The 1,079,480-nt window shown below is 53.4% G+C and overlaps 326 protein-coding genes across 326 annotated transcripts in view; 159 read left to right on the plus strand and 167 right to left on the minus strand.

Annotated features, from left to right (window-relative positions):
- Positions 1-907: 907 nt before the first annotated feature.
- Positions 908-7,741, plus strand: J7T55_011542 (Polyketide synthase; the record flags this gene model as incomplete). Its single annotated transcript, XM_053135620.1, has 6 exons — positions 908-980; positions 1,040-1,202; positions 1,306-1,386; positions 1,458-4,268; positions 4,339-6,811; positions 6,881-7,741. The coding sequence occupies 6 exons, from the start codon at positions 908-910 to the stop codon at positions 7,739-7,741; spliced, it is 6,462 nt and encodes a 2,153-aa protein (XP_052999348.1).
- A 276-nt stretch (positions 7,742-8,017) lies between these two features.
- J7T55_011543 (uncharacterized protein) lies at positions 8,018-9,610 on the minus strand (the record flags this gene model as incomplete). The annotated part of the gene is made up of 2 exons (XM_053135631.1): positions 8,018-9,430; positions 9,521-9,610. 2 exons carry the CDS (start codon positions 9,608-9,610, stop codon positions 8,018-8,020), a joined length of 1,503 nt encoding a protein of 500 aa, XP_052999349.1.
- Positions 9,611-10,429: 819 nt separating this feature from the next.
- J7T55_011544 (uncharacterized protein) lies at positions 10,430-12,110 on the plus strand (the record flags this gene model as incomplete). The annotated part of the gene is made up of 3 exons (XM_053135643.1): positions 10,430-10,515; positions 10,701-11,429; positions 11,489-12,110. 3 exons carry the CDS (start codon positions 10,430-10,432, stop codon positions 12,108-12,110), a joined length of 1,437 nt encoding a protein of 478 aa, XP_052999350.1.
- Positions 12,111-15,116: 3,006 nt separating this feature from the next.
- On the minus strand, positions 15,117-17,452 carry J7T55_011545 (exported protein; the record flags this gene model as incomplete). The annotated part of the gene is made up of 2 exons (XM_053135654.1): positions 15,117-16,169; positions 16,259-17,452. The coding sequence occupies 2 exons, from the start codon at positions 17,450-17,452 to the stop codon at positions 15,117-15,119; spliced, it is 2,247 nt and encodes a 748-aa protein (XP_052999351.1).
- Positions 17,453-18,405: 953 nt separating this feature from the next.
- J7T55_011546 (uncharacterized protein) lies at positions 18,406-19,837 on the plus strand (the record flags this gene model as incomplete). The annotated part of the gene is made up of 2 exons (XM_053135665.1): positions 18,406-19,116; positions 19,202-19,837. The coding sequence occupies 2 exons, from the start codon at positions 18,406-18,408 to the stop codon at positions 19,835-19,837; spliced, it is 1,347 nt and encodes a 448-aa protein (XP_052999352.1).
- A 1,868-nt stretch (positions 19,838-21,705) lies between these two features.
- Positions 21,706-22,148, plus strand: J7T55_011547 (stress response rci peptide; the record flags this gene model as incomplete). Its single annotated transcript, XM_053135675.1, has 3 exons — positions 21,706-21,754; positions 21,818-21,893; positions 21,968-22,148. The coding sequence occupies 3 exons, from the start codon at positions 21,706-21,708 to the stop codon at positions 22,146-22,148; spliced, it is 306 nt and encodes a 101-aa protein (XP_052999353.1).
- Positions 22,149-22,887: 739 nt separating this feature from the next.
- On the minus strand, positions 22,888-24,231 carry J7T55_011548 (eukaryotic aspartyl protease; the record flags this gene model as incomplete). Its single annotated transcript, XM_053135686.1, has 1 exon — positions 22,888-24,231. The coding sequence occupies one exon, from the start codon at positions 24,229-24,231 to the stop codon at positions 22,888-22,890; it is 1,344 nt and encodes a 447-aa protein (XP_052999354.1).
- A 2,117-nt stretch (positions 24,232-26,348) lies between these two features.
- On the minus strand, positions 26,349-27,623 carry J7T55_011549 (vacuolar transporter YPQ3; the record flags this gene model as incomplete). Its single annotated transcript, XM_053135697.1, has 4 exons — positions 26,349-26,590; positions 26,655-27,287; positions 27,354-27,453; positions 27,510-27,623. The coding sequence occupies 4 exons, from the start codon at positions 27,621-27,623 to the stop codon at positions 26,349-26,351; spliced, it is 1,089 nt and encodes a 362-aa protein (XP_052999355.1).
- Positions 27,624-28,609: 986 nt separating this feature from the next.
- J7T55_011550 (nuclease s1) lies at positions 28,610-29,708 on the plus strand (the record flags this gene model as incomplete). The annotated part of the gene is made up of 3 exons (XM_053135708.1): positions 28,610-28,673; positions 28,726-29,385; positions 29,545-29,708. 3 exons carry the CDS (start codon positions 28,610-28,612, stop codon positions 29,706-29,708), a joined length of 888 nt encoding a protein of 295 aa, XP_052999356.1.
- Positions 29,709-33,355: 3,647 nt separating this feature from the next.
- Positions 33,356-35,435, plus strand: J7T55_011551 (uncharacterized protein; the record flags this gene model as incomplete). The annotated part of the gene is made up of 5 exons (XM_053135719.1): positions 33,356-33,713; positions 33,810-33,836; positions 33,941-34,544; positions 34,617-34,641; positions 34,698-35,435. The coding sequence occupies 5 exons, from the start codon at positions 33,356-33,358 to the stop codon at positions 35,433-35,435; spliced, it is 1,752 nt and encodes a 583-aa protein (XP_052999357.1).
- Positions 35,436-38,497: 3,062 nt separating this feature from the next.
- J7T55_011552 (uncharacterized protein) lies at positions 38,498-39,820 on the minus strand (the record flags this gene model as incomplete). Its single annotated transcript, XM_053135730.1, has 4 exons — positions 38,498-39,029; positions 39,110-39,251; positions 39,366-39,648; positions 39,782-39,820. 4 exons carry the CDS (start codon positions 39,818-39,820, stop codon positions 38,498-38,500), a joined length of 996 nt encoding a protein of 331 aa, XP_052999358.1.
- Positions 39,821-41,956: 2,136 nt separating this feature from the next.
- Positions 41,957-42,410, minus strand: J7T55_011553 (uncharacterized protein; the record flags this gene model as incomplete). The annotated part of the gene is made up of 3 exons (XM_053135741.1): positions 41,957-42,113; positions 42,202-42,242; positions 42,309-42,410. 3 exons carry the CDS (start codon positions 42,408-42,410, stop codon positions 41,957-41,959), a joined length of 300 nt encoding a protein of 99 aa, XP_052999359.1.
- Positions 42,411-43,790: 1,380 nt separating this feature from the next.
- Positions 43,791-46,007, minus strand: J7T55_011554 (facilitated glucose; the record flags this gene model as incomplete). Its single annotated transcript, XM_053135753.1, has 8 exons — positions 43,791-43,948; positions 43,998-44,090; positions 44,147-44,206; positions 44,257-44,390; positions 44,445-44,539; positions 44,592-44,749; positions 45,231-45,487; positions 45,538-46,007. The coding sequence occupies 8 exons, from the start codon at positions 46,005-46,007 to the stop codon at positions 43,791-43,793; spliced, it is 1,425 nt and encodes a 474-aa protein (XP_052999360.1).
- A 2,670-nt stretch (positions 46,008-48,677) lies between these two features.
- J7T55_011555 (uncharacterized protein) lies at positions 48,678-49,862 on the minus strand (the record flags this gene model as incomplete). The annotated part of the gene is made up of 1 exon (XM_053135764.1): positions 48,678-49,862. The coding sequence occupies one exon, from the start codon at positions 49,860-49,862 to the stop codon at positions 48,678-48,680; it is 1,185 nt and encodes a 394-aa protein (XP_052999361.1).
- A 4,027-nt stretch (positions 49,863-53,889) lies between these two features.
- J7T55_011556 (uncharacterized protein) lies at positions 53,890-55,541 on the plus strand (the record flags this gene model as incomplete). The annotated part of the gene is made up of 7 exons (XM_053135775.1): positions 53,890-54,054; positions 54,113-54,149; positions 54,206-54,291; positions 54,359-54,431; positions 54,821-54,967; positions 55,017-55,029; positions 55,100-55,541. The coding sequence occupies 7 exons, from the start codon at positions 53,890-53,892 to the stop codon at positions 55,539-55,541; spliced, it is 963 nt and encodes a 320-aa protein (XP_052999362.1).
- A 169-nt stretch (positions 55,542-55,710) lies between these two features.
- J7T55_011557 (lcohol dehydrogenase) lies at positions 55,711-56,832 on the minus strand (the record flags this gene model as incomplete). The annotated part of the gene is made up of 1 exon (XM_053135786.1): positions 55,711-56,832. One exon carries the CDS (start codon positions 56,830-56,832, stop codon positions 55,711-55,713), a length of 1,122 nt encoding a protein of 373 aa, XP_052999363.1.
- A 962-nt stretch (positions 56,833-57,794) lies between these two features.
- J7T55_011558 (uncharacterized protein) lies at positions 57,795-65,851 on the minus strand (the record flags this gene model as incomplete). The annotated part of the gene is made up of 7 exons (XM_053135797.1): positions 57,795-58,649; positions 58,698-63,724; positions 63,792-64,268; positions 64,322-65,108; positions 65,160-65,428; positions 65,478-65,622; positions 65,678-65,851. 7 exons carry the CDS (start codon positions 65,849-65,851, stop codon positions 57,795-57,797), a joined length of 7,734 nt encoding a protein of 2,577 aa, XP_052999364.1.
- A 2,112-nt stretch (positions 65,852-67,963) lies between these two features.
- Positions 67,964-69,769, plus strand: J7T55_011559 (methyltransferase domain-containing protein; the record flags this gene model as incomplete). The annotated part of the gene is made up of 7 exons (XM_053135808.1): positions 67,964-68,175; positions 68,370-68,389; positions 68,453-68,478; positions 68,549-68,567; positions 68,641-68,753; positions 68,901-69,559; positions 69,619-69,769. The coding sequence occupies 7 exons, from the start codon at positions 67,964-67,966 to the stop codon at positions 69,767-69,769; spliced, it is 1,200 nt and encodes a 399-aa protein (XP_052999365.1).
- A 655-nt stretch (positions 69,770-70,424) lies between these two features.
- On the plus strand, positions 70,425-71,183 carry J7T55_011560 (sam-dependent methyltransferase; the record flags this gene model as incomplete). Its single annotated transcript, XM_053135819.1, has 1 exon — positions 70,425-71,183. The coding sequence occupies one exon, from the start codon at positions 70,425-70,427 to the stop codon at positions 71,181-71,183; it is 759 nt and encodes a 252-aa protein (XP_052999366.1).
- A 1,167-nt stretch (positions 71,184-72,350) lies between these two features.
- Positions 72,351-73,139, plus strand: J7T55_011561 (uncharacterized protein; the record flags this gene model as incomplete). The annotated part of the gene is made up of 3 exons (XM_053135830.1): positions 72,351-72,406; positions 72,680-72,775; positions 72,851-73,139. The coding sequence occupies 3 exons, from the start codon at positions 72,351-72,353 to the stop codon at positions 73,137-73,139; spliced, it is 441 nt and encodes a 146-aa protein (XP_052999367.1).
- Positions 73,140-73,835: 696 nt separating this feature from the next.
- On the plus strand, positions 73,836-74,093 carry J7T55_011562 (uncharacterized protein; the record flags this gene model as incomplete). Its single annotated transcript, XM_053135841.1, has 1 exon — positions 73,836-74,093. One exon carries the CDS (start codon positions 73,836-73,838, stop codon positions 74,091-74,093), a length of 258 nt encoding a protein of 85 aa, XP_052999368.1.
- Positions 74,094-74,987: 894 nt separating this feature from the next.
- Positions 74,988-75,425, minus strand: J7T55_011563 (uncharacterized protein; the record flags this gene model as incomplete). Its single annotated transcript, XM_053135852.1, has 2 exons — positions 74,988-75,103; positions 75,251-75,425. 2 exons carry the CDS (start codon positions 75,423-75,425, stop codon positions 74,988-74,990), a joined length of 291 nt encoding a protein of 96 aa, XP_052999369.1.
- A 256-nt stretch (positions 75,426-75,681) lies between these two features.
- On the minus strand, positions 75,682-77,085 carry J7T55_011564 (uncharacterized protein; the record flags this gene model as incomplete). Its single annotated transcript, XM_053135864.1, has 1 exon — positions 75,682-77,085. One exon carries the CDS (start codon positions 77,083-77,085, stop codon positions 75,682-75,684), a length of 1,404 nt encoding a protein of 467 aa, XP_052999370.1.
- A 1,100-nt stretch (positions 77,086-78,185) lies between these two features.
- Positions 78,186-79,040, plus strand: J7T55_011565 (uncharacterized protein; the record flags this gene model as incomplete). The annotated part of the gene is made up of 3 exons (XM_053135875.1): positions 78,186-78,303; positions 78,704-78,923; positions 79,010-79,040. 3 exons carry the CDS (start codon positions 78,186-78,188, stop codon positions 79,038-79,040), a joined length of 369 nt encoding a protein of 122 aa, XP_052999371.1.
- Positions 79,041-80,850: 1,810 nt separating this feature from the next.
- Positions 80,851-83,729, minus strand: J7T55_011566 (uncharacterized protein; the record flags this gene model as incomplete). The annotated part of the gene is made up of 2 exons (XM_053135886.1): positions 80,851-83,480; positions 83,687-83,729. 2 exons carry the CDS (start codon positions 83,727-83,729, stop codon positions 80,851-80,853), a joined length of 2,673 nt encoding a protein of 890 aa, XP_052999372.1.
- Positions 83,730-87,789: 4,060 nt separating this feature from the next.
- Positions 87,790-88,438, minus strand: J7T55_011567 (uncharacterized protein; the record flags this gene model as incomplete). Its single annotated transcript, XM_053135897.1, has 2 exons — positions 87,790-87,975; positions 88,082-88,438. The coding sequence occupies 2 exons, from the start codon at positions 88,436-88,438 to the stop codon at positions 87,790-87,792; spliced, it is 543 nt and encodes a 180-aa protein (XP_052999373.1).
- Positions 88,439-90,935: 2,497 nt separating this feature from the next.
- Positions 90,936-91,354, plus strand: J7T55_011568 (uncharacterized protein; the record flags this gene model as incomplete). Its single annotated transcript, XM_053135908.1, has 2 exons — positions 90,936-91,040; positions 91,115-91,354. 2 exons carry the CDS (start codon positions 90,936-90,938, stop codon positions 91,352-91,354), a joined length of 345 nt encoding a protein of 114 aa, XP_052999374.1.
- A 248-nt stretch (positions 91,355-91,602) lies between these two features.
- J7T55_011569 (uncharacterized protein) lies at positions 91,603-92,307 on the minus strand (the record flags this gene model as incomplete). Its single annotated transcript, XM_053135919.1, has 1 exon — positions 91,603-92,307. One exon carries the CDS (start codon positions 92,305-92,307, stop codon positions 91,603-91,605), a length of 705 nt encoding a protein of 234 aa, XP_052999375.1.
- A 1,416-nt stretch (positions 92,308-93,723) lies between these two features.
- On the plus strand, positions 93,724-95,322 carry J7T55_011570 (d-arabinono-lactone oxidase; the record flags this gene model as incomplete). The annotated part of the gene is made up of 1 exon (XM_053135930.1): positions 93,724-95,322. The coding sequence occupies one exon, from the start codon at positions 93,724-93,726 to the stop codon at positions 95,320-95,322; it is 1,599 nt and encodes a 532-aa protein (XP_052999376.1).
- A 326-nt stretch (positions 95,323-95,648) lies between these two features.
- Positions 95,649-97,958, minus strand: J7T55_011571 (uncharacterized protein; the record flags this gene model as incomplete). The annotated part of the gene is made up of 2 exons (XM_053135940.1): positions 95,649-97,360; positions 97,493-97,958. 2 exons carry the CDS (start codon positions 97,956-97,958, stop codon positions 95,649-95,651), a joined length of 2,178 nt encoding a protein of 725 aa, XP_052999377.1.
- Positions 97,959-99,878: 1,920 nt separating this feature from the next.
- Positions 99,879-101,794, minus strand: J7T55_011572 (uncharacterized protein; the record flags this gene model as incomplete). The annotated part of the gene is made up of 6 exons (XM_053135951.1): positions 99,879-100,003; positions 100,268-100,511; positions 100,754-100,800; positions 100,863-101,465; positions 101,529-101,618; positions 101,674-101,794. The coding sequence occupies 6 exons, from the start codon at positions 101,792-101,794 to the stop codon at positions 99,879-99,881; spliced, it is 1,230 nt and encodes a 409-aa protein (XP_052999378.1).
- A 2,031-nt stretch (positions 101,795-103,825) lies between these two features.
- J7T55_011573 (rec8 protein) lies at positions 103,826-106,175 on the plus strand (the record flags this gene model as incomplete). Its single annotated transcript, XM_053135962.1, has 4 exons — positions 103,826-103,844; positions 103,906-103,942; positions 104,000-104,287; positions 104,363-106,175. 4 exons carry the CDS (start codon positions 103,826-103,828, stop codon positions 106,173-106,175), a joined length of 2,157 nt encoding a protein of 718 aa, XP_052999379.1.
- A 690-nt stretch (positions 106,176-106,865) lies between these two features.
- Positions 106,866-108,648, minus strand: J7T55_011574 (rab protein geranylgeranyltransferase component a; the record flags this gene model as incomplete). Its single annotated transcript, XM_053135974.1, has 3 exons — positions 106,866-107,215; positions 107,397-108,490; positions 108,575-108,648. The coding sequence occupies 3 exons, from the start codon at positions 108,646-108,648 to the stop codon at positions 106,866-106,868; spliced, it is 1,518 nt and encodes a 505-aa protein (XP_052999380.1).
- A 667-nt stretch (positions 108,649-109,315) lies between these two features.
- On the plus strand, positions 109,316-110,512 carry J7T55_011575 (rab proteins geranylgeranyltransferase component a; the record flags this gene model as incomplete). Its single annotated transcript, XM_053135985.1, has 1 exon — positions 109,316-110,512. The coding sequence occupies one exon, from the start codon at positions 109,316-109,318 to the stop codon at positions 110,510-110,512; it is 1,197 nt and encodes a 398-aa protein (XP_052999381.1).
- A 395-nt stretch (positions 110,513-110,907) lies between these two features.
- Positions 110,908-112,515, minus strand: J7T55_011576 (methyltransferase domain-containing protein; the record flags this gene model as incomplete). The annotated part of the gene is made up of 8 exons (XM_053135996.1): positions 110,908-110,959; positions 111,040-111,553; positions 111,633-111,743; positions 111,818-111,853; positions 111,917-112,000; positions 112,071-112,096; positions 112,227-112,322; positions 112,376-112,515. 8 exons carry the CDS (start codon positions 112,513-112,515, stop codon positions 110,908-110,910), a joined length of 1,059 nt encoding a protein of 352 aa, XP_052999382.1.
- A 405-nt stretch (positions 112,516-112,920) lies between these two features.
- J7T55_011577 (nad dependent epimerase dehydratase) lies at positions 112,921-114,015 on the plus strand (the record flags this gene model as incomplete). Its single annotated transcript, XM_053136007.1, has 4 exons — positions 112,921-113,043; positions 113,165-113,200; positions 113,277-113,673; positions 113,750-114,015. The coding sequence occupies 4 exons, from the start codon at positions 112,921-112,923 to the stop codon at positions 114,013-114,015; spliced, it is 822 nt and encodes a 273-aa protein (XP_052999383.1).
- Positions 114,016-114,250: 235 nt separating this feature from the next.
- J7T55_011578 (exoribonuclease) lies at positions 114,251-115,309 on the minus strand (the record flags this gene model as incomplete). The annotated part of the gene is made up of 1 exon (XM_053136018.1): positions 114,251-115,309. One exon carries the CDS (start codon positions 115,307-115,309, stop codon positions 114,251-114,253), a length of 1,059 nt encoding a protein of 352 aa, XP_052999384.1.
- An 883-nt stretch (positions 115,310-116,192) lies between these two features.
- Positions 116,193-116,689, plus strand: J7T55_011579 (uncharacterized protein; the record flags this gene model as incomplete). Its single annotated transcript, XM_053136029.1, has 3 exons — positions 116,193-116,328; positions 116,390-116,499; positions 116,561-116,689. The coding sequence occupies 3 exons, from the start codon at positions 116,193-116,195 to the stop codon at positions 116,687-116,689; spliced, it is 375 nt and encodes a 124-aa protein (XP_052999385.1).
- Positions 116,690-127,275: 10,586 nt separating this feature from the next.
- On the minus strand, positions 127,276-130,582 carry J7T55_011580 (uncharacterized protein; the record flags this gene model as incomplete). The annotated part of the gene is made up of 3 exons (XM_053136040.1): positions 127,276-127,420; positions 127,707-130,075; positions 130,508-130,582. The coding sequence occupies 3 exons, from the start codon at positions 130,580-130,582 to the stop codon at positions 127,276-127,278; spliced, it is 2,589 nt and encodes an 862-aa protein (XP_052999386.1).
- Positions 130,583-132,361: 1,779 nt separating this feature from the next.
- J7T55_011581 (uncharacterized protein) lies at positions 132,362-132,649 on the plus strand (the record flags this gene model as incomplete). Its single annotated transcript, XM_053136051.1, has 1 exon — positions 132,362-132,649. One exon carries the CDS (start codon positions 132,362-132,364, stop codon positions 132,647-132,649), a length of 288 nt encoding a protein of 95 aa, XP_052999387.1.
- Positions 132,650-134,963: 2,314 nt separating this feature from the next.
- J7T55_011582 (necrosis- and ethylene-inducing protein) lies at positions 134,964-135,825 on the minus strand (the record flags this gene model as incomplete). The annotated part of the gene is made up of 3 exons (XM_053136062.1): positions 134,964-135,301; positions 135,358-135,555; positions 135,627-135,825. 3 exons carry the CDS (start codon positions 135,823-135,825, stop codon positions 134,964-134,966), a joined length of 735 nt encoding a protein of 244 aa, XP_052999388.1.
- Positions 135,826-141,066: 5,241 nt separating this feature from the next.
- Positions 141,067-142,109, plus strand: J7T55_011583 (uncharacterized protein; the record flags this gene model as incomplete). The annotated part of the gene is made up of 3 exons (XM_053136072.1): positions 141,067-141,127; positions 141,309-141,658; positions 142,002-142,109. 3 exons carry the CDS (start codon positions 141,067-141,069, stop codon positions 142,107-142,109), a joined length of 519 nt encoding a protein of 172 aa, XP_052999389.1.
- A 5,044-nt stretch (positions 142,110-147,153) lies between these two features.
- Positions 147,154-150,254, plus strand: J7T55_011584 (uncharacterized protein; the record flags this gene model as incomplete). Its single annotated transcript, XM_053136083.1, has 3 exons — positions 147,154-147,611; positions 147,663-149,749; positions 149,839-150,254. 3 exons carry the CDS (start codon positions 147,154-147,156, stop codon positions 150,252-150,254), a joined length of 2,961 nt encoding a protein of 986 aa, XP_052999390.1.
- A 2,750-nt stretch (positions 150,255-153,004) lies between these two features.
- Positions 153,005-153,766, plus strand: J7T55_011585 (uncharacterized protein; the record flags this gene model as incomplete). Its single annotated transcript, XM_053136094.1, has 1 exon — positions 153,005-153,766. The coding sequence occupies one exon, from the start codon at positions 153,005-153,007 to the stop codon at positions 153,764-153,766; it is 762 nt and encodes a 253-aa protein (XP_052999391.1).
- A 1,423-nt stretch (positions 153,767-155,189) lies between these two features.
- Positions 155,190-158,318, plus strand: J7T55_011586 (Zinc finger protein rsv1; the record flags this gene model as incomplete). Its single annotated transcript, XM_053136105.1, has 6 exons — positions 155,190-155,431; positions 155,631-155,848; positions 155,942-156,735; positions 156,796-156,930; positions 156,983-157,110; positions 157,238-158,318. 6 exons carry the CDS (start codon positions 155,190-155,192, stop codon positions 158,316-158,318), a joined length of 2,598 nt encoding a protein of 865 aa, XP_052999392.1.
- Positions 158,319-159,879: 1,561 nt separating this feature from the next.
- J7T55_011587 (cellulosome enzyme) lies at positions 159,880-161,672 on the minus strand (the record flags this gene model as incomplete). The annotated part of the gene is made up of 4 exons (XM_053136114.1): positions 159,880-160,012; positions 160,115-160,435; positions 160,500-160,580; positions 160,645-161,672. The coding sequence occupies 4 exons, from the start codon at positions 161,670-161,672 to the stop codon at positions 159,880-159,882; spliced, it is 1,563 nt and encodes a 520-aa protein (XP_052999393.1).
- A 1,591-nt stretch (positions 161,673-163,263) lies between these two features.
- Positions 163,264-164,867, minus strand: J7T55_011588 (DNA/pantothenate metabolism flavoprotein; the record flags this gene model as incomplete). Its single annotated transcript, XM_053136124.1, has 2 exons — positions 163,264-163,595; positions 163,841-164,867. The coding sequence occupies 2 exons, from the start codon at positions 164,865-164,867 to the stop codon at positions 163,264-163,266; spliced, it is 1,359 nt and encodes a 452-aa protein (XP_052999394.1).
- Positions 164,868-165,752: 885 nt separating this feature from the next.
- On the plus strand, positions 165,753-166,627 carry J7T55_011589 (mpv17 pmp22 family protein; the record flags this gene model as incomplete). Its single annotated transcript, XM_053136135.1, has 3 exons — positions 165,753-165,851; positions 165,939-166,017; positions 166,116-166,627. The coding sequence occupies 3 exons, from the start codon at positions 165,753-165,755 to the stop codon at positions 166,625-166,627; spliced, it is 690 nt and encodes a 229-aa protein (XP_052999395.1).
- Positions 166,628-168,553: 1,926 nt separating this feature from the next.
- On the plus strand, positions 168,554-169,990 carry J7T55_011590 (major facilitator superfamily transporter; the record flags this gene model as incomplete). Its single annotated transcript, XM_053136146.1, has 2 exons — positions 168,554-168,628; positions 168,692-169,990. 2 exons carry the CDS (start codon positions 168,554-168,556, stop codon positions 169,988-169,990), a joined length of 1,374 nt encoding a protein of 457 aa, XP_052999396.1.
- Positions 169,991-172,375: 2,385 nt separating this feature from the next.
- J7T55_011591 (allantoate permease) lies at positions 172,376-174,055 on the plus strand (the record flags this gene model as incomplete). The annotated part of the gene is made up of 3 exons (XM_053136156.1): positions 172,376-172,651; positions 172,712-173,051; positions 173,115-174,055. 3 exons carry the CDS (start codon positions 172,376-172,378, stop codon positions 174,053-174,055), a joined length of 1,557 nt encoding a protein of 518 aa, XP_052999397.1.
- Positions 174,056-174,591: 536 nt separating this feature from the next.
- On the plus strand, positions 174,592-175,167 carry J7T55_011592 (uncharacterized protein; the record flags this gene model as incomplete). Its single annotated transcript, XM_053136167.1, has 3 exons — positions 174,592-174,603; positions 174,694-175,020; positions 175,081-175,167. 3 exons carry the CDS (start codon positions 174,592-174,594, stop codon positions 175,165-175,167), a joined length of 426 nt encoding a protein of 141 aa, XP_052999398.1.
- A 1,112-nt stretch (positions 175,168-176,279) lies between these two features.
- Positions 176,280-181,740, plus strand: J7T55_011593 (uncharacterized protein; the record flags this gene model as incomplete). The annotated part of the gene is made up of 3 exons (XM_053136177.1): positions 176,280-177,078; positions 177,131-178,532; positions 178,605-181,740. 3 exons carry the CDS (start codon positions 176,280-176,282, stop codon positions 181,738-181,740), a joined length of 5,337 nt encoding a protein of 1,778 aa, XP_052999399.1.
- Positions 181,741-182,417: 677 nt separating this feature from the next.
- J7T55_011594 (nadh-ubiquinone oxidoreductase kda subunit) lies at positions 182,418-182,949 on the minus strand (the record flags this gene model as incomplete). The annotated part of the gene is made up of 3 exons (XM_053136189.1): positions 182,418-182,476; positions 182,584-182,723; positions 182,864-182,949. The coding sequence occupies 3 exons, from the start codon at positions 182,947-182,949 to the stop codon at positions 182,418-182,420; spliced, it is 285 nt and encodes a 94-aa protein (XP_052999400.1).
- Positions 182,950-183,598: 649 nt separating this feature from the next.
- On the plus strand, positions 183,599-184,228 carry J7T55_011595 (uncharacterized protein; the record flags this gene model as incomplete). The annotated part of the gene is made up of 2 exons (XM_053136200.1): positions 183,599-183,865; positions 183,941-184,228. The coding sequence occupies 2 exons, from the start codon at positions 183,599-183,601 to the stop codon at positions 184,226-184,228; spliced, it is 555 nt and encodes a 184-aa protein (XP_052999401.1).
- Positions 184,229-185,177: 949 nt separating this feature from the next.
- On the minus strand, positions 185,178-188,606 carry J7T55_011596 (uncharacterized protein; the record flags this gene model as incomplete). The annotated part of the gene is made up of 4 exons (XM_053136211.1): positions 185,178-185,539; positions 185,774-185,887; positions 185,944-188,103; positions 188,213-188,606. 4 exons carry the CDS (start codon positions 188,604-188,606, stop codon positions 185,178-185,180), a joined length of 3,030 nt encoding a protein of 1,009 aa, XP_052999402.1.
- A 3,877-nt stretch (positions 188,607-192,483) lies between these two features.
- J7T55_011597 (assembly factor cbp-4) lies at positions 192,484-193,010 on the plus strand (the record flags this gene model as incomplete). Its single annotated transcript, XM_053136222.1, has 3 exons — positions 192,484-192,533; positions 192,607-192,791; positions 192,877-193,010. 3 exons carry the CDS (start codon positions 192,484-192,486, stop codon positions 193,008-193,010), a joined length of 369 nt encoding a protein of 122 aa, XP_052999403.1.
- A 980-nt stretch (positions 193,011-193,990) lies between these two features.
- Positions 193,991-194,586, plus strand: J7T55_011598 (nascent polypeptide-associated complex subunit beta; the record flags this gene model as incomplete). Its single annotated transcript, XM_053136233.1, has 2 exons — positions 193,991-194,216; positions 194,345-194,586. The coding sequence occupies 2 exons, from the start codon at positions 193,991-193,993 to the stop codon at positions 194,584-194,586; spliced, it is 468 nt and encodes a 155-aa protein (XP_052999404.1).
- Positions 194,587-195,243: 657 nt separating this feature from the next.
- Positions 195,244-196,314, minus strand: J7T55_011599 (adenosine-deaminase; the record flags this gene model as incomplete). The annotated part of the gene is made up of 1 exon (XM_053136241.1): positions 195,244-196,314. One exon carries the CDS (start codon positions 196,312-196,314, stop codon positions 195,244-195,246), a length of 1,071 nt encoding a protein of 356 aa, XP_052999405.1.
- A 1,085-nt stretch (positions 196,315-197,399) lies between these two features.
- Positions 197,400-198,225, plus strand: J7T55_011600 (60s ribosomal protein l24; the record flags this gene model as incomplete). Its single annotated transcript, XM_053136251.1, has 3 exons — positions 197,400-197,450; positions 197,651-197,794; positions 197,938-198,225. 3 exons carry the CDS (start codon positions 197,400-197,402, stop codon positions 198,223-198,225), a joined length of 483 nt encoding a protein of 160 aa, XP_052999406.1.
- Positions 198,226-198,864: 639 nt separating this feature from the next.
- On the minus strand, positions 198,865-199,537 carry J7T55_011601 (peroxiredoxin type-2; the record flags this gene model as incomplete). Its single annotated transcript, XM_053136262.1, has 3 exons — positions 198,865-199,077; positions 199,145-199,347; positions 199,417-199,537. The coding sequence occupies 3 exons, from the start codon at positions 199,535-199,537 to the stop codon at positions 198,865-198,867; spliced, it is 537 nt and encodes a 178-aa protein (XP_052999407.1).
- Positions 199,538-200,866: 1,329 nt separating this feature from the next.
- Positions 200,867-201,578, plus strand: J7T55_011602 (uncharacterized protein; the record flags this gene model as incomplete). The annotated part of the gene is made up of 4 exons (XM_053136273.1): positions 200,867-200,958; positions 201,021-201,039; positions 201,169-201,315; positions 201,372-201,578. The coding sequence occupies 4 exons, from the start codon at positions 200,867-200,869 to the stop codon at positions 201,576-201,578; spliced, it is 465 nt and encodes a 154-aa protein (XP_052999408.1).
- Positions 201,579-202,276: 698 nt separating this feature from the next.
- Positions 202,277-203,161, plus strand: J7T55_011603 (uncharacterized protein; the record flags this gene model as incomplete). Its single annotated transcript, XM_053136284.1, has 3 exons — positions 202,277-202,531; positions 202,593-202,871; positions 202,958-203,161. The coding sequence occupies 3 exons, from the start codon at positions 202,277-202,279 to the stop codon at positions 203,159-203,161; spliced, it is 738 nt and encodes a 245-aa protein (XP_052999409.1).
- Positions 203,162-204,283: 1,122 nt separating this feature from the next.
- Positions 204,284-205,350, plus strand: J7T55_011604 (uncharacterized protein; the record flags this gene model as incomplete). Its single annotated transcript, XM_053136296.1, has 4 exons — positions 204,284-204,546; positions 204,631-204,772; positions 204,833-205,105; positions 205,177-205,350. The coding sequence occupies 4 exons, from the start codon at positions 204,284-204,286 to the stop codon at positions 205,348-205,350; spliced, it is 852 nt and encodes a 283-aa protein (XP_052999410.1).
- Positions 205,351-207,608: 2,258 nt separating this feature from the next.
- Positions 207,609-209,968, minus strand: J7T55_011605 (cetyl-coenzyme a transporter 1; the record flags this gene model as incomplete). Its single annotated transcript, XM_053136306.1, has 3 exons — positions 207,609-207,951; positions 208,006-209,561; positions 209,825-209,968. The coding sequence occupies 3 exons, from the start codon at positions 209,966-209,968 to the stop codon at positions 207,609-207,611; spliced, it is 2,043 nt and encodes a 680-aa protein (XP_052999411.1).
- A 668-nt stretch (positions 209,969-210,636) lies between these two features.
- Positions 210,637-211,547, plus strand: J7T55_011606 (cenp-o kinetochore centromere component; the record flags this gene model as incomplete). Its single annotated transcript, XM_053136316.1, has 2 exons — positions 210,637-210,688; positions 210,742-211,547. The coding sequence occupies 2 exons, from the start codon at positions 210,637-210,639 to the stop codon at positions 211,545-211,547; spliced, it is 858 nt and encodes a 285-aa protein (XP_052999412.1).
- Positions 211,548-212,788: 1,241 nt separating this feature from the next.
- J7T55_011607 (extracellular serine-threonine rich protein) lies at positions 212,789-213,496 on the minus strand (the record flags this gene model as incomplete). The annotated part of the gene is made up of 1 exon (XM_053136325.1): positions 212,789-213,496. The coding sequence occupies one exon, from the start codon at positions 213,494-213,496 to the stop codon at positions 212,789-212,791; it is 708 nt and encodes a 235-aa protein (XP_052999413.1).
- Positions 213,497-213,979: 483 nt separating this feature from the next.
- Positions 213,980-214,306, minus strand: J7T55_011608 (uncharacterized protein; the record flags this gene model as incomplete). The annotated part of the gene is made up of 1 exon (XM_053136336.1): positions 213,980-214,306. One exon carries the CDS (start codon positions 214,304-214,306, stop codon positions 213,980-213,982), a length of 327 nt encoding a protein of 108 aa, XP_052999414.1.
- A 2,022-nt stretch (positions 214,307-216,328) lies between these two features.
- Positions 216,329-217,284, plus strand: J7T55_011609 (helicase SRCAP; the record flags this gene model as incomplete). The annotated part of the gene is made up of 2 exons (XM_053136346.1): positions 216,329-216,418; positions 216,475-217,284. The coding sequence occupies 2 exons, from the start codon at positions 216,329-216,331 to the stop codon at positions 217,282-217,284; spliced, it is 900 nt and encodes a 299-aa protein (XP_052999415.1).
- Positions 217,285-219,402: 2,118 nt separating this feature from the next.
- On the minus strand, positions 219,403-221,644 carry J7T55_011610 (uncharacterized protein; the record flags this gene model as incomplete). The annotated part of the gene is made up of 4 exons (XM_053136356.1): positions 219,403-219,714; positions 220,167-220,390; positions 221,128-221,204; positions 221,277-221,644. The coding sequence occupies 4 exons, from the start codon at positions 221,642-221,644 to the stop codon at positions 219,403-219,405; spliced, it is 981 nt and encodes a 326-aa protein (XP_052999416.1).
- A 276-nt stretch (positions 221,645-221,920) lies between these two features.
- On the plus strand, positions 221,921-223,917 carry J7T55_011611 (uncharacterized protein; the record flags this gene model as incomplete). Its single annotated transcript, XM_053136367.1, has 5 exons — positions 221,921-222,033; positions 222,603-222,727; positions 222,783-222,876; positions 223,034-223,779; positions 223,862-223,917. The coding sequence occupies 5 exons, from the start codon at positions 221,921-221,923 to the stop codon at positions 223,915-223,917; spliced, it is 1,134 nt and encodes a 377-aa protein (XP_052999417.1).
- Positions 223,918-224,354: 437 nt separating this feature from the next.
- Positions 224,355-224,960, plus strand: J7T55_011612 (Altered inheritance of mitochondria protein 11; the record flags this gene model as incomplete). Its single annotated transcript, XM_053136376.1, has 1 exon — positions 224,355-224,960. One exon carries the CDS (start codon positions 224,355-224,357, stop codon positions 224,958-224,960), a length of 606 nt encoding a protein of 201 aa, XP_052999418.1.
- Positions 224,961-225,794: 834 nt separating this feature from the next.
- On the plus strand, positions 225,795-227,651 carry J7T55_011613 (uncharacterized protein; the record flags this gene model as incomplete). Its single annotated transcript, XM_053136386.1, has 2 exons — positions 225,795-226,733; positions 226,839-227,651. 2 exons carry the CDS (start codon positions 225,795-225,797, stop codon positions 227,649-227,651), a joined length of 1,752 nt encoding a protein of 583 aa, XP_052999419.1.
- A 585-nt stretch (positions 227,652-228,236) lies between these two features.
- J7T55_011614 (pantothenate kinase) lies at positions 228,237-229,941 on the minus strand (the record flags this gene model as incomplete). Its single annotated transcript, XM_053136396.1, has 2 exons — positions 228,237-229,502; positions 229,588-229,941. The coding sequence occupies 2 exons, from the start codon at positions 229,939-229,941 to the stop codon at positions 228,237-228,239; spliced, it is 1,620 nt and encodes a 539-aa protein (XP_052999420.1).
- Positions 229,942-231,274: 1,333 nt separating this feature from the next.
- On the minus strand, positions 231,275-232,760 carry J7T55_011615 (uncharacterized protein; the record flags this gene model as incomplete). The annotated part of the gene is made up of 3 exons (XM_053136406.1): positions 231,275-232,020; positions 232,093-232,534; positions 232,596-232,760. 3 exons carry the CDS (start codon positions 232,758-232,760, stop codon positions 231,275-231,277), a joined length of 1,353 nt encoding a protein of 450 aa, XP_052999421.1.
- A 4,102-nt stretch (positions 232,761-236,862) lies between these two features.
- Positions 236,863-238,536, plus strand: J7T55_011616 (amidase; the record flags this gene model as incomplete). Its single annotated transcript, XM_053136416.1, has 1 exon — positions 236,863-238,536. One exon carries the CDS (start codon positions 236,863-236,865, stop codon positions 238,534-238,536), a length of 1,674 nt encoding a protein of 557 aa, XP_052999422.1.
- Positions 238,537-239,016: 480 nt separating this feature from the next.
- Positions 239,017-239,398, plus strand: J7T55_011617 (uncharacterized protein; the record flags this gene model as incomplete). Its single annotated transcript, XM_053136419.1, has 2 exons — positions 239,017-239,029; positions 239,121-239,398. The coding sequence occupies 2 exons, from the start codon at positions 239,017-239,019 to the stop codon at positions 239,396-239,398; spliced, it is 291 nt and encodes a 96-aa protein (XP_052999423.1).
- Positions 239,399-240,415: 1,017 nt separating this feature from the next.
- Positions 240,416-245,449, plus strand: J7T55_011618 (Vegetative incompatibility protein HET-E-1; the record flags this gene model as incomplete). The annotated part of the gene is made up of 4 exons (XM_053136420.1): positions 240,416-240,870; positions 240,927-241,070; positions 241,711-244,750; positions 244,949-245,449. 4 exons carry the CDS (start codon positions 240,416-240,418, stop codon positions 245,447-245,449), a joined length of 4,140 nt encoding a protein of 1,379 aa, XP_052999424.1.
- Positions 245,450-247,009: 1,560 nt separating this feature from the next.
- Positions 247,010-248,901, plus strand: J7T55_011619 (uncharacterized protein; the record flags this gene model as incomplete). The annotated part of the gene is made up of 4 exons (XM_053136421.1): positions 247,010-247,530; positions 247,590-248,557; positions 248,674-248,753; positions 248,833-248,901. 4 exons carry the CDS (start codon positions 247,010-247,012, stop codon positions 248,899-248,901), a joined length of 1,638 nt encoding a protein of 545 aa, XP_052999425.1.
- Positions 248,902-249,113: 212 nt separating this feature from the next.
- J7T55_011620 (triacylglycerol lipase) lies at positions 249,114-251,216 on the minus strand (the record flags this gene model as incomplete). Its single annotated transcript, XM_053136422.1, has 5 exons — positions 249,114-250,475; positions 250,535-250,830; positions 250,899-250,994; positions 251,047-251,126; positions 251,185-251,216. The coding sequence occupies 5 exons, from the start codon at positions 251,214-251,216 to the stop codon at positions 249,114-249,116; spliced, it is 1,866 nt and encodes a 621-aa protein (XP_052999426.1).
- Positions 251,217-251,813: 597 nt separating this feature from the next.
- On the plus strand, positions 251,814-253,498 carry J7T55_011621 (uncharacterized protein; the record flags this gene model as incomplete). The annotated part of the gene is made up of 3 exons (XM_053136423.1): positions 251,814-252,001; positions 252,333-252,574; positions 252,936-253,498. The coding sequence occupies 3 exons, from the start codon at positions 251,814-251,816 to the stop codon at positions 253,496-253,498; spliced, it is 993 nt and encodes a 330-aa protein (XP_052999427.1).
- Positions 253,499-255,264: 1,766 nt separating this feature from the next.
- J7T55_011622 (cytochrome-1) lies at positions 255,265-257,096 on the plus strand (the record flags this gene model as incomplete). Its single annotated transcript, XM_053136424.1, has 3 exons — positions 255,265-255,460; positions 255,544-256,242; positions 256,729-257,096. 3 exons carry the CDS (start codon positions 255,265-255,267, stop codon positions 257,094-257,096), a joined length of 1,263 nt encoding a protein of 420 aa, XP_052999428.1.
- A 1,373-nt stretch (positions 257,097-258,469) lies between these two features.
- J7T55_011623 (calcineurin-like phosphoesterase) lies at positions 258,470-259,972 on the plus strand (the record flags this gene model as incomplete). Its single annotated transcript, XM_053136425.1, has 1 exon — positions 258,470-259,972. The coding sequence occupies one exon, from the start codon at positions 258,470-258,472 to the stop codon at positions 259,970-259,972; it is 1,503 nt and encodes a 500-aa protein (XP_052999429.1).
- Positions 259,973-260,560: 588 nt separating this feature from the next.
- On the minus strand, positions 260,561-261,685 carry J7T55_011624 (transaldolase; the record flags this gene model as incomplete). The annotated part of the gene is made up of 3 exons (XM_053136427.1): positions 260,561-260,797; positions 260,877-261,260; positions 261,332-261,685. 3 exons carry the CDS (start codon positions 261,683-261,685, stop codon positions 260,561-260,563), a joined length of 975 nt encoding a protein of 324 aa, XP_052999430.1.
- Positions 261,686-262,966: 1,281 nt separating this feature from the next.
- On the minus strand, positions 262,967-265,606 carry J7T55_011625 (transcription factor; the record flags this gene model as incomplete). Its single annotated transcript, XM_053136428.1, has 1 exon — positions 262,967-265,606. The coding sequence occupies one exon, from the start codon at positions 265,604-265,606 to the stop codon at positions 262,967-262,969; it is 2,640 nt and encodes an 879-aa protein (XP_052999431.1).
- Positions 265,607-266,994: 1,388 nt separating this feature from the next.
- On the minus strand, positions 266,995-267,922 carry J7T55_011626 (superoxide dismutase; the record flags this gene model as incomplete). The annotated part of the gene is made up of 4 exons (XM_053136429.1): positions 266,995-267,114; positions 267,183-267,334; positions 267,429-267,608; positions 267,910-267,922. 4 exons carry the CDS (start codon positions 267,920-267,922, stop codon positions 266,995-266,997), a joined length of 465 nt encoding a protein of 154 aa, XP_052999432.1.
- A 2,738-nt stretch (positions 267,923-270,660) lies between these two features.
- On the plus strand, positions 270,661-275,860 carry J7T55_011627 (uncharacterized protein; the record flags this gene model as incomplete). The annotated part of the gene is made up of 3 exons (XM_053136430.1): positions 270,661-274,116; positions 274,172-274,828; positions 274,883-275,860. The coding sequence occupies 3 exons, from the start codon at positions 270,661-270,663 to the stop codon at positions 275,858-275,860; spliced, it is 5,091 nt and encodes a 1,696-aa protein (XP_052999433.1).
- A 1,993-nt stretch (positions 275,861-277,853) lies between these two features.
- Positions 277,854-278,519, minus strand: J7T55_011628 (uncharacterized protein; the record flags this gene model as incomplete). Its single annotated transcript, XM_053136431.1, has 1 exon — positions 277,854-278,519. The coding sequence occupies one exon, from the start codon at positions 278,517-278,519 to the stop codon at positions 277,854-277,856; it is 666 nt and encodes a 221-aa protein (XP_052999434.1).
- A 3,597-nt stretch (positions 278,520-282,116) lies between these two features.
- Positions 282,117-282,627, minus strand: J7T55_011629 (uncharacterized protein; the record flags this gene model as incomplete). The annotated part of the gene is made up of 3 exons (XM_053136432.1): positions 282,117-282,436; positions 282,489-282,556; positions 282,617-282,627. 3 exons carry the CDS (start codon positions 282,625-282,627, stop codon positions 282,117-282,119), a joined length of 399 nt encoding a protein of 132 aa, XP_052999435.1.
- Positions 282,628-283,310: 683 nt separating this feature from the next.
- On the minus strand, positions 283,311-283,965 carry J7T55_011630 (ubiquitin-conjugating enzyme e2 35; the record flags this gene model as incomplete). Its single annotated transcript, XM_053136433.1, has 4 exons — positions 283,311-283,495; positions 283,572-283,703; positions 283,760-283,848; positions 283,913-283,965. The coding sequence occupies 4 exons, from the start codon at positions 283,963-283,965 to the stop codon at positions 283,311-283,313; spliced, it is 459 nt and encodes a 152-aa protein (XP_052999436.1).
- A 698-nt stretch (positions 283,966-284,663) lies between these two features.
- Positions 284,664-289,340, plus strand: J7T55_011631 (uncharacterized protein; the record flags this gene model as incomplete). The annotated part of the gene is made up of 1 exon (XM_053136434.1): positions 284,664-289,340. One exon carries the CDS (start codon positions 284,664-284,666, stop codon positions 289,338-289,340), a length of 4,677 nt encoding a protein of 1,558 aa, XP_052999437.1.
- A 686-nt stretch (positions 289,341-290,026) lies between these two features.
- J7T55_011632 (uncharacterized protein) lies at positions 290,027-290,562 on the minus strand (the record flags this gene model as incomplete). Its single annotated transcript, XM_053136435.1, has 2 exons — positions 290,027-290,308; positions 290,386-290,562. 2 exons carry the CDS (start codon positions 290,560-290,562, stop codon positions 290,027-290,029), a joined length of 459 nt encoding a protein of 152 aa, XP_052999438.1.
- Positions 290,563-291,620: 1,058 nt separating this feature from the next.
- Positions 291,621-293,381, minus strand: J7T55_011633 (uncharacterized protein; the record flags this gene model as incomplete). The annotated part of the gene is made up of 4 exons (XM_053136436.1): positions 291,621-291,814; positions 292,165-292,268; positions 292,480-292,577; positions 292,692-293,381. 4 exons carry the CDS (start codon positions 293,379-293,381, stop codon positions 291,621-291,623), a joined length of 1,086 nt encoding a protein of 361 aa, XP_052999439.1.
- A 705-nt stretch (positions 293,382-294,086) lies between these two features.
- J7T55_011634 (uncharacterized protein) lies at positions 294,087-294,551 on the plus strand (the record flags this gene model as incomplete). The annotated part of the gene is made up of 1 exon (XM_053136439.1): positions 294,087-294,551. The coding sequence occupies one exon, from the start codon at positions 294,087-294,089 to the stop codon at positions 294,549-294,551; it is 465 nt and encodes a 154-aa protein (XP_052999440.1).
- A 1,123-nt stretch (positions 294,552-295,674) lies between these two features.
- On the minus strand, positions 295,675-296,928 carry J7T55_011635 (Ras-related protein Rap-1; the record flags this gene model as incomplete). The annotated part of the gene is made up of 8 exons (XM_053136440.1): positions 295,675-295,847; positions 295,908-296,165; positions 296,218-296,246; positions 296,307-296,329; positions 296,392-296,471; positions 296,594-296,620; positions 296,789-296,820; positions 296,903-296,928. 8 exons carry the CDS (start codon positions 296,926-296,928, stop codon positions 295,675-295,677), a joined length of 648 nt encoding a protein of 215 aa, XP_052999441.1.
- A 2,702-nt stretch (positions 296,929-299,630) lies between these two features.
- On the minus strand, positions 299,631-300,502 carry J7T55_011636 (uncharacterized protein; the record flags this gene model as incomplete). The annotated part of the gene is made up of 3 exons (XM_053136441.1): positions 299,631-299,818; positions 300,052-300,114; positions 300,442-300,502. 3 exons carry the CDS (start codon positions 300,500-300,502, stop codon positions 299,631-299,633), a joined length of 312 nt encoding a protein of 103 aa, XP_052999442.1.
- A 1,972-nt stretch (positions 300,503-302,474) lies between these two features.
- Positions 302,475-303,749, minus strand: J7T55_011637 (pq loop repeat protein; the record flags this gene model as incomplete). The annotated part of the gene is made up of 4 exons (XM_053136442.1): positions 302,475-302,769; positions 302,839-302,887; positions 303,149-303,239; positions 303,381-303,749. The coding sequence occupies 4 exons, from the start codon at positions 303,747-303,749 to the stop codon at positions 302,475-302,477; spliced, it is 804 nt and encodes a 267-aa protein (XP_052999443.1).
- Positions 303,750-305,363: 1,614 nt separating this feature from the next.
- Positions 305,364-306,309, plus strand: J7T55_011638 (uncharacterized protein; the record flags this gene model as incomplete). The annotated part of the gene is made up of 3 exons (XM_053136443.1): positions 305,364-305,894; positions 305,963-306,068; positions 306,128-306,309. 3 exons carry the CDS (start codon positions 305,364-305,366, stop codon positions 306,307-306,309), a joined length of 819 nt encoding a protein of 272 aa, XP_052999444.1.
- Positions 306,310-307,341: 1,032 nt separating this feature from the next.
- Positions 307,342-309,477, plus strand: J7T55_011639 (uncharacterized protein; the record flags this gene model as incomplete). The annotated part of the gene is made up of 3 exons (XM_053136444.1): positions 307,342-307,447; positions 307,512-307,574; positions 307,634-309,477. 3 exons carry the CDS (start codon positions 307,342-307,344, stop codon positions 309,475-309,477), a joined length of 2,013 nt encoding a protein of 670 aa, XP_052999445.1.
- A 1,165-nt stretch (positions 309,478-310,642) lies between these two features.
- J7T55_011640 (rna binding protein) lies at positions 310,643-311,810 on the plus strand (the record flags this gene model as incomplete). The annotated part of the gene is made up of 2 exons (XM_053136445.1): positions 310,643-311,135; positions 311,212-311,810. 2 exons carry the CDS (start codon positions 310,643-310,645, stop codon positions 311,808-311,810), a joined length of 1,092 nt encoding a protein of 363 aa, XP_052999446.1.
- A 1,348-nt stretch (positions 311,811-313,158) lies between these two features.
- On the minus strand, positions 313,159-314,205 carry J7T55_011641 (ras-like protein ced-10; the record flags this gene model as incomplete). Its single annotated transcript, XM_053136446.1, has 6 exons — positions 313,159-313,222; positions 313,301-313,533; positions 313,607-313,787; positions 313,913-313,971; positions 314,032-314,064; positions 314,176-314,205. 6 exons carry the CDS (start codon positions 314,203-314,205, stop codon positions 313,159-313,161), a joined length of 600 nt encoding a protein of 199 aa, XP_052999447.1.
- Positions 314,206-316,304: 2,099 nt separating this feature from the next.
- Positions 316,305-316,882, minus strand: J7T55_011642 (uncharacterized protein; the record flags this gene model as incomplete). The annotated part of the gene is made up of 2 exons (XM_053136447.1): positions 316,305-316,429; positions 316,495-316,882. 2 exons carry the CDS (start codon positions 316,880-316,882, stop codon positions 316,305-316,307), a joined length of 513 nt encoding a protein of 170 aa, XP_052999448.1.
- Positions 316,883-319,898: 3,016 nt separating this feature from the next.
- On the plus strand, positions 319,899-321,620 carry J7T55_011643 (uncharacterized protein; the record flags this gene model as incomplete). Its single annotated transcript, XM_053136448.1, has 2 exons — positions 319,899-321,361; positions 321,461-321,620. 2 exons carry the CDS (start codon positions 319,899-319,901, stop codon positions 321,618-321,620), a joined length of 1,623 nt encoding a protein of 540 aa, XP_052999449.1.
- A 44-nt stretch (positions 321,621-321,664) lies between these two features.
- Positions 321,665-322,827, minus strand: J7T55_011644 (SURF-family protein; the record flags this gene model as incomplete). The annotated part of the gene is made up of 3 exons (XM_053136450.1): positions 321,665-321,764; positions 321,862-321,967; positions 322,053-322,827. The coding sequence occupies 3 exons, from the start codon at positions 322,825-322,827 to the stop codon at positions 321,665-321,667; spliced, it is 981 nt and encodes a 326-aa protein (XP_052999450.1).
- Positions 322,828-323,343: 516 nt separating this feature from the next.
- Positions 323,344-324,885, plus strand: J7T55_011645 (ubx domain-containing protein; the record flags this gene model as incomplete). The annotated part of the gene is made up of 2 exons (XM_053136451.1): positions 323,344-324,768; positions 324,841-324,885. 2 exons carry the CDS (start codon positions 323,344-323,346, stop codon positions 324,883-324,885), a joined length of 1,470 nt encoding a protein of 489 aa, XP_052999451.1.
- Positions 324,886-325,153: 268 nt separating this feature from the next.
- Positions 325,154-325,759, minus strand: J7T55_011646 (CHCH domain-containing protein; the record flags this gene model as incomplete). Its single annotated transcript, XM_053136452.1, has 2 exons — positions 325,154-325,406; positions 325,551-325,759. 2 exons carry the CDS (start codon positions 325,757-325,759, stop codon positions 325,154-325,156), a joined length of 462 nt encoding a protein of 153 aa, XP_052999452.1.
- Positions 325,760-326,274: 515 nt separating this feature from the next.
- J7T55_011647 (uncharacterized protein) lies at positions 326,275-327,121 on the minus strand (the record flags this gene model as incomplete). Its single annotated transcript, XM_053136453.1, has 2 exons — positions 326,275-326,777; positions 326,938-327,121. 2 exons carry the CDS (start codon positions 327,119-327,121, stop codon positions 326,275-326,277), a joined length of 687 nt encoding a protein of 228 aa, XP_052999453.1.
- Positions 327,122-327,843: 722 nt separating this feature from the next.
- On the minus strand, positions 327,844-328,601 carry J7T55_011648 (exosome-associated family protein; the record flags this gene model as incomplete). Its single annotated transcript, XM_053136454.1, has 2 exons — positions 327,844-328,134; positions 328,254-328,601. 2 exons carry the CDS (start codon positions 328,599-328,601, stop codon positions 327,844-327,846), a joined length of 639 nt encoding a protein of 212 aa, XP_052999454.1.
- Positions 328,602-328,929: 328 nt separating this feature from the next.
- Positions 328,930-330,756, plus strand: J7T55_011649 (2-dehydropantoate 2-reductase-like protein; the record flags this gene model as incomplete). The annotated part of the gene is made up of 2 exons (XM_053136455.1): positions 328,930-328,983; positions 329,146-330,756. The coding sequence occupies 2 exons, from the start codon at positions 328,930-328,932 to the stop codon at positions 330,754-330,756; spliced, it is 1,665 nt and encodes a 554-aa protein (XP_052999455.1).
- Positions 330,757-331,242: 486 nt separating this feature from the next.
- Positions 331,243-331,962, plus strand: J7T55_011650 (double-stranded dna-binding domain-containing protein; the record flags this gene model as incomplete). The annotated part of the gene is made up of 4 exons (XM_053136456.1): positions 331,243-331,266; positions 331,332-331,441; positions 331,515-331,525; positions 331,691-331,962. The coding sequence occupies 4 exons, from the start codon at positions 331,243-331,245 to the stop codon at positions 331,960-331,962; spliced, it is 417 nt and encodes a 138-aa protein (XP_052999456.1).
- Positions 331,963-332,200: 238 nt separating this feature from the next.
- J7T55_011651 (ubiquinone biosynthesis protein COQ4) lies at positions 332,201-333,456 on the minus strand (the record flags this gene model as incomplete). The annotated part of the gene is made up of 3 exons (XM_053136457.1): positions 332,201-332,865; positions 332,941-333,286; positions 333,376-333,456. The coding sequence occupies 3 exons, from the start codon at positions 333,454-333,456 to the stop codon at positions 332,201-332,203; spliced, it is 1,092 nt and encodes a 363-aa protein (XP_052999457.1).
- A 412-nt stretch (positions 333,457-333,868) lies between these two features.
- Positions 333,869-335,313, plus strand: J7T55_011652 (set domain-containing protein; the record flags this gene model as incomplete). Its single annotated transcript, XM_053136458.1, has 2 exons — positions 333,869-333,980; positions 334,193-335,313. The coding sequence occupies 2 exons, from the start codon at positions 333,869-333,871 to the stop codon at positions 335,311-335,313; spliced, it is 1,233 nt and encodes a 410-aa protein (XP_052999458.1).
- A 1,862-nt stretch (positions 335,314-337,175) lies between these two features.
- On the minus strand, positions 337,176-338,640 carry J7T55_011653 (rrm domain-containing protein; the record flags this gene model as incomplete). The annotated part of the gene is made up of 3 exons (XM_053136459.1): positions 337,176-337,324; positions 337,537-338,159; positions 338,225-338,640. The coding sequence occupies 3 exons, from the start codon at positions 338,638-338,640 to the stop codon at positions 337,176-337,178; spliced, it is 1,188 nt and encodes a 395-aa protein (XP_052999459.1).
- A 1,933-nt stretch (positions 338,641-340,573) lies between these two features.
- On the minus strand, positions 340,574-342,784 carry J7T55_011654 (wd repeat protein; the record flags this gene model as incomplete). The annotated part of the gene is made up of 4 exons (XM_053136461.1): positions 340,574-340,734; positions 340,809-342,224; positions 342,353-342,484; positions 342,547-342,784. The coding sequence occupies 4 exons, from the start codon at positions 342,782-342,784 to the stop codon at positions 340,574-340,576; spliced, it is 1,947 nt and encodes a 648-aa protein (XP_052999460.1).
- Positions 342,785-344,172: 1,388 nt separating this feature from the next.
- J7T55_011655 (uncharacterized protein) lies at positions 344,173-345,195 on the plus strand (the record flags this gene model as incomplete). Its single annotated transcript, XM_053136462.1, has 1 exon — positions 344,173-345,195. The coding sequence occupies one exon, from the start codon at positions 344,173-344,175 to the stop codon at positions 345,193-345,195; it is 1,023 nt and encodes a 340-aa protein (XP_052999461.1).
- A 98-nt stretch (positions 345,196-345,293) lies between these two features.
- J7T55_011656 (uncharacterized protein) lies at positions 345,294-346,230 on the minus strand (the record flags this gene model as incomplete). The annotated part of the gene is made up of 4 exons (XM_053136463.1): positions 345,294-345,321; positions 345,655-345,737; positions 345,793-346,108; positions 346,169-346,230. 4 exons carry the CDS (start codon positions 346,228-346,230, stop codon positions 345,294-345,296), a joined length of 489 nt encoding a protein of 162 aa, XP_052999462.1.
- Positions 346,231-347,111: 881 nt separating this feature from the next.
- On the plus strand, positions 347,112-348,857 carry J7T55_011657 (myb dna-binding domain-containing protein; the record flags this gene model as incomplete). The annotated part of the gene is made up of 1 exon (XM_053136464.1): positions 347,112-348,857. One exon carries the CDS (start codon positions 347,112-347,114, stop codon positions 348,855-348,857), a length of 1,746 nt encoding a protein of 581 aa, XP_052999463.1.
- Positions 348,858-349,719: 862 nt separating this feature from the next.
- J7T55_011658 (40s ribosomal protein s4) lies at positions 349,720-350,913 on the plus strand (the record flags this gene model as incomplete). The annotated part of the gene is made up of 4 exons (XM_053136465.1): positions 349,720-349,732; positions 349,919-350,342; positions 350,501-350,551; positions 350,613-350,913. The coding sequence occupies 4 exons, from the start codon at positions 349,720-349,722 to the stop codon at positions 350,911-350,913; spliced, it is 789 nt and encodes a 262-aa protein (XP_052999464.1).
- A 4,051-nt stretch (positions 350,914-354,964) lies between these two features.
- Positions 354,965-357,154, plus strand: J7T55_011659 (glycolate oxidase; the record flags this gene model as incomplete). The annotated part of the gene is made up of 6 exons (XM_053136466.1): positions 354,965-355,345; positions 355,431-355,833; positions 355,943-356,161; positions 356,222-356,620; positions 356,699-357,038; positions 357,121-357,154. 6 exons carry the CDS (start codon positions 354,965-354,967, stop codon positions 357,152-357,154), a joined length of 1,776 nt encoding a protein of 591 aa, XP_052999465.1.
- Positions 357,155-358,304: 1,150 nt separating this feature from the next.
- Positions 358,305-362,875, plus strand: J7T55_011660 (RNA-dependent RNA polymerase RDP-1; the record flags this gene model as incomplete). Its single annotated transcript, XM_053136467.1, has 2 exons — positions 358,305-361,545; positions 361,599-362,875. 2 exons carry the CDS (start codon positions 358,305-358,307, stop codon positions 362,873-362,875), a joined length of 4,518 nt encoding a protein of 1,505 aa, XP_052999466.1.
- A 694-nt stretch (positions 362,876-363,569) lies between these two features.
- Positions 363,570-365,671, plus strand: J7T55_011661 (lpha-mannosyltransferase; the record flags this gene model as incomplete). Its single annotated transcript, XM_053136468.1, has 3 exons — positions 363,570-364,656; positions 364,757-365,092; positions 365,154-365,671. The coding sequence occupies 3 exons, from the start codon at positions 363,570-363,572 to the stop codon at positions 365,669-365,671; spliced, it is 1,941 nt and encodes a 646-aa protein (XP_052999467.1).
- A 491-nt stretch (positions 365,672-366,162) lies between these two features.
- On the plus strand, positions 366,163-367,060 carry J7T55_011662 (uncharacterized protein; the record flags this gene model as incomplete). The annotated part of the gene is made up of 2 exons (XM_053136469.1): positions 366,163-366,693; positions 366,752-367,060. The coding sequence occupies 2 exons, from the start codon at positions 366,163-366,165 to the stop codon at positions 367,058-367,060; spliced, it is 840 nt and encodes a 279-aa protein (XP_052999468.1).
- A 654-nt stretch (positions 367,061-367,714) lies between these two features.
- Positions 367,715-368,904, plus strand: J7T55_011663 (uncharacterized protein; the record flags this gene model as incomplete). The annotated part of the gene is made up of 3 exons (XM_053136470.1): positions 367,715-367,769; positions 368,056-368,100; positions 368,159-368,904. The coding sequence occupies 3 exons, from the start codon at positions 367,715-367,717 to the stop codon at positions 368,902-368,904; spliced, it is 846 nt and encodes a 281-aa protein (XP_052999469.1).
- Positions 368,905-378,415: 9,511 nt separating this feature from the next.
- J7T55_011664 (uncharacterized protein) lies at positions 378,416-379,078 on the plus strand (the record flags this gene model as incomplete). Its single annotated transcript, XM_053136472.1, has 1 exon — positions 378,416-379,078. One exon carries the CDS (start codon positions 378,416-378,418, stop codon positions 379,076-379,078), a length of 663 nt encoding a protein of 220 aa, XP_052999470.1.
- Positions 379,079-382,728: 3,650 nt separating this feature from the next.
- Positions 382,729-384,433, minus strand: J7T55_011665 (uncharacterized protein; the record flags this gene model as incomplete). The annotated part of the gene is made up of 6 exons (XM_053136473.1): positions 382,729-382,831; positions 382,933-382,955; positions 383,024-383,103; positions 383,311-383,491; positions 383,700-383,812; positions 384,274-384,433. The coding sequence occupies 6 exons, from the start codon at positions 384,431-384,433 to the stop codon at positions 382,729-382,731; spliced, it is 660 nt and encodes a 219-aa protein (XP_052999471.1).
- Positions 384,434-389,291: 4,858 nt separating this feature from the next.
- On the plus strand, positions 389,292-389,804 carry J7T55_011666 (uncharacterized protein; the record flags this gene model as incomplete). Its single annotated transcript, XM_053136474.1, has 2 exons — positions 389,292-389,390; positions 389,472-389,804. The coding sequence occupies 2 exons, from the start codon at positions 389,292-389,294 to the stop codon at positions 389,802-389,804; spliced, it is 432 nt and encodes a 143-aa protein (XP_052999472.1).
- A 1,896-nt stretch (positions 389,805-391,700) lies between these two features.
- Positions 391,701-392,219, plus strand: J7T55_011667 (uncharacterized protein; the record flags this gene model as incomplete). Its single annotated transcript, XM_053136475.1, has 2 exons — positions 391,701-391,808; positions 391,920-392,219. 2 exons carry the CDS (start codon positions 391,701-391,703, stop codon positions 392,217-392,219), a joined length of 408 nt encoding a protein of 135 aa, XP_052999473.1.
- A 993-nt stretch (positions 392,220-393,212) lies between these two features.
- Positions 393,213-395,403, plus strand: J7T55_011668 (nkyrin repeat-containing protein; the record flags this gene model as incomplete). The annotated part of the gene is made up of 3 exons (XM_053136476.1): positions 393,213-393,246; positions 393,307-393,435; positions 393,500-395,403. 3 exons carry the CDS (start codon positions 393,213-393,215, stop codon positions 395,401-395,403), a joined length of 2,067 nt encoding a protein of 688 aa, XP_052999474.1.
- Positions 395,404-401,501: 6,098 nt separating this feature from the next.
- On the plus strand, positions 401,502-403,644 carry J7T55_011669 (dhesin protein mad1; the record flags this gene model as incomplete). Its single annotated transcript, XM_053136477.1, has 3 exons — positions 401,502-401,549; positions 401,617-402,654; positions 402,721-403,644. 3 exons carry the CDS (start codon positions 401,502-401,504, stop codon positions 403,642-403,644), a joined length of 2,010 nt encoding a protein of 669 aa, XP_052999475.1.
- Positions 403,645-405,115: 1,471 nt separating this feature from the next.
- Positions 405,116-406,285, plus strand: J7T55_011670 (parasitic phase-specific protein psp-1; the record flags this gene model as incomplete). The annotated part of the gene is made up of 4 exons (XM_053136478.1): positions 405,116-405,422; positions 405,498-405,558; positions 405,655-406,071; positions 406,147-406,285. 4 exons carry the CDS (start codon positions 405,116-405,118, stop codon positions 406,283-406,285), a joined length of 924 nt encoding a protein of 307 aa, XP_052999476.1.
- Positions 406,286-407,728: 1,443 nt separating this feature from the next.
- J7T55_011671 (uncharacterized protein) lies at positions 407,729-411,619 on the minus strand (the record flags this gene model as incomplete). The annotated part of the gene is made up of 3 exons (XM_053136479.1): positions 407,729-408,916; positions 408,974-411,503; positions 411,600-411,619. The coding sequence occupies 3 exons, from the start codon at positions 411,617-411,619 to the stop codon at positions 407,729-407,731; spliced, it is 3,738 nt and encodes a 1,245-aa protein (XP_052999477.1).
- A 979-nt stretch (positions 411,620-412,598) lies between these two features.
- Positions 412,599-413,617, minus strand: J7T55_011672 (phosphopantetheinyl transferase; the record flags this gene model as incomplete). The annotated part of the gene is made up of 2 exons (XM_053136480.1): positions 412,599-413,447; positions 413,519-413,617. The coding sequence occupies 2 exons, from the start codon at positions 413,615-413,617 to the stop codon at positions 412,599-412,601; spliced, it is 948 nt and encodes a 315-aa protein (XP_052999478.1).
- Positions 413,618-415,106: 1,489 nt separating this feature from the next.
- J7T55_011673 (heterokaryon incompatibility protein) lies at positions 415,107-416,510 on the plus strand (the record flags this gene model as incomplete). The annotated part of the gene is made up of 3 exons (XM_053136481.1): positions 415,107-415,647; positions 415,700-415,726; positions 415,891-416,510. The coding sequence occupies 3 exons, from the start codon at positions 415,107-415,109 to the stop codon at positions 416,508-416,510; spliced, it is 1,188 nt and encodes a 395-aa protein (XP_052999479.1).
- Positions 416,511-417,278: 768 nt separating this feature from the next.
- J7T55_011674 (heterokaryon incompatibility protein) lies at positions 417,279-419,630 on the minus strand (the record flags this gene model as incomplete). Its single annotated transcript, XM_053136483.1, has 3 exons — positions 417,279-417,485; positions 417,571-418,715; positions 419,198-419,630. The coding sequence occupies 3 exons, from the start codon at positions 419,628-419,630 to the stop codon at positions 417,279-417,281; spliced, it is 1,785 nt and encodes a 594-aa protein (XP_052999480.1).
- Positions 419,631-421,087: 1,457 nt separating this feature from the next.
- Positions 421,088-421,884, minus strand: J7T55_011675 (uncharacterized protein; the record flags this gene model as incomplete). Its single annotated transcript, XM_053136484.1, has 2 exons — positions 421,088-421,781; positions 421,874-421,884. 2 exons carry the CDS (start codon positions 421,882-421,884, stop codon positions 421,088-421,090), a joined length of 705 nt encoding a protein of 234 aa, XP_052999481.1.
- A 2,115-nt stretch (positions 421,885-423,999) lies between these two features.
- J7T55_011676 (signal peptide peptidase) lies at positions 424,000-425,754 on the minus strand (the record flags this gene model as incomplete). Its single annotated transcript, XM_053136485.1, has 1 exon — positions 424,000-425,754. The coding sequence occupies one exon, from the start codon at positions 425,752-425,754 to the stop codon at positions 424,000-424,002; it is 1,755 nt and encodes a 584-aa protein (XP_052999482.1).
- Positions 425,755-426,505: 751 nt separating this feature from the next.
- J7T55_011677 (peptidyl-prolyl cis-trans isomerase-like 1) lies at positions 426,506-427,094 on the plus strand (the record flags this gene model as incomplete). The annotated part of the gene is made up of 2 exons (XM_053136486.1): positions 426,506-426,538; positions 426,624-427,094. 2 exons carry the CDS (start codon positions 426,506-426,508, stop codon positions 427,092-427,094), a joined length of 504 nt encoding a protein of 167 aa, XP_052999483.1.
- Positions 427,095-428,284: 1,190 nt separating this feature from the next.
- Positions 428,285-429,551, minus strand: J7T55_011678 (transcriptional activator; the record flags this gene model as incomplete). Its single annotated transcript, XM_053136487.1, has 2 exons — positions 428,285-429,364; positions 429,468-429,551. 2 exons carry the CDS (start codon positions 429,549-429,551, stop codon positions 428,285-428,287), a joined length of 1,164 nt encoding a protein of 387 aa, XP_052999484.1.
- Positions 429,552-431,011: 1,460 nt separating this feature from the next.
- Positions 431,012-432,226, plus strand: J7T55_011679 (uncharacterized protein; the record flags this gene model as incomplete). Its single annotated transcript, XM_053136488.1, has 1 exon — positions 431,012-432,226. The coding sequence occupies one exon, from the start codon at positions 431,012-431,014 to the stop codon at positions 432,224-432,226; it is 1,215 nt and encodes a 404-aa protein (XP_052999485.1).
- Positions 432,227-433,003: 777 nt separating this feature from the next.
- On the minus strand, positions 433,004-434,898 carry J7T55_011680 (glucokinase; the record flags this gene model as incomplete). Its single annotated transcript, XM_053136489.1, has 4 exons — positions 433,004-433,162; positions 433,263-434,609; positions 434,663-434,742; positions 434,802-434,898. The coding sequence occupies 4 exons, from the start codon at positions 434,896-434,898 to the stop codon at positions 433,004-433,006; spliced, it is 1,683 nt and encodes a 560-aa protein (XP_052999486.1).
- A 405-nt stretch (positions 434,899-435,303) lies between these two features.
- Positions 435,304-435,564, plus strand: J7T55_011681 (uncharacterized protein; the record flags this gene model as incomplete). The annotated part of the gene is made up of 1 exon (XM_053136490.1): positions 435,304-435,564. The coding sequence occupies one exon, from the start codon at positions 435,304-435,306 to the stop codon at positions 435,562-435,564; it is 261 nt and encodes an 86-aa protein (XP_052999487.1).
- Positions 435,565-439,927: 4,363 nt separating this feature from the next.
- On the minus strand, positions 439,928-442,284 carry J7T55_011682 (homoaconitase; the record flags this gene model as incomplete). The annotated part of the gene is made up of 4 exons (XM_053136491.1): positions 439,928-441,343; positions 441,402-441,522; positions 441,733-441,764; positions 441,820-442,284. 4 exons carry the CDS (start codon positions 442,282-442,284, stop codon positions 439,928-439,930), a joined length of 2,034 nt encoding a protein of 677 aa, XP_052999488.1.
- A 4,696-nt stretch (positions 442,285-446,980) lies between these two features.
- Positions 446,981-449,631, plus strand: J7T55_011683 (uncharacterized protein; the record flags this gene model as incomplete). Its single annotated transcript, XM_053136492.1, has 5 exons — positions 446,981-447,257; positions 447,490-447,758; positions 447,827-447,931; positions 447,990-449,361; positions 449,432-449,631. The coding sequence occupies 5 exons, from the start codon at positions 446,981-446,983 to the stop codon at positions 449,629-449,631; spliced, it is 2,223 nt and encodes a 740-aa protein (XP_052999489.1).
- A 3,553-nt stretch (positions 449,632-453,184) lies between these two features.
- Positions 453,185-454,336, plus strand: J7T55_011684 (uncharacterized protein; the record flags this gene model as incomplete). Its single annotated transcript, XM_053136494.1, has 2 exons — positions 453,185-453,445; positions 453,539-454,336. The coding sequence occupies 2 exons, from the start codon at positions 453,185-453,187 to the stop codon at positions 454,334-454,336; spliced, it is 1,059 nt and encodes a 352-aa protein (XP_052999490.1).
- Positions 454,337-455,090: 754 nt separating this feature from the next.
- On the minus strand, positions 455,091-455,921 carry J7T55_011685 (nkyrin repeat protein; the record flags this gene model as incomplete). The annotated part of the gene is made up of 3 exons (XM_053136495.1): positions 455,091-455,539; positions 455,659-455,827; positions 455,898-455,921. The coding sequence occupies 3 exons, from the start codon at positions 455,919-455,921 to the stop codon at positions 455,091-455,093; spliced, it is 642 nt and encodes a 213-aa protein (XP_052999491.1).
- Positions 455,922-456,889: 968 nt separating this feature from the next.
- J7T55_011686 (DNA-directed RNA polymerase III subunit RPC10) lies at positions 456,890-457,186 on the plus strand (the record flags this gene model as incomplete). The annotated part of the gene is made up of 1 exon (XM_053136496.1): positions 456,890-457,186. The coding sequence occupies one exon, from the start codon at positions 456,890-456,892 to the stop codon at positions 457,184-457,186; it is 297 nt and encodes a 98-aa protein (XP_052999492.1).
- Positions 457,187-457,433: 247 nt separating this feature from the next.
- J7T55_011687 (SOH1 family protein) lies at positions 457,434-457,817 on the minus strand (the record flags this gene model as incomplete). The annotated part of the gene is made up of 1 exon (XM_053136497.1): positions 457,434-457,817. The coding sequence occupies one exon, from the start codon at positions 457,815-457,817 to the stop codon at positions 457,434-457,436; it is 384 nt and encodes a 127-aa protein (XP_052999493.1).
- Positions 457,818-458,523: 706 nt separating this feature from the next.
- J7T55_011688 (metallophosphoesterase domain-containing protein) lies at positions 458,524-459,598 on the plus strand (the record flags this gene model as incomplete). The annotated part of the gene is made up of 2 exons (XM_053136498.1): positions 458,524-458,811; positions 458,879-459,598. 2 exons carry the CDS (start codon positions 458,524-458,526, stop codon positions 459,596-459,598), a joined length of 1,008 nt encoding a protein of 335 aa, XP_052999494.1.
- A 274-nt stretch (positions 459,599-459,872) lies between these two features.
- J7T55_011689 (uncharacterized protein) lies at positions 459,873-460,594 on the minus strand (the record flags this gene model as incomplete). Its single annotated transcript, XM_053136499.1, has 2 exons — positions 459,873-460,388; positions 460,511-460,594. The coding sequence occupies 2 exons, from the start codon at positions 460,592-460,594 to the stop codon at positions 459,873-459,875; spliced, it is 600 nt and encodes a 199-aa protein (XP_052999495.1).
- A 1,212-nt stretch (positions 460,595-461,806) lies between these two features.
- Positions 461,807-469,085, minus strand: J7T55_011690 (myosin type ii heavy chain; the record flags this gene model as incomplete). Its single annotated transcript, XM_053136500.1, has 3 exons — positions 461,807-462,325; positions 462,490-468,687; positions 468,744-469,085. The coding sequence occupies 3 exons, from the start codon at positions 469,083-469,085 to the stop codon at positions 461,807-461,809; spliced, it is 7,059 nt and encodes a 2,352-aa protein (XP_052999496.1).
- Positions 469,086-469,620: 535 nt separating this feature from the next.
- On the plus strand, positions 469,621-474,277 carry J7T55_011691 (uncharacterized protein; the record flags this gene model as incomplete). Its single annotated transcript, XM_053136501.1, has 6 exons — positions 469,621-469,781; positions 469,923-470,057; positions 470,437-471,317; positions 471,367-473,669; positions 473,722-473,968; positions 474,066-474,277. The coding sequence occupies 6 exons, from the start codon at positions 469,621-469,623 to the stop codon at positions 474,275-474,277; spliced, it is 3,939 nt and encodes a 1,312-aa protein (XP_052999497.1).
- An 891-nt stretch (positions 474,278-475,168) lies between these two features.
- Positions 475,169-476,160, minus strand: J7T55_011692 (nicotinate-nucleotide diphosphorylase; the record flags this gene model as incomplete). Its single annotated transcript, XM_053136502.1, has 2 exons — positions 475,169-475,245; positions 475,332-476,160. 2 exons carry the CDS (start codon positions 476,158-476,160, stop codon positions 475,169-475,171), a joined length of 906 nt encoding a protein of 301 aa, XP_052999498.1.
- A 97-nt stretch (positions 476,161-476,257) lies between these two features.
- Positions 476,258-477,661, minus strand: J7T55_011693 (uncharacterized protein; the record flags this gene model as incomplete). Its single annotated transcript, XM_053136503.1, has 3 exons — positions 476,258-476,366; positions 476,821-476,918; positions 476,981-477,661. 3 exons carry the CDS (start codon positions 477,659-477,661, stop codon positions 476,258-476,260), a joined length of 888 nt encoding a protein of 295 aa, XP_052999499.1.
- Positions 477,662-478,749: 1,088 nt separating this feature from the next.
- On the minus strand, positions 478,750-480,215 carry J7T55_011694 (uncharacterized protein; the record flags this gene model as incomplete). Its single annotated transcript, XM_053136505.1, has 4 exons — positions 478,750-479,114; positions 479,184-479,635; positions 479,721-479,850; positions 479,906-480,215. 4 exons carry the CDS (start codon positions 480,213-480,215, stop codon positions 478,750-478,752), a joined length of 1,257 nt encoding a protein of 418 aa, XP_052999500.1.
- A 784-nt stretch (positions 480,216-480,999) lies between these two features.
- Positions 481,000-482,724, plus strand: J7T55_011695 (uncharacterized protein; the record flags this gene model as incomplete). The annotated part of the gene is made up of 1 exon (XM_053136506.1): positions 481,000-482,724. The coding sequence occupies one exon, from the start codon at positions 481,000-481,002 to the stop codon at positions 482,722-482,724; it is 1,725 nt and encodes a 574-aa protein (XP_052999501.1).
- Positions 482,725-484,651: 1,927 nt separating this feature from the next.
- On the minus strand, positions 484,652-485,900 carry J7T55_011696 (uncharacterized protein; the record flags this gene model as incomplete). The annotated part of the gene is made up of 3 exons (XM_053136507.1): positions 484,652-484,718; positions 484,886-484,951; positions 485,170-485,900. 3 exons carry the CDS (start codon positions 485,898-485,900, stop codon positions 484,652-484,654), a joined length of 864 nt encoding a protein of 287 aa, XP_052999502.1.
- Positions 485,901-488,969: 3,069 nt separating this feature from the next.
- Positions 488,970-496,615, minus strand: J7T55_011697 (nacht domain containing protein; the record flags this gene model as incomplete). Its single annotated transcript, XM_053136508.1, has 4 exons — positions 488,970-494,848; positions 495,125-495,461; positions 495,584-496,335; positions 496,480-496,615. 4 exons carry the CDS (start codon positions 496,613-496,615, stop codon positions 488,970-488,972), a joined length of 7,104 nt encoding a protein of 2,367 aa, XP_052999503.1.
- Positions 496,616-501,983: 5,368 nt separating this feature from the next.
- J7T55_011698 (POPLD domain-containing protein) lies at positions 501,984-504,866 on the minus strand (the record flags this gene model as incomplete). The annotated part of the gene is made up of 1 exon (XM_053136509.1): positions 501,984-504,866. The coding sequence occupies one exon, from the start codon at positions 504,864-504,866 to the stop codon at positions 501,984-501,986; it is 2,883 nt and encodes a 960-aa protein (XP_052999504.1).
- A 1,399-nt stretch (positions 504,867-506,265) lies between these two features.
- On the plus strand, positions 506,266-508,044 carry J7T55_011699 (oestrogen-responsive protein; the record flags this gene model as incomplete). Its single annotated transcript, XM_053136510.1, has 2 exons — positions 506,266-506,316; positions 506,545-508,044. The coding sequence occupies 2 exons, from the start codon at positions 506,266-506,268 to the stop codon at positions 508,042-508,044; spliced, it is 1,551 nt and encodes a 516-aa protein (XP_052999505.1).
- A 572-nt stretch (positions 508,045-508,616) lies between these two features.
- Positions 508,617-509,823, minus strand: J7T55_011700 (uncharacterized protein; the record flags this gene model as incomplete). The annotated part of the gene is made up of 3 exons (XM_053136511.1): positions 508,617-508,715; positions 508,772-509,415; positions 509,544-509,823. The coding sequence occupies 3 exons, from the start codon at positions 509,821-509,823 to the stop codon at positions 508,617-508,619; spliced, it is 1,023 nt and encodes a 340-aa protein (XP_052999506.1).
- A 524-nt stretch (positions 509,824-510,347) lies between these two features.
- J7T55_011701 (nadh-ubiquinone oxidoreductase kda subunit) lies at positions 510,348-511,219 on the plus strand (the record flags this gene model as incomplete). The annotated part of the gene is made up of 4 exons (XM_053136512.1): positions 510,348-510,367; positions 510,486-510,713; positions 510,869-511,001; positions 511,091-511,219. 4 exons carry the CDS (start codon positions 510,348-510,350, stop codon positions 511,217-511,219), a joined length of 510 nt encoding a protein of 169 aa, XP_052999507.1.
- A 3,521-nt stretch (positions 511,220-514,740) lies between these two features.
- On the minus strand, positions 514,741-515,109 carry J7T55_011702 (uncharacterized protein; the record flags this gene model as incomplete). Its single annotated transcript, XM_053136513.1, has 2 exons — positions 514,741-514,937; positions 515,043-515,109. The coding sequence occupies 2 exons, from the start codon at positions 515,107-515,109 to the stop codon at positions 514,741-514,743; spliced, it is 264 nt and encodes an 87-aa protein (XP_052999508.1).
- Positions 515,110-518,166: 3,057 nt separating this feature from the next.
- J7T55_011703 (scp-like extracellular protein) lies at positions 518,167-519,135 on the plus strand (the record flags this gene model as incomplete). The annotated part of the gene is made up of 3 exons (XM_053136514.1): positions 518,167-518,621; positions 518,688-519,001; positions 519,056-519,135. The coding sequence occupies 3 exons, from the start codon at positions 518,167-518,169 to the stop codon at positions 519,133-519,135; spliced, it is 849 nt and encodes a 282-aa protein (XP_052999509.1).
- Positions 519,136-521,188: 2,053 nt separating this feature from the next.
- On the plus strand, positions 521,189-521,659 carry J7T55_011704 (uncharacterized protein; the record flags this gene model as incomplete). Its single annotated transcript, XM_053136516.1, has 1 exon — positions 521,189-521,659. One exon carries the CDS (start codon positions 521,189-521,191, stop codon positions 521,657-521,659), a length of 471 nt encoding a protein of 156 aa, XP_052999510.1.
- Positions 521,660-522,995: 1,336 nt separating this feature from the next.
- On the minus strand, positions 522,996-524,817 carry J7T55_011705 (longevity-assurance protein; the record flags this gene model as incomplete). The annotated part of the gene is made up of 4 exons (XM_053136517.1): positions 522,996-523,604; positions 523,670-523,957; positions 524,057-524,370; positions 524,580-524,817. The coding sequence occupies 4 exons, from the start codon at positions 524,815-524,817 to the stop codon at positions 522,996-522,998; spliced, it is 1,449 nt and encodes a 482-aa protein (XP_052999511.1).
- A 4,199-nt stretch (positions 524,818-529,016) lies between these two features.
- On the plus strand, positions 529,017-529,936 carry J7T55_011706 (transmembrane bax inhibitor motif-containing protein; the record flags this gene model as incomplete). Its single annotated transcript, XM_053136518.1, has 2 exons — positions 529,017-529,364; positions 529,445-529,936. 2 exons carry the CDS (start codon positions 529,017-529,019, stop codon positions 529,934-529,936), a joined length of 840 nt encoding a protein of 279 aa, XP_052999512.1.
- Positions 529,937-531,115: 1,179 nt separating this feature from the next.
- On the minus strand, positions 531,116-532,740 carry J7T55_011707 (cell division control protein 11; the record flags this gene model as incomplete). The annotated part of the gene is made up of 7 exons (XM_053136519.1): positions 531,116-531,362; positions 531,418-531,885; positions 531,945-532,082; positions 532,145-532,232; positions 532,293-532,409; positions 532,505-532,580; positions 532,726-532,740. 7 exons carry the CDS (start codon positions 532,738-532,740, stop codon positions 531,116-531,118), a joined length of 1,149 nt encoding a protein of 382 aa, XP_052999513.1.
- Positions 532,741-533,769: 1,029 nt separating this feature from the next.
- On the plus strand, positions 533,770-535,191 carry J7T55_011708 (wd repeat domain-containing phosphoinositide-interacting protein 4; the record flags this gene model as incomplete). Its single annotated transcript, XM_053136520.1, has 5 exons — positions 533,770-533,878; positions 533,937-533,975; positions 534,033-534,130; positions 534,184-534,549; positions 534,616-535,191. The coding sequence occupies 5 exons, from the start codon at positions 533,770-533,772 to the stop codon at positions 535,189-535,191; spliced, it is 1,188 nt and encodes a 395-aa protein (XP_052999514.1).
- A 337-nt stretch (positions 535,192-535,528) lies between these two features.
- Positions 535,529-536,634, minus strand: J7T55_011709 (u2 snrnp component ist3; the record flags this gene model as incomplete). The annotated part of the gene is made up of 3 exons (XM_053136521.1): positions 535,529-535,647; positions 535,712-536,490; positions 536,579-536,634. The coding sequence occupies 3 exons, from the start codon at positions 536,632-536,634 to the stop codon at positions 535,529-535,531; spliced, it is 954 nt and encodes a 317-aa protein (XP_052999515.1).
- A 1,141-nt stretch (positions 536,635-537,775) lies between these two features.
- Positions 537,776-539,661, plus strand: J7T55_011710 (cytoplasmic dynein 1 light intermediate chain; the record flags this gene model as incomplete). Its single annotated transcript, XM_053136522.1, has 6 exons — positions 537,776-537,929; positions 538,000-538,152; positions 538,211-538,593; positions 538,646-538,739; positions 538,794-539,449; positions 539,515-539,661. The coding sequence occupies 6 exons, from the start codon at positions 537,776-537,778 to the stop codon at positions 539,659-539,661; spliced, it is 1,587 nt and encodes a 528-aa protein (XP_052999516.1).
- Positions 539,662-540,817: 1,156 nt separating this feature from the next.
- J7T55_011711 (uncharacterized protein) lies at positions 540,818-542,189 on the plus strand (the record flags this gene model as incomplete). Its single annotated transcript, XM_053136523.1, has 2 exons — positions 540,818-540,878; positions 540,940-542,189. 2 exons carry the CDS (start codon positions 540,818-540,820, stop codon positions 542,187-542,189), a joined length of 1,311 nt encoding a protein of 436 aa, XP_052999517.1.
- Positions 542,190-549,875: 7,686 nt separating this feature from the next.
- J7T55_011712 (uncharacterized protein) lies at positions 549,876-552,740 on the plus strand (the record flags this gene model as incomplete). Its single annotated transcript, XM_053136524.1, has 2 exons — positions 549,876-551,331; positions 551,392-552,740. The coding sequence occupies 2 exons, from the start codon at positions 549,876-549,878 to the stop codon at positions 552,738-552,740; spliced, it is 2,805 nt and encodes a 934-aa protein (XP_052999518.1).
- A 953-nt stretch (positions 552,741-553,693) lies between these two features.
- J7T55_011713 (uncharacterized protein) lies at positions 553,694-553,897 on the minus strand (the record flags this gene model as incomplete). Its single annotated transcript, XM_053136525.1, has 1 exon — positions 553,694-553,897. The coding sequence occupies one exon, from the start codon at positions 553,895-553,897 to the stop codon at positions 553,694-553,696; it is 204 nt and encodes a 67-aa protein (XP_052999519.1).
- Positions 553,898-556,030: 2,133 nt separating this feature from the next.
- On the plus strand, positions 556,031-558,904 carry J7T55_011714 (uncharacterized protein; the record flags this gene model as incomplete). Its single annotated transcript, XM_053136527.1, has 4 exons — positions 556,031-556,503; positions 556,557-558,425; positions 558,680-558,713; positions 558,785-558,904. 4 exons carry the CDS (start codon positions 556,031-556,033, stop codon positions 558,902-558,904), a joined length of 2,496 nt encoding a protein of 831 aa, XP_052999520.1.
- A 541-nt stretch (positions 558,905-559,445) lies between these two features.
- On the minus strand, positions 559,446-563,149 carry J7T55_011715 (uncharacterized protein; the record flags this gene model as incomplete). Its single annotated transcript, XM_053136528.1, has 3 exons — positions 559,446-560,339; positions 560,396-563,045; positions 563,100-563,149. The coding sequence occupies 3 exons, from the start codon at positions 563,147-563,149 to the stop codon at positions 559,446-559,448; spliced, it is 3,594 nt and encodes a 1,197-aa protein (XP_052999521.1).
- Positions 563,150-563,741: 592 nt separating this feature from the next.
- On the plus strand, positions 563,742-564,863 carry J7T55_011716 (T-complex protein 1 subunit eta; the record flags this gene model as incomplete). The annotated part of the gene is made up of 3 exons (XM_053136529.1): positions 563,742-563,753; positions 563,815-564,201; positions 564,255-564,863. The coding sequence occupies 3 exons, from the start codon at positions 563,742-563,744 to the stop codon at positions 564,861-564,863; spliced, it is 1,008 nt and encodes a 335-aa protein (XP_052999522.1).
- Positions 564,864-566,001: 1,138 nt separating this feature from the next.
- Positions 566,002-566,427, plus strand: J7T55_011717 (uncharacterized protein; the record flags this gene model as incomplete). Its single annotated transcript, XM_053136530.1, has 1 exon — positions 566,002-566,427. One exon carries the CDS (start codon positions 566,002-566,004, stop codon positions 566,425-566,427), a length of 426 nt encoding a protein of 141 aa, XP_052999523.1.
- A 2,543-nt stretch (positions 566,428-568,970) lies between these two features.
- Positions 568,971-570,023, minus strand: J7T55_011718 (hrf1 domain-containing protein; the record flags this gene model as incomplete). The annotated part of the gene is made up of 2 exons (XM_053136531.1): positions 568,971-569,660; positions 569,745-570,023. The coding sequence occupies 2 exons, from the start codon at positions 570,021-570,023 to the stop codon at positions 568,971-568,973; spliced, it is 969 nt and encodes a 322-aa protein (XP_052999524.1).
- A 674-nt stretch (positions 570,024-570,697) lies between these two features.
- On the plus strand, positions 570,698-572,632 carry J7T55_011719 (signal recognition particle receptor subunit alpha; the record flags this gene model as incomplete). Its single annotated transcript, XM_053136532.1, has 1 exon — positions 570,698-572,632. The coding sequence occupies one exon, from the start codon at positions 570,698-570,700 to the stop codon at positions 572,630-572,632; it is 1,935 nt and encodes a 644-aa protein (XP_052999525.1).
- A 474-nt stretch (positions 572,633-573,106) lies between these two features.
- Positions 573,107-573,875, plus strand: J7T55_011720 (uncharacterized protein; the record flags this gene model as incomplete). The annotated part of the gene is made up of 3 exons (XM_053136533.1): positions 573,107-573,421; positions 573,483-573,582; positions 573,664-573,875. 3 exons carry the CDS (start codon positions 573,107-573,109, stop codon positions 573,873-573,875), a joined length of 627 nt encoding a protein of 208 aa, XP_052999526.1.
- Positions 573,876-575,032: 1,157 nt separating this feature from the next.
- Positions 575,033-576,966, minus strand: J7T55_011721 (uncharacterized protein; the record flags this gene model as incomplete). Its single annotated transcript, XM_053136534.1, has 3 exons — positions 575,033-576,074; positions 576,155-576,650; positions 576,912-576,966. The coding sequence occupies 3 exons, from the start codon at positions 576,964-576,966 to the stop codon at positions 575,033-575,035; spliced, it is 1,593 nt and encodes a 530-aa protein (XP_052999527.1).
- Positions 576,967-586,093: 9,127 nt separating this feature from the next.
- Positions 586,094-589,240, plus strand: J7T55_011722 (GATA zinc finger; the record flags this gene model as incomplete). The annotated part of the gene is made up of 3 exons (XM_053136535.1): positions 586,094-586,635; positions 586,756-587,095; positions 587,201-589,240. The coding sequence occupies 3 exons, from the start codon at positions 586,094-586,096 to the stop codon at positions 589,238-589,240; spliced, it is 2,922 nt and encodes a 973-aa protein (XP_052999528.1).
- Positions 589,241-591,648: 2,408 nt separating this feature from the next.
- Positions 591,649-592,662, minus strand: J7T55_011723 (uncharacterized protein; the record flags this gene model as incomplete). The annotated part of the gene is made up of 2 exons (XM_053136536.1): positions 591,649-592,500; positions 592,588-592,662. 2 exons carry the CDS (start codon positions 592,660-592,662, stop codon positions 591,649-591,651), a joined length of 927 nt encoding a protein of 308 aa, XP_052999529.1.
- A 1,958-nt stretch (positions 592,663-594,620) lies between these two features.
- J7T55_011724 (gc ndr protein kinase) lies at positions 594,621-596,743 on the minus strand (the record flags this gene model as incomplete). The annotated part of the gene is made up of 3 exons (XM_053136538.1): positions 594,621-595,586; positions 595,637-596,061; positions 596,131-596,743. The coding sequence occupies 3 exons, from the start codon at positions 596,741-596,743 to the stop codon at positions 594,621-594,623; spliced, it is 2,004 nt and encodes a 667-aa protein (XP_052999530.1).
- Positions 596,744-600,114: 3,371 nt separating this feature from the next.
- J7T55_011725 (ww domain binding protein 11) lies at positions 600,115-600,969 on the plus strand (the record flags this gene model as incomplete). The annotated part of the gene is made up of 1 exon (XM_053136539.1): positions 600,115-600,969. The coding sequence occupies one exon, from the start codon at positions 600,115-600,117 to the stop codon at positions 600,967-600,969; it is 855 nt and encodes a 284-aa protein (XP_052999531.1).
- Positions 600,970-601,668: 699 nt separating this feature from the next.
- Positions 601,669-603,146, plus strand: J7T55_011726 (riboflavin transporter mch5; the record flags this gene model as incomplete). Its single annotated transcript, XM_053136540.1, has 2 exons — positions 601,669-602,182; positions 602,239-603,146. The coding sequence occupies 2 exons, from the start codon at positions 601,669-601,671 to the stop codon at positions 603,144-603,146; spliced, it is 1,422 nt and encodes a 473-aa protein (XP_052999532.1).
- Positions 603,147-603,910: 764 nt separating this feature from the next.
- Positions 603,911-610,833, minus strand: J7T55_011727 (polyketide synthase 10; the record flags this gene model as incomplete). The annotated part of the gene is made up of 5 exons (XM_053136541.1): positions 603,911-609,331; positions 609,438-610,237; positions 610,299-610,364; positions 610,419-610,488; positions 610,573-610,833. The coding sequence occupies 5 exons, from the start codon at positions 610,831-610,833 to the stop codon at positions 603,911-603,913; spliced, it is 6,618 nt and encodes a 2,205-aa protein (XP_052999533.1).
- Positions 610,834-616,139: 5,306 nt separating this feature from the next.
- On the plus strand, positions 616,140-618,273 carry J7T55_011728 (uncharacterized protein; the record flags this gene model as incomplete). Its single annotated transcript, XM_053136542.1, has 6 exons — positions 616,140-616,264; positions 616,326-616,459; positions 616,518-616,641; positions 616,713-616,916; positions 616,966-617,304; positions 617,415-618,273. 6 exons carry the CDS (start codon positions 616,140-616,142, stop codon positions 618,271-618,273), a joined length of 1,785 nt encoding a protein of 594 aa, XP_052999534.1.
- Positions 618,274-619,409: 1,136 nt separating this feature from the next.
- On the minus strand, positions 619,410-620,679 carry J7T55_011729 (uncharacterized protein; the record flags this gene model as incomplete). The annotated part of the gene is made up of 6 exons (XM_053136543.1): positions 619,410-619,455; positions 619,510-619,859; positions 620,159-620,232; positions 620,292-620,328; positions 620,385-620,404; positions 620,475-620,679. The coding sequence occupies 6 exons, from the start codon at positions 620,677-620,679 to the stop codon at positions 619,410-619,412; spliced, it is 732 nt and encodes a 243-aa protein (XP_052999535.1).
- Positions 620,680-622,504: 1,825 nt separating this feature from the next.
- Positions 622,505-624,205, plus strand: J7T55_011730 (fad binding domain-containing protein; the record flags this gene model as incomplete). The annotated part of the gene is made up of 4 exons (XM_053136544.1): positions 622,505-622,585; positions 622,666-622,930; positions 622,991-623,326; positions 623,385-624,205. The coding sequence occupies 4 exons, from the start codon at positions 622,505-622,507 to the stop codon at positions 624,203-624,205; spliced, it is 1,503 nt and encodes a 500-aa protein (XP_052999536.1).
- A 464-nt stretch (positions 624,206-624,669) lies between these two features.
- On the minus strand, positions 624,670-625,356 carry J7T55_011731 (uncharacterized protein; the record flags this gene model as incomplete). The annotated part of the gene is made up of 1 exon (XM_053136545.1): positions 624,670-625,356. The coding sequence occupies one exon, from the start codon at positions 625,354-625,356 to the stop codon at positions 624,670-624,672; it is 687 nt and encodes a 228-aa protein (XP_052999537.1).
- A 418-nt stretch (positions 625,357-625,774) lies between these two features.
- J7T55_011732 (mfs multidrug) lies at positions 625,775-627,706 on the minus strand (the record flags this gene model as incomplete). Its single annotated transcript, XM_053136546.1, has 4 exons — positions 625,775-626,298; positions 626,405-626,558; positions 626,611-627,306; positions 627,461-627,706. 4 exons carry the CDS (start codon positions 627,704-627,706, stop codon positions 625,775-625,777), a joined length of 1,620 nt encoding a protein of 539 aa, XP_052999538.1.
- A 1,645-nt stretch (positions 627,707-629,351) lies between these two features.
- On the plus strand, positions 629,352-630,860 carry J7T55_011733 (carboxypeptidase a; the record flags this gene model as incomplete). Its single annotated transcript, XM_053136547.1, has 4 exons — positions 629,352-630,105; positions 630,174-630,204; positions 630,289-630,363; positions 630,470-630,860. The coding sequence occupies 4 exons, from the start codon at positions 629,352-629,354 to the stop codon at positions 630,858-630,860; spliced, it is 1,251 nt and encodes a 416-aa protein (XP_052999539.1).
- A 1,168-nt stretch (positions 630,861-632,028) lies between these two features.
- On the plus strand, positions 632,029-634,035 carry J7T55_011734 (regulator of chromosome condensation rcc1; the record flags this gene model as incomplete). The annotated part of the gene is made up of 2 exons (XM_053136550.1): positions 632,029-632,480; positions 632,547-634,035. 2 exons carry the CDS (start codon positions 632,029-632,031, stop codon positions 634,033-634,035), a joined length of 1,941 nt encoding a protein of 646 aa, XP_052999540.1.
- Positions 634,036-634,724: 689 nt separating this feature from the next.
- Positions 634,725-635,754, minus strand: J7T55_011735 (glycoside hydrolase; the record flags this gene model as incomplete). Its single annotated transcript, XM_053136551.1, has 3 exons — positions 634,725-634,824; positions 634,988-635,280; positions 635,353-635,754. The coding sequence occupies 3 exons, from the start codon at positions 635,752-635,754 to the stop codon at positions 634,725-634,727; spliced, it is 795 nt and encodes a 264-aa protein (XP_052999541.1).
- Positions 635,755-640,649: 4,895 nt separating this feature from the next.
- J7T55_011736 (Hybrid signal transduction histidine kinase A) lies at positions 640,650-645,647 on the plus strand (the record flags this gene model as incomplete). The annotated part of the gene is made up of 3 exons (XM_053136552.1): positions 640,650-643,531; positions 644,021-644,054; positions 644,157-645,647. The coding sequence occupies 3 exons, from the start codon at positions 640,650-640,652 to the stop codon at positions 645,645-645,647; spliced, it is 4,407 nt and encodes a 1,468-aa protein (XP_052999542.1).
- Positions 645,648-646,970: 1,323 nt separating this feature from the next.
- J7T55_011737 (uncharacterized protein) lies at positions 646,971-649,792 on the minus strand (the record flags this gene model as incomplete). The annotated part of the gene is made up of 6 exons (XM_053136553.1): positions 646,971-647,181; positions 647,330-647,392; positions 647,458-648,839; positions 648,904-649,105; positions 649,161-649,447; positions 649,538-649,792. 6 exons carry the CDS (start codon positions 649,790-649,792, stop codon positions 646,971-646,973), a joined length of 2,400 nt encoding a protein of 799 aa, XP_052999543.1.
- Positions 649,793-650,987: 1,195 nt separating this feature from the next.
- On the minus strand, positions 650,988-653,715 carry J7T55_011738 (uncharacterized protein; the record flags this gene model as incomplete). The annotated part of the gene is made up of 4 exons (XM_053136554.1): positions 650,988-652,663; positions 652,813-652,873; positions 652,931-653,433; positions 653,529-653,715. 4 exons carry the CDS (start codon positions 653,713-653,715, stop codon positions 650,988-650,990), a joined length of 2,427 nt encoding a protein of 808 aa, XP_052999544.1.
- A 639-nt stretch (positions 653,716-654,354) lies between these two features.
- On the plus strand, positions 654,355-655,038 carry J7T55_011739 (molybdopterin synthase large subunit; the record flags this gene model as incomplete). Its single annotated transcript, XM_053136555.1, has 1 exon — positions 654,355-655,038. The coding sequence occupies one exon, from the start codon at positions 654,355-654,357 to the stop codon at positions 655,036-655,038; it is 684 nt and encodes a 227-aa protein (XP_052999545.1).
- A 466-nt stretch (positions 655,039-655,504) lies between these two features.
- Positions 655,505-657,302, minus strand: J7T55_011740 (acid protease; the record flags this gene model as incomplete). The annotated part of the gene is made up of 3 exons (XM_053136556.1): positions 655,505-655,588; positions 655,681-656,753; positions 656,972-657,302. 3 exons carry the CDS (start codon positions 657,300-657,302, stop codon positions 655,505-655,507), a joined length of 1,488 nt encoding a protein of 495 aa, XP_052999546.1.
- Positions 657,303-660,042: 2,740 nt separating this feature from the next.
- On the plus strand, positions 660,043-660,978 carry J7T55_011741 (phosphoribosylaminoimidazole-succinocarboxamide synthase; the record flags this gene model as incomplete). The annotated part of the gene is made up of 1 exon (XM_053136557.1): positions 660,043-660,978. The coding sequence occupies one exon, from the start codon at positions 660,043-660,045 to the stop codon at positions 660,976-660,978; it is 936 nt and encodes a 311-aa protein (XP_052999547.1).
- Positions 660,979-664,565: 3,587 nt separating this feature from the next.
- J7T55_011743 (taurine catabolism dioxygenase) lies at positions 664,566-665,597 on the plus strand (the record flags this gene model as incomplete). The annotated part of the gene is made up of 1 exon (XM_053136558.1): positions 664,566-665,597. The coding sequence occupies one exon, from the start codon at positions 664,566-664,568 to the stop codon at positions 665,595-665,597; it is 1,032 nt and encodes a 343-aa protein (XP_052999548.1).
- A 1,007-nt stretch (positions 665,598-666,604) lies between these two features.
- On the plus strand, positions 666,605-668,200 carry J7T55_011744 (uncharacterized protein; the record flags this gene model as incomplete). Its single annotated transcript, XM_053136560.1, has 6 exons — positions 666,605-667,091; positions 667,166-667,250; positions 667,546-667,567; positions 667,680-667,788; positions 667,845-668,029; positions 668,093-668,200. 6 exons carry the CDS (start codon positions 666,605-666,607, stop codon positions 668,198-668,200), a joined length of 996 nt encoding a protein of 331 aa, XP_052999549.1.
- A 396-nt stretch (positions 668,201-668,596) lies between these two features.
- Positions 668,597-669,689, minus strand: J7T55_011745 (uncharacterized protein; the record flags this gene model as incomplete). Its single annotated transcript, XM_053136561.1, has 3 exons — positions 668,597-668,925; positions 669,043-669,387; positions 669,641-669,689. The coding sequence occupies 3 exons, from the start codon at positions 669,687-669,689 to the stop codon at positions 668,597-668,599; spliced, it is 723 nt and encodes a 240-aa protein (XP_052999550.1).
- Positions 669,690-670,223: 534 nt separating this feature from the next.
- On the plus strand, positions 670,224-675,149 carry J7T55_011746 (uncharacterized protein; the record flags this gene model as incomplete). Its single annotated transcript, XM_053136562.1, has 7 exons — positions 670,224-670,226; positions 670,281-671,528; positions 672,012-672,484; positions 672,566-672,874; positions 673,082-673,186; positions 673,259-673,623; positions 673,753-675,149. The coding sequence occupies 7 exons, from the start codon at positions 670,224-670,226 to the stop codon at positions 675,147-675,149; spliced, it is 3,900 nt and encodes a 1,299-aa protein (XP_052999551.1).
- Positions 675,150-675,507: 358 nt separating this feature from the next.
- On the minus strand, positions 675,508-676,305 carry J7T55_011747 (exosome complex exonuclease RRP40; the record flags this gene model as incomplete). Its single annotated transcript, XM_053136563.1, has 2 exons — positions 675,508-676,047; positions 676,105-676,305. 2 exons carry the CDS (start codon positions 676,303-676,305, stop codon positions 675,508-675,510), a joined length of 741 nt encoding a protein of 246 aa, XP_052999552.1.
- A 381-nt stretch (positions 676,306-676,686) lies between these two features.
- Positions 676,687-678,461, plus strand: J7T55_011748 (hsp70-like protein; the record flags this gene model as incomplete). The annotated part of the gene is made up of 2 exons (XM_053136564.1): positions 676,687-676,825; positions 676,882-678,461. The coding sequence occupies 2 exons, from the start codon at positions 676,687-676,689 to the stop codon at positions 678,459-678,461; spliced, it is 1,719 nt and encodes a 572-aa protein (XP_052999553.1).
- Positions 678,462-679,629: 1,168 nt separating this feature from the next.
- On the minus strand, positions 679,630-681,826 carry J7T55_011749 (uncharacterized protein; the record flags this gene model as incomplete). Its single annotated transcript, XM_053136565.1, has 4 exons — positions 679,630-679,897; positions 679,967-680,099; positions 680,155-681,652; positions 681,716-681,826. 4 exons carry the CDS (start codon positions 681,824-681,826, stop codon positions 679,630-679,632), a joined length of 2,010 nt encoding a protein of 669 aa, XP_052999554.1.
- Positions 681,827-684,923: 3,097 nt separating this feature from the next.
- On the minus strand, positions 684,924-685,733 carry J7T55_011750 (uncharacterized protein; the record flags this gene model as incomplete). Its single annotated transcript, XM_053136566.1, has 1 exon — positions 684,924-685,733. The coding sequence occupies one exon, from the start codon at positions 685,731-685,733 to the stop codon at positions 684,924-684,926; it is 810 nt and encodes a 269-aa protein (XP_052999555.1).
- Positions 685,734-687,140: 1,407 nt separating this feature from the next.
- Positions 687,141-688,771, minus strand: J7T55_011751 (Mob1/phocein family protein; the record flags this gene model as incomplete). Its single annotated transcript, XM_053136567.1, has 3 exons — positions 687,141-687,690; positions 687,782-688,243; positions 688,749-688,771. The coding sequence occupies 3 exons, from the start codon at positions 688,769-688,771 to the stop codon at positions 687,141-687,143; spliced, it is 1,035 nt and encodes a 344-aa protein (XP_052999556.1).
- Positions 688,772-689,876: 1,105 nt separating this feature from the next.
- J7T55_011752 (uncharacterized protein) lies at positions 689,877-691,671 on the plus strand (the record flags this gene model as incomplete). Its single annotated transcript, XM_053136568.1, has 2 exons — positions 689,877-690,267; positions 690,404-691,671. 2 exons carry the CDS (start codon positions 689,877-689,879, stop codon positions 691,669-691,671), a joined length of 1,659 nt encoding a protein of 552 aa, XP_052999557.1.
- Positions 691,672-692,841: 1,170 nt separating this feature from the next.
- J7T55_011753 (calcium proton exchanger) lies at positions 692,842-694,446 on the plus strand (the record flags this gene model as incomplete). Its single annotated transcript, XM_053136569.1, has 1 exon — positions 692,842-694,446. The coding sequence occupies one exon, from the start codon at positions 692,842-692,844 to the stop codon at positions 694,444-694,446; it is 1,605 nt and encodes a 534-aa protein (XP_052999558.1).
- A 483-nt stretch (positions 694,447-694,929) lies between these two features.
- J7T55_011754 (NUDIX domain-containing protein) lies at positions 694,930-695,965 on the plus strand (the record flags this gene model as incomplete). Its single annotated transcript, XM_053136571.1, has 2 exons — positions 694,930-694,985; positions 695,044-695,965. 2 exons carry the CDS (start codon positions 694,930-694,932, stop codon positions 695,963-695,965), a joined length of 978 nt encoding a protein of 325 aa, XP_052999559.1.
- Positions 695,966-696,159: 194 nt separating this feature from the next.
- On the minus strand, positions 696,160-696,706 carry J7T55_011755 (uncharacterized protein; the record flags this gene model as incomplete). Its single annotated transcript, XM_053136572.1, has 3 exons — positions 696,160-696,364; positions 696,495-696,606; positions 696,670-696,706. 3 exons carry the CDS (start codon positions 696,704-696,706, stop codon positions 696,160-696,162), a joined length of 354 nt encoding a protein of 117 aa, XP_052999560.1.
- A 542-nt stretch (positions 696,707-697,248) lies between these two features.
- Positions 697,249-698,886, plus strand: J7T55_011756 (metalloprotease 1 precursor; the record flags this gene model as incomplete). Its single annotated transcript, XM_053136573.1, has 5 exons — positions 697,249-697,354; positions 697,675-697,940; positions 698,008-698,578; positions 698,717-698,732; positions 698,805-698,886. The coding sequence occupies 5 exons, from the start codon at positions 697,249-697,251 to the stop codon at positions 698,884-698,886; spliced, it is 1,041 nt and encodes a 346-aa protein (XP_052999561.1).
- A 2,590-nt stretch (positions 698,887-701,476) lies between these two features.
- J7T55_011757 (uncharacterized protein) lies at positions 701,477-702,112 on the plus strand (the record flags this gene model as incomplete). The annotated part of the gene is made up of 2 exons (XM_053136574.1): positions 701,477-701,959; positions 702,020-702,112. 2 exons carry the CDS (start codon positions 701,477-701,479, stop codon positions 702,110-702,112), a joined length of 576 nt encoding a protein of 191 aa, XP_052999562.1.
- A 1,646-nt stretch (positions 702,113-703,758) lies between these two features.
- On the plus strand, positions 703,759-705,269 carry J7T55_011758 (pantothenate transporter liz1; the record flags this gene model as incomplete). The annotated part of the gene is made up of 2 exons (XM_053136575.1): positions 703,759-703,947; positions 704,028-705,269. 2 exons carry the CDS (start codon positions 703,759-703,761, stop codon positions 705,267-705,269), a joined length of 1,431 nt encoding a protein of 476 aa, XP_052999563.1.
- A 405-nt stretch (positions 705,270-705,674) lies between these two features.
- Positions 705,675-706,763, minus strand: J7T55_011759 (uncharacterized protein; the record flags this gene model as incomplete). The annotated part of the gene is made up of 1 exon (XM_053136576.1): positions 705,675-706,763. One exon carries the CDS (start codon positions 706,761-706,763, stop codon positions 705,675-705,677), a length of 1,089 nt encoding a protein of 362 aa, XP_052999564.1.
- Positions 706,764-708,136: 1,373 nt separating this feature from the next.
- J7T55_011760 (uncharacterized protein) lies at positions 708,137-713,349 on the plus strand (the record flags this gene model as incomplete). Its single annotated transcript, XM_053136577.1, has 9 exons — positions 708,137-708,296; positions 708,361-709,003; positions 709,272-709,341; positions 710,347-710,946; positions 711,004-711,138; positions 711,193-711,831; positions 712,051-712,176; positions 712,463-712,588; positions 712,648-713,349. 9 exons carry the CDS (start codon positions 708,137-708,139, stop codon positions 713,347-713,349), a joined length of 3,201 nt encoding a protein of 1,066 aa, XP_052999565.1.
- A 649-nt stretch (positions 713,350-713,998) lies between these two features.
- Positions 713,999-717,789, plus strand: J7T55_011761 (uncharacterized protein; the record flags this gene model as incomplete). The annotated part of the gene is made up of 7 exons (XM_053136578.1): positions 713,999-714,348; positions 714,454-715,096; positions 715,196-715,366; positions 715,705-715,856; positions 716,015-716,043; positions 716,289-717,619; positions 717,754-717,789. 7 exons carry the CDS (start codon positions 713,999-714,001, stop codon positions 717,787-717,789), a joined length of 2,712 nt encoding a protein of 903 aa, XP_052999566.1.
- Positions 717,790-717,894: 105 nt separating this feature from the next.
- Positions 717,895-719,562, minus strand: J7T55_011762 (glutamyl-trna amidotransferase-like protein; the record flags this gene model as incomplete). The annotated part of the gene is made up of 2 exons (XM_053136579.1): positions 717,895-719,399; positions 719,457-719,562. 2 exons carry the CDS (start codon positions 719,560-719,562, stop codon positions 717,895-717,897), a joined length of 1,611 nt encoding a protein of 536 aa, XP_052999567.1.
- Positions 719,563-719,916: 354 nt separating this feature from the next.
- J7T55_011763 (uncharacterized protein) lies at positions 719,917-721,334 on the minus strand (the record flags this gene model as incomplete). The annotated part of the gene is made up of 2 exons (XM_053136580.1): positions 719,917-720,611; positions 720,764-721,334. The coding sequence occupies 2 exons, from the start codon at positions 721,332-721,334 to the stop codon at positions 719,917-719,919; spliced, it is 1,266 nt and encodes a 421-aa protein (XP_052999568.1).
- A 1,605-nt stretch (positions 721,335-722,939) lies between these two features.
- On the plus strand, positions 722,940-723,191 carry J7T55_011764 (uncharacterized protein; the record flags this gene model as incomplete). Its single annotated transcript, XM_053136582.1, has 1 exon — positions 722,940-723,191. The coding sequence occupies one exon, from the start codon at positions 722,940-722,942 to the stop codon at positions 723,189-723,191; it is 252 nt and encodes an 83-aa protein (XP_052999569.1).
- Positions 723,192-723,275: 84 nt separating this feature from the next.
- Positions 723,276-724,569, minus strand: J7T55_011765 (uncharacterized protein; the record flags this gene model as incomplete). Its single annotated transcript, XM_053136583.1, has 4 exons — positions 723,276-723,346; positions 723,809-724,282; positions 724,341-724,463; positions 724,539-724,569. The coding sequence occupies 4 exons, from the start codon at positions 724,567-724,569 to the stop codon at positions 723,276-723,278; spliced, it is 699 nt and encodes a 232-aa protein (XP_052999570.1).
- Positions 724,570-726,775: 2,206 nt separating this feature from the next.
- Positions 726,776-727,456, minus strand: J7T55_011766 (nudix domain-containing protein; the record flags this gene model as incomplete). The annotated part of the gene is made up of 1 exon (XM_053136584.1): positions 726,776-727,456. The coding sequence occupies one exon, from the start codon at positions 727,454-727,456 to the stop codon at positions 726,776-726,778; it is 681 nt and encodes a 226-aa protein (XP_052999571.1).
- A 2,168-nt stretch (positions 727,457-729,624) lies between these two features.
- On the plus strand, positions 729,625-730,518 carry J7T55_011767 (dienelactone hydrolase family protein; the record flags this gene model as incomplete). The annotated part of the gene is made up of 3 exons (XM_053136585.1): positions 729,625-730,065; positions 730,127-730,236; positions 730,296-730,518. The coding sequence occupies 3 exons, from the start codon at positions 729,625-729,627 to the stop codon at positions 730,516-730,518; spliced, it is 774 nt and encodes a 257-aa protein (XP_052999572.1).
- An 837-nt stretch (positions 730,519-731,355) lies between these two features.
- J7T55_011768 (tyrosyl-trna synthetase) lies at positions 731,356-732,794 on the plus strand (the record flags this gene model as incomplete). Its single annotated transcript, XM_053136586.1, has 3 exons — positions 731,356-731,480; positions 731,637-731,751; positions 731,823-732,794. The coding sequence occupies 3 exons, from the start codon at positions 731,356-731,358 to the stop codon at positions 732,792-732,794; spliced, it is 1,212 nt and encodes a 403-aa protein (XP_052999573.1).
- Positions 732,795-733,767: 973 nt separating this feature from the next.
- Positions 733,768-741,502, minus strand: J7T55_011769 (uncharacterized protein; the record flags this gene model as incomplete). Its single annotated transcript, XM_053136587.1, has 3 exons — positions 733,768-739,532; positions 739,591-740,860; positions 741,437-741,502. 3 exons carry the CDS (start codon positions 741,500-741,502, stop codon positions 733,768-733,770), a joined length of 7,101 nt encoding a protein of 2,366 aa, XP_052999574.1.
- A 1,860-nt stretch (positions 741,503-743,362) lies between these two features.
- On the minus strand, positions 743,363-743,954 carry J7T55_011770 (uncharacterized protein; the record flags this gene model as incomplete). The annotated part of the gene is made up of 2 exons (XM_053136588.1): positions 743,363-743,457; positions 743,582-743,954. The coding sequence occupies 2 exons, from the start codon at positions 743,952-743,954 to the stop codon at positions 743,363-743,365; spliced, it is 468 nt and encodes a 155-aa protein (XP_052999575.1).
- Positions 743,955-745,206: 1,252 nt separating this feature from the next.
- Positions 745,207-746,073, minus strand: J7T55_011771 (uncharacterized protein; the record flags this gene model as incomplete). Its single annotated transcript, XM_053136589.1, has 1 exon — positions 745,207-746,073. One exon carries the CDS (start codon positions 746,071-746,073, stop codon positions 745,207-745,209), a length of 867 nt encoding a protein of 288 aa, XP_052999576.1.
- A 4,650-nt stretch (positions 746,074-750,723) lies between these two features.
- Positions 750,724-752,866, plus strand: J7T55_011772 (glycoside hydrolase family 51 protein; the record flags this gene model as incomplete). Its single annotated transcript, XM_053136590.1, has 4 exons — positions 750,724-750,875; positions 750,927-751,129; positions 751,231-752,257; positions 752,320-752,866. The coding sequence occupies 4 exons, from the start codon at positions 750,724-750,726 to the stop codon at positions 752,864-752,866; spliced, it is 1,929 nt and encodes a 642-aa protein (XP_052999577.1).
- Positions 752,867-753,187: 321 nt separating this feature from the next.
- On the minus strand, positions 753,188-754,437 carry J7T55_011773 (uncharacterized protein; the record flags this gene model as incomplete). The annotated part of the gene is made up of 3 exons (XM_053136591.1): positions 753,188-753,580; positions 753,727-753,874; positions 754,250-754,437. The coding sequence occupies 3 exons, from the start codon at positions 754,435-754,437 to the stop codon at positions 753,188-753,190; spliced, it is 729 nt and encodes a 242-aa protein (XP_052999578.1).
- Positions 754,438-755,064: 627 nt separating this feature from the next.
- Positions 755,065-756,304, minus strand: J7T55_011774 (uncharacterized protein; the record flags this gene model as incomplete). The annotated part of the gene is made up of 2 exons (XM_053136593.1): positions 755,065-755,348; positions 755,410-756,304. The coding sequence occupies 2 exons, from the start codon at positions 756,302-756,304 to the stop codon at positions 755,065-755,067; spliced, it is 1,179 nt and encodes a 392-aa protein (XP_052999579.1).
- A 976-nt stretch (positions 756,305-757,280) lies between these two features.
- Positions 757,281-760,690, minus strand: J7T55_011775 (uncharacterized protein; the record flags this gene model as incomplete). The annotated part of the gene is made up of 4 exons (XM_053136594.1): positions 757,281-758,575; positions 758,631-759,243; positions 759,401-760,514; positions 760,581-760,690. The coding sequence occupies 4 exons, from the start codon at positions 760,688-760,690 to the stop codon at positions 757,281-757,283; spliced, it is 3,132 nt and encodes a 1,043-aa protein (XP_052999580.1).
- Positions 760,691-761,378: 688 nt separating this feature from the next.
- J7T55_011776 (midohydrolase domain containing protein) lies at positions 761,379-762,821 on the minus strand (the record flags this gene model as incomplete). Its single annotated transcript, XM_053136595.1, has 2 exons — positions 761,379-762,531; positions 762,592-762,821. 2 exons carry the CDS (start codon positions 762,819-762,821, stop codon positions 761,379-761,381), a joined length of 1,383 nt encoding a protein of 460 aa, XP_052999581.1.
- A 638-nt stretch (positions 762,822-763,459) lies between these two features.
- On the minus strand, positions 763,460-764,422 carry J7T55_011777 (uncharacterized protein; the record flags this gene model as incomplete). Its single annotated transcript, XM_053136596.1, has 1 exon — positions 763,460-764,422. The coding sequence occupies one exon, from the start codon at positions 764,420-764,422 to the stop codon at positions 763,460-763,462; it is 963 nt and encodes a 320-aa protein (XP_052999582.1).
- Positions 764,423-766,557: 2,135 nt separating this feature from the next.
- On the minus strand, positions 766,558-767,487 carry J7T55_011778 (uncharacterized protein; the record flags this gene model as incomplete). The annotated part of the gene is made up of 2 exons (XM_053136597.1): positions 766,558-767,426; positions 767,484-767,487. 2 exons carry the CDS (start codon positions 767,485-767,487, stop codon positions 766,558-766,560), a joined length of 873 nt encoding a protein of 290 aa, XP_052999583.1.
- Positions 767,488-768,412: 925 nt separating this feature from the next.
- On the minus strand, positions 768,413-769,827 carry J7T55_011779 (kinase rad3; the record flags this gene model as incomplete). The annotated part of the gene is made up of 5 exons (XM_053136598.1): positions 768,413-769,063; positions 769,117-769,285; positions 769,339-769,437; positions 769,512-769,653; positions 769,809-769,827. 5 exons carry the CDS (start codon positions 769,825-769,827, stop codon positions 768,413-768,415), a joined length of 1,080 nt encoding a protein of 359 aa, XP_052999584.1.
- An 810-nt stretch (positions 769,828-770,637) lies between these two features.
- On the minus strand, positions 770,638-778,379 carry J7T55_011780 (protein kinase rad3; the record flags this gene model as incomplete). Its single annotated transcript, XM_053136599.1, has 9 exons — positions 770,638-772,870; positions 772,921-773,401; positions 773,456-773,930; positions 773,977-775,206; positions 775,262-775,513; positions 775,561-776,621; positions 776,793-777,021; positions 777,077-777,714; positions 777,764-778,379. 9 exons carry the CDS (start codon positions 778,377-778,379, stop codon positions 770,638-770,640), a joined length of 7,215 nt encoding a protein of 2,404 aa, XP_052999585.1.
- A 737-nt stretch (positions 778,380-779,116) lies between these two features.
- On the minus strand, positions 779,117-779,990 carry J7T55_011781 (uncharacterized protein; the record flags this gene model as incomplete). The annotated part of the gene is made up of 2 exons (XM_053136600.1): positions 779,117-779,539; positions 779,616-779,990. The coding sequence occupies 2 exons, from the start codon at positions 779,988-779,990 to the stop codon at positions 779,117-779,119; spliced, it is 798 nt and encodes a 265-aa protein (XP_052999586.1).
- A 962-nt stretch (positions 779,991-780,952) lies between these two features.
- On the plus strand, positions 780,953-781,374 carry J7T55_011782 (cytochrome c oxidase assembly protein cox-16; the record flags this gene model as incomplete). The annotated part of the gene is made up of 2 exons (XM_053136601.1): positions 780,953-781,219; positions 781,294-781,374. 2 exons carry the CDS (start codon positions 780,953-780,955, stop codon positions 781,372-781,374), a joined length of 348 nt encoding a protein of 115 aa, XP_052999587.1.
- Positions 781,375-784,545: 3,171 nt separating this feature from the next.
- On the plus strand, positions 784,546-785,268 carry J7T55_011783 (uncharacterized protein; the record flags this gene model as incomplete). The annotated part of the gene is made up of 1 exon (XM_053136602.1): positions 784,546-785,268. One exon carries the CDS (start codon positions 784,546-784,548, stop codon positions 785,266-785,268), a length of 723 nt encoding a protein of 240 aa, XP_052999588.1.
- A 1,304-nt stretch (positions 785,269-786,572) lies between these two features.
- On the plus strand, positions 786,573-787,515 carry J7T55_011784 (uncharacterized protein; the record flags this gene model as incomplete). The annotated part of the gene is made up of 4 exons (XM_053136604.1): positions 786,573-786,697; positions 786,827-786,947; positions 787,068-787,238; positions 787,354-787,515. 4 exons carry the CDS (start codon positions 786,573-786,575, stop codon positions 787,513-787,515), a joined length of 579 nt encoding a protein of 192 aa, XP_052999589.1.
- Positions 787,516-787,657: 142 nt separating this feature from the next.
- J7T55_011785 (12-oxophytodienoate reductase) lies at positions 787,658-788,959 on the minus strand (the record flags this gene model as incomplete). Its single annotated transcript, XM_053136605.1, has 2 exons — positions 787,658-788,635; positions 788,705-788,959. 2 exons carry the CDS (start codon positions 788,957-788,959, stop codon positions 787,658-787,660), a joined length of 1,233 nt encoding a protein of 410 aa, XP_052999590.1.
- A 1,087-nt stretch (positions 788,960-790,046) lies between these two features.
- On the plus strand, positions 790,047-791,470 carry J7T55_011786 (uncharacterized protein; the record flags this gene model as incomplete). The annotated part of the gene is made up of 5 exons (XM_053136606.1): positions 790,047-790,242; positions 790,308-790,364; positions 790,438-790,505; positions 790,565-791,037; positions 791,146-791,470. The coding sequence occupies 5 exons, from the start codon at positions 790,047-790,049 to the stop codon at positions 791,468-791,470; spliced, it is 1,119 nt and encodes a 372-aa protein (XP_052999591.1).
- An 885-nt stretch (positions 791,471-792,355) lies between these two features.
- Positions 792,356-794,215, plus strand: J7T55_011787 (uncharacterized protein; the record flags this gene model as incomplete). Its single annotated transcript, XM_053136607.1, has 1 exon — positions 792,356-794,215. The coding sequence occupies one exon, from the start codon at positions 792,356-792,358 to the stop codon at positions 794,213-794,215; it is 1,860 nt and encodes a 619-aa protein (XP_052999592.1).
- Positions 794,216-795,118: 903 nt separating this feature from the next.
- On the minus strand, positions 795,119-797,169 carry J7T55_011788 (mediator of rna polymerase ii transcription subunit 17; the record flags this gene model as incomplete). Its single annotated transcript, XM_053136608.1, has 2 exons — positions 795,119-796,793; positions 796,850-797,169. 2 exons carry the CDS (start codon positions 797,167-797,169, stop codon positions 795,119-795,121), a joined length of 1,995 nt encoding a protein of 664 aa, XP_052999593.1.
- Positions 797,170-799,187: 2,018 nt separating this feature from the next.
- On the plus strand, positions 799,188-801,539 carry J7T55_011789 (6-phosphofructokinase-like protein; the record flags this gene model as incomplete). Its single annotated transcript, XM_053136609.1, has 1 exon — positions 799,188-801,539. One exon carries the CDS (start codon positions 799,188-799,190, stop codon positions 801,537-801,539), a length of 2,352 nt encoding a protein of 783 aa, XP_052999594.1.
- A 1,115-nt stretch (positions 801,540-802,654) lies between these two features.
- On the plus strand, positions 802,655-803,096 carry J7T55_011790 (uncharacterized protein; the record flags this gene model as incomplete). The annotated part of the gene is made up of 2 exons (XM_053136610.1): positions 802,655-802,829; positions 802,894-803,096. 2 exons carry the CDS (start codon positions 802,655-802,657, stop codon positions 803,094-803,096), a joined length of 378 nt encoding a protein of 125 aa, XP_052999595.1.
- Positions 803,097-804,746: 1,650 nt separating this feature from the next.
- On the plus strand, positions 804,747-805,692 carry J7T55_011791 (uncharacterized protein; the record flags this gene model as incomplete). Its single annotated transcript, XM_053136611.1, has 4 exons — positions 804,747-804,896; positions 804,973-805,019; positions 805,124-805,214; positions 805,363-805,692. 4 exons carry the CDS (start codon positions 804,747-804,749, stop codon positions 805,690-805,692), a joined length of 618 nt encoding a protein of 205 aa, XP_052999596.1.
- Positions 805,693-806,014: 322 nt separating this feature from the next.
- Positions 806,015-806,400, minus strand: J7T55_011792 (uncharacterized protein; the record flags this gene model as incomplete). Its single annotated transcript, XM_053136612.1, has 3 exons — positions 806,015-806,058; positions 806,126-806,273; positions 806,335-806,400. 3 exons carry the CDS (start codon positions 806,398-806,400, stop codon positions 806,015-806,017), a joined length of 258 nt encoding a protein of 85 aa, XP_052999597.1.
- A 1,312-nt stretch (positions 806,401-807,712) lies between these two features.
- On the plus strand, positions 807,713-808,726 carry J7T55_011793 (uncharacterized protein; the record flags this gene model as incomplete). Its single annotated transcript, XM_053136613.1, has 1 exon — positions 807,713-808,726. The coding sequence occupies one exon, from the start codon at positions 807,713-807,715 to the stop codon at positions 808,724-808,726; it is 1,014 nt and encodes a 337-aa protein (XP_052999598.1).
- A 357-nt stretch (positions 808,727-809,083) lies between these two features.
- On the minus strand, positions 809,084-809,871 carry J7T55_011794 (tp synthase subunit d; the record flags this gene model as incomplete). The annotated part of the gene is made up of 4 exons (XM_053136615.1): positions 809,084-809,113; positions 809,169-809,255; positions 809,327-809,722; positions 809,863-809,871. 4 exons carry the CDS (start codon positions 809,869-809,871, stop codon positions 809,084-809,086), a joined length of 522 nt encoding a protein of 173 aa, XP_052999599.1.
- Positions 809,872-810,450: 579 nt separating this feature from the next.
- J7T55_011795 (nascent polypeptide-associated complex subunit alpha) lies at positions 810,451-811,284 on the minus strand (the record flags this gene model as incomplete). Its single annotated transcript, XM_053136616.1, has 3 exons — positions 810,451-810,763; positions 810,827-810,885; positions 811,042-811,284. The coding sequence occupies 3 exons, from the start codon at positions 811,282-811,284 to the stop codon at positions 810,451-810,453; spliced, it is 615 nt and encodes a 204-aa protein (XP_052999600.1).
- A 1,101-nt stretch (positions 811,285-812,385) lies between these two features.
- On the minus strand, positions 812,386-812,902 carry J7T55_011796 (50S ribosomal protein L14e; the record flags this gene model as incomplete). The annotated part of the gene is made up of 2 exons (XM_053136617.1): positions 812,386-812,700; positions 812,777-812,902. 2 exons carry the CDS (start codon positions 812,900-812,902, stop codon positions 812,386-812,388), a joined length of 441 nt encoding a protein of 146 aa, XP_052999601.1.
- A 1,720-nt stretch (positions 812,903-814,622) lies between these two features.
- On the plus strand, positions 814,623-815,762 carry J7T55_011797 (uncharacterized protein; the record flags this gene model as incomplete). The annotated part of the gene is made up of 1 exon (XM_053136618.1): positions 814,623-815,762. One exon carries the CDS (start codon positions 814,623-814,625, stop codon positions 815,760-815,762), a length of 1,140 nt encoding a protein of 379 aa, XP_052999602.1.
- Positions 815,763-815,920: 158 nt separating this feature from the next.
- On the minus strand, positions 815,921-818,244 carry J7T55_011798 (uncharacterized protein; the record flags this gene model as incomplete). Its single annotated transcript, XM_053136619.1, has 2 exons — positions 815,921-818,006; positions 818,063-818,244. The coding sequence occupies 2 exons, from the start codon at positions 818,242-818,244 to the stop codon at positions 815,921-815,923; spliced, it is 2,268 nt and encodes a 755-aa protein (XP_052999603.1).
- Positions 818,245-819,479: 1,235 nt separating this feature from the next.
- J7T55_011799 (ectonucleotide pyrophosphatase phosphodiesterase 1) lies at positions 819,480-821,789 on the plus strand (the record flags this gene model as incomplete). Its single annotated transcript, XM_053136620.1, has 1 exon — positions 819,480-821,789. The coding sequence occupies one exon, from the start codon at positions 819,480-819,482 to the stop codon at positions 821,787-821,789; it is 2,310 nt and encodes a 769-aa protein (XP_052999604.1).
- A 704-nt stretch (positions 821,790-822,493) lies between these two features.
- On the plus strand, positions 822,494-823,843 carry J7T55_011800 (uncharacterized protein; the record flags this gene model as incomplete). The annotated part of the gene is made up of 2 exons (XM_053136621.1): positions 822,494-822,765; positions 822,844-823,843. The coding sequence occupies 2 exons, from the start codon at positions 822,494-822,496 to the stop codon at positions 823,841-823,843; spliced, it is 1,272 nt and encodes a 423-aa protein (XP_052999605.1).
- Positions 823,844-824,743: 900 nt separating this feature from the next.
- J7T55_011801 (Nacht and tpr domain containing protein) lies at positions 824,744-829,408 on the minus strand (the record flags this gene model as incomplete). The annotated part of the gene is made up of 4 exons (XM_053136622.1): positions 824,744-826,552; positions 826,698-827,441; positions 827,504-829,111; positions 829,169-829,408. The coding sequence occupies 4 exons, from the start codon at positions 829,406-829,408 to the stop codon at positions 824,744-824,746; spliced, it is 4,401 nt and encodes a 1,466-aa protein (XP_052999606.1).
- A 965-nt stretch (positions 829,409-830,373) lies between these two features.
- Positions 830,374-834,696, minus strand: J7T55_011802 (uncharacterized protein; the record flags this gene model as incomplete). The annotated part of the gene is made up of 6 exons (XM_053136623.1): positions 830,374-830,427; positions 830,682-831,390; positions 831,535-831,546; positions 832,686-832,864; positions 832,933-833,810; positions 833,916-834,696. The coding sequence occupies 6 exons, from the start codon at positions 834,694-834,696 to the stop codon at positions 830,374-830,376; spliced, it is 2,613 nt and encodes an 870-aa protein (XP_052999607.1).
- A 4,322-nt stretch (positions 834,697-839,018) lies between these two features.
- J7T55_011803 (uncharacterized protein) lies at positions 839,019-841,042 on the plus strand (the record flags this gene model as incomplete). The annotated part of the gene is made up of 5 exons (XM_053136624.1): positions 839,019-839,068; positions 839,124-839,243; positions 839,318-839,534; positions 839,612-840,752; positions 840,822-841,042. 5 exons carry the CDS (start codon positions 839,019-839,021, stop codon positions 841,040-841,042), a joined length of 1,749 nt encoding a protein of 582 aa, XP_052999608.1.
- A 1,225-nt stretch (positions 841,043-842,267) lies between these two features.
- J7T55_011804 (major facilitator superfamily transporter) lies at positions 842,268-843,873 on the minus strand (the record flags this gene model as incomplete). The annotated part of the gene is made up of 3 exons (XM_053136626.1): positions 842,268-842,765; positions 842,829-843,692; positions 843,748-843,873. 3 exons carry the CDS (start codon positions 843,871-843,873, stop codon positions 842,268-842,270), a joined length of 1,488 nt encoding a protein of 495 aa, XP_052999609.1.
- A 1,829-nt stretch (positions 843,874-845,702) lies between these two features.
- On the minus strand, positions 845,703-846,203 carry J7T55_011805 (uncharacterized protein; the record flags this gene model as incomplete). Its single annotated transcript, XM_053136627.1, has 1 exon — positions 845,703-846,203. One exon carries the CDS (start codon positions 846,201-846,203, stop codon positions 845,703-845,705), a length of 501 nt encoding a protein of 166 aa, XP_052999610.1.
- Positions 846,204-847,355: 1,152 nt separating this feature from the next.
- J7T55_011806 (uncharacterized protein) lies at positions 847,356-848,279 on the minus strand (the record flags this gene model as incomplete). The annotated part of the gene is made up of 1 exon (XM_053136628.1): positions 847,356-848,279. One exon carries the CDS (start codon positions 848,277-848,279, stop codon positions 847,356-847,358), a length of 924 nt encoding a protein of 307 aa, XP_052999611.1.
- Positions 848,280-849,222: 943 nt separating this feature from the next.
- On the minus strand, positions 849,223-850,888 carry J7T55_011807 (uncharacterized protein; the record flags this gene model as incomplete). The annotated part of the gene is made up of 3 exons (XM_053136629.1): positions 849,223-849,906; positions 849,983-850,698; positions 850,855-850,888. 3 exons carry the CDS (start codon positions 850,886-850,888, stop codon positions 849,223-849,225), a joined length of 1,434 nt encoding a protein of 477 aa, XP_052999612.1.
- Positions 850,889-851,921: 1,033 nt separating this feature from the next.
- On the minus strand, positions 851,922-856,265 carry J7T55_011808 (uncharacterized protein; the record flags this gene model as incomplete). The annotated part of the gene is made up of 6 exons (XM_053136630.1): positions 851,922-852,850; positions 852,911-854,036; positions 854,244-854,372; positions 854,523-854,866; positions 854,942-855,874; positions 855,944-856,265. 6 exons carry the CDS (start codon positions 856,263-856,265, stop codon positions 851,922-851,924), a joined length of 3,783 nt encoding a protein of 1,260 aa, XP_052999613.1.
- A 1,411-nt stretch (positions 856,266-857,676) lies between these two features.
- J7T55_011809 (dehydrogenase/reductase SDR family member 13) lies at positions 857,677-858,864 on the minus strand (the record flags this gene model as incomplete). Its single annotated transcript, XM_053136631.1, has 3 exons — positions 857,677-858,144; positions 858,217-858,730; positions 858,794-858,864. 3 exons carry the CDS (start codon positions 858,862-858,864, stop codon positions 857,677-857,679), a joined length of 1,053 nt encoding a protein of 350 aa, XP_052999614.1.
- Positions 858,865-859,495: 631 nt separating this feature from the next.
- Positions 859,496-860,110, minus strand: J7T55_011810 (nitrosoguanidine resistance protein; the record flags this gene model as incomplete). The annotated part of the gene is made up of 1 exon (XM_053136632.1): positions 859,496-860,110. One exon carries the CDS (start codon positions 860,108-860,110, stop codon positions 859,496-859,498), a length of 615 nt encoding a protein of 204 aa, XP_052999615.1.
- Positions 860,111-860,472: 362 nt separating this feature from the next.
- Positions 860,473-860,925, minus strand: J7T55_011811 (uncharacterized protein; the record flags this gene model as incomplete). The annotated part of the gene is made up of 1 exon (XM_053136633.1): positions 860,473-860,925. The coding sequence occupies one exon, from the start codon at positions 860,923-860,925 to the stop codon at positions 860,473-860,475; it is 453 nt and encodes a 150-aa protein (XP_052999616.1).
- A 1,659-nt stretch (positions 860,926-862,584) lies between these two features.
- Positions 862,585-863,888, minus strand: J7T55_011812 (uncharacterized protein; the record flags this gene model as incomplete). The annotated part of the gene is made up of 5 exons (XM_053136634.1): positions 862,585-862,701; positions 862,780-862,920; positions 862,980-863,162; positions 863,236-863,516; positions 863,591-863,888. The coding sequence occupies 5 exons, from the start codon at positions 863,886-863,888 to the stop codon at positions 862,585-862,587; spliced, it is 1,020 nt and encodes a 339-aa protein (XP_052999617.1).
- Positions 863,889-865,463: 1,575 nt separating this feature from the next.
- On the plus strand, positions 865,464-866,725 carry J7T55_011813 (uncharacterized protein; the record flags this gene model as incomplete). Its single annotated transcript, XM_053136635.1, has 3 exons — positions 865,464-865,538; positions 865,725-866,606; positions 866,696-866,725. 3 exons carry the CDS (start codon positions 865,464-865,466, stop codon positions 866,723-866,725), a joined length of 987 nt encoding a protein of 328 aa, XP_052999618.1.
- A 381-nt stretch (positions 866,726-867,106) lies between these two features.
- J7T55_011814 (uncharacterized protein) lies at positions 867,107-868,499 on the minus strand (the record flags this gene model as incomplete). The annotated part of the gene is made up of 3 exons (XM_053136637.1): positions 867,107-867,873; positions 867,963-868,138; positions 868,264-868,499. The coding sequence occupies 3 exons, from the start codon at positions 868,497-868,499 to the stop codon at positions 867,107-867,109; spliced, it is 1,179 nt and encodes a 392-aa protein (XP_052999619.1).
- Positions 868,500-868,547: 48 nt separating this feature from the next.
- On the plus strand, positions 868,548-868,874 carry J7T55_011815 (uncharacterized protein; the record flags this gene model as incomplete). The annotated part of the gene is made up of 2 exons (XM_053136638.1): positions 868,548-868,745; positions 868,824-868,874. 2 exons carry the CDS (start codon positions 868,548-868,550, stop codon positions 868,872-868,874), a joined length of 249 nt encoding a protein of 82 aa, XP_052999620.1.
- A 401-nt stretch (positions 868,875-869,275) lies between these two features.
- J7T55_011816 (glycoside hydrolase family 30 protein) lies at positions 869,276-870,860 on the minus strand (the record flags this gene model as incomplete). The annotated part of the gene is made up of 3 exons (XM_053136639.1): positions 869,276-869,627; positions 869,694-870,143; positions 870,271-870,860. The coding sequence occupies 3 exons, from the start codon at positions 870,858-870,860 to the stop codon at positions 869,276-869,278; spliced, it is 1,392 nt and encodes a 463-aa protein (XP_052999621.1).
- Positions 870,861-871,755: 895 nt separating this feature from the next.
- On the minus strand, positions 871,756-872,748 carry J7T55_011817 (uncharacterized protein; the record flags this gene model as incomplete). Its single annotated transcript, XM_053136640.1, has 1 exon — positions 871,756-872,748. One exon carries the CDS (start codon positions 872,746-872,748, stop codon positions 871,756-871,758), a length of 993 nt encoding a protein of 330 aa, XP_052999622.1.
- A 1,450-nt stretch (positions 872,749-874,198) lies between these two features.
- J7T55_011818 (mate efflux family protein) lies at positions 874,199-875,708 on the plus strand (the record flags this gene model as incomplete). The annotated part of the gene is made up of 2 exons (XM_053136641.1): positions 874,199-875,104; positions 875,166-875,708. 2 exons carry the CDS (start codon positions 874,199-874,201, stop codon positions 875,706-875,708), a joined length of 1,449 nt encoding a protein of 482 aa, XP_052999623.1.
- A 1,843-nt stretch (positions 875,709-877,551) lies between these two features.
- On the plus strand, positions 877,552-878,232 carry J7T55_011819 (uncharacterized protein; the record flags this gene model as incomplete). The annotated part of the gene is made up of 1 exon (XM_053136642.1): positions 877,552-878,232. The coding sequence occupies one exon, from the start codon at positions 877,552-877,554 to the stop codon at positions 878,230-878,232; it is 681 nt and encodes a 226-aa protein (XP_052999624.1).
- A 325-nt stretch (positions 878,233-878,557) lies between these two features.
- J7T55_011820 (mitochondrial inner membrane magnesium transporter mrs2) lies at positions 878,558-880,386 on the minus strand (the record flags this gene model as incomplete). Its single annotated transcript, XM_053136643.1, has 3 exons — positions 878,558-879,014; positions 879,069-879,700; positions 879,787-880,386. 3 exons carry the CDS (start codon positions 880,384-880,386, stop codon positions 878,558-878,560), a joined length of 1,689 nt encoding a protein of 562 aa, XP_052999625.1.
- Positions 880,387-880,893: 507 nt separating this feature from the next.
- Positions 880,894-882,460, plus strand: J7T55_011821 (uncharacterized protein; the record flags this gene model as incomplete). Its single annotated transcript, XM_053136644.1, has 2 exons — positions 880,894-881,316; positions 881,396-882,460. The coding sequence occupies 2 exons, from the start codon at positions 880,894-880,896 to the stop codon at positions 882,458-882,460; spliced, it is 1,488 nt and encodes a 495-aa protein (XP_052999626.1).
- Positions 882,461-882,901: 441 nt separating this feature from the next.
- Positions 882,902-884,851, minus strand: J7T55_011822 (succinate-semialdehyde dehydrogenase; the record flags this gene model as incomplete). Its single annotated transcript, XM_053136645.1, has 3 exons — positions 882,902-884,488; positions 884,547-884,709; positions 884,775-884,851. 3 exons carry the CDS (start codon positions 884,849-884,851, stop codon positions 882,902-882,904), a joined length of 1,827 nt encoding a protein of 608 aa, XP_052999627.1.
- An 839-nt stretch (positions 884,852-885,690) lies between these two features.
- On the plus strand, positions 885,691-886,629 carry J7T55_011823 (uncharacterized protein; the record flags this gene model as incomplete). The annotated part of the gene is made up of 1 exon (XM_053136646.1): positions 885,691-886,629. One exon carries the CDS (start codon positions 885,691-885,693, stop codon positions 886,627-886,629), a length of 939 nt encoding a protein of 312 aa, XP_052999628.1.
- A 638-nt stretch (positions 886,630-887,267) lies between these two features.
- J7T55_011824 (uncharacterized protein) lies at positions 887,268-891,885 on the minus strand (the record flags this gene model as incomplete). The annotated part of the gene is made up of 4 exons (XM_053136648.1): positions 887,268-887,842; positions 887,907-888,413; positions 888,510-890,412; positions 891,013-891,885. 4 exons carry the CDS (start codon positions 891,883-891,885, stop codon positions 887,268-887,270), a joined length of 3,858 nt encoding a protein of 1,285 aa, XP_052999629.1.
- A 1,620-nt stretch (positions 891,886-893,505) lies between these two features.
- On the minus strand, positions 893,506-894,102 carry J7T55_011825 (uncharacterized protein; the record flags this gene model as incomplete). Its single annotated transcript, XM_053136649.1, has 3 exons — positions 893,506-893,610; positions 893,666-894,010; positions 894,094-894,102. 3 exons carry the CDS (start codon positions 894,100-894,102, stop codon positions 893,506-893,508), a joined length of 459 nt encoding a protein of 152 aa, XP_052999630.1.
- A 349-nt stretch (positions 894,103-894,451) lies between these two features.
- J7T55_011826 (pre-rrna-processing protein ipi1) lies at positions 894,452-895,779 on the plus strand (the record flags this gene model as incomplete). Its single annotated transcript, XM_053136650.1, has 3 exons — positions 894,452-894,499; positions 894,553-894,625; positions 894,875-895,779. The coding sequence occupies 3 exons, from the start codon at positions 894,452-894,454 to the stop codon at positions 895,777-895,779; spliced, it is 1,026 nt and encodes a 341-aa protein (XP_052999631.1).
- Positions 895,780-898,014: 2,235 nt separating this feature from the next.
- Positions 898,015-900,170, plus strand: J7T55_011827 (tp-dependent rna helicase ded1; the record flags this gene model as incomplete). The annotated part of the gene is made up of 5 exons (XM_053136651.1): positions 898,015-898,427; positions 898,484-898,677; positions 898,734-899,174; positions 899,231-899,722; positions 899,773-900,170. 5 exons carry the CDS (start codon positions 898,015-898,017, stop codon positions 900,168-900,170), a joined length of 1,938 nt encoding a protein of 645 aa, XP_052999632.1.
- Positions 900,171-903,965: 3,795 nt separating this feature from the next.
- J7T55_011828 (uncharacterized protein) lies at positions 903,966-906,038 on the minus strand (the record flags this gene model as incomplete). The annotated part of the gene is made up of 2 exons (XM_053136652.1): positions 903,966-905,608; positions 905,672-906,038. 2 exons carry the CDS (start codon positions 906,036-906,038, stop codon positions 903,966-903,968), a joined length of 2,010 nt encoding a protein of 669 aa, XP_052999633.1.
- A 5,759-nt stretch (positions 906,039-911,797) lies between these two features.
- J7T55_011829 (uncharacterized protein) lies at positions 911,798-914,366 on the minus strand (the record flags this gene model as incomplete). The annotated part of the gene is made up of 8 exons (XM_053136653.1): positions 911,798-912,078; positions 912,144-912,447; positions 912,531-912,555; positions 912,809-912,870; positions 913,067-913,092; positions 913,143-913,242; positions 913,696-913,888; positions 913,978-914,366. 8 exons carry the CDS (start codon positions 914,364-914,366, stop codon positions 911,798-911,800), a joined length of 1,380 nt encoding a protein of 459 aa, XP_052999634.1.
- A 3,317-nt stretch (positions 914,367-917,683) lies between these two features.
- Positions 917,684-919,798, minus strand: J7T55_011830 (ATP-dependent RNA helicase SUB2; the record flags this gene model as incomplete). The annotated part of the gene is made up of 6 exons (XM_053136654.1): positions 917,684-917,732; positions 917,784-918,041; positions 918,097-918,457; positions 918,514-918,924; positions 918,972-919,151; positions 919,576-919,798. The coding sequence occupies 6 exons, from the start codon at positions 919,796-919,798 to the stop codon at positions 917,684-917,686; spliced, it is 1,482 nt and encodes a 493-aa protein (XP_052999635.1).
- A 980-nt stretch (positions 919,799-920,778) lies between these two features.
- J7T55_011831 (uncharacterized protein) lies at positions 920,779-921,279 on the plus strand (the record flags this gene model as incomplete). The annotated part of the gene is made up of 1 exon (XM_053136655.1): positions 920,779-921,279. One exon carries the CDS (start codon positions 920,779-920,781, stop codon positions 921,277-921,279), a length of 501 nt encoding a protein of 166 aa, XP_052999636.1.
- Positions 921,280-921,563: 284 nt separating this feature from the next.
- J7T55_011832 (uncharacterized protein) lies at positions 921,564-921,965 on the minus strand (the record flags this gene model as incomplete). The annotated part of the gene is made up of 3 exons (XM_053136656.1): positions 921,564-921,639; positions 921,699-921,820; positions 921,891-921,965. 3 exons carry the CDS (start codon positions 921,963-921,965, stop codon positions 921,564-921,566), a joined length of 273 nt encoding a protein of 90 aa, XP_052999637.1.
- Positions 921,966-924,518: 2,553 nt separating this feature from the next.
- Positions 924,519-927,382, minus strand: J7T55_011833 (meiotically up-regulated 72 protein; the record flags this gene model as incomplete). The annotated part of the gene is made up of 5 exons (XM_053136657.1): positions 924,519-926,268; positions 926,337-926,769; positions 926,831-926,871; positions 926,930-927,050; positions 927,346-927,382. 5 exons carry the CDS (start codon positions 927,380-927,382, stop codon positions 924,519-924,521), a joined length of 2,382 nt encoding a protein of 793 aa, XP_052999638.1.
- Positions 927,383-934,546: 7,164 nt separating this feature from the next.
- Positions 934,547-935,184, minus strand: J7T55_011834 (uncharacterized protein; the record flags this gene model as incomplete). Its single annotated transcript, XM_053136660.1, has 2 exons — positions 934,547-934,999; positions 935,065-935,184. The coding sequence occupies 2 exons, from the start codon at positions 935,182-935,184 to the stop codon at positions 934,547-934,549; spliced, it is 573 nt and encodes a 190-aa protein (XP_052999639.1).
- A 2,368-nt stretch (positions 935,185-937,552) lies between these two features.
- Positions 937,553-941,247, minus strand: J7T55_011835 (uncharacterized protein; the record flags this gene model as incomplete). The annotated part of the gene is made up of 5 exons (XM_053136661.1): positions 937,553-937,928; positions 938,003-938,756; positions 938,809-938,881; positions 938,934-939,827; positions 939,886-941,247. 5 exons carry the CDS (start codon positions 941,245-941,247, stop codon positions 937,553-937,555), a joined length of 3,459 nt encoding a protein of 1,152 aa, XP_052999640.1.
- Positions 941,248-942,757: 1,510 nt separating this feature from the next.
- J7T55_011836 (BR serine/threonine-protein kinase) lies at positions 942,758-946,626 on the plus strand (the record flags this gene model as incomplete). Its single annotated transcript, XM_053136662.1, has 4 exons — positions 942,758-943,395; positions 943,464-945,952; positions 946,014-946,325; positions 946,406-946,626. The coding sequence occupies 4 exons, from the start codon at positions 942,758-942,760 to the stop codon at positions 946,624-946,626; spliced, it is 3,660 nt and encodes a 1,219-aa protein (XP_052999641.1).
- Positions 946,627-948,479: 1,853 nt separating this feature from the next.
- On the plus strand, positions 948,480-950,619 carry J7T55_011837 (malate synthase; the record flags this gene model as incomplete). The annotated part of the gene is made up of 6 exons (XM_053136663.1): positions 948,480-948,840; positions 948,943-949,431; positions 949,536-949,782; positions 949,872-950,114; positions 950,209-950,439; positions 950,562-950,619. The coding sequence occupies 6 exons, from the start codon at positions 948,480-948,482 to the stop codon at positions 950,617-950,619; spliced, it is 1,629 nt and encodes a 542-aa protein (XP_052999642.1).
- A 2,279-nt stretch (positions 950,620-952,898) lies between these two features.
- J7T55_011838 (uncharacterized protein) lies at positions 952,899-953,294 on the minus strand (the record flags this gene model as incomplete). Its single annotated transcript, XM_053136664.1, has 1 exon — positions 952,899-953,294. The coding sequence occupies one exon, from the start codon at positions 953,292-953,294 to the stop codon at positions 952,899-952,901; it is 396 nt and encodes a 131-aa protein (XP_052999643.1).
- An 11,001-nt stretch (positions 953,295-964,295) lies between these two features.
- Positions 964,296-965,686, plus strand: J7T55_011839 (uncharacterized protein; the record flags this gene model as incomplete). Its single annotated transcript, XM_053136665.1, has 3 exons — positions 964,296-964,437; positions 964,574-965,472; positions 965,567-965,686. 3 exons carry the CDS (start codon positions 964,296-964,298, stop codon positions 965,684-965,686), a joined length of 1,161 nt encoding a protein of 386 aa, XP_052999644.1.
- A 10,058-nt stretch (positions 965,687-975,744) lies between these two features.
- Positions 975,745-976,428, plus strand: J7T55_011840 (low affinity copper transporter; the record flags this gene model as incomplete). Its single annotated transcript, XM_053136666.1, has 2 exons — positions 975,745-976,244; positions 976,320-976,428. 2 exons carry the CDS (start codon positions 975,745-975,747, stop codon positions 976,426-976,428), a joined length of 609 nt encoding a protein of 202 aa, XP_052999645.1.
- Positions 976,429-981,198: 4,770 nt separating this feature from the next.
- Positions 981,199-982,028, minus strand: J7T55_011841 (mads box protein; the record flags this gene model as incomplete). Its single annotated transcript, XM_053136667.1, has 3 exons — positions 981,199-981,474; positions 981,541-981,675; positions 981,789-982,028. 3 exons carry the CDS (start codon positions 982,026-982,028, stop codon positions 981,199-981,201), a joined length of 651 nt encoding a protein of 216 aa, XP_052999646.1.
- A 6,850-nt stretch (positions 982,029-988,878) lies between these two features.
- Positions 988,879-989,753, plus strand: J7T55_011842 (tetraspanin; the record flags this gene model as incomplete). The annotated part of the gene is made up of 3 exons (XM_053136668.1): positions 988,879-989,047; positions 989,173-989,405; positions 989,481-989,753. 3 exons carry the CDS (start codon positions 988,879-988,881, stop codon positions 989,751-989,753), a joined length of 675 nt encoding a protein of 224 aa, XP_052999647.1.
- Positions 989,754-991,537: 1,784 nt separating this feature from the next.
- On the plus strand, positions 991,538-992,260 carry J7T55_011843 (uncharacterized protein; the record flags this gene model as incomplete). Its single annotated transcript, XM_053136669.1, has 5 exons — positions 991,538-991,596; positions 991,657-991,718; positions 991,771-991,830; positions 991,888-991,965; positions 992,028-992,260. 5 exons carry the CDS (start codon positions 991,538-991,540, stop codon positions 992,258-992,260), a joined length of 492 nt encoding a protein of 163 aa, XP_052999648.1.
- A 533-nt stretch (positions 992,261-992,793) lies between these two features.
- J7T55_011844 (DUF803 domain-containing protein) lies at positions 992,794-994,633 on the minus strand (the record flags this gene model as incomplete). Its single annotated transcript, XM_053136671.1, has 2 exons — positions 992,794-994,512; positions 994,592-994,633. The coding sequence occupies 2 exons, from the start codon at positions 994,631-994,633 to the stop codon at positions 992,794-992,796; spliced, it is 1,761 nt and encodes a 586-aa protein (XP_052999649.1).
- Positions 994,634-996,020: 1,387 nt separating this feature from the next.
- Positions 996,021-996,900, plus strand: J7T55_011845 (vacuolar atp synthase subunit e; the record flags this gene model as incomplete). The annotated part of the gene is made up of 3 exons (XM_053136672.1): positions 996,021-996,053; positions 996,136-996,644; positions 996,750-996,900. 3 exons carry the CDS (start codon positions 996,021-996,023, stop codon positions 996,898-996,900), a joined length of 693 nt encoding a protein of 230 aa, XP_052999650.1.
- Positions 996,901-997,099: 199 nt separating this feature from the next.
- Positions 997,100-999,139, minus strand: J7T55_011846 (uncharacterized protein; the record flags this gene model as incomplete). The annotated part of the gene is made up of 1 exon (XM_053136673.1): positions 997,100-999,139. The coding sequence occupies one exon, from the start codon at positions 999,137-999,139 to the stop codon at positions 997,100-997,102; it is 2,040 nt and encodes a 679-aa protein (XP_052999651.1).
- Positions 999,140-1,004,006: 4,867 nt separating this feature from the next.
- J7T55_011847 (uncharacterized protein) lies at positions 1,004,007-1,008,729 on the plus strand (the record flags this gene model as incomplete). The annotated part of the gene is made up of 3 exons (XM_053136674.1): positions 1,004,007-1,004,492; positions 1,004,562-1,007,746; positions 1,007,802-1,008,729. The coding sequence occupies 3 exons, from the start codon at positions 1,004,007-1,004,009 to the stop codon at positions 1,008,727-1,008,729; spliced, it is 4,599 nt and encodes a 1,532-aa protein (XP_052999652.1).
- A 1,585-nt stretch (positions 1,008,730-1,010,314) lies between these two features.
- On the minus strand, positions 1,010,315-1,012,105 carry J7T55_011848 (uncharacterized protein; the record flags this gene model as incomplete). Its single annotated transcript, XM_053136675.1, has 1 exon — positions 1,010,315-1,012,105. One exon carries the CDS (start codon positions 1,012,103-1,012,105, stop codon positions 1,010,315-1,010,317), a length of 1,791 nt encoding a protein of 596 aa, XP_052999653.1.
- A 2,977-nt stretch (positions 1,012,106-1,015,082) lies between these two features.
- J7T55_011849 (tRNA-splicing endonuclease) lies at positions 1,015,083-1,021,419 on the plus strand (the record flags this gene model as incomplete). The annotated part of the gene is made up of 5 exons (XM_053136676.1): positions 1,015,083-1,015,438; positions 1,015,490-1,017,655; positions 1,017,716-1,020,908; positions 1,021,079-1,021,303; positions 1,021,357-1,021,419. 5 exons carry the CDS (start codon positions 1,015,083-1,015,085, stop codon positions 1,021,417-1,021,419), a joined length of 6,003 nt encoding a protein of 2,000 aa, XP_052999654.1.
- A 2,568-nt stretch (positions 1,021,420-1,023,987) lies between these two features.
- J7T55_011850 (uncharacterized protein) lies at positions 1,023,988-1,027,938 on the plus strand (the record flags this gene model as incomplete). Its single annotated transcript, XM_053136677.1, has 1 exon — positions 1,023,988-1,027,938. The coding sequence occupies one exon, from the start codon at positions 1,023,988-1,023,990 to the stop codon at positions 1,027,936-1,027,938; it is 3,951 nt and encodes a 1,316-aa protein (XP_052999655.1).
- Positions 1,027,939-1,028,727: 789 nt separating this feature from the next.
- J7T55_011851 (uncharacterized protein) lies at positions 1,028,728-1,029,786 on the minus strand (the record flags this gene model as incomplete). Its single annotated transcript, XM_053136678.1, has 2 exons — positions 1,028,728-1,029,580; positions 1,029,677-1,029,786. 2 exons carry the CDS (start codon positions 1,029,784-1,029,786, stop codon positions 1,028,728-1,028,730), a joined length of 963 nt encoding a protein of 320 aa, XP_052999656.1.
- A 1,658-nt stretch (positions 1,029,787-1,031,444) lies between these two features.
- Positions 1,031,445-1,032,272, plus strand: J7T55_011852 (oxidoreductase; the record flags this gene model as incomplete). Its single annotated transcript, XM_053136679.1, has 1 exon — positions 1,031,445-1,032,272. One exon carries the CDS (start codon positions 1,031,445-1,031,447, stop codon positions 1,032,270-1,032,272), a length of 828 nt encoding a protein of 275 aa, XP_052999657.1.
- Positions 1,032,273-1,032,504: 232 nt separating this feature from the next.
- Positions 1,032,505-1,033,817, minus strand: J7T55_011853 (brca1 c terminus domain-containing protein; the record flags this gene model as incomplete). Its single annotated transcript, XM_053136680.1, has 2 exons — positions 1,032,505-1,033,644; positions 1,033,746-1,033,817. 2 exons carry the CDS (start codon positions 1,033,815-1,033,817, stop codon positions 1,032,505-1,032,507), a joined length of 1,212 nt encoding a protein of 403 aa, XP_052999658.1.
- A 791-nt stretch (positions 1,033,818-1,034,608) lies between these two features.
- J7T55_011854 (uncharacterized protein) lies at positions 1,034,609-1,035,362 on the minus strand (the record flags this gene model as incomplete). Its single annotated transcript, XM_053136682.1, has 2 exons — positions 1,034,609-1,034,768; positions 1,034,845-1,035,362. 2 exons carry the CDS (start codon positions 1,035,360-1,035,362, stop codon positions 1,034,609-1,034,611), a joined length of 678 nt encoding a protein of 225 aa, XP_052999659.1.
- A 680-nt stretch (positions 1,035,363-1,036,042) lies between these two features.
- On the plus strand, positions 1,036,043-1,036,719 carry J7T55_011855 (uncharacterized protein; the record flags this gene model as incomplete). The annotated part of the gene is made up of 3 exons (XM_053136683.1): positions 1,036,043-1,036,170; positions 1,036,309-1,036,455; positions 1,036,521-1,036,719. 3 exons carry the CDS (start codon positions 1,036,043-1,036,045, stop codon positions 1,036,717-1,036,719), a joined length of 474 nt encoding a protein of 157 aa, XP_052999660.1.
- An 884-nt stretch (positions 1,036,720-1,037,603) lies between these two features.
- Positions 1,037,604-1,039,631, minus strand: J7T55_011856 (WH1 domain-containing protein; the record flags this gene model as incomplete). Its single annotated transcript, XM_053136684.1, has 3 exons — positions 1,037,604-1,037,635; positions 1,037,690-1,039,361; positions 1,039,422-1,039,631. 3 exons carry the CDS (start codon positions 1,039,629-1,039,631, stop codon positions 1,037,604-1,037,606), a joined length of 1,914 nt encoding a protein of 637 aa, XP_052999661.1.
- Positions 1,039,632-1,041,073: 1,442 nt separating this feature from the next.
- J7T55_011857 (uncharacterized protein) lies at positions 1,041,074-1,041,371 on the minus strand (the record flags this gene model as incomplete). Its single annotated transcript, XM_053136685.1, has 2 exons — positions 1,041,074-1,041,244; positions 1,041,330-1,041,371. The coding sequence occupies 2 exons, from the start codon at positions 1,041,369-1,041,371 to the stop codon at positions 1,041,074-1,041,076; spliced, it is 213 nt and encodes a 70-aa protein (XP_052999662.1).
- Positions 1,041,372-1,042,406: 1,035 nt separating this feature from the next.
- Positions 1,042,407-1,045,296, plus strand: J7T55_011858 (mus38-like protein; the record flags this gene model as incomplete). Its single annotated transcript, XM_053136686.1, has 2 exons — positions 1,042,407-1,042,454; positions 1,042,519-1,045,296. The coding sequence occupies 2 exons, from the start codon at positions 1,042,407-1,042,409 to the stop codon at positions 1,045,294-1,045,296; spliced, it is 2,826 nt and encodes a 941-aa protein (XP_052999663.1).
- Positions 1,045,297-1,045,877: 581 nt separating this feature from the next.
- Positions 1,045,878-1,046,144, minus strand: J7T55_011859 (magnesium ion transporter; the record flags this gene model as incomplete). The annotated part of the gene is made up of 2 exons (XM_053136687.1): positions 1,045,878-1,045,942; positions 1,046,009-1,046,144. 2 exons carry the CDS (start codon positions 1,046,142-1,046,144, stop codon positions 1,045,878-1,045,880), a joined length of 201 nt encoding a protein of 66 aa, XP_052999664.1.
- A 1,472-nt stretch (positions 1,046,145-1,047,616) lies between these two features.
- On the plus strand, positions 1,047,617-1,051,396 carry J7T55_011860 (uncharacterized protein; the record flags this gene model as incomplete). The annotated part of the gene is made up of 1 exon (XM_053136688.1): positions 1,047,617-1,051,396. One exon carries the CDS (start codon positions 1,047,617-1,047,619, stop codon positions 1,051,394-1,051,396), a length of 3,780 nt encoding a protein of 1,259 aa, XP_052999665.1.
- Positions 1,051,397-1,051,567: 171 nt separating this feature from the next.
- J7T55_011861 (pectinesterase family protein) lies at positions 1,051,568-1,052,964 on the minus strand (the record flags this gene model as incomplete). Its single annotated transcript, XM_053136689.1, has 3 exons — positions 1,051,568-1,052,131; positions 1,052,222-1,052,625; positions 1,052,682-1,052,964. 3 exons carry the CDS (start codon positions 1,052,962-1,052,964, stop codon positions 1,051,568-1,051,570), a joined length of 1,251 nt encoding a protein of 416 aa, XP_052999666.1.
- A 1,034-nt stretch (positions 1,052,965-1,053,998) lies between these two features.
- J7T55_011862 (uncharacterized protein) lies at positions 1,053,999-1,054,718 on the minus strand (the record flags this gene model as incomplete). The annotated part of the gene is made up of 2 exons (XM_053136690.1): positions 1,053,999-1,054,157; positions 1,054,386-1,054,718. The coding sequence occupies 2 exons, from the start codon at positions 1,054,716-1,054,718 to the stop codon at positions 1,053,999-1,054,001; spliced, it is 492 nt and encodes a 163-aa protein (XP_052999667.1).
- A 907-nt stretch (positions 1,054,719-1,055,625) lies between these two features.
- J7T55_011863 (uncharacterized protein) lies at positions 1,055,626-1,056,758 on the minus strand (the record flags this gene model as incomplete). Its single annotated transcript, XM_053136691.1, has 2 exons — positions 1,055,626-1,056,554; positions 1,056,638-1,056,758. 2 exons carry the CDS (start codon positions 1,056,756-1,056,758, stop codon positions 1,055,626-1,055,628), a joined length of 1,050 nt encoding a protein of 349 aa, XP_052999668.1.
- Positions 1,056,759-1,057,778: 1,020 nt separating this feature from the next.
- J7T55_011864 (rho GTPase activator) lies at positions 1,057,779-1,060,395 on the minus strand (the record flags this gene model as incomplete). The annotated part of the gene is made up of 7 exons (XM_053136693.1): positions 1,057,779-1,058,056; positions 1,058,115-1,058,264; positions 1,058,322-1,059,072; positions 1,059,129-1,059,331; positions 1,059,383-1,059,995; positions 1,060,060-1,060,113; positions 1,060,195-1,060,395. The coding sequence occupies 7 exons, from the start codon at positions 1,060,393-1,060,395 to the stop codon at positions 1,057,779-1,057,781; spliced, it is 2,250 nt and encodes a 749-aa protein (XP_052999669.1).
- Positions 1,060,396-1,063,293: 2,898 nt separating this feature from the next.
- Positions 1,063,294-1,064,633, minus strand: J7T55_011865 (spartate-semialdehyde dehydrogenase; the record flags this gene model as incomplete). The annotated part of the gene is made up of 4 exons (XM_053136694.1): positions 1,063,294-1,063,361; positions 1,063,432-1,064,172; positions 1,064,265-1,064,519; positions 1,064,603-1,064,633. 4 exons carry the CDS (start codon positions 1,064,631-1,064,633, stop codon positions 1,063,294-1,063,296), a joined length of 1,095 nt encoding a protein of 364 aa, XP_052999670.1.
- Positions 1,064,634-1,070,879: 6,246 nt separating this feature from the next.
- J7T55_011866 (Sorting nexin-3) lies at positions 1,070,880-1,072,449 on the minus strand (the record flags this gene model as incomplete). The annotated part of the gene is made up of 6 exons (XM_053136695.1): positions 1,070,880-1,071,000; positions 1,071,151-1,071,175; positions 1,071,267-1,071,588; positions 1,071,719-1,072,069; positions 1,072,189-1,072,219; positions 1,072,394-1,072,449. 6 exons carry the CDS (start codon positions 1,072,447-1,072,449, stop codon positions 1,070,880-1,070,882), a joined length of 906 nt encoding a protein of 301 aa, XP_052999671.1.
- A 445-nt stretch (positions 1,072,450-1,072,894) lies between these two features.
- On the minus strand, positions 1,072,895-1,074,496 carry J7T55_011867 (pre-mrna-splicing factor; the record flags this gene model as incomplete). The annotated part of the gene is made up of 1 exon (XM_053136696.1): positions 1,072,895-1,074,496. One exon carries the CDS (start codon positions 1,074,494-1,074,496, stop codon positions 1,072,895-1,072,897), a length of 1,602 nt encoding a protein of 533 aa, XP_052999672.1.
- A 1,751-nt stretch (positions 1,074,497-1,076,247) lies between these two features.
- J7T55_011868 (uncharacterized protein) overlaps positions 1,076,248-1,079,480 on the plus strand; it is a gene marked incomplete at both ends in the record, with an annotated part of 3,296 nt that continues 63 nt past the window's right edge. The window contains 3 exons of the mRNA XM_053136697.1: positions 1,076,248-1,076,498; positions 1,076,559-1,078,596; positions 1,078,932-1,079,480. The exon at positions 1,078,932-1,079,480 is cut by the window's right edge and continues 63 nt beyond it. Coding sequence (XP_052999673.1) covers positions 1,076,248-1,076,498; positions 1,076,559-1,078,596; positions 1,078,932-1,079,480 — 2,838 coding nt within the window. The remainder of the gene's footprint in view (positions 1,076,499-1,076,558; positions 1,078,597-1,078,931) is intronic.

The raw sequence follows: 1,079,480 nt of genomic DNA on the forward strand, positions 1-1,079,480 counted from the left end.
ATTAATCCCCTAAAAGCATAAATAAACCCTATAAGCCAGTAAAGCAAGCTTAAAAAAATTCGCTATATAATAAAAGCAGGTTATATAATAAAGCAAAAGAATAACTAAAATAACTAAAGCAATACTTCGCTTTAAATAATCTAAATAATCTAACACTTCTATCGCTCTAAATAAGCAACACTTTAAATAAGCTATTTAAAGTAACGCTCCTATTATTTTAGTTAAAAAAATAAACTATATAAATTATACTTATTACTAGTAAATAGTATTAACTTAAAATAACTTTTTAATAGTTAATCTAAATATTTACCTAAAATAGCTATTAAGCTTTTAATCCATTATTATTATATATTGCTTAGAATATTACCACTTTAAACATTCCCTAAATATAAACCCGCTCACTAGGTTTATCAGCCAGGAACCAGCTATAATCATTACACACTATCCCTAATATAAACTTTTAACTTATCTAATACTAATAAATTAATTATTTAAATACCTAACTTACTTATAGCTATTATTAAAATTAAAATTTTTAACTTTAAAAGGGGTTAAATAATATAAATTAAAAGTATAAGTTTAAAAATACTTAATATATTAAAAAGCAAAGTAGTTTTATAATTAATTAGTAAAGTATATAGTTTTATTAGTAAAGTTTATTTAAAATTATATACTGGGTAGGCTAAATAAAAGAGCTGGGTGGGCTGTTGTGAAAAACTAAGTGAGCCACTTATGGCTGCACTTTGTCTCTAAGTTAGTTCGCGAGCCTATACAGTAATAATATTTGCTTGACTAACAAAATTTTAGTTTGACAAGGAGGCAACGCCCTGGCCATCGGAGGGTTTACGAAGGGCTTCCGTGAGCTCCTTCGGTTACGGTGGGTCCAACGGCCACGCGATTTTAGAAGATGCATACCATTACATGCGGCTACGGGGACTTCAAGGCCGTCATAATACTTCAGAGCTTCCTACACTGTCAGAGTATGCAAGTATATCTGAATATTTTGATTTATCGAACTTCGGATCGAGCTCGCCACAAGAAGCGACCTTGGCCTCACAATCTCTCGCGTCTACTCCAAGTACTGCGACGAATGGCTCAGCGTCTCCTGCTGCCATCTGCAGCTCTTCTTCCTCTCCAGCCCAATCTAGTCTTACGCCGCTCGATTCATCTTCTCAATCTCAAGCGGATGATGATACTACGAAGTCGTCATACACAGCGAAGGCGTTATTAGTGTTGTCGGCCGCGGATGAAGAAGGTCCTTCGCGAGCGTCTGACTCCCTGAGTTCGTATTTGGCTTCGGCTCAGGGCCATAAACACCAGACTCAAGATGTCCTTCATACACTGGCGGCATATCGCAGCGCTCATCCATGGCGCTCATATGCTGTCGTGAGTGACCTATCGTCAAAGGATCTTAAGGGCCTTGTACCCGCCACTCGTGCTGCTCATACATCTCCCAGTCTCATCTTCCTTTTCACCGGCCAAGGAGCTCAATATGTCCGCATGGGCCTTGAACTGATGCACTATCCAGTCTTCAGTCAAAGTCTCAAGCATTCCGGAGATTATCTCAAGAAAAGTCTGGGTTGTAAGTGGGATCTGCTCACTGAACTTGGGAAGTCAAACGAGGAGGATAGTCGAATAGCAAGTCCCGAAATCGCGCAGCCAATATGCACCGCTTTACAGGTAGCACTCTTCGACCTTCTACAGTCTTGGGGGATCTCTCCCAACAGTGTTGTAGGCCATTCGTCTGGAGAGATGGCCGCTGCATATTGTGCTGGCGCTCTGGGCCACGAAGAAGCGATAGGACTGGCTTACCTTCGCGGAATTGTTTCTGAAAAGATCTCTTCCCAGACCAGTGAATCTGCCCATGCCAGACTTGGAATGCTATCAGCAGGCATGGATGAACAATCAGCAGTCCAACTGCTGAAGGACATGGGTGTTGATGGGTCAGTGAGCGTCGGATGCGTGAACAGCCCGATCAACGTCACACTCACAGGTACAGTTGAGGCACTGGACAGTGTCTACGACAAACTCGATGAGGACGAAGTATTTGTCAGAAGGCTAGCTGTCAGCGTGGCATATCATTCTAAGCACATGGAAACAGTATCTGACGAATACTGTTCCCTCATCAAGGAGCAACTCCAGCTCCAAGCTGCCCTTGCATCCAACAAAACCAAGGTGGCGATGTTCTCCTCGGTTACCGGGGAGCGCATCGAACTCTCCGAAACCAGAGAACCCTCATATTGGGTGAGAAATCTGATAGGAACGGTGCATTTCTCAGATTCTCTCACTTCTGCCGTACAAGCCGAGAAGAGGACACACTTTTTCGTCGAGATTGGACCGCAAGCTGCACTTCGCAGGCCTGTGCAGGATACTCTCACCCCACTCCTTGGCAAAAGCGCGAGCAATAAGTGGACATATGTCAACTTACTTGACCCAAAGACCGATGACACGACGGCTGTCTTGAACTCCCTTGGCCGAGCCTGGTGTGCAGGTGTAGATGTTGACATCGCCAGCATCAACATGTCTTCTCTTGACGATGAGAAAGAACCACCAAAGATGATACCAGACTTGCCGTCGTATCCCTTCAATCACACGAAGACTTTCTGGGAGGAGTCTCGTCTATCCACCCGTTTTGCTTTTCGGAAACACAGACGGCATGGTCTTTTGGGACTTCGTACACGGGACTTCAATCCGGCCGAAGCCAGTTGGAGACACATCATTCGGTATGATGAAAACCCGTGGATTCTAGACCACACGCTGAATGGCTCCTCTATCTATCCCGGATCTGGAATGATTGTAATGGCGGTCGAAGCTCTCAGGCAGATGACCGTTGTTGAAGAGGGTATGGTGATCAAGGGCTACCGTGTGAAAGACGTCAAATTCAAACGAGCTATCAACGTAAACGACTCAGAGCGCGGAGTGGAGGCCCAATTGCATATCCGCCAACGAAGAGATGATGTCAACAATTCCCTTCAGAAGTGGTACGACTGGCGAGTCTTCACTCAGGGGAGCGGCGATGAATGGCTGGAAGCTGCATACGGTCGCATAAACGTCGAGATCGAAAACAAGACGGTCACTCCTGGCGCCCATGAACGCGATATGCGTCTATCACATGACCTGCAGAACATGTACGAGGATGTCGCCGACAGGTGCAAGTTCAAAACCTACCCAGACCAGATGTATGGCAATATGGCTTCATTGGGCCTACACTACGGCCCGTTCTTCGCACGCCTCACCGATATCCAATACTCCAAATCGGGACATGCAACCGCAACTCTGCCAATGCGGGACTACGCGGATAAGATGGCATTCGCAAATGAGGATCCTTGCGTTATACATCCTACGACTCTTGATGCGCTTTGTCACTTGCAGATGGCAGCTCTCTCGCATGGTGGCTGGAAGCCCATCCCCACAATGATGTTCACCCATTGCGCTGAGATGTGGATCAGCCACAAACTGCTCTCCCTGCCTGGGAACCCAACTGTCAGAGCAGCCTCAAGACAGACTATGAAAGGATTCAGAGAATGTGAATTCGATACCGTCGCATTCCTGAGGGACACCAATGAGCCCGCCGTCATCATCCGTGGCGAAAGAGGTACTGCAATTTCCAATCTTGACGAGGGTGCCGGCATGAGTAGTGGCGAGGCTTTTGATACGGCATGCTATAGTCTTTCATTCCGGCCAGACCTAAGACTTTTGGGGAACCAGACGACTTACGAGTTCTTGATGGGCCAAACGTTCAGGAAATTTGCTCTTCCGAACACCGATCATATCGACCGCGCAGATGCAATGGCAATCTACTACGTTGAGAATGTTCTGGACCGTCTCAAGGCCGAGACAGATGGTTCTGATTTTGGTGACTACAGAGACCATTATGTCGCGTGGATGAGACGAATGCGTGCTAAAAAGAGCGAATACACCCCGGCGTCCCGCGGACGGACCGACATCGAGGCTGGATCCCTCGTCACCCTCGACGTTGAGGAGCCCACCCAGAAGCTCATACGCAAAGTCGGCGACAATCTATTTGATATGTTAACAGGGAAAGCAAATATCCATGAGGTCATCTTCGGTGGTCATTTAGTAGATGACTACTACTCGGCGGAGATGTTCAAAATACACGCTCATCGCACAGGCTCGTATATAGACATCCTTGCACACGCGAACCCTTACCTCCGGATCTTGGAGGTCGGTGCTGGAACAGGAAGCTCGGCTGCTGGTGTGCTTCCATTTTTGACACATGATATGGGTAACGACAGAAGAATGATCCGGTGAGTCGACGTCGCCAACGGCCTTAATCCCTTGGCCCCGCTAGATCTCTGCTAACATCAGCGCCACTAGAATATCTGAGTACATGTACACCGACGTGTCAGCTGGCTTTTTTGAACATGCGCGTCAGCGATTCAGCGATTATTCCTCGATCCTGTCCTTTTCCAAGCTGGATATTGAAGCAGATCCAGTCGCACAGGGCTTCCAAGAAGGCACTTACGACGTGGTTATTGCCGGCAACGTGGTACACGCGACAAGTGACCTACACACTTCTCTCAAGACCGTAAGACGGCTGCTGAAGCCGGGCGGAAAATTCATCATGGTCGAGATCTGTAACCCACAGAGCGTGCGCGAGGGCTTGATCTTTGGCCTGCTGCCGGGCTGGTGGTTACGCACACAGCGGGGTGAGGGAGAAACAGTGGTCTATCCTGACCAAGGTCCTCTCCTTACAGAGTCTCAATGGTCCAAGGTCCTCACTGAATGTGGCTTCTCGGGTGTGGACATGCAATTCAGAGACCATGACGCATTACCTTACCACCGGTTGAGCACATTAGTAGCTACTGCCGTGGAAGACTCTACCACTCCCGTGGCCACTGTCAGCCCTTTGTCGACATACATTGTCCTTGACCCTGAATCTTCTCTTCAAACAGAACTTGCTAATTCACTTCAGTCAAGTTTACACGTGGCATCAACCATCACATTGGCTCAAGCCGAGGCGACAAATCTGGGAGACAGCATCGTGATATCCCTCCTCGAACTTGACGCAAGCATTCTCCACCACGTATCGAATTCACAAATGCAAGCCATCAAAAAGATATCTTTGAATTCGCACCGTCTGCTATGGGTCACTTCAGGTGGTGGACCAAGGGCTCAAAACCCGGAGGCGGAGCTCAGTATTGGCTTGGGAAGAACAGTTTGCTCCGAACGAGGAGACCAGGGCTTCATTGTTATCAGCCTCGACCCCGGTAGCCTCGAGGATGTGGATCATAGAGTCAAATTGATTGAGCCAGTACTTCGTCGTATCTCTTCTAAGGACCTGAACGATGACGAAGTCGAGACAGAGCTGGCTGAAATCGACGGGGTTCTTCAGATTCCTCGTGTTGCACCAAATGGGAGACTCAACGACGCGGTTGCATCAAGGATGATCAACAGACCACTGGAAAAGCAGACTTCCAATGTGGGATCCTCCACTGAGGGAACTTCGACGGAGACGAAGCCCATCCGGCTGACCATCGGCAACCCGGGTCTCCTTGATACTTTGCACTTCAAGGAGATACCTGATGCTGGGAAGCCACTACAAACGGATGAAGTCGAGATCAAAGTTATGTCATCAAGTATCAATTTCAAAGACGTCATGATCGCTCTTGGCCAGATACCTGGGACTCAGCATGGTTTTGGATACGACGGCTCGGGTGTCATCACCAAAATTGGTCCGACTTGCAAGCATGCTAAGGTCGGCGATAGGGTCATGTTCGTGGCCGTGACTGGAGCCTTTGCAACAGTTGTGAGGGTTTCTGAGCTCCAAACTCACATCATGCCCGCATCAATGTCATACACAGTAGCCGCTTCCATTCCTGTTGTGTACTGCACCGCACTCTATTCCTTGGACTACGTGGCACGGCTAGGTCCTGGTGAGACTGTGCTCATTCACGCAGGTGCGGGCGGAGTAGGCCAAGCAGCGATCCAGATTGCACAGAGACGAGGTGCAACAATATATGTGACCGCTGGCTCAGAGACAAAGCGGAATCTGCTGATGACCGAGTATGGCGTTCCAGCTTCCCACATCTTTAGCAGCCGTGATGCAACTTTTGTTGACGATATCATGCATGCTACTGGTGGACGGGGCGTCGATGTTGTCCTGAACAGTCTGGGTGGCGAGCTGCTGCAGCAAAGCTGGAAATGCATCAAAGTTTTCGGGCGCTTTGTCGAAATCGGCAAGGCAGATATTCTGCAGAATACGGGCCTCGATATGGCTCCGTTCGACCGGAATGTTACCTTTTATGCTGTGGACCTCATCGTTGTGGTCGAGAATTCCAAGGAGTTGATGAGGAAAGTCATGGCCGATGTGATGACCCTATGGGACGGCGATAAACCCGTCCATGAACCCAGACCACTTCACGTCTATCCCTCCACCAGATTTGAAGACGCAATGCGCTACCTTCAAAGTGGTAAAAACACCGGAAAGACTGTCATGGACTGGTCAGAGCCCGGAACTGTGCAATACCAACCGTGCTGGAAACCAGCCTATACTTTCAGGGCCGACGCGACTTATGTGCTCGCTGGAGGCCTCGGTGGCCTACCGAGAGCCATGGTACGCTGGATGATTTCCCGTGGAGCCAAATTCTTCCTACTTCTGTCTCGATCTGGTGTTGGAGGCCATGAAGATGCCGAAAAGTTCCTTCGGGAAGTCGAACATTTGGGCGGCACAATTTTTGCACCGGCTTGTGATATTGCCAAATGCGATGTACTCGAGAAGACCTTGAGAGGATATGAGGGCAAGTTGCCGCCGATCAAAGGATGTATTCAAGGTGCTATGGTTCTCCATGTAAGTCTGCACCTCACTTGCTCTCACAACGCTGTTGTTTCATGAATTGTGGGCTAATAAGTACTCAAGGATGAGCTCGTGGAACACATGACAGCAGACGTCTGGAACGAACCACTAGAGTCAAAGTATCATGGTTCCCGCAACCTTGTGAATCTTTTGCCACACGATATGGATTTCCTCGTGATGCTATCATCATTTGCCGGCATCATCGGTAATCGAGGCCAGTCAAACTACGCAGCTGGAAACACATACCAAGACGCTCTGGCAAGGAACCTCGTCGTACACCAGCGCCGGCGTGCAGTCAGTGTCAATCTTGGTCTGATCCTCGAGACGGGCTCCGCAAATTCCAATTACTTCTTCGTGCAGTCAACTCTGCGAGCCGGATTCAGTGGGGTCACTCAAGAGCAGTTGATGGCACTGCTGGACGTGGTCTGCGATCCCAAGTATGATTACAGTCAGCCAGAGGCTGCACAGATAGTGCATGTGGTTGATAGCCCTAAGCAGCTGTGGCAGAAAGGCCACGAGTCTGTTGTAGGCTGGATGACCAAGCCTCTGTTCAAGAACTTGCACCGAATCGGTGCCAGCTTCGCATCCTCCTCAGAGGGCAGTTCCGCAGCTGCCTCGTCGTCTACGAGTGTCGACTATCTCGCCCTGGTCAAAGCATCCAGTTCAACAGAGGAGGCGGGCGAGGTGATTTGCAAAGCTCTTATACAAAAACTCGCGAAAAGTCTCAGTGTTCCAGAGAAAGACCTGGACCCTGCACAGCCTGCTTTCAGACATGGAGTTGACTCACTTATTGCGGTGGAGGTCAGATATTGGTTCCTCAAAACCTTCGGAACTGAAGTGGCTGTTTTCAACATTTTGAAAGATTGGAGCATGACTGAATTGTGTCATTCCGTAGCTACGGGCCTTGTGAAGCATGAAGGCTGAATTGCAAATGAGGCATCTATGCCCGCTTTGAGATGAAATAGCACATTTTGATATTTGGATTGCCCCTGGGGTGGTTGCCTCGGTTTATACATTTGACGCGTACGGATAGTTTAGATATTTCTTGTTCAATGACATTCACTTCCCAGAGCGTGAGGCATTTACATCCCAGATGCATCGTATATATCAATGACGAATGGAAAGATGACCATGCGACCAAGTTTGGATTTTGAGTTGTTACTTGTAATTCTATACGCGCGTGAGATTCTGGCAGAAGCACTATCCTATATGAGCAGCCACCAAAGTTCTAAATAGCCCATTGGGGTCATACGCCATGTTTACTTGCAATAACTTCCTCTCGTTGTCTTCTCCGTAGCTATTAGCCTTTTGGAACTGGCTGGCGTAATTTTTGTACAGAAAGCCGTGTCCCAGCCCTCGTGCTGTTGCACACTCTTGCGCTCTCTTGACGAATCTGCAGTAAGTGTCCAGCACGAGTCGGTCGTCGTCTTGATTTTCCCACCTCACTGATGGGTTCGCAAGTAATAGTGGTCGTGTCTCTCCTTCAAGCCCAAGACAGTTGCCTCCAGCTTGTGTCATGTGTTTGATCATACCCATACTGATGACTTGCAATCCTACTCCTGAGAGAATACCCTTGACATGGGTGAGTGCCTTTGATTCCTCCACAAATAATTCAACAATTTCTGACAACAAATTCTCATCCAGATAGGTAGTGAATGTCCAAAAGCTTTGCCGCATTTTGTGCCCGTCTCCACTGCTGATTCCGTCGAGTTCCATGGTGAGATTACTCAACGTCCTGCTTGAACAACTGTCGCCGAGAACTTCGGGTACGTTCAATAACCCGTGGAATACTTTCGGACTGTCACTATCCGAATCTGCATCTGTATGCTGCAGTGAAACACTGCTAAAGTATCCCGTGGCTTCGGTCCACGCGAAGCCGATAATCAAGCTGGCTTTTGGGTCTTCGACAACGCCACGTTCTCCGAATGCGATCATTTGTTGGATCAACTTAGCAGATTGTGAAAGTGGATGGTACCTATTACCACCCCACATTCGTCCCTGTGGAAAGGCCTTCACATCAAACCTCGTGACCACCCCCAAGCTGTTTCCCCCTCCACGGAGAGCCCAGAACAAGTCTTGATTTGTGGTCTCGTTTGCGTTCACAATATCACCTCCAGCAGTAACAACCTCAAAGTTAACGACATTGTCACATGCCCATCCATGTAGGTTACTGTGGAAGGATATTCCACCTCCTAGAATGAGACCTCCCACGCCAACACTTGCGACACGACCTCCTACTACCGTCAACCCAATTGGCTCCAGTGTGTCGTAAACATCTAGCCATCTGCAGCCAGGCCCGATGGAGACAGTGGTTCTGTCCTCGCTGACTGAGACACGGTTCATATTTTCCAGGGACAATGTGATGCCATTGTGAATACTTGATCCTCCTGCGTATGGAGTGTGCCCGCCACTCCTGATAGCGAAAGGGCATCTGGTTTGCAGCAGGACTTTGAGGGCACTTTGGACCTCATGCGTGGATTTTGGAAGCAGAAAGCATACAGTTTGTACGGAGGCCTGTTGAGCGGACCAGTACCTGGACCTGCTGGCCGCGTATAACGGGGAGTCAGATAGGATGAGCTGGTCGGGCCCGAACGTCTGCTGAAGTATGCAGCACTATCACGATGAAGTCTCATGTTAGTCAATTTTGAATTATCTTTCATGATGCATCAAATCCGAGTCCGCGCAGTCACCAAAGAGACTTACAGTGGCTTTGACTGCCGTTGAGCCTCGTACATCACCTCCTGTAGAAGCAAGGTGTGGCTCTTCGAGTGATTCGCGGCGAGATGAATTCATACTGCAAACTCAGAAATACGATTTTATCGCAATTTGGAAAACAATCAAGAACGGCAACTTGCCCTTTTACTAAAAGAATTCCACGCGTACTGAAGATGAGCTCATTTGGTTGGCGCTCAAGCTGTCCATCATACTTAGGTATACATAAACCTAAGTAAATACACATCAGCTTTTGCCCCAGTCCGATTTCACCTGAAAACGCTGGCACAATACTCGTGCAGGCGCTCCGTAGTACCTAAAGTATGTTGATTTGCAGCAAGAGTGCTATGTTACCCCAGCCAAGACTTTTGTTCTTGAGGGTCCGACTTGACTCGTTGGTGACCGCTAGCAGAACTCAACTAAGCCAGGCTTGGGACACCCGTTTGTATGCCCTGACCGTAAATTAGCCGACTTTGTTCTGACGATTCAGTTTAACAGCCGCTGAACGACCCCTGCGACTCTGCATGTCCCGCTTAAGAAGCGGTGGGAGCGCATGGGGCTACTACAGTAGAATAAGGTTCTCACAAGTCCGGGATGCATTCGGGTCTGACTCGAGAGACTCTTTGCATCAGTCCATGCTATCTTGCTTTTTTCTTACTTGCAATGCAACTAACGAGAAGAAATCTCGAGCTTCTGCTACTGGGTACAATATCTGAGCCGGCCGTAGTACCCTGATCATGGCAGTGTATAGACATCAGTAGGACTCAATTCCTGGTTCCAGTCACAACAGGAAGACATTGGTTTGCTCCGCAAGTATAATCCGACGATGTTTTACTTGCAGAATACGTCCCTGGAGAATTATTTCCCATTTCTTACCGCGGTCTCTTGGTTGGCGTTACCATGGCTTATCTGGCGCCTAATCTCGTTCACAATTTTGCCAGCGTTGAATTCGCGTTCTCCAAAGCCACTTCCATATCTGGTGCCTTGTAAGTCTTCGGCGTAGAAGAATTCGAAAATCCCGGCTCCAGAGTGTCTGTTAATAAATCATTGTATTCTAGTCATCGGTCATGCAAAAGGTCTGATGACAGATTCGGGAAAACTCTTGTCGTTTGCAGCGTGAGTGTCAAACAAACCTGCTGAAACTCAAAGTTCGCGCTAAAATACATGGAAGGAGATATTTTGGGGCGAATCGCGACATCTTCAGTCTGACTGTAATGGGTGAAGAACTTTATGTTGCAACGTCAGCAGTAGACGTCACAGCAATCTACAAAGAGACTGAGCGGCTTGATTTTGACCCCATCATTCGAGCTCTACTCACTGAATATGGCCTGGCTTCCGGTACATTGGACAAATTATTCGATCCAGATCTTAATGGTAAGAGGAGCTGGATGTCTGGCCAACATGATATCTTCAGGTCTCAGATGCACCCTGGTTCTGACCACGGCGACTTGCTGGAGTCCCTATTCTTGGGAGGGATAGATCAGTCCTTGAACTGGGACCGCCTGTCCGGGCCCATGGTGTTGTCTGAAGATGGGGACCATTCCAAGTCCATCTCACTTTGGAAATGGTGCGGTTTTGTTTCGGTTCAGGCAGCTACGCGGGCTTTCTTCGGCGAGGGTTTCCTGCGCGTCGTTCCTGATTTCGTGGAGAAGTATATACAGCTTGAGGATGATTATTGGCACACCAAATCAGGCTCTAAGTTTTCTCAGTCCGCCGCCAAGATCGCGTTTCAGAAAGCCCAACAACATTCCTGGGATGCTTTCAAGACTTGGCTGTCTCTGCCTCAAAAGGAGCGACAGGATGCATCATGGATGGTTCGGAGGATCGAGCAAGATTTCGAGAAGCTCGGGATCGATGATAAAACCCAGCTCAGCGCGCTTTTCTTCGCACACTCTGTAGTGTAAGTCCGGTATCCATCCCAAGCTATGCTGTCTCTGAGAAACTGAAAAAAATGCGAAGCATCAACGGTAATGCCTACCAGAGCTGCTTTTGGCTGCTCTGTCATCTCTTACACGACCCTTCACTTCGTCAATCAATTGAGTCTGAGATATTGCCAGCATTTGACCGTCAATCCTCAAGGGTGGACATGGTCCATCTCCTCGACACTGAGAAATGCCCGTTACTCAACTCGCTCTACGAGGAAGTCCTTCGGACAACCAATGACCCAATGGGCATCCGCGTCGTTACGAAGGAAGTCACAATAGGCGGGAGGGTGCTCAAACCGGGCCGCAAGCTGCTAATGCCTTACAAACAGATGCACTACAACGCTGAAGTCTTTGGCCCGAATGTGGCTGAATTCGACCCTCATCGATTTATGGGGGAAAAGGGAGCACTGTCTAAGAGCAACTGGTTCCGTCCGTTTGGAGGAGCCAATGGGCATTGTCCAGGCCGTTTTTTAGCCAGACGAGAGGTCTACTTGTTCACGGCATTGCTTCTCTTCAGGTTCGAAGTAAAGGCTGTTGGACTCGAGGGCAAACCGCCCAAGTTTCCGGTCATGGACACTACGACACAGACGGGAGGTATCTTGAGGCCATTTCAATCGGAAGATGTCAAGCTGGAAGTACGACCTGCGAAGGTGTGACATTGCCTGAGACGAAGTCTCAAATTGATACAAAAAGAATACATAGGCAAGGCATTTCAATTGCTGGGCCAAGCACGCAGTGGCTTCGTTCAATGCTCAAGTGCAGATGCAAGAAATAATTAACGTGACCGTCCCACTCTACAACTTCCCAAGATGCAGCTATCCCGATGAGTTTCTCTGCTATCACAGGTGGAGTGCTCCTGAACAGCCAATCTCTGTGCCACTGAGTCTTGCAAGAGGTCAGCGGGATATCATACTTGAATCTCTTCCACCTTTTTTTACGTGCGTTATCGTGAACGAAGCCAACCCGCGTAGCACAGGGGGTGGCTGGTGGGGGTTAGGGGAGCGCTGTCAGCCACGGGACGTGGACTACGTGGCTGATGGTTCGATTGGTGAGACTTGTCCGACTTCTGCGACAAGCCAAGTCTGGCCGCTCTCCTCCACCCCGGGCCCCTCAAGTGGAGCAGGGCGTGGACGGCCTCGCTGAAGACACTGGCCAGCCAAACCAAACCACCACAGACAGAGGGTCTCTCTCTCTCTCTCTACAAAACCTCAATTGAGCAAGTCGCCGACGCCTTAGGTAGGACGATGACGGTAAGGTCTCTTCTTCATCTCAATTATTGACTCCTATTCTTCACACCGCGCACCTGGCTCTCCCGCGCACAGCCGCCGGTCCCGAGGGTCTCATAGGCTGGTGGTTTGGTTTCCCCCCAATGTCTGAAACCACCTCTAACCGACCAGCCCCTGGGCGAATCCGCGACCAGTCTTGTCACAGGATGGCGTCGTCGAACCATCTCGCACTTCTCCTCCACGCTGCTTCTCTCTCTACTTTTTACCTTTGACATTGCATTCCTTACTTTCTTGGCACCGCCTCCATTCACTTCTGTCAATTAATCTTGTTGCTGTGCAATCGGTCATTTTCTTCTTACTGTCCTTCCATTAACGAAGACAACGACGAGGACGAACACTTTAATCAGCTGGTCTGCCCACGCTCTCTCACTCACCCTACGCGCCTCATATAATACGAACGAAACATGAAGGTTGCAGCGCTCCTCCTCGCGCTGTGCGCCTCTATCGCTAGCGCTGCTGTCGTCAAAACGCCCGTGTTCGACAACCAAATTGTCCCTAAACAGGGCGATGACTGTGCTTTGGGCGTGACCACTCCCCAGGGCTGCGCGTAAGGATCTTCTCATTTATCTTTGGCTGCTTCGTTGGTGGATGATGGCTGGGCACGACAATATTCAACTCGGAATCGAAAGAGTGTCACGGACGGCACCATGAAGCATGGGACATGAAGGCCACCGGGCAGTGAGGCGACTCGTATGCTAACGTTTTCTCATGATAGACCCCGTCGTGGAGGTGCGCCTCGGAACACGGCATAGACGACAGATCTGATCAATGCGGGCGTCTGGATTAGCAAGTTGAACCGATGCATCTGAGCATTTGGATCACCTGATGCTCCCGGCTTGGAAATAATGGTCAGACCAGAGGGATGCATCGGAGAAGGCGTCGACTCATAATGAGTAATATGGACAGGTGCTTGGAGACCGGCCGAACACGCACGCATCTACAGAGTCCGGTCTCTGTCACCAAGAAACCAGCACGAAGTCGGCCTCATCGCGATGTGGCCTCGATTCAATCGACAGCCTTTCATTCTTCTGCGGACATAACTTCAGAAAGTCTCCTTGGTCGTTGGGGATACTGACGATTGTTGGACGGCACCACAACTCATGTGTTAAATAGAGAGCGTTCAAGTACTTGGTTTCTTGTGATTTATACAACCAAGGTTGCCTTTTGGAATCGTTTACTGGGACGTGATCAACTAAATCAAGTGACCAATATATCGACATGCCCAATTGGTTCTCGTGATTTCATGACTTCGTCTGTCCTGCAGCGATGGTCACTCCACTGCCTCTATAAGACGTCCTGACGGTGCGTGCCAGAAGCAAGTGCCGCAGCACTAACTACACCACCATGGCAACATCGACTACGGCCTGCTATCACGGCCTGCACAAATGCAACAGGAAAGAAACAGCCTTCACAGTACAGAACAGACCCTGACCTGATCAGGGAACACTGTCATCCTTGCGGGTCTGCACTCTGCTCCGCCTCATCATAATTCTGACTTCTGTACAATGTTGCAGGCGTTGGGTGCTCAAGCAAACCCATGCCACAATGCGGGCTTCAAATGAGAATTAAAGGCATGGATATAAGAGGCCGCCCGGCTTCCTCCCGCCAATCAGCAGTAACACGCTGCGCCTGATTCTTATATCACCATATTGAGTGACCGGTGCACGAAAGGAATAAAGCCATAATTGCAATTTCAGCCACTTCACGGATCCCATTCCCTCGAGTCCACTTTCTTGCTCGAGCAGCCACCCTGCAACAATAGTAGCCAGTCACATCCCCTTTACCACGGGCCTGCCGTCAGACGGGTACCACTATGCGGCTTATCACCGTCAAGGGTTCGGGACTAGAGTGAATCCCTCGAACACACAGCCAACCAGACCCAATCCAGAGGGTGCAGCCCCTTTATTGTCGGCCGAACTTACGAGACCAAGGTCCGATCTGACGGTATCACGGAGCCTAGCACCGGGGTATGCGATGGCCCTTGCAGTGTGCCAACCCAACTGGAATGACTTCCATTCCGGTTTAAGAAAAAAAAAGACAACTGCAAACGGACGTGTCTACGACTGTTATACGATTTCACGGTGTGAATGAACTAGGCGATCTAAATTAAGCTGGAAGAGCTGGCCATCCAGGCTTCGGCCGACCCCGGATCCGAAGCCGGGCTCGATCCCGACGTCTTGCTACATCGTTGAACCCAGACGTGAACATGCCAGGAGACGGAACTATGCACTGGTCAGTAAAAAAAAAACCCTGAAACTTGCTTCCATGTGAAAGGTTATTTTTGATAATTGTAGGCTTGTTTTGAATTCGCTATCTCTAAGAAAGTTACGTGCAACAAGCACACTTCACCCCAAGTTGTCCCAAAGTCACCGAATCTTACCCCTGAGTCCTCAGAACCTTGACCACGTCGCCATCATCTGCGGCCGCCAACGACACCGTCGGCAACTCGCTCATGTGCACCTTAGCCTTGCCATACGGAATCAGGGTATAGTCCCCGACCGTGCCATCGATGCACTTCCTGGATTGTGCGCCCGGGGCGGGAACCACATCGGGCGTCGAGTTCTGGAACAGGCCCCACTCGATCTGGCACCCCCTCGCGGTGATGATGCCGCCCTGGCCCTCCGCGTAGCTGCCAAACCCGACCGTGGCCGCGTCGGCCGGCGGCGTGTACGACAGCGTGCTGGTGTCGATAGCGACGTTCCACGGCTTCGCGTTGCTGATGTACCAATCCCGCGACTGCGGGAAGGGGATCCAGTCCATGCCCGGGCCCGCGGGCACGCGGTAGTCGTGTGGCAGGGAGCTGTGCTCGATGGAGCCGAGGTCAAGGGCGTACAGGAGGTTGCCGACGTAGACCGAGACCGCGCCGTTCCCGCGCGGCTCGGTGCGCACGCCGGCGGCGAGGGTGTAAGTCACGGTCGAGCGCCCGGCGGGCAGGTCCACGCGGTGGAGCCTAGAGACTGGGTCGGGCGCCGGGGTGGAAGACGTCGTGCTGCTGTCGGCTTCTACGACGATCTCGGTAGTCTGCGTGTCGGCCCATGCCGGTACGCGTAGGTACAGCGGGAACGGGTCCGAGGACTGGATGGTGTAGACCGACGAGTTGGTGAACGGGTAGCCCGTGTCGACACTTATGTCTACGCTGATGCCATTGGACGGCAGAGTTGTGGAGACTGAGGACGGAGATAGGAGCGCATGTGCGATACCACTGCCGTTCACAAGGACCCAGCTGTTGGAGAGGAACTTTGGCCAACCCTGTGGGTGGTTGACTGTGCAACATGGGTAGATGGGCTCAAGTCCAAACCGTGTTGCGACATTGGTGGAAGAAGTGGTGAATACGGGCGGACCGATCGGGTTATTGAGGTCGGCGGTGTTGTTAGTCCACGGCTGGTTGGGCTGCGCCATGTACTGGTGGCCCCAGCCATCCGGGTGCATCTGTGATCATGTTAGCACGTTGATTCTCGATCATGAGCGACGTTCATGTCTGAGCTCGTCAAAGACAATATAGCTGGGCAAAGACAAACCATGACGGGGAGGGCATTGAGTGAGACGAGCTCCGCCCGGTCGGCGTAATAGGAGGACCCCAGGGCCTGGTAGAGATAAGCCAGCGAGTAGCCCGTCTCTACAGCCGTACAGAGCTCACTTCCCGAGTATGGGGCGAGATCACGCTGGACTTCATCGGCCAAGATGCTTCCCGACGGTGAGCCGTGGTACGTAAAGGTCCAATTGACGCCGTCGTAGGCCGTCTCGACCAGCGAGTCGTTCTTGTTGAAGCGCCGCACCACTGCGGCCTGCTTCAGCCCCTGGCCTACGTTGACACCGTGGAGGTACGGAAACATGGGGTTTCCAGGAGTCGGGTCTGTAACGACCTTAAGGTACGTCCCTGGAGTGAAGTAGGCGTCCCACTTGAAGGTTGTCTGGTTGTAGAACATCTCCATGTTCTCCCACAGAAGGTCGTCTTGAGCCTTGTTTGGATGTTTCTCGAGAAGCCACTGGATCGTAATCATCATGTCGTGCACACGGACTTGGCCCCATCTGCAGTCGACGGCCGATGCGCAGTTGACGAATCCTTGGCTGTCATTACGGAGCATAGAATTCGTCAACAACATGAAGCTGCGCAACCCTGAGACGACCTTGTCCTGGTAGTCAAGCGGGTTGACCTCAGCCAGACTGATTAGCCCGAGGAACAGGGGCATTCGGGCCCAGAAGTTCCTGTCTTCCATCGACTCCGGGCCGATCCAACCGTCTGTGGATTGCAAACTGAGCACGGTATCTGCGACGACGTGCACTTGGCCCTTCAGGCGCTCATCCTCCAGTGCATATGCCAGCGGCACAAGGCCGTTGAACCAGTATGGTAAGGCCTCGTTCAGGTTGCTATACTCTGTTCCTTGGCCCTCGGGATCGAGCCACGACGACTCATTGACAAACACGTAGAAGTCATGCTGGTGGCCGGCCAGGCCGCTGGCGAGCGTCTCCATCTCCGCCAGAAGCCACCCGCCCGGCTTGATGGAGCCCAACGGCAACGGTTCCAGTGCCCATGGCAGGAGCTCTATTTCCTCGCAGCCCAGTTTAGTGACGGTCAATATTAAGGTGGGTTTGTTGGGGACGTACTTGCCTTGGGATGCAGCGGCCAAGGAGGGTAAGACAGCCAAAGGCAGTGCGAGAAGCATGGTCAGCGCCTGTGTAGAGGCGACAGCGAGGTTCTCAAGAGCTCTCATCTTCGCCTTGTTTTACTTTCTGTGGGGTCTTGTTCCAGTTTCGCACAAGTCAACACAGAGGACCAGACACGGAGGTTTTGTAGGCAGGTATCGTGGTCAATGGCAGGAAGGAAATTTAGAAGCCAAGCTTCACCCAGTCACCACCTCACCCCCAGTTCCCCAACTCACTGCTACCCTGTGACGCCAGGAACTCCCGTGATGCCCTGGACAGACGTTCAATCCCCAGATATTCCATCAATTTGGGACAAACGGACGAGTGCGTCTGAAACATCTAATATGGAGGGTTTATGTAATCCACAGTGTGGGGACTTGTGTGTAGTGGCACAAGGCTCAAATCGCGTCCAGCTGCAACAGTCGGGTGTCACTGGCACACGCCCACGAGAGGAGGCAAAAATTAGGAAGGTGTTTGTCTGGGGGTGTGGCACCCGGTACGGTTATCCGAGGCAGACTAGTCTGAAAATGATCCTCGACCGGTCAGCCCGAGTTGCTTTTTAGGCATGGCTTGTTTGTTTGCCAAGTGCCTAATCTGCTGCCTATCTGCTCTGTCACATTAAAATCTCACCTACACGAGATGTCTATACCAAGCCCTGCAAGCGAATAATAAATGCGAGCTCGTAGAACATGACCTATCCGGGCAAGCGGGCCCTGCGGGTCTTTGGAAGCGAACGCCATCGGGCCATGTCGCCGTCTGGCTTACTGTTCCTACAGATATAGCCGCCCTACCACTGCTGCCTGTCCTTCTGATCTCCTGCTTTCCCTTTGCCTGGCTGTCTTAAGATCACTGGGAGGCACATTTCAGTGTCCGCGGTCATAAGATGACTTGAAGCCTGGCCGCTGTTGTCGTCGTCGAGGTCATCCGACGCACTCATACTTCCGCGCTTCAAGGCGCCAATTCTCCATTCGATATCTAGTCTACCTTGCCGCATGCGCATGCTGCGAGCCGGATCCGAATCATGAGTGTCGGATACAAGAGGTGGCCATCTGCTGGGGAACGAAGTGCTGCAGTTCTCAACATCGCACGTCGCCCACAGACGCTCGTGATCCTCCTTGTGTCATTCATCCTCGTCCTTGTCACTCTTGGAACTGTCTACCTGACCGATATTGAGATCCTCTCGCCATCCACGTGGACCCTGAACTCGCAGCCAGACCCTACTAGGCTTCGCCCCCCAATACAACTTGAGGACGGCTACGGAAAAATTTACGATGACCTGCCCGGGTTTGACATAGAAACGCCAGTCAAGGTCATCGGCTTGGTTTTCTTCGGCCGCCGCGAGCTCGTGGAAGTGCTCGACTGCTATCTTCAGCGCAACCTGAAGGCCAACGGCGGTCTGCTGGACGAGATCATTTTCGTCGTACACACCGACATCCAGGAAGACCTAGACTATCTCGAGACACTGGTGCCCAGGCGGCCAGAGTATAGCAAGTACGAGGTCCAGGGCACATACAGATGGCTGGCGGGCAGCTGGGAGCCAGTGACCGATCCCGATGCAATCTATGTCAAGATAGACGACGACGTCGTGTACTTCAGCGATAATGCCATCTCCAGCGTTGTCAAAAGACTCACGGACAACCCTCACTTCTTCGCCGTGTCTGCAAATGTGGTCAACAACCCGGCGTTGAGCTGGGTCCATTCGCATATGGGCGTCTACTACCCTTACTGGCCGGTAGGATTGAACCACTGCTTCTATGTCTTGTCCATTAGTGGAGTCGTACTCAGCAAGAAACGCAAAGACTGACTGCTGAAACCAGGAAATGAAAAAGCCTAGAAAGAGTCCTCCCGCCTCCTCCTGGCGCGCCTCAGAGCTGCCTCCTTACAAAGGTCCTGAGTCTGGCCCCAAGGACTTCGCCATCGACGGGTCAACACCGGCTCCCTACAAGAACCACCGCTGGCTGCCCGTCCCACTCCTACAGGGCGAGTCTACCTACGACATCTCCGCCTACCCGGTGTCGACGGCAACCTACGACGCGCACGGCCCCTCGCTGGGCAACTGGGCGCTGGCGGCGCAGGTCCACTACTCGTTCCTGCAACACCTCGAGCAGAATGACACACATCGCTATAAATTCGACATGTGGGACTATGCTTACGACCGCCTCTCTATCAACTTTATCGCTATTCGGGGTCGCGATGTCATGGATTGCTTCCCGTTTCCCCAGCACGACGACGAGGACTACCTCACCGTCAAGCGGCCCAAGGAGCTAAACCGAAGAGTCGTCATGGACGGTACTGGAATCGCTGTCCACTATGCGTTTGGTCCGCAATACAAGGCGCATGATCGCCATGGGCTGGCAGATACAGATCTGTTGCTACGGTATAAGGCGTATGCGCAGGAGATGGTTTGCGACAAACCTAGAGAGGGGTTCGTGACTGCGCCGGAGGAAGAATAAGATGCTGTGGCTGCCTATCTGGTGTGATAAAATGTACACACCTGACATCCAGTACCAAGCTGACATTTCATTATACTACTATATGTACATGTATGAGAAGAAAGACAGATACGCACTTGATGATATCACGGTTGATACTTATATAATAAAATTAAATACGTTTAGAAATTAAGTAATGCTAATTCCCTTCGGGAGACCGAAAAAGCAAAAAAGCACTGATTCAAAATTTGAGACAGAGGCACTGATGAAGAGAATAAGTAAAACTCCTGACATCATCCAGTGCTTCGAACGTGTGAGAGAAGGGAGCAAAGATGAAAAGAAATCATAAATTATCAAAACCAGGGCATACTGATCGTGTGAAGTCGAAAAAAGCAGGGCTACGAGTCCAACATATACAGCAGAATGTTATAGGCAGGGACCAGGTATACCACTCGGCCCGGGGACGTTGCATTCTGCTGCCTCGATCTGGTGCACGCCTCTGCCCTATGGAGAAGATGACGACATGGCTTTCATTTATGTGCAGGAGATAAATAAAGAGTCAGAATCGATCCCGTTTGCCTAGAACCAGTGAAGAGAGCGGCTGATCGGAGATTCACTCTCCATGGCGTCCTCGCGATTCATCCGCTTGAAGGTGAAGACGACCGGCTCTCGATGGCAACCATGACCAAGTCCATGAAACGCATGCAGTCACGGGCAATGCCATCAATAATAATCTTACTGAAAGGCCTCTCTGCTGGCCAAAGATCGTTACCCGACCAGCGAGCGAGCCATAACGATGAATAGAGACACATAGCTTAGGAGTCTAGGGAGTGATGGACGCAGGATATACAGCGACCTAATTCCGGGAATAAGCAAAGCGGCTGTGGTGACTTCCCTGGCTTCAGCGCACTCGATCCTCCATCTTTCACGGTCATCTCCCCAGAAATGGGCACCATAGATCGATATACTTTACCCGTGAGGACCATGATCCGATATGCAACTCCATGCACACGTTCACGGAGCGGACCAAGTTATCCGCGGAAATGAGATATCAAGCGGGCAACGAGTCTCGGGTTGACCTTGTCGCGCATCTAACATCGCTGTCCTCTTGCAAGCTGAGCTGTTGTAGGAGACTCGTGATACTTGTGCCGGAATATGGAGTATAACAGCTTCTCTGGTTTCAGAAAAGACTAGTATTCCGACATTTGGGACACTTCCTAGTGGATGTGATAGATATCTCGCCTCGGTTCCTGCCTCCGTATTGGGCTGGTGGTCAGGAGTCATTGGCCCGCCTAGGGAGTGGAATTTGTTAGAGCCGGGAGTGAACCAAGAAAGAGTGTAGCCATCCTTCGTCGAACTTTCGAGGATCCGGGGGGTTTGCTCAGGTGAGAAAAATCACGATGCTGCGAATCGAAAGGGCAAGAAATGCTTGATGGGCTGTGCAGTGCAGAAACAGCAGAGGCACATGTCTGCCAAGATGTCAACCCACTGCCAAGGCCTGGCCCGCAGCGACAGCTTGCACAGGGATCCAGCAGGAATGATACCCATCCAGGCGTTGACCGGGGTTAGGCCTCTGACGTAGGGACTAGTGCAACGCTGTAGCTTGATTTCACAGCTACTGGACCGCAGCGATTCGCCAGCAGGCTGCCTCGAGAGGGGCGTCTAGGCTTGGTCACTCGGCTGCGCCTCCAAGGCGGCTTGTAGACTTGCAAACTACAAATATCACCCAACGCTCTGTTTCCGGGTCGACCTGCATTTGCCAAGATCAGCCTTGAATTGAATCTCTGAACGGACAGACCACCATCAAGCCTAAACCCAATCTCAAGATCAAGTTCAAGATCAGCACACTCAGCTACACGAAACAATCAACCAAACAACCCATCGCAAACATGGCCGGCACCGCTAGCATCATCCTCCTTATCCTCATCACCCTCTTCTGTAAGCGCCCCTCTCGTGCCTCCAACAAGCTCCCAAAGGAAGCTTTGCTAACACACAATCCAGTCCCACCGGTGGGCGTCGCGCTCGTCGCCGGCTGCGGAGCCGATGTTCTGATCAACATCTGCCTCACACTGCTCGGGTATGCTCACCCCATCTCCCCTCCACTCAAATCTCAATCCTCTCGCAACCCGCAGCTAACCCAACCAACACCAGATACATCCCGGGCCACATCCACGCCTTCTACATCCTCTACGTCTACTACAGTCGCGCGGACCGTCCGACCCCAGAGCGCGCCCCAGGCATCTACTCGGATCGCGTGCAGACCGGCGGCCACGGCTACCCGCAGGGCGGCTACGGCACCATCAACAACCCTCCCCCACCCCAGGGCGCTTAGAAAGTCTCGGCCAGCATCTGCTCGGGCTGCCTGCGCGGCCGCATCTACATGCAGCCGCCGGCGGTGGACGACGGGCACCATTGGGTGTGGCGCCACATCCAGTGGACTCTGCAGCAGGAGGTCAATGGCGGCACCATAAGGTGTGCGTACACCCCGCGGCCGGGCATCGTTGCCGATTGGTGTTGTCACGGGTGCAGGCGGCGTCAGCAGGGCGGCGATGGTGTTGTCGGGGTTGTGCAGAATGGGCAGGCGGCGTGAAGGGGACTGTGGATTGTTTTGATGGTGTTTGTACGAATGGATGATGAGCCACTTGTTTATGAATGATACCTTGCGTTGAAAGATTGCGCTTATTTGATTCTTCTCCGTCCTGGTACGAACAATAATTCTACATAATCTTGTTGATAAGCTTCCGCGACCCATTCCCAGGCTGTCTAGCCAGGCTCATCCAGTGCTTGTGGCCGTTAGTGATTGCTTGATGTGCATGTGGAATGTCTTGGTGTCTCACTAGGCGGGCACTTCACAGGACACAACGACTTGGGACCAATTCTGTTCAAAGCGCTGTTTATCCAGCGTGGATATCGCTAGTTCTATACCTATCTACTAGTAGAACCGTTTTACACTATGCAAAACTATTAACCTCCAGTGTGTATGCGATCGTTTTCTCGTGAGACTTTGCAAAGATTTATGCCAAACCGACCGACCGCGAGGTATTATTAATCAAAAAACGCTAAGAATGAGCCTAGAAAAGCACCATCAGGGCAGCAATGCCCGCCACGAACCCAACAATAGACGTCGCCGCCGCCGGCCTGTTCAGCTCTCCGGTGGATTTGGACGAGCTCGATGAGGAGGAGGAGCTGCACTCGCCAGTGAATTTTGAGGCGCCGTCGCTGCCTGTGGGGATAGCCTGCTCGTTGGTGCCGCACTCGACGTACTGTGCCAGGGAGATCTTCATGTTCGTCTGGTCAAAAACGGCGTAGGCGGACCGGAGGAAGGTGTCGCCGAGGAGGGCCGTAATTCCCGAGTTGGACTCGACGGCCTGCACACCGAGGATGCACGTGTTCGAACCGGCGCTCAGGATGAACTGGCTGAAGGGCACGCTGATGGTGACGCCATCAAACGCAAAGTCCAGCGAGCCGTCTGTGTTCTGGAGGTCGCAGTCCACGACCAGCAGGCCTGACGAGTCCTGCTGCGCGTTGAAGTCCTGGGCCATGTCACTGACGATGGCGGTTGGCAGCAGACACAGGCTGGAGCCCGTGTCCAAGACGACGCTCAGGTCGCTGTTCGAGTACTTGTTGGAGGTGCTGCCGCTCTTGAAGGTCAGGCTGTTCATCTGCGTGGAATACCGCTGGATGTCTCCGCTCGCCGGGCTCTGAATGGTGCTCGTGGCGAGGGACCCCGAGAACTTCTTCGTGTCGACGCCACCAAAGATGATGTTTCCGCCTGCGGTATCGCTCGTGCCCAGCGCCACGGAAAATGCCTTGGTGTTTGTCACACCCTGCGAGGCCAACTGGTCGACAAAGTTGGAGTAGTTGAGGTTCACGCCCTGGCCAAAGCCGAGGCCCAGAATGCCCTCGTTCAGGTCCTGTGACTCGGTCGCCACGCCAAACTGCACCTCCGTCATGTTCTTGCTTGCGCCTGGAATTCCGATGCTGTCGACCACATATTGTATGTTGACAGCACCTGAGCCGTAAACAATCTGCGAGGTCTCCTGTGTGACGTTGGATGTTGTTGAGGAGCTGGGGGTATATTTTCCATCTGATGTGCATTCTTCTTGCTGCTGTTGGGTGAAGTCCCGGTCGTTGCAGTTGGGGTTCACGAACAGCTCATCAGACCCCGTGTCGATGGCGATCTTGACTGCTTGAGCATTGGAGCCAAAGGTGAGCTCGATCAGGTAGCTCGTGTCCTGCTCGTTGATCAGGGATACCGTGGCATCGCGGGCTGAGAGTGTCTTCGATGCTCGTTTTATGGGGAAGGAGACGAAGCCGGGAGATGTGTTGGAGTCGACGTCACGAGTCGGAGTTTGAGATGCGGCGGCAACGGCTGGGAGGGCCAAAGCCAGTAGAGTCGGTAATCGAGGTGCCATTGCTGGTGCGAATTGAGACTGGCTGATGGTGTCCCAAAATTCAACTAGACAAGCAAGATGTGTGTTCCGGCTGAGATTGTTGTAGAAGTCGTGAGAAGAACCGGAAAGTTAAGTAGGAGAGGAAAGCCAACCCGTAGCAAGCCTAGATTGTCAATAGTGACCAAGAGGCAATGTGGCAAGCGGCAGCAGTTTGTTTTTCGAGGAGCCAAAGTACCACAAGCAAAGCCACACACAGCAGGCAGTGATGGACGGGACTGTCTGACTGTATGTAGGCTGTGGGTGGACAAGTGAGCGGTTTTGTTTGAGGCTGAGCAGGCGCGAGGGATCTGGAAGAGTTCAGACGTTGCAGGTCTGGACTCCGGGTGCTGGGTGGCGCCGATGATGCGTTGCCTGCAGCAGGCAGGCTTGTGCAGGGAACCAGGCACTGACACAGTGACACCATCCCTCGACTTTCCAACTTGTCCGACGCCAGCGACGAATGAGACGGTGTTTCCTCACGATGCTAGTGGGGTGGCGTGTGGAGAGGCAACCCAGAGCATGTCAAAGCCAATCCACTTTCGCCAGCCGCGTGTCCCAGGCTTCCGGTACCCGACGCCTTTGCTCGTCATGCAACAGCCAGACAAATGCAAATCGCTGCGCTGATGATGTTTTGAGCTGCCTCGACTTCGGCTGTTACCGAAATGCTAGAATAGGGGCTCGACACCCTCCTCATTTGTCCATACAGAGAGTAGGCCGACGCCCAGCGATATCATCCAAAGATCAGGAGGATCTTCGTCCTCATCAAAGGCATCCCATCTTCGCTGCAGAATATCCACAAATTTGAGGTCATGGCAGCCTGGGCAGTGCAGCGCACCAAAGCTTTGCCCCATTTAAGCTTCATTAAGCTCCGCCAAGCTTTCTCGGCTCGGGCTGGGAGGGGGGCAAATGCCCGGGCTTCTTCCTGCTTTTGACTAGCCGAAATAATTTTGCATCTCCGCTGAGGCACGTTTTCTCGACTCTCGGACTTCTGCATTCAACAACAGGAGCAAGACTGCCGTTATAATGACCACAATACTCACGAACTGGACGTCCGAAGAACCATTTCTGTGAGACCGGCACTTACGCGTCGGTCTGGGTGGGATAGCGTACAATGCTGCCCTCCTTCCTACGGATAGAGTTTCAGGACGACGCGCCACAGCCACCCTTGCCCACCTGAAGGGCCGGCTGATCGACGCTGAGGCACCTCGACTTCTCCGGCGGCAGCTAAGCACCGGCAGCGGCAGCGCTGATCGTTTTTACGTTTCTCCACACGCTTGTCCATGTCTTACGGTTACTCTCCGATGCGTTGTCTGCCGCTGACGATTGTTTGTGTATGTGTGTGTGTGTGTCTCACCTTGGCCAATGACCAAGAGCGGACACGGTGAAGTCTGTCTCACGAGACGCAGGCGGGCTGGCACATGGCAGACGATCCCATGGGCGGCCTAGTCTCAGAAGAGCACGCGGATAAACGGCCAGCGTCGTCAAGGCTCATGTCTCAGCAACCGCTCCTGGAATAGACATTTTGACGGCCAATCACCGACAGGCAGTTACCTAATTCGGACTCGACATCAAACAAGCAGCTCAAATGTTTGTGTCGTCTCGTCAACTCCATCTTGATTGTGCTCCACAGAGTGCCACAGGCCTGCGACAACGATCAACTCGGCTGCCAGAGGCGAAACCTGATGGTTGTACATGATCGTCACACAGTGGAAGAGCAGCCTGTGATAAACGAACATTGCCTTTTGACCTCTGTCGGCGACGCTCAACGGCCCTCAGCTGGCCACCTCTGGCTCCCCGTCAGTTCCAGCTGCCTCGGAGTCGCCGCTGCTGCAACACATGGGAGCGACACGATCCTAATGATGATTGATCAAGCTGATATACCGTTGTTGGATGTATCCAATCAATCAATTGACCCTTCCAAATGAGAATGCGTACTTGAAATGCAACCCCTTAAGCGACTACCAGCGAATGAGTCGCACGACCTGCTGACGCCGTAAGCAATTTACCGTTTCCAACTCCTGACAATGCGAGTGAAACCATACATTAACAACCCATCTGAGCATCGCACCGTGTTGTCATTAGCGCTCCTCCCAAGCCTTCTAGGCTGAGTACGATGGCCCATCGCCGTTCTCCTCGACCGCATCTTCCTTGGCCTGACCTGTCTTGGAATATAACTTAAACTGCACAAAGATGATCGCGTCCTCGGCAATCGTACCAAGCGAGCCCAACAGCCAGGGCAGAGCCTTGAGAATGTAGGCGCTGTCCTGGGAATACGCAACGAGGCTCGCGCCATAGGTAAGGTTTCCTGTGAGTGAGAGAAGGAAGAACAGGAGCGCCAGGCCTGCGGCACGCATGTCAGCTTGCGGAACAACAACGACAAAACCCTCGTGTGGCTCAATACATACCCTCAGTGGACTTCTCTCGCCAGTTCTTGATGATCTGCGGGATGCGCGCGCACAGATAACACAGCGCGCTGATATATCCCAGGGCCATGCCCACCACCACTACCGGGTCTTTGCCCGCGTTTGCCGGGTCGGATCCGGCAGGGTCCTGCGCATCGTCACTCTTGGACGGAAGCACCTCCCGGCTGACGAACCAGGCCACGACACCGAGCGCGTACACCGCAAAGAGACTCAGCGTGTTGGTCAGCCATGGGCTCCGTTGCGGCGTCTCGTCCTCTCCCGTCACGATCCTCGTCAGCGGGTCCAGGCCTGACGAGCCCCGTCGCACAGAGTGGCGCCTGTGGCTTCCCGGCAGCCCCCCGGCACCGGAGCTCGACCGCCGGCGGGAAAGGAGCGGCTCCTCCTCGGTGGCCTGTGCCTGCAACGAGGCGAGGTGCTCACGGTTCCTCCGTCGGGCATTGATGGCATTGTAGTATAGGGATTGACTGATAAGGATCACATCGGCGACGCAGAAGTAGCATCCTATTGCGACGGCAGAGGGGGCAAGATTCGTAACGAGCGCGCCTGTTACACAGAGACAGTCGGTCAGCTTGGCGGTGAACCAGGCACGTGCGCTTGCGCCGGGCAGGACATGCGCTGCGATAAGAGGTCCCAACAATTGAAATTGGCCCAAAATTGGACGATGGACCTGGGTCTACATACCAGCAAGGTTTGTGATGTCACCGAGAAGCCAAATGAAGAGGAAACCCATTGAAAGGCCATCTGCGCTCTGGGCCTTGTAATTGGTGACAAGCTGGGGAAGCTTTCCGGAAGATTAGAAGCCGCAGAGACCATTGGCATTGGGAAGAGGGTGCTCACAAGCAAACATATCCAAGCGACCAGACTGATGCAGCCAAAAATGCCGGATAAGGATTCACCGATCTGTGTGGAGGTCGTCACGGCCGAGGCCATCTCAGCGATGATTGTGGCCATGACGGAGGATTGAGTGGCAGGATTCTGAGACCCGTCCTGCTATGCCAGACGAATTGGATAGGATATAGGAAATAAGGATAGGAGTGGATATGGGTTGGTGACGCCAGGCATGAGTGTTGAGAGGGGAGTTGAAGGATTTGCTGTCCAAAGAGTCAGGTGGTGATGGACCTGGATCAGGGTCAAGGTCAAGTGGCTTGGATGGTCCCGCGACTCGAATGACTGAAAGGCCTTATCGCACTTCGAGGTTCAACAGTTGGTGCGAAAGATAAGCCCAAGCCGGGAAGAGTTACAGTGGGGGTCCTACCAGATTGAGTTTAACGCGGTCCCAAAGCCTGCAGCTGTCCCGCGATTGTTGACTGCACGGATCGCCAGGTGCTACGGCACCCAGGGTGCTTCTGCAGCGGCAGATGGGCCTGTGACTGCCAGCTTTGAAAGGGACCTCTGCTCATTGGGCGCCTGGCGATTTAGGGGCTGGGAGGAGGGCCTCAGCGGAGATGGCGGCTAAGACCGGGTCCGATTACCTCACCAGCACGACCCTGACGTACCTAGCTAGGCAGCTGTCCCCCTAACCTGGTGCCCACCAGCCCATCTAACCCGCGGAAACACTGGCAATGATCGGAGCAAGCAACTTCACATCACAAGACGACTGAAACAGCGTCAAGAGCATTTGTTTCTCGGGTCATCATTCTTGAGTCAGCGGAAACTAGCAATCTGTCTTAGTTTCTCAGGTAAGCATTACGGTAAGTTGTCTTGCCTTTCGCATGGGGGGCCGTGAGCCGCAGATCGATTCGCTGTCGTTGGTCGTCGATAACGCGCATGTGTCCAGGTTGCCGGATCAACTGACACCACCCGACGTGGATGATCGGCACCTATCCCAGCGCGTACTGCTTTCAAGCAGCTGAACGCAACCATCTCCGTTGCTTCGATTCCCTTTACTTTTACGTTTCAACTGCATTTCTCATGTCATCAGCGCTGTTTGTGTAAATATGAAGCTATCTTGTGTCGCCGCGTTAGGCCTCGTGGCCGTTCCGGAAGCGCTGGCATGGGGAGGTGAGCAACCTCTATTACCAAATGCACACTTTCCAGTCACTAACTTCCCCAGGTTTCGGGCACATCACTATCGCCTACCTTGCCAGTAACTTTGTCCAGCCGCAGACGGCAACCTACTTCCAAACCCTCCTCCGAAACGACACCGCCGACTACCTCGCCAACGTGGCTACGTGGGCCGACTCCATCCGATACACGAAATGGGGCCATTATACGGGCGTGTTCCACTTCATCGACGCCAAGGACCAGCCGCCCTACAACTGCTCTGTCGAACTCGACCGCGACTGCAAGGATGAGGGGTGCGTGGTGACTGCGATCCAGAACTATACCACTCAAATCCTCGACCCTTCTATCCCAGTGTGGCTCCGCGCGCAGGCCGCCAAGTTCGTGGTGCACTTTGTTGGAGACATCCACCAGCCCCTGCACGACGAAGATGTGTCCCGGGGCGGGAACGGCATTCATGTGCTCTGGGAGGGGCGTGAGCTCAATCTCCACCATGTCTGGGACAGCTCGATCGCGGAGAAATGGGTTGGCGGCATCAGGAGGAAGCCATATCATGAGGCCCAGGAGTGGGCGGATGAGCTCACTGGCAAGATCAAGGACGGGGACTTCAAGAGCCAGAGTAAGACGTGGCTGGATGGTGTGGATTTTGCTGATCCTATCAACACCGCTCTGGGCTGGGCGAGGGAAGGCAATGCTTATGTCTGTTCTCATGGTGAGCATCCGTTGTTTCCTCTCGTTCATCTGTTTGTGGCTAGTTCTCGGGCCGCGTCTTGTCTGGTGATCCAGCACGGCCCCCGCAATCACTTGCCCCTTGGGCTTCGTTTCGTGGCGTTATGTCGACCCTTGGAGCGATTTGCTAACACGTATCTAGTGCTTCCTGAGGGACCAGCAGCCATCGTGGGGCAGGAACTAGGTGGGGAGTACTATGAGAAGGCTGCGCCGGTGATCGAGTTACAGGTCGCCCGTTCGGGATTCCGGCTGGCGGCCTGGCTCGATTTGATCGTGGCGGCCCTCAAAGTCGAGACCGAGTTATGATCGAAACCTATATGGACAAGAGCTAGAATCATGTACAAGCTCTTGCGTACTCGATGCTGTGACAAACCACCATTTTCAAGAAGTCAGGGCTACGCAGCGCTCTTCAAGCCCTATCAAACCCTGTGACTGAATGAGAGCACAGGTCTAGTGCTTGCGTTTAGCTTTCTATGAGATATGTGCGATCTGGCAAGTGCAAAACGGCTCACACTCCTTCAGTCTGGGTACAGATACGCGACGACACTTGGCACCTCGATTCGTAGCTGTCGCATCGCCATGTTCAAACAAGTCATCGTGTCGAGCTGCGGCATGGGCCTTTCGATCTAAAGCCCCAAGACCGGTTCCTCGAGTCGTGAAGTCAGTCAGGCAGAGTTATCAGCGGCTTGTCGTGATCGTGAACCGACGAACAAACTGACAAATCGAACCGAAGTCAGGCTCGTGAGAGAGACCGCGCGTACCCACAGACCTTCGACGACGTCGGTTATAGTTGGCAACTCAGGATCGCCAAGTCTACTGACTGTGAGAAATGGAGGCTGTTCAGGCCCGTGACATATATGCAAGGCAGCACGCGTTCCTGCATGCATGCAGCAGAGAAAGTTCGTTGACCAAAGCTTAACGTCGGAGTTTGACGTCTTGTCGACGGCCAAAGGCTATCGGCGAAGCTTGGCGGGCCGGTGTCGATGCATGCGGCCCCGATCTTGGTTGGGCGGGCAAGCGACCGAGAGCGTGGGACATGACCTACTCGGAATGAGGTCATGGTAATATCTCAGCAGCTATAGAACGCAGGGGAGAAAAAGCCAGGGATGCCCGGGCTATTCCCGAATTCAGTTTCGCCGAGAACCCGACCAATCCTACTCTGCGTTCTCCCACCAGGGGCAGTCAAACAGCCAAGGCGTTTTGGGTGAGGGCTGGCTCTTCGCGACTCGACACCTCTGCACCTTGAACGCCCTGCTCTGCTGCAAGTCTTTCGTCTCGTCCGACATCAAGCTCATCAGCTTGGTCTCAACTATTTGCACAGAAACAATTGGCGAGATATATTAGATTCTCAACCACGGAACGAGGATGTTTTCGACATTGCGATCAGCGGCTCCACCTGGTTGAGACTCGACCGTGAGGGTCGCGGCGGCAGAGTGGATAGTCGCTTGTTTTGTTCCCGGTATGTGGAGTGCCTTTGTGTTCCGTTGCCCAGAGCGAGGCCAAGGCCAAGCTGCTTAACCGATCAAACTGTTGAAGCTGGAGGTCTGGTGCCGAGATGCAACAGGGTCGGCCGAACAGTGGTGGACGAGACAAAGACAAGATGACAGATTATCCGATGGTGTTGGCGTTGGCGTTGGAGCGTAAATCTCGGGGTCTGACCGACATACACCTCTCCACACACACACTTACACATACCATACACAGACAAGGCATGATTATTCTTGTGTTGATTAGTAACATACACGCGCCGTGGTTGTGGTTTGACACTATCCCCGACGTCCCCTCCCCATTTCAAACCGTATTCAGCCACCACCCTGTAATTTACGGCGAGGATACGAACATGATCTCCTCTGTCATGTGCTGTACCCTGGGGGGAATCATCGCCGGACTAAACGGTGATTCTCCCATAGCGCTGGCGCGAGAAGAGCAAACTTCGATCGTCGCAGGGGGAGCGAGGTAGCGAGAAAGTACCTGTGGACCAGCTGCTGGTCTCGGTGGGGAGGATGGGCGCAACCATGTCCCACGATTCTGCCTGCTTGTGGTTGGACACCGAGCCACAGTCCAAAAACTATGGTGGTACACTTAGCGCCGCACACAGGCGCTGTGGAGGGGTGGTACCCAGCTGTTGAGGTGCTGGCTCACGCTGGCTGTATCGAGACTGACTGTGTGGCAGATGGCCATATTGGGAGGAGAGACAGGGACAGACAGGGGAGAGACAGGGGGGCGGCGCCGTACCAGCCATGCGCAGAGTGAGGTTCGGCGCGACGGGCTGCCACTGTGTGCCCTCTGCCCCTGCGGCTCACGGTTGCCGTGCCAAGCCGAACTGCGCAGTTTTGTGCAGGCCAGGCGGTGCAGGCCAGGCGGTGCAGGCCAGGCGGTGCAGGACAGGACACGGCAGGGCAGGGCAGGGCAGGGCAGGTTCTGTACCTAGTCGTGCTAGTTAGAAAGCGCTTGGTGCTTGGTCGGCGGGAACATCTGAGGCATGGTTTCGCCTCATCGGCCCCTGGGATGAAAGCCATCCGAAACCCAGCGTGCCTGATCAGCACAACGCGGCCAATCAGCACCGCCAACGGCGCCCTAGACCCGCTACCACAGCCCGCTAACCAGGGGCCCAGTAAATAACCTCTGACATTTTGAGCCGCATCAACGTCTAGGGGCGACGGCGAGAACTCCACCCCAACCTGCACCATCGTCCGTAGTCTTCAGCCTGAACTGCCCGAACGGCAACCGAACACCAGCTCTCGCTTTGCACACAGTCCCCCCAATTATCAGACACGTCCACGATGGGCTTAACGCCTCGGTCCAGCCTATCAGACTGCGCCCGTCATGATCGTCCGGACTGACCGTGCCTGAGATGCTCTGGGGGCAATCCCGGCTTGCGAGCCAGTCTCGCCAGTCCTCGCTACCCTCTCCGAACCCGTCCTGGCCCTGCAGTGCCCTGCAATGCCCTGCAATGCCCTGCAAAACAGACGAGATGGCTGCCATCCGTAGCAGGCCCCTCGGCCCTGGTTCAGGCTGGTACTTGAGACGGTACAACGGCCCGTGCCAAGATCGACTTAAGATGGGCATCATTTTGCTCATCACTTGTGCCCCTTCAGCCCTGCCCATCATCTCCACCCCGTCTCGCATCTTCCATCGCGTCAAGGGTCTGTTCCCTCTAGTCGCATTTCTTCTCGTCATGGGACAGGGGCCCTCTCTCGCTCATGCCCTTGCCTCGAGGCGCTCCCTGATCCCCTTGATGCACTCCTTACCCAAGAGAGGACATCGTCTGTACCCACTCACACTGCATCCTCGGGGGGCGCAGGGTGGGACTGAGTACTCCCGTACACACGGGAGTGCAGGAGCCTGATTTAACCTTAAAAACTTGGGACAGGGATCCAGCCCTGTTGGAACAAAATACTCGACTAGTAGTCGACCCCTGCGTCTCGCTCCGTGCCCGTGGGGCGCTCTGCCTGCAAGGCGGCTCGCCTCCTTTCCCATGTGCGCCCTCCCACGGCGGCCATCGCGAGAGAGACAACAGGCCCGCGAGGGTGGGCACCTTGCCCACTTAAACCACCCCCGGCAGCAGAACTTCTTGGCGATGGGGACAAGCGAAACCAGTCAAGCATCTGAATATAAAGCGGCCGGTCTTGGCTCGCCATAGCTATATCTGAATTCCCCCTCGCTCCCCAGCCCACATTCTTTCACGCTCTTTATCTGTTCGACCTGTCGTCTCATCTACTTCGTGTTGTCGCGCGCTGGTTGTGTATTTTTTACATTCGTTCGCTCTCTTCGTCGGATGTAACGAGGTTTTCTGAGTAAACCTCATGGTCATTCCTTTACACACACTCCAGAGTGTCAACCCCTCTTAAACCTTTTGGTCTGGTACCAACCCTCGTCTACGACGACGGCTTCACTTCTTCAACCTATTACCGACTAACGAGCAATCCTTAATTATCACACATCTACTCAAGATGCAGCTGAACACCCTCGTCTTCGCCCTCATGGGCTTCTCCGCCGCCATCGAGGCGTCTGCCATCCACCGACACCAGGACGGCCTCCTGGTCTCAAGGCAGTTCGGAGGCGGCGGCTTCGGAGGCGGTGGCTTCGGCGGTGGACGCGGTGGTGGTCAAGGACAGGGAGGACAGGGACAGGGACAGGGACAACAGGGGGGACAGGGACAACAAGGACAGCAGGGCCAGCAAGGCCAAAACGGACAGCAGGGTCAGAATGCTCAGCAGGGCCAGAATGGACAACAAGGCCAGAACGCACAGCAAGGTCAGAACGGCCAGAACGGTCAGAACGCACAAAATGGCCAGAACGGCGGCAACAGTAAGTATTATCACAGTCCTCCTCTTTGACAGTAGCGGACGCTACATGAGGTCATGAACTGGCTCTACCGTCAACGGTCGCTAACATTCGTGCCAGACAACAACGCCAATAATGGAGGCAACAGTATGTGACAGCTTCAGCCTTTCAAGTCCTATTCAGGGATGCTTCTCTGCTCACGACTTGTTCCCCTCACTCAACCCCATCATATACTGACTTTTCTGCCGCAGATGGTGCTCAGTGTCTGCAAGCCAATGCTGTCCAAGACGGCTCGGCATCAGATGGACAGGAAGCCGGTGCCGAAGCGGGCCAGGCCGCCTCCATCACGGATAAAAACAACTTCATCAACTTCTGCTCGGGCAAGACCCTGACCAATGGCCTCCAGAACAAGGCTGGATCTTGCAACGGTATCCCCATGGGTGAGATCCCAGCTCAGAACAACATGGCCTCTACCATCATCACAAGTCCTGTGCCCGGCAAGGAGCCTCAACCGAACCAGGACTTCGATGTTAACGTGCAGATCGCAAACATGGACCTTGGCACCTTCACCAACCCCGACAACACCTACTACTCCGCGCCCCAGCAGCTCGGAAATGGAGGCAATGTCATTGGCCACACTCACGTCACCATCCAGGACATGGGCAACTCCATCACTCCTAACCAGCCCCTCGACGCTTCCCAGTTTGCCTTCTTCAAGGGTATCAACGACGCCGGAAACGGCAACGGAGGCCTGAGCGCTACTGTCACTGGTGGTCTCCCCGCCGGTAACTACCGTATCTGCACCATGGCCGGTGCTTCCAACCACCAGCCTATTCTCATGCCTGTCGCTCAGCGGTAAGAATCATCCTGACCTGCGGTTTGTCACATGCCATTAGAAGAGTGTTAGCTGACATGATTGATTTCTAGTGGTGCCCAAGATGACTGTGTGAGAGTGAGTACAGCCCTTGACCCCAAGTTGATCAAGCACCCAAAAACTAACTGTTTCAGATCACTATTGGCGGCAACGGTGGCGGCAACAACAACAATGGAGGCAACAACGCCAACGCAGGCCAGAACCAGAACCAGAACCAGGGCCAGAACGGACGACAAGGCCAGAACGGACAACAGGGCCAGGCCGCACAACAAGGCCAGGCCGCACAACAGGGCCAGGCTGGTCAAGCAGGCCAGGGTGGCCGGGGTCAAGCAGGCCAAGGACAAGGTAATTCCCAATCCTCCCAGGCCTCTGCATCCAGCTCCAACACCGACTCCAATGCCTCTCAACAAGCTGCTGCGACTCCTTCATCTGCCACTTCATCTTCCAAATCAGGCTCCTCATCCTCCACTGGTAAAGGCAAAGGTACAAAGGGACAGAATGGTAACTCCCAACAGGCCGCAACGGCGGACGGCAATAATTCAACCGCTTCCGCATCCGCGAGCGAGTCCGGAGGCAACGCTAAGAGCGGGTCCTCTTCCTCTTCCTCCTCCTCCACCGCCTCCTCCTCCTCCCAGAGCGGAGATGCCATCGGAGGCATCGCCGCCCCGGCGGTGACGGATTCCGGCAACTCCGACAGGCCCTTCTCGGTCAACGGCAACACTTTCGTTAATGAAGGCGCCGCTGTCCAGCGTGCCTGCGCTATTCAGAACAACGCATGTGCGGACGCCGTCAATTCAGGAAAGGTTTCCGGCAAGACAGTCGGGGACTGCAACGCGCAGGAACAGGCGTGCAACGCGAAGGGCGCAGCATAGAGAGCATTTCTGGCAGATCTTGAGTCCTTTTTTCCTCCAGACGCAATGGTGGTCCACTGTCTGTGATACCCCTTATTGGACTGGTAGGCCACCGACCGATCGCTACAGTCTAACTCACTTCGCCACTCTCTATGCTCGCCGTCGGAATTTGTACGCTACGTTGCCTGCCATCTTGATGATGATGGATATGATGGGTCTACGAAAGTTTTTTTTGCACTGCTGCTGCTCCGATGTCACACTATCTTTTTCACGAATTGCTACATTTTTTTCTCTGGAGGAAAAAAAACACAACACAGATATGCTTGTAATTTAGAATGGGACGAGAACGCGTTGACGCTCACAGTCGTCCGGCGTGTGAAAGTCGAATGAAATGGGATGGTGATCCAATTGAGACGAACTCCTTGACAACCCATCGTCCAAGTGATTAAACCCCCAGCAATGCTTACAACCCACCTTTTCCACGGCGTTGAATGTGCGACCAGGCCCCAAAACGCAGGAACGTGGCTATGTGGCCTAGTGCGGCCTGTACAGGCTGGGAGAGGAGATGTCGTCAAACATCGCCAAAACCTGCCGAGGATTTGCCAAGGACAACCTGGCCCAGAAGCGAGAATCAAGAAGATCTGGATCTGCGCTGCGTTGTCTCAGGTTTTTGAGGGACCCCTGTCGTCCACAATACGCGCATGCATCATCCGTACCCACGCGAACTGCTGCGACTCCTAAGCCACGCCGGAACCCCCTGTGAGTCCTGCATGGGAGCATGTCCATGGGGCCTGTTCAGCCCATGTTAAGGTTTCTAATAAATACTCCGGAGAGGCCAGCGCTGCGCGGGACTCCCCCGGCTCTTCACGCCGTCGGCGAGCAACAACTACAATTGACTCGTCAATTCGCCCAGACAGAGAGACTCGGCCGAGACATGATCAGAGCATCTTGGCTGTGATGACATTCCAAATCACCTTTCCCTACCCAGTTCAATCATTTAGATCACTTTTATGATAATCTTTTCAAGCGTGCGGCTTTTCATGAGTCAACCCTTGCAGTGCAGGATGCTGACGGCAACTGGATCGCCAAGATCGCCGAAACAGATCCGCGGTAGGCTCTGGGAAGCCCCAGGGAGAAGAGGTCAGAGTGATCGCTCGGGCATTAGAATAGCAAGACTGTAAAGCCCGTGAGTCAGGCAGTTGTTTGTGATGCGCTAGACGACCCCGCTTCCTGGAAAGTATCGCACATTGAAGACTGAGTGAGATATTGAATCGGTCTGAGGCCCTCGAGCTCGGTATTCCTTCATGTGCAGCACAGATGTTAGATGCTACTCCAGAGTACTGTATGTTCGAACAAGGCTTCATATTATAGAGTCTCGCTCAAGAGGCAGGTCTCTGTTGTTTACGACTTGCGATCCCTTAATTTTGCACTTCTAAGTCCAGCTGGATAGTAGGTTCAGACATGACTGTGACACGCCACCTCATGGACTCCATATTATTGGCTTCCGGGTTTGAATATAGGGTAGGGAAGTTGACCGACACACAGTAGCTTGCACGAATGAATTAAGAGACTGAAAGGATGCGGTATACAGTGCTCAACGTTGTCCGCGCGCGCGCCGCACCGTGATCGCACTGATGACTTTAATCCATCCTCTTGTGCTCACCATCCTTGTTCCATCCAAGTACCTCGGCGACTACATGTTACTACTCAGTAATCCCCACCTTGACAGGACCCAAGACTAACATCAGACGCCATGCTGACCTAGCCTCCGTTGATCAACGTTGGCACATACCGTTGGGCTAGGGCGAGTGACGAGGGCCACATGGCGATCACACGCTAGAAGTCACTTTCTATGTTTAATTTGGTATCTTTGCTCATTGTCTGACGACTTGGCTGATTATACTGTTTTAATTTCCAGAGCTGTCAAAAGAAACCTCCTGCTTGGCACGGTAAGAGATTAATTATCTACACTCACCGAGAGAGCGGGTCAGACGTCACAACAGCCGTTGATTCGTCCAAGAACGGTGGAAGCCCCGGACGTGTTGATACGCTTGCGAAGATATCAAGAGCTCAGAGTCATGGTGTGTTCGCACGAATCATACAGAATTGTATCGACACTGTTCCGAAAATCAAACCCGGGTGGAATCTTCTGAGTGTGTTCTCAACTTCGTAGGCGCAATCAACAATTGCCTCCCACGAAGCTCTCGGTTGTTGAGACCAAAGCACTGCGTGACTTCTTGCGAGAGCTGTTCTGCAGTTTGACAAGAGACACTGCGGAGCATTCTCCACCAGCGATGTACAAACGGGAAACTAGCGAGATGTTGTTGTCTCAGAGCCTTCCGTCAGATGGACACAGAGCCCGAGGTATTAGTCTCATAAATTACCCTTATATTCACTCATGACCGATCTTCCTTATCCATCGAAGTCAATCAAATCATCACTACTGGATGGCTATCCCGATAAAAAGGCTAAAAAAACTGCCAATGCATGGATTTAGACTAAGGACCACACATTCAGAGGAAAGTAGATATCATCGTATGCATTCTTCGGCTGGTCGATGACAATAGCAAAGTGAGTGCTCTAGAAGCGTAATCTTACTGCAGCGCCGCGGAATACTCCGACGGAAGCAAATCTTAGGACGAAGAATATGTAGAACATCGATATATTTACTACGGTGTCCTGGATCCGAGGTAAAGATCCAGAGATTGTGCTCAGCTCAATACTCAACAGAGTAGAAATTCAAAGCACATGTGTATTGAAGCAAGCGCAAATTAAATCGACGCCGTCGGCCGGATAGACACGAAGCTCACATCACAATAACAAACGTCGATTTATATTTGGAACACCGATTCGAGGTGGCCGACTCACGCATACATCTCATTCTCACTTCCGCAAAGGTGACCATGTAGATACCCAAATATCAAAATTCTCAGGTTGTGAGAGTTCGATTGTTTTGGGAACGAGAAAACTCCCCGTAACTCATCTCATGAAGCTAGCCACTGGCAGAATCGCAGGACGTGCCCAGATCCACGAGGATGAATAACACCTCAGGACTGGTTTGCCATTCGCCTAATAATTTCTTTCTACCTCAAAAGAACTTCCTTGCTGTCTCTACCAAGTTGCCACTTGGTAATCGGGTTCGAAATAGATCGAGAGTGAGACGAGTTATGAGGGTTGAAGAGTTTCACGTCGTTCGTCCTCTTGTTACTGTAGCTGCGGCGCAGATCTTGCAGCACAATCGATTCGGAGCCTTTTGTAGAAGAGGTGTTTGTTCCTTGAATTTCCCAAGGCAGTATTGTTGCAGGGTCACCGACATACTTGTCACTGGCCCCGCTCCGCGTTCCGTCCTTAGTAGCCTGGTCCTCGATCTGAGTGAAAGGCCGCGGTTCGTGCGTGACTTTCACTTCCACTTCGCGAGTGATCATGATTTTGTCTATATTGCGCCGCAAGTGCGGCCAGAACACTGGTAGAGAGGCCACAATTGTGGCCAGGTCGACTTCTAGAATCGATAGGATGCAAGTAGATGCGCCATACCAGCTCGGATCGAAGGTCGGGGATGTCGTTGCGCGGGTGTGCACAATTAGGATGAAGCGAACTACCGAACAGATAACAGAACTGGAAGCAGTCAGCCATGCAGAGACCAAATCACGAAATGTGTTACTAGGACTATGCAGCTCAACTAGGAACAAACTTACAGGCCTCCGAGGATGTAGAGACCGATCATGGCTATTCTTGACCTCATCTGGTTGTCCGTTGTCACCCACATAGATTTTGAGAATATGGGTATAGCAAGCACAGCAATGTCAATAGCCATGTTGCAAGCAGCGTGAATAATATCTTCGGCGTGTCAGCAACATTTCTTGGAACCCAAATTGACGTTTTCTGGCGAAAGTCTCTTTGGATTGAGACAGATTTCAAGACCCCCAAGAGACGATATAAGCTTGTACGTACAGGTGGCGACGAAGATGGGGACTTCATCCGAGCCATATCCATACCGTGTAGCAGATTCTTCGAAGTTCCAATGAGCTTCCACGGGAATGCATGGAACCCAGGCCAGGATTGAATATACGATGCCCCAGATCGAGGTGACCGCAATAAGGCAGATTATAGCAATCCTCGTTCTAGGCTGCTTCTTATCCGGATTCTCGTCGAGGAGGCGAAGGTATTGAAAAAGAAGTGACAGCTTTACCAAAGCTAGAGCCATGTTGTAGCATCCATTGCACCACCAGAATGTCTGTGGTGAAGAAGGATCCTGACGTCAGCTGATGCGAAGCGACTATGCTCTTGTGAGGTACGCAAAAAGACCGGGTATGTACTGGTTGCAAATACACGAGGACGTTGTATTACCTTGACGAAATTCGTCATACCAGCTGAGCCCAGCAAGACGAAGTGTTGCCCCAACCCATTGTTTGTCACTATAGACCAGTTCATCAGTCAATGATAGTTCCAGACAGGTTCCTCATGCCACTCACAGATACATGAGCCCACATTAGTTATCCATGTTGTGATCTACACACTAATTAGCAAGGAATCAACGTGTAATCGTAGACCCGCATGCAGATTATACCTACAAAAAGGAAGACTACGAAGATGTCGTCCCACCCAGGGCATCGTGTTACAAAGAATCTGACGTAGAGCCTTAAGCTGACACACAATGATGTGACGATCTGAACCAACAGTCAGTTTATCTATCCAAAATTGTGTTGGGCACCCGATCATCTTACTAGGGAAGTAAGTACTAGACCAAAAATAGTCGTCCGGCGGTTTATCAAAGGCGTTGGCTCATCTAGATTGTCAACGGCACCGATCAGTGCGAAGAGAGACATGACATGCTGTTCCCGAACGGCTGTCACATAAGAAGAAAATAAAAGAAGAAATAGCTACGTTCACGCGACGTTCATGTGTTCCTCGCGACAAAGTGTAAACATTAGCAATGACATAAGAGAGGGAAGAGAAAAAGAAAGTTTTGGGCGGCCGACAAGGAAGCGGAGACCCAACATATCTGCAATGCCAGTAAACTCATCCGGCCAATGCTGATCATTACCTGCCTTGATCATCAAAGTCCCTCCTCGTGCGCAAGATAAATGGAACTCCACTATATGCAACCTTGAGGAACTGCTGCTGATACTACTCGAACGACCTGACCCTCTCGGAAAGTGGGCATGGTGTCCCTGTGCTGACCGCAAACAGAGACGCAGTTCATCTCTCTCCCCGCTCGTTCCCATGTCTACCGAACTGCCGCGAGTCAGAGCGGTGCCTCAAAGTATGAAGGCTCAGCTGTTGAGCCCGTGCGCCCGGGACTGTGAGCACGGAATGATACGTGATTCGGATTATATCCCCGGATGTAGCTCGCAGGGATGTTAATCATGGGTCTGTGATTTGACCAACTCGCAGTTCGCGTATCTCGCTTCAGATCAATGTGAAGTCGAACATTTCAGCGGTTTCGATAAATGTTTAAGCGAAGTATCCTGGGCTGACGACTCAAATTGCGGAAAACCAACAAAAGTTTCACATATCCTGGGATGTCTTAATGCTGTTTCTATCGGTTGCAGGGCGTAATCAGGCACCTAGGGTGCGTTTCTCCGGTGGAATGGACCAGAGAAAGTACAGCACACAGTAAAGCAAAGCCTGACTCAGCGGACTGGTCTTCGCAGTATGATAAGGATTCTAGCGAGGGCAGCGCTTGATTGAAGGGCAGCCCTTCTGGCAGACTTTCGTCCAGGTTGAGCAGCACAAATTTGCGACCAAGGTATAATACACAAACAGGATATCACGTGTCTTCACTCTCTCAGCAACGGCTGATATGGCAGGAGGCAAACTTTGTTGAGAAACTAAGAGCGTATGCAGCCGATTTGCCTTTTGTCAGAAACCTTGGAATAAGTCTAGACTTGGCATAGTCGTTGTCGCCTAATAAGCAACTTCACTTTTGTCATTTAGAGGGCCTCATTTTTTCGTTGTTAGCCACTTACCCATCCAAAAAAGCATTTACGATGAAATGGCCAGGTCCACCAAAAGATAACTTGCAAAGCTGATCACGCCCGCTGCGGAATGTGGTGTACCCATATATATATATGATGTTCTGTGTTCATTACGTGAATTGATCCGAACATGATCCAATACTGTGCGACCCTGGTCGAATGTTTCAAACCCAATAATTCCCATACAAAGGATGGCTATAATGTCTCCCTGAGCGAGGAGAATAATCACGGTACTGGGCATTTCTGCCAGGCAGCTAAGGCTACACATCAAGACTAATGGAGACCTTTATTGACCGACTATGTTGTTTCACGTAATGCGTTTTGAAACATGGTCTCAAGTATTGTTTATAGGACTTTGATGTACCAATGATGCCCTTAGTTCCGCCGCCAGGAGAAAACGAAAGAAGCACTACCGAGATGTCGGCAGTTTTAAAGTATGTAGAATTTTGAAGTGAAGCAAAAAGGCGCAGTTTAGCCGTAGTAGCAACGGCCCTGCCGTCGGTTGCTTGAATGACCAGCATATGAACAAGCTTCTGGGGGAGAGGCAAGCTGAAATCTCCCTCCTCAAGGTCGTTTCGTAGTAGCAGCTGGTGCCGCACTCGAGGGCTTCGCGCCACCAGCAAGCAGTCCACCTAAAAGAGCGTCAAGACCTCCCGCACTCGCTGAAGGAGCGGGCGCAGGCTTGCCACCCGTGGCTGCAGCGCCATCCTTCTGGCATGTTCTACACGTTGAGGTCAATTAGTCATGTGCTTTTTCGGGTGGCAGAGAGCACGTGTTCATTCCGAGTGGATCAGGGCAAGAGTGCTTACCCAAGAAGCTGCCCAGCAGCTTTATTGCACTGGCCGCCACCCTATTGAGCGTGTTAGTATACTTTGCTATAGAAAGTTCGAGGGTTCACTTAGGTAGAGTCACGTACTGAGAGAATACAGTCACCGGCGTCGAAGCATTGGGCTTGGGCCTGGGCTTGGGCGGAGACGTAGCCGAAGTAGAGAGCTGAGATGATGATGAAGGGCCGCATCCTGTCGTAGACTATAAGGAATGGAATGGAATCTTGACTCTAGATTGCCGTGATGATGTGCCCTTGAATGTACGAGGATAAGAGGTACTTGGATTAGCTCGTATTTAAAGATATTCTTATCTGACATGTACAACTGTGAGTGCTGTCGTCGGGCATGTGCGCCGAGGTACGATTCCAGCATTCTATCCATAGGTGTATGGACTAGTGATGTGGTGATTCCGGACTGTGTCGATCCGGCCAAGTGTTCAAGTGCATCGTTTCAACTCATCTCTGCACCTGTTCGTGATGGATCTGGCAGACCGCTAACAGCTGTCAATTCAAATATGAGTTCACGTCAAATCGTAGTGGTGCAGTCATCCGGTCAACGATCTTTGATTATTAGACGGGCCCGGGAGCCGTCTCTCGTGAAGACCGCTGTCGCACTACAGGCCGGAACCCGGAAAAGAGGCTGTCAAAGCACAGCTTGACAAATCGGGCGAACAGTTCGGTCTCGGAAACGTGCTGCTGCGCCATGTCATATGCACTCAGGCTTAAATTATCAGGCTGTAGAGTAGACGCAAAAAGAATGAATGAGCACCCTAAGTAACCAACTATTTCAAATATCAGTAGAAGTAATGGTTTAGTTCCTGCAGCATCGTCATCAATTCTGTGAAAATCATAGTGCTCACCACTTTATGAAATTGGTACGTCCACAACGGACCATCAATCCCCCCCCCCCCCCAACCCACCATCCTTTAAGCAAAGCTGTGTGATCTTTTAGCGAAGCGGTCAAACCAGCCCACTACGCTGGCCATGCACTAAGCGAAGAATCAGATAGACTACGCTCTACTATTTGAGCAAAGCGATGGTAGTGGCGTGCTATCTATCAATCGTCTCCCTAGTGAAACAACTTGGAAATACTAACCCCAGATCCCCCAAACAGCAAGCGTTTTCGAAGACAAGCTATCAAAAAAAGCCCCATCTAATCTTCTGAGCACTCCCTTCCAATTCCTCACAAAGGATCTCAATTACACTATTGTGATGCCAAAATAAGTTCTTATTTACCTTGTGGCTGCCATGGAAGGGGAGGAAGTCCCCCACAAATGCGAAAGAGCTAGAGAGAAGAAAGTCAACCGCAGCTCATAAAGTGGCAGTGTCCTTACGGCTTAGGTCTAAATCAATAGAGAATCATCTACTCTAAGCTTGTAGTTCCTCATCCTGTAACCCCTAATACTGTAATTTCTAGTATTGTAGGCCCCAATTATGCATAGAATCCTAATCTCGCAGCTTCAAATGCGTAAAAAGCGTGTGACCACTCAAAATCACCACCTCTATCTATGTGTACAGCAGCACAGTAAGTCATGGGTGATGATTTGGGTATCGATAAGACTCGTGATCGCCTTACGCCTTCGATACCAACTCCTCTACCGTTTCTTCTTTCTCGATAATCGCTGGTGGCTTGGCGATCTTTTGACGGAAAATGTGTCGTTTGATGAAGTATGGAAGCCAAATAGTGAGCTCGTACGAAATGAAGCTCTTCGTTGGAACCGAGAAGACCTCTGAAAAGAGTCAGTGACAAAATGTCAAAGTGTGTGGCGTTTTGCTTACGATCGATTTCCTCTAGCGTAAGTTGCTTAGTCTCTCTAACAAAGCAGAATATCATGAACCAGGCAATCAAATTTAGACCTGCATAGAAGCCAACTGCATAGGATATTAGAGACGGTCTCATTCGAAGTCGTTACCCCGGAAGCACTCACAGGCACCCGTTGGTGTCATCACGGTCTGCATTCGAGGAAACGTAAGACTTAGAATTCCGGCTAGAAAGGTCAGTTCACCGAAGCTCGCCGAAATCTACAGGAGCCCTTACCAAAAGTGTTGTTGATACAGACAGCCCATGCCATACCCTGCTCTCGCTGAATGGTTGGGAATACCTCCGCAGAGTATTGGAAAGCCACTGGACCCTCACCAAGAGAGTAACAGATGGTGAATAGGTAGACGAATCTGGAATTACCTGGTCAGTCTCACCCTAACGCACGAGAGCTTTGGTTCACCTACAAAACGACAGGTCCCAGCCGTTCTGCTTTGGTTCCAGTGGTCTTCAACAGAGACAGGCCTCCGGCCAATAAAAATAGGCACATGAGGGGGAAGGTCTATCGCACGATTAGCTGCGCCTCAGAAAAGGTGACATGGGTGAGAACGTACGGCCAAGGTCAATGTCCGTCGTCCTTTAGTGTCAATCAAAAAGAGCGTAGGTATCGTGAAAACGACTTGAATGGCGCCGTAGCCTAGGGATGCGTACAACGCCTGTTCTGCGGTGTACCCGAGATTCTCAAAAATTGACGAGCTATAGAACGAGATGACTGGGCAAAGTTAGCACTGAGACAGAAAGATGGGGCGTGCATGACTGACTGTTTATACCGCACATCTGCTGCGCTAACATGACAGTCGATGCACCATAGTTCGCTCGCCTGATCCTAGGCACTGAAAAACAGTCCCAAAGACGGGAGAAGTAGGTAGAGCCCGCAGACTCTTTGCGCTCCTCCTCATAAATGACATGGGAGTAGTAAAAGTCTCTGGCGGCGATAATTGGATGACTTCTCAGTCGCAACATCGATTGAAACGCTTCGGCGTGTCGATTATTTTTCATAAGCCAACGAGGGGATTCTGGACAGAAAAAAATGCCAATGCCGAGGATGAAAGAAGGGATGAAGGCGGATCCAAGTTGTAGGCGCCAGGCTATATCACCAGTGTCTTTGACAATCACGTTGGCACAGAACCCCAGAAATATACCTATTAGAGTTAGTTTCATGGATCCTTAGAGAATAGAACAGGCAATCCCACCTGCTACGACCCAGAGTTGCCAGAACATGACAAGGGCTCCACGAATACGAGCTGGTGCCATCTCTGCAGAATAGATGGGTACGGTGGCATTTTTCGCACCGATACCGATACCCATAACAAAGCGAGCAGCGAACAGTCCTTGCCAGGACTTTGCGAAACCGGATCCAATTGGAGTCGCGGTCAGACAGCAAGCCGTGATAAAGATTTCGCCTCGACGGCCGAAGTATTTGTTGAGTGGGTCGACAATGAAAGCACCGCTATCCAGAGTGTGAGAAGAGGTAGACCCTATCATTGACGAAGAACTTACATGAGGCCTGCTGTCAAGAAAATAATGGCGTTGATCACACCGACGATCCATTCGTCTCGGCCTTTCTCATTGATACCGAACTCCTTAGGGAATGACAAGTTGGCACCATTAGAGCCAGTCTGATCCCACCCTTGAGTGGCAGCCCCAATTGCGCAGAGGCCGATCGAGTACCACAGCATCTTGGGGCCATGCCATTTGTGGGCTTTCTCGTAAGCAAGCGCCGCGCGTTCTGCTTCCTCGAGCTCGGAGACCGTGTCGAACTTGTCTGGGTCGCGGGCAACGAGGGCGGCCCGGCTGAACAACGAGGCATGCTCGCTCAGCCCGTGGGACTCCGCAAACACGCGTGCATTTTCGGCGGTTTGTTCGTGGGAAGTCCGCTTCAGCGGATTCTCGACGATGTTCACGGCAACAGACTTGCGGCGACCGCTTGTGTCGCCAATATGGTCCACATTGGTTTGTTTTTCCGACATTTTGACCTGCAATTGAAGGAAGAACCGAATAAACCGGAGAAGGTTTCCAACAGTTTAAAAATCAAGGCCCGAGAACGGAAATCAGTAGAGAGTGGCTTATCTTAAGGCAATTTCTAACCACTTGCGTCGAGAAGTGATGTGCGGATCATCTACGCAATGCGGACTAGGTCATAAGCATACAATGTAAGCTGCAGGCCCAATAGCACCCCACGGGGTTACACATGGCAGATCCTTCGAATCCGCACGAACCTGGAGACATGACTTGTGCTCTGCTTCTCGGGAGCAGCTCGGTGTAAAACCGTCCCGGGATCGCGGTCAAATAACATCATGAGACAGGCTCTACAAGGGACTCTCACGTAAGGCCAAAATCAAGGATATGCCCCTCACTTCGTCTCATGCCCAATTGCCAAGCATCAGTCCCCCGCCTATAGCAGAGTGTCTCCGCGACTTTTCTTCGGTCATTGGCAATATCAATGAATAAGTCACGGCTATTAAAGTCATACCGATTGATAAAAATCGTATCGTGACAAGAGCTCACCACTTCACGCCGAGCTTCAACTTCTTCACAAGCTTCCCCAAGAGTTGCCCAAGAGATGTGGAGGACTAAGCTTTTCGCTAGCGCCGACAATCGCCGCGTATGTCGCCGTTTGCGGCTTTTTACTAAGCATTCCGCGTGCTCGCCATGGTCGCTGGACAAAACCTCTCGGCTATCCTTGGCACAGGACATGGCTGGAAGAGAAGGTTATTTTACTTCTGTGATGTCTAATCAGGGCAAAATCAAATACTCGAGCTGTTTGCACAGAAGGAGTCATATTCTTCGCTGAGTGATGCGCCGACTTATGCGGCAACTTGCATAAAGGATGGCTTACTGATTTCTGAACTGGCACAACCGCTCGCACGATTCCTCGGTTCCTTCGGAGATCGCCTTGTTTTCCTGACCCGGAAACGGCATGTCCCCGTGAATCCGAGCAGTTTGCGGGGTTCGCGAATCTTCAACTGCTCGAAATAATTGGATAACTTATTTACCTCACCTGAATATATGCCAACCTCCCAGCAACTCTTCCAGTCGGCCAGCGACGGCATTAGACCTACGAATACGAATCATGTGGCCTAATTGTGCTCCACTGAACGAGACACACTCATCGAGGAGTGGACAATTTCCGGGGTTTAAGGCAGATATGTGGACTCGCTTGCTAAACCAGCAAGACGGGGATGGCACTGCAGGTCGTAGCTCTAATGGCTTTAAAAATAACCCAAGATCTGGATGTATGCAACAAATGCGAACGTTGGTATCTCCCGACTACTATGTAGTCTTTTCACACAGGATTGGGTTGCATCGCATAATGGGTTCCTGTGTTGGAGGATGTACTTGATTGTGATGCTACCCAATAGATCCTATGCCGGGAGCTGACTCTAGCTTTCCAACGCTAGCCTTCTCTTTACAAGAAAGAAGAAAAGGCTACCAATGCTAAGAGCATGGTAAACACGGACCGTGACGGCACAGTCACATAAGACTGCACTGTATTTCAGCAGGCGTTCTGGAATTTTGGCCCATTGGTAGGAAACCGGCCGTGGCTATGTTCTAGCGGTCCTAGGCGTTGTCTCAAACACCAAGTCCAGCTAAAGCATCTTAGGAAGCGAAAAATGCACAAAGCTTCAGTCTAATCATTGTTGTGCTCTTTTTTTTGTAAATAAAAGAAAAAAGACTGAGAGGATCTCTCTAATTGATAACTTTTACATTGTTTTCAGAACTGGCAGAAGGCAATTCAATACTGCAGCAATTAGTGTTGACAGTATCATGGGTACTGGCTTACACGTCGGAGGCTAGTGATATTCACTGTGATGGGAAGAAGTCACGTATTGTGTAAGTGGAGTGAACATGAGGTCTACACCATTGGAACTCAAGTCGCCGTATCAGTCTGAGGGACCAAGTCTTTAAAACACACAGAACTGTCCCTTGATTGTTGGTGTGGCTAGTTGTACGCCAGATCACCAGTGCGGCCTATGCGGCAAAACAGCGGCAGCAACTCAGATCCGAAGCTACCCAACTACATGCTTTCTTCGTTTATGATAGGCTCGTTTTCCTCGTTTTCCCCCATATTCTATGCTAGCTAGGCTGGGATATCTACAAACCCTAGTTCTCCCAGTTTTTTGAGTGGACTTTATGTCATCCAGCCGCAACGTGGCTTGTCATATATTGTCCTAATTCAAAGTCCTCGTGAAAGTGTTCTGATCAAAACTAAACCTGGCTCATTCCTTGTCGTGTTCAGACGTCCAGGTTTGAACTTTCTCCTTTCTACGATAGTTCGGGCCAAAGTCCAATACAGCTGTACAGCACCAGACTTCACTGTGGCTGCACGTGTGTATGTGGGTGATCTGTCATTGAACATGTAGATGTGGATTGTACTATGTCAATCTAGAAGGAGCGTGGTGGGTATTTTGCAATGACAATAATCCAGAGACCCAAACAGAAAGAAAAAGGAGTGACCAAGCTATGTTCCTCCAATCAATGCCAGTTATGTCTTCTGGTATCCGTTCCCTAACGCCAATCCTTGCCCATATTCACTCTTCTGCCTCGTCGGATGTTTCCTATTGCAGTGGGATATGGACCATGTGCCAGGCCTACTCGCCCACTCCTCGGCATCCTAACTCTTGATACTCTGCAATATCTTAGGCCCTCTCGACATGGTTGACCTCGGCCTGTTCATAAGAAGGAGGCAGACCCTCCTGGTTGTCCATCAAGCCCGACTTTTCCTCATCGGCAGCAGCCTCCATCTGTGCGGCCTTGTGGTGGCGTCCGCCTGGGTGAAGACGGCAGCGATGTTGAGGGAAGAAAGACTGGCCGCGGACAAACTTTCGGAAGAGACCAACAAGGACGGTTCCAACCAACATGCTCACGACGGCAACAGTGACTCCGGCAACAATGCCCACAAGGACAGGGAGGATGATGTGCGAGGTCACCTTGCGGAAGAACAAAGACCAGCCATTAGGACGGTTGAACATTCCGTATTGCTCGTCGTGGTGGTGAGCAGGTTGGGTATGTTCGTGACCGGCCTTGCCGCCCATCATGCCAGCGCAGCCGTGCGACTTCATTTTGTTGAGCTTATCGGCGATGATAGCCTTCCACTTGCACAGCATGGTGGTGCACTCTTCACCCTTCGGCGATGAGACATTCTCAGATGCGGTCTGCTCAATCTTGGCGATCAGGAGGTCATCTTTTGGTGACTTGATCATGTTGATACGTATGTTGGGAAGGCCCTCGACAAATACCGAACCGACTTCGATAATCTGGAGGTCGAGAACGACGAGATCCAAGTTGTCGTCGGCCGTCTTCTGGACAGGGTGGATCTGAAGGCCGAAACCGAGTGGCTGCTCGACAACCTTTGGTCTCACCTGATGACCTGGTCTGAACTTGTGATGGCTAGGAAGAACCCTGGAGTTGTCCCCATCGCCCTGTGTGTGTTTGTCGTGTTTCTTGTGGTCCTTGTGATGCTTCGGCTTGTCGGCAACTTGTGGGGCGATGAGAACGTTGGTAAATGGGTCGGAGTTGGGGTACAACTCGAAGCCGTTGAGCATCAGACGGTCGGACTCGGCGGACCGATCAACAGAGAAGTCGAGCTCGAGGTGGCTGCTGTGCTGCTTATGGTGCTTCTTAGGCTTTCCATGGTGGTTCTTGAACACGGGAGGGCATCCAGGGCAGTCAAGACTGAGTGACTGGGTCTGTGCGAGGGAGGCACTCTCGAATGGAAGCGTCTCGACGACTTCGGCGTCGTGTGAACTTATCTCGGGGGGAAGTAGGAAGGCGTGGGTGGCGGCAGAGAGGCCAGCCACGGCGAGGAGGGGCCGTAGTAGCATTGTCGCAGCTGTAGTTTGTGATCGGTGGTGGTATGACGTGGGAGACCGATGGATAATGAAGACGAGACGCAGTTGTTGTTATCAGGGGGGCGTCTCGGCTGGTGAAAGGATGGAGGCGATGAATTTCGTGATGCTTTGATGTGGTGGTTATGATGTTGATGGAAATGGTAATAGAAGAAAGAAGAGGCCAGCCGTCGGGTTGAAGTGTGAAATGGTTGTTTCGAATTAAGAATAGATTTGGGCCTTGGGAAGTGGAAGGCGCGGAAGATCAAAGGAGAGCGAGCGAGTGACATGGATGCTTTGAGCAAGTGATGAAAGTGACATGTTCCAGCCCGCTGCTCAGGCGACCCGACCTGCCCCCGTCCAGCCCATTCAGCCCGTTGGGACCCTCAGTGGCTCCCCTGTATTGCTGATTGCCCAGCCTTAGAGACGTCTGGCTGGGCTGTCTGGCGGCATTTGTCAGGGGATGCGGTGTTTCGGCACACGAGACATCCCTGTCTGGTCTCGTCATTGCTGCCTCAGGCACCCAGAACACTGCCGCTACAGAGGACCCTTGACTCCACTCTTCATGCCTACAGTGGGCCAGTGGTCGCGCTAGGTACCTACAGTACGTTGTCCACGCACCTACGTAACAAGTGCATGTGCATGTGCTTGCATGCAGAACCCGCACTGACGGGCTGCTTCAAAGACAGTCAGACTGCACATCTCAATCTCCATCTCCATCTCAACTTGCCTCCCGCTCAGTCGACGTCATTCTCATCGACATCTGTCAAAGCTCATCTTTCTTTTTCTTCTGAGAATACATCTCTACCAAATTTATCACTGAGCAGTGTAAGCTATCAGGGCCTTCCCAATCCTGTGAAAAATGACAGCGCATGCAGCTTGCAGATCATGCGATGCTGACTTCCGCTGCATCCGAGGGTTCCCCAGCTTGCAGTCCAGGAACCGTTAGAGCCGCCTTATCGCTCTCGCTCAGGCACCTACCAACTAGCATATCTCAAGCGTTCTGGTGCCTTCTACAATGCATCGACCAATTCGACCACGATCTTCCCAGACCTGCACTTGGGACAACTCACCCGTTCAGTTTCATCAACTCTCCGTCTCTACTCATGGGCACGCTTGCGTCCAATGATCGAGGCATCAACGTGCCAGCTCACAACGTCCTCAAATTCGGGTCAACCCCGGCAGCGGCTACGTAGATCCTCGCGTGTCCCAGAAGCTGATTCATCCGCAGACGAACTACTATCAAATCAGATGACGTTGGCTGCAACCGAGGAATGGCCCGTGTTATGCTTAACGCCCACGAAGCCACTAACAGGCATTGAAAGTGATATAGCCTACACAGACCTTCCATGTCTGCATTGTCGATACTGCATATACTTCCATGCGTATTGCTGGCACCGTCTAGGAGACCAAAACAAGGCTGACTAACTGGTGTCCCCTCCAAGCTCGCATAGCGTCATTGTATAGAAAAGTAGACAGTAGTAGCAATGACAGCGCATCACGTTGCTCAGCTCCTGCTGTACTTGTTGCTTCTTATGAGACAATGTCTTCCCTACCATTGGCAGCCTCTGTATGCTGGCACACGAAGTTGAAGTATCGTCCATGGTGTGTAGTGCTAAGTTGACAGAGTATGTTCAATGTGCAGTGCAACGTTTGAGGCCATGTCCTCGCGCCTGCTCTGTGTGGATGTTGTCGAGAACAGGCTCCTTCTGCGCCATCAACTTGCCGCAGCCGGGCGTGGCAAATGGCCGTCACACTTGCCTGTAGTGCGGGAGCGCTAGAGATGTTATATGCTGCTTTGGCTGTAAGCTCTCTGTTTTACTTACCCCCATATTTTGCTTGATTCTGCGAAACATTGTGCAATATAGATGCCGGAGGGTGACCAATGGAAGAGAATGAATTCCACATGTAGAGGGAGTGTGACTCAATGTCCGCTACTTGCAACTAAGCTCCCCACAACCATAGTGGTGGAGAAAGCGGCCAAGGGAAAAGGGGGGAGCAAGTGGCTGTTATTTGAAGATTTAAATCCCTAGATCCTGGTTTCATAACCTGGTACGACTGCCGGGTCTGTCGTCCGGACCCAGTCTGAGATGTTCAATTCGGTGTATGAACAAAGCAAACCGACTCGTACAGTTTCGGACCCGGTCTGTTTGGAGTCATGTCTTTCTAAGCGATGCAGCCTCCACTCGAAGGAAGTAGCAAAGGCCGAAGTCGCCCAAATAACAGTGTGAAGGGCTCTGCGGCTGACAGAATACTGCTGTCGAACTGAATCGGGTGCACTTCTGCCCACTCTGCGAGTGAAATGCGGCTGAAGAGATTTCAAGGAGTCAACAATATTCTATCGTCCCAAAAGGGGGCCTCAGAGAGCGCCGGGAATAATCTAAAGGCTCTCAGACACGCTATCTCCTTGTTCCACCTACAGGGGACGGACCGCATATGAGCTATGTGGGACGAGATCTTGCTTTATGGATGGGCGCGTTCATATTCCTTCGTACTCTTCTGGGTCCGAAAAATCCTGATCAATCAATGTCACATGCAGACAGGTGAGTTGACTAGTAGAGAGTGGAAGCCATCAAAGACACTATCATCTCTTGATGATAGATGATTCAGAGGGTCGTATCTGCCGGTGTCGCTAAGATAGCTTCAGTGCTTTACAGAAGCAAGATCCTTCGGAAAATTTCTGACAGATTTTTTGGTTCGGAATGGAAGCAAGGCCGCGGAAAGTTCCTCCTGGTCGTAGGCCCGCAGCAGGGTAGAAGCGAATTCCGGGATGAGCGCCCGGAAGAAGAGTCACGATCACGGCGGTGCGGTTCCGGAGATTATACGGCTTTTGCGGAATGCCCTACACTGGTATAATGTGAGCACATTGCCCAAGTTGAAGCCTTGCTTCGACATCCAATATGTCTGAACAAATGTCCAACTTGATATCTCTTAAGTTTGCAGTCAACTTGACAGTAAGTTGATGATGGTGTTCAGAAGCAGTTAGGAAAGCCTGCAGCAGTCGAGTATTGAGTTGGCAAGCGTTACCATAGTCAGCCTTGCCACCGGCTGAACATGGGACGAAGGAGCAGGGCTGGCTAAACAAAGAAAAAGTTCAGCCCATGCACATCGTACAGCCAGCTCACATGACGTATCCTGCAGAGATCATCCTGATAATTCTTGGCCGAAAAGAGACTGCAAAAAGTGCTCGGACACCTGTGAAGAGATTAGTTTCGGCCGCATGCCCCAGATGCGGTTTTGACAACCCTCCGGCCGCCTTAAATTCCCGATGATTGTGGCTTCCAGAAACTTTAGACCCCGGATTCACATAAGATCCTAGCCGGCACTTGGGACCACATGGCTGGTCCGACTTCGCGAAATTGACGTGCTGCGGGCTGCAAGTCATGCACCGCGCACACGTTTCTTTGACCGGGATCAACGATGCTTAGATACGAAGAACGAACACTGCCTTCCGACGTGAAGCCCTACGGGGCTGCGGACTGTCACACTATCACGCACAATTCGCTTCGGTTGTCCCTTTGGGATACGACATTCATATAATTCCTTCTTCGGGGCCGAGTGCAAAAGCCACCCTTGGTCCTTTGCGCAGCATGAAGTCCACGGTGATGCCGTTATCTTGTCTGCGTATACACATACACGTGCCCCTTGCAGCCCTCCCTGTCACAAATATCCACCCGGATCCACGAGTCAGAGGATCTTCACTCGCCGCGCGAAAATCAACGCATCCCCCGGAGGGCTACGGGGCAGACTTGGCTCCAGTAAACATGTACTTCGCTTATGGAGGAGAAAGTTCAATTCGCCATGATGTTTCAAGTCAGACCGTGGGGCCGCCAAGTCGGAGATAGATGTTGTGCTTTGCTCCCGCCCAGACCGTATCCTCAACGGAACGGCATTCACACGTTCTTTAGAAAGGCGAACTCTTCTTATAATCACATTATCTGTGTTCCTGCCGCTCCTTCCGACCACACGGCTGGTCTGATGTTTCGTTCGTTTGTCACTCCGCTCCTTAGACGATACCATTATCATGGGTGTCCAATTCCCGCTCGAGAAAGCTGGGCAGCTATCTGTTTTCGCAGTTGCTCTAGTCTTTGCAGTACTGTCTTTGGTTGCCACGGCTCTGCGATTATGGAGCCGTCATAAGCTGGGACGATCATTAGATGCTAGCGACTACTTGATGATTGCTTCATGTGTAAGCTACACCGTGATCGAACCCGAAACAAAGGCGACCCTTCTCTGACATCTTTCAGGTAACAACAGTTGGTCTATCGATAATCATCGAGCTCGGTACGCCCCTCTCTCAATTTCAACATACGGAACATAGCATTGATTTCTTGGTATAGCTATAATCAACGCTGGCTTGGGCTTCCATGTTTCAGAGATCATCGACAGATTCGGTGTCCAAAGCGGATCAGAACAGTTCCTGATTGTAAGGTCAACCCCCATGAACCTGCCGCCCAGATCTTGCATTGCCATTAGGTACTGACAAAGCACAGTATCTCCTAGCCGCTCGAATAACCACAACTCTAAGCCTCGCCTTGAGCAAACTCTCCATCCTCGCGTTGTGCTGTAGAGTTTTTACTGTCAGATGGTTCCGCACTGTGGCACATTGGACGATGGCTGCCATTGTGCTTTGGTAGGTGCTCCAATTGTCATTGACGGCAGCGGCACCAACTTACAACTTACGTTTGTAGGGCCATTGGAAACCTTTTGATTATATTCCTGATCTGCCAGCCACTTTCATTTAGCTGGGACAAGACCCAAAACGGTATGCACTTACTTTCTCTTTACATCAAGTCAATGCAGTTACATATGTTCCATCAGTGCTCAATAGATTCTGTTTTGGGGCATGTGAGAGTTGGCCACAAGGCCCCTTGACAGCCTTGGGGGTCCTCGGCTCCGTTCCATCTCCACTTTTCGTATGCGACGAAGGCTAGAGCTAACCATCATTCCTAAAGGTCATTGTGGTCCCTCCACTGAGCTTTGGATTGTGGCAGGATCATTGAATATTCTGACAGACCTCATTGTGCTCATTATCCCTATGCCTTACCTCTTTAAGCTGGAGATGACAATGTACAAAAAGGTTACTTTGATGGTAACGTTTGGTATGTGTTCCCCGCCTAAATTACGAGAAACGCTGCTAATGTTTGCTAGGTCTCGGGCTGGTGTAAGTTGACGCAGGCTTCTATAACTCAATCTCATGCATTTCGGTTAGCTGACCAACCATTTTACCACAGCGTCTGTATCATAAGTGCCGTCAAAGTCGCCCTCCTACCATCCGTCGATACCGGCGACATCACATTCTCGATTCAACACGCCATGATCATGACAGTCCTCGAATCATCGCTTGCCGTGGTCCTGGCGTGCATCCCGGTCTTACGTCCTCTGTTTAGGAGTGCGGTATCCACGCTTCGGACAAAGAGCGCGTTGGGCAACTACAGTACCGCGGCCAGGAAGAGCCAGAAGCCGAGAACAGGAGGCTTTTCGGTGATCGAGGAACAACCACTGTCTTCAGCTCCTGCGCCTCTGCCGAGGAGGCCTGAGCTCACCTACTTCAGCGCGGAAGCTGTAAGAGCTAGTTGCAGTGAGAGCAAGGATGGTGAAGATGTGGAGATGGGAGGCATTACTGTGAAAACCGAGTTCATTGCAAGGTACAGTCATGTTAGTGCCCTGTCATAGCTCATTTTATATGTTTTGAATCAGGAGTAGCTCGCCAGGATACGCTGGTTCGTGTCTACGTTGCCTTTTGAATGCATAATTTTGCTTGCTTTCTTCATTGCTACCTATATGGACGACCTGAATATTCAGGCCTGGACCTCATCAGAATCCACTAGGAAATGCTTTTCCGTCATGTAGCTAGGACCGGCTTTATTATCTTATCATCCTTCAGGTCAGCCAGCACTTGAGGCAGATCCTCCAGCTTGTAGTGAGAGAGTAATCTGTCGAACGGAAATTGGCCAGCCCTCCAAAGCTTGATCAGATATGGTATGAAATTTTGCGACACAGAGTCACCTTGATGTGTCCCTCTATAGGTCAATCCTTTGACAAGCATCTCGTTTATATCCAGAGGAGCCTGTGTGGCACCACCACCGATGGTGACCACCATTCCTCTTTTTTTGAGAGCTGTACAACCTTCTGCAATGAGATTGCCATTTCCAGCACAGTCCAGGGCATAGTCAACACCTTGCATAGCAGTTAATCTTTCGATCTGCGCTGCAACTGACCCTCGTTCTAATCCCGATGAGCATATGGTATGAGTAGCGAGCCCCGACGGGATCAAGTCGAGCTTCTTCTGTGAGATATCAATGACAATCACATGAGATGGTGAAAACAGCCTAGCTGCCAGCGCTGCGGCCAGACCAACTGCACCAGCGCCAAAGATCGCATAAGCAGCACCTGGGGAAGGCCTGCAGACGTTGAGCACCGCCCCTGCTCCCGTCTGCACCCCGCAACTCAGCGACGCAAAGAGCTTGAGCTCGTCCTCGGTTGCATCTACCTTCACCGCGCTGGTCTCTCTGACTAGGGCCTGTCGGCCCATAGAGCTTTGGCCAAAGAAGAAGGCATTCAGTGGCTGGCTATCCTCTGCCGTGGCAGCTTTGCTTGTGTCGCTTTCTTCTCGCAACCCTCCAAAGTTTAATTGATCCATCCTCTCACAGTAAGGATTGTTGCCTGCCACACAGGCTCCGCAAGATTTGCAGCTGCTGTAATGCAGAACGACCTTGTCCCCCGGCTTGAATGCCGTGACCTTGGCGCCGATCTTTTCCACAATCCCCGCACCCTCGTGGCCCAGTATCATAGGCGGCTTCATGAAGAACTTGCCCGCAGCAGCCTTGATGTCCGACGCGCAGACTGACACTGCAACAGTTCGAAGGAGTAGCTCATGGTCGCCTATATGATCGTAGTGGACAGTTTCAAGCGTGATTGGCCCGCCGGGAGAGCGGACCACGTATGATTGGCTTGTTAAAGACATGTTGATAGCAAGTGATCCCAAAGAATGCTACTTGAGTGCGAACTTGAAGTCTCTAGAGGCTTCCAAATTCATTGCACAAGCTTACAGAGCAAGGAGAACTGGAAGAGCGCCAGAGGAGCTAAAGGGTGAAACGATGACACGGAAGCTAGGAGTGCGGAGAATCTATGTAGGGCATCCTCGGGAAGTGTATCGGCTGACATACCGGCTCTACTGAATGACGCAAAGCTGCAGATCCAGTGACACAATAAAGTTGAGAGAGCGATATAGTTCACTTGGTACCCAATGCAATAGAATTACTTGTTGCTTCTCTTTCCGAGGTGTTGTAGCCAACATTTCAACTGAGGAGTCCGCCTAAACTTCTTTAGACTCGAAACAAAGACTTTTTGATTTGTTTAAAAAGAAAAGAAAGAAAAAAGTGATTGAAAAAAGGAAGAAATCGTCTACTGGCTACACAATAGGTGAAAAGAGATATGTGTCTCTAAGTCAATGGTCTTCAAGTAAGAAAACTTGGGACAGGACTCTCTGCATATGCTATGGAGGAAGTCTTGAGCGCGGTATCTCAGCATCTACAATCGATTATCTCCGTAAGAAGAGCAGTCTCCGGGAAGAGCCTACCATTAGAGAAGAAATAGTGTTCCAAACAGAAGGAGACAAAATAGCAAAAAGGAAAAATGGGTGCCTCTATATCGTTGCCAGATCTTGGAAGGCAGTATCATTTTTTAAGATGATCTCATGCATTAGCTGCTTACTCGGTGCTTGGCAGTCTTAGAAACCTTTAATAAATCCAAGGTGAACAGTATAACATTTATATTTATATTGTAAAAGGACTCGAGGAAAGATGATTGTACCTATTGCGATGGTAGTATGTGACGGGTATAACGGAGATTCAAAGGAAACAAATCCACCAATTCATCGCTGAACGCCTAATACGGGAATGAAAGGTCATTAACATCCGGCGAAACTTATTTCGCTTCGCCCTTCGCAACCAGCTTGCTCTTCTCCGCCGCTGTGGTCGCCACCTGCGAGATGCTCGACGCGTTGGTCATGTCGAACACAGACACCTCCGCCTTGAGCTCCTTCGCTATCCACGACCGCAACTCAACCGCAACCAGTGAGTCCACACCATAGGCGTGCAGCGGCTTCCCAGCATCTAGGTTTGACACATCCACGCTCAGGACACGAGATAGTTTGAGCAGGAGGGCCTCAAGAACCACCGCCTCGGCCTCCTCCGGTGACTTGGCAGCCGTAAGCAGCGCGGTGTGGTTGATGGACTTCTTGTTATCGGTCGTGCTCTCTGCTGTCGCGGCCGTGGAGCTCGAAACGGCAAGATGGCTGAAAAGGGGGTCGAGTCTCCAGGCCGGCAGCTCGTGGCCAGCTGTGGCGGTTTGTTGAGGGAGCCAGAACCGGGGCAGCACCTGCGAGCGGATGAGAGGTACCGAGCCATCCACAGGCCGGCAGTGGAAGTCGAGGGTCGCATGGAACTCGTTCTCCTCCATGAAAGCCCAGCCCACGGAGCGAAGGTGGTCGAGAAGCTCTGGCCGTTCTTCCACGTAACCTACGCCGCGGATGATGGGAAGGTCTAGCGACACGGCATGAGCGCCTCGCGCTGCCAGGTGGCGGGCCAGGGCATCTTGGAAGGTATTGCCTGCTGCGTAATTGGCTTGCTCTGGGCCGCCAGTAATGCCAACAGTTGACGATAGGATGATGAAGAATCCTAAGTCGCGGCCTAGGACATTGTGAAGGTTCCACGATGCGTCGGCTTTGGGACGAACGGCGTCATTCCACTCCTCAAGTGTCATATTCTCGAGACGGTTGTCCTGCTCGAGATTAGTATGCGAAGGTGGAACAGAGGAAGACAAACTTACCTTGAGGACCATGGAACCCTGTATGCATCCTTTGACGGGAGGCATAGTTGTCAGACACTTGTCAATGACGTCCCTGAGGGCTTGGCTGTCTGTCACATCACAAGCCGGCGTGGCTACTTTGTCACAGGTAAGCTCAAGCTCCTTGACGAGCTGCTTGGCAGCTTCCTGTACGGGGCCACGCCTAGACAGGAGAATGAGGTTCTTCGCTCCTCGGCCAGCCATCCATCGCGCTACAGACCTTCCAAGGCCACCAAGACCACCAGCAATCACATAGGTCGCATTTGGGTCAAGCTGACAAGCAGGTGTACGTCTTGAGAGGACCGAGACGACGTCCTGGTCGTGCGGCTCTAGAACCAGCTTGTCAATCTGAGTTCCAGACTGCATCTGACGAAACGCGTCTGTAATCTGAGAGAATGCATAAGTGGAAATCGGTGTCCGTCGAATTGTCGACTCTGGCCCCCTCAGGAGCAATTGCTCAACCATCCCCTGGAAGCTGCGCTGCGTCCGCACAGGGTCATACAGTGCTCGGTACTTGAGGTCAAAAGTCTCATAGCGAATATTCTTCTCTTGTAGGTCACTCAAAGAGATGCGTGTGTTGACGCTGTCGCCTGCTGGACTGAGGTCCACCAACCGACCAAAAGGAGCGACGCAAGCCACGGTCTCTGCAAGCAATTCGCTCCCGAGAGTGTTCAGTACAGTGTCAACACCACGGCCTTTAGTCATCTGATGGACAGCGATTTTGAATGATGCGTCCTGGGCCGAGAGAATGTGGTCTTGCGGAACGCTGTACGCCGTTGCGAAGAAGGAACGCTGACCCTCGTCATCAATCGTGACGAAGACTTCGGCCCCGGCAAGCTGAGCAAGCTGGACGGCAGCCTGACCAAGGCTACTCGCACCTGCGTGCACAAGTACCTTATCACCCTTTCGGATACTTCCCATCTCATGAAGGGCTGCATATGCCGTGGTGTAGGCGACTGGGATGGCCGCAGCCTCAGCCCAAGATAGGCGATCAGGTAACTTGGCTACAAAGCCGTCTGAAGACCTAACATGTGTCTTGAGCGCACCGGTCAACGCCACACCAAAGACACGGTCTCCGGCCTGGAACTTGGAGGCAGACCCAACCCTGGTCACAATGCCAGATGCCTCAAGACCTAAGGGGGCTTCTTTGGTCTTCCCCTTTGCCAATGCTAGGTCGAGGGGAACCAAGCCACAAGCCATAGACTTAAACTCAACTTCATCATCAGCAAGTGGTGTTTCATGCACCAGGTCGTCTTCAAATCTTAGAGACTCAAGCTGGCCTGGAGTGCCAACCTGTAGAGTCAGGGATCGCGAAGCCACTTCTCCGAAGACATCCTGGACCACGTCCAGAGAAGCGGTCTGAGATCGAATATGATCCGCGAGGTAGTCGGCCTTAACAAGCCGTGGAACATGCGGCACGCCACCAGTGACCCTGAAGGAGTTCTCCTTGTCATCTTCCGAGGCACTGAGGGTTCGTATGCATTGCTCTACAATAACACCCGGAGCTTCGTTCTGCTCGAACGAAAGTGCTATGAACTGGAAGTCGGGCCTCTCAGAGCGAGCAACTCTGGCTAGTCCAGAGACAAGCTCCATATCAGGCGCTGGTGCGAGTGAGTCTCCACCCTTGGTCACCCACAACAATGATTTGCATTGGCTCGTCATCCGCTTTATCGATGTGAACACAGTTTCCGTCATATCTTGGAAGAGGGAAGACTTGAGTTCGGCAAGAACAAGGCAAATAGAACCATTCAAGTCTTTCTCGCCCAGTGCCATCAAAGATGTGATATCACATGCCGAGCTGTTCGCGGCCAAGGCCTTTGAAATTTGCCTGGCGACATCAACTTGTTGTGCCGATAGTCCATCGGTCACGATGTACGTCGTCTCAGTTGTGCTCTTTACCGTATTCGCTGCCGGCACGCTTGACACCAGGATGGAACTCATCTGATGAGCAGACTTCGGGAAGTCCTGGAAGACCGCGTCAAGTCCATTGAAACCACACTGCGAGAGATGGTGCCGCCAGCTCTCAGCAGACATCAGCGGGCCCCATCTCCGATCCTTGTCCTCTGATAGCCACCAGCCAGGGAGTGTCCCGAAGCAGAAATGGCTAAGCAGTACCTCGATGTTAGTGATTTCGAAAAGCAGGAGTTTTCCTCCTGGCTTAAGCAGCTTTCTCGTGTTTGACAGCGAAGTATCGATCTTTTTCGTCGCGTGCAGCACGTTGGCAGCTACGATCAGGTCGTACCGGCCGGCGTCGAAGCCCTGCTCGACAGGATCATTCTCAACGTTGAGCACGCGGAAGTCGGCGCTGTCGAGCTGATCTTTGAAGATGGTGTCCTTTGCTTGCTCAAAGAAAGAAGGCGAGATGTCGGTGAAGCAATAATTCTCATATCGCTTGCCTTGAGCGGTCAATGTCTCCATAACAGGCCTTGTCGCACCACCGGTGCCTGCACCAATTTCGAGAATCTGCATGGCTGGGTTCTTGTGTGCTAGAGCATCGACATATCCGCAGAGCTGCTCGTAGCACCTTTGAGAGCCTAGACCGTAGCGATATACGTTCTCGGCGATCTTGTCCTTGAAAATGACGTCGAGCGGATTCAGAGGACCTCCCAGCATCTCGTCCAGTGCTTGGCCCACTGCGATGATAAGAACGCCTTCAGGTGTAGCCCTGGACCTGACTTTCTCCTCGAGCTCCTCGATTCCAGAAACAGTCCTGTCAGTGGTCTGGCGGGAGATGTGCTCCATCCATGAGACATACTTCATGTGGTGCTCCTCCATACGGCCGATGCGGTCTTCCGTGACGGAAGCGAGGAATCGGCGAATATACGCAAGACACAATGCCTCACAATTCTCCATCCAGTCTGAGGGGTTGTCTTCAGCGGCCATGGGCACACCGAACACCTTCGAGGCTTGTACCTCGCTCAGGAGCGTCGGGTCTGGCTTCCACTCAACATTGAAAGCATCGTGCAGTGACTCAGCAGCGTCCTGGGATGCACCGACTGGAAGGGTCTTGAAAATCAAACCGGAAGCATAGACTGAAGGAAGTTTAGTTGTAGAGCTGACGGCTGTGAAGGATGACTCGGTCTCGCTCCTGCCACGGGCCGAGGGCTGAGCCGTCATCACCATGTAGGCGTCGTGAGATTCCGGGCGAGCTGATATCCAGAGGCTCTCAGCATATACCGGCACTCTGGGCTGTTCAGTGCCGGCGGAGTTTGACACCAGCGGTGCGATGTTCGCGTGCACGACACCATCCAGCATGGCGGGGTGAACCAAGTGAGGTTGTACATAGTGACTTGGCATTATCTCCCGGATTTTTGACAACGGCGAGTTGATCTGTGCGAGCAGTGTGGAATCTTGGCCGAGCTGAATGTTGTCCAAGGTCCGGAAAGTAGGACCGAAGTCCAGCCCAGATTGCCTCAGTTTGTGGTACACCTTGTCGGCTGCTATGTCGGAGGTGCAGGTTTTTTGAGCGTCGTGAACAAGTTTGCTGCACTGTTCGTGCACCATGAGATCATTAGAAGTCTGTTCATCCTCATACTCAGTCTGTGTCAGTCCGCGGCAATGCTCTCTCCATTCACCATCATTGAACGACCAAAGTTGAAACTCATTCCAAGTTGATGGGCTTGGAGAACTGGTCTCTCGGTATGGCCTGAGGTAGAAATGTGTTTCAACGCCTTGGGAGTCATCAGGAACACGTAATGCCAAATGGAACGAGACATCCTTGAACCTGAAGCCCTTCAATATCTTGCCACCATCAGCGATCTGTCGACTGGCTTCGATAGCCATGACGAGCATACCCGCGGCAGGGTAGAGCACATCACCAGCCACCTTGTGGTCCTCGATCCACGGGTTCTCAGACAATCGAATATAATTTCGCCAAGTTGCGTTACTCTTGTTCCAGTCTGCTATCGGTACACCGAGAAGATCATGACGGCCTGCTGAGCGTAGGCGGAAACTCTTGCTCAGTCGGCTCTCGAGCCAGTACTCTTTCGAATGGTTGAATGGGTAACTCGGCAGGTCAATTAGCATTACTGGTTTGCGGCCATCTGATCCACAAGCCTCATTGACTGCGGACAAGTTGACCTCGTAGCCCTGACAGAACAGTGAACCAGCTGCCTCCAGGGTAGTCTGCACAGCAGATGATTTGCGCCTAAGAAGCGAATGATAGGTAATAGCATCTCTGCCTGAAATTTGTTTTGAGATGTTGGCTAAAGGCCCTTTAAGGGCAGCGTGAGGGCCAATCTCGAGTATGTCCGTGATGACTGCCGAAGGAGCCGACTTGGTCTTTGCATATCCATTGGTCTTCGGCTCGTCAACTGAGTCTTTGAGGAGCTCCGTAACAGATTCGCAGAATCGTACAGGGGACACAAGGTTGGCAACCCAATAAGACGGCTTTCGGAGTTCAGCCAAAGAGATGGAGGAGCCACGGGTCGAAGAGAAAAATGTCGCCTTGAATTGATCTTGAGCTTTTCCAGGTTCCAGTTCGCCCATCGCTTCGAGATACTCGTCCGCAATAGCCTTCATGTACTGGGAATGGTAGGCAATCTCAACGTTGAGCTTTCGCGCGAAGACTTTCTCCTGGTTGAGCATCTCGACAAGCGTATTGATCTTTTCGGCATCTCCGCTAACAGTATGGCTCTGCCAACTGTTCATGCAGGCGATCTCCAAGGTTCCCTTACCACCCATCTGGTTTACGCGTTCAATAGCGGCCCACGTGGCTTTAGTGTCCAGGCCCACCGCAGCCATGGTTGTCTGAGGCAGGGACCCGGATCGGATCAATTTTGAGCTCAGCTTTCCCCTAAAGTGGGCAACCTTCCAAGCTGCCTCTCTCGATATTGCTCCGGCGGCATAGGCGCCTGCGACCTCTCCTGAAGAATGGCCTGTGATTGCGTGGGGGAATATGCCCCAACTAGCCAGGAGGTCCACAAGTGCAACTTGAAGAGCGGTGCAGATTGGTTGACAAAATTCAGGATCATCAACACGTGATGAGCCTGCGTGCTTGGAAAGCTCGACTGTAATCGGTCAGCATTATGACAAAGCTTCAGCGAACAACAGAGACATGGTTCCTTCACCACTTACAAGACAGGGACCAGGAACAGCCGAGATCGTTCAAGTATCTGTCAGCAGATAGGATGCTTTGTTGGAAGACCGGGTATGCCATGAGCTCGATGCCCATTGCTGGCCATTGGGCACCTTGTCCAGTGAAAATAAAAGCCAAACGAGGCTGGGACTTGATCCTCGTCGCGCTTGGCATCCCCTTCAGCGTCTTTTGCAGAGCGTCAGGGCAGTCTGCGATAGTGAAAGCCCGCCATGCATGATGAGTCCTCTTGGCAGCTAGCGTGTGACTGAGATCTCTGAGTAAACGCTCCTCATCAGCAACTGAGTTCTTGAGAGACTTTGACGCCAGGTATGCCTCGAGCGAGTCTCGCATCCGGATTACGCCTTCTTGATCATTGGTGGACATCACAAATAATTGACTGGGGGCTGCATCAGCGATCCCATTCACGCTCATGTCAATTCCGCTATCTGCTCGACGATGGCCTCCATTGGAATGTCCTGATTATCCGATGTCAGCGTAGCTTGCGAGGCTGAATGTGGCAAAGACATACCATTCATGCGTGGTTGATGTTGGATGCCCCGCGAGGCTGAACTGACGACAGTTCGATGGTTGCCAACCAGCCGATACTGTTGTAGGAAATGCAACGCATCATCCATCACTACGTGAGCATTGCTGCCACCAATGCCAAAGGAATTGATCGACATGCGACGAAGGCCAGTTTGGGGCCATGGTGTTGCCTCGGTGGGAAATTTCAAGTGCCATGAAGCCTTTATCTTGGGATTGGCCTTTTCAAACCATATATTTGGTGGAATGACGCCCTTCTCGAGCGTGAAAACTCCTTTGATAATTGCTGCAACCCCGGCCGCGCCCTCAAGATGTCCCACATTACTCTTCAGTGCGCCCACATAGAGCGGCTCGTCTGGCGACCGATGAGGCGCAAAGATTTCGGCGATTGCACTGGCTTCAATAGGATCGCCTACTTGAGTGCCCGTTCCGTGTGCTTCAAAAAACCGAGTCACAGAGGGGTCGAGCCCCGCCCTTTTGTAAACGTGTCTGATGAGTGCAGCCTGGCCAGCCTTAGTCGGCTGCGTGATACCGGGAGATTTGCCATCCTGGTTCGTAGAGGAATTTCGTATGACAGCGCGAATAACGTCGCCGTCACGGACTGCATCAGAGACGCGCTTTAACACCAAGGTGCCGAACCCCTCTCCACGAGCATAGCCGTTGCCTCGGTGATCGAAACTGTACGACTTCCCATCGGGGCCGAGAACGCCAGCTGCATCCAGCTTCAGGGTCATCTCAGGGGAGAGCATGAGATTACAACCACCAACAACAGCCTGTCGACGTCAGCACAATACTTTCAAGCCTCAGCTCATTGCCTGACTCACCATGTCAATCTCACGAAGCTTCAAGCTCATGCACGCCTCATGGGCCGCTACGAGACTGCTAGAGCAAGCCGTATCGACAGTTATACTTGGGCCTCGGAAGTCAAAGAACCATGACACCCGGTTGCTGAGCATACTAGCCACTGTACCAGTGGCGGCGTACTTGGACGGAAGGTCCAAGTCCTTTACAATTATGTCATTATAATCATAGGCGAAACAGCCGACATAGACGCCGGTCTGAGATCCCGCAGCCTTTGGGATGGGAATGCCAGCTGAACTCTTGTTAGAACACATTCATCAAAGTGTTGGCTATTGACCAACCATTCTCAAGTGCCTTGTAGACAGACTCCAACATCCCTCTCTGCTGAGGGTCCATCCCATTGGCCTCGGCCGGCGTGATGGAGAAAAAGGGGGCATCAAAGGCTGATATGCTGCCCCTGAGGAAGTGTGCATGTCTTGCTCGGGTCTGCATTGTGTTAGTGAATAGTGATAGCGGAGGCCAGCGCCCCAGAACAACTCACAGAGCCACTCCTCTCAGCTTCAGGATGCCAAAACGAGTCGATCGTGAATCTCTCTGGAGGAATCTCAGACCTAGCCGTTCTTCCTGCCAGGAGTGATTCGTAGAAGCTCTCGGCCGTGTCTCCCTCACCAGGAAGCCTGGCATCCACGCCGATGATAGCAATGGGCTCGTCCATTGTGAATGAGCCTAGGTCACTGGATTTTCCGAAGCACGTTGAAGTCTATCGGACCAGTGATGATAATTATGACGATGATTATGAAGAATACTGATGATACAGCAGCCCTCTGTAATCCATCAACTTTGTAGACGGGAGACGGATGAACATGTACGAGATCCTGTTCCGGGGGCATCGGCCCCTCGATTGCCAGGGGCCATCAGCCCATCCATTCTCGTGGAGTATTGCCCCATCGTGCATCAGTGTCATTGACGGTCTGGCAAGTCATCAATAAGCTGCCGAGTCTTAATCCTAATCATGCGCCCACGTCTCCTGTATGTTGGGTGGCGGAGACACCACAGTCTGGACGTAGCCTTGAGCACAGTACAGTGCGTCCCCATGGAAGATAGGACCTCGGGCCAATCGTAATGTTCTGACGTGCCTGTTGGTGCTTCCAGCAGGTTGGAACTGATGCCCACAAGACCCTCTATATTGCAGTAGGTGGTGGCGCTATCGACGCTGCCAGTCGAGTCGAGCTCGTCGATCAATGCCGCTGCTCCGGTGATCGCCAAAGGGCCATTTTGTCGACCTCATGCAAGCAGGCGCAGGCCAGGTCCAGGAATCTTGACACCTCGGCGATGCTTCTAAACTTGGCTGCACGCAGCTGGCATGCACCGATTCGCTGGTGGTTGTTTCGTGGCATCCCTTAGTACGCGTGTACCCTGTACGCGTGGTTTCCTGGCCTGTCTGGCCTGTCTGGCCTGTCTGGCCTGTCTGGCCTGTCTGGCCTGTCGCCTCGGCTGGAGCTGGACCAGCTCAGGGGGGACGGAAGGTAAGGCCAAACCGACCTGTCAGTTGTCAGCCGATCCACCTGGCTTTGTAAGGGACGGATTCAGCATTGGATTCTAGTCCAGTTTCAGTGGGCGGACAAAGTGGACTGACGTCAAGGCGAAGCTGGGCATGGAAGCTGGGCAATGGAGTCGTGGGGCCCGGAAACCCACGTGTCGAGGTCCAACAATCTGTCCAGGGCCTCGCAGGGCCTCCACCCTTCACGACATTGAGGGTGGAGCGGGAGGGGCCCTTCCCCCTTCCCAAGCCAATCGGGTCGTGCGCCCTAACCCAGGTTCGTGTCGTCAACAACTCTGTTCAGACTTAGGGTTCTCACTGCAGCGCACTATGGCCACAGTACCGAGCATGTATGTACTTCTTGGCCTCTTGGCCGGAACATTCCTTACCCATCCACGCCATCACCTGACCCGAGATACATCTCGCTTTCGTACCGGGCCGCCAGTGAGCGAGAAGCATCTGTCTGCATCTCTGATAACAAGGTTCCATCTCGCAATTCCGTCATTTCGTTCAGTCAGCATTAAGGAGCCCTTGCTCTTCCTATAGGGACTCACATGTCCTCACAGAACTGCCGGAAGCTTGGTGAACCTTGGAGCCCTCCTCCTCGGGGCACACCCCAACTTGAGGCGACGTGACGACCCGGAACTGGTTGCCGACGGGACATTGCTACAGAAACCGTCCTTCAGGCACACCGGTCCCCACCGTCGGGCGGGTCCATAGTCTATTTGTACCAGGGCCCAGGGCCGGAACTGGGCCGTCACAGGCCTGAGAGGCCGTATCCAGCGGCGGTCGATCGAATCCGAAGCGATCGATGTGTCACCTAATCACAAAGCCGCCCTGTAAGCCACAAGCCCCGCGGGCCCGACCTGAAGTGCCTAGCTGCCAGGCTCGAGCCAGGCTTGCCAGGGTGGCAGTGTTATTCCAGTACTATGGGACGCGTGAACGGTATGGCCGGGAAGGGCTGGGGGGTCGGTTTTGGATGACCTTGCCCTCCGAAATGAGGCCTGGCCCAGGTCCTAGGATCTTGGGATCCTGGAATCTCTCGACACAGGAGATCCCAAACAATTGAGGCCCATTGTTCCCCCCGGACTGAGGTTTAAAAACCAAGGAGTACCCAGACTCAAACAGAGATTCATGTTGAATCTTGTCCCTGACCCGAGCCTCTCAGACCCGACTTAAAGTTTCACGACCCATCAGCCTCTCGGAGCGGCCCGCCGGTCCATGGATTTTGCCAAAAGTCGCGGCCGTCCAACAAGCGGCAGTGAAGCCAACTCTTCAACCACAAATATGGGACGGCCATCGACCAACGCCTCAAGCAACAGCAGGAATTCCACATCACTCAAATCGCCCCTCACCGCTACTTCGTCGTCCAACCGAACGTACCCCCACAGCATCATCGCCGACGAGGGCGAGTGTCCTCTGTCCAATGACATCTGGTCACGGTCCGACTCGGACGATTCAAACGACGATGCAGAGGTCGTTCCTGCGCCCTCTGAACGGTGAGTCTCCCCTCCAGCCCCCTATTAGGCGCGCATGGCGCGTTGCCTGATCTCGCGAGGCTCGCCGGGGTTCGACTGCCGAGTCATGTCATGTCACCTCCGGATGCAAATGAAGGCTGACTAGGTCCAATCAGAGCCGGCACAAAAGGAAGTGGGTCTCGAACAACAGGATTCTTTCGCTCTCTGGTGCACAGGATCAGCAAATCCTACAGGCGTCAGTCTTGTCGCCCTGCCTTGCGTTGATGCGACAATTAGCCCATACTGACATCCTTCACAGGCTATGGCTATATCCCAAACAATCAGGTGCGACTATTCCGACCGAGGGCATTTGGGCACATGCCGGAATTGTGGCTGACTTAAGGTTTGGAACTAGCAAGAGCAAGACAGAAACGGTACGGAATTCCGGCAGCATATCTAGCTAGTCCTGACTGCGACTGAACTGACTGAGTGACTGACTGATTGCAGTGCTGCAACATGAGATAATAAAAGAACTTTTCGACGGGAGATTCCACTTGTGTCCGGCGAGACGGCCAAAAACCGTGTTGGACATCGGTACCGGGCCCGGCCTCTGGGCACTGGTAAGTTTAATGACCCTCGCCTCAAACCCACCTTTCCTCGACCCACCCCTGTGGTCTATTGCATTCCGCTAACCCGTTGTAGGAATTCGGCAAGTCTACCTGGGCAGACTCTCATGTGTCTCTAGCTAACAACTGATCACAGCCCAGCAAAATCCACGAAGTTCTGTTTTGGGAATCGACTTGGAGCCCGTCAAGCCGCCGTATCTAGTGTCAAACTGCCATTTCCAGATCAGGGACGCCACGGAAGATTGGGATCTCAACACGACTTTCGATTTTGTCCATGCCCGGATGCTGGGTGACTTGCCAGAAAAAGAACGTCTTGTGCAATCTGTTTGGGACAATCTCAACCCAGGAGGCTGGGCTGAGTTTACCGAGTGGATCGTCCTGCTCCAGTCGCCCAATCACTCTTTCGAAAACACCTCGTTCCACAGATGGAACCAGCTCATGTCCCGAGGAAAGTTCTTGCACCAGACCATCTCAAGCTTTGCTAATTCTGACTTTATAGGCCTCAAAGATCTCGGCAGCTCTTTGTATTACCCGACCCAGTACAAGCCGCTTCTTGAGAAGGTTGGGTTCGAGAACATCACGGAGACCAAGTATGGTGCCCCAACAAATGCGTGCTACCCGGGGAAGAAATTACAAAAGATCGGAACCATGATGACCAAGAACTGGAATACAATTATCGAGCCACTTACGCTTTCAGTATTCATTGACGGACTGGGCTGGACGGCAGATGACGTGAAGAAACTTTTGCTGAACGTCAAGAGGGAGATCCCAGATACGAGATATCACTCCTTCATGACGCTGTATGGACCACACTCTCAAATTGGAAGCGACCGAAACCTGCTAACTCGTTATGTCTTAGAATGACTGTCTACTGTCGGAAACCTCGCGTCGGCTCAGCTTCTACATCTGTGTCCTCGTTCCAGAGCACGCCTGTCCCAGAGCACTCGACCCGGCGGTCGACCGACCAATTACAGCACATAGCCGAGGGCCAGGAACCATCTTCTGCCTGATTTATTTGCTACCAAGATACCCCTCAGTTTTACGAATCCATCTTCCGAGGATCCATAATCAAAACCGACCAATGACTCAAGTGGACCTGTTCCTTGCATACCAAGAAGCTGTGCCAGCTTGAAATGGGCGGTCATATCAATTGCAGAGCCCCAGCCGGCTCCATTCATGTGCATAATGCAGACGCATATCTGGTGTGCTGACTTTCGCAGTCTGTCGAGGAGAGGAACCTCCATAATGCCGAGATGCAGAGATGCAGAATGTATGTATAGCGACACAGTGCGGGAAGCTTATCCACTTTCTAATGCAAGGCGAACACTAGGCATATGCGCACAGTTCAACTGACCAGTGAAGACGAGACACGATTGGAGCTATGGGGAACGCGACCAAGAAGAGAACAATAGTCATAATAAGAGCCATTATAGCAAAGTGATAACATCCCAGTGGAAGCCGGATATTCTTTCGCTCTCGCGTTGCCGACTGACAAGTCTGAATTACTAGACCGCTTCGAAGAAGAATAGGCCGAGGAATAAGGGCGCCTACGCTACGCCTAGCAGTGCTAGACAATCTCAAGTCTGCTCGCAATAACCCCAGCTATCACCACCATCGACAGCGAATTTTACCATTACCGTGGAAAACTCACCTAAAGCCCACGCGATGGCAGATTACGAAAATGACGCCCTGTTCCGCACAGGCAAAGATGCCAACGCCACAGTCTACACCCGCTCAGCCCTATCCGTCTGGTATGATGTATACGTGCTCGGATTCAATATGCGCTGCATCTGGGGCTGTCCTACGCCCTCCGTCCTGCTCCCTTTTTTCGCCGAGAACTTCTCCCGGCGCCATCTCGATATCGGCGTTGCAACAGGCTATCTGCCAGCAGCAGCGCTGAACAGTATCTGGCGCAAGAACAGCAGGCATCACATCACGCTCATGGACCTCAATCCCAACCCGCTCAGGGCCGCCAAGGCTCGGATCCTGTCGGTGGCCACGAGGGCCGAGGTCGACCTGGTGGAGGCGGACGCCACGGAGCCGCCGTCCAAGGAGCTCGCAAGTCGCAAGTACGACTCAATATCCATGTTCAACCTGTTCCACTGCATGCCCGGCGGCAAGGACAAGTTCAAGGCCATCGGCGCAATGGCGAAGCTCGTGAGCGAAGACGGCGTGCTGTACGGGTGTACGGTCCTGGGCATCAAGCAGACCAAGTGGCACCAGTGGCTTACCAAATTCTACCTCAACTGGTACAACAACTGGTGGGGCGTCTTTCGCAACTGGGACGACACGAAGGAGGACGTGGATGCGGCTCTGAGGGCGCACTTTGAGAATGTTGAGACGTGGGTGGTCGGTCAGACGCTGTTGTTCAGAGCGACAGTGCCACGTAGGGACGAGTCGTCAGTACTGATTGACTTGCCATAGCCGACCTTTGTGCTGAGAAATCCAAAGCTCTGAGCGTGACTGTTGCGTGGAGAATCAGGCCTTGAAAAAGATACGTTTGTTGGTAAATGTCCATTCACTCTTCAGCTGAAGGGTGACGGACTAATCTGTGCGGAATTCGCGCCGTGGTACACAGCCTGACTTCGTCAAGCCTTGTTTTTACCTAGGTAGAGTAGACGCAGCTGCGGCATGAAATGCACTCAGTTCACTTACCATTATTGAAAGCTCTTTGGTGACATCATCGACACCGAGTGAAATTGATTGTGACATCTAATTGCTTTTCCAAGCCCGCATGTAACACCGATTAAGTTCAGGCGTCCAACGCCGCCCACAATCGGCTCCATGGATCATGCAAGCATTTTTGATCCGATCGATTGCAACGGCTTCCTTGAAGATTCAGGGCCCAGCCTTGTAGTTAGACCCGGGCATGGATTCCCTGTCGATGTTCATGGCGCACCTCGCAAGAGTCGCGCGTTTCCAGCTGGTTTAAACCTCATCCTTCCCGACAAATGCATCCGAATCCTAGAAATAGGCATATGTCCGCTCTCTGTTCTATGTTTATTTCAGACCGGCATAAATAATTATATCGTACAAACTTAAACAACGAGCTTTACAGTACATATTACGATTGAGTTATGTATTCGTGTTCAGATGAACTGAATTCAAGTTCTCGAGAGTACCAGGCCATCTGGTATTTTCAGCTAACAAGAAGTTGATGTGGGCTTTGAGGGCCTTTCGAGAGCACCTCCTTCAGCGCTGTAGCACCTAGGCGGCCAGGAGCACCTTGAGCTACAGCGCGCATCACCCCAGCCCAAACCTTAATATCTTCAATCACCTCAAATCTTCAGGACCCGGGCCGGGAAGCAAGATAATCGAAGGTTGATCACCTGTGCCATCTTGACGAGCTTCTGTGGCTTCGAGCCGTGTCGTGACCCTGGGCACTGTATCCGCTGTACTCGGCATCTCCGACCTTATCATTCAGCTTTTAACTTTGGGCTACTGTCCCCACTCTAGAGCCACTTCTTACTCGGAGTCATTGATATCGAACCTGGCGGGTCGAACCCGCCTGTCTTCGAGTCGTCCATGTGCTCATATAGATGATCTTAGAAAATTGAAATTGTCCGACGACGTGGTCTCTCCGCATCTCTTATGAGCTTTCCCAGCCTGAGGGTACTGGATGAACAATTGCAGGGCGAATTTCAGAGGTAATTGCTACGTGATTCTCTCGTATGAAGCCATAAAAAGTAATTTGACCGTCTCTCACATCTAATTAGCTGATAGCGTGTCGGTCGTGAAAAGCTCAGTCTGTTGAAGGGTTCTGGCAAGAACACGTAATGAGAATCATTGGAAGTTTGAGGGCCTGGATTGCCATTCAGAAATGTGCAGCTAAACAACACAAGTAAATTAACAATTGAGATAATTCACTGGAAAAGGTCGGCAACCAGCCCTCGTGCACACACATTGAAACTAACAAAGAGCTTCCTCGCGGCATTCCACGCAGACAACAGCTATTATTTGGACTTTGACTCGATAATCGTGCTGAACAATGCCTTTGTCTATCTTGACAGCGAGGGGTATAAATACCACTCGTTACTCTCAGCATTCTCTCAACAATTCACTCCCTTGCAATCACCGCTTACGACTTACAGTCAAGAAGAAGAGCAAGAGCTTGCAACGCAAAACAGGAAACTCTCCATAACAACAACAATCGAGTCAGTAGTCTTCGCCATGTCTTCCTCTGGAAGCTATGGTTACGGTGGTTCTGGCTCTGGGTCAGGGTCGGGGTCGGGGTCTGGCAGCTCCGGAGGCTATCAGTGGAGTAGCTCCGGCTCTTTCACACCTCGAGGCGCAAAGAATGAGTGGGACAAAAAGGGTAGCAAGCGAGGCGGCTCTTCTGAGAAGGACAATGATTCTGGCTCAAAGAAGCCGAAGAAGTAGATAGCCAACAATAAACCAAGTTGAGTGTGATTAGCATCGAATTTCTGATGTGAGCCGTCCATGCCCAAGTGATTGAGAACTGCCTGGAATGTCCACACAGACTCAGAACAGCGAGACACCCCATTTATGTACAGAAATCATCAAAGTAGAGCAAATCAGGACATTACAGCCATCATTAAGTCAAGTGATAGAAAGAGTGAAGCTCCGGTCCGCATGTGATAATATTCAGATGATTCGTAAGATGATATGCTTTTACAGTATTTTACTCTTTCAGCTCTGTCAAAAGAAAACATGACTGCAAATAAGCTGCCTTGTAATCTTTTGAGGTGAGCATATGGGGTTTGTGTATGCTTTGACAGTTGCATATATCGTGATGAACATTACTTAACAACATCGTTTTGTGTTGTATATATCCAAGCATGTCACAAATAAATGCTTTGTCTGTGACACAGCTTAACGAGTTATTGTACATTGGCTGTCTATCTGGCTGTAAGGTCCACATCGAGAATCCATGACTGCTGTGAACCAAATATTCACAATGAACATCGGATCAGTATTGCAACGACAGTATAAATATTCGCGATTGCATGGTCTTCAAATGAGTTATTGGAGTGAAACAAAGAAAACGCATCCACCAAGACTAACACAAGACTCGTCACCAGTTCAAAGATTCAGAAACCACACCAAACGAGCAAAATGGCATCAACAGGAGGAGGTGGAAACAACCCAGGTGGAAACAACCCAGGTGGATCTGGACATTCCGGGTCTGGTTCAAAGAAGCAGAAAGAGACCGATCCAAGGGAGCCTCGAAGCGGCTCCTGGCAGCACGTCCCACTGACGGAGTGGGAATGGGCTGAGGAGCCAGCTAGGGTCAACTGTGTTAGAGGCAACTGTGAGCGTGATGCGCACGTGCATTCTGGTGAAAGCAATTACACTCATGAGAAGAAGAAGTGATATGAAAAGACATCAGGATATGCGTCAAAGGTTGACGGACTGTAGCCACTACAGCTCAGTTCTAATCAGTGAATTAATTCATGAAACATGATCCCATACCTTTGCAAGGCTGCTGTGTGTGATCGTGTCTTAGCTCTCAGTGTGGCTTGTTTAAGGTTCATAAAATAGGTCTCACGACCTATTTGAGCATGAATGTGAAGAGCCACAAGCGATAAATCTAAGTTGAAGCCAAGAAATCCGTGTACTGTGTTGTTGTTTTTTTTTTGGGGGGGGGGGGGGACATCGTCGAGGGCGGTCTTGCTCGAATACTGCAACATTAAGCGTTGAAGTCGTCATTTTGTGGCAAGCAATATGGTTGAATACCGAGTTTGGTACCCTATGCTACATTCGAGCAGAGAGCCGAAGTAAGACCTTCAAAATTCTCTCCCATGAAATTTTAATAATGCACCGATACTAATGTCCTTCAGTACATGAACAACGCCACCTTTTTAGAGCTGCTTACCAGACCCGCGGACTAGATGCTTGACCAAGATTATACTGCAGGTCTTGAAACATAAAAGAGTGCCAATGTTGCCAGAGATCTAATAATGGAGTGATTGCAGTCCTTCCCCACTTGGGGGGGGGGGGCTCTTCGACCGCGACTATAAAGCTGTTGACCGACGACGGACAGCGACATGCTGGCTCGCAGGACAGTGAACTGTATCCATTTGAATTTCCCTCGATCGTGCACTTGAAATCAAATGAAATTGCCGCTTCAAGTGGGTTGTTAAAGTCCAAGAACTTCAGCGAAGCAAGGGATGATGTCTCGGATAGCTGTCTTACTACGGAGGCCAGCTGGTGGCCACCTGTGCCGTCCAAGCATTGCGCCGAGGGGCCTTTCTAACTTGGCGCGTGTCACTCAATGAAGTTCGATGTTTGAATTCTCGTGGCGAATGCAGCTGCCGCGAGAATCACCAAGTCCGAGAGGGCGCTTGAGGATCCAGGGGTGCCTTTCCTGCAGTAGAGGTATTCTGGAATATGTGGTAAGGCCATGAGAATCTTACATTCGCGTCGTAATGGATTTCAGGCACGTCGAAGATTGTTTGATCGGCGGTCTTTCCATAGAAGAATATGACACTCGCTCCGTTCCGATCGGATAAACCTTCCCTCGAACGCACGTTCTGTTGCTACGTTGAAGGTGAAGGCGCTAACCATGTCTTCAACCTTAAGACTCTGCCAAGTCCTAGAGAAGACACGACTCTGGCCTCTGGAGCGTACAGAAGCACGCGTTTTAGTGAAAACTTTGCTGCCAATCGCACAAGATGTCTCAAAAATGTCGAGGATGATGTCCATGTTCAAATTGTTGACACGGTCTGCCGTGAACTTTTAAAGATATACAAGCAAACGCACAAGATAGGATGAGCGTACTCTATCCTGCTGTATCCATAACCCGCGTAACAGTTTTTGTCTAGAAACCGTGTGTCAATCCTGACAAAAGATTTTGTGTAATCCGTATATCCATGTGTATCGTGATCCCTCAGGTCATCCAGTCATACATAGCAATGCTCGCACATGATGCATCCACGTCGTAACGTCGCCACAGGGCCCATCATCGCTTCCTGCCAAAAATGGTACCGAAAACCTCGCTCTTCTGCCTCCTCAAGACCGGCATCACGGGGCTCTCGTTCTCTTTGTCTTCCGTCTCATATTCCACTGCAGGAGCAGCCTTGGCGTCTGTGGAAGATGAGATTGTGTCTGCCCGTATCCTTCGCAGTTGCTCCTTGGCGATGTCGCTGCCTTTGCGCGAGCGTGGCGCAGCGGACGCACTGCGTGCGCGCTTGTGAGGGGTCAGGTTCTTGACGATCCTCCGCGCAAAGTTGGCAGCGCTGTCGTCGTCAGAGTCCGAGTCGGATTCAAACACCGACACAGGCATCACTGTTTGCTGTGCCAGCGGCGTGGTGGGCCGTGAAGCACCACAGGGTGCGTGCGACACAGCGCTTTCAACGGGCGATGGTGTTGGCCTTGGCGTCTCCGGGAGGTCAGTTGCGGATATGGACTGCCGCAGTTGCGACTGAGTCCTTTGATGTGTTTGACGGCCACGTGGTTTTTCAGGGGCATGACTAGGTACGATGAGTTGCGTTGCTGAGCCTTGGGAAGGAACATCGGTGGGCGTCCAGTAGACCATCTTTGTGTCTGAGTGAGTTCTTGATATACTGAAATTCCTTTGAGAGGGAAGAGTCTGTTGGCTTCGTCTTGAAAAGGCGACAGCCGTAGGTGAAGCAATCAGGAGAGTGGGCGTCCCGGGGGCTGACTGTGTCAACAACGAACTGTCATAGCTGATAGCTCCATCCGAAGCCGGTAGATGAAGTTTTCTTGGCTTCTTGCGTCTGTTCGTCAGGGATAATGACACTGTCGATGGATACTGTTGGGGTGCGTCCCATAGAATCTCGCTCCTCATTTGACCAACCGGGCGCCTAAGCGGCAGACTCTGCTGCGCTACAACAGTTGGCTGCGGGAACAGAGAGTAGGTGGGCTTGGATGGCTTCGGTGCTGGTGCGACCGTGGGTTCAGCAACTACCAAGGGCCAGCACGGTTCTGATTCATGGTCATTGACGTGTTCTGAGTTCTTCTGTGGAGAATTGTGACGATCCTTTTCTGGAATCGTACTGTCGGCAGGGTGTTGAAGAGCTGTTGCGTGGGTGATCGGTCCGATAAGCACTGTGTTGCTATTGTCTCCCGGTTCGACGCCCCAAAAAGACTCCGAATCCTCCCAGAATGAATCAAAAGTCTCGTCGCCAGCTATATGAGACTGATTGCTGTCGTCTACCGATACGTCCGACTCTTGGTCTTCGACCATTTCAGGCACAGAACATTCCGATCCCACTGAAGAGCGGCCATTGACCGGCTGCTCGCCACGATGTGTTGCATCAGGTCTAGGATAGGAGTAGTTGGAGATGGATGGGTAATACTTGTTGACGAGCTTGAGATCTGCCAGCTTGGTGGTTTTCTCCATGGCGATCGAGGTTCGCGGAGGAATCGGACTCTGCAACACTTGCCAGTGATGATGCGGTGGCACAGTTGCGGAAGTTTTGCGGAAGTCTTGCGCAAGTTGAGGCGGAAACCAGATCTCATTCAATCAAAAGGGGGCAAGCAAAAGTTCATGGCGGAGGTTAAGACACAATCAAGGGGGCCGACGAAGGCTTCAAAATGGCAGGATCGGCCATATATGTAATTGCTAGCTCGAGGAGACGGCCCCTCGACGTTGAAAGGCATACGCTGCGGGAGAAAACAACAACACGGTGTGAGGAATGGAGTGGCCAGGAATGAGAGGACGGAAGTGACTTGGATTGAGGCTGATTTTCCTGTGGAGGGAATGTACCGCGATCATGTGTCCGAAGACTCCCCTCCATTCCGGTGTACACGTCGGAATACTGTGGTAGTAGAAGGGAGGGGAAGATCTGTGTCTCGGCCACGGAATGCATCAGGGCAGTCCTCTTCCCGTGTATGGCCTGCATACAAACGACTGATGTCAGTGAGCACGCGAAAACGGAAGGAGAGAAAAGAGTATGCGAGCAAAATGCGCATAACCATGCCCAGGCTAATACGTCAGAGGTGCAGGAGAGTCAGGAGTCACGCCAACGGGAGCCGCTGCTACCCCCTGCGGAGTGTTTATTCCTTTTTCCCTTCCCGATATGTCATTTTGATGAGCTAGCATGAAACGCAAAGTTCAAGAGGTTGGGCCCGGAAGCACGGACGGCCATGAGGAAGAAGCAAGTGTGAGCGAGGGGGAGCCTCATCCATGGTACAAAGATCGGAAGGACAGTGTGAGTAAACAAGTATGATAGAGGCTTTTGATCGGCTCGTCACTCACTCCCGTTGCCCTGCTGCAGTAAGACAGAGAGACAGGCCACTGGCCAGATCAAGCGCCAGCTTGACGCCAAACAGACGCCATACTGAACAGCATGAGGAATGTCTCCGTTTCCCTCACTCTTTCGCTGAATACCCGTCATTCGAAACCAACAGCACACATCCAGGCTCTTAGGACTCCGAGGAAAAGACCTTACTGCCAGTCTTCCAGACCATCAGACTCTCCCTTTGAAAGCCTAGTCCACCATGTTTGTTCGGATGCTGATCTTGATCGAGGGAGGCAACCATCCCAGCATGCGTCTGAGCAGCACCGAGCACCGAGACATCGACCCATCCACCAGTTGGATCACAGCCCTGCTCAACGGTCGGACTATGGTTGTTGGAGCGCACGGTGTCAGCACATCAGTGTCGATCTCCCGCTCGCGTATCGGGCATTTGCCCTGCTGGAAGCTGCTTGCTTCACCGAAGAACACGTACTGCGCACTTTTGCTTTGCAGTTCCTGGCTCTCGTTTGTAGCTCCTCACCCTCAAAAAATGACGAGTCAAGTGGCAGGCGTGATGCGGCAACACTCCCGGAGCCTCCTCAGCTGAGCTCAAATACCACCTATCAACATGATCAGGGCAAATCAGCTGACGAGGCACTGCCCCGTCATACATCAGTCGACTCTCGGCGGTTTCATGCTTTGGGCCAGACGCGGCCAGATGCAGGAGAAGGAGGCTGAAAGGTGAAGAGGCAGAGAGTATTCTTGACTAAACAAAGACAGAACAAGAGTTCCAGGCTGGACTGGCCCGTCTGTGTCTGGCTCCAGGGACTTGGCTAGTCATCGGGGCGGCAGCCGCATCCGAGAGGCGGATGGCATGCATCGCGCTACACCGCGCTACGCCGCGTATGATATGCCTTGCAGAGAATGACATGTCGCTCCCCACCTTCCCAGCCGAAGAAGACATGCCGATTGGGTATGAGTCTGCAACTACCGGCAAAAGGTGAGCAGAAGTGCTTGCATGGTGTTTTGCAACCAGTGTGGGTAGTGAGATGAGAGGAAAAGGGGCAAGCTGACGGCTGGACCCAGACCTACCTGGATGAGATATGTGGAGACCTGACGATGCCATGTCTTCGCTGTCTTGGTTCTGGTTGACGTAACATGATGTTGAACATGCGGCGGACGTGCCTCCCAGCTGGTGTCCAACAGGAGCTGGCCGAAAGGACCGAAGACGCAGGATGAGTGCATGCAGCGAGAGTGCTGCCGGCCTGCATCAATCCATTCTTCATTCTCGGCGCTCCTTTGTCTGCTGCAGCAGTCCTTTGCTTTGCATGGAAAGCTTAGACGATATCTCAGAAAATGCTCAGTGTCACTCGAGACGCCGTCCCCTCGTCCCAAAAAGAGGCAGACTGCGTCCCCGAATGTCGAATGTGCTGCATCTTGCATATACTATCCGACGGATGGTGACAGAATCGGCGAGGCCAAGTGAATGTTGCCACGCGCAAGACCTATGTTTGCCTTGCGTGTTGCCTCGTGTTTGCCACGGCTGCGTCGAAGTGGGCATCTGCGGCGACACAGTTGATGACAAGTCTGACAAGTCACGGTTCGTTTGAAGGCACAATGGCCATCAACCGTCGGCACGAAGCGGAAAGCTTGCTCGTCCTGAATTCGACTGGCCGCTCCACTCCTCGACGTGAAAATTTCTCTCCTGCACGCCCTGGCTGCGCTTATGCAAGGGCCGTTTCAATGCCGTGGGTGCCAGATAGACGAATGCAGGTGTGTAGTCTGCGTTATTGGGCGACCAGGGCAGTCCTGCGCGATCTACAGATCGCTTGGAGACTACTGCAGACCATCCGCGGCCCGCTCTTGACTGGTCTGAAGTCTCCCGGCTCAACGTCAATAGACGGAGTCTCCCCTGCAGCCCCGGCCGCGTGGCCGCAGTTCGCCAAGGCGGCTCAAGTCGCCGGTAGCGAGATCTGTCTGCTGTATAACAGCAACCAGGCAAAGAAGCAGCGTCGAGGTCCATGTGGTAGCAGTATGTAGGTGGGATCAACAGGAGTGCGTATGCAGTTCTCAGGGAGCCAAAGCTCTACGCAAGAGCATATAGGGAGAGACTGAGCGAGATGTACTCGGAAGGTCATCTCGCATGTAGGAGATATTCCCATTGAACGTCAACTCAGGATTATTCGATGGTGGTCGTCCTCCTCGAAGGTTGTTCTGCTAGCTGTTGTCTTTTTTGCAGGCCACCCTATTGGGAGATTGTGTTGCTGCGAGGTTATACCCGGTCCCGGCGGATGGCAGCTTCGAAGGCGTGCTCGTCAAGTTCCACAACTGGAAGACCGTATCGGAACTGGGATGAATACGTCGCTGCCGGAATGATTCCGACCGTTTGACCATCGAAGGCAAGACCTTCCTCCAGCCACAAATTCCATGCGTTTGCATTTTGTTGACATCATTTGCGCTTCCTAAGAGACGCCGACACAGAAATAATCGCAAGTGGAAAGATCCGCTTCTTGTTGGTTGGGAAATTTCAATGGCGTTGCCTGGATATACTCATGGTCTGATTGTCCGGGAAAGATGCCAGTGTGTTCTTAAGTCGACGTGAACCGGACAGGCCCTGAGGGTGGATCATTATGTATTACGGCTCTATCAAGAACCCTCTGCTTTACTATGTCCTCTCTGTCCGCAGTATCTAAAGGTCGAACCGAATCAACCAGAACTGCTTGAAATTCTATGTCTCGTCCCAAGTCTGTACCAAGCCATTCGTGTCGTCCGTAAATCTTCGTCACATAAAATCGTCGTTCGTCGTCCCGAGGTGGAAAATGAAACAAATACAAACCGAGAACGCCCTGCCATGCAAGTAAAAGTTTTCCTCCATGCAGAAGAAAAAGGAAAGGAATAGCTCCTAGAGTCATCCTCCTCATGTCCATCTAATTGTTGCCCGCGAACACATATTGCGGGCTGACTCTGACATCTCTCTCCGCTCTCCTCGCCTCTCTCCTGCTGCTCAGCGTGCCCGTGCCTAGACTCGGCGCCGCCGTTCCTCGCGAACTCATCAGCCTCGCGCTCTCTCCCCCGTATGCACCACGCGATTCAGTAAATTTGCGGACCTTACGCACACTAAGCCTGTCGTCCTTTGCGCCCGCACCACCGATGCTGAATACCCAACGCGGCTTCTCTTCGTCACACCTGTCCACGCCCAGCTTGCCCACCAATGTGGTCTTGTTCCTAATCATGCCCTGGAAAGCCTCGTCGCCCATCAGGTCGTCGTTTGCCACGAAGCTGATAATCTCAGCGAGACAGGTGACCCTGTGAGGCAGGCGAAATTGTTTCCTTCTCGGATAAATGATCACTAATGCAAGCCAGTAGAGGACCAGTAGGGCCAGTGTGAGAGCGAATAGCGGTATTTGCGGAAACACGCGCACGATATTGTCCTCTGGTGTCAGGGCGATGAACATACCCCCCGCAAAGATTGGCAGAAACACGAAGAGTGTGGAGAAGAGCGAGATATAGGCGACGCGCCAGTGACCATTTCGTAAGGCATGCCACGAGCTCTGAAATGGGTAGCAGGACGCGTAGTCGGCGAGGATAGATGCCTCTGGGAGGGCGCCTCCGGAAGGGGGGTTGCTGAGTTCGCCCCAGGGTTGAAGAATGCGCATATGCAGATCGAGGTCTTGGAACACCATGAATAAGATGAGCCCGAGCAGTGCCGGAATGAAGCTGTAAAGGAAGTCTGCTGCTGAGAACGCGCCGTGTATGGGTGCTGCTGAGAGACGGGGAAGGAAACCGTTGGTGATCCTCGTGTGAGGTATGAAGGAAACAACGAAGACGGCCACGACGATTCCCAGACCAAAGATGATGCAGCAAAGGAGCGTGAGGCTGTTTAGACACCGGGGTATGTACCGGTAGCGGACGGTCGGCAAGTCTGGCGAGGTTCGGCTGATGCCGTCCCATAGTAGACTTCTCCTCTGCGCCCTGCGTTGCGCTGGTGTAGGTTTTTCATGGGCCTGAGACGAGCTCTTCTCATCAAATGCTTCTCTGAATAGGGCGGGTGAACCCCACGCGTCCTGATAGCTGCCAGAGCCCAAGGCATACCACAAATCGTGGTGCTTGTTGTGTTCCGCCGAAGTCCAGTACGCGAGCAAGTCAGTTCTTCTGTCTACCAACACTCTTTCAAGGTCATCTCTGGAACCAAGGATTTCCGTGTCCTTGTACTCCGCCAAGGTATCGCTGTGAGAGACAATGGCGATGACGTCTGCGATCGATCTCGGATCCCACATCACGCCAGTCTTGGCCTTCAGCCAATAACCCAGCTCGATGCCAATAGCTGCAGCCAGCAGTATGTACAGTGCCACCAGCGTCCAGGCAACCCCCTGAACCGTGGCCCACCTCCAATGCCCGTCCACATAGATGACAGTGAACAGGCAGCTCTGTAGTGGCAGCGTGATGTTCATGACCCAGGTAATAAGCATTGGCAACCATGTATCCCATGTTCCCACCAACTGCGGACGCAGAAACGAAGTGGGGTAGAGCTCGTCGAAAATGGCATTGTGGCGTCCCTTCTTCTCTGGCGAAGCTAATCTCGCATATGGACGCATGCGAATCATGGTGGTGACGATGCATTGGGCATAGAAAAGGATGACGGCGCCTAGAATTGCTGGAAAGACCCGGAATAAGAAATATTTGCCGTTGTAAATTGAGCCAGAATATTCCCAGAGCCCAGCCCATCTCACGGAGTAGATTGCGCAGAAGACAAGAGCCGCGATCATCATGATACACAGGATCATTAACGTTATCAAAGACGCGGGCCGTAGAATCTTGGGCTTGAAGACCAGTCTGGGGTTGATTCTCTCTCGGCCGTCTGTCATGAGCTCGGGCTCAATCGGCCGCCATGCTTCTGTTGGCTGGACTGGTGGAGCTGCAGTGCCCGTGTTAGTGCCCCTCACCAAAGTCGACATTGAGGAGCGCTGAGAAGCTGGCGTGAGGTCAGGAGCCGCAAGAAGTGGCGCGCTCTGTTCCTCATTAGGCCCTGTCAAGTTTTCGGGGCGAGAAGAGGCGGGCTGCGGCGTGACCGGGGCATTCTGATGCTGGTAGTATCCCAGGCCATGGTCAGGAACGAGTCGCTGGCCCTCGGAGCTCATAGACGACGGGTCCGACTGCCCTTGTTGCTCCCGCGTCATGGCTTCCAGGGCATACTGTATGTAAGGAGTGTCGTCGACTCCTGGGGTGACGCGAGCGGCCTCGAGTGCCAGCTGATCGCGAAATACTTCAGCGGGCCTGCCAGCCATTGGCACGACAGGAACCGAGCGGCGACGTTGTGCCTCGGCAATGACGCGCAACTGTTCTGGAGTGTACTGTGGTTGTGGCCATGGCCGCGAGGGCTGATCGGTTTGGTTCGCCATAGTGGGAGGAACCAGAGGACGTCCGTAGAGCCGCTCAGGGCCGTATATCTCTGAAGAGGAGTGAGAAGGATCGGATGAAGACGAGCTCAAAGTGTGGGGGGTGGCGGTTGGTTGAGGCGAGAGTGATGCTTGATCGAGTGAAGCATGTTCTGCGTCGTCTATTGCGCCATGGTAACGGGATGTGCTTGGTAGTCTGGTCGAGGTAAAAATTGTTGCTGGAAGGATGTTTGGGCGTGTAGCTTGCAAGCCTGTAAACAAACGAGTGTATGTAAGTCAAGTTGGCCGCTGGAGATGGTCTCGTAGGCAGGCAGTCAAGCAGGCGAGGACAAGGTGAGGGAGTAAGGAAGTAGTGAAAGACACTTACGAGGTGGCTCCACGTAGTCGAAGTTCAGGTTTTGAAAGTTCATGCTTCACGCGTTGCAGATGTCATGACGGGGCGTTTGTTTAGGCGACGATCCAATGTGTGTCTGTGTGTGTGTGGTGGCAACGAGATACTGTGCTGTGCATTGCAGTGCAGGATGGGGCCAGGCAGGGCAGGGCAGAGCAGTCAACACGAGCATCCACTTGGACGCGATGCTAGGCCAATTGCTGGCAGGATATGCAATGCAGGTCAAGGAAGTCTGCATGCTGTGTGATGCAGTTGGCGAGATATGGTTGGCGACACCTCACCTCGGCTGCCAGCTGGGCCATACTGGACCATGCTAGACCCTGTCGCTGCGATGTCACCGATATGATGGCGATTGCGTGGGAGGAGGCTGGGTGAGCGGTGGATGCGATGCTAGAATGCCAGGTGGTTGGGACTGTGGAGAGAGGGTAACACCAGCCACCCGCATGCAGCCCTGGCCGCCAGGGGAACATGCAGGAGTCCGCGCCAACGAACTCATAAAACCAACCGTCTGGTCTCGGATGTTTTCATCGCTCACGATGTCACCTCTCCTTGCCATCTTTGCAAGGTGACGGCCCATTCGAAGTGAGGTTCCTGGATCACTTGGAACAACCAGTGGGGCAGAGCTGAGGTGACCGAGGTGACTGAGAGTGACTTCATTGAGGATGCAAACTCAATCGAACCCCGGGGAGGGGCTCAAGCTTGGGAGCTAGTCGAGCTAGTCTAGAAGAGGAGCCATAGCTCTTAGCGCTGGTCTGTGCGGCCCCAGCCGAATAACGGGCACGATGTGGGGCTGCCGTCGAACGACTGAACGCATTGCAGGGTTGGGACCTGGACCAAGCCTCAAGCTTCAGGTTTCTTGGCCAGGCACCACTCTGACTCACCATCAACTCCTGTCTCCATCACGCTGTGATCACACGCTGTGAGACAACCTCTTGCCGGGTCTGCTGTAGAATCACTCGCCTCAATGGGATACGATTCAAAGGATAACCGCCTGTGGGATAACTTGTGGGACAACCCGTGTCTCTGACGGGATCGTCATTCATATGATAATCCTCTGCAGACCTGTCTGCTATCTCCAATAAAATAACTTCGACAACTGAGATGCGCGATTGGGCTGATATCTGACTGAGCTTAGAGAACACGAGCTTGAGGCTCTCAATAATGTCCCTCAGAATATTTCTATGGTTATTCAAAAATAGAAATGTTCCTCCCGGTTCAGATCACCTGGACGAATCATCAGACAGGGTCTCCCACGGCCTGGGCTCTGGAGTTGAGCTATTAGTCCCACTTTCCTGGACGATCGCCAAATTCTCCGAGACCAATACTTCATCATCACAAAGGATCATTGCCACTGTAGAAGCGTAAGTACCGTAAATACCTGATCATGGGCATACCTACCCTTGCCTCTTCCCGCGCTGTTCCGAATTCGCAGGTCATTTACTTTCTGAAGTTGAACTTCTCACGTTCTAGTGAGACCAAATTCTTATCGAGGTGGAATTATTGCAAACGTCTAATATCTTGGGAAACTAGGAACGGTCGAGAGGGACAGGACATACCTCATCGTCGTGACTAATGGTTTTGTCAGGAATTAGAGAAGAAAAGTAGTGTTGAGACTGTGTATCGTGCAAATAAGTACTATATGTATGATAATTTAACTTATGCAGAGAAGTGTTTGTCCAGTTCTCGATTGCTGAGCATGAATGGAAGGATCCAGAAGATATTCGCATATTCCAATTTTTGAAAGTGAAACTTTGTGACATTCTTGGATGGATGGGTTGTCCTTCCGATATTGATAGATAGTCCTCCTTCTACTTGCACCCGCTTTTCTCGATACAAAATCACCGCCTCCAGCCCATATCAAATTTGTTCTCTTCTCTCCTCGGGCACACTGTCTAGCCGCATGTCTACGTCTTGGAGCACGTACACGAAGACAAACGGGAAGCCAAAGACTACATTGCCTATAGAAACGACCAGCATTGTTTCGGAGATAACTTTAAATCCTCGCGAAAACTAAAGTCCGAGTGATATTTTCGACTGAATAAACAAACAGCAAAAAATTCGATCATTAACTTAGCAGTATGCTAGAGACCTATTGAAACCCTTGAATGGTGTCGTTTCCATTAAACAAAAACTTTCCTCGGCGGGCAACGGGACACGTAGATCGTGTCCAGGCACGATGTGTGGGAGTAGCCTGGAAAGTTTGCCCAACTCTAGTCACGAGCGGTGGAATTTCAGATGATAGAGAATACGTCTACATAGTCATCTATCAAATTCTTAGGGAGCCATCATCGCGCATCTACAGTCTACACTTAGGAGGCTAAGAAACACTCAATGTCAATCGCGGCGTTGCACGCATCACAGTCCCTAGATATCGAAATGTGCCTAGACCGCTTAATGGCATCCTCTGGCCTGACCTACGCTGCTTGCCGACCCTCCGGATTGTAGACCAACACGTATGTCAGCTCGAATTTCTACGGCTATTTTTTTTGTCGAAAATGCCGTCTACGCTGGGCGATTCAGAAATAAAACTGGTCCCCTATAATAGGCTTCTATTTTGCATTAATGCGAGCTCTCGTCCAGCTCTTCTAGTTCGTTGTGGGAATATCAGTCCGCATAACTTTTGCATTCGGATTGAGAGCTATAATCCCCTGGTCGAAGTGGTCGTTGGCCCTGGACACGTAATCGACAGCGAACACGTAGCAGGAATTCTACGATTTGTAATCCAAAGCAGAAGGTGTGGATTCAATATGACCCACGTGTCATAGTCAAATTTCTTCGATCGTGCTGCTGAGCTTATATCTCGAAAGGGCTTGAGGGAGTGCACTGCCACGCGAGAATTAACTTTGGAAGTGCGGTGCATTTAGCACTGTGCTTACATGCGGAGAAAGACACATACATGTGGATCGAGCAATGTTTGTAAATCGAACAGGTCTAGAGATTATCAAGTAGTCTACATGAAGTCGCCTTTATCTCTCCCAATAGGGGTATTCCGCGATAAGGCCATTCCTCTGTAAGGGCTAGGTCCAGCGGCGTGTCCTGTGGAGGTTCGAGAGAGGGTCTAGTGCAAGCTAGCGATTTGGATGGGAAAGAGATTCTTAGATACGCAGTACAATAACGGTTGATCGTGCGCAAGAATTGCCAGAAGCTTGTTGTTGAGCCACTATGTGCAAGAAGGAGGGTCTCTAGGCTGGAGTACATACATGAAGAGGGAAAGGCTGTTTCCCCCGCCACATGATCGTAAGTTTCCGTGCAGCACCCCATATAGCAATTGCGGCCTGGACCCAATCGACCCAGGATAACTACCCACTCAGACCGGCACCACAGCTCATGATCTTTTGTGTTTGTGGTTGTGATTTTGAAGATCATGAGCTGTGGTGCCGGCCTGAGTGGGTGGTCATCCTTGGCCGACCGGGGGCAGGCTGTAAGTGCTATATAGGGCGCTGCACAGGATTTTTTGTGTTATACTACTCTATACTGTAGTCTCAAATTAAAGCCTTTTCTCGTCACTGAGAGTTTTACTTCAGGTACCACGGTCTCCGGAAATGCCGTGATGTTTGTGAAGGGCGAATGCGGCGAGCTCGTCGATAGTCAAGGGGCAGTCGTCAGGGTCTCGGAAGGTTTACGCACGTCATAGATTGCGACTTTTTCAGCTGATACCTTGGTACTTTTCTAGCATAGACGTGGCTCTAATTTCTAGCTCAGGGGGAGGGAGGTATGCTGCCGTTGTAACGGTCTGCATTCGGTACCTCCCTCGGGCCTTTTTCTGACCAGTCGACCAACACCCGGGTCTCACAGCCCCTATAATACAACGGAGGAGACTTCACGCCTTCCCGATTCAAGCATACGTAAAATGACTCGAAGCGGATCGATTCGCCTAGCATTTACCCTTTGCTCCGTGTCAGCTCCTGTCAGTGCCACCCTGCCAGGCGGAAGACCGTGCGGGACGCAGCCCATTTGTGGGGAATCAAACAAGCTTCTCCTTTCCACTTCCGATCGTTACGACATTAATCATTTAGACATCGCACCTCAAACAAAACCCTTCATCAAGCCGGCATCTCACGATCTCACGTCAGCCCTCTTCACGAGGACGAGGTGGGCTCCCACAGAAACAGAGTCTTCAGGTGACCCGGCGTTATTCCCGGCTGTGCGCTGCCCCATGTGAATCTCCAGACCGGCAGCTGCTGGCTGACCCCTGATGGAGCACTGGGGATGTCATAGTAGCAGTCCGTATCGCCTTGGCAGAGAAAGTTGTATGCCATTCCATCCTACACGATGCTCATGGTCAGCCACGATCTTACTGCCGAGGTGCTAAGACGAGAACACAGTTCTGCTCTGGAAGAGAGGGGTAAAGGGGTCAAGGTTGCGACTCACGATGGTGTACAGCTGATCTGTCACCGCGGCCTCGTGAGGCCAGCACGACCAGGCATAGCTGTTCGCCCCGTAGTGGCTGTCCGTGTTCGCCTGCTGCGACGAGTTGGTGAAGGAGCAGTTCCCTGCGCTGGTGGAGACGCCATACGGGTACGTGTCGCGGAAGGTGAAGGTCGCGCACTCATCCACGACAAGCTTGCCCGTGGCATCGACGCAGCCGATGTTCATATCCGGGGTCGCGGTTGTGAAGGAGCTGGAATTAAGGACTGATATCGTGCCCGACCCGCTGAGCACGGTGGCGGATGCCAGCCCCGGCAGCAAGGCCGTGGCGGCAAAGAGGGCGGTGATGGGTGCGAACATTGTAGTAGATAGGGGATTGTGTCGAGGTTCTCACGAAATATTAGTCTAGGTGTCTCGCTGGATGCTGTATAAAGTCTTGGACACAGTAAGCCGGGGATGTCTTCGACTTATATCACGTTCAACCACACCCTCGGGACATGACGGAAGTGACAGGAGCCGCTCCGTTGCTTCCTACTTTGCTGAGCGGTCAAATGGCGGAGTCATGCCCCTTGAACGACCGCTGCTTTCAGTACTATGGTACGTCTGCTGCGAGTCGGAGGCAGCCACTGACTCCTCCCATTTCAGTAAACTTCCAATCCCAAAAGTCGTCCCACATGCCCTTTTGCGAAGTAGCGCGCTCGCCGCTCTCATGTCACCTGCCTTATACAGGGTTCTGGACCTGTCCATCTGTGGGAGTGGGCATATTAACAAGGTTGGCTGTATTATGGTTACTGGGCCGGTGGGGCCTTCGACGATGCTCTTTTGTTATTCCATTGGCAGATATGATTTGAGAGGGAGAAAACTTGGCACATGTCAGGCGGAGCCTCGCGAGGAAATGGGCTTATTCGAGCTGGTTAATAATCGTTTGTAATTTCAACCGGGGCAAACAGAAAAAAAAAATAAAGAAAAAAAAAGCAAACCTGCTCGCGTGAATATGATGCCTTGAGAAACGAACCCTGCTCGGGTTGAACCCCTCCTCGCTTGCACAGCTTGCAGGGATCTCAATAGTAACAGATTGCAAGCCACCTACCACATAATCAAGGAACAAGAGAAGAAGAAAAAAGCGAAGACTGCTTGGTTATTCCGGGGATGCCATCCTGTGAAGGCTATTCGACAAAAGTCCACCCCAGAGAGATTATTCCAGGAGGGTTGTCCCAAGAAGGTTATCCCAAGGAGGTGTTCCCAAAGAGGTCATCCCAGGAGATTATCCTAAGGGAGGTGTTCTCAGAGAAGGTTATCCCACTGGGCGAAGAAGGGTGTGGTAATCAAACCACTTGCCACCTTTTGGGACCTTTGCGAGCTATGCTACTGGTCCTCGGCTCCGACCGCGGGCGGTTATAATTACGGGGCATTTCGGAGTTGCGAGAAAGCCCTCCTGTCGTTCTTCACAATCTTATCAGATCTGACCCACAAGCGAGGAAGCGCTATTGCCGATGTGCCTAGGTAGACTGCGGTCCCTGCATCGGCAGTCAATATTTTCACCGATCTCTTTAGTCATCCGGATTTTCCGAGGTTTGATGTATGAGAACTTGAATTTTTCATCACGCAGTATATATGTGGAATGGTGTTGGATTTCGAGGAAGTTATATGGAGCTCCATTCCTATTTCGACCAGAGTTTCGAGCTCCACACGTTCGTGAATTATGAGCATGATAAATGAGCTACATATCAACGCTTGTATGGTGTAGCGGTAACATTCAACCCTTCCAAGGTTGAGCTTAGGGTTCGACTCCCTATGCAAGCAGTAAAGTAAGAGATACTACTACATGTATCTCGGGATCTTTTTTTCCCCTTGTAGTTCGTCCTCCACAGGCATGTTGATGATATTATCCTTTCGCCGATTCCAAAGTCTGAGAGGATCTCGGAAAGTTTCCCTGTTAATGTATTTTGCCCTTACATATCAGGGTGGAAATACCTCTCATATGGTCTAACTGCGACGTGTACAAATCTCCAATAATTCTTGAGAAAATCCACTGCTCCCTATAGTGTTCACCCAACAACAAATGTTTTGGAGAAAGACTTTGAAAATGAACCAGTCAATTACAGACCGTGTGACGGGAAAACTTGTGGGAATCTTGTGCGCCGTATTGCTTTGGTTGCAAGTGTTATTCACCACGTGAGATGGACTGACGGCAGTTTGTCGGTCAAATTCGCAGTATCCCTGTGCGCCGGGTTCATGCGGAGCCAGACGGGGAACTTGTAAAATTGTAACGAGGCTGGTATAATCGGTCACGTCGGTGTTGGATTCGGCCATGAGATCAGGGAAGACGGGTCACGTCGAGTACCACAGAGCTCTGGGTGCAGCCTCCATCAACCTCCGCCCGTGTTGGGGGAAGTCCGTGCCGTAAGAGTCGGGACCGAAAGCCCCGGCTCCTTCCGGACTGCCCTAGATTACGGCTGAGCCTGTCGGAGAATGCGCACATCAATGCAAACTGCTGCCTCGCGTCACGCAGCCGTGCTGATTTCCTGGTCGACCTTGCATCAAATTCATGCGGACAATGAGGTCCTCGTCAGCTTCCAGCTCTTTGTGCGATGCGTCTGCCTGGGCACGGAGTAAGGGAGAGTGATACCGGAGGAGCTGTTGGCGGGCGGATTTGTTGGTCCGATTCGAGTAAGAGGGGCTATTCTCGTTCCTCGGCAATATAGGCCCGTCAGTTCCAGACGCGATTCCGTCAATTCCGTCTTTATATAAATCAAGCTCGCATCATCGAACACAATTGCAAGTCAGAAGCAGACCAGAACAAAACGAAGCCCCGAGACCAAAAACAAATCAGTATCATTATCACCAGACAGACAACATGTCCAAGCTCATCAACCGCGTCACCATGTTCAAGCTCGAGGGAGCTGAGGCCCAGGCCAAGCTGCTCGCCGCCTACGACAAGCTGGCTAAGGAGCAGAACAGGGTAAGTCTGATAGTCAAGGAGATGTGAACCATGGGAATCGCTATTAGAAAAGTGAATTCTGACGTGATCTACAGGATGGCAAGCCTTATATCGCATTCCTGAGCGCCGGCATCGCTCATGACGATCCCCGCTCCAAGGGCTACACTGTTGTCGCGCAGTCGTCATTCTACAGCCTTGACGACATGAAGTACTACGACGATGCGGACGTTAGCCACCAGGAGCTCAAGAAGACCGCCAGGGAGGCTGGGTTGTCGGAGCCGCCTTTGACGGTCTATGTCGAGGCAGCCCCAGCCATTGACTTGAAGAGGGCTTAGGGAATTTCGCGTCAGACTATTGATAGATGCCTAGCCTCTGATCGTGGTATCTCGGGAATTCATACTAGGAATTGGATGTACCTATTACCTATCGAAAGTCGAGACAAAGTATCGCCTCTAAAAGAGACAGCATCTAAACTACTTGTGCCTCCCGAAACGCCGTGCATACACGTCTCCGTGCCATTGAAGTCAACAAAACTCTCTCATCTCACCTGAATATACCCACTCGCTCACGCTCACTCACTCACTCACTCACCTAGCGGAGGAGCAGTCTCGGTTTTGACGCGCTCTTCAGACCTCTTCTTGAGGTCCTCAGCCCAGCACTGAAACCCCTTCTCCAGCTTGCCGCCTGTGGTCAGCTTGACGACGGGGCCCAGGAAGCCGTACATAGTCTCCCAACAAGTAAATTCGGTGCCCCCCTTCCCATCGTCGACAAATTCCTGTACGCGCTCGCCCCGCAGCGCCATATTCGGGTAGCCCGTAGGCTTCCACGCGATGCGCCAGCCCTTCCTCCCCGCATGGTCGTACGGCTCCAGCAGTGTGACCTGTATTGCCTCCTTCCTGCTGCTGCTCGGTGTAGCGTTGTCTGGGTCAAGATGAACCTGGAAGTACATCTTCATGTCCTTTTTCAAATAAGTCGAGCCGTCGCCGCCTTGTATCAGTGTCTCGAGGGCATTGGCGTCGGGGTCGGCCTCGGTTGCGGGCGGGCTGGAGATGACGGTGAGCTTCCTGATGAATCGATTCCACTCTGGCCATTTCGTGTGGTCTGCCAGAACGGTGAAGACGGTGTCGGGCGGCGCGGCAATGTGTGTCGAGACGACGATGCTGAAGGATCCGCCGGCGCCAAAGGTTGGGGTTGCGATGGCATTGGGGATGATGGAGCCTTTGGTCTCGCGCGGGACCGGCGGGTTGCTGGTCGTGAATGTCGATTCTGAGTCTGCAGGAGAAGCCATTGTGTGCCTGTGGAGTATCTCAGGGCATTTACGGTTACCTAGAAGGGAACGGAAGCTGAATTTTGCTCGATTCGGTCGTCAGCAGGTCAATTGCGTAGGATGAGTGCCCGAGCTGGATCCCGGTCGATACAGGGCGATCAATCCGGCCCAAGCTCCTTGCTATTTACGGACAGCAGCTCCCAGCTCTGAGACCGTCTCGTCTGCCCCTCCAACCCCTCCATGAACATGAATTTGAGGTGCGTATGGACAGTCCAGTCATTTGTGTAGTGAGATGAGTGAAGAGAAAGAGGGAGGAGGGATGTCCCACTGCTTCCTGGTTCACACACATGTGAAAGAAAGACTCTGTCATCTTCATCCAGCGTATCAAATGGTCGGCCCTATGTCCTCTTCAACATGGGAGATGCCTCGGTACTGTAGTACACATCTAGACTACGTGCTTATATTAAGGACGGGATATCCTGGGCGAAACGACACACCGCCATCCAAGCCTGCAGCGCCTCATGCGCCTTATCAATGTTGCCAACAACGACTGGAGCATGCCTGTCTCACAATTATTCAGGGTCCCTATATCTCTCTCTTTCAGGGCTATCGACGAGTCCAAGGGCAGTCAAAGGCCCCACAAGGAAACGTCAGCCTTTTCCTTCCATGAGAGAGCCTGAGAGGCAAGATCTGACGACTAGGGCGGGGCGTTTGAGATGGATTGCTGGAATGTGGGGGGAGGCGGCTGGATGATCGCCCTTGTGTCCCCTGGGCTGCTGGGTTGACAGATGACGCTAGCCGTATATGAGCGGTCGATACAACGTAGCAATCATCGACCTTTGTCCTTCGTGATTAATTCGCCATTTTGCCATTCCATTCCACCTGTTAGCTCATTGCTATCTTCAACACCAAGACCAACACCTTCATCCGTACATCAAAAGAGACAACGAGCACAATGGCGTCTACCTTTGACTTAGTTGGAGCTTCTAAGCGCGACCACCGGTGACCTTCTCGTCTAGATCCGAGGGACCCGGACCCTATTGTCGGACTCAGTGGCCACCCACACTACACTCCAAGGAGGCACCATTCGACAACGGTCTAGACCTGAGACATATTGCTTACGAATGAAGATTTTTGCTGCCATCGAGCCAAGATTTCATCCTGTTTCCTATCAGCCGAGACTCGTCACTAGGCGGCACCAGAGGTGCAGGCGCATGTGAGGCGAGCCTCTTGACTCGCAGCATCACGACCCATCGTCGAAACACATCCTATCCTGGGCTGTGGATATCCTCTAGCGTGATTGATCCTCAATCTCAGCCCTGGTACGACTCATCACCAGCCTAAGCCCTGCTACAAAACTGCCCCATTGGCCCCCTTCTCGCCCGTCCCTTCTCCAGGGCAACTTGTCCCGGTTTTCGTCTCTGGATCGACACCAGGATGGACCTCTCAAGCCTCGACCAGCGGGTGCGAGACACCATCCAGAAGCACTCGTCCGACAATATCCCTTTCCGCGCCACCACTAGCCACGCTCACAAGACCTGGGCTCGCACCTTCACCAGCAAGCCAGAGCTGTATATCCGCCCGCAGTCCGTCCAGGAGGTCCAGAAGGCCGTCAATCTCGCCCGTCAGTGCAGACGGCGCATTACTACCACAGGCGCAGGCCACTCGCCCTCCGACCTGACATGCACGTCGTCGTGGCTCGTCAACCTCGACGACCTGCGTGATATCATCCATCATGACACCGACACAAACATCGTCCACTTCCAGGCCGGCATCCGCTTGTGGCAGCTCGGCGAGGAGCTCGACCGCATGGGCCTTGCCATGCCCAACCTGGGCAGCATCAACGAGCAGTCCGCCGCCGGCGTCATTTCTACCGGCACTCACGGCTCATCCCTGCGCTACGCGCTCATCAGCCAGTCTATCGTGGAGCTCATGATCGTCACTGCCGACGGCCAGGCCCGCACGTGCAGCCGCACCAAGGACAACGAGCTTTTTCGCGCCGCGCTGCTGTCGCTCGGCGCCCTGGGTATTATCGTCGAGATCAAGTTCCAGACCTCCCCGGCCTACTCGCTCAAGTGGACCCAGACCATCGACTCCGACGCCGTCATGTTCCGCGACTGGGCCTCCACCCTCTGGGACCGCGGCCACTTCGTCCGCGTCTGGTGGTTCCCCTATACCCGCCGCTCTGTGGTCTGGACCGCCAATGTGACCACTGAGCCGCATCGCGACCCGCCGCGCAACGGCTACGACGGCACCCTGGGCTACCTGGTGTACCACAACCTCCTGTGGCTGGCCCATTACGTGCCGCGCATCCTGCCGTGGGTTGAGTGGTTCGTCTTCGGCTTGCAGTACGGCTTCCCCAACGAGAGCACCACCTCCGCCATCCAGCCGCAGCGCAAGGCCCTGCTCATGAACTGCCTGTACAGCCAGTACGTCAACGAGTGGGCTATCCCACTGAGCAAGGGGCCCGAGGCCATCAGGAGGCTGTCGTGCTGGCTCAACAACCTGCAGCCGGGCGACCGCGACTACTGTGAGCACCGCATCCCCTTCAGCAGCCGTGGCCTGTGGGTGCACGCGCCCCTCGAGGTACGTGTGACCGACACGTCGCGCTTCCTGGCCAACACGGACGGCAGCGGCGTCGAGCAGCGGCCGTACCTGGACCCCACGTGCAAGGACGGGCCGACTTTGTACCTCAACGCGACCTTGTACAGGCCCTATGACTTGGACCCGCCGTCGCTGGAGCGCTACTACGAGGCGTTCGAGTGGCTGATGCGGGACCTCGGCGGGAAGCCGCACTGGGCCAAGAACATTTCCAATGTCAACGTCAAGGACATCGAGAACATGTATGGCGAGGACCTCGAGGCATGGAGGGCGGTTAGGGATAAGGTGGACCCCAGGGGCTTGTTCGTTGGCAGTTGGCACCGACGGTATGTGCTTGGCGGCGATAGCCCGCTGCCGTTGGAGGAGAGGGAGGAGAACAAAGTGTTGACAAAAGGAAAGGGGTGGTTCTGGCAGGGAAAGATGGCGGAGAACTGAGGCGCAAATATATCGAAAAGGAAAAGTTTTGTCATGTTTCTAGCGAGGATAAGGACCAGGGTCAGGTTATTTCGCTGGCATTTGAGTGAGCATTCATCCAAGGTAGCGGCCAGATTTCTTTACTACACCTATTGGTGGCGATACAGATTTTCAAGCATTTCAGCAACTAGAAAATATTTTCCTTTTCAAGACAGTATGGTAAAGTCCATTGGGTATCTATGTAATGCCATCTCACAAAATATACAAGATATAGATGGTGTGCCTCTAAATCTTACACGTGTGGTATCATTGCAGCACACGGCTCATCTCTCCACAGAGTCCCGTACTCATAAATTTTCATGGCCCCTCGAAGGGCAAGCATCGCACCCGCATCGTGGCCTCTTTCTGACCGCAGGGCAAGCAGGGCAGCCGCAGACATCCCGTCCGCTGACGTCAACCATCTCAAAGGACTTGTGCAGCTTCTCTTCCTCGCCCACGACCGTCTCGCTGCGGTCATCAGCATCGTTGTCCTCGTCGTCACCCTCTGCCACTCGGATGGTGAGTGCTCCCGAGTCATTCTCGCCGAGGCCGTGGTACAACCCACCAAGCGCCTCCTCGCTGTTGGGCATTAAGGAACGCCCTGCCCTCGGGTGCTCCGCACCCGCTCTGTCTGTCGTCCTCCACCAGAACCAATACAACACACCGAGGCCCAGCACGCCCAGGCTGGTGGCGGGGTAAGTGAAATAGGGGAACTGGTCGTCCTCGCCCATGCCGTTGTGCGATGGTACCCAGGGCAGCACGAGAAGGAGGATGTTGCTCGCGGCAGACACCAGGATCGCGATCCGCGGCGCCCTGCAAGGCGTGACCCAGCGCTCGCTGGGCGAGTTGTGGAGGTGGAGGAGCCCGAGCGACACTGCGACGCTGATGACCGACACGGGGTATCCACCGATGTCGACCAGGAAGTTGTAGATCTTCCCCGGCGGCGGGAGGACAATCACCGCCACGGAGACAAGCCAGTGGAGCAGCAAGCCTCGCGAAGGGGTGCGCGAGGCGCCATCCCTCCTGGGCGACCCTGCGCGGCCGCGGGCCTTGCTCGGGCTGGATGACCGGTCGGCAGCCACCTCGGCGCTCCGGTCCACGGTCAGCCAGAAGCGCGGCAGGACGCCCTGCTTGGCCAGCTCCTCGTTGACCCTCGCCTGGGCGAAGCTGGTGGCGGCGATGTTGCCCGCGGCGGAGACGACGACGAACAGCGGCAGGACGTGCTCGCCGAGCCCGTCGCCAAAGACCTTGCGGAAGAAGGTGCCGGCGACGACGACGCCGGCCGAGCGGAACTCGTCCTTGTCGACCACGAGGAAGAAGGCGACGTTGATGGCGAGGTACGCGACGCTCACGAAGGCGAGCGCGGCGGGGGCGGCGATCTTGAGCGTCCGAACCGGGTTCCTCACGTCGCTGAGCACCTGGTTGGCCGTGCTGTAGCCGCGGAAGCAGTAGATGACCTTCAGCAGCGCCGTCGCGTAGTCGTACGGCTGCGTCGACGTGCCCTCCCAGATGTTGCTGAAGTTTCGCTGTGCCGACGACGACGGCGCGTTGCCATTCATGGCCAGGTCGATCCTCCTCCCCTCGATGGTAGATTCTCGGTCGGCGCCGACGCCCATGATCCCACCTGCGATCCCTGATACCACCACAATGACCAGGATTAACATTTTTGCCACCCCGAGGGTGTTGATTAGTTTCAGCCCCGTGTTGGGAGCACGCGCGTGGATGTAGCACAGTGAAGACACAGCGAGGACCGCAATGAGCCGGACATTCCACCTGTTTGCCTCGGTACCCGTCGCATACAGGGCATACTCGCCAAGCACGATTGCATTGGGCGTCGAGAAGCCCAGCAGAACGCCATAGGACATGAACATGCATGTGGCCAGCATGTAAGGCTTCCGGAAGATTCGCTCCAGGTACACCTTCTCGCCTCCCGAGCGTGGTATTGCTGTGCCAAGGTCAAGGTACACCGCCAGCCCGCAGAATGAGATGAGGCTGCCAATGACCCAGAGCAATAGTGTCACTGTTCGAGTCATTGTCAGTAAGTGAATCTGAGGTAGTTCGGCCATCCCAGGATTGTACTCTGGGGGGCATTTTGAGACCAGTTGCCAAGCCTCGAGAGTGATAGAGAACTTCGGATGAGAAGAGAACATACTGCCGACGGATCCAACACCGCTGAAAATCGCCGAGGGCACAGAGTAGGCGCCGACGCCCATAGTCTTGCCCACAATTATATTGATGGCGGACAAGACACCAAGCTTGCCTTCATCAAGCTGGGCAAGTGCTGGTGGCGGCGGCAGCCCCGGCGAATGTGGCAAGAACCATGTTTGATCAGTTGGTGAGTCTATCGAGGCACTCTCGTCGTCTTCATCGTAGACGTATTTACCCTCCCCTATTACTGTCGACAGTCCACTTTTTGCTACCAGGCCTGAGAATGGCCTTGGCGGTTCCAGGAACGATCCATGCCTCGGGGTTGAGCTCGTCGGCCTGCCTCCATGTGTTGGTGTGATCGGGGACCGACATGATAGAGTGAACGAGTTCCTTAGTGGCGATGCCGCGGTGGAGAATGCACTAAAATTGCTGAAGGAAGCATTTTTAAAGCTGAGTGGTGGTGGAGCCATTCGGATGGGCTGATGATGGCGTGTGGGCGAGAGACGGGATGTCTCAAGGAGTCTCGCTGCTCTGGGCGAGCACGTTTCTCGCAGGAACTTGCTCAGCTGATTATGGACCGTATGGAGCTTTCCAAACGACCAGTTGAGCAAGTTTGTCTTCCAGGAAACACACTAGGAAAATATTAAGCTCGTCTCGTCGCTCCAAAAGTTGTAGAAAAGAGGACTGCGATCAACGCGATGAAAAGAAAACACAAAAGTCCTGACCACGAAGAGATGAGGAGAGACCCGCCGGATTGTGGGATGCACAAACAGGACCGGACGGTACATTAAGACAACTCAACGATCAAACATCGTCTGAACGAACAGTACGGATGGCATTGGACCTGGGTCAGCTCGGCTCTTGACTGGCTGCTACACAGTTACTTCACCGGCCGGGGAAGGGGGACTCTGTCATTGCGCTACAAGCGAGCGCAGATCATAGTCCCGATGGGAATATATCGGCGGCCATCTGTTGGGTATGACGAGCCGATAAGATCTCGTCGCATCTTGCAAGGCAGAGCAGAGGGGCAGTTCCAATTTTGGACGAGATGGTGAAGAAAACGATAAGATCCCCTCGACTCGGAGCAACGTCACAACATGGGCAACATGGGACTGTGACTGTTTGAAACGGGGGACATTTCAAACAGCCAGCCTGGCAGACGGGTTGATTGGGTGATCTTCACTGCAACGCTCTGGCGCCGCGGCCTGTTCAGATATTCCCAGCAGAGGAGATGTCCCACCGAGTCAGCGAACAAGCTTTTGCCGAGGTGTTCAAGCGAGGGCGGCCTGCAGAAGCCAAGTCCAGCCTCGCGGTGTATCTTTGGATCGACATCGCGGGCCTCCCCTGCACGTCAATTCTCTGGGGCAAGCATTGGCGGTCTTGGCACAAAGCTGTGACAGCACTGGGGCTCTGAAACCAGGCCGGCGGGGACGTTTATGTGGAGCTTTGCAACAGGACTGCTCACTGGGGGGCACGGACTGGACGGCGGTCACGGTTGTCGGTGGGCGGTTCCAAGTTGGACTCGCGCCTCCACGCCCGTTTCAAGCTGCAGTCGATCACACCGGCTCCTTGGGCATCTCTGTTGTACATATAGCAACAGGAGCAGAGTGTCTCCTGTGTCGGCAGTCGGTCCAAGTGACGACGCCCTGTTGAAGACCAAGACGATTTGCAGCCCAGGCAGATCGCAATCGCCCGTGGCCTCTTGGCCAGCGATCTTCCAAAGGGCTGGCTGCAGCGTACCAGAATGTGGGATGCAGCATCGTGTCGAATGCCTCCGGCCATCGCGAGCGGCAACTCAACCCAATCCGTCTGATGTTTGTTGTCGGCAACTGGTCTGTTGGTAATGTGAGCGTCAACACGGTACTACAGTATCCTGAAGACAGGCCGCGTCAACTCATGTTCGGATAAGGCCTTTCCCGAATTCAGACGACGAAGCTCGGATGAAACCTTGAGTTGACGCACCTGCAGGTTGCTTGGGTAGTAACCGTGAGATTGACTTCTCCAAGTTGGGGGCAGCCGCATCTCTTCCTTGCTCGCCCGTATTTAGAATTGGTTACCCAAAGCAGCCCCAAATTTCATGAGGCCACAACGACTGGACTTGACTTCCGTCCCCACGAGGAAGGTCTTTGGGCCGCATGTAGCACCACCAATTAGAACTTATACCAAGATTGACTTGTGAGCGCTATTCAATGTTCATTTTCGTCCAAAGCAAGGTATTGACCAAGATATTGACTCGTCAACTCTAACTTCTTACGAATAAACGCCTTTAATAAGAAGATGTCATAGTGTTATTATCTGTCCTTGAGTTAAGTTACAGATGTCTTCCAAGCAGATATATTATAATAGTGCTATGAAAAGCCATCGGCCATCGCATGACAGTTGTATATCTCTTAATTACTGCCGGGAAGCTCTGCAAGGAGCACGTCGTTGGGCAGCTCCGAAGCGAACTGGTTCTCGTGGCTGGGTAACTCTGAAACATACTGCTGTCCACCGTAATGTGAATCAAGCTCTTGGACTGGGAATTGATGGGTCTGACTTGATGCCAGAGACTGCTTGAATTTTCTTCGATGCCGGAGCGGAAGGATCACGAGAGTGGAAATGAGGCCTAGGCCCGCAACCCCACCAATCACTCCACCGGCAATAGCGCCGACGGGTGTTTTGGTAGTAGGAGATATCGAGGAAGTAGGCAAAGGCGAACCAGACTTCGTGGCTGAGGAAAACTTAGTTTCAACCCAGAGAAGACACAACGTTGTGTCTCGTTGAAGGGGCCATTACTCACCATTGGAATATGTAAACATATCACGCACAGCTTCACTTGTCCAAGCCACCATTTCCAGTTCTCCTTGGCTATACCAGTCCTTGATTATTTCTGGCGAGTCGTAGTCTGCAGCGCTGGCATCATAACCAGAGGTCCAGGACATTTTAGGCATGTCCATCACCCCTAAACCTTGGCTCCATGGGTCCTGATCAAGAAGCGAGTCTGGCCATTTCGTGGTGGCTACGTTGCCACCGATCGACAACATCTGGCGTTTTCCCACAAGGACGCAAGCATGGCCGGCCCGTGGGGTCGCTTGCTCGCTAGCCTGGAAGAAAACAAAGCCAGGAAGAGATAATACGTAGACCCGATCCGACGTGGTTGAATCCGTTGTCCAACCACCGTAAATAAATCTGTTCGTCGATTCAGTCTCCATCTGCTAATGGCTGAACAACTTTCGCTCACATTTCGTAAGTGTTGTTTGGCCCTTGAACGCCAACGCTACAGAACGCATGTCTCGGGGTCGGCCGCGACCCTGTTGTAAGTTGAGAGTACCACTGGCGAGCTTGAGTTCATCAGCAAGAGTACGCGGGTCTTCCAAGTTCCAAATTAGACCTACTTAAGGGGTCCCATATCCAGAGCTTCCCAAAGTCGATGTCATTTGTCTTGTTAGGGTTCCCAACTGGTGACTCGAAGCCTCCTAGAACCAGAATCAGACCATTGGGTCCGAAGGGAACATGCTCCGCACGGCCAGAAAACAGTGTTCCATATGATCCAAACCCGACTGACGAGATATTTTCCCATTTTTGCGAACCGATATCATAGGACACGATTCCACTCAGGGCAATGGATACCCCCTTAGGTATGGATGGGTCGGACTTAGATTCAACCACACCGCCTAAGCAATATCCTGTATTGTTGACGACGCAGAACATGCAGTCACGGGGACGCACGAGGTCGCTGAAAGCAGCCTCATTTCCAGGCTTGACTGACTCCCAGGCGCCGCCGCCGTTCCCATCCGCCGTGAACTTCCAAAGTTCATTATTTGGAGCCAGTCGATCGTAACCCATCGATCCACTCCAAATATAGAAGCTTCTGGAGGAAACATCGAGCCAAAGCGATTCACTGTTGAATATGGGGACATCGGTCTTCGGCGTCGCTTGCAAGCAAACGGTCATGTTCGTCCATGATGATCTAAGATCAATGGATATCGTTGAGTTGACTGTCGAGATGAAGTGGTAAGCAATTGTCTCAAGATATCACTGCGTCGATATATCACACGCACCCCAGTATGAAGGATGGTTCGCGACAGGATGGATGCCATTGACCAGCTCTGAGACCTCCCCTCCATCGAAGTAAACATAATCGCCCAAAACTGTCGCTACACAATTATCAGTCCCAGGTGCCAGCAATATTAGTCTTCAACGGACCTGAGGGCCAAACGCGGCGAAGGAAACTTTCGGGTGCGGGAATATCGACAGCATTGGCGACAAGACTAGAAATAGTCACAAGGAGCCAGAAACGCTGGGGAAACTTTTGAGATGCTAGCATAGTGATTTGCAACAGTGATTTGCAACCTGATCATGCAATTGATGGCGGCAGAAATTCGTGGAAAGGACACTTAGAGAGGACAGTCATATTGACTGCTGGGGAAAGTAGTCAGGAGCAACATTGAGTAAGGCTCCAGCTACAGCTGATCCTCATCCTTTGGTGACACCAACCGGAAAGACTAATACCGAGGTTCTTCCTTGGGGTAGGACAGACTGAGGCGCAAATGGCCAAGAGAACGCCTCCTTTAGAAGTTGTGATACATCTTCTTACTGGTTAATAAGCGTCTACAATGCAGGATGTGTACTATATAGAAGCTAAGATATGAAACTTGTCAATGTAGAAATTGACTAATAATACAAATCAGATGCTATAGTGAAAGTGGACAAATATCGACTTATATGTTCAAAGAAATGTCTATGAACAAATCTATAAACAGCTTCCCAAAAAGAACTCCTCAGTACATATCTCTACATCTTCGACGCAGTTGCCACAAGGATGTCATTCGCCTCTAGCTCGCCCCTCCCCGCTCACGCCAACGCCGAGACGTTCTCTTGTAAACAGTCGATACCAAAGGAAATTTTATGTCATTTGCACAACACTAGAAGTCGACTAGATGGTCGGCAGGCCCCTCCCTATATATATTCCAGGAGAACATACTTGTAGGAGAGCTATGTCCCTAGGAGGCGTGATAGTAGTTTGGGAAGGAGTACTCTACAGATTTGAGCTTCAGTCCCTCGCCTAGCAGGCACACGTGCTGGGTGACCATTACAGCCAGGCCGCAGCGCTTCTGGCTTCCAGCTTTTGCCCATGGGCTTGTCCGAGGCGCTTGCAGCTCAGTAATTGACCCACCTACACTTACTTTTTACTCACTTTAGAACAGGGCCTGCACTTATTCCAGGCTTGGGGCATAATGAATGAGGGGCTTGTAAAAGCACGTACTTAAGTACGTAAGGTATCAGCGGAGATAACCACACCACTCTTTGTTTGCGCAAGTGTTGAATTGAAGCAAAGTCCAACCTGCTGTTTGATACTCAATATTGAAGTAACATTTAGATGGTAGCTTAATGGTAACAACTTCGCTTCCAAACAAGGTTTTCTCCGTATTACTTGGTATCGTGGCTTGATAAAGACAGGGGAACTTGCTACCTGTCTACAGCACGTAACTTGTGATAGATGTATTTTCTATCTGGGAACACTAACTACAATGGAAACTGCTACTGTTTAAGACTGGCTGAGGCCCGAGGGACTGGCTTCGAGGCGGCATTGGGACGCGATTGAGGGGATTGAAGTCAGTAATTGAACTGATGGGATTAGACCCGACATAGAGTCGCTAAGCGTACCGACTGTGTGACATGCAATTCAATTACTACCGGGTTTCAAATACTCAAGACCGACACACGTTTACAGACAATGATGTCGTTGAGGCATTAGAAGTAGCTATGGGTTCACGGAGATACCAAGATGCACAAGAGTGTACAGCCTCGATGGGCATCCTCGAATTTGATAAGATTAGCGTGTACAGTTGTCGTAGCTCATTAAGAAACATAAAACGTTTCCACTCTAAATATCACTTCTAGAGAGGTGGCTGACTTCAAAAGTTTTCATGGATGAGAGGAAGGGAGATATGACAGCTGCCTGTCAAGTATTTCAAGCACTGAGCAGCCACTTGGGCAGCACCTTCCAGCTCGCCCTGCTTCCATTGCCCGGGTTGTAGAATCAGACAGGCACCAGTCAATTTTTCATCTGATATCACCCGCAACTTTCGACAGCTGCAGTGAAGCTTGGAGCCCTCGCGTATCCTCGACTCTACCCATGTCTCCACATTCCATTCGACAGTCTCTCATTTGTATTTTCTTCCAGCCGTCTGTCTCTAGTCATCGCATTTTCTGACCTCGAGGAAAGTCAGGTTTTGGCCCTGATTAAGCCATCTCACGTGCCTGAGTAGGGGAACCAAAGGAGAGGGTCTCACCATCAAGTTCGACATTCTGCAATATCGCTCACGCGTTATGGACGCGTGCGACGGTCCCGAGGATGTTTTACTCCCACGAGAGTAAGTCGCGTCTTTGACTGTGCCAAATGCTGCCCAGTGCGTCACTAAAGCCCGCCTTCAGTTCTCGCGAGCCCTCAGTATGGCGTCGCGACGGTCTGGTAAGCTCTCACGTACCCTACCATCGTCATCATCAGCAACTGACATCAAGACCACAGGCTGGTTGCCAATCTCGGCGTCTATACCACCAACCGCAAACTCAACCGCAAGGCCATAGAGAGTGTCAACGTCCCCCAAGCATGCGACACCATCGAAAAGCCGCCCGGCGCGCCCATCGCCTTGCGGCTGCAGGGGAGCCTCCTTTATGGCGTGTCTGGAGTGTACCTCAAGAAGCACAACTACCTCCTGGAAGATGCTGAGAAGGTATGGACTCACATGCGTGCCTTCTATCGTTCTCTCCAGCAGTCCACCTCGAATGGGATAGACCTCAAGGCGGGAAAGGCCAAGTGAGTGACGACAGACAGAGACGGCTGGGACAGGAACCGCACCTCCTTGCTTGCTTGCTCGCTAACATCAGACAGGCGATCTCAGTTGATTCTTGTTGACGACCCCAACTTCGTTCCGAGTTTCGACCTGCCTCCCCTTGACTTTGACGAGAACGGCGACTTGCTCTTTCCGGGATTGGACTTCAGCCAGCGTACCAAACTCTCCTCGCAGCTTTCTCCGATCGATCGAGGCAGCGGTTCTGTTGTGTCTCCGGCCGCCGCCCCTTTCATCAACCTCAACATTCGCCACTCATCAAGCCAGGAAAGCTTAGGTGTTCCTTCACCTTTCGGTGGCAGACAGCAAAAGCCAAACGACCTCGATATCGAAATGGCGTTCGGAGAGGAAGAGGTGCTGCCGTTTGCAGACTTTGGTCTCACCATCGATGCGGATGGAAATCTTGTCGAGCAGCCCGAGCCGGAGCTGCCTCTCCATCCACAATCTGGAGCAGTCCTGGGCGGCGAAGCTGAGCAGAAAGATGGTAGCGCACTTGCGCTTCTTGAAGACGAAGCCATGTTCATTCCCGGCGATGAAGATCAGATTATCCTTGGTGACGACCCCTTTGCCGAAGAGGCAGTTGTCCCAGCTCAACAAAATGCACAAAATGCTCAACAAGACGAAGTGCCCCTTCCTTCTGAGGAACTAATCAGCTCTGACGAGCCCCAACCTCCTCAGCAGCGAAAAACGCGCACAATCAAGCGCCTCGGCCCCGATGTTGCGACCCATGTCGGCCGAGAAGAATTCAAGAGTTGGTCAGAGAACTATGTCGCTCGTGTGGAGGAGGCTCGCAACGTTCATCACCAGGTCACAGCAGCTCAGGCAAAGAAGAACGCGTACAATTTCACATTTGGTATGGGTGTAATGGGCGTGGGCGTCCTTAACAATATTCCTGAGCTGAATCACCCGCTCGCACAGTTCTTTGCAGGTGACGAGCTCAAGGCCATTGTCATGGGTGACGTCGAGGTGCAAATCGAGGAGGAAGATGAAGAACAGGCTCGATCGCGTCGTCGTCGATCTGCCTCAAACGCCTTCGAGGAGGAAGAGAATGTGTTCAATGAGCGCCGAGTCCGCGCACGCCTAGATGAAGGTGAAGTCGAAGAGCAGGATCCTCAGCTTGGCCGCAATGAGCAGGAGCAAGATGGTCAAACCATCGATGACCCGATGATGATATTTGGCGATGACCTGCCTGAGATAGGCCGTGAGCACCACGGATCCGCCATGTCTGACCACCGCCGCTCATCCAACGCGCCCTGGAACCGCCCTTCTTCAGTCATTCCTTCCTCGACCCGAAGCCAGAAGGGCCGTGAGGCAGGCATAATCGCCGTTGAGGGCAGCCCACTTGTCGGCCGAGGCAGCATTCTCCCCAACGACCCCAGGCTCAATGATGGTAATATGCCGTCTTTCGGCTACGATGGCCTGAATCCTCATCTCAATGACGGCGCAAACGAACTCAGCTCCCTCAGTGAATTCGGCGCAGCTGCCGGCGTCAGTACGCAAGAGGCCAACACGAGCCAGTTCATGCGGAACGCTCTCGACCGCGAGGGTCGCAACTTTCTCAACTTCGTGGAGCGTGTTGCTGGCGAGCGTGGCGATCGGGATGAGATGGAAGAGAACGGCCGCTGGGTTGAGTTTGACAGCCTCTTCGAGGAGCAAGACAAGACGAAGGCGGTTGTTGCGCAGGCTTTCCTGCACATCTTGACGCTTGCAACCAAGGGCCAGATCAAGGTGAAGCAAGAGGGCATCAAGGAGAAGATTGCCTACGGTGAGATCCGCGTTGGAGTCACTGATCCGTCCGTGGAGCAGCCAAAGGACGCACCCGAGGAGATGGTGGGTGTGGAGGTCGAGGGATGATTTGTTGCAGCGTCATGACGATCGCGGATTGACATTCCACAAGTCTACATGTTCACTGGAAGGTGACCAGTCCATGGTCCGACAAGCACTCTTCGAATACCCTTTCGGTTGATATGAAAGAGACGCACACGGGTTCTGTATTCGGATCCCAGTATCAATATGCTTTCCCAAGTGGAGGGGCACGATAGCCACGGACCTGTCGACGGCGATAGGCTCGGGTTAAGGCTTTGGTATTTACGGGTGTGCTTGTAAAAGTATTTCGTTGCATTTTTTGGCACCGTTCGGGCTGGATTGACACTCAATATTTGGATGGACAGGCGTCAGCAGGGGATTTGAAGTCATTCTTGCCTTGGACCGGCACGTCAGGAAGAGTAATTGGGTCCTCCTCAAGACTCTCCCCACGATTTGGTGATGCACGCCTATCTCGTCTACTGAGAAATATTGGGCAAAGAGTAGTGGATGGCATACCGCTTTGGGAGTCCGGCTTCTAGGTACTGAATCAAATCAGCACCGTGATTAGTGTGAAGTAATGGCAACAAAGGATCGCAGTTAAAGCAAGATAAGAAAGAAAAAAAAGACAGGGCAAAAGTCAAGGATGAATCAACATGGCTTCTCATTACAACGCGTATCTTCATGCCGTCGTGGACTACCACTATCAAAACAAGACGAGAATGCTTAATGCTTCTGGCATCATTCGTAGTCGTCGTCGTCGCCAGCTCCCTCTCTATCTGCAAATTTCAAATACTCCGCCAGAGCCTCCTCTGACACTTCGCCTCCCATGGCTTTTATCCAAGCCTGGTGGACGGGCTCCAACCTGGAGTCTTCTAGTGTGAGAGAGACGGGCGACGGCGGGAAATCGACGATGCTCTGCTCTCCTGATAGAGAGTTGCTAGTGCTTGATTGTTGCTCGTAGTATAGCTCATATAGCACTTGCGGCTGAGAAGAGCCCTCAGGGCTGAGGGCAGCGAGCAGTGAGTCTACACTGACGTCCAGTAGAGATTTGGACTCTGGAGTGTGCATTGTACTGAGATAGAGGATGCCTTTTGTTTCGCCAATGTTAGCAAACTCGATCACTTCAAGCGAGTTGATAATATTGAATGTGGGTGTGGTCATCAGAAGTAAGAGTTTCTTAACTTCATAGCTGTTGCTCAGGCAATGTAGATAAGGATTGTATAATTTTCATCATGAAGGTAAGGAGTGGAGATGTGCGAGGTCACTTACTTTGTCCAGCTGGGCATTCGCCCGTGTCACTCGAATGCGCAATGGCGTAAATCGGATACGTCGACTCGACCCCATCACTGGTCTTCACCGATCCGGGCGCCAGAGCAATGACTGCTACTGCAGGTGTCGGAGCTCCTTCCATTGTTGCCTCGAATAGTGAAGTAAGGGGCGAGCCGATGATGGCAACCAGCTTGCTGACCTTGGTACTATCGCCAGCAGGAACATCTTGAGGCCCCCGAAAGAGCATCTTTGTCTTGACGACCGTGCCCTCCGAGAGCTCTAGCTCAACTTCTTCTGCGCCAACGGCCGTGAGCTCCTTGATGCCTGTGCCAAGCATGTACACACTGCCACCCACTGCACCAGCCCGGCACCCCACCTGCGCGATCTCAGACCCTCCACCCCACTTGGGGTAGACGGCAGCAAAGCCAGGCCCAAACAGACCCATTGACGTCAGGTGCCGGTGTATCGTCGCCAACCCGTCCTTGGTACTGATGCGCCCATCGAGCGACAGCGTCAGGGTTGTGATATATGTTCGCAAGCCCTCATCCAAGCCCATCTTCTCCGACAAGAGTTCAGCCAGTGGCCTATCGGCATAGTCCTGCCATTGTGGGAGCGACGCCTCCTCTTCGTATGACAAGACGAGCTTCAGAAACTTCATGAGCTGTCGCTTCACCCGAGCGGAGAGGTCTGTGGAAGAGAACACATCCTCGCGCGTGGACGGTATCCGTGCTAGCGTCGGCGTTCCGTCCGGCTCGGAGGATGGCTTGAATATGAAGAAGGACCCGACTGCCAGAAACTCCAGTTGACGGTAGCATCGGGAGGAGACCAGTTGGGAGAGGAGTTTGGAGTTGGCATGAACGATCTGGGGTGCAAGGGAGAGAGCGTAGGCGCGCGGGAAGGAGAGTTTGACGCCCGAGTCGGGGACTTGCTCTGGCCTTGTTACGGCGGCAGAGGTGAAGACCGAGGACGAAGGTGCTCTGGCAATCTCTGAGGCCCAAGCATCGGCTTCCTGGAGGCTGAATGCCGCTTCTGGTCCCCCATAGTACTCATTGGGGTCTATGTGGAGGATCTTCTTGTCTGATCGGGAGAGGGCTCTTCATGGGGTTGAAGAACTAGGTTAGTTAGATGGGCTTCCTGGTGTTTTTGCAGGACGATGGATGTGATAGGGAACGGCTCACAATGCCAGGAGCGACTGCTGCAGGCCTGTGCCGCAGATGATCACATCCCAGGTCGTCTCACTCAGCGACTCCATGATGGCTGCGGTACAGTCACGGTGATGGTTGAGGAGGAAAATTGCGGGAATGAAGCTGTCGTTGAAAAAGCGCGAACAAATTCAGCTCCAGGCAGCGGGGATCCGAGCTCTGCCGGAGCGCCTAATTTTCCGCGGCAGGCGCCCCACCACTGGGCGATCTACCTTATCATTTCATGGGTGTGAATTCTGGCGCTGCGTCTCTCCTCTCTTCTCTTTTTTCGACATCCGCCCAGCGAGGTACAGTTGCCTACTATTGCGATAGACAGCATTTTGTCCTTAAAAGTTTCCTTTCACTAGGCAGCTTCATGCTGGGCGGTAGACCGAAAATCCACCTGTATCTACTGCTCTTGATTCTCAACGTGACAGAGCGGTTCGAAAGGTTCGCGAGACATTCAATTCATTTTCCATTCGTACATTATCATCCAACTGCACAACTCTCCTCAGGACTAGGCCTTGATCATAAGCCAAACCTCGTCTGCAAATATTCTTAACTCATTTGTCTTCATATCTGTGTGCCTGAATTAGAGTGACTGTCGTCCTGGAATTGGACGCGGTGATTGCCGTCAAGGTCTGGTGTGTTTTCCTTGCCCACCACAACAAGGTCACCATCACCTGGCGTAGGTGCAACACTTGCCAAAGGCCCCCCCACATGTCCTATCGCGGAATCATGGATAGAAAGATGAATGGCCTCGGCGGAAGATCCGTCTTGAGTGCGGCCTTGATTTGCCTACCCGCAGCTTTCATCTTGCAGCGCCATCTCTTCCCAACGAAGACAAGCAAAATCATCGAGTCACCCAAGCAAACGGCCCTCTCCTCCCTCTCATCAAAGGAGCTCTCATCCCTACCCTACCCTCCCGATGCCCTCCCAGGAAGTCGTGACGTGCCGACTCCTTACGGCAATGTTCATGTCTTCGAATTCGGTCCGTCGACCGGCGAGAGAGTCCTGTTCCTCCATGGCTTGTCGACGCCATGTGTTTCAGCTTCCAACACCGCGGTCGCTCTCGCTGCCAAAGGCTATCGAGTGATGCTCTTTGACCTCTTCGGCCGTGGTTGGTCGGACACGCCAGACCCTGAGGAGTTCGATTACGACGAGAGACTCTTCGCTAGCCAGATCATGATGGTTCTGGCGAGCTCAGAGGTCAGCTGGACGGGCTCGGCTTTGGCAGGAGGAAATGGTGGTTTCCACATCATCGGTTACTCTCTTGGTGGAGGCCTGGCTGTAAACTTTGCAAGCTGGTTTCCGCACCTGGCCCGGTCACTGGTCTTGGTCGCCCCGTCTGGACTGCTCAAGCGGAGCGATATCAGCTGGCGCACGCGACTGCTCTACTCGAGGTCCTGGCTGGCGGAAAAGCTGCTTCACTACTTCTATAGGCGCCGACTCGAGCCCAAGTATATCGCCATAGAGGAGGGCAGTGATAGTGACATTAAGAAGACTGGTGACCCCTTTGACGACGCGGTCATATTGCTAGCCCGGCCCGACATCACGGCGGCATCGATCATGTCATGGCATCTGCTTCACCATGAGGGCTTCGTATCGGCCATCATAAGCACTTTACGTTACGCTCCTATTTACGAGCGGTATGAGGAATGGAGCAGGTTGGGCTCGATGCTATCTGCAAGAAGGAAGGATCTTCGTCTACCAGGTCTGATCGGTGGGAAGGTGCTGCTAGTCTTCGGTTCCTCGGATGAGATCACGCGGAAAGAAAAGATCTTGCCAGATGCGGAAGACATTCTTAGTAGTGATGCTTTGCGGGTAGAAGTACTTGACGCTGGACATGAGGTTGGCATCACCAAAGGTGCTGAAGTGGCGGAGGTTGCAAACAAGTTCTGGATAGAGTCTGTGCAGCACAAAGCTAGCACATAAATATAAGACAACAGCATCAAACCTTAAAACCAAGCAGCAAGTGGGAAGTAGCTCAACTGACAGAGAGACGTATCCTGGGGACTGTGTACTTGAAAGTCTTTAGAGGATGCCCAGGACACAGGAACTAGTGACGGAGGTTCTATGTTCGATCCATAGCTTCCCTAGTTGCATGTGGTCTTCTTCTTTTGGCCTTGTGATTATATCTCTTGATCCTCGAATCACTAGCCCGCACTTGTTCTCCAACAGACTATCCGGGTGCTCCCTACGTCTTTGGAGCTTCCCTCTTGTCTCAGTCCAGTCAATCTATTTGCTTTGGTTCAAATCAATCATGCTCAATCATGCTAGCATCCCACATTCGAGGTCATTCCACAGCATATGATCCCGATGACTGGTCATTAAGTGCCAGCAACCTCCCCTTCGTATGGTTTTCTGCCGTATACGATGTACCTGTTATGGAATCTAGTTAGTTCCAGTATTGAGGTAAATCTCTTCCATTTCACATTGGTCTGTCTGTTATGTCCACTTACATCGGCATGTACCAGCGGATCTCCGGATTTTGGACGTCCTGCTTGACCTGCTCAGTCAGCTCATCCATCTCAGGGGGAGACAACTCCCTGGCGGCACCTAGAAGTTTCTTGAAGCTGTCGATGGCGCCCATTAAAAATGTGTTCGCCAGGTAGGCGCCCATTAGTTTCGCCTTGCTTTCATCAGACCAGGGCCCACCGGGAACGCGAATCACTTGCTCGTGGACGTCGACGAAACCGGTCTCCGCAAGCTGCTGCTTGTACAGTCGCGCTTTGGTCAGATCGCGGCCTGCGTTTGCTGCGCCAGCAGCTACCATCTGACACCACCGCCCGATCGCGGTACCCTCGAGGGCATCGTCGTTGGGCACGCCGTGCAGATGGAAGCAGCCCTCCTGGAACTCGATCCAGCCTCCGGCTGTCAGGGCGTCGAAGGACCTTCGCATCACTGTTGTGACATCGTTGAAACATGCTGTCATGCCTCGCAGGTGGACGTAGTCGAGCTTATGGGGTAATAACCCTAATCTCTACGGGATCAGCCATTCGCCCTGGCTGCACACCTTGATTGAGGAAGAGTCTTGTCCAGAAAGCTGACGTACAGTCCTGCAGCTCAGAGTTCTCCATCACGAATTGACAATTTGGCATCCAGGACAACGGCTGGATCAAGCTGAGATCTGTCCCAGTGACTTGACATGTTGGGTTTTCCTCAGCTATGGAGAGAAAGCTTTTCAGCTGGACTGATCGCATACTCACTCAATTACAAACCGGTATCGAAGAAGCATACCAAATTGTAGCGCCCAGATACCCGTTCCTGTCCCGACTGTAAGAACTCAAAGTCAGCAAATCATCTGCAACAGTCACAATAGTAGGGATGACAACTCACTGTCAAGTGCGTGCTCAGGTTCCCGTATTGGAGCTGCGGCAAGCTTGTCATCAAGCATAAGCCGATACAGGGCGTGAGAAAAGTCTGAGTGCAATATCAGCTCGCCAAGTACAATGAATTGGACTGTGAAATGTGTTCCTAGGTTGCAGCCTACCAAGTCGATGTTGCTCCGCCTTTGGGCTTCCACATCAGTCTTGTGTCGAGCCTCTCGGTGCAAGTAAATAAAAGGGATACGTACACGATCATTCGGAAGCATGTATTCTGCAGCATTGTTAGATGCAGCTATGCAAGTATACAATACATAGACTACGCTTCAGTCTCCTCACCGCCAGGCTGGTAGCCTTGATATGTTCGGCCATCCTCTCCAACACAGGAGTACATATCGACAATCGTGCCGTCTCCGCTTCTGCCAGTACACATTAGACAGGCTGTGGAGCCAGCGGAAGCATATCCACATACATTGTCTCGGTTTCCGTACGATCATCTGATAGGGCTTTAGAGTCGCCTTGGGAAGGGACTCGCGGTGAACCGCCTGCGCTCGTTTGGTCACCCGCGGAATGGGGTGATCTTGAGGATGCTGGACTGTGTTGCTGAGACATCGTGAACCGTCTCCTGTGCTAAAAACCTACACAAGCCTTTCCCTTTCTCTCTCCCCAGCTCTTCTGAGGGCGAGAACAAGAGTCTTAGAGCAACTTGCAGCTTGAGGACCATGCCACGTCATTAGGCGAGCAGTCTAGCTCGGTTGGTGTTGCCGGAAACGGAAACACGGCCCAACCAACTGCAGAAATCCTGCCAGCATTCCAGTGTCCTGTGCGCACAGGGCTGCTTGTTTACAAACGTGGTGTGATCGACAAGACTATCTCTGAAGCCAGCGCTCTTTGTGGGCAGGATTTCGGGAGGAAGCCGCACACTCACCTCCAACTGCGCGTGTGTTTTTTGGACATCACACTATCACAATTTATTTCTTTTCGTAGTCTGGTGAGGTCAACCAAAAAGACTACACGATGGGAGGCGTTCCATCCAAGCCCGGTGGGCCCTCGAGGCCGCTCGAGGTCATTGGAGCTGGATTCTCACGAACAGGAACGATGTCGATGCAACTCGCCTTAGAGGAACTCCTCAATGGCCCCGTTAGTAAGACTCTTCAAATCATTCCTGTCATACTGCCCTTCTCTCTGAGAGATCAGAACAACACTAACTCATTCCATTGTCCTACATGATCTAAACACTGCTGACTGTCTCTGATTTAAGTGCATGGCGCTACTCACATATTGTTCCGCGAAGACGGTGAGCTGAACCCTTTATCGTCATCCTTGAAAGAAGTCTCACCATTCCCCACAGGGAACTTGCCCATAGCATACAGACAGAGCTGACGTGCCCTGCCTGGACCGCAGCCTTCGGGAGGAACTGGACTCGAGTCTACGAGGCGCGAGAGGCCGGAGATAAACCTAGGACGCTAAAGCTGCTGCGCGAGCTGGTCGGCGGGTTCGCGGGCATCACAGATCTTCCCGGCATCGACTTCGTCCCGGAGCTGCTCGAGCTGTACCCGGACGCCAAGGTGGTGCTCGTCACGCGCGACCCGGAAAGGTGGTGGGAGAGCTTCGGCAAAGTGCTGAACATGGCTCAGCTGCGCTTCCTATCCATACTGGCAGCGCCGATGCCTGGGCTGCGATGGTTTCCCGGCACCGTGATGCACTGGCACAAGGGTGCTTCGAAGCTCATGGAGGAGAAGAAGGGCCGCGGGACACCTCTTGGACCAGGTGAGTTGGTTTGATCTGGAAGTAGTGCGTGTCACACAGTCTGAACTGGTATGGCTCGGCTGACACCTGCCCTCAGAGCTCATAGAGCTGCACAATGATATGGTCAAGTCGGTTGTGCCACCTAAGCAACTGCTGGTGATGGACATGGGGGAAGGCTGGGAGCCACTCAGTCGGTTCCTGGGCAAGAAGACCCCCGAGAAGCCGTTCCCTCGCGTCAACGACGCCGAGGCTGCTGAGTCGGTCGCCAACGGCATAATGGCGAAGTGTCTACTCGCGTGGGCAGGAATATTCACAGCTGGAGGTATAAGTGTCTACGCTGCAAGGTGTTTGATAAAACGGTAGTTGAGAAAAAATGGCAAGGGCAAGGAAGGAGGCTCACGTACCACGAAAAGCCTGCGCTGTAGTTTTTGAATAGATACAAACATCCCTTCAATTGGGTATCATTATCAAGGAATCATCATAAGTGGTCATCTCTTGTCCCTGAGACTTTCCTTGGTCATCCTGATCCACCTCCGGATCCAAGAGCTATGCAATGTGAAGCCTTCCTCTACTCCTCTACTCCTTCTCTAGCGTACCTTTAAGCTAGCGCCTTTTGGATGTCCTCCCATCTACTCTCTGCCATCACAGCAATCTCACGTATTTCTTTGGGCCCCAGCACCCTTCCACCACTCTTCGATATCCCTCGTATCCTCGTCTCACCACTTGTGCGATCTACCACAACAGTAATGCTCTCCTCACACAAGCTCTCCTCCAGACGGTCTGGATCTACCAACACAAAAGACTTGCTCTGGCCAGCGACCTCCGTCTCCCTCTCATTAAGCACGCCAGCCGTGCATGCAACTGGCAGCCCGCGAACGCTCAGGGGCCTGGTCTCTGACCGCGAGCAGAGCACCATCTCCCTGTCCGGGTCCCACCAAGCCCGCGGCAACTTCGTGTCCCTCAGAGCCGCGAGTATGGCGATCCAGGCCGCGTCAAAGGGGTTGCCGTCGAATGAAATGAACAGCACGTCGATGTACAGCGTCCAGTAAGCCTTGATCTCGGGCTCCTGCAGCTCTGTCTCCTCGCCGTCCACGCCCTCCATCTTGTCGTACTCGTCAGCGTCCAAGTTGGGCGGCGTATACCACACCCTCAGGTCCTCCGCGTCCAGCAGCTCCGAGCTGTGCAGCAGCGAGTACACGCGCGTGCTTAGGGTCTGTGCCAGCGTCGTGGGCGGCACGCCGGGGAGGAACTGCGGCGCGCAGCCTGTGGCCAGCTCGATGTTGGGCACGAGCAGGTCGTAGTCCCGCAGCTCCCGTGCGCCCTCCTCCTTGACCTCGGCCTCCTTGTCTTCCACCGTCTCCAGCTCTGCTTTGCTCTTGGGTTTCCGCCATTGTGGGATGCTTGTGGACGGTAGCAGCTCTCCCCGCACGCCGCAAATGACGCTTGTGTCTCCGATTCGCACCATGGCGCTGCCATGTGCGTGAGATAATGACGAAGCATTTATGTTGAGTGGTCGGGCTTGGTGCGGGTCGCGGCCGTTTGTTCGTGTTGGCTTGGCCGAGGCAGCATGGCTGGGTGGTTGGAGGTTTGCGAGGAGAAATGGGTGAGGGGAGAGTTTGGCGAAGGTCTGGGGCGTGAAGGTAGTCGACGAGGTCATCTTGAGTCAATTGAGACCTCGATGGCCTTGGGGATCAAGTCTTCGTGTGTGTGCTGCTGCTATTCGGGGTGAGGTCGTTGACGGGGCGCGGACTACGCGAGCCACACACCGTGGTTGGACTCTCAAGGGACGAATTTTCGTCCTCAGCCTTAGCGGGGCAGCCAACAGCCTGGCCAATGGTGAATTAGCGGGTATGCAGAGGCCTGAAGCTACCCCGCGGTGCCCTGACAGCTATCTGGGAGATCGATCGTCAGGGCTCCCTGGTGCAGCACTGCAAGTGACGTCTTCAACGGGCAGAGCCTCATGTTGCCTCTTAGCTTCCTTTAGATGCTCGATCTATCTTTTGTGCTGATGCTGAAGCACAACAGCCTCCCGCAGATCAACCTTTTGTGTACCAATCCTCTCACCTGAACAGCTGTGTTGACATCCTATGGAAGTTCATGGACTCTTTGAGAAAGTCGAGCTCTACCAGACAGACAGATGATCGCAGCCTGTGCCCCGCGCGCATCGTCGATAGCAGAATGGCCACCATACCTAGATATGACGTAGAGCTCCAGTCTTTTTATATTCGGTCCTGCAGCCCAACCCTACGTACTGGACAGCAGTGGCATAGATGATCCTCGATGACGGAAAGTTGGAGGGCAAGGCAGGCTGTTTGTCAAATTTTCAATAGCAATATGACGTAGATGGCCAGATGTCGGATGGGCGGCCAGCTATATCAATGAGCAGACTGGCGAAGAAATCGTAGGCTTTTACTTGCTCTCACCATCCATCAATACTTGAAGATACAGACTCTTTGCAGACAAATTCTTAGAAAACCTGACATACTACAATCTTCTTTTTTTTTTCAATTCAAATCTTGAAATCAACCAACACATCCACCATGACTGGCACTTCGTCTGTAGGCCCCATCAGCGTCAACGGCGCTGGTGACCAGCGCAACGTCAAGAACTCGGAGCTTGAGCATGGCGAGCGCTTCGAGGAGGGCAAGGTCAACTCTCACCAGACCGATGACCCCAGTAAGTCTCACTCCCTAGCTGATCTCATTTGAGAACACCGGTATGCTGACCCAGGCCATAGAGGACCAACGATCCATCGCCAACCGTTTGGCCGCCGAGGAGAAGAAAGAGCATGAGGGGGAAAGCGATGATAAGGAGACTGCGCTGTCCAAGAAGGACCCAACACTTCCAGTACGTTGAAACCACGGACACATTCTAGACCCAAAACACTTGACTCACATCGTTATGTTAGGCCAAGGCCCACGGCAATGAGCCTTCCAAGGGTGCCAAGATTGATGCAGAGCTTCGGGCTGAGGAGGAAGAGACTCTCAAGAACAAGAAGGCAGGAAAGACCGACAGTATGCCCGGCAAGAAGAACTAAGCTCAGTCAAAGTGCGTCGGCGTTGAAACTTTCGTGACCCAACCACGTCTGAAGGACAGCTGTGGAAACACTAGACGACACGGAGCATATTTGTGAATTAGGATTCTCCCGGTTGAGCAATGGCGTTTACAGGCATAGATTCGACATGAGCTGTGCGGAGATGAATTGATATTTTTTTTTTTTGAAATCATTGGAATAAAATCTACTAAAGTCCAAGTGAGAACTACTCGTGATGAACTGAATAAACGCGGAACGACAGGCAATAGCCTTGACCTGCTGAGCACCAAAACTCTAGGTCGACCGCAGCCCAGGCCAGTTGAATCTTGGTCGATCGCCATCGACAATCTATCGACAAGATCGTACGTGAATTTTCCAGACCAGGCTACACCATTCGCACAATCGGGACTACCTATTGGTTCCGACGTCAGCAAACAAATCTCATCCAAGCACATCGAGCTGAAACAAGAGAGTGACGATCAGGAAGCCGGTGGCGTGTTCAGAATATGTAAGAAATGACTATCACTTGACCGCAAGATATAGCACAGCAGGCGAGCTGGCCATCAGGCGGAATCAATCGCAAATTACTCTCATCATAAAGGTACAGTCGCCTGATCGTCGAGGAAAAGAATGAAGTAAAAGGGGAAATAGTCTTACCGATGCGCGCTTGATGCCAATATGATTGAAACCTCTGCCGCCCTGTCTCACTCTTCGCGCCCAGGCACGAGAGGCTGAGAACTAACTGATCAAGAGGCTTCCTTGTTGTTGTTGCCGTTGTGGTCGTTGTTGATGTTGGAGGAAGGGCGTTGAATTTCGCACAGCAGAGATTTTTGAACGCGCTCGCTTAAGGCCTTTTGCTTTTTTTGGGTCTCAGTGCGTGCACGGGCCACACGGGCTGGGACCAATAGGAGCGAGGGGAACCCTGACCGACCCGGCTCCACTCCGAGTCTCTCGACGTCCGGGTGTTTACCGCCTTTAGGAGGGCCAGGGAAGGCCTCGGCGCCGGCCTCTCGAGCCACTTTCATCGGCAGCCTGCTGAGTCGCTCGGCCCGCCCTTGGGGGTTTTTCAATTGCCTGCGGACCACCCGAATACGAACCCTTCACGTCCACCACCCGCCCAATTCCCGCGGCTTCGTCTGGAGGCCTGGAACTTGACCACGTCCAGTGGGTGGAGAGCGCAGATAAGAGGAGAGGGGACGGCAGCACGCAATCAGACGGCTTCCGAGGAAATCCGATGTTTTGTTGCTGCTGCTTGACGCTATGTCCTCTCACATCTGCCGATCCATTGCGTTCAGCTGATCGAAAGCTGACCGCGTGGGCTCCAGGATTATCAGATGGGGACCCGCAGGCCTTCGGTGATTGCAACATGGGTGAGCGATACGAGCGGGCATGGCAGCTTGGAGAGGAGGATCCTCGTTTCGGTTGGCCTGTGGGATTTTTCGGCAGCTGCTTAGGCTGGTCCGTGAGAGAACAGGCAGCAGGGCAGCAGGGGCATTTCCAGCTGAGGGTTGGTGGAAGAAGAAGGGACGATGAAGCGGTGGAAGGAGACACAATTAAGCCGGGGCAGCAAAGCCAAGTGATGTTGATGATGATGGGCCCAGCTAGCTGCATTGTCAGACCCAATAGTATGTGCCTCGTCGTGTGCACACCGGAAGCACGGCGCTGCCAGGACTCCCATTCCGGAACAACACTAAGCTCCTTCAAACATCGTGGGCCTTCACTATCATCATCCGACGGGTTCAAGATCTCCTCAAGCAATGTGAGCAAGGGCTAGTCTTTCCCAAGATGGCTGGGCTCTGGTCAGTGTAGCATGGCATGGCGAAAAAACGTGAGCTCATGGGTACCAATAAAGGCGATGATTCGCCAGTGGGTGCTGCGCGGTATCTGGCGCGATACTACCTGATCCTCCTGGGCTGCTTGACGCTTGCGCAGATGGGAGTCTGGCCTGGGGGGTAAATTAGTGAGTCACTGGCCATTTGGCATCGTCCCAGGCCGCCGCCGTTGAGAGCGCCTGCAACTTGCGGTGTGTAAACGGTAAACGGTGAGATATAGTGGCCTGCCGCCCCTCTCCATCTTTTTGACCCCCGGCTGCATGCCCAACTCCCGGACGCGCGCCAAGGGGGACAGATAGAAAGAACCCTTCCGGAACCGACCAGGGACGGGAGCCAGCAGCCAACAACAGCAGCCTGCCTACCGGCGTGGCGCCGGGGAAGGGGAGAGGGGGTTGGGAGGCAACGCGACTAGTGCCCAAGATCGGTTTCTATCCATTGCTTATACGGGGGCGGCACGGCACAGAGCCGTTTCTTCCAGAAGCACGGGAGATGGTCAACGTCAAAGCCCCATGCCGAACCAGGAGAGCCCTGGCGAGGCGGATCGAGCCGCAAGTCACCTGTCAAAAAAAGGTTGACAGAGTCATGTGTAACCAGGCCAACACAACAGAGTCCCATTTTGGCCAGAAGAAGCAAGCTACAAGAAATCCCCATGTGCCGTGTCTGAGGCTCCTCGATAGGGCTGGGGCGCCCTTGAGTCCCCAAAGGGCAGACAGAGGGTGGCAAAATATATCCTGGGTGGTAAACTTCCTCCGGGCTCGGTCGAACCCCTTGCTTGCTAACTGCCTTGAGCCTGTTGCACAGCATACGTAAGGTTGCTTGTGTGGCTTTTATTACCCGGTTGGTGGATTGTGTTCATGTGCTCGATCTTGGCTCTCGTTGATTCCGGACCTGTGTGGACTGAGAATGCCCAGAGCGGCCGTTGAAGCGCTCGTAGAGTGAAGAAAGGTCTGTAGCTCGACGAGCTGCGATGTGTCTGTGCGCCTGTCAACAAGCGGCATATCGGCAGCGCGATGAAAAACCAAGAAGTGAGTGGAAAGAGAAAATTTGCATTCAATCTAGAGGACCATTACCGTACTCGTGCCCCTGCCAACCCGTCGAAATATTCGTCAAGACGCCTGTTACATATGTTTTTGGATCTCCCTTCCCAGCCTTGCCCCGATACAGAAATTAGTGAAATCGTTAAAGAGAATAGTAAAATGTCTTCTACTTTTGCGCCCCGTGAGGGGTCAGTAGGAAATCTCATGACGATCTGGAAACCTCATGATGTTGTGTGTTACCCAAACCTGGACTGTCAACTCTTGCCGTGAAGCTCCACCTCTGTAAGTGTAACAAGCGCAACTGCCACCCGACGGCAGCGACCTTTTTTGTTGACGTTGAAAGACACAACGCGCAAAAATAGAGAAACATAAAAAAAAAGAGAGATTTTCAATGCCGAGGCGGACGGTTGACTCAGAGCCTTTCCGTCTCGAGTCCGTTGCTCGCCCTCAACAAACTCAGCAGCACGGCGTGCCACAGTTTCCACATGCACGACCGGGGATCACCCAAACCTCCTTCCCATTGGCAGCACAGGTGGGACAGCGCACGCCCGGGAGCTATAAGTGAGAATGGTCAGATGATTCCTGGTCTCTGGCATGAGCTAAGCTGAGTTGTGGTGGTGGTACTTACCGGCATGGACCGAATGGGCAAGCCGGGATGTGATGGTGCGGTCGGCATAGGAAGAGGCCCCAGAGGTAAAGGCGCGATGGCAGTGGTGCCGAGGTCGCGGGGAATTGTTGGCCGAACCATGTTGACAAGGCTGTGTAGTGGGCTTGAATGTTGCTTTCTAACTGTAGACGCCACTGGCGGCGTAGGTTGGAGGTCTGTATAGGTAGAGCAATAGGTGATGTTGCTATTGTCAATGAAGGTGATGAAGTGATTCTGAGGATAGATATGTTGGAGACGTGGAATTTATACAGTCAAGGGAGGGGAGAGGTAGGAGTGGAAAAGAGGCGGTGGAGGAAACGGGAGTTATATATACATCCAAGATCTTGGAGTGGTTGTCCTGTCATGAACATCCCTAAGCTTACAATATTTGCAGGGACCAGGCCTGAAGGCGAAGGGGTAGTAGAGGGAGAAGAAAAAGGAAAGATCAGATACATGGTTGTTGTGTCCGTGACGGGAGAGCAAGACGGGAAACGGACGTTTCCCTGCCCGCCTGCATGATGGGCAGATGTGTAGCCAGCCCGGGGCAGGCCCATGCGGTCTGAGCAAGTGATGATGGGAGATTTGGCCTCGGATCGTCGTTAGGATACAAGCACCCAGCGCACAATCACCACACTGGTGGGCTCCTGCAGCTGGCGTGAAAGCCTATGGTGACGGTGTGTGCGTGTCAACGGGCCACTTGGTCCAAGGGGAGTGACTGCCGGGGCGCGGCGAGGCGTATACCCAGAACATAAGGTTTGGACTACCGCCCAGGTACGACGGTACCGTAGGGAGGGAGGTGATGGGAGCCACGAAGAGGACGAAGAGTGATGTAAAGTACAGTAGCAGCCGGATGCTGAGCTTTGGAGCCGCCGTATGGGGGTTTCACGGCGGAGGAGAAGCTTGAACTTCTTCTTTCGAGGTCAGCAGCGTTGCATTGAGAGATTTAGTGGATCTGCAAAGCGAGATATCGATTCCACCCTCGATCCCACGAGGTATCCCCCAGGTAGTAGCATGGTGTCAAACCCCCGGTATGGGGCTTCTGTGTCACCCGTGCAGCCGTGCTGGTACACCCTGAGGACTTGTGCCTCTGGCTGTGGCTGAAGATCGAGCTAGAGGCGAGGAACAGGGGGGCCGTTCCAACACACCTGGGCAGACTACAAGCTCGTACTGTATGTACTGTAGTAGTCTACTTGTAGTCCCCATGTGGAGTCAGCTCACCTGCGTTAGTTTTTGGAGCGCGCCCATGAAACTACCAGCACTCGGATATGAGAGATGTGATAGAGCCAGAGCGGTGGTTGTACCGGTACAGTATGAGTGGCCAGCGACCTGCCTCTCTCGACTGATTTCGCCAGAGGAACAGATGAGATCAGATCAGATCGGAGCGGACCAGACCAGATCAGGCCAGGTCAGACTAGGCCTGGGCTGGCTGGTTGGCCAGACGAGTACCAAAGGCCTAGGCGTGCCTGTCACTGTCACGGCCTGTCACGGTGCTGAGCAGGGCAGACGGTGCCTGAATGAATGTTTGCCCGCGGCGGCGGACGTTGATTGATGTTGCCCCCCGCACGCCCGTCCGCCCGTCCTCATTTGCCGCGTCTGCGTCGCGCCTGCGCCTGCGCCTGCATCTGTGTCTTCTCGGTGTGTCCCATTCGGTAGGCGGCGGTGGTCATCAAATTTCTCATCGGGGAGAGCCCGGCGGCTGCCTGACTTCGGCTCGGTTTGGCGGCATGGGCAGAGAGACTATGGAACCCACTGGGTGGGCATCCGCCGTGATGAGGGCTGGTGGCAAAGGTGACGGGATGCACTGCAGCTGGCCAATTGATTGATTTGATTGAGTGACGGGGGCTCTGGCCTGGCACGCTGGCTGATACAGGCGGGTGGGCGGGCAGCCAGCAGCAAGTGAGGGCGGCAGCTAGACTGGACGAAACGAGTCGCGGCCGACATTTGGCGTGATGAGTGGGCGAGTAGGTGGGTGAGTAAGTGAGCAGCGGCCAAAGGGCTGTCGTCTATCATATCTCACATGCTCATTCCGCCAGTTCAGTTCAGTCTACTGTACCTGCTGTATCTAGTCTATCAGCCCTGGCAGGCGCTGGAATATCCCTCTGCTCTCCCCCAGCTGCCCTGTATGTTTTGCGCGCGCGACCGGCTGTTCCGGCCTCCTGTTGACCCGCAGTGTCTCCCTTTCTCCTGTTTTTCTTAATGTTTCTGTTCCTATTTCTGTTCTTGTTCCACTGGCAGTTACAGTTACAGTTCGAGTCCCTTTTCTCTTAGCCCCAGCACCCTTGGCTCCGGGTAGCCCCTTCCGTTGCACAGAAGTCTCTATCGCTCCTACCCTGACCCCAATGGCGTGTCTGCCCACCTGCCAAATTCCAATTATCTACCTACTGTAAAGGAGTACTGCACTGCTTTGGCCCCAAGGTAGGAGTGAAGTCCAGGAAATGGGAAGGCAGCTTATCAGATGTAGCGTGCCTTACCTGGAAAAGACTGGCATGAACTGGATCCCACCCCCCTCCCTCCCATTCTCCTCTACGACCCCACCATTCCAAATGTCTTGCTGCCCCCTCCCCCCCCAAAGTCTCCACCTCCTTTGCCCACCAGCAGTCCACTTGCTTCTCGAAGCCTTCGCGGTTCACCCCTCCGTCCACTGCGTGGATGCTCGCCAGTCTGAGTTCCAAGTCTGTTCAGAACTATTTTTGACGTCCTCGGCTGTCCTCACAACCTGCCCAACCGTCGCATCTCGTCGCATCGCGTCTCATCGCATCGCACATCATCATCCCATTCCAGTCAACCCTTTCACCCCATCCAAATTGATACTGTGCTTGTGGCGGACCGCTCATTTCTTGCGGGCGGAATGCTCTCAAGTATTAATAAACCTTCGCTTGTCATCTCCTTTCTCAGCTTCGGCTCCACCTCGCAGAGGACCCTCATGAATCTCCCCAGCACTGAAGCCCTTGCAAACCCGATGCGCACGCCCGATTCCCGACCCAGCTTCTCGGTTTTGCCATTCCGTAACGACAATGAGTGGTTTCCTGCGGAAAACGGTGTCTCCGCTGAGGCACGGCTCTCGAACTGCTCCGGTCTAGACATTTTCATGTCTGGTGATCGCCAAAGGGGGGTTGAGCCTGCCAGTCAGTGTCTCTGAGACGCCAACCCGTGAGCGAACCTGGGTAGTCTTGTCGGACAGCATGACACCAGCGTCGAGCACATCTCCGTCTGTTGCACCTCGTTCGCCTCGTAGATGGACTGGAAGGGCAGACGGCCTCATTCGCGATCACGTCTCGGTTCGCTCACCCGGTCTCGTCACTCTCTCATCATCGTGCATCTTAAACATATCCATTCACAGCACTATCGCTACACTAACCACCGGCTCCTCCGTCTCAGCTGCTCTTGAGCATGGAGTCTTGACTCAATCACTCTCAGAGAGGCTGTCCCGTCAGCTCCACCACCAGCGGTGTACTGGGTGACACTTGGTCTCTAGATGATCTGATTCCGAGCACCAGGATCTGCCTCGTCAATCTGCGATTTCCCCACAGCTGATACCACCCTGCCTCATGGCTCAGCACCTGGGTCTTGCTGTGTACATTATATGTAACATGAAGTGCCAAATCTACAGTTTCTTTGGGTCACACGCCGGGAGATTCCGTGGCGGGCTGCCACTCTCGACTATGATTTCCAGTGACTACCAAACAATGATGCCTGACCCCGCCAAATCAGGCAATCGCTTCGTGTGTCTGCTCGTCAGCCTACTTGCGTCCCCCAACCATGCTCGGCCGTTGGCAGCAGACGAAGCTCTTGTCACGGTGAGCAATGAGGCTATAGCTTCTTGGCATTTTGAGGTCTCACTTTGCTTTTGCTTTCAGACCGACTGCTCATGAACACACCATTCGAAATTTACGTCTACTTCTCTGCTTCTTTGACTAAGGCGAGATGTGGTTGGACCATCACTTACCCTAACTTTTGGATCTGCCAAGTACGGCGGCACCACAATGCGGCCAAAACCAGCCGGATACATCTTCAAGAGGCACGTTGAGATTCAACGGCTGCGACAAATATGCCGGCGTGTAGGCAAATGTCATCGTGGGCTGAGCAGAGCCGCACCTGTTGTGCTACAAAACCTACAACCAAACAGCTATAAATTTTGATGGCTCGCAAATATCCCATAACCAAGTGCTCATGATCACTACAGTGTCGAGGGTCTGCATGGAGTTTTTGTGCAGTCTGGCGTTAACATGCAGCCGCCAATTCCAACACTTGTCTGTCGCTCGAGCATGCTCCTGCACTCGATCGCGCCGCCTGTACATGCTACGGTACAAATAGATCAGCTTGGTGGGTCGCCCCAGGGGGCCCACTGCGGGACTTCCGTGGGTGATGCGACACGCCGACAACATTCTAATAGCCGGATATTGGAGGTTTTTGCGAAAGAGCAGCCACCGACCTGTCATATTGTGACATCTCACTTCACGGCTGAAGTTATGGGTCGATTCGGGCACCCAGAAATAAGGCGAAATGTCAATGACTCGAAGCAACGGGAATTCCATTCTGACAGACGGCGGCCTCCTGCGCCAAAAACAGGAGAGCAAACATTTCATCTTAATCCGAATTGTTCCACGCGTGGTGCAGGGCAGTCAGTGGGTAGTAAAATGTTTGACATCTATCCGGACGCTGCCATCTCCGGATCCCGACAGCGTCGCGATCCCTCGCCATATCTTGCTCATCGTGATCATACGGTGAGATGGCGGCCGGGAACTGTCGACATGTCGTAATACCACAGGAGAACGAGACTTGACTGCAGGATCCCGTGTTCGCAAAGAGTTGAAACTCGTTGGACATTTGCCTGACCGCACTAGGACAAAGATCCCGTCTCCCAGCTACTCGGGTCATCATCTCGAGAGCTGAACTGACCGATCAATGATGAGATCGGTGACGCCGGCATAGCAACATCTGTACAACCCTCTCTCAGCGCTTGTTTGAAAAAACTCGCCGATTAGCGAGATCGGATCAACGTCGCTCTCAAGGGTTTTGTTGAGATACGGCCCACTAACAACGAGATCCGTGGGTTCTTGCATATACCCTCGCATTCGAACCGCAGCGCCGGGACAAATGAGCAAGCTCTTCTCCACGATGAGAACGGCTCGGTCGCCTGCGCCAACAGGCTGGCTGCACTCACACCGCCAAATGCAACTTCGCAAATTTCGAGAGAAAAACCAACTCGACTCCACGAGTCTCATGCCCCTGGTGTTCCTTTTTGATAGAGTGGCACACTCCGGCGATTGAGGCTCAACTTTGTCTATGCACCAATGAGTAACCCCTACGCGAAGTGACTTGCGAGGCGGAGCCGTTGAAAGCATCTAGCCGTTGTCAAACACCTGCCAGAACTGCAGATGTGCACCGTTCAATGAGACAATGGCTTGTGATACCTGTCAGATACCCTGTCATGTCTCATCTGAACCCGTCTTGAGTGTCTGCGGGACAGCCCGTCGAATGATGTCTTTCCCAACAAAGCGATTATCGCCCCGCTCAGGCAGTTAGGCAGAGTTTCGAATGTTGATCAAGCTTTGGGCGTCCTTCATGAACGTTCTCGCCAGCTCATAGCGCCTACACATGCAGGTAACCAAGGCATTCCGCCGTCCGACGATTTGCATGCTCGTTCCCCGAGAACAAACGGGCGTTCATGCCGCGGGGCAAGTGCTATATTCCGAGTGGACCTGCCCTTGCGCCATGCATACAGCCAGTATAAATTCGACAGTGGCCATCATCATGATGTGGAGTGGGTGACTAGACAGTCGGCTCTAGAATGAGCCGTTTTGCCGCCCTGTACCTCTCAGCTCCGAACTGCCGTAGAAGAGGATGTGGGCATTACTGTCTCCGTCCCGACGGAAAAGCAAGTTGGCGTCCGTTTGCGCCCACAGTTGAGAGGGTCTCTCCGTGTTAGCACCCAGCGATGTGAGGCACAGGAATCTCGCTGGTCCCACTCACCAGCATATTTGATCTCACGTGCCATCAGCCTTTCGACCACGCTGCTTTTGCTGGGCAGGCAGACACGAGCAGGCAACCTCGATGAAACATGTTATTCAGCCTGGTGAGACGCAGCCGAGGTACATCACGCGATATCGCCTGAGAGCACGGGAACACAAGCACACAAATAGTCCGAGAGCGCAGTGAAGAGTGAGATGTCAGCAAAATCTTGGGCTGATAATTGGGTATCGTTGTGACAAAAGCTTCGCCAGATGTGAAGAACAGCCGATCTTCAGCGTTGTATGGAATCAGCGTCCATGCTGATACAGCACCCAGCAGTGCACAATCCTGGCTCCGGTGCCATCTAAGACCATTCAAACAAAAGTCCACAGCCGCAGTCATGATCAAAATCTCGTGGGATCCATTCCCATGTAAACCCACATGAAACGAAAAGTAAATCTTGCACTCCAACTTGGAATAACGCCACCTGATAAACACGGACATATTATACCTAGCCGGCCGGGGGACATATGATATGTGACACCAACCGGCTCACGTCGGCAATGAGTGTGCGGGAGCGGCAAGGTAGTCCAACCAATCCGACCACAAGAGATTGCCAGATGTGCGCGATGTAAGCCTCATCGCAATTTCTTCTCGATGTTCACTAACAGTTTCCCAGCACTGGGTCTGCCATGAGCATCTTTCAGGTCGATAAATCGATACCCTGGCTGCAACCGATCAAGTCTGATACAGGCCCATGCGGCCAGCTTGTCTTTAACGAGCCCCTCGTCCTCGATCTTGAACCTTTGGTTTGAAGAAGCATTAGTTTATGACCTATCTCACGCATGGAATGGGGGAAGTGGTTCTTGAGTTAAGAAAGTGACCTGCGCCACTTGGCACCACCGGTCGGGGCAACGAAGCTACACCAACACGCGTCAAGGCTGGGCGGCTAGCCTCCCGAGGGGCAAAACTGTGAAGAGGGCAACACAATCTCGTCTCGGATAGTTGCAGCTGGGATTGTCGATGAGGCAGACAATATGGTTGACAGGCACGAGCCACATATGCAACACTTGTGGAGCGGGGCCACAGAGGGTAACAACAAGCCTGAGGCGTTCCACCACGTCAAAAGTGAATGGGCACGAAGGCGAGCCGCACCATACCCCCGTTCTCCACACCGGTGAGGGACTCAAATCCGACATCAGTCTGCGAGCCTGTTTCTCGCAGCCCCCCTCTTCGGGTAGGGTCTGCATTGCCAACGCAGCCAACGCTAGGGGTCAAACCGGCAACTCGCAAATCGGTGGCGCGCGTTGGAAAGCTCCGTCCCCCGGCGGCAGGTTGATGGGATGTGCCCAACGGCGCGACATGATTGAAAGGGTACGCTAACCGTGATGCGCGCGTGTTTGTGTGTGTGTGGATAAGGCAAGTTCCGGGATGCATAAAAAGTGACAGGTGACAAGAGCCGGAACGGCGGAAACATCCAAAACTGCAAGGGGCAAGGGTGTGCTGCGTGCTTGGCAAGGCACTGGGTTCTGTGCTGTCTTGTGATAACTCACCTTACGAAGCTGAGTTCCTCCACGACCCTGTCTATTCTTGGGAACTTGAGCTCTTGGCCCATGCCCCAGTCAGGGTTCTCGGTCTCGCTGCTTCTGGTCTGCATCTTGTACTGGCCGTCCTGGACGAGGCCGCTCTTGATGGCCTTCTTCTCAGAGCGCTCCTCGGGCGTCTCGACGTGCAGCTCGCACTTGACCAGCGGTTGGAAAGCGGTGCCGTCAGACGTGCTGACGCTGGACACGGTGCTGGCGTTGCTGCCGGTGTCGTCGGGCTCCCCGGGCAAAGGCAGGAGCTGCCCGGCGAGGATGGTGACGCGGAAGATCAGAGCGCGGTGTTGCCCGGCGTCGGCCTGTGATGTTGTCTCGTCACTGCCCAAGTAGCCCTGGGGTTTGAGTACCCAGCCCTGCTCGGACTCGAACATGGCGCTGTTGAGCATGATTGCCTCATCAACATGCGCCCGCTGCCAGTTCAGGGCCACCATCTGGACTCCCTTCCGCCAGTATATCGAGGGGTCGAGATTGGTCGAGCTGACGCGGGTAGAGTGTGGGTACGCGCGCATGAAGAAGTCACGGTTGTGCGTGAACATCTCGCGATGCTTGCTTTGGTGAAGCTTCAGTATCTTGTACTCGTCGATGGAAAAGATGTGCGAGAGCGACTTGGCCGCCGGCGCGGAGAAGTCCTTGTAATGCTCGCTGTGTGTGTAGATCGCCAGCTTTCCGAGCGTCTCACGGATAAGGGACTTGGACGCCTTGACTACCTGAGCCAGCTCGCCAGTCTCTGTTCTGGTCTCTCCCGAGATCGTCAGTCTTTCGTCTTCTGACGCTGAGCCGTCCTCATCGTGCCACGTGCTCGTAGGCACCGTCAGCTGGCTGCCTCCCTTCAACAGGGTGAGGCCCGTCGGGGCCGCCTTCTTGACTTTCACAAGAATCTTTTCCTTCAGCTCCTCGAGTCTCGGCTGCCGCACACTTGGGTCGCACTCTTGGAGCGGCTCATCCAGAAGATAATCTCCCCATTCTTGTTTCATGATCTCGACTATCATGTCCTGCTGCTCGCCCGTGGCATGGCACTCGAGACTGATGACGAGCGGCAGTTTGTTCGTCTTGAAAGCTGACTCCTTGATGACCCGGCATACCTCGCGTAAGGGGATACGCTTCGCGAGACCCAAGTCACCCAGACCCTGAACCGTGTGGGCGTGCGTCACCTCCGGTTCTATCCTGTGGCTACGCGGCTCCCTCGACCTTGACCTTGAGCGCGACCTGGAATTGCTCTGCGCCTGCAGTCTCAGGCCCTCAGCCGAGCGGACATGGCGCAGCGGCGGGCTGAGGTCGTTTGGATCCAGCAAGTCGGCCGGGTCAAGAGACGTCGAGCTGTGGCTCGCCGCCGGCAGCGCCAGGTGCAGCGAGCTCAAGCTGGCGCTGGCGAGGCTGAGCTTGGAGCTGTTCTTGCGATCGTGCTTCCTCCCCGACAGCTCGTGCCACTTCTGGTCGATCTTGTCTGCGAACGACTGCGCTGCCGCCGGGAGCGAGTGGATGGAGCTCGTTGAGAGGGTCGAGGGGTTCCTCTTGTGCTTGTGCACGTCCCGACTCGGCGATTTCGACCTGCTCGGGGTGGGAGTCCTGGGCCTCTCTGTGTATCCCTCGCCATTCCAGACGTCGATCTCCACGCACCGGCAGTCACCCTCCAGTACCGTCCGGTATGCATCGGCAGACACCTCGCCGCTGAGCTGGTTGCCCAGCCCGATATATGTGTTGTGGCTGCTGCTGATGAAGTAGTTCGTTATGGGCTTCGATAGGTCCTTTTTCGCGGCCGGCTTCAGGGCCACGCTGTAGTCGTGCAGCCAGACGTAGACGAAGTCGCCGAGGCTGTAGCGCTCCTTCTCAAGGGGCCGAACGAGGCCGCCTTGTGTCTCGACGAGGAACTCCTCCAGCTTCTCGCGAGTTATGTAGTCTCCTTCTCGGCCGCGGAGAGACGTGAATATGCGCTCGATATGCCTATGCGTCGAGTCTTTGAGCAAGGGGAGGTCGGGATTGTAGTTAAGAGAGAATGGGGCGGCTCGGAGGTCATCGATCGGGGAGGCGGCACAGAAGTCGTCGCTGAAGGTGGCCGTCGTCGTGTCATCGTCGAGGTCCGTCTTGAGCTGCTCCGACCTGCTATGCTGGTGCTGGCCGGCAATTTGTCGCTGGTGAGGACCGGGCCCGCCGCCCAGCGCGACCATCTGGAAGAAGTGCTTCCATGCCGTGTGCGCGCCGAACTTTGGGCTCGGGGTTGGCCCTCCTACCCGTGCCGCCGTTCCGTTTTCGATCCTAGCAGTGGCTCTGGCCCCCCTGTACGGCCACATCGCCGGGTGGGTTTGGGCGCGCTTGCGGGCTCCCTGCTCGTGGGGAAGAGGGCGGAGGTTGTCAGTCGAGCTTTTTTGGTGCAGACACGCGCTATCGCGGGGATTGGCTCAGGCAGTGCAATTGGACTGGCAGGATGGAAATTTACAGTGCAGGACAATTATTTTTCTGGGCGACGGTGCGCGCGAGAAGCAGGTAATGCACAGGGCCTCTCAACACTTGGAAGGGAGGGAGCTCTCGGCTCTTGTCTTGTTTTCTTTTCTTCTCTGCTCTAGGCCGGAGAACTTACGAGGCAACCCATGGGTAAAATGATATGATGGGTGGTCCGTATTTGCGATGGCGTATGGCCGGCCCTGATTGTTCGTTCAGGGGACGGGCGGAAAGACCGGGGGCCCGTCCTGCGAGATTCAGAGATCTGCGAGGCGTGCAGAATTTATGGGGAACAGGCTGCAGCTGGCAGCTGCAACCCCCGTGTTGGCTGGGCGGGTCTCGTTGCTAATGTGCTTGGGTGCCAGGCTGAGGAGCTGGGCCGGGTTGGACATGGCAGGTTGCGTCGTGTCGTGTCGTGTCGTGACGTGTACACCGTCACTGGCGAATTCCGGTCGACCAGGGGAGAGATATCAATCACGAGGAGAAGAAGTTGAAGAACAGGAGAAGTGGAAGAATGCATTAAGAAAGCACAAGCGAGCGTGAGATGGTAAGCATTGATCACCTAAACTCCCCGGATTCCTCAGCCAAGGAATAGGGATGGATCAGTTCGAAGGAGGTGGTTCAGCTGAACGAGTGGCGCCCTCCTGCTATTCGCTTGTCGCCCCAAACACAGCACGGCATGCAGCATAGCAGAGCAGAGCAGAGCACAGGGCGATGCCAGAGCCTTGCTCTTACGTACAGTGGGCGCCCTCCCTCCTGTCTGCCTCTGTGTCTGTCCAGCGGTCATGCTCGCACGCTCGTTTAACAAATAGAGTTGCGGAACAAGAGGCAGCATTGGCCAGGGGATCCCAAGATGTCGTCCGCGATTGGATCTCTGCTAGGAAACTCCCGAGGGACGGATCCCAACTGCTTGGACGGGGACCAAGACCTGAGACGAGCTTGCTGCGAGGGCGGTTCCCTGTGGCTTGTGGATCCTGCTCGACTGCCACACACGACCACGCCTTGCCATGCTCACACACACACATGCGCGCACAACATCACTAGCTCGCAGCCTGCATAGGTGATGGTGGTGTCCTGGCTGCATTGTCCTGAATGGTCTGAGTGGCAGTGATCCAGACCGGTCGCAACCGCAGGGCCACGCGAAGCTTAAGCTCGGGGCTGACAGTTCGACGGCAGCATCATTTCGCAGGTGTCCAGCAAGTGTGGAGTAGTGGTCTCTCGCTACATTGGCCCCGGGTTTCCAGATGGGACGGTCTTTTCCGCAGGGCTGATCAAACCGTCCCGGTCTGTGGGGGCGAGCTGTTGCTGTGCGCTTCAACATGGCCCGCGGCGCAGCGCCAGCACACCTGCATGTTTGTACGCATGCATTACAGACACCGGCATCTGGAGAAGTCGATAAACTCTTCTCCCGCTGTGACTCACGGACGGTCCGTATGTTTTGACTTTGAGGGACTCGAGAGCCAAGCCCGGGCAATCAAAAGGTGAAGCTGCCCCTGAATTCCTGGCAAGGGAGCCCGGTTTGGCGTGTGTGGGGAGAGGAAGCCCGACTTGTACACTTACCAGGCGCTGATCGGCAGCCTTCCAAGTCCCGTGCTCGAGTTTCTATTTTGGGCCTGTCACTTGTTGTTGAGGTCATCCTTTTTCGTATTCATTGGCCACATTGGCCACATTGGCCTGCCATCGTCCCAGACATCCCAATTGCTCTCATATTTTGATGGGCAAGGCAAAGACTGCTTGGAATGAGAGATGACGAGCACATACCGTGACGACAGATCGAATTGAGGCCAACGGCGCGGGATGACATGAGATGATTTGGGGGCGCAGCTGCAGGTGCGCGCTGCCCCGAAGCTTGCATCCCTGGCGGCCAGCCCAAGCTTACTGTGCACGCTGTGGTGTGCTGCACCGGCTGGGCATTTACTGTATACGTCATTGGCTCGATGAAGTTGCTGACATTCAACGTCGACGAGTGTCACCACACCAAATAGTCGCAGGCGCCATCCGTTCGCATGACCTGACGGCCGCAGCCGGTGCACGCTATCCATCTGTCAGAGCCTCATCTATGTCCTAGCCCGGACTCAACCATAAGCACGTCTTACTCTGACACAAGAAAGCTCGACACACTAATCAATCCCCGCCTCCACCTTGCCACCAGCCGCAGAGGCAACACCACCATGGCCGACAAGAAGACACGGCGGGACCACGAAGCCGAGGTCCGCTCCTGGGGCTTCGACCATGTCTTCACGTGGTCTGACGGTCCCAATGCTCACTATCCGCCACACTCACATGCTGGCAAAACAACCCACCTCATCCTCAAGGGCCAGTTGACTATGACTTACCCCAAGGACGACAGCCCTACCAAGCAGACCCTTGGCGTGGGCGAGAGATGGGACGTCGATGCCGGCAGGGTCCACGAGGTCTGGGTGGGAGGCGAAGGATGTACCTATGTCATTGGGGAGTGAGCAGTAACGGAATTAAGGAAGAGTGTGTCAGGAGGTCCGGCTTCGGTACACGCTGGATTGTAAATACACGCCATATTGTGAAATGATCAAATCGCACTTCTTTCGGACGCAGCAATCAAATCTCAAAGGGGTTCACATCAACTTGTCCGTATCCCTGAGAACCTGGTTGGAGAAGTCCGCGCAAGTTACTTAAACTTCAGAATTTCGGTGTTAAGAGATGTAACGATTGTTAAGGGGAGACAAAAATTCATCTCTCTCAAGATGAACATGGTAACTTACATCACAGGGCAGCCCTTGCAGGTGACGAACGAGAGTAGTCCAGCACAGCTGGATCCTCGTGCATCCACAAGGACGCAGCTCCCTGGCAATTTCCTAAGGTTACACTCTTGAAAAAGCCAATGACCACATAGTCTATTGATTTGCTGAGACCACTACACGTGATATCTTAGGTAATTTTTTATGGTTTGGTGATGTGAAATCATAACCTTTACACGTACATGAACTGCCCATGCTCCCAATAACCAGTCCCCTCAGACTGCTTTAACAGTTGGCAGCAACTCTATCGCCTCTATGAATGGAGCAGCATATTCCCGGTCCCAACCAATCCACTTGACAGCAGTCTAGTTATCTCGGCGGTATTAGGTTCGATATTTATCTCATAGTTTCTTGGCTCGATCCGGCAGTGACAGCGAAAAGCTTCTTGTACCCGTACTGGTACTGAAATATATTTACTCCCAGTACTGTAGGAAAGCGCCGAGGAAACCTTCAAAAACCAGATGCTGCCGCAACTCGGGAGGCCAAGTGCGAGAGGACTGCGGACGTCAGTTCTAGGGTACCATACGCATTCTGTGCGGAAAGCTTGAAGCCTGGGTCGTGCTTACCTGCGGCGCTGCACAATTCACATTTTATCCTTGTGTGCGGAGAAATTCAGCCAGTCCTAGTTTCGGCGTGTTCTCAGGATACGTCCTTCCCCATTCAGTGGAAATCCTGTTCTCACAAAGATCAGGATGGGCCCCGTTGATGAACGTTAATTGCCTCAAATCCAGGAGAAAGCCTCCCTAAATCAGCAAGGGTCACAGAGTAGGGGGATGACGAGAAATGGCTGAAATATAACTTTTTTACTACACGCTGCGGCCTACAATCCTGATTCGAATCTCATCAATGCAGAATTACCTACAGCTGCCCTGTGTGTATATACTATGCATTCAACGACAACTATATGGGTCTTGTCAACTTTATGGGCCCTTTATTGTCAGGCAGCGCTCATGCATCTAATGGCATCGGGACATTTGATCCGTCATCGAAGCGCTGTTCAATGAGTGAAATATCAGATTTGAGAGTAAAGAGATGATTTTTCGCGCATAACGCAGTCTCCGACAGTTTGGGCACAACACAACCATACGTCCGGACAATTCGGAGGTGGTCACGGGCCGAGTGTACAGGAACGAGACTTGGATCCGCCCAGTAGCTCTGGCTGGCACATCCTGGTGTCCTGGTAGAGAGCACAATTATATTTCTTGCGTGGAAAATCCTTCATTAGGGTAGAAGACAAGACTGTAAAGTCGCTTTTTTACCTCTGATGTTTATGGGTCCTGACAGGTTGTATCCCGAAATGTGCTCATAGTCCGTACTCAAGAGCCTTGCTCAAGTCGCGTAAACGGCTTATTCAAGACTTCTTGTAGTACCGCTTCAGTAAGTATTCTATGTAGCTTACACATTGTAGACTAATGTTATAGATGAATTGAGCTCGAATAAGTGTAATCCTTTTCTAAAAAGTGTTTGTAAATAGTAGTGACATAGTGAAGCCACGATCTACAGATGCTCTGAAATGATATATCTCCGGCACTGTATGGAAATAAGCTATATCAAAGCTATACTACCTGAATCCTTCGACTACTGTATCCCGGGTTTTAATCATCTCCAGGCGTCGATGAAGCCCTCAATCACAAAGTCTTCATCGACCACAAGTCCGCTTCGCATTGTAAAAGGGCTTCAACGGATTGGCTGAATTCAAATACCGAGTTGACATGAAACAAAGATCCAGAGTCATTGAGCTACGGAATGAGGACTTCAGGAGCCACAAACTTGAAAGCTAGCTCATCAGGAAGAGCCTGCGTAACCATCTTCACATATGAGCAAAAGTGTGACACACGAGTATAAGTGAACAAAGCAGGCCTGCTATCAATTGCTATGACGGAAATAGAAACTAGAATACATGAAAAGAAATATCCCTAACCACCATGGTCGTTCAATAGAAAGGTTACACATCAACTCATCTCGTCATAAAGGGAGTGCATTATATAGCACTATACAGTTAAGCCAGAGCCTCGCGGACCTTGGACTCGAAGTTGCCGTCCTTAAAGGGAACATTGGCGCTGCCGAAGTTGGTGTCCTGAAGGGCGGTCTTGGCCGCCTGGGGCATCGCGTCCCAGTCAGAGATGGGATAGGTCTTGCCCACGGTGTCGGTGAACTGCAACTCGTGGTTGGTGGGGAATGTGGTGAAGTATTCAACCTTGGGGCTGTTGCCCTCCATCTGGGGGACGCCGCCGGCTGCCTTGCTGTAGCCGCTGTGGCTCGAAGCGGCTGCGCCGATGATCTTGGGGGTTGCTGCGTTCGGGTCATCGATCTGGATCACGATGTTCTCGAAGTCGTCTTTGATACCTTGTCAGCTTCCAGTAATGACAATAATAGTTCCAAAGGGTACTTACGGCGATGCCCTCCGGCAGTGTTCCCATCAACAGGCTGGTCCTTTGGCATATACCAGGTGTACATGACGACTGTCTTGCCGTCGACAGTACCAGCGCGCGCATAGGTCTGGCCCTTGCTCTGGTCCCTGCAACCACCAGTCCCGCTACCACTGTCCTGAAGACCGCCGCTGGTGTCCCCATTATCGGCAACGGCAGGGTCTGCAATGTGTCAGTGACTGGCTCATCAAGTGAGGATGGGAGGCCTATGAATGGGCGCAGTGGATACATACAGGGCTGGCAACCATGAGCAATGTGGAGCAGAGGATTGAAGGTCTCGATGATCTTGCCGAGGCCACCGGTCTGGATGCGCTGGGCAACCGGGGAGATAGAGTCGTGAGCAACAACGGCGCGGGTCTCGAGGAGCTCGGTAGGAGCAGCGGCCACGGCGGCAGCGAGAGCCAGAATATTAGAGACCTTGAAAGAAACCATTGTGAATGATAGTGACTGTGGTAAATATTTTGAAGAAGTCGAAGCTGTCGAAGCGACTGTAAGTGAAGTCTAAGGAGTAGAAGTGAAGGTGCTGTGATGATGATGGATGACAATGGACACTTGTTGTAGTGGGTAGAACGGCTTGTCTTTATACTTGAGCTTCGGTCAATGTTTGTATCCGAATCACCTTGGAGGTCATCATGACTTTAGCCGTTTACCTCGTTCTTGGTAATCTTCGTCTCATCTTAGAAGACAGTAATTAAACAAACTTCATGAAGTTTGGCGGACCTAGCCAAACCAAGGCGCTCAAGTACTAGTATGTCAATATACTGTGGAGCCTGTTGTCAGCCAAGTCTGTTCGCGATAGGTCCATGAGAGGCGGCGAGTATGCAAGTGGAGTTCTCCCTGCCTTGACGGGCGCCCTGTGAGGCGAATCGCGACAGAGTAGGATCGCATCTTGGCCCAAATGCTCGGCGCAGTTTGCGATTGCTTGCGGCGTCCGAACTATTCCTCTAGTGAAGGGGGTCCGCGCGCACTTCGCATTGAGACTATACTCTTTTCGTTCATCGCAATTGTGTGTGCTGCGGCTGAGCTGTTATAGTTTCTATGTTAAGGCTGGAGATGCCAAGCACTGTCTTTCAACGTGCAACATGACATCTGTCTATCACCTCATGTGTTCTAAATTCGTATACGGTTATTCTATACATCGCAAGAACACGAGAGAAGTTCAGAAACGCGCTCTAGCGATACAGAGTGTAACATATCATACGAAGCATGAGCCATATCGACAGATCGTCTTAAATTAGGACATTTCATAGCATGTTTGTTTTCCGCCTGCCTGGGAACATGAAGATTGGGCGAAACGGATCGCTTCTGAACACTAAGTCACTTGCTGGCGGGAACTGACATCGGAAAGGTATAGGAGTACTTAGGTCTTAATTCTTTTAATAAGCTGCGACAAGGTCTGGACCCTCTTAGCATGGCGAAGTGCCTGCCCGCTAGTGACATGCCGCTGACTCTCGGGCATTCGCTACGTGCCGTCTCCCGCGTAGTGAGTAGTATGTGTTCTGTTCAGCCTTATGCATAAGAGGCCGCCTTAAAAGAATGACAGGTTGTTTCCCAAGATTTGGTGAACGGCTGAAACGGCCAAGTCCCTCAGCTGCACAATGACTGGACGACTGACTCGAGTACCCCTAAAATAGGCGCGGTTCGGCAGCCTCGAGAGTCTAGTAGATACGCGGAGTATTTATTAACCGCACTTCACGGATCGTGTCTTCGAGGGCCCACCTTGTCAAACTCTCTCCAATGGGAAACATACCGCTTGTCCACAACGTATGATCTTCACAGCCGCAAGAGCTTATTTGAGCCCCTTGGTCTAGATTGTCTTGGATCGTACTGTCAACCTCGTGGCACCTTAAGTAGCTCGCTCAACTCCCGAGTCAAATGAGTAAGTAGACGCCTCTGGCCCGAGTGGTCCGACTAATCCGAGTCGTTTTTGATAGTTACCAAGACTCTGTAGATGTCTGAGGCCCAGGAGTCTCACGCGACTCTTCGCCAGGTCTTCACCAACCAGACACCATGCTGCATCATCCCGAAGTCTCTGTCGGTTCCTTCATGAAACCCAAAATGTGCGTGATACATCTGATTGCGAAGAAGGCCATCGGGCTGACAAGTATGCGGTTGTAGTCAGTCTTCAATCCTTGTCACTAGGCATGATATTGAAGAATACAAATCTCACAGGACAGTAATCATTCACCATGGGTTGGTGTAACTTTCGAGCCAGGTTGCCTGAACAGAGAATCTGCCTGACGCGAAACGGTCCGAAGCGCTTAAGTCAGCAGACAGGACTGCCGTCAGGTCGATAGCTGCATGAAGGCCAAGGCTGGCAATGACAAAGAATAGCACGCGCCAATGCGCGCATTGGACATCACGCGAGTATACTAATCTTGTTCATACGCACGTGAGTTTTCGTTGGATTAGCTCGAGATGGTTGATGTCCAACTGACATCCTACTCATTTAAATATAACCAGACCGCTGGCTCAGGCCAAATGTCCTCACATGTAGCCTCACCGATCTGCATGTGTTCTCCAACCGCACAGACACTTCTGCAGAGGTTTTGCATGGCCTTAGCATTCGTTCAATATTTGAGAACACTTGAATGTCTGATTGAGTCGCCTCAGACTAAGCGGCTTTCTTGAGAACAGTCTGCGCTCAGCTCAATCATCAGTTCCTCGTCCCAGACAACAGTCACATTTTATATGCAGCAAAATTGTCCTTAGACTCATTCATGACGGAGAGAAACCTTCTAGTGCTCATGCCCAGATTAGTGCAAAATAGGCTTCAAGGAGCAAGAATTTCCCTATTGGTGAAGAATTTCACATTCGCAATGGCTCGTAAAGTAGAGCAATGTCAAGGAATAGATCTCTCTTTATGAGACGGAAAGGAGAGGTTTGAAGCATATTGAGACAGCGCCTTCACCGCTGCACTATAGCAAAGGAAACCAAAAGGTCAGAATTCCAGAACGCCTTCTGGAATACAGTGCAGTCTTATATAGCTGTGCCTTCAAACATATAAACAACTCTATGCCCCGATGAGCTAGGGAAGCTGCCAATATACACGAGAACAATTTGGGACTGTTCATCGGGATCTCTTCGCTGTAGGGAATCACGCAAAATGAATTGTCCACAAAATGACCGTTCCGCTGTCCCTGTTGCAGCCGGGCCATAATTTACTAAATGTGGAAATATTGGCACAGAATTGGACTATCATTTCAGTGCCTTCTACTTACTCTTGTTTTTCTTCTCGCACCGTCCCTAAGAAACAAAGGCCAGTTGAGCGGCGTGTCCTTCACTGTGCCTAAGATAACCCCCACCCCCCAACAAAAAAAGAGAGAAAAAGAAAAACGAAGAAAAGATGCCAATACTCATTTCACTGCTTTCTCAAACGAGTATGAAGCTTTTCTGGATGCTCGCCGTTCCAGAGACAGTGCCTGGGCATCACAGTGTGACCTGGTTTTACTTGGCCTGTTAATAAGCGCAGATGATTGGCATGATATATCGCAGCGTGTGACTCATTATTCGTCCTGCAAAATTTATTCGAACTCTGCGATAATCAGATTTGCTTATTGAGAATGTTCACGGCAGGTACCAGATTCAGCCACATAATGCAATGTTGAAAAAACGTATTGAAAGGGCTTCCCACTTACAGTTGGCTTTACGAGGGTAATTCTCAGGGAAAAGGACTGGCAAAACTTGTTATCCTGCCTCGCAGCTCACCCGAAAGTCATGGGAAATTTCAGGCTGTCGACGACGAGCTTTCAAATAAAACTCTTCCGATGCATCGCACACATCCATGGCAAGTTCCCCGGTCAACACACAGACTCCGGCTGAGCAGCTTGATGCGCCTCTCACTAGCTTCGTAATCACGGTGCTCCCTCTGATTCCGACACCGGCAAAAGACTGTATTTCTGGAACCCGTCCTGTTTGACGGGAAAGCAAATGTAGCCCTTATGTCACTGCACTGGCACCATGGCGCGGATTTGACTCGGGGATTGGTCAGGAAACTATGCTGGTGGGCAGCTAGAGAAGTCACTGTACGCACGTTTTATTTGATTTCGAGGACAAACCCACAGCTGTGGGATCAACTTTCAGCTTGCCCAAAGTAGTGTGGATCCTACTGCTTTAGCCCTCCCTTCTAATCTACATACAGCCGATGTGAGCGGCCTGCCTACGGCACTTACTTGAGAGACGGGCTTAGTAGACTTTCTGTGCGACTTACTGGGAATTCTTTTTAAAGTTTTCCAACACCGCTGATCAAGCTGATCTATACCTTTGTAGCCCGCTTGAAGGCCTCATGTTAGTTTTCCCACCTTTCAGTCTCATCGTGGAGGTGATATATATGTGTTGACATCAACTTTCATGCTGTTGACAAATGTTTTGTGAAGTGTATGAACGGCCGTAAAGCCAATCGTATCTGAGCATGCATAGTAATAGAAGAAGGCCGAATGAGTCTGATTCGTGCTGGCAGATGAGACTAACATTAGCTCACTTTGCTAGTTTGGCAAATGTTGAAAATAGGCATGTAGTAAGCGTGGTAAGGCAAATGTAATATGCAACTAGTCTTAGTCTACATACGCAGAGTTACACCAGTGATAACTTACTCGATGTCTGGCTGTCTACACTCAAGTCGGAGGACCTACTCAGACCCTACTTGGCTAAGCATATACATAGGCTCTACAATACAATTCAATTACTCAGTCCGCCCCAAAGGCTTCTTGCCGGCATGCTTTTGTCTAGGCTCGTTCTCGTTCTCGTTCTTCTTCTTATTCGTAAGCGACAACAAGCTATAATCAGTGCGCTGCGATGTTACCATACCTAGGTAGACTAGTCGTTACGTGCTGATTATCATGTGACCAAGATTCACTTTCAACGGTCGAGCTTGCAAGCGACTCAGTAGAGATGCAACTCTTCGATGACACTGTTTAGGCTGACAGCTCAAGATGAATCAGCAAATCCATGGGCCGTTTCTGAAGTCGGTCGGCCCCTGTGTTTATTCTGTACACAGTCAGTAGCACCCCAATCTCGATGAAGAAAATGATGTCGTCTGACATTGCTCAATCAAACGTGAAACTATTACGACTATGGGCCGATGATACAGCCCCTACCTAGCAGAGTTCCAGCGAACGTACCAGGACAGTACTTAGAATAATTGCAAATGACATCAAGTACATTCCAGCGGTTGAAGAGTCTCTCCACTATGTGTTTCGTCCAGACAATTGTATCTGATTCAGAAGAAATTAATCATTACAATTATTCGCCGCGACTAATATTTGCTGAACTCCGATTGTCGGCAGAATAATTTCCACGTGGTTGCAAAATGCGCCCATAATCCACCGCGGGAAGCGAGCTTCCCGCCTGAGACTCATTTTTCTTCACATGACGGATGGGTCTCGCTTAGATGTACTCAAATTGAAACTTCTGCCAGCTCTGAACTTGTCCTATTTGTAGATATGAAGGGGTCCCAAACCATAGAAAGAGACCCGTCTTCTTCATCTTCGCTAATATTGTTGGTTATAGGCAACTATTTGCTTGACAAAGTCTCCGAAGCGCGATAAGATGAGATTCAAACTTGTCCCCCAGAGTGTAAATTTGGGTTATCACAGCCTCCACAGATTGTGTTTCGAACTTTCCGGGGTAGAGTCAATCTTGCGGCTCCAGTGGGGATTACAATCTCTACGGCCGATGTCCAAATCTAAGCGACAGCGCGATTGGGTCCTGGGCCCACCGCAGTCTGTGGCAGCATGTGGCATTTTGGAGGCAGCGTGTCACCGCTCGCGATTTGATTCCACGTACGTGCGTTTGAATGTGACCACATTTTGGCTGCTTCAGGTGGCAAGACATGCACTGCGACACGCGTGCGGAGGCGACGGAGAATCAGTATGGCATGCAGACCTGCAAGACAATCTAAGTGAGTTTGTCCGCAGCTTTGCGACCTGCCTCCGAGTACCCGGCTCAGCACCCGGCGTGCCCGGACGGTCAGATCTCGGCACCGGCCATCTGGCAGCAAACGCTCAGCTTCCACCGGAGAATAAACCATGAGGACCCTATCGCGTTTCAAAGCCCTCGCCCCACTAATGCTCGTGATTCGGGGTCGCAATATACAGCTGAGGGGGTTTGCTCGGTCCCCGCCGTTCAGGCCGCCACGCGCCACCCGCCCAAAGTCTGTATCGCACCACGGGGGACCGCAGACGTTGCAGGCGATGGACGACAAGTGGAGTTTATAGACGCGCAGTCGTCAAAATGTTTCGAATTCTGCGTGCGGCAAGCTCTCAGGGTCGGCCCGGGAGCCTTGCGAGGTTCTTGTGTGCGGCGTCCCCGACGTCCCACGTGCACCAACAGCGTCCGAAACGCAAGCGAAACTAAAATTCAAGATGGACTGAGGAGACTCAGAAAGAGACCCAGGCAGAGTTTCGACGGTGAATACAGCATCTTCCTGGCATTGCGAAATGGACGAAACGCCTCTGGGAGATACTCACCGCTTTCTTTATTGCTTTGTGAACGACTCATGAGGTGGCAAAGTCATAGTCGGATAATTCGCGGCCTCCAATGCACAGCGCACCCTGAATCGGCTTTCAGTGGCATAACTCTACCGTCGGAAGCTTGCGTCGTCTCATCAGTACCGGCCCATGTTCGGGCCAGTCGACTCCTGCTTCCAGAAGCCGCCAAGCCCGCTGATCGCAAAGCTTGTCGAGGTGTCGTGGTGGTTCAAGGCCTCGCAGCGATAGCCTCATCATCGCTCTCCGCTGCTGGTCCTGGTCCAAAAGATGCCCGGCCGAACCAGCCACCTGTTTGCTGGAGGTCGCCACGAAGGCTTGTTTATCTGAACGCTTGCTGGCAAGAGGGGTCGGGGGATAGTTGTGAAGCCTCTGCAAATGTGGGGATCACCTGCAAACTCTTTAGCTGCACCTCTTGGATGTGAATGGAAGGAGAGACCAATAGCAAGACCTGGTGTCCTTAGTGGACAGTGGTATATGCGGTGGGCACCGATTGAGTTTTGCTAGGCAGGCTGGGCTACCCGTCTGGTAATGCCGATGCAGTAGTCTTCAGCTGAGGTTGGACGACATCTTGGGCCGCAGAAGCTGGGCTCGCCTGCAGGCCGATGGGATCCATGGATGTGCGTGAATCATGTGGTGAACCTGTTGAGGCTTTGCTCGTAAGAGCTTCACCGGGCGCGCAGATGTCTGCCCGCGCACTTTGAGATGCTGACCTGCGTTTCGTCCAGATGCCGTCACATTTACAGCATGCGCCGGTCCAGATGCCGAAGACCAAGTTCCCGGAGTCCGAATGAGTCAGCTTCGAAGTTTGTCCTCTTTACGAATGCCCCCCATTGCAAGATATTGATGGGAAATATGCGGAGCGATGAGGTAAGCTTGTGTAGGCATTACGCGTGCCCTCCCTGAAGGTGGGAGGACGGCAGGAGACGCGGACGTTGTGCGACGAGCATCGATAAGACGGGTCGGTCCTTGTGAGATGGTCGAGATCGACATTGGCGCTCGGATAGCGGGCGAGAGGCCTACTCTAGGCGCCTCCCTGCAGCTGCAGCTGCAGCTCGCGGCCCCGGCTTGGCCGCCCACTTGGGCCGCATTCAAGAGTCTGCGTTGGCTCTCGCGTGCTTAGCAGAAGAGAACGCCAAAACGCCTGATCCTCGCATAGCACCAAGACAGCTGTTGATTGTACAACTCATATAGTCGACGCTGTTGCCACTGCATATTCGAGGTGTGCCGCGCTTCGGCGGATCAGAGCGGAGCTCCGAAGAGACAGTAATAAGCGGGAGGGCCCACACCGCACGGGAAGGGCTTCAGCCTGCAGCCGGGCCGCGTTGAAGACTGCAGAGAGGTGTCCAATGATCATGTAAATGAAGCCCGTGGGCTGGATGATTGCGAAGCTCGTACGCCGCTTTCCGTGCTGGTGCGGTGGGTTCGTTACTGATTCTCGCTGCATGGGATTGCTGCACCTAGCGATTTAGACACTGGACCACAGTAATCTTTCTGCAGCACCGTCGATGGCTTGTACTCTGTCACTCTGTGAAGGCGTCCTGGCGTTTTCACATGATGTACAACGCAGCAGCTTCGGTCGCAGCCTCCCACGCGCAGCCCACTTCCGAGCCCCTGCCCCCTGACTGACATTGGAACATTTCAAAGTGGGGTGCATGGCATGTTGAAGGCGGAGAAAGCTGACCGGGAGAATGATGTGCGCCCAGGATCGGTGAGAGCAATGAGTTAATTATCGGGGTATCCTGACAATCACACAGTCCGTTCTGGCTGAGAAATTGAGATCGAGATTCAACTCTTGGGAGTGCACAGGTTTCCGTTAGTTTAATGACCGTCGTCTGAAGAAAGAGCCCACTTCTTTGAATAGACGGCCCAAACCATGACGTCCTCGAGGATGAACTTGACAGCTGAGCTTGGTTCGAGAAGGTGAAGTGAGGTTGAACGACGAAGAGTGATTGGGCGGCCAAGTGGTGCGGTCCGGCTGCCACGAAGATGCCGAGAGGGGCGCACTCTAAACACCGCCGGGTCTTGCAATCTCGATGCGACCCCTAACCTTGCAAGGCTGCAAGCTTGGCTGGAAACGGCGATTTGTTGCAGGTGCTTTTGCCAAATATCGCCGGCACCCTGACTGGCTAACTCGGGGCGGTCTGGCTTCGTTGCGTGGGGATCTCAAGCAGGACAGCCATGGCATACATGCATGCACTCGCGATCCTGGTCTGATTTGGTTTGGACAAGAGCCGCTCTCAGTTCAGGTTGGAAGCTTTGAGACTATGACAAAGACAAGACTAGTGCTCCTGATGGTCTCGGACGAACCGCTTGACACTGCCAAGAGAAGACGCAATGTAACGACATCGATACAGGGCTATCGAAGAGGCACGGAAGCGGTCGGATGTTGTACTGTAGTATTGATGGAGAAACAGAAACGCACGGCGAGCAGTCGTGCCGGGGAGCTGTTGGATCGTCATTGCATATCGTCTTCTGCGAGCCAACCTAAAGTGCGGGAGGGCAGGAGTTGGCTGAAACAGATGCGTCTTGAAACGGCAACGCCAACCAGTGGACGAGAATGTACAGTAGTAGCAGCACAGCTGGACGATGATCGTACAGTAGGCCACGCTGGCTGCATGCAGCGCCATGCCGTAGCTCCTCGAGATGCATGGTCAACTGCGCCGCCCAGACGCGTAATACTCACAGCTGCGTGCATGATCACGAGGAGCTGAGTGCGTGGAGCTTGGAGCTTGGAGCTTGAAGCTGAGAGCTGGGAGCTGTGTGTGTATGGTACGTCGTTGTGTGCAGCAAGCTGCTAGCTGCTAGCTGCAAGCTACACAGTGTCGGGAAAGGCCGTCCGTTGTAAGACGGCGCGAGGCGCCATGCTGGGTTCCATGGTGGGATTCGGGCGTTTTGTATCCCGGGATCGAGATATAGGGTGGACGTGATATAGGATAGAACTTAAACACCTCTGTCTACCCGTACGGATGGACAGCATCTAGACTAGACAGTGACACAGTCAGTATGTAGTAAGCAGCCTTGGCTGGCTGGGGTACAGAACCAGCCGGGCGGGGATAGTGGCATCGCCTAGAGAAAGCGTACTGCGGAGGCGCAGGGCTTCGCACTGGCAGCCCGGGCAAACAACACAACGGCTGTTGCAGGAGTCTCAAGGCGGAGATTAGCTGCCAATCAGGTGCTAGGACGCGGAAGCGAAGAGTGGTAGCGACCGGCGTGTTGGCGACTCCATGTGATGTGTTGAGGGCCAGCCGTTGGTATCACGTAGTAGTATTTGGATTTAGACTACCTAGGTACTGTCTTACGCGGTAGTATGAGTGTGGTCTGGACCGTCGCAAGAAAACCGGATTTTCTACACAAGAACAATGGTATTGTGTGCTGCCCATGGCAAGTCTGGCTGTCTGGATGGGGATTCAGGATGGAAATTGCCATGGCTGACTGGGATATTCTGATCTGACAGCGGGGCCACCCTATCGAGAAGCGACCAGACTCGGCCCAGCTGAACACAGTTTGTCTAGTTGACGGCCGAGATGGCCTCATTTACGGTGCCCAGATACTGTTTGATTACCAAATATCAGATATCAGACACATTGTAATGTGGGGGCAAGAGAGATCCTTCCCTCACAAAAGAGTAGTAGTGGCGATGGTACGTACATTGCATACAGTAGGTGCCCCATACTGGCTGCAGACTGGGAGCAGGAGAGCAGGAGGGCAGGAGGGCAGGAGCTGAGCAGGGGTGGGGCCTGCCTGCTTCGCAGCCTCAGGTGTGGACAGGGGGCCCATGCCCGCACTTGGCTCTCCCACCTCCTCCCCCAAGAACCCATGGATTCCTGCAACTTCCTTTCCCTGTTTCTAAAATGCGCCGATGGTGGAGCACGCACAGGACTTCCCAGGGCATCGGGGCCATAGAGATCCAGCAGCCAGAGACAACGGGGGCAGCAGGACATCCAACATGCTGCAGCAACAATATCGTGCCTGTGCCTGCAACATGCACCTGCACGAATGCCAGCGCCTCCTGACCACTACTTCCGCAGCTGCCCACTCTGCCACTGCCTTGCTGCAGGCCTAGACAGAGGCCCAGCGAAGAAGCGAGCGGGGGCCTTGACACCTCACCTCATTTGTCTGGACTGGTCCATGGTCCATCTGTCAGTCTGCCTGTGTCTGTTCTGTCTTTCTGTTTCGTCAGTCAGTCAGTCAGTCTGTTCTGTCAGTCTGGCCGTCCCTCCGTCCGTTCTCTTTGCATTTTGCATTAATCCACAAACACCCCTTCCTCCCAGTCTCCCGGTCTCCAGGTTTCCCAGTCTTCCAGTCTCCCAGTCTCTCTCTCTCTGACTGACTGACTAACTGGCTGGCCGATGTTTCGACTGACTCTCTGCCACCAACCATATCGTGTTACTGTACCTGGTCCATTCTGCCCCTTGCGAATCTGTCTCCAGCACACAATACAGCACAGCACAGAACTATAGGTGCCGCCTTATTATACCATACATAGCCCGCCTTCCTTGTTTTGCAGCAGGATTCTGCAACACCCCTCCTGCCCCCTCTTCACTTTTCTTAACTAGTTGGTTGGCTGCCGCTGTCTACCGCCAGCCACAGCCTTTGACACCAGCGGATCGAACTGCTCAAAGCACTCAAGCCTCGGCCACAAGTACAACAGGACCACGTCCGAGACCAAGACCAAGTCCAAGTCCCAAGTCAGGTCACGTCAAGCCCAGCCAAGTCGTCGGAAATCCGGTTCAAGGCCTGTCCCGGTTGAGATCCCGATCGAAACTAGCACGGAGCCACCCCCCGGAGCCGCCATTGCTTCATTAATTAATTTATAACTCAATTGGCTTGACCCAGAAAAGCTGGCGTTGAGAACTGGTTTTCTGCCCAGACCTGCAGTTCACTGCTGCACCTCTGTCGACTAGATCACTTCTTCCCAAACTCCAACCTCCAGACTCCAGACCAGACAAGACCGGACCACTCAGCCCACACTCAGCCCGTCCGCCTGCGCCGTTGATCCACTTGGTTCTCGTCTAGTCTATTCAGCCTATCCCGCCTCTGTCACCGAAGATCCCTGGGTGCTCATCCTCATTCACCCTTCCCTCCCACGCACATCCTTTCCCCCCTCGCCTATCTGCCTGGGGCCATCGACGACAGCCTTGCGTCACCGTCCAGTCGTCCCATCTTCCGTTCTCGCGCTTGACTGACGGCATGGCGGTCTCATCCATCGCATGACCGCTGCACCCATCCAGTCCGGCCTCGCGGGTTCGAAAACCTCCTGCCGCCGGCCAACATGGGGAACGCACCCTCAAAAGAGCCGCAAGGCCGTTCGTTCCACAGATTATCTAAACCCAGAGTAGCCAGCCACCAAGGCACTCCTCCCCTATTGAGCCCCAATGGCCAGTTGAACACATCCAACCGCTCCTCGGATCCAGGCCCTGACCTGTTCAGCATCCCATACTCGACGACTGCCACTTCTACGCTGTCCATTGACATCAACAGAGACGAGTTCAATGACAGCGAGAAGCGGAATTCCTTCCTCTCCCCGCCCAAGCCTCAGAGACGCCTCAGCCTATTCCGGTCCAAATCCTCCCAGGAGTCCTCAGAGCGCCGCAGGTCCAGACGGAATACTGTCATTGGGTCACCAACTCTGCCGTCAGAGCCACCCGCGATTTCAAGAGCCAACTCTGTGAACACCAATACCCTCGGGGCCGAGCCGAACGTGTACGGTGGCCTCGCTAGCCCTGACAGGTAACTCGCTTATTCTCCTGCGAAAGTCCACGTTTTGCTGACAGTCTGCAGTTGCCCATCCGCCGGATTGCGCGCTTCATGGGCGTACGACCTCTCGTCTTACGAAGCCCAGCGGATATTGAGTCTCGTGCCAGAGCAAATGCCTGGTCTACCTCGGAACAATACGTCGACTTCACTTCATGAGCCAAAGCCCGACGGCATAAGGAGGCCAGCTTGGCGACGAGACTCGCTGCCCGTACAGCCAACGAGCGCCGCAATAAGCCGGTCTAATTCCGAAATGTCTTTGCACCCACCTATGCGCCGACGCTCCATAGTTCAGACTCCTGGTGTTGCCACACGTAGTGTCCGCCCGGGTCTTGTTTCCACCAGGACTAGTCATAGACACAGCCTCCCGGCAACTCCTAGTATATCAAGACAGGCGTCCTTCGACGGGGCAGACTGTCGTGTTGTGTCTCTTCCGCCACTTCCTCCCATCCCTGCCTCATTCCGTGCCACGCAAGATATTCCTCGTGTAGTCACGCCTACAGAAGGCGACTATAGTACGACCGGGGGGTTCAAGTTTGGAACGTTACGCATCATTAATGGCAGTCCCGACTTGACCCCTGATGTCTCAGGACCCTTAGGAGATAAGATCGATCACTTTGAGCTCCCTGGGGCCTCCCTCGGCTATTTTACAAAGCTGCCACTACGCGAGGAGAAGGTGATCAGCGATTCGAAACCGCGCCATACGCAGCCTTTCGTACAATTTGCGACCGCCGAGAAACTGGATGAGAGCAGTAGCCGTTCAGCGAAGCCAGCTCCTACAGTCCGCACCGAGCACAATGCGCCGACGCTCTCGGTGACCGTTCCGAGCGGTAAAATCGAAATCATTTCTCCGTTGGGGCTTCTTTCCAGTCCGGCCGAGCCCGAGCCCAAAAGCCCAGCTAGCCCAGTCCTGAAAACGCAGTCTAAGCCCGCGGCCGAGGATCAACTGTTTGAAGCGGAAGACGAGAGTGAGACCGAACTCTCTACTGTTGAGGTGCTGGACGTCAGAGTCGACCCGAACGCAAGACGCGTGCCGTCACAGTGTCCAGATGATGCGTCGAAGCCTGGCGAGCCAGTGATTGAAAGGTCTGACAGTGGTTTTGTATCCAACGCAGTGTCGGTTTCTTCGACTTCTCACAGCTCTCTGGCCAAGGCCGATTCTGGATATAGCTCTAGCGTCTCCTTGCGCTCATTCCGGAGTGGGAGGAAACCTGTAATTGTCGAGAGGGATGCAGTGCGAAGCTCGACGGAACGCGCAAGAGAGGCATCCAAGGTTCAAGGTCAAGAACCACTGCAGGTGGTCGAGCGCACAAGCCCGGCCGTCAATGAGGGTGGTTCTGGCGACGAAAGGCCTCCAACGCCACCCCCCAAAGATGACGCCTTCATGATGCAGGCGAAACCCACCGTGGTGGAGGATGTTCACGCCAAACCACAGAGTCCGGGAAAGAAGCGAATTCGACAGCAGCTTCCGGCCATCAACACTAGTCGGGTAGATACTCGAAACCTCAAGAAGACCGAGTCTGTTCCGCCGACCCCGGCAAGTGCCAAATCTGATGCATCTGAGTCGGCATCCTCGCTAAGCATCGCGAGCACTTCACAAAAGCATGGACGGTTGCATAGATTTCTGAGTCTGAGGGGCTCAGCTCATTCAAAAGCACCATTGACAGTGCATGTGACTCACGCGGTGAACGATCAGGTCCCATCGATCCCTAAAGATGTCGAGGAGAAATTGCACGAACACACGGGCCGCTTTCCGATGTCTGCAAAGCGGCTTGCGTTGAAGTCTCAGCTGAGTCAAGAAACGCTGAAAACGATCCTTAGTGTTGGAAGCCTCGAAATTGCCAAGGAGGATGAGCTTCCTCCTACTCCAACTTTCTTTGATGACACCGACGACGGTCTCGGTGAGGATGAGGACACTGCCTCTGGAGATGCAAAGGAACATTCCATCAGGCAAACAATTACCTCTATGCAGTCCAACTTCAAGCAAGCCGCGGCTTCCATGATACCAAACAAAAAGCCGAGTGTATCAAAAGCAGTGCCAACAACGCGCAAGGAGGTCTCACACCCACAAACTGTGCATGAAACCGCAGTTAAGAAATCGGTTGCTAGGGAGGGTGATTTCATCAGTCACATCTCGGCAAGCACAAGCTTGGGCAGCAATCCTTATATTGCTACTCAGGCAGCGACTGATCCTCAAACTCAGCAGAGGAAATCGCCGGGAAGATCCATGACCATGACCTCCTCTCGGGAATCGCGCCAGCCACTGAGAACTTACAGCCTGAGCACCATGCCATTAAGCGGCTCAGCTCCCTCACCCCGACTTCTATCTCCCTCGAGCCCGACTTCAAGGGCGAGCTCGCCGTCGAGGAAGGTGAAAAGTCCACCTCCGGTCAGCATGACAACGCGCTCACTGCGCAAGGCCCCTCCGCCCCCTCCACGCTCGGTACATCGCCCTCAAAACTCAGATGGCCTCCACGAAAAGAGACACGAGGCCGGGCGCGACCCTGCAAGCGGCCCGTCTCCTACGCCTCGAACTCCATCTTTGAACACTCAGCGCTCTCTGGACAGCGTTCGGCGAGTTGTGTCGATTCCGGGTACCCTTCAATACCGTACCGCTGACTGGAATCCCAACACTCGTCAGAACTCTCTTGGCTCACACGACCCATCCCTTGACTCTCGGCGCCACAATTCCTCCTCGACCCCAACTGATGTACCTGGTGCCCAAGCATACATGAACAACCCTGTTTTGAGGCGTCAGTCGAGCATCGACGGGTTCAGGCGGAACAGGCCGCCAGGGGCTCATCAAAGCATGGGACCCAGCATGTCTCATGGATGGTCGAAGCCTCCTTCCGTGCATCGTCGAAATATGAGCACGGGTAGCGGACCACAACATCCCATGGATAACCCGCCTTACAGGATTCTGCACAGCTACAATTCACCGGCATACAGAAATGCGCCCATCTGGGGCTAGGGTGCCGCTTGCACCATCAATTATCGATCCCTCATATTATATTCTGGTTTTGTATCGAGGATTGCATATACTTGCATCGATTCGGCGTTTTACAGCATCATTTATGCGAGGCGTGCTTTTCGAGTTGGGGCAATCGGTCCTCGATTCACACGAGCATGGTTGATCACCTCGCGCCAGCCACATGGACTTACACATCGCAGGCGACTCTACGTCATGAAATATGCACTTTCCTTTCGGACCTTCCTTGCCGAATCAACTTTTCTTTGTCTCTTTTCATCTTATGTCCTGCACGAGAAGCACCTCAGTCTTCAACGGAGTTTTCTGGGCCAGCGGGGCCCTGGTAACGGTCGCAAATTATGACAGGTCCACGGGTTGAAATACTACAGCGAAGGCCAAGGCCGAAGGGGGCCATGGTGGAGTCTTTCCCAAGACGTGGGAATTGTTTCTTATTCCGGGCTCATCTTGTCCAATGTTTTCTATGGCCGGTGGTACCCTCTTTGTTCCTTCTTGCCTCTTTTTGTTTGCTGGGAGATAACATACAGACATTATACCCGACGAGTTGGTCAACGTTTCTGATTGAGTTTCTGGTCTATGGTGGAATTTCGTGATGCATCATTGGAAGGCCTGGCAGCGGCGCGGATGCAGGTGCAGCAATGAATGCAACGCTGGTCGACTTGGGCCGTAGTTTTTGTACTGGCATACTCGACCCTGAGCAGCTTGATAGCATGAATGCGATGATCTGTTGCAGATGAAAACATTGAAGTTTGTTTTGAGTGAAATTTGATGTGACCGCTAGAGTAGCCAGGTCACAATACATCGTGGGTTCTGAAAATGGAACACAAGAATCATTTTTCGTAACTGGCCTTGGCATCCGCGTGTCGAGATTGCAGTCAACTTGAATGGCAATTACCTTTCTTGGTAGACTGTTGTGGTCAAGTCTATGTTGGTACAGCTTTGATCCGCGGCGACAAAAAAGAAAAGCTGCGAGATGCCATACCGAATCAATATGGAGCTCCGCCCACGGGCCCATCTCATGATCTGCGTCGTAGGTTTTTCAGATCCGGGGGAAGCGCCAACCGTGGTACTGAGAAGCGACGGCCCCGTCGATTGGCCCTCGTTTGCCCGTTGGGCTTTGCATTTGCGCCTATGCACGCACCCAGGGTCCTCCACAGCGGAAGGGGAGTGACATCCAACGGGTATCTTTATCACTTAGAAACATCTGTGTAGCTGAGTTATCTTGTGTCGCTCAGGTCATTTTTAAGTCAGGTTACGCTGGTGTCACTTGCTTATGCGCGCTTACATGGGTGGATAGCACTTCCAGTTAGCGGTGAGCGCGTGCTGCTTGGTTTGACGTATGGTTTTGGACTTGTTGGGTTCGGTGTAAGGGGTCTGCGCTACGAGCGAGGTCAGAGTGCAATTGAGGGAGGGCTACGTCTTGTTGCAACTTTGAAGCCTATTGTCCGTGACCATTACAATACCTTGTTGCTTGTTGTTGTCCTTGGCAAACAAGAAGAAAAGAGAAACAATGTACCGTCTCGTCTCGGACACACATCGATGACCAGCTCACAGCCCCTTTCTGGCAATTGTTGCTTGCCACAATTGACGAGTCTCTACTGCTTCCAGGTGGTCCTGTGGTGTTAGGGCCAGTTTAGTGGCGCCGATCAGCAGGCGACGATAAGGCACCTGGGCCTACTGGGCCAGTGACCGCCTACTGGCAGGCCACGGCAGGCGTGACAGGCTGGGCAAGGACAGCCGAGCCATTCAGTGGTTGCCGATTCGGGCTGGCCTGGCTGGGGAGGCTGATGAGGAGCTGCGGAGAAGCAGGGTTGGTCGCTGGTCGGTGGCAACCACGGCGGGCAAGGAAGCAGGGTTGCGCCCAGCATCGCTGCCAAAGCCTCAAAGCCTCAAGGCGCCAGGCGGCCAGCCCAACCCCGACCCGCATGATTCCTGTACGTGTACAAATCTTTGCTTGACCTCACTTGCACTTGTCTCTGCATTCTTGCGTTTTCCTCGTTTCTATTTCCAGTTCACCCTGGGTTACTTTACTCGCATGACTGCAGCTTTCCACGGCCATTTCCTCCTTTCGGCCTTCTCGCAATCGAGCCAGTAGCAGGTCTTCGTGGCGCGACAACCAGACAGCCTCCGACAGCCCCTGGAGGGACTGATACCGCCTTTCCCAGTTGCACTGCCTTCTTCTCAAGTCTTGCATTTCTCGTTGCTCTGCAGGCGTCAAAGTATTGCGTGGGAGTCCGGCTGGACGGGTTCGAAGGAAACTGAGACCAAGTGGCGCTTCATTGTGTGACATTCGAGAGTGGGAAGCGGGCACGTCGAGATTCCTAACTCGAGTTCTCTTCAAAGGACATCTGGATTTTCTCACGATCCGGAGAGGCTACTCATAATGTCACCGTTCTTTGCGACGCGGCCCTCGCAGGCCATTGGGGGAGCACATATGGCCACGGACTTGGACGATCCCGCCTCACATTTCGACTCCTTGCTTGGAGACCCGTTCGCCGATGCGGACGCCGAGTCGCTCCGGTCGTCCCGCTATCCGGACCCGGACATGGTCTCAATACGCTCCCTGCACTCTCGCACCTCCCACGTAGACTCGCTGCTCTCCCGCCCTCTCATTCAGGACCACACGAAGAGACTACCGCCACCGGGACCCAACAAGCTGCATCGTCGTCGGAATCAATACCCCCACTTCGACAACAGGACCGTCGTGATCCCGGAGTCCTCAACATCACACCACGAGAACTCACACCACCAACAACAGGAGCATCAACAGCAACAGTTCGAGTCTCAGCTGCAAACAACTCCGGGAATCACACGATCAAAGTCAACCCGGACCCGCCAAGTCAGCGCTGATCACCAGCAGGGACAGTTAAACCACAAGAGGGCAAAATCATACACCCTGTCCGGCGGTCCCTCGTCGTGGCTGACGAGCAACTCTCTGGTCGACGTGAGGCGGTCGGGGACGTGGACGGGCGAGAGGCGGGAGATCAGGAAGTTGCAGAAGGAGCACCCTGCCGGGTCTGCGCGGCCGAGCATGTCGCTGGAGATCAGCGATGGCGACGGGCCGTCGGCGGATGGCGGGGAGAGGGGCTCCGGGCTGGGCGTGAGGCGGAAGATGGGGCGGTTGAGGGAGCTGTACCGAAAGTGAGGACTGCCACCAGTCATTATTCACTCTAATTGTCACGGCTGTCTACTGGGACGACTTTGTGGGTGGGCGTTGTCTGCATCATCACATCGGCACTTGCAGGGTTGAATGCAAGCAAGAGAGGATCGCCTCTCGCGGCTCCGGCGTTCGTCTGGGTTCAACTATCGACCGCGTTCTGGCAACATTCAGCCAGTCTCCGCGTCGTGGTTTCATCGCATATCTCATATATGGAGTGCATCGCGCAGCGCGTTTGTGGCTCGTCCCTTTACATAGCATACATCCGCATTTCTTGGTGGCTTCTGGTATCCCAGGCACGTTCTGAAAGACCAACCGAATTCGAGCATATTTGTTTCCACTCAGCATTTTGCCGCGACGAAGAAAATAGAGCTGTAATATCCTCAGCACATAGACTACCACAGGAACGTCATGCCGACTTGTCCGACTTCTTCTGAGCGTTTAACCCCACATCGTGCGTATGTCACACCAAGACAAGGCTGCGGTCCGGATTATGGACCCATCTGCTTTGACTAAAGTGGTATCAGTCCGACATGCTCGGGTGGGTTTTCGGCGAAGTCGTCACATCAATTTTGACGAGTTGGTTCAACCCAATTCCCAGTCAAGACCAAGCGGCCAGCGAAGACCTCCCCAACCCAGGGTTATATATCACAGGAAGCCAGGTCCAGTCATGCGGGAAAATAATTTGGATGACGGAATCAGCCGTGGAATTCGACCTTTCTCTAACTAAATCCCCATGGCTCGGTGTCCGGGGCCGATAAAGTTTCCGCAGGCTGCTTGGGTCGTTGCGGGGGTGGGGCTACCCGGCGCACTAGGCACTTATTGCATAGCAGAACCGGCCGAGATGGCTGGCTGCTGTGTTCTCGAGCAACAGATTCCGCCCTGATGCTTTTTCTTGGGCTGCTGCACGGACCTCTTCTCTAGCAAAAGCACCTTAGACCGACGTTGCAGATTCGGTGGCTAAGACATGGGGTCTTGGGGTTGAGAGGAGATGCCCAAGAAGGCATTCATTGCCGGGCATCGTGAACGTCTTGGACTTCTCGGAGAAGGTTAAGGGACCACCCTTCCATATGTACAAGCACGAAGGCAGAGGGCGCATGTTGCATTACAGTAGAGCCCGTTTTCTTAGGCTGGCACGTGCAGCTGTACCATTATTGGGACGGAATCTTTGCGCTTGAAACGCAGGGCAGCTTGGGGAATGTGCTGTTGGCGTCCCCAGAGGCTCCGGACTAGGGCGAAAGGACCCCTGGATCGACACGAATCAGCCAGTTCCAATTGCTCTTGAGCAGCACCAGAGTACCAGCTTCATTATCCATCCACTTGCCGGTCCCCCCTCCTCCACCCGGAACTTTGAGCTTCCTGTCCTCGTTGACTTTAGCAACACCGCGCGCCCACGCCTGTGCGACCGACCATGACGAAGCAGAATGGCATCGACATCCTGTGTGACGCCGCAGGCTCTGATCTGTTGCTGTCATCCATCTTCTCAGCTGAGGCGCAGAGTCAAAATCAGCCTCAGCACCATCCGCCGCAGAAGAAAGTAAAGCGGTCCGACACATCTCCGCCTCCCGGCTCCTCCACCTCCTCCTCCAACCATATCTGCCACATTTGCAAGCGCGTCTACGAGAGAGCACACCACCTTACACGGCATCTCAGGTCGCACGAGAATGCGAGGCCATACCAATGCACCAGGTGCCCGAAGAGATTCAATCGAGCGTAGGACTGCCCCCAGGCCCAAGCCATTCTTCCATCTGTCTTCAAACGCGTCTGCGTGGCTTGCTGCCTCGCTGTTTCAAGATCACCAATCCAGGATGTTACATTTAGTGCTTGACTGATGACCCTCTTGAATCCACAGTGATTTGTTAACTCGACATGAGGCTACCCATGATCGTGATGCTGGAAAATCAAAGTCATTTATAAGACGCAGCGATCGAGCTGCCCAGGCCTGCGAGGCCTGTGCCTCTGCAAAGGCCAAATGTGACGACCAGAAACCCTGCGGTCGATGCCGCGCCAAGAAGCTCGCCTGTCAGGCTTCGACGAGACGCTCGTATCAGTACAAGACTTCCACAGAAGGTTTGTAATTACTTCTCCGCCTCAGCCCTCAGCGAATTTCAGTTGTCGTGCATCCCGCATTTACAATGTTCGCTGACCCCTTTCTTGGAACAGGCGACTCGCCCTCTGACAGTGGCACTGTCGGTTCAGTCATGAACAACCATGTTCCGCCTGCTCATATACCAATGCACGACGCCATGGAGCCCACTCCCTTCATGCCCGATGTCATCGGCCAAAACGCTTCCTTGATTGAACCCATCTCCGACGACATGGTCTATTTCAATCCAATGAGCAATTTCCTCCAGGACATGGACTTCACAATGTCTTGGGATATGAACTTTGATGCCTTTTCCATTCCACAATTCGACCTCCAAGGACCAAGCCCACAATCTTCTAGTACCAACGCGGTCACCAAGCCGTCTCCGCGGAACACAGTCAGAGACTCCTCGCGTGGGCACTCCGCATTCAAGCGATCGCCATGGTTGTGGGACCCCAAGAAGGAAGACTATGTGCAGCAGCAGAAGGAGGCTCTCCATATCGACGAGCAGTCCATCTCGCAATCGCCCGCTTTTGGAAAACTCATGGACAGGCCATCGCGGAGGCTGAAGATGACTGCACATCAACGGGACCGAATATTCTCCATCGTCCTGGCCCAGAACAAGGACCCGGCAAAAGTGCCCTCTTTTCCTACTCTGGATCTGCTCAACTACCTTATGCAAGCACATTTCGTCCAGGATGAGCACCAGTTTGACAGCTGGATACATCCTCCTTCCTTCAACCCTGAGAACGCGCTTCCGGAGCTATTGGCAGCTATCATTTCGAGCGGCGCCAGTTTCATCTCCGTGCCAGCCATTTGGCAATTTGGACTTGCAATGCATGAGGTCGTGCGGTTAGGTGTCTCAGATCTGGTAAGCCTGTACAGTCATGGAAACGTATACAAGAGCAGAAATACTAATCCAAGAACGCAGTTCGAGAAGCTCAATATCCACACTCGGAATCTGAGCGCGCTGCAAACGTTTATGCTCACTCTGGATGTGGGGATATGGAGTGGGTTCAAACGGAAAATGGAGATAGCAGAGAGCTTCTTGCAGCCTCTCCTTACCGTAAGTGGCCCTCCGGAATGGAGTTATCGACGCCCAAACTAACAAGGTCCAGATGCTCCGACGAGCTGGTGCTTTCTCCGCCCCGGCAGACTCTCCCGCCCTAGTTCCGCTAGATTCCGACTCTCCAGAAGCTCTTGAGACGAAGTGGAAGAAGTTCATATCACGCGAATCTTACAAGAGGTAATTCTCAGCCTACGCTCTCGGTCAAATTGCGCAAACTGACCGCTCTCAGACTCATACTCCACCTATTTTCCCACGATGTCCAGACATCTATCTCTCTCCAAAGGAATCCTTTGGTCTCATTTAGCGAACTTGCATTTAGCCTCCCCGCGTCTCGTGATCTCTGGTGCGCTCCGACGGCAGAGGCGTGGCGCCAGGTCCATCATTCCAAGACGACCATGCCCAGGCCGCTCCCGCGTGTTTCCGAGGTGCTTCATTGTGTCGATGTCCTAGATGAGCTCGAAGAATTTATCGACATTGACCTGTGCTACAGCGCCGTTCTCAATGGCTACTGGGGTCAGGTCTGGGCTTATCGCGAGGGTGTCCGTTTCTTTGCAACAGCAAATAGGGGAGGTACAAATCGCCTGTGGCTAAAGTCTCAGCACCAGGAACTATACCAGGATCTCTGTGGCTTCTCATCGATCATACATACGTCAAATACCCCTCGCAACCACAGTACCCTTCTTGCCATCGTTGTTGAATTATTTTTAATGATCATGCACGTGTCACCGGACGAGATACAGAGGTTCGCCGGAAAGTTGGGAGAAGAGGAGTCACGTCGCGCTGGAGCTTCCTTGGAAGAGAACTGGGCCAATACCTCAGATGCTCGATATGCAATTTGGCATGCGGGTCAAGTCTTTGCCAATGCGAAGAGGCTACCTCCAGCAAGTCTGAGGGGTTTCAATGCGATTGCCGTCTACCTTGCAAGCATGACACTCTGGACGTATGGGCTGTTCTGTTCACCAGCTCCTCAAGGTGGAGATGACTTGGACACAGGCTACCTGCAACCAGGAGAAGGGCAGCAAGCGAACACAGGCAACAGAAGAGCATCCTCGGTTCCGGGCGGCGGGTCTACCAAATACGTCCTACTTGACGAGGAGGAGACCAGAGACACCAAGGCGTTCCTGCAATTTGACCGCGGTGTGCCCGCTTTGAAGACCTCTCAAGGGGCGGTGGAGCCGCTGTCGGACCCGAGCAAGATACTTTCTATCGCAAGAAACTTGTTTAGAGAGAACTACCCCGTTCGAACAGAACCACTGCCACCGCTGGTCGAAAGTCTGGGAAATCTGTTGCGAGACCTGGGCAGTGGTCTTGCGGGAATGCCCAGTCGGGTCGCGTCGAGGGTGCAGAGTCGGGTGGTTAGCAGGATGGGTAGTGAGGAGCCATGATGTCGATCTTGGCCCTCAAAAGTCTTGTCTGATGATCAAATGGATTAGGTGATATCTCTTCAATGTAACTGAACTTTCGGGGTATTGTCATTTCTGTTGGACACTCCTACCTCTACGAGTGCTATCGAACTGGCATTAGCACCCTCCTCCTCGGGGTTGCTGGAAACAGAGCATTTTTGGATTTGTACCGATGAGCGATCGGAATGGCATGGCGACCTGGAAAGGATGGTTGGTATCCACGAACTATTTCTTGAGCTCCTATCCTGTACTCAGTCTTGTAAAGTCTTTACTCCTGATCAACCAGCTCCATGACCTCCACTCCTGTGAAGAGTATTTCTGATCAGTTCCTCGACAGCCATCGTGTTTGTGCTTCCCATCCCTTCCTCAGTAGTTTATGGGAATGAAACAGACACAGAGCTGCTGCTTCTGGCGCCGACTTCTAACGGTTTTGAGAAGGCAGCCGGCGAGCAAAGTAGCAAACTCACAATCGAGCTGACGCCACCCATAAGAAGAGCCTACAACCCGATGTGTACTACGAAATTATCGTAGCCTCCTTCAGCGAAGAGATTCGAAGCTATGCGAATACACGTCCAAGTCAGTCATTGAGGAGCATGGCAAGTTGCGCCGGTCCTCTGGAGGAGAGATGACTCAATGATACACATTTGTGTCCATCCATATACCACAGCATTTACAAATCCAAGTCCGTCCTCTGAGAAAAGCAAAGCGTCCAAAAAGGAAACAGAACCAGCATAAAAAAGCATAAAAAAAAACAACTGGAGGGACCGGGTCTCGAACCACGGATCTCCCTGCCCATAACTCTGAACTGTGCGCTTCAGCGCGCGGGCAAGGGCTCTACCGATTGAGCTATCCCCCCTGGACTCGATGAAATGTCTGTATTGCTATGCTCTATGTCTGCTTGTCCCCTCCTGTGCCGGTGGTTTTTTAATATATGTAATGAGGTGGGGCTTGTCACTGAGGCGGCAAAAAGGGATGGAGACTGATGGAAAGACCGGGTCTCGAACCACGGATCTCTCTTGACCTAATGAATCAATGGGATAAGGTCAAGGTGCTCTGCCGATTGAGCTATCTCCCCTGGGCTGTTGGATAGTCAGCTGACATTATATGTGACCCTGTGTGAAAAGGAGCGTTAGCGTTTGTGGCTGCCTGATCGGTCCGTTGGGCCTACGGCTATAAGTAGGCCTTGGAGGGATACAGCCTTCGGCTGCTTCCTGTAACCAAGTAAGCAACACACACACACACAAATCAACACCAACCTCCCCAAACGCGCATCGTATTCGAATACGTGACCCAGCCAACAGACCCACTTCTTTTCGTTATTCAATTATCAGGCTTAGCTAACAGTGGGAACATCGTCCTACTGCTGATCTTGCAACAATCTTTCTTGTACACGAATTGTCCACAAGATGTTTGCAAATGTGTGCTTTAACTGAGTGCATTGATAGCAAGATCTCCAATGACGTACAAAATCATAGACATGCTGTTCCTCTATTATGTAGCTATCATTTAAAGTCATTGAGATTATATCATTATTTTACTGGGATTATAGCGCCATGAATACCATAGCAGTAGTGAATATCCATAGGCCCAATGAACCTCCAGATGTCGGCAGGCTAATGCCTAGCAGCTTAGAGGCATTGTTCTCCTTGGACTGAGCGTTCACAACCATATCATCCCTAACGAAAAACTGTCAGTACATGCAGGGTGAAGTCTTCCTGGTACCTATCTTGTGGCTGTTACTGGATTTAGGCAAGAAGGGAAAATAAGATCCAACTCACGGCCAAACAGCAGTCATAGCAAGAACTACAAGTGAACGGGCAGGTATGGTAGCCGTGACAATAGTCCCGTTGGCCGCAATGACTGAATCACTCTCGGCCAGATCGAAGTCGTTGTTCAGCAAGAGAGCGGTGTAGTTGGAGATTTCCGCGAGCTGGTCAATGGTGATGGGGACGGTCTTTTCCTCGTCGGCGTTGTTGATGATTTGCATGGCCAAGTTTCCGCCCGCAGGGAATGACGCCGATTGGGGCACCCATGCCGCTACTGTTACATTGTCGGTGGTGGACGTTGCTGTCACTCTGGATGAGTCCTGACGGGCATATCTGCGAGCAATTAGTCATACAGAAGGTTCAACCAGTCGTTGCAGAATGAAAGGTCCAAACTTACCGTCCAAAGGCGGCATATGCCCAGTAACGCTTAGAAAGGATGTTCGTATCATTAATGGTCCTGATCACGGGAGTTGCGGCACTATCTTATGTTAGCACGGGGAAGCGCCTTGACGCAAAATAGTCTACAGGCCAAAATGACTCACTTCGATGGCTGAGCTCCCATCCAGTTGAGGAAAGCCGAGACATTGGAGACAGTGAAACCGTGAAGAATCCTGTTCGCCCAGGTAAGTCCTTCGCCTCCTCCGTACGTGCCCTTCGGATCGCCGGCGGCAGAGTACCACGGCTGGTCAAAGTAGCTCGAAAGCTCGGCCCACTCGCCCTGCCAAACCTCGAGGGGTGTGTCGTACGGCTCTGAGAGCGGCTGTCCGTATCCGTGCCCCGAGACCACATTGAGGTACTGCTCGCCGCCGGTCTCCTGGATCCCGCTCAGGATCTTCCGGCCATCCTCCCAGCCGGCCCAGTCGCAGCAGGTGATCTTGACATCCAGACCGGCGTCGGCAACCGCGGGTGCAAGCTTCTCCAGGATGTCGGTGGTCTGCTGGCCGTCCGCCTGCATCGACGCGTACGGAACCGCGATATCTGGTTCGTTCAGCGGGTTCAGGTGTGTGATATTGATGCCTTCCTCTGCATAGTACTTGATCCACTGGACGAGCTTATTTGCGTACTGCTCGCGCCAATCACCCGTCTCACAGGACGTGTTGGTCACGCCACAGAGTAAGCCACCGTTGTCGGTATTTCCAGTATCCTTCATGTAGGCGTCTGCTCCCCATGAGTTGGCGTAGAAGAGGTTGACGCCTCTCTTCTGCACCTCCTTTGCCCACCACACCTGCGAGGAGTCATTTCGGTCCCAAATATAAGTCGGCTCCGAATCCGGGGACCCGGGGGACTCTGGTTGAATGCTCTTCATCCAGTCCCTGGAGTTGTTGGCAGATGACCCGATACCGATACGCAGAATCGAGAAGCCAGCACCCGTTACCGGGTCATGCAAGAGGTCGAACATCTCCTGCTGCCTCTCTTCCGACATGTTGTTGTAGACCCATTGAGATCGTTGAAAAGCCTCGGAGTAGCCGAGGCCCCGGATGGCCTGATGCGTCTCGGTCACGTCAACGGTGATCTGGGCCGAAGCGAGCGTCGTCGCCGCGATGGCGAAAAGAAAAGAGCGGATGGCCATTACCGCGCCGTCGGTTGAGAATGCTGTGGTGCGAGTAGATGGGCTGCTCGGAAACAGCAGCCCAGCCTCTCCCCTGCTGAGCACGGGGAGGACGACATTTTTAACACACGATGCCTCGGATGCCTGGGCAGGGCCAAGTCCAGCTAGAATCCAGAGGTATCCATTTGAGGATCATCACGAGATTGGGGCCCCACTACCACGATAAGCTCATTGGGCGATGGGCGATCCGGAGCGGATACTGCACCCTTTTTTTCTTCTAAATCTCACGTGGATTTGCCCCAGGAGTTTGGCTGCTTATCTGGATTCTTATTCAATCCGGAGCCCCGGATCGGCCGGCACAGTGCAGAGCAAATGGGCTTAATTGCGAAGGTTCGACCATGCTTAATGTGATTCAGATTGGGCCGTGTCTACCACTTAGCCTCGGGCGAAAATGTCGAACCGCACTCTCTCATTTCATGAATTGATTGGATGACTAGACGTCATAGATCCTGCGAGGCTGACCTTTCCAGGGCTAGCATCCGGCTTATACCTTAATCCCACGAAGCTTTAGGCCGTCAGGGTCCGAGTCATAGCAATGGAGAAGAACCGTGACGTTGCGGAGTCACGTCGATCACAATACTGAAAGACACTTTCCTCATCCGTCGGAAGCTGTTCTCTGGATGTTTGAGCTTTCCACTATGCATAGTCAAAGTAGTATTGGATCACTATGTGCGAACCCTCTTTGTCCTCTACTCATGATCCGAGACCGTAAATAGAAAGCAAAGAGAACCAAGTACCAGAAGTGTGAGGAGCACTGTCTTGTCCGACGGTGGGTCGTCAGGGGCATGGTCGCTCTGGCCGAAGTTGAGCCGTGGATATACTAATAGCGAAGTTACAACCTGCAGGAAAGGGGCCGACAAAGCAGATTCCACATTCGTCTTGATGGGTTTATTGATAGGAATTTTATTTCACCAGTCGTCCTGATCCAGGATTTGGCGAGTTCAGTAACGGCGGGAAGAACATCTGATGCATTTTGAATTCTGCAGCCGAATCTATACAATAAGTTTCGGAACCAAAACCAGCTCAACTAGCCAACATTTGTCCCTTGGCCTGTCAACCTTGGTGGCATGACATCAAAAGACAGTCGTTATCGTGGAACAAGACAAGCACGGTTTCCTCCGAATGGGCAAGTGTATTCGCATTCATCTTCTGGTGCATAAACCTACACATCACTTATTGTATACTGTTAACAGGCTTAAACGTGGATTTGATGACAGTATTGAGCGAAATTGTAAGAGTCAATCCGAAGCCACAACCAGGCTCCTGGACCTTGCGTTGAGATAGTCTTTGTGGCTTTGTATCTGCTTTCTCAGAGAAATGACTTGAAAGTCAACCTGTCCGCTCGTCTGCTCGTCTGCTGATCTTCTACAGTCGTCTCCAATTTGTCTATTTCCGTTTTGTCGCTGGGCATTGAACGATGTTGCCTCTGTAATAGTGTGATACTTCTAAGATATATATACTTACTTGAGTATTTACAGCAAGGAAAAATGCTAAGAAACACCTTGAGGTCCGAAGATTCAGCGACTTTTACCTACACTGGCAGTATCACATCTCAGGCCTTCTTGTCGCCATTCTCCTTGCTCCTGGCCTCTGTAATATGAGCAGTATGAACCTCCTGCAAAGCCGGAATAATGATACTCTCGATCTCGACATCTGGCTCACCCTCCGGCAGCATGCTAGGATCCAGAGGCTTCTCCTTCTCTGTCTCGCTGATCGTCCTCTTATGGCCTGCCGTAGTCTGGACAGAAGGCACACGGATCCACTTGTCTGGACGATTGGGCGAGACGAAGACGACCTCCCATTTGCGGGTGGAAAGGAGGTTGCCGATGACGAGGTTGTGACTGTACCGCTCGAGGGCATATTTTGCCTTGTGCACGAGGATTTCTGAGAAAGTGGTTAGCACACGAATGAGAAGCTCAGGCTTCGTTGAAGGGGAAACTCCGGGGCCGTTCCTCGTCATGAGGCCAGTCCAATTAAAAATGCTTCTACACGTCCATCACAGTAGACTATTCCCAAATAGAAGAAACATCTCGGGCGTGAAAATCGCAACCTTGAGAGGGCGGGGAGTAATAGAAGTGAATCCTTGACGGTGTGAAAAAAAAATTGCGGATTTAAAAGGCTCAGCTTACCTGGATCCGTCTCCAACTTGAAGCTCACAATCATGCACTGGGGCGCCCACCCATCGACCAGGTTCTTCAAGAATTTCGGCACGGGGTCCAAGTCCACTACAAGCCTCTTACTCCTCGGCACCTGGGGGCTTGAGTCAAAGTTGTCAAATGTCTCTTCCTCGTTCGAATCTCCCTTCGACGGCGCCTTTGGCTCCGCCTTCTCTGCCGCCTTCTTCACCCCGTCCGCGGCATCCGTGCTCTGAATCTTGTGTTCCGCCATCCTGTCCTGCGGCAGGAAGAAGTCAGACGCCGCCGCGGCAAGGTACAGCAGGCCATCTGGGCCCAAGGGCTGCATGAGGCGTGCGCTAGCACGCAGTTCATGAAGATAGTCACCGATTGTCACGAACGGCACCGTCAACAGAAGGTTCTGCCTCCTAGCCGAATGGTACTTGCGCAGGACGGAGAGCATCTTTGGCGTGAACTCGGGCTTGGCAAGGACGGTCCCGTCCTGCCCTTCGGTGAGGAAATCCAGAAAGCAGTCCGTCGCATGGCTGTAGTGGCGGGAGTAAGGGAGCAAGGAAAATTGACGATGCAGGAAAATCACTGCGTAGCCAGCTTCGAGGAAGTACTCAGCAGATGTGGCGCCTCGAGTACCTGCGGAGAAGTTGTCGATGAATCGGACTGTCTGCTTCTCCAGGGGCACGGTGGTACCGCCTGACGTGACGAGGCATACGCGGCGGTTGGCAGCATGATGAAATTTGATGAAGTCCTCAGCCTGCTTGGTATGACGAGGCAGGTCTTTGGGAGGCGGGTTCGAGCTGAAGTAGTGGTTCTCAACCTCGGTAGACACCGGTTCTACTCCATTTGATGATGCCATACTGGCCTGTGTGGAGGACGTGGATGAGAAGATGGAAGAGACGGGTGATGGCGGCTGGGAATCAGGAGCTGGCGTGAGGTTGAAGGAGATGGACAGCGATGTCGACGTCAGGTGATTTTCAGGTGACCTGGAGCCCCGGGGCGAATGTGAAGGCTGCGACGACTGTAGCATGATTGTCAGCTTTTTAGTGAAGATACTCTATATAGCTTGGCTCGCATATGTCGAGCAATCTGAAGCATAACTGTGCAGAGACTGTATAATCAATTGCGAGACCAGTAGGGTCCGCCATGCCGGAACGAGTGCAGCGGGAGCATGATGTTTTATGAACGTGAACCTATAGCGACGGGTAATGTGCCAATGGTCGGCAATTGGAGATCAAGGTTCGCGATCCCGTCGAGACTCGGAACGTGGACGGATCTTGGTCGGGCTTGGGGCCTGGGGGACCTCGGCCGTCGGTTGCGGAGTAGAGGGGTTGCGGGAACAGCTGGGCACGGCGCCGTGCTGCACGGGCAACGGTGGGCCGGAGCTGAGGCCACGCAGAAAAACGGAACGGAACGTGCGGGATGGGATGGGATTGAACTTGGACTTGAGAGACTGCTTGCTCACCTCGAACCGCAACACGATCAAACGGCCACTTCAGTCCAGTGAGTTAGGTTGTCAGTCGAGCGTTCATCTTGTGAGTCAGACTTCGGGAAGCGAACAGGTTGGTGGTAACTCGAACTGCTGTGTCCTCCCTCGGGGCAAGGGAAATCTTGCCGATCGTGCACAGGCGGGAGTCGAAATACGGCGTTGCAATCGGCACGGTCCTTGCCCCAGGGTTAGGTGTGAGCTCCAAAATGCAAAAGGGGGGGGGGATTGCTTTGTTTTGCCGTCTTTGCTCCATGACGTCAGCTGCTCCGGCAACAAAGCAACATAGGCTGGGCGCAGACTCTTACTGTACTCTTCGCGCCTCGCACTCGGTCAAGGGGGGACAGCCAAAACAAGCAAATTCTCGTGCGGACAGATCTGCTGGAACATCGCTCGATAACCAGGACTAGCTCCAGTACCAGTCTCAAGATGGCTCTGCCACCAATTGTCTCGGCCACCGCCCAGAGCGCGGTGCTGAGCGCAACATCAAACATCCTGGCCCAGGCTATCACAGCTTACAGGAGCGATGTATGATCTCTACCTCCCTCACAACGAGACATGCAACTACTTGGCTTTAGATGCTTCAACTGCGCGTGTCAGCTTACTCTGTCCCAGAAACAATTTGTGATCGACTGGATCCCCGTCTTCCAGTTCTTCCTGTACACCGTCGTCTCAACCCCGCCCAACTTCCTGTGTAAGTCCTGAAGCTAGGGCCTACCGCTGCCTCACTTGCACCGGCTATCCTTTCGCGCCTAATGTCTCACCCGACTTCTCTCACTCACATTTTCGCAGGGCAAGACTTCCTCGAGTCAACCTTCCCGGCCACAAAGACCGTCCCATCGTCGGAGGCCATCAAGTCAGCATCCCGCTCCAATGAGAAAGAGCTTGACCGCGAGGCCCGCGAGGGCAAGCTCGTCGAGACCAAGCTCGACGTGCCCCACACCATCATCAAGTTCATACTCGACCAGACCGTCGGCGCCGCCTTCAACACCCTGATGTTCAGCTTCTTCACCCACAGCATTAAGCAGGCTATGGCCCACCGGCCCCTCACCACGGACCCGTCAGCTGGCATCGCCTTCCTGACCAGCGGCAAGGCCATCGACTACAGCCAGGTCGACTGGAGGCAGGTCCTCGAGCTGGCAAAGTTGGAATTCTATCCGATCATGGTGGCGGGTCTCAGCCTCTGGCCTGCCGTCAGCTTGTTCAACTTTGTGGTGGTGAAAACTGTCGAGGGCAGGAACCTGGTTGGCTCCTTGGCTGGCGTTGTCTGGGGTGTGTATATGAGTCTGTTTGCGGCATCGTAGACTGTAGGCTCAGGTGGCCCTCAAAGGCAAGAGAAGATGTAGAGGTTGGAATTGTGGCGTAAAGACCTGGGAGCGTCTGATCAATGGTCCAGGGTGAGTTGAGAAGAGATGCCTTTGAGATGGCGATGAAATTTGAGTGTTTCTTGCGCATGATACCTGGGATTTACCCACTGGATAGATTATATAGTATAGAACCACAATCCACCATCGCCGTTATGGACAAGTTTGACAGGTGGTTGCAGGTCTGTGCCCTCAAATTCTGCCAGGTTGAATACTCCTCGTGACCCATCTCTTGCGCCGAAGTGCCTGTAAGCCACGCCTCGGTTCCCTCTACTGTTTATCACATCACAGTCTCAGCATATGCCACAGGTTACAGAGATGGCCAGGCTGCTATGTGGTAATTGGTGGCGAGTGGTCCCCCAATCGAAATATCTGCTTCGAGTTCTCGGAAGAATTACAAGACATATGGAGGCCAGGAGCTGACTGGGATTTGAGAGAGCAATACTGTACGATACTTCACATGCTGAAGCCGATCACCTTTAGTTGGCCAAATCTTGGCTAAATTCACTAGCGAGCTTAAGATAACTTGGTGGCTTGGGAAGTTGTGGCGCGGATGGCTTATTCCCGCCCGGCAAGGCACGGCAAGGAGGCTATCATCAAATTTCCTTATTGCATAGTCTACAGTAGCGCGTCAGTTGACCAGGCTGCCAGCGCAGATCATGCTAGATTTTCAATAGATTGGAAGGTGGAAGCATATTGCTGAAGATCTCAGCTGCATTATCTGGGGTTCTCTTCTCCCGACCATGTTTTTGGTCTCACGCGTCCTCAACCAATCGAATTCAGCTTAATCAGCAACGAAACCACGATGGGACATGCTCACTCTCAGCCACAGAGTTAGCTGATGACTTGTTCAGGCTTTCCGCCGAGGATTTGTTAGTGACTGCTAAGTCGAATTCAGGGCCTTTCAACAGGTAGATATGCATACTGATCTCTAACTGCGTCAACCTCTGTCTAAGCTGAAGAAGTCTTTATTGAATTAGTCTTCTTGAAGCTCACACTTAAGAATACACATTTTTCCTCAGTGTAGCTTGATAAGCGCTGAATGCTATGATCAGGGCGAATCCTGAGCATCAGATGACTGGTGCAGGTATTATTAGCTCCAGCGCGTACACTACTCACACACGGTGTGCTGGAGTCGAAGTTACGCGGCTTCATGCGATTCCAAATATAAGATCAATGCGGATTGAGGGAAATACAATGCGCCCGATTGGTCTTTGACAGCTCTGGAAGCGTCTTACGCAACAATTGACGCAGACCCTGAAGCTTATGGTGAGAACTAACCGAGATATAATGGAGACGGGGCAGATCATCCAAGTGGCAGGCAAGAAATAGGTCCCCCCGGGCATCCAGATGTGGTGTGTGTGTTAAGAGATGAGGTTGGATTTCGAGATCTGCGCTAGGATCAGGGGGTTAATTGACCTGCAGCAGAACGGGTCCGTCCGAGACCCCGAAGATGCCTAAAATGACAGCTGTCTGCAGCTAACGGCAGGGGAGGCCATGGGTCACAGCAACCGTCCGGCAGTCGTACGGTACGGATACGACGCACCGGTGCGCACGGCGGGCGTACAGGCGTACTTCAGCCCCACTGGTGCTGGAGCTTGAAACGAAACCGACTCCGTCAGGGTCTCCAGACATTTCGTCACGGACGCCTGTCGAAAGCTGGCTCGTACCAAATTTGTCCTTTCCTTCTGTCTTCTTTCTTGATCGTCTCAACTTTCCTTCTTTTTCCTGTCAACCCTCGTCTCGTCCCGTCCTTTGCCGTCCCTCGCTCCCGGCTCAAGACACTTGGCATCTCTTCTGTATTGGATTGTAGCTGTCTCCCGCCTGTCCCTCGCTCTGACCGCTGCGTCGCGCCGAGAAGCCATCATGGTCGGATCAGTCGATGCGGCCACCCGCAAGAAGGTGCTCAAGGTCGTCTTCATCTCTCTGTTGCTGGATTTGGTAAGCACAACATCTATTGCTCTGTCTCAGACGCAATCATCCCGCTGACACGCGAGCCGCTAGATATCCTTCACCTTCATCCTCCCGCTCTTCCCCAAGCTCCTCGAATTCTACCGTAATTCCGAAGCCCCGACCGACCCTGCCGCCCCTCCTAAAGACACCCTCCTGTCATGGATCCTCAGCCAGCTCAATGCCTACAAGGCTGCCTTCGCGCGCCCCATCGACTCTCGCTATGATATCGTCCTTCTCGGCGGCGCCCTCGGCTCGCTCTTCTCCCTGCTCCAGGCTGTCGCATCGCCAATCATTGGAACACTGTCCGACAGATATGGTCGCCGCACTGCACTCCTGGCTAGCATGATGGGCAACATACTCTCGGTGCTGTTATGGGTCATGGCCGTAGACTTCCGCACCTTCCTACTAAGCAGGGTGGTCGGCGGGCTGTCAGAGGGCAACGTCCAGCTGGCAACAGCCATTGCGACGGATATCAGCGACAGCAGCTCGAGAGGGAGCACAATGGCCCTCATCGGCGCGTGCTTCTCGATTGCCTTTACATTCGGTCCCGCCCTCGGCGCATGGCTCAGCAGCATTGCGACCGTGGCAGCCAACCCCTTCGCGACCGCCGCAGGGTTCAGCTTGTTCTTGATTGTCACCGAGACCGTCTACCTATACACTTCGCTCCCCGAGACACTACCGTCGATGTCCGAAGACACAAATGGCCATGCCACCAAGGAGGAGAAGTCGAACGGAAAGCCCGACGAGCAGAAGCCCATCCAGCGCACAAACTCTCACTTCGTGCTGAACGCGACCCACTTCGCCTTTCTGCTATTCTTCTCCGGCATGGAGTTCTCACTGCCCTTCATGACCTACGACCTCTTTGGATATTCCTCAGCGAAGAACGGCCGCCTCCTCGGCTTCGTCGGGCTGGTTGCATCAATTCTGCAGGGCGGCGTGACCCGTCGACTGCCTCCGCTGCTCTCCGTGAAGACTGGAGTTGTCGCCTGCCTCCTCGCCTTCGTCCTCCTCGGTCGCCTTACGAGCGTGCCAATGCTCTACCTTGCCGCCACTTTCCTCGCCACGACGTCGGCGACTGTCGTCACAGGCTTGAACGCGCTGGCTTCTTTCGAAGCAAACGAAGGCGAGCGGGGCGGAAAGCTTGGCGTAATGAGGAGCTGGGGACAGGTTGGTCGTGGACTCGGGCCGATCTTGTTCACGAGCGTGTACTGGTGGGCTGGGCGCGAGGTCGCATATGCCATCGGTGCTGCTGGGATCGCGGGAGTGGCCGCGATAGTGTTTGGTGGACTGAGTAGCCCTCCTGGAAGCGAGAAGCGGGCGAAGCCAGTTAAGTCGGGGAAGAAAGAGTAATTTACGTAGATGTGGGAGATGTACGGTACATGTTGAACCACTTAGCAAGGGGGGAAGTACATACTGACTCAATATATCAATCATGATTTCTTCAAGCGCAATCGTTCCAGTATTCAAGAGCGTGCATCTCAGGCTTTGTAACCTGCCAATTTTCTCTCCTGTCATCGCTGGGGTATACCAATGTATGCAAGTGAGTGTGGGCCGTTTGTCGTGGGAGGGCTATCTTGCCCAGGCGACTCCAGATAATGAATGACGAAGTCGGCTTACACAACAACATATTGAATACCACGGCAAAATAAAGGCTTAGGTAGCACCAGAAGCGCCCCCATTGCTCTCAGTAGACATCATATCTTGCTTGTGGTTCAGCTAGCCTCCCAGCAAGCTTCCGTCCCAACGACAGGGACCAGAACGCCCATCCTCCGTTCAACGGCCTAAAAAGAGACAAAAGGCTACAGAACAAAAGAAATGAATGGAAAGACCATGGCGGGACTTGAACCCGCAACCTCCACTTGCCCAGTATAGGAGAGTGGCGATCTACGATTGATCTACATGGCCACTGGACAACGTGCTATAGTTGCTGGTTCATCTTGGAAGCGGCTTTATCTAGCTGTCTCAGAAGGTTTTCCTTAGAGGCACGGTTGGTTTGGAGAGACTAAAGTACTCGTCAACAGGGCGTAAAATTCGGTGCCCGCCATGCGTGCCAGCTTTCATGTGCTTGCAGATACTTACGGTGTGGGTGCATATCTGAGAAGGCGCTACCTTAAAACACATTCATTCACTGACAACAACCAAGATTCAGAGACCCCATGTGATGAAGCTTCCCTACATATCATCTCAGCCGCCTAGGTGGTCTGAGTACTTGCCAGATTGTGCCACATATTTTCTGTATCTACCCGAGAGATCCACCATGCCCAACAAACAAAAGACCAACAACCGTAGATTGACACGTACGTAAGTTTCTTTATTGAGTCGAATCGTCTGCTCGAATTTCACATTCATTTGGCTACCGTTAAAAAAATCCTACTTCAAGGTTCATACTAAGCAAGGAGTGAGCGGCATGTCCTACCTCGATTTTACCCAAGCTGTGACTCTTCGAGCGCGAAACGAAGGTTCATTTACACAATGTACCCTACATCGCCGACATTTATTTGTAACTTTCCTGTGTAGTGCATCATTGTTTCAGTTTCTTGCAATTTAGAGTCTCCTTTCAGATTCGTCCGAAACGAATTTCTACAATATGACCTGGATTCTTCTTAGCTCAAGCACCACCATTCGAGACGATGCCTAGTGGTCGCTAGATTAGCACCGGCGTATAGTGAAATCTTTATTTAGAATCAAGCAATTCGTAACATGAAATCTCAAGATTGTTTCCGAGGTTACCTATGAAACATGCTTCTCCGTTCTCTGACATTAAACATATACTCATTCCTTCTGAAATGTGTCTAAAGTCATGCATGTGTTGTCAAACATGTGTGAGACTACCATAGAGTCCTGAAGCCTATATTCCGGGGAGCTCAAGAACCGTTCAAGATGGGCTTGCCTCATAGAAGACTCAAGAACAGACTATAGTATCTCGCAATTCAGAACCGTTCCTGGAACGGCCATCTTGAATAGACTCAAAAGCAATTACACAAGAACAGCATGCGCCATCCTTTAATAAGAGAGTCCAAGATGGAGCTTATTTATTTGAATCAACAAAATGATTCTAGAACCCAATCACCTTCATGCGTTGATCTGCGACCGTAATCCTGGTGTGCGGTACACACAGATCATCCCAGAGCCCACAGTGCATGAGTGACCACAACTCAACCTACTCAACCATCATCAAGCTCGTGAGTCCGGTGATAAAGGGCGAGAGCCGAAGATCAAGCACAGAAGCTATGGCATGATACTGGAACTTCGTCTATTGTAAAGGTCTGGGAAATCTGCTGACTCACCCTATGGTCACACAGTTGCAAGTTGCGAGAGACTGCAAGTCTCGTTGCACGTTCCAGTCATGGCACACCCCCGCCTCCTCGTTGAAGACGTTACATGGGCTGATTAGTGCTTACAAAAAGGGGACCTTGGCAAATTCTCAGCACTGCGAGCTTGTTGATGCAGCCAATATTTGCTTATCTATATCTGGGTTCGATTCATTAGGCGCATGTTCGTATCCCAAACTCTACTCTCATAGGCCTTCGGAGACCGGCAAGTTGCATAATCAAACGAGACAGCCCTCACAATGTGACCCATAGAAGATGGTGACATTGAACCCGCCGAATGATTCCAATCGCTTCCCGGAATTCTGGCCGCTCTTCTGTATATAGTCGCTCTCCGCTTCTTGTCTATCTTGCATGTCCCACTCATCACCATCTGAAATACTTGCCACAATACCCTGCAGCCACGATGGCGCACAATGCGGTGGAACACATGAACATCAGCATTCATGAATCTGAGGGACCTTCAAAAGAGAAGGACGCAGTGCTATCGGATCATTCAGACAATGATAGTCGATTCGATCAAGCGCTTAATTTCCTCAAGCAACACAAGAATGAGGCAGCGGTTTCTCTATCTAGACAAGCCTCCTTCACTCGTGGTTTGAGGAGACGAATTGACACTCGTGTCATCCCCTTCCTGTGTTGCTGTTACACACTGAATTTCCTCGACAAGGTTCTCTTGAATGTATGCCATTTTACTCGAAATAGAGAGCAGAGCGGGTAACTTGCTGACATGCTTGTTTAGTATGCGAACATCATGGGAATGCCCAAGCAAATCAACCTTGTGGGCAATGATTTCTCGCACGCTTACGCCGATTTCTGGATAGCCTCTCTCGTATTCTCGTTGCCTAACGTGTGGCTGTTGAACAGACTGCCCGTCGCGAAGTTCCTGGGCTGCTGTCTCATCGGTTGGGGCATCTGCAACGCCTGCCATGCCGCCCTTGAGAACTACGCTGGTCTGGTTGCTTTGCGCGTGTTGAGCGGTGCATTCGAGTCCGGGATCCTCCCGGCGTTGATACTCATCGCCAGCCAGTATTTCACGTATGAGGAGCAGGCAACACGCTTCTCGTTCTGGTACATTGGAAGTAAGTGGATGCAGTCTAATCTCGCACGCAACTTATGTTGTACTAAAGGCTGATGTGTCACAGTGGGATTTGGCCAGATATTCGGCGGCCTGATTTCATTCGGCTTTCAGCATGTGTCGCCTGACGCAGCCCTTAGTAGCTGGAAGACGATGTTCCTCGTGCTGGGTCTTGTAACGATCGCCTTTGGTGTCGTTGTCATTTTTATGGTCCCAGACACGCCAATGACCGCCAGGTTCTTGAATAATGATGACAAGGTTGCGCTGCTAGAGCACATCAAGGTCAACCAGACCGGTATCGAAAATAAACATTTCCACCCTGGACAGCTTCTGGAGGGTTTGCTCGACATCGGCTGCTGGCTCCTGCTCATCAACGTGGTGCTGCAACTCTGCGGCTCTGGGGTCGTTACGGCATACTCGGCAACGATTTTGAAGTCTTTTGACTACTCGTCCAAGGATGCTGCACTTCTCAACATGCCATGTGGTGCGGTCAACATGATCGCAACGCTGAGCAATGCCACTTTTGTGCGTTATTATGGGCGTCGTTGGCTCGTCGTCACCATCGACGCGGTAATTGGCACCATTGGCGCAGGCCTCCTTTGCTTTCTCCCTCACTCAAACAAAGGTGGTCTGCTTCTTGGCGTGTACTTGATTAATGTACTTCCAGGGGCAACCATCATAGTTTTCCAGTGGCTATCGTGCAACGTCGCCGGACACACCAAGCGTGCATACGCATCGGCCGCTGCGAATGCCGCCTTTGCCATTGGGAATATCATTGGGCCAGAGACATTCAGAGCCAACGAGGCCCCCGGATTTAGGAGCGCCAAGCTCACTTTGGTTATCGCTTGGGCTCTGCTGGTTGCAATTTCCCCTTTGGCCGGGGGCTATTACGCGCTGAAGAACAGGTCAAGGGAACAGAAGGTCGATCATGTTGATGACGTGTCGGATAAACAGGCTTACGCCGGATTGACTGACAAGGAGAACTTGGCATTCCGGTATCACTTGTAAGTAAGGATATCCAAGGGCAGTCTGAAACGAGGAATCAAAGGAGGAAGCAAGGAGACCATCCAGAGGTAAAGGGCCAGAACCTAGATTTGCGCCGCTCTTAGTCGGCAACTTTGAAGAGATTACTGGTAGACAGAAAAAGGTAGTGGAAACATCATAGGCGGCTGAAAGACCTAGACGTGATCAGCACATGTACTGGACGTGTTCACCCTAGTTCAAGTCTACAGCAATTTAGTTTTGATGGAAAGCCACCTGGCTCTCTGCGGCTGTTCTTCAAAAATCATGTGTGGACGTGAGACAGAGCAGATGAAGAGCAGATACAGTTATAAATTGGTGGCATGGCGTCAATTAAAACGCGGTCTCCACATCTGCAGTCCACACTGATCGTTGGGTGGCCATAGCTCCCGAACTACCCCAACTTGGAAGCGACGACATCATACCTTGACCACACACCTTGACCTCACCTGTTCACGTTCCTGGGCTTTTTTTGGCTGTCACTCTTCCTTCACAACACCGACAAAAATCTCCAATCTTTCAAAATGTTTCGCTTTGTAAGTAAATGTAATGAAAACAGAAGATGAGGAGACTTTCGTCTTATCTTCAGAAATGTTCCGTTGCTGATTCGTCCGGTCCGCCAACAGCACAAGACCAAAGACATTGTCACCCTCTTCCACAAGGCCAGCTCGCCCGCCTCCGTTCGAGTTGCCAATCTTCTCAAGCAGGCATCAGCCAATGCGACCGAGCATGCGACCGAGGACCAGGCCAGCGACCACTCGGCGCAGACTGCCCCCGATCGTGCCGAGTTCGAGCTGAACATCACGGAAGACCCACCAACACCAGACCAGCTCCAGACCATTCTGCAATATGTTGGCAAGCCTGCCATTTCCTCCGTCATAAAGGGTGCTTCGAGTGAGAGCGAAGCCTTGAAAATCTTCAAGCAGAGTGCGGAGGCCTTCCAGCGGCCTGTGGTACGCTCAATCCCATATGCCTGTTTCTTACTCCTGTGAGCATTACTGACGCCGAGACAGACGGTGGATTGGAACAACGGCAAGGCGATTGCCGGGGCAGACGAGTCCAAAATACTGAAGGTTCTTGATCAGATCCCGAAGAAATAAGTATGGTCTAGAAGCACTCAGCGCTCTTGGGCAGCTTCGTCAGCAACTTCTGTACAAAATGAGATTCCCCCTTTCTAGCATTGATCTGTGATACTTGCACACTGGGTTTGACGGCGAAGGTGAGAAGAGTAAATACGCAAATTTGATATACTAAGCATCGATCTTATGGACGACTCCGCACGGGGAAAGTTCCCCGAGCCCCTCAGAAGGAAGTCGAGTTGAAGGAGCCGTGCTAGGCGAGTGCCCTGCTTGAAAGCCCTGAAGCTGTATCTAATAGAGTCTGTTGACTGAAATTGCGAGGCAGTAGACCTCTGGAATTCCACTTGCAAGATGCAATTTCAGTACTGTGAAGATCGTGTTCCCGCCGGTGCAAGATATGGCTCTGTGTTCTGTGTCAGGCTTCTCGATATGACTCTCCCTGGGTAAGACCGAGTGAAGAGGATCATTGAATCTGGGACAAAGGTATTCTTTCAGGAGCCTGGCTCTGTCTCAAGTTCAGGAGGTGCCCTCGTTCATTGCATGAACAAAATCCTTTTGTCGATCTGGTGGGAAAGGTTACAGCTACCAGATAATCGAATGGAGGCTGGACTCGGATACCGTCAGGCCTGGCATGGAAAAAAGGTTTGATGCGTCTTCTACTGTTTGAGACCGGATTACCGTTGACATGTGCCCACTGCATACGAGACGTCTTCCAAAACCTACCACCAAAACCCACCAAAACCCTACAGCCACAAGCGAGGCCACTGCTGTAAGGCACTCATGTGGAAAATTTGTTCCTGTTGATGCTCATACAGAGCACAGGTGGAGCTTACATCCAAGCTCCCTTCGAAGACAACATTTTTTTCCCTAGGGCAGTGCTGGCTGGATTCCCCAGGTGCCTCGCGGGCGACCTTCAACTTTCAAGTCCCCCTTCTTTTCAACCTCGCGCATGCACAAAACTTACTGAAACCCACCCCAGCTTGTTTTGCAAAACATCCTCTTCCCACGGCCCAACCAACCCCTTTTCTTTCTGTATCGCAACACTGTCGTGTTTGCTACATTCCATCTTCCCCCTCTAGAGCAATCGCGCTGGTTTTGCGACCACTTCACCCCGTCCTTCATCATCTTTCAAGATGGCTGCCCTCATTGCATCCAACTCCCAGGATTGGATTGCGTCCCAGTTGTCTGCGACTACTGCGGACGCTCGCCCTTCACGAACCAATTGGCATTATGTACGAGATCGGAATGGCATGATGGTTATCGACCCTGTCCTTGGCTTTTACTTTAACCCACCCGAAAACGCAGAGTGTCGTTGGTCTACGGACAACGGCGCTCGCGTGCCACAGCATATCAAGAAAGGTTTGCAACTACCCAGACGGACTCTGGTCCTTTGGGATGACGAGAAACTCGAGTCTGAAGCAGCTCGCTTTCGAGAGAAGTACTGGGAAGAAATGAGGACGCTGGTCGCGCCGCAACGATTCGAAGACCTCTATGAATATTTCGACAGCGCCACCCTGTGGGCATCTGGTGCGGTCAACATGTGGAACCTCGTCAACCTCCTCGCGAATGACGCGCGCCACAACTGGCGTGAGGTCGAGAAGCACGTTGCAAGCGAATGCAACAACTGGGTCTTGGACTGGCTCGAAAGCTTCCCTGCAGCTGATTCCAACCGCGAGTCTCTCGTTAAGTGGGACCAGAAGAGCGACATCCTCACGGCGGTCACCAGCCAGTTTGACTGGGAGAACGATCTCAAGTTTCTTGACCTCGTTGGTCAGAACATCCTGCGCGAGTGCTTCCTCTATCACTTCGAACGTCTCACGGGGAAGAAACCCAGCGTTGCGCGCTTCAACATCCACGCTGCAGAGGACAAGCCCACTTCAGCTCGAAAGCCTGTGAATGAATCGGCTGATACTACTACCAAGGCCTCATCTAGTAAGCGCCTTGCCTCCTTCTCAGTTCAAGCTCATTAGACTGACGTGTAAAGGCCCCGGTGTTGCGCCTACTCCATCGTCTCCGGCCCAGGCTCTAGCTACGATCCCTGAAGAGGCCGCTGCCGTCAAGACTGCCACGAAGTCGGAAGGTCTTTCAATTGACACGAGTGTTTCAACTCGGATCCCCCATCAAACAGTGTCGGCGCCTGCGACTGCAGTTCCTCGCATCACAATCGAGCAGCAGCCCGCCAAGGAAGCTGAAGATGTCCCTGAGCAAAAGGACCTCAAGAGCACGTCCGAAGATGAGTTCTTTACGAACCAAGATTTAGCCGATCGTGTTGAGGCCACGGCACGGCATTTGTCTTCCCAATCGACGCCTGGAGAGAAGCAAGATTACATTCTCAGCGCTTACATGCACAACACCCAACCTCGTGCAGTGTCTGCCACCGAGATGGAAGGCACTGCGCAGCAGGGTCGTCGGCTTCAACACACATTCCCAGAGAAAGCTGGGACTGTCCCTCGTAACATGAATGGTAACCAACCACCTTTTGGAGGATCGCGGGATTTCCCACAGGGTAATGGTCCGAACCGCCAGCAGACTTCAGCGAACACCGGCGCTTTCCCTGGTGGGCAGTCCGTTGTTAAACAAGGAGCTCCGATGGGACCCTCGCACCAGCAGCACATGATGCAGCCTTTCGGCCCGCCGCATAATGGTATGCAGCCACCGCCTCCAGGCTTCATCCAGCCAACTTCCAGCCACGGCATGCCGGCGCACCCGAATTCCTTCACATCCTCGGGACAAGATCTTCAACCAGATCTTGGTCTGAAGCCAATGCTGGGCCTGTCCGGTATGGAATTCCAGAACCAGATGCCAACGCGCCTACCTCACACGGAGCAGCCTCAATTGAATCATCCTCTTGCGCCTCCCACGAGTATGCCAACTCATTGCAGTGACCAACAGAACGCCGGTGCTCCAATGTATCAGCCAAACGGGTACATTCCTCAATCCCAGCATCGGCCTGTTGGTGAAACTGGAAACAAGAAGAAGCGTCACGATGAACGTCGCGACAGTATGAACTCGGCTGGCTCGCGCAGCAAGGTCCGTGATGATCCTATCCATGGACCCGTCTACGCTTTGAAGTCACGCAAGTACAGCAACACGTCCACAGGTCGACAGTCGTCGAAATTGGACAGCTGTTCAGCCATCAATTCGAAGCAACCGGCTTCTAGCCCCAACATCGAATGCAGGAACTTTCGACTAGATAAGCCCAAGACCTACAATCGCATTTTCATCGACTGCCCGTGTTTTCGATGCATGAGATCCTGCAGAAGCCTCTACGTGAAGCACGACAAATTTCCCCAAGAACGGGTCCAGACCGCTCTTATGAATCATTTTGCTGGATGGGGAGCTTCACAAGTGATCGTGATAGCCGAAGGTGGTGGCAGTCTTGTGCAGTGAGTCTTTAGTCGCTTTGCTGTCCCTCCGGCTGATCAAGGCACGAGTGCTAATCGACGCTTTTCGCATAGATTCAAGTCAGATCAAGATGCCATTCGCGCCATGCGAGACCTCTGCGCCAAGCCCAACCAGGGAAAAGATATACCAGGCTTGGGCACCGTGCCCAGGATTTGGTATGCGTTGTTTTCGAAACACTATACGAATCCTTATGACAACCCTGATGGCCTTCCTCGCGGTGAATTGGAGGGGAAGAGCAACCGTCGCCGCTCAAGCTCAACTCTGAGTCGAGACTCGAACCCGTATCGGAATCAGCAGCCGAGCAATGTCCTCTTCAACACTCCGACTTTTGCCACTCGCGGCCCCGCTATGCAGCCTCCTCAGATCTGGCATGGAGAGACAGGTGGCCCACCTCATCTCAACATGGTGCCTGTTTCCCGGCAGCCCACACAACGCAAGCTGTGGGATCCGGCCAGTGCGGATGAGAACCGGAAGCCCAGCAAGACAGAGACGATGACTAAGGATGAGATGATCTACCAGCCGAAGACCTATCCCAAGAGGCCTGTCGAGGTCGTGGCGTTGAAGGAGGACTGGCGATCCAAGCCGCCGGCGGAAGAGGTCATTGAGGACATTTCAGGTGATGAGGCCGGCCCCGCTGAGATTTCCAGCAACGTCTCATCTCAGGGTGCTAGGAGCATCAAGGTATGCCTGCCGGATGAGGCTGGATCTTCGCGCTCACGCAGTGTCTCTCCAAAGTCTGGAAATGACCGCATCAAGGAGCAGGTTCAGAGGGGCTCGCCAAAGCCGAATGCGAGTGTGGATCAAAATGAAGCCCAGGCTGGACTTGACACAGCTCAGAATTCAATGACAGAAGCTGTTGCCAAAGATGATATTCCGTTCTCAACGGGGTACAGAAAGGCAACCGCTGAGCTCGCTGTGCCGGTAGAGGTGTTCCAGCCTACCGCTGATCCTGAGCAACTGCAGCCCACGGAGAAGCAAGGCAAGAAGGGGCTCTCTTACTACAGCAAGGTAACCTCTGAGCTGACTGAGGCGACTGAAGGTTTTGATGTCAACACAGTGATTCGTCACAAGCCTTCTCGCAGCCCTCTCCCAGACGAATGGATGCCCATCTCAGAACGCGGATGCTCCAACTTGCGTAATCGATTCACTGAGCTGAGTGGGGCTCTTGAGCTGGAAGCTCTCGAAAACCAAGTCGTTGCATCAATGACAGAAGGAACGAGTGTTGCCATGGCACCTGAGGCCCCCAAGACCGAAGAAGCCCCTTCTCAACAGCCTAAGAAGAAGAACTTTACCACCAACACCAACAAGGGTGGAAGGAGCAAGAAGAATAAGTCGAAGGCCAGTAATGACACCCCCGATTCCGCACTTTCTTCTGCAACTCCCACGGAAGCTCATTCCCGTGGTCCGTCCCGGGCTTCAAACAACCGTCCCGTGTCACGAGCTTCAACTACTCGCCCAGAGTCGGCCGGTGACACAACTCAATCGCCCTCGCGTTCCCAATCTGCAACCCAGAGTCATATGGACCCATCCCCTGTTGATGAACCCAAGAAGCCAATGAAGAAGAAAAACACCAAGTCGCAGAGGAAGCGCAAGCAACCATTCAATGCCGAAACCTCGGCGACTCCAATTGGGCAGGCGAAGACCGAGGGGTCTCAGGATCAGGGCCGGGTAGCCTCTAGGCAGGAATCTCCAGCAAAGAAGCCCAAGACTCTACAATCTGGGCCTGCGCCCGAGACACAGAGGCAGTCGGAACCCGAGCCAGCCAAGTCGGTGGATGATACTCAGGGCAAGCTCGTCGGAGCGAAACAAGACGAATCGAAGAAATCTCGTTCTCCAGACGAAGCAGGCGGCTCTGCCCGCCCAGAGAAGAATCGTCCGCCGCAGAAGCCTCAACAGAAGGGCAACCGCAGTGAAGAAAACGAGCCGCCTCAGAAGCAGGCGCCGGAGCCCCTGCAGACCGTCTTTGAGCCACCTGCTGACAGGAATCGCGACGACGCGTCACCCGAGGCAAACCTGTTCCCCAACCAAAAGTTCACCATCGACAAGGTGAAGAAGGACTCGGCTATGGCGGCTCCACTGATGATGAGTGAGCCGAGTGGTTACCACAGGTACCCAAACAACAGGAATTTCACCACCAACGACGCACGGATTGCACTACCCTTACTGCCGCCCAACGCGAAGTCATCTGGCTGGGCTACCGTTGCTGTAAAGGGGGGACGGCCCAAGAGCGATGATCCATTCGCGAGTGTGCAGGATGGACCAGAGCCAGACGATTGGATGAAGGACAAGGCGGTCAAGTCTGCGCAGAAGCCGAGCAGCGAGCCAACCTCGCACCAGACGTCCCCTACCCCTTCGCCCGAGAAGAAGAAGAAGGAACAGCGCGCCGGCAGCAGCAAGCTCAACGCCGCCGCCAAGGCCTTTGCGCCGTCGTCTATCCCTTCGTCTCCGGCTGCGAGTGCAGCCTCAGTTCCTTCCGTCAACGCCGTCCCGTTCCACACGAAGAAGCCATCTCTCCCGGGCCAGAAGGGAGCTGTCGAGCAGCGCTTCATCACGCCAGCAGAGCAGGTCATCGACCCCGCTACAGTCACTCAACCGGGCCCTCCCACAAAGAAGAAGCGAGTCGGTCCTGGCCCCGACCGTGGTGACAGCAACCTGAAAGAACGCGCCAAGTCATTCGAAACGGCATTGGCCCCAAGCAGAACGAAGAGCACAGCACAGGTCGCGTCGACGGCGAGTGGTGTGCCGAAGCTTGTGGACGAGGAAGAGTTTCCTACTCTTGCGGCGGCGGCTGCGGTGCCCCAGAGGCGTGCCGCGTCGGCCGTGAAGACGTCCGCGACAGCATCAGCCACGGCTTCCAAGACTGCCACCGCTGCTGTATCCAAGGCGGTAGCCACCACAAAGCCCTCGATCACGTCTCCCAACAAGATCAAGCTGGGACAGCGCGGGGAGGTCTCCGCACCGGCGGCTGACAAGCCGGCCGTGGGTGAGAAGATCAAGGCCAGCGAAGATCAATGGACAACTGTGGGGTCAGGCAAGAAGGCCGGTGGGAAGAACACAGGCAACGGCAACAACGCTCGGTCTGCCTCTAGCAGGGCTGGCGGCAGTGGCACTGGACATGGTGGGCGAACAGGTGGACAGGGAAACCGTGGTGGACAACCTGCTGTTGGCGAAGAGCGGAAGGGCGGCTGAGGTATTCGTGAGGAAGAGAAAGAGGAAATCAGAGATTGCTGTAGATGGGAAGAGGAACACAAAAAGCTGCCACTGGCTCAAGTGAGTCACTGGGGGCATCTTATGACTTGTGGAGAGGATGAATCAGTCATGAGAACGCAGACATTGACACAGATGTTAATGAGATGGGTCGCTCGGCGGATACGCAGGTCAACGAAGTCAAGGGTTTGAGGAATGAGCAAAATGAGAGGAAGAAAAAATGGTTGGCCTAATGGCCTGAAATCGTCAGGCTATCGACTTGTCAGGATAGCTTTGTAGGATATCACCATTAGAGATGAACAGGGACAAATGAAGCTCGATCATCGGAAAGTCCTGCGTCTCACACTTGTCCACAGTCGAAGAATGGTCAGTATCTTTCACCGGGGGACTGCCCCATCAGGAGACTCTCAACACGCCACGACATTCCACTGGGAAGTTTCACTTCATGGCTGCCACGCCCTTGTCCGCGCCCCAGAGGGAGTGACTGCCAAATCGCCATGTGGTCGTTCGTGATCTCTTATATTCACAGCTCTTTTAGATCGTGTTGTACACGTCGACGTTCGTCTACCCACGGCTGCTGCCACAGCACATCTCGGCCCTCGTCAGCCTCGACCCGGGTCCAAGCTCATGATATACTCGTCCACCTAGCCGCCCGCACGCTATGACTCGTTCCTGACCAGTGTCGTGACGGCGTCCTCGATTTGCTTGTCGGACAGACCTGCAGCTCTGTCGTCAGCCATGTATTCTGAGCGCCGACGCGCCTTGCCTCGATGTCCGGTTTGGGGCCCTGTGGCCGGAAATGGTATGCTGCTCGGGGGTTCGTACCTTCTAATGACTGGCTCTTCTCTTGTCCAAACTCGTATCTGGCGTACACCTTGGGCGAGGTGCCCTGAGCCTCACGCAGCATGATGGGGATGGATGGGTTGTGCTTCTTCATGGTCGGGTAGGATTTCGTAAGGAACGCCCTGGGGTTTCGTCTTGTTAGCCTCATTTCCCTCGGCAGGTCATGCATCTTATGTAGCCTCTGAGAGGGCGTTGTTTGTCGAGGACGAGGAGCATTGGTCCCAATTGACCAACCACGATGCGCCCGAATCGGCTTACTTACCTGGTGGCTGCGCTCTGCTCCGAGGTCTGGCAGAAGAGGAAGCGGACCTCCTTGAGGGACCGTGTGAATGCGTATCTGGTTGCCATCTTGGGGTTCGGCCCTCAGTGTGTTCTCCCAGAACTGGAACTGGCTGGTGCGGCGGTCAATTGGTGGATATATGGCGGGCGTGGGAGAGAGGGTGGGCGAACTTTTGAGAGATGTAGGCGAGTGACGATGGACGTTGGAAGTGGACTTTCGGGAGCTGCATAAACCTTGCACAAGGCTGCACCGATGGGGGGGGGCTGTGCCCTGTGCATGCAATGTACCTAAGTACCTACCCAGGTGCCACAGCAGGGAGTGCCAGGTAGACAGAATACGTGCTCTGGCGCAACTGCAGCGGCAGCTGAGGTGGGACGGGGCGTCACATTTTCTTATCTCCGGCACGGTCAGCGAAGTGGCAGCTCCCTCCCCCAACTTTTTCCGACCTGCTGGTTGACCCCAACGCTCCTTTGATCGGACCCCGATTTGATCTGACTTAGATTGGAATTGCGAGGGACCACGAGAGAGAGAGAGAGTCACACAAGAACAAGCACAACGAGCAGGACAATCCCCAACTCTCCACTCCGGCCACATTCGCCTTGTCGCCCACCCCTTCAACCAAACCTGCGCTCGAATTTCTCTGTCGTCGACCCGCTCAGACAAATCCACCCCACACAGCAGAGCAGCAGCAGCAGCAGCAGCGACGACGACAAGACAATGTCTTCCTCCGCCGCCTCCTTCGCCCGCGCCTCCCGGCCGCTCTTCTCCTCCGCGTCCGCCGCAGCCCAGACCCGACAGGCCTTCTCGCGCGCCTCGGGCTTCCAACAGGCCTTCCGCACCCAGCAGCGACAACAATGGGGCCGCAGGTGGCAGTCCACCGCCAGTGCTGAGCAGCAGGCGGCCCAGCAGGTCGGCTGGTTCAAGCGCATGTGGGACAGCCCCATCGGCTTCAAGACGGTACACTTCTGGGCGCCCGTCATGAAGGTACGCACCACCCGATATACATACCCTACACCTACACCCAGAACCCCTAACTAACACTTTATTTCTCCCCTGCAGTGGGCCATCGTCCTCGCCGGCATAGCCGACTTCGGCCGCCCGGCCGAGAAGCTCTCGCTGCAGCAGAACGGCGCCCTGACCGCCACTGGCATCATCTGGACGCGCTGGTGCCTCATCATCAAGCCCAAGAACTACCTGCTCGCCGCCGTCAACTTCTTCCTCGGCGTCGTCGGCGTCGTCCAGGTCACCCGCATCCTGCTGTGGCGCCAAAGCCAGAAGGACAAGTCCCTCGCCGACGAGGTCAGCGAGGTCAAGGAGGAGGTCAAGGAGGCCATCAAGAGCGCTTAGGGACGTGGTGGCTCTCACGGTGGAGGGGCTGCTGGTGCGCAGGACGGCCCGCTGTTCGACGTGGCGCGGGGCCCGTGGTGGGTGGGCAGGTAAAAGGTGATGATGACGGGTGGTGGGCTTCCAAGGACCCACGGGGGTCGAACTTATCAAGATTTCGTGGATGAGGGCTAGAGGATAGATGGAGGCCCAAGTCTCTGTTCTTTATATCGGTCCGGCCGGATTCGAGATCCTGTTTGGTCGGACGGGCGGCGTGCTGAATGGAAAACGCGAAATTGGGAAAGGCGTATTGCATTCGGTGTTCTCTCGAGGTCGTTGCGAACTCAACGACCTGGATATACAATTAGCAAGTACGGAACTGAAAGTAAGAGTTTCACATACACACTATGACCCGTACCTCATTACGGATGGGTTGGGTACTTGATATAAGCTGCTCTCCAGTGACGGTCTTAAGCTCATTTCTCACAGCCTCCCATACCATGTCGTCTTTTGTAGACTCTTTGAGGAGTTCCCCAGATATAGAATGATACGCATTGCAATACGAGGTACAGCGTGGTGATGATTGCAGTTTGAAGCTGCCTTTTCCGATTTCACATTGACCACCGTGAATTACACTAATTTTTATCTTTTGCATTTCCAAAGATTATCAACTAGACTACTACGAGTAGGCAGGTGGGTATCCTGGGCAGCGCTCTTTGAATGATCCCTCTCAAGTCTTTCTTAATAGTTCGATCTTTAAGTTGCCGGCCCTGCCTGCTTTTCTTTCTCTTTTCACCAAAGACGAGCAAAAGACCGAACCAGACGCCTTGTGCAGGTACCTCCGGAAATGCAAGCCAATCCAATGCAATCAGGACGAGGGAAAAAAAAGGACCCTTGTGTCTAGCGCAAGGTATCAATGAACATCTTGCTCGTGCCTTCATATTATTCTTGTCGATTGATATCGAACACGCCTTCAAGGGTTTTCCCCACCTGTGTCCTCCCCAGCCAGGGGAGTGGTCGATCTAGAGGGAGCTGATCTGCGAGGTGTCAAGTGGGGTGTCTGATTTGGCTGTGGAACCGCAGGCGAAGAGCTACGCTGGCTGCTCATGCGTTCCATCTCGGCGATCTGCGTCGGGAGCTCGTAACTGAAGCTCCTCACCGAGGACAGCATCACCGGCCGGCTGAGGCTTCGTTGTAGACTCTTGCCCCTCTGAAATTCCTCCAGAGCTTGGTACCTCTCCCTCAAGACATCGCCACGGCTTTGCGATTGCTCTGAAGGCTTAAGCGTGGCTGTCAACCCCTTCATGATCACCCCATTCACCACCGCACCGCCCTCTGCCGCCCGGATAGGAAGCAAAGATGTAGGTGTGCCAGGGCGTCTTTGGGAACCGGGCCCTGGAGTCTTTCTTCCCGCGGCCATCCCTGTGGGCGCAGGCAAACCTCTGTAGGCAGCCACAGTCATACCGACAGCTTCCGCATCTCGCGCTGCAGGCATTGCAGGTTCGGATCCAGCAGGCGCAAAGGGTAAATCAAGTGCAGTCGTAACGCCCTACATCACGCTGCACTCACCCTCATTCTGCTGCCCGATCTTGCTGCGCGTGATGCGCTCTCGTTGGCGGGGGCCGTTCTTACCGGACCGTTTCAGCTCTTCGAGGCGCTCGCGGGCTTTCGGGAAATCCTGGGCTGGCATAGATGTCAGACGTGAGGTACAATCCCACAACACAAAGAATGAAACTTACCAGCTGCTCTCCAGTACCATCTCTTCGCGTCCTCCATGTTCGCAGGAATGCCGATGCCCATCTCCGTGAAGTAACCCATTGCATATTCTGCCTTTGCTAGGCCAGCCATCGCGGCTTTGCGCGCCCACAGATACGCCTCAGTGTCATTCTGGCCGAGCACGTTGTCGCTGCCCGTCAAATACCACCCAGAAAGAGCAAGCTCGGACTGGTGCTCGCCCTGCTCCGCCGCCTTGGAATACCACATGATCGAGAGTCTTGGATCGATGGGACAGCCAAGAAGTCCGTATTCATACGCACATCCCAGACGGTACTGGCTGAATTTGTATCCGAGGTCCGCAGCTTGCTTGAACAGCCTGAAAGCGTACGGCTCATCACGCAGGATGACGTCGTTCGGTCCAGCAGACTCATAGAGCAAGCCGAGTTCGTGGAGCGCATGTGGGTTTTCGCTGTCCGCGCTTTCTGCTGCCCGTTTCAACCAGCCAATGGATTCACGGGGGTTCTTCTGCTGTCCTAATAGTCCTTTGAGCAGTATCATTCCCACTTTGTACATGGCCGGGGTGTCGCCCAGCATGGCGGCGCGTTTGTACCACTGAATTGCCTTCAAAGGATCTTTTCGTGTGCCGCCGCCCTCCTCGTTGCCAATCTCGCAGCACACGGCTGTGCGATAGGCTGCTGCAGCATGGCCAAGTTTTGCTGCAGACTGATACATCGTGAAAGCCTCCTTGTTGTCAGGCTCCGAGCCGAAAAATCCCTTGCCGAGCCCGTCAGCCAGTGTGAACATTGCATCAGAATTGCCAGCATTCGACAGCTTTTTCAAGATCTTCTGCGCATCCATGACGTAACGCTCGCGGGCTCGATGGCGGGACTTTGGATCTGCCACATTGGGCACAAGCACATCGGCAGCTTGCATCAGTCTCTTTGCCAAGCGCAATGCTGTTGCCTGGTCCTGTGGGTTCACTTTGACAGTATTCCTCAGACGCTCCAGCTCCTCGGTCGTCACAGGCGGCTCTGCCTGTGATGGAGCGCGAGGTGCAGCACTGCCCTGCGTGGGCACAGGAGAAGGGGTTGGGCCAGGTGCCGGTGTAGGAGTGCCGCCGTAATTGCGGACTGGCGGTGGCTTGTTGTTGACCAGAGCGCCCTGCATGTGACCTGCTCTCACGGGCAGAGGATGAGACGGCAAGGTGTCTGGATTGGCATTTGGTGGTGTCTGTTGGTGACCCGCGCGAACTGGCATAGGATTGCTGGGCAGCCCAAACCCACCCTGAGGATTGCTGGGCAGTCCAAACCCACCCTGAGGAGGGCTTGGGCCGTTCATCCTCGCACCGTAACCGCCCTGGCCTCCCGGTGGTGGCATTGGTGGTACGTCCTGCGCCATCTCGAATACTGCTTGCTGTGGCTGGCGCAGATCAGGCTGGGATTTTGCAGTGCTCAGTCCAGGCATTCGGCCAGGCCCTCTTTGTGGCTCTGGCGCACCGGATTGCATGGACAGATCCAAAGAGTTGCGGCCCCGAGGAGCCGCGTCAAAGTTGGGCATGTCTGGTTCCGCCGGCGGCGGCGGCTGGTATCCATTCGCTCCTTGCTCGTCGTAATAATCGTTGTAATAATCATCATATCCGTATCCCTGATCCGGACCATAGTCATATCCCTGGCCGCCATAGCCTGCTCCTTGCTGATTCGGTGGAGGCATCCGCTGAGGTGGTGGGCGATGTCCTGACGCGGTTGACGGTCGTGCCATAGGCATCCCCCGGCCAGTCGGACCGTATGGTGCGGAATCTGACCGGTGCGGTGGCGGTGCCATCTCCTGCATGCCTCCTATGTTCGATGGCATTGTCATCGTCCTGCTCGGCGGCCCGAAACCTGGCTCGGGGTAGTCGCCGTAACCTCCCCGACCAGGTGGTGGCCCTCGCCTTTGCTCTGGGTAGCCTTGCGGTGGGTAGTTTCGCGGTGGGGGCGGGCCTCGCTGAGAGTCCATGGACGGTCGAGGACCGTAGTCGTCTATGGAAGCACCTCGTGTAGGGGCCCTGCCTTTCGGGCCTTTTTTCTTGTTGTCAATATCCAGAGCGCCCATGTCGCTGAGAATTTGTTGTTCTTTATCGAGATTTGTCTTACGATGCTGGCCTGGGAATGTTGGGAATGGGCTGTCTCCAAATCCTGGCTCTCCTGGGGATTTTTGAGGGGGTAATATGGGCGGTCTTGAGCGGTTCACTTGACCGTAGTTAGACGTCACCGTCGACAGAAAAGAAATGCAAAGAACACTGTTGTAACTTACTGGTAGGATCGGAATTAGGAGCTCCAGCATTTGGAGGGCGCCCTCGCCCTGGTGCGCCATTCGGAGGGTATCCCCTCCCCGGTGGAGGTCTCGGCATAGGACCGCCCCGGCCCCCATTCATAGGGCCTCCTCTACCGGGACCGCCAGGGCCTGGCCCGTACGGATCTCTCGGAGGCGGGCCTCGTTGAGCAAAGTTCCTGTCGTCGTACTGTTGCCCATAGCCCTGATCATAGTATCCGTCGTATCCCTGACCGTAATCATCCTGGTACTGGTCGTACTGCTGGTCGTACTGTTGTGGTCCCGGGCCAGGAGTGTACTGGCGCTGAGGTGGCGGCCGTGGTGCTCCTGGCCCATTGAAGGGACGCTGGGCGGGGTATCCTCCGTTATAAGCCATTTGTGCGTCGACTTGAGTCTATGCTACTCTCGTAAGCTCTTTGTCTCCCGCTGTGTCGATTGTTGGGTATGTGCGACCCACTTCAGTCGATCACACCCTGAAATCCTTCTCCGAGTTCAGGCTATATGCTTCGCGAAAGTCACAGCCGTGTTACTTCCATGAGACACAGTACCGATTTGGTGAAAAGACGGGCACGCCCAGTGGCGGTGGTATTAGAAGAGGCGGAGCAAATGCAGTGCTGTTGCTCGTGGTCGCAGCGTGCGGTACTATCGTCGCCTGTAGTTGGCTCCTCTTGCGTTCGGCTCGGTGGTGATTCGGCTGTGTCGGCAAAGATGCGACTACCTTGGAGCACAAGTCTCAGACTGTTGCGACCCAGGCTGAAGACCGACCGTCCAGGGTGACTGATGGCGTAGTGTCGCGAATGGTGGGTGCCCTGTCCAAGTCGAAAATCAAGCTGCTCTCGGTCAACGATTGAAAGGACGGCGCGAAACGATGCGATGCGATGCGATACGGTCAAAGGAGTGAGTGATTGGAGCTGGACGGAGATGGACGTCTCGCTTCAGCAAACAAAGAAAGGATTGGAGGATTGTTGGGGTAAGTGAAGAGGGAGGGAGAAAAAAAGATAATAAAACAAAGGCTTGGAATTAAGAGAATGGACCGGGTATCCAGTCGTCCAAAATGCGTGGTGTACTGTCAGGAGGCGACATGGAGTGTGAAAGGATGGATTGGACGGTGGTGGAGTCTGGAATGGAGCAGTTGCAAGTTGCAGTTGCAGGTTTGGGGGAGGGGGGGCATGTGGCAGGGCATGCGGGCATGCGGGCAGGCCAGGGCACCTGGCTTCTGGGCAGCTGGGCACTCTCTGCGCTGCGCAAGCGCGGGAGGAAGCCGCCGCCGTTGTCACAGTAGTACGAGAGCGAGAGACAGACACACCAAGACACCACGGGCTGACGGGTGGCCTCCAAAACTGGGGAAACCTAAAAGCACGTACCGAAATGCGGACTGTACTGCAGTGTCTCTGGTACAGCTGAGGGGTAGCCCGCTAAGAGTCGCCTCGACAGTCAAGGTCGGGCTGAGTTGGGTGGCTTGTAAATGAGGTCTCACTTAATTAACCTGCACAGTACCATCGATGCAACTGCTGCTTGTTCAGAAAACGGTACGTATCATATCATCTATCATCTATAGTATGTGCTCAAGCATCTCAGTCACGGTTGGAGACAGCCTTGTCCATGACTTACGGGTCAAAGAGCTATATGTGTACTGACTGACTGTACGGATATAGTCCTTTGTTTTTCGTATCATCAACATGCATGTACCACGAGCACTGTAACATCGATCTTATTCTTAGCGCCTCGAGTGTTCGGCGCATGTACCACAGTACCTTCAGTATTCGCCGCCGCGGATAGACACCCCAGGCACTATGTAGACGACACTACTGCAGGCACGGCATCTTCCCGAGGCCGGATGGTGATCTGATGCCGCACCAGAAAGATCTTTACCACCGTCACGCCCCTCCACCTTAACGGCGAAATAACCGATCCTACAGTTGTGCTTCACTACTGACCAACCAACACATCTACATGGGGTGTGCAAGAGACATGACAGTCACTGCTCGCCTCTCGCCCCTCAGAATACAGCCACAACAGCAATCATAAGGCGAAGGGATTGGTGCCCTCTGAGTGCCCCATAAACCTGACAGCAAAGCACGGCACAAGACGGCGCAGCACCCCACAGACTCATCCAAGCGCATTGATGAAGTGTCTCGAATTTCCACGCGTTGGCTCCCCCAGTCACGAACTGATCGCCCTCAGGCGAGGCTTGGCAAAACCCTCCTCGTCTCTTCTTTTCTCACTGCCGGAACTCTTTCTTCAGCTGCTTGTGACAGTCTGCCTCGAACAGGCAGGGCAGGGACTCTTGACGCCTCAAGCCGCCCAATCCGTCTTTGCCTGACGCATTGCACTCGCTCTCCACACGCAATATGACAGCTTAAAGCGGCTTCTCTCCCCTGCCCTGGGCCCGCCCTGGCATCCCACCATGCCGAGAGCGTGATTGGAGACTTGCCTGTAGTCAGCGCAAGGTTGGCCCTCTCAGATCTCTCCTTCTTCATGCCCCCAACAACACCTCCAAAGGCCCCATTCCATCTATGTACGGATGGGGCCGTTTGAAGAGGCCTGCGAAGCAAGCAAAGCAGCAAAGCAGCAAGCAGTCGCTGGCTCCACATCGTACGGTGCGCATCGGTAAACCACTTCGAGTGTCATCTCGTCGTCAGCAATGCTTCATCGCTTCCCCCGTGTCTTCGTTCCTCCGCGTCAGGATCTCCATACGCTGCTCGAAACGCGTGAGCTGACTCAGGCCTGAGTCTCAATGGTCTGGTTCTCTGGACGCCTAGAGTAATTCCATTCCAGAGGAATCAAAATTAAGGCCGAAGATGATCTACGACCAGAGCTTCTCGGTAACCTTCCTTGAGACTAATCCGTAAAGCTTTCCCTTGCTGTTGGATTTTTGTCTGAGCCTTGATCGTTGACGGTGTGTTTGGAGATCCCTGCCCCATGACACCGGTTTGATGAGGCTCTGTTCCGGCGCAATATCTTCCCGGCAGCAAGCATTATTAGGACAAGGTAGAAGAGAGCAAGCCTCTCCAGCCAAGCCACGCGGCCCTAGCTGGAAATGGCCTCGCACGACCAAATTCGATGCAGTGATCTGTCCAGTCTACCAGTCAACCTCCATCAACAAGCTTTGGGCGATGTGATGATACAGTCCTCAAGGATGGAGTTATTGTTGACAGCCTCAGAATATTAGACATCACGGCAGTTTGATAGTTTATGACAAACCTGTTACTTGACAGAAACGCCCATGGGCTTGCAGTTTCAGGACCTCACTTTTGAGGAAAGTCTCGTCGAGCTTGGCCGAGGCACTTGCCTACTCACCACCATTGTCCAACAAGCGATGAACTTTCCTGTTTGCACAGCATGCACAACGTGGCGAGATGGCTCGCTGTCTCGGCTCTATTCCCTTGACAAACCATACAAACAAATAAAGCTAAATGGTTTGCAAAACAAATTCCACAATAAAATGCTCCTCCCAGGAAACACAATGCGGCTAAGCCTGCGCGGCTGGTTCAGATAGATTGCCTGGTTCAACCACTCACAACCGCCTTTCGCCCTGTGGACTTTGTGGCCTTGCTGTATTTCTGACAACACCACTTCCTACCTTGGAGGCCTTGTTTGCATCCGTGATCTGTGCAGGCGGTGTAGGGAGTCAACGTTGCATCGAACTGCTCAACTTCAGACGCAATAACAAATCGAAACGGGCTTCCGGCCCGTGGGACTGGGAACATATCCGTGCCAGGGCTGGCAGGGCGCGCATCTTGTCTGCACTGCCTCACGGTGATCACGTTCGTGGGGAAATGTCGACCACAAGGGGAGGCGCATGCAGGTTTGGGGGCCGCGATGTGTGGTACTGTATCTAGGGACGCAACAACAACACAGACGATTCGCCGGGATGCGTTAGCGCTTGATTCAAAGCGCGAGCCCTCTGTGCTGGCTTCCGTCCGATCTGGAGCAAGCAGCAGCATACGCTGCGTTCACTCATGGATCACTGTCGAGACTCGAGATGCAGCGTCAACTTTGGTTGAAAGTCAGGGGGTGGGCCCCGAGGCCAGAGGCCCGTCCAATGAGTGAGCTCCCGTCTCTCGCTGACAGCCCGGCGGCAATTCTGCCGTCTAGCGGCCGTCCTTTTCTGCAGCGAGCCAGAGCAAGCCGCCCATGTCAACGACGTCACGACGCCAGTTCGAGTAGGCAGTGCTGATTTGAACTGAAACTCATTCTGTGATTTGATACCGTTCCCTCATTCATTGGATTGTTACTGTTACACCAGCATCATGCCGAAGAAACCAACAAACTGGGGGATGTGGGCAAAGATGATCCTGGGGTGAGTCTCGTGTCTGAAAAAAACAGGACGCGTCTGCAGTGTCGATGGCCAGCCAATTAACCAATCTCTGCAGCGGCGGTGCAATAATCGTGGGCGGCCCAGCGTTCACATATTGGGTCTCCCCAACAGAGGAGGAGCTGTTCAAAAAGTACAACCCAGACCTGCAGAAAAAGAGCCTCGCCAACAGGGCTGAGCGGCAGAGAGAGTTTGACGACTTTGTGGGCAAGCTGAAGGAGTACTCCAAGAGCGACAAGCCAAGTATGTTTGCCTCAAAATGGTGATGAGACTCACCTCTGGAGATGAGAGTCAATGAGGAAGAGTATCGTGTGCTAACGGATCGCAGTATGGGTTGTCCAAGCTGAGGCAGCAGAGCAAGAAAGGCAGATGCGGCGGCTGCAGGCGAAGAAGTCTGCGGAAGAGGAGCGACTACGGCGAGAGGCCTTGAGGAAGGAGGTCGGCTTATCGGCGGAGAAATGAAGCGTCTTTGTACGATTGTAGTAATATGGCATCAACTTGCATCAGGCAGATTTACGGCGTCAGGGAGCATTGGGACCGGGTCATGAGGACAGGAAAAAGGGGTATTGATGTTCGGATCTTCTCGGGCTCAAGGTCGTCTCCAAAAGGGCTGCAAAAGGTCTTGGTCGGTTCAAGATATTAATCTATTCAAGAGGGACGGACTCGGTTCGAGGTTGAGGTTGCAGGCGTCACAGGCCGTGAATGGTATCTGTGCTCATCTGGGAGAGCTGGATGAGGTTTGCAAGCGCACCGTCAGCATAGCGCATCAACACCGCTCAATGTGGTTTCATTATGCAGATCAAATTCTGGTCATTTCCCAAAGAAATCTCATGCCCTTCCCTTTGGTAGGTCACATCAAATAGAATATTGCAACATGAGTGAGATATTCAAAGAGATATTCAAAGTCAAACAATCGTATGAGAACAAGGTGACTGACTGCACGGACCATCTCGCTTCTCGCCGTCCAAAGCTAGAGCCTCCTCTCAGTCCGTCTGTCTGTCGCCGATTTTGGAGGGGCCGTTTGCAAAGGCTGGATCACGTGGACGTCCGGGGTCGCAAGCAAAAATTACGCCTGCGTACCACACAACCCGACCACTCACCTCATCAACCTCCCTGCGGCCATCACGTCGACGAGCACGAGCGAATTGTAAAAAGTGAGTACGATTGAATTTTGGGCCATGTTTTGACGGTGCGATTTCATCGGCGACGGGAAAGTGAAAGGCGGATATGGGAGGGCCTTAGGGTGCAAGACCAAAAAAAATTATGGAGGCTCGGGAAGAGCGAGGCAGCAGGCACAGAGCTTGGGTCAGGGCCATTTCTTTGCGACAGCTCGGGCTGACACGAGGCTACAAACAGTCAGGCGAACCTCCCTGATCCCCATCTCCCACCCCGAAATCTTTTTTGCCGAAACCCGCCTCTTCCTCACAACCCCCTTCGCAAAGATGGCCGACGTCCAGGAGCGCCTCAAGAAGCTCGGTGCTTCCGCCCGAATTGGTGGAAAGGGTACCCCGCGCCGGAAGATGAAGAGGGCGCCCCAGCGGTCCGCCACCGACGACAAGAAGCTCCAGCAGGCCCTCAAGAAGCTCAATGTCCAGCCCATCCAGGCCATTGAGGAGGTCAACATGTTCAAGAGCGACGGAAACGTCATCCACTTCGCCGCACCAAAGGGTACGTGACATGGACCCACATCCCTCCCTCACCTGGCTCGAGGAAGACAGACAAGACAACAACATAGGAGGAGAGACACGAGGCATTGTTATTAGTTGATGATGCTGATGCGACGACTGATCATACAGTGCACGCCGCCGTCCCCGCAAACACCTTCGCCATCTACGGCAACGGCGAGGACAAGGAGCTCACCGAGCTCGTCCCCGGCATCCTGAACCAGCTCGGCCCCGACTCCCTGGCGTCCCTTCGCAAGCTGGCCGAGTCCTACCAGAGCATGCAGCAGAAGGAGGGTGACAAGGAGGCCGACGACGACGAGATCCCCGACCTGGTGGCCGGCGAGAACTTCGAGGGCGAGTCCAAGGTCGAGTAGACAGCTTGTCCCGGTGGAACTGCTCTGTTGGAAGGGATGATGGACCTGAAGCTACGAAGGGCTGCTAAGAAACGAGCAAGGACTTTGCACTGCTATCGATATATGGAGGTGACATCCATGGTCTTGGTCTGACAAGCGCTGGTGGTGGAGGGTGAATCACTGCGAATCCCGTGAGAAAGCATTATCCTGTTTTATAATGAATTCGGCCAGGGTTAAGGGAACGGCAGATCATGAGCTTCGTGATACATCCTAGCATTTGGGATAATCGACCAAAAATGAATGAAATGAACCCATTTAGGTTCCCGTGCTTGAAGTGCCATACTACTAACACAAGATGCCCCCCCCCCCCCAAGATTGCCCTCGAACATGGGATGTCTTCCCAACGGGAGGAGACAGACAAGACAACACCACAAGAAATCAGGAGGGTGTTCATAGGAGCAGCAACGCCGCGATGCTGGACCTCACCGCACAATTACCGAGTACGCCGGCCAAATAAGATCTCAGGCTTCCAGGCTCAGCGGACCAAGATGGATGGCTCTCTTTTTTTTACGGATTTGGACAGTGATCTGAACGAGGATGATAGGGCAGAGCGCGTCTTAAAAGGATGCCAGGGGCTATTCCTACGATCTGTTCTACCACATCCTCACAGCCGTTCCATCAGGGCGGTCGGTTGAAGTCCTCGTCACCAGTATTCCTGACCCATCCCTTAAGCGCCATTCCTCGCACGTCTTGTTTCACCCTGCTTCTGGTAGCTAGGTCGAGGCTATCCTTCACAAGTCCGTACGTCTCAAGCGTCAGCGGAATCACGTTCGGCTCGACCAGGCGTGCAATCTCCTCCACCAAAGCCCACATCTTCCCCCTCGAGACCGCACTGCCTGCTCGTGCATCCGACTGCTTCCGCCCCTGGAGCACACCACCAATCAAGTTCTCCGCCAGGTCATTACACGACCAAGCCGTAGCAAGGTTGCTCGCCACGTAACGTAGCTCCTCACTATGTGCCGGCCCACGGCGGGAGTATTCAAATTCCACTTCAGTTGTACATACCACGAATGGGTGGAACGCGTACCCATCTTCCCACGAGCCCTCCACAGAGCTCACGGGTGCCAGCCTGCCCTGGGCCGAGAAGCACCTCCCGCACGCCGCGGCGGAGAACTGGCTCTCCGGCAGCACCAGAGAAGTGAGATATACACCCTTTGGTGAGACCAGGAGCGATGTGACCGAGCTTAGAAGCGAGGTACACTGCCTCAGCGCCAGCTTATCCGAGCAGGACTTGGACAGCGTGGGAGGCGCATCGGCACGAGCTGGCTTTCGCCGGACAACGCCTAGCTGGTCAAAGCACGCGCGCCCGAGGAGGGCTAGCTCTGGCGTGGATGCCTTCTCGGGCATCAGGTGCGGCGGCAGCGGGGCCTCCCATGGGGACGCATCTTGCTGAGCGGACATGGTCAGCTCCATGGATGCGTCGCCGCAGGGAGCCTCTGAGCAGTACATGTGCAGCGTCACATCTTCCCTCCAGCAGACTGGGCGCTTGCACCCTGGTCCTTCGGTCGTTGCGTCACTGCTGATGATGCTCCGGCGAAGGTAAGGAGATTCTTTGCCATCGGTTATGATGGCCTTACATTCCTGCAAGACGAAGTGGTTGAAGGCCCGGATGACTAGGACTTCGGCGTGCCAGTCATGCAAGACTCTGCCTTTGGCGGATTGTAGTTTGGACATGGGAAGGCATTTCATACCGGTTCTGATACAATTTAGCATTCTTGTCATGGTTTATGAAAGCCGCTCGCTTTTCCACAGGCGTCATGCTTGCTGTCTGAGGATGTCTTGAAGCTCAAAAACTCGTGTTCGAGGACCAAGCCCTTCCAGCAGCTCACCGAGGAATAGGAAGAGTGACGATGTGAGGTTCAATTACGAGCATCTCAACGCTCGTTCTAGGTAGAAATCTGCAAAAGGAATCGCCGGACCTACGCCAAAGCCAGACAAATCAATGATCCGTCACCATGTCTAGCGACTATCCCAGCCAGCGGCACCCATTCTCGTGTGCCATTATCGCGCACACATGGCTTTCTTTTTGCAGGGAGCCTGTCGAACAGGTCTAGGACGACGGAGGCAACGTCATCTGCCTTGGTTGTCATCAGAGATCTGGTAATATACTTTGATATCAGGTGAAGTTGGCTTGTCGTCCAGTCAGATGATGAGTTGTAGTCGGAAGAAGACCATCGTTTAAGGTTCTTGAAGAAATCAACAGTGAGTATGGGCAAGAAGTCGAAAGTGCCAAGAAAGAGGGTCTCAAAAAGAAGCAGCTTCGTCGCGGCCTGTCGATGTGTAGGCTCGACCAGGATATATCGTCAATCCCTAGGAATTTGGGTACAGGAAACGATCGTGAGGTGCTCAAGTTATGGGATCCTCAATGACAATACAGGAAAAAAAGTACCTTTCAAGACCCAGCAGAGGAATTCCCTGTGAGAGCTTATCTCAGGTCGAATATGACGACAATTATTGAGAAATAGTTCGGGACCCAGCTTGACGGATGTAAGTGCCTTGGTACCTGGAAAGCTCCAAGTGAAGCATCTCAAGTCTTGGCGCCAGCTGTGGTCACCTGTCTCTCAGCTGTGCACTGGCGCCGCACTAACAATTTTCTGGCCGCTTCTGTTCCAGCATTGGCTGACCCGCTTTTACGCCCGATTTGCCGCGTAGGGTAGTCACTGCCCACCAGAACAGAATTTCAAATTCGCCCTGCGAGCCAGCCAGCCAACCTCATCGTCCCGAAACCTCCCTCATCCGCGTACGACCACCGACAATCGGCAACCACATTCAAGATGAGGACCTACGACGACACATTCTCCGGCCAGAGGATCTACCCTGGAAAGGTACGATGAATTTTTCACCAAGGGGCAGTGGATGGGCCGGAAGCGAGCCCCTAGGAGGCTGCAAGAGGAGGAACGATCAAACAGATCGAAGGCCCAGTGTGTTTTTTGGGACACGATTTCTTATCGCATCGGCGATGAAAGAGAGGACTTCATGAAAGATAGGGTAGAGGAACGAAACGCTGACACTGCGACTGTTGCAGGGTAAGCTCTACGTCCGTGGCGACTCCAAGGTCTTCCGATTCCAGAACGGCAAATCCGAGTCTCTCTTCCTCCAGCGCAAGAACCCCCGTCGCATTGCCTGGACCGTCCTGTACCGTCGCCAGCACCGCAAGGGTATCACTGAGGTACGAATTTGAACCGATTTGCGATCGCAACCCACAATCGCGAACCGCCCCGAGACCAGACCCACATGGGATTTCTCCCCAGGACATCGAACAGAGTCCACCATAGGGGGCACGAGCGTGACGGTGACTAACATCCCATACAGGAAGCCGCCAAGAAGCGAACCCGCCGTACCGTCAAGTCCCAGCGTGCCATCGTTGGTGCCTCCCTCGATGTGATCAAGGAGAAGCGATCCATGCGCCCTGAGGCCCGTTCCGCTGCTCGTCTGCAAGCCATTAAAGAGAGCAAGGAAAAGAAGGCTGCTGAGGCCGCTGCCAAGAAGTCGGAGAAGGCAAAGAACGCCGCCCAGGCTTCCAAGGGCCAGACCCAACGGATCGTCGGCAAGCAGGGAGCCAAGGGTTCCGCCCCCAAGGTCAAGGCCACCACCCGATAAAGGAATCAAGATGAGCGGGTGCTAGTCGATTGCATACGTGGACATCTTTTCTCTGGTTCGGTACAACTTTTGCAATTGAGATTTCAGGGAAGGGCTGGAGTCGGGTTCTCAGTGCTTTATAAAAGCTAGGCGGCCTACAGACGTCTGAAAAGGGACTGGTTGCATGGAATAGGGGACACGATTCCGCACGGGTAGCTCATAGAAATGAGACTTGTGCATTGATCATACCGACAGTCCTCAAAGGCTGGCGATCGAGCCAGTGCCTGGAAGGCCACGTCAGTTGGGAATCCTTGGTCGAATAGTGAACTGTTCGGCATGGCGGTTCCCAACACCGACTTCTGCTGGCATATTGTGTCTGGAGAATGATTATCTGTGGGATAATTCTACAGCGCTTTGTCAAATGTTGATCACGAATCGATCTGAATAACGATGCACAACTCTCTAGTACTACATACCCGGCACCAATACCTAAATGAAGACTACACTGCGTTTCGGCGTTCAAATTCCAGAGTGGCAAGTCTGATGGGTGTCAAATTAAGAAATTCCTCTATTTCATGCACTGACTTCGAGTCGAGCGGAGAGGTCTATATGTCTAAAGAGGCGTGTATGATGTAAGAGGACATTCCACGCAGGGACCATTTACAGCTTGGCCAGGATGGACGCAGCATCCGTTCCCTCGACACCACCCTTGGCGGCTTGCTCAGCGTAGATGACCTTGCCGTGGTCAATCACGAGCGCGTAGCGGCCGGTTCTCTCACCCATTGTCCAGCCGAGCTGCTGGGAGAACTTGGTCTCTGCGTCGGTCGCGAACACCTGCGAGTAAGGGATCGCATGTGAGCCGGTGCTGTCCCGCTATTCTGTAGAGACACGGATCCCCCAAGCTCCAGAAGGGGAGGATTGGCTGTGGGGTTTCACTTACGATGAAGTCGTCCTTGACCTCGTTCGACTTGCCCCAGGCGCTCATCACGAAGGGGTCGTTGTAGGCGATCACGACGATCTGGTCGATGCCCTTGGCCTTGAGGGCATCCTTCTGCTCGATGAAGGTAGGGATGTGCTTCTCGGCGCATGTGGGGGTGAAGGCACCGGGGACGGCGACGAGGACGACCTTCTTCTCCTTGAACTCTGTGAAAACAGGTCAGTATCCCTGGGATTGAAGAAGGTACAGCAAGTAATTGCAAAGTCAGAACGTACCTTTGCTGGCCTCGTACTTGATGGGCAGGCCGCAGCTGTTGAGGCCGGCCTTGTCGGGCGAGTAGGGGATGTAGAGGAAGCTAACGTCCTCGGGGAAGGGCTGGCCGGTGAGAGATGCCATTTTGACTGATTTGACTGTTGTTTCCTGTGATTGACGAGATGTAGTATTTGTTTCAATGTCAAGAGAGATGCTCTAGAGTTTCGGAGATTTCTGGTTGAGGAGGGGAGCGAGAGCTTCTCTGGCTTTAAAAAGGTCGCGCACGGTGGAGGGGTCTTTTGAGTTTGATCGGCAAGCTCTCTCGCGCCTGCTCGCTCGCAAGCTGCACAATCCGCCCCGCCATAACATCTTGCCTGCTTGCTCGACCCCTGCCGCCATAGTACGGTATTTGTCAACAGCTTGCAGCTCGCCGAAGCTCGGCATTGCATCTTCGTCAGCGCTCGCCCAACGAATTTCCCAGAACAGAGCTTGTATTACTCGCTGATTATAGCATATGTGCACCCTGATGGAGATATGCTACGACCAAAACAAGCAATTTGTCGATGCGTCCGATCTGTCCCACGCGCGTGGATGGGACTCCTGCCTGCGTGGCCACGCCTTTCGGTCATCGTCGGGGTAGCACATTGTCGAGTCCACTCTGGATAAATCCGAGCGGATTGCTCGGTCAAATGAGCAGCAGATCATGACGAACATCTGGTAGCCTATTCCAATTCTTGGCTGAACACAAGACCTGTCAAATATCGCGCAAGGCGTGTCCAGAAACCTCGCCAGTTCTCGTGACATCGCGACTGGACGTGCCCGGGGCTGGAGGGCGCGCACGTCGCAGTAGTATCACGCAACCTCCCCACCATGTTCTGTCGCTACATCTGCTGTGTTACACAAACCTGCAGCTCCCAATTCTGTCGGGATTTGGACCGAGGGCTCTGTGTGATATTGAAGCTATGAATCCTTCCGCGGAGATCCTCGTCGGACCATCATGCCATTTGCCCGTAAGCATGCTAAATACATCGACAAGTGACCAGAATCGGTATCTTATCGCAGGGCGTCGCGTTCGCCTTGGGTGGATAAGTAATCCAAACACCTACGGCCATAATTAGACTGTGACCAGAGAAGAAGGCCGGGCTAGGACCGGTCAGCCCGGGCAGTTCTTAACCCCTCGAGCCTACACCTGAATCCCGTCACCGCCCCCACACAACCCTCCGTCCCTCCGCCCATCCCGCCCAACCAAATCCCGGGTCCGCGCCGAATTGAGGCCTGTTTCCCGGAGTACTTGCGTCAAACAGCTATTCTGCGTCTGTAAAGGCTTCTGCATCTCCGTGACTTGCCATACTGATCGAGTTATATTTAAATCAAGTCCCTCGCCCAAAAGAGATCCAGAGCATACACCTGCGCAAACAATATCAGAATCATTCATCCCCCCACGTCACCATATCACAAGTACATACAGCAAACATGGCCAGTGAATCCAAGCCGCCTTTCCCGCCTTTCACGAAGGAGACCGCCACCCAAAAGGTCAAGGCCGCCCAAGATGCTTGGAATACAAGGTCTGTCATTATGTTTAGCAATGATGGTGGAGTACAAGACCCATTTCTGACCACTCTCATAGAAACCCAGCTGCTGTGAAGGTCCGTCTACGTGTTTGATGCTACTCACGGGCAAACTCGGACCCAAGAGTTTTTAGAGCAGCTCATATAGCACCCAAAATATGCTCAAGCATGATGAAAAAGGCATGGCCTTGCTAACACTTTTCACAGCTAGCATATACGCCTGACTCCATCTGGCGCAACCGCGATCAGTTCTTTCAGGGCCGAGACGCGATCGAGAAGTTTTTAACTGAGAAGTGGAGTGTGGAGAACGGTTATCGGCTGAGAAAGGAGCTGTTTGCTTTCACTGACAACAAGGTCGCCTCCTTCCTGCTTCGAACTTTTGTGCGGTAGCCACTGACATGTCTGTGCAGATTGCTGTTCAGTTCTGGTATGAGTGGCATGACACATCTGGCCAGTGGTGGAGGTCATACGGTCTCGAGGACTGGACCTTCGCGGACAACGGCCTGATGAGGAAGAGACAGAACAGCACGAATGATGTCAAGATCAGTGAGGAGGAGAGATGGTACAAGGATGGCGTGGATGTGAACACTGTGGACATCAGTGAGAAGCACTGGTGATCTGAACATGGAGATATACTTGATAATCATATATACTTGTTTTTGTTCCTGATGAGGCTATATTAAAGGTATAGCAAGATCGGTTTTGTTACTGGACTGCCCAGGTACTGACGGACCCAGCAGAATGACAGCAGTCCATGCCTGTGCACGGTACTGTCTCTGTCAGAGGAGAGTGCAGTGACTTGATAATTTTCAAGCAGACAGGAAAGTGCTCACTCATAATCTGCCACCTATAAATGTTCTCTCTTGGCCTTCAGCATGGGTTTTCCTCTTCTTTCTCCAGGCGCATTGTGGCATCCAGCGTACACAGCTACCAACATATCAAGGGAACCCTCGGCTTTGAGGATTCTTTTCTGTCCAGCCAACCTTGAGACACCAGACGTCCAGCAATTCGCCAACAGCACTGGCCACTGACCACTCAACACTAGGACAAGGGTCAAGATTTTCCCCATGCCATGTTGACAATAGCCTTCCAAAAAGCGAGCTGTTCGACATAAATCCTTATCAAACCGACCCTTCGACAGAAGTCTTCATAGGCACCTACTCAACAGAAAACCTAATCATCTAAGGCACCCATCCGACCAAAGCCCTCACCAAAACAAGTTTTCCACAAATACTCTTCAAAGCAGCCTGTTCAACGCAAATCCTTACCAAAGCGATCGACTTTTAAGTCCTTCTTCAAGCGACCTGTCCGAAACATGTCCTCATCAAAGGGGCCTGCTCCACCCAAGTCCTCTTTGAAGGGACCTTTCCAACCCGAAGACATACCAAATCCACCTCCTCAATACACGCGATACGCCCACCCACCAAATGTGCCTCAATATGGATGGCCACCAAATCCGCCTGTTCAACATGCACCTCCAGAACCTGTCGAAATGGAAACCGTTGCGCTGGAGGACTCCGGGGAAGAGCCCAAGTCTCGCAGGAAGGTTCTGATTGCTCGCATTGTTGAGGTACAAGATGATCAATCCCGAAACAAACTGTGTTATCACGTGCTGAGAACCAAATTTGCAGTTAATCTTCGTGGGTAGCGCTTTCGGCCTACTTGTCTCTTTGAGCACCGTCCATATTCCAAAGTACCCGCCGGGCGCCAATGACAACGACAGCATAATCTTCTTCATCTTGCAATCGACCTTGGGCCTTATCAGCACAAGTCTTGGTTTCATCACGCTAATATGGAAGTTCAGCGCGGACGATATTATGGCAACGAGGGCCCACAAATGTTGCAGTATGCAGTACATACCAGTGTATATTGACTTGGCTTACGGTGCAGCAAGCGTAGGCGTGGTATACGTAAGTCAAGACGTTCTATTGATTCGGATGCTACCACACCATTCTTTTCTCTTCATCACTGAGGCTAAAATCGGGGTTCGCTGCAGCACTGGAAACAGAACTGGGGCGAAGGGGGTTTCAACTGCGAAGTAAACATGACCTACCAAGGCTGCGTCATGATGATGGCCGTTGCGGTGTTGACGATCCTGAGTGGTCTTGCGGCGCTCGTGTGTTTGGTTTTGGAGACTTGCCGTATTAGGCAATGGAGAAAGGTTCTCGCCCAATGTGTGAAGATTCCCGGGGCCTCGTAATATTTTGGGCTTCAAAGGTGGGCAGATTGTGGGAGCGTTCGAGCGAGTCGCAGAAATTAGACAAGTATCTCGATTCGCCACAAGCCTGAGTTGGTCAAGAGAGTCATTTGGATGGAATGGATATGCTATGACAACCAACGCAAGTTAATCAGATGATCCGTAGTTCCTGAAATGGTTTTTACAAAAATTGTAATTAACGCACTGTGACACCTCGTTGAGAAGCATTGAATACGAAAGTTTTCCTAGCTCTGGAACACAGATGAGGTCCAAACGAAAATTCCAGAAATAAATTTAGATCTCGCCAAAGGCATGTAAGTGGACGTGCGGTCAGCTAAGAAGCGCTTGTATCAGGTAGGCTATGAGATCTACGGATTCCTTCCAACAAAAATATACTGATGTTTCTCGACGTGGCTGCCGTTTGTCTCTGCCTAAAAGTAAATGCACTATGCACACGTGGTCAGTGAGGTGTTGAAATTCAGCCTCCATGCCATGTACGAGTGTTTCCAAAGCGAGAAGCAGCATGTTATGCTTAGGTGGGAGCAAAGTCGATCCTCAGATTACACATTGAAACCGTGATCCTATTCACAAGTACTTTACATCGCTGATCAGCGCACGTTCCCACAGTTTCTCGGGCTTCTCAGCTTTCATTAAACACATACCAAGAAATTGAAACTGTCCAGTAAGAATGCAATACATTGTGACATCGCACGAAAAGGAGGTTGTCATACAGCCCACTCGGGCCATTTATCACTGCAACGCCTAGGTACTGACGGACTAAATAGAATGACAGGAGGCCATGTCTGTGCACGGAATTACCTGTTTTAGAAGACAGAGTGCAGTGACTTGACAATTTTGAAGCTGAAATCAATGCAGTCACTCCAAATCTGCTACCTATAAATTTCCCTCTTGGTTTCAAAACATGCGTTCTTCTTTCCTTTGGCGTATCGTGATATCAGGCCTACACAACTCTCAGGACAGCAAGGAAGCCACCAGCTTCTATAGATTCCCAACTGATCAGCCTACGTTCAATAACATAAACTATCTATAAATTCACAAATACCCTTGACCACTAACTACTGTCCACTGACCACTCAACACCACGATACAGGTAAACTCTTCATCATGGGACGCGGGCGCAAGGGCTCAGCAAAGCGTGTCAAGGCTCCAAAGCGAAGCAAGGCCCCGAAGCGAAGTAAGGCCCTGAAGCCAATCAAGGCCCCAAAGCGATCAGTTCGACAGAAGCCATCCAAGTCACTTGTTCGACAGAAGGCTTCATCAAAGCAAACTGTTCGACAGAAACCCTCGGTCAAGCGTCCTGTTCATAAGCCCTCGTCAAAACGGCCTGTTCAACGCAAGACCTCGTCAAAGAGACCTGGTCAAAACAGGTATACACCAAGTCCACCTCAATACGGAGACGTTTCAATTACATATTCGCAAAATCAATACCCGTCAGCTCCTCCTGACTACAGCTACGACTACAACTACGACTACAACTACGACTACAACAACGACTACACATCATACCCATCTGTTGAAGCTGGTGGATATCTGGAGCACTCTGGCAGCAGGATCTCGCGTCGTCGGTGTGTGGTAATCTCCCGTATCATCGAGGTATGAAACAATGAACTCCAAATTTAAAAGGCTCGCAATGTACTGAGAACTGAACTCTAGCTCGCCTTCGTGGCTGTCACCCTCGGCGTCGGGATTTATCGTCTTCTCCACCCCCCTATACCAACGTATCCTCCAGGCACTACGGATGACCATGGCGCGATACCCTTGATCCTCGCAGCCGGCGCGTTGGGGGTTGTCAGCGTAACTTTTGGTTTCGTTTTCCTGTCCGACAGATTCGTCTTCATGTCAGAAAGGGGCCGCAAATGGTGTGGGTTGTACATATTCGCGTGGTTGGATACCATTTATTTTACAGTGGGCTTTGGTGCGGTATATGTAAGTGGACACTTTCATCCGTTTGCATCACCCCTTTGTGATGGCGAGGCTAAATCAATGGGTCGCTGCAGAACGCGCACACTAGTCTAACCGACGAAAAGACGCATTGCTATAAAAATATCGGGTCCTATCCTGGCTGTGCAATGCTGATGGCGACAATGGTGATGACCTGTCTTGGCATTCTCACTGTCTTCGCGTGCGCGGTCGTGGAGGCTTTTTACGTCCATCAACGAAGAAAGGCTTGATATAGAAGGTAGCCATACCAGGGAAATACTTGAGACGGCGGCAGAAAGTAGAGGGTTATGAGTCGTACCGAAGCTAGCCATGAAGATGATAGACTCAGGTTGTTTATTTGGCGGCTTGTACATCACATGGAAAGACAGATCGCTCAGCTGGCTCATGTTTCAGAACAGAAAGTACGACTTCATCGGGGACGTCCGAGCACTATTCTTGCTGATAGGATATACTTAATTCAAATTTTGCCAGTTCGAATACACTTGTGCAGTGGCGTTGCAGTCAGCTCGAAGCATCCTACACCCTCGCTACAAGTACATATAGCACGCTTCAAGTAAGCGAGAACTGAGGAGATGGTTCAGATTTTAGAACTTTGGGACGGCTCCCATCTGGTAAAACTTTGTAAACTCGTTGAATGTTGGTTAGCCTTTGTTCAGGCTCGGTTCGATATTGCTTGCGCTGTTCAATCACGAAGACCGCAACACAGGATGACATTGTCAATTCTGCACGTGCCGAATAACAATGAGAACTCACGGTGTCTTTGTACTATGGAATTGAAATCATCAGGACCTCATGGAGGTCTCATAAAAGCATACGCCACAAGAGTTCGCATGTATGAGCCATCAAAACTTGGTGCTTCTCTGAGGATACACCATCATAGAATGCTACTAAATGAGGATATCATCCACAAACAAACGTCGAATATCGCCCGTCTTCAAATAGGCGCCTGTAGATGAGAAGCGCCTGTAGAAAAGCTACTTAGCAAGATTGTGGAGAGCCTCCAACCTTTCGTTTCTTAAAGGAAGATGCCAAGTGGAAAGTCATTTGCGAAACGAGAAGTACTTCATTCACGATGGCCAAAAAGGTAAGTGTACGAAGCACTCTTTGATCTTGTACACTAAAGTCGCGCATCAATGTTACATGTTGAGAGTGAGCGGCTTGGTATCTGCGCCTGTGTAATTCTACGAGCTTTTTCTTCAGCTTATTGGTTTGTCCAGAGAAGCTCAGTCCATTTGAATCAGAACACCCTGACTTGTTGTCTTTTTGAACTTTTACCACGCATCGTTCCAGTTCATACACTCCATCGTCTTGAGCTTCTCAGCCTGTATTGACACAGACACTCGAGTCTTCAAAAGTCTCCAGCAACAATGAAATGCATTGTGACATTATACAAAAAGGAGGTTGTCATACAACCCACTGAAGCAGACAACATTCCAACAGTCACGCAATTCCAGAGTCCAGTCGTCAAGCAGAGAGTCGGGGAGTTTTCTACTTACAAAGCCGGAAGATGAGCTGTTCGCAACATCAATTTTGAGATCGAGATCTCTGGATATTTTTGCTGGCACGAAGGCCTAGCAATTCTTCTCACAAAGTGAGTTGAACACACGGCTTCTGGGATATGGTTAGCATTTTGAGATTCAAATCTGACGGCTTGACGACTGGACTACTGGGATGGGGAAATGGCAGTTTGTTCTTCTTTAAATGGAAAGGGACAGTCGTTTGAGGAAGGTGTGGCAGCTTGCGGCAGGGCCTAGCATGGCGAAGCGTGGCTGCCTCCTCTGAGGTTCGCAGGCGGACGACACCTGGACAGCCAAAAGATCTTGAGGGGCCTGATTGGATTTGAAACTATTTGAAGAGGTCTCTGAGAGGAGAATGCCAATCATAAAGCTCTCATGGAACAAAGACCGTGGTGTAGACCTGGGCAGCTGTTGCGTATTTTCGCAGGGCCGCACATCTCAATTGCTCGAGGCCCAGAACCAGCAGTGGGCAGGTTCTGATGTTCTACGGTCCTTTTGACACCATGAACTTCGAGTGCTACTTATTGCAAGCGGTGCAATTTGGTAGGCAGGCAAGATAATGCGAAAGTGTGTAGATATTTCCTAATGTCTTAGTGACATAGCATGAGGGTGACGGGTTCGAACTCTGCACATTCGAAGATCTCTTCACAGTATCTTTCTTGTAACGACCTTTTGCGGAGCGATATATCCTGGGATACTCACAAAAGCCCTAATGAATACCTGACTGCCGAGAGATGTGGCCTTGTGCGTGGTCGTACGCATGAATGATGTGTGACCGGCTGGTATTTCTGCTGCGAGCTCTTGGAAGAACTGACTCCGTCAATGAACAACGGACGAGAACTTGAAGTCTGAGTGTAAAAGTTTGGAAGCCCAGAAAGACAGAAAAGCACATATGCTATGCCAGAGAGCGCATATTACTTCTCCTATTACACAATCTCATCTAAATACTCTATGTAAGATTTCTCTGTCTCTTACTTGCCACCAGCCGACAGTCTCCATGCTCTCATCGGCAAGCCTTGCAAGTGCAGGACCTTGGGCCTGATATACAACACAAATGAGACAACACCAACGGCAACGCACATGAGGTTGACTATGTAGTACCCATCACGGATCATCTCGCAAGTGCCGCCACCATTGATGCACCTTTCTTTGTCGGCCTGAACAGAGCAGGAGAATGGCTGGGTAACCAGCGGGCCTTTAACACTAGCGGTTGTGTCAGAGATCGAGGTGGGAGGATGGCATGTAGCGCTAGTGAGCTCATCAACAAGACGGAGAACGAAGTACCGAGGCAGTGTGCCGCCCAGGTTAGAAATCCTGTGCAAAGTTAGCAGATGAATCGTAATTATCGAGGATCAGAGAACAGCTTACGTCGCAAGAAGAGTCATGTAAGTGCCACCAATGACTGGATCCGCGATCCTAGCATGGAACGCCGAGACGGCCACAAACATGATGGTGTTCATGAATGTTGAGAAGATGTGCTCAGCAATAACCACCAGCAGGTACCATGAAGTGACGCCCTGATCTGGGAAGATGATGACCGTGAACTGCGCAAATAGAGCAGCAATCAGTCGTCCCATGAAACCCCAAGCCCATAGTCGCATCGGAGTATACTTCTGCGACCACACTCCAGCATAATAACCCAGCCCAATCTCGAAAGGAAAGTCGATGAGAACCGTCAGAGCCATGTTGTCTGTTCCGAAGCCCTTGTCCAGAAGCTTCAGGTTGGTGACCCCGTCGTTGGCCTGGAACCCGATCTTGGCAATGAGATGGACGATCATGATGGTTTGGACGCTCTTAAGCTTCAGTACGCCCCACATGATCTTGTAGACGTCCCAGATGCCATCTTCGTTCCTGGTCCTCTCTTCCCTCTTCAGGGTGGCCAGGCCGATGGTGACAATGATGTAGAGCCAGCCCGCAAAGTTCAGATATCCACCGAGGCTGATGAGGCCGGAGTCCAGGGGCTCAGCGCGGAAGTATCGGTTGGCGAAGTCCTTGGAGTTGAAAGCCAGAAAAACGGTGTAGGAAAGAAATTGGCCAGCCGTCAAGCCGACAGTCTGTGCCGTAGAGGCGTAGGAGACGTTTCCAGGGGTCAAAAGCGTGAGAGCCCATCCGTCAACTGCGATATCCTGGGTGGCGCACATAAGGACGAGGAAAAACCACCACCCCGTAAAGTTCCATACGGTCGGGCCGTTCTCTTTTCCAACCATTGCCATCATGTCCTCTACCTCGGAGCCCAGCCAAAGCATTCCCATGCCAGATAGGAGCTGGATTGGCAGAATCCAGCTCTTTCTTCGGCCGACCTTTGGGCTCCAGATGGCGTCCACAATAGGGCTCCATAGTAGCTTCAGAGAGTACGGATACGAGGCCAAACTGAAGATGCCTATCTCGGCGTAGGACATATGGCTCTTGAGAAGGAACGGAACAGAACCTGTCGCCAACCCTAAAGGCACACCTTGCAGGAAGTACAGAAGCACGAGCAGCCCAAAGTTCCTCTGGTCGTGCCTGGGCAGGTCCAAGAATCCATGATTGTTCAGTACGGGCGTTTTCGGTACGGGGTCGTCGAGGTTGAAGGATTCGTGCGCCATGAGGTGATCGGCAGCGGTGGTCGAGTCGGCTTTCACGGCGCCCTTTCTTCGCTGTTCGATATTGTTCATTTTCTTCTTGCCCTTCCCCTTGGCCTTGCCGTTGGCCAAACTGCTAGAGGACTCGTCTGCAGAGGTTACCACAGAGAGCGGAGAACCGTTCTCTTGCGAGAATTTGGCAGAACGTCGAGTCCGGACACCCATAGGTGATTGCTGAAAAGAAAAGGAAAGAAAAGAGAATAAGGAATAGGCGGCGGAGTCGTTGAAGCGGTCGACGCCGACTGGTGCAGTGGCGAAGGAGACGTAGGCAGAAGGATTGCTGCGATGGTTCGGGATCGAGCTCTGAGGGGAGGTCGGATCGGTTGTCGAGGTGAAATGGTAAGCGAAGGAGGGACGTGAAGGTCAGTACGATCGAAAGGAATCCATGAAAGACAGTAGAGTTAGTCGCCTTGTTGAGAGGTCTTGCTGGCCTCTTGGAGATAGGCGGCAGGCGAGCTTGTGCTTGTGCTTGTGCATGGACAATGAAGTCGAGTTTGGCCACCAAGGGTTCTAGAATTCCCGGGCCCCTGCAGGGGAGCTGCCGGCCGAGCGTCGGTGCGGCTTACCGTGGCCTCAGAGGCGACGACGTCAAAAACGCCCGACTCGGTATAGGTCCGCGACCATCTCCCGTGAGAGCGTGCACAGAAACAGTCCACGATAGCGATGATGTAAGGGCTCAGATCTGACCTCGTGCATCGTTTTGTCTCCATACATTCACGTGCTCTTGCTGGCCGTTTCGAGGGTCGTCTCGGCAGCTTGTTCAAGGAACCAGACTCAGAGGCAAGGCATCCCAAGACGGCCTAGCTCCAGCCCCAAGCAGGTCAAGGTCAAGCTTCGACGTACTCTGTGCATGTCTCATAACAAGTTGAGAGTGTTCGAGGACTTTTGTCGACACTCGAGTCTACACCGATATCAATTTGCAACACCACTCAAATGAGATGCAAGGAGGTCGATTTAAGCTTATCACAAGCTCGGGTTGCATCTTCTGACGTGCTTTGCATCCCTGCACCTAAATGCAACTGTGGCGCCATATACCATAGGCACACCAGTGCATGCAGCTTGTTATTCAACCCGCCTAGGTTACCCATTGCTGTTATCTGGTTCTGATGTCCTTCGCTTGTGAATATTGAAAAAGAATACATCTAGATGAGCAATTTAAAACCTGCCTGAACGCAGCTGGAACTAACAGCCCTGATAAAAGTTTGGATTTGTTCCCTGGGTGAGGGGAACGGGCCGTTTATAACCCCTGGTGTAAATGTGGCTAGTTTGCACCGTCCTGTGCACCTGAGTGTAAGTAAACACCACAACTCAATTGGAGATGGAGACGCGTTCTCACACCCATAGCGCGTCCCCCCTACAGTTGAATATCACAGACAATATGGCATCAGAAGCAGACATAGATGATGAAATCGCCGATCTCAAGGCGCGAGGTATTTGCACCTGTCATTCCTGTCTCATGAATTTCGCTGATCAAAAAATATAGTCGAGACGCTCAGGGGCCAAGTCTGCCTCCAGGCCAGCGTCCTTCTCACAACAGACTCCGCCCGCCATGCTATCACATCAGACACCAGCGCACAGGATCTACAGGAACGCCTGGAGAAGCAAATAGCTTACGACCAGCATTGTCTCTATCGTGCTTGCGCCGGGATCACCACCTTCCGCGTGCGCGATCCCGACCCAAACGCCGTCGACGGCGGCAACGTTCTGGGCGTGCGCATCGAGGTCATGACCCGGTCCAAGTTCCTCCGGCCTTACTTCGTGCTACTTAACCGCCCTTACTCAGGAAACGAGCAGAGAAAACGATTTCTACGGGTGCATCGCCACACCGTCCCACCGTGTATCCCGCTCAGTGGCCTGGCGGCGCGGTACCTGCCTGCCCCAAAGCCGATAAGGTCCGAAGGTGAGAATGGTGAGGCCATTCCGGAGAAGCGTCAAGACCTCTCGCGCTTCGTGCGATGTCTGCGCCGAGACATCGTGCGGTACCACAACCGCGTGTCCGTCATCGCGGACCTGCGTAGGGCGGTGGGTCTGGACGGCAAGCGGAGGGACGCAGAAGAGCTGGCGGAGAGCAGCTCGCTCCTGGCAATCAGTGCGGCGGACACCGAGGCAAAACAGGTCAGGATTGACTGGAAGGACGGCCGGTCAGGGCGGCTCGTCATTGGGGATGACGGCGACGTGGTCAAGTTGGTCGTGTTCGGGGACATGGGCCGGGATCGCGAGCTGACCCGGGAGCTGCTCAGTGACGGTTCGCGATTGGAGGATGTTGCGCGCAAACTGGGCTCTGTGTGAAGCCCGCATCATGAGGAGATACTCCTTGAATGGCAATGCCATGAGCTCTAAAGAAGCAATGTTGCATCAGACCAGCCAACAGGGTCTTTACAGGCAGGCCCAAGCACCCAAGAGCCGATTGTGGTGAGTTGTGCTGGATTTTCCTGCCACACACAAGCTGAGCTTTTCACAGAAACCTGCTTTTCAAGGCTGAATCACTGCGCGGTCAGCCGAGGACCTGGTAACACCAGCATCCAGCCCCCTCATTGCAAATGCGAGGCAGGGCCAATCTGCCTTGCACTTGATCGCAACGTGCTGCTTGTCGACTGGTAACACGTCATTAACGTACCCATTCCATAAGGGCGTCATGTCAGCCAACCGAAAATACAGACGATGCTATTGAGAATTCAAGGCTTTCCAACCCTTTGCGCCGCATCCAATAGAGCCAGCGGATTAAGCGAGGATCGCCTGGCCAAGGGTAATTCTCGGCATGTGAACCGCATCTTCGGATGAATAGATGGTCGTCAAGGTTCTATAGGAGATGGCAGGCCGAATCAGGAAACTTTAAAAAAAGAACGACACAGGAGGCTTTCGATGTGGAAGCTTTATCCTGCACCCTACAGGGAGCAAGCTATAGCATTGCATAATATCACACGTTGTTCGGACTCTTTTTTTCAGATGGCTGGAGCAACAGCAGGGATCTGCCGACTTCCTCACCTCGCAATGGAATGCCCGAACTGTGATGATACTCAGTGTGGGAGTGACGTACCATTCACCGAACAACAGACGAACGCGAGTACACCAATGCTGGTCGTCACCCGGCATGATCAACAAATCCTGCTGATCAGGCCTTGCTATATTGAGCGCGCTTTGCGCAGCCTATAGCAGGGCACTAACACCGGCCATTATTGTCCGCTGCAGTGTACCGGGAAGCAATTTATCACCGCGGCAGTGGTTTGCACGATATTTGGTTGTTAAAGAATAGCTATTATGGCATTTCATTAGGCTAATTATGTCTCTTAGCTGTGAATCATTGCCGCTCGCTACCTTCGCTGTCATCAATCATCTAACAAGCCGTGACCAGAGTTCATGATGCTGATCAGTCATGACCTCCTCCTTCCCAAAATATTAGGCCGATGCGCCTGGGTATGCGAATAGAAAAGAAAAAGTCTTCATTGTACAAGAAGTGAGGAGAGAAGAAAAAGCGTAGCGCCGCCTCCCCGTAGACGCCTCGCTTACACCGGAGTGTGCGCGATGGAGCCTCAGATCACGGCGGCGAACAGGGCGGCCAGGGCCACACCGGCACTGACACCGTTGGATGCCGCGCCGGCGGTAACGACAGGCGGGCGAGTCGCCGTCGTTGTGCCGTTGACGGGGATTGTGGCGCTTGGCCGCCCGGTGGTCCGCGTTGACAAGGTCGCGGGCGTGGTCACCGGCGCCGGTGGGACCACAACGGAAGTCGTGGGCTTGACAGACGACACCACAGGAGGCAAGGATGGTGTGATGACGGATGTGGTCTGAGCAGGTGGTGTTGCGACGGGAGGGGTCACAACTGGGATGGGCGAGGTCTCAGTGACTGGGCAGAGCGTCGTTGAGACGGCAACTGTGACGGTTGTGTATTGCTCGCCGGGGCAATCGGTGATTTCAGGCGCGCAGGAGGTGATGGTCTGAGTTGATGTTGCGTAGATGGTGGAGTAGGTCATCTGTCCGCCGCCGCCGCCGCCACTGTGGTGAGACTTGGTGTGCTCACCCTTGGGGGGTTGTGTCTCGTAGCCGGATCCTTCTGTGGTGGTGGTGCAGTCCTTGTCTCCGCCGCCGTGGCCCCATGTGCGGCCGTTGATGAGCCTCTTCCAGCCACCCTTGTCGCCGGAGTCCTTGCAGTTGTCATCACCGCCCTCGTCGCCGCCACTGCCCCAGGTTGCGAGGGCTGTGCCGGTAACGAAGGTGAGAGTGAAGAGAGAAAGCTTCATAGTGAATGTGGGTTGAAGCGAAGGCTGTTGAAGTTGCTATAGAGAAATAGATAATTTCTTGTCGCTCTGAGTGCGATAGCAACACAACACGGAGGGAATGAATGAATAAGGGTTGTTGATGAGTACACTGGCAATACGTTATAGAATGGCCGGAGGGTGCTCGCCTTTTGAATCCTTTGCCTACGACCACATGAGCATGGACTTCATTTAAAATGCAACCTACCAAGGGTTGACTGCACCGCCGCCGAATTATTCACGTTGCTATAGCGTGAATTGTATCGCGGAGGTGGCTGGCGCCCCCTCGGCAGGTCAGGGGTAAGTAACGGCCAGTTAGCCTTGCCAGGGGTGGCCAGTCAGTCCAAAATAGCACGTCTTAATAACAAAGCGTATGCTCAACGTCAGGTCGCGCACAAGAGCACCGACCACAAGACAAGACATGGCGGTCGGGCGCATGGCCTAATGCACACACAGGCTGAAGATTATTCAGGACCTGGTTGGTTGGTTAGCTTTCTTGGTTGGATCCCCTGACGATCCGGAGATCTTGTAGCTTGTCTCATTCAGGAAGGCCTTGAGTAGGTCATAGCCAGTCAAGCCTGTTTTCAGTGCTGAGGGAGACTGCCGCCGGCCGACCAGTGTATCCTGCAATGTCCCAACTCGTGACGCCGGGGCGTCGATAGGTTCATCGCAAAGCGGGCACGGATCTACAACATCGTGGACTTCATCGGGTGCCAAGTAGCAACGCCAGTCGGGTTTGCCGGTTTGTTTGACATCATCAACCAAACGTCCGAAGTCGACAACCTTGCTTGACATATGGTCTGATGTTGTCGCCCAGTCAGTCCGATAGATAGACTGATTGCTGCCGGGTGCCCTGGATGTTGGCGATGGGGACAACAATGCGGGCGTCTATGCCACGAGTGACGTCCAAATAGTCAGGGGTGGCCTAAGATGCGGCATGCTAGTGTTTGACCAATAGCGTAGCAGTGCGTCTCCAAGATACTGTCACTCGAGGCGCACAGCCTTTCCGATTGGGTTTCAAAACACCGGACGGTTCCCTCTCGAGCTGCCAAGAAGGCGGCCCTTGTTCGGCTCTTATGCTTAACCTTTCCAAAAGGCTGCGGCCAACTGCGAGAATAGGGGGCAGAGGGTAGGGGTGCTAGGCTATGCGCGTGCACCAGTCGGGAAGCAAAAGAAGGGACGACCTACCCACGGCCTTTGGCGTCCGTCTGGGCATCGCCATTGTGTGATTAACTCTCGTATTCTCGACTGCCTAGTCTGAGTCCGTTCCGGTGGTGATTGAATTTGATCAGGTGCAAGCAAGCCAACAAAGCCTCGCCGTTCTAAGAAATGGTCCTCATTTACGTAAAGGGCATGTGCCCACGAAGATTTTAACTTTGCCATTGAGTATGCGACATGTTCATCGTTCGCTTGAGATCCATCGTGGACTCTGAGCATGCTATTTGAGGAATACAGATCGTGTCGGATCAGAGCCGAGAGTTTACAACAAAGTGTCCACCGAGTCAACAATGTGAAACACATACTATCAATTCACGGCGACAATCTGCCAAAATTAAACTTTCCCGATGTACTGGACTCTCTAGGGCCCTCATTGTGGAGATTTCACAACCCGGGAGAAATCGTACGCAAATAGTAGTCATGCAGGCCGTAGTGACTATAACATTTCATTGATGGTTCGTATTCAGCATTCACTACCATGTGTGCATCTCAAGCCGCAAGGCTATCAGATGCTGAAATGAGCACTTTTCATATGGAACGCCCACTAGGCAGCGCAACAGGAGCATTGGACATGACTTCGGATTGCTGGCCTTGCTTTTTCCGAGTCCATAATCGCTCTTAGGCTTCCAACGCAGTGTGGAAATAAAAGGAAATAAGAGAAAAGAAACTGAAAAAGGAATAAGGCCCAAGGCATCCAGTCAGATATTGTCATTTTTTGCATACTTGAATTTCTATCTCTGCCTGCATGGAGCTCCGAATGCGCCGGGATGACGGCGTGTGTGGAGTTGAAAACGAACTCCTGGCAACTAGGCAGAAGGTCTTCGGAGGCCGCCTTCAGAGACTGCACAATTCTGATGAACTCCAACTTCCGCCGGCGTAAGTTCCCATCTGCCTTAAGCCTCACGGTCGCCAAGTTGGTCTTCTCTGGTCCAGGGCTCGGACTTTCGCTAGAGGCTCGGTTCGCTTATGTTATGCGACAGTACTAATTGCTGTCAGCAGAATTGAATCTTACCACGTGTGCCGTGGATAATGGGGGCTGTCAACCGCATTCAGTGTCGTGCTGACTGGTCGCCGAAGTGGTCTAGCCCCCGGATACCACATGCAGTAGGCAGCACAGCGATCAGGGGGAATATATGGGCTCACTTCCAATTGGTGTGGGTTAATTTGGTTTGTCATTGCCTCCAAGCCTACATGATACTTGCGCACATGAACTTAACAGGATATCGTGATGCCTACACAATCATTCAGGCTGCAACGATGTCTCACCTTCAGGCTGAGCCTCATCCTATCCAGGGGATGAGGCGTCTCATGGCCCGGGCACAGCAAACAAGCCAGAAGACTCGTGAATATCTACGAAATGAAGTGGTAGGCACTCGTCTTGTAGGCTTGGTTCGAGGAGTATAAGAGCCGACAACCTCGCTGTTGCTGTAAATTGTTGAACCAGTGCTCAACTCAGACCATCAATCACTAGTATTCATTCCCGAACATCCTGCATTCTTACCCATTTCTCAACTTGCTGCCGGCAGCTCTCGTACAAAACCATTATTCGCATTTCTCTATTATCACTATTTCACTATTGAACATTGCAATCAAATCACAATGAAGTACAGCGTGGCATCTATCATTCTTACAACCGCTTGGACTGTCCAAGCTGCTCCAACCGCAGTGTCTTCTATGGGAGGGCGAGGAGTCAGTGCCAACATCAAATGCCGCTTCATGATTTTAGACTAATGTGTTATATTCAGTTGCCGTACAACGCCGTTCGCAGCGCTCATAGTCAGCGTAAACAAGTGCGCCAGGAGAGTACAGCTGCGGGAGTGATCACTTCTGAGCCTGCTGTAATCACTTCTGAACCGGTTATTATCACTTCCGAGCCGGCCATAATTACTTCAGAGCCAGCTGTAATTACTTCAGAGCCGGCTGTCATCACTTCAGAGCCGGCTGTAATTACTTCAGAGCCTGCCGTGATCACCTCCGTTCCGGATGCTCCAACAGCAGACCCAAACCCTCTTCCTGTCACCTCGGCTGCCATCGCCTCTGAGCCTGCCATAGTCAATCGCGACGCCGCTGTGCTTAATAACACAGCCGATCCCAACTCCGGCGCGCCTGATACAAACGATCCCGAATTGCCTCCCGCAGTGTCCTTGCCTGGTGGAGGCGCTACCCCTCCTGAGATAGTCAACCCTGATTCCGGCGCGCCTACGACGAACAATTCCGACTCGGGTGCGCCTGACAGCTCTCGCTTTAAAGTCCGGCAGGAAACGGTGGATATTGGCCAGACTGGAGTCGCCACCCCTATCGAAACCTTTGTCGGGACTTCTCCTACGGCGGACCCCGCAACTCCCATCGAAACCTTGATTGGGACCTCACCTACCGCCGATCCTGTGACTCCTATTGAGACTTTTGTTGGTACCTCACCCACGGCCGACCCTGTGACCCCTATTGAGACTTTTGTCGGCACGTCACCTACCGCTGACCCCGTGACTCCCATTGAAACCTTTATTGGGACCTCACCTACCGCCGAGCCTGTGGCGACTTCCGGGAGCAGTGCATAGACTGCACGACAGCACAGTCCGAGTCTGGGTCTGATACACTATTGTGAAGGGGTGTCGGGTGGAATGTAAATGACGACGAATATGGGTTACACAGCGGAAGAGATGTCTATTCAGGCAAATACTGGGATATACACACAGCCAGGTCTCCATGAATCGGTCGACTCTAACAATGCGGTAACTTTTGCTGGCTGGATGCATTGATTGAAACTTACAAGCTCTGTTCCTATAATAACTAATTATGGTCATCATTTGTATCAAAATTCGCACTGTTTCTTCTATTCCTCTTTCCCTCTATATTGGGGAGTTTTTACGCAATTGATCCATTGAATATGTCATGTAACTTTTATAGTGTTAGACCACACGATGACCAATTCAAATCGTAAGCTTACGGATCTAGGCACTTCCGTATGTGGTACATCAGGCAGGCCTCATTGAAATTTATGAACGTATCTGGCTCCAGGGAGACTTGAGTGATTCTAGTCGACCTCGGAGACCACAGTAATTTGCTTATGGAAAAATATCGATGACTCTCAGGCCCATGGTCAAAATCGAGTCCTAGGCTTTTGAAGTTCTTGCAGAAAGATGACCGCGCATAACATGGATCATTCTTGAAACTCCGATGATGTCTGTAGTTTTATGCCAGTAGGCCGCTCAAGCTTTCTATTCTTGAAAACAGACCTGTCACAATTGCCTGCAGTGCTGCAGTCTTTACTACTATATACATCTGCATTTGGTGAGGGGATATGCAGGAAATAGGCATTTACTAACATCTCTTCTGTTCCATCAAGAATGCGTCCACAATTTGTCCTGAGTTGCATACCACGGAATAGAAAATCATTAGGATTGAAGACAAAGCAGGATGCAACTCCTATCTACGGTGCGATCTCCCGCCAGCCGAGTCCAAGACAGTCGCGCCATCTCGCAGCTTCGCAAACGAATTGCTCGTATTCTTCACTTGGCTTTGAAATTCAAGGGATCTTACTCTCAGTATTTCACTGCTACTCGTAACAATAACTTCCTGGGTGTAATTATGAGCATAACCTCCAGGGCATCAGGCAATAGTGCAAAGGAGACGACAGTAAATAGGCCCAAGGGTCACGCAAAACGGTTCTGAATGTTTTACAATTCACTGCTATGGCCACTTCCTCCCTGGACATTTTTCAGAGTCGTCACGCACGGATGCTTCTCAGGTCTTGTAGAACAATAGAGACAAGCCAACCCTTCTGCCAGAAACACCTTCCTAGACAGCTTCTCACAATTCCATCACAGCTATGGCCTGCCCACTACGATGAACAAGGCATCAGCATTCGAAGGCTTGAATGACCTCAGCCGGACAACGCGAGACTTGCAGGCTTGGAAGGGGACGATAGATTGATGCCCCCCCATTAGAAGTACGTCTCTGGCGCCATCGATCTGGTCTGGCTATCACGGGGGATCGCCCATGGCGGCGTGAGACGGCGACGCCGAGCTCGTCAGCCCCGGGGCATTCAGCTTTAGCCTTGACTACTGCAAACGCCTCAATGATCTGATCAAGCCCTTTACCCCGGTCTAGAACCCGTGATTCTTCCGGAGCCTCCGACAAATCGCCGCGTAACTGCCCTCATGATGCAGTTTGAAGCAGACATATCCATTTTGGTGGAGGCCTATACCTTTGAAAACCTAGGCTTTGAAATATAGCTTGGCTAGTCGCGATCTGGACTAGATACATAGAGAAGTTGACTTTGCAACACAAGAGGCCGCGCACATGGCCTCGACATCGGCTGGTCTAGAGCCAACAGCTTTCGGAAAGGGGCAAAAACGCCACGGTCAATACTAGGTGTCACGGCCAGAGCCTCGCATACAATGGCACCGAGAAAAAGTCCGCACATGCGATTTGCACTTGGCACATGCGCAACCCGGCATGTAGGGCGACTAGAACAAAAGCAGGGTACGCGCAGATCAATTTGAGGAGTTGAACATGTTATTGGGCACGACAGGCCTCAGAGCCAGTCAGTATGCTTGACTGGCACCTCACACCACATTTTAACGGCAAGATCAGCAATGCTCCTGGGCGCATGAGTGCTTAAGGACCGCTCACTAGGCTACGGAGCCCGTCAGAAGCAAGGGATTTTCGCAGCCTCAATGGAATTCCTTGGAGAAGAACAGAATGCAAAGGTTCGGCTTGGTGTTGTACGAGACGGACAGATGGAAATACTGCTGCCGCTTGGAAACAGATGATAGAGCTGAGTGGACAGTGAGGAGCAACCAAGACGCATTGGTGTAGATCTCGGAACTAATATTCCGGTTGGTTTTGATCTGCCTCGAGCAGTTTGTTCGTCCCACCTTCACAACGCAGTCTGACCCACACACCGAAGCCGCGTGCCCTCTTCGCATGTTGTCACCTTGGCCCACGATGGTCAGCATCGTTCGCTGCGCGCTAGTGACGACGGCCTTAAGTCAAAATGATGATATAACATGCCATTCCGGGATGACCGAAATTGCAATATTCCCGTGGATCCTTGTGGTGCAGAGAGTGGCATCAGAATGGAAGGGGGGAAAGCAGGTGGCACAATCAGAAGGTCCTTGACCATGATAATTGTTGAGAGGAGACACGAGGACAAGAAGAAGCAGCTGGGACTTCAAACCCCATAAGAAGGAAACACAGAGGATGGCTCTAGGGTGTTTGCTTTAGTACAGACTCAACATGGCTATTTACGGACGCATATATCGCTTCGAATGATCCACTTTTCCCCGGCAGTGACCTCGCGGCCTTCGTGCTATATTTTAAGCTGAAGTCAGCAAGTTACTTCAACATGGCAGAGGTGTGCCGGTACCGGCATTACGCGATGTGACAGCGCCAGCAACCTCGTGGTCAAATTGCCACCCAGCAAGGGGTCACTCACAAGCATGCAGTCGTCTCCATGTTTGTGAAGCAATGCCATGCCTGTTTCAGGTGCAACGGCAACTTCCTCCTTGGCTACCCTCCGGTCGTTGGGGAAAAATACCGTCTCACCGCCTCGACACCCGTCGGCTTCTGAAGTGAGATACAGGAGCAGGGTCCATGTCGTCTTGGTGGTGATGGATTTTCCCTGATCAAAATCGGAGATGATAGTGTTGGAATCGTCGTCTGTCATGCATCAGTCATCTAAACAGCCATAAGGGCTCAAGGCTGTCTCGGCTCCCCGTGGGGAACGCTAGGAGCCGAGGTGAGACATCGGACATCGATGTTGTGCAATTTGCCCATAGGTAGAGAAGGGCTAAACACAAAAGACCATGAAACTGAGCGCGCAGGGCAATCTGTACATTGCCATAGGGAAGGACGAAAAGGCATGCAAGACGTGATTGGGTTGGGTTTCTGACGCAGCTCGGCCTGACGGTTGAGCGACAAGAAACCAGTGGCGAACTGAACAAGACGAACCTCGACCTCCCCTGCCATTCATCCCAGAGCCTGCATGACCTTGCCGCAGGAAAAAACAAAAACAAAGCGGTGTACCTGCCCGTCTCCTTGGACAGCCATGCTCACATATGCACATGCACAGGGAAAAGGGATAGCCATGGTGGGAAACACAGAATTATGCTTTGCCTGGTCGCATCAAGGGCCTATTCCTTCGAATTTCCCATGCTGATATCTGTGTCTCGTACATCGAGATGCGAAATTTCGATGACAGGCTGCAGATAAAACCTGCGATGCCGTGCATTAGTCGAGCCCACTTGGGTCTCGACCAGTCCATGTGCCCATCCAGGTTCGTTGAAGAAGGCGCTTTGGGCGAGGCGATCTGCGCAGCACGGCAGCTAAATAGCCGAGCGGCATGTTTGAAGGAGAAGTGACATAACACAGGAGTCATTGTTGAGCCATTTACCTACAGTGTGCGTCGAAGAATTGCTTGGGCTTGTATCTGTAGATCCGGATGTTCGGGGACAAGCCCACGGCATCTCCGCCCCTGAACCAGGTGCAGCAGACCAACCGTCAGCGGCTGGAGTGACCATGTGGTGGCTTGACGGTAGGCACTTACCACAAGGCTTTCCACTCATCGCTTATGAGCACATCCCGAAGACCAGTCTCAAGCCACAGGCGGTTTGCGAAACCCGGGTCATGGACCTGGAACCGATCGTTGACCCTCACAGCGTCCCCTCGTTTGGGCTGACCAGGTGTTGTGGTGAGGGGGAGGGTTCGTAAGAAGGAGACATAGTCTCGGCAGAGCGACTTGGGCCAGAAATTCCTGATGAGAAGGGCCTTAGAGTTCAGAAGCGATTCAGGCTGAAGATCGACCAGGGGCAGCGGAGGCTTGAAGGCAGGCCAGGAGGGCGGTTCGGCAGCTGCGGCCGCACCCACCACGGGCTTTGCTTTGGCGATAGCTTTGTTGCCTTTTTGTTTGGGCATGTCGGCTTCCTCGAAAGGGAATGGCACTATGCAGTACAGCAGGCTTAGATGGCGTGGTGCAAGTCGGACCCTTGCTTGCAGAGGCTTGCGTGTGCCTTAGTAAATGGCTGGCCGTTGATGCGAGCCTTCTCGTGACGCCCCCTGGACCACCTTGACCTCAAGCTGCCTGGCTGCCCGCCTGGTCACAATGCGATGCACGTGGCCTGGCGTGGGTAAAGCGTTCCCGCGTCGGCCTGCAGGTGATGGTGATAGCTTCGGAGCTGGAGAGCAAGAAGAATGCTGGGGCCTGGCCTCGATGTTGATGGAGGCTCCTCCGGCGACAGCGAGACAGACGGGGGTACGGATGATGGCCGAAAGCGCATGCGCCATGCGCAGCGGCTGCAAGACTCGTATGGAGGCCGGTTGTTGGCAAAGTGGAATTGCTTCTTGTTGTGTTTGGATTTGGCATGCGGGAGTTGTACAGCAAAGGTCAGGTCGTGTTACTCTGGTTGCAGCGTCGAGGAGGCAGACAGGGCCACAGCCTTTGCTCAATCTGGATCCGTTCCACCCAACCACCACCCCTCACCTGGCCGACTTGCTTCTTTTGCCACGACCACGTCGACGGTACCTCGGGCACCACAGCCAGCAGGCTGAGTTAAAAGTCCCCAGAAGCAATGCCCTTGAATACAATGGCCCGCATCAAAACATTACTAGAAGCTCTTGTCATACCACCGAGTTGTGACATGTCCCGTTTCCCCGCCTCGGCAATCTCAGACCCCCGTTTCTGCTTGCAACGGCCTTGAATCACGACGCCTCTATTGGATCGCCTGCTGGGCTGGCCTGGCACACCTGCTGGCACACCTGCTGGCACACCTGGCTACCTAGCTTCGGTGGCAGGCATAACTGGCACATGGAATGTGGGAGGAGGCAGAATTATCTGCATTTCACAACTTCTTCAGCAATGGCACACGACGATCAGTCGCCTGCTGAAATCTGGGTCTCTAAGCCGCCCCAAGCGCTCAGACCTTGCCGGTGGGTTCACATTTTGCTTTTCTCGTTGGCTGGCGCCAGTGGATGATGCTTCAACGGAGGCAAAAGCCACTCGTGAGTGGCCTTTAACCGGCGTCTTGTGTATGCACGTTGCTAACAGTCATACCAGGCCGGACCATCAAGTGGAAATTCGATGCTGCTGGGATGGAACACAATGCCCATGAGCGTCGTCTCCCCCAGTCTGGCCAGTTGACCATGCAGTGGTGTTGAGGATGGGCTAGCACAGTGGTGGTATATCATCCCGAGCCTCCTGCAAGCCAGTTCATGAGATTGTGGCGCAGGAGTGTACCGTGCGCCTAGACCTTTGCTGGACCCCGATCTCCTTGATCCCCTGGTCACTGTCGAAATCATGAACTTTAGCACCCTGAGAGACATCTATCTCGAAGAGAGTCTCCGTGTTCTCGGACATGGGGATCCGCTTTATCAACCAGAAAAGATCCCTTTCATTCCTAATCGCAAAGCGCTCGATCGACTTGACAGCCTACCAGAAGTTGGGCGCATCAAATCCCTACAAGCCAAGCAGGAGAGAGTTAGGCCAACCAACGAGGCTGACACAACACTCAAGGCATTTTGCCGATGTGCAGGTCGGCATCTGGTCGAGGCTTTCACGGTAGTCGCAGGCCTGAAAAGGCTTGCAAGGTCAGGCAACGCCGATGCTGCCTTCACACACTACCAGCATCGGATCAACTGCCTGCTCCAGGTTCGGGAGTCCCTCGCTTACTGGGAGGAGAGCATCGGCGCCGAGGCCTTCGACAAGAAGCATACTCGATCGCGAGACGTGCGGCATGAATATTTGAGGCATACATTTCAACTTGTCTACGTCATCGCCGACATATCTTTCCCTGAGAGCCTCCGGGAATATACCGAGGAGATGTCCGAGCTGTGGAAACGGGGCGATCTGCAGCAGCAATTCATTCTCGACAGCGAGATCACATACGCCCGTTCCAAGGAGCGGACAAGACCAGGGCTGACCTCCCCACACCACCAATTCCCAAAGCGTTTCATGTCACATGGGCTGCGGACGTTGACGCCGTACTTTTACTACAATCCAGACTTGTATGGGCACTTGCAAGTGGCAAACGAGGCCTGCATCAAGCAGCGGAAAGGTGCGTGACAACAGCAACACCAGGAACCGAACCCGCGGTGGAGATATATGGGGCCTGGGACTAGCTGACCTGTGCCGTGTAGATCCTCCCGAAGTATTCCTAAACCTTGGGAGGCTCAACACGTGGGATATCCAGTGATGGTGGTGGGCGAGGGGCAGTCCCTGTTGGCTGGGTGGAGTGTCTGTCTTCAATAGCGTCGGCTGTGAATGTTGCGACTGGCCCCTTTGCCTGCATTTTGACTCTCCTCTGTTCGGGAAGGCGAAAAGTAGTAATGGCTGTGTGGTTGGTCTTGCTGTTTGCAACGTCTATGCACAAGCAGGAGATTGTGAATGCGACGATATGAATGTAACGATTTATATGCTTTTATCCAATAGTTGCATATACTGGGGCTCAGCTGGTGCACCTCCCCCAAGCTCGCAGATTGACCCCAATTCGAGGGGAAGCTTGCCGCCGAACGAACAATTGAAAATATTCCAAAGCCGACGTGCTGGTAACGGTGGTGGAATTTCCCCAGACCAGTTCATCTACCTCAGAATCCATTTGCGGCCTCATTGCTGTCGCCAGTCAAAGTCAAGATGCCGATTCTAGCCAAGCTCCTCTCGTCGTTGACGGGAACCGACGAGCCCGCAAAACCGCCCACGCAACCGCCCACGCAAGTACTTCCTCCTCCTCCACCACCGAACCCGACCGTTCAGACGCAGAGCTACGAGCCACCGCGCTCACCCGAAGAGGAATTTCGTCGCTCGGCGAAGCAGCTGGGTCTCTTTGCCGCCGGCGCCGGCTTCCTCACCCTCTCGACCCTGATCACGCGACGCGCCGTGGCGCGCAGGATGTTTGAGTCGGCCCCAAGAATGTTCCAGCCCAGTCATCATGGCCCGCGTGCACCACCGCGGGGGCAGAAAGACAAGGGGGACGACGCGTTCGTTGCGGTAGAAGCTCTGGGCCTAGCAACGCTGAACGTGTTCAGCTTCGGAGTCATGATGACGGGCGGGTTCATGTGGGCGTTTGACATTTCCAACCTTGAGGATCTGAGGAGGAAGGCAAGAGCATCACTTTATGGTGCGGATGGCGTGGTCGACGCGGCGGCGGAGCAGCAGGTCGAGGAGTGGGTGGCAGAGGTGTTGTCGAGGAAAGACAAGCGGGAGAGCGAGCAAGCCAACGCCAGCAAGAAGAACGGATGAATAAGGATCGCTGCTCACGACACGAAAAAACTCTACTCTACCCGATTCTGGCCCAGCTGGTCCGCCCATTGAGCCGCGAAGTCCGTCCAAGTACCTTTTTCCTGCCCCCAGAAGACACGGCAGCCATCAAATGAATCAACCCCTTTAATTGCATACGAGACTGAAGCCAAGCCAAGGTGCGTCCGGGAATTCCGACCATGCCAGGGCAGGGGAAGCTTCCCAGCAGGCAACACGAGCTTGAACGGGCCGCGGAGACCTCGTGGTGTCTTGAAAAATGCAGCTTCCTGCCGTTTGCGCTGGGGCTATCTTTGGACAAACCCCCCCGAGAGAAATCGGGCATGTCGGCCTGACCTAGGCTGGATTCAGATCGCTCCGCACACAGGACGGAGGTACCCATCGGCGCTCGCAGGCACCTTACCAAATATACATTGATTAGGCTGGTAGCACTGTCTCCCTTATGATGGAACTATTTCGAAATCCCCCTGCTACTTGCTTTTCCTTTCCCCACAACCAATAGAGCCTGTGTATTACTCGGAAGCATCTCCGATGTGGTTGGCTGGCCTTCACTCTTCGAGATCAAACTCCACCACAATGCCGATGGTTACCCTTAGACATGCATTTCTCTACCAGGCCATTTACGCACCCTTGGCCTCATACACATGTTTCAATGCGTAGCAAAAGGTCCTCGGAGAGTATGTGCTAATCAATGTAACCATGCCAGACGCGGAACCTGTTGCTGTCTGCTGTGAATGCCGTCCCTCTTTCCCAACCGCTTTAGAACCTGTTTCTAGACGGATGTCATCATTTTCGCGACCTGTGATCATATGACCAGCGATGGCTGTTAATATCACCATTGAGGTCGACTACTATCGTCCTGTCTACCTTGATGGCTCCAGCACCGTCTTGTTGCAGTCTCCTGTCTCCCCTGAGCGCCAGCCCAGTAATGAAATCCTCGTCCGCCAGGACCAGGGGCAGTACAAAAATGAAGTCACCTTCAAACCAGCGGCCCAAGTTAACAGACTCAGCAGCGGTTCTGGCAGCACATACGCCCACGGGGTCATCATCCAGTCCCACGCGGATCAAGGCTACCGCAAGGGGGATCGAGTGTGGCTGACGGAGACGGCCTGCGAGGACAAAAACGAGTCTATACAGGATCAGAAGGACATCATTGCTGTGAACCTCCGAACATGGGAACCTATCACCGTGGCACTCGACGACGTGTGTTGGATCCCAAAGTTCCGCAAAATCGACTGCGGAGAGGACGAGGAGGAGCTCTTGACCATCTCCGGACCTCCGGTGAGAAAACACGATAGGAAAATATACCTTCTAGCCATAGTTCAACGGTTGCGTGTCAGGAATGGTATCACTAGGATAGACAAGGTCGAAGTTAGGGAGATTGTGGAGCAGGCGTCCTTTAAGTACCAAAACTTGACAGCCCTTCCCGATGGAAAGCGGAGGACGAACGACCTCTTCCACCGCAGTCTTGCAGCAATTGCCCCTGCCTTTTTCGAGGCAGGTCTTCAAGGGCTGATCGCAAACCCGTGGAGCACAGGCATGCCACACACCGGGAGAGGCCCTGGCCAGGCTATCAGCTTGGCCACGCCACCGCCTGAAGAGGAGTTCTCTGATGATGGCTCCCCGAACTTCAGCACCAGTCTCCCGCTTACCGAGGGCGAAGAGGACCCGGACGTGAAGCGGAAAATGCAGGAGCTTCAACGCGTGGTCGAGGCCAAGAAGGCCCGGAAGTGCAAGCCTCTACTTCCAGCTGGTCCGGTAGGTCAACCCGCCTTCCCTTCCACCAGAGACGGAAATCAAAAAGAAGACAAAAGGAAGAATATGGAGCGAGACGGCTAGGCTAACGACACAGACGAGACACAGCCCCCAGCGGACATTTGCAACCTCGGCTGGCAGTGCCCGACGCCGCACACGGTCTTTTTCCAGACCAACCGGCCCAGCCTCGAGAACCTGTACCCGCGACACCACCACCGGCCGGACCACGAGTGCCCCATCGGCGCGGCGCACAGCGTCCACTGCGTCTTCCGGTTCCTGCCGGGCAAGGACGTCGCGGACAAGCGGCTGTGCATCATCCCGGCGACGGTCAAGCACCACTGCTGCGAGACGAACGCGCGGCCCGTCAACAAGACGTTCCGCCGCCGGCCCGACATGATCGACGGCGGGCGCGGCAGCGTCCAGGTCACGGGCGGCAGGGGCACCATCAGCATGGTGTCCGGGCGGGACGAGCTCGTGCACTGCGGCGTCCCCGTCGAGGTCCGGTCCATGCCGTTCGTGGCCGAGCGCGACCTCGACGAGCTGGGCCGCCGGCTGTACGGGTACGAGGGGAAGCTGAGGGTTGTCGAGTGCGAGAGCGAGGTCGGGCACGCTCGGGATGGGAGTGATTCGCCCGATGACCGCGCCGGCGACGGCGGAGGCGAAGACGGGGCCAGGACATGTCGGCTTCGGGCCGTCCCGGGGCTCTCGCGTGAACACCAGCAGATCCACGAGGGCCGGTCGTGCGTGCTGGATGGCCCGTCTCTTGGGCCGTGCCTTGCCCGGCCGTCGCTCCCACCTGCTCCCGGGTCGGCAGCTTGCCGCCCGATTCTCTTGAGGGAGCAAGAAGAAGATGTCTTTGGGGATAGGCATTTCTATGGCGACGACGACTATGATGAGGAAATGGAGATGGATGACGGCTGAAGATGGCCTATCAAGATTGAACGCATGGTTTTATTTCTTCCCACGTTTGAGCGTTCTCCAAAAGATTTTTTCTAAGTGATTTTCCAGGTTACAATAGAAGACTGTGGACTTTCAGGTCGCCTCGCGACCGTTTCTAGACATTTGGTACGTGGTGTCTCAGGTTTGACTTCAGGCGCTCAGTAGTCTCTTTAACTTTTCTCGAACAATAATGTGATTAAATTAAAGGCTGTGTTAGCTGGAGCCGAGTGTGGCACCCTAAGGTGCCTCTCTATTTCTGTGCTGAAGACGGGATATAGGCCGGTACAGGCGGTCGACTCATTGAAGACCCTCAACAGTGTCGAGCCCACTCTCGCCTTCTCATTCCAAGATTCTCTAGATATGTTGTAACCGCAGTCCTTTTATCGACAGGAACGCCTGTGTATGGTATCAATTGCAATAATATATACTCGGCTGCGAGCCCAGTAATGCACGACTAAGCGTTTACCTGAACGCCAGACCCATGAGCGAGCGTCCCTTTAATTTTTATCCAAGAATTGGCCTTAGACCAATCTCTACAAGGTCTATTTCATCTTCAAGCGCTGAAAACTACGACAACGTGCCAGGATATGCAAATGCTGCCGCAGTCCCGGGGTACTCCATGACCGGCTGCGGCGTCTCAATGCTGTCGTCGGCGCGGCCCTTCATCCTGCTCTCCAGGCCCAGGCTCCCGCTCCCGCCTTCCTCGAAGCTGCCCCTGCGGCCCCAGTTGCGCGGCTGCCTCTTGAGGAAGGCGCCCACCGCGCCCAGGTAGCCCTCATGGCGCAGGAAGTAGGCCTGCTTGGCGCCCTTAGACCAGAACTTGATGGCGTACGACAACGTGTTCATGGTCTGCGGGTGGCCGCGGATGAAGGAGCCGCCGAAGTAGATACGCTCGAGGCCGTGGACCTGCGACTGTAGGAAGGCTAGTTGGCCGATGTTGTTCGAGATTGCGTAGAGAAGCGAGCGGGATACGTCGGCCGAGGAGAAGCGCGAGGTATCTGCGGGTGCGGGTGCGGGGGCTGAGGCCCCTGTACCAGATGATGATGCTGGTGGTTGTTGTTGGTGGTGGTTCTGTTGTTGGCTCTGTTGTCGTTGCTCGTGAAGAGCGTGGTCTTTATCTCCGTTGCTAAGGCCGCCCATGTCCTCCGCCTCGCTCTCAGCCTCCCGCTTCATCCTGAACACCTTCCCGAACGAGCTCGCAATAGTCGTGCTCTTCAGGCCGATCTTGCCGTAGTCCGTCCCGTAGATATCGCCCACCAGCATGTCAACGTGGGAATTGTCGCCGAGCGCGGCATTGTGCAGCATCTCGTCAAAAGTCCTCGCACCGGTGAGCAGGCTCAGCAGACCCCAAAGGGTACCGCCGCCAAGGCTCGTGCCGCCTACACGCTGGTACTCCCGTGGGCCGGAGACCTTGAGCATGGACACTCCGGAACCGATGTTGACCAGCAGGTAGGGGTACATGTTCTCCTCGGGGCTCGCAAAGTGCATAGGGTCGGTCTCGCTATAGGTGAAGACCTCACGTGGGATCTCGGTGATGAAGAAGTCCAGGCCGATTATCAGACACTCCATCTCCTCCTCCCGTATAACGTCGACGCCCAGCACGTCACGGATCTTGTCGTAGTACTTGTAGGCGCCGCCGCCGGTGGCCATGACTGTCAGCTGACCGGGATTGGAGCCATTGAGTGTCTGTTGGTTCTCCTTCAGGTGCCTCATGAAAGCGATGCAGTCGTCTATCCTGTCGGTCTCGAATATGCTGAAGTTAAGGCGGCCGCCGGGCTCTGTGGAGAAGCCCTCGCGCGAGAAGTAGACTAGCTTGGCCAGGGAGCCGCCGATCTATTCATTTCGCAGAGGCTGTCAGCGCTGACTGGGGCCGTGAAGTACCGCGCCGGGTTTGTGAAGGATGACCAGGGCTACTTACATCGACGGCTATGTGGCTCACGACGGCAGTGTGGTTGGGCAGCCTGATGTCCTTGGTCTGGTGGTGATCGGGCGACCCCCTCCCGCCATTGAAGCTCTGAGCCACTGGGGTCGCCGAGTCCTGTTCCACGATGAAGGCGCCCTTGACATTGATCTTAACGCTGCCGGGGTGTATTATGGTGCTGTCGATCTCGGCGGTGGTGGTCGCTGTCCTAGGCCTCCCAGTCTGCTCGACGTCGACAGCTAAGTCTTGGATCGCACTCCCACTTAGACTCCCGCTCCCGCTCCCACTTCCTGCCCCGGCTGTTGTCGCATCGTCGCGCAAGTGCGACAGCTGTGGCGGCCGCTCCGTCATTTTTCTGGCGCGTGGTCGAGGAGTACTGGTAGTGAGTGCGACGTCGCACCCAGCTGGACGAAGATAGACCTGGGCCAAGGGTTGATTTCTGCTTGCTGCTGCCGAGAGGAAGTTGGGATGAGGCGAGGTGAGTCGAGTCGAGGCGAGGCGAGGCGACGTCTGTATGCTCAGCGCATGTGATCTGTCAGATCAGGTTCCCGCCAGTATCTCTATCTGAACTGTGGCTGTCGCAGTCGAGTCGCGCGGCATTCGCGATAACCTGTGTGGGTCCAAAGGGATCGTATCGCGATGGGACGAGATGGCCGTGAGTCAATTGAAGGAGGGAGATGAATGCCAATTCAATGCCAGCCACATGTTGGTGGTCCAGTCTCGGGCTGTACGCAGCACTCGGGCACGTATTAGGGATTATGTACTACGCCGTGGTATTTTCTGTTTGGTCCGTCAGCTGCTCCGGTTGACCGGATGGTCATGTTTGAATTTCCAGGTTTGTGAACCCCGATCGGATCTCTCAGAAAAGCTGCAGTGGAGCTTGGAGACCCCGCCGAGGGCCCGAGGTACGAGGAGTTTGCTTGGGGAAGCTCCAATGAACCAGGGGTCAGCCGCCGGGGGGGGGGGGTTTTGGGGGTTTGGTGCTGGAGGCGCAGACGAGTCGTCTGATGGTCTGGTTCTGTGCCCGTCACAAAAGTCCGCGCCACGGACACCTCTCTGGTGGGATTCAAGGTTGTCTTTCCCATTGAAGCCATCCCCGACCTACACTACTACCTCCGAGCGCGCAACTTCAACTCCGAACTAATGGGAGACTTGCAAGCCCCGTCCCTTCGTCCTCTCGTCCCTCTCGCCTTTTCGCACCTTCGGCCTTGACTCCCTACTCGGCCGGTCTGGTTGTATGACTAGATCTGTACTGTGCTTAGTTTCTCAGCTGTCTTGGATCACAGTCACTCTCATTGAATATGTTGCAAGTTTGTATGAGAACAGACGATCCCGTTTGCCCGCCACCAACTTGACGGAATCAATGCGAGGAGTCGTTGAATAATCTTTGTTTGAGACACTAATCAAATCCCATACTCCGAAGGCCGTCAAGGAAGACCCTCCAGCCATGCACAAGCACACTTCATGAAACCTTGTCCAACCCAAGTCTCTTTCAGGCCGTTCAGTCATGATGCCCACTAATTTGAAATCGCTTTCCGCCTCATTATTCGAACACCAGCTCGTAAATACGACGAGACCCCGGGAATTATTACACATAAATATCAGTATACACCCTCAAACCCTGAAGAGCTCACCAAAAAAGCCAGGAATATTTGCTCATGTGAGACTCGCTGTCATGGCCCCATTAATAAAAGTGCCCACCAGGCACACACACGAAAACAGCCGTCAGTGCCCCGGCTGACAAAAGCGCCACGAGCATGGCCTGGACGAAGATGGTGTCCTGGATGCTCCTCAGTGCGGGCTCCTGGATCCAGACCTCGCGGTCGAACACCTTGCGCACGAGGTTACGCTTCTCGTACTTGATGACCCATGGCTCGTCCTCGTAACTATTGGAGCTGCCGAAGCTCTCAAACGACTTCTTGCTATAGGGCGCCGACTTGCCGTCGGCCGACATATCGTCCAGCATCTCCTCGTCGACGAACAGCTCCCACGGCCGCACGTGCCGGTGGTGCATCCCGTGCAGTACCACGCACATGCCCTTGATCGCCGCCACCTGTGTGCTGACGCCCAGCACGAAGCCCGCGGCCGGGATAGCCCGGAACCCCCGCGGCACCGACGACAGTGTGAGGAGGATCCACGCCGCAATCGAGCCCACGATCAGGAACGCCCCAAGCAGGTTGGCGAACTTGACGCGCGCCGTGTTACCGTTGCAGATGCTCCACCGGATGAAGTTGGGGTGCGCCTGCATCCGAAGTGTGCTTTCTACTGACCGTGATACCTGACGGAAAGCTGTGGGATGTGTGGTATGGCTGAGCGCGATGAGTAGTTGCTTGCGTTCGCGTGCTGAGAGGTTCAGTTGCCTCGGCGCGTCGTCCATCACGTATGTTGCTATGACGCGGTCTATCTCCTCCCGGAAGGGCTGGATTGTAACTGTTGCGATTCCTGTCAGCGCTCTTCTCTGTGTGCGTATGAGGCTAGCATCAAGTGTTGCTTGTCACTTACAAGGCGCCTTGGCTCCCACCGAGGCAAACGCCTCTTGGGCCTGGCTCCGATAGGTCATTGCATTCTGGGCCGTGAAATCCGACATGGCGTCACCATTCGGCGTCCGCGGTGGTGTGTTGAACGGGTTGTTGCTTGAGAATATGGGGCTCGGCTTGTCCATGGTCGTAGGGCTCATGACTCCTGCCTTCTCGAAGTCTGTCCCCTTGAAGATTGCGGCGGTGGCAGCTGGGTCACGCTTGAGTCCTTCGCGGTGCTCCTTCTGCAACTTTGTAAACGTCTCATTCTGCTCCTCCTGTGTCCATTCTGGTGCCAGGGCAATGTCGCTGGTTTTTGCGCTATTGAATCGCTGGACATAGTCCCGGTGCCACAGGAAAAATTGGAGGTTCTCGGCCGACAGCTCGACATATATGAGATAGTTCATGAAGTCGCGGATGGTGCATGGCTAGACAGAGGTGTCAGAAACTTTGTGAGCCTCGATGGGTACTTTGACATGAGAGTCTTACCGGGCAGGTACCGCCCTCAATGATCTTGTCGAAGGTCAAGGCCTCCGGGACACCTGCTGAGGCACCTGAACGACCTGATCGGATGGAGTCATCTATGGTGTCGATGGACTCTCGATGGTGGTCGACCCGTGCAGGTCGACGGTATCCAAGGCCAAGGAAACCCATATTGAGCGAGTGTGATGAGCTAACCAGACGAAGGTAGCCGATGAGGTATCAGAAGTGGGAAGGGAGAAACGACGGAAAGGCAGCGAAATCAAGGATACTGCGGTCTGGAAGGAGGTGATGATAAACGTCTGGTCTGTGAAGGCGGCACGCGAAAGACATCAACTTGATGTCTCAATATATCCAATTACACGGGAATGGACAACACCGCCAACCGCCACGAGGATGCGGGAAGGTCATTATTGATATAGTCCATGACACCGACTCGATCGAGGCCTTGCCGCCCATCCTTCCCCCTCGACAGCAAGCCTCGTGGATGCAAGCTAGCTCAGGGGAGGAGTGATCGCGGAGAGGGTGGGTCACCTAGCCAGAAAAGCTAGAATGTGGACGGGGTAGAGAGAACTAGACCGATCGCCAGGTGTACGGCAGGGGTGGTGAGCTTCTCGGGCGATGCCACAAGAGGTTTCCCTTGTTCAGCGCCGCTCCCATCGTGACGGTTGAGTGGCCGATGGATTGCGCCTCTCGGGACCCACGAGTGTCCACATCGAGCTAGCCATACACCCTTTCCCCCGGTATAGCCTTCGCTTTATTCATGAGGGAGGGCGGATGCCACACGCGATCGACACGACCACCTAATCTCTTCCGGTTTTCCTTTTTGGCTCTCATTGACTAGGCTGTGCAAAAAAAGAGATGCGGAAGTTTCAAGTTTTGGCACCTTCCAGCCTCGGGCAAGCCTTCTCCCACCCCACAGTAACATGGACCCGTACTCGACATTGTTGCTGCCTCGAGTTCAGCTCATCTATTTGCCTTTTTCCTGCCCTCGCACATAGGCCGTCATTGGCGTGATGATTGCGGGCTAAGAGGTCCATAATAATAATAACATCAGAAGGGTCAATATCCACCGAAATCTTCCAGTCCACGATCCCTCGCCTTCTTCATTGGAGGTTATCCGAAGCCAGTTCCTGACAGGACCCCGGTCCTAGCTTCGGCTTCATTAGCGGGAGGATCGGTTGGGATATGGCGCTCCCGCCTGGGTCAGTGATTGGACTGCCTCTTTGCATGACATCTCGAGCACTCGGCCGTGCATTAGCCTACTGGCTCGGCTGGTGAGGACTTCTCTTATTTGTCGTGAGGCGTTTGCAGACGAGCCTGGAAAGGGCAAGTGGTTCAACAGACCAAGCTGCAAATGCTGGTGCCAGGGGGCTGACAGCACCCATCTTGCTTGCTTGTTCGGAGCAACCACGTTTTCTCTTCGCATTCATGCGGCTATTGTGTGAGGCGCCGCCAACTTCTCCTGGAAATGGTCGCACAAGTAATGCTCAGGACGGCAAATGTCTCTGGGCTCGACAGTGGACGAGTGTGATGGGTAGACATGGAGCCGCAGATGATGAGACATAGCCGGTGGTACTGTGTCATTGTGGCACTGCAGGATTTCCTGCAATGTAACCAAGGACCCAGCGTGCTGGAAATAACCTGAATCGGATCGCACCGCTGATCCGGTACAGAGATCCGTGATCTGCCCCGTAGGGACGCACGGCCAGGGGATCCCAAGCGTGCACGCCCAGCGTGTCGGTCCGGGTCCCCCAGCCATGAGAAAGAACAAAGGCCGCTTGTGAGGGACGGGTTGGAAAGGTCTGTTCTCAACAATGCTGGAGAGAGTTGGTCCAATTGACAGCTGCGCACTACAGCGAGCAACGGTCGACGGTGTCTGTGGCGGTCCAGTCGGTCTTGTTCAACGGCATTGTGGAGAGCGAACAGACTTCTGCCTGCGAGCCAGGCCCGACTCGAGTAGTCTACCACCGCACGCCGTTTGATCTACAGTGCACTACGTGAATGGGGGAAGGTGTCGGCGACTTGAAGTTGTTCAAGTTCAAGATCATCAACATGAATGACCAACAGGATTGCAGAAGTCATGTGCCGACGTGTAGACGCTGTACGACTCGGCCCTGGGCGTCCATGCGTGCAGGCCATGCAGGGTAATGCGATGCATCGTAGATGCTGCATCTGTGCAGGAGTATCGCCTCTTTCTCGGTAGACTACTGCGTGCCCTGACTACAGGACTCAATGGGTGTGAGTGAAGTAATTGTCGGAGGGAACCGAATGGTCATGAAGCAGGAGGAGGTCTGGGCGAAGCAACGCCATGGACACGATGTTACCCAAACTATCCGGCAATCGTCGCACAGGTGGTGATTGTGCTCTTCGGACTACTGAAATAGGAGGAGAGGAGGCACTGCCTGCGCTGGATGGCGGCACACATCAGGAAAGGCATGAGAGATGAGAAGGCGAGAGGATCATGGATGGAGGAAACAGCAGGGTACCTGCTGTAGGCCAGGTACATAGGTACGGTACGCCATCCACCCCACAAACATGTGGAGCGGACAAAGGAAGCACTGGCCACCTCGTTAATCTTAATCTCGCGGAAAAGTGGACCCGACAGGCATTATCGAGATCTCGTCACCATCTCCATCCTTGCCGGTCCCTTTGTCTCTCTCTACCTCTTGCGTCTCTCTCTCAGTCTTCCCCTCAAGCCATCACATGCACACAAAGCCTAACCTTGTTACACTTCCCGAGATAACGACGGGATACTTTGTTGATGACAATGGAGCCAAGCTTTGGTTCCTGGCTTGACCATTGTCCTGTATTGGTGCAATAGGTCAACTTGGCCGCAGCCGAGCGCCACGAGTCGTCGCCTCGTCGCCTCGTCTCCATTCCAGGCTCCTGCCACAGGAAGCGGGGCGTTCTTCAGCTTCAGCTGTACCTGCAGCCTCATACCCAGCGGAAATCATCGTGACGTCTAAAAGAGGAGAAAAAGAAACAAACAACGCAGGATATTCCGCGTCATTTCCGACTTTGGTGCCAGCCGGGGCAACCACATACCCACCTTGACACACTTCTTTTAGGGTATTGACTTCTTGACGGATGCCGCGGGCTGATTTCCTCGACTTCTCAATTGGTCTGGCCCCTCACCCTCATCTTTTACTTTCCGAAGATGGTCGGGCTCCAGGCACAGGAACAGGAACAGGGACCCACCCAACAAGCCTCACGGGAAAGAAAGGAGGGTGGCGCCTTGATCCCGCCTCGCGAGTACCGCATTCTCTGGGAGCCTCGAGTGTCTATCACTTTTGAGTTCATCGTGAATATAGAGTCAGCATGGTTATACCAGGTCACGGCAATCAAGCTTGATTCCCGCTTCCCCCATCAGGGTTATTCCTGTAGTCCTTCTCGTCTGGATCTGGGTGCGCCTGGGTCTACGTGGCAGTGCCGTCAAACTGGGGCATCATCAATGTGGGATTTCCCTGGGTCTGGTAGGTCGGAAGAGCCTACTGGACAATTCCAGTTTCCCTTTTCATTTCTTCCCTCTGTCTCTGTCTCTGTGTCCCATCTTCTGTCGATGACTTGCTGAGATTTTAGCGGTGGGCTGCGAAGAGATTCGTTATCTTCTCGGCGCACGCCAGCCCCATACCTGCGTCTTCCCAGGCCGGTCTTTTTGGATCAAATTGGCAGAACAGCGCTTTGGAAAAAGAAGGCGAGTGCATCCATGCAGCACCGTTCAAACCACCCAAAAAAGGCATCGAGGTACTGTCTTTGGACAAGCATTTATCACAGGCATCCTGCCACTGTGCCTAGATCTCGCCCTCTCGATAGTGGGATCGTGCCAGGAGTTATTCGCGAGAAGGCTGGCTCGCGTGATATGACCTTCGTAGAGTAGATGTTGGCTGCAAAGCTCCAGTCTTTTCCGTCTTTTGCAACACAGAACACGATCGCGGCCCCGAGAATCAGACACTGTTCCGGCCGCCAAGCCAGTGGTTCCAACTTGGCCGCGGATCTGATAAAGCGGAGATGTATCTATGCACCGGCACCGGACCACCCACTCGGCAGTCTTGCTCAACGTCATTTCTTATCAGCCCAGCAGTCTTCTTTCAATAATGCGGCCGTGGAGAGATTTGTACCGAAAGAGACCGTCAGGTAGGTGTCACCATCATCAACTTTTGGGTCGATTCTGGTGACCCTGGATTTACGTGGTCGCGCCTTTTTAGCAATTTGGAGCTACAGCACATCTTGATTACAAGGGTCCCTTGATTCGGCCGATTCCTCCAGGTTCATCATGAACAGTCACAGCAGCATATCAATCTTAATCCTGAGAGTGGTTCTAGCCCTGCTCTTCTGCTTCCATCCAGCCAGCTCAGCAGCTCTCAACGACGCCCTCGATGTTAGAGAAGCCACCATCGATGGAATCCATAATGCCCTCTTCACCGGACTGACGACATGCCGTGAGGTCGTATCGGCATACCTCGCGCGTATAGAAGCCTTCAACCCTACTATCAACGCTGTCACAGCATTAAACCCTGAAGCGCTGTCCGTAGCAGAAAGTATAGACCTTCAGATCTCTCAAGGGAATACGACAGGGCCCCTGCTCTGTATCCCTGTCCTCGTCAAGGACAACTACGATGCCACGCCAATGGCCACCACCGGCGCGTGCCTCGCCCTGGCAGACAACAGCCCCACAGAGGACGCACCAACCGTCAAGGCCCTGAAGGACTCAGGCGCCATCATTCTCGGCAAGACAAACCTGCACGAGCTCGCCCTCGAGGGCCTCAGCGTGTCCTCGCTGGGCGGTCAGACCCTCAACCCCTACGACCAGACGCGCACCCCAGGTGGAAGCAGCGGCGGATCTGGGGCTGCCGTAGGGGCCAACCTTGCGGTCTTCGCCACGGGGACGGACACCGTCAACAGCCTTCGCAGCCCTGCGGCGTCCAACTCGCTGTTCAGCTTCCGCCCAACGAGGGGCCTCATCTCTCGCGCCGGTGTGATCCCAATCAGCTACACCCAGGACGCTGTAGGAGCGATGGCCCGGACAGTACGGGACCTAGCAGTCGCGATGACGGTTATGGCCGGTGTCGGGTATGATCCGCGTGATAATACTACCGCATCCGCCCCACCTGAGGCTGTTGGTAAAGATTATGTTGCTGCGCTGCGTGAGGGGCCTCGGTTGAAGGAGTTGAGGATTGGGTTGGTCGAGGGACTTTTCAATTCCACGGAATCAGAGGAGACAACACCTGTCAATGAGGCTATGGATTCCATAGTGACCAAGCTGAAAGCGGCCGGCGTAAGTATTGTGAACATCACCGAGGCCTTCTATAACGCCACGGCAATCAGTTCGGCCCTGGATGTCCAAGCTTACGAATATCGCGAGCTGTTGAGTGAGTATCTGGCAGGACCCAACTTGACCGGTGATAAGCCCACCTCCTTTGAGGAGCTCTACACCAGCGGCAAGTTCCTCGTAATCCCAAACCAGTACTCGTTCGTCAACAAATCCTCTGTCTCGTCGACGTCCAACGCCAGCTACTTCACAGCTCAGTGGGGCATCCAGAACCTCACCAACGCGCTCCATAAGACCTTCTCCACGAATAAGCTCGACGCCCTCATCTACCCAGAGCAGAAGAACCTCGTCGTCAAGGTCGGCTCGCCCTCACAATCCGGGCGCAACGGGATCCTAGCCGCGCTGACGGGCAGCCCCGTGGTCGTCGTTCCGGCCGGGTTCTCCAGCCCGAGTGAAGATGCGCCTATCGGTGTGCCGATCGGGATGGAGATCCTGGGGTTGCCGTGGAGTGAGGCCCGCTTGTTGAGTATTGCGCAGCAGATCAGCGAGTTGGTGCCTGTGAGGAGGATGCCGAGTTTTGCGAATGGGACAGTGGAGGTTGCCGAGTATGAAAGTGTGCCGACGGTGACGCCCCTGGCAAATATCCCGGCTGCGTACTCTGTTGGGAGTTTGGGCTAAAAATGTACGATTTTGTATATAGTTGAAAGTCAAGACTATTTGTCTACATAAACATAGCTTGTGAGGAACACGAATAGCTATTTCAGACTCGCGTTGGGAGTGTTTTAAGCAGTGAATACAACAGACTTAGAAGCCCACATCGATTCAAATGCAAGTATATTGAGGACTTTGCACGAGCTGACTTGAATAGAATATAGACAGTCTTCCTGGAACAAGAAAAAGGTGGGCAAAATAGATTAAAGGAGGACTTGCGTTCCCAGGATCAGTTGGGAAAGATTCAGAACGTTAGTCAACATATGATCTACTCCGTACATGTCTTCAGCCTAGTGAGTGCACAGTTCATACAGGATTTTCTTCCACATGATAGCCTCCTTATAAGATTCTGAATGTATGTAGTTGAGAATCCGCACGAAAACTCTGAGACATTGTGAGCCGTACTCAGTTGGGTATAGATGTACTTCGAGTTCCAAATTTGGCCAAATGAACACTACTTGTCAATTTCTCCATGTCCTCCAGGATCTTGAATCTACTTTGTCTAGAGAAGTGATACCATCCGAGAAGCACAAGCCCCGTAACGAATACAGTGACCAGACAGTATAGCCATATCCGCCACGAAACAATCCGCGGGTTATCGTCATCGGGAGGGAAGGCGAAGAAGGTTGAGCTGAACAATGTGGCTGTGACAGTGCCTGGCAAGAAGATCGTTGTCGCCCAGACGATAATGCGCATGTCGCTGTTATCTCGTTGTGCAAGAAAGGGAGATGGTCTTCATCGCGGCGTTGTCTTGGTAGCTGATCTCGGCGATGCGATGGGAATCCTTGGCCATGTTGTGGTTGAGGCGTTTATCCCGCTGTCCGATTAGACTGTATACCGGTATAGTAGCTTATCAGTATATCATCAATGGTTGTCTCTTAGTATGTTCCTTGCATTACGATGAGAGGAGCTTGCCGTTTGGACCTTAATGTGATTTCTCTGTGTTGTGAAACCAACCTTCACTGAGCATACTTGCCCCGGAACTAAGGACTTCGATGATCGTATTCTGATTACCCTTTACCGCACCGAATTTTGAAATATCATCTAGTAGCTTCTCGTAATAAAATTCATACATTCTCTGGTTACGAACGGAGTGAGAGAGTGTTTAAGGGAGACAATTGTGGGTAGACGGAAAATGTGCCTAAGGCTGATGCGCTGGAGAAGGAGGCACGAAGTTATTCAGAATGGGTTAGTCAAGGAATCAAGCATCCGCAGGTGGTTGAGCGATTTGCATAAGCCGTTAATGCCCAGGTGGACGTGTGCTTCGTTCACGCGCAGGCTACCAATTCATGATCATGCAGAGGCTTCAAGCAAAAGTACAAACCAACCTAGGGCTGCAGATACGCTATCACGGGGAACCATTTTCCCATATATGCAGGTTCATAAAATACGAGGCTGACCGTTTGGTATATGGTTTACACAACTTGTGGCTAGCAGAAACAATGCTGACAATGCAATACCGTTTATCGAACTTGGTGCTGCTACACTGCGTCTAATCCGCCTTGGGCTGTGCTGAGGGGCGAATAGCAACCTGCTGACCCCCCGAGATCTGCACGTCTGAACTCAATTGAGGCTCAGTGATTTGGCTGTGTTTCAATTATTTTCTTACTGCATGCGTTGTGCCGTATGACAAAGGAATGAAACCAAAAGCTCTCTTCTTTTGCTTTCTGAATCCAATTCTCTCCTCTTGACACCCATCGTGATTGATGCTCTCTTTCTTGTCGACCAAACCCCACCTCCTTGGTAACAACCACGCGCGGCTCGCAGCTTTACACCTCTGCCGCTCCAGCCTTATTTACTTGAAGCTGTGCATTTATCTTTCTGATGCCCCAACAGCAAATTCTCGATGGATCCGCTCTCGGCTGTGGGGCTGACCTCAGCAGTCGTCCAGTTCATCCAATTCGCGTCAACCCTTGTCCGGGGCACCCATGAGATCTACAAATCCTCCGAAGGGGCGTCACAGGGAAGCCTGGAGCTCGAAAAGATTTACAGCCGCCTATCCAGGTTGGGTTCACACCTAACGGGCCGCGTCGAGTGCGGCGGATACGGCACGCACGGATTGCTGGCGAGCGGCTCGCCCGAGGAGGACCTGAATCAGCTCGCTTCGTCCTGCCAAGATGCATGTAGGGATCTCCTTCTCCTCGTGGAGAGGTTGCGGGTTAGCGATGGGAAGACCCGGTGGTGGAAGTGTTTCAAGTCTGCCATTAAAGAAGTGTTGAATCAGGGTGAATTGCGGAAGCTGCAAGAGCATATCGACACACTCAAGTCTGACATGATGTTCCTTGTATCTATCATTTCTAAGTGAGCATACAGAGTCTGGATATTTGACGATAGTCTAACTGACCAGCATTTTCCAGCAAAAATGTTTTGGAGCTCCAACAACAGGTGTCTGCCCTGATGACACAAAACAAACAATTAGGATGCTCCCATACAATACCGGTCGTCTATGGTATATTTGAACTGTATTGGAGCCGTGCCAGCACCGTGCCAGCACCACTCCCGTCAGAAACAGTTCCCCCTATTGGAGCTGCTTTGTAACAGTTCCAAGTATTAAACGGCTCATTTCTGGGAGCAGCTCAAAATGGGAACTGTGCACGGAGGGCGCAAGGTAAGGGAAGGGTGCATTAAGGGTGCAGGAGCGGGAAAGGTGCAGAGTGCGGGAAAGGCGCGGCGTTTAAAATAGCCCACTCAGAATTGCTTCCTCGTTCTTTTATATATACAGAGCTCTCTTAAACTACATTCCAATCCAAATGGGCTCTTCTTTATCTTCATCTTCTTTATATTTTCCCTTCCCTTCCCTTCCCCCTTTCCCCCCCCCCCCCCTTCTGGCTGGCGGGCGTAGGCGTGGGCATAGGCGTGCCTTCCTTCAGAGAGAGGAAGGCGCTGGTGGCTGCGCTTTGCACCCTTTATGCGCCCTGCACCCTTCGTGCGCCCTGCACCTTTCCCCCTTTGCACAGCTCCCAAAAATAAACTGTACGTGCACGGCTCCCATTTTTGAGCTGCTCCCAGAAATGAGCCGTTTACTACTTGGAACTGTTATAAAGCAGCTCCAACAGATGAGCCGTTTATCGTATTCGTATAAGCCCGGTATTGTACGTATGAGCTCAGAAAGATTTTCGATTCTGCCCTTCGCATATGCAGTGGGCTCAAGCGGCTTGGAGCGACGTATAAGGAACGGGATCATGCCCAAAAGGCGACTGAACTCCGCCACAGCATCTTGGACAAACCCGGCGAGCTCGATGGGCTTGACGGGCTCAACGGACTCGATAGAGATCGAGTACAAAACACCACACAACCCTTGCAGAGTATCTTCAGCTGGCTTGACGGGCTTGACGGGCTCGATAAGCTCGTTAGGCTCAAGGGCTTCGACAGGCTCGATAAGCTCGTTAGGCTCAAGGGGTTCGACGGACTCAAGGGCCTCGACGGTTTTAAGGGGCTCGACGGACTTAAGGGGCTCGACGGACTCAAGGGACTCAACGAGCTCTATGGGCTCGACGGGCTCACGGGGCTCGATGGTCTCAAGGGGCTCGACGGGCTCGATCAGTTCGACGGGTTCGACGGGCTCGACGGGCTCAATGGAGATCGAGTACAAAACACCACAGAACCCGTACACAGTATCTTCAGCAGGCCCAATGGGCTTGATGGGCTCGATGAGTTCAATGGGCTCAATTGGCTTGATGGAAATCAAATACAAGACACCACAGAACCCTTGCACAGTATCTTCAGCTGGCCCATCGGCCCCGGGGGGCTTAGTGAGCTCGATGGGGTTAATGTCGACAAGACCGATGACAATGACGAGTCACAAAAGACGGAAATATTCAGACAAAGACTCCAAAGACTTCGCCTAAGACTTCACCTAAGACTTCGCCTTAGACTTCGCCAAAGGCTGCGCCCAATTGATATCGACGCGGCGAGGATGGAGTCATTGACAAGCAAACTATCTGATTTATCTCTTGGAAGTCAAAATATTTCCATTGCTTTAGAGATCCTGGCCTCCTTGGACTTCCCTCAAAGACCTATCAGGCAAAACAACATTGCAGAAGCCCACTCGCGAACTTTTCATTGGGCACTCAAGGGGCACAGACCCGAAGAAGATGATAATGGGCTTCGAAGAGGCAAGGGTGACCTGCGGCGATGGCTTGAATCCGGAGAAGGCGTGTTCTGGATCTCCGGAAAACCAGGCTCGGGAAAATCCACCTTCATGAAATTTGTCACTGGCCATCCTGACACTCGTCGTCTCTTGCAGTCTTGGGCCTCTCCTAAGAAGCTCGTCGTTGCTAGTCACTATTTTTGGAGCATCGGCACCCTGATGCAACGATCCCAGCAGGGCCTCTGGCAAACTCTTCTCTTCAACATCCTTTCTAAGGCGCCACACCTTATCAGCGATGTCTGCCAGAAACGTTGGCGTCAAACCATGAGCTCTGAGCGAATCCCTACGCAGCCGCAGGATCCGTGGAGTGTCGGGGAGTTGCGAGCATGCTTCTCCCATTTTGGCCGGCTCAGCTCCGGGGAGACCAGGTTCTGTATTTTCATCGATGGCCTTGACGAGTTCGAAGGTGATCAATTAGATATCGCCGAGACCCTCTTTGAACTCTCGAATTTTCAGGGAATCAAATTGTGCGTGTCCAGTCGTCCGTGGAATGTGTTTGAAACGACGCTCGGGCGGTCGCCCGGCTCAAAGATTTACATTCACGAGCTGACCACGCCTGATATATTGGCATTTACAACAAGCCAACTATCGCGGCATCCTTGTTGGGGTCAAATAGCTGCTTCGGATGGTGCTGAGTCATTGATCCAGAACATCACAACACAGGCTCAGGGGGTTTTTCTTTGGGTATTTCTAGTTACAAGACTTCTCCGCGACGAATTGACTAATGGCGACACCCTGAGTGACCTCCAAAAAATCCTCAAATCGATTCCATGGGACCTGGAGCGATTTTTCAAACAAATTCTGGACAGTGTCTCGCAAGTCTACTACGCTAAGATGGCAGGGTTCCTTGAAATTGCCATCGAGAGCAAGTGTCCCTGCGACGCGGTCATCTACTTTTTCCACGAGAGAGAGTATGACGATGTTGACTTCGCTCTAAAGGAGCCTGTCGGATTCGAGGGTCAAAATGACGTGAAAGAAGCCTGTAGCCGTGTTGTGAAGCGCTTGGATGCGTTTTGTAAAGGCCTTCTCGAGGTCGACACAGGTGGTCGTGTGCAGTTCATTCATCGCACGGTGGCGGATTGGCTCAGAACAATGCCGGTGCGCTCCTATCTTAAAGGGCATCTCTCAAAAGATTTCGACGCTCGACTGGCCATTATTCGTGCTGAGCTCGCGCGATACAAGCGCTCGCCGCCCGGAACCGAGGTGCGCGTCGACGAGTCACGGCCCACCAACTGGACGGGAGACGGCTGGGATCGCCTTAAGCATGGAATATCAGAAACGCAGGCATATTCCAGGCTTGAGCTTGATTCAAATTTCCTAATCAAAGTCAACCAGATATACGACGAGTATTCTAGCGCTTCTATCGAACTCTTCCGCGACCATTTTGTGAAGCTGAATACACCATGGGACGATGACACCCGCCGGTATGAGGCCAAGTTCCTTGTCAAATTCCGGAGTATGCTCTTGGGAAACTGTGAATCTTGGCGCTACCTCCTCCACAAGAGTGAGAAAGACCCAAATTTCTTGCAAGGAGTTGCTGAGTGTCCATCTGTACTTCGTTTCCCAGATCGGGACACAGTACCAGCTGAGATGGCAAGTATAGGCGCTCAGCTCGCAAAGTCTCTCCTCGTACTTCATTTGAGGGGCACGGTGACCGATGCCCTGATTGATGGTCAGCTCCAACCCTCAAGGTGCGAATTTGTGCGAGAGACTTACGACATGCGCTTCCACCTGCTCGACGAGGGCGCGGATGGGGGCTGCCTTGTCACAACGGCAACGAATAGAGGAGGGTCCTCATCGCCGATTCCGGTTTGGCTCGCCTGGGCGATATTGGCCTTCAAACTTGACGATTTGAATCGGCATCCACGGTTCCTCGAGACGCTTGACCGACTTCTGTCGGTGGGTGTGACGAAGGATACAAACACGAAGTCAGTGGATGTGGAGATGTTAGAGCAGCTGCTGTGTGCGCAAGTTCAAGCTCTGCAAGGAAGACCGTCGACTGAGACATTCCGGTGGCATTTCCTGTCCAATGTTTTAAGAAAGGTGTTGGAGTTCGCAATACGGGAGAAGCTCGAATTTTCTTAGAGCAGGTTACGGTCCACGCTAGTAAAGGTATTTCCTCGACGTCTTGCTCTCGCTTTTGACATGACGTTACCGACAGATCGGCCAGACTGTTCTCAGGAAAAGAAAAACTTCTTCAGAGGACACAAAGATCTCCTTAAACAACAGGAATACCTTTTCATCAAACAGAAAGATGGTTCTGAGGACCAGGAAGACGATTCCGAGGATCAGGCAGACGATTTTGAGGACCAGGAATGTTGTTCTGAGGACCAGGAAGACGATTCTGAGGACCAGGGATGTTGTTCTGGAGGGCAAAAATTTCATCTCGAGGCTACGGAGGATAAGTCAGGGGAAATTTCTAGTGAAGATTTTGATTCGAATTTTCACATGTTTGAGGACTCAGCAAGCCATTCGCCAGGAAGCTCACACAAAAGAGGGCTCTTCGATTGTTCAGCATGGGGACTTGACGAGAAACAGCAATCATTCATCATGGAGCAGGAAAATACTTTCAGAGATCTGGATGAACCGTCTGGCGGAGCCTCAGACGGCGAATTCGACTCAAAATTTCGTATCCTCGAGGATCTGGAAACTTGTTTGCCAAGGAGTTCTCACAAAAGAGCGCTTTCGAACGGTTCAGAATGGGAGCCGTCACAACGTGTCCGGCGGTAGAGTCATGGATCAAGTCGCTGCAATGGTACCGGTAGTGCACATGGTTCAGTCCAAAGAATTTAAGAGTTAAGAGGCGTGACGCCTTTCCTTGACGCACCAAAGACTGGTCCATTCCCCACATACACATGCTTTTCGAGCAACATGGTGACGAAATTAATCTCGGCGTGAAGCTGCATCTTTCAGATCGCACGGACTCGAAGTCGAAGGGTAGGGAATGGAAACGGCCAGCGCATTATAGAATCCCAATGAGCACTGCGCTCTGCGCAATGTCGATCTCGTCTTGAAGTCTGAACTAAACGCAGAGAGTGCGAAGTTGTCTCCGTGTGTTGAGGTATTTGTAGTGTTTAAAAGTGGAACCGGTTACTATTGTAAGAGTTGCGCTTATGTACAAACTCACCCAGGGCAATGCACTATCTGAACACATCAATTTTATATTATCTTTACCTTAGCTACTCATAGTACTACACTCATTCTAACTAGTAGATTGCATGGGCCTCTTTTCTTATCTTTAAAGCATTACCTATTCCCCCTCCTGTAGCTTGAATGAATCCTATAAGTTGTAGTTTTAAAAGAATAATATTTTAACATTTGAACTCTACTTATTGACGAATGTGTTGATTAAGCCTTTTCCCTAAGAGCATAGACTGCGATTAGCCCTAAAACATGGGCAAAAAGACTGCCACAACAGGTAATCTCTTCACCCAAAAATTTGTCCACGCATTCAAGAAGTCTCCAAGAGTAGATTGAGGATTCCAGATTTATTGTCTTTAAATAGTAGCAAGGTAAAGGCTATCTACCTATGCGTGAGTGATTGTGGCAAAGGGCCGTATAAATCATTGGAAATTTCATACGGGTCGAATTTTGCGACGCACTGGATTCCAAATGCAGTTTGAAATCCTGACATTTTCGTTGAAACAGCATACAACTATAATGCAGCGGTTGCAGCGCTGTGCCACATTGCGGCAGAACAAGGGAACGATCAGTGTTGGCAAAAGACATACATTGCAATCGATGGACTTGATCCCACTCTCGACTGTCAGCTTCGATGAGTCTGAGTTTCCGCGGTGGCAAAGCTGCGTGAGAACGAAGTATCTATGTATCCTATTTTGGCCAACACTCTGCATGGATTGTTACAAGTCACAGATACTAGGGACAGGGGTACCGCTATGCAGTTGACGTCGTACAACAGTGACATTGGGCATATATTTTCGAAATCCTTGCCTATTATATATTCATGACCCCGCACGAAATCACGGGGTTCATCTGCATGTAGGACTGCGTCAAGAGTAAGGTCGGCGATCAGTCCATCTCCTCCAGGACAGTCGCCAATCTCTAGTAAAGAGAACCAAGCAGAGGTGAGTATTCAACAAGATGTTACAGAGTCTTCTCAAAGCACAGATAGGAAGACGCGGAGTGCACATTGGCCTGTTCCCTCAATAAGTTGCGACTTCAGGAGCTGATGGCTCATGGGCATAGAGATATGGTCTTGTCAGCTATCGGCAAATTTACTCAGAGTGAAACTAACACCTCTCAATTTTTTCCCAATTAGAGACGGCAACTATGATGTCGGACCAGAGGTTTTTCGCCACGACTTCTTTGTCCCTTCGCGATGAGAAGAGACTCGAGGACGGCGGGGTATCAGCGAGCAGAAGAAGCACCATTGAAGGAGCATCAAGGACCAGTACTCGTTTAGATGGTTGGGCAACCGAAGACTCCAGGATACTAGGGCTTCTGGTATCGTTCTTGTCACCATCCCATCAACTAACTCATGAATTTCTCCACCGCGGAGGCTCACCTCGGAAACGCTGGGCTCTGGACGGCGGTATTACGGAGGTGGACGCCACGACTACAAACCTCTCTCCTGAGCTTACTCGCCTGCTCTCTGATTCTGCAAGGCTCAGCCATGCACTCGACGACCTGTCAACAGCCTTCTTGAAGAAGTCCGATCAGGCCTACTTCTTAAACGACGAGGCCGTCAGTCGTATCCACCAGGACCTGTCCACAAATGCGCTGCTTTTCTGGAAAACACAGGCCTTGATTGTTGCGTATAGAGCCAGCTCTTGGAAGTACATCGAGCCCAGGTCAGTCTTCAGTTGGATCTTTGGAAGTCATCGTCACGTCTACTGATCCTAAGTTATAGCAACTTCGATGTTTCTTCAGTCTTGCCACACCTTCAGTTTGCTGCACAAAATCATAAGGACTGCTTCGAGAATCTGAGCGCTGATACTCGAGCCGACTTTATTCTTACACTTCTTGAAGCGTCACGATTTCCAACCATGGTATGGAAACGCTTCGCAGTCGCTGAAGCCGCCGCAAACATGCGGAGTTTAAATCACAGCCAGGCTGAGATTTGGCACCTCTCATCTTGTCTCAGTTCGACACAAGCTATGCTGCGCCGGCTTGATGGCGAGCACCCAGCCGCTGTAATGATCCTTGATACATTTCTCCGTCAACAGCAGCCAAACACCCTTACTCATAGGGCGAACGCTGCCATGGGACACATAATGCTCCAGCGTGCCCTCAACTGCTTGCAGGTCAATGACCTCTCCCAAGCTAAGCAGCTTCTAGAGACGTGGAGTCCTCTCGACAAGCAGCCCTCGCTCATGGAGCAAGTTGTTCGGTTTCGTAAGGGCATGATGCTCGGAAGAACCTTGAGAATTCAGGGCATGTTCTCTGAAGCGCACACGCATCTGAAGTGGTCTTATGACTTGATTGATCAACTCCCAGACCTCAATTTCGATGACGATCGACGCGACCTTACAGTTGAGATGGCGGATACATTGCGAGAGCTCGACAAGCCCCAAGCTGCCGAGGAGTACCTGCGGAAAGAACTCGCACGTCGGGTGGTGGACAAGCAAGAAGTGCCTGCTTCAGGAAAGTCATTGCTGGAGTCGTCTCTAGCGGAAGTGCTGTTCGCGCAGGGGCGAATCGAAGAGGCGGAACGCCTCTGTATCGAGACCGAGGCTCGTGCGGATAACCTCATGAAACTCGGCAAATTGCGTGTCTGTATCGTGCTGGCCAAGATATACCACACGAGGTCTGAGCATGAGAGAGCGCTCCGATATTGGAACGAGGCCATGAAGCAGGTTGTGAGGTTCCCGGGGGCGAGTAGGCGTACCACTCGCACAATTCTACTATCTAAGCAAGGAAGTATGCGTTCTATGGGCCTTGTTGATGCTCAGGATCAGTCTGTGAAGCATGCAGCCACATCAGAGGTACTGCAGTCTGGAGGGATGATATATTGGATAGCTGGGATGCGGCACTGGCAGGACTATCTGGACTCGGAGACAACACGGAGTCGGATGTGAATTCTTGTTACCAGAGTGTATATCTCATTACGTATATTGTGCATTTGTTACAGACACTCACATACTACATGTTAGCTCTACGAAGCAAAACGCACGAGTTCGATCAAATCAAGAGCCACTCGCTACGGAAAACATATGGCATGACAAACTTCAAAATAAAAGCCATACTACGACGATATCTGATCTCAAAGACACGTATATCTAAGGAGGGGGCATAGGAAAAGGAATAGAAATTTTGCTGAGGTACTGCATTTACCTGGCACCGTAGGGTCTTCCCGGTTGGAGTGCCTCGATTGTATTTATTATTGTTATTAAGCCACTAGGGCGCATGTATACCTTCACATTCTTATTTTATGCTACCGTTGCCCCGAGACCATCCGTAGGCGATTTCTCGCCCCATCATCCGTGCTCGCCTGCTGGGGACTCGCGGCCGCGGCGGCCGCGACGCCCGTCACGTCCGTCGTGCTCACACCTGCACTCGCGACCTTCCCGAAACTTATCCCCTTGCCGGTGCGAAGCGATCTTTTGGTGTTGCCGCTGGTTTTTGACGAAAGACTTCCACTACTACCCCGCCTGTCTTGAGCAATGTCAAGGCCGACAGAGGTAGAGCTCTTGTTCGATTGACCCAGGTTCAGGCTCCCCCCACTTGGCTCACTTGTCTCAGTCACATAAGAGTCGTCATCACTGTATTGGAAATTCCGCGCAACACCCTCGCGAGCCTGGTGCGGTAGCTTCACCGCACTGCCTAGTGCGCTGTCTACATCACTTGTGTTGACATCGCTGCCGTTGCGTGAGTGCGCATTCCTCCAGAAAGTGTTACTTCTGCTCAGGCTCTGATGCCTCGCGCGGCGGTAGATGTCGAACTCATCCTTGGTGTGCTCCGCATCGGTGAAACTATCGAGGGCATCGAAGACGTGGGGGAAGACTTGTGCGGCGACGTCCTTGGCCCAGAGGAAGTCGAGATGCTCATAGTGAGGGATCTCAGTGGCAACCGTAGTTGGCGGCAGCTCACGCAGCATCGCCTTGATGTCGACTAGCGAATCACTGCCTCCATACACGAGCACAATAGGCGTCTTGATGTTGCGGGTCGGGTACTTGGCGACCTTCGTAAAGCGGGGGTTCGTACCGATGGTCAGGGGCGGATCGTCGTCGAACATCTGGAAGGACTTGGTGCGGATGATTTGGAACCAATGGACAACGGATTTGGTTGAAGTAAAAGAGTACAGATGGGGGTAGGCAGCGAGCTTCTGGGGTGTGGTCATGTTTTTACCTGTCCAGTTGAACAAGAACTTCATACCCATGTCAAGGATTTTGATGTACAATGGGGGATAGACGAGCGATTCCCACAATGGAGCGGAGCTGAGGATGGACCTTCGACCGAACATGAGGAACAGCACCTGAGGTGATGCTTTGATCAGAGCATCAGCGATGCCGTTGGCTAGGCCCGGAGGCGACATGGCTGGCGCCAGCGCGATGAAGACGTTGACCTGCTGGTTCAGTTTTGGGTGAATGGACAGGGCCGCGAAGGCCTGTGCTGTTCCTTGCGAGAAACCGATGTAGGAGAGCGACGGTTGCCCTGTGCTGCCCAGGATGTACTCTATACTGTTGGGAATATCATGGAAGGCGAACTCGTCGATCGAAAAGTTCCAAAATTCAATAGAGGTCGGAGCCGAACGGACGGACTTCTTGGAGTACTTGTTGCCTCGATTGTTTCCAAGCTTTCGGGAACTGTCAGCGTTTCTATATTCATTCTGGGGGATGGCTGACAGGAGCATACCCAGACATCGAAACCTCTCTCCACCAGGACGAACGGCAACACCTTTTGAGCATCCGTGAGACACACCCACACCTCGCTGTTCATGAGAAGGCCATGATGTAGGTAGACGACACGCTTTTGCACGCTGTTGGGACCAGAGTTGACCTTAGCATCTTCCTCGCCTCGCTTCCACGCGAGCCGATGAACTCCCAGGAGGTACCCATCATCAGTCTGGACGACGTGTTCCTCAGCTGTATATCCGTAGAGCTCGCATAGTTCAACAAAATCGGTTGCGTTCCTTATGGATTTCGACCGTTCTGGATAATATTCTGTCAACATAGAATTCCTGGGAAATCGTCGGTAGAGAGGTGCTTTGGAAACCAACCATTCTTCTTCTCCGATTCTCTTTTGCTATCGGTTGGCGACCTCCATCTGTACAGGCGCCGCGAGGCATTGTAGCACAGAGCGATAAGGGGCGACGCTATTTCGCGGTCAGAGGAAGGAAATCGCTCAGGGGCTGGAGTTCGGCGCACGCAATGCGAAGGTCAGGACTCGGATGATGACCTCGAGGCCGACAAAGATAAAAGACCCTATTACGGCAACATATTCGGTTCTTGCGCAGGACGTCAGAGACTTGAATGGTACTCTCGGGCTGTGATGCTGGAGCTTACATGGCGAGGCGCCCGAGGAACGGGACTGGCATTATTGGCGCGAGTTGGAGCGCCCACAGCGCGATCCGTTGATCAGATGCGCAAAACCCGTGGGATGATCGTTTGAGCTGGTATCTCTAAGAGTGCGACATCATGCGAGTGGAGAGCGAAAGAGAGCGACGAAAACGAAGAGCGGAGGCCTAGCGTGTTGGGGTGTTGAGTGAAGAGCGCACCAGTCTATTCTTGTCACATGCGAATCGACATTCCTCGAGCTGCAGCAATGCTGCACCGTTGGGATGCAGTAGCGAGTGGATACAGGGACAGGGACTCAACAGGGGCCGCACGACCCATGTTCCTGTTCAGACCCCTGGCTAATGTCGCCAACGACGGCACTTCGCTTAGTCGCCCCCAAACATGCAGTAACAACTTTCCTGGGGCTGGAGTGGGTGAAATATATTTGATCCAATTTAAACAAAGCTGGACAAATGTGATTTCAAGTCTTCTTTTCTCATCACTGAGCACTCACGTTATATATTTGCACTACTATATTCCTTTCACGGCTTGCTCGACGACATCCCCGAACATGTCTGGGAAAGCCGGCGAGCAGGTCAGAAGAAAGCTTAATACATTCATTTTCTCACATCGTGGAAATGCTCAAACAACACCGGGAGGCTGCCAATGGAAAGGTTCATCTTACATGCAATCAAAGGGTGTTCCAAGGCGATGGTGGAGTCCGCGTCTCCGGCATTCCTTATCAGGCTCTCAAAAACGACCCTGTCGACGCCCTGGTGTGGCCTGTCTCCACCTTCGGCAGCAAGCTTGTGGTGATCTCCCAATTGTGAGAAAGGTTTGGATGATTCATTCTGCAGCATCACATCTTCCACGCCGGTAGCATCTGAAGACACTACCGAGAGTGCCCTGACATGGGTGAAGCAAGCATCATCTGGTGTAATGGCCTAAACATCTGGAATTTCTCTAGGTCCAACGATCCCAGAGGATTCGGTCTGAAACTTTGACTACTCCTGCCTTGTGCCCCAGCTATAAAGGGGCATGAGCGAATGATTTCACAGTCGTTGAATACTTAGGAGGCCCCTTCTTCGCTTATTTGTATGGCTACAAAATTGGGCTGTGTATAGCAGTCCGACGAGGTGTTGCCCATGACTGTGCAGCGCACATAGCTCTCCGACTAACCACACAGCTTCGTCGGATATTCTTGACAATGGTCTCACTCTCGATCATGATACACTGCAGGCCTTGGATGCTATCAAGTGGCTCGTCATTCAATGTAGCCAACCTACCAGTAAGATCAAGTATGTCTTTGCCTGCATTTTGGCCGGCTCAGCGCTGGCTGCTATCGTGGCCATCCTGATACCGTTGAGAGAGCCTTCCCGATCAAAGCAAATCGGAGAGGGTATGACAGTCGCATAAGACCACCCAGTTCTCTAGGGATTTGTACGAGCCCAGAATATCGTAAATTGGCAACTTATGGAGAAGAGGGAAAGCAAACGTAACTAGGACAATTCCATGGGCGATGGAGGATTAAGAGCCTGGGTGGGTTGCTCAACACTGCCCGTCCAACTGCTGCAGCGGGGTAGGGACACCACTTATCTAGGTCTGACTCTTCAAATGCACATTCGTCCAACTCCCCGAACAATTTTCCCCTTCTTCTTTCCAAAATGTAAGAAATACCAATTCTTTAAATCCTTGCTCACCTTCATTCTCCTTTGTGAAGACCACCCAAGACGACTTCTTTTTCACCACCTCATACCTAGCTAAGCCGCGCGTGAGAGTCTACAATCTTCGGTACAAGGGCGGGATGCAGGGCAATATTCGTGTCCACGAGCCTGTGAGGCTTTTCGGTCACGATGTAGCGATAACAAGAGCCGTCACTTCAGATGCAGAAGCTATTCAGCAAATTGTGATCTCTGCCTACTCGAAGTATGTCCCTCGCATGGGCGGTCGAAAACCAGCGCCCATGACTGCCGACTATCAGAGCATCATCACATCCCACTCCCAGGAAGTTTTCGTACTCCGCAAGCAAAAAGATGGCACAGTGCTGGGATCCATACTACTCTCGGACCCTGGTGATGGTTCCATCAAGGTGAACAATCTCGTTGTAGATTCGGCGGCTCAGGGACGTGGGTACGGCAAATTGCTCATGGGCTTCGCGGAGGACGTGGCGCACGAGAGAGGCCGGGAAGCATTGTCATTGTTTACCAATGAGAAGATGACTGAGAATATCGTCCTTTATCCCAAAATGGGGTTTGTTGAGGTAGAGAGGAAGGTGGAGGATGGATACTCTCGAGTGTACTTTCGGAAGACCCTGTCATCTTGAGTTCACGATCAATCCGCCTCCGCAGCAAGGAGTCGTCACGACCACGAGTGAGGGTAATTTAATCCTGTTTGGTCGATAAATCATATGTTCTTGCTCTGAACGCGACAAACACCGAGAACCTCCGTTCACCTGGCTTGTGCCTGAGGCTCGATTTGCCATTGGTCAGGCGAGCAGGAGAGATGAGACTGTATAAGGAATCAGAACATACCGCGATTTATTTTCTTGTTTAGTCGTAGCACTGTGATGCCCATGGACCCTCGTATGTAATGATGGCATAATTGTAATTTCTCATTTGACCGGCAATTGGGCAGCTCTCAGCTTTGAGGCGAGGTCTTTCAGAGTACTGACTCTGAGCCAGAAGACCCAATTTAGTCCCCCTATCTTTTGGATCTTTTGAGCCCAGCAGGATGATGTAGTGCCGCCAACGCCAGAAACCCTCAGACTTGGTAGTAGCGACATACAGGACGAGGTATGTCATCAGCTGCACTGGGTCCCGACTCTAACAACAGAAAACGCCGGAAATGGCAACTGGGCCTCACAAATAGTCTTCACTCGTACGGCCAGTCTTGAAGGCTCGACCACTGTGGAACAGCGGTGCTGGTGGCTAGAGGCACAACCTCGTGACGAAGAGCCTGGCTTTTCGAAACCGAGCAAGTCTGCTGTGATTTGCCTGTTCGCGACCTAATAGGAAATTGCTTTTTCGGCCCCAGATCTCACCCGAGAGTCCTTCGTACACCCGACGGAAACCCATGTCTCCTCATCTCATACCTTCATACCTACCGCATAATGTGCTGATGGGCGAGTCCGAAGGGAGGTATATCGAAGAGCGATCGCTATTGGACATTGACAAGACAAATTGTCTAGAATCCTGTCCAGCCACGCGACATGCTGACTGCATGAGGCTCCAATAAGAGTGTTGTCAGCCACAAGGCTGATCGACATGGTCGCGAGGTAGAAAAACATCCACGACACGTGAGATGTTGACACACAGCTGGCACTCGCCCGCCTTGATGGCCAGCTTGGCTTAACCATCCCTGTGTGAGGCTCATCTTGGACATTTCGGAAGCTTTCGTAGGTCCCAAGGCAGATTGCCGTACCCTGACAGGCCGCAGTTCCGAAGACCCGCGGTCATTCCATCGTCCCTGTTCGAATTGTGAAGATGTTGAACGACCTCGTCGACTGCCGTATCTTCGAGCAGACGATAATAAAGCAGACAATGTTAGAACAAAGCCTGGGAGGGCGAGGGATTTCCTTGCTGGTCACGTCACCTCTCCTCGCCTGATTTTGCTGAAATGTGGGATATCTCCCTCTTGAAGAGTATGGTGTTGTGGCAAGGAGAGCTTTGGGCGTATGCTGTGAAGAGCATAGCCAAGAGATCCTGCGACACGATTAACCTTAACAATACAGTAGGATGACCCCACGAGAATTATCATTAAACTAATGCAGCCAGAACGGCCTCTAGACCTTCAATCGGCCAATCCTACCTTAGATCCTAGCCAATTTTATGAGTACGATTGGGCGCAGGACCCCGGATGGAGGAGATGAGCTGAGCCTTGGCCCCCACCAAGAGTAAGCAGCCCCCTTGCACACGCGCTGATGGTCGAGAGGCACCAGTGGTTGATGGAAAATAAACTGCGACGGAGAGAATGCGGTTTTTGGTAATCTTTTTCTCCGAAACCTCTCTTTTGCCTTCTCTTCTTTGCTCTGCCAGCCTGGAAGTTTTGGAGGGGTTAGGTGTGAATATGGCTTCGCGCCCGCCGTTTATCATGGCGTCCGGTCTTTTCCTGGCTTTATTTTTCGCGTGTGTGTCTGCTATGACACCTTCGAACGGTGTCGAGTTTCTATTTCCGACCCAGGGCGCAACATTGCACTATAACGACTATGTGCAAGTGCAATACACATCGGAATTCAGCGCCCCATTCCTCTACACATTTTGTAGAGCGGCCAGCGGTAGTGTTTCTCGTAAGTTCAGTTCGTCTATCGAGTCCCTCCTCGACACGGGAACCGCGAAGTGGGAGCCATATGATGCTCACACTTCTTGGTAGAGAAACAAAGCCAGGGCGTGGGTGGCTACAACAGCACGGCTCTCCTCAAACTTTCGTGGACCGGCTCTGATACACCATGCTGGTTCAACCTGAAGCCGAGCGCAGGAGCAGCCGTCGGAAAGGGCGCCAATTCCGACAATTGGCAGTTTGACGTATCAGAACGTGCCGCAACCACCGTCGTGCTCGGCTCTTCCGCGACCGCGACTGCTACCGCCTCTCCAACGATAACGACAACTTCTTCAGCCACAACCACGACGACTTCTTCAGACTCTTCTAGAGAGACTTCATCCATGACGTCAACGGCGGCTTCTTCGAGTGGGTCAAGTACAACTTCCTCGGCCGAGTCAACGGCAACCTCGTCGGACGAGCCCACGAGCAGCAGTCTTGCGTTGGACACATCGGCGAGTTCCCAGACGGCTTCTGCGTCAGCAGAGTCCTCTCAAGCCTCAAACGCCGGACTATCGATGGGAGCACAGATTGGTGTAGGGATTGGTGTTGCCATCGCAGGTATCTGTTTTGGCGTCAGCGCAGGCATCTGGTGTATGCGTCGACGACGGCAGAAGGCTAGGCAGGGCGCATTTGCCAGGATCGAAGCTCCCCCCTCCAGCGCAGGGCAGGTGTCCAGTGTCGAGGAGATGAAGTATCCTCCGATATATGCGGGACAGATGCCTCACCAGATACCCTTGACGGAGATGCCAGGTCATATTCCGGCAGCGACTGAGTTGAATGCCGCTCAAGTTTACTATGAGTTGCCATCACATACGAGCAGATGACGCAGTAGCATTAGGTGCTTTGAATCTGTGCATCTTGTGAGAGACAGAGACTTCGGAAGCAGTCAAATATCACATGTAGATAATAGACGAGTAACTAACTGTAATGTTTGATTTGGTGAGGCTGAAAGTCGGGCGCCAGGGTAAATAAGAAGCCATGGATATGTTCAGACTACGTGGGTGGCTGCACGCATCCAAACTGGCGGCGACGGGAGCTTGGGCCACTCGGGTTCTTCACCCAACCTTGTCTCCGTCAAGAAGAGCCTCTTGCGACAATCACCACAACACCTGATTCCGCAGATCTCTGGCCGCCATGCCGAGCTCATGTAAGGAAATAAGTACGCACCTGCTCGCGTGTTCCACTACAATTATGCGAAAAGCTTCTCCCAACTGACATCACTCCACTTTTCTCCAGGAGCCGCCCTGGCGCAATGCCTCCAGGAATCCGAATGCGTCATGGTCCAGCGAAACTCGGCCGCTGACTGCCTCCGGTCACCACTCGCCGAGACGCTGCCCACGAAATGCCAGCAGCTGAAGAAGGGGTTTGGCGAGTGCCGCCGCGGCATGATCGACATGCGCAAGCGCTTCCGGGGCAACCAGCCCGCGGCCTTCAAGAACCTACAAGAAAGCGAAGCCACTGGCGAGGGGTACCAGCTGTACGCTGGCAAGTCTGCATTTGGTGGGACCAGGGGCGAGACGGCCGGTGACGGCAAAGCACCCCCAGATTGGAGGGATCTCGAGAATGCAAAGTACCGGAACGAGGTCGAGTCGAAAAAGCCGTGATCAAGAGGGCCGGAAGATTGCATCAAGGGAGGCGTGTTTCGATCACCATGCGTCGTTTTGGACTTGACGCATGGAATGGCGTATGGAGTTCTCGGGAAAGAAAATATCCACAGATCTCCGGATGAGGCGCCAAACCCCACTCGCAGAAGACAAGAGATCCACACATTATGGACGCAGGACATGTGTGAAAAGGACAGAAGGAAGGCGTTGGACAAGAAATCCGTTCGCTCTGATACCAGGGCTTGGGGACAGCTCAAGTTCACCAAGACTCAAGCGGTGGGGTCTTGCCTTGTCAGACTCACTCACGGATGTGCAGAAGTGCCCATACGTAATGCACAGATCCTGATCTGCGTCAGAAGAGCATGTGATCACACCGCCAAAAGTCAATGCATCGTCTTCTGGAAGGCGTCTGAGGCTTGTCACTACGGATACAGTAGGCGGGAGACAACTCATGGTGCTTTCCTGTGGGCCGGATTTATGGATTGTAAGGCGGGAAAGCGGCACCTAGCTGTGTACAGTACCTGTGTATATCTAGACACACTACGCTCACCACAATTGATATCAGAATGATGCTGACAAGCATCGCCCGAAGATGCTCTCCAATTCATAGGCCTGAAGATTTACATGGGTGACTATCTGGATGTATCAACTGTCATGCTAAGATGTCGACTTTCCCTGCGTGAGTATTCTATTGGCAGCCCAAGATGATGAAGACTGGGTCTGATGTAATCGTTTCCGACTGCTACCTTAGGCAGCTAGCCGCCTGAAGTGTGTGGTACCATGGAGGGTAGGCTGTCGCGTGGTTAGTTGCCGTTCGGGGCCGAGAGAACCTTGGAAGGCGTGCAGGCAGCCCCGGTCCTGGTGCAGTCCAAGCAGCCCAAGAAGGTGGCTGATGATCTTGGCTCAATCTCTCCTCAAATATCAATATCCATATCCTGCTGGCAGGGGAGGATATCTGAACTCTTCCATATCTGCTGAATGCCAGATTGCTATTGATGTTTGCTTTCGCATCTTGCAATTTCTTCTGGCCTTTTGTTTTTGTATTGCCTACCATAACAGTCCCTTCTGCCTATTGCCTTGAACCTCGCTTTGCAACATCGGCTTGCTTGTTTCCGGACTCTGGGCACGCTCCACACATACAGTACATCCACACTTCCTGAGGCTTCGACGAGGGAGTTGTCTTTCACGATATTAGCATCATACTCAGCAGCAGTAGCGTTATCTCGAGCCTCATTATCATCCCGTTCTGTACTCGCGTTCCCCACGCATTATACGAAGACCTTCGACGACACGGGTCTTCCCCACTCACATGACGACAGTGACCGCAGCACGCATTTGCTAACGCCCAAAAGCCGCCAACACCAAACACCACCATGTCAATATTTTCCGATTTCCATTCCTCCTCGCGACTGCCACGCATCCTTGTCGCAGTACTTGCTATCTTGTCCTTCACACTTCTCCTCAGTTACAGCAGGATATCCTCGACTACATACTCTCTCCTCTGGCCCGAGCCGGAACCAATTTCACTGGAACCTGACGACGATTTGTCGACGGTTTTCGACGGCATATCACCCATGAGCTACGGCAAGACCCACAGGCCCCCGATGAAGGGCATGCCCGACAAGCTGGTGGCCGACCTGCCCGAGCAGTACATCCCCAGCCTGGATGGCCGGACAAAACGCCTGGTGATAGTAGGCGACGTCCACGGCCAGAAGACCGCCCTGGAGAAGCTCCTGGGCAAGGTCCATTTCGACAAGACCAAGGACCACCTGATCCTGACAGGGGACCTCGTTAACAAGGGCCCGGACTCTGCAGGCGTGGTGGACCTGGCGATCGAGCTCGGCGCGCACGCCGTGAGGGGGAACCACGAGGACCGCGTGCTGTATGTGAGCATGGCCATGAACAAGGACTCCGAATCACCACAGTCGATGAGCGACAAGGTAGACCTCGAGACGAAGGTGTACGAGAAGGGGCATGAGGAGGAAAAGGACGACAAGGATCCCAAGGCCGCAAAGGAGGAGTATCTCGCCAACGAGGCCCTGCTCGACCGCGGCGACAAGCCCGAGTACCAGACCGCGCGCTCGCTGTCCAAGGGCCAGCTCGAATGGCTCTCCCAGCTCCCTCTGATCCTCAAGATCGGCCGCATCCCCTCCAACAAGGACCTCCCGCCCGCGTTCGAGAACATGGTGGTCGTGCACGCGGGTCTGGTGCCGAACGTGTCACTGGCCGACCAGGACCCCCGGGCGGTGATGTCGATGCGCACGCTCGTGTACCCGGTGGATGAGCTGAGGAGAGACGCGGTGAAGAGGTGGCTCAAGGAAAAGGCGGAGAAGAAGAACAGGGGCATGGTCGCCAACAGCCAGATCGACGAGGACGAGGTCGACGAGTTCCTGCAGAAGATCATGGAGGCGCAGGGCCTGAGCAGCGACCACGAGGGCGACGACGTCGCGGTTCCCACGGACGGGCGGGAGGGGTCTAAGTGGTGGAAGGAGTGGAACCGCTTCCAGGAGCGGCTGGCAAAGACCACGACGACGGAGGCCGAGGTGAAGGCTCCCGCCGCCGCTGCTACTTCTAATGACGACAACAAGCCCGGAGACGTAGACGCCAGCAAGAAAAATAACAAGAAGGACAAGAAGCGGCGACAGCAGACCGCCGTGGAGAAGGAGCTGAGCGGCATGACGATCGTGTACGGGCACGACGCAAAGAGCGGGCTGACGGTGCCCGACACCTACGGCAACGGTAAGGGCCACACGTTCGGCCTGGACTCGGGATGCGTCTACGGCCGGAAGCTGTCGGCGCTGGTGATCGAGGCCCGGCCCGAGGGCGTCGTGCACGGCATCACGCAGGTCAAGTGCGAGAAGGCCGTGGAGCCGTGAGGGGGAGGCAGTGAGTGTGTGAGCGGCATAATTGCATCACGGGCTTGGGATGGCATACAAAACCGGTGGGGCATCGGCGTTGGAGGTGTTTAAAGTGATTCGTTCCCCTATGGAGCCTCAATTCTGGGTAATAAAGCGGGTTGGCTGTTGGGTGGCTTGGATGGTTATAGACACCAGACCAGACCAGACCAAGGCTAGATGAGACTCTTGTATAATTACAAGTAGCATCACACTATAAGAATACAGGTACTGTCAAGTTAATTGGGCCCCGAGGACAAATTTACATCGTCCCAGGTGATAGGCTTAAATAACCTCTACGAAACCACACGATCCATCCACCCAATCACTTGTTTCTGAGCTTGTTCTGCCCTGCTGCAAATCATCATGCCACTTCACTCTCATAGATGCGGAATCTTCCACTCACATACATATCTTTTCATCTCCAGGGTGTCAAGATTGGCAATTCAGTTGATTTCAATTTGGGCCCAAGGCGTCTTTTAGACATCCTGATAAGCGCCTGCTATATACGGTATCATTTCCCATCCTCGTGTGTTTATCTATGCCGCCCAACTTTTGTGAAAAAACCAATTATGCCTGGATCTTGCTCTTGATGATGTCCTTGAGCGTGATGGCATCGGCGGCGAACTTGCTGATACCCTCGCGCAGCTTCTCGACGGCCATCTGGTCCTCGTTGAAGTCGAAGCGGAAGGTGGCCTCGTCCGTGATGTACGACTTCTTCTCGATGTTGAGCGAGGAGGCGGCCGAGGAGTCCAGCTTCTTGGGGACGGCGGCGTCGGAGTTGATGAGTTCCTCGAGCAGGTTGGGCTATTTTGGCAGCAACGTCAGTATTCTGTCCGAGACCTCCGGGATCGGAGAGGCAGGTGGGGTGTAGGTATCAACTTACGGAGATGGTGAGGTAGTCGCATCCAGCCAGCTCGGTAATCTCGCCAATGTTGCGGAAAGAAGCACCCATGACAATAGTCTTGTAGCCGTACTTCTTGTAGTAGTTGAAGATGTTCTTGACCGACTCGACACCGGGGTCCTCCTCCTTGGCGTACTCCTTCTTGGTGTGGGCCTTGAACCAGTCCAGGATTCGGCCAACAAAAGGAGAGATCAGGAAGGCACCGGCCTCAGCAGCGGCAATGGCCTGGGTCAAGCTGAACATGAGGGTCAGGTTGGTGTTGATGCCGTGGTCGCGCTGCAGGATCTCGGCGGCCTTGATACCCTCCCATGTCGAGGCGATCTTGATCAGGACACGCTCCTTGGGGATGCCCTGAGCTTTGTAGAGCTAATGGCACAAAGAGTCAGCGACGGTTCCTTCTCGTACTAGCATGTCTGAGCAGTAATTCTGGGTCTTACGTCGATGATGTGCAGGGCTTTGTCAACGGAGGCCTTGGTGTCGAAGGAGAAGCGGGCGTCAACCTCGGTGGAGACCTTGCCGGGGATGATCTTGAGGATCTCCTTGCCGAACTCGACCAGCAGGCGGTCGAGAGCGGCGTCCACCTGTGTGTCGATATCGCCGCCGGACTGCTTGGCGTACTGAACGGCCTCATCGATCAGCTTTGCGTACTCGGCCTTCTTAGACGCGGCGAGGATGAGCGAGGGGTTGGTGGTGGCATCCTGGGGCTTGTATTTTCCGATGGAGGCGAAGTCACCAGAGTCGGAGACGACGACGGTGCCAGAGGCCTTGAGCTGTTCCAGGGAGTTCGACATGATGAGAGTGTGAGTGTTTCTGTTTGGTTATGTGTCTGGATGAAGATTTGATCAGAGGTTGGTTGGGTATAGAGATTGTAGGTGTGTTGTTAGTCGGGACTGACTAGGACGTGCGATGAGACAAGAGAGGTATTTATTCGAATGGCGGGGTGACTTGGAGCTTTCCACCTCCTGGGCCATCTTTCCGCTCTCAATGGCCACTTCTTTGGCAAGTCAGATTTACGGGCCCATGACGATATTCGCCCCCCACCACTCCCTCTCACTGAGCTCGGGGCACCCGTGTGTACAATTAAGTACTGTAGTATTTGTCAATTGGCCTGTCTGCAGGCTCTCTAATTTACTCTGGCCTTCTTGACAGTGCAGAATTGGTTTTTCTTCTTGTTCCTCGACTTCCATTCCCCTTCGCCTCCACGTGCAGACACAGAGACACAGATGCAGGCCCAGGTCCAGGTCCAAGTTCGAGTTCCATGTTGGTCGCAGTCGGCGACGCACACCTCAGACCGTTGAGGGAGGGGCAGGCCAGGGTCACCCCCACTACTGAACTAGGACCCTGCCCATTGGAACGGAACTGGAGGCATTGCTAGGACCCCTCCAGCCTGGCCTCATGCGGCACAGCTAGCTGCATTCACGTCTCCACGGCCTGTCAGGCCTGTAGGGACACACTGGTGGGTGGGTGGTCGCTTACTCAGGCTAAAGTGTAACATGAGTTGTTGCGACGTCAAAACGCGGGATACCTCGCGGCTACTGGAAAATTTTAGTAGTCTGCTACTGGGTTTTGTATTTAGTCACACTAACTTATCACCCCCATGGTGCAACTTTGTCGCAATCTGGACGGAAGCCCCGGGACAGGATATCTTGAAATATCTGGGCGCCGCTGGAGCACTCAGCTCGGCCCTTCTAGCCCGAAGCGCGAGCATTCATCCGCTCGCCCAAATGCCATGGCAACGGACACTCTCACCCTGAGACTATTACAAACAACCTCCGCGGGCTGAGATTGTGACAGAGGCTGGGCTTGGTAATAATGATAACCTCTTTACTATGACTGTGTAACAATGTGAAACAATGCCATGCTATGAGAAGGTGCCTCGCCAATTTTTATAGAGCAGGGTTTAAGGTCATATGTGCACCCTATGCTTTACGAGTGCTTTTATTTTCTCACCCTCATTCCCAATCCGTCCATTCTCATGTCTCTTCGCTTTGCTCAGAGGTCAAAATGAGACTATAGAGGTGGTGAATGTCAGGAGCAACAAGAGCTCGTCACACCAGTATCCAACTGTCTCCCTAGTCCTCAGTAAGATCACCGTACTCCCAGATTCCCAGGCGGTCGTTCTTGGCTGCGCTCTCAGACTTCTTGTACTCCTTGAGCGTGTCGGCAAACACAGGGCTTCTCTCCCATGCCTTCAGTTTCTTGGGCACCAAGCCAAGTCCGTTGAGAAGCACCTCGCGGTTCAGAGACTCGTGCGGCTTCGGCGATCCGCTAGACTCGTAGATCGTAATGTAGCTTACACCCTCCTTTTGGTCGACATAATCGAAGGAAGCCACCATCGTCTTGCCCTCCGTCACCTCGCCAATGAAGCCGATAGTGTCATTGAGGTACTCTGGGGCCGTAGGCAGTTGGACCAAGGAAAGTGACGCGTCGATGGCCTGAGCCTTCACCTTCTGCGTGCCGAAGTCGGCCTGGTTGAGTGGCCGCAGCTTCGCCCAGGGGATCTTCTCCGTGTTGCCATAATCAATGTAAACGACCTCCGCAACCTTGTTGGCTCTGTCATTGGATCGTATGCGTGCCCGGTACCACTGCCCATCTTCGGAGAACTTGGCCGAGACGATGTCTCCAGCCTTTGGCGTATCCTTCAGGGCAACGTTGTTCTTGGAATCGAGGTGAAACTTCCTGAACGAGGACATCATTTGCTCGAGCGCCGCAGTGCCCTTGCCAACCTCCTGGATCTTGATCTTGCCGTTCTGGTCGATGTTGGTGATGACAATATCCCGGTACTCCCTCTTGATGTTGACAGGGGCATCAACCGCCGCAGTCTCAGCGGGTGCAGCTTCTTCCTCCTCCTGTTCTTGAGATGGGTCCCAGTCGTGCCAGATGCCCTTACGTCCCTCCTTGGCTTTCCGCTCTGCTGTGTTCAACTCTGCTGCATTGCCAGACTTCTCTGCTGAGTACTGGTGCACAGAGGCAAAACCCTCTTCGACGAGTATCTTCGCAAAGCTCTCGCGGCCAACGTACAGGTCACCAATAAAGCCTCCGATCTTGTCCGTGTCGTCGATATCGACCTCGACATCCCGCTGGTTGCACCGCTTGTTTGCAAGTTCCAGGGCTTCGTTTCCGAATGGCTCACCCTTCTCCTCGGGCGAACGACCGGCTCGTGGCGCACGAATTCCGCCCAAGACCAGTGTAAGTTTGACGCCCTCGCGGGGAATGAGCACAGTAAAACGGGAACCGGACTTGCAGAAATCAACGACTGCAGGGATCTTCTTCTGTCGTTGAAGGGAGCCCAGGTTCATCTTGGCTCTCTGAAGGCTCTCAGACGCATCGACCAGAACCTTTGACTTGGGTGCCTTGCCTGACCAGAGACCCTTCTTCTCCTCCTTGGCCTTCTCCTGTGCAGCCAGAAGCTCATCGTAGTTGGCAGCCCGGTCGGTGTCGTCTTTGCGGTGTCGAATGACTGAGACCAAACCCTCCTGGACGAGCTGCAGGCCGATGTTCTTGCCGTTCTGGGTCACAGTCGCAACCTCTCGAGCATCATACCCATCGGAAGCGGGCTTAGACCCATCAACAGCCACCTTGACATGCTTGCCGATCACCTTCTTCCGCAGGAATTCCTTTGCCTCATCCCTGAACGGCGCCTCTGATGACTCGTTTGTGCGTGGGCCACGGACGCTGCTGAGGTTGATCCGCTTTTCTTCGCCGTTCTTGTTTCTTACAATGATGGTGTCGGCGCTGATGATTTTCGAGACCGTCATTTCGGATTCCTTTGCTGCTTCCTTGGCAACGTGGTGTTTGTGCAGTCTAAGGTTGGATGACTGAGCCTTCTTCTCTGCAGCGCGCAGTGAAGGCATTCTGTCGCCAAGCAAGGTGACATGGAAATCGTTGCACCGGGCGAGACCTTCTGCGAGGAGGAACTCGGCGATGTTTCCATTGGGATGCAGAACAGTGGCCACCAGTTGGCCCTGAGGGCTTGCTCCGACCATCTCGACCTTTACGGACCGCTGAAGCAGTCTCCTCTCGACGAATGCCTTAGCCTCATCACCAAACTCCTCGGATGGCTGGGTCTGGCCCGTTGAGACAATTGTTCTGGCAGTGGCAGGAGTTCTGATACCGGCAACAAGAGTCATGATCTGAAGGTGCTTCTTGTCCGAGAGCAGAATGCGAACCAGGAGGCGATCGCCGCTGAAAACGCGCTCGACAACGCCATCCACCGTCTTGCCCTTCCACTCATCCAGAAACTGCGGGTGGCCAAGGTCGTTTTGGACCTCGATCACACCACCAGTGCCAGCCCAAAGACCGTTGCCCTCGTTCTTAGCCTTGGTCTCGAATTCACGGAGCTGGTCGAGTCGTTGCAGAAGGTCCTCGTTGTCCTCCTTCTTGCCGGCATCTTCGCGGACCTTGACCCAGCCGCCCTTGATCAGCTCATCAGGGAATTCAGTGCCATCTTGGAGTTTTGCCGTTCCGTACTCTCGTTGCGAGGTCGGTACCGTGTATAGAACAGTGAACTGGATGGGCTTTCCCACGGTGAGATTCCTCAAGAACTCTCGGGACTGGAAAGCAAACGGCTCGTCGCCATCCTTGCTCAGGCGAGGAGCGCTGACATAGGCGAGAGAAAGAATCCGTTCAGCAGCTGGGTTTTGAGGATTCGCAAGAACCAATGTATCGCCGCTCAAGACGGACTTGACAGTGGCATACAGAGGCTTGGACATGTTTGCAATGACGATGACTGGAGTCAGGGATACCGTAAAGAGTGGAATTTGGAATCAGCAGAGCTTGTGACAGTGCCTGAGAAGCAGTCAGTGATTTGTTCTCGTCCACATTGTGAATTGACTTGGTGTGGAAGAATGAATCAGGTGACAAGGGTCGTCTGCAGTCTGAGGGGTTGTGCCAGAGGCTTTCCCAAGGGGCTATATGTAACTTGATGGAACAGGTGTCTCAAGAGTCAAACTCGACCAATTCGTGGTATAAAGAGTCCTGGGAGCAAGTGATTGGGCCAGACCAGCTCTGACCTGGTCAAACGTGGGGCTCGCAAGGTGAGTTGTTCTCCTTGTCAAAAGTAGTCCTAAGACAACCCTCACTGAATGGACCCAAACAGTGTCATGCCAGTGCCAGGCCTGGATAGACTAGAAGGGTATCCATACCGTGACAAATGCCCTTGCCTTATGAACACAGCATTTATGTCCCCGAGGAGCACCAGTCGCCTGCATCAATGTAGTCGGTGGAAAGGGGAATGTGGACAGGAAGAGGACATGCGTGCTCAGATTGTCACAAACAGAAGCCAGAAAACATACCTGGATTCCAAACAAGCAATGAAAGGATGCGATATTTTAAGGTATTTTTGATTTTGTGATAATTGATTGACTGCAAAGAGACAAGCAATTTTCTGAAGAGAGAAGGAAGGGGTTGTTGTCACGAGGCGATCTGGACGTTTGATGATGGTGTCGTGTGCCTCCCTTCTGGCCAGATGTCCGTCGTCAGGGTCCAGAATTCTGGTGGGCCAGTGAGCTCCAACGTGGGGTCAACGTCTCAGCGCTAACTGTGCCTGGTAACTATGCTCTCGCCGCTAATCCACATACGGCAAGCAGCTTTGGGCCAGGGAGCCAGGGAGCTCTGCGTCTGGTGAGGGGCAAGCAACATCGATGATGGTGACTGTGCCTCAGAAGGCGCAATGCAGATGGAATGAACTAGAAGTTTGCAGATACAGCCATGCTTATAGCTGCTATATCACTATGTTTGAGATTCTACACCTCGCAAACCCACATCTCAGATATAGCTAGCTACTGGACACATACGCTAGCTCTAGGCAGAGCGCAATTCTAGCTCTCAGAGCTGTGGATCTCTGGCTGTCGAGACACAATCAAGTGTGTGCCTGCCATATACAGTACATTCAAACAACAGTCATTGTTAAGCACATCACCAAGTGGCCTAGACATTTTTGGGACAGATTCTCTTAGGTCCAGAGTTGTATTTTTAGGCTACCATCGCGATTGGGTCCGTCACTATGTTGGGCAGAGCCAACAGCGCTGTAGGAACCATACAATTTCTCGGACCCAGCACAATATCCAGTACCTGAAATATCATGGTCGAGAGGATGTACTTAGTTGGAGATGCCAATGACACCGCAAGCAGGACGGGGACCAGCGTTGCCAGTCTTCAGCGACTCCTCGTTGTCACCCTTTCCGAGATCATCGGTACCGCCGTGGACGACGACAGTTCGCTGTGGATTGTGTCAGTTACCATCTCGATTGTAGACCAAGTATGTAAACTTGAGGGGCTTGAACGTACGCCGATGACGGACTCGGGTCCGATCAGCTTGACGTGCTTGTCCTCAACGCTGCCCTTGGCGTTGCCCTGAGCATCGGTCTCGATGTTGCCCAAGTCACCGACGTGGCGGTTCTCGTCCGCGGGAGCACCGTGGGTCTTGTTGTGAGGGTTGACTAGTAGGTAGTAGAGGTTAGTGTAAGGACAGTCGGACGTCGGGTCGGGGTCGGGCTCGGGCTCGGGCAGGACCGCGTCTCAGGTACTACTCACAGTGAGGGCCGGCAGACGTGCAGCCGTTGGTGTTGTCACCAAAGGTGTGGATGTGGAAGCCACGCTTGGCGTTGGCGTCGTTGCCAGTGATGTCCCAGGAGATGGTGGTGGGAGCAGACTCGGACTCCTGCACGAGGGTGACGGTGCCGGAGACCTTGGAGTCACCACGGACGACAGCAACTGTATGCGTACGGACTGATGTCAGCGGGTTGTCCAGACACCTGGAGGGGTAGCTTGGGCTCAAGAAAATGTGCGTATAGAGATCTGCGAGGCAAGTCTCGACGGCGCTCTGTGTCAAGGATGATGGATGGGCCTATGACTGCAAGATGTGGCCATCAGGGTGCTTGAGAACGTTTCTCGAGGCCCATCAAGGTGCCCAGGATGGGCTTGGATGCACCCCCTCACTTGAGTCGCCAAACAAACAAGCTTGACAGCTCTGCGGGGTCTATGTGTATATATATGAACTCTGGATCTCACTCACCTGCTTTGACCATTTTGGCTGTTTTAGTTGTGTAGCTGGTGTTTAGTGATTCTTGATGAGGGCAATTGGTGATCTGGCTTTCTTGCTTGACGACGAGGAGGTTTGGCAGGAGAAAGCGGTAGAAGCTGGGGACGGTGCCAGTTTATGCTTCAGGTGGAGATCCGAAGTCGTCTTGGTAAGCTTTCTTCCCCGATCGGCCTTCGCTGTTGATGAGGGGGCGGGCAGCTCGCTTTCGTCATTGGGACGCAGCCCCACCTGAGGAGACCTTCACCTCTAACTGACCGGTTCAGACTGCTATATGCTACTTACTGTACTACGCGGACTATTAAGCACCTCGGCACATACGCGAAACCTATGCCGATCCGAGCGGACCTTTCGAGAGACAAGGCCAATTCACTATGTGTAGGGTACGCTCCGCCTCTTCAGTCCAGATTATGTCTTCTTGCTGCGCGTCTGTCCTCTTTGGCGCAGAAGGGTCCACTACGGGAGCTCCGGCAGCTACCGGCTCGGGGTTAATAGTAACAGCCCGGTTCCTCCGCCGATGCTCGCAAGGAGTAGCTGTGTCTGAGCGTCTTATCAACATTGTAGCACGCGATCCGCCCCCCTCCTGCCGTGCCACATTCATGGGTGTTGGCAGAATGTGGCTGTACCATGGCGGGCAGCAGGGCAGGCTGAGGCTCAGGCCCTCTGGACAACATGAACTTTCATGTGACGGAGGCAGCCAGGCAGTATTCACTCCAGAAGGCTAAAATGCCTTGAAACTATCTAGCTGGTCTATCGAGCACAGCAAATCGCCACCAAGGTGGACAGGTCACGACCAGCGAGCAGCCAGCCTCAAAGTGTTTCACATCCTGCCTGGTAGTCAGGCTGTTTACCTGCTGGACCAGGCGACAAGTCAGCCCGGCACTTCCAGGCCGGAGTGTGGTCTGAAGAAAGGTCAATCTGGTTCGATCCAGCCTCAGCTGCTTCCCCAGAAACCCGTCTTCTCGGTAAGATCTAGGCTCTGGGCCTAGGCCCTGCGGCCTACACCGTTGGATGGGGCATATGCTTCAAACGAGCCTAAGTTGAGCCGTTGTAAGCCTAAATGTCAGGCTAGTGGGTGTGCGTTCACAGGCGGTTCCAGCGATGTGTGGACGACGAAAATGCGCTGTCACCGACTGGTATGATCGATTTAACAAGATTGGGGCCAGCTCTGGACTTCGGAAGACACGAGAGGGCTGGGCTGGCTGGCGCCAGGCTGGCCAGGCTGGCTCCAAGTTTGTGCTTTGCTCGTCCCATTATGATGGGTCCAAAAAGGACCCTTACAAGGCTGGTTTCATACAAGGCTCGAGCTGGAGCCGCAGAACCGCCAGGCCGGATGCGAGAGTGCGCGCAGGCGATTCGACCTCGGTTTGACCACAGTAGCATGCAGCGTGTATGGTGTGTACTGTACGTAACTGCAGGAAATGGCAAGATTACAGTACTATTAAACGACGATCCTGCCAGTACTGCCATGCTGTCAGGATGTATGGGGTATAATTACAGGTTTCCCACCCGTGGGTTCCAGAAATTGGCAGCCCCATGTTCGTATGAGGGCCAATTGATGACAGTGACGGTGCTTCAGAATCGGCAGCAGGCTCTGGGCAGGGAGTGACATGTGCAGCTCCAGTTGGAGCGTATCAGAATACCTTGGACGGCGTGAAGAAGTGCGGCGAGACACAAGTACCCTTGGTGCTCCTGATCTTCCGTCGGCCAAGTCTCCGTTCTTGTCCTGGATCTCTCGGCCAGGTCGCATTTGATCTGATCTGGCTGGTGACTACTAGGTCTAGATAGGTATGCGGTACAGTATCTGCAGTACACCAAGAACGGTCTTGATTGGCGAAGAAGCGTGCCCGCTGCCACTAAACCGTCCAACACCAAAAGGCTCCCCAAGGTCCCAAGGTCGATGACCTGAGCTGCCAACTGCCTGACAGCACCTGGCCGCCCGCCCATCCCATCTGCTCCCCAAGTCGGATGCGCCCAGTCTCCATCACGCTCTTTTTTTTGCCGTCCATCAACATCAGATCCGGCCATCATTCCCATCGATAAACCCAGTGCAAGGTCCTGCTGTCCATTCCTGCCTTGTCCAGTCCTGCGTAAAGGTTGCTTGGGTTCTCCTCACTCCCAAGACCGGCTGCGCGACTCGATACCCAATCATATAGACTACACCCTGCACACAGCCACGGCCTCGTGAGCTGGGGGCCTCCCTCCGCCGAAGAGCGAACCCACGCGCGGACACGGCGATGAAGGATTCTTGCACAAGCCGCACAAGGCTGTCGAGTTGAGAGCTTCCAGAAGTCCTGTCATACCGACGAGCCGGCGATCTGCATTACCCTGCCTCTGCGCTTCTCCATCCGCATTCCACCGCGGACCGCGAATCCCCATCTGGCCCACCCAACTTGTGCGCTCAGCCCAGTGCCTGGGGCTTAGGTGCCTACTTTTCGCCAGCGTCGCCTTATACGACATCTATGAAGGCCTGCTCCTCCTCACCGAAACCCACCGATTGACCGATCGACCGCCATCCCCTCCCGGCGAACGCACAGATTGCCCCGGGCGAGTCTCTGCCAGCGTGACTGCTTGGACATCACGAAACCATTCTCGTCTTTGCGACCCGGTTGACGTCACGCGAAATCTGCCACAACAGTTACTCTCGGCTTGTACGTGAACTGGACCGCGACTGCGACTGCGACAGTAACTGAGACCGCGACTGCGACGGCGACAGCGAACGCCAGCATGTCTTTCAGAGGAGACGGCGGCCGCCGGTATGGCCATTTGCCGCCGATACAATACCCAGTCCCTGGGCAAGAGCAGCACGCCTACCCTGCGAGGGCAAATAGCTTCAACGCCGGCGACGATGCTACCCTCATCGACCCCGATCGCCAGGGAGAGTCCGACCCGACGAGGCAAGCCGAACTCTTCATGACGAGTCCGACAGGCTCCGCCGGCCACCAGCGGTATCATAGCCAGGCCCCTCCGACCCCATCAACATACAACCCACAAGACTTTGGAAGATCGCAATCAACTCTGCCTTACCACCCCGCTTCAAGGTATGCTTCACCCGCCGCGCCTACCGCGACGAGCTACACCCCCCAGCCCGCGAACTACACACCTCCCACATACGATCCCTCGGCCTACGCAAGTGTCTCTTCACCACAGCGCCAGCCGTCTTACCAAGGCTACAACTCATTTGCCCACAACTACACCAATTCCACAGTGTCCCAGCCTTCGGCCGCCTCGTACGGCCAGTCGGCCAACCCTCCCTACAGCCCTACCTATAATCATGGAAACACATCTCCACAAGTACTTCAGTCACCAGGTAGTAATCTGCAGTACGGGAACAGCCTGCCCAGTCCTGGTCAATACTCAACCCATTCAACGCCGTCTATAGCTTCAACAGGCTTCCACTCGACCTGGGCGGGCAATTACCCATCTAACGGAACCACGTCCCCTCAAGGCTCCTACGCATCCCAAACACCGTACCCGAACTACATCCAAATGCCGGTCGGACCGAACTACTCTGCAGCAGACCCCAATGCTTTCATCAGCGATAATAGGTCTCGCTCCAACTCGCAGATGTCTGCGCTTCCATCTCCGCCTCCGCATACCCAGCCCGGAGGCGTTACGAGACATCCAACGAATGCCCCTCTTCCGAGCCGGCCTGTAGACCACGCCCCTGAGGATGATGAATGGAATCCTATCGATGACTACATGACACAGGATAGCCTCATGCAGGACATCGAAGCTGAGCTGGGCGGGAACGCGGGGGCACAACGGCCCAGGCCGATCAATGGCAATAACCTGTCGGATGACGATCTGGACCGGCTTAGACGGTACGATTCGCGTGCGTCGACCGTGCAAGGACCCGGTGGCGGTAGTGGAGTCAGGCGGTACGATTCGACTGCGTCAACATTAAACCATGACAACGTGACGGCAACCTATGATTGGGAAGATGATGAGAGTGACCAGGAGGGGGCGGCTGGTCTTGCGCAGATGGAACAGGATCTGGAAGAAGAGAGGCGATTCAGCGGTAATACGCCTCTCTCAACAACGTCTACCCTGCCAATTATGAACCCTTCCTTGCCGACACCCGCGGAGGAGCAGGTTAGCGGCAGCGATATTGAATATGCTGCTGGGATGGACATCGGGCTCTTCAGTGGTGGCTATGCGGGCAACTTGACTTATGGAAATGATGTGACCTCTCCTCCAGCGAGGTCAACCTCGCTTCAGAACCGCGAGCGACCTCTGCCACCGCCACCGGTCGACCAAGATCCGCCTTACCCTGATGACGACAGCGATGCAGACTACGGTGCGGCCATGGACTATGGTGGTACGGGTGGTTTGCAAGCTCCAACAACCCAGCGGCTCAGCTTCGACGAAGGCGATGAGCGTGTGTCTCTGCACTCCAGAGCAAGCGCTAGTGAATCGCCCGTTAAGGAAGATCTTCCGGATCTGTTCTTTCATCCTGGACTCTCAAATCGCCCATTACCTGCCTTGCCGCCAGGATCCGACACAAGTTCGTTGTTGTCGGTGCAGTCACCAAATCGTGCACCCTACCAGCATGGTTATTCGCTCAGTGCCGACTCGAGAGCAGCTGGTGCTGATGGGGTTCAAGGCCAACTCACTCAGCAGCAGGTTGAGAGGTCGATCTCGCTGTCCAGTCATAGCAATACGCCACACGTCCAGGTACCTGGGCGGTCAAGAACAGACGCGGCAGAAGAGAGGAAGAAGGCACTCAGGGCCCAACAGCAACAGCAGCTCGGTCTGCACCCTGGTACTCTTCACGAAGGCTACGAGTCTGGTACACCATCCTCGGTGGCTTACGATATGATAACCCTGCCAACCGGACGCAAGAAAAGATTCGTACCAGAGAAATTGTCCTCGTCAGACGTTCGACGTTGTGCCGAGCCTTGGGCATTGAGCAGCATCGCCAATTGGCTCCGTGAGATGGCTGAAGGCGAGCCTGACCTGAAGCGGAAATCCATCGAAGAAGGCCTGGTCAAGCTTTTCACGACAAAAGTACCAACTATGAATGTCGCCGACGCAGAGACTCTGAGTACCATGGTTACGGACCGGCTATACGACGCTGGCATCCTTATTGAAGAAGAAGAATGGGCCAAATTTGGCCCTGGATCTTTGTCGGGCGTTTTGTGGCAATTGACAGGCTCCGGATGCTATGCGCCAAAAGTCCATGAAATCGAGATTGCTGGCAGATGCTACTCTCACCACTGCACAAGAACACTCAAGAAGGCCAGTTTGGACGACCTCATGACGGAAGAGTCAACAACACATGCTGATTGGGCGACATACTACAAGCTTGATAAGTCTATGGTAGAAGATAAGGCAGCGAAAGAGATTGAACGGCAAAACATCCTCCATGAGGTTGTTACCGGCGAAGAGGACTATATGAGCCAACTGGACGTCATCCGGCTTCTCTACAAAGACCAGCTACGTGCATGGCAACCGCCCATCATCCCGCCTGCAAAAATCAACGGATTTGTAGACAAGGTCTTTGGCAAGTTTGATGCGATTCAACAAGTCAACAAGGAATACTTGCTCGCCCAGTTGAAGTACCGTCAGAATGAGCAAGGGCCCTGGATTGTTGGGTTTTCTGACATCTTTCGGGAGTGGATTCGCAAAGCAGAGCTGCCGTACCTGGAATTCTCTACGGCTTATCCTCTAGCCCAACTGGCAGTGCGCAAGGAGGCCTCACGTAACGTGCTATTCGCCCAATTTCTAGAGCATGTACGAGGTCACAAGCGATCGAATCGTCTTGGCTGGGATACATTCCTGAAGTCGCCTATTACCCGTCTGCAGAGGTATAGTCTTCTCTTGCAGACCTGCCACAAGAAAATGGTACAAGACAGCGAAGAGAAGGCCAACTTGACCAAGGCAATCGACGAGATCAGGGCGGTCACTATGAAGTGTGATGAAGCAGTCGCCCGCAGCAAGGGCAAGGTTGATCTCCACACCCTGCAAACAGCGTTGATTTTGCGACCTGGGTTCCAGTCGGTTCTGAATCTGGACCACCTAGGAAGACAGCTGATCCACAGAGGTGACCTGGCGAGGATGGGATCCAAAGGCGTGCGATGGGTCGACACGCACGCTCTACTCTTCGACCACTATTTCATCCTGGCGAAGGAGTACCCTTCCAAGGATGGTCGAGACAAGAAGTATGATGTGTCGAAAGAGGTATGTTAACATATGTCTACGCTGTGACAAATATCTGCATACTAACACTTCTTAGCCAATTCCTATGCCTTTACTTTTCCTTGAGAGCAAGGACGATGCGCCGATCTCGAAGCAAAAGGGCATTACAGCGCCTTTGGCACGAAATGCGGCCGTCGCCAACGGACCTGGGGCCGCGGTCAACAAAACTCTCACCGGTGTCTCGGATCGTCCTGTACTGGAACACACCCAATCGGGGTCCTCGATGAGCTCTATGACTCGCATTAATACTGCGAGCTCTGATCCGGACAACATTTTGTGGCCTTTCAGGGTGAAGCACCTGGGTCATGAAGTGTACACTTTGTTTGCGAAATCTGAAAACGAGCGGGCGGCTTGGTGCACGAAGATTATCGAGGCCAAGGAGCAACACGCGAGGGCTTTGCATGCACAGAACGCAGAGCCATTCCGCCTGCGTGTCCTGGCGGATGGCGCATTTGCTTACGACTCATTTTCTGTGGCAGGTAAGGCGCCAGGTGTTGCTATTCAGGGCACTCCCCTTGATCGGGCCATCCGCGAGATCGAGCAAGTTTATGGCACCGGCCGGCCGCCACCCGTGTGCAGAGCTCAGGTGAACTGTGCCACGACCTTCACGGCATTTGGCAAGTCCTTGATCGCGATAGGGACGGATTATGGCGTATTTATTTCCGAAACATCTAATCCACGCGGCTGGACCAGGGTAAGTACCACGCGATCTTGATTGTGTTCATACCAAATACTGACCATGCCCAAGTCTGTCCAAATCAGCAGGGTAACACAAATAGCTGTCCTCGATGAGTTTTCCGTGTGTCTAGTCACAGCAGATAGGTCCTTGATCGCATATCCCCTGGAGATCATCGCGCCAACAGCCAACTTCCCCGCCACGGGCAATGACAGCGCCCGCAAGGCACCGCAACGCCTGGCCAAAGACGTGACCTTCTTCGCAACGGCACGTATGAAGGAACGCACGCTCGTCTTCTACAAGCGCAAAGAGGGCATGCACACGACGTTCAAAGTCCTCGAGCCTGTGTTCCAGCGGTCCTCGGAGAAGCGACCACGGATTTTCGGCGGCCGCCGCGGCGGAGCCGGCTCCACCGAGACGTTCCGCGACTTCGACGAATTCTACCTCCCCACTGAATGCTACTCGCTCAACCTGTTCCAGTCGTACGTTGCGGTGGCAACGGCCAAGGGGTTCGAGATGTTGACCCTAGACAAGAAGCAGACCATGTCTGTCCCAAGCGGGCTCAACCTGCCGGCCATCGCTAACATCGCCAACCGGATCCGTGACCAGCGCCCGCTGGGCATGTTCAAGCTGAACGACCAGGAGTTCCTACTCGCCTACGAGGATTGCGCCGTGTATGTGGACAAACACGGCGAAGTCTCGAGGACGCTGATCATGGAGTACTCGGGCAAGCAGAAGAAGGCGAGGGGCGCGACCATGTTCGGGCAGTACCTCCTCCTCTTCAACGAGGACTACGTGGAGGTGCGCAACGCCGAAAACGGGCGGCTGAGGCAGATCGTGGCCGGCCGTGACGTCCGTGTGCTGGATCAAGGCTGCCGCGGACCCACGGGTGGCGGTGGTGTCGGCGCGGGCGCTGTGGCAGCCGGCTCAGCTGACTCCAAGGGCACGGTCAAGATTGCCATGAGCCACCCCGAGTCGAAGCCGGGCTCGCCCGGCGTGCAAATCGTGCTGGAGCTGTTGCTCAACGATGGGCACGACAAGGCTACCTAGTGGGCAGGCCGCACGCCCAGGAGGTTCGCAACTGTGTGATGGTTGGGGGACTATCTGACTTGCGAAGGAAAGGTATGACTAGATGAGGTGACGAATGGTGGGCGGTATGCACGCATCGGTGTATGGGGCCCTCTGGGTGGGGTGGCATTTTGGAGTCCGACTGATGCTGGCCCATCACTTTCATCGAGTGGCGGCATTTGCATCATTCACGTGGTGGAGCGCAGTGTAAGGATATGCATGGCGTGTTTATGGACGGGCATAATCCGTATTGAAGTTGCTATTCTCTGGCTCGATGACGGGCTCGCGCGCCGCTTGGTTCATCGCCATGGATGTGTGCATTTCTTTGTGGGGCCTAGGGGCGTCCCTTTTGTGAAGAAGGAGGTCCAGTGGACGAGATGAAAGGGCTCAAACCGGGTTCCCTGCACTCGGCGCAGCACCACCTTTCTATGGACGCATCACGATTGTCTATGTTTGCTTTTCACGTTGTGTTCGCATGGCGTTCTGGGGGTTTGCTTTTGATGGAACAACTGAAGCTCTCGTCGAGGGCTTCGTTGGACTGGATATGGTCCGAAGAGACTCCTCTTGCTCTGTTTCAGGTCATTGCTGAACCGTGAATGCGTGTGTGCTCTGGCCTCCTCTCACTCCTTGTGACCTCTGAGACGGACTCACTGATCATCACGGCAGGAGTCTCGATCTGGTATCTCAAGATCCTCTTCAAGGGGTGTTCCTCAACCGTTCTCCGTAACATTAATGGTCACGGCTCGGAGAACATGTGCAAAAGGAGCGCTGTCAGAATACACTGCTGTCATCAGTGTCGTCTTCTTTATCAGCGCGCCGGAGAAATGCGAGCTTGCCGCGCTTGATCACCAGAGGCTTGCAATCCAGAGAGCATTCCGGCCTATTGACGGCCTCTAGAAACCGCGGGATGGCCAGTTCCGCGGTAATGGATAATGGATGTCGAGAAGGGTGTGGGCTTGCGAAGGGGGCACGGATCGTGGACTATGGATGTGGCTCTACTTGGCGGCCGGAAAGTATGCAATAAGTTCGAGAAATGCATATTTAGGCAGCTGGATACGATGTACAATCTGTCAGGAGCTTCCTTAGTGATGCGCTACACATTTTCATGTAAGACCTGTCAACGTCAAGGCTTGCTGTCAAACCGTTAACTTGTTACTGGCCTACAACTCACTGCAACCACAAGAGCCGGCAATGGAATTGTTAAATATCATGTGCACATCTCATGTCTTATTCCAGTCTTGGTATATGTGAAGGGCAATGTTATGCTCCAAGGACTCGACCGACCCTCTTATTAATAAATTGTGTTCTTTGTTTTGTCTTTTCGGAAACTTGATCCATCAATAAGTCCTGACAACATAGGACACGAAAAATGTACTCCCTCGCAAGAAGGCCTCCCGATCCAGGATCCTCTCCGATCAAGCGCAGAAGCAGGCGGAAACGCATCAGGCGTGCGATCATGTACCAAAGACCCTCCTTCTTCTTGCTCTCCCCTCCCCCTCTCCTCTCTCTCTCCGGCTCACTCCGTCTCCTTCACTATCGCGCGGGGGCGTTCCAGCCTCAAGGTATCAAAAATGTCTCAAACGCAGCACCAAAATGACGCTGGCATCCAGGTCGTCAACGTAGAAAGGGAAAGAAAAAGCCGATAGGTAGTTAAAAAGTCGTGTAGCGAATAAAAGAAATTTCGTAATGTGTAGGTGTGAATAAGCCCGCATGGGGCGAGCTGGGTATCTCGGGCCACATATCTCAAACGTTCGTCCCCAAGTCCAGTAATCGCAGTGATTCCGACGCAGGCAAATGCAAACTCAATCCAAATTCGACATGGGAAGATTCGGGTGGTTTTTCGAAATGGATGAAAACAAGCGGTGTCTTAGGTGTTCGTCTTCGGGCGCTCGGTGTATCGAAGCCGTCACACGTGAGGCTGCCTTCGTGGCAAAAACGGCTGTGCCCATTCCCGTTCCGTAGTTCGATCGGGGCTTTACTTTATATTCTTGAAGAGATCCTCTCCCAGACTTCCCCCTTCGCCTTCAAGGTCAACCTTGGACCCAAGGGCCTTGAATTCGGGGATCATGGGCGGCGGCGGACCCCTTGACTTGGGACTGGTGATGGAGGGCTTTTCGTTCTCGTTCGAGGTGGAAAGTCTGCTTGGCCGAGCAGTGTCTGTCGCATCATGCGAACTCCGGAAACGGCGAAAGAATCCAGATGCTCGTTTGGACTGCTTTTCGGTGGTAATGCTGGCGTTGCTGCGGCTGGTTGGTCGGCTGTCCGGTCTCTTGAGAGCATTTAAACCAGCATCTCCTGCTGTGGTCTCTCCGTTAGCATAGGCCGAGTCCAGTCGATTACGGCTCAACAAACGTCGAATGCTACCCTGTCCGGTCCTGACCGAGGTTGGTGACGAAGGAAGAGGCACGTTCTCAGCGGACTGCTTGTTGCCGTTGGACCTGACTGCAGCTGGCGAAGTCTGGGTGCCGTTGGTCGCGGTCGAGGCTTTGGCGGCTTCTTCGGCTGATGGCTGAGGAGTGGTGGGTTGCTCCTCTTGTATGGGCGAAGGCAGCGGCGGCGGGATATCGGTGCCCTCGGTCAAGGAGCCGAACTTGAGGTCGAGAGCGGGCAGTTGGAACTTGGTACTGATTAAGGACGGCATGTTGGCTTCTTGAGTGGCTCTTGGGGAGCGTCAGCTGGCAACTGGGCAGGGTTCGTCCGTCGGATGTTGTTGTGAGAGAAGGTCTCGTGGGAGAGAGAGAACAAATGTCGTCAGGGGTAAGTCGGGGCGATATGAGCGGGAGTCAAAGCGTCGAGGCGTCAGGGCTGGTCTTCCGGGGGCAATGGGACGTGAATTGCGTCCTCGTCTTCGGGCCAGACCGAGAAGGCAGGGCTACACTCGAGGTCCTGTTTATTTGGGAGAGTAGTAATGAGTGGCAGGCCAGCGGTTTCCAAAACGGGACGAGAGGTAGCAGCTGTCCAAGTACCGGTGAAACCTCAGCAGCTCGCAGAGTTGATCCTCGAGAAATGTTTCAGAGTTTCCAGGCGTGGGTTTTCTGCCCAGATCTGGAGATGAGTGACAGGGACTGGGTCAGGGACGGGGACGAGGTCAGGCTCGAGGAGGGAGCTCAGACGGTACTGGGCGCGCTGGGGTGGAGTGACGCCCCAGAGGACCCTTGTCGGCCAAATTGATGAAGAGGGTCCGAGATCTGGAAACGGCCTGGAGTCTGGAGCCCGGGGCCAGGTGCCAGGTGCCAGTTGCTGGCTGGAGACGGGTGGAGTCTCGGAAGTTATTAGGCAAGTCGAGCCTTGGGCAACGACGGTGGGCGTGATACTGTTAATGAGAGTGCTCGTTCTTGGGTGGGTCGCCAGCTTGGGGATTGCAAGATGGATGCGCTGTCCGAGCTCAATTGGCTATAATAAGATGGCTACTTGAGAATGGGATGGGATTCTCGATCCAGCCATGGATGAGGGGAGACTGGCCGAGGTTGGCGCCGAGGTCAATGGCAGCAATGAGGGTCACGGCAGAACGGAGCAGAAGGTGGGTTGATGTGGGTTTGGATGTTGGATGTTGGCCGATGGCCCGATGGCTGACGACTGCTGGCTGGTGTTGGGTTCGTGGGAAAGGGGAGAGCAGCTAGAGCAGCTGGAGCAGCTAGAGCAGCTGGGAGAGCTGGAGAGCAGCACCAGCATCAGCACGGCACCAGCACCAGCACCAACACCAAAACCAGAGCTACTGTAGCTTGGAGGCCTGAACAGGAAGGTGGAGAAGCTCGAGAAGGGACTGGGTTCCAACTTGTAACTTCTAACTTCTGGGTCTGTCTAACTGTCACTCACTCCTCATGCTGTCTGTGCCTTTGCTTCTGCCTGTAGCTGTGCCTTGCAAGCACAAGCCTGGGCCCGCGTGTCTTGGATCGGGGATGCACTGGCATGCTGCACTTAGCTGCATTGCATCGCTTCCATGCCTGCTTCCTTCTTCCTTGCTTTCCTCATCATGTCTGTTTTTTTACTGTAATACAACCCTCCAGCATCAGCATCAGCATCAGCATCAGCATGGCCAGCACCATCCTCAGACAAAACAAACAAACCAAAACCAGACGAAGCAATGTGCAGCTCTGCAGGCTCTGCAGGCCTAACCGAGCGCCACACGGCACACGGCTGACCACCCGAGACTGGCAGACTGGTACCTGGTTCCTGGCCAACCTGCACACCTTCAACGGCCACCAGGGCGGGTTGGACTAGATTGGATTGGATGATTGGAAGATTAAATCCCGATAGGGGGGTTCCCACACAGCTCACTCGCTCTGAATACGGTGTCCATGCCCCGTCTCAATGCCCGATGTCCACAACTTATTAATGCTTAATGCCAGCTCTGACGCTCACGTCCTGCGGCCCTTGTTGCCGGCACATTCTGTTTCGGGTCTTTTTCCCACCAACGTCCAAGGCATCGAGAGCCCGGCCCAGAGACAAAAACGGGCAGCGGGAAATTGACAGCTCCCAAACTGCCCAGATGGCCAACCACCCAGCCCAGAACAGGACTAGCCCGCTGCTCTTGCAATCCTCGCGATGCCACTCTGAGAGTACCATCGGGCCTCACGAGAGCTGTCGCCGCCCCGGTCTTCACCACTCTGCGCTCGGCCCGTATTAGAATAGAGAAGCCAGCGCCGCTGGCTCGGGAGCTCAAATGCCTGTCCGAACCCACCCCTTGCCCCCCTGATCCTGGTGCCCCTGGCGCGCGCCATATGCGCTGCGAACTGACGGCCGCCCTTCTACGCCTTCTACGGCTCTGATAATGTCAGAGGGCTCTCATGTTATAATGAAGAGCGACGTCAGCTCCCAGCACACGAAACACAGCATGTGGGATCCGGTCGAGGTCAGGAACACCAGCAATAGGGGCTGCTGTCGTGCAAGCCGCGGTTGGCTCTCTGGTTCGATCCCGCCCGCTCCCCTCCACTTGGAACGTCCTCGGGTCCAGGGGTCCCCTTCCGCGAGCAATGCTCGACGGCAGATAGGCTCGAGATCCCGGCACGCTCAGGCACGGCACATGGGCACCCCAATTCGACGTCAGACAGAATCATTAGTAATTACGGCTTGATATATCTCGGGTGATTCAACCCCAAGTCATTGTAGAGAACTCCACTTACATCAAGAAGGAACAATACGATATAAACGGGAAAAAAGCGCTCGCTCCGAATATCTTGTATTCTAGCATCCTTTTTTTCCCTCCTGTTCTTTTGTGGCTTTCGCAGGCGAATCTCGAAGAAGTCTGACCCACTCGAGAGGTCCTCGGCGATCGCCGCCAGTCAGCTACGATCACATTGCTCGTGCTCGTCAAGATGAGTGTCTCTGCCCTCGGAAGTTGACAGCCTGTCTTAGACAACCGGGTCGAGCTCGTGTCGAGGCTGATAGTCAAATGTTCCACCAATCCATTCTCCTTGTGAGTTGTGGTGGCCTTTTCCTCCTCGCCAAATAGCCATTCTGTGGCACAGTGGTCTTCTGATGTGATGTGCACACGGCTACGTCTACTATATGCTAAGCATCGGCCGTTCTAATCTTGCAGCTTTTGAGTTGGACAATAGACTCTGTCCCCCCCCCCCCAGGCATCTGCGAAATCGTCAAGCAAGCAAAATTCGGAACGAATTCAAGCTTCTGCTGTAGTTCGACTTATCCTTCCGCAAATTTGCCATAATTATAGCTCTCGATGCCACTTTAGTCTAGATCATCTCAGTCTATGCATATAGTCTATATACAATGTTCAACAGAGACCTTTGCAAGCGACTGTCCTTGCCTCAGTGATATTGGACTTAATGGTACTCATTGTGCTCTGATACCTGTCGAGGTGTACCGGAGGTCTTGCATCCATTTAAAAGGTAGCCGCTGCTTAAAGGCTGCTTAGATTCCTGTGGTGAGGACGAAATGACTGGCTTTGTACATAAAAGACCAAGCTTCTTTCTACTTAGCTCAAGAGCAAGGGGTATGCTGCCTCAAGCAATTGATTGTTAACGTGTGAAGAGCAACACAATCACTGCTAGATTCTTCCAAAATTATAGACAAAAGATTATGATAACAGATACTTCTACGTATAGATTCCGACTTGGTTCATTATATACATATATTACACGGATGCGAGAACATAAGGTGTAAGCCAAAGTAAAACTCAAATTCTTGACTCAGTAAAGAGATGTAGATTCAGAATCTATAGACTACCTAGGTGCTTGCTTGCATCGAACTTACCTTTCAGAACTCACCTTACTTCCACCTAATCTTCAACTTCATCTATAAGGCCATAGACATCACAGAGCTCGTTGTATTTCTGTGTCACTCTGCTGAGAGACATTCCGAGTTCTTTGCCAACGTCTCTGAAGGACTTGCAGAGAATTCCTCGGAGGAAAAGGATTTGACGCACTTCTAGTTCGGCCCAGTCCAGCGTCTGAGGTTTGCTACGCGGTGTCATGCCCAGGCGCTGCGTTTTGAGCTGCTGAAGTGTTTGCAACTCCGCAGCAGAAAACCAAGTCGCCGGCAAGATCGCGTCTTTTGGCACCCGGGCGTTTTCTCCGGGGTTGTTCAAAGTCTGCACAGCTGACAGTAGAGAAAGCATACCGAGTGGTTCTCAAGTTAGTGATCTTGGTACTGAAATGCGAGGTTGTTTGATCTGTGAGTTTGATGTTGTTGTTGCTGATTGATAGTGAATCTTGATCCCTGTAGGAATGTGGTTATGCCAAAATGTCATCTGTGAGAAGGATCAGAAGGGTGATTTACATATTCTCCATTTTCATCTTCTCTTTCTTGCTAGACCTTACAGTCTTGGTCAACAAATAAGGCCATTGTACTCCCAAAAGGACTATTGTACCTGTCTTCCTGCATTATCCTTGTCCATAAAGGCACTCTTCAGTATCTCGTTAAAGTAAAGACGAAATCTTGCATGTAAGCCAGTCAGACAAAGCGACACTATCCAGAGGCATGAAGAAGATCCGTCCCGCACCGGCCCGGCAGAAACGCAGCAGTCTTAGACAATGGAGGGTTGCTTGTCACACCCAAACGGCGAGGTTGGGTCGCAGTCTGTCAGACCTTATCACTTCTACTACAGCATCGTCGTCTTTGCTGCATAGACTATGTCCTGTCTTGCAAACGTGAGACTGCCACAAGAGCTTTCCCCTTATGCCTCTCACATCATGATTCTGCCGTCAACTACGCCTAGATACCTCATCTCTGGACAAAGCTCATTCACACTTCCCCCCAAGATGACACTATCGCCCACACAAACTCCAAAGCTCGTCGATTGCTGGATCTCATCTTAATTTCTGGCTGAACGCCGTACCTCCTCCGAAATCTGGTCCAAAACCCTGTCAAGACGTTCCAGATCCTCGTCTTCAGCACCAATCCACCACTCACGTACTGGCTCCTCGTCCGCAGCGGAAGCGTTATCAGGTAGGGAAGGACGATCAGAAGGTTCCTACTGCTGCTGACCCGTCGCGTATTTCTGTGTCCACTCCCGGGCCGTCTCGATAGCGGCCTTCTCGTCCTCTTTCCATGACTTGGCGACGTCCGCGGCGAGCGGGTCGTCTGGGTTTGGCGCGCCGAGGAGAGCTTGGATGGAGAGGAGAATGGTACGGATCTGGAGGGCAGGAGACCAGTTGTCTGAGAATGGATTTGTTAGCTTGATTTAACCATGTGGCGGGATCTTTGGACAAGGGTGTGATTGTCATGTGCGCACTTTTCAGGACGTCAAGGCAGATGCGGCCAAGCTTGTCGACATTGGGGTGGAAAATCTTGGTAAGGAAGCGGATCTTTGGAGGCGTCATGGGATAGTCGTCAGGGAGGAACAGCTCGAGCTTGAATGTGCCACCTAGATTGGACCAGTCAGCTCTGTTTGTTGCGTTTGCGTATTCCGGCGAGCCGCACCTTGGTAGGGGGAAGAGTCGGGGCCGTCGATGGTGACGTCGAAGTAGCGCAGGTTCTCCTCGTGAGGAACGGCGCTGATTCCGGGGACACTGGGAGGGGATGTCAGAGCACAGGATCTATGGTCGATTCCTCTGGGTTGGGCAGGCAGCATACGGTTCGGCCATCAGGCGCTCAGTCTCCTTGATGATTCTCTTTGGCAAGGCCATGTTGATTTTGTTGCTACTGCAGGGTAGCTCAGCTGAGATGGATCGTAGAGGTAAGTAGCCCTGGAGATTCAAGACCTTCCTTGGGCCAGAGTGTCACTGGTCTTATCTAGAGCCGGCCTACGGAAGAGAGCGCAGCTAGGTTTAGGCTTGGGTGGCGCAGCTCGACAGGACGAACGGTCGCAAAGTTTCAGGCCTGGGATCGGGAAGGTGGCACGAGTGGGAGCTGTGGTGCAGGACCAGGTTGGGAAGTGCTGGTGAGGAGCAGGTGTATTTATCTGTGTTGTGGGGAAGATTACAAGCTGATGTCGGTGGTGATGGTATCATCGGTCAATCAATCTATTGCATAGTTCTAAGTAGGCAGGGTGCTTGGTGGGATGTCTTGCCAAGATGGGGGGCAGCCTCTGCTGATTAGATAAGAGTTCTCGTACCCAGGTACCGCTATCTCAGCACAAGCAACATGTTGAAGGGGGACCCTGGATCCTGTCAACCTCACCTCGTCACATGTGGCAGAGCTACAACTTTGCCATGTCATGAAATCGATATTTGCCAAATCTCTATTTTCGAGGTCCTTTGGCATACTTTCCCATTGCAGCTTACAATGACAGCCCACCACAGGTATCACATGATTCAAGGACCAGTCCATCTGTGACCACGAGCATGGTCCTCTCAAGACATGCACCTCTTCTGGGACTCTCACCATGCCTCTAGCCTTTGACCAGCTCAAGGCATCGCCAAAAAAGGTGAAGACCATCAAGTCAGCCTTTGACAGCGAAAGCTTCGATGCAGATGGCACTATCCACGTCGATGGGCTGGTTGGTTCGGCCACCATATCACCATCAGGCCGGGACGTCGCTCTCGCGTCTCCAGAAGGGTTAGCCATTATCGACCTAGATTCACCATACAGTCCACCACGTCGCCTGAGTAGCCATGGACTTCCGTGGCTTGTCGTCGATGTCCAGTGGTCACCTTTTGCCGCCCGAGACTACTGGGTGGCATCTACTGCCAACCATCGCTGTCTCGTCTGGAACTTGAACCTCCGAGACGACTCCACTTCGGGGGCCATCGAGCATTCCCTGCAGGGCCACACCAGGGCAATCACTGATATCAACTTCTCTGCCCATCATCCCGATCTTTTGGCAACTTGCGCCGTAGATGGGTATGTTCACTGCTGGGATCTGAGGCGACCAAGGCAACCAGCTCTCACTTTCTGTGATTGGTTCGCCGGCGCTACACAGGTCAAATACAGTCGCCAAGACCCATTCATCATCGCTTCTTCTCATGACCGATGGCTTCACATATGGGACGAGCGAAAATCCTCCGAGCCACTGAGGTCTATCAGTGCTCATACGTCTAAGATCTACGGCATCGACTGGAATCGTTTCACTGCCACCGCCATTGTGACATGCTCTTTGGACAGGAGTATCAAGTTTTGGGATTATAGGAACGCCGAGGATGTCCCAGAAAGGGTCATCAGGACCGACTTCCCTGTCTGGCGTGCCAGACACACGCCTTTCGGCAGGGGCCTCTTGGCTATGCCCCAAAACGAGCCTGGGCACCTGTATCTTTTTGACCGACGCGTGGGCCCTGATACCCCTGTTGACGGTCGGGTTGAGCCAGTTGCGACATTTGAGGGCCATGGCGGCCAGAAGGCAAAGGAGTTTCTCTGGAGAGCCCGTGGTAGCATCAGCGAAGACAGGCTCGACAATCGCGAGTTCCAAATGGTATCCTGGGGTGAGGACAATAAACTTCGCTTGACGCGCCCGGAGCCTTCAGTTTTAGAGTCAGTGGGGCACGTCAAGGGCATGGAGGCGAGGACCAACCTGGTCATAACCAGAAAAGGAGCTTCGTACAAGACCTTTCGGACCGTAGATGATGGCAATCATCACCGACGAACAGCTACGATGAGCGATTCGCGCACCGGGGCCGGCCGCCAGAGCGCACTTACCCTAGGCATGAAGCTACCATCGTACCGCACTGGCCCATCCTGGAAAGGACCATCCATGAAGGCCAAGAATTCGAGAACAGGAAAGATGGACAGAAGCCAGGCCCAGATGAATTGGATGAGAGGTATCACGATGACTAAGAGGAAATCTAGTACCGATTTTCCGCAACGAGCGGCTTCTAAGGATTCCTCTATGTTCGGGCTAGGCTTCCATGACGACCAATGGGGCGAACCCGAGTCACTACAAGAAGAATTCGTCCGAATCAGCACTCAGCTGCCTAATGTCAAGTGGGACAGCATTGACATGGATTCACTCATACTCAACGCCTCCTTAAAGGGCCCGTGGGGGGTCGACGGTGATGACATTTTCATCAAAGTCAAGGTGGATGTTCCGCACGCCTATCCCAAGAACAAACCACCCAAATTCATCATTGAGAGGAATGCTTTCATGCCACCTGGCTCCCATGAGAGGCTAGAAAGCGAGGTTCACCAGATCGCCCAACAGTTTCTCAAACGCAAACAGAATTGTCTTAATGCGGCCTTCTCCTACCTGCTCGGCGAGGCTGATCTTACTCAAAGCACGACTTTCTTCAAGAACGTTCGGGACCTGGACGATGGACTTGATGTGCTTGCCGACGAGAGCTCGAGCGAGGACTCAGACAATGACATCCCAGCTGGAGCATCAGCATCAATGTCGATGTCGCAAGAATTGAGCGCAAGCACTGAAATCGATAATACACTGGCGCCAAGTCACCGTCCCGCCATACCTCCAGTAATTAGAACATGTGGCGCTCGTTTCTCAAACGATGGGCGGCTGGTTAGCTTCTTTCCAACCAAGGAGGCAAAGGCTCTACTTTTCAGTCCGAATGAGACTTTCAAGGAGCGGCCAAAAGATCAACCAACATTCGCTGGCTTCGGTCGCCTCCCTCATGAGTCTCCCCCACGGCAACGTTTCCTTGATGGCGAAGCCTCAGTGAACGACGAATTATCAGCCATGTCAGATGATTCTGATGACTCGTCATCTTCGAGCGACTCGGAAATGACTACCATGCACAAGATCAGTCTGTGGTATCGCCCAGGACGCCGCCTCCACAAAACCTGGAGTGCCAACGAGTCGCTCCGCTCCAGTGGCGGAGGTACTGGCGCAGGCACAGGTACAGGAACTGGGACCGGCACAAATCGTCGCAGGCCCGGACGACCAAAGAACATCGTTTCATTGTATGATATGCGGGATATGCTGCCGTCGAAGAAGCAATTCGCTGAGGAGTACATCATATTTGGCGATGGAGCACATGTCTGTGAGCACAACGCACGGGTAGCGGAGAAGTACGGCTACTACGACTTAGTCAATATCTGGAGATATTCGGCACTTCTCCTGAGGTCAGATATCCCACTGGAGCTACATGAGCATCGCCAAAGAGACAAGTCCGTACTCGTCATCGCTAAAGACGCCCTTTCGAAATACAGGACCCAGGAGCCCCGTGCTAATGAGACCGAACTCCTGAGAGGGCGAGTGAAATGGGGCCATCATCCACTCGCCCAAGACTTCGTCCAAGATCTCTTCAACTACTTCGAGCAAACTGGCGACGTACAGATGTTGGCGATGCTCTCTTGCATATTTGGAGAGTCATCGGCAGAGGACAGTGTAGCCTATGCCGAGTCACGCTTGACACAGCCGGAAACACCGCTGCCAATGAAGGCGCCATCGTTTTCTCTAGAGTATTTCCCGACAGACACGGCCGAATGGGGCATGGAGCGGAGAAGTGGCTACAGTTCAGCAGTCACGACACCTCGAACGTCTCAGACACCGATCGTTTTCTCCGACCCACAAAGCCCAGATGTTCTCTGGATGGGAGATCCTTCATCGCAGTCGTATTCGACTGGTGAAACGCCACCACACAGGTTCTTCAAAGACCATCATCTTAGTGAGATAGATCACACTCAGAGCCTTTCCACCTCTCCGAATGACCGTGCTATTCGTCGATCTCAGTCCGCTCTGGCATCGACATTTACGTCAGGCATGCCACGTGGGTTTACTTCCCTGGCATCGTCATCTCCTCCGGGCCGCAAACGCCCCAGCCCAGCTGAGAGGATCATGGAGAACATATCGCACATCCAGGGTAATATCACCTGGGGAGGTTCAACATACTTCGGAGCGCCTTCGGAAGCCACAGAGACAGCGAGGACATCTGTATCAGATGACGAATTTCGCAGGGACGAGCTCGTCTCCACGATACCAGTCAGTGTGACAGTGACAGTGGAGGATGAATCAGCATTCGATGACGATGGTTGGCTGGCTACTCCTCTGCTAGACCCCAGCCGGGGCCCGGATTACGCAAGCTATCGCTACGCCTATGCTGAGATACTACAGATGTGGCGTCTTCCTCTCGCGCGGTTGGAAATCATGAAGTTCAACGTTCTCAAGGAGGGCAGCTGGAGTGAAGGCCCACGTCTCAGCGCTGACAGCAGCTGCATTGAGTCCGCCATACACGACGCCAGCCAATCCGCCACAGGCACAACGTCCCCTACGATCATACTCGGTGGCAAACGCGAACAACTCCACACGCTGCAGGCATCCGGCCGCGGCCTCGACGTGACAGGCATCTGTCGTGTCCACGAGATGCAGCTACAACCATTACAGTACACACAGAGTCCCTCTCTGGGCGGTGCTGTTGGTATTTGTGAGAGATGTAGGCGTACACAGTCACAGCTTACATGTGTGTATTGCCATGAGGCCATCAACGCGCTCTATCCTGCTTGCCTGGGCTGCGGCTGCGTCTTCCATGAAAACTGCCTAGCTGAGTGGCATAGTATGGGGGAGACCGAATGCCCTGCTGGTGATGACTGCGAGTGCGTTGAGGAGTCGGATAAAGGACAGGTAGAGACATGGGTGGCCATGAGGGCAGCTTTGGGAATGGGCCGGGAGAGAACGGAAAGCTACGGTCACTCAAGGGCGAAGACAAGCCACGGAGACAAGGACTTCACGCGGGAACGAAGTGGCAGCGGCAGCGGCAGCGGGAGTACCTTGTCTTCTGGGGCTGCGCTCAATAATGCCTCGGTCATGGTGAGCAGACTCAGGAGGAAGTCGGCACCGGCGCCGTTCTCAATAGGCACGGAAGGCGATACTGATAATCAGTCTACCCCTGTAGCCGGGCCGGACTCCCCTGCGAGCATTTCGGGCTTCCAGGTGGTGAGGTCTCCTCCTGAGCGCGAGAATGACGGCGAAATCCTGGCCACCATACCGCCGACGAGTTCTGCAAACACGCCTGCTAAGCCAAGCCCCCTTGGGCCGGGAGTGTCTGCCGCACGGCTGAGCCTGGGGAATAGGCTAAAAAGCCTTGAAGCTAGAAGACCGAGCAGCTTCAGGCGGAAGAGTGGAGACAACGATGGTGGCAATGATGCCGGCGGAGGTGGGAGAAAGCCCCGTTCATGAGCTGCAACTTCATGTACAGGGACTGTATTAACTATGGTGTGCTCTGATTTTTGGGTTATGTATTCCAAGGCTTCGGGATGATTACTTTATACCCAAGTGAAATGTTCTAATACAATATTTGAAGCGCTACCGGGTAATTTGGTCGACTCCACGTTTCATTCTGCTTCATTACTCACTGCTGCCTTTTAAGCAAGTAGATTGGGCTCCTTCCGCCGTACAAGCTTTCGCTCCAGGGAGAAGACGGCAATGGCAGACTGCTGGGGTAGGCGTGACTCAGCGCCAGTGCTCGTGAGTATCTCCATCTTTGCCGGAGAAACAGTGAGATGCATTGCGAGACACGCCGTATGGATAGAACGATCTAGTTTAATCTAGAGTCTCGCATTCGAAACCCGATCAACAGGGGATGATGAATTCCCGAGATTGAGGTAGGAACACTCTACAACCACTGTACAACAAACTTTATCTCATTGCGGCACTCGACACTTGGGGCGAAGCGGCGGAAAAGGCACAACACACACGTTCCGCACTTGCATGTCGCTAGGTAGAAAATCATGTTTCCTTTGATGCCGAATATTATGACTGAATTCTGGTGGGTGCTAGTACTGTTGAGCAAGTCTCTCAGACTCTTGAGCGTCTAAAGGATGAGCCTCTGACGTGAGAGGTTCTGCAGAATATGATCTACTGTCTTAGTCCAAGTCAAATTCGCACGACACGCCGTGATCACGGTCTCCACAACGACCGTTCGAACCTTCCAAGACGGCCACCTGGTCGTTGTACGCAATAGATGCACCATTCAGGCCATGCCCGCTGCCAGAGTCACATCCCTCGCCATTTGTCACAACCAGCTCATGGTGGAGACCCGTCTGAGACACAGTCAGATGGGTGGCAGGATTATCTGAGCAAGGCGTTTGCAGCGGGTCAACGTCAATCCAGCCGCTCAAGTCGCCCTTTGGCATACAAATGCGCACCTAGAATCATTAGTCAATTTACCGGCTCCAATCTAAATGTCTCCCGATTTGGGATGATTTGTCGAGTTATTGCTCACCCAAGGTTGACCATTGTCATAGTTGGAGTCGCGGATGGAAGTGTAGTGAACCACAAACTTGTTCTTGGTGGGATCGAAGGCATGCTGGTCTGGGTTGCACTCGAAAATGGCGGCTGCCGTACCAGCATGGAACGCGAGGCCAGCCAGCACAGTCTGAGTGAGACTAGTGAAATACATAATGATGAGTTTTTGGTGGTCGAAGAAGAACAGTTCTTGATTGTTCAAGTCTGATTCAAAGGGATGCTTGTAAGTCGATGAGTTTCTTTCTGGTCATGTTAGAATTATTGGGTCCCTTTTATAGGAAGTCGTAAGTCTAAGATACTCAGCTTCTGTTGGCCCTGAGGCATCAAGGGCTTGATGATTTACACAAGCCATTGTATATTTGCTATTCTAAGCTTATTGTCTCTCAATCTTGGCTGTAGCCATGCTGTCATCTTGTCGTGACATTCTCTACACTGTGCCGTGCGTGACGCAACAATTTGAAGACGGTGGGTATTGTCGTACATGACACAAGTAAGAACGCACTGGCAGTTAGTATTCATTGCCCCACATAGTGCTCACGACTTTGGAAGAATAGATAGCAGGAACACAGAGCAGTATCAATAGAGATTCGTTCACCGACCAATGGTACGAAGTTTTGTCTGGCAATTAGTAGGTTATCATGAAGACTAGGCTTCAGGGAAGAGGATAGTTAGGACGAGTCTCTGAAAGTAGAGGAAATCACATGTACTATGCATGAGCTGAGCTGCGTTATGACGATCCATTGCCAAGTTATTACTCAACCGAACTGACTCAGCGTATGAGAGGGATGTATGGTGCGCCAGAGAGATCACCGTACAAAGACTCCTGGGCATGACAAAGTGTATACCCTGGATACAGCGGTTTTCGCCCAGTGATCCTTCTGGCCCAGCATATGATTCTCCATCAGACGCAAGTGTCAGCCTTTGTCTCAGTAACAAGCGCATTGGACTACAGACAGTTAAAATATTACGGCTTACTTGATAATCTTAACTTCAGGAGGTATTGATCTGCATGTGTCATTACTTGTTGAAAATGATTCATATTATATCATTCTGTGCTCCAGAGCCACCTTCGGTGACATGGTAGCTAAGACTGTAAACCAGTGTCTGTCTATCTTCCAAGTCTCCCGCATTCAGAAAGAGTAATGTCGATAATCTTGCTCTGAATATTTACTCTGCCACCGAGGTGGTGGCTGCGAGTTCTGTAACAGATCTTCAAGAGGCGATATGGGCGGACTTGAACCCCGTGTAGGCGACGGAGGCCCACGATTCCATCGAGGTTCTCCTCTGAGCATCCCCGGCGAGTGTTGCATTGATGAAGCTGGTGAAGCCGGTGTGGTGACCTCTGGTATGGCTGGGATCTCCCGCACTTCGGAGAATAAGGGCGGTGGAAAACACGACAACCATTCCTTTTTCCGTGTAAGAGAATTGTGCTGGGTTTCAAAAGCTGGCCTGCAGCTTGTGACTACTCCTGTCTCGGTCGCGTGCGTTACAGGGTCCATGTAATTGTCCAAGGTCGTGTTTGGCCCCCATGACTTGCGGTGCATTGAAAGTCTGGCACTGCTCTTTTCTGGGATGGGGGGTGCCGGTGCATTGGCTCTGTGTGTTGTGTCCATCTTCATCACCTCGGAATCTAGCGAGGAAAAGAGCGTGGGAGAGGATTCCATGATCGACGACTGTGAGTAATATAACGGAGCTCGGAGTGGTGTCTCGGGACTATAAGTTCCAGTGACCAAAATATCTCTTTCCACTAGAATACCAGGAACAGCATGTGATGCTATTGGTGCGCCCTCTCCCGGCGAACCCAGCCTTTGAGGTCGGAGGCCACTTGTTTCCAGGAACCTGGAAGCTCTGAACCTCATGCTAGGCCATGATCTCTGTGAGTGGCTCTCGAGCACTTTTCTCGACTGGAAATACTCATTGATTGTAGGTAGACATGTGCAGATAAGGCCTATTGCTATTTCGATTTGACTATATCGTAAAGGTGAACCTATTAGTTACTTTTTTCGGCAATGAAAATTGAGATAAGACAAAATCCCACACAAGTCTGGGCTCTGCGCAGTTATTTACTTACCCGAACAGACTCAGTCTACCGAAGTCTACCGTCGGGTCATTTGTCTCTTTCAAGGAAATGACAAATCCCATGCGGACGAGGGACATCGCTGTTGCCACCTTGAATACACGTCAGCTTTTCTGTGGACCCGATGTGCGGTTTGTCGCAAATTATTCTCGCGCGTGAGATATCCCTCCCCCAATGAAAGAGAGGCACAATAAGTCAATACTCACACTTCCGGCTCCCAAGATCAACCACATCTTAACTCTGGGCCGCCACAACATCCAAACCAACGGCACCGCCATAAGCAGCACCAGAACATCCGTGATGACCGCCCCGATAGCGTCAGACAGAAACACCAAGCGGTAGTCGTAGCAATTCGAGTCTACTTCGTAGTCCCAGTATCCTCGAATAGGCCTGCAGGTCATAATCTTGAGGATCGTCACAGGCACGTAGTAGCCCACCATGACAGTGATCAGGCAGTAGCCAGCATACACGAAGGGCCTGTTGCCGCGGAAGGGTCGGATCGTGATGAGGAGCAAGGTGATCTTGGTGAAAAGCGCGGCGGGACTGTAGACGATAGAGTTCCAGTAGGTCGTCTCCAGGACGGCCTGCAGTTGCGAATCCGTCACCTCCCAGATGTGATGTCCACCCCCGTGCTGGGCGAAAACGATGGCGCTGGACAAGTATGAGATGCCGGAAAGGAAAGCAGCCGCGCAGAACCAGTCGTCGACCTTGAGAGGGGACGAGAGCTTCCAGGGCGCGTACACGCGCAGAAGGAAAAAGGGCAACGGCAGGATAAGTGTCAGTATAGCTATCGCCAAGATGATGCTATGGAGGGCATCTTCCGGATGATCAAGGTCGGCGATCCGTCCTGGTGGAGGTGGCTCGGCGCCCTCAACTTGAAGTGTCTGCTCAGCCATGATAGCCCCGTCGCGCTGCGCCTTTGTCGCCGGAAAGTGGCGCGGGATTACTGGATCAAAACACTCCAAAGATACTGCTATGGCCTGAAAGTCGGCTTCAGGATGATCATATTATTATAATACAGGTCTCTGTTCCAAGCCTCGTTGCATGCGTTGAAACTCCTGGCGGCGCACACAGACAACGGCTCGATTCGTGCGATCAAAGCTTACACGACTGCGAGATCAAGACAGCATCACCCGCATTATAGACACGAGGGATATGCGAGTCATATTGGAGTACGATCCAGGCGATTAACTTTATTTGCAAAAAGTATCTTCGGCCAGCCCAATGGGCAAGAAAAGCGGAGACAAGATGAATCTTATAGTATATTTGACATCCGACACCCAGAGCATTAGAGGCCCAAGAAAATGGAGCGTGCGCTCCGTTGCGTGGGCTTCAGTGGTGGTATATTAATAATGACGGTCTATATAAATTTTCAAACAGTGCGTTTACCAGTGCTGATAGACATCCTTGGTATCAGATCTGGATGAGTGCCCGAGATGTCTGAGGGTGCTCTGTGGTTTCTTGTCCCAGTAATACTGATATTCGCCGTGAATAAGAGGGCTCGGTCCTGGGACCTCGAAGTATTCTGAGCTACTTACTCAGCATATCCTGATAACGCAAGAATCCAGAGAGCAATTCCTTTGGAAATTCGTTGGCGAAAAATGTGCGATACCAATGGGAGCCGTAGTAATCAATGTGCCTTCTCCCGGCAGAGGCCGATCGTGGTACAAACGACCGCACGGCCTCTCATTGCCGCCGGAGCTTCTATCGCTAGGAATCACGGGGCAAAGCGGACACCCGTGAGGCGTGGCATCTTCGGTTCAGGCTGGAAGTCACACCACAATGCGGGACTAAACCAGGCACCCAAGACCGAAGCACGCCTGGTCGACGAATGCACTCCCCGAAGCCATATCTCCTCAGGAGCAGACAGCCCGCTACTCCCTCCTCTGAGGCTCCCGCGAGCCCGCAGAAGCAAGCGCCCTGATGCCAGCCACAGCGACCCAGCCAACGACAGCCACCGTCACAGCCAGCCTCAGCTCCCTCGCGACGCCGACGATGGAGGGGCTGATGGTCAGCGTGTGCACGTGGTTTATGGCGCCCGAGTGCTCGGCCGCGAGGGCGAATGACTCCATCCTGTTCCCTCAGTCTGGCACTGGCTGTGGTTTGGGTTCTGTGTGTGAGACTGCCCCCTTCTTTTCCCCTGTCGGAGGATATGAAATTCTGGCAGGCGCCTGGTTGCTTTGGAGTGGGGAGACTGAGGGTGGTGGCGTGTTGAGAGGATTCGGGTATATTGAAATAGCTGGGTAAGATAAACAAAGAAGAGGTCTATCTATGGGCTAAGAACAATTATGGTGTGGTTTCTAAGAGCGATACACTTTGTGTGGCAGAAAGTCAATGACCACTCCAAAGTCATGTAGGACCACAGCAGTAGGGTTGGGGTTTTGAGCCCTCCAGCAAGGGGGAGGATGGGGTTGGGTCAATTGTCTCGAAAGCTGCTCTGAAAGTCTCAGCACCCACTGATCAGCAGTGTCACAGGTTGTACTTGGTCTCTCGACACTAGCAAAGCATGGCGAAACGGTCACCGAGAGACATAGCTTGTCTTGGAACCAACCAGCTCTGTTGGGGAGAGTGATGCTAAGATTCTAGCCGGAACAGGCTCCTGATAGCCACACCTGCCCATGACGGGGGTCTTTCCCCCCCATCGTCTATTTCCTTGAAATAACACCAAAGTCGCGTCCTCCAAACCCAGCCGAGATTCTTCCCTTAAAAAAAACCCAGACCTGGTAAAGGTCTTTCCGTAAACCAGTTCTCTGATGCAAAACACCCCTCTTTTTTCCAGCACAACGCCTTCGGGATTGCCCCCAAAATGCTGGTGAAATTCAATGTTGAGAACTCTTTTGGTGGCTTGGTTGAGCAAATGCTGCTGTTCTTCGTTGTGTATGTAGAACCGTCTGCTCGATATGGAATAGAAATGAAATAATGACAACAAAATGAGCGTCGTGAGACGGCGGCGTCTTCGCGCAGTTTGGTATCAACTGGAGCAACGGTGGTATAAGGTGTGTAAGCTGCACAAAGATTCCAGGACCTTGACGCCAGATGTTGAAACCCCCCTTTTTTGGAACGGCCGAGAGAGTATATAGTCTTGAGGGCAAAAACGAAATGTCGGAAGAAATCGGTCTTAGACGTTGGGGAAAATAGTAAGAACAAGGTTGGGGAAGCGAAGCCCAAAAGAAGAAGCGAAGAGATCAATCATAATATGACGCATTTAGGGTGATCCTTCTTTCTCTTCCGCCGCCGCCTCTTCCTGCTGTGCTCGTCATATTTGTATCGCGTCTCGAAGGTCTCTTCGTCCATTGCCTCTATCGCATCATCTACCCTCAGCATCTGTCGACAAATGTCGATGAAAACTTCGTCAACATTCGCTGTTCCCGCTGGTCAGATTCCGTTGCCACTGCTCTTTTAATTCTTTAGTAGACACTTACTCCTGGTTCTGGCGCTCGCCTCGTAGTAAGGAGCGCCCCAGTCTTGTGAGACGGCAAATGCTTTCGTACGAGGGACTTCTCTCTGATCTTCGAGATCGGCTTTGTTCCCGATGATGACAATGGGCACGTGGTCCCTGTCCTTAATGCGCAGAATCTCTTCTCGAAGGCCGTGCAGCTCGTTCAATGAGGATCGCGATGTGATGCTGAAGACAAGTAAGAATCCCTGGCCGTTTTTCATGTACACATCTCTCATGGACGCTGCATCAGGTCAGTAGAGTAGTCTTTAAGGGGGCTCTGGGGCGTGTCTCACTGAATTGCTCAGTTCCTGCAGTGTCGAGGCTGGACATGTGTTAGCCACGTGAGGCTCAACAAGACATCTTGTTCAAGACAGCGACTCACATTTCCAAGACAACTTGGCGTCCCTAAGCTTCGTGTTAGCTGTTTGTAGCAGGCAGGCGACTTTATTGCGGATAAAGACACATACATCAACGGCTAGTTGTTTCTGGTAAGAATCTTCGATAGTCGGATCGTAGCTCTCGATCCATTCATTATGGACGAATTGTGCTATTGGCAGTCGGTCAGTCACGCAGCGTTCACGTGAACCCTGGGCCTGGGTTGCTTTGATAGGGTGGTCTCGACAGGGGGGCTACATGAGGTGCCCATGTCAATAGGTGGGCTCCACTCACCAGTCAAACAGCTCTTGCCGACGCCGCCTAGTAAAGAGAAAGAGGAGAGATCCCAATGTCAGTCCAGTTCAATGGCATGAGACTTAACGCGTGTATTGACGCTCGCGCGCGCTTGCACACGCACACGCGCACACGCGCACACACATCAATCAAGAGGGTGGTTTGCAACGGATGTGTTGCGGCGCACGTGCTCACCTGCTCCGAGAACGACTACCTGGAACTCCCGACTTTTGAGTCATGTCAGCTGGTGGAATTGTTCTAGAAGGTAGGGATGGTCGGCAAGTATGGGTGTGCGGTGGGGTGACCTACAACGCTTGATATCTTGAGTGCGGCATGGTTTTCAGCCGAGCCTAAGAGCGCATGCATCAAGCCTGACTCGAAGACGACGTTGAGCAGAGTCCCCCAGCGATGTCGAAAGTCAATGCCTCAACCGCCGGCAAATCAGGGACGGACAGACTTGCAACAGACTTCGCCAAGGCCTGTCACAGAGTCGCAGGGACGACGATATGAAGATCGCGTGGTGATTGAGTTCGGCATGCAGCGGGAGTTTGCTGGACGCAAATCAGGATGAGAAGTCGGGTTGGATCTGAATTGACCCGGTCGAGGTCAATTGTTCGCCGAGGAGGACCCTGATCTCTCCTGAACCGCGGGCGCTGGCGCTGGCGCGTAATCCCTTCTAATCCTTCCTACCTTCCTTCCTTCCTTCCGCCCGCGTGGGTTGGGGGCTGGGGGCTGGACGATCGAGGGAGAACAGCGTAGGAGAGAGAGTGGGGAGAGGTGGTCTTGGTGGACAGAAGAAGAAATGATGGTCGAAAATGAAGGTCCAGGGGCCAGGTGCCAGTTGGCGGTTACCGGCAAGGAGCGTGGCGTCCAACGTCGCAAAAGCAAAAAAGATGCCAGCGGATATCGCCAATGGAAGACGGATGACCTGGCAGCGGAGTGTGCAAGAGGTGAGAGGCAGCAGGGCGTGCAGAGTCGTGGTAGTGGTGGCACGAGGCGTTTACGCGGTTGGGAGGGAAAAGACGGTTGACGGCAGCTTGTGACAGTGCAAGCATCCAGTTGAGAGCAGAGAGGGCCAAGCCAAGGAAAGGAGCCGAAGTTGTGGGAAAGCGTGTGCGTGGCGCGGCGCGGGCGAGGCAAAAGCGCAGGTAATGTTCCGAGGGCCAGGCCGGTCGAATCGAGGACGTGGACTGGATCGTCGGGTTGTATGGAAGTGGCGGGCGTGGAGAAGGGCGTCTTGTTCACCCAGTGGCCGGGCCTTGAGGCGACAATAATTGTAGTAATAACAACAATGTCGACGAGGCCGAGGTGTTGTGCACGCAAGGCAGGTCGCACCGCTCGGCAATAAAACTGACAAGGCCCCCCTTCTTGACCGGTGTTCCCACGTTCCGCACAGGGCCGGGCTAGCAGGCAGCTTAGCAGGCAGCTAGGTAGCCTGTACTAACAGTAGCAGCGCTTGGCCTGGGGGAGAGGGAGCTGTCTGGGCCGCCGGGGATGATCGCCTCGTTAGGACGGCTATTGCGGTCACCGTGTGCAGTGGCTGCAGATGACGGAGACACCAATTGACGCCTCAACATGGAAGGTGGGAAGTCTAAGCGTTGACGTGACGGGGGGATGGGGGAAACCTGCTGAGGTGTGGTCAAGACAAAGATATTTGAAAAAAGACTAGAAACGGAGGGGAAGGAGAGGTAAAAGCAAGCAAGGTAAATGCTGGAGCTGGAGGGATGGCAGGAGAAGAGAAAAGGCGAGGTTTTGACGGATTGGTATGCGATGCTGGAGACGCAGGCAGGTCAGGTATGTATGTATGTACACACACGTACTTGCTGTACTGTGTGTGTTTTGTGTCCGCACCGCACTGCTTCCTGTCTGCTCTACTGCCCTGCCCTGCCCTGCCCTGCCCTGCACTGCACTGCAATTGCCTGTTGCTGTAATCTGTCTGCCTGTGCCTTATTTCCTAGCTAGACCGACCTGGCCAATCGAAGCAGGGTTGCAGCAGCCTCAACCGGCAAGAGTCCAGAACTCAGAGTGCAGAGTGCAGAGTGCAGTGTGCAGAATGCAGAGTGCAGGATGCAGGCCGTTCAGAGATCAATTGTGAGCGATGGGAGATTTGATCGCTTGGAGGTGCCGGAGTGGGCAGCCAGGGGTACTAATAAAAAAAGGGCGGGAGGTAGGGATCGTGGTGGCTGCTGCACTTTGCAGTTGTGGCCGTTGCCGTTGCCGTGGCCGTGGCCGTGGCCGTCTTGACTCTCAGTCTCTCTCACAGTCTCTCTCTCTCTCTCTCTCTGTCTGTGCTGGATAATGTACATCTGTCTTGCAAACAGCCTGGGAGAATCACACAAAACCTGCAAGCACACAGCAAATGGGTTGGTTTTGAAACAAGGGAAAACCTGAGAGAAGAAAAGAAAAACAAGGAGCTGTCTACTGAGGTAGGTACTGACTAACTGACTGGGTGCGGAATATGCCTCGTCTACCTGCAAGTGTGTGTGTGCGTGTGTGTGTGTTGTAGTAGTAGTAGTAGTAGACTACGTAGACTACCTGGACCAGTTGCTGCACCGAGAACGAGGTCCTACACACACACACAAAGAGACTTGATTCGACGTCGTTCGGGGACGGCGACGCGATACACTACAATGGGTACGTGGACGTAATGAAACTTAGGCTTCGGCCTGACCTTGATCTTGGTCTTGCTAATAAGTACAATACATATGTCATCTCCCACCTCGCTTGCAGCCCATTCTACTTGATTAACGGTACCAGGCATTGGCTAGCCATGTATCTATTTGTCCGTGTCTCCTCCTCTCGGGGAAAGAGAAAGGAGCCCACAGGGCCACATCAATGTTGCCCCCCATGTTCGTTCTCGTTCTGGATCTGACACGACTGCACAGTACAGTCAGCCAGACAGCCACGGCACACGGTAGTGGATAGTGAGTGAGAGTTAGGGAGAGAGAGGAAGATGGTGCAGCCGAAGCAGAAGCAGAAGCAGAAGCAGACAACCCAACCTACCACAGTAGAGCCGACCGAAATCTTCCAGACAACCTCACCTTTTCCAATTGGGGGCACCTGGGGGCACCACCTTCGGGAGGCTGGGGAGTCCCTGGGCCAGGAACCGCTCTCCGGCCCGGACGGCCAATGGGAGGATCCAGGTGCTGCGAGTCAGCTGCAGGCTGGCCTTCTTCCTGAAGTTCCCCGAACGGCCCCCCTGGACCGCCTTCGGTTTTTCATCGTCTGAACAAATTCCAATTGCGTTAGCCCTCGGCCACTTTTTCAGTCCTCACCACCAGGTTGATGACAAGAACCACCTTCGCGATCCACAGGCCCACCGATTCCACTCCAGAGCTTCAAGAACCCAGTCGCCATGCACCTCGACGAACCTTACGCCCCACTGTTGCCCAGCCGAGCACCACAGTATGTACCAGACTACTGCCCCTGTACTGTACAGTACTGTGAGCTGTGCTAACAAAGTGTGTTCTGTTCGTTGGGGGCGCCACGGCGACGCCCCGTTGGAGGAGCTTCCCTCTCCACTGTCAGGCAAGAGGTCAGATGCGCACTCAGCCTAATGATAGTCTAAGTTGGACGGGCTATCGGCCTCAACAGCATCAACGTTTCCAGGCCCGGCCAGCGTTGGGAAGCCATCATGCAGCACTTCAGTCCTGCATCGCGCCTAGCCACCCACACGAGCGCACGCAGATACGACTCCTACCTGTCGGTTGAGCCTCCGAGCCACCCAGGCCAAACACAGTACACCTTGGACAAAATGTACATGTGCCATGGTACCTTACCCTTGGTTGCGACTCAAGCTTACTACCAATGCTCCTCCATGACTTCACTAACCCCGCGTGCCGTCTTACCCTGACCAAGTCCACGGACAGCAAGCTCGACACCGCTGCGGATGTTCATTGATGACTTCATTGCGACAAGCACGGCAACAGACCATCAACGCGGGACCCGGAAGAAGCATGTCTGTCTCCATCCCTCGACCCCGAATCCACTCGTCTTGGCAGAAGTAACGACCTCACCCATGCCAGACAGCGTTTTAACCCAAGGGGGCAGTGGATCACGCATCTCCTCTGCCTCCCATCATAATGCGAGATGCTGTAGTGTCTGAATATCTCCAAAAGGTGTACAAGTCTAGATATGCTTCGGCGTCCACTCAGTGCCTTCCTGTGTGCAGCCGCCGGCCCCTCCCCGGGATATACCCCCCACAGCTTGAGACCCGATTTGGACAACCCCAAGTTCCAGAGGCCTGGGTCTGCCTATACTTTCAGCGGCCTCAACGGTCTTCCGAGCTATTTTCCCAATCCGGCCACTAAGGAATAATATCCTCTTTCCTCCATCACTAATACCTTCTTGTGGAATGCTTTTCATCCGGGACCACCTTGATGGCTCCTAGTGTAATTGAGACGTCACTGAAACCACCACACGAGTAGGTTGTCTGTCTTGATCAGCAGCCTCGAGTCAGCAATTGAGAGCATCTCCTTCAAGCTATCCAACAATTCGGCACGAAGTGCGTCGCTCTCGCCGTGATGTCCCTTGCATTGGCCGGCACGCTCGTTGCCTCGCAAGCCTCCGGCAGGAAAAGGATGTTCACCGAATCCACTAAAAGCACACATTGCTAGGGCTATCCCAAGAGACCGGACTCTCGCGGAAACGCTACTGAGCACACAGTAGCTCCAATCGGAATGCCCTCAATCCTGATCCGGAGCGCTCCTTGGGGAACATGCACCCGTCAGAAGCCGGCAGCCCGTCAGCCCGTCCGGTCCAAAGTTTACTAGCGACCTCCCCCAATGTCAGGGACCGTTCCAAGCGTCGAATTTTGGAATGGGTTGGTGTGTGGCGTGATATGCAAACCAACCGACTACTGCACATTTCTGTACTTGTATTGCAGGCAAAAACATAACACATTATGGGTGACCCAGCCGGGCGCTACGAGGCACATCGTGGCGCTGCTAATGCAGCACATCAACGGCTGATTTCTAGCTGCACCTTGTGCATAACCGGCCGCTCACACTACGCTGCATCTGTCTGACAAGCTGTTCTCGCGTATCTAGCCACGAACCGCTGGGGGTGGTTTACGGCGTCAGGCTGACGTTGGGCCGTTTCACGACCACTGTGTAGTTCACATTGCATGATCTGTCACTCTGGCGATCCCAACCAGACTATGCAGAGCCCGCCGGCTCATTAGTGCCAACACTCACAATCCAATTCCCAAACCAGTCTACTTCGAGCAACTAGCTACAACGAACTCCTGTACAATTGCGACAGTTGCAGTGGAGTTGATATTCATCGTCCGAGAATGTACCAGCTATGGTGACGAATCAGGACTCTTCGTCTCCTCTATCCGTCAGGATGGTCACACAAACTTGCTTGTCCGGCCGTCCGACGTGACGGGATGTCGGGGCCGACTCTTTGACCTTCAACGGCGTGGTGGCTGAGATAGATTATTCGTGCATGATACTCGTGCCGGCCACCAAACAGGCCGATCGACTTTCTTGGCTGGTCTGTTCGAGGCTGGAACCTTGCGCTCTTGACTTATAGAAATCAAAGTCGGTCGCCAGGAAGAGCACGTAATTGTCCATACTCCATGGCTGTTGTCCGGGCGCAGACATATCTTGAAGCAAACCACGGTTTGTGGCACTGTGCTCGGCTGCCCCTTCTTTGCGTTATTGTGTCAATATTCAGGGAGAGCGATTTCTGATTTGCCCACCCCAAGATATTAAGCGGCGACGCGAGGCTTATTGTTTAGCATATAAACGTAGTGCAGGTTGACCCTGGAGGTAGGTCGACTCCCCCTCACTCCCGAAACATGAGGCTACGTTCGACACTGGGATATGCCAAGTGGCATATCAAACAGCCGGGATCCCCATCCAATGTACAGTCTTCATCAAGGATCCTTCTCTCGTATGCCCTTCCCGCTCTGTCCAGCTCCGCGCTCCGCTGCGTCGTCCGCCGAGCTTTCACCTCCGGCCACGGCCTGCACTAGCTCCCCATTCGGGAGCAGATCCCGTCTCTCCTTCCTGCTCTTCCTCTCTGCGAATCTAAACGGGGTTCTCTGCTCCTCGTGCTCTATTGCAATGTCGTCGAATGTCTTGCCCTGCTCCTTTGCCTGTTTCCGGACCTTGTACGTCCTGATAAGCCAGATAATGTGCGAGATGAAGATACCAAGCTCTAGTATCACACTGCGTGATGGTCAACGTCAACCCTTGCGAATGCATGCAGACAGGGCTTGTAAAAGCGAGTCGATTTACCAGATGATATATAGTACACCTCCAAGCACATCAAACGTGTTTTGCGCCACTGTGAAATTTTTCTGTTAGCTGATCCCATATTTCTCTTTGAAAGCCTGACGGTTAATAATAGAAGAACGGGCAGGCGCATACCCAGTGCCATGAGCGAGAAGAAAGCACCGGACCAGTCCATCGATAAAAATACCTGCCAGTCTGTCAGCTTAAACGCACTGTATAGCGCTGTGCGACGAGAAACGGAGATGCAGCTGGGAGGAGGAATAACGAACCCAATTGATACCGATCACTCTCCCTCTTCTTTTCCAAATCTCACCATAAGGCGGAAGCAGACCTGCAGCGAGTAGTATCGATGCCACTATACCCACGACCAGCACCGGTGTTTCATTGCCCGCGAGATAAAGTGGCTGTTCTCACCGTCAGTAAGCACTCTTTTTCCTATTCAAGTCCAAAACGCAGGAAATCACGCAGATGTTGGAAAGAGTGTATGTCCCCTCAGTCTAGAGGCTCTTCTGCAAGGCCGGCACCACCACAAAGACTGCACTCACCCGAATGGTCAGTATCAACGCAGCCTCGACGCCGGCACACGCCGCGCCGACGGCCACGCCTAGAAGCGCCGCGGTCCAGGGGCGCCACCCGCGGCCGTAGACGAGTACCTGAGCCCAGCTGATGAGGCAGAGGGTCATGAAACATTGCGGCTGGACCTGGATGGGGACATTGAAATTCTGGATGATGCTGTAGGCGCCGAAGGGCACGCCGCACATGGCCCAGAGGAACATCATGGACCCGGGCAGGCCGTCGGTCGACTTCGTGCGCCAGTTGGTCCGTATCTGGGGCACGAGCTGGATGCACCACAAGATCGTGCCTATTGTCCCCAGGACTGTCGCCGCGACGGGGATGGAGGACTGAGGTGCCATCGGGAGGGTGAGGGTCTAGTCGTCGGGCTGGAGAGAGGGCCAGGAAGGACTTGTTATGACATATGTGGCCAGCCAGAGGCGCCGGTGATGGTCGGCAAGCTGGATATAAATGTCGGCTTTATGTCCGTGAAAATTGTGGGACAGCGCGGTGCCGGGTCGGCCTCGACATGCCGGACCGGACAGTTTTTGGGTCCAGCAGGTTGTTTTTGGCAATAGAAATGACAACTTGAGTATAGATGTAGTCCTGCGCCGCTGATAGTTGTTGGTATATATGAACATTCACGTTGGCGACCAAATGAGAAATGGTTTGATGTAGAAGAAGCCCAGCCGGTTGACTACCCAGATGAACCGCCTATACTGAGGACCGAGTATCGGACCAACTACCGGGCACTAGTTGCACAAGCACTGATGTAATAAACCACATTGACCAACACATAAACAGTTGCGCTCAGAGAGTTTGTGCCCAGGGGCCAACTCAAACACCCACGGGGAAGCTTATGCATGCCTACAGTGAGGCGGCGAGATGGAGATGGGGCCATTCTCGGTGGTTGAAACGGGAGGCAAAAGTATCGCGAGGGAGGTGTACAGAAGGGGCCAACCGGCCGGTGGACGCGTTCTGCACGGGCAGATGAACCCCTCAGGGAACGATGGCACGTGGACGGGTATCTTTCCTTCCCATCCCCCCTAAGCCGTGTTGATCTCATCAGGGTCCTTTTGTTGTCGTTGGCCGTGGAGACCGCCCGCCCTCCCTCCCCCCACCATAAATATGTGTCGATCCGGCAGGGCGGTGGGTGGTTTTTATTTCTCATGATCTTTACTCGATGCAGCCTGGGCCCGACTGCAAGTCAGTACGGTAGAGGCGGTCCACCCCCCGCCCCACCCCCGTTCTCTGCCGGCGCTGCTCCGCGCCCATGCTCCAGTTCTTTTTTGTTCCTTCCTAGGGTTTGATGACGCTCGCTGGAAACCCCGGGACGGGTTTGCCGATCGCGGTCCGGGCTAGGAAATTTAACGCTGTGGATGTCCTAGCCGAAAAGGGTGGTGTTGCTCAAGTGCTTTGTGAGAAATGGCGGTCCTTCTCCTGGGTAGCACAAAGGGCTTTGGGATACAGGCAGATGCAATAGAGTTGGTCGAACGTCATGTCGAGTGACAAACGGGCAGTAGATTTGAGGTGCGGCCCCAACACGGTGCGCATGCAGTCGACTGCCGTTGTGTAACTTTGCACTGTGTTAGTGGGCGTTGGACCCGGTCAACGCTGAGCCTCGCATGTACTCACCCACTAGACAGCTGAGAACACAGTCTGTAGACGCACATAACACAGTGCTCTCAATTGGATTTTACAGCCTTAGCAACACCAGCTCTCAAATTTTCACTGCAGCAGGATACTTACAAAATACCAAGCATCAAATCAATTTTCACAAGCAATCTCACTCATTTCTGAACTCAAAAGCAGCAGAGTCAAAAGTCGAAGGCTCATCTTATTCCCCGAGAGCAGAATTTTTCACACATTCAATCGAAAACCATTGGAGACGCTGTTGGCCATCGCTATTTCATCCTGCATCTCATCGTCGTGATTCGAGACAAGGGTTTCTGCAGTCTACTACAACCTACGGCAACATGTCAGGACCACCCGCTCCTGCACCATCGGCGGCTTCCAAGGCCAAGTCGAAGAAGAGGAAGGCACAGGACGACTCACAGCCGGCCAGTGCCAAGAAACAAAAAGCCAGCAAGTATGAGGAGGACGAGGGCCTGCTCGACCTCGAGGCAGGAGTGAACACGGCCTTTGTCAGGATGGACCCCCAGCTCCTTGCAGACCACGTCGCTAGGCAGACGAAGCGGTTCGGGTCGGATCTGAGCTCAGTGGAGCTGAGCGACCTGTACATCAGCGCGAACGCCGTCAGGGACACGACTGACTTCACCAAGGTGAGAGTCAAGGAGAACCTGCCGGACTTCCTGGAAGAATTTGTAGTAGCGCCGGAAGAGAAGGACGAGGAGGCCAAGGAGAAGGAGAGGAAGAGGCTCGGGAACGCGCCGCCCAAGGTGGGGGCACCTCACACGATCATCGTGACGGGGGCTGGGCTGAGGGCTGCCGATCTGGTTCGGGCGACGAGGAAGTTCCAGAAGAAGGGGAACGTGGTTTCGAAATTGGTAAGACCGTGGTCTTGCGAGAAGGGAGAGATTTCCACTCAGGCGCATTTGCTGACCAGGTCCTGCAGTTTGCCAAACACTTCAAGGTCGAGGAACAGGTCCAGTTCCTCAAAAAGAGCAAGACGGGAATCGCGGTAGGGACTCCTGCCCGCTTGGAGGCCCTGCTCGACAATGGTGAGCCCCTTTCTTCTGCTCTCGCAGCCACGTTGAAGGTATGCTAATGTGTTTGGCAGGCGCGCTCTCAATCGAGTACCTGAAGCGCATCGTGGTTGACGCTTCCCATATCGACCAGAAGAAGAGGGGCATCATGGACATGAAGGACACCATGATGCCTCTTGCCCGGTGGTTGACGAGGCAGGAGTTGAAGGAGAGGTATGCGGCTGAGGAGAAGCCTTTGGATCTCCTCTTCTTTTGAGTCTACGACTGTTGCCGAGCTCAGAGCAACAAGCGCCTGAGAAATGACAACAAACCTGTCGAACGAAATCATTAGCTCAGTGACTTGAGGCAATGCATAATCCATCCAGCCGGCTGCTGAATACTAAGGTGCGGGTCACAGCGATGCCGCAGTGGCTGGCTTTCGAACGTTGTGGGTGTGAGAGCAGCGCACCACTTCGCTCAGCCAACATGCCTCCTTCCTTCCATTTTCGACCGGGTCAACCTTCATCGAACCCAAGAAGACAAACCCTCGGAAGGTGACACAGCAGATCAAGGCAGGCCTCCATCTGGAAGCAGCTACGCCGGAATGGGGGAATCAAAAACTGGGTACGCCCAAGGCTCGTCGGCTTCAGCACCATTGCAGAGTCTATCAGCCAGCCAGTGCACGATGAAGCACACAACACAGATGCTGTCAGAAACAGATAGCAATCCCAATTTGTCCGACTTTCATCATTGAATAATCTCCCTCCCTGGATCTCGAAAGCTATGAGGAGGTGGGTTTCTAGGTACCCCGAGACTATAGTGGCCCTTCCTGGGGCTTGTACTTGTCTTGCTCCTTCCCAGCCGGCACACTTGGCTCTTACCACAACACGCTCTTTGCTCGAGATGATTGCACGTCCTGTAGGAAGGCACGCCCTTGTTCTAATGTTTTTGTCAAGCCATCATCTCCCCCCAGAGAATCCGTTCTGATCCTCTCCCTCTTCTCTTCTCTTTCATCAACATCCATCCATCCGCCCACCATCTCAGAACACCATCTCGATCATCACCAAAACCTACAACCAGCACGTTTATTGGACGTCACTCATTCTTGGCTTTTTTGAATCGTGTCTGATTGATACTTTGCTCTTCTTCTGTTCTTCTCTTCCGCAAGCACTACTTGCACTCTTGCTGCCCTGTTTACATTGACGCTCTTTTTTGGAGATCATCTCTTCGCGAATAGCAATTCGATCGATTCTCTCCTCTCTTAATCTGCGTGCCACCCGACCATCAGTCAAGCACCCCATCTTTCAACATGCGTCCTGCCACTCTCTTCACAGCATACGGCCTCTGTGCCATTCAGCTGACCTGGGCCCAACCTCCGCCCAGCTTCAGCACAACTGTCACTGCTCAGCCCGCTCGTATGTGTTCCCTTTCCACAGGCCTTGACTTCCACGTCTGCTGTAATACTGACATAAAAAGCAGACTTTGAACATCCCCCACCTCCGCCGCACGGCATTTGGCCAAGTGTCAATGACCAGCCTGCGAGTATGTGTTCCCCCTATCCTGGCCTTGTCTGCCATGTCTGCTGTGACACTGACACGCAGAGCAGACCGTGAAGCTTCCTCACCTCCGCCGCACAGCTTTGGGCCAAGTGTGGGTGCCCAGCCTGCTCGTAGGTGTTCCCCTGACCTTGTCTGTCATGTCTGCTGTGATACTGACACGGAAAGCAGAACTTGGAAAAGACATTTTCAACACCCTGGGTGATCCTGAAGGTCTGGGATTCCCTCATACACTCGACATGAGCCCTGAATCCCCTGAACTACACCTTGAGATAAACATCCACATGGATCCTGTCTCATCTGTCGGCGTCTCTAGCGCAGCATCGGACTTGACCCTGACAGCCCTCTCTGCACCAGTTGTCTCCACTGTCACGACAACCGCACCCATTGCTGGTGTGACCACCATCTTGTCGGCATCTGAGGTGGCTTCCCCTCCTGCTTCGCCTGCTAACGCTGCGATCCTCTCCGTCCCCACTGGCCCCATCAGCCTTCCCGCACACATTCGTGCCACCAACAGCTCTCATATCCTCAGTCAGGAGAAGCTCTCTCCTGAGGGAGAAAAGGACGTCTCACACATCCTTGGAAATGACTGCAATGATGGCGGTCTCGGGAATGGAGCCGGCCTCGGTGGTCCCGGCGGTCTCGGTGGCCCTGGCGGTCTCGGTGGCCCTGGCGGTCTCGGTGGTCCTAGTGGGCTCGGCGCCGCTACGACTGTCACCGTCCTGGCCGTTCCTGCAGGCGCAGGTGGTCTAGGTGCAGGCGGTCTTGGGGGCAACGGCCTCGGGGGCAACGGCTTGGGGGGCAACGGCCTAGGCGGCTCTGGCCTTGGTAGCAACGGAGCTGGAGCCTACGGAAATGGCAATGGTCTCGGCGGCTCTGGTCTCGGCGGCTCTGGTCTCGGCGGCTCTGGTCTCGGCGGCTCTGGTCTCGGCGGCTCTGGTCTCGGTAGCAATGGAGCTGGAGACTGCGGCAATGGGAACGGTCTTGGCGGCTCTGGCCTTGGAGGCAACGGTCTTGGAGGCAACGGTCTTGGTGGAAATGGAGCCGGAGGCGGACTCGGCAATGGCCTCGGCGGAAATGGTCTGGGAGCTGGCGGACCTGCAACTATCACGGTGCTGGCTTCTCCTGGTGGTGCTGGCTCAGGTCTCGGGGGCTCGGGCCTGGGAGGCTCTGGCCTTGGAGGAAATGGACTTGGAGGTCCAGGCGGACTTGGTGGCCCAGGTGGTCTTGGAGGCCCCGGCGGTCTCGGTGGTGGCCAAGATTGCGACGGCCTTGGAGGTTCAGGACTCGGCGGTTCAGGACTCGGCGGTTCAGGACTCGGCGGTTCAGGGCTCGGAGGCTCAGGGCTCGGAAATGGAAACGGCCTCGGCGGTAATGGAGGCCTCGGTGGTCTGGGAGGTCTCGGTGGACAATCTGGCCCAGCAACAGTCACGGTCCTCGCTTCACCTGATGGAGCACTAGGTGCTGGGTCTGGTCGCGGTTCCGGCAACGGACTTGGTCCTTACAATGGTCTTGATGGATCAGGCCTCGGAAACAACGGGAACGGCCTTGGTGGATCAGGCACCGGAGCTGGTGACTGTGAAGACGGCATGGGCGGCGGCAACGGCATCGGATCAGGCGGCGCAGGCGGTCTGGGGAGCGGGCTTGGCGGCAACGGGCTCGGCGGCAACGGCGCTGGCGGTGCTAGGAATGGAGCTGGCGGTGCCATCATCTCGACCGTCGCTGTCGTCACCATCCAGGGAGGAGGCATCGGCGCTAGGACGCTTGAGGACGCAGGAGACTCGAGTCTGGCCTATGCAACACAGCCGGCTTACTCTGCTGCGTACATCGCGCAGTCCTCAGCTCTTGATGGACGAAGCCCATCATCTCTCCTGGCCCTCGCTGTCTAGGCCGCGGCAGTGTTCGGAATGTACACTCCACTGGCGACCCTTCTCGGAGTCTGATCGCCACCATCCGTTGCCTGCAGACATCGGAATCTCCTCACACAGCACCCACAAGTCATCGATGCCTTTTCAGCCCCTTGCCGTTTTATTCCGGCTCTTATCCCTTTACAACAACACGACTTTGGTGCGGCGGATGGCTTGGTTGTTTTATTCTTCGAATCTTATAAAAAGGAGACCTGGGGGTGTCAGAGTAATGAGGAGGCTTCTCGTTTGTGGTCATGTATTCAGCTTATGGGGTTTCTCTTTTGCTGCTCAGACATGATAGATTTCTAGACACGCCACAACAATGTTAGAAGCTGCTGCTACTTATGGCTATGAAAGCACTATCGCACCGCGCTCTATGCACAAGTGAGACTTGACTGGATATGTTCCTGCTTGAAACTGTTGGTCGTTCGTTGAGGTTGGCTTAGAGAGGCGATGAGCGGCAAGCAAATGAGACCAATCCAGGCGCTCGATCTGGGAGGCCGCATGATGGGCCGCAGACTCAGTGCCAGCAACTCGGAGAATTTGCACGGGAGTGGACGGGATCACGGGAGTTGCCTGGCTTTGAGGCTGAACGTGATCGCGGACAAGCAGCACAACCAATCAGCAGAATGTTATAGGGCGAGCTTCAGTAAAGTGTGAACTTGCCCGCATTTTGCACATCCAAGTCTGGCATCTCAACTTAGAACCTGTCGTTATCTTGCAGCGGAAAGCACTCTGCAGTATGAAAGACAAAGGCGTCCACTGAAGAGCCATCGCATAAAATTCTGTCTCCCCAAAAGCACTTTACTTTCCAAAATAATGCACCAACATTTACCATTGGGCAATTCAAGTTGTAGAAAACTGCATGGGCGCGAGCAATAAAAGTCTTGTAAGTGGTCGCGGGATCTGCACTACTATTGAGTGGTGGACTTAGTGTGTGTAGGCTTATCTTATCTAAACTGCACTGGGCATAATTCCCAGGGAAAAAAATCCCATTTTATCCTTTTTCCCTTGACGCTGAAATTCCTGCGACCAAATCTACACTCAATTTCAACGCCCATTTTTCCTAGTCGCATTCCCCATCCTTCGACTTCTTCCTATTTCCCAAACGATCATATCACGAATAATCTCCACAGACCCCCCAAGAATGGCGAGGACAGCAGAGTCGGCCGCTCTCAAGGCCGAGAAGTCTTCAAAGAAGCGCAAGCTGAGCGACGTCGAGGACCCTGTCGATCAGCAGGAAGCCGAAGACAAGGCCGCACGTAAGGCCGCTAAGAAGGCGAAGAAGGAAGCCAAGGCAAAGGAGGCTGGGGAGCCAGTCGCTAGCGACAAGAAAGAGAAGAAGGACAAGAAGTCGAAGAAGTCGAAGTCTCAGCCCACACCCGCCGCCGACGAGGACGCAGTGACCGAGGATGCCGCAAAAATAGAGAAGAAGAAGAAGAAAGCCCAGAAGGCACAGAAGAAGCTCGACGAGGCAGGGAAGAAAACGAAGGAGGAGAAGAAGGCTTCCAAGAAGTCCAAGAAGGAGAAGGTCGAGAAAGAGGAAGCCTATGAACACGAAGACGCAGATGCATCCGACGACGAGTCTGCTGAGCAAGAGGAGGGGTCAGCTAAGCGCGAGAAGTTTATCTGCTTCATCGGTACGTCCCTCCCTCTTCCTGAAATTTGCCAATCGCAGACCAATTCCTCAAGCTAACTCTTGTCGCACAAACACAGGCAACCTCCCCTTCACAGCGACCAAGGCCGAAGTCGAGGCGCACTTCGCGTCGCTGAAGCCGTCGGCGGTGCGGCTGCTGACGGAGAAGGACAACCCGGGCAAGTCGCGGGGGATCGCGTTCGTCGAGTTCGACAACTACTCGCACATGAAGACGTGCCTGGCCAAGTTCCACCACACCGAGTTCACGGACGCGCAGGGCAGCACGCGGCGCATCAACGTCGAGCTGACGGCGGGCGGCGGCGGCAAGACGGCCGCGCGCAGCGACAAGATCAAGGCCAAGAACCTCAAGCTCAACGAGGAGCGCGCCCGCCGCATGCAGGCCGAGGAGGAGGCCAAGGCCCTCGAGGGCAAGGGCAAGTCGGCCGATCAGCAGCAGCAGCAGCAGCAGCAGCCCGAGCAGCAGGACGAGGACTGGGTCCACCCTAGTAGGAGGGCGCAGATGAACTCCGGCGAGGCGGACGACGCGGACGACTTTGACAGCGGCAACCGGGGCGGCCGTGGCGGTCGTGGTGGCCGGGGAGGCCGTGGCGGTCGTGGGCGCGGCGGTCGTGGGGGTCGTGGAGGTCGTGGGGGTCGCGGAGGGCCGCGCCGATGGTAGAAATGCCGTGTCTCTGGCTAGGGATCGTAGGTTGATCCGGGCGGCATTGCACTCCTTTCCTGCGGCCCGGGCCCGACCCCGGATCCGGGGCTGGGCGGACGGCGACCTTTCAGACCCGAGTACGAACTGCGGCACGGTCTCTATCGGACTAAGTTGCTCGACCAGGGCACTAGGCGGACCGGTTACTTGAGCAGGAGGCGAAGTGGCAAAGTGAGGCCACGGCATTTATGATCAGCCTCTCAAGACTCTTGAGCGATGGGACGATCACCCGAGCTAATCTGGCAAGAAACTCTGCGAAAAGAAGCCCAGAGTTTCTCCAGTCCGAGGCTCAAAGGATCTAGATGAGCCGCTCATCGGATGACAGCGAGCTCAAGTCCGCACACCTACTCATAGTTCGTCGCAACGGCGAGGGGAAGCATATGGGAAAGATCTGGTCATATTTGCCCAGTCGCGGGCGTCTGACGGGTGGGATAGTTGGCTACGGGGGCGAATTCATCACGAGGTGGTCACTTGACAGGCCAGTGCTCCCCGAGCAGGTTATCGACCTCGTGGATTTTACTCTACTCTGGAAATCCGTTTCGCATGATACCCGATACCCCAGATCATCTGAATAGACAGCAGTAGAGAGTGAGCGTCGCATCAGAAAATTGAGACAAAGACTTCCTTTCTACGCAAAACTCCAGCAAAAACAATCACATTTTTCCATCTCTCTTGCAACCGGGGGATCAAATGGTGGTGATGATTGGTATGACATGTAGTAGGTTTCCATCCCTAACGACCATTTCCTCTGGAGAGAAAAGAGACACAAGATCGCAGCCCTTCCTCCCATTCCGTATTCCTCGGCTATCTACAGAAAAAAAAGCAAACATCAAATCGTGGATATCCTTTGGTGACTGGCGTGAAATGCCCATTGTGCTGAACAGATCGCGAGAAAGCAAAAAGCAACGGTGAGACGAGGTTCGAGACTCGTACCTCGTGCTCCAAATAAGTCGAGCCCGGTAGAGCTAGGACAATGCGATTTCCGCGGGAGCCAGCATGGTTGGTAGGTGGAAACAGGCGGATCCTGGCTGCGCGCCTCTCTGGCACACTATCTGCCATGGATTGTTATATAACCTGGTTCCCGTTCTCTGTTTCTTCTCTCAAGTCCAGCTCGTGACGTGCCAGCCGTAAAGGAACACGCAATACAAGCGTTCGCCCCAAGACCGCCCTTCTCGCCATTCTATTTGATCGACGCTCGAGGTGTTCGACCGATCCGTCCTTTCTAGAAGCTTTTCCGTCCGTAGCACAGATGGAGCATATTAAACAAGTTCGATCGACAGAGCGACAGGCTTCGGCTCGAGCTCGACGCTTACAGAATGGAGCACTTCGACTTCTTGGCCTTGGAAGCTTGAGGTTTGGGGTTGAGGACGGCACTAGATGTAGCGTCGATTAGCGTTGTCATTCTCAAGACCAGGGATCCAACCCTTGCGAATGGCTCTCCGCTATCTTACCGGATGGCCTCGTCGAAAACACTTTTCAGGTTTCGTTGGGTCAAAGCCGAGCACTCGAGGTACTTGGTAGCCTTGATATCCTTGGCGACAACCAGCGCAGCGTCGTACTTCACCGGCTCCATCCTCTTCTGTCGAAGGTTCTCGATCGTCGTGGGGTCATCTCGCAGATCGAGCTTGGTGCCAACGAGGATGATAGGGATGTTGGGCGCATGGTGGCTGATCTCCGGGTACCACTGTGTCACTCATCAGCAAAGTTGTCCTGTGCAGCGATCCCATCCGGTAGGCTGGGCAGGGAAGTCGACGAACCTTGGCCTTAACGTTGTCAAAAGATGGCGGGCTGACGATGGAGAAGCAGATGAGGAACACATCTGTCTGGGGGTAGGAGAGCGGTCGCAGTCGATCGTAGTCTTCCTGTCCAGCAGTATCCCACAGTCCCAGGCTGATTGGCTTTCCATCAACCATCACACTTGCAGAGTAGTTGTCGAAGCTGTTGCAAAGACATTGTCAGAATAATTGTCACAGGTGTTGTTGGTGGTGGCTGCGAGGGTGAACTGGAAGCTCGAGATGGGACAGGGGCGGTCAACAAGGGCGGGCTGGGCTGGCGTCACGTACACTGTGGGGATGTATTCGCCGGGGAAGGCATTCGTCGTGTAGGAAATGAGCAGACATGTCTGGGAGCATGGAAGTCAGCACTTGTTTGCAGGCGATGCTGATTGACGAGCTTGACTTACCTTGCCGACAGCACCATCACCTGTCACGACGCACTGCAGTTGATGATTTGCATGGTTAGCCCGAGCTGCACAAGCCCCTCAGGAGGGGGAACGACAGCCACCTGCCATCCTTTGTCATGGATGTAGGTGTGCTGGTCGACATACCTTCAGAGACTGAACCCCAGGTGCGGCCATGTTGTATTAAGATGCACTCGGGAGTGCGATGATGTGCAGAGGTTGAGGTGGTGTTGAGCTTCAAGGAGGCGGGATGCGACGACGTCCTTGGGTTGGGATGTGTCGGTCGGCGAGGTGGAGTTGTTGAAGCAGGTTTGGTTTGGGTTGGTTTGGTTTGGGTTGGACTGGACTGGACTGGACTAGACTTGGCTGGTTTGTGAAAGGCGGTCGCAGGCACAGACAGGCTGGAGCAGAGGAGGCCCAGGCAGGACAGGGCAGGACAGGGTAGATAGATAGATCGATAGATAGATAGATGGAGAGTGGTCGAACAAGCACTTCTTTGTGTTGCAACAGAAGAACTTCGACAACAGGCAAAAGGGCCGGGAGCTATGGGTTGTAATGCAGTGTCAAAGTCACTGTCAAGATCCAAGCTGGGTGCTGCCGCATGAAAGTTAGAAACGTTTTGACACAGCCGGAACAGATTGATGCCGCAGAGAGGACGGGTACCGTAACGGGGGGAGGGAGTGGAGGAGGTGCAGGAGGTGCAGGAGGTGCTGGCGTGCTGGGTGTGTACTGGGTGCAGGTGGTTGAGGGGGAAGAGAGCCTCTGATCGGGTTAGGTAGGTACAGGCAGCAGAAGGGGACCCTAGGCCGACTAGCGGGTAGCAGGACGGGTGACTAGCGGACCACCTTAAGGAGCTCGAGGTGGTCAAGGCGACCTGAGCGAGATAGCATGTACCCCTTGACCACGGTTTGTATGACGGCGCTACTTGACCTCTGGCCAGCAGGTACCCGAGCCGATATACAAAAGTGGGGTGTGTGTGCTCTCGAAGAGGGGATATCCCGAGCGCCTCTCGTTCTCGCCCTGTGCAGATCAAGGCGATTCGAGAGAGGCGTTGAAGGAAGTGAAGCAGAGGCAGATCAGACGAGAGAGAGACGTACCAAGGGTTGAGGGGATGGATGCATGTACGTACGTACGCAGAAGGGTTGGTAGACTGAGTCCGTCCCTGATTCTGATCTGAAGAAAAGAGAGAAGAGAAAAAGGCGAACACTAACCACAAGGCAGGAAGAAGCTAAGCTATAGCAGGTAGATAGAAGAAGCGCAGTAATGAAGAGCGTCAAGGTAGCAAATAGGAGATGCAACTCAGGGCAGCCCGTGCCTGGTTGAGTGACCCGTGAGGTTGCAGTTAGTCCCGAAACGGCCAACTGGACGGAGATCCTGGTGGGGACCGTATCCCAATTATCCTGTCCTCAACGGCTGTCGAAAGCTGAGTGGCTGGTAACGGAACGACCGCGACCAAACAGCTGGAGCAGCAACGGCAGACGGCGGCTGGCAAGGCGGTAACTGGCTGATGGCGGCGTGGAGTATTGCAGTGAAGTGCAGTGCAGGTTCGAGGAGAAACAATTCACAGGAAGAATCGATGATTGATTGTATTGATTGTTTGATTGATTGATAGTCTCGTCTTGTCCGGGAAACTGGAAACTTCGGAAACAGAGTAGAAGAACGACTTCGGATGGCTTGGAGCCCCCAACTCGTCTTACAACACCAACTCTGGTAAAAGGAATGCGATGGATCGTTAGATGTTTGGAATGGGCGGTTGGCCTGCGTGGCTGCTAAGCTGTACCACGGAGAAGACATCAGGTCCCTCTCGGAAACACTTTCGTCCTATTCTCAGGGACGCGGAGGCCCAGGCGAGCTTCAAGGGGCACATTCCATTATCTTGAACGATCTGTTGGCCGTTCGGTCACATCTACTATAGTCTGGTAGATCACGTATTACATGGTAGTCTACATTACAACTGGACATGTACAGCATGTGCCACAGTATACGTAGACATGCCATGCCGTCGTCTTCGCATCTCGGTGTGGCTCTCTACACGGCGCCTCCAGTCTCTCCGATCCACCGACCAGCTGTGCCCGCAGATGCGTGCGTGCTGCTTACCTGGCTCGCGTGGCTAGCATCAGCCCATCCATGGGCAAGGCTGTGGGTCGCTACCGTACGCCCCGGCGAGTGCTGTCAAGAATGTCGGGTCCTGGCGCGACTTGAGGCAAGTCCTGTAACAAGGCTCTTGGGCATGGAACGCGGGAGGCAGGGACCACCGTTCTCGCCCGGGTTTTAGCTCACCCAGGGGTTGCCAGGGCGGAACGGCGCATTTCGTGATTCGTTGTTTCAAGACTCGTTTGCGACGGCCCTTCCACGCACCCGCCCGGCCTGCTGGGCGCGCTGCGGATGGGTGTGGTAATGCCTGGCATTGTATGGTCAGATATGGCCCATGGTGTGACACACGCCAGAAAGCACCCCGAGTCCAACTCCTGCTCCAGCTCCTGTTCCTGCTCTGGGTCTCTATCTCGATGGCCACGGCACACGGCCACAATATCTCGTCAGCTGTGGCTGCGCTGCGTGCTGCACACGGTGTTCTGTGGTAACCAGGTAAGTTCCACGCAGTGATCTGCGGTGCGGTGATCGTGGGATCGCCTTCCTGGACGCCGGCCCTTTCCCCAAAGGCCCGTGTCAAGCTTCGCCCTGTCAGGCTGTCAGCAGCGTCGCGGCCGGGATTCCCACCCGGGGGACAAGGTTTGATGGAAGTAAACCTTGGAAACGAAAGCATGTCGACGGGCAGGTGACCCGGCCTCTTCTCACGAGGCCTTGTCCAATCGAGAACTGGCACGGCCGGAGCTGATCGTCCTTGGGGTGGCATCTTGGGTGTGGTCTTGGTCGTAGCAACACACGTCTTCCAGAAACGACAACGTCATGTCAGCCGATGCGGACGCACGGGAGGCTCATTCCTGCGCACCGTCGACACCCACCGCGCATCGCCAAAACCAAGCCTCGAGCGTCAGGCCTGAGACATGCAACTCTTGGGACGAATGCGATTCGGAAGACGCTCTCGCTCGGTTATGTCCGATGTCAGGAAGCCCGGCGTCATCAATCCGGACAGTGATCACCACATGGATCATCGCGACAGGCTTCCGAGCAACAAATTCGGCTGAATTCAATTCTTCTCTGTTCGATCTCCAGAGGCCAAAGCATACTTCCGTTCTCGATGTGGCGCCCATCCAGCCACTCGCAGTCGGAGCGGGCGGGGGGCACGCCCCGGCCCCGGCGCTCGTACCTCGGCGAGCGCCTCCTGAACTTCAAACAGTACGGCTGCGCGCCCTGCACGCCCTGCACGCGGCTCCGTAGCAAGACCTCAAACCACTCATTATCAATATTGAGTTTTATGCCATCAATGTCCTCGTGGCGAGGATCACAGCACAATTTCCACAAATGTTCACACTACACACTTTGCTTCTGGTGGTGGATAATCCAGCCGTTTCCCCACGCCGTTATGATCGAACAGACATGGCTCGAGGTATTTTAACAATGTGACAATCAACTTTACCGTCTGCCCGTGACGGGCACTTACTTAAGAAATGTGGCCGATAGCCGTAAATAACCAGTCGTGGAAGCTATCATTGATTGCTCGTAGTGGTAATGGAAGGGGTCCATCCTCAGAATCATAGTTCACAAATAAGTAATATGACCACTCTGATGAATGCACTATATTGTCGAGGCGAACAACTCCAACTACAATTGGACCAGCTTTTTTATATCCAATAATTAAAACCATCTTACTTCAACGATCCTCTTCGGCTTGCTAGCTGTTGTTGCCAGACTTAAACTGGGCATCGAGAGGCTGCTAAATAAGTGAGTCGACCTGGGACATACTTGGTGTCAAGAATGTTGCAAGGCAACTCGTTCTCGCCACATGCCGCATGAACAGATAAGCATACTGTGCCGGTCCATCATAATGAAGGTATGTCATACCATCATCCCTGGTCCACTCAGCCGTAGCAACCCAGTTGATAGAGACAGCTGTGCCTGGCTTGGGAGCCCTCGACGCCACAAACGGCGACAATGCTGAAGCCAAAGCCCAAATCTCCTCATGATGCCTGAGAAAAAGTAGTGCACGTAGTCTCTCATTCCCTTCCCATAGTGAGGACTAGCTAGAGATACTGTCGAGCGATGATTTGGTGGAGTCACACCAGGGTCCCTCAGGACGACGTTGCAAGTGGGTGAAATTGCAGATTTCAGTTTTGGTGAGGAGCAATCAGTATTTTCGTGGAATAAAGTAGTGGAAACTGTTGTGACGATGATGTTCATGTAAGCGTTGGCTGAAGTCCTTCTTCATAGAGCACGGACAGTCCAGTCTGTCAGCAGACCTCAAAACATTCTTTCTTGTCCGTGTTACTCGCTTCATTTGCAATCTGCTCTCAATTCTCATACGGCTTTGGAGATTTAATTGGATAAGGTTATGCTCTCCTCAGTAGGCAAGAACAAGACATACCTTCTATAAAAAGTTCCTATATTCTCAGAGCTTTGGCAATGGGCAATTTCACTTCCTTAATATACATCAGGCATGCCAGCGAAGTTCTAGTCTCTTCATTTCAGAGTGGATGTATCCAGTATTATTAGTGTACATTGGGTTTGGATCACTCTGCCCGTAAGTCTTACTCATTCTTGTTCTCTTCGTTGTGACTGTGAGAACAAACTAGCCAGTACCAGCACTCAAAAATTTAAATCCTACCTCTTTCCATTGATTAAAGCTAGGAGGGGGGATGTTACTAAGGACATTTATGAAATACGAGAAAGGGATGGGCAATTTTGGTGGACGGTGATGAATTTTGAATAAATGTGAGCAAAAAGCAGGGTTGTGCTTAAGTTCTCAGCTACTTGAAGATGAAGCCAGTTATGAATGTAAAGAAGAGTTGTTAGTAAGTATCTATATTTCAGTTTTCCCCATCAAAACCACCATTCATATCACATTTGATGCTCGAGAGACGTCTGGAATCTCCTAACCTCACGATCAACCTTCCTTTACTGACTGATCCAAGTGAGAGACTAGAATGGCAACTGTGGGAGATATGTTGGCGGCTTGAAAAGATGTCACGTACCTGAGCAGCGCGTACCGAGCCATTAGCAACAATTTAATTGACCAGTCCTCGGCTGCTTTCTTCTAAAAAAAGCAATTATGAATTATGCCCTGCTTCTCTCAGCAAAGCCAGGCCAGTGACAAGCAGTTCTTAGAACTAGAGTTTTGGCAGAAAGTGGGACCTGCGATGAATTTGGAGTTTGTAGAAAGACCTCCCAAATATCGATAACGTTAGAAGAGAGTCAGTCAAGGATGCATTCGTTTCAACAGGTCCTTCATAAAAATAGGCACTTGTTTTCCCCTGTCTCTTCTTCTTCTCCTTATTAGTTTCCCCTCTTCTTGAAAAAAAGATTTACTTCAAGCAAAGGAGGTCGACCATCGCTGGGGCTGCTCTGTGTCTACATGTAGATGGAGGGGCATTCGAATTGGGTAAGCCAAAATGCACATATCGGTCCTATCGATAACAAGGCGAGCCCCACCTATGTCGGCAAGGTTCCGGCTATGCAGACCCTCGCCGTGGGTCGCAAATGAGAGAGCTAACCTTGGAGCTCCCCCGACGCGTCAGGCGCGTCGAGTTGCACTTATCTAGGAACCTGGGACTTGGGACAGCACATCAAGCAATGATGGACCACCTGGATCTCTGACCCCACACGTCCCCTCAATTCACCGACATTGAGTCGGCGACATCTTCTCCACGAGCTTACGGAGGCGACCAGAAGTGATGCCAACCGCTTGAATGGCAGACGACCAGGGATCGAGTGGGCAGCAGCTCCCACTTCGTCCCCGTCCAGCACGATCCAAGATGTCCTCCCCAACCCGCCAGCGCAGCCCCCAAAAGTTGACTCCCCGTCGCAGCACATCACAACCGCCCAAAAACAACAATGCCGCGGCTGGCCAGCAAACGCCCAACGTCTCTAGAGCCTCTGCGCCCCCGTCCTCCACCACGCGCTTCTCCATCCGTACGCCGGGCAACCAGGTGCTCGACTTCCGATCGTCGCGCCAGGTGCTCTCCGCCTCAGGCCGCAAAGGAGCAGGCAGCGCTGTCCCTACCCAGTTCACCCCCCACGGCCGCGCCGCCATCCGCGCCCTTGATTCCCGCCGCGCCGCCATCAACGAGATCAACACACCCGGTCGGAACCGCCGGCGGTCCGTACGCGACCAGAGAGAGACGCCGCGAGATCTGTTGCGAGCCCTGAGTCGAACCCTGGCGCCCAAGTCCAATGTGATTACGACATCGTCGAGCTCATCGCCAGATGACCCCAACAACAGTGGCACACGCAAGCGGAGCGGCCGCAGCCGGAGCCGAGGCAGAAAAGGCGGGCCGGTTACGATACCTGAAGACCCGGATGATAGCGATGAGTTCCCCATTGATAAGCCACGACTGTCCCTCCCGATCGACGACGTTAGTGACGATGATCTCCGACCGCCGAGGACGTCCGGGCTAGAAGATCTCGAGGACAACTTCACAATGCAGAGCATAGAGCTGGCCCGCAGGCAGACTTTGGACAACCAACGGTATTCAATGCGTATGAGTGACTACGGACCTATGAACGACCCTCCGAGCGATGAAGATGTCGGTATCGATTCGGCCTTCTTCCCCCGGACCAATTGGGATGATGACGTGGGTGACGATTCTGGCATGGCTGGCCTGGGCGATGACGACGCTACGCTCGAGAGGATCGACGACGACGAGGCTGGTCGCCGAGAAACGTTGGGAAGGGAGAGTTTTGGGGCCATTGACGTTAATTTCGACGAGGCCGATCAGAGTACTGTCATGTTACAGCCACAGGTCGAATCAAGTCCCAGGAGAGAAAGCTTCTCGTCCCCGCGAAACGAGCCTTTTGCAATGGGGGATGATCCTATGCCGGAAGACATGGATGTTGACGACAATGACAACGCCCCGCTGGACCTGGGCGACGAAGGTGAAGGCGACGATGATATCGATCTCGGCGACTTGGCCTCGGAAGCAGCCACCGCGGCAGCGGTCGAACGGACGACCAAGCAAGCAGTATCAAAACGGCTCAAGAAGCCTGGCAAAAAGATATCCCAGCATGGCATCGAGTACCCTTCGCTTCCTCCAGGAGTCGTCAAGAGAGTCGCGCAACGATTTGCCGGCAAGACCAAGATTTCCCCAGACACCTTAGCAGCCTTGATGCAAGCGTCCGACTGGTTCTTCGAGCAGCTGGGAGACGACCTGTCCGCATACGCCAAGCATGCGGGGCGAAAGACCATCGAGGAGAGTGATATGTTGACTCTGATGAGAAGGTACGTGGTGATTTTTTTGATTCGTTTTGAAGCAGGGTATCATCGTTATTTTGTACATTTCGTACAGGCGTTGCTAACCAGTCCTCTATGTCCTGCCAGACAACGGCAGATCAATGCTACTACGACGCCGTTTGCGCTCGCACAGCGTCATCTGCCACGGGAGCTCCTACAAGAGCTTCGCATGCCTCCTCCGGGACGAGTCAAGACGAAGAAGCGCCGCAGGACTCCATCGGTTGGCGCGGATGGGGGTGTCACTTGAAGAGCGTGATCACTCACGTTCAATTCCAAGATCAAGTGTGTTCATCACCAGTGCTTGTTCATACGAACGCGCTTGGCGATGTCTGAAGGCGGCTTCCTGATGACCATCCACAACATGATAGAGGTGGCAAGGGACAAGCTGTACCTATGGGGACATGTCAGCATGTGTTGCTGTATTAGGTGTGATGACGCCGTCCAGGATGTGCAGGGGGGCGAGAAGTAGGAAGAGCTTGGACACTTACCAGGTGAAGATATACTGAGCGTGGTTGTTCCTCAGGTTCACCTCAGCTGGCCTCCCGATAGGGATACCCTTTTGCTCGTACTCCATGAGCTGCATGTAATTGGGGTCTGAATGAAACCGTCAGCAACCTATCCCAGTACGAATAGAGTAATGTAGCATCAGCATTGCTCATAGCAAATGAGGATCACTCACCCATGGTAGCCTCAATCCACACAGGCTGAGCTCCTGTCAGCTCAGCCATCTGCTTCACGTCAGGAAAGTAGAACTCTCCCTTGTCTGGCCTGTTCTCCGGTGTGAACATGTTCTTTTTCCACGGCTTCCTCAGCAAGCCCTCCACCGTCACCTCCCCCATGGGCAGGCTGTCCCTCGACCGCGCGCGCTGGTTCTGCAGCCTCTTGGGGATCCACCCCCTGTTCACCAGCACCGTGCTCCCGTCGGCCCTCTCGAGCGGCGTAATGACCATGAACCCCTGCTCGCCATCGCGCATGCGCGGCCCGATGAGCATCTCCTGGTCGTGGCGCAGGGTGCCGGAGCAGTAGACGCGGCGGTAGTCAAAGTCCTCGGCGACGGCCACCGGATCGACGCGCGGCGGAAGCGGCAGCGGGTCGCGGAACAGCCGGTCCTCGCACTTGGCGATCAGGTCCGTCTTCCACTGCAGCCGCTGCACCTGCCACGACCCCAGCGCGAACGCCGTCAGCGGGATGATGGCCAGGATGATCAGCCCCGGGCCGTGGCGCCGCCCCGCGCGCACCAGGTTCGGCGGGTTGTCGAGGATCGACGTGAAGTTTGGGTCGTCGGCGGGCTGGGGCCTGTCGCTGCGCCGTGTGGACTGGCTGAACGGTCGTCTGGAGGGTGGGTTTGGTGCTGATGATGGTGTCGTTCGAGGGGCCCTGGGGCTCGAGTCTAGGGTCTTTCGGAGTGTGTGGAGTGCCTGAGACGGCCTTGCTAGACGAGTGAAGGCCTTCATCTTTGATAGACACAGTAGGTAGCTCCAGTACTGGCTTGTCCTGAAGCCGTGTGTCGGCGGGGAGAGATGCGTGTCAATTGCGGGCGGGATAACGCGAATCGGCCGGGACTTCGGCGGACTCGAAAGGAAAAGTTTCGGCGATGATGCAACGGTTCCTGCAGCGATTGGCCAGTGGAGCTTCAGAGCTCCTAGCTCCTAGCTTCTGGACAAGACATCCTATGTCACACACACCTACGGCAGCTTACCAATTGTAACTTACACCTCCCTGTCTAGCCGTCGTACTTGAGTGACATTGACGCCAAAGGTGTCAACCAACTGTTTGACAAGCAACTCGTCATTGGAATACATACCTACAAACAACGAAATTCGTTTTGGATTGCCGATCTGCACTCGGGACTTCTGAGCGTTAGACTTACCATCCCACGGCTGCAGCTTACTCATTCATCGTCAGTTGGAAACACCAACCAAACCCAACTCACTCAGATTGTCTAACGAAGAACTAAAGGCCTTCGCAATATGTTCTTCACCGGCACACTCCAGGAGGGCATTTCCAAGGCCCTCCAGGAGACCAAGCTCGTCGTCTGCTTTGTGACGGATGATGAGGAGGAGAGCAAGACCTGGGAGACTGAGTTCCTCACCGATGAGACTATCGCCCCCTCGCTTGACAAGGACGCCGTGGCCCTTCGGCTGCAAGCTGGCTCACAGGAGGCCGGCTACTTGGCAGCCATCTTCCCCCTTCCTAAGAACCCAACTTTGGTTATCATCAAGAACGGCGAGCTGAAGGAATACATTTCCGCAGGCACGTCCAAGGAGGAATTCGTGAGGCGGGTGAGCGGGGCTTTCCAAGCACAGACAGCTGCCACATCGGCTGCGCAACCAGGCAGCACGCCTGTTGCTGCTGCTGCTGCTGCTACGGCCGTGACTTCCGACGCGCCATCGTCGGAATCCCAGACACCTGGCGAGGACACACCAGCATCATCAAGCACCCCGTCATCGTCAGAGCAACAGGGCCAGCCCTCCATAGCTGCCATCACCCAGGAAGACGAGGTGCGCCGGCAGGCAGCCCGCAAGGAGCGCGAAGCACTGGAGAGACGGCGTAAAGAAAAGGAGCAGGAGGAACAGGCCCCGGACCCATTTAAAGCAAAGCAGAATGACGCCAAGAAAAAGGCCGCCCAGCAGCTCGCCGAGCGCCAACGCCAGGTGCGGGAGGACAGGGCGAGGGTTCTGAAGCGCATCGAGGACGATCGCGCGGAGCGGAAGGCGCGCGATGAGAATAACCGTGTGGCGCGGGACATGGAACGCAGGGCTGCCGCAGGGGAGGACGTCGAAGAGATCACTGCCGCGGCCGGGGAGCCCGCGCCGACCGGCATGGCGCGGCGGCAGCACGACCAGTGTGCCCTACAGGCCCGCCTGTTCGACGGCTCGACAATCCGCACGCGGCTGCCCGCGAAAGCCACGCTGGGCCGGGACGTGAGGAAGTGGATCGACGAGGCCCGCACGGACGGCAATAATCCTTACTGCTTCAAGGTCATCCTCACGCCGCTGCCGAACCGCTCCATTGACCCTACCACCGAGGAGGACCAGACGCTCGAGGAGCTAGGCCTCACCCCGAGCTCGACGCTGGTGCTGGCGCCTGTGGACCGGCCCGTGCCGGCGTACCCAAGTATCAACGCTGGCTTGTACAACCCGGTGTCGCACCTGATTGCGGCGGTGCTGGCCTTCATCGGTGGCATACTGGGAAGCATCACTGGCGCGGTGACGGGCTCGGGAAGCGGAGGAAGCGAGGCGGGCAGCGGGGCCGGACAGCGGGCCTCGCCAGAGCAGCAAGACCGGGGCCAGGCGCAGACTACGGGGCGAGACGGGGGCAGTGTGAGTCGGATCAAGGGCTTCCAGAACCCGGATGACAGCAAGCGGGATCAACAGCTTTACAACGGGAACTCGGTAAGTCGACCTCAACATCCTCAGCCAGGTGGCGATGTGCTGTGGCGACAGAAGGCAGCTAACAATTCCCAGCTAAACTTCGAGCCGAGGAAGGACGAAGACGACAAGGACAAGTAGAGTTTACGTTTTGTGCCGAAACGGCTGCCAGGCTATTTTGCCGTTGTATTTTTACTGTTTTTACAAGCTACTCCGATGGTCGCTGCGCCCATATCGCAATGCAACGCATCCGAATAAATGCCCATGATGAGTTGAGATTTCTCATGCTTCTCAGTTGACCCATCTATAGCCACCACCATCTATCCTCCCATGCTGTGATCGGCTTGGCGGTGTTCTCGCCTTGCATGCAGTGATCTGGCCTTCCCCGCTTGCTGCCCCTTTCATCCGTCTAGTACTGGCTGGCGGCAGCCTGGCAGGCCTTGAGCTGTTCCATGTACCACCCGCAGATGGACATGTTCCCCTGGTGCTCGTCCATGCAGTTCGTGAAGCTTTTGGTGGCGAGGGAGCAGTTGGGGCCCCACTGGTCGTTCTGGGATTGCTGGGCTGCCTGGGGCGATGCTTGGGCGGGTGCCTCGGCCGAGCCGCCGCCGCTGAAGAGACCACCAATTGCGTGGCCGATCGAGGAGCCTACGGCGACACCACTGCAGACATAACCTGTTAGCAAGGAGTTCTTTCATCCACACGCGTCTTCCAGCCGTTCCGTGCACTTGTCTCCAGTGACTATTTCTCGTCCCCTTCTCTTCTCATGTCTGTCGGGATTATGCTGACAAAGAGGTTAGACGTACGCAGCGGTGGAAGCCATCTGGCCGAACAGGCCCGGTCCTTGGGAGACAGGAGCCTGGGCACCAGGAGCCGGCTGGTGGGGAGTCTGGGTGGCGGGCGCGGCATAGGAAGTTGCAGGCCGGGTCTGCTGCTGAGAAGTCGGGGCGGCGGGAGCGCGCGAAGGGACAGTGGGGCGCGAAGGTGCGCGGCCGGCAGATCTTTGACGAGGCATCTTGGTTGTGAGGGGGTGTGTCTCGACGAGGGTGTAGAGAAATGTGGTGTATTTTCGAGGGTGAGGTTGGAGGAAAAGACCAAAGGTCGGAGTTACAGTTGAATCGATGGAATGTATGCGCCGGACAAAAATCGAGCTAGGTAAGCGCGGAAGCCAATAGAACCGATGCTGATTTCACACGTGGGTCACCTGGAGCTGGGGGGTCTTACAGGGGGCTTAGGGGATCCTGCAGCCGATGTCATTCTCCACCTCCCCTCTGGGGCAAGTCCTTTCGATGTGTGCTCTTGCGTAATGAGAATGTCCTTACTGTTTATTCGCTGGGCAACTTGAGCGAAAGCACGAGGCTCTTGTTTTGTGTAATTGTATAGTATCTGAAGCGCCCTGCCATTCCTTGAAGTCCTTACATGCAAATCTACTCTTGCAATGTTTATATCTCCTTAGAGGCATCTTCCCTAGTATCCCTACCCTGGGTTAACCATCTGTGGTTATGAGCATTGAAGAACAATAACTGAGTCTCATGTCTTCCCCTTGGAGCCTGACTTGTAGTATAACTCGCCAACCCTCGGGACATAATACTCGGGATAGGTATTTTTATATCCAAACACAAATCTCCCAATAGCCGCCATCGTCCACATGAACAAAGCATTGACCAAGCACCTCACATGCTCCCCACCGGGGACCCAGAAGAATTCCCCAGGCATCCAGCAGTCGCTTAGGAAGATGCAGAGCTGCAGCACACTTGGCGCTGTCCCCGCTACCCTGCAATCGTTGAGGTAGGTAAGGGTGTTGCAGAAGAAGCGCCGCTCCATCTCGTATCGCTGCGCGTCGTACCGATATAGGATAGACAGCGGCTGTGTGCTCCCCGGCACGTTCTCGAATCGGTGTGCAACGAACCTCGGGATGGTGATGTTGTCGCCTGCCTTAAGGTAGATAGTCTTGCCTCGCAAATACCAAAGACCCTCACCAGACTCGACGTGGAATGATTCGGTCTGTAGCAGATGATAATGGGCAATCGGAGCTTTGTGCTGTGTTAGTAAAATGTCATTACTAAGTTGCCATGATCAAGATAGCGTATGAGGTTATTGAAACCCCCCATAGCTCATGAACAGCTTCCAGGCCTGTCACACTCAGGATGCCCGAGCCAGGTCTCAATCACGATTGAAGGGGGGAAACAGTACCCATGAAACTAGGAGATCCATCAGACCATTTGTTGTCGGGCGGAACGACCTGGCGGCCAAAGTATTCTGTACCTGGGGCGAAGAATTCGTTTACTCCGCTGCCGCCATCGTACAGAATGGGATTGGAGTGTGCAACCTGGCTGCGAGGCACCGCGACGGGCTTGAGCAGCTGGAAGAGCGGCATCTTGGCCGATCCAGAAATTGAGCGACTTTGAAACGTACAGTAGAGCAGTGAAGAGGGTTCCAATAAATGAAAGTGTCTATGGAAAGTTCGGGCTGAGGCTGCTGTCGAGACCCAACCTCTTTATTGGCACTTGGTTGGTGTGCATCGCAGCTGACATCCAACACCACTACTATAGTGCTATCTCTAGACTGATCCTGCGGGATGATCGTGAAAGGCCCGCATCGCAATGGTCAAAAAACACCATAAAAAGGTGCCACGAATGCATCTGGCTTACTCAGATGAGATCAGTCATGAGAAGTGCATGATTCCACAATGCCCATCACGTCCTCCTCTCAACTGGCAGGAAAGCCCTTGAACCGACTCCTTGTCTCCCATCACTCCAAACATGTGCATTCCTAATAAAAGAGATTGACCGAAAATACGGTCGTCGATGATGGGTATCTCTATTCTTCTATGCACCAAATTCTTCAAACCAGGGCAAAGCCGCCTGGCACTTAAGCTTCAGCCAAATATCAGTCTGTCCGGATATGCTGTCAGTCATCGTGGAGAAAGCACTCGGCCTGGATCTGCTTCGTACCTGAATACGGCCCTCAATCAGCCTGATCCAACGTCAACCCTCGTGGAGTTGCTATGCTACTGCCACAACTCCAATGTGAGGCAACCATCCAAAAAGTGCAGCCGGTCGATGTTGCCAAGCCGAGCACAATCAACCCAATGCTAGATCATTGCGTGTCCCTCTTGGATTTCTTATTTTTCTTGCCGCCTCTAGCCTTTCTCGACTTCTTCCTGTCTGGCTCGTTTACCTCTCCATCCTCAGCGGCGCTGTTCACAGCCGAGCTGTCGGCCCCCGCTGCCTTCGAGCTCTCGGCGGAGATCAGGTCCGCGACGGCCGAAGCAGCGTCCGAGTCCTCGGCCGGGCGCTTCTTGTTCATTCTGGCCTGGATAGCCGCCTTCGCGCGCTCCTTTGCCAGCTGCTCCTTCAACTTGGTATCCACGTCTTTGTTGTCACCAGCCTGAAAATTGATCAGCAAGCAGTTCGCCAGTCCCAAGAAGTATTCCCGCGTAAGGTTAAAGCAAAATAATAGGAGAGAATCGGGCGTTTCAATCACAGCCGGGCATTTTCTTCACTCACCAGGTCAGCTTTAATGAAACGAATAGCAGCCTGCGTATTCACGCTCTGCGTCCGCTGCTCGGGCGGCTCCTCGGCCTTCTTGATCTTCTCATAGTACTGCCTCACGCGGGCGAGTTCCTTGAAGACCGCGTGCTCCTTGGCATCTGTCCCATTTAGGCGCAGGGCCGAGAACAGCGCCGTCTCGATGGAATATGTGGCGAGAACGTAGAGCTTTGCCTTGTCCAGTAGAGGCAGCGTGGAGGCGACTTCACCCAGGTTGCTCAGGATCGGCTTCAGCGAGTCCTCGAGTTTGTCCAAGTCGCCGTCAAGACGGTCGAGATGTGGTGTAATGTCCGACACATCAGCCATGATGGGCGACGATGCCTTGCTGTCGCAATGAGACTTGAAAGTCCCAGTGAACACAAGGCTTCTGGGAGCCTGAAACAATTTGATGTCGATGAGAACGAGTGTGGTTCTTGTCTTCGCAAGTGAAAGCAAGAAAGCACTGTCTCCGGTTGAAAAGTTCGATAAGGGAATAATTTGGGACGCCGATAAGGTACATACAGCATGTAGATATCTGCTGTGTCTGACTGCGGCAGGGATATGGAGGGTCGTTCCGAAGCAGTGGGTCGGCCCAGATGCAGACAGACCCCTGCTATCTAAAAATTTAGAGGATTGGTCTTTGACCAGATGGAAAATGTCGCCGTCATCCAGCCCGACCCCAAACGAAGACCGTTGCCTCCTGAGCAAGGTCGAATGTCGACATCTTCCCAGCATAAAATGACACAAGAGACCGTCCCTCCTGTCACCGGATGATCCGACTCGGCGAGCGTTGTCCAAGCTGAACCGCGTATCTCATATCTGCCTTCCCACGCGACGGAGCGCAAACTTCCTACAAAACTCTCGAGCTTAGCACCAGCAGAGCACCCTCGGCGCCGCAAGCTCCCAGAGGCGCTCGCTCAGTCCGGATCACGCGTCTCTCCTCGACGGACACCAATACTATGATCTTTCAGGGGTCCTGAAGACGTCGTTCAATCTGTATTCCTTACGCAGCAGCCTACCGCGATCGCGGGTGTTTGCGCGAATACCTCACAGACACACATCATGGAGTCACGGTAGCATCGCTGTGGGCCGGGGGGCCAGACGAGGATATGCTTCAGACCAGGCCGCCGCAGCCGCCACGGAACCACCACCTGAATTCAAGACGAAAGAAGATACCGAAGAGCTTCCAGACAGAGGGCGCTACGATCCCTTCTCCAAGCGTCCCAATCTCCGAAAATTACTCGATGCAGTCGGGGAGCAAAGCCCCTACGAAATAGACTCCATTGCGGACAAGAAGCATACACCCATAGGACTGACATACTCTACCGATTTAAGAGGGCCGAGGGCAATGCCACAGGAGGACCAATCCAAGCGAGTACACATCTTAGGATACGACCCCCGCGCGTACTTCATTGCACACGAGCTAGCTGGCAACCCACATCTCGACCCTGTCAAGCTTCTTGTCCACAAAGGAAATGTCATGAAGTCGTGGCGGCTTGAGGGCGAGCAAGTGAGCGTGTGGAGGGGACTCGAGAGGAGCAGTCGGGGGCGTGGGCGTGCAGAGGCGGAGTGGATAGGCCGGGGCCAGAACGAGCCCAGCAACGAGCACATTGATCAATTGATTGTGACACTCGCCTGTGGAGTGACCAAGACTGCACTCGAGAACATCATTCACAGAATCGACAACCGGACTACCATATGCCTAGTCCAGGAGGGCTTAGGTGTCATCGAGCACTTGAACGCGACACTCTTCCGGGACCCGACGAAGCGGCCGCACTACGTCCTGGGCCACATGGCTGCCTCCCTGGGATACAACAAGCAATGGTTTTTCGGGGCGAAGCTGAGGCAGCCAGGGAAACTATTTCTTCATGCAGTGGAGAGGGGTGTAGACCTACTACCCATATTCAAATTCCACCCACCTGTTGAGCGGCGGTCGAATGCGACACAGTTTCTGCGAACACTGGTAACGACACCTGGCTTGCATGCAGGCGGGTACAGCCTGGAGAACTGGCTCATTCAGAAGCTCCCTGCGTTGGTCTTCAGCAGTGTTATCGAGCCGATGGCGGTCGTCCTGGACACGACATACGACAACATCCCGGGTAACGAGCACGCCATTCAGCTGGCTGATGAGCTGCTGGATGAGCTGTTCAATGTGATTATGGCTTTGCCAGAGCTCACCAACTCGTCAAAGGTCGTGGAGCACTGCGGGCTGGGCGCGCTGCGTAAGAAGACCATCTCTCGGCTCTACGAGAAGGGTGCGTCGCAGAGTAACATGCTCAGCCGCGTGCGTGCGGGTCAATGGGTCGACATCGATTACCTCAATGGCTACTTTGTTAGGAGGGCCCGGGAACTGGGCATCAAAGTCCCGCAGAATGAGATGGTGGTAGACGTGGTCAAGGCGAGGATACATAAACGGAGGAACGAGATGCAGAACGCCATCCCTTTTGAGTTCGACAAGGCTCTGAACAGGCCTGTTTCCTGAAGGCTAGGATTCTCTGATGGTCCGGCACTCAATCATGCATAGCGGTGGGCCTTATTGCGGTCGAAGGAATCACAGTACACAAAGCGTACGGGTTCCGTGTTACAACACTCCTGTCATATAATGCTCTTATTATGAAATGAATATTAGCCAACATGAAATTCTCACCTCGTGGTTGCTCTGATCAAGTAGCTTCAAGTCGTGCTTGCGTATTTGCTTCATGCAATCACAACTCTCTGGCCCTTCGGCTACTGTTTCACAGCCATCTATTGAGATGTGTTGAACCGCCAGGATGCAAATCCCATTCAACGTAGCAGTGGTTTGACCCCAAAAACAAGGGTCACTATCGATAGCTTCCCTCCTGCTTGGCCCCCTCCAATCTGACCCCGCCAAAATTCCACGGCAGAAGTGCAGCGAACCACGCGAGCTCCCGCAGCACTCTCAGCTTAGCTCCTCACGACTCACTCAGTCATTCCAAACTTCACGACCATGGAAGACGCAGAACTTGAACAGGTATAGTCGCCTCTGCACACAAGATCCAGCTATTGAGGACGCGCTGTAATCTCACACATCAACAGATCCGCAAGGCTCGTCTGGAGCAGCTCAAGGCGCAATCAGGCGGGGGATCCGGCGCGGCAGCCGGCGCTGGAGCAGGCAGCTCAGGTCAAGGGCAGGCCGAGCAGAAGAGGTAAGTGATCGCGTGCGCATAAGCAGAGTCTCGTGGGTCGGATCAATGTACTAATTATCGTGTTTGTTCACAGACAGCAAGAAGGTACGTGAACTACTATTCCCAACAGACCAAGCACCATAGCCTTCCATAACGAACGTCGCGCGATCCCTCGACCTCGACCCTTCTGCATCGGTGACTTGCCACGAAGCGACCCCTATGACACTTGAACAATCAGGCCCCTGACTGACTCCTGCTCGGAATCCACAGCCGAAGCCCGCCAGTCCATTCTCAACCAGATCCTCCACCCCGAGGCGGCTGACCGCCTGGGACGCATCCGGCTGGTCAAGGAGGAGCGGGCGACCGACGTCGAGAACAGGCTGATCATGCTGGCGCGGTCGGGCCAGCTGCAGCAGAAGGTGACCGAGGCTCAGCTCAAGGATCTGCTCTCCGCTGTGTCTGCAAACCAGGAGAAGGAGAAGATTGTGGTGAGCCGGCGCAAGGCCTGGGAGGACGACGACGACGACCTGCTGGATTTGTAATTGGTATATGGACGCTGGCGGATATGGGAAGCGGTCAGAGATACGCCCGCGCAGTACTGGATCGGAACCAAAAGAATGTGAAGATACTTATTGGGCTGAGTTCGGGCCCTGATGAGATAATGATACCTTGACAGCGATGCTTCTGCAATATGAGCTTCCGAGTGTGGTGTCTTGGTGGTTTGAGGAGTGTAATACTCGTGGGATCTACAATACTGTACAACCAGCGATGGCTTCGTGCTCATGCCGTCGCAGCGGCCCCTTTCGCAGCAGCTGCTAGTTCCTTCAGCCTCCTCTTCTCCTCCCTCTCCTGCTTCCGGATGGCCCTAAGATCAGGGGGCTGTTCGACACCCAGCCGCGCCCTCAGCTCCTCCACGTCGCTCTCCAGCTCCTCCTCCCAGTACACGTTGATGACCTCCTCGGCGCGCCAACCGTTCCTCAGCGCCCAGGGCAGGTACACAGAGGCGAAGCGGCGCCTCTCGCTCCGCTTGAGGGTGAAGGCGGCGAACATGCTCAGGCCGGTCATGGGCAGGCCGGTGTTGGCCCACTCGAACGCCTTGAGCGCGACCTCGCCCTCGCGCACGATCGGCAGGCCCGTCAGCGCGTGGTAGAAGTCGTGACACTCGCGGTACCGCTGCATCACGTACGCGCACTCCTCGTCGTCGATGTACCGCACCGCGCTGCGCGTGTCGGGCGTCACGCCCTCGCGGTCCAGCCACCCCACGTACGTCCGCCCGACGGTGTTGTCCGGCAGCGCGCGCAGCCGCGGGAGGTCCAGCGACGCCGACGTCAGCCGCGGCCGGTCGCGCAGGATGCGCCGTCCTGTCGCCGACTGCAGCATTGCGTTGCGGAGGCGCGGAATGAAGTACGGCGTGGAGGTTGCCTCGGCGAAGGCGGCGATGAGGTCTGCGAGTGGGAGAGGAGATGGTCAGCCCAGAGCGCCGTGCTGGTTGGTTGTTGGGGGAGAGACATGGTGATTACCTCCACGGTATGGGTTCATTAGCGACATGATGCCGGACCCGATCGCAAGCCCTGCGCGTTCGACATGCGTCAAGGGCACATGGCCCGGGTAGTTTGGCGGCGGCCGGTTCAATACGGAGAAAGGCCTCTGTGAGCTAGATGTTGCGACGGGGATCGTGACGGCCTTGCAGACAGCATTGCCCCCTCGGCAGAGAGCTGACGCCCTTGGAAGTAGAGACTTCATGCTGGTCTCAGAGCTGGCCACTGGACGACCATGTTGTGCAGGTGCAGATTCGTTGCAAACAGAAGTATGCTGCGGAAATGGTTCGATGATGCGCCGGGTCTGACTAGAGAGCTCCGGCCAGCTCTGGGGCGACGAATCTACGGGGCCATTACTCTCACCCGCGGGTGTGCAATTAGAAATGTCTTCGAGACGCAATGTATTTAGGGCTGGACGATATTGGACAACAGCATGAACTGCAACAAAAGCGCCTCTGTCGTGTTGAATCGAGAACCTTCATTTGTGTCAGTGTACATCGTGAGTTTGTTAATTGTCGAATTTGTTCGTGAGTCATCTGCTATACGCGACTCTTCCCTCGGATCTCGCAATACAGCGTCGTCGTGGTTTCACCAGAAGAGTCATTCCCTAGACCCGTTCAACCAAATGCTAGACTAGAGTCTCCTGTTCAAATATAGGAAAAGACGTGTTCATCGTCTGCCTGTTTCTATGTTGTTAGAGTCTCCATGCCATATCCTTACGTGGTCAGCAGCGAGCAACTAGACAGCAGCTCAGACTGAGCTGGAAGCTCAGCCATCGATTAAAACACTTCTGGGTGGACAACAGAATGTATACCAGTACAACACGCTCCTACCACTCGAAATCACCGCTGACTTTGCCCTAGAAACCTCAAACAGCTACCTATTCTACGCTTTCTTCCCAAGTTCAAACATGGCCCTTGAAGCGGAGGACAAACTTGAGGAGGTCCATGAGGAGCTCCTAACATGGGCCAGTTCTATCGGCGTCGAAGTCAACAGCATTCGTCCCATGAGGATCTCTGGCCGTGGCTTTGGAGGCAAGTCAACAATCTCACGCAACCCCATTCCAATTGCTTTTCATGAGTGGCAACGATCAATTAGCTCATGAGCGTAACAAGAGATGAGCAATGAAATCCTAGCTGCGTCTAGAACCAGGAAATACGGCGCTTTGATATCAGAGCATTGTTCAACTTATACTTGAAGATCGCATGAAGACATCGTCACTGACAATTTACAGTCGTGGCAACTGACCACATACCCAAAGGCACCGACATTCTCACAGTCCCAGTCTCAGCCCTTCGGACAAAAGATACAGTGCCCGCAGCGATTGTTGCAGGCCTTCCGAAGGATTTCACCGTCCACGGTTTGCTCGCTGCGGATCTTGCCCTCAATAAGGCCGCAAATGAGACCAAGTATAGCAAGTGGCAAGCAGTCGTGCCCACGGAGGAAGACATCCAGCTGTCAATGCCACTCACCTGGCCGCCCTCCCTTCAGTCTCTCCTCCCCGCCGGCGCTAGCCAACTCCTAGAAAAACAGAGGGCCAAATTCGAAAAGGACTGGAACACCGTTTCCGCGGCCTTCCCCATCGAAAGCAAGAGCAAGCGCAGCGCGCCAAGCAAGGAGTGCACGAGGGACGAGTACCTGCATGCCTGGCTACTGGTCAACACGCGAACGTTCTACTTCGTCACGCCCAAGACGGAGAAGCTGCCCAAGGAGGACCACATGGCGCTGCAGCCGGTCGCGGACCTGTTTAACCATACCGACCAGGGCGGCTGCCACGTCGCGTTCGACCACGCCGACTCGTTCACGTTCCGGACCACACGGCCGTACGAGAAGGGCGACGAGGTCCACATCAGCTACGGGTCACACAGCAACGACTTCCTGCTCGTCGAGTACGGTTTCGTGCTCGCCCGCAACCACTGGGACGAGGTCCACCTCGACGACGTCATTCTGCCTGCGCTGACGAGGCTGCAGAAGGAGGAGCTGGAGGACGTCGGGTTCCTCGGGAACTACGTCCTCGACAACGACACGGTCTGCCACCGGACACAGGTGGCTCTGAGGCAGATGGCTGTGACGGGCAGGTATGGCGGCCTGCCCATTGATGAGTGGCGGAAATTCGTCAGCGGGCTTGACGATGGCGAGAAAAGCCAGGCGAAGGTGGACGCGCTGGCGGTGGGCCTATTGGAAAAGTATGAGGTTACGATCAAGACCAAGGAAAAGGACCTAAGAAAACTGAGGTTCCAAGAGGAAGACGGAGATGCGGACATGAATGAGAGTCGGAGGGAGATTCTGCTAAGGCGCTGGGCCCAGATACGGGATTTGGTTACGGCCACGATCGAGCGTCTAGAGAACGAGTGATGGGTTTGAACAAGAGTGGAGCCTAAATTCAGATGCGACTGATGATACCCGAGATCGAGGTGAGTCAAGGGAATGTAGTGTCTATTGATTAGATCACGTACCACAATGCAGCGAAAAGTGTTGCCTTCGAGTCTGGTTCACATCTCCGGAAGATTGTCCTCTGGCCTACAAGACGGACCTGCTCAGGGGGCAAAACGGGGGTTTCATTCCATTTTCCCACTGTTACCAGTCCCAGGGCCGTCTTATTGCCTTTCTCCCAGAAAGCCCTCACTTCCCTAGTCTCATATAATAAATCTCGACGCCCAGGATCACGTCCCTAATTACAACCCCGGACGAAGTTGGTTTGTGAGTGATGACCACGGCGTAGATAGTGTTGTGGATGCGTGCCATATCTTGCAGTGTCACCCTCAGATCAGGCTGTGGGCCATTTTCGAATTACCAACTGCGGCGCCTCTACCTGTTGTTATTCCCCCCAAACGCCAGGCTTGTTACCCATGGGAGACTATGTCTTCGCACTTCATGATGTGTTTCGCCGTCGGCACATGTTCTGGCTTTGTACCGCTGGCTTGAACAAACCGGGGCTATCTTGAGCACGGCTGTCCGCTTAGTAGAAGACTACCAAGAGGGCCGTATTTCCATTTTCGTCTTTTTCACTCCTAGAAGAGCTGGTGGTAATGAGTCGTGGTGCTCATCGTCTTTTCGGCTGGCACTTGTGATTTCCGGAAGTTGATAAAGAATAAATACTTCCCCCTTTCAGGCAAAATCGTCTCTAATATCCAAATAAAGCCTCATCGTACGTCTCTGAACCTGCACACCGCACCGGCAAATAAAACATGACCACGGTAATCACTCGCTATCAAGGGAAAGTATCAAAACGCCGTCAATGCATAGGGCCCATGATCATCGCAGCACTTTCAACCCAGGGAAAGGAAATAGACACACATAATCAAACACTCAAGAAAGGAAAAAGGTCGCCTCGCCTTACCAATAACGCCACATACAAATCTGGCACCGCAACATTTGTATCAATATCAATGATTTTCCATTGCCTGCCCTCAGGCGAAACTACCATGACCGATCCTCAAAATGCAATTGTAAGTCTGAAGAAAAGCGCAAAAAAGCTTATGAAAGACCCTTCACCGGACCTCCGTTGAACGCCGTCCTCTCTTGAGAGAATCCTAGAGCGGGGTTGAGGTGGATCAGCCGACTGAGAATGAAGTTAATAGATGCCGGTGATGTTGCGCAATGTCTACCCCAAAGGCTGAGGCTTGAAATTTCCTGTGGTCTTCAGTCAAGGAAAGCGCTTATATGCGGCCGTCAGCTTCAACGCCCGTAATGAGAAAAAGTGACTAGGCCGCTGGCTCCTCTGTAAAATGTGTCCAAGGACCTCGATGAACACCACAAGGCCAGGCCGGGTGAGACAGAGTACCGAAGGATCGGCCCCTGCTATGAGGGCTGTGGAGACCTAGAGGGAATTCCAAGATAGTCTTATGCTCCTGATTGTCGATCTCGAAATCAGACGCACAAATCCAAGTTCGTGCTGCTGGTTTCCTTGCTCTTTTCCTCGGTGGCAGAGAGATTCTAAACCGCGAGGCTCGTCAAAGCCTTATGCGAGGTGAGGTGCGAGATTATCGCCACAGCTCTATCCTCGTTGAATAAGACGAACTTCTTTTTCGTGATTGTACAATGCGATGATGATTCTTCGAATGTCCTCTGATGGGGTGGCTGTTATTGTGCACAAGGCAGGATGAAGGGCTCGCGCGGAATTTCTTTCCTCGTGGTCTAGTCGGAGCAAGTCCAAGGAGTCGAACGAGGATTCGTGACATGGCAAAATGGCCATCAAAAGTAAACCGGAGACCACGCTACTCTCCGCGAGGTCGCTTAGTTCCGTGGGGATTGCCCCAGTCGCCGCCTCCGCCTCCACCACCACCGGCTTGGTTTCCACCGTAGCCGCCCTGGTTTCCACCACCGAAGAACCCTGGATTGAATTGTCCGGGCATGCCGTTAAAACCTGGAAACACCAAGAATGTTAGACCCAATGTGCGTCCAGGACGCGCAGAACAAAAATAATGACGAAAAACGACGACAAAAACGAGTGCAAAGCAAACAGACTTCAAGAGCAAAGCATACTCCAAGGACAACACATGACCCGCGAGTAGCGCAACGCGCATAGAAAAGCAAAACTAATCGAAAGCAAAAACGCAGCAGCACGGGAAAACTCACCCATTCCACCCATCATGTTCATACCCATGTTGGGCATTCCGCCCATGCCCATGTTAGGCATGCCTCCCATGCCCATACCGTTCATACCTGTAGGCCCTCCCATCATGCCTCCACGGCCACCGCGCATGGCGCCCATGCCAGGTCCGCCACGACCCATGCCGCCACCGCGGTTGAAGCCGCCTCCGGGGAAGCCTCCACCACCCATGGGGTTGTTAAATCCGCCGCCCATGTTGTTATTAAAAGCGTTCATGTTCGAGTTGTTGTAATTGGGATTGAAGCCACCGCGCATTCCGCCGCGGTTGAATCCGCCTCGTCCGCCCCGAAAGCCTCCCTGAAAGCCACCGCCTCCTCCTCCTCCACCAGCCTGGAAGTTGTTCGCTGCTCCGCTATTGTTGAAGTTGCCGGGGCCGGCAGGCGCACCGCGACCAGCATTATCGCGAGCACGCTGTGGCGCGTCCTTGGGCAGGGTCTTGAATGGGTTGTTGCCGGGGCTGTGGTAAGAGACCGTGGGGCGGCGCTGCTGATTATGGCCGGCGCCATTCTCGTCGCTGCCGAAAACGGAATCGATGTGTCGCTTCGTTGCGGTTGCAGCCTGGTTGGAGGCGAGCTCGATGTATGCTTGTCTGTTGGAAACAAGAAATTTAGCTTGAGCATGTTGAGCACAATGAAACACGCAGACAGAACATACCCTTTGCTCTTGCCGTTGACCTTGTGCTCGCTAAACGTAATGTCTTTCAGCTCATCCTCGCAGTCAGCCTCGTGGACCCAATTCCGCACTTCATCCTCTGTGTTCCACCATTGCAACTCGGAGATCAGCAATGCTGCCGTGGCACCTGGGTCAACGGGGCGGTCATCTGGCTCCGACTTCCGCTTGACACCCTGCTGGGGGGCGGATGTACTCGAGGCAGACTGGTCATTGTGCTGGTCGCCGCTGCCGTTCTGGGTGTCCTCATCGGCGTGGCCCTGCTCGTCATCGTGATCATGGCCTTGGGCGCCATCCATGTGGACGTTGTCGCCATAGTCTTCTGCGCCACCGTGCTCGTGTTCTTGACCGCCGTCCTGGGCGTCGCCGTACACGTCGATCTCGAACTCCTCTTCGGCCATCGTGGCAGCCTAAATCTTGATCAATTGGAAACGATGAACCCGAGCTTCTTTGTTGAAAGAGGTGTATTGATTGTTTTGTCTTGTTGGGTCAGAAGTACAGGAGTCCAGTTGTCTGTTGTCGCCACCTTGCAATCAGTAACTCGAAAGACAACAAGATTTCCCGTCCATTTTCCGCCAGCGTCAGAGCGAAGTGGAAGCAGGCGTGAGAGAGAAGAGGAAACGGTGACATAGGGACAAGAAAACATGATGGAAGACAGAGTCATCGATACGTACACTCCGAGTTTCGAAACAAGACTTTGACCCCAGACAACTTGACGCGAGATCCTCCCAGCTGATGGTTCTTGAAATGATTTCTGGATCTGTCTTTCCGAAGATGAAGCTCTGTGCTCGCAATCTTCTCCCCAACTTTGCAAAGCCTTGGAATGTAAATTGTGTACAAGCGTGCCTTGATGCACGTGGGATCAAAAAAGATGATTGACAGATAAACGCTTTGCAGCCCGATTGATCCTGTTCCAATAGAGAGCTCTGGCAAAGTTCTTCTGCCACAGAAGGAGTTGTAAAGCTGTGGACGCCAAGGGCTTGAACTGAAGTTAGTATTCGCAATGATCTGGCGACGTCCTTGAATTTGTCGGTTTGGCGAAAAAGTCGAATTAGGCTAGTCAACCAGACTTCGCAGCTGCAGTTCACCGAAAAAGTGCTTGCTTTGGAAAGAAGCTGGTTTTTGTTTGAGCCAAAGGGATCGTAAAGGCCGGAAAAGTGTGTTGACCAAGCAGATTCCAAACCAGTTGTTTCCTTCTTCAGAACCGGGCAGCTGGTGCAGTCTGTCTTGCAAGTAGATTCGATCTATGGGAATTGGCGGGCGCGAAGTCGAGACACTAGTGTTCGAAAGGCGGCTCTTAAACAGGGCTGTCCAGCGAGGCTGTAGATGTTGGGTGGAGGGGGGAGGTCGCAAGGGCGAACGTCTCGAGGTGCTCACTGCGCAGGGGTGTCGCAAGTCGGGGTCTTCAATGGGAGAGGGAATGATTGGAAGTGAAGACACTGGGGTTCGTGACCAGATACAAGTGGCAGTTGATAACAGCCCACCTTGCTGACAGACCGATGAAGGGTTGTCAGAGTCAATGGACGGAGGAGGCTGCGAGGGATTGGGTTGAAGTCGGAGCTTGGAGCTCCTGGATGACCTGTGTGCATGGGTCTGAGCCTGGATCTGGGGTCTGGGCCTGGAGCTTCATCAAGTTAAGCGGCGACGACTCCTGCCGGGAGGTGGGGACCCGGATTCCGAGTTACAGATCCCGGTAGTCGGGTGGAGGCGGGTCTCCCTGCTCGACTTACAGCCAAAGTCGAGACAAAGGGGCTTCTGCATGACAATTTTGCTACAACTTTCCTACTTGCGTTCAGCTGGTTCACAAGTGACTTTGGCTAGAAGTTCTTCCTGTTACCACCTGAACTCCAGCAGTTTTCTGAGCTCACCTAAGGTTGCTTTCAACCCAGAACGCGCATGTGAAAGCTCGAAAGAAGGAAGCCGAACTTTGAAGTTACCAACCTCTCTTGCGAGACCTAGAGGCCACTCAGGAAGGGCCTGTTCGAACACTATTTCTAAATACTTAGGGGAAATTACCTAGATGCCTTGCCAGCTCAACCATCAATCCAAGGCAATGTCCAGATAATTCCATTTCCACACTGCTCCTTGTCATTGGGAGTCCAATCTACCAACATGGCACTCACCACTAGAAAACAACTTGCCATATTTTGAATTGACAAGACTATTGGTCTACGTGTCTCTGAATACTGCTTTCTCGCCAGATCTCTTGTCAAAAATAAGAGCAGTAAAGTCGATGTCACTCAAATATTGAATTTTGTGTGGCTTGTGACCGTGTCGCTGACTCCTTGCTTCTGAATAATTTGCTCGCTAGCGACTATACACTTGAAAAGACACTCACCAATCCTCCTCCTCTTCCGCCCCGAAATGATTGGCCCCCAAATGGTCATTGACACTCCAGCCCATTTTCGGGTCATCAGCATCATCGTCCGTATTCTCATTCCACGAGTGAACCGACACCGTCCCGTAGCTCCTATCATATCCACCCCACGAAGATGCTGCCAAGTACAATGTCAGTTCTGTTTTCTCGATGGATGGGACAAGCTTTTGGGTGGATGAAAGATTGACTTACCAGCGATAACAGGCGCGTTGGGATGCCAGTATGGCTCGCGCACACAGCCGCGCCTCGAACCAATGCCGCCGCCGTGCCTCCGATTCCCCGGGTTCGTGGCCTTGCCCACGTCGATCGTGGTCTTCAGCGTCGCGTCCATATTCCACACATATACCTTGCCGTCCTGGCTACCACTGTAGACATAGCGCGAGTCGGTGCTCCCGGCCGGGCTGAAGTGGCACCGGATGAGCGTCCCCTGGACCTTGTGCCCACGGAACGTGACCACGCTGTTGTCGTTGGGGTGCTGGAACCAGTTGTCCATGTCGTAGTCCTCCATGCGGTAGTCGTAGTCCGTGTGGTGCGTGTGCTGCCGCGGGTTGAGCTCCTCGTACCGCTCCGTCGACATGGCCATCCTCAAGTCCCACAGCTTCATGGTCTGATCCTTGCTGTTGGAAAGGATGTACCGTCCGTCGCCCTTGCTGTCGATGTACGTCAGCCCCTCGATGTGGCCCACAAAGGCGCCCGCCTCCCGCCCGTCGCCCATCGACCGCCGGTCCCACACCTTGATGACCTGATCGTCCGAGCCCGAGTAGATGATGTGTGGGTCCTTGGGATCTGCGAAGCACACGGCGTTGACGTCGTCGTCGTGGCCTTGGATGTTGTGCAGCACGCGGCGCGACTCGATGTCGTAGACGATGATGCTCGAAACATTGTTGCCGGCGATGAGCTCCCGCCCATCGCCCGAGAACCGGATCGACCAGATGGCAAAGTGCCCTCGTGCCCTCCAGCCTCCCCAGCCAGTGTCCCTAGCGCCACTGCCTAGGTCGAGTGTATAGGGGTCGCCCTTGTCATTTGGATCTGTCGGGGCAAAGCACACATGGCTTTGTAAAGATGTATAAGCCAGCCACTTGTTATCCGGTGACAGGTGTGCATCTGTAAGTGTCCACTGGCCCCAAGGGTAGTTGACCGTCTTGTAGTACCGCCAGTTGTATGGGTTGCTCGTATCGTACATCCGTACCTTGAAGTCCTTCACACAAGCATAGAAGAAATTGCCATCCTCGCTGAACTGCCCGCAGTACACAGGGGCCCTGTAGTGAATAATCATGTCTGCTTCTGAGGTGGGGATCATCTCCTGCGCCATTGCGGCCTGATTAATCCTAGGATCGCCGACGCCGAGTTCCCGGTCGAGGATGCGGCGGGCGAGTTTTTTCTTGTGGCGGATAGCAGTTCTGTCTGTGGCGCCAAACGTGCCCGAGTTCATAAGCTCAGTACCCTTGTCACTAGGGACCTTGGGAAAACGGTTTGGGTCTGGGGGTTGCCGCCTCCGGCGGGGACCCGGCCAGTCATCGCCCTCACTAAAGAGTACGTGGCCGAGGTCTCGGCTGTGGAAGAGGGCCATTAATTGTTGGGCTGAGAGGTGAGTGGCCCCTATGCGTCCTATCAATCCCAGGGTCAGTATCTAGAGTGCCAAGCATGTGAGGAAGATGCGATGAGCTGTGGTGCTCAGATGAGACGATCGGGACCCGGATGAGCAGTTTAAGCTTTCCTGTCGCAGTGACACTCACCCAATAGATTTCCGATGGAGATAGTGACCGGCCTTTGCTCTCTTTGTGTTCCCTCTTCCTCATCATTGTCACCTTCTTCGTTGTCTTCTGATCCTCCGTAGACGACTTCGACGGTGTAGCCGGTCTCGGCATCTACAGGTGCGGGTGCGATCAGATAAGCGAATCATAACAAAAGCAAAGCGGCCATGACTGACCGTGAAATGCATCTTCATCATCCTCGTCCTCCTCATCGTCCTCCCCCTCATCCTCATAGTCAGAATCATCATCTTCCTCATCCTCATCCTGGTCGTCTTCTGTGACCTCTGTTGCCGGCTCGAAGACGTCATTGTCACTGTCGGAGGAGTCGTCATGTTTAGCTCCTGACGGTTGCTGCAAGCTCTCGCCGAAGCCGTTCTCGTCCGAGTCGTCTTCGTGAGGATATCTGTAGCTCATCTTGGCCAGCAATAGCAACAGTTCCCCGGCTCCTAAGTGTTGTGATGTCGTTCGGTTAATTCGGCGGTGGCTTATATGATAAGGTCAGCGCCGGAGCTCTTATCGCCACCCAGACGGACACTCGGCCTGACACTTGAGTACTGTATCAGGATGTCCACTGTGGGGACAGTGACAGTCAGCCAGTCAGTCGATTTTGTGAGTGATGCGTAGAGGCCGGCCGACTTTGCGAAACAGTTTGCACCGTGCCGTGGTGTCAAGAGAAAAGCGTGGTTCTATGTTAGATCGGACAGCTCTACCGGAGTTTCAGGGTCGTTGACGACATGCGGGATGACAGCTCGAAAGCTTGAGTCGGGGAACCTGACGTCGGACTTAAACCCCGGGTTTTACGGACTGGGGCCCATCTTCACAACACATATGTGGAGTGATAATAAATGCACTCCCGACCCCATATTGATGCGATACAGAAAGCCTTTCTTACCAGTGATCGTCTTCGTCGGAAGCTGCTCCCCTCTTGGTCGATGGACTAGATGAAGACATGGATGAGATCTGGTTGCGCGTCAGGGTTCAGCCCTGAGCTATGTAAGCTACAGTAGGTGAGTGGTATGTGAAGCTTAAGGTCGTCAACTGTCTGCTCAACTTCAATTATCCAGAGCTGAAACGCCTCGAACGAGAAGTGTTCAATTGACAGATCTGACTTGACGAAGCCATCATCTCTCTCGAGCCCAGAACAGTTTGACTGCGCGTCAAACGCGAAGAGCAGATGGTCGCGTGGGGGCTTCTTAAGCCATCACAATGATCGCAGCGATCTTAGAACGCCTTCTAGGTAAAGCTCAGTCTTGCATATCCAGCATCTAGAAATTTGGTCGTAATTTCCGTTCTGCTATAATAACTCAGCCTCCACAGCCTTCCTCGGCCACCTGTAACGGCGCCCGTGTTCGCCCGGGATCGACACAAGAGCACGAGTAATTAGGCTTTCTGGGAGGTTTGCTGAGCCTCAGCCCAGAGTCTTGGAGACGAACCGTTTCGCTCCGCGTTTCTCGTCCACCCCTGTGCCCGCGCGGCCAAGACGTGCCCTCCGCCAGGCTGGTCTCTCATTCGGCCTGGAGTGCCTAGTCATCTCTTGTAATATGGCCGAGCCCCATGGGTATTTCGTGATGCCAGGAAAAATGGTACGAGTGCTTGCAACTAGTCGATTGTCGAGTCTCCATGACGTGCGCTTGGCTGTGGAGTCTATTTTCGACGACAATATGGGGTAGCGAAACAAGGGAAAGTCTTGGTCACGTCCAGCTATCTTATAACCGATGCCCTTGTCTCTTTTGACATGACTTGGATGTCGCCTTTGCTACTTTTACAAATTCCGCCAAGAGATCAAAGCATTGAAGCCCATTATGCCAGTACATGGATTAGATATCGGGGCTATGATGCTCCTGCTGGTGGAAGAGACCGGAGCCGCCAGCATTAGGAACAAGCTGGGATCGAGACAGGACGACGACGGCATAGATACGCCAGACGACGATGACGATGTAGCGGCGGCTCCAGCCCCCACGACCACAGACTCAGCAATAGCGACCACATCTGCATCCTCGACAGAGACTGCAACTTCGGCCCGGCAACTAGACACGGGCTCTAAAGCTGGAATAGCCATTGGTGTCATTGTGGGTGTCATTTTCCTGGGAGGCGCCGTCTTTATGTACTGGCGACACCGGCGACGGCAGAGATGGCAGCGGCGCAACAAGTACTCCAACAACAACAACAACAACAACAACCGCGACCCCAATGAGCCTAATATGACAATGAATACGCACAATCTACCACCTAAATTAGTTGGCGACTCTTCGCCGCCGCTTGGTTCCGTCTCATCACCGTCGACAAATCCGGATGCCGGCCGGCCGTGGTTCGACAACGGGGCCGGGAGCACAGAGTTGCCGAGTCGCGAAGTCCAGGAAGGAGACAGAGTTGCGGGCTGGGTGTATGAGAAGGCGGAGCTAAGCGTCCCCAAAGTGGGCGATCCGACTGCAGCGCAGCAGCATCCCCATTACCAGTATTACCAGTACTCAAACTCGACGGAATTACCTACTGCGGGTAATCAGATCCATGAAATCCCGGAGACTAGTGCATGCTCTTACGCACCTGTGGAACTACCCGCTGCCGTGCCGGACAGTGTCAGGAACAGTGGCTTCACTGGTTTCAGCGGAGGGGAAGGGGAGGAGTTTGGCAGAAATGTGAGCACGAGGACGAGCAACACGGATGGATCCGCGAGGAGAGAGAGTGCCGCGCCGACGTTCACAGTCTCATCGCCGGCGACCACGTTTGCGGAGACTGTCTCGGATTCTGGCTACGGTGCAAATGTCGGTCAGGTCTCGCCTGCTTCACCTTACGCAAGAAGCACGGCTGGTGGCAACACGATGTAGAGGAGTTCTGGTTAGCGAGTTTCGACTTTGCCTCGGGTCCAAGATGCGATGGGTCAAGCGAGATTGATTCGATGCCCACGATAATAGGAAACTTAGTCTCAGATCGAATTGTCCTCTGCCTCATCTCTAGGTGACCCTTGTGTGACTCGTTAGCTAGTCTGTGGACATCTTGCGCACTGAGTAGGCACTGCTTTAAATTCGTCAAGCTGTTCATGCCTAGCTGTGCCGAATCTCGTACAACGGCATAAGCGGGCATGGTGATGTTTCACAGCTCAATTTCCAGATGCACACCGCGTCCACGTTGTCTGACAATCACTGGGGACGGCTGGAGCTGCGTGATGACCAGTAGTAAATGTGCCATGAAGTCCGTAGTGATATTAAGTGGGCGTATTAAGTAGGCGGTCGCCAGCAACGCCTATCGGCACTCCTTGATAGCCACGACGGATCGGATACTCTTACTGAATCTTCTTCGCACTTGGAACGGGAGCATCCGGGCCAAAGAGACCTAATAGATACGCCGTCCGCGTCAAGCAAAGAAAAGCCTGCAAGTTTGTTAGCGAGCAAATCTTCAGGTTCCTTCAAGATGATTTCACTTACTGTGGCACCCACATTGCCCCAAGTCATGCTGTTCCAAGACGCCACATCTACAAATCTCTCAAACCCAAGTCCGAGGTAGCACACTGCAATGTGCCCAATATCGGCGATCCACAGCGCAATCAGGTAATTGCGCACGACCTTGAGCTCAGTGGTCGTGTACAGCACGGCGACAGCTGCGAGGAAGAGCAGACCATAGCAGTTGCCGAGCTGGAGCGCCACAAGCCTAGAGTTGTCATCCACGGTGAGGCTGGGCGTGGAGGTTTGCTCTTTAACGAACCAGGATGGATCCACGGTTGCTCCGGCCCAGCCTGCGATGCTGAGAGGGATGTTAAACTTATTGAAATGCAACAGTGTGTGACAGACCTCCTTGACTTACAGGCTGAGAGGCTCGAAGATGGTGAAAATGAAGCGAGGGAAGGCCGGGAGACGCGACGCCATGGCTATTTACTTCTTGAAGGGAGACTGTGCCAAGTATGTTGCAGTATAGTCTTGGTTCTTAAGTTCTCAATTGTCCAGTCAAGATTATGCTGTAGGCAAAGGGTAAGGAAGCAAACATGTTCGTGGAGAGGATGGACGTCGGAGGTTGAGTCCATTGCCTAACAGTCGGCACATGTGGTACATAGGTGCAGATAGCATGCGCCCCACATTCCACGCTTCGTAACGTACAGACTGGACGGCAGTCATTAGCAGCTTTTAGGTATTGGGGCTGCACAGAAAGAAATCACTCTCCACTCAGCCTCGAGCGGCTTGTCAGTCTCTGGACAGACTACGCACCTATGTACGGGGTCGGAATGATAAGAACCGCGTCGCCACGAGTACCCCTGGCACAAAGACATCCTCTCTCCTTCTAGAGAACTCCCGAGAGCAACATCAGTCGAGGTTAACGACGGCTTTCCTTATTAAGTAGATCTTTTCGAGCTTAACCTCCCGCGCAAAGACCAGAGTGTGTAATGCGATGATCCTTGTACTACAGAACCGGGCCTCAGGATTGAGTCTGACCCCTCGGCCCAAAGGCAAATTGGATGGGACTCGACCCTCACGCCCGGCTCACTCAAGGCTCCTCCGCGATGAAGCGACCCCGTTGCATTGCACGATTGTCCCAGGGCCAATGTTGATTTTGACAGAGAACCTTCGTCTTTCCGGGTAATGGACCCCGCGTCTGCTGCTTCAACCTGCACGCGAGCCTCGAGATAGGGTGTCCTTCGCACCAGGACTAGGGCCCCTTTCCATGGCTGCGAAGTATCGCCTTCACGACCGCACTCTCGATCCTCAGGGTTCCTTACAGCGGGCATTGCCCCCTGTTACTGTGGGATGTCACGATGGCGACAATTGAGCCGCGCTTGATGCACTTGCTGAACGATTCGAACTCTCCCGAGACCTCGAATTATCCCCCGCCCGACCTCCCTCCGATACAGAGCTTCAGCAGCTTTGCCAAGTCGTCGAATTTCTCGTTACCGCCTCTGGAACCAGATGCGAGTCAACATGGGAGGAGCGACAAGTCCACGTCCAGAGCACCTCAGCACATCCCTCCGCTGGCCTCAATCACAGAGGAGTACAATGGCCGATACCCTGAAAGTGGTGGGCTCCGGCACACCGGCGGGGGCATATCTCTGCGCATGCTCTACGACAACCCGGATGTCAACGACTCGCAGCTGTCTCTAAGTCACATCCTCGACGAAGTGCCGGAGCCGCCGCTCTCAACGGACGATGCGTCCACAAAGAAGCGCCAGAGGGCAGTGACTATCAAAGATGATATTATGCACCTGCCCCAGCCATTGAAGAAGCAGAAGTCTGCCCAGAACATCGTCCCACCCATCATCAATGGCTTGTACGAACCCCCGCCTAACGCGGCCGTGTTCCCTCCGATCGCGCTCGAGGACAATGAAAACGCCTCGAATATACACCCAATAAAAGAATTCACCACCAATGTGATGCCTAATGTTGAGCAGGATGCAAGTGAAAGGGCTGCACCACCAGCGCAGCAGGATCAGACTGCGACACCGGAGGCGGACAAGGCATCGGCCAAGGTGAAGAGGAAGGCCGCAAAGCCGCGGAGGAAGTGGTCAGAGGAAGAAACCAGGGACCTGCTGCTTGGTGTCAACAAATACGGAGTGGGAAAATGGACGAGCATCCTGGATGATCCTGTGTACAACTTCAATGGACGAACAGCCGGCGACCTGAAAGATCGGTTCCGCACGTGCTGCCCCGACGAGCTGCGCGTCTCGCACAGCAAGAGCAAAGAGAGCCTCAACCAGGAGGCCTGCGCTAGTGCTCCGCCCGCTGAGCCCAAGCTGAAAAGCAAGACGAAGACGGCGCTGCTGCTGGAGGACATACTCGCGGATCCAGAGGAGCCGCAAGCGTCTTCCTGGGAGAAGGAAAATGACCAATGTGCACCGTCAAGTCAAGCACAGTCAGCCCAACAAGACTCGGACTCCACTACGAAGCCGAAGAAGAGCCGAGCACATCGCAAAAAACTCGAGGACCTACAGAAGATGGGCATTCACGGCCCTTTCAAGAAGTCACACCGTCGCGAGAGACGGCCATTTACGCAGCAAGATGACGATCAGATCCTCGAGGGCCTTCAGATGTATGGGCCAGCCTGGACAAAGATCCAGCGCGATCCGAGATTTGACCTGTCCAGCCGACAGCCCACCGATCTCAGAGATCGGGTGCGCAATAAGTACCCTGACACGTATAAGCAGATCGAGGAGCGGCAGATCCAAGCGAAAGAGACTGCACCAGGGCCCTCGAGGGCGAGGAGTAATGTGATGGAGCCGTCTGTGAATACGATGGTCAATGAGAACTCACTGATGACCCTGGAGCCACATTTGAACAGATCTGGGTCTAGGGAGGATATGATGGTTCACAAGTGGTCTGGGACGGCCACGCTGCCTTCACACAGCTCGGCAGTGAATAACAACCCCAATGAGTTGCCTGGGCTGGACTCATACGCGAGGGATCCAACCTTGGACGGAGATGGGACTGATGCAGGGGAACAGGCGGGCTCGTCAGCCTTCATTGGCAACTTGGAAGCTATGGATATATCGAGATTATTACTCGATTGAAGTTGTACAGTCAGCGAGATGCAGGCCACCGTGTGAGGATGGGGGCTAGTCCACAACGACAGCAACGGCGTTCCTCTCTGCAATGCTGAGAGTGGATGTACTATTTCTACTACTTCTTCTACTACTACTAACTTATCATTTCACTTTTTTGAAATCTGCGATGGGAGTCCGGCGTGACGAGGGATTTACTGTGGGATCAGAAATAGCGGAATTCTGTCGTTACCGTCGGAGCGTGTCTTAAAGATGCTGCGGCTGCTGGAGCCGAGCACGGAGTAATTCGGACAGGCGATCAAAACAACCCGTAGGGAGCTGTTGCGAGATTGTCAGTAGGTCTACTATTCTAGAGTCTAGAGCGATCTTAGAATCCAACGAAGCAATTTGACCGCCGGAAGCATTTCCCTCTTGTGTCAAAAGCCCTCACCCAGCCCAACGTATGAGAGCAACAGCCTTATGGACTCCGTCTTGCGATAGTGCATCTGAAATGGGACTAATGCACATTGGAGCCATGAAATGTACTCTGGATGTTCAACTTGCTTGTTGGAAAAGTAATTGAAATAGATTGGAAACATACGTTACAAGGCTTCTAACATGGTGCAGAGGCGGGTGTAAGTTGGAGCCTGCATCATCAACCCCCCCCCCCCCCCCCAAAAATCAAGCTGAGCGGCAGCACGGACCATGACGGTCACGTGGATCCGGCGCTAAACCATGCTAGCGCATTTTGGTGCCGAAACCCACAAGCTCGCAAATTCTGTGGTGCAAAGCAACTTTTTGAGCAAGGCCTGGGTTTTTTGTGAACTTCTTCCTTCCGCCGACCTGTGCAAGACGACCACATCCGACAACCACCCACCAACAGACCGCCAAAATGGGTAGAGGACGTAAGTGATGGATCAACTCAAACATTTCCAACCGTCTCGATGCCGAAGCCTGCTTGATCAACGTTGAGTCCGCTTCAATGCAATCGGATTGCCTCGTTTGCAACATGGTTAATCAAGCGGTCTTTCGGCGTCGAGGCCACACTCGCAACACCACGACAACGATGCTAACTGCAATTTGATGAACAGCTAAGAAGCACCAGAAGCGCCTCAGCGCGCCCAAGCACTGGCTCTTGGACAAGCTGTCCGGCACCTACGCCCCCAAGGCCTCCGCCGGTCCCCACAAGGCTCGCGACTGCCTGCCCCTCATCGTCTTCATCCGCAACCGCCTCAAGTACGCCCTCAATGGCCGTGAGGTCAAGTCCATCATGATGCAGCGCCTGATCAAGGTTGATGGCAAGGTCCGCACCGACGTGACCTACCCTGCCGGCTTCATGGACGTCATCACCATCGAGAAGACTGGCGAGAACTTCCGCCTCGTCTACGACACCAAGGGCCGCTTCACGGTCCACCGCATCCAGGCCGAGGAGGCCGAGTACAAGCTCGGCAAGGTCAAGCGCGTCCAGCTGGGCCGTGGCGGTATCCCATTCTTGGTTACGCATGATGCGAGAACGTGAGTTCTTCCGACATCTGTCAGCCGTTGGACCAAGCTTTGGTTGAATCCTCCCACGTCGGCCCTCGTCGATGGAAGAGCGATTCACGATCGAAGCGAGATCATCCGCGGTTGGTATGTTCGAGAATCCCCTTGATAGCTAACCTGCTTGACTACAGCATCCGCTACCCTGACCCTCTCATCAAGGTCAACGACACTGTCAAGGTCAAGTAAGTCTCGACGGTATCCTCAATTACACCTTAGGACGAGATGCTAATCTATTTACCGCAGCCTGTCCACTGGTAAGATCGACGACTTTGTTAAGTTCGAGATTGGTAACCTGGCCATGGTCACTGGTGGTCGTAACATGGGTCGTGTTGGTGTCATCACCCACCGTGAGCGTCACGATGGTGGTTTCAACATCGTCCACGTTAAGGATGCCATTGACAACACCTTCGCCACCCGGGAGTCCAACGTCTTCGTCATTGGTGCCGAGAAGCCCTGGATCTCCCTGCCCAAGGGCAAGGGTGTCAAGCTTACCATCGCTGAGGAGCGTGATCGCCGCCGTGCTCACGCCATCGCTGGTCAGTAAATGCTTGATGAAATTTCTGGGTCAATTGGTCAAAAGGCAATCGGGTTTCACAAAAAGTGACAGCATGGTCAAGGAGTTACGGACGTTATGGCTTTGAACTTCAGCTATGGTAGATAGCAAATACCCAAGATTCGGCCAGAAGATGCCGATGGGTCAATGAATTCTTGCAAACGTCCTATCTTCTCTCCCAAGAACTATGCCTTGCCGTGCTACGCACTGCTCCCTTTACAGGCTGCACATATTACATCGTCGCATCCCGAACGAACCAATGGGCCTAGTCCATTGACTATTAGCTCGCTGTAAACCGGCTCGAATACAACTTGTGATGTGGTCGGCATGTTGAACACAGTTTGTGTGTGCCACTTGGCCACACCTTGGGCTAAACGATTTTTTCTGCAGCCATTTAAGCTTCATATAGTCTGCTTATTACTAAAGAATCTGACCTCCCTTGTATGACCGCAGCAGGCATCCTAACCAATGGCCGCAACGACGACTCCCCCCTCATGTTCGTGATTAACACCAAGCAAGGAGCCGCACTCTCGCGTTACAATTGAACAATAGCGAAGAGATCGGCGGGAGCGTCCAATCTTGAGCGTACTATGTATGTGGTAATTCTCATCTCACGTCAACTTTCTTTTTTCCTTCTTCTCCTCCCTCCTTGTCCCACCCCGGAATTCCCAATCACATTGAGGGGCACCTTGGGCACTCCACCGAAGCGAGAGCACGACGTGTATTGCCCTGTACAGCATATGGAGAGTAGAAAAAGGAAGTCGTCTCGATGTGGTGTACGGAGGTGGACCCGCCTCAGCTTACCTCACTTTACTTTGATTACTTACCCCTCAAGTTCACCGTCAGCGTTCATTGTGTTACACACCGTTCTTCCAGCCACTCAGGGGTAGATGGGACGCCCTCTCGTGACCGTCCGAGGTTGCAGGTGAAGGCCCAGAACAGGAAAGAAACCGAGCGTCGTGTAAGACTTGAATTCGCCCCATCTCCGTTGAGTATCACAGATCTGGTGGGAGGGTGGCCGACCGTAACGTTCTGTGCTCGCCAAGGTCGTTGATGAGGCTTTTGCTGGTGCCGAAGGCCGTCGAGGCAGCACAAGGTTGCGTGAAGCACACCGACTATGCTGTCGCACACAGGCTGCCACGAGCTGCTCCATGTACGTCTTTTTTCACCCTACCATAGCCGCGGTGAGCCCCGACAGGCGAGTCCAGCCTCGGTGTTGTGCGGCGCAGGCCTTCCTCTCATGTCGGTCACACTGCAGATGTTGAGGAGGGCATCCTATATGTCGGCCCGTCAATACGCGGCGCAGTTGGGGTGTGCCTGAACAGTGTAGGAGCGCACAATATCCTCGCTTCCTGAAAGGCCTGGGTACCTGCAGGCGGCTATCGAGGCTTCCGGTCTCATGCAAGCTGGCAGGAATCCTACACGTAGGTATGGATTACTGTGATGCAAGGCGAGAGTGGCAGTCACAGGTTCATTGATGTCTTCGAAATCCGGGGTTAAAGTAGAAAAACTGGGTACCTTGGGAGGGGAGCTCGGAATGCCGTTCTTGGAAGAGGATCCCCGGGGAGCAATGATCGCCCAACGGTCTGATCGCCCCAGGCGGTGGGGCTGAACGAACAGATCAGATTTACTTGGGATCCAAGGATGACTTCACCTTGTTTTTCAGCTGTCGCCAACGATTGCCCCGAAGAAGCACATTGAACAACAACTCAGCCCTCCACAAAGTGGACCGGTTTCGTTCCGTCTGGTTCCACAGCAGGCGTTTTGACACCTTCCCCGCGCTTTCTAAAGTCTGGGGGAGGAGAAGCAAGCATCCGTCTTGCCCCAGAGAGCGCCTCGTCGCCACACGCACGGCTGTGTCACCGCCGCATCGGGCCTCATGACTTCCACACAGACATTGGTACGGGGGGCAACATTCTGGGACCAGCACCGTGCCTTGGTTGCCGGCCGGCGCGATCAGCTGGCACTTGAACCATCGTTTTGGTTCTCTTGCAGTAGCTCGCATGCGAGTTGAGTGTCCTTGCAGGCCTAGCCCCGTTGAGGGGTGGCTGTCAACCCCGAGAAAAGATCCTCAGGTCAATGTCTCGCTCCTCCAGCTCTCTACGGTGCGTGTTCATTTAGTAAGTAGGGTTGAGCGCATGGTCTCACAGTCCCGTGCTCGGTCGTTCGTCAGTGTCTGCGTACCTCATTCGATGGGCCACTCTTTATCCAAATCACAAAAAATTGCAGCAAGAGAGGATCACAGCCTAGGACGGAGGCTCTACTACAGTCTGTCCTACCACGGTCACGAACTGGGTCGTCACCGCAACTTCTGGCGATATTACTCCAGCTGTGCGCGTGGTAGGACGGAATGGGTACGATCTGCTGAAGACTCTTGGGTCTACTTGGCGTATTCCGAGTGACTGGGCTCGAGGAGCAATTTCTCTACACACAGATCAGGCACCGAGACACCACCTGCGGGCGACTATTCGTCAACAAGGGCTTGGGATACAACATGTGAGACAGAGACAGAAACTGGGCATGACGGCTACGTTGGGCGTCGCTTGAACCTGACCTGCTCGGCTTCGGCATTCCTTCAACAGCCGGCGAGCTTCATGTGGGCAGTTGGCAGACTGTCGTGAAATAGCCCGAAGTGTCTTGCCTGGTATACATTGAGTGGCGCCATGAGACAAGATGAGCGAGGTCGGAATTCAAGCTCGAAGAGGGCTGGCAAGTGCTGGACCGGCTTCTCTGTCCCACTACATCCGATCCACCCCACGGAACTAAAGGGCGTCGACCGGCACGAACCCTTGCTAAGCCGGCGAAGGACGCGGGATACCGACGTATCCCAAAGCTTGCGTGATCACGTTGATTCGGTTTTCCTTCCTCGGGCCCAGGCCCCTTTACACAAGGTAAATCGTCAATGTAGCACCTAGCATTGGCAGCCGCCGTGTGCCTTGAACTAGACATCTGCCTCCTTACAACCCACATCCTTCCATCGCTTTTCGGCAGGGTTGTGCCAGTCTTTCACTCACTCAGTGGCCAGTAGCCCGCTCCGTCTCCGCACCACGAGACTCCTTCGTTCTCCTAATGTCTTGGACGACAACGTTCGTCATATCCAGCTCGTCGTGGCCGTCCTCGCCCGGCACCAACAGACAGCTTCCTTGTCTACGAACTTAGCTGCCGCACTCCGCCCCCTTCCTCGCTCTACATTTCATATGTTCGTGGTCAGACTGGTCCAAACCCCTCATATTCACCGATTGGGTCTTTCTGAACATTGTCTCCACTCACGAGACCAGTTTCGGTCGCCATTGACTGCAACCTGGACTCGGCTGCCAGTACAGCAGGCTCGATAGACGTGATATAAATGGGCTCATGTACACCCCCATTCTCGTGTCTGCTGCTCTGCCCAATTCTCGAATCTCCTGCCTGTGGGATACCCACCACCCAAGTACACCTGCCCTTGTGGTAGCCCTCCGGCTGTCACTCAGTCTTCTCATCGATCCGATCTAGAACCAGATACTCCTTGGCAGCACACTACCACCTACCTACTCAAGGTATTGCCTTGATCTATCATCGCACTCTATATCAAGCTCAGGCTGCTCGGTACGGCAGATTCTGCTTCTGTCACTCACGGGGCAATTTTGCCGTCATCTTTCGCAGCTTTGCCTAGCCCTGCTTAGTAGATATCCAGTCTCTCTTCGAGTGACTACACCACTTCACACTCCTACATAAAGTTTCTGGTGTCTAACACGACACATTGGCTGCTTGCTGCCCGATTGAGCTTACTTTCTTGTTCTTATTCCTCTACTTCACTCATCGTCTCCTCTCCCAGCTTTCTTCTTTACTTGTGGTCGCGGGCTCTGTCGTTGAACTTCGCCACCGGAAACAAAAACACCTCACTGGCCAGCACGAGGAGCGATTCAAGGGTTGCCTAGGATCTGCAGCAATTGCCGTGGCATCTCCCAGCCCTGAGCCCGATAGACTGCATAACAGCTGCTTGACTCCCAATCAGAAGCCAAGGTTGTGATACTCGGCAGCTGCATCCAACCCCGTCGCCTGCATGTCGGTCAAATTGGCCTGGAGGGCTCTGCCGCCAACCTGTGCCCTCGGGCGCGTTGGCGGCGCTGCTGCTGCTGCTGCGGCCTGCAGGACAGTCAATCTGCGGCCCTCGCCTGCATTGCCGATCACAGCAAAACCGAACCGGAGAAATGCCAGTACCAGCAGCGTTACAACAGCCACCAAGGCTCAGCCCAGCACGGGTGCCGGAGGGGACTCGGCCCCGGCGTGGACCGGGAATGGCGTTCTTGGAGTCGCGCTTCTCGCCGGTGTGTTGGGCTGGGGTCTTGCGACGATGACGACGAGCGGGACTGGAAAAGGGCCCACTTTGCTGGATAGCAAGCAGCAGATGCCGCGATATGCCAGCATGCGGGAAATGGAGATTGTAAGAATCCCCCTTGTTTGTGGTCAAAGCTGGAGGGGAGCCTTCACAGAAAAGCATCATGGCTGCAGGGCTGACACTGACACAGGCCATCCAAGAAATTCGCGACGCAATAGGCCCGGATGAGGACATTATATCCACGGACCCAGACGACCTCCATGCGCATGGATACTCGGAATGGTCCACCGTGAACACGGAAAGCCTACCGGTGGCTGTGGCGTACCCGCGATCCACGGCGGATGTGAGCGCTATCGCTCAGGTCTGCTACAAGTACCACGTCCCCATCATCCCTTACTCAGGCGGGTCATCGCTCGAGGGCAATTTCTCGGCACCCTTTGGCGGAATAAGCGTAGACTTTGCTTACATGGACAAGATCGTCCAGTTCAACCAGGAGGACATGGATATCGTTGTGCAACCCAGCATTGGGTGGCAGGATCTGAATGAGCAATTGAGCAAGATGGGCAGTGGGCTTTTCTTCCCGGTTGACCCTGGTAAGTTTGCCCTGATGCCATCAATTTTGTTGGCACAAATCTAGATTCACACTGAGCCAGCTGTGCCCAGTGTAAGATATGAGTTGCCAAGGCTGACCAAGTGACGCAGGCCCGAGTGCGAAAATAGGAGGCATGATTGGGACCAACTGTTCCGGCACCAATGCCGTTAAATATGGCACGATGAAGGACTGGGTCATCAACCTGACTGTCGTGCTCTCTGATGGTAGGGTCATCAAGACGCGCCGACGGCCGAGAAAGTCTTCGGCGGGGTATAATCTTAATAGTCTCTTTGTCGGATCCGAGGGCACACTAGGCCTGGTGACCGAAGGTAAAAATTTCCACCCACCTTGGAAGATCTATCATTCGTGTCTCTGACATACATTCGCAGCAACGCTCAAGCTCGCGGTCATCCCGGAGGACCTCTCGGTAGCAGTTGTGACGTTCCCATCGATCCGCGATGCGGCCGCGGCCGCCGCCGAGGTGATGCAGACGGGGATCCCCGTCGCGGCGATGGAGATCATGGACGAAGTGCAGATGCGCGTAGTCAACCTAGGCGGTGCGACGGCGCCGCGCGTGTGGGACGAAGTGCCGACGCTATTCTTCAAGTTCGCGGGAACGAAGGCGTCGGTGAAGGAGAACATTGGCAGCGTGCAGCGTATCGCGAAGCGCAACAGCGGTTCCAACTTTGAGTTTGCCAAGGACTCCAGAGAGCAGAAGCTGCTGTGGAGTGCCAGGAAGGAGAGCTTGTGGAGCATGCTTGCGCTCAGAAAGGGCGGGGAGGAGGTTTGTAAGTTAGCCCCTGCCACCCCCAATCTTTACGAATTCCTATGTGGGTGGCGATTTTGCTAATCTAGGGGCCTGATAGGGAGCACCGACGTGGCCGTCCCCTTCAGCAGGCTGGCTGATATCATCGAGATCAGCAAGAAGGAGATGGACGAATTGGGTCTGTTCGCGTCGATCCTGGGCCACATCGGCGACGGCAACTTCCACGAAAGTATTCTGTACAATCCCGTCAACGGCGAGCGGGAGAAGGTCGAGGAATGCGTCAAGAAGATGGTGAAGCGTGCGATCGACATGGAGGGTACGTGTACCGGTGAGCACTCAATCGGGTGGGGCAAGAAGGAGAGTCTCTTGCTGGAGGTCGGGCCCGAGACGTTGGATGTCATGCGCAAGATCAAAGGGTCTCTGGATCCGCGCTGGATTATGTGAGTGCGCCGTAACAACGGGGTTTTTTTTTTCCTTCCTTTTTTTTCACCTTTGAAGTCTAGCGGCTGACGAATTGCAAAGGAATCCTGGCAAGATCTTTGACCGCCAGTTGTGATGGCGTCCGATGGTTCTGGGAGTACTAGACAGCGGGCAGAGCATCGCATGGAGCGAACATGTTGGGCATCCTTTGGGTAGGTCATGTCAGGGTATCAGATGAAAGATGGCGTGAGTATATGGGAGCAGAATGGTAAGAGCGGCCGTGTCTACTGGTTGTTTTGCTTTGCATCGCATTGAGGTGGCTTTGGCATTACTGTACATGGAGCAACATGGGCCCAAGTCCCAAGGGAGCATTGTTCTCTATTTTTCGTGTCTCGATGGACGGACACATAAAAGTCAGTGCAGCTCGAAAAGCACATTCTTTACTCTGATACTAGTCTACTGATCAGACGGGATCAACTTGAGCTCATCGCATACAGGCCGTTATTCGGATACCTCAAAGCCCCTTCGCACCTAGTGCGTTGACCTATCTTCCTGCATGTGGTAGGCGGGCAGATGAAGAGATGAGAAGAACATCTCTGACAGACTTCAAGGCGTCCCTGCTTGCTTGTCTCCTTGACACGGTGGTGGGAAGTTTGTACAGTGCCTGGGTGCGTGGTGCCGATTGGAGAACAGCCAGCTATTGTTTGTTCGTGGCTCCCCCAGGGAACCTTCAACCAGCTTCCACAGCTCCTTCTCTCTTCGCCAACTCGCCTGAAAACCTCAACACGTCAACCCACCCATTGTTTCCCATTCTGCGTTTGACTACAACAATCCCAAGTTCTCAGTATTGTCTTGTTTGGGATCTTCGGGGTTGCTGTCTGCTTGCTTGGGAAAGATAAATTGCGGTGCCTTGCTTTGCCTCGACTCCTCTTTTGGTTCTACAGTTTCTCGTCTTGCGTGTCAACGACAACCAGCCAGACCACCAACCACCTGGTCAGCCGACCGCTCACGAGAAGCTCGTGTGGAAATCTGCAGCCCCTTACACATTGCACGTCTTCCTGGCATCTCTTCTCGCTCTTCTCTGTTCAATTATCAAGTCTAAACCGCAACTCTTAATCTCTTTCCCAACTTACTGTCACACTTTCATCATCGTTTCTCGTGGACTGAACTGTCCTCAACGACTACAAAACTCACTGTTTCGATACCTCATGGGTCTCAGTGCTGAACTAGCACACCAGGCACAAGAACTGCAGAGACCCAACTCACATACTCTTCACAAAGTCACCATGTCTTCTCACGACAGACATCCAACCTCACCTAGTAGAGGTCCTTCGACCGAGTATGGCAACTCGACTCTGACTCACAACACCCGGACTGCATCAGTTCCACACGTAAATGGAGATGATGGCAATGCCAGGAATTCTGCCCTGCATCGCTCTCCTACTACAGGCCATGGGGCTGACCTAATTCATCCCAAACCTCAACCATCCGGTACTCTAACTCCTTCGCGACCGCTGGGCACGACAAACATGTCCAATGGCAATGCAAAAGGCCAAAATTCCGGCTCTTTCGGCTCCCATCAAGGCCGCTCGGTTCAGCCCCATGTTCCAGCTCGAACAAGCGACCCTCGGGGTCTTCTACCTTCGCGGCAGAATAGATTTGTGCCATTGCGAGGACATCAGCGTCCGTCACAGCGCCCACAGCAGCGCGGCACACCAGCCCCATTGACGGGTGCGAACCTGAGCGCTGCCCAGAGCTTGACCATCGACATGTTTGGACTCCCAACAGACATCAAAATCAAAGAAATCTGGGAGTCGTTGACTGCTGATCACCTCAGCATCAACAGGATCGAGATATATGAGAATGACGACGGAAAAAGGAACGGAAAAGTGAGAGTCATGATTGAGCCGCCTCCGAGCAGATGGCCGACTTGGAGCGGGCCTGACGATTCCATTCCCATCAACAGAGCAGACTCCTCAAATCTGCGAGTATCCTTTGAGGCGAGACCATACTTCTCGAACAGTATCCGAACGCCGTGCAATAGGTACATCCCTCCCAAATTTTGCCGGAAGGAATTCCTGCCCACAAAGTTGATGTTTGGGATGATGGCCAGCGAATCCACGATGTTGAACCTGCCACAGTTCAGCTATGAGGACATTGTGATGTTGACCAAGTTCTCCAAGAGACAATTTGAGATTCAATTCAAGGTCAACGTCGGCCGTTACGGCCGTAAAGTCTTCAAGATGCAAATTGATTTCAGCCACCCTACAAAGATCGTCTGGGGCACCCGCAACAACGGCGCCTGGGCTTTGGCCATGCATTTACCGAATCCTCCTAAACTTTACGGCCTCTTGCCCGTCTCTCATGACGATGAGCAGTCACTGTGGCAGGAATGGGACTTGTGGGCCCGGCAGACCGATATTTCCAGCCAGATGCACAGGCTGAAACACCTTCCCGCCAGGCTTGAGAAGCAAGCCGGGCAATCTGTCGAGTTTGGCCGCTGGACAACCTATTATCTCGAGATGGACACTTCTCAAACCGAGTGGGAGAGTGTCAGAACGTATTTGGAAGATTACAATGTCAAGATCATACAGGTAGACCAGTTTGATCTCGTTAGTCCCGGTGCCTCCAACGTCTGGAAGCTGCTCGACTACTCAGCCGAGATGACACTGGAGCTTCTTAGCTCAACGAATACCTATCACCTCGACTTTCCAGTGCGGTATCAATTGGAGGTCTGTATTTCTCATGGACTCATCAACGAATACAGCGTCGATGCCCAGTTTCTCGAAAAACTCAACAGCTTCGACACGGATAGAGCCAAGATGATGCTCGAAGGTGTCGCTGAAGCTAACAGGCAGTTCTATGAACCCATGAGGATTTTCGACGAACCGAGAATACTTCACTACTGTCCCAATGCAAGAATTCCCCCCTACGCAACACTGGTCCGCAGGGCTGTTATTACTCCCACCACGATCTACTTCAAGACTCCTTGCGTCGAGTTGACCAATCGCATACTTCGGAAATACTCTGACCTCACTGACCGATTCCTCCGAGTCCAATTTACCGACGAGATGGCCTTTGGCAAGATATTTTCATCACAGGATTCCAACAAAGATGACAACCTGTACACCCGTGTTCACAGGGTTATGCGAAATGGCGTTATCATCGGAGACCGTCATTACCAATTCTTGGCGTTCAGCAACTCCCAGTTCAGGGAGAACGGCGCATTCCTCTTTTGTGAAACGGATCATGTCACTTGTGCATCCATCCGCAACTGGATGGGAGATTTCCGGCATATCCATTCCGTTGGAAAATTTGCCGCGAGAATGGGCCAGTGTTTCACGACAACACGACAGGTCAATGGTATCAGCATACCAAAACTTCGCCAGATAAACGATATACAGCGGCGAACTGGTGACAACATTTGGAACTTCACGGATGGAGTTGGCAAGATATCCAACTTTTTTGCAAAGATGATTGCAAGCGAGCGTGATTTGCCAGAGACGCCTTCGTGCTTCCAAATGAGAATGGGTGGTTGCAAGGGCGTTGTGGTCGTATGGCCTGATGTCCCAGCGAGCGAGGTCCATATCCGACCTTCTCAAGAGAAATTCAAGGCCATATACAACGGTCTAGAGATCATCAAGACCTCTGTGTTCTCCCATGCGACTCTGAATAAGCAGGTGATACCTGTACTGGTCGCTTTAGGCGTGGATCAGGCTGTCTTCGTCAGTATGCTCGATGATGAGCTCAAGGAGTACGAAGAAGCCATGGCGGACTCCATGAAGGCCGGCGAGCTCCTTCGATCTCAAGTCGATGAAAATCAAACAACATTAACAATGGCGGAGATGGTCGACACGTTCATGGATTCTGAAGAGCCATTTCTCTGGACCTTACTTCGCTTGTGGAAGTGCTGGGTACTCAAGAGGTTAAAGCATAAATTCGCCATCAGTGTCAAGAATAGTGCGATGATTTTCGGCGTCGTCGACGAGATTGGTGTGCTAAGGGGTCACTCGCAAGCAATTGAGGGCAAGGGTTACAACCGTATTGAGTCTCTCCCTCAAATCTTCGTCCAGGTGCCTATCGAGGGCACTGATGGTAAACATACTACCAATTACGAAGTTATTACCGGGCTTTGCGTCGTTGGCCGCAACCCATCGTTACATCCCGGCGATGTGCGGGTTGTTGAGGCAGTGGACGTGCCTGAGTTGCGACATCTGAAGAACGTGGTCGTCTTCCCAAAGACTGGAGACAGAGATATCCCAAGCATGTGTTCAGGAGGCGATATGGACGGAGATGACTACTTTGTCTACTGGGACCAGCGACTCATCCCAAAGGAATGGGACCATCCACCACTGGATCACGATGCGGAATCCTCGACTCCTGGGCTGGACAAGCCACAAGACGTGAAAATCGCGGATGTCACTAGGTTTTTTGCCCAGTATATGAAGAACGATTCTCTCGGCCGTATCGCCACAGCACACTTTGCCCAAGCAGACCAATTGCCAGGGGGTGTCAAGCATCCAAAGTGTAAGCAAGCCACTCTGATTATTTTCGGCATAACAATCTAACATTTCGCTCAGGCATCGAACTCGCCAAGCTTCATTCCAAGGCTGTTGACTATATCAAGTCTGGCAAACCTGCGGTCATGCAAAGACGCCTTCAGCCTAGGAAGTGGCCGCATTGGATGGAAAGGGACAAGTCCAGCTATCGCTCTACCTCTGCGCTAGGTCAAATCTACGACCGGATCAAAATCGAAGAATTTCATGCCGCTTACGAGAAGTCTTTCGACACTCGCATCCTGTCGCGTTACCAGCTGGAAGAAGAGATCCTGACAAAGGCCAGCGAGATCAAAGCCGCGTATGACATCGCCATGCGCCGGCTGATGGGCCAGCATGAGGCACCTGTTACCGAGTTCGAGATTTGGTCAACATTCATTCTCTCCAAACCTCGTGTAGGTAGCGATTACAAACTCCAAGAGAATGTTGGCCGAGAGGTCGACGCATTGAAGGCCCGTTTCCGAGCGATGTGCATGGAGGCAGTGGCTGGAAAAGAGCAGACGCAGACTTTTGCGTTCGCCAATTCCATGATCAACCTGGAGAAGCTTGACCGATTCGTGGCGGCGATGTATATCGTCACTCACAACGAGGTGAGGGCCGCAGTGAGAGAGCGGTCGACGCCAAAGCCTGACGCGGACGGTAAATTGGAGGAGATCCAAATGCCACTGATTAGCTTCCCATGGCTATTCCATCGAGAGCTAGCTCGGGTGGCATTGGGTCGAGGGGGCGAAGTTCGTGCACTGCGGAAGTCTACCTGGATGAACCGGGACGACAGCCAACATGGCCAGCAGACAGATGACGAAGAGCTGGTGGCTGACAGGACAGAAATCGAGATGCCGGACAATGCCTTGCTGCCCCGTGGTATTGGTCTGGAAGGAGACACACAACAACTCCTTCAGGATGTCCGACCAGAGAAGGGGGGCAACGCAACTGAAAGAGGTGCTGTTTCAGAAGATGGGGAGACCGGCGAAGACTATGTTCGCACATCGAGCGGCCAGGTCGTTCATCGCGGCCAGATGTTGACCGTTTTCACTAACGCTGGCGAGGAAGTTCAGGGCCAGCACAGCGCCAATCCCGCCATTTCAACGGGCGACCGTCCAGGCGCGCAGGCCGCCTTCGATAGCTCCAACGGTTCCCTGGTCGAGGACGACAGTCCTGGCAGTTCCTATCCTGCCTCGCCTATGTCGGAGCATGGCTCGCACGACGAGGCTGAGGAAGTCGAATTTGAGGAGGTTGATGGCGCGCATTATGGCGAGGACGAAGATGCCCTTGAAGCACTAGCGAGGAAGATTGGGATGTGAGGAAGAGAGTTTTTCCTTATTTTGCACAAGCTTGGAGCTCGCGATCATTTAAAGCCAAGACACACATGAAGGTTACGATGCTTAAGGTAGCTAGCTAGCTAACAGCACTTAAGCGCGGACCAGGGTCTTCCGCTGTTCCCCAAAGCTTGCTCAGTACCAAGAAATGTGGCGTCCCCAGACTAACTTGATATTCTTCCAGAACAGTCAACAGCCTAATATTTCTACCTTCCTTTCTTTGACTTGAGGTCTAAGGCGAATGACTACTCTATATGGCGGGTGACTACCTCCCCATCACATGCAGCTGCAGGTGCCCCCATACGAGCCTCTCCCGGAACGCCGTCCCGAGACCATCACTTTTTGGCACGGACGACACGATGGCTAACATCGCGCCGTCTCCTAGCTGACACCCGACATATCCCTTGACGGGCTCGACGTGCTCGACTAAACTGGACTGGATCGCACTGGAATCTTTTGAAATACCAGCGCGTCTTTGCCCATCCCTTTCTTCAATAGGCGTTGATCCCCCTCCCCCCCACGTCCCAGCACGATGGATTTGCAAGCCGTGCCGTCCTCCCTTCCGCACAGCCGCCGATTTTCAAAAGGTTGCTCACTTCCAGCTCTTAATGTTGCCCTTTTAGTATTCTGACATCGTCATCGGGCGTGTGATTCCACCTCCTGCAAGAAGTCCCTGAACATGGGCGCGTTATTCTCACCTCCGGATTCGCCCCTGAAGGAAGGCCGGATCTTGCTGCCCTTGAGTGGGAACTCGAGGTCGGCCCTCAAGACACGGCGGATACTTTTGATGATATGGTTATTCTTAATTATAGCCTTCATTTACGAGTATTACCCATATTCTCAGGACCAAGAATTAATACTGCCGCCACAAAATGTCGCTCCAAGTGTTCAGGAGAACGCAGCACCGGAAGGGGTGGTCCCAACTGAGGAAAGCTTGACAGACGATGTCGATGGACCTCATCCTGACATACCATTCGACCCACCAGGGCAGACTCCTTTGACGGGACAGGACCACCAGGGGCACAGAAATGGCCTGAAGCGTCCGGGTGGTGGATCAGCGAGAAAGACTCATGAGGTTGTTCCCACGAAAGACTTCGATGAGGCCTTCAGGCGGATCATCAACCTTCTGCCAGGCGAATTGGAGATTCGCGGTCTTCTACAGCCTCTAGATTCAATGACTGGCGAGGCACGCCTCCGGGAACTCGGGGTCCGCACGCGCAATTACAAGAAGTACCTCGAAGCCTGGGAGGACCTGCACCTGGTGCCCGACTCAGAGGGCGGCACTTACATCCGCGACGATGTGCTTCAGTACATCCATGACCAGCACCGCATCTCCAACAACGAGGAGGACGGCTACAACGACCTGGCCGAGACCGTCCATGCGTACGAGTCGTACCGCCAGCTGCTGGTGCGGCTCAGCGAGCTGCTCTTCCCGTTCACGGCGCCGTACTTCCCCGACCACATGACGCTCCGCTCGCACATCCAGAAGGGCGGCCGCGGCATCGCCCTCACAGCTGGCAACGACCAGGTCGCCTACCTTCTCACGCAGATTCCCATCCTGCGAAGGCTCGGCTGCGACCTGCCCATCGAAGTCATGTACGCCAGCGACGCCGATCTGAACCGCGACTCTAGGCAGGATCTCGAGGACCTCGAGGGCGTGGTGACGCGGGATATTGGGGCCATGGTGCGCGATCAGGGCTGGACCCTTGCGGGCTGGGCTATCAAGCCTTTTGCTATCCTGCTGTCTAGCTTCCGGGAGGTCATCTGTGAGTATAAGATTATATTCGATTCCGTACCCTATTCCGTCCTGAGAAATCGCTAGCTTGGGCTCCGAGGCCCATCAGCTAACACGTACTCCAAAAACAGTCATCGATTCAGACAGCTTCTTCTTCCGGAACCCCGAAGTGATGTTCGACGACCCTGGGTATGTCAAGACGGGAGCTCTGTTCTTCCGGGATCGTCTGATCATGCCAGAGCTTAGGAGGCGCTGGTTGCAGTCAATCCTCCCGCAGCCCGTATCGAGGAATGTCAAGCAGAGCAGGCTGTGGTCGGGTGATAGCGGCCACCAACAAGAGAGCGGTGTGTTGGTCGTCGATACGTACCGACACTTCATGGCAATGCTTCTAGTCACGAGGATGAATGGGCCGGACCGGGATGGGAATCGGGATGATCACAAAGTCGGCGTCTATGACATGGTATATGGTGAGCTCATCCAGCGTCTGACATTCTTGATCTCACCAGCTCGGCTCTGACTTATTCCCAGGCGACAAAGAGACATTCTGGCTGGGTTTCGAACTGGTCGGCGACACCGACTATGTCTTCCATCAAGGCGACACGGGAACTCTGGGCGTAATGAAGCCAAGCGAAGAAGAGGACAAGCCTGATCTCTCCCAGTGGGCGGCCCCCGAGAACATGACGGATCCGGAGGCTGAAAACGAGCTCGACCCCTCAGCCGCCGTCCCCTCAGCCGTCCCGCAGCCCAGCCGGAAGATGTGCGCGCCGCAGCTCCTGCACCTCGACCTGGACGGCAAGCCCTTCTGGTTCAACGGCGGGCTGGTGATGAACAAGTTCCTCGACCGGCGGCAGTGGAAGTTCGGCACGTTCGAGAGCTACCTCATCGAGCCGCACGATATCAGGGAGCCCGGCGCGTGGATCCTCGGCGACGGCAACATGTGCTGCTTGACTACGGACCACCACCTGTATGGCATCCTGACGCCGGCGGAGAAGGATCTCCTCGAGGAGATGATCACGGTGGCGCGGAAGAATGGCATTGCGCGCTGAGCTGTTCGTATCACAGATAACCGTGAGATCTTGTGTGTAAAGACGCATGGTGTGTACCGCTCAGCCGAAGACTAAAGTTTTAATGAATTAAACTTGTTTAGAACATGTTATTCTCGCACAAAATTCACGTTTGCAAAATCGGCCTCAAGTCTCAACAAGGTGAGGTAGATCTCCAATCCTGCTGCATCCAATGGCGGCGGCACAAGCCCGTTTCCTGGCCATCAGGCATGCGGTGCCACCCACACCCATGCAGTAAACGCCACGCTCGTCACACGCAGCAGCGCACAAGTGATCTCGCGGGATCTGACCCTCAGAGCCTTTCTGGCGGATATAAAATGTTGTCGTCTGTGCCCAGCGATGTGAGTCTGCCGCACCCTCTCGAAAGCCTCGTTGACAGCACCAGGAAGCACCGAGCACCAAGCCTTGGACCAATATTGGGATCTCAGAGCCAAGTATCGGACCAGACCTCACAAACGCTCACAAACGCGAAAATGCTGCCCAACACCCCGAGGCAGCGAAGCTTTGCCCAAGCGTTGACCCCACCACATGATCCAGAGACCAAGCCTCCCAATACCCCAAGGCTGCAAAGGAGTTTTGTCCAATGGATGACCCCACCAAACGATCCGGAGACCAAGCCTCATTTGTCTCCTAGTTTTCCATCAAGAATACGCAGAGACTCAGAACAATACGAGCCAAAGGGTCAGATAGGCAAAGAAGCCCTCGATGCGATGCCGTCGTCAAAGTCTGGCCTCTCCGAGTTGTTGCAAATTGAGGACTGTGGCCGCGACACCCACAGCGTGATCTCTAGCAACGAAGGCTACTCAGTTCGATTGGTTCATCAGGACTCAACAGCTGTCCATAACCCCAGCATCAATCCTTACTCAGATGGATGGAACTATCGCGCCTCACCAGCTCCACAAGCTTTCGATATGCTTGTGGACAACACTATTCCTATTCCTCCATCACCTCTCGGGCTATATCTGGGGAACTCCCTTTATATTCCTCCATCGCCTCTCCGTACGGTAAACACCGCGTCTGTTCCCCTACATGAGCCAAGACCGCTTGAGGCAGCCGTTATAGCCGTTCATCCTAAGACGAAGCCTGAGTGTTGGGAGCATGGCTGCAACGGCCGCGAATTCCAAACCTTCGCCGGCCTCCTCCAACATGAACATGATCAGGGACTCAAATGTACCAGATCCGACTGTGGGGTTTGTTTCAGCAGAAAGGAGATTCTCGATAAAGATTTGCTTAGTCAAGAACCCTGTCAAACCCGCGTCGCGGCTGTTGCTGGAAGTGAAAGCCAAATGCCATTGCGAGAGGACACGGGGCAAATCGAAATGGATTACCAAAGGCCGTTTAGCACTCTATCAATTCCTTCAGTTCCAATGAAACCACCAAGAGCGTACTTTTCTAATACTAGGCCGGTTCTGGGAGATAGATTATCGACACGGTTTATAGAAGGTCATAGCGTCCTATCAAGTATCCATTTAGACGGTCCTGCTTCATCTCCAGCCACCAATACCAACTTGTCACCGACTGCTTCAAGTGAATCAACTTTGGAGCAAATCTCGAAAGGGAAGACAGGCCTCACGTCAGATGACGACAACACTGGTCCAACGCCGGAGTTCATACCACGCGATATGTTAGACATGTCCGAGAGAGGAAGCTTCGAAAGTCTCTCAGTCTCAGAAAGCCTTATATCACTGGCTTCTCTTGTCGAATCGCGCCGAGATATTTTTATCGACAGAACAATCTCGTGGATTGTCTCGTGGATAGATTCAAAGCTTGCTGTGCTCGCCTTTCAGACACACGGTACTAGCGAGGGGGAAGGGTCTCGGGGTCCGCCCTGGTCGCAGGTCAAGACTTGCGGGACAAGCAAAAGGCCTCCTCTAGAAAAGAGAAAGGGATGCCACAAAGGTTCGGGTGATGAAGATACTGACGGCGAAGACTGTATGCCGCCTCCATCACAGAAGTCTGGGACTGAAGACAAAGAGGAGATTGTCGAATTTGCATGCCCATTCTTGAAGCACAATCCACGGAGATATGGACAAATACGGAGTTGCTCATATTCTGGCTGGACAGCGATATACCGTCTCAAGTCGGTGTTCTACTCGCACACTCGAATGCCTTGGGAGCCATGGCTAATGCAATTGGCAGGGAGCATTTGTACCGACGCCATCAAAAACCACCGTTTCAATGCATCCGATGCTGCATGACTTTTAGATTTTCCGAGCAGCTTGTACAACATAGTCAAGCAGAAACAGCATGCGATGTCGTGCGAGACGAGTCTCGCCGAGAAGGGATCAGTCAAGACCAACTCACGAAACTAAAGTCAAGGAAGAGAAATCGAGAGGCGAGTACTGAACACGACAAATGGATACAAGTGTACAAAATCCTGTTTCCCAACGACTACCATATTCCATCGCCCTGTAAGCATGTTGTCATTTTACGAGACCCTGACGATGCGCTGAACATTTGTCTCTGTAGATTTCCAGCGTGGTGGGCCGGTGGAGGGCCAAGAGTCATGTAACTTGACGGACTTGAGAGAGCATTTCGGCAGGGAATTGCCACGACTTATACGACCCCAGCTCGAAGAGTCTGTGGATGCCACCATTCGTGAGGCTCTTGGAAACGGAGTGCTAGAAGGATTAGTGCACGATATTGTCACGCAATTGTTTAGCACGTTTACCCAAAAGACACCAGAAATGTCAGTGCCTGGAATCGGCAATACTGAAAGGGGTGTAGCACCCCTTACGGCAGAGATATTTCCGCAGCTTACACTGACGGGAAATGATGCGATTGCATCCCATAATGTACAGGCCTTCGGCACCGAACAGAACACCTCAACAAATTGGGCCATGTCATGCGAGCCAGGGATTGAACAGCCAGAGAGTAGTCGACGAGCAAGCCAGCACCACGAAAACAATGTACAAAAGTGGCGAATTGAAAACGGATTTTCAACTGAGATAGATCCGGGGCCCTCCAGACATCTCTCAGAGGATTTCTCTTGCTTCTCGTCCACTACAACAAATAACATGACTGAAGTTGCCAGCTTGAGTGACTTGATCGATTTCGAAGACTTCGATGACGAAATTGCTGCATGGCTCGGACAGCCTGACGAAGCAAGTAGTCGTGCGGACTCGGGATATTTCAGCTTACAGTCCGGCGGAAGCATGGAAAATGTGAGTCGGAAAGGAAAAGAGAAGGAAGTTGCGAAGGGGCCACACCAGTGAATGTGATTCACATTCGCGACGAGGCGTGAATTCAACAGGGTCCGGTTCAGTGTTCCAGTCCTTGTCTGTTCATGCCTGAACTACAGTCCGCAGAGAAACTGAGAGTATACGCAGGTACTGAAGGGGGTGTCGGAAAGAGACTGTGGGGCTTGTATCTAGGTAGATATGTCTGACAAACGAAATACTACGGGTTAGTATCACAAGATGTACAGAAGGTCGCCCTGTATATATTATCCCACACTGTTTAGGTAACTCATCCCACTGTAGATCGTCCTACAGTAGGCTATCGCACAGAAGCGTATCCCGCAGTAGGTTGTCCCGGAGAAGGTTATCTTGTGGTAGGTTATTCCGCAGGAGTTTGTCCTGTAGCAGTTCGTCACGTAAGATTGGTACACCAGCCAAAGGACAACCCGACGTTGAGGATAGGTGAAAGCTATGTCATCGTCGACGACATACGACAGTCAACAACACGGCCTTTGTAAATCTCCTTCTGTGCGCTATGTGTGACATAACTTCCGTCCACACTGATCGCCGTGTTCGGAGACAAACAACCAGTTCGGGCCGGGTACAGAACTGTGGATATGTATTTACAACCCCACGGAGGAAAATAATATGATGAGCGGGCCGGGCCTGGAACGATATACCTGCTCCTGCTGGCTGGAGCCTTGATCTAAGCTAAGGCGACTATGCATATGCAGCCTGACAGCAGGCTGAGGGTCTCGCTTGGTTTTTCCCCATCTGGGGGGCCTGTCGTGAGGGAATAATAATTACCTCGCGGACCGAGCCAGGCCGACCGCCGCGTGTGCAAGCACCAAAACGTAGGTCAGCAGATATCCCCAGTGTCGAAATGGAAAACTCGGGTTCGGACTCGCGCGCAGCGAGTGCCGAGAATTGCGACAATTCGAGTGCCGAGAAATGGGACAATTCGATTCGATGATCGTAAGTTGCGGATCTGGGGACCGTCGCATCGCTGAGGGCCCGAGCCCGAGAAATGGTTCGGGCCCAGCCGATTATGGATGACATGCCCTATGACTTGACCTCGCGTGACACAATCACAACCCCTGATTTTCATCCTATTTGATGTGTTTCCCGAGATCAACCGGTCTTGCAGCCGGTGAGAAACGGCAATTGTTCGTCAATGTCATCGCCGGCCCTCGGCCTCCGGTGCCTTGAATTGGGTGGGGTCTTCGGCACAGCCTAGACCAAGACCCCCCTTAGGCTTGAATATACGGAAAAGAGCCAGTACAGAATATTCAAGAATTTGCCTCAGTGATCAAAAGTCTACATGCGGGAGTTCCCGCTTGCTTAAATGCCCCGGAGTGTCAAATTTGGCGTATCGAAACGGCACTAAGCCGCCTCTCGGCTTGCTTGATATTTTCACAGCTCTATGATGCCTTTCTAGGAGCCGAAATTCCATCTCAGGACCGTTGGCCCAATGGCAAGGCGTCTGACTACGAATCAGGAGATTGCAGGTTCGATCCCTGCACGGTTCATTCTTTTGTCCATCTTGCAACTGTGATGTTGCGGTATCGAGATCTGATTTTTTTGGTGATTTTTGCCCGGGTAGCTTATACAGAGAGGTGCCTGGTCTCTACACCTGGGCGCTGGGCGGTCAGTGGGTGCTGATGTAAGCCTCAACTACCACCCTTGAGAAGTACGTCGTAGGACACTGGGAATCTTCCCGTGGCCCGATGTGGCAAATATAGTTCTATAAGTGGACTTTGTATACCAATGGTAAAGTCACTTGTTCAGATTTTTATTGATGCGAGCCAAAGTTTTGCAAATTCTCCCTGAAGCCTGGCCCTTTGTCATTCTCACAGGAGACTTAAGTGAAAGCCCGGATCGTCCATGGCTTGCGAGCTCTAATCTGGACAAGTACAACAGCATTATATGTCATTCAAAAGCAGTAGTAAACAGAAATATACTGTGAGTAGATTTTGAAATACAAATTATGATCTACTATCATGGCATTCTCTCACTCTTTCCCACATTCACCTAATGGAAATAGGTGTACCGGTATAACCAGTTGTAGCTACCAAGGGGGAGTATTGGATCCAGGAACACTCATATACGGCGTAGCTATACGAACGTATGCAGGTACTGTCTTGTAGCTTAACATATGCGGGAGTGTCTCGGCACATATACTTTATCTTGCCACCTGTATTTATGAATGCCACATGTATCAATGAACTCTGAGCGAGTTGCAGCTAGTTCGGTGGGCATAGAGTTAGACTTTCTTATGCCAGCAACAGCATATTAGCGAAAATGGTCTTATGATCCGCAACTCTGAAATGGTAAACACTGTTGCAGGGGTCCGACGATGTGAAAGTCCGGAAACGCTTTCATTCTCTCGGCTAAATCACTCAAGTGACTTGCTATGCCACTCTAGAATAGACAGTCTGACTTTTATTCTTAACGGGATACATGCATACACTGCAAGCTGCTTCTTGTTTGGGCCCATGCCTTGTGGCCAATCCCCGTTTTGACACGCGCGGGGATTGTTGTCGTCATAGAAGGCACGAGATCACGACGGATTCCATGGCCTCTGCGTGTCAAATTTAAGTATGGATCCATCTCATGGAGTACATGCTAGGTTCCGGATTCGACCGCCCGAGAGCTACGGGGATCCCGCCCAATACCTAAGAGAGCAATAATAGAATTTGTCGACATTGGTGAACTCTAATGCTGCCTGGTGGGTACGTGGGTAGAGGTAGCAACGGGGTCTGCTGAACATTTTTTCGCGAATCCTTACCTGCCTATTACACAACATAACTCGGCCTGTCATCCCACATGAAGTTATCCCACGGGGTCCTGCCCTGTGGAAATGGTCCCACTCTAAATCGATTAAAGTCGAGGGCTAATGTTTAGGATCCCTGGAGTTGCATGGGGTACTCAAAACTGCCAGAACAGACGAAACTCACACCACTCGCGCGAAAAAAAAAATCCCCAGAAATTCGCAGAAGTCTGGAGAACGAGAAAAGCGTGCGTGAATTTGTGAACCAGTTGCCGAGATATCTCCCACGTTTCGGTGGCATTCGCGTTCCTGGAACAGATGGCAGTTCTGTAAAGTCCCCACAGCGTGCACGCGCTTAACTCGCGACGGATCTCATGCATTCGGCTTCGCGCTGATGGTCGCGTCTTCCCAAACGAAGCAAACTTCCTCGAGAGGAATTTTTCTGCCCGCTTGGATCTGCCTGCCCGTTGAGGTCACTTCAATGATTCACAAATAGGTGTTACTATAGCAGCCTAGCCGGAGTTGATTTTTTCCGATATGAAAAACAGATTTAGCCAGTTTGTCAGCTTTGGGGCCATGTTGGCGTGAATCATCGGCGATAGGGGATATGTTGTGGTAGAATGGCTAGCACGGGTGGTGCTTTGCAAAATTCAACCGCGAACCGGCGGAAATCCTTGCTGTCAGATGACAGGCATGTAAGGAGACCCACCCGAAGCCCAGAAAATTGTAGAAGACGAGAAAAAAGGGCCTTGTACCTCAAGGTGACGGATGGTACTTGGCTGAACTTGTGGGCACTGAGCGCTCTACCGCACGTGGCGGATGCGAGCATGTGCGTCCAGTATCAGGACTGGACTGTGAAATGCTTGGCCCAGTGAGCCATGATCGCGATATCAGCTCCGCTTCGCGCCCGCTTGCTGGGACCAGTGGGGTCTCTCCGTTTCCACGCCCAGCGGTTCCAAGACCGGCGGTGCAGAGTCAGGCGAGGAGCGGGATCGTTGTCGCTTGGCGAGGCCCTCAAGGTCTTGGATTGCCATTCCCCGAGCGGCTCTGTAGACCGCCATCGGGCCTCAACCAACAATATGACCGGTCTCTTTCTTGGCCATGATTTCACCTGTAGTCATGTCCGACAGAGCACCCTGGTACCTTGATCAACTACCGACCGTTGCAATGTTCCAGAGTGGTCTACCAGAGTGGGCCTAACCAAGATTCGCGGATCAGCATCGATGGTTGGTGTGCGTACTGCCATCCAAACAGTCGCTTTCAAGGAAATGGTACAGAAATGCGTGTAACTGCTGCATGGGCTTGCTCTCCCCGGCGCACGCGATCGGGTCTAGGCCGATATCTACCCGTCATTGGAACCGGAATTGGCAAGGGGCGAGCTGGACAGAGCTACGCAGTAGTTAGCAAACGAATTCAGTTGTCACCTTGATGTCAGTATCAGATCGCCCAACGGCAGTGTGTGGACAGACAAAGAGCCTCAAGGCTTGGCTGTCGGCACCTGGGTTGCATGTGTGCCGGCCGTCGCCACCAATGGTTCCGGCATCAAGTACCGGACTGCACATCACGTCGCAGCTTGATTTGGCCTGTCAGTCGGCTTTTGTGTTCGTGCATCAACAGATCGGAGCATCGTGGCCGAGCCGAGTCATGTATGGATGGATTTCCAAGTTGAATCGCCGATCAACGTGGTGACGATGACGTTCGCTTGATTGCGCTCGTGGGGACTGTTTCCAGTCTCGCAGAGGATGGAACGTCGAAGGACAATCATTTCTGGACCGCGGTCAGTGATCAAGTCGAGGTGCTCATGTTGACATGTTGCGTCTCAGAATCTCCGGCACTTGATAATGAACTGGAAGTGATGGCCTTGTTCAGCCAGTCCTGCCGTAGCCGCGTCTCGGAGCCGAATATTGGAGATAGGCAGCGGAAGCAGGGTCTCGTCCGGGACCGATCTGCGCAAGGTCGGTGTTCGTTTCACGACCGAGGGAGGCTCGTCACGAGTGTCGCTGGTACTGATCGATCTGCCATGAACCCATGCAGCCATGCAATATGACATGAGGCATATCTGTGCAGAGGGAAGCACGCTTGGCGAGTAGGAAGCGACCCGAGCGGTGACAAATTGAGCGAACGGATGGAGCCCGCTACTCGTCGACGACAACAGACCGGGTGGGAGGGAGAGCTGCAACCCTATTTCAGCCTCGTGGACATGCTGTCAAGGTCAGGGGTATCGAACAATGGTGGCTCCCATCGCGGCAAAGGGGTTCGTGGAGCAGCCCGTGGACACCGCGGCCATGCTTCACTCAGCTTAAGCTCGCGGTCGTACGAAAGGCGCGAGCCCGACGTGCATTTACACCCCAAGTCCGTTCCCGTCCCCGCTCCGGGTGCCAACGCCGGCCCGGCCGATGTTGACGATGTCATAATCCATGTGATCAGGGGGGGTTAGGGAAGGGGTTCGTTAGGTGTGAAACGAATAATCAAAATCAAAACAATGCTTGGGCCGAGGCAACTTTGACGCAACGGAACCGAATCGGCTTCCGACCCCCGGCTAGCCTGACCGGGCAAGGTTCTAGAAAATTTCAAGCAGTTAAGTCCGTATGGTACCCACCCAGGTTAGTCTGCTCCGGTTCTGGTCTCGCAGCGGGCTGAGTCTATTGCAGTACCGGGCAAGTGAGCAGATGTACCGTGAATGTGTGTGTATTAATAAGTCAGCCGGCGTCGAGTCAAACTCAATCGCAGCAGTGTGTTGTGAAGGTCTCGTCCTATGGGAACACAGGGCGTCCCCTCCCAGCTTGGCCTTGGCTTGGCCTGGCTGGGCTGGCTGGGCTCGCTGGGCCAAAGAGATCTCACCTGACCCGACCTGATCTGACCGAAGGTTTGGGTCCCCTAGAAGCCGTTTCCCAAGATCGTAGAAGGCCCGGAGTGCTGTGATTTCCGAGACCACGGTCGCGGCAGAGAGGTTAGCACGATTACAAATTAGAGGAACCTTGATCGATAGTGACGGGTGGTGGTGACGATGGTAGTCCTTTGGATGATTACAATTGCAGTCTGTGGCCTTCAAATAAAATAAGGTATGGACAGGGACATGGGCATATACACACTCTCTCTCAGAAAGGGTCGGGGTCGGCGCCGAGAACGGGTGTCTGCAGAGACACTGAGAGACAGGGTGAGAAGTGTGATCTGTAAGCAGAGGTTGAAACCCACGTCTTGGATTTGAAATGCGGCTGGTGGGCTATTGCAGCACAGCACAGCTCAGCACAGCTCAGCACAGCACCACACACACAGTGCCGTAGATAGTAGTATTCGCGGGACCAGGACCAGGCCTTGGCACCTGCAGCTTTGGAACTCGAGCCTCGCAGCCGATTTGAGACGGGCGTGACGGAGAGGGCAAGAGCGCAACACTGCCACCTGCGTTTACACTGGGCACACTGCACACACTGCGCGACTGCCAAATCTGGGGGAACCAAGACAATTGCCACGCGGGGAAGCAGCGAGCATGGTCTTGTCATTGTCTTGACTTGACTTGTCACGGCCATGGCTGCCTACTTGTCTGTCTGTCTGTCTGTCTGTCTGTACCTGACTACCTGACTACCTACAGTAAGGAGGTGTCACAGCTATCGGTAGAGATCAGATATCCATTTCAACCCAACAGCCTGCTATCGTCGACTTCTCTCTCTCGAAATGGCAGCTGTTTCCCACCCTACTGTATAATTTGACTCCCCGGCAGAACCCTCGCACACCAGGAGCCTCGGCTGGACTGCATGCTGCCGTCAGATGGGTGCTGTCGATGATGTAGTTTGATGATCAAGCTTTGCGGACCAGATCCTCGGGTCCTAGTTCCACCTGTCTGTCCGAACCGCGCGACCGAGCTCGCCTGCGCTCTCGACAGAGCTCCGACCATCTGTCAACTTATCCCTCATGGTAGACATGCATGTCGTGGGTGCCATTGGGATTGGGGGTCGGATGCAAACCACCGATGCGTGCTGCCGGCTGCTTCATGACCCTCGTCCTCGGCCACACGGGCCTTGATCATCATCCGTCGCCTACAGTACCACAACATCGCGCCCTGCCCTGCCCTGCCATGCCCTGCAAGGTTCACCAGCGCCCGCCGGAGCTCTCTCCGGAGTCAAAAAAAACAACCACGAGCCTTTCGTGTTCGTCTTTGCCCTTATCAATCAACACCGGCTCGCTTCTGTTCAGTTGTCCGTCTGGCCGTCCTTGGCACCCACGAGATCTCCCTCGTCATCGCGATCGCCGTCTGCGATTCCTCTGCGCAGTCAAGCACATGGCCAGAGTCAACGGCCCTGAGCTCGAGATGCTCCGCCAAACCTTAATCTTGATGTCATGCCCTGTCCGAGACGCTCCCTGATGGGGCCCCATCCCTGAGCTCGGCCAACCTTGCAAGGGGCCGTCAGCACGAGACACTGTCAGAGGTGAAGCTAAACGCCCTGTGGACAACACGATCGCTATCGTACTCGTTTCCGTACGCTGTGAGCACTATCTACTCAGCTGTCAGTCAATTATCGTTGGCGCACAGCTCAAACCCACAGCAGCCCACAGCCAGCCCACAGCAGCCTGCGATGCTGCGCGTGCCAGTGGGATGGGGGTTTGTTTTTATCCCCAAGTCCACTAGTCAGGGCCAAGCACTGGTTTCGATTTGCAGTGCCGCAAATGTCGCATGGTATGGGATGCATTTTGACTCCTGTACTTGGCGGCTGCAGGGCTTACTCAGGACGCCGCCTCGGGCTCCGCTCCGTTCTGCAGCCCGATGTACCGATCCGTACTCACGAGTACCTTGCGGTCAAGGGGCAGGGGGAGCACACTTCCACCCACCGTCGATCGGGCCTCGTAAGGTTCGACGACAGGAACGCATGGAATCTTCATCATCATGGCAATTTTGGCAGCCCAGAGCCAGCCAGGCCCAGACCACATCCACTAATGGAGACAAGAAGGCAAAGCCACACAAACTCGACTTTTGGAAGGCCTTGGCTCCCCCCCCTTTAGAGCATAATCGTGCTGAGTTCGCCTGATCCGCCAGCGCAGAATCGTAACCTACCCATTGACTGCCTGATTGGGAGAGCATCATTTCGTCTTGTGTTTGGCCAGCTTCTGGGCACGACAATGATCCACCGCTCATCTTGGCGTCCAAGCCTTTCCAAGAGCTTGGAGTTGGCGAAGGCCTCGTCCATGTGCGGCTTGTGACCCATTCGTTGCCCAGCTTGGGCCGCGTACGTGTTTGACACTGTGGTATTCAAACACTGCGGTAGGATCTGAGCACGTTATACGCATCTACAAATTTCAAATCACAATTGTCCTTCTGCGTTGGTGCCAAGAGATGGTGATTTTCGACTGTGTACCCTCTGGCCATCGCCCGCAGCAATTCCGTAATTCCGCGGCTCAGGGCCAGAGTTTAGAAAACAACAAAACCGAAGCAGAGTGAGGTAGGGGAGCAGAGAGTCCTCGGAGAAGAAGAGTCAAGGATCACCTCCGCTCAACACTGAGCTTCTCAGGAGGGAGGCAGATTCTCAGGGTGACCTCGCGGCTACTTTATTCGACTTATCAGCAGACGGCCGCAGGCCGCTTCAATCTGTCCGCTCTCGGACATAAACAACTCGCCGACCGTTAAAGCCCGCTTGGGTACTCAGCGCAGCGCTGCGCAAACATGCGCAAACCCCGAGCGAGTCTAATTATCTCACCCCAGCATCCTCGCTCAGCCCAGCAACGTTTGTGACCCATCTCTTAGCAGGGGTATCTCTGCTTAAGGTTGGTGTGGGCCCCTCGAACGGCGCCGAACTTACGCTGTACCGCTGTACCTCTGTTCTGACAGCATCATTATTACCACAGCTCCCTCGCCGGAATTCATTACATATCACATAATCTCCATCTCAATCCAACACTTTTTGAACTACCTCAAGCCTCTCAGTCTGTTCACTCATCATTATTAATCCTCCTTCAAGTCACCCCCTTCTGCCCTCGCCTCACACTACTTTTCTCCTCTTACATCCACTCAACCTCGATACCCAGCCATTGTCACTTATCACACACACAAACATAACACAGAACCGTTGCTTTTGCTGAAGCTCCGTTTCGAGACACACTTGGCACGTTGGCTCGACTTACACGGCTCGCTCGCACAAACTGACCGTCGCCACACATCCACATCAACATTTAACACCAAGCTCTCATACATCATTCATTTACGGCCGTAGTAGCCTACGTGGCACCGTACGCAAGAATGGAACATAGCCTACCCAGTCCTCCCCTGGACGGGCAACACAAGCCTCACGCAACAAAGAGACATAGCTCTGGCGCAAAGCCCACCAAGCCCGCGCACCGTGTCACCAAGCGCTCAAGCACCACCATGTCCCACTCACACATTCACTCGCCAATTCCATCTGACAGCCAGTCCACACACTCAATGGCCGATGCAAGGCACAAGAGAGTGTGGAAAGCATGTGAGAGGTGTAGAATGAAGAAAACAAAGGTAATTGACCACAACTACCCAGGCATCGCTCAGCTTGCCTGGTCAGTAAACCCGCCCACTAACACTGGGTAGTGCGACGGAGAATTCCCATGTAAAAGATGCAAGGACGATGGCCTCGTATGCACAGCAGGGACGAGAAAGAAGACAGAATTCAAGCAATTACCTCGAGGGTAAGGCCACCTGCACTCTCTCCACAGCGCATATGGTGAGGGCATCGACTTACACACTAGTTCCGCAGATATGCCGAGGTGTTGGAAAACACCCAATTTGCTCTCATTGCCACTGTGCACAAGCTTTACTCCATGGTCCGCAACGGCCAACAATGGGACCTTGGCGAGCCCGATCTCAACGACCGCGGCCAACCCGTAATCCATAACATCGCTCAGAAGCTCGGCTGCATACGACCCAACAGCGACATCGACCTCCCCGTTCACTCCGTCTTCCCAGAGGATGAGCAAGGCCTCTCTGAGCTCGCGCGTCAACTCGAGGAGCAACAACAGCACGAAAAGGCTGCACACGGCGCTGAGCATGACGCAAGGACGGACCGCGCGAGCTCCTCCGATCTGGACCATTCCGACTTCGAGGACTACCGGAAAGTGGCGTTCGGCGGTGGTCGCCAGGCAAGCAGCACCATGACCCTATCACCCGCGAGCTTGACATACGACTCCTTCGATGGCTACTCCGCACCATCAACAGACAGCCTTCCGAGCACGACGTCACCAACGCACCAAGTGCCAGCATCTTTTGGGCCGTGGATGCGGACACCTTCGATGGGATATGAACCTCAGTATATACAGCCATCAGGGGCATTTGCAGGCATGGACATGCTCAACCAGGGATTGCTCGAGTCGGAGTTTGGCACCATCAAGCCCCATGTTTTGTCATGTCCCAACCCAGAAGTGATGTTGGGTATCGGGGATCCAATGATCTACTCTGGATTCGATCCTGAAGGGATGCGACTATGATTAGGAGCGAGGGACTCTTCACGATTTCCACGATTCGAGAACGGGATAATGGCTGGGCAGGAAATCATGGGTGGAATGGACGGCCACTACGATCACGACGGGACTTGCTGTCTATCATCGATATAGAAGGCGTCACAAGAGCTGGACAGGTGGTGTGACTCTCTTTCTCAGGCTCTACGGCATGGCGTTTACTCTGGGCAGGTTGTTTGGGTGCTGGGGTGGGATTTTGTCTCGACCAAAACAATCTTTCAACTTGATGTTGTTAATGGCAGGAGCACCTGGTTTTCATTATTTACTTGGTCAGGGTGCATTGATTGTACGATCTATCACTTCTCAACTCTGATGAAGGAGAGGGGCAAACCGTCACCGGTGTGCGCGCTCACCGAAGCACGTCCTTTTGCTCGAGAGAATGAATTTGATGATTCCCCAGAAGAAAAAGAATGGCCCACCGCATGCTCGCACTCGCTCGCGTGTCCGACGTAAGAAAAAGAAAAGTGGACCGACATTATTCCCACAACCCCCTCCCCAGCATCCTCGGCAGGGGTCCCACATATGAAAGGGCGCAGGTTCGACTTGTGTCCATGCCGGTCTGACATGTCGTTGGCAACGGTCGAATCATAGTGGCTCACACACACCAAACGGTTGCACAATACGTGGTACGCACAGTACGTATCCTACGGCGTTTGGGTCGGCGCCGAGAACCGCTGCCAGCCATGGGGGCCTAGCAGGAAGGGATTCGTTCGCCCGAGCGATCGGAGGACCCGTGGGCTTCTCTTTTGGTCTCTTGCCTATCTGTCCTGTTGCTCGCGAAGCCGCGAGCTGTGACTGAGGATCCAAGGAGACCCCCGTCAGCGAAACCAACCGTGTCCCATCCCATGCCTCCCTCCTCGAGGGTTTCCCAACTCCTCGCTTACTTATTCGGAAACTTCTGCCTTACTACGAAATGTGTGTGTGAGTGTGTGCGTGTGCGTGTGCTTGTCTTGCTCTAGCTTGCACCGAATGTCACAGTGGGGAATCCTCGGGGTCCAGCTCGGAGGGGGGAGGGGTTTTACTCGCCGTCGACGTCTGTTGCATTGACGGCGGGCTGATTAATCGATCACACTCTTTCACTTTCTCTTGCTCGCGCAAGAACAGAAAAAGTGAGGACGAAACGTGCCTCAGCTAAGCTAGCTGCCTCGCCCAACCAGCCCAGTCCAGCCAACCAGCCTCGACAGTCTGGCTCCCCGGGTCCACCCCACACCACCGACCCAAAAGCTTGAGTTGGTGCTGCTCGCTCACTCGCTGTGCCGTGTTATACGGTGGGCATCCCACCCCTGTCCTATATCGACCTCGTACTGCATCCCGTTCTCCCGCGCGGCCGCCGCAATCAGATGCGATACCGAGACGTCTTGGCGGGCGCCTCTTGGGTTTCTCTATTGTTGTTTATGTTTGAACCTCCCAGCCTAATGCATGCAGCAGTAGTGCCGAGGGTATGCGTTGCAGAATGGACCGCGTCTGATGGGTAACACATCACGGCGGGGTTGAGGGGGAGGAGGAATTGGACGGATTTCAAAACCATCGTACATAGCCGCCTATCCCCGCCTGCAGGAGCGACATAAGTGGGTGAAGCTGGCCCGTTTCCAGCTTAGTCGCGGCTCTTAGAGCAGGAGGATTCATGGCTGTACAGGAACTCTAGTGTGGGATCTTCCTCTGTGCCTGTGCTGTGTAGACACGCACGCCGGTCTGACGTGGCGGGAAATGAAGAGCCCAGGGGGCGGGCGTAATTCACGGATACCAAAGAAAACAACTACAGGAGTCCCTTCCTCTCCTCTCCTCTCCTCCCCGCCCTCTGGTCGGCGACCCTGGACGAATTTCTTTAACCAAAAAATTGTAGGGCGAACAGTTACAGCAGGCCTGACACCGTAGCTCTCCCGAGGGCCCTCAGAGACTCAGGGACTCGGGCGAGGGTCAAGGATTCGGGGTCGAATAGGCTTTGCGCCAATACGCACGTATTCGTACCTCGTACATGCGTGCCGCCAAGGCTGGGGCTGGGCAGAGCTGTACGGGTACATCTATTCACATGGGGCTCGGGAACCTGTAATGACCGATCGCCGGTGGCAGGACCGTTTCCTCCTGGCTTCATACGTCTGACTCCAGTTCCTCTCCCCCCCTTGCTCCCCATGTGCCCCGAGTCTCGTTGCGTTGGGTACTGACAATAATGCTCCCAGAGGCTGGGGGGTCTCCCCCCTCCTGGATCTGGATACGCGTATTGGCCATGTCACATCCGTCACACCGAAAAGGCTAAGCTCCACTATGCTAGCATCCATTCTATATGCCTGCTGTGCACTTGGTAACTGAGCTGGCCCTCACCGTCCAACTGCCAGGTCAGACCACTCGGGCGAAACCCATGCCGGGCTGACTGACTAGGTGCTCTCACGCCTACTGTGTGGTATTCTTCCATTGGCATGTGGCATGTGGCATGCCTGTTGCTGAGTGAGTTGGAGGGCGACGATCCCTAGGCGTCCCGAGCTAGAGACCATGATCGGCCGTGGGCCAATACTGCAACGGCACCTCTGTTCTGATATCACACACACGCACCTATACGCGACGCTACGGGTGACGAGTGGGCGCCCACGAGCCGAAAATATCCTGTCTCTCTTCGCCTGATAAACCTCACCCAGATGCCCAGCCTGCTCGCCCTGCGAAGGCACCCCACTGTTTACCCTTCTTTTGCTCGTGACGGGAGCTACTGCAGAGACTAAACTCTATTCCTGCCAATCGCCACCGTTTGGGGGCCGGGAGGAAGGGACGAAACACGGGCTTGGACACAAGAGGTGTTTTCTCTCCCTGCCCCGTGCGGAATAGAGTTGCATATTACCTGGGACGGTAGCTCCCGTCACAGTCCACCTAGGGGCCGATCCCTACGGTATTTCTCATATCTCTTGCCATGTGAGGAGGGTGTAATAACAGGCGCGATGGCGAAGTAGCAATCACGTCACCCGGCACACGCGTGCTTGGGACAAGATTTGCGCCCGACTAATTAGTGAGGTATGTGGTTTTTCGGCTCCTCTATCTGCCTGAAGACCTCGCCGAATGAGTCCCAATGCGGCGGCATCAGAAGGGCACATCAGCAAGCAACACGTTCAGGAACAGCCAGCACCCCTGCGGCATTAAAGGTTGAAGAAGGGGGCCATGCTGACAATAAGAACCATCTAGGCCCCCAAGGATCCCACAATCCTTCCCAAGCCCGCCGCGCCACCTGTACCTACCTGATGCCTGGGTGAGCTTGCTTGTATGTGCTGGCGAGAGCGGTTGTTTCCTTGGGGAGAGGAATGGGAAACACCTTGCACGCCTCGTCAATGCGAACGAAAGGGGGCACCGTCTGGTCTGCTCCGTCTATTTCTGGGCCGACGGGGGCAAGGGACAAGACTCCCCCACGTGCGCGGGGGGCCGAGATGCTTTTCGACGACGGCGGGGCGGAGGGCCGGAGCTGGGCACTCGAGCCGGCGATGTCAATGCCTTTGCTCAACCTTGCCGGCCTCTGCTTCCCAGTCTGGGTTTGGGCATCGCCGAGAGAGGCATCTGGGCACGGGATTACTACGGCTTGCGTGGTCTTGGGTGTTCGCAGGGCGGCGCAGCAATCAACATGGCTGGCCGTGGTTGCGTGGCGCTTACTGCTGCAGCCTGATGAGGAGACCAGCCTCGCTTGCGCCGTATTGATCGTTTAGAGAGATGTGCGATCCGTACTGGTTGGAGCGTATTCGGAATGAGACACTATAGTGTTGTGTTTGTCTCAGAAGTTTCCCTCACGATGCGCCTTCTCCCAATTAGGACTGTACTCCCCAATATGTCTCGTCCAAAACCTGGCTGCTTACATCGATTGCCTCATGTACGCCTCCTTTGTTGAAAGTCAATCGTATCGTTGCCCGTTGTAGAACTTGCGACGTCTCGATCTGGTAAACCGACCCCGATGCTGAATTCCGCAGGCCTCGGGAGTTCGAGTTCGTCCGGAGCATCTGAGTGCAGACCCCTATCCGAGTCGGAGACTTTTTTCCGCATGGGTCGACATCGAGCCAGCTTCGCACTACTGTAGTCCATGACCCGGATTTACGGTCGGGTTTCCCTGACACCGTTTATCGGTCATCCACCTCTGATTACAATTCGTCGTGGCCAAGCAAGCCCCCATGACAAATCCCGGAAAATTCAATCCTTTCTTTTTTTTTCTTTTCTCCTCGCGTAGAAGCTGCACCCACTAGAATCACCAGTAGGCAGAGCTGTCCTAGTCCAGAACAGGATAACGGCCGCAGCAAGTGTGGTTGGACCCGGGTCCCGGCAACCGCCCGGCGACGGACGCGGGTTGCATCTTGCCCCGAAGACCTCTCTCAACGCGTCCGAGTAGTCGAGGATCGCCTCGAGCCTTAGGAGGAGCTGGTTCTGGTGTTCTCTTGCGCTTCAGCAGATGATGGCTCGCTCACCATCAGTAGTCACATTCACAAGCCAATGATCCGCAATAGGCGAGCACCCAAAGTATGCTGAACTCTAACCACGGCAGGCCCCCCCTTTCGGGAATTTGCGCATAATTCAACCCAAGCTACGCATGTTTTCGCTGATCTCTTGTTCGGCTCATTTTATGGCCACGCACAGTACCACCGTGATCGACCGTCCGCGCGGTGTGGAGATATCTCGCTTCTGACATTGGTTGGTTCACTGCGCTCAAGAGTCGCGTCTCCAGGGGCGACCTGTGGTGCATCTGATCTGTTACACCTCGGTGCTGAAATGAGATCCAGATGCTTAAATCCTGGGACTGCCTCATGTTGATAGACCGGCCTGTCCGTGCTGTTACTGTGCCTGAATATATCACCGTTGGGCTTTTGGCCTTGCGCTGCCGGGCCAGCCCAGCCCAGGGCCGGCGAATACAAAGTCCAGCCAAGGTTTGAGTTGAGTTAGTAACTATCTGCTGGAATGAACGCTGAGTTGTCCTCCGACAGACAGCCTTTCTTTCTTGGGCACCTGAACGCATGACTTGCTTAACCTTTCAACCTTATCAGTTCGTTGGGAAGGGCCCTCGGGAGCCATTTTTAGAAAACAGAGTTCGCAGGGGCCCTTGAAGCACCCCCACTCGATGGGTTCTTAGCGGGCGGTGACAACAAAACAATTCGAATGAGACGGTGAAATAGGCCTTCGTGTCAATGCTAATCAGCCCGACTGCCCTCCACGAATGATGACCGTGACTCGGCGCTGTGGTGATTGATTTCCAGATCGTAGACATGCCAAGAAGTCCTCGATTCTGAACCCCAGTCGTGCTGCTGTGTCGTACTCGTCATGCTCTGAGCCTCGCCGGGCTCTGGTCTTGGCGTGTGCCTCATGTGGCTTCATTGCCAAGCGTCGAGCTGGTGACTCAGGCTTCGAGGCGTCCTGTCCAGCCCGTTTTTTGAGGAGGCAGGAGGCATGGCGCCAAGACGTGAATTTGATGATGATGAACCACATGGCGTTGAGAAAACTGCGTCACAGCCTGTTGACTTGGTCCCCCTTTAACCGCGACGGATGCTACCGTGAGGAAAACCTTAATTCACCAAACCAAACACAAATTCACTTTGGTCTTCCCCATCATGATCTCCCTGTGTAAAATTAGACAAACTTTGAGCGGTCCCTAGTAGATTAACTACCGGCAAGGCTTCGCATTCGCAATTAGGTCTTCACACCGCAAAAGCTGGCTTTGGACGATCGCCATGCAGTGGGAATTGGCAGGTACATTGGAGAACCAGTGCGATACATGCTGAGCCCTTTCGTGTTCCCTGGGAGGCTTTGAGTTTTGGTGCCCGGCTTCCCTCTGCGCCCAAGCCCCGGCTTCGCTGAACCATGTAAAACGATTGGCTGGCTTTACGGTCCCCCTGAAGCTTTTCCCGGTGGGATGGTTCTTCGGCCCATCCCTCCTTTCTTTCTCAAAGTTCCCACGTGTCGACGGGGTTCAGAAGGCTGAAAGTTGATCCCCGAAATCTTGTCAGTGTTTTTCACACAGACGCGCTGTGAACTGCCGTGCGTGTGTTGGATCACGGAATGCAAGGGACGTCTTTTCCGTCGTTTGCCTCGTTCCGAACCGTTGCCGAGGTTGATTCCCGCCATCATTTCATCGTGCCATTTTTCAGAATGGCGACTTACACGCCCCTCCCAACAAGGGACTCTTGCTCCACAGATTGGTAACCAACACGCCAGATACCTGGCGAGCTATCACAAAAAAGCAATGCTGTGCAGACCAGGAGCCCCTCATTTAGCTATCTCCTGCTCAGGTCCGGCTTGTTCCCGGCCTGAAACGGCGCCGAGTCCGCAAACCGATCGCGGTCTCGGCGGCTGCATCGAACCGCACAGCAGACTTTCGGGAGAGTCTCCAGCCCAGTGGTCGGGATCGTCATTGATCCTTGAGCTCAAGATCACAACGGCTGGTAGCGGCGTCGGAGCTTCGGGGGGCTGTATCCCCGGCCATCCGGCGGCACTATTTCTGGAGTCGGCGGAAGCTTCTCTCACATGTGTTTGCTTTTTTCCTTGGCCCGGATGACATCTATTGACTTTTTACTTTAACGCTATCCGATGGCTGCTTGACGGAAGCGAGCTGTTTCCATGGCTTATGCGAGATCCAATAGGTGCGGCTTTACGGCAGGATGCCACGTCAATGAACATTTCTTTTGGTCTTTTCCGGTCATACTTACGCTTGTTTTGGCTTCTGCCTCTCTCAAGGTATGTTCCTGGTATTTCGGCGCGGCGGCCCAGGCCTCCGCGGGCCCGTCCCTCCTTCCGGGGCCGAAGATGATCCTGACCACGTTTCGATATCTTCTGGGCTCCCATGGCTCCCATGAAGGGAAATCTAAGTCCTTCGTTCCTGGGACCCCTTGGTACATCTCAGGGGAACCCTAGCCCGGTCTATTTTTGCAGGCCGGCTTGGTTTTGGGTTCGGCCTGCGGAAGGAAGATCGCCCTATTTAGAGTTTTGTATACTCTGCCCGGGCCTTAATGGGCGCCGCGCTTGAAACTCGGACTCGGACTCATACAGCTGGCGAATCTATCCGCACATAGTCCCTTACTCGGTGACACGGCTCCCGATGGTGAGGCCCTGCAATAATTGGCTCCGTGAAGTATCAGGACGGCTGTAAATGTATGTTGCGCACTAAATATATCACAAATAACCAGGATCTTGTCTGTAATTTGCCACGTTCCCTTATGGCAAGTCGCAGCGTCGCAGCAATACTAGTCAGTAGATCACAGTTCGCTTATAGTAAATTCTTGTCTTTTGCCTCACACGATTGCGCACATTGAATTGATTCACGACTTTCCCTAGCGGCCACAGATAGTCGCTGAAAGTTTATCCCTTCAACTCTCCATCATTCGCTCACTGCGTCCCTTTCGGCAAGTCAATTTTAAGAACGGAAGATACTTCTTCCAAGAAGAACGCTGCGCCTATAATTGTAAGCGTGATACTGCCAGGAAAGGTTCAAGATTTCGGCATCTAATTCGGATGTCCATTGTTAAGCCCACAAGGGCTGACCGATAGCATGTGATTATGTATTGGACTGTTTGCCTAGAGGCTACATGACCAAGATTGTCAGGGCGCATATGGTGAAGCAAATCCTATGGTACATTCTTAGGTGGCCCTGGAATCCAATCGTTCCAAAACTGGCAGTAATGTTTCCACGGTATTACTCCTAGTACTTCATGACAGCTGAACGCATGCCGTAGACGCTTGGTAGGAACATGACGATATAGAAGTCTCTAAGTTAGATGAATATATATACTCTCAACGTACAAGATAGGCATGGACTTTGGATAGTTGGTTGACTTGGAGTTGAGATACAAATTAGCTTCATCAGAATTGAACACCCAAAATAGGTGAAGCCTCTACCTGGCTTCATGTTCGGGTAATCATGATTGCGGATCCTAGGTCCATATGTACACAATAAACATTCAACCATCCGAACTTATTTGAGATCCATTCAGTGGGGCCTCCTATTCAAGACGGTATTGTAAGAGACGGGATGAGTTTTGTGGAACCACACAAAGGGTTCTCCCACTCCGCAAGTCTTGGTCAGCTAGTTGTCTAAGAGAATATCATTAGCATACCTTTGATACCATCAATCAAACAAATAGGAACAATTGGTCAAATTACGACACATCCACACTAATCAGGCTGCGGATGTTGCTGAGAGAACTGCATCTAAAGCCACTGGCCATCAAAGACAGTTGGCATTTGTAAGCTTAGTCACAGCTGACTACGTCCATGTACAATTTCGTTGGGAGGACATAGATTTCCAGCTACAATACAATCGTTATGGTCTGAGTACTGCATTTAGGTCGGTTCTTTGGCATCTATTATGTGTTGTCACTATATGTCCAAGAAGAGCCCACGACCAAGAGCCAGAAAGACTAACAACACCGGAAATTAACGTGGGCCATGCGCAAACTTCGTGACAAAGCGAAGAAATTGAGAGTTAGGCATATTAGGTCTCCACCTACAAGAGACCTCACTGAAATATTTAGCCCTACTTTCGCATCCTGGCCATTTACGATCCTTGTGGGCTGATGGCGGTCATGCCTGTGTCTTTCATATTTCCTATGTGAGGGTGTTTCTCCACCAACACATATGGTGCGACATGGCACTTGCTTCCTCTGCTACCTGAAGCTTGAGCACCAAAAAGAGGCTGTTATCTGAGTGAAAAGTTGGTGTATTACATGAGCTCTGAAAACCTTTCCTCTACCCCTGACTGCAGCCAATCCCTCGTACTGCTAGCTAGCCTATACTACAAATTCTTACAAATTGATCTTAGCATGTCATGTAGTCAGTTCAAATGTCATGCACAGTGAAACCCTCTGGACGATGTTGCGCTACTCAGTTCTATTATCCAATAACTTTGCGGGTCGAAATGAGGAATGGAGATTCAGTATTGGTGGTCCAGGAAACAGTGCGAGTCCAGGAAACCACGAAAATGCACGATAAGGAGTATGATGGCTGCTAAACTCTGTTTAATAATATTGATGACCTCGGGATTGGGTCCTATTCTACATTTATGGGCCTTCTAGTGAGTGTGTCCATGTGTTTTATGCATGATAAGCGATGACTGCAATGTATGTGTATAATTGTGACATTCCCACATGGTCATCATCGCTTCCTGTCGTGCATATCTCAGGCCCTTTTTTAGGTGTCCGTTTTGACATCAGGCAAGCTATAGAGCTAGATAATGGTGCACACACTTGCCTGATGGGTGAATCGGTGCCTGACCTCTGATTTCTGTCAGGAATCTCACATACGAGACAGCATAACCTCATTGGACTCATCCTCCAGACGGAAGGTCCTTACTGGTCCTGCGGATAATTGTTGCAAATAGTAAACTGTAGAGGAATGAATCTTGAATTTGTCTGCATGGCGGACAGCCCAGCCAGTAAGGGTAGTATCATTCAGTCAGTTGAGCAGAGTTATTTTCTTGCTTCTGAACTTGTTCTTACCTTCTTTCTTGGGCAGACCCCTCCTTGCATCAACTCTTGGTGACAGCTCAACATTCGACTTTGGCCTTGTCCCGCAACCATCATTGAACCACACACTCAGCATTTTCGCCAAGCTTTGAGATACGTCCAGGTATGCTCAAGTCATCAACAGTCTACCATTTCTCTCGCCATTGCAAGACACATTCACAGACCGCACGTGGTGCTTCCAGACCTGACCCGTTTTCATCAAAGGGCTCATCTGAGTCTTGCAGTCACGGCAGGGCAAGTTTTGAAGGATAAGCGGAGGTAACTTCCCACTCTCACTTGCTTTTGCCCGTTGCCCCTCCATTTCGTCTTTTCAACATCCCTCGACAATTCCATCTGTGCCCACTCATTGTCGTTCTTTGCGCAACGCAAGCATTGATACAGTCCCAAAAACACAGGAAGCTGTCGGCTCTAGTCTTCACTCTCGCCCTTCTCTTTTCATCAAACCTATTCAGTTAACAACTCTTGCAATCCTAACTCTTCAGATCACCACTACCGCGCGTTGCTGATCAGTCACGGTCAGGCCTAGTGCACCTCACAGTCCAAGCAATCAACAATCGCGACATTGATCAAGAAAATCGTAAGTATCCAAAGTCTCTACCCTCCACATCCTGCCCATTCCTCCTGCTTGACGCACCACCTTCTGCTCAATTCCGTTCGCTACAGCGTCCGCTAGCTCATTGCCACAGTAGCTGATATTGACTACAACCAGCAGAAGCATCATGGCTGCTTCTTCCAACGGCATGTTTGGACTTTCCGACAGCGAGGTCAAGATTGCCCTCTGCAGTCTGAAGCTCATGGTCGCGGATGGCCAGGGAAAGGTACGAGGTCACTTAGACGCCCATTCTTATGAGGGCTAGAAACACTCCAAAGATTCACAATTAACATTGTGATGCACCCAGGTCGACAAGGGTCAGCTTGCTGCCCTTACTGGTCACACGAACCCTGACTCGGCCAATCGCGTTTGGTACATGGCCAGAAAAAAGATGATTGACAACAATGCTTCCACGCCCGCGGGATCTTCGACTTCTCTCGACGACATCGGTACCCCAACTAAGGGACCCAAGAAGACCCCTTCCAAGATGGGATCCAAGACACCCAAGAAGCGAACCAAGAAACAAGCTGAGGTGGAGGACGATGAAGCGGAAGCTGCCGAGCAGCCAGCCAAGCGAATCAAGAAGGAGGCCGCTGCTGATGCCGAGGCTGCAAACTTGGAGATGGAGGACGAGGTTTAGTGGCCGCAAATTGCAAGCCTTTCTGAACGAGAGCAAATTGAGTCACTCGGGGGTTTGAGTGGCATGAAACTGGCCATGATACTTTTTCTCAGAAGCAATGGCTTCTGCTGTGTCTTGATCTTCTGCTGTGTCTTGATTGGATTGGTTTTCTTCCATTTGGGAAAGTTTCTCTATCCTGCTTTGATGATCGAGCAGCAACACGTCAGGGGGGAAACACACAACGGCCTTGCATGGCAAGGCCTTTACATATTCATTCTTGATGATCTTTGGTCTTGAATGCAGCTGCTATGGAACCATTCATCCTGAAGTATGATGTGGTCATGAAACTTGCCTTTGTGCAATGATACAGGCTGTGCAATTTTGAACTTTCAGGAACAAGGGCAATGTGCCTTTGGGCCTGGCCCGCATTGTCCTAGGTCCATTGGAAGCTGGTGTTCGCCGCCGAGGTTCGCCCAGCCCAGCGCTTATTTCATCCCTTAGAGCTTGCGGTCTTTCTCACAATCTCGATGCTTTGGAATGGTTGTTTTCTTCTTTATATCTCAGTGGGATTACCTACCTAGGAGAGACATTTTGATTTCATTCATTCCTGATTGCGTCCTTTTTGATAAAGATGTGCCTCTCGAGCTTACCGAGAATGAACTTGGCCCACAGCAACCAACTTCGATGGAAGGAACGCTTCCAGAGATACATTGTCATATATCAACCCTGGATATAGATCATCGCTCATTCTTTTCCTACCGCGATGGCACAGCGAAATAAATACACTCATTCGCAGAAGTCGCCAAGTATTGAGCAACAGGAGGCATAAATCTGAAGTGTTCACAAGGAGATCGAAGGCAACAGTTGTTGGAGACATAAGAGCATCTGTGTGCAGCATCGCGAGACCAAGTCTACTCAGATAGACTTATTAGCAGAAACTACCAGAACACAGTGCAGAGAAAAGTATCTTGGGTTTCTACTCTTACTGAAAAGAAAGACGAGAAATGATCTCGATCTTGATTCCGGGTTCCTTGAGGCATCAAACGGGGCCAAGATACCATATCTAGGTGATGAATGCACTCGAGCCTTGAAATCATTCAAAGCAATCAAGCCCATGACCATAGGTGAAGTACTGACCAAAGCCTGTGCAACTGCCTGATTTGTAAGTATGGCTTGAGATCCTGTGCAAGACATGGTTCTATCGCTTGTCTAGCATATTGTATGTACTTGTTACTTCCAACTTCGGGACCGTGAAGCTTTCCAAAAGTTCTCTCCATCACGGGCCTAAAGGCCGTGCCTCCATTCATCATATTCAAGTATGTCTTTTACCAACTTCTCATCAACTCTCCAAGCCTGCAATGTATTATGAAATGAATTATCTTTGACTATCCAACCATGAAATGACAGGACAGAGCATCTACTAAGTAGCCAAAACTGGCAAAGTGCAAGATCTCCTGCTTATTTGGATCGCATTGGGCTCAGCTAGCACTGCGTGTATTGCTCATGTGCCTGCCTCCGTAACCCTGGCAACAGCCACGCCCCTGATCCCCAGCCGCGTTCACAGCCGCACCCACAGCCTCGTCCATAACTTATCGCGGCTCGTCGACCAAGGTCCCGCAGCTTACCTGACATAGAATCCAACAACCACACCACCCAGAAAGCTTGCACGGTCAATTTTCTGTCAAGTGAGTACCTCAAACCACCCGCATTTCCCTGTTGCCTTTCAAGCGGCTTGTGTCGTCCCAAGCTCCACCCAGCCTTTCCTTCCCGAACCAACCTCAATCTTTGAGCACTAATTTGATATCGCCATTACCGTTCAGTTCAACGCCCTCATCTGAGAGCTCAAAATTCCTGGCCCTCTACTCACTCAAGCTCTACATCATCATCTACATCCTACTCACCCACCGATCTGTCAAGATGCCTGGTGCTCCCAAGAAGGACGGTCTTGCCAACTACAACCTCACCCCTCGTGAGGTCGAGTTTACCGTCAAGGCTATGATCACCCTTGTCGAGAACAAAGTCAAGGTAAGCAACCTCTCCACCCAACACAACAGCTCCTCGAACTGGCACCTCGCTTGACACGATTGTAAACTTGTGGGTCATGTATTGCAGACTAACACAAGGCTGTCTCAACAGCCGGACTTCGAGAAGCTTGCCAAGATGTCCAACTACCCGACCGCTCAGGTTGCCGCTAGAAACTGGTGGCATACCGCTGCCAAGCTCAAGGCCGCTGGCAACATTGCCGGTGGCGAGACCAGCACTGGCGAGGCCAACAACGGAAACGCAATGAATGAAAAAGCCGCCAATGGCAAGAAGGCCGGCAAGCGTGACGCTGCCGACGATCCCGAGGCGCCTCCCGCGAAGCGCGGTCGCGGCCGCGCCAAGAACAATGTCCAGCCTCCTGTTGAGGAGACCAAGCCTGAGGACGAGGTGTGAAGCTTGGTTCGAGGAAGACTCTTGCAGGTGTCATGACATCATGACGCTGAAACCTGAACGGATCGCGGGGTACTTTCTGAGCTGTTTGGACTCATAGGGAATTGCCGGATAGGTTGATGGTGCTCAATGGAGCGAGGAATTACGTGGCCTTCACGGACCTTAGGTAGCTCCCACTTGATATCCCACGAGCTCATCTTAACAATCAAAATGCCTGTTTTGCGGTCCTCCGACCGACGTCTTATTGAAACGTTAATTCTTATTGTGATATGGTGAGAGGTCTTGTTGAAATCAGGTATCTGGAGAAACAGAGTGCTGAAATACTAGAGTTCCGAGGTCACCGTTGTGATAAGTCGCAGATATGCAGCTCAACAGACTCAACCATACCTACAGCACGCGCATGCCTCCTTCTTCATTCCGGTAGATGATCATTTGAGCTCAGGATCAGAATGTTACGGCAGCCAACCAAAACCTTGAACCTAGCTAATCTTTTACTAAATTTTAATTGCGTGTTTGATGACACCTGCTTTGCTGCTTTGAGTACATGAATGTTTGACTCTGACTCTGATCAGTATCAATGAGCTGGTAACGACAAGCAGCTTGGTGCAAGTAGTTTTAAAAAAATGTATAGTAGATCTTTCAAGGCGATGCATGAATTCGAGCAAAGGAAGCCTTGTCATTTGTGTTGAATTCTCAGACATAGGCAGTCTTGCTGAAGAAACAACTTCGTCCTTGAGGCTTGGCGCAGGCAAGCCTAATTCGAGACACGGTAGATTGCTTGCATCGCATAGCTCTCAAGTTCGATTCATATTCTGTGACTGAGATAGTCCGAGACGAAACAGTTGCTGTTTATCCCCAGCTAATTAAAAAGATGTATTTTGAAATCCGTGCTTGTTGCTGAGGCGGGAAATCCTAACCCTGAGAATCCCAAAGCAATCGGGGGGGGGGGGGGCGGCTACCAACCCCTCTATCGATAAACTCCCAAATTGGTCGCCGATGCGCAACCGTCATCCACTCTCATTAGGCGTCAGTCAGTCAGTCACGCCGAGGCAATCTTGAGGGCTGTTGCTGATTTATATCAAGTCCCTAGCTCCCATCTTGAGCTTCGTGACAAACCGATCATTCTTCACCCTCATCCTCAGCTTCTTGCGACCAGCCGAGCTCCTCATGGCGACGGATCCTAAGAAGCAGGACGAGCTTCTTCGTCGTCCCCTCTACGGTACGTCATGCGCCTCAATGCGAATAATTTTGCCGCGCACTGCTGACACCGACGCATTCTTCAGTCTATGATCTCCCTCCGGAAGTCTTGGCCACACTGAACCTCAAGTTAGATACCGAAGCGCATGTGCAGCCAGACCCAGACACACCCCAAAAACCTGTCGCTGAGCCGTCGCAAACACCATCCGAGACGGCAGTCGGATCGCCAGCCTGCTCTTTATGCGGTCTTACATTCGCCACAGTGCTCGACCAACGAGGCCACCAGAAATCTGACCTGCATAACTACAACCTGAAGCAGAAGCTCAGGGGGCAGAAGCCCGTGTCCGAGGTGGAGTTTGAGAAGCTGGTTGGCGACTTGGACGAAAGCCTGTCCGGATCCGACTCGGATGATTCCGAGGACGAGGAGGACGAATCCAGGAAGGATTCGACGTTGACAGCACTCTTGAAGAAGCAGGCCACCCTCGCAGAGAAGCGCAACGGGGATGATGGCGACGATGACACGGAATGGGGCAGGGGAAAGAGGAAGGGCACGGGCAAGCCACCAATGATGTGGTTCGCTTCTCCCGTTCTGCCCGAGAACAACTATTTCGGAATATACAGAGCCCTTTTCACGAGCGACGAGCTAGAGAAAGAGGACAGCATATTAGACGCCGTCAAGAAGCGCCAGCTACCGCCATTGGCACCTCCCAAACCCAGCAAAGACGGGTCTCAACCCCCAGCGGCCTACAAGGGGCCGCATATTTTCCTCTGCATGATCGGAGGCGGCCATTTTGCTGCGATGGTAGTCGCACTTTCGCCGCGACAGACTAAGTCCGGGGCAGGGCCTATGAACCGCGAAGCCACAGTCCTGGCACACAAGACATTTCACAGATATACTACACGAAGGAAACAAGGCGGCTCGCAATCAGCAAACGACAACGCCAAAGGCGCCGCGCACTCAGCAGGTTCTACTTTGCGTCGTTACAACGAGCAAGCCCTAGTCGACGACGTGCGGCAGCTTCTGACCGACTGGAAAGGTCTACTGGACACGGCTGACCTGCTTTTCATCCGGGCCACCGGGGTCACGAATCGACGGACGCTATATGGGCCATACGAGGGGCAAGTTCTGCGAGCGAACGATCCACGGATAAGGGGGTTCCCTTTCAGCACGCGGCGGGCGACACAGAACGAGCTGATGCGCTCGTTCATCGAGCTCACCAGGCTCAAGGTGAGGGAGATACTACCGGTCGATCCAAACGCCGCCACAGAAGCGGCCACAAAGTCACAGACAACGAGCAAGTCTTCGAAACCAGCCGCGCCGAAACTCACCGAGGAAGAGGAGACGGCCCTGCTCCACACGCAGCAGATACAGGCCCTCATCCGCCGCTCGAAACTTCCCGCCCTGCTATCATACATCAAGACCAACTCCCTCGAAGCAAATTTCCGTTTCCAGCCCGCCGATGTAAATCACCACGCCCCGACGCCGCTGCACCTAGCAGCGGCACAGAACGCGGCCCCCCTGATCACGGGCCTGCTGACCCGGGGAGGCGCGGACCCCACCTTGCCAAATGGCGATGGCAAGACGCCCTTCGAGCTCGCGGGCGACCGCGCGACACGGGATGCGTTCCGTGTAGCACGGCACGAGCTGGGCGAGGGCGCGTGGGACTGGGAGGCTGCGAAGGTCCCGCCGGGGATAAAGAAGGAAGAGGCCGAGCAGCGGGGAGAGCGCGAGCGCAAAGAGGCCGAGCGGAAGGAGTCTGAGAGGAGGAAGGCCGAGGAGGAGAGGCTGAAGAGCCAAGGGCCCAAGGTCGTCGACAGCGCGAGGCGGAAGGGCGGTGGTGTCCTGGGCGGCAGCGTCGAGAAGAGCGCAGAGGAGAAGAGGCAGGAGGAAGCCAGGGGACTGACTCCGGAGCAGAGGATGCGGCTAGAGCGGGAGAGGAGGGCCAGGGCGGCGGAGGAGAGGTTACGGAGGATGCAGGCCGGCGGTTGAGGCAGGGGCTTACAAAGACGAAATGAGAGCTCGTCCACGAGATGAAAGCTCATTCACAAGATCGATAGTCAACGGGTCCTGTTGTGGCAATGAGAGCCCGGGGCTGGAGATGAGGTTATCCGCAAAGGATCAATAGTGCTTCGGAGTCGCTGCCGAGGCAGGACAGACTGGCGACCCGCTTGCGATGTGCAATTCAATACTAGGTGGGTCTCGCTGGTGGTCATTTTTGATCCGGAGTCCAAGTCCGGCTAAGGCTACTTCCTCGTCGTGCGATACAGGCAGGACATGAGGGGCATCTGGATGGTGCACCTGACCCCGAGTGATTCTCATCTGCTCGCGAGGCATGCTACCCGCCGACAGCTCCTGATGGGGGAAGTCCAGCCATGCCGTCCCGCGCAACAAGCAAGTTTGCAGGAATCGTGCTCATCGGCGGCCTCGTATCATCCAACGCCCCAAGCCTGTTCGACATCTGAGTAGTCACACCGCACCATGCGTCGAGCATGAAGCCCTTGATATCTCGCGCAGAAGCTCAGCCACCTCCATGTTGTAGCAAAGAATATTGACAGGACTTGAGGGAGGAGGGGGGCCTCCATTCTGCCATGGCATCGTTTTTCGAAACACAGGAGGCACAAGGGCCAGGGGCCGGGGGGAGCTCGACGTTGCATTCAGATGCGCCCCTGGCCCGAACTGGTCCTGTCTGCATCGGGCAAGGCCGTTCTCCGTTCTGCGATCGCGGGATCCTTTGCCCGAATCACTGCTGTAGAGTAGCGAAGTTGTGATTGCATGGCCCTGAAATCGTCGACTGGCAATACGCGTATAAACCAATACAGGAAAAAGATTGGCAGTGGCACGATTGTTGATGTTTGTGGATCCTCTCTCGAAGGCAGTGCACAAAGGTGGGAACTTGCTGTCCTGCGTCCCTTTACAGAATTGGAAATGCATTAGATGTTTAGATGAACCCCTGCCAGATAAACTTCCCGATCAGCAGCATTGGGTTTGTGGAGAGCTGGGAAGATCCTCCGCTGTTTCTCGAGAGCCGCATGGCGTGGAATGAAGATCTGCGCTCGCGAGGAAAGGATGCCCTAGACTTTTGCTACAGTAAACAAAAAACCGTGATCGCGCTGCAATCGCGGGACGACGTCAGCACAATGAAGCTTTTCAATAGTTCTAACCTTGAAGGTGTCTCCATCGGTCCGGCCCCCTGATTTGTGCACTACCCTGCTCCCCCGACAGTCCCGAGATCACTGGGCTGCTTTGATCTGGGCAACGACGCCCAAGTGCATGCAGCATCGCTGCTTCCACGAGACCGCAACGCCGGACCACCAAGAGGCGCAGTTGCCTCAGAAGACTAGCTTAAGGGCCCTCTCAATGCCGTCCATGGATTCTCAGGGGCCATGATCTGACGTTGCGGGTCGATGGGTATATGCAGCGTGACCGCACCAGTCGGGGAAACCCCTCGTGCATCTGCGAGCCGTGGAGGCTGCAGATTCTCCTGACTACTGCAGACTGAGAAAAGTCTTCAGCGGATGTCGGTCGGATCCTTTAAGCATGACAGAACTGTAGTACGAGCCTGGCTGTAGTGCAACACACAAGTCTACATAGCCTAAGTAGGCGTGGCTTTCCTGCTTATAGCGATGCGCTGCCCATCCCCATTAGAAAGAGAAAGCTGATTGGATGTATGAGGTCCGTCAGCAGCGCAGTCATTCAATCTATCGGGCGAAAACCACCAACCAGCACCTGTTGCTTTGCGCTGGCGGGATTTTGGTACGGCAGTAGTTGTCGATCAACTTGAAATTTTCCCGAGCTGTTGGGCGGCTCCGTTCTACTCTGCCGATCAACCCCGTGGTACGTACGTCAACAATTTATATGGCCCTAAACTTAGACCACCGAGTTTATTTGACAGGCTTCTTCCTTCCTGACAATCAACTCTGGACATGGCGTCAACAAAGGTCCATGCCGTCAAGTTGGCTTTGAAGAGTTCATACACCACCAGGATGTGGTGGCCGGTAGACGAAGGTGAATCGGTCCTATGAACTAGGAGGCCTCTTGATACAACCATATCGAGATGTCCCTTTCGCGAACAGCGTGAGTCCCTGGTAGCGACGCGAGGAAAGACCCTTGGGATTTGGGGGTATGGGATGAAGCATGCACTGTCCGGACTGATGAGAACCATATGGCCACCTGGTGATCATTCTTGTAGCCCGTTCAGAAAACTGGAAGAGAAAGGTTAATGCCTTTGATACCGGTCTCTATGTCTACCGATTCCCGTGCGATAGTTTAGTTTGCGCATTGTTCGAGAAGAATCAGCGTCTTGTCGTCCCATCTTACCAAAGATGCCAAGTCTCAGGACTTGGCAGAAACTTGACAGCTTCTAGGCTGCCCGAAAATTCAGACGCATCGTATCGTGATCTCATCGCTCGGCCGGGGGTAATGAAGGCCGTTGGGTGTGGCTTTCTTGACTATACAACAAGCGAGCCTGTCAAGCCAAATGACTCTTGGCTGTGGATGGCTTGCGCCATCTCGCGCACATCGAGTCCTCCGATGTCGACGGCTCTGCACCGGTGCGAAAGACTCGGAAATTAAAGGGCTTGACCACAGCCTCGGGCCGCAATGCACTAGAGTATCGGACTTTCTCCAGTGGTCCCCAATCCGGCGCACCGTAAAATGCAATTAATCGTGAAAACATTATCTGCTGATGCGGTGGATCCGGCAGATCCAACTCAGGTTGCCCATTACCACTTCAAGATCTGTCGAGCAGCTGGCAAAATGTTTCTGCCAAGATTGGAGGTTGCGTGGCCGCCGGTCGACCCTGACCGGGGATGGAGTCAGGAAGCCATGCAACCCCAGCCTGCGGGCGTCCAGGGGATGGAGGAGGACAGAGAAAAAGGAAAAGGGACGAACACGGGATGGCTGAAACATGAAACAACCGGCCAACCCTGGCCAGATGCGTCTGCAATCCCCGTCACCGCTTGTCGGTACTAGCGGGAAGTAGCTTTGAAGAAGTTAGCTAGTCCTGCGAGAGTATGCTTGTGTTGAGCAGAGCAGAGCAGAGCACCTGTGTCGTGATGGCTCGCAACGTGTTGACTCGGCATCCTTGAGGAGTTCGTCATAGGATTATGCCCCCATATCCGGATCCGAAGATGTGCCCGCAGCCCTGACATGCACATTACTTTGAAGGCCGCCGATCCCGCCGACTCCTATTTGCGGAGATGAAATAAATAGAACTGACGACACTGAGGACAAGTCCGAGGCGGGATGGCGAGGATCGAGTACCGCGAAGGGGCGGGAATGTTGATCCGGAGGGATTTCCAGTCACATCTGACCAAGTCAAGGTGGTTGTATTGACGACAGGTCGAATACGAAGTTTGCGTGCAATGGCGGATGGTCTGGGCGGGATTGATGTGCGGTGTCCAGGCTCTCGTGTGGAGAGAGCTCGGGAGAGGGGCACGTTACCGAGCACTCGAGGTGGGCCTGGAGTTCTGGAAGAAGGACATCGCGCCGTTGCAGAGATCGAATGGGGAATAGATGCCAAGATGATCGAGTCCCTGGGTGTGCAAAGACCAAATTCCCCGATGCTGCTATCGCTTTTGTGGACAACGCTGCAACCTCGCGGAGATCATGACCACTGTCCAGGACGTGCCCCTTGTCAGACGGATATCGGCCTGGGTCTGGCCTGGCCTGGTCGTGGTCGTGGTTGAAGAAGCCCTGCTTCAGAAGCAGACCAGACCAGACCAGACGATGAGATGAGATGAGACAGTTGTCGAGTCGGTCAATTGGTGCACCATGCTGAGGAGCTACTATAGTTGCGGATGACTGCTTGAAATGATGGTGGTTGCACTGTCTATGGCAGAAAGAATGTGTGAAGAGCCGACTGGTCATGAGTCGATATTGGGACGGCAAGGAGAAAAGGCAATGGTTGGCCCATAGCTGCTGGCGATCCCCACTCTGGCAGCTCTGTTCCTGCATTAGCGCAGTTGCCGTGTCGGGCAACAGGGGGGGAAGGGACGCTTCACTGGAGGTCGCTGGTGGCTGAGCAGGTCAAGCTTGTTTCAGGGCGCCGGCTCTGGTCTGCAGGAGACACAGGAGGGACAGGAGGGGGGCACCCCCAAGAGCCGTTCCTGTTGGTCAGCTCCCTGAGGCCCTGCATTGAATCCAGCAGGCGGTTCATTTTGGGGCAACGTATGCTCAGGTTCCTATTCGAAGACAGGAAAAACAACGGTTCTCAGCCTGCCCAAGCCTTGTTTTTCTTGCTTGAGCTTGCTTGGGCAACAAGGTTACGGGATCTTGTTTCCCTCAATGCAGCTGGAGATCGAGCTGCAGGTATCTTGCCTGCCATATTTCGTCCTCAGCTTCTGGTCATCCCTAGGTAGTGCGCTGCTGCTGCAGCACCAGCATCAGCACCAGCACCACATGGCGGCCCCCTTTTTCTCGGGGATATCTGGCGTAGCCTGTCTGACGCGATCACGACAGCAACTACTGGAGTAATCATCTTCCTGTAATTGAGCTGAGATCTCCTCCGCCATGACTAAGTGGCTAGTTACTCCAGTTATGCGCCGAACACTTCTCAATAAGGAGCTGGAGTCGAAGCGAGGTACGGAGGTACGGAGGTACATGGGCACTAAGGGCACATACCATGGCACGCATGGCAGCAGGAAGGAGCACTTTGGACGAATCCATGTGGGGTCCAGGTCTTCTGGTGTAAGCTGATTGGGCAGGCTGGTCCACCCCTGACAAGGATGGGACGGAAAGGGCCTGGGCACTCGGGTACCTGGCAGACCAGCACACTGGGGCAGACTGGGCACCTACCCTGCTGGTCCAGGCCGCCGACTGGGATTGTGTGCCAGAACGGGTGGTTACGAGCGGCTACCCCTGACCTGCGGTTTGACACTCGCCTGCATCTGGCAGACAGAGCCGCGCGCAACAGCAACTCCCCACCGCGTCCTCAACCTGATCAGGCAAGTTTGCCTCTCCTTCTGGTACCAGCACCCGACATCCACCCACTTGCTGGCTCGCTTGCACCTCCGTGCCATACCGTACCGTACCCTAACGTACCATACCATAGCCAGCGCCAGCACCCACAACACTCGGACCCTTCAATCTGCTCCTCACCTGCTCCCCTCCATCATTGATCCCCCATCTCCGTCTGCGAGCCCCCAGCTGGCCCAGTTCGTCCGATCGAGAGATTGCCTTGCTCTGTGCGCTGGCCCGCCGTCTTATTCGCTTCCCTGCCGTGGCTGGGCCAGTGGCGACCGGGCCTCAACCCATCTGGGCTCGACATCAGACTGTCCAGACTGCCCAGAATGTATGAGGATTCGGGAATCGTGTGAACGCCCGTCAGCATGGCTCGAGGTTGCTGATGCCCGCGCTGCTATTTCAATCCCCGTCTGTCTGATCTCAAGCCAAGTGGTGGCCCGCGAGAAGGACGATGCTACCTACCCAGTGGCTGGTGCCGTTCCAGTCGGCCAGGTCACACCTCCCATTCCCTATCGAGCATCAGAAACAGCCAGGGCTACACTTCGAGCCTAGTGCCAGTCCTTCTGGTGGAGTCGACAGGCACGAAAGAAACAACTCTAAGGGAAAATACCAGGGGTCTGTCTGCGTCTTGGGAACCCCTTGCTATATTCGACCCACCGCGCCACCTTCATGGTCATGGGCATGGCTGCTCCTCGGCCCCTCTGTGTGACCTCACCTCCTACCGCTGCCACTGCCCCGTCGTACTATGCAGGTGCATGGGCAGACAAGCCCGGGGGGGAGGACCCTCCACATGCGCCGGCCTTGCAGTCTCTGCGCTGCCATGCATCTGTATATATCTGCTTTGCTTCCCGTTGTCGTGATCGGTTCTTGAATTTCTGTTCCTCAGGTTTCCTCTCCATCAAACAGTCGGCTTCTTCTCGCCAAACCAACTGTGTGAATATTTTTTTATATTTCCTTCTGTCAAGGAGTCTCAAGTCATTCGCTATACTTGCCTCCGACCACCACTCTTTACCCACACTCGTCCTGTACTGAGTACATATATCGACTACATTCGCTCTTTGGTATCGCTACCACTGTCATTATTCACACACAAGTATAACCACTGTTCGAAAACCACACACAAAATGAAGTCTGTTTCTATTCTTGCCCTCGCGGCAACCGTATCAGCCACCGTACGTCCAACAGAAGAACCCACAACCCCCGGCTTGGAGGATAGAGTATGCTAACTTTCACGTGAAGGGCTGGAACGACTTTGGTGGCTTCAGCTGCCCCGACAACACTGACAACAAGTGCAACACCCAACAGGAGCAGGGCTGGGACTGGAGTGACCTTCAAACTGGCTCTTTCTCATCCTACGGAGGCTTCAGCTTCGGCGGTTTCAGCTGCGAGGAGGGCTACGGAAAGCGTGAGCCCGGCAGCCGTTTTGCCCCTCGCACTTCCAAGACCCTCACCGGTAGCTGTGGTCACTCAAAGGAGAGCTCGCCCTCGTTCGGCTGCGGCTCAGACACCGAGATCGAGTCCTTCTCTGTCAGCACCATCGACGTCATCACCGAGTTCGATGCGGACTTGGAGTTCCACTTCTCTATGGGCGACGGCTCGACCTGCAAGCAGCGAAGCTCCTGCTCTTCCCAGGGCTCAACGGTCAAGAACTCCCAGTGCGGTGGTGCAAAGAACGTGACCATCGTCTACCCCACCGGCCAGTCTGGCAACAACATCCCCTCGGCCTCCTCGACCTGTGGTATCTCCATCCCCACAGTCTCCTTCGACTGCTCGTCCGCTTCCAGCACCACCACCAAGTACACCCAGACCCACTCCACGCAGATCAAGACTACTTCCGCGCAGACTGTTCCAGGCCAGGCCACTCCTACTGGACCTAGCGGTGGCAAGCCTTCTTCTCCTTCCGAGACTGGAGTTAAGCCAACTGGCTCTGCTGGCCCCTCTGGACCTGGCTCCAAGACTACCATTGTTGCTTCCCAGACTCCTCCCGCTCCTTCGTCTGCCGAGTCTACTACTGTTGAGTCCATCACCTCTGCTGAGTCCACATCCACATCCGTTGAGGCTACTGCCTCCTCGACTGTCGAGTCCTCCGTCGAGGTCCCTAGCTCTGCCTCGACTGTCGAGTCAACCACCTACGAGATCACCAGCACCGCCATTACCAGCTTCCAGACTACCTCCACCGTCTACAGCACTTCCATCCAGACCATCACCAGCTGCGGACCCGAGGTTGTCAGCTGCCCTGCTGGTTTCACTGAGGGCCAGACTGCCACTACCACTGTCGTAAGTAACATCTTCATGCTCTTTTGTCTTCTTTAACCCGCACACGTTTATTAACATTTACTCCAGGTTGTTGCTATCAGCACCACCATCTGCCCTGTGACTGCTACTCAGACTTCCGTCTTCACCACCAGCCACGCTGTGACCCAGACCCAGGTCGTCCCTCCTGCCGAGACCACTTCCGCTGGCGAGGTTCCTCCCGCTGGTGAGACCTCCTCGGTTGAGAGCGCCTCTGCTACTGAGTCTTCTACTTCCGAGCTGTCTCCCATTGCCAGCACCACCTCTGAGAGCCCTGCTGCTGCCACTGAGACTCTGCCCTGCCCGAGCATTGTCCCTGCTTGCATCAGCACCTGGAACTTCATTGTCGGCTGTGTTGACAACGCCGATGCTGCTTGCTACTGCCCCGACGCCACCTTTGTTTCGAACGTCTACCAGTGCCTGTACGCTTACGGTGACTCTGATGAGACTGTCGCTGAGGCCATCCAGTACTTCCAGGGTATCTGCGGTTCTTACGCCGGAAACAACCCTGCTGTGGCCACTGGTGCTTCGTTGACCACTTACCTGACTGCCACCGCCACTCCTCCCGCGTCTGCTACCACTATCATTGTCCAAGCCACCACCGTTGTCCCCTGCACCAACTCTGCCGGCGAGGTTCTGCCATCGTCTTCCTCAACCCTCACTGTGTCGACTGTCCTCACCGTGCCCCAGGTTGCTCTGACCACCTACACTGCCATCTCGACCACCGAGGTTGGCGTCGTGCCTGTCACAAGCTACCCTGCTTCGGCCGTTGAGACTGCAGGAGCTGTGTCCCCATCTGGCGCCGCTCCCCTCTACCCCACCGGCAGCTCAGCTGGTGTGTCGGGTGTTGCCCAAGGCACAACGGCCCTTGTGCCCTCCGCTTCCCAGACTACCGTCGTCACTGCCGGAGCTGGAAAGACCGGAGCTGGCCTCGGCGCTGCTGTCCTGGCCGTCGTTGCCGTCCTCGCTCTGTAAGAGAGCTGAGCCACGATAAAAAAAGATCAAACAACACAATACCCACATATCACTCTGCCTCAGCGGCACAATTCCTTGGTCACACAACTATACCTGATTAGCATCAACACAAACATTTCCTTCTTACGATCCTTACGACAGAGCATTTACAGTGGTCCTGGTTTTTTTCTGGAAAGCATCACGGTCTGAGATACCAGGTGCAGGAGCATGGCTGCCTTTTGCACAGCACACATACATGTAATAGAGACGAAGGACTCTAGGCCCCGAGGTTCCTCGCTTGCAACCCAAAATTTTCCTTACTCTCTGAACATTTAGATGGAGGACAAGCGACGGGAACGGATAACAGTCGGGAGAACCCAAACTGGTTCAGGACAGCAGGAGTCGTCATCTAGCGAAACATGTAATAATAATCAGCACAGAAAATGGCATTGGTCATGGACCACATTGACTTCAAATTTTACTGGTAGCCTTCATGTCTGTGTGGTTGTAGGTGACTGCCGTGACTTCTTGGCCCTCGCTAGCTTGAGGCTGGTGATCATGGGTGGTACGTCTTGCCACGTCGGTGTCCAAAACTCGCATCTTGCCTCTTGACTGACTCATCGTGGTGACCTTTCTCGGGAATTTTCAGAGTCTATGATTGATTATGGCCTGCTCAAAGTCTTTGTGGGTGACTGATTTCAACAAGGATACAAATGAGCAAAACCTACGCCAGTTGAAGAGTCGGAGCAAGAGGGAATAGGCACCGTCTGCGCCATCCTCTCACCTCTCTGTACAGAAGGCGGCCCGTGTGCCGATGCGGCTCGTCCAGTCATTGAGCACGCCTTCAGCCAAATGAGGCGGGCTGAATCCTGAACGGCGACCGGGCGGTTATGCCAAGCCTGGCCTCTTTCAACTCGTCATCACACGCGGCAGGTTGGTGTCGAACGGGAGACGGCCCAAGATTGTGCCGCCTTCTCTTCAAAACCCCATATGCGAGTGCGAGTGCGCTAAGCCCCATGAATGGCTTACATACATAGACGTGCGCCATCGTCCCACATGGCGCTGGAATACCTGCTCTGGTACTTTGCGGCCCGCGCGGGATCCCTGCACCGGGCGAGGTACCGCGATACATATTCCTTCGCAATCCTTTCAGCAGAGTTGACGACGTGATGCTCAATGCGGAACCTCAGCCCTGCTTGTTACTCGGATAACTGTAGTATTGTCCCGATGAGAAGAATCAGATATTTACCCGGCCCGACCAGCCTCGAGACTATAACATGACCACATGAGCCTAATCTTACAGTGCCTAACGGGTGCCCATGATCTTTTCCGCACGCGTTATATCATCCAGGATAACTCCGACGACCATTCTTGCCAGCGCAGTTACTGTTCACAAAGCCTTCATCTTTGGTAGCCTGAAATTCGCAAGTTTAGTGTTGCCCTGTTTTCTCCCAGATCCCCCCGCATACCATTCGAAAATTATAGCAGTGACATGGCAGACTATAGCCGCCTCCCTCCCGACGTGGTCCTATTTGGCCCCGACGGCAACTGCACACTCGAGATATGCCCGATCGAGGCCAGCCTGTATGGCTACAGGCCCAGCCTGAGCGCAAGCATCTCCTTCATCGTCCTCTATGCCCTATCGGCCTGCATTCACATATACCTCGGCTGGCGGTGGAAGAAGTGGTTCTTCATGAGTTGTATGGTCCTGGGCGCACTCAATGCCATTGCGGGCTACGCCGGCCGGATTATATTGTACAATAACCCCTTTGACTTCACTGGGTTCATGCTCCAAATCGGTAAGACACTTCTTATATTCATGGTATGATGGAATGGGGCGCGTGAGCTAACACATTATCTTCTCTCTTTCTTAGTTTGCATAACGAGCGGCCCGGTATATTTCACAGCGGCTATCTACGTGTCACTCGCCGCGACGTACGTCTCTTCATACACACACCATATTCCCTCCTGTCCTTTCTATAGAGGCTTGTCCTCAACACGTTGCAGTTTTAGCTGACACTTTCTCCACAGAATTCAATACTTCGCCCCCGAAATATCTCGCTTCCGGCCGCGCCTCTACTACTGGATCTTCATTCCCGGCGACCTGATCTGTCTGGTAATTCAAGCAGCAGGCGGCGCCATGTCGACGACGTCCAAGGGCGCCAACCAGACGGGCGTCGACCTCGCGCTCGCGGGGCTCGTGCTCCAGGTTGTCTTTATGCTCATCTTCTGCGCCCTGTTCGGCGACTACCTGATTCGCTATGCCCGCGCCTCGCGGGCCGTCGGCGGGCCCAAGTTCACGAGGCGGCTGGGCCTCTTCTTCGGCTTCATCGCCACGGCGACGCTGCTCATCCTGACCCGCTGCGCCTACCGTCTTGCGGAGCTGCATGAAGGGTATGGTGGCAAGTTGGTCAGGGATGAGGGGCTGTTTATTGGTCTTGAGGGGGTGTAAGTGATCTTCTAGGGGTATCCCATTACGTCGTTGTGCATTGAAAAGGTGCTGACATGGTCTCGATGTGGCAGAATGATCATCATAGCTGTCTATTGCCTCATGGTCGGGCACCCGGGGCTCGTCTTTGGAAATGGAAAGCATGCCGGTGAGGACTCCATTAATTACGACTCCCAGACAAGCGAGCAAAAACCATACACTGCTGGGTCATGAACAAACTTTTCAGAAGGGTAGAATTATTTCAGTACTTGGCATTCTAGTGTTTTGTGGCGTTGAATTATAGGTAAGAATTGCGAGCGGTGCAGTGAGCCTGCATCCGCATTTGCGGTTTCGAAGCGTGTCGCATATTTCAGCCTTGAGCTTCGAGTTTTGTAACTATTATTATTAGTAGAACTCCAAATCATATTTGCTCTTTGCTTCTACTACAAAAGCGCTTGGTGATGTTGTAGAGAGGGCTCTGGCTCGGAGTCGATGCTGCATGTGGGATGCGGAGACGTGAGACTCCGAAGTTCTCAATTGATTACTCCGACCCGAAACCCTTCGAAGAAATGTTCAATTCAACATACATACATTAGCAGCAGGCTCACTGCTTCTCAGCTATCAACGTAAATATTGTCTTCTGCCCTGCATTTTTACACACCGTGAGGAGCTGCTGAGTCTGCGGCCTATTTTCCCCAGCTCTTCGTTGAAACCCATGGTATACACTTAGAAGATAAAGATTAAAGACTCAAAGTTCTGACGACGCTTCCTTGAAGGGTTTCTGTGTACTGAGACAAAGACTTCTTCTGTCCCAGCGCAGGCTTTGCAAGGGGGGTCTTTCGGCTACTTTGAATAGCTTCCAAGGTTCCTATAACATACATAAAGCGGAATTGTACTTTGCTAGCCTCCCTGGAACTTCGAACCATCGAATTTCGAAGTTGTCATCGATAAAAGCAAGTAACCACAAGGGGGCTCTTGGTGCTGATGGCAGGCCGAATCAACCACGGGATCGGAGACGTCAATACATTGACTGAGCATTGAGGCTGTCGGAGGAGCCACAGTCACATTCTTGAACTTGGGCCTGAGGCTGTCTGCCTGTCACCTGAGGCAGACACTCGCACACCACACAACAAACGAGACCTACGCTGCCCACCCTTATAAGCCATCCCATCCCATCTAATTCCACCACAAAGGCGGAGCGGTCAGGTTCCCCGGGCCGTTGCTCGGGTCAAATGTGGTCCAGCTTTCCCATTACGCCCGTGTGGGCAAGTTGGAGGAGGACAGCCAGGGTTCGATTCTCGTCTCTGGCAGGGCAATTCTTTTTTTATCCTTTTCTTATATCTATCCTCCTTCGCTTCTGCCCTGACCTCCTAGCAGTCACATGTTCGCCATCGTACGCTAGGTAAGCACTTCACCGCTGTACGTCAAGAGATCGCTAAAGTCGGGCAGGCTACATGAACACTCACGCAAGCCCTAGGGTAAAGCACCTGTGAGCTTTCTTCTAGGGGTGAGTTCTCGAACGCCACATGATTTCACCAGTGCAAACGTGCGATGATGTTACGCAATTCGGGTTCTCGTTATTGGCCCAGTGTCTTGACTCATTACTCTGAACATCTGCCATCCATACAAAACCTGTTAAGATTACCACCCCCTAAACAGGTAGCTTATATCACCGTCCTACGAGTAGATCTCCTCCAGCCCCGCCCATGCGCTCTCGTCACCCTTGCCAGCCTTCTCTCTCTGCTCCCAGTACTTGCCGTTGAACTTCCAGAACTCCTCGCCAGTGATCTCACACCTTGCCTTGGTGAACCACGCGGGAGCGAACTCATCGCCCTTGGCCTCACGCTCCCTCCTGCGAAGCCGCTGCCCCTCCTCCAGGCGGTTCTTCTCAGTCGCCGCGAAGTCGTACTCGCCCTCCTCCATGGCTCGCTGGTCAGGTCTGAGTCGGGAGTCGGTCGGCGCGATCCACGGCCTGAGTTGGTCATCAATGTGGTTGAAAGTGAGCACGAAAGGCGTCAGGTTGAACGGGATGCCCTTAGGACGCTCGTTTGCCTGCCAGATCAAGAAAGCTTTGTTGGGGTCAGACTCGCCAAGACTGCCCTTGTAGATCGATCCATTGTCGTTGGCGGGCGCTTCGACGGAAGCCTCGTAGCCAGGCGTGACACGAGCATAGAGCTTCGAGTTCCACTTGCCGCCAATGCTGACGCGAACGCGCCCGTTGGCGTCCACAATCTTGCCAGCAATCTGATACGCAGATGCCTCCTTCCAGCCACGCTGCTTGAAGTCCAAGTGTGCCACCTCGCCTGTTTTCCAGTTCTTGATCTCCATAGGACCGTAGTTGTCAACGACGGGGTTGCCGGTGATAATGCCGACCACCGACGAAGTCACCTTCTTCCACGTGTACAGCTCTTCTTCGCCACCTGCAGTAGGGCGAAGCTTCAAGAACCACGTGCCGAGTGGGTTGATGTCGAAAGATCGGCCGTAGAACTTGGACTTGACAGCCGACTCGCCATAGTATGTCCACTTGGGGGACTCAGCCCAGGCGGCACCGACTGGTGGGTGATGGCTGACTTGCTCAATGAAGAAGCGGTAGTTTTTGTCCGGTCTGACGTACTCAAAAGTCTCTCCGAGGAGGGGGTTGAACGGTTTGGCCACACGACCAATCGTCGAAGCATACTCACTGGCTGCGAATGCAGCAACGTAGAGGAGCCGCTCGATCGAATCACTACGATCGGCAGCGAGGTCCAGAAGGTCGGCATACTCCATATCCTCTCCGCAGCGGTAAAGCAGCGAAGTGGGCTCGTTGAATGTCACGGGCAGGGTCATCTTGGTCATGTCCTTGCCAATCATCGATTTCAAGATACCCTAAACATAATCTGTCAGTATTCTGCGGAAAGTACATAGCAACAGCGGTTTTCTTACCCAAAGAGAGATCTTTGGCCGGTTGTCCGCATCCATTTTAAGTCTCTTCCGTATGCCATTCTCATAACCATGGAAAGAGCTGCTGATGTCGATACCAGACGATGCCACAAGTTGCTTGTTCTCTTCGTCGGTGGTCGTAGCAGGAGGTAGTGGCTCTGCTTCGATTTCTCCAGCATCGACAGCATCGAAGAACTCCTCATCGTCCTCCGACTCGTCTTCTGAGAGATTCGCTATCTCTGTGAGCACAGTTTCGTGGCGGCTGAGTGGAAGGCTTCGTGTCGGCGACTTTTGGTCGGCCACGGCCGCGGCATCATCCGTCTCTCCTTGAGCGTCGGCGCCAGTAGACAGGCCGGGAGATGCTATCTGGCTTTCAGCCATGTTATTGCTGACCACCTCCTTGAGCATCCGTTTCGTGTGCTTTCGCTTCTCTTCGGCCTCGCCAATCTTGGCCTGCAAGACTTCCTGTTCTTTAGCAACTTGAGCCATGCTTTCCTCCCACATGCGCCTCATGTCGACCTCTCGATCCAGACGGTATTGCCAGTAAGAGTCGCGATCACGAGAGATCCGCATGAGGTCGCCAGTGAGCCCAGCCATCGACCGAATAGCAGCGTCATACGTAGCCAGAGCTCCTGCCGTCTTGGGGTCCGAGAGCTTGACATTCGGATTCTGACTGGCCTCTGCGACCAGTGCCGCGTTCACCTGCGCCATCGTCTCCAGCTGCAGCTTCAAGGACTGCGCAGTGATGTTGAATGCGTCCTTCGCCGCACTTGGTTGTTCACGACCACTTGATACATCACCATCATCATCTTCCTCATCACCGTCATGCATTACAGACATATTCGCTCTGGTATCGCGGTCGGTCTCATCCTCCTCAGCGACACTGCCTCCCGTGCTGGTCAATTTGCTCGCCGACTTGGTGCCAGACTGCAGTCGCGTGAGCTGTGTGCTAGCACGCGGCCCAGGTTCGAGGAGACTGGCACTCTCGCTCGGGGCTTCGCCAACCGAGGTTCCCTGGACTTGCTCCTTGGCCTTGCTCAACAGCTCAGCGTTCGTAGCACGCTGTCTGTTCTCTTCTTTGGCCTGATCTTTCGTCCACTGGATAGCATTGTTCAAGGCCCAAAACCATCTCTTGGCCTCGACCTCGTGATTCGCCTTGAGCGTGTACTTGACGGAAGATTTTCCAATGATTTCGAACTTGGTCTTTTCGTCAGGGCTCATGTTGAGCTTGGCGATACGCATGTTGATGGCGCCACGGCAAGCTGAGCCAGAATCGTCCTGATGCTTGTAGTAGCTGAGAACGCCGTCTTCGAGGACGAACCATCTCAACTGGTAACCCTTGCGGTAGTTGGTCCACTTCTTCAAGTAACCCTTCATCTCTCTGGCCTCCTTGCCCAGGAGAGGATCACCAGGTGCGGCAGCTGCGGCTTGAGACGCAGTTCCAAGGACGGCCTTCTCCTGGATGCCTCGTTGAGCGGCAACCGCGGCGGGTGACTTCTTGAGCATAGCGCGAGTCACATCGTCCTTGGTCGCATCCTGGGGCAGCTTCCCTTTCCGGTCTCGCCTGAAGGGATCCGCGCCGTGCAGAAGCAAGATTTGGATGAGCGCAGTGTTCTTGCGACGGGCGGCTTCATGGAGAAGCGTACCGCCGGCCTGGGCCGTCAACGGGTCGAGGACGAACTCGGTGCTGTTGATGTCCAAGACAGTCTTGAGGCGAGTCTCCTCGAGAACCTGCTCCAAGGCCTTGTAGTCTTGCTGATTGATGAGCTCCTGAACCTGCTTGATCTTTGATTCCGCGAACAAAGACCGGGACAGCTGCAGCGACTGGAAGATTTCGGCATTTCGAGCCAAGTCAAGCGGCAGGCGTCCCTGGTTGTTCGCAAGGGCATCGTTGATGTCCTTCTGCTCCAGGAGCAGCTTCACGATCGAAGTCCTGCCCTGGGAGGCTGCGATATGCAACGCCGTGTTGCCGTCCTTGTCTCTTGCGTTGATGTCCACGTAGCCAGCACCGTCGGATATGACATATTCGACAACGGGGAATTCGGCAACCTGGATAGCGAGATGGAGTACTGTAGTGTCATCCAGCGCTCCTCCCGACAGGGTATTGATGGAGGAAGTGCTAGGCCTCGGCCCACCTTCTGAGGTTTCGCGGATGGCCCTGGAGATGGAAGCGGTATCGCCGCTGCGCAGAGCCTCGACGATTCGAAACTTGCGGACGGACTGCTCGATTGTGTTTCCCTTGTCGTAGATTGTCGTGGCAGCGGCCTTCGGGGTGGTTGGCGATGGGGACTGAGCTTGAGGCTGGGTTTGGTATGAGGGCACGCGGCCGCTGACAGAGCCGGCAAGAGAGAGCCTGGAGCCCTGGCTCCTGTTTGCTTGTTGGTGCGACATGGAGACTGTCGGAGCGGCAGAGGGGGGATGGGAAGCTACTGGGGAGGAGCCAGAGCCGACAGGGCTTTGGGGAGTGTCGTCGGGTTCGCGGACACGTCGAAGGAGGGACAGAGCAGCTGCCGATCTGGAGCGCTTGTGGGAACTGGAGAGCCAAGAATGACCCACGCATTAGCATGCAGCTCTCAGCGAGTGACAGGACTGCCAATAATAACAATAACAACACAGGCAATCGCCATACCTATCGCCAGACTCGGACATGTCCAGGGGTGGGAGACTCGTGGAATCTCGAAAGGTCTCACAAAAATGCCGGTGGTTGGTCTGCCGGGTGGTTGATTAAGAGTGTGGTTACGGTGGCTGTTGATGTATATGAAAGGGGGGCAATTCGGTGGGGTACGTTTTGGAAGACAGGTGGATTAGTTGGCAGAAGGCAGAGAGAGGGCAAAGCAAGCAAAGGAGAAGAAAGAATGTCTGCCGCTGATTAGGGTGTTTGAAAAGGAGGGGATGAAGAGGAGGATAATGCTGTGTGGTGATTCTAGGTCTAGAGATGATCGGCGAGGATGACTATGCCATGTCAAAAAGTCTATTGTTCAATGTGGGATTGCGAAACTGGAGTCAACGATCTGGAGTTAGTCTGGAGACGAAGCCCTTGGACCTTGGACCTTGGACTCGGGACTTGGGACCTGGACCTAGGGCCTGGGGGCTTGGGCTTACAGCTCAGGGTCGAGGCCACGGCACAAGAGAAAGAGAGAGATGACGTTGATCCACGCCGCTAAATTTGGGCCCCGCCGACCCCACAGCACCAGCAAAGCGTGATTGGGTAGGGTTGATCCTAGGCGGCCTCTAGCTGTCCGTGGCTTTGCTCAGTGCTGCGTTATGACCAGCTGCGCTGTATCTGTCTATCTATACCCAGACTTGGCATGGGACGAACCCGTGCATGAGGCAAACCTGTTCCAGCTCCAGTTCCGGTTCCAGTTCCAAATACGACCAGTTTGACGACATGCAGCTCAGCTCTGCTGGGTGGGATTATGTATCATTAGGAACGCGGCCGACTTGTTTCGTTTCAGAGGTCAGGAATGGCCTGCGTCGTTTCAAACGGCATCAGCAATAGCTCGAGGAGGGCCACCAGCAAAGGCCAATTATCACATGCCATCAACTGTCGTGTCAGCAGCAAGTCTCCTGCATTGGCTGATGCCACACCACCGCCACAGCCAGACCTCTGTTTATAGATATCTCTAGACTATATCCTAGACTCGGCAAACTCCAAGATCTCATCCAGGGGGAGTAATTCGAATGGTCCGAGATCCAGATCCAACCCCACTTCCTTCTGCTGCGGCGTCCTGACCGCCGTGCAGGTCATGTAATCCGGCCCCAGTGACCTGAGGCACACGTTCGCATCGTCCACCTTCTTGCCCTCGAACCAGATGTCATGTTCCTTGACCGCATCGGACCCGTCCGCGTTCGACCCATCGAACGACTCGGTGGGCTGCGGGGGCTTGAAGTTCCTAAACTCCAGCACTTTGAGCCATGGCGCCAGCAGCGCCTCCCCGGTCATCTTGACGTACGCCTCCCTTAGGCACCACAGCGTGTAGAAGCACCTGAGCTTGAAGTCCACCACCTGCGCCGGCGTCGCCCCCTTGGGCAGCCCCGGCACCGCGCTCAGGACCTGGTACTTGAGGTAGTTGGCCTCGGACGGTGCGAACACGTCCGCGTGCATGTCCACAAAGGACCCCCACCCTTCCCTGCCGATGGCCGCATGGTCGCGATCCTGCCTCTCGTTGACACATACAATGTCTACGCCGACGTCGACGTCCTCGTAGCCGTAGGACGCCACCATAGCGACGAGCCCCGCCTGGTGCGTCACGTTGAACTCAACCGGCGATTTGCCCGTTGCCGTGTCGATGTAGACCGGCTTGGTCTTTGCGTTGCGCGTGATCTTGGTCTCCCACCACGGCACGCCGCAGAACTTGCTGACCACGTAGTGCTTCAGCAGGTGCGAGGCCAGCGACATCTTGGCGTCGCGGACGAATAGGTACCGCAGCACAGCCTTCCGCTCATCCTGCGTGAGGAGGGCAAGGGCCCTCGCGGCCTGTTTGTCATGACTATTGATCAGCTTGTGAATTATGAGTATTTGATTGAGGACGGGAATGGCTCACATACAGCTGTCTCGAGCTGCGCTGTCTTCTCGGCGCTTGGCCATAGCTTCCGTGTGTCTACAATCCACTGGACAATCACGGGTTTACCTGATGTCTGCGCCATCTCCCGGATGTCGGAAGGTATCCAGCGAGTCAGTAGTGGCTCGTGTCTGAGAAGAAGCGTACAGAATTGGAATTGATCTGACAGCAGTAGAAGTATTGCAGTCGCTCCTCCAACAGTGGGCCCGAGCCGCTGATCCGCTGATGCCGGTCGAGCTACGGAGTCCGAAAGTTGAGCCTCACTGTCAGCTGCAAGCAAACGAAACACCCACCCCACCAATCCACATGAGCTAATTCCGACCTCACCTCTTACAGACGTATCGACCCCTGTTGTCTGACTGCTAGTACACTGATAATGACGGATTCAATTTTGTACATGTCATACTGGCATATCACAACAGCCCCTGGCCCACTTGATCGGACCCTTAAATCTGGGCAGAATCAAACAACCCCAAGGTTGAGTCACATTGCGTGAGATGGACAGCAAAGTCAGCGATGGATCGCGTGCAGCCACTCATGATGCAGGACCGCAGCATTCTCGTCTTTGTCGTGCGTGCTTGTCCGCCCTGACGAGAGAAGGCCTGGAGACTCACGTGCTATTCCCACGCCACGATAGCATCTGGAGCTTCATTGAAGCGAAGAATCGACAGTGTTACATTTGTGCGTACATGTTCCAATTACTCCCAGAGGAGGTGCGGGATAGCTTTAGATTGTTAGCAGAGGGAACGGTGCCGGATCATCCGCTTGGGCGAGGTAGCACGCTTGATTCAAGTGGCTCAAGCTTTCGACCGATGCAACTGCCTAGAGTGAGGTCTTGCCAGGTGTTTCGTTCGCAGGCTTAGCAATTGATACCGTGTGGGATTCACACGGCGGAGAAGTCACAAGCCTCAAATTCTGTCTCATCGCGAAGTACAAGGATGACTATTTGAGACACTTAACAATACCTGAGGATTTCGATCGGGGCAAGTGGCACAATCACTTGGGGATGGCGCGGTACAAGCTTAATGTGAGCGATGGGCCAATATTTATCAGTGAGCGAGGTAGGCATGTGTTGAGGCTGATAATATGAAGCCTTCTCGAATTACAACGCTAATCATTTCACAGATGCGTATTAACTAGGGCTAGCAAGATCGCTACCTGGCAACACTAGGTCTATGGCAACCTGATTGACTATCGAGGGGTGGCTCCAGGAGTGCTCTGGGCAGCACCAGTGTTCAGACAAAGACAAAGTTGGCCAAAAGTGGTATCCAACCCGTTTAATCGAGCTCGTTACACCGGAATCATTCAGGGTCGTCCGTTCCGATTCCAAGACATTCCAAAGAGGCAAAGGATATCTTACATTAAGCCACCGATGGGGCGACACTGAGTTCATGCAGCTTACGACGGACAAGCTTCCAGACTTCAAACGGGGCTTGCCAACCACGAGCCTCCGCAGAACTTTTCAAGACGCCTTAACTATTGCCCAACGACTGGACAAATACATCTGGATTGACTCCCTATGTATTATTCAGTCTGGTGATGGTGGTGCTGACTGGCGAAAGGAGTGTACAACCATGGCCCAGGTGTATTCGAACTCATTCTGCAACATTTCAGCTGATTGGGGTGATGAGAACAATGGCCTTTTCTTCCAGAGAGATGATTTGTACTCTCCGTGCCATGTCACGCTGAGGTGGAAGGATCCTGAAAACAGGTCTCCGAACCTGGATTCCAGACCGTCACCTGAAGTTCCGCACTACATCGTGCAGCCCAATCTATGGCATGATGAGGTTGTAAGGTCGCCTCTCAACTGCCGAGGATGGGTCTTGCAGGAACGGCTGCTCGCACCACGGGCATTGCACTTCTCGCCTCAACAGGTATCGTGGGAGTGCGGGCAGGGTTGGAAGTGTGAAATTCTGCCTTCGCCAGTCTCAACTTCACCTTTATGCAAGGAGAATTTCAGCAGCTTAAAAGGCCAAGGCTTTGCCAATGAAGAGTTGCCACAAAGCCCTCTTCGAGAACCTCATCATTTTTGCCTTACCGGCGGTGAGCTTGCGGCATCCCGTAGGAGAAGTCTTCTAGACTGGTGGTCGGGAGTAGTCAAGGATTACATGGCCTGTAAGCTCACCAAATCTTCCGACAGGCTAGTTGCTATTGCTGGTGTAGCCAGGGAACTGTGTCATATCCTCAGAGACCGGTACGCCGTAGGTTTGTGGGCACAATCTTTACCTTGGTCGTTGACTTGGTTCATCGGGAGCAATGACACCGAACATTGCATATCGACGGAGTTTTATATGCCTACATTTTCCTGGATTAAGGTTTCGTGCGCAAGTCGCATGGTGTTACCATCCGGTCCACCAGTGCGCCCTAATAAGTGCGAAGATCGTGCGATTGCATCCGCAGCCTTTGTCCACTACCGGAAGAAGATTGCCGATCCGGGTTCTACTGCGTGGCAGTCTCCAGATGATATTCTAAAAGATGACATATTCGGCCCTATCTCGTTGCCTGAAGTCGAGGTTCGGATACAGGGGTTCTTAAGATCCTGCCGCCGGATGGCAACTCGTAACTGCCCTGCGCATTTCAGCTATGCCTTTCCATCAATCGGCTATGAAGACTGTGCACCTGTCTACGATCTTTTGGACTTTGACTTTGACAAGGAGCCAGAAGTCGAACTCGAAGTCCTCTATGATCGCACTTTGGCGGAGGATGCTGAAACCGACAACACCATCTACTACTACATTATGATTACTTGGGCCGGGGACACGTTTTCGGAGTCTTCTATCACTTCTCAGAATTACTCAAACGTCCAAGGCTTGCTTTTGAAATCTGTGGATGCGAGCATGGGACGGTTTGAACGCATCGGGCACGTGACGGATGTTTCCATAGGACCGAGCGCGTTGCGTCCACTCGGCAATGAACGGGATTTGCCCTGCTGGAGCTATAACGAGGAGACTGGCCAACACACCTTTTACGTAGTCTGAAGAAAGCTGCCCAATGCAAGTCCTTTGGTTCATGAGTGTGTTAGACAACTTGTGTAATATGAAACATTGGCCATCAAGACATACACCATCAGGCGGCGTCAGGTACTCGGTCTTTGGATATGAAGTGGGAAGAATCTTGGCTACAGCTCCCCAACCGCTGACGAACACTCCACAATCCAGTTCTGAGCTTGCAGCAGAATGGGATGTCGCACTTCGGTGAAACTCACTCTCGACTAGGCCTTACTCACGTTGGTTATCCACATACTGTAGCATGAGTCCCGAGAAAGGCTTGTACCATTCCAAGAGTCTGCGATGATGACAAAGTCCTGAAATTTGTCATTGCAGGGAATAATGACATGATTCCTTAGTAGACTAGTCGTGGGAGATGCGGCCCGAGAGGCCCTCAATATAGACAATTCTTTTGAACTGGCGATCCTATAGGAAACAAGACATCCTATCTTAGAATCATCTCAGAAACCCATGGAACCCTCCCCTTATTCAACTCTTGTATTCCAACAGCAGTCCAATCCAGAGCTTTGCTGCTCCCACGCTGCTCCCACGCTTATCCCGAAACCCAACAGACATGCTGACGGAGATTCGATCATCCCTAGATCAAGCGAAGGGTAGCACCTCTCTCATTCCTTCCCAATATTTCCTCAAACTTCCAGAGAGGAGCAGCAGGACACATATTGCATGACCTGTAATCGAAAGACCCAATACGCCTGTACGTGAGTTTGGAGGAATTGACTGCTTCAAGCACAATTCCGATCATTCCCTGTGAGTCAATGACCGAAGTGTCCCTTCTTTCACGGTGGCAATGTCGATTTTGAAGCTTTTTTCGGAGAGGTACGAAGTATACGGCTTGTCCCAGACGCGCGTCCTCTTCCTCAGCGCAATCCAGTTCAAACGGGAATCCATGACCTTCGCGCCCCAAATCGGCAAGACAAGTCCACGGTGAGAGCTCGAAGTCCACCTCTTTAGTTTTAGAGCTTGACTGGAACTTCCCAACAATCCCTTCTCGAACTACTTCACAGTCGAGCAACAAGCTCCCGTCCGAAACGGCTCCAAAGGGATCGACACCGGTGTTTGTCACAGATACGGAGCGCACATGAACGTAAGCTGTGTCAGAAGCGCTGTAAATATATCTCATTAGAGCATAGTCAGGACCGTCCACTGCTGCCCAAGACCATGATGGTGCGCGGTATGGGGGCTTTGGTTGTGGTTTTGATACTCTCCAGCAGAGTTCGGCCTCCAGATTCTTGCGCCATAAACCTGCGACGTATTGGTCCCCTGTCATCTCGCTGACTGCGCGGGCAACGCCAGACAAAGCCACTAGCTTATCTTCAGGGCAAGTCAGGTCGCATGTAATGAACTTGTCTCGTACCAGATCCCACGTATCTGCCAGCCGATTTGGATGTAACAACAAGCTATACGGGGAAAGCTGGCGTCTGGCTCCAATGAAGCCATCAGGAAAATACTCGGAGGCCATGTCGGTCCTGCACTCCCAGAATAGGCCTCGGTCCCCACAATGTAATGTTCGCGGGGCAAGGACCTTTTCTTGTAAGGCCCAGCCTCTCGATGCTAAGTGACTTCCGCTAACGCAGTAGCTATACTCGTCGACTTGGATGAAGTCACACGCTCGTTTTTGCCCATCAATGCAGATCTCTGCTGCAAAGCCCGCGAAGTATTCATCAGGTTTCAGAAAGCAGCCCTCAGTCCCGTCTCTTGCCGACGACGCGGCGATGTTGAGAGAAGACCCGCCGTAGACCGAGGTCATTCTGCTGGACTCTACCTCCCAATCATGATGGTCGTCCTGAATGATGCATAATGAATCGATCCAAAGATATGATATGCCTGCACTTCGAGAAATTTTGATGGCATCAGTGAATGTCTTTGTGAGCGAATCTGCTGGAATACATCTCTGCAGCTCTTCAAGGTTTGTTGTAAAAAGTTTAAGGAACTTCTTGTTGCCCCAGCAATGGCTCAGAGTTGCGTAATGAGGACGGTCGGGCCAGTCAATTGTTTGTACAAGCCGTACGGAGTCCTTGGCGATAGACAAGAGGCGGCTCGGGTATTGTCGAGTTTGTCTGTGGTTACAGATCTGGTGGGATGCCAGACACGTCTTGGTCCAGTGATTGACGAGCATCAAAGATTGATCATTAGTGCCCGGGCTGTGGAATGCTTGTGCGGAATGAGGGTACGGGGCTGAACAATGTTCCATGAGCGTTAGGGAACCGGTAACTTCAAGGGGAGTTTGTTCTGTCACTTACAGTTCTCTGGGTGAGGGAAGATAAGGAAATATACACCCAAATCAATCGAAATTATGTGTGTGCGATCTATACCTGGTAAAGGAAGTATGCTCGTGTAACTTGCTTCATCCCTGGAAAAGAGATTATTTAGCGAATCTTACGATGGTGCCGTGTAAATTTGATAGCTGTGCTGATGAGGCATATATAAACTGGCCCGATGAAAACGCATGCAATGGGTAATAACAGCGCATTCAAAGATTGACTGCCGTTACTAGATAGTGAACAGACTTTTTCAGGTAACGAAATTACAAGACATCAGAAAGGCGAATTGTACTTACCGCTCACGAAGTACCAGGGAAATTTGTGAGGATTTACCTAGTCTACGAAGCCTCCTTTCGGTCTTCATATACACCTCTAAAAGTCCGGCATCTTTCATACACTGCGCAATCAGGCCGCAGCACCTGCAACCATTTCTTGCAGCTGCCATTAGACCGATCATTTGTGCCTGGCATGGCAAGCTGGCTGTGATCCCATAGACGGGATCCAGCCAAAATTTTGATGTGGCACTGAAGCCCACGGACAGCGAGGAGGATTCAGCATCGCTTCCACTTGAGTCTTCCTCGAGGCGTTCCTCTGCTGTGTATGCCTCGAAATCGGGCCAATTGTCTAACATGGCTTGGCATGGGGAGCAGAATCCGGCGACGACGTTGGTATCGTTCATGGCCTCAAGGATCTGATCTTCGACTGCTTGGAGGTCAAGCGGTTCCGATTGTATAGAGTCTGAAACTGCGTCGATGTTCTTCGCTGATAAATACTGCGAATACCAAGCGTCCATGACTGCAACGTTGTCATCGAGGCCATCCTGCTCCATCTTGATGGTGGACAGTACCCAGCTCGTAGAATGATAGTGCTCGGTTGAAAATCACTGCAGACAGTGACGGATCGAGAGGCTCAGCAAATACCTGATGGATAGGATCCAAGAAGCGATGTAAGGACAGCAAGATATTCTAGATGACACTGAAGGCCTTCCAAATACATAGAGTCGCTTGGGCGGAAAAGGAAGGCTCTCAAACATTCCCAGCGCTTCCGCGTTTTCCAGCGGAGGGCAGCGCCTGCATGCAGTCAGCTTACCAGGGTGGTTGCACAGCCCTGGACTAATGCATTTTCGTTCAAGATCACCCTTTCATTTACATAGATACATGATTTTCGTTTCGTACGATTCTTTCAATGTCTAAATTGTCCATGTGTCTATACAAAGACCAAGAAGCCCTTCTTCCTTTTCGCGGTCTGCTCATGGACATTCGGAGTGCACACTAAGTGCCTACTCGATGAAGCTTGCCCCAGATTGGGCATTCAATTGACCGGCTGCCCAGTAAGAAAAACATCATTCACTCGAAAACGGCTTGTGGCATCAGCAAATAAGCCAGTGAGTCATGCTGAAGTGAGAAAAACGCTGTACCGGTGTTTAACAGATAAGACCAAGCTTGGAGCTTAGCGCACCCACAGAAGTCTTTGCGGCCTATTCCATGATAACTAGTAGATTTTTATCCATAGAGCTTCCTGTGATGTTTTTTCTACTTAACTACGAAAAGGCTATCACAATCTCAATAGAAAGTACTTATCTACGACCGTCAACCCGGTTAGATGATACGCTCCGCCGCCCTTACAATTTTCGAAAAGGAAACACAGTCCCTGGTCGCAACAATTAGAGCCGCGGTGACCTCGTCTGCAGTATACACGGATAAAGTCCGATCTTCTGTGTCACCATCATGGCCCTTAATACAAGCAATATCAAACGGCGTTGGTACTCGTTCTTTGAACATGGTGTGGGAAGAACCTTGGGGTCGTAAAGGACTTCCCTTTCACAGACAAAAACCTTCCGCAGAGTCCTTACAATGGTCTTAGTCTCTGCACATACCTCGAGGTTAGTCTGTAGGTTCCATTTTGCATACTCTATCTCTTCTTGACTGAGTCACAAAATGGGAAGACATACCAGCCGGACTCAAGGTTTTGCGATTATGTACGTCCAATGCGTATTATTATCTACGTATCAACCATGCCAGCCCTAGACATAGATTTTTGAAGCAACGATCATCCGTTCAACGCTCACACTCACCGTGGGTTGTCGGCAGACTTCCTCACTTCTGGACCAACTCTGTTGTCTGTTGTACCACTCGACGATCCATATCAGTGTTTCTTTACTCGTCCATACTCACTGGAATTAGCGAACTGGTTTTCAGTCTCTGAATTCATCAGCAACCATTTTGTGAAGTAGCACGAGATGAGCCCAAATTTCTGCAAGCCAGTCCTTGGCCACACGTATGCTCCTCACGTCGCGTCCATCTCGGCCGCCGCAGGCATCCCATCCGGCATTTCCCGTGGACGTTGTGGACTGGAAATATGGGTTTGACCCATCTGCTGCTCGTACTCCCGTTGACCGGCTTCAGACTGTTGATGCCCATAAGACGGGGCAGGCTCCTGCTGCTGTGAACGTTGCTTTTGATGATTCGCATATGCCAGCTTAGCCCTAGTCACCGGACAAGGCGGAGGCTTAGATTTCGGACACTGCACTCTCATCCACGGCGCGTTCTCCGGGGGCCAGTGCGGCGCGGCGCCAATCGCACGCTGCCACCACAGTACCTTCTGTCTGCGTTCCCATAGGGCCCACACAATCAGTGCGATAGCTGCAATGACGATCGAGACGCCGAGGACCGCCCCGACCGTAATAGTGTCTTGCTTCTGTGAGGAACAGTCGTCGTCGTGTGTCGTAGGAATGGCTGTTGACGTTTCAGTGCGAGTAGTAACGGAGGACGAGTTCGTCGAGGAAACCGCTTGGGCGTTCGAGAGACCGGCGACTCCCAACAACGGTGTTGCATTTGGCAGCGTAAAGGTGGGATTCCCATCAAGACATGCCAAGGATGAGTTTGTCTGTGTGGTATCTGCATCGCCGCAGCAATATTCCGACGCGCTTGTGCGGTTTGCGCGCCAAACTGACAAGCGGACGTCTTGGTTGAGGTAATCACTGGCTTTTGGTGGTTGATGTGAGCAGAACTGAAGAGATAGAAGAGCCAAGTTGCACCGTCAATCCAATGAAATTGGGATCAGGTATCTCACAGTGAATACATAGTTGAGGGCAGCTGGTCGAGCCCCAGGTCACATCAGTACATGAACCTCTCCAAATTGCAAATGGCTGCAAATAGTCCATGCAGTAGCCGTTAGACAAACAGATTCCGCCCGTAGCACTGCAACAGTGCGACTGTCCCTCGGAGGCACATGGAACTGCATCGGGCTCAGCTGTGCCATCGGGATTAAAGCAACGAGACGCCGTAGGTCTACCACCCGGCCTCCCACGCATTTTATGCATAGTAAGGGAAGGAAGTATTGTTAGCTCCGAGTTTGTCAAATAATCAGGAAAACATTCAGAAGAGAATCTTGGAGGAGATTTGTTCCTTGACTCATAAGTCTATTGAGAACGTATTGGGAAAAAAGGGGAGGGAATAAGAACACAATCAAGCAACAATTGCGCTGTCGAGCCGAGACGGACCCCAATCGATCGCGATGGGCGAAACCTTTGCAGCCCGTGGGGGTGTGACAAGCGGCCCTGGTTGCACAGGTGTCGCCTCTTTCCTGGCTGTCTCACAACTGTCTTTTCAACGGCAGCTCGCATATCGAGGTCAGACCGGGGCCGCGATTAATATGCGGTGAGGGCCGACGTCGCCAACCTCAGGTTTCTGATTGAGACCTGAATCCCTTGTCTCCCATCGCGAGACCACAGCGCCCCCAGTCTTGACATGGTTGTGAACAGGACAGATCACAATTAATTACAATTGATTGTTCGCTGATAGATTCAATGGATCGTAGATTCCGCGGCCTCCACCGATCATTGGTCACGCGCACTCACCAAAGTGTGCTGCAGGCCTTTAGAGAATCAAGTGGTTCGTATATATTTCTCCAGATATCTTAGAAGATCGCGCAATATATCGCAGTATATAGATATTGAACGGCAGCCTCGTTGCTAAATGGTCATATCGGTATCTATCAGTCTTACATGCACAATAAACGGGCGGCCCAGTGATCAAGGGAGATGAAAAACACCATAATCGTCTTGGCCGATCCCGTCCGCAGCTGTGATGTCAAAAGCAAGTCGCTGTTCCTACAAGAAGAAAGGTTTCACATCTGTTGAGACGAGGACATAAAGAGATAGAGGAACACCAAGGGGTATTACTTGTTTGGTATCGGGCCGTAATAATTAAGGCCCCGATTTAGGAAGCAAGTGAGAAGGCCATTGAGGACCAGTGAATGACTGACGGTTTCGATGAACAGGTAGCATCTTCCCCTACAAAGTCGTAACAACGAATGAGACTGGACAGGTAAAAGTCTCCGTTTTGGAGGGGATCTATCATCAATGCTTCCAAGATAATTCATTATGGCCGCCTCATGGGAACATCTCCAATATGGGGGGGGGGGGGGACGGGTCTTACTAAGCGAAACAAGAGTGACACAAAATGTGATCCTCCTGAAAGGCAACTAGTTGCTGAGAGGTACATACTTACCGATTACCTCGAGTACACACAGTCTCAGTCGGTCTTCATGACTGGATTTGTCAGCTCATTTTTGAACGGACTGGATGAGTACAAGCTATTTGTGTGCCTCCCTCCGTCTATGTCGAATAGCTCTGGTATATTCACGTCCATAAACATGTGAGGCGAGTTTTTGTTAATTGCATACCAATCTCACAAGTCCACTTTATCGAAACGAGTACGATCATCGTAAGTCTGCCTTAAGCTATTTAAGATGCTCCGGGAGTTCTGTCTAAGCAAGGAGCAAAGAAACAAAGAAAAGAAGAAAAGGATTCAATGCCACGCGGGGATGATAAGTATGATTCTGCGTATCCCTATTCTATGGAACATGCACCACCCGGATGAGGGACAATGGCAGAGCCGATCCCCAACATTTCAGAGATGGCTGGAGAAGATTCAATCACAGTGAAACGAATCTAAGTCGATTGGCAGGCCACTGCGACTGAAATCACCTCTCGCTATTGATGTGCAAGCTTACTACGGCACCGTCTTCAAGTTGCGAGGGTCTTTCCGCGGTGTGCAATACAGAATCCATCGATATCATTATTAGCATACCATGCTAGTAGAATAATGCCCAGACTTCCCTCGACTATTAGGGTTGTTCATGATTACAGCCCATGCCTAATGAGCTTTTCCCTACCAGTCACAGCCCTAGATAGCCTAGTCCTCCTTCAGACTGTCCTCCCTAGGGACGGTGATCGAGAAGGTAAACAATTCGTAATCGCTCTTATCCTTCTTCGCACCCGATTTCTCCTTCTTCTTCTCTTTCGCCTCCACCTCATCCTTGTCTTTGGAAGCATTCTCCTTCGAGTCTGCTTTCTTCTTCTCGATGACATTGCCATCGCCGTCAACCTCAACAACAACGTCTTCCACGTCCAGGCTTCCGTCCTCGGTGTATTCCCACATGTCCTTCAGGTCACCGTTGACCAGACCAGTAAGCCATGCCGCACCAGCCACGCCAGGCACAAGATACAGCAGGGCAGGCTGGCCATGCTTGAAGATCACCAGCACGACAAGGGTCGCCAACATGCCAACCAGGTAACCCAGGAGGGTGTTGCGGAAATACGTCTTTGGGAAATCGGCGTCAGACAGGGACTTGACGGGGGTTTGTCCGAACATGAGATCCCGCGGGCTCGTGGTCCAAAGGAAGTTGCCCCATTGGCCGCGAGGATCCACAAAGGGCGCCTTGACAGTGCGGTATGCGGTCTGGACCGTGGTCTTTTCGCCTGCGGTCGTGTTTTCACCAGCGGCCTCATCTTCTTTGTTATCCTTGGTGACTGTCTTGAGATCCTGTTGCACGCGCGTGACCTTGCGCTGGTAATGCCTCCACAGATCGAACCGCAGCGCCAGGCAGATGAAGATGCCGGGGATGACAATATCGCCGAGGCCGAGAAGGCTGCTCCTCCCCCCGGAAGTCTCGTATGTCAGCTTGAGCGGCGCGTCAACCTGCGTGGCGACTGCTACCATGAAGGGCGTGTAGAAAACCATGACGATGTCGTAGAAAAACAGGCCAACCAGGACCATGGTTCCGATGGAGAAGGAGGTCACAGACATCCAGTTGAAAGCCATGTAGCAGACTGAGAGGCCGATTATGTTGGACAGCATCGTTGACTCGGTGTACAAGTACAGGCCCTCGACGGCACAGCCAAGCATGAAGCCGACAATCGTGGTAATCTTGACGTCTCCCGTAAAGCCGTCGCCAGGGACGCGGATTTTCAAGACACAGCTTTCTTTTAGAAAGTGTCGGAACACCCAAGCAGACTCCCGGATGCTAGCAGGAACATTCAGCTCTGAAGCAAAGCCTGGAAGGGGTAGGTGTTTCTTAGGGTCATCCTCTTTCTCCGAGCCCTCCTTCTGCGGAGCCTTCAAGAGCTTGTGACTGCGGCTGGCGGTATCTACCTCGAAGACGCGGCCCCTTCGGTCGGCCCAATAGTCTGGCGAGACGAGATTCAGCGCGAATTGAAAACAATCCCCAAAGAAGACCCCGATGGACAGGATACCGGTCATGGCCATGTACAGTCTCAGGATCATGTTGAGGATGGCAGGGTCTTGGAGCCACTTGATGAGGTAGTACAGCCCGATGAGGACAGCAGCGGCGATGAAGGGAAAAACGATAGCGTCTGAGGCCTGAAAGCCTTGGGCAAAATGCTCTTTTTCGTCATCGACGACCAGTTTGCCGCCCTTCCTCTTCAACTTGGTGGGCGGTGCCGCGGAGGGAGGTCTGCGTAGCGAGGCGTGTGCGCCGACGTAGATGATGAGGATGGCACTGACAACCATCTTGGCCTCGATAGAAAAGAAGTCCTTAGCAACAAGCATTTCCCACACCGTCGGGACGGGCTGGATGGTGTGCTCGTCTGGGAGGGCAGACGGTATCGCCGTGGCGGCCGACATGGCGGAGGGGTCTGCTTCAGCCATGATGATGCGATGAGTAGGAGTTGAGGAGTCTGAATTTCTGAATGAGGCTGCAATATTTCCAAGGTTGTCTCTAAGCCACGGGCCGTATATAAAGATGGGCTTCCCCCGGCACTTTGTAAATGGGCGAAATGTCTACCTAGTGAGTTTAGGCTGTTCTTGGACCAAAGGCAATGCCTGAAACCACGGGCGTTGAAGATGATGCCTGGTTGGAGCTCCACTGCTGTCCAGAATATCAAGTTGATTTGACAGGTTGAGGCCTCGTCAATGTCTAACTGGGCAGACGGGTGAGGATGAGGTGGCGCCGGCAGAGGACAGCCTAGCAAGTATACCGGTACAGAATGACCGTAAGCATGTTGGTTGTGATTGGAGTTCTTGTTCAGAAATTATTGGTCGGGGTGTGACTCAAGTTTGAGGTAGTGACCCAGTTCACAAAGAGCGTACAGTATGAAGTGAGACAACAATATGATCAAAGACTGGCCGTGGCTTGCTCAACCCATCCGTTTGTGGTTGGGCGGTAAAGGAAGCTGTTCCAGCCTTGCAGAAGGGGTGAAGTGCTGAGGTGGCCGCCTAGGGTCCAGTGAAAGCTCCCCTGTGGCGTCATCGGACAGGGAAGACGCACCCTGCAAGGCTCAGCCTTACCCACTCAAATGCACAAGCTTCGCACCAGGCTCCCCAATCTCCATCCAGGATTGAATCCGACCTTTGACTTCCCATTCCACCAAGCCAGCTCGACTGGGGGCCAACAGACAAGATGGCGAAAGAGGTAGCTCTGGACACCTCCATGGTAAGCCCACACAATACCACCCATGCCTCTCCTCTCCACTCCACTCCATTTCCAAACTAACCAAACCCGTCACCACCCCGCGCAGGGCACGATCACCGTCGAGCTGTACACCTCCCACGCGCCCAAGACGTGCGCCAACTTCGAGACGCTGGCGCAGCGCGGCTACTACAACGAGACGGTGTTCCACCGCATCATCCCGGACTTCATGATCCAGGGCGGCGACCCGACGGGCACGGGCCGCGGCGGCACCTCCATCTACGGCGACAAGTTCGCCGACGAGATCGCGCGCCCGCTGCAGCTCAAGCACACGGGCGCCGGGATCCTGAGCATGGCCAACGCCGGGCCCGACACCAACGGCAGCCAGTTCTTCATCACGCTGGCGCCCACGCCCTGGTTGGACGGCAAGCACACCATCTTCGGCCGCGTCAAGGGCGGCATGGGCGTCGTGCGCCGCCTGGGCCTCGTCGAGACCGACTCCGAGGACAGGCCTGTCCAGGAGGTCAAGATTGTCCGGGCCCGCGTCGTTGAGGCGTCTGGGGAGGCTGAGGAGTCTTGAGCTAGATTTCAATTCCTAAGTGAAAAAGCGGCTGGAGTGGTGTAGTAACGGGAGCGCGGGCTTCCTTTGCTGTCGGCACACACATCCGTTGGCTAAGTGCTGGCCTGTCTCTGCGACCAAAGTTGACTGCGAGAGAATGATGCCCACCAATTTAGTGAAGGGCATCCCGCAAGGGAAAGGACACTGTCCCGTAAAGAATCTAGCACATGGCCGCTGAGTCCTGCACATGCCTGTTTGTCTCGCGCACCTCGTGCGAGGACACTTGACTGCTGCGCTCAGCAATCCCTGAGTTTATGCACATTCATGAGATTGAGCGATCTCAACATAGCTTTGACTGGCCATACTGGGGTGGCCAGTGGCATCTAAGTCAACATATCTATCGCGGTGGCGGAGTGGAGATCCTCTGGGACCGTCAAGCCCAATAGAACAATTAATACCCAGCGTGCCGTTCTGTCTCAGGGTATTGTTACTGAGTGCGTGTACATATGACTTGACTCCCTCGCCTGTGGCTTTCCACTCCTTAAAGGAAATCACGAGACATCGTAGCCGGTGTACGTCTTCCTCCGTCGTGCCTCGCGTCTGTTGGGCAGCCGCTCCCGAAACAACGCCCATGAAGCCAAATTGATCCAGGAATAGATCTCGATATTCTTATGCTCATAAAATTCCTAACGGCTGATGACTACTGCTATATTGGTATCTCAGCTACGGACTCCTGGGTATTTATCTGAGGACCACTGCACAATTAATCACATCAGAGACTCTGTCAGGCTTGCCCTAGACTTTGAGAACCCGCTCACCAGGCAGATGGTTCGGACTCGCCCAGTAGAAGACCAAAAAGAGGCACATCTCCGGAACAAAAAAGACCGCTGGGTGCAGAACCTTTATTCTCTGGCTAAGGTGATCCACAACACCACGCCTCAAACCCGCGCTCCACCGCCAAAGTCTCTACCACAACTTCTCTCTTTCTCTCTCTCGCTCTCTCGAACAGATTGACACCCTGCAAAACGCCAGTATTGTTGCATCGAATGACGCCACCCTCCGCACCCTATGCAAGACCATCCAAAGCTCAAGTTTATTCTTGGGAACCCCAAAATGATGACCGACCGACACCATGAAATGCGAAATGCGACTTGAAACCAAACCTCCACCCCCCTTCTTCCAAACCCGCTTTCCTCGCCGTCGAGATCCCATTACGCATGTGGGGGATCTGAGAGGGTGTCTGAAGACTCGTAGCCTGCATCTACCTGGCTACCGTTCTTTGGTTTGGGCGATGCAGAATGTGGTTTTGAGGCTCCGACTTTCAATTTCTTGGCAGGCGAGGGCTGCTTTGAAGTGGATTTCTTGGGCGCCACTTGGACAGTTGATTTCTTGTCGTCCTCGTCATCCTCATCGTCGATCTTGGACTCGACGCTGAGGAAGGAGCTGGTCTTGACCTTGTCCTTTTCCTTCTTGGGTTTGTTCTTGAGCAGGATCTTGGTGGTTGGTCCCTTGAGTTTCTTGTTCTTCTTCTTGGGGTTAGTTGCGTCTGACTCCTGGTCGTCATCAATTTCGTCGGCATCGCGCTTCCTGGGGCTGCCCGCTCGCGAGCCATTGACTGGCGTGCCCTTCTGGCTGGACGGAGGGGTGTTATCACCAGTGCCACCGTTCGTGATCTTCTGCGAGGCGACACGACTTGCGTTCCTGCCGCTGTTGCCGATACATGCTCCCATGTGATTATTCAGCCGGGTCACTAAGATGCACCGTTTGCACTTGCTACATGTTGCGGAGGGGAATGACAGCACATTGGGCGGCCGTTGGCCGTCAGATGTGGGCGTGACGGTTCCGTCCACACTAGCATCGAGTTTCTTCTCCATGTCCTTCTTTTTCTTGCCCCTGCCCGGGCCTGGGGCGACCCATGTCTGACCGTAAATGTCGTAGCCAGGTTTGTCGATGTAAGGGTGCTTCTTGCAGTATATGACTCCAGGGTCTGGCTTCTGGGCTCCTCTGCCATCGGTGGGGTGCAGCAGACGAGGGAGGTGGCAGCGTGGGCACAGGATGTCCTTTGTGGTCTGTAATGGGTTGCCCTTGAGCAGGACTCTGCCGTCCTCGTATATGGCAGCATCGGTCTCTGTTCGTATGTCTGGCTTGGTGTCTGGGTCCGAGGCGTCTGCAGCGTCGGCAGCCAGTTTCTCTACACGGATGGCAGCGGTGTTGGCTCGGCGAGTCTTCTCTTGACGGTGAACTTCGAGGACAAGGTCGAAGATGACATTGTAGAGGACGTCGTCAAGGACCTGATGTGACTGGGGAGGGGTTAATCCAAACCAGGCTGATAGGGGAGTTCTGGGGGCGAGCACTGCATAGGAGACGGGCGCAGACGGGGGGATGATTACTTACAATTCTATCCAAGGCGTCGGAATCTTGGCCGGCCTTGATGATTCCTGCTCTGCCAGAGAGGCTCTCTAGCTTAACCTCATCCATGGTGGGAGAGGGAGGGAGAGGAAAGAGGGGGAAAGAAGAAGAGTAGGAGGAGGAGGAAGAAGAAAAGATGTAGGGAGGTTTGGTGTGTAAGAGGCGATGGGAATTGATCAATTAATTTTTGGATTTCGGGAAGGCTGACGACCTGCGACGCCGAGCCTGGGATGACGGGGCCAGCACAACCAACGGGTTGCGGCACTGTGGCGGACAGCACAGCACAGCACGGATAGAGGACTGGTTGATCCCTTGGCGGGTAATCTTGCGCTGTGAACGGGCGCTGTGGACGGGCGCTGCAGTCGGCACTCGGGGCCGAGCTCTGTGGTGCTGCAGTCGGGCCACTCACTGAGTGACTGAGTGACTGAGTGACTGACTGGCTGGCGGCTGAGGATGGCTATGCCGTGATGAGACGGTCGCAAGCAGCAGCTTCAACGAGGATGTCTTGATGCACAGCGGGTTCTGAACCCTTGGAGCGTGCAATAAAATGATGGATGACCAAGAATGGAGGATGGCTCGATTCTTTGTCCTGAGCAGGCAGACGGCTGATGGAGTAAGGTAAGGCCAGCGTGTGGGGGGAGAGAGAGAGAGAGAGACGGTCCCAAGACTGAGACTGGGTGAGCGCGCACGAGTGAGTTGCGTTGCGTGACTGTCTTGATTGATGCGAGTGAGATTGGAGAAAGTGCCCCCAAGGTGAGATGCGAACTGCCAGCTGCCCAGTGCTCTGACCCAACCAAGCCCACCTAGGCCAGAGAGGGCATTTTGGGAAGGACAACTTTTTGCATGTCTACCTGATGGACTACGACATTGTGAGCTGGACTACCTGGGTACATAGCACCATGAGCACTCTGCAATCACTGTATTACTGCTTTCTAATCTACAAATCTAGATCTTTGGATAGTATATCGTTGAAAGTCTCCTCTTACCAAAATAAAGTATTTGTTTTGTCTTGTCCCAACCCAATTTCTGGGCCATGGAAAGAAGTAGTCTACCTAGACTACCTGCATACTTGAGTTGCTAAGTAAGGGTGACAACCCTTGCCCTCCCCCCTTCTCCCCCCCCCCATAGTGTAGCCCCCAGCTGGTCCGTAGCGTCGGGAAGCAGCCGGCCCCACGGTCTGGAACCCCTTGGCCAGTAGGCGCCCCTGATTTGCTGCAGCGCCGTGCAGCGCGGTGCAGCGCAGTGTAGCTTTGGGCGACATGAACACATGCAACGACAGCAACCAACCTTATTTACTCGGGAAGAGGAATGCGGCAAGTCTGGGTGAACATGCCTCTCGCCTGTCAACACTCCCAGCCTGAACCTCAACCTCGACTCGACCTTCCACTCAACCCATAACACTACTGTGACAACACCCACACACCCTGCCATGCCTCTCACAAGTGCATGACCCGACCAATTGACCTCTCAACAACCAGCCCAACTCAGCCCTCGCCGCCCTCGACCTCCTTGGTCCCCCCCCGCCAGCCATGTCGCGTGCACAGCAGCCCTCGATCCTGTCCTTCTTCCAGCCCAACAGCAAGCAGCAACCGCCAAAGTATGCTGCTCCTCCGGCATCACAGACCCAGCAGGAACAACCACTGCAGCAAGCGCCACCTCCTCCACCGCCGCCACCACCAGCACAGCCCGTCGCACCTATGCTCCCAGCATCACCAGTCACCGCCCTGCCGCCCTCGACGCCGTGCCCCCACCCCTCCGCGACAATCGTGCCCGTGACTGAAGCCCACATCCCCGCCCTGCGCCGCATCAACGCCCTCCTCCTGCCCGTCAACTACACCGACAGCTTCTACAAGGCGATCCTGGACCCGGCGCAGTCGGGCCTCTTCAGCCGCGCCATCCTCTTCCGCGACGACGATCCCGCCGCCGCCCCCAAGGTCGTCGGCGGCCTGGTCTGCCGCCTCGAGCCCAGCCCCTTCGATCCGGCCACCGGCGCCTACTCGCCCGACCTGGCCCGCCGCGCCCACGCCCGCGTGAGCCCGCCCGATTCCCGCGTCCTCTACGTCCAGAGCCTGGGCCTGCTGGCGCCCTACCGGGGGCTGGGGCTTGCTGCTGCCGCTATCGAGGACGTTCTCGACGCCGCGCACACCGTCGCCGCCGACCACCGCGGCAACGGGCTCAATATCCGGTGGGTCTACGCGCACGTGTGGACCGAGAACACTGACGGGCTGCAGTGGTACGCGCGCCGCGGGTTCGAGACGGACACGAGGCTCGAGGGCTACTACTTCAAGCTGCAGCCGGGCAGCGCATGGGTCATGAAGCGGCGGGTGCTGCCCGCCGGAGGGGACGGAGAGGAGCAGGACTGCCGCGCGTGGAGCGTCGCAAATGGAAGTGCCGCGCAGCAGCTACAGCAGCCCTCCGCCGTCCCGCCGAGCGTCACGGCCGCGGCTGTGAACCTGCCCGGGTTCTCTCCCGCGAACGGGGCGCCCATGCCACCGCCGGCTGCGAACGGCCCTCCGCCAGCTCGCCCCGGCCCGCCGGCGTCGTCCTTGTCCTTCCAGAACAAACGGCCGGACATGGAATGGAACGACCTGCCAGAGGACATGGTGGCGACATCACGGAGCTCGTCCAGGAGTAAGGACCTCCTCTCTCCGCCGACGGGGTCGACCTCGAGCTCGAGGAGCAGCTCGGCGATGGGGCGCAAGAAGAAGGACAGGTCGTACCCAACCGCCGCATTCGGGAGCTGATGCTACCTGGCCGGCAGGGTTTATTGTGTTTGAGGAAAAGGAAATAGAACCAGGTTTTTCTTTGGGAGAAAAAAAACGGCGTTTGGGCAGAATGGAGGCGGTGGACCAAAAGGAAAGCATTGGGAGTATCTCATAGGATACAAAGGACGGTGTTTGGGTTCTGCTGTCTAATCAGGCATGTCCAGACATCGCAGACTGATCCTGTTGATAGAGGTTTGTTTAGACTATGCAAGGGTAACACATTTACAGTATATATTATGGATGAGCAAGAGCTTTATTGTGAAGACGTTAGAGTGATTGTTGAAGCAGCAGAGCTGTGGTCACTTCCAAGGACAAGGTGTGAGATTTTGCACAAAAGCTTCAAAGCCTGTAGTGAGATCTGACATGGGAACATGTACCTCACCCTGACTTGTGATTAATGCCTCGCATAATGTACCACCTCCGCGCGCATTAAGCATTTGCAGAAGTGCGCGATATAATGCTATTGGCCAGTCGGTAAAATGCCCGTCAATAGGAGCAGAAAGCAGCAGTATGAAGTACATGGGGTCTCAAGAACAAACAGGCAGAGAAGAGCCTTCCGAAGAATGATCAGTTTTTGGATTGACTCCGGCATGAAACCATGATAAACCCCCCTACCTGAAGTGCAAGTTGCAGTTGCAGAGCATTGCCCAAGCCAAACCAAGCCAGAAAACCCGCTTTCCGATGGTATGCCCAACCATTATCATATCATATACAGTAATCAAAGGTGCAGACGAGACAAGTTCTTGCCTGCAATGCTCAGTTCCGCGCCACAAAACGCCCCCAAAGACCTGCAAAGAACTCCTTCTTCCTGATTGCTACGAGACCGGCGATCAGTCCCAGTCCGGCCCACTGCCATGGCTGGACCTTGCGCAGGTGCCACCGAATTGCTGGAATTGAAAAAGAAGATACACGTTGCTGTGCGCAGCAAAAGTCAGTATACGGCGGCGTCGATCGTGCGGAGGTGGTAGTGGAGGAGTTCGCAACAGCAGCCTCAGTTTTGCAGGGTGAGTCTTACCTCATCCAAGAACTCGGGGGTGGGTTGGCTCTTCTCCTCGCCGGTCGCCACGAGGGCAATGAGCGCAGCACCAACGCCAGACCCGTCCTTGGCAATGCCAATTCGGATCTTGTTGGCGCCTTCCTCACCAATGCCCTCGATAGCCCGGAACGCCTCGTACATCATGTCGCGGAAATATGGGTAGTGCTCGACAAGACTGCCGTCCACACCCACATCGATCGGCTCGCCCTCCCATTCTGGGTCGGTCAGCTTGCCGGTTTTCAGGACAATGGCAGCGATGCTGATGGCCGAGAGACGGGCAGCGCGGCGGCCGATGGACTCGGCGATGACCTTGAATGCCTGAGCATCCTCCAAGGAGGGGCTGTACACCTGCAGTTGGTCCTCCAGTGCTTGGCGCAGAGTGCCGAGGTCAGGAGTGTTGTCTGCGGCGGCAACGGACATGATGGCGGTGTCGACTCCCCATTGCTTGAAAATGCCTGATTCTTTAGCAACGGTTGTCGTCGACCGCCAGTCGTTCTTGCTGGAGTTCTCATCCTTGAAAAGCTGGACGTTCTCGTCCTTCAGCAGATCGACGATGCTCAACCGCAGGATCTCGCCCAGGAACATGCCAGAAACTCGCTTTTCGAACATCTGAATGCCCGGGTTGATGCTGTCCTTGTCCAACTGCTTGTCCCATGTCGTGTTGGGAAGTATGTTCAGTTGGTTGTCGAAAGATCCCCATTCCGTGTTGATGACCATCTCCCCTGTTGATCTATCGAAAACGCCCTGCACGGGCTTCTTCACGTTCGAGAGCTTTTCTACGTATGCGCCGTTGGTGCCGGTGCCGAAAATCGCTCCCAGAATTGTGCCCTTCTTGCCAGGTGAAGTGTATGAACGGGCCATCAGCGTTCCCACGGTGTCGTTGACGAGCGCGGCGACCTTGACCGGCAGTCCAAGTTTATCGATCTCGGTCTGTAGCAGTTGGCAGACGTCCTTGCCCACTGCGTCGGGGATGTCGAAGCCCTTTGTCCATCGCATCAGAATGCCCTTATTGATGCCGATTTGTTGAACGGGGAAACTGAATGTGAAGCCGAGACGGAACACCTCCTCATCCTTGAAGCCCTCGGGGTTGCTGAACGTAAAGCGTCTTCTTACGCGGTGCTCAAAGTGCTCGCTGTGGTGTGTACGAAGGAAGATCTCGATCTGCTTTGCCAGGAAGCCGAACAGCTGTTGGGCAGTCTTGGCGGTCATGAGCTCCCTGGGTATGGCGACCTTTGAGTAAGTAAGGTTGAATGTTGTGTCGCCATTCAAATGGATTGAGCAGACTCGGAAGTTTGTGCCACCTAGATCGACCGCGAGGTAGAGGCCCTGCGCGCAAAAAGTGAGCTGAGGTCCGCGCGGCGCAGGTGTGTGAGGCTTACCTTCTCGGTGCCATTGGGGACGCCGGTGACGTAGGTAGGAATCTGGCTCAAGCTCGTACCATCCTTCTCGAGGCCCTGGTCTGAAGGGATATGAGCTGTCAGTCAATCGATTAAATAGTGAGCATTGAGGTGAACGCACCCATCTGGCTGAGGAACTCGGTGACGCCCTTGTTGAGGTCGGCATCGTTGAGGTCGAACTGCTGCACGACGCGGCTGGTTTCTGCCGTGAGCCCCATGGTGAGAGGTTTGGATACGGGAGCTGAAGTAGGAAAGACTTGAGGGTTCTCGCACACAGGCTCTTGAGAAACTTGGGCGAGAGGGGAGTAAGAAGGACGGAAGAGAGGGAAGGGAGCTATTATATGAGAGGAATAGAGCAGCTTGGCGTCACGAAGTACCAGCTGTAGGAGCTAGCAGCAGGGAGCAGGGTTAGCTAGCTTCCACACGACAGGCGACAGAATGGGGAGAGTCGTGAGATTGTGCGGGGCACATGCGCAGGCGCAGCTTGGACTTCCTGGGGAGTGCGGCTAAAAAGCCAAGCTGGCCTGGGTTGGGGGGCCGCCGGCCGTGACCTCCTGGTGACCTCGAGGAGACTTACTAAGATTAGCACTGGGAACAAGGCCCAGCAGAGATGTACCGGCCTGATGGTCGAGAAGACGAGGGCCGACGACGACGAACAAGGCTTCACAGTCTGGGTCTGGGTTTTGTTCTTCCGGAAATCACAGTCTGAGTCGCGGGCGGTTGCGGTCGACTCGTCAATGGCACGCCAGGAGGCGCTGCCGTGCGAGGATGGCCTCTCCAGTTTGGCGGCCGTTATGCAAAGAGCTCGAATCCGAGAGGGCGGAATCTCCAATCCCAGTGACGTAGAACCTGGCGCTGGGATTCCTCAGCCGCGGGAACCTTGACCGTGCCTCCACGGTGCCCGAGCTATGAGGCCCTTCTATCGGCCTTCCTCCTCCTAAGCAGAAGGATGTCCTTCCATACACATGGGAGGTGATGGACGATTCTGGTGTCCCAGCTATGAGGCCACACCCTTGGTGGTGAGAGAAGTACCTCGGAGGTCAATCAACGACAAAGGCTCTCCGGGCGGCGCGCAAGCAGCTACCAGCAACAAGCCTGTGGCCTCGGCGGCTGGCGGAGACTCGGGGCGATTCCAGTGGAGCGAGAAAAAAGGGCCGGATGTGCTGCAGGTGAGACCTGGAATGAGATCATGGGCGACCAATATCTGCGCACCCCCCTGCTGCTTGTTTGCGGGCGACTCGAGGACACTCGGTGGAATTGGACGGGACGGGACGAGTCCAGACCAGCGAGAATTTGTGCTGGTACAACACAGATATTGAATGGTTGGGGAGACGGACAGCGACAAAGGAAATGGTGGAGTAGCGAGCGCCCTGATTGCTGGGCGGTCAAGAGCGTCAGTGATCTTGCGTCTCCTGCGCGGTATCTATGGTAATCTAGGTGGTATCGCCGTGTTAATCGTTTGTTTCCTCGGATGCCGCTAGAAAGAGCGAGCCCAATGGAGGCCAATACCACCAGCTCGCTTGATGCAATGCCACGAGCTTGGCTGCAGGTTGTGCGTTAGCGATCGATGCTGGGACTGCCTCGTGGGCGCTACAGGCACAGTAGACACACCCACTTTGTCGGTTCACCCAACAACCTGGGACTGGGACTGGGACACCACACAAGACACAGACCACGGCCGATCGGTTCCGGCGATGGTGACCTTCCAGACCTTCCAGGGAACCTCGCGCCGAGAATTGGCAGCGGCCGGGGCCGATGACGTAGCAGGGCGACCGTCGTATCCACAGTCGCAGAGCTGCTAGGTCTATCCACAGCATTCAACAGTGGGTTTCCATGGGGTGACGAGACGTGGTCGGGGAAATTGTGGTGGAATGGCGGCAGTCGTGGAGGAAATCGTGGGTGCCCGTGGAGAAAACGAGCCCACTAAGAATGAGTCGAGACAGGTCAAAATCAGCCTGTTTCCCCGGTGTGCCTTGTCTGCTGCGAGTCTTGACAGCCACTCAAGAAGCCTAGTCACGCCAGCCACGACAGTGACCTCGGCCAATCCAATTGTTTCAGAGACTCAGGAGACTCATAAGTCGTCCTGGGGGCACCAATCCGGCTGGGGCAGCTTGTCCTGACGGGGTAGATGAGGCTCTCGCAAGTCGATACGGAGGAGACGTCTCTGGGGATCCGAGCCAGGTGAGGTGGGGGCCTAAGGACACCGAACGGACCGAATCGATGGCATCAGAACATGAACGGACGATGGCCGAGCAGGACAGGTGTGCAGACTTTTGAGGCCTGGCTCCCAGGTTTTGATTTTTGATTATGAGGTCAAGCAACAACGAGAAAGCGCTTGCCAGTCACAGGACACGATCCTCACGAGACGAAGGCGCCACCGACACCCGATCCCAAGCGTCCAAGAACCAAAAAAAATCAAGCACCGAGGACCTGGGGCCCCAGGGAGTGCAGCGCTTCGCAGGAAACCAGACTCTACGCCCCAGACTCCAAACCATGCCTAGGTAGGGGAGATGTGTTCCGGCGACAAATTGTCACGCGACACACCCCCTATTGTAATTGATACGAATTAATTACTTGCTAATTGTCTTCTCACTTACCCTCGTTTATGCCATTCACGCGCTTCTCCGCACCGGCTGCGTCCGTGCCACGTACGGAGTAGGGACGAAGGTTCATGAAGCCATTCACATCTTGCCCTCCCCCTCCAAACCTGCAACGTTTCTTAAACGCCTTCTTACTAGCCAATTCTCAGCGGTCACGCTGCTAAATCACCCCTAGTTTCCCTGAGCTTCGCCAAGGATTCCCTCCAACAATATCCTCTACGTGCGTGATGAAACACTTGTCTTTTGGAGAAAATCGAGCTACTGCACCTTCAGCACTTCCAGACCATCCTCGATATAGCATTTGAGGCTACCGTCATCCAGAATTCCTGGGGCAGGCCCAGTAGAGAAAGGGAGGTCGCCACCCAAATTTGCGTGCTGAACGTGGGCTTCGGGAAGCAACCGAGGTCGTTGCTCTGCAAGCTACAGTGGTCTCGTGAACAGATTTTGGCTGGATGGCAAAAGGAGACAGTCCAAGTCGCGCCAGCTCGCTATTTCCGCGAGCTGCTCAAGATGCTCAACACGTCAGTTGAGATTTGTGACAGGATGAAGATGGTGGAGGGCTTGACGCCAGTCGACTCGGAACACCCCTAGCTGCACCCTTTGCATGATTCATATAACCACCACCATCACCACCAACGACTACTAACATAAAATACAGGTGTAGAAAGCTGTCCGTCTTGGTCCTCATGCGCTGACGGTATTTTCCAGTGGTGGCCTTGATAACGATCCCAATCGGATGGTCTCTAATCAATTGATCGAGAACAATTGTGAACAGGGCCCAGAGGACACTGAAGGACCTTGCAGGAAAAGACCATCAAGTGTCAGTCTCCTACGCCATAATGAGGACAGGAGAAGCAATTGGCCCAGCCCACTTCCTGGAAAAGTACTGTCAGGTCGTCTCAGGACACCGGACTCTTCCAACGATGAGACCGGGCGCCTGAGTCTAGAGGCCGCAGAATATGACGGTCCGATCATACGATCTACAGGGCATATTCATTGACTGGACGACAAATTGCGATCCGAGGCTGTTTTGGGGGTCAAGACTTGACGCGTAAGGCTAACATCAAGCACATTCTTAAGACCGTTTAGCCTTCTATTGATGTGTACCAACTGTCACATTTCCCGGCACCCATTTGGCATTGAACTGCCATCTATGAAAATCTCGAGGTTCCACTGGGCGTGTGCCGAATGATGGTAGCCAAGACTTCCTTCATAAAGCTGGGCCGAGGGACCAGGTCAATATTCACAGAGGACTCTTCGCTGTTGCTCTCGTAGTGCTTTCATCTAGCACCCAAACATGAAGAAAGTATTGGCTTGGTTCTAGAACCACTTGGCTGCCCAAATCTTCTTGTTATTGAGGCACGCTGTTGTTTTCCTGGCCCTGGTGGTCCTCGAAGTAGTTGTGATCTTCAGGGCCGTTTTCCCGTTGTCGTTGTTGGGCGCAAAATCTTCCACAAAATGAAGGAAGAGTCTGTGGCTTCAAGTCGTTTCCTCTTTCGTTTCTTGTGCTTCGACAGAGTCGCACAGCTGATCAGCGTTCTTGCATTTATCTAGAGCAAAATCAGACATATCTGTGCCTGGAATAGTAGGCAATCAAACAGTATAGCCAATAATAGTAACACAATTTGACGCACTTTCTCACGTAGAGGGCAATGGTATCACACCAAAGAAATATCAAAGGGAATCCTTATTTCAAGTTTCAGCAATTATTTAATTGTGTCTTTTAAACACGTTGTGTATAGGCAGACCAATGAACAGCAATTCTTGCCGGGCGGAAGGATCATATTGCGTATCAACATTTCTAGAGGATGTTTCGTACTCTTGCATTTTTGTTCGTTATACGGTAGATTGCGTTCTGGTAATTCCCTTCTGTCACAGTGTCACTATGACGATGTGCTCGTTTATATGATAGTTACTTAAGCCTCCGAAGGGATATCGGGCCCCTAAAAGATTCGAGCGTCGGCTTCCTTTCCAGTGGTCTGCTTTTGCTTCTGAGCTCCTATTCACATTCGTACTCTGCTGCCAGAAAAAGCGGGATTATAGTCGTCTCAAAATGTGTTATGCTCTGCGGGTTGGCCGACACTTTATACCAGAATACTTATGGGAACTCATTTGCCATGCCAATTCTACCAGGTGGAAGAAAATAGAGGATAAAAAGTCTCCAATATCAGGAGACCACGTTGAATTTGCCAGTGGATGCTCGATCCCGAGCCTGGATCAGAAGGAGGCAACAATCCTAAGCTTGCGTTTCATGGCACACCCAAAAGACTTCCAGGGTTTTCATCGAGCTTGCCCTGATCGAGCATCTTTGACGACAGCTCCGCTGACCCGGAGCAAAGCGATTGAGTGATTGGTCCTTTTCTTCGACCTTTTGGACGTCTGCTCCATGTAATAATAATGCTTTCTCAAAGTTTTCCACAAAGCTGTTGTATATGCCGTCTGGCTTGGATTCCTCTTATCATTGTTGTCGTAAAAGTTGGAACTCTGCCCATCCTCCGGGACCTGTTGGAGGCCGTAGATACGGTCATAGCTTGCTCAATGTACTAGTTAGCGTTACACACAAGATTGTTAGTATTTCTTTTTGCTGTACATAGGTCTACGTGCCTAGAATCAAATCCCGAGCTCAAATCACTTTTACATGGTATATCTATGACTCCGTCTTCGAGATCTCGTGCTTAGTCCACTCCGTCAAGCCGCCCTTTGCGACAATGTCCTGCAGGTTGGCCGCAAACTCGCCGACCTTCTCCTCCCACTGCTCCCCATTCTCGCCCTCCTGCACCTGGACGACGCTCCGAGCGACGTCCCACGTTAGAGTCCATCCTGTCCGCCGGGTTGGCGTCTTCTCATCGCGGGTGAAGGTGGCGCGAAGGCGCTCGATGAGGCGCGGGACCTCCAGACCCAGGAGCGCATTGTTGATGCTGTTCCGCGAGAAGATGTTTCCGAAGCTGCCCGACACGACGAGCGGTATTTGCTTGGCCAAGATTGCTGTCGCAGCCTGCTCTCTTGAGGATCCGCAGCCAAAGTTGAACCCTGAGACGAGAATGTCATTGGGCTTGGCGACTGACCCGAAATCCGGGTCGTAGTTCGACATGCAGACGGCTGCCATGCCCTCCTTTGTGATGTCGTCCTGGTATGTGTACTTTCCAGGATAGATATTATCTGTGTCGAGGTTGTCGGCATCGCAGAACACAATCTCACCGGTAATCTTCTCGGGGAAGCCAGGAAGAATCTGAGTTGTGGCCTTCGAGGTGTCATCACCACCCACGGACGACTCGACCCGGTCGATAAGTGACTCGAGCTGTTGCAGAGCGTTGCCGAGCTCGCTTTCCGTGGTTGCAGGCATACCAGTGCCATAACCGTAGTCCACGCCCGAGTAGTTCTCTGGGACCTCATATTCGCCCGTGCCTGAAATTACGCCATTGAGGGCGCTGGCGGCCACAACCTCAGGACTGGCAAGGTACGCGAGAGCATCTCGAGAGCCCATTCGACCCTTGAAGTTACGATTCGAAGCCGAAATTCCAACCTCGCCGGGTTCTAAGAGACCAGTTCCCAGTCCGATACAAGGCCCACAAGAGGCCGGGAGTGGGATACTGCCAGCTTCGAGCAGGGTCTGCCAACTGCCTTGATCTTCAGCGATCTCCTGCTCACGGACTGAAGCTGCCGCAATATACATCTTGACACCGTCTGCGATCTTAGGGGTCTTGCCGCCATTCGCCTTTGCGGCATCCTGGAAGACCTTGGCGGCTGCAGCGAGATCAGAGGCTCTAGAATTGGTACAAGACACGATGTATGCCTTGTTTACCTTGATGTTCTTCGGCGCGAGCTCGTTGAGGGGTGTTGAGATTTTGACGGAGTTGGGTCCTGAGATATAAGGCGATAGGGTAGAGAGATTGAGGTAGAGCTGCTTTGCATAATGTGCTCCGGGATCGGCATGGACAGGATTGGCGTAAAGCTCGTCAATCTTTTCGTGGGTAATTCGTTCTCTTGTTGTCCTGTTTTCGTGCATCGCTGCTTCTGTGGCCTTGTATCGCAGCCAGCGTTCCAGAGTCCGGTCTATGGGGAACTGTAGCGTATCAAGTTAGATAGTTTCCAGTACAGTCGTCTACGGATCCGAGACTTACCATTGCAGAAAGCGCAGACCACTCAGTTGACATATTACTGATTGTAAGTCTGTTATCCACCGATATGCTAGACATTGTCTCCTCAGAGCCGGTGAACTCAACCGCATGGTTGAGTACATCGCTGTTAAACAGGCCACATAGCGCCACTATAACGTCTTTTCCAGTGACGCCTGGAGGTAATGTCCCCGTAAGAGTTACCTGCGCAACTGGAGGAATTTGAAACCAACTCTTCTTTGTGGCCCAAATTGACGCAGCGTCTGTCCTTACTAAAGCGGTTCCCAAAGCACTGATACCACCGTACATATTACTATGACTGTCCGACGCTACGCACAATGTGCCCGGCCAGACATACAGCTCCTCCACCTGACGGGCTGTTAGCATATATCAGACCGCCTTTCGAGCCACGGGAGCAACCCACCATGACCTGGTGACCGATTGAATAGCCGGCCGGGTAGAACACGACACCATGCTTCTTTGCAAATTCCTGAATTTGCTCGTATTTCTTCAAATTGGACTCGGTCTTGTTCTGAACGTCATGATCGAGTGCAAAAACCATCTGCTTGGGGTCCTTGACCTGGGTGGCGCCCATGGACATGAACTTCTTGGCGATTGGCCAGGTGTTGTCGTGAGACATACATCGGTAGGGCTCGATCTGTACGTAGTCGCCGCTCCGAACGAGCTTTCCCTCTGGGAGGCCGACAGCATGGCGCTGCACGATCTTCTCCGTCAGGGTCTGTGGCGTTTTGTTTTCGGTTGGAATATCTGCGAAGGAGAACTCGGTTCCGTGCGCTTGTGAAAATGTCGCTCGACCAGAGGGTATCACTCTTGTCAATTGGCGGTAGGAATGCTGCCGGAATGTTGTGCGCGGGAGACGTTGACTCATTACGCTTTGAATCGAAATTCGGCTGTTCGCCCGGCAGAGGGATCGAGCCCATGGGGCGGTCGCAACCTGAGAAAAGTGAGGTTAGTCCACAAGGATTGGCCATTGGGTGCGAGAAGTTGCTCACTGCTCTGCGCGACATGGCGTCCAAAAGGTGTAGCGCACCGCGCTCTAAGAATCGTCAAAGTCGGTGGCAGTCAACTACCAACCCAGGTACGCTCAACGCTCAATTCATCATTCTGCTGAACATTAACTTTTTTATTAGTGGCTGCCGATGATGCACCCTGCCGGTATCGTATCGATAAGGCTTACATAATCTGGTCCCCGTCTAAGACAACCTCGGTACCCAGGTACCCAAGTACCCAGGTATTGCTTAGAAACTCTTCTCTTACCATGCCAGAGTGAGGTGCTGCTTTACCGATGCATTGGTTAGGAAGAGAAGAAGGGTACCCGAGGCAAGTGATCAAGAAGAATGGCATATATAGTGTTCTCGGTAAGACACTCTGTCACTACGTCTGGACTGCGATTCCGGGCCCTCAAAGTTTACGATGGAAGTCGCTGAATTGAGTAAATGTTCAAGCTCAGCTACTGAGCCAGCTTTCAAACTGTTTTCAAAGTCTATCGTGAAAGGAGTTTGTCAAAGCATCGTACAATAGAAGTCTACAAAAGACAGACAGCTCCGCTGTCATCAGTGGGCTTCGACTACATAACGGTTATCGATCGTCCCACCTTCGGGCAGCGAATACCCTGCTTCCCACCCCATCTTGTCTTAGAGAAGCTCAACTGATGGCGGTGATCCTGACTGCTCCATCACTGTCACCATTTCCCTTCCACAGCACAGGAAATCATCCAGGCAGTGCTGTTGAAGATCTATCAAGTTCGAAAAATAGCAAGCAACACCACTAACAACCGTCACCGCCAAGATCACACCAAGGCCAGAGACGCGAGCAAGTCATAGCCACCACTGGTTTTCCGCTCATGCGGCTTGCCCCCCTTCCCCCCTCCCCCCAAACACCAAAATAAAGCTCATAGGTTCATCAAAATAGCAGGGCATTGTCACATTTGTCAAATGCATGCAGCACTCAATTCCATGGAACTTGGAGTGCATCTCGTAATCAGAAGCCGCCAGCCGCCAGCTCGGTGGCTGACAAGCATGCTGGGCTCACGAGTCTAACAGGCCATGCAAGGTGTCAAATTGTGAAGAAACAGTTCTGAAAATAGGAAAAAAGAGAGAAAAGGAAAAAATAAATACGAACTTAAAGACATGTGTGCAGGGCAGTTTTGCAATGCGCGGTTGGTCGCTCAGCAAGCGCATCTCGCGGCAGGTCGCCAAATCAGGAGACTCAGTCAATGACAATAGCCGCGAGGGCAAATCTACGCAGGTCCACGCCGTCATCAGTTCAAATTCCAAATAGCAGCTAGACAAGACATGTGCCTGTGCTAGCCAACGCAGCAAATGGAACAGCTGCAATGCCACGCGATCCAGAATCAGAATCGCATACGTGATTGGGGTTTTCTTTCCCCGGTGTGAATCCTGTGCATCCTGCTCACCCTAGTGTGGGGACTGGCAAATGTCGCTACGTGCTTAAGCGCCGTGGTGGTGAAGAGCAAAGATCCCTGTCCCACCGACTCAGCTGTGCCCACATGGCTCAGCCGCAGCTCCGCCCCCCCTACTCGAGGGTCCTGGGTCTGTTCGCTTGCTCCTTGGGCACCGCGGGCGTGTGCTCTGCCGGCGTCGGTTGCACTGCCGGACGGCAGCGGGAAGGGCTCGTTCGACTGGGCTGTTGCTGCTGTAGGGTGATTGGAAATAGAACGGCCTACTGATCACGATGGTCGGATCGGCGAGAGCTATATTCGGCACCACCATGCGACGGGCACCCTTCCCATTTGACGATGAAGATGATGAAGAATGCTGTGGTTGGTTGTCTAAGATGTCGGGTGCGGAAAGGTTATGCACTGGTAGTGATGCCGTGCAGTAGAGCACGGTCCTCTGGCGATCTCAGTTGACAGGACTACCTTGTCCTCGGTCTCCCTTAGTCTACCCAGACTAGTCTGACACTCAACGTGCGCTCGTTCGCTCGCTCGGCTCGGCTCGCGGGTTGGAAGTTCGCAGAGATTCTCACCGCCCGTTGGACGGCAGGCTGTGCACCTGTATGGCCACGAATGATGCCCGCCAACGATTTTACAACTTTCTGTTGCGTTACGAGATATGACGATAGCACAGACTGGGTTGAAGAGTGGCAGTCTTGATGCAGCATGGCTTGCGCAGGCGGACAAAGAAAAGCCAAAAATTCGGGTCAAGAGAGCCCTGTGGTTGAAGAAGCATCCGCCAGCACCTGACCCAGTGGTCCCGTTCCATTGAATGCGGACCTCGGGCATATCAGCGCGGCCTCTGCCCGTTCCAAGTCGGGACGGCATTCCAAAGGCCCCACGGAGTGCGGATGAATGAACATGATACCCTCTAGGTAAGCAGCAGCAGTCTCAGATGCTTCTAGATGCATATCGGCCCCCAAAAAAGCCGCCACCTCGACGGTCCATCTGCGCTGCTGTCCCTGTGTCGTGGGACCTGTCAGATGGCTATTTGTCTGTTGGAGGTGGCCCTGGAGAGAGGCGAACGTCGATCAAGGCTGAACAACCAGCCCTTTGTTTGCTGATGTTGGTGCTGTGTCACACGGCCGCATCCAGCTGTAGCCCATTAAGAGCTTGCTGGGGGTAGGTGTTCTGTATAGATCTCTACCGCGTGTTGTCGATCGTCACCATGACCAAGCTTGATTTGAAATTCGCTCCGTGCTTCTTCCCTCCCGAGGTTGTTCCCCAGGGACAGCCGACCCGGTTCCCTCAGATAGAGGGCCAAGTGGTGGTAGGATTCACAATTAGTCCAGTCCAGAGAATCCTTCCGACGGTAGGACTGCAACCCTGCGTGCCTGCGCATGCCCAAGCAGGTTGGCTGCTCACCCTGAAATTGGCCTTCGAGACAGTCTCATGAACGAGGTCATCTCACCAGGAGAAAGTGAGAAAGTGCGTCGTGGCAAATTGCATCGACATCTTCATCCTCCCCCACTCCATCCTGCACTTTAGGGTCATCAGGAATCAATTGCATATTGCACTGCAGCCCAGCCCTAGCACCGCCGTTGCAACCCTACCAGGCTGTGCCAGGACTGGCTGGTCCCGGCCGTGCATGGCGGGCGGCACACTCCTGGAGTAGACTAGCACGACTAGGACTCAGGCAGGACTCGAACAAGCTCACTCAGCCTTGTCTCCACAGCTGTCGACGAGGAAGACGAGGACGACGAGGAGGTGAAGAAGGTTTTTCTTTCCCGTGGATGCGGTGAATAAGCTGGGGATTCCTGGCAATCCAAGTCGGCGGAGTCAAAAGTCTTGTCTCTTTCTCAGCCACACAGGCGTGCAGTGAAGTCTCTCTTTGCTGCGAGCAAGTGGGACCCTCCGTACCTGGTGGCACCAGTTGACCGGGCACTAGGCCACCTACTTGCAGAACGGTTGGTGTAGGACTCAGCTCTTCGCTTGTTGGTGCTTAGTCCTTTCTTTAGTATTATTCGCAGCAAAGTCCTACGTCCCAGTCCTGGTCTCCAGTCCCAGTCCCAGTCCCCAGTCTCCAATCCAGACCAATCCCAATCCCAATCCACCCCCATCCTGCTGGGCCAGCAAACTGCCAATATCTCTATCACCAGCAAAGAGACAAGCCAGACAGACGGAAATACGGACGGGCAGAGACGACACACCCGCATGCACACAGTTGCAGTCACCCAAGCAAGCAGTCAAGGCCTTTATCTATCTACCAACAGACCAGGCCAGAACCTCCCCATTTCAAGCCGACCCGGACGACATACCTTGCTGGAACCGGAAAGTCGCCGCAAAGAAAGACAGCCCGCCCTCGTTGTGAAGCCGAGGAACCTGCTCTTGTCTCTCCTGCTTGCCCTCTCTTTTTCTATTTCCAAAGTTTACATGGTCCCTTAATTTTTTTTGCTTTGGATGCAGACAGGGCACATCCACCCATACCCTTGCGGCCGACGACGACATCCTTGACGTGTGCCTGTGCCCGTGACTGTGGTGTGCCTGACTACAGTCATCAAAAAAAAGTCCTCGCTCATAAGGTTCACCGGCAGACAAGAGTCACGGTCCTGAGACGGACAGCACACGCGAGAGAACCTGAAGCAGCTGCCTCATGCACGGCGCGGCAGTCAGCCCAGCCGCACCGCAACGCAACGCAACATCGCAACGGCAACGCAGAGCAACGCACAACGCACCCGCAAACGAAGCAGTCCTGCATCTGTCTAATTTCTCACTCGATCACCTCCACCCCCCAATCCTGCGCCCTCGATTTACTTCTCGCCCGCCCTCACCCACAACCAAAAGCGAAAAACCCAAGCCAACCCAAGCCAACCCAGTCCAGCCTAACCTAACCTGAGCACCACCCAAGGACCGAGGACACTACCACCTGCCACCTGCCACCTGCCGCCTACCGTTTTACGTTTTGCCGACCTCGTTTTTTACCCTTTGGGTCCTGTACTTGTGTCCTACCTAACTGTCCTGCCTGTCCTTCGCCCCCCCTCGCTCGCATCCTACTCCCCCCGTCTCTGGGCTGGGCGGCTGAATCGTGCCACCCTTGGGTTTCGTCCCTTTTAAGATTTAATACAGTACCCCCCTCCTCTTTAAATCGTTCCTGCATTCCTCCTCCCTTATGAGCTCTCTGAATTCCCGCTTGAAACACCTCGGCTTTGCGAAACGCAAATCGAGCGCAAGCATTCAGTCGCCAGACCTATCGCAGAGCCAGAGTCGCACTCCCCCGCCGCAGGGCTCGTCGCAGTCGTCCATCCACAACAGCACTCCCCCATCACACGTCCGACCCGCTGGACAAGCTCCCTCCATCGCCTCCAACTCCTCGCAGCAGTCCCTGCCCCAGATGAACCACCCTGGCCAAGGGCAGCGGCCACCGAGCTACACAGCTGGGTATCCTGGTGGGTCTCCTCCCCTCCCCCTCCCCCTCCCCCTCCCCCTCCAGACCCCCTCCCAGAGCCCCAAGCCCCAGGGCCCAGCCTATTAATCCCTTCACCAATCAACCCAACCCAGCCCAATACAATTGCTCGCGTACTTACATACACCCAATTCCCCGCCCCCAACCAACTCAACTCTGCTCATCTCAACTCAACTCAACTCTCCTCACTGACACCGGCCTCCCACCCTCTACAGGACAGGCTCGAACTCCTCCCACGCAGATGGTCGGTGGCCCTCCACCCATCAACACCGGAGCTCCCCCAGTCGCCGGCTACCCCCCTCAGCTTCCACCAATGCAAGGCGGCCCGCCAGTCGCCGGAGGCCCGCCAGGCTACACTGGCGGCGCCGGAGGCTACGGCCCTCCCCCTAGCCAGAATCTCCCGACCGCCGCATACACTCGACCAGCCGCCGAGGTCGAGGGCAACAGCAGGAGCAAGGCGCAATTGATTGTTGGCATTGATTTCGTAAGCACCTCGACCCGCATGGACAAGTCTTGAGTCTGGAGGTCCACTCTGCTGACACCATCTCCCAGGGCACGACTTTCTCCGGTGTCGCATTTGCATTCGCAACAAATAACGAGGCAAAGGAGGACATCATCACAGAATGGCCAGGTGCCGGTTCATACACTAAGCAAAAGGTAGGCAGGCTACGAGGCAGAGCGTCGGCGTCAGCCTCAAAGCTGACACATTTCTTAGATCCCTACCGTGCTCTACTACGATCAATACCAAAAGGTTGTTGGCTGGGGCCCCGATATCGCCGATGCCCTCGCACCAACAGGGTACCCGAAGCCAGGAGTGCAAAAAGTGGAGTGGTTCAAGCTGCAGCTGATGCTGTCCGGTAATACGTATATCGACCCCATCAACCTGCCACCTCTGCCACCAGGAAAGTCCGAGATTGATGTCGCCGCCGATTACCTGTTCAAGCTCCGCCAGGCCATGCGGGCAGCCCTGCAGAAGACCCTGGGCGAAGTCTTTAACCGAGAGGAGCGGAACATTCGGTACTACCTGACGGTGCCCGCCATCTGGAACGACGCTGGAAAGGCTGCCACGAGAGCCGCTGCCATCCAGGCCGGCTTCCTTCGAGACGAGAACGACAACCGATTGACCCTGGTTTCCGAGCCCGAGGCCGCTGCACTATTCTGCGCAAAGACCGGTCTCCTCAACCTCAAGGTGCATGATGCTCTGCTCATCGTGGATTGCGGTGGTGGTACCGTCGACTTGATCGCATACGAGGTCGAAGACGAGAACCCTTTCACGGTGGCCGAGTGCACCGCCGGATCTGGTGACTCCTGCGGTTCGACCGCCCTGAACCGGAACTTCAGCAATATATTAAGGACCAAGATCAGGAAGATGAAGCTACCGGACGGATCCAAGACCGCAGGCCGCGTCTACGCCAAGTGCATCATGGACTTCGAGAACCGCATCAAGGCAGACTTCCGCAACAACGGGCAAAAGTGGGCCGTGGATGTGGGTATCGAGGCCGAATTCCCCGAGGCTGGCATTGAGGAGGGCTACATGACATTCACCAACGAAGAGATTCTGCAGTGCTTCGAGCCTGTGGTGAACCGAATCCTCGAGCTTGTGCGCAACCAGATCATCGCAATCCAAGCGCAGAACCGGGCACTACAGAACATCCTGGTCGTCGGTGGATTCGGTGCCTCCGAGTACCTCTTCCAACAAATCAAGCTGCACGTGCCTCCGCAATTCCAGTCCAAGGTCGTACGGCCTATGGACTCGGTCGCCGCCATCGTCAAGGGTGCCGTCACTGCTGGTATCACAGAGCGTGTTATCACTCACCGTATTGCGCGGAGACACTACCTCATGGCCACCCTGCAGCCGTTCAAGGAGGGATACCACCCAGAGGCGTACCGTGTGCCGTCACTTGATGGCAAGGATCGATGCAAATTCACGCGACAGATTTTCGTGCAAAAGGGTCAAAAAGTCAAGATTGGAGAGCCCGTTAAAGTCTCCTTCTTCCGCCAAGTCGCTCCCGGGGCGACTCTCATGTACGAAGATATCCTGTATGCTTGTGACGACGACGTTTGCCCGGAGTACACTAAGGATCCCCGTAAGTTCCCTCATACATCTGCCGATTAATAGTTGTGGTCCATTTACACGGTGCTGACTCTTTGCTCCAGGTATCAAGGAGGTCGTCACACTTACCTCGGATCTCTCGCGCAAGAATTTGGAGAAGGATTTCGAACGCATGGACACACCGCAAGGCACGTTCTACCGCGTGTACTTTGACATCTACCTCACGCTCGACGGCTCGGAGTTCAGTGCCGAGCTAGTCTGCCAAGGCGAGGTTATGGGCCGTTGCAGGGCGAGGTTCAGATAGAAGGGGCGATGCCGTGGACTCGAGTGACGAGTTCCTGACGTCTGGCGAGGGAAGAGGCGAAACATCTGGAATGTGGATTTCCCCGTCCTCAAAGTTGCTGGGAGGATTCGAGATTTGGTTTCTGCTTTTTGAATGGCCCTCCCATTGGCTGAGGCGATTGATACCACGACTGCAGGCATGACCACCATTTACACACGAAAAAAAGAAAGAGAGTCTTGACAAGCGAGAAGGGGGGCAGGGTTATAGCAGCGGCTAACGCATTAGATGTTTAGTCTAATCTTGTATTAGGGAGCGCCGAAATGACAAAGAAGCTCACAGCGTTTCCGAACTTCCAATGATTGCGATGATGTGCTCAGTGCCTGCCAGATGTAAGTGACTAAGCGAGCTTTCAATATCGCTAGATTTTGCTGTATGAACATTGAATCCCGCACTGGGTCTGTCTATTCGGTGATCGCTAGCGGGTTGGAACGGCGCGATCAGAGTGCGCTCCTAAGTTCTACTAAGGACCGGCCCGTCGCGGTGATAGCACACCATGAGCTACTTTTATAGTCAGCCAGTCTGGCTCAGGTTTGGTCTTAGATCACCTTCTCAAGGCCCAGGTGAAAGCATAGTAGACTTCAATTGTGTAACACTAGTTAGATACAAACGCTGTATCTACATGTGAATAAAATTACTAAGTCTAATTCAGCACCGTTTGAAACCCTGTGCCTCGCAGATCATGGCAGCGAGTGCCTGCTAGGTCTGAAGATGGCGAAATACTCTAACACTTTCTGTGGGCGCAGAGTCAGGAAGGAGACAGTCTCTTCGATACCTACGAGCTGACGAGGTCGTACAGGAAAGCTTGCGAAAGGATTCTTGTACGTCTCCCCTTTATATCAACCCTGGGGCATGGCGCGACTTCGATAGTCTTACAAGGACACTGTCTTTGTCCAAACCATTCTCGAACACCCCTAAGTTAGCTCAACGCATCGATCATGGCTCAATGATCCGCGGACCTATTAGGGGTTGGAGCATGAGGAGTGTACGGCCAAATTCACATGTTGTCGTCCTTCGTCAGCTATACTAAGTACATAAGTGTGCGAACGGAAATCTCAAAACCAAAAACCGAATCGTTAACTATATGATTTACGAAGTCATTAGCTCAATCGAGGCCTTGACTGAGACTTTGCATAGCGCACTAAGAAAGGAGGCTGTTAAAGGTTCTCAAAATGTAGCAAGTCCTGAGCGCCAATAACCGTCTCAGTATCTTCGGTGTGTTAGTTAGAGCGTCTCGACATGACTTCTATTATAAAGTTGTTCTATCTTAAAGCAGTAGCCGCTCATAATTGTCGCCTATACTGGGCGGCACGAGGGATACATGGTCCTTGAAATGCACCACAAGCTTTACTAGTCTTCATTTTTACCAGAGTACAAGATGTGTGAGCAGCTTTTAATGAGACATGAGAATTGGAAGCAAACAGTCATAATTGTGGAGGTACAACCTAGACAACTCATTATATACACTTGAGTTTGTTTAATATCAACTTAGCTGAGCCAATCTGGGTCACCAATCTGGGCCAGAACTACATTTTAAACCCGACCCTCAGTCACCTTCTCGTATCAATCGAGGAATTCCCCCGTCCTGTCCAAGCCCCCTTTCACTTCGTTACGCAGTGACTGATTTAAGTGTCTGGAACTGTGACAATCCATAAGGCTTGTGATGATAATTCTATTCTGGTCAATCTTGCTTTTAGATACTCAGATTTGGGCGATATAAATGGGATCACAGTGGTTCATCGCAACACAAAATTAATGAGGTTGGAATATGACAGGGAGTTGGTTGCCATGATTTCCGCTGCTCTACCTCTGGTTGGGTGCCGGGCTTTCGGCGCGAGAGTTTGATACTTATAACAAAGTTGAGGCGGCTAATTGTCTAATTAAAAGTGATGTGGCGATTTGGCGCGCGAAAAGGATACAAACCTGGAATAACCACAACAGTCCCAAACGATTCCTTGCCATCCGGGCATCTTGTACGTGGGTAGGAATATCGGATTTGAAACGGCATTCTTGAAAATTTCCAGCACGGACACACTGACTGGGGACCATACTGGATGTGAAGCTATTTTTCCAGTATTGTCGCCCGCTAGAAAGGATCGTTGATGCCTTTGTGTTGGGTCAGTGAAAAGCAGGACTGGTCAGTTGGAATTAATAGCCAGTATTCAAGCACACTAAAAGTTATGTCAGCTGTGAAGTGCGGTATTATCCCCAGAAATCCAGCCTTTGAGATATGTACACACAAGACTAATTTTGACGCGAGAAAAATCCGTGGAGTTTTCTGGAGAGAGCATATTCAATGCCGCCGCGACTATAGAGCACCTAAATGTGTTGCTATTGTACTACCGACAGCTTAATGTCACCTAGTACGTGGTAGGAACCATTGGTATTCTCAGCAAACGATGAGACATCCTTCTGTCTGCAACGCAGTGCACATGTTATCTCTCCTACTTGTTATCAAGATACAGTTGTTTCGTTTTGCATATGAACAGTCTCAACAAATAATGCATATTGTTAGTGAACATTGCCTTCTGTTTCTTACAAGTATATCAGGTAACGAGAAGGCTCAACTACAAATAATCCTTTAAATGTCCGCGTGTTCGCGTTCTCAGTTCGCAGAAGAATACTGCACAAGAAGAGAAGTCTATATATGCAGAGGGAGAACGTGCTTGCTTGAAATCAAGATACCGCAAGTAGATACAAGGTCTTCCGCTTATCTGAGTATTAAGGTTTAGAACATTCCAAGTTTTCCTCCCAGGTGTATAGTTAGGGCGGTCTGTGCAAGTCGTGATGGCCTCTCTTAATTCCAGACCAGCCTCGATGACATCAGGCCTGGTTCCAGGGTCTTCACGGGAGTGGATCGACCAACCTATTTCTGAATTGGCGCTCGATCAGCGGCTGCCAAGCGAGAGACTCACACCAAGTTGCGGCCCCTGCATCACAGCCCACTGAAACGCTGTTCAGCTCAGTCTCCAATCAGCCACCCCTGGCGCGACAAACCCCCCCGGCCAATGCTGCCCTTAAAAGGGAACGCTGACTTGGAATCCGGAAAACCAACCGCTCAATGCGTCATCCTCCACCCCAGCTGTAAACGCCAGGGAGGGTCCATGGCAGAGACATGGCTCTAATCAATCCCGCCAGTAAGAGCGTGAGAAAACGAAACCATGGCAGCGTCCCTGGGCGTTTGGGACGAACGACGGCTGCTTAAATGGCCATCAAGCCATTGACGCACGTCGATGATCTTGCGAGGTTTGGCTATCTATCTATCCAGGAAGAGTGCTTGTTGTACAAATCTCATCAATCAAAGACCTCTTGTCGACTTCCCTTTGCTTGCATCTGTTTCGAAACATATCTCTCGTCTGATCTTGATCCCAAGTCTCAGCTACACTACCGCATATCATTTCCTGTCTCACATATATCGACCGCGAAGATCTAGAATCCACACCCCATAGATCTATACAAGAGCCACTTAGATACACGACCTTGGATATCACATCCTCACACAGCCTTTACCGTGAAGATGGTTTTATGGCAAGATACCGTGCCTCTGTTGATAACCAACAATTGCGGGGAAACAATATGGCCGGGCATTTATACAACGGCCGGCACGGGCCCTGGCACCGGTGGCTTTGAGCTGGCAGCTGGTGCCAACAAGTCATTCGAGGTCGGGTCAGATTGGTATGGGCGGGTATGGGGGCGGACGAATTGCACATCACCGTCAGACGGCGTCTTGACCTGCACAACTGGCAGCTGCGGGCAAATGGACTGCACACAAGCATCCGTGAGTCAAAGTCCCAACTACTTGGACATCTGCCTCATCGAGGAGAGTTGTCCTTGGCTCACCTGGTTCTATAACGACTAACACGACTCTCAGGGCAACCCGCCAGCAACATTAGCCGAGATCCTCCTCTCCGGAGGAGTAGGCAACAACCAGAACTTCGTCGACATCAGCATTGTCGATGGGTATAACCTACCGCTGGCGATGGAGTACCAACCGAACCCCAACGGCCAACAGCCACCTCCCAACATGGTCAACCCAGCCTGCATCGCAACGACAGGCTACCTGTCCCCAGCCAACCGGACGGGCACAGACTTCACCAACGACACATACCCAATGCCGTACGAGTCCAGGCAGACCTCGGAGAAGGTCGGCCACTGGTGCCCGTGGAACCTGCAGATCCTGGACCCGCCCAAGCCGGGCGACGGCGTGTACCCGTACCCGGACGACAGCACGCCGCGGCCCGTGTTCGACCCGTGCCTGAGCTCGTGCAAGAAGACGGGCAGCGCCAAGGACTGCTGCGACGGCAAGTACAACGACCCGGACAAGTGCCCGCGCAGCCTGTACGCGCGCCACGCCAAGAAGGTCTGCCCGGACGCCTACAGCTTCCCCTACGACGACGGCGCCTCGACCTTCGTCATCCCCGGCGGCGGCGGCTGGGGCGTCACCTTCTGCCCCGCCGGCCGGAGCACCGACATCCTGGCCACCTTTGGCACCCAGATCAGCCAGTGGGCTGCGTCTGGGAACCTGTCTGAGGATATCCTGCAGGCGGCCAGGAATGTGACGTTCATCGAGGCGCAGGGCGGCGCGGCAGGCGGCGGCGCGGGCGGTAGACTCATTGGCAGGCTGTTTGTTGCAGTTGTTGTTTCTCTGGCGGTGAATGTTGTATTGTAAGGGCTTGTGGGCCTTGCATGAGTGATACGACAGAGTGATGAGCTACGAGTGAGGCATTGCGGCATATCGGGAGACGGACTCTGGGAGATCCCTCATCCCGCTGCATTGTTTGAGTTGGAGCGCTTCTCATTCTCGTGTGACTTGGCTTTTCTTACACATACTATATACCCTATTAGAGCATGTCAATAGCTGCAGAATTTCATTGGATTTCATATCCATTTCTACATTTGCCTCGGACTTATATCCTTCGTACAGCAAATGCACACGCTGACTTGCTGTCCCTCAAAAGCCATATTGTACGTACAACACTGTGCAGAGCACTTATTTACCTACTTGCCAGGTCTCCTCGTTGGGAGGACAATTCAAAAAAAAAGACAATGCAAATGCACGGCCGATGTGCATCAACTCCGACATAGCATTTGTAGGTGCAAATCCATCAGAATGTGATGCTAAGCCCCATGAAACCGACAACGGGATCCAAGCTGGGAGATACGAACAAGCCACATCGAAAAGGCTTGAAGGCTCGCAAATGCATTTCAGCGGAATTATACAACATGCACTGGGCGTTGCCTGACCATCTTGAACATGGATTTCTCTGCACTAAACGCCTTTTGCTAAAATTTACCTCCCAGAGACCCCGTGTGCCGTCTAATATTTGGGTGACCAGGCACAGCCGGCTCAACACATCCGCCATGAGCCACAGCTGCGATGCTGTATGCGCAAGTCCGCCGCGTCCACACGCTCAGCCTAGCGATCAGCCCTTCTTGGCAGCCTTCTCCTTCCTCCTCCGCTCCCACTCGGCCCTCTCCTCGTCGTCGCTCCCGCTGAACTCGGCGTCGTCGTCGCTGTCGACGTCCAGCAAGGGCGCGCTGATGACCCCGTCGCTGGCGGCGGCGCTCCCGGAGCCCTGGACAAAATCGCCCTTGTTGAGGGCGGCGTACTCGTGCCTCTGTATCAGGTCGCGAAGGCCCGTGTTGCGCGGGTCGACGAGCTGGTAGGCGGTCAGGCCGCCCTTGTTCTTGGCGCGCGGGTTGGACCCGGCCTCGAGCATCATGTCGACCAGGGCGTTGCCGAACTCGCGCTGCGCCTCGGGCTCGCTGTTGATCCACCGCACCGCCGAGTGCAGCGGCGTGTCGCCCTCCAGTCGGTTCGTGGGGTCGCACTCGAAGTTGTCCTGGTCGAGGAGGAAGTCGATGATCTCGTCTGCGGGGGAGCCGTGGGGTTAATCTCCAGGGCATGTGATCGTAGCAGGAGGAGCAGCGAGGAAGATGGTGTTCAGGGGAGGAAGTGGGAGAGTTAGGGGTCCAGGATGGCTGGCTTACAGTTTCCCCTGGCAGCAGCCTCATGGTATAAGTGGTTGCCCATGACAGATGTTGTGTTGTTCAGCAGGTCTGCGACCTCCTTCTCGCTCTTGCCCTCGAGCGTCTCCTGCATCAGCTCGACGTTGTTGCGACGGCAGGCCTCGATGAGGATCTCCTTTGCGGAGGCGCCCTATGGGGAGGGAGCGGTGTCAGTAATGGTCTAAGTGGACGAACATAGCCAGGCTTTCTCGTTTGCATACATCATGTTCGTCTTCATGTGCCATGGTGAGGATAAAGCTGTGAGCAGACACAGCTCGTTACAGCGCGGGAGGAGTCTCAAGGTAAAGGAGCCCTGCGTGGAAGTATAAGGAGGGATCCTCTGGGTTTCAGGAACAGCTCCCGCAGCCCACGTATGATGCGAGCCTGGCCGTCAGATGTGGTCGCCTCGACTGCAGGAAAGTTGTCCAACCGATGGTGTTGCTGCGGCGTGAGATTTTGGGTTGCGTCGTGTCGCTGGGAGCATAAGCGTCGTGGTTTGAGTTGGGCAGACGTCACCCTTTGGGCCCTTCAAACCTTCGGTTTAGGAGGTGGCAGTGACCAAAGCCACGCGTGCAGACAGACGAAACCAAGCAGCCAGGCAGCCCGCCAGCCCGCCAGCCCGCAAGCAACCTGCCGCTGCCGCCCAAAAGCCCGCCCCGCCGGCCGGGCCAGATCGCGTGGGGTTCAATCCCAGCAAGCGCTTGGTGGTGAAAGGAGGGGTCCTCCGCCCACCACGCCCACCACGCCCACCTGAGCTGTCGCTATGCGCTATGCAGTGGGCGGCTCTAGCGCCTGTGACTAGCCGCCGGCCCTCAACCTCAGAAGCTTGCCTGCCGCTAGGTACCTAGGCACCTAGGTAGTGAGTGAGTGGGTGGGTGACGAGACCTGGGCTCCCGAAAGACTCACTTTAACTGATTGTGAAAAAAAAAGTTAACTCACAACCCAACTTTCATGTGATAACCAGCCATGCAACAACGGTGACACCGGATCATCGGGCGGCATATTACTATTCTGGGCATTTCAATTGCAACTATCTGTACGACCTAGCGAAGATGCTGCTCTGTAAGAACCCTCTCAGTGTTCCCTTTGCCTGCCTCATAGGCGCACAACGCATGGTGTCGCATCGCATCGCATCGCATCGCAACATGACTAACCTTCTCCTCTGTCGCTCCCAGTCTGCCCCCACTGCGCAAACATCCTGACCGTGTCCGCCATGGACAACGGGCTCAACCGCCTCGAATGCCGGACCTGCCCCTACGAATACGCCATCACCGAGCCGCTCTACTCGCGCCGCGTCTTCCACCGCAAGGAGAGGGAGGACGTCTTTGGCGGGCCCGGCGCATGGGACAACGCCCAGAAGGGCAAGGCTCAGTGCCCGGCTGAGGGCTGCGACGGCGAGGAGGCCGCTTTCTTCCAGGTCCAGATCCGCAGTGCTGATGAGCCCATGACCAGCTTCTTCAAGGCGCGTGAACCGGCAATAATCTGCCCCACCTTGTTGCTCGAGTACTAACACCGCGCAGTGCATGACTTGCGGGCATCGGTGGAGGGAGAACTAGTGATTCGACCCCGCGTGACGCGATGAGTGTGGGAGGCATTATTGGTTTTCTGGAGGGAATGATTCTGGCGTGGTTTGGCGCATAGCTAAGATCGACAATTGCATGGCAGGGCGTTTGGGGGTGTTTTTCGGTTTGGTGGTGCTTCGCTTCGCTTTGTGATAGATACCAGAAGCCCCAATCAAATTTGAATGCTTCAACCTCTCAGACTTCCTTCTCCTTGTGCCACTCGACAGCGGCCTTTGTACCCTCCTGGATCAGTGCCGCAACGAAATCAGGACTAATGATATCGCGCCGGAACCGCTCCTGCTGCAGCAGCTCGAGATTCTTGAGCGTCGGGCCCGGGTAGGTGAGGTACTTGAGATACGGCGGCTTGCTCCAGTACTGCAGGTACTTGAGGTACTCGACAAAGGCGGGCTGCTGGAGCAGCTTCTGTGCGGCGAGGTGGTTTAGGTAGTTTGGGTTCGCGAGCGACTGGACAAACTCGAGTTCGATCTCGAAGCGAGTGTATCCGCCGTACTTGGGCTCGCGGCTTTTGTTGTCCTTGTCGTCGCTGGGAGCGTCAGGAGGCGCTTGTGATGAGGCCATCGTGGTGCTTCAGCAGTATGGTTCTGGGAGTGGTCACTGACACTGACACTGAAGAGAGAAGTGGCAGTTGTTGGAAGCTGTCGCATTCACAAGCCCGAACGGGTGCAGCTGGATGCTTTGGCAGGCCCGCTTATGTAAGCCAGCCGGGAGGTGCTGCCCCTCTCCTTCTCACGACTGCTTGGTCTTATTGAGTTAATGTCCCACTCAGGTATCCCGGACTCACTCCCCAGGCCTCGCAAGGTGGAGTCCCATTGGGAAAGGGGATAGTGAAGGTCTTCAAGTGCGTGTGGAGTTTGACCCCAGCTTCTGTTTATTGCAAGATGAACGGCCAACCATGGGTGGATTGCGGGTATACCGCCCTCAACCAACGGGGCGAATTCCAGGTCTGAGCTTACTCTGTTCTGTGAAGGCAGAGGCTTCTTGACATCACCATCTTCACTTCACCAGTCCACATTTCAGGCAGCCGCTCTCATTTTAATATATTATACCGATTCAGGCGCATTCATCTGATTTTGTGACAAAATCATACACTCGCTGTTGCTGCTCTGCTTTCTGAACCAACACGCCGTCTTCTTGGTGGTTCATATAGATATATCGGCTCACTCATACTTTACCACGTGTTTTAGGCGTGAGTCCTCATTGCCCGCCCACTTTCAGTCTGCTCAAAGAATCAGGAACTAAGGTGCCGTCACATCGCAGCGGAGACATGGCATTGGCACCACAGATCAAGACCCGCCTTCTCATCATCTCAGATACCCATGGCAAAAGCCTCTTTGACCCGCAGACCAAACCGGAAGAGGCCCAGAAATATGCATTCCGCAAGCCCCTCCCCAGTGCCGACGTGGCCATCCACTGCGGCGACCTGACGCTCATGTCACACGTCAAAGAATACCAAATCACCTTCGACGTGATGCGGTCAGTAGATGCGCCGCTGAAGCTGGTCATCCCGGGGAATCACGACTGCAGCATGGATGTCAAGTTCTGGGAGAAAGATGTAGGAGCTCCCTGCCTCTATTTTCAAAATCTCTGCAAACCAGAAAGACTCATATGAATTTGTAAAGTGCTCTCGGAGAACTTACCTCTCTGAAGAAACGATGAAGCGGCTCCTCCGCCAACCGCACGAGACATACGAAGTAGTGGAAAAAGCCCGCCAGGATGGCATTCATGTCCTGACTGAGGAGGGCACGTACCACTTCGTGCTTGCTAACGGCGCCAAGCTCACTGTTTACGCCAGCGCGTGGACGCCTGAGTACGGCAGGTGGGGATTTCAGTACGGCGAGGGCGGCCACGACTTCGCGATCGAGGAGGGCACGGATGTGGCCATGACGCATGGACCGCCCTACCGGATGCTGGACCGGACTAGGAGCCACGACGATGCAGGCTGTCTATCGCTGTGGGCGGCTGTCAGGAGGGCGAGGCCCAGAATCCACTGCTTCGGCCACATCCACGAGGCCTACGGGGCGGTCAAGCAGTCGTGGGAGGATGAGGGCGAGCAGATGGTCCTGGAGAGGACTGACGCTGGCGGTGGGGCCGCGATCACGCCCGTGAGTTTGTGTCCTGGAGATGAGGGCTCTCTCCCGTTTGAGGCTGGCAAGGAGACGCTCTTCGTCAATGCTGCCATCATGACGGTGGCATATAAGCCCCACCAGTCGCCTTGGCTGGTAGACCTGGAACTGTCGACACCCGATGATGGACACCGGGCGAAGGCGGACGAGACGAGTGAGGTGTTGTCGAAATCGAGAAAGCTCCAGGACGGCTCGATAGCCGAGGAACATCCATGAAATGAAAAGGACTCAGACAAGAACAAATCTCAAACAGCTGCTCAAGGATTGCATGATACAAGAGGACGGCGGCGTGTGCTCGTTCAAGATAACATTAGACTATCGTTGCCACCGATAATTGAGGCGCTCATTAAAAGATCATATATATATCCAAAATTATATTTGCCTTCCTTTCGTTGCTCTTTTCCCATAAATTCGAGACATCACATCAAACTGGTCGCTAAATTGGCATCCACAACGCTTCAACTTCCAAACCCAGAGGCAAATCTTCCTCTTACAACATAGCAACAACGGCAGCCAGGAAGCCACCAAGCAGACCTCCGCTGACAGCCGGGCTCGCAAAGGCCGCACCAGCCGCAGACGACGCAGACGCAGACGCAGAGCCAGACGCGGCGGTGCCGGAAGCGGAGCTGGTCCTTGAGGACGTCCTGGTGCTGCTGCTGCTGCTGCTGCTCTCGGAGCCGGTAGACGAGGACCCAGACGAGGCGGAGGTAGCGTTGGATCCCGTGGTGGCGGACGCAGAGGAGGATGTGAATGAGGTGACCGAGGCGTTGCCGGACGAGGTCCCCGTGGCGGTGGCACTGGCGCTGCCCGTCTCGGAGGCCGTGGCCGAGAAGGAGACGCACGCTGCGGAGCCGGCGGACTGGGCCTGGATGAGGTCGCCCGAGCTGCAGTTGCTCAGCAGGCAGCCCGCGGCCTGGGCGCCGATCTCTGACTGCGACGCGCAGGCGCAGGCCTGGTCTGATGCTGGGGTGCAGACGGCGGCGATGGCGGAGGTGAGGCAGGGAGTCTGTTTGTGTGAGAGGTGACGTTAGCAAGCTGTTGGCGGAGATGTGATGTTGAGATGGGATGGAATAAACTGCGAAGACATCGGACGGAGATGTGAGGGGGACGAGGAGAGTGAAAGCTTACAGCACAGGCTGGCTGGCCTTCGAGACCTGCCTGGGCGGCGACAAGGCCTGCGGCAGCAACTGTGAAGATGGCGGCGGACTTCATGATGTATTGGTCTGGTTGGGCCTGTAATGAACTTGTGGAATTATATTGTGTGCTTGTTGTGGTGAATTAGAGCACGTGTATTTTATAAAACAGCTGCGAGGGATCTAATCCAACATGAAAAAGGAACCAAGCGTCGCGCGAAAGAGGAGTGGGAGAGGGACCAGCACGCGTTTTAATGCTCCATCAAGGTGCTCCATCACTTTTGCTTTTGCCCCCCAGTCCATTGACGGAACAGACTTAAAGCCAAACCCAAAATTGATGAAGCTCCCCGACTTCCGCGAGTCCCTTCGCCGTCGACCACGCCACCGTGCTGTGTGATTTGCCGACCAACATGCCAATTTCAGCCCATACAAAGCTTCCACCACATGTCCTGCAGGGGCAACCAGCTCACATCCTTGCCGACACAGGGGAGGCTTGCTCAAAAGGGGAGAAGAGGGTGCGGGGAACGAGCAGGCAAGCCGCCTCGACTTTCAGCTGTCAAGATGAGGGCCCACCTGAGCAAAAAGTCTAAATACACAACTCCTGCGTGCGAAAGACGGCAGTGCGTAGGATGTGCATAGAATGTAGGCTATGCACTTTACTGTAAGTTACCACAAGTTTATGGACGCGCATCTAAGCTTTCCACTACTGCAATGCGTGGGCTATCTCCCGTTGGCCTAGATGCACCTACAACCACCCGATGGGAAAAGGTCACGAATAATAAATAATACTTACTCATCCTATCAGCTCGGCATGTTCGCAGTCACGGGCACATTGAAATGGCCGACTCAGGTCAGCCTTCACACGGCGGATCCATATCCATAGCTAATTAATGCCCGCCATGCCTATCAGTGCTGGCTGAGTCGATAAAACATTGATCAATGTCAAAGATCAACAGCAAAGCAAAGCAAATTAAAGCTCCTTGCGAAGGCCAGAAACCGAAACCCCTTCATTATATATACCTGACCTGACGAGAGCTTTGAATCACCCCCACAAGTCCACTCCGTCCATACCTATACACACACTCACTATGCTGTCTTCCAACCCATGCCACATAAGAAAAGACCAGTGTTCACACAACCATTTAATCCCCCCACTAACAAGTATTATGCCACCAGAATTATGCGACGAGCTACAGTAAACGCCGACCTCATAAAATGCTAATGCCCCCTTCCCGGGAGCCCTGCGCTCTTTTGGTCCTTCTCACCCCGAGCTCCGGGTATCGCGTTTCCCCTACAAGAATCCCTTCGTCAGGCTTGGCACACGACTAATGCTGCTCTTCCTCTTGGGAATCGTCACATGGCTTTCCGCGTCCTCGTCCTCGTCCGCCACGCTCGCCAGCCCTGAGCTCCTCATTGTCGCCAACGTCCCTGATCTCGTCATGCCGCCGCGCCCACTCATGATGCTGCCGGCTACGCTGCCCAATACTGACCCTTTCTCTGATCGGAGGATCTTCCAGCTCTCGAGCTCTCGCTCCAGCCTGGCCGCCTTCTCTTGTTCGCTGCGCAGTTCCCGTTCCGCCCGTCGTGCTTGAAGCTGGTTGGACGACTCCGACGACTGCAGCTCGTCGATTGTCTTGAGGAGCTTGTCGATCCTGTCGCGCATGCGGCCTAGGTCCTCCTGCATCTGTGTGTTCTGCTTGTCCTTACGCTCGATTTGACTCTGAAGGTCCTTGACCGTGCGATCCACATTGCGGTTGGAGCGCTGCGACTTGGCACGGCTGTCCTCCTGCTGTTCAAGCTGGTTTTCAAGCTGGGAAGTGTTAGTACTGCTTTCATCCAGCGGATGTGAAAGTGTAAAGCTGGGGATGAAGCGATTGTGTCGGAAATACTTGCCTCTTGGATGCGCTTGTGCAGGAACTTGATATCCTGGCTTGCGCTCGAGTAGCCCTTGGTCTCGAGGTCCACAAGCCTGACCTGGACCTCGTTGAGTGTCTTCTCAAGTGCTGCCTTGTCCTTGGACAGCTGCACGCTTGTTTCCCGCTCAACCACAATATCCTTCTGCACTTCAGACGCCAGGGCCTCGGCTCGGCGCATCTTCTCCACCGCTGCCGCGGCAAGATCCTCCTGCTGCGCAAGATTTGACTTGAGCTCAAGAATCTCCTTGTCAATGCTGGCTGCGTCTCGAAGCGACGGGCTCTCACCCTTGGCAAGCTCCTCGAGACCGGCCTTGGCCTCCTCCAGTCTTGCTTCGATGCTTCGCTTCTCCCGGAACAGTGCGTCTCTTTCACCAGTGACCTCGTCAACTGACGACCGCAGCGACCGCACCTGAGAAAGCAAGTTGACAATCTTACCCTGTGCTTCGTTGTGCGCATTGACTGCCTCTTCACGCGAGGCGGAGACGTCTGCGAGGGTGGCTTCAAGCCGCGATTTCTCCTTGGACCAGGTTGAGCTGTTGAGGACCTCGTCGTCCCACTTGGATCGAAGCTCGTCCAGCTCCTCGCGCAGGCGAGTGATTTCTGCCTGCTTAAAGAGCTTCTCCTCCCGAGCCAGGTCAAGCTCTTTGGTGAGTGTGGCGAACTCGGCTTGATACTTCTTGCGGGTCTGCTCCAAGCTCGACTCGGTATCCTCGATGTCATTAGCACGTTGATTCCGGTAGTCCTCAAGCTCATGTTGCAGTCTCTTCTTCGCCTGCGTCGCTGCCTCCAGGTCTGTTGACATGTCCTCGACCTTCTCCTCAAGCCGTTGGTTTTGACGCTGTAAATCCTCAACGGCCTGATCCATTTTCTTGCGCTCTGCCATGACCTCGGCATAGGTATCTTCGGCCTCTTTAGCCTGCGACTTTGCGAACTGCTCAGCTCGATTTGCCTTTAGAACCGCAATCTCGGCCTGTTCCAGTTTGCTGAAGTATTCGTCCGCGCGGCTCTTGTACAGGTTCAGGCTGGCTGTCACATCAGCAAGTTTGGATGTTTCTGCATCCAGCCTTATCTGGAGATCAGAGAACTCCTGTAGGAGCTGATTACGACTCGCTGCCTCCTGTTCGCGTGCTTGTGTCATCTCTTGCAGGTCACCCCTGGCATCACGCAAATCGACTTCGATCGTGGCGCGGTCATGCCTGAGCTTGTCATAGTGCACCTTGATGTCTGTCAGCTCTGCAACCGCGTCCCTATGGCTGTGCAGTAGCGACCGTCTAGACTCTTCCGTGTTGTTAAGCAGATCCAGGATTTCCTCGTGTGATCTCGTCTGGATGTCGCGAAGAGACAGTTCACCAGTACGAAGAGCCTTCTCCAATGCTGACACCTTTTTGGAGGAATCGTCAAGTAGACTGTGAAGACGACCGTTGGCTTGCTCCAGCTTCTTGACTCGCTGAAGTGATGAAGTTTCCCCATCATAATCAGGAAGGCCTGTCGTTGAGCGCTCGAGTTGGCTTTGGAGATGACGGTTCTGCATCTGAGTGATCTGCAGCTGATTTTGAAGCTCTTCTATCTCAGCCTTGAGGTCCATGCGGTTGTTGAAGCTCAAGATGTCCGCAGTCTTCTCAGAACGAACAGAGTCGCTGCCAGGCTCGCCATCATTGGTGAAACGCCGAGACGGCGTGGATGAGTTTGACACCCTGCGTCCGTTGACCTTCGACTTTCGATAAGAAGGCGACATATCGAAAGGCGCCTCATTCAGATCAATTTCCCCGAGGCGTGGCCTCTCAGGCGAGGCTCGTCCGGCCCTGAACTCGGCCAGCTGAGCCTCCGCGCCAGATCTTGCCGCTGTCTGCACTCTGAGTTTCTGTTGAAGCTCTTCAATCTTCCTGACCAGATCGTATTTCTCACTGAAGACACGCTCAGTGGTGCCATCCACCTGAGCTGGAGGCGCAGACTCCGGATCAACGACTTTCAAAGCTCGCAGCATTTGGGAGCGGAGCTCATGCAACTCCTTGTCGCGAGAATCGATAGTTGCTTGTAGTGTCCGAACGGTGCCCTGAGCCTGAGTTCGCAGTTGTCTTTCGGATTCGATGCTCCGATTAGCCTCTGCCAGTTGGACGTTGAAGTTTGATGTGGATTTCTCAGCGTTGCGATTCGATTTGACCTCGCGTTGGAACTGGTGGTTAAGATCCTCCAGATTGAGCTGAGCTTTCTCAAGTTTCTTTTCCAGAGCTGCGGCGTTCACTTGAGACTCTCCCAGCTGCTTGTTGAGTTTGGCGTTCAGTTCCTCCAGTCTGACCTTCTCACGCTGCAGAACGTTGACTTGCCCGCGGGTAGCTTCGCTTGCCCTCGAACTGGACCGAGCAATTTCAAGGCCCTTTTGTTGAAGCTTGTTCAGAAGCGCGCGATTATCGTTCTCAGACGCTGTGAGACGACTCTTCACGGTCTGGAGCTCTCTCTCCATCCGCTCCTTGGCTTGATCATTCTTCAAGCCAAATTCTCCGGAGGACAGGATCAACTTATTGAGGTCCTCGACCTGATGATTTAACTTGGCACACTCGTCCTCGAACCACTTCAGCCGATCTTGCGCAGCATCCAGGTCCTTTAGCAAGCTGTCCTCTCGTTCTCGAGCGAGCTTGGAGGCAGCGCGTTCGCCAGCAACCTCGGCCTCCCGCCGCGCTTCCTCCGCTTGACTGTAGGCAGCTCTGAGTTTTCGAATCTCTTGCCGAGCGTCATCACGTTCCTTCTCAGCCGTGGCCCGAGCATCGATGGCGCGTCTCAAAGTATCCTGCGCCGCGTACAACTCCTTTTCGATAACAATTTTCGCTTCATTGAGCTGATCGTACTCTTCTTGAAGCTCGTCGTACTTGTGCTCGCTAAGCAGAAGGACGTCGTCACGGGACTGCCGCTCCCTACTAAGTTCCATTTGAGCCTCATAGAGCTCATCCTTGAGGTCTTTGATCTGAGATTCCAACACTTGGCGGTTCTGGTCTGCTTGGCTATCCTCAGACAGTCGGGCTTGCAAAAGCTTCTTTGCATCTTCGGCTTCTCTCTGAATCTGCGACTGCTGAGCCTTGAGAGCATCCAGTTGAGCTTGTACCTCCCGTAGCCGAGTGGATGCCTTATCTTTCTCTGCAGCAAGCGTTTTGCGCTGGTCCTCGAATGTCCTTCTCTCCATCTCGTATTTCTTGTTATCTCCACGGAGCAGAGCCAGCTCACTCTCTTTCTTGCGCACTAGATCCTCATAATCCGTGGATGTTTTGGAGAGCGCCGAGAGCTGTTGCTGAGCGTCCCGATTCTCGGCCATGAGTTGCTGCTGTCTGGCCCTGTAAGACTGTAGCTCCTTTTCAGCCCTGTGAAGCTTCACCTCTGCATCTTGGTCAATCTCTAGGAGCTTGCCCTCTAGGTCGCGTGCTTTTCTATCCTTCAGCGCGAGCTGGCTTTGGAGCATTTGAATCTCTTCCTCCATCGCTGCTTCCTGCTCGGTTCGCTCATGTTGGCTGCTAGAAATATCCTCGATTGCCCTCTCGAGATCTGATACGCGCCCGGCGAGCTCAGTCTTCTCTTCCTCCAGTCGTCCAATCAAGGCGGCAGCCTGTTCTAGCTGGCCACGGAACTTCTCGACATCTTCCTCGGCTCTCTTCTTTGCTTCAAGGAGATCATCGAGCTCATCTTCGAGCTTTTCAGCGTCCTCAATGGCCCCAGCGAGCTTGTCCTCCAACTCAGCCTCCCTTTGCTGCAGACGCTTGAAAATCTCTTCTTTGTCCAATGCTAAAGCACGCTCACTCTCTAGCGTCTGCTGGACGCGCATCATTTCTGTGTGGACATTTCGTCGGTCCTCCTCGAGTTTCTGGCGGTTGGCTGACTCTTGCTGCATTTGATCATGCAGCTGACGGATCATTTCATCCCTCTTCTTGACTTCAGTTGCAGTCCGAGTTGCACCAAGCAAAGGCTTCATTTTCACAATGAGCTGCCACCACGGGTTTTGGCAAAGGTCAAGATAGGCTCTGAAATTTTGCTGAATGACTCTCGTCGCCTCGGTGCGGTACAGGCGTTTGTAGGCGAGTCTCCGTGCTGTAAAGCCACGGGCGACGGACTGGAAGCGTGCCATGATCTCTGAGATGAGCGCATCACGCCGCTCTTCAAGTTCCGCAAGCACGCCAGCTCTAAAGAAGACTTTGGTCAACCCGACTCGGTACAGAGCTTTGTCCATCTTGAGCTTGTCGAGCATCATCGCGGCAGCTGCCTGGCCCTCTAGGTAGCCCTTTGGCATGTCACGGCACAGAACCTCATAACGCGCACGGAATTCGGCGAAGGGAAGCCGATTGGGAAAGCCAGTGCGAGCTATCCGGATACCTTCCAAGACACCATTGCATCTGAGCTGGTCCAAGACAAGCAGATTGTTGAATTGCTTCGGCCGTTTCTTATGGTTCGGAAGAATGCAACGGACGAAGTGAGGATGGGTCGAGTGTAGTTGAGCCATCAAGCTTGACAACTGCTCTTTGTGCCTCTGAGCGACAGTGCGGAATAGACCCTTTTTCACCCTGCTTTTAACGCTCACTGTCTCATCGTCATTGTCCGCGCAATCGGCAAATAGTGTTGCGACATGCTTGTCTGATGAAGCCGCCAGCAAACGGGTGATGTTGTCATTCAACGGATCCTTGTTCTTCTCCAGCCAGCCTTCTGTAGAGTATTCCACTTCGGCTGCGTAATGTGTGAGTACGAATCCATTTCGAAGTCTGGATGTCTTGTACTTGTTGGACTTCTTGTCCCATAACGAGTGCAATTTCTCTGTGAATGTTTTGTCTGTCGCCTTTGGCATCACGCAGTCTTCGTCGAGGCACGAGAAAATGCCGATTGGGTTTGGTAGCTCGATCAGGTCGATGGTCGGCTGCAAGTCGCGGCCGAAATCAATGAATTGCCATTCGATCTGCTCGCGAGCATATTCTTCTTGCTCAAGAACGAACATGTGGTGGTTGAAGAATTGCTGCAGCTTCTCGTTCGTGTAATTGATGCAAAGCTGCTCGAAGCTGTTCTCCTCGAAAATCTCGAAACCTGCGATATCGAGAACACCAATGAAGTGAGACTCGTCCATTCCCATTCCCGTTCTGTCCAGCTGTCGGTTGATTCTTGTGACAAGGTCGCCGAAACCTCGTTCGTAAATACCTTTCGAGAGGGCATCGAGACCGAGCCGTACTTGCTCAGGAGTCTGTACCTTTTCAACCCATTCCCGTCCGGCCTTCACCTTGGGATGAAGCAGACCTTGGAGGAAAGGCTCCAAAGGAATTCCCAAAAGCGTGCAAACACGTTCCGCTACCTGTTTGGCGTCTGCCGCAAGTCGAGCCTGATCTGTTGTCCGACTCTCATTCATGACGGTGATGTTTCCGAGATGGAGGACAGCGGCCACTGTCCGGAGAACGGCGCTCTGTTCCTTATCCGAGAAGCCCATCACATCGAAGGCTTCCATCAGAGCGTTCCACTCCTCTCGATCAGAGACACCAGCAATGGTGTCTTGGCCCTCTCGAGTATAGGCAAAATCATCAACATCGAGTCCATCGAGCAGGAATTCTTGCTTCATTTGCCTGTCGCCGCCCTTGAGCAGTTGATAAAAGACGTGGTAGTTCCGCTCATTCGGATTGATCCGCACCACACGAGACTTTTCGAGAAGGTACCAGTCGATGAAAGCGCCTGCGATCATACCGTTCCGAGAGAACTCTATGCGGATGAATTTACCAAATCTGGACGAATTGTTGTTTCTCACCGTTTGGGCGTTGCCGAAAGCTTCCAGTATAGGGTTCGCGCGCAGGATTTGCGCTGAGAGATTGGACTGCTGGCCTCGACTCCTGGCAGACGACTCTGAAGGCGCTACAGCGGCGAGATACTGAATGACCTTCTTGGTGTTCTCGGTCTTTCCGGCACCAGATTCTCCGGTGACGAGAACACTTTGATTTTCACCTTCGTCAACAAGGTTGCGAAAGGCCTCATCTGCGATAGCAAAGATGTGTGGCTTCGTGTCCTCGCGATTTCGGCCTTTGTACATGTTGACATATTCGTTGGTGTAAATGGGAATGGGGCAGTACGGGTTGACTGTCACCAGGAACAAGCCGGAGTACGTATAGATCAGGTCAGACTGGTATCTCATATGGAGGTTGTGCACGACGGACGCCTCATTCAGATGGGTCAATTCGGCCATGTCGCTTGCCTTGTCGAACTTCGCAGGATTGACCTTGTCAGCGCTCTCGGCGTCGACCTCGCGTTGCTGAGACAAATGGTTAGCTCGAGACTCGGTCGTGCCTGGTTTGGACTGTTACCCACGCTTCCATCGTCACACTGGACCAATATGCGGTTGCCGCCAAGGTCTTCCACGACCCATCCCCTCACAAAAGCCGTTTTTGGGTCCTTCAGCCAGACATATCTCTTTCCCGAGAAGTCGTTTTCGCCTTCTATGCCGTCCACAACATCGGGACGCTGTCTCATCTCGTCGCTCTTGATGAATGAGGGAGCGAAAGTATTGGACTGCGGAGTGTCCCCCTTGGACACGTTTCGCACATGGCCTTGCTTGATGTCGCTGCTGCCTGGACTGAGTGTTGTACCCAGAGATTTCCCGCGAACATGACTAGAGGCTGTGGGGGTCGAAGATGTAGAGGGAGGCGACATAGGCGAGGGGAAGAGAGCGGATTTAGGTCGGCCATTGCTTGGGGGCCTCGGTGACGGCGAGGACTGCCTCATAAACGGGCTGTTGCGTACCGTGCCCATCTCGCATCTGGCCGGGCCTCGGTGGTCTCGACTGGGAGAGGCTGTCGACAGTGAGGGAGTGATTCTCGTGGGTGTGGGTATAGTTATGAGTATGGGTATCGAGAAAGATTCAAGAAAGTCATGTAAACATCAACACCGGGTTAAATCTCCAAACGCGACAGCGCGAGAATGGTGTAAATCAGAGCGGCACGCGTGCGCAGGACTCGACACAAAGCAAAGGAAAGCCGAATATCATGAGTGAAAACTCCTGTACTGTGCCCGCAATCTCATGTTCAAGACAATGAGGAATGATGGCGGCGATCCAGTCGGTGCAAGAGGGGAGACTGTCAATTGCGATGTGGTGGGCGCAGTTTGGGAAGTTGAGCGGCGGCACGATGTTCAGTCAGGTACCACTCCCAGCCTTCCAATTGCAGCTGCCTATGCGTGAAAGTAAACAATGACGCCAGGGCAACTGCGGATCCCTGCAAATCCTCCCAAGGTCCTCTACCAGTCGCGCCCAGCCAGCAAGCCAACTTTCACCACTTGCAGGGGTCGGGGTCTGGAGCTGTTGGTGGCCCGTGCTGCACCACCATGCAGAACGACTACCACAGCACCACAGTAAGTGAGCTGGCCCCAGTGACTGGTCCAAGCGCTCCACCTCCGTTGGAGTTGGACGACCCAAAACGGAACGGCGCCAAAAATCAATTTCTTCTCGACGTTCCTAGCCAAGGGAATCACACTGACAAACGACAGTTGAAGCACTCCCACGCTGCCCTCTTTGTCCGTCCAGCGACTACTCAGGTGCAACTCACGGCCAGAGAAAGCGTTCGCAGAGGCAAAGCGGCTGGCTGCGCAATTCACACAGTCGCTCTCGGGACTACTCAAGCCACCAGGGTATTTGAGTCCCTCCACGAGTCGCTTTCCGCCCGCGTTGCGTGTGTGCCAGAGACCAAAAACCCTTTCTTCGCTTCGTCCCGCGAATCCCCCCCACTGATCGATCCAAGACTGTATCGCCACCAACTACCGCCACCTCTCCCAACAGGTTCACAAGCACGTTGGTAGGCACGTGTCACATTTCGCGCGTCAAGTTTCTACCTTCAGAAACCGCTGCCCAGGCCTTCTAGCTGTCCGCCGCCGCATACGAATTCCACAATTTCCTTGCATTAGCTTGTCTGACGATGCGCGTCCTCGAAGAACCCGTCACATCCCGTTGATCATCTTCGCGCGTTCGAGTCCCGGCAAAATTGGCACATTTTTCTTTGACTACTTCAAGCGAGCGCGTCAAGAGCGTCGAGATGTCCCACTATCCGTATGGCTATGGCTTCCAAGGCCAACAGCCGCCCCAACAACAGTACCCGCCGTATCAACCCTATGCCGCCTACCCTGCTCCTGGTTATGGCGCACAACCTCCTCCCCAGCAACAGCCCCCGGCTGCTACGGCCGACTACTACACCGCGACACAGTCTGCTTACGACTACAATGCGAATAACATCCCCGGCCTGGGCACACCGTTGACAGCCCCTCAGTTCCCCGTCCCGTTCGGCGGGCAATGGGAGCAAGGTGGATATGGAACGTCTGCCACGCCAGGCCCCTATCCTACGTATAACTCCTCAACTTTCGTCCCTATCCCACCTGCCCAGCCATCTCAGGCGAATCCTCAAGCCCGCGCACCGGTGCCACCAGAGGCGCAACCGAACCCGCAGTACAGACCAGATTCTCCCCGTCAACAAAGCAAGCCGCGGCCGAGGGAGGAGCAGTTGAAGGAGCAGTCGAGTCAGCCGTTGAAAGATGTCGACTCCCAAGACGAAGGTGAGATTAGCGATGGCGAGTTCGACGACCTTTACGAGGATGTCTATGACCAGCCGTCTGTGGCGCCAAAGACTAAAGCAGCGTCTCCCACGTCCTCTGAGGACCAAGCTGCAAGTAGTACAGACCAAGGGGCCAACTTCTATGATACCGAAATGGAGGAAGTGTCTGCCTCAAATGATCGTCTCAAAACTGCCACAGCCAAGGCACCGAGCGATCAGGATCTGAGAGAGCAAGAGCCAATGCGCTCAGAGCGCGATCGCTCAGGGTCATATTCTCCGTACCTCTCGCCCAGAGAAATCGAACAGGACGACCCGCCGCCACAAATCGGGGCTGATGACGCGCAAGGTATGTTCCCAGGGAACCGGGAGAAAGACTCATTACTGACCCGGCCTAGGACGCTCTCAAGTCCAATTCAACTCGACCAACAACGATGCCATTGCCGTTTCATCTACCAGTAGTTCCGCGAATGTCCAAGAACAGGTCATTGATGCCAATCAGAGCAAAGAAACTGATGTTGCCATCAACCAATCAGGCTCAGGCTCGATTGCTTCGCAGTCTTTCAGGAGCTTGCCAGAAGCTCAGAATGAAGCTAAGAAGGCGATCCTTCGGTTGCTGCCTCATGGCGTCAAATACCAGACATACCTTGACGAAGGCTTTGACGAAAAGGTTATCAAAGATCTCTTCATCCAACTTAATCTTGCTCCTGCAACCGCCGATTCCGTACCATCTGTGAAGCCATTGGAAGTACAGGAGAACAAATCCCAGGACCAGGCTGCGCCGCCATCCCAGGCCTCTCAGGCGGACGATATGGCAAAGAAGCAGGAGGAGCGCAAGGACAAGATCGCCCGTCTATTGGCTGAAAAGAAGGCAAAAGCTGCGGCGGAGGCTACCACAGCACCAAAAGCTCCTTCGACAACCATATCTACAGGTGCTTCAACTCCTTCGACACCTGCAAACAAGCCCACCACCCAAGCGCAGAAGACTCTACTTTTACAGCAGAAAATGGAAGCCCTGCGCAAAGCACGAGAGGCCCGGACTCAGCAAGCTAGCCAGAAGCCTAATCCGCCCAAAGCGCCAGAAACCAATCTTCCCAAAAAGCCTTCGCCGATGCCCCCAGCGCCAGGATCGGCAGTCGCAGCCGCAGCGCAGACCTCAGCTGAGCTAAACTCTACTGTTCAGATTGACGTGCCCTCAGGAACGCTACCTACACCCTCAGATCATCCACGAAATATAGCATCCCGACCCAACTCAGGCATCCAGAGTCCAGCCTTGTCTGGATTGTCAAACAAGCCAATCAACCAGCGAAAGCGCCCTGTGGCAGCCGACTTTGTGGATTATCCGACACAAGCTATCAAGCGGCCCTTGCTTCCCAGCCGGCAGGCCTCGTCATTGGTAATCAGTGTTAGCGATGACGAAGAGGAAGAAGATGATGATGACGTTGACATGGAGGTGGACTCAACCACCGAGGACTCTCCTGCACCGACACAGCAAACCATCAATCTTCCTCGTAGAGGACCATCGGTTCGCGACTATCCTCCGTTGACGAACGCTGGTCCGCCGCGCCATTTGTCCAGCCCCGCGCCTGGGACACCAGGTGGTAAGACCGCTACTGTTGACTTGAAAGCTATGGAGAAGGCAATCGCGGACTACAAGCGGAAGATTCAGGAGGCAGAAGCGCGAGCCAAAGTCAAGCCAAGTACCGGTTCTTCCACGCCTCAGTCGCCGAGTGCTGGCGGCCTGACACCCACAGAGCAAGCAACGAAGTCTTTGGTACATCGTGTAGTGTCTAGTAGCGACGTCGACGATAAGAATGGTCCATCCGCTCAGCTACTACAGGAAGCCGAGGCGGCAAAAACCCCAAAGCCTACGGTCCTCTCACCCGTTGTTGGCCACTCCAGAGTCGAGCGTCGCGTGAGAACAACAAGCGCTCAGTCCCCGCGGCTTTCAACTAAGCTTCAGGACAAGATCGCCGAGTTGAAGCGGATGGAAGAGGAGAGGAGGCGGCTACAAGCTGAAATCGATGCGGAGCTGGCTCAGCAACAGATGGAGGAAGAGGACATGGATGAGCTCGGATCTGACTCTGCCGGAGAGATTGCTTCAGAGACTACACCCACAGATAAGGGTGCTCCGTCAAGTAGCGAGGCAGGCCAAGATGAATCGCAACGCGCCGCTCTCGACGGACCATCGCACTCGTTACCCATGGACCTGGAATCGGTGTCCAGGAAGTCGGATTCGGAGGTGGAGCCTTCGACATCTACGTCCTTAGCTCCAGCGCTTGCTGCTGTTGGCGAGGCAGTGTACATCCCGCCAGCCACTCAAGAGCCCACCCGTGCCGACGATGCTGCTTCGCCTCTGGCCAGTCAGCCAGCGGAAGTCTTGGCCGCTATCGCAACTGTTGCTACTGCCGAGGAGCAGGTGGTAGCTGCCGCCGACGGTAGTACGTCTGATGATTACGAGCCTCCAGACGCGGCTGGTCATGGCCGCGGTACGATCGACTCTCCGCCTTTCAGTCCTGCGCCTGCCGAGAATGTCACAAATGCGGACGCCCCAGTTGGCGAATCTCAAGAAATTACTCCGCCCACGACAATGCCAACCCAGATTTCGACCGCCACGATACCCAATGATGATCCGACAATCGAAGCGCGCGCGGACTTCTTCGCACATCCTTCATCGCGCACTGCAGACGTCCTCAGAGAAGTATACATCGTTTCCTCGCTTCACTGACAGCAGTTATCTAATTGGTTACAAGGATGCCCGCGACTCTGTCCCAGCCCCGCAAACCTCCTTCACCAATTACGAGAGCCCTTTGCGATATTACCATGCTTTCCGATTCCACCCAAACTACAGTGAGAGCGTTGCAGGTGGACTCAAATCATTGACATACAGTAACAGAATCGATCCAAAGAGGGAGATCTGTCCCGATGAATTGGACGGGCAAGACTGCCCAAGAGGAAACGCCTGTCAATTTCAGCATTTCTCCCACATGGTTGCTCCTGGTAAGTGACATTTCCCTTCCTGGCAGGACTGCTAACTGTAGTGACACGCCCGCCGGCCTGCCCCTCAAAAGCTGACTGCAACTCCTTATCCTGCCAGATGATAAGATTATCCTGGAGCTCGGCAGCTCAGACGACTTGGCGGGGGACCAGAAGAAGACGTTCAACAACGGGCTTAGAGAGTTGGTTGCATCCTTCCAGAAGTCTAAGATCCGAGACTTCAGGACTATCGCCCAAGGAATCGTCGAATTCCGCCGCCGTTTCCTCGGCGATTCTTCCAGGGTTCTTCACCTTGAAGGTGTCAGCATCTGAGTCAGCGACCAAGCCGCCTGCTTTCAAGATCTCTCAAGACTGCACTCAGCGGTCACGCCCGTCGCCCCACACTAGTAGATGACCCCCCCCAATCATGCCTTTACCCATTCCAAACCCTTTTGCTATTTTGCTTTTCGCGAGGAGTTCTGGCATCGGATATACCATCAGGCGACATGCCTTCCCATATGCAGAGCATCTTGCACTGCGTCTCTGCCTCATAGCAGCTGCTTCAGCATTTTTTGGTTCACCGGATGGCAAGAGGAGGCGTTGTGCGGATATGATACCCAGCATCCACCCCAGGTTGTAGTACCTAATTCCACGAGTTGATGATACGATGGGAAGAAAGAAAGAAAGAGGAGCCGAGCGAGGGGGAAGAGCAGGAGTAGAAAGAATGTCGTCGGGGAGTGGTAGCCTTGTCCGGCCGACTGCTGTTCCAAGAGACACAGACGGTCTGAGTGCGGGCAAAGGTCTGCGGTGAAGATCTTGGATCGCGGTATCCAAGTAGGCGGCCCCAGCTAGACCACGGGTCCTGGGCACGCGATATTGCAGATAGGTGATACGCGACGAGTGTGTAATACATGAAATATCTTCCAGAAACAGACTTTTCATTTGGTGACTTGCTCAATGTGCCCCCACACTCACCAGTGGTGCAAGGTCCCGTCAGTTCTCCCTTATAGACACTCCATCCTTTCCTATGTGAGCCAATGTAATGGCAATCTAGTTTGGTAGTGTCCGTCTCTAATCTGAAACGATAGTGTCTACTGTGGAAGTGCAGGAGCATTGCATAGTTTAAGCTTTGTATAGCTTCAATGAACAAACCTCCCGTAGAACCTAACAGCTGCACGTCTCCCTTCATTCCATCCTTTACATCGAGATTTGTGGCCACAAACATCAATGGTTGATCTTGAGAGAGAAATCGACGTGCGGGACTCCTTGGTGGATCGCACTTGTCGATAAAACGTCGACGTCTACATGAAAGTCATCAGCAACTTTTATCGAGACAACTTCCCCAAGTATGAGCAGCCAGAGAGGCGGGGCTAGGGGGGAAACTCACCATTCGTCACGTACTCCTCGGCATTGTCCAGCGTCAGGCCGCCCGAGACCTCGACCAGGAAGTGCCTCTTCCCGGCCCAGCGCTGCTTCAGGCTCTTGGCGGCGACCTTGACGCCCTCGCCGGAGAAGTTGTCGAGCATAACGACGTCGGCGCCGGCGTCGATGGCCTCGTCGGCCTCGGCCTCGGTCTGCACCTCGACCTCGACCTTGAGCGAGAAGCCGCCGACGCTCTTGGCGGCGGCGACGGCCTCGCGGATGCTCCCGCGGCTCCAGACGTGGTTGTCCTTGAGCATGATCATGGAGCTGAGGTCCATGCGGTGGCCGTCGGCGCCGCCGACCAGCATGCCGTACTTCTCGACGAGGCGGAAGCCGGGCGTGGTCTTGCGCGTGCCGGCCAGCTGGCCGCGGTAGCCGGCGGACCGCAGGTTGACGAGGAAGCCCCGCGACATGCTGGCGACGCCGCTGCAGCGGGCGAGGATGTTGAGGGCGACGCGCTCGCCCAGCAGGATGCCCCTGGCGGGCCCCGTGACGGTGGCGACCTTCATCTTGATGCCGCCCTTGTCCTTGTCGCGCTCGATGTGCTGGCCCTCGTTGGCGTGCCACTCGACCTTGCACCCGGTCTGGGCAAAGACCTCGTTGAAGAAGGGCACGCCGGCCAGGATGCCGCCCGACTTGCCCCAGAGGGTGGCGGTGCGTGGCACCTCGCCGACGACGAAGCCGCCGTAGTCGAATGAGGGTGTGTCCTCGGCCAGCCAGGCGGTGATCTGGGTCTTCCAGTGTGAGGGCAAGAGGTGCTCCAGCGAGCCATGGTCTAGCGGCATGTCCCGCATCTTGAGTGGTGTGTTGAGGGTGTTGAGGAGGGCTTCTTTGTGTGACTTGATATGTGGACCCTGGTTCATGCAAGGTGGTGATGCAGCCTCGTGTAAGTCAGAGGTAGACGCCGGTCTTGTTCCCAGAAGTGGCGATGACCGGAGCTGAGGGGCTTCTGAGGGGCTTGGGCTTCGGGAGAAACGGGTAGGTGGAGATGAAGGTGACACTGAAAAGAGGCAGTTGAGGATTGCGATGTTTAAACAGTCAACGTCAACATGACAAATACCAAACCTGTCAATTGTCTTAGTGATTCATCCCCCCTAAGAGTCAGTACCTCTCTATCCAACAGAGTGGCAAGCAGGTGCAAATAAGCAGGCAAGTGACCCCAAGGGGAGTCTCAATGGCGGGGGGAGCTGCAGTGGTCTTATCTTATCGGGCGTTGGACGCACAGCTGGCCAGCAGCTGAGACCGGCTGAAGTCTCTCACTGATTCTCACTTAGAACTCGCAGGATGGCAACCAAACACTTTCTTTTCTCATTACCCCGACACATAAGAGTGCCTTCTCTATTTCGCACCTATTCTGATGAGGCCTTGCTATTAGACTGAATATCCTGATCTGGCGTGCCAAAATTGTCTCCATTATCTATTTGATCTGTCATGTCTCGTCTCACGCTTCTTACACGCCGCCCCCTCCGACCATCCGGAAACCGACTTCATCTGGCAGTTCGGCGGTACAGGCACCAGAGTGCAGCCTGGTCGAGTAGTTGAGAAATATAACCTGGAAGATCTTCATTAGCTCTCAACATAATTCTGATATATAGGGAGCTGGTTTCAACTCACCATTCGAATTGTTTTTCCTTGAGAAGATGTCGAGGCTCGAAAGAACTTCTCATTGGTGATCACTTTTCCCAAGAAATCCACCGTAGTTGTCTTCTTCACGCCAGTTTCTTCCAGAAGTGTGGGCTTGAGAAGGAGTCCTGCGATTATGGCCTCGTCTCGCCTGATCTGGCTCAACCCAGATGGGTCGTCGTTGATGAACGAGTAACGGGCCGGGAGGAAAGTGCAGGTCTGGAGCCTTTCGAAGAGTCCCAGCAGCCTCACAAACTCGCCAGGCAACTCAAGGTACGCTCCAGGACCAAGACTGACGGACTGTAGATGTCGCACGTACTTGGCTGCATCATCTGGGATTTTATGGTAAAGGTCGCAGGCTTCGCCCCAGGTAAAGGTGAATGCGTTTAACGCCGTCGCACCCCAATAGGTCGGGCTCGCCTCTTCGAAGACCCCACGGCAGGTCATGAGTAGCCTCCAATGGGCGCTGACGCGAAAGGCAGGTTTGGGCTCGCGGTCTCTGAAACCTGATCGACGAGTAAACACCGTCTTGGGGGTATAGACGTCAGGAGGGTCGGGTACAAAGCCCCATTGCGACCCATAGAAGGAATACTCGTAGATCATGAGGCGAATCTCGGCTGGAAGACGGAGGAGGAGCGAGACCGCATGGCCGCTCGGAAGTGTGCTCGGCATGACGCTGCAGGTGAGGAAACCGACCAGGTTCCAAGAGGACCTTTAAATTGAGAATTTGTAGGGCTTCCTGGTAGCGGTGAGGCGAGGCTTCGTCGGAACCAAGCTGTCTGGGGGACTCGTCGCCGAGAATGATCGGGCTCCTTGTCGCGAGGCTCAACCGTACCGGATAACAAAGAGGTCAGATCAAGAAGTGTCGGAAAGGCAGAGACTGAGGGTTTTACGAGGGGAATGGAACGAGCAAAATGGGAAAATAGGGTGCAATTGTCAAGATTGAAATACTGGAGGAAATAGGTGGCTCCACATTCCGTCCAATATTTTGCGAGGGGGGTGGTGGTGCTCGTCTATTCTCATAGACAGACAAAAGTGAATTTGCAGAAGTGATAAATAGCTTAGGGTGACTGACACTAGAACTAGCTGGCACTGTTGATGAGAGGCACAAAATTTTCATTTTCCCAAAAATTGAAGAAAAAGGTATTTACTTCAATTAATATGTGGGCTAGTGGTCACTAAAAGCCGGCGCTCTTAGTAGCATATGCATACGACAAGTGAATAGGGGTCACGTTGAGCTTTTACTGAGCGCCAGCTTCATAATGTAAAATCCAAGAAGACTGTTGCACGGCCAGGTATTGATCATCGTCAAAAGCTCCTGGGGAACCGATGGGCCAGTCATCTCTTGTTTACCCTTCATGGGACACAGATAGACCTGGCAAAATTAACAACTATAGGCAATCTGCCTGGTTTTCCATGGGCAGGCCATCTTTCACTTGCATTTCTGTCGGCTTCCTCAGAAAACGATACCCAAAATGAGGAATTATCGCTGCTTTACCAGCAAAATAGCACACTTGCAAGCAAGACCGGGATCATAGTAACCTCTATGGCCTATGTATGAATCTAGTCGATTATGTTTGTATTCTTAAAGCCTCCTCTTGGCTACATGTGGTACATCCCTCAAGGCCTCAAGTACTCGGGAGGATGTTAAAATTGACCTTAGAAACACAAAATTCTCCTAAATTGAGTGCTTTAGCAGAATTTGGTTGGTATCCTTTTCTCTGGGACAGTTACTATCTACAACCGACATATCCATTCTATCAGTCCTCATCACTATCCGTAGATCCTGACTGCTTGTTTTGCGTTTTTGCGGCAGCCAGCTGAGCCTCAATGACACATTCAGGGGATTGATCGTGTGTCCAGAATTTCACGACCTCGAAATGGGCACGTTTCAGGAGCTTAATCCACCGCGACTCGGACCTCTCAGCAGCAGACAAGAGGTGCAAGAGGCTAACGTCTTGCACCGCCTGGTATAGCGATGCACCCTTGGGGGGAATGACCACATCGCAGATCAGAAGCTTCGAATAGCCTTCTTTCATAGCTCTGGCAACATGTTTGAGTATACGACGCGCTTCGATATCATCCCAGTCATGCAAAACTGCGTGCATCAGATAGGCTCGAGCCCCTTGCCGAATAGTTTTCAGCAAATCTGATCGAATTCTAGTCGGTCGGCTAGGTGACGGAGGATGCATACCTATGACTGGCTGTTCTTTGAAAAAGTCGTGGCCCGTAATCTCCACCCTATCATCGACAACAGCGGCTCCAACGACGTCGGGTAGGTCTTGAAGGACAATGTGGCCCGGTGGAATCTGGGGCTGTTTGTCTAGCAAACGCTTGACATCTACACCTTGCGCACCACCAACGTCGACGAGTAAGGTCCCATCATTGTTCCCAAAGTCGTATCCCTCAACAAGCCGATCGGTGTCGTAAATATCAGTCCAATCCATTCTCATATCAGCAAAGCCAACCATCATGCCGATAAAGCTAGCCTGCAACGAGGGTTCCTTCGCCCAGGTCTCAAAGATGCCGAGTTTTCCAGGCGATATATCCATATATGGTGTGTTCTTAGGATCATTAGGTGCCTCGTAGTGGTTCCTGGCCAGCCACTTTGGAAGATTTGAGGTGGACGGAATGGTGTGATGAAAACTGTGTCCTATTGTCAGAAATGCACTGTAAAATACAGCAAATAGATGAGGGCCATAGGTGATCTATAAATTGAAACTCTACTGACGCTCCATTCAGAGATTCGACCACTGGCCCTCCAGGTATGCCCAAGGCAAGTGAGAATGCGGTCGCCCGGTAATGGTCCTCATCTACCTCCTCAATCATGTTGGCAGCAACACACAGACGGAGCAGGCGACCTGGTATTGTCAACAGCAGAGCAAAGCCTTCTTTTGTCTGTTTCTATAAACTCACGCAGCAAGGCCATATCACAGTGAATCCTGCAGAGCTCCCATAATTCCATTAGCAAGGCATCTTTACCCCCAGCTTCGCGCCACGCCTCGAAGAGCCCGATATCCACCAGGATGCGACAGGCTGCAGTGAGAGTGATGTTGACTTGTGCCACATGCCACATCCTTTCAAAGGGTGTTTCGACCCGTGCAAGCATTCGTCTTGCAGCATCAATGACACGCATGCGGGCGCCGGGATCAGAATCGACTTGATCCAGATTCACGCCATCCAAAGTGGCGACAATATGGTCGACAACATCTGAGTTGTTGGCCATCCTAGTGTCTGCTATCCAAAGAATGGGCGTGGACAGTCTCGTTATGAAAAAGCCCGAGGTCTTTAACGAGCGCTAGAAACAGGCAATACAATTTTGAAGGTGTGGGGGAAATTAATGTAAGCCCGAAGGATTCGGCATGTTGGTCCAGACCGAGTGAATAAGTAAGATGCAAGATCCACATTCGTGCGTTTGCATTGTGGACTATCTATCCCCCGTGGGATAGCGAGTTGAACACCCCCCTGCAATGCAATTAATCGCGCCCTCTTGAAATGGAGGGTTTGCTCCATGTCTCTGAGTAGCACGCGGCATAGTAGTTGTTCTGAGGCAAACAGAAAAGCCCCACATAATACCAGGCGTGTGCTGTGTGAGTAACTAGTCCGAATATTTATGCGTGTTACGAGATGGCTGTACAAAATGCAAAGCTACTCACGTCTTGTCCACAATGATGAATTTGAGATCAATTTTCATTCGCTTCGAAGGAAACACAGAGATGGGAAGCGAAGAATCTCTTTGTCTTGATGTGCAAAAACCTCGGGATGGTGTTGGAACTAATACACCCTTCCTGCAAGGGTTCCTGAATCCGGTCGGTCCCGCTTGAAGATCCCAGTAGGTGGGGAACAACCAGATTTTCGGGTCGGCATACTAGTTAGTCATCGATCTCGCTCATGTGGCGGCAAGCAGCTCTCTTGTGAAGTCGATGTCGTGCGCTGGTGACGCGACCCTGAATGTTCCGAGGATGTCACGCAAGTTACTTGGAAGTAACGATGGCCAACATCAAGAAGCGATGGGCTGGCTGCAACGATATGCCACGGGCTATCACAAGTGGGAACAGGCTCAACACAACAATGGCGTCGTCTTTTATCGCCCACTCGGCGTGGTAGAGAAAGGCTTCGACAATGACGGTATCTACCACGAGGGAAGAGCCGATATCAACTTGGCCATGTCCTTCGAGATCAAGACAACAAAGTCAAAAGCGCAGCTAAGGCGGCATATTCTCCTAGCATGGACCAACCTGCGCCTAAGGCACACTCTGTTAGGCGCCACTGCATCAGGACCCGCAGATTTCATGGGCAAAAACGCTGTGCAAAGAAGTGACCGATTCTTCGTCATAGCAAGACCGAAGGACCAACAGCATGCGGTCAGATCGGCAGAAGGCCCTGTCGTCTTTCTTGAAGATCACTACTCGTCAGTGGATGCCGATCTGCTGTATCTCCATGCCCAGAACGTGGCCAGGACTTTCGACGCCCGTCAGTCAATGGTCAAGGTTATGGTACTGCCCCTAGAAAGGATAGGCTCCACCACTTATGCACTACGCTTCCTTTTTGTTATTGCTCATCAGATTTCTGATGGTCTCACCAATGGCAACTGGACCGGAGACTTCAAGCAGCTTCTCAACAAAAAGGCCAATGAGCTTGAGTCCGCAGTTCCCTCCCTCATCTCGACTTTGCATGAGAGGCTTCCACCCTCGCAAGAGGACCTCTACCCACCGATTGCTGGCTCTCGCGCACGACAACGGTGGTTTTGGGCCATCACCCTCGTACTTCGCCACGTGCAGAAGCCGTTACCACCAGCGTTTCCCAACCCGCTCCGTTACCCGGATGCTCCAATCAAGGCTGCTGGGCCAGAATCGAAGCTTTTCGACAGGATATTGGACTACAGCAAGGTGCCTCCGTTGAATGCCGCAAGGGTGACTGCCCACATCGGCAGAGAGGGAACCCGTAGACTGCACAGTGTCTGTCGACAGGTCGGCTGTAGCATCGGCGCTGGTAGCTTTGTCCTCGCTGGGATAGTCATGATGGAAATTTATGAGAAACGCTTCCCCGACGTCCCTCTGGCCGAGCGCCGTGCTTTTGTTGGATCCTTCCCCATCAACCCGCGCCCACTCTTCAATCATACCGCAAAGCCCGACAGCCTGATGCTTGCATTCTCAGACGGCGTCGTTCTGCCGTTTCTCTCCTCTGACCTTGACCTTGACGGACGGATCAGACTCTTAGTGCGATCTGCGCAGAGGCAGCTGTCGAGGTATCAGAAACGACCTCGGAATAGCACTGCTGTGAGCTTGCTGGAATATATGGGTCCTAGAGGCGCCGGGAGGGTTGTGGCCATGAACTATCTCGACGTGATCGAGCGCGCAAACATCAAACTCCCGGACCACCTGCGCAGGGAGTTCCCGTACCAGAAGGTCCTGCCCAAGCAGGTCAATCCGACCCTGGCAACTTGTGGCGTTAGTTCTGTGGGCAGATCAGACCCTGGGATGTCGCCCGGGCAAATCGACTTGAGCAAGTCTTTAGAAGGCGAGGAGGATGGACTTATTGCCGATATCAGGACTACGGCACAAAATGTGAGACCGCGGGATGGCGAGTTCCTGGTTGGCATTTGGGGCAATGATGATTCTATTGACGCAAGTGTCAGCTACGACTCATGTGCCATTGACCCCGCGTGGGCAGAGGTGTGGAAGGAGAAGATGGAGACAATACTAGAAGAGCATACTGGCCAGGCAAGGTTGTGAATGAGAGCTTGCCATAGACCACACATACAGTGCCAGAATACAATTAGCAATTCCTTTGCCAATTTGGTCTGTCAGTCCTCTTGCGCGAGTATCAATCTATTCCGCCTCTGTGTATATACAACCCTTGTATCACCAAGCTGAGGCAATTCCTATACGTATTGGATGGTAAGCAAGCAGTAGTACTCTCCTACCAGATACCAATTGCTTATCACGTGTTAGAAAGGCATGTCATACCCGGAGCAGCATAGCTCTGCACTACCAGACTCTCTATGATCGAGAAGTAATGGGATCAAGGGCGGCTCCACGGTGCAACACATTGTCTTCAGCACAGACATTATTTCCTAACCATTATATCTGAAGAGTGCAACATCATACCGCGTTGAATAAAATTGAATGTTGTAGTACTCATTGTTTACAACCACCATGGCACGGTACCATGAGGACGATACTCGTACGTTACTAGATAAGAGATGCATGTCCTAGGCTTACTTGGTAGATGTGGAGACGCTGTGGTGACAAGATTGTTGGAACGGAAGATCACTGCCGATACAAAAGATAGCAGAACCACTCGCGACCTGTTGACTTTCTTGCCACAGTCAGCCCACTATTTCACCGTAATTATGCTCCACAAGGAAACTCCTTGATACAATCCCCCTTTTATCAAGGGCCTCCATCATGGCCTGCCTAATCTTCCTCACCATATCCTCGCGTGTCATATCGCTGACTGACATCTTCCCAGCCTGATATTCTCTCATGACGCAACATATCAGTTGACGTGGCGGAGCGCGGCTGCCACTTTGACGCGATCTGAATGTTGTACGACAATCTATTTCTCAGGCAGAGGTGGCCTACATCCGATCTATTTTTCGTGCCAGAAGAGTCTACCTCAAGGTCTCCTTCAATTCCAAGAGGGGCCTACACAAGGGATCTGAAGAGAGCTGGGGCATATGCTGGGGATAGCATAGTATCGTTCACTGCGCTTATGCATGGAACATGGTAAGGAGGTCGTCACGACTACGCATCCCCTACCCTCTCACCGCATCACCGGAGGAATGTGCAGCTGATCCCAGAGCCTTACGTGGAGACTATGATCTATGGGATCTGGTGACGCTCGAGGATTGAGAGAGCAGGCATGTGAATGAAAAAGGCAAAACACGTTCCAATGTGTGAGATCGGGTGTCTGTGACGGCAGAGTGTGGATGCAGTTTGAGTGAAAGGAGGAATAGACACATTGCAAGCTGTCCTGCCACATCAACTTGTAGTACAAAACAAAGTGAGGGCGACGAAGTTTCGGACTCAGCCTCTGCTGAATAAAGAATGAGAACGGAAGCCGAGCACCCTTCATCACTGCAACTGACCAAATACTGAGTTCGAGGGGCCTATAGGCCGCTGACACCAAGTGTCTTTTGGGCCCTCAGAATGACTACAATTTGGCTAGTTAATCAAAGAATTAATAGAATCGTGAAGTACCAAGTCGTTAAAGTGCCATTAAGTGTGTCAACTAACTACACTAAATCAATTCAACTAAACTGAGTAGATGGATCAACGTCAACTCAACTGAAATCAGCTGCTTGATACTTTGGATCTCGCATTCCCAAAGGGAGGGATGTAAAATTCCAATACTTTTCTATCAACGTGCGACGAGCCTTAACTTCATCAGCACTCCGCTCCACCGTAGTCATTTGCCGAGCGATGGCAGCCCAATCTGTGTTCGAATGAACTTGAAGGCCGCGCAGGAAGTCATTTTCCTCCTCCGTCCAATGGTGCCCGTTTCTTAGCCATTTTTCCTGACACTGCCTGAGGGTCCTTCCAAGAAAATGACGGAGGTCTGAATCCCAATTTATATGGCTAGCGACATAAAGTTTGAGGCTGTCCCACTCTTCCTGCGTCCATAAATCAGTGCGTTTGCCTCGTTTTTCTTGGGGTACTACTGCGGGATCTGTTCGCTCCGCAGATCCTTGATTGATACCTGGATAGTGTCTTTTGTAGCCGCTCTGGGTTGGGTTATATCCACCCTGGTACACCATAGTGCCTTGTGTACTGCTCTCGCCGTAGCTTGCTGAATCAGATCCTCTGTTGAAGCTGCTCGTACTAGGCAGGGGCTTGAGTGGCATGGTTCCTAGGTAAGATTGGCCATGGGGCTGTATAGCGTCTTGCATACCGCTGCTTGCTTCGTGCTGTGGTGAAACTGACACACGAGTCGCCATTTGAGAAAGTTGTGAGGACGCTGAAAGCATCTCAGTACGATGAGGTCTTGAAATTTCAGCAGCGTACTCATTGCTTTGAGAAACTCGTGAGGCTTGAGCAGTGAATGAGTGTGTGACGCTTTGGGACTGTTCTACCTCTGAGCTTGATTTGGCTCCTGGCGAGCTTCCGGATCTTGACCAACCCGGGGATGGAGTCGCAAGATTGACATTTGCCAGTGGATCATCGAAGTTTCCGTACCAATTGCTTGGCACGTTGGTCATAGTCTCAGAGCCAATATTTTCGCGCACCGATGGATTCATGATGCTTTGGGGCAGTCTAGTCTCCGAGATTGAACTGGCAGACGACGAGCTTCTCCCACTGGATTTTGAGTAACACGGAGATGGAGTCGCAAGGTTTATATTTGATAAGGGATCATCGTTGTTTTCGTTCCAATTGCCAGGAATGGTGTGCATGGCCCCGAAGCTCGTATTATGGAGCTCTGCTAGATTCTCCATCATATTGCCGGTGAAATGCTTGGGCACATCCTTGTCAGTCGAAGACTGCTTATTTTGGCCAGATGAAGGATGGCCAGATGCGGACTGGTTGAAATCTCCAGCCAAGTGGCTGCTTGGGACAGACGAGGAATACCCATGTGTTCCGGAGTGGTGGCTGGGATTCTGAGGGAAGTGCCTGACTGTGACAGATGAGGACTGGGCAGGTTGCCCAGAAGAGCTGCGACCTTTACTGGTCGACGAGTGGCTGTGTTCTCCAGAATGCTTGGTAGCCTTCCCAGACGAGGACTGAACGTACTTCTCAGCGGTTTGGCTGGGATTTTGAGAGGAGCTGCTGACTTTTTTCTTCGAATGATGGCGATGTCCAGCTGAGTGGTCATCATGTCTGTGAGATGACGCGTGGGAAGCGGGACTGGAGGACGAAGAATGCTGCCTCTTCTTGTCTTTCTTCTCGTGTTTCTTCTTCCTGTCAGACATTGTGGGCAACCCTTTCAAGTACTGCTGAGAAATGTGAAAGGAAATAGAGGGGATAGAGGTCCTGTCTGGCGCCGTTTCGTTTTATGTGGCTCACGCTGACGACGTTGAGATCGATCTGGAGGTCAAACTTCTGAGCGCTCGTTGTCCTGTTGGACGAAGAGGTTTTGCTAGGGCTCTGGAATAAGTTTATATAGTTTTTGAAAAGCAGGTACGGGCATTCTTGAAGTGACTGTTCAACAAGTCTTACGAGCTTGCCAGCACACATAAGCAGTCACATCACCAATTTCTACCTCAATTCATTTTTCTCTGCAAGTCACAGGACTCACTTGCTCCCTGAAGTCAGTGAATAGAGACAAGGTCTACTACAATTCCATACCAACCTAGCCATTCAACCAAAAAGGGAGTGATTTAGAAAATAACGGCAGACATATACCCTCCTCCGAATCGAACTTCGATCGGAAGAGGGTATATGACTCTCCTAATTCCTTTATAGAGGCTAGCAGGCGACCTCTTCTACAACGCCGATAAGCTGCGGCAAGATTCGTCATCAAGGGCAGGGTGTAAAGTGGCGCACAGCCTGGGCTTGAACTGAGAAGCCTCCCGATTTCTCAGATTCAATTTGCCTGTGTGGACCACTAAACTACACTACCGACGTGTAGATTCCTAGCCCCCCGGGGGGGGGGGGCATCGGCAAATGTTGATGTGCGGGCAGGCTTATATATAAGAGACCCGGGCATTGACAGTGGTGCGCCTGGCACAGCGAGGGCCAAAAGGCTGGCAAGGCTGACAACGAGATGACGAGATATAGCCCCGCAGTGAGCATGTCGACGCATTCGACGGCCTGGCGGGACAGACTTCAACTTTAGCATGTGGTCGCCGTTGTTGACCCCCAGCAGCACCGCTTCAATCACATTGCAAGGCCAGCCAGCCTTGACACGCCGTTCACAACGGAAACAACACATTGCGATGAATTTACATGAATATTCCCATGCTCTGCCTTGTTCTACCTCAAAATAATGACAGCATCTTTCTCATAGACTACCCTTCCTTATTCCTTCCGTATTAGGTGTAGGTCAAATACAATTGTATCACTTTTGCATCTGTGAAGACAAGATCTCTCGGCTTTCGCGTCTACTCATGACCGCCGTTCGTTCATGAAATGATGGATTCTTCGAATGCAAAGCGCAACGTCTTAACACTGAGCAAGCATGACCCCCAATTTGTATTCTTGTCACTCTCATCGTCGCTAACGCCAGTCAAACGCTGATCACTATGGTGAAAGGTAGTCTGCTTCATTATTTTGCCTGTCAGAATGGGTGGGATGCTTCGAAAAAGCTTCAAAAAGGCTAGGATTCGTGGGTTTGCAATTTGAACGAAGTTCTAGGGTGATTCACACAACTACTTAGGTCAGCAGTCGCTATAGCAAGTCTAGGATGCGGTCAGTGTTGCCACAGAATTTGCTACAATGTCAGCTCTGAGGCTGATCAAAGACGATCAGGTCTCAGTATTGGGATGGAAACAGTGTAATGGAAGGCATGTGTAGCTGGTTCACCGAGAGTTCAGTTGTATGCATTTCATGAAGGGCTGGCCGAAGTTGACATCGCCAGCATGTAGGAGAATAAACTAAACTTGGCTAGCGGTAAGTCCTCACCGGTTACCAAATCCTCCATTATGAAGTGTTATCAAAAATTTCATGACTTTCACCTTCATTAATGGTGGATGATGGCTTGACGGCGAATTTTTTGCTTAACAGAAAGTGCATACTTCGTGCCTAATCAGCTCATAGAGATGCTACCCAGAAGATCGTACCTGCTCACCAGCTCTGTAGAAAGCAGCGGGCTCGCCCATATTGCAACTTTGGCATAGACCTAAGAGGCTTCTTGTAATAATCAGTCAAGAATAGGCAAGAGGAATGTTTGGGCAAATACATGTTCTTAATTCTTCAGATTCTGTTATCACCACCTCTATCTACTTACGCTCCCTTTCCACCTAAGAGAAAGCAAAAGGCCAACCACTTGGTCCGAAATACGGACCGCCAAAAGCTCCATATCCATCATTTCGACTTCCACCTTGAGATTTGTGCCTCTTATCCTTTCGCCTCGCCGCCGAACCCCTCCTCGCGAGGCCTTTCCCGCCGGACTGGCACCCATTGTCCTTGCACCAGTCACATAGGAGTGCTGGGTTGACACACGGCTGGCGCACATGCTACATAGCAGAATAAGTTAGCTGCTGGCCGGATGTCTGAACCCTCATTGTTGCAAACTGCTTATGGGGATGCGAGGGATAGAGGGCAAGCCATCAGTTGTACGTGATGCGGTGAAAGGAACCAAGGCTATGGAAATGCCCACCCTGAGGCTAGGGAAATGGAATGCTTGAAGGACCAGAGGTATACCGTCTTCAAAAGTCCACAAACTATGCGCAGACTTTCATTGCAAGATGTTGAAGACGCAATACTTAATGTAGCGTTGACAAACAGTCGAGCTGGGAGCTTATTCACTTACGTATTCGTCTGGACACTGACACGGCACAAATTGTGCCCTTGGCTGGTCTTCTCCATGGGCGGACATTTTGAGCTTCTATTGTTGTGAATTACTACTGCTTAAGTTTGCAGAAGGAGAGTCTCGAGATGATATCAGAGGAAACCTACTTTTCGACAGCCAACTGTAAAGTCCCAAAATAGGCAGTCTTTTGTACTGCCTTCAGAGTGACTACAATGGCTAAATCATAAGTATGACTGCAGTGGAGCGATGATTTGAACTTTCAAAAGGATGTTATTACAGAGATTACCACGACGATGATGATACAGGTATGATACACAACTAGTAGTACACATCCAGCCTGACCCAAAACAATACCAGCGCCACCAATAGCACGCCAAACGACATCATCCTTACAAATATATCCTCATCCTCGCGATATTCGTGCCCAGCAAGGAACAGCTCCAGTGCTTCCTTCGCCCCTTCCATTTTCGCTCGTTCTCCATCGTCACAGGCCGTTACGATATACGTGAACATCGGCCTTCTCGGCCCACCTTCCCGCCCGATGCATTCACAAGGCTCAAGCACCCACTCAGTGAACAGGCGCAGCAAGCAACGCATTCCCAGTGGCTGGGCCGCTTTTCTGGCCGTCACCAAGCCTCTTGCGGGCTTCGGAAAGGTCGCCGTAGCTCCTTTGGCGCGACAGCTGCAGGCTCCGGAGCATGTGGCTAGGGCTCTTGCGCAGCGCGGCGGGCTGGCCGGGCTTTCCGTCCTCGGAGAGGGAAAACTCCCACACGGCGGGCGCGACGAAGGTTCCGACGCTGTCGGTGGGCGACGGCGCGTTCTTGCTCCACTTGGACGAGTCACCGTCGCCGAAGGACGCGTACGCGTCGGGAGCCAGGTGGCCGAACTCGGCGACAACGTCGGTGGTGAGCTGGGCCATATCCAGCTCGTCCGACTCGGGCCAGCCGGCGTTGCGGGCGTACACGCGACGGACAAGCTCGAGCTGCTGCAGTGCGAGGGCTGAGGTGTTCTCCTCATCAAAGTCCATGAGCTCGGAGGCGGCGTCATCGACGTCGTCCTCGCCGGACATGTTGAGGTCGAGCAGAGCCCGGAGGATCTCCTCGTGCACATCGAGGGCCTCGGCGTACCGCCTGTCAGAGACACACAGCGACGAGAGCAGGTTGTTCATGTCCACCGTAGCGGCATCCAGTAGACCCCAGGTGCGGCGCAAGTTGTAAGCCATGGACTCGGCGAGAGTGATGGCATGGTCGCGCTTGCCTCGGACGAAGAGGACCTCTACCAGACGGCGACCGACGGCAATGACGGTGGTTGCTGACCAGGAGGACTGGATGATACGGGAGTTCCAGAGCTGGGTGAGCAGCCACTCGAGATCCTCGTAGTTCTTCTGCTGGCCCATGAGGCGGACCAGGCTGTTAAGCTCGGAGGCCTGGAGCTGGATCAGGTCAATGTTCATGCTCCTGCAAGCAGTAAGAGTCTCGCGGAGGATGGTCTTGGACAGCTCCAGCATGCGGTTCTGCATGATGGCATCAGCGGCCTTGTTAGACTTGATGCCCAGGCCGGCCAGGTACAGCGAAAGCTTGAAGGCGAAGGGGATCGTCTTGGCATTCTTGAAGCCGTTCTGGCTGGAAATGAATTGGTACCAGGCAGTGGCCAGGTCCACGGCCTGAGCATAGCTGTCGGCCAGGAGAAGCGCGTGCACCTTAGCAGTGACTGAAGTGCAGGCAATGTAGACGAGGTCGTCCTCGTGAAGACGTAGTTGACCAAGCTCCTCAACAATGGAAATGAGGAAAGCACGGGTGACGAGCGACTCTGTCTTGAGGGAAGCGCCAAACTTCTCTGTGAAGAGCTTGAAAAGCGACTCCTCGACACTGACGAGCTGCTCCGCATGCTGCGCCTTGTTGGCCTTCAGGAAGACGTATAGGCGAGCACCATCGAACAGCTTCTGCTCAACTGACAGTTCCTTGCTTGAGATGCTGAGGCTGTAACGGTCGTACAGAATGCCCTCAGTCAGCAGATCGGTCATGATGTCGGAGAAAGTGACCTTGACGACCTTCTTATCCGCACTGACCGTGGCAGTTGCGGCCTCAGAGCTTCGAAGAGACTCCTCAAACGCAGCAATGAAGACCATGGAGCGACGGTCAATGTTGTCGCTGAGCTGAAGGTTAGAGTTCTTCTCAATAGAGGCAGAACCAGCAATCTTGCCGCGGGCAACAACGTGGAAGCGCAGCTGCTTCAGCAAAGCCCAAGCCTGGACGGAGAAGCCACAGGACAGGTAAGTCTTGGCAAGGGAGATACCAGACTCGTGTAGCTTAGTAGAGTCGACGCTCGACTTACCAGCAACACAAGACTCGGAAAGGACTTCGACAACGGACGTGTCAAGCTTCTCCTGGGCCTGCTTGCGGACCTCAGGCTTGTCAGATCGTGCCCACACTCCAACAAGGGAAGCCAGACTGGCGAGTGTGGCCTTGTGAGCACAACCATGCTCCTTCTTGTTGATCTCAAGCTGCTCCTTCCACAGAGCCTCAGCCTTTTGAGCAGACTCGGGGCTCACGACGGCTCTGGGCTGGCTGCCACCAGCGGCGGCACCCGCGGCACCCACAGCAACCGAGCCGCTGGCCTGGGTCTGAATGCTGTACAGGCCAGCAAGGTGGCGCTTGGCAGACGCAAGGAGAGAGAGCTGGAAGGCCGACTTCTTGGCGTCGACCGCCTTACCCTCCTTGCCGCCCTCAGCAGCCTTCTGCTTCTCTGATTCGGCAACGACCTCCTCACAGATCTTGACAGCCTCCTGCTGGTGCTCCGCGTTGGTGCTCTTGCGAGAGATGGCAACCAAAGCCAGCGAGGCCGACTGGGTAATGTCGGCCTGTGGACCGTAGACCTTGATGCAGGTCTCGCGGTACTCCACGGCGATCTTACGGACCTCGTCAACGCTGACCTTCAGGTGGGTGTCGAGAACGGTAGTGTATCTCTTGTAGATGGTCTGCACGAGCTCTGTCGACAGGTTGTACTCCTTGGCCTTGTTGGTGAAGGTAACCCACAGAGAGGCGTAAATAGGGCGGATCTCGGCCCAACGCTTCTGCTCGTAGTAAATCTTTGAAAGGGCAACGGCAGCTGGCAAGGTGTCTTTGCTGATGACACCCTGAGGGTTCTTATCGGCCTTGACCAGCTCAAGGTAGTAGCGGTCAGCACCCTTCAGGCGGTACTGGATGCAAAGATCACCCATGATGTAGAGTGTCTTGATCGTGAGAGGGTTTCGCGAGCCCAGTGAAGTCTTGTAGCCCTCAAGAAGCTGCTGGTAGACAGCGAGGACCTTGGACCATTGCTGAGTCTGCTTGTGGTACTCGATCAGCTGGTTGGCGGACTCGGTAACGAACTCGTCCTGGATCTTGAGGCCGGAACGAAGAGAGCACTGGAAGATAGCATTGTACATCTTCTCGGCCGACTCGGTCTGGTTCGACTCGGCGTAGGCCAGGGCCAGACGGCGAGTGAACTTGATGGCTTCAGCCCGATGCGCCTTAGGGAAACTGTACTTGGCGGAAGTGCCCAGCTCAGGCCAGATCTGCTTGAGCAGCTGAGAGCAGACTTCAATGCACTCGGTCCACTTCTTCTTGCTGACATAGAAGTTGGAGAGAGTCTCGCAGGTCTGGATCTGGCTCTCGATCGTGACAACAGCGACCTCCCTGGTCTTGGTCGTAGACTTGGCGTCTGCGGCAGCCGCAGGGGCCGCAACGGCAGTCTTGATGACCTCGTCAAGGATAGCGTCTGCCTCATCATCTTCAGCATCGCTCTCCTCGAAGTCGGCTTCAGTGTCAAGCACAGCATCGATCTGGACTCCGCCCTTAGCTGCGACGACAGCCTTGGCCTTTTCGGCCTCGGCTTCCTTCTTCTCGGACTTCTCCTGGACGGCACCCATGAGAGAGACAGCAGTGCTGACAGCCGCAGCAGAGTTCTGCTGGCCAGAGCCCTTGAAGTAGCCCCAAACAGACTTGAAGACAGCAATGGCAGTGTCCAGGATGCCCATAGACTTGAGCTCCTCACCAACATCGTTCAGCTGCTTGACAACAGCCTCGGATTTGTGCTCCGTCATGGTTTGGTAGTCGAGCCAGACACCGTGAAGGATGTTCTGGGCCTCAGCTTCACGACCCTGGCGGCGCAGGAAGCGTGCATATGCAATGCTGATCTGGATCTTACGCTCATGGGCCTCGGAGATCGATGCCGCTGTAGCTTTCGCAGTAGCGAGAGACGTGCTACGGCAGTACTCCGTTAGACCGCGCCAGAGAGAAATGTAGAGCTCTTCAGCGTGAGTATAGTCTTTCTTCTGCTCATAGGTATCGGCCATGCGCAGAGTGATCTCAACACGACGAATATCAAAGATATCCAGATTGCGCTCCGCAGACTCAAAGATAGGCTGAGTGTACTGGACAACCTCTTCATGCTTAGCACTCTTGTAGAGAACAGTCTGCAGCTTCTCGGCGGCAACCGTAGCCTCAGCAGAGAACTGGCCATTCTGGGCAATAGACGTCTTGTAAACGTCACGGTACACAGCCTCGGCCTTGTCAGTCTCCTTGATGCTGGTATACAGCTCAGCGAGCTCATTGTTGTACTTGGAAGCGACAGCACTGTTGTTACCAGAACGCGTCTTCTCAGTCTCAATGACATACTTGAGCAGCTCCTCACGCTGCGTGACAGCCTCGTTGCGGGCAGTAGCCTTCTGCTTGTTCTTGGCAGAGATATCCAGAGACTCGGTGGCACACGCGAGAGCCAGGTCGCTGGTACGGCCAAAGACAGTCTGGCCGATCTTGGCAGCCTGGTAGTAGTACTTGCTGGCCTCGGCAGGCGCGGACAGCTTCTTGTAGGACTGTGCGACGTTAATGCAGCTCTGGAGCACACTCTGAGCGGAGTCGCCCAGAGTCTGCTTGCGCAGAGTGAGTGCGAGAACATGCTGGGAGTTGGCGCTGCTTGCGAGGACCTGGTTGTCCCAGCATCTCTTTTCCAGGCGTGCAAGGAGGGTAGAGTTGGGGAAAATACCCTTGAGCTCGCCGGTGACTAGTGGGGTTTGAATCTGGCCCTCTGCGAAGTAGCTGGATCGCTTGAAGTGGTCCAACCAGTTGCGAGTGGCATACTCAAGGAGAGCGTGGCTCTTGAAGAGGCTGTCAACCTCCCGAGAGTTGATTGTGTCCAGGCTGCTGTCAACATTACGGTTGACACAAGTCTTGACGTAGAGGAGCAGACGAGCAGTCAGGTCCTTGTTTGCCTCGGCAGGAGAGAGCAGAGCAGTCTCGCCATCCTTGCTCTCCTTCTTGCTGAGCTCAAGGAGTTGCAGGCGGACAGCCTCGTTGCGGAAGCGAACAGTCTTGTCCTGGACGATGACAAGAGACCCACAGGCCTTCTTGATGTCCTCAACAATGTTGGTGGACCGAGGTTGGTGGACGCCCCTCTGGGTGTCCAGCTCGAGCAGAGCCTGGATCTCCACCGTGGTAAGAGGACGCTTGGAAGCAAGGAGCCAGGCGATAATCAAGCGAGCATCGCCCTTGAGGGAGATGTTGCTCACATGGCGAGCCAAAATCTCATTAGTGGTGCTTGGTAGCTCCTTAAGAGTAGTGGTGACCTCGGCAGTAGTTTTGGCCTTGGACAGAAGTTGAAGAGACATATCGGCCCAGGTGAGAGAGCCCTTGCTGCGGACGGCAATTTGCTCAGAGATGTCCTCAATCTCCTGCTTATTGCCGATGTTTCGGCTGATGAGCCAAGCACGAGCCATGTGCTTGACATCAACAGTGGTGCGCTGAGCAGTCATGGTAATCTGGCGCGTTGGCTTGGGCCAAGGCTTGGACAGGGGACGGCTCAGAATAATAACGCGCACGTTGTTCTTGTTCTTGGTGGCGATTTCGTGGAGATGCTCGAAGGCCTCGATCTTCTCCTCCTCGTCACCCTCGAGAGAGTCCAGGCCATCAATGACGAGGACAACGTTCTCGAGGCCTTGAAGGGCAGTGTCAAGAGTGTACCAAAGAGCATCCTCAGCATCCTGGGTGCTGCTGGTGTTTGCACCGAGCTCCGTCACATTGGCGAGGCAGCGGAACAGGGCGACGTTGCCGACGTTTTGCTCAAGGAGCTGAAGCAGCAGGGTCTTGACGAGAGCAATCTGTGTGGCCTGAGCAGGGACCTGGCTGTCGACAGAGGCCGAGATAGCCTGGTACTCGTGGTGGCCAACACGCCTTTGGAGGCGCTCCAAAATCCAGCCAAAGAGGAAGCTCTTGCCAGCACCAGCCTCGGCTGTGATGGTGAAGACCCTGTCTCTGCTGCGGGCGAACTCAACCAGTGGCCGGTCGAGCCACTCGCAAGTGAACTCGGCACGGGGAGTGCGAACAGAACGGCGGCCGGCCACCTGGGCCTGAAGCTGGCGATCTTGGGGAAGCAGCCATTGCCGGATGCTCTCGATCGACACCTGAATGTCTATGGCGGAGAATTTGTGTTAGTGACAGGGTGCCAGGCGGAGGGTTGATGAAAGGTTCAACCCAGAATGTCGATCGGGATGGGGGGGGTTGCAGAAACAGGGGTGATGCATGGTGAGACGGGAGGAGGCTCTCGACCAGGCTGACTCAGCAACGACATGCGTTTACATCTCCGACTCGACCTCACTGCACCTCACACCAAACAACACCACACCACACGAAACAATGCGAAAGGAAACAAGCAACAACAAACAAAAAAGTGCGTCATTGCACTTACCACTGATCTCAGACGAGTTCTCGAGCTGCCATGTCCACATCAGCTCAGCAATACGGTCCTTGTGGCTGATGAAGGACTCCATGCGGTGACCAAAGGTCAGGTTGAAGTTGATGGTGACGCTGCTGCTGGTGGACATGGAGCGGGCACTCTTGCGGTAAAGAATCGTCATCTCAACCGAAAGCCCAAGCATGTCGGCCAGCGACAGACTGAGGTACCTTCTGGCCTCTGAGATGGAGACGAGAAGGCTGATATTACGTTTATAAAAGTCGAAGATGAGGCCATACTCGTGGTAGATGCCAAAGGCCCTCTCCAGAGCCTCGCCGTTTTGCGGGCCGAGCTGTCGATCATGTTAGCCGAGAGGCTCTTGCATCTTGCAGGTCGGCCTGCAGAACATTTGCGGGCCATAATCCGGAGAGCAAATGAGGGGAAAGTGACCACAAAAAAAATATCGGGACCCACCAAGAGGAGGAGCTGGATAGAGGCCAAAATCAGCTCAACGGCCTCCTTGGAGGAAGGAATGAAGTTCTCGTCGGCCACCTCGAAGAGAGACAGCTTCTTGGCAAAGTCCTCAGCCCACTTGAGGATCTTGTCCCATCGGCTGCCCCTAGCGGGCATCCTTCTGAGACGCTCGTTGGCGATGAACTGGAAGAGGTTCTCGCTCGACACGCCCGCCGACAGTATTTGCTCGTTGGTGCCCTTGACCTCGGCCTGCAGCTTCATCCGGAAGGTTGTAACCGCATCAGTCACGATGTGGTTGCCTCTCGGGGCCGGGGCCAGCTGTTTCCTGCTGGCGCTGTCGGGCGAGGTGGAGGGGCTGGGAGACACGGATCGGCTCATGATGGCAGACTTTGCCCGGTCGAGGATGCTGGTCCTATTCCGGGTGTTCTCCTCAGGAGCAATGGTGGATTCTGAGGCGGCAGAGAAGGCAGATGTGGTAGAGACCGCGCGGTCTTGAGCTTGAGGGCGGGACATGCTGGGCTTTAGGAGGTCCCTGTTGACGATGGAGGGAGCGTGGGTGGTGGTGACAATGCGGGGGATCTCTCTGGAGGGCTCGACGGAGTTGGAGCGGGAGGAGCTGCCTGACTTGTCGTGCTTGGAGGATCTCTTGAGGTGGTTGAATAGGGACATATCAAGTGACTGGAGGGAATCGCGCGATGCCTGGTGTTGAAGGGTGCCGTGGGCGGAGGATTTGCTGGAGACGCTGCTGGCTTCTGATGAGAAGACAGATGTTGTCAGTTCATGCAACTGCAAGGTGACGCGTTTACTTTATTAATGGGGATGGGCAACGTGTCAACTGGGGCGGGCCTGGATGGTTCGAGGGCTCAGTCTCATGCTCAGTCTCGGGCTCAGCTCACCTTCGTCTTCGGGTTTGAGGCCGATGGCTCCCAGGGATGCTCCTAGTGCTTCGGACAGGCCCTTCTTAACACGCTTGTCTTTCTTTTTGCCACGTAGTGAAAAGAACTTGTGATGGGACCCTTCTTTGGACGGCATTCCGAAGATCAAAAAAACGCGGTGGATCTCGAATCCTCACCGCCTGTGTCCAGAATAGGAAATGGATAACTTAAGGAGTGGAAACGGCAAGGGTCGGAGTCTGCAGCACGAGTCGCAATACGAAAAGCAAATGAGACAGTCTAGATGTTTGAAAGAGGGTCGGTTGAGGTTTGGACTGTCGGGTCCTCGTCCTCAGCGCTCGTCGAGGCTGAACCTGGCACGATATTTATGTGAAAACAGCCTCGCAATGGAGCGGTGTTCGTGTTCCACCCCCGGACCGTCAATCGGCCCCCGCTGCGTCGATTCATATAATTTGCCCCTGATGACTATAGATCCACAGGCTGTCCCAAGCTCCCAGGTCCTGGCCGTGCCTGGGCTGACCGTCGAGGATGGGCGGCGATGTCATCACCACCGACCACACCGCATTCTCGAAGATCGCGGGATGGTGTTTTCTGGATGCGCGACCAGCGCACCCAGCTGGCTATAGGGCCCCAGGGCCCTCAACACTTCCGGGATCCCCTCGCTACACGAGGGAAAAAAAAAGTCGTCGAATTGTCCGTCGAATGTCAGACCCACCTAAGGGTCCCCTGTGTGGAGATTCTAGAACGTCCACCAAGGGTTTGTGGGGAAGGAGTCCCAAAGGGTAGGTGTTCGTGCTCCGACAGGGAGCCCCTTGACCCTCAAAACCCTGGTCCTTTTTCCCGCTTCAGGGGCGAGTCCGGCATCACAACTCCAACCTCACCTCCTCGCTTCGCAACTTTCGAAACATTCAGCGCTGGGGCAGCACTTGAGTCGGAACCGTGCGATGCCACTGGGGGCGGGACCGTTGCAAAAATTTCCTCCGTCGCCCGGTCGATCTCTGAGTGTCACCAGCTCACCAGCTCCTGCAAAACCCACAGGCACCCGCGGTAGACAGGACAGGACAGGACGACCAGACAATCTCTTCACGGGAAGAAGCCGTGAAGCTTAAGCCCGGGCGGATGGGCTCCGCTCCTGCTGATCTGTGTCTCCACAAGCACCCAGTGTTGCGGCCAGCTGCCAGCGGCACGCCTGTGGCAGGCGACGTCGCCTAGCCACGCCACATGGCCATGCATCTCGCGATCCACCGCCCATTTGCTCGGCAACTGCTGGCTTTCCTGGCTTCCTTTCCTCCTTCCGAGCGCCGTGGGGATCCTCTTTCAGCTGCTCAACTTCTCATGCGCTAGCTCGTACGGTGCTGCACGATCTGCTGGCAGATGCAGCGCTACTGCAGCGGTGACACCGGGGAACGGTGAGAGAAACTTCTTTCTATTCAGTGCTCGCCCTGCAGATGCAGGTCGCGCATGGCTTTGTTGACCGCGTCGCCCAGGATAATATGCACATCTGGGGATTTGTGCTCTCGACACGAAGTCTCCCTGCTCTTCCCCCTTTCTGAGAACACGCATGATTGGACTCTACGCTCCCTCATGCGTCCATATAGAGTTTGGAGAAATTGTCGAGTTCATAGCTCTCAAATAGATCAAGCACTATCGCTCTTCCATGATGGTGGCTGCGTGGCTATGCCGTGATGTTTTGTTCCCTCCGCAAAAACAAGAGCGATACCCAAATATACCAGCAATGACTCGTGTTGCAATGTTTCGCTGGGCTCTGTCAAGGACATGAAACAAACCACACCGTAGATTTTAGAGATAGTGGATTCTGGTTACGCTGACCCGGCCAAAAGCAACGCTGCAGATATATCTATTGCGCGTGAAGACTCTATCATCAGCCCATATATCCATTTTATCCTCTAAGAATTTCGAAAAGATAATCCATATGTCCGTCTCGCATTTGATGCAGTTACAGTGGGACGCGTTGCAAATGAGTGGGCCATATAGCCAGAATGCTACCTCTCTTCCTCCTCTGCAACATCGTGGAGACTCCGTCAGCCCTGCCACACGAGCACAGCGTACACATATATGAGCGGTAGCGATTTTGACCCAATGGGTAGAACAATCTTGTGCATTTCACGGCATGAGATACCTTTGCTAATTGCTCATGTTTTGCTGAACAAAGCTTTCATCTTGAAATTGGCTCTCTAGCCAAATCTGAACGCTGACCCGTCTAATTATACACATTCCCACCAGGTTCAAAGCCTCTTCCCCACCGCGGCCCGCCTGCTGCATGGAGTGCACATGCAAGAACGGGGGGGTTGATCTGAATCGTGCACGTGGTTGCGAGATTATTGTTGCGTAGCGTCTTCATTTCCGTACGTCAGCTTTCTCGGAGCCGAAGACCAACAGTTAGGCGACGCACTAGTTCGCTAGACGCTGGCGCGTCCATCTCTAGCTGAGTGGATGAGCTTCCGAATGCGGGAGTTTCTTGCTTACTGGTGAGTGAGTCTGGATCTCTAGCGGGGTGCGCAGGTTGGTCTTACCGCCGCGACGACAGTGGCGAAGAGTTGACTGTGAGGCCCGAATCGGCCGAATACACTTAATCAGCATGAGCCTCAAAAGCTGCTGTGTCCACAATTGTTAAATTCTCATTCTGGAACAACTAGCGAGTTCTTGATCGTGAGAAAAAATCAAAGTCCCTGGCCTTCAGAGAAGGCAATCTCGGCGACTAGTCTCAGGCAAAAGCGCGAGCTAATGGCTTCGTTATTCATTTTATTACTACTGTGGGCCTTTTCGTGATAAAGGAATTCAAGTCATAAAGGTGGTTGGAGATTCTTCCTTGAAACATACTAGAGTGAGCTGCGGGAGGCATTTATCAGACAAGTTCGCTCGATTCCAATTGGGGAACACAGCTCAGCTACTAGAGTCCTGAGGAAAGTGCTTCAATTATGGATTTACGTAGACTGGGTTCCTCAAATTATCTTATTAGCACTTCTATGTGCCCGAGGACAGAACTGATCCGAATGTTGAGTCAATTGCCGTACTTGATATCCAACTCGCAGCCCGTTTCCAAACAGTATAGGCATATTCAACTCCATAAGTTGCACAGCCGCAGACATAAAGAAAAATAAATGATACTAAAACTGGCTACATGAAATTCCACAAAAAAGAATCGCGAAACTCCATCGATGGCTCCGGTTGTATTTGTCATGCTCGTTGCATTCTTACCAGCCCCGTGGATAAGTACTTCAAGTAGGGCCGAACAATCAGGTTTGGCAAGGCTTCCGGCTGGACGCATGCCGCTGGGCATGGGTGCGATCTGATGGTATTGAAGGATTGGCTGTGATCAAATGTCTCGGTCCACGACCGGTCAAACTTGATTGATATGTCTCAGGCTCCTAGGCCACGGATGAGATTCTTGATTTTTCCGAAATATCAGCTCCTGTTGTTCTAATAATTATAGCTAATCCCCGTGGCCTTCCCCATCACCTGCGTTTAAAGTACCATCATCAACCTTGACCGCCCTGTTGCCAAAATAAGCGTCTTCGAGAATATTTTGCATGCAAGGACGGTCTTCTGGCTTGATCTGTATCATGCGCATCAGTAAGCGACGTAAGGTCACATTCGTCGGTAGACGCAGGTGCCACGCCTCTTCAATCCTTTGAAGGTCCAGCTTAGTGGGAGGCACTAAAGTACAGTTGTTCGCGTTTAGTGTCTGGTCTGTCACGGTACTTTTCCTATATCTACAGAGATATATGGGCAGATTAGGTACCTTTTGACGGAGCTGATTCAGGCAAATATTCGCGCCACTCGACTGGAACCGGCCCACTCAGCTCCGTGTTGCGGACAATCTGGTCCATTGTGATGACCCTCCTCGACTTAAAGAGCTGCATGCCAGTTTCTACTCGGAAGAGCTTGGGCATAGAAAATTCAGTAAACTTTTAGACACTTAGCCTCTTTACAATGCTGAAAAGGGACTTACAATACATGCAATCGCCCAGATGTCCAATAGCTGACTCCAGATACTGCCTATGTTCCCCTTGAATATCTCAGACGTATGCATGGCGACTCCAGGAAGCTAGAACGGCGCAGGGCATGCACCCAGGAGATGACAAGGTTCATTAAGCCATAAAGCTAGTAATCATAAGTGAATACTTTATGCTGACGCCAATTCTCAAACTGGTGCTTGGTCGGGTACCGAACTCACCTCTACCAAAGTCAAGGATTTTAATAATTTATCGGCCGTCGACTGGAAATGCATTCTGAGCGCGAAGGAAATCCTCAATAGAAGTTGTTCCGACTATATAGGCGGGCACAGTTTTTATAGGGCATAATGCATCAGTAGGTATGACAGGCGACATTTTTAACCCCCTTGTAATATGATTTATAAAATCGAAACCGTTAAACTGATTGATCTGAGGTGTAGCGATACCTATATTCTCATAATGCGGATTTACAAATGGGAAATTGGTTACTATCGTTATATCGAGAGGGCATCTGTATATTTTTACCTCCATGTATGTTTCCTTGACTATAGAGATAGTTGAATCCGAGGGCAATCTGCCCGTTGAGGTTTTGTGGGTAAAGCATTTTCCTTCTAAATTAACTGCTAATAGAGGTGTAACATCCTCCATCACCAAGCATTCATGGTATCCGTTCGGACCACAGATGATGAAAAAAAATCAAGGAGTTAAATTATGGGCTCCGAGCTACGTCCCTTGGTCTGGCAAATATGCTGCAAGATCGAAACTTCAGTACTCGGGATAGCATTGTCCTTCCCCATTCCCACTTTTATTGCAACAAAATGTCTATAAATAGCAAAATTGATCAACCACAAAGATCGCCGAGATATGTTTGGGGAGATTTGATACGGGTTTTCAAGTCGATTTTAGCATCCCGAGGATCCACGCAGCTCACCTAGTTTCAACGTCTTGTGCAAGCCACACAGTCGAGAAGGCGCGGAGCCCAATCTTGAGGTGGATTCGGTATCGTGGATGCTTGCCTGGCAGGCTGACGCACGTGGACGGCTTTGGAAGAATCTCCCCAAGTATGGTGTGGTGTAGACCATGCAATTTGTAGCTCTCCAAGTCTTCGAACGTGTTTTCATCACGGGGATAGGGAAAGAAGTCACGGTCATCGGGAGGACTTTCTGCTCGTTGCGGGTGATAAATCGCCATGCCGCGATTCAATAATGACATGATTTAGTGATCAAGCATGTGCATGAGGCGCTGCATGTAATATAAAAAGGCTCGCTATCTTTGAAAAATGCAGATTGAGAAAGTCATCCCATGGAGCGCGCTGGAATGAGGTTCTTGTAGAAGAGTTGGTGGCCTTTTCTCGGCCCCGCAAAAGTGGTTGAGAAGAAGGCGTGGACCTGGCTGCCTAAATCTTTGACAAGTACAATCTCTCAACCCTCTCACAGCCATCCATGTTCAGGTGAACCAAGGTTTTGGACATCATGTAATTCGGCAGGTCTTATAACGAGGCCAGCATTTGTACATCACCACCCTATTACCCTACACTACCTCCCATTTGGCCGCCCATCCAATCTCCTCGCCAGCATTCCTGACCACACATATCCTTCCCTCCTTCTCGCCATCGGCTCGCAGCGCCTCTAACGCTCTCTCAACCGAGATACTGCCAACTGCCACCCCTCGTCCCTGCGCAAGGCTGAATTCCCCCTTTGTCACGTACCCAATGAGGTCTTCCTCACCAGGCACAAGAGGGTGATTGCCGTTGCCGCCCGAGCGCTTCTCAGGTGGAAAGGGGTCCCTGCTCGTCAATAAGGTCTGCGCAAGTAGGAGCTTCTGGGTCTCGAAGTCTGCATTGGGTGGGAAGCGGCGGGGTTGGTTGCCCTTCTTCTCCGAGGGTGAGTGTCTTTTGGTCGTACAGTCGGGGATCTGGGCCAGCCATTGGTCGCGAAGGTCGGCGGGAAGCTCTTTGGTCTGTGAAGGAGGTTGGGTCGCCGGAACTTCTGGCTGGGTAGCAGGGAGTGGTGTGTTCTTGCGGGCTGGAAGGCGATAGACGCGTGCGCAAGGCTCGGCGACGCCACGGCCGAGGATGGTGAGTTTGACTGTAATTATTGAATACGGCGCCAGCGCGTCGTTGCTTTTGGTAGAAAGCAGGGCGTTGAGAGTGGATCTCGTAAGGTGATGGACCTGTGTCAGAGGATGAGGTGATTGCGTCTTCGGCGCTTTCTTCCTGACAGCTGTGTCTCCCTCGCCGGTTTCCAATTGACTATCATGCGCTGGTCCGGTCTCCTTTCCATCGACATCCATCTTGTCCTTGTCCTTGACCTCATTTGTGGCCGCCCCATCGACATCCTGGTCTTTGCTTTTAGGTGAGAGGTCTTCTTTCCGGGCAGGTTCCTGCATTCCGAACAACCTCTCAAACTCACAAGCCCAACCGATGCCTATTTCTCCCTTGCGACCAGCCCCTAGATCAATTGATTCCCATGCGATTCTCTTCGATTTGGGTCTCCTGGCCCAGTCTGCCTTCCTCTTCACCCGTTGTTCAACCTCCCAGTCGGCACCTGCGTTCGTGCCAGGGAAGTCCCCTGGGAACCAAGGCAGACCCTGTTCAAAGCTTACCTGCCGCAGCTCGTCTAATCCGCCGACTCTTGGGTTTCCACCCGTCGACATTGGATAATGTACCAGGCTGTACCATATTGGCAAGATGCATTTGTAAGGAGCAAGTAACGTCCAAGAAATGTGCGAGGAGTGCTTCGTGACAGCGCTGCGAGAGGCGAATAGAACAACGGGAAACGGTGGGTCTGCATCTGTCACACCCAAAGGCTGTCCTGGGGAGTTCAAGCCTTTTCGTCTGCTAAGGGACTTTTGTGAAGGAAAGGATGAGGCTTTAAATCTGGCGTCGCGGTCGAAAAGGAGAAACGGTGCAGGCTTCGCGTCATCTGACGCCTCCTGCAGTGCTTTGGAGCAACTATCGTTTCGCTCTTCAGGCGAGGTCTGAGCCTGTACTGTGCGTGGAGGATATCGTAGGCGAGGATCTTGCGCACAGAAACCTAATACGATATCGTTCGGGTGTGAGGCAGCATTGTCAGCGCCGGCCATGGACTCGAATTGCTTCGCATGAGCTTCCTTGGCATCGCCCTTGCTATAATATGAGGCTATCACGCTCGAGAGTGCCTCCCATGCACCGGGACCTGTGAGCTCGACACTGCCAATCTCAAAGCGAAGGTCTTCCACATAGAGACGTGGGTGCTCCCGTTTGTTGAGCGCGACAAGGATATTAAAGACCTCCAAGAAACACGATGGGTGCAGCCGTATATAGAGCTGCCTTTGGGAATTTCCGGAGGACTTTTGGTGATCGCCTTCTGCGGCCTCCGGAAGGACACTTTGAGTGGTGACTGCTTCTGGGTTCCATACGACCGTAGCAGGACCAATCTGCCTCCTAGTATCACCACCGTTTTGCTTGCTGAGCATGCCTGACCACTTGCGCCGGCCTTCTCTCCATTTCTTGCCTCGGTCATCCCACAAGCTGTCGTGGGACAGGCCAAGGGATCTCAAAGTCCTCTCGACGCCCGCGGCATGGCCGTACAAGCCGATAGTGCTCATATAGCTCATGTCCCATAACATAGTCCCTTTTGCGCTTGAGGCTCGATGAGTTACTCTGTAGACCTTCTCGTTGGGCGTAATGGGTATCGCAAATCGCCACAACGGCTCCTTTGGAGGCGTCATTCTTGCCCGCTTTGCGTGCCACAAATGTGTAGGCAACCAGGTCTTTTCAATCTGGCGTTTTCTGAATTTCGCCTTGGGTTTCGGCGGGTCGTTCAGCAGGTTCCTCCGGATCTTTGGTCTGGCGGGCCTCGTCTCAATCAACTGCTTGATTGCAGCAGAGGACTCCACCCCCTCACCACCACCACTACTGCCGCCACCATTTTTGGCCTTAGCTTTCGCCTCTCGCAGCTTGCGTTTCCGTTTCTTCTCGGCCAGAATGCCTAATCGTTTGGCTGACTCCAGGCGAATGCGTGCCCTCGTAGTCTTTGGCTTCCTCTTCCCAGCCACGACAGTAGGGGTGTTATCCTGCAACTGTTCCCGCCTGGCCCTGCTTCGTAGTCGCTTGGGCAGCTTCTTCACATTGTGCGAGGCGGTGCGACGGCGCATTTCCCTCGGCACGAGCTGAAAGGCACGGCGGTTATTAAGGGCCTTGGACTTGCGCATGCCATCCTGGAGAGCTGCGATCTCGAACTGACGTGCATTCAGAAATGCTTGCAGATCCAGCTCTCCGTCTTTCAGGGCGGCATCTGCAGGCTGGGAGCGGATGGAGCGGGCATCTTGGACCTTGACGCGCTTGAAGGCGCGGCCTGCACCCTGGGGCGCATCTTTTCGTTTGTTGCCGGCGTCAGGCCTTGCGCCAGTATTACCAGGCTGTGGGGCCATGTTGCTGAAAGTTCCGTTCTGTTCTCAGCTTTCACATGGTAATTTCCAACGTGCCTCACGTGCAACGGAAATGTCAGTGTCTGTCACCAACACGCGTTGCGGCCGAGCCATGCAACTCCAAAAAGTCAAGTGAGGGCCTTATCTTATCGCAGCGGACCATAGAGGTACATCTCATAGGTACCAATCTAGCTCCAATCCCTGTCGAGGAAGAAGTACCTGGGTACCCGAGTCCCTGGGTAGACCCTTGTGGGTGGAGATGCGTGGCCATCTTAGGGCCCCCACCTGTGTCTGGCAGTTGCGCAAGGCCCGTCATATTGTAGATGATGTATGATCCACGAGTTACATTAGCGTCCTGACGCCTCCTTTCTTGACATTGACCTTGATTTAAACGTACATCGACTGCAACTTGCACGACGGTTCGGCTCGTTGTCCAAGGTTGTTGGAACGTCGCTAGCTATTGTACGTTGTCACCTGAGACTCCTTTCCCGCCCAGCTGCCCTGATTCGACCGACTCATTTCGACATCGACCGTCCATGTCCGTGGGATCGTGATGGATGTCACACAGTGACGACCAAGCTAAGCTGACAGACAGGCCAGCCCCCCGGATCTCATCAAACCAGACCAGTGATACCCTCTCGAGACCTTGCAACAGACATTCTACGGACAGCGTCATTACACTGCGGCCTCGTTTATCTGCCCATCGGCTCTTCCAACTCTGCCAGTCCCCACGCAGCAGGTCGTGTTTCACTCGGCACCAACGGAGACAGACGGCACCATCATCCGGCCCTCCCGGAGGTCTGGGGCCCTTGAGTCTGGCCTGGACTGGACTTCGGCCAGCCTCCTACGACATACGGATATTAATACTTTCTCGTTTTGTAGCGCTGCTGCATTTATAATTGCCATAATAAGCTCTAGAGCCAAGTCCCACCCGTTCGCGTTCGCATTCCACCCGAATCTGCATCCGCATCCGCATCTGCATCTGCACTCGAGCTTATCTTGACAGCAGAGCAGCCTAACATGGCACATCTCAGTAAGCTCAATGTCAAGAAAAACTCAATCCATGCTTCTCCTGTCGTTTCGTTTGCCATCCCTTGAGTGACACCGAGTGAAGCAAGGGAAGGGAGGTCTGACCTCTGTATCGTCCACTCTTACTGGTGGCCTGCCCTGCGCTGTTGGCGTTCCTTCCCGCTCAACCATCTCACTCATCTCACCCGTCTCTTCTCTTCTCTTATCCGTCACTTCAGCCTTATTTTCGTGTGATCATCATCTACATTCCTCTTTAGATTCATTCAACCCTACCCGCCATTTTGTTTCTTCATACTGTGTACACCTCTTCACATCCTCATGCACGACTCTTCCGCTTCTTGTTGCACATAGCTGTCCGCACTCATTTGGAGCAATGGCCTGGACTAACGTCAATTACCTCCCTTTAGTCAACAAGGCTCGACGAGTAAGTCTACCGAATCTCTCTCTCTCTCAATCACTACTTCGTTGCATGCGTCCAACGGGGGAAATATCCTTATTCTACACCCCTTAAATCTCGAAATCATAAGCTAACTCAGAGCCCACAGCCCAAGTTTGATGTACACCTCAAGGCAAGTGGATTGAATGTGTCTGAGCTCATGACATCTCTCACGGTCCAGCCATAGTCTCTCTACAAGCAACTAACAATCCCAAGATCTACGACCTCAACAACGTACCCTTGGTCCAAGGCGTCTCTCTTATAAAATGGCATTTGCCGCACTCTATCCATAGCGAGCACCGCGGGCGGACCGGAAAGTGCCCCATCGCCAACCACCGCGTCGAGTACGGCTACGGCAAAGTTATCCCCGTACGCATTGGCATCGACAAGAGTAATAACTTGTCCGAATGCCTGATTGAGTTCGAGGTTCTACAGGAATTTAGCACTCATGGAGGCATCCCGGGGAGGAGTGAGACCATCACGTTGGGCAAGGTCACTTTAAATTTAAGCGAATACGTCGAGGAGAGCGAGACCGTGGTGCGCGAGGCGCCGTTCCGGAGACGCGGCCCCAGTGTCGGCAGCACAGCTAATACTTCTGCTGGAAACGCCGCCAACGGGGCGCATCACACACGAAAGAGGAGCAGTCTATCTCAACACTCGCCCATCACCCCAGATTCAAACGTCAGCCCGACATCCACAGCCCTACCTTCAAAACCAAACTCCAGCGAGGCCACCAACAACAAGGCCCCTTCCATTAACGAACCCGCCACGGATCAACATGTCGAAGAAGGCGTCATCCGGCGGTACCTGATGCAGGACTCCAAGATTAACAGCACTTTAAAAATTGGCATCCTCATGATGCAGGTCGACGGCGAGCGAAACTTCTCCGCGCCCCCGCTCAAGACGGCCGCCGTCTTCGGGGGCATAGCAGGCATGGTGACCGAGGCAGCCGGCGGCGCCGGCGGAGTAGCGTCGGGCCCAGACTCGGCAGCGGCCGAATTCGGGCACCTGCACCTGCAGGACGACACGCAAGACCCAAGCGGCGGCAACCTGAGCGCGCAGTTCTCGATCGGCAAGAACAACGGCAAGTCGCGCGACGTCTATGAGCTGCAGGACATGTACCGCCGCGCGCTGGCCGCCAGCTGGGCGTGCCAGCCCGGCGAGCTGCCGGCCGACGAGTGCATCGAGGACATCTTCGAGGGCGGCGACGGCTTCGGCGAGCCCGACGGCGGCTCTCCGGTCGCCCCCTCCACCGCCGGCGACGCCACGCCCCGCGGCCACCACAGCCACCACCGCTCGCGCCACTCCCTGTCCAGGATCGGCGGCAGGCTCGGCCTCAGGCGGGAAGATAGCAGCAGCGCCGGCGACGACGAATTCCTGCGGCCCAGCGACAGGAGGGGCATGGGCGGGCAGAAGAGGCAGCACTCGCGGCACGGCAGCGGGGAGAGCGTCAACACCGTGACGGCAAGGCATGACCACGCGCCGCACCACAACGGGCTCCGTGCCGGCAGTGGGCACCGGAGGGACGGGAGCAAGGACAGCTTGCGGGCCCCAAGCACGGGGGGGATGCGGGGACGGAGCGAGAGCTTGTCGAGCCTGGCTGCAACGATCGAGAGCGAGAGAGGGAGGAGCGGGTTCAAAAGCACAAAGGAGGTCAACGAGTTCGATGTGCGGGAGGACATGGTTGCTTGGAAGCTGCCTGGCACTGTTGTTTAAAAACAGCCCAAACAGCGGCACGTATTTTACATACGTATATATACATTGTAATAAATCACATCCGTCCCTTGGACGGCAGGTTCAAACGAGCATATGTCGCCCGGCTGTGGTCTGCTTCTTTTCTACCTGTGATCTCAGAGGAAGCTTGATCACTGTCCTCCCCTTTCCGTATTATTTGCTCTTTTGATCAGCGCTTTTCCAAGCCCATCATGGTCGCTCTCGGCGTCCCTTTCACCCCGAAGGCGAGTTTGGCTTCCATACAGACAGCTGTTCGCGAGCGGCTCAATCCACTGACCTGGCAGTAGTAAGTGACGACGGCCAAGCATCTGCATCAGTCGCCGAGACACCTGGACATTGTCCACACCTCCCTCTCCTTCTCTGTGGTGCATCTACATCTGTCCAAGCGACCATCCACGGGTGTTACTAAATCACTGAGACCTGATTTTCAAGTCATGAAGCCATCATGCCATCATGCTTGCGCTCAGCTGGAAAGTTGGAGATCCAAGCCAAGAATTAGATCCTGACCTAGGCTCTTGAGAGTCTTTGGATGAGAGGGTCCAGAAGTTAGCTCTCTATTTAGGGTGATCCTTCTCCCATTCTTCAAAGTCATGCTTGATCAGCTCGCATTCCTTCTTGAGGTGCTGGAGCTGCTTCTCGTAGTCTTCGACGATCTATGAATTTCTGGTCAGCTCCGAACCGCTGTCGAGCACGCACAGCGCAGACTTACCTTCTTGACTCTGACCTCCACTTCCTCACCCAGACCCTGCTCCTCGCCGAGGCCCTTCTTCTGCAGCTCCGACTGCAGGATCTGCGCTCTCTCTCTGAGCATTATCAAACGGCTCCAGAGCTCTTCCAGTCTCGCGTTGACTGCTGGGTCCTGCACACTCTTCTCCATGTTCTCCAACTTGATCCTAAGCTCGTCCTCATCACCTGAAAGGGCGTATCCTCGATTTCGCAGAACCTGCACTTTCCTAGCCAGTACCAGCGTGCGTCGACGCAGGGCATCGTGTTTGCGCCTTGCGTTAATCGTCCGCACGCTCCACTCCAGGTCGTGTTTCGACAGGATCGCGTCCAGGCAGTTGTTGATCTCGTGCAGTCGCTGGTTGAAGCGGCCAATCGCGACGCGTTGCGCCTTAAGTCGCTCCGCGACAGCCTCAAAACCAGACGCCAGCACGGGCATCAGGCCTGGTGCGGGCTTGTTCTGCAGTGCCTCCTCCCATTCTTTCGGGTTCTCGTTCGGGCCGGGGTGGTAGAAGGGAACGTGAGCATCGTCGACTTTGTTGTAGAAGTAGTGCTTAAAGACGCAATCGGGGGATTGTGGGTGCCATTTGCTGACTACTAGAGTCATCTGTTCGGGGACGGATTTGCCGTCTGAGTGAATTCGCCGCAAGTAAGCCATTTCTGTTCATTACAAATAGGGGACGAGGAAAAGACAGTAGCATCCCTGTGCAAAGTGCAAGTGTGCTAGACAGTGGATTTCAGAATAAAGGCCAACATACAAGGTTGTGGTTGAGCGCCAGGCTGGAACAACGAGCCGGGAGCTGCATTATTCTGCGGTTGCCCCAACAAAGACTGGCCTAGCTGCGGAGCCTGCTGCTGCTGCTGCTGTTGCTGCTGCTGCTGTTGATTATTCGCATTATTATTCTGGCCGAAGAGACCTTGCGACTGTGCGGGTTGCTGTTGTGTGGCTGATGATTGTGCAAAAGGGTTCGCTGCTGTGGTCGTATTACCGCCGCCGAACAGCGACGAGCCGCCAGCGGGCGCTCCAAAGAGGGACATGGCGATTCGATATGGCTAGCACTTCTACTCGAGTGGAGGTGGGATCGGAGGAATCGTAGGCGGTATGGGCTGTCGTGGGAATCGTTGGAGCTCACGCCGGTGAGCTATCAGAAAAACAAAGGGCTATCAACACATTCCCGCTTCGGCAACCGCGTCACTGAAGCAAATGTGTGGTGTACGGTATGGTACTGGGCACAGATGTGTTGCCGTCGCCAGGGAAATGCCGTACAGTGACTCCACGAGAAAGGGTGCTGGGTATTAGATGTGGCTGCAGCAGCTTGGATGTTGAGGTCGCGTCTACAGCTGCTCAAAAAAGTCCAGTCCCATGCAGTCGCACTCGAAGCTTGGGCACCTGGACGGGCAGGCAGAGCCTGGGCCCACACCAGCGCAGAGCACCAGCCAATCACGCCGGGCCTCATTCGAGTTGCTAAACCTCACCCAACTTCCAGGACCGTCAACCGTCGTCATTTAAGCCGCGGGTTTCTACAGATCACAGCCTTGGTCCCAGCCCAAACAACGCAGATATGGCGTCGCGAAACCCCCAGTAAGCCAATTGGTCTCTATGTCAGCTCTTGGAGGTGGGATCGAAGCTTGGGTCCCTCTTCATCATCTCTAAAATGCAGGTAGCATCTCGAAACAGCCCAGCTAACTGTCAACCTCAGATTCAGTGAGAAGCATCTCATCGACACGACCCCTCTGCCCGACTCGATCCCCAAGGTCAAGGAGCTCGGTGCCAGCTCTGCTCCACTTTTGTCAGCTTCCTTCTTCATCGGCGCCCGGTGCAAGGACTACAACGATGATTTCATGAAGTGCAAGACCGAGAACCCCGGCAAGGGCGAGTTCGAGTGCTTGAAGGAGGGCCGGAGGGTCACCAGATGCGCAAGGAGCGTGTACGTACCACATATCTCCCGGCACCATCTCAATCAACTCCGACGCGGGCCCCGCTGTACCGGCCGCTCTCGACGGGCGTGGGCGTGGGCGGGGAGACAGGCATCCGGGTAGTTGCATGCCTTCCCAATGGGCTACTTGCTGACATGCACGGCAGTATTGAAGACATCAACAAGTCCTGCCTTGAGCAATTCAAGGCCCACTACGAGTGCTTGGACAACAACAACCACCAGCTATGGCAGTGTCGGCCAGCTGAGTGGCGCCTGAACAAATGCGTATTCCACAACCTGGTATGTTGCCTACGATTTGTCGATGGCGACATAGCTCCCCATCGCCTTCTACCCACCGGAGAGCATTGCTGACCACGCATACCCTACAGAAACTCGAGAAGACGATCCCAGACGCCGGTGGCAAGATCCCCGTACACCTGCGATCACAACAGATCTATGCCCACGCGCCTATTCCATACCAGCCATCTGTTAAGTACGAGGACGCGAAGACGTCATAGAGAGATGCCGTTCACGTCGGATCAGAGATGCCGTTCACGTCGGATCAGAGCAGGGACGCGTTCCTCGATGCTACAGGCCAGGGTTCTATCTGGGGGTCACAAAGATGTGTACATACACTAGACGCGGCATGAATCGAAGAGAACAAAAGCTTTTATCAATAACTGGAATCCAGTTTCTGGCTCGCGTGTTGGATGCTGATAAGGTCGACCTCTGGCCATCTAACATTGGACTGAGGACGAGTTTGAACAACCCGAAGGTATTCTTGACTTGCGAAGACACCAAGACAATGGCGTCGAAGCACGAGGGAGCACTGGGATCTGACTATATTTTTGAATTGCATGTCCTTAGTTCCCTCAAAAGTCGTCACGCGGAAGACTGGGATTCGAATGCCATAGTTACATTGTGCTATGGGATTGTCAATCGAGGCTAATCCTCATCTTGTGTTAGTAGACTAGCAACCATCGTGTAAGAAATGCCCCACATTCGCCGATGGTGGTCGGAGTGGAGGCAACTATCGACCGAGGAGGAGCTGGGCGTTGAAATTCTGATGTGTGACCTGCACGTTGGATCTGCGGATCAGTTGGCACAAGGCAAAGCATTAAAGCTGCTAGCGACTTGGGCAGGTTCAATAGTCAGCTACCTGGCTAAGCCTTTAGAAACAAAAGGGAGAGAGTGCTGCAACGTCAAGCTCTCCCTCAAACACCGTCGGAGGGCTCCACACCACGGGTTTCTTCACCTGATGAGTATAGGGAACACCTATTCTGTGCGGATCTCACATCATAAACGAAGCAACACGCCAGGTCGCCATGCTCGCCGTCATTTGTGGTAGATCTTCGATCCACTCAGCACAAGATAACATAGGGACGCGCGTCTGAGTGAGGGCATGTCTAAGGACCACTCAAACAAGCCGGCATTCGGATACGTGGCAACGGAATGATATCGCCAGTGCAGCAGGATCACGACCAAGCTTCTGTAAACGAGCTTTGCTATGCACCATCCAGTTCGCGCAGCCCTCCGCAAGTTGCCATGTCACAACATCACGGCCAGCGCCACCGGCTTTGGAAGCTACGGCGGGTAGCCGTAGCCTCGTCCAGACTCGCGTTGTCAGCCTTGGTCCAGACCACAGTGCCATCAGACGTGGCGTTGGGACCCGAGCATGAGCTTGCATTTACCACTTTCTCTCCAGAAGTAGTTCCAGTATACAGACAGCGTAAGCCTCCTTTTAGCCCTCTTTCCAGAGTCATCCGCCAGGCCACGAGAGACGGGCGTGGAGCAAAATACAGAAGCAATGTCTCCGCCTCCCCGAGACAAAAACGGATAGACATGACAGACAAGCATGAAGTGACGTTGCGGGCGGCTGGGCACAGTCGAAACATGTCCCAGCCAACCAGTCTGCTGAGGCCTGTCTTGTTCTGTTTCCCACGCAACTGCGTGAGACGAACACATCTTCGTGTGACCAGCCCATCTGCTCCCCTCCCTTCCGTTTTCTTCCCCGGGGCCCGAGGCGGCCGGAAGCCGGCATTTTCACGCGTAGCCTCGCAGCATGGTGAGGCAAGCCACCTTGTGGCGATCTGAATCAACCTAAAACCTCTCGGCCGTGAGGAGCCGGGCCTGTTCACTGGGAAAAGCAAGACGTGGCGAAGTGGTGCGGCTTCGGCTGATCCGGATGCATCGCGCTTTGCCTGAAGCCTTTACAATGAAAGTTCCCATATTCTATCGTTGTTGAGCACCGCAGAGTTGGAATAGCCGACCCTGCCGGGTGTTGGACTACTGCAAACACCCGAGAGGGATGGTCGCACAATGCGTGGGTTGCAACAGGAAAGAAAGGGAAACCCGAGGCGATGTCTTTTAACACTATGCAAGGTCTCGCACGTGTCGACATCACATGCATAGTTATTCAATCCTGACTCTGAAGGCGCTCATTTGGCCTTCAAGTGCCCCAAGAGCTCACGTCCACGTCGAGCTGAAGGATTCAGTGCGACACTGATGTGATTTGCCTGAATGGTTGGACCAGATAATTGGGAAAATCATCTTGTCTATTGATACATTTGCGTGGTATGGTGGGTTCCGATCCTCAGCTTACGTGTACGGGGGCTGGAGTATAGCAGCTACGCCAACATCATGTAGCTGTCGGATTCCACCGACGTGGTTGCGACGCTGCGATGTTCCGCGTTGTTTCGTGCGGCTTCACTTGAATATGTACAGCTATAGTTCCTCGCGAGCTCCGTCGCCGTGGCTCCTTGGATCAAGAACTCCAAGAGCAGTAGTCAAGACAGGGTGATGGAAGAGTGATGCAGAGGTCTGGAAACATCCTTGAACCCGAGTCCTGACAGATCTGCGTCAAGTGTAAGCCTGCGGGATCCAAGACAAACCTTCCAGTGACGGGGTTTGTAAAGCGTACGCAGCATGATCCGTCTCCTCCTTCCGTAGTGCAGGGACATCCCTATAGGGACAACCAAGACAGGTCCAGAAGCATCGGTTGTCTCATGCCTTGTCCAGGCAGCCTTGCGGAGCAGGCCGAGAGGGTTGCTCCATCACGGTGACACTGGTCACATTAGGAGTGATAACTGAACCATAGATATGCCGAGTACTCATGTGACATTTGGCTCGGTCCGAGTACATGTCCTTTAGCAATGATGTTTTCCCGGCGTGAAGGGCCGCATGGCGTTTGCCACGTCATGGAACCAGTCGCTTTCCCTCAAGTGCTGGTTGCAAGCCATTGTCCACTTTGCATCATCGAATACCTACAACAGCATCCAACCACCGTTGATGCGCGGTCTCGGGTTGAGCCTGGCCACCAAAACGTGGTGAAATGCACGACATGGCCGCGGGAGTGCTCTTGCAGGCAGCCCAACATCGAAGGGCTAATTGATGTGAGGACGGCCACGACTTATCGGCCGTCGGGCTGTTTGGCGCATGGCTTGACGATGCTGTCGTAATTGATGCTATTGGTACGGAAGGGCATGATATTTTATAAATCTTACGCCGGAGGTAGGGGACCCCTTGAGATGACGTTGGTGTCCTTTTGGCGCCGGTGACACAGCTGGCCAATCCATTCCAGGCTCTTGGCTGTGCCCCTGTCGGCAATCAAAACACTGGCGGCTCAGCGCGCCTGGCCAATGGGCAAGCAAGGACTGCATTTGAGCAGGAGTTGCTGTTTCTGACCTGATGTCACACTCGCAGTGGCTGCTCCTTTTTTGAAAACGAACGCCAGGGAGAGGGGGGGCTGGTCTTGGTGGTTTCAAGGGGCCGAGATGTTGATGAACGAATGCCCTCGTGCTCCTCGGGCTTGTGTCATTAGAGTGTGGGCCGCCGTGATTTGGGCAGCTTCATCGACCGTCCATCGGCCAGAAAACAGAGTTCTTCAATGGAGAGTTGACGATCGAGGCCTGTTGGTCTCGGTAGAGAGGCCACTACAGGTGGTCACCATCTGAGCCGGACATTATTTCTCTGCCCGCCCTGCAAATTCCGAACAGCATCCGTGGCGCCGGGAAGTAGCTGCAGGGATCTCTCTTGATGCTCATGAAGCCGCCATCTTGTTTCCTGATATGCTGATCCCGTGGGCGAGCGACTGTTTCCCACTTGTGAATGCATCGGCGGCCCAATGCGAGGTGCTATTGCTTTCTGAAGCAACGCCTTCTTTGATGAGGTTTTCCCCAATCTGTCTCAGAGGCGCCGCCTCCATCTCTTGTCTCGCCGATACGGTTCCGTTGTACGCTGTGATCATTGCAATGCGTGCTTGGCGAGCTTCAGATAAACCCACGGCAGCCAACATCTCGCGAAGGGGGCCGAGAAAAGCACTCGGTACTTCGCAGCGGGTACATAGAAGTGCAGTGGGGAGGAGCCTCAGCGAGAGATCGTCGAGGATCGCCTTGACAATCAGTGGCATCCCTGCGGATGTCGGCGGCAGACTCTAGATGAGAAGTCCCGCCAAAGCCAAGCAAAAACTTTATCGAGGGGGCTGATACATATGACGAAAATGAGCTTGCGTACGTATGTGCTATTTCCCGACGAAGGGACTATTTACGTAGCACATTCCCATGTTAGATCGTGGAGCCCCATTTTGGAACTGTACACAGGATCTGGACTGAAGTGGTGTGGACCATGCATAGTACACTCACCGTATATGCACACCACCGCGATACTGTTGCAGTGCAGTCAAAAGAAGAGAAAATGATCGCCCGGCAGGAAGATCAGATGGGTGCTGTGGGGGTGGGTAGGGGGGATGCCTGCCAGGTTTGTTTGGATGAACCTGGACTGAGCCACGGCCCGGGGTGGCCAAATTAGCTCCGTTTCAGGATCGGACGTTTTAGTGGAGGCGCAACGACCGGTCGTCCGTCCGTCCTGTAATCGTCTTTGTCCCTCCTTCAGTCAAGCGCACACACAGACATGGACACGCGGCGAAAGGCGTACGGAAGGCGACTCTTCCAGATGGCGAGACTGGCCTGGCTGGTCTTGCTGGTCTGCCAGTCTCTGCTTGGTCTGATCTGCAGGTACCAGAGCGAAGGGAACTGGGGAAGCCTCGCCCCACGTTGACGCCCTGCAGGCAGCCCCGGCCTGTCAGGGGCATCTGGGGATGTGTTCGGCCGCTAGAGCCAGGCTAAAGCAGGGGCTCGGACGGCTGCAAGGGGTGTGTACATAGCAGAGTCGTTTCCGAAGGGAGTGCTCGTCAACTTCCAAGGCTCTCTCTCTCTTCTCATCGTCAGTGAGAAAATAATCCACAGGGCACGCAGGGAGAGATAGTCTTGTCAGCCTGTCAGCGACTTCCTTACCTCCTCATCTCGGCCCCTGCCAATCACCCGTGATCTGTCCCGAATAGTGCAGGGAGGAAGTGGGAGCAGTGAGAGAAGTGGGCTCCTCGGCGTGGTGGAAATGACCCAGGGAGGAAGTGATATTCGCCGTCAATGCCCCTGGAAGCCTTGACCTCGACTGCGTAAGTGGGGACTTAGTTCCACAGACGACAACAGAGCATGCGAGATGCATCTTGTTTCCTGACGAAGATCACCGTTGACGCTCTGCCTTCCAAGGTTAGCGAAGATATCCGGGGAACTGGGACGAGGTCGAGGAGGTCATTCTTTTGACAAATAGATGGCTTAGACCATCCGACACCTTTGCTCGCCCGCCTCTGCAGTCAGTCGGGACTGGCTACCCTAGCACGTGCCTAGGTACTTGGTGTAGCTCATACAGTAGATGTCCATGCCCAACCTGGTCGCTTTAATGCGATATGGACGTTTTCCAAGGACCCTGCAGGGACTGTCGGCCGAAGAAACGTGATAGGTACACCCCCCACACACCCCCGACCCAAGCAGCACCGGCTGGCTCCTACCGTCTGCGCCGCAACTCAAATTGCTCGATGGGGCCGGTGCTGTGGGCTGCTGGCTAGCGGGCGGCACAAATCAGGAGATAGAGGGGTCGTTTGTCGAGGTAGATGGATCGAGTATCAACATCCAGGCACCACAAGGCTCAAGGGCTGGCTGAGGTGGGCAGCTGGGCGTGAGAAGGGCCAAGATCTCCTTGTGCAGCTGACGACAGCCTCATCAAACCGCCCAAGTGGGAAAAAACGCCCCCAGACTGTCAGAAGAGCCCTGGCGCGGTGGTTCAGTGGTCCTTGCAATGGTTGGACCTGGCCCCTGGTAATCTTGGAAGGCGGGACCCACTGGCTGGGGAGGCGCCAACTTGCATGTGTGCACATGGCTTGGTATGCCCGGGAAGGTACGTAGTCTACCTAGGTGGTTAGTCTGCAGACGGTGGACGGCACACAAACAGACGGGCTGACGGGGTCGGAGACGGAGACGGCAGACTGGGCAAGTCTAGGCAATCTGTAGTCAGTCACCAAGATCATCCATCACACTGTTTCTGGGCCTGGGCCGCGAACCTTATACCTGCAGTGCATATCCGCGACCCGAGCACGCTCCTCCTCCTCCCTCCCTTCTTTCTCTTCACTCCACATAAGTCAACAGGCACGTCTTTTTCGGCCATTCCGTTCCTTTGAGAAAATCATCATCTTGAAGATTGATATCTTCACTTGCTGCTTGCCAGCCAATCCATTCTTTACTTCCCTCGCTTCACCCTGCGGTCTAGTACCAGCGCCCCAATCATTAAAAACATCATCACCCACTCACTTGACGTCGCCATCCAGCCGTATTCAGTCTTTTCTGCAGTGTCTCGCCCGCTTCCGAACCACAAGGTCTCATCCGAACGACAGTCAACGCCCTCCTGTCACTCACTCCTTCGGCTCGTTTCGCCCCAGACCGATCACAAGGTCTCGATTCCCGTCTCGTGCATTCACAAATAGCCAAGTGCTGTCCTGAACACGCCTGCTTCTGGAAGCTATTTAAGAACGACTTGTTGTCTTCGTCGCATCATCTCAGATCTCAGTGGGATCATCACTCTCTCTCGACCGGACTCGTAGACAAATCACGACTTACACAAGTACATCATCAGGTACGCTTCACACTCCCGCCACACTCGGCATGCTTTGTTGCGCGGCTTTCTCGTCCTATTATGCACCACTTTCCTATCATAAAGCATTCCTGGCAAATCGCCTTGGACCGCATCTCGTCCGTTCCTTAGACAAAGGCCGCTGGTCCCAAGCCTCTTCCAAGGGCGAGGAACGTACCAAGCCATACTACCGCGTCGAACCTAAATTCCCTGCATTCCTCCCGTCGCCAGCAAAACACGGTCTAATTCCTCACATCGCAACGTCGAATTTCACATAATCCTCATTTTTCCTTTCTTCACCGTCTGTCTTTTGATTTCACTCGGAAGCTCAGCTTCAGCACGCTCATTCAGGGCATCTGCGCTCATCTCCTCATAATTCACTCTCTTCTCCCTCGTTTGCCACGAACTCGTTTCCAAGTACAAACAACTGGACTAACAGTCGGAACAGCTGCCATTCAGTATTGACTAGTCAATTCAGCGCGTCAAATTCGTACAAATCGTCAAAATGAAGTCATCGCTTATGCTGCTCTCTGGCGCCTCGATCGCCTTGGCCCTGCCCAAGCTCGACATCGTAGTCGAGACTGAGCTTGTCTACTACACTGTCACCCAAGAGGTCACGACCGTTCAGACCGTCCCTGTGGATGCCAACGTCCACGTTAAGAACCCTCCAGTCAAGGTGGTCCCAACCACCTCCACTGTCATTCCAGTGGTTACGGTCACCGTTGACCCCGCCGAGCTTGCCCCGACTCCGACCTCCACGAGCACCAGTGTCGCGGTTGCTACTCCATCGGCGGCTACCCAGGCTGCGGCTTCCGCTGCGCCCTCGGATCTGGCCAGCACTGCTGTCTATCACCACAACATCCACCGTACAAACAACTCTGCGCCTGCCATGACCTGGGGCAGCTCTTATGCGGGCTATGCCGCCACTGTCGCCAAGTCCTGCAAGTTTGCGCACGACCTGTAAGCCGCCTATCTTCACGTTTGATGCTGCTGTAGCACCGGAGTCATAAGCTAATACATTCGCAGCACCCCCGGTGGTGGCGGTTACGGCCAAAACATCGCCATGTACGCATCTACAGATGCCTCGTCCTTGACAGAGGAGACAGTCATGGCCCAGGCCATCACGGACATGTGGTACAACGGCGAGCTCAACCTTTACCCTTCAAGTGCCTACGGCCAGGCGAACCCCGACTTCACCAACTTCGAGGCATGGGGTCACTACTCTCAGATCGTTTGGGTCGGCTCCCAACAAGTTGGTTGTGCCGCCCAGTACTGTGCCCCTGGCACCATGAACCCTACCATGGGTGCTTGGTACAGCGTCTGCAACTACTACCCTGCTGGTACGTTCCTCATCCTCTTATTATTTTGATTGCACAGACACTCACAGACATCAGGAAACGTTAACGGCGCGTACGGCAAGAACGTCTTGCCGCCCACAAACCAAGCCACTGTCAACGTCAACGTCGCGGCGTAAGAGGCTACTCACTACCAGTCACGACTTCTTTCATGCGCTAGACGGGGCTCAGGCCTGTTTGCATGCCTGCTTGCCCGCGCAACCCCTTCTAGGATAGTGCGAGTTCCATTGCGGATGGTTTTTGGGCGCTATGTGGTCAAGAGGCAGAATGAGAGCTTTCACCATCCAACATCTTCAAGAGCCTGATTTGTGAAGGAATTGTTTTCCCGTTGGCGAATGCTCGTTTTGCATAATCCCGTCCGTTGCTTGATGGTTTTTGCCGGGACACGATAAGATGCCGCATATGGGAGGGACAGGGGTCAAAAATTAGGAGGATACTTGCATTTGCGTTCCTTGACTTCTTTGGCGATGGTATCCCACGTCTGGCTCTAATATGTCATGTTTGCGCTTGGAACACAGTGTCTCATGCGGGTTCTGCCGTCGCCCCCAGTTTAGTACTTCAGATTAGAATTCATGTACATGGTTTCTCCATATGTCATGGGCCCCCACTCATCATCGTGCTAGCCGTCTTCGCTGATTAGTAGTGAGGCTGCCAGCTTGTTCATGCTTCGCAGGCAAGCCTCTTTGTGGGCTTCATCCTGCCTTGTATGTTGTCGCCCTGGCTCAGCTCGATCTAATTCCTACACATTGCGGGAGAGAAGTGTTTGAGCGAATTATTAGGCGTCAGAGGAAATTGAAGTCTGTGAGTGTTGCAAACTGGAATAACTTAAAATCATGCATCTTCCGCACATCAAAAGGCTGTGTGGTGTAAGCAAAGTTCATGCCAAGAAAAGTAGTCGTTCACGTAGGATTGAGGCTCAAGAATTTAGCTTTGCCCGAACTTAGTGCGCGAAGATCAATCCTCCCGCCCACCTTTTACCATCCTGGAAATAATGATACGTTTATAGGGCGCAAAATGGTCTAACGATATCTACGGTCAATTAATATTTGAGTCACAATGTTCAGGCTGTCGTGATATAGCTTTCGTGGGCGATACCGATTGAGTGATTGTCTCAGTCTCACTTTCTACTTCACTGGCAATCGTTCACAACCATGCAGTGGTCCCCCGTCGCGCGGTACTGCTGGGGAGTGGCCCAATTGTCAGAAAAACATCCCGTTGTAATAAATTTTCCACCGTCCACTAGATCATGAGAGCCGGAAATTGGACGACGTCCAATCATTCCATCTTCAAGTTGAGTGGTGCACGCAACTTGGCTGGCTCGGTCGAGCTGGATGCTGCTCACGGTTCATTAGAGTCGATGCTCAAGCATTCGAATCCTGACGTTCAGTCAAGATCATCTGGGTATCGAGGTGGCTAGAGCTCACTGCACGGAACGCTGACCTCCTCTCCTTCTTGCTCCCCGAATGGCAATCAGCCACCCCCTTGCATTCATTCGACTGTATTCCATGGACTGCCATGAGACCAAGCTGACGACGTCTTGTCGTCAACATACCTACCCACCCAGGCATCAGGCTACACAGCCCGAGGCATTGGTGTCTTCGCATCCTGCACCTCAACGGAAAGGCTTCCGCGCACCACACACCCCGGATAGAGGAGGCTTCCCTCGGATGTGCTCCTCGCAATGGACGAGTTCGTGATCTATTCCTCAAGCGGGGAACACAGACCATTTCGTCACACTGAGCGCGACCGTCGGGGTGATGACTCTGACGACGATACCGATGTCCTGGCGGTGAGTAGCCGGCGCAGAGCTAATTTGCCCTGGGAGCAATCTTCTCTGCACTCGTGAGAGCTATTGGGAGGAGCAACCAGTAACCACGGCAAAGTAAACAACCAGGCGCGCTTTGACTGCCGCGACGTCTGCTGGACGCGACGGGCGCGAGAGCCTTGCGAGGCTAGCGGCGAGCCGGTCCAGCCTTGTCGAAGGTCGTATACGATGTGCGATATCTCGACGTGTATAAGTCTCTGGCCAGTCCTCCCATGGGGTCGTCGAAGACTTCTCCCTGTACTGTTTCGTTCTCCGTACATACGCACTCCATCTTCGTTATCGAGTCCGTATATCTCTCTGCTTATTATTGAAAAGACACTCACGTCAACAAACCAAGTCGATCAAAGATGAAGGCCAACACCGCTGCACTCGCCGCCCTGCTGGCAGCAACAGCCGCAGCCGTGCCCATGCCCACCGCGGACGCCGCCGCCGCCGCCGCCCTCTTGCCCAGCACCGTGTCGTCCTACACGACCGTGGTCCCGACGGGCACCTCGTACCCAAAGACAACATTCGTCGTGGACTTCATCTCCACCAGCTTCCCGGCCCCGTTCGGGCCCATCAGCACGATAACCAGCAGCCGGGCAATCGGCACCCAGACAGAGCCGCACAAGATATTTGACCCGATAATAAGCAACCCGCCTGACGAGGGCCGGCTCGAGCCGTGCATAATGCCTTGGGGCTGCCGGAACCCGCCCGGCGACGGGCCGTATTCGAGCAGCAAGGTGCTGCCGCCCGGCAGCACCATCACCCTGCCTACCGAGCGGAACGAGCCCGCCTCTAGCCTTGAGACTGGTCGTGCGTGGCGGACAATGGTCTAGATTTGTCGAGTCGCTCTGTGTGGCGCTACTTGACTGGCGTTGCGTGCCCTCCCCCGGTATGAGGGCGGAAGGGGGGGGGGGGAGGACGGGCTGGGGAGGATGACGAAATGGGTCAGGCCCAGTGCGAATGATTGAAGGAGGCTGGTGACGAGATCATGTCCTTAACGACCAATAACAGATACCTTTGCAAGGAGGAGTTGAATTTGAAGGAGTGAAAATCTTGGGACGGGGTTAAACACTATCGCTTGTATGCGTGCGGACTGGATATATCATTCCTTGGCTCGTTTGCGCCTCAAAATGGTCCATGTCGGCGCGGTGGGAGGGAGAAATATTGAAATTGAGGTATCTGACCATGGCTGTCACGCCGCGAAATTACTTTCCTTAAATAATGCGAACATATTGCTATGAGAATCTTCTGCCCCTGAGTCTAGAGTCTTGCGTTATTCGCACGGCCACTGATCATCATTATCGCGGCACGTGAATTAGACCTGTGAAATTGTGAGTCGAGTGACGACATTGAATGACTGATGACCGAGAGTTGACCGCGGAGCGCTTACCTCGGCCATCAAAATAGGCGAGTAGAGACTAAGCGATGGTCCGCCAGATGGCTAATGAGCCGGTGGACGTAGTATAAGGCTCGTAGGTTATGCATCGATCGATCGAGGTATGTCCGCGATCCGAGAGCCAATGTCCAACCATTCTCCATAGCTAAGTCGTGGTACGGACTCAGTAATTCAAGCAAGGAGGCATACGAACCTCTTCATCATGGGAATGCCTAATCGACCACCGAGGGAGGAGCATCAATGAGACACGAGAAGCGTACAAGACCACAGGACAATTAGTTCCATTGCCTTCATCCCCTGCTAGGATGCTTGCCCAACCTGATGCCTCTGGGGGTATAGATGACTGTAACCTATTCCTGATCCCAAGTCTATAGTCGTCGAAAAGAAACATGCGGGGAAGAAATATGAAGTTTTTCCCCTCTGAGATTCATCATGAAGTCCCCCGTCCCCCGTCCTTAGCCTGCCTTCGACCTGTCACTTTTCGATGTGGGTTTGTACGACCGCACATATTTTTCTCCCCGTATGAAGCCAAAAGATATCTAAACTCCGTCGCGCCAACTTTTATTCGTGTCTGGTATGTACGAAGAGGAATCGACACCGCCAGGGTATCAGTGAGTTTGAGGTCTGTAATTCGTTGTGTGCGTCTCGTCTGCGTGACTTCTTCAAAGTTTTGCTTAGCGGTCAGCTGAACTCCTCTGTAATCTGCGGTGCGGGGCCCAACGCGCCATCCAGGGCAAGCTAAGTGAGAGTCCGAAATTCGCGCTCCGGCTGGCTCAGTCGATCTGCTTCTCGCAGCCAATACGGTTGAGCAGTTCCTTGCGGTCACTATGTCCGGCAATGCTGACGCCTGTGGCGTTGGAGCTCGTCCTCTTCACGCCAGTCCTCCGCTCCCACATCTTCAAGTCAAGCTCGTCAACGCCGACCTCTTCTTCCACTGCCTGGGCCTCTTCGTAGACGAACTCTTCCTCCTCTTCCTCGTCGCCCTCGTCATCACTGCGGGTATCATCCGCACCGGCGCCCCTGATAACACGCACTGCTACATTGACTATCATTGCGAACCAGACGATGCAGATGGTCTGCAAACTCAGCAGCAGCGTCAAGAAGGTCCATCTGATTGTGTCATTGTGGCACAAGAGCCCATCAGACGACAGGAAGGGCTGCAGGTAGAAACTGTAGCCCTCGGGCTGCTCGAATGGACCCACGAGGTTGTCTTGGTTGCCCTTGAAGCACCCGTAGGTCATCGTATAAGGTACATGCTCGTAGATGGACCAGCAGACCATGTTCATGAAGATGTGGCGACAGACGAACCAGGCCAGCATGAACAGTCCGAAGCCAACATCGCAGGCATTCGTGAAGCCCATATATTTGAGGCACTTAGCACCCTATTGTACATTGTTAGTCGGCAGAATCTCGATAAACAAAACTCCAACACACTGCGAGGACGTACCGAGAGGAGGATGTCCCCAACATCGAACAGCACCAGAATGAGATTGCCCACGGCGTTGTGATGGTACCGATATGACCCAATAATGAGCGCAATAGTGATGACATGGTGAGACAGCATTTGCCAATGGTCCTTGCGACGCTCCTCGATATTGATAACAAAGATCTGCTGTAGCCAGAAACCTAGTTGGGCCAGAATGTAGGTCTTGTGCAGGCCACCAAGCTCACGGTTTGGCCAGGTCGCCCAGAGTTCCTTAAGATTCAACCAGTAAGGAGACGTGTAGTAGATGTACTGCAGAACAATGCGCGGTCAGTTGGCGGTCTCATGCGTTTACGACCGTGAAGCAACAGAGACCCAGGGATTCCAGCAGCAGGGCGAAGGTGCACTTACGAAGCCAAGAGACCAGAAGGTGGTACAGTACAAGACAAGCCAGGCCTGCTCGGCAAATCGAGTAACCTCCTTCTTCTTGCTGATGCCCATATACTTGGCAAATGGCGCCAGGCCATACTCCATTGTCGCAGCTCGCAGGCCGGTGAGGAGGACAACAACGAAGGCGACAAAGTAAGAGTCGTCAAAACCAGCGCCATATTTTCCCGAGTTCGCATTGTAGTATTGAAGACGAACAAACTTGGCCGTGTAGGACTGGGATTTGGGGAGGAGGTAGTGAGCGCAGAACAGGAGCGCAAGGAGATTCAGTGAGAAACCTGCGACGAGTCTTCATCAGTAGGTGCTTCTAGAGTTGACTATAGTAGGCGGTCGATTGTCGCAACGCCACAAGACGAGACACGCAGCATGCAGTGTAATGTCACTATGGCGGGCGGTGTGGCGCGCACAACTTTGGAGAAGCCTTTTTTTGATTGCTGTTGGGGATGCGTCTGGGAGAACAGGGGAGGAAATAGAATTTGAGGCGTACCGATCTGATTCTCGACAAACCAGCGGGCCAATTGCTTAGAGGGCCCGTCTCCTTTCCTCTTAAGACGTCTGACGAGAACAGTGTTATTGACCGTCTGTCTGTACAACGGCCCGTTCATGGCCTCCTTCTTGCCAGAGTAGTTGCGCTTCAGGGAGGAGGAGGAGGACTGGCGAGGCGAGTCGGAGCTTGGGACCCTGAGGCTCTCCGCGTTGGCGCCATGGGCGGATTCGGAAGACATTCTGGGCAATTGTTGAGGATGTCACAGCCCAATTGACAAAGTACGAGTATTCAGTGAAAGGGAGACGTAGGGGTAGGAGGCAGCAACGTGCTGCGACCAGAGGGTCGTTTCGTGGTCCTAGTCGAAGCGCTGCCGAGTCGTGTCCGTGTCGAAGCTCGGAGCACGTGGAGCAGAAAGTAGATCAGGGTAGAGGGGCTGGCGCTGGTGACAATAAGCTGGCGACAGGCTGCGCAGTGTCAGACAGACAGACCGACCGACGGGCAGACAGGCAGAAAACAGAGAGGGCCACGGAATACCTCGCTCGTCTCGCTTGGTCAAAGTGGTTCACAGAGGCTCAATGGAGGCTCTGGAGTCGTCAGTCACCCACAAGAACAGATGGATGCTCAAGCGAAAAAGAGGGAGGGAGTTGTCGGCGGGCAAGTGCACAGTGACTTGACTGAGAAGAGACGACAGGACAGGCCCAGGATCTCTCAAAAGTGTTGATATTGGAGCAGAGGCCAAGGCAGATTGCGCCAGCAGCTTGGAGGGACCCTGGCCCCGAATTTTCGAGTCCTGGAGGTTTGGACCAACCAGCCTTCCCTGGAAGCCCCCCCTGTCAAGCTGGTTGTCTCGCCTCGCATGGGGCGCGTCTACCAGAGAGGGTCCAGAGCACTTGCTGCTGCCGTGCTCGGCTGGTAGTGGTGCTGCTGCTGCTAGAAGCTGGTGCTGGTGCTGGGGACAGGGCGGGTGCCGCGGACGGGCCCAGGCTCTAGGTGCCGGGAGTTGGCAGCTTGGGCACCGGGCGGGAAGGCGGTGAGCCATCAAGGGGTGGAGATGGGCTCTGAAACTTGCCTGTTGAGGGCAAGCTCATCGAAGCGCTCGGCGGGGAAACCAACGCCCCACTGCGACGCCCTCAGTTGCGCGAGCAATCAATTAATCCGCGCTCAATCCATTCGCTGGTGGTCAACAACTGTTGAGAGATTGATGGTTCCCTATCAACGCCAGGGGGCCCACTCCAGAGGCGACTCCAGGCGACCCCATCGGCAGAATTTCTTAGACGCGCGGAGGCAGGCTGGCAGAGCGGAAAAGGAGGCTGGTTATGCAGTACATCGGAGCAGCACAGTACATGGGCCATGGTACTACCGTCGGTGCTTCCCCTCTCACAGCTACTGTGGTACACACACACAGCTCTCTGGCAGCTGCGGCTCAAATCACCAAAGTCTGCTTGCCTCACACGAACCCCGGATTTGGTTCACACAAACAAGGCACAGGGCCCAGGAACAACGGCGTGCTTTGCAGGATCGTCTTGCAGGCGAACTCACCCTCTGCACCAATCGAGGCGTTGGGCTTCTAAGAATGCGACAACGTGCCCAATTACGGCTGCATCTGCTGCTACACCACCTCCCTCTTGGCTGCAGATCTCGTTTTCCCTTTAAAGGCTCCTTTCCCTGAACGCTGCAACGCTGCCAAAGTCTCCCCCTGTCCTGTCCCCCTTTGTGTTCGTAGCTCTTCCTGGCTGCTCTCGTCCCTCCAAGTCGTCATCTCGATATCTTCCCCGAATTCGTGTTTGCTTGAAACGTCTCCGGGCTCGTTCGACCCATCTCTGAGGTGCCCAAGGTCTCATGCGTCGTGTAGCCGTCCTGTTGATGGGGTATCCCTCCCTGCAGACAGGCACACACTTCTGCGATGGGCTTAGGGTCTCCTCATTACCGGTCATCCTAGATTGAGGGGCCGAGCCAATTGAAGCTGGACATTATGCAAATCTCCCCCTAGGCTATGGTTGTTCTACGGCGATGGAGCAATAACGCTATCCACCGCCTTATCGCGCAACATGCACTCTCACACGTCTGCCGTCCCCGGCTCTCAGATGCTATCCACCATCGCTTTGAGAACAGAGCGGGCCGCTATATCGTGAAATATGCAGACAATGTCAAGACACAGGTAATACAGAAGTATTAGGATGGATCTTCCTAACATCATCAGTTCAAAATTGAACTTAATCATAAGAAATTGCTGCCCATCTACTCCCAGCAGACTTTACGCCTTAGCGCAGGCTGTGGTCACTTTCAAGTCATTCCTCGTATCGTCAGAGAGTGATCACACTCTATTCAATTGTTGATGAGTTGAGCTTGTACTATTGAAGCACTCTGGCCACTGAAGTTGAGGAATTGAGACTCTAATAGAGTGAGACAGTAGTTACTGACCTGGGTCCCATTTGCAACACAGACGTCACAAAGGTGCGCTTTTGAACGATTCAATGAGCTGCGGCTCTACATCAGTCTGTTGATAAATAACAAAAGGCAAGTCATCTGCGGGCGCGATAGTTGCAATCAACGTGGTTGCTCCTGACCTGTCTACAGTCAAGTACGAAGCAGTAAGAGCATAATTTGGAATCGAGTCCACGAACAAATGAGACCCAATACAACTGCACTTGAAACTGGTTGGGTTCGATCACTTAGTCTCTAGGGACTGGTCCTGTCTCTAGGTCACATTGCCAGATTTCGACAAAGTGATGACAAAAGATTTTATGCTTGCCATCACATGGCATGTCTAGGCCATAACCCTTTCAAAAGACAAGCCAGATTTCGTCAGTTTCGGAGGTTTGAGGAATTTCAATACTTGAAGAAGGCTCAATGATCATAGAGATGCTATACTAGACGGTTTCAAATTGGGGATCTCAATTATACCGGCAAAATAGTCCACCGAGGACAGGCCATAAACTACCACAAGAGGAACATTACTTCGATAGCCAGAATTCGCAAAAGTCGTTAGCAAAGTGCAGCAGAACTCCATATCAAGTGACGAAGAACGAGAATAACAGTCGGCAACAATCACATAGTGTATATGAACCTTCCCTATCTGTCCTGCTCAGAATTGTATCTGTGTAAATTTCAAATTATACTTGGCCACAAGCCAACGAGTACTGATCTAATGAACAAGTTATTTTAAGTGAGGTTTAAAAAAGCCTTGAGATCTTGTTGCACTTGTAAAGATGAATCTTGAGGAGCCCGAACCCATCTTTTGAAAAGGGACAGAAATATGCTGGAATTATTGTTCCGCACAACCAGAGATAAGTGTTCTAGGTAGTGAAAAAGAAATCAGAGCCGCCCGTTGTGCCTCCCGATGCGACGTAGGTGTGCTTCAAATATCGACATTAATCACTCCCGCAGTGTCGCCTATGGTGATCGAAATACCTGTTTCTCACTTCTCTTCAGCATTTCGGATAACTCGAACAAGTTGTGTTGCAGTCGCTGTCTCGGTTACGATGCTTCTGGCTGCACGACTCGACGTGCCTATACGAAGTCCCCGAAAAATATCCTTCGCTGTTGGGGGTTCTTCCTGTGTGGCGGCAATTCTGGATTGTCCCGAAGAATGTTCCTGGCCCGTACAGGAAAAGGCTCTGTCCAGCAACAGCATTCACACTGGTGTTCTTGGCCGTGAGTAATGCGGCATAGTTGGAGGCATGGCCAGCCTCAGGCTGGAATGGACATCTAACCATTGAGGTAGCATGTGGCGCGAATGCTAGAGCTTCAGCATACTAACAAGGCATGAGGGGAAAGTCATTAGCATCGGGGTTGCGGTGTACAGTCTCAATACTCCCTCTTAGTTAATGCAGTTCTCATAGCAGTACGACACTGCGCTTCCCGAGTGTGCACGCTTGCCCGTGGGCGGGGACGGGGACGAACATTTCGTGCGCTGAAAGACATGACTGCTTTAACACACTGCGGTGTGATACTTGCAGCAACTCGTGAACCAAGTTGTACAACAATGCGATCTCCTCTTTCGAGACGGTCGGCTGACTTGTGTGGCTACATTATTTGCTGTGTACAGCCAGCAATTGAAGACAAATACAGACGACGTTGTGTTCCGGCTGCTTAGTCACCCATAGTGTGGCGAAGCGTTACGCCAGAGGTTACCCAGGCTGCTAGGCAGACTTAGATGGATTGTCATCGACCCGTTTCCCCACACTGATTAATGAGTGGCACCCAAGCAGCCTAGTTGACGGGAGCCGCATCATCTGCTCATCACCGATAACTTCTACAACCTTCTTCCGTGATTCACCTGACAACCTTCTCCTAGAGCTTATTTCCGTTGTGTTCTATCGTTGGCTTTTTGCCTCCCTCTCCTCTGCTCGACGACAAGCACGTTCTCGACAGAAGCCCTTCCAACTTCTTCATCCAGCTCTGTACAACCCATCACGAGCACGCCAGCGGACCATCATGTCCAACGCGAAGTACACCCCCGCCCCACAGCAGGACCCTGACGACGTCCCGGCGGGTCCTGCCTACAACCAGGCGCCACCCTCCTACCAAGCCGCCGACGATGAAGCACGCCTCTTCGCCGGCGAGGGCGCGCCGCGCTCCTCCGAGGACAATGTCCCCGACGACTTCAAGTTCGGCGGCTCCGTAGCCGAGGCGACAATCGACATCCGCAACCAGTTTATACGCAAGGTCTACACCATCCTGACAGTGCAGCTGCTAGCCACCGGCGCCGTGAGCACCATCAGCTTCGTCTCTCCGGCTTACAAGGAATGGATCCAAGGGCATCCGGCGCTGGTCTTCATTTCGGTACGTCGAAAGCGTCTCTCCGAGCTCTTCGTCCTCAAGAAGTTACTATCAGGATGACTTACTAACCACTCGTCATACAGATGTTCGGCGCGATCGGCATGATGCTTCTGACCTACTGGAAGCGCCACTCATACCCGACGAACCTGCTCTTCCTGTCCGGCTTCACCCTGCTTGAGGCATACACCATCTCCGTCGTCGTCTCCTTCTACAAGACCTCCATCGTGCTCAACGCCGTGATCCTTACCGCGGGTATCTTCGTCTTCCTCACCGCGTTCGCCTGCCAGACCAAGTACGACTTCACCTCATGGATGCCCTACCTCTTCGGCGGGCTGTGGGGCCTGATCCTCTTCGGCTTCATGGCGGCCTTCTTCCCCTACAGCTCGACCGGCGAGCTGATCTACGGCGGGCTGGCCGCCCTGATCTTCAGCGGCTACATCCTCGTGGACACCCAGCTGGTCATGCGGAAGCACCATGTTGAGGAGGAGATCGCGGCGGCGATCAGCTTGTACCTGGATATTATCAACCTGTTCCTGGCCATCCTGCGCATCCTGAACAGCCAGCAGAATAACTAAATGGCTAATGGATACCGCTCCACGGAATGAAGAGGACGGGCGATTCCCGTAGGTCATGTCGCCATGCCACATAAGGGACGGAGGTTGAGGTGGAGTTTGCAGTGTTTTCTGGTTGCGAGATGTTCGAACTGGGCTGAAATCCAAGGTCTTTGACGTTCTGAGACTGGGCACGGATTTGGGATGCTGTTCACAGATCTCATACTTCAGAATGGCGGTCTCCTTACAAGTGGTTATCAAATTGGCGGAAGATGGGACTCGTTGGCGTTGACTTCCAGGGTTCTCAGGTTTAGCCTTTCTTCCAAATTCTCAATCCAATCAATTTTAATTACTCCCTTGAAAATCCAGCAAAGCTTATATAGCATCTATGTAAATTTATCTCAGCATCGGGCACGCAAGCATCTCTATCGTGCAATGCTCGGTTTGCTGTGTGTGGAAGTAGGACTTCTGTTCCCGGACGAGGAGACCTATCGCGATGCGACTGTTTCCATCAGCTGCTACGGGTGTGCACAGTTCACTTGGTGCACTTTGCCTGGAAGGCTGGCAGACTTACACCCATGACGATTTGGCGTTAAGAGGCGCCCCTTCACCGACACTCCTCACCTGACACCTGTGAATGCCCAACCATTTGATCAGCGTTGCCGAGAAGCCAAGGCTTCTTTCTGTCTTAGCAACGGCCAATAGCTCTCACGCATCCACGTAGTCCATGGAACAAACATAAATTTAGGTTATCTGCATTAGAAGTCCTCTACTAGAAATAAGTCGTGTTGGGAAAAATACCAAACGTCCTTGGAAAATGGTCTCCTCGTCAAGTGATGAGTCGACACAGCAAAGAAAGAAGACGTATGGAAAAAATATGCGGCAAGCCCTCTCTGCCAACCTCTCATCCTTGCCTTTTTCATCTTAATAGCGTTCCTAGAGACAACGAAGCAGATGGTGCGGGGATATCATTAGGGGAAGACGAGCACCATCTGTTCAAGATCCGCGGCCAGACCCATGTGAGCCGCCACCCCATGACTCCGATCTGGCCTTTGTCCACATAGGTCGGTCTTTGTCATCAACTTCATGTTCGCTCGCGATAGACCGCCGATCAATCAAAAGAAATACGCGCCGAAGTGGCGAGGTCGCGTCTTGCCGTAGCAGTTCCCAGTGAGCTCAACCACCGGGCCCAGAAGAATCGAATCAAGCTTCGGCATCGCCATTGGCATCGGGAGCCGGTGTTCCTGCAGATCCGGCTTGCTCTCGTTGCATGCGAGCCTCGATTTCTCGGAGCTGAGACTCCCGGGCAAGAAGTTCCTGGCGCTTTTCGTTGATCTCGCGCTGGACCTTGATCTCGATCTCGCGCAGCTTCTCCTCCTCGCGGCGGAGCTGCTCCTCCTTGAGACGGACGGACTGGGACGCAAGGTCCTCGGGGTTCATCGAAGAGTCGCTGTGACAAGGTCAGCTGATGAAGTTCATATGCCAGGGGACGTAGGGAGACAAACACTCCAGCACCACCCTCCACGCTCTTGGAGAGCTTCTCGGTACGGTAGTTCTCGTAGAGGAAGTCGTGGGTGATCTCCTTCAGGTCGGCAAGATGGCTGTGCAGCAGTGCGGATCGAATGGCGAGGAAGTCCGAGTGACGAGGGTTGTCAACCTCCACAACACCCCATGGGTACTGACGGGCACGGACTGTGCGGCCACCGATCTCAACAGCGTCCTCCGAACCGACAATAGCGAATGGCATGAGGCCTCGAAGCTCGGCGTTCTCCTCAACCGTGTCCTCGTCGTCCTCTTCGATATCGTACGGGAAGTTGTAGACCGGGATACGGTAGTGCTCGATGTCCTCCATGACCAACTTCTTCGACTCGGCCAGCTCACCAGGGGTCAGGGAGTCTGCGCGGCCAATGACGGGGATGACGTTCACACGAGGCGCGAGGCGCTTCATCAGCTCGATATCCAACTCACGGAGACTAGAGACACTGTCAGAGGGCGACCAAAAGGGCGTTTCACAGGAGTAACGGAATCGTACCCATGACCGGTAGGAGTGATAAAGTAGAGCAGCGCGTGGACTCGGTTGTCCCTGAAGCGAGGGTTACGCTTGATACGCGACTCCTCGGCTAGAATGTCGTCGTATTGTCTCTCGAGGTACCCAACGATTTCAGAAAAGCTGTAAGCGTCCAAATATTAGTATGAAGTTGCAGAGTGGGAGCTCAGGGACTTGGGTCGTACCTGGCCTCGTTGTCGACTTGGTCACCGAAACCAGGGGTGTCAACAATGGTAAGGGAGATCCTCGTGCCCTCCTCGTCAAGCTCGAGCTCTACATGGCCAGTCAGATATCAGGGGTTCGTAAGGAGGTTTGGATCGTGTCAATTCGTACCAACGGTCATGGGCTTGATCTTGACGCCCTCCTCGACATGGGCGCCGTTGGGGTCATCGGAGTCCTTGTGGCCGATAACAGACTTTCCGCAGAGGGTGTTAACGAAAGTGGTCCTGCCTGTAAATGACCAGAAAGCTGTCAGAAAACGACATTCGTGCACTGCAGGAAGCTAGGCTGGAACAAAGTTGCAGCTTTGCGCGGTCCGAACTCACCAGTGCCTGATGCTCCGCAGACCATCAAACAGAACTGGATTCCCTTCTTCACGTTCTTCTTGCGGCGGATCATCTTCTATTGATCAAGAAAGGGTCAGCGATGATGTTCGGAAGCAACAATTGATTCGACGCGACGCGGTGAGCTGTTGGGCGTGCTGGCAGCGAGCGACACGAAACGGTAGATTGGCTCGTGATTGCAGAGGAGATGACAGCAAACGTACGGCAGGGGAAGACATGATTGTTGACGGATTTCCAGAAACCCAGAGCACGATCGAACTGCGAGTTGTAAGGTTGGTTTCGATTCCTGCTCTATCGAAAGGCAAGAGAATTGGATCGATGAAATGTCGCGTGTAGAGGCTATCGAAGTTGTTGGTGATGTGCCAGGCCTCTGCTCTGCTCTGTTGGAAAGGGGGAATGTTTGAAGGGTGCCAAGGGTCGGGACAACCACTGTCAAAGGGTGGAGCAACCAGCGCAATTTCACAAATTACCACCACTGGAGGAGCAGCTCTCTCAGGGGAGATTCCCAGAGCTGCAATTCAGGGGATCCTCTCGCCTGCCTCCCCAGTTTGGGGCGCTAGTCCCTTTGTGGGCAAGTCTCATAGCTCCAGAGACCCAGTGCTGCTTTCCCGGTGTACCCAGGTACCTGGGAGCTCTTTCACCTGGCCTCCACAGCGGGTGCCAGCTGGCAGCGTCACGGTAGGTGGATCATCTGACCTCTGGACTGGAGACCTCGGGACTACAGACTGACTATAGATATAGATACATACAGACTTACACGACAACTCGTGAGATCGAAACCAAGATCTGTACAATTATTCTGCCTATATATAACCAACATGGCCTGTGAGATGTTCTATACATTGCCAGTCTGCTCTATTTTTTGACCTGTCAAATCAGGATACTGGAATTTGGGGAGGTCTGCTATAGACCCCCCATTGTTGTTCCTGTCAGCTTGCTCGACACCGGCCTCATCCTCGCAGCACAGCTGCTAACCGGCCACTCACGATACCTCGTCCTTGCACCAGCATCGCGGGCCCACTTTAACGACATCGCCCTTGAGCAACATGGTTACCATAGAGTTTAAAGGCTAGGCAGCTTTTTTGGTTTTGCACCTCTTTTTCTGGTTTCCTGGAGGGGCGCGTCTCACTTTCCTACAACCAACTTCTTGACTCGGATACCTGAACATCCCACCTCTTTGTCAACAACTCGAGTCCGAATTACTGTGATACGAAACACAGGCACAACAACCACCTTGATCCATCACCATGGACACTCGACCAAAGATCGAGCCGGATAGGCCCATCCGCATCTTGTCTGTCGACTTCAGCGATTCTGGCCTCCACTTCGCCGTGGGACTCGAGGATGGCTTCCGTAGTGAGTGCTGGCACCGGACCTGTGTCCTCCAAGACTTTCACTAGCTGACATTTGGCAGTCATCCACTCTGACTCTGGTCAGATGTCCCTCATTCAAGGTACGTGAGCTCAGATACGTTGGAAACTTGAGATCCCGAGACTGATGATTCCACTAGACCTCGCAGGAGGCATAGGCCTTGCCCAGATGCTTGGTCAGACGAACATTGTTGCTCTGGTTGGTGGTGGCCGCATGCCAAAGTTTGCTGCCAACAAGGTAGGTTGTTGTACTTGCCCAGGTCCTTCTCATTGCTCACGGGTTCGCGCCAGGTCTTTCTTTGGGAGGTCATCAAGAAGAAGCCCGTCGCCTCCATCAGTGTGAAGACCCCTGTCCGTGCCGTCCGCATCAATCGGGAGAAAGTCATCATCGTCCTGCAGAACAGTGTCGAGTTCCACGCCCCTTGGAACAGGCCCAAGGAGATGCAGAAGGTGGCAGTTTATGAGACTGCTGACAACCTTCATGGCTTGATCTGCATGTCCGCAAAGCACATCGCCTTCCCTGGTCCTACCGCCGGACACGTACGACTTGTCGAGCTGGCCACTGACAACGTGAGCATCATTCCTGCTCACTCAACTGCGTTGCGGGCTATGGCTTTTAGTGACAAGGGCGATATGCTCGCAACGGCGAGCGACAAGGTAGGCTCTCCTCTGCAGTCTACCGTAGAACGGTGTATCAGTCCAGCATACTGATGCAAGCTCTAGGGAACCCTCATCCGCATTTGGAACACTCGAAACTGTGCTCGCATCTGCGAGCTTCGCCGTGGCCTAGACAGCGCAACCATTTTCTCGCTGGGCTTCAGCAGACTGGGTAATATCCTCGCCTGCACCTCTGACAAGGGCACCCTTCACGTATTCGATGTCCCCTCCCAGGAGAACTTGAAAGATCTGCAGTCACCTTCGAGCCCAATCAGCCTCAGTTTTCCAGCCAGCCGCCCTAGTGCTACGGCTGCAGCTGTCGAGGAGGGCCGTGGAAAGTGGGGTCTTCTAGGAAAGATGCCCTTCATGCCGCGGGCGTTCTCGGACCAGTACTCCTTCGCATCTGCGCCTTTTGAGATCGGCGACGAGCCCACCGGTGGCCTGCCTGCTCTTTCGAACATCGCTAGCCTCGGTACCACGAAGCCCCCGAAAGGTATTCTGGCTTGGACCGATGAGGACACCATCATTGTTGTCGGTGCCGGCATCGATGCCCGCTGGGAGAAGTTCAAAGTGGAGCTGGATGACGACGGTCGTCGCCGCGTGCGCCGCGAGGGTTGGAAGCGTTACTACAAGGACATGTAGGACATGATTTGAGCGCTCCATGATTCTCCAGCGATTGAAGGAGACGAGATGACACCCTCGTATGGCTCGACGAAGACATGTTGAGCCTAATGGCAAGTGGAGTTGGTGGTGCAGACCCCTCGAAATCATCGCTGCGAAACAGGTCTAGGAAGGTTTGGGTCTGGTTTGACGGCGTTTGAAGGTCACATTCACACGGAAACGAGCATAATGAGGAGTTTTGCACAGGTAAAACAGGACTGGCAAAAAGAGCAGCTCGATAGCATACGTGCTTTAGTGAATTGGTAGGCAGCACTTGCTCCACTTTCACATAATCAATTGAATGATACGGCACTTCGATTCAGCCGTCATGGTGATCTACTCCTATCTCTGTGCCTATGACTTCGATCTCGGTCGGAAGTTCGATGCCTGCGGTCGTTGTGGTCCTCAGATTCCTCATGACGGTGTCGCCGACGGTCTCTGTCACGATCCCGCTTCCTTTCGGGGTCATCACGATCTCTGTCTCGCCTGCTGTCTCGCTCACGTGAATCGTGGCGCCGCCTTTCACGGCGTTGGCCATCCTCATCGCTTTCCTTAAGAACAGGGGTATCATCGCGCCTCGATCGCTCCCTGCGATCTTCGTCTTCCTCGCCGTGCCTTCTGCGCCTGCGCCGGTGCCGATCGCCGTCGTCCTCGCTCTCATCCCTCCGGGACCGATGCGACCGGTGATGCCTGCTCCTGTGCTTGTCCCCACTTTCCTTCTTTCTCGCCCTCCGTAGCGCATCCTCTACTTCCTTCTTCTTCTCCTCGACCAGGAAGGCCTTCATGGGGTCGTCCTCGTCATGGTCTTGCTCCAGCAGCATGAGCTCACGCTCCTCCTTCAACATCGGCCGATTTCTCCTCTTCGCGGCCTCGTCGTCACTACTACCCTCTCCCATGTCTGTGTCGTCCCCACCACCACCTCCTCCCTTCTCAAGCCTCTCCCGCTTCTGCAGCGTCTCCCAGTCGATGCGGCATTCCTCCATGTCCTCGTCGTCGCGCGCCTTGTACCTCGCATGGTCGACGCTGACCATGCGGCCGTTGATAGTGGCGCCGCCCAGGTTGTCTACGGCGAGGTCGGTGCTGCGCTGATCCTCGTACTTGAGCCAGCCGAAGCCGCGTGACTTGCCCGTCTCCTTGTCGCGGGCGAGCTTGAGGAACGTCGGCTCGCCGAACTGGGAGAATATGGTGATGACATCGCCCTCGCTGAGCTCATAAGGAAGCCCGCCGAAGTAGACAAAGGCCGTGTCGCGGTAGTCGACGTGCCAGGAGGCGTTCGGGGAGCTGTGTGCGGGTTGGGCGTGTTAGCTTGTACTTCTCGGGAGGGCCTGCCTTTTGGTTACTTGTGTTGGGAGATATGCTTGGTACGTACATTCCTTGCTCGATCTCCTTCTTGTTGAGCTCCTGGATCGCTCGTATCTTGTTCATGGTGGCTGGCGGGGAGGCTGCGCTCCTCGTTGCTGGCGTTGTGAGGAAGTCTGGAGTGCTCGCGAGGCTGGGCGAATTTTAGGTGACGTCTGTAAGGCTGAAGACCCAGAAGTGGCGCCGGCACTCAGTGCAAGGATCCCCTTCCACTAGAGCAAGCTGACATGCATTTTTCCTGGATTTACTTGCATTCAAGAAATAGATAGTCGCATTTTCAACTTCTTGGTAGATTGATGCTTGTTCTGTTCAGGCAAGTTTACTCTCTGAGCCTTTAAGTTGGAGTGCAGACAGCCTTCATCCGTTATACAGTGAGGACCTGCACGTGTAGGCATCAACGAATGTGAAGAGAATATCTGCACCTGCTTTGATTAAAGAAGTATTCCAGTATCTCCAACTTCGAATATGCCTACTTAGACACTTACTCACACCCTGACGTCTCTCAACCGCAGATCTAATCAGGGCTCTCTTGGGCCACCAGTAGCCTGGGTTAGGGAGAGACCTTGTGGACTAGAAAGGCTGATGCAAATACAGAAACCATTCCATGACATCCTACAGAGCTTCCTAAAGAAGGCCATCCGAAAGATAATTGTATTGTAAGAAAGATGTGCTGGGTAATTTCTTGGGATACATTGGATGCCTATGTATCTGCCTGGGTATAGAGAGGAGACATCCGTTTACTTGGGTGCTGACAGCTGGAACCAACTGTTTCACAGCTGCAGGCACCATGCTGGGCCAAGACCTCCGACGTGCAGTGCCAGGTGGGATCCTTTGAACCGTCCACGCCCCCTGCATGGAATGATGCATGGGGCCCCTGATGGCAGGTGGGAGACTCTGATTCAATAAACAACTTGGACCTCTGAGTGTCGCTTGCTGCAAGTGGGACATGAGTTACAGCACAGCCAGTCTACCCGAAAACGTCACCAGCACAAGATAACGCATCTCAAAAGACATCCAATGCGATCCGGCAGACCTGGCCCGACGCGTCCACTGCACTAATCAGACCCAACGCGCCCAAACTTGCCCAGCTTCTCCAACGGGCAGGGAGCTCGCCACGTCTACACCGCATCGCGTCTCCCAACTCCCAGCGATGAACGGCGACAGCGCGCAGAACTGAGGATCTCGCGACAGGTCAAAGGGGGACAGCATGGCGTCGAATTCCAACCGCTTCTCAACCTACACGACCGCCTCTGGCGGCTCCGAGGGCAAGAATGGCGAGCCAAAGAGGGACATGTGGAGCTCCATGCTCGACTCCGTTGCCAGCGGGAAGCGACTGCCCGAGAGGAACCTCCTCGTCATGGGTACGCCGGGCAACACTCCCACAACCCGTGTGCAAAGCCGGCGCGCGCTGACCATTTGATTCATCGCCAGGCGGGACCGTCGAGTCGCAACGAGAATTCATAGAGTCCCTCTCCAACAACGAGCAGCGGCGGAACTACGACCGCCAGAACAAGATACCACCCGTGGCCAACCAATTTGCGCTCGGCTATACATACTATGACCTCCTCGATGCAGACCATGAAGGTATGCGGCGCTCCCCTCGCGCTCGAGCGCCAGCGGGTCATCCGCTGACACAACACAGATATACTGGCCCGCATCTCTACGTACCTCCTAACAAGCCCCTCGCCTTCCTTCGCCGAGCTCATCAAACCTCTCCTCACGCCACAGTCCATACCAAACACCCTCCTGGTCGTCCTGCTAGACTGGTCGGAACCATGGTCGTGGGTACGACAGCTCAGGGAATGGATGCTGCTTCTACGAACTGTCCTGCTCGCACTGCCGGACGAGAGCAAGATAGCCATGGAGGAGGGGATGAGCCTCTGGAAAGAGAGGGGCCGCGGCGGCTCTCTGAACTTGGACGGCACAACGGCAACGGCAGCCAGCGAGGGCGATGTGTCATTACCACTCGGTCCAGGCGAGTGGGAGGAGCCCCTGGGCTTACCACTCTGTGTCGTATGCCAGAACGTGAGTATCTTGATCACCGTTGTTGATGATAGGAAATCTAACGTGCCAACAGTCTGAGAAGATGGAGTTCTTGGAGAAGACACAGAGCTGGAAGGAGGAAGAATTTGACGTTGTCCTCCAATTCATGCGAACGATACTACTGAGACGTAAGGACCCTACTTTGACTGCCAGTGCTCACACATCGCTAATTGTTTGATAAGACGGTGCATCACTGATTTACACTACACCTTCTGTGCCCTCCCAACTGCCAACACTCGTCCACTCCAGTCTTGGCATACATTCGCTTCTGAAGAAGCAGCCCCTAAAGCCCAACGTTATCGACAGAGACAAGGTCGCCGTGCCTCCGAACTGGGACTCTTGGGGCAAGATCAGAGTCTTGCGCGAGGGTTTCGATGTGGAGGCTGTGAGCGAGGGTTGGTCTATTGATCTCGAGACCAAGTTCCCACCCCCTGGCAGGAAGCAAGCTATTGAGAATGGGACCGCGAATGATGACGAGTACGACATTGACGGCTATGAGATCACACCTGGTTCGGCAGTGACAACGTTTGAGGAATCGATTAGGAATCCAAGTCTCGATGCTCTGCAGATGGCTGGACGAGACACGCAGTCCACGAAACTGGAAGTAGAGACGATGGACACACAGGCCTTCCTCGGATCCCAGATACAGAGGTTGGAAACTTTCAAGCAGAAGATGGAGGAGGAGGGCCAAACCAACGACACGAGGAATGCCAAGAAGCCCGTCAAGGGCTTGGATGAAGACGGTCGCCAGGTCAATGTCAGCGACCACATTGGTCCGGTGCAATTCAACGTCGGTGGCATCCAGGTCGATGCCGACGACATGATGAAGCGCCTACAGGTACGTGGTGTTCCTAGGAAGTCAGCAGCACTTCAAGCTTGCGTGTGGCTAATCATTCTCATTAGGACCGTCAAGCGTATGGCTCGTCACCTGAGCCTGAGAGCCCAGTTGATGATAACGCACAAGCAGAGCAGCCCATCGACACCGAAAAGATGCAGAATTTCTTCACCAACCTCATGAATAGGAACACATCGGCGAGAACCGGATCTTAGGAGAACACCCGATCTTGCCCCTTCTTACAGCCTGCCGAAGATTCAAGCGACCCCTTACGACCAAAGAGACTGATTTGATGGATGCGGCAGAGGATGTCGAAACGGATTCCCCCTCCCCAAGACAAAATGGACAGCACGACAAAGCCAACAGCACACCCCTCGTACTGAACCTGCTTTAGATGAACCATATGAGCAATTCATGTAGCGCAGACCGGAACATGTATGCGCCTGCGGCCCACATCTTTGGATGACGAGACAAGGATGAGAAAGATCAAGTTAGAGTAGATACCCCAAATGATGAGAGAATAAATTCTTGTCGAAAAGCCATGGTCCTGTCTACCCTTTTGCTTCCCACAGTGTGGACCGCTTACTGCCATTATTTTTTACTCCCTAGGATTCCTTCTGATCCTCTTTTTCGATCACGTCTCCCAAATGATTGTCTCGGGGCTATGATCACATTTGTGATAGTCTTGAAAGACACTCCTTACTTGGGAGGAAATGTCTGTTGAGCAACATATGGCTTCCATGATGCGACACTGCGAACATAATTGTAGCAATGTTGTAGTAGTTGAAAAACGGCCTAGACTCAAACAGTCAAGTTGATTGATGATGAAAGACTACTGCAATGACAAGGCCAAACTGACATGAGATGCGAGGATTCGGGCTGAATCATGATGTAGACTCAACCGCATCAGATTGCTGACGAATATTTATGTATCAAGATGCCTTAGCGGTCGGGCAAGCTTCTGCTCAAGGGGAGGCGGGACTAGAAGGCAGTGTATGTGTGTGGGATAGGACAAAAGACAAGACAAAATGCATGACTGGCAGTGTTCAATTCACTACCTGGGTCGTTCCCTGAATTCACCTATCTATGAAGGACACTAGCTTGAGGCAGACATATGTGAAGCTTGATCTGCTATTTCATTCCAACTTGACCCGAAAGCTTCCTCTCGCGCAAGCTGAAGCACACTCGCCGTCACAAATCCGCAGTGAGCAACAAGGTGCCGCCAAAGGCACCTCAACTTTTCTGCACAGGAGTCAAAATTGCTTGGGAACAGCTTCACCCTGATGGTAGGTGACCGATCTCGATGATAAAAGATGTCCAGCCACTTACTGACTTGTCAAGCCTACTCAGCAAACCGACGGGCAGCCAAAGATGTGCCCATCATCTGGCATCAATTCGGATCGAAACAAGCAGCTAGAGTCATCCTCAAACGGTATGAATGATCTAATGTTGAGTACCAAACACTTCTATGACTAACTAACTTCTGGAAGCAGACAAGGCTGGACTGCTGGCGTCCCCTCCCATCCAGCTCGGCGTCCAATCTAAGACAGCAATGGTTTCCCTTCAGGATGACCGAAAGGTGTTTCCCTCCAGCAAATTGGAACGTCAGACCAGTCAACCCAAGTTGGACATGCCGCCTTCACTCAGCCTCAAGAATCAGCCCAAGGGCACAACAGATGCCCCACAGCGCCCTCCCATGAGGATCATGTACTTCAACACCATCCCTGCTGAGCTTCGAATCAAGATTTACAAGATGACTTGGGAACCGCGTCTTGTAACTATCACCCGACGCTGGCTCGCTGGAGAAGACGACTTGCACCGCTGGAAAGAGCATGCTGAGGCTGTAGGCCAGATGGTCGACGATTTGTTCGAGGAGGGTGATGTGACAACGGTGACCACAGGCTCCGCTCAGATGCCAGTGACACTCTGGATCAATGCCGAGTCCCGAAGTGAGACCCTCAGGCATTACCAAATCGCTTTCGCTCGTCCAAAAAATGGGGACAGCCATGTCTACTTTAACTTTGGCATTGACAAGCTGCACATTCCTCTGCATGGTAGTTTGGTACGATTTATCAGCAAAGAGGAACTTGCCAAAGTCAAGGAACTGATCCTCCCACGCAGGATAAACGCGTATTTGAGGCCCATGGGAGGTTACAGGAAGTTAGAGCACTTGAAACCCTCCATCGTCGACCTGGACATCAAGCTCCGCCAATTGGACGAGGCGGGACTGTCTCAAAGTCTGGAGCCTGACAACCCCAACATCTTCGAAAACGCAGAATTGCGTCGACTTGCAGAAAAAATGCAACAAGAGATTGCACAAGTTCACAGAATCCCTCATATGCTCTCTTCATTGTGTCCAAGCCTCGAAAAGGTCCACCTTCGGTCTGTTACGACCTGTCGATGTTGGCCTAGCCTTCTCAGGTCACTCCAGTCCAGCCGTCATGGGGGTGAACGGTGTCTCGTCTGTAGTTGGGACAGCAGGTGCGCTTCTGAGCTTGGAATCCCTGTTCAGCGCGAGCAGTTGGCTTCGTACAATGCCCATGTGGCAGAGCTGGGCAGGGATCGAGAGATGCGCCTGGGACGGGTCACCGTTACATGGCGTGCTTTTGATGAATCCGAAGCGTCGAAGACAGGTGTAAAGGACGATATCATGGACACAGTGGCTGACTGGAGCCACTTCGCGAGCGACATGAAATGCAGGTTGCTGGACTGCTATGGCGGCTTGATCCTCTTTGAGATCTGATGCTCGCCGCCTGATTTCAAGCATTCTGGCGTCTATCGACCGGAGCTCTTCTGCTACGATTTAGTTAACTGGCAGCATGTAATACCTATCTCAGTTGGCTTTATTTGCTAAGAGAGAGGTCCTGTCTGTTTGATCTTAGAGGCTATTCGTAACTCGAAAAATTGAAAGGAAATACTAGGTCTCAACAGCAGATGACGAACTCTCAACCCAACAAAAATGGAAAGATCAGTGAATGAGTGGTTCACAAGGGAGTCACCTACAATCTTCCGGGCAGAAATTCCGGCCTCATTTGCCTAGGTCCACAAAAACACATATTTACAGGCGGAAGTAGCCTTGAAAGAGGGCAAGTGTTGCCTAGTTCTCTGCTCCTTTCCTTTTGGTAGTCAGCTCCATAACTGAGCAAATAATCATAAAGCAGAACAAGCTCCTTGTGCAAGCGGCTGTTGTGAATGTGCCTAGGTTGTCTCCGGTCATGCTTTATATAGGGCTGCTCTTCAGCTCTGCCCAGATATAAAAGCATGGTATGCCTGGTGTGGCGGAATTGAAGCCTCATAGGTTTGCTCACTTCTTCTCAGGGGATCTAAGGATGATGGCAGCGTGACGATGGAGCGAGACGATGAGCTTGTCCACAAAATCCCTTCATATCATTATCATAAAGAGGTTCGAACGCAGTGGCAGTCTTCACTGGCATCCACGGAGCTCGCTGCCTTATACTTCCATCAAGCAGCCCTGGAGCTTTCTCAGTCGGTGTTTATGCAAAATTATCTTCTAGCAATGTTGTAGTAAATTTCAGCTACGTGTCACATCTCGTGCTGAATATCTGGAACTGTTTCTGGGATCCGAGACACTGCATCCAAACCTCACTGTGTACGAAAATGAGGGTATTCGAAGACTTGTAGTTGGGAATGACTGGATATGTTTAACACACTGCTCCTGATTGACATTATGCTGATGAAGCGCGGCCTGGGGCGAAAAAGGCGTGCTGACGTGTCCCGAATAAGTCCTCACTTAATGGTGCGAACTCATAACTGCCAAAGTTTGATTTAACACATCATCATCATTATGGGCGTCAAGTTGAGTCAGGCTTGCTCGATGCGTCTGGTCCTCTTTCTCCCAGCAAAGCTCAACAAATCCAGCCAAGAAAGGATATTTTTCACAAGACTACCGGGCCTGCCTTTTTCTGGATGAGCATACGAAAAAGTCTCGTCCGAGTTTCTTGTAAATCCATCCGCCCACCGAGGCATCTTGAAGAGGTTCGAGCTCTGACTAGTCATGCCAGGACATATCGCCGGCCACTCGATCAGGTGACATGTTACTACCGAGTGGTAAGCACATGACAAGCAAGCGCATTACGCTATGCGCAAATCTTCAGTCTGAGCCGTTGATACGCCGAGGGCGACTGGAATACCGCTATGCGAAACTTGGCGACAAAGTCTGTTCACTGCTCATAGTACGCTTCCAACCCATGCTTGGAGGTATATCGAAATGATGATAGTAATAATACCAATATACTCCGTGGCGCACTATATCGAACCATCCCAGCTCGCTCGGGCACTAGTTGCCGTCGGCCGCGACCAGTTATATGGAGCACAACGTGATATCGCGCACTGCCAGCTCAAGTCACAAACTCATAGCCACGTATCTGCAATTTCGTTGGCTGAAGGGTGTTGATTCAAGCGCAAGGGCTCCGCTGTGATCGGTGACCCAAACAGGGCCATTTCGATCGTAGTCCTATTTGTAACCCGTGAGCACCCAACTGCTCCATGCCCCGCGCAAGCAATAATGGTACTCATGTTTCGGTCCGAACACTGACAGCTCGCGTGATCGACGCTGAAGACCGGACAGCTAGCCCACTTGGGTCCCCTCTAGTGCAGTGCAGCGATATGCGAACTCCTTGTCGAGGTACAGTGAGGTGTCAAGCCTCGAAGACCAGGAAGGCTTGGCGACTGGGCGTTGACCTGGCAATGAGGGAAAGAGTTTTGGCACATTGCATAGCGACATTCCCTTTGCACTTGCAATCTCCCATCGTCGCCGTACGAGCCCAAATAAGACTTCGATGCTAGCAGCGTTTTAGATGAACTAACAAGCATTATGGTCTCGGGCGTCCGCCTTGCACGACAGCCAAGCCATCAGTCCGCGCTGGGAACCTGAGGATCCGTCGGTTGCCCCATTGCACAGCATGTAGCGAGCGTGTCATATAGCTGGGGGCTCCCGTGCGCGGCTCGGTGACGTCCACTCGCTGAGGGAATGCCAAAGGCATTTCCTGTCTGGGGTCACTCGCGAATGGATTCCATCACCGAATCCAGGGTCCTGAGAAACTCAAACAGGCTCTCCGTCCCAATTCAGGCTGAAATAGCTGCATGTTGACGGCCGGCCCGCAATCAACAGCCTTAATTGGGAGTCTTTGTCCGGGGGGGCCTTACCCTGGAGCTGGTCTCAGCTTCGGCGCTGTTTCTAATCAGCGCGCGGCCATGGTGGCTTGAGGCAATTTGGGTAGGCAGTTTTTGGTGAACAATGGAAACCCAGAAAATACGGTGGAGATTGTCACCGCCATATTTGATTCCTTTTTCTTTTTTGTCTCCCATCGTCGGATCTTGGTCTCGTTCAGAAGCAACCCGACATCAACAACGTCATTGTCCAACCGTGAACGCGTGCCGCGCCGTGGAAAAAGGGCTGATGTCTCGGTACCCGGGGATGAAATGAGGACCCTTGTCAAGATGAAACACGGGGATGATGAGATACGGCTCGTCAGAGACCGAGGGTGGCAGCCATCCTACGAAAGAAACCTTTCTCGAATAGGTATAGGCTTCGTACAAGACTCTTGGTGACCAGAGTCCTCACAATGCGCTGTGATTGACGGAAAAGCAGAGACGTAACGGGCGCAAGGAAATGGAACAGACCTGCATAATGAGGTGGTACTCGAGTGTTTTCGCGTCCGGACCGTTGGAAATTGGTTCACCTGGCGACATCTGGGCCCTGTGAGGCTCATTTTAGAGTGTTCTATCTGAGAACAGACGGCGCCGAGCGGCGTTCAATTCATTGGCATCGTGTATGCATAGCTCGGGTCTGCACCGCTCGATGATCCCATAGGTGGTTAGTGTAGCCGTGTGCTGTCCCAGTAGGATGGTAGGCACCCGAGGCAGGCTAATTGGTCTTGTCCTTGGTGCGTGAGGATTTAAGGAGAGACAAAGATTTGGTTGATGGCCTCGTCGCGTTGCGTGTGCGATCGTGAAACTCGGATTGGTGACACCTCCGTGATCAGGTGTGGTCGACGAGATATGGCGATTCTAGGTGGCTGTTCCAGAGGATATATTGATTGTTGTTACCATGAGGGACCGTCAGGCCAACACTGACCTCAACTGCCTGGACCAGCAGCCGGCACCGTCGAGTATGTGCCTCCTCAGCCGGCATTCGGGATGCAGGAGAACCAACCCCATCTTTAGAATGGCTGACCGGCCGGTGCGCATGGCCTTGTACATATGTGAACACCTCAATCAAGCTCACGCTCGAGCCGCGGAGTCTTTCGTGCGTGGTGTGCCTTAAACTCAGCCGCATTGGTCTCTTTTGATGCTCGGATGAAGTGTGAAGATCTTGGAATGTTAATCTTTTCGCCTCCGGCCCCAGCTCCAGCTCCAGCTTTCAGGTCCATATCAGCCCCAGATCAGCCCCAGCTGCTCTGCTACGCGATGGGCCGGTGGGCCAAGGAGCACGTCAACATTGATCGACGAAAATCGGATTCTGCCGGCCATGCGTCGTCCGGTCAATCAGGGGAGAGGAGGGAAGGGCCTGTGTTGGTGCGCTCCGGGGGCAGGGTGGTGGGGAAAGGGGAGAGGCACTGGGAGGGTCACGCCCAGCCCGTGCCATTGTGCACCGTAGCGTTGTTCGTTTTGGAACTCGGATGTCGCCAGATGCCAGGTTTGAAGATCTAGCCAAGCTTGGTCCGAAGATACGACATGCTTGTGTGTGGTGCAGTACCTCGTACTCCGTACTCCGTGCTGCACATACCCTGTCGCAAATCTCTGGCCTCTAACTTCTGGCTGGAGGTGCAGCCGAGGGTTTGAGGCCATCGCATCTCAAAGCAGCTAGTCGACCGGACTACCAAGTCGAGAGCGCGAGCTTGGGCCAAGCCACGTCTGAAGTTGGCTTGGAGCTTTGGGGAGATGTGCTCAAAGTTCGCGCACATCCTTGCGATGGCCATCACGTGTGGGAAAATGGCTGATTGAACACAATTAACTGTTTAATTGTACATGACGAACCATAGGCAAGGCTGGTCGCGAAGAGGAAAGGAGAAGGAGGTTTCAATGACTCGACCCTCGGCCGCTTGCACTGGCCGCCCACGTTCTGCCGTGGTTCCTGCATGCGCAAGTGCAAGTGCAGGTGCAGGTGCAGGTGCAGGAGGGAGCTGGTTGGTGCGTGTGTGTGTGTGGCCCCGTGGACTACCTGTCCACCCGTATCAAAGTACCTGCCCAGCCAAGTTTGGTCGCAAAGGTACCCAGGAAATAAATAGCACATGTACAGTGTGTTCGGGATGCCTAGCGTGGGACGGTTGATCCCTGTGTCAGGTGGTTTCCAGAACAGCACAGGTCGAGTCCTGAGGCCGGCCTATTTCACCCTTTACCCTTCAGATCCAGGACTGCGAGGTTTGATGTGACGAGAAACCCGGTCGTGGATGGAGATCAATCAAGATCCGAACAGGTTCTCCCTTCGTGCTGGGCCTCAGCCCATCATCTTGGAAACCTGACAGGTCTTGGGTGTTGATGCTGTCCCTGGTGCTGGTGCTCGTGCTGGTGCTCGTGCTGAATGTTGGTCGCCCTGCCGGTGGAGCTCACGCTGGACGTGGTATGGTGGTGGATACGAGTAGATGATATAGACTATGTACTGTGTCAGTGTCTTGTCCATGATGCCGGCCCTCACGGCGCAATTGGCTCCAGGACCCGCATGGGATTGACGGAGGAGGAATCATGACCTGCAGGGCTAGGGACGGCCAGGACGGGCGCCAGACGGGGACAGGGTCGGGGTCGGGATAAGCTCGTAGTGGCTCGTCCCCTCTTGTCCACTCTGTGTCCACTCTGGTCTCCATAATTCCTCATCTCGCGAGATTGAATCCAAGGCTTTCGCGGCGGCAGACGCAGGCAGATTCTCTCCCTCTCATCTCCACAGCCTGCTGTGGCCCATCTGCCCATCTGGCTTGTGTAGCAGGCTGATTGCTACCGCTGGCGCCCTGGAGTGATGACATCGAATCGGCGGCTTTTTGTTGTTGATATCATTTCGCGGGAGCAAGGACCACCGCTCCAGACGGCCTTGCACGCCTTGCTGTTGGCAACAGTCAGAATTAGTCTACACAGTGTTGTACAGTAGTAGAATGAATGAGAATCAAGTTCATAATCACTCCTGACAGGTGCGTGTGGCCCCCATGTTGCCTTCAATTGTCGGCTTCTGGTCAGATTCCCACCCTCCGTAATATGTCATATACTACCTGAAGTCAGTACCTTTGGGGGTCGACAACTCTGTACGGCGTAATATTCCTGGACGCTGGCTCCTTCACTCATTCCTTCCCTTCCAAATTTGCACTTCTTATCTCACGTCGCTATTGTTGTCAGCGCAACACAGACACACACATACACATATACCTCCCTACACACACGAACGCATGCACGCACGCACACACACCCTGGGGAAGCTGCAACCACCACCACTCGTTTTCCGCCCCCTCCCTCCCAGCATCCTGACTGCCTAGCTAGCTGCATCTTTTTTTTTTATCTCCCTTTTTTTTTTGCTGATGTTTTCGAGCTTCCTGACTCTCGTTGACTTTCGCTTCATACTCTTGATTTGATATCGTCTGCGTCTGTGTGCATGTGTGTGTGCGTGATCTACTCGCAAATCTTGTGCGCCAGGCGGCAGAGCATTCATTCATTTCTTGCCCCCGAACCCGCCGGAGAAAGTGGCCAGCCCGTCTCGTTTCCAACACAACATCAAACAAACCCAGCACGTGCAGCAGTCGGCTCCTAGGTTGATTATTCTCTGCTTGTATAGTTTGCGGGCCCCCTTTTCTGGCTGCCGAAACACTCAAAACAACACGGCCTCTGCTACCTGTGCGACTCTGAGAGCTGCTTGGCTGCACTTGACGACTTGAAATTTGAGATTCGGTCGCCGCCGCCACACCCTCCTCATAGTCAAAAACCAAACCTCGCAGCACCCGCTGGCTTGACCAGGTGTTCGATTGATCTTCGACAGGGACCTGCTGCCTTCACCCACCCCTACGTGTGCTTGAACCGGGCAGGCCTCTCTGCTGGGTGTGTGCCAAGGGGCCAGCAATTTGGATTCGCAGTAGGGCTTCCAAGCAGGTTGCACGGCACTCCTTGCTTGTCCCGCATATCTGAAACGCCAAAAGACTTCGTCCACACCATCGTATCGCCTTTCGGACGCACTGCAGCTCCACCGTCCGTCCGCTATTCTGGTCACCCAGACTCTCTCTCTCTTCTGCCCCATCGTCGCCGCCGTCCTCCAAAACTTGTACTCTGTGTGATACTTTTCTGGAACCTTCAGTGCCTGGTACACTGCGCGCTGGCTTGCCACTCCAACCCGCGAACCCGTCGAGTCACCATCAAGCAGCATACATTTGTCTCGTCCACGAGATTCGGCTCGCTCAACACGTGCTGCACGCTCACTCACTGCTCGCGCACTCTCACCCACGTTGAACCGCTCATCTCTGTCTCCACAACCATCCGGCATCCGCGAAACTCTGCGACACCTCGCTTTCCTCGACGACCGCGTGGTTGACCATACCTGCCGAAACACCAAACGTACGTGATCCCCATTCATGACTACCCTCCTTGAGACTTCCCACCTCGTTGCTCAGGTACCCCTTGCCCTGCACGCTGTGTGCCCTGTCTTGTATCTCGCCTGCGTGGGCCGGCTTGCATGCGACCCTCCCGCTCCCACCTCTAATGTGCTCTGTCCGTTTGTCTGTCTGCTGTATCTATCTGTCCAATCTTCACTTTGTCTACACTTTTCTATGGCTCTTGGCTGGTTGCCATTGCACGGCATTCGTACCTTTCTTCTTTCTCGGTTGTGGAACTCACTTGTCTCCACACTCACATCATCTGCGACAGTGACGAACATCCGCTAACAGCGATCACCCTTAGACCCAAGCACCAGGTCGTCGCAGGAGCTCGTCGACAACTTGTTCTTCCGACGTGTTTTTTCTTCTTGTCTCTCCATCTTCGTCTGATTCTTCGACCCCTTGTCGAGGCCGTCGCTCACTCACTACCACGCCTCTCTCATCGTCGCCGGTCGTCGCTAGGCATCACCGATGCGTGGACATCCAACGGTTTTGCCACATTGAATTTAGGGCTGTGCCTCTTGTCGATCAAGATCTCTTACCGCCCATCACCAGAAGCAAGAGACCGTTCTGTACGACCGTACCGAGGACGCACAACATCAGGCTACGGAGTCTCGTTCTCGTCGCGCTCGTCACCTTGCGGAACTTTGGCCACCAAGGTATTGCGACGTTTAGTTTGCACAGAGCTGAACCGAATCTTGCGCATGTAATCCACGCAGGTCGAGTTCAACGACGGTCTGACAGGACCGGCAAAAGCTGGGGAGCCGTTGGCCAGTCCAGAAAGCTCTTAAGTGGTTAAATCGGACTGGTGACTGCTCATGAGTCGACCTCAATATGGAAACGATATGGAACGACCGTCAGCAGCGGATATTATCAGGAGGGCGAGGGAGCGAGCGGAAGCAGGGCTACCAAGAGAGGATTACAACACATTTCTACAGCGACAAGCGGCGTTAAAAAATGATACCCCGGATGCTCCGTCAATACCCCCGAGGAGTCGACCTCCGATGGGAAATCAAGGTGGCAACTTACCGAGGCAGCAACGGCCCCAGGCACCGCCAGGATTTCAGAACAAAGACGGACAAATCACACTTCCCATATCGAGGCCGGCACCCGTCCCACAATGGCCTTTGGCTGGTCCCATCGCGTCTCCTGCTAGTTCATCAGATTCGGAACCTTACAGACCACCCGCCGGTAGTCAACCTCCACAACGGCCGCCTCGCCCGAGTGAAGTACCATCAATACTCGACGGGTCGAGAATACAGGACCCAACTCCAGTCTTCCAGTACCAGTCACAGTACAACCGAGATTCGGAGACCATAAGTTCATCTATACCTGAGACACCGTCCACATTGTCTCGACCTTCGACACTCTCTTCGGTGGGTTCGATTCCGGACTTCCCGCTCCCAATACAAGCTCCGCCACCACCACCACCGCCGCCGGTTGGACCACCGAGACGTAGTGTGAACTTGGGGCCACCACCTTCAGCCAGACGTGGCGCATCGTCTTTTTACTCGCATCTTTCATATGTGTCACCGATTCCAGAAGAGAGCGACAGATCAAGGTCTCACGCATCTTATGCATCAAGTGCAGCTATGCCGGAAAGTTGGGGTACGCCATCACCGGCACAGAGTCCTATTTATGGGGATGCGTTCTACGATGATACGATTGTTGAGGAATCAAGCCCATCCGAGGCGCATTCGATGCAAGATTACGGAGACGAGAGCCGGCTGGTCAGGAGTGCGAGCATTGGAAGGAGGGGAAAAGCCGCGCTTGTGACGACAGGGTCGCGGGAAGTCACTGGGGAGGCTGGCGAGGACAAGAGACCATCTCCGACGCCGATGCAAACAAGTCCGTTCAATGAAGGTACCGGGTACTTGGAAGCATCATCGAATTCGTCCACGACGGTTCCTTCCTCCAAAAGCTCGAAGCCTCCTGCAGTCGGAGCAGCGCTAACCGCCGACGACATATTGAATGCTTATGATGCAGCATCTGCGGTGGATTCAAGGGCATCTAGAAGAATGTCGACGATCTCACAACCCCCACCGCAGCCTTTGCAACCACGCGCATATAGCCGGTTATCGGCCATAAGACGACCGCCACGGCTCGATATCGACGCTGTTAGAGATGCGGAGGCTCGAGGCAGTTTGACCAGTCTTCCAGATCTAATTCGAAGAGCAACAAGATTGGCTGCGAGTTTGGACAGAGGGAAGAGGCCAGCTAGCCGGTTGAATGATCTGGATGACTTCCCGGTTGAGTTTTATGGCGCTGGAACCAAATCGGCAAACGTTGACAAGGAGTCTGGTAAGTACACGAAAAAAAAATATGCCTCGCAACCAGTAGATTTACTGACTTCAGCCGCAGATGAATACTATGACAAACACCAGTCAGGTTTCTCAGACATGCTTGCGGCGTTTCCACCGCCAGCTCAGGCTCAGAGCCGCCAAGGAGGCATCCGACAGAGCATACGTGACTCTGTTCTGTCGTGGCCTCTGCCCCCTCTTAACCGCAACAACAACAACAATAAGGACAACAATAACAATCTTACTCCTCGAGGTTCTCCGGATGACATGTCCTCAAGAAGCGACTCGAGTCGCGGGAAGAGAGGTCGTCGCTGTTGCGGGCTGCCACTGTGGGGCTTCATCACCATCGTTGTCGTCGTCATAATCCTCATCGCTGCCGCCGTGATTATACCCATAGAATTCTTCGTCATCCGAAGACAAAACGTCAACACCACAGCCGAAGCAGAACAACAATGCCAGAGACAGGTCACTTGCCAAAATGGCGGTACTAATGTCGTCATTAATGGCTTCTGTTCCTGCATTTGCATCAACAACTTCACAGGCTTCGACTGTTCGGTAGCTGACAATATCGGCTGCACGACCGCCACCATATCAGGCGATACTAATATCAGTAATGTCACAGTTGGAAATGCCCTACCGCGTCTCATCGCACAGGCCCAAACTAATTTTTCGGTCCCTCTGTCTGGTACCACGATTCTTTCCAAGATCAATGCAGGCAACCTGAGTTGTTCAGCTGAAAATGCCCTCGTGACCTTAAATGGTCAGAGCACGGCTCTCGGCACATCCGCCGAAGTTGTGTCGGACATGACTGGAGGAAGCTTCGATGTTGTCAACGCCGTTGCCTTGCAAGAAGCTAGGATAGCTACCATAACTGTCATGGCAGGCCAGTCCACTACGACGACACTGACGATCGAAATCTCCGACACTCCTGCCACGTCATCTGCGGCTATCGCAACTCTTCCGACTACGACCATCACGATTACGAGAACTTTCACCAGCAGCTGGCCGCCGCCATCATTAACCCCAGCCCCAACGACATCCTCAGCGGCCCCTTCTTTGGTAACGCCTTCTTCAGTGCCGCCATCTGCCACCAATCCGAGCTCAGGGTTCACTGTGACGAGTGAAGTCCTCGATTTTGCCAGGGTTGGGATCTTGTTCGTTCTGCAGCAGGACTCAGTAGCGGATGCCTCGACTGCTCAGGCTGCGCTGCAAACGTTCCTCTCATCAACGTCGGCAACCATTGCCAGTGCGAGCAACGTCACACTGAGCGCTGGGAATTCGATCGACCTAGTCAATTTCCGCGTCGATGCTGGGACGGGGCTTGTCGGCTCCAAAAATATTGCAACTTCGAAGCGTGCTCTTGAAGAGGCGGCGGAGGCAGGGCTTTGGGATCGTGATTGGATGCAGTAGCAAACGAAAAGATGCTTACCAAAACGCATTTTATTTCAGCAACACACGCAGCTGAGACGCACGACTGCAATCGATCATCACGAGGCATGGGAAGCGTGTTTTTAGACGCAATGTCAGGAGTCCGGAAGAAAGTCATTTAGCAATTCCCTTTTTTTGCCCCTTTTTTTCTAATTCTCACTGGAGGAGAAAAAAGCCACGCGCTTTGGAGTCTCGTTGCTGCACTATTCATATACCAACAACTACCCCTGTACAACAACCGTCCGTCATACCTTTCGATTCTTCACATACATAGCCATGCTGCGCGGATACCAACATACACACGCAATGTATGAGAGCGTACTGGATATAGCATCTAATGAAAACCACCTGATGGCCCTTCCGGGCTTGCGCACAGCGTTGTGCTTGCAAAACTACTCTTGTTCACTACTATTCTCGTGAATCTTGCTCATTTTTCAAACCTGCGGATGTGACATGTCGAGGATGATATCTCTCCGAGTACTAAAGCAGGAGAATATACGGGCAAGATGTCCGCATGTATCTGTGGACAAGTAAGTACCGACGGTTTGGAGCGCTCAAATGTTGTGTTGCAGACTCCGAGGTCTCCTGATGGTAAGGTTAAACTCTCGGATACAGTATACCTACGAGAAGATGTCGTTGTCCCAAGGGAACTTGCATCTTATCTATTCAAAATCCGGAGCCCTCTCTTTGGGCTAGCCTGGGGTGCCCATTCGTTTCACACGTGGTCCGATTAGGCACGATGCACAGGCGATATTGCAAAGGCAATCGTCAAGTTTATGTGTGGGCTTTTGACAGCGTTTCGGACGTGTCTCAAATGAGGAGCAAAAGCATTCAAACTTACAGAGTTCTTAAGCAAAGAGCACCATGGGCGTAAGTCTGGGCGCACAAGCCCGTCGTGGTGCAGCGTGATGTGTTGGGGGCAATCCCAAGAAGCATTAAGTCTGCTGGGAAAATGGAACTCCAACTCTCAAGATGATGCCTATGAGCATGGAAAGAGATGCAGTAACGTATGCGATCTCAGCACCAACCGCATAATTCAGCTGAATGCCCACAGCAAAATGACTTTTCGCGCCACTCTGCATGCCGAGCAGGAAAGCCGGGTGAGTATTTGTCAATATAGGAGATACGATAACACCCATATTGTCTCCTGAGATATGCGAGTTCGTCGGGGGATCTTTGAAGCAGAAATCATCGCATATGAGCACGGAATTGTTCAAAAGATGGTGAATGTGGGAATAAATCTGATATTCGAAGAAAATACATCCGAGCGTTAGTATACGTGAGTGTTTCGGCTCCTCGCCTCGTATTCGGTTTCCGAATCTCCATTATCCCAAAGCCATGTACGCGTGTGTGCGCGGAAATGCATGAACAGCCAAGAGAGTGAAGTCGCCACCACATGGGTCTATAGCTGAGGGCATCGCCATGCTGCTGTCGAGGAAGGCCGGTTTCCAGTAGGCTAGCAGCATCCATACACCCAGAATTCCTGTCAGGCCCAGCGAAACCATACTAGTTATGTCATTGGCCATTGGTATGGCACAGGCGTGGTGCGCAATGCCGCTGCTTCAGGACAACAGAGCGGGGCCCTGACAACACAAATTAGCTCCTTGTCCGTTCGAACTAAGGTGATGAGGGCACTCTTACTAGTACTAGAATTCGTATTCCCTGAAGAAGAGCAAAAAGAATGAGAGGTAGAAGTGCGCTCCCGCCTGTACAACCAAATAGAGTTGAAACTATGCGTGTCGAGATCAGTAAATCTTGTAGGTATCAACACCAAATAAAATAACACGCATGGAGATGAGCATACCACAACAGGCAGTATAGCAGAAAAAGACATTCGAATTTTCCCACTTATCAAACGTATGCATAACGACAGGATGATGTATATGCTTAAAAGGAGCTCAGCACAGCAAAAGGCAGTCCACAACACTTCGAACCAAAAGCCTGGCATCTCCGGTGAATATGCGTGCGTATTGATCGTGACAAGCCAGAACAATGCCAGCATTATCTCATGTATAACAGCAACTAGGAATTTCGACCCAGCCCCTGCTATTGGAGCTCGCATCCTGATGGCGAGAGCTGGCATTCTTATCCGCAGCCAAAGTGATATAGAACTATTGAGGTTATCACCAGACGGTCCAGCCGATTTGTTGTTCTCAAAATTAACTAGTATCGAACTCCCAAATAGAGGCCGCTCTGGATTTTGAGCCCTGACCACTGAAGTCCGTGTACGAACAGGCGGTCGGCTTTGGACTTCAATTTTGCGGTGGGCACCTTTGTCCCTGCTGCGCTGCTATATCTAGCGTTCATCAGTTGAGCTGAGATAGTGAGTGGAATCCGTCTATTCGATTGATTTGAGCGGGCAGGAAACATACCTATTTACAACCAATCACCGCGAATTGCGTTTCTGAGGCTGAGATTCTGCCGATCGAGGCCTATAATCAGGTGCAAGGCGAGCAAATTCTTGTGGGCAGTGTTGGCAAAGCCTAGATAACGTAGTTGCATTTGTGGCGTGCTGACCTACTCTGGCATATTTAGTACACCGCGCACTAGCTCGACCAACAGTATCGGCTTGCACCCGCCGATCAAACGGTGAAATGCGAGGGAGAAGGTCTGGTCGATGCACTGCGCGAGCAGGGTGGTGTGTCGACAAATGCGTACGTCAGGGACCTGTCAAGATAATATTGTCCCTCTGCAACCATTGGCTTAACACGTCACCATCAGCGCACACATGTGAAGGAATGGTGGCCGGGGCAAAATGCAGTCAGCAGCATGGCCCCCACAGGCTTCCCGGATCGGGAAGCTGAATTGGTAATACAGAATAGGGCAAACTGCAAGGCTGTCATGCCATACAAGCAGCATGCCATACAAGCAGCATGCACACCTTCACGTAGTAGGCAGGAAGACAGGGTATTATTTTAGGCAATGTTCACTGCCATGGGACTGAGAACTCGGCCATAGCAAAGCGTGAATATTGCAAGGGGTAGTGATTGCAGCTGAGTGATGTGCTCGTGGGGGCCTTACAGCAGCTGAAATCGAGCGCTTGAAGACACAAGCCTGTTTGAATAATTATATCCAGGGTCTCAATGACAGCTAAATATAAGGAGAAGGATGTTCATATATCTAGAGCTGCAGAGTGTTGAGAAGGCGTCACTTCAAATAAATTTGTTTATGAAAATTCATCGCTGCCAGACGTCCAGAACACTCTGATAGCAGCAACCACAGAACGACGACATAAGTGGATTCATTCTCAAGTTTCTTCTGTCGACACTGTCATGACCTCACAAAACGACCACGATGCCTCGATTCAGGCAGAACAGAATTGCTCTGAAGATGCCCTTAGTGACCGGGATATATGCGAGACCGAGCAATCTATCGAGGGAGAAAGCTCAACGCTAAATGCGGTTGAAGAAAACATACCGCAGACACCCAACAGACATCAAGAAGCTAACGGCGTTGCTCGCAGTGAGAGCAAAAAGTCCATTGAAGCTCCAGCCGTGGTACCTAGAGATCTAGCAAAAGCCGAATTCCCGAGATCCCACAAGCTTTCAACGCTGGCCACGTCGACGTTCGTTCTAGCTTGCTTGACTGTGCCTTGTTGCGTCGCTTTCATCAGCTTTCTCTGGTCCAATCCGAATGGCACTAGGAACAACGAAACGTGGCTCAAAATAGTCCTGAATGATTGGGTTCTGAAGTCTATCACAATAAGCACCTTGATTCTACGAGCTGCTATTAGTTCCCAAGCAGCGTAAGACCCAGGCCTAGTTCACAAATCGATTCTGTGCTAACCAATTGACGTAGTATCGCAACTTCGATGCTAGCTTGTATCATAATGGAGACCAAAGGGGTCGCTTTACATCGTTCAGCGGCTGTATCTGCCCTGCGTTACGTCAACAACGGGCCACAGAGCCTGACCCTCGCTCTGCGAGACACATACTCCCATGCTGGGCCCTGGGCGCCAGTCACCTTGCTACTCTACCTCACTACATTCGCTCTGCAATTTGGATCAACGATACTCGTGGGTGATCTCGCCATTGGATCGCTCATAGACCAAGACAAGGCCGAAAAAACTTTTGCGGCGCTGTCCTGGTCAGCAGGAATCGGTCAGCTCAATGCGACCAGATTAGTAGGGGACACTTCATACTGGGAAGAATTTCTTCCGGACTTCCCTATCTTCGCTGAGAATCATGAGAAGCCCTCAGCAAGTGAGATGTCGTCAGATTATCCAGTAAGAGATACAGGGACGACTCTGAGGGCCTTTATTCCATTATCTAACCAGTCTGAACGAACAATGCTTCACTCGTATGTCGGCATGGCTACTGTGGAGGACTCAAGGGTTATATGCGTTAGGCCCAAGCTTCACCAATATTTCAGCATTGGCTACGAATCGGAAAATTTAGGCTATCTTTTGAACGGCACTCTAGTACCAGAAATCGTGCCTCCTGGCCTTATACTTGCAGAGGAGCCAGCCCTGACTTCCGGTCTACTACCGGTTACATATGGCGTCGACACAAAACAGTCCAGCAATTCTTCAGTAACCCTTAGTTGGAGTCAACAAATACCCTTCGCTCATGATGCTGGGAAATGGGCCATAGCCCAGAATCTCATGTATTTTGGCCCAGCACTCGTCTCATCCCTGGACCCACGTTATCCCAACATAGCTACGGATGCTTCTATGAACTTTACCATGGAGAACCCAGATTACCTTGCCTGGAATCTGTCCTACTATCAAGAAGGAGACAGTGTCCAATTGATGACCGGTAGGAGCTACGAGCTACTAAATACCACTGTTTCCAGGCCCGAAAACAACACCAACATGTTCTTCAGCCCAATGCAAGAACAAAATAAGCTGGCTATCAACTCCCAAGACGAATGGCTGGTATTCACGATTCCCAATATCCCAGACTTCCGGCTTTCCGTATCCCTCTGTTTCGACTCGTTCGCCTCAATCAACGCCGAAGTCAACTCCACGAGCCAGCAGCCCAGCAACGAGCCTTCTCTGGGGTCCTGGAATGCTTCCACTGGACATTTGGACACGACAAAATTGCGAGAGCAACTCGGTGCGCTCCCAAGCCAGAGCCAAGCCCCCACGGACCGAGGCATCATGAGCCTTGAGACTGGCGCAGAGGATCTCAGAGACCAGGTCCAGGCCTGGTATGCCGAGGCAAAGCTCCAGGGCGCGGGAAACATATCCTTCCCGACCCAAAATTTCCTCGCCATGGTCAGCAAAGACACGTACTCCTGGGGAACCTGGATGTGCGCAGATTGCGGGATGGACTTTGTGAACCACTCCGCTATCAACATCAGTTACGTCCCCAACAACGCCCTCCAGGAGCAAATCTTCCAGGATGTAGTTCAGACCACAGGGGACACCTCGAGGGCCTGGCAGGCATATTACACCATCCTCGGCCGTCTAGCTTACTATGAGACACTGCCATATTTTGATGTTGAAGCCAATGTTTCGGTGACGTCGTTTAGGAACATCCAGTTCCCCCAGTCCAGCAGGGGCCTGGCAGCCGTCTGTGCCATGCTTTTTGTGCATGTTGGCCTCATAGTTTTGGTCACGACGGCTTTCCTGGTGCAAACTCGGATCTCCCGAATTGGTGATAACGCATGGCTCAATTTAGTACAGGCTGATTTAGCGGCCATGGAACATGTGTTCAAGGCGTCGTCAACGATGAAAGATGGTGATGTAGAGAAGGAAATTATTGTGCAAGGAATGAAGCGTAGTGTCGTACACATTGGGCAATTAAACAGCGAGTAGTCATGGACGAGAGCATACTCCAGCAGTTATAAGGGTGGTAAAAAGTCGATCAAGTTGTGAAAGTAAGACTCATATAATATATATCTGGGTATCTTAAAAAAACAAAAAAAACCGTTCGAATAATTTGTTCTCACCAGCAGCTGAGATTAATCTCGAGTAGCGCGACCGTCGCACTTGATCGAGCGAGAGCTGTGGTAAGTGTGTCTGATCTCCTACTTCGAGTCAAACAGGGACTTTGAGAGAGGAAGCAAAACGCTTGGAACAGCCTGGAACAACTCTGCAGAGCTTCTCGTCGACTGTGGCGCCGGCTATGACTATTTCGACGGACAGTGTGGCCTGCGTATGGGGACTACGGACCCCTCATTGTTTGGACGATATTGACTGAAGGTTTGGGGGAAGAGATTCCGATCGCTTCCTACTTTTTACGAAAGGAAAGAAACATGTGTACTCGGCGGCTTGGTGACTGTTGCCGACCTTGGAAAGGTATTCATCCACACTATAATCTTAAGGACATGCATTCATGTTACATAATAGCGCAGTCAATATAGGGAGGAAGTATCAATCTGCATATTTTAACTATTTACTACGCTTATCCCTGGTCCGCTGCGCCGGAGACCCCCCTGGTTGGCAACCTCACTTTGAAAAGCCCCCCCGGCTGGCATTTGAACCACAGCACCCCCGGCTAGGTCTCAAATCGGTCGGGAAAAGTTGGACTTGTACGGTCCTCCGCAAGCTCTGGGGAGAAGTCCAACTTTTGCGTAGCGGATCCGACTGATTTAAACAACATTGAAATTCACCGCTGGTTTCATAGATGCGCGGGAGATGCTCGAGTTGCCACTGCCGACGATTACAACATGTGAAGAGCTGTATAATAGAGCATGTCTCTAATGCTATTTACATGATTTGTGTACCGAATAACCGTGGTGTTAGAGAAAGGTGTCCGATGTTCCCTCCCATCCTCGGAGACTTTGCTCGCCCTTCTCAGAAGACCAGACAACAATTTCACCATACTTGCCCTCACCAGGTCGCGGGTCGTCTTCGAAGAAATCGTTGGTGAGTGAAATGGCCGAGCGATTGAAGATGTGCCTGCGCACTTTGTTGTGGATGTTCTCGTTGAGTATGTAATTCCTCCCGCCGTATTGGATGGTACCAACGATGATCTGGCGCTCCTTGTTCAAGAGATTCTGAGCATCATGACGGTCCCACTCCGCCGTTTTGGCGAGCTCGCTATAACGTTCTTTCTCTTGATCGAGGGACCGGATCGTCTCCTCAAGCTGTGTCCTCTTCTCAATTAGCAAGCGCTCGCGGTCTTGAGCGGCCGAGAGTTCGGCCTTGACCGAACGCGTTTCATCTTCCGCGGTGCGGACCTGTCCACGGAAAGTCTCAATGGTTGCCGCGGTAGAGCTCTCGTCGGTATCGTAGATGGGCGCGACCTCTTGTACGGTGGTGGTCAGAGCTGATTTGCTCGTGATATTGGCACCCCAAATGACACCGACACGCAAAAAGCCTCCTGTTTGTGAGTCCATGTCGAGCCGACCGAAGAACCCCTTCAACGTTCCGGAGGTGAAGGCTGCATCGACGAAGGTAGTGTGCGCTTTCTTGTACTCAAAGTCGTCCTTTCGCACAAGATCCTTCGATAGCACTTCGTTTCGAACCGCTTGCCCCAGTAGTTTGCGGCCACGAGTGGTGTACATGCAGATCGACAACACTCGCTCTCCACTACCGCCGGACGCAAGTTCGCCAACCTCGATTGCCACGGAGGTAATACGTTCTCCAGACTGGAAATCCTTTAGGGTTTTGAACTTGACGTCGGAAAGAGCCTGAAAACATGGTTAGCATGACAGGGGGCTGTTTCGACAAAGCCGCGTCCACTTACCATGCCCTTCTGCAGAATCAAACCATTGTCGTACTTGATCTCTACCGAGACAACGCGGCCCATGGCAATACCGATGGTAATATGCTCTACCTGCCACTCTGGGAAGAGGAAGTCCAGATTGTTGAAGAACACTCCGCCGTCCGCCTTTGGAACGGCTCCAGAAACTCTCAGGCTCTTTCCAATGCCCGGATACTTCTCCTTCACTATATCCATAGAAGCTGTTTCCTCGTTGGAAAGATCTTGTTCCATGGTGTACAGTGGAGGTGAATCCGCATCGGCTGTCTCTTGAGAGTTCTGTTCTGCCTCGAGCTCTGCTTCGGTCTGAGTCTTGGCCATGATCCGGCGACCACCGAGGGGATCAGACTTGGACTTCAGGCGATCCGGTATTCTAGTAGCCGGTAATCGATCCTCAAACATCAGTGGAGACTGGAACGGCTCCTCGTGGTCTTGGTCGGTTGCGATCTTGGGGTCCTTCTCAATCAAGTCTACTTCGTTGACAATGTAGACCATCTGGCGGCGGATAAACTTGCGAGCATCGCTGATGCCTCTCATAGACGCCTCGAAACGAGATATATCAGCCGCGATTTGGAGCGATGCCAGGTATTGTTGAGCCTCTGCCGCCCGCGGGTGCTTTGTGTCGATCTTGCGTTTGAGTTCAGCCATCAGAGGCGTCGTCTTTGCTGCAGCCTCTATTGCGGCAGTCTTTTCGGCTTCCGCTTGCGCCGCATCCACCGGCTCAAACTCCAGAGTTTTGTTCTGAATGCTGAAGCTCTGATCACCTAGCCTTTTGTAAATTGACTTGTACGTCATGAATGCGTCCATGAGCACATTGGTGTACATCTGCGCGTTCTCATACTGTAATGGTGAGAACGAAGCTGGGCGCATAGCAACGAAGCTGCGAAGTGTGTCGTACTTTGTAAGGATGGCGTAGGTGCGCTGAGGACAATGGGATACCAACTCGGGGAAGCGAGCGGCCGCTTCCATGATACTCTGAATGTTCCAAGGCTGGTCCATTGGCTTGATAACCCCACCTCCGCACCAGCTAACCTGTATAGTAGTCTCCGTGTTCATCTCCAGGTTGGTGCGGGCGATCCCAACATTGGCCTCCGCGGTGATATCGACTGGCCCTGCTGTGAGGGCAACCTTGGCTTCAGCCTTGATGTCAAGAAGTTTTGCTTTGTTGTGCACCTTCATGCTGACAACGGCATTGAACTCGCCTCCCTCGACGAATCCGGAGATGAAGCTATCACCGTATACTCTGTTGAAGTCGTCAGAGTTGATGTCAATTGAGCGCAATTTGTTGAACTCGAGGGCGTCCTTGAAGTTGACCGTCTGGTTGACGACTTTGACGCTGATGTAAAAGCTTAAGTCACTTTCTTTGAACTTATCCGAGTCAACAAACGATCCTCGACCGGAACCACCGATCTTGGCCATCTTGACGGACAGAGCACCGGAGATGCACATGTCTTCCGTAATATCGCTGAGCTTGTCAATGAACTTGCTAGAATAAGTCACGGTCTGGCTTGTGCCACGGCCTGTGGAGGGGTCAAAGTAGAACTTCTTGTCCTCTTTCATCACGCCTTCAAAGCGGTCCGCAAATTGGTTTTGGGCCTTGATCTTGTTCAGCTCTTCAAGTGTCAAGGCATCCTTGTTCTTTGCCACGGCTTCATTGATGGCTTTCTGCGCTGCATCCCGGCGAGCCTTCTCAAAAGCTCGCTTCTCTGCGCGGATCTCCTGCTGCTCCTTCGCTTCTTCCTGTCGAATGAGCGTCTGCTCTTTGCGTCTCTCGAGTTCAAGCTCGCGTAGGTATGCGCGCTGCTCGGCCATGCGCTTCTTCTCTTCTTGCAATAGTTCGAGCTTCTCTGATTTCTCCAGATTGGCCTTTTCCACAGCAAGCTCATCCATCTGTTGAGGGGCAGCGAGGGCTCCCTTGTGAGCTTGTCGAGACGGAATTTCCTTGACTTGGAATTTGTCCGACTTTCGGACAGCTAGTTCTGACGTCGATGCCGACTGCTTGTTGCCAACAGAGGACGATCGGTTGCGAGATGGGTGGGCGGCAGATGTACCTGTCTTCACGACTTCTTTGCCTTTGCCTTCTTCAGCAGCAGTGGGCGCGGTAGAGGAAGGCTCTGCTGTGCTTGGCACAGCCTGTTGTCCATCATTTTGATCAGCTGCGGCGGCGGCGGTAGCGTCTTCATGATCAACTTCAATCACAGAGCCACTCTCACGTCTCCCTGACTCGTCGACAGACGCATCTTCGCTTGCAGGAGCTGCATCTTTGCCGACTTCAGACTCCGATACAGCTACGGCAGTCTCTTCCGAGGCTGTTGCCTTTTCCTCTGGAGGACTTTCACTAGATCCTGGTGCTGGGTTGGCGGCCTCGGTCGCCACAGTTTCTGGCTCCGCAGCCTCGATGATGGCTTCCGGCGGTGAGTCTGTGGAGACGTTCTCTTTGCTTTCAGCGAGCTCATGGTCGACCAGGGGCCCTTCCTTGACCACCTCTCTGATTCGGTTCCAGGCGCTCGGTTTGCCCGTGAGTTCTGCCACAATCCGCATAGTGGTACCATCATTGGTGACGATGTTCTCCGCTCTGTTGGGGTCGATAGCAACGGCATCGTCGACACAGATTTGCTGTGTATAAGAGTTGAAGCTGTCGCGATATTAGTGGGGGTACCCTCGAGAATGAAGTATTAGTAGACTTTACCCTTGCCCAAGCCTCATGGCATTGGTGTAAGGCGCAAGAAGCAGAGCCATTTTGGATGTATAGAGTCTCCCTTAGTTTTGTCCAGCGTTACGGGGAAGATGTGCTATAGAGGCGGAATGACAGCAGGAAAATCATTGACGGACAAAGCGATGACCTTTCAAGAATAGAGAAGGAGAAGTTGTCCATCAGCTTTATATGGCACCGAACGACAAGCAACGTAGAATGAGAATCACATGCCATCAAGAGCGGACAAATACGTCTACGCATGTAGCGTTCCCTGGATTTACGAAGGCGCGCAGACGGAAACCCGGAATTGTTCGTCAAAGGCAGGCTAGTGATGATAGCCGCCCGCGCCTGCGTGGACATATTCTTGTTGCATTGAGACCAGAGTCTATTTCACTGGCATGTCCTGTTTTAGACATGTTCAGCTGAAAAGAGAAATGAAGTGGCCCCTTGGATCATCGGACACGCAGGGGTGGCATCTTTGGCATTCCTGGAATGGCCCAGATCGTGTGACCCCGCAAGCTGAACGCGGCGTGGAGCGTAACTTCAGTAGTTCCCGAGTATTGAATAGTTGCATTAGACGAAGGACCTGTTAACGCTACTTTACCTCGGGAAAACGGGGTCCACGAGGAGTTGAAAATGCAGAACCTGGTACGGCACCTCCGCACTCTCTCCAGACCATGTGAAAACAACCGCGGACATGCCTCGACAGAAGATCCAGGACACCGAGTTTGACGATTGGCTTCAACTCGAAGAAGAAGACACGAATTGGGTAGCTCAACAGACTGCCCAAGGAGTGCCCTTGGTCCTTCCATGGAAGAAACAAGGGGTTCGCCTCGGAACATGTTTTCGATCGCAGCGTCTTGACGATCCCTGGCTCAAAGACAACCCATTCATTCTCTCAGACTTTTACACGATCCCCAAAGTCCTTCATAGCGATTATGGGAGCACTTCCACTTTCCACTCCGTTAGCACGTCGAGGAATACCGAGACAGTCAAGCACCTTGCTCTTGGCTTCGGTGTTGGAGTAGGTCTTCCGTTTCTTTGTTCGGCTTCCGTCAAAGGCACATACGATGAAGAACTCAAGGAAAACAACGATGTACGAGATTCTCTCCATACCTATTCTCTTCTCGACTGACAAGACTCGTGCAGTCAGATAAGAGCTCTATCAGGGCGAGTCTACGATGCGGCGTGGTCGAGCTCGAACGCAATCCTCGATTATGCCACGAAGCTCTGGCCATTTTAAAGTATGGAGGAGGTTACAAAGATTTCACAGAAAAGTATGGCGATTACTTTGTCTGGGGTTACCGATTGGGCGGAGACACCGGTCTCATGATCAGCAGCTCGGCCTTCGAGAAGAAGAAAGTAGAGCAGTATGGCATCGAGCTCACCGTCCAAGTCCTGTTCGTTGAAGTAAGCCATAAGTGGACAAAGGACTTTCACACTTTTTCGGCCGGCAAGAAGATGCGGCTGCTGGGCTACGATACTCTGAGCGACACGAATTGGAATGTCACGATGGAGGCTTCGGGGGACATCGAGAGGCTCTCCAAGGAGGCCGAGGACGTCATTCTACGATCGCAAAACTTGCTCGAAAGGAGTATCAAGGCCCTGGAGGACCAGGGCATGTTCCATGGTGATCATCTCACAAATGCGCAGTGCGATTTTCTGACAGGTAGCGGGATCGCAGTCGAGTTGGTACTGCTGCCTATGAGCGCCCTTCGAGACGTGGCTCGTTGGACCACTGAACGGAATGTAATATAGATAGTCGTGAACATCATAATCCTTGACATTTTAATTTCCCACTTCAGCGCGCTCACATCATTCCCTCCGATGGCGTTGTTGGAGCTAGTTGCAAGTCTAGGCCAAGCAAGTTGAGCGAGCGAGAGCACTGGGAGAGCACCAGGGCAACAATTAGCGGTGTGACGTCCGTTTTCAGCCTCGTTCCTATGATCGATAGCGGGCCCCACCGTTCGAGCCAGGAACAGTCGCCCCGGAGATGATCATACCGGACGGGTTCGAATATACGGATAAACGCCATACGTTCCAGGCCACATACCCAAGCCCGAAATGGCGTTGGGGAAGCGTTCGCAGCCGGCCCCTGCATAGCATCCAGGGTCGCGTGATAGGGTCTGGTGGGTCTTGATGGGATTCCACATGCACCACTAGTGAATCAGGGTTGGATACAACCTATGGGAAAGCGCAGCTACGCGCAATTTGCTACCAGCTGAATAGCTAGAACAGTTGAGCTCCAAATGGCAGTGGCAAAGCTCTCTCAGCCAGCCACAAGTCGCAAGGAGAAAGATGAATTCAGAATGACATTAGGAAACAGTATTCAGCTGACCACAAGCCGCAAAGAGAATAGATGAATCCAGTATGGCACTAGGAAACCTTTCTCAGCCAGCCATAAGCCGCAAGGAGAATGAATGAATCTAGAATAGCTTTTGGAGACCTTTCTCAGCCAGCTACTGCATAGGACACTAGCCAATAGAAGGTCTCAGTCATATTATACTCAAATGTGTGGTGGAACTAGCTAATGAAAACCGGAATGCTACATTCTCAAGCTACTAGCACTCAGATCGTGAGGGATGAATGAGGAGGCCTTCGACGGTTTCATCAAAGCGTAGTTAGCATTCTGTTCGTGCTAGAGATAAAGGGTAGACAGATCGTTAAAGATTTCCAAGTATAAATCTCAACAAGTCTGCTCAAGTAAGGGCATGGTTGTTTTTGCAATAGCAGTCAATTTGCTTTGGAAGCTACACCATCTCAACAAGTTCAGCGACGAAGAAAAACATTTGCTTCTCTGCGCTCGCCATTTCATCACAAATCTTTGAAACATAAACATCTCCCCAAGGCAAAAACTCAAGGCTCATCGTTGTGCCTCATTCCAACAGTCAACAAGATGACCACTTACGCTAAAAACATCTTCCCAATGTGTCAGGGAGTCGCCAAATGCGCCACGGAGCAGAAAACAGCATTCGACAAATATTACTTAAAGACCGGGCAGGTCAAATATTTCGACAAGGCAGATGAAGGCAAACTCGATAAGGCACAACGCCTTGATGATCTCTACGGCGCTTTGACCAGCTTGTCTGAGCAGCTGCCCACGTCCATGAGTGAAAAGGACAAAAAGGCTCTCATTCAAAAGGGTCTCAACGAATATTACCGTAAGAAGGATGCAGCAGCAGCATATCTTCATCTTGGTATGAACCGATCGGAGAAGCCAAAGTCACCCAAGGACGCTGTCGCTTGGTTTGACGAGACCCAGAAAACACTCAATGGCTTGATTCACAATCTTCAGCAAGTCCTGAACGGTTGGAATCCCTGAAGATATCAGGATTGGGAGAGTCACAGCTACTTTACGTCTCATCAGTGGATTGCATTCTTTTCTCAACCAACCCAGCAGCATAGTGTTGCGGAGCATAAATTACGTAAGCGTGCGTCGCTTCCATAATCAGGGGCCCTCTCGTCTAAGGATTTTAAAAGGAAACGTTCCTGGACTACAGTCTTTACAAAATAATCAACAAACCCACATTCTTTTACTTTATTTTTCTCGTATCATTGTGCTATATGAGCTCTGATCAGAGCCCATCACCCCTCTATTCTTCCTCCCTATCTCCGTTTCCGTTGTTTTGACACGATCCTCGTCAGCGCGCCTCGGAGTCTTCGGACGGCTAGCAGAGCGAGGCCGCCACAGCCTAATATTTATTTCTGTGATTGCCCGTTTTAATAGCTAGACTCACTAAGTTACTTTCAACACCCGACACTCTCCCGTCTTCACATAGGCTCTATGTATGCGTCTTAGGCACACTTCCTTATGAAATTAAGACTACTTACTCTTTCCGTTATATAATTGTAGTCCAACGGAGGAATTAGCCTTGTGTTCGCTGTCTTGAGTCAATGATCCTCAGTAGATCCGGCTGTGTTCCTGAGACGTTGAATGATGGATGTGGTGAATTTCGAATAGCGTTGGACGTGGTCAAGGCACCGTGCCGGGAGAAAAACCAAGCAGACATATACGCCTTAGACGGTGAGACAGCGCCCTGACCGCTGCACTATGGCTAGGGCTGTCTCCTTAATCAAAAGGTCAGAATTCCAGAGCGCGTTCTGGAATACAGTGCAGTCTTACATAGTTGTGCCGTCACAGACGGTAGTGAATGTCTTGGTTCTTTTTACGAGGCAGGCGCGCTCCCAGTCCCCGCTGGTTATTTTGCAGTGGGGAGGGGCATCGGCACGATGTGCGAGCGAATGTGTCTGTCAAGCTCCTTGAGGGGTGGGCAGCTCTTAAAGATTTAAAAGCAGTGGATCAAAGGCCGGCAATCACCAGTTTTCCGAAGGAGTTTTCACGGATGTAGAAAGTTGGCAGAGAGAGATTAGACAGGCTGAGCTGTTAATCTGTTTAAACATCTGAAAAGTCCACGCTCATTGAAGTGTGTGGCACAGATATCTTCGCAGAACTCGGCCACGTCGAGTTTCTTCTCGTGCAAGTCATCACTTCCAGGCTGTTTTGACACGATATACTGCTTGAATCCACTGACGATGGTTCAAGAAGGCGTCTGCCCATTGAAATGTTTAGTATACTGTGAAGCTTCTGCAAGGGGAAAATTCCGTATTTCGGAATATATTTAGATTTGAACGTATTTACTCACGGGTAGTCTGCCATACCTAAGCAGCACCGGCATTAGCTGCAAGACCGCATTTGTCATCCTGCAAGTTGTAACGTCGCTTGATATGCGTTGCACGCAACGAGGTGTCTTTGAAAATCGTGAGGCTAATTGTCTCCCGGTAAATAATCACTCTACTGCCCAGAGCCAACTAAAATGCGGTGAAATAATATATAACAATCATAGTACTTCTATATTGCATTCCTTGGCTTGTGAATGTGGCCTAAGGGCTGTAGACATACAGCTTTCTGAATAATCATTAAGCTCTATAGCATCCATATCTGCCTCCACAGCAATGACCACTGGCAAGCCCCACTGTCGTCAATATCGAACCCTGCTACCTAATTTCATTAATACTGGGACAGAGACAGATCTCGGCCCGTAGTCAGCTCAGAATAGGCGGAAAAATTGTTGCACCGTTGTAGGATAGGACACGAGGTTGTAGACTGCCAAAATTGAGAACCCAACAAAAATTGAGAACCCAACCGAAGTCGAGATCCCAACCAAAACAAAAACATACAGCACCGGGTATTCGCTGGTCGTCACCGACCCAACTACTAATCCAGCGATTACAGGCTTGACTATGGGAGAGCGGACGGGATCCCGTATTTTCCTGTATCTGTGGCCGTATGTGCTTGAACGAGCAAGTTTGTGGATTATATGTGGAGTTTCAACGACTCAGGCAGCCCTGGGAACCATGGCCGGATAAAGGCCCACATTATGAGATCCACATGTCTGAGAGTGATCAAAAGAGAGCCAGATGCCGCAGCTGCCTGAATGATGGGTTGTAAAACCTTAGAGTCTGCTGTGAATAATTGTGGTGGTTGTGCTGAAGACACCGCGGGCCTTGGGGTTGCGACGCCTTGTCTGCGCCCTGTCGACGAAGACGTCTAGCAGTCGCATTCATAGGTAGATTTTGGCAGACTTATCTAACATGTGATTCTCTGTGAGATATTTTATTTTTTGTGCTTTGGGTACACCGGTTACTGGGATCGACCTCAAGCAAGGCCTGTCACGCTTGATTGAATGAGAGTTGTGGTGAGTGTGTTTTCGTCTATTGAACCTAGACCGTTTAGACCTCACTAGTGTTACAATTCAAATGTGCCGGTACATATGCCAATACCCTTTTTACCGGTCTCCTCTCCCAAACTCCCCATGCCAGAGATCATTTTTGTCATAACAAAGGCGTCCAACCCATTCGTGTCCCCTAAGCCCTACACAAAATCCACATGAGGACCAATTGTACGACGTACGAGTAGAAGAACAGGAACTGTGTGCGCTGGTTCCTCTTTGCCCTCGAGTCCGTCTGCATTCCACCCCGGGGGTCTCCGTTATTCTCCGGCAACAAGACATACTTGAGCGAGCGCATGAGGAAGAGCGAGTTGGCCAGGAAAGTGTATATGAAGACGCTCCAGCCGACCCAGCCGCCGGTACCCTTGCCACCATTGAAGATCTCGGCCACGGCGATAGTCACAATAATTCCGACAAACTTGTAGCCCGAGTACGCGACCAGATCCAGCAGCTGTGAGGAGTTGGAGATGCTGAGGATGTACGAGCCGACCTTCAAGCCCAAGATCTCGGCCATGACCACAATCAGCCCAGTCGCGGCTTTTGAGCCGAGCAGCTCGGGTTGAAACTGCCCGCGTAGACCAGCGAGGAGCGTGGAGAGGAGGATGTAGGTCACGATGGACATGACAGGGATGTACATGTCCGGGCTGTTGACATCGTCGCGCGGCGGCAGATACCAGCCTTCCTGGCCGTTGGGCCCGACTGCTTGCTTGCGCGACCAGGGCTTGTGCCTCCAAGGGAAGAGGACGAGGAAGAGCTTGTTTATCACGTAGCTGTTGGTGACGTTGAAGTAGTGCTTGAGGGCGGGATAGTTGAAGTAGCGGTTGACCTGTGACATGGGGAATTAGTCACTCGTCGCCAAGGCATATGCGCCGCTATGCTATTTTATGCGACCGCATCCAAGGTTACTCACGTTTTGCTCGAGATATTCCTGTCCGTGCTTGAAGGCAGTCTGACCAAACTGGGCGGCGAACTGCGCTGTAGGATCGTTCATGAAATTGCCGTACTGGCCGAGCGTGTTGCCATTCGGCGCGCCGGCCTGCTGGGCCTGGTAGGGGTTGCCATAGTTCTGCGACTGGGGCTGGGACCCCGTTGGTGGAGGTGGTGATCGCAGCTGGGGCACGGTCGAGACGTGTTGTGGTACGGGGTGGTGGAGAGGCGGCGACTGGCCGTATGTTTGCGGTCGCTGCATTGTGGGCGTGCTGGCGTGTCGTGCCAGCGGTGTGGCGGCCAAGGTCAATCACTCAGTATTTGATGGCAGCGGTAGGAACCGGTCGTGGGGGTTGGTTGGTGGTGGCGCAAATGTTATCACGACGTGGTCAAGACAAGACGCCAGCTATGGGGTTCCAAAGTTGGCCTGGGTCGAGAGCTTCTGAGCCTTGGCCTTCTTGGACAGACAAGACAAAGCTCGACCCCTGAAAGACGGCCAAGGCTGCGAAAGCGCATGCTGTCATTTACGTTGCAGCGCGCTTACATAACGACACACAGCCTGTCATTGTGCTACTGTGGCCCCAGGTCGAAGCTACCTAGGTACCTAGGCATGTACCTAGGTACCCAAAGTACCCAGGCACCCACAGAAGACTAGGTGGTGGTCTAATAGGATATCGATAAGATTAGGATGCGCCGTCTTATCGCGCCGCAGACGGACAGTCCGACACCAGCGCCAATTGACCGCGCCAGCACATCAACTGTCTCTTTTCCTTCTCACTTCGAGTCTGTCTTTTTTCTTTGGCTTCAACCTCGACTCGACTCGACTCGACTTGACCCGACCCACAAGCTCCCAACTCGCTCCTGCATTATACGACCAGCTCGACACCGCTGCCTCTTGTCCGATAATATCCGAGTGTGAAGTGTTCTTGATCCACCATGCTGGACACCTTCGAAATTGTCACCACCGCCGGCGTGGTAATATGGTCCCGGAAGTGGGCGCCAGTCAAGCCCTCGGTCATCAACAACTTCATAACAGATGTATTTGTTGAGGAGAAGGGCGCATCTAGCTTTGTCAAGGCAGACAACTCCGCCGCTACCAATGCGCCTTACAAAACAGAGCAGCACACCCTGCGATGGACCATGGTCAAGGAGCTCGGCATCATTTTTGTCGCCGTCTACAGATCTTTGCTCCACCTTTCCTGGATCGATAAGCTTGTTGACAACATCAAGACCATCTTCGTCCAGCTGTACGGTGACCAATTGACGAAACCAAACACCACACAAGTCGAGTGCAGCCAGTTCGACAAGTACTTCGACCAGCAGATCCAAGAGCTCGAGCAGCTCGCCGAGAAGCGCCCTGTCCAACCTCAGCCGGCCAGGGCTACCAAAGAGAAGGATGTTGTGTCCGGAAAGGAGGGCGACGACCCTCCATCACCCGAGATCGCCCCTTCCGTCGAGTCCACACCTGTGACCTCTCGGCCTGCAACCCCTGCGAACAATGCCGTGGTCGGTGGCGACGCAAGCCCAGCAGCGAAGCTATCGAGACGAGCCCGCAAGGCGGTCAACCGCACCAACTCTGCCCCTGCGTCCGGAGACGAGACTGCATCGCGCAAGACCAAGGGAGCGGCGAAGCAGACCAAGAAGGGTCGCAAGTGGGACGACGACGGACTGCCCCTCGAGGATGATCCTAACGTGAAGCTCGATTACTCTGGTGACACGGGTGACGTGGCTGTTGGACGGTCCTCGGCGCTTGAGGAGGTCGACTCTTCGACCTGGGGCGCAACTAACAAGGGAAAGTTTGTGTTGAAAGACCTTGGCGATGAGGTACACTCGATGCTCGCTGACGCAGAAGCCAAGAAGGCAGCAACCAGTCCAGAAACTGCGAATGGTGGTCTGGTGGGCACTGGTCTGAGCGCCATCAGCGGCCTGTTCCGCAACGTCATCGGTGGCAAGAAGCTGACCAAGGAGGACCTGGACAAGGCGATGAAGGGAATGGAAGAACATTTGCTGCGCAAGAATGTCGCCAGAGAGGCTGCAGTCCGGTTGTGCGAAGGCGTCGAGAAGGAGCTGATCGGGGTCACAACTGGGAGCTTCGAGAGCATCAGCACACGCATTCAGACGGCAATGGAGGCATCGCTTACCAAGATGCTGACCCCAACATCATCCATGGATCTGCTGCGCGAGATCGATTCCGTTACGTCGCCCTCTGCGACGTCGATGCGCAAAGCTCGGCCTTATGTCATGTCCATCGTCGGTGTCAACGGCGTGGGCAAATCCACGAACCTGTCCAAGATCTGCTTTTTCCTGCTGCAGAACAAGTACAAGGTGCTCATCGCCGCAGGTGACACCTTCCGATCCGGAGCTGTCGAGCAGCTGGGAGTGCATGTGCGCAACCTGAAGGAGCTGACTGCGCGTGAGGGTGGTGAGGTTGAGCTATACCAAAAGGGATACGGCAAGGACGCGGCTACTGTCGCAAGAGACGCCGTGCAGTTCGCCGGCCAGCACGGATACGATGTCGTGTTGATTGATACAGCTGGACGGCGTCACAACGATCAGCGACTGATGTCCTCGCTGGAGAAATTTGCCAAGTTTGCGCAGCCTGACAAGATCCTCATGGTGGGCGAGGCTCTCGTCGGAACGGACTCTGTCGCCCAAGCTCGCAATTTCAACGCAGCGTTTGGATCGGTACGGACTCTTGACGGATTCATCATCTCGAAGTGCGACACTGTGGGAGATATGGTTGGCACACTAGTGAGCTTGGTACATGCGACCAATGTGCCTATCTTGTTTGTTGGTGTTGGACAGCACTATTCAGACTTGAGGAACTTCTCTGTGAAGTGGGCGGTGGAGAAGCTCCTGAGCGGCAACTAATTCAATCACAATCTTCTGGTCTCTGCTTGGTAGCAGCCAATCACTCACCTTTGAATATTCAATATCCTATTCACAGATGTTGTTTGTACTGATGGAGAGGCACTGGCATATTTGTTTATTCCAAATCGCGTCACGGTCGTGCCTAATTCACAACCAAATATGTTGCAACTGTGAAGTCGCTCACTCACTACCTGTGATTTCCATTCTCGTCGCAAGGTTCTCATTTGCTTGCAAGACCCCTCTTTGGATCGCGGTGTCAGTCTTCAGATCGCGGTCCCATCCTTCAGATCGCGGTGTCGTTCTTCAGATCGCGAGCTTTTCTCTGTCATCACGGTTCTCTCTCATTGTCACCACAAGTCCCCATTCTCACCCTCGTCTCCCTATTGTTGCCAGAAAGCAAACCCAAACCACTCGGACCGTATTTAAGCCAGGCTGTTCCCCTCAAGTCTACCCTTCCTCTTTTTGATCATCACGATGCCATCCAAGAAACAACCAACCTCAATGACCTACCCCTCCAATCCTGGCTCCGACGTTTATCGCAGCGCGAGCTTCTGGTCCCTCCCCAGTATGACTTCCACATCCGCCTGCTCCGACCAATCGGTCCAGACCCAGCGCAGTAAGGATGCCCAGGGCCGCCTGAAGGTCCTGTTGGACTACCCAGCGCACTCGGAAAACACCCGGATTCTAGAAGAGGCGGACATGTGGCGGGCTGAGAAGCTTCGCGTCAAGCTCTCGGCGATGGCCAAGGTTTGCGGCGAGTGGGAAAATGCGCTGGCGAAGAGCGTCTCGGTGAGCAGCTTTTTGCCAGATAGCTGTTTTCATTGTCAATACTGACGCGAATTTACTGCAGGAGTGTCAGAATCGGTATGAGACTGCCCACGCGGCTGATGGCGAGGCTTCGAAGCTGCAAGAGGGTAACGACGCGGCCCTCGAGGCTGCTGCGCAGAAGAGTAAGTGGCCCCAGCAGACACTCCTCTTGTCCTGCGCAAATTTGAGGGTGATCTCTCAACATTTGACTGACACATTTCCAGTCTCTGACACCATGGATGAGCACGGCCTAACATTCGACGTCGTCGTCTGCGAAGAGAGTGGCACCCTCGAGTGGACTATGTTCATGACCGGCGTCCTCGTGGGAAAGGGTCACGCCAACACTCTCAACGACCTGATTACAGCGGGCTTCTACGAGAATGAGTTGAAGGGTGTCAAGGTCAGCAAGTTTTACGAGAAAAAGTACTGCTTGTGAGGGCGGAATGAGAGGGACAGAACAGAGATCCAGATTTGAGTCTGTTTGCCGTCTCTGGAATTTGAGTATGGAAAGTGAAAGACGTTGAGGAACTGGCTAGATGATGAAGTCCGACATCGTCTTGAGCACCCAAACAAATAATAATAACCTATGAAAACGCAGATTGTTGTGATTTCCCTCGCGTGAACAGCATTGACAGGCTGAGTATCCTTGTCCTCGTCCGTTAGACGAGGGGCAAAGCATCCTTGGAAGTCGTTCCCCCTTTTTTTTGGGGGGGGGAGGGGGAGGGGGGTTTCGTTCCATTACAACCTTAAGATACAACCACGGCTTATGAGGTCGTCATGCGGTCCGCACACTCTTCCCGTATTTGTATACCTTGATTGAGAAGTTAGTACTTTTCACTCCTTTCCATCTCCAGTTCGCAGTCTCCGTAAGGCTTGCTGAGATTGGAAGTTCACCTAGTCGATATCGGCACCGGTATCGAGTGTAATCCCGAACCAAAGATACCCAAGTTGGCCTCGCGGCTGGCAAGATCCTCTGATCCCGGCGAAAGGACTCTCTCAGGTGTCCTTCGGGCTCCTCTCCCTGCCTTAGGAGACGCTGAGGATCCGACGTATAAAATTAGTGCGAGATCGACCGTCTAATACCCTGTCTCTTGAAATAGAATTGCAGTCAGACAGCAAACCACCGCCAGGATCCCACGATAGCTCAGGCCTAGATGGAGAGTCTTGAAGCTTTGTTACAGAGCAATGATTTTAGGACAGTCCTCCCCATGTTCAACTGACAAGGATAGCAGCGCCTTCCACAGCAACAGAGGCGCATTTTAGCTCCCGCCATGCCCAGAGACGTTGCAGTTTTGAGCGCGTTTCTCATGACCGCAACATCTTAGATCTGAGAGAGAGAAGGTTCTCAAAGTAGACAAGGGCTGAGTCTAATTCGCATGAAGGACAAGACGACGCCATCGTGCTATGAAACAAAGGGCCAGGTCGCTGGGTACTCAATCACTCAAGCACATGAATCCGAGGCATGAACACCATCCACATACACGCGAGGTCAATCAGAATAGACACCAATCTGACCGAAAAAATTATTCCTGGTGGGTTTTACTGCCTGGTTCTGCGTGAAGTACATCGAAAACTCCACGCATAGAAGACCATCTATTCCGTCTTGCCCGTCTTTACGCTCCTGCCTAAACTATTCCCCGGGGACTCTGATAGCGAGGGATCAGATGGCACAGTCCACATGGTCAACTTCGAACTCGGTGGTCCTCCATCCTCGGACGGCACCAAGGTGCTATCCGTATCGCGGTTGAGTGACGGCAAAGTCAGCGGTGCAGGCACGAGCGAGTCCCACGAGTCCTCCGACCTATTCATGCCCCTGCCCTCAGTGCCTTGCGATGGTGGCTCCCACCCTCCTCTCGGCCCTCCGCCTCCGGTAGAACTGCTGCCGCCGTCGTAACCCGCTGGAGGGAGTGGAGTCGAAAGACGCCGGCGATGCCACGCCCTCTCGCCCAGCCCGGAGTTCTGCGCGACGCTTTCGGGGTGCTGCACAAGTATCGTGGGCGTGTCAGGGATGTCGTCCCAGACTTCGTTCCCAGGCACGTTCGCTGGCAGCTTCGGTGCCCCGTCCCCGGTGGCTCTCGGTGTCTGCGGGCTCCCCGTCCTCCAATCTGCACCCGTGGAGGCAGCGATGATCTCCTTCGGCCGTCCGGTGTTCGAAGCACGCCTGCCGCCGTCGATGGGTGCAAAGTCTATCACGATAGGATCGAATCGTCTCAGGTCGACTCGGTTGGCGTTTTCGCGGCTGGCCGTGTTGCTCGTAGGCACCGTGTCATCATCGGCGTGCTCCCCAACCCCCGCGATCGCATCTTGCTCGTCACTGCCGCTTGCTTGTCGTTGTCTCCTTTTCTTGTACGTCTTGGCGCCATAGAAGATGAGGAGTAGAAGCACTCCGAACCCGGCAATGCTCCCTAGTGCAATCCCTGCTGTCACGCCTGGTTTCCCTTTGCCACCTGCGCCATCGTCGTAAGGCCCGTCGGCGAGCTTCTTCGCGGATTCCGACTTGTCTGATAGCTTGTAGATCAACATGAATCCGTGGCCTCCGCATGCTATGGTATTGTTTCCAGTGCATGGCAAAGTGCAGTTCTTGGCTTGGACCTCTTTCGCGGTCGAGTCGAGGGTGGCTCCGCAATAACAAGCTCTGTGAACACATAGTCGCACGGTCAGTTCTGCCATCTGGTCGATCGTCTTACCACCGGCAGAAGGAGGGACGGGACTTACTTTCCGTCCGATAAACCAATGTATAGCGGTAGGCTTTGCTCATCTCTGGCCTTGACAGCAGATGATGCCGGCAATCGGCAAAGGAACAGGCACATAGACAGTGACATACCATCTCTTGTAGAGGTGTCTGGGGCCGTGAAATTGGACCCCAGTATGGTCCCAATGTTGCTCGTCCCATCCTGTCCGTAGCACCCTTGAAGAATGTATATGTCGCCGTTCTGCATCTTCTCACTCTGGACAGAGGTCGGAGTGGTGGCCTGTACCGTGATCGTCTGTGTCAACGACAAAGTCGTGGTGGTCGTGCTCTGGATTGTCGTCAACTCTCCCTCCGAGGCCTGACACTGCGGAGTGCCGGGAAGAGAAAGAAGGGCAACCGCATACAGCGGCAGGTACCGCCAGCCTATCGTGCCTTCATTTTTTGATGCCATCTCCGGGAGTAGCATTGGAAGAACGTGGCCAAGATCCAAAAAGTCGGGCCCGACATCTTCAGGCCCGTCTGTTCATCAAGCCTCAGAAAAGTGACATTGTAGACAAAGCAGTCCTTCCCAGTCGAGCTCGTACGACAAAGGACCGGGTCGAAAACGGCCATACTTATGGCCCTATTCAGTCCCCGTCAAGAACATTGTGTCGTTCGAAGGAAATTTGACCCGAGGGATAGCGCAACATCGTCCATGATACCAAGCCGGCCATTACTTTTCGGTCTCACAGCTTCACAGCGGACTCGCGTAGTCATGAACCAGGTGGGATGCGTAGGAACCATCCGTGGGAAAGACAGACAAAGGGAATTGTGAAGAGTAGGGATATGAACGCATCTTATGTGAGCCCCGGCGAGTCACGCAAATGCATTCATCATCCGTGCAAGAGATAACGACATCCAAGAGATGCCCACTAGCAGAGATAACAAGCAGGCAATAAGAGACTCGCGAATGGGGTTTCTGGCCGGCAACGACACCGAGAGATTTCCAGCAGTGACAAGTACAGCCGCGCATACACGCACCCATTACCGATCGACTGCAACGCTGTGAAGGGAAACGGGACCGCGGGAGAACGGGTCGTAGGTTGTGTCGCCTGGGAGGCGCTGCCGCCCTTTTATCTCTGGCGACGGAGCCCGAAATCCACCACCTCGGGGGAGACACGTCGCGTCTGCAGGTCTGACACTCGATGCCACTCTGTAAAATGCAAGGATCTTCGCAACCGGTGAGACAAGAGCAGAAGGGGCCAAAGATAAGGAAGCTTGAAGAGGAAGAAAGGGCAACTCGATACAATCGGCGTCAGCCGGGCCTGTATCAGCATCGAGCCTTTTCGGGCGTCTGTTGCTGTGTAACCGCGCCGTCGCCTGTAAGGCTGGAAGGCAGTCGATTGTAGACTAGGGGCCAGGGACTGAGTTGACTGGCCATTGAAGTCTCGAAGAGCAATCTCTGGTTGAGGTAACGTCTCACGAGTGTACTCGAAGAATTAAAGTAGGAATAAATGAGCACGTGTGCAGTGAAATTGCCCGCGGAGAAGAGCTAATGTCGTCTTTCTGGGGTTGATCAGACATCGGGCATCTCGAATTAGAAGGTGCTGATAACTGAAAAATGGTTATCTGTGAAGCTCGTATCTCGTCATTCATTTAATATTTCTCGTTTTAAGAGGCTTCAAAGCTTCGACAGTAGTTGAGAGGCGCTGGACAGCTATATGCCGACGACGCTTAGATGCTGAGCGTCGAGCTGCTCCTTCCCTTTCGGAAGGTCAGTCACACACATCGTCTATCTACTTTATTGTCTTGATTAGAACGTGGCAAGTCGCTTTAGTGTCATGCGCATCAGTATCAGCCCCAATTGCACAATATTGCAAATTCTTTCCTCTTTGCGGGTGGCAGCAGAGGTGACCTGCCGGATCGGCGCTGGGTTCTGTTGTTCCCCTGTGGAGCTACACGTTGAGAGGAAGGCTCTGTTCGCCAGAGATAAGGGAGCCTTGGCCCCCCTGGGATTCATGGGCTTAGAATGAGGTTGGGGAACACAAGTCATTCTTGACTCTGGAATGCATATAAGCTGGCTTCTGCTCCTCCTGCCCCCAGTCGTTCAGAGATTCTGGCAGGACTATCGTGGCAGACGGCCAGGCACAACACTATTAGGTTCGGCATCGCGAATACGGACTTTAGGCCTCGGACTTGGCGAACCTTGTTGACAACCATGAGTGCGACATGAATGAGCTTAGCTGCAGATTCAAACCAGGAACACTACCCGACGCCAGCAAGAGCCACAGAGCTCTGCCTTGGTCGGTTCAAGATCGCTTCGTCGATGCTGTGTGCAACACAACCCCGCCGTGCCAAAGTACTTGAGCAGAGGCTCTATCATGGGCAGTCGAAGTCCTGGGGAATAAGGTCGCCACTAAGCAGAGGGAAGGAGAATTCCGGGGCCGAACGAACATCTTTACGACGAAAGGCCAAACGTCCGCCATCTTGCAGGCCGCTGAAACGATGGCCTGCTCGAGAGTCTCCAGCCGTCATGCCTCCATTTTGCTAGCGAGATCCGACGACAATGTGCCTCCTCTGAGAATCGCGGAGGCCGGGCGATCGCCCCGACAGTTCGACACTCAGAGGTGAACGAGGGGTTCCTGCAAGCTGGCTGCGGACCCCCACGCCTGGATTCAACTTCGATTGGTCCATCCAAATTTGTCTCTCCGTGATCATATTATGGTGCCGACCATCCACAACACTCAATGGTACGGTATGGCCGGACCTGGCGTCATGAGGTTGGGGATTCAAAAGGACCAAGGGACCAGCGCCGGTTGGGGTAATCGTTGTCGAAAGCAGTGACACGTCCTTTCCATCCAACGCTGACCGGAGCACAGAAGACGTGCAGTCTAGTGAATATCAGACTCTCTACTTTCTGCAAAAATTAAAGCGGCCGGGTCCAGCGGACCAGGAAAGAAGAGTGGGCGAGTCAGCCCCATTTTCGGTATGCCGATTAAAGAAGGCCGGGCCAGGTACTACGGTAAGTGAACGAAAGCCCTGGCTTAAATTGCGGGTAAACGAGTTGTTGGCACGGAGTTGTGGCCCGAAGGACCAAGTGTCAGAAAATCGCTGCGCTTCAGGCGGCTCAATGCCTGGTTTTGGAAGATCAAGCAATCTGCCGCCCTGTCTGCAGCCTGTCTGTCCCGAGCCTTCACCGCCTGCTCCTCCAAGAGACGCTTAACGGTGAGACTTGGGTAGGGGGTTCCTTGACAGATCCGGAACCCACGAGGATCATCCCTCCGATGCCTTGGGAATGGCCTGTTTGTCAGCGGTGCCCAAAGAAAGAGCCGGCCGAATCTGGTCAAGATAGTTCCATCGTTTCTCGACAGAGACACAAGAGATGAGTGTTATGTTTGCGAGGGGCTTGGGGGCCACGCAAGCTCGGCAGTCACATGTAAATTGGTTCAACAAGCGCTGAAGTGGTCCCCTGATGGATTGCCGTCACTAGGACCCTGAACGGCAGAGTAGTCCAATCGTCTCTCCAGTTGGCACAAACCGGTGTTCAGCCTGGCCACCTGGCCGAACCCGTTGCTAGTTCGGGAGTATACTCCAGGGACCACCGTGGATTGTCGTGACCATCGTGGCTGTCTAAGTACTATGCACCGGCGTTGAGTAGTTCATGTTGCCGACGGAAAGGTTGTGCCTTCCCGAAGCCGAGGCGACGTCGACTCGTTGCGCTCCAGTGTCAAAAAGCCGCCCCGGCCATGACCTGGTGGTGGGGCCTTTGTTCGTGTTCAGGGTTGTGTCGGGACCACTTGTATCTAGCTAGTGGCGGCAACGGTGCTGCAACCAATGAAGGCACTGACGAATGGCTACCCTGAGTAGGGAAATTGCGCCGTGAACAACTTCGCGTCGGATGCGACTTGGTCGTTCGGTCAGGCGGTACAGAACATCCTGAACAACTCTTCAGGGCACAATGCTAATCCAATGTTGAGAGCATTCGGCTCCGTGGTCCGAATAATTTTGGCTCTCAAAAATCAGCCGTACATCGCAGGCTTCCCGATCGACTATTTACGAATGTGTTAGACCCGAGAGGCTGGAATGGCAACCGGCTTACCCTGAACGCTCGGTCTACCAGTGAAAATGGAGACGTGCTGCAGTCGGGCGGGTTGAAATGTCACACACTGTGATTCAAGGGTGATCCGTGCTGCGGCTCGAGAGCTCCATACAGTACTGTGTACATCGAAGCAGACGCCGCATTCAGCAATGACTGCTTGCAAAGCACTTACGATAGTACTTGCCTAAGCTGAGGCACCACGATCTTTTTTAGAGGCGAACCTGCTTGGTAAGTCGAGGCCCACCGCCATCGGACGCGACGGCAACTCCAGCAGTGGAGATGGCAGGCCGCCTGGCCGTACCGTAGTTGCAGGGACAAAAGTAGCGTGTCTGCGATCGGGCCGAACGATGTTTTTCTCGTTGTTGGTCAGAAGCTGCGCGCGAGGGTTTGCCTGTGCCTGGGCCGAAATGAAACAGGGCTGTTGCGCTGGGACCAGCCTGTCGACCTTTGGTTTTGTCCGGAAGTGGTTGGATACTAAATCACACATGCTGGACATAGCAGCTTCACATGCTGGCTGGATATCGACGTGTTCCCGTGGAACGATGCAGCAAAGTCGTACGACATCATTACTTTCATGTCGTGTACCCATCCGAGACTACTTATGCCATGTTCAGGTCCTTCATACCTATGGCCATATGCATTCCGATGCCTAGGCTGGCTGCTTGCCTTGTCTGGTGTCTGGCTGCTTTGCCTGCCTGGGCATAGGTGACTGATGTAACTGATGTCGGCCAATTTGGCAAGACTCAGGGATAGGACAGGGATTTTGTTGAGCGTGAAGGAGCAACAGCCATTGCCCAATCAGGTCTCAAAGCCTGTGGTCGCTCAAACCGAAGCTGGGAATTGCCGGCCAAGAAAGCCCGGCGCGGCGCACGAGTAGATCGGGATGACTCGGGGTCAGATGCGACGGGAAAATCAAAAGACATGCGATGGTGAATTCTGGAACGCGTGTGAAGTCAGCTGTCCGCCTTCCGTGTACGTAGGCGGACAACATGACCAAGGAGCAGATGGATGTCGTTCCGTTGCCGTGCGTTACAGTCTGGTTTTATGATCTCTCATTCACAGGATCATACATAGTGCAGGCTTGCTGCGGCCGTGGGGGTTTGTACATGTACTGTAGCATCACAGTACACCACCCTGGCCTGCCTGGCCTGCCTGGCTGGTGTTGATGTCGGTGCGGAGGGGGCACAATTTAGACCCCTGTCGGACGAGGTGGGTTCAGTCGGGTACCCGGTACTTTGGGGCGATCTGAAGACAAGGCCTGGACTGGACTGGACTGGCCCCAGCGCCCACTCGCGTCCGGATGGCTGGGCTGACAGGAGGACAGGACGGCTGGACGACTGGACGAGCCAGACAAGGCTACGCAACCAGATTGAAAGCAACCCGCGCAGCTGGCGCCAGCTTAATGGAGCTAGTGTGTGGCATGTCAGTGTGCGTCTGGACATGTTGCGGTCGTCCAGCAGGAGATTGTGGCCGTTGATTTGCTGCAGTCTGGCGCCCATGACGTTGTCATCTCACCCATCGAGGACGAGCCCGAAGCAGGTGAAAGGGGAGTGGGCGTACAGGCGGGTATATATGAGTGTGAGAATGTGTCGTGGGTGTGTCGAGGGTGTGACATGCCGGATGAGCACTTGTGAGCGCCCGCGCGGGATGTACAGGCTGGCCTTCCCCCAGAGGCAGTTGGGAGTTCGTGGGAAGGTCCGGTGACCATTACAACGCGGTATAATTCAGACTGAAAAAGAGCGAGGGAGTCCAATGGAACGGGTTGTGGATGTGGGAAGTGGATGTTGGTGTGGTCTGTGTACTCTAAGTGTCAGAGTGTGTGGGTTGGGTTGTTGTGTGGGTGTGATGTGGGCGTGGGCGGTGGAGTGTCAGAAGGTGTGGGGTTTTCGAGGCACGGACGAACACTCCCACCTGTCTGGCCTGTCTGGCCTGTCTGCCTGCCCGCCTGCCCGCCCGCCCACTCGCTTGAATCCCACGGACCGTGGACCTCTACTGTATGAACTACCACGGTAGAGTCGCCTGTCTGCCTGTCTGCCCATCACCAGCTTCCTGGCTGCAGCGTTGCACCCGCCAGCCGTCTCCCTCGGGGCGGCTTGACCCCATCCTCCTGCTCCGACAGTCAGGGCTCAGGACGAGGGCGACAGATCCACTCATCAGTGGGTAGCTTCCTTTCCCAAGGTCGCGGTCGTCGTGCTGCAGAGAAGCTCAAGATCCACCAATCCAATCCAACCCCCCTCTCGAGACTGACGACACCTATGTCTGCGCAGCATCGTGATTAAAAGTACCTGCCCCTTGGGCAACGACAGGAAGGCTGGAATGCGTACGCGCTCCTTGGACCCTGTCCTCCTTCCCAAGCCACAGAACAATGCTATTCCTCTTATTACTGTGTACATGTCTACTTACCTACTCATAAACGATGGGAAAATGAATACCCAGCTTCTTCTCACCACGGACTTTTTACCGACAGCCGCGACCCTTTGTGCAGCTAAGCGCCCTGTACATACCACACACTGTCTGGCATACTCATCGGCATCACTTTGCAACCACACCCGTTTAGATCACATCTTACGGTACATGGCTCCCGCTCCTCCTCGCCTCCGGTCGTGGACGCAGGGAGGAGAACCTTAACCACCTCAGTGCAGCGCTACCAAGCAAGTGACTGTGCAAGAGGCAGGGAATAATGCCATGTATTCTAGTATTCCTGGCCAACATGTTCCGTCCGGGCTACCGCGGAAGCAACGTTGACTTCCGCACTCCCGCTGATGAGTGACATCTACTGTCGAAGTACGCTACGCTACAGAGCGTTGTGTGGACGCCACATGGGCAGCCCACATTTGATCGGTCGCCAGAACTGACTTACTGACGTCAAGCACGGCATTTCCCAGGCAGCTAAGTAGCTTGACGAGATGCGGAATTCAAGAGCCCTCTTGCAGTCTACCTCTGGCTGATCTAGAAAGATGTAGGGTATTCTGGGTGTTCACAGGCACAGGTCTCGAGTCGACAGCAGCCGCCTGTCGTTTCCACCCGCCGCCGCACGCCCGGCCAACTTCCGTGGATCTACGTGGGGAGAGAGAGAGTTCAGCCGCACCATACGAAGCTTGCCTTCCTCGTCTCCTTGCAGAAGCTCATTTTGCCCTCGCCCCCGGCAGGGCAACGGCCTCAGGTGTCCCATCATATACGAATCATCGCAGTGGAGGCCGTTTGACGCCCAGAGACCTCGGGCTCCGGGAATCTCGTGGGTTTAAGACCAAATACTACCTCTTCCCAGTTTTTCCAGTTCCCAGTCCAGGAAGGAGACACGAGTTGCCCCACAGTCTTACCTGGTATCAAATGACAGCAGTAAGAAAGTAGCCCACAGAAGTATGCTCGTGCACAATCCATCGCCTCAAATATGGTCTGGCCTCACAGTCTCCATGAGGTCCAAATGCTCCAGCGATGCCGGATGAACCATGCGGGCACTGCGGGACTCGGCCTCGCTGAACGAATGAGCATGTCGACAACTACGCTCACCAGGCCGAGTTTGAGAGGGGGCCGATCCGCGCCCAGCGACGCCGATGCGTGAGCAGCCACAGCAGCGGCACACTTACAAGTCCAGCTGCAGCCAGCGTCGCCGTCGCAGCCTCTCGCACGGAGCAAGCCACCCTTGCCGATCACGGCCCATCCATTCGTGCGTGCCCTTGCCGGTACCGACTACATACGACCTCCTTCATCCGTGGTTGCAGGAAGAACCCCACGCTGCCAACCCTGTCCGCATCACTAGCCCCAAAGCCTCACACCATGTCAGGCATGTCCGCTTCATCCACGTCCTTAACACCGAGAGACTGACTCTTTGAGCACGAGGCTTTTCCACCGCAGCTGAGCAAGCAATGTCCGCTGTATGGCCTCCTTGCACTGCATCTTGACATGGGCGCCTGCTGGGTGCCAGGATATGCAACCTCGAGTCTAGACTGTAAGGATGATTGTGTACATGCCACAAACTCGGTATACCCATCGGGTGCTCAACTGCCCCCACACGAGGTCGGTGTCGCAGGCATACGGGGCGTTCTCTTCCTAGCTTCACGGTTGCACGCAAGCATGCCCCGAAGTACGGCTGCCGGTTTGGCGACGTGCCTGGATCTCCCAGCGGCTGTCGTGTGCACAATCTCACCTGAACGTAGCCTGTCCCAGTCTCCACATGGAAAGATGGTCGACGATTCCATGGCCGACACCACGGTTTTCAGACAAGGAACAAGCCTTGTCTCCAGACACTAGCAGCACCGGGCCATGAGAGAAGGGTGTTTTCGGAAAGGGGTCGGATGGCCTAATTAATGACTGGACAGTCCATGTCGACCCTCTCTCACGTCCCGGGAAAACTAAGATACCCCTAGCGCGCCAGGGACGAAACCAGATGCGTCACTTTACCCACTGGGCCGGAGAGAGCTGGTGATACTCAGCAGAGAGGAGCCGTTCTCACGGAAGCTGGCGATGCCCTCAGAATGGCTTTTATGTCAACCTTTGGAGTCATCTCGGTAATCAAACAACCCAGCATTTCCGCCCTGATTCATCCGATCGGCTGCAATCATCGGCTTTCATTGGAGCAGAAAAAAGGGTTGGATTGGATCGCCGCAATTTGATGTCTCCAGGCAGGAAGTCTCGAGGACCCTTAAAAAACGGCCTGAATAGGGTCCCTGTAGATGATGATCAATTGCACCGTTGTGCGTCAGGCTGCAGGCGATTAACCAGCCAGCCAGGCCAGCCAGCCAGCCATCCGATACATAACTTCAGGCAAAATGTCTCGTTCTCGTCTTCTGCATCGCAAGTGGCCCCGCCCACCTTCGCGTGCGCAGGGACCCACCAGCGCAAGGAGGATCCACCCCTAGTCCTGTGCTTTTGCAGGTTAAGCCGAAAGAAAGGCCTGGGACGGCTGCAAGATGCTGGCGCTGCTGGGATCAGAGTGGCAGAGCGAGATGCTAGAGGCTAGCAAGTGGAGAAGGCTTCATCAGACGCTCCGATGGACCTCCACTACCAACACTACCACCACCGCTTCCGCAACTCGGTTTTGCGCCGTGCCCTGTTGATGCGCATGCACATTAATCTGTGACTTGTGTGTCCCTCGAGGGGCTTACTGTAATAGCAACAGTAATGGAATCTGGATTGGAACTCGTTTGTGCACCTGAAGAGGAGAGCAAGGACAGAGATGAGGAGAATGCATATTTGTACAAGACCAGAGGGATCGATCGAGCCGTGTCGTCGGCTCGTGTCGTGTCGTGTCGTGTCATGCTCTCTGCTGTCTGTCGTGTGGCTCTTCAATAATTTTCCCACGTCCCCTGCCAGCGAATTACCCGAGTCCTGCCAGAGCCTGACTGACTCTTGAATCGCATCTTGGTCCCGACAACTCTATTATTACCTCTCTTGGTTGGCCAGGGCGTGGCATTCCACTTTCTGCCGACCAGGTTGCTGCTTGGACGTGGGTGACCGCTGCTCGGCTTGTGCGCTCTCTCCAGACTCTAGTGCAGCAGCAGCTACAAAAAAAGAGACATAGAGAGAGGGAGAGTAAGAGGCACACCACCTTCAACGGAGCAAGGACCAGACCAGGCCAGATCCAGGCCACACAGACCAGAAAGACAGGCCACACGCCAGGGCTACCAGGGCTACCAGGACTACCAGCCCAGCCGGCCTGTGCGTGTGCGTGTGTGTGTGTGTGTGTATGTGAGTGTGTGTGTGCAGGTGCGGCCAGCCGAACGTGGGGTAGAGCCTCCGGGATCCTCTCTTGTCTTTGCTTGGACGGTACAAGTCCCAAGATTCCCCCCATTCTGGCCGAAGTCCTCCCGCTTCCCTCTCTTCACCACCCCCATCCCCCCCCAAGAAGCATAGTTCAAAGCCGACTCGACTCGTTCGTTACGACATGGCTGCCATATCGACGTCGAGTCCTTTGACCTCAATGAGCCCTACTTCAACAGAGCACGACTTTCGATTTCCACGAAGGCCCGCCGACAGCGGCACCGGTGATATCAAGTCGGAGCAATCAGCGCGCTCCGCTCCCTCCAAGATCAAGACCAAGGGTACCGGTACCGCCTCACTCATCACCAACGGGAACCCCAGCAACGCCCAGAGACCCAACACCAGCACCAGCAAGCTCAACAAGAGCACCGCAGAGATGCGCGGCAGCCTGAAGGAAGTCCGTTTTGATCTCTCAAAGACCTTGGAGAATGCACGAGGCACCCTGTCCAAGACAGACGTATTCGCCGACTTTCAGGATGGCATCGCAGGGATGAGCAGCAGCCCAGAGGACTTGGGGAAGGATGACCCGCTAGCCACCCAGGTCTGGCGCTTCTTCAGCAAGACGAGGCAGAACCTGCCCAACCAGGAGCGCATGGAAAACCTCACATGGCGCATGATGCACGCCAGTTTGCGCAAGCAGCGGCTCGCAGGTGATGAGTCCTCCAGGTACGGTTATCTGGCTCGGTACCTGCGCAACGGCAGCAATGGTCACCTTCATGCCATGCCAGCCCATGCCATGCTATGCGAAGAATCGAGAAGGTGCTAACTTATTATTGTTTCACAAAGATCCGGTGGGAATGCTCCCAGCGGCATAGCCCAGCTGCGAAAATCTTCCGAGCAAAATATCTCGACTTCTGACCCCATGAACCTCGACGACTTCATCGTCACTGATAACATTGCCACCCCAGCAGGCACGGCTGGTAGCCCTTCGCCCGAGCTCTTGAAGCGAGGCGAAGACAAGCCAACGCGCTCGCACATCACCGCTATCCCCATCAAGCACCGTCAAGCCTCCCTGCCGCATTTTGTACCTCAGTCTGTCCCTGTGCCAGCTCATGCGCCCAATGTGCAGCACGAGTTTGGTTACGTTACAAGACACCATAGAAAAACAAGCATCGACGAGAGACGGGTAAGCCTCTTTTTCAGATCTAGTTCTATCGGACTGGCTTTCTTTCTGTCTCTTCCTTCACTATGACCTCCGTGCCATGACTCGATCGCAGCTGACACTGACCAGACTCGGAAACGACCTGCGGACTTCTCGCCTCACGTCTCTGGCATTGGAGGACTCGATGGGGACACTGATTTCCATGAATACACGCTCGATCATCCCCATACCTCCGCTATGGGTCACGGGCCTAATCAACCCAGCGTGCCATTCCCACTGGACACCTTCCAGATGGAGAGCGACCCCATAATCACTTCAGCAGGGCCTTTCCAACAGAACTTTGCCTTCTCTCCGGGCACTTCACCGATGGCGCACCATGGGGCGTTTGCCAACATGTACAACAACCAGTCCATGCCCTCTTCAGCGGTCCAGAATACGGAGTTTTACTCACCGCCAGGGTCGGCGTACCAATCCGCCGTCTCTACACCACACCCAATCAATGAGGAGCCTTTCTACTTTGGCTCCATGGATGTCCGCCATCAACGACCGCACCCATTCCGGCCAGCCCCAACGAACATGGCGAACTCAATGCCAAACCAATTCATGTACAACCCGTCCAATGGCAACCCCATGTTCCCTACCACCTCTGGTGCAGACCCGGCCTCCGCTTTCGCCACGAGCAACTCATTCGGCCACATTGACCCAAGCCAAGTCTTCGCAGATCACACTGTACGGTCTCCTGGCGTGACTATGATGCCAGACAGCAATGGCATGTTCAGCTTTGGGGCAGATTCAGACGATGGAGAGGATGATGTCGGTGCGTTTGCCGACCGTAACATGACTATGCCGCACGACTTTTCCTCAACTGAATTCGATGCTGAGGGAATGCCATCGCATAACAACGCGATGCAGTGGGATGCGTCTTTGCCTGGGCAGTTTAGTACCCAAGCCGCACGGTACCCAGGTGGGCCGCCTGCTGCCAAGCGGGTCACTATTGGTGGGACGACAACAGACTTTGTGGACTCTAATGAATGGGAAGGCGGTAATCTCGGCCGAAGTCAATCTCAATCATTCCGACATGGTGGAGACCGCCGACAGAAAGTGCCACGAACTGCGTCAACCCCAGCGGTGAACCGAGGCAATGCATTTGATCGCCTCTCGCGATCTAATCCCAATTCCCCACCAGCAGACGGGGCTGGGCACGCTTCTGGATACTCGTCTGTGAACCCCAGCAGACCGTCGTCACCTCCCGGATCCAAGCACGGCTCGTCGACGAATCTGCAGGGCGCTAACAATTCGTCTACGGACGGAACCGCCCCCACGACGTGCACGAATTGCTTCACCCAGACTACGCCTCTTTGGCGTCGTAACCCTGAGGGTCAACCACTCTGCAACGCATGCGGCCTTTTCTTGAAGCTGCACGGTGTTGTCAGACCCCTGAGTTTGAAGACTGATGTCATCAAGAAGCGAAACCGTGGATCTGGCAACAGCTTGCCAGTAGGCGGAACAAGCACACGATCTGGGAAGAAGAATGCTAGCGTCAATGCTTCACACAACAATTCTGGGACGAATACTCGTAAAAACTCGTCCCTTGCTATCTCTTCCTCAGCCAGCAACATCGTCAGCCAGGCTTCGACACCTCCAGCGACCAACCGTGCTGGTAGCGTCAATGCCAGCGACTCTCCAGTCAGTGGTGGACCTTCGGGCGGCAACACTGCTGGGAGCAGCCCGACCAGCTTCCACGGCAGCACAGGACCCGCGAACGGTGCAGTGGGTGGGAAGGGTGTCGTGCCTATTGCTGCGGCACCCCCAAAGTCTACTCCTGGGCCAGGGGCCTCCGCTCTGCCGCGGACGGTTGCCGTGTCTGCAAAGCGACAGCGGAGGCATAGCAAGAGCGCAGCCGACAACGCCGGCATGGACATTGACAGCCCCGAGAACTCGACCGGATCCAATGAGACGGCTCGGTCAATCGGTTCGAGCAGCGGATTCGGTACCATGTCGAACTCCGCTAGTTTAGGCCTCGCCAACGGCTTTGGTATGACGCAGAGACCCATGGTCGGCTCCGGCATGATGACAGGCATGCCCGCTGGTCAACCAGCTGTCACAGTGGCACCTAATGGTGCAGGTACTGGACCCCAGGAATGGGAATGGTTGACCATGAGCCTCTGAGTGGTCTGACGCCTGCTTTTGCAGCCATCATAATGATTCGGGAACGACACCTGCATTTCCAAAGGCGTTTGCGTTTGCTGCATGAGTACGCACCACTGGGTCGCGTTATCGGCCCTTTATATATCTCGATGATACCACGCCTCTCTCAGAAGCCTCGGAAAGCTTCATTGGCGTCAGACCCGTGGCATGGCCTTCTTGGTTGCATGTCGGAGTGGGGTCAGGTGACTTACAACTTCTTCCATGATCATTTTGGAATATTGGCATTCAGTTCGGCGCGTTCTGACTTTGGGCGGTTGGATGGGTCTCACGAATCTTATGCTTTGCAATGTTTTATACCCGTTGCCGAATCAAGGCCCTTGGGTGCTTGGCCTACTAATCACTATTCTCGGCAACGACGACTTCTCTCGATCGATCGATCGACCGACTAGACAACCGACTGTCGGCGTGGTCATTTCGCAACAGGATTTGGCCGGCCGGATCTTTACTTCCTCGAGCCTGAACCGGGCCAAGAGGGTCGTCCGGGGACCTATGTCGAGACATAGACCGGTTTTCTGAAGAGCTACTTGCCCGCGCGGCTCTGTTTCTGATCGCGATGCGGCCTACTGGGTTCTGTACGCATCATTATGAGAGGATGTTTTCTGATTTTACCAAGCGAGCGTGGGCGGTTCTGGCGATTTTGCAACAAACTTGCTCCGGCCATTTGGTTTTCAGCCGGGGCTTTTGAGCACCTGAAGGTTTCCACCATTGTTTTTCTTGCGCTAGAAATGATGCTCCCGGGGATGGCTGTATATTTGTGTGGGGCAGGCTGAGCGAGAGCACGGGCTCTGGGTTTTGTTTTCCTCGTTTGCGTCTGATGAGTGCGTGTGTCGTGTAGAGATTTGGTGGATACCCCGTGGGCTGTGTAAGTTGTAACAGAGATGATGATTTGGCAGCGATATATCTGCGAATTCCTTGTGAGCGATCGATCCTCCGAAGACTGGCTATTTTTGCACGGAAGGACAGGAGGTCTCTTGGGAGGATTATAACTGGCTCCTCGATAGATGAAATTTCAAGCTATATCGAGAGAGAGAATGGAAGCGAAATCTGACTTGACTTGGCCTGATCTCGAAACTGTCCCCGTGATACCACACAGGTGCCAGCAATTTCGCATACTCAGCTGGGCTGCGGCTTAAAAGCTGAGTGAGCCACAAATGATGACTAAGGTAGCGATGATGTTGTCACGAAGCAGTCATTGACATGGCCAACTAACGACACCATTTCTTAGCATATGCTTGCTTCAGTACGTGTATAAGGTCATGGCACGCCAGGCCTTGCGGCACTTATTCAGTAGCAATTTGAATCCGATCGTTCGAGCGCTTACGGACCAATGCTGTCAAATGTGTTACAAGTCCTTTCTATAGTCTCGCCAAACATGAACATATTCACATACGAAGCAGTCATAATTTCATGGATTTGACAATTTTTGATTGGTGAGAACCAGCAGATGATGAGGCTTGAAGGGTCCAATGAGGACATGAGTGATGAGATTAGTCCAGGCATAAGGTTTGAGCGTAATGAATAGTCAATTCTGCAACGCGAAGAATGCTTTAATCCTGCGTTTCCCCGCATGGATATCGATATTTGTTCTCTCAGAGGCATGTCAAAGCCTCACTGACGCTCATTCAATTTCAAAACAAATTAGAATCGGCAGACCATAGGATAAGCCTTTAATTGCCTACCATTTGAGATCTCTGAATTTGACTATCAAATTGAGTCAAAAAGAGGACTTTCTTGTCCTCGCTGCCGCTGCCCATCAATTTGCCTTCCTGTACTACTACGATCCAAGATGCTTTAAGTTAGGTGGAAATGCCACACACGTCGGAATCGGCACGACTGTGCGCTACTAGTACAGAGCCCATAGATGGTATAATCCGTTGAGTATTGAGTATTTGTATTTGCACACATATATGAGTCAGCACAGCTCAAACGGGCTCTATCCTTGGAATTTGCTTGCCGGTATGCTCAGAAATGATCCAAGAACCTCAGTGAATGAGGGTCAAATAGGACTTGAATGTCGATGACGACTCGGGATGGATTGATCAAGGACGCTGCTCTGGGACTCGAATGGCACTTATAGACATGTATATATCGGCACAGACAACCAAGAATGATCAGAATTTTATAAGCGAGGGCTAAAATACCACTGGGGTACTCTATTAGAGTATCAGGGATTTTTAAGTTGCTGAGTCGTAGCAACTCGGATCATAACTCAAACATTAGTTCATGCACACGTTCTCATGCTCCGCAAAAAGCACATGCTCCAATCTCCCAAGATCCCTCGACAGACACCTCCACCCATACTCCATGCTTCTGGCCACATCTCCTTTCTGTGAAAATAAATGGCTCCGGAATAAATCCCGACTTATACCTTACAACACAGCCATGACACCAACAAGACCGCCCAAGACCGCACCAGCGGCAACGACGCCCCGGTCCACCTTCGCAGCGGGCGCAGCGCCCGAGGTCGATCCAGTGGAGGTCGAGCTGGCCGAAGACGCAGTAGCGGTGGCATCGCTACCAGTCAGGGTGGTCGTGCTCGTCACACTGCCGCTGACCGCCTCGGCAACCTGCGCAAGGCCGGTAGAGAGGGTGACGCTCCCGTCCCCGCCGGTCACCGACGCGGTGACGGTGGTGCTGCGGGTGGTCCAGGTCCAGCCGTGGCCCCAGTCGCCCCAGCCGCCCCAGCCTCCATTGTCGCCCTCGCGGCCGGGGCCCATCCACGGGCTCCCGTCCCAGGGGCACCCCGTGACCGTGACGACGCTGGCCGTGTAGCTCGACGTCCAGCCGCCCCAGCCGCCCCAGTTGCTGTTACTGCCGCCGCCGCTGCCGCCGTTGCCGCCGCCGCTGCCGCCGTTGCCGCCGCCGAAACCTCCGCCGCCACCACCGCGGCCTCCGTTTCCTCCGTTTCCTCCGTATCCGCTAGTGCCGGAGCTGCTCCATCCCTGGCCGTTGCCGCCGCCGCCCTGGCCCCAGCCGCTCGAGGGGCCGGGCCACGACACGGTGTAGACGCCGGTGGAGCCAGCAGAGGAGCACGATGACCAGGCGTTGCAAATGCTCGCCGAAGCGGACGAGTAGGAGGACCAGGCTGTCGGGGTCGCAGAGCACGCGCTGGACAGGCATGAGCCGGGTCCGCTGTTGGTATCGGCCGTACAGTAGGATGTCGGCTCCGGCCAGTTTGATGTTGGGGTTTGGCTCCCCCAGTAGGAGGACAGGCAGGAATGCTGGTTAGCTTTGTTAGTCATTGGATTCTCTTAAGGCAACGGAGAGGGGGAGACATGGGAGATGAAAGGGTAGAGTCTTGGACATACAGCACAGTCAGGCGCGCCTCCCCACCATTGCGCAGCGGCCCCGCTGACGAGAGTTGCGAAAGTGGTTGTCTTCATCTTGAGGAGTCGCCGGTATGTTTCCTCTTCTAGGGCTGGTTTATACGGGGGTCCTTGGAGCCAAGCTGTTCCAAGAAGGTAGATGTGCAGGGAATGTCTTACTTCTCCGAGAGCTGCATCAGGCAAGACCAGAAGCAGGAAGAAGAAGCCCGTTTATAAACCTGCGGGCTCATACGCTTGAGTAACCCACGCATGCGCTGTCCGCATATGTCATAGGTGACAGGGAAAGACAGCCTTACACTTGCGAGGCTCTTTCAGCCCCAATCCATGCGCTGTGGAATTCGTCAGCTCCCGCCCATTATGACCATCAGCCCCACTGTCGGGACCGAGAGAGAGTGAGAGACAGTCCCAGCACGGCCAAACAGGGGAAAGCACTAAGATGCCGTGCAGGCAGCGTGAGACGGCATTGTAGAGAATACACAGGCCCGAAGGAGGATAGCCGGGCCTCCGGCATATGTCCAAGCTACCTCTCTCTCGGCCCGCACGTGGGCTCGAGAGGGTAGCAGGGAGAAAAGTCAATCAGACAGATCGACATGCCTGATCGCGGCGCTAGCCGGTCGGACAACAGCAAGAGGCGCACGATGGGGACGTTGACGCTTGCGCGGCAGCGCAACTCGTGCATGCTTCTCTGTGTCAATTAGATTAGCCGTCAGCAATTAGGCAAACTGAATTTAGAGCAACGCAGGCCAGCCTAATCACGATAGAGTTCAGAGGGGGAAAGCAAGAGCGGTGGCAGTTCCGACAGCTCCAACAGCTGAGGTCGAACAAGTCACCCGGTCTGACACACCCAAGGCCACTCTGACCGACCGGTAGAGAAAAAAAAAAAGAGGACCTGGAGGCGGAAAAGGCAACAGTCTGAAGTCAATGCCATGGCTGCGACGTCGGGACCGAGATGGCGTCGGCGGTCGGGGAGGACAGAGGTTGGGGAATGTCCGAAGCAGTCCAGCTCAGAAGTGGTCCTGACCCTCCCATATGCATATATATAGGGCACGGCTATGTCAGCACTGGGCTACCGGAATGGATGGAACATACGTCAACGTCTGACGATCATCTCCGAGTTTCCAGAGACAGACTTCCCTCGTCAGCCGCAGCTTTGATCTCCTCATGTCAGCTTTCGTCTCTCGGTCTTGTTTCATCGTCAAGTTGGGTCCGGCACGGCGCCAAGCTTGTTTTAAGCTTACTTCGGAAGTCGGCGAGGATTGGGTGTGGGCCAGAGATCCATGAGATTAGATTAGATCCTTTTACGAGATTGGCTGTTGAGCGTGTAAGTGATGCCCTGACTCGACTGGGTTGACAATGTACGTAGGTGGAGCATCTGCGCTTCTGCGCTTCTTCAATGTTCTCGAAAAAGTTGGAGAGGCTAATGAATAGCGATCCAATTTACGTATCTGAGGCTGCTTATACGCGGAAAGATTCTTCCTGTCGAGCAGTTGCGTATCTGGGCAACGTCGAGGACAAGGAAAGACTAACAAGAAGCAATTAACTCGCCCCAACACCCCAGCTTTCGTGTTCTGCTGTCATTACCGCCTGGGAATTCCGACAAGCAAAGCTTCCTACCGTTTGCCGGCCTGCCTGCCTGTCTGCCTGTCCAACGCTCGTCTGCGACTCTATTCTGCCAGTAACCCTGAACTCCTCGAACCGATGCGTCATATGTAATACACGGCCCAATCAGACCAAAACCGCGAGCGGTCAGATGAGAGAAGAAAAGAGCTTTGCTTCGTATCCTCGGACACGTCATCAATATCAACATTTACCATCAATCCGCAATCGTGCCTTTCATCAAAGTATTCCTGCTAACTTCCAGCCCTTGTTGGGCTCCTAGGGCTAGGTGCCGGTCCGATGTAAGCCGTCAACGGCGATGACTTTGTGGGTGAGATCCTCATCGGCACCCGCAAGGCCCGCTCCCCACACCTCCTTTTCATAGTAGGGGTATGCGGCTCAGAAAACATCTGCTGCCCCTAAAGCATTGTGCCGAACGTGTTGTCCGTGATCGGCTTCCTTGAACTGCTGCCGGTCTCATCCGTCTTGCGGTGACGGAATGTGAACCCGACAAACAGCGCCTTGCCCATGTCGTCTTCACGCTCGGCCATATTCTCCAAGGCCGACTGCTTATCATGCACCTCCTTGTACTTGGCCATGTCGGCCTCGTTGGTGAAGTCGTCGAAATAGCCGGCATCCGTCTCCGAGTCCAGCTCTGGTACGAAAGGCGCCTTCGTATCCCGCAGCGTCTCCCAGTTGACCTCGGCAAAGTACTGGTGGGCATAAATGTCCTTGATGTTAGAGAACCGCTTGGAGCGGGAATTGATGCAGGTAGTGATGAAGTTCCAGGTCCGGTTGCTGAGGAAGTAGTTGGGATCCTCCCACACAGGCCGCTTCAGAACGTCCCTCCAATGCTTCAGGTTACGCCAGGTCTCGTCAGCATTGGATCCAGCAAACGGCGGGAAACCAGTCAGGGCCTCGAAGAGCATGCAGCCCAGACTCCAATAGTCGACAGTAAAGTCGTACTCTTCCCCGCGGAGAACCTCGGGGGCCATGTAATCGGGTGAGCCCACGATAGACTTGGCGTAATTGGCGTCATTGTTCCGCATCGACCGGTACCCATCTCGTCGCTCTGCCACGGTTCTCTGGTCCATTGGCTTGCCAAAAGGCACAGAGGTCTCTGATGCTTGCTCCAGACGGAGTCGCATCGACTCGATCTTTGCAGGGGCGAGCATACCGGCCGCCAATCCAAAATCAGTCAGTTTGACGTGCCCCGAAGAGTCGACAAGGAAGTTTTCAGGCTTCAAGTCGCGATGAATGTAGCCGAGCTGGTGGAGAGCGTCCACGGAACAGAACATCTCGGCAATGTAGAATCGAGCGTGTCGATTGGACAGGACACCCGTGTTGTTCAACAGAGTGCGGAAGTCGCCTCCAGGCACATATTCCTGCGTCATGTCAGTCAAAGCCATACAGAGCACAGGAGGGAGACACGCACCATTGCAAGGTAGATATTCTTGTCATCCTGGAACGAATACAGCAGACGGACAAGCCATTGACTCTTGGCAGTTGTCAGGATGTCTCTCTCGGTCAAGACGTGGCGCACCTCGTCCAGTTTGAACAATAGCTTCTTGCTCATGACCTTCAAAGCGCACACTTCCTTCGTGTCCTTCTTCTGGGCCAAAAATACTTGACCGTAGCCACCTTGTCCGACCTGCGTCAGGATCTGGAAGTCACCTTGTCGGAGCCGTACCCGTCGCTTGCGCAGATTAGCCCGTTCACGACCGGCGTACTTGCTCCACATCTGTTTGTAGGTCTCCTCGTCGGTCTCGGGAGGCTCAGGGTATTCGGCGCGAAAGGCATTGAGGCGAGACTGGCGGTTGCCAGCATAGTTCAGAAGGTCAAAATAGTAGTCGAGGAAATCTGCGCACGAATTCCAAGTTAGCTCTCCGCGCGGTCAGCCGCCAGGCAGGATAATTAGAAACGGCTCACAAAGCTGGGTGACATTGACCAGACGCCTGACGTTGGGCTTCTCCAGAATTGCTCGCTCCTCGTCTGTGAGGCCACGAGACGTGTCGAACTTCTTTCCTGGAGGAGGGGCGCGCGGACTGTTGTAGAGGTCCTGTCTCGATTGAGCGGCATGGCTGTGGGAGATGGGTATCTTGGAGGCGGTAGGAGGAGTGTTCTCCTGGCCCTGGTGCTTCAGCGGGGGAGAAGGAGGTCCCCTTTGGAGGATGCTATCGTCAATAAGAGTGTTTGTGGTAGACTCAGCGTCGAAGGGGTCGAATGACTGGGCGTTGCTGAGCTTGGTGGGAGACAGTGGGGTTATGACTGATTGAGGACGGCCGAGCTTGATGGGGCTGTCAAGAGTAGTGGCAGCGTTGAGCTTGAGGTGGTTCTCAAAGGCCTGGGGCAGTTCTCGGGCACCAGGGGGAGCGGTTCTCTTGCTAGGGCTGCCCTTCGGGGTGTTGGCTGGCTCGACGAAGCTATTTCTAATGGGCGTCGAGGGCCGACCGAGGTCGAGCCTGCTGCTGTTATTGTTGGCGGTGTTGTTGTTACCATCCTTTCCTCCAGGGGAGAGCATGTTGGACACAAAGCTGGCCATTTCGTCTGGATGTGTGAGTGTGTGGCGCGTTGATGTCGCGGGGAGCTGACGGCGAGGGCGCGTTGAATGCGCCTGAATAGCCCAAAAGTGGCGGATCTGCGATGCGATCTGTCGAATTGAAGAGAAGAGCCACAAGGCAAGGATTGACTGGTCGAATCCCTCGGACAGACAGAGAGATGATAGTCTAAGCCTGCTGGGGACTGAAAGGGGAGCGAGTGAGAGAATGAGTGAGAGAGTGTTGCAGCCCAAGCTCGAGCCTGAAAAGTCGACGAGATAAACACACGCAGAGAGACACACGCGCGGCTACGGCAACAACAACATGTGAAGCAGGCTCAGCCGCATCAAGGTGGGGGGGAGAGATTGCGACTGATGCAATGCACAACCGATGCGATCAAATGCAAGAAAGAGCATGGGGCAGAAAGACGCGGGAGAAGCCCACTTATTTATCCAGGTTGTGTCGTGCAACTGTTGTCTCTGGTGGGAGGAAGGCTGGCAATGGCGGGCAGCACTTCCTTCGCAAGAGCGAGACAGAGGGCGGAGGGGGAGGGGGTGGGGGAGCGAACAATCCGTAGGATTACTCTGTTGGTCACTGCGGCGTCATTGGCCCCACCCAGAATCAAAACATCTGTTCGCGGGTTGGTCAAGCAACAACAACACAACGCGACCGGGGAAGGCCACGCTAAAGCCATGAAACGAGACAAAAAACTGCATTTTCAACGTCCAATTTCCATTCCAACCCAATCCATGTAGACTACCTTGAACCATGTATCTGCCATGCGTCTGGTGCGGTATATCCAGGGCTGGCGGTGCTTTGGCTTTGGGGTCGCCAGCAGCTCCCTGCAGCGCGGAGCTGTGTAGATGATGTGCCCACGTTCTAGTCTTGGGCGTGGGCTGCCCCAGGCTGCCAACTAAGCGACCCACATTATCAAGTAAAAACAAAAGCGCCTTCCCTCGATATCGTCCACCATTTGAGGGCTCGTGATACTCATGCTGCCAAATAGGTACCTACGTACTGATCACCGCCATCATCTTCAACGACCCAACGTGACGGGGGCATGTAGACTGGTGTTGGCACTCCATGGTGGGCACATCGAATGTGTATGTAGACGGGCTGTTTGTCCTTAGTCCTCAGCACTCCCTGCCAAGACTTCCCTTCCCTACCCCATCAACTATACTCATACCCGCCGCAAATGCGAGTATGTTGTTCTCTTCGAAGGCATTACCAAGCCTGGAGTATCGAGGCACGCAGCGCTGTGTCTTGGTGGAGCTTGGACTACGGGATCAAGATGCGTTGATTGCCTCGCCGTGTTGGACTGTCGATCAGTGTGCTGAAAGGAGATAGCCTCTTCATGGTAGCATTGTCAAGGTTGCGTCACCTGAAAGAACTTTCCAACTAAGGAAATCATCATCTCTGGCATGCTTTCCGGTCCCACGTCAACTGGGTAATGACCGTATCCATCATATACGGAGAGCAAAGATTTGGAGTAGAGTTGCGTCGCCGGGAAGCACTCTTTGATAGACTCATGCTCACGCACAAACCTTCACTGAAAAGTAAATGCTCGAAGTTGCTCGGAAGGCAGCTTATATACGAGGACGTGCGATCGCTCAATATGCCCTGCAGTGGAAGAACAACTAAAGACACGAGAGAATTTCAGATCGTGCTTATTATACACAGGTAGTGGGTAGCTCCCTCCATGCCTGGTGGCCGTGGTTGCGGCGTAATGCCACTGCTAGCAATTCCAATATGGCACTGGGACATGAATGACACCGACGCCGCTTGGTGGCCGTTGAATCACCATGGTGCAAGAGGCCCAGACCAACGCCACAGTGCAGCTGGACCAAAGGGAGAAGTACTGCAGCGAAGCATTCATCGCTCAAACTCATACGATATTGTGGAAATATCCCACAGACATACGTGTATCCATGGCATCAAACACGACGAAAGATTGACTCTGGTCTTCAGAGTACAGGCCCAAGCATTTGCCAACAGGACAACATCGGTCTGACATGTAGCACAAGGCGCGAGTTGAGACGCGGCCTGCTGAGGATGTCTATAAACGTGCGATCGTCCATGTGTTCCGAAGATGTCGCATTTATCAAAAGGCCGGTCAAACAGCAGTCTACCATCACCCTATCACTAAAGCCTGTTGCACGTGGAGCGCAAGGTGTTGATGACCAGACAAATCGATCGGATTTCTCTAATCGTTTTCGAGGACTCGAGATGGGGCGTCCTCGGGCTCCGGATTGCGGAGGACCCGTACGCCTAAATCCAGTAGAAACTCAGATGCCATTCCATCATGCAGAGGAGCCCCTGAGTAGACCGTAATGGCCGAAGTCGCCGTGGTGTGTACTCTGGTGATCATAGACTCCATACATCCCTTCATTTACGGCAGCCGCCCGCCATCCTCTCTGAACTCTAGTCCTGTCGTTCCGATAGACCCGTCACCGTTCATCCCAGAAAAGTAGAGAGGCGAGCTTAGGAGGTCGGGTTGGGGTTCATCTGTTCCATGTCAGCCTCTGTATTTGTGTGCGGTGGACCTTTGCAATGGGGCCGCGAGGGCAGGATCGCGCCCCATCGCGTCTCAGTATCAAACGCACCTTCCTCTTGCCACCAGTGAGTTGCACGTTGACGAAACGGCGGGTGTATGTGAGTCTCTTCTTCGCACGTCCCTTACTGTATGATCGTTAGCATCGATGGTTTTGGGTCGACAGTGACGAGTTCGTCATCGGCATCGCGTGATCGAGGTCCTGTTAGACATACGGAGTCTTCTTCTTCTCTGCAATCAAAAATCCGTGAGCATTTCTGCATACACTATAGCATCATCAAGATTTTGCGGTGGTACGCACCCTGCTTCTCAACCTTGGGGGTCTGAGACTTGACCTTGCCGGCACGGGCGCTGTGGACAATTTTGTTAGAATTTTGATCTTTCCGCTCGCCCCTTTCCGCGACCGTCGCCCCGGATGTCGTGGTCCTTACAGAGATCCGTGAACCTTTCCCATTTTCGATGATTGTCTGATCGATTGACGAAGGTTCGTTGATGGATTGTTTGATGAAAGTCGGTGGGTTTCGTCAGCGCTGGGTGATGAGTCGTAGACGGCCAAGTCGGATTCTGTGGAATTGTCACTCGTTTTTCGCCGCCACAGCGGGGCCAGTCGGGTGAGTTTCCAACTAGTGGCTGGGTGCACGTGACTCACCGGCGTTAAGCGATAAGAAACGCCGATAAGAGATTCTTGGCTGCATGCAGCTGCTGATACTGCATTGGAGTTCCGAAAGCTGAGGCCCTGGACGGTACGGCATAGAAGCCAATAATTGAATCTTCGTACTTTACAATTCCTTCTAATACCTCTCGTCCCCTTCCTCTTCACACAGCATGCCAAAGGAACGCAACTTCAACCCCGTGCAGGCCCAGCGCAAGGCCGACAAGGCCAAGGCGATCAAGAAAGGCAAAGCAGACGTAACCGCCAAGCGCAACGAGCGACTCGCAAAGCGCAATCCGGTGCACATACAAAAGCAGATTGACGACCTAAAAGCAGTCACTGCAGGTGGCGGCAAACTCTCTCATCACGAAGAGCAGGTTCTCGAGGGTCTAGAGAAGGAGTTTAAAGCCGTCCAAAAGGCACGAGAGACACTGGGCGATGCGGCGCCACAATTCCGAAGCAGCGGACCAAGGCGAGATGGCGACAATGACAGAGGAGCCCTAGGCAAGAGACGAAGGGACTACGACGAGGTTGAGCTGAGCAGCGACAGCGATGTGCCAGAGGACGTGCGCAGCATCCCAATGCCGAGAGATACGCCGCCGCCGATTCCAAAGGAGGTCATGGATAGGTGGTGGGCCAAGAGGAGGGCGAAGATGAATGAGAACAAGAATGCGAATCTGGAGCCATTAGGTGGCGGCAACGACAGGAGCGGGAGGGGTGAGAGACAGGCCTCGACGCCTACGCCTGTTGCTGAAGCAAAGACTGTCTACGAATCAAAGCCGATGGTGCGAGACCTGCGGAAGGAGGCGGTTGCATTTGTCCCTAGTGTGGTGAGGCACAAGCTGGACAAGACTCAGGGCAAGGGTGGTCTCATGGAACCCGAGGAGGCGGACAGGCTTGAGAAAGAGGGATACCTGCCGACCTCACATCGCGACACCGAGGGAGCACAGTCGACGGAACCGGACATCGACTCGTCTAAAGCATCGCGTCAAGTCACACTGGAGGAAGTTGAGGACGATGAAGATTGAAGACTTAGGCGCTGAACAAGATCGTCAAACCAAAGAGACAGGTCTGCGCCGTCCAGGGGAGTCCTTGAAGAGTTCCATTCTCGAGCAAGGTATCCTACGACGACCACGCGCAAAGAGCGCATGGAGGAACAAGGTTATCAGTAACGCCAGCCTCTCCGCCGCTCTTTCAATGCGGTCGGTATACTGTCAGCAGGGCCGTAGTGATGTGCGACTATTCTTCGTCTGCTGAGATGGAAAGACAGCCCAGGAGAAGCTCGCAACTCGAGGCATGAAGCCATACCGTATACGGTCCGTCCGCCAAGCATTAGCAATTAGGTGTGCTTCACACCCACTATGATGACAAGCTATGGGCCGTAAAGCCGATCGCCGCTAACAAATGATTTTTCAAGGGACCAACAACAGGTGTGTTTACACAACACACGCGCAACAAATGAAATTGTTACATAATAAAATCGGGCAATGTGTATACCGTCCATGGTATTCCCGAGCACACCTTCCGGAGCCTAGTACACCTCGGCCCCCTCTTCCGAGAGCGGATGTTCATGGTTCGTAGAGCTTGTGACTACAATGATCGAATCAAAATTTTCTGTGTGGATTTGCTCTGGGTCGTAGGCAACGAGTATCTCTGTATTCTGGCTCGAGAGCTCCAAACTCTTAAGTCTTTTCGGCAACTGCCTAAATAGCGCGAGAGTCTCCAGAATGGCAGAGCCCATAGGCTCTCTGGACCGTGGTCAAGCCCCTGACTCGTTGACCGAAAAGGCACTGGTCGACAGTAATGACGACAACGAAGACCTCAATAATCACCACCACCACAACAATATCAATAATGCCGTCCCACCACCCTTGTTCGTTATTCCTAGCAACGTGGAACATGAACCAGAGACACACACGTCCTCATCGGCTGGGGACAATGAGACATACCCAGAAGGTGGTTTACGGGCATGGCTCGTCGTCCTCGGCGCCTGGCTTGCGCTGGTGTCCTCACTCGGCCTGATGAATACACTCGCAACCTTCCAGACCTATTTAACAACACATCAACTTGAGGAATATGACGAGGGAACGGTCGGTTGGATATTCTCGATATACACATTTGTCGTGTTCTTTGGGGGCTTGTACATTGGGCCCCTATTCGACAAGCATGGGCCGAGATGGCTGGTCCTCATAGGAACACTTTCTGTGGGCACTAGCATGATGCTTTTTAGTATTTCCACAGGTAGATGACATCGATGCATCAAAGCTGAACACTGTCATTAACATACGGCTATACAGAACTCTGGCACTTCATTCTGTCCTTCGGCGTCTTCTGCGGCCTAGGGTGCTCTCTCCTCTTCACGCCCTCGATCGCCGCCGTGGGGCACTTTTTCCAAGCACGGCGCGGTCTCGCCACGGGCATCGCCTCCACGGGCGGGAGTATTGGCGGCATCATATTCCCTTTAATGCTGCAGTCACTGTTCCCTCGTTTCGGCTGGGGCTGGTCTATCCGCATCCTAAGCTTCGTTGTGCTGGCCATCTGCGCGTGCGCGAACTTCCTCATCCGCTCGCGCCTCCCGCCCGCGCTCAACGCCAGCGCCCGGCCCGACTTCAAGATCTTCGGCAACCGCGCCTTCCTGCTAACCACCATCGGCATGTTCCTGCTAGAGTTCGCGCTCTTCATTCCGCTGACATACATCTCGTCCTATGCCAGGTCCAAGGGCTTCAGCGAGGCCTTCTCATTTCAGATACTGCCCATCCTCAACGCCGCGTCCGCCTTCGGTCGAGCGCTGCCTGGCTACTGGGGCGATAAGATTGGACCTTTTAATATTAACATGCTCATGGCTATCCTCTCCATAATCTCGTGCCTTGCGATTTGGCTGCCCGCGGGGTCCTACACAGCCGGCCTGATTCTGTTCGCAGTAGTGTTTGGTTTCGCCAGCGGGAGCAACATCAGCATCACTCCGGTGTGCATTGGCATGCTGTGCAAAACGCAAAACTATGGCCGGTACTATGCCACGTGCTACACGGTTGTCAGCTTTGCTTGCCTTGTAGGTGTGCCGATTGGGGGCAACATATTGACGTCGAATGGAGGTGATTACTGGGGGGTCATTGTTTTCACCGGTCTGGTGTATCTGGGCTCTTTCATATCGCTGTACTTCGCAAAGGTGTGCAAGGTTGGCTGGAAGCCCTGGATTATCTTCTGAAGTATAGGAGAGAATGATAAGTCGACTATACCTGGGCTCTTCTGCTCTCAACCTCTCTCTCTCCCCCCCTCTTGACACCCAAACAATACAAATCCTAAGCATCAAATTTTGCCGACTGACTAGATAACTCCCTAAGTGCTATAAACTGCAATATGCCAAGTAAATCATCTTTTGAAATTTCATGTCGAAACAGGAGTGATGTTGAATGATGTTCCACATCATGTTGTTTCTGGTCGTCCCATCCTATCCTACCTAGCTACCTCTTGTGCAATGGTTATGGCTAGTAAAGAGTAGTGAAATACTCCACATGAACTCTATATATGTCATACATCAAGACACTTAGACATTGCTAGTATTTCGAAGGCTTTAGGGGACATATGTAAAAATCGTCAAGACTGTTGAACTACAGTCTCAAGTCTATTCATACCCAACTCCAGACTGATAATTTACATGAGAAGCCTAGTCTTGTATTTAACAATCGCTCAATTGGCACGCAAGAAGTCGCTGGAAAAGGTCAAGGAGCCGTGTAAACTGGATTAAACATCTATAAAAAAGTTTATCTATTATGGCCTCTCCATCTCGCCTCTCCTTATATTTTCTTGTTCCTTTTCGTATCTCTCCTATCATCTCTACTTTCGTCGCCAGAACTACCTCGACCTTAAATGCCATAAAGTCCCTTCTCCGCAATGGGCCTTCCACCCCTCTCTTCAGCACGTGCCATTTTACTGTACATGATTCCTTTGCTTGCCAGGTATCCTCCGATTCTATATGCCAAAACCCCCCTTCTCGACAATGGAGCGCGCCAACTCCATGATGGACGCCGCGCCGATGACCTCCATATCGCTGACCTTCACGCTGGTGTTCTTGAATATCCAGCTGCGGAAGGAGGACGTGACGAGGGAGTCGACGCCATAGGCCGTGAGAGACTTGTCCACATCCATGTCGTCCGGAGACATGCTCAGGGAGACAGACAGATACTCCACACAGGCCGTGAGGGCGACATGAGCAGCCTCGTCAGCAGAGTCAGCCGACTTGAGCGCCGCGACCATGGCCCTGCCGCTGCTCTGCGAGGAGATGCTCGTGGAGGTTGAGGAGCTCCACGGTGTATCGCCAGAAGTGTCGGATTGTTCCTCTGGGAGATCGAGCTGATTGAGAATATCAAACATCTTGGTCTCGGTCCAGTAAGGGTCGGTGACTTCGTTCTGCAAGATCAAGCCGCCCGTGCCAACGCCGGTAATCACCTGAGCTGGAAGTTGGAGGGCGTTGCTGCCGCCGCCGACCATGGCGCGCTCTACGAGAAAGAGAAAGTTTTCCAGCGAGACCGTGAAGAAGCCACCAGCCTTGAGAGTGGCCAGGGTCTTCTCGTCCTCCTCCAACATCCCGGCACCCATGACAGGGCCAAGGTCGAGGGAAACGGAATTTTTCAGGCCAAGGGACGCGCGGTGGTGGGCCAACGCATCTTGGAAACAGTTACCAGCGGCATAATTCGCCTGGCCGCGATTACCAATCACGCCGGAGGCAGATGACAATAAGACGAAGAAGTCCATATCATGAGGCAGGACGTTGTGAAGGTTCCAAGAGCCAGTGATCTTAGGATTCGTAGCGGCCGTCCAGTCCTCATATGACATGCTCTCCCACACCGCATCAGCCACGACTGCTGCGCATTGGACAGCTCCTTTGACAGGCGGCATGCAGATGTTAGCAAACGCTTGACGAAGGCTTCTTTCGTTGCAAATGTCAACAGCAAGAGCTAAGGCTTTGACGCCGCGTTGCGATATTGAATGCAGAAATTGATAGTCTTCTGGCGTGTTCGCGCCTGAACGAGAAAGAAATAGCAAGTTTCGCGCTCCGCGGTCAACCATCAGGCCAGCCAGGGCTTTGCCCAGGCCACCCAGTCCGCCAACAAGGGCGTAGGTAGCATTGGGATGTAGCACCATAGGAGTTAAAGGGTTGGTGCCAACCCGTATGTGGGATTTGGCAGTGAAGCGAAGGGTGTTCAGGTGGCGGCCCGGATTCGCGGCCATGGAGTCCCAGAGCCGATCAAGATTCTCAACTCGCTCCTCGTGGACGAGGTTGGGAGATGGGCTGCCAAGGCGGTCCTCCAAAACGAGCTTGAGCACATCCTCCCAAGCCTGTGCGATTACCTTGGTTCGTTTCTTCGCAACTTCAAAGAGGTCGAACTTATGGATAGAGACGTTGGCATACCGGGGAGCAATAGCTGCCTTTGACGAAGCAGTGTTGCTGACAAGGAAAATGTGGCCGTTGTCTCCAACGGACTGAGCGCTCTGGTCTAAATGATCCACCGTGGGTGAGAACACACAGTCGACACCGTCGCCGGCTGTCAGGTGCATGAGCTGCTCAGAAAAAGCCTCGTTGTTCACATCAATGATGTGCTCCTGCGGCAGGCCGTAGTGCATATTCAGGTCGGAGCGTTGTTCTGCGTTGCTGACACCTGCAAAAACAGTTGCGCCGAGATATTGAGCCACTCGAATTGCTGCATCGCCGAAAGGGCCGGCCGCACAGTGTATAAAGACGGTATCCCCGCAAGAAAGGCCTGCGATATTGTTGAAGCGATGATAAGCGCAGGTCAATGCGGCTGGACTCAAGCCTCGTATTTTGCAGGGGGCGTGCAGCTGGTGAACAAAGATCTGGTCAACTGTCACCGACGACCGTACTGTGCCGCTGGCCAGGGCGACCACTAGAACACCAACAGTGATTCTGGTAACGCTTGATCCCACCTGTTCCACCGTACCAATGACATCGGCGCCCAGGCTGCACTCACTGCTTCGACCTAAGATAGTGTCAAGATCAAACTGGAAGAGATTTGTGCTGTGAACGGCAATGCGAACATCGTATGGTCCAAGAGGCTGCGTGTCAGCATCGTTTGTTTCGAAGTACGTGCTCGTTGTATCCGTGATGTGCGAGATCTTGAGTTTAACAGGCTGACGGAGTGTACCAAGAGGCAGAGTCTCAGTGCGTATCGCCTGATCGTAGCCCTTCTCAATGACCTCGTTGATCATTTCTAAGGGATGAAGGCGAGCAGTGAAAAGCTTGCTATCTCGAAGAGAGTATTCAACTTCAGGAATTTCGGTCATATTGGTCTCGACAAAGGCCTTGTTGAAAATAATTTGCATAGCAGAAATGGCTATATTTGCATGTTCCTCGTTCCGAGTCCCATCAAGATCAAGAGTAATAATGCGCTTGGAAGAATCCTCAGAACGGACGGTCCTGGCCAGGCCGTGGAAAGGGGCCATCCATGGCATCTCTGCAGTCTTCTGAGCACCCCTTGTAACCCAAAGGAGACCAGGCGTGGCCTTCAGGAGGAGCTTGATCTGTTCGAAAATTGGACGAGACATGTTGAACATGATGGCTTGATCAACCTCGACAAGGGAGATGCAGAGCTTGCTCGCTTGCTGTGGAGTCAGTTGAGACAGGTGAACGAGCTCAACATTGGGAAGGGCAAGGCGCTGGGCAAGGAGGTTGGTGACCTCAGAGATATCTCCATCTGGGAGTAGGACGATTATCGATATTCCATCGTTGATAGATACTGATCCATGCATATGAGACCAGACGGGATACAGCTCTCGCCAAATAAGCTCGCTGCAAAGGTGTCGGTTACTGGGCAAGAACCCGGACGCGCCTGAAGAAGCCAATTTTATAGACTCCATGCCCTTCACAACAATTAAACGTTTGCTGAAAGTCTCGTCAGACATTACAATGTCCGCTGAGGCTTCGCGAAAACCCTTGCGCTGAGCGATGGCGTACCCATGGAACTCGGCGCCAGCTCCCTTCAACATGGCGGGCGAGAAGCAGATCTGGCGGATGCAGGACGGAACCATCGTCTCATCGCCGACAGCAAATACTGTTTGAAACATAGCGTCGAGAGTGGCGGGATGGATGAGGTGATCGTACTCAAATTGTGCTGGCATTTTGGATTTGGTGTCGGGAATGCGCACAATGCTGGTGCAGGAGTGCTGGCCCCTGGCTAGGGCGACAACGTTTTGGAACAGTGGCCCATAATTCATGCCAATTCCATCCAGCCTCTCATACAAAGAACGAGCGCTGATTTTCTGAGTGCACTCAGAGCGCAGCCTCCAATAGGTGTCTCGGTAACCCTGGCACCAAATGGCATCACTCCGAGGCTCGTCGGTCAACTTTCCGCCGTAGAAGATATTGAACAGACCGCTTGCGTTCTCCTGCCAAGGCCCATGTTCCGTCCTCGTCTGAATTGAGAATGTATAGACCGCCATGCCGTTGGTGGCATCCGGTAATGGAATCTTCAATGCCTGCGTGTCGATTATGTGCTCCAAGCCATGCTGGTTTCCTGGGATGATGACTGGCTTGGCAATGGTGAAGTTGGAGATTTGGTATGTATCTACTCGCAACGAAGGGTCACTGCATTGCCTCGCAGCCTCTAGAGCCATCGTGACTAGGCCGGCAGCAGGGTAGATGACGACCTTTTGGACTTTGTGATCGTTCAGCCACGGATTCTCGTCGAGTCTCAGGAAACCGCGCCAGCGAGGGTGCTGAGGGGTGGAGTCAGCCAAAGGAGCACCGATCAGGTCTTCACGGCCGTGCTTCCTCTGGCGGAGGGCAATGCCCAAATGTGATTCAAACCAATAGCTCTTGGAACGATTGAAGGGATATGGAGGCAGATCCACAAGAAGCTGTGGTAAAAGACCCTCTTTGCTTCTCCAAACCCACGAAAAGTCCGCGTGATGACCGCGTGCCCAGAGTTCGCCCAGAGCTGCAAGAGCGGTGACAGAAGCGTGCTCGTTTCGCTTGAGAAGTGGAATGCACGGGAGCTCCTTCATTTCCTTCTCCACGGTGAGGGCATTGACGATCTCCTGGACAGGCCGCTTCAATGTGACAGCTGGACTAACCTCGAGAACGAGCTTGGGCTTTATAGCTCTATACATACTAGAGAAAGCCTGGCTGAAGAGCACAGGGCATGTGAGGTTCTTGGTCCAGTACTCGGCGCCTACTTGTCCCGCAAAGACCTCTTCACCGGTGACGGAAGAGAACATTCGAGGACCTTGCCCGAAGTTGATTGGTCTCACTTCATGTAGAGATTGCTGGTATGCTTGGCCGATCAAGCGCATGTGGTGTGAGTGATAGGCTGTCGTGACGTTGAGCAATCGATGAAAGACGCCGTCCACGTCCATCTCTTGCGCAAGGTGCAAAATCTCCTTTTCATTCCCAGACAGAGTGACGGAAGCCGTGCTGTTCTCACAAGCAACAACAACGGTCCCAGGGGGGACTCGTCGAATGTATTCCTGCACGTGCGTGACGGACAGACCAGCGGCCATCATGCGCCCCTTGACATCCGGATGTAAGTACTGGAGGGAGTGTGTGTGCTCTCCGCGACGAAAGGCGATGAGCCAAGCGTCCTCTCTGGTCAAGAAGCCAGAAGCATATGCGGCAGCGATCTCCCCAGACGAGTGGCCGACTACTGCCGAGGGCAAGATACCAGATGCCTTGAGCAAGTCAACGAGTGCGACCTGAATCGCGGTGGTCGCTGGCTGCGCAAACTTGGGCTCGTTGATGCGACTCAGAGAAGCGTCATGATTTCTCAGCTCCTGTAGAAGATCGAAGTCACTGGCTAAAATCTTGGATAGATACTTGGAGGCCCCGACAAGGCTGCTGCAGAAGGGCTGAAAGTCGATCAGCTCGCGGCCCATAGCATGCCACTGGGCGCCTTGGCCACAAAAGATCATCGCCAGAGTTGGGTCCGCATCATCGGAAGGGAGAAACCGATGGATGTTGAGGCGCTCAGGTGCGGCGAGCTGTTGCTCGAGGTCAGACGCCGATTGAGCAACTATGCAGGCCTTGAACTCGAGGGAAGAACGGCGAGACATCGTGTAGGCGTAGTTTGCCATGAGGGAAGCATCTGAGACATGCTTCGCGATGAAAGGCGCGTGGCCTGAAGTGATCCTAGCGATGCCATCCTTCTCATGGGACGAGACAAGAATCAATTGAGCGGCTGCAAAGGTCTTCTGCTCCTTGGCGAGACCAGTCGAGGCTGTGGTAGGCAGAGAACGATGGTTACCGGACAAAGACCGTTGTGCGAGATACGAGCCAGCATCGTCGAGTATTACGTGGGCATTTGTGCCTCCGAAACCGAAGCAGTTGACACTTGCTCGTCGAAGCCCGTCCGTTGGCCAGTTGGTGAGAGAGGTGGGGACCTAAGGAGGAAGAGAGGAAAGGTGGTCAGCCTTGTATTACATAATCATGAGCCTCCTTGCCAACGACGCATCACCAGCAAAACATTGCATTCGATGAGGCGCATACCTTGACCTTCCACTCCTTAAATTTGATCTTTGGACTTTCAATGGAGGGTTCGAAGAACAAATTCTTTGGTATTTGACCGCGCTCAACAGCAAGGACTGCCTTGATCAGACCAGCGACACCTGCCGCGCCCTCGAGGTGGCCAACGTTGGGCTTGATCGAGCCAACGAGGATGGGCTTGTCGACGTCGCGATTTTCACAGAATGCTCGAGATACGGCAAAACACTCCTTCGGGTCGCCCGCCGGAGTTCCAGTGCCGTGGCACTCGACGTAGGCAGTCTGATCTACATCCAAACCCGCCTCCTTGTAAACCGCCTCGATATTGGAGAGCTGTGCGTCGGAGCTGGGCATGGTGATGCCTGTAGTCCTGCCGTCTTGGTTGACGCGCGACCCGCGAATGACCGCGCGTATGGTATCATTGTCCCGTATTGCGTCCTGGAGTCGCTTCAATATGACCACGCCGACGCCTTCACCACGACCGTAACCCTCTGCCTTGCTCGTGAATGTATAGCACTTCCCGTCTTTTCCAAGAAAATTGAGCGCTGTCATGGGCATCATGGTAGCGGGGGTCAGGATCATGCCAACACCCGCAGCAATGGCCAGATCGGCTCGTCCAGTCCGGAGGTCTTGACTACAGTTGTGCACACCGACAAGACTCGCACTGCATCCTGTATCTACAGTCTGGCTGGGTCCTCGAAGATTGAACTGGTACGAGATGCGATTGGCAAGGATCGCCGCACCGGTCCCGGTTGCTGCATATTGAGGCGCCCAGTCTGGGTCTCGAAGGACAACTTGCTCGTAGTCTGCAGATGAGAGTGAGCTTTTCGGTCTGATTCATGGGGAGTCGGCTGACGATTAGGTTACCCTTGACAAATGTTCCGACGTTGACAGAAGTCTCACTAAGGTCAAGCGACTCCTTAGAGTAGCCGGCTGCGCATGCAATCAGCTGTGTGTCAGTTCGCTGAGAACTAGGTGTAGGCTTACCATTCTCGAGTGCCTGATACGTCACCTCAAGCAAGATACGCTGCTGTGGGTCAATCGCATGTGCCTCAGACTGGGAGATATTGAAAAACTGTTTTGTGACTGGTCACTCATTGCTTCCTAGTGTGGAGACGCGTGTGTAAGAACTGTCACTTACTTTAGCGTCAAAGGCTTTGATGTCGTCTTTGAGGAAATGCGCTCCCCTGAAGCCAATTGAGCCTTGACGTTGGCCACTAGGGTGATAGAACCCGTCGATGTTGAGTCGATCTTTTGGAAATTCTGACCAAGCGTCCCCACCTTTCTGAAGCATTGCAAGCAGCGACTCGACGTTCTCACCGTCACCGGGGAAGCGACAGGCCATTCCGACAATCGCGATCGGTACGACCGCATCGTGGTCTTGGATTTGTAGTTCACCCATTGTGTCTTGATGGAACAAGTATGGGTTGGATGCAAGAAGGAAGAATGGGTTGTTTCGGTTGCAGGTCGGAGAAGTTAAGGGGGCTTTGGGAGACACCAGGCGAAGCTGTGGGCTCAGCTTCAAGGCAGCCCAAGATGACCGGTCCCTCAACCGAGGATGAGATTCAAGATTCTTCGCGCCTCAAAACCTGCAAAATTGATTGAGCAGTTGGAGATTTCGCAAATGCTGATGACGATGGATGAAAGGGGTTTCGACGCCCTAATGGTGATATTGCAGTGGTTGTTGTCGTAAAAGAATGCGAGGCAGCTGTGGACGAGATGCGACTCGACGGTGGGGCCAGAGTCCTGTCCCGACTATTTGGCTGCCGCTTTCCAGCTGCCCGGGCAGCAGGTGAATTGGATTTAAGTGAATGAAGCCTCTCCAGATGGTACGTACTTCCGAGCACGCAGACAGCAAAGCCTCGAGGCACCACACTCCTTTTCACAGATCCTCGTAAAGGGGGGCACGTGGTGGCAACAGGGACCAAGCTTAACCTAACATCTAGGCAGCTCCACGTCTTGGTGTCTTCAAGCCGATGAGGCTCACGATTTCCCTCCCGATGCTAGTGGTGACACATAGTTCATCACGCTTCGACTCTAAGTCTGGACGATGACCACCAATGACGAGACTGATATAAGAGTTAAATGCAGAACAGGGTTGGATCGATTGGTAACACAAATCTCATTAGACAAGTGTGTAAAAAGGAGAGAAATTGCAAAAAGGGGGTTGTTTCCGAAGACGTAGCAGTGGACACTCCCCAACATCTTGTTCGAGAACATGTCGAAAAGGTTTTCCAATAGACTGGTTCTCAAGAGAGTGTACCGGCCTGCGTGCATTAGGCGCATGTACTGCTTTGAGCACCTAACGGGTTGGGGCAGCGTATGGACAGTACCAGGGAGCGGGCCGAACTGCGAGATGCCATGTTTATGAAAACATGGAAGTAGGACAGAGAATCTCAGGGGTAAATACAATAAAAGAAACCTTTGATGCTGCACCTCTTCGGCCAAGGGCTATACTCGCAATACAATTGCTTGCCATGGGTTCGGAACACACGTTGTGTCGTTGGACTGTGTAGTTTCTTTGTGGGAGGCGGGAGCATGCAACCGATTGCCTGTTAGGTGAGAAGATGGTGTTTCTTTTCCAAAACCTGCTCTCTTGTGTCCATGGTTTCTTGGCTTCCGTGTTTCCCGGTCTCCAATGGCAGATGTTATCCTTATTCCTTAAGCAGCTGAGTAGCGAGTGCGCCGGTCAGCACTAAGCCTCAGCTGACAGATTACACCTGAATCAGGGGAGACGTTAGCCTTGAAAAGTACTGCGCCGTCTCTTCGGGCGAAAAACAGTTTGTGGGGAAAAGAGACGGACATGAACTGGTATGGTGTGAGGGACACCCAAAGAGAACAGACCTTTGGGCCGTGATGACGCCGGAACTTTAGCCCTTGCATTCCAATAGTTCTACCTTGGCAAAAAAAGAACAAAATCTGTGCCAATCGTGTGGGGTAATCGCGTGCGTTTGGTCAAGAGCGTGCATGCCAGACTGACGCGGAAGTATTGCCACGATGCTCTCGGATGTTATATCAATGTGGCTCGAGGGGCAAGTAGCCTCGGCTATCTTTGCTTTTTGGAGTGCTCGCAGCTGATGATCGTGGCCTTGAGCTTGAGCCAAAGCAGCTGCCAGTTCGAGATCAGACAAATTCTGTGGATCGTGGGTAACTGGGGACTCGCTGCGGTGCAAGCCACTGTGAGCATGCAGGAAAGGGAATGTCGCTCGAAGCTGGGGGTCTGATGGGAATGGCGGATGAACCATTGTCACAAGTGGCTCGGGGTCGTCCAGACAGGTCTGATGAACAAGTAGACCTCCTTTCGGATCCGGTCAAGACGGATCCTTGCAGATGAGAACCAAACGAACACGAAATCGCGGAGCGGTTATCCTGGCGGTGAGCGACCATATCATGACACAGAGTGTCAAATAGGGCCATTTTGAAGATCCAAGGATGCAAGACAGTGTTGGAGGAGAGGAAGAGGGAGAAAGAGTATGAGATAGACCCGGGAGCAGGCGTTTGGATCAGAAGTCATCGTGGTCCGGCCGTTGTATCCGAACGGCTCGGTACGCTGGTGCGAAACCTGACAACTGACAGACGCAGTGGATGTGCAAGATCCTGCAAGTTGCCGTCAGTCTGTTCTTTGTCACCACCTAGGCTTAGTGTCAGCATCAATCCAACACACACTGTGGCAGCATGCCCTGTCTGACGCTCTGTGTAGGACCGTCGCCCTCTCCGGGCACTCTTGGAGCTCCCTTCGAGGGTGTGGGGAGAGAAAAGTCAGATTTCCTTCTCGGAGTGATAAGATGACGCTGTACCACGGCATCAGACCGAAGAACGTCACTGCAGTCACAGAAGCTGCGAGTGTCGGGGAAGAGCAGGAAACCGCTGACGGCATCTGGCCCGACATATGATCAAGCGCTGAGGTGCGACCCCGAGGAGATATCGGAACGACTATTGGTGATGCTGGTGATGTACTAGCCATTGAAGATGCTTGGCTTGGGCAGGACTGGTACTGTTAAACGCCCCCCTCGTTGGGCTATGTGGGCATTATACGAATGTTTAGCCTCGAGAGAATTATGACAGTACACAACAGGATTCTAGAAGTGTGACCAAATGTGGAAAGAACAAACACAGAAATAGGGCTGATGTTAGAAAAGTTGCGAGTTATGACGAGGAGGCACATATGTTAAGATTTAGATGGAGAAGCGCCTTGCCGAGCATCCATCCGCCGTCTCAACACTTTTCTCCCATTGGAGTCAAAAGAAATTTCATAAAATATGCTGACCTTGGAATGAGCTGAAGCTCTCATTGCCAATTGGGCTTACAGGAGCAGTTCTTTGTCGGCTGCATACACAGCCCGGCGAGCTAGAACGCCAAGCCAACACATCTTTCTGGCTCGAGCTGTTTGACGCTGAGAATCTCGTCGAAGTAGCCATTGCTAGCTACACTGAGAATGACGGTAACTTCTAGGCGCATATTCATGGTTCGGTTGGTGGCGAGCGTGCGCACCCTTCATCGCCCTCTTCTATCGAGGGCGGCTGCGGCCGTTGTCGACATGGTGCGCCATATAGCTCCCAGCCAGCCCTCTGCACCCACGGGTGTAGTACCAGCTCACGGCCCGACTTTCTGACTCACCCATGCCGAGTGCGCCCCAAGACCATCGACGGCCTGGACAAACACATAGGTTGCAGCCTACCAGTATCAGTCGCCACGGCTTCTCCAAAGGCTGTGCAATGTCTTGGTGGATTGATTGTGCATTGGACGTCGTTCCAAGACAGATGGCCCAGATGACACGACGCTGTCCAACCGAAACGGGATTTCACAGCACTGTCTCGCTCAAGAGACAATCGCTGACCACTCTTGGGATCGCTTGGACTTGCGAGTCCCAACAGGCGGCTGTGGCGACAAGGCACGGTGAGAGGCGGACGGCAGGACTTCTTACCCCCTCTCACTCGGCACTGAGTCGCACGGGTGAAAGCCGTGACGTTCTGTTACACAAACCAAGACACTCTCCTGGGATGCACTAGGGAACAGCCGAGCAGCCGAAGAGTTTCCATGGCGTTGAGGCCTTGTATTTGATTTCGGATCACTCTACCATTGAGCTGGCTCATATCCGAGGGATTGGTAGGAATCAGACGACGGCATCTGGGATCGCTCTTGCAGCAGCCAGCAGGTGTACTGCATATGAGGCGGAGCCACAGATCCTGTGGTTCAAGCCCATTTCACGCCCAGCCATGTCTTGCTCGTACCGCCAGAGGTGTCTGGCAGGCTGGAGGAAGGTTACACAGACGGAAGTTTGCATTGGTCACCCTTAGCGACACAAATCAGCAGGCCGGTTAGTCTGATCCACATGCCTGCCTGCATATCAATCAAGTATTTTTCGGTATTGCTTGGTGCCACCTCAACAAAGTAGGAAAACAGGATCGAGTCAGAAGTACGGCCTTAAGTCTGCTGTTCTCAGTCCGCTGGACAATTGGGCTTCCGGTATTCGCCTCGTCGGCTCAAAAGAGTGGGTATTGAGCGGCCTACGTATGTTTCTGCTTGAGCTTGTCTCGGGATGGACGGCCTCGAATCTTCATCTGGGGTGAAAACTCAGGAAATGCGGTCTGGTCCTGCCTCTTGGGTGGCACAACCAGCGACTCAGGCACCTTGATTATCTTGAATGACACATCTTTTTGTTCTAAGAAGAGCTTGGTATGAAATTAGCCGCTCAACGGTCTTTTGAAGAGACTCGAGCACCAGAATTGCAGAACATTGACTCGGACGCTGCCAGGCCACTGGCCCGCACCATCACACAACGCCCTGACTTTCATGTGTGGTCGATGAAATGATGGACAGGGGAACGGTGAGACGGTGAATGGTAGGCGGTTGGCTTGATTTTAGCAGACTCAGTCCCATGCGAACCCGTTGAGACATTGAGCATGGGTTCCTCAGAGACTCGACCGCTAAATTCAGGCACAGATTTTGTATCACGTTGCACAATATCCGTCAACACCTTAGTGCGGCCTTGTGGCGCTGTAACAGATTATATTACTCGAAGGTGCTGGGTTGAAGAGGGTTGGCAGTTTCCCGAATCTGGACCTGGCCTGGGCATCTGCAGCCTCTCCTCCGATCTCCCTCCTGTCTGTCCTTCCTGACCCATTCTAAAAGTAGTTGGACGAGATTGGGACCTCGCCTCGGGTCAAAGTCAGCTGAGAGGCCATGAAGCTTTACTAGCCGTTGTCTTCGGTTGCTTCTCGAATTTTAAGCGAACTTATTGTTGATTGCTTGACGTCCCGACTGTTTGGATACTGATGACTGAAGAGTTGTTGTGGCGCGGAGATAAAAGGCCTTGGCCCTTCACATCAGGTCTCGAAGCAAGTTCAAGCGAATGCCACCTCCCTTTAAGCACCCTGCCTTGGCTGTCTAGCTGTTTGTTCCCAAACGCCAACGATGTGGAAGAGGACACCAGCATCAAATGCTTCAATGGAAGGTCATGACGGCCAATCTGTGGTGAATAGAAAGTGGGTCCCTAGGCGGTCTTGCACGGTTCTCTCTTCCGCGAGGAATCAAAATACACAGACATTTTCTACACCAATACCCGGTTCATCATCTCCATGGCGGTCAAACATTGGCTTTGAAACGACTCAACCACGGCCTGTATTTTCTCCACACAACTCATACAAGCGTCCAACACAAGACTCAACATCTGAGAGATATCTGCCACCATCACACAGCGACTTGACCATGGGCTCAGTGAATCCAGCGGACCAAAATACAATGACTGCTGCACTCAGGAGTTCTCTGGATGATTTCCTCCCACCCCCGCCACCGCAGGCCAGTGGCGCACGTCTGGGTGCGATTATTATCTTGTGAGCATCGTCATATTTGTAGTTGTTTGCCTTTACAGGACACAAAACTAATCTGGGACAGCATGCTTGGAGGTCTTTTGTTTTCTGTGATAGACACAACGATCGTCTCAACGGCCCTGATTACAATCGCCACAGATCTTCAGAACTTTCAAGACATGTACTGGGTGGTGCTTGCGTACCTACTCTCGTACCTGGGTGAGCATCCTTTGATCTCATGCCCAAGGAAGAGGGGCAGAAACTAAGCACTTTATAGGATGCGCAATCGGATTCGCCAAACTCGCCGACCATTTTGGCCGTCTTCCAATATTCTTATTTTCTTGGCTCATTTTCTCCAGCTGTTCTCTCGGATGCGGTCTCGCTACGAGAATGTCACAACTGTAAGAGCTCTCCTTCGCCTGGGCTTCGAAAATCGACGAGGGATGCTTAGCTGACCAGGCGCTTTTCACAGCGTTGCCTTCCGGGCTCTACAGGGAATTGGTGGATCGGGTCTCTACAGCCTATCTCAGATTTCTCTTGCAGAGATCGCGCCTCACGGCAAGAACGCTTTGATTGGCATGCTCATCGGAATCACCCTCGCCACCTCCTTCGTCCTTGGCCCTCTTCTAGGGGGCGCCATCTCTGGAAGTAACTGGCGATGGATATTCTACATGAAGTAAGACGTCAAAACAGACTGCAATTTTCTAATTCTGACTTGCTTCTAGTATTCCTGCTGGATTTGTCTGCGTGGTTGGTCTCGCCATCCTCTGGCCTCAAGACTTTGGCAGACCCATCCATCCCTGGCGTGAATTCTGGAGGATCGACTTCATTGGCAATATTTTTATTCTTGCCGCCTGCATCCTCATGGTATACAGCCTACAGCAGGCGGGAACGATGATATTTGCGTGGACGAGCGTCGAATTCCTTGCCACTTTTGTAGTCTCTGTTGTCTGCTGGGCTTTATTCTGGGGTTGGCAGCTCATTCTCAAACATCTCCCAATTCAAGTCGAACCAGTCTTTCCGGTCCGCCTCGTTTCCAATCGAGTATACATGGCCGCCGTCGTGTAAGTGCATTTCCTTCATTCTAGCATCTGCCATTGTCTGCTACTCTCCTTGTTGTAATTAGTTTGATGCTCGCAAAACATGAAACGCGATGGCTGATCAATTTCCCCAGCGCTATGTTTCTTTCAGGCTACTGCTACCTAGCAGTCGTCATCACTCTCCCAGAGCGCTTCCAGATTGTAAACGGAGATTCAGCTTTGATGGCAGGCGTTCACCTGATCCCTATGCTTGGAGCCACATCCCTGGGGTCTATTATCGCTGGCGCCTTGTCGAGGAGGAAGAATAACACCTCACGAACCCTGGTAGCTGCATCATGTCTCCAGGTCATTGGTCTTGGGCTTCTGACCACTTTTAACGCTCCGTCATCACCCACTGCACCTCAGTTTGGCTACCAGGCAATTTTTGGTCTCGGCGTTGGTCTGACCTTTTCTTCTGCGACAATCCTCACTAAGGTACAAGCCTCCGGGAGAGATCACGCCGTCGCGCAAGGTGTGATGGCTCAAGTCAGGGTTCTTGGTGGCGCTGTGGGCCTCGTCATTTGCAACGTGATTTTCAACATTCATCTAGATTCTCTGGAAGGCAGGCTCTCAACCGTGCAAAAGGACGCCCTTCACCGCTCCCCAATGGCGCTGATACAAATGGGGGCAGCGGCAGGAAATGGAGTTAAACAAGACGTCGAGCAAGTTTTCTCTGCATCTTTTCAAAGTATGGTCTGGGTCATGTTCTGGGTTGCTGTTGCTGAGGTGGTTGCGAGTCTTTGCACTTGGGAGATGAACCCGACTTCTCTGGACGAGATCGATGAGGCGGCCATGGCTCGAGCCCACGGCAGCCATAAACAAGTCGGCAGTCGAGGAGGAAGTGATACGGAGTTGGAAGATTTACATTCTAGCTCTGGTACGATCTCGCTTTCGGAGTCTGGACGCAAGCGACCTTCCACACCGTCAGCACGTGGCTATCCTATCCGTTTTTAGCAAGTCACAAGGGGTGAACATTACATGCCTCTTCAGCACGGTTTGTAGATAGCAAATGCTGTAGGGTCTGTACGCTAGCATGTCACTGGTACCAATGAATGTCGTGTGGGCTTATTGAGCATGAAGAATTGTCTGCAAGATCTAGCAGCTGCCCTCATCGAGTAAGAGAATTTGGAATGAGTGGTATCGGTACCACTCACCTTGTCACATGGTCTTTTTCTTTCCTTTTACTTTCTAATATCTTTTTCGAATGTAGTCTGACATCATTAGGAAACTCTCAAGGGTAGCACTTGAGCACAGGTATTCTCGGCCCCGGAGGTTGGAATACATATCTGTCCAAAGCAAAGGACATGAGGCATTCGCGAAGCGCAAATTATGATCTGTCATTCTTCTAGTGAATTTTCAGAAACAATAAAATCGAGTCCTAGCGCGAGGTCGATTGCTGGCAGTCGAATTTCCGACAGGGGATCGGGCTGGTACATGTTCTCTGGCTCGAGAGGCGGTCTAGGGGCAGCACAGGGTGACATGGAATAAGTCGGCAATTTTCAATTGGTTTCTGCTATCGATGAGGCTTCCAGAGCAGTCTACTGCTCAGCGCGGCAGAGCTGAGACTTGTATTTCATGATACAGATCAATGTAAATTGACAAGGTACCATTTGGTCTCAACTTTTGTGCGCATTGATCAATCCGACATCATCCACGTCGCAATCATATCGCAGTGTGAAAGTCTTTGTCTCGAGTATGGCTCGATCACTTCGGTCGTCTCCATGAACACTACCAGTGCCTATGTCCACAGTTTCCTTCATGACTGAATGGCTCTCCGCCTTGGGAAGCCCAGTAAAACTATGCATCTCAACGCTTCCCTGGAACTGACGATATGTGCTTCTCTGATTGGTTCTGGAGCCTGTCCACTTTTTGAGGGTACTCGAGATCAGATTCGCAGGAATGAAATGCCGGAAGAATTTTTTCAGTGTGGGTATACAACCGCATACAATGAAAAGGTTCGCTTCGAGATGTCTATAACATTAAATCAATGGTTAGAAAGTCAACTATCCCTGGAGGATTGTCAATAAATAAGAGACTTACAAAGCATATCCGATGGATGCATAATCCCACGAAGGATCCGCAGATTGTAATTACTGGAAAACATAGGCAAGACGAAGACCAGAAACTAAAACGGTTCTGCGGTGCAGTGTCAGTAAGGTGTCAACTGGGCACATATCCTTATTTACTCACGCAGTTCCAAGACCGAAAATAAACACAGCAGTTATCTTCTTTTCGATCGTCATCTGAAGTCCCACAATCATCGGGATCGGAAGAAGGAATATTATCACATCCGTGACGATGTTGGAAACGCCGGTAGCAATATATAAAGGACCACGGTCCAGGCATTTTGACTCGTCGGGAAATGCACTCCAGCCCATCCATACTGGATTGCATGTGAAGACAAGGAGAGCAGTGATGATAACTGTATAGCATGACACCAGTCCAATGGCAATCCAGACCGGGACATGAAACTTTAGGAAAGGGGATAGCTGGAGGTAAAATGTTAACAGAGATAACTTCGTGAAGCCATTGCAGAGCATCTGCAGTATTTAGAGTTAGCAGTCAAGCCCCGAGGAAAGTTATCTGTCGCAAACAGGTCAAAACAAGCCACCGTACGTCCATTGGCTGTCTCGAAAATCGCAGTCTGGAGAAAGGTTCCAGGGCAAGCGGTGATAAGGACCCTGGATTGGGTAGATGTTTCTCACTGGAGAGTTCACACTGTATTCATAGACTGCTTACATATATCGTCGAGGTAAGATAATTAGTCTGGGATTAAGTCTTAGTAACATGCAACTGGTAGGTCAGGATACATTTGACAGCCCAGGGTCTCGAGTCCTACCAGAGTGAAAATTTGAAACTTCTCAACGGACATCTCCCATCCGTGAACACCGTATACTTTCACCACAAAAGAGTCTGTATAGCGTTAGTTCAAGTCTAGACGCTGTTCATTTGTATATGTATTACTCACTGACATTGAGTATTTGCGTCACCATCGATGAAAGCTGCCATCTACTGTAAGCATCAAAGAACAGATGTGCATGCCATATTTGACGTCTGAAACCTACCCAAGCCAGGAACATGAAACCTGGATTAAAGAATGTTCAGTTCACTTTTGCCCTATCCAAATCAACACAGTGGTATTGTATTAAGCTCACCGCCGTCTACAGTTAGCCCACCCAAGAGGTAGATCTTGGTGTAATATCGCTGGATCAAAGCAAGGGTAGCTAATGGGGCCTCGATACCGAAACTCAGATAGCTCTGCAGCGCCTTACTCTGCTGTGGGTCATTGAAGTTGACAACGTAATCTTCCGGGGCAGACAGCATCGTTTTGACTCCATTCGTAATGGGCAAAGTGTCCATGATTGCTTCCAGGACGTGATACTCGTGGGATGCACATGGGAATTCGGATCATGGCATAACCCAGACGGCATATCAAACAAAAAGAAGAGAAGGTAGGCTCCACACAACAGCTCTTGACAGTGCTTGATGAATATGAAATCGCCCAGGCCAGCATTATATAGAATTTCCATAGCTTCCTAGAGAGGCATGTAATCAACCCCCAGCATATGGGGCCTTGGAATGATGGTAAATGCTCCACATCCCCCGAAGCTTATTGTAGAATATCCATCCACAAATCTCAGCAAGCGGAAATAAGCCGCAATGCCAACACCGGTCAGTGATCTTATGTTTTATTTGGAGCAAGGGGGCAACCCTTGATGGAACATGTTGCAGCTGGTAGTAGTAGTATCTTCACTCCATCAAGACTTCAAGCACCAAAAATGATCAGGATCTGGGATCTGGGTATAGTGCACCTAGCAGATATGTAGATCATTTCCCTTGCCACGGGTCTGTCACAACTCAAGTAGAATTCCTTCTCGTATCTCGAAGAACAGAATTATATGTATGCACCTTTGCAAGACCCTGACATGTATTCAAACAAAACACTGGCCAGAATGTATCGATGTCCCTGGCCATTGTCATTGGTGCGGCCGAACTTCAGGTCGCCCTTACGACGTCGCCGCTGAACATCTTCAATGTTGACTCAGAGTGAGAAAAAAATTCAAAGCGAGAAACTGTTCGTGTGGCTGGTCGCAGCCAGGACTAACAGACTCCTTCGGGAAGGATTCCCGCATAGATCCTGAGCTTTCAGACTTAGTGGGAATTAACGACATATCACATAGTTTGCTTGCACGTAACCAACAGCTGCACCAAGCCCGGGCCAACAGGGCCAGCCTATATGGGTCCGAACATGCAGGAAGAGATTGCAGCCGGACCATGAACTAAGGAAGGAAAGAGATCCCGCACTGATCCAGAAGTGCCGGCGGAATACACCGCCAAAGCTTGGGAAGACTCCACCACCGACCAACCAATGCATATTACATACCATTCTACAGCAGAGCTCATGCCAATTCGACTTGTGTGACACAGTGCGCCAAGATCTATGACGGTAATCAATCCTTAGATATTTTGGTCTAAGGCATGTACATGTGCCGGATCTCTGATTGTATATGGCAAGTTGTAGACTGGAGAGGTTTGATGCGGAAAGCGCTTTGAAATTGCTTGAGAACCTAGATCTAGATATTAAAAGTAGATGAAGGAAATACACTGTAGTAGCTGACTCTAATCTGCAGTACCGGCACGTGTGGAAATAATTACAACATCGTGGGCAATGTGGACTATTGACGTAAAGCTGCTGTGCAATCATCGTGCGAAACCTTGCTTATGTTTTGCGAGTCTTAATGTGTGACATGATGGAGCGAAGACTTTCTTTGACCGAGATCCTTGAGGATTGTGGGAACTTGATCGGGGCGAGCCGTGGCGATGGAAAGGATGGAGTGCATTGCGGGCCATCCGGTTGGGCGTCATAGAATGCCGCGGTCGTGATCCACAATGACTTCAAATCCAGTCTAAAAGCTTAAGGCTTGGGTTCCAGTGGCAACCATTTCATCCAACGAGCCCCGTACCGGCTTGCTGCCGAGCTTCTGTCCTCTGTACCCTGTGATTTGCCCCTGCATCTGGGAGATTAGCCTCACCTCGAAGCGAGGGATTTCCCCAGGGAACGATGATAACTACACAATTGTGTCTTAAACAAAGCCTTCAATGACTCTGGCCCCAGCATTGGATGCCGGCTGGTGTGAGAATCCTAGTAAGCTGTTCCGTCCTGCCATTTCCTGCGCTGCTGGGTATGGGCAAATTATCTCAGCTTGCCGCAGTCTTCTGGCTGTTGGCCGGGGCTTCTGCGTCCATGTCCAATGGGGTCAATTGTGTACGTATCCACCTGCTCACCAAGCCACATTTTTTTATTATTATTCGAAATCCACAAGCCATAGTCTAATGCTAGAACAGTGTGCAGCTCTATCGCGTCTTGATGGACTTGGGGGAAAGATTGCCTATCCCAATACCACACTTTACGAAGAGCGCCTTGAATCATACTATTCAGCAAATGCAGCGTTGACACCAAGTTGCATGTTACTGCCCGAGTCCACGCAGGATGTATCGCAATTTATGCACATGGTTTCCAGTCACCACTGTCCTTTTGGCATCCGAAGCGGCGGACACTCTGCATACAAAGGCGCGAACAGCGTGGACGATGGGATTACTCTCGATTTCAGTAAGTCACGGCTCGGCTCTATGAAGTGTGCCGTACATTTTGATGCTGACATTGAGACAGGCTACATGAACGAGACCACCTACGATATTAAAACGACCATTGCGTCTGTTCAGCCAGGAGCCAGATGGGGCGCTGTTTACAATGCTCTCGATCCCTTCGGCGTGACAGCTGTAGGTGGGAGAGCTGATGTCGTCGGAGTCGGCGGTTTTATCACCGGGGGTGGTTATTCATTCTACGCCGGAACAATGGGTTGGGCATGCGATACTGTTCATAATTTTGAGATTGTGCTCGCCAATGGTTCCGTGATTGACGTGAATCATGATGAACACCAGGATCTCTTCCAAGCAATGAAAGGGAGCTCAGGCAACCTTGGCCTTGTTACAAGGGTTGACCTAAGTGAGTCCATTGGGGGCCGAACAGGTGGTCTTGCATGATGACGACGCTGACTTTCCAGATACAATCAACTCAACCCAAATTTGGGGCGGCTATCTAACGTACGACTGGGCCGATCGTGCTGCTGTTTTCGATGCGTATTATTACTTCGCCGAGGACTTCGGCAAAGATCCTGCAAGCGAAGCCATTATTGTTATGGTCTATGCAGCAGACAATCTTTCCTTGTGGTCAATTTTAAGCAATACGCAAGCCGTGATCGCACCGCCTGCTTTCAACAACTATACCGCCATCTCAAATCTTTCAGACACCACCACCGTCGGTTCTATCGCTGAGCTAGTACCCGAATTTACAGGAGCGACCCCTCTTGGTGTATACTCGAACTGGTTCAGCGGCTCGATATCCAATGCCGTCGTCACAGAGTTCTTGGAGTTCTACTACCAAACTCTAACTGAATATATCGACAAGATGGAAGCAGTTATAACTCACAACTCGTCGCTGAGTGTAGTCGGCAATATGCAGCCAATCCCTCAAACATGGGTGGATATCAGCAAAGAGATGGGCGGAAACGTCCTGGGACTAGATGAATTGGTCCTGGACGGACCGCTGGCAGCCTGGCTCTTCTCGGTCACCGTGACAGAGAAGGATGACCAGCCAGCGGTCTTGGAGCTTGCCGAGGAGTTTGTGAGTACCTTAGAGGCATATTCTGACTCCCTTGGTGCGAATAAGAATTGGCATTACTTGAACTATGCCTACAAAACTCAGGACCCTATTGCTGGGTATGGGGATGAGGCCGTCGCCAAGATCAAGGCTGCCTCGGCGGCATACGATCCTCACGGCGTGTTCCAGGAACTAAGGCATTCAGGCTTCAAGATACCTGTGTAGATGGTCGGACGAAGACATTATACGTTGAAATTAATCAGCGACATCAGAAATTAGTCGGCTAAAAAAGCGTGTGGACTGTCGATTCTCTATTATGTACACCACAATGACCATTCTCCATATCCACGTGTAGCTATCTGCCAAAGCCAATTTATGGGTCTACCCAATTCTCAAATTTTCTTCAAGAAAGTTACATAGTAGTTCAATGTAGCAGCGTGTTGGCTTATCAACCCAGGATCGAGAACGCCTATGAAACGAAGAGTCCTAGCACAGTGCCGACAAGAAAAGTTATGATTTTTGGCCATTGTGTTCAGTGCGCAGTGTTCCTCTTCAACAGACCGGTAAATATAGACATGATCCGTCCTTGAAGCCACGGTTTGAAGCACATCATTGGATAGATAATTGTGACCTGTAGTCAACCTATTCTTGTAATTACATTTCCAAACAATCTCGTCCGATTAACAACCCTACCTGTCATCCCTAACCCAGCAACCAGCAAAGCCCATCGAAGTTTTCGTAGGATGTGTCCAATTTCTGTCAGTGACATCGATCAAGAATTGTGAGCAGTGATCTGTGTGCCCAGGGCTTGCAATCACGGTGTCGAAAGCCTTCCGCTCCTCATATAGCGCCCAAAATTGCTTCCTCCACATCATCGCGCAGTGGTTGACATGGTCGCGGAGAGACGTCCAGTAGTGGTCGCTCTCGGACATCTCCTCCACGGAAAGCCGCTGCGTCATGGCCTCGTCGGCGTATCCGCCCCAGCTGTCGTCTTCCTTGTACTCCTCGAGCCATTCCTTGTCGAAGCACGGCTCTGGCACCCAATTGTTCAACAGGAGGTCGTATTTGCAGCCAAGAGCTTTGGCCTCGGACACCGAGTTCCCGCATGTGAGTTTGTGGGCTTTGGTCGTGATGTTGTATCTGCCGGTGGAGTCGGAGCTTTGCTGTTGTGGCTCGGGGATGGTGTTGCTGGCTCTTGGGAGGTCGACGAAGAAGAGAATCACCACGGACCAGAGCAGCGAGGTTATGATCGCGACGAAGAGGTACGGCAGGATGTTGCCCCGGCGAGTCTGTACGCGGACATATCGGCGTGCCTCTTCCTTTTCGGGGTCATCTGTGTACTCAAGGAAAGGCTGTCGTACACTTTCTGACGCCATTTTGGAATGATGATCGATTCTTGTGATTTGAGCAGTTCACTGTGTAATGCTTCGATCAACTTGAAAGGGACGGAAACTCGCCCACAACTTCCAGATCATTTTGTCGAAAGTCCTGGCCCCTCGGTCGCGGCTGTGTTCTGGTCTTGGCTGAGGCACCGTCTGGTGTTTCAAAACACGTTCGAGCAACCTCCGACTTCGTCTGAACACCACTGCCACCTCGAGGAGAGTGCCAAGCAATTTTACGTGAAGCTAGGTGAATTGTGGCGCGATTTGGTCTCGTGGGCCCTGAAACACTTTTTCAAGCTTCGTTCACTAATGGCACTTAATACCTTGAGCTGCAGCAACTGTAGCTCGAGCCTGGACCCTATGACAACGCCACCCCTCATCTCAGCTGCGGCGAACTATTCTGCCGCGCTACTTAGTCCATCTGCACAACTGTATCGACCTCTTGCACAGTATATTTGGAACGGCGACGCAGCCAGGCACCGTAGATCCGCACAGCGATGCAGATAGCGCAGAACAGCGCGCTGATGCCGGCAAGAATACCGCACATTTTCTGCGGTCCCATCTTCTTGACCCAAGGCCCACCCGCTGGTGTGAGAGCACCAGCCAAGAAGTCCCTCGCGAAACCGTTTCCACCGGTCGCAGATGCAGCATAGAAGCCGTATGCTGCGACCATATAGTCGATCGTGGAGGCGTAAATGGTATAGTTAGCGATGCCAATAAACAGGACCCCGAAAGCTGTGCCGACCCACGCAAGATGCCCATAAGACGGATTTGCTGTCGCCGCGAAGATGAGAAGGCCAAGCGGGAGGCACCCAGCGGTAAAGACAAGCACACTCATGCGGCCTTCGTACTGAGCGTCCTGGCAGTTCTGGTTGGCGGCGCGCTTCATTCTCCCTAGCCGATTGAAATAAAGCTGAATGAAATAGCCGATCGTATCTAATGTGAGTTCAAGAGTTAGTCTGGAGAGTCGATTGAAACACTTGAGCTTCTCAAAGGTCTATCGGGCACGGTTGAACCAGCCTATCTTATTAGAGCCACTTACAGCCCAGAGCCAGGGGAATGAACATGAGGCCTGTACATGCTTTGTCAAAACCGAATTTCTCGCCATAGATATGTCCGAAGACCTCGATGAACAGGAAGACAATTGCATCGCCACAAGCCGACAGTGCAGAGAGACAGTAGACAATTGGCTCGGTCTGGAAGGAGCGTTAGAATTGCTCACTGCTATAATGGCGCTGCGTTACTTACGAAAAGGAATTTGAAAGGCCGGCACACTGTTTGACCAAACTCCTGGAACACAAAGCGGTCACGGATAGAGATTCCCTCAGTTGGCCCGTACAGGTGCAAGTCTGAAGACTCATTGCCCTCTCTTTCGGCGCTTTCACGACGCTTCTTCGCGTATTTGTTGAGAGCTGTCTTGTAAGTCGTTTCTGGCACAATGAAAAGGTGCAAAAGCTGGACAAGCGCGCCAAACAAGGCGATCAGCCAGAAACACCACTTCCAACCGACAGTACCGATGTGCTGTTCCATAAAGCCACCGGCGATCGGCGGCAAAGCCGAGCCCAACATGCTGCCCCACGCGACGAAGGCCACAGCATGCTGTTGTTGATGTGGTTTATACATATCTGCAGCGACTCCAAGCGTCAAGGACCCTCCGGCTGTGGCAAGACCCGTGAGGAAGCGTAAGGCCATGACGGTGGTAAAGTTATGTGAGAATGGTACCACGGCAGTGAATAGAATGACGAGAGCCATCGATGCCTGCATCAGCCATTTGCGGCCCAGCTCCTCTGACCAGGGTGCCCAGAGCTCGCAGCCGAAGGCGTAAGACATTAGGAATATCATGTTTCCGTACGTCGTGGTCTGGATAGAAACGTCGAAGAAATTGGCCATGCTAACCTGAGCGTTGGCGTAAAGCGAACCGTTCATATTCATGGCTATTTGAGCCTAGAAATCTGTTAGTAGGTCGTTGCTGTTTAGGTGAACAGAAAATTGATTGTCAGAGAAATTGCCAGATTGTTGTGCTTTCTGGAGGAGGAAAATGGAAAAAGTCGTTTTTGAGACATGTTTTACTTCAAGAGTGCCTAAATGAAGAACTAACCATCCAGAGGACAGTGAGAATGCCCCATTTCAACCTTGTTGTGTAGGCGTACGCCGTGTATCCTTCCGCCTCCTCCTTGGTGACAATGCGGCGTCCTGTGCCGTTCTGTACGCCATGTCGTGAGACCTCATCTGATATTGGCTTAATCGTGACATTTGGATGAACAGGTCCCAAGTCAATCTGCTCAAATTCCTTCTCGTATTCCTGGGTAGCCGTCGGTGACGGTTGAGGTGACTTTGTTGACATCGTGAAATTACCGGACTAAGAACTCTGGATGAGATAATTACAAATCCGTAAAGTGATATAGTTTGTGCTGCAGTTGAATTTATGTAGTCCTGGAAGCGTTCAAACACTGATGACTCAATTTTGTTGAGCTTTGCAAAATTTATGATCAGGCTATATGAAAATGACTGCGAAGTCTGGTGAGAAGTATGGAAGGAAATAAAAAAAGGCAACACTTCTTGTAGATCGGCATGGCCTTATCAAATGGTCAAATCCATGCAATAGCTCACCTTGATGGTTGGTTAGGGGTCTGATCCGCTCGCAGTCAATAGAGCCGGGAGTGAGTCCATGGACGCCAGCAGCACACTAAAGGCTCGAAAAGCCTTGATGTTACAAGTGATATAGTTACAGAGAGCGGATGCAGCGGCTGTAGTTGCGCTTTAGTCATAACTTAGACTTGGAGCTTATCTCCTAGAATAGTGAGCTATACATAATGAATCACTCAGCTGGTCGGATCCTAGTACGAACACTACTCAGCTAAGTCTGGAGCCTTTTCTTCAGTGTGGGCACACCTTCAGCATGGGCACACAACATTTTTGCGGGGCAGGTATCAAATTGCTAGCGATATATTTGTAAGTCAGACTTTGCACATTCGACATACCACGGAAAACTTTTAGTCACAGAGCATATATCTGCACTCCTTGTATCCCTTCCCTATTTGAAAGACGCAAAATTATGATCCAAACCCATAGCAGCTCTCTCTTAATGCCATTGTTCTTTCGATGGAGAACATTTTGCTGCTACCTTGTTAGAGAATTCGTTGAACGTTGAATCAAAACTCGGGAAATAACGACCACGCAGTTTGTAGAATGTAGTGATTAGCGCGACTTGCACTCTGGCCGAAGAGATGGCTGAGGCTTTGATAAACGGCTCATGTGCTTGCCTATCACTAACATTCACGTGCTTCTTGTAGTGCAGGCTGGACTCCTCAACCCAATGTCTACGTGCGTTATGCGAATACCTACTTTCATTACGTAGTCCAGGAACAAGCGAAGTAGCAACATTGTTTTCTATGGACAATTCTCGGAGTGCGCCGCTGCCACGTACATGAACAATCAATTAATATATGGTTGTATGCGTTCATAACACTTCGAGAATTGTGGCGCTGGTGACACAGCCTTTGTTTGGTTGACTTCGAACGTTCGGCCTTTGTCGATGTTTTACGCCCAGGTGCTACCTCCTCAAGTAGGTAGTTAGTGCCCGAGCCGAAAGCATTATGTTTTCTTTGTCCGTTCTAGCTTCCCTGTTCCCACTGGCAAAAATTGACAACAGCGGATAGGGGCAACCCGAGAAAGCTCACGTTATCATCTCACATAGACTCGTCGTGGAGAAGCCATGACTGAGGCTTGTCCGACCTGCCCAATTGCCTTCTAAAGCGGTAGCATCCACGAATAGTGGCAGGGCCGAGCTTCCTATTTAGGCAGGTCAATTATTGATTGGACGTTCACGACAGAGTGCCAAGTCGACAGCGTGCACGCCAAGGCCGGTACTCATCTAAAGCGCCGGGCGGCAAGACCTACATATATCCTGCCCTAGTCGCCTATCACCAGTCGATAGTATCCTGCTCAGGTATCGATCTTCTTTGACTGATCATTTCTTCCTCTCCGCCATGCATTCACCATCGATTTGGGCCGGGTTTCTGGGCTGCGTGGGGCTGGCGAGTGGGTGTCTCCTGCCTGAGGAGCGCGAGGGTCTGCCTCGCGTCGTTCCCAGGGCGGCTCTTGACAACGGGACCCCAATTGGCACTGGAGACCGCTTCAGCGGTGGAAGCATTGCCCCCCAAGGCCTGGGGACGCGGGCTTCCAGCACCAGCTTCTCCACGATCTTGAGCACCACCGAGATCAAGAGCGGCTTCGACGGTCTGGCCAACGAATATGGTCTTGAGACTTTCACCACTCCCTATAAGACCTACGGGGGAGCTACGATCTTCGGCGGAAAGGTTGGCGGAACTGGTACCTGCAACAAGGCTTACCGAGTCTACTTCAACGGTGGCATCCACGCGCGAGAGCGTGGCTCCTCAGACGGAGTGCTCTACTTCATTTCCGATCTCCTCTACGCCAATGCGACTGGGGCCGGCTTGACTTACGGTTCCAAGAGCTATACAAACGCTCAAGTGAAGACCGCCCTGGCCGCGGGTATTGTCTTTGTACCTTTGAGCAACCCGGACGGCGTGGCATACGACCAGTCATCGAACAGTTGCTGGCGCAAGAACCGCAACCCAGCTTCGTCGACAGGTAGCGCGTCGTCAATTGGAGTGGACTTGAACAGGAACTTCGATTTCCTGTGGGATTTCACGAAGAAGTTTGCGTCCAGTGCCCAGTCAAGCGTGGCCTCCACCAGTCCTTCCTCCGAGACGTACCATGGTTAGTCACTTCGAAGGCTTTCCTAAGCCTGCGTCAGATTTCCACGAGTTTCGCTAACATCTGATTAGGGACGAAGGCTTTCTCTGAACCCGAGACACAGTCCATTAAATGGGTCTTGGATACTTACTCAGCTGTGCGTTGGTTTGTTGATCTGCATTCTTACGCTGGAGACGTACTTTACAGCTGGGGAAGCGACACGAACCAGAACAAGTACAGTTATATCAATTTCCTCAACACCACATACGACGGATATAACACGTGAGTCAACCCCATACAGCCTGTATATCTCTCGTTATCGTCTTTCGACATGTTCACCCCAGATGTGCTCTATTGCATTATTCAATGAGAAGCTGACATGTCCTAGGCGGGGAGTTTTGACCGATACCCCAGGTTCCGGTAAAGCGTACGGAGAGTACACCCCCTCAGCCGAGCAGACCGCCAATGTCCAGGCTTCAGACCGGATGGCTGCGGCCATGAGTGCATCTAAAGGCCGATCATACACCTCCATGCAGGCAGCCGCCCTGTATCCTACCTCAGGTGCGAGTGACGACTACTCGTACTCTCGACACTTTGCCGACCCAAGCCTCAACCTCGTCCATGGCTACACCGTTGAGTTTGGTTTCGGTAACTCGGCTGCCTCCTGCCCGTTCTACCCCACTGTTGCTCAGTACAACACCAACCTTCGGGAAGTTGGAGCTGGTTTCATGGAGTTCATCCTCGCGGCAACGGATCTTGGCCTGGGAGGCGGTTGTTAAGGGGTGAGACAGATATGTCGGGGGAAACTCACAACTAAGGCGTGAAGCAATCACATGGTCAGATCGTATAATTATCCTACGGTCAGCGAGGATCTGTATATACACGGTCAGACTTGGGCCTCGCAGAAGCCGAAACATGTTCTCGACCTCTCCTGAAAATCAATTGTTGCTGCCAACAGCAGCTTAAAACCTGATCCTTTCTCGATGTGACCCGTGGGAATGAATTTGCCTTCCGAAGCACGTTTGCGCTCTCAGTTACTTTTTGCCCCTCTCATTCTGCGTTGCCCTCTGGTTCATGAACCTGGACAGCACCTTTGCAGCTGAGAACACACCCCTCCAAGGCTGCCGTTGGCTCCTATTCGTTGATCAATGCGGGGCGGAACTACTCATCTACTTACTCCTTGACGATTGGGCACAGACTACCTCTCAGAGTCCTATCTGTTATGCCTGAGAGAAGCTACCACCAGCCTTGAGGACCAAGGATGTGTGTACGGCATGCCAATATAGGCTATAATACTGCCTAGTTGATCAGGCTAGTCATCCAATTCAGGCTCTATGGTCGAATAACATACGTTCTTTGGACTCAGAGAACCGACTAGTGTAGCTGAGTGATTTATATTTACTCACTCTAATATCCAATGCAGAAAGCGAGTTCTCTCAAGCGTTCAACTTGTGCTGAAAAATAAGTGTCTTTATGACGATTCTGCACTAGGGATGGTTCGCCGTGTCCTCGAAACACCATACATAAACATTTGCACCGGCAATAGGTGACTATTAGGCGTAGCCAATAGGCATAGAATTGGATCCACCTAGATAGAAATATAGTTGCTCAGGTTACACATAAGTTGCCCAGGTGAAATCTGAAGGCATCACGTACGGGCGTATTATTTGCTGTTGAACATGGCGAAAAGTGTTCACTGCTACACGTTCGCTTCGCGTTCCAAGCCGCGCCCGTCGACTATTGTGGTAGATATATGTAGCGCAGTGCATTACTCGGTGGACTGCCTAGGTAACACTAGTACATGCCAGACCATGACGTCAGCCGCCTGACCTAGAACGAGAGGGGAATGATGGGTCGATTCTTGGAGCTGTTTGACAAGAGACAGACATCAGCAAACCCACTTTAATTCTGACATTGAACCGAAATAGATATCAGACTCTCACCACAATGGATGACAAGATCAGCTCTCTCACCGATCTCCCGCTCGATATCCTCGTGCTCATCTTCCCATACCTGGACCCGAAGAGCTTCCTGGCACTTTGCAGCACCTGCAAAGCGCTGCAGCAGCCCTCAATATGCCTCGACCCCACGTACTGGCGGCTTGCCACTCGCAGCACCTTCCGGGTGCCTAACCAACCAGTCGTAGCAAATGATGGCACACGATGGCAAAAGATGTACCGCCGTCTGCTCACCCAGAGCCGAGTATTTACCTGGGGCAGCAACGGCAGCACGAGACTAGGACATAGCTACGCAGCGGATACCCACAGCCTTGGCATGCCTCCCATCGTTCGACGAGGCCTGTCAGACAGGCTACGACGCCAGAATCGGGGTACATGCGGTTTTCCCACTGAAATGGAAGATACACGGAGCTTGGGCGTCATCGCTGACATGCAGTGTGGGTATGTTGCCATCGGGATATTGTCAGGCAACAAGTGGACGTGAAGTAACTAACCAGGTCTAATTAGTGGCTGGTCAACGACCCTTCTCACCTCTGAAGGCTCCCTCTATACTGCCGGTGTCCTCAACGGGCAGAGATTTATGCATTCGCCTGATGGGCTGCAGAAACTCTCATTCCCCGCGGGACCTGGTCCAACTTCGTCCTCCGCCGAAACACAGCAGAACGAGTCCATCACCGCCATACGGCAATTTTCCGCTGGTCGATCACACATCTTGGCCCTGTCGGACAGTGGCAGGATATGGTCGTGGCAGGACGCAAAGCAGCCCGCTCTGCACGTCAATTTTGCTGGCCTAGGCATCAACGAGCTATCTCCGGCTTGTTTGGATCATCCGTCGTCCGGCTATGGCCTGGTAAAGCAAGTGAATGCTGGCTGGAGCCGGAGCTCAGCCTATGTGCAGGGTGTGGGCATTGTGGTGTGGGATCCAATTGAGCCGCAACCCCCGCATGCAGACGATGAGACGCACACTGTGCTTGTTTCGCAGTATGCTGAGGTCCCAAAGACAGGCTACAAGCGCGTAAAGGACACGCATGGAGAGTCGGAATTCGAAAAGGCGCTAGGCGCCGCGGTTGGAAGTCTGCTGAACTACATCATTCTTGAGCACTTCGTCGTCTTCGTTACCGATATTGGCAAGGTCTTCTGTGCTAGATTTGGCGAAAACAACAGCGTGGACGACGTCCTCGAGCTTCAGCAACTGCGCAACGAGAAGGGCTCGCCTCTTGATGTGCAAGGTTCATTTCGCCGCTTCGCCGTGTTTAGGAACAACGAAGTTATCACCACTGATCAAGAATACCTCGAGGCATGCTGGAATGCCCGGCACACCGATCCTGAGCAGGCTGATATCCGGGGGCTCAGAAAGATCGCCGCTCTACAGCACAACGACATCATTCAAATTGCATTCGGAGACTATCACTTCCTCGCCTTGCACTCAAACGGGAAAATTACATCTTACGGCGCTGAGCCGAACGCCTGTGGCGCCTTAGGCCTAGGCGATGAAACCAGTATGGCAGGACACTCTCGTGGTGTTGTCTACGAGGGGTTTAGTCGCCAAGGTAAGCTCCTTCCACATGCTTACACACATGGTCGGCAGGTCTGGTTCGACGAGAGAAAGAAGGACTGGCTCTACCACATAGTGTACGGCCGCCTTGACCCGGACGAGAGCCAAGAGCGCAGGGCACTGTTCAAACACGACCGCAACGTTCAAGGCGAAGTGAGCGAGTGGATCGAGCAGGAGGCTAGAGCATGGGATCAAGGTGAGGAAGAAGATGGGTTAGGCGCGTATTTCGCACTTGGAGTCAGTGCTGCGGGATGGCATTCTGGGGCTCTGGTTCTGGTGAATGACGAGCTGGTCAACAAGGAGCCCGTGTATCCTTGGGAGCAGAAAAACTTTCCACGACTGAGGCTCGCTGATGGGACTGAGATGCCGGGGCAGAGAAAATTTGATGAATGGAGGGAGGGGAGGCCTGACTGGCAGCTCGATGCGCAGCCTTGGCCGTAAGATGATGGCCCTCTCGGAAGGCGGACCTCCGCAAGATCCTTCAGCGCATTGAATACTGAGTACATAATTGGGCTGGATTAATTACATGTGCGTAGAGCAAGACCAGAAGCAAATTAGCTGTCATTTCAGGGACCGTGGCCAGCAGGTCTAGGAGACTTCCCGGGCGTGCCACCCTACTTCGGGCGAGGCGCTCTGAGACTTCAGCAATTATATGATCAGAGGAAAGGGGGACGGCAACACTTTGGCAGATTAGTCTGGCAAAACAAGGTAAGCGTGGGGTATGAAGAGAACAGGTCAAGCGGAAGGAAAGCGCCTGTTAGCAGACGAGGTTGTGAGAAGAATCTTGAAAGGGCATTTTCCTCATCTCCTGCCTTGTTTTTAACAAGCTAATAACGATCTTGCTCTGAGATTCAAATACTGCTTATTATGGTAAGTAATATATCCAGTCTTCAAAGGGCTACGGGGTAGATATTCCAGTATTTGCCTTACTTTCCCAGACATCGGAGTCAAAGGCCGTGGGTTGTAAAATGAGGCAGGGCTTCACGTTGATAGCTTAATGAGCGAATGGCTCTCATGCCGGCCTGAATTCCTGAGTATTGAAAATGGGGTGCATTGAATCGTTTGAGAGTGGTGCCTGGGTGAGCCGCCGGGGAGATGGTTTACAATAATAATGTAACTACTTCTAGACTCTACTGGTATTGGCCCGTTGACTCAACATCAGCTACAATGACGGTTCCCAAAGACTTTCTCACGGCCACAAAACCATATTGTCCACATATGCGCTGGAACCTACCCGACATTCAGGCACAAAATGGTGCTTCACAGACTAGACCGAATCTCTTTCAATCGACACTGTTCAAAGAGCGACAAGTTGCCATTTCTGATACTTAGTCTACATAGTTCTACAGCTCCAGATTTCCCAAAGATTGCTTATAGCAGCGCGACTGCTTACATGCCATTCCAGACATGGCCCATCAAGCGGTTGGCAGCATCTCGAACATAGGAAGCCGTCGCCCCGACGGGATCGTTGAGGTCCCGCTTGTTGACCGAGCCAGAGTTGTACCCACGGAAGGCCTCGTAGTAGTTTCCATACTTCTTGTAGAGTTGCTTCAAGCCGTCGCCGTCCTTGGTACCCTCGGTGCCGTCACGGATCATCTGGAGGATGCTGCCAGCAGGGTCCTTGGGGTTGAACTCGGCGCCGTTGTGGGACTGCATCAGGCCTGGGTTGCGAACTCCGTTGTTGGTCTGGTGGAAAAGTAGTTGGTCAGCAGACTGGGTCAATCGGAACGACGTGCATGCATGTTGTGGTTTACTTACGGTTGGGATGCGCACATTACCACCCGACTCTTGCACGATGATGCAGAGGATCACGCGGTGGTCGACGCCAGACTCCTTGGCGACCGTCTCGATCGACTTCTTGATCAGGGCGATCTCGGAGTCCGAGTCGTGGAACTTCATCAGACGCTCATTCTCCTTCCAGAGGGCGTCCCAGCTGGCCCACTCCGACGGCTTAGGGAAGTTGGACGCGGGCCCGCCGTACTGGACGTAGCCGTTGCCCTTGCTGGGCTGCGCGCCGGACTTGGGCAGCTGAAGAACTTGGCCGACTTGCAGCTTCTTGGGGTCTACGCCCGGGTTGGCCGCCTCGAGCTTTTCAAGAGTCGTGCCATGGCTTTGAGCGATGGAGAAGAGGGTGTCGCCTGCCTTGACTGTGTAGCTCATTTTGACTAGCTGATGGTAGAAAATAGGTAGATATGGGATTGCAGTGTTGTAAGAATAAGAGTGGTTTGTTTCGATACTGAATAGTGTGATTATACTTCATTCCCAGTCAACAAGGCAAAGGCACGCCTTTTATATATTTACAGAACTTGGGCAAGAGGCCACCTGGGCAAGGCTCAGCGATCACTTCGGTCTCGTGCGTAGTTCACATCGATTCCTCGCTGACCTCAGATTTGGCCCCATCGTCCTCACATACATACAATTGTCAATTGAAACAGAAAATAGACCATTATGCAAGGACCTTGTAAGTTGCGAACTCACGCAGGCAATGGTCTAAGCGAGGTAATACGAAAGGGATTTGTTGTGTTGCACACTTTAGGCAGTGTCAAGGCGGAGGTAGACCAGTGACCCCCATCCTTCAATGGTCCAATCGTCTTGTGACGGATATCGTAAGCTGGAACCGGTGAGAACATTAGAAAAAGGCCATAAAGAGGAAATGCCGTAAGCTCCTCCACTCAGGTCCGGCCCAGCCTCACCAGTCAGCTGAGCATCGCAGAGGCGCAATACTGTCTACCCAAAACCAACAAAGAGGCTGACCACCTGGTAATGTCCATCTTAGTAATAGCCCCTGGACTGTATGTTACTTCAGCACTGCGGCCGCTGTCCGGACAGAGGCGATCTTGATTCTGTCCAGTCATGTGCTCCCTGGTGGTAGTACCATGAGCCAATGCCGGTGGCGCCGCCAGATCACCAAAAGGCCACGCCTCACCACGACCAGATATTCAACCAAGACATGGAAAGAGACAGCGGGATCGTGTGACCTGCAAAAGCAGTTGCCAGTGTGCGGTGCACTGGCTGCCTTGAATTCATGACACACAGCCCAGTTCACAAAAGTGCAGAATTCTATTGCGGACTGACCAAAATGACCCAACACATGCTGTCAGTGGCCCATCTCGAGACCGATCATAGAATTCGGCGATCCTCAAGAGCAGTAATTTGGGGTCTTCTTTTTAACACGCAGTATGATGGTATAGATGGGATGTAATTAGATACGAGTCTAAAGGAATATGGAAATATATTTACGTTGTACGAGAAAACCACGTCTATGACTGTGATATGTGAAAGTTATTGTTAATACGCTATTTATTGACTATCTTATATTCGTGATGCATCGGTCTTTGAGCTGAATTCTCATGAAATGCGAATGAAAACTTTGTTTAGGGTCACCTATATGTGCTAGATCTGCCAAGCCAGTTGCTAGACAGGTACATGTACAAACCTGCTACCGGTAAGAGTGTTGCTAAAGTCTTTCCAATCAGGGAACTGGCAGATGCCTACTCGGGAACAGGCCGAGAGTCTGGGGTCGCTGCCAAAAATTTCGATTGTGAGATTTTCATAGGGGGATGGCCACCTGGGTTCTGCTGCTTGGGTGGGCAGAGAGAGAGACGTTCGACCATACAGTCGACTGGTTCGAGATATAGAATCGATGCAATTCGCCAAGTCGGTGGGAGCCTCGATTGACGCGGATCGCCTGGAACTCGATCAGCTACACCCGGACGAAGGTGACCTATACCTGATGGAGGGTTTGTCGATCTGTTGTTGACCCGGGAACCAGCAAAACCTCCCTGATAACATCATCGCGGTTGGTCGGCACTTGGATTAATAACAGATTGACAAACTCTCAGGCAGAAGATTAGCAGTCCTTTGTCTCTTTGAAGAGACAAAACAACTGTCATTTGGCTATTTGGGTTCTCGACGTCTGGTATGTATTTCGTTGCTATCAAGTTATAACTGAATAGTAGGCAACAACCAGCCGGGGGACAGAGGCTGCAAAAGTTTTGACGTACTGGACCAGTAATTTCCGGTGAGAATATTGACGGATAGAAATTTCTCGTGTCATATCGATGTTGACTAGGTGCTTAGGCATGCATTTGTAGAAGTAAGGAAACTGGCCTCTAGAGTGAGTGAACACAGGCAGTTCATTGTGGATTTGATGTTTTGGAAGATATAGAAGCCAATGAAAAGTAATTTAAAATCAGGTGGCAATGGGTCAGTGGTCTAATCCGAGACATCATCGGGCTATTCATCTATGATGGGAGTTCTCCACATATCATTGGTAATGAAGTAAGGCACATGAATCCCAAGCCAAGCCAGCCATCGCCTCACTAGGAAGGAGCACATTGCACGCCTGGCCTTGGAATAAACCTTGTTTGTGGGAACAGTCTGCTGTGGGCTCTTGTTTATTTCTCTTTATTTGCATGTTAGTATTTGACATTCGATGTGCTGCAGATACTGAAATAGCTACAAACGACAGCGATTGGGAACGCCTCATATGATTCAGGCGCCGGTCGAGCCACTGGACACTGAGAACTTGACGATCAGACATCTTGGCTTCACGGAGGAGGCGAGGTCAGTGAGTGAGAAGTATTTTGATTTGGCGCTGAAGCACGCGGTTGACTGACTCTCGCGCCAAAGACATATATCTTAGCGAGACGAGACGCGGACGTTGACGGCCGCAGACAACCGACGACAAAGTATCCCCTGTCGATCCTGGGTCAGGGCTGACCCTCGTTGCTGCCCAAGCGGGCTGCTTCCGATTTTTGAGGAACAAACCTTGTCTGTCACGATGTATCTACGTACTCTTGCAGTACAGGTTACTACCGCAGCATAGCACGTGCCTGGGTACCCATGAGCCCTGCCGGAACTTAAATCGTGGACGGATGCGACGCGCAGTTGAGCATTCATATCATTTTCAACTAGCCTGCTCTCGTCTAGAATACCATTGTCCCGGGCCCTTCAGTGAGCAATTGATACAGCATGTCGCACCTGAGATGGCCCCCAAATGTGTGCGCCTGACTCAGGAGCGGGTTGTGCCGTTTCGTTTGTTGACAGCCGTTTGGATCAGGAAACGGGCACAGTTCCGTTGCAGGCTTTATTGCCGTGCGGGTGCATCATGACATCATGCTTGGCCACGCAGCACCTTCCCTGTCCAGGAGCTTGTCCCCTTGTCCCCTTGTCCCTTGTCCCCTTGTCCCTTGTCCCTTGTCCCTTGTCCCCTTGCCCAGCACCCACAGTGAAAAGGCGGCGCCCGGGAAGGAGCGACGGGCGGGTCAAACAAACACTTGGTAAACAAGATGGGAGGAACACTACAGTGGTAACAATAGGGGATAGCAGGCACGTCCACAGTCGTGTCAAAGGTACCTTACAGTTACCTTGGAACTCAGGTGGGCACCACTGTGCAAGTGGTGGGGACGAGAGTGCTGGAACTGGGACTGCAACCACGCACACACGCATTATTGACACACCTCGTCTTCCCGCCCCGTGCCTCCATCACCGTCGCAGTCCCTGCCAACTAGCCGCGTTACAGCGAACCCACCTGTCAACATCGGTCACTGCCTGCACAGTACCACATGCATGTACCATGTACAGCATCCTACAATCCGCTGGCTGCATCGCCGCCAAACTGCTTCACTACCGCAGAAGCATGGCCGTTGCAGCGGCTGGGACACAGATATATCAAACCCTGCCTATCTCTCCGATCTCAAGCTCAAAGTTCATTCGAATCGGTACCGAGATGACTTACAGTAATACTTGCGATCCCGCTCGCCCGCCTGCCGAATCACAGAGATCTATCACATCTCAGATCCTCATCCCTTGGAAAGGAAGAGAGAGAAAAAAATGCACTCAACAGCTGACCAATCCTCGGCTACTCTACCACCTGGGTGTGTATGCCAGTATCTGTAGCCGGTTTTTGAAAAGGCATGCAGCCCAGGCATATCAGGTATCGCGTTCCTGACTGTGGTGCAGTCTCAGCGCAGTCCCAGCGCAGCGTTGCGATCTCTGCCGCTAGCTACAGTACCACCAAGCACGTCCTCCCAGGTGATGTCTCGCCTCATGTGCAGACGTCAAGCTTTTGGTCATCCATCGTCCAGGGCCGGACGACAGGGTTGGCCTCGCCATTGTATCCATGTGGGTGCCAATTGCTTGGCGAACGGCGCGCTCCGCCATGGAAAAGGGCTGGAGAAGCTCGGAGAACTCTGATGTCGACAAGCCCCGCCTCAGATCACTACAGTAGTCTCTCCCATGATTTCAGGGCACCTCCCTCTCCTGTCCAGCGCCGGCTTGTCGGAACCCACTACTTACTCAGTGGCACCCCTACGTACACCACCACACACCATCAGGCAGCTATCGTCGCCGTCTTCGTCTGGGTCCGGCTTCCTTCATGACCCCGTCCCGCGCAAGGCGTGGGAATCGCGCCGAAAAGGCTCTGGTGCGCGGTGCGGTGCGGTCCAGCAGTGACAGGCCCTGGCTTGCTTGGGAGGCGGTCGCAATCCCTGCCAGCACGCGCTGCTTCGACTTCCAGGTTTGGGCAGTGGGACGGCGATCGTGAGGGATTCTACCCCCCACATCACTCTTACCAGCGGCCCAGCTTCCGGGTCATGGCTCACTTGACCTGACTGACTTGATTTGACTGGGTCTTTTCGTCCTGGCGTTGCCCGTTCGATTTCTCCGTCAACCCTAGGCTGCCCGCCTACGCTCGCACGTCTTATCTCCTGCGTCTTTGTGCGCCGAGTAAAGCCTCTCCTCTTTCTTGTGATCCTCACCCCTACCCGAGACCTTCGTTCCGTTCCGTTCAGACGGCCTGGCTAGTCGCCGCAAGGACGGGGCACGCCTTCCGCCCGCCTCCCGCCCGCCGCCGCCGTCTCCCCTGTTGCCAGGCGGGCAGACCTCTGGGACCTCACTCCCTCCCCCCGCAGGGTTCTCTTGTGTGTGTGCGTGTGTTTGGAGCATCTCCCGCGCAGTTACACACCCGCCTGTTCGTGCCGGATCCCAACTATGTTGTCCCAACTATGTTGACCTCCGAATAGCACCGACTGAGGACCCGGCAAAAACACAGCATGTCTCCGCAACTCAGCAGCGTCGGCATCGTTGATCTTCTCGAGGCTGATCCTCGTCCGACCTTCATCGTCGATCTCACCATCGCCGCCGGAGACTCGGAACAGACCTCCTCCATCGCCTACTGCAATCCCGCACTTTCGTCCTGTCCTGACCTGGTTGAGCTTGTTCAGTCTTCCCGCAGCCAACACGCTGTCCTCTGGGAGTGGATCTCCGCCTCCTTCCTGCCCCCGAGTTTGACCAAGGCCCGCAGTTCTTCTTCTTCGGATTCCCCCTCATCGCCCTTCTACTATGCAAGCGCGCAATGGAGCAAGTGCTTGGTCCAGGGAAGGTGGCTGGTCGTCGGAACCAACGAACAGCCCTCATCTGCCGATCGTCCCCGCAAGATCCGGCTCGATTCTCAAAAAGGTAGCTTTGGTGTCTCCGGCAGCGCCAACAAGGTTGCATCTTCCACTTTACCCATAGCGATTCCGCACCATGACCGCCGATCAGAGTCGTTATGCGGACCAGGAACAGCCTCTGAACATGAAGCCACGCAGAGGATGTCTGTTGAGCCGGACTGGGTTTTACCGGAAATTATGCACGACCAAGGGCCCTACCTCAAAATTCTTACCAGCATCGATTGGGCCTCGACCCCTCTTGGACCTCTCAGTACTTGGCCGACTCTCCTCAAACAAACACTCAACCAGGTTCTTGCGGATTCCCGGCCGATTGCATTGTACTGGGGCGAACATTTCACCACGATATACAATGAGGCTTTCGGAGAGCTATGCGGATCGAAACACCCAGATCTGTTGGGAAAGTCATTGGAGGATGTGTGGCTCGAGGCTGGTCCGAAGTTGAAGGAGATCATGCTCACAACCGCTCAGAAACGCCGTGGTATCGTCGAAAAGGAGTGGCGATTCTTCATGGAAAGGACGGATGATGGCCCGGAGGAGACATACTTGAAGTGGTCGGTCGTGCCCATCATGGAGGATGAGAAAGTCTCAGGCTTCTTGCATCCGGTACTTGATGTTACGTCAGTGCGCCTATGGGAGAGGCGGGTGAAGATGCTCGTCGATCTTGGTGACGCGCTGGCCACCGCCAGAGATGCGAAGTCTTACTGGACCAAAACCAGCGAATTTCTGGGCGCCGTCGAACCTCGATACGATATTCCATTGGCGATTCTGTACTCGGTTCAGGATGACCCAGAAGCACAAAGTGTCACTCATTCACTCTACGGATTTCCGAAAATTTGTCAGCTCGAGGGCGCGCTGGGTGTGCCCGAAGGCCATACCATTGCTCCATCTACTATTTCGCTTCGAAACACTGATCAGGGTCTCGCCTCTATTTTCCGAAGTGCTCTGCAAGGCCAGTATCCGCTTCTGCTTCAAACAAAGGATGGCACTTTGCCGGAATCCCTTATTCAGGGCCTAGAATGGAGAGGGTTTGGCGACGCTTGCCGAAGCGCTGTTGTCTGCCCTATTCGGCCTACAAGAGAAGAGAACGTGATGGGTCTTCTTCTACTTGGCTTGAACCCGAGACGGCCCTACGACAACGACTACCGGCAGTTTATTTCACTTCTCAACCAGAAATTGACTACTACTTTGGCTTCGACGGTACTATTAGAAGAAGAGGCTCGAAGGGGGCGCAACATTGTAGAGGAAGCTGCCTATGAAGAGGCTAGAATGAAGTCACCGCTCTCCGACAAGAAAAAGGAGGCAACGGAATCACTGCACAAGTTCGAGGAGGTCGCAGATTTCATCCCGGTCGGCATGGCTTTTCAGAACGCTCAAGGCGTCTTGACGAAGACCAATGATGCTTGGCATCGAATCACTGGTAATCCCCATCGAGAGACCGGTCCGTCGATGGCTTTGAGAGACATCCTCTCTTACATCGTGGAGGAAGATCGCCCTCGTGTCGTGCAGGCTTATGAGCATTTGCGCACGGAAGACAGCATCACTTTCGAATGTCGACTGATCCGGCGCAACACTGTCAACAGCCCACCGCCACTGGTGAGAGAATCTGCAAGCTTTGAGAAGGCTGGTATCGAACTTCGGGGGATTGACAACCAAGCATCTGAACGCCACATCCTTGCAGCTGCTCGAGCTGAACGTGCCTCAGACGGCAGCATCCTTCAAGTGCTGACTTGCTTGACGGATGTCACACTACACAGACAGACCGCCGAGGAGGCGATACGCAGGGCGCAGCAGGCCGAAAATTTGAAGCGCATGGCGGAGCTGGCAACCGTCGGAATGTACGAGATGGACTTGGACGGCCATCTTGTCGAGGCGAACAATGTCTTCTTCCAGATGTGCGGTCTCGAGAAGGCCGATACAAGCTGGAAAGAAAGAGGCGTCAAGCCATGGCAAACTTGCATAGTGGAAGAGGATTTACCTGCTCTACATGATGTCATGAACAAGGTCACACACGAAGGCACGCCCCAGACGATCGAGGTCCGATTCAAGACGCCTTTGACAGTGAAGGACAGCCAAGGAACCGAAATTGTCGTGCCGAGATGGGCGTATGGAACGTTCCTGCCGGTGAGAGGATCAGACGGTGCAATCCAGTCATATTGCGGCTGTGTGAGCGACGTATCCCTGCAAAAGTGGCAACTCGAGCGAGAAAGGCTGCGCAAGGAGGAAGCGTTAGAATCCAAACGGCAGCAAGAGAACTTCATCGACATGACTTCCCACGAGATGCGCAACCCCCTGAGCGCAATTATCCACTGCGCTGATGCAGTGATTGCGTCACTTGGGAAAGCACTGGACCTGCAGCAGAGGAAGATTGGCCTTACCAGGCAGAATCCGTCGACAAATGGCGGCGTTAGTGGCGGCGGCATGCGCAGGGAGGATGAACTACTGATGGAGAGCAGCGTCGAGAACGCGGAGACAATCATCGCGTGGTAAGCCTTCCCCCCCTCCTCCTCTTCTCCCTCCTTCCCCCCCTCCTCCTCTTCTCCCTCCTTCCCCCCCTCCTCCTCTTCTCCCTCCTTCCCCCCCCCCTTTCTCCCCACCCGAGCCAAGAGAAAACACGAGAAGACAAGGAAAAGAAAAAGAAAAAGAAAAGGGAAAAAAAGAAAAAAAGAAAGAAAGGTAAACGAACGAGGCAAAGAAAAGAAGACAAGAAGACAAGAAAAAAAGAAAAAGAAAGAAAAGAGGAGAGAAGAGTTGTTTCCTAAGGGCAGGCTTCAGGGTCGTCAGAATGAGCACGGGCACTCCCCTACATTTTCAGGCTACCTTTCCAGGAAGGGCGCTGGTTGGGGCTTCGGGGTGCCCTCCGACGGCATAAGCTCTATGGAGCGATGGCTTGCGTGGGTCGACTTCGACTAGAAGCCGAGTTCGCAGACACCCGATTTGAGTGGAAGGCGCTGACCAGAAGCTTGCGAATGTAGCGCCCAGCATCAAAAGAGGATTGTGGATGATATTGTAAGCATACCTATGAGCCGTGGGCAAGAGCCGGCTGGCCAGCTCCGTTCCTGCCTCGTTGTGTCTCTCCCAGAGGTCTGATAGCTGACGCGAATTCCGCAGTTGACTATGTCAAAGCTAGACTCAAAATTGCTGGCTGTGACCCCGATCACCGTCGATCCGCTCCAAATAGCAAAGGAATCGCTCAAGATGTTCGAAGTCGAAGCTCGCAGGGTAGATATAGACCTGAGGATGAAGGTCGACAAGTCATACGAAGACTTGAGACTGGAGTTTCTTGACTTGGACCCATCCCGCCTCAAACAAGTCCTCATCAACCTTCTAACGAACGCCCTGAAGTTTACAAAGAGTGGACCCACGCGGAACGTTACGCTCACTGTCAGTGCATCGATCGAGAGGCCTACGGATTCGACCTGCTCAGTGCAGTTTATCCCTCGCTCACAAGGGCATGAGTATCAGCAGCCCCCGAATCCGAGCGGCACCGATCCCATATTCGTCACCTTTGAAGTAAAGGATACTGGCCAGGGCTTGACTGAAGAAGAGATGAAGAGCCTATTCCAGCGATTTAAACAAGCTTCAGCTCGCACACATGTCAAGTATGGAGGATCAGGCTTGGGTCTGTTCATCAGCAGGAGACTTTGCGAGATGCACAACGGTCAGATTGGGGTGGCTTCGCTCCCCGGAGTTGGGTCGACGTTTGCGTTTTATGTAGAGTCGCGCATACCCAGCGAGGCGTCCTTACGAGAAGCTAGGGCGACGGCGCGGACGGCTTTGAAGGCGACCAGCTTGCCCATTACGAAGAGAGCTGAGTCCCTACAGATAGGAACGGCGGAAGTACCCTTGAAGAGTACACCGATTAAGACGAACGATTCAGCCGCCACCGACTCTGAGTCCCCTGGCACAGAGGCGAGTGCTGAGCCTCCCAAAATCGAGGGTGTCCTGGTTGTGGAGGACAACTTGATCAATCAGCAAATCACGCGACGAGGCCTGGCTGACCATGGTTTCACGGTCGATGTCGCAAACCATGGCATCGAGGCCCTGGAAAAATTACGTGCCTCTGACCGATGGCTGGGAGATGGCCCAATCACGGCACCCGTCCCTAATGGTAGTGCCACAACTATTCCGCCGTCGACTGACCTGACATCACCTACGACTCCGACCAAATCAAATGTCTCTGCCCCCATCACGAGACTCAACCCCGCTGTCGCAGCCGATCTCACGCCCACCACAACACCGAACAAGTTCCCACTGTCGCTCATTCTCATGGACATGGAGATGCCCGTCCAAGATGGCCTGACCTGCACGCGACAGATCCGTGAGCTAGAGCGGCAGGGTCGGATTTTGGGAGGGAGCATCCCGATCATCGCAGTCAGTGCAAATGCGAGGCTTGAGCAGGTGCTCGAGGCCAAGGCTGCTGGCTGCGACGATGTGATGATCAAACCGTACCGCATGCCAGAACTGATCGAGAAAATGAAGGTTGTGGCCATGCAGGCGGACCAGAAGAGCCGGGTCCCGACAGTCGAGATGTCTGAAGCTACTGAAGCAGTGAACACTACAGGCACCGATGGGCCCGGACCGCCGGAAGCTGGGTCATGACTCGAAGATCGCAAGCAAGGGACAGAGAGGCCGGACATGGCCACAGGAAAGCATCGTACACGTTCAAAGAAGCCGAAGTGTTGTGTCTTGCTGTAGATCTAGACACATAGATTCACTGAGGAATAAGCTTACAGAGAGAGAAGACACGGTTGAATGGCGGGCTTGCTTTTCTGTTGTTGATGATGATGTTGTTGCCATTGCTGTTGTACAAGAAGCATGGCATAGACAAAGGCAAGACCATATACCTTGGGGCGGGGGAGGACGACGAGCCAGATGAGGTTTGCTGCCATTGCATTGATGATTTAAAAGCATGGGCATGGAAGTGGATTTTGTTGCATGTGGCCTTTTATGTTCTTGACAACCTAGACTTTTATATGAGATTATGGCAATGATACCCCCCCTTTTGGCCTCTTGACTTTATTGTATGCGTATGTGTGAAGCGTCAGGACCTGTTGAGATATCGTGGGTGGGGCCCCAATGAGTGTCCTTGAGCCGAGCTAACACCGTTTCTTTTTTATCATGACATGGCTGGCCAACGAGGAACATGTCGTCTACAGTTTGCCAAGAGAAGCCCGTAATCAGCCATCATTCGGTCTTCGAAGGAAATGGTCGCACACAAACAACACACTGTAGGAGGCCAACCCAGACGCGGCTGTCCAATGGAGGGCTACCCTATAGAAGGTTATTCTATAGAAGATTATTCTATAGAAGATTATCCTATAGAAGGTTATCCTATAGAAGGTTATCCTATAGAAGGTTATCTTATAGCAGGCTATCCTATAGAAGGCCAACCCATAGGAGATTATTCCAAAGGAGGTATACCTACAGGAGGCTGTTCTATATGGAGTTATCCCATAGGCAATGACCCTGCAAGAAGTTATCCCACAGGAAGTAACCTTATAGGATGTTGCCAATAGCAATACGCCTGGTCTGTATTAGCCCACCGGTAGGCAAGTCATTAGGACCACTATATGCCGCAATTTTAGCGTCGAGATGGGATGGATAAGGTCGCTGGCACAGGAGGGATGGAGGACAAAAGATGTCACGATTCGCTTCGCTTCGTAATTGACTCGGAAGAGTAGCCCTGGTTTCGGCCCTAGTCTTGGCCTGCGCCTGCTTCTCCGAACACTTGACCTGTGTCAGCAAATCCCGGTGTGATTACAAAGTGATAACCGAGCAAGGGCTCCAAGTCGAGGACGGTCTCAAGCTCCTCGAAAAAGCAACAAGGGGACGCAAACACTATAGATGCTGTCACTGATTGTGATACTGGTAATCTGTTCAATTTGTAATTTGCTGCATAGAGAAGCCACCTCTCACACACGCCTATATCCACGTGCTGGGACCAAAAGTCTGCCCCGGTGGTAACACAGACTGCACAGCCGTCTCGGTCATATCCAGTGTCGACAAGGCCTGTACATTGCCGAACCATTTGGGCCCCGTGGTTTCTGTTAGATAAAGGCTGAAGAAAATAACTATGGTTGATATAATAAGCCCGGTATCAAGGGCCGCTGAGGTAATGTAGTTATATCGGAGCCTATGGTAGTTTGTCAGCGGGGTGTCCAACATTTTTGGCGCATCCAAGCATGTCTCATGAGCGTATGGGCACATTGGTCCGATTCATATGCTCCTGAAACCCACCGTATGGAGCAAAACAAGTAAAGGAAAGCACGAGAGGGACTTACCACCAATCCTTCATACGCCGCTTGATGTACCAATTGAATATGATCCCAACTGTGCCCCAGCAGCTACATAGAAGCGTCAGTTTGAAGATCAAGCGAAGATATAAACACACAAGAGGAAAGTAACGCACAGATAAATGTAGACCGTTGCTGGTGGCAAGTACCCGGACCCCCCGAAAATGAGCGGAACATGGACACATCGCCACATGCTCATCGGGTACCTCCTGGCCATTAGCCACGCCAGCACTGGCAAAACAGCGCCCAGAAGCCAGAACCACTGTAGTGACGAGTACAGGGCGCCGGCGCTGAACATCCTCTTCGGGCCAATGACGCCCCAGATAATGCTCGCGGTGTAGAAGACCTTGGCGTTCGCGCACGTGTACTGGTTCACCTGGTCGTCGGCACACACGTCCGGGATGTTGTCGAGGGCCCAGTTCATCACCGCGATCTGGATGACGGCGGACCACACCGACGCCGTGAGCTGCGCGAAGAACATGGTCCGCGGCGGGACCTTCATGTAGTGGCCTAGTTTCATGTCCTGCGCGAAGAACAGCGCCTGCGCCATGCACAGGTAGCCGTAGTTTTTAAACATCATCATCGCCAAAGGCTTTCCGGGTAGCATATAGCCCACTACGTACTCGGTGAGGACGTTCAGGCCCAGCTGGATGTTCGTGATGGCCTGCACAATGCCTATAGGTATGGTGAAGACGATTGGGATGAGGAGGCAGACGATGAGCGCCCACCAAGGGAAATCGGTCGGCCAGGCGCAGACGACCACGAAGGAGAGCGCGATCATGACTGCAAACAGTGCCGCGTACCACCAGTCTTCAGCGTCGCGGTACTTTTTCATCATACGCATGTGGCTGTCGTCCTCCTGGTTCCGGGCAAGCGTGAACTGGGCCTTGATCTCCCGGCCGTGGTACAGTATCACATGGACCACGATTGCGGAGACGGTGGCAAAAGCCAGGCCGTAAGCCAGGGCAAACTGCGTAGGTAGGTAAAGGGGCGAGTAAGAGAAGTATTTCTCAGCGTCGAAGTGGAAGTTCTTGTCGAGAATCGCCGACACGTTATATATGTGACCGGTGTTGTCAAAGGACTGAGAGCTGCTTACGGGCAAGTACGCCGCATACCAGTATCCGGAGTAGTGTAGACCCATCGATATGACGATGAAAAACAGGATCAGACCGAACATAGTGTTCGCGATGGCGTAGAACGGCGGGATGAGCGGGGACCCGAGGTAGCCCGAGATGACAGTCCAGTCGAGGGATATCGGCAGCAGGCCGTAGCCGGAGACGCCGCCGAACAGCTGGTTGACGATAACGTTCTCGGGCGCGATCCAGGTGACCCAGCAGAAGTAGCTAAGGCCCTGGAATATCCAGCCCGGGAACCAGTACCATACAAAGGAGCTGCAGAACACGATCAGGAACCACTTGTAGCGGCCTATTCGCCAGCCACATGCGGATTCGGGGTCGGATTTCGAGTGGTCGTGAAGTGTGTAAAACAAAGCACAGTTCTAGAACAAACATGGATCAGCGACGACATGACCAGTGCATTTGCTAATCGACGAGCCGACTCACAACCAAGTCGCCAGGCCATATCATCGAGGCCGGCCACACAAGGAATCTCCGAGACAGGCCTGCCAGGCCATATCCCGTGCAGAGGGTGGTGATACCAAACAAGATCTGCCATGTCCAGCCAAAGAACTGCTTATACCAGATCTGCTGGACAATAATCACATCGGTTGCATACAGAGACCCACCGCCATACGCCGCGTTCGACCTGTCACAGTGTCAGCCATGGAAAATGGCTCAAGCAGCCAGAGATGGGGACGAACATGACCGTTATGATGACGTGCTCCTTGAAGTTGAACTTGCCCGGCCTCAAGTTGAAGCTGAACCCGCACACCTTGAATACCCGGTCTGGGAAGATCAGGTCCCAGGCCAGGCCTAGAGGATACGCCACGAGCTGAACGGCGTAGGTCGTCACGACCACGCTGGGGTTCCTCAGGGCGAACAGCATATTGACACCAGATCCTATCGTGCACAGAATCAGGCCAATGACCCACGCCCGTATCGTGTTCGCCGGAAGATCAACGTCGTAGTTCCTCACTGTCGACCGGACCTAGAAACCACCCACTGTGTGAGTCTCCAAAAGAAATACACACCCTCCATCGCCTCGTCAGAGCCGGACGGGGAAAGGGTGGTAGCCTACCTCAGGATACGGCGAGTTATCCTCGACGATCAGGTGCTCGATCTCGACGCCCTTCTCGGCGTTGCCCTCGCGGATGGCGGCGTCGATCTGCTCCAGCTCGTCGAGGGGCATGTTGGGGTCCAGATGGTGCATTTTCTCGAACTGCTGCAGCGAGGCCACACCTAGGGACCTCAGGATCTCCCGCTCCGACGCCGTCTCGGCCACCTCGAACTCGACGATCTCGGCCTCATGCCGCCTGCGAATGCCGAACACCATCTTGGCTTTCCCGGGGCGGGAAAAGCATGCCAATTTTGGCGCGGGCTAGGGAACACGGCGGCTCCGTCCGTCGTTATGATTTGATGCGGTGAACGGTTGCTACCACACGTAGAAATAGCACACAGGTCTTGCTCCAGGTTACAAGGAGGCTCATGAAAGTGCCGCTATGTGGGCGAGGCACTGTATGGCGACTTCGCCGGCGCAGACAGCGCCGAAAACAAGTGCTCCGGAGAAATGGCTAGACAAGGAATTGGAACAGAACAAGACCAAGGTCTGCCGGACGAGGGCAGAAAGAAAAAGGAAAGGAGAGAGGGCCCTCATGCAACAGGCTTGATCAGAAGCGGAGGATAAGAACGATAGGAGATTTCGACTTCACACGGCACGCCATCGCGGCGGCCCATCTAGCAAACCACCAGGCGGGCGGGAGATTCGGGGGGTGTCACTTGACAAATCCGTAGTCCAGAATGGCAGTTGGACCCTCCCGAGGCACAAGTGCGTGTGAAGAGTGGGTGTGTGCAGTGGTGGTACTATAGCAAGCCAAGGGATTATCACGGAAAGACGAGGGCAGTCCAGAAGACAGGGCGAGTGCCTTGTGTGTGTATGTGTCCACCTTTTCCGACCTGCCTAAACAGGCTGGGGATTTATCGACGATACCGGTCGCTAAGCAGGGGGGCGGGAGGAATTGACGGCAGTGATTGGGGATATCTTCCCCCACGCCCGCCCGCCAGTGATCGGCCGCTGTGGGTTATGCATGGCGACCGGGATGTCACCGATAAGGTCATGAGCCGTCCGTCCCCTGGAGCCAGCTTAGTGTTGCGCGATGGCACCATGCGATTTTCCTTTTCCCTCGATCCCTGGCTTGCAGCAACTTCTGCCGGGATGTCGTGATGCCGTCCTTGTACCCCCGGAGAAATCTCCCGAGTTTGGCAGGCTCATAAATGATCGGCAGCGTGCAGGAAGTGCCTCCAATGATTGCAAAAAAGTCTTGCTCAAATATAGTCTTGGATTTTCTGGGGCACACATGGATGAATCGTAATTTGCCATGCGAGCTCTGCCGTGCTGGACGGCCCGGGATTATGGCTTGGCACATCGGCTCCGCGTCGTCGGCACCCGCACTGGGGGTTTAGACCTCGGGTCCCAAGTAGCAGGATTACCACGGTAACAATGCGCAATGCTCTCCAAATGTGCTCGCCTATCAACCCAGTCTCTCGTATCTCTCCCTCGCCTTGTTCCTCGTAACCTCCACAAAGTCAGTATAATTGTCCTTGGTCTTCCTCGCCGCTTCCTCCGCCGCATCACCAAGCCGGCCGCCTTCGGCGCCCAGGCCCACACCGGAGGCGTAAACATCTGTGGCGATGACATCCGTTCTCCCGCTGCCTTCGGCACCCAGCCCCTCGCCCGCCGACCAGCCCATCTTGCCAAGCAGTGCGGCGCCCTTGGACGGCGCCGCGGGCTTCTCTGCCTCCTTGACCTGCGTTGCGGAATCCTCCTTTGGGGCCTTCCTGCGCGGTGCGTTCGGCTGCTTGAACGCCTGCCTGCGCTCCCTCGCCCGGTCTCGGTACTGTGTGCCCTTGTTCTTGGCTGGCACCATCTTGCGAGGTGTCTTGCCCGCCCTCGCCAGCTGGGATATCGCGCGGTCAATGTTGCTTTGATCCTCCAGGTTCAGCCGGTGCATCTCGCTCTCACGCTCGTGCAGCGAAAGCATGGCGGCCTTGGTGAACTTGCGCTGGCAAACGAGGCAATGCAGTTCATCCCTGTCGGCATAGGATGTGTATATCAGGTCTGATGGTTGCCGCGACGCGGTCGCTACTCGAAGAGTGACGACTTGGGGCCGTTTTGCCTGGGACCTAAGTCTCTCTGCTGCTGCGTCACGCTTTCCTTCATGAGCGAGGTTTGCAAGGTGATTTTTGTTTAGCACTTCGTGATCACGTAGGGCGAGCAGCGAATCGAACTTTCGCAGGCACAGGAGACAGGACAGATTGTCTGTGTCACCGTACGAAACATACGAGTCCTTTGCCTGCGCGCGCGCGGAGCCCAGGCCCCTCTCACTCGGAGCCGGACTCGATGCGGCGCTTTTGGCATCGAGCTCTGCCTGGGCTTGCGCTTGTCCCACGAGCTCGGCTCTCTTCTTTGCCCACATCTGCATTTGTGGGCCCATAACCATCGCAGGTTTCGCCGCAGGCTGAACCATCTTGAATTTCTTCAGCTTCTTTGCAGACGCGTCCTGCACGTTCATGGCATCATCGCCAGGCTTCTCAGAATTTCCCACGTTGTCCGCACGGCTCTGCTTGGCTGCATCTGTGTCATCAGACACCCTCAATATGCTGGGATAGACTCGGTTGTCCCAGTATTTGAGGAGGATGTCCTTATTGTAGATGGGATGGAAGAGGAAGCTGCTGTTCTCGTCCGTGATACGGCCAGCATGAGGTATGAAAACACCAGTATGGATGAAAGCCACCGTGACCGGTTTCGAGGAAATGGCAAACTTGGGCGATGCCTTGAACTTCTCCATCGCACCTTGGGCATCTTCAAGCGTGGCAAACTCTGCGAAACCGTATCTCATCGCGTCATTGGTCTTTTTGTCTCGCACGAGGAAGACTCGCCGAAGAGAGTCTGGTTTTGCGCCAAGACTTGCTGTCCTCGCCGTAGGCGCTGTCGACTTCAACTTGTTTTGCGTCTCTTTCTTTGGCTCCGGCTTTGATTCAATGTAGAGTTTCTTGACGCCTTCTGCAAAGATTTCCTCTGTCACCGAAGGCTCTAGGCCACGAATGACAACATACTGCGATGGTAACTGCTGTGGATCCTCATCCGTCTCGCCTGTTAGCTTTGGCCCGTAGGAAGCGGACTCATCTCTCCTGCGATAATGCCCTTCTACGGATTCTGTCAGCTTTTGTTCCGTCAGAGTGGAGAGTTCCGAGATGTCTAGCTAAAAGGATGACCAAGGTGCTAGACGTGGAGGCGTAAAGCCTCTCACTCATAGCTACCAGCCCCGGCACAGTTTAAAAAAAGCCGGCACTCACCTGGCTTATCGGCACGGCATCTGTGACATCGTGTTCTTGAGCCATAGTTCATATAAGTGCACTGGAAACGACTTGTCAGCACATTTTCAGCCAGGGGGCACCCAGCGCGGAGACGCACCTCAGCACACTTCCAATCCTCCGTGTCCCTGGGCCTATCCTCCCTGACTCGATCGTAGCCCTCGTCGTCTCTGCTCCAACTGTAATTGATCCTGACGCTCACGGGCTCTGAGTTGACGCCGCGCGAGTGCGCCAGCTGGAACTCGAGCGAGGGGTAGTGAAACTCCAAGAAGTGGGCGGCGGCGTTGGTGTCGGCGAACTCGACGAAGCCGATCGTCCGCCCGCGCCCGTTGTTCCGCAGCCGGACGGTCTTGATATTGTCCGCGTTGAACACCTTGAGGTCGGGCGACACGCTCGCGAAGCCGTCTATTATGTCGTCCTCGGTTGCGTCGCCGGGCAGGCCTTGGACGATGATGGTGGGAGATGGCTGGGCGGGAGGCGGTGCGTGTCGACGCCCTGGAGGTGAGCGTGATGATGGGCGGCGGTCGCGGTCTCGGTCGCGATCACGATCACGGCTGCGGTATTCGGGTTGGTCATCGTCGTAGGGTAGAGGACCTTGATCGTCTTTGTTTTGGGGCGGCGGGTTAGCTTAGACGAACATGACAGCCCCTCGACAGGGCATGCTTGAGCTTCTCATCCTCCAGGCAGTGCGGTTTTACCATTCCGCGAGCGATAGTACTCATAATCGCCCTCGTCCCGTTCGCGGCGCGGCGACCTGGAGCTACGGCGATAGCTGCTTCGTCCTCGGTCGTAGTCTCGGTCATAGTCACGATCGTAGTCCCGGTTGTAGTCTCGTTCGCGCGATCTTGCTCTGTAGTGGTGCCGCGGTCTATCATCGTCGTACATTGTGGCGGTGAAAAAGGAAGAACACAGAAGCAAAACCGGAACAAAATGGGAAAAAAGACTGAAAAGCAGACTGGACTGGCTCGGTTGATTGAATCGGACGTGGCTTGGATGGGATGAAGTGGAAATGAAGATGCGGTCGAAGCTATCGGCGAGAATGCGCTGAGTGGACTTAGAGCTCGAGCTTTCGCATCGTAGCGGACCCTGAACCCTGCAGATGGGCCCAGGCCCCTGGCCGATCGCCGAGGACGGCCCCGGAGCCTAGAGCTCCACAGCGCCGGCACCTTGCTCCGGATCGGCCATCCATCTATACAAGTCCAGCCAATTCCACGTCTATAGGAAAAAGATGACCGCTGAATTGCGAGTCCAGGCCTGCATTTTGCTATCATCTACTTGATCTCGAAATGGCTAATCTTAAGACATTGTAGTTAGCATCACCATTAACAAAGGCAACCCTCGACCCTCGAGGGGTATCGAAGAGCCCTGACGTCAATATCAAAAGTCCAACTGGGACCGGCGAGCCATTTAGCAGACTCATTTTGGCAATACTTCATGTGCTCCCTACAAGGCCACATCGAGCCTTACTGAACCAGATCTCGCCCTCACAAACACCCCAGACCCCCCGGGGCTCACTCATTCACCATGGCCACCGATCCCAGCACAACAACCTCCCTCACCTCGCCCGGCATCTACGTGGCGCTGACCCACGAGCCCCTCGACGCAAAATCCATCATGGACAAAGTACGCAGCCCCGAGGCCGGCGCCATAGTGCTCTTCGCAGGGACGACGCGCAACAACTTCAACAACCGCGCGGTGCTGGACCTGTCGTACGAGTCGTACGCGCCGCTGGCGCTGCGGACGCTGCAGGGCATCGCGGGGGGCGTGCTCACAAAGCACGCGCTCAAGGGCGTCGCCGTCGTCCACCGCCTGGGCGTCGTGCCCGTCGGCGAGGAGAGCATCCTCATCGCCGTGTCGAGCCCGCACCGCGCCGCCGCGTGGCGCGCCGGCGAGGAGTGCCTCGAGGAGGTCAAGGCGCGCGCCGAGATCTGGAAGCTCGAGACCTTTGAGGATGACCGGAGCGCGGTGTGGCGGGCGAATAGGGACGGGGTCATGGGGGAGAGGGTTGAGGGCGGGGCCGAGGCTGAGGGTAAGGATGAGGCTGAGGCGAGGGGAGTAAGTAGCCAGCTAAGGGGTGATGGTGCCGAGGTCGAGGGGGAGGGCGGTTTTGTCCCTGATGCTATGGGACCGGTGGTGAGGCCGCGGAGGCTTGGGGAGAAGGGCCATGGAGCTGTGGTCAATCCAAAACCACAGCCGACTTCTCAATGACAACATGTCGATCGATTTCAACGGTGCTAATAGGCCAGGTGGGAACGACCCAAAAGAGAATATTGGCAGTTGGCATACGGATATCACTCATGGAGGTGGTGTTGGAAGGACAGCATATTATGTGTCTATTATGCCTTTTCCCAGGGCACTGATAGCCCGTTCGCCAAAAGATTGCGAGGATGCAGACCTATCTTCGTTCTGACATTGCCATATACTACCCCCGGGAATTTGTTACCCAATTCCCTTGATATTTCAAATTTATAGCCAGAATAGTGTACTTCCAGAAATAGCAAACAACATCGCCAGTCCAATTGTATACATAGCCTCGTGTCCCGTTGTAAGCCCCCGCGAGGCCGCATTGGCTGAAGAAGAAGCTGTGACGCCATTAGTAAAAGTCGCAGAGACGAATTGGACCTCTGAGCTGCTGAGTACGGTCCTGTTGGCACTAGCCAGAGGAGAAGAGTAGCTAGACGGGCTCGAGGTAACGCTCAGGCTCATGCCCGGGCTCGAAATCGTGCTTGTGCTTGCAGCAGTCACACTCCTTCCGGTACTAGACGCGCCCACACTCGTATCCCTTGAAGTCATGCTGCCCACACTTGTAGACAGAGCACTACTAATAATACCGCTCCCAACACTGCTCACAAACAACGTACCCGTACTGCTCCCCGAAGAACCCGTGCCCGTCCCCGTGCTGCCGCCACCAGACGTGCCGCTCGACTGCTGCTGCTGCTCCTCCACGCCCTGAAAGGAAGCCAGGTCAGACGTCTCAGTCAGCTCCTGGACGTTGGTGTCGGTGCTGTTGAGGTTCGCCTGCGCCAGCGCGATCTGCCTGTTGTCGAGGTCGTACACGACGTACGCGCTGCGCAGGAACGTGTCTCCCAGCAGCGCAAAGTCGATCTGCCGCGCGTTCTCGCTTGGCAGCGAGTCGCCCGAGTTCTGGATCCCGAAGAGGCAGGGGCTCTCCAGCGGGATTGAGGCCGGGATCGCGCCGCGGTAGTCCCCGAAGGCGTCGATCACGAGCTCGTCGGCCGGCACCGTGATTGAGACCGAGTCGTTGAAGCGGAACGTGAGGTTCAGCCCCGAGTCGAGGAGGCTGCACTCGACCATGGTGAGGCCGGTAGAGCCAAGGGAGCTGTATGTGTAGGCACCAAGGGCCTTGAAGAACGGCGCCGCGAGGTCGTCAGGGAAGTATGAGAGTGTAGTCCCGGAGTCCAGAACCGCATTGAGGCCGTTGTCCTGCAAGGTCGCGTTGTATGTCGTCCCGTTGGGGAAGGCAAAGGAGACCGCGGTCATGTTTACCGAGAAACTGGTATAGTTCTCGGTTTGTGCGTCCGGCAGGATGGGTATGACGGTCAGGCTGCCTATAAACTTCTCCGTGTCCACACCACCAAACAGGATGTTACCGGTGGATGACTGGTAGTCGTTCAAGTAGAGAGAGTATGCCTTGGTGGGGATGAGGCCCTGCTCCACCATTTCGTCCACGAGATTTGGATAAGCGACCTCCGCCGCCTCATTAGCAGTGAAACCGATTCCAAGAACTCCCGTGCCTGAAGCTGTTTCGTTGGCAAGGCCCATCTGTAATGCTTCAATGACTGTGTCGCCAATCTCGAAGTGATCGGCGATGTAGTCTCCTGATGCAGTGCTGCCGTCCAAGTACTGTATTTGAAAGCCACCAGGTATGAGGACCTCGTATGTGGAACTTTGGGATGGATCGACTGTTTTTCATGGTCAGCAGTTGGTCAAAGTTGTACAGTTACCGACCCGTTAAGAGGCTGCCCATCAAGATGTATCCACATGCTATCCTTCTGCCAGGCGTCGAATATAGTGCTGCTCCAGTGAACGCCCTCGTGGAACTCAGACCACTGAAACCATGTATGCCGACTGTCCTTCACGAATCCCTGGCAGAGAGGAGTCAAATGGTAGAAGAGCTCACATGTCTGCCCACACGACGTCTGATCCTGTAGCTGTAACCTCGGGCTCACGCACAGGTCTGCGTCGCTGGCTATTATAAAGGCGTCGCTACTCCCTGTGTCCAAGACCATATCAATGTCTTGGCCCGGGGTACCAACAGAAACGCTGGCATAGTATCCGCCGCCTGTGATATTGTTGACCAGGGACTCGGCGAAAGAGGCCCTTTTGGAAAGATGGGGATTTCGTGTTGTGACGGTGCCCGGTGAATTCCTGGAGACTGGTATCCGAAGCACGTCTGCCAATGCCGTCGTCGCCAGCAGCGCGAGGAGCGCGGGTGCTACATGGGATTTCATGTTGGCACCGGTGCAGTGAGCCAACGAAGACCTCTGACTCTCTCGTCCCGGAGATGTTGGAAGCTGCCCTGCTCTACTTATTAACGTTAATGATAGATCTAGCCCTGCTCCTCCCGTGGCGTGAATATGAGAAACCTAGTTAATTTAGAGGCACAAAGAGGGTTGCACAAGTGGCGGTGATGTCTCCGATGAGCCCTGACAGCTCGTTGAGACAAACACCCTGAGCTGAGCTGCAGTAGCAACTTGGCGGTTCACGCTGTATGACGGCAAATTCAAGCCGGGTTGCGATACGAAAGGGCTGAAAAAAAGCCAACGACAACAACACTGACCAGCCAGTCCACACTCAGACTTGCCCAATCAGTCAGGATAGGGGGCGTATATCGAGGCAATGGGAGCATGAAAGAGCATAATTACGATGGGCCCCAGGGCGATGGGACTTTAAAGAGCGACAGGGCTCCTCGCATGCCCATGCCTGGAGCTGCAGCAACGATCGTCATTGTCGCCGGGTGCCTTGCTTGTGGAGTAGCAGCAGCAGCAGGCTTTCTCGGCAATGGCAAACCGAAAAAGGCGCCGACAAGATGCATGATCGCCAGACTTGTGGTGTGGTTGGTCCAGAGCAGCCAGGTGTTCGGGCCAAAGCAGCCTAGCGGGGTGCGGGAGTGCGTGGCTGCCCGCTCGCTAGCCCATCCAGCCTGCCAGCCCATCTGGCTTTGGCCTAAACAGTCGGGGATTTCTACCTAGGAATGCTGTTGTTCTCCTCCCCCCTCAGCCTAGAGCTTCATTCCTTCAAGGCCTCTCAGGTTCAAATCAACTCCACCTCAGTCGTCGTCACAAACCCGCCACCACATCAACGGCAGTTTCTAGCCGCGATACCCAATCAAGACGCCATTTGGTCCTTTGTCGCAGGCCAATTGCTTGGATCAGTGACCTGGGTGTGACTGTCCCCAGAGCTTGGCACTGGCCTGGGCGCGCCATGACGCTCTGGGCGGAAGCTGGGCGTTGGCCGCAGCCCTTTCTTCACCACCACCGTGACATCAATGCTGGCCCGGGCAAGCCGTCCATGTTCCATCGTGTCTCTCCCCGTACCATTACACTGCCAGGCTGCTTGTTCCAACGGGCGTGTTTCGCTTGCGTGCACATATGTCTCGTTGTTCCATCTCTCAACTCTCCGCATGTCTCGCTCTTCACGACCTCAACGGAGAGCGTGTTCGCCTGGACTCGTGGAGCTTGTTACCTAGATCGCCGTTGCAAATGAACTATCAAGGAGAAGCAGCCAAAAGTGATAAGCGAATGTCGTTTACGTAGGGCTGTCAGCACCTTGCTAGACCTAGGCCTTGGCCATCGAAGATGATCGGCCCTGGCTCGTCGGCCCTGTGTAATGCTCTCGTTTCCTGATTTCTCATTTTGACGAACCTTGTTACCATTGATCCACAGAGCGTACCTCCTCTTCCAATAACAACGGAAGAGTTTGGCATGGGAACACGATCCACGCGTGCACACATGATGTTGGCGCGGATGACCTTTGAGTGAAGATACACCCAAATCCAAACGTGCTAAGATTCCTGGCATCCTGAAGTGTCAACAAAAGTATCTTTGAAAGTACACATGGCCTACACAGTAGAGCTGACAGTGGTGCTCGATCGCGGGCCTCCATTTGCGGCCGCCAAGCTTAGACACGCAACACAGCATGCTGCAGCTCGTAGTATGGCTCTTTGTGTGCGGCATGTTGGAGCCGTGTCCTACTTACCTCGCAGAGTGGGATGTATTTCAAAAAATTGCAACTATTTGGGTCAAATCCGCCTGCCTGGTCTGATGAAGCTGAGAGCTCATCCAGTCTGATGGAAGGCTTTGGGACAGTTCCCATCGTATATGGTGCTCAGTGTAAACAAGGCTGTCTCGATGAATATTCCATACACACATATACTCGAAACAGCTGAGATCGGTCGGACTTGCAGTGTTCTGGTCTTTTGCACTGGTGTGGGCTGACCAAGGAACAAAATGGTTGTAAGTGATTTCGTTGGCGTGCCCCCGGGTTGCATGGGGGGCACGTTGCAGTGTAGTCAGCCATTCTCACATGGACTGGAAGTTCATCTTTTTGCATATTTGTACATGTGTCTGAGTGCCTCCTTATTCAGTTTGCAAGGTATACGGTCATGCTATACAATACGGGATGAGATGAGCAACGGAACCACGACTCGGGGCATCACCTGAGGTTAGAGATGCTGTTGTGAGGTGTGTGACACGCCACAGCACATCAAGTAACCCTCTCAGCCCGCCGCGTTCTGCGAAGCTCATTGTCTCAACATCAAGACGAAGTCGTTTCTTTGGAGTGGAATCAGCAACCAAATCCTGAGCTTCATTCATTTATGTAGTTCAACAATTCTGAGAGTGGTTTTAAGGTTGCCTTTAAGTTGCGGTTATAGCCGACGCCGTCTCCGCGATCGCCCTTACATAACGCAAACTTTTCAGGGTCTCAACTTGAAGAGTCACCCGGTCTCTCTTACCACGCTGCCCAAAGTCAGGAGGCTGCTATCAAATTCTAGGTTCTACACGTCATTTAGGTAATTCTTCAAACTCGTCACTATCACCCTAGAGCCATTGGGCTAACCAGATTGCAGATACCTTTCCCACGTTGAGACGTTCTGCACAGACGACTCACCCGTCCGCTGAGGGCAAGCTCCACTATCATCAAAAGGGTCTCATCTCAGATATCATAGCAGAGGAGAAAACCCCAGCCAAAATGACCGACCAAGTCCTCAAGATCGACATCAAGTCGTTGCCGCGGGTCGCGTCAGGCAAGGTGCGCGACCTGTTCGACCTCGACGCCAAGACCCTGCTCTTCGTGTCGTCGGACCGCACCTCGGCCTACGACGTGGTCATGGACAACGGCATCCCGGGGCGCGGCGCCATCCTCACCATGATCAGCGCCTTCTGGTTTCGCGTGCTGTCAGAGAAGATCCCCGGGCTGCGCACGCACTTCGTCACGCTGCAGCCACCTGCCGACCGCCTGACGCCCGAGGAGGTGGCCCTCGTGCGTGGACGCAGCATGCAGGTGCGCAAGTACAAGGTCTTCCCGGTCGAGGCCATCGTGCGCGGGTACATCACGGGGTCGGCGTGGGCCGAGTACCAGGAGCACGGGACCGTGTGCGGGCTCGCGATGCCGGCGGGCCTGCGGCAGTGCGAGGCGTTCCCGCAGGGGCCCATCTACACGCCGTCCACCAAGGCGGAGCTGGGCCAGCACGACGAGAACATCAGCCCGGAGCGCGCGGCCGCCATCATCGGCAACCCTGCGCACGCGGCCCGCGTCCAGGAGCTGGCGCTTGCCGTCTACAAGGCCGGCAGGGACTACGCCGCCGAGCGTGGGATCCTCATCGCCGACACCAAGTTCGAGTTCGGCCTCGACGAGGAGACGGGCGAGGTCGTCCTCATCGACGAGTGCCTGACCCCCGACTCCAGCCGCATGTGGCCCGCCGATAAGTATGAGGTCGGTAGGGACCAGGAGAGCTTCGACAAGCAGATCATCCGCAACTGGTTGACGCGGGAGGGGCTCAAGGGCAAGCAGGGCGTCGAGCTGACCGAGGACGTAAGGCAAGCGACGCTGCAGAAGTACAAGGAGGTCTTCCAGAGGCTCACTGGGAAGTCATTTGAGCAGGCGTTGGCGGATGAAATCAAATGAACACGCTGGGTCAAGTGAGCAATGATTATTAGGGATGAAAAGGATGTCTTCAAAAGCAGGTATTGAGCTTGAGGCCATGTTCTCAGTCTGGACGGATTAAATATCATCGATCCTAATCTCCAGCCCCTCCATTTGTCTTTCGCTTCAAGTCCAATCATCACGATATTCCCCATACGCCCCAGCTTGACCAAATTGCCCGCCGATCGTTCCGTCGTCACACAGCATACTATCCTCATCTGCCATAATCTTACTACTGGCCGCAGACATCGCAGCAGACATGTACCCCGAGTCGGCCCAGCTCCAGTCCCCGCAGCTCTGGCCAAGGTCAAAAATCACGCCGTCAAACCTCGCCGCATTGTCGAAGAACGGCTGTGGCTGCCGATACATTGCGATCGGCTGACTGGTGGTCCAGCCAGTACTGATGGGTGTTTCGTCGATGGTGTCGTTAAGAGATGTCCCTGAGGTCTCGAAAGTCAATTGCTCAGGCGACTGAGACGCCACAGCCTTTCCCTTCCCCTTCACATCACCATCGCCCATTAGCTCACAGCGTCCCAGTTCTTCGTCCCCCTTGGGCTCATCCCGCTGAGAAGCCCCCTCCCCTTGCAGCCTCCTAAAGTCCGCAAACAGTCTCTGCTGCATGTCCCTCACAATATCCACCAGCTGGCGCTTAAGGCTCTCCTCGACGGGACTAAGCTCCTGCTCGATCCTGACCTCCAGCTCGCCCCTCACCCGCCGCGGGAGCTCCCTGCGGAGGAACTCCTCGTACTGCGCGATATCCGACGCCGGGCCGCCGGCGGCCGAAGGGCTCTCGCACCAGGCGGGAAGCTCGAACCATGGAGTGGGCATGGCGTCGGGCATGTCGGCTGGGAAGCAGATGCGAAAAACATCGCGCCACTTGTCCTCCTCGCTCCGATCTGTGCGCCTCCTGCTCCTCAGGAGCCGCTCTTGCGCCGCGTCGATGCCCTCGAGCCCGTGCGCCGAGTCGTCGCGCAGCGCGCACTGCGCCTCGGACCGCGAGTGCAGCTGCAGCAGCCTGTCGCTCGGGAACACCTCGTGGCACCTGTAGCAGTGGATCGGGAGCATGTGGCGCCGGTAGAGGTGCTCCTTGAGCCGGTGTACTGTCGTCCACCCTGGCCCGACGCACTTACTCTGGTCCTTATACCTGTGCGGGTTCCGCTTGAAGAAGGGGCAGGCGAGCCTCTTGACCTCGGTCTCTTCACTTTTGGCCTTCTTCGGTTTCGGCGCCTCGTTGTCCTCGTTGTCGGACCCTCCGTGCTCGTCGCTGTTGGCGGGCCGCTTGCCCTTCCTCGATGGCCCATTCTTTGGGCTTGCTCCCTTGGAGCTCGATGCACCTCTCCTTGCTTTCGAGCCTGGACTTGCAGAGCATCCTGATCCGCCTCCGACCTTTGTTTGACCCCTTACAAGCACCGCGAAGAAGTACTCCATGAGTCGGTCCAGGAGAAGTCTTTTCTGCTCTTCGCGTGACAGCAGACCCGGTGATGAGCTGCTGCTCACTGAGGTTTTCATTGCCGATGTCTGGTCTGAATTGGTATACAACGTGTCCGCTGACTCGCCCCCACGAGCAGCGCGACCGAGTGGCGACTTTGACACTGGGATCGCGACAGGCTTCGAAGCGCTGGAGGGGCTCAGGGCCTCTTCATCGAGGATTCTCTGAGTCTGAGGGTTGGGGCAGCTCTGAGCCTTTCTATTGTTCTGTCCTGAGCAACGGGCAAGCCTACCTAAGCAAGGCTGGAACTTTCTCGCCGTCGCCATCAACGCCCAGATATCGTGTTTTGGGGGGCACACTGGCTCCGGGCCCTGGGCCTTGCCAAGCATAGAGGTCAAGGCAGAGACATGGCTCCAGCACCTCTGTGTAGCAGTCTGCTGTTTGGGAAACTTCGATCTCTCTTGTCCCATGTCATCCTGGTCCTCACAGTTGTATTCCTCCACGGTTTGAGCTTGTCCTATGGAGGATCCCCACGTTCTGCATGTCGAAAGGGACGTCTGCTTGCTGTCCGCAGCATCAGACCACCACCTCGATTTCCAGCTTGCTTCGCTGGACCTCGGACTGATGCTTCCAGGGCTTTCGTCAAGCCGGCACTGCTCGAGAAGGGACTGCGAAAGAAGGATGTCTGTGCTCTCTACAAGCGATGTGCATAAGCCCAGTCTTCCTAACGAACTGCGTGATGTTTTTCCTGGAATTGCCACCGGTGTTGATGGTTTGTTCCAGATATCATATTTAAGAGTGTTTCTAGACTTTCCGACACTGGTTTGGCCAGCGTGTGGATTTACTGGTGGCGGACGCATAGTTGGGTCCGCTTTGCCTGCTGAATGGATTGGAGGTATCGAAGCCCCCATATTCACATTTGTAGGCCTCGGAGCCTTCTTCCCAGCTTGAAGCATGGCATTTGCAGATAGATGGAGGTCTAGAAGGACATATAAGTTAGACAGAACCATCGAGCGTATGATGGGATCTGTCACGGTAACACGACGGGCCCTACAACCGACAAGAAAAGCGGCTTACCTTCACGACCCGCATTCCCTGGTTGGGGTGCAACCTTGACGTCTCGGGAGGGCATCACCGGTTCTGGAGACGGAGGGTAGCCGGCGCAGATCTTCTTCGAGCGGGTGCACTGTGTGCAAGAAGGCCTCCTCTCATCACATTTAATTCTTCGTTTTCTACAGCGGTATCTCAACTTCAGTCCTTCTCCAGAGAGCTCTCATGCGTCTCATGCACAAGGATCGTGGACTCACATGCAAGTGACGCATCCTGTTTTGTGTTTTGGCTTTCTGGCCCGAATCCGAGGGTGTTTGGGTGGATTCTCAGTGGTCCGGTCCCTCTCGGCCTTGGGTCGGCCGGAGTCATTTCCTTCGAGGACGCCACGGTGCCCACGGTGCCCATGGTGCATGTCGGCAATGCCATGAAAGTCGGCCATCTTCAGCTACTAACCGAACAAGGCTCCTTCAGAGCGGTGTTGAAAGTGCTTACAACGCCGCCCCTCTGAGACCGGGTGATCTGGGGCTTGGGATTACTTTTAATGCCTTGCCTCAATCATAAGGCTCCCGGCTCAATGGGCGTTTTGCGCAAATCCGCCCTGTGACCAGGCGGGCTGTGTGGGAATAGTCGGTCATCCCACCGCTCCCCGCAGGCTCAGCTGCGCGCCAACGCATGGGACATTGGCCAATGGCATCTCAGGGGCTCCGAGTCCACCCAGCATGGTGACAGCAACTCGGTGACTCTTATGTAGAATAAGTTGAAGGCAGCAAAATGGTATTCTGAGAGTTGCACTGCATATGAAATCGTTCGATCAGTTGCAGAAACGGAGAAAATGTCGGCCGATGGCGTAATCATGCTGTCCGGGTTCAGGCCCCCGTCTCCGTTCCGCTGCCGATTGCGCCATCGCCGATGGCCCGTATGTGAAGATTCTTGACAATAAATCAACTGACATGTACGGACCTGAACAACTTAGAATTTTCCTATATGTAAACTTAGCACATTAGAAACGAAGCCGGTAATCGTCATCGAGAGGCACTCTATCCAGCATTTGCCTCTAATAACTCTCTAATACGCAAATTGGATAGACAAAATGTCCGCCCTCCCGGATCTAAGTCCGGCCCAAGTCAGCCACATTCCTGCCCAGAAACTCTTCGATATAGACGGCACAACAATCTCTTTCCCACTCGTTCTCAACCCTGGGAAATCTGAGCTCAATACACCTACGACCGCTCTCAACACGACCGACGCAGTCACTGCCTGGATCACGCGAAACCAGAAGCAACTGGTCGACTTGGCCAAGACCCATGGCGCCATTCTGCTCCGTGACTTCTGTCCACCGGTCTCCACAGCCGCAGACTTCGATGCTGTCTGCAAATCCTTTGGGCTGGCTGAATTCCCATACATCGGCGGGGCAGCACCGCGGACTGTCATCACCGGTTCCGTCTTCACCGCCAACGAGTCCCCCGCCGACCAGCTCATCCCTTTCCACCATGAGATGGCTCAAAGCAAGACTCACCCCGGCGTCCTGTTCTTCTTCTGCATGAAGGCGCCACCAGAGGGGGGAGAGACACCCATTGTACTTTCCAACCTGGTGTATGAGCGGATCAGGGGAGAGTTCCCGCAATTCGTATCAGAGCTGGAGGAGAAGGGCGTCAGGTATGTCAGGGTCTTGCCTGAGGTCGACGACCCCTCGAGCGCGATAGGTAGAGGGTGGATGTCCACATTCGCGGTGAGCACCAAAGAGAACGCCGAAAAAGCTGGGAAGGAGATGGGGATGGAGTTAGAATGGCTGGAGGGCAACCTCCTCAAGACGACGACCGCTGTCATTCCAGCGACGAAAAAAGACCCGCGTACCGGGAAGACATCGTGGTTCAACAGTATTGTGGCAGCTTTCACGGGCTGGAAAGACACGCGGAATGATCCGCGCAAGGCGGTGGTGTTTGGAGACGGTAGCCCTCTCGATGCGGACATCCTGCGCAGGTGTCAAGACATCATGAACGAGCTAGCTGTGGCATTTGAATGGAAGCGAGGCGACGTTTTGGTTGTCGATAATTGGGTGACACTCCACTCAAGAAATTCCTTCAAGGGCGAACGGGTCATCTACGCAAGTCTGTGGAAATGAAATACAGGTGGTAGTGTTGGATAACTATCCAAGAAAGGCAGAATACCCAGGTGGACAAGGCACGGTGTCTTTACGTAGTGGCCAACCATTTCAGCAAGATATGAGAAAGAACTGTAAATCTCAGGGGAGAGCGTCATTAGATCAGAGTGATTCCATCCGAGTCTTTGTTTCCGTCATTCAGCCTCCACGATTATCTCCTATTTTGTGGAGTTGAGCCGAGAACCCAAAGTCCAACTAGAAGATCACTGACCATTGAGCAAGTGATTGGATATGACCTCAATATGATCTCGAGTGCTTTCCGCCTTGGACTTAATTTCACCGTGCAAAATACTGGAATTGTCAAACATCAATTGCTAGAGCGTATCTAATGTCGCTACCATAAGTATAATCCAGCTATTGCGTCCTATCTGGGGAACAACTTGAATCGAGGTGTGTACTTCGCAACGCACTTCCATACTCCACTCAGACCTCCTTTCTCTCCTGTAATGCTTAGTACAATAGAACTGGGTCTTTGTATCCCTTGTCATATCTCTCTACTCCTTCTGGCATCCCATCCATGAAAGAGGCAAATTATGATGCCTGGTCCACCCAAACTTTTGGCATGCTGCTCTCTTTTCCGTGTGGCTGATGATGCATATATGCAATGCACCGGGGTGTCATGGAGGGGTATGAACATTGGTTTATAGTGCACCAAATGTACCCCGCTTCTCTGATGTCTTCGACTTTCAATATCGGTTCTGGGCCCGTTCTGATTCACATGTGCCATAGAGACGATTAGACAAACAAAGTACAGTATCTTACCTCGTCCGATCCCAGATTGCTGTCCCGTTGTATGAACTATAGCTCTGGGACATTTCTTTTCAAGCTCGAAACTGGGTCGAGTCAGAGAACACCTCCAGATTGTCTGATCAATCAATGCGTGTGTGTCTGTTCATATTCTCCCGTGGCGCTGACCGTGGATGCTCGATCGTTGGTCTCATGTTTAATATACCACCGGTCTAGTCATGATGGCCTCACACCTCCAGATTGAGGTTGACTTGGACCGGAATCGCGTACCTGAGGTGACATCGGAGACAGCCGCCGTTGATTCGAAGAAGAGGAGAGATTTTTCTCCGGGTCAAACGGATCAAGAAGGCGGCGAACTGAGCATGTATTCTTTCTTCACTCCATCACAGAAGAAGTACATCGTGACCATTGCTGCTTCTGTGGGATGGTTCTCTACAGTCAGCAGCTTTATCTACTTCCCTGCCATACCATTCATTGCCAAAGACCTGAAAGTCAGCGTTGAGAACATCAATCTCACGGTAACATCTTACTTGATCGCGTCAGGGATATTTCCTTCCATTACCGGTGACGTTGCCGATCTTTTTGGGCGCCGTCCCGTGTTCATTGCTTCCCTGGGTGTCTATTTCTTGGCCAATGTAGCATTGGCTCTACAACGTTCCTATGGAGCCTTATTCGGACTTAGGATGCTTCAGAGCGCCGCCATATCTGGTGAGATATATTTTTTTCCGTTCCGATTGGACGGACCATTTTATCTTCTTTTGCTAAACGACGCTGTCTCTCAGGCACCTTTTCAGTTGCATACGGTGTTGTTGGAGATCTCTTTACCCCGGCCGAGCGCGGTGGCTATACGGGCACTGTCTCTGTTTTGTGCGTCCCTCAAAATTGTCTTCGGCCCACATTCTAACTCGCTCAAGCCTCAATACTCCACCAAGTGTCGGACCTGTCATCAGCGGATTGCTTTTGATCAGATGGGAATGGCCATCTGTATTTTGGTTCTTGTCAATTGCGTCCCCTATCACATTATTAATTGTCATCCTGCTGCTCCCTGAAACTTCACGGAAGCAAGTAGGCAATGGGAGCATTCAGGCTAGCACGATACATCGGCCACTGCTCCCCTGGCTTTCAGCTCAAATTGCACCGGTTGAATCACCTTGCTCTTCAGGGAGGGCATGGATGCCTTCCAAGTGTGTTGTAATTGCTAATCCTCTCTCAACACTAGCAATCCTCAAAAGCCCAGGGACAGCCATAGCTGTATCGTGTTTTGCTGTTTACTATATGACCTATTCTTGTTTGCAGGCCTCGCTGTCCACTGTTTTTATCAGCACTTATGGTGTATCTGGCTTCATCGCTGGCCTCTGCTATATCCCTTTTGGCGTTGCTTGTGCTATCGGGGCCTTTTTCACAGGTATGAGGCCATTTCAAAATGTCCTCGCACAGATCAAATTGCTGATGAACTGCCAGGTAAGATCCTGGATTATGATTATCAGCGGACTGCCAAAGAAAATGGCTTCGTCATAGATAGGTCGAGAGGGGACGACTTGTCCAGGTTTCCAATCGAGTACGCTCGTTTGAGGACTGCCACTTTTTCTCTGTGTGTGTGCAGTGTATTGATCATTGCATATGGGTGGACACTCCAGTTCCAACTTGTGAGTGTTTTCGAGGGGAAGGTAACACGTGCAAGGCGGCGGAAAAGCTCACAATTGTTCTAGATCATGGCTGTGCCCCTGGTCCTTCAATTTCTGATTGGTTTCACCAACCAGCTGCTTTTTACGGTACAGTCTTCTCGACATCCAGACTATGAACGATCCATGAGCTGACGACTTTAGTCGCTCAATGCTTTGCTTGTGGACTTGCACCCTGGTCGACCGTCAGCGGCACAGGCTGCTAATAACTTTGTTCGATGTGAGATCGCAGCAGCAGGTCTTGCTGCCTTGGACGCTATGATACGGCATTTAGGAGTCGGCTGGTGTTTTGTCATCTTGGGATGCTTGTACCTAAGCACTCTGCCTGCTTTGATGCTGCTGATGAGGAAGGGCACGTCATTTCGGCGCGTGGAGGGCGGATCGCACGACCGACATAACAGTTGAGGCACGAACTGCAGATTCGGCTTCTGTAATATGTAGCATTTTAAAATTGCTATTTGGCAGAACCAATGACAGATCAGGTACTTCAGCTAAAGTCTTGAATATTCTACCATGGCGCCGGTAGTTCATTTACTTCCCATCCCCTTCAAGGTATTTCCCTATGAGATACTTAAGATCTCCCATCAACTGAGCCCTGACGATCGTGCCAGGCATATGGCCACAATTCATGAATTTGGTTTGCACCGAGTACAGAAGATTCCTGTCTTCAAATTCTTCGGTCGGCTCATCGGGTTCGAAGTGTTTGAGGTACTGCTTTATGTATTCCTTCGACTTCATCTGATGGTGGTCGCATCTCCAGATCCCAATCTCCTTCTCGTTGTGAGCATAGTATGCCGCGGCATCAATGATGTACAGCTCATTGGTGTTGATATCAGTGCCAATGTTCTCTTCCCAGAGGTCTCAATGGATCAAACATGGCTCAATATTGCCTTCAAGGGGTCCGAGAAGTCGAGGGATGAGCTTGTCGAAGACAACCTGCATCACATCGTCAAGCTCTTGCCAGTGGCCATTGGCACGGATGTCGTGGTTGTACGACAATCTCATGAGCTTCGTGAAGAAGGACAGCCAACTCTCATCCCATTCGCCCAGTAATGGCAGTTTGCCATCATACGGCACATGATCGGACCCAAACTTGCCGTTTGGAGACTTGCCCCTGGACTTGAGATGGAGCTCTGAAAGTCGCTCTCCAAGTCTAGTGGGATCAGGAGCTCGATGGTCAATTTCTTTGTAGTCGCAAAAAAAGAAGAAACCGTCTGACTCCAAGCACTTCCCATGTCCTCGGGGCTGTGGGACAAAAGACGGCACCGTGTTGAAAATGCTCAGCATGCTCAAGTACTCTCCCCTCACCCTTTCCTCCGCATCTGCACCCGTCACAATCTGGCAATGGTTAGAAGGCCATGTATATAATAAGAATGTACTGGTTAAATACTTTGAGGAAGAAGTCGAATGATGATCCATCTTCATTTTGGGTACTCAAACGGGCAGTTGAGGACCAGGCTGAATGGCCGTATTGCTCAGCTTGGACCAGCTTGGCGCCTTTGGGAAAAGCTGTATTTACTTTGTCAGATGCCCACGTCTATAAGAAAGTAGGCGAATGGTTCAACGAACACGTACCTTGTATTACGGCCTTATCGACCTTGAAGTTGCTATGGCCGGACGACATGTTGCGCAGTGGCTCTGAGATCTGAAGATTCACTCATATGGAACCAACAGTGATCGGGGAATACCGACTAATTTATAGTTAGACTAGCGCTGGGCACAGCAACATCAAGCCCCCAGTTCCAAAATACATGAAGCGCTGAGCCGCACTCTTGCCGCAAGGCGACTCCAACCAGGAGGTCTATCTTGCCTCCACAAATCCTGGGTGTCACCAACTGCAGGAGTCTGGACTTCTTATCCCGAGCCCCGGCCCATACAGGTCGAACTGTTGCATGCATGTGACGGATAGTGGCTTGGTGCGGCCTTAGTTGTGCAACCATGTATTTATGATATTTGATTGCGAGAACATGTCGGCCGTTCTGCCCCGCAGCCAGCCACTGGTCTCGTCAGTCACCGAGGTGATTCTCGCTACGCAGCCTTGTCACGGACTTCTCGATAATGCCAACGCCCTGACTAGTGGCCTGGGTCTCTCGCAAGCATTGATATCCTTCGTTAATGCGCTGCTCGAGAACCGGTGAGTCGAATTGATACTCGCAATATGGTAAGCTGTTGTCTTCCGCTGCATCCCTTGAACATCAACTAACAGCGCCTCCAGTGGAGACGTCGGTACAAACAGAAGGCAGAGCAAAGCCTCACTGACGACAACAAACCTTCAGCAGGCTCGTCGGAGTCTTCGCCTCCCGTTATCACACCTATAGCTGATCGAACTCGCAAACCATCGGACCCTGGATTTTGTCGCCGCGACTCTGTCGCAAGCAACCTGTCAGACGTGCCGGGTCCGTTGCTTGGGCTCAGCGTCCCCCCGCACATACAGCGTAAACGGTCTCAAGACAGGCGCAACGATCCACTCGGAATCTCGGTATTGCATGAGCCAGACATACCACGAAAAGTCGACGTCCTCTTCATACACGGACTCGGTGGTACGAGTATTCGCAGCTGGTGCAAAAGTCGTGATCCCGAATTCTTGTGGCCCAAGTTATGGCTACCATACGAGCCAGGGCTCTCGAGCGCCAGGATTTTGACCTTCGGTTACAACGCACATTTCGCATCTACAAAAGGCTCATCTTCGCAGACGATTGGTGATTTCGCGACAGACTTGCTATTTCGCATGAAGTATGGAGACGCGGAAACCGAATCCCTCGGAGACGCCCCCATCATTGTCGTGGCACATTCAATGGGCGGCCTGGTGTTCAAGAGGGCATTTATCCAGGGATCTCTAAACAAGGAGTATCAAGGGATCATCAAAAACATCAGAGCCGTTCTTTTCTTAGCCACACCTCACAGGGGGAGTGACTTGGCAGAGACCCTCAATCGCATTCTCTCAAGCTCCATTTTTGGCCATAGCTCTAAGGATTATTTGACCGAGCTCACCAGGAATAGCGTGACTATCGATGAGTTGAACGAATCCTTTCGTCACCATGCTTCCAAAATGCGGATTTTCTCGTTCTACGAGACCTTGGTCACCTCCGTTGGGCCGCGGAATATGATGATCCTCGACAAATCATCATCCTTGCTGGGATATCCAAATGAGACAGCACAGCCCTTGAATGCAAATCACCACGACGTCTGCAAGTTCACAGATGTGGAAGACCCGAATTATATCTCAGTCAGAGGTGCTATGCGCAGCGTGGTCGGGTCGATAATTGCGAGCTCGCCTGGACCAACAGAGGAGGCTTTTGAGGATAGCATCGAAGACATCCGGGAGTACCTAGCAGTTGGGGTGACACCGGCAGATGATGCCACAGCGCTCCGGGTGCTTCGTAAAGAGGGCACCTGCGAAGAATTCCTCACACAGAAAGATTTCAAGCAATGGACGGAAGCTGATAAGTCCTGCATTTTGTGGGTAAGTGCTCCGCCGGGAAGTGGGAAATCGATCCAAGCTTCCTTGGTGATCGATCACTTCCTGGAGCAACGAGCCACCTGCTGTTATTACTTCTTCAAATACGGAGACAAGTCAAGGAGGTCTCTCAGCCACTGCTTTCGCTCTCTAGCGCTACAGATGGCTTTCCAAATCCCTGCTGTACGGCGCACGCTGTCAGAGCATGCAAAGCCTGGGATGCAGCTTGACAAGGTCGATGGACCGACAGCCTGGAGGATAATATTCCAAAGAATGTTGTCCATGGTCATTCTGCCATCAGACATTTACTGGGTAGTTGATGGGCTAGACGAATCGGAGTCTAGTAAGGCCTTCATAGAAGCTATGTCAACCTTGGGTTTATTCGAAGGACCAATACGCCTTCTTGTCTTTAGTCGGCCCCTGCCAGTCATCAATCAGGCCTTCCAAAAGACTAGCAAGAACATTCCAGTAACAACACACTCCCTACAGCAGAATATCGCAGACATCCGCCAAGTTGCGCTTGAAGAAATGGATTACCTGGTCTCGGACGAAAGTTTTAAGGAATCTACAGTGGCGGAGATAGCTCGACGTTCGAATGGGAATTTCCTTTGGGCAAGCCTGGTTATCAAACGAGTACTGAGATGCCACAGATCTGAAGATGTTGAACGGGTCCTTGACACCACACCGGACGGGATGGATCAGCTCTACCTCAGGATGTGCGAGGCGGTCTCGACTTTGGAATTTGAGGAAGACATTGCTTTGTCAAGACTGCTCCTTGGCTGGGCGACTTATGCAAAGAGGCCTCTGACTGTTGATGAATTGAAAGAAGCATACCCTACGGAACTCGGAACTATCATGGATCTACGCAACACGGCAAGTCAGGTCGGAGGACAGTTTATCACCATTGATTCAAATGGTCAACTCGTTCTCGTTCACCACACCGCAAGAGAATACTTACGGAAGTCAAAGGAATTGCCATTCCTTTTGGAAAGCAGAGCTTCCCACGAGAGTCATTTGCTAAAGTGCTTTGCCCTTTTGTGCAGTCGAAATTTACGGACCCGTATCAATCAGAAGAGGCCTCCGCACTTCCTGGAATATGCGGCCACCGCCTGGGCCTTCCATCTCGATCATATACCTATTGAGTCGGATAAAGCCTTGGAGATCATATTACGATTTTTCAGGGGCCCTTACACGTTGCCCTGGATTCAGTACTTGGCAGGAGTGAACAAACTGGTAGAGGTTGTCAAAGCTGCCAAGTCTCTGACAACTTTTGCGCAGAAGAGGCGGAAGTTTGATGCTGATCAATCTCCCCTTCTCCATCGCATCTCCGATCTGGAGTATCTCGGGTCCTGGTCAGTAGATCTTCTCAGAGTAACAGCAAAGTTCGGGAGCCACCTTGTCAAAGATCCTTCTTTGGTCTACAGACTCATCCCACATCTATGCCCAGCAGGATCGATGATACATCAAAAGTTTGCCACAAAAAATGAGGCATTCTCCGTTTCAGGCCTAACCCTTTCAGATTGGGATGACTGCCTCGCACGTGTAACGACAAGTCCAAGTCGAGCCATGCATGTCGCAGTCTCCGATCAGTACCTCGCAGTCGGTGACGATTCACCCGCCGGCAATATCACAATATGGAGGCGCATGATCTTTCAGAGAGAGAGGTATTTTTCGTTGAACTGTCCTATCTTTCAAATATGTCTCAGTACTTCGGGACTGCTGCTGGCATGCTACAGCAGTAAATACACGTACATCTGGCAAGTTGAGACGGGCACCCTGATTGTCGAATGCCCCAATCCACATCGCGCTCGAGCAGTTGCTATGAGTTTTGGTCCAAAGGATAGCTCCTTGATGGTCGCCACGGATCTCCGCAAAGTACACAGACTGATGCTGAACGACAAGTCTTCTGCCTGGGTTGACACAGATCCGGCACTCCTTGAAGAGGTGAACATAGGCGAGGGAGCATTCTTGAATGCTCCTTCGGCTGTTGCTTTCAACTCAGATAATACCCAGCTGGCGATCGGGTACAGAGGGTTTCCGCTCTCTGTATGGAACATCGATCCTCCAGAAATGGTGGGCAGGATCAGGAGAAGGCTTAAAGGTGTGCAGACTACTACGAGCAACACGTTTTTCGGTGCCATGAAAGTGACCTGGCATCCATCGAATAACTTCGTTCTTGGGATTTATTACGACGGAAACATATTCAAATGGTCTCCAACTGATGATACAGTGGACGAGGTCAGGGCCGTGGACGTGGATGCTAACGCCACGCCGAGCGAGATTAAATGTAGCCCAAATGGCTTGGTATTTGCGACTGGAGACGTCAAGGGCTCTGTGAAGATCTACGACTTTTACGGCCTAGCTCTCATCTACAAACTTACATCCGAGGATATCATTCAAGGGCTGTGCTTCAGTCCCGACAGCCGAGTATTCTACGATTTACGCGGGCTGTACTGCAATGTCTGGGAGCCTAACTGTCTTGTCCGGCTCATCGACGACAGAGCTTTAGATGATTCTGACAGCTCGGGCTACTCAGGCTGTGACGACGTATGGTCAGATACAGAAGATGCCAGAAGCACAAACTTCTCCTTCGCAGCGTCAGAAGCCCACGCTGGTGGAAAGCCGGCCATCACCACTATCGCAGCTAACCCGTCGCTCCGGCTCATCATTTATGGCAATGAAGATGGTACGGTGGAAATTTACGACATGGATCTCGATTTCAAACATGTTGTTGCCAAGTCAACGTTTGCGATGGGGGTAGTCCAAGTCGCTTGGGGTCCAACGGACAATCACATCGCTTACGTGACATGGAATGGACGTGTGACAGTAAAGAAGATCACCGTGGACCGCGAAGCCAAGAGCCCTAAATTGGCCGTGAAGCAGACCCAGGTATTTTCTGAAAAGGCCGCAGCTAAGAGAGGAGCACCGAAGCAGATCCTGTTCAACCAGACAGGGGAGCTCCTGCTCATATCGGCTCGGGAAAAGACACAAATACTGCATATTTCCACAGGTCAAATAGTCACCGAGATCCTCACACCACACACACATGGCGTGTGGGAGCGCCACCCGGTGGATGGGCAGCTCCTGATTTACATGACGTGCTCAGGACTACATGTCTTCGCCTGGTCCAATCTCGACCACAAGCACGAAATACTAATTGATTCAGATCCATCTGCATTGGCGCAGTCACAAGCTCAGCTGCAGCAAATCTTCTCCTCCAGGGACCACGACAAGCTCCTGATGGTCATCAACAACAGTACTTCTGAAAGGAGCTGGAAGAAAACATTATCAGTACTCGACTTGTCAATTTTACGCGCGCAAACTGCTGGTGATGGCGTGCAAATCATCAAACCACACTCCATCACGCCGGCCCTGCTCGAGATTGTTGAGCAAGTAGTCGGCCTTCTTCCGGATGGCCGCATGATCTTTCTCGACGAAGATCTCTGGGTCTGCACTGCACATATCAACGGAGGCGGTGACGTTGTGACTCGACACTTCTTCATACCACGCGATTGGGTCAACGCAGCTGGCCTGGCGCTGTGTCAGGTGTTGCCAGATGGTACCTTGTTGTGTCCTTGCAAAGGGGAATTAGCGGTGATTAGGAGTGACTTGGCGTCTCTTTGGTAAACCCTGGATGGGTTGGTAATGATGAAATGTCGCCTCTCAATGGTTGGATTTTTATTTTTTTTGCATTGCCTCAGGCGTAAGCTTCTTGCTTCTCTGCCATTATCAACATGGTTCGGGTATCTTTGTCTCATCTGCTCTATCTGCTCATCTCTGCCTTTCTGTTTCTCAGGGCAGGCGAGTCAAGTCGCGTGGTAGATGGCCCTGCGCAATAGTCCATTACATTGCTTGCAGGACAATGAATAGTCACAGCCCCCGAAGCTCCTTCGTCGTTCCTGTGTATTTATTGAGGCGCCTTGATGCTTCCAAAACTGCATTTGACGGAACTCAAGCGCACCACAGTACTGTCCCCAGCTCTCACCTAGACAGTCTCTCTGACCAGCCTCTTCACCAATTTTCTCTGGGCCTCCACGTCCAAATGACCCTCATCTGTCTCCTTGAGTGCTCTGCCAACCACCAAGATGGATCTCACAGCCTCGCTGTTCACCCATACTTTTCCGTTCCTGCCTACCGCGATCTCAAAGCCAAGTCCCATGGTGCCGAGCTCTTCGAGCACTACAACGCCTCCATCAGTCGTGCTCTTGGGCATCAATAGCCTTCTAGCAAAGCCCAGTGACACAGTGAAAAGCATGCCACCGGTCAGGGGGCCGAGTCCGTCGGCCTTGCCGGTGGCGGGGTTGACACACTCCAACTCGGCATCCATGTGCTTGTTCGCCAGTGATACCCGTGCGTAGACCAGTTGGCCGTTTGCAAGTTGCGGTCTCGTCTTTTTCGTGGCCATCTCAAACGCAAGGACGGGTAGAAGGGCGTTAGAGGTGTGAGGAGTGAGTTGGACGTAGTAGAAGTCGGCGGCGCCGTGGTGGACTTGTCCGATTACGAGGTCACCTTGTGAGGGTACATACTACAGAAGACCGACTGTCAGCTGCCATAAATCCAATCATGTGGATGGTATCCTTACTCTTCCCCCATTGTATTCGACCCACAATGAGTTCTTCCTCCGGTCTGAGACAAGCTGCCCCGCGACAGTGGGCAGAATGGTGCTTGGTGGGATGTGCCGCAGTCCAGGGCCCAGTTGGAGTGCTTTCTTTGGGTGTGAAGGAATATTTGAGGGGTCTATTGTATCCCCTGGGAGGACAACAGGTATCTCTGTTGAAGTCATCCTCGCGGCGCCTGATGTTGCGAGTTCAATGTCCAATGACAAGAAGGTTGACGTTCGCGATGATGCGCTCGATGTTCCTCATAAATTCAAGTGCCTGCCGCGAGAGTGACTCTTATCGTTATCAGTTAAGGGTACGTACTTCTGATGGAGGTGCCCAGACCAGCGAGAACGCCCAGCTGGCAGGGGCCCCCAGACATTGGCAAGGGACTCGGTAGAATTTCCTAGCAGCCAAAAAAATTCGGTCAGATTCGCAGCTGAAGAGTTCAACCCCACCACCGACTACTATCTCGACCATTCAGCCTTGCGATTCTTTTGTGCTCCAATCTCGACATCGATTTTGCTGCAATTCCACTCCCAAGCACAAATTATACCGTCGTCCAGATGAGTGAGAACGGAGTCACAGGGCCTAGCCCTCAGCCGGGCGACCGTGTTGCTATCGGTATCACCTTTGGCAACTCCAACAGCTCTATCGCATACACGATCGACGACAAGGCAGAGGTCATTGCAAATGAGGATGGAGGTGAGTGTGACAAGGCAAGACGGAGCCATATTGTTATTCTGACAGTACTTGAACAGACCGACAAATTCCCACGATATTATCTTACGTCGACGGCGAAGAGTACTACGGCGGTCAAGCAAAGAACTTTCTGGTCAGGAACCCAAACAACACTGTTGCATACTTCAAGGACTTCCTAGGCAAAGACTTCAAGTCCATTGACCCAACCCACAACCACGCTTCTGCCCACCCTCAAGAATCCAACAGCACCATCGCTTTCACCATTAAGGACAAGGAGGGCGATGAAGCGTCCACAGTCTCCGTTTCCGAGGTCACAACCCGCTACCTGCGTCGCCTCGTAGGCTCCGCCTCCGACTACCTCGGCAAGAAGGTGACCTCCGCTGTCGTCACTGTGCCTACCAACTTCTCCGATGCTCAGAAGGCCGCCTTTGTCAAGGCCGCCAACGATGCCGACCTCGAGATCCTGCAGCTCATCTCCGAGCCCGTCGCATCGGTCCTCGCTTACGATGCGCGCCCCGATGCCCCTGAGGTCACGGACAAGATCGTTGTGGTGGCAGACCTGGGCGGCACTCGCTCCGACGTGACGGTTGTCGCGAGCCGCGGTGGCATGTACACGACCCTGGCTACCGCCCACGACTACGAGTTCGCCGGATTCGCCCTGGACAAGGTTCTGATGGACCACTTCGCAAAGGAGTTCATCAAGAAGCACAAGACCGACCCGCGGGAGAACGCCCGATCGCTGGCCAAGCTGAAGTACGAGGCCGAGGCCACCAAGAAGGCACTGAGCTTGGGAACCAACGCGAGCTTCAGCGTCGAGTCGCTGGTGGACGGTGTCGACTTCGCCTCTACCATCAACAGGTTGCGCTACGAGATGGTCGGCCGATCTGTCTTCGAGGGCTTCAATCGCCTTGTCGAGGGCGCCGTCAAGAAGGCCGGCCTGGATGTCCTGGATGTCGACGAGATTATCCTGTCCGGTGGTACCGCACACACGCCCCGTATTGCCGCAAACCTGAGCAGCATCTTCCCGGAATCGACGACTGTGCTCGCCCCCTCCACCACCCCCACAGCCATCAACCCCTCCGAGCTGCAGGCCCGCGGCGCCGCGCTGCAGGCATCTCTGATCCAGGAGTTCGAGACCGAGGACGTGCAGCAGAGCACCCACGCCGCCGTGACGACGGTCGCGCACGTCACGAACGCCATCGGTGTCGTCGCCCTGTCGGAGGACGGGTCCGAGGAGGTTTTCACGCCCGTCATCGCACCCGAGACGGCCGTCCCGGCGCGGAGGACCGTGCACGTCAGCGCGCCCAAGGACGGCGGCGATGTGCTCGTCAAGATCGCCGAGGGCAACACGCACATCCACGTTACCAAGCCGGAGCCCAAGGCGAAGGAGAATGGCGAGGAGAAGAAGGATGCAGACGAGGACGACAGCGACTTCGACGACGATGAGGAGGACGAGGACGACGAGAAGCGCGAGAAGGTGTGGAAGATCGGGTCCACGCTCGCCGAGGCTGCTATCCGCGGCGTCAAGAAGGGTGCCAAGGTCGAGGTCACGATAAATGTCCTGGCGGACCTGAGCGTCACCATTCAGACAAGGGAGGTCGGTGCGAAGGGTGGTGTCAGGGGCACGCTGTCTGCCTAAGTTCATTTCATTGCACGAGAAATAGAGGCAATTGGATGGAGGAAAGGCGTCTCAGGGTGGATCAAGACCAGCAGTGTGGGAGGCGCATATAGAAACCGCCTGAAGACGAGGGCCATGACGAGCGAGACCTGAGAGGGGAGCTCGCATGTACGCATAGCACAATAGAGGACTTGGTTGAATAAAACGATTAGATCTCTGCAAGGCAATACCGAATTTCTAGAAGTCACATTTTGGGCTGGTATATGCGCGTGTGGAATACATGTTCTTCTGCTCGTATTTTCCCCTGAGCGGAACATACAAGTTGTTGCCCTGCACTATGGGATTCTTACCAACTTGCTCGACTCCCACATGCACGATGTACCATTTGCACAGGTATTTTGAGCAGACATGAAGGCACAATTTCACTCGGCGATATTGGATCACCTTTCGCGTGCCACATGGCACCATGGTTATTATGCTTTTCATTTCCTTTTTGTTTTCCTTTGTAAGCCTAGCAAGGCACGGCACATGCGCTGTTTCCATCTGCCCAATGCCTCAATCGCACGCTTTGCTTTCCACGGTTCTGTATTGTGTTTCGAGACACGCATGGCGCCGAGCGCAGTTTCTTATCCTCTCTCACCACCCTGAGTTCCCACTGCTCGTGCAAAGTTTCGCTACTTCAGAGTTCTAATTGTTGTTCTCCCCATACGTTGCACTGCTAACGCCGGAACGAGAGTGAAACAGCCGAGCTTCGAAGATGAATTGGTTGAGCTAGAGGCTAATTGCCTTTTGGCGAGGTCTCACCCAGCCACAGCCGCATCAATCCTGAGAACGTCGACTCCTGCTTATTGGCACGCTGAAATATGACCGCAGGGGCGTCTTGAAGGACGCTGACTGACAAACGACGTTGCGTCGCTCGCAGATGCCACTTTCTGTCGTATTTTGATGCTTGCTCTCTACCCCTCCTTACTGGAATTACAACCACAGGGTGGTCCTCACCGGACCAGCCTCTATTGACGTGGCTAGCAACTGCCAGCGGCCTCTTAAATAACAGTATCTCGCTGTCAAAGGCTTCCGGATTTCTCAAACGCACCGCTCTGTTGGAGCCAGGACGTATGATAGGGTGATCACATGATCGCGGCTAATCGATAATTTCTGATCTGGTATGGTGTGGCAGGAAATTGGTCCCCTATCCTGCCATAAGAACGTCCTCTTCCAGCGGCTCGGGAGGGTTGGCCTGTTGATGTTTGTTCTGCATGTGTCTTCGCCAGTTATCCTTCCTCGGGAATGATTTGCCGCCTCCTTGTTTCGAGTAAGCGCACCCCGTCACAGTGCAGTGATATTTTCGCGTCTTGTTGTGCTTGTCGTTGATGTGCCGGTCGAGATGTGTTTTTGTGCCGAAGCGCTTGTCGCACTGCGGGCATTGATGCGGTCGTTCGTGGTAACGTTTGTGATGACTGTAGGTCAATGTAAGCATACAGAATAGAATTAGCTCAGAGGAGCACGGGCAGGCAAACAGAACGTACTTCAACTTGTGCACCTGGTCGAATTTGCTTCCACAGATCTCGCATGCAAATGACGTGGGTTTGGGGGACGACGAAGTCCGATCTTCCGATACAGAACCCTGTGATTGGCCGCTCATGGTCGTCTCCAGGTATTCTTTACAACTGTTAGCGCGCTGTAGCGGCATTCTTGGATAAACTCGGCATCTTACCTGTGGTCGGTTCGTAAGAACTTGAGGGGCGGTTGGACATTGATGAGCGCGGTGAGGGAGAAGCGGTATAGTTTGACCCCGTGAATCGAGTCTCAGGAGACGTATGATTTGATGGAGATGGGCCGTATGCATATTGATCGAAACCAGGCGACGAGGAGTCGGAGATATCTATCACAACTTGCTCTTCGTTTTGAGGCATGGCTTGCCCGTTGGTGGTCACGTCCATCTGGGTTGGGTGCCGAACGACTGCTTGAAAATGTGGGCGGTCAGGTTGTGTCGAAGGTTCGTCCTGGGTTGGCTGGGGAGGTGGTGATTGAGCCGGCGAGTAGTAATCGGTTTGTGAAGGAGGAGACGGCTCAGATGGGGGAGGGGAGTTATCAAGTTGAGGTGGAGGCGAATTTTCAAGTTTCCAGATTTCCGTATCTACCCAGGCAGCCTGTTCAGCGGCAGTTGTTGGTTTCATCATCTCCATCGGGTTGACCGTGCCAGGAGCAGGTCGGTACGGGCTGGGTGGAGGCTCGAACCGCTTTGGGCTGGATTCAAAAGGAGGGAGGCCTCTGGTGGGTGGCGGAGACAGGGTGTCACTTTTGGCCTCAAGTGACCTTGTCTGTTCACTCTCTTCGCTGCTCCTCTCTTCCTGCTTGACCTGAGGCGATGCTGGACTCGGCGGTGCGCCAACGGGATTGAATGCACTTCCGAGGTGTTGTTTGCCAGCGTGTGGCATGACCGATTCCACTATAGAGGCTCCAGGCATCCCAATCAGATGGATGAATTCTGAGCCGGGGCCAGGCGCTGGCAATTTCGGCTCCTCTGGTGGCGACAGAGGAGCTCCCGAGTAATAGTCTGCTGCTGCGCTGGTGTAGTATTCGTCGGCTGCTCCTCCTCCCGGAGGTTTGTCGTCACGTAAATACGGTACAGCGGGAGCGTTTTCAACGCGGTCATCGTCGATTTCCATGTCCGAGACCCTAGTTCCCGTGCCACGAGACTCGCTCCCGCTTCCGCTTGATCTCGTGCTTCCCCGTTTGAAGATTTTGTTGCTGAATTTGCGGAAGGCGCCTCCCTTTAGCGACTGCGACCCGTGTAAACTACCCGTAGCCGATCGTGACAGAGATTCCGGCTCCGTAGTCAAAGTTCCGAAAGTCCCCTTTCGATCTGGCTGTCCCTCCGGTGGGGGAGTAAATGGGCCCTGAGCAACGGCCGGGGAGGCGTTTCGGCTGGCTGCCGCAACGGCGTCAGCCAGAGAAGGGACACTGGGAGCGGGTGAGCACGAGGGTAGCGAGTGGCGTGCAACGGTAGGCGGTGGAGGAGGCGCATGGTGGTATACGATGCCGTCCGGGCCGTATTCTTTGCCGATTTGCGAGTCGCGATCGGACAAGGTGCCAGCAGTGGAGGCTATTCGGCCTTGGGAGAGGCGGTTTGCGGGATATTGGGAAAAAGTCTGGGAGACTGGCCGAGAACGCATAGGGGCGGCGCCCATCCCGGGGCGCAGAGCATCTTGCTGTTGGCGTCTTCGTAGTCGTCGTTTTCTCCTCGATTTTAATATAAACGGCAAACTACACACGAGTATGAGGATGACGGCTGCAAAAGCGCCGACAGTAGCACCGGCGATGGTGCCAGGCGACGCATCGCGAGCCATGATGACATGGTCACGGGTGATTGGTGATGGCGACATGTCAGGAAAGAGAGGATGAAGCTGAGGATTGATGTCGATCTCTCGATACCCAGCTGAGTGCTGAGGGCGCCAAGAGGGAGGTGAATCAATGTCTCTAGCAACTCAGGCTAATTGGCCGGGGGTGGCGCAGCTGGAGGCCGAGAGACGGGACGGGGTGAGATGAGGTCGTAGTCAATTCACAGGGTCCAGACCGGGGGAGACGATGAGGCTGAAGGACGACGAAGACGACAAGACGACAAGACGACGCCGTCAGCGGTACCGACTGCCAATGGGGCTTAGGCCCTCATAACCCGAGTCGACGGTGGCTGGCGGGACCGGACTGCTTCTCGTCGTCGCCGTCTCGGTCGGGGCGTAGCAGCGGTGGGAATGCTGCAAAAGCTGGTAAGATTGTCACTGGGTGACGGTGGAAGATGCAGCAGATGTGATTCGGTGTGTTCGGCCCCTCATGGTCGAGAGGGTCGATGACGGATTGAAGTTGCAAGAGGGCAAAAGCAGGATTTGAGGCGAAGGTGAACTGAACCGAATCAAGAGGGAGAGATGGGACGAGGTGAGATTGGGTCGGTTGGTCGGTCAATTGGACTGGATAGGATTGGCTTCACAGGCGGTGGAAGGTGGGCGGTGGGCTAACAGTCGGAGAGCCGGACAGCTGGGATCAGCGATAGGGAGTCCAGGTGGCCCAAGGTGGTCCAGGTCCAGATGGTCGTTGGTCGTGTACCAGGTAGCCCAGTGCCAGCGAGAGCAATGCACGCACGACGCACGTCCGTCTCTGACGCTTGCCCCCGTGGTGGATTCAGCCTCGCAGCGGGCGAATGAATGCTTGCCTTGCTGCCAGGCGGGGGTTATTTTGGGTGGCTGTCGTGTAGGTGGATGGCACAAGCGAGAGGAAGAGCGGAGCTGGGGGGAGTCTGTGTGGATTTGAGGCGTTTGTTTGAGAGAGGTACCACACGATTATTATGTTCCCGGATCGACGATGATCTTGGTAGGGAGCCTGGGAACCAGCCCAAAAAAAACCTTGGAAGAGGGAGGAGCGGTGCGGCACGCACACGCAAAGCACACGCAGAGCACCGAGCACGCAGAGGCGTGTGTCTGGTTCTGCTGGTGTGTGAGGTAACCTTGGTCTGTGCCACAGCACCGCTTGGACTGCTACGCTACAGGACTGCAACTGGTGAGAGTTAGCGGCGACGAGGAGGGGATCCCCTTGGGTCTGCTTGGGTGGCTCTGGCAGGCTGGCAGGGAAGGCCTCAGAGGCTGGAGACGCAGCAGACGCAGAAGAGGCAGGAAAGGGGTCGGGATTGGCTGATTGGCTGATTGCACCAGCTAGTGGCCACTCACAGCCGGATGCCTCCTTCCTCCAGTCCTCCCACCCCACACCACCTGCCCACCTGAACAGATTCTGAGTTTGACGGACTCCCTGCAGCACAGCTGGTGTCTAGCAGACGGTCACTTCCCGTTTTGTCTCTCACCGCGACGTCTCCGGCGCGGCCAGCATATCGCGACCAACCCGCAATGTGACGTTTCGATGCTGCGCCAAGTACTGTATACCACCAGCTTCCATGCCACACCACTGAAGCTTCCACCTCCACTCAGATACACATGCAGTAGATGCATGCTCTTACTACACAGCACAGCACAGCACAGCACAACACAGCACCTTATCCGCCTTCTGAGGAATCTTCCTCGGCTTTGTCCGAGGTCTTGTTTTTCAAAGTGCTCATCGATCAACCCCCGGGCATGGCAAGAATGGATCCAAGGCCAATCCCAATGGGCCACGCCGTCACCACCACAGCGAATCGACCCATCCATCATCTCGGCAAACGACAACAGTAGACTGCTCTGCTTACCTACCCTCTGCGCTCAGTACTAAGTACTCAGCACAAGAACACCGAGACAACCAGACGGTCAGGCCGCACAGCTGCGTCACGACCCAGCTGCCATCGCTGCTGCCTCTCCGTGGAAGCACCGAGCTGCCAACCTGCTGCATCGCCCAATGTCCAACCATCCCTATCTCTTCTCCTCCCGGCTAGTGCTCATCACTTCCTCAATGTCCAAGTCAAAACAAACCCCCAACCATGTCATTCCACAGCGCAGCACAGCACGGCATGACTTGCAGGGCACCCCGTCCCCACGGGGACAGCCCGAACTGCTACAGCCACACTTCTGGTCTCGTTCTGTCGGGCATCCAGCTACCTACCTGCATTGCTACTGCCACACGCACACACACACACACACAGAGTACAGTACAATAACTTTTCTTTACGGCCCAGGCATTTCATAAACCCAGCCTTCGGGTATTATATTCCTTACTGCTACACTATGTGCTGTTTGGCCCGCCTTTCGCATACTTCCATCGACCAAGTGGTCGACGATTCATTTGAGTCCATAGCCAATAATAACCCTTCCCAATAATGATGATCATATCGTGACCACGAGCACGAGGGCAGTGTGTTTCGAATCCATAAAAAGACGTCTCTTGTCCACCCCACGTCCTTGTCAAGACATCCTCCGTATGTGACAGGCCGAATGGCGGAACACACTTCACAGAGCCGACGTTCTGAGGAAGATTTTTAGTCTTTTCTCTTGCAATCTCGACTTCTCGAGCCGTGCGGGAGCCAGGTCCAATCGAAACGCACAGCCCAGTGGTTCCTGTCAGTCCGAAGAGTCTGTTCTGATATAGTTCCACTGCTTTCTTGGCCTACCCCTGTTTTGGATAAAAGCCACTGATCGGAGCGGGAAGCTTATTATGGCGAGACTTTGCGCACAGCCAGAGTCAGGCACGTGGGGGCTTGTCCGCACCTCGTTAGGACCCTCGTTAGAGCAGCTAGTCTGTTGACCGGTATCCCCGACCACATCGTCACCGCTTCGACAGCTTCATTCTTGCGGCCTCCGAAGAGACGCCACCCGGCGGCAGCCACCCGATTGTGGAGAGCTAGTCCCTTGGTTGCTAGTCGTGAGGCGCCCGGCCTTCCGTCCAATCGGTAACTCCTTCCAATTCAGTTTCCCGGAACGTGAAGCCTCATGGGACAGCTTTTCCCAAGGACCTTCTGCGGAACCTGATACAATTTCAAGCGTGCTCGAGTTGATCGATTGGCCGAGCCGCTTACAAGTCCTGACCTTGGGCAAGCACGCAGTCTCCCTTTGCGTCTGTCAACCAGATCTTCTCACCCATGTGGTTTAGAAAGTATAGCGCGTCAGTTACGCTGCTGCGGTAGACACGGTCGTATATTCCTCTGCCCATGAGGCCCTGTTCATGCAGATACTTCTGCGATACCCATCTTATTTCCGGCAGAGGCCCGTCTGAAGCTTCTGATGGGTATAATCTGTCGTGCTCGTTTAAGCTATCGAGCTGGTCCGACTCATCTGGTTCGCCCAGGTCGCGTTCGTCACCTGCGTCTGATCCGCCAACCTCTTCCGGGTAGACCATAGCTCCGACAGTTACACCCGGTAGAGAAACGGAAGTAATGGGCTGGAGGCTGCCGTTAGGTTGGGAAGCTGTTGCCATCGGGCCTTCCTCATCGTCTGAGTCGACGGCCTCAGATCGGGAGCTTTGCAGCTGACGGCCAAGGTCGGCCTGGTCCTCTCCCCGACGGCCGGCCCCATTGAGGCGCTGAATGAGATTGAAGGCCTCAAGTCGGTCTGTCTTGTGGATCTCCCTCAGCTCGCTCTGGAGCTGGTCCCAGTGTCGTTCACGCTGGGCCGCTGCCTTCCGCTCGCTAGCCTCAAGCCATCTCTGGTTCACCTCTTGCTCGGTAGAGGGGTCGACAACGTGGCTCGCTGCATGCCTAAAGTTTCTGGCAACATTCGCCGAGATGGCCTCCTCTCTCATTTGCCTCAGCTCTGCATGGATCTCGTTTTTGCGCTGCGCCCGCTGGCGCGCACCTTCCGACCACTGTTCTTGGTACGACGACATTTCCGATGTCGGAACAGTAAAAAGGGAATCAGATAGGGATGTCAGTGGTAATGTAATGTAAAGTTGCCTCTTATCACAGTGATTTGCAAGATGAGGGATGGGAGCTGAGGAGAGCTCCAGTATTGTTGTTCAGGTGAGTGTGTCTGTATTGTGTGTCTGGATATGAAAAAAGCAACCCAGCTTTATGATAACCATGGAGACCAGACTTGGCTAGTAAGAATTGCTCAGAAAGACCATGAATTGCTCAGAAAGAAATATTGCAACTGATGGTGAGGTTCGGCAGGTCCCCTAGTCTTCCCTCAAGGTCCCGTCTAGCCTTTGTCGCCGCGAGCAAGTAGCTGGCAATGCGTGCCATGGTGCGCCCTGAAATTCATTTCGACTACAAAATGGCTTAGCAATGTTTGGGCTATGTGTCGCGTGGCCCTAGTCGGGAGGCATCGAGCCAGAGGAATTGACAGAAATCCACGGATGGTCTGCTGGAGCCGGCACTTCTGTTGCGATAATCATGTCCTAGGCCGTGGACCACGGGCGCACATACCTATTCGACAACGGTATAGTCAGCTATAGCGAGACCCGACTGCATCGTCTCTAGGCTAATGAAGTTCGTGGCCCGGCACGTACTTGCCTACGGTACCTGGGCCGCTGGGTTGGGTTTGAGCCCACACGTGATTTTGGGCAGGCACGGAGCGACCATGTTGCGTCGTGTTTGGTGCAGCATTGAAGTCATGAGGAAGTAGGTGAGTAGGTAGGGATTACTAATAGCTAGGAAGGGCATTCGCTTTCTTGGGGCTATTTGTGTCCACAAGATATGTACGGTTAGAGGGAATAAGATAGCCTGTTCTTCGCGATGTTCGTTTATACTGCCGGCGCATACTAGTCACCTTGATAGTCGATGTTTTATGATTTGACTTCCAGACCGGTATGGCCATGCTGTGCTTCTAGGAAGACTAGGCTTTGGGCGAGGACTCAGGGGAGTGAGTGTAGGTGGACTTTCAACACGACTGGAAAGCACACTCTGATGACGGGTGTCTGGGCACGGACTAGGTCACGAGAGGTTGCACGTAAGCACCCAAGACAGCCGCAAGGCATAGCATCTCCTGTGAAGAAACGGCTGCTGACTCCAAGATGTCTCGGCCAGCAAGGTAAGTCAGTGGTAAGATATGCGAGTGCTGTTATTGTGCGCCTATTCCCAAAGAGTAGAATCAAGAAAATTCTAACAAGGCTTGCAATGCCATGCAATTTCTGCTTTTTCTGCTTACTACAGTCTTATGCAAAGATGGTCCTCTGATTCCCGTCACGGGGGACCTACATTATCGTGTAGTGTCCCTGCCTCTCCCACCAAGCCGGACCCCCGTATCTCGCTCGACGAAATGAGACTTGCCCAATAACCGTCAGGTCACCCAGCGCCTATGGCTGAATACCGGCCTTGGCCAGCAGGGTCTGGCCGGCGGCCAGGTTCGCCATCTGGTAGGCCTTGGACTCGGGCGGGAAGGTGCCGTTGGCGGCCCAGAGGTCGATGAGGGGCTGCATGGGCTCGAGCTCGTGGGGCCGCAGCAGGTCGAGGTTGGTGGCGGTCAGCAGGAAGTGGCTGAAGCAGCTGTTGAGCTGCTTCTCCAGGTTGAGGTGGTAGAAGGGCTCGATGAAGTGGGCGTGGTACAGGTGGGCGTAGACGCGGAACATCTGCAGGAAGATGGTCTGGCAGATGGACATGAAGTCCTGGGGGAATCCGCTGCGCCGGCCCACATAGTCGCCGTCGGCCGGGTTGGCGATGCTCGACAGCGACTGGCCCGAGCCGAGGGCCGGGTTCAGCGCGTACGACACGCCGGCCGGGTCCGTGGGGAACACTTGTGTGTTGTCGATCTTGCCCGATATCCACCGCTGCATGAGGGTCATATACTCGAAGGCAGGCAGCTCGATGGGCTCATATCGGCTGTTTAGCCATGTATATGAGTGGTTCCTGGTAAGGGATTAGCCGACGGGCTTTCAAAGGACCCAAGAGTTGCTTGCTGGCTAGCTGGCTTCCATGAGTCTAATTGGCGTGGACTTACGGGCCGGCCGTCATCTTGGGGCACGTGGTGGGGTTGCAGATGTTGGTGCCGTTCTCCTCCTTCTCGTAAATCACACGTACAAAGTGCCACAGGTTGCGGTAGTGCTCAACACATTGGTGGGCAATCCATTCGCCCGGCTCGACCGTCTTGGGCCGGGCACTGAGGGTCATAAAGTTGCCCTTGACGATGTGCTTGGCATAGGCCGGGTTGACCCATGCCGGGAGAGGGTGAGGCAGGTGGTAAGATTTGAGGACGTCATCCCCGTTGGCGCTTGAGGCCATCGTGACGCCGACAGACTTGGCGAGGGAGTCTGACTGAGGCAGCGGCGGCAGGACGCTTTCTAGGGTGCGTCCTCTCTGCTGCTGCTCGAGTGTTGGGGATGGGACTGGGGGAATAGAGTCCTTTGGTGTCCCAGGACGGCCAGAGTTCTTGGATGCTCCTCGTGACTTGCTTCGTGACCGTCTGTGAGGGATATCAGTGACGGGTATTCAAGTGGTGACACAAGTGTATGAGTGAGTGTCAGGGGTTAGTGGACGGGGATGAGACTGGGTTCTTCTAGTCGCCTTGTCCAGCGGACAAGACACGATGGGCATGAGTCTGGTGGACACGCAAGAGGCAAGCTGGGCCTATGGAGGAGTGCAACAGGCGCCAAGACAAGTCAGGGAAGGGCAGGGAAGGGCATAGGGCATAGGGCGTATCTAGGGTATGTATAGCACTCATGCTCGTGACAGGTCGCGGCAGTGGACAGTGATGCGACGGCTGGCGGCAGCCAGGCTTAGTGCTTGGGCTTGACCCGGCACAGCTGCGTCTGCCGTCTGCGTTTGCGTCTGCAACCTGCAATCTGCATCTTCCATAGATACACATTTACATGAATCTGTGTGTGTACATAGATGCGTGCATGCATAGATACGGTGACAAGGCAGGGCGGAGAGGATGGGGGGGCCAGGCGGTCAAGGACATTACTCACAGTCCGGAGAACAAACTTGACATATTCTAGGGGGCAAAGTACCTGTTGTCTCTTGTCCCAATGGTGGTGAGGGCGGAGGAGAGCTTGAGCTTTGGAGCTGTCAGCCACGGGGGTTCCTTGGTAGGTTCCTGGGTAGGGTGAGGGCAGGGTGTTGCATGAACCGTCGTCGACGTCTCGAGACAGACAGACAGACCTTTGACACGTCCTCCGGGAAGATCATCAATGCCAGTCCTCGCCTCAACTGACAGCAGTCGCAGAAGCAGAGACAATCGGGGGCCCCAGCAGGCATCCCTGATCTCAGGGGCTGCTTGCTCCACGCCCGCTCCACCCGCGCACCCGCAACCCGCGCCTGGGCCTGCAACTCTGCGTCTTGCCAGCCTACCAGCTTGCCAGCGCCCAACATCCAACTGGCTGGCTGCCCGAGCCGGGAAAAGGGTTCCCAGGCAGCCAGGAGGAAACCCTGGCCCCCCGAGGGCGCTAGGCTGAGTCGAAACCTTGGGACCGTTGGGCCAGAGAAGCTTGAGAAACGTCAAACGCGGGGTCAGCCGCCTCGAGTGCCACTCAAAGTGCTACTTGGGCATCCCTACCAGACCTCGGAAGCTGCCATTGAAACAAACGTTGAAATTTGGACGTCTGCTCTCGACCAAGCAACCATATGCCTGGCTCACCGACGTATAGCCTTACACCTCAGCGTCCTGACCTCGGCACGTCTGTCTGTTGACGGCAACAGATGAACATGCCTGGCGAACCCTATGAGCTCCAATCGCAAGGGGGAAAGCTGTAGATTCAACGATGCTACCCTTGGACGTCATGTCTCCTTCACATGTCTGTGCATGTACGTACCATTGCAGACGGGACATCGGATAGTTGCCGTCGAGGAGCAGATTCACAGACAGTTTTAGTCCAGAGATGGATCGCGACTCTCAGAGCCAACATGCGCTGTTGGGACATGGGTCGCCCAAATGCAATATCCGCTGGAACCAACAGCCACCGAACTGCTCCAAGTGGGCCAGTGAACCGATATAATTACCATCTCATTTGGTCCCAGCCGAAGCACCACCTTCGTCTCGTCTGGTTTCATCCCACCAGCCTTATAATCTCGGTGACAATTCCGAGCCAGAGTAGACCATGTTTGTCAAGCTCGTGCTTGGCTCTGCACTGGCCTACGTCTTCTGGAGTCTGTGGTGCATGGAGGTCAACGCGCGCAAGGCCCGCGCTCTCAAGGTACCCTTTGTTCGACTGCCGGTCGACGTGACGAACGTGTTCTGGTTGGTCCTTCAACGTCACGTATGGGCTGTCGTCGACCGCCTCCCTTTCCAATGGTCTGCATACCCCGACTTCGTGCGCTTCTCTCGTCGTGATTGGCAGTTCCGCGAGAAGTCGGATCCGGCAGTCCGCCTGGGTCCTGTCTGGGCGCTTGTTACTCCGGTTACAATCTACCTCAGATTTACAGACCCTGAGGCTATCAAGGAGATCTTTGCGAGGCCGTCCGAATTCATCCGCCCTGTCAAGGAGTATAGTAAGTTGGCGATGGCCCCACCATGCGCTTGATAAGGCTCTGACTGGTCCTGGCTTAGAATTGTTGGAAGTGTATGGGCCATGTATATCAACCGCGGGATGGGATGACTGGCCGCGTCACCGCAAAATTCTTGCAGCACCATTCAACGAAAGCATCATGAAGTCTGTCTGGGGCGAGAGCTTGCATCAGACGAAATCAATGGTGCTGTACTGGACCGGGAAATCCGCCGGGATTCCAAGTGTGCAAAAGGATATGCGGACGTTGACACTCAATGTTCTTGCTGCAACAACCTTCAATCAGCCGTATGAGTTCCACGGGTCAGCGGAAGCGCAAGATGAGGTGGGAACCTATCGCGATACGCTTCAGGCCATCATGACTGGAGCTATACTTATGATGCTTATCCCTTACCGCTTTCTGCAAGCTCCCTTGCCAGAAAGTTTTGTCAGAATCGGCAATGCTGCAAGATCTTTTAGACGGCATATGTTGGAAATGCTTGACAGCGAGATTAAGGCTCTGCAAGAAAATCGGCCCGGTTCTGGCGGTATGATGACTGCATTTGTTCGTGCATTGGACGTTCATGACAAGGAGGCCGACAACGCCCCCGACGTCAAAGTAGTCCGAGGTGGGCAAAGAAAAAAAGGTCTTTCTGTCGACGAGATATTGGGAAATCTGTTCATCATCAACTTCGCTGGCTATGATACCTCAGCAAGCACTCTGGTCTTCACCTTGCACCTTTTAGCAGTCCATCCTGAAGTACAGGTTTGGCTAGCCGAGGAGATCGCTGCCCTCGCGGCATCTGCGGGTAAATCGATTGAGGAGTGGGACTACCGCTTGCACTTCCCGCAACTCAAGCGCTGCCGAGCTGTTCTGCTCGAGACTTTACGTCTGTATCCTTCTATTGTTGGGCTGCCAAAGTGGACAGGCACCAAACCTCAAACCCTTGATATCGGCCACAGGACACTTGCCATCCCTTCCGGTGCTTACGCTTTTCCCCATATAATCGCCATACACACTCATCCTCAATACTGGGATGAGCCGCATAGCTGGAGGCCATCGCGCTGGATATGCTCCTCGCCCCATGTCGCCACAGGCAAGAGCGACAGTCCGTTCTCGGGGGGGAAATCAGCCGGGAGGGAAGAGCTGTGGGAACCCGCGCCGAACACATATTTCCCCTGGTCCGACGGCCCTCAGAGCTGCCCTGGCAAAAAATTTGTCCAGGTTGAGGTCGTGGCTATCTTGGCATGCCTGTTTAAGTCTCATCGCTTGTCTGTGAAGAAGAACCCCGGCGAAAGCGAAGAAGCAGCCAGAGCCCGAGTGATAAGCTGCGTGAACGAGGTGAACATGGAGGTAATCCTTCGGATGAAGGATGCTGACCGGGTGAAGTTGCTTTGCACCGAGGCATAGATGCTGCGGAAGGCAGCCGCTATAGCAAGCTCTTGCAACTTGTCGTCGATCAGCTTACATAAACCGATGTTTCTGAAGGGGAGTGTCCTAAATGTCCACCAGGTCCACTGTAAGCACCAGGTCGGCCCTTGCCTGTTCAACAAACATGTGTCAGATCACGGTATTAGCCGCTGTCAGATGGATTTGGCGTCCGCACTACTGAATAGCTTGACGTCCAGGTGCAGCATTGTATATTCCGCTGTATTGATAAATCTCAAAGCCTTCCATGACTGGACCAGATCTCACGAGTTAATAGTAATTGGGCTGGTCGGAGAACCGGGATTGGGGCTTCGAAAACACTCTTAAGCTACCACCATCCAGCCATTGAAAGATGTACACCAAGGCATTTTCGGTGAAAATGAGCCCAAAATTTGGGAAGGATCTGTCACGTTTGCAAAGAACCCTTACATACAGATGTGCGATTGACAGAAGAGACCAGGATAAGGGGCTATTTCCCCATGAGGACGTTGACACCGCTGCCCTGCTGACCACCCACCCGAACACAAACACGCCCCAGAGGTCGTGTCACATCATAATCGAGATGCTTTGTGCCAAGTAGAAATAAAGATGTCATCTTCATGATTAAGCCCCGTAAGAATGAAAGGGGATGGGTCAACCGCTTCACTCATGCCATAGGACGTGCTTCGTGCCATCTTTAGGGTCGCCGCCCTCGTCGCCGACCCTCCTCAGCTAATCCTGTCTTTACGCCCCATGAAACTCCGAAAGAATCCGGCGTATCATGGGCCATGCCTGAGTGAGGAGAAGGCCATCACACATGCTTACCTATCCATGCAATACAAACTGGAGGCCTATTGTACTCAAGCGTAAACGCCTGTGGCTTGCAGGAGCGGAAGCCTCACCCACAACCGCGGCCAGAGGAGGTGTGGTGGGGGACTCAGCTTTAGCTGAGGTTGGGAAAGTGACAGCCTCGTCAAAAAAGACGCGATAGATAAAGGCCCTGTACAAGTCGCTCTCCATCTTTGCCAGTTGCATTTTAATTGTTATCGATCTGTGGCTCGTCTTTCTCGTTCCCAGTACGCACAGCTGATTCCTTTCTGAGCCAATTGAAAAATATAATCGAGGACATTTACACGCAGATATTTCTAAGTATCAAATCATTCAAGACCAATCATGGCGTCAGATCCGAAAAACCTAGGGGTAGATCAGAGGACCGACACGCTTCTGATTGACAACAGGCGTAAAGCTCATCGAGTGTTCCGAACACTCGATCGCAGGGACCTATTCAACCCTTTCAGGCACATTGCTTGGTACAAGCCGTCCAAGTTCTCCACCCCACAAGGTTTGTCCTATCTTGCGATACTCACTAAAGCTTTGGCATTTGAACTAACAACAAAAGACAAATCTCGCACAACCATCAGCCTTTTTGGATTCGAGTACAAGCGCTTGAAGATCAGGGAGCCGCCGGAAGAACCATTCACACTTGCGAATCAGATACAGAGAACAGTGCTCACATCGTGGATCAACGTCCTGCTTATATGCGTACCGGCTGGAATCGTTCTCTCGCAAGTTAGGGGTGGCGCCCCCGAAACGTTCACACTGAACTACATTGCTCAAATTCCGCTCTGGTTCCTGTGCGACTACTCGTTGGAAGAGCTTGAGAAGTATATCGGTGTGACGGCCACGGATTTCCTGGACATCTTCACCACCAATACCGTGCAAATAATCTCGAGTGTCCTCTTGCTCCTTGACGGGAAGGTCGACTTGCTGCAGACATCGCTAATCGGAGGAATTCTAAGCAATATCTTGGTGCTCCTGGGCCTAAGCATATCGTTCGGGGGGGCAACAAACATGGACCAGCGCCAGCAAGAATTCAATCGGACTGGCGCCCAGGGTTCCTCGAGTCTCCTATCGATCGCTGCGACGAGCCTTCTAATACCAACAGCTGTGAAATTGCTGGACCAAACATCAAACGAAAATCTGGTGCGGCAGTCTCGGGGGGTCTCCGTCGTCCTGCTGTTTGTCTATTTTACATATTCGCTCTGTCAGATGTGGACTCACAAAGCGGAGTACAGAGCATCAGGCAAGTCAAATGTCACTGCATCTGCGATACAGTCTGCTACCGCGAGCGGTGTATCCATTGGAATTCAGCAAATTGGTGACATCGCATCCCCAAAAGCCCTGGGCATACCTTCGCCGACGAGGAGAGACGTTGCTTCACCCAGGACTGTCTCCTTCATCCAGTCCCCTCGGCCTTTCTCAACCCAGAGTGCAGCCGTCGACGACGAACACGAGGAAATCCATGGGCCCCAGCTAGACCTTCCGGTGGCAGCAGTCCTCTTCACCGCCTCCATCGTCCTGCTATACTTCTGCATCGACGCGACGGTCAACAGCATCTCGGCACTCACGGAGCAGACCTCGCTGACCGATACATTCGTGGGGCTCATCCTCCTGCCCATTCCGAACTGTGACTTTGCGCCCATCTCGCTCGCCGTCGACGACCAACTCGAGCAGACCATGAAGTACACGGTAGGGCGGTCGATCCAGACGGCGTTGCTGGTTGAGCCGGCTGTCGTGCTCCTGGCGTGGGGCCTGCGCATTCCAGATGTCACGCTAGCTTTCGATGGATTCGAGGTCGTGAGCTTGTTTACAACAATCTTGCTTCTGAATTTCCTCGTGGTGGATGCGAAGGTGCACTGGGTTCATGGCATCCTGCTCCTTGCCGACTGGGTGTTGATCGGGATCGCGGCGTATTTTGTACATCCACAAATTGATTGATATTGAGAGGTCAATTTGAATAGAGTATCACACCCCTGAGAGATCGCTCACAACTTGCACAATGTAGAAGAGAGGGAATAGCATGAGATCAAATAATGTGAGAAATAGTAAAGGAAAAACAGATCAGTATTGAAGCATGGTACTTGCAGAAACTCAAATTTCCAAGGCTGATCGACATGGCCAACATTGGCTGTGGATGACTTTGTATCAGCCACAACTATACACCAAACAATTCTCGAGTATTTAAACACTACATATGTATTACGCAATTACACATGTCTTCACTGGTAATGTATCTTGCCGAAGATCAACCACATAGTTGGAGGTGCGGTTGGGCGAGCTATTCTGCGGTAGGGTTGAACCCTTGCACCACATCCTCGAAATCGCGTCCGGCTTTACAGCGACCATCTGAGACCTTACATTACACTCGCACACTTAAGTCTTCGCCGACTATATTTCTTCGTCGCGAATACAGGAAAAATAATGGCTGAATTTTTCAAGGCCCGGCGGTCAATAGACCTCATCAGAGGAGTGGACAAGTAGGAAAAATCCATCCTTTCGGGCCCAGTCCCACGCTCACCATTCCCTTTGCACCAGCGTGCCCATCGGCTCGGACTACAAGGGCCTCTACAAATTACTTCTGCCAAACGACTCTCGAACGCACGGCTATCTCACCCCAGATACTGTCGGAAAGTTGCCATGGACAGCAGACTTCTCCATCGACCACAATGACAGGATAGTCCGGGTGGCAGTGGCCGAGAGTACAGCCGACCGCATCAACGCTGCCCTCCAGGGCGTGGTTGACGGTGCTATCGCATTAGGCACGTCGGTATTCCCCAACCTGACATCTCACAGCGAGATGGTTCGCATCATCGGTGCGAGGGAGTACCTTTCGAAGACGCCTCAGCAGACTGACTTCATATGCCTGGAACGGTTCGCCGCGTCGCTGTTTGGGATTTGCAGCCGCGGGGCACACTTGACGGCATACGTGCGAAATACAAGTCTACCCATCTCAAGCGGCTTGAGAGTGTGGGTAGCCCGTCGCGATGCCAATCTCCACACCTACCCGGGCATGTTGGACACCACAGTCGCTGGTGGCGTCAAGGCGGAAGACACACCGCTGCAGTGCATCGTGGCCGAGTCAGACGAAGAGGCCGCGCTGCCGTTGTCCTATGTCGAGCAAAATATTGTCCCAACTGGAGTAGTGACGTATGTCAGCCAGAGTAGAAAGACGGGCCAGGTCCGGCCGAACATACTGCACGTGTACGACCTGGAGCTCGAGGAAGGCATGAAGCCTGTGCCGAAGGACGGCGAGGTGGAGGAATTCTACTTAATGACGGTGGAGGAGGTGACTAAGGCGATGCTGGACGGGGAGTTCAAGCCGAACTGCTGCCTGGTGATGTTGGATTTCTTTGTCCGGCACGGGATCATCACGGATGAGAACGAGGAGGATTACTTGGAGATTGTGACCGGGCTGAGGAGGAAGCTTCCTGTGCCGGTGACACCGCAGGAGTTGTAGAAGAAGCGAAGCACCGAATCATGAGTTCCTGACAAGAATCCGTCGGACCAATTGGCCGGAGGACTCACCCAATGGACTGTGATATTATTATATGGCGGGTATCGTACAACATGTTTCCAAGGCACCGGACCACCATTGTCAGAAAGCTTGCTCCGTTATTGAATCCTCCAGTTCTTTTATCTGCGCATTTCCAACTATGAAGGAGGCACCGGCGCCGCAGCTTCGGTGCCTGTCGCAGCTCGTTGCGAACCGGGCGGTGGAGGTAGGAACATAGGCAGGTATGTGACGACCAGCGACATGAGCGACATGCCAACGGAGAAGTACCCAGGTGTGCTGGAGCTCTTCTGACTGTCTTCGCTCTCTCCCAGCCAATTCTGAACGCTAAAAACCACAGCTGCCCTAAACAGTCATCAAATATGGTCAGCCATCATTGCTTGTGTGGTGGGACCTTTGTGAGTTGACAGTCGAGGCTCGGATGCAAGTTGAGTCGCAGGGTGGAGTTTAGCCTCAAGACAGAGAGGCAACGTACCATCCAATGTAGCGGTTGCGCATGAATATCGCGGCCATCGGCAGGGTCTGGGAGAGGGTAGACGACAGCTCTGGGTTGTCGCCTTTGGACAATGGCTCCTGGTAGGGGATCACTGTCGCGGCGGTTGTTAGCTGCTAGTCGCAAGCGATCAACGAGTCTCGACAGGCCGACTTACCCAGGTCAGGCCGGCGCTGGTCCTTCTTCGATGCCATATTGGAATGCTCAACACCGGGAAGGTGGCAGGGTGTAAATTGGGCGATTTAAGACGGAGATGTACGAACAGAGTCGTCAAGACATCACGGATGTAGTAGCTTCAATTGGTGTTGCTGTCCCATTGCCGGCCGGGATGGTGCAGTCGCATCCGGGATCCTTCCAAGCCAGGGTTGGGGGTTCTTGTCCCGAAGACCCGCCCCCCCCCAAACTCATTGCTTGTCCAAAAGCGAGGCCAACATATCTAGAGCCAACGCACAGGTGTCTGACAGATTAACATGATATTTCTCATTGATGGTAAGAAGTTCTCTATAAGCACTCGACATTGCATTTTTTTTTCTCGTCATTCTTTTTTTCAAGAATATTGGCGTCCCAGTGGCATGGAATTAGAGTCTCATTCCTCACCTACAGTATGAGTTTAGACTTTTACTCATTGTCAATTGGTATCCCTAATGCCTTTCTTCTGCTTCTGTGCAACGAGAGAACACGATCGCTTATTTCTAACGATATCGGTCTTTGCAGATGGAGGCCAACAAACACGCCCATGTCTGAGGGGAACATCATTCTCTGGCGAGTGCAGATCTGCTCAAGATTTGTACTTCGCTTCGAGCAACCCAACGGTGGAATTCCTGACGACTCGGATAAGTCGGGTTAGTTGTTTACCAGTGTTCTGTATTGGTGTAAAAATATATTCTGCGATACGAGGTTTCCGCCCACCGAACCATGCATATCATGCATTTCTCGTAAACCATGGGGCAACCCAGAGGCCAAGATTGCCGAGCCGGCCCACCAGAGACCCCTTTTTCAATGATACCTTCCCGTTCAATTCAAGCCTAAATTCAAGCTTGTTCACTGTGCATACGACTTGCTGCCACTATATAAATACAAGAAACACTGGTTCGTATATTGTCAAAATGAAGAGTTACCAGGTCGTCTGCTTGATTACCCTAAGTCTTATTCCCATCGATAGCTAGGAAGATGCGTTCTGGGATCTTCGTGCCGCTTACCCTCTTGGGCTCTGCGGGTGCCTCCATCGTACCGCAGTTGAGACGATCTCAGCCAGTGACCTGTGGTCAAGATTCAGTCTCCGAGTATGAGAAGGAGGCACTGGCAAGCCGACTGCGGGCCAGCACAAAATCAAGCGATCTGACCTCACGAGCCGACGAAGTTATCGATGTCAATGTCTACCAGCATGTCGTTGCGTTCAATGAGACCTTGGAAGGTGGCTATCTTTCAGTGAGTTTGAGCCTGGCCTGTGTTCCATATGCAATGAGTAGCCGAACCCGGCTGACCTCAATCAAAGAATGATACCATGAATGCACAGTTTCAGCTGCTTCAGGACTCATTTGCACCGTATAGTTTCAACCTGAAGCTAGCAGAGACTCAATGGGTCGTCAACAAGACTCTCGCCTCCGTCAACAAAGGGGACGACATCGAGAATGTCGTTAAGCAAGCTCTCCGGAAAGGCACTTATGCCGACCTGAACATTTTCTACGTCGCATACATCACAGTCGGCCCCGGGAACGAAGGTACCGGCTGGTCAACGTGGCCATGGGGCAACGCCACTTGGACTCCCAACGGCACAGCGGAGCCCACGGACTTCGACAAGTCTATAGATGGATGTTTCGTGAGCTCTGCGACAACTCCTAACGGCACAAATGATTGGGGCTACAACCAGGGCAAGATTGCTGTGCATGAGGCTGGCCACTGGTTCGGGCTGTTCCACGTCTTCGAGGGTGGCTGCTCGGGCCCAGGCGATTATGTAAATGATACCTTCCCCCAGGGGGGCTATACATACACTGTTCAGGGCATGTGCGAAGATACCAGGCCGGGTTGCTTCTTGGGCACTGATCCTCCTAACTACAAGAATCATAGTAAGCAATATTTCATCACTTGTGGGACTGCGGTGCCCTTTGTTGGCAAGACATGTCCTCGGCCGTACCTCCGTTATCCGAGCACAGGTCGAAAGAGACTTGGCTTGAAACCTATGCTGACTTTCATCGCTCTAATAGTGGATTATTCAGATGAGTAAGTGTCAAAATACACCAAGGTGGCTTCCCGCCTGGCCTACAGAGCTGAATTTACTAACGAGAAATCTAGCCCATGTCGTGTCGAGTTCACCAAGGGACAAGAGGCTCGCATGCGCTTGATGTGGGACGAGTTCCGAGCAACCAAAGAGTAATATCTAGTATCGCTACGATATAATTTGCGCAGGCGACACTGGACATATTTTAAACACCTGGGTACGCACTCTAATGTAATTGCAGACTAACTGCCGTATTTCAGATGCTAAATAATGAAGAGAAATTTACCTGATCCCTAGCGCCTGATGTTGGTATTTCGGTGTCTCTGGACGTATCTCACTTCTCACTGTATACGTACAATTTGTTCAGCAGCAAGAAGACAAACCACTGGACCTGGACGAGCACGACCGTCCTAGCAGTGAGGCCGCACGCTGTCACATTGTAGTTGGTGCGGAGCTGATCCGTCATAATGGCAGCGATGGAGTCTAGCATCATTGCCCTTTAGTGTTGTTTGTCCCTCACCTGGAAGTGCCTCCGTAGAAGATGTAATCTCAAAACTCGGGGTTCATCATATATTATTGACACACTTTAAAAATTAATCGCCAAGACGGCAGCCTTCGCACCTGGCACAGCAGCGCAGACCGGAATTTATTTCCAGGCAACCATCACGCATCGCATCTGATCACAGTACCCAATCAAATTTGAAAGTATTGCAACAGTCTTTGGTTCATTGAAGGAAAAGATAGAGGGTAACACGCCGCAGGATGTTGTCTTGAATATTGGCAAAGATGGCGGGCGAAGAATTATCAAACAGGGCCTAGAAGGCCTGAGTGCTTGACGGCAAAAAGTTGTTCCTTCCTTTGCCTATATATTCATTTTACCTTTTCAAATGGGCGGCCCCATATCTGCTGCATAAGTATTGGTGTCTCCATACCTTGGCTCGAGTCATCATGGAAATCATCTTACGTTGACATCAGCTGTACATTATATATCTGAACGGTGCTCTCCCCGTTGCTGATTTTGCTCAAAGATTAAAAACGATTAGAGTATGACACGTTTCAATGCTGATTAATGTGAACAATCCGACATGAGAAGGAGTGATGAACTAGAGAGGCCTTCAACGATTTTGTGCCTTCTTCAGTCTGGAAATGGTATTAACGCTTACGTTCTCCCTTATCCGTAAGGTTGCCTAAATCTATCTATCGTCATCCTATAATACATAGATTGCTAAATACAAGTGCCATAAATCCAATCTGATTTCTTTTGAACTATGCCCCGATACGGAACCCCAGGGGAAATTGCGGCGTATCCAAGCAATGACAATATGCTTGTGAATGCCGCTCGGCGGCCGCATTGTAGACCTATTTACGAAATTGACAACACTTTATAGCTGAGGAGAAAAAGCCAGAGGCGCAAGAAGGCGCAGCTCAGGGAAATGCTGTGATCAGAGTATACTCAATGGCGGACAAAGGTGCAGGCGCAGAAGGAGGCGGCCTTTACGCTATCAACTTTCTAGCGCACCAGCGGACAAGGACCGCGAACAGTAGTGTAGAAACGATCCATGGGGACACAAGACAAAGTTTATTTAGGAGTCCCATGCCACCGTTAGAAATCGTCATTGAGGTCATCCCTTCGCCGCAAGCTGCCAAACATGCATCACCCAGTCCTGGTGCTGAGGCGCAAGAGCAATGCGAAGGCTTTTGAAATACTTCGCTGCCACAAGGATCCGGTAGCAATGGGCCGGTTGAGGTTAATTTGAAGACACGTAGAAACCGTGAGCGGAGGTTGAAAGCAGAGCCGTGTGTAATCGACTTGATCCAAAGCTATTCCCACCGTACATAAGCCGCTCCATTATTGCGCGCCTTGTTCTTGCCAAGCACTGCTCAGTCGCCGAGGCCAACAATGCGACCATCGTAAATGACGATGAAAACTGTACCTCTGAAGATTTGAGCTTAGGTTTTGATGTAGAAGTCCACACGGTAAAGGAATTCTAGGACTGCCCTGCATGTACAGTCGATCAATCGAGGCGCAGGTTGAAGGGCATCTGACCTCGCCATTCAGCATGCGACCATGCAGGCATTAAATTGTACTCGTGGGCAGCCTGCCGAGTTGGCGCCAGATAGTCAAGCGAAAGACCAAGTATGAAGAGAACTTCGAGAATCGGATGAACTCGGCCTTTTCATGGGGTGTGGGAATGTCGTATAATCTGACCTCAGATTGCGATGCGCCTGGCCAAATGTGTGGCGTAGCTTATATTTTTGTAATCCTTGGGTGAGGCTGATTGGAGGCGCATGGGGTTGATGTCCCTATCCGGAAGGTGCACCTATGGACTTCCACTGAACAGAGCGACTGCTTGCTCTGTGGAGAGTCACTAAGAAAATGAGCTATTCGGATTCCTATCAGCGTGGCAGGAACCGAACCAGCGAATCGACGATTGAGTTCTACGATTTCAATAGCATCTTCATAGTGTGTCTGTGTTCAAGCTGGGGTAAGCTTCAAGGCAGGACATGATCTAGAGGCCGTGAAATCAACCGCATGCACGACTTCAGGAATGGGTACCATGTCAAGTGCCAGGACTGAGTATGGTAACAGCGCTTGTGCTGTCTATAAAAGGGCTCGAATTACCCTCGATTCTTCCGAACGATCTTCACTTCATTCATCATCTATAGCTCATCTTAACATTTACACTTCATTCCCACTTTTCTTTTCCTCTTTGATCTAATATACACTAACTTTTCGGATTTCACGATGCTATGCACCAAGATCACCTCTGTTGCCCTCATGGCCATTTTCAGTACGACCTCTCTGGCCGCGGCGATACCCAACACTATGGACACCGCCCTTATTCATCAACTTGATACCCGCGATTGGGTCTCTATTGACTTTCAGGGCAAGACTATCGAGTACAACCCCGCTGCCTTCAACTCTTCCAACGAGAACGCTGAGGAAGTCTCGCCTGCTAAGCGCGACGATAAGACCGATTACTGCAATGACGGCAGCTATAGCGGCACTGAAGCCCCTTGGCCGGTCGAGAGTGATTGTGCTACCCTGGGCGATTGGGTGTCTCGTCAATCCACATCTTACTCTGTCTGGGGCAATACCGGAGACTACCACGGCCTTCTCAGGGCTGGATCATGCGTTTTCGGAGCTGGTTCGAAGAACGTGCTTGGAGCCAAAATCGGCTCATCTGACATCAGTGCTGCTATTACTGAATCCATCAAACGACTTGCGGTATGTTGTCTTTTGGTCGGAACCTCTCTGGTCTGAATATTCATACTAACATACGCTTAGAACAACGGTCAAGTCGGTGCCTCGGGAGAAATGGGATGTGAGAATGGTTTCGGAACATCCGCTGTTTTTTGGAAACTCCAATACATCAAGTGAACCTGAACGGGTCTAGTACCTCAGGAACTTTGTGCCTTACTGGTTGCATTTCACTTAACAGATGACCCAACGGGTGTCTCGACCATCAGGGATAGTGGGCTTTTTCCTTTCTTGGCTTGCTGAACGCTACAATCCTTATTGATTTTACTAAACGGAGGACGATCAAGGTATTTATAGATTTGAATCATGCTTTAAACACTCATTAGACATAATACGCACATCTCATTGAATACAGGCATTTAGTTGGTTTCAGTGTGTCGATCTGGTGGATGTAATGAAAAGATTGTTTTTCCCCTTTCAAATTTGTACAAGCTCTGAAACCAAAGAAGCTACACGATATACGACTAACTATGGAGTACGCGTGATGAGATTTCTCATTGATAATATTCTAACACGTAGCCTTCAAAAGCAAGACCTGTACATAGAGTGCATGATATGTACAAATCTGCGCTTCGTTAATCCTAAGAAACAATCTTGAATAAGTTCTTTGCAGGTGAGACATTAAAGTAAACCGTGATTAAGGTCTGGATGGCTGAATGACAGCTAAGTTGTTTCTATTGGAACCAATTTGCTTACAAACCTCTTGAGGCTGTAGAATGACTTTCTGAAACGGATTTAAGCTTTAAGCTGAGAGAATCTGCATCCCCTTTGGACTTCAAAAGCCTCACAAGAACTTCCAAATCCTCCTTCTATTTGCCAAAGTTATACAGCGACCCGATGGCCCGCAAATCGTAACCCCAAGAAATATGGTGTTGCCTTTGCTATCAGATGCTTTGGTGCCTAGTTCGCGGAATAGCAAATAGTAATTAAAAAGGCTTATACTTATTCTAGAAGCTGATCTACACATACGTCGGCTGAACAGCTGACATTGTGAAGATGGCCATAGCGGGTTGGTCTCTCTGCCACGATTGTGACCGTACCGAGAGCATTGCAGCAACTTTGACCTACAATTATGAGAAAATAGCACTGGGCTACCTATGCTTGGATATTTTATCTTCTGACTATTGCATGACCGCTTTGAGAAACATAGGGGGTTCATAAATGGTATGAAATTTGTGGACTCATGTGTGACTACGAATATGGGGAGCAAGTTAGCATCCTCCTCTACACTTGCCAATCGCCCGTCAAGTATGTTAAATCTCCACTGCCGGGCTTTGACTGATGATGCCAGGATCGAAAACCATATTATATATAGTGATCTCTTGGCAAGACATGAGCGATGCCAAGAAGACCTGACCAGTCTTACAGGTGGACTTATGCTATGAAGAGGAAAACGAGATTCTCAAGACTCTCGCCAGTAGTGGAGTCACAATGTATACCTCCAAATAAGCGAGGCACCGACCAACTCAGAGATGAGACCGGGTGTTGACTTCGGTACTCAATCAAGTGAATTGTGCCAAGTGTGCGAATGCCTTGAGACTTTGGCTAGTTAAAGTTTAAAATCTGAGCACCTTGCTTGACCCTCCGCGCCGATACCCAGCTCTCTCCTGGACCTGTTTGACTCATTAATTCTTTCACTCAGTTACATTTTTCAAGCTGCATCCAAATCTCACCTGAGGGGCAAGTGACCGCGACGAGTGGTTCGATACTGATCCTATCATCTCAGAATTGTCACATTGCCTTCTGAAACACCGCAGCACCTTGAAATGATCAGCTTAGAGCGTGCCGGCGGAACTGATGGCACAGCCGCCCATATCCCAGAGAAGGATGCCGTTTCAACGGTGCAACACACGGAGCCGTCGTCCTACACAAAGGGCACATCCGAAGAGAAGCAGCTTCTCAGAAAGATCGACTGGCATCTGCTCCCGGCTATTTGGCTCCTGTATCTCATCGCGGTACGAACATACACACGTGCTGGCAATGCTCCCAACAACTTTGAAAACATTCGGCTGACAGTAGCACCTGAACACGACAGTATATGGACCGAGCTAACCTTGGCAATGCCAGAGTGGCAGGCATGAACGATGAGCTGGGACTCAGCGACACCGACTTCAGCCTGGCGCTCAATATGTTTCAGATCAGCTACATCGTCTTCTCGCCGCTGTCCAACACGGTGCTGCCGCGGCTGCCACCGTCGCGCTACATCAGTGCCATCATGCTGTTATGGGGCATTGTAGTGGCATGTATGGCGGCCGTACGCGACGCTCGCCACCTGTACGCGCTGCGCTTCCTGCTCGGCATCTTCGAGGCCGGCTTCTCGCCCGCCGTGCTGTACCTGTTCAGCATGTGGTATACGCGGCGTGAGACCGCTAGGCGCTTCATGGTCTTCTGGTCCGCGTCCATCATGTCAGGTGCCTTCGCCGGCATCCTGGCCGGCGCTATCAGCGGGGGCCTCGACGGCGCGCATGGCATCCCCGGCTGGCGCTGGCTCTTTATCGTCGAGGGCGTCGTCACCGTCGCCGTCGCTCTGGGAACCCCGTTTGTCCTCATCGACTACCCGGCCACGTGCCACAAGTTTACGCCCGCGGAGAAGAGGCTGGCCATCGAGCGCCTCCAGGCGGACGGCTTCGACGTTGGCGATTCGGAGAGGAGCCGAAGCGGTCTCAGCCTGGCACGCAGCCTGTGGAGTGCCCTCACGACGCCTGCTTTTTGGCTTTTCTACATCAGCTTCATGACCGTGGATGGGAGCTTTACCCTCAACAACTTCTATCCTACTTTGGTTAAGGCTTTAGGCTACGACTCGGTCACGGCCCAGTACATGACCGCGCCGCTGTATGTCGTTGTGCTGCCCGTTGCTATCACCATGTCCTTCGTGGGCGACCGCTGGCCGCAGTACAGGGCGTACTTCATTGCAGGAGTCATGGCTTGGGCAGCCTTGTTCGCGGCCCTGACGGCTGGCGTAAGGCTATTTGCCGCGCGGTACGTTCTCATGTGCCTCCTCAATATTGGCCTTTATAGCTCTGTACCGCTGGTGCTGGCATTTGCCACCACGGCATTTGCGACCGTACAGCCCGAAGTCAGGTCGGTCGCTCTGGCCATTATGGTCGGATATGCGAATGCGGCTCAGATTGCCACGAGCTACTTATGGCCGGACAGCGACAGCCCGCGGTATATAATGGGGTTCGCTACTCATGCAGCAATTGCATGCTTGAGCTCAGTCTTCTATCTCTTCAACAATTTCTGGATTTCGAGGAAGCCTTTGAAGGCCAGATTATAGAGATATCGATCGTGTTTGGGCCGAGCGACTGGACAAATTTTGTTTGTCTATGGGCTCAGATATCTCTCATCAAAAAGGTGTAGTACTTAGATTTCTATCCCTTGACTTGTTGCAACGCATAAATTGTCATTCGACTATTCTCCTTCAGCTGCCAAAAACACACCTGAATAACACACCTCTCGCTACCAAATTCGATCAGAGATCATCACCCGCCGTGGGTCATCAGCTAACCCAGGCCTACCAGGATAAAGAGGAGCCAGTAAGCATATATGCAAGACAATTGCAACTTGCCAGTTAGCAGTATTTGTCACAGCTGTGCTCTGGATGGAAAGTCAGCACGGAGAAACAACATTGAGGTACCTTGAATTGTTTGAAATTCTGTAGTGTATTCTTATAGCTATTTATTCATGAAGATTGGGCCTTTTCCTCCACCCTCTCTCCGCCATACTCGTTCTTCCAAGTCCCGGCATAGTGGTGAACCACCAAGGAAGGGCCGACTTTGTCCTGCTCTTCGTACGTATTATATGATGCCGCTAGCGCATATCCTGGGAGGATCAGGACATTTTCAGCGAGCTTTGGTTCCAAGATTTCGTGATACGGCTCCCATCCTTCCCAACCACCAGTAGAATTCGCCGCTAACTCCACGCTCTTCATAACGCTTCTTGCAAATCTCTTCGGCCCAGTAAAATCCACAACATCACCCACCATTTCCATATTCAGCTGCGGAATGGTGACATTATTCGCCTTTGCCAGATCAGTAATGGCATAGACAACATCATCTACTACAGAAAGTAGATGATGTACACCCTTCTTTGCCATAACAGTCCAGGTTGTAAATTGCCTGTCGAATTCAAAATGGTAACCGCCGTCAAATTCCCAGCCGACAACTAGGTCGGGGTCGATCCCTTCCGGGACCCATTTGTCAATCGGTATACCCTCGCACGTCGCATCGAGATCGAACCAGAGACCGCCCTCTGCATAAAGAAGCAGGTAACGGAACAGATCAACTTTCAGAATTGGTATGGTGAGGGCCATGTACGTGTTCACGATATCAGGACGGCTTGTATACCTGTCCTGGACAAACTCATCTGCGGACTGGTCTGTCAAGAATTCTGCGTGATATTCCGGATTCTGTGAGATACATGTGTCCGTCCATCCACGGGCGTCGTCGCTGAGTCCCTTGGGTCCCAGCTTGTACCAGATCTTCTTAGGAATACCCGTGGGCTCTAGGACTGGCGTCGTCGTCGGCTGCTGTTGTTGCTGTGCTGGCTGTTCCGGCTGTTCCGGCTCATGCGGGTACGGTGTCTCTGGCGCTGCCTCGGGAGGCTCTACGGATACCAGCGGTGTCGGACTTTCTTGGTAACTCAGGTTCCATGCGCGAAAGTGATAGAGCAGTACGAAGACAGCACAGATGATTGCGATGTTCCTCACGGACGGAATGCGATAATTCCGCCTCCAAGACGTCATGCCACTGATGTTGTGGTACTTCTCCATTCAGAGAGACGGGTGCCGTCGTTGTGAAGCAGGCAGAGCCACAAAGGCTTCACTGAGTTAGTAGTCTGACAAGGCTGGGCGGATACAGCAATGGACGACCAGAGCTGGCCTTTGTGGAAAGATTGCCGAAGTTCCACGTCCGCCGGCGAAAAAGGAAAAATGAACAAAAGTATCGACAGCAGAAAATTAGAGTCGCGTGCATGAGACGGAAGTATGTTGGAAGGTGAAAGCACACTTAAAGCAAAATGGAGTCTGCCATCCACTAGTTGTTATAATATTTTTGCGGGGCATCATCTTCGGCAGCAAACGTCTGACCCAGTCTGGATATTCCACATTGGTAAGCACTGTAGTGGTGGGGGCGCAGGGGGGCGACTCGTCCCTGAAAGTTTGGAAGAATCTTGGCGTTACCAGGCAAACAACGCTTAGATATCTAGTTATCTTGAACTGATGTGCTCCTAAGTTTGAATGACCCCATCCAGCTGCCTGGCTTCAAATGATTGCTGAACCGCGGCTCAGCAGGAGCAAGGAGAGAGAAAAAGTGAGAAGGCTGATCACCAGCGGATCCAACACTTAGAACCCACGAAAATGTAACAGTATTCTCCCCGCTTATTGGATGGCTTGAAGAGAGGGCACCAACTTGAAATGAGGAGGAAGACCATGCGCTTAAACGAAAGACAGCGAGTGGTTCAGTCAACCATGGAGCCCACAACGGGACGTCCCCGAGTCATTTGATGTAAACCAACAGACAAAAACTATCCTAAGCCCCGCAAGTGTTCACCAGGCCAGCACGACATTTCAGCCCAAACATAGATTGTGTACTACCAGTATTAGTTAGACAGTGTTACAGGAGCGATAGCTGTCAAGAATCAAAGCTGGCCTTTTTCCACTGATTTGTACTCAACAAAGAGAGGTTATATGACTTTTATAAGTGGAAATGTTTGAAACTGTGATACATTCTTCGAATATGAATAAGAACGTATTTCTGGAATAATTAATCAATGTGTTTAGTGTTTGTCACATAGTGCTCATAAAGGAAAATGTTACTTGCTGTAGTGCATTTAACAATACTACATTTGGCTAGCATCGCAGGGTGTCTTGCTTTGCTGGACTGATCAGTGACAAGGACTGGTACCAACATTTTGTACCCAGAATCCTTCCGCGGTGCTCGTAAAGAATGGAGATCGCCACGGCAGCCTCCGCCTAGCATCTCCTCCTCCAGGTCCATTTTTCACCACCTTGATTGTGCCCTCTTCCCTGCGACTTCATCGTCATTATACTGTGACAGGCACTCTCCCCAAGCTTCGCGATCTTAGTGCATTTTTGTTTCTTTATCTTGCAACATGACGGGATGGGGATTTACAAACCCGCCAAACATGGCCAAATGGAATGATTTCAGCGATAATCCCGTCTATGTTGAGGGCTCGAGCGTCAACATTGTCTGGCAAGCACCGACGAACATCGCCACATCTGTCACTTGTTACCAGGCCAATCTTACCGATGGATATGTGATCGGAGATTTTGAGTACATCACCAGTGTGTTTTTCATACATATCTTCAGGTCTAATTTGTGTAATATCTGACCCATGTTTGGCTCTAGGAAGTGTAGTCAATGTCACCAATTTTCAATGGCTTGTGGGCACGGCCAAGGACTTGACGGTGTCTAATGTCTTTTTGCTGAGCATATACATCGAAGGCGGAACAGTGGTTGAAGGAACCTCACATTATTTCAACATTTCCTCAAAGAGTGTCAAATCGGCCACGACCACAAGTAGTTCGACATCATCCTCCACAACCAGTTCATCCATATTCGAGGTACCAAGTTCGACCGAGTCCCCCGTGACCACCGCGACCAGCACGACTTCGACGACCGCACCACCGACTGCGAACTCTAATGGCCTGAGCCAAGGAGCAACGATCGGCCTGGGTGTTGGTGTACCATGCGCAGTGGCACTCGGCGTAGCTGTGGGCTGGTTCTTCTTCGGCAGGCGCCGCAGAAGTCAGCAAGTACCACAGAACCACACACCTTATGATGACTCTAACAGGGATGCAATGTCTATGGGATGGCCGGAACATTCTAGTGTGTACACAACAACTCAGCACGGGCAATTATATGGGCAAGTTCCTCGGCAGAGCTCGCCGCGAGCAGAAATGACGGGCCAACCGAAGCCACCAGAACTTCAAGAGCAATTTTTGGATTATGAGTTGAGCGGAAATAACAGAATGAATCCGCATTATGAGTTGTACGCACCGGGGCCGGAACGACCAAGGACGAACAGTTTCTGAGAGCCATGGTCAGGAGCAAGAATCAACAATTCGACCCAAACTTCCCTTCAACCAGAAGAAGGACCTCCGGGCAGTTCTGAAGCACAAGCACAGTAGAACATCGAGACTATTACATAATGTTTCATTAAAATTGTACAAACAAGCGTTGTTAATTTGCCAATCAATACAATCGAATACCAAACAATATTTTTCTGATTTTTCTGATTTTTCTGATACTGTTGAAAGGCCTGATATCTGCCCTGAACATATCCTATGCAATTGTAGAGATCGTGACGGGTCCATACCCATAAAGCCGGTGTCTGCGAATGCTATGAGCACAGACTGCGCTCAGGCTCAGTCTCGTGCTCTGCAAATTTTCGGCAGCAGTGTCCTCGATGACTGATGCGTGTTGACGGTGCCGCTATTGGATACTGTAGCATCCGTATGCAGAAAACGAATTTGTTGGGACACCGTGGGACTGTGGTGTTCAGCAGGGCAGAGACGAAGCCATCACATCACGTAATTATTGTGGGCGTAGAGGAAGGCAATGCTTACAAGGTGGGCTCTCTTAGCCAAACGCAGGCTGATGATGGACGAGAACATTACACTGCTGCTAACTTTTCTTCTCTAGAGGAAATGGCATCATTTCTCGCATCAAGTAGATAGCCATATGTCAGCAAAACGCGTGAATTAGTCGTTAAAAAATTGCTTGCATCTAACCGATTCGACGGCAGTCTCCAGAATGTAGCTTACTATGACTTCCGCCCAGGCCAGCACTTATATTTGAGACGAGGCATTCAACGGGTTCAAAGCATAACACGTATCCATGCAGGTTTCTAGGGCATTATGTCCAAATAAAAATGTACATTAGGGCTGATACCGGATGCCTGAGCATGGCCAGGCAATGACACGATTGGTCAAACGTGCTAGACTAGACTATGTAGTCTACAGTATTCAAGTTCTTATTCCGCAGCAGTTCCTCGCATGAACCCTGTCCCGCGGGCCGATTTGTCATCGCCGATTACTGAATTAGGAATCATAACCCGCCAAGACCTGCAAGTCTTGGCGGGCTTTGTTTCTGTTTCTCATCACTCAGCACGCTCACCTCCCAGTCGAACCGAGATTACGATCATGACTTGGACAGCAGTTGATGCCAAGAAACAATCATAGCAGCAGTCGAAGCTATATACTTTATACACGAGCATGAGAACAAAGCAGACCACGGTTTGCCGCACTTGCCGAGCCCACAAGCTAGGCGTAGGTGCTCTGTCCCTTTACCTAGGTACTCAACCATCTAGACTATCTCTGACGACTTCTGCAGTGCGACGGAAAGCGCCCGGCCTGCTCTCAGTGTCTGTTCCTCGGACGATCGTGCGAAGGCTATCAGGTAGATGCGGTTTTCGTTTCTTACCAACCGACTTCACGGAAGCGCAGATCCAGAAAGACTCCGTCCTCTGCACTTGTCAACAAAGCGCAGACGAATGTCGAACTTCAATCGAAGACCGTGAACACTGGCCTTGCCAAGGCGCGTGCCCGAAGTACTTGGCGATGTCCTTCCCTCAGCCCTGTTGAACTGCCAACCTTTGGAGATTTCACAGCAGTCATCCTCAACTGCTTCACTCCCACCAGCAACTATGTACCGTCTTCTCTCGACTCGAGCACGATTCAAGTGTGTGGTGCCTGGGTGGGTGTGCTTCCCAGACTTGCAGCTGGGGTGCGGTCTGGTGCTCTCATCTCTACAGCAGTCAAGGCTTTGGGGACTGCTATCCTTGACCGAGGACCAGAAGGCACACGTTTAGACTTTCGAAGCCTCGAAGCCTACACCTCGACGTTAAAACGTTTGCACCATGACCTGATAACCCCCGGTGTGTTTTTCAGAGTCGAAACTGCAGCTTCCATTGCGTGTTTGGCTATGGTGGAGGTAAGTATTAAAGCCGTTTCTTGAATCAGAAGTTTAGTACTAATGACTGTCTGCCAGTTGATGTCTCCAACTTCGGAAGACGGTTTCTACACGCACTATACGGGGCTCAGTGCACTCTTCCAATTTTATCCTCCGGAATTGTTCAGTTCTGACGTCTTTCATGCCATATTCGTGGGCTGCAGGCCTATCCTTGTGAGCCTCAATATTTCCAAGTCCTTCATCACGTTTTACTAACAGATTGAGCAGCTCTTTCATGCTTTAGACACGCGAAAGTCCACTTTCCTCGCCCAGCATGAGTGGAAAACTGAACCCTTCCAATACTATCCGCCGTCAGATATACAACTCCTCATAAGCGACACTACCACTCTCCCATCTCTTCTAGAAGCCACTGATCTCCTGAGCACCCTTCCGACTGAGATGAATATTTTGGAAGCCAATCGTATAAAAGTCGAATTGCTGGACCTGCAGAAAAATCTACGCAAGTGGGAAGCCCAATACGAGATGCATGCAACGAGTTCTTCGTTTCCTGACATAATGACGGGAAACGTTCATACTCACACCTGGGCATTCGAGATCATTTGTCTCACGGAGATGGAGAAGGTTGAGCTGTTCCTAGCCGATCATGGGTCTACCTTTGGGCCAGAAGCGGGCCAGATGCCAGAAAACAATTACTACAACTACAAACAAGTATACGAGCTCGCGTGCAAGATCTGCCAAAGCGTCGAGTATTTCCTTCGAGATGAGATGAAGATGTTTGGGCCAGCTTCGGCAATCTTTCCACTTCGGATCGCATACGACGTGTTCAGCAAACATTGGGAAAGAAATCAAGAGAACATAAATCGATGTCAAGAACTCATCGGCCGCATCCGCCAAAAGGGTCTTTCAGTAATCCTACGCCTCCCAGCGAAATATTAGGGATTAGTGGCTTCCTTTGAGATAGACTGACAGATTAGATAGCTAGAATGCAAATATTACTGCCTGAGCATAGTCGCGGAAATCGATGAAGGTGCCACCCACACATAAAGTCCAATTGTGGCGAAAGCGTCACCCGGGATAGAACTTGATTGATAATGCTATGTAAGCTTATGTGTTCCTCTGTGTAAGCTTCTCAAATATGACAATATGTACGTGCTGCGATTCGAGACCTCTGGGTGTTGCACAATACACTACGTGGTCCCAGACGAGGGATGCTCCCAGGACTGTCCTGCCTGGTCTAACCTGATCTGGTTTGTAAGTCCGCCAAGACTTCTTGTGGAAGAGCCGCATCCGCAGCATGCATTCAGTCGCCCGACTGTCCGAATGATCTGAACAACCATGGAAATTCTTCTTGGAACTATTTGCTCGTGAAGCTAAATTAACAATCGATCTTACGGCCATCCTCATCCGGGAAAACCCTTTCTCCCACGTTTCTGAAGCACCCTCTGCACCGCTTCAGAAAGTCTATATATTCCTTCCTGTCGCTCATGGTCCAAAGCAAGAGCACATTCCATCATCACACAACCTTTCACCCAAACAGATAATCAGTCCGAAGTGTGCCATCATGCCTCCCTCCACTTTCAACAGCGCCATCAGCATCACGCATATCGGCACCGCCACTGCCGTCCTCTCGATCGACGGCATTAAATTTTTAACTGACCCTTTCGTAAGTGACACATCTTGTCTCCCTATTCAATACATGAAAGGAGACACTAACTCTCATAGTTCTCACCTGCCGGCACCGAACATGATGTTGGCGTGGTAGTTCTCAAAAACAGCACCTCTCCCGCCCTCACACTCGACCGTCTCCCACCCATCGATGCGGTCCTCCTCTCTCATGAAGACCACTGGGACAACCTAGACGACCTCGGCCGCCAGCTCCTCGACGGACGACGAGTCCTGACCACACTTGATGGTGCCGCAAAGCTCGCGCCACGCCCTGGAGTTGTCGGTCTGGCCCCTTGGCAGGCCGTGAACCTTCGTGCCGGCGGCCGTACCTTCCGCGTCACCGGTACGCCGTGCGTCCACCTGCCCGACGGAGAGTGCACCGGGTTTGTGCTTGAGTGCGATGAGTTTGGCGTGGGGGCTAATGGAAAGCCGAACGTTGTTTACTTCTCTGGAGACACGGTGTACGTTGAAGAGGTTTCTCGCGGGCTGCAGGAGAAGTGGAACGTCGTGGTCGCACTGCTGAACCTCGGCCGGGCGAAGGTACCGCTGCCGGAGGGTGAGCTGCAGATCACGATGGATGGAACGCAGGCGGCGAGATTGCTCAGAGAAGTGGGCGCGGAGGTGCTGGTGCCGATGCATTTTGAATCGTGGGGGCATTTCACACAGTTTGGAGGTGAGCTAAAGGAGGTCTTTGAGAAAGAAGGAGTGGAGAGGAGTGTTTGTTGGTTGGAGCCTGGGGTGGAGAGAAAGATCTTCTGAATCACTTCACATGACACCATATTGGAGACTAGTATGGAAGCAACACGAGAGAATAGTATTCTTTGCAAATTGAGCATTTAAAATCGCAATCCATCCGATCTTTGACCGGATGCAACGCCAGGTTTTCGTGGTTGTTGGCGACCTTTTCCCCAATTCGTGATCATCAATTAGCACCTGGGCGCTCGACTGCAATATCAGCTTACCTAAAATGGTGAGCGCAGCCTGACTATACGCTTATACGCCTATGCGCCTGTACGTTGATAAGTCGGTATTGATGCAACGTTCGCCCTTCTGACATGCGGAAAACAGATAGAGCCCTCACAGCCGTATACCTTGATATTGTGTGATCGGTCCAGCGATACGCAATGTCCCCCCTCCCTCGCTCAATGTTGAGAAAATAGACCTGAGCGTAAAAGCAGTTGAGTTGATTCGACCAACAATAATTAGCATCTGACAGCTCATTTTCCGGTAGATATACGCCATGGTTAAGAGACAGACCACATTGTGTTTGTATATAAAAGACGAGCCCCTCACGCCCGGAGTTCAAAACGCCAAAATGCCAACCAACACAGTCAACAAAAAAGGCAAACGACAATCCTTGATATTACATAATTTCTGTTTAACACGCTCCTCTAATCGAAAACGTAAAATGAACTTCGTACGATTCTCTGTCTCCGTGGCACTGGTAATGTGCGCACGAACCTCGGCTGCACCGGCACCGAATGAGACCTTCTCGAAACAATGCATTCAGCTGGAAGTGCCGCTGCGAATCAACGCCAACAACAGCGCCTTTGATCTTCCCCGAGTCGACAGCAATACAGATGCTGTGGACTGCATTTGGGACCTGACCACCTGGTCACATAATGCGACCGGGCGCGTTACAGGCGTTATTCCCATCGATGACACGTTTACCATCAGTGCTCAGTTGTGCGTCCCGCCGCATGGGAGCAAGTCTGATATTCTGCAAATCGCAACACATGGGATCGGGTTCGATAAAAGGTGAGGGTGCTTTCCATAAGGACGGTCAGGCTCCCAAGCTTGACTGCCCTGCTCAGCACCGCTGGGATACTGGACAAAATGAATTGATGCTGATCGCATGAGCAGATACTGGGACGTTGAGCTCAATCCAGAACAATATTCCTACGTCGACTCGGCGCTTCGATATGGATACTCGATTCTCACATACGACCGTCTCGGCACAGGAAATTCTACCAAGGCCGATGCCTACGAAGTGGTGCAGGCTGGTGTGGAAATCGAAATTGTCCGGGACCTGACTGAACTAGCGCGCAATGGAGATCTGGTCCATTCTTCAAAGGTGGTCGGCGCGTCGTGCGATGATGTCTCAGCATTCGAAGCCTACAAGCCCAGCAAGATCGCTCATATCGGCCACTCGTACGGCTCATTCATGACTTCAGGTCTACTGTCTCGCTACGGCAACCTCAGTGACGGCGCCATACTGACCGGCTTCTTGATCAACGAGCACCTGCTCAACGAAGTTGGAGCCGAGGCCTTTGGCTACGAATTTGCGGCCGAAAGTGATCCCGACCGCTTTGCAGATCGTCCATCGGGATACATTGTGTCGGCCACGGAAAGCAACATCCAGCAGATATTCTTGAAGAAGGGCACATTCGAGCCCGAGCTGCTACAGTATGCCGAGCAGATCAAGCAACCAAATGCTGTCGCGGAACTCGTCTCGGGCAGCCAGGCGTTCGGCAGGCCGGCCACAGACTACAAGGGGCCGCTACAGGTGAGTGAAAGTTCTTGTTCCTGCAGGACGTCCATCTGACCAGACAATGGAGTATTGTGCTGTGCTCTGGAGGAATTGCTGACAGGTGGTGCTCTGCAGATTTTCGTCGGTGAATATGATTACCCCGTCTGCGATGGTGACTGCAACAACGTCTACAACTTGAGGAACATCAGTGCCCTGTATCCCGCTGCATCCAACATCTCAGTATATCTTCAACCCGGCACTGGACATGGGCTGACGCTCTCCACGAACGCCACGGCCGGCTACGAGGTCATGTTCTCTTATTTGGAATCACACGGCCTTTGAGGCCGGTATGAGTCTTAACACCGGCTCATGGTCTTGGCAACTCCACGCCCTTCGTCTGACCGACATTGTCATTTCAGCTCTACACCTACCCATAGATTTCTTTTTTCGTACACCACGGCAACTCGCCGAAAGCTTTTAGCCCACCTGGATTATTCTGCTGTGGCCCCACTCTCATTTTCGAAATAGCATTGATTCACTTTTGATCCACTCGTCTTCTCATTCGATGTAACCATTTCTAGTATTTGCCAAGGTCCTAAGAGGAAGCCGAACACTGTGCTAAATCAATGGGATGCTGACGTGAGATCAAACCCGTAGTATTGGCACTAGACAGGGCTACATTCATCAGCCGCTGGGCGCTGCGCCTCGAAGTATTTGGATTATTGTCGGGAGAGTCAGAGTTCTGGAGTGTATATTTTGAGGAAGATCTCAACTCAGTGTCCCCTGCTGATACAAAGTATGTATCACAGAGTATGCCTTCCAGCTTGAAGCCCCGAGGCCGTCGGCCTCACACGAAGTCAAGAAATGGGTGCACAAGATGCAAACGACTCAGAAGAAAGGCAGGTCATCAAATCTTGGACTATCAGCTTTCAGTATTCTGACAATTGTGAGCAGTGTGATGAGCGGCTCCCTCGGTGCTCGAGGTGCGACGACCTAGATGAAGACTGCCGATACCCAAATGAAGAAGGCCAATCTCAGTCAATGTCCAGTTCTAAATTAATGATTCAGACGAATGATACGGTTTCGGATGATGGTCGTTATCTCGGTCTCCCGAGCGTGAGTCCACGCATTTCGGGCACACACTCTGGGGAGCATTCTTCAGCATCCAGTCCGCCCACGGGAAATCTCTCCGCCCTTAGTCCTGAATTACATGGCGACGAAACCCAAGTCGGCATACCCTCGAGCCTCTCCACAAGTCTGTTGGACGCCCGAGATCTCGAGCTGCTGAGCCACTACCTTTCGCACACAAGCCGGACCATCGCCTACGACCGTGACGACCTCTACGCGCTGCACGTCGGGATCCCCAACCTCGCCTTCAGCAGCAAGCCGCTGATGAGCTCGATGCTCGCGCTGGCCGCCGCGTGCCAGTGCCACGACCTGCTGGCGCAGTCCACGGACGGGCCGGACATGGCGCGCATCCAGGAGCTGCTGGTGCTCGCCGAGCAGCACCACGGCACGTCGCTGCGGCAGATCCAGGAGGACATTCCGTCCACACAGCGGTACGACCACGTTCTCGCGAACGCGGCGCTGATGGTTTTGTATGGGTCCGCGAGTCACTGGGTCCGCATACGGCTGGCTGGGATGTGCGAGGCGCGCGGCGTGCGCCCTCCCGGTGAGTTCGTGCCGGTGCAGTCACAGTGGATGTCCCTGATTCGCGCGGTGCATTCTGCGTATGTTGGACTCCTTGCCGACCAGGCTCAGAATCCGGGGATGACGGAAGTGAAGGACTATGTCAGGGATAGTCCACCGCATCGTGATTTCGGCGACGTGGACATTGCGTGCCCTCAGGACGGGCCCTCCGACGAGACGAGGCGTTTGTTCCTCCCTGTAGCTGCTGCCACGTCGAAGTCTGCCATGGAAAAGCTGCGCGCAAGAGCCCGCCAGGTCGAAAGGAGAGCTAATGTCGGGGCCGCGGGCCTTCAAGTGTGCATGGAGGCTCTGAGGGTGCTCGAAACAATAATAAGCGAAACATTCGGGGGCAGGGGACACACCAGCTTTTCTCCCGGCACACCAGGGTCGCTTATGGAAGATCAAAAGGAGCCAGGCTACCTTCGCTCGCTAGGCCGGTTGTCCAATGTGGCCCCCTGGCTGAGAAACTATACAGCGCGAGTCACTATGAACAGTACAGACTCGCAGCCGCTGCGGCGCACCGTCAACGCTTTCCTCAACCGCGTGCCTACAGCGTATCTGCACATGGTGCAGGCGACCCTTGAGCATATCCCCTTGAGGACAGCCGGCCATGATGCAAACAGAGTGCAGGAGACCACCCCTGACTGTGGCGATAGCGATAGCCCTGCACACCGGCTTGCCATGGACATCTTCGCCCACTGGCTTGTACTTATGCTGTTGCTGGACGGTGTGTGGTGGATTGGAGGCATCGGTGCCTGGGAGCTGGGCAGGGTGGTTGCGTATATGCGGGAGGGAGGCAAGATTGATGGAGGAGACGAGATAGAGAATGAGGCGTGGTGGCCTGAGAGTATGTACATAATAAGGATGGAGGTGAGTAGATATACTTGACTTTGTGGAAGCGGACTGTACATATCTCCCTGGTTGTACAAGGCTTTTCAACACATATTGCACACCGGCAAAACAACTCGCCGTTAAGATAGAATAGAAACATGCGGTTCACTCAGATGGAGAACTGCCATCTCATGTTCTCAATGGCCTGATGCGAAGTTGCTCTACATTTCTTTGGAGCCACTGGCCTTGAAACTCCGGAACGGTAAAATGTGGTCATTGCTCTCGCTTCCTCCACATCCGTGGCCTGGACTGCGTCACTTCAACAAGGTCCTCAGCGCATCCGCCGCAGCAAGGAGCCTCGCATCGTCCCAATACTGACCGATGACCTGGAGGCCCATCACACTGCCACTCCGCTGCTCACCAGTAGGAAGGCTATTAGAATCAGTGCTCTTCGGTATGCTCACAGCTGGCAGCCCAGCCAAGCTCGCCGGCACCGTCAAGACATCATTCACGTATGCAGCCACGGGGCTCTTCTCCTGGCCCTGCTCCACTTCGTCCAGCCGCGGCGGCAGCGTTGGCGCCGTCGGGCAGAGCAGGAAGTCGACCTGCGCCGGGCCGAGCTTGTTCTCGAGGGTGACGCGCTCGTCCATGTCCGCCAGTGAGAATTGCTGAGCCTCGTCTTCGTCGCGCAGCGGGTTGGGCAGCTTGAATGCACCGTCGAAGTCGCGGCGCACGAGCTGCCGCACCCGCTGCGCCTGCATGAAGTAGTTGTCTATGGCCTCGGAGCTCAGCGTGTACGAGCCCAGGAGGATGCGCCGCTTGACCTCGGCGCCGAAGCCGCTGCCGCGCACGGCCGAGTACAGCACGTCCTCGGGGCTCCTGTCCCGGCCGCCTTCGACTTCCGGCTGATTCATTCCGTAGCGCACCCCGTCGTACTTGGCCAGGTTTGATGATGCTTCTGCGGGAGCGATGACGTAGTATGCAGAGAGCGCGTGCCTTGTCGACGGCAAGGACACTGGAACGACGCGCGCTCCTATCTCGTCGCGCAAGAATGTCGCCGCATATTGCCACGCTTTGAGAACGCGTCCTTTGAGTTCTGCGATGTTGTACTCGACCGGGATTCCGAAGGTCAGCGACCGTAGCAGCTGCTTACGGCCTTGCTCATCCTGCGATCTATGCGACTCTGGGCCGTAAAATCCTCTTGCTGCCGTGCACCGTGCCCTAGCGGAGGACGACAGACTTGTCGGATCCTGAGGGTCGTGCTCCTTGAACAAGCCACCTCCAACGACCAGCTCCTGTATCGTCCGCACATCGCGTGCAAGAAACCCAACAGTGTCCAGGCTGTTCGCATATGGCACCACGCCATACCGGGAAATCATGCCATATGAAGGTTTGTACCCAACTACTCCACAGTACGCGGCCGGGAGGCGCACAGAGCCGCCCGTGTCGGTCCCCAGCGCGACATCTGCCTCGCCGCGCGCGATTGCCAGGGCACTGCCTCCGGAGCTTCCGCCCGCGCTCAGCTTGATGGACCTGCCCTTGGCGTCATCCTTAGCCTCCTGCGCCACCGCGCCGTAGGCAGAGTTGATGTTGTGTGTGCCCATGCCGAATTCATCCAGGTTCGTCTTCCCGACCACGTGTGCGCCACGATCCTTCAGCTGTCGGACGATGGTAGCCTCGAATGGGGACTCGTGTGAGGAGAGAATGCCCGAGGCACAGGTAGTGGGTAGGGGTTGGCCATCTTGAGGCCTAGTTGCGATGTTGTCTTTGACAGCGAGGCGGAAGGAGCTTGGTGGGGGTGAATTGGGAGGCTCGGAAGCTGGCGGCACATCTTAGTTAGTCATTGGAATAGCCATAGAGCTGGAGATGTGCTCACCAGGGGTAATGAACTCGTTCAAGCTTCGCCGCTGTGGGCGAAGCGACAGGCTCGTGGCATGGGCGAGCCGAGGGCGCAGGCTGGACAGCCTGCCATTGAGGGACATGAAGGCGCCAAGTGTGCTTCCTGCAACTCAAAGAGATGCACGAGGGCCAAGCTTCACATCTGCGCGTCCCTTCTCGCAGTATATGTCTGCTCGGCGTCGTTTCGGTCTGCGTCGTCGGCGTCTGTAATAATTGATAGCTCCAAAGTTTTGGGGTGCGTGCACAGCAGCTTCGGAAGGGTGCACGTATTATACTTGGCACGGTACGTATTTTACTACCACCCCCCCCCCCTTCCAGCATCACTCACCACACGCATTTACTGAAGCAAGATGAAAATATTACTATTGCAGCACAGGTATCAACATTCTTCGTAATTTGCACAACCAAAGCAACACTCCTCGACACCTAGAAGCCCCCTACTTCTTGCCGTTCAGGTGCCATTCAAAGATCCGGCTGAAGGTCTCCTTTCCGTTGCCCACCAGGGTCTCTCCATGGCAAGGAATGAGCGTTTCGAAGTCCCAAGCATCGATCCTCTTGACACTCTCATTGAAACCGGTCCTGTCCCTTGCGCTCAAGACATACCACAAGAACCTCTTCATGCCCTTGGCCTCGCCTTCGGTCGACTGCATATTCACAAACAGCTTGCCAGGGAACCCGACCTTCTTCTCGCTCTCAGGGCACTTCGAGTACTGCTCATCAGCGGGTAGGTTGAACATGAGATCGGCCTCGATCATGATCTTCTCAGGCTTGTACAGGAACACCAGCTCCTTGTTGGCGTGGCTGTCGACGTACTCATACAGGAAGTCACGGTCGAACTCCTCGTCGATCTTGATGTTGAGCTTGTCCTTGGCGGTAAAAACGACGGCAAACTCCTCCTTACCGATCTTTGGGTCGTTGGCGGACTGCTTCACACGCTTCTCAGGCAGGCCCTCAGGGCCGATAATCTTGGCCTCAGGGTAGGCCTGGTGCCATTCCGTGATGAAGATGTGGTGCTCGATGTCTGGAGCGATAATGTACTTGACCGTACCGCCAAGCTCGGCCAGCTTCGCCTTCACGTCGTCAGTCATGGCGACGGGTGAGAAGACGGCGAGCGCACCCGAGGTGAGCTTCACTGTGATGCTGTGTTAGCCTCATCCGTCCGCGTGCACAACGTGGCAAGTGATCAGCCCTCGTGCAAGCCTCACGCATGTGCGCGCACGGCCTGTCACCATGCTGTACATGCTGTCTCAGCCTAAAGTGCGCGCGTCCTCTCCAATCACTTACCCACTGTGCCTCGGCCTCCAACGGGAATCGTTCCGAACCTCTTGAAAGGCACTGAGAAAGTCACAACATTGGGAGTGATGTTGCGAATGACCATTACGTCGGCCGGGTTGGCCGGGATGAGTTTTGACGACATGCCTGCGGCTTGAGATGAAGAGTCCTTGGTGGTTGTTGAGAATGGGTTCAGCGAGACGTAACCAGTGACAACACCGATGCCGATTGCGGCAGCTGGGAAGAGCAGGAAGGCAGTTCCAAGAGGACCGGGTCGAGATCGATTCGTAGCGTACTGCCTCGCAGGTGATTTAAATGGTGATGTTGCAGTTTGCCGGGCGGGCGCGACTCGTGTGTTTGGCTGTTGGCCGCGTGGGAGCTGCTTGGACAGATTGTGAAGGGCAGGCTGAGGTGTAGAATGAAGACGGCGGGTCTGAGGCTGGTGGGTCTTGACTGCTTGGATGTTTATCGACCAGGAGCGACCGACATGAGATGAGCCGGTGATCTGCCTTGATATAGCACCACCTGAAGCAATCTGATGAGATAGATAAGCAGGCTTGAGCAAAGCCTTCGACCTCGGCATCCCTGTTTCACTGCTCGACGATGGAATGATTCCCAGATCCAGATGACCTTCTGCTTCTGTCGTTTTCGCTTGGGATTCTGGGCTGTGGAAGGCTGTGGCATAAACACGGGATCGGAGGCAAAGTGTTCTCAGACCCAGCGGACCTCACGGGACGATATTTGGAATACCACATCAGATGTCTCCGTTGCCAATGGTCAATGACCTCACAGCGCGACCCTGCTGACGGGACGACAGTCAAGCCGTGGTGCCCACAGCCCAATTTTACAGGGCCCAGGCCAAGCCGAACTGGCCGGCTCGGCGCATTCAGAGCCCCCGATGCCCACTGACCTTGCCAAAAACAGCGCCCTGCCGAGGTTAGGAAACCAGTGCATTCGAAATCAATCTCGACTCTCAAGTGTCGTGATCGCCTCGGTTAGTTTTTTTTCTTCTTGTTTTTGTTTAATCACTTAATTTAGTGGACCTGGCTTTCGTACTTTTTCAAGGTTGCTCGTTCGTAAGCTCACTATCAGTGTCATACAAGTTCTTCATGTTGTGAGAGCTAACACAGTTGCAGTATATGAAGAGGTCCAAAAGAGTCACAAAATACCTGGATAGTCTAGGCTGGAGCAGGTCAAATGTGCTCGATACTCTGGGCCCCAATTCCCCTTGTAACAGTGTGTCTAGAACTCTTATTCATATCAAAGTGCCTCTCAGCCTGAACTGGCAAGTGACACAAATTGATATAGTCATCAAAATTACCCAGTAAAGGAATCGAACCTTTGTCTCCCATATGCTGCTGTGATCCACCCACGGCGTCTTACCATAGACTAACTAGGCTACCAGATTCAGTAAATCTGTTTTTATGAACTAGATGCAGACTCTCAACGAGACGAGGAGAGGTATACTAGTCTCTAGTATAATGGCTCCGAGTTCCTCATATACTGGCATCCTCAGCCTAGGGCTATTCGTGACATTTCTCTGAGCCTTCATATTCAAGATGTCTTGAGACCTGACTCCAATGGCTGAAAGGCAGTAGCTATGACGACAGGAAGCTCGAGGACTTCGGAAAACTACTTAATTACTTACTCAGTCTAGTTGTGGCTTCGCCAACCGTTTGCTCGGTCGGCCTACCAAAACTGCGAAAATGCCGACAACCGCGTTCTTTCTCATGCCAGCGCCCATAAATAACCTTACGAGCAAGCTTCACCGGTGCGTCCCTTGATACACAAGCGGGCTTCGTTTCACACAGCCCTACCGCAGGGCTCAAGCTGTCTGAAATGACCCTAAACGGTTTACAGGGGCTTGGCGGCCAAGTGACGCCCAGCCTTTCCCACATGGAGACCAACGCCTGACTCGGATGCTCAACCGCGCGCTCAATTTAATCGAGACGGCCAACTGGATCTATGGAGTTCTCCATCGTCTGGGGAATCTGGGGCTCTAATTAAAGGGGCACCATGAATAGTGACCATGCGATGAGAACAACTATATATGCTGCCATGCTCGTCTTGTCTACAGGTGTAGAGATCCAGCTACAGCACCACTACTCCAATCCCAAACCAGCCTGACCAGAACTTGCATACATTATACAATCCTCCACATCCACAAGTCACAAAACCACCCGCAAACATGCAGCTGACAACCATTCTCGTCCTGGCCGCCTCCGCCGCAACGGGCCTGGCCCAGTCTTGCACCTACGAGACCGCCAACTACCTCTCCGTCTGCCAGCAAGGCAACAACCTCTTCTGCTCTGGCAACACGGGCGTGTGCGTCCAGGGCAAGACCGATACCTTCGACGACACTGCCACCAAAGCCAACGAGGACGCCTGCGTCGGCCTAAGCCGCGGTGACAGCTGCGTCCAGACTGTTGCCTGCTGTTAAAGAGCTTTGAGCCTGGAAGGGGACCGGGAAACTTGAAACTATCGGGCTTAGACGACTCGTTGATTTGAAAATGATTCGGCGAAGTCAGCTTATGGAAGGGGGCTTGGGTGGCGGCGACTTGAGCTGATCGATCATCATTACTTGCGCTGAGAATGCTGCGTAGTGGTCAGTCGAGCGCACGGTGTAAATACCTTACGTCTTCAAATGAACATATTTTCGCACAAAGAGTCTGTTCACATAATGAGCAAAAGTTTTCTGTGCCCTATAAATCAAGATGCTGTCCCAGCAGGCCAATCGTATCTTTTCGAAAAGACAGAAAAGAATAGCCCAACCTTGACATCATGTTGATACCTTGTCTTGGCTTGATATTTAGCCGAAATGGGTTTCTCCTCAGGAAGGCTTTTTACTACGTTTGGTAGCAGTAAGTATGTTACAAATTAAGCTCAACTCGTGCTCGTATCGGCATGAAATCTTTGTCCAAAATAGTCTCTTGTCGACCTATAACGGTGACCCAGGGAGCTCGCTTGGCTCTCGATCGGCTGGCAATTCCAATTGTCTTTGATCACGAGTGATTTTGTGACACTTTTTAACGCCAGCCAGTTCCGTTTCTTCTGCACCTTTGGGACTGGAGCCTTCAGGGAAAATGTTAGGGTCAAGTTCTGGGCGCTGCGCTTCGGCCGTTCTGTGTCTTCTGCGAAGACCAAACCACAGAGCTGCAACGAGGAAGATCGCAGCGCTTATCCCTATGCCCATTCCAACTGCTGTGGCCGTTGAAATTCTTCTACCAGTATTATTGAGACCTTCGGACGTCGGGGTCTTGCTAGCCGTTGGGGGTGCCGTAGACACAGTGTGTATCGAGGTGCTTGACGTAGGGCTTGACACGGTAATTGAGCTCGAGACCGAGACGGACGTATACACATAACCTGTCGCTGGGATGGAGAAGTAGCTCGACAGTTCTGAAGACGCTGCCAAGCTGAAAGTCTCATCTGAGGGGTCCATGCAGTTGCGCTCGCCATCTGTGAGGGTGCAGCAAGCCCACAGCGATGCGGAAACCTGAACCACGTCGGGCTTGCCATTTGCACCATTGTCCACTGTCAGTCTTAGAGGTTAGCTTCTGATAATGGCCTAGCAAATCTTGGACGAACTCACAACATCGGCCCGTACAATGTGGGTCGTCGAAGGTCGAGTCGGTGCAGCCCGAGGCATACCACCCACTGCCTCCTTTGAGGGAATGCGTGTAAGAGCAGAGCCCGCCGCTCATGCAGGTATCGCCTAACCAGCAACATGGTACTGCGGCTACCGTATCGTTCACTGGTCCGCAGGGGAACCAAATTTTACTGTACATACCCGGGACAATATAACAATGTGTGATCGACATTAGGTCGTGTGTGAATTCAAACAAAGTAAAGCAAGCAGGCAAGTTGTCATAGCGTATGTCACCTGAAGCTGGGAATCCAAAAGTCAAGTGTGTCGTTGATGATTGAATCGGATACAAGTGGCCCAACGCGGCACCTTTCGTCAATAAGAAAATTGTCTAGCCAGGTGCCGATTTTCGTCTTGTCATACGGCAGGGGATATTGTTACACGATCAATAGGGGCACTGCTCCTGCGTATTTGGAACGCTGCGAGGAATGGAATCTCCAGCCATGATTGGCCCACCCAGTACATATGTTTCTTGACAAAATGTTAGATTGAAGAAGTATTGACCTACATTTTCAATTTTGAAACACTTTTTAAATACTTCGGATCCTTAGGCCTTTTGACTCTTCCTTGGCCCCTAAGTCTTTTGGCCCCGAAGCCCTCAAGCTATCAAGCCCTCTGGCCCCTAAGTATTTTGGTCCCTTTGGTCCTTTGGCCCTCTGACCCTCTGGCCTTCTGGCCTCGAAGCTCTTTGGCCTCGAAGCTCTTTGGCCTCGAAGCTCTTTGGCCTCGAAGCTCTTTGGCCTCGAAATCATTTAGCCCCCACCGCCCTTTGGCCCCGAAGTCCTCTGGCCCCGGAGCGCTCTGGCCTCGAAGTCCTTAATCCCCGAAGCTTTTTGGTCTGCATTACGAAGCCATCTAGCTTTCTGACTTTCTGGTTATCAGTTTTAAGTAATTAAAAATATTATTGGGAAAGAAATAATTTTAGCAAAGTTTCAATACGGGTAGTTATTTTTCTTGATTAGCAAAAAGATACATTCAAACCTAAGACTTTGTATAAAGAATGTAGATACCGGGTGGGCCAATCATGGTTGTGGAATATCCTACACCGAAATGTATATCGTGCCAACGCTGCGCGAGAGGAAGAAAATTCGTATTATAAATAGGGGCAAGAGAAGAACGAAGGAAATGGGAGACGAGGGTCAAGTTCAGTAGTTCTAATCCAGTCCCTGTTATTCTCGTCGCGTCTGCGCAACGTCATCGCTGCATATACCTGTCCGCTCCACTTGTGACCCCCCCCCCCCCCCCCAATCCTGACACCATATTACGGTGCACCAATGTGGAGCGATCGAACTATCCCGGCCATCACATCGAAACAAGACGCATAAATCATGGCGCTTGCTCTGCTCTTAAACTTGTGAACAGATCTGAGAGTAGGATTGAGGCGGCGCACATATCGAAGCGCCTATCTCTGAACACGATTCCGTGAGCCATACCAGCGAGCCCCCTCCAGTGCAAGTGCTCTCCAATCTTGGGTCGAGCAGTGGCATTTCCAGAGAAAGAAGTTCAACTTCGGACCACGTGGATACGAGCAAACACACAGAAGAGGCGTTGGTGAGCTCCCGCACAGCAGACAACCCAAAGATAGTGCTGCTGTCCCACCGTGGATACTCGCTTAGTCCAACATGCGTATGCGGGACTGAACCGGCGCTTACGAAGGGACTCTTGCTATTCGTTACCAGCTGGACGGTAATTTCCAATGCAGGTCAGAGATCACTTTCTGGGCGGAATTCTCGGTGCTTGTTCTCTTTGTGGCAGTTGCTTTGTGACCCGGACTCGTTCCGGTTGGAACTCCACAATTCATACCGCCGAGGCCATTGCCCGGGCCCTACGTAGTAATATACACGCCTATCAATTTATGCAATTTGGTGGCAAATGAAGTAATAGTGAATATTTTGTCTTTGGAATGCTTTGCGGGTTTGAACTGTTTTGCGGTCGTATATCTCGCCTTGACTTTGCAAAAACATTGGTGTATGGCCAGCACAGAGGTGGTGCTGCTCCTTCCAGGCACGGGTCCACAGCTCCCCGTTGATAGGGTTGTTTGACTTACACGGAGAGGAAACAGGGGCCTCCTGGGTATCAATCAGCCCTAACGATGCCACACTATCGCATGTGATCGAACAGTCTCCTTTGAAGATATGATCATCCATTCACATGATAATAAAAAACTGCATAACCTCTGGTTCTCGGCGCAGGATGATCTCCTCAGACTACTGCGCTTTTTGATGGCTTGGAAATTCGACGTGTATAAAATTCCGACGCCTCCCACCCTCTTAACTCCTCGTCCTCTACTCCGTAGTACTCCTGAAAAGTTTCCACCTCTTATAAAACTCCGGAACCCTCCCCTCTCTCCAAGCATTCAACGAATTTGCTTCAGCTCGATCTCACAAGTAACACATCGCAATCTCCAAAGCCCTCCTCTCAGCCGCGAAGGTAAGCCTCTCCATCGCGTCAGCGCATGTCAGCCAGTACGCCTCCAGGACCTCGTCGACGTCCTGCGTGTTCGGCGCGGGCGGGGCATCATCCCTGACCGTCGCCACGAAGAAGAAGCACACCTTGGTCACCGGGCTTCCCGCAAGGCCTGGGAATGGCTCCGTGTAGTGGACCATGGCGATGGGCTCGGCGCTCTGGGCCTCGAAAATGGGGCCGGGGTCCTTCCTGCCCTTGGCCATCGTCGCGCGGGTGAGGATGTTCTTGGAGAGTAGCTGGACCTTGTACCCTGTTTCCTCGTAGGTCTCCCGGATTGCTGTGTTGCATAGGGCATCTTCGCCGATGTTCTTGCGGCCCTTGGGCAGCTGCCAGAGGTCTTGAGTGTATTTTTCGTTCAGGATTACGAGGACTCGGCTGTCTTCACCCCTGCCTTTGAAAGTCACAGTCCCGGCGCAGATGCAGAAGTCCGTGCTCTTGGCACAGGCCATGGCGTTGTCGAATGCGACGACATCCAGGGGTTTTCTTTGCCGTCGTGTGTTGTGCGTGGTGTTGATATTGAAGGATTTGGGGATGGACTCATGAGGAGGGCATGCCCTGGTGTTCTCCACAAAAGATGGCGATTTTCCCTTGAACATGATTGCGAATTGCTTTGAAATAGTCCAATTTCGTTTCGTTTGCTTCTGCAGGTATGTTTGGCACCCAAAAATATGTTGCAATTCTGTGAAAGGAGGGGAGAAAGGCGGTAGAGGATCACGACGCCGAAAACAAGATTCTCCGGGATATAGATATTGCATCGTGAAGGCACGGACGAAACGCAGCCACAAGCTTGTTGACCACTGAGCAAAAAAGTGGCCCTCGAACATGTGCTCGCTTCAGCCTGTGCAGGCCTCACAAGCAATGCCTCTGACGAGTGCTCGCGGCAGCTCCGTTCCCCATTCGTCCATTGTCGCCAACCAACTGTTTCGGACTCACCGGTGAGGCAGGCCACGTTCGCGATCCAGTAAAAGGTCTAGTTGACCGGTCAGGGTCACCTACTTATTGGGCAGCCATGGTATGGTGCTGCGGTAGCCAAGGACGATGCACCGAAGAAACATTCTTACACATTGGCCCACATGGATACCTCCGGCCCTATGAGAAGACAACCTAGGATTGGAGAAGATCACCTGCTCAGGTAGGTATAACCGCCGGCTCGGGAAGCGCCAGGGTGTGCCATATGCTTTTCAAGGCTGTCCTGCATATGCCACTATTGTCGGCTGCAGGTTGGCTGATTTCCGATCTGGGATGTCTTATTGCGATACCCTTCCGTGTCCCCCCACGGCCAGATCGATGGTACAATCTCATAAGCTGTATCCGGACACATATTTGCCCCCGGCTACAGCTGAAGCATTGTGCCAGCTGGCAGTGACGGGGTATCGGTATCAACGTGTATCAACGTGTCGCAGCGATGACTCGACAATGACGGTGTAGCAGCTGTCTCACGACCGGAAGCCACATGTGCGTTTGTAGAGCGCGACAACAGAGATGGTCCTACCTTTGCTGAGAGCCGGCATTGACCGAGTCTCATGGAAAGCTTCCAAGTGGTTAGCAGCCGCAGCCGCAGCCTCAGCCTTTGCCGGAAAAGTAAAATTCGAGGCGGTTGTCTGTGTTACTGAGCAGCTGCTTGTGGAAAGGCACTGCAGCTGGTGTGCGACGCAAGGCGGGCTTCAAATCCGCCATGCGGAAGCATGAGCCGCACGTCCTAGAAACGGCCTAGAACTGCACTTGCTTTTGCCTTTGCTGTAGTTGGGTCCATTTTTCTAGCGGGATTTTTTGTCCCGACAGAGGCTGCTCGTCACGAGGACGACGAGGCCAGAAACAACAAGGTGCATACGCTGTGCAGGATGGTAGCTGGGATCTCTCTTATAGGTCGAAAGGACAAATGGGACATCGGCAAGGGAGGGGGCAGGCGAGAGGGAGAGACATCGTGCTGGATCATGGCCGTCTGACGTGCCACGTGGACTTGGATGCTTGAGGAGACGGAAGGGGCCGTCTCGTCAGATTTACGACACAAAAGATGTGTCGTATGCAGACCCGTGCAAGCGAAATGGCCATAGGTATGAGATGGACTTCTCCAGAGAATTCAGTAGTCTGGTCACAAAGTCGATGATTACTAACATTTGATGGCGGCAACGGGCAGAACGGGTGAGCAGCTTGGCAGGGGTCTGTTCCGTCACTTATCGGTATCGAACCCCTCTCTACGTCACACCAAATCCAGCTATCCGAGCGCTGTAAAGGTAGTGAGTGGGGGGGATAGCTCCAGAACATGGTCGGCAGGTGAATCGATGCATCATAAGCACGCAGTGCAGCCTGACGCGGGGTTAACACATAATTGTTGCAACTTGAAGTCGTACAGCAGCAGCAGCAGCAGCAATAGCAGCAAGGAATAGCAGCAATATCAAAGAGTGTAAGAGTGTAAGAGAACAGGCTAGCACCCCTAACTGACTATCAGAGATCTAAGCGTCAGTCAGTCAGTGGTGCGTACTGGTTGGCCTTGTCCTTGTCTCGTACAGTAGCTCCGCTTCAACTCATCCACGTCATGCCTCTCGCAAATGGGCAGCTTCGAGCAGCTTCCAATGCCCTCAACTCCCTGAGGCCCCACCTGCCGGCTATCTCCTCTTCTTCACTCATTCCACCAACGCCGAGCTGCACCCCTGCCCACAGCATCGCAACGTCACGACGGTCCTGCTGCAGTCAATTGAGAACTCTAAACCCCAACAAGACCAACGCACAACTGCCTAGGCCATTCAGCACATCAACGCCCAAGATGTCCACAATGAAAGCCACCGGCGGCCACTCCGAGGCCTGCTGCAACATCCCACCCATCGTCTCGTCTGGCTACCAGAAGAAGGGCGACTTCGAGACCATCGATGGCAGGAAGACCTACGTGACCGGCCCTGCCAAGGAAGCCACCAAGGGCATCTTCGTTGTCATGGACATCTTTGGCTTCTTCGATCAGACTGTGCAGGGCTGCGACATCCTGGCATCTGCCGATGATCACAACAAATACGCTGTCTTCATGCCCGACGCCTTCGACGGCGAGCCGCTGCCCATTGACCTGTTCCCGCCCGACAACGAGGAGAAGCAGAAGAAGGTCGGCGCCTTCTTCGGCAAGAACAGCCCGCCTAGCTTCGTGCCCAAGGCCCATTCTGCCGTCAAGGCTGCACAGGAGAAGTACCCGAACATCAAGGAGTGGGGTGTGGCTGGCGTGAGTACTACCGAGCTCTGACCTTGATTGAATAGCAACAAGCTGACACTGCAATTGTTAGTTCTGCTGGGGGTCCAAGGTCATTTCGCTGTCGCTCGCATCCGGCGAGAGCCCTTTCAAGATTGCCGCCGAGTTGCACCCGGCTATGGTTGATGCTAAGGATGCCGAAAGGTGAGCGTTAACCCCTCCTAACAATATGCTAGAGCAGCGCTGATACTAAATCCCTGCAGCATCAAGGTTCCTCTGATTATGCTGGCCTCCAAGGACGAGGACGCTGAAGACGTCAAGAAGTTCGAGGCTGCTCTCACGGGGCCCAAGCATGTCGAGATCTTCGAGGACCAGATCCACGGCTGGATGGCTGCGCGTTCCGACCTGACGGATAAGCGCGTCCAGGAGGAATACATACGCGGCTACAAGACGGTTCTGACCTTCTTTGCTAACAACTTCCAGTAAGCACCGTGTGCAGTGCGGATCAGAGGGAGTTGAGATGATGACTGGCAAGAAACGAGCAGGCTGATGACCTCACGCCTGTAAAAGAAAATATGTGAATACCCCCGGGAAACTATGAGATTGGTAGTGTGCTATTCGACTATCAGAAATATGACCGAATTTGAGTCTAAACGCCCTCGACGTTGGGATGCGTTACACTACATCGGCAGCTGCTGTCAACGAAGCAGCGGCTGAATTGGTCCTAATCAAGTGTGAACAGCAAATTTTTTTACCTTTGAGAATCAAATCTATCGATGAGCAGTAGAGACAGTATTGAGACGTATACCGCACCACACCAATTGGCTTGATCAGTACATCCAGGGAGGTCTCCCTAGCTCTGCTCTTGGTATTATGAAATGTCCAGGTTGGAAACGCAGGCGACTTTATGAGACCTTTTCTTTGTAAAAATCCATAACTCCGGCGAGGACTGAGTCTGGCCTGGAACCATTGACCATTTCTATCAGATGTTGTAGTTCGACGCTGTACTGCGTGCGCATTATAGCAGCATTGACGTCTAACGGCCAACGCGAGGGGCAGCCAGGTGTGGGTGGGCGGCGCGAGGGACCGGACCCCTGGCCCCCAGCTGCCCCGCCATCATGGAAATTGTTAGCTGAGTTGCGCATCTCAGTTGACTCACCCCTCGACTTTGTAAATAGTCATTCTCAAGCCCAATACTCACTTTTGTGATTCCACTTTCGCCAGACCCTCCACTCGTTGTTCTCGGCACCTAATCGAAGCCAACAGATCTACCGACTCTGCGCTCCTTGTACACCCATCCCGACCCAGTAAAATTTGCCCACAATGGCACAGATGTCCGCCGAGGAGAGGATCGCCCTGATCAAGGAGAACCTGGCCGAGACGCTCGACTTCGACATCATCGAGAAGATCATTAACGATGGCAAGGATCCCAAGGTCTACTGGGGAACGTGAGTAGACATCCTCCTTGTTCCTTCGCCGCGAACACCCCACTGGTGGCCAAGAACACTCGCATCCCGACACGATCACAACATTTATCATGCACTCTCTAGTTGGCCAACCTTCCACATTCTCGACCCAATTGCTGACCATTGACCCATGACCAGTGCGACAACCGGACGTCCACACTGCGGCTACTTCGTGCCCGCGATAAAGAACGCGCAGCTGCTGCGGTCCGGCTGCGAGCTGACCATCCTCCTCGCCGATATCCATGGCTTCCTTGTACGCGGGCCCCTTGGCAACCACCGCCGCGGTTTACGAAGACACGAATGACTGACGCCCTTGTGTGACAGGACAACCTGAAAGCGCCCATAGAACTCGTCCAACAAAGGGCCCTCTACTACCAGCGCGTCATCACAGCAATGCTGCGGGCCACCTGCGGCGAGGAGGACATCAAGAGGCTGAAGTTTGTGTTCGGGAGCTCCTACCAGAAGAGCGCCGATTACGCCATGGACGTGTACAAGCTGTGCTCTGTGGTGTCAGAGCACGACGCCAAGAAGGCCGGCGCCGAGGTGGTCAAGCAGACGGCCAACGCGCCGCTGTCGGGCCTGCTGTACCCGATCCTGCAGGTGCTGGACGAGCAGTACCTGGACGTGGACGTGCAGTTCGGCGGCGTGGACCAGCGCAAGCTCTTCACGGCCGCCAAGGAGTGGCTCCCCAAGCTGGGGTACCGGCAGCGGGCGCACATCATGAACCCCATGGTGCCGGGGCTGCAGGGCGGCAAGATGTCGGCCAGCGACCCCAACTCCAAGATCGACCTGCTCGACGACGAGGCCACCGTCGTCAAGAAGATCAAGAAGGCCGAGTGCGTGCCCAAGGTCCCCGAGGGCAACGGCGTGCTGGCCTTCGTCGAGCACGTCCTGCTGCCCGCCGCCAGGCTCAAGGGCGAGCGGGGCTTCGTCGTCGACCGCAGCAGGGACGAGCTGCCCGAGCTGGTCTACACCGACATCGCGGCCATGCACGACGACTACCGCAACGACGTGCTGACGCCCCAGATCCTCAAGCCCGCCGTGTCCAAGGCCCTCAACGCCCTCATGGCGCCCGTGCGCGAGGAGTTCGCCAACAGCCCCGACTTCAAGGAGCTCGTCGAGAGGGCCTACCCGCCCGAGGTCAAGCAGGTCAAGGAGAAGAAGAAGAAGGACCGCGGCGCCATGTTCCCCGGCCCCAAGGACAAGGCCAAGGGCCCCGCCGCCGCGACCCCCGCCGACGGCGCTGTCACGTCACAGACCGAGGACCTAGCTATCCGCCCTGCTGCCGAACAATGATACTCGCTGCAGGCAGCCGATGAGGTATTCTCCTGTGGACCAAGCGTCTGTGTGTGCTGATCTCCGTGGCGTGTTCTCCCGTTGCTTACTCTCCCGCGGTGATTGTTCCACAAGCCCCTGGGGTCGTTGCCAGGACAGTCTGCCCCTCCTCCAATGTAGTATCAACGGGCTGGAAAGGATGCTTGAAGATATGAGGCATCGTGCGCTAGCATGTCTTCCCGCTGAAGCTTGCTCGCTGTCTTCTATGCGAAGCGCCTTGCCAGTATAGAGGGCATGGATGTAGAGAAGCACGGGATGTCCCACCGCATCAGCTTCCGTCTTAAACGAGCCAGGCATTACTGCTGCTTCGTGAGGCGATCAAGTAGGAATCCCAAGGGGCACAAGCACATATCACACATCACGCCATTATAAGGCACAGACAGGGGTTGAAGGGATTGATTAGACTATATGATAGATACGTCCGGCCGCAGCCCATAAAAGAGCCCGATTTTGCCTCTCTCTTTTCTGATAATCACCCCTTCTCATCTGCTGCGCCATCTCTTTTTCGTGCATATCGGCCGTCACACGTTGACAAGTAATAGTGGTGGTGGTAATAGTAATAATAAGCTGGAAGCGACTGACGAAAGAAAATAAAAAGGCGTTGTGCAAAATCAGAAAAAGAAAATGTAGTCCATTTGTCTCTCAGTTTCCAACCTCAGCTCGCAGCGTGACGTGAAGGAATGGAAGAATAGACGGATGGTGAAAGAATCTTCGCCGAAATCTTGCTATCAGGGGGTATCATTCTAGTAGTGCAGTTGTGGGTATGGTTTTATGTTGCTGTCAGTGGCAGTGAAGGACGTTGCAGAAAAGCCAAAAAATGCCGCGGACCCAATCGTTTATATGTCGTCGCCTAACTTGTTGTTTCCGTCTTTTTCTCATGTGACAAAGGGAATATAGAGAGAGTTGTGATCTCGATCTGAACCACAGACCGAGTTCACTCATCATCAAAGAACCCAGCATCGTCAAAGTCTTCAGCTGCCATCGCGTCATCATCATAAGCCGCGGGCCGCATCATCGGCGGCGTCTGTGGGCCGCTTGAAAAACTCTGCTGCTTTTGCGCCGGACTCCCTCCTCGAGCTGGCATCATCTGAGCCTGCCGTTGAGGCGGTGCCTTGGGCCGGTTAGCAAGGTCTTGAGCTGTGAAGCGCCGACCGGTGCTGGAGAAAGCAGTCGGTTGTCCGGGTGTTGGCGTCTGCCGGACACCTGACGCTGGTGGGGTCAAGAGACCCGAAAGGAAGCTGCTCTGTGAAGCAGGGCTGTCTTTCCGGGGCGTGGTGTGGTTGACATTCGCTGCCGGCGATGACGCGACGTTAGAAAGAGCGCTACCTTTTCGCCAATTACCCCATGCAGCAGCGAGGGGTCCGACAGCTTGAGCAACTCTAGGCGTCGCAGCATCCCGGAGACTGGCCGCGATGTTGGGCACATTGATTGCCGACCCGCCATTCATGGCCCTCTCGCGTTCTTGCTGCTCCATCTGCAGGTTCGCCTTGAGGCGGATGGCCGCATCTCGAACACGCTCTTGGTCGTAGTCGTTCCGACCGAGGGCAGTGATAATATCCTGTAGATCTGAGTGCCTTACAGCAAGAAGCTCCCGCAGCCACACGATCTCGTCATCCCGCTTTGCGATCTTCGTCTCAGAGTCGGGGTCTAGCTTCGCCACAATCTGCTCAAGCTCCTCGATCTTCTGCTCACGCTCCTGGAGCTGTTCTTGCAGGACCATAATGGATTCTCGGAGGGCCTGAGGAGAGATCTTCTCTGGTAATTGCATAGCTCTGGCAACGGCTGCCGACTGAGGCGGTCCCTGCGACTGTGAGGTCGCGGCGGGCTGCTCAGGAATGGTTGCTGAGACAGGAGGAGCCGGAACAGAGGGCAAAACAACTCCAGATGCCTTGGCGGCCTGTGCTGCAGCACGTGCGGCTTCCCTAGCAATATCGAGCTTCTCTTCTAAGTGAGTGACACGATCTTGCAGGTGCTCACACTTGGATGTCGATATACTGAGGCGTTCGAGGAGGTTGGACTCGGCGCGCTGGGCGTCCTCAACAGTATTGTTGAGTTGTCTCTCAAATTTGGCTTGCATGTCCTCGATCTCGTCTTGGTGTTTCCGTATGACCTCGTCGATGTCGCCCTTCCTGTTCTGTTGAGCATCCTCCATGACCATGTCGTACCGCGACCTGACAGTATCAGCATCAAGCTTGGCCTGGTCAAGCTGCGCACGCAATCGGGAGATTTCATCCTCGAGCTCTTCACGGACGACGTTGACCTGGTTGTTCGCGTCCTCGACCTGTGCTTGCATCGATTCGCGAGTGCGCTGCACTTCTCGTGCCCCAGATTCGCGGGCTTCCTGGAACTCAGCCTGATAGCGCATGGCGCTTTGCTGAAGTTTATGGTTCTCAGTCCGCATCTCTGCCAATAGACCGTCAAGTCTCCTGGCCTCATTGACAGCCTTCATGCCTTGACGCTCACCAGCCTCCAATCTCTCGAGCTCAGTCTCCAGACGTTCGCGGGTCTTGGACTCAGCTTGGAGCTTCGCATCCAGGACTTCTTGTCTGGCAAGCATCGTTTGCTCCTTCTTGGCGCGGCGGGCGTTCTCTTCGGTAACGTGGCGCATAGAGTTCTCCATATCTTCCTGCAGCGAGAGGAACTTTGACCTATAGTCATCGCGCATCCGTTCATTCTCGTTCAGCTGGGTGCCAAGAGTATCAATCAACTTGTGAAGTTGCTTGTTCTCTTCTACCGCGTGGTGCAAGTCGTCGCTCTGCCTTTCGGACAGCTGGATGGCTCGCTCTGCCTCATTCCTCCAATGAGCTGATTCTTGACGCAAATCTCGCACGTTTACTTCAGCGACACTGACGCGGTCTTCAAGCTCCAACCTCTCTTTATGAGAGTTTTCGGCGGCAGCTTCAAGCATAGCGAGGCGCATAGTGTTCTTGCTGTGGCTCGCATCGAAAATCTTCAGCCTTTCCTCCTTCTCTTCGAGTGCCTCCCTCAGCCGTACCTCCTCTTCGGAAGAAATTCGCAGAAGACGTTGCACCTCGGACAATCTGTCTTCAGCTGCTCGCCGAAGCTGGACTTCTGCTTCGTTTATGGCCTCCTGGTTACTTAGTCTACTCTGGAGATCCAAGAAACGTTGATCGTTGGTGCTGCGGTTCATGATCTCAGCGTCGACCTTGGCCTCTGTCATGTACAGCTGTCTTTCGAGTTCGGCTGCTCGATCTTCCACCATGCTTTTCGATGCTGCTTCTGCTGAAGCCTTGGCTTCTTCCAGACGATGACGCTGTTCCAGATCTGCGTATCGAGCCTGCAGTTCGTTATACTTCTCACTTAGCTCATCTTGGCCTTCCACAGCAACTGGCTGGGGTGGAGTGGCAGGCATGCGTGACTCGACCGCTTCCTCAACAACGTTTCGAAGGTCTTCGGCTCGGAAGTCGAGGTGCAGAGACTCGCTGAATTGTTGCTTCATCTCTTCCATCGCCTTCAAGATTGAAGCCATACCCTCGGCAGATGAACCGTCTTGGGCAAGACCCGGCAAAGGAGGCAATGGAGGGGCGCTGCGTTGTTGAACAGCAAATGCATCCAGAACGGCGACTCTGATCTGCTCCATTCGCTTGTCTCTGCGGGGACTCATTGAGCGTCGTGGAATTGGTTCATCATCCTCATCGTCTGCATCGCTCTCTTGAATTTCCGCAGAGACGCTACGGCGTTCGCGGCGGCTCGACGGCGTACGGCCAGACATCGATGCGAGGGTCTGCAGTATTCCCTCTAATGTCCTTTCGAGAGGATCCAGCCGGGATTGCAAGACACCACCAACCAGCTCGTTGACCTTACCGTCGAAGAAGTTGGCACGAGAATCGAGCTTGACTTGCTCTTCGTCACTGAAAGCCCGTTCCCAGTCATCACTAGCAGCTTGGCTCTCACTCGTGTTGGGCCGAGAGATTTGGGCGCCTGGAGGATCTATAAACGGATTCTCCAACATTTCAGTTGTGTGCAAAGGCGGGTGTACTCCAAGTGGTAAGTGGTAGTGCCTAGGGCTCGGGCTCGGGTTTTCACCTCGAAGATACTGTGGGTGACTGCGCTTGGGGGACTCATTGGTGATGGCAGCGACAGGAATATGCCGCGTCGGGCTTGGCTGGTGCCATCTCGGCGAGTCCACGATCTTCTTGACGCCCAGATCGGGATCATTCTCGTTGATGTGCTGCATGACGGCATCGATCTCTTCGAATGTGGGCTCTCCAGCATCATCATGCTCTTCTTCACGGTCCGTCCGTGGGCTTGCAGACTCTGGAATTGTGTCCTGAGTGTCCTCCAGATCTTCCGCAGCAACTGGAGACGCCGAATACCTTTGCGTGTCGCTCACAAGTGGGCTATGGGGAGCCTCAACTTCAGATGCAGCTGATGGTGACCTAGCGTACTTCGAGGCACCCAAACCTTTAGGCGGCGAGGGGCTAGTGGCGAATCTGCTTGCAGCAAGACCTTTCTTCACCGGCGGAGGTGAGGGCGCAAATGTCTCGACACGGAAACTCTCATCTTCCGCAGGGCTGATGATGGGCGAAGGCTCCCTCTCGATGGACTCCTGAGGCATATCCTCAAGACTCTGGTCCTCTTCTACAGGGCTCACCTCAGCTTCCATATCAGACCGCTTCTCGGACCGTTCAAAATGGCCCGGAACTGGGGTATCCTCCTTATCATTATCGTCATCGTCAGTCGTAAAAGACATGCCAGGAATAAATGGCTTCGCCGACGCTGAAAGCGATTTTTGGTGGCCGTGGGCCATGAAACCGTCGTCTCCGAAAGGTCTAGCTGTGTTGAACGCTGACACATCAGCCTCGGATCCGAATTCGAACGGCGCCCAGACATTGGTATTGTGGTCCGCAGAGACCTCGGACAAGCTGGTATTGTCCTTGGCCTCCGTCGAGTCAGAGAGGATAGTCGACGAAATTCCAGAGTCACGGGCTGGGCGCTCCTCCTCTGTGCTCTTAGGTTCTGCTTGAGCGGATGAGTTTGGCTCTGCGAACTGAGGGCCCTCATCATCGTCATCACCACTAGCCCCTCTGAATCTCTTGACCCGTGTCTCGTCAATTATGCGACCGTTTTCATCCTCAGCAGGAGCTGGCTCGTCCCTGTTCGACGTGCGACTAGCTGGTCGAACAATGGGAATGGCCTTGGACTTCTTTGGAGGTTTCAAGATCTCTGGCATGTTCAAGTCGATACTGCCGAAGATTGACGATGTCATTCTGCCGCTCTCGCTACCGGACAGTATCGGGGATGTTACCGAGCCTGCTACCGAGTGAGGTGTGAAGGCTGGTGCATTCGGTCGGAACGTCGGCGCACCAGCGGCAGAGAACGAGAATTCACTCGACCCAGGAGAGAATACTGGAGCATTGACGTTGATCTTGCGCGAAGGACCTGCCGGGGGGCTCAACTGGTTCGAGTGATCCGAATCCAAAGGATTCGGTGCAGAGGCCCCTTGGAAAACAGCGGGTTGGAAGGTGTTGCTTCCAAAATTGAACTGCCCGGGCTGAAAGGAACTCGTGGGGTTGAACTTGAATTCAGGCGCTGCGACGTTGAGCTTCGAGAAGGATGGCTTGCTACTGTGGCTCGGCCGCCGCGAGGTTGACTGCACATCCTTCCAGGGGTTGCTCATGGTGGAAAAGTTTCTCTCATGGGATGAGTCTTCAAAGTTTGGTAGAACTGGTGTTCCGAGATTACTGGGGTTTGTCTCAACGTCGTCCTGGTCGGCCTTGTCATCGTCTTGTATAGGCTTCAAATTGTTGAAACCACCTTTGCCCGAGCCGGCTCTCATGTCGTCTTCTCCGAAATACTTCTGGGAGAGTGAATGACCTCTACTATGAGGTCGAGGATGATGAAGGACAAGGTTCTTATCGACGGCATTTTCGAAGCGTGGTGCCTGTGGCGCGAACTGCACCGGCGATTCGTGGGTTGACTGAGCCGCTGCGTGTTTCTTTTCGTCCTCGTTGTGTGGGCTGTAATCCTCATCGTGCTCGAGCTGTGAGCGGAATTGCTCCTCCAAGTGGTACTCCGCTTCATCGATTTCCTTCTGGAGGCTGTCACTGGCATTATGACGGATCTGTGGTGCTGGCTCGGGTGTTTTGGATACGCTCTTCGTCTCTTCTTCCTCATCCGCCTCACGTAATTCTTGCAACCGGGGAGAAGCCCGAGCAGATTGCATGAACTGTTGATGAGGTAGCTGAGGGAACTGAAGCGACTGGTGCCTTTGGTGCATCAGTGGAGGCTGGAAACCGCCAGGCGAGAAGGGTGAGGTTGACAGAGACGGCGAGACACGGTGCATCCCTTGTTGTTGGTGGAACATCACATCCCGAGGCGAAGGCTGCTGCTGAGGTGGCACGAACCCGAACGGGGACTGGCTTGCCGGGATCGAGACTGATTGCCGGGCATGGTGAGGATTGAAGCTCCCGTTGAATGAGACTGGAGATGCAGCTGCATTGATACCACTGGTAGGGAACGGGAACTGCTGCATTCCTTGAGCACTCGATGCCGATGGTGTTGGAACCGGTGGCGAGAATGGCAGAGGGGGGTACTGAGTTATCGTAGCACGTCGATTGAGGCCAGCTGGATTGGGAGAGATGGATGGCGGCGGCGGCGGCGGATCATCACCACCGAGTGATACACCCAGAGCCCTGAGCTTGGCCTCAGTCAACTCATTCATGTATTGCTTCCAGGCTGTTTGACATATTAGCAAATCATCCTGTAACTTGAGTAAACAACCTGGGCTTCTTACCTTCGAGATCAGGTAGGGTAACTTTGATTTTGCGACCATCCCGCTCTCTCCTGATTTCCTCTACATCAGGCCACTCGTCCCTGCTCCTAGAATGGTGCTCTACCGGAAGAGCCGAGTACTCTGTCGGGACGTTCAGGTCGAAACCACGGATGTCGTATCCCAGCTCCTCCCAATCCCTAAACATATTCGCAATTTCTTTCGGCTTCATAGGAATGGGGGCCTTGCCCCGTTGACCTCGCTCTTCATCTCGAGGAAGCAAAACCATTATGTTCTTGCCCCTCCATGGCACCTTTTTCTTTATTCGAGGCGTCGATACAGGTGCCTTCTTGACCTCTGGTTTCGACGGAGTAGCCGGGGCCTTTACCTCTGTCCTCTCCACACCCGTTGGTCCAGTTGAACCATTTGGCGTCGATGGGCGCTGTTCGGCGAAGTTGGTCGGCAGCGAACTCTCGGCGTCGCCTTTGGGCAGTATTCCCTCGGGGCCAAGATTGGCCATTTTTTCGGTTTCCATCCTAGGCTGCCGATCAACGTTACTTTGCTTCAGGGTCTCGGTGCTCGATCGCGCTCTCGGATGTTGCCTGGAAGACAATCGTGATGATGTGGGCCGGTGGTTGAGGTTGGCTCGGGGCGTGGCCGAACTCCTTCCTTCCAACCACGCTGCCTCGTCGCCGGAGGGTGAGCCGCTCAATGAAGAGGACTCACTATCTGTACCGTCACTGAGCCAATGACGAGGTTCGGCGTTCTCGTGAGCAGCCGTGTGTTGACGTATCCAGTCCTCTGTCAAGCCACGCGCAGGGCCGGGTCGTCTAGCGCGGTTCACCAGAATAGCGGCCAGAGAAGAGGACTGCTGCTCTGTCGGCGAAACCACCAAGGATGGGGCTGGGCGCAAGAAAGGAGTGTCAAGCTCAAGACGGTGTATTGGCGAGCCTTCTGACGGATCGCTGCCAGGACTCTGTCGATGAAGATTGGCTTCTTCAGACCTCGGGTACGGGCTTCCCCAGCTTGCAGTAACGTACTGGCTGTCTTCACTCGGGTCTTGGCGCGGCGGCGGGGTCCTCAGCAGCTCCAGCGCTCTCTGCGGGAGTCGCGGAGCTTGGAGGTTGGGAACGAACGGAGACAACGCCTCGCCGTCAGCGGTAGACGCGGTCGAGAGGGCTGGGGACCTCGGAGGGGATTGGCTGGATAGCCGAGGGTGCCGCAGACCGTCCTGTGCAGCAGCACGAGGAGGAAGTGGTGGAGACGGATCTTGCGAAGACGTCTTTGCGTGGACCTACGCGACAGCGACACGATGAACGTCAGATCAGATGGCTCGATACATGATGGAGCTGGGACAGCAACAGCACAGGGCAGGTGCAATTAGCCGCAGCATGGGGCTACTTTTTTTTTTTCCTGGTCTGGGCGAAGCTTACCACTGGAGATCAGCGCAGACGAGGACCGTGTCGTCTGCAGCTGTATCTCGATACCTATCGCGTCGTCGGCGATGCCCAAAAGTCCTTTGTTTTCCCGAAGCGAAGAGGGCTCCCCTTTTCAGCAGACACAAGGGCGGCGAGTGGGGATTTTTGTAAAGGGCGGCCCGGGGGCTGACTTGATCGCGTCGCGTAACCGGAAGACGGGGACGACTGGGGCAGGGGAGCTTGGGCGTTTCTCCAGCAGAGTGAGTGCAGCCAGAGCCGGGGTTCGTTTGGCGTTGCGCTGCAGCTGGGTCCACTCAAATTTTGCGAAATAAGGGCCAATTAGGAGAAGATCCCAATCAGAAAGAACCAAAAGGAAACCAAAGAAATCAAGAAGACGATGGTCCGTTCAAAGGAGTGACAGAAGGGTGGGACAAGAGAACATGTCAAGTGACTTTCAAATCGCCGGTTCGTGCCTTGTCTGGGTCGTGTATTGGTTGTCGGCGATCCTGCGACTGCATGAACAAAAACTGGCCGTGCCTCGAAAGTCAAAAGTCAACAGCCGGGTCTGGTCGGGTCAGGTCAGGTCAGGTCGAATGGAATCGATGGTCGAGTCCAGGTTGGGCCGAGTGGCATCGAATCGGGCACTTGAGTGACTGGCGGGTTGGCAACGACAGCGCACAAACCAACAAACAAACGACGCGCGAACCAAGCAGTGGCCTGTCCTTCCTGGCTGGTGGGTGGAGTGTGTGACGAGAGGCTCCAGAGGGTCGGAAGTCGGGGGAGGGATTATGATTATGACCTTGAGAACGGGGCGTGAGAGAGAGAGAAGGAAAGAAGACGGGCGGAATGACAGCAGAGACAAACGTGGAGATCGCGTTCTGCTTTCTTGCCTTGCACCTGAGCACCCACCAATCCCTTTGCTGGTCAAATTGGGGGGAGGGGAGCTCCCGTCCACCGTAACAGTTTGCACAGTACTGTGGCTGTTCGTTTCTGTTCCTGTTCCTGCGCCTGTCATTTTTGGACACGCTTCCGCTGGGCTGCAGGGAGGTCAGGCACCTTGCATTGGCTCGGCAATTTCATCCAAATGAGTACTACTTAGATAACCTGTACCTCATCATCGCACCCAGACTTCGCGGTGAATCTTGTACCTCGCCAACAGGCCAAGTGCAGGACAAAGCAACGCCTGTAAGCTCCCAGGTCCCGGGTCAGCAGCTTTCCAGGTCCGTTCGGTTGGTGCATTGTGCGCTTTATGTCTGCAGATTGCCAGATCCATTAGCCTGTGGAGTGAAGTCTATTCAGTCAAGCCTGTGACCAGCTCCACAGCATGGAGTCTATAACCTTGGGAGGCGTGCGAATCGATCAGATAATTCTCACATGGGTGCATTCATCGTATTCAGTGTAACCCCATGAGCTCAACCCGGTCGGCACGCTAATTCTTCAGCAGAGACGCGTCGACCTGTGCTCAGGGTCTATTGACCAAGGAACGGGCGCTAAAATTGGTCGTCCCGGCACGAACGGTTCTGTGCGAGGCGAGGATTGTCGACGCAGGGAAGAGAACAGCGAGCAGAGAGCATCATGCCCCAATATTATACACTCTTTAGACACATCAAGCCCTTCCCATGAAATAGTCCATAATAGACACGGCCGCAAGTCCTGACTATGTGTCAAATGGCCTAGCCTCTCTCAAGCAAGAATAAGAGATCGACAGAGAGGCTGTGGTAAATCATGTTCGGCGTTGTGTGCATCAGTCTCTATATGTCGAGACTTCTATTCGAGACTCAGAAAAACGTGATACGACTGTGACCTGTACGCGACATCCGGAGTACTGGCCTAGTACACGAAATGATGCTCCCTAGTGAGACAATCACTTACCACGTTCAAGTACGCGGGTGCATCCGTTTCCGTTCTCACACTCAGAAGAATCAACCCAAGTGCTACCCAATTCAACCAGGTGACAATGGCAGCTCTTGATATATATATGATCAAGACCGCCAAACAGCATTCGACCTTTAATAGCGCACTGGCTACTAGTCGCCGACTGCATCAAGTCTTCCTTGAACTTGCTAGGCAGGGTTCAATACAGCTTAAGCAAAAGACGTGACATGGAACATCGTACTTCTTATACGTTTTGAAACGATTCCGACGAAATAACATATACACTGAATAACATTATCAACTTAGGAGCATTCAAGCATTTACTTGCTCATCAAGCCGCCTCGGGCCATAGAAATCCCATAACGCCGTTCCCATTCCCAATGCCATGTCATATCCATGCTAAATGGCGAGGGAAAGCTAGCTCCTCGCCAACCAGCAAAAGTCCAGTTGAGAACCCTTCGCTGGGCCGGAGGTCCTGCCATCTCTCCGTCGTCCAGGTTCCTTCAACCCTCACAGAAGAAGTCGAACTCAGCATTCGAGCTCGTCAAAGTCAAGAAAGCGGTCTGAGTAGCCGAGTTGATGGCTGCCTTGCACTGAGCTGTTTCGCACACACATCGTCAGCTTTTTCCTCCTCTCTCACAAATCCCATGCAATTATCACCACTGCTACTACCAACACAGTCCTCAGGAAAGAGGCAAGAGAGAGGGAAAGGCCAAACTTACTATTTTGAGTATCACAATCCGACACCTCGAGCCCGGCCCCGTTCCCGCCGGAGTTGGCCGCCTGCGCGCACTTGTTCTTCTGGTTGTCGCAGCTGCGTCCCGCCGCCGACGCAAAGTCGGTGAAGGTGTCGCCGTCCACCTCGAAGGGGCGGTCCGACTGCCCGCTGTTGGTCACCGCGTCCGCCTTGATCCCGCCCAGCGCCCCCGTGAACGCCTGCAGGTTCTGCTGCGTCGCCCCTCCCTGCCGCGGGAACAGCACCGAGCCCCCGCCCAGCATCTCGCCCACGCCCAGCTCCGGCCCCGCAGAGGCCAGCGCGCCGCCCCCGCCGAGGGCCGCGGCCAGCAGGAGGGCTGAGGATGTCGGGAGCTGCATTATGCCTGTGTATATGTGTATGTGGGGTGCGTTCCGTGAGCTCGCGGCTGAAGGTAGGATTCTGTGGGCTTCGTCGCTTGGGCCAGGCCACTGTGGGTAGTCAACCTAGGCAAGTTGTTCGTTCGTCCTTCCGCTCGTTGATTCGGGTCGTGATCGTGGTCTCAGTCCTCCCAAGGGTCCAATTGCCGGCCTGGTTTTGTCCTTGCGAATCTCGATACGAGGGCTGTTCCAGCCGTTCAACACTGCAATTAGATACTAATAAAACAAAGGAATGAATGTCGTTAACAAAGCCCAGCTCTATAGAGTGTCAAAAAGATCAGATTGAAGTTCGCGCAAGAGTCGAATGCGAAGTGGTTGAGGTCACGGTCCGAGGCCATCTCGGGCTAGACATGAAACGGCCGCCATCCTGGGTCGCGCACCCAAACCTGAAACGCTACTGAGACGAACATAGACATGGCGATGGGTGATAGGCAAGCTTGCCTTCCCCACCTAGAACTACTCAAGTAAAATGCATTTGGGGGATTTCGCGGGGTACCTGGCCATGCTCAAATGAAGATAGGCAAAGTTGGCAATGCAATTCACTGAGATTCCCTGCGGGACAGGCCTCCGTGGTAATATGTTGCTTAGAGAGAACTTATCGAAGACAACACCCCTTTGAATGGTCTTCTACGACCTAGCCTGCTTTGAGATGAGAAACTACGCGGCGACCTTTCATGTCCTTATTAATCTTTCCGATGGTAGACTACGAGCTCCTGGGTGTGTGGCATCTACGGCATACCATGGGATGAACTCTTGCCGTTCCTGTTTCAATGGCCTTCACTATGCCGAACATCACTGAAGCTAGGTGGGAAGAAATCGATCGGTCACAGGAGATATTTCTCAACGCACGAATTGATGTAAAATCAAAAGGGTATCTGTATTAATCCTCCCTTGAATCAAGTCTGTGCGCAGTGGCAGCGTAGAAAACAATGAAGCGTCCCCATGAAACGTATTGACAGGCTTCGTTTTGCCTTCAAGTCATATTCATTAAAAAGAAATCCTTGCTAGTCTATGTCCAGAGATATGCCTCTCCTTTTGGACTTTTTGTCGATCTGCGAATGAACGCTATGCTGTTGACTCCGAATTGTCGAATAAAAAAACGCCGAGCCTCGTCAAGCGAGGTAAATCAAAATGCCTCAGTGAAGGTGGCACAGCTACTGCTGAAGCCAGATCCATCGCAATGCAACCACTTCAGGTTGAGGAGATATCCACCCTAAAAGTTGGACGATGCATTGACGTTGCTTGGGGCATGATAGCTCTCGAGTGTGCTTTGGAACGGAGACCTTGCACTGCCAGTGACCGTCGATCCAGCGTTGAGCCCGCCGACCTCGCTCTTGCCTTCGGATCCGTTGTTGTAGCCCATGAGGCCGTCGTTCTCCTCATTAGCCTTCTTGCGGCCCCAAATTCTCCAGGCGAATAGACCGGCGACGGCAAGCACGATGGCACCTCCAACACCGACTACGACGCCGATGATAGTGTTCCTTGTCTGCGTGGACATGCCAGAGCTACTGCCTCCGCTGTTGGCTTCGCTCAGGCCCGGCGTTGGGGTCGAGACCGAGACGGATGTGGAGCTGCTAACCGACCCATCCGTGGCGGTGACGACAATGACAGTGGTGGAGGTGGTTGGGCTTGCGGTTGTGGTGGCTGAGCTAGATTTTGCGTCGGAAGTGGTCTCAGAGGAGGATGTGGTGGCAGCCGTGCCGCCTGCCGAAGTCGACGGGGCGGTTGTATCGTCAGTAGATGTGGTGGTCGGCGTGGCAGCATTGTCGGATGTGGTGGTCGCTGCGTCCTGGGACGTCGTGGATGTCGTCTCCTTGGAAGTAGTGCTCGTGGTCTCCTCGGCCTTTGACGTAGTTGTTGTTGGCGTGGAGTCTTCACTGGTAGAGGTTGTGGTCGCGGCGCCCCCACTTCCGGTCACGGCATCGGCGGCATTGTTGAGTGCGTCTCCCACGAGTCCCTGCCTACGGGCCAACTCGACGCCATTTCGGCCGAGGATGGCGGCGTCGATGATGAAGCCCTGGGCGATGGAGTTGGCAGACAGGGCTGCCACGAGCAGCTTGAGCATGCGCGTAGAATGCATTTTTGGTAGTGTCGTCGGTTGCTCTCGTCGGTTGTCGGGAGGCTCGGTCGCGACGGATACGACACCAGGGTTTGGTTCACTGACGATGACGAAACCGTCTCTTGCGATTACTGACGAGTCGTCGATCGATGGTATCGGCGGTCGAAGCACCGTACGATGACCAAGGCGAGGGGCTTAATTAAAAGGGGTTTCTTGAAGGGGAAGTCCGCTGTGAGTCAAACTCTGACGTCGGCAGTGCCGATGCTGATACCGAAGTCGAAGTCGATGGGTACTTGCGTAACTGGCTGCGATGTACAACCTGCTTATGATTGTTTGGATAGATAGCGAGTGATGAATGTATTGTTGAACGATGGACGAAATGAGAAAACGAGAGAAGCGAGTGACTCTGGCCTGGGATGGGTTGTGTGGGTGTGATGGTTTTATTGAGATTGATGGTGGGTGGGTGCCGAAGGAAAGGCCCAGTGGGGAGGGAGGAGGCAGGGGCCAAGGGAGAAAACAGGGGTGGCGGATGGACTGGGACTGGGGACGGGATCTCTCTTTCTCCCAGGCTGTCAGGCCACCCCGATGCAGCAGCGCAGCGTCGCGTTCCGGGTGCCAGTGCAGATGACCGTCAGACAGAGCAGAGCCTGGACCCGCCGTTTGAAGACCCTTTGGAATGGCAAACGGCGCTAAGTAAAACGGGGGCGACACCACCACCTCGGTATCCCCCTCCGTATTATGCTGGCAGGTTGGACTGTGGGACAGCCTCCTTCTCACAGATTGTGCTTGCCTTTCCTGCATGCCATTCCTGTCTGATTTTCACTCTCCTGTCTTGTTGATCATACTGTACAATATGCGAACGTGTATGAGGGATTATACTATCCTGTGGAATTCAATCGTTGAGGGGCACACACTAGGCAAGCGTACCAGACCAAAAGATTCAGGGATGAGGCTGTACCGTGGGCTTACTGTGTCGGCTCTGACTGGCTTGAAGTTTTCTTCCCGTCTTTGCCCCAAGACACGCCGGTGTTTGCTACTAATAGGTGAGACCATTAAAAAAGCACAGTCTAGACTCTCACGCTTGCGAGACAAGATGTTGCAAATACAGTACAGTATATAGGTGCTGCCCCGATATGTGATGTGAATCGCACAACAGCAAATTCTGTGGCACGCTCGTTATTCGACCGTCATTGGAATGAAAACTGCATACACTGCACAAATACATGCATACATCATTGCACTGTACAGACAGACGTGTTACGGCACGGGGACGTCACGGCACGACAGTCGCTGCCAGATCTGGTTTGAGCTCCGTCCGGCCCACGCCCACGTCCGTTTTCCTTTTCGTCTTGGCGTGGTAGGCTGGCAGACCACCGACCTCGTATTGGTTTTTTGGCATGCGACCCAGAGGCCACCGGCCCTCTAGCCCTCCAGCCGTTGCCCTAACAAGCGAGCGCCTGACTACCAACCACGCTTCAACTTGCGACGTCTTGATGTAGAGGGGGTAAAAAATTGTGGATGGTGTTGTGTTCTACACGCAGCTTGACCGCTTGGGAGTTTCCAGCCACTGGTGTTCATGCGATGTCGTCTGTTCTACGACCCTGCCCAGCCTGCCAGCCTGCTGATGTATGCGACGTTGCGACCATCGACGATGGCCCTTCCATGCAGACCGATGGTTGTCTCCTGATTGGCGGCCGCGGTCAAAATGGTCAAGAGTCTGTCTGACATCTGGATGGACCATCGACATGGCCACCCACACACCTCGAGGAGGATGGCTGGCAACATCGCACTCCTGCTCGCCACCTGGCCGGGCTGGGCCTGGCAGCATTGGTTCTCCTTACGAGCTGCCACCTGCTTACCACCAGCACTGCCTGCCATCGACGTACCTGTCATCATGCTGTGTCCAAGGGGTACTATGCAGTAGGAGACCTGGGAGGACGCATGAAAATGACTCCATCGTCCTTGACAGGTCAATGTTACCTGCTATAGATTGGGCTTGTCGATGACGATCTTCGCCAATGCCTCTTCAATGACCCTCTTGCGGGCATGGGCCCGTTTCATCTAGCACTCAGTCGTCACCTGCCACCAAGAAACCCCACGATGCTTGGGAAACAACGGAGGTGCTGGATCCAGTTGAACCACGACCTTCGAGAAGCCATCGCTATAGCCTACTGCATCCCATCTGCCGACAGGATCGACCATCCCGCGTGTACTATTCATAGAGGGTTGCACGCGCACGCCCATCTTGCAGAAGTGCGAGAAGTCTAGCTTGCAAGCCACCAGCCTGCCAGGTATCATGCTAAGACTCGCCAGGGTCGCTGGGTAGGGAGCCCCAGCAGCCCTACGCAGCATCACAGTACTGTACAATCCACCGTCTCCGGGCCTCACCTCCTATCTGAGCTCTGGGGTGACAATCCAAAAAGGACCAAGATCCCAAATTTGGTCGTGCTCTCGTCATACCGGTCAATTCAACCCTGATCTACATCATCGCAGCCTCGCCTTTCTCTCTGCCCCGTCTACCCGCCCGCTAAACGCTGGGATCCCCCTTTCATTGCTCATTTGCACCGCCCGCTTGTCCCGAGGCTGTACCCACAGCGAATCCCAGGGTTCATTCGATGCGCCGTGCGCCTACCAAGCTGACGAACACCAGCCCATCCAACGCAACTGAGAGATTTACATGCTGGGGCCAAACAATCTCCACGGCGTTTGAAGCTCCACGATCGCAAAGCGACCGAGCAAGCGCTGCGCTGTTGCACGCGAGACAATCGCCCTTGTTCCACTGCGCTGCTCAGACCGAGCCGCGAGGCCCAAAGCCCCCAGTCCCGGGACAATTTTCAGGTCACCGGACTCGGACACTGAGACCTCTTCCCCGTCTCCTATGGCTGACGGAGCGCGCACAATTTGACCTCGAGATTCACTCAAGAGTCAACATTGCTCGTCCTTTTTCTGATCTCTTCTCTCCGTTGACACCCAACTTAATGCAACGGGCACAGCGATTGTGTCATACCAAGCAAACACAAAGTACATGGGTCACTACAATCTTGCTCGAACCCCTGTCCTCCCAGGGGGACTCAAATGTCACCCGACCCCGTTGATCTTCTTCGCCTAGCCGCCAGCCGGCTTGACGGACGTCAAACAAGACACCATGCCCGACATCCACACGTGATTCGAAACACGTTGTTTCCACAGGCTCGACTATGTAATACTTTCCACAGCCGATATTTTTAGCATCACGGGTCTTGTTTGTTTTCCTTGGATATCCGATACCGTCAAGACAACATACTAGCCGCTCTTCGCGCAACGTCCATTTTGGGCTCAACGCTGCAGTTTTGGCCGGCCGCTCGACGTCTAGTCAAGGTTTTCAGCCTAGGCAGGACCGATTTCGACAGTGAGCAGGCCTTTAGGTTGTCGTTAGCGGGAGGCCGTTGCGGACGTTGTGACTAGATCGAAGCTTATCTAGCGTGTTGTTCATGGCGCAAGCAGACCCCCACATCCTCTCTTATGTCTACCTATTCATTGCCCGGCGGGACAACGCCACGAGTCGGGCACCCGGCACAGACTCACGCCCCGCTCGGGGGGCATGCGCGACTAGCTTTGTTATACCATGCCTCTACTGTCCTCATTACGCAGATGCCTCTGGACAAGCGTCCTGACTGCCGGCTTCTCTTTCCCCCGTTGGGCCCACCTAAGCACTTTCTATGCGCAAAGTTGCGGACAGGAGAGCTTGTAAAAACAGAATTCAGATAGTCATGGCTGTCGCCTGAGGTTTCAAAGGTGCCCTATCAGCTAAGTCTCATCACTCGCCCAAGTTTGACTTGTCTTCCTGTTATCCAGTGGCTTGGTGCCAAGCCGGGAAGGGAACCAAGCATCTGCCACCCGCGTTCAAGAGCCGATGGCTCTTCGCAGGGGGGCGAACAAAAAACACCATCAACGTCATGACCCGACGAAAGGACCGCAGAGGATCCAGACTATCTACAGTCTACTGCAAGCTGCCCACAGTTTCCACCCAGAAGAGCGCCGAAATCGCACTCTAATAGGTTCGGTGCAGTGCGCTGCTCGGTGGGTGATATAGCGAATACACTTGGGTAAACATGCGATGTCTTCGCTCGAGGACTTTCTCCAACATTAACCCCATGTCCACTCCACACAACCTCCCCCAACTTTTCCCCAGATTACCAGGATGAATGCTCTTCAAGTACAAGCCAGGGCACGAATCGGCTCGAGACATGGGCCCAAATCGGTGCCGACTACGCGTCCTCATTTCGGGACGAAGGTGACATTCCTTTGCTCACGCGGTCGAGAGCAGGCGTAATACCCCTGATTCAGTTGTATACCCCGAGGACGTGGAATCTTCCCCTCATCCAACGGCACAATGCGCGGACTCACGTGCCACTAGCTCGATATCCAGGACCATCCTGCAAGGGGCTGGCACGATTTCCTCGAAGCTTATTGATGCGCATGTCTCGAGCTTTTGCTAGGGTTGGAGATGATGTTACTCTTGCTGTGGAGGCAAACATGGGGAAATCTGAGCTTTTATCCTGGCCGGGCGAGACGCGTGAGAGTTGCGAGATGGTGATAAAATGAAGGCGTTGGCCCTCTCCACGAGGCTGGGGATGACTGCCAACCTCTCGCTGGCCTCCAACGTCAATCAATCGCGTGCTCGGCTTCATCATGGCGCCTCTGTCGATACTGTCGCTTCCTCTCCTTGTTAGAGCTGTTTCGGCTGTGACGCTCTCAGTTGCCAGCTCCGGTGGCAATGAGACTTCGGGCTATCAATATGGTCTCATGTTTGAGGACATTAACCACAGTGGTGATGGGGGAATGTGAGGCGCATTAGACTCAACACTGCAGACGACCTCTAATAATTTTCATAGTTATGCCGAATTAATTCAGAACAGGGCTTTTCAAGGCTCGGACCTTCACCCATCAACACTAGATCCGTGGACAGCAGTTGGCTCTGCCTCGATCGCCTTGGACAACAGCTCCAGCCCTCTCTCGTCTGCGCTTCCAACATCGATCCAAGTAACTGCCTCAGCCGATGGCACCGTAGGGATCAAAAACCCTGGTTGGTGGGGAAGTAAGTCTCACAGGTCTTGTTGTTGGCCGTCCCCTTGATTCAAGAGCTCGGATATGTACTTGAAAGCAGTCATGAGCGCTCATTGACATGGCATTCCACAGTCGACGTCAAAGCCGCGAACACCTATTCTGGCAGCTTCTACGCCCTCGGATCATACCAGGGCAATTTCACCGCAAGCCTCGTCTCGGACATCACCAACGAGACGCTCGCCTCGGCAACTGTCGCCTCCTCGTCTGTCGCAAACACGTGGATCGAGCACAGTTTCGAGCTTCAGCCCTCGGCGGACGCATCCAGCAGCAACAACAGCTTCCTGCTGACATACGAGGCCGCATCCGGCGACGTTCTCAATTTCAACTTGATTAGCCTCTTCCCTCCCACGTATAAGGATACCCCGAATGGTAATCGCGAGGACCTGATGGAAGCCCTGGCAGGGCTCAACGCGAAGTACTTCCGTATCCCCGGCGGAAACAACATAGAAGGTGAATCAGCGGGCTTGCAATGGAATTGGACGAAGACGGTCGGGAACCTCACCGAGCGCCCTGGCCGGCCCGGTGATTGGGGTTACGAGAACACAGATGGTCTTGGCCTTGTCGAGTACATGCTCTGGTGTCAAGACCTTGGCCTTGAACCCGTCCTTGCCATCTTCGCAGGCTACTGGCTGGATGAGACTGCCGCCTCGGAAGCCGAGCTGCAACAATACGTCGACAGCGCGCTCAACGAGCTCGAGTTCCTGATGGGCGACTCATCGACTACCTGGGGCGCGCAGCGCATCGCGCTTGGCTACACGGAGCCGTTCCCCATCCACTACGTAGAGATCGGCAACGAGGATGGCCTGTCGACGGTGGGCTTGTCGACATATTCAAGCTATCGATTTAATGATTTTTACAACGCGATCACCGCCGCATACCCGGATATCCTCGTCTTCAGCTCCAACACGGATTACGTATACAAGAGCTCCGGCCAGGACTATCACCAGTACACGTTACCAGACCACTTCGTTAGCCAGTTCAACTACTTTGACAACTTTGCCAATTCGTCCGGTCATCCCATCATGGTCGGAGAATTCGCTGTTGTGCAAAACAACACTGGTAACGCTGCTGATGGTACGAACTGGAGCAATCCCAAGAAGTAAGCTCCGACACCCTAGCAAGTTGAAAGCAGGATACAAGAAATACTGACATGCATATTAGTCTATGGCCATACTGGATCGGTTCCGTCTCCGAAGCCATCTTCCTCATCGGCACAGAGCGCAACGCCGACCGAGTCTGGGGCGTCTCCTACGCACCGCTGCTGCAGAATCTGAACAGCTACGAGTGGTCCCCGGACCTGATCTCGTACACCGCCGACCCGAGCCAGACGGTCCTCAGCACGTCGTACGAGGTGCTCAAGCTCTTCGGCAACAATGTCTTCACCTCCACACTCCCGGCCGACGAGACTTCCGGCGCCGCGTTCGGCCCGGCCTACTGGGTCGCGGGTGTCGATAATGCCACGAGCACGTACTACCTCAAGGCTGCTGTGTACAACAGCACCGCGGATGTGGACTTTGACGTTTCTTTCGAGGGTCTCAGCAGTGACTCGGCGACGCTGACGGTGCTGACGGCGCCGGATGGGTATTCGCATAATGAGATTGACAGCGAGGCCGTCACAACCACGACATCTACTGTGTCGGCTGTCGATGGCGTGTTCAGCTTCAGCTTGCCTGAGCTGAGCGTTGCGGTTCTTGCGGCAAAGGCTTAAATTCTTGTACATATACAGCAAATCAAAATTTGTTTTTCACTTCAGGGATACACAGGACCATGCATTCAGAGACAAGTTGATTGAGATGAGATTGCCCTAACTAAACCCGGTTATCGTGACCAATGTCGCCATTGCCATCTATGTTGATCACATTTCCCAGCACTTTGTCCCAAAAGCCATCCCGTTTAACGCTTCCGAATCGAATTTACCTCCCATGTCTCTGCTCATCGACCACAAGCCAGGTGCCCAACCACCATCCCTTGCACTCAAGCCCGACCTCGTCATGTACACCCCAAGATATGTGGGAGCCCTCTCACCGCCTCACATTCGTCTGCCAGGCAGAGAAGGCGACGACAGCGCGCAGCTGCATGGCCGGTAGCTGCTCTGGAGGTCCTCCATCTTGTCCTCGAGATCCTTCATCCTCGCCGAGGTCTCCTGGGTGCTCAGTGCGGATGACGAGCTGTCGGGTTTGTAAAAATACAAGTAGATGTCGCCGTTGGTCCGGGGCGGGATATTGACGACGATGCCACCACTGTTGTTGTTGCAGGTGTAGTTGGTGGCGGCAACGCGGGTGCTGCTGGCGATTGGCGCGCGGGCGTTGGTGTTGGTGTTGCACATGATGGGCCTTTTGTGAGGAGTTGTAGGAGTGGAGTTTGACTCGTGGATGAGGCGGATCGCGAGTCTTTCTCTTGTAGTTTGTTGGTCGTAGTGATGCTAGGTATGAGTGTTGAAATGTTGAGCATGCGAGTGAGGTGACACAGCAAAGTAAGGTCTCAGAATCGAAATCATTGTTTCCATGGTATCGAGCAAGAGCTTCCTTTTTTAAAGACGTCTGATGGAAGCCTGTATGCGGTGTTCACCTCAGGCAGTAACATGTCTTCCTGAATCTTGCGGTACTCGTCTTTGTTCCCACGACGTGAGGCATTGTTCTCTGCGATATCCGCGTGATCTTTCGTCGTGGCCCTCGAGGAACTACCATCGCCATCATAACGGCAAAGACTGAAACTCCTGTACATACACAGCCAATCGATAAACACAGTTCAAATAATGACTTGAAAGAAATCTAAAGCCACGGCCGAATCGACCAAATAAATCAAGCCCGAGGCAAAGCCATTGTCTTATTGAAGATTACCGTCGCCCATCGTGTCCCCAAACAGTCTGCCTGTTTAGCCATCCCACATCGCATTTCCCTCTCTCCTCATTTCCCACCTCATCCGCCGCAACCCAGATCACCCGGTACGTCGTGAGTAGGAGCCCGTCAATCCCATGGTCGTTTTCGCCACTCACCCCCCAAGTTGCTTTTGCGAGCCCTATTGACCCGAATAGGTCGATGGACAAAACAATGACGGCTGCTGTTCACCAAACAAAGCCTGTGAATAGCACTCAAGGCCTGCCGCACCCTGGCAGTGCTGGCAATTTCTCTGGAGCTCTAGCTGCGCCACCTTATCCTCAAGGTCTTTGATCCTGCATTGTATGTCCCGAATGTTCGCCTCAGAGGTAGTGTTCCCGTTGTTGAGGGGCGCCACACTGACTTCGCTCTTGGTCTTGATTTTGAGGCCGAATTTAGTCATATTGGGTGTGCTTGAGGATGTCCGGGGCCTTAGAATTGACGTAGGTGTGGATAATTGAGTCAGTGTTTTCTTCTGCGTCTGGTCGTGACGCTGTTGAACTCCTGGCGGTGGAATGACACGATGGAGCGCGGCGCATCAAAATATAGGAAATCACAACCAAATTTTCATAGTACGAACCGAGCATTTTCCTTGTATCCAATGAGCTGATCATTGTTTCATGTCGCCTGTGGGATTCTGCAGGGTATAATTCAGGCAGGCGTGTCATTGGATTTCGCGGTATTTGTCTTTGTTTGCATGTAACGCACTGCTCTCAGCGAGATCTAGATCATTCCTTGGCACTCAGTTCTGAGTATCCAGGTTTTATTCTCAAGCTACTTGGACAAAATAAGCCATGTTTCAACGAACAAGCCTAAACACCCCGTTTTTTCAGTGTCCACCGGCATCGCCCTCCTCTGTGTCGTATGAGTCGATCCACGCCAACAGTCAAAGGTAGTTGGCATCATAGTCTGATGTGACCTGTTGGAAAAAACCTCTGATAATCACAGAGGAGATGCTCTGGAAGCCACAGTTCCAAGGGAAAACATTGAAACACTTGATAAGTAACTTTCAGAACGCTTCCCCACAGCACTAGATGTCTTCTCCGTGTGAAGATGGGTGACCCGGGCCAGGCTCTTTCTCTGAGACACCAACGCCGTCAACACCCTCCGTTGAATTCTCCAATGGCCGCCCATACGCACTGGTAGTCGCATAGTACCTCGCCGCCGCCCTCGCCGCTTGGGAATAGGTCAGTCTCTTCTGCCCGCCGTTGCTGACATTCTCACTGGCAGCCTTCTTACCCCTGATACTCAGCCGTTTCGGTGTTCCCTGGGGTTTCTCTTCCTGCACCGCAGCCTCAATAATACCAGCTTCCTCTAAGAACTCAAGTCAGCATCAATCCGGTGGGAGCGAGCAACTGTACAGGGTCCAACTCACTGTGAACATTGGCCGCGGATGTATCAAGCTGTGGGTTGTCTGGGATATATTCCCTGTTCGAATGCGCCACGCACGGCAGTTGTCTTCCGCAGAGCTCTCCCTTCCAAGGGGGCGGACGGGGCACGGCGCAGTGGGTCTCGGGATCGACAGCAGACGGTGCTGCCACACGGGCTTTAAGGGGTTGTTTTCCTAGCTCTTTAGCCCTCTCGGACACGGCCTTGATAGCGTCGATGCAGACCTTGGTCTGATGCTTTCCATCTTCGTCGTAGCGGCTGGTGTCGAGGAGTTCAATGAAGGTTTGGAGGTCGTCGCAGACCTTTTCGAACGTCTGGCTGGCGAATGCGGTCTCTGCCTCAGTGTCGGATGCTTTGGCGCTGCCCGTAGCGGCGGCGACGTCTTGGGCTGTTGTTGCCCGTGGACCGTCTTGTTTCTTGACCTTTCCCTTTCCCTTCTCCTTCGACTTCTTCCCTTCGGCATTTGGCTCGGGCTTGGACGCGCTTATAAAACCTTTCTCCATGAGAAAGTCCTCGAGTAAGCTGTCCATGATGAAGCCAGACCTCCCATTTGCCCTAGTGTAAGCGTAGAGGTGGTCGGAATAATGCATAGGCCTCAGGTCGACGATTTCGGATAGGGAGAAGGAGGTGGGCTTTTCAATGATGAGGCCGTCCCAGGTATCACCAAGCACAGATTTGGATTGATTGCCGTCGTTCTTGTGGGACCCGCTCGCCTGTGCTCCAGCGTGAGCAGATGTTGGTTGAGGATTGTCGTTGGACTGCTGACTGCTGCTTGCTCCCTGTGAATTGGAAGGCTCGAAGGGAAAGACCCCGCCCGAGGTAGATTGATCAGGCACAGAGGCACTCCTGCCCTGCGGCGATGACATCTCAGGGAGTACCATGTTGATGGATTGCTAGGTGGGTGGAAGTTTTGTGAGGTAAGTTTGAGGCGGAGGGGTGCGCTTTCAGCGGGTTGAAATCAGCTCGTAAGTGCGATTGAGTTTCAAAAAGTGAATGGGATGTGCGATGCGTTTTGTGGACAGTGTCTGGCATACGACGAGTTGTCAGTGAATTTGGCAGTGAGCGTAATGTTGCTGCCGGGGGGAGACCAAGAATGGTCCTCACCAAAAGTTGTTATGCAACCGAAGAGGCTGTGTTGTAGAGAATATGTGCGAATACAGTCTTAGCCCTTTGGCAGCTCATACACAGCTTGACTTGTGGTGTATGTTGCGAAAGTATCTCTCACAAACAGATTAGTCCTGTTGCAATTCTATCACTGCCAGAAGTCGATGAGAACGACATCGCTTTCCACTGGTATGGGACAGTCACTTTACTGGCAAAATCTCAGAGAGCGAAAAATTTACTTGGCACGGGCGATGAGATAACTCATATTATTGCCCTCACATAAGGACATTTTGTTATCACCGTGCTTAACCTCGTGACCTTCAGCTCATAGACTCGCTCCCTAGTGTCAACAAGCTCTGCTCTTAGTTTTTGCAAAGTACCCCGGTACACTTTACACACTGAACATTTGGCGAATCCCAAATTGAATGAAGATTGTCTGGTCTGTCACTTGTGACAAGAGACCCATGCCAAAGCACTGAAAAGCATTCATGGAAGCTCGGGTGCAAACAAGTAAAGTCGGCTCCTGGCAAGGTAATATGCGCCGGCAGCGTACGTCTGCTGTCCCAACAGCCAAGGCACTTACGAACTTCTCAAAAGTTCTGTGCACTTCGAAAACCTTGAAGGACTCATGACATGAATAATTTCAGCACCCATAGGTGCCGCCTATATCCTAAAATATACTACAAGAAGATGAGAATTGTCCTCCCTAATCCACAAGTTCGCCAATTCCAGGAGGGCAAAACAAAGGCTTTTTTAGTATGCCCCCGGCCTTGCCTCCCAAGAAGGCTGCTCCACAAGCGACGGAGTGGCCCAGCCCGTCAGCGCAGGCGTCGAGCTGTGTGTCCAGTTGAGCCCGGGCACCTTCGCGCCATCACTACCCAATGCCCACAGCGCTAAACCAAGCCAGTTCTCTCCGCTATAGTTTAGAACGCCTTCAGGCACAGGGAATTCAGTTTGGGGGCCGACGTTGCTCGTGTACCGACCAAGCTGGTACCCATTGACGTAGATCAGCGCCCTGTACGGTGAGGCCGCAGCCGCGGAGGTGTCGTTGGCGAACACTAGGGACAAGGGGACGTCCCATTGATCGGATGGAAGTGAGAGGGTAAAGTTTGTCGTGTAGTAAGCCACACCTGCAGAAGTGATTCCTTCGTACGGCGATGTGCCTGTTGTGAACTCACTCAGAGGCGGCGAGGCCTGGTGGTAACCCTGACGCTCGATATAAAGACCACCCTCGTTGAGGGGGCCACGAATGCGGTCGGCGTAGTCCTCGCCACCGAGATTGCCTGTAACCTTCCATGTAATATCTGAGGCAAAAGTGTAGTCGAGGATTCCGCGAGGATTCTTCTGTACATCACCTCCAACATTGTAGTTCTCGTCCAGTCCCATATTGTCGATCAAGATGGTGAACACGTATGTACTTCCTGCTGCCAGGTTAGGCAGGGTAAAGGTGGAGTTATAGTTTTCCTCGACGGAATTTCCTGCCCAGGAGCCAATGAAAGTGCCGTTAAGCCAGGCCGACGCACCAAAGGCTTCTCCGCCTTGTGTGCTAAGCTCGATCTTGGATTCATTTCCAGAGGCAGTAAAGTGACCTCTGAATAGCAAAGATCCCGTATTGAAGCCATAGTCTGAGCCATAGAGAGAGACAGGCGTGAGCAGAGGAGAGCCTACTGGATTAGTGGTGTTGGTGTGGTCCGCATTGGGCCACGCTGAGTCGTCGTAGCTGGCCTGAACCTCAGGAAGAGAGTCAATGTAGTACCATGTGGCACTAGAAAGGTCGGGGATGCTGAAGTCAGGGGGCGAGTAGTCTTGGCTAGCAGTCCATGAGCCCAAGGAGTCGGTACTATGCTCCAAAGTGGCTTGGTTGACCTGCAATGAGGTGACAGTCGAAGGCACACCGATAATCTCGATGCTTGTTGTCTTGTTGAAATCTGCCGCCAAGATCAACTTGTCGTCTTCGATCGACGCTGACCGCACCAAGTACGGTCCGTTAACAACCACAGACCCATCTGTCACGTCCGCAACCCAGTAGTTGTAAGCCGTGTTGCGATCTTGGCTTGTCAGTCTGACGCATGTTACAAGGGCAGCGACAATTTTGAAACATACCAAGAATATAGACAAAGAGATCTCCAATTTGCACAATCCTCCTGTCAGCAGAGGTCTGCCATTGGGCGACGACAGAACTGTTCGTCTGTTGAATCGTCACACCATCTCCCTCAACCACAGTTGCGCCAGTTGCGCCTAGAATTGCCAGCTCGTGGAGCTCATTGGGGCCGCCATAGACGATGAGCACTGTCTTATTGTCGAATACTTGCCAAGTCAAGATCTCGGCCGTGGAGTAGAGTAGCTTCGAGTCCCCGACGGGGTAGTCAGTGACGTGGACCTTGGAGTCACGGCCATTCAGGCTTAGAGATCCACCAAGTTGGGGGATGGAAAGAGTTCCCGCCGAAGTAGGCAATGTCAAGGTGTAGTTGGACGAGGCCTGGGAAGTGTAGTCTTTATGCCGAACGACGAAGAATGATCCATTGGACCCCAGCAGTGGAGTGGTGATCACGTCCGCATTCGTGTTGTAGACGCCGCTTGACGACGAGTTTGCGGCAGAGGTTACGAGATAGCCGGGAGAGACCTTGAGGAAGTTTGCCTGAAGTTTCAATTCAGAGTATTTCTCTCTGTCGACGGCACGGTCCTCGCGGATAACAGAGCCGTAGTCGTAACTTGTCTGTTCAATACTTGGTTAGCCCAATTTCTCAGTAAGAATTATACGGAAACAGGTCTGGAAGTGCGAAATGGTCTAGCTCGGGATTAAATGCTGTAGAGTGCGAGTGCCAACCCTCAAGGTGGAGTAAAGGAAATGAAATGTGATGGGAAGCACGTACATATCCACCAGGGTGGCCTATGTTACCCCAGTTGGTTCCACCAAAGATCATATATAGACTGTAGATGGTGACGCCAGCTGCATAGTTGTTCTTGTAGAAGACACGCTCGAACTCCATGTTCACGAGCGCAGAGCATTTCTCGAAGCCAACACCTCCTGGAGGGTCGAAACTCCCTCCTTGGAACTCTGGGATTGTATACGGAGTACTCGGGCTTTGCTGCAGATGTAACTGGCGGAAAGTTGTCGGGATCGCGTTGGCCGGCCATGAGGAAGGATTGGCGCAGTCGAAGCCAAGAGGGTAGGAATCATGGCCGTAGATGTCGACCTCCCCGACACCAGTGCCGGGAGCATTGTGCCCGGCGGGTCTAGCGTCGTTGCTGATCAATGGGACCACAACACCGGCGTTGTGAAGCTGGTCCTCGATGTACTGCATGTATTCGCCGTTTGGGAAGACAACCCCGGAGCCGGACTGGGCCTGGGTGTACTCGTTCTCGACCTGGACTAATATGACTGGGCCGCCGTTGGTGATCTGGTACTTGGCGAGGAGAGCTCCGACTTCTGCCATGTAGTTGTCGGTGGCAGATAAGTAGTCGGTTGCGTTAGTCCTCAACTTTCCCTCGATGCGCTGGAGCCATCCGGGAAAGCCCCCACCTGTGGCCTCTGCATTCACGTAGGGACCAGGTCTGGCGATGATGTACAAGCCAGCAGCCTGAGCAGCCTTCAGGAAAGGCTCGATGACGAGAGGACCTTGAGCGTTGAAGTCGCCAGCTTTGCCCTCGAGAGCGCCCCAGTGCAGGTAGATGGAGATGGTGTTGAGGCCCAAGGCCTTGATCTTGGCCATGACGTCGGGCCAGAGGGAAGGCACAGGCAGTCGGAAGGGGTGAAACTCTCCAGAGTAGATCAACTGGCGCTCGCCGTTGATGAACAGAGAGTAGTTGTCGAAGGTGACGACATCCTGAAGTAGGTCTCTGTGGGCGGGTTGGAAGAGCTGCTTAGGTCGTCCGAGTAGGGCGTGGCTGGCCTGGACCGCCAGAGCGGCGATGCTGAGGATGTTGGCGAGCCTCATTGCGACGGAGAGAAGCAGTTCTCGACGGCCTTGACGTCGCAGGTACTGTCTGCTCGCTCAGTGTCAGTAGATGAACAGCGGGGGAGGAGGCGAGGGTATATCTTCCAAGACTCACCTCCGAGAGGGGATGGACAAGGGACAGGAAGGTGGACCAGGGCAGTGAGTCGCATGCGACTGCCCGTATTCCTCATCATAGCCATATGCTTTGTCGGACCTTCCTCGCATGTTGTTGCACCGAGACGGGCCCATTCTTGCCTTCCCCTGTCGATGGTTGCACCAAAAGGCGACCGCGAACTGGGTTGAGGGTCAACGGTTTTTTGGGGATCGAGTTGGAGAAAATGCAACCTCATCATCTCACTACTGCTCACTTTGGAGCCACACAGCAGAAATAGCAGACATGATCCCTACATAGATACCTAGTCCAGGTAATGGTACTCTGGTCTAGATACTTACCTAATATCAAGGTAGGCCAAGTAGGTACCTGCTGCAGGTGGAGACAAACAGGAACAAGATAGCCGCAGCGGGAAGGATCGACAAGCTTTCTCGGCGCAAGTAAACCCACCAGACTCACTTACACGTTTAGCCCCATTTCGTTCCCCAACACCCGCCGAACTATCCGATTCTATGACGAGACAACGTTGCGATGAATGCGGGTATAATTGGGCCACGATGCGGGGGAGAAAAGCTTCATTACGAGTTGGAGATGGGAGTTCGGATGAAGTGACATTGTGGGTATAAGCGTCTGAGTCGTGAGGGGTAGCCCTGGACACGGCCCAGGTACGCGATCCTGCTGCAGCAGCTGCACTGCAACCTCATGCTGCTGCTCCTCGAAGCTTGTTTGCTCTCGTCTTATTTTCGCCATGTCTCTGCTGATCTCCGCTGTGTTCTCGGATGGCATCGACCCAACCTATCCTCACACTCTGAGCCATTCCTCCTCACCCTCCTCCTCCTCCACCACCTCTTCCTCCTTAGCATCGGTCCATCTGTGCTCGCCTGGCAGGTTGGCCGGCACACTGCCCTGCTTATACACCTCTCCGTCCTTCATCACGAAGCTCACCTTCCGCAGCGCCTTCTCGTCCTCCCTAGGATCGGTGTCTAGGGCAATGATGTCGGCCCTAGCCCCCTTCTCGAAGAACCCAAACCTGTACCCGCACAAGTCCTTGCCGCACGCCTCCCATCCGCCAACGAAGCACGCCTCGAGCACGTCTTCAAGCGGGATGCCCGCCTCTCTCAAGAGCTCCATCTCCCTCACGCCCTCGCCGTGCGCAAACGTTCCCGTGTCGCCGCCCGCCGCGAATCTCACCCCCATGTCGAATGCTTTCTTGACCCTGGCCTGCATATTCTTCATCTCCGCCCGGGACAGCACCGTATCTAGTATTGCCAGCGTCGGCACGTAGATGACACCGCGTTTCACCATCTCTTCCCACAGCTCATCCGTATTCTCGTTGGCGTGCTCTACACTGGTCACGCCCGCCCGCACCGCCATCGTAGCCCCCTCCACCGACCCCGCGTGAGCCGCGACCGGCAGGTTAGCCAGCCGGGCCTCCTCCACAATCGCGTTCATCTCCTCCTGGCTGAACAGCGGAACCGCTGGGTTCGGCAGCGCGTGCGTTGGCGGGAACCGTATCCCGTTCCCAGGGCCGCCCCCTGACACAGCTGGGGGCAGAGGCGGGAACCGCATCACCTTGCGCCTGTAGTCCGCGTAGAACTTGATGACGTCCGCCCCATCCCCGATGCGCCTCCTCACCGCGCGACGCAGTCCCCAGGGCCCGTCCTCCGCGTCCGACGACTGCGGCAGCTTGAGCCCGTTCTGCCGGTTCTCGCTGCGGATGTCGTACGACGACGTCGACGCCAGCGCGTGCGTGGCCACGAAGAGCCGCGGGCCCGGGATCAAGCCGCGGTTGATGCAGTCGCGCAGGTTGGCGTCGAAGTTCTCCATCGCCTCCGTGCCCAGATCGCGGTATGTCGTGTAGCCCGAGAGCAGCGCCTCGCGGACGTGGTTCGTGGCTCTCACGGTACGCTCGACGATAGACTCGTCGCGCATTTGCTCGGCTGCGGGCCGCTCGCTTTGATCATTTAGTTAGCAATGTCCCAATTCCAGAGCGTCAGCGGATTGGTCTTTCTACCTGTAAGGATGGAGAAAAATATGCGTGTGCGCGTCCACAAAGCCGGGCATCACGACCTTGCCTCTGAGATCGATGTCGCCGTCACGAATCTCATCGTCTGATGCCCGCTCATACACGTCAGCGATGCCGCCTGAGTGGCGGTCGATTTTGATGGAGACATCTTTCACAAATGCCTTCTTCCGTGGATCAAACAACAGTGAAGAATGCAGAGTAAGTGTCTTGCGGCTCATTTTGACTTTCCAGGTGGAAGGTTATCTGAGCTATGAGGAGTTCGGCAAAAGGTGTAGATTAATCAATGCCAAGGAAGGGGGCTGGGAGCGATGTAAGTTGTAGACACTGATTCGTAGTTAGCGGCTTCTGTTTGGTTCGCGCCGACATCTCCCAATCCTCTCATATCTCTCGCGGCACCAATTCTATGAAAGTGGCCGTTTTTGCTGTGATTTCCATCTCTTAAATCAAGCTCTCTATCCGCGATGATCTCCAATCTCTCGCCTGAACGCAGTGATGTACGTGGCTAAGCCGTCCCCTGCATGCGGACTCACCCGAAGACGAAGTGAAGGTGATGGTTCAAATTCCAACAAAGCAGGAAGACAGACTCCGAATACCAATTGAATCATTTCATTCCAGATATCAGAAGTGCAATTGATTCCTTCTAGCACTTCCAGTTCAGTGAGCCGAATGCTCGTCCAGTGTATGTACGTAGAGGTGTCAACCAAGGCGGGAAATGTAATACACGAACTGTAGTATCCATCATCGTAGGTTCCTCCGTAATCCTGAACCAAAGGTAGCCCTCCGATCCAACAATATGCTCTCGCCAAAGCCTTCATTGCATATGCGACAAGCCAAACACAAGATAACGCGTCCATCCTCAAGGTGAGCACGCCGAGACGCCCGAATCCGAAGAATGGTCACCTTGAGCAACATGGGCCTCCGCCTTCATGTGCTCCTCCTCCTGCTTGCACAGGCCCTTGTGGATGACCTCAAGCTTTTCAACCAGACGAGACACCGGTGTGATGACAAGATCCTCCAGCGAGCTGTCGAGGGCGCTTTTCATCGCCATCCCCTGCGACCCCAGGTCAATCAGGAGCCCAATGTCGGCTGGCAGCTCCTTCGACGCAGCGCTGCTATCGTGAGCGATCTCCACCAGCCTTCCCTCGGAAACCTTGCGCCGCTTTGAAGGCGAGGATTCCTTGTCGTAATTCCTAGGTGCAGAAGCCAGCAGTTTCTCCTTGATACTCTTGGTCGCGTCGCAGCCAGCGAGCTTCCTGACGACGCTCTCAACAATGCCAAACTCCATCGTGTAAATTTCCTCATAGAGGGCCTCGCCGCTCGAGCAGAAGTCGCGAAGAACGACGATCGAGTCGCGCAGGCTCACAATCGCGCCGGACATCATGATCACAGTCGATCTGACCGACAGGTTGTTTCCCTCCATGTCCATCTCTTTGCTGTGCTGCATCTGGTCGTAGAGAGATCCACAGGCGAAAGGTGGGCCGTGCCCAAAGAGGTTGAGCTCCTTGAGGAGGTAGTCGCGTAGCCATGAGGGGATCTGGTGCTTGAGTTCCTCGGGCGGCGGCAGGGTCGGGTACAATCCCGCCATCGTGCCCTGGTCGGGCTCTTCGTGCGAGAGGTCGACCTTGAGCTCACCAGAAGGCGCGATCGTGACGATGCCAGGAGTTAGGATGTATTTCTCCTCAAGCTCGAGGATAGTCATGCGGTTCTTGGCGATTATGTCATCGTCGTAAACGGTCGTCAGGTCGCCTTTGTCGGCGGCGGTGAGGTCGATGAAATTATCTGAGCGGAAGGAGGAGCTTGGCGTGAGAAGTTGAGCCATCTTGAGGCAGAGCTCTCGGCTGTCGGCCATTGTCAGTAACATGCGGTACTGGTCGTTGCAGAAGGAATTCACGAGCAGGAAAGCTTCCAAGTTTCGCACTTACGAGCGTTGCTGCTGTTCGCGGCCAGATTTAGACGATTGGGAGTGGCGGCAGCGAAATGTGGTTTGTTGTCGTCTTGCAGGTTCAATTGAGCGAGTACAAAGAAAGGTGGAATTCGGTGACGCTTCCCAGTCCCCCGCAACGGGCTCTTTGAGCCGTGTCCAGGAGCACGCGAAGTACGTATTTGCGAGTAAGAGAAATGGCTTTGTTCCTGCTCAACAATGCTGCTACAGGCTCAGCCTGGAAGAGAAGGTTCGCCCGTAGACGGAAGTGAACAATCGACAACTGAAGATGGTGGGGAAAAGAGAAGGTGGGCTGCAGAAGTTGATCCAGCAAAACTTGGCTTCTGGGCCAACGGACTAGGCAGGCAAGTCGCAGGAGCTCAGTGACAGCCCAGGAGCTCTTTAAACTAGCCTTTTGTTTTCAAAAAGTCAACGGGTAGCTGGTTCCCCAGCATTGCAGCAACAATGGGACAAGCGGGAGAAACCCTTCCACGCCGGGAGCTCCCTAACTTTCAGATTAGTCTCGCCCACATATGCCTTCGTGTTTTGCAATGGGATAGTTCATCTTTTGCTGTGAAGCATACCGCAGGAGACAGTTGCTCCAAAGCTTTCCACTCATCTCTTGGCTCGATAAACTAGAAACAAGAAGGAACAACAAATACGTGCGTTTCCGTTTCCGGAACGGATTGCCGACTTACAACGTTGCAGGACTTACCTTCTATCCATTACTCACTACTGATGACAATGGAAACATTGACTTTCAATTCTGTTGATTGTGACTTGTCTGTTGCCTCGATTTCCTTTTCTACTCTTGGATGTGTTGGGACAGACCCATTAATGATTCCATACCGTTGCAAAAGAGGACCAAAAGTGAGGCCTTGCATTTGCATATTGCGTCAAGTTGTTTAAAGTCATGAGAGGATACGCCAACCGAGCAAAACTTTTGGCCTAGCATTACGTACACAAGCCAATTTACTGAAAGCACTCCCAACAATTGACCATCATATCGTGTGCTCAACCACGAAGTTTTGACATACCACTCTTAGGTTTAGCAGTTTCCATCCGAAGCTTAGTCATTGACAGATTTTCAGCATTCGCTCTGTTCCTGCAGTTCCACCAATAGGGTGTAATGCAAGGGATGGAGCCATTCACCGGTAAACCCGTGCTTCACCACCACCATCTCCAAGTCGCCTAAGGCGAGGAGTACTACTACGTGCGGCCGTTCAACCTAAGTACGAGGTGCACAACTCAGCAGAAACATCGTCCACACTTCCTCAGACGACTGTGGGGAATTCAGTTCTCTTTTCGAACGGTGTCGTCACCACAAATGACCTTTTAGACGGAGAATCAAAATGTCCTCAGTAATACCTACATAGCGCATCGCTCGGCGAAGATAAATAGCGAGCAACAACATCGAGAAAACCTTCAGCACAAATTGGTCCTTCAACCGAGACAAAATGCACTGAAATGCACGAAGAATGTTGTAATTACTCAAATTTTGGGTAGTCCTGGTGGCCTAGACCTCAAGTTGTCGGTGGTAAGGTTGCTCGGCGCAAGCACGCCCACAACTCCGCAATGCGAAAGGCTTTAGTCAGCTGGCCCATAAGATGCACCTGCTTGTCTGAAACTCTGTGAGAGGGACAAGAAAGAGAAACAAGCGGCGCAATTGGCTTCCAAGTCAATGTTGGTCGACCAATCTCACCTGCGTAACCAGGTAGCGACCAGATGATGTCTCTCTTGTACTCGTTTTCCCCACATCGGGCTTACCTCACTTTAGATTATTTATGGTCCTATATTCAATTCATTTCTCTTAAACCTTTGCCTCTGATCATTTTGGATGGGTGTGTTAACATTTGCCTACCTAAATTAGGATTCACTCATATATCAGATTTGGGAACAAAGGCGAACGTGAACTTTGGGTATCAATCTATTTCCTCCCCAACTCGAGACCCTGCCTGTAACGTAGACAGACAAACGGCAAGAAAACTAGACTCTTTATCCCATCTGATTTAAACTACTAGCAAGAACCGCAATCACACTTGAGAGTCCCAGCGTTCACAGACGCGAACACAACCCTCAAGGCTCGCGACCGCCTCCGAACCAGGCCCAAGCACAACCCAATCCAAGTTCATCGCCATCTCGCGGTGGTCAAACCTGCCACACTGCGGGTACAGCAAGCGGGCCAGGTCGTCAGGCAGTCCAAAGGCCCAGGCCTCGAGGTTATGCTTGACATCGTGCGGCCAGTATCCCATAAGCCGGAACACGCACATACGCAGGTGCGACAGGTCAAGCCATGCATCACAGCCCTCGTTGTCGATGTCTAGCAGCGCGCGGAACGCGCCGACGTAGCCCAGGCACGCCTTCATCTCAGCGATGACGGGCGAGAGCAGCTGCGGCAGCTCATCGTGGGTGACACACCACGCCGGGCGGGTCGTGATGCTGCAGCCGTACAGGCGCCAGGTGAGGCCGCGGCGCGCGATGCGCCGCGACAGCTGGAGCCGGTCGTAGATGTCCTGGGCTGAGTGCGGGCAGGGCCTCACGGGGGCCCGAGTGGTGGGCCGGTACTTGTCCTCTTCGGTCGCTGCGCCTCTAATGTCGAGGTTTCTGAGGATGACCTCGACCATGGACAATGGGAGGCGCTTGTTGCGCGGATGATCCGCCCTGTGACGCCGTCGGAGGAACTGGTTGACGGCGAGTTGCGTGTGGCGGAATGCACGGCGGGCCCTGTTGGGTCTGGGCGCTTTCTTCTGCGACTTCTGGCCGACGGAGATGCCGACATCTCCAGCTGGCAGCTTGTGGATAGATTCGGCCTCGAGCTCGAATAACTCCTCCTTGCCACCCACGACTGGACTCCCGGTAAGTAATGGGAGAGCCAGCTCCTCCTGAGATACGTACGAAAAGGCTGGAGTGAGATTTAGTACAAGTTCTGCATGTTCAGTATGGTTTAGAAGATACTTACCCATGATGTTCAAGTCCTGAAGTCACAATGATGGAGGTCTGTGGAATCGTACAGATCAGTCTGAATCAAAGAGGATGTCGAGTATGTTACAGAGTTTTTTGATTCCCTGACCGATGAGACACAGATAGCAAAGAGCTTGAGAGGCAGAAGTCTGAGATGCGATTCATATAATCCTGCGACGGCGCAACAATAGGCTTGTTCTTTGTGTACCCGTCCAACAGAGTTACAAAGCAACGGCTCGAGTACAATAACGCTGCTATAATGAGCATTGTACGGCCTGCATGGGTCAAGCCGCGTATTGTGAGCAGAGCCAGGGGGCCGGGACCAGGCGTGCCACAGGATCGAGAAGTGACAGACACTGCTGCAGGTGATGGACGGTCATAATCTGTTTGTGGACGGTCTTTGTCTCAATTCATAGCTAATACTAAGAGGCGGCTATTGAAACAGTCTGCCGGACCCCTTCGGTCGACACCGCAAAATTATACTCCTGGCCAAAAGAAAAAATAACAATAAGATAAAAGACTTTTGGTATCGTGCATTTGCTCTTCTCTGGGAGAAGTTTGTGTGTCTTGGATCAAGACTTCAAAGACAAATGCGTTGGGTGGTACAACAACAAAAGGAGTCGTCCATCCAGCTTGGCACGAACATGGAACCAAAATCCAAGAACATCGATGGACGCACTTGGACACAGGATCGGAGAGGTGTCGCCGTAGAAAGCAAAGATTGACAAAAGCGAACTTCGCAAGAATTCATCTCGTAACCCCCAGATCATAGCGTGTGATGACCCCATCGACCCGGCCGGGTAATGGTACGTGCAGACGTTGAGATTTTCTCGCATGTCCCAAGCAAGTTCGTAATGAGGCAATTCCGACCAACTCAGAGACTGTGATTTTTTAGTCGTGTGTTTACATGGCGAATGATTTTCGTACTCACCTCTTCTTGGGACGGCCGCGCTTTGCAGGAGCGGCTTTAGGTGCCTCGGCCTGGTGCTCATCGCCGTTGGCAGTTGCCTTCTTCTTCCGGCCACCCTTCTTGGCAACAGCAACAGGCTCAGGCTCAGGCTCAGCTTCGGGCTCGGCCTCTTCAGCAGCCTCAGGCTCAACGACGGCCTCCTCGGTAGCCTCTGGCTCAGCCTTGGCCTTTCGCGCACGGCCTTTCTTCTTCGGCTGCTCAACCGCGGGCTCAACGGCTGGCTCATCGTCGACTTCAGGCTCAGGTTGAGCCTTCTTGGCGCGGCCCTTCTTCTTTGGAGCCTCAGCTTTGGCATCGGCCTTGTCGTCACTCTCCGGCTCCGGCTTGACCTTCTTGGCTCGTCCCTTTGCCTTGGGAGCTTCGACGGGCGCAGCGTCTTCCTCGTCGTCGGCTTCCTTCTTGACTTTGCTCTTCCTGGCCTTCTTAGCAGGAGGAGCCTTAGCCTCCTCTTGCTCTTCCTCGTCATCGGCTTCCTTCTTGACTTTGCTCTTCCTGGCTTTCTTAGCAGGAGGAGCCTTAGCCGCCTCTTGCTCTTCCTCGTCGTCTTCATCGTCACCAGCCTTCTTGCGACCGCGCTTCTTGGCCGGCTTCTTGGCAGGTGTGCCATTCTACGAACGTTAGCACTTAAGCGTATGGACAAGTAGGGGTATAGTGCACATACTTGCTCCTCGCCGTCGCCATTCTCAGGCTCGGCCTTCTTCTTACTTGCACGGCCACGGATGCCTGCCTGGCCCAGCACGTTGAATTCAGGGTCACCGTTGAAGTCCTCATCTGCGATCTTGCCCTCGATCATAGCGGTGCGGATCTTGGCTTGAAGCTCGGGGTGATCACTGCAGCGGTGCTCAGCCTCCATGAACTCAAAGATTAGGCAGGCGACACTTACCCAATCTCATCATAGCCGTCAATCATGTCGAAATCGTACGAGTCACCTTGCTTAATGTCATCACGCAGATTTTCGATCTGTTTACCAGAGACACAGCCCCTAGAGAACGAGAAAGGAGACAGGTTAGTACTTTGGCCCAGTCACTGGCAGGGTTGAGCAAGAGCTTGGTTTACCAGTGCTTCCACCTCCAGGAGCCATGCTCCGAACCTGGAATGTCGACCCAGGTTCCGAAGCGCGGCTCACCCTTCGTGATCTTGACACCCTCCTTCTTATGCTGGGTTTCAACGCAACCGGCACGGTTGTTGGGGGAAACCTCTGTTTGAAGATGTCAGCGGGGTTCATGAAGTCTTTTTGCGTGGTTGCAAGTGCATCGGTGCGGTGTCAGAGGAGAGCATTGTGACGCGGTTGTAACGCGCTGGGGAACAAGGGAACGCTGCGGGCGGCGCGGGGAGGACGGTTGGCTGGCTTACCAATGCGATATGCAGGCATTTTGAGTATGTTGTCTCAAAAATGTGAGCTGGGTGAACAAAGTGATCTCGAGAGGGGAGCAGCGTTATTCTGCAGCCGTGGGGATGAGGTTGCTTGAGTGTGATGGGGGATATGACAAAATGCAGGCAGCTTTTCAAAGAGCTGCAGACGGGAATGACGTTTATCTCGCTCACCCTGCGGTCGCGTGAATCAAAAGTCGATCGCGGCGACACGAACAGAGGGATGAGATTGCTCGCAGAAACAACACAGACGATGAGACTTTACAGCGTAACTGTTGATGGGATGCGTCCTCCTTTTTTGAAAGAGTTGACGGGAAAGTTGTTTTGCCTTTGAAATGGAGATGAGCAGAGGCAGATGAAAGACGAGGGTGGCGGGTGGATGTGCTGGTGGCGCCTTCCCGTTGCGTCCCGGTGTGTTGCGTTGCGTTGCGTTTATGTGCCGTGCGGTGCTGCGCTGTGCTGTGCGCTGTGCGGCGTCACGTCAAGCTCACCCAAGGCAGCCAACCCCCCCTGCAATCGGTGCCTGAAGCTTCCAGATAGGCTACCTCGTGAAACAGTAAAAACAACAAACGAGGCAGCCGCAAGAACCTCTCAGATATGGGATGAATTAATTTGGTACAGATTGCAAAGCCACCAATCAACCTCGAGATTTTGATGGAATTGGAATGGGCTGGCGTCAAATGCCGTTTCTGTCAAGGCACGCACCCATCCTCATCAGATGTGCATCACCCAAGGTTTCTATTGAAGCTACACATGTACACACATGCTGACAGCTCCATCATGGCCACATTCTCAATCATCATAATTGGACCTACAGGAAAGCACACCACCCAATATACATGGCCGACAAGTTCCTCGGCTCCGTCGCCTGCCTCACCAGCTCTTCCACCTGGCCCTCCACGCCCAGCGGGATGCTCTCATCGCCGATGAATCCCCTGACCTTCCTCTTGATGCTCTCCACCACGCTCGTCGGGTTCAGCCTCACCACATCGCTCTTGCGCTTCTTGTCCCTCTGCAGGTCCAGCGTCGGGTCGTAGATGAACGCCTCCAGGATCGTCATCAGCGTCTCCTCCTGCTGCCGCAGGATCGACAGCGTCAGCTCGCTGCACTGCCGGAACGGCCCTTCGTACCCGTAGATCCCCATCGCCGCCACCATGTTGTGCGTCAGCCGGAACGGCACCCGCTCAGGCTGCGCAAACGTCAGGCCCTTGTCGAACAGGCAGTTGAAGTCCACGTGGAACACACCGCCGTTGCCCTCTTCCAGCAGCACGTTCTCCCCGTGCCTGTCACCCAGCCCCAGTATCGTGCCCACCATCGACATGACCGCGCATGATCGCGTGTACTTGAGTCGCGCCGCAAACCAGGCTGATGGGTTGGGGAACTGTGAGATGAACCAGCTTGGCAGCACGGGCGGGAACATGCCCAGCACCTGTTCTGTAAAGAGTGTGATGTTCTTGTCTGACGCACTGGCCTCCTTCATCATCTGTGCTATTTGGGCGTAGTTGGGTATAATGCCACGGGGTTTGTACAGACCCAGGAGGATGTCCCGCAGTGTCTTGAGCCCATCCACCCACTCGAGGATGCCACATTCTTCGTTCAGAGGGGTGACTGCGTAGGTGCGAATATAGAGTTGCCTGCGGCTGCTTTCTGCGTCTCGTTTCAGGGACCGGTTGATCATGCTGTTGAACTCCATCAGACGCTGATCTGTCCGCAGGTCATCCTTGGGTTTGATCAGCAGGTTGTATAGTTTCCCATCCGTGCCTCGTGCGGTAAGTCTGCGTGGCTTCGCGAGCGAGCCCAGAACGAGCACATCGTCCAGGAACGAGTCGATTGCGACAACGTCCCTCGAAAAGGCCTTGTGCTTCTTGATGTTGTCCGTCAGTGTTGGCAGTGTGGCCGTCAGACATGCCTCAATGGGAACAACCAGCGGACAGGGCGTGCACCTGTGGTTGAAATTGAGATCCCGAGTAATGCTGGCATGTGTAGTCCTGTTGCTCTGGAAGTCACCGTTATTGCAAGCCAGAAGCAGTTGTTCTGCGAGTTTCTCGCCCATCCTTAACAGCTGTCTCAGGTCATAAGATGAGCCGTCCACCCTCTTTCCACTACTGTTGCGCAGTTGAGTCAGCAGCTGAATGCCGCGTCTTGTTCGGTCGGACGACTGCTTGCTGGTCATGATAGCGAACAGGCCCCACAAAGCCTGTCGTGGATGTGCCTCCACAACCTTGATGATAATGTGTTGCAGGTGAGTAAAAATGTCTGGGTTCGGATGAGCAATGCGGGCCACGATTTGTGGCATTGCTGTGTAGAATATGTACGCAGGCATGCGCTGCATGTGTTTGTAGAAGTACTTGTTGAGCTCGTGCAACAAGGTCTTTCTCCGTTGGGACAGTTCCCTAGACACTGAAATCTTCCCTTCGGGAGCCTTGTCGATCTGAGCACCCAAATCCATCCACAGTGATAGAATCCGTGGCAATGTCTGGTATAGATACTTTGTGCCGTAGTTTAGTGAGCGCAGGTAATTTTCGATAACAAGCTTGGCTGTTTCCCCAGTGAGATACTCATCGCTCTGCTCGTCTGGACTCAAGGCCTTCTCAGATTCAAGAACTTTCTTGTAGTGACGGCCGAGGTAATAATGGCCCTTCTCCCACATCGCGTGCGTCTTTGCCGCCTGCTGATACTGCGCCCGCAAAGCACTTGCGTGTGTCTGCCCCGCGGAGTCTTGCCATTTCGCCAGGAGGAGATGCGCTCGGGCAGTCAGCAGATTTCTTTGCACCTCGGGGCCTTTACTCGACGTAGGAGCAGCGGGTCCCAAGTTGTACCCGATGAACGAGTTGGTCTGGATGGCGTTTTCGAGGATTTGAATGGCTTTCCGGTGATGCCCTTCTTTCCACAACAGTCTAGCGTTTTCAATAGTTGCAGAGCCGTCTCCAAGCTGGGACGCATGCAAAACGGCGTTGAAAGACTGATGCAGCGAGTTTGCCTTTCGAGCCAATCTCGCACTAGACAGCCACAGGGATGATATATCTCCGTCCGAAAATTTCGGCCTTTCGAAGTCAGTGGAGGTGATTCAACAGGCCGCCCATTTAGTACTCACCTCATCAGTTCCATCGCTGCTCGGCGTATTCCCAGCACGTACTGTTTGTTGCCAACATATGCACCCAGCACCTCCAGCCGACGATCTAGAGAGGTCATGACCTGTTGTTGATCGCTAGCTCCTCTCTTGTGATCTCCGGCGATAATTTCGAGGTCTGCTAGGACATGACACCTCAACATGGCGTCATGAGCTGCTTGGAGTGATGCAGTAGCCGACATCGACATTGAAGAAGCAGTTTTCTCCTTCAAATCCTGGATCTGGTTGACAAAGCTCTCTATCTGGCCATCCTTGAGGGCCAGGAGCGCTGATCCAACACCAAGATTGAATTCATCAAGATGATTGCCAGCCTTGTAGGAACCCAAATACTTCTTGAGGGTCTCCCATCTTCCGGTGGCCCAAGCGGCTTCCACTGCAAAAGGCGCAATCTTGTTGATCCAGGGTCCGTCGGTGTCCATGCCTCCAACATGGTTCAACAACACATCTGTGCAGTATCAGCAACGTCAAACAACGGCCCTATGACGGATATTGCTCTTACCGTATTGGCCTGACTCTTTGAGACACGTCAGCAGATCAATCTGCACGTCTATATTGTGCGGGTTCTCCGCGAGCTGAACCTCGCACCAGGTCTGCGCCCTTGACCACCTTCCCGCCTTCCTGTGACTCAAAATTTGCTGCTTGAGATCGATGACTTTGAGGTTGGCGGATACCCCTTCAAGACCATCGGGCTCGTCAATATGGGCATAGACATGTTGCAGAGAGTCAAGTGCCTGTTGGATGTTCTCGGCGTCATCGCCGTGCTCCTCTTGCTGGCGCAAAATATGAGGCTCCAGGTGGAACAAAGCCCGGGCATATTGTTTGCAGTCAATGGCCCGTTGAGACACCAGCTCTGGCGGTATGGAATCCAACCGTTTCTGGATAAGTGCGAGGTTATTCTCATCGGTTTTACTAAGTCGAGACGACCTCTTCAACTGCAAGAATCTCATTGCATAATCGATGACTCGGAAAACAGCCTGTCATGGTCAGCAAAGAACAACTAATCTTGTTCGGGTCACATACCTCGCAAAACAGCTTCTTGTCCTCCCTCTCCAAGTAAGACGCATTTTCAGGCACATCTTGTTTCAGTATGCACAGCAATTCATTCCACACTGCATTCTTTTCTTGTTGTGTACTCTTGTTGCCAAGAGTGATGTGGACAACGAGGTATGGGAGCATGAAGATGGCGACCGACAAGTCCTTGACCCTGATAGCCCGACATAAAGGGTCAAATATGATGTCTGCAAAAGGATTTTGCCCCTTGTGTAGCAAGTCCAGTGTAAACTGCCGGAGCCAGTTGGCATATGAGCGTCCGGTGCGGAAGATGGGATACTCGGTCTTTATGCTCGGCATCGGCGCAAGCTTGTACCTGGACGTCAAAAAGGGAAGCAGGACGTCGCGCACGCTTTCCGGCATACTCAGCCATTTCCGATATATACGCTCACCTTCTGCTCCCTGCAGGCCAACGGCTGTTTTGTAGTCGCATCTCTCTAGGAGCTCTTGCATGACATATGACAGAAACCCTTGCAAACTAGAATCCGTAGTCGACACGAAAGACTTGACGAGCACCTCCTCCAAAATGAACGCAGCAAAATCGGTCGTTTCGTCCGCATCTGTAAAATTCGAGAGTGCAATAAACTCGCGCTGCTCTCGAACGGTTTCGAGCCTATTTGAGTCGAGGCAGCCCATCAAGCCAATACACTCTGCGCATATTCGAGCAATATTGGAGTTGATCCCGTTGTACTTCGAAGTGCAGTCCAGCAATGTTCGAGCCAAGTCTTCCACGACGCTGTCAGGCTGCTCACTGATGGCCGACGCCTGTATGTAACCTTGATTCTGCCGTAGATACTCTGAGAGCTCAAGCAGACCCTTTTCGACGACACCAGCATTTTCGTGACGTATCCGTTCGATGTAGAGGGCGAAGGCAGCGCGACTATCGAGCAGCGGCCGGCGCGAGTTGAGTGTGTTCCAGAGCTCCGAGAGCTCACTGATATGGCTTAGCGACGGAAGTTTGGAGACGGTATTGTTCAGGACTGCCTCGTGGTTGTTGAGCAGGAAACGCAGCAAAGCCTTGCTCTTTTCTCGGCTCTCCTCTGCAAAGCAAGTCCAATATTGCCCGATGATGAAAAACGTGGTTTCGATGAGCTCCTCGACATCTTCCTCTCCAACATGCGTCACCATCGAGTGCCAACACGCAAATGCGGTTGTCCTCAATTCGTCTAGTGACAGAGCCGACAGGAGACATACGGATATCTGATATTACTTGATCAGCGGAGGAAGCAGAGATCACATCTAGGAGGGGACAAACCTGTGGTCGTGCTATGCGCATGTATTCCTTGGCCAACACTATCATTTCTTCCATGGCCCTAATGCACAGTCTGCGCTCCCGCATAGGCGGAGGAACTGGTGAGGTGTTGTTGATGACCTCTACCATTCGCGCCGACAAGCCAAGAGCATGCTCTCGGAGAAAGCGGCCGATAATGTGGTGGCCGCCCTTTCTCTTACCATCGCGAGGAACAATCACTAACAAGTTTGCCACCATAGTGAGTGCGGAGCGGGCCTGTTGCTAATTAGATTTCGATGCGCAGATTGACCCGGTGAACTTACAGAAGCCTTCGTCGATTCGTTTCCTTCCACACTCATTCTCAGAAGCTCCAAGATCGTCAGGACAGGACTGGTCTTCAACACCTCTGTGAGAGCCGTGCCGCGGAACGTTGGGCAGACATCGGTCAGCGCCGACATCGACAAATGTTCGATATTTGCATCATCCTGCACGAACAGACGTGCTAGGATGGCACTCAAATTTGTTTCATCCAGGAACATGTCTTGTAAGTGCTCATCTCGTCTGGCCTCCGAAAACTTTTGTATAATGTCCCTCTTCCTATGCAGCACAAGCCAGGGCAAAGCATGAGATTGGATGAGCAGGAGTAGCTCTGTGACGCTGGTTCTCAAGAGATCTGCCACCATTTGTGTAGTCTGAGGCCGCGTGAGCATGTCTTTGACGATTGAGTATGCAAGACTTCTCCAGAAGGGCTCCAAGAGGCGTCGAGGTGTTGTTCTCCGAGAGGCGGCGAGGTTTGTGATCTCGTTCAAGGCGACTGCAGAGACGATAGGGTTCTGATGGCCGAGGAATTCCAACATTTTGACCAGGACAAGATTAAGGCCTTCATCCGATACAACCCTGCCCAGCTGGCCCCAAGCCATCAGCGAAGTCTCATTGATGTTGGGCTCGTTTTTATCGGAAATTGACCTTAAGAACCCCAAAGCGTTGGCTGTATTCCGATTTAAGATTTGGACGCCAACAGCCTGGCTGACACTTGGCCGCAAAAAAAGTGTGATTGCTCTTCCGGCAGCAATGCGGAGCTCTCTGAGAGAGCTCTGTAGGGTTGATAAGCACCACTGGCCAATAGCCGACTTTTCCAGATCCAACATATCTGGGATTTTTGAGTGTACAACAATACGTCGGAGGGCTATCATAGCCACGACCCGTGGTCGACGCGATTCGCGAAATGCTGACATCTGTATGAGCTCTGTGAAGATCGTGCCAGCCAAGGTCACAGCCACAGGATCAGTACATGGCGGCCGTGGTCCCGTTCTGTCGGCCGTGGAGCAAAACGAGCAATGTAGACCAGGTTGTCCGACTGATCCGAGGCTCAGGGTACCATCAGCTGCGCAAGGAATACGGGCCAGCAGCTCTATGATCGAACAACGCACAACGTCGTTTTCACTCGAAAAAGACGCCCTGTCCCTTGCTGTCAGCTTGATTCACCATCACGGTTTCTGCAGATCTTACAAGATGTGGCTTTCAAGCTGGCCCAAGCTCGTCACTTGAGGCTTACGAAGTACTCGAGAGAGCTGATTTAGGACGTGAGGCATGGACGATGACTCCTGCGCAATTTTCCTCCGTTTGATAGCCCGCTTCTGATCTGTTGGCGCGTGCGCCTTCGACGTAATAGATTGTACCTTGAACCGCAAATCCCTGTCCACAAAAGAGCCTGGGGAGAGCTCGGGACTGAATGGTTGTGGTACAGGGAGGGTCACTGCCTCGCGAAACAGAGATATAGACCGCTTTCAAAATAGGGTTAGGTTATAGTTGCAATGGAAACGGTCAGAGCGAACGTACCTGCAAATCCCCGGAAGCATCGCCGGCGATCCCTTCAGTGAGCATCTGATCCAACGCTTTGAGCAGTTGAGCAGCAGCGAGTTTGGCTACAGGTCTGTGTTTGGCTGCAACATCAGCAACTTGGACAAGGGCCAAAGCCAGTACCTTCATGGCCGATGCGTCGGCCTGCTGATGATCTGAGGCTCCTGTTTGGTGCACAACAACATCTGCTGTGAGCAAGACGATGACTGAATACAACTTGTGTAGTACCACTTGCTCCACGCCTGAGAGGGGAGAAACCAGGCTCAAAGCTTGTTTCAAAAGGGAAACCGGGTTGTGATTGCCATATTCTCTCCATCGCCTCTGCTCTTCGTTCAGGGCCTCAACGCAATCCACCAGCCAGGAAATGTGCTTGATGAAAGGAGGCACCTGTTGCTTTGGCATTCCATCTGGCACCGCAACACTATGCAAAATCTTCAGAAGACATGAAGCATGCCGAAGGGCGTGATCCGCATCACCAAGGGTATAAGCTGGACAGCGGACAGCATCCGTAGAGGTCCCCCGGGGAAGTAATGAGTCCAGGGTATGGTGGTCCGGTAGCTCAATATCCACACTCCCTTTAGCAGCTGGTGAAGCCAGCTTGAGATGGGCCAGGATCGCTATGTAGCGGTTAGTCCTGATATGAATTATGGGATGAAGTCATCTTACACCGAAAATTTGCCTGCAGATAGCCAAACAATGGATCGCAGACATTCCATAGGCCGCCAGATGTGCTTGCTGTCACGAGAACAAAGTGAAAGAGTGATTCCAATGGAGATAACAAGGCTATACTCCGCGGATGTCCGAGCATCCTGAGGAGTTTGGGGAACAGCCAGACCCACAGTGGCTCGGAGCCTCGATGAAGGAAGGCTGAGCCATTCGTAGTAAATGTGAGAACGGTTGGTGTTTCGGCGATGGTGACCTTGAGAAAGTGGATAGCGGTCAAGGCATCGGCCTTCAACTGCTCGCGGTCGGCGAATGGGTCGTCCCACTTGAGAGCATCGAGAATGACGCGGGCGTAAACGTAGATCAGCATGTGATTGTGCTCCACATGCTCGTCTGGAGTCTTTAACGACTCTGGCTTGTTCTTGACCCTCTCAATCTCCTCAAACAGGCGTTTGAGCTCGCTGGCCTCGTCAGGTCTCGAGGACTTGGCTGAGGTCGAGATGTTACCGGCGAGCTGTGCAGCCAAGGTGGACGGAGGAGGTCCACCATTCGCGTTTGCTATTGGGTTCCCAGCATTGTGAGAGGTTGGTGCAGCCCGGTTATGGGACTCGGCAGCCATCTTGCCCCGTTCTCTTCATCTCAAGATCACTCAAAAGAGTGGCGCCGCACAAATTCGTGGGCCAAATGAAACGGCAGCCTTGGGCAGGAGTTTGATGGGGTTGACAAGCGCGACGCGTCAAATAAGCAGGCGCGCTGTCACGAGATTCAATTTGCAGGTGGTACTGTAGCACGTCAAGTCTAATCTAGCGGGCTGACTCAGCAGCTGGGCACCTGTATCTCAATCTCACAGGCACTCACGCACTGTACCATCTCTCCGACATCCACTTCTTGGAGGCTGATAGACTAGAAACTGAAGGTAAGCAATCCCATGAGAGGCATGGGTGCCGATTGCGTGAAAATTCACAATTCTCATTCACGTACTTATTGCCATTACTTCAGCTACTTTGACGTGAGCGAGGGGGCGGGGGTTCACCTTGGGAGTGTTGCCGGCCGTTGTGGGATGATGAATGAAGCGTCCAGGATCCAAATGATTCTCGCTCAAATGGGTAGTGTTGAGAAATCGAATCACTGTATCTGGGCACCAATTCTGTAACTGTTGATGCTACTGTCGTCATTTGACGCATGGCGAAACAGATGAGAGGATCTTAGTTTGGAATGGCGCTGTGTCCATCATTTGCCTGAAGATCGGTTGATCCTCGACCCGAGCACACACGCACTCCTTCCCTCCATCACCCACCATCATATTCGGACTCCGCCGATGACCCGACTCAAGCCACTGCAGCACCAGGTATCTATTTACAGTTCATCATGCCCTGCGACCCTGATCGTCACACCCGGAATATTGGCTAGCGAGACCTTCCTCTTCGCTTTCTTAGTCGGGCTTGGATCGTCATAAGACGTTGCTGCGCCGGGAGGCGCCCATGGTTTGATACGCCCTTGCCAAACATCCAGTCCCCACTTCTGTAGTGACCGCGAGTCTATGGGCAAGTCTCGTGGGTACGGGTAGACCCTGTCCTTCGACAGCTGATGAACAGCCCCTGAAGGAAAAACACCAGGCTCCAGCCCCATTTTCGCCAGTAACTCCGGGAACTCCAGTGGATCGACAGTCACACATGTCAAGGAGTCGTAGTAGTCCTGAGCAAACTTGTGCAAATCCGCCCGGAACCTTTGACGATCTTCTTCGGTCTGTGCGAACAGGTAAACCATGGGCCATTGACGCTGGAGCAGGCAATATCGTTAGACGGAGTATTTTTTTTTTGGAGGGGGGGGGGGGTTTATTAAGCAGTCTACTCACATTGAGCAGCCTCTGCTGGTTGTACGGAGTCAACTCCCCAATCACAGGTCTTGAAGCTTCAATAACAAAGTTTTCCAAGTCCGCCTCCTTCGTAAAGGATTTGATCGTCCTCGTACCTCCATTTTTTAGGTGACATATTATAGTGGGCGAGATCAAGGCTCGCTCTTTGATGAAGGCAACATCAGAAACTAGCCCGAACGTGAACTCCTCTCTATACTGCTTCGCGATTCCTGAGAAGATCTCTCGAGACGCGTGGTCATCCGAATCGATATAGCCAACGAAGACTGTCTCATCGATGCCACTGAAGGCATCAAGACTTTCTGGTGATATCTCGGTCACGTTGGGTCTCCTTAGTCGAGAGATGAAGTTCGACATTCTTCATGATTACACTATCAGTCAAGACTCAACAACCTTGGTTTCAGGTAGTCTACATACCCAGATTCTCGACGAGGGCCCAAGTAAGTGGCTACAGGAACGCCGCTCTCGAAGAAACGTATAGTTGGACGAGAATTGGCCTCGTACTCGGCACATATGCTCGGCTCAGCGTCACAGTTAATACTTAGAAGTATGTTGCCAGCTGTAGAGGCAGCGGACGTCCATTCAGTCTCCAAAGCCTGACTTTTCGCCCTTTCAAGTTGTCAGCGGCGTCCCAAGAACCTTCACATCAGCGGGAAGAGACACTCACTCGCTTGGCTGGCAGACAATCCGGCATCAGCGATTACTGCCCAATCTTGAAGGGTCATGCCATTTCGATAGATGAAATACTTACAGCAACAACTAAGGATCAGAGGAGTGGTCAGTTCAGATGTTCACTCTCGAAAAGCAGTGCACTTACAAGCTACAAGAGCAACATCATGAGCCGCAAGGGTAGTCTTCAGCGCTCCTTCGTCTGAATGTTCCCAGCACCAAGCCACTCTCGCAGTCAACGTCACACATGCCAGCCCAATCCGGGAGAAATACATCATATCCTTTCTTGCTTCAGGAGAGAGTAATCAAAGACGACGGGAACCCCGTCAGGAGGCTGATTTAAAGGCATTGAATCTGGGGAGTGATTCTTTGGTTCGCAACATTGATATGACACCCCCCCCTGCCCTATAACCCTAGCCCCTGAATTTACTGCCCGTTCAGCTTAGGTCATCTCGGGAGTGGGGAGCTCTTCACTAGTCGCTGCAAAGCTTCTGCAGCTCTCTCGAGCAAACCACTCGTACGACACTACCGTCCAGCAAGGCCAACACTTCGCCGCGGACTGTCAGCCCAAGGAGCTTGCTCAGTTGCAACAGCTACCTCCAAATACGTGCATTGACCCTCCCCTTTATCCCAGCCACAATTTTGTCACCATGGGCGTGTTCCCGAAGAAGAAATACGTCTCGTCGGCCGATGCGAACACCATTGCGGCGCGCTACCGAGCCGCACTCGCGAAACGCCCATTCCTCCTGTTCGGCTTGCCTTTTATGTCCATCATCGTCGCAGGCTCCTTCGTGCTCACGCCAGCAACGGCTATCCGATACGAGAAATATGACAGGAAAGTGCGGCAGATGACCCGGGAGGAAGAGCTCGGGGTCGGCAGGCAGGGACGCAAGGTTGACATAAGGGACGAGTACTACGTGAGTTATCGCGGCATACCACTTGCGGTCTGAAGGCGAAGACGCATCTGCTGACGTTGCCCCATGTTTCACAGCGACTTGCCGCAAAGGACCTCGACGATTGGGAACAGAGACGGGTGAAGCGACTGCCAGGCGAGAGCGACGGCGTGCTGTGATTACGCCGAGCCAAGCACATCTGCGATGCCTTGACGTATCACAAAATCTCGAAATAGCCTGTCAATCGATCAAGGTGCGGTCAATGCGCCCGGCGGCGGGGTCGCCCAAGAACTTGGTAAAGCCGAGGCAGGGGGCAATTGGCCGTCACAAGGCAAACACGAATGTGAACATCGGAGGAGAGCAGAATCTTGAAACATCGCAACCCAACATCACGGGAGTGGCACAGCTTTATCGGATGAGATGAAGCGGCCGGCAAACCAAAAACTCGCTCGACATATACCAGCCGTGCGATGCGCTGCAGGGATGACTCGACGGCATGTGGGGAAGGGTTGTCTGTCACCTGAGAACCCCGAGATTCACAAGAAGTTCTTCTCTGCCGCGGGCCACGATCACCGAAGAGGCGACCGGAGCAGGTGGTGGGACACGTAGGTGCTGTTTCAGGCACCGCATCGCGCGACCTTGATGACTGGGCGCGCCACCCTCGGTGTGTCGGCCGGTACTTGGCAATAACTCCATTAGCCACCTCTTGTTATCGGATTGCAAATAAGCTCCGCTTGCTTCGATTTAAGCACACACAAACAAAGCGAGAGAGCGTCAGCAGGGCAGGGCGAGTGCGAGATGGTTTAGGCGAATATGTCTCACTACCTACCTTGAAAATACCCTCCCAGATCACGGTTGATGTGTCTGAATACATAGCCGATCTCGCTCTCTCCCAGGAAGAAACGAGGGCCTTGACAAACTCATTCAGCCACAGTCTGAAGCCACAGTCTCAAGTCCGTTCCTGCCGCGCCAATCATAACTGAAGACGTTTGCAGCCACCGAGCCATCAGCTCGGGCATCCGTGAGGCTCTGTGCAACTAAGCGTTAATGAGCTAGTCAATGAGCAATACCAAGTACAACAGCTGCACAGCCCCTGACCATGAGAAGGCACCAAATTTAAGCTTCGCATGCCGTTGACATTTATAGCATGAAAGCAGGGAGGTCCAAAGGGGAAAAAAGAACGCGGCGATACGAAGCTGGAAAGAACTTTCAATACAAGCTACTGGAGCCTGTCCGAGCTCCTGGGATCCGAATGCTGAATCCGGTACTTCGTCAAGCGACCTTCCCTGTTAGGTGACGCAACGCCCAAAAGAGGCACCAAGGGATGGTCTGTTCCACACAATAGCAAGACATTTAATCCTCTTAATTTCCGGCCAGGAACAAACACACAAGGACTGGTCTCCGAAACTATTTAACGTCGACGTTGAAAAGGAGACGCGCAGCATGAACGCTTGGAATGAGTGGTCCAGGGTTTAAACGCGTAGGGATCAGCTTCGACGTGAGTGACGCCGCCAGGGGGAAAGGCAGGCTGCCTCTGCATGCAGACAGGTACTGTAGTCGCCGTCTCGTCATCCGGCGTTTTCCAAGGTTTGAAACGCCCAGTTACCGCCGATGATCTCATTAGCTGGACAATCTCAACCGGTCGCTTGCACTTGAGGCCCGGTCGCCTGTGAGGTCTGTGGGATCCCGTTGTCAGACCGGGGATGAAGACATGGGAGAAATCGCAAGGACTTCCTGAATACTCAGTAGGACTTTTGTACCTGCATCGTGCTCATTGCTGTGCGGCGTGTTCACGAACGCCTCAAGGGCAGCAGCCCGCAGTGGGCCCGCTCCTGCAAGACACCCACGCCACTAAGCGGTCTGCCATCTGCACGAGCCTGTGTGCGTCTCCAGTGCTGTGATCGCGCGGGGTATGCATGCCATGGCGTGGTTGGCAACGCACTTCCACGCAATGTCTGGCTGCAAGTACTGAACGCACTGCTGTGGCTGCGCTAATGAGGCTAGGATCGGTGAAGAGTCTCAGAATCTCTCTGACCTGCCCGATGTGCACCGCGATCTACAGATCAACCACGACGCCGGGAAACAAGTCGTCTCGCTCGTGGCAGCCGCGCAGACTAGTTTTGCTTGGTCCTACCTTGACTGTTTCCGGATTATTGCAGTACTTGGGGACTCACACCCAACGATCACGATCGCTGCCCCTTCAGCTTAAACAGAGCGGCAATCACTTCCCGATTGCATGGCCCAGTTTTTAGGAATTGGCCACCCCCTGTCCATCCCTGCCAGCAGAAATCTGGGGAAGAATGATGAAATTGATGGGTCCCTGGAGACCAGAAAAAAAAGAAGACAAGTGATCATGATTGTTCATGACCTCAGCACAGCAGATGCAATATCAAGGCAACAGATATTGATACTGAGGCCGGTATCAACTCTCGGGGACATATTGGCTTACACGTCAGCGAGATACGATGACAGGCCCGTGACAGTTTCTGTGCTCGTATCAGACTTGCGGGCCCAAAGCTTTTTCTTTTTTGCCGTCAGGCTCAAGGGCAGTCACGATTGATTGGATGCCGTCTTCGGTTCATTTAGTCTGTTCCCTGTCTGTGGGCATTCCGGTGGCATTGGCTGACTGCTTTCGCTTCCCGTCCGATCAATCAAGGGAAGATCACGTCTGCGAGACTGTCATCCGGGTGACGTACAGCCCCACACTAGGGCTGAGTGGTACGCAAGGTAAGGGTACCCCCAGCGGGTCAAGCAGGTCAGGATGTTGCTGTCATAGAAAAGCTCGGCCGGTGACAAGTCACCGCCAGACAAACAACCTTGGAATCGACTAGTGCGAAGACAGAAAAAAAAAAAAGTCGGGGTGCACGTTTGCACCGCCGGGCAAGTACCACACCAGTGCACACCCTCTTGCGTGTCTCTGCCATGCCCTGGCGTAGCATCGGCAAACCTGTTCGCTTCACAAGGCCCATGCACGTCGCTAAAATGGCGATCACAGGCAGGTTTCTAAGCAAGTACCTCTCGACGCCTTCTTGTACCCTCGTATCTGGCAAGCCTGCAGCAAGTGCTGCAAGGCACATCACCCGGATTGGCCGGGCTTCCCTCTCGGTGCCTTGCGAATATATCAAAGATGACATCCCCCCCAACCCATTCAGCCTACAGGCTGCATATTCTCATATCCGGTCCTTACCATAATTTCCTACCCAACTCTGGCACACATTTAGCCAGTATCAGACTTGGACTCACATTCACCCAAGAGTCTCTCATCAGTGATAGCGGAGACCGTCTCTTTTTACTACACTACCTCGCACTTGGGCATCATCACCGCCCCTTCACCTTCTCATCACGTCACCATGGTTGGCTCAGCTGGACATCGGATATTACGTGGTGTTCGCAGCCACAAGAAGCTGCGTATGACAATTGCAGCGGAGGAGATGGAAGACCCAAAGATCGGCCACAGGAGGCAACATAGCGACAGCGCACCGGCACCTATCTCGAGGATCCCTTCATCAGAAAAACATGCACGATCACACTGGCCACCAATAGAGTGGGACCCACTCAAGCTGAACCCACCGATAGACCAGGACCCGGACATGCCGGCCAAGTCTCGTGAGAGTCTGCCTACGCACACGCAGTCATTACGATCGAAACAGTCTTTCGCCGGCCATGAGCTGCGACGACCGCGGATGCACCATTCCGATTCCGGGTTCTCACTGGTTGTTCACGACGGCTTCGACTTCGGCTTTGACAGGAACCAGGCAATTGGGCGGATGATCGAGCGCAACCGAGCGCACCATGACGAAGTTTACTCGAAGGGATGGCCATCACCGGCGTCGAGTGTCGACTCAGACAAATCTTGGTTCGACCACGACGATGACGACGAGGAGGACGCAGCCGTGAAGAGAAGCAACGAGCTGTCTTCGCCGCAGAGCCCACAACGGAGACCGCAGGTCACTTCTCCGGATGACCCAACGTACTATCTAAAGCGTGGGGGGTGGAAGCGGCGAGGAATCTACTTTGGCGGCCAAACGGAAGAAGTTTATCAGAAGGAGGACGACGCCTTCGATCTTCCATGAGAGGCGAACCATTTCACGAAGACGAGGTTGAACGTCACATGAATTCCCTTCTCGAAGCATTCACGGTTATCTGATTTCGGACTCATCTTTCTTTTGTTTTCACCAAGCAAGCATGGAGTTCTGAGCGGCTACTCGGTTGATTCGTCTTTACCGGAGCAGAGCATGTTACGGCATTTACGGACTGGTATTGGGTTTAGTGGGACGAGCAAGCCGCGTCAAGCCTTGCGATGTTCGGGAGGGTCGGATCATCTCTCACCTGTTATGATACAAGATACACATAATGACACAATCTCGCAAGACGAGATATCAAGTCACAACAACTAAAAGTAGCTTACGCGAGCCGGAGGCATCGGGCGACACTGCCCTGTACATGAGCGTGTTTCGAAACCTAGATAGCAGTATACAGTATAGCGGTGTACACACACACACAACACACGAAATATGTTAATCAATACGCAACAAAGCTTCAACCAGTCAAGAGAATGCTCGCGGACCAGCGTGACCGTGACTTGAAACTCGAATCGTTTGTGTGCCTCCTTGGTCGACATCATCATCTAACTGCCACGAAGAAGCAACGGCAACGACGGAGCACAACAGTAGCAGTATCACGGGCATCCCAAGTCAGCTGCTCCTCGGGGCAGCGGGGTTCCCAAAGCTTCGTCCGCCGAGGGCTGCCCCAAAGGAATCCCGACGGTCGATGTTTGAATGCACGCAAGTACATGTACGTACATCAGAGTATAGTACAAGGGCCAAGGGCCAAAACACCGAGGCTGCCGCTGACAGCTTCACCGTCTGTGTGGCTGAAATCCTTCCCGCGCAGTAAACCTGCATTTCTACAGTCTACCCCTCTCCTGCGCTGCGACGGCAGATCCCGATATGTCAGACCGCACACCACCACCACTACAACTACCACCCGCCCTTGCGTGGACGTCGTTAACCCCTCACGCCAGCAACGCCCGACGCCGCGGTCCTGCATGCTGCAGCCGAATTATATTGCTTGCAGCATGCGGTGTGTTCCAGGTGTTCCTGGATTTATACCATAACAGGAAAGCCGCCCCTTGGGGGCAGCACGGCAGCAAGACAGCCCGGCAAGCCATGGGAGCTTCCTGCAGGCAAGCAAACGCACTCATTGAAGCTTCAGCTCCGAGCGCGCGCCGCCACAGCGATGCTTGCAGGCCATCTGCCGCACATCGCAATCTGCGAGATAGCAGATTGCAGATCCCCATCCTCTACAGCATGGGGAAAAGGCAACCGGTCCTAGCCGTTCTGCCGTTCTGCTGCGGATCGTCCCCTTCTGCTTCCGGATGAGGTCGACTTCCGACAGCTCCTTGTGGGCCCGGTTCGTCTCAAGCCGGCCATTTTGCTCCTCAGCGTACTGCACGCAACGCAACGCAACGCAGGTCCACGTCACCGCCGACGTCGAAATGGTGTAAGGTAATTTGAAAATTGTCCAATTATCTCTGCAACGCCCAAGTTCCGAGCCAGGCAGCCAAAAGGTGGAGGAAGCCTTGACTCTCTCTACTTTTTTTCTTTTTGGCTGGTTCATTGATCCACAAAGGGGTGCCCGACTATTGCCTGCGGATGCGACGCTGCCTGGGTCAGGTGAACCGCCATCCGTCTGGAATGACGATGGCTCCACCATGAGCCAGAGAGCATGGCACGATAGTGTGATTCGAGTGGTCGACAGGGACTTTGACGCTGGTGGGCGGTGTGGACTGGCAAGTATGGCTGGCTCTGCTGTTCTCCCTTCGCAGCCAGGTTCCGGGCTACAGCACAATCACAACGTCTAACATGGACAGGGCAAGGTGAGGGAGGCGAATTTCTACAGTCTTGCACCGTGGTGGAAAGCCTACTGGGCAGACACAGGAAAGAAGCTAGGACGGATTCGCTCTAGAACAGAGGCAGCGCTGTCGAAAAGCTCCGCAGCTCCTCGGCGTTCATCTCCGAAGCTTCGGGAGAAGCATAGCGCGGTAAGAATAGAAAAAAGGGTCCGTCGAAACCTTGGAAACCTTAATCGCGAGGTAAACAGCCTAAACTAGCAGCTGTAAAGGTTATGGACCCTGAAAAAAACCTTAACCTCGACAGTCACCGACCCCGGCGATATCCACGACGGGACCCCCGGGCGCCGAGCTTTATTCCAAAACATCAACATCGCCCTCTAACCAGTCTCCACCAGAGAGCCACCGGCGAGCAAGCTCAAGCGGGGCGGGAATTAGCTGGGCCAAGTTCAACCTTCACCACACCTGAAACACTGGGCACACTGCCTTCAAGAAGAGTTCTGGGCACGCTTGGGGCAACAACAGGCAATTCTATCAAGCAACCGCTAATATCTGGCATCTAATCTAGGTAACCCGTCCTACATCTGAGGCTGCTCCTCGCTGAGGGCGCTCTATTTCTTCTGCTGCTGCTCCCAGGTCGGGTAGTCGGTGTAGCCAACGTGGTTGTCCGGGAACGGCCCATAGAAGCGCGACCGGTCGTACGGCGCCAGGGGCAGGCCCTCCCGCAGCCTCTTGACAAGGTCTGGGTTGCTGATGAAGTACCGGCCGAACAGCAGGCCGTCGTATTTGCCGCTCTCGACCTCGCCCCAGGCGTTCTGGTCGTTCCAGCCGCCGCCCGACAGGAAGGGCGTGCTGCCGAAGATGCGGCGGAACTCGCTCAGGTCCACCTCGGGCAAGCCCCAGCTGTCGAGGAAGGCCTGCTTCTCGTTCTCGCTGAAGACCTGCTCGTACCGCGGCTCGATGAAGCTCACGTAGCTCAGCGTCGGATGGCTCTTCTTCAGCTCGCGGCACAGGTGACCCCAGGTCTCGAGGCGCTGCTCGCTGCGCGCCTGGTTGAAGAGGCCGAAGGGGCTCAGCCGGATCGCCAGGTTTTCCTGGCCCACCGTCTTCGCGAGCTCGGCCATCAGCTCGAGCACAAACCGGCAGCGCTTCTCGGGGCTGCCGCCGTAGTCGTCCGTCCGCTTGTTGATGTTGGACGAGAGGAACTGCTCCGGCAGGTAGCCGTTGCCGCCGTGCACCTCGACGCCGTCAAAGCCGGCGTCCATGGCGAACCGCGCGGCCTTGACGTAGTCGCCGATAGTCTGCTTGATCTTCTCCACCGTCATCTCGATGGGCGGGTTGTCGCGCAGCTTCACCGGCGTCGTGGTGTGCGGCGGCGGGTACGGGAACGTCTCGTCCGGGTCGTCCCACGGCGTCGCAGACGCCGACAGTGTCGGCCCGCCTGTGAGCTGTGGGATGTTGGCCCGGCCAGAGTGCCAGAGCTGCGCGTAGATGACGCCTCCCTTGGCGTGCACCGCGTTCACCACCTTCTTCCACCCCTCAGCCTGGTCTGCCCGGAAGATGCCCGGCACGCCCGGCATAGCATTACCCTGGAAGGCATGTGAGCCCGAGTCCTCTTATTCACATGCTAATTGGCGTAGTGATCAGCGGAAACTCACCTCCAGGTTGGGCGGGATCGCCTCGGATATTATGAGACCTCCGTCCGTTGCGCGCTGAGAGTAGTACTCTGCCATCAGATCATTGGGAATCCATTCTCTGTTTGGGTCCTCAGATGTGGACTCCTTCACTGGAGTGCCTCGGTTCCTCGTCAGGGGCGCCAGCACCACCCGATGCTTGAGCTGAATCTTGCCGTTGGCAATGGTCAAGGGCTGGAACAGCTTAGACCCAGCTCTGCTGACGGCAGCGTCTCCCATTGTGCGTGAGCGAGTGTGTGGATCTGGTTGGTTGTGAGTTCCTTAGGCGAAGAAGAACGGCCGCTGACGCTCGGTGCGGATGCGAGAGTTTGTATGGGTAGATGAGTTATCAGATGGTACCAAACTCTAACGATCCCGATAAGTATGCAGCATATGTCGACTGAAGTATAAGAGTACGTTGAAATCGGAGGGAGGCTCCATTTTCAGCTGGATCGCGTGACATTATCTCCTGCATATTCGAAGCTCAAGTGGGTCAAAGATCGTCTTTGGGTGGGGAAGGTGATCATCTTGGACGGAGACAATACTGGGGGTTCTCTCCAACGGATCCACAATCAACCAAACTCATGCCGGTACTTCAAGCTCGGCGTAAGCTCACGCCCGCACTGCTGAACCGTGAGGAAAGCCCCTCCATGGCTCCATGGGACAGTGAAATCTAGTGTGTAAGAAGATGAAGCCCGCACTGATTCAGGACAGTTTCCAGCTTCCAAAGGCTTTAACGCTTCAGTCACAATATCACTGATTCTGGGTCTCCGCCGAGGACGCATGAAGGCTGAGCCGGACGGAGGGACATGAGTCTCTCATACTAGGATAGCTTGCCGGGGCCATCCATCCCGGCCTCCACCGCAACCACGCACTCCGGTTTGATGTTGTTTCCTCCCGGATCCACGGAATCAGCCTGGTTACCCCGGGACCGTCACCCGCGACAGCATTTGCCAAGCGGGAATATTCCCCTGAACATCCTCGTACATCGAAATGATACAGCAGTCAAATAAGATCAGGTCATGCAGCCGCAAAACCACACAGAAGCACGGCCTCTGATGCAACGCTGCGGTAGAAAAGATTTTGCCCCAAGAGATACAGTGGCCCGCTCGACCCATACAATTCGCGGAGCTTGGCAAACAATAAGCTACACATTGAAATACACAGAGGGGGCCAGGTGTTCTTCAGCGAGGGCCCATCCCACCTATCCGTCCGACCCGTCCTCGATGATCACCCTCTCTGCTGTTTGTTGACTTTCAGATGAGCTGACCGTGCTGTTTGCACTTTGTTGAGGACGCGCTAGCATCATTCCAACTCGCACGTCTAGATGTCGTCTGCCTCGCAGGTGGGCGCCGCCCAAGCCCCCTCGGGTGTCACTCCGGACTTTGATAACCCGGCGGACGTACTCCGAACGGTGAACTATGTCACCCAGGCGCTAAGCTTAGTGTTCGTGACGGTGTTCATTTGTCTTAAGACCTATGCCAAGTCTAGCGTCCTCCGCGGGACATGGAATCTTGAAGACTGTAAGAAGCCTGGACTACCCCCTTTCCATAGATTTAACTACACCAGATTACTGACTTCAAGACAGACATTACTTATTTCTCATATGTTCTCTTTATTGGCTACTGTGTTGACAGCATCTTTGGTATGTACTTTCCCCTGAACAAGTCCTAAGGGGAACAACCGAATAGTTTGACTAACACATCAAACACCGACAGCTTCCCAATATGGCGGCGGCATTAATCAATGGGAGGTTACTCTGGATCAGATCCCCTCTTTCTTGAAGGTAAACACATTCCTCTTCACGGCTCTAAGTTCTAGCGCGTGACTGACGTTGACCCCTAGACCGGATATGCGGCGACCATTTTCTATGCCCCGATGGCTTTAAGCGTCAAGATGGCACTGCTCCTAATCATCGCCAGGGTCTTCGGGTCGGTGCACAAGAAGACAATCATGGGTATCTACATCTTCATGGGCCTGCTAGGAGGCTACTACTTCTCCGCCCTCGTCGTCAAGATCCGGATCTGCTGGCCGATCCACGCCTACTGGGAGGGGGACATGAGCAAGTGCCTGGACCAGCGGGCCATTATCATTGCCGACGCTATCGTCAGCGCCGTCAGCGACCTGGTCATCCTGCTGCTGCCTACACCCCTCACGTGGTCGCTTCAGCTGCCGCTGAGGAAGAAGCTGCGCGTGGCTGGCATCTTGTGCGCAGGTGGCATTGCGACCGCCTTCTCCATATACCGGCTCGGGATGATCATCGACGAGGGCAACTCGATCAACCAGACGGTCGTGTTTATTAAGGTCATTCTATCTGGGTAAGCAAATCTCGCCCTATGAACTCGTCCCCCCCCCCCCCTTTTCTTCCTCTCTCTTCGCCCGTACACTGCAACCAGGTGGCTAACGCTTGTGTACCCTTCCTGCAGAAACGCAGAAATAGGACTAGGATTGATTTGCGCTTGCCTCCCAGCAGTCACAGCACTCTACACGCGCCGCAAGGGGGGCAGTGGGTACCAATCGGGATATCACTCAGGAGCCTACGGCAACAGGTCCAAGGGCTACCCGGACTCTTCCGCCGCCGGCATGTCCAAGAATAAGATCTACGTCAACCACTCGATCCACATAGGGACAGTCCCACGAGGCGAGGACGAAGAAGCGAGGGCAGGGTCGGCGGATCAGTGGAGCAGAAGCCAGGACCAGATCGAGCTGGTCACCAATGCACAAGGGATATCGGAGTCGAAATGGACGTGATTGTGACGTGAGGGAATGATACATACAGCGTGGGATAGTTTGGGATGGGATCGGATGGGGTCGGACGGAAAACTGGGACATAGGACAAATACCCCTACCGAAGCATCGAGGCTCGGGTAGCAGATGCAAAATGAGATACAGTAATGTTTTGAATCACAAACGTCGCGGAGTTAGAAATCGTGCTCAAGACTTCAGGACGATCTCGATTTCATGCCTTATGCTGGCCTCCTGATGCATCTCGTCAGGGGCCTGCAAGGCCTTGAGCTTCGTCGGCAAATGCGCGTCAGTAAACACCTACCGAAGTCGGAAGAAATGGGGCAAGAGAAATCATGAACCATGCCCCAGAGCTTCTCTGACACAGAGAGTACAGGGGCGAGGTGGTGATGTCCTGGCAATTTTGAAACTACCGCCGGCAGAAATTCGGCCGTTACGAGAATTCCATATGTATCTGGAATCTCGCTATAACCTTAACCCCCTGCAGGATGCATTTTAGATTCGCGATGAGAGGCCCGTTTCGACCGGGCCCGAGGGCAGCGAGTAAGTCATGACAAGACTCGGAAACAATCAGTCTATGTTGGTGTGGGTGTTGGCTCATGTAAGCAAACGGGCGCAATTTTTCCCGGCATCACCCTTGAACCGCGCCCGTTGCAACCATTGCACCTAATCCAGCTCGAGATATCAGGTAAGCGACACGCGATACAGCAACTACCACGACTACATGATTTATCATCGTGGGAATGCATAGAAGTTAGTGGAAATGAATGGGAAGGTTCAGTTCACCAAAGCTGCCATCTCCCTACATTCCGTGCCAGACAGAGCTCACGATCGCAAGAAACGTGGCGATCGTCTTCCTATAGCAACCACCAACAACCGTAGATATTAACAATGGCCACAATCAAAGACGCACTGTATTACCTGCTAGATGAGGCAGATGATGTCTCAGAGGACGACACCGACGATGACCATCACCACCATCATCACCATCATCACCACCATCACCATCATTACCGCCACATCAAAGATCAGCTAGACGACCTCGAGCCCTCCAGTCATCTACGGCTCCTTCAGCAGCTCCTCTGTGTCCGGCAACCAGACCCACCTCTCCCAGCAGACATCATAGACGGCATAGATTCGATATTACAACGGCAGATGTCACAAAGAGTCCTAACACTAGCAGGATCGATCCAGCCAAGAGCAACTCTAAAGCGTGACAATGCCAGAGACGTCAGGCTGAGCCTCTGGAAGGGCGATATCACGACCCTCACCGGCCTCACGGCCATCACCAACGCCGCAAACAGCCAGGGCCTAGGGTGCTTCCAGCCGCCGCACCGGTGCATAGACAATGTGATCCACTCATGGGCGGGGCCGCGGCTACGGCACTCGTGCCACGAGGCCATGCAGTCGAGGGGCCGCGAGATCGAGCCGGGCGAGGCGATCGTCACTGAGGGCCACTGCCTCGCAGCGGATTATGTGGTGCACACGGTGGGCCCCCAGCTGCATCGCGGCGCGGATCCGACGCCGCCGCAGACGGGGCAGCTGGCGCGGTGCTACGGCGCGGTGCTCGACGCCGTCGAGGGCCTGCCCGCGACGCCGGACGGCAGGAAGATCGTGGCGCTGTGCGGCATCTCGACGGGCCTGTTTGCGTTCCCGGCGCTGGAGGCGGCCAAGGTCGCGGTCGGGGCTGTTGCGGAGTGGCTCGAGGAGCATGGCGGGACTTCTATCACCGATATAATCTTTAATACCTTTACCGATGCGGATCAAGTCATCTACGAAGAGGTCCTGTCCGGTGTTCCGCAGGAAGGGACGGGTTGGATGTCCACACCACCATCTCACGCGGACCGCCCACCCTTGCTCCAGTGCGACTCGCTGGACCGCGCGAGGGTATGGCTGAAGTCCGCAGATGCAGTCCTCGTGAGCGCAGGCGCAGGGCTATCAGCCTCAGACGGGCTGGACTACACCTCTCCATCGCTGTTCGCGAAGCACTTCCCGGGCTTCCTCAAATACGGGCTGCGGACGCTGTACAGCGTGTTTGGCTTCACGGGCTGGCCGACGGAGCAGGTGCGCTGGGGCTACTACTTCACGCACCTCGCAATGGTGCGGACGTGGCCGGCGTCCCCCATGTATCGCACGCTGATCTCGTGGCTGGAGCGGTTCGGCGGAATCGCACATGTCAGGACGTCCAACGCTGACGGCCTCTTCGTCGCGAACGGGCTAGATCCTGAGAGGCTCTCCACGCCGCAGGGGGCGTATGCTGTGCTTCAGTGCCTGGCCAACTGCCGCCCGGACGCTACTGTGCTGTCTGCGCCGCTCGTGGAGGCTGCGCAGCCGGATCTGGACCCCGTCTCTCAGATCCTGACAGATCCTGGTAAGGTGCCTCTTTGCCGGTTTTGCGGGGGCAAGATGAATATCTGTGTCAGAGCAGGGGACTGGTTCAACGAGTTGCCCTTTCAGGAGGGTGAGAAGAGGTGGAAGCAGTTCCGCCGGGACACAGTCCTCGCTGGTGAGAAGACGACGGTGATCCTCGAGCTTGGGGCGGGTATGTCGACGCCGGGAGTATTGAGATGGCCGAACGAAGACTTGGCTTCCAGGGGCAGGGGAAAGGTGAAGCTGATCAGGGTGGGCTTGGGACCTGAGACGGCTGTCCCCTGGGAGCTGGACGAGGCCGGGCTGGCGACCAGTATTGACGGGGACATCTCGGCAGTCGTTAGGGAACTCTTTGGCGAAGAACCAGAGTTGCCAAATTGAAGCTACGAGAGCCAGTAATTGCATGTTGACAGACCTCGGTCGACACCGGCGAAATAGGACGTCTCATCCCATGTGTGATTGACGGGGGTTGAGAAGCATGCCATAATAGCCCATGCGAAGATCTTTTTCCAAGGCTGCTTTCGAGTCGTAACAACTCTCCGACAGGCCTCAGCTAGGCGATGCCGTTGTTGATCCTTGAAACTGTCATCTCGGAGGTTGCGTCTTGGGCAGAACCGCACGAATGTAACGCTGAGGTGACATGATATATGCAAGGCTGCCAATGGTGTCGTACTCGTACCTGCAGATGAGGCTGATCTTGTCAAGGATTTTCCCGTGCGAAATTGGGTTGCACCCGAAGCACAGACGATGGACTAACAAAACAAGAATGTTGCTCCTCGTCAGCGCGTATAGCACGGTATCACATGGTATAGGACAGCGGTCATGGTTTTCTAGAAGAAACCGGGCGCAAGCACTCGCATGAATCTGCAGGCCGGCGGCGATCGGGTCCGAGGACTTAGGTAGTTCGGATCGCTTGGACACGTGGAACGTCACTCATTTCTTCTCACGAGATCCGTCTTATCTTCCCTCAATACCAGAAGTGTTAAGGTGTTGAGAACAAAGGAATGACATGACAGCCAAAGAAGCTCCACTTAGTATACTATAATACACTTAATATTACTACCTAGCTGCAGAGTCATTGCAGACAAGCCGCTGGCGGTCTGCTTCATCCCTACAGCGTGTGAATTGACCTGTTGAGATTTCACACGCGTCGAGAACAGCATCTCTCAGTTCCTGTACCACGCGTCCCAGTGTAGCTGTCCACTTCTGTCATCAAGTGACGCGTTTCCAAATGAGATTCAAAGCACTTCCCCGCGCACGGCATACCTTTGCCTCGGTGCAAAATCAAGGCTGAGGCTGAGCCACGCGAGCTACGACATTACGTAGAACCTGCTCGATGCTCTCCTTCTTCAGACCCTGCTTCACGTCGCCGACCGTCCAAGTCCAAGTCCTAGTTGCGGGCTTCGGCTGGTCGACCACCCAGCTCCCAAAGAGGTGCAATTCGGGGTGGCCAAGCTCGGAGAGAATGACTTCAAAGCGCAACTGTTCCCTGCTGTCGTTGCTATTCTCGAGGGCCACCCCGCTGATGTGCTTCGCCCACACAATTGGTAGCTCGTCCTCGTCGCTCGGCGACGGTGCTCTGGCAGTCAGCACAATGCTGCTGGCACGATCGACTAGGACGCGCGCGACGGCCTGTTGCAGGTAGTATTTGAGATCACGTAGTGTATATCCCTCGCCGTGAAGGTGGACTGGGTGATATGCTGTGGACAGAGGATTCGTGCCTCCCTGCGCCGGCGGTAGAAGGGAAACGTGATAAGTTGTCGCGATGACATTGCCCATGACCGTTTTGCAGTGAACAAGAAGTCGTGACTCTGGTGTGATATTGAGCTCGTACTGAAGCTCTAAGGGCCCAAATAGGGCTTGGATAAGGGCCTCTGATGGAGAACCATGGGTTGAGACCAGATCCAGGGAGATTGGCGGTTCGGTCAGTTTGAAATTCACTGTGGAGATTCCTGCAGAATGCAAAATGGTCGACAAATCCGAAATGAAGCCCGTGGCATCTGCTATCGATGTTTCATGCTGAAGATTCGCGAGTACAGGACGCAAGAGGGGGTACGGCGGCATTGTTGTGGACTGGTCTCTGTTTTTGGAATCTGGACGGGAGCGCCTCTGGTTGTTGATGCGATGCGCATAAGTCAACAACTGATGTAGAGCCGAGCTCAGAGACTCGGCGCGATAATCTTCTGGGAGGGTCTCCGACGCGCCCTCCTCGACGGCTTGTTCGAGTGGCTGTAAGCTGAACACGATCCGGAGGTTATCTTCCAGAGTGTAGGAGAGCGCCTCATCTTCGAGACGAACGCCGTAAGACTGTAGCAAGCGACCCTCGCGATTCATCTCATGCCACAATTCCTGCGCGAATATGGTATTTCGGGCTTCTAGGACTCTCTCTTCCAACGGAGCATCTTGTGGAAGCGGCCTTGGGAGCGCAGAGCGCCCGACTATTCGACGGTTCTTCTCGATGGTGACCAGTAAGCGCTGCGACTCGCCGAGCATCTTCCCACAGTCCAGATCGACAGTGCCATCGTCGCCTCGTCTCATGGGCGCAAGGCTTGTATTTCGAAAGCCGGGCGCAGCCTCCGAGAAACCATATCGGACACCAAGAGTCTCTGGCTCGTTGGGAACACGAGTGACAGACCAGCCTTTCTCACTGACTGCGAGGACCTCGGCCCAATATTTAGTCTCAACACTGATCTCTTTCTGCAGTCGAGAGGCGGATGTGAGCACGGAGTTGACCGTCCTATCAATGTCTGCAAACTTCCAACCCGTGGCTACCAGCTTATTATCCAGCAGGCGTTGTGGTGTGATGTTCGAAGCAGCTAGTTTGTCCGCGCCTAAGCTGCCAATGCCGACGAGATCTCGAAGGGCTGGGGACACTGTGTCTTGGGCTGGCCTTGGGTTCTCCTTGGTGATCAGCAAGGAGACAAAGTCGAGTGCGAGCATGGCATTTTGGTGCGCGGCCCTGCAGGCAGGTTAGCAAATCTTGATGGCTCCAGATGCGGCGGGAGAGCTTCGTACTCGGCGTGAAGTCGCACGTCTCCTATTGCTTGGTGCAAGTCCTCCATTCCAACTTGATCTGCGTCTTCGTCGTCCTCACCATTGGCTCCGTCCCCATCTCCATCCTCACCCTCGCCTTTGACCATGTCGACCTCTTTCGATTCTAGCATGCCATTCGCCTCTGCCTCCGCCTCCATGTCTTTGCGTAGGCTTTCCTCTGTAACATTTCGAAATCCGCGGTCGGCATTTACGCGTGCGATGAATTCACCCAGGTTTTTAGGCCTGCGATCACTTTGGGGCACCGGCCTGAGCACGAAAGCCTGGGCTGGGTTTGATGCCATTCTCGCGGAGGGACAGTTTAGAGCTCAGGTCTGTCGTCGCGGTTGTGGTCTGCAGATGTCGTAGCGCAGCGGTAAACACGGAGCGGTTAAGGCACTGCGTCCGTCGCTCGAATAAGCCGTGTCAGAAGGCGCGCATGGATGCTTTGAGGCTCTTTGGTGTCCCTTTGAGGGGCAGGCAGCTTGACTGAGCCGCACCACCGCCGAGATTCAGAGGGAGAAGACGGAGATCGTTAGACGGTTGTGGAGAGAGAGCAACGCCAATGGTCCTCTGGACAGGCTCGTTCGTGATTGCTAAAGAGGATTCGCGGAGCTCGTGTTGGCAGAGGGGACTCAGAGACAAGCCCGCGACGTGCAGAGTGACATGAACCGAGGTCGAAGCTGTCGCGAGAAAGTGTTGGCAAGGCTAGAATGCAGCTCCGGCACGAAATACCACCCCCCCCCCCCCCATGCTGTCGCGATTGACGGGCCAATGGGAACATGTTGTTGCCCAAGCTCCCGTGGACAGGGGGTCGCGGCCGCTAGCTCTAGTGGGCTGCCAGGCTCGACAGCAGGCAGGTCCCAAGGTCCAAAGGTACGTCCAGTACGTACAGTTACAAAAACGGTCAGGTCGAGGCAAAATGAAGCATCACACCGTCTCGTGTTTCCTCGGGCATCTGCTATGTAGGCTAGGTGTTTGCTGATCTTCAAAATTGACTATCATCTGGGAATTTTGGCAGATTTACTGGTGACTTGAGGCCTCATCTGACCCATTGCCACTGTAACTAATACACAATTTGGCAGTGCGCCATGTCGTCGGAGGATGCCTACATAGCAGAGCAGGTAGTCTAGGTACTTAACATTGAGGCTGCACGCCTTGCATACGTCTCTCGGCATCACGCCAGGTCGGAGATCAGCAAGGCTCCACGTTCCCGCGATTGCTCACCCCATTTGCGAGCTTGGGCCCTGTCCGGTCTGTACGAGGCTCAACACCCCCACGTCAGGCATAAGTGGCTGCAAGCCAGGCCTGGGCCTCTGTTGATGGAGAGTGGCCGACATGGCGCACGGGCAGAGAACATAGGGACAGGTGGGTTGACGCTGACGACGTATGACTTACATCAAAGTTTTGCGCGCAGTGAGGCCACCGTCTCGAGACACTGCTGGGTCCGGTCCCACTTGTCAAACTCTGTGTTACAGCGGCATTTCAGCGAGACGGCGCCGTGCTACAAGGAAGAGCAGGGAAAGTCGTATGAGGGATTAAGTCCCTGAGGTATGAAGTCACTCCAAGAGTTTTTCTGTCATGTTTGGTGGGGTTGAGGTCGACGGCCCAGCTCTTCCCCCCCAAGATAAGATAAGAGCTATGATGTCCCTTCCATCCCTCCCACTTGGCGCGCGCCCTCACCTGAGCTCAGCTTGCCTTGCCTGCCTTGATTTGCCTTCCTCCTCCTACCTTTTGAAAGCTATTTCCTTGTCCCTCAGCGCATCCTATCGAGCTGTTGGCTTCTGCTCACTCTCGGCACCTTTTTTCATCCCTCACATTCCTCCAACTCCTTGTTTTTGAACACCCTAGACGGCCTGGTTGTGGTCACTCTAGACTCAGTACATACATAAAACACCTGACTTGCCCCGCCAGCTGACAGCCAAGCTTCTGGTGGGCAGCGAGTACGACTGCGTGGTTTCATTCCGGTAAGTCAAGTCAGACAGTCAAGTCAGACACATAGCACCCTCGGGAATCGAGAAGGGACGGGACGAGACGAGACGTCCAAAGGGGTGCTCGGGCAAAGTCTGACGCGCCCGGGTACTCGCCAATCAAATACTCGCCATTTCACTTTCTCTCAGTCTCAAGTCTCATTCTCATCCTCCCTCAACCATTTCCCCCGCAACATCCGAACAAACAACTAACCACCACCTAGAGCTCGGTCATATCTCTATCTAGATTGGAACACACCACTTCAGACACGGCACGAATACACGTGGACGAGTATTATCGGGAAGAAATCCCGACCCCCCAATCCCCTAGACCCCACTCAAAACAGCGCAACATGGCGCCTGTCAAGAAGAAGATCGCCATCATGACCTCGGGAGGTGACTCCCCGGGCATGAACGGCGTGGTCCGAGCCTGCGTCCGTATGGCACTGCACATGGGCTGTGATGCCTACTGTGTCTATGAGGGCTACGAGGGCCTTGTCAGAGGAGGTGACTACATCCGGAAAATGGCGTGGGACGACGTCCGTGGCTGGCTTTCCGAGGGCGGTACTCTCATCGGCACCGCCCGATGCATGGCATTCTACGAGCGACCCGGCCGCCTGACTGGCGCCAAGAACATGATCCTCAACGGCATCGACGCCCTCATCATCTGCGGCGGTGACGGCTCCCTGACTGGCGCAGACAAATTCCGAGCGGAATGGCCCTCACTCTTGGATGAGCTGATCGAGAAGAAAGAGCTCACCAAGGAGCAGGTTGCCCCTTTCCGGCACCTGAACATCGTGGGCACCGTTGGCTCCATCGACAACGACATGTCTGGAACTGATGCTACTATTGGTGCCTACTCTGCGCTCTCGAGAATCTGCGAGATGGTCGACTATATCGAGGCCACTGCCTCATCACACTCCCGTGCCTTCGTCGTCGAGGTCATGGGCCGGCATTGCGGCTGGCTGGCGCTCATGACCGGTGTTGCAACCGGAGCTGACTTTGTCTTCATTCCCGAGAAGCCCAGAGAGGACAACTGGAGGGAGGAGATGTGCGCCATCATCAAGAAGCACCGCAGTCTGGGCAAGAGGAAGACGATTGTCATCATTGCTGAGGGTGCTCACGACAAGTACGGTGGCAAGATCTCTCCCGATATGGTCAAGGATCTTCTTGCAGACCCCAATGGCCTTCACCTCGACACTAGAATCACTACACTTGGTCACGTTCAGAGAGGTGGCACAGCGGTTGCCTACGACAGGATGCTGGGTACCCTTCAGGGTGTTGAGGCCGTGAAGGCCGTCCTGGAGGCTACTCCTGAGACCGAGACATGCTTCATCGCTATTACCGAGAATCAGATCGTCCGAAGGCCACTCATGCAGGCCGTCCAAGACACAAAAGCTGTGGCCAAGGCTATCGAAGCTCAGGACTTTGACAGAGCCATGTCATTGCGGGACACCGAGTTCGCGGATCAGTACAAGTCGTACATGCTGACAACAACGGCCAACCTCAGCTCACAGCACATCCTCCCTGAGAACAAGCGCATGAGAATCGGCTTTATCAACGTCGGAGCACCAGCTGGCGGCATGAACGCGGCCATACGAGGTGGCGTGGCTTATTGCATTTCCCGTGGACACGAGCCAATTGCCATTTGCAACGGATTCGCCGGCTTCGCAAGACATCACGGCGACAAGCCCATTGGCGCTGTCCGTCCCTTCGACTGGCTCGAGGTCGATGGCTGGGCAAGCAAGGGCGGTTCTGAGATTGGAACCAACAGAGAGTTGCCCAAGGAGTCCGGGATGGAACTGATCGCTGATCTCATCAAGCTCTACAAGTTCGACGCCCTATTCCTTATTGGAGGGTTTGAGGCTTTCCACGCCGTCTCGCAGCTTCGCATCGCCCAAAAGGACTTCCCCTCGCTGCGAATCCCCATGGTCGTTCTACCTGCGACTATCTCCAACAACGTTCCTGGTACCGAATACTCTATCGGTTCCGACACCTGCTTAAATGAGCTGGTCAGCTACTGCGACAAGATCAAGCAATCTGCCTCTGCTGCCCGCCGTCGTGTTTTCGTGATTGAGACCCAGGGCGGTCGGTCCGGCTACGTCGCGACACTCGCCGGTCTCGGTGTTGGCGCTGTCGCCGTGTATACCCCCGAAGAAGGCGTCAGCCTGGGCATGCTCGAGGCAGACGTTAGGCACTTGAAGACAGTCTTCGCCAAGGACAAAGGCCAGTCGCGCGCTGGTCGGCTGATTCTCATCAATGAGAAGGCTTCGAAGGTGTACAACGCCAAGCTTGTGGCGGACATCATTCGCGATGAGGCCCATGATAGGTTCGAATCCCGTGACAGCATCCCTGGCCACGTGCAGCAAGGTGGTGTCCCCTCTCCTATGGACCGGTCCAGAGCTGTGAGACTTGCTATCAAGTCCATTCAGCATTTGGAGAATTTCGGCAAGAACGCCGCAGAACGTGTAATGTCCGACCCGATGGGAATGTCCGTGATCGGAATCAAGGGCGCGGACGTCGTGTTCACACCCATGCAGGAGGTGGAGGAGCAAGAGACCGACTGGGCAAACCGACGGCCGACCAAAGGCTACTGGTGGTACATGAAGGAGACCGTCGATATTCTCGGCGGCAGGCCGGACTATCCTAAGCCCGAGAAGAAACTGTCTGGCTTAGCTGCGAAGGACGCGAAGCGCGGTATATAAGGGACGGTGTTTTTACGATGGAAAATTCGGGGGGCAAAGGGGTTACAGGACAGGAGTTATCAAGTATTGCTTTGCTCACGTACCTAAAGAGGTAGCACCCACCTCAATTGATATGATGTTACGCTTAGAGCTCATGCCGGGCTATATCACGACGACTTCTGTGAAAACGATAACGAAATCTAAAGCTGGATCTTATCAGCAATGTCCTACATGACAGCATGCGCAATACTCACTCAGCTCAGCCATGCTGAACAGACTTGCTGCCTTGCTTTTCATAAGAGGAGCCGCTTGGGTAACACGTGATATAAATCTGACCATTTGGGTCTTCATTTGCTGTTCACACAAGCATTTTGGGACAACGAGCAGGGCCGGATGTCGCAATAGGTCCGATAATGAGGTTCAAACTGGTGGCTGAGTCCCATGGCGCGCGACCGGCTTGAGGCCAAGATAATCTAGACGAGGCAACTCTATCAGTGTCCATGTGAACCATGTATGGCCTATTCGTCCGCATGCCTCGTAAAACGAATATGTGTTTTTAGTTCATGAGAGTCCAGAGCCTTGTCCGAACTAAAATAGAGTTCCGTTCTCAGGGGCAGATCGCTGGACAAGGAGTCGAGGCTGTCACTGACTCGCCCCGCGATCTCAGAGATATGGATGGGGCGTCGATCGCTGAAGCTTATCCATTCGTCTTGATGGGAAATTGATATGAGACGAACTCGCGGGCCGCCACTGGCCATTGAGGCTACTTTCATTCGAAAAAAGTGATATGTGGACTGAAGTCAGTGAAGCACATTAGTTTCCAACCAACATCATCCCGGGATGTCGGACCGGCCGGGTGGCCCGAAACAAACACATTGGTAGCGACGGGAAGAAGATGTCGTGAAACTTTATTTGATCTCGCCAAGGGGTGGAGCCATGCAGTGGGCTCCTATTTATAAGAACGTCGCCAACACGCCATGTCTCCCAGGCTTTCTGCCTGAACATCCCCATCGCAGAACAGTCACTCATTTAACCATTCCAGCGTTCCACAGTCGTTCACACAACCCAAGCCTACAATTTCCCCAAGGGTATTTCTTCGCCGACTCTTCACGATCGATCCGAGATATCCGGCCATCATGCGCGCAGCTCTCATGTCCAGCCTTGCGCTCGCGCCCTTGGCGCTCACCCAGAGCATCAACATCACGAAGACGGAGGATGTCGACTTGGAAGCGAAGGTTGGCGAGCTAGGTTGGGGCGCGGACAACCTCGCGTTTGGTTACTCCGCAGGCGCAGGGCTTAACTTTTCTACCGGTATGGACTTGTTCCTCAAATACCCAATACGATGGCATGAAAGCTAAGCGTTTTCTAAACTCAGACTTCGTCGGAGGTGGCTTCAATGCTGGAGTCCCGGGACAGTCTGAGGGTGCGCTCGGGGGCGGGTGGACGCTGACCAACTCGACGGTGGAGTTTGGCCTGGGCGGCGTGTTCAACAACCAGAGCTTCAATGTTGCGGTCACCGGTGACAAGGAGACTGGGCAGCTCACGGTGACGGTCAATGGCAAGGCGATCCCGCTGTGAGCGGCCCCGGAACAGCGCGGGCCCGAAATGGTCAAAGACCTCCAGGGCCTGGGTAGAAGCCGATTCATCTTCAGTGTTGTTTTGTTAAACTGAGGCAGAGCGCGTTTGTGGAAATCAAAGGCCATTGTGAGTCCTGAGCTTTTTGGATTGTCAAAATCCACAAGGGTGAGCAGAACGGTTCAGGGGCTTTACTGGACTACTGTTGCTTCAAAAGAGGCGCATGGTCTCCAATGTGTGATAAGTGTCCAACTGGCTCCATATACCAAGCATTCACTTGTACCTGATAACAGTCTACAACCCCAGAATTAGCAGAAGAATAGTCAATTGCTACTGAATAGAAGACATACGTATTTTGTTCTCCTCGCTCAACTCTTTTCACCAGACCATTCCCTGCCTGGTGCCACTCAAGCAATGTCGGAATTTTCGGTTACTACATCAATAATGTACGAGTCCCCTTGGATTTTCCATGAATTGAATAGTACAGCGTGTTGTCTATCTTTGTTTTCGAAGCTACATCCAGCATCGAGAGTAGTCTTGTTTTCGCTTTGTCTGTGCATCATTTCCGGTCACTCTAAGCTATCTAAGTACTCTTCTCTTTGTCGCCTGGCCTAAAGAACTTCGTTTCCATAGAAATCAAAGTCTCTAAGCAAACTGGGTGGCTCAATATGCTCATGTCCAGCCTCCCTAGCCATCGTACCATTTACTCAAGTCCTGTATTCTTTTCGGCACAAGTCTCTCATGCCGTAGAATCATTACCTTTGAGCAATTTGAAAGAAACTCCGTCAGCCGGGCTACTCAGATATCAGGAAAGAGGAAGGAGGAACAAGATCGATAAATTCCGTATCGGCGAAAGTATGGTGTCAGGAAAGCGTCGAAGAGCTAGTCCCGACGACCCTCCGTCAAGAAACACAAGAAGCCGAGCGCGAAACGCTCCTGAGCGTATTCCTGAATCCGTTCCTAGTCCTGAGCCTGATCCTCATTCTGACCCTCATTCTGATCCCGAGCCTGTTCCTGAGCCCAATTCTCAGAACATAGCACGACCTCCTCTGCACTCCAGAATCCAGCTTTATAACAGGCTTCGAGAATTGTCAGCAAGGTTTCGCCAAATTTCATCCAATTGGCAACCTTGCAAGTGCCCTGACGACTGTCTTGGCCCGAGAAATCCAGTTCGTGATCCCACGGGCTCTCCTCCTAGGGACTCGCCCCGCCCGGATCCTGAAACCCCGGACCAGCCGGGTGCGGCGCGATATCCTTTGGTCAACATCAGGACTGAAGGACGTGCACTTTCAAGAGTCTTAGCAGAGGCACGCGGAACATCAGAAATTCAACTGCCAAGACTCGGTAATGAAGAAAGAGGAACCCTAAGAATGTCGGTCCAGGTTCACCCATGCCCGGAGGGTTGTGTCACGCGGATGGGTGTAAGTGATGATGTTATTTTGTTCTTTCGAAACCGCGGAGCAATTAATCTGAGGTTGACAGTATTATGGAGAGCTTTACCTCACACGACCTGGAGAGCGAGAAGAACACATAGGGCTCGTCGAAGCATGGCGAATTAGCAAGCCTTGTGCTCGATTCCCAAACATAACGAATACCTGGGTTACGGAGTGGCTAAATGAATCACAAAATTTCCGACACGGCTTCAGTGATGAGATGGCAAACGAACTGCGAAAGGTCTTTGAGGCAGATGGCACTCCAAGTTCCGGAATCAACAACTATGGGGCAAACGCGCACATTCCTGGTGACCTAGGTAATCGAGGAACAGAACTCGTTTTCATTTCGATGATTTGGGTGAGCTACAATGTGCGTAAACACCCCCCCCCCCTTCACACAAACCCTCCCCCGTATATATGGCTAACATGACTCCTGTAATTGATAGTATTCTGGGAATGGGATACTTGGTCATGCCTTCAACATGTTCTACAGGTGTGTGAAAACTTCCCTTTTTATCACTGATTATCCACCTGAAGAGCTTCTGGAATATGTATTGACTGGAGATTGTCTGAAAACGATGTAATAACGCATAATAGACTTTTGACAGGAGGGACACTGCTACACTACAATATAGGAGGTCGGGTAACCTTCCTCCTAGAGCCAGGGACAGCTGTGGACGATGAAATGGTAAGTAACATCGAAAGAGGACCTCTACATCCCAGAAAAGAATGGATGTGGCTTCCCAAAAGAGTACGAAATCAAGGCGATCTGGGTTCTCCACTGTTCCTTTTCCTAGTTGGGTAGGTAACAGCTGTCCGCTGACAAAGTCTCACAGTTCAGAATGTGGCCAACTGTGCTGCCTCCAAACGAAGGCGAAAGTGACTTGGTATGGGGATTGAGAATCAAACAGAAGCTCATGGACGTCTATATGAAATACGGATACAAGCCATATATCGGAAGGATCATGGGACGTGTCATCGATCCACAGGACTGTGACGCGGGCGACAAGCTGCTGGCGACACCTGATCCTCCGCCGCTCGCACCTGGGGGCCAAACGCCTTGTTCCAGCCTTGCCAGAGAAGAACCCTCTAGCGCGCCTGGCACCCCGTCAGCGCAAGCTCAGACTGACCAGGAAACGGAAGACTACATCCCTTTGTCATCGTGATTGGCCTTTGGAACTTCAGTCTTGTGCCTCATCACCGTTTCAATGATGCCTTCGGGGGAAACGGGAAAGGGTTAGCCAATGTGGATACATGTATGCGTTGTAGAATACACCCTGATTTTTTTGATACGCACAATATCGAACTCCTCTTGCAACAGAATAGAATATCTCACAACATGGTTTCCGCGCTTAATTCTGAATCAACTGCGCCCCATCGAAAGGCTTTTCCCAACCCCACATATACTTGCAATAGATTTCCATTTTTGGCACCCCAAGGCCATTCAGAAACTCAGTGTCATCAATAAGACCAATCTTGAGAATAAAATTATTCGGATCTTTTCCAGCCACCGCAAACATTGTATTGCCACACTTGGTCCTCGTCAGCATGTGCTTGCAACAGTTCTTTGCTCTACTTGACCTACATTCTGACACTGACGATATGTCAAGTCCTTGCCGCTGTCGGCCTCTCTGGATACCGATTTGTCTGTTCCTGAAATGATTGTCACCTCATCCTTGTGCACAATCAGGTTCATCGACCGATCAGCGCCTGAGACCTTGCGGCAGGGTATACACCGGCATGCAACCTACAAACAGCAAGTCAGATATGTGATCAATTCCCCAGGACTTTGATTCTTGCAGACTTACATAGGCCTGATACTTCCCCGTGAACTCGTATGCAGAATCCCCACAAACGCAGCTGGCTCTGACCATTTCGACTTTGGGTATGAACAACCTGAGTTGAACGAGTGGAGCAGACAGGTTGTGAAACTAGACTAGATAGTGGTCAAAGTGCCGAGGCATGTCCGCTACTACTACGGGGCGAACTTTATCCCATCCGTGATCAAGTGTGGAGACGTAATTGCCTCGCAGCCGTGCGCTCCGGGATCCAGCATCCGGAATCGCGGTCTTATTCGGGTTTTACAGTTGACCGGTAGTAAGTTAGACTTGGCAGAAGTTAGCTTAGGGAATATTGATACCATATCTAGGTACATAAACTTTACCCCAAACCGATGAGTGGGCACCTCACATTTGTAGACGCAGTCGCGACAAGTTATCAAAGTGCGATATGTCTTGGTCAAAACAATTGAATGCAAGGTGTGGTATTTCTTTGAAGCCGGTTGCTAGAACTATTCGTACCTCGGCTCCCAGCCTCATACCGGAAACAGATAGTTGAGGTGTCTCGTACTACAGTCATTGCTTTAGCTCTTAAGTAGCTTTTATCTACTTCAACACAGTGCATATACAACTTGAAAGGTATAATTAAATCTAAGATATCAAATGCCAAGAGGGACATCTGATGATATAGGACAATGTTGGGACTCTTCTCAAGCCAGACCGGCTTGTCGTGCTCGTCTACACGCGAGTATTCTGTTGGAGAGAATATCTATCGACCAAGTCTGGCTGGATCGAAACTACGCATCTCGTTTGAAGATCATAGAGAAGAATTTACTTCAAAGACCCGGAGAATTTCAAAGTCGTTCATTACTCTTAGCCAGTCGTGGTACATCGGACAACTAAGACAGAGAGAAGGTAAGGCCCCCAGCGTCAGTAAGCCCGTTGACGAGCAAATTAAAGTTTAATATAAATATAGTCTTGTAGTACCTGCATATTAGCCCTGCAAGATATTTCGCAGCGCAACTATACCAAGACTAACACAGATCCATCGATTGAAATGTGCCGCTTATTGTTGGACCTTAGCGCATGCAAACAGAATTTGATTGGTGGGAAAATTCCGCCATGGAATGCTCCTCAAGGTGTGAAGTCGACTGCTCATGACGGCTTAACAGACGATACGGAGTCCATGCCTTGAGTCAAACGTGAGAAAGGCTTCAACATAAGTAGCTCACGTCTTCACAGTACGTTATTCGTGAATGCAGTCAGGTACTCAGTGGGCTGCTGCGAACCACGCGAACTCATGAATATTTAGATCTTCAACAGGTTCAGAACCGACAACAAGTCCTCACGGTGATATATCCTTTGTTGACTCTACTATTCAATAGCTGACAATTCTGCCATATCTGCTATGGACGACGAGCCACCAGTTCTGCATAAGGCCCCGCCTCTCGACCCTGCATGGCTCCAACATGAGCGGGAAGCCAATCTCCTCGCCCCTAAACCAGCCATGGACCCCCTCGTCAGGCAGGAAGTATACGCGACACAGTGCCGGGAGCGCAACAGCGCCATGATAGCCTCAGGCGCAAGGGACCACCGCCTCGCGCAGGGGATCAAGACGCAGTCCGCTCACGTGTCATCGACCTTGGGCGGGTACGATATTCCCATGCTGCAGTATGACCGGGACCCGGAGACCGAGCCCATATGGGTAGCCATCTACTACCACGGCGGCGGGCTGCTCGTCGGTGAGGCCGACAGCGAGGATCTATCCTGCCGGCGCATAGTGAAAGATTCCGAGGCGTTCCTCCCCGGCCTCCGGCTGTACTCTGTCGGTTACCGGCTTCAGCCCGTCTATACAGCTACCACCATCGTCCAGGACTGCGTCGACGCGTTCGATTTTGTGAGCAAAAGCCACCCAGGGGCCAAAGTCCTCGTCGTAGGTTCTTCGAGTGGCGGCCAGCTTGCTGCACTTGTCACACAGCAGGCATCCAAGACAAGCTTCCACGGGGTGGTCCTGCGCTGCCCAGTGACCAGCGACGCATTCAGCGGGAGGGAGTACGTACCAGCGAGGCTTCATGACTTGCACACCAGTGCGTGGGACAGGAGCTTCGATACGAGTCTCCTAGGATTCATGAAAAGAGACCAGCCTAGGGATGGGCTGGAGAGAATGCCACTTGAGGCCAGAGTGGAGAGTCTAAAGGAGATGCCGAGAACGTGGATCCAGGTGTGCACGAACGACGTTTTATACTCGGACGGGACCTGTTATGCTATGGTCTTGAGGCACGCCGGAGTTGAGGTCAAAACAGATGTTGTTTGGGGATGGCCGCATACGTTTTGGCTGAAGGCTCCGCACTTGCCAAGAGCCTTCGAGGCGGATACAGCGATGCTTGAGGGGATGGCTTGGGTAGCGGGGTCAACGAATTGATGCCTCGTTGAAGCCCAACCTACTTGTCCAAACCCGTGCGTTCTATGTTCCACTTGGCTGAGTCCAATTGCACATTCCCTCCAACTGCGTTCTCTGTGGATGTGATGTGGATACAATCCCCAGATGAATCGTTGACAAGTCGAAACGGATCCAAACCTCCATCCAGTCCGGATGGAGTAACTGATCCTTTCCTGGTTTGCACGAGGTGAATAGCATCAATGGAGGGAATAGATGCGTAGTGCGCGATATGAATGACTTGGATTCTCGTTTCATGCCGCCCATCTCACTTCTCCTGTCTCTTCGATCCCGATATCTACAATGCTAGCGTACACAAAGGGAAGGTGCAGTCCTTGTCTTCTATAGCACGGAGAGGTCGCCGAATTTTTCCTGTGACCCACGTTAGCAAAAATTGGCTGCAGGGCAGTGCAGCAGGTGGCCGTACCTTGTATCCGGGGACGCCCCAGCGGCCTCGGGAAACCAGCTTGGAGGTCTTCTCGTCGATCGAAGGCTCAGCGGCGGCAACGTCGTCCTGTAGAAATCCATCAGCATCTTCAACCATCCTGACCATGTTCCATTCATAATCCTCGGCCGTGCACATACCACAGTGAGCTCCTCGAAGGGCCTGGCCTGCTCGATGTTCTGCAGCGTCTTGTTCAGGTCCTGCAGCTCGAGGTCGACCTTCTCCTTGGTGGCCTGGGCGTTCTTGACGGCCTCGGCCTCGAACGTGTCGATGGCCTTGAGCTGGCGGGAGATGTCGTAGGTGGAGGCCTTGAAGGCCTTGAAGCGCTTCTCGATCTCGTCGACGACGGCCTGGTTCTTGAGCGTGGAGCGGTACTGGGCAAAGTCGACGGTCGTGGGGAGCTCGGACAGCTGCTGCACCTTGCGCTTCGCGTTGTCGTTGCGCGACTTGAACGCCTGCAGGGAGGTGACCGTCTGGCCGCGCAGGCCCAGCGAGGTCGTAACCTTGGCCCAGTCGAGCTTCAGGGCTGCGGATCGCTACGCGGGCGAAGCGGGAGAAATTAGCTCAGGATCTTTCTGCTTGGCCGCGTTCGGGGCAGCTCGGAGACGGCGGGCGGAGGGATGGTCATCGAACAAAATGGGATCTGTGCATGTCAATTGAGGGGATAGTCACTTACTGCGGCCATCTTTGCGGTTGATATGTGGAATCAAGGGAGTGGAGAGTTTGAGGTACGCGGTTCGAGACGGACGGAGGTTGACGATGACGGTTTCGGTCCGGCAAAGTCGCAGCGGGTCACGTGATTAGCCTCGACGGAGGAAACCGGGCAAAGCGACAGCGGACAACACCTAGAGATGGTCTTTAAGAAACACAATGATGGAACGTCAGGATTTGGAAAATCGTAACTAGGTTGTCAAATATCAATCGTTCGTGTCTTCACAATTTGGATCGAGCTGGCGATTTCTTTGTGGAGCTCAAGCTCTGGTCATTGCTTCATATCGAGTCTGGTTGCCCAAGTCATGGCAGGTCCAGCAAGCGACAAATGGACATGATAATTTCAAAGATAAATTGGTCAAGTGCATGAAATTTTCATTTTTTGAGTGCATCAACCCTGGGAATCAACTCCTGCTAATCTGATGTACTCCAATCCGGCCCCTTCAAGCCTGAGTCCACGCAGAAAAGGAGAGGCACCAAACGACATGACCCCGTGCGCTTTCATGCGTCCCATTGAATACCGTAAGAGACTAGAGGGTGTGGATAGGCGGTCTTAGATGCTCAGAGCCATGATGGAGTTGACAATGTCATTGTCGTTCTCCTTCAGTGCCTTGATAGCCTTCTTCCGTGATACGTTGGCCTGGGTCATGACAAGCTCGATGTCCTTGTCCTCGATACCCTCGGCGTCAACCTCCTCACCATCGTCCTCCTCCTCTTCCTCCTTCTTGGCCTCACCACCCTCGACGGCCTTGCTGGACTCGCCGTGGTCGTGGCCAGCGTGGTCGTGCTCGGCCTGGGCGAGCTGCTGGGCGGCGGCGGCCTGGGCGGAAGCGTTGAGATCCTCGATCTTGGCCTCACCGAAGACGCTGTGAGGGAGTGGGATTAGTCTTGGGTTGAGCGAGGGGCAAGTAGTTTTGTGGGGCACTCACATGTACGTGTTGCTGTTAGGAGACTTGTAGACCTCAGGGTTGTTGATCACGAAGAGGATCTGTAACAGTGCCTGTCAGCCATGTCTCTCTCCCTGCGCCTACTGCGGCTGCTGGCAGCTCGTCTCCCAATGACAGTGTCGCCATTATCATTCCCACAGCATGTTCCCAAGCGCTGCCTATTGCTTCGTCTTCTTCAAGCCTAGATGTAGACTCACGTTCTTTGGTCGGCGGAGGGTGACACGGGTGATGCCCTGGATGCGGGTCAGATGCAGCTTCTCCATGGCCTTGCGAGCCTTCTTCTCGTTGCGAGAGTGGATGACGGCGGTAGAGCCGGCGGGCAGGCTGGAGTCGCCCGCCTCGATCTCGGAGTCGGAGCTGTCATCGTCGTTGCCCTCCTCGACGGAGACGTTCTTGGTGGGCTCGTCGTCCGGAAGCTCCTCGACTCTAGGGTTGGCCATTTTCGCGACTGTCTTCTGCTTCTGCAAGAATGGGGAGAGTTGGTCAGCTCAGTCGAAGCTCGGTCAAGCTGCTGCGTCGAGTGAATGCGGGCGCCAAAGCGTAGCCTTCCACAAAATTCAATCCGGCAGACCCCACACAATGCAGAAAAGCTGCTGGGCCAGAGGGCGGTTTTCGGTTGATGATTGTTTGGGACCGCCCGCTCCTACGACCGCCAAAATCGCATGACATGTAATTGAGATCACAAAGACTCACCTGCAACAATATCTACCCCAAAAGGTCAAGGTGGCTCGTCGTTAGAGTGGCGGAAAGGTGATGAACTGACCGACTGAGAGGGGCGGCCTTGGTTGTTGCAAAGCTCTCAAAATGTCCCTGGTAACCTGCCCACGAAAGCCCTAGTCGCGCTAACCCGATTCAGCAGCCGACCTTCTGAGTGAGCTTTGTACTGCATATACAACGACCGGGCTCACAGATGCCCAGACAGACATACAGACTACACTCAGACAACAGGAATTCTGACAGAAAGAGCGTTGTAACCTCGCTCATACTACGTCGTAGCTATCTGGGCATCTACAATTTCTTTGTGACCGGATTTACGCGCACATAGCAGGCCACTGGTCGCAGTCTATTATGACATCGCCAGAGCAACGGGACAAGTCAGAAGCTCGAACTTCGAGGCTGGGTACTCGGCGCTGCTGATGTTGCCCGTACTTTGGTCTCGACGTGATTCCTCACTTTGATTACAAAAGCTTAAAATGTTGGTATCACAATTTGGTTTGGACCATGACGAGTGGTCTTGATTCTCGGTTTCTGAATTTCCCTATCATTGACGCCGGCCACCTTTGCCTTTTTGGAGGTGATATGTTCCGTTAAACGCAGCAAAGAAAACCCAGCGGCCCAAAATGCTGTCGTGTTGGTTGTTGTGTGTTCATGCAGTGCCGTCCAGAATACCGTCACCCTCTAGTAGAACACCATCCACCATCGTCCAGCCAGCCGCGCAATAAACGTGACTGTCATCATCGCCGATCCGATCCCTCACCTGCTTGCCCCGACGCGCGAAAGCCGAACTCTTCGATGTCTGTCGTTTGCCGAATAGGGGTCGCTTATGCGGAGGCCTTGACCTTGGCGACAGCCTTGCGCTCCTCGAATCGTCGCTGCTTCTTGAGGCGCAGGACCTTGAAGCGGTCGAAGTCGGTCAGAGCCGATCGCTTGGCCTGCTGAGACTTGGTCTTGGCCCAGTTGGACGCCTTCCACTTGCTGTCGATCTCGGCCTTCTCCCAGAACTTCTTGACGGTTGGCGTCCGGGCGCCCCGGGGCAGGTTGGGAACCACGAGGTCGGAGAGCAGGACGTTAGAGAAGGAAACGGCTTGTCGGGGAACAGCGAGGGCGGCATCGGAGGCGGGACCGTCAACCAGGGCCTGTGATATCATCCAAAGTCAATCAAGATGTCCTCCTTCCACAGCCATTTTCTCAATCGCAGGGCCGTCAACGTACGCGCTTGTGGTCGATGATCTCGACAATGGTGGCCAGGCGGCCGGCGTCAGGACCCTCCTGGATCAGGACGACACGGCCGACCTCAACGAGGCGCCACTTGGGAGCAGAGATGGTCGCGTCACCCATTTTCGACGAAGTTCTGTGTGCGGGGGTATACTGATTAGAAAGGACAAGTACGGTTGAGTCGTCGGCACAAAGAAGAGAAAGCAGTGTCACGTACTGTTGTCGAGTGCTGGAGGTTGTGAGGTGAGTTGGTCGTATCAAAATTCCCCAGTCGGCGTTGGCGATCCGCTGTTAGCAGTGAGTGGATTGATTTTGCGAGAGAGGCGGCGCGATTTGTGCTGGCGGGTCCGTGCACGACGGCGAAAAGTTTTCGCTCCTTCCGAGGCGGCTGCGCCAGCTGCTGCACTCGGGCTGCAGTCTGGTCTGCAGTCTGGTCTGCAGTCTAGCAGTAAGCCGAACCTCGGAAAGCCAGCAGTCGCTGCAAACCTCGAGTGCCTGGATATGGGTACCCTGTTGGCGCTCCCTAGCGAATTGTTAATCGTGGGCATTTGTTTACTTGCTTTGACACAAGCTATCTACGTGGGTGCTGTGATTGTCCGATTACGGTGCAACTGCATCAAGAGTTCAGTGTGTCCCTATGTGTTTTTGTATCGGAAATGCTCGTGTCTATGCCGCAGGTAACCAACCGTCTTGATTGCAGCGTTGTCTTCTCTTCTCCAAGGACAAATAAATCCAGATGCATCAGCTCTTCATTACAGGCTCAAGGTGACTAAGGAGGAATCTCACTGCTTTCAAAGCATCGTCCCACCGCAAGGCTCTCAAGTATCGATGGACGTCAGTCATCCCACTCATCCCACTCATCATATCTTACCCCGTCTCGCTAAATTTATTCAACCCTGTCTCTTTTTCTTTGCATCCCTGAACACTGCACGAGCGTGTACGGAATCCAAAACCCATCCCCAAAGCTAGACCCAAGGTCATAGGTTTCCTTGTTGTCTGTCCCTGCAAACTTGAAGTTGTCTGCTTTCCAGAGAGCTTCCCGGCCTGAAAGATATGCCTTGCCACGGCGGCATGGCAAAGATACGAGATGAGCCTTACGGTTGAAGGACCCATTTTGCCGCCCAATGGCCCCATTTGCCTGCTGTAGCACCCCAAGCTTTCTGGGTTCAAACGGTTACCGAACCGCGAAATGACAGCCTGCAGATGATGAAATCGTAAATAGACCTTTGGCCAGACCACCATCGAAACCTGGTGACACATGTCGAATCCTGCACCGCAACCTGACATGCTCCAAGCACAGACACGGCAAACTCGCCGCCGGCCAGGGCCTGTGGTGACGGAGTGGCTGCAGCACTCCATCCTGCTCGAAGCCAAGCCCACATGCAAAGTCAGAGGGTGGCACAGCACGGTCCAATTAACGATCTTTGGGACAACGTCCTGCTGGAGAGGCAGACTGGCTGGCTGAGGATGCCAGCCCACTCCTCTGGGCGCGAGCTATCTCTCTTCGCGGGCTCTGCCAGGCTCCGATGGCGATTGCCTTTCAATCAGGCTCCTGACGTACAAATCTTCAGGCTGTCTTGGCGTCTTGTGTTCATCATCAGTTCACGCAACACAACTTTAATCTGCTCGCGAGATTCAATTTCAGCGAAGACATCTGATAACCCACATTTCCCGGCTTACAAGCTGGGTCTGTGTAGACTCTTTTTTCAGCTTTCTATAAAGAGGCTAGGGCGGACACGGCGCCGCCAACTACCACTGCCTTTATCAACCCCCTCCTTACTTTTATCTCACTTACCTTACCGGAACTTCATCATAGATTACTAGAAGATACGGATTTGATACTATGGGCGACCCCTTTCTCGATGACCAAGACATCACTACCGATGATGTCGTTTTCAGCAAAGCTGATGGGGAGCTCCAGACGCTCGCATGGCGTCTGAACGGCCAGGCGTGGGCAGCGCCTATGAGCATTGACGATTACATAGCTCGGGAGACGCACTTGTCACAGCAGGCGCTGTCCAAAGACGGGCGTTGCATCTATTGGGTCTTATCCCACAAGGATGATCCTACGCACATCGTCGCATCGTGCGAGTCGGTTGAAAAGACCGTCTTCATTGCTGGACACGGCACCGGAATCAACGACGGCTTCTTGGAAGCCAAAGGTTACGCCATCGCCAGCGTGTATACAAATCCCAAGTACCGACGTATGGGCATGGCCGCGTTCATGATGGAGCGGCTGCAGGAGCACATGGATGCCGACAGCGAATGCAGTGCGCTGTACAGCGACATCGGCAAAATCTACTACGCCAACCTGGGCTGGGATGTTTTCCCCTCGGATCAGGCGACCGTCTACCTGGAATCAGAGGACTTTAAGCTCCCAGAGCATCCGGCGACAAGATACCTCACTCTGGAGGAGCTAGAGCCACTGTGCGAGAAGGATGTGGCTGCAGTCAAGGCTAAATTCCAGACGCTCGCCGCTGACCACAAGAAGACACACGTGGCTTTCTCTCCTAGCTATTCACAGATCGCATGGCAGCTCGCTCGGGAACAATTTATGGCTGGGGTCCTCCACAAGCGAAACATTGAACACCGGGGCGCCATCACTCACAGTGGCAAGACCTGGATGTACTGGGACCACGACTGGCGCGAGGGCAAGCTGAAGATTATGCGGATTGTCACGTTGGACCACGACCCGGAGACTGGTCTGAAGGTCATGGAGGAAAACAAGATCGTTGACATCTTGGAGCTGCTGCGGGCGGCAGCTGCGGAAGCAACCGAATGGGGGCTGAAGAAGATCCTGATCTGGAATCCCGACCCGACTGTTACTCGAGGGATCAAGGGCTTCCACAACTATCATGAGGACGATGTCGATGTCATCTTTGATGAGAGGTACGAAGGCTCGATCCCGAGCTTCAGGTGGAAAGGAGGAAGGAGCACGCAGAATACGGTCTGGGAGGAGAATTATTACTATTGCTGGTGTTGATGACTTTGTGCAGTCGGCAATTCTTGGCTAGAGCGGGCGTTCTGGAGGCCAGGGGGCCTAGGGAATATTGGTAGACTGGTTCTGTATTATAGGTTCTCGGTATAAAGCAATATAAACCGTGCCTCGCTTCCAAGTCCGTTGGTGCCGAGGAGCAGTACCTAAATCCCAACCTCGACGATTATCGCATCTAGAACGTCGCCAAACCCCATATCTATTGCCGTGACCATGCTCTCTAGGATCGGGCTCTGATCATCCAAGAATTCTGCCTTCCACGTCTTATTCCACCCAAACACACCCCTCATCAGCTCCTTGACCGACCTTTTGGCGTCACTCTCACTTTCCGGAGGATCATCCAGATACGCATCGAGCACCCTGCGCATCAACATCCCAATAGAAGCATTATACGTGTCCATCGTAGCTGGCTTGATAACATCCTGTATCCTCCGCCATATCGCGCCCCTCTCGTCATCATCCAGCGGCTTCGGCTCTCCCTCACGCAGCTCCTTCGTCAGCCTCCTTCTCTCCCGGGTGCTGAGTCGTGAGCCGGCCGCGGAGCTGACCATCCTCTCCAGCCTTGTCCGCACCACTTGCGGGAGGTGTATATCGACTATGTTCAAATGCCGCTGGATCTGCTCTCTCATGATGTGAAACGCCCTGTTGTCGTTTGTCCATTTCATCACCGTCGACACCCAGCGGCTCATCACGTCCTCCTCGCAACCTCGTTCCTCGATCAGTTCCTTCGCGCACTTGATGATCTCGTCTACAGTCGAAGTGACAGCAATACCAATTACAGCGTATCGGACCTCCCGCCAGAGAGCCTCCCAGAGGACCAACTGTACTGTCTCGCTCAGAGCTTCCTGGACCTCCAGCTCCAGGAGAACCACGTGGTAGAGCGCATCGCTAGTGGTTAGAGAAGGATGGACGTCGTACTTGTCGTCTAAATCAACACAGTTTTCAATATGAACGAAATTCTCATCAAAGGGGTGGATGATCACCACATTCAGCGGTGGGCCGGACCACTTCTGGCATAGATCCACAAACCAGGCCACGATTCCGAACTCCTCCTGCCCGACCGAGCCGATCGAGATGTACACCATCAATCCGCCGAGGTGCTGCACGAGGGTGAGGAATAGATCCCACAGCTTGGGCAGCGATGCGTTCGCGGCGGAGAAGGACTTCATGCTTAGCCCTGCCCGCTGCAGGACCGCGGGCCGCTGCTGGACCATCTGGAACACGATCGACGCGATGGCGCTCTGGGCCGTCATCCCTCGTGCCCAGAGCAGGAACACGGACACTATGTGAGGGGACTCGGCGCGCACCTGCGTGACCCACTGCAGGCAGGTCGCGGCATCGGGGGCGTCGCACTCGGCCTGGACCATGGTGGTTTTGTGCGAGAACTTGCTGGGCACGTACTGTTGCTCGATGGACAGCCAACTGGCCCAGGCTTTCGAGGAAGTCATCTTGAACGTCGTGGCTAGCTCTTCGTGGTACGACGCCTCGATTTCGAAGCCGTGGAAGAGGGCTTTCTTCATGTCGAGGAGGTAGGGCGACACGGCGATGTCAGGGACGTCGGAGAGGCAACCCTCGTTGTGGGTTCGTCGTATGGACAGGTCGACTCGATGCCTTGCCATGCTTTGGCTCTGCGTCACTTGTAACAAGATGGCGCTCGCGTAGGCATCTTTGTCGATAGTCTGTTCGAGGGACTGTATTCGCCCTACGAGGCGGCCAAACTGTAAGTCAAAGGGCCTGGTGAAGTTCCCGAAGAATTTCCGGTAACTCTTTTGCTTTAGGTAGACGATAAACTCCTGCAAGAACTCGACGATAGCCGCGTAGAGCTGCGACACAAACTGCAATATTCGTGCCGTGGGAAAGATCTGCCTGTATAGCTCGACCCGTGGTAGATTTATACCGATCTGGCACATGACATCTGTGAATTTGAACAAGGTGTCGTAGTGGCTTTTTGCCATGAGCAAGACGAATTTGAGGCTGCCCCAAATCAGCGTCATATATCCGAATGCGCATTGTGACAGGACGTCGAAGACTCCGGAGTAGTGATTAATCGTATCGACGAATCTCGCAATCTGGCGTTGTTCGAGCACATTCGCCTGAGCGTTCTGAATGCCGATAGCAACTTTATGTAGCTCTGTGACTGTCGAGGATGACGAGAGGATATTGTCGAGGTCATCGGTCTTGAGGACCTGCTTTAGCTGCACAATGGCATCGTGATAGGCATCAACGGCATGTCTACAAGCTGCAGTCAGAAGCTACCCTGTTCGGACTGTGACAGGTGGCTCGCGCACTTGATGTTCTTGTCTGTTTCTTCCTTCTCTGGCTTTGGAGCCGAGTCTGAGAACCTCCGGACAATGTCATCTCTTGCAGTCCAGCTGTCTGCTCTTGAAGGTAGTGTAAAGGGAAAAGATTCGATATGAGCGAACGGTCGGCGATCAGGCGGCCGGGACGTCGCCAGGGGGCTAGAAACCATATTCAAAGATGTTAAACTCTCTCATGAAGTAATCATGAAGCGGTCCCGTATCGAAAGCACATGACGTATTACTTGCAAGCACCGCGACAGAGACAGTAGAAAAGATATTGGTGAAACTTCCGCATTATGCGGAAGACACGGGAGGAGAAGCCCGCAACAACGACAAGCGGGAGCATTCTCTCACACCTACTCGGGTCATCTGTCCAACTAGGAGCCGCAAGAAATGAAGCAACGCCAAGGGATCAATATTGCATATTGTACCACTCGAGATATTCCCAGACCACTGGGTCCAGGCACCGGTGGCGTCCAGTCATTCTTTCGCTAAGAGAGGTAAGCCTGGAGCGAGCTGGAAGCCACCTCGAAGTTTGCGTCCATAAAGGGTGTCCCATGCTATCCGAGATGAGACATCGTGCTCGCATGTTGCCCAATGAAGAAGCCGTGTCTTCTTTTGCAACATTCCGCAGTGCAGTTCAGCTCAGCTCGTTCCCTTATGATGGTGCGACTGCAGTAGGCCTCTCCCAATAGGCCTGTCGACTGGAGATGCAGATGACAATTCTCAAGCTTGTTTGAGCCTCAAAGGAATGTTACGACCCACATCGAGACCCAAGCGTACGGTAGACGGGCCTGGTACATAAATCTCGAACGACAGCTTGACATGGGAGGGCTGACAGGTGGAGACGATGGGACCTCGTCTCCATAATGGATACTGGAGTAGAAAAGATTGACTCGGAAGTTTTCCAGCGTTGGTATCAGCATGCTGAGTGAGTCTCACCCACCCGATGAAGTGCAAGCGACGCAGTACAGAGCAGGTCCGTTGGCTTGATATATCATATTAGCATAAAGTTTCCAAGCAGAGCTGTCACTCAAAACGGCGGGCTGCAGCCCTGTAAAGTAGACCCTTCGCACAAAGATAAGAAAGGGTCCGGGGTGAACAATGTCAGGCGGTCGTGTTTGTTTCAACGGGACGCACAGTAGCCCGGGCGTCTAAATCAACCCCCGGCATTTCCAGGCCGCATCAAACGCCAAGCTGCTTAGGTCCCGCAGACCCACCGTTGAACCTTCTCCAATGCGACCAGTGTCAGAAGATTTGGGAAAGGGGCAAATCAACATCAACTGTCATGACCATCAAACCTCAGAAGCTTGTCGCAACGACATGTCACCTTCAATGAGCATTTTAATCTTCTAAGTCTCTCCTTTACATTGCTGGCAACGGCCACGCACGATACATATCCACGATGCCTCTCCTTCAACCATTGACCCGACCCAAGTCACCCAACAGCTCTCTGCTGTCCGCGAAGAGCTATGACCCCGATGCTTCCTCGATTCGGAGCGACCAGGAGAGCGACTCCGAAGATGACGAACGTCAAGCAAGAGCTCGCAACAGCCGCGAGCTGCGCGCACATGATCGCATAGTACTACTGGAGGAGGAGGAGATGGACCAGCTGGTCATCGAGGCACGCCGACGCCAGGAGCGCCAGCGCGAACGCAGCGGGTCCGGCCAGCGCAGAGGCTCAAATCTGTCGTTGCCGTTGCCAATGCGCCTGTTCTCGAAGACGATGAGCGAGAAGAGTCGATCCATCAGTCCAGCCGATAGAGCAGTCATCGAAGAAGAGTCGATCGAGGATCTAAGAGGCGAGGCGAGGAAACAAAGACGCCAAAGGAGGAGGCAGAAGAAAGAGAGACTGCTGGAGAAGGCAATGGAGGGTGAGGATGGCGAATTGATGCATGAGATGGAGGAGGGTCATATGAAGGAGACCAGCTCGACAGGAAGTAGTGACCGCGAGGACAGCGACGAGATCGACCGCCGGGGCCTTCTACACTTGGCGGACGCCAAATCACAGCGGAAGAGGAACCGCCGCCGATGGACAGTGGTATACGCTTTGATCGCAGTCGCTTTTGCAGTATTGTCCATCGTTGCGTGGAGGCTGTCCATCAAGGCCCCAGTTGTATTCAAGCCACAGGCCCTCGTCAGTAACGGTACCGCCCTGTTCGCGCCGACTACGATCATCGTCAGCTTGGACGGTTTCAGAGCAGATTTTCTCCAACGGAATCTTACGCCCCGGCTCAACGCATTCGTTCAAGAGGGCGTGTCGCCACTTTACATGAACCCGTCCTTCCCAAGCGTTACTTTCCCCAATCACTTTACCTTGGCTACTGGACTCTATCCTGAATCGCACGGTGTGGTTGGCAACAGCTTCTGGGACCCCAATCTGCGGGAGGAATTCTTCTACACAAATACCGATGTTTCGATGCAGCCGAAATGGTGGAATGGCGAACCCTTTTGGGTTACCGCGGAGAAACAGGGCGTGCGCAGTGCCATCCATATGTGGCCGGGCAGTGAGGCTCACCTTGGTGACGTCGAGCCCGCTTTCATTGATAAGTACAACGGCAAGGAGACATTGCCCAACAAGGTCTCCAGAATCTTTGAGTTCCTCGATCGGCCCGGAATGGAGAACCCAGATGTGGACCCAGCCGACTTGCGGCCGCAGCTTATTGCAGCGTATGTTCCTGATGTTGACGGTGACGGCCACAGGTTCGGGCCCAACAGCACAGAGATCCGCTCCACTATTCAGCGTGCCGACACCATGATGGACGGCATCTTTTTGGGTCTTGAGGCAAGGAATTTGACCCACATCGTCAATGTCATTGTTGTGTCCGATCACGGCATGGCCACCACGGACGTCTCCAGGATGATTCAGATGGACGATCTCGTTGACCTCAGCAAGGTTGACTACATCGATGGTTGGCCACTTGTTGGCTTGCGACCGAAGAGCTCGGTCGATTTGCAAGAAATGTACGATGCTTTGGCGGAGAAGGCCAAAACGAACCCGAATTTCGATGTTTACCTGCGCGACGTCAACATGCCTGAGCGGTATCATTTCTCCCAAAATGACCGCATTGCGCCGCTTTGGATTATTCCCAAGACCGGGTGGGCAATCGTGACAAAAGACGAATTCAACATAGAGGAGGCGAAGGCAAATAATCTCGTGTACAACCCTAAAGGATTGCACGGCTACGATCATGAGCATCCCCTGATGCGGGCGATTTTCATTGCACGAGGGCCTGCATTCCCTCACACGCCTGGCAGCAAACTTGAACCCTTCCAGAATATCGAAGTGTACAATATACTCTGCGACTCCCTGGGCCTCGAGCCCTCACCCAATAACGGCACTCTACGCCTACCTCTCAAGCCTGTCGGCATACATGACGACGTGCCGGCGATCGAGGTTCCATCTGACCCCGTCACGAGCTATACCGCTGTACCAACAACCACTCCGACACCGCCAGCCTCGACATCGTCAAAGGCTCTAGGCGTTGACCCTGTTGTGACTGGTGAGGTGTCTTCGCCAGTTGGGGTCGACGTCCCGGAGGAGTCCGTCGATGAAGACAAGGACCTGGCAGAGTCTATCGGCGACTCGGCGAAGAACTTCTGGGGTTGGGCTAGCGACGAGTTTGGCAAAGCTTGGAAATGGACAACCGGAAAGGCCGGGGAGGCCTGGGAGAAGATCAATGGGGCAGGAAGCGAAGAGACCGAAGGTGTCTGAAAGCACTTGTGCCTGGACTTTTAGTATTCACTTTTCTTGTGTGACTCATATAGCACGCCCGTGGCTATTTGTTTGGATAGGTTTCACATATGCCCAAGGGCTGGTGCAAGGCGTTGACAGGATTCACGGGAGCGTCGTTTCTTACAGTTATATTGGTATCCTTTCAGTCTTTGACTGCAGGAGGCGTAGGCTCCGGATAGGGGTAATTTTGAATTCAACCGAGTTGATGGCATATAGTGACTTTTTATAAGCCAGTCGACCCACATACGTGCACCAAAATGTTGTCTAAACTGGCCGTTGACGGGTACATGAATGCCGATCGGTCGCCTGTTGGTTCTACAGCAATCCTCGAACGCGAGAGAATGTCGACCCCGAGATAAGGTCACCCCTTCAGTGTGACGTTTTGCCTCAAAGTACCACCGGATAGTGCGAGCTAGTGAGACTCACGATTCCACTTTGCAGACTGTTGGTTACGACTTTGATTTGGCCCAGGAGGCAGGTTTGTCCCTCTCGAGTCTCTTCAAAGTGTATCAATGTCGACAATTCAGCTTGCATTTCTGGGAGTGAGCAATCCTTTCAACCCTGTGCAGCACCCTTGTCAGCAGCTAGGGTTCTAGTCTGAGGCTTCTCTGTCCGACGAGCAGTCAGGCTGCTCTCGTTCTGAACGTCAGCCTGCGTCACCTCTTGGCTACAAGGTCATCAATATGAGCACTCATATCGCGAGCCTTTGGCGCATGTTCTCATGGATACTCGGTAGAAACTCCAATAGGCTTTCCTCCCCACACCACAAGACTGATAGCAACATGTCATCCTACACGTGCACCGTGTCTGTGCAGGCTGGCAAGGCGCCGGAGGACGCCAAGGCACACCATGTGAACGACAAGACCGGACGGCTTGTCTCTTTCCAGAATCCAACCCCATCTTATGGAATTTTCAGGGACATGCCGTTGATACAAGGCTTGTCAATGTATTTCCGGTATGTGGGCCCTGTTGCCCGTGACCTCAAAGCTGCACATATCAGGTCATAATTCTCACCATCTGCGGCCGATTCTAGCAACCGCTTCGCAGGTAGACTTCCCAAGCCAGACACATCAAATGTCAAGATTCCCATCGTCGAGCCAAGCTTTGCGGAATCTCGCATCGGTGGAGCTGGTCTCCACGCTACATGGCTTGGCCATGCGTCGTACCTCGTCGAGTTCCCATCAGGGTTCCGCGCAATATTTGACCCTGTCTTCGAGGAGCGTTGGAGCTCGCTGGGGCCGAAACGTTTCACGCCAGCTGCCTGCCAGGCAAGTGATATTCCCGAGCTTGACGCCGTATTCATCAGCCACAACCACCACGACCACCTCTCACTCCCGAGCGTGAAGGAGCTTGCCGAGAGATTTCCTAACTTGCACTTTTTCGTCGGCCACGGCCTGGCCAAGTGGTTTCGTGACAGCGGTATCAGTGCAGTGACGGAGATGGACTGGTGGGATGACGCTGAGGTTGTCCTTCAAAAGCCACCAGGACTCAAAGTAGACGCCACTGGGGAAGAAGGAGACCATGCTCCGCAACAGATTCAAGCCCGTGTATCGTGCCTGCCCAGCCAACATGGATCTTGGAGGTCTGCCTTCGACTATGGACACTCCTTGTGGGCATCCTGGGCTGTCAGTTCAGGCGGCAAATCCGTATGGTTCGCCGGCGATACGGGTTACCGGTGTGTCCCCGAGGGTATGGAGGAACTCGGACCAGGCTTCGATGAGCTTCCCCAGAACCCACAATTTGCGCAGATTGGTGAGCTCCGAGGACCATTTGATGTGGGACTCATTCCGATCGGGGCTTACCACCCGCGTTTTATGTATAGCGGAGTTCATGCCAGCCCATATGATGCTGTTGAGATCTTCCAGGATACGAGATGTAAGAAGGCTATGGCTATGCACTGGGGCACTTTTGCCCTGACCAGTGAGCCTGTGGAAGAGCCTCCGATGAAGCTGAAGGAGGCCCTGAAGATCAAGGGCTTGGCCCAGACTGGTATCTTCGATGTGTGTGCTGTGGGAGAGACTCGCGACTTCTGAGTTGATGCCAGCTACATCCGAACGGGCCGAACTGAGATCAAATGGACAGCCAATGAAACATCTCGTAAGGCTTTAGAGGTGACACTGCGCTCTAAGTTGACATCTGCCATGGAGTTGGAGTCGTCCTTCCCCTCTCGACTATACAGCTCTATCACGTTCCAGAAGAGCTTGCAAGGCGACAGCCCTTTCATGGTTGACCATTTCTCGATTTCCGAAAGCCTACCCGGAGACTTTCGCCCAAATTCAGAACTCACTCCGGGATCTGGAGGTTATGGTGATTTTCAAGTGCCTTGTTTGGTCCCTGGCAAACGTGAATGCTGGTCACAATCCTACGTCTTCTAGTTCAGGAGGCGTGGGCTCCGGATCGAGGTAGTTTCAAAATGGAACAAGATGCTGCTGTATTGCAGCTTTGTTGAATGTTGGGCTTGATTCTTGGACTTGTTCATCTGCTTTTACCTAACCATCCAAAAATGTTTGGAATCGCAGAAACAAATCTTGCTATCGTTGAGTTATAACCCACGAGGTTTCAAACACTTCGTTGTATTTTCAAGATATTATGCCTCTTGAGCGATATTGCGGCAGGCCATTGAATGTCTTCAGCGTCACAACTCCGACAAGATGTATCTTGTCATTTCCTGACCTAAGGTTTTCTCAAGGACGTCGAAGATTTGGCAATTGGAAAATGTATGGCCTCAATGTGTCCTCCTGATAGTCCACTGATACGTGCCATGAACATTTGATATTCTCAATTATCCATCAGGATAATATCGTAGTGGATTTTATCACGCCCATTTCTCAAGTGACTTGGCTGCAAAACAATGGAAGATGATGTGGTGACTCCGAAGCATCTCAATGACACATACAGGGACATTACCTCTCGTAACCTATCCGGTCCTGTGCTCATGATTCATAACCCCATTCTTGCTTCAGTCCACTCAGCCACGTTGAGATGGGCACAAGTTCTCCCCCAACGCGTTTGCCCCCTTCCAGCTTCCCACCTACAAGTACGTTTCCTCGCAAAGGCTCGAGGTAGCGGTTTTTGTCCCACTTCTCCAGGCGCAGCCATTCGTGGTTTTTGTTACACTTAAGGGCCGCGACGTTGACCCAGTGCTTGTGCAATGTGCCATTCTTAAGGATCTGGAGGCACGTGTCGCAAAAGCCTGTACCATAGCAGAACTTGCAGTGGTTTAGCGCCGTGTCAAAATTCCAACTCCTGCCGCACCCACCATCGCAAATGAAATCCCAGTCACCGGTTTCCTTGGCCCTGGGGAATTCATTAAGCCTCGCTCGGATCTTCTCGTACCCCTTGTTTGGCTTTTCCTGCTCAGTGCTGTCCAAGATATCAGGAAGTTGTTTTTCAACTCTTTTCATTTGTTCCTTGAGTAGAACTGGTCTTGAACCTGCCAATACAGCCGCAGCGAGATCTTGGCCAAGGTTCTTTTCGGGATCCATGTCAAAATCGAGCAGCCATGCAATGACGTTCGTCGTACCTGGCCCAGGCAAAAGAAGAGAGAAGGCGGACAGGGCGTTGAGGGTATCGCCACAATGCATCAAGATGATTGCAAGGTCGTAAAATCCCCAACAGTCATTTTCGACTGAAGCATCGGAGAGCATTTCAAACGCTACCTCGATGACTGCTTCAGTTGTCGATCTAGCATTGGCCGGCTGCTCGACAAACGCGAAGTAGCCTGCCAGATATGCCCTTGACTCGGAAAGACCGTAAAACCTTTCGGCCTTCACAATAGACTTTAGTTCCTCGAGATGCTTTTCTCCGTCACGGGACTTCCTGGCTTGTTCGAAATGATGCGCGCTTAGCAACTGGCTGGCATATTGACTGCTAAAGCTTCCGTCATCAATTCCAACACACTGGCTCCAACTGTCAACGGCAGACTCGATTAGAGACTTGAACTCTGCCTGAACGGCCGGATAGTAATATATGGCCACGCCTTTGTAAAGCAGTAAAGTACCTAGGTCCGACAGTCGGTTGTCTTTCCTGGCTCTGTCAATGGCGCGATCCATCTCCCGTAGAGTCCGCTCACACAGTGCATGGCCATCGTTTTCCTCAAGGAAAACGATCGCGAAGAAATTTGCGAAGACCTGTCCAGATGCATCACTCGTGAGGACCTGTTCAGATGCATCATGCGCTATGTAGTCGATCATCTGGCCGAACTTGTTTGCCTTGCTCGAGTCTAGGGCATCCTCCGCGAGCTCGCATAGCAATTGAGTAGCCCCCTTTACGTCCTTGTCATCGAAAAGCGATTGTAGAAGCTTGTAAGGCCCCTCTTGGAATTCCGGATCCAACTTGAGCGCCTTTCGTATCCAAGTGATAGCTTGTTTCGGGTCCTTGAGTTTGCTGTGCCACTCGGCTACCCTCATATAGTCGTTGCAAAGGGCGGCCATGTCTGAGCAATGCTCACTCTCAAGGATTGCCTCGTTCATCTTCTGGAAGGCTTCAGAATACCTGTTATCCGCGGCCAACGATTCTGCAAGACCTTTTAGAAGCTTTGTACTCGAGCTCCGTTCGAGTAAAGCAGCGTTGTACATCTCGATCGCCTTGGCATATTGTCCCTCCGCATGAAAAGTCTCCGCGAGGCGTTCTTCCCAAAGTTGATTTTTTCTTTCCACGCCAAGCTCTTTCTTGCACCAATTTGCAACAGTCTCGGCATCGAGGGGATCTACCGCTAAGTCGGCGTCATCGGATTTCTTATTCTATGCCTCGTCAGCGTTTGGTAAGCCCAGAGAGACCAAAGTGAGAGAAACAAGCCATTGCAATGAAGCCCTGCAGCCACTGAAAGGGCTGTTGCACTGCCCATTCATTTTTCTCCAACCAATGCTGAGCCACGACTTTCATCACTTCCTTAAGCAAGGCACCATACGGATCTAAATCCCCATCACTCTGAGTAAGTTGGTCTAACCAGTCTCGATTCCGTTTGCCCACGCGCCGGATATGACCAACGACGAGTGGGTCTTTCAGCCATGTTAGAAAATTATCGAGCTCATCACGATTTCGATACCACGTGAGCTCATCGCAGCTGGCCCAATGCCTTGCAATGACTTCTCCTGACTCGAATAGAGAGAACAGGCCATCACCGATCTCTCTATTCTGTGCATCAGTGAGTAAGTCCAGCCCAGTTGCTTGTCTCAGCACTCCGAGATGTCGCGGAAGGTAGTCGAGAAGATAAGGTGCCAACGCTTGTGATCTCTTGTCCGGTTCTGCAGCGAGAAGAGCGAACGTTCGCTGGACGATAGTGAAATGCGAGTCAAACTCGTTAACTTGAATGTTTCCCTTGGCGACTGCCTGCTCTTCCCGCTTCTCGAAGGCAAATTGCTCTTGTGTCAATTTCTGCATGACGCTCCAAAGAAACGTTTGTACCTCTTTGAACTCGGCCTTCTCGATCTTGATTTCGATACTGAACTTTGCAAGATCTTCCTTCTTCTGTAGCCGCGATTCTGTTCTCTCTTTCGTGAGTAGCTGTCTCATGTCATCGGTGACCTGTATATCAGATGAGCCGCTGCTCCCAGTGTCGAAGATATTGGCGTATTTGCCCGCCAGCTTTGATTCAAGAGATTGATAAGAGCGCTCCTTGAAACAGAGAAACTGGATATCTGTGTTAGAGTGAATTGCTCACTTATTTTACCGACGAGCAGGTGAGAACTCACCAGCCCAGCGTTCAGATGTTCGATATTGAAATAGCTGAACCCAAAGATGACCCACACTAGAATCTCGTTCAACTCATAGATTTCTCTCGCAGTCAGCCTATCCTTCAATGCGTCAATCATGGCTTGAGAAATTCCCTGCTCATCCTTCTCTTTCGCCTCATCGAGTATGCCCTGGATCGCGTCTTCGCCCTTGGAGGCCGCAATAGCCATTTTGATCTTCTGCAGTGCGGTTTTCACTCGGAAGTAACTGCCTCTCACTCCGGTAGATAAATCCTTCTCGATCATCATTCGGAGCCTCGCAGAGTCAACGTCCTGGTCCTGGAGAATGCCTTCATTCTTCAGTTCACGGTCAATATAAGAGCAGATGTCTCTTTCACTGTACTTTTCAACTTCCAGGTTGTAGGCCCTTGAGGAGATATTCCTGATTTTTTTGCGCATGTCTTGTTCCGTGGATAGGATGAGTCGAACCGAGGAAGGGAGAGAGGCAAGTCCTCCTAGAAGTCCGAGACATTTTTCTTGCTGCCCATCTGGTAGTCCATCGATGATCAGGTAATGAGCAGTCGTTCCTTTTGGAGCCCCGAGGCCCAGGAAATCCCAGAGTTCTCGAGGAGACAACCCTTTGACGAACGTCCCTGCGTCTGCCTTGCCGTCGAGTTCTGTTGACGTTCTCTGAGCGTAGGCAGGATCTGCGTCGGCAAATTGGACAGCAATGCACTTCAATGCTGTCTCAATGGTTGGTCGATCCATGTCGGTCTCTTTGGTGTTGCTGGGAAAGAAGTAGCTGGCAATCAAGGTCCGTGGTGATTGCCTGGCGGAGGTGTCACGGAGGGAGCTGATCGGCGACTCATAAATAGCACGGAGTTGATGGAGGACACACGACATCATAAATGATTTTCCAGTCTTGGATTCGCCGGTTAGCAGAAACAGTGAGTTCGCATCAGCGTCGTTCCGGTCCACCCATTTGTGGAAGTCCATGTGCTCGTCGCTAACCCTGCACCAGCTCGCTGTCTCAGGCACTGCATTGCGATAGAATTCATCACTCATAGCCTTGGAAGCCTTCACAACACTGTCATCCTCTAAACCAAGTTTTGCCTTGATGTTTCGAAGATGCTTCCGTCTGACTTCGTCGGACTTGCGCTTATCTTCTGAATCTTTCAGGATGTCATAGGTTTCCGATGACTTTTCGAGGAAGTTCGCAACGTTGCTGTTGGTTTGGAGGACTACCTTAAGCGTCTGTGTTCCTTGGATGTTGTGGTGGGCCTTGGTGAGGTTTTCGAATCTGTCAATTTCTTCCTGGATACCAGAATCCTTGTCCAAAAAAATTAACTTCAGCCCGGTTTTAGATTTCTCCCATCTGTTCGAGTCACGCATCTTGATATATAACGAGCAGATGTCCACAAAGCTGATCATGAGCTCATGAATGGCTTGCTTCAATGTGGACTCGATGGAATCAAACTGTTCAACTGTCTCGTAGATCTTGAACATGCTGAGAGCAGGACCGATCTTTTCAAACAGGCCATCTACTGCGTTGTGAAACTTATGGAGATTTGCCGGGATATCTAGAAGCAGCGAGAGAGCGTTGAAGCAAAGGCTTGACGGTGAGAATACCTTTTCAAATGTCAGCAGCTGGATTCCTTCTTCAAATGGGCCAAGTTTCAGACATACCATTCCGAGTGCCTGGGAGGCCACACCACCCAACAGCTTCAGACAGTGTAGTATATCCATGCCATACTCTTTGGCCTTGTCTACTCCTGGCTTCTTCGTAGAAGCGTTTGGAGTCACTAGCAGATGTCGATTTTCGATAGCCTCGATACAGTCATTTAGCGTTTTCGGGGGCTTGAAATTGAGTTGCTTGCCGGTATTGGCCTGGAATCTCAGCTGGACATCACGCCACAGTTGATCCATGGTGAGGCCTCCCTGTCTGGGGCTTTTCTGGGGAGTCGGTGTAGGTCGTGGATTGAATGGTGCTTGCTGCCTGCAGCTCCCACGCTCAGAGGTCTTCTGTCTGGTTATTTATGTTCGTGGGACGGTTCGTTCAGCCGTTTGTGAATGGGTGCTCTACATTTGATGACCACTGCCCACTATTTGATGACAACTGCGGCCTGTACGTCCCTCTCGTAGGGTTGCATTCCCCGTAGGCACAAATCAATATAAGATAGACGAATCAACGTGCCCATCCTCAGAGGGTGGTATTGTGCTGGTACGACAGCCCCAGGAGTATGTGGGCTGCATAGCTGCATTGGCGCGGAGAACTAATTGCACAGTCCATTTACCGTAGCCCACCCACCTCTAGACCACCAAAGCCCACATATACAGCCTCGTTTCACTTACACCAACACAATTATTTGCACAGTGTAATTCGTTCTCTGCATTGGCAAGAGTCTGCATATAGCTTACACATCAGCGCGGCTCAGGCGGCCACGGTCTGGGTCTGTCCGATGCAAAAGGGTCGGTGAGGAGGGTGAGTGGACAGAAAGCTTTGATATCCTTGCTTAATGGGTGCAGCTGAGGATTTCTCGAGCACCAGTCACCTGCCATCCAACCATGTATGGTCAGATGCATTGCCAAGGGCTTATCCCTCGGGAATTGGAAATGCAGAAAACTGAAAAAGCAAACGCCAATCCCAACGAAGCACAGCCTTACAGATCGAACATGCTTATCTTCACCTCTCTCTATTGAACGATGTGGACGTAAGGTATCCCAGCTTGCAGGCTGCATCAGTGCAATCTAACAATATTGACCGAATATAATGCCGAGACCTCTCTCTCGATTGAGACCATGCCAGCGTCGAATACGTTACAAAGGCCGTGACATTATCCACGGTTGGTCATGAAATCATTAAAAAGCCGAGAACTCGACAAGATGAGCGATCATGGCTTTGCCCAGGTGGCCAGGTATGGACAATCCTGCATGTGGCCTTCGGCCTGTCCGTGGTCAATACCTTGAGATACCAGCTGATTCCTCTTAAAGGTCATCGAGATCAACAAACATATACTCCCAAAAGGAGCACCATACAAAGGTACTCCCAGCGAACACGGAAAAGACAATATAAAGTATTGCAACCTATTCAAGTGCCATATTCAGCACTCATACGTAATCACGGAGAGCAATGTAGACGAAGATGCGGGGAGTACAAATTAGAGAGAGTAAATCAAGAAACAAAAGAGAAAAGACAAACCTTGCAGGCGTCATCATAGTCCCGGCCATCATAAAGCGGCGTGAGCACACATATCGTCAAGCCCACAACGAAAGCAATCAGCGAGTATGACAAGAGCATCATAGGTGCCTGCCACGTGAACACCATATTCCACCGCACTCGGGCTCGGACCGGCGGTTTGTTCGTCTGCAGCCTCGCCGCCGATGGCGTCTGGGCATTGCTGGCGCTCTGCGCCACCGGTTGTGGTTGGGCCGGACTGGGCGGAGGCGTCGTCGGCAGCAGCAGGTCCCCCGGCCCTCCCCCGCTGATCTTCAAGACCATATTCAGCCTCCTCCTGAGGTCTGGATGCTTCGCGTGATCTCTAGTTGCGGCGTAAAGGAAGTGCTCGGACGACGACAGGAGGACGGCGCAGAAGGACATGATGAGCGATGCATACCACGATGCCGGACCCAACCAATGGATTGTGTCTGGGATCGGCCATGAGAAAGAGCCTATGACCGCGGCGGCGAGTAGACTCCCCTGGGCTGCATTGTTAGAAGGGGGAGACTTTGACTTTGATAAGGCAGTACTGGGAGGAGGGTGTTTTACCGAGAGCTGCACAAATCTGTACTCATCTAGCTTCCGGGTCTGCCATTGGCGCAAGCGTTGAGATATCGAGTCGGCGGAATCCTCATCTTCTATGCTCTTGGCCAAGCGAATAATGGGAAGAAGAGTGTTCTGCCGATAAAATCTATAATAGGGAGATGTGGTCACATTCGAAATGGCTAGTATCGACCGCCTGATGAGTCTGGAGGCCCTGTCCTATTTGAAACATTGAAGCCATACATAGTCAGCGTTGGGCTTGCCTAGAGCCGGAGTAGACACAGTAACTTACAGATATGTTCGCCTTTTGAGTGACAGTCAGCACTGTCATTGCGTCTAAAGGGATTTATTTGACGAGAGCTTCAAAAGAGCCGAGTGTCCACGGCGTAGTGGTCCCGTAAACCCATTTCATCGAGCAGCGTGAGACACATAAGGGATGCACGAGCATATACTGATTGACCTGCGTGGTGACGCAACGTGCGCCTCCGCATCAATCAGCCAGTATGCAGTCCTGCCCTCCTTCGACCACCTAGAGCAAAACTGGTGACAAAGCAGGGGCCAAGCTGCAGTAGCCGTCTTTGTTTTGCTGCTCAACAGTGGATCACCCTCAGCTTTTCGTGCCGGGGTTTTAGTGAAGCGCGAACAACACTGAGCCAGTGTGACGTCCGGGCTGCCAGACCATGCAAGCCATTAAGGATAGGTAAGTGAAATGAATGGTCGTAGACTTCGTAAATTTCATAAGCAAGATAAACCTCTGTACATGAACGCCCAGCTGAAAGAAAGCAAGTCGATCTCTTGCTTAATTGTCCTTCTCCGCTGTCATGAGTCCCCAAACTTTTTCTTGATCATGAATTCGTCAGATGATCGCGGTAAATGATTGCGATGCACGTGGAGACTGCTCCAGGCGCATCATGCAAGGGGATCAAAACAAAACCAGTTATATAGCAGGAAATCAAATGCCATCGTCTCTTCATCATTTCTCGTTCCCAATACCAGCATCCATCCTCTTCTTTCACTTTCATATCCCTAGTCGTCATGCCGTTATGCTTCGCGCTTTGCAACTAAACCAACAAGCGTGTACTGTTGATCCACCAAGTGGGAAAATAGAGTCCTTCTGTAGTCAAGGCAATCTGCAAGTGAGGAAGAGTCGCCGTCAGGGTATCCAGGCTGAAGGAACCAAACGCACAGGGACGGCAAAATAGATCACAGCCATCAGAAATCCACCGCTGTCTATGTAATGATACGCGAATTTTCCAGATCTCTGCTATGTTCGGAGGATCGTATCCAAAGATTGAACAAGTATCTGTCCAGAATATGCTGATCAATTGAGTGATCGTTGTACATGTCGGGTCTTCGGAAGGATTGTAGTTGCATGTGAACACATTGTGGGAAGGCGCCCGTGTCGTCGTCGCCTAATATCTTCTCGGTCGACTTGTGTCATACACGACTTCTCGCTCAACAACCCTCTCTCGCTCGTCTTCCCACCTGGGTCGGTGACGGTGATGACGGCGATCGCGCTCCCAGTCGTCGCGAACTTCGCGCTCAAACTGGATCTCTCGGATACGGTCCTTTCTCCGTGCTCGGATGCGGTCCGATATCTCGACCAGTTCAAGGACGTCCTCCTAGAAGAACACTCGGGTCAGCGGACCGCAACGAATCTTTGCAGGTCGGGCAAGAGAAATAGACTTACATATTTCAAATATTGCATCACGTAAAAGAATTGCTCGGTCTCCTCATAGTCGTAACCGATCTCTTCGATGGCCTCTCTGACAACAAGATCCTTCGTGACCTCGGTCCACATGTCTCGAGTCTTGGGCATTGGTGCAGGCGGCGGAGGTGTAGGTCTCAGGCTGATACGTCTATCAGTCACCTTCTCAACCTCGACATCTCGTTCGCGCTCCTTGTCATAGATCTGAACGCTCAAACGATCACGCTCTCTGTCACCGCGGGGAGGAGCGTATGTATCGCGGTCAGAGATGACCGTCGTGGACGATGAAGCCGGCGGTGACAATGGCACCAGGGCACTTTCACTGGCACGCTCAGGGATGAACTTTGCACGGCGAGCACCATTGTACCGCTGCCAGGTCACCTCGGCAGCGCCACCACCGACGCCATCCATGCGTACTCTCTCGGTGCCAGGTGGGACATCGACAACCACCCAGTCCTTAGTGGCTCCTCCCCAGGCTTCACCCATGCGACCGCGGGAATCGATTCTGCCCCTGATCAGGTCCGCCTCATCATCGTAGCCTGGTGCCGCGGAGTGTGAGCGCGGCCGAGCCGATGAGCTTCGGCGTTCATGTTCAATGTCGACCTTCAGTTTGTCGCGTCCACTGGAGATCATGATATCATCTTCATGATAGTATGAGTGGTCGCGGGGTGGAGGCGGGTCGTACGAGACCCTAGGCCGCTCTCGGGACACTGAACGGGCACGCGAGCGTGACTGAGACCGTGTCTTGGTAATGTCGATCTCGGTCTCATTCCGACTGGTGTAGATGTCGATATCTGTTTCTCGCTTTTCGACACGACGGGGTGGTGGAGGAGGAGAAGGTGGTCGTGCCACAACCAAGCCTGCACCAGAGTGTTAGTGGCAGTTCTCTTCGTTTTCGTTGCAATCACGTTGGCGAAACTGAGGTTATGGAACGTTTCATGTCCGAAGGCTATGAGTGCACTTACCATGATCGATATCTCTGTAGTGTGTAATAACCTCTCTCTCAATCGTAGGACCTCTGATGACCTGCGGCTCAGGTGGAGGAGGCGAGGGACTTGGACTGGGCGTAGGAGCCCGTTCACGTTCCCGCTCAATGATCCTGAGCCTGCTCCGCTCAAGCTCAGGTGGCGGCAGCGGCCGAGGAGAAGGCGACCTCTCCCTCTCGATAACTCGCGTGCGCGTGCGCTCCATGACGGGGGGTGGGCTGGGCGAACGGTCAGGTCGCTCGATAATACGTGTGCCGAGACGCACTCTGTCCATGGCCGGCCCTCGGCTGGGGCTCCGTACGCGCTCTCGGGAGTGATCGACGATCCGCGTGCGGATCTCCTCCCTTTCACGAATCTCTGGTGGTGGCGGTGGTGGAGGCGGTCCGGGGCTCACGCTCCTTGCCCTTGTCTTGGTGATAATGCGCTCCCTCACAACGGGAGAAGGCGATCTTGGCCGGGGCCGAGCTCGCTCGACTGTCTCGACATCGCGCTGGCGCAGGACCAAGGGGCCTGCCTCAGGTGGGCGACGGGATTCTTCACGCATGAAATGGGGCACCCTGGACTCGCGCTCTACCTCTTCCCGTACGGCGACCTGAACATCGCTGCGCCGTGCCATGGGAGGAGGGGGTGTGCGTGACCTTCTTTCCTCTCTGCGCTCATAGTAGACCTCTTCCTCGCGGGGAGGAGGTGGTCTCCGCCTTGGAGGCTCATCGTCGTAGTAGGTGTCACGCTCCTCGTAGCGGCGGTAGGTCTCAGGCATGATGACGCTTGTGTCTGGGCCGGAGCTTGGGTGCTTGGTTGCAAACGGGAGATCGACACAGGCTGGACGGGTTCGGATGGAGGGCTGAGATTTGGAGACCGTCACTTTGGGAAGAGGTCAGTGCCCTGTCGGTTTGCAATAGAGGCTATTGTAGGTTGGGAAAGCTATACCTTAGGAGGGTGCTCTGTACAGGTGAGAGACGTATGACCTAGGTCAGGTAGGGCCAGACGCCAGGTCAGGGCAGGGTCAGGCAGGGTAGGTCACCTGGAGGTCTCGTCTCCCGTCCCTGGGAGGTGGTGTATGTATTGTTCAGGAGGAGGTGGAGGACAAGTGAGGGAATGGGAGAGGTGTGTGAGTGAGACGACCGGCGCAGGATGTAGGGTATATGGCAGAAGGCACTAGACAGCGGTCGTGCCGCCTGAGTTACCGGCCGCCCGCGTGGTCTCGGTGCGATCCTGGTTGTTCTTGTTCGGGTAGCTGGCCAGGTTGTGCTGGTCAGGTCTGGCGTCGAGGAGGCTGGCCCAAAGGTGGGGGGTGGGGTCGGTTGCGAAGCGCAGCGCAGGGCCGTACAGTGTTGATATGGGCTGCCTGCTCCCAGTTTCCCCGCCTCGATGAGTGAGATAGCAGCGATGATGTATGACGGAATGCAGAGGCTAGACCACCTCCTGGGCTAAGCAGGGCCAGTCTATACCTGGTCCTCTGTGTCCGGATTTTCAATCAATTGCAAGCACAAGGAGAAGGGCGCAGAAAGACACAGGACACGAGGCAGGAATGGTGAGCTGGCCGATAACCTTGGAATAGTGATGGACCCAAAGTAAAAATAAGTGAAGCAGATGAGGAACAAGGGATCCAAGAACAAGGATGGGAGGGATGAAGACGGGGGGACGGGGATGGGACGGGATGGGATGAGTTTGGCAGGCCCGGTGTCTGTGTGTGCGTCTGCGTCTGCGTCTGCGTCTTGTGTCTGTGTGACTGACTGTGTCACCCGTGGAGCTTCCAGGGTTTTCCAAGGTTGGTCTGGACGAGCTCGCCAATCCGGGAGTTGTGGCTGGCGTGCTGTCAGACTGGCAACCTAGTGATGGTGGTGGTAGCACTGGAGTATTTTTTGATAGCGTAGCCGAGCCTCGGTCTTGCTGATCTGATTGATCTGATCTGATCTAGCCTGGCCTGGTCCAGTCTGGTCTGGTATGTTGTGTTCTGTCTGATTTGTTGCTCGTTCGTCCTGCCCGTGATGAAGAATGAATTTAACGTTGTGAAGCTGGACTGCACCAGACAAGATGCCGTGTAAGTGGGCAGGCTTGGAGGAGAGATGCACCAGGCTGCGTGAGCTACTGGCGGTGGGGAATGAGAAAGAGAGAGAGCAGGCCCAGGCCCAAGACCAGGCTCCCGGCTCCGTTTTCCTGCTTTCGCGGCTCAGAGGACGGGTCGAATGTGCAATTGCATCGCGAACGGGGCAAAGACGGTACGGTATGGTACGGTATAGTTCGATACGGCATGGAACAGTTCTAGTTCTACTTCTACTTCTATCGAGGGACTTTCTGGGCCGTTGCCACGCCTTCCCTGCTTTGCTCCTGCTCGAGTCTGGTTGTCCTTTCTGTCGGGCTGTGACTGGGCACATACACAGTACAGTGCAAACCTACGTCGTCATCTTACAGCTGGACAGCGTCTGCCCATGCACACCCACACACGCCGTTTGCTGCAGGCTCCTCTCTACTAGGCAGGCCGTCCACTCAGCCGTCATGCTTCAAGCTCATCCCGTCTGGTTCGTCCGTCGTGGATGTCGACGGCGGTCTAGTCTCGTCTCATGCAGAGTGCACAGAAAAAACCGCTCTCGAGCTTCTGCCCTCGGGAAGCGGGTAGACCAAACCTTGGAATCCCCCGGCTTGGCTGCCCTGCTATGCTACGCTGCAACGCTGCGATCATGGCCAGGCATGCCAGGGTCTGCTTGCCTGGTGTCATCAACAGCTAACCACCGGGAGCGAGCAGTCTGACAGGTTTTATCGAGTCGCGCGCCAGTCAAAAGTTGGTGTGAGTGGGCGGGTGGTGGCGGGCTGAGAGCACTTGATCGCAGGCTGATGGGGGGTGGTGTGCGAGCATTTGACAGCTGATCCTGCCCGTGCCGTTGCAGCTGGTGCAGCTGGATCTGACAAGAAACTGTCTGGTCTGTCTCTTGTGTGTTGTACAGCAAATCCTCGAGCTCCCAAGAAAAGTTGTGCTCGCTGTGAGTGCGTGTTTCAGGTCGGACGTGCCTCGTCCTTGCATGGAAACGCCTTATTCCGGGATGGATTCATGTCGAGTCGACGGGCAGGATCTTGGAATAGGTCTTGTTTCTGGAGGCCAGGCCCGAGGCCAGACCCGTCCCTCGATCCAGCGGCACGTTCTGCTGTATTTAGAGCTGACAGCCCACATTTATCACCAACTGCAGCTGCTGTGAACAACAGCTGCATGTGCGTGCGGCTCTGGGTCTTCTCTTTTCGAGAAGACAAGCAGGCAGACTGTAGCACTGTGTTTGTGGCAATGGCTCCCACTGCAGGTCTGCGAAGTGTTGCACTGCTTGTTGGAACCCAGGGTGGGGCGTCCTGTCGGGTCGGTCCAACCTCACTGCCCTCACTCAGCCCCGCGCTGCCTGCTTCCAGACGCAAAGCCAGAGTCATCCCAACGATGCCCAACGCAAACCTTATCAGGCGCGATGAGCGAGACACAGCTTCTGGACCGCCGGTGGTCTCGTTCTCACTGAAGGTCACGCAGGATCTTCGTCCACAATGCCTCGACGAACACCAATTCTCGCAAGCCTGCGCAAGCCTGCCACGCGCGGGCCAGCCGATCCCATCGCGGGGCCATCTGTGTGACGTAACCGTGCAGGATGAGAGACGGTCGCTGCTGGCATCGTCCAGAATGTGGCTGGGCCACTCACGGTGACAGCGTCTCACTCCCGAGTGCACGCATCTCGCAGAATCAGGGCTCGACCGCCACGATACGACCTCGATTCCGGATTATGGGAACCCCTCGGCTCAAATAGCGTCCAGGGAGCTATAATAGCTCCCGGCTCCTAAGGCAATCGTCACCCTTTTGGAGCCGCAAGCCCATGAATGACTTTCTCCTGCAGAAAAGCTGCAGGGCAGACTCCCGAAGATGGACCGGTGTGATCCAAATCAAGGCTTTGTAGCCAGACTGTCTAATCGGAATGATCCAGCCCCTGAGTATATCCGCCAGAACTATCGTTGTGTTAAGCGCTGGCCTTACGCGGGCAGCCTCGAGACAGTTGTTGGTGGAGAGGTCCGTTCTCTATTGCACCGAATTGAAGGGAACAATGAAGAGCCGTCTCCAGCCCCTTCCCCTTAGCGCCCTAGTAATAAGACCCGACAATGCCAATGTCCAACAAGTTGAGGCTCGTTCGGATTTCCCAGAAGTCCATACTTACATAATTTTCAAGTCTTCAGAAACCTCAAGTGCGCCGAAGGCTAATTTTCCACAACGTGGCCATCTGAGTAGAGCTATCGGAGCTATGGGGTAACGCTAGTCCACCACAAGGCAGTCGCCGTGGGGCTCCAGAATTAGACACAGAATTCTCGTCACTCTCTACACACATTCATTTGTGCTCTGCCTCACTGAGTATCCTCACTCTAAGCACTGCGCTTCTCCCGGCTTCAAACACAAATAGTCAACTCAACACATTGGTGTGGAAAATGACCAGTCATGAGGGGTCAAGATTTTCTTCGCTTAAGGGTCCCACCAAGGTATCAAGTGGGTAAAAGACCACAGTCAGAAAATAGTCTACCTATGACCAGAGCCTGAACAACTATGTGAACGACTCAAAGGCATGTCAATATCTTCTTGGCCCATCACTTTGACCGTGCCGTCGGTTGGCCCAGGATGGTCCATAGAGACCTAGGCGTGCATCGTCTCCGCATCTGGATCCCCAAGGTATCCCGTGGGCCGTATACACTGCCGGTCCTTGAGCCGAACAGTTTTTGCTTAAGAGTTGGAGAACTCGCCTTTTGGTCATCCGGTCAAACAGCCAAGCGGCTTATAGCTTCCAATGCTCTAGTCCGCTCGGGTTGGGCGAGGCCGTGAGGGGGTCGGTTATACAGGCACGCGTTCAACTATTGTCCATCGCCTAATTTCTTGACCACACCACTTGATTTTCCACTGGATGTGTGACTATCTGATTCGCTCTTGTCTGTCCAAATAGAGAGACTTGTAAGGCTTCTACGCGCCAATTGCTTCCGTGACTATCGCGACAAGCCTCCACTGAGGCCAACAACAGAACCAGTACAAGTGTCTCAGAAATCAGGAACCCCTCACCGAGCGCCGGCAACACCATGGGCTCCCTTTTGGATACCGATAGTGCTTTTGACTTCATCGTCTGTGGGTGAGTGACTGCATGAACTTGATTCTATGGAAACAAGCGACTGACTTGCATTCAGCGGAGGCACGGCAGGATGTGTGGTTGCAGGAAGGCTGGCAGAGGACCCCAGCGTCAGAGTGCTCGTGCTCGAGGCCGGACAAGACAATGAGAACTTGGAGAACACGCATATGGCTGGAGCGTCTGTGCCCTAAATTTGTTGTCCGCCCCTTGATGACCTTGTTGGAAGTGAACGCTAAATTTCGCACTATGCAGATGGGCCAACAACCTCGACGGACCGGAGGACTGGAACATCGTTTCCGAGAAGGGATCAGGTATCAACAAACGGCAAGTCAAGTTGAGCAGAGGCAAATTCCTCGGTGGGTCCTCTGGATTAAACGGGACTCTTTGCATCAAAGGCTCCAAGCAGGACTACGATGATTGGGGGCTCGAGGGATGGAGTGGCGATGAATTCTTCAAATACATGGAGAAGGTTAGGAATTCTGCACCAGGCGCTCTACCTAGGTAATTCTCCTTTGTTCACATATACTGACTGACATATGGTTCCAGGCCGAGACATTTCATGACAAGCCTTGGTTCAAAGCACACAGCAAGTCTCATGGTTACCAAGGACCGCTTCATACCGAGCCCCACGACTTAGCACCCATCTCGAAGCTCGTGATCGAATCCATGGTCTCCAAAGGGCTTCCACTGGACGATGATATGTTCTCGCATGGAGAGAATCCCCATGGCTGCGGACACGCACCGCGCACTGTTCACAGGGGAATTCGCACTACAGGGGCCGACTTCATCACCAAGGATTACCGTAGGGACAATATCTTCATACTAACGCAGACACATGTCGACAAGGTTTTGTTTAAAGATGTGGACGGTGAAAATGTGGCGACCGGCGTCCGGGCGGTGAGCGAAGACGGCGTGGCCTTTGATCTAACGGCAACCAAGGAGGTCATCGTTAGCGGCGGCGCATATTGCAGTCCTAATATCCTACAAAGATCTGGTATAGGGGCCAAGGACAAGTTAGCTGCCCTGAATATTCCGACTCTCGTGGACTTGCCTGGCGTGGGCAAGAACCTCATGGACCACCTCATCGTCTTCATGTTCTACGAGGTTTCCAAGCCGGGCCTGACCAATGACCATCTGGCCTACCACGAAGGTGCCCTCGAAAAGTCGTACAAGCTCTGGAAAGAGAGCAAGGCTGGTTTCCTGTCGACCTTCCCATTTGGCTCTTTTGGGTTCGCACGCCTGGATGACAGGCTGGCTGACTCCCAGTTGTGGAATTCCGCTCCCAGGGCGCCTGGCCGTGACCCTATGGGCCTGACATCCAAGCAGCCGAACATCGAGTTCTTCCACACAGAGTGCTATGGTGGCCCCAAGCAATATGACAAATACCCCGTCGACAACAAGCATGCTTTTGCGATGATTGCGGAGCTCTTCTCGCCCCGGTCCAGGGGAACGGTGGAACTAAATAGTACAAACCCCCTGGACGGGCCAAAGGTGGATTGCGGATATCTTGAAGACCCATTGGACGTTGAGGTTCTCGCTGAGGCTTGCCGGTTCGGTAACGAGATCATAGTGGGAGGTAAAGGGACCAAAGATGTCATCAAGGGGTCGTGGCCACCTGACCTGACACACCATACTTACACCACCCGGGATGAGTGGATTGCATATGTGAGGGACAACGCTACCACATGTAAGACCTTTCCCGCTTTTCCCCCTGTGTTCACAATACATATGTGGCTTGGTTGTAACGTCTATGCAGGTTACCACGCAGCGGGTACATGCGCCATGGGCAAACGCGACGATCAGAATGCGGTGGTAGACGAGAAGCTCAAGGTTAAGGGCGTGAGAAAGCTGCGAGTGGCAGATGTCAGCGTTATGCCCATTCTGCACGGAGGTCATACTCAGATGCCGGCGTATGGGATCGGCGAGAAGGCTGCAGACCTTATCAAAGAGGAATGGGGATTGAAGAATGCTGCTTGAATGGCGGGCTTCTCTGACCGACGTAGGTTCTGTGTACTGGTAAATATCAAAGTACGGTGTATATGATTCGTCTCAGGTGCGGTTATACTATATGTATCTGTTCATCACAATCATCACTCGCTCAGGCAAAGAAGTGCACTTTGTATCTATAGGATGCTTACCCAATTCCTTGCAGTATTGTCATCCTTGCGATCTTTTCCACTTTGTGCTCTTTTCTATTTCGAGGCCATGGATGCTTCTGTGCCTGCGTGAAAATTGACCGGCCACATTAAAAAAGCTTTCGGTCACTGAACAGGCTCTATGGCGCCTTCGTTACTAGTCAATGCGTGTGTGTTGCTGGCAGCAAACCAAATGATTCCAATCTTGGCCTATCATTCTTATTTGAATTACGTTGCTCACTCTAAGTTCAGAACGCATCAATCACTGCTCAGACCGTATCACAACCCAGTGTCAAAAACATATAAAGGATGCCTTCCATCTATTTGCTTGTCAACACTCAGTCTTCTGTCTCATCAATATGATTCAGCTGGACATACCCAAAACCACACAGTAAAAGCCTATGCTCATCACGCGCAAACTTTCAAAGAAACCTTGCATCAACATTAGAATCCGCACAATGTCCAATACAGATTCGACAGATCCTATGAACATCGAATGTTCCATACATGGCCCAGTCAGGGCTACTAACACGGCATTCGGAAAGCAATGCATTATTTGCGTTGAGCCACAAACAACTCATGGATGGCGCATCTACTGCCAGGTCCACGGCCTGACGAAAGCTACCGAGTCAAGGCAATGCTCTGCTTGTGTAAACCCACAGACGACACATCAATTAAGTATCTACTGCCAGGTGCATGGCCTTACCAAGGCCACTCAATCGATGCAGTGCTCTGCTTGTGTCATGAGTCGGAGGTAACTATTTCGATGGAGTTTTGTCCACTACATAGGTATGCGCCAAAGTCATAGACCTCAGTGTCGATGCATATAATGCGCTATTTCCATCATGTCCTAGGCTGAAAGACAACTCTTTGGCCGCTTCCTCAGGACACTTATGAGATTGTTTTGTAACCTAGACTCAATCTGGCTTAGAAAGATGAAGCAGATATTCTCGACTCGTTTTTAATTCGTCATGACCGTGTAACATTCCATGCCGGAGAAAGAAACATAAGCGCTGGTCCGTAAGCGATAGTGTAGTTTAGTCAATGGCATTCATCTACTTCTTGGTCTACAATTCCTCAGTGACTCCAGCCGCCTCAACAGCGGACTTTTCCACCTTCTTCCGGTCCCGTCTGGACAACCACCAGACTGTCCAAGTGATGACTGCCTGTGCTGCAAATGCAACCGTTGTGTATGTGAAACCCTTCTTGAACCTCGGTGCATCTACTACCGGGTATGTCAAGAGCGGAAGCCAAGCGTTGAATGCGTAGCCTGCAGCATTCATAATTCCTAACACCACTGCCCTTTCCTCAGCGTCTGCACCGCAAATTTCGTTGGCCCACGTCATTGACAAAGGTCCATAGGCAACCGAGATCCTCGACGCAAAGAAAGAGAACCACTTGAGACCGGTAGGAATTGCCCAGATGGCGAGCAGTAAATTTGTCAGAAATCCGAAAAATGTCGATATGGACATGACTGCCGGCCTGGAGCGCAGGTAGTCCGACAATATGGAGAAGCTGACAGTCGAGACGAGTTGGACAGCAGACTGCGCCGTGGGTATGATGTTCTGAAGTGTGATTGTCAGTACCTCTACTTTTGGAATGCCGTGCGCGTAGACGCAAAGACTTACAATAGACGTCACTGGCCAGTTGTTGGCCTTCAACCACAGAGGCAACGGGTTGACACTTGACGATGGTCCCGTGTTGATAAAAATAATGTAGAGGAGCGTCAATGCCCACACATGCCAGCGCGTGAAAACTCGTTTCAGTATCGACCAGCCCAGCTTCCGGCGTGGGGCGCGGCCGATGGACTCCATCCGCTTTCGGGCGAGTGCAGCGTCATCGTCGGTTAGATAAAACGCGCGAGTGTTTTCCGGTAGGTCGGGGATCATGAAATACCCAGCGATACAAATGGGCAGACTGATGACACCATCCATAATGAAGAGCCACTGCCAGCCTGCCTTCCCCAGAGTCCCGTTCAAGCCAGTGTAGACCGCCGCTTGAAGGTATCCGGAGAACATCCCTGCCGCGGCCGACGATGCGTGAAAAATGCAAGCCCGTTTTCCCAGCTCGCTTGGTTTGTACCAACTGCCGATCAGAAAGTGGGCGGCAGGATAAAAGATACTCTCGACGAGCCCGACGAAGAAGCGGATGACGATGACTTGAGTGCTGCTGTTCGTGGCGGCGAGACAGAAGGTCAAGACTGTCCACACAAGCTCACAGCTTGGTATCCATATCGAAGGTCGTACTTTGGTGAGAATGAACTGGGATGGCAGTTGTCCGATGACATATCCCGTGGTCCATGCTACATCTATCAGATTCAACTGATTCGAGTCCATGGCTAGGTCCTCCTTCATCCCCGACACGTAGGCATTGGAAATGTTTGTTTGGTCCAAATTCTTGATGAAATACCCGAAGCAAAGGATCGTCAAGAGCGAAATGTCTAGTTTCTGGACGAACTTCCTCTCTTCGGGAGTCCTCGATGGTTCATAATCCTGGGGAAGCCATTAGGTTTGTTATTTCGAAAATGCCGCTGAGATGTCCCCTCACCCAAAAGTAGGACCACCATGGTGCCTTATTCCCTGCCGAGTCGTCGGCGAAACTGGTTCCTCCCAGACGTGGAGAATCCGTCGAGGAGGTGCGCACGTCGTGCTGGGATTTGTCTTCGGTCGCCATTGTCCCTGAGAGCAGCGGCACGTAGATATCCGGGGAATCATCCAAGTACAACGACGGGCTCGTACCCTTATATGTGCGACCCGACATATTTCCAGCTTATCTCTCGGAGATCAACAAAAGAAAGCGGAGCCGGACTGTAAGGGTGATGGCAAACTCTTCTCGGACTAGTCAAGGAGTGTGCATGGAGTCGATGTAGCTATACTCCGTTGTATGGATTCAAGCTCACGGGGCTAGTGCAGGCCAAGTATAGTACAGCCGTCCTCGAGATTCGCAATCGCAAGCATGTATGGCGCGTATGATATTCAGATGTGGGGGGCATCCGGTAGCAAGGGGGACGCACACGCAACGCTCAGAAGGGACTCCAACGCGTCGCTAGATCTTTGGTAGGAGCAGCTGCAAGGCCTTTAATAGGAGACAGTTCTCATCATGTAGCAAGCCGGGCGAGCTATGGCGAATAATGTTGTGATGCACGATGCAGCAAATGGTATCTGGTGCTGACCAGCCCCAGATAGCCGCAACTGACACGTATGGAGCTGAGACCGAGACATTGGTGGGTTGCCAGGGTATTCTGTCATGAGGATGTCGCGGGTGAGCGATTCTCCAATTTTGTTGCACATTGGATTTGAAATCGGGATGGCGCAATCTGTCTCGTGTCTTACACCACAAGCTCGTGCTCGCTGCCGCTGGGCATGAGCCTTAGGCGGCGGGGTGAACCACTGTTAATCTGTCAAATACTTGTCAAATGAATCTGTCAGGTCTATCAGTATATCCCAGGCATAAATTCAAGTTCAAAGTCAGTTCTGATGTTCAAAGAGTACGGATTAGGCTATACGGGACTTTGCAGCCTTGCGCATGCCGCCAGAGAATGATTCTTTGCTCACCCTGTCGAGGATCAACTGGATCCACAGCTTCCCAATTCTCGTGAAAACTTAAGGTCAACTCTAGGCTCGACCAGACCAATAAACTCTTTAGATACTGAAGCTTCGTACATGCCAAGACATATCAAAGTCGAACTGAGTTACAAATTCAAGAAATAGGCGAGGCTCGAAGACCAAGCGCGGTGTTAAATACGGTTGCATAAGCCATCTGCATTCACGTTTTATGTTCTAGAATCAAATTGTTTCCAAGGCTAGCTAATGGAAGCAATTCTTTCCCACGGCTAATCAAAATTCGGCAAATGATAAGAATGAAACATCCATACCAAACATTCCATCAGAGAATATACTCATCATCAATCTCCTATCCATCATGACTTTCCAGGAACTCATGGCTGATGTGAGTGTGCTGAAATCAGTACCAGCAGCGCGCGGAGCTGATGATATCGTTGAATTGGTAGTATTTCAGGTTGGATAGGCCCGGGTATTTGATGTTGTAGATCTTTCGACCGTCCTCGTCACAGTTACGGTTGTCGTAGATTATGGCAGGTGACACCATCAGCTGATGCTGTCCTCACAGGGATTCGGAAAATTCGCTATGCGAGTTCCGTCAGCGACGTTACCATTGCGTAACCGAGAAGGGCGGGTTTGGTGGAGATATAGTCGACGAAGGGGAGAAAGGGTAGATTGGAAAATATAGACCATCACCAGGCTGCAGGACTTGCCGCATACACCATTTGTCCAATGCTGTGGTAAACAAAACTACTAGCATCTCCAGTCGGCAGCCCATCAGGTTATACTTACAAATGGGTCACCGTCTGTCCTGGGTCCGTTTCACGAGAGGGACAGGCAAGAAGGGGGAAATTTTCAAATTTGACTCAATTTTGCAGAATGTGTTGTTATTTTCAAACCATATAATTATTTGCCTGCCACCCAATGGCCTTCGGATAAAATTTACCACGACTCTGTGATCCGTACTGTCTTCTCGTTACGAATCCCACCCCAAAACTTCATGATCACCCTCAAAAAGAGCTCATCTGAAGTACCAAGACAGACCTGCGCAAAGAGTGTCATAGAAGATTTGAACCTCGCGGCTTCTTCCGAATTGCCGAAGATCTTGCTGATGTCGTCGTCTCCATTTCCAAGGACAGCTTCAATTGCATCATGTAGCCTTGGGCCAAGAACAGGGTGCGCCAGGTACGTCTTAGCCTCTTTCAGCGAAGCTATTCCGTAAAAAATGCTGTTGATGTGCTTGCCCAAACCGGAAACCCGGGGGAAAATGAACCAGATCCATTCACTCCTCTTTTCGCCTTCTCGCAGTTCACGGATCGCACGCTCGTACTCTGTCTCCTGTTGCAGTGACCCTGAGTCAACTTTGCGGTCCTGGACCCGGACAAAACGCTCGATATCCATATCAGGCGAGAGCCGAAGGGGCTCGGATCCTGGTGTCTCCATGATTTTGGATAGATACAACAAGATGAATCGGATGGGTGTTTTGGAAATACAATTGAACGTAGTTGCTTGCAACCCAAATATAAGTATCTTCGAGTGAATGGAAGATCAGTCAGACTGTAATACGGTTGAAGCTATTGTTGGATGAGTAGGATCTATGTTCGAGGGATTCCGTGTTGCTTGATACTGAACGATGATAGCCATGGGTCTAACGGACTGTCGTCGGAAAAAGCGTTTCTATTTAAGATGTGAGACATTTGTTGTTGAGCCGACTGAATACTTAATCTATCTTTGTCATCCCCCATGCCGCTTCATGCTTCTTTGAAAAGGCAAGGAATAGACTCCTTTGTTCGTTCCACACTCCTGGAGCCGAGTCCTAGTGATACAGAGCTGACAATAAGGTCCGCGGCAAGTGAGGGCTCTGAGCATTTATCTAGCTTTAACAGAGCAAAGCCCAAGTCTCTAGAGCGGTTCTTACTCCACCAACCCCGTATCTCAGTTACGAAAATGCAAAGTTACAATATTTGCATTCAGTACTAATAATTCAGGATGGGAAACGGACGACCTGGAAAAACCATTCGTGGAAGGCTCCAGGGTGAGGTTTGAATGTAGAAGTCACGGATCTGTGACTTCATCTCATCGGGTTGCAACAACTATGCCGACTGATCAGGGGGAAAGGGCTCTTTCAGAGAAGCTGCGTGATAATCATGTATCCAGTAACGGCTGAGAGACCAGCCAGACATTATCAGTTGAGCAACATGTACCAAGCATGACTCCTCTAGCTGAGATTGGTACTAGTCTTGAAAGTGACTTCTCTTTAGAAAGACACATTATGTTTAAAGAGCCGGCCACTGAATACTAGGAATCCTATTGAGTTCCAAGTAGATCGTGTGCTTTCGTTTTCCAATGGTAGCGCTGGCCTGTTGCAGCAGCTGTAGAATCCAATCATCGCTATTAAGCCAGGAGTATGTAGTGGGAAGCTCCGGGCCTGCCGCAATGCAAATGATATTCCGATACACTGAACTAGATCCGCTTTGGAAAATGCTCATTATAACATGTAGACAAATCCACAGAGGACTGCCTGTGATCTTTGATTATGAACGCTAGTCGAATTCAGACACCGCCAGCACAGCTTCACACGAGGCGGATAGTGTATTAATCATCCGGTGTTCTTAGTGATGGGGTCGCTCCTGCTTTGATGTTGAATCGACGCGCAGCAGGAAATCGAATGGCCTTTCTCTGTGCAGTGACTAAGATCTTCCGCTCCCTTTCAAATAGCCCAGTCGCTATCCAAGCGAATAAGTTCCACCGGTATTTGGCAAAACGGCTCCAAGTATTTGGCGGAATGAAGTTATGCATGGCAGCGTACTCGAAATACTGCGGATACCAGCCTGCATAGTCCCAGTCAACCAGCCATATTGATCCTTTGTTGTCGAGAATCAAGTTGCGTGGCGCAAGGTCATGATGAGTGAAGACTAGGGGCTGTGCTGTGATGGGGCCGGCAACAGACGTGGCATGATCCTCGGGTTTCTTTCTCGCTTCTTGCCGGAACGATGTGTGGTTGAACCAGAAGTTGATTACACAGGCAATTACCCTAGCGCTCGGGCTAATGGGCAACCTGTAACGGTCTTCGATCCAAAATGAGCGACAGATTCCGGTTCCAAGTGAGCCTGCTGTTGGCGACGTGACTTTCCTCATCTTTCGCACCATTGTACGCAGCTGGAACGCTAGGCGAATCGTCGACACCCAACCCAGAGAAGTCCAACAGTCCATCAAGTTGACACCATCAACTCGGTCTTGAACACATTCGAAGACATCATCAGCTGTTCGAACGATGCGTCTGATGGAAGGGACGCGAATTCCGAGTGACTCAGCGTACTCCAGAGCTTGCTTGGTATCATCGAGTTCGTCTTCTCGGTATGACTTGGTGACGTATCTTCCCGAGACTTCAATGACATGTGGGTTCTCATCTTGAGCTAGACGCAGCTTCTCTATGTACCGAGAAAGCTCCACATCGCTGCAGCTCTTGATAGGATCGTAATCGGTGGCTACTGTTGCTTCAAGATCGTCGGAATTCATGCCGGCGAAACCTCAGAGAAGTATATTCGGCGTCTCCGGGTCCGAAATCAACTGCTGATGGGTAATTGTTGGTACGCTGTGTGCACGAAAAGCTTCAGGCGCTTCGGAAAGCCACACGGATGAGAACGTGGGCGCCCGCGCTAGGTAGACTGGTGGTCAGGCGCGCGCTGTGGGATGTACTAGCTTGGCGAAAGAGGCATTGATGAAATACTGAGTCAATCCCGATGGCTTGCAGCCGAAAGTAACGAATGAAGGAGTCTTTCGGGAGTAGACCCATTCTTAAGGGGCATCAAATCAGGACAGATCAGGCCCCATTTGCGTCTAGACAAACGAACCTCAACTTTGCTGTCCTTGTGACAAAGCACGTTCAAATCAGACTAGTGAATTGTTCTTTCGCTGAAAATATGCATAGCGTTCTTTCGTCATTCTCTATAGTTTGATGCCACTAGTGAAGGCTAACTAACAGATCTAAACGCCTTTTGCCGATTGAATGCACGTGTAGACTCTTCCCTCAGCCCGAGGATTACGACTGATTTTGAATCACTTCCTCAAATTTGCCAGTAAAATATGACGGTGGATCGAATTGGCATTCCTCTTTGCTCCTCAGCACGGGGCTTCGGAAACGTGCAAGTAGTTGACAGTTGTCGATCGTACTCTACTAGCGGCCTGCATTCCTCGCTGCTAGCGAGAACAAGTTGTTAATAGAAGCCAGCTTCCTATAATCTAGCAATGGCAGCGACCTCCATGTAACAATGGAAACACATGTAAGTAAATGAAGTGATGCGCATCATTCACTTTAAAAATGTTAGTTGCACTATTGGGCATGAGTGCCCAGATTCTCATTTAGTGAATTATTCGAAGTATATCCCAAATGATAAGGGGCATGGAGCTCCATCCTCGTTTGTAATCCGCCCAAGCTTCACTTGACCTTCATCTAGAAGGTCTAAGTGCTGGTAACATTGACAATAACGTTCGCTTTGACACCATGTAAGCTTGCTCCACACTCCGATCTGAAGCTTCCATCAGAGTTTGTGGGATCCCGACCAATCGTCTTCCCCCAGTCAGAAATTGACACCCAACCGCCGCCATTACTGCCGCACTTGTCGTTGATGAGATCGTCTGCTCGCCAGTATTCGTTTACAGAGCAAGGATTGGGCGTGAATCCATGATTGCAGTAGTACACCTGGACCTTTCCGCTCTTCCAGGCTAGATTTCCGCTGCCGTCGACCTCTGAGCCATCCGCGTCGCACGTCCCGTATATGCCTGACGTGTCGGTCGCGGTGACCGCCGTGGTCAAGTCTGTACTCCAGTTGCTATTGTCGTCGTCGAGTTTGCGTCCGGAGCATTTGACCACCGGGTCAGGAAAGTAGTTTATCGTGTCAAATTGGTTCGTGCTGTTGGCGAGATTGTTTATTCTGGGGATCGACGTGTTGAAGAGCGCGGCGCCAGACACGAGGCCCCGCGTTGGTGTTGTGTTTGTGTTCGCCGATGGCGCTGTCGGCAGGGCGAGTCCCAGGATGGGAATAACAGATAATGAAAGGATCAACGAGTGGTACATCTTGGGAGCCGGCCCACGTTTGAGAAGCGAATGAATCAAATGAGTGGGTTGAAGAGAGACCGGCGGGATCTGCGGACAAAGATCGTCAACGAACGGAGCGGATGGGGGAAGAGCAGCACGAAATAGCAAACCGAAGAGGAAACACAGCCAGCAATAAATTAAACACGGCGCTAGACGCGAGCATGGGGCCGTTGCCATAAACAGGGGGCAATTTCATTGGCGTCGGCTTGAAACGTTGAAACGCGGACAGGAATCCCAACATGGGTGTTCTGGGAACGTCGGAACGTGCCGAGAGATTAAGGCCCTGCTCAGAGATCCGCATGAATCCACTTTCCAAAGCATCACCGGTGGCTGTACCAAACAATCTTCCGTCCAGAGGCCTCTTCTGGTATAAAGCGTCGGCTGCAGAAGCTAGGACTTCTCGTAAAGAATTCTCCTCGTCACAGAATGGGTTGACCCTTTTGAGCTGACCCACGGATTTCGAGCATGCGGAAGAGTCCCGAACTTGCACCGGACTTGGGCCTCGGCGCGCGTCGTCCTCTCCGGGATGCCGGTAGCCGGAGATAATCAGCCAACCATCGTCAAGCCAGGGAACTGCCGCGAAGCTCATCCTACGGCCTTCATTCCCGAATCTGCTAGGTCCACGAATGCTAGTTGACTCGGCAAATGAAACGAGGATGGTCACCGTATGCTGTTCCTCTTGCCGACGCAACACTGCTGCGCCTCGCCATGAGCTCTTGTAAAGTAAGATGCGAGATTGCCGTGATAAGCCCAGAGACGCAATGGAAAAATTGCGGACGTGAGTTTGGCTCAAATCTTGAGGTTTCTCGCGATCTCGAATCTCATGAAAGAACTCAGGGGCTGTTTGGGTGGAAATACATTGCACAGCCTCATTCGGTCCTTCATCATCTATGCTTTCTTGGTAGTTACGCTGCTTACTTCATAGGGCGATGGCCTTTGTGTGCATGATTTAATATCGCCGGTGGCCCGAGTCTAGCTTGGCAATTGCAAACTCACCCACCCGGTCAGCGTTTTGGTCAATGGTCGGCATTCTACCATAAAATAAATGAAGGAATGCGCCTATTTTTCATTTGTAAAATATTGTAGGCTGTGAACTTACGAAATAATAAGGCCAAGCTCAGGTATCCGCTTTACGGCCAGAATATCTCTGATAGTTAAATGAAAGAAAAAGGGTTGAACCATAGTATAACTGAACACAGGATGACTCACCATAGAACAGCTGACTATAGGATAACCCATCACAGAGTAATCTCTTCGGATGACCTCTCTTGGGACAACTTGCCCTGGGATGCCTTTCTTTGGGCTAACCTCCCTTTGGATGGATGACCTTTCTAAGGATAACCTCGCTAAGGATCCTCCCTAAAGGCTTATATTATACTTTCCTCTTGGATGATCTTCTATGGGGAAAACCAAGAAATTCAAAGGCTAGCTGCGTCAGAAGCGATGCAACTGTGCATGTTCAAGTGCACGTGCCAATTTTTAGCATTATGAAGTGTGCAAGTGAATCAGAGCGCATGCAGAAGAGACAATCTACTGTTGTTTTTCACTGCCAACGAATTACAGGTGAGTTTTCATATGTAAGCCTTGAGGCAGTCTTGATGTGAAAGCATATCTATCTAGCCCAGCAATCCCCAAATTCCTAGAAATGCAGCATGTTATTGTGACAGGATGCACATGAAGCTCGTTTCACTCATTCCAGTCCTAGACGCCATGCTTGAACTCATTTGCCCCGTAACCCCCTTGAGAACAAGTTTTTCCATCTGAAAGACACAACAATCGTTAGGACATACACGCAGTCTAACCCTAGAAGACCACCGTAGAATATGACAGAGCAAATCAAGTCCCCGGCTGACCATCAAAGCCTTGTAAGAGACAAGAACAAATAGGGTGACATTTATCCCTCCTTGCTAATTCCGTAGAGCAGCAAAGGAAACCAGCCATGGGTATCGATAAATCAGTGCCCTCCGAAAGGAGAAGCAGACAAAAGAAATCGTAGCAAAACCGGAACAACTGATAATGACGGGAGGGTATGGGACCCTGCCAGTCAGACTTCTGGTGTCAGTCTAGTCTCCGTTGAAGAGGCGTTGTAGGTCGCGAGTCGAAAGCCTGCCCAGATTCTTGCTTTCGCCCTCATCCAGAGCAGCGTCAACAAACCTACGCTTCTGCTCTTGGAGGTCGGCGATTCGGTCCTCCACGGTTCCCTCGACCAGCAGGCGATGAACCTTGACAGGTTTCTGTTGGCCTATGCGATAGGCGCGGTCCACAGCTTGCATCTCAATGTACGGATTCCAGAAGGGATCCATGACAATGACATGGTTCGCAGCAGTAAGGTTGAGGCCCGCGTTTCCTGCTTTCAGAGACACGAGCATGACCTTCGTGCGAGAGTTTGGGTCCTGGAAATCCTGAGCAGCAGCGTCCCGATGGGCACGCGACATACCTCCGTCGTATCTGCAGTATTTGAGGCCAAGCTCGTACTTGATTGGGATCTCGAGCAAGTCGAGCAGAAATGTGAATTGCGAGAAGACGATAGTCTTGTCCCCACTCTCTCGAATGTTCTCCAGGATTTTGCAGCATTCTGAGACCTTGGCCGATGGCATCCAGTTCTTTCTCAAGTACTTCATGTACCGCTTGTACTCGGATTTGTTCTTCCTAGCCTCAGTTCGCAAGGTCTTGAGCATGTGAGGTTTGACCTCCTCCTGCTTCTCTTTACCTTTGCCCTTGCTTCTGCCCTCGGATTTGCGCTTCGACTTCTTGCTCTTCCTGGGCTTCTTCGCAACGACCTTGGCACGTCGATTGATGGAAAGGTCATCGTCATCATCACTACCCTCGGCAGGTTCTTCCTCGTCATCGTTATCAACGATGAAGTCCTTCAAGTTGCCATTGCGGTCGACCTCATCATCATCGTCATCATTATCGTCATCAGAGTCCGAATCAGACTCGGAGGAGTCGTCGTCTGCCGTGGCACTTCCCTCTGAGGCAGTCTCGATTTCATCTGGTAGAATCGACAGATTAGCAATCGCACACAGATGATGGGCTGGATATCAGTGCTTACCCTCATTCACAGCCGTCGATTCGGGCATGTGAACTTCTTTGAATGAGGTCAAGTTGATGACCTTTTTCGGGTCGACAGATCCGCGGCATTCTGGGCATCTGAATGTGCTACCTTCCTCGCCAGCCCGGATGTTGTTGTCGACAGCCCTCTCGGCAAGTGTGGTGAAGCATTCTGCACAGGTGTTGTGTCCACATGGCAGAACGATCGTTGGATCGATGACGGCATCAAGGCATATGGGGCACTTGAAGCCTTCCTCGTTCTGTGCCTTGAGACGGGCAACCACGTCGGGTGCCAGGGTTCTGGCTAGTGCATTCATGTCCTGTTCGGAGACCTCGTTGTTGCCCACATATTCTACATCTAGATTCAGGTGAGGATGACAGCAAGCTTGGCGAAGACGCAGGAGCAGCACCAGGATGTTGCTGTAGTTCTTCCCGACCGTGCCTGCGCGAAGGTATTTGTTGAACGTGATCCTGGTCTTTGATTCCAAGTCATTGTAGAACTGCCGCTCATCTTCCGAGAACTCCACGTGCGAGATTTCCTCCGTTTTTGGAGGGAGCGTCACAAGTGGCTTCCCGTCAAGCGTGGAAGTCTTCATTCGTCGGAGCATGATAGCCTTGAGTAGGACACGAAGAGCATCCATAGCCTTCGTCTTTGTATACTCTCCGGCAGAACGACCTCGACTAGTCCGGGGCGTCAGGCTGCCAAAGGTCTTGTTGAATTCCTTCTGTTCATGGTACGGCTTGATTTTCAAAAACTTGATTAGAGAAAACAGCTCATGTATACCGTTCATCATTGGGGTCCCGGTCAAACACCAACGATAGGTGGCTCTCAAAGAGCATGAACCTCTTGCCTGCAGGGTCTTATCGTTCTTGATGCACTGAGCCTCGTCAAGGATTACTCGATAGAATTTGCTATTCGGATGGAGAAGCGGGCAGCTCTTCGCCAGATCTGCGTCACGCTCAGGTCTGGCTCCGGGGTGATGCTCCACCCACTTCTCGAAGCGTTTCTGCTCGGCGCCGACTTTGCCATACGACGTCAGGACTACGTCGTAATTACGGATGTCTTCGTATTTGGCCGATTTATTGTGTAGCAGCAGGACGCTCAAACGATGGGCCGGCTTGAGCTTCTATGGGATTTGTCAGCACAAGTCCAAAACCCGCTCTCACGACACATATTAAGAAAGGGGGTAGCTTTTTATTTGGGTTTGGGGGGGGGGGGGGGGACAGAGCACAGAACACGCTCCAGACCAGATGTAGGGATTGAGAATGTATGTATTGAGGGACAAGTAAAGAAGTGTATGTTGAGGGGCTAAGGTGTTACAGGGAGAATTTACCTTCTTTATCTCAATTTCCCACTGCTTGAGCAGAGCGACGGGTCCCACGATAAGGTTCGTCTTGATCCTATCAGACGAGGGACGGCTCACCATCAAAGCAAGCGCTGACAGTGTCTTACCCAACCCCATCTGCAACTCGTTAGTAAGTCTGGATCTCTTCGTATTATAAGCATATACAAGGAACCAAATGGCCCCTGAAGCCAAGTCCAAGAGTTTTAGTGTTTCTTGTGCCAGGGGGTTTGAAGGGGGGGTGTGTCAAGAGACCCGAAAAGGACCTACATCATCGGCCAGAATGCCACCCTGGTTCTTGCCCGTCTCACTATCCATCATCCATTGGAGAGCAAGTTGTTGATGCGCATATAAGGCATACCTGAGCGCCTCAGGGGTACCAATGCGGTCTTCCTCGGGGATGTCCTCGTCAGGTCGGATGTTGGCAAGAAGGTCCTTGATCTCCTCGGCAGTTTTTCTGGGATCATCGTGCAGATCTTCGTAGTAAGACCTCAGATTGGCACTGAGCGGATTGCCCAAAGCGTCGAGACCATTGGCCCAGTCAATGTCGTTGGTCAAGTTGATGATATCAGACAAAAACCCTCCTCCATTGGGAACCTGTGTCGACGGAGCAGCTGAATAGGGATTGTTAGCGCCCCAGGTCTGCAAGGGAGCGTAGACGCCTGAATTTAGGGTTCCTGGTCGGTTACCCAGTGATGCCATTGGGGAAACATCACCAGCGTAACCTGCGAACCCGTTAGCAGAATTGAAACCAGGCAGAATAACACTATTGGCCGTGGTTCCGTATCCGCTCGAAGGAAGATAGCCTTGGTGACGGGCAAGAGTGGCCTGCCTTGCCAGCTCTGCGGCTGAAGTGTTTGGCGCATAGTTGATGCCGGGCAAGGGATTGGAAAAGGGAGACACACCCATAGTCGGAAATCCCGTATTGGGCGGACCCCTAGTCGGCAGATTTGCGTGGGATGAACCATAGGTCGGCGCGCCGTACGCGCCAATGGACTGGGAGGGTACACTATGTGCCGGAGGATCAAAGTAGTCATAATCGTCGTCAAAATCGAAAGAGCCTGGCATGCGGGGCTGTACTGGTTGACTTGGTCCAGCTGAATACATGGTGTTGTTGTTGGCCTGAGCGAATGGATCGCGTCCCTGGGAAGACGGGAGCTGAGGTTGGCCCTGCGATGTTTGCGATGCCTGCGATGCCTGCGATGCCTGCGATGCCTGCGATGGACGACCCAGGATTCTGTCGAAGGCAGTAGGCCCAGTAGGTGCTGGGGACGCAGGCGAAGAACCCGACTGCTGGAGTGATCTTGCCAATCTCTCATCCTCCCTGGCCTGCTCGACTTGCGCAAAAGCTGCCTTCTGCTGCTCGAAAAGCTGCTCGATATCGGTGTCATCACCAGTCAGGTCGATGATCGAAGCATCGTCCGCCCAGAAGTCATCTCCCACAGACGGAGTAGTAATCGCGGTGTGCTGAGGACTTGGAGTCGTCCTTCGAGACTTGACACGGGAGCTGGAGGAAGCATCGTCGTCGAGATGTGCGCCGAAGGCCCGCTTCTTCTGACCGAAGACAGAAGGCGAGGCGCTGGCAGGCGTGAGGTTCTCGGAGTTCGAGTAAGAAGTTGGGCCTGCATAGAAGAAGACCACTTAGTATAGTTGCGGATGACACGGAGGTCAAGCATCATGATAGTACTCACCAGCATAGTCCTCTGGCCGATACCACTGCATGTTGGAGTTGGGCGCCCTCTTCGAGCCTGCTCCGAGGTCAGAAAATGTGCGAGCGACGAGGGTGGGTGGCGCCGGATGTGTGTGACCTTGAGCGTTGCCTCGAGCCCTGCTAATATCTTTCTGCAATCGAGCGACCTCTTTCTTCGCCTCTGCAATCTGTCTTGCGCTGTCGTTATCTTGCGGACCTTCTTGGAGGGAGGCGAGGATTGTTCTCGAAATTGCCAGGTCATCTAGAAGCCCGTCCAGGTCGGGAGGAGTCGCTCCAGCGGAGCTGGATGAGGCTCTGTCCATATTTGTAGGATGCGTGAGACCAATGCGCAGCCGGCTATAGTTTGTGTGCGACTACCCCCGAGGGGAAGTTAAGTGGACGGTTGCCTGCGTCGCACAAGACCCGTAAGCATCTTTTGCAGCACTTGTCTCAAAACGAACAGGCTACAGCCGAATGAGCCCGAGTTTGCAGCGAGGACTTACTTGTTCAGCTTCGACCCGAATGGTCGCCTTGTTGTTGGCTCTCGCACCGTCGCCCTCGTAGTCGGCGCTCGTTCAGTGGCGCTGCATGTGGTCGCCAGACGAAGGTGACGGATGAACCATCAAGGTTTGTCCCGAGCACGCCACTGAAGCAGGGTCCCCAGGCGAAAGAGACCAGACTTCAATTATATGAGGCTGAGTGGACGGTTCATTGAGCATAACTGGGCAGATTTGGTTGAGAGAGACGTGGTTGCTGTGGTGGCGGTCCTTCCCTACGACGCGCCTGGTCCACGGTTCGCGGTTGACAATTAAATGGGCGAGGCGGCAGGCAGGCAGGCAGGCAACCCCACTACGGCTCATTATCTGCAGTGGGTGAGGTCACTTGCAAACCACAGACCACCCAACGCTACGCCACCTACAGTGGCCTGTGCCTGTGAAATTATTTCAGTCCATTTTCAAAGCCCACGCTGCACAAAACTTGGTAGTCTATGTGATAGCTGTTCCCAAACAGAATACGAGCCGTGTTTGCATAGTGTTCTTTGATCCAATCCCTTGCTGCAGCTTGGATTTAGGTCCAAAGCCAATAAAGAGCACCAATCTCACATCTACCCTTGCCAGTACGGGGTTATAGTAATGTCAATGACCACTTGACTGCCCAGAAAACAAACGCCACTATCAGACTTATCACAATACTATCTCGAGCTAAGTACACCGCTGCAAATGGCAGTCCATAGGACGAACAGGTCAACTCAAATACCATCCAAAACTCCTTCTTCTTTCATGGGGTAATCTTCTATAAAATAGTCTTTTATAGGATAACATATTATAAGTTAATTAACTATAGGATGATCAGAGAATAGAATAACCAATCACAGGACAATCAACTATAGGATAATCTTCCATAGGACAATCTGCCATCGGCTAATCTACCATGTCGAAATTCCTTTGCAACTACCAGGAAGTGTTACTTCATTAATCAATATATTGAAATTTCAAGACATCAGAAGTGCAAAGTGCTGCCCAAACTTCCGGCATGTCCAGGACTTCGGAAGGCATATCATTACTTGATCTATGGTGAGAGCTTAGTTGGTTCTCTTTTAGCAAAGACTCAGGCCATAACTACACAGCTTTCATGGTGATACGCTTTATTAATCATAGGCTAGCCAGCTCCTTTGAGTTCTGAGAGAGTTCAACAAGGATATACCTCAGGGAGGAGTACCGGTGGGCGATAGTCTCAAATATTCTTCGCTATGCCCGGCTCGACTTGGTCCAAAATCTGTATCAGCTCTTCATAAAGCCGTCCCTGCATCTTCTTCCCTTCCTCGCTGCGCACATATGCACTGGGCTCCCTGACCTCGAAGCTATCCAGCCATTTACCATGCGTTTCGGGTCCAGCAGCCGCAGCGTCCACTATGACCCTCGATCCCACCTCAGACGACCTACCAATAAGTCTGCTTGTAAACGCTAGAAAAAGGGACGCGGGAAACTTGTTATCACGGAATAGTGCTGTTCGGCAGAAGCCCGGGTTCAGCGTGTTGAGAATAACACCTTTACTGTTACTGGTGGGCTTGGACATGTCCTGGGCCAGCTGCCGGACCACAAAAATGTCCAATAGCTTCGAGGTCTGGTACCTGTCAGGCGCCACTGTAGCTGACTTGAATGCGTCAAATATCTTGGGTGCTGTCCGTTCTTTGAAACTTGCCTAGGGTAGATGTTAGCAGGTCGGCTGGCGCAAGTGAGGCGAGATATGGAAGTACGCGGGACTGGAGCGTACCACAAAATGTGCGTCCGAAGACACAATCACCAAATTCGGCTGAATGTTGAGTTTTGTCGCGGTCCGCCTAAGCGTAGGTAAAAGTAGCAAAGCCATCAGGAAAGTAGATATCACGTTGACCGTGATCGTGCTCTCATAGCCCTCTGCCAGAGTTGCCCGGGGCCCGACCATGGCTACCGCCGCGTTCTCGACTACCACGTCTAGGCGGTCGAGCTTGTCTGCGCGCCGGCAGAACTGCTTAACGCTTTCGAAGCTACACAGGTCCAGCGGCCACACCTCAATAATCCCACTCCTGGCCGTCGTACGCTCGATGTCGGTCTTGGCACGCTCTCCCTTCTCGGTGTCACGGCATGCCAGGATGACTTTAGCAGCGTCGAGCCGGACGAAATGCCGCGCCGCTTCGAGACCAAGCCCGACATTGGCCCCTGTCACAATGACCGTCTTCCCGGTAAACTTCTTTTGGGGATAAGGCAGGCGCCGGAACTGGTTGTAGAAGAAGGTTATGAGAAAATTGCTACAGGGTATGGTCAGCATGTGCAGGCATTTCCACATGTGGGTCATTAAACGATGGACTAACAGATCTAGGGCCATAATAAGAGATGACAGCCAAGTGAATGGGTTACTGGCTGACTCCGCAGCAGCGTCCATGATGCTTTGGAATAGACAGTTAGGACACAGGACAGGTTGAATAAGTGGCTTTCAGGCTGCGTCTACATGACGTTTGAAGAATGTTGAAGGCCGATTATGAATGGCACGGGCGGTGGGGATGGTCCAAACTCTAAGGTGAAACACCGCATCGGACACTTGTTCTCCCTCGCCGATTACACAGGTGTCAAATTGCACCTCCTCGAATGCAACACATAAATGCTAGTACTACATAGTTATGTCTGTTCGCCAATTGACTCGTCTTGATATTATGACACAAGTTGAAATTCATATACCTCCAAAGACTGGAGCGGGTTTTATGCGACGAAGAAGAAACTGGCATAATTACTCAGCAAGACAGATCGAGTATTGTCATTCAAAATGCCTTCCAGTAGACATGGGTTTGTTATCGTAAGATTATCTTCTATCCTTCCTGCTCGCCACATTGATACTAAGCTTTTTAACTCAGTCCAGGTATCTCATTTTGTCTATTGTCCGGGTCCGTCTACCATAAACGCCAATTGATGCAGAGAATGGGTTAATTAAAGAAAGCCAAAATGGCATGTTAATGGTATATTCAGGTGTTGACCGAGTTCTGAGCTCCCTAAGGCCAGGGACATAACCACTCGTAGCCCTAGTCGGAGGAATCAGCGGTCCCGGGCTTCTCGGGTGGTCCACCTTTCTGCGGCGGCTTCTGCCCTTCGAGCGTCGTCTGCTGCTTCGCAAGCCGGCATCGACGCATCTGAGCCCAGAGATTCACCCCAAACAAGACAACCCACCAAGCAAAAATGATTGGCAGGTTTCGGTACAGCCTGTTCACACAGCCACTGGACCATATGTTGACGAGGATCTCGTAGAGGTTGTGGTATGGCCAGGCATATCCTATTCGGTAGAAACCTGCGCTTAACTCGAACGGAAAGATCGTGCTGGTGACGTTCAAGATAATCCAGGTGAGGATGATGTGCGACATGTAAGCCATTGGAATGATGGCGGTAGCGATGTCGATGAAGAGGAAGTTTGTGTGGTTGGTCAGCCAGATGGCCATCCAGGACTCGACGAACTGACTCCCAGTTACATCAAAGTTTTGTCGGAAAGCCCAAATATAGCCAGTGCTCGTCAACGACGCGATGAAAGTGTATACGACTGAGATACCTAGGCGCATAGGGATCAGAGTCTTGGTAGGAATCTTTGCAAAGTAGTCGAAGCCTTGTGTGATACCATTCAATGCAAGTATAAAGAAGAATTGCATGATGATCAGAAACGGTATCGTCGCCGTGTTCCAGAGAACCTTCGCACCAGTTCCCACTGGATTTAGGTTTTTAGTTGTAAATGAGATGGGTCGGAATAAAGCGGCTCGAGCAGTAGGATCGGATTGATTCATTGTAGATAGTGCTTGTGTGCCATTGATCCTGTAGTAAAAGGAGCTCGTGGCCCCAAGGAGTGACTGTAGGCCAGCGTAGACGTATCCTTGAGAGATAACGGGGTAGTGTACTTCATTCCTGTTTTCTTTCTTTCAGCCAGATGCTCTTTTTCCGATAGGTAATATGAAGCCTAAATCCAATAATTGCTCGAATTGAAAGCCAAATATGGGGTAAGAGAAAAGGTAAAGTATTACCATACTGCGCCCAAGGCTGTGGAAGCGTTGTAGCTCTCAGCTGCCGACCCGCCCTCCAACGCCTGAGCCAGGTTTGAAGAAGCATTTGGTGCCACGTAAATAGCTGCCCAGTATTCTCCCCTGCATACAGCATTGTCGATCGCCGTTGTGTCATGGAAGTCGCTGGCGGATTGCTCGTCGATGGTGACGAATGAGTTGGACTTGAGACTGGAGTACGCGGTTCGCAGGCTTTGGCCGACAATTCCACCGTCATAATCAACCAGAAGAACATTGAGAGCATGGGTTCTCTGCACACTCTGGAATATCGATCCGAAAATGTATGACATGTTGGCTAAAAAGAGAATATTGAGGATAAGCCCACTCATAATTGTGGCCATGAAGTATGGTTTCCTCGTCATCGCGAAATATTTCTTGGGCGACGGTGGCCCGCCTTGAGCTCCGTTTTCCATATTGATACTGCTCGGAATGTCGACTTTCGAGGAAGGATTGATTAAATACCGGTCGGCTCTCAAGACGGGTTGGGTTACTGGCTCGCAATGTTGTGGGTGCAAATGTCTACTGTGGCCGAGAAGAGGAATTCAAGAGGGAAAAAGGAAAGAAGTCCTCAAAGAAATAATCAGTGGCGTTGCATCTTTCTGAGCTTTTGACGAGCAACAGTGCACCTGAGGAGGTGAACATTGTTTTCAATTGTTCTTTCTCCCTTCAAAAGCGGACCTGTCGGCCCCGTGTAGAGGCCGCAACAGGTCGGTGGTCGGAGGCTACCTAAAGACGACAACGTGACGGGCGTGAAAAGAATGGGTCTCGGAATTAGAACATAGGGTGAAATTGGTGCTTGCTCGCGCTTTCAATCGGCGGGTATCAGCGCGAGCCTCCAACAGCCCCGTCAGCCCCATTTGACCCTGGTTGCTTGAAATCCATCCTCTGTCGTTAGCAGCCACGCGTAGCCTGATCCGTCGACTGAGGTTCTGCATAGCCCGTCTTGGCAAGGAAATGCGATGGACCGATCTCATCAACCCACAGATCGCTGCAGATTTGACAGATCCATCATTCACAGCAGCAAGAAAACCACGTGGGGAACATCTCAAGCGCCAGCGCAACTGGTTGCGATCGGTTATCCCTTGTCCCGAATCAATTTGGCTTCCATGCATAGCATCTCGGACCGGTCTGAGGCACCTGGGGCAGATGAACTTTCCTCATTGAGGTGGTCGTCCAGAATACCCTTACATATTTGCACGATGATGTTCAAGTAGCTCGTTCCGTGCTGTCCAAGCTTGGAGAAGCTAGATTCTGGTAGTTTCAAGCCTCATCGCCTTGCCTTAGGAACTTATACAAGTGATTTACGCCTTAAGTCGGATGATAAGACATGATCCTTACACACTCAATTATTGACCACTTTGGACCATGTGGCCCATACAAAGGAACAGAACCACACGATAACTTCGAGTCTCGATGATCATTTGACGAGCTCTTGCTTCGTAGCTCCAAATCGTTTGTAAGCTCCACCAACACATCAATTCAAGTGACGTTGTGCCTTTCAAATCGGCATGACGGAGGCGGAAACACCGGGCTCCGGACGTTACAAAGAACCCGAGTCCCACACTATCAGCAATTTGTTCATGCAAAGGCGTCACTCTTCAATCTGTGTATCGTGGATACCATATTGTGCACAACTGCTTGTTACTCATATTTTTCAACCATCATTTTCCGTGATTGTAGGTTATTATGGATGCTCGTAGTAGTAAGGCATGTGAACCTAGGTTAGCAGTGAAACTCAGCCTCAAATTCCGCGACTTGGACTTTCCAAGTTCTCGAAACCCAAAAATTTGAAAGTAGTACACAATGACTTTGACGTAATCTTAATCTTGTGGTGGGATCATACTCTTGGAAATTCAAGGAGAATCTAGACCAGGCCTTGACCCTCCTGTGGCCACCTAAATATGTCGCGGTGCATTCCGCGGTGCATTCCACTCTCTCGCGCGGAGGGGCGTTTAAGCGCAGCAGCTGGATGTAGTGTGTAAAATTAAGTGCGCTACAAGCTAATGGGTGCGGCTTATTCATTCACGGGTTTGCAGCAGCCACTTCCTCGGTTCCCGACGCAGATGAACTTTTCATCGGCTGTCCAAGACACCATCCGAAGCTGTTTCGTCGTCATCTTCGGAGGCGCAAAGACTCTCCAGATCAATATCTGGAGTGGCATCGTTGGCGCCGGCCGGTAGTGTCTCGTACTGGATCCCACGAGCAACACGAGAGATTGTCACTTCCTTCGCCAAAGACACAAAGCTCAGGCTACATATGACACTTACGACCCCGATGATACTCCAAACATTCAGACTGATGTGCCAGACAACGCGGTCAAGAGCTAGTGCCCACAGCACCTGAGAATATATCATGACAGTGGCAGCGGAGGACGTGTCGCTCGAGAGGCCGTCGGTGAGGAGGAACTCCTAGAATCTGGTGTCAAATTCGAACCGAGAAAGCAAGCTTCATGTGCTTGAGGACTCACCATGAGTGTGCCGAAAACCCCGACCGACACTAACAATGCCCAATCCCTCGAACTCGTCGGCGAAGTCAATCGTTGAATAGAAATCAGAATTGTAGTAACAATAACGACGGCCCAAGCAAAGTAGTTTACGCTTATCAGAGGATGAGCTCGACGACCAATTCGGCGAATAGTTGCCAGAGCGATCTAGCGTGTCACATTTCTCGTTAGTCTTAATAATGTTCGACTAACGGCAGCACATGCCAGCAAATAGACTTACGACACCACCCGCCACGCCGACAAGTCCACAGATCACTCCCTTCAACTGTTTCGGTGTCTCATGAGAACTCCTAGATGTCACTCCTGTTGCTTTCTCCGTGAAATGGAAGACAGTGTCCGGTTGCACGACCAAAATCACGCCTGCGAGGGCCACCACTGCACCGGCTCTGTCGGCTAGACTGAAAGTGCCGTAATCGAAGTATTTCGATATCAACATCGCACCCATGGGTGCCAGAAAGTTTAATGCCGTAGCTTGGGCAATGGTAAGATAAATTATCGAAACTAAGATGCGGTTAGCATAGCGAGCGCTTCACCTGTGTGAAAGGCACCTCCGGAGTCCTGGGCCAGTTTCTTACAGTAGAATCCAATAGCTCCACATACTCCGCCAACTGCCCTTACAATTAGAAGCGGGCGAACATCCTTTGGACCAAGAGGGAAATCGGGAAAGCCATTGCACCATAGGTACAACATGCAGCTGATGCCTGTAATCAAGAGCCGGACTTGGAGTATTTGAAAGGGATGGACAGGACGCTGCCCCGTCTCGAGTATCTTGACGATGCCATGGATGAAAGCAGCCGAGACCTGAGAGGCCAGGACTAGTAAAGATGGCTTGTGCCTGGCCACAAAGCTCGTTTTGATTGTGTTATTCCCCATAGTCCAGTCGAGTCTGAGGGCTCGAGAATGGGGTAATGAACCGGAGAAATGGGAAACGAAGATAGCTAATCTGAGAGGAGTCCGTCGTTAAGAACGTTACCGAGTAAACACGACTCAGCTGCGTCGAGTCACCTTTGGGTACACTTTCTGCAGTGTCAGCCCATATGCACGACAGGCACCCTTGAACTCAACAAAACGTTGGGGTCCAATTCAAATGAAGGTTTGAAAAAGTATGCACGAGGCCTTATTGAGAATTTCACCGCTCCGGATTGACCTCCTGTGCCCCTGAAGCAAACCAGAGGCTGCGATGATTTTATGCCTCACAAACATTTTGTACTCTTTGCGGGTGCGACTTCGCCCCGCAAAGTGGTTTGCTCACACAGAAAACAGCATGACACCACCTACGATAGATTGAACCAATTGGCGACAAAGTGCACGGTGACACTACTCAGTAACTCATATTCTATGGAAACTGACTGGTCTAAGCATGGCTGTTTTGAGTGACCCGAATCCCGTCTCGAGGTGAACATATGGAAAACAAGGGATGCAGTGGCCCGCCCGTACCAATAGACCTTGGAACCGAGAAACACAACCAAAAGCGTTTAACATTCAGCGCAGTCGCACTTTTTTCCTGTGCCTACAAACGCTTTTCCGTCATTTCACAGTGCGTATCGCGGCGAATTTAGACAGGGTTGTATGTATATCTCCCGATCCTGTGCCGCTGCTATTAGTGCAACCGTCACTTGATTCGAAACTCGCAGGTCTACGCACATGAGTATTCTTCGCTATAATTTATGCCTAATTGCTTATATTTACCGGAGCCAGATCGACTCTAGATCATGCTGCTTCTCAACTGTCGCGAGCGGTTACTATATATCAATGCAGGCCAGTCGACGGCATTCTGAGGCAGGTTACTGCAACGATCAACAGGCTCACCAAGTGACAGTGTGTAATGTGTCAGAAAGCTTGCAGCCTTTTGATTTTTGTCCAGACGGTATTCTGAAAATATACCTATATGCCAGAAATACACGTATCTCATTAGACAAGTCGTCTAATGTAGTGTCGATAATTAGGGCAACAGAAAGCCCGGAGGCTTTACAGAATATTCAGAGACTCTTCAACCTTCTAGTAGCCACGAAGGTGAGGCGGCATGGCACGAGGTCGACCATCCCTGCCTCCTGGAGACACCAGTGTGTCTACCTGGAGACTGCCACATGCAGGGACGAACATCAGACGCTCCCACAGATGCCCTGGTGAAAACTGGAAAGAACAATCCACCTGAGCGAAGGAATAGCATATTCCTGAGAAGGTGGCACCGATGAGCCCACGAGCTCAACATCTATTTCGCCTTCACCCGTGAAGTTCCTCCTCAACACCGACACACGTCTCAATTCACTCGTGGTTGCATCACATATCTACCGTTCAGAGTTAAAACTATCTGTTTCATCAGATCGGACGCTCGTCCTCAAAGACGTTCCAGGACTTCGGCATCTGGGCGTTTCCTCTACCAATTCTGAAGCGAGGTCCTTCAAGATGTCAGCCAAAGGTCGCTTGCATCTTGACACAATTTCTACCATGGAAGCAGTCGATCCAGCTACAGAGGCGGTTCTTGAATACGCCAAGAAAGCCTTGCGAAAGTCATACGAGAAAGTGCGTAACTTAGCACCTCTACAGAAGAATGCACGTGATGGTCTCTCGGCAAGGCACATACTGGCGATTCGAAAGAGGTTTCCGTTAGTAGCGAGCCTTTCGGACAACCAAATCGTGTCAGTGAATCTGGAAGCCATAAATTCGGTGATTCAGAATGGTTTGCCAGCTCCAGAGCCTCGTCCACAGGGGAAGCTGCTTTATAGCCAAGCAGCAGCTGCAAGCCTTCCATCTTCCAGAAAGAAATTCGACAAGCTTCCAAAGATCGTAACGAGCGTCAATCGACAGGCTGAGGACTCAGGCGTCACGCGTGCTAGCAAGCATGACCAGCCATCACCGGCTTCGGCCTCGAAACAAAGCCCCTCTGTGCCGTCCTCAATCTCGACTCCTGGGCCGAAGTCGAGGAATGCCGCAACACAAACACCAGAGCACATCAGCACACGAGTGACTCATTCCGGAGGTACTCTTGAGAGTTCGCCCCGGCGTGCATTATCTATGTCTCTTATGGACCCAGCAACAACGATGCCCAAAGTCCCTCTATTGGCTTCAACTCCACACAAAGGCGAGCCGTCACCCAGGTCTGCACAATCATCCCGCAGTCACGAAACATTGCAACAGTCCCAAATCGCAGCAGACGCGTCTCCCTGGCTTCGCAGTCTCCTGGAGCAATTGAGCCCTTATCCCTCGGTTACTCAAACCCCTCCCGGGCAACAAGGGGGGAACTCTGCACAAACTCCGACTCACAGCTACAATGCTTCGACGATCTCACCGTATTATCCACCAAGACCGCAGCAACAGGAAAAGCAGAGCTTCCGGCATGATCCGGCGCAGAGTGCCTCGGCAAGCCTCGCCATGGTAGAACCATTACCTCGAAGGTCGAGCGTCACAGTGATAGTGGGACCGCTCTCAACTCGGTTCCAAAGGCAGAGCCAAGTCTTCAAGATGGGAGACATAAAGGCGAACCAGGCCTTCGTGGTGCTCAGTCTAGCCTTGGAGCTCATGGAACAGGTCGTGAACGACCCACTGCTCAAGTCTTCGTGGACGGAATTTGAGATGATGGTGATCAATCAGGTTGGCACAGTAGTAGCTCATTTACTACATAGATTAGAAGTAGCCGCGACTTCCTGAAGGATGTCGTGATCAGCTAAGCCGAGATTGAGCTGGGTGATATGGATGGACTGTGGAAGTGATGGGAGGCGGAGAACACCATTTCCAAGCTTACTTGGAAAAGAAGAGCACAGATCTTGAATTCTGAATATTGTTTCAGTAGGTTCATTAGTAAAGTTGAACCGGAAGCTGAGGTACTCTGCCTGAAGTGAAGCTCAGCTAAACCTCGCCAATTCTCCTTATCATGGCTTCCATGAGATCGAAACCCTCTCGGAACTAATCCACAGCCAGCTGATTGCTCAAGCCAGAGCATAGTCTTTCCAATCCTGTGCCAATCCTGAGGAAGAAGTCGTCGGCCGAAATTCTGGTATGCCTTTTTAAGGGTTGCGAACCGCAGTTGTATCAGGCGTCTTGTAGGTACCTACGGTCGCCCACGTAGGTTGGATACAACCTCGGGAGGTACTTCATGGAATAAATCCATCTGGTGCAGGATAAGCGCAAGGATCGAGACCGTATCGCACATCCACCGTGGCAGGGTATTGCTCCTGCAGCACCTCGACAGCAGTCTCTGCCTGGTAGTACCAGCTTCCAAATCGCCAGACAACGGTTGCACGCTTTGAGTAACCATTCCTAACCAAGTTCTCTTCCACAAGGACCTCTTCAGTATCAAACTTTCTCAGCCTCCTATTGAACAACCTCTCAAGTGAGCGGGTGTTGATGATGTGCGAAGGGCCCTCGATGATCACGACCCTGCTGAGGGGCTCGATAGCCCGGAAAGAGGTTGAGAGTTGGCGATTCCAGTCTGCCCAAATGCGACGGCCTTCCATAATGAACAAGTTCCTCTGGGCCAGGGCTCGAAGCCGTCGTGCTTCCTCACGTGTCGCATACACAACCTTTGCCGCCCAAGTCTGGTTCAGGCGCTCCGGGGGCATGATCTTGGTGTACAAGATTCTGCCGGTTGGACCAACACTGGTGATGGCTCGGATCAGGTCGCGGATGGTGCAACCAGGAGGCACATTCTTCAGCCATAGCGCGGCATTGTGATCAAGGGGGTTATGTGGCTGGAAATCGGTGTCCATGTTGATGGTATGTAGGTTGGTGAAATCACCCCGTGGGAGGATTGATGAAGTAGGTAAGGTACGAGTTTGTTGCTTAGACGCCGAAGGGTCCATGGCATCTGTCTTGAAGGAAGGTATTGTTGTTCTCTGGTGCTCGGGGGTGCTGCTTTGATCTGTTCTGGTGAGCAGATTGTTGGAGTGACCGGAGGAAGTGTTGAGGCTTATTTGAATATCAGGCCTCAAAGAAAGTTCTCAAGCTTACATTCAAAGTCGTCTCGGGATTTTGGGGCAACAAGGTCCACCTTCTGCATGCCAGACCGCACAAACAGTCGACAGGAGATCAGTAGGCGGTGCGTAAAGGAGATTGTGGACCAAGCAGGTATGTCGAAGATCACTTGTCCAGTATGATGAGGGTAGGTAGACTGTAGCCTGCTGCTGCTGTTCACTTGTCCGAGTTAGTTCTCTACATATCACACATGCAAACATCAACTTTTCTCATCTCTCAAGCTATTCCCTAACTCGTCACCCTAGCCTGATATTTCTTCTAGATCTGAACAAGATACCACCAGCACAGAATTGAACGCCCGGCATCAACCTGCCAGCAGTCACCGTTCTCCAGGGCTTCCAGGTTTTGGTGTCTACCCTTGACGCCTTCCTTGTCGTCCATGGCCTCGGCGAGACGGACAGCGTTCCCCCTTATTACCCAGATCACCCTGACAAGGACCTTATCTCCAAACTCCTGGTTTCCAAAATACGCGAATTGAGTTACAAGGACAATTATCGTGTTATTATTCCGCATTGCACAAGCAAGAATTCCGATACAGCCTACATAACGTACAGTTGATTCATGGTTTATGCACAACGGGAGCTGCGAGATGGCGACCTCCCCAGCGAGGTACCTCAGGCTTTCGAGGACCTCCGAAAAGAAATTTTCTCATTCTCAAAGCCTCAAAGTGGCCAGCTTGATGGGATGATAGGGCTCTACATTGTCTTCACCGAAGAGAATCATTACATGCCTGAGGAGATTCAGCCACGGAACTTGATTGTACGTCTAGCACTGCTGTTGCCTTACCACAAGGGTTTCCTCAGAGCCATTAGTAGCTGATACTGACCTCACTCACAGAGGGACATGAAATACGATTTTTGTGGTGAATCGTGGACTGGTGTAGACTGAGCGTGGAACAGATGGCAGGCACATCGTGTCCAAGTCCACGGTGTCAATGGGCGTCCATATTCAATCCCACAGGCTGGAATGGAATATCCTGTCGGCCTTGATAAAAAAACCAGCAAGATTGGGCTTTCAGGGGTTTCGCGAATATCTTTGATAAACAATAAGATCCTCACAATAGCCAGTCTCTTGATCTTTATTATCTTGAGTTTCAAGTGTCTGCACAAGTACTGAGTAGCCATGGGGCAGGTCTTGTACCTGACAAAGCTGTTTTCATGTTCATTTCAATTTGCACTTATATTCCATGAGTGGACTTTTACTTATTAGTCCACTTGAATATTTACAAGACCTCCAGAACATCAAACGAAGCCGGCATCGCTACCAGAGCCTCTCATTTCATCGGCCACCTATGTGAGCTTCACCGTCACAATAGAACGAGCCGGAAGCGAGACCGTCACAGCACCGCCGGACAGCGTAGCGGCCGTCGAAGCGACAGAGTGAGAGTTATCGGTGAGCCAGGCCGATGCCGCTGAGGGGGTGAAGCCATTGAAGGAGACCTTAGCAGACTGGGCTGAGCCGCCCGAGTTCGTGAAAACCACGGCGACGGAACCGTCTGTGTTCTTGAAGGCCCCGATCGCGACGCTCGAGATGGTCCCCGATGTGCCGACGCGGACAGCTCCTGGCCGCACAAAGCGCGACCACATAGCCAGTGCCCAAAGTCGTCCGGAGGGTATTGCAGTTTTACCATCAAGAACAGCACTAGGTGGAAGAGCAAATTAGTACTCGCTATAGAGACCGAGAGGTTGTGAGGAGAAGAGACCATACACTAGATAGCTGGATGCCTGGCCTTGGTTGACTTCGAGCCCTTGCCAGTAGATATAGCCAGAGAGATTCGCACTCAGAATTCCGGTGGCAACCTTGTTCGCCCATGTAAGTCCCTCGCAGGCACCACCATTCGAGTACCAAGTCGTGCACCAGGCGCTCTTGAGATCTGCGCCCTCGGTCATCCATGCGGGCCGCGTTGAGCTTGTGATGGCCGAATTCGGGTCACCAGTATACATGTGGCTGGTCAGCAGCCCTAGGTACTTCTCCATGCCGGCGGAGACGAGGGCATTGACCACCGTCTTTGCGTTGGCCCAGCCGATCGTGTCGCAGCATGCGATCTTGACCTGGGTGTCCAGCCCTGCCTTCTGCAGCGTCGAGGAGAGGGTGGGCAGGAAAGAAGTCACCTCGACGGGGTTCGAGACGCTGATCAGCATCGACGAGTAGCTCACTCTGGCCTCCGCGTCAGTCCAATTCCCGAAGATGTTGCCTCGAAGGCACACTGAACATGAAATCGCCTTGTCCCCAATTCTTTTCCATCTTCCTCTCTTGTTGGGGGGCGAGGGGGGAGGTAACTCACGTGTAGTCCGGTTCGTTAAGAAAGCCAAGGTGCGTGATTGGAATACCGGCGTCCTTGTAGTACTGCACGTACTTGATAAGGAAGTTCGCATATGCCTGTCTCCAGTCCCCGGAGCTGCAAGAGTGCCCCGTCGTCCCACAGAGGTAACCCCCATTGCTCTGGTCGTTGTTGGTCTTCATAAATCCAGGAGCGCTCCAGGCGTCAGCATAGATGGTCTTGACGCCGTAGCTCATGGCCTGCTGGCTCAGCCATACCTGCCCGGAATCGTCATTGTCCCAGACGTAGGTGGGAGTGCCGCTCGGCGAGCCGGGGCTAGTGGGCAGGATGCTATCGCCGGATCCGCCTGAGCCAATACGGTTGCGGATGATGGTGAAGCCGGCCCCGGTGGTGGTATTGAACAAGTAGTCTAGTCCCTGCTGCTTGGCCGGTGAGGTTCCAAGGTTCTGAAACTCTTTTGCGCGACCGAAGGCCTGTGAGAAGCCAAATCCATCGATTTGTTGGTACGTTGTCCCGAGGTTGACTGTGATGGCGGTCTGGGCTGCCACAAGTCCCAAATGGGCCAGAAACGCCAGCGCCTTGAATGCTCCCATATCTGTCGAACGTTTCGTTTTCGATAGCTGCAGACTAGTCTCTCACTTCTTGCCTCTCCACAGACGTTGTGGAGATTTATTCATAGCCACAAGGCCACACAAGGGCTGAAGCAGCGGTTTGTCTGGCACCTCTGGCACCTATATACTAGCAGAATAATAGCGCCGGAAAGTATAGTGAGTCGCGTGCACCATCTTAGCCATAGTATGCTTCTTTTATTATGCGCCGACAGGCGTGAGCTTCTCCGTGTTTCCTTTTCAGGTAGTAGCGGATCCCGGCTAGGCGACTTCAATTGGGGGATTCAACCTGATCCGGTGGGGAAATATCACAGTAATCAAAAGTCACGTATCACCGTTCCATTCCGGCTTACCACAGTAGCTGTGGCTTTCTTGGCCAAGTGGTTTCCATCTAATACATTCTTTCAGGCATTTGCGGTATACTCAAGCGCTCGCCACTGGCGCGAGATTGTTGACGGTAGACGGCACTCAATTAGTTGTCCGTGGACGGCTTCTGTGCTTTGGCAAATAATTACGAAGAGCGAATGAGCCGCTCGTCGAGAAATGTTTTGAAATTCCAACTTCCTCTTACTTGATCGTGATGACGTCTTATACAAAGCCAAGTAATTACAAATCCTGTTGAAGGAAGACTTCAACTCCTCGCCCCCGAATGACCTCTCGTACATCCTGGTAGAATCGGTACGGGAGCCGTTTGCAATTCTTTGAGGTCTCCGGATTCTCGAGCAACTTCAATTCATCTAGTATGTCAACTTGTCCTGTTAGTAGGTTTGAGGATGGCAATAACACATGCATTGTACATCAGCCTGGTATAGATCCTTTAATTCGTAGTCTCATCCTCAGGAACAGGGAAAAGCAATTCAACAACCTCAAGCCCGAGTCACTAGAGTCCTTGAGAGCCCTCCACCTTCCCACTCCTCGCAGCCAACATCTCCACGACCTGACCTGTCAGTCTCCGCACCATCTCCAGCCCTGGGTCATGATCGGGATTGACTTCAGCAATCGTCAAGCCCCCAACCTTCTCACTCCCCAGAAACACTTTCAACGCCCGCATCATCTCCTCAAACTCAACCCCCGTGAAGTTCGGCAGGTGTGCTAGTGGGAACATCCGCGGATCGATCGAGTCAACGTCCAGGTGCACCATGATAACGTCGACTCTATCCTCGAGATACCTCAGTGCGTCCGCCGCACGCTTCTCGGGCTCGCGCGCCACGGAGGCTGAACTGAAGACCTTGTAGTCATTGTCGAAGAAATATGCAAAGTGCTCGGGCTTGTTTCCGGGGAAGGACATGTTGGTGCCGAACAGGACCGTGTTGAACGAGTCGCAGACGGGCTCGCCGGACGGGCGGGAGAACTGCTTCATGCTCTGAAGTGCGCCGGACGACCCGGTGAGGTGCGTCATGTTCATGCCTGCGAAGATGCCTGTAGAGTTGGGGTCGGTGGGCGAGGCGAAATCGGTATCTGCGTCGATGTAGACGAGGCCCACTCGCGCGGGAGGTGACTGCGAGCCCGCATGCTGCCAGAAGGCAGAAAGGACCGCAGGTGACATACCACATTCTCCGCCGAGTATCAGCTGGAAAGGTGGCTGGACGGAGGATGAGGCGCTGAGGTTTTGCGCGATGGTGCGACGTACGCACTGGCAGACGGATACATTGACGTCTTCATTGCGGACATGGCCCGGAGAAAAAGTTGTTGCTTTGAACGTTGCGGGAGAATCCAGAGCGTGGTGTTCTGAGACGGACGGGATGCCAGACTTGCGTAGCTCGTCTACAATGCCGACGTCTTGGAAGGCCTGGGGTGCCTTGGATTTTCCTGGAAGAACAGAGCCGCAATCTGCGGGCACATAACTGATGTCGACTGAGCGTGAGGCTGCCATGGTCTTGCCTGCGACTGATGAATCTTGCACTGAAATATCTATTATGCAAGAATTGAATCCAAAATATGCGTCTCTTTATAGTATCTAGCTGGGCGTAAAACTTGCCGCAACACGCCTTTTGGTGTGGAAGCAAAGGCGTACATCATGTCTATTGAGGCCCTGTGAATTCAATGCGCCCTTCCCGACTCAGGCTACAATACGGTGCATGCATGTGTAAGTACAACACTAATACCACAGCCTCTGACGTAAATTCCACTAGCCGTGAAAGTATGCTTACTGTGTGCATTTGGATACTCTCTCTCTCCCCCCGCATTTCGATTTTCATGGGCCGGAGCCGGTATAAGCGCCCTGCGGAGCGCCCTGCGGTCATTATTGTAGCATCCGCGTATAGCCACATTTATAGCCAGACTACCAGGCAATACATCCTTTGCTCATACCTACCCGTGCCTTATTCGCTGTCAAGTTGGTCTCATCCCGACTTCACCCTGCGTATTCTTGCAGTCAATCTGTGTGTTTCCCTTCCAGCATTTTTCTTTGGATGTTCGAGACCAAACACTGCTCCCTGACTGACAACTTAAGAGATTGACTTGTACTTCTCTGCATGTCTTCTTATAGCAGTGTTGTCCGTAGCACATGATAGCACTGGTCAACAATGTGATTGTCTTGAGGCTTGAAAACTACATGTGCGTCTATCCAACGTTAATTCACCGCGCAATTGTGGGAATACCGCTCGAGTGGGACATGGTGAGGAGTGAACCTGAAGCTCATCGGTTGAAACATGGACCGGGGCGTACCATCTCTTCGGGACCCTGAAGGGTTCACCGACGTCATCGGGGTTCGCCAGACTGCAGTAAGTGGAGTCAGGCCGACATCGTGCCCACAATTAAAATATGCGCGGGGCAGAGATTCAAGAAGACTGCATAATAAACACAGACTCATTGGTCCGGTGGTGTGGCATGTCTGGCGCCCATTGACATTGGCCTGTAAGACTCAATTGAGTGGTACTCCAGTTCCACCATTCACAGCAGCCAGGGTAATAAATGCATATCACTCATAGGTTGGGCATCAGGGAGGGGCGTGATGGTGAGCAGCTGCGTTGTAACCATTAAATAATCTCCGTGACAAGTCAGCAGAAGCACAAGATGATAAGATGACGAAACTCCCCACCCATGAACTCCATCCCCCGGACCCTGTCTCGAGTCCTCGCCGCACCGTCTCCGGGGCCGAGTCCGGGCCGATCCCCTTTGTGACGGGACGTACCTGCACCTAATTTAGGTGGGCCGCTCATATTTTTTTTCTTCCTGCCCAACTTCACGTAACCCCGTCAGCGGTCAGAGCCTCCAATCGGCCTCGCCCTGAAGCCCATTGTCCGCCGTCGTCGAAGCTTACCCCCGCCAAATGTCAAATTAGAGTCAATCCCTGGAGTTGTCGACCCAGCCGGGACAGCACAATGGACCGCCACGACGGCGCCGACGAGCGGGCGCCCCTGCTGTCCGACCGCCCGGCCTCAGCCTCGGCGGTCGACGGCGTACAGGAGGATATCCACTGGCGCTCCGAGCTGGCGCTGCTCCTGAAGTACTCGCTGCCGCTCATCGCCACATATCTCCTGCAGTACTCCTTCTTCGTGATCACCATCATGATCGCAGGGCACCTGGGCGCCGACGACCTCGCCGCGGCAAGCATAGGCGCCACCACCATGAACGTGATCGGTTTGTCAATCTTGGAGGGCATGGCGACCGCTCTCGATACCCTGTGCGCCCAGGCTTACGGCTCCGGGCACAAGATCGGAGTCGGGCTCCACATCCAGCGGATGATCGCGCTCATGGGGCTCTCGCTGGTCCCGGTTGGGCTGATCTGGATCTTCTCGCCGTGGATACTGCCCCTCTTCGTCAAGCAGCACCACCTTGCTGTCAAGGCGGGCGTCTTCCTCCAGTACAGCCTGATCGGACTGCCCGGGTATGGCGCCTTCGAGGCTGGAAAACGATTCCTTCAGGCCCAAGGTGACTGCAATGTTGGCATGGTTGTTCTTATCATCTGTGCGCCCGTCAACGCTGGGCTGAGCTATTGGCTCGCCTTCCCCATGGATATGGGTCTTGCGGGTGCTGCCCTTGGATCTGCCCTAAGCAACAATCTGAGATTTATTCTCTTGTTTCTCTATGTCATGTCGCCACTCGGGAAATGGTCTCATGTCTGCTGGGGTGGTCTTTCGAGGGATGCCCTTCGGAATTGGGGTCCGATGGTATCGCTTTCCTTTGCTGGGGTGATCGTCTTGATTGGGGAGTGGGCCGCATTCGAGATCTTGACCTTCAGCACCTCGTACCTTAGTACTGGCCACCTCGCGGCTCAGACATTGCTGGTATGTTTGATACTTCCTCCTCTACCCTCCTTCTCCCATCAGATCACTAACTATTTGCTAGACTACAGCAATTGTCGTTGTCTGGCACATCCCTTTCTCCATCAGTGTGGCCTTGTCGACTCGCGTAGGTCACCTAATCGGCGGTGGCTACGTAGATACTGCACGACGTGCCGCTGCTCTCTATTTCTTCGTCTTCTTCCTCGTCGGCCTCTTCAATGCAGCCCTTATCTACTTCTTCCGATACCAAATTGTCTCGATATTCACCAAAGATCCGGCTATCCGCGAGCTCGCAGTCAACTCGATGTGGCTAGCCGCCGTCTTCGAGGTCATCGACTCCGTCGTCTGTGGGACCAACGGCCTGTTACGGGGTCTAGGGAAACAGAGCGCCGCGGCCTATATCGCCGTTTCTGTGAACTACCTGGAGGCTGTACCTCTGGCTATGTGGTTGGAACTGGGCTCGCCTGCGCTCGGAATAGACGGAGTGTGGGTCGGTTTTGGTTCGGGCGTCGCTCTCACTATTGTCCTAGAATGCCTCTACGTCAGGCTACTGGACTGGCAAAGCGTCGTCGACAAGGTCAAATGCAGGGAAGATGCCAATGACTGAAGTTTAGGTCTGATTGTTAGAGAAGGAAAATGCTCAGCAAGGCAGCTCTGTCGAGTGCCCCTGCCCCCCCCCCCCCCTTTAGACGGCAGCAAACAGTGAGAACCTCTTTTCCCGGACCCATCCTCCAGGCTGGTCAATTTCATTGTCGAGATCTTCACCGGCGACGATTCTTCATCACTCCTGAAACGGAATGACGCACTGCGCCTATGATCGAAATAAAGTCACAGGTCGCATTTCTCGACGGTCTGAATGCTGGCCGGAAAACCGTCACAGGCGAGCCTAAGCAGCCCATACAACCTCTTAAGACAGGGATACTGGGCATGGGCCGTTATGCGGCAGAGTACATATGTGTGGGGGGGGGGGGGCACGTAGCGTCGTTTGATTATGGATATAAAGAAATCCCAGCTCAGTTGTCGTTGCGAGGGTTCAGAGCATCGTGAGGAAGACGCGTGCAAGACTTGGCGGTCTTTGCGTGCCGTGGGGGCGTGAAGCATTGAGAGGGGGCGGATGAAGCGTTATGGTACGGAACTCACATCGTCGTGGCATGCAATTGTAAGATCACCCCTACGGCACAGCTTGTAGCGATTGGCACTTACACAGGGAACCCTAGGAGCTCTCTTACGGATCCGAACACTTTATTGATGAGTGATCGCCATTGGGAAATCGAGCTACCTTGTCACAAATACAACCGCGATGAGTTCATCAGTGATTCAATATCTTCGGGCCCAGGAACGGGCGGATAGTGGGGATGACCCCATCTCGAAGATTGTGCCTCGGACGAGAATCATCCCAGATGAGGGATACCGAATTGATCGTCCCGTGGTAGCCTGATCCTCCAATTGAAAGGTGCCCAGGAAGGAGAAGAGATGTCAAGCGGAGGTAGGTCACAACGGCCCTAGCTAGCTCTTTGGGTTCGTAATGGGGATGTGCTGAGGACCGTGTCATCGAGCGTCATCCGGCAGACGGCAGATGGGCCCGCCCTATACTACCTGGTGTCTGACATGACATGCGACCAGCCACATTCCTTGTGGAGGGCCATACATGTTTCGACTTTCGACCGGCGAGCAGCCAATTGCTCGAGACTGCTTATAGAGACCGGTGGGCAGAAGCTTCGATGCTTCGATCTCAAACCTACAACGCCTGTGACATCATTTGACTATCGAATGCTTTCTATATAATTCCCCATCGGCAGCATGCGAGCAGATCTCACAGCCATGGATGGAAGTTGCCGCCGCTTGTCCTGATCAGCAGACAACCTAGTAATGTACCTTGGAGGTAGGCACCCTGTGGCACCTAGGTACGAGGGGAGATGTACCCATGTATGCAAAAGTTATACGCAGTACACACAGCAGATGCCTGATCATCAGGGGTCCACACGGGATTTGTGGAGTCTAGACCCTGAAAGGCCCCAGTGGCCCCAGAGGCCCGTAGGGCCTACGATGTACATTGGCACAATTGGTATGGAGAAGGGACTGGCCTGGTCTCTGAACTAGCCCGCCTGTGACGTCGTTAGCGGCGAATCTCGAGAGCTGCAAGCTGCAGTAGCACAAACGCCCATCCTGCGGCCCCCCTGCCTCACCAACCCATCACTACCTCATCCAGCTTCCACAAGACCCCAGAACCACAGTCCACGACCCTCATCAGACATATCAACTTCCATATTCGTCACCACAGCAATCACTTCCCTTTTCAAAATAAAATTTCGATTAACACAAAGAAAACCTTGTCAAAACTCGGACCACCTCCCTTTTTTTCCTCACCAAGGACACCCACCGTCACCTTCATTAACACGCCAAAGAGTAGCATACAACAGCAACATCAACATCAACATCAACTCGTCACCATGGCCATCACAAGACTATGGTTCTTCACTCTCAAACCAGACAGATCGGCCCACGACCCGGGCTTCCTGGCCCTGTGGACTGCCATCCTGGAGCTCTGCGCCCTCTACACACCCAGCCCGAGGTCCTCGAGCGTCCAGGTCCAGGCGGCCCTGAGCCTGAGCACCCCACCTAAGCGCAGCCACCACTTCCTCTTCCAGTCCGTCCACGATGAGAACCTGCTGGTGCTCATCTCAACATATCCCTCCATGGTCCTGTGCAGGCAGGCGGACGCCGCCTACGCCAAGCAGTACAAGGACGAGGTGCTCCGCCACGTCGTGCACCAGGCCCTGCGGCAAATAGACATCGAGGACACCGAGGTCGTGCCCGCGCTGCTGGAGTCGCGCAAGGGGAAGGTCGAGGTGAACGTGACCGTCTCGGCCCGGGACCCGCTGAAGCTGGAGATGTCCGAGTCGAGGTCGAGCTTGGACGGGCGAGCGCCGGTCCCCGTGCCGCCGCCCACGCAGGAGATCAGCGGGCCCAACGCGTCTGACGTGCCGATCATCCCTGGCGTGAGCTTCTCGGACGTGCTAGAGACGCAGAAGAGCGAGGGGAGGAGGTGGGTCAGTATCTCGAGGGGCAGGTCGTTCCAGGAACAAGGGGACGAGGAGGTGTTCCGTCTGACGGAGCTGTTGGCTCGGTGAGCGTTAATTGGCACACTGGCGGAGGAAAATCGTTCAGGGCACAAACGGGGCGGCATCCAAAAATATTCAAGGGGTTTTCCGCAGGCGATACGGATTGGTCATGAAGGGGCAATAAATAATACTCATGATAATTGCTTGGAGGGGGTATCATCTATGAAAAATGAGGTGAGTTCGAGATGCTATCGTAAAAGGAGCATCATATCTTCGTACATGTTTGACCAGTATCTGCTCAGGCATCCTTACCCAATAAGCGCAGGTTACGACCAACCATTCTCAGACTTTAAAGAGGTACTGTTTCTTACGGTCCCCTCTGTCTCCAAGTGATTCACTGTAGCCGCTGAAACCACTTCTTAAACCCTGTGGGCTGGGGACGCTTCTCCTTCGCCATTGCGATCCTCTTGAGCTTCTCACGGTGCTTGGCTTCGAGCAGCGCCGTGGGGCTGTCATCCTTGTACCACTGCATCGCTCCGTACGGGTCACAGCCGTCTTTCGCCTGGCTGCTCGTGATCGACCGGCGGTTGCGTGTCGAGGACTGGCTCATGCGCACGCGCTGCACCTTGCGCAGCTTGATTAGGCCGTACCAGCCCACCAGCAAGCTGAAGAAGACCGAGGCGCCGGTGACACCTGCAAAGCCCCAGTTGGTCTCCTCGATGAAGTTCTCGAGGTTCATGCCGTAGAGGCCGGCGAAGAAGGTGCCCATTGCCAAGGCGAGCGTGCCGACGCTGAATTTGAGCTCGAGAAGCATGAGAGCGTTGCGGTTAGCGTCGAGGATGGCGCGGATGCTGCGTACTAATGTTAGCCAATATATCATATTCAGAGCTTGATTGGGCACCTACATCTCCTCCGTATTCCGGATGCCGGAAACCAAGTTGCTCGCCTCCTGAACGACCTCGTCGCAAATCTTGTGGTATGACTCCAGCAGCATCTCGATCTCAGTGTGGTCGTCGACCTCGCGCGAGATGTCTCGTGTCTTCTCCGTCAAATACATCTGGCTCAGGTCGTCGTCCGCTTCCAGCAGCTCGTCGATAGCATCTCGTACCAGCCTCACCTTCTGCTCGAAGGTGCTGACCTTCTTCGAAAGCACCAGCAGGTACCGTAGCTTCTCCCTGTCAACATCCTCTTCCAGGTCGCCCAGGAGGTGCATGACGGGCTTCTGAACGGTACCGAAATCCTTCCATATCTCTGAAGTCACTGACATGAGCACTACTTCGAGCGCGCGGAACTCGTACGGGAGGCCGCCTGCCGTGCCGGGGGCCTGCTTCTGCCGCAGCTTGCCCTGCAGCTCGTACATGAACTCGGACTGCGCAGAGGAGGTCGAGGAGCCGTAGACATCAAAGAGCAGAACGCGGTCGTGCTTGATCAGCACGCGCAGGTGTAGCAGGTTAAGGAGGATCGCAGCAGGTCGGACGAGGATGTGCGGGAGGTTGGAAGAGTCGATCTTGCGCAGATCACGGGGCATAAGGCCGTACTGTAGTGCAAAAGAAGATGTTTTCAGCAAAGTTTTCGTTTCTCGTCAAGCGCACATCTGCAGATGCTGTTCCCCTCAGGCCTTACCTTCGCAATAAGCTCGCTCTTCTTGAACGCGCCATCAGTCAAGATGGCGTCGCCTTTTTCGTCCACCTCTGTGCACCGCAGCACAGGCTCAAGAGCAGCCTTGGCCCTCCTGGCTGTCATAGACGAGGTGAATATCGACGTGTCGTAATCGTCAGTGGTGCTGCTCCGAAAGTCGGGCTTGACGGTGGTGTCACCCCATAGTCTCTGCTGCCAAGGCGTCCTGGCACGCTCCTCTTCCGGAGGCTCATCTGTAGAAGCGAACCTCCGTGATTTCGTAGCAGCATTTCCATTGACAAGGTCGGTGCCAGTCGAGCGAACCTTTCTCAGGGACTTCGGAAGGAGGCTCTCCAGATCGAACACAGAGGAATGGAGGGCGGCTTCGGATCGGCTGGCCTTCGAGGTTGAGAATCGTCGTGCTGAATGGCGAGGGGTTTCTGCAGCATGCGCGCAGCCCGGATAGTCCTGAAGAGGCAGGCCATGGCATCTCGTTGCAGCGGCACATAAATGGCTCGGGCTGAAGAAGGGTTTCCCTTCAGACTGGAACCGCAGAAACCGGAGCAGCCTGCGAGAGGGAGCCGCAGGCTGCAATGCTGGGCGCATCGTGACTGATCCTTTCTGTCGCTGGTAGACAGGAATGAGCTTATTCCTGCAACTCGGCGCTCTCGATCTCGCAATCGCAGGTCGCTGTCATGGTGAGCCGAAGTTTTTAGGACGAGGTTTTTCCAACTACGTCAAGCCTGCAAGCTAAAAACTTCCTTGCTGTGAGTACCCCCATGCTTGGCGCTGAGACTGCGCACACTCCCCCACAGATTAGGAGCCGCTACCGCCCGGCTGGTGCACACTAGGTGTGTCTATAGGCAGGTCTCCATCAGATGCACTTTATCAAAGTCTGCACAAAACTACGATCATATCTTATGTTACTCTACATCGAAAGATGGCTTCCCTCACGAGTGAATCGACAACATGACCTTCAATGGAGCTCACATTGGTACCCGAGTCCGGAGCTGTATGGGTGTTGAGACCACGGGGAAAAGTTGATTCATACTCCCTACCATCTCATCGCCACTCCTCAGAAGAGAGTTTCTTGAGCAAGTGCTCTGGAGAGCAATGAAGCTGACACCGATACGAGTCCGCGGGAAGAGGGGCCAAGCTAAGCGTGAAAAGAAGCCTAAAGACGAGGGACTCGGTGATGCCGAATTGGAAGGACTACCAGTATCAAGCACGAAACGAGCCAGAAAGCACCATAGGAAGGATGGTGACGCCAGGATGAAAAAGGGCTACTCACGGCTCTCTGATCTTCCTCAAGAGGTCCTCGAGCGTGTCTTCATTGCTTCGCATAATCTATCTCTCCCCCTCGTCAACCGTGAGTTGCACCACCGTCTGTCGAGCGACTCCATCAAATATCAGATGGTCGGTGCCGCCTTCGGGTCAACGTGGGATGCCCATTACGGTATAGACAAGTTTGAGGTCTCCTCCTACGACGGCTGGCAATGGGATGCGGAAAGGACCGAAGGCGATCCTCAATTCCAGGTGAGTAGGATGCTTGTGGGACGCAAGTTGGCTGTTTGCACCGAGGAGGGTGAATTCTCATTGCTAACCTTTATTTCAGTCCGCAATACTCGCCTGTTCCTGGGCGAAGACTCCAATGCTCCTATCTTCCTTTGATGTCTGGGTCCGACAGCATGCTGCCGGGCGGGCATACTTCACCATTCCTCAACTGAAAAAGGAGCGCTTGGCGGACGTTCCACGTACAGGCAGTCTGTACGACAGGGCGTACATTACCAACGACGACGATGAGAGCGCTTCCGCCATGACCATGCGCGAGAAGCTCGGCTTCGACTTCGACTGTTTCCAGAGATACATTCTTCCCTCCAGCACAGACTCGAAAGGCTCCTCTGGCCGGCAATCCCTCAAGATGCTCGGCGATCGGCTCCGCGCTCTACTCGGCACACACCTCGAAATCAACCCTGGCACAAAGATTCCAGTGTCCCTGTTATCAGGGCCTTTCGAATCTGACGACGGGACGATCGACACCGGGATCGAGAAGATGCAGCGCCTGTTCTGGCTCGTGCGCGGCGGCGCCTGCCTCCAAGAAGACCAGACATGGGAGGCCACACGGACAGGATTCCAGCAGATCCTGCAGCTCGTCGCCAGCTCCGGGGCCCGAGACCCCCGGGACGACCACGACGAGCCCACCAGCGGCCAAGGCGCGGCGCCACCAGCACCATCACCCCTGGAGAGGCTCAAGCTCGCGGCGGGCCTCCTCGCCCTGTTCGACTTCCTGGGCGTCTTCGACGCGCAGTGGCCGCGCTACATCGTGCAGACGTCGCTCCTGCAGGTGTCGGGGCTGATCCCGGTGTCGGTGCCGCGGTCGGCGCAGGAGTCACTCCTGGGCGCGCTCGCCTCGAAGCTGCGCGGCGTGCTGGGCCGGCACAGCGGGCGCGTCGACGCGCGGCACGTCGACATGGCGTGGACGCGGGCGGCTCGTTTTGAGAGTCCCCGCGCGTATCTGCGGGAAGCCACTTTTGCGGACGTCTGTCGGCAGCGCGCAAAGATGTTCCTCTATCCGCCGGAGGGCTCTGCTGAGAAGGATAACCTGCCCTCGTCGCCCGTGGCGGGAGCTGCTGCGGGCGGGTTTGGGCATGAGCCGTGGTCAGACTTTGGCCTGGACTGAGCTTTCGTGAAGCGGGTGCTGGTATATATTAAAAAGGCACTGTGATCAGATATAGCCATGATTTGGCTGAATGGAGAAGACTCGAAGAACATTATTGAAACCTACCAAGAGCAGATATTCATACTAGACTGTCACAGGCTTATCGACATTTCTGCTACAGTCGCCGTGCTGTAGTCGCATTGCTCGTCCACACTACCAGAACACCCGTAGTTCGGCTGGACATCAGTCTTGCTCATCAGCGTAAATCGTCACGAATCTACAGCCTGCTATCTATCTACGACAGTGAAGAACGCATTATTAGATTAGTATTATATATAATCTACTCACTCTGGACCTGACGGCTCCTGAGCCACTGATCGTACCTCTTTTTGACCTCTCTGATCTAACTCTATCTTTGTCTTAGGAGGGGGTATATCCCACGCTTTCTGCACACTCTCATCTTCACATGTTCTTCAAAATTCCAAGCACACCTCCGACCTTCCTTGCCGCGCCCAGGCCGTAGCCTGTCTCCACGACACCCTTGGCAAACTTCCAGCTCCGGTCCTGGCTGTCAATCGGATACCTGATGGGCGGCGGGATGCTCGTCCTGACACCGGCCCATCCCCATCGGTCCGCACACACAGCCTTGATGTTGCACAGACCCCTCAGGCCCTCCTCGCCGGCGAAACGGCCGTACCCTGAGCCAGCCACCCCGCCAAAGGGCAGCTGGACGGCGTAGAAGGCGGCGAAGTCGTTGATGGCGACCATGCCGCTCTTCAAGCCCTTCACGACGGCCTGCAGTACTGGGTCCGAGTCCCGCCCGAAAACGCTGGCACCGAGGCCGAAGTCAGGCGCATTGGCCACACCAAGAACGTCAGATGCGGTGTTGGAGGGGGCTCGCAGGAGCACCATGACGGGACCGAAGCATTCCTCGTGGGCGATGGCCATGTCGGCCGTAACATCGACGAGCAAGGTCGGGCTGAAGTAGTGGCCACTGGGATGATCGGGGTGGGCGTAGCGCTTTCCGCCTGAGAGCAGACGCGCGCCATTCTTGACTGCGTCTTGGACCAGGCCTTCTAGTCTGCTGAAGGAGGCGTCAGAGATCAGTGCGCCCATGTCAGCTTCTTGGCCCAGGCGAATGGCCTTGACGCGAGGCTCGAGACGTTCGACTAGCTTGTCGTAGACTCCAGGCGTGGCAATAATGCGCTCAATCCCGATGCAGTTCTGACCTGCTGCCTGAAAGGTGCCCCGGAGGAGTGTCTCGCATATTCGGGAGAGGTCGCCCTTAGCTGAGTCCAGCACGACGCAGGCGTCCTTTCCTCCCAGCTCGGCGACAACTGGGATGAGAGCCTTGGCAGCTGACTCCGCAACCTTGTGGCACACTGGACGGGAGCCAATGAAGGTAATATGTGAGATCTTGGGATGTGAGGTAAGGTGGTTCGCAACTTGAGGCCAGCATGCGACGGTCTGCACCAAGGCTGGATCGTGTCCGTGGGCGATCAAGGCTCCTCTGGCGATACTCGCGAAGTAGCTAGCACTCCAAGCAGTCTGCTCCGAGGCCTTGACCAAGATACCGTTTCCAGAGAAGATTGCCGAGATCATAGGTCCTATGAGATTGTGGAAAGGGTAGTTCCACGACACGAGAGCTGCAACCACGCCCAGAGGCTCATATTGGACAGTATTCTTCTTGTACATCATGAGAAGATTTGTCGGCCGCCTGTTGGGAGTCAAAGCCTTCTCGCCGTGGTCTATGGTCCACTGCAGCTTCTCGACTGTAACAAGGATCTCGCCGAGCTGGGCGTCGACCATCGTCTTCCCAGAGTCGAGACAGGCCACGCGGCAGATCTCCTCCTGGTTGTCGAGTACATGCTGCAGCATTGAGCGCAGGACCTTGCGTCTTTCCCTAAAGCTGGTACTGGCCCATGTCTTCTGTGCAGCCTCTGCGGCGTCGATGGCACGGTCGATGGCAGCCGGGCTCGAGGGGTTGACGAATCCGAGGAATTGGCCGGTGGCTGGGGCATAACACTGGATTGCGCTCGCGCCGGAGACCTAGAATATACGAATGAGCCATTGGTTCCATGCTACGTCGACGCAGCGTCGCTCGCACCTTGATATTTGGTTTCTGAAGGATTTCCTTTGGCTCAGGAACCTTGGGGGAGGGCACTCGATACCGGATCGGCTTGTCGTGCTCGCCCTTGAAGTACACCACGATGATGACAAGGATCAAAGGCCAGAGAGCCATCCAGGCGAATAACGGTACATTATCGAAGCTGTTACCGCACACCATGTCAGCTTGGCCAAAGATGGTCGTGATTGAGGGGCGGGCTGCACATACGGAGGCTCCCGAAGGCGCGCCTGAGCTTGGGCAAGCCATTGGTCGAAGAACTCCTGGGCCTGCATCTTTTGTTCCATAGCTCTCAACTTCCCCTGGTGTTCCCGCAACTCAATTCCAAGACGTGAGGTGTGAGGATCAATTCATGGCTTGGTATGGTGGTTGGCAGGAAAAAAGACCAGAACAAATTGGGCCGTCGCTACTGTTGTGGTGCCACCAGAGCTCTTTGCCGGACGATTTCTGGGGACTTTTACGTGGGATTTTCAGGGGTCCAGCTTGCATCGGCAGGCATGCTGTGCTCTGTTCTGCTCCGCCGCCTGCATGGGCTTTGGGGAGCTGGTAGCTGCATTCGCGAAGCCGTGCAACCAGGTACAGAGTTGATTGGCATTAAGGAACACATGCAGTCGGCATTATATATTTCTCTGAAGACAAGACCACCACAAGAGAAAACAAGAAACATGAAAGGGGGAGGAAGTGGCCTGCAGCATGCCACAGCCAGTTGAGGGCGCGAAGAGGGCCCTACAATTCTACAGAAGACCCCCAAGTTTTCTGAAGCAATATCGTAAGAACGAGGCGCTATTGTGGTCAAACCCCACGCCATCAACTGTCAATCATGTCTTCTAAGCTTTCACTATTGACCTGGCCACTCCAAGCCGTCACATGTAGGCTTCACACAGGATCACGAGAGCATTCCTATCCCTGCCAGTAATGACTCGCTCACAGCCACTGCCAAGAGATTAGATTGATCAGATAAATCACCCCAGGCTTCCCGGTTCCTCGGCTCAACGGTTGTCGATCCCTCATCATCGTTCGCTTCCGTGCTTCAGATTGTTCGGAGCTAAACACTTATTGACCCCTCAACAGCACCCGGTTTTCCAGAACTCTGTTGTGCTTGAGCCTCAAGATACGACAACTCAAGATGAAGTTCACAACGTCTCTCTCCGCCATCGCGGCCCTGAAGGCCGTCACAGCTTCTCCCATCGAACCACCCTCCTCTCCTCCGACGTTCCCGCAAGACCCCGACCAGCAGCACATACAACGGATACCAACCTCCTACGAGTCCGCCGTGCTAGGCCGACGCATCCTAGCCCTCAGCCCCCTCGCAACGCTGTCCACCGTCTTCCCCTCCACATCCTCCTCCACCGGCGCCCACGCCCCAGACCCAAATGAAGACGCAGACGGCCTCCCGCGCGCCGCCCTCCTCGAGAACCGCCCCCCGAACCTGGGCGGCGTCCCCATCGGCATGATGGACTACATCGCTGACTGCGGCGCCGAGGAGGAGGGCAACCCGACCATCCTGGCCATCAAGATCGCCACGAGCTTCAAGAACGTCGCCGCGGGGAGCAACATGTCCATCGGCATCAACTGGGTGCCGCCGTACCCGCCCTCGAAGCGCATCAAGTCGTCATCCTCCTCATCGTCGCAAAACCCCCTGTCCAGGCTTGCCAGGTGGTGGCTGCGGTGGTCCGGAGACGAGGACGAGGACGCGGACGCGCTGCTGCCGCCGCACTACGACCCCGTCCCCTACAGCGCCGCGAACCTGCCCCGCTTCAGCCTGCTCGGCCACCTGGAGGACATCTCGTCGTCCTCGGGCGCCGACGTCGCGGCGCTGCAGGACTGCTTCGTCAAGGCCCACCCGGACGCGAAATACTGGCTGCCGGGCAACCGGATTCACGAGTCCGGGTGGGTGCGCCTCGTCGTCGACCAGGTGTACTGGGTCGGCGGGTTTGGTGACCGGGCGTATATCGGCTGGATCCCAGTTGAGCAGTGGAGGAATGTCACGCGTGAGGAGTGGGAGGGCGTCAGGCTGCCTGGGGAGGAGAAGCACTGGAAGGAGTGGGGTGTTGATGAGCTGTGACGTGGCGGTTAGGGAGGTTTTGCATCTACGTGACACGGTCATGGACGAATTGTTGGGCAGCACATGTGTAACGGATTATGGCCGCATCACTCGTTAGTTACACTTTAGGATCATGGCGTTGGCTTAGCGGCGTTCTTCCTTTCGCAGATTGCAGTTTTACATATGTTACGCAAGCCCGTTGTGGCTGAGACAGATATGCATAGCAAGATCCAATATTCCATCTTACAAGCAGGTCATTGCAGGGCGAAGCGTAGACTTTCAAGGTCGACTTTTAGATGGAATCACTTCGAGAAATATCCATCCCGCATGACGAGACTCCTTGCAATGCACAAAAACTCCATTCCAATGTTTCCCGAGTCAAGCTGCCTGATTTTTCGACCCTGATATACCCTAATCCATGCTACAAACCAAACTTTCCGAAATGCGTAATGCTTCTTGTACAGCGCGCAGAGATCCCAAACACGGGGGGAACTGCCTGGCCGATGCAGATTTTTTTTTTCGTGGGAAAACCTCCCATGAGATGACCTCCGTGTGGGTAACCTATATCAAACTCGCTCGCTCAGGGTATCGTAAACACTCTTGTACACGGCGTCAGTCCAAAACGGACAAGCAACCTTATTGCAACCCCGTCGGGCCTCTCAGTCAACCCGTATGACAACCTTCCACCCCAGTGCGCCGGCCTCACGGATGGCACAAGCAAGACACCCGCGCCTCCGGCGGGAAATCAGCGCGTTCCATCCCCTCTCAGCGCACAGCGCCCTGACGAGGATCTCCATGTCGCTGCCAAACTGCCGCCTCCTAGTCTCGGAATGCATTTTCTGTTCGGTCGTGCCCTTCCCATTATTCTCCCGGTCCCGCTCCTTGTTCTTGCCGTCCCGATCGGGTGACATTCCTGAGATGTCCATGTCAGGGCCGCCACGCCCGCTGGCACTACTCAGCGACGAGTGTCGGCTCGACGAGCTCTGGTTGGTGCTGGCCCTGCTAATGGCTGGTGACAGGGGAATCTCATGTGCCTCCGGTTGCGGCAGAAAGTTAGTCATGGCGTCGATGACAAGGACACGAGGCGGTTTGTCGGTGCTGGATGATGGGGCGATACTCGGGGCAAAGTTGGACGAGGCATCGGTTAGTAGCTGTTCCAGCGTCCAATTGGGTTTGTTGAGGAGATCGGATAGGTGGATCGCGGTATAGGTATAGTATTTGTGAAGTGGGTGGCCTCAAGAATTGTCAGCCGGTGTTTCTTCTTTAGTATCACTTTAGGTGGTATCTGGAAAACTCACATTTGATCTTGGCATGGCCAGATTGCTTGCCAGTACCAGGCGCAAACGGGCCTGAAAGATCGAACTGCTGGATAGTAGGACTGGATGGCGACTTCAGAATCCTGACATGTTGCGAAGGGACGCATGGGTGGGCTGTCACGAAGTAGACATCCTTGGCCACAGGAACTGTAACCATTATATCATCGTCCTCCTCCCAATTGGTGACGTTGAAGGTGATTGTAGGCGTATATGTCTTCATCTCTAAGGGAGTGGTCCAGTCAGAGAATGGGGTTGCGATTTCCAGTGTCGGTGTCGTCTGGACCGAATCAAGAGGCTCAGACAAAATAAGTGACCTCAGCTCGACACTGATTGTAGGCGGTGGAGACTTGTAATTGTTTTCGAAGGGAATGATGAAGTCGGCGGGTAAAATGGAGTCTTGCTCAGAGCCTTCTCCAAGGACAGAGGACTCCCGCTCGATCGCGAGCTTGCCCCAAAGCCTCGCTTGTTTACCAGTGCGTTTGACATCCTCTGTAGATTCTGTCAGCATTTAACAATCTTCGACACAAGCTATCGCCGAGGCAGTTCACTGCGGTGAAGGAAGGGGTCCTAATATCGAAAACTTACCAGGGATGTCTTCAATGTCGACATCGACCCAGCCATCCCCCAGACCAAGGGGCGTGACATCGCTCGATATCCACCCCATGCATTCTACAGCACCCTTTCCAGCAGCCAGGACCCGTCCAACCACGCAGGCCGTGCTCCAAAAGCTTTTTCCTTGGTACATGAATCCCCCGCAGAGATTCGCCATCGGCCCAAGCCTCGTCATCGCGGTCACATCATTCTCGATTAAAGTCGACATGATGAAGTGGTAAAGCCCTTCACCTGGAAGCATCAACCCCGACACATAACTCTTCGACAGCCAGCCAGCGGGATGCAGCGCTGCGCCGACCTTCTGCCGCCGTGAGGCCTTCCTCTCAAGGGAGCCATCATTATTCGCTGCTGTGAAATACGACGACGTTGTTTTGTTTGTTCTTGTCGATAAAGGGGTCTGCAACGGCGTGTTAAGAGGCGTTCCTTCCGTTACCGCACGGCAGTTGTCGGAAATGAGCGATGCCTGTCTCTCGAGTTCCGGCCACTTGAGCCTCCTCGCGAAATGTGTCAGGCCGCGGACCTGCCTCTCCCAGTACTTTCCCTTCATGACGTATATGGACTGCTCTTTGTGTTGTTTATGAGCATCGTGGTGCTTGGAATGTGGACGATCACTAGTCAGTGTCATCTTGTGCGTAAGATTCGCTAGCCAGCCTTTGGGCGGCTCTTGTTCTCCTGATGGTTTCGTCTTGGTGATCTCAATATTCTCCAACCATGCTCGGGCCAGATGTAGCGACCATTTCACGGAGGTATTGGCGTCCCGCTCAAATCGATAGACATCCGAGCGCCTCACATCCTCCGGAAGCTCGTCGCCCTCTGTGATTGCGTCCAGGCGCACGAGCAGCTCGCAAGCAAGCAAGATCTGCAGCAAGAGCCAGTATCTCTCCTCATGCAGGCCCTTGGCATCCTCCGCATCCGTAATAGATGCACCATCACTTACACTATCTTCGTCGTCGTCATCGGGGGTCCCCCACAGAATTTGGCCTAGCCGTATCCTCCACTCGACATGCGAAAAGTCGATCCAAACATTCGGCGCCGCAAGGACCTTAAGCAGAGCCATGATCTGGACAGGCAGGCTATAGGGGTCCGTGAGTGACCGGTTCGGCAGGTGCAGAATATGAGTGAAGAGTTCCTGGAACAATTCGTGACATGTAGCTTTGTCTTTTTGGTGCTGCTCCTGATACCGCTGCGCATTCTTCATCAGATGGTCGAGAACTGTGGTCTCATCCATCCTCCTCAACCCGTCTTTGGAGGTCAGCGCGGACTGCCTGGACTCGATAATGACCTTGTCCTTGGCGCCCAGGCTGCCGAACCCCCACTGCTCCTCCTTGAGAGAATCCGAGACACCCAGTTCCAGCGCAGCCTGGTATCCCATTGTGCCCTTCTCAAGCCCTTGCATGCTGAGCATGTTTGGTCTTTCCCTGCACCTGGGGAAGAAGTGGGCGCGACGTTTGGCGGCCACTCTCTTGGATGTTGAGGCTGATGGGCCCTTGTCGACATCGCGGGTGATGTGGGGCCATGCGGTGATGCACCCCCAAGCTGCATCGTCAATCTGGGTGTGGTCGGTCAGGTCTCTGATGGTCAATGCCTCGTCCCATGGGAAGGCGACAGAGGGATGTGGCGCGCCGGTGTAGTGCCCCTCAGCCCGCGCGAAGAACTGCGGGGCACCCGAGAAGAGCTTCTCGATGTCCTGGTCAGACAGGGTTGCCATGATGCGGTTGAGCTTCAGGGGCGGGCTGAAAGTGGTGGTCCCTGGGGTGCTTTGATGTTCGGGAGGGGGAGATGGCAATGGCTTGTCTGAGTTGACAGGAGAACGTGGTGATCCTGGAGAGAAGGAGCCGGATGCCGTTGCTGAATGTTGTGAGGGAGAGGTTGATGTCTGCCGAGTTGGAGAAAAGGAGATGTACGTCAGCCACGATGCAGGGTCAGATTGAATTAATCCAGTCAAGGGCAATTGACTTCAGGGAACACATGCAGGAGGCGAAGAAAGGAAAGTCCAAGAGTGGGAGCTAAACAATAAGATTCACACAAGGGAAGAGTTGAGGCGCTCTGCATCGTACGATTCAGAGATCTGGATGCAGGAACAGGAGGAAAGGAAAATCTATGTCCGGGCAGACAGATGGTCACGCGAGGAGGTGGTCAGACTCATGTACAGTATGCAGGAAACGGGAATAAATCACGTCTCCCGAGGCCCGATGGAGAAAATGAGAAAAGAGACCCTCCAAAAACTCAATCGGCGACAGCGGGAGGGACCACGGCCTTGTGTAGTGCTGTGGAAGTCTCCGTCGGCATGGGCTGATAATCTGGGGTAGAACCTTGGAATGTGGGGTTCGGACTGACGACGGGAGGCCAGGGTCTGGGTCTCTCTGTGGTCGCTGATCGCTGGCCTTCTGCTCTGTATTGGAGCGGTGGGTGGCAGGTGGCAGGTGGCATGAGGGGAGAGACACACGCGGAGAAATGAACGGTCTGGTTGACTTACCGCTGTGGCTGGTGTGACCGTTACTTGTGGCGTCTCTGTCTTGTTCTTGTCCTTGTCTTTCTTCTCGCGCGACCTGAACGCGAGGCTCTGCAGCCTCTTTAGCCTCTGTGACTTCCAACGGCTCGGCAGGCTGCCTCCAGTGTCTGGGGTCGCAACGATGGCACTGACTGGGCGTGGTCGTTGGCTGGGATTCTTACGCAGCTTCGGCGATGGTTGTGCTGGCGTTTCTGCTGCTGTTGCAGATGCAGATGCTGCTGCTGCTGCTGCTCTTATTGCACTAACAGGCTTGGGCTCAGGGTCAGGCTCACGTTCATGCTCGAGCCCGTGTCCAAGCTTATGCTCAAGCCCGGGTTCGGGGTCATGCTCATGCTCATGCTCATGCTCATGCTCATGCTCATGCTCATGCTCATGCTCATGCTCATGCTCATGCTCATGCTCAGGCTCGCTCCTTGGAGGATGGTATTCCGGCAGAGGCGTCGAGGCCGCGCTTCGCGAGGGCGTCCAGCTGGGACTCGACCTACCGGTGTCGAGGTCCCTGCGGCTGCCACGAGACGAGTGGCCCAGGAACCCACGGATGAGCTCCTTAGTCGAACTCCTCCGCGCGAGCCTCGCGCTGGTCTTCTCGTCTTCCCCGGGCACGTTTTTCGGGCTCTTTGGCGACGCTATCAGTGCACCGGTCCCGCTGCTGTGACCGCTTGCTCCCGTCCCGGCGACGCTTGGTTCTCCCGTTGTTTGGGCTAGGTCCAGTTCACGCGCGTTGGGTCCTGGCTGCGCTTCAGCCGCGTCTGGTCTGCTGTCGTCCTGAACGGAGTTCCTCGGGTTGCTCTGGTGATCACGAGACTTTCGCTTCTTGAAGAACGATAGCGAGGGCATCTTCCAACGCCGGGCGGCACCGAGAGGCTGCAAATGCAGATGGCCTAATTCATGAGTCGACTTGCTGCTTCTATGTGGGCATGACGGTGACAAAATGTGGCAATGAGGGCTGTTGTGGATTGCACTGCCGATGAATAGTTGCTTGTTCTCCGAGCAGTTTCAATGTCGCCCTGTAGGTCTGACGCATAAATAATGACGAGGATAATAACGAGAGCGAGCAAGGACGTCATGCGAAGGCCAATTACTGGATCTGGCCATTCAAGAGACGAACGACGATGACTTGACAGCCGCGGGGAGAAACAGATGCAAGCGACAGCGGAACGCCCGAAAGGATTGAGTGACCGACTGGACGTAAGTAAGTAACCCTCCCGGTGATGTGCAAAGAAATTGGGAATCATAGTTATGCTGGACCTGTTGGAATTATGAAAATGCACTCCTCTACTTTACTGCCTCTGGCCAGGCTCTCGGGTTTAACATCCGGCTCTGATATCGTCTAACTGATACACATGCCGTTTTCTCACCAACCGGAACGTCAGCAGGCGTTCCCTGGCTACTCTAGCCGATGCCTGGGCTGCCATGAGTTCACCCTGCAGCTTTCACAAGGTCCAAGCATGCAAAGCAAGATTAGGTGTGCTGCCCGCGTGCAGCCCATACGACGCTGAGACTTCGAGATCAATTTCCAGGTTTCCGGTGTCTGTCATCTAATTACGGTCGTGTGCTGGCTGACAAGCTAGAAATCTGATGCGACGGCGTTGGTCCTTGGCCATTCGGATGCTGGCAAAGTCACCGCCAGTCGGGCACTATTAACTATCAATGGAATGGTTGACACCAGTCTTCCAAGTTTTCCAAGGTTTTCTGCTGGGGTCACCACCAGCTACAGCTGTTCTGTGTAGTGTGGCGTTCAGAGGTGCTCCACCAGCCCATGCTCTGCCAAGGCCCGATCCGACCGTCAATCACCCAGGCAGGCCAGGGCCAAGCTTTAATGCCCACCCAGGCCTCCTCGCTGACAATCTCCAATCCACCTCGGGAGCTATATACACCACAAGGTTGGCTGTCCTTGCGAACACATGGCCCTGTCGTGCTTAGATGTCGGTCGGAAGACAATTTGCAGCTTGTGTGACCTGTGTGATTTCCGACTTGCTTGTTGCACATCAACATCCGTCGTCATTCCACTGGTCTGTTACAGCCCTTGGTCTTCTCGACGCCTGTTTCTGCGGTACTTTGTCCTTGTATACTGTACTATATGTGGTGTGCGTGATTTCGGCTGCCACCGATATTGACGGGCTGTGGCAGCAAGGGACGTCAAGATATGAGCCGAGATTTATCAGATCTATGGTCGCATCAGATGACGACCTGCAGAATCTGTGCCGAAATCTTGTCTACCCATTGCAAGCTATGCAGGCAACGGCGGCCGCTAGAACGTGCACTCTCGTTCTCTGTGCTGCGCTGTCGGTGTGCTCGAAAGCGGTCTTGTTATGAGTAGATGATTCAGCTAGAATGAGCGGTGTGTCGGGCGTGGCAGGCTCGACCAGTGCCAGGAGCCCCAGGTGATCCCCTTGCGATCTCGCGTCTATAGACGGGCCGCCGTGTCGGCGACCACAATCTGTCTGAGCCGTCCGGTCAAGCCGCCGGTGTCTCGTGGATTACGATCAGCAGATACTTCGCGTCCGGAACAATAACAAGCTCCTGCTTCTTGGTGCGCACTCGAAGCAGCTTCAGCTCATCCTGGTCTGGGTGTCAGCCCCGTGCGCATCTTCTGCCCCTGAGATTGTGGTATTACCTCCGTATCCAGGCCATGCACCAGCCCGCCGGCCGAGTTCACGAAAGCCCACACCATCGACGCCAGTTCCTCGGCTCCTTGCGTCTCGCTGCTCGTCCCTGCAGCCACGGCGCTTCCAGATGAGGCGGGGACATCGGAGGTAGAGGCGGAAAGCGAGCTGGCTGCGGCGGCTGTTGATTGTGAATCTTGTTGCTGCTGTTGGGACTTGGACGTTCGCAACGACGAGATTTGTCCAGCTGTCTTAAGGATCGCGCCAGAGGCTCGGTCGAGGGCGATAGTCGCCTTCACGCCAGGTTTCTTGGACAGCCGGCTGAGGGTCTCTTCGAGCGCATCGGCGCCGTTGCTCTGCGAGTCGGGCGGGCAGGGGTTAGCGCTGCGAGTAGCGGTCGTTTGGGCAAGTGGTTGAGTTATTTGAGATTTCTGCGTACTGTATTCATATCTGCCATTTTTCGAGGTAGTAGCTCGAGCTAACTGTCGCGGGATAATAACTCGAGAACGAGTCTTGCGCAAGTAGGTTCCAGACTGCGTGGGGGCTTGTTTTGTTTACATCGAGGCGGCCGAGTTGCACCCTCGGGAGCGCTTCCCAGGTTCCCCAAGCGCATTTCCTGCCCGTTCTGGACCCTCACCGCCTTTCCCCAATTTGGATCTGTTCTCAACCTCACTGAAGATTTCTCTGCAACAACAAGGTAAGTCAAGATCCTGAAAATTCTTATCAATTGAGCTGAACTCCCCTGGCGTGAAGTCTTGCAAGCTCTCAGAAGCTAATTTTGTTTGAATGAAGTCAAAATGGGCTCAAGTACCAGGAAAAAGAAGGAAAAGAAGAAGGACTTTCAGGTATGTCTTGCGCCCAGAGATTATATGATCCACCAGCCCTAACATGAGTGCAGAAACCCAAGTTGAAGGTTGGAAAGACAAAGCCGAAGTCTGCAAATTTTACAGATACGAGCTTCCAATCAAAATGTAGGCACTTCTCACCCCAAACCGGCACGAGGGGAAAAGCTCAAGGAGTGGACTCCCGAGGAGCCACCGTCCCATGAGGCTACCAAATGCCAGTCTCTGATGGACAGCCAACCGGTTGAAAACGAGCTTCAATACGGTTTCTTTTTGCAGCGATGGGGCCATATTCTGTTTGGCTGTGTTCACAGGCAAAATCATTTACGGGACAATGGTAGCCGGGGTAACTGATGCTGATACTGACACCGGTTATAGCCATCGTCGTCAACCAACAGTCCCTTTCGGAGACCGCTCCTGACGATGTAGCTTTATTTAAGCACAATCTGTCACTAGCTACCTCTCGGAATGACAAGCAACGGCGCGAGGCCCTATCCCACCTCGTCAGCCAGCTCACGTCGACACCGCCGAAGAACCCTGTCGGCGCATATGTTCTTCTCGACAAGTTATTACCTCTAATCACCGATACTTCGTCGGCGATTCGCAGCAGCCTCCTGAGATTATTCCAGACCCTTCCGTATTTCGAAGTCCAACCACACGCGGATAAGGTCGTCAAATGGGTCCGTCTAGGAATGCTACACCTCTCAGCCGAGGTTAGGGATGACGCACTCAAGTTCATGGACTGGCTGCTCGACGTTGCAGTTGACCAGCTGCTCGACGTTGCCGGCGGGTGGACGAAGACGCTGGATGCGTTCATCGCGATGATGGGCTGGAGGAATGCTTCCGCATCATCCACCGCCGCTGCGGGCAAAGGCTGGAGCTCGGCGCCCAAGACGACCTTTGGTGCGGACAAGGGCGGGTCAGCCTACGCGCACCAAATGGCAGCCCTTGCCAGATTCATCCAGCTGGGGTTGCAGAAGCCGCCCCCAATCGAGCCGTGGACTGATGCCCAGTACTGGCATCAGGTCTACAGACTGCCCGAGGGGCCAAACCCGTTCGGATATCTTCAGCTGTTTGGCCCGCCGCAGGATGGGGAGATCTGCGCGGATACCGAGTCGAGGCAACGTGCTCTATGGTCTCTGAAGGCAACTATAGAGAAGAAAACCACTCAGGCTCGAATGGAAGGTGGGTTGGCGGGACGAGCGGCCACGGACTTGTCCAAGGCCCTTGAGGAGGGCTTTAAGGGATATGAACATGACGAGCTTGCGGAATTGGACTGGTGATCTGTTGATCGGGTTGAAGACGACACAGCAGTATGCTGCCGCATGTCTGACGGCCATTTTCACTGTAAATGGTAGTTGGCGTTTGGCATTACATAGATGTTCACGCCACCAGGTACGCGTATCCTGTTTTTATGTGGAATTGCATTCAACAGTGTTGTGTTTGTTTCCATCATTTCGATTGTGTGTTCTTGTGTCATATAATGCAGACTTGATTCCAAAGCTCCTGTCTGTTTTCAAATCCTGCGCAGCTTACGGCCTTCTTCATATGGGTTCGAGGTCTTGGTGTCAACAACATTTATTTCTTCGAAAACTCACACCCCAGATAGAAGGTGCAAAGCCGCGTCTTGTTCCATGGTAATTCTTCGGTTCTGCCGCATGGTCATCCCTTCTGCAGCACCGTACTCTCCCATCGCATCGAACTGCCTCTCCCAGCACGAAGGTGTGTCCTCTGTAACAGTGAGCACGATACTCTTTCCGACCTCGTCCTATCCTCGGAGACCATCTTTTCTTCTCAAAATCTTTGATCAAAGGCTTGATTGGTCGTGTCTCGGCATAAAGGGTGACAGACATCAAAGGTATCTGTTCCTCGGTAACCTTCCATACAAAGTGGACGCACCAGCCTGGGACATACTTTCCTCTGTGGTCACTCCCCCATATCTCAACCCCTGAGGCTCCTGCTGTCTTTCAGCCTCATTGCCCAACTTTAGGAGGCCCTGAAAAATCACATTTGTATCTTCGTTCTCAGGTAGGTAAAAGCCAAAGCCTTCTTCTCACCCCCAGACCCCTGTACACCCAACTCGCTGGCCCTCCAAACCCTCTCTTTCAAACCTACCTGCCTCCGGGGAAGCTGTTCACCTTCGCGTCTGCAGCTACTAGCTTTCGACAGGCCACCTGTTTGCGTACACTGACCGTAAACACTCCCAGTACCATTACAGCTGCACACAAAAAGCTGCTCCAGCTCGCGTTGACCACTTCGTGCCTTCTTCCTTCCTCCCCACCTCCCCTCTCACCGACAACAGACTCTGCCTTCGCCCTCAAGAAGTTACAAGACATCACGCCTCGAGCATTGTTGGTCTTGTTTTGATTCTCGGTCATCAGGCTCAGGTAAGCAATGCTTTGTCTTCTTCTCCTGGTCAGCATCCGTGGGCAAGTGTTCCTCCCACCCTCACCCTCAACACTAGCATCCACCCTCTGCATCACCAGATCAGGGTCCGTCTCGTCCATCTCTGTCTACCCTCCCCATCAACCTCAGCATACTTGTAATGCACACTGCGCGTTTCCTTCCTGCATCTTCAGTCAGTACCAACGGCTGCAATGGTCATTTGGCCTGCACAAGTTTCCCCAACCACAAATTCCCAGAGCAAGACGTCCCAACTACTGGTGGCCCGCTTGCCTCGCAGACCCAGCGACTACTCGCACACCTGTCAAGGCATCATCCTGTTTGTGTCACGCCACCCTTCCGCAGTCCTGTCTTTCCTACCTAGGCAGTCGTGTCTAGAACTGCACTCTGTGCCTGCCTCTCCTCTTCTTCCCCCACCTTCCAACATTACCTGCAGGCACGTTGCCCACCTTCCAGGTACGCTTTCGCTTTGGCTTCCTTCTGCCTTACCCTGAGACGCGTCAACCTCTTTCTCAGCACATACCTTCACGCATTTTTGGCCACCCTTCCACCTTCTCTCACATTTCTTCTACCTCACACATTGCAACACTTGACCTGTACCCCTCCCCTTCCCCCATTTCCTTCACAAGAGGCTTTCATCGCGCCTCCTCTGCGGAAAAGCGGGCCCATCTTCGAACATCTCCTTGATCCATCTGTACCTAGACGACCACCCGTCGAGGTGCTTCATACATAAGGTCAATTGCGTGTCCCTCCATTTTTTTCTCAGCAGCTTCGTTCCATAGCAGCTTGCCTTCACCACCTACGTTTATCAGCATCCTACTGACAGCCTCTGCAGCTCTTTGGTCTGACCCTTCTTCAAGCCGTGCATCTGCCACTGCGCCTTGAGCGATTGTCACTTCCGGTAAGTTGTCACCCTCACACTCGTCTGCTCACCTGTCAAGCAATCCCTTGTTTCTCTCCGCCTCTCGCGTTTTCTTGAGCAACTCTTGTTCCCTTTGTTCTTATCGTCCAGTCTCGAGTAACTTTGCGATTCCCAATCATCCTTTCCCTTGCTTTCCGGCTTTCATGTGTGCTCATACTTCTTCAAATAGATAATCCAGCTTTCATCAGCCAAAATGTCTTCTGGTTGGGGAACTCAGGACACCTCCGGCTCAGGCTGGGGCTCTTCCCAACAGCCTCCCGCTGACTCTTTCGGTACGGCTGCTATGGCCGACGCCCTCCCCGACGCCAATGGCCGCCCTCGGGCCGAAGGCAGCTCTGCAAACAATGCGACTGGTGTTCAGGACGGCGATCCTACCTCTGGTGGCTCCACTGACGAGGGTGGTGTTGCCGACGGATGGGCCCCTTCTCAAAAGTACGACTACGAGCAATTCACCGACGCTCGTGCCGGAGGATTTGATGGCAGCAAGCGCGTCTATCACTGGGACGGCGAAGAGGGCGACCTCGGCCCAGAGTTTCCAGAGCTCGAGGAAGAGCTCTTCGGCCCTGCGGACAAGCGCGAACTTCCCACAGGCATCGACTTCTCCAGGTAAGTCCACACTGCTTGCCTCTCTGATCTGGGGAATCTAGCTCACAGTCTTCTAGCATGGCCCCGGTTGAGCTCGAGCAGGAGGGTCCCATTCAGATCCACCCCATCATGCGCTTCACTGAAGCTGGTCTGCACCCGGCCATGGCGAAGAACGTTGAGCTTTCACAATACCGTCTTCCAACCCCCATTCAGAAGTACTGCCTGCCCGCCATCACTCGTGGTCACGATGTCATCGGAATCGCTCAGACTGGTAAAATATTCCTCTCACGAGCGCAAAACATGACTTTTGGCTGACAAAACTCGTAGGATCGGGCAAAACGGCAGCGTATCTGATTCCGATTCTGAACAAGCTCATGGGCAAGGCAAAGAAGCTTGCTGCGCCCCGTCCAAACCCAGCGACCTATCGACCTGGAATCGACCCACCTGCTCGCGCCGAGCCTCTTGTCTGCATCGTGGTGCCCACTCGTGAGCTTGCCATTCAGATCTTCCTGGAGGCGCGCAAGTTCTGCTATCGGAGCATGCTAAGACCTTGCGTCATCTACGGTGGTGGTCCCATTCGCGACCAGATTGACCAGCTCAGCAAGGGCTGCGATATCCTTATTGCTTCGCCTGGTCGTCTCATCGACTTCATGGACCGCCCGCAGAACCTGACCCTGCGTCGCCTCAAGTTCATGGTCATTGATGAGGCTGATGAGATGCTTCACGATGACTGGAAGGAGGACTTCGACAAGATTCTCGGTGGTGGCGGTGAGCCTTTTGCGCATCGTCCTTTCCTCAGCCCTATTTACTGACTTGTAACGCAGAGCAGGAAGAGGGCAACATTCAGTACTTGCTTTTCTCGGCGACCTTCCCCAAGCGTGTGCGTGAGCTCGCAATGACTCACCTGGCCACTGAGCACGTTCGTTTCCGTGTTGGCCGTGCTGGCCGAGCCAACGAGAACATCGTTCAGACCATTGTGCAGACTGATCCTTCTATGAAGCGTCAGGCCATGCTGGACCTGCTCAATTCTATGCCTCCGGCGCGCACCCTGATCTTTGTCAACAACAAGCGCACCGCGGATGAGCTTGACGACTTCCTTTTCAACCGGGGCTTGCCGTGCACCTCTCTTCACGCTGATCGCACTCAGCTTGAGCGCGAGGATGCCATGCGCGCGTTCCGCAAAGGAACTATGCCAATTATGATTGCCACTGGCGTCTCTGCTCGTGGTATTGACGTTCGCAATGTCTGCCACGTTATAAACTTCGATCTTCCAAGCCTGGATCATGGTGGAATTGAGGAGTACACGCATCGTATCGGTAAGTCGTCTGCTCTCATTTATTGGATTTTGGTACCTAACCTCCTAAAGGTCGTACCGGTCGCATTGGTAACCGCGGTCTGGCAACATCCTTTTACACCGAGCGCGATGAGCCTCTGGCTCCCATCCTGGTCCGTACGCTGCTAGAGACGAAGCAGAAGGTCCCTGAGTTCCTTGAGCAATACATGCCGGAGGGTGATGAGCTTGAGAATCTCCAGTTTCCGTCTGAGCAGGATGAGGACATTGGAGGTGGTGATTCCGGTGGCGGCTGGGGAGGCGATGCCGATGGTGATGCTGGTGGTGATGCTGGCAATGCTTGGGGTGGCGGTGAGACCTCTGCTGGTGGTGGTGACCCTGGAAACGCCTGGGGCGGTGGTGGTGATACCACTGCTGCTGGTTCTGGTGGCTGGGAGACTGGTGGTGCCTCCACTGGCGGTGGTGGCTGGTAGAATGCTTCCGCTTCCTTCCGTCTCTGATACAGCATGGCACAGCTTCATGCTGACTTGATGCCCTTGAGTGTCTTGGGAGATTGCCTTTGGTGAGGAACATCTTCCTGACTTCTGGTTCAGGCCCTTCATTTTCACGGTGAGGTTGTTGAAAACGTGGATGGCAGATACTTTGCGAAGATCCTAATGACCGGTGAGGTCGGCAGTCTGATTCGGCATGCGGCATGTCTCCTGTCATGTTCGGTCAGATCTGTTTCCATCTTCAATTAGACTACATCTTCGATAGTTGATCAACAACCTGGATTCAATTGCTTCAATAGCCCCTGCGTGAACTACAATGATCATATTTCCCGTCTCGCTGTATCAATGGCTTCAGCATTTCCAGGGAAGTGCTCACATACCACACCCATTTTTGACTGTCCCAGCCAAAGATCGCGCATTGCTATCGATGGTTCCGGACGAGTTTGTTCATGCAGCTGCACTTGCAAAGCATACTTGTGAAAGCCAGATAACCACACAAAGTTCTGGCCTCTGCTCAAGGCCTGATCACCAAGATTAGTTTCGTAGACCCGTGAGATCATTGAGTCAATTTTCAGGCTTTCTGGGATTCTGTACCAGCTTGGTATTTGAATTATTCAATCCAGACACTCTCGTTGACCAACTGCTTCAAAACTTGCTGTGCACTGGTCTTATGCGAGTCCTGCTCCAGGCCTATGCATTCTCTGACCTTGGACACTCACAAGAAATCTAGCTGAGTATCTAGACTTTCACGAAAACAGAGGCATGGCTAAATTTGAGGAACTGCTGTGTACATCTAAAGCAGCTAACTTCAGAAGCGTTGAGGTGAGATGATGGCAAAGCTGGACGAGCGGAGGTTTCATGTACTTGTTTCATCAGCCCGTTCTCCTTGAACAAAATCTAGTTCCTGCTAGCCAGAGTGTGGTTGTCTTCAGGATGAGGACTGTGATAACAAGATTGGTCTGATCGCTTTGATCCATAGGAGGCTGGCCCAGACAGTGTCAACAGCAGGGCGTGCTCGAAGGGTGTATCGTGAGCAAGATGAGAACGAGCACGGGTTAACAGCAAGGAGAAGTGTGCTGAACAACCCCCCTGAATTCCCCTCAAAAGGGGTCATCTCTCGTGACAGCAGGGCGCGCGTGCCTTGGCCCCTGAGTTGGCAGCATGTCCTGGTGACAAGACGGTCAAGACGATCAAGACGTGGCATCGGAATGACAGGCATCAGGAAAAGGGGACCTTTCCACACTCCCCTTTCTGCACTGTCCTCCTGGAAGAGTCACATCATTTCCATGTCCCAATGAGAGCATGGCCGAACTACGAACAATCAACTCAAGATAGAGGCAGAGACGCACAGACAACCACATCACAGCAGCAGTAAGACGGATAGTTTCGTCACTTCATTTACTTTAACCAACCTGCCACATTCAGCTCGCCGACCAATGTCTCAATGCGCGAAGCACTCGCCGGGGCCAGAAGGGGTCAAGTCTCGCGGCTACAGACTTCCCGCCCAGTCACTTCGGCTAGCCGCCCTCGCAGGCCGTATCTGCTCAAGCACAACTTTCCCAGGTAAGCAGTAGCGTTCCACCCCAAGATCTCGATCTGTGAAGAAAATGAGGTGTTGCCAAATCTTGCATTCTTGCCGTCTGACTTGCGTGAGGGGGAGGGCCAGCATCGAACGCACGTTTGAAGCCCCCCTCCGGACCATCCGGCTTGGGCCAAGAGATACTCCGCATGGGATGGATGCAGGAGACAGAAAAACGTAGCGCTTATGTCGATGTGAGCTTTTGGAATCCGAGGAAAATTTACGTCCCTAATTAAGTTGGGACAGTTTCCCCTATCCTCACCACGAGGTACAAGGGCGCAGGAGCCTGGCAGAAGAAAGCAGTGGCAACACTTGTTGCCGCTCTGACACACGCAGCTACTTTGTGAATATGACACGACACGTTTCTTAGAATTCTTCCTCCTTCCTGAGACATTCGGGATGGATGACAGGAAGGATTACGGACACGATGTAGACCCACTCGTCTGCCTGCTCGCACGTCCACCCATCAGCTGACAAGTATAGAGGCAGAGCGGAGGCCCGGCGGTACTCCGATGGACAAGACCCTTCACAAACCGCGGGGAACACTTACCCATTCAATGGAGTTTATGTATGTGGAATCTATAACAGGATTTGGTTGGTCTTGGCATTCAAGCAACCAACAGCCTTCTACCCGGACATCAGCTTCACGTTGGTGATTAGGAAGCACATACCTTCTTGAAGGCCCCAAAAAGACTCTTTGAAGAGCAATGAAGAGAAAGGTTACTAAAATGCGTAGTCAACAATGATTGCTTGTGTCTAAGTACCCTGTTCTGGGTGGTGATGCGTTGGTACGGGAAACTCTTGCCATCATCTGTGGGCTCAAAGCACTCTCGTGAACACACTCTAGCAATCCAAGCACGAAGGTTCACGCCCACAAAGAGCCAGGTGCGGTCCCACAATGACGAGACCGGAACAGGTCAGATGCGTGCTGTCAGGTGCCGCAGAAGCGTCTGGCCCCGAGCCAGGGGGTGGACTTCTTTCATGAATGCGCGGGCGCCCGACCTTGTCCTATAACGGAGACGATGGTGAGTTTTTCTCGGGGTGACTCACTCGGGATACCCAGTACAGCGCGATGGCAACGGCTTGAGGGAACTGAAGGTCCGCGTGACCGGACGAACCAAGAAGTTGAGCTCTGTTTGGCAAAGCTCTGCCCGGCCGAATGGTTGGGTAAGCACTCCCGGTTGTGACTTGTGAGTGTGGGGAGTGAGTTTCTGCTCTCCTGGGTGTACGTGGGTACGGAGCAGTTGTGTGCGGCTCTCGTGATGTGGCATTGCGGACAAGTGGACGGTATTCGATTTTCACGGGCTCAATTCAGCTTGTTCGACTCTGTATCGAATAGCGTGATGCTGGACGCAGAGGTTCGGACGATTGCAGTGTTGTAAAATCTTATGGAATCTCAAGAGGTCTGTTCCTGTGGGTACCAGGAACACGTGGAAGTCATCGACTCTCAAATCTAAAAGTTTTGTTTTTGCCTAAATCTTGAATTGCTCTGCTTTGCTGGGTAGCGAACGGCTTAAGCTCGAGAGCTCTTTTGCTGCTGTTGCTGCCAAGGGAGTATTCCGGTCCGCTCCTCGAGATGGCCCCGTATTGAAGGAAATCGAGAAGTTATGGACCAGCCCTCATCTTGTCCAGTGCAGGTCTTTCGTGTCGGCAGAAAACTCGAGATGTCCCGGGGTCGTTAACGAAGCTGGCTGCCTGCTCTGCTTTCGCAGCTTTGGCGCCTACCGCGCTTTCTCGCCAATCCGGTTGTCTCTTGTTTGCTGCCACGAAGTATGCAAGGCATACTTCGTTCGAACGCCTCGTAGAAGACGCTTGCTCTCCTCATCATAAGCCATCAACTCCGCCAGATGGTTGTTCGAACAGGAAAAGCAAAAGTTATTTCACACTTCATCGTACACAGTTCAGCCGCCGAATTCCATCCCATGCAGAAACCTATTTGAGCCCAAAATGACACCTTCCCAATGCATGCAAAACGCAATAGCGCGCTTTTCAGCCCCGAGCCCTGGGCTATCGTCCAAGCCATCTATCGGTTTGGACATGCCACAGCGCAGTGGTATCAAGACCTCTTCCCACCCCCTGACAGAAGACATTTGATGTTCCAGATTATTTTAAAAAGAGAAAGGGAAAGTATAAATGATAGTGATAGTGATAATGATGATGGACTTGCCTAAATGTGCCATTGCACGACAAGCCATCGCTTAATTCAAAATGCCGGCCCACATTCCGGGACCTCCCAATCCTCCCATCGCAGGATGCATAGACGGAATGCTGTACTGAGCAGCCTCTGCTGAGCAACAAATTCGCTTTCTGCCATCGTGCGAGGATGTTGGGAGGGGCACCTGGTAGCTATCATCGGAGCCTACAGAGGTGTACTGCTCACGCAACATCCCACGGACATTCTCCTGAAGGCCGTGATCAACTGAGATTGGACGGCTTCGCTTAGAACCGACCTTGGGAGCCGATGTTGCCAGCTGCTGCGTAGCATGCGAGCGGCGCCAGTTGTCATGCAGTTCCTGGAGAGCTCGAGCTGCGTCGTTGGTGGCATCATCGATCTCGCATTCTTTCTTGGTTGTGAGTGTCTCGAGCGACATGCCTTTCAAGTCGCTCACCGGTCCGGTGTATGACTCGGGGGAGGAAGTCAAGTTCTCTTCATAGTCTTCAGGGACCGACGCGATAGTTGGCCTCAGCGCGTACCTCTCACTGCACAGCTTCGCGGAACGGCAGCGCGCCAGCACATCCAACTTGGTGTGCGGCGCGCTAGTCAGCGATGAAGCCGATGAGATTGAGGAAGAGCGAGACGTTCGAGACGTGTCCGATATCATGGACTCGGGTGAAGACGGTGTTGAGACCGAGTTGGCAAGCGAAGATCGACGTGTTGCCGTGTAGTAATTCTGCGGTGACGACGTAGTTGGCCACCTGTCCATCTGAACATTGCCAGCTGCGCCCATTGCCAAGCTCATCGAAGAGCTCCTGCCAAAACAGTGCGACAGGCTAGCCAATCCAGGGGACGGCTCGCGAGCAGCACTGGGCTGGGGGGTAAGGCGTGGCGTAGGAAGCAGTCCAAACGTCGGCGGCAATCGAACAACGGTATGCGCCGGTGACGGAGCAGGTTCCATCGTGTGAGGAGTGCTGTAAGCTCTCGGGGTCGGCGTAGCATTGCTGGAGATACAATCATATTTATCCTGGGCTGCAGCCAGGACTGATCGCGGCGACAATGACCTCGGGCTCATGGAAGGCGCGGGAGTAAATCCACCCATCGACACAATATCTTCCAGATTGTCTAGATCTGAGTTCAACTGGAGTATGATCCTCTTGAAGTCCTCGCATTGGTGCTCGAATTCGACGAGGGCAACACCAGATCCTGGCGATGGGGGCTGGGATGGCGTAAACTTCATGACGCAGTCGGTCCAGCGGTTGTAAACTTCCTCGGTGACGTGCAAGTTCCAGTTGACCGCGAGGAGGAATGCCATCTCATTCTGGTTGATTTCGTGTGTCGCGAGGCCTGATATCTTGCTCCAGGCGCGGGCCGAGTAATTCCTGTCTTGCAGATATTTCGAAGCTAGGATCAGAGCTGCGAGGAACATCCGGCGACCGCATTGAAGAGCGCGACTGGCATGGCAGTCGTCAGCCTGCTCCATAGTAAAGTCGCGATCAGGAAGGTGATCCTTGATCAAAACTAAATAATAAAGTGCGACCTGCAGGGTCGAGTAACTTGTCCGAGAACGGCGCAGAGTCTCTTGGATGAAGGTCCGCAGAGGCAGAACGCTTGAGTTGCTAGCCTCTTCGCGGCATACCACAGAAGACGTGGGCCAGATGGCCTCGACGATTTGAGTGGAAGAATCTAGAGTGAAGTCTGTTAGAACTCGAATCTGTGGGGCGCGCATGACGGCTCTTCACAACTTACCGACAAGATTGTCGACGAAGTTGTGCTTCCGCTCGACCTGTCTGACCAACGGGGGAGGGCAGCCGTTTCGAGATGTCGCACTACTTGAAGTCCGCCTAGGATTTTGGCGAAGACCCTGAGGAAGGATGCTGCTGGACCTCAGAGATGCGCAGGAGCTCTGCTGGGAGAGAGATGGTCGGGACTGAGGTAGGTAGTCGGAGTAGTCGGTAAGGGAGGAAGTTGTGGAGTAGTCGGCGGAAAGTTGAGACGATGCATCAGAACATACCGAGACCGAGGAGGCCGTTGCGGAGGAGGCTAGTGAGGAAGTATATAACACATTTCGGTAGGCTGTGACGAAGACCGGTGAGTCGACGTCTGCGGGCTTCATCTTGATTTAGTTTTGCGTCGAGGAGGTGGTCAGGAGCGTTGTCGAGCTATTTCGAGCGCGATCAGAGCCTCTGGATGTCCAGTCGCAGTATCTAACCAAGAAATGGGCCTTAAGCGGAAGCCATCATATGCCACATAAATATTACTAGTTTTGGTGTTATCGGATTGGTTGGAGTCGTGGGTGTGGTTTCGCGAGGCTGTGTTCCAAAGGTATTCCGTTGGATGTCGAGTCTCACTAGACGACGAGAGGGTACGTAGAGGTCCGCAAGGTATCGGTATTTCTGATGCAGTCGCCGTTTGCTGGCGATGTCATGCCGTCGAGAAAAGAGGAAGAGGCTGGTTTTAAAAGGATGGCATCAGACGCCACTATTATTGAATCATGAGTAACTGCTTGTTGTTCCAAGAGGCAAAGGCACAAAGAGTGAAAGCGAGGACCGGAGCCTAGCAAGGCCGGCGAGGAGGAAGACTCAGCTCTAGGCAGTGGTAGGCCAGGCTGAGGGCGTGTGATGAGGATGAGTATGAGTGTGACAGGTGGGATATAGGATGAGTGAGGATGATGAAAGTGGTCTCTTGCCAGGCAGTGGGTGGTTTGGTCACTCCGGCATTAATGAGGTTTAGGTATCCATGGCCACGGCGATGGTGGTGGCAGGTGGGAGTCCCGTTTTACGTGTCTCTCGATGACTCTTCCGGACGTGTGATAGGAGGGAGAGTGGCGAAGACAACGTGAGTGGATATGCAACCGGCCTTTGCCGCCATGGGGGAGAGAGGCAGGCTTAGGCCTTGGTAGGCGGCAGGGGAGGGGGGGAATGGTGGGCTGTCCGAGGGATGGGCTGGGCTGGGCTGGGCTGGGCTTGCGGCCTGCTCTGTGGGAGGCGGGAGGGGGGGGAACCAACGGGAGGACGGAGGAAACCTACCTGGCTAGAATGAACTGTAGTGTGACGGGCTGGGGGCGAAGACGGTAGCCTGAGAATGGGTCTCTGGGAGGTCTTGGGCCTAGCTTGGGTTGCTGGGTTCGTGTGGCGAGTGCGCAGCGCGTGCGTACGGCTTTGGGCTGTGACTGACTCCAAAGGCGAGTCCGAAACAGGAGATCCTTGGTGATCCTTGACAACTCAAGACTGACTAACACCGGCCAGCACCCAAGAAAAGAAGACGTCGTTGGTTCGGTTTTCAAGCCCCGGCAGAGAGGACAAAAAAAGGGAAGGGAGGCGACGAAGAGTGAGTGAGTCGATCACACGGATGTAAAAGGTATTAAGGTCGGTAGACAGACGGCCTGACTTCGTCCTTTGTTCCTCGCAGGTGCAAATGAATGCCGCACAAGGAGACGGAGAATAGACCCAAACTGACCGGGGGCGGTAGGGACAAACAGCAGCGGTAAAGCAAGAGGGTATAACGAGGAGACGGATGAGAGGAGATTCTGATTTTGGCAACAATGAGGCGAACGGCAGTGCAGTGCGCAAAAGATTAGACTGAAACCATGGATAATGAGGAGAGGAGAGTTGTGTCGACCTGTCAACCAGATGCTCAAGCAGACTACGATGAGTCGCTTTGCACCTCTCAAACGGTAGAATCGAGCATCTTGACTGCTCTATGGGGGGGGAAGGAAGGGAAAGGGGAGCGCAGGAATTGCGGTGATGCGGGCACTGAAGCAGTTTTGAAGATTGCCGTCCACACCTGGCCGTCCCCCAAACCACGCCGAGGTACCCGTTGCACACGCAAGATTTGTAGTGCAGCACAGGTATCTCTGGGCAGGGAATGGTCGAAGGGGCCTTCGTTGCCCATCAGTAGGAGCGAATGGACGTATTGGCGGCCCATAATCAGACTAGCGCGGGCAATCAGCAGGTAGGCGATTGGCTGCAGCAGAGGTGGGAGTGGAGTGGCCACCTCTCACCATCCATTGCCATCCTCTCAGATGCCTCAGAGGTGCCAGCCCCCCTGCCACTGACTTCTTACAGTACTGCAACTTCCTCGCACCTGCAGCAACCGACCAGCCCCGTTTCTGCCTAGCTCCATGTCTCTGCAAGGTGCAGGCGCATCTCATCGACGACAAGGTTGACCAAGAGATGACTCTTACTGCCACAGAATGCTTGCCCTCCAAGAATCAGAACGGTGCAGTGAGAGGCAGGTAGGTCTGGCCACCATGCAACAGGCCTTTTGGGCTGGTTGTTGCCAGCTCACTCTCACCCACATGCACACAGCACACATCACACAACCATGTGCCCGATCATTTATCAAACCGCTCATGGACATCAATCAGCTCACATCCTGCGTGCACTCGACTATGGCAAGGGGCCACAAAAGCCGGGATAGGACACGAGGATAAGAAGTGAGCATGCGAATGACAAGAGCCAGACACCCAGATCGTGAAATTTCCAGGGTCGCAAGAGTCATCATCGGTGACAAGAATGAGATGAAGGGGAAGGGGGCCGTTGAGAGGGGACATGGATGCTGTCCCCAGAGAACCCGAGTTGTTCCCCCGAGACCCTTGGCACCACTGGCACACTCTGCCGTCTGCCTCTCTGCCTCTCACGCTCATTCAATCAATCAATCTCCCTGTCGGTATTGGTATCACAGTTATCGCTACTATCAGCAAAGCACCTCACCACTCACTCACTCACTCACCCACTCGCCCGCTCAGTCACTCGGTCAGTCAGAAGTCAAGACAAAATGTAGGCATGTGGGACTGCATCCAAGTAAAAAGCTTACCAACTTGTCCCGCAAACCTACATTTACTTTCATAATAAACTGCTTGTATGTGTCATGTACACCAATAATAACAGACGCGCAATACGATGCTTCAATACGGGATTTGCGAAATTGCGATGACCTCACGTTGCTGCTTGCTGCTTGCTGGTTGCTGCTGCTGCTGCTGCTCCTGAACATGCACAACCAACACAACATGCTAGACATGCCAAAACCAATCTTTGGAAAACACGGCCTCGTTCGTCTGCACTTCCTTGAGTCAGCCCTCGGCCGAGTTGCGGCGCGGCTGGGCGCTTCTCTCTCATCGCCTCGGTCATCATCAATCACTATCATCATCGTCTTCATCATCAGGCCAAGCCAGGCCAGGCCTAAGCCCCCCTCGCCCCTCGCCTAAGCCCAGCCGGCCCCTAATAATAAGTTTTGGCTGCAGCCGTGCCAGGCGTACCCGTGCCCCGAGCTGCGGTGCCCCGTTAGCACCCGAGGCTGCGGACGGGGCAATCCGCCTAACATGGGACTACCCTCCTTATTCCTCCCTGCTGCTGCTGCTGCCTCGCAATTCCCATCCATCGTCGTAAGCCACTGTCAACTACCCCGTGCCCAAATTTGGCAGCAAAGATCCTGCAGTTTCATCAGAGAGGCACAGCCTTGGCTCATCACATAGTGGATGCAACAACTGTCGGAGGACGGGTCGCCGGATTGCGCATCGTCGACTAACGAGCCTCTAGGAAATGATTCAACCCACACTAAATGCCAGATTGCACTGCACCAGGCCCCAGAGAGATGCTAGCCATAGAGAACGGCCCCAGTTGTTCTGTGTTGACCTCCAAACCATAGTGACACGGTGTGACAATGTTACATGTCGTTGTCTCTTGCGTCCTACTCTGGAGACCATCAGTTCCTTGGCCAGCCACGGGCGACCGCCCAGCCGGTGAGCTGCCTGCTTTCCAGGAATCCTCCCCATCGCCAGCATTTACCTGCCAGGACCAAGCAAGCTGGCAAGCAGGCTGATGGAACGGCAATCAGCAGTTCTCTCACCAGCCCCGTCACATCACCCTATGCATGGCTCCAGATCCAGATTCGCCTTTATTTTGATACACCCGAGGACGATCACGAAGCAGCGATTCCGACGGGCATTGCGTCCGCCCCACCTTGGCTTCAGAGAGCCAACGGTAACGACGTGAGGCGACCTGCTGTTCAGTGTCCAGTGTCCGGTCGCTCCGCAGCTGCATCAGTTACACACATCCCTCCTGAGACGGCACCAGATTTTAACGGCACGGCACTCTCGGTATTTGGCTCAGTTTCCCGAGACTCTACTCTCCCATGTCTCGACTCTCACGCTCGCCAGCTTTGCTTGTTGGGATGAGGTAAATGCAACTACCACGCCACTGAGGAACAGCCCAATCTCATTCTCATGTTGGGATCTCGAACACACCCGGCTTCCTCTCGCCCGCTGTCTCACTGGTCACACAACACCGATGTCATATTGGCGTTGCCTTTTGAGCAGACATCAGACAACCAACTACGCCTTGTGATCGATGAGACTTTTGTCCATGGCCTATCTTTAAGCCAGCAATGTGGCACAGGCGGTCTCCCAATTAGTGACTACCATCGGCATCACGCCTGCTACGGCGGGCGACTAGGCCGCTTTCTGCACTGCTGTCTTCCCACTGAAAGTTTGGAACCCCACACAGAGACAACACCCCACTGATGGGTCCACTCGGATGCACGGTAGGCATAGTAATACATGCTCGGTCACCCCACACGGGGCCTTGTCCAAGCCCGTCGCTACTCAGCCTGCTGATGTTCGTCACCCTTTGAGCTGACACTGCGCGGGAGGAGAGGAGCGGAGCGGCCCCAAGCCCCTCCCCCACCGCCTTCGAGAATATTCACGATGCTTCACCTGATCTCTTTAACCCCCGGCTCCTTTTGCTCAGCATCCACATGGCGTCAACGTCACTGCTTCGGAAGTACTCGCAAGCTTTCATCCTGCTGCAGTAGGGGAAACCCGAGCATGCCCCCGACTTACCGGTCTGCACGACGAAACCTGGAGATGCCGCCCCTGTTACACGTCCCCCAATCAACACGGCCCCAGGCCTTTCCCCGCTCCGCCATGGTTGCATACCTGAATAGCCAACTCGGTCGGTGTTCCTTGCGAAAGAGTGTTGCGCGTAGGAGGCTTCGCTCGCACACTTGCTCATGGTGCAGCTGTGGGCCCACCATTCGTTCTTCTTATCGAACAGGTTGCAAGGCACCGAATCCATCCATCCATCAACGTGGACAGATCTCAACCTGAGTGAGGACAATCTGGGTGTGCTAGCAGCATGGACTACTCATCAATCACGCAAAGTCCCTCTTATTTGCCATGTACGTTGGCGGTTCAATCATAGCCCAGCTCTGAGTGGATGTGATCGACAAAGGAGACAGCTCATCGCCCATGTGCCGGCCATGTGGTCGAAGCAAGGAAAAGTTCGAGAAAACGGTCTATCGTCTACCCAACTCGAAACAAACCAATCCACCTGTCACCAGAATTTCACGGGCGCATCCTTAGCACGTCATGCTATTACAGCCGCTTGCGCTATAGCTATGTGACTCTACCTCAAAAAGGAATGCCCGATGACTCAACCTCTCCCAGCCTTACTATAGACGAGGCATACTTTGGGTCATGCTGGGCCAGGCTCTTTCACAGAAACGTAGAATAAGGCCTTGTATCAAGCGATCTCGGAGTCAAATCGCGAGCCCCGTCACAGCGCTCGCTGTAAAAAATTTACGGCGTGAGCGACTGAGACATTTTGACAAAGGCTTAGAGGCCTTAGTCGTCCAGTCTAGCTCACGGGATCTAGCGAATAGGTTCGGCCTAGACACATTGGCTTGGACATCGTGTCCTCACGCGAGGTTTGCAAACATGCTATGACGGGGCGAACGAAAATCTGAGCGTTTCCGTGACCGAAAGCGGCACAGGCAGCAGACCAGCGACGTCGCATGTTTGCCGCGCGGTTGGACCACGAAGACGTCCTCGTGAGATGAAATCTACGATAAACGCGCCCCCAGCTCAAGGCTGACTCACTCACTCGTCGGACGCTCGCCCATGACCATGGACGATATCGGCTGGGGCGAGCCTTGTGGCAGATTCGCTGGTTTGGGTGACGTGCAATCTTGATATTTCTTGACACGAGGTTTTCGGATCAACTCCCAGCCTCTTGAGGCGGCCGCGGCAATTTCTTTCCATATTCGTGATGAATTTCCGAGCCCCCAAGATTTCGCTCTCGTTTCGGCAAAGACTTGCCAGATGGCTGGCTGGCCGATGGAAGTTGGTGGTGTGCCGCCGCCCAATGAGGCCTCGCCTGCGGTATTTCGTAAGAGATGAGTAAACCCTGTCAATCGACACTAGGGCGGCGCTCATCATCACCTCCCTCTCGCGGGGGCCGAGGTTTTCTTGATCCGGTGCAAGATCGGGGCCACTCTTGTTCGCCTTCGCCCAGATGGAACACAACGCCAAGCCTTCGCTCGGTCTCGAGGTCCAAGCTACTGACCGTCTCACCTTTTCGTTCGTTACAGTGGCGTTGCCGGCAACTCTCGGGTTCATTGATGATGACGGCGGTTCCATTCCAGGCAGGAATCGACATGACGATGGCCTCGGATTCTCCCTTCACACAAACCGACTTACTGTAGTTCTTGGCGATCCATGACGAAGATGCCGAGGCCTCACCCGTCTGAGGCAAGTGGCGAAGCACGCACCGGATGAAAGGGGGCTTTCACAACGAAACGAAACGCCCCATCGCAACCGGCTTCGTACACAAATGACAGCCTCGCCAGGCAAGCTGTGATGGAGTAATAGAGTCGGGAAATGATCCACATTGTTGCTTGTTCTCTTCCTCGCCAAACAACAAGCAACAACGAATGGTCACCTAGCCCCCAAACAACGTCGCCTTGCCCAGCCCCGTCGGGCAAAAGCGGTGAGCTCAGGCGCTGTTGCAGCACTTGATTGTTCGGTTTGCCAGCTGGTCCGGCTGAGCCAGGTGGCAAACAGAGCAGGGGTTCCAAAAAAACCTTGTCCCCGTCCCGCTGAGTCACCTCGTGCCCGTTTCAACGTCCGATATCGTGTTCGCGTATCGCTGGCGACCACCACGGCGAGTCTGTCACTTACGGCGGCTCGCTATCGCATGGGTCCTGGATTCCACAAGCCCACGAAGGCCAACGAGTGAGTCCTCCGGAGGCCCTCCGGAGGAGTCAAGTGACTCCATTCCCCTGCCTGACGGCGGTGATGCCCAGGGGGGCGAGGGCTTGGCGTCCCTTACCTTGGAAGCAATCGTCTGTACTCATTTCACTCACGCCGTCAATGCTTTCCGCCGAGGCAGCTATGCCTTACGATCGTGGGATCAACGGCTCCTAATCCTCAAGTTTCCACTTCGTCCAACCCTGGCACGCCCATTTGTCATTGTCACGCGGCGATAGGTTTCGCCATCCGGGAGCTTCGGCCGCTTCCCCAGTCCAGGCAGGGTGGTTGGCTAGCTCGGTTCCAGCTCAGCTGAACCGGGCTGGCCAAGAGTAATACCGATATACGATGGTTGTGTCTACTAGTGTAGGCAACACTCGAATTCATATTCAGCAGGAATTTAGTTTCTTTAGAATTAGATTGCACGCATTAACTGCGAATGCGACAGTGTCATGTGCCCATAGCTACTGAGCTGCCTGTTAAGTAGATCACTGCAAGGGACCTGCAAGGGCAAGGGACAACTTCACGTGGCAAATGGCACTTTAGATAGCTTGGAAACACACCGAGATTCAATCGATTATTTGCATCTATCGTTATTCTAGGTTGCGGCTACTTTTGCCCACACGAGAAGGGAGACTCTTCGATCATTATTTCACGGTGTCTGACAGTGGGACGAATCATGTCTCGTTTCCAAGGCAGCGAGTGATCAATGCTATTGCGAAAGGAAAACCGCCGATAAACCTACCATTATCCAGCCCACAGCGCTGGTGCGCGCCGACAGCACGCCCCCTGAGGGTGGCAGACCTACCTTCCATTCGACCAGAGGCGAGTTCTCGCCATCGCATTGTACACTTCCGATGACCGTTGCCATGTGATTGGCGTTGGCGCTCGTCCTCATGGCCTGCTGGACAAAGTACACCACGTCTAAATTACCGAACCTGGCGTCAACAGCAGTTAGCTCATGGCATTTATATCAAAGTCGTACTTTGGGGGAGAGAATTATTAAAGGGTCGATCGTGAGGCTTACTCAAAATACAAATTCTGCCCGTCCACACGGGCCACGGAAAAAGAACATGTCCCCCGGTTGACGAGCGGGGCGTAGATATCCCCTCCACCATAGCCCGAGACTGTCCAGTACCCGCTCCTGCTGTTCATGTAGTCGACGACTCTCTGGCAGTCCGCCTTGAAGATGACCATGTCTCCGACCTCCTTGGCCTGAGCGTCGGCACAGGTCTCTTGATCGTCGTCTAGGGGGAACCATTCCACCCAGCGGTTCATTGTTGCCAGGTCTTTGCCCTGGTCTTCTGCTTCGCCGTTGGTTGTGTTCATGCCGTTGTCTGGTGGGCTTGAGTGGTTCTGCTGCGCTACTGCGCCCATGGCGATGAGAAAGGTTGAGAAGATGTTCGTTAGCTTCATATTGCTTGTAGTGTTTCGTTGAATGCCTTACTTTCTGTAAACTGTTGAGTGTCGGATGGTAGCTTCAAGAAAATCTCTTACTTTCAGCTTGAAAAGTGTCAATAAGTGTGGAAAATGTGACCATTCATAGTATGGGCAGTAGCAACGCTGCCAGTGACTCCCAAACGACTGTCGATTCACAATGTGACGGCCAGCTACGACACAGGTTTTCATATCCGTCACATAGTTGCCTTCGACTCAGAGTCAGCCGACACGCTTCTCACTCCACACTCACCGGTTCTCTTCAATCTATGCTTCGACTTTAAGCAGCAGTATTAGGAGTTCTTTGACTCAGTGTGGTGTGTGTGTGTACGTTGGCTTGATGGGGATAACTAGATGACCCGCAATTCCTGATACGCTACGGAAGATATACCTTCTTGTGTTGAGAGCACAGGGACCCTGTTTTATTTTAGCATGATTCCACAACCTCAGCAATATATTCTTTCTATTTTCCACCTCTAAGTCCCCGAAGTAAATATCAGTACGTCTGTCAAGCATAATTATCCATTTCTGATTGTCGTCATTGCGTCGAAACGAAGAGACTCGAGACTACAAACTCAGCGAGATATGCTCCTATTCCTCGTTGTCAATACCGATTACAGGAATTTTTGGATCCACTAGCCTAATGATTTCATCGAGGAAACGGCACTATGTCTGTTCTCATTGGAAGTGTTCATGGAGATCTGCAATTGAGTCTCCAGCTACTTTGCGCTTCTTGGCTATTTTAAACACCAAGCAAGCGTACAGGAACTTTAAAATGCTTGGTCGTAATTAGAATTCAGTCATTCAATCTTTCCGATGTCAGTACCGCAATCTGAAAGCAAACGCTTCAGCGTCGCCGTGCAGATGCGATACACAAAGGTCGCGAGACATCGAGAAGCCACACGCCGGAGTTTGCGATAGTCTTGCAATTTCCGTCCCAGAATTGCTAGGCCTTAGACAGTGTGAGAGATACGTGCCGTCCAGAGATCCGAACTGAACAGCACAATTTTTTAGGTTTCCCATATTGGCACAAAACCGCCTCAACCCTGATAGGTTTGTCAGTTGCCCAGTGTATCTATCTGTGTACAAGATTTTCATTTGCATTTCCTCTATGCACTTGCAACTCAATTGACACTCGCGGGTTCAATGGCATGGTCTCGTAATACTCCGATTTCTTTGACGTCGGCGTCTGTTGTCATCTTCTTGTTCTCTCCTGCGACCTGCAGTTCCGCCGTGTTGCACATCGGATATGTGTGCTTGTTCTCGAAACATTGCAATTTTTTTCCTCATTCGGCATTTTCTTTCATGGCTCCTTTCGCAACGGCCCATGCGACATCTTCAAGCATGTCTGGTCTTTTGTCGAATGGGGAGCCCGGCCCTGATCAAGCCCTAATACTCCGTTCCGTAGTCGAGTAACCACGTGCGGTAGAGTCCGTTATGAAACACTTCAAACCAAATCCTTGGTCAAATTTCGAACTCTTAGCGGCGTTTTCTCGCTTCCTCTTTCAGCTCGCCTGTCCGAGAACGGAAGTCCTATTGTGACGTGAGTTCTTGAGTCGATGACAACTGGTTTGTCAGAGCTGATACTTGATCATATGATGAGACAGACCGTGCCTAGAATTGTGACGTTGCATCACACGTCCACAAGGAGTTCGAAAGTGTTTTCTCTGCGCTTTCACTCAAAAAGCTTCCAGAACCTTATAACGTTGTTAGCCTGCAGCCTTGGAAAACTCCTCGCAGACGATACTTAACGTGTTATATCGCAGCACTCCGCCAATTTAGTGTCATGGATCTTCTTGTACTCATATAGGTTCATGGAGTTTTCTCTGCTGCAACCTTCAGTTGACATTTCGGAAGGTATACTTGGTATGCCTTTGTCCACATCGGCGGAAAATCCCATATCGCTCCTTTCCGGCGACGCCGGCTCTCAACAGTGTTAATTAGTCTGAAGATTTTAACTTTGATGCACAATGAGGCATAGAATCTCCAACCTACTGGGTGCAGTGCAGCTTTGAGTCATATAGACTATTTTTCTGAAATTTCTAGGAGAAATCTCCATTTATAAGATAAGAGAATCACCATGAAGACAAGTCGTAAAATCACGACGACGAGGTGCCCATAAAAAATCCACGAAAGAGAGCAGCTGGCCATACCAGCGGACGCATGTACAACAGAGGCCATTTGCTTGTCAGAAGCCCACGCAATGAATCTGCTCGGGCTCATCCTAATCTATTACACTCAACTTATGTACTGTTGCTCAATGTCTTCATCCGTTTGGCTCCCTTGCTTGGTCTCCCATGAGCCTGGCAACGTAGAAAATTCCCACACAACTCCAAGCTCTGAATCAGTGGAATCGCTGAATAAATGTTCACCCACACCTGCAAGACGGTGAATATTCTCCATTGGTCTCTCAACGCAGAAACCATCTGTGGGGGACAAGAAGAACACGCAGGACGTCACCCATTTGAGCATCCACTAGGATAGGATGAAGATGATGTTTATGTTCATGAGTGAACTCCAGCTCTGTCCCAACTTTATGATGTTGGGTTTAACCTGCTATCGAAACGGCCTGGTGTGGATCTTTTTATGTCCTCCACACAGGGCTTCTATAACTTGAGCTACGTACACTGCTTCGCCAATCTTGCATAAACTTTCCCGCATACAATATGGTTTCAGTGCAGCTGATCTCACTGCAAAGAGATCCGATACTGCCTACTTGGGTTGAGAAGGGCAAGGGAGAGTCACGAAGTCATCGAGAAAGGCTATGTGTATATATTCTTTGCGCCTGTAGCCGATGTACAGCTATGAATTGAAGATGAGGACAATGAAAAAATCACCTGAGGGAAGTCAAACGACACTTGCGAAGGATTCTTTTGCGACAATTACTGTGGCTGGTAGCTGATTTGAGACACATCCTCAATATTGTGCGGATGGGCGGGAGCGGACAATGTTGTTCTAGAGGTCATGTCACAGCATCAGGTGTATAGCAGGACAGGCAGAGCTACGACTAAAGTGGACAGAATGGAATTGGGCAGAAACCATCCTTTTATTGATAGACTCTCAGATTGGCTCGTCTGAAGCATTTGAATGAACTTTTCCTCCTCGCCAGTCACGATCCTGCAAGCCAGAGGAAAGTTCGTCTCCGTATGCCGCAAATGATCCTACACGATGATTTCGAATAATGCCCAGACCTTGCGTTTTTTTGTTTTGCGACTTCGATTCGAGAAAATCAAAAGGTTCACCAATCCCATAACAAATTGCATCACACATGGTAGCTGCACCACGCGCTGATGCGCTTAAGACGCCATGTAAGTGCTGGCCTCAATACCCTCCTTAGGGAATTCACTGTTATTTGTTAGTTGGTGCGTAGAATGGAGAAGGAAGTGTGGAACGTACGGAATAGCGACCTCAAAGCGCTTGCCAACGTCCTTGAGCACCTCCTTGTCTGTCTCGCCGCTGACGAATGAGATGGCGAGACCCTTGGTACCGAAACGACCAGCACGACCGACACGGTGCAGGTAGGAGTCAGCGTCCGTGGGCATGTCGTAGTTGATGGCCAAGTTGATGCGCTCGATGTCGATACCACGACCGAAGACGTCGGTTGCGACACAGATTCGCTTGTTGAACTCCTTGAACTCCTTGTACCGACGAATACTTGAGGGACTGTCAGTCTCGATCCTAATCAATGAAGACGCGTGGTTTTGCTTACCGCTCCTCTTGACTAACGCCGGAGTGAACCGCGATGGAGGGGAAGTTGCACTCGCGCAGCAGCTTGTCGAGCTCCGTGGCACGAACGGTGCTCTTGACGAAGATGATGACTTGGTTGAACTGGAGGTCGTCGAGCAGCTCGTTGAGCTTGCGGTTCTTCTCACGCTCATCGAGAGGCACAAAGTACTGCTGAAGACCGTGCAGGGTCAACTTGGTATCTTCGTCGACATAGTGTTCGGTAGGGTTCTGCATGAACTTGCGGCAGATGGGCTTGACTTCGTCGGACAGAGTGGCGCTAAACATCATGACCTGCTTCTGCTGAGGCGTAGCCCGGAAGATCTCTTGGACATCGCGGCGCATGTCTGATCTTGGTCAGCGCTTGCGTGCAAGACGCCTAAACGAGGAGGAAGATCCTTACCAACTTGGTCCAGCATCTTGTCGCACTCGTCGAGCACGAAGATGCGGACACTGCCCAAGCGCAGGTACTTGTCCCGAACAAGGGCATTCAGACGACCGGGCGTTCCAACGATGACGTGGGGGTGAGTGTCCTTGTTCTTGAGGATCTCGGCGTCCTTCTGGATGGGAGTGCCACCGTAGAAGACGCCGGTCTTGATGCCGGGCATGTACTTAGTGAACCGGTTGTACTCGTTGCGAATCTGGAACGCCAGCTCACGAGTGTGGCACATGACCAGAACCGAGCACTCGCCGGCGACGGGCTCGACTTGCTGAAGGGTTGTGAGGACGAAGACCGCAGTCTTACCGAGACCAGACTTGGCCTGGCAGATAATGTCACCTCCAAGGAGCGCCTGGGGGATACATGTCTGCTGAACTGTACGGGCGATCGGATGTCAGAAATAGGTCTCGCAAGGATTGCACGGAGGGCGGAGAGGGAGTCGAAGAGGTCCGTCCATCGTCGCAGCAAAAGTTCTCGTCGTCGCAAAACATCGTTGTCAACCAGTCGCAGAATATCAGCTGACAGAATAGTACGCCCCCACTCGGCAGCCGCAAGATCGACAGCACGGGCGCCGTCCAGCCCGTCTCGCGAGACGGGCTGTCCTAGACGCTGGTGATTCGACGACGAGCTATCAACACCACGCCCCCAACAGCAACCATTGTGAAATGGCAGTCGCTCGCATGGAGCATTTTGATGGAACCAGTAGATTGTGCTTTAGATGGCACCAGGCGGTCCCGAGCAGGCAATCTCGATGGTCATCCGCCGACCCAAGTGGCCTTCCTCGTCACTCCAGTATAAAAAGTCAGAACATGACGTATTTTGTCCCAGGTAGGTGGAGGTCCGCTGTCCCTCTCTGACCAAGACGATACCGACATGCGCTCCCCCAAGATGGGCGAGAGTGACTCTGACGAGATGTTTCTTTGCTTTTGCTTTTGCGTGCGAGATGGACGGACCGTTTGGTATGCAAGAAGGAGTTTGGTTTGGGTAACGATAGGCTGGGATGGATTAAGAGTTTTCAAGACTGACCCTCCGAAGGATGCTCGAAGCCGCAGTCGGAGATGGCGCGAATCAGCTCAGGCTTCAAGAGGAAGTCGCGGAAACCGGTGGAGTGGATGCCAACGTAGGAACCCTTCTTGTCGACATTGTCGCCAGCCGCAGCCTCGGTCTTCTTGCCGTTGGCGGGAGCGGTGGTCTTCTGGGTCTCGAGCTCCTCGTCCGAGTAGTCGATGAGATCCTCCTCGGCAGACATTGTGATTGTTGATGAGGTGAGTGGTTGTGGTATGCAAGTTTCAGAAACGCGCACGGCGAGGCTGGTCACGCAGGCGGGTAAACAGAGTAGAAGGAATGCAGAAACGCGGTGGACGGAAGAAGAGAAGAAAAGCCTTTGTCGATGCGCAGGTCGCAGACAAAGAGCAAGGAACTCTGAGGTCTGGATGTGATGGTTGTGGAGAGGAGGAAGAAAGAAGGTTGAGCTGGGCTGGCCGTCAGAGGGGAAAAAAGACGGAAGCAGTTGGAAAGAAAGCTTGGGAATGCTCAGGCCAGCAGAAGAGTGAAGTTGACAGCAGCTTGGTCAGAGCAGGGGAAGGGCAGGGGCAGCGGCGCGGGAGGTGGTCCTGTCCTGGGCAGGTGTGAGCAGGTCCTGGGCCTGGTTGGGTCTGGGCTGGGGGGCAGCTGGGGGGGGAGGGGGGCAAGCAGCTGTGCCGCTGGTTGGACCTTCTTGCCTCTTTACCTCTTTTGCCTTTGGCTTTGCACCGCCCCAGTGGTTGCCTTTCCTACAGCCTAGGCCCAATTCAGGCAGCCACCCCGCTTTTTCCACAAGCAGATCCGGGACCACAGGCGCACGGGCCGCTTTTATGGGGACAGGTCCTGGTAGTGCCTGGTAAGGCTGCGTGCAGAGATGGTGACTGGTGCTGGAGCAGCTGGAGCAGGAATCAATGAAGAGCTAACCTGGGTAGAGGTGAATGAAATATTGAATGAATTCGGAAATCTCACAAAACAACACGCTCACAAATCACCATTGCGCAATCCTTCAACAATTCACCTACAAGACTTCAGAACATACAGACGAGAAGACGACTATCAGTATTTGTGAATCACCTTTGGATCTGATCAAGGCCAGCACCACGTCGCCTCATCACACCGGCATCATAGCATTCTCTCCCTGGCATCATGGCAAAAAAGAAAGTTCCTGGGGTTCCAAACAAGCCCTCATACTGCCGACTCTCCTTCATGTACCAAGCAGCATCACTACTGGCAGCACCAGCCAAACCAAGCCAGGTGAACGATCCAGCTGCCACTCAAGTCTCGGATTCTGATGTCCCTATGAAACTCGACGACGACAATGCCAACAACCCCAGCACACAAATGGACGAGAGAACCGCCGTAAGAACTCGGAACATGTCTCACAGGCTGCTCACCGATTTCCGCTCCGTCTCCCTGAAGTGTCAAATCCGAGTCAGCCCGGATATGAAGCGGACCATTTGCAAATTCTGCGACACGCTGCTCGTAGAGGGCCAGACATGCACCTCCACCGTCGAGAACACGAGCAAGGGCGGCAAGAAGCCGTGGGCAGATGTCTTGGTTGTCAAGTGCCACACCTGCCACCGCGCGAAGCGCTTCCCCGTCAACGCGCCAAGACCACAACGGCGGCCCCTGCGTACGCCCAAAGAAGAAGCATCGCAGCGGGATACTGCCCAACAGCCGCTGCCCCAACCACAGAAAGATCCTTGAGACACCGTCAACCTATTGCGCCCCAGGTGGCTCTTTGAAATCATCTGCTTGACGTTCTCGTCCAGATGCCGGTGATCAAGACCTGACCTCGGAGCCCAGCCAAGGCGTCGCTAGGTTCTGAACATGACCGGTACAGCCCTGAGTCCCGTGATGAGCGTCATCTTCTAGCAAGAAGTCGCGTGATAACCCCTGAAGAAGCCAGATCCTCGAGAGCGCCACGCCGGGCCGCACGGCACAGGCCGTCCGTGATCGAGAGGAAACGGTCCATGCAACGAAGGATCCCGTCACTTCTGCCCGCCCTGTTGCTGGGCCTGCTCTTTCACAGACTCCTCGCCCAGAACTTTGCTCGCCGCCATGAAGCTGAAGGGCTGGTTAGAAAAGTATATCAGAAGGAGTGAATAAGGAGTAGCAAGGCTTACAGTCCACCATGCCAGCTACCAAGTCCTCGCATGCACTCCGCCTGCACACTGGTCATCCGCAGAAGGTTCTCAGTATCAGAGAGGTTGTTGGAAAGCTGCGCGAGCTGTGAATGCAGTTGAGTCTGTACCGGAGATATTAGCGTCACTTGCATGCACTTCAACATTCAGCACGAATCTCGGTGTCTACCGTACCAGCTGTCGCTGCTTGAGGGCGCTGCCCGAGGTGGCCATCGATTGCCGCTGTGCGCTTTGGGCGTTTGTGTTCATAGTGATGTGACTTCTGATGAGAAGAATTCTCAGTGTAAAAATCTGCTCCAGTATATTGGAAAATGGGAATGAACGATCAAGCCTGCTTCATTTGTCTCAGTCTCGTTGCGGTATGTGAAGCCGATGTTTACGTGACGCGCTGCTCACCCAGCACGGTCTAGGTGCAGTATCCCCGCCAACAGCCAGCTGCTACCATCTGCCGCCAGCTGTGGGCCTGCCATCTCCCCTCTCCCTAGTCAAACAACGACCTGGACATGTTTGGACGTCTTGTCATCCGAAACCATCGCAGATTCGCATGAATACATGGCTCGGATGAATAAGTTGACACTCCTGCTACTTTACCCGCCCAGGGGTAAATAGTACCTAGGAAGCTATGTACCTAGATGATACAAAGAAGATCGTACTTGGTACGCCTCGACCCAGTGCTTCATGTCCCGCCCGCAACGCAGGTCACTCGACGCTGCCGCGGCCGTCTAGAGACAGATACGACCGCGAGCTTCAGCAGAAGACACGCAGCTTCCTCACCAGAGGCGATCCCAGACTCAATGGTCTCGTCCACCTCTGCGGCAGCTCGAGACGAAGCCCCACCAAGACAAATATAGAAACGGCGCCCTTCAACCGCGGGTGGGATCCGTCGTGCCACTCCGGGCAGACACGACGCATGTCTCGTGTGTCGTGCGCGTACTGCGCGGTGTACCCACCCATATTTTGCCCCCATACCCCCCTATTACACGTACATAGACCACACGCAAGCAGAAGTATACGCGGGGGAAGCACAACCGTAGCACATCAAGTGTCCACCACGCATCTCCGGCGCCGTGTGACTCGAGGCGAGAGACACGAGAGGACAGGGCGGCCCAGGTGCGCGCAAGTGTGGAGTTTTTAAACCTGTCTGTCCACCCGCAACCCGGGATCGAGGCTGGCTGGACTGTTGTGCTGGGCCTGGGCATGTCGTGTCACAGGAGCTGGCTGAAGGGTTGGTCAAGTATATAAGATGGACCAAGAAGTCTCGCCCAATCCCACGGACTCGAGGCAGGTCTTGGTAGTTATACTTAGCCGTAGAGATAAGACCATGAGCCCAGGCGAGTGAGGGACATGTTACCGAAACTGCATTGGAGTGACGCCTGGGGGCACTTTGGGAGTAGACGAGATGCGCAAGACAGACAGTATCTTGTTGTCTCCAAACCCTGAACAGACTATGATCATCCTCCTGCAAGACCACCCGCCCAACATCCCCCCACCCCCCATGGATTATCATTGATAGACATTAAATATAGACCACCACGTCAAGACTTCTGCACAACAACAGCGGGCCCATTGATGCTCAAAGAAAAAAACTCCGTGAGCGTGGAATGAGAGGAAACCGAAGCCCCATGAGTCTATTATTTCATGAATCCGCCCCAATGGGGGAAGATGAGGGAAGGGAGGCCCAGTTCCCGTGACCACCACTACCCACCAAGTCAACCCAACCCCCCTTCAATGCACCTTCCTACTGTACCCTTGGCCATCACGGAAGAGATCGATATCCCAATAGCTAATCCTAACAAATGAAACCAACAAAGATAATGAGACCTCCTGTACATGTGGTAGTATGTCGCTTGCTTTGGTGAATGAATGCAAACTTTTCCGAAGGGGAATGAGATAGACAAGGAAAACGGTGGACAAGGAAAATGAAGGAGTGATGGAGAAATGTGGTTACGACTCCCACGATTGTTGTTTATACAGAAGCAGATCATATCTCGCCCTTTCCTGCAATGCTTTCCCGTCACTTCTCTGGTTTGACAGAAATTTGTTGACCCACTGAGCTCCTTCACCCAGGGCCCAACCCTATGCAATGCTCCATATGCTCTTGTCAGCATCCTCTCCCATCTCGAATTCCATGGCGTCCTCGATGAGTTGGGCTGGCTGACGGACGGCAGACGGTAGACGGGCGGTGATAAGGAACGCGGACGAAGAAGAGGTCGAACAAGGATTCCCATGTGTTGATTGCTGTATTACCAGAAATAAAATAAGTATGTTGTGATATGCTGTCTTCCACCGCCGTGCCGTGCCGTGCCAAGATGCCCTATGTACTCTTGGATTCGATCCCTTCCCTGGCTTCATCCTTGGGATCTCGTCCACTAAAATTATGTTGGTGACTTTGTGCGGTCGTCTTTTGTGTTGCAAGCCCTCCGTCCTCCCCAAGAATGGAGAGCACAGCTCTGGCTTGTCTCCTCCCAGTTCGCCTCAAACGCCCCAGTCTATTTGTTCGTGTGCATGTGTTCGTCGCCTCAGACCATTCATTATAGGTACGCGGCTAAGTAGCAGCAGATTGTTGTAGAGAAGAAACAGGTCGTGCCCCCAAGCAGTGGGACACTCTTCCTCGCCCACGTCGTAGCGCCCATGCGGTTGTAGTTTGGTGAGGGCACAGGGGAGGGCTTTGGTGGCGGCTTCTCAGACGGCCTCCTCGGAAGAGACCGATCTGTTACTCGACTTCCGCAGCGTTGAGATACTCGGGTATCGCAATTGCCCCTGTGCTCGACTCAGAAGACCATATCCTGGAATGCGACGCCCCTAGCGTGCTGCAATTGTAGGGCGGGCCCCGAGGCTACTTTGGCTGCTATGTGCAGATGGCGTGTCGAGGTTGGTGGATTCACCACTGCCCGCGCTGGCGCTCGCACTCCCGGTCAGACTAGGCACATTCTTGCCCTTGTTGGGCGGGTTCAGGTTGCTCACCCCAGCGTGCTGTTCGACTTGTTGCGGTGCAACAGTATTGCCCTGGCCCGGAGGATACTGCGGCGTCGGCTGACGGACGCCATTCGGCGGGGACGGTCTGCCGTTTACGCCAGGACCGCCGAGTCCGTTAGGCGGTGAGGGCCTGCCATTGCCTCCTCTCATAGACGGTGCATATCCAGGTGATTGACTCGCTCGTCGAGGAAATGCTCCGTTCATACCCATGGCCATCGGTCCACCCATTGCCATTGGCCCACCTCCACCAGGACCCCAACCCATATCGTCCATACGCTGAGACGTGATTGAATTCGCCCTCGATTCCTGTTGCATCGCACTTCGGTCAACGGCACCGTATCTGTTGGACGTGAGACCCATCAGAGGGTCCTCTAGCAGGTTTTCGCGCAGACTGGCTCCCTGGGGGCCGATCTGACTCGAGCGGTTCCGGCCGAAGTTCGGTCGGAAGCGACCTCCCCTGGAAGGAGGTAGAGTGTCGAATTCTGGGTTCTTGCGGAATTGAGCAGCTGAGGGTTTATGCCCATGTTGCCTGTTCTTTCGGGAAGTGACGCTCATCATGTCGAAGTTGTCGGGATCGATCATGGGTACCGGCGGGCCTGAGTTGGGATCAAAAAAGTCACCTTCGTCGTCGTCGTCATCATCATACACCCCTCCAGGCCCGCCATTCATCATTCTTGGCGGAGGTCCGCGTCTCCCCATTGGCGGTCCCATTGGCGGTCCCATTGGGCCTGGGCCTGGGCCTGGGCCTCGTCTCATCCTCATCTCTTGTTCCCTTAAAGCGAGCTCACGCTGCCGTAACTGCAGCTCGCGTTCTCTGGTTGTCAAGTCAGCTGGATCGGAGTGCCCCTCGCCTCCTTCAGGGATATCGTCATAAACCACAAGGTGGCTGAATTCCTCCAAATCGGCGCCATCCATCGATCCGCGCCTGGATGGCTGGCGAGGATGCCCGTTCGGCCCATTCATCGGCGGTCGACCATATCCGTTAGGCGGCCCAGCATTCGACGAAGGACGACGCATGCCAGGAGAAGGTCCTAGCTGCGAAGAGCCTCGGGGCCGTGGCCGGCCAGGCATACCGTTACCATTGGGAATGCCGTTGGGTGGCATGCCGCGAGGTGGTGGTTGCATCGACATGCGGGGCATTGGTGATGGGAAGGCCATAGATGTGGGCGAGCCAGATGGAGGCGGTGGTCCAGCTGCTGCCACAGTGTCCACCTTCGGCCTGTTTCGATTGACCACGTTCATGTGATGTAGCATCGCATATAAAGTTTCGATCCGGGGGACCTTGACGTTGGCCTCCTTTGCCAGCTTTATAGGAGAACCGAGGTAGGTTTCGACTTCCATCGGCCGCCGAGCCTGATAGTCTTGCCACATGATGCTATCCGTCCCTGTCTGCTTCACCATGTCGTCGACTACTTTCTGCTTGTACTCTGCACCGAATTTGCAGCCTTGGGCTTCGGCCAACTCGAGCAGTTCTTCAATGACGCCGAAGACCAGTGTCTTGACGGCAGGCTTTGATAGGAGTTCGGAGTAGCTCGCAGTCTCGAAGATAACGCTAGCAGGATGAAAAGCAATAGGACTGTGAAGAAGAAAATACTATTAGCGGCGGACCAGACCCATGGGAAGGGGTGGGGGAAGGGGACTGACCCAATCACTCGTTCGTACTGGTGTTGCCGGATGTTCGGAGACACTTTGGCATCTACCTGGCCTGTACTGAGAGTCATAGCAAGCGCTGAAGACATGTCGTCCTGGATCGTAGCGGGGATCTCGCTGTTTCTCTTCGCCGGTCCGATCCAAAGTTCCGTCGACCCTTTGTGCTCAAACTCGCTCTGACCAAGTTGTGTGAGATCTGCACCTGCGACCAGGGAAAGAACAACATTTGTGGGGTATCGCTCCTCGATAGCAGCCTCAACGCCTATCGCATTGGTGGTATTCACCAGAATACACGTGTGCTGTGGGACAACAACTGAGTCGATCACTGAGGCGAGGTCATATACATCAGGGAGTGCTTTCACGCAAAGAACGACGTAGTCGAAGTGTCCTTCTTTGGTGTTGACGGCTTCTTCGGGTGATCTGACCACTATTGTAGATGCAAGTCAGTATTTGGTCTTGGGGTGCAAATAGGATCATTTCTACTGTACCTCGACGTGGTTTGAACCGTTCATTGCCGAATACTTGTGACCTGCAAGAGAATTGTTAGGATGAAGATACTTCTAGGTCCAGGATAGGGTGCAACCTACTTGAAAGTGATGCCATACTGAGCTACGTGCTCGTAGCCAGACTTCCAGACGAGGGTGACATCGCAGGCATTGGTTGCCTGTAACCTCCAGGACAGGAAAGCAGAGACGGCGTTTCCACCCACTGTTATAACGTTCATTAGCTCCAGATCATCCATGGCGAGTTGAGAATCGACCGAGGACGCATGCTCCCCAGAGGAACTGAAAACCAAAAAACGAGCGTGCGGGAGTGGAGATTAGGAGGAATGCGGCGTGGAAGCAGCGGGAAGGGGGCTAGTTCAAGGGAAACAAGCGGCCAACTGCCCCGAAGAATGCAGTGTCGCACTTGTGAGAGGAAGTAAATGCAGACAGCGGCAGCAGCGCAACACAGACAGCAGATGATGCTCGCACAGGGCATTGCGAATTCGGGGTCAACGCACCTGATAATATCTTGAGACGGGGCGTTGCGGGAGCCATGGTTAGGGGACTCTTTGCAATTGGCCTAGTGGGAAGCCGAGTCTCGAGGGTGCAGTTGTACAGCTGAGCGAGGGGGCTTGCCCACGGCTGGTATGCAGATGGGCTCTCGCGATCAGCAAGACGGAAGGTTTGCCGCTTTGGAAGTAGCCCGGTACCACGACTGGAAGACGCGATGGTCTGCACCTCCCTTGCCAAGCGGACTGTGGCTGGACTGAGCCGAAGAGTTCGGATCTGCCCTGGCAACTTTTTGCTCGTCGAGGCGTCTCACGATTTTGGTGGCCGGTCCCCAAAGTCTCCGCGCCGCAGCCTTGTGTGCCTCCTATTTTCCCTGGTTTCCCTCTTCCACCACAGATTGTATTCAGATAGCGGTGGTCGGACAGGATAATTAGGTGATGGTTATTGGGACGGCGCTGTCTCGGTAGACGCAGACCCCATTCGGCACGTTGACTTTCGTGATGTGTTGTGCGGCGGTGAACGAGCGTTGGGTCACAGGTACGAAGCACGAAGACTGCGGGTCTTGCGGACGACGGTGGCGCAGATAGGACAAGCCCGGTGGGACTGGAGCAACGACGGTGCAGCAACGAAGCTGTGGTTCGAGTGCGCAAGAAAAGAAAACGAAAGGTGACTTGAACGAGTGGCAAGCGTCGGACAGCGCCTGGGAAAAAAAGAAGAGGTGATGTTAGTATTTGGGATCGGATGGGACGATTGCTGGTTGCCTCCTCCGTCTCGAATGAAGTGACCGGGAAAAGACAGGGCCAAGCAAGCGGAGAATAAAAGTAAAAGGTAGAGAGGCAGAGCAGAGCGTGTAGAGCAGAAGTAGAGGTAGGGTGAACTGGGCTGCGGGATCAGACTCGGAGGGGCTGGGATTGCCGATGTATTCAGGTTTTGCCCTGGGTGGAAGGGTGCGAGCCACGCGCTGATAGGCCGCGCTCGCAGGCTTAGGCTGGGCTTGAACCAGGAGGTCCCATCTGCCACCGGTGCTCACCTTATCAGAGTGCCCTGGCGGTTTGTGGGCTCGTCCCTTTTGTTTCTTGGGACGGACTGTTTGGCCTGCAGTGTCAGGATCAACGGTGTAGGGTGCAGAGGTACCGGTGCGGTATCCCAGAAAGCCAAAAAGCAAGGTAACGAGCGTCTTGTGTTGTCGTCAGGGACGAATTGGCCGATGATGTGTTCGGTCTGTCCTTCGGTTGAGCAAAGCCAGGTAGCTTGGTATTGAATTGAGCTCGAGGAAACAGCGACTGCTTTGGGTGCAGTGAGCAGTGAGCCCTGCGAGAGTGGACAATTGGAATAAAAGGGTGTGTATGCGAGTCCTTCCTTCCACAAATGCACAACGGCGTTCAGCTATAGCAAAAAAGGATGCGCCGTGAATGGGAAAGGTGAGGTGTGTGTGGGCGTGGGCATGGGCGTGGGCGTGTTTCGTGGGACAGGACAGGCAGCACACGCAGGACGAGAAAAGACTAGGGAAGAATGGAAGCAAGGTCTGTCTTGTCCTGTCCTGTCTTGTCTAGTCTGGGCTGGTCTGTGGGTGGCACCTGGCAGCTAGGGATCCAAAGGAGACCAGAAAAACCAGAGACCAAAGACGGGATGGACGAGGATGGGTCAGGTACTGTAGACTGGACCACCAACATAGCACATAGCACACAGCAAGTCATCAACACATCATCACACAGTAGCAACAGGCGGCACAGCAGAGGGGCAAGGACAGTGTGGTCACGGTCTAGCAGACCGACTGACATTGGCAGCAGTACTATTTGACGCGACAAGAAACAGGCAAAGGAAGGACAAGACAAAGACTGGGTGGAGATGCAGCCCAAAAAAGGCTGTGCAAATTGATGGATGTGCTTAGCTGTAATTGCGGACGGGTTTGCTGGGCCTGCACGACCCGCGATGGGCTCCTTTCTCTTCCAGGCGTAGCTCGTGTTTGGGTGATGAGGACGGGTACTTTGCTCTCGGCTGCCCCAATCATGCTTTCACTAGGTATTGTCAGTTGGTTGTACCGTTCTAGGTACCTCCTCCTTCGTGTGCTGCTCCCTCTGGTGCTACCACCAGTGTCACCCTGTGGAGATGCGTGAGCTCAGGTACTTGGTCAGGTACCCGCCCGTCCACAGACTGCTTCTTCTCGAACACTAGGCTGGCCCAGGGAATTGCAAAGGATTCAATGAGCTCCCTGTGGTGTGCAGGCTTCTATTAATAATAAGACGAACCGGCCGTTATCTGCTCCACTCACGGACGGGAGAGAGAATCTTCTGAAGAAGATCCGTCTCCCAACTGCTTGGTAACTGCCCAGTCTACGGTCTGCAAATACGGATACGCTGTGGGTATACGGTGCACTCGGTGCGAGCTGAGGCCAAGGGGGGAAAAGCCGGCGCTGCCGTCACAAGGCAGGACAGGGCAGGGCAGGGCAAGACAGGACAGGGTTATTAGGCACCTTCTTCAACACCACACTACCGGTCAGAATGCAAAAGAAACCGACCGTACCCCAAATCCCCTCCTAAACTAACAAAACCCTTCATGTTAGAATCCAAATTGCTCAACAACCACATTGTATGTGATTGATTTTAATTACACTGACATATTCAGAATAAGCGTGTGACTTCGATAATATCAACATCTACTTAGAAATCGATGTTGTGGTGGATAGATTGGTGTGAAAACTGCGATATGCTGATTCTTGGTACTGAGCTACGGTCGGTTTTTTTTGCATGCTGACCGACTACCTGCATCTACCTGCATGTGAGCACCATCTAGGCACGCCGTTGACTGTTGTTGATGATTGTTGGGCTCAAAGCTCCCACTCGCCCTGTCGTATTTCCTCCGTATGCAGCAGCCCAACGTCGGCCAAGCTCCTCGGGATCATACCTACTGCTATGGTAGATATAATAGACACACGCGGCACACCTGTCCAGTGTTGTCAATGGCCTGGGGCTTGGGCAATTCATCGCCTTATCGTCCGTCTATAGACGCGCGTTTGTGGAACGTCAGTCAAAAACGGCGACGGCCGCAAGTCACATCTCGGCATGCTCGGGAAGGAGCAACTTCGTCGTGATCTTAGATTTGGCAGGGACGATCAGCAGACCACTAGTAGTCCTCAGGCTCTCTCCATTCACTACATGCCATGCTCTTGGGCTCCGGCCAGGTCCTTCACAGGGTCTACTATGTCAGAACCCCTTACGCCCTCTTTACATTGAAGTGCCGTTGAAGTTGTCTAAGTGTCGCCTAAGAGCAACTCAACCTGGCTGCCTGGTGCCAGGGGTCTCGCGTGCCCCTGTGTGGGCCCAAAATTCTCGACCGTGGCTTTGGCTCGAGGTGGGCCATTGGGTTCTGACGGGACGACCACCTTGCTCCACCAGGACATATTTCTTCCATCAGTCAGTCGAGTGCCCCGAGGGAACATTGATACCTCGTCAGTTCAGTCAAGCGCCGTCACCTCCGGTGTCTGGCCTCCAACCCAACTGGCACAGTACAAGGCCGATTCTGGAGCATGGTCGGAGTCAGTTGCGTCTCCATTGCCTCCATTGTATAATGCATAGCGTGGGGCTGCTGCTGTCGGTACAAATATTAAGGGGAAGTCTGACTTGAAATGCTCCGGTGAGTCTATCAAGACCTGACAGATCAACATCGACAGCGCACAATCATCTCTTATTGCTGAGGACCCCTCCATATATCAGGTATACTCAGAGCATTTGGTATCGTCACTGTTGCGAACGCTCACGATCTGCCTAAGTAGATCGGTTTATCAATTTCCATGTTTGACTCTGAGTACTACCACATTTGACGTAAAGCACGCACGGCAGGAGTGCGGTGATTCGCACCCCCTGCTCAACACCCCCTGCTTCTCACACGTACCTCAAAGTCTTGTCCCAACCAAGACTTTCCTACTTCTCTAGTAAATAAGAATCCCTAAATCAGATTTGAAGGGCCGGCTGGGGCGAGGAGCGACGGTGCCGGTAGGCGCCGCCGAGTCCCAGAGGTCCAACCCGTTCAGACTGTACTTAAAGAATTAAGAAGATGCGTTTTTGGATTGATTGTGATAATTGTAAGGTACTTGAGTCTTTTGTGAATATACATAAGTCTTTCGCTTAACTATTAGCGAAGGGGACTATTGCTGATTCCGGCTTAACGTCCGGTGCACGTGCCCAAAGACGCGCCGTGCCACACAGGGGGTGTTGAGCAGGGGGTGCGAATCACCGCACTCGCACGGCAGCGCGAAGTCCTCCACGCCACCCATGTCCTCGGCAGGCTTGATCCTTGCCTCCTATCCCGTCGACCATCGGGCATCCGGACACTTGGACAAAGGACGGCCGATGGACCACTGAACATGGGTGGTGGCTGGGTAGACGACGCGTCCAGTATTCATCACTGAGAAGCTATGCAACTAGCCCGCTGATTCTCCCACCGGCCGCCAGGTAGATTTTTCTTCCGCTTAGTACACGGTCGAGATTGATCGCCTACAACTCGTCGCGCAATCGCGGAACGCCGGTAGCTGGCAGCTGGCAGCTGGCAGCTGCTAGACCATAGCTGCAGCTCGGTCGCTTGGCTGCCTTCGATCCCACCCTCACTGCATCAGTGAATTTGAACACGGGCATCAGCACACCCTCCTGGATTCGGTGCCCGTTGTTGAAGTAGTCAGTACCAGCCGTCAACACCAGTGGCCTGTCGTCCGAGACTTGCGTCTGGAAGTAGAGACGACATGCCATGCCCAGCTCATCCGTAATTTGTGTAGCCTATGGCCGAGGGATCCGGACGAGTCTAAGGCTATCGGGCAAGGAGGGCCCATGTCGACGGATGCAACACTCCAAGGAGTGCTGCGATAGACTGAACTCAATCGATTGAGCTCTTTGCCGCTTTAGTTTTGCTCGCTTCAAACTCGTACTGCGCTCCATCTGCTTTTACACAGTACTGCCAGCATCCTGTCGGACCTGGGCCCTTTGACTTGCCGCGCAACCCTGGCCTTTCATGAACAGTCTGAACGGGCCATGTGGGGAGCACAGGGCCGCAGCCGCGTTGCCAGTCGGGTTGTCTAGCAGCTCCGCTTTTGCCATCTTGATTTACGCCCCAGCATGTGTCAGGTACTCCGGTACTTTGTACTGTTACTGTGCAGGCCGGGCAATTTTTTCTCTCTGACGCCAGGACAGGGCGCTCCTGCTACCGTGAGGCGGAGAGCCACGACACAAGCCAAACCTGAAGAATTCAGGACGGGTTTTCCAGAGGAATTGGCCTTTTCTGCTTGACCGACATTCTCAGCTTTGCAAAACTGGTCGGATGCTTCTCAACAAGCTGAACAGCGTCAAACCTGCCGGCGCGCTTGCATGGCGGCAGCGATCAACAACTTGGCAAAACTTGGAATGGGAAATTAGGGAAATGGCATCTTGCTGCAGGAGTCGCGCACCGCGTGCAATTGCCCCTATTTGTTGCCGACGCTGGGATCCCCGAGTTTCAATCCATGGAGACCAGTGCTTCCTAGCTCGATCCTTTTTCCTAGCTGACGATCCACGAGCAGTCCAGAGTTGGCCCTGACACCAGGCCTCCCAGGCTTTGCTGCGCGGCTGCTTACAGGGCTTGGGGTCCTTGTGAAGTGACACTGGTTGTCAACGGTCGGCCCCTCGAACCGAATATTAAAAATAATTAACCGGACGGGAAGGCCTGCCTGCGGCTATTGACTGTGGCGGTCCGTTGAGCGTACGAGTGAGTACCCACCGTCTTTCGACAAATTCGACGACCAACGCGGCCAAATTCCCCATCAGGCCTGTGCATCGCAGTCCCGCCAAAGACTGAAGCAGCATGTGGAGACCGGTACACGTTCGACGTCTCTCCACAATTGTGGCTCGATGACGCCGTGCATGCGAACATCCGAATGCACGGCCGACCACAGTAGAAGCGGCAACTGCACAAGTTCCACGCAACGAAATGGCATTCTGCCAAACGATGGGCGACTTGGGATGAGCGGTTTGCAGCTGACGAAAGCGACACCTGTACTGGGTGCGCAGTCTCCTCTGATGCGGAGTCCGGCTGTGTTATCTGATTATGTGGCCGGCTGGCGTTAGCTTTCCCGGACCTTGTGGCTTATGGCCTGCATCGTCGGCATTGCTGATCAAGCATTCCGCACTGCGGACACTCAATTGTACCCGCATGCCCGTGAAGCTCTCACATCCATGCTCATGAACGCCTCACGCCTGGCAAATCACCGCCGCCGCCGCCGGCTGCGCTGAAGTCGAGGGCTGGACGTGCTATTCGTAGACAGATTGTCGGGTTGCTTCCTGTTAATCCATTTGCCACTTTGAGGCTATCATGCCGAATCGTGGGGATGCTGGGATGGGATGGGCAATCACTTTACACGTGTGACAAAACAAATGCAGGTAGGAATACGAAGCTATAACACCCTCCATTATTATGGCGACTTCACCCACCCTAGATTGCAGATAACAAGATCCAGGCTAAGAAAATGATGGTCCTGCAGGTATTGGTCACTTGTGATCATCCAACCGCAGAATCGATTCGAGCCCCGGGCCATTTGCTCTTTCGAGGTTTTCGCGGCTGACGAAGTTGTTCAAGGCTAGATCTCGTTGTGTGTGGATCGTACCCTTGACTGTCATTGACGAGGTGCGAGCTTGAACCTGGCTGAACCAGCGCCGTCCCTCAGAGACTCGTGCTGCTGCTACTGAGCATTGAAACCTCGTGCAGATCCGCACATTTACAACAGACCATTTCAGCCTTGCCCATACTCCACAATCCGGAGCTTTTGCAACAAGTCGATTCGGCCCGCGCGATTTCGATACTGGGTCAAAACAATAGTATGGGTAACCGTGGTCCTGCGGGCCACTCCGATTCAATCTGTGGGATCAACGCGAAATCCGCTTCTGTTTGGAGCGCGCAACACGTCGAAATGTCTCGCATATTGATAAATCCCCACGATGACGAGGCAATGATACACTGGACAGTACCCAAGCTAGCGATTCCTGCCGAGGCAGACATCACCAAGTCGCGTTGAGATCTGACCGATCATCTCCAGCGGCCGCTGCTCCAATGGGCACACAACGTTCTGATATGCAGCTCGAGCACGTACACAAATCCTATCATCATATTCCACGGACTATGCTGTCACATCGTAACATCTTAATCTCGCCTTAGCAGGTTCCAATTGGCGAATCAACGTTCTTGGACGCTCTAAGTTTCTTGTTGCCTCCTCTTCCTCACGATCGCCTCCTTGAAACAAGCTGTGGCTGGCCTGAGGGGAGGGCTCACCATTGGCTCCTTGAGGATGGAGTGCCGCGCGCGCCCAGATGTGTTCTTGGGCTGCGTAACAAAGTATACTTCCAGAGATTGTATAGTTCCCTGCACCTCCCTGTCCGGATGCTCCCGACCACGACTATCGCTGTTGATATTGGTCAGGAGCATCCTTGAGACTTCGACGAGGCTCCGTGACTCGAACACGCACGTTGGCAGCTGCGGCCTCCGATCCGTCCCGCCACGACCTCCGGCGGACCGGCACCGCATGCTGACACGGACGCCACAGATCTCGACGTATGCGGCAGGACCATGACGGATAGTTGTTCCGAAACTCGACAGCCAGACAGAGATCTGGCAGACATGCCTCTCCAGCACGCCCATCAAGGCAGGCTAAATGAGGCGGCCCTTCATTTCCTGCACAGCTGCCAATCGCCTGGTATATCAGAGCCACATACGCCGTCAGCTTTGACGACATAGCCGCGCTCTACCATGGTACCGAGCAATGCGGATGCGGCTGGCGACCCAAACGGTTCGGCCCTCAGCGGCTGGCCCAGGCCCCAGAGTCGAGTCTCCATAGGCTCATTCGCGTTCTGGCCCTCGCCCCTCTAATCTGCGGCCTGCCGTTGACCTGCTGTCCGGATGTCGACTGTCCCGGTGAGCCAACGGTCAACTGAGAGGTCGCTGACCCCAGTGCTCGTCGTCCCGTTGGCCGTACACGTGGTTACGTATCTCCTCGTCTGCTATGGACCAGGGCAGCAACACCGAGCTGACCAATGTCGCGACGTGCGAGACTAGTTGGCTCTTTGGGGTACCAGAGTATTGGTACACCCACGTCAGGCCCGGACGTTTTTCTCCTGACGTCGAGCTTGTGTGCTTGTCCTGGTGAACGAGAGGACATCCTGTTGCCAACGACAACAGCATCCAAAACACGTATTCTCATGGGGGTATATGTCATCAGTACCATACCTCTAGGACAATGAACAGGCTGACAGATGGCGAAACAACTTAAGAGATCTCACCGATAGCGTTGACCCCTTCTGCGGCCGAGTGCAACACCTAGGTTCTGTCAACGGCGTCGGAGCTGTGCCGGCATGCGATGTCTCCCCGGTCTGAAGCCGTGCATGGTGGCGTGCGCCTGCGTGCCCACTCTCTCGTGATAATCTATCTACATGCATATCTATTCTCCGTATTAGGTGTGGCGCAAGTTGACGCGTGTGTGGGCAGGCGAAACGCTGGCACAGCTGAAGCAGCTAGCTCGCGGATTGGCGATGCGTTGCTCCCCTCGTTCAGCTTGTGTAAGGCGGGAATGCGAATCTTTTGTGCTATCCGAATTTGCTTTGATTAGGCAATTCCTTCTGCGCCCGGGGCTGCGGGTGAGCGATGATCCACGCGTAAGCTAGCAAGTTATAGGGGTACGTTAAGATCGCTCTGACAGCTTTGGGGGTAAAGTTCGCCCACGGCATTGGCCTGCGGCTCTTTCGCCACGCATGCAAGGGCACGGAGATCACTCTGTCATTTCAGCAGTGGCCGGACGTGGGATCTGCAGTCCAGTCACCCGGCATGGATTGAATGCCAATCTCGTGGCCTCCGCTTCGTCGGTTGGGCACTATCAGCCACTTGGCCACTCGGGCCACTTGCTGTGGTGACAAGAGTGACACAAGCGATGAAGTGTGCATGGAGGACTTTGTGTGTGTGTACTGAGCTATTCTCGTCACGGGCGACCGACCGATGCGGATCTGGGACTTGCCGGTGCAGGAGTACATCATCGAGTGGCGACTGTGGAGGGCTCTTGGTGGGAGGGCCAAACATCCTCCATGCATCCCCCGTCTGCGATACTACTACGCACTTGTTGAGAGCTTCTCAGCGGATGCACAATTTCCTTCTGATACCCCAGTAAACCGAGGCAAGGTTGTTGGGAAGAGGAGGAGGCCTGCTAAATGGCAAATACGCCGTCAGGACAGCACCGCCGCCCAAAACTTGAAGCCGATACAGCCTCCAACTACGATCATTCTTCCCCTGCTCCCCAAAGAAATTGCCCCTCCCCCCACCCTCTCTGCAGCCTCTCAGCCCTTAGGAGGCAATCTGTATCAAACCGTGCGGGCGTTGCGGGCGCCACCGAGACGGGCCCGCGCCGGAGGAATTTTGAGTGAAGGTGTCACAGAGTATGCACCTACCCGAGACCACAGGAACGACGGACGGACTGGGCGCTCGTGTGGGCTTCCGAGAGGAAGAAAGGAGAAGCGGTGGGAAACGCCGGGCGCGTCCTGCTCTCCCCGAATTCGTGGATCTGTCCGCGGTGTTATTCCTGGCATGAGCAGCGCTGCCATGTTTTCGTGTAAGAAGCAAAGTGCGCGTGTACAAGTCCAGACCAGTGGCTGCCACGTGATCTTTATAGATGGCTGAGACCCTTCGTACAACGCTGCTGTTTTGACCGCCACGCGGGAAGTATGTACAACGGCGTAAAGCACCGCGAGTGGCTCGTCGCAGCTTGATGAGTCCGGGGGAGTAAGCGCTGCTGCCTGCCATCGGAATTCGGGATCTTTGGCTCGAGTATCATCTTGATACAGCAGAAGCAAAGGGCAGGTCGTAACGGTTCGGAATGCCGGAATGCCACGGGTGGCTGCTTAAGTAGCATATCGCCCATATGGCGTTCCGTCATCCCAGAGAATGTTACTGCTGGATGTTTAAGCACCGAAAGTAGCAAGGAGGCATCAGTAGCACAAACATAAGGATCGCGTTCAGAAAGCTGGCAGTCACTGCAGGCCAAATTAAAAGGCAGGAGATTTGATCTCAGAGGGATTGGGTATCATAGTGAAGGGCAAAAGCATCCGCCAGAAGTGATCGTCGCACCGAAACCCACCGAACCTGAGTGTCCTCCCATCAACGCCCTTCCAGTGACACAATTCCTGACTTATTGTCCTAGAATAATGCCCATCACTCCCCTTACGCGCTAGCAGCAGCCATGAGCCTCCTCCTGATCTTGACACAGCGCGCGAAATCCAGCTTGCCGCCCTCCTGAGGCATGTGCTCGCCGCTGGCAACGCACAGGACCTTCATACGCTCGTGGTACCTCAGACCGGAGAGCAGCTTGGGCGTGATGAGGAAGTACTGCGACGCGTGCTCATTGCATGCGATCTCGACCATGCGCTCGTGCATCATGCGCTCGTTGCGCGGGTCCATACCTTGGTTGATCTCGTCGACAACGCGGAATGGCGCCTGCGCCATGGATTGGAGCGACATGAGGTAGAAGATGGTGGAGACGGCACGCTCGCCGCCTGACTGGCGGTGTTGGTCGAGCTTTTGGAGTGTCTCGTTCTCTCTACAAGGCAGATAATGTGGTCAGTTGAGCTCCATCGTGAATGGTCATGGCTTGAAGAGGATGTATGAATGTACCTGAACTTGACCCTGATATCGATGGCCCACTTGTCAAAATCCTCGTCTTTATGGACGCTGACCTCTCCGGCGCAGTTGATCTGCTCGAAGTTGTAACTGAAGGCGTCGTTGATCTTGTTGATAATTTCATCGACTGCCGGCTCCCATGTATATCTCAGTTCTTGGATCTGCTGGCTTAGTGACTCCAGCTGCCGCTCCCGCTTAGCCTTGTCCCGTTGACCACGCTCGATGTCCCTCGCTCGCTTCTCGAATTCCTGCAGGACGCCAGGATCCGCGGCATGAATGAGGTCCAGCTTGGCGTTCTCGGTTTCAATTTCGGCATCCATGGTTTCTAATGTGTGGCCTTCTTTGATCGCAGAGAGAAAGTCTCTCCTCTCCTCGTCGATTGTGTTGTCTGGGCCAGATGATAGGAGTTGCATGATGACATCTTGAGCTGCTTTGGCCTCAGCTTTGGCCTTTTCAGCCTCGCGCGCCAGCCTGTGCAAGTTCTGCTTCTCCTCTTCCAGCCTCTGAACAATTCCCGAATTTCTCTCTTTCAATGCAGCAACGTCTGATTTGGCTTCAAGAGCGCGGAATGCGGCTTCAAATATAGCCTGGTTTGCATCACGGAGAATGTCGAGTTGCTTTCTGTGTTCCAAAACACGCTGGGCCTTTTCCAGTGCAAGTTTGTCTACTTCACTGTCATATGACGAAAGTCTGTGTTTTGTTTCCTTCAGGCCTTTGAGCGCGTTTTGTAAGCTCGATTTCAACACAGCTAAAGCGCGAGTCAGTAATATTATGATTATTGAGGTAGTGCCCGAACAAACCAATCTTGTCTGGAAGAGCCTTCCACTGGTTGAACTCGCGCTGTAGGGTGTTCTTTTCTTCCTCTAGTCGTTTCTGCAATAGAATTAGCTTGAAGGGCCGCCAGGAATTGATACGAGCAACCTACTATCGCGTCTCTGATCTCATCTTCCTTTTCATTGAGAGCTGCCATCTTTGCCTTGTACTCCTCATTATTTCTCTTCATCTCTGCGAAGTCTGTTTGGCACTGTTGGAGGCGTTGCTCAAGCTCGTTCTTTGCCGCCATATCTAGAGGCTCGTCCGTCCAGTATGTGCCAGGTCGAATAGTCCGGGACATTGTGGACGTGGCACCAGGTCCATACTCCCTGCGACGGGTGATTCGATACATTGTGCTGCCAGTAGCGAAAGAGTTGAACACCTCATCCTCAATTATCCTCTGGTATTGCTCTTCGCTGATGTCTTTCAATGCCACCCCGGTAAGGTGGAGCCTTTTTTCTGAGCACAGCATGGCAAGCACCGGCTCAGGTCCCTCAACGAAGTCTAACGCGTAGCCATCCAAACCCATGGATCCGAGATTCTCCTGAGGGATGGGGGAGCGAAAAGAGGACAAATCCGTAGTGACCGTGCGGACTGTGACGGCCAGTTTCATACTCGTGAAGAACTGATCTGTGAGCAGCTTGTGATCATTCCTGGTTTGGGCAGTGAAACAGAGAAAGTCATCCCTCTGCAACAAAGACTGCACATGGTTGGAGTACCGCTTGTCCTTCATGGAGCAGGTCAGCATTGGTGGACCAAATACCTGTTTCTCGAACTTGTCGCCATTCTCTTGAAGCCATTCCCAGGCCGTTGCAACTTCAGGCTCAGCCTTTCGGAGTTGAAGAAATCTCTGGCCTTCTTGAGAATTGAGGTTATCAAGCTCCCGCTGTATCCTCCCTTTTTCCTGGTGGTTGGCCTTGCCGCGCTCCTTCAACTCGGCCATTGCGGTGTGAAGCTCTTGCTTCTCATCCTTGAGTTCATGATCCATGCGGGATTTTTGTTCTCGCTGAACACACATTAGTCTCATCCTCATGAATTATGATATTTGGGACCTGGCAGCCTACAATTTTGTGGTTCCATTCGGCAGCGTTGAATTCGTAATGATTGCTCCTGTACTGACCCTCGAGCTGGTTGATTTTGGAACGGGCAGTTGATATTTGCTTCTTCTTTGCCTCCCATGACTCCCGTTCGGCCGATTTCTTATTCGCAAGAGTCTCGATACCCTCATCAATTTTCTCGATGTTGGAGACGATCTTGAGCAGATCTTGCTCCACCTCTTTGCCTCGTCGCTGCCTGGCTTCGAAGGCGCCCTGGACTCTTTTCTGGTACTCTTGCTTCAGATTGACATCCTGGAGGGATGGCGCACACCGTTCCTCAAGTCTGCGTTGTCTATCTTGCGCCTTTCGTTTGTTGTCTCTGCATTCTGAAAAGAGTTTTCTCTTCTCATCGTAGTCAAGAACCAAACGCGCTTCCGACAAATCAGCAACTCTGGCTTGGATTTGCTCCCGCTCTCTCAGGCGCTCGACATCAGCCTGAAGTCCCTGCTGCCGGGTCTCCCAACCGCGGAGTGTCTCCGCGTCGGTTTCGAGTTGCCTTGATATAGCTTTCTGCTCATCAAACAGTTGCTTGAGGCTATTTTGCTGCTCTATGATGACCTCTGGCGCGGCTGCTTGAAGCGTCCTCGTCAGGAGCTCCACTGAGTTCAGTCCGGCAAACTCGGCTACTTTGTCCTGTGGTAGAAATTGGCAAAGGTTGTCAATTTGGATACGTAGCTGCCGCGTTACGTGCTGGATCTGCTTGTGTGTGGCGTCTCTTCCATTCAGGGTGAATTTCCTTGTGTTGTCCTCGCGGTTGATGATCAGTCTGATGACGTAGTTCGCACGATCCTCTGGTCTCTTTTGCAGCTCAACTTCCACTATCGCGTGTTCCTTGCCGTGCTTCACGAACTCTCCAAAGGAGGTAGCACGGCCAAGAACACTGGCAGGGTAGCCTAGGCCCAGGCATATTGCACAAACCAAGGAGCTCTTGCCTGTGCCGTTAGGGCCAATCACCATGTTCAGGTTGGGCCCGGGCAGAAATTCTGCCTTTTCGTAAATGACGAAGTTCTCGACTTTGACACGCACAATGGAACCAGTCGCGAATTGAGACGCCGGCGTGCCGTTGGTTGTGACATGCCCGTTCGTTCGTTGGATGGGCGCGTGGTGATTGTTGTCAGGAAAGGAGTGGTCGTCGTCGGTGCTTTCCTCACTGTCCTCTTCGTCTCCCTCCTCTAGCTGACTGGGAGCGCCTCTTCCTCCTCGTAATCGCATTCTCTTGGAGCCATCTGACGAGGTTGGAGAAGACCAGTATCCGTCTCTGGCAGCATCGGCATCATCTCCATCGTCCATTTGCGACCGCGAGCGTCGTCTCGCGGTGACGTTGGACATTGTCGCCGTGCAGTAACGACTAGACGGCGGGGAAGGGAGCAGAGGCGAGGAGGAAAGCGATCCGCGCGAGACTCATCTAAGACAGTGGAGCGTAAGGAAGACTGCGAGTTGCTATCGGAAGATGGCCCGTTGGACGTCAGAAACGCGGTAGAGCCGCAGACGCGTCTCCATTAACTTTTGGCGGGGTCCCTGCTTATAGACAGGCAACCAATCAGGAGGGGTTCTTGTGCTGACTAAGAATCAGTGGTTACCTGCCGTCGACATCAGGTCAAAATGATCCACTCATAGACAGACTAACTTCTCAACAACATTCCATTGTATTTAGCTTGATGATTACCCCAGAGACACCCATCAAATCATTTCAGGTGGATAAGCATTCGCAATCAGGCTGCCAAACTGCGCAAGAATTATGGGAAGTGGAAGCACCCGAAACCCTGTATGCCTCCTTTCATGCAGCCCAGCTGCTGGTGTCACATCCGCCTCGGGGTGTCTACTTCGCGACAACTCTCGACGGGCCGAATGTGGCAGTGCTGATGATTGCTTTCAGAGCTTGGTCCTTTTCAAGTCTTCATGAATCAGCGGCCCGTGTCGTAATGCTGGGGGCTGGGGGCTCCGGCGTTGCGGTCAAGTGCTTTGAAGCAGTGTAGGAAAGCAAGTGTTCTTAATGTTGGACATTACGTACTCGTCGAGTAGCTATAGACAGCTGAGAAGCCTCTGCAGTCCCTAGTTATTGTGCGCCTATGATAGGGTTCTTGTCCCAAAGTTTGAGTGAGTGCGTTGAGGAAGGCACTTCGCGAACCTGTCGCTGCAAGTGCATAGACAGGAGGGTAGGCTCAACGGCTAGTGGTGGGCTATCAGATCTGCTTGGCCCGATGCTCAGGTAAAAACTTCTCATGAAACAGGCATTCCAAAGGTGAGCCGATCAATATCTTGATACCTAGCGCTGGACCCTGAAAATTGGATAACTAGTTGATGGATGCTGGTGGTTGGAAGCTGCCCCTGCCGCTCACCCGCGCACTTGCACTTCTCTCCCTTGACCTCCACCCTCACGCTTCACACGTTGCCAACCACTAGAGCCATCGTCCGCAACGCGGGTTCCGAGCCTCAAACTTGGGCTTGATCGAGAGCTGAGAATATCATCTTTTCATTGACACCTTGTTGTTGGCGAACGGGTCCAAGCTTTGGTTTCCTCAGTGACCAAGCACCCTCGTTGCATGTATCGCCCCCTCCTTCCAGCACGCCCGACATTCAAAAACAACACCACTGGCAACCCACATACACGCGACAACCTTGACGTGCTTGTTATTTGCCACTTGCTTAACTGTCACTGCTAAGAGAAGTGCTCGCTTGTCTAAGAACACAGAACGCGACCTCATCAGCTCGATTGGTTTCACTGAGCAGGATCGCTCGTCCTAGGCCCCCCGAAACTCCTAAATACCCCTATCACGCCACCTAACAATCATGCGCTGAGATCATTCAAAAACTGCATCATCTTCGAAGCAGCTCCAACATGGACAAGCGCACAACTACTTATCATCCAGTGCCTCGCGCCCCCCTCGGTGACAAGGGAAAGCGAGGCAACAGCGTACCTCCCAGAACCCGTTCCCAGGCTCCGAAGACCTACGAGAGTGACTGCAAAGAGAACGTCCCAATTGTGGTCGCCGAAGATGAACCGGTTCCTGGGAGGCCCAAAAAGGTATCTCAGCCCGTGTCTCAGCCACCCGCCGACCCGCGCCTCTCCGCCGTGTCGCAAGCCTCCCGGGAACAGGAGGCATCAAAGCGCGACTCGCAGACTTCCACGGCATCCGCTTCGACGGCACGGTCCAGCGACTCCAAGTTGAAGACGCATATTGGGCCATGGCAGCTTGGCAAGACCCTTAGCAAGGGCTCGTCGGCTCGCGTGCGGCTCGCGCGCCATCGGCTTACCCACCAGTCCGTCGCTGTCAAGATTATATCCAAGAAGTCAGCATACCTGTCCCAAGCTGGCAGCATCGCACAACTCGACAAGGTGGAGAAGGACTTGCCGGAAGAGGAGAATGGGCTTCGCCGGTTACCTGTGACCGTGGAGCGAGAGATCGCAATTATGAAATTGATCGAGCATCCAAACATCATCAAGATTCTTGACGTCTGGGAAAACCGAAATGAAGTGTAAGGTGACCCCAGCTTGCACCATCTCGAGTCACTGACAACCTGCTAATTCTGATCCATTTCGGCAGCTACCTGATACTCGAATACTGCGAGAGCAAGGACATGTTCTCATGGATCAACCGATATGGGCAACTGAGCGAGCATGACGCGGTCTACGTCTTTCGACAGATGATGTGCGCCATGGAGTATTGCCACTCCTTTAATATCTGCCACCGCGATCTCAAACCGGAGAACATTCTCCTCTCACAAGCGGGTGAAGTCAAGATCATTGACTTTGGCATGGCTGCGCTCCATCAAAATGATAAGAAACTACGCACTTCCTGCGGAAGCCCTCATTACGCTGCTCCCGAACTTCTCAAGGCGAAGAACTACCGTGGAGATAAGACAGACATTTGGAGCATGGGGGTCATCCTGTTCGCAATGCTGGCGCAACGTCTTCCCTTCGACGACCCACACTTGCCAACCATGTTGTCACTATCAAAGAGGGCACTCTACACCATGCCTGAAAATTTCAGCCCTGACGCCAAGGATATGATTCGGCGTATTCTTGTGACTGAGCCAGATAAACGTATCTCGATCCGTGAGATGTGGGATCACCCACTGATCAAGAAATACGACAGGATTCGTGGTTTCGAGGAGCATCGGAAGCAGCCTGTTGACATGAGGACGAGGTCAAAGGATGCCCCTATCAATATCCGCGATATCGATCCCCAAATTCTGCGGCAGCTGCGTGCTATGTGGCACTCTGTTGATGAGAAGGAAATCAAGTCTAAGCTTTTGAGCAAGGGGTTCAATGAACAAAAGCTGTTTTACCACCTTCTGGTCAGCCACCGAGACCGACTCTTGGAGAATTACGACCCCGACTTGGCCCATTCCACAAGTGACTACCATCATTTGCGGCCGCCGGCTTGGACAACACGCGTTTCAACTCGTAAATTCCACGTCCAGGGCCGAACACCATCCCGCTTTACAGTGATCTCGACTGTCGCCGATACCGAAGCTAGTGGCACGGTCCGCAGCTACGATCCATATTATGCCTCCCGCAACCTGGCACCTGGCCAAGCGAGTCACGCGAGGATCGTGGTTCATCGTGCTGGCAGTCTGGAGCCCGGAAAGGCGAGGAGCGTGGCTTCCGGCTCCGTTCCATCCAGGATGGGTACAGGATCTTCATCGGTTGCAAGGAAGAGATTGAATACTTCGCTTCGCTCGCGTACTGTGAGCTATGCACCGTCACAGCGCAGCTCAATGAGTTCAATCCGCAGCAGTCGTCAAGGTACCGCGAGCGTGTTGGTCAAGCCTCGACATAAACGCGGCGTGAACTTTTCCAGCGTCCGCAAAGGCGCCCCATCAGCTGATCAACAAGGTAATCGCCGCAGTATTGCTGCGTCAGCCAGCATCGCAGGTGATCAGACGACGTACAACAGGGACAATACCTCACCAAATAGTCCTCGCAAAAAGGCCAAGAAAGAGTACGACTCTACAAGCCTCCTCCATCACATCGGCACTTCTGCTTCCGTTGTAGATGATGAGATGATTCATTTTAGCAACAGCATTGCCAGGGATTGCGATGATGCCTTCAGCAGTTCACTCATCGCCTCGCCTTCTGACACTATGGATAGAAACCGTCAAAGCCTCACCCCTTTTTCTGTTGACTTCGGTACACCTGCGATTGAGAGGACACCAGAGCCTATTTGCGCACCTCGTGCTGGTATCCATCCTTGGGATTCGAGACCGTTACCACCCACGCCTCCGACGGAAGTCACTCCCAGTTCTCAACGCATCCAAGCTCCTCAAAAAATCAACACGACCAGTCGCCATGGCCCAAGTGTCTCTCTCAACGTGGCTCCTTTGGCAACATCTGCAGGCCAGCGCCGTATCACGTCTGCACCCGTGTATGCACAGTATGCTCGTGATGCACGCCCTCTTCCATCAATTTTCGAGTCACCGAATGTCCTTAACGGTCAGTCTCGGATTGTTTCAGCACCACCCATGAAGACTCCTGCTGCGCTGCCGACTCCTAATGACAACAGCAACTTGGATTTCCTTGCCGCCAACGCTGAGCAGACAATCCGGATCGTGCAGTCTCCCACAGCGATGAAGGAAACTGGATCTTCTATAATCCCCAGGCCACTCAACGTGCGCAAGAAATCTGCAAGTGTTCCGTCTGACACAGTCGAGAGCCACAAGGCATCGCAAGAGTCGGATGCTCGAAAGAAGTATAGTGTCCACGGTTGGATGCCGGACCTGCCGGAAGAGCCAACGACACATGGTAGGTCAAGCAGTAATGGTTCCTCTATCGGGCCTAGGAAGAAATTGTCAACGTGGTTTCGACGGAACTCGAGGGCCAACTCAAATGGCGATATGGATGAGACTACCGATACTTCCGTGACGAATGAGGATCAGGCACGCGAGACCGCAGCAGTAGCCACCAAGCCTCAACGATTCGATTCCACCTCGACTGGCGCTGCACCGCCTCCGGTGGCCGCTCAGCCCTCGCGGAAGAAGAGCTTCATGTTCTGGAAGACGTCGAAGAGCAACAATCGAATGTCAATCGCAGGTATGAATTGAGATTACCTCATTCCCAGAAATCGGCGCTGCTTTGCTAACATATCTCACAGCTCCAGACTACGAAGACGACTCCAATAGTTTCGATGCCGCCCATCACCTCTCCGGAGCCCCATCAGTGACCCAGGATGGCTATGGCGACAATGCTGATGTCGTCGCACGGAAGATCGAGCCCCAGCAGAACTGGCTCGCACGTCTTTTCCGAGTCAAGCCTGCGATGCGGTACCTTTGCCTACAGATTTCGCGCCGCCGCGCCCGGCAGGAGGTTACGATCCTGCTCCGGGAGTGGCGCAAATGGGGCATACGAGATGTTGAAGTTGACAAGGAGCGCAACATTGTATTTGCAAGAGTAGGCAAGAAGAACTGTGAGTACCACTCTCCCACCTCTTGTTCTAGCAACCCTTACCGCGAAGGAGAGCCTATGTTAACATATTGTCTGAAACAGTCCTGAACATCAAGGAGGTACACTTCGCTGTAGAAATCATCACTGTCATTGAGCATGGCAAGCGCACTCACCTCAGCATCGTCCGTTTCACACAGGAGAAGGGGGCCGCGAGCAGTTTCCACAAGGTGGTCGACACGATGAACAGCGTCTTCACGAGCCGCGGCCTCCTAGTACAGGACAGCAGAAAGGCCAAGATGATGATAAAGACGCTCAACTCTTGAGATTAGGAGGCGGAGCTCTTGTCGTCCTCAGATAGCCGCTCGCTGTATCTAGGTGACCACAGCGGCATTTGCGGCGTGGTCGGGCCTTTGTTTGCAGGGCGACGGTCCCCTGCCAGATTTGAGCACATATCGACACCTCAAACTGCCATTCCTGTATTTCGAAGGGCTTCCCCGGATTTGCATGGCTGAATACTTGCTACTACCGCTTGGACTGTCACTTTCAATTTCAAGCGTCTCCGAATTACTCATGGTGGAATTGTCACGAACGAACCAGGCGAGAGGCGACTGGAGGGCTAAAGTGTGGAAGTAGTCTCTCTGAATTAGGCTCCATGTTGGTTGGAAACTGTTGATGTTGGATGGACAATACGTCTTGATGCTTTACGCTGCGAGCCTGGCACTTCTGTGTTACAGGTTACGATGGGACTACTGAAGGACTGCGACAGGAGAGTGCAACTCTATCTTTGGCTGTTATCGTAATGAAAATGGAAGAGAAAGGAGCTGGCACCTGGATAGTTGCTGACGAATTGTAATATGCTGTGCCCTCGGCGAGGCCCGGTTGGATTAATTTTGCTTCCTTTGATGGAAGAACATGGACCCCGACTAGCTTCAGCATGAGTTGATTCCCCATAGGCAGAATTGGTAGAAATATGCTTATTCTTAGATTTGAGTCATCAGTGCTGTCAAACAAAAACAGTATGGTAAAAGATGTTATGCAACTCTATGCTGTGGCGACAATAAGCGAGGATCGGAGAATATCGGCCCAAGCAGGTCGACCTCGGCACGACTCAGCTCACACCCCGGCTTCGGCAGTATGGAAGTCGGAAGTTGGCCGAGCCTCGAACATGCTTTCTCCTCTTTCTCCATGTGTGTGTGCCTGGGTGACCCAGACTGTTGGAGAGATACTGTAGAGCGGGAGCAGATACGACATCGGCACGAGAATCTGGGGATGTGAGATGTGGATCGCAGCTTGACTAACAGCAGGCGGTCCTTTTATTGCCATGTGCTTTGCTTTCACCACCATCGCCAATTATCACTGTTACCCGTCAGGATGGTCGAGCACTGAGCACCGAGTCACGGAAGCCAAGATGCTCAACAAGAGAGGGGATGCTTGGACAACTGCAAAACTGGAATGTCACTCAATCTCGCATCGTGACAAATGGGGTTAAGATACACCTCAGTGCGAGAAAGGTAGACTAAAGTACTTATTATGACGACACGGACCTCTCCCGCCTGGTGCTCCCCTCACATGCCAATCGAGTCGTTTTAGAGTGTGAGAGAGAGAACCTTGCTCACAGAGTACCACCCTGCCCTACCAGCGCTTGGCTTCCCTTCCCCCACATTATCACAAGCGCATCATCGCCTCAGCGCCGGCTATCTGGGGAAGTACCAGGCACGAAACTCCCTCTCACCCGAGACGTACCGACGGCGAACCACCAACGTTTGCCAGGAGTAGCCGCCCATTGACCAACCATAGATACCCTGATACCCTACTCTGGACCTTGAAAGCAGATTCCGAGTTTGCTCCCCGAGTTTGCTCCTCAAACTAGACTTCTAGAAGAAGTAGAACAAACACTCCAGAGCAACAGCAACCGGACAATCTTCTCGCCTCCACGCGCTGCCCTGCCAGCTACTGCCGAACCAAATTCCCAAACTCCCAGTCTCCTCCGTCATCATTGATACCCTCGTACTCCCCTGCTGTAGCATCTGAGCAACAATTATAAGCTCCCTGCCTGCCTCGCACGCACTCTTGCCGAGGTCTTTGCCAACAACTAGCAACGGCTGGATCTGTTGGCCTCAAACTGCACACGATATCACCACAACCCGACCATATATAATTGCCCCCAACAGCAGTCATGGCTTCCACCGACACCATCCTGCAGGGTGTCAACATTCTCGGTGCCGTCAAGGATGAGCACAAGAAGATCCTGACACCCCAGGCCCTGGCTTTCCTGGCGCTCCTCCACCGCTCCTTCAACAACACGCGCAAGCAGCTGCTAGAGCGCCGCAAGATCCGCCAGGCCGAGCTGGACAAGGGCAACCTGCCCGATTTCCTGCCTGAGACTAAGCACATCCGCGACAATGCCACCTGGAAAGGCGCGCCGCCCGCACCCGGGCTGGTGGATAGGCGTGTCGAGATTACGGGGCCGACGGACAGGAAGATGGTGGTGAATGCGTTGAACTCGGATGTTTGGACATATATGGCTGATTTCGAAGGTGAGTAGGCTCCTACCGGGGTTAAGTCCTGGCAGGTTGGGCTGCGCGGGATGAAGCAGTTACAGGGATGCCGGATTCGGGACTGACGAGCTATGAGAACAGACTCCAGTGCCCCTACATGGGACAACATGATCAATGGCCAGGTGAACCTTTACGACGCCAACAGGCGCCAGGTCGACTTCAAGCAGGGCCCAAAGGAGTACAAGCTGCGCACCGACCGCACATTGCCCACACTTATCGTGCGGCCTCGAGGATGGCACCTCGAAGAGAAGCACGTCACGGTTGATGGCGAGCCTATCTCCGGCTCTCTTTTCGACTTCGGCCTGTACTTCTACCACAACGCCTTCGAGTCTGTAAAGCGCGGCACTGGCCCTTACTTCTACCTGCCCAAGATGGAGTCGCACCTTGAGGCGCGCCTCTGGAATGACGCATTCAACCTCGCACAGGACTACATCGGCATGCCTCGCGGCACGATCCGCGGCACCGTCCTTATCGAGACCATCCTGGCCGCGTTCGAGATGGACGAGATCATCTACGAGCTGCGCGACCACTCCTCGGGCCTGAACTGCGGCCGCTGGGACTATATTTTTAGTAAGTACTATTCTTCTCCTGCTACAGTTCCCTGATCTTTGTGCTTTGGAATGTTTTAGAATGTATCACTTTGGGATCCGTAGCAGGTGATTAACACATATTAGGCGTGATTAAGAAGTTCAGGCAAAACAGCAACTTCGTGCTGCCCGACCGCAGCGCTGTCACCATGACCGTGCCCTTCATGGACGCGTACGTCAAGCTGCTCATCCAAACGTGCCACAAGCGTGGTGTCCACGCCATGGGTGGTATGGCGGCGCAGATTCCTATCAAGGATGACAAGGAGGCCAACGACAAGGCGATGGAAGGCGTGCGAGCTGACAAGCTGAGGGAAGTGCGTGCTGGGCATGACGGGTACGTTACGAAATTGATGATGTCCTGTTTGACACCGGGGATCACACGCAAACATGCTATGAGAACTAAGGTGACTGACATGAAAACAGAACATGGGTCGCTCACCCGGCCCTGGCGTCGATTGCTGTCGAGATCTTCAACCAGCACATGCCGACGCCAAACCAGCTGTTCAATCGCCGCGAGGACGTCAAGATTGGCCAGAACGATCTGCTCAACATGAACGTCCCCGGCAAGATTACCGAGGAGGGCATCCGCAAGAACCTGAACATTGGCCTCGGCTATATGGAGGCGTGGGTCAGGGGTGTTGGATGCGTACCTATCAACTTCCTGATGTGAGTTGCTGCCCATCTCATCCACCCTTCAGAAGGGCATATTTGCTCTTGTCAGACGAGAAACTCATTAGCTAACCATGAGGTGAAACTCCAGGGAGGATGCCGCCACCGCAGAAGTTTCCCGCAGTCAGCTCTGGCAATGGGTCCGCCACGGCGTGACGACCTCCGAGGGCAAGAAAGTGGACAAGGCCTACGCGCTCAAGCTGCTCAAGGAGCAAACCGAGGAGCTGGCCAAGAAGGCCGGCCAGGGCAACAAGTTCCACCTGGCCGCGCAGTACTTCTCAGGGCAGGTCACGGGCGAGGACTACGCTGATTTCTTGACCTCGTAAGCTTTTACCCAACAACCCCCTCCCTTTTCCCAACAGGAGTTTCAATATGATACTTCCCTTGCCACTCATGGGGCTGGGCGAAGATAGATCTGTACTCATGCTAACACACTATCCGCAGGCTGCTGTACAATGAGATCACCACGGTTGGAAATGCTGCACCTGCATCGAAGTTGTAATGTGGTGGACTGGAATGCGAGAGTGAGGCCTGTCTCGTTTGAAACTTTATGGGCGCATGATTTACTGAAGCGTGTACGAGTTGCGAACCACCAGATTGATAGTAAATCGATCTATCTATGTCTTCAAGTCCTCGTCAACATGTGGAACTCCTGTAGAGACCACCTACTACATCGTCCTAGAACGTCTAATGTGACTAGTGACAGTCTACTTTCGACCACGCGTAGCACATTACGTATGTTGTTCTTGCGATTACCTCTCTCTTGGCAAGAGTCATTCAACATTTTTTGGGCTATCTGCTGCCAACGTGCTCCGTGCCGTTGATCCCTCGCGACGAGGCGCGCGAGCAGCTGCGAGCAACGACCTAGGAAAGATAGTCAAAGATCCGATACACAAAGAGCTCACACCGCAACGTAAAACACAGTTTTGTTGTAGCTGTACACGCCCTGGACACCTCCACGGTGTCTTCGTCAGGGCTGAAGGCGTCCAGTTTGGGTTGTATCTCTTGACGCCGTCCGCTCGGAAGGGGTCACTCATCCTCGACGAAGGCCGTCTGAGGCATAAAAGGCGAATTCTGGACGAGTATCTCTGTGTGCCCACCAGAGTCTATATGAGAGCAGACATAGCTGAATGCTCGGGATATCGTCTTCCCTGCCAGCTTGTGTGTGGGTTTTATGGACGATGGGACAGTACGCTCTACCAGCCCGGACCAAGGCCTCTGCCAACAGTGTCCTTTCTTCCCAGAATCTTCTAGAACTCCCTGATGAGCATTGAGGATGGAGGCATATGAGCTCACTGCTGGCTGAGAGCTTTAATATGTCAACACCCAGAGGTGAAGACACTCGTTCGCTTCATCGCGGTCTGAACCGGTGTCACAAATAGCATTACAACAGAGACTAGGAGATAGCCAAATTCACTCTACGGAATACGGGTTCTAATAAATCTGGGACACCACCTCAAATTCATGAAATTCTCTGAGGTGCCAAAGTAGTGAGCACGGCAATTGTATCTCACCATCACGAGAATGGCTTCTGCTACCGCAAACATGCAGAGGCGCAGCCCGAACCTCACATGCGTCTCAAGGTAACAAACAAAGTCTGGTGCTTTTCTTGTTCGACGGCAAGCACAGTCTCGTGTGTACAGTCTCGGCACCACGGCGACTTGGACAACGAGCAGCGGTCGAGACTGCGGCACTGTCGAGGCATCTGCTTCCAGTAAGACCACAGGCCCATGTCGACCTAGCTCGGATAAGAAGATGCATTCAGATGTTTCGAATTTGGCTCGAACATGCGGGCACAGTAGCCAGTCGTATGTGTGTAGGTGGCGACTTGAGACCACCCTCGAAGAGCTTCCCCCAAGGTCAAAGTGGCGACGTTCTTCAACTCTCTTCACATAAACCCAGGCCACCTCGTCGACTCAGACCAAGGACAATTCGCCCAACTTGGAATACGTGACCACTAGTGGCAACTCAAAGTCTTAACGCCCTCGGAGGGCCAGAGAGCCACGAGATGAGAGATAATCTACTTCTCGTGTATACGCACCCTGGTCTCTTCCAAAGATATTAACGCCGTCGATAGTACCACAATAATTGGTTACCGACACGACGGATCTGACGTGAGCCCGCTGGAAACCTGTGTCGCCAGCCTGGAGACAGTCAGTGGCAGTGGCAGGAAGCCCCCTTTCAGCCTTCAAGCCCCACTGCTACGGCGACACAACTCACTTGTCCTCCTGCGGATCATTATCTGGCAGCGGATAGTCACCTCGCCCGATGCTACGGCGACACAACTCACATGTCCTTCTCTGGACCTCTGTCTGGCACTGGATGTCACCTCACACGAACTACTTGACCTTGATGTGAAAAGCAGAGGGAATCGGTGTAGCATAATTCAGGGCAGGTCTGTCATGGCTTTTCGCACGGCTACCATCAACCGCGAGCAGGCCAGCAGGAAACTCGAGGAGCCCTCTTCCAAGTCTGCCTGGCCAGATAACCAAGGCCCAAACTACCAAAATAGAAGGCGCAGGGGCCCTATATCGAGCAACATCGGCTCCGCTCAGCTGTTCCCGCCGTCCATCCTCAAGTCGTCCAATCCCAGCAAAATGCTTGTCACTCACACACCAGGTGGTCGGTCCACGCCGGGAATCTACAGAAGCCTAAGACATTCCTGGTCTCCCTCTTCTAGTAGGCCTACCCGGGGAGACCTTGTTTCCTGCGAATTCCCGTAGAGTGGTCGCCGACAGTACAACTGCCATTCCCCTTGTCACATCAGCCAAATGCACAGAGTCATTGTGGTTGTAAAGCAGCCCACTGAATGACACAGGATCTGGGGTGGTACTTGGAGAGCAGTCTGTAGCGATCCCCAGCCGCCTTCCTAGTGAGGGCTTCGAGGCGAACCTCGAGGCGAGCCCGGAGTTCGTCGCGAACCGTAAATGGCATCATCCGAGCCGTCTCGGAGAATTTCGAAACCCACAGGGCGGCATCTACGGCCGCGGACCCAGGTCTATCCCGTGTCGTATACGACGCTGAGGGTGTGAAGACGGCGGATAAGCTGGACGTGGGCCCTGATCTGCCAAGAGGCGCCTCGATGAGAAGAAGGCGGCCAGACCAGTTGACCGGTTGAGCGGATCGCGTGGGGTGGCCGCCTTGGGGGGAAAGCATGGGGCGCTTCTCATTAATCATCATGGGACCACCAGCTGACATCCTCCGAGCAATAGATCTGCATGCGAGACTGGCCTGGGCCACCGAGAGACTGCCACGGAGTTGGGTGGGAGGACTGCATAGGAAGACATGATGGGCTCCATTGTTGTTTCACGACTGACCTCGACACCTGAGCTGCACTTTTGGCGATTCTCTGCATCGAAAAGGGAACTTGGCAGGTAGGCACCGAATGCCACATTCCAAGTTGGCAACCGGACAGCACACTGAGAAAGGCTGCTTAATATGAAACAACCCAGGACGGAATTCCTATACAAAGGCACACATCGGGCTGCTCGAGTTCTGACGACGGCAAGCATCCAGTCCTCCCGGAGAGGCCTGAACGTGACCACCCGTACTGCTCAATGCTTGCTGGCCCAAATGGAAGCATGGATATCGGAGGTTCTGTCCGGCATGGATCCTGGCTCGGAATAATTGTTGGGCGACGATGAGGTCGATTTTCGAGACCACAACGCATCAATGGCGTGGGGGTTTCCTGCAACGAAGGTGCTCAGATAGTTCTTCCCCTGTTCACTTCAATTAAAAAGAGTCAGATTCTGATGTAGGAGGATCATACCATTCCCAGACATTCCATATCTCAGTGCCCAACCCGACTTTGGGCAGAAATATCGTACCGACCGGTTGTAGGGTGATGAATCTGCCTGCAATCCAGCTAGAACTATCAACACATACATGCAAATACTATAGGCTCTGGAATGTGAAATCTCAGCTGGGTCGAAGAGCGTGTGGAGCATCTCTCCCTTGGGCGATTCGTCCGCGGACAAGCTGAAAAGGAGAGACATCGACAGCAGGGGGGCGGTGAAATTCCGCATGACCTCTCACCGAGAAGCAAAAGGGCTGAACACTTGCCCATTCCTTCATCTCTCCCAGCACCAAGGTTCCTCCCTGCCATGGTCTGCAAATTACAGTGTTACTGGTGCCCAATTCCCAGCACGGCAGCCTCAATTCCCCATGCTACTAGAATGGTGCTCCGATCCAGGCTTGTCAAACAGAATCGCTCGTATCAGGGTAGAGGGGATATCTCGCATACCGAGCATCTGAGACAGAGATGTAAGTAGCGCGGGGCAAAACTCGACTAGAGCCCAGCAGCTGGGGATACACAAGACTCCGGGATGCCGGAATATTTAAGAGGTGCCTTTGGGTATTGAGAGGAAAATGTCTCATGGGTCTCCGAAATGTGGCCCACCGGCGGCTTTCGGCGACGACCCGACGCTGACAGCCTTGTCACAAAAGGCAACCCAGGGTCTTGAGATTGTCTATCGACTACACTGCCGTGTATCACATTGGCTTGAGTCCATATTGACCTAAGAATAGGTTGTGTAACTGACCCACGAGAGTCGCAAATGACATCAACGACAATGGCGAGTGCTGACCATCACATCCTTTGCCTTTTCAATGATATGAAATTGCGAAGATGGGCGATGGAGGTCTGGGTTAGAGGAGGAGATCGGCACAGGGATCTCCAGACCCAAATCGCTGGATCTCATGGTTGGGTTCGTGGGTGGAGGGAGGGCATTGAGCGACAACGCCTCCCGCTAGCCTCGTTGAATGTGATCGGCATCGTATGGCTTTTCTTCAATGATACCGCCAAGCTTGACACCCTCACGAATGCGTGAAAAGCAACCACCTTTAGCCTTCTCATGTGTGTCGCTTGCTGCAATCATCAAAGAAGCACGTGTATCTGTCCAATTGGGGTTGTTGGACCTCAGAGGAAGGTGGTGGGCAGCACGCATTCTGCACATTGATCCTGCTCGCTAAGAGCCTGCAGTCTTAGCTTGCAGCCGCGCGGTAGAGTAAGGTATATCACTGCGGTCGCTAAGGCACGCTCAAGGTGGAGCGTGGCAGCAGGTATGAGGCGACTCGCTTCAGCGACGGTGCCCCATACGATGCGCCATTCGTGCTCAACAGAAATACGCGGAACATTCGCCATCTTTGTCATGCTGAGTCTGGCGCAAGGATCCGATGACAGTGTACTTGTCGAGAGTCTCAAATCACGAGCAGGGTCTCGAATGTGACTTTCGTACCATGCCAGATATTTCCAGCTAAGGGTACAAATCTATGTCTCGCATCGGATCTATCATTGGTGTCCCATCGACACAAAATCTTGTGCGATCAAGCTGTTGTCCCCCTCGAATAACAGGAGTGACATGAAAAGGGACGGTAGCGCTCAGGGACGACCAATAGGGGCCGAAAAGAGAACGCTCATGGTGGGATCGAATGTCGAAGAGTAAATTGATAGGCTTGCGTATATTGCTCAGTCAAACAGCATTTTCTGACGCGTCTTGAGCGTTCTTGCCTTCCGAAAGACTCGCTCATGCTTGTCATGGGTTCTCTTTCCTTCAGACCCCGTTGCACCAAGTACACGGCGTACAGCGCAGCTGCTCGCTGGTGGTGTCGTGAGGCGCATCTCCTGTGCGAGCACACAGAGTCAGGTGTGGTTCGAGGTGGCAATCTCGAGCGCAATTCCCAACGACCTGGGCCCAAGCCGCCGTGAATTTCACCTCATGGGCATTCGATCCACGGAACTGGCAAGGGTTTCCAGGGTCCTGGACTTCTGCAGCTAAGCTGCACCTCTTCACATTGTGAGGCTTGGCGACCACAGACCGACTGATGGGGGTGGCCCACTGACCGCCATCCCGTCTCTACTGCATGAAAGACACGGAATCTCGCACGCACTAGATTAAGTCGTTATTTGGATCTAGCGTGTGCATGGTTCTTTTCCTTTCAGAGTGGTGTTTTGCACTAGACAGAGAAGAGAGGGGCAGGTGATGGCTGATTCTAATGAGGTGACAGCTGGAGGAGATCGCAATCCGAGAGCTTGCAGCAGAACACTGGGGCTAACCATAGTTGGGATTGTCACACTCGCGGCTCGAGCATAGGTTCGTGTGTACCCTCAAACAGTTGGAGGTTTGGATGGACATCTGCCACCAGATTAAGGGCTGGATCTCGCTCGGCTCTGGGTCTTCTGGTCGACTCTATCCGTGGTTGCCCTCTCCCTTAGCCAAAACGAGCCCCATCTGTCATCCGGTCTTTGGCTCAAATCTCGATAGCTGCCATGGCCGGAACTTTGACAGATCCGGGGCAGAGCCACAGAAGGGCCGGGACACAAGTGGCTGCTGCACAGATCAGATCGACGGACCTTTCTGCTTTGGAGAATCGTGCAGCAATACTGCGACGGTCCTCTACACCGACTGCAGCAATTGCCTGCAGCTCGTCGTAATTGGCGCCATTCCTGCAGCTTGTGCATCTACCACGAGGTTCAAGGATTAATGCCAGCTAGCAGCCAGCCAACAAGGGGATGAGGAGGAGTAGAACCGACCCTCGCGTCTGGGCACGAATCCGTGGGGAAAAGGCTTCGGTTGTCGCCGCGAGGTGGATGGACTGGGGTGGCCTGTCGTCTCCACACAGACTGTGCAGTGGCCATGGAGCCTAGGCTACTGAGTGGCATGGCTGTGTGGATACCTTGGTACCGGGTGAAGGAGCCACTTGAGACGTAACATGACCCAAGCGCGACAGTTCCCCCATTGAGCAAGACCCAATCTCGTGGCCTTGACTTGCGCTGTTGTCTGAACTAGGTAGGTAGGTAAGTAGCTAGGTGGGCGAGTAGGTGGGTGGGTGGGTAGGTAGGCAGGCAGGCAGACAAGCATGTAGGTAGGTACATTGCCGTGCAAGCTGGCTGAGGTGCGATTCGACGGTGTATCTCTGTCGCAATTCAGCTCTCTGCCGCCCTCGCAAATCCACACCCGGGCACGACGCGAGGCCGGGCCCGCGTCCCAGCATGGCACCCGAATGAGCGTGTGAGTGGGACGGGAGATAGGGCCATTGCTGATGATGTCGCTGGCGTGGTTCATCTCGCCAGGCATCCAGACTGTCGGAATCTGCTGGGCTTGTGGCGCAAACCTAAACAGGGATAAGCATCCGGTGCCACACTGCAGGTGAGATAGGTTACGATGTGCGGTGCGGTATGGTAGTCTAACGTAGGGCTTGCCTGCCCGCATTGACTCGCTTGGCCGTGAAGCTGGATGCGAACCTGCCCCTGGGCCTGGGGTTCGATAATCGGCTACCGCGGCGTCTCCTGTCAGTGGAAGTGAGGAGCGGAGCGGGAGACTGGCACAGGCACAGATATTGAGTGGCAACGCTGGGCTCGAGGTGGTCTTGAGCTGGGCTGGGCCGGGCTGGGCCGGGCTGGGCCGAGCTCAAGACATACAGTACGCAGTGGGGCGAGGTTGAGGGAAGACTTTATTCCAGTGTGTCGTTTTCACTGCCCGCGATGCGTCAACAGTCCAGATTCGGAAGCGCGGGACAGTCAGTAATGGCTGTATCATTGCCCATTGCTCACCTGGGAATACAATGCGGCGCGATATAGACCCTACACCGCGGGTGGTAGTCCCATGGGCCCGGGCGGAATCTAGAAGCTGCTAAAATTGGGAACCAGCCCGACCGAGCCCAAACCCAGCAATGCTCAGCGCCGTGCTTGCTGCGTGCTGCGTGCTGTGCTGTGCGGTGCGTGCTGCGTGCATACTGCATGGATCTGGTCCTGGTCCTGGTCCTGGTCCTGGTCCCGGTCGTGCGTGTGCGTGGGAGTGGGAGTGGGAGTGGGAGTCGAGTGTGGGTTGCGGGCTTGCCGCTCGCCTGTGACTGACTTGCCCATCGACGGGCTGGCTGGCTGATGACGTACCAAGACCCAGGCAAAAAGGAAGTGCGCAAGTCGTCTCGCCAAATCTAACCAGATGCAGCAAGAGTGCTGAGTCCAAATGCCGCTGAAGTCGAGGTTCCAGGGCTGAAGTGACTGTGGGACCGAAACAAATGACTGCGTGACTGGGTGGATGAATGAGTTGGATGGGCAGATGGATGACAGATCGATCCATGATTCCATTCTCGACCCTGACCTCAGCCCTCAGACCTGAGGTCTAGATGCCTGTTGTCACGTAACGAGGTACGTAGACTCGAGGTAGACTAGGTGTGTGGGAACGCAGGTACGCAGATACGTAGGTAGATGGACTAGATAACGAGGCGAGGCGGTCAGGTCAGCAGGTGCTTTCGATGGCAAATTGCATAGATACATCTCTACCACAGTACTCCGGACATTCGCCTACCTGGGTAGATACCAGGCAGGTAGTATAGTGAGCAGGATGTGAGCAGGATGTGCACGGGGTCCATGGGTCCCGCCTGTACTTTCCAGTGTATTCATGCCTTCGCAGACGGGTACATGGACATGGCAGCTGCAGCAACACTCATGCCTGCAATTGCTTAGCATCAATCATTGCATTCCAACGTTGCGAGCATGATTGAGGATTGAGTTCAGTGATGGGCAGGGTTGGGCTGGGCTTGGGCCTGTCCATCTCCCGAAACCCAATTCAACAAACGGGAAGGCGCCGCAGCCATGAGCTATGAGCTATGAGCATGCCATGGGTACAGTAACAGTCACCGTCACCGTCACCGTCGCTGTCCAAGCAGTCACAGTAACAGCAACGGCATGAGCAACAAGCAACAGTTCCGACCGACCTACCTTCCCAGTAGATAGTCGCTTCTACTAAAGGAATTGTGGCTTCAATGCGTCGTGGGGAAGGGACGGGATCTCATGCTTGCCCATCTCGCTCACTTGCACCAAGTCCCACACGCCGCCCCCCCCCCCAGTGGCCCCCCTCCTCCTCCTTCCCTTCCTTCCCCAGTGTCCGGCGAGGTACCCCCCTGCTTCCCGAGGCTCGAAGGAAGCCACCTCTTCATTCCTGCCATGCCCTGCGAGCCCGGCCTTGCCTTGCCTGCCCCAGCGTGCCCAGGTGCTGTGGAGAGTGGAAGCGAAGACTCAACCAAGCCCGCTTTGGCATGTGTCTGACATTTGACAGCTGCTTGACACGACAGCCTCACCCGTCTGGTCTGCTTGCTTGCTTGCTTGCACGCATGCAAGTATATTGTGTCTAATCTGACCAAGAATGCTTCCCCTCCCGGTTCTGCCCTTGAGATCTGTACTTACCTCCACATCTCCACACATCCACCCCTCCACAAGCAGTACGTACATTGATGCCGTTCTCATGGCTCTGCTTTGGCTTCGTCCCAACTCGCTCTGGTCCCCCTTTTCTGTCTGACGGAGCATGTGTGATCCGCGGCAAGGGTCCACTCTGACAGGGCATCCCCGGAATCCAATATGCAGATTTACGTACCTCCGCGAGCGGGAGGGTGCCCTGCTTCAACCACTTCCTTTTCACACGCACGCACGCACGCACGCACTCTCTCTCTGTATCTATCTTTCACACACACCCACGGCAGGATGGCACAGGCAGGACGCAGGACCTGGCTCGTCACATCTTTCCGCCGCGGAACGGTCTGATCATAAAGTGGAACAAAGCGGAGTGCGCACGGCTCGCTCCTGGAACAGGCACATCCCCCCCCCCCTCCGCAGGTGTCCTCCTCCCCCCACATCGGGGCCAGATTTGATCCATCGCTCGTCGCTCGCTCGTTCGTCGCACATGGCCCGTCGCTCATCATCGTGCTGCAGCCTGCAGCCAACATCGAACATCCGCGCTACTGCTTTTCAAGGCTGGTCCCTGTGGACAATAGGCAAGCTGAATGGATGCCCAGGGCCCAAGTTCCATCCCAACCTTGGAACTTTTCCTCCCCTCCTGCAATCAAAAAGACTAAACATTCAGCTGACGACTTCAGATGCACCATGCCACATGAGGATGCACCTCACTTTAATCCGCATCCCTTCTACGAGTCGCATTTCCGCCTACTGACCCACGCACTATCAAGTCTAGTTCTTGGCCCCGTTCCCAATTGAAATGAGATGTCCGGTTGGCTCAGTCCCGAAGCTCGTCGGTTACACAGGACACGGACACCACTCCGCACTCCCAACAGAGCAGCAAATTGCACGGCGTGCCCAGAGACACAAGGCACGTAAACCGGGACAACGCGCGGGATCGGGCCATAACGCGCGAAGTTGCACAGCGTCTCTGACAGGACAGGCATGCAGCGTTGCCCGCCGATGAGCTACACTACCAATGAGCAAAACAAAACAAAACCCTGAGCTCTGGTGCTGTGCTGACCGGCACACATCGGCGGGGCTGTCGAGATAGTGGATGGTTTGGCAGGTGATCCTGACTCTCGACGCTCAAGCCCTGGCAGCGGGAACCGGCTGCGAGGCGTTCGACCGAGGATCGTTGGGGCGTCGTGCCGGCAAAGCCACTGCCGCAGCGTTGCAGCTTGCCATTTTGACGTCTACGTACCGCTGCTCGTTGTTCATTTTGACGTCGCCTCATTCGGCACCGCAATCACTGCAAAAGCACTGGCGCGTTGCTTCGACGGAAAGACCCTGCCACGGCCTGACTTCACAGCATACATCAGCAAAGCACGATACTAAGGGTTGGGCACTTCTTGCCGCGGTGCTAAAAATTCATGAGGTGCTCTAGCACGCTGGCGATATATCCGATTCTTGTGGCTCCTTGCGTGTTCCAGCACAAGCGATCGGCGTTATGGAAGGTGGGTTTCGATTTTTGACCAGTGCGTGGAGTACACGCCAAAATATTGGTTCAGCCTCGTCATTGATGACACTATGAAAACACGCGGAATTGCGCTGTCAGCAATACATGTTTTCCGCGAAATCCCTGAGCAATGTTGATCAAGACTACCTTCCCAGTCGCGTTCTGAACACTGTGCGTTCTTATAATGCATTCAGGCCTGCAGACCGTCAGACCTGAAAGTCCGGTCTCCCGAGACCTTGTCGTATGCGGTTCAAGCTATCTCTCGTGTCATATTTTTTCCCATTAGATCAGCCACGTCTGAATACTGCGACCGCTTCCCCAAGGGAAGCGCACTATCGGAAAATCCCCCGGGATCGCCATTTGTACTATTCGTGTATCTCAGAACAACTGCATCTCGTCCGCGGCTGACTCTTCTACGGACCGAACGATGAGTTTCGCAATTTTACTGCTACCAACGGCGATAGGAACCAAACGTGGCATAGGCCCGCACGGTTGTCAAAGCTGGCGTCTCTGCGGCATTAGGCTCGGCGTCACTGTCTTCCATGTGCAGAGAGGGTATCATGTGTCTTCAAGCGCCGATTCTGTGGCCGAGTCTTCACGTTGCGGGCTCATATGTGCCTGAAAAGGCGTCCTCCAGGCGTCAACAACCCCTTTCAGCTCAAGGCGGCGCGTGCGACACAATGTACTCCTCGAGCCCTTGGTGACCGCTGGGACAGGGGTCCCGTGGTGTGGGTTCACATGGAGCTCTGCGCTACAGTATACTGGGAAGTACATATATCTGCAGGCCGATAGCGCGAGCATCCCAATAGGATGGGTGCGTGGCGTGAGCCCGAGCCCGAGCCCAGACCCTTTAAGCTCATCCCGGAAACCTGGTGCAGCTATGGGGACAGGAACACCAGACATGGGGCTGCCTCTTGACTGCTACGGTGTCTATTCCTTTCCGAGGACGGCAACAGGGGTCAAGCGTGGCAGATACGGACAAGGCAGGCCTTGCTCTAGCCCTTCTAGGCATGAGAAATCGTCTTGGATGCTAGTCCTTTCTCTCAGCCGGACCAGTGCTCTTGCTGCCTCTTTCTTTTGTTCTCGTGTTATGTCTCGCCCAAATCTCACCTCTCGCCGCAGGTGGGTCTCTGACGGGAGCTCTACCCGTCTACTGTATCAAATGTCCTCATTCTCCAAGAGCTCACCCTTGCGTTTGTTCTGTTGCCTTTACTGTCACTTCGGCTTTGTATGCAGAAATGAGCCAGCACACCAACGTCACTAAGGAGATTATCGATGCTGCTAGCCTCATTTGACAAGCGCGTCCACAAGGGTAAGCCTTCATCACCCCCTGCCTTTTTCACCTCTGCCCCCCCTGATCTACACCTATCTGCTGAATACAGGGTGCTCATCCTTCTGGATCCAAGCGCAAATGCCCAGGCTCTGGACCCAAACGTGCTAGCAAGCGGGATCCGCTAGACCGTTTCCTTTGCCTTGGGAATTGGCGCGGTTTGATACGTACCGCGGAAACCTTTGCCCACATGTCATCGACCAGTCGAGTTATGATCCCGATGCCAGACCCACTGGTTCGGAGGGACTTGACGTTCTGTCCGAGGCCTGCTTTAAGCCGCGTGATCTACCCTTGCTGCTCTCAGAACTCAGCTTCCAAGGTTGTCCGCCATCTGCATCTGCATGTCCACTTCGGCAGCCGCTCTGCCTATCTCACCATCCCTGTTGAGTCAAGGGTCACCTGGCTCGACCCTCAAGCTACTCTCAAGCTCCAGGGGCAGCCTCCTTATATTTTCATGAAGCAACAGTGCTTCCCCTTGCAGTTAATCACCCATTCACAAGCAGATCATGAGACAGCCCGAAGGTTCTGCAGGCTGGAGACTCACACTAATGCGTCGTCCACAAAGATATTTGTCGAAAGAAACTTGCTGGTTTTCCCATTCTTCTTGCAAATATCAGCCGTATGACTGCTCCTCTAATTCTAACAGCGGTATCTCTCCATAGTACGGCACCCTATATACAAAGGATGTAATAGTGCTCCATGAACTTGACAGCTTAGCTACGACTACGACCGCCTTGCGGTATCCTCATCGTTCGCATATCTTTACCTCCTCGAAATTATCTTTCGAACTGCTGTCTTTGATTACTGGCCCTCAGCCCCTTCCCCTAGATGAGCGCCTTTGCCTAAGCGAGTCCCAAACCAACGCGGACAGAAAGAGAGAGGGAGGAAGAGAGACTGGCCACTGACGACTCTTCCTTCACATTGGAGTATCTAAGGCTTGTCTGGCTGGATACGCATACTGTGAGTATTCTCTGCACTTTGTACTCCTCAGCGGGCCAATTGTGAAGAAGGATTACCCAGGGGGTCTCAAGGAGTTGGCAGCCCCCCTGCATGGATTTCACTCGATTAACACAGAGCAAGGCCAGCATCCCACAACCTGACCGGAGAGGCTTTCGGGCGCCACAGCACGTATCCCAATCCCGGGAACCATTCATATACGCTAATATCCCCTGGACTCTCACTGCCTCGGGCACCTCATTCGCCGTTCTGGGCACCCTACCTCTACTTGAACTGTATTTTTTTTCCAGCTCATACCAGCAAGACCAAATATCAGCACAGCGTTCCTTTGTTTCGATAGCAAAAGGGAGACATTTGCGAGGGGCTTCAGCAAATGAGAGGAAATACCGCGATCCTGCCTGAGTTCAAAGAGACACGTCGATCCAAGGCTCAGAGCTCAGGAACTCAACCCGAGACCAGTCACCCCGTTCTACTGTACTGATATTGGGTATTGGACGACCTGGGCGTTGCCCTTTCTGTTACATTTCATTTTAGCCCATCTGAGGCTACTCGACAAGACATTGCACAAAACCCATACCCCCCGGGGCCAAAAATATCTGGCCCTGGACCTAGTTGGTCTTGCAGCTCGGTGCAACACAGGTCACCATTAGAAGACCTCCCTGGTCCCCACCTCCCAAGCTTCCCGGATCCTTCCAGCCCAACCCAGCAGGCTCCTGTTCACTGGGAAATAATCTTTGTCCAATACATATTGTATAGAAAGACGGCGTGGAAGTCGACCTCCTCCAACATATACATTCATCGTCTCTTGAGGCACCTGGATACAAATCCTCCACAGGCACAGATATTCCTCAAAGTATCTCCACTCATCGACTCGCTATTCCCAACACCAACGATTCTCACGTCGACTCTGGCACACTGTCGCTCTTTGGGCTCATCGCAGCTTTCGGATTCTTGTATACATCAACCGACGACTGTGTGATACACCAGGACCGCGTTGGCCTCTGGTTCGAATTCTGCAAGACCAAAAGTCTTGACAGGAAGCTATAACCGACCTGAGCAGGCGATCACGCCGCTCATCTTTCCCCCCTGGACTCGACCTATCATCTACTCAATTTGCACGCAATCCCTACATCCCTTGCGGTCCATACAGACGGCTTCTACGTTGTGAAGACCTAGGTTCAACAGCTTCGAGTTCTCGCCATGATGGAAAACCATGCCGATCATATGGGCCATGGTCACGGGCACCGACCGGCGCCAGATTCTGGGGCTGGCCGACAGTTGATGATGCCGCCTTTCCCAAGCCTTCCTCCGCAACCTCAGTACCCAGCTTCAGATATTCCCAGTACGAGTAGACCTTCCCCAGCCCCAGTTAACACCTCTTCGCTGCTTGCCTTCAATAGCGCCCCTAGCAATAGTTCGTCGCTGTCTTGTTCTTCCTCGCACAATACCAAGCCGACCATACTGACTTTTTGGACCAGGACGATCAGTGGCCGATGGGACAGCAATGCCCCTGCAGACATCCCCAATAAATATGCATGGCGGCTCATCTCCTGAGTCGCATGCTGGGGGAACTGGCTATACGTGGGGTAATCACGACTCTTGGGCTGGTCGATCACCTCAGCAGTACGGCAATAGGACACCGGGTGGACTCAATCAGGGCGGCTTCTTCTTCCAAAACATGAATACGATGCCCTCGACGACAGCACACAGCATCTCCCCGATCACGGCTACGACACCAGGTGACACGCTGCCATCTTTCCATTCCTCTCCCGCAACGAGCATGTCACATCTTTCCATTGACCAAGCCACGAGCAACGGCAGCAGCAATGGGATATTGCCACCATTTCGCCAGAATTCCTCAAGCTACACGCCACGTCCAACGCCACCACTTGGTCGATCGTCTTCGTTTCCCAGCCCTGCAGGGACAGTGCCCCCTTACGTTCCAGGAATCTCCTCGATGCTGCCCATGTCAACAATGGCCTCGTCGACGCGTCCAGGTCTGGCAGCCCCGATTTCCCCCCTGGGTAGCTCAGGGCCTCCGGGACCACCGCCGCCTCCCGGCCCGGGAAGACTGTCTCCGTACTCGTCTGGGCCTCAGCAACAATATATGCACAATTTAGGCAATCCGGGGCAACCCATGGCCCTTGTATCGCATTACTCGCCAGCGGCAGCGGCAGCAGCCTACGGTGGCCATTTTAGCGGCATGATGTTTCAGTCGCAACAACGGCAGCCGGACAAACCACATCAGTGCGACCAGTGCCCGACGGCGTTTACGAGAAATCATGACCTCAAGAGGCACAAGAGGATACATTGGGCAGTCAAGCCGTTTCCATGTGACGGGTGCGAGAAAGCCTTTTCCAGGAAAGATGCTTTGAAGGTGAGTACCGAGCTGGGCTGGGCAGTTGGCCTGTTGCTAGACCAGGCCACGAGTAACTATTGGAACTATTTGCTGACCCCAAATGTGCCCCCAGAGACATAAGCTTGTTAAATGCTGTGGAAAGGATGGGAAAGACAAGAGGGACGGAAGCCCATCATCAACGGAGAGCCAGGGCAATGGCGGGGACCTGTCACCGAAGGAATCGAAGAGGTAGCTCAACCAATGCCTATCACACCAAGGGCCACCAAGGCTTCCTAACAAACACGAAGCTGGACGATGAGTTTGGCAGAATGACTCTTGTGCGGGTGTTATTTTCGATTCCACAACGACCAAACGGCCACTGCTATCTGCAGGTTTGGGGACCTTGAAAGCTCTGACGGCGTTTTAACTTGCTCATCAACGATCACGTCTTGTGCGAATACCACTGCAAGGCTTGAATTGGGAAAAGGACCGATACGATCAACGCTGAAGGAGCCACGCATGCTAGAATAGGCGTTTTCGGCTACTGGCTGTTTCGCAGGGGAAATGGCGGGTTTCTCGAAATATGGCGAGGCGTTCTACAGGGCGGTACGGTAACTGGCAACGGAAAGGGGACAAAAACAAAAATGGGCAAGGCAGACCATTTCATGGCATTTTCCTTTTTTTTATTATTACATTTTTATAGGACCAAGGGAAAGGAAGCAACAGGAGGGTATCAACAGGAGGGTATCACGGTGTTTTGCTATGGGCAACGCTGTTTATTGCACAGCAGATATTATTTATTACTGGGCATGGGCGGGCAAGAGGCAGGTCTCGGGGGATAATGGAGTTTGTGCCAACTGGAGGCATCTGTCTGCTAGGAGGGGCTATCATCAAGGGATTGCAGTTTGATGACAATATTTACTTCTGGCTTCACCACCCACTGGTGTGATGGGGCTGTAATTCTGAAATTGCAGCGCTACATGCCTGAGAAGCGAAGTGTTTGTTGCTGGGCTCTGGCTGGACTCTCCGGCTCGACCAGGCCCGCCTGTCTCATTCTCGAGCACCACCTGCCCTGTCAGCTTTGCAATGGGCTCGCCACAGCCAGGGGCGACCCTCTTTCTGTTCCAGGGCCCAACTACAACCACGAGTGCAACCACAATTGCAACTGCAACAACTGCGACAACTGCAAGTGCAACCGCAAGCGTGACGTCGTCGGATCTGAGACACTGAGACAACCATCGTCAGCCCAGCTCCAACATGACATCCACCAGGGCAGGCCAGGACAGGACAGGACAGGATAGCAGCGAGCATCCGTCGCTCATGACCGGCTCCGCTTATCTCTGTCAATCGCCTTCCTGCAGCCCCCATCCCCAGTAAGCGACAGCCTTCCAACAGGATGAAGCTGCTGCCAAGCTGGTGCGAGCTAACAAGCTAAAAAGCTACCCGCTGCGGTGGATTGGGGCCAGAGCAGACGGGGCAACATTCTTCAACCAATCTTCAGCCCCTCCCACAGCGACCAGTGGCTTCGAGTGAGACATGGAGAATAGCACGCAGATACCAAGTTCCAAAGTCCCAGAGTGCCAGAGTGCACAACTTGGGCCGTCACCCGCCTACTTCCGCCAGAGCCGGTTCCGACTCAGCTCTGTCCCGAACGGTGATAGCGTCCAATCCCGTCATTCCCTCCTGGGCCTTAGCTCACGGGAAGCCATGAAGTGCCCAGGCGGCCAGACGGTGCCTCTCCCTGAGTGGCCCTCCACGAGCAGACTCTTTCTCGATCCATCCATCCCACACGTCGGATGTTGGGAAATACAGATTGTACCCACCGCAGCGCGACACCACTGGCAAAGAAAGCTCTTGGAACTCCGGGGCGGATGGATGTGTGGGGAGGTGCTATGGTGTGTAGGACGCAACTGATCCTTAAACGAACGGGGGCTGACTTGTTTTCGTTGATCCCAGGAGCTGTTGTCTCTGCTTGGGGGAGGAGAAAGGGGGGGGGGGGGGGAATTGCTCTCCCAAGCACCCCCATCTCAAGTCTCATGCCCAACAATCACTTCTCCCAACCCTTCATTACGCGTCAAGCGATCGCCTGGTTACATGGAATGCACTGTGATGGCTCGCGACCAAGGGGGGCATGAGCCTGGTGCCGTATAGGCGACCAAGCCGAGGCACCCCCACGGTCACTTGCTTCCAATTCATCGACGACGACGTCGGCACCCATGCCCTTGGTTAAGCCGCAACCGAGCATCAGGCTCTGCAGGCACTGGTTGATCATCTCAGATCCCAGTCTGCAGCACCATTAGAAGGGCGTCAACTTTCCCCGTGACCACTCAGCAGACCAGCTTGTCCTGTACGCCGCACGCAGCCACGGAAAGAGCTGATGGAAAGGGCCAGCCACTACTGACCGGTCAGGATGAGAGAACGTGGGAAGGGGGGGTAAGCGGCCTCCACCAGACCCATGGCTGACCCTGGCTCTCGGCCTCCACTGCCTTTGCACCTTATCCGAACAGCCATCATCAACCTCATCGGTCCTGCTCCCCAGCCTCAAGGCAATAAAACCTCGCAAAAAGTTGAGCGTGAGAACACGACGCCGAGACCACTGCGTTTGGGTCATACCCATGGATAAATCTTGAGGTTAGCGCTCGCCTCGAATAGGTTGGTTTCTCCACCAATGTTCTTGGACTCGAAAAGCTCAAATTCCATGACTTTGGACCTGGAGACAAGCCATGTCGCACAAGTAAGACGTCGAGGGTCCCATGTTCCGGAACTCTTCCCCTCGACTCTGCCCTGCCCTCATCCTCATCTCCTCCTTCTTCGAAGCTGAACCTCGCACCTGACGATGGACATCGTCTTTGAACCCGCAATGGCGGGGAGAAATTATGCTGTTCTGCCTTGTGCGACACCGAGACTTTTCGGACCGAGCAAGCAGACACTTATTCCCTTCACAGTAGCATTCACTGGGCAGCTGCCCCCGTATCGTCAATTTATTCTTCAAGACACTGACAGACCTTGCTAGACCCGATCCTCGCGGTTTCGATGGCCCCCACTGTCTGGCCAGGAGAGATTGCCCTTTTGAGGTTGTTCAGATCGGGGCTTGTTGGCTGTCTTGTCTTGGGCACCGTGTCACACGGGCTTGGCCTTTGACTGGCCGGCTGCACCCGAAAAGGCCTTGACCCCGGGCAGAGAAAGATTCGGGCTGGGCCCCGGCTTGCAGTCGGACATATAGTTTGATATTGCACTTTCCGATGTCAGTTCCAGCACACATGCACAGCAAAGACAAGTAAAGAGACGGTTGATTCTTGCGTGCCACATACGTCGGGTACAGTACCACAAAGACGTCGTTGAAATAGGCTCCGAACCAGAGCCCCTCCACCCCGGGACAATGGTGGGTACATTGGAGCATCATCCCTGCTTGAGTATCAACAACACTCCACTGCATATCTGGGGTAACAGTGGAGACTAGGAGACCCTGTCAGAGACCTATGTGGCTCGTTGAACGACGTACGGGCACCATACAACCAGCATCTCGGATGGAGTTGACGACAACTCCGGCCTGCCCCAGCTCCCGCAGCTGCCGCAAAATCGGCCCATGAGGACTCGGCCCGGATGGCCACCGCTGATGGGCGGCTTTGCTGCAGCAAGCCATAGCTGTCACTCTTGTCGAGCGCCAGCCATTTGCATCGACAGGCCGCGGCAGTCTGCAGATCAAGTCATGCTCGTGCTTGATCCGTGCTTCAACGCTCACGGCTACTGACAGCTGGCACGCAAGCTCCCTTTGTAGGCAGTGACCACGAAAAGGACTGTGCTCGGAATCTCTACCCGCGGGGCAGGGGAAGTCTTCCCGGTGGGCAGGCTTCCGGGAGCAGGAAATGATGGGTTGCACCTCTGTCCCTGGCACCTACGGGAATCAAGTGGTTCGGGGATTAATTGCTGTTACAGCGCAGCGCCAATCCCCCATGACTCAACGCTTGCGTGGGAAACACCAATACCACTCTCAGTCATGGCAGCAGCACACCATGACCACGACCGTTTCAATGCCCTGCGGCCTCGGCTGATCTACATGGAGCGAGCTTACTAGCAACGTCTGCTCGCGGTATACCGCGGGATGCAACCCAGCACAAAGCCAAGAAAAGGCCTTGTCCAGGGCTGCTCCTGCTGTGCGAGCATTCCCAATCGCTTTTGGGAAAGGCAGCCAGGAAACTCGCGCTGCGCTAGCATGTCGTGTAAGGCGACCAGGTATTGTTACGCGTAAAGCTGCGCTTCTCTGAGCCAAAAGGGGGACGAGAAAGCCGTGGCTGTCTCCCTACCCAAGCGCTCTACACTCGCAAGTATCCCTCAAGAGGTGCCCGAAATCTCTGCAAGCGCCTAATGCCCTGATTTCAAGCTGATGGCTAGCCATCCAGCTAGTTGTGCTCTCCTGTGCTGGCGCTGGTGCTCCTGTCACACGGCAGTAGTTCGGGTAGATGTGCTGAAATTGGTGTCCAGATGCAGCGGGGCCCTTGTGGCACCGATGTCTGGGCTTGCCTTTTTCTTCCTCTTCCCTCATGTCGTTTGCGTTACGCTGCCCTAAAGTATATGTATGGGCTGGTTAGGGGTAATACTAGGTGTGCCCTCAGGGGACTGGCTGGGTAGGTCAAGTTTGCTGCCAGATTCCCGGCACCGTGCGGCTCCTTTGGTGATTGGAAGAGAGTCATACGGCTCAGACGCTCTGTGTTCAAGTACTCCTGCCTGCATCGTGGAGCATTATGGCCTTGCTTTAGATCTTGGTCGGCTCGAAGATCTTGGTTTGGGCCATATTATACCTTGTAAGCTTTCTTGAATAGCTCGGTTTGATTTTGTCGTGATGGTATCGGGCTTTGAATCCAAAGTCATCACCAATATCCGTAGACTTGTTAGCCTATGGATCAGGGTCAACCCATTATTCTCCATTGCGGTAGGTAATACCAGAGTTCAAGCAATCCGAGCTGGCATCACTTTGCAATAGAAACATGGGCATGCTCCTTCAGCTTTCGGAAATCTCTTCAACACCCGACTGCCAAGGTTGTGAGGACTTTCTGAATGAGACCAGCGGCCAGGTGACACGCCAGGTCTTCCTCCCTTCCTTGAAGGACCTCGGACCGTGCGTTGACCGGTGACAATTGCCATCATGACTTTGTCAGGTAGGGAACGGACCAACCTTGCATGGTGCTGCTCAGGTTGGTCTCCTCGTCCCACACCTGAGCAGGTTTCCCATGTGCAGCCAACGTTTTCGCTTCGGCCTTAATCCTCTTCTTACCTGGATTCTCACCCAATCGAACCCGCGGTGAGAACATCTATCTGGTACGGCCCACCTCCCCGGTTGGCCGGGGTGCGATTCTTGCTGACGCTCACCTCTGTTGGCCATGGGACCTCTCTTGGTTGCGGCCGATAGGCTGACCGAGATGGCGGCCGTGATTACGCATTCCTTGCTCAGCGGTGGCTCTGGGTGTCTTGAGTGGATGGGACTGCCTGGGCGACACTTTGGGGGGGCCAATTCGCTGTGCGTGTGACCCTCGGGGAAGAAGGCACGGCGGCTTTGGGGTTTGCTTTGGCGTGATGAGCGGGTTGCTCATCGAGTCGATATGGGTCGCTGGTTGGTGAAGATGAAGGAGGGCCTTTAATTTCGTCGCGATTTCTCAGGGTGTTGTTGATAGGTAGGGGCTGGTGGCTTGCCGCCTGGATGATGTTGGCTTCGGCGACGGCAAATCATCTCTTTCTAAGCTGTGATATGACCAGGTGTGGTCCAAGGATGCCCTCGGAATTTAGAATACCTGCAACCTCTGGTTTGTCATCGGTGCTGGATCTCACTCAGTGCCTCGCTTCTTGTGCAGAGGCGGCACCGCTGAAACCCCGTCGGCCGTGCTCATCAAGATGGCTCTGTTCAAAATGTATCTGGTCGGAGTTGACGCTGAATCGACAGTGGTAGAACAGGATAGGACGGAACGGTGAGACACTGCAAATGGATCCTTTCTTTTTTTTTGTGCCCGCTGCCTCCGATAGGTTGATAGTCCCTGAAATACAGGTTTTCTTGCAGTTCCGAAGACATCTCGCAATCTTGCCGTGTTGTGGGACTTCGATATGAACCGCTTCCTTAGGTCATGAGCCTGTTTCTTGCCGTCACCTGATACCTCTGGTGTTTTTCTTAACTTGTCTTTTTCGGCAAGTCCTTCATGCTAGACGTGACATTCCTGTGTCTCCTCCCGTTGCAGGGGAGGACGACAAAGACCATTGCCAACTATGCGGGCTGAGCACACTTACAGAGAGCGATGCTCAGGTTTTGTAGAACTCATATAAATTTCGCGACAATAATGTGAGTAGAATCAGCATGGTCTCAATGAGACTTTGAAGCTCTGAGCGCAATTTTGAAGCAGAAAGGGGCTGGTCATGACTAAAATTCGATGACCCGGCATTGGGAATCAGGATCGCCGAGACCAGAGTTTTACCTGAGGCAAGGCCAATTTTTTGATTCTAAAAGATAAAAATAAAATTAATGAAAAAGGTTAAAAAGCGAACGGCTATGATAATTATCTAGATCGATGTAGAGGTCAAACCCGTCTTCTCAGTCCCGAATCCGGGAAGCTTGACCCATTTTGTCTCGACAAAGGAAGGACATAGACATTGTCACAAACAGATGTGTCGTATTTACACAACTGACTCTCCATATTCCGAAGTCAGAACTCAGCACTTACAGGACAACGAGACGGCAAAGTATTGTTGTACAATTGACGCCCGCCGGAGCAGAAACCGTCTAGATCTTTCAGACTGGCCGTCTGGGCAGCATGTCCCCAGCGGTGCTAGCAGGATTGGTGACTGTTATGCTGTACACTGGGAACTGGCAAGCTAGCACGACTGCATTGAAAACCCGTCTCATGAATGAGACGCAAGAAGCTCGTGATGCCTGGCACATGGTAGTAGAAGTATCCAGATAACCTAACCCGTGATGAACACCTCATCGGGGTTCCTATCTCGGCAGACTTAGCGACTTGAGAGGTAGAAGTCCTCATCCCAAGGAAGGTCGGTGTTTTGGCCAGCCAAAACAAAGACCAGAACCCGATGGATTCTGTATCTGTTACCCCATGCTCTTTGAAGGCTGAAATGACCCTCGAAGCTATCATACGGTAAGCAAGCCAGCCAGGCTGCAGGCTGAGACCAGTGACATGTCACCTCCAGGATGGTAGTTTGAGAGCCCTTGTGAAGCAGACTTAGCAGGCCGTGGAGTCATTACACAAGGCACATAATGTGTCTTCGTTCACACAGATGGGTCCATGTTGCCGCGATCAGCCTATACGCAGGTGCCTGAAAGAGCGTGTACAGCGGTGTTGCTGCCCATGAAGACCGCATTTGTCACCAAATATTCCTGGGATTCAATGCCATGCGTGAGTCTCAACATCTCATACCCTTGGCCACATACTCAGCTTCTCAACTCCCCAGCTTCATCGATGAGGTAGCACGTTGTGTGTCATGGAGATACGGCCTCAAGCCGTCACATGATTGAGCCGCTCCACGAGTCTGACGAGGCACATGTAAAGCAGTAGAAGTTGCCAGAATGTGACAGCGTTCAATTGTGCTGCAGGTTCCTGCAGTGTGCGTCGCTTCCACCAAGACAGAAAGGGAATATCGAGTATAAAACCGCATTTCAGGTGGAGAGCATGCTAGCAAAGCCAAATAATCGTGTTCGTATCCGCGGTGGTTGCTGTGAAGCAGGCACAAGCGTAGAACCGCATTTACTGCATCCGGCATCTCACAGCACCTCGCGGAATAGGTTCGAATACGGGAAACACTCGCAATAGCGTATGAGACTGGGGAAACAGACATCGGGCATCGTCTCTAGGTCCTCGTGCCTCAGCAGCCTTCTCGGCCTAGTGTGAGCTGTGACAACGCACCTCGATGATTCTCTTGAAGCCGAGGTTTCTTTCTCACACAGTCTTATTGCCAACTCAACAGGCTAGAAAGCAATTACGGTGAAGTCAGTCGCCATTGAGGCTATTCGCGTGCACTGTCCTGCCATGGCAAGTGATTCCACCCTGAAGCAGGAAGCAAGCACCACGAGATGTTTGAAACTTGCTCGAATGCGGCAGCTTCGAGAGACTTACCCCATGAGAGCAAGTTTCAAGCTGACCCCATATGAGAGTTCTCACGAAGTGTAGAGCCCGACTCGGAAAGAAATCAACTTTGATATTCCACGAAAACCAGAACCAGTCTGCTCCTCTGGAGCGTCCCTCGTATCATTGGCTTCCCTTCCACAGTCTCCCAAATTCGGACGAATGACTCTCGCAGCGACCGAGGACTTGCGGATATGTTTAAAGACAGTTTTTCATCTGAAATCTGAAGAATATAAATGGGTTATGTAAAGCATTGCCACACTGTAGCTAGCTCACTTGTTGATGCCTCCTCTTGTCCTCGCAGTGATGAGACAGATCCGATGCTCTGCCCGGCAGAAACCGAAAAAGAGAACGTGCAGCTTTGTCTTCCTTCTAGTCTTTCCATCTGTAGGATTCGCCCGGAAGCGTGCCGGTGACTTTTTCAGATATGCGTCACGTCCATGGCGACGTCATAACCAACACTTGTTGGATTGACCTGCCATTGACCAATGGCAGCATCCAGAAATTGCACGCAATGGTCCGGAGCTCCGGCGAGGCTCTTCAAATATGCCCCTATCGCAACTGAGCCCATTGCAGGAAACAGAGACTTTCTGTTGGGGTTGTGGGAGTGACGTTGATAGTCGTGGGAGTAAGGCAGAATCCCCAGCGGCCACCAACCCTCGGACCAGTCAACGACCTGAGAACATCATGACACGCCAAGACCGGCTCGCCGAGAGAAGCTCTGAGCTTTTTGTTGGTAAACAGGGAAGCGATTTGATATAGCCGGGTCTTCTGCTATGTTTAGATTTTGCCCCAAGGTTTGTCGCGATGGGACGATTGAGGATGGTTCAGCCAGTGGCGCCGAGACCATCAGGAGCGGTCTGGTCGAGTTCAGCAGATTATGCGCCACCACTTGTGACGGTCCGAGCCTCTCTGCTCACATGAACATGGGCCATGAGCTGGACACGAGACCTGAGCCCTGGCGGTGATGATGCCGCCGCATGGCTCCCAAGAAAGGTCCCAAGATGGCATCGCACCGCGCCGGAGTGGTTCGACGCGGCCAAGCTCGAGTCAAGGCTTGGAACTGTGAGATATAGGCTCGTCGGGGTTGTGGGGAACCAGCGAGTTTGGGACGACAAGGCCTGGGGGAGCCTTCTTGGCTGTGTGGGATCTGCGCCAGAACGTGTGGAAAGTTCGGCTGGGCAGGGCATGGCATGGCAGGCAGGCGGGCAGATTGTAGATCAGGAAGCTTGGGACGCATGCTCGCATGAAGCATCGCAACATTGCCGAATGCTGGGTGGTTAGAGTTAATGCTGTGGGTTGCAGAGGGTGGAATGACGACCGATGTTTGGATTCGACCATGCGACAGAGGTGAGGATCGGCGCGAGCTCAGACGAAACCGCAGCTCTAGGGACTGCAGTGGGCGGTCATGGGCTGCGATGGACTGCCAAGTACGGGTGGTAGTGCCGAGTGGCCTGGCGATGTACCTGTTACCAGGCCGAGATCTGGCCCAGGCAGCCTGTGAGGGCCGGGTGGAACGCCATCGGTAGACGGAGACGTGAGACGGGGTCCAGATCCCGGCCTAGCCTGAGCAAGTTGGCCTCGTGTTGTCGGTATCTTCAGCTAAGGATCGGGGCTGGATCGCAGCAAGAACTGCTAACAGAGACTACTGAGGAGGTCCGTTCCGCTCTACGATGCGACGGTACTACGGTACGTCTCGTACATGGGTAGTATGCCCAGCCAGGTGCTCTTCGCTTTCCTCAGTGAGCAAGTTTCCCTCAGGCCAGTACCGCCAGTACCGATCGAGCCTCACCCAGCGAGGATGAGCAGAAAGAGCAAAAAGGCTCGACAGCCCTCGTTTCGGCTTGGTGCTTGTTCCTTGTCCATCACCACGATCCTCATCCTCACCAAAGACTCGGTTCCACCCACCTAGCCCACAGTGACAGATAATTCCCAAACCTGCTCAACCACTCCTGCGCAGGTTTTGATCGTGGTGTTTCTGTTGTTGAAACAACACAAGGTTCTCGCTCGAGATACATATACTCACTGGCTTCCCCATACCTCACTTCGAACCATAATTCGCTTCTCTCTCGGTACTCTGGAAGTCATCCATTAATTCGATAATATACCCTCTCAGTCCACGGCGACAACACTACAGCAGCACTATTTGTATCTACCTGTTCAAGCGAATTAACACAAACACACCAGCCACAACATGACTATCTTCGGAAGACACGGTGACGAGGTTGAGGCCGCTACGACTATGGCCAGCATGGACGGCATGGACATGGACATGAACAGCACATCCACCATGATGGCCACCATGATGGTCGCTTTCCACAACGACATCGCCACCACATTATACTCGGAGATGTGGACGCCCACCAACGCCGGCACCTATGCCGCCACCTGCATCTTCATCATCCTGCTGGCCGCCATCTTCCGCAGCCTATTCGCCCTCAAGGCCATCCAGGAGAGCCGCTGGCTCGACCAGGAGCTCAACCGCCGCTACGTCGTCGTCAATGGCCGGCGCAGCATGACAGATGACGTGGCCCGCGACAACCTGAAGAGCAACATGATGCTGTCCGCCAACGGGCTCGAGGAGGAGGTCATGGTCGTCAAGAAGAAGCACACCCACGCCCGGCCCTGGAGGTTCTCGGTCGACCCGCTCAGGGCCGTGATCGATACTGTGATTGCTGGTGTGGGATACTTGCTGTGAGTCTACTCCCCTTCTGCCCTGCCACATCACACCATCTGTCTTGGGACCACCCCGCTAACCCCCCATCTTAGTATGTTGGCTGTCATGACGATGAACCTCGGTTACTTCCTCTCTGTCCTCGGTGGCACATTCATCGGAAGTCTCGCGGCCGGGCGGTATGCCGTCATGTCGGAGCACTGAGCGAATCCACTGCTGGACAGGGGGTGGTACATATACACACGTATTACATTACTACGATGTACAGGAACGACGACGACAACAACGACAAAAATCACACCAACATAATGAGTCTTTGACGACGGTACGGCTCGAAGACCACGGTCTCGACACAGGCGCGGGCAGAGGGGCGCGCTGATACTAGACAGCTGGGAACATCTCGAACATCTATTTGGGTTCAATTGAGGGTGGCTTCCATGTTGTCTAGATTGCCGGCTAATGTTGAGAACAATATGACTTCATGACATCTTAGATGGATGAAAGGATGACTGTTGTGACTGTGTCGGCCCGTATCATCCGTGTTACTTACTGCTTTGCCCTGTGATCAGTGTTGTCCTTGTGTGTGTCCTTGTGTGGGCGTATGTGCCCGTCTGGTGTTAGTCGCGATAGTCCACTCGCTGGCTGCCATGTACCAGCGACTCGCGCGGCCGCTAAGGGCAGAAACGTGCTCAACCAGCTTTGTCGTGAGGGGGGGCCCACTCCCGCACCTCTTCCCATGAACCAGACCCACGAACCAAGCTTCGGACCCCGGTCGCTGCAGCTGCAGCTGCAGTGAGGGTCTGGGCTCCTGTCGCTGGGGGTGAAACGGCTTAGGTCAGCCAATTCGGGTATCGAACTGCCGCGGCCAGCTTCACCTCATGCAACACCAACTACACTCTCACCGCTTCACCGAGTCTACAATATTTCCAAAACTCTATGTCTGCAGTTCAGGACGCAAATGTCTTGAAAAGACACTGCTGACCTTTTTGTGTTCATCTACATTGTGTAGAGTTCGAAAGAGCCTACCGCAGGCTCCACTTCCCCCCCCAGACTTCTACACCTTACCCGTCCACACGAGCACGTTATAGCGTGAAATGCATTACCAAGTGTCTGCTGACAGCCTCCAAATCTCCAATACGAGGCTAATTGCCAGTGCAATCCAGCCAGGCGTTGATATACTCAGCGATCCTACATTGTTGAGGGGATTACCTTTGTGCCGGTGCTTTTATCCAAAGAGTGCATCTTGGCGCTCCCTCGCCAGGGCCCTCGATACCCGCAGTCACCTCGGCCAGCCAAGTGGTCTGGCCACCCCTTGATCATTTCAGATACCTTCAATATGCTTGATGGGTACCCGCCGCGCAGCCGCTTGAGAAAGAAAGTCGGGCTATAGCGAGTCGATAAGCTGGGCTAGCCTCACATCGTGGTGGCCCCGACCGAGCTTTGGCGTGCCTGTCGCATAGTCAACGTGGCTTTGCGATAGGGGAAGGCCGAGTGGCTTCCTGCCCTTTGCGCGCCAGGCGTCTAGCTACAAGTTGGAACACGTGGCAGTGCGAGGAGCAGCAGCTGTCTGGTCGTGCGTTCTGCCCAAGTGGACTATGGCGAGCCGCGGGGAAAGAGCGTGGGGGGAGGGGGGGGGCGACTGATCTCGCCAGTGCCAGATCGGTTGTGCCCTTTGGCGTCGATTTACCATGTGGGTCTGGTCATGCTCATGACCCTTGTCAGACCCGTTGAGAATCATGGTCTCGGGGCTCCTCAACTAGATGGCGGGACGACGGGCTCGCCGTCGAAATTTCGCCAGCGCAAAGCTAAGCGTTGAACACACTCAGCCGGCCGGGGAAGTATCGTGAGCCCGACGGGCTGGGCATCAAGGGGCGCGAGGCGAGGCCTAGGTGGGCAGCTCCCAACGGCCAGCTTTGGAAAGACACCCTGGGGTGCCAACCTTAAATCAACAACACAGCCACTGTCCGGGCCTCCAAAAGCAGAAAACGCTCGACGCCAACAACAGGATGGGCTTTAGCACCACCACCCTTTAGGACCCTTTAGGGGAAAGAGGGCCGCGAAAGAAGTTACGGGCTATAAGACGGTGCTTCCAAATAAGTGGACATGAGAGCCGTATTAGGCAGTTCCGACCAAGGAAAAAAGGAAAAGAAAAGAAAACCCAACTGACACCAGCCTTTCCTGGTCAGACATTTCAGCCGAATAGGCAAAGGGTGAAGAACGCCACACTCGTTTATTGTCATATGAAGTAAAGTCGAGTCTAAGCTTTGTTCTAGCCCGGCGGGATTCGCAGGCTCGAACATATGGACGGTATTTCTGACTGCCCTGGACACAGGATGATGGTAATCGTGCTGGTATTTACTCCCAAAGGCGCTTCCAGAGGTATATTCAGACAAAAGCACCAAGGCCACAAGTATCGTCCAAAATACTTGACAGTATTTTTTTGTCATTCTGAGCATTGAATTGTTTTGCGTCATTCTACTCATTTGGCCCTTGAGCTTATGCACCGCTGGTACCTTGATAACCTCCACCGCTCAGGTGTCTAATATCTGAGGCAAAACTCATGTTTTGTTCACCCTGATACATTCTATCTCTGCTGCTATTCCCAGATTGGAGCACGGGATGAATTTGAACGCCCGCTGTGATGCATTTCATCGCGAAGACTGGGCTTTGGAACGGGATTTATATGAAAGCCCTGTGGTTTCTCTTCTGCTTATAGTCAACCAGCTCGAACACTTCATCACGCAGCTGACATGTTCCTGTCCTGCTGGACAGCCCATCCTGTCAGAAGCAGATCAAGGTATCCGTACTTCCAGTGATGAAGAGCAATCCCGGTTGTCCAAAGCAAGAGCAAGATGACCATGAATACAGACCTTCACGAAACCAACTCCCCTGTCGTTGGTACTCGGAAGGCCAGGCAGTAAGACGAGATCTACCTAGTACTAAACCATATCTCACCCGGCCCGCGTACGCATATGACAGACACCAGCTGAAACCCGCACCAACAAACGGGCCCCATATGAACATCCATCTCATGCCTGGAAAGAACCAGATCGGAAGGGCGGGCGGACGGGCGGCGCGAGGACAAGAGATCGAACGATCCGGGAACATGCGTCGTACGATCGAATCAAAAACCCAATTCAGATCCTGGCGAGCCAACCGGCATGCGAGAAAAAGGGAAAACAGCCTAAGGGGGGAGGTCCTCCCTCACACCAACCGGGTAGTGGATCAATCAAAGCCGTCGAGGGGTTCCTTTCGAGGCATGTCGTGCTTCCACGCACAGGGCCAGAGAAAGAGCCCAGGCCGCGGCAGTCACTGCATCATGCTGCGAAACGGACGAGGGCATCAGCATCGGTCCTCCTTGTGGCCCCCCTTTTCCCTTAGGAGCACGGCGTGGGGCTTTCCTTCTGGCCTTCACCTGCCAGCGCTGGTGTTTCCTCGGCTACGGAGGGAGAGACAGGGAGAGAGCAGCAAACGGCTTTTTAGATGTGAGCACATGTCAGAGTAGCAATTCCCTCGCGCGTTTTGCCCCAATGTAATAATCATGAATCTGCCCCCTCGGCCGACTCTCACTCCCAAAACGTGACGTTGCCCCATATTGCAAGTTTCATAACATGGGTATGGGGATCATAGGGCTGACGGATGGACGGGTTCTCTCGATGGGGTTCGCGTCCCAATCTGGGTAAAGTGGCAGTTCGTCCGTGTAAGTTACCATGTTGGGAATCAACCACCCCTCCCTTTCCCACCATTCTCTCTTTTGACAAGAAACCTCCCACAACCCCATTTTGCCCCAAATAAGGCATGAAATTCAATTTGGCTTTTCTTTCGTTTCTTTTACCGAGAGGAGAAAGCAGCCGTATGCCGGGGAAAGCCCCAATTCCCCGGAAACGGTCACTTGGCCCGGGGCTAAGCGTCTCATGCTGCAGACGGCTTCGGCCAGCCTCGAAAAGCTTGAGCCTGCCACGGATGCAGTACATATAAGTATATGTTCTCGCCCGCCACGTGTATGCATCAAGGTTGAGTAAACGATTGAATTAATGCTATGGCAAGGGGCTTGTGTTGGGTGTCTATGAAGGGCAACCACTACTATCATACAGGTTTGTTTGACTTTTTCTTTCTTTTTCTCCTCCACGACTTCTCCCCCCTTCATCTCTCAGCTGCTGAAAATCATGAAAAATCTCGGATGCCTTGATCAACGCCAATTTAGAAGAACAACCGGCCACGTCTAGCAAGACCACCCGTCTCATCAAACGGACGAGATAAGACGGCGACGGGCGAGAACATTGCTTCAATTCGTCCCAGTGTTGGCAAATATTTCCTTTCCGTCTCATTATCACCAGTGGCGTGCATCATTCCCACCGCATCCATCGTTCAAGCTCATAGCTACGTTGAGAACTCGTCTTTGACTCATACCCGCCGCTTCGTTGACTGTGACCAGAAGGTGCTCCGCTGGACAAGAGGTGGGCGACAAGGTGGAACGGCGCACGTTTCTGCTGTCACGCCTCGTTCTTGCGGTTGCCAACAGCGCAAGAGATGCTCGCGCAGCACCAGCTGTTCTTTCACCAACACTTCAAGCCTCATCCGCCAGACCTGGATACCAGGAGACAGGCGTGCACGCGTGTATAGTCGGTCATGACATCGCTCGTACGCTCGTGAGCGAGAAAGACAAAAAAAGAAGAAAAAGGAGGTGGCTAATGTGATGCGTGCACGCACACAAGATGCGCCAGAGATTAAACCGTGGCTGACTCGACAGAGAAGGCCGAGGAGAAAAGGAGACACCGCCGATGATCTGGAAAAGTGGAAGATGAAAGCGGTGTTGTTGACAGGCGATAAAACCGGAGAACGCCTAAAGAACTAAGCGGTTGCAAATTGTGAGCCCACTGTCCCTGGTTATGGACCTCTCACGCATGCAGTGTATTCGGGTATCTACGCGCAAGGCAATGACGGTTCGTACTGGTCGAGACGATGCGCCGGCGGCTATGACTGGTGCTGGGCGTGCTGCGGCATTCCGGCCTGAGGCGGGATTGCGTACTGCCCTCCTCGCTGCACATAGTTCTGATATGCTAGCGCCGACGATGGATCCATGGGTCCAACGTTGGGCATGTATCCCGGGGGCATGTGAGGGTTCTGAGGCATTGAACGGCCTTGTTGCTGTTGCATGTGGCTGGGTGGCTCTTCGGGTGAGTCGACTTGGTTGGAGTCGTCAACTCCATTTTCGTTGCCTTGGCTGGGCTCCGGCGCGTTCAGACATGCCTGCGCGGGCTTGGATTAGTACTGTGCCGGTTCAAGGGCCGTCGTGCAACAATGTGCAGCACTTACCTGGATCAGATTCTTGCCCTCGGCTTTAGTGACGAGCGGCTGAAGCTTTGGCGTTGTGAAGGTGTAAACCAGGCCTGTCTCTGACACCACAAGCAGTAACACTTGTGTACCGGTGAGAACGGACAACTCGTAAGCCTGTTTCGCGAATGGAGGTTAGTACGGGACCCCCGCCATAAACATTAAAGCGAGCTTGTATGCATCGATGCAGGGAGCTTTTGCCAATCGCATGCTCGACGTGTTGTGCTCACCTTCTTCATAATGCCCGCCTTACGCTTCGAAAAGGTGATGTGCCGGCGCGACTTGTCGGCAATGAACTTGATCTCGATCTTGCGTCGCTCGCGACCACCCTTCTCGTCATCGTCGTCGTCGTCGTCAGCGGCGGCCTGGCGTTGGCGTTTGACACCGCGGGTCTCAGAAGCGCCATTTCCGGCATGATCTTCGAGCTCGGTGGGTGAGGTCTGGTCGTGTTGATCTGTGATGTCGGCCATTGTCTTGAACTGTATCACCAAAAAGCTTAAAAAGGCAAGATGGTGGAGATGCTGTTTTGAGTGTGGTGCCGATTGCCTATACTTGATCTGGCGTTGAGCGGAGGAGGCTCTGTTGTAGGTGATTGATTGTCGCAGAAACCTGGTTGGGCGCTGCGCTGGATCGAGTCTGGTGTGCCCGGGAAGGGAAGCGAGGAATCAATTTTTATTTGCTTTGTCTGACAATTGGGGAGGCCCAGGTATTAGGCGGGTACGCAGTCCGGGCGAGTAATGGCACGCGCTGGGAGTGGCCACGGATCCCCAGGAGAAAGTAAGCGTGGTGGATGCGGTGCGGGACAAGAAGTACAAGTCAACTTCTGAACGCGACCTCAAAATGATTCAGGGGGAACCAAGGAGTTCGCCTGAATCTGAAGGACTCGAACGTATTGGGCTTCGCAATTCCCTGTAGAGAAACCGACAGATATGTCAGTTCCTGTAAAGTCGACTGATCAGGCTTGGAGCTCTGCGGAATGATTGAAAAGAGGATAGTAAGGTTGTAGTACACGAACAGCGGCCACGGCCACAGAGTTAAAGGAAGGGCGGGGGGGTGGCGTCGCTTTGGGGTGTATGCTTAGCCTGATTTGAGTGACGGTGCGAGAGGCGGCACGATGTAGGGAAAACTACTTGGGCCAGCAGCTAGCAGCTAGCAGCGCACCACCTGCAGCTAAGGCGATACCACCCGTTCAACGAGGCGATACAGTGCGCTGTGATATGAGGAGCCGGGGCAAGGGGGCACGTGAAGGGGGGGAGGGGTGGCAACCTCTTGGGGCGGGCGCACAGTTGACACTGTCGCGAGCCGAACTGCGCTAATGTCGGGCTTTGGGGGGGCGTTTCGGTCGACTTTCGATCGAGGGTCTTGCGCAGAGAAGTGGGTGCAACAGTAGCAATGCACTGGAATGTTTCTGGCAGGTTTCTAGGGAGATGGGACGAATGTTTCCTTACCTCTGGATCCAGGGTGCTCCGATGCCCTGATACAAGCTCTCCGTGCACGTTCTTCGGCACAACCAACGAAGCTCGGAGGGGCTGTTAATGTCACTCGCTGCTTCCACTATGCGTGACCCGGCGGAACGTTGCGCAGTAGCCTTAGCTCCCGAGGATTGCGCAGGCAACGTTTTGGTACGATGCACGAAGGGGTATGTTTGTTTCTACTGATCATCAGCAAATAGGGTTCTCACATACCAGCCTCTATTCCCCATAGCGGCCGGACAGTGCACCGAGATGAAGCTGTGGTCGGAGCAGACAAAACGGATTTTGCTAACGACATCGACCCACGGAGTATGGAGAGATACCGTGGTGGAGCACAAGGTAGCAAATGAGAAGGCGCATTTCTGGTGAGTGTGGGGATGATGGGGATGGGAGATGACCGGGAAGCGCCCAGTGCGAGCGCATTCCCCTGCAACATGCAAGCGGCTGCCCATGCCATGCTGACGGGGACCAGCGCCGGTCGACAAGCGCGGTGGAGACTGCTCCTGGTGATGGAGAACGGTGGGCCGCCTTTTGCTTTTCCAGCTTCCCCTTGCACCGAGTGATGGCGACTGGGCCTCTGCACTTGTCCATGAGGTGTTCGGTGGGACCTGTGCGAATGGCGGTAACAAGCATTGCAGAGCACCATTTCGGCTGCACCAGGGCACTCGCCGGTGCATGGCACAAGCAGCAAAAAGTACGGTCCGTACCAGGGACAAGATAGTGCTGGCTCTCCAGACTCCAAGATGCCTGCCTGGCTCCCACAATGCACTTGTTCCGCACGGCGAGGGAGGGGGGCGAGAAGGGGCTCCACAAGGCGACATGGGCCGGGACCACTTGGATGACAGTTTCCAGCAAACTGGGTGTGCGGGTGCATCTCTCACGCATCTCACTCATCAGACTGATGCAGGTGGTGAAGTAGGGGCCGAAACTATTGAAAACCGTTGGTGACTGATCACCCGACATTCGAAGGAATCTCGATGGGCGTAGAATAGCCACTGTAGGACGATTCTGAGTGCAAGTGCTGGTTCCCTTCCCTCGTGGCAGAGCCAGAGCGGAGCTTTTCCAGGGCGGAACCACGGGGCTGGGGGAGGCCTGTCTCTGCCGCAGGCGGATTTGACACGGGATTGGCCACCACACGAGGTGATCTGTGTCGAGCGAGCTTTGATCTGAAGGTTGACCAGACCGTCGGATTCAGCACCGCGTGCGTGCACAGCGGTCGTGGTAACCAGAGCTGCCCCACGCGCTGTCAAGACGTTGTGAACAGGTCGAACGAGGACAGGCGTCTTCTCTCGACGGGCGTGACAGGCTGTGGCAGGCGCTGACAGCGACAGGGCGTGCAACAGGCGCAGGCGGGCCAGGATCAGGCTGCGTGCGAGCCTGCAGCGTGCAGATTGGAGATTGCAGACGGAGCCGACGCAGTCTGTCCGACTCGCTGGAGAGATTGGAAACCAGGGAACCCAACCTCTTTGAGTGTGGGTGGGCGATCCGGTGCGACTTGCCAGGGGTTGTGCAAAAGCGGGGGGCCTTTGATTGAGCCTTTGTTGATGGCGCGTGATTGGGGTTGGGATCCTGAGCCGTGCGACAGGGCGAGGTGGTCTCACCCACACACACCCTCGGCGTGAACCCGTAAAGGCCTGCTCTTGTCGCTGATCCGACGGCCGTGGACGGTTGGCCTGGCATTCCAGAACAGAGAATCATGACGTTGGGTCCTCTGCCCCATGTTCTAGGCTGACTGGTTCACTGGGGTGCGGACAGGCCTGTGTGTGTGTGTTCGTGCGCAGGTATGCACGCAAGTACCCTAACTTCTGACGGGATGTATTGGGTGCCTGTTCCAGGTGTTCGGTCTGCAGGTGGATCGTAGGATCGCGAGTCCGTATCAAGGATGGGACTCCACGGCCAAATGAATTGCTGGCAGGCGGGCAGGCTGGGTGGGTGGGTGGATGGATGGCCTGTGGCCCAGGCACGCCTCTGGGAACCTGGTCACGACTCACCCGGGTCCAGACGTCGGCTTGCATGTGGGCTGCGGTCCGCGGACGAAAGAAAAGATGGGGATTGGCATGGGGATGGGCATGGGGATGGGGGAGGGCACCGTCACCGATTGGGGGAGAGCGCTGGCTGCTCCAGCTCCAGCGCCAGCTCCAGCTTTGGAGCCGAGGCCCAGAGGGCAGAGGCGGCACAGACGGGGAGGATCGCTGAGCCGGAAAATTACTTCCAAATCGGTGATTTGATTGTGATTTGAGAAGGACGAGCCTGCATGCTATGCAGTGTTTGTTTGTTCATCTTGGGGGAATCATGGGCGACCGCTGGGGCGAGGAATGTACGTATGTATGAACGAGATGACGATGGCAGGACGCACGCTCGCAGACGAGTGGGTGGCGTCGAGTGCGCTTGCAAGCTGGCAAAGCAGTCGGCTTGCACATCGTCAAGTCTGGCGCGTCTCCGAGCGGCAGACAAGGCTGCTGTGGTTTGGGGCCGGGAAAAGCACTGTGACTGACCTTGTTATCTCAAGCCAAATGACGGCCGATCCGTATCAAATTTCCTTGGACTGAGTCGCTAGAGGTCTCGACCGCTGCAGCCGCGCTCGCTTCGGTTCGGTCGTGGTGTGTCCCTAGGACTGTTTTCTCAAGCTTCCTTAGACGGCGACGGGGACGGGCTGGGCTGGCTGATCGCTCGTGCTCTGCTACTACTGTCGCACTGGGGAAAGGCGCCGGTCGGTGGTTTTGTTTGTCCTCTTTCCTTTTCGGTGATGGTGTCCTTTCTGGGCTGTGGCAGGCGTTCAGGCACGGGCTTGTTTTTCCCTCTCGGCTGGGTCCGCAAAACAATACGGTACCTAACCCAAGTCGGTCCAAGATGGTAGGATGGGCAGGATTGGGTTATTTTTTGGTTGGTTTGCGGGTTGACAATGATGCTTGCTTGCTTGCTTGCTTTGCTGGAAATGCTTTTGCTTTGTTATGTTGTGGTGTGCGGAAAGACTACAAGCCTCTGAAAACGGAAAGGTGGGAAAATTTCTCTGACAGACGGTTAAGAAGGACGAGCATTCATTCAATCGCCAACTCACTCAATCGTCCATGGGTCAGTCCATTCAATCACTCACTTCGAAGCAGGTACATTCGTACTCTCGTACTCTCTCGTCAGGACAGATGGAAGGTGCCTTCGACGGTATGGAGTGACTTCAGCACGGATGGCAGTGGCATGGGCAGGCTAAACAGTCGGAACGGGAAAGGTCGAGCGCTGAAAACGGAAAAGAGTGCAGCTTCCTTAAGAAGACTGCCAAGGGCCAAATCGCGGCTACTGATTGGCGAGACGCTCTTGGCCCGGTCCCTGCCACCTCTCACTAGCGCGCTGCACTAATTGAACGATCCCCTCTTGCAGGCGGAGATGGCCATTTCATTTCCAGCGCCACGAATCTGTCCCCTCGGGAGTTCGGGTCGCTGGCCATGGCGTGTGATGGAAGTTGGCTGATTTTGGCCTTGGCAATAACACAACGGCGGAGAATGCATCGACGAGTTACGTGGAGACGGCTCGTGGGGTGATGATGCAGTTGATCTCGAACTCAGGCCCTGCAAGAGGAGATCTGATCGGCCTCCGTGCTACCTGTGCTGCTACTGTGTACACACGATCACGGTAAAGGGTACGCTAGACCTCTCTCTGCGATCACCCTCCCCCAATTTTCTCTCTGTTCTGCAAAGTAACCTTGGGAAACCGACGGGTGTCAGCATCCAAAGAGACATCGGCCAGATGCTGCCAAGCCCGAGTTGCACCTCCAGTCGGGCAAACTTTGCCATGCGGCTTAGGCTTTGCCAGCATAGAGCACCGACTGGTGTGTCAATCGTGTCTTCAGATGTTTCGACGCCAGCAAGGCGCCAGCACGGAGAAGCTGACGCCCTGTCTTCCGTCCTTCCCACCGCTGAGAACGCATACGAAGTGTACGACATTATGTGAGTGGGTGTATCTTGCACGCTACCTCCTACAGGCAAGAGAGCGAGGCTATATTGGCCCCTCTTGTCGGCCTCGTTTCGTCTCGTCCCTTGGTCGCCTTGAGGCATGGCTGTGACTTCATGAATCATCCCAAGCTTCCTCAAAGGGGCTACTTTACGCGGAAGCCGTCCTCATCCTCAGCCCATCTTTCTCCTCGGTGGCCAATACAGCACTCCGGTTTCGAGGCCATCTCAACTCGCGCGACGAGCAAACGACCTGAGTCGTTCGGACATGCGCTGTTGTTGAGACGTGAGAGGCGGTTGGTCTAGAATAGACTGCCCTTTAAAGCCGTGGGGGTCGTCGACGCCTGTCTTGACCGGAAGCAGTTAAAGACATACGGGTGCGGCGACGGGTGCGTGTGAGCTTGTTTGATAGAGGTAGGACTGGGTTGGGCGCTGCCATTCCTGTTCCTGTGCAAGCTCGGTTCACCATGACCGAAGAGGGCAAGCAAAGAGGGTTGAAATGCGGGTAATCTACGATGAATCGAGAACAGGCCCGTTCTGGGACGCAAACAGGGGCGATCTTGACCTGTTTCTGAAGGGCAAGGCTGAGAGAGAGTCATGCCCAATGGGTCACGACCCAGAAGTGGAATGGTTGACAGCTGCAAGCAATTCGGCCATGGTCCGCTCTAGCCCTCCAGCCCTTCCTGGGGGTGTTCGGGGGGTTCGGGGGGTTCTGGGGGTGCTGTTCGCTCTCGCTGCACCTGCGGCACGGTTACTCCACACACCAAGGCCTGGGCCCCGTCATGTCTGCATGTGATGGGGGGAGGGGGGGCGCATAGGCGCACCACGCAGGCCTGGCAGGCCTGGCAGGCAGCCAGAGGCCCAGAGCACCCAAGAGCACCCAAGACAACCCACCAAAGCGACACCACTCGATTCCAAAACACACACAGGGACATACGTAATCGAGGGGGCTCCCCAGGTCTTGGGTAAAGATCTCTGCAGGCTGTGCAGCCTTTGTCTCTTGTGTCTCTTGTGTCTCTGGTCTCTGTCCAAACCTGGACAGTCCCAAGTTTAGAATTCATCGAATGATTTCTGGAGATCACCCGTCCCTGATTGGGCTCGCTTCCAAGCATCTCCCAGCGCCGCCTGCGCGGCTGCGGCCGTGTGGTGGCAGCATGTGGCCCCTGCACGCTTCATCCCAAACCACTCCAGGCGCCTCACGGCAACCCTGAAACCACAACTGCTTCACGATGCGGATCACCACCATGCCCTAGTCTCACGGTCACCGACCGCAGCACAAACCTCGAACATGCCGCAGCAGCGCCCGTCTCGAGACTGTGGGCCGGTTGCAAGCCCATTCTCAACCCACGAATTGACTGGTAGCGTGCGTGGCATGGTGCTGCGCGCAGAGTCCCCTGGTCAGGTAGCGTTTCCGCCGCGTTTCTGCTCGTCTTTCTGGTAGTGTCGAGTGTCTCTACCCCCCTTTTTCTTTTCGTCTCTTCGAAAGTCTGTTTTGGCTTCGTTCGATTCAAAGCGCTTCCCGACGCTGTTCCAAGGTGCCGGTCTCCCGTTGGTTCGATTCATCTTCGCCTGACGCCGCGTCGTCTGTGCATCCTTTCCCTCTTTCTCTCCCAGTTGTATACCCTTTAGTAATTGGCACATTCCCTTTCCACATACCTTCTTTTCGTAGCTCGCCACCGGTGGGAGGAAGCGCAGGACGACTATTACCGCCGACCATTCATTTCGCGGCGACGATCACTTCACGATAACGAACTCGACTAGACGCAGGCCGTCATTTGGAGCAGAGGAAACCACTTTCTAGAGGGATTCAGGAACACCGACAGCACGGATTGGTTTAGCAGTGGTTGAAGGGCGGCCGAATATCTCGTTGGCCCGGGCTGCTCAACGCAACGACATCGACGACAAAGATGGTCAACAAAGTCCTCGGCGCCTATGTGGCTGCCGACGCCCTCTTCGTGGCCACCGGTGCCATCCTCGTCGGCTTCTCTGTCATTGTACAGAATATCATGTTCGAGGTGCCGACCGAAGGCTCACAGGCAGTCAGGAACCTGCTGTATCAGCAGTTCCCACTAACAGGTACGCATCTGTGCTTAGAGAGGAGGGCCTGAGGATGTGATGTGACTCTGTGTGCACACATGGTCACCGCAGACAGATCAGGGACTCGATTCAACAGAAAGGGCGTCATAGCTAACGTCTCACAGCTGGCATCGTCAATGGCGTAATGGTGTTCGTCACATTTGCGTTAACGCTGCCTGCTATTGCCATGCCCACCCGCGGCTGGCTCAAGCTTTCGGGATATATGCTCGTTGTCAACGCTGTCTTCTCCGTTATTCTGGGTCTTTACCTTTGGATCCTCACGTTGCGGACGAAAGAATCGCTCGCCCCGTTGTGGGCTCAACAGCAACCCCGTGTCCAGGACTTGATGCAAACAACTGTACGAATTTCCCTCGAAGTTTTCCCCCTGAAACAGATCATCAGTGAGTAAACCAGGTTACTGACATTGCCATAGTTCGCATGCTGTGGCTTCTTCAACAGCACGTCCCCCGCCTTCGTCACCGATGCGACATGTCCGTCCCCAGCGGCCGCCTCCCTGATGAGGGGCTGTGCCGCCCCATTGAGCAGTTTCGCCAACGTCTTCGTCGACAACATCTTCACCGCCGTGTTTGGCATGGCCGGTATCGACGGCTTATTCATCCTGGCCACGGCCTGTCTGCTCAAGGACCGCAAGGAGCGCGAGCGATTCCGATACATCGACTCCAAGACCCAGCCGTCGACATTCTAAGCCTGGGGTCTGGAGTCTGTTGACGAGTGGGATGGAACTTCGAACGAGGAGGCCTGGACCTGTGCATCTTCCCCCCTACGTGGGCAGAGCACCGAGGTCTCTGTCGAGTAATGCGAACGCAAAGTCCCGATAGTGTGTAATTTTGAGGATGGAGTGATAGGGGCTGGGTGGGTTGATGTTGTAATGCTCGAGACGACGTCTGCCTGTCCACACACGACGTCCGGGGGTTATGAGATCCCATCCAGGGGGCACGGCACGACGTGGTCTCGGAGAGATGACGGAACACGATGTACGAGTCTACGTGTGGTCTTTCAGGGCTGGTTCCAAAAACAATTCTTCCATGGGCGTCACATATTTCCTTCCAGCATCTCTTTTCCATGTATATCCGTTTTAGTCGTGCTGCTCGCCACGCCTGCTACACGAGTGTAAGCGTGTGCGTGTGCGGAGCGCACCTTGTGACAGCGTTAGATACGGATATCTTATAGAATGACTCTTCCTATTTTCGACCCTTCTGGGAGGAATGGACTCCCAGGCCCTTTGGCTGCCGACATTGTACCGGGCATGCCATGGAGAGACCTCAGCATTAGATGTGGAACCGCTTACTTCACGAGCCCATCCATTCTAGGCTCTTTTGCTGTGATTGGTTTGTGGCACGTCCAAATGCATTATTTTGCGTATAGGACTTTGCCAATCGCAGTGTTATCGTTGCCTGCACCTGTTCGTCGCTGCTGCTGGCTTTCGCTCCGCCCATTTCGCACCGTCGTCACCCGGGCAAACTATGACAAACCCAATCCACACATATCCTCAGCACATGCGACTGCTGGCGCTCTCCTACTTCCAGTCTTGCTGATACGAGACGGTCAAAGACAGGCTGAGGAGTTGACCTCACACTCGGCGGCAAGTGACCGAGTCGTCCCCCTTATGTAACGTTGCCGAATCTAGCGCTGCTAATTCCTCCCCGGTATATACACGTATAGAGCTCTAAGCAACAGCCAATAATAGTACCTCGTGAACTCTTTTAAGTCTAGGCTCTTCCCTGTGTCGTTGCACTTCCTATGGATTGGGAAACTGTATTCTAGTCGCGCCTCTCAAACGAACGTAATTGTTCGGAGCTGAGTCGGCCGAGGTGATATCGGCCGGGGGTATTTTTGGATAATGCGACAGAGACCTTGCCCAATTGGTGCCAGTATAACACCGCGACTATAGTTCTGCCCATAGGTGGAAGAGATGCCCTCCTTGCAAGCCGCCAGGAACTAAACTATGCGATCGTCAAAACGCGACAGCAGGAATATCTTGCCCCTGACACATAACGTCAACGAATAAGTTTCCATAGGTGGAAGAGATGTCCAACGCAGATTCAATGATGTAGGAGCTCCGCAAAATACGAATAGTCTTTGATGTAAGTACGAGAACCTCCTAACGGTATATTGGCTGTATGAGATAGGCGCCGAGCATCCTGCTTTCTTGAATAGCGTTGTGTCTGTCACCCGGTCTTGGCCCTTGAGTTAATGATTAAACATTTTGACACTATCACTTCCTTGAATACTTGTCTCAGAGCTCGTACTCTCTCTATAATACACTTCTCGTAAACCATGCATGCTCTCTTGCTTCCCCTGCTGCCGGTAGCGGCCGCGTCGGTCGTTCCGCGTCAATAATTTTACTTCGAAAACTACTTTTCCACCGGCCCAACTGCGTCCGGTACATTCATTACTGAGGCTACCACCACACTTGTCTTGCCAGCCCTTAACAGCCCTCACAATGGGAACCTGGGTCTCTGGCCCGGCATGGGCATGGACGATGGCGACCTCGTCCAGGGTCTTGCTATTTCGACTGTTGGTGTTGGGTCAGTTTCATCCGATCAGTGAAGCAATTAGGTTTCGAGCTCAACGTGGTTTTAACACAGGTCTCCCTGCAACCTGGTCGCGAGCGAGGTCAAGTGGTGTGTCACTGCAAGCACCTTAGAAAGTACGGTTCCTTGACTATCCCTGATGTGCCTCCCGTGCTGACCTACCTGTAGATAATCAAGAAGATGGTGCAGTCTACAAGGCCAACCCAGGTGACAAAGTCACCTATGACTGTATATTGCAGCCGTCAAGTCTTCAGAATTGCGCTTTAGATCTGACTTGATGTATAGACAAATACAAGCCCTCGACCGGCAAGACCAACCAGACGGTCTCGGTGAACGGTAACGTAGTCTCAACTTCGTCTACCAGTATGTATTGCCGATATAGCTACCAAGACTTTTCATCTTCACACATGCTCACGATTTCATAGGCAGCGGTCGCGGTGGTCTGGGCTGGGGCACCGCCATGGAGTGCCAGCAGGCAAACTGCGGGACTGTGCCTACGCACCACTACATCAACACCAAGCTCACGATGAGCGCGGCCAACCCCAACTACAAGAGCACCCTGGCGCTGAATGGCGCTTCGGGCAACCTAGTCACTGCTGACGGTGGGAAGACCTGGACTGTTGATGACATTACTATCAACCAGTACACCCACACTTAGTTGGGATGCATACCGAGCGCAAAGCGAAGGGCTAAATGTCTGGTAAAATGGAGAGACCTTCATATACAACACCGAGTGTATATATCATAGGGTGTTGAGTGGTGTAGTGGTAGCTACCTAGTATATATTTACCACTCTTGTTTATCTACTGTAGTTCTGGCCTGTATGCGCCTAACAAATTCGTACCTGCATGTGCATGCATGTGAGCCTTGGCTATTGAAGCAAGTGATAGATGCCAACAGACGTAAGATGAACACGCGGATAGCCACAATAATTCCCGGTCACAAGCACTGGGTCCTAGGTATGGCAATGATCATGATTACAAAAAAATAACTTTGAGGGTCCTATCCAGTCGCTCGCAACAAGAGCCATCCTCAAGCCTGATGGCATATCCCGTGCGTGTTTTCTATGGTATATATCGCCCATCCACTCCAGTGCCCTTGGCACGTGTTCCTATAAGCCAAAACGCCAGCTGGCGACACACTGTCCCAATAGAGTGCCGCCAAAGTTCGAAAGGTATCGTTTACATCTCTCTATACCGCCGAATCGTCTTCCCTCCTGCGCCCTGTGACCTCGGCCGAGCCCGGCGCCTCTTCACTGCGGTCCCGCTCAGGGTTATCCCGGTAGGACCCCGGGCGGGCAGCCTGGGAGGAATGGTCCCCTGGATCATCACTATATTCCGGGAAAGTCGAGCTGGAAGGCCTTGGTAGTAGGTCCCCTGAGGAATTGTTTCTGTTCCTCCACCAACGTGAGATGCCGCCAAGTGCGCCTTGGACTGGTCCCCCAGATGTTCTTCTACTTGACTTCCGAGCTGTGAATCCGGGGAAGCCCGTGGACTTCCTTCGGGCGCGGAAGCCGGATCTAGACAGACGGGGCGAATCCGCACTGGTTGATGCCTCGCCCAACACGAAGGGAGTGTCGCTAATTCCTCTCCGATGCGAAGTAAAGAGCGAGGCATCATTGGCTGGGAGAGTCTTTGAGCGCAATCTGCTCACTGGCAAAGGCGAATACGGGATCTCATCATCGTCCAACTCGCCCCATATCTCCTGTCGTTCTTGCCATCGTGGTCTCGGCAGTGAAGGCAAGAATGACGTTTTCTTCCGCCCAGAACCCGAAGAGGCTGATGTGGTGAGCGGTAATGGTTTTGGCCTGTTGCGCCGGGAGGTGTCCTGCTCCGGACTGTCAAACGTGTTATACGTGTAAGTCGTCGGAAGGACGTCATCTTCGGCGCCGATCGGGTTGGTGCTGGCGAGAAGCAGATCCTCTTCCTCCTCTTCCCCGTCTGTATCCTCGACGAGGCCGAGGCCTGGTGCGAGAGAGGACTGGCCGCCCACTGGGGTGTGCTGCTCGTCGCTAAGCCTCCAAGAGAGCGCAAGAACGCCCGACAAGAGAATGACGGTGCCGAGCGCTATGAGACAACCGCGCAAGGCGCTGATGAGTTCGGTTTGGTCGAAATAGATGAGCCCGTCTAGGATGGCAATAATGTTGTAAATGCAGAATACCAAGGGGTATAGGACTGATGTCGAGACAAGCTTGAGGCCTCGATGCAGGTAGTAAAGCTGAGTCAATGCTAGTGTGATGAGGGCCAGGACAATCACCCAGGCCTGCCAGCGGACAAACTGATTCTTGCCGTCGACCAAAGTCTTAATGATTAGCTCGACGGCCGATTTTGCCACCAACAGTGAGTGAGCAGATAATATGCCACTCACGCAGCCGTAGGACAGGCCGCGGACAAGACGAAATCGTGGACTCTGTGAGAGATTCAGAAAGTGGTTTGCACCGTCAATGACGACGCAGATGGCAACGACTAGAACCGCCTGCAGCGCCATCCAGACCACAAAAGCCGACCTCCCCAACAGCGCCAGCAGCTCGTCCAAGGTGTGCGTAGGCGAGGGTATGGCACCAAAGATAGCGATCAGCACAGCGCCGGCACAGACCAGTAATGTGCCCCATAGTGACCACCTCGTGAACGGCTCGCCTAGTATGAGTGTGGCGCATATTGAGTTGAAGACCAGACCCGAGGCCTGGAGTGTAGACAGGACGGGCAGCGGTAGTGTCGATATTTGGACGGTGCTTCCCAGGATATTTGATATTATGAACATGGCCATCCCGAGCTGCCATCTCCTCCTTCGGTGAGGTGGTCGGCGGACATCGTGGGGCCCCTTCTCGTCTTCGAGGATGTGCGACTTGCGTTGCAGCGTCAGACCTAAGCTCTGCACGCCAGTTGATAACAATCCGGTTATAATACCGATCTATGCAGCATGTCAGTATTGCGCCTCAAGTTGGGATTGCCTGCAATCTCAAAGCGCAGCCCAAGGAAGGAGAACATACCGCGATGCTCCCACCAGGGGACATGCCGCCGATAGACCCCATTGCGCCGGTTCAGTTATGCAGGGACGCATCTGGCGAAAAGAGCCAGAATATAAGGTGTATGGATAATTGCGTGTCGCGTTGCACATAAGAGAGTTCCTGTGGTGGTGTATTTAGGTTGCAGGTAAGAAAGGGGGTAGTCTGGCTGCGAGCGTCGTGGTGTCTTGGGAGGTGTAACCCTCGTGCCTTGGGACAGCCTGCACCTGGCACCTGGCCGAGGTTCGTGGTGCACCGCAGTAGTCGAGGGGGGAGCGGTCAAAGATACAGGATGGGAGCTGGTTGCAACGGTCGTTTAAGAGGACTGCGGTGTCTGGCGAGGAGGTCTGGGGAAGGGCGGTCGATTTCGTCTCGAGGTTTGGAGCGGGTCAGAAACTCGAATCGATTCGCAGCGGATGACCTCAGTCAAATGAACGTCACGGCCGCGGCCTTGAGACATCCGAGTGGGCTGTTTCGAAGTGTTGAGTGACGCCGCTGTGTCGGACGCGGACCACTTGAGCTGGTCACAAGTCGGCGGCCTTTTCCCTTTTGCTTTTGTCGAGCAGAGTCATTCGTAGGGTCGAAACGGTGCGAGATTGAAGAGTGGGATGGGAATAGAATGGTCGAGTTGATAGGGAGTGTGCTAATAGATCATGGAGACTATAGCCCAGGAAGGTGGGCTTCTTCATGCGGGAAGCGAAACATCGAGGTGCGCAAGCAGTCAAGACACTGACGATCAATGATCGTGGGCCGTCCCTGCTCCAGGCCCAGACTCCCAGTGCTCTCAACCCAACGATGATCATGCTGAATCCAGAACGGTGCTGCAGCAGCAAAGCCCCATCGGCCTGGCCACTACTGCTGCTGGCCCAATCGCGAGGCGCTCTTGCACCACTAGACGCTGAGGTGGCAGTGCGACACAGCGCATTACAGACCAATCTATGGCTGTTTGCAGCACCAAGCGAGAGGAGCCACAGCAGCCCAAGGGCGGCGGGCTGTCCCTAAGGAGGTTCGTAGGACGGCAGTGGACCCCTGCTGAATCAATCCCGCGCGCACCAGCCCAGCCCAACTGATCAAGCTGCTCCGGCGGGCAGTCTTGGGGGGCTGAAGGTTCAAGGTGCCGGCGGGCAGTTGGGGCTTGGCGGCATCAGCACCGATGAGTGACGGAGCTCCAAGTCCAACAATAGGCCAGGATCCACCACATCCATCCTCTAGGAGGCACCGTCTCGCAACCTGATCACGACCACGACCACCACGACATCCACGACTTACACCCTCTTCCACGACTGACGACCCTTGTTCCTTCTCGACGCCGCGCCTTTCTCTCTTCTCGCCCCGTCCAATCCCGAGAGCGTCGAGCTCCTCTCACCGTATCGAACCTCATATCCCGCAGTCGTCACCACCACAGCCGCCCAAGATGTCGCAGGTCCACGCCTTGTCCGACGACCAGGTACGCTTTACAGCAACAGATTTACACGCAGCCTTCATATAGTACACATGTAGCTGACAATGACCACCCCCACCACCCACAGGTCGGGCAAGAGCTCCGCAAGATGACGGCCTTCATCCGCCAGGAAGCCAGCGAGAAGGCCCGCGAGATCGAGATCAAGGCCAACGAGGAGTTCGCCATCGAGAAGTCCAAGCTGGTCCGGCAGGAGACCGACTCCATCGACACCTCGTACGCCAAGAAGTTCAAGCAGGCCAGCCTGTCGCAGCAGATCACGCGGTCCACCGTCGCCAACAAGACCCGGCTCAAGGTCCTCGCCGCCCGGCAGGAGCTGCTCGACGACATCTTCGAGCAGGCCCGCAGCAAGCTCGCCGAGGGCGCCAAGGACAAGAAGAAGTACGCCGCCGCCCTCAAGGGCCTCGTCCTCGAGGGCATGTACGCCCTGGCCGAGCCCGAGCTGAAGATCCGCGCCCGCAAGGCCGACTATGACCTCGTCAGGACGGCGATCCAGGAGGCTGCGAAGGAGTACAAGGACAAGATCGGCAACGACGTCAAGGCCACCATTGACGAGAGCAATCCTGTGCCAGAGGGAAGGTAAGAAACGCCCTCCCGCCGTGCTACAACCCTACTACTTATCCAAGCGGGCCTGAGGATGCCCTACTTTCTGGAGAGCCTGCAGCTAACACGCTGGTGTTGTAGTGCCGGTGGTATTACTATCCTCAATGGAAATGGCAAGATCGAGATCGATAACACGTTCGAGGCGAGGCTGCGTCTCCTCGAAGACAGTGCACTGCCCGCTGTACGTAAGACGCTGTTCGGAGTGAACCCCAACCGCAAGTTCTTCGATTAAGGGGAGGGAGAAATCTACTGCATGCGTGCACTTGCGTTGGGCTTTTTTACGTTTACCGTGGTCATTCGTCATATAGCGTGAATGGAGAGAAGGTTGTGCAAACGGTCACGGACGTGAGATCTGGTTTCAAAGCCAAGGGCGATAAACGTGCAAGAATGTATTATACTTGTCATTTCCGCGTTGTCGACATAAAAGAACCTCATCCAGCCATAACCGCGTCCGCGGCATCGACCTTGATGCTCGGCTCTCTGTTTTCCTTCTTAAGGAAGAACCCTTTCATGAAATCCCTCTGCTTCGGTAAAGAGGAGTCCTCAGCCTCCTCTTGTGTTCCAAAGATGCTCTTCTTGGGGACATCCTTGATCCTAATCTGATACAGCAACCGCTCGCGTATCAGCTCCATCGCATTCTTTGCCTCAATCCTGGACACATGAAGCCCCCTGTTCAGCGGCGACACGCGCGTCAGCATGCCCTTCAGATTTTCGGCCAGCTCGTCGACCTCGGCGTCGAAGCTGGCGGCGGACCTCCCCGTCCGGTCGTCTTGCCTCGACGCGTCGCCCAGTGCGGCGTTGAGCAGCATCATCAGCGCCTCGAACTCGTTGTAGTCCGTGTTCGAATTGAGCTGGAACTCGTCTGCCTCCAGTCGGTCGATGACAGCGCGGATGTTGACCGTGTCCTCGGGCCGCTTGTCCGCGCGCTGGAGGTCGTCAAAGAAGAACACCGACGCAAGGCGCCGCTTAAGGTCGAGCGTGCGTGTCTGCAGGGATACGGAATGGCCTTTGGTAGAAGTAGATGGGCCGAGGAGAACCACAGCCCGCAGCCGCATGGTGGCCCTCGGGGAGCTCTGGTAGAGCGAGTGGCAGACTTCCTGGCAGAAGGCGGTCCATTCCCTGTCAGGCACGCTGCGGGCAATGAGGTCCACCGCCTGCCGCCACCTCTGAGCGAAGCCGAAATTCTCCACGGCTATGCTGTCCATGCCCAGGCGAAGCAGGATCCGCATCGCGGTGGAGCGAGTGTTTGGTGTGAAATGACCGGCCAGTGCCCCTAACAAGTCGAGCATGCCTTCGACGCATGACCAGTCCCGACCCGGATAAGGTTGCCAGGTCTCCTCCCTCAAAATAACAGGGCTCTTGAGATTATCGACGTCTTTCGTCGCGCCCAGCCGTCTGAACAATTGTTGTAGGAGGGCTGGTGTGACGAGGCGAGTCGTCTGGTCGTTGCAGATGCTCAGCAATCTGACATATTCAGTCTGTAACGTCTTTCGCCTCTCGGAGCACAGCTCGTCCAGGACCCAGAGGAATATCTCATCCGGCAGGTTCCCCAGCTTTTTCTGGATGTCATACGGGAAGCCGCTGGCAAAGTGCCTCCCTCGATCCTGGGCATCATCGAGGATAGCCCATGGGCCCTTCGCCTTGGCCCTGGGGAACTTCCTGCCCACGACATCCGGGTCCGGCTCGGCCTGCTCAAAGAAATAGAACAGCTTCCTCGTGCCGCCAACCTCCGCGCGCTGCAGCGCTCTCACGACCCGCATCTTGTTCTCAGCCCTATCCTCGTCCTCCCCGTCCTCGTTGGCGGCAGCCGTGGCAGCCTCCAGTATGTGCTCCTTGAGCGCAGCCGACGCCTTGCCCTCGTGCTCCTCCACTTCCTCCAGATCGTCGCCAGCAGTACCACCGCGCTGCATCTCGGCCTCCTGCTCCAGCATCGCGGAGAAGCGCTGCGCCGAGGCCCGGATCTCCTCGTCCTTGCGTGTGAACTCCAGCAGGGCACTCAAGTCCTGCCTCTGCTTCTTGCTCTGAATGGTGAGCGGCGAGGAGTGGAACTCGTGCGCCGCGGCGGTCCGCTTTGCGCGCGGCGTCGCAAGCAGGCCGGGCGGGGCAGCCGGTGCTGCTGCTGCTTCTGGCCTTGGCAATCGGGGCAGGGTCGGGCCATTGTTGCGCCTGAGGATGTCCGGCAGCGAGTCGTCGTCCGAGTCGGAGAACTCGTCGTCAGAGGCTGCGATGACAGCGTCGCGGCTGATGGGTGCTCGCGGAGTCGGGGAACTTATGGAGGGAGGGGAGGAGTGAATATCGGGGAATGGTGAGGGAGAGGCATATCCAGATTCAGATCCATCTTTGGCCCGTCTTGATGGTGTTCCTGGCACCGTGGCTGGCGCCTTGGGGCTTTGCGCCGACGAGGCTGGCGGCTTTGATGCCTGTGAGCCTGTGAAGAAGCTCCGGATGTCGCCGTTCTTCTGGGAGGCCATGCTGAACGTGTGCCCGAGTGACTTGGACAAGTATCTACGTTAGTCTCATATCAAAACAGTACGGCCAGATCGAGAAGGATCTGGTGGTACGTAAGATGGGTTGTGCATTTGGTGATGCAACGAATGTCTCGAGCGCGTCCCGACCGCGCCTTGCGCGTTGAGGGGAGAAGGTTGGTGGGGGTTGCACAACCCGCGCATTCAGTAACGCAGTGTCACTAACAGACCACCGGCACCAGGATCACCCATATTGTTAGCAACATGTTTCTGATGCAGTCTGCATCACTTTCGCTGCGCATGGCCTCATGTTCCATCACAACTGCTACAGCACAGGGCTTTCCTCAGAGAGACACGTACGCGGTAAGGTTAAGCCTTTTGCCGGAAGCTCTGGAAATGTTAGTGGCCACAGGCCAGCCACGCTCAGACGCGCGAGGGGCGAGTCTCAGACAGCATTCCTGAGGCTAAGTTCTCCCGACGCACATCGCCACCAGTCGATTGGCTTTGTTCGAGAAGATCCTCCCATCCACGCCATCCTGCATGTGCTGTGTGTATGTTGCTGCAGGCGGCCGAACCCACCAAAGCTTGAATCGATTTAATTTTTGTCTCAGGGATTACAGTTCGGACGTGGGGAAACAGCACAGGACGGCCAGACGGTGTGTGCACATGCTATCACGGCACCACGGCCCAAGCCCGCCGTCTCAGCTTCTGCAGGAGCGTCTCTTGATGTTCGCCCCCTGCGTGTCACCAACCCACTGCACAGAGTCCTTCGCGCCACAGCACCTGGACGAGATGCCCGGAATGGTTAAACCCGGGCTGTCGGTGATAATCCGCCCCTTAACTCCAGACGCCAGCGGTCGGGGTTCACTGCTTCAGGTCTTGCTATCATTCTGAGTCGCGTCTTTCGAGTCAGAGGCGACCGCAACTGACCGGCGACCGTGTGACAATTGACACCTCGTCCAGCGCGAGTTGATGGTTGCGATTGTGATTGACGGAGGTTCTCAAGTTGAGGCATTTCACATTGATGAGGCTCTTATACAAGTTCCCCTGCGGACCCGGGTTCGACACCATTTCGGTCCGGGCGGGAGAAGATCACCGCCCAAGTGGGTCTGGATGCCCCGGCTTCGTGCCCGCCCCTTGCAGCACTCATGAAACTGCGCCGAACACGCTCGCGCGAAAGAACACGGTACTGCATAATAGGTTCACCTGGTGCTACACGCCCTGCCGGTTGGACGACTGGGAAACGTTGTTTCTCCCTCTCCTTCCGCCTCGTCGTTGCTTTCCCGAGTTGCTTCGTAAGCGGAAGAATCTCAGTGTGTGCGATACAGTAGGGCTGGACCGAGTCGGCGGACACGGCAGTCTGCATGAAAGTCGCCTCCGTGGATCTTCCCAGCACCGTGCGTCACTGAGCACAACGCGAGGCGAGTGACGACACAGCGGGCCCCTTGTCAAGGCCCGGAGTGTTTCGTCTTGGCATCACCGACCAAAAGGAGGTGTTGAACGAGATGCTTGACGACACTCCTGCCAAAGGCTGACCGGATGCAATGTGTAGGGCTGAGGGCACAAGACAAAGAGTGAGAACGAGAGAAATAGCCGTTTCTGACGATTGGCAGCGCGGCTGCATCGAATGGGCGTCAAGCCTACTGCGTTCGAAGCGCCCCAAGCTTGTTTCGGTGCAGCACCCTCCCCGATCCCTCGTGGCTTGACAGGTATTACCGTGTGTTACTAAAGGTACTCAGTTGTGGGACGTGAGCCCATGTTGTGCAGCATTGCACACATACAAGCGTTGGAAGGAATTTCGAGGGGGCCCCTTTCCGAGGCCAAGGTGTTAAGTGTGCGTGCCTACTTGGCTATTTTGATAGTTCATCTCTGGGCAGTGCACGCCAAGGTCGAGAGATGAACCTTGGAGGACCAACAGCCAACTAGAGGTTCGGGCCACCCCTAATCAGTGTCCTTACTGGGTTTGGGCGACATGGGATGAGGATGAGGATGAGGATCAGAAAATGACTGCCGTCTTGCATACTGGCCACTTGCGAACCACCGGCGCTGATAGGTTCGACCATGAGTGGTGGGTTTTTTTTCCACTGGTGTTCTGGTTGCAGTAGACTGAAGCTGGCAAACCCGCAGATTCGGGCCCATCGGGGCTGATGCAGAGGCCGAGCAGGACGCGAAGCGATTGACGAACGCCTTCCCCTGATACTACGCAGTACTTCGTGCACCTGCACTCAGACACACACACACACACACAGACAGGTAACGCGCACACAGTAATCCACCAGTTCCCACATCAGCAAGCTGGGGATCAGCACGGATCCGTAGCATAGGATGTTCATTTCCCAGTCTCTTGCCAACAGCATGCAAGCAGGGCGAAAAGTTTCACCTGTTTTTTTCCAAGATCCTCACAAGATGAAAGGGAATGGGCAGTGGGGGCTCTTCTGCCAAGCTTGTGGGTGACCAAGATTGTGCCACCCCTGGGTCGCATTCTGGTCCCTGGATTTGTGGGAAGCCCCCCCTATTCAGCATCCCCACCCCCATCTGGGCCAGCCAATCTCGGACGGCAGACATACTGCTCAAGGCTGAAGAGGGGAGCTCGGCACCGGTGAGGTTAGAAAGCGATCGGCCTCCGGATCTCCATCGAGCATGCAATACCTCGCAGTCTGTAGGTCACTTGCTTGATTTGAATTTTTAGGCCACGATAGGCTAGAGATGCTGCCGGTATAGCTCGGGCAGTCGGGGAAGGCCGAGTGAGAGGACGAGGGGAGGGAGGGGGCGGCCGGTGTTGAAGATCTCGGCATACGGAGTACATGGACCAGAAGGGGCATTCGAGGGCAGCCGTTTCTGCGTGCCTAGCTATGAGGTGCTTGCCAAACCCGGTCTTGTTAATCTAATTAAAAACCCGTAAGCTGTGGCTGAGGCGCGGCGTGAATATGACAACGGGGAAACATACAGTAAGTGCATTTGCCTTAGAGAGTAGCAAACGGCACAATGCATAATGAGGATCAGTGCTGATGAACAGGTATCACCTTCGCCTTACTCATGTCCCAGGGACCCTCGCCCATGCCAATGCTCGTACTGCCGCCTTCTCTGGCTCTGTACGTTCAGGCAAACAGGAAACATTTTGGACAAAGGGATGGGTGGCCACACACTCGGTCGACTCGGAGACAGATATCCGTGCCAAAATATCCGGACTATCCAGACTAGTCAGTCAATCGGCCTCCAGATTGTCATTCAGATCGAGTAGATTTAGCGTAGAGGTGTGGTCTAAGTAGGTCTTCTAGTGCCTTGTGATGACTTGGCCCCCCGGAGTTTGTGTGCGTGTGTGGGAGTGGGTGCGGAAGGAGAAGGATTGGGTGCTTACCAATGCGGCGCTGGCTCTCCCGGGCTGCTCCCCTCGTCTCGTCTCGCCGTCATCGTCCTATTCCAACTCTTCCCTTGCCCTTCCCTGTTGTCTCTCGCTTCCAACAGACCCAGAGCCTCCGGGAACAGCCAAGGATCCTCCCAATTGGATACCCGTGGCGGTCTCCCCTTCTCTCGTCGTCGGTTTCATCGGGCTGCTGGTACTTTACTGCCGCCGAATCCTTTACTGTACTGCATCGTTTCCCTCCGACTGTCGTCTCCCGGCTATCCGAGGCCCTGCTTGGACGACAAGGTTGTGTCTTGCATTCGAATGCTGAGCCGACAAGGGATCTGGGACCTGGGACCTGGGACCTGGGACCATCCGGCGCCGACCTCAGCCTGTCTGCTGGGAATAATACCCACGGCACGTGTACGTACACGCAGTCGCACAACCTGGCAACCAACACGCCGCTGTCCGTCGTCAGCTTCAGCCAGGTGTTGGTTGTTCTTCCTGCCAGCCAACTGTGCTCCAGTACAACGTCACTAGATCCTTCTCTCGCACCTGAATGCGATCGAAACGGCAGTGCCACCTTAGACTATCAGGCTAGACGATCAGGCTACCAGGCTACCTGACTACCAGACTGGCTACCTGGCTACCACCCAGGTACCGCTGCGCCTTTTGGTACCCTCGCCCTACACACCGACACGTACAATTTTAGTGCAGCCAGCCCATTCCCGCCCCCCGTGGTTGCTGGCCAACGCCGACAAGCGAAGCGCAATTCGCGACCTTTTTTTCCAAGGCTCCTCTCTCGTCTCCTCCACTAGGGCCTAGCCATTGGCACTGGATCACGCTGGGAGGGATTGTCCTCGTTCCGCGCCCCGGTGCATCCGACACCTGCAGCTAGCAGCAGGGCCTGTTCGACCAGTACACACAGGGTACCGAGACTACCTGCCTACCCATCTATTCATCCAGTCCCTCACTCAATCATTCACTCATTACATACCAACCAATTCCATCTCACCTAAGCCGCGCTGCGCTGCGCTGCGCTCTGCTCTCACGCCCTGCCTTCCAAATCCCAATCCTAATCATCCCTCCCTCGTTATTCCCGCGTCCCTTTTTTCGACCCTACCCAGCCGAATTTGGTGCCTACGCCAAAAAGAAGCTTCCCACCCGTCCGTCGACCGCCTATCGCCTACCGCCCCCCTTCCTACATCTACCAAGGTACTCCGCAGGTCTCTCGGGTTCGACAACTCCCCGGCCGTGCTCGTCTTCCCACTCCCACGCTCGACTCGACTCGGCTGGACTCGACACTGGACTGCAACCTTAAGCAGCACGACCGCCCACCCACCCACGCCGCCCTTCGTTCCCTCAGGCATTGCATCCGCCTTCCGACTGTTGATTGCATCGTGGTAAATCTCAAGCTGGAAAACGACAGGCGACCAGATTCATAGGCCCGGCGGACGAACATCGGCGCCGACGCGGCCCAGCCTGGCGAGCACTCAGGCGTGATCGGGCCTGGCCCGCGACTGCCACACAATGGCCCCAGAATCGCCAACAGACGCTGGCGATGGCACAACTAGCAGTGGTAGCAACAGTCCCGACAAGAGGAGGATAGATAAAACAAAAAGATCGAGATGGGCGACGCGGAAAATGACTGTCAAGAGCAGCAGCCTGAAGCGACTGTCCTTGATTGGTCGACAAACATTAAACCTCTCCCACAACGAGAAGAAGAGACAATCGAGCGGCTCGGACGCCTTGCAGTCACAACAACCGGGTGAACAAGATGCAGGCGATGGTGAGGAGGAGGAGGAGGAGGCCCATGGTCCCGGGCCGCGACAGCTATATTTCAACCAGCCCTTGCCCCCAAGCATGGTTGACGAGGACGGCAGTCCATTACAACAGTTCACGCGCAACAAGATCCGAACAGCCAAGTACACGCCGTTGTCGTTTCTGCCAAAGAACCTGTGGTTCCAATTCCAAAACATTGCCAACATATTCTTCCTTTTCCTTGTCATCCTAGTCGTAAGTACCTATGCTTGAAGCATCTTGCTCTATCCCGGGGATTAAAGTCGGGCCACTCACACTTCCCAGGTCTTCCCTATATTCGGAGGTACTAATCCTGGGCTCAACGCCGTGCCTTTAATATGCATCGTCGCCATTACCGCAATAAAAGACGCCGTGGAAGACTATCGGCGGACCATTCTGGACAACGAACTCAACAACGCGCCTGTCCACCGACTCTGCGGCTGGACCAACCCAAATGTGCTAGAAGACAATGTCTCCACGTGGAGGAAGATCAAGAAGGCGAGCTCGAAGTTTTTTGGGACGATTTGGCATACTATTGAGCGGCTTTGGAAGAAAGAGGATGAGGCGGCAAGGCAAAGGAGGGCTGGCATCTACGATAACAGCGACCCACGCGCATCCGTGGACACGAGGGTAACCCACGCTGCTTCGACCGCTCGACAATCATTCGTCTCTGCCACCGAGGAAATCCAGATGACACCTGTGGCTTCTCCTTTACCACCTCAGGAGAACAACGGGCATTTGGACGTGCAAAGGCCGGCGACCAGCTACTCCTATGAGGGAGGTGCCGAGGCCAAGTTCGACGCAATCAAGGGAGACGTCATTAATCATGACCTCGCAGCCTCAGGCAACGCTCGATTCCACAAGGATGCCTGGAAAAATCTTGCTGTCGGCGACTTCGTGCGGTTATACGGCGATGACGAGCTTCCTGCAGATATTGTTATCCTGTCAACCTCGGACCCCGATGGCGCATGCTACGTCGAGACGAAGAATCTGGATGGCGAGACGAACTTAAAGGTGCGTCAAGCCCTGCGCTGCGGTCGGTCCATGAAGCACGCCAGGGATTGCGAGAGAGCACAATTCATGATCGACAGCGAGCCGCCGCAGGCCAACCTGTACAAGTACAACGGTGCGATCAAGTGGCAGCAAAAGGTGTCGGACTCTACGAACCACGAGATGTCCGAACCCATCACTATCGACAACGTCTTGCTCCGTGGCTGCAATCTGCGAAACACGGAATGGGTTCTCGGTGTGGTCCTTTTCACAGGTCACGACACCAAGATCATGATGAATGCCGGCATCACTCCCAGCAAGCGAGCAAGGATTGCTAGGGAACTCAACTTTAATGTCGTTTGCAACTTCGTGATCCTCTTCGTCATGTGCCTCATCGCAGCCATCGTCAACGGTGCTGCCTGGGCTACCACGGATTCATCGTTGTACTACTTCGATTTTGGTTCCATCGGCTCAACGCCATCCATGACCGGTTTCATCACCTTCTGGGCGGCTCTCATCGTGTTTCAAAACTTGGTACCGATTTCGTTGTATATCTCACTGGAAATCGTGCGTACGCTTCAGGCCATCTTCATTTACAGCGATGTGGAGATGTACTACGAGAAAATCGACGCGCCTTGCGTTCCAAAGTCCTGGAATATTTCCGATGACTTGGGCCAGGTAGAGTACATCTTCTCTGACAAAACGGGTACTCTCACCCAAAACGTCATGGAATTCAAAAAGGCGACCATCAACGGTCAGCCGTACGGCGAGGCCTACACGGAAGCGCAAGCTGGAATGCAGAAGCGACTCGGTGTCGACGTTGACAAGGAAGCCGTCAAGATCAGGGCCGAGATTGCGGCGGCCAAAGTGCAAGCATTGGAGGGGCTCCGTCAGTTGCACCCAAATCCCTATCTGCATGACGAGGATCTTACATTCATCGCCCCCGATTTCGTGGAAGACTTGTCTGGAAAGCATGGTGCGGAGCAAAAAGAGGCAAACGAGGAGTTTATGCTGGCGCTGGCTTTGTGCCACACAGTCATTGCAGAGAAACAGCCTGGGGACCCGCCCAAGATGGAATTCAAGGCACAGTCTCCCGACGAGGCTGCTTTGGTCGCCACTGCCCGTGATATGGGCTTCACTGTCCTCGGTCACACTGGCGACGGCATCAACGTAAACGTCTTGGGCGAAGACCGCCACTACCCAATTCTCAACACCATCGAATTCAATTCCAGCAGGAAGAGAATGAGTGCTATTGTGCGCTTGCCGGATGGCAGAATTGTGCTCTACTGCAAAGGCGCTGACAGTGTCATTTACTCCCGACTCAAGCGAGGAGAGCAGCAAGAGTTGCGCAAAGAGACGGCAGACCACCTCGAGATGTTTGCGCGAGAGGGTTTGCGGACTCTCTGCATCGCCAAGCGTTATCTGACAGAGCAACAATATCAGACCTGGTTGAAGGAGCATCAAGTTGCCGCAACCGCGCTTGAGGAGCGCGAGGAGAAACTCGAAGTTGTGGCTGATCAGATTGAACAAGAACTCACCTTGCTTGGCGGTACAGCCATCGAGGATCGACTACAAGACGGTGTGCCCGATACCATTGCCCTGCTTGGTGATGCGGGTATCAAACTCTGGGTCTTGACTGGCGACAAGGTCGAGACTGCCATCAACATCGGGTTCTCTTGCAACCTTCTTAACAACGACATGGAGTTGATCCGCTTGCAGACCATCGAGGACGAATCTGGCCAAACTCCGCCAGAAGAATACCTGCGCCAGGTTGAGACCGCCCTTGATCAACACCTGAGCACGTTCGGCATTACCGGCAGCGACGCGGATCTAAAAGCCGCCCGCAAGGAGCATAAAGCACCAGCTGACACCCACGCCCTGGTCATCGATGGTTTTACCCTCAGATGGGTGTTGGACAAGGATCTTAAGCAAAAGTTCCTGCTTCTCTGCAAGAACTGCAAGTCAGTGCTTTGCTGTCGTGTCAGTCCGGCTCAGAAAGCTGCCGTGGTGTCCATGGTGAAGACCGGATTGGATGTCATGACTTTGTCCATTGGTGATGGTGCCAATGATGTTGCCATGATTCAAGAAGCCGATGTTGGAGTCGGTATTGCTGGAGAAGAAGGTCGCCAGGCCGTGATGTCTTCCGACTACGCCATTGGTCAGTTCCGTTTCTTGTGCAGACTCGTCCTAGTTCATGGCCGATGGTCGTACAGACGCCTGGCGGAGACAATCAGCAACTTCTTCTACAAGAACATGATCTGGACGTTCAGTATCTTCTGGTTCCAGGTGTTCTGTAATTTCGATATCACCTACATTTTCGACTACTCCTACATCATCTTGTTCAACCTTTTCTTCACCTCAGTTCCCGTCATTTTGATGGGAGTGCTGGACCAAGATGTGTCTGATACGGTCTCGCTGGCTGTTCCACAACTGTACCGCCGAGGTATCGAGCGGTTGGAGTGGACACAGCGAAAGTTCTGGTATGTTTGCTTTCTAATCTTGGTCCTAAATCAGCAAGATCTAACAATGCACCAGGCTCTATATGCTAGATGGCGTCTACCAGTCCGTCATGGTCTTCTTCATCCCCTACCTCACCGTGATCAACAGCAACTACGTTACATTCAACGGTCTCGATGTCTCGGATAGGCTCCGTCTTGGTTGCTACATTGCCCACCCGGCGGTCCTCACCATCAACCTATACATCCTCATCAACACCTATCGATGGGACTGGATCATGCTCCTGGTGGTGGTTATCAGTGATCTCTTCATCTTCTTCTGGACTGGCGTGTACACTTCGACTACCTACTCAGGGTCGTTCTACCAAGCTGCCCCTCAAGTCTATGCCGAAGCCACCTTCTGGGCATGCTACTTCATCACGCCGGTCATCTGTATCTTCCCTCGCTTCGCGATCAAAGCTCTGCAAAAGGTGTACTATCCATACGATGTGGACATTGTGCGCGAGCAAGTCAATCAGGGCAAGTTTGACCGACTCATCAAACCCGAAACTGCAGAGGAAGCTCGTGAGGGCTCTTCATCTGGATCAAGCCAGAGGTCTTCGAAGAAGTCGAAACACATGCAGTACGGCAGTGTGGACGAGGACAAGAGGCCTATCTATCCTCCTTCCGTGGCAACACACAATACTCGGGCGCAAAACGGCAGCGACGGAACGAATTTCACCGGACATGAGATGGACGGACCGCCAAGATCAACTTCGGTGGAAGACCTTCCTGACCCGATTCCAATCAGGCCCTCGATCGATCGGGCCAGGCCATCTTACGACAGGATCCGAGCCTCGATGGACCGTGTGCGGCCAAGCTACCAGCAAAGCAGTGACTTCACCTCCGCAGCACGTCTCAGCCGCGTGGAATCCTCCCAATCAGGCCACCACCAGCTGGGCAACAGTCTGCTCAACAGGACAAGACTACGAGGAATGTCCATCATCTCGAACAAAAGCAAACAATAATACTCACCTAATCACACTCCCTCAACCAAAGTCATCACACCCGTTGTATTATACAAAACGGCGTTTCCCATTCCCTTGTCACCCTGTTGATATCCCCGATGTTTCAAATCAATGCATTTACGATCTTCGCATGATCAGCGATCTACGAGTTCTTTGCTTCGGCGGTTTGTTGAGTGCGCCATCGAACGCCACACCGAGTCCACTCAAAGGACAGCGCTTTCCCACATGGCTTTGCTCTTCCTCTATTTCTGCTTCATTGTCTTCTGTTTTTTCTTCTTGGTGATAATCACGCGAAAGGCTGGTTTTGGTCTGGCGTTTGGGAGCATATGCGGGCAGGGGATCTTTTCCCCCACACAAATAAGACCTGAAGAGAAAGGGAAGATGGAGAAGGAGCAAGCAAAGCAGACGGGGATGCATGAGCTGCGCTATGAGTTCAACGCAAGGAGTGGAGGTGGGGGAAAGGCAGAGAGGAGAAGAAGTACAACGCAGCACCGGCATCTATATACCTAAGTAAAAACACCCTACCTAGTACTGGAGAGCAAAGAACGAAAATGGGCTAGGCGAACCCGGGAGAACGGGTTCTGGAGGAAAGGTGCATTTTCCCGGGCTGCATTTTCCTGCCTACCTGCATATAGATACATACCCCCTTTTTCAATCAATACCAATATGAAATTTGGACTTCAACTCTTGTCCTGTAATGCGCTGTAGTGAGCATAGGTCTGTTGGTGATTATTTACTGAGTCTTTGACGGCGCTGCTCTTAGGGATTATCGGGCGGCTGTGATGGCCTCTAGTGATGCAAAAGTTGGAAATGCACATTCAAGTCTTACCCAGTGATGTTCATTGTATGCTAGTTTCATCAAGAGCACATTTGCAAGGTCCAGATGCACCAGATAGTGAGACGAGATTATCGAGGCATACCGTAGTGGACTTGGTGGTGCTTCACCCGTGGTACTCGAAGTCAGCCTGGGGCACGAAAAGACCATGTAGGAGCAACTGCATGAGCCAAAGAGTTTCATGTCACAAGTAAGAGAATTCTAGAAACTTCTCAAAAGCAAAATTTCAATTCGGAGTCTGTCCTATGCTTGCTCCTGCTGTAGAGGGGAGCTGTGGGTATCATGATGCGCACCCTCTCTGCTGGCATCCTTCCACTTGCCTGTGAAATCCGATAACGCCTGCTCTGCCGCCTTCCCAGGAAAAGAGAAAAAAAATAGACGAGGGGAGAAATGCGTCCCCAAGCATATTCATTCTTGATGCCAGTAATTATCATCTATACCGTGGCTGAATGCCCTGGTAAAAGGCTAAGCACAATCCTAGGCCTGAGGAGACTCAGCGTTGTGACGATGTGTAAGAGTCTCATGGATTCTGAAAGCAAATCAACCCCCAAATTCATAGTATCCACAACCTTGTATGCCAAATATTGAAACACCATCCCACAAATCCAATTCTTGAACATGTTTGTGCGCTAATTGCCGTATTCAGTCCTGGACGTTGCCGGGAAAAGAAAGGGATGGCCACACGGCCAACACTCAATAGCGCTGTTACCAAAGATTTGCTGTGGGTCTGGAGGGCAGCCGTGCTTCTCATCAGTTGAGTTCAGTGAACTCGTTGTCGCTGTGCTCGGAAAGTTCAGAGGAATCCTCGTCAGCTTCTGTCTTTGACATCATTTCCTGGTGCATGACTGGATTCAACATGGCCTCTGCGACGTCAACCTCTGCTAGTCCATGCACTGCTTCATCCTTTATTCCCTCCGCAGGAACGTTCTTCTTAGTTGCCTTTGTGCCGCTGCGAGTTGAACGAGTTGGACGCTGTGAATGCCTCAGCTCCGTAACGGCCTTATTTTGCTTGCGAACTCGCTTGGGTGGCTCCTCGAAGTCGCTGTCCTCCTCCTTCGGTTGTCTACCACGCTTCTTGGGAAGAGTCGCCTTCAACACCTCTACTTCTTCCTCTGGTTCATCGTCCACTTCTTTTGCTGACTTCTCGGTCTTTAGCTTCGGCAGTGGCTTCTCTTTTCCTGTCCTCTGAAGAACATCCTCAAGAGGACAGACAGTATTCTCCCAGTCAGCCCACCCTTCGTTGCTGTTCGTCTTGCATTTCAAACAGAATTGACCATGTCGAATGAACTGTTGGTGTAAGTCGTACTTGAGGTTGTCGGGAACCGTGGCATCTAAGTGCGCAAAGGCCTCATCCTCGCCACCTTTCTTCAAGCCCCTCGGAACCCAGCCCAGCCACTTCGCCATCCGGAAGCAGTGTGTGTCGATTGCAAAGACAGGCTTCTGCATGCAGAATAGAAGGATGCATGCCGCCACCTTGACTCCAACACCTCGGAATGCCATCAGCTCGTTCATTGCATCCTTCTCTGGCAGAGCACGCAGGTATTCCAGATGAAGGATGCCTTTGTCAAACATCCAGATCTCCTGTTGCTTCTGCTGTTCAGAGAGCATGTCTGCCGCAACAACTGTGGCTGGGTTCTCCGCTGTCTCCTCCCGGAATGACTTCGCACGTTCAGCATTAATATTGTAGATCTGATCTACTGTGGCTTTGATATTGATGCCCTTCTCAATGTGGTTGCCACCTTTCTCGATTGCCTGTTGTACTGCCTTGAGAGGGAGAGAACGGATACGGCTGTAGTCTAAGCAATCCTTCAGTCCTGGGAATTCCTCTGAGTCCAATTGCAGGTTGTCAGTGACAGTTCCGATAACCTGGTGAAGGCCCTGGACTGCCTTGTCCGCGTTGTCGAATTGGGTGTTTGTGCTAAGGACTGTGCGTAGAAGCGCATCACAGACCTGCCTGACCTGTCCACATCCTGCAACCTTCAGGCTTGGAGGCGGAATCTCTGCGGGCTGTGGACAGGGTCCATGCTCCTTGACAAGAAGCGAGTGAACCTTTGCGCAGTCCTCCGCGGATGGGCCCTGGAATTTTGGGAATGGAGTTGTCTTGTAAGGAACAAGTACTTTCTTCTCATATGGAGTCCGATCCTTGACCGAAGTTTTCATCCGTATGCGCTCCACCTCTTCACCATCATAAATCCTTGTGGCAATGTAGTAACTGTCTTTTGTCTCTTCCGTATCAGAGGGTTTTGACAGGTCTTCGTTAGGCACCTCACTGGCTATCGTGATACCCTCCTTTTCTATTGCATGTGCGGTCTCATGGTCGGTACTGGTCTTGGCTTTGTCGGGCTGAGTCAGGGCTTTGGTGGTTTGGAAGTTCAATTGCTTCTGTGCTGGCTCTTCGTGGGTGTTCTCGACATTCTGAAGTTGCGCTGGCGCTTGTTCTGGAAGCGCAAGACCATGAGGAAGTGTCCATCCTCCTGACTTGGGTACTCGAGATGCTTTGGTGGCACGCGCTCCCCGTTTGGTCTTTCTTTTAGCTGGCATCTTGCAATGAGGATGGGTTTCTTTCCCTTGGTCAGTAAATTTTCAAAAGACGTCAACATTCTCATACAAAGAGTGAAAGTGAACGATGTCGTTTTAACACAGCAGAGAGCTTCAAGTAGGAAAAGGTTCTAGTGGAAACCTTTGATGCGATCCAAATAAACGGCATGGACAGGGGTGAAGTTGAAAAAAGGACGTGAATAGGGATGTTCAGTGACTCCGGTGCTCAAATCAGCCCAGGCTTCAAGCGCGACTCAAACCAGAGAGGAACGAGCTGGTAGCTCCAAGGTGGCTGTAAGAAATGGAACAGCACCGATGGCAGAGAGTTGAACGGAGCCGTTTCGGGTGTACTTACTGCTGGGTTGGTTTGTGACGGACAAGAGTTGGTGCGCAGTTCAGGAGTCTCAGACAGCTTGTGAAGTAGAAGACGAAGGTTGCCACAAGAAAATGAGAGTGTGAAAGATGAGTTTGGAAATTGCCTACGAAAGCTGAGGTAGTGAACAGGAAGGAGGTGATGGGGGCTCCTGCCTCTGGTCTGCACCAGCTAGGGTGGGCACGGGCCACAATGGCCATGAGAGAGAACAAACTTCTTCAATGGAAGATCTTAGGCCTTCAGGCTATGGGAGGTGTGGATGAAATACTTTCCTAGGAGAGAATTAAAGGTCTTGATTTTTGAATTAATATGGCACCACTGCTGCAAAATGAGTCCTCCATGCGAAATATTGTCAAGGGGCAGAGTGTTCCAAAGCAGAGGCATCAAATCTCCAGCAATGAATTGTTCATCCAGATGTTGAAAATCATTTGTACAAAGAGCTAATGCAATGCACAAGGGTTCCAGTTATGATCAAGAAGAAATGAGAACGAATTGAGGGCTATTCAGCAGTACTTAGTTTTGGCTATCGTTGTATGTTCTTCCTCAAGTGCTCTGACCCTCAGTCAGGGCGAACCATACGGAGACGACCAAAACCGCATCGACCCTTCTACCGGCCACTTGACCAAGCAAGGAGGGACCTAAAGAAGGTCGTGTCAACTCTATCTTTGAGGCTCGGTTTCATATAGCGTAGGCCACATCTCCTCGCAAAGTATGGACCATAAGCGAAGCCATGCCACTATTTCAACATGGCATTGTGTGCAGTCTACGTTGATCTTGCGAGCAAGTTAGCTTGCGGTTCCAGTGTGAAGTAAAATGATGAAATATCGGAACGGGTGGCTTCTCAATCAGACAGGTACCTGTTCTTCCGCACATTTTGGCTAGGAAGTCGTCCATTATATAAAGGTTGATCATCATGTAGAGGAAGGGAGGTGTTTGGAGGGTAGAGGAATGACTGGAGGGTAAGCAGCTGACTTACTGGAATTAGCGATGGCCTTTGAAGACTGGATTGGCAGTCAGAGACAGAGTCTCAGGTGCACATTTCTCGGTCCATATGTGACACCGATGCGTGCAGTATTGATTGTGCAAGTTGTGGTGAGAGGACGACCTACAGAAAATTTAGAAGCAGCTGTGGTTTTATGAGGTTGCAAAGAAGTGGGCCGGCCCAGCCTGCAGCCAATCACCGTCACGGCTGTGGCGTGGGGGCAGCTTCGGCACGCCCCAGACGATTGTATAGCACTGCATCGACAAGCTGTCAGACGACGATATGACTGTGGTAGAAGACCAGTTTTGGAAAGTCTCCTCTTGGTCTGTAATGTTTATCCTATCCGGTTTAGTGTGATGAATTCATCTATCTGCTTTGGAGGTATAGGCTGTATTAAGTAGATCCATGGCAATCTCTTGCAGAGTATAGGAATAATAAATCTGCTCAAGGAAACGAGTAGTTCAACCGTGCCTGGCAGTACTTGATGGGAAAGGCGGCTTCTGCATAAAATCTGTCAGTACCATATTCGTTGTAGGTCGAGTATTGTGACTTCAAATGCCATACTAGACAACGTTGAAGTCGTGTTCTGCACCCTTTTGACCATTGACAGTCGCCCACCCTTTCACCATCTTTCATCAGCCACAATTACTCGCGGCCATGACCAACTACATGAGCACACAAAGTGAGAGCATTCACAATCATCCCACCACAATATTCCCTTTGGACACCAGCTACACCCGGCTCCCTGGCCGCAAGACCAAAGCTCACCACTCCCGAGACAGTCCGAGAGCTAACGCCGTGTTTTGTTGCATTCATCCGAGGTTGAAGCAAACCGGTGAGTCAGCTGCTCTTTTGAGCCTTTCCGTCGCCCACTTGCAAAGTGGGAGGCTGAGGTGTAAGCTTTCTATCCAGGTACCTGCTCGCTGTCTGTGGTACCGAGGTACATCTGTCCCATTTGAAGCTTAAGTCTGGGTAAGCTCCACCCAGAAAGTGGGCCCCACTCTAACATAGTACAGCCGGCAGCCCAGTGAAGCGCGTGCAGGGAGTCCAGGTGGGATTTCCGACAATTGCTAAATTGGTGACGCGCGAGTAGGCTTTCCTAGGTACGCGACTCCCTCTAACGGCACCTAACTTTTAACCCATTCAGTCCTCGACACCAACGCCCTCGAGTCGAAGCTTCACTTCACCACTGCCTCGAAACTTTTTTGCCTGCCCTTTCAAGACCTCTCTCTTTCCACAACGAAGCACTACCAGCCTGCTAGTAGTTGGGGAAGTTGAGGTTGGCAGTTTCCTGTGTTCTACGCCTGCTCACTTGTTCCACCCACGCAGAGCGATTACTTGCATGCCAGGGCGCTGGATGCTGACATCTTCCACTCGAAGATTCTCGCAGGATTACTTTCCCTTTGTGGCCGGCTTACTCTGAGCACACTTCCGCCGCTCTCAATCGCGGTATCAGGCCAACAGTTGCGACTGAATCCTGTCCCGTTCTTGGCAGACACTCACTTCGCCCAGAAGTCCAGACGTCCTCCCACAACAGCTGGCCCATTCTTTCCTCGACCATCCTCGAGCCCGCTGCCTCATACGATTCCCTTTCTTTAACGCGATGACTACCACAAGCTCGAAACATGGACGACACCAATAGGCTATACGAGGGGGTGACAGAATCCTACCAAGAGTGGATCAACCTACCTGAAGAATATCATCTGCTTTGCCCTAAGACAGAGAGTGACGATTCCGAAGACGAGTACAGCGCTGGTACAACTGAGGTCACCGCAGAGGAGACAGAGCGAAGAACCCAGGAGGCCAGACGTCGCGTCGAGCTCACCTATGACCTCAGTCTCTTGTTGGGAATCACGGAGGAGCAGTCCAGCGGCTGGAAAGAGCAATGGGTCGAGCGGACTGAATCTTTCCTGACAAAATGCGATGCCTGTGTGTTGCGCTGGCATATGCACCGAAAGAAATTCTTCGAGAAATTGCAAGGGTAAGTGGCTTTTGACGGAGGCGAGGAATAATCACTGACCACAGCCAACAGCTCTTTTGACGAAGATGTTGCCACCATCATGGAGAACAAATTGAACGAGTTCGACAAGTCTCGGATAGACCGAGGGCTCCAAAAGGCGGCCGCTATCCTCGAGGCGAACGGACCGATGACTTCGGCCAAACTCGCTCACCAGGACATGAATGCCATTGTGGCTCTGTTCGAGGCCTTGTGTTGCATGGCCTATGTTGGAGAGCCCCAGACTCGGCAACGCTACTTCAATAAGGTGTTTCAGGACGTTCAAACTCGTAAACCACTGAAATTGGGAGAACAGGTTGTGCCGACCATGGCCTTTTTCCTTTTCGAGGAGGATCCGTATCGCAACCGGTTTGCCAAGTCGGCCTGGGAGGTCCTCAATCCTGAGTGTCTTACAGAAGAGGAATTCGACTTTGCAGTTAGTGAGTCACTCACAAACGCTATCCGAGAAGTAGGTGCGGTAGACCCAGAATCGGGAACCTTGCGCGTCTCCCAGAATAAGGTCAAGGTCTTTTGGGAAGGGTTTCTCCTGCTTTTGAACTCTATGAGCGAAGAGATCGTGGTGCATTGCCTTCGGGGCATGGAGGCAGACGTTTATCAGCTTGCCATTCACCATCTTCAGTTCTGCCACTCAGATCAAATCTTGCTGCTTGTCCTGCAGGCGATCGCTGCACTTCTACAAAAGTCACCCAAAGCGTTTTGGGGTGCGTTAGAGCTTCCACGAGCCCAGCTTGCCCAATTTGTCTTCATGAACCCAGCTTTCAAGCAGTTGCTCTCACGGTCTTTGGAGTATGATAGACTTGTTGCAGACGGGCACACTCGTGTCCCCTTTCTCGCCATATGGGTCAGGACTGTTATTGGATCGCTCCAGCAGCACGAGTTGCCAGACGTTTGCAAGTCTCTCACAGACCATCTTTTCTCTGCTCACCCCGATTTAGATGCTTCAAGAGAGGCACAGGTGACTCGAACCATCGCTGGCTTGTACGCCTTGAAAACATCGCTCGACAGCTTCAATGGTGGCACCTTCCAAATTCGCATGGGCACATCCATTATATACATTAATTCCCTCATCAACCTCGTCGTTCAATATGCGTCCAGCGTCATCAATCCTGCCGCAGAACTGCGACCGGAAGACCGATTCAACGTAGGGTTATCGCAAACAGCCGTCGACGTCATCAAGACATCTCTTGTCCTCGACTCGAAGACGACTCGTACGGAGTGGATGACACTGATGCGCGGAAATGTCAAGATACCCAGAACCAATCCCAGGCATTCCGCTCAGCTCTGGGACAGATTCCTCGAGATCTTCTGGCCTGGTCGGCCCGGCACCGTCGACATCGCAAAGTCCATGCTGTATGCAATGCACCCGCTCAACGGCATAGGAAAGCTTTTGCCCCCAAAGAAAGAGGTTTTGAAGGATCCCGAAAAGAAGCTGTTCAACCAGGACCTGGACCAGACGGCGGAAGCCGTTGGTCGCATGATGGAGCGCCTCAGCGGCTTTGCATTTGCAGATCTTGAGGCTCTTTGCAGTGATCAACAAAGTGGTATGATGTATGCCATTGTTGCATCTCTTGTGCATACTGAGGATCCTATTCGCGAGGCTGGTATATCTCTGATCAAGACGATCACGAGCGAAACAACGAGATCGGATGCCGTAGCACAGATGGCCCAGGACTATTTCCAGCCATTTCTGTCGACCTTCTCCGACGTCGTCCGGGGCGTCACATACGACAAGGATTCGATGAAACCATTTCCGCCGATGCCCCATGTTTTGACTTGCAGCCGGGACCTAGTCGGTGCCCTTTGCGATACTTCTGGATTGCTTAGGTCGAGAACACTATCGGGCATCGAGTACACTGCTGTCATGTCATGGTGGACGACCCAGTGGGAAGGAATGCAGCATGCTTTCCTTCAACTCCGAGTGTGGAACGAGCAAATAGACAAGGCAATCCTTGAAGTTTTTTGTCGTCAGACTATGGAGCTCGCCCAGGCGCTTCTCGACCAGGACGGCGTCGTCGCGTCTGCGCTCAGTGCTCAAAACATGGGAAATGAGGCAATGAAGGTCGTCCTAGAGCAGCCACGTTTGAACACCGGTGGGATAACGAACATGATTAAGCTGCGTGATATTTACTTGTTAGACACGACTGTGCGGACACTGCTCAAGCTTCTTAGTCGTCTGGCTCAGTATGGGCTTGACGTAGATACCAAAAGTAAGATGCTTATTCGGCAAGCGTGTCTACCAAGGGAAGACGGCAAATACGCAATCAACAGCAATTTGACTGGAACGCAGAAAGCTGAGCTTCTGAAGGCAATTGGGGAAGACGAACAAATTCCGACCGTGTCGAAGGTCGTCGAGAAGCCAAAGAAACAGATCAGTCTCGATGCATGGTCAAAATCTGGTGCCACCACTCCGCTGTCTCGATCTGGCAGCACCACACCTGTCTCCACGAGCCGAGACATCAAGCCATCCTCCAGCAAACTCGAAAAATTGCGCTTGAGCGAAAAGACGAAGCCAAAGCTACTAAGACCCGAGCCAACCAAAGTCAGTCAATCTAAGTTCCTCGAGGATCGAAGGCGGGCACAGGCCGAAAAGGCTGAGCGGAAAGCCGCCGCCATTGCCGAAGCCAAGGCTCTGCGTGTGGTGCCTGGAGAAGGATCTGGCTTGAGAGGCGTCTCAGGGGTCATAGGCAAAGATCATGGCCCGCAGCCGAAGAGCGATATGATGGTAGACAGCTCAGAAGAAGATGACGAGTCCTCGGATGATGATGACCTGGTCACCAGCAAAGATGGTAACAAGCTGGATCATGACGCAAAACAGCGTGCACTTCAGCTGGCGGCCAAGAGGATGGGCCCATTGAAGAAGGAGAAGGTGAAGCGAAGTGCCAAAGATATGCGGGCACGGATCATACCACCCATGGACGTTCTGCACCAGTCCATCCTCGAGTGGGACATCTTCCACGAAGGCAATGACCCACCGAATGGAGATGTGTGCCTCGAGGTTGCAAACACATACATGACTCATCATGACTACAAATCGACCTTCTTTCCTCTCCTGCGGAATGAAGCATGGCGCTCTTTTGTGACGGCAAAGGATGAAACGACGTCGAAGCCGTTTGGCATCAAGGTGATGAACCGCATGACGGTCGATAAGTTCATGGAGGTCACGACTTCAATGCCCAAAGCACAGAACAAGGAACGGGGGTTAAGTGAAGGAGACATCGTGATAATATCACAGTCAGAGGACCCGCTCAACCAGAAAGATGCCGCTCATTGTTTGGCTCGCATATGGAAGATGACATACAAAAAAGACAACCTCGAAGTGGCCTACCGCCTCAGCAGGAACAACAAGATGCCAGAATTGCAGCCAGGGGCACAGTTCACTGCCGTCAAGATCACCAACATGACGACAGTCGAGCGCGAATACGCGGCATTGGAGAGTTTGCAATACTACGACCTTTTGGACGAAGTCTTAGAGGCAAAGCCTTCCCCAGTTCTCAATTACGGAGATGAAGCTATTGATTCGGTGATGAAAAACTACTTCTTGAACCGCGCCCAGGCAAAGGCTATCATGAACGCCAAAGACAACGACGGCTTCACTCTCGTTCAAGGTCCTCCTGGAACGGGTAAAACGAAGACTATTGTCGCCATGGTTGGTGCATTGCTCACCGGACACATGAGCACCAGGCATGCTGCTGCTGTCCCTGTTACTCGACCGCACGAGCTAGGAAACCAGGCAAACCAGCCTCCTCCGATGAAGAAGCTATTGGTGTGTGCTCCTAGCAACGCGGCTGTTGACGAATTGGTTCTACGATTGAAACAAGGCGTAAAGACGATGAACGGCGCCCACCACAACATCAGTGTCCTTCGACTCGGCAGGTCCGATGCGATCAACACACTCGTCAAGGATGTGACCCTCGATGAGCTCGTCAAATCCAAGATGGAATCGGAGCTCAACAAGAACGGTCCAGTTGGCAGCGAACGCGATAAAATGCACCAGGAGGCTGGGGAGATCAAAATGCAGCTTAACGATCTACGGCCCAGGCTCGAGGCTGCCAGGGCCAGCAGTGATAGGGACGCTCAGAGCACCTTGGAGCGTCAATTTGATGTCTTGAAACGTCGCCAGGCCCAGATTGGCGCCAAGATTGACGCCGACAAGGACAGTGGCAACACGTACGTCCGAGAAAGCGAGGTCAGGCGCAGAGTAGTCCAGCAGCAGATTTTGGATTCGGCGCAGGTGCTGTGTGCAACGCTCAGCGGCAGTGGTCATGAGATGTTCAAGAACTTGAATGTGGAATTCGAGACAGTCATCATCGACGAGGCCGCACAGTGTGTGGAACTCAGTGCTCTCATCCCGCTGAAGTATGGATGCACCAAGTGTATCCTCGTCGGAGATCCTAAGCAATTGCCGCCCACCGTCCTTTCCCAATCTGCAGCTCGGTTTGGTTACGATCAGAGTTTGTTCGTGCGCATGCAAAGAAACCACCCTAAAGACTGCCATCTACTCGATACCCAGTACCGAATGCACCCGGAGATCAGCGCGTATCCCAGTGCCCAATTCTATGAGGGCAAACTCTACGATGGAATTGACATGGGGTCTCTCCGCAAGCAGAAGTGGCATGAGAGCAAATTGCTGGGCCCTTATCGCTTCTTTGACGTTGAAGGTGTTCAAGAGCGCGGCCGCAAAGGCCAATCTTTGGTCAACACGAATGAGCTCGAGGTTGCCATGCAGCTGTATACTCGCTTTAAGGTTGACTATGCCGATTGTGATGTCAAGGGAAAAGTTGGCATAATTACTCCTTACAAGGCACAACTCTTCGCACTTCGGGATCGTTTCGCCAATCGCTTCGGTGAGGGGATCTTCGACGAGGTCGAATTCAACACAACCGACGCGTTCCAAGGTCGAGAGTGCGAGATCATCATCTTCTCCTGTGTCCGAGCTAGCCCGACGGGAGGTATTGGTTTCATGACTGACATCAGGCGTATGAACGTCGGCCTGACACGTGCAAAGTCATCGCTTTGGATTCTTGGTGACTCAAGAGCATTGAAGCAGGGCGAGTTCTGGGCTAAGCTTATCAACGATGCCAAAGAAAGGGATCGCTACACTCGGGGCGATGTGCTGTCATTGCTAAGGAAGAAGAGCGAGAGGGTACCGCGAGTCGAGAATGGCTTGGGGGACCGCAAATCATCCGACACAGAGATGAAGGATGCGCCTGCAATTGCGATCAAAGCAGAGATGAAAGACGCGCCTGCAATCGCGATCAAATCAGAGATGCCATCAAGAGGCCTAGCACCGCCACCTCAGTCCATCGGCGGATTCAATGCGAAGGGGGAGAACATTCCACAGCCAGTGAGAGGTCAAGGCCCTCCTCAGATCGGAGATTCAAAGAAGAGGCCGCTTGAAGGAGATGACAACCAGTCTCCGGCACCGAAGCGCCCAGTAGGTTACGCCCATTCTAACCCAGCATTATCGACTGATTTGCTCTCTGTTGCAACCAAGAGGTCCGTTGAGGACACAGGACAGCAACATAGCTTCTCTGACGAGGATGACTGGGATGATGGTTCCAACTAGTCACTTGATACTAATTCACAACTTTCTCAACAAAGCAGAATCACTCTTCAGCGAGTAACCGTCCAATCCCAACTGGTCCCAAAGCAGCAATAGTACCGCCCGCACCAACCAGGCCTAAGCCGCCGCCGAAACCTGTGGACCCGTCGGCCATGGAGGTGTTGGGGCTTGCGCCTCCTTCAAGACCCCCGCCACCTCCGGCAAACCCGGCGCAATCATCGAGGCCGCCGGCACCGACGGCGGGACCGTCGAACGCACCACCTCGAGTAAGTGATTATGCATGCCAAACTGTTGTCAGGGCCAAGCTAACTGCTCCAAGGGCCCAAGGCCACCAAAGAAGAAGAAGGACCCTTTTATTCAGCGGAAGCCGAAGAGGCCTTGAAGTTTGTCTTACGTCACATTTTCCCTCAGTCATATACATTTTCACACGTTTGCACTACATAGGCGTCTGGCACAGAAGATGGGTTGAAAACATGACTTGACTGCTTTTGATGGTGGGCTCACGGGGCCAGCTAAAGGGTGGAGCATCGTCTAATGGCGTTGGTATCATGGTTTGATAGCTTTGTTATTCTGAGGAAGCGGCGGCTGCGGGATTGTTTCCGACACAGATCTGGGGACCTTGTCGGTTGGATCTAAATAGGGACATGAGCACGTGGAGACCCGAGGGCATGGGGACTTCGGGACTGGGTAAGACGGTAACACTGTAGAGATCAGACAGCAGAGCTCGGGGCGGGAGCCCATACACACACGAAAAAGAAGAGGAGGCATGTGTCCGGGAATATTGGTGAACAGCCCCTGCGTTGCGTTGCATGGGCTCCACAATCATATTTTGTGGTGCTATTGGAGCTGGTGGTGCTGGTATTGGTGGTGGTGAGGGTGGGCGAGGTGTGGTGAGGTTCGTCGTTTGTGACACGTCGTTCGTCTTGTATAAAAAGACGAAACATTGCGTCCTCCCCCCATGTCCTTTCGAAACGGGCAGCGGGCGGGCAAGGATGCGTTGCTGGTTGGCAGGCGGGATGCAACCTGCCCATCCAGATGTCAGGTGCCAGAATCCTCCCAGGGCCCCAGTCAACGGGAGCAGTGCTGGGTCGGCTGTCTGGGTGTCACCGATTGCCAGTTACATTGGAGAATCGTCACCGAAGCATTCAAATGTCAAATGTCAGGACGTCAAGGTGTCACTGTCACAGTCACTGATGCCCGGTGCTCCGACCCTCGAGAACTCCACCCGACGGCCTGGCTCATCATCTGTCATATCATCAATGATCAGCAGCCACACAGCTTCTGAAGCAGAGCCTGCAGCTGTGTCATGACTGAGTTTGGCGATTCGTCAGAGGGCAGGGATCGGACACCCAGACCACCTCGGTGTGGCCCAACGGAGGGGCGGAATGCTGTGCAATGCGGATGCCTTGTCGCTTGTTCGTCCGAGCGGCGGTGACGATGCGCTCAAGAACCTTGGAAGAGCGCAGCGGACAGGACTTGGGGGTGGGCACACCAGGACAGCAATGTAATAATTGTGCGACTACGGTATCGACCCATCCAATCGCCGACGTGTCCCGGCACACCCGGCTGGGACTCCTGCTCAGGGTCGCCGGCATGATGGAGGCAAAAAGACGTGAACCCGGAACCCGGAAATCTTGGGAACGAGGCTTCTTCTCTCTTCGACATGACGCTTCCACGCTTGGACGGCTTCGACCCCCGGATGGCGCGCAGCTGAAGAGTGTGTGAGCGTCCCTGTCTCCCCACTCTCCGATGCTACGGCGCCGCCCATGCTGCTTAGACCCAACGGGCATTGCCCCTGAAACATGCTGCAGGGGTGTTTCGATGTCGGCTCCGGTTCGACCTCGTGTGTGCTGTGCACCGCGGCACCACCTCTTTTCCTGCCTGCCCTTCTCCTCCTCCACACTCTCAAACGTCAAACCCTCAAGTCCAGACCGGGACCAGACACTAGCTAGCACGGTTTGCAGCTAGCCACCAATGGGGTCAGCCTTTTCCTGTTCCTGTTCCTGGGCTTGCTTTCTTCAATCCCGTCCGTCTGGAATGCCCTCGGAACTGGGGAGAGAGAAACACTGCATGTGCAGGAGCATATGGGCAGAGTCTATTGATTCATCAAGGTGGGGACCTGGTGCGACTCGCCGATGTCATGGATGCCATGTCTTGGAAAGCAGCCCGTGGAGGACCTTGCGATTTGCGTTTCGCCATCGCCAACGTAGCACACAGACAAGACCCCATGGACCCTTGGCCATTCACTGGTTTGTTTCCTCCCACTGATTGTTTTAGCTTGGTCCGTTGACACCTTCATACTTTCATGCTAAAGTAGATCTCGCTGCCGTCATCTGTGAATCCTGCGCATGGTCAAGGTCTCTTGCTCCCTCGCCGCCTCGACCTGTTTTGTTCCCGCCCTCACGCACTTGCTGCGAGGTTGTCTTGCGCTTAACTTAATCGCTATCAGGCACTTCCAATCCCCCAAAAGCCTCCTCTCTCCCTTTGCCGTTGCCTTCGTGGACCGAGGTCGTATTCTCCCTTTCTTTCCTAATCGCACTCCAGAGCCGAACGGCAAAACCTAGTCTATCAGCGAGATGACTCGAGCTGTCCGCGTCCGCGCCTCCTCTTGATTCTGCCACTCAGCCGACCTTGTTTTCTTTCCTTTCTTCTGCTGCCTCTGACCCGGCGTAGACCGCCAGCTTCTCCGCCAGCCTACCTTTACGCAGTATCTCAATTCAGACCGTTTGTGTTCCAGATCTACCAACTTAGCGGCAAGGAAAAGTTTGTCGATCCGGCAGCCACGTGCGTGGGGCTTTCGTGAGGATCGAGACCAGACAACACGGGACGAAACTCTAAACTCGTGCCATCTTTTGATACCCCGAGTTTCGTTTCACAGGTAGCACCGGAACTTGCGTCTCTCTCCCTCCTGTGTCTGGAGTTATGCATCCGTCCTGACCGTCTCGACACCATGTACATATACGAGCTGGACGCACATGGCCACACCGCTCCTGCCGAGGATAGGCGCATATCCCTCAGCTCGCTGGACTCGGATGAGAACTCCTTCGCCACGGCAGCAGAGTCCCGAACCAACAGCGGCCTGGGCGTCGCCAACAGCGGCATCACCCGTCCCATGACCACCTCGCAGCTCACTCCCGCCACGGCGCTGAGCTCGAACTGGCCTGGTGGCATCCTCCGCCGTATCGACATCCGTGTCGAGTCCAAAGAGCTCCCTGAGCCCCGGGGTGACGCGGTTGCCCGCCCCCAATCACGCCCGTTCCCCCGTGGGATCCCAGGAGAACGCAGGCGGACCTCCGAGGGTGAGGATGAGGCGTGGGGCGAGATGGCCGCGTTTTTGCGGAATGTGACGCCACCACCGACAAATTTCATGTCAGTACCGTCAGAGCCCTATTCGCCTACCACGGTCTCATCTAGGTCAAGTATCAGACGGAGGAATATCAAGAAGAAGAAAGGGACCCTGAGGCGCTGCCTGTCGTTCTTAAGGGGTGCTTCCAGACAGAAGAAGGTTTTGAGGAAGCCATCGGTCAAGCCATCGGTCAGGCCAGCCTCACCACCTATCACCCGTTCTCCAGCTCGCAAGTACAAGAAGCGGCCTCCGCGTATCAAGCTCCCGGATTCAGCCATCTCGGGCAGAACCGTCGATGGACATCGACATATAGCCATTTCTATACCTATCGAGCATGCTCACCTGGGTCCAGAGCCGCGGCTCAGGTTCCCCAGGGCAGAGAGGAGGACGAAGTCCATGCCTGTGGTCGAGTTGAACCCGGCTTTCTACAGCGATGTCAATATCAGACCAATGACCGCTTTTGTCAACGAGCCACACATAGGCACGCAATTGGGCCCAGTGGCTGAAGAGCGAGAATCGCTTTCGTCGAGGTCGTGGGAGAGGTCGAGCCAAGGAGGCCTCGATGAAGCGCGCAAGGTCCGACTGGCATCGAGACACACATTTGGCACAGTTCAGGAAGAGCTTAGCAGACCAAACACGAGCTCGATGTCACCACCGAAGACGCCGCGGCGCATCAGCGACGAGTCCTGGTCACCACGCACCAGCGACGAGACGCGTGAATCAATGCACAGGCAGGCGCTCGCAGCATTACAGAGGCCGAAAACCGCCCCAAGGCCCATCAGCGGCCAGTCCGGCTACAGTTTCCGCTCATTCGCCTCGGCTTCCCCGGCCTCCAAGGTATCGTACCCGATGCGAAAGTCTAGCCTCCACCCTCAAGGCCCTGAAAACAGGCGATCAAGAGCACGGAGCGATTCTGACCAGCGTGCTCAGCATGAGCACAGCCGTGACTCTTCGAGAGACCAGTACACGCTTCAGGAGTCCATTTTCTCGGAGCCATCGTTCTTGGAGAGTTACGGCACGGTAGCGAGCGGCTCGGAGGTCGAGCTGGGCGTCATCAAGGAGGCGAGGAGAGCGAAAAGATTCTCTGGCTCAGCAGAAATCGTCGACACACCACCGAGGACGAGCCTTGAGGCGGGAGAGGCAAGTGGCAGGGAAAATGCAAGGGCAGCTGCCGCCAAGGAGAAGAAGCGCAGCAGCGGTCAGGAAAGCAAACGTTCGAGCGGGCATAGTAAGAGGAGTAGCAAGAGGAGCAGCAAGGGGAGTAGCAAGAGGAGTAGTCTTCCAATAGAGGAGGAGGATGAGTATGAGGCCTTTGCAAAGGCCAGAAACTCAACAGCTACACTGCTGTTCAATCCTGAAGTCAAGAAAGTCGACGAAAGCATCACGACACAGCCGCGCCCGCGAATAAAGTCTGTGGAGATCGTCGTGGAGACCCCGACCGACGCCACATTTCCGCGCGAAGAGGTTAAGAGCAAAGATAAGGAAAGTTCGGCAGCTCGAGAGCAATCCAGTGAAGGTCTGGAACAGGAGAGCACAGGCAAGGGCAAAGAGAAAGAGCAGGTGCTTCAGGAAAGCCCAATGCCGGAGTTTCCCGCGGAGAAAGACCCTAAGGGCAAAGGAAAAGAGAAGGCGGTCAGTCCTGCGCTGGAGGCCGCCAAGGAGGATGACCCGAAGTCCGACGCAAAGACACAGAAAGAGGAGACGGCTCAGAGCCCATTACCGAGCCCCAAGCAGCGAAAAGAGCGGAAGAAGTCAACGATTCTGACCAGGTCACAGAGGATTGCTGAACTGAAGAGGGCACTGGATATGCCTGGCTCGGAGCCAAAAGATTTGGTATGGCGCAGGCTCAGTGTCTCGTCTGATGGGAGCTCCAATTCGACGGAGAAGGAGGTCAAGTCCGATCCGAAGGATATATATGTTCACGTTCCTGTTGTGCCAGAGAACAACCCGTACAGTTTGAAGACGACAACCGGCCGCTTTGGTCTCAGCGCTGTCATGACAGTTGCGGATGTCAAACCGTCCAGTCCTCTGATGGCATCTCCTGTGCTGGGAATCGAGAAGAAGAACTCGCTACCACTCTCAATCTCGTCCCCAGGAACCGTGGCCACTGTCGTCATGACCTCGCCTGTACCGCCGTTCCATGGCCTCGGCAGTGTGACGCCGCCAGATTCACCTCCGCGATCGCGCTCATCCTCGTCACCAATCTCATCCCTAGAGACTCAAACGCAGGCCACCGCACTCAAACACCCACCTCTTAAGCGTCTCGGCTCTCTGCGCCGGCGCCCGTCGATTCCCGGTCGACAGTCGCCTGCTCTTTCTGGAAGAGTATCGCCGAGCATGCAAGAAAGTACACCTAGACCGAAGACGGCCGGCAAGGGCCGCCTGGCCTCCAGGAAAGACTTCGACGGAGGTCGACTGAGCCCCGCATCTCCTGAGCAGGGCGAGGCCAGCACATCCGTTCTGAAGATGTCTCGGTCCGAGATCTTCGATCGGTACGAAGCACTTCGCGAGAAGCAGACTCGGGATATGGAGAAGCGTCTGGAGAGGCTGGAGAGAAATGGTGAATACTGGCTGACATCAATGTTACCCCTGTTGAAGGACATGAGCCAGACGCTTGGACACCTGGCTATGAACAAGGGTAAAGAGGATGACCGACAGGCCGAGGGCCCAAGTGTCAAGACCGCGAGAAGGCCGGAGACGAGCTACCACACTGACGGCAGGCAGAGCCGATTTGGCGGCAGATATGACGATGAGGAAGCTGGACCGAGCACACGCAGGAGATATATTCCCGGGGACGATTCTTTCGAAAGCGACGAGGAAATCATGCGCCATCCTTTCGTGCCCACCGACCGTTCAAGGGCCAACACCGGCGTTTCCGAGCGATCCCGCCGTCTCTACCTCCTCGACGACCACCCCGACCTAGGGCACCGCGTCGACGACTACGAGCGTGCCGCCGACGGGCGACGCACTCGCAGTCACAGCCGCCACCGGCGGTCACAGACGGCAGACGTTCAAAAGCCACCGCAGGCGAGGACACTGTCGGGGACCACAACGATGATCGACAGTAGCGGGGCCCGCACGAGTTCCATGGGCACGGTCTCCAGGGCACCTGCCGCCAGCAACGACCATCCGCCTGTCCCGCAGCGCCTGCAGGGTGAGGTCGACGTGGAATTGGAGCGCATCAAGCGCATGGAGCGGCTCAACGAGCGCATCGACTCGCACATCCACGGGCTCTCGCTCGAGCTGGGCCGGCGGCGCCGCGGGGTGTCTCCGCCATCTTCGTCACGGTTCAGCGGCGCACTGGCCAGACACGAGAGCCGCAGCGAGGTCAGCCTGGCCACGTATGCCGCACCGGACGAGAGCGGCGGGAGGGCGTATTACAGCGGGATGCACACCGTCGAGCCGATCATGCGGGAGCTGCAGTTCGCCGGCAGCCGGCTGAGCCTCGAGAGCTCTGGTTCTGTCGGGTTTGATGGGGACAGTGAGGTTCGGCGTCTTAGGGAGGGTCCGCGGGCTGTTATTGGGTTTGGGGCCTTTGGTGGGTATGGGCTTTGATTGATGAATACCATGATGCTGGCGCACAGCAGTGGCGCGAATAGCTGGCTGGTGATGCTGTCGCTATCGAAGGATAGTAGTAGGCGGTAATATCTAATGTATCTTAGTACGACTTGTTATCGTAGCTACGTTTTTGGGTGGGCTGGACGTTGTCGTCTGCTTGTGGTCGAAGGTGACAAGTCATGACTTGATATCTCGAGTCCAATGGACTCTTCAATGCCAGTGTCAGCCGTGGAGCTCATCGAGCAATATTTTCCCAAAATGTGCATATGTTCAAGTGTCGCTCTCCGTATTCCCTATGAGAGAGGGTTTAGAAGATTGTTTACTTTACTCCTTAGGGACCGAGAGTCGATGATTTCATGCCACCCAGACATTGGGTGAAACTGGCCAGGTTCACTTCCGCTACGGCCAATGAGTGCAGCATCACCAAACACACATTGTTACGGCCACCAGTTCTGAGAATCAACAAAACTTGAACTCCTGTACAGGCAAAAACATAAAAGCATGATGTTTCTAGCAGTCAGGTCCCAACGTACTAAAGTATTCGTTAGCCTGCGGGGGGCCAGCCAAAGTCTACAAAAGAGATTTCTCCCTGACGTTATCTGCATCATGCTGATGGCTCCTCTCTTGGGTTTGAGGCAGAGTAGAATTGTGGTATCATTGTCCATGGTAATTACTCTTCCACGTTCCTAATTGTCTCCCAATCGCCGTAATTATCTCATCCACAAACCTGATCATTCTCTCGTGTCGCGCACATCCTTTGGCGAAGCGTACTCAAAACTGAGCATGTTAGAGCCGCCTGCATGCTCCTGGCTTTCTTCCCCTAAACTGCAGGATATAGGGGACGTCATGCTCCTTGGGCGAGTTCCAGAAATCAATCTCCGCCTCCCAGCCGACCGGAGGCGAGTCACGCTCCTCCTCCTGCTGCGGCAGACAGGCCCACCACTTCTCGAAAAACGCCCACGTGAAGCCATCCGACGAGGTGAAGCCAGTCGACCACGTGAAAGCAGGCGCGGGACATATATGGGGATTGAGACTGGGGAAGGGTGGTCTCGCAGAGAATTCTGAGAGATCCAACTTCCAAGAGGGCTGCAGATACGTCTTGGTGATGGTGTCGAGCCCGTGTGCGGCAGGCCGGTAGGGGAAGACGAGCACGCTGCGGTCCCTGGTCATGACGGTGTCCCCATACCGCTCGCTCATGAAGACCGTCGGGCCTGCGAACAGCCACTTATTCCCCACGATTCCCGGGGATTTCCACATAGTGCCCCGGAGGCCGTACCGGTACCAAGCTCCAGGAGGCATGCGACCTAGGCGGGCCCAGTCGAGATCCAAGGGCTTGATTCTTAAACCTAGTTTCAGTGGGATGTAGTTCTTGAAGACCAAGGCTCTCGAGGTGCGGTCGACGGACAGCGCGACTTTGATGACGTTGGGGGTTCGTGGCACGGCGCGGATGCTGAACACGACTCCACGGTATGGATGGGCCACCTTTTGCAATTCGATGGCGCGCCGCTGTGTTGGAAATGTATGTTCCCAGATCATGAACTTCAGCTCAGTGGGAAGCTTTCGGTAGGGGTGGAAAGTCTTTAAGGCTTCGTACCGCTCAGTCGGTCGGTTGTAATCAAATGGTCGCGTGGTGTTGGGGCTACGTTGGGCAACTTGTTAGTCTCGCTATATGATCTGCCTTATGATTTATGTTCTTTTGTGTATGGTGACGAGTGGGTTCATTCAGGTGACTTACAAATATCCATCAACGTGGCGGTGGTCCTTCTTGACTATGTGCTGGCTCTGCTGTACACCTGCTGGTAACAATGGGGTGGCCGCAGGCAATTTTGAGAGGAAGTGACCCATGGCGTTGATATGATGAGCTCTGATGGCATGAAGCCTTAAATATTAAACAAACATGGGTATTGTTCGCATGAGTGAAGAAACATATGCGTCGTCTGGTGCAACGAGAACTGAGAGACATTGCTTGGTCTTATAGATACATCTGAAACGCCCAAGGCGGACTTCCATTCGATCAAACAGCGGTGTTCTTTGATACAGCGATGCCTGACTCGACAGCCTGTTCACAAAGAACAGTCTGTAAAAATGGATTCAGGACGAAGTTGTCGCCTTGCATGGCTCGGGATCACTTTCGGCTTCAGTTGTTAAAATGTAGCAGGATATTCAGATCCAAAAAGAGCAAAAAGGTATTCCTTGGTTCAACAAAGCCCTTGCCCGAGAATTGTATCGCCGTAATGAATAAGGGGGCACCACTGCAAGTCCACTCTCCAAAGTCTATAGGGAGGACTGGCAGTGCCAACCTCAATGGATCAGGATGCCCCTCGAATTTATGGCAATGCGTTAGAGCCCTACCATCAGATCACACGCACACTATTGATACAACATTGCCACATTTGTAAGACTACGAGAGGAAAACGACAAATCATTGCGGAGCTCCGCGTAGCTTCTTTAATCCCTTATATAGTATTATCAAGCAGGGAATGATCCCACAGAAGGTTATTCCATAGGAAATATCCCATCAGAGATTATCCAAAAAGAAAACATTCTAAAACAGATTATCTGAAAACGGGGTTCCCTCCCTATGGGAGGTTATCCTATCAACGATTCTCATCTAGCTGACTATCTGACAAGGGGTTATCTCATAAGAAATGATCATTTTTTCTTTTATAGCTTCCCGTTTTGATTTCGTTTGTTCATCACATAGGTACTGTAGCCGCGAAGGGGACATTCGAGCTTGAGCTCATCAGCCGCCATGGGAGGAACCTGTGGATCTTTGCCCTGTTGACTCATTTTCTTCCGTGGAGGCAAGCAAACAGTAATTTGATGGCCACTCATGGTCGTAATTTTTCGACGACTAGATAATGAGAAAAAAGCCATGTTCGTTGACTTCAGACACTCGATCTTCATGGCTCCCAGGAGGCTTGCACTTGCCAGGTTGTAGAAGATAACGGGAGTGACTTAGACCATTGGAATTATTGAAGATAAAGGGGCGCTAAGCACAATGGCTGAGTCGATGACTTCAGTCATCAGGAGATGGGTGGAAGATTCGCAGTTGATCCAGCTGTATGATTTGGAAATGTCTTGTTCGGTAGGCGAAACCAGCTATACTATTTAGATACGGTGTTACTGAAGCCTTCACCAAAATTAAGGTTCAGGGGATCATCCGAAATACCACATCAGCGCGACCCCTGAATCCCTGACGGCGATCTAAGACATCTTCGGCAATGACGTCGATCACTGGAGCACATATCCCTGAGCTCGACACAGCTCATAGCCTTGTTAGTCTAGGTTGGCACGATGATGCGTAGATAGATCCAATCGGCCCACAGCATCTCATAACCTTGATTCAACTAGCATTGGCTTGTGAGCTTGAGATAGCTCCCTGCGTTGTTAGTCCTGACAGCCCTAGCGCAAGACGAGCATGACTTTAACGGCCAACCTCATCGACGACTGGGAGCTCTCACACCGGATCTCATGAGAAACCTCACGTCAAAAGAATTACCATGTCGCGCCCCTGGATCTTCGTCTGCCCGTCCAGCCGCGGGCTCGGCCATGTCCTAACCAGGCACCTGCTGCGAAACACCACAGTCCCCATCCTAGCCACGGCGCGGAGCGACCCATCAGACGTGAAGGACCGCCTGCTCGAGGACATCAAACACGACAAGGAAGCAGCCAGGCGGCTGAACATAGTGCAGCTGGACGTGACGGATGAGTCCACGATCGAGGCGGCCTCGCACGAGGCGGAGCGGCTATTCCCCCGCGACTCGCACCACCTGCACCTGGGCTTCGCGATCCCGGGCATCCTGCACCCTGAGAAGTCGCCGCGGCAGGTGGACGCCGACAAGGCGCTGGCCACGTACCGCGTGAACACGCTCGGCCCGCTGCTGCTGATGAAGTGGTTCGAGGACTTCCTCCCGCGGAAGCGCACACAGCTCGCGCTGGATGAACACAACGGCCATCAGTCGGCGTCCGTCCGGCTGCCTGACCATGCCGTCTGGCTGACAATGTCCGCGCGCGTGGGGAGCATCTCGGATAACAAGAAGGGCGGATGGTACAGCTACCGGAGCAGCAAGGCTGCGGTCAATAGCCTCACTAAGAGCTTTGACCTGCAGCTGGCTGCGAGGAGTGGGGAGAAGGCTCTGGCCATGGCATACCACCCCGGCACGGTGAGGACGGACCTCAGCCGTGACTTCTGGGATTCGGTGCCCAAAGGAAAGTTGTTTGAGCCTGAGTTCGCCGCGGAGAAGATGGTCGAGGTTGCTACAAGCAAGGTGGGACCTGAGGGTAGAGGGAGGTGTTGGGATTGGAAGGGAGAGGAGATATTGCCATAGGCCAGACTGCTTAGAAGCTATGTTCATCGGCTAGATGCCGCATTTGTAGTATGTGTCAAATGTCGGACAAAAAGGCGGCCATTCGTCTTGAATTCATTATGGTATATTTGGACCTTTTGGGCGTAAACCTCCGACCTGGGCCAGATTCAACAGACGCCAAGAATATTACATCGGTAGCTAGCAAGATGCGGCTTGATCATCTCCGCTGCCACCCCAGAAGAGAACGTAGCGCTTATAACTGGACATCTTGGAACGATGCGCGACTTGCTGGGGTTTGTGCCCCTGCGTCTTTGTCGTCGGCGTCTTCCACGGTTACAGACTTTGATGCCTCTGGACGCAACGTCAGGTTCTGCTCCTTGTCCTCGAATCTGACCTTCTGCTCGCCCTGCTCTGCCGCTTTGGTCTTTTCCTCCGGCTCATTGTCCTCTTCATCGGTCTCATGACCTCCGCCTTCAACGGCGGCCTCCTTATCCTGGGCCCCGTTCGCTTCGGCGGGGTCCTCTTTCTCGTTCTCCCTGCTCTCCCCTCCATTCTCTGGCGAAGGTGCGGCTGGCAACTCTTTCTCCGTCTGCACTGGAGCTGGAGCGGCAGCTGGGGCCGCTGGAGGAGGTTGTTGCTGTTGCTGGTGCTGAGTGATTGTCCCAGCCGTCCCAGGCCGGTCCTCACTTGGTGGGCCCGGCCTCAGTGCATCCAGATAGAACTTAGTGACACCCAGGATCCTGCCGTTCTTCTCACAAGCCTCCACCCACTCCGGCCGCACCACAGGAATGTTCATTTCCACAGCCTTCTCCCATTGGATGCCCCGGCCCTCGGTGGTGACAAAGTGTGTCGTGTCTATCCTCACGCTGTCCACGATCTTGGCGCCAATTCTCTCCACGGCTTCTGCCAGCTCCTCGCGCATGGACTGCGGTAGGATCCCGGTCGTAATGGTAATGCCGCTGAGATCCGTCATCTTGTGTGTCTGAACCTCAACCTTCTCACTGCTGTACGTGCCAGCCGTTGTCCTCAGCACCATGTGGAAGGTGTATTTCGTGTCCACGGCCAGGCCCGAGATCTTGGTCGTGTGCATCTGTAGTGGGCGGGGGATGTTGCCGGCCTTCTGGCCGTTGCGGTACAGCACGAGGCTGATGAGATCCGCGGTCGCGAGCTGGATGGGGTCCCATTCTAGCACGACTGAGGTCTGAGTTGCGTTGCGGCAGCGAAGTATCGGGCTGGAGGGCGAGGCAGAACCAAAGGAGCCGTAGATCTGGTCCTGGAGCGCCTGGAAGCGCTGCTCGGCTGAGGATTCGGAGGATAGATTGCGCGCGACGGTGATGTCGACGATGGAGCCAGAAGAGATGTCTGGTGGAAGGAGGATGGATGGGAACTCGATCTGCAGGAGGACATCGTTAAGCTTATACTGCCCAAGTTCGTGCTGGCAGCTGCCGCGCAAGGGTATGGAGCGCTGCCAACAAGCTACCCATGTAGACTTACGAGTCGTTTATCTGGGGTCAGGAGGACAGTGACGCCGGCGTCGACCTTGCCGACAGTCAGGGAGACAAGCATCTTGGCCCGTCGTCTTGGATCGCCTCTTGTAGCCTGATACGAACTTGGTGACGGAATCAAGAAAGAATTGGCCTAATCAACAGTGGCTGGGGACGGAGAGTCAGTGCTAGATGGGCTTTTCAATCAAGGTTTGGAAAGTTGTTACGCTGGCAGTTGGTGCCGATTGCGTTGCTTGTGAAACCAGGGACAGACATGCAGCGGGCCAGCTGTGAGCTTATGTAAGCCAAGCTGAGATTGAAGGCACAAGTGACTGGACGGCTTACCTCAAGTGTCTACTAGATGAATGTTTAACAAGGACATATTAATGGCAGAAGGGGCTTGGCCATCTATAAATGACATTGAAGTACGTGTGAGCGCCATGGACCCGCTCCTGACCACATGAATACTCCAGCAGAATCTAGGTCGGTGTAAGTACAAATTGCACACCTCTTACAGTCTATAAGATGACCTCCATTTCTGGAAGTCTATCACCTGGTCTTACTAACAAAAATCAGTCAATTTCGTTAATGAGATGCTGTATTTATTTAATTTTCTATGACTCAGTGTTGTGGCCCAGTACGTCTTTCTAAGGCTCATTCTACTTGCTCTCATGGTTCCTTACAAAGCTCTCCCGTCTCCCAACATGCTTTCGAGATGAAGAAGATAGAACTTCAGACTCGCCAGAAGCCACGAAGTCCGTGCACTTCATCGCAAGCTGGTCATGGGAATAAGCGTGGTAAGTTTCGTCACAGCATGCACGGCTGAGAATGGTGGTATATGGATTATTGCAGTTGTAGTGTCACTGGCAATGCTCACGTGTTATCTCTGGATATTCCCTTTTCGTCGACTATGCTCGTCTCTCTGAGGACGCCGTTGCGTGCTTCCTCCCGCCTTGTTGGCAAGGCCTCCTCTGCCTCCTCTATTACCGCTGCCAGGGCGCCCAAAGTCTTGTTGACGTGGCGCCGCGCCTGCCTTGCTTCCCTTGGCGGCATCTCCAGGACGAGGCCCTAGGGCTTCTTCCGCGGCGTGAACAATTCTTGCGCAATACCTCTGCAAGTCCCTGAACGGCATCTTCTGAATCTCAGCCGGCGCATGGGATTTGATAATCACAGTGCCGAACAACTGCTTGATCGCCTGGGTCCCAGACTGAGGCTGTTTCCCTTGGTCTGGCAACCTCTTCCCTTGCGTGTCGTACCCGGCGTTGTGCAGCGCTTGCTTGAAGGCAGCGTTCAGGCGAGTGGTGGCCTTGCTGCGGACGACGGACTTCGCCGTTGAGCTGAGCGCCGATGCAATCCACCAGAGAGGCTTCGTATTGTCCGCTAAATACCTCCTGCAGACAGCCTCTACGTACGGCAGCCCGGCGTTGGTGAAGTACTTCAGATCGTACCACTGTACTGTGTGTCGGCCAGCGATATGGACCGTCATATTCTGCCAGCGCAACTTCTGTACGGTCTTGAGCTCATCGTACAGCCCAATATTGTGTTCCATCAGCCCCGCGAGACGCTTTCTCCCCTCCAGGGTATACTGCTCTTTGTTCTCAGCCTGTTTTGGAATCCGATGAAGCATCGTCCAGAATCGCTTGAATTCTCTGCTGCAGTGGCAGCCATGAGACGGTTGCCATGTTGTAATCAATGTTCTCCCCCTTGGTTTGAAGAGGACGCCACAACTAAACATGGTTCTTCAGGGCAGCTGTCATGTCATCCTGATGAAAGATGCAGGGCCAACTACTCATACCTTAGGTTAACTTCTGACCATCCTTCGCACAGCCACAGCCTCGCAAATGACTCACAGTGAGAGCCCACGACAGTTTGGCATACAAAGAGTCGTTTCTCACGCCCCACGAGGCAACAGTTGCTCTCTAAAATTGAGTGATAATGATGCAGTGAAGCAGGTGAAGGTAAAAAGTCTAGTCAGAATCAGTCAGTCAGTGTGGATGGTATCACGGGTGCTATGTATGCAATTGAACGGTACAGCAGATTCAGTAGAGCGTTAGTGCCCGGTCTATTCGGGACCCACCGCCAGGCCCACAATGACTCCCTAGCGCCTGGACTCGCCCCGCGGCGAAAGCCCACAAGCACAAAAGGACCCCGCCAACACAAACCCGTCGCCTGTCACTCGCCGCTACTCCTTCCTCCTGCATTTCACCACAGCACAGACAACCCTCCCTGTTCCGCACTCGAGACAAGTGCAGGCTATCCCTCTCGGTCCTAAACTCGCGGATACCTTTTTATTGATAAGCCGACAAGATGCCTAAGAACAAGGGAAAGGGAGGCAAGAACCGAAGACGTGGAAAGAACGAAAACGACAATGAGAAGCGAGAGCTCACCTTCAAGGAGGACGGCCAGGAGTATGCACAGGTCGTGAAGATGCTCGGGTATGTCACACTATCGCTATCGTCTCGCAAGCGACTCTGGCACAGAACAGCCAAACATTTCCTCCCACCGCGCGCCGCCTGTCCGTGGCAAGACGCAACCTGCGGCACATATGCTGACAATCCTCCTCTCCCGCACAGAAACGGCCGTCTGGAGGCGCAGTGCTTCGACGGGACCCGCAGACTCGGCAACATCCGCGGCAAGCTTCGCAAGAAGGTCTGGATCAACCAGGGCGACATCATCCTGCTGTCGCTGCGTGACTACCAGGACGACAAGGGCGACGTGATGTACGTTGAACCCCCCACCCCCTTCCGTCTAGAAATCCTCGCAACTGACTGACAATGCCATATAGCCTCAAGTACACAGCCGACGAGGCCCGCTCGCTCAAGGCGTACGGCGAGCTCCCCGAGACCGCCAAGATCAACGAGACGGACAACTTCGGCGGCGGCGAGGACGGCGACTGCGGCTTCGAGTTCGACGAGGACCGCGACTCGGAGAGCGGCGACGAGGGCGGCGCCGGCGGCAAGGAGGTCGACATCGACGACATCTAGAGACCCCCTAACCCACCGAGACAAAACGACGGGCACTCTTGTAACTGTCGGACCTCATACCCGCGGATTTGGCGGCTCTGGAGTCCGGTGTCAAGTCCTCGAAGCGTCAGTGTGTGTGTGTGGGAGTGTGTTCGGACGTCCTCGGCCGAAGGGCGCGCGAGTGAACCGTTGTCGACCAGGCGGCGGGGAACAGAACTGTCTTCTCTCTCTTAGACCTGGGGGCTCGTGGTGGCACGCTGCTGCTGCTGCTCGTCCCTGGTTTCTCGACAGTTGAGTGTGTGGAGCGGCTTGGGATGGGAGGGACGTCCTGTGCCGGCAACCGTGTTATTTCCTTAACATTCTTGATGATAAGTGCTCGAGTCGTTTCAAGGGAGACAATTTGCACTATGCGGTATCTCTTGACGTGGACGGGCGGCGTAACATGATGATGGGAGTACGATGCACGGATTAACCAGTCTGGACAAGACCAAAAATGCACATTTTAGACCGGTTTATATCACAGTAATTCCATCTATTCCGGGATCTCTTCCTGCAGGATTTAATGGTTTTGTAGTTGTATCTCAATCTTGATGTCTGGCTCGGTATAAGTCCGCGACGGTCACTGAGTACTTTATACCAGCGGACAGCGACCGTCTGGTTCCACGAAATAACAGAGCGCTCTCGTCTCTTCCAAAATGGTACAGCCCATCATCGAGTACCCGCGTTTCAGCAATGATGGCCGACACGAAGATAAAATGCTGCGTAAAGTTGCTAGCCTATAAGCCTGCGAGAATCACGACCGAGGCTAAGTGAACCTTGCTCGGCCGTCTCCAAGTGCAATGCGCTGACAACGAAGCTCTTCTATATTCCTCCTCTTCCACTGATCAACTCTTGGATCATAGTCTCTAATCCCAGTCATTGTCATCATCTTCATCGTCTGTGTAGCTCGTTAGTACGTCGCCCAAAACATCTTCAGCGAGTGAGAACTTACCACTATGAGCAACCTTTTTATTTCTGGCCGCAAGAGCTGCAGCCAAAGCATCGGCCATACCGCCGCCCCCTGCTGGCGTGACCCCTGCTGGCGGCAGCCCACTCCCATGTGGTCCTGTATCGTTGCTGCCTCCAACTTGTGCTCCGCTTCTGTCACGGATCTGAGACCTGTCGACCTTTTTCAGAGCACCAATACCGCCAGCCTTCGTTATGCCGTCCAGCATTGCTGCGCGGCTGGGATCGGCGCCGGCCGCTGCTGGAACACCGGATGAGTAACCTGAGTCGCGATTTGGAGGTGGAGGCGGCCCGGGTGGCGGGGGCGGTCCTGGGGGCGGGGGGACGCCGGCCATTCCACCTGGTGGTGGTGGCGGCGGCGGTGGTATTCCGCTTGGCGCGCCAGTTGCAGGCGGCAGCGGAGGCGGCGGCGGCGGCCCACTTGAGGATGGTGGTGGCAGAGGAGGGGCAGCCGGGGCATTGGTCGGAGGCAATGGAGGCGGTGGAGGTGCGTTTGTTGCTGGCAACGGCGGTGGAGGTGGCGCTGCAGAAGCTGGCAGCGGTGGTGGTGCGGCCGGGGCGCTGGAAGCTGGTAAGGGAGGAGGTCCTGCGGGACTTCTCGTGGGTAGACCCGGGACTGGTCGCGAAGTCGGAGGAGGGAGAGGCGGTGCGGCCGAGCCAGGCGCTTTCGGAGGAAGTGGTGGTGGCGGACCTGGCGGGATAGCGCTCGTCTCTCGCGACGGAGGCGGAGGAGGCACGGGGCCACGACTTTGCGGTGGCGGTGGGACACTTCTTTGTCCTTGAAATGGTGGGGGCACGCCGAACTTGTGGCCCGGTTCTCTGGTATCTTCAATGGGAGACTTCGCTGGTCGTGGTGGAGGAGGAGGGCCGGGTGCAGGCGCCCTGGCTGTATCAGAGCGCGCGAGCTTCCCGGCATCAGGAAGCGGTGGAGGAACGTGGAATTTGGGCCTTGGTGGTGATGGATCGCGAGGAGGCGTCGGCTCCCTAGCGACGGCGGCCGGCTCAGTCTTCCCAGACCTTCTTGGTGCTGGAGGTGGTGGAGGAGCGCCGCCTCGTCGTGGTGCCGGTGGAGGGGGAGGGGCTCTGGATCCGGTCCCGTTGACCGGAGGCGGTGGCGGTGGAGGGGTCGAGTGCTTCGTTTGAGCCTGCTCTTGCTTGAGGAAATCGACGATAAAGTCCTGATTGTCCTTTATGAAGTCATCCGTAAGGCCTTTACTTCTCAGGTCGTCGCCAAAATGCTCTCTCCATTCCGGATCAAAGGCCTCGAGGGTTGCAAACTCGGACCTGTGTCCATTGCTCCCAGATGACTGTCTGTGGAAGTGACCGATTGGAGGAGCGCTATTGCGAGGAGAGTCGGGCGGCGTTGGTGCAGAGGCATGCTTATGTCCTCCGAAGATGCCACCCAGCAGACTGTGCTTGTGGTGGCCGGCGCCCGCTCCTGGAGCTACTCCTCCGAATGGTGTCGCCTTGGTAGCTTTACTTGCGTTCTTTTCCCTGTCGTTCATCTTCTTCATGAATTGCTTCGCTTCCTTCTCGTCGACGAAAGACAGGGCAGCCACGCAGTCCTCTAGCTCGAAGGAGTGGAAGAATGTTCGGTCCTGGTTGTAGCTCCACGTGTCGAATATCTCCTGATCCCATACAACCCCTCGCATGGCGGGCTGGGCGCGGTAAGTTAGCTTGCGCCTTGGACAGGGTGGTTCACTGCCAGGGAGACTTACGGATATATCAACCATCTTGAGCCAATACGTGTTCCCAACAAGGTCGTTGGAAAGCACGACAGCCCCCTGCAAGCCTGTGTATGTCCATTTTGATCTGTTCGGGTAAGCAACGTAGAGTCGTGCTACTGCCACCGCCTGGATCTTGTTGCTCTGCTTGGGCACGAAGCGTTTGACGGTCTCCTTGTCGGCATCGCTGAGGATGGACGGCATCGTGTTATCGCAGTCGGGGTTGGGAGAGGACGGCGAGACTGAGGATCAGTTGTCGAGGAGGACAAAGAGGGGCGGAGGTTGGGCGGGATTCGGGGTCTCTCCTCCCAGCGGCCTTGTCTCGATGGCCCCTAAGTTAAATCATGGGATGAGCAATTGAACTGCGCTCGAGTCGTGTCGCTGCCAGTTGCGGGAAGCCGCAGTCGTGGCAGTGGCGGTAGGATCGGTGCTGGTAATGGTGGTGGTTATGACAAAAGCAGCAAAGTAGTGGTGTCGTGTGAGTGTAGAACTGTTGCACACAACTAAGCTGTGTGGTGGTGGTGTTTCCAAACCAAGGAACGCTTGGCTTGGCTTGGATGACTGGCAGCGCCCACTTGGATATGTCGCAGGTACGGCGACCCTAGCAAATCGGATGGGAGGTCGTTGGTGGCTTACTGTACGCGCGTAAATTGGCAGTAAGTCCAGTCCAGAGTATGGTAGCCGTTGGAAGTAGGTAGGATGTAGGTAGGATTGGGTACTAAATGGCAAGCGCAAGGCCGACGTAGCTAAATCAAGGGTGTACCGTTCGAACGGATCTTGGCAACGACTGTCTATACTGGGCAAGCTGGCAGACTGAGCAATTAAAGCTCGAGACACGTGCAAGACAAGGAGGCGTACCGCAGGCCTAACCGAAAGGATCGTCACCGGACAGGTCGGTAACAGGCGGGGAATGGGTCCAAATGAGGTGAGGTTGACCTGAGGGAGTGCCAATTTACAGTGAGGGATGGGTAAAGTGGCAGGGCTGCCTCCATGCCCAAAGCACTGCTGGGTGCCTGCAGCTTCTGGGAACCCGACCAGCCGGCCGTATTGCGTATCGAGAGCTTCCCGAACGCAAAGTACGTTTCATGACACCTGTTGCATCATCGCTCTGATAGGAGAACCTACCCGTTACATGAATATCAGACGATTGAAGCGATCCCCATTTTCTGCTGTCTTGAGACATCGGTTGCGAGCACAGCCACAGCTCGGGCTTATCGCTGATCTTGTTGACAACGTTGCTGATCTACAGCCTCACTGTATAATACACATAACAAATATTGTGTTCTGGATCTGCATTCTGCTGCAGCCGGGCACTAGTATAAGGCATCACCGTCGAATGGCTAATGTGGATTCAAGAGTCTGGAATCGGTAGGGCTCCTGGACAAGCTTCTCCGCAAAGATCATAATTTACCAATTTGCAGCACTGCACGAGTGTCGCATCTCAACCCACTAGTATCACCTTATTGACCAACACTTGCCAAAATAGTTGGACGTGTTCAAGCGAAGCAGGTGCGGGACACGGTCTGTGAAGCTCGGGGTATTTAAGTCATTTCTCTCATTAATTCGTCGTATCTGCCCCCGCGGCCGACTCTACCGAGTATCGCAACAGCCCAGAAACCCAAACATCACACCGGGGCTTCTTTGAATTATTTGTTGAGCTCCTTGGCCTTGGCCAGGCGCTCCTCCTTGGTACCCTCCTGGGGGATCTCGCTGTGGTCGTGAGACTGGGCCGGGCCAGGAGCAGCAACGTGTGGGGCAACCTTAGACTTGATGGCCTCAATGAAGCTGGATCCGCCCTCCTTCTTGTCGTCAATGGGCTGGGGAAGGAGATGAGATTAGCCAGAGCGCTCGCAGGGGGTTTTACGAGAGGGCAGAAGAGGATGGAGGCTGCACAGAGCTTACCTGAGTGGTGAACTCCTTCTCTTGCTGGTTCTTGTCAGACATGGTTGCTGTTGGCTGAGGTTGGTTGTTGTATGTAGGTGAGTTGATGTTTTGACGGCTAATAGTCAAGGTTATCAGTTGGTGGTCGTCCTATATGCAGAAGTGCCTGGTGGCATGGAATTAGGTCTTACTTATTTGGAGGTTAGGAGACTCGGAATCTTATGTTGTAAGAAGTAGGAAACTGGGAATTAAGCCCACGTTGTGCAGATTGTACGATGGGATGTTGTCCCGTCTTATACAGCCACATCGGGTTGACCTGGGACCCTCTCCTGGACAATCAAGTCCCCGTCTACGTACAGCTAGCTGCCAGCACATGAAGATGACGTCGTTCTTGACTAACAGCGACCCGTGACTGAGCAGGCAAGCACGCCCCGCCAACGGGCAACGCGGCTTCCATCGACTTTACCTGCCTACTGCGTACTCTATTAGGCCCATCATCCAGGCAGATGTTTGTAATTGGTAGGCTCTCCACATGTTAAGCTTGTTGTGTCGCAATAGCTGAGAGGCGGAAGCGGCCGAGACCCCCAGCACAGGGTAGCAGGCTGTTTCGGCTTGCTTGCGTCAAGCCGACAATCAGGCCGGTTGCCTCACTTTTGGAACCTCCGATTCGGAATTCACAGACAGCCTCAACCACTCCCGGCGTTCGGAATTGCAGGGATCGACAATTCAGGCTCTCCTCACGTCTGATGTTTGATTGTTGTTACTCTTGTCTCTATTGGACAATTTGGATACAGAGGGAAATTATCCGTCTTGGTCAGAGGCTTTTCAAGGTCATCGAGGGACAGCAAGCTAGCTCGGCGGCTGGCACCAGCTGTCGATCGGCCGTTGACTGTCAGACTGTCGACGGGCGGCTACTCCAATCTGACGACATTGAAGGTCGCGTCAGAACTGCACGCGTGAATGTCGACTGGCCGGATATCAGCCTTTCCTGATATATCGGGCTGGCTTTGCTGACACTGGTCAATCCGCCAATCCAAAGACCATGTTTTACTCCTTCTCTGTAGGCATCGCATTTGCACTCGGCTGCCACACTCCATCATGGCCGCCAACGATGCGCCACAGCCGGTGAAGCTCTCACTGCCCCTTGTATGTCTCTCTGGCCATTCTTAGATCTTCACATGGAACGCTCACATTTCATGCCTCTATCAAGGAATATCAACAGTCTCTCTTTCAAGAGCTCCGCACAGAGGATGAGCTCGTCATTCTGGCACGTGGTCTTGGGCTCATGCGCCTCTTGACCAATCTCCTGCATTCTTACGATGCTGCCGGCAACAATCTCATTGTCGTAGTCAACGCTGAAGATCGTGAAAACAACTGGATCGGTGAAGCTCTTGCCGAGCATGCAGCCATAAGCATGGCGCCCCTGGCTCGGGGGCTGACCGTCGTCAACACTGACTACACCAATGTCGGCACCAGAGAGAAAATGTATGCATCAGGCGGCATCTTCAGCATCACGAGCCGGATCTTGGTGGTGGATATGCTCACCAATCTATTGAATGTTGAGAAAATCACCGGCATGGTCGTACTACACGCCGACAGGATAGTTGCTACGAGTCTGGAGGCTTTTATTCTACGTATTTACCGCCAGAAGAACAAGGTCGGGTTTTTGAAGGCCTTCGCGGATAATCCGGATCCCTTCACCACTGGTTTCAATCCTCTCGCGGCCATGATGCGTAACTTGTTCCTGAGGAAGGCGAGTCTGTGGCCTCGCTTTCATGTTTCAGTCGCCCAGTCTCTGGAGGGCAAGAAAAAGGCAGAGGTCATTGAGCTGGAAGTCCCCATGACCGATGCCATGAAGGAGATTCAGAATGCCGTTATGGAATGCGTCGAAGTTAGCATTCATGAACTCAAGAAGGGAAATACTGGCCTCGAGATGGATGACTGGAATCTCGACAGCGCCTTGACCAAGAACTTCGATGTCATGGTTCGACGTCAGCTCGACCCAAATTGGCATAGGGTCAGCTGGAAGACAAAACAGATCGTCAACGATCTAACGGTGCTACGCGGCTTGTTGCAGGCCGTTGTCGCAATGGATGCTGTGCAATTCTTGCAAAATCTAGACACCATCCATGCTGCCCATTCGCCTGCGCCGGGGACAACCAGGCAGAATCAGTCTCCGTGGCTATTTCTTGACGCTGCCCAGACCATTTTTGATGTCGGCAGGAAGCGAGTCTACAGTGGCGTCAACAAACCAGGCGCAGACTCCAATATTGACTCTGTGCGGCCAGTTCTCGAGGAACAGCCCAAATGGGCTGTACTAGCCGACGTTCTCCAGGAAATTGACAGAGATCTTTATTTCGAGCCAACGGCCCGCGACGACTCCAATGGCACTGTTTTGATCATGTGCTCCGATGCCGCGACGTGTCGCCAGCTCAAAGAATACTTGCAAACCATGCATGTAAAGCCCAAGGTAGAGCAGCAGAGAAAGAAGATTGTCTACGAGAGTGCCGAGGACGATGATGACGAAGATAAACCGTCTGCGACGTTCATGATGAGGCGTAAGCTCCGACAGTACCTTAATTGGAAGCGGGAGTTCGCCAAAGTCAGCGCCACACTGTTTGCCGAGAATCAAAATGCACTGAAAGGAGCGACAGATCCACGCTTGCAAAAGACCAGCAGAGCGCCTGCCAACAAGAGGCGGCGCGTCCGGGGCGGTGGCTCCATGGCGACGAGTCTTGGACGAGCTGAGAATGGAAGCCTTCTGCCATATTTCGAAAAGGCGAGCGAGGTCTCTGAGCTCATGGAAGAGATACAGATCACAGAAGAGGAGGCGAAGCAGAAAGCAGATGTCATCGAAGACACATTGGAAGACATGGACGACTTCTACGAAATGTACGAAATGCAAGATTTGGTGGTTATTCACGCCTACGACGGAGACCAAGATGAGCACGTCCTTGAGGAGGTCAAGCCACGGTATATTATCATGTACGAGCCCGAGGCTTCGTTTATCAGACGGGTCGAGGTCTACAGGTCGTCTCACAACGATCGTAACGTGCGCGTCTACTTCTTGTACTATGGCGGCTCTGTGGAGGAACAGCGGTATTTGACTACGGTTCGTCGGGAAAAGGATGCGTTCACCAAGTTGATCAAAGAGCGCGCGAGCATGAGCGTCGTCATGACCATTGATGCTCATGGCGTTGAAGACCCCCAGGAAGCGTTTCTCAGGACCATTAACACTCGAATAGCAGGTGGCGGACGTCTGGCTGCCACAGCACAACCGCCTCGGGTGGTGGTTGACGTCCGGGAGTTCAGATCTTCTCTGCCGTCGCTTCTGCATGGTCGCTCCATGGTCATCGTGCCTTGCATGCTGACCGTGGGCGACTACATCTTGTCGCCCAACATTTGCATCGAGCGGAAATCGGTCAGCGATCTGATTTCCTCTTTCAAGGATGGGCGTCTCTACACTCAGGCTGAAACAATGTTCCAGCACTACAAGTCGCCGATGCTCCTGATTGAGTTCGATCAGAACAAGTCTTTTACTCTGGAACCCTTCGCCGACCTCTCCGGGAATCTGAAGAGTGTCAACCCGGACAATATCTCGTCTGACCTCCAGTCCAAGATCGTGCTGCTGACGCTCGCCTTCCCCAAGCTGCGAGTCATATGGTCATCATCACCATACCAGACCGCCGAAATCTTCGAGTCTCTCAAGGCGCAGGAGGAAGAGCCCGATCCGATTGCAGCAGTGAGGGCCGGGCTCGAGAGCAATGAGGTCGCCGAGGAGCAGCCGTTCAACCAGCAGCCGGAGGAGATGCTGATGCACGTTCCCGGGGTAACGAGCAAGAACATCAAGACGTTGACGCTCGAGACCGAAAACATTAGGGACATTGCCAACATGTCCGTTGAAGACCTAGATCCAATGGTAGGCGGGGAGGCTGCTAGGAGGATATCCAGGTTCTTTGCAAAGGATCTACTTGAAGATGAGGAGTAATGTCGCTATTATGTCGACTCAAATAATTAAACGATGCACCCTGCGAGTGCACAATCTTCCAAATGGTCCTCTCAAGTCACCGACCAGGATACCATGCCGGCTAAATGCCGTCCACCGGGAAGCATGGTTACATTGTGGAGTACGGCTTGTACGCAAAGGCGTCGGCAGACCCTGTCCGCATGTCACCAAATTGAAGTTGTGGAAATTTTCACAGCAAATCTCGATCATCTGGGCTCGTGTAGTGGTTGTTGGACAACTCGGGTATATTTCGTTATTCCTTATGCTCAATCATGCGGGCATCATTCCATCCAAGAAAATTCCGGTGTCGGTACTGTACAAAGTGGAAAACAGGGGTATCTGATATCTTCGATGCCTTGAACAGGAAGCGCAGAGGCCGGCCCATGATCATGCAAAGCGTTCCTCCATTACTCGGCGACCGACCCGCGCCGGTGTTACTCGTCCCCCCAACTCCGTAGCCAAAACGAAACCGCGCCGCTTCCGTCGCTCCTCGTCCCCTTGGTGAGATCCAGGTCTTGTTTTCATCTCACGTACACGCCCGCCTGGTGGCCGTGCCGTTGCCTCTAGACATGACTTGTGTGTCCTCTACGACGAGTACCACCGCCGCCGCCACGTCCGCAGTAGCCGCCTGTGAGGGGAATTGGTTAGTCATTGGGTCTTTTAAAATGTTGATGCTGAGAGGAAGGTAGCTTACAAGTCAGGAAGCGAACGATGGCTGAGAGAACAGCAACGATGCCGTTAACGATCGACATGATAACTCCAGCGATGGCTCGGATCACTGTCATAATACAGTCTCCGATCCCTTGGATACATGACATAACTGCGCCCATGGTTGCGGTGTTGTGCTGAGGTTTTTTTGGAAAGGTGAGGGTGTTGTTGTTGGAGGTAAGGTTAAATTTTGACTGCTAGGTCTTGTAGGAGATAGATATGTTATTGATGGATGAGTTATAGGTGACAACCACCCGGAAAGGAACAGGTGAGTGCCATTCCTTATATCTTGGAATGCGGCACCCCGGCACACTCTCGCCGCTGTTGTTCGTTCATGCATCGTGATCTCGTCAGTGGCAGCCGTTGCCAATTTCAGCTTGACGTCACAGTGTGACCGGGTGATTGCCGCAGGGACTTCCCTTTACGAGGATCCCTACGCCATCTCAACGTCAACAGCGTCACGGTAGGGATATGCAACGACAGGGTAGGGCAAGGGAGCAAAGGCTCCGGTTTTGCTGTTTTTCTATGGTTGGGCCTGTCGGGTTCCCTCTGGCCCTCTGGCAATCAAAGCGATCCAACTCTGTTTGGGAAATGAGATCTGACATGAGACAGCAGAATCAAGAAAGCCGTGTCTGACCATTTCCGCTTCGAGATTTGCCTCTTTTCGCGGTGACGTAGCTCGGACGTTCTGGACCATCGCCCTATCTGGCGCTAGGACCATCTGGTGACATCTGCGTCTCCACCAATCACAGACTGGCAGGTGCCCAAAAGGGAAGGAAAGAGTGTCAACCCCCTGCAGAGGGGGGAGGTAGGTTAAAGGAAGGGGTGGGGAAAAAAGGTATTTCTTTTCCTCTTTGTGTTTTGTCCTGTCCGCAATGACTTTGCATTATTGCTATAGACTCAGTCCTTCAAGTGCCAAAGTGCGCTCAAATGAGCTGGACTCTTTACATAAGTGGATTTAATCTGTTCGCGAGTCTGGTCTGGCCTTTATATTCGCAGCACTTCCTTGTTCATGCCTTGGCGAACAGACCAGTGCTTGTGAACCATATCGAAATGAAGAAAGAAGGGGACAGAGTGTGATAACATTGCTCAACGTGAGCCAACTGATGGCGATTTTCTTGTTTTCCCTATCCAGCGCATGCCTTGGGGCTGGCGTCAGCTATTCACAGTGGCCGACGCGAATATCAAACACCGGCAGGGGAAAGCTCTCTTGATTTCTTGTGAAATATGCCATTCAACCAACTTGTACCAATGGTTCACTCTATCAGTGATATAGTGCATTCAAAATTTCCATTCTATCATGGCACGGCTGCAGCCGCTCGTACCAGCCTCGTGGCATTCGCGAATATCTGAATTTCGGGCGAGGAAGATCTCAAGCCTCAACGGTGAATTCAGGTCGCTTCGACGACTATTCACCAAGCTAGATTGCCCCTCCGTCTTAGTGGACAGAGATTCAAAAAAATTCTTTATTGACAGGCAAGCCTTCTTCAAAGCATTTGTAACCATCAAAGGTGCCTCAAATCATGACCAGGTATCTCCGGCCTTCAGCCCACAACTAGTCTCTGTTCTCAGTCAAGAATTTCAGTACCCGAAGATGTCAGATCCTGGACCAGATATGACTGGATCTGAAGAGGTTGAGATACCAAACGGCTCCGAGGAGCAGCCAATTCTGGTCGATGAGGATCAAGACATCCCTCAGTCTGCAATCGGTCGGAAGGTGGAGGAGATTGTCCGTCAGGTCCAGAGGGGAAACGCCAGGTTTAACCCAATTGATCTGGATGGCGAGGATGAAAACCTATCTGAAGATCCGTGGCGTGTCGACGAAGACAATTATGACAACGACAACGCTAAGATCGAGCGCGAGGAGTTGGCAACTGAAGTCGAAGATACCCAAGATGGCCCTTGTGTGCATTGGAAAAAGGGTATTCGAAATCCATGCCCGTGCGGTACTCACCACAAGGTGCCAAATGCGACGGTCGATGGCATCGAGCTCAACAAGTCCCAGTTGGTCGAGTTGAAGGAGTCTATACGTGTCGGCCGCTACGAAGCTGAATTCGTTGAGATCCATGAGATATGGACTCCCCTCAAGAGTGAGCAGCCTTTCATTCGTGGTCGGGCTTATTCCAGGACAAGAAACCTAGAGGGCCGGATCGAGCCTCGGAAGAACGAAGTCTGCGAGCTCTATGAGATTGACACGAATGATTACCGCACCGCCAATCCCATCACATACCTTGAGCAAGCGCTAGTTGAAATCCCTTTTGACAATATCAAGACCATCAGGACTCTGCACAAGACGAACAAAGCTTTTCCAGAGTGTCGATTCGATTCAGTCCGGTACAAGACCAAACAAGAGCGAGAGGACGAGGCACCATTGGCTTGTCGTTGGCAGATGGTGCTGACATACCCGGATCCTAGATATCGTCGCCAACAACGACCAATTGATGGAGAGGAGATCAGGCACTACAGCTACAGCGACATACCCAAGGATCGACATCGCGTACCAGACAGTGAACGCCGCAAGGCCCAAGGAAAGATCCGAGGCGGTTCATTCATTCCCAATGGCGCGCTCGAGCCCGACCCGGAATCCTCTGAAGTTCACCTCGCCCCAGGACAAAAGTACACCGTTGTCGACGTCTTTTCCGGTGCCGGGGGCTACTCGACGGGAGCCAAGATGGCTGGACTCAAGATCTTGGCAGCCTGCGATCACTGGCCGCGGTGCTGTGAGACGTACCGCGAAAACTTCCCGGACGCTGAGCTGCACCAAGAAGACGTCTACAAGTACATCGAAAAGCTGAATACGGACCTGACCCGCGACCACTCGAACGTCGATATACTTCACTTCTCGCCTCCATGTCAGACGTGGTCTCCAGCGCACACATGTGAGGGCAAGAAAGACGAGGAAAATAGGGCCACACTATTCGCTTGTGAGAAGATCATCACGATATTCCACCCTCGCATCTTCACGGTGGAGCAGACCTTTGGTCTGGCTCAGGAACGGTGGATCCCCAATTTCAACGCCCTCATACAGGGCTTTACTCGCCACGGCTATTCAGTCAAGTGGAAGGTAATCCACCTAGTCGAGTTCGGGCTCCCGCAGACCCGGAAGAGATTGGTCATGATCGGCGCCGCGCCCGGAGAGCAGCTCCCGGCCTGGCCGAAGCCAACCCACAGCAAGGACCCCAAGGACGGCCAGAAGCCGCTCGTGTCAGCCTTCAAGGCCTGCAGCGGCCTCGTCGAGGGCGAGAACCTGCATGATGTTGAGGGCGCCCGCCCCGCAGATAAGATCCCGTGGGATGGCAGCAAGCCCTTAGAGAGGACTATCACCACTTCCGGCGGCCAGTGCTACTTTTGGTCTGGCGAGCGGGAGCTCACACTGGCGGAATTTGCTGCTCTTCAGGGGTTTCCTCCATTCTTCCGGTTCGTTGGGAAGTGCATCAAGAAGCAGATCGGAAATGCCTTTCCTCCAGTGGTCGTCAAGACTCTTTTGAAGTCTATTCGCGTCCACCTGGAGAAGTTTGATGGAGTCTCGCGTCAACCAGCACCAGGTCAGATCATTATAGTCAGCGATGATGATGACAATCACGACAAGGGCAATAAGTCACAGCCGCAGATCAAGAACCAGAGCCAGCTCACAACTCAGGACTTAGCAGGCTTCTACAAGAAGCCATCTGGCATGAGCCAAGAGCTTCTTCAGGGCATTATTGAAGATGTTCGCGAGACCCCTGTACAATGCTTCCTTGCAAAAGCGAATCGAACTTCCTCAAAGGGTAATGGCAGCGCTGGGCCCAGTCTCCGGAGATCAAGCCGAAGAAGGACCAACCAGGCCCAAGATACTCAGAGGAACGCCTTAGATTCCTACTTTTCCCCGGCGAATCAAGATCCTCCAGCCACCGAGGGCAACGTTGTTGGAAGCGGCCCCAACGAGCCCGTTCTGAATAATCCAGACTCGGCTTTGGTCGCGGCGGATGACGATAATCCAACCGCTCAGGATATAGTTGATCGCGTCTCTAACGCGCCTGTTCAGAGCACCGCGAATTCGGACGAAACCACAGCAGGTCAACCTATTGTTGCCGGCCGCAATATCGGTATCGGACAAACTATCACCGCCGGAGTCATCAGCGCGCGATCGCGTCAAGACTCCAACGCGGATGAATCCACGGCACATCGAAGCGCGAGAACAGCCCAGACTATTGCCAACATCGACGCTCCGACTTGCAAGAAATTCTCCCACTCTGAAGCAACCATGTCACCTCCTCAAACCCGCTTCGCCTCTCTTCGCTCCGCATCACACCGGAGCGCCCGTACGGCTCAGACCATCGCTGGCATGAACTCGCCGTCTGCTCAGGGCCGCTCAAGCCCCGGTGATGCCACGGCATCTCAGCCCCGGCGGACCGGCCGGATCATCGACGGCGTCCTCACCGCGCCGCGCCGCCAGAGTCCCCCTGGCTTCAATGATGTTGTGCAGCCCCAAGTCCCACTAGCTGTCCAGAGCCGCCCGGCATCCAATGCTGCCATGCCATCTCAGCCCCATAATGTCGCACAAGCTATCGAGGGTATCATTGAGGCAGCCAGCCGCAGCACCATATTCCCCGGGCTTGCTGAGGAATTGCGCTCCATACAGATAGGCGAGGACGCCACTATTCCCAGCGTCCCGGATCTTCAGAATTCGCCTGGCTCCAGTCGTGCTTCGCCAGGCCAGACGACTTCTCCCGGCCGGATCGTCGCCGGCGTCCTCACCGCGCCCCGTCGCCGGAGCCCGCCGGGCTTCAATAATGCCCCGCCACGCCGGGATCTCACCGAAGAACAAGCGATCGCAGGCGTGATCGAGGCGGCCCGCCGGAGCACCATATTCCCCGGGCTCGCTGAGCAACTGCAGGCTGGGCAGGGCCGTCAAAGGTCCAGCGGGGACAGCGTCGCGTACGCGGGAGAGTCACCCCGCCCGGGCGCCAGCCGGTCCTTGCCCATCGTCGTGGAAGACGACGAGGAAGAGCAAGAGGACAAAGACGAGGGTGGGGATGACGAGGAGGTAGAGGACCACGACGAGGAGGACCAGGACCAGCTCCAGTGGGTGACGAGGATAAGCATGGTGGGTGCGCCTTCCCGCCAGGACTACCAGATGGAAGTCGACGAGGGCTTCGACCCCACAGAGACTGCCCTCGCTCTCGAGAGGAGCATTCAGGACGCACGCCGCGTCGACGAGGATTACGAGGCGGAGGACCTGTACGGCGCCACTCCCGAGCGTGAGATGCGCGGCCTAGACGACGACAGGGGCAAAGGCAAGGAGGCCGCGCGGCGGTCTTTTGACGAATTTGACGAGGACGGGGAGGCGCAGAGAGAGGGCGGCACAAGTAAGCGCCGCCGTAGCCGGAAGTAGAGTGGTGGGGACCTTTTGGTGCGTGGGCAGGACTGAAGAGGAGCATATCTGGTGGCTTAGAAGACAAGCAAGGTGACAGATGGCCCACTGGTGATTATTTCTTATGAAGACAGCGACGGCGTTCAGGTCAAGGACAATGTAATATTAAATCATTTTGTAAACAAGAATCTATCAGAAGGGGACCAGGACACTCTGGTCGACCCACCACGTGTTGTTTGGCTCCCCAGTGGGAGTCAGGAACACATCCGCGGGCCACCGGTACGGCTCGACGGCCTCGTCGTCAAGCACGAGCGTGACGTTGCTGGCCATCTCGGCCGTGACGTTCCACCCGGGGCCGTAGTTGTCCCACGTGGCCATGAAGGTATAGTTGTTTACCCTGGGGTCGGTAGCAGACCACTTGATGTACCCAGCGGGCAGGATGCTCGCGTCAAAGTAGCTGTCCATGAAGACAGAACGCTGTTGGGCGTTCCACGGGCGGCCGAGGGCGCATTGGCCTACGACCTGGGCTGCTGTGGAGGCGTTGTTGGCGATGAGCTGGGAAGAGTCGATGTACACGCCGTACTTGTTCTCAAACGTCGTGTTGGCACCCTTCCAAGCGGTGACGCCGCCACCGCAATGGCGCAGGGACAGCGTTGACTTTGTGATGTACAGAGTGCCGAAACCGTAAAGGAAGTCTGTCTGGCCTGCCACGACGGTGTCGTAGAAGTAGGCGTTGGCTAGCTTTCCAACGTAGATCTGAGAAAGGCATAGTTAGCACTACGAGGTCTACCAAAATGGGGGAGGGCTTGGGAACCAGGATGATCAGAAGGACGGGAGGGGTCTCACGGTATCCTGCCAACTGTAGAAGCCACAGCTGTAGAACCCAGCGTTGGCCCTGGACACGCCCATTGCGTGGGCTGGCCCGTCCGAGTAGGGGGCATACTCGTTCCTGAAGTCAATGTTGTATGCCCTGAAGTCCTCGCATCCGAATGGGGTATCCTCGGGCACGGGGAAACCCGTGGGCCCACTGCCGGTGAGAGTAGCGTTGAGGGTAGGGCCCACGGTCAGGACACCGGTGAAGACGTTGTCACTGATCAGGTTGTTGCCCACGTTGGCGGAGTTGAACCAGATCTGCACATCGTTCTGTACGGTCTGGTTGTAGCTCACGTCCCCGGCGTAGTCCTGTTGCTGGGAAGGCAGGTTGGACTGGCCCAGCAGGTAGAGAGGTGCTGAGCGGGTCACGTTGAGCTCTGGGGATTGTCAGCATCGTGTCCAAATAGGGCCTGTCGAGATATCTGTCTCTCACGTTCGTAGTAGAACCCAGCACCGATGAGGATAATATGAGGCTCTGTGTCATTGCCAATGGAGATGATGGCGTCCTGGATCTTGGTGAAGTCGGCCGTGGTGTCATTGGCGCTCACATAGATGGTTCCCTCTGGACAGCCTTCAAGCGGGTCAGCTGTCTTCTTCTGACAGTCTGCGAAGGTGGTCGCCGGGAAGGGGGCTGCAGATTTGGCATTGGCGAGGACCGGGCTGGTAAAGCCCAGGGAGAGGAGTGCCACCACGGCGGCGGTGGACGGTCCCAGCATCTTGACAAGAGGCGTCGTCGGTGTGCTTGACTCTCGGAGCTCAGGGGAACAGAACTAGGTGCCAGTGCCAAGAGGGTGACAAGACATCAAGACAAGACAAGCTTCCATGTGGACAGAAGGGAAGGGCCGAGGCCGTGTTATATCTTGCCTATAATTACCACGACCTCGTCCCAGGCTCCCGGAAACGGTGACGGCTTGAATGTCACCCTACCCAGGCATCGTGGCCGGCGAATCTCAGGACGAACTGTGGGGAACACATGGCCAGACAAGACTAGGACATGCTGGCGACAGGGGCGGCGAAACTCCACGAAGGGGGAAACGTTCTTAGCCGGCCGGCCGACTGCGTGGTGGTCTTTCTCCTGTCATTTCGATACAGCCGGAGATTGAATGAGGTCTAAAATGTGGAGGACAAGAAGACTGGGCTGTCGTTCCCCACATCTCCGCTGCTCCGTCTACCCCATACCCCCGCGAAATTGGGGGACCATGCTGCATGATTCGTTTCCTGGCGTGCCTGGCTGCGGGCTAAGTGGTCGCCGCCAGGGGCATAGTCTGGACCTCTCATTGCCATTGATGGAACAATTCCACTTGGATTGCTCCGCAGGGCACTACCAGTGGCCAGAAGACATGGGCCACGTCTTTCGACTGTCTACATTCGGCGCACGACCCGAACCGGCCTCACCTGCTCAATATGTGGAGGAAACACAGTTGATACCCTGTGCATCTTGTTGACAAGAAAATGGTTCTGCATTCGTTAGTGAGTGGCTAGACATCGTGTCATCATCACGAGATCCGAACGTTAACCTGAGGCAAGGCTGGTGGGTAGACACAACTTGGGTTTCCTAGTGTCCTAGATCTGGCAACCTAGGGACCGGTGGGTTCATTCTCATTCATGTATCGTGGCGAGTCCAATCATCTACATCGGATGTGGCCATCACAAGACGGCCAGAATCCGTCCACTCTGCTCCAAAATTTCCCGCAAGCATCACCAAGTTGGCTGTCCACATGCTTTCCTTCCACCACTCTCAGATACAAGGCTATTCAAGCCGGTTCAGGTAGCCCAAGACACCGGTAGACGGTTTCCGAACCAGTTGCTCATAGCAGAAGGCCGCCTGGAGCAGGCCATCGAAGGCAAGCTTGCTTAGATGGGGTGGCAACCGTCGCAGTAGTGTTGAGACATACATCCGGCGGCACAGCTGTAAGAAGGCACAGTTGTTAGCGTTTGTTGCGTCTTAGAAGCAGCCAAACGACATCTTTCCGTCCCTAATTCGTGAGGACAACAAGATCTCTACAGGCTCAGCAGTATTCTATAGGCTTGCACGCCCGGACTATCTTACGGCCCAATGGGTAAAGGTGCAGGGTGAGAGAGGTATGGAAAGGAAATCAACTCACAAGAACCAGCCCAGGAGCATAACCGCACAGACCTTGAGGCATGTGTCACAGCGGCCGCAGTCGTGGTCATCAGGAGTAACGGCAATGCTCTTGTCATCGATGCGGATGTGGACGAGTTCGTTCACATCAAGGCCCGACTGGTTGAGCTTCTCACTATTCGCGGTGAAGTCGACGCCGTCGATGTTGTAGTCCTCGGTCGCGAAGGCTGTGAGGTTGGGGGCCCAGAGGCCGTTTGCGGTGAGGACCTCGGTGGCGTTGGCGCTCAGCTCGATGGTGAGGGCGTAGTTGCTCGAGTCGGCAACCAGCTTGGTGGCCATGGTGGCCATGGCGGCCACGAGGGCGTAGGTGGTGATGAAGAACTTCATGATGGCTTGTCTGAGGAGATCTACTTTATTGATCTGAGAAGGCTTGCGTTTGCAATATTGGGAGTGGTATGGGAGGAGTGTGTTGTTGAGTGTCGGACAGGCAAGAAGGGATGGGTTTTATAATGGGAGAGAACTGTACGGTGAGATACTTCACTCCGAGCAGATTCACCTAGCTACTGGCTCGAGCACTCACATTAATACAACTGGGCAGCCTGGTAATTCACAATTGCTATTCACACCATGACGTTTTTCCGAGCAGGTCCCATGTTGGTGACCAAGAATATAGTGAATGGAAATCAGGACACCAACCTGATCCGCTCCCTAGTTCTCAAACGAGCCCTCAGATAAGCAACCTCTCCTCCTGGTCAGGAATAACAGTAGACTTGGGGCTTCGTCATAGTCAGATCATGTCACCGTTCAAGGCAGAAGACTCATACACAGCGTAGCCATACGAATACATGTAGTTCCTGTTTCGTAGTTCAACATATTGTCTCGACGGGTAGCAATCAGAGGAACTAGGCCTTCATCATTATATGCCGTGGCCAAGAAGGTCTAAATAGGATAATAGTATATTGATAAAGAGTTTGGTTGGTGATGGCTCTGTCAGGCAAAGATACGTATTCTGGAGAAAGAGGCAATCACACAAAAAGACCCAGGACCACCAGCCTCCGGTCCAGATCATGAGGAGTAAAGTTTGTAGAAACAGCACGCTGTGGAAATAGTATGATGGACATTGCAAAAAGACAGCAAGAAGTGTCCTGTAAGTCCAATTCTAGTCCTGGTCTCACCAATACAAACAAAGCCGTACAAAAGCCAACTCTGTAACGCCGTAAATAGTCCAAACGCCGCCCCTGTCCTCTATGATCCGATTCCCAACCAAAGTATCCGTAACAAGAGTTCAACTCGCTCAGTCCTCCTCACTGACATCGCTCTCGGCGTCCCCACCGTCATCGACATCCATGCCGCTAAACTCCTGCTCAAGCTCCTTCTCCAGCTCCTTCTCGAGGTCGTCTCCAAAGTCGTCGTCCGCGTCGTCCGCAACGATCGCTGGTGCGCCGCCGCCGACCACGGGGCTGGGCAGCTTGAAGCCGCCGCCGCCCTCGCCGCCCTCGCCCGAGACGTCGTCGTCCTCCTCGCCCAGATTATCCTCCTCGTCGTACTCAGCGTCGGCGTCCTCGTCCGACTCTGGGCCCTCATCCCGCATGAACTCGGAGAAGCGCCGGATCGCCGTCGGGAACGCCGGGCTGAAGTCTTGGCCGCGCACGGGCGCCGTCGGCACCGGGTCCGGGTACTCGACCAGCAGGCCGCCGTCGCCGTCCTCGTCCTCGTCCTCGTCGGACTCGGCCGGCGACCGGTTGCGCGCCTTCTTCTTGTTGGTGTCCTTGTCCGCCTGGGACGAGGATGGTTTGACCTGCACCTCAGGCTCCTCTGCCTTGGCCGCGGGCGCCTCCTTCTTCTTGCTGTCGGCGCCGGCTTTCTTGGTGGTCTCTCGTGCCTTAATCGCCGATGCCTTGGTGTTCTTCTTGTCCGTCGCAGGCCGGATGCTGCTATCGATGTGGGGGTGTTTCTCCTTGAGTTCTTGTGCGTCGTTGTTGTAGGGGGTCCGTGCCAGGTTCATGTGGAACATGGAGTCCATGCGATGCAGCACGAAGGCCTTGCGCTCCGGGTCGAAGACCAGGACATATTGGTTCTCTTTGGCCGAGCGCGTCCCGTTGTACGCGTACTTGCCTCCATTCTCGTAGAAGGACAGGTTGAAGGAGTCGTCGTCGGACGAAGAGGGCTTGAGCTCGGCCTCGTTGGGGCCGGTGTCTGATGATAGTGCGGGCTTGTGGTTGTCTGCCGAAGTCACAGAAGGCACGTCAGTCTCCGACAGAGTCTCGCGGGTTCTCTCGAAGGATTCCAGGTTGAGGCAATCTCACATCTGATAGCGGTCAAAGTCTCCTTGGATGGCTTGCCAAGCAAAGCATCGCTGAGGATGACCGGATAGCTCTTGGGCTTGGTGGGATCGACGACACCGGGAGGGGCAGCTGACGAGGCCATGGCGACGGCACCGACGGGGGGGAGGAGGAGAGGCAAGAGGCACGCTGGCTTGGGGATCCGGAGATGGTGGGTTTACATGGTCCGCACAAGGGTGACTTGCGTGGGAGCGAGCAGGTTACGGGCGTTGTCCGTTGCTCAGAGCATCCGGAGTGGGACGACGCAGGGCGAAGTGAGGTGAGGTGAGGTGAAGGGGGCTAAGTTAAGGGTTGTAGCTCCGCCATCACTCCAACGTTTGGTTTGGCAGGTCAAGGGGACGTCTGTCCGTGCTGATCAGTCCGGGGCGTTCCATGCAGGCGCTTTGTTTGGTCCAGGCCCACTAGTTTAGCGCCCTGTTGGTGGACGGATATCGGTGGGCCCCTAACTCGGCCCCGTCATCCGGCCAGAGGCTCAACGTCGCGGCTTGTCCTAATGTTGCATCTCTGCCTTGAACGGCCGTCTCCATATGCATATATATATATATATACACACCTCGAGACACCAGTCACGTCTCCCTCCTCAACTATGTTGCAATACTCCTGGGCTCAACAACCCGTACCTTGAGAAAACCCGAGTCTCTTTGGCTACGTTACTCTGTCCCCTGCCAACAAGACCACAGGGCGCAGATCAGCGAGAAGGACGAGAGCGTGCATCGTGGCCCGTGCTATGGGTTGTGAGATTATTGTCTACGACGACGGCATCGGTAATAGTATACACCTCGTCGCAGATAAGGCCAAAAGGCCGTACATAGACAGTGTTCGCTTCAGTAAGCTTTCGCCGATTGTCCCAAACTCCTCCACCCCGTAAGATTGGCACCTACTTCGAGGCTCGCCATGCTGTGTACCCCAATATGCAGTGGCAATCTCGAAATCCCCAGCCCGTGCCTACGTCAGGCTAGCGCTGTAATGTCCCATTTCCTGCACACAAGGACCTCTGTTCGCCTCATCCTCTGGCATTTTGTGATCCGAATGCTCTCACTCACTTTGTCAACACATCTCCCGATCCTTCAGTACAAGAACAGCTTCAGGACTCCGGTCATCAGAATCAGTCGTCATCGAATATCTGGTACGTGTTCTGAAGGATCGTGTCTACCACTTTCGATTGGAAGCCCGAGTCACTGATGGCGCCGTGGACACTACCGCCCATCAACGTAGGGCCGAAGACGATGGCTAAGTTTTGAGATGTCATCCTGTTCGCGGCCGAGTTCTCCATTACGCGGTGGAGATGCAGCGCGATAGCCCGAAGTGTTGCGTAGTTGGGATCTGGAAGAGAGTTGATGATGGCGTGGAGGGAGTCGCGGCGTACGATATCATCATCGTGCTCTGAGGACACGAATTAGGCTCAGACGAAAAGAGACAGATGAAGATTGGAGTGACTCACTAGCTGCTTCAATAAATGCAGAGTAATGCTCCTTAGTCAGTAGTGGGTCGGGTAGGTCCCGGAAGAATTGTTTCAGTAGCCCAGCTACACTGTTTACGTCGTGGAAGAAATTCTCTGGGTTCCTGAAGTCGAGTTGTGGTGATGTAGTATCTGGAGAGCGAGTTAGCAAATCGAACGAGCAAAGACAGACATGTTTTTTTAGCTTACCAGTGTCAAACATGCTCTTCATCTTATTCACCTGTGGCAAAGACCCAGATAAACGGTAAATACCCTCGACCGTGAGACCAAACAAATCAACAGCCTGAATACACTGGTAGACAACCATGGGAACGGCCAGCCCATCCCGTTCGTAAAGCCGCTGGAGGGATACACCGAAAACCGGCCGCGAGCCCACCGTTCTTGGCGGTGATGAGCCCCGTGCCTGTCCCGGTCCCATTGAGCCTTGGTTGTGCTGTTGCGGAGGCATGTTGTCTGCAGGGAACGCCGGTGGTGGGTTGGCATAAGGTGCCGGCTCCTGGAACGGTAGTGCCCCAAGTTGCGGTGGCCCCTGGGTTGACATTCCCGGCTTTTCGTTGTATCTCGAGTTCGCGCTGCCTGAAAGGAGCATGCCAGGGCCAAATGAGTTACGGTTGCTGTATTGTGGCTGAGAAGCCGTCGGTCCTGTTTGATTCAGCATGCTTGCCGAACTAAAGCTGCGCTCATGCTGGTTGGAAGACGTTGTCCCTTGCGCTGGTATCGGTGGCATCGCGGCTCGTGACCAATCTGTGTCCTGGCTGGGCAGCGGCTGTTGTTGATCTTGTGTTGGTTGTTTGACAGGTGATGTGGGCTGGAAAGAATCCTGGCGCGAATGCCCGCTGGGCTGTCCTGCTCCCTGGCCCGGAGGCTGAGATCTTGACGTCTGGTATGGTGGCGGGTGTGCACCTGTCATTGTGGGACCGCCAGATGGGCCTCCGAGGACCTAGCAAGATGTCAGTCTGTGATCCTAGGCGCGCTGCTGAGAGGACCGGGACTTACAGGATGGCGCTCATACTTAGGTTCTCCTTTGCTTGGTGGGACCTTGCTGTGGTTTGCACACAGATACTCGCTCAAATCTCGTTGGGTGTCGACACTCTGAACAATCTCCCTCAGGCTCATGGAATCCGGCCGTGAGGACTTTCCATTTTTCAGAGGGCTAACGCTCAAACCGTTGCTCAGCAAGAGCTTTTCGTTGAAGGATGCTAGGATATTCATCAGCCATGACCGGAATGCGACACATGGACGAAACTCACCAAACTTCTGCATCTGCAAGACAAGGCCCGAGTCGCATTCCCTAACGATGTCCTGCAAGGCTTTGATTGCCTCCGGCCGTGTCGTCGAAATCAGCTGGCCGCGCTCCTGTTGGTAGGCCTGGACCTTGGTCTTGTAGTCCTGGTCGGCCGCCTGAACCTTGCGCAGAAGTTCCTCCTCGTGCTGCGCTGCAGACTTGGGGCCCTTAAATCCGAACATCTTGCCTCCCTTTTGCCCGTCTCCGGTCTTGACCCTGTCATACTCTTCCGCCAGCGAGTGGTACTTTGCCTGCGACTTTCGCATCTGTGCCTCGACGTCGGCGGCGCGGTGCTCGGCTGCCAGTCCATCTTGCTTCCAGCCCTTTCTTTGTTTCTCTGCGATAGCCGCGAGCTCGTTCAAGTCCTCGGCCATTTGAAGCAGCGACATGGCGTACTGCATGCCGTTCTCCGCGATTCTGCTGTGTGTGCCCATCATGCCATCGAAGGCCTTGGCAAAGCTGCCTCCCAGGTGATCGGACCGGCGCATGTTGTCGGAAGTCTGCCTGGCCAGTCTCTTAAGCCCGTTTGCGTTGTCCTCCTCGATTGCGGCTCTCTTTTTAAGAAAATTGGCGAATTCCTGTGCAACGAGCATATCTCGAGTAAGCCACTGCAAATCGTTGCATGAAGCTGGGTCTGCCTACCTTTGCCGATGCGACGCTTTGCTTCAATCTGTTCAGCATGGTGGCAACACCGATCTATGACAGCCGTCAGCGTTGGTTTGAGCCCGCCTATGCGCGCGCGATAAATTTCACCTCTGAAGAAAGCACATCCTGCACCTGCTTCTCATCCCCTGACGGTGCGGTCGCGGGGGCCGCAGTGGTCGCAGGTGCTGGAGGACCTGGCTGGGAGCCGGCGCCGTTGGAATGGTTTTCGCCATTCTCGGAGAGTGTGTAGCCGCCGCCTAAAGACATGTTGCTGTCGGCTCGTTCACGAGGAATGTGTGGGAGGAAGTCGGAGGAAGCATTGGCGTCGGCCATGTTGGCGGGACGAGGGGCGTCGGGGGTGTATATCGGGCTGGCAGGCAGTCGGCACGCAAGGTGATATTGGTTTGAAGATCGATTAAGCCAAGTAACAGCCCCTGGTCGAGCCTACACCTTGCAAAGATTGCTCGTTCGGATCAATGAGCAAATGGCGCACAGGGTGAGACCCCCGTAGATTCCAGATCGGGGCCGTGAGTTTCTCGACCTCGACCGCCGTGGGCGCCCTGCGGGGGACAGCGCAGTAGGGTTCTGCACGGAGTGCGGACAAAAATTAGACGATAATGGGGAGCTCGCTCCCTTGGCTATCCCGACCCGAGGCACGCGGGGATCGCTGTGGCTCGTCGTGGTTCGCTGTCGCGGGCAGGGCAGGGCAGGGCAGGGCTCCGTCAGGACAGGACAGGGCAGGTCAGGGCAGGGCAGAGACAGTGAGTTGAAGGCGGACGGTGCGTGGCAAGGGTTGAAACGGCGGGTTTTATGCGCTCGGGGCGGAATGGCTGCGACGGCCCACAGGTCGTGTGAGATGCGACGAGATATCGCCCAGGATGTTGCCAGTAATGGTGGTGGCTTCGTCTGATCGTCTCGGCCAATGGCGCCCAAAGGCAACGGTCGATCCTGTGCTCGGATGATACTTCGTAGCCCGGTCAATTGGGGCGTAATCTCAGGTCAGGACCATAGACACGGCGCAGGCGTCGTGACAGTGTATGTACAGAGTAGGAGAACAGCACGCCGAGGATGGTGTTGACAGCAAAAGGCAGAAAGAGTCAAGACACTCCTGAGGAGTCGTCGAGCTGGTTGGAGATGGAGATGGGCGATATGCAGGCGTGTCCGAGTGTGGCTCAGCAGCTAGCGGCAGCGAACCGGAATCGAATCGTTTCCCCAGGGTGGAGACAGTGCACGTCTTGTCCTCCCCCAAGGGCCAAGGCCCCAGTGCCGGCCCAGCGTTGGGTGAGCACAGTGAGAGTGAGCGGAAAAATAGAGGCGGACAGGGGTCAGCTTGCCTGGCTGGCCTCGCATCTCCACCCACATTTCTGGTAACCCATCCAACGTCATGTCATGCCATGCAATGCCCATGCCATGTGCCATGCGCCATGCTATGCCATCCCAAGGTTCCTATTTATACAGCTGTCATATAACAGCAGTAGCCGGCTGCCGCAACGTTGCTCAGGATCAACACTTCTGAGACTCATTTCTGGGTTTGCACAACTCGGAACTTTGAGCAGAACGTGCTGCGAAACATCACCCTAAGAAGCAGGGTTCGGCTACCGGGCTCAACACGAAGCAACCCGCACCATGCGAAGAAGCTCAGAGCTAAATCTGCTCCCACTCCCGCGTCTTTCCTGGTTTCTCTCGCCAGCTCCCAAGGACCTCGCAGATCCTCCACCACGCAGCATGCTGTAGGAGAGGGCCAGGGCTGTACCACGTTGCAAACAAAACTTCACCAACGGTCCTAGCACCCGCGCCATCGAGCCCGCTCAATGTTTCGCCGCCGTTGTCACGAGCCCCTGACTATGTGATGGATCGTCCCATACTGGTGCCGCGACTACTCCCGCTAATCGTCAAAACACGGCTCGACACACCAGCCGGCCTCCCGAACACCAGAACGAACACAAAGTTCCCGAAGCTTCAACGCTAGAAGCCCGTTTCAGCTAACACACGGTCCTTAATATCGGCACCGGCCTCGTCAGACGGTGTTCAGCTGCACTACCGTGTAAATGATAGCCCTCAGTGATGGTGATGTCTTTTATCGCGCTGAAAATCATTTGGCACGAGATGAAGTCTTGGCTGTTGTTGACTTATAAGCCTCCATGTCCCTCCTGTATGGCAATTATCCACAATTGCTTGCTGTTGAACCGTTGTGATTATCCTTTGCATAGCCCATTTTACTACTCGGTATCCCGCATCATCGCGCATCTGGGCGATCTTATTGCCATGTACCAAGTCTATTTACGATGCGGGGAAAGTCTTCAGTCTCTCAAAATCGTAGACCAGGCTGCCCTATGGCTATACGGTCTGAGCAGGTTATCCCACTGCCAGGCTACAGGTTTTCCTGATGTTATGAACCCACAAGAGACTTGCACAGCAGATTATCCCTTGAGAGATTCATCTATAGAAGATTGTTCCATTGGAGATTACGCTATGAGAGATTATCCCATAGAAGATTATCGCGCTGAAGGTTATTCCAGTGAGACGCTCACAGTCAGTTTCATCTAAGTAGAGATGATCCCATTCCTCATGCCAGCCTCTACACCAGCATCCGGATTTGAATGTACGAGCACATGCTCCGAGGTTGCATGGCAGTCTCTCGAAATCGTAGACGAGGAAGTAGTCAAACAATGTCAAGACAACCCGTCCGGGTGCGGAGTCCACTCTCATAGGTGGAAATAGAACAACCCAAGGGGTTTCGTTGATTGTCAGGCTCAAGACATGGGCGCACAGCCTTCGTCTCGCTATCTGTGACGAAATTCGGCTCTGCCACCAAACCTGTCCGCGCCTCATCTATTCTCAAAGATCTCATCATTGGCGTCTCTGTTGTGCCGACGGCAGTAAGCTGCGCTCGACGCGACCCTTCCATGATATAATTAATATCGTCTAGACGATGTGACTACCCAAAGTCCCGGTGGTGCAATTCCGTGACACGGCTACATTGCCGTCTAGGCAGTGTAATTGTTAATTCCACACTTCCAAATCAGCCACGGACAGAGTATTTCTGAATTATGATTCATGGGCCCGGTTTGACAGGGTATCGACGTCTGCAATGGGTTGTTGCAAAGCGCAGGTAGCTGTAGATATTCCGTAGTTGCTTTCTGTGGCAGTACGGAGAGAGATTTGCACTTTTATTTTGTCTATCCTTGTCCCTTCTTACTTATCATTGCTTCCCATTTGCTCCATATATGCTTAGATATAGCCCTTCAGCACGGCAGCCTCGGCATTCAATATCGAGGAGCCAGCAGCTCCGATGACAGCTACGGGGTCATGTCAGTACTGACCGCTAACAAGCAAGCGTAAATAAGGGGCCAGTTGGCATGAACTCACTGTTATGACTCAATGCAGTAAATTTGAGATCAAAGATTCCGCTCTCGTCCTCTCTCACGCGGCCCACACTGACAGTGTAACCCCTGGACAGCTCACGGTCCAGTCTCGGCTGCGGCCGATCCGGCTGATCATCGCCAAACACCTTGATGCTCGGCTTGGGTGCCGAAGGGCACCCGAGCTTCTCGACGTCACTCACGTAGCCGCTCAGCGCCTCGCGGACCTGCTCCGCGCTTGGCGGCGGCCTCTTGGCGAAGCGCAGCGACACGCATGCGGTGTGGCCATCCAGGACGGGCACCCGGTTGCAGGTGGCGGACACCTTGAGGCTCTTGAGCTCCTCGAAGGCGGTGGCCTCGGCGTTGATGCCACCCAGGATCTTCTGCGCCTCCGTCTCGAGCTTGTCCTCCTCGCCCGAGATGAAGGGCACCACATTATCGATGACGTCCATGGAGCTCACGCCCGGGTAGCCGGCGCCGCTGACGGCCTGCATGGTGACGACGGAGACGGTCTCGATCGGGCCGAAGCGAGCCTGCATGGCGGCGAAGGGGATGACTAGACCGATGACGGCACAGTTGCTGTTGCAGACGAGGAAGCCCTTCTCGAGGTTGTGGTGCTTGCGCTGGTGGGGGATCAGGGAGAGATGCGACAGGTTGACGGTGGGGACCACGAGGGGCACAAGGGGGTCGCGGCGGTAGTTCTTTGCATTGGAGAAGACGGCGAGGTTGGCCTTGAGGAAGTCCATCTCTGTTTTTCGGTTGCGCCCGGCTTGGATCAGCAACTGCTTCAGGTGGACTGTGGGATTGCTGTTCGTGGAGGGGCGGGCGAGCACTGCGTACCGACTTCTCCTGCAATGTTGGAGTCCAGGCCACTGAAGACGATGTCACAGTCCTTGAACTCGCTTGACTTGCACTCCTTGACGACTAGGTCGCCCACATCACCCATGGGTGTGGACTGCTTCCACTTGACGGCATCGCGATACTTCTTGCCCGCGGACTGCGGGGATGCGCCGACGGCGACAAGCTTGAGGAAGGGGTGGTTCTGCAGGAGGAGGATGAAGCGCTGGCCGACCGAGCCAGTTGCGCCCAGAACACCTGGTGCCAGTGGCGTGTCAGCTGGGTAATCTTCTCTGAGGACTGGGTCGAGGGTGACTCGAGATTGGTCGAGAGGGACGAACCGCACTTCTTCTCCGGGTATTCTGTAGCCATGATCAATGCAAGCACTCAAGGTCGCAGAAGACGCTGGATCCAAGAGGGCAACGAGGTCTCAATTGAACAATTGGCTTGTTTTGGGAAGGTTGCAAGGTGAGCAAGTCTGTGATTTCAGATGTAGTCACCGTTGAGATCTTCCAATCCACTTCTGGGCTGTCACAGTCACACCACGACCATATCAAAAAATGACCCCGCTATCGGAGGGCGCAACTTTGGGGAGCGGATTCCAATGCTGCTGGAGCTCTGTGGGGCCTGCAGGCGCCACTTGGCTCCAGGGATCCCCGCCGCCGCCCAGATCAACCCCTGTCACCCCTGGCACTCTGCGGCTCTAATTCAACGTCAGCATTGCTTTCATATTGTGACATGCCTCAGGCGATACAGTACGCGCAACATAACACTTGCTACCAGTCTTATAGTGCTGTGACTGTACGCTGCGAGTGGCTTTTGCCAACGGAAGAGAAAGCCAAATTCATATCTTCTGTCAGATCGTCCTAAAGCAACAAGTACAAATTATTAGCAAGGAGAGGGGAGCACAAAATAAAAAACCAGACCCAGCTGTCAGCACAATTGTCCGGCCGGGAGATTATGCAAGTAATTTCTGCATAAGTTTTACACAGCAAACAGATGTAGGGATTTTATTTAAATCAGGCAATTGAGGCGTTTTCTGTGCTTCCTCTTCTTCATTTGCTTTTCTTCCCTCGCTTGTCACTCTTCTTCCCGCAGTGATTCAAGGCGCGCTCATTCTCTGTTTCCTCAGCTGGCCCTGTCACTCATTCCTTCTGAACTCAAAAATTTTTCCACGGCACGACTTTCCTCTCTTCATTTCGCCAAAGACAGTGGTACTCATCCTCGTTGATTTCGGTTATCAGACTAATGCAGTCTAATAACATGTTCAGCGCGAGATTCACTTTGCGTAGATCTGCTTCGTGCAAGTCGCTCCAACCCATGTCTCATAGTGTTGATCCATGTGTTCTGTACCATCTGATCATATTAGAAGCCATTGGTCCTAACTTGACATGTTATGTGGACATATCAGCCATTTCCCTTACAGCTCCTTACTATTATACTTATATAGCAAAGCCAAAATGCTGCAAGACGACATTATTGATACAAGCCGGCCGCTCATTGGACCTCAGACTGCACATAGCTCGACGAGGCTGTTGTGTTGTCATATGGACAGAAGAGAGTGGGGCTTAATCCAATGATTGATAAATCACAAATAATGCCCCACTTATGATTCGCTCTCCTTAGCTCAGTTGGCAGAGCGATGGACTGTAATTGTATCACTATCTATCCACAGGTCCTCGGTTCAAATCCGAGAGGGGAGACATGTCTTTTTTTCCATTTCTATTTTGATAACTCTGTAAAGCAATCAGCTTGAAATAAAGCTCCAGGTCATTCCGTTGCATTGTTGCATGAACTATTCATCTCTTGATTATTGTCATTGTCTGAATCTAGCACCTATATCTCTTTCTTTTTCCTCCAGCTCTGCGCGCATGGCAAAAGGTGGCCTTTTACAGCATACGACTCCATCATCCGAGATTGGTACGGATTTGACAAGCGCATGGGCTGTTGTCAAAGCATATGAGCCTACTTGGAGTGATTGGTATGAAAAAAACGCGCAGCCTTCTCTTCGAAGGCAAGAGGGTTATGTTTTCCTCGATATCCTGTATGGTCCGGGTTGTTGATGGCTGTGAAATCCCTCGATCTTGTCTGCAGAAGTGCGACGGTTAAGCTTCCTGCTTTGCATTGAGGCTCTTCGATGTCGGCATTATTAACAAAGCCTCGATAATGCAGCCATTCGCGATAGGCAACACTAAGAGATGCAGCAGTCACAAGCTACGCATCCACTCTTTCACGGCGAAGTTGTTCATACAGCGCTATAAAGAAGCAGACATTCGTCCAGAGATGTACATGATGTTATCGCCAGTAAGAGCACTGGTAAGTCTAAATACACCTCTCGAGCGCCTCGCTTGAGCGATATTTCGCAAGATAGACACAGTCAAAGGCTCAGAGCTCGAGATGAAGACCTTAGAGACGTCTTTACTAGAAGTTACTAGCCATATACTGTAAGAGTAATTTCGAAGAAGCAGCTTATGTGGACGAGACACTTGATTTTTGAATGCTGATAAAATGTCATGTTTGGCTTTCAGGCCGCAGAATGTGACGAATCCGACATTACTTCATATGGCCATGGAATAGTTAAGAGAAGTAATCCATTTTTTTTGATCGAGATGTGTTGCAAACTTTAAAGGACCGGATCCCATTCTTCTCATCTAACCTCAAGTCTGTCTTAATCCCATATCTGTTTTGTTTAATGCCAATCGAATCCGAACACAATACAACGCCTATCTTAGCTCGTAAAGTTTTACTAGGGATGGCAAATGATCTGTTCTCTGAAGATGGATCATTTCTTATCCCCATATTAAGCGCTTGCAATTCGCTTTTAATTTGGACCCACTGCGTGCAAACAGCCGGGCTGGCAAAAGACGAAAGAAAGGTTGGACATCAGACAATGTCTTCCACGAGTTGCCAGATAGCTTGTCGATAATCTCCTTTCTTAAGTCTTTTGTTCCTTTCGTATGTCGACAAAAACTGATTCATCAGGATCAGGAGACTCTCTGTGGTGTTCCAAGTGTTTGGCTTGTTTAGACGACGAGATATCACCTCCTTGGAACGATAGGAGCAGTTCATTCGGATCGATATTCAAATATTTCGCGGCACTGAAGAACTAAATTAATATATTATCAAATAGAGACTCAACCGCGCGACAGAATCTTATCTTGAGAAGAGTCTGTATAAGATCAGGTCGAGACAACATTGCCGCCACTGATTTATAGTTCCTTGCATTTCGTTTACAAGCCAGCAGGAGAGCAGCTCCACAGCCGTATAAAGCGCGCATATCGGTGTCTGTGTCTACAAGCGAGAACAAAATAGTGCAATGCTGTTTATGGCCATTCAGGATCTACCCAGGATACGTAGCGGGTATATGTACTTAGAGTCGCGAGGACTGATCGATATTAGGACTGATCTATTTAGGTATACGAGCAGTCAATTATCAAACACTGTTCTTATGTAATTGATTTTCTCAGGTCAAGGTAATCCACGCGAAAGCTGTTTCTCTTGTGCCCCGAAGAAGCTATGGTCGGTCAGAATATGTTTCAATATTGTTGACGTACAATTGTTTACAGTTGGATGGTTATGATCGTTCCTTAAAGCTCGATGACGTCCTGTTCGATTTGTACCACTGCATCTCCGAGAAGATGTTCAGGGTGCCCAGAGCCTCATCAAGGCTCTGTCGTTCATGGACTCGAGATTTTTTCATGTCCTTCTCTCCCAACGTGCTGAGGAGTCCAGTCATTCAAGCTTTGAAATCCGGAAGAAGAACTTTGGAGAAGGGTGGACTAGACATTGGGGGCCAAGTAAATGATAAACTCACCAGAAGAAGACACTTGTTACTCACGGGTTGCGCTTCTGCAGCCTCCTCATCAAGTGACGACATTCCAGGGCAGTAACAAATGGGAAGAATATCTTTCGCCCTCACTTCTAATTTCGGCCCTTCCCGCGATGACGCTTAGACTGAGACCCTTTGTTGTCTGCTGAAGAACTCCAGGGATAGACACAGGGCGTCTGCGCGTCCAAGAAGGACAATTTAGTGCTGTGTCCCTCCAGCTTGTAATCCTTGCATGGCATGTTTGGACAGTCGTGACGCCGATGTAAGCCACGGCGACCCGGCTAACGCAAGGCTCGCCTTCTCTGCCGCTCCTCCGTTGTCTCTGGTACTCATCCCCTGTAATTACTTTTAGCCATTTAAAAAAATATTTAAAGAGGAAAAAAAACATAGAGGAACAAACAAGGTATAAGCAAGGCTCCTAGCGGTTGTTCCAGCTATAACAACCACCTGGCCCTACAAAAGAGACATCCTTTGTCATCAGCCCGACAATTTTGATTTACAATATTTATTTACCAAGGAAATCGAACAAGTTTCTCGAGATTAAATAAAAGAATCGCAAAAAGATCTCCCCTCTCGGATTTGAACCGAGGACCTGTGGATAACTAATTGTACTATTACAGTCCATCGCTCTGCCAACTGAGCTAAGGAGAGGTTGCAAAATGCTCAAAAAACCGAATTATAAAGCTCGAGAGTCCGGCCCAGTATACAGTGGTTTCATTCTAGAACGGCTTCGCAATCCCACTATGATTCTGCTGAGTCTTGAAAATGACGAAAACTCCACTTCCAAGGTGTGTGGCTACTCTTACGATCAGTCGGCTAGTCTAAGGTGAATATGGGCATCGTGTGTGGACCCCTTGGTGCAACAGGGAGTTGATTCGCGACTTGCGTGTAAATAGACGTCGATCATTGCTTGGAACCAGATGCACGATCAGGCATAGTCCAGGTAGGTTCCGGGCTTTCGCCTGTTGTTGGTGCGCCCGAGCTGGATTGCTACAGTGAGTTTGCTGTAACCTACGGGCCTCCAAGAAGACCTAATCGGGAGGCTGCACCCAAGACCACATCACGGGCGGTCCAGGCATTTACACAGGTAGAGGCATTATTATACAATCCCCGGGGATCAATTTTATATAGTTGGTGGAAAGTACGTATAGATGCTTGGTGTTGCAAGTGCATATCCGCTAAGAACTACATTCAAGTCCTCTCGCGCGAGTATAAACCTCGGGAGTCATCTGTTAAAGCACATGGCTGTGGTTGGGATTGATGCATATACAATGGGTACTATATGGCAACCTTGGTTTTGACATCGATAACATCTGACCGTCCCGACTCGCCGTCAGCTACACATGACGTCTCTCAATTTTCAAAGAACCAAAAGCGATCCGCTTTCATCAGGGCAAAATCATGTTTGGAATTCCAGTACACCACATTTGTCGTAAACAGAATGTACGCCTCTGAAATACACGCTTGGTGTCTGAGCGAATGCTTGGGACAGTTCTATGGCCCACAAGATTAGTACTACCTGGACAATGCCGGGCAACACAACTCGTGTGTTTCCGTGCCTGGATGCTGGTCTTGGAGTCCATCTAAGTCGATCACGCTTCGTATACTGCCACCATCATCCGAAACCACCCTCCGCTCCCGGGCGGACCCACCCTCCAACCCAACCGAGTCTAGAACTCCGCCGTCGAATTTTTTTCTGCAACAACTTTCTGAGCACCCCTTTTCGCCTCATCTTCAACAAAGGCGCCAGTGGTTTAGCGGTAAAATCCATCGTTGCCATCGATGGGCCCCCGGTTCGACTCCGGGCTGGCGCATAGCTTTTGCATCCGGGCCGGACTCACCAAATCTTTTTGATGGGGGAGGCTATGTATCTTCCGCACGTCATTCATGTATTCACTGAGCTGCCTATGTCACTCGATAGAGAAGAAGTCAGCTTCTGAAAGCTTTGGATCACCTCATGCGACCACCGTCGAGCCCGCCACTTGGTTGCCCCGGCTTCATGCGCGCTGGAAACTGCGGTTATGTACTTCTCAAGTGGTTGTGATAATGCATCCGCGTCCTTGAATTTTGACATGTACAGATGCAGTGGGCACCTGCAACAAATCTACCACACTAGCACTCTGTTGTTGGTAACAGGCGATTGGACAATTTCATGCAGTTCGCGTAGCATTACGGTAGGATTGCCTTCATTCAGATCTCGTGTGAGCATATTTAATCCATATTGGCAATCCGCTCAAATATCGGACTCATCTTCCTAAGCAGGCCCCGTCTCCTGGAATTGGTAAGTAATTCTGATGCAGCGTGCCTCAAACTGAGACTACGCAAGCTTCGCAACAGTGTCCCCGACGGAAATGACTTTTCATACTATCATTTGCTCCTGATATGGATCGCCACATTTGACTTTACAATGCCGAGTATGCTTCGATGCATATCCAGCATCTCCTACCCACTCAATCACAAGACTGTGGAATTAGCCTTATACAGTGCAACAATTCAGAAGAATAAAGCAGGATACAAAATTCCAATTTCATCCTTATCATGAGCTGAGTGCTGCAAAGCTTTTGGTCAGTCAAGAGCATTGAGCCGCGAGTTAGCCATCCCGGAAAATAGTAGGCAACTCCATACACACACGAGAAACAATGGGAAAAGGTGTGGTATATCATAAAACAAAGCTTCAATGCCGAAAGGATCGTCAACAGAAAAAATTGCAATGGGCATTCCCCTGCTAGGCCCCATGTCTCGTCACCAATCTGCGCCACTGTCCGATACGCACCCACCCATACGCCTCATCACCGTAAGCCCCTGGCCATGTTTCCTATGGTGTCTTGATTCTCATCATCGTCCGCAAGCTTGAAGAGGGCCTGGTGCTCGGCCCAGCCCCTGGGAGGTCGTTTCCGCAGTTTTCTGGGCCTGCGAGGTTGTTGATGTTGACGGTTGTTCGAGGAAGAGGGGGGAGAGTAAAGATTGCTGTTGTTATTGTTGTGGATGTTGGCGGGGAAAGTAGAAGAAGAGGAAGAGGAGGACCCTGCAGTCAAACGAGCGAACATTTTTGGAAGTCACCACGCGTTGCGATCCCAGTTTGGATCTATGGGCCACAATGTCAGCCACTTTCTCCTGCTTTCTTCCAGCACGCGTGCGCCTGAGCGACGTCTCAAGAGCCCCAAGACACAGCTTACCTTGTACAAAAGCCGCTAGGACCTTGCTTCCGGTCTGCAGCAGCGGGTGGCCCACGACGATCTTGAGGAACTTCTCCAGCCCCGCCCTCCTGCCCTCGATCACGTCGTCGCTGAACCGGTTCGTGAACACCTTTCCGGGCAGGGGTGGTATCGTGACACGCGCGCTCTCCCGCTCCAGGATGTCCCGGAAGTACTCGAAGTCGGAGTACCTGCGGCGCACAGTGCTCTGCCGCAGCTTGAAGGCGGGGATGTTGGTCCGGCAGACGATCTCGTAGTCGGTGTACATGGAGCGGCCGATGCCGTGTGTTCGGGGGTTGCGGACCTGGGTTTCGACGAACAAAAGTCAGCATCTTGTTTGGGTCGCGTGGCGTGTGTGCTTCGCAGAATCGTGCAACAAAGTCACACGACATGGCATGACGAAGCCAGGCACCCGGATGGGGCAGACCACCCACCTCGATCTCGAGGAAGTTCTCGGGCGGGCCGTAGATCTCGTCAAACGACTGCTGGCGAGTGTCTGGCAGACTGGACATGGACTGCATTATGGGTTTCTGGAAGCGGGAGATGGGCCCCTTGGGTGTCGTCGGGCCAGGAGAGGTGGGAGAGAGGGGCGGCGCCTGGTTCGCCGGTGCCGCAGCGCCATCGGCGCGCGGGGCGTCGTCGCCGTTCGAAGCCGTTTTGACGGTATTGCAAGGATCGCTTGGGTGTTTGCTGTGTATGAGGCCCGCAGTCTGCGACCTGGACCACGCGGGGGTAGCTTGTTTGGTCGCGGGGTGGGTAATGATGTGAGAGGAGGTTGGGCTCGGCTGAAAGCGACAACAGCACCAGCCAAGCTATAGAGTCAAGGTGGGGATGGCTTTCTCCATTAATTGGAAGGTGCTCGTATAAGCGCGGGGCAGCCTTGGATGGCACCTTGAGCTCTTACTTCGAGCTTCGGGGGGAGGAAATTCTTGGCGCTGCCGCATCAGCTGCATCAGCTGCGTCACTTCACATCTGATTCTTTACAATGCGCACGTGCTGGATCACTCCATGGTACTATGATTTCCAATGGTTTTCTTTTTCTAAAAAAGAGCAACGTCGGTCTTGTTGGGTCAAGACAGATATTTACTCTCAAAAGGGCACGAAGCTACGGAGTGGAGCTGGTCACAGGCCTCGTGTCGCCGTGTGCCAGGTCCATGCTGCCCATGAGAAATATTGCGGCTGATATGTGTATGTATACTTTTAGTCTTGGCCCCTCGGCTCCTACTGTGGCATAGCTGCCTCTTGCTTTGACTGGCTTGAGGTTCACACAAACGACAACCAGATCAACGTCACACAATTTGGTGCTTATATACGCTCATCCAGGCGGAAGAACATGACTCCAGTTCTTCTGACATGATCTCACGGCACAATGGAGACAGTGGCGCGTCAACAACCTGCTCCATTTGGTTGGTATAAGCTTTGACAAACACACAAATCGTAAGTAATTATGTCTCACCTAGCATCCTAACGCCTGTCCCTTCTGCGCAAACCGTGCTACGACCACTCATGGGACCGCCCGGTTCGGGTGCTCTCGATATAAGGACATAGCGGCCGGTATGATGTGCCTGGAACTTAACAGCGTCTTCATCTGACAGATCCGTTGACTTCCCTCATCTCTTCTCCCCTGCGAATTTCTGGTGGATGGCCCTGATCTGCTCCTCCACGTTGACTGACTGCAGGTGGTTCATGTGAGCCTGGCTCTTCCCATCAGGATTGCCATCAAAAGCGTTGACTGCGACCTTCTTCCGCCGGGCTGCCTCTTCTTCAGAGACTGGCAGTCCAGTCACGCCATCGAAGACATCACTGCGCTGACTTGCCAGCCGCTTGAGGTTGTTGGCCACGTCCACCGTGGATAGATTTGTTGTAGCATAGCGCGAATCCGCCTTGGCTTTCTGCTCCTTCCACCGTGGGTCCAGGAGCTCGATGCGCATGTGCTCTTGCAGCTCGTTGAGTGGTATCTGCTGCTTGCAATTCGGGCAAATTGCCATTTGTGCTCCCACTTTGTTTGCGTTCCGTGCCGCAGCTCTGGGAACAGGTGTCTCTCTGATTTTGACCTGGGCAGGGCCTCCCCTGGCTTCTGCTTGAGCTTGTTGCATGCGGGCCCGTGCTTGCTCCCGCTCCTGGATCCTTTGAGCTTCTTCCTCCTCCTGTGCAGATCTGGCACGCACGGCAGGAGAGGGCGGGTGCATAGGAGATTGAAACTGTGTGGGTGTCGCCTGAGCCGCTGGGGAGGGGTGGACAGGCAGTGTTTGCTGGGCTGCGGGCGTGAAAGTGTGGTCGTCGAAGGGGAAGGCCTCCTCAAGGCGGAGGTTGGAGCTGATAGCAACGTTGTTCTTCTCCTCCAATGAGGCATACTGTAGATCGTTCAGCGAAGTGGGAGGAGGGAGGTTGGCCTGGTCGTCGGACTCGGTGAAAACAATGGTTTCGACGACCACGAAGTCGTTCCAGTCGATTCGGGCAAACTCGAGCTTCTCCTCCTCCTCTTCCTCCTCTTTCCTTATCCTCTCGGCTTCCTGATACTTCGCCCACTCTGCCCTCTGCCGGGCCCTCGCAAGCACATGGTACTTGTCATCGACGGTCCGCTGCAGTTCCTCCATGCGCTCCTGTTGAGCCTTTGTGCCCTCGCCAGTACTGCCACCCTCCCGAAGAAATATTGAGTACTGGTCGATCATGTGCTGGAAGTAGTTGTGGAAAGTGTGGTTCTGGATCAAGAACTGGAATTGCGGATTGCCGCCTTCGCGCTGTGCCAAGGTCGTCATGAACTGGCGCCCATTCCTGGCGACGAAGAGGGCCGTCAATCGGAGAATTTCCAAGTCCTTCTGATTGATGCGCGGCATGCGGGCAGAGAACTGGAAGTCGGGCGGTTTTGGTGGCCCCTTGGGTTCCGCCTTGGCAGGTGTCGCAAGGTCCTCACCGACGCGACCGGCGGCGTGGGCCGTGACGTTGCCAGCTTTGTACTGTTCCTTGCGCCACTCGTACCAGGCGTTATAGGGGTCGGCTTGGCCATTCAAGAAGCTAAATTTGGGGTTGGCTCCATGGCTCTCGCGGATTCGTTCCTCGAAACTTACTCCACGTCGGGCTACGAAGCCAGCAGTCTTCTCAATGGCTTCACGAATCTCGCCAGGTGGAGGAACGACGATGCCTGGTGGTGGCTTGAGCTTGTCGAGCTCGGCGGCCGCAGCCGCAACTGCATCGCCGTTGGGAGTGGCCATGGTCGAAGATGTACGCGATGGCCCACTGCGATGCGGGTTGTGTAGGTAGGTCGTGTGTTTTCGAGGCAGCCGTGCACAGAGACCAGAGATGGGTGCTCAGTGCTTGGCTCGCTTGGCCAAAAAAGTTAGCGCGCTGGTCGTCTGGGGGTGGTGTAGAAAAGGCCTTAGCAGGGAGGACACGAGGGGCGCCTCGTAATTACACCACCCCAAAGATGAGACTTTGATATACCTAAGAAGGTTAGCAGGTATGTAGACTTCATTCTATCTCGAAAGCAATCTGGCAGCACAATTTATTATTTGGATATTCTTTTTCGAAATTTTCGTCAGTCACATCCCCCTTCAGCTCACGGAAGCCTTGGTGAGCAAGCCCAACACAAGGCCCGTCGACACATGCCAGGGCGTTGTATTCGGTGTGTCCACTCCGTCCTTCTGCCGCAAATACAACACAACGTCACGCTACGAACTTCACAGCACCAAGCGAATGCATGAGACACAAATATCTCATATACTTGCACAGAATAAAATTACGTTTCAATTTGGGTGGATGGCATTCGATGGCCACCACCTGTCGTAAGCCCCGGTTCCTCAACGTGGGACCAATCTCCAAGCAAACAGCAACAGGTATGACAAGGTGAAGGATGCCCGTCCACTGTGGTACGTCCAGGCCAGAGCGTCTATTGCTCCTAAGCTGGAATGGAAAGGTGGTCCTAACTGTCAATTCACCGTGACCACGCGCTGTCAACCCGAATTTAGTACAAGTCCGTGCCATGTCTAATTTGATGGCACAATAGTCTGTGCTGCGTGTTGATTATAGATTCTTTCGAGCTCGAGCCGAGAAGAGATGTGCATGATGACACCCGCCTCAGGTATATGTTGAGGCAACGGGATGCATATGGCGACTCTACTTTCCCTGTGGTGTCTTGAGGCGGCACAGCTGCCGATTAATCCTCTGCGTATCGACCCACCGCTGTCGTGTCCACAGTAGCTGTCGCATCATCTTCAAGTTGCGTGGCACTCTCGAGTGGTACCATATTGGCGCGTCAGCGGGTGCAGTCAGACAGTAAGCTGTCTTCTCCGTCCGGCCAGAGTGATTTGAAGGAGAGCAGTCACCCCCATAAAGACCAGATGAAGCTTCTCCAAAGTCAATTATGTTTCTAGATGTCCTAGGGAGGAAACAAACGAGTGCCAAGGGATGGGTGTATCGGAAGATCTTCAAAAGCATGTGTCAAATTGAATCTCCCTTGGCTGAGAACATCCCTGCCTAGCCTGGGGCGGAGAGCTGGGACCAAGGGACCCTAGTGGCCGAAAGTTTAGAGGCCAGGTCAGCTCGTACAATGCTACCTAAGCTCCTACGCAACGCACGCAGGCATCTTATTCTCGATCCCCCTTTTCCCCATTCACGAACTTCTTCTGCCACCTTCGAACAAGAGGCCATTCTACTGACTGCATCGTCAGTTTAGGCGACAGGAAGGACAAGCCATTCCCGAACCTCTTGTCCTCGACCCTAAGCACGCAGCCTCTTTCTCTTCTTTCTTCTGTCCGTCGCCTGTGCCCCATGACGACGACCTCCTTCTAATAACCTTCACTTCTCGACGATCGTTTCCGTAATCCATTCCCAGCATCCTTCCCCCTGCGCATATCGACCCTGGCGACCTGAATCGTACGCGATATCGACTTCAAAAGGCAAAGGGCTGCTTCTTCTTCGATCACAAGAGCAACCCGCCAGCCTCGAATCTTGATATTTTAACACCATGGCGCGCACAGTTGGCGCGCAAGCGCAAACGGCGAGGCCACCTTCTCCCCTCCCCCACCAGAACCATGTGAAACCTAGGACCCAGGCACGGAAACCTAACGACTATACCTCCGAGGGTGTTGACGACAATGACGTTTTCCTCCTTCCTGTTTCCGACTACCAGGTCATGCTCGGCGCGACGATCCTCGGCGCGATCGTTCGTCTCTTCCGAATCTACCAGCCCAGCAGTGTTGTATTCGACGAGGTCCAGTATGTAGCCTTGTGCTCCATTCGAGTTGCACATAGATAACTAATTCGATATCTCTCCAGCTTCGGCGGCTTCGCTTCGAAATATATCAAGGGCAAGTTCTTCATGGACGTCCACCCTCCTCTGGCCAAACTCCTCATCACACTCTTCGGCTGGCTTGCTGGCTTCAATGGCGACTTCGACTTCAAGGAGATTGGGAAGGACTATGTCGAGCCCGGTGTCCCATATGTTGCCATGCGGATGTTCCCCGCCATCTGTGGTATCCTCCTGGTTCCTGTCGTGTTCCTCACCCTGAAGGCCGCTGGCTGCCGGACGTTTACCTCGGCCATGGGAGCTGGCTTGATCATCTTCGAGAATGGTCTCCTTACTCAGGCCCGTCTGATCCTTCTCGACTCGCCTCTGGTCCTTGCAACGGCCTTCACGACCATGGCTTTCCTCTCGTTCACCAATCAGCACGAACTGGGCCCTACCCGGGCTTTCCAGCCCAGCTGGTGGTTCTGGCTCGCCATGACCGGCCTCGGCCTCGGCGCAACCATCAGTATCAAATGGGTCGGTCTCTTCACGATTGCTTGGGTTGGAAGCTTGACACTGGTCCAGCTCTGGGTCCTGCTTGGTGACACCAAGACCGTCACGGCCCGGATCTGGTTTAAGCACTTCATGGCCCGCTTCTTCTGCCTGATTGTTATCCCGGCCACCTTCTACCTGTCCATGTTTGCCATCCACTTCGTCTGCCTTGTCAACCCTGGCGAGGGCGATGGTTTCATGAGCTCCGAGTTCCAGTCCACACTGAATTCGAAGAGCATGCAGGATGTTCCCGCCGATGTTCTCATGGGCAGCAGAGTCTCTATTCGCCATGTGAACACCCAAGGAGGCTACCTTCACTCTCACCCTCTGATGTACCCTACTGGTAGCAAGCAGCAACAGATCACGCTATACCCTCACAAGGATGAAAACAATTTGTGGCTGCTCGAGAATCAGACTCAACCACTGAACATCAACGGCGAACCCATCAACGGGACGGATGCCTGGGACAAGTTGGAGCCGACATTCATTAAGAGCGGCGATGTTCTCCGCCTATACCACTTCAACACACATCGCCGTCTGCACTCCCACGACGTGAGGCCCCCGGTCACCGAACAGGACTGGCAAAACGAAGTTTCTGCATATGGGTACGAGGGATTTGAGGGCGATGCGAACGACTACTTCCGAGTCGAGATTGTTGGGAAGCAGTCTAAGTCCGGCGTTGCTCAAGAGCGAGTGCGTACGATCGAGACAAAGTTCAAGCTGGTCCACATCATGACTGGCTGTGTCCTGTTCTCGCACAAGGTCAAGTTGCCTGATTGGGCCTCCGAGCAACAAGAAGTCACCTGTGCCAAGGGTGGCACGCTTCCCAACAGCCTATGGTACGTTGAATACAACGAGCACCCAGTTCTCGGTGCCGACGCCGAGAAGGTGAACTACCAGAACCCCGGCTTCTTTGGCAAGTTCTGGGAGCTCCAACAGGTGATGTGGAGGACCAACGCCGGCCTGGTCGAGTCGCATGCTTGGGACTCTCGCCCTAACTCGTGGCCAATTCTCAAGCGAGGTATCAACTTCTGGGGCAAAGACCACCGCCAGATCTACCTCATCGGCAATCCAATAGTCTGGTGGAGTTCCACCCTGGCTATCGTTGTGTACGTCCTCTTCAAGGGCGTCGCTGTCCTCAGGTGGCAGCGGAGCTACAAGGACTACGATAATGTCACGTTCAAACGTTTCGACTACGAGATTGGAATGTCTGTGCTCGGTTGGGCGTTCCACTACTTCCCCTTCTACCTGATGCAGCGTCAGCTCTTCCTTCACCACTACTTCCCGGCTCTGACTTTCGCCGTCATCGCTTTGTGCCAGACATTCGACTTTCTGACAGCTCGAGTCGCGGCTCTGGGCATCCGAGAGAACTCAATCATCAACAAGACGACAACCACGAGCTTCTTGGTCCTGTCTGCCGCCGTGTTCATGATCTACGCACCTCTCGCATACGGAAATACTTGGACGAAATCGGAGTGCAAGCGCGTGAAGCTTTTCGACTCATGGGACTTCGATTGTAACACGTTTTACAACGACGTAAGTTCTTTTTCTGGTTCTCCCCCAGAACAGGTACCTGAGAGACAATTGTCTCAAAAAGGATAGACATACAACAAAGGACAAGTGCAAGGATGGCGTAGCAAGTGCCGTATGGTGTTTCGCAAATTGCTTGCACACAATTTTGCGAACCCTGAAGCCTTGTGGCGAATATGAAGGCTACCCAAGAAGGCCTTTGGCAGCATAGCTTAGCAGACCTGGAAGTCTACTTCATAGACGGCAAGGCAGCAATTGCTCCCAGTTATTGTAATGAAGATGGGCATCCAACGTTGACTTAGTAGCTCAGTAACTAACGTTGTACACTTTTCACGTAATAGTACTCGCAGTACAACACTATCGGAGGAGTCCCAGCAGCGTCCGCAACGTCCAAGAACTCGGTGCCGAGCTCCAAGGCGCCAGAGGCAGCTGCGGTCCCGCCGCCAGCCGGCAAGCAGCAGGAGCAACTGCAGCAGGAGCAGGCGCAGAAGCCGATCCATGACAAGGAGGAATTCTTCAAGGGTGACGCAGCGGGCATCAGCGGAGCACCGGCCCCGCCGGGCCAGCGGCTGGTGAAGCGCGAGGAGCGGATCGAGTACCGCGACCAGGACGGCAACATACTTAACGAGGAGCAGGTGAAGTCGCTGGAGGGCAAGGTCGAGTTCAAGACGCGGTACGAGACAAGGACGCGCATGGTGGACGCCGACGGCAACGAGTTCGAGGCGCCGCTCGGCGGAGAAGCCGGGGAGCCGGTGGCGGTGGCCCCGCCGCACCCGGACGTTGAGGGCGTCGACACGCAGACGGCGCAGAAGCAGAAGGCTGCCGGCGAGGAGGAGGTGGTCCCGCCTGCGAAGGAGAGTGTTGAGGGCGACCACGAGGCCAAGGCCAAG

The sequence above is a fragment of the Diaporthe amygdali genome (genome assembly GCF_026229845.1).
Source record: "Diaporthe amygdali strain CAA958 chromosome Unknown NODE_2_length_3802984_cov_64_841326, whole genome shotgun sequence".
Classification (NCBI taxonomy): domain Eukaryota; kingdom Fungi; phylum Ascomycota; class Sordariomycetes; order Diaporthales; family Diaporthaceae; genus Diaporthe; species Diaporthe amygdali.